The sequence below is a fragment of the Dicentrarchus labrax genome, unplaced genomic scaffold, assembly GCF_905237075.1.
Source record: "Dicentrarchus labrax unplaced genomic scaffold, dlabrax2021, whole genome shotgun sequence".
Taxonomy (NCBI): Eukaryota; Metazoa; Chordata; class Actinopteri; family Moronidae; genus Dicentrarchus; species Dicentrarchus labrax.
The window spans coordinates 2,478,717-3,420,524 of NW_026136724.1; the positions used below are offsets into that span (position 1 = coordinate 2,478,717).

General features: G+C 41.0%; 17 protein-coding genes, 3 long non-coding RNA genes and 91 other non-coding genes across 139 annotated transcripts in view; 60 read left to right on the forward strand and 51 right to left on the reverse strand.

The window, feature by feature from the left end:
* Nucleotides 1–835: 835 nt before the first annotated feature.
* Nucleotides 836–21,736, forward strand: tmpoa (thymopoietin a). 4 transcript variants are annotated; one of them, XM_051392041.1, is made up of 7 exons: nucleotides 16,911–17,194; nucleotides 17,783–17,914; nucleotides 18,566–18,607; nucleotides 18,721–18,894; nucleotides 19,107–19,241; nucleotides 19,516–19,616; nucleotides 20,939–21,736. In XM_051392041.1, exons 1-7 carry the CDS (start codon nucleotides 16,964–16,966, stop codon nucleotides 21,354–21,356), a joined length of 1,233 nt encoding a protein of 410 aa, XP_051248001.1. In that variant the 5' UTR covers nucleotides 16,911–16,963; the 3' UTR covers nucleotides 21,357–21,736. The 4 variants fall into 4 exon arrangements, with proteins under 4 accessions (XP_051248004.1, XP_051248001.1, XP_051248003.1 ...); XM_051392043.1 differs by having other exon boundaries at nucleotides 16,916–17,194; nucleotides 17,786–17,914; XM_051392044.1 differs by lacking the exons at nucleotides 16,911–17,194; nucleotides 17,783–17,914; nucleotides 18,566–18,607; nucleotides 18,721–18,894; nucleotides 19,107–19,241 and adding exons at nucleotides 836–1,331; nucleotides 10,024–10,141; nucleotides 12,565–12,714; nucleotides 13,127–13,254.
* Nucleotides 21,737–31,328: 9,592 nt separating this feature from the next.
* Nucleotides 31,329–40,827, forward strand: slc25a3a (solute carrier family 25 member 3a). 3 transcript variants are annotated; one of them, XM_051392050.1, is made up of 9 exons: nucleotides 31,408–31,464; nucleotides 31,592–31,637; nucleotides 32,038–32,204; nucleotides 34,861–34,985; nucleotides 35,476–35,655; nucleotides 38,182–38,363; nucleotides 39,396–39,568; nucleotides 39,656–39,766; nucleotides 40,359–40,827. In XM_051392050.1, exons 3-9 carry the CDS (start codon nucleotides 32,063–32,065, stop codon nucleotides 40,517–40,519), a joined length of 1,074 nt encoding a protein of 357 aa, XP_051248010.1. In that variant the 5' UTR covers nucleotides 31,408–31,464; nucleotides 31,592–31,637; nucleotides 32,038–32,062; the 3' UTR covers nucleotides 40,520–40,827. The 3 variants fall into 3 exon arrangements, with proteins under 3 accessions (XP_051248009.1, XP_051248008.1, XP_051248010.1); XM_051392049.1 differs by lacking the exons at nucleotides 31,592–31,637; nucleotides 34,861–34,985 and adding an exon at nucleotides 33,361–33,485 and having other exon boundaries at nucleotides 31,329–31,464; XM_051392048.1 differs by lacking the exon at nucleotides 31,592–31,637 and having other exon boundaries at nucleotides 31,329–31,464.
* On the forward strand, nucleotides 38,470–38,671 carry LOC127359287 (small nucleolar RNA SNORA53). The gene has a single exon (XR_007882635.1). It is a non-coding gene; the product is annotated as a small nucleolar RNA SNORA53 (small nucleolar RNA).
* Nucleotides 39,819–40,020, forward strand: LOC127359288 (small nucleolar RNA SNORA53). Its single transcript, XR_007882636.1, has one exon. It is a non-coding gene; the product is annotated as a small nucleolar RNA SNORA53 (small nucleolar RNA).
* Nucleotides 40,828–54,700: 13,873 nt separating the features above from the next.
* ldhba (lactate dehydrogenase Ba) lies at nucleotides 54,701–69,985 on the forward strand. The gene is made up of 8 exons (XM_051392051.1): nucleotides 54,701–54,879; nucleotides 62,749–62,885; nucleotides 64,326–64,443; nucleotides 64,535–64,708; nucleotides 64,792–64,965; nucleotides 65,084–65,201; nucleotides 67,920–68,043; nucleotides 69,012–69,985. Exons 2-8 carry the CDS (start codon nucleotides 62,757–62,759, stop codon nucleotides 69,177–69,179), a joined length of 1,005 nt encoding a protein of 334 aa, XP_051248011.1. The 5' UTR covers nucleotides 54,701–54,879; nucleotides 62,749–62,756; the 3' UTR covers nucleotides 69,180–69,985.
* Nucleotides 69,986–75,793: 5,808 nt separating this feature from the next.
* Nucleotides 75,794–78,641, reverse strand: kiss2 (kisspeptin 2). The gene is made up of 2 exons (XM_051392085.1): nucleotides 78,199–78,641; nucleotides 75,794–76,467 (listed from the first exon to the last, which is right to left on the reverse strand). The coding sequence occupies exons 1-2, from the start codon at nucleotides 78,308–78,310 to the stop codon at nucleotides 76,211–76,213; spliced, it is 369 nt and encodes a 122-aa protein (XP_051248045.1). The 5' UTR covers nucleotides 78,311–78,641; the 3' UTR covers nucleotides 75,794–76,210.
* A 2,182-nt stretch (nucleotides 78,642–80,823) lies between these two features.
* On the forward strand, nucleotides 80,824–101,645 carry gys2 (glycogen synthase 2). Its single transcript, XM_051392032.1, has 16 exons — nucleotides 80,824–81,024; nucleotides 84,073–84,254; nucleotides 85,163–85,354; nucleotides 85,469–85,654; nucleotides 88,125–88,269; nucleotides 88,409–88,526; nucleotides 88,682–88,802; nucleotides 89,417–89,523; nucleotides 90,893–90,952; nucleotides 91,090–91,168; nucleotides 95,270–95,383; nucleotides 97,610–97,736; nucleotides 98,769–98,864; nucleotides 99,029–99,192; nucleotides 99,361–99,441; nucleotides 100,952–101,645. Exons 1-16 carry the CDS (start codon nucleotides 80,901–80,903, stop codon nucleotides 101,171–101,173), a joined length of 2,118 nt encoding a protein of 705 aa, XP_051247992.1. The 5' UTR covers nucleotides 80,824–80,900; the 3' UTR covers nucleotides 101,174–101,645.
* Nucleotides 101,646–101,946: 301 nt separating this feature from the next.
* On the reverse strand, nucleotides 101,947–104,779 carry spx (spexin hormone). Its single transcript, XM_051392633.1, has 6 exons — nucleotides 104,704–104,779; nucleotides 104,126–104,209; nucleotides 103,922–103,979; nucleotides 103,279–103,341; nucleotides 103,082–103,168; nucleotides 101,947–102,157 (listed from the first exon to the last, which is right to left on the reverse strand). Exons 1-6 carry the CDS (start codon nucleotides 104,707–104,709, stop codon nucleotides 102,093–102,095), a joined length of 363 nt encoding a protein of 120 aa, XP_051248593.1. The 5' UTR covers nucleotides 104,710–104,779; the 3' UTR covers nucleotides 101,947–102,092.
* Nucleotides 104,780–111,174: 6,395 nt separating this feature from the next.
* On the forward strand, nucleotides 111,175–111,672 carry LOC127358563 (uncharacterized). Of its 11 annotated transcripts, none has more exons than XR_007882464.1 (4): nucleotides 111,175–111,336; nucleotides 111,389–111,443; nucleotides 111,506–111,551; nucleotides 111,586–111,672. It is a non-coding gene; the product is annotated as an uncharacterized LOC127358563 (long non-coding RNA). The 11 variants fall into 11 exon arrangements; XR_007882465.1 differs by having other exon boundaries at nucleotides 111,389–111,434; nucleotides 111,474–111,551; XR_007882462.1 differs by having other exon boundaries at nucleotides 111,389–111,411; nucleotides 111,474–111,551.
* An 898-nt stretch (nucleotides 111,673–112,570) lies between these two features.
* Nucleotides 112,571–119,306, reverse strand: golt1ba (golgi transport 1Ba). 2 transcript variants are annotated; one of them, XM_051391719.1, is made up of 6 exons: nucleotides 119,138–119,306; nucleotides 118,472–118,563; nucleotides 117,539–117,717; nucleotides 115,731–115,812; nucleotides 115,205–115,239; nucleotides 112,571–113,235 (listed from the first exon to the last, which is right to left on the reverse strand). In XM_051391719.1, the coding sequence occupies exons 1-5, from the start codon at nucleotides 119,160–119,162 to the stop codon at nucleotides 115,231–115,233; spliced, it is 387 nt and encodes a 128-aa protein (XP_051247679.1). In that variant the 5' UTR covers nucleotides 119,163–119,306; the 3' UTR covers nucleotides 112,571–113,235; nucleotides 115,205–115,230. The 2 variants fall into 2 exon arrangements, with proteins under 2 accessions (XP_051247679.1, XP_051247678.1); XM_051391718.1 differs by lacking the exon at nucleotides 115,205–115,239 and having other exon boundaries at nucleotides 119,138–119,305.
* Nucleotides 119,307–119,704: 398 nt separating this feature from the next.
* recql (RecQ helicase-like) lies at nucleotides 119,705–133,948 on the forward strand. 7 transcript variants are annotated; one of them, XM_051391698.1, is made up of 17 exons: nucleotides 119,710–119,875; nucleotides 119,962–120,100; nucleotides 120,858–120,947; nucleotides 122,448–122,684; nucleotides 122,760–122,939; nucleotides 123,082–123,188; nucleotides 124,074–124,272; nucleotides 124,392–124,558; nucleotides 124,871–124,952; nucleotides 125,038–125,186; nucleotides 125,571–125,688; nucleotides 125,774–125,912; nucleotides 126,006–126,097; nucleotides 126,193–126,409; nucleotides 127,255–127,384; nucleotides 130,097–130,236; nucleotides 132,196–132,345. In XM_051391698.1, exons 2-16 carry the CDS (start codon nucleotides 120,094–120,096, stop codon nucleotides 130,199–130,201), a joined length of 2,019 nt encoding a protein of 672 aa, XP_051247658.1. In that variant the 5' UTR covers nucleotides 119,710–119,875; nucleotides 119,962–120,093; the 3' UTR covers nucleotides 130,202–130,236; nucleotides 132,196–132,345. The 7 variants fall into 7 exon arrangements, with proteins under 7 accessions (XP_051247651.1, XP_051247657.1, XP_051247658.1 ...); XM_051391691.1 differs by lacking the exon at nucleotides 130,097–130,236 and having other exon boundaries at nucleotides 119,705–119,875; nucleotides 132,196–133,948; XM_051391697.1 differs by lacking the exon at nucleotides 132,196–132,345 and having other exon boundaries at nucleotides 119,709–119,875; nucleotides 130,097–131,321.
* Nucleotides 133,949–136,973: 3,025 nt separating this feature from the next.
* On the reverse strand, nucleotides 136,974–137,787 carry LOC127359254 (retina and anterior neural fold homeobox protein 2-like). Its single transcript, XM_051393143.1, has 3 exons — nucleotides 137,763–137,787; nucleotides 137,412–137,563; nucleotides 136,974–137,240 (listed from the first exon to the last, which is right to left on the reverse strand). The coding sequence occupies exons 1-3, from the start codon at nucleotides 137,785–137,787 to the stop codon at nucleotides 137,151–137,153; spliced, it is 267 nt and encodes an 88-aa protein (XP_051249103.1). The 3' UTR covers nucleotides 136,974–137,150.
* A 583-nt stretch (nucleotides 137,788–138,370) lies between these two features.
* LOC127358567 (uncharacterized) lies at nucleotides 138,371–142,352 on the forward strand. The gene is made up of 4 exons (XR_007882477.1): nucleotides 138,371–139,237; nucleotides 139,435–139,567; nucleotides 139,737–139,816; nucleotides 141,952–142,352. It is a non-coding gene; the product is annotated as an uncharacterized LOC127358567 (long non-coding RNA).
* A 124,983-nt stretch (nucleotides 142,353–267,335) lies between these two features.
* On the reverse strand, nucleotides 267,336–277,316 carry LOC127358564 (uncharacterized). Of its 2 annotated transcripts, XR_007882474.1 has the most exons (3): nucleotides 276,942–277,316; nucleotides 271,303–276,795; nucleotides 267,336–271,195 (listed from the first exon to the last, which is right to left on the reverse strand). It is a non-coding gene; the product is annotated as an uncharacterized LOC127358564 (long non-coding RNA). The 2 variants fall into 2 exon arrangements; XR_007882473.1 differs by having other exon boundaries at nucleotides 267,336–276,795.
* Nucleotides 277,317–366,339: 89,023 nt separating this feature from the next.
* LOC127358539 (pleckstrin homology domain-containing family A member 5-like) lies at nucleotides 366,340–589,987 on the forward strand. Its single transcript, XM_051391668.1, is given in 33 exon segments — nucleotides 366,340–366,482; nucleotides 366,608–366,684; nucleotides 367,507–367,564; nucleotides 510,391–510,474; nucleotides 520,800–520,853; nucleotides 530,104–530,278; nucleotides 533,263–533,367; nucleotides 535,770–535,842; nucleotides 540,142–540,242; nucleotides 542,174–542,289; nucleotides 542,972–544,093; nucleotides 552,653–552,939; nucleotides 554,891–555,129; nucleotides 557,705–557,788; nucleotides 559,202–559,321; nucleotides 561,864–561,917; nucleotides 565,583–565,663; nucleotides 569,011–569,073; nucleotides 569,156–569,236; nucleotides 569,358–569,510; nucleotides 570,549–570,650; nucleotides 570,740–570,848; nucleotides 571,084–571,130; nucleotides 572,890–572,937; nucleotides 572,939–573,088; nucleotides 574,415–574,550; nucleotides 576,801–576,922; nucleotides 578,341–578,526; nucleotides 578,624–578,761; nucleotides 579,352–579,471; nucleotides 582,151–582,296; nucleotides 583,128–583,297; nucleotides 586,928–589,987. Coding segments are annotated over 33 exon segments (4,728 nt in total). The 5' UTR covers nucleotides 366,340–366,390; the 3' UTR covers nucleotides 586,963–589,987.
* Nucleotides 589,988–593,355: 3,368 nt separating this feature from the next.
* On the forward strand, nucleotides 593,356–608,445 carry aebp2 (AE binding protein 2). 2 transcript variants are annotated; one of them, XM_051391706.1, is made up of 8 exons: nucleotides 593,356–594,004; nucleotides 602,514–602,745; nucleotides 605,611–605,718; nucleotides 605,810–605,996; nucleotides 606,142–606,266; nucleotides 606,404–606,471; nucleotides 607,754–607,867; nucleotides 607,964–608,445. In XM_051391706.1, the coding sequence occupies exons 1-8, from the start codon at nucleotides 593,478–593,480 to the stop codon at nucleotides 607,974–607,976; spliced, it is 1,374 nt and encodes a 457-aa protein (XP_051247666.1). In that variant the 5' UTR covers nucleotides 593,356–593,477; the 3' UTR covers nucleotides 607,977–608,445. The 2 variants fall into 2 exon arrangements, with proteins under 2 accessions (XP_051247666.1, XP_051247667.1); XM_051391707.1 differs by lacking the exon at nucleotides 607,964–608,445 and having other exon boundaries at nucleotides 606,404–606,515.
* A 1,206-nt stretch (nucleotides 608,446–609,651) lies between these two features.
* ndufa5 (NADH:ubiquinone oxidoreductase subunit A5) lies at nucleotides 609,652–615,209 on the forward strand. The gene is made up of 5 exons (XM_051391720.1): nucleotides 609,652–609,743; nucleotides 613,032–613,076; nucleotides 613,404–613,520; nucleotides 614,223–614,288; nucleotides 615,030–615,209. Exons 1-5 carry the CDS (start codon nucleotides 609,723–609,725, stop codon nucleotides 615,129–615,131), a joined length of 351 nt encoding a protein of 116 aa, XP_051247680.1. The 5' UTR covers nucleotides 609,652–609,722; the 3' UTR covers nucleotides 615,132–615,209.
* On the reverse strand, nucleotides 614,428–686,105 carry cog5 (component of oligomeric golgi complex 5). The gene is made up of 22 exons (XM_051391699.1): nucleotides 686,031–686,105; nucleotides 684,584–684,723; nucleotides 682,922–682,979; nucleotides 681,889–681,943; nucleotides 679,617–679,686; nucleotides 676,116–676,236; nucleotides 655,292–655,422; nucleotides 646,784–646,943; nucleotides 645,442–645,554; nucleotides 645,231–645,308; nucleotides 638,317–638,398; nucleotides 633,137–633,341; nucleotides 630,129–630,290; nucleotides 627,168–627,267; nucleotides 626,767–626,877; nucleotides 623,346–623,408; nucleotides 621,070–621,173; nucleotides 618,793–619,030; nucleotides 618,557–618,633; nucleotides 617,606–617,732; nucleotides 617,397–617,476; nucleotides 614,428–615,910 (listed from the first exon to the last, which is right to left on the reverse strand). Exons 1-22 carry the CDS (start codon nucleotides 686,074–686,076, stop codon nucleotides 615,796–615,798), a joined length of 2,436 nt encoding a protein of 811 aa, XP_051247659.1. The 5' UTR covers nucleotides 686,077–686,105; the 3' UTR covers nucleotides 614,428–615,795.
* On the forward strand, nucleotides 664,744–672,335 carry LOC127358556 (G-protein coupled receptor 22-like). Of its 2 annotated transcripts, XM_051391710.1 has the most exons (5): nucleotides 664,744–665,066; nucleotides 667,260–668,151; nucleotides 669,245–669,389; nucleotides 669,714–669,860; nucleotides 670,620–672,335. In XM_051391710.1, exons 3-5 carry the CDS (start codon nucleotides 669,267–669,269, stop codon nucleotides 671,670–671,672), a joined length of 1,323 nt encoding a protein of 440 aa, XP_051247670.1. In that variant the 5' UTR covers nucleotides 664,744–665,066; nucleotides 667,260–668,151; nucleotides 669,245–669,266; the 3' UTR covers nucleotides 671,673–672,335. The 2 variants fall into 2 exon arrangements, with proteins under 2 accessions (XP_051247670.1, XP_051247672.1); XM_051391712.1 differs by lacking the exon at nucleotides 667,260–668,151.
* Nucleotides 686,106–688,298: 2,193 nt separating the features above from the next.
* Nucleotides 688,299–692,355, reverse strand: LOC127358550 (zinc-binding protein A33-like). The gene is made up of 2 exons (XM_051391701.1): nucleotides 692,262–692,355; nucleotides 688,299–690,561 (listed from the first exon to the last, which is right to left on the reverse strand). The coding sequence occupies exon 2, from the start codon at nucleotides 690,557–690,559 to the stop codon at nucleotides 688,919–688,921; it is 1,641 nt and encodes a 546-aa protein (XP_051247661.1). The 5' UTR covers nucleotides 690,560–690,561; nucleotides 692,262–692,355; the 3' UTR covers nucleotides 688,299–688,918.
* A 7,220-nt stretch (nucleotides 692,356–699,575) lies between these two features.
* Nucleotides 699,576–699,647, reverse strand: trnae-cuc (transfer RNA glutamic acid (anticodon CUC)). Its single transcript has one exon. It is a non-coding gene; the product is annotated as a tRNA-Glu (tRNA).
* Nucleotides 699,648–699,827: 180 nt separating this feature from the next.
* trnag-gcc (transfer RNA glycine (anticodon GCC)) lies at nucleotides 699,828–699,899 on the forward strand. Its single transcript has one exon. It is a non-coding gene; the product is annotated as a tRNA-Gly (tRNA).
* A 1,617-nt stretch (nucleotides 699,900–701,516) lies between these two features.
* trnae-cuc (transfer RNA glutamic acid (anticodon CUC)) lies at nucleotides 701,517–701,588 on the reverse strand. The gene has a single exon. It is a non-coding gene; the product is annotated as a tRNA-Glu (tRNA).
* A 180-nt stretch (nucleotides 701,589–701,768) lies between these two features.
* trnag-gcc (transfer RNA glycine (anticodon GCC)) lies at nucleotides 701,769–701,840 on the forward strand. Its single transcript has one exon. It is a non-coding gene; the product is annotated as a tRNA-Gly (tRNA).
* Nucleotides 701,841–703,849: 2,009 nt separating this feature from the next.
* On the reverse strand, nucleotides 703,850–703,921 carry trnae-cuc (transfer RNA glutamic acid (anticodon CUC)). The gene has a single exon. It is a non-coding gene; the product is annotated as a tRNA-Glu (tRNA).
* A 180-nt stretch (nucleotides 703,922–704,101) lies between these two features.
* Nucleotides 704,102–704,173, forward strand: trnag-gcc (transfer RNA glycine (anticodon GCC)). The gene has a single exon. It is a non-coding gene; the product is annotated as a tRNA-Gly (tRNA).
* Nucleotides 704,174–705,763: 1,590 nt separating this feature from the next.
* trnae-cuc (transfer RNA glutamic acid (anticodon CUC)) lies at nucleotides 705,764–705,835 on the reverse strand. Its single transcript has one exon. It is a non-coding gene; the product is annotated as a tRNA-Glu (tRNA).
* A 180-nt stretch (nucleotides 705,836–706,015) lies between these two features.
* Nucleotides 706,016–706,087, forward strand: trnag-gcc (transfer RNA glycine (anticodon GCC)). The gene has a single exon. It is a non-coding gene; the product is annotated as a tRNA-Gly (tRNA).
* Nucleotides 706,088–707,307: 1,220 nt separating this feature from the next.
* trnae-cuc (transfer RNA glutamic acid (anticodon CUC)) lies at nucleotides 707,308–707,379 on the reverse strand. The gene has a single exon. It is a non-coding gene; the product is annotated as a tRNA-Glu (tRNA).
* Nucleotides 707,380–707,559: 180 nt separating this feature from the next.
* Nucleotides 707,560–707,631, forward strand: trnag-gcc (transfer RNA glycine (anticodon GCC)). Its single transcript has one exon. It is a non-coding gene; the product is annotated as a tRNA-Gly (tRNA).
* Nucleotides 707,632–708,852: 1,221 nt separating this feature from the next.
* Nucleotides 708,853–708,924, reverse strand: trnae-cuc (transfer RNA glutamic acid (anticodon CUC)). Its single transcript has one exon. It is a non-coding gene; the product is annotated as a tRNA-Glu (tRNA).
* A 180-nt stretch (nucleotides 708,925–709,104) lies between these two features.
* trnag-gcc (transfer RNA glycine (anticodon GCC)) lies at nucleotides 709,105–709,176 on the forward strand. The gene has a single exon. It is a non-coding gene; the product is annotated as a tRNA-Gly (tRNA).
* A 1,222-nt stretch (nucleotides 709,177–710,398) lies between these two features.
* trnae-cuc (transfer RNA glutamic acid (anticodon CUC)) lies at nucleotides 710,399–710,470 on the reverse strand. Its single transcript has one exon. It is a non-coding gene; the product is annotated as a tRNA-Glu (tRNA).
* A 180-nt stretch (nucleotides 710,471–710,650) lies between these two features.
* trnag-gcc (transfer RNA glycine (anticodon GCC)) lies at nucleotides 710,651–710,722 on the forward strand. Its single transcript has one exon. It is a non-coding gene; the product is annotated as a tRNA-Gly (tRNA).
* Nucleotides 710,723–711,942: 1,220 nt separating this feature from the next.
* Nucleotides 711,943–712,014, reverse strand: trnae-cuc (transfer RNA glutamic acid (anticodon CUC)). The gene has a single exon. It is a non-coding gene; the product is annotated as a tRNA-Glu (tRNA).
* A 180-nt stretch (nucleotides 712,015–712,194) lies between these two features.
* On the forward strand, nucleotides 712,195–712,266 carry trnag-gcc (transfer RNA glycine (anticodon GCC)). Its single transcript has one exon. It is a non-coding gene; the product is annotated as a tRNA-Gly (tRNA).
* A 1,220-nt stretch (nucleotides 712,267–713,486) lies between these two features.
* On the reverse strand, nucleotides 713,487–713,558 carry trnae-cuc (transfer RNA glutamic acid (anticodon CUC)). The gene has a single exon. It is a non-coding gene; the product is annotated as a tRNA-Glu (tRNA).
* Nucleotides 713,559–713,738: 180 nt separating this feature from the next.
* trnag-gcc (transfer RNA glycine (anticodon GCC)) lies at nucleotides 713,739–713,810 on the forward strand. The gene has a single exon. It is a non-coding gene; the product is annotated as a tRNA-Gly (tRNA).
* Nucleotides 713,811–715,031: 1,221 nt separating this feature from the next.
* Nucleotides 715,032–715,103, reverse strand: trnae-cuc (transfer RNA glutamic acid (anticodon CUC)). The gene has a single exon. It is a non-coding gene; the product is annotated as a tRNA-Glu (tRNA).
* Nucleotides 715,104–715,283: 180 nt separating this feature from the next.
* On the forward strand, nucleotides 715,284–715,355 carry trnag-gcc (transfer RNA glycine (anticodon GCC)). The gene has a single exon. It is a non-coding gene; the product is annotated as a tRNA-Gly (tRNA).
* A 1,221-nt stretch (nucleotides 715,356–716,576) lies between these two features.
* trnae-cuc (transfer RNA glutamic acid (anticodon CUC)) lies at nucleotides 716,577–716,648 on the reverse strand. Its single transcript has one exon. It is a non-coding gene; the product is annotated as a tRNA-Glu (tRNA).
* Nucleotides 716,649–716,828: 180 nt separating this feature from the next.
* On the forward strand, nucleotides 716,829–716,900 carry trnag-gcc (transfer RNA glycine (anticodon GCC)). Its single transcript has one exon. It is a non-coding gene; the product is annotated as a tRNA-Gly (tRNA).
* Nucleotides 716,901–718,120: 1,220 nt separating this feature from the next.
* trnae-cuc (transfer RNA glutamic acid (anticodon CUC)) lies at nucleotides 718,121–718,192 on the reverse strand. The gene has a single exon. It is a non-coding gene; the product is annotated as a tRNA-Glu (tRNA).
* A 180-nt stretch (nucleotides 718,193–718,372) lies between these two features.
* Nucleotides 718,373–718,444, forward strand: trnag-gcc (transfer RNA glycine (anticodon GCC)). The gene has a single exon. It is a non-coding gene; the product is annotated as a tRNA-Gly (tRNA).
* Nucleotides 718,445–719,898: 1,454 nt separating this feature from the next.
* On the forward strand, nucleotides 719,899–719,970 carry trnag-gcc (transfer RNA glycine (anticodon GCC)). The gene has a single exon. It is a non-coding gene; the product is annotated as a tRNA-Gly (tRNA).
* Nucleotides 719,971–720,799: 829 nt separating this feature from the next.
* trnae-cuc (transfer RNA glutamic acid (anticodon CUC)) lies at nucleotides 720,800–720,871 on the reverse strand. The gene has a single exon. It is a non-coding gene; the product is annotated as a tRNA-Glu (tRNA).
* A 180-nt stretch (nucleotides 720,872–721,051) lies between these two features.
* trnag-gcc (transfer RNA glycine (anticodon GCC)) lies at nucleotides 721,052–721,123 on the forward strand. The gene has a single exon. It is a non-coding gene; the product is annotated as a tRNA-Gly (tRNA).
* A 1,221-nt stretch (nucleotides 721,124–722,344) lies between these two features.
* trnae-cuc (transfer RNA glutamic acid (anticodon CUC)) lies at nucleotides 722,345–722,416 on the reverse strand. Its single transcript has one exon. It is a non-coding gene; the product is annotated as a tRNA-Glu (tRNA).
* Nucleotides 722,417–722,596: 180 nt separating this feature from the next.
* Nucleotides 722,597–722,668, forward strand: trnag-gcc (transfer RNA glycine (anticodon GCC)). The gene has a single exon. It is a non-coding gene; the product is annotated as a tRNA-Gly (tRNA).
* An 829-nt stretch (nucleotides 722,669–723,497) lies between these two features.
* Nucleotides 723,498–723,569, reverse strand: trnae-cuc (transfer RNA glutamic acid (anticodon CUC)). The gene has a single exon. It is a non-coding gene; the product is annotated as a tRNA-Glu (tRNA).
* A 180-nt stretch (nucleotides 723,570–723,749) lies between these two features.
* trnag-gcc (transfer RNA glycine (anticodon GCC)) lies at nucleotides 723,750–723,821 on the forward strand. The gene has a single exon. It is a non-coding gene; the product is annotated as a tRNA-Gly (tRNA).
* Nucleotides 723,822–725,043: 1,222 nt separating this feature from the next.
* trnae-cuc (transfer RNA glutamic acid (anticodon CUC)) lies at nucleotides 725,044–725,115 on the reverse strand. The gene has a single exon. It is a non-coding gene; the product is annotated as a tRNA-Glu (tRNA).
* Nucleotides 725,116–725,295: 180 nt separating this feature from the next.
* On the forward strand, nucleotides 725,296–725,367 carry trnag-gcc (transfer RNA glycine (anticodon GCC)). The gene has a single exon. It is a non-coding gene; the product is annotated as a tRNA-Gly (tRNA).
* A 1,221-nt stretch (nucleotides 725,368–726,588) lies between these two features.
* On the reverse strand, nucleotides 726,589–726,660 carry trnae-cuc (transfer RNA glutamic acid (anticodon CUC)). The gene has a single exon. It is a non-coding gene; the product is annotated as a tRNA-Glu (tRNA).
* A 180-nt stretch (nucleotides 726,661–726,840) lies between these two features.
* trnag-gcc (transfer RNA glycine (anticodon GCC)) lies at nucleotides 726,841–726,912 on the forward strand. Its single transcript has one exon. It is a non-coding gene; the product is annotated as a tRNA-Gly (tRNA).
* A 1,093-nt stretch (nucleotides 726,913–728,005) lies between these two features.
* Nucleotides 728,006–728,077, reverse strand: trnae-cuc (transfer RNA glutamic acid (anticodon CUC)). The gene has a single exon. It is a non-coding gene; the product is annotated as a tRNA-Glu (tRNA).
* A 180-nt stretch (nucleotides 728,078–728,257) lies between these two features.
* Nucleotides 728,258–728,329, forward strand: trnag-gcc (transfer RNA glycine (anticodon GCC)). The gene has a single exon. It is a non-coding gene; the product is annotated as a tRNA-Gly (tRNA).
* A 1,219-nt stretch (nucleotides 728,330–729,548) lies between these two features.
* trnae-cuc (transfer RNA glutamic acid (anticodon CUC)) lies at nucleotides 729,549–729,620 on the reverse strand. The gene has a single exon. It is a non-coding gene; the product is annotated as a tRNA-Glu (tRNA).
* Nucleotides 729,621–729,800: 180 nt separating this feature from the next.
* trnag-gcc (transfer RNA glycine (anticodon GCC)) lies at nucleotides 729,801–729,872 on the forward strand. Its single transcript has one exon. It is a non-coding gene; the product is annotated as a tRNA-Gly (tRNA).
* Nucleotides 729,873–731,093: 1,221 nt separating this feature from the next.
* On the reverse strand, nucleotides 731,094–731,165 carry trnae-cuc (transfer RNA glutamic acid (anticodon CUC)). The gene has a single exon. It is a non-coding gene; the product is annotated as a tRNA-Glu (tRNA).
* A 180-nt stretch (nucleotides 731,166–731,345) lies between these two features.
* Nucleotides 731,346–731,417, forward strand: trnag-gcc (transfer RNA glycine (anticodon GCC)). The gene has a single exon. It is a non-coding gene; the product is annotated as a tRNA-Gly (tRNA).
* A 1,348-nt stretch (nucleotides 731,418–732,765) lies between these two features.
* On the forward strand, nucleotides 732,766–732,837 carry trnag-gcc (transfer RNA glycine (anticodon GCC)). Its single transcript has one exon. It is a non-coding gene; the product is annotated as a tRNA-Gly (tRNA).
* Nucleotides 732,838–733,666: 829 nt separating this feature from the next.
* On the reverse strand, nucleotides 733,667–733,738 carry trnae-cuc (transfer RNA glutamic acid (anticodon CUC)). Its single transcript has one exon. It is a non-coding gene; the product is annotated as a tRNA-Glu (tRNA).
* Nucleotides 733,739–733,918: 180 nt separating this feature from the next.
* Nucleotides 733,919–733,990, forward strand: trnag-gcc (transfer RNA glycine (anticodon GCC)). Its single transcript has one exon. It is a non-coding gene; the product is annotated as a tRNA-Gly (tRNA).
* Nucleotides 733,991–735,211: 1,221 nt separating this feature from the next.
* On the reverse strand, nucleotides 735,212–735,283 carry trnae-cuc (transfer RNA glutamic acid (anticodon CUC)). Its single transcript has one exon. It is a non-coding gene; the product is annotated as a tRNA-Glu (tRNA).
* Nucleotides 735,284–735,463: 180 nt separating this feature from the next.
* On the forward strand, nucleotides 735,464–735,535 carry trnag-gcc (transfer RNA glycine (anticodon GCC)). Its single transcript has one exon. It is a non-coding gene; the product is annotated as a tRNA-Gly (tRNA).
* Nucleotides 735,536–736,821: 1,286 nt separating this feature from the next.
* trnag-gcc (transfer RNA glycine (anticodon GCC)) lies at nucleotides 736,822–736,893 on the forward strand. The gene has a single exon. It is a non-coding gene; the product is annotated as a tRNA-Gly (tRNA).
* Nucleotides 736,894–737,869: 976 nt separating this feature from the next.
* trnae-cuc (transfer RNA glutamic acid (anticodon CUC)) lies at nucleotides 737,870–737,941 on the reverse strand. The gene has a single exon. It is a non-coding gene; the product is annotated as a tRNA-Glu (tRNA).
* A 180-nt stretch (nucleotides 737,942–738,121) lies between these two features.
* trnag-gcc (transfer RNA glycine (anticodon GCC)) lies at nucleotides 738,122–738,193 on the forward strand. The gene has a single exon. It is a non-coding gene; the product is annotated as a tRNA-Gly (tRNA).
* An 829-nt stretch (nucleotides 738,194–739,022) lies between these two features.
* On the reverse strand, nucleotides 739,023–739,094 carry trnae-cuc (transfer RNA glutamic acid (anticodon CUC)). The gene has a single exon. It is a non-coding gene; the product is annotated as a tRNA-Glu (tRNA).
* A 180-nt stretch (nucleotides 739,095–739,274) lies between these two features.
* trnag-gcc (transfer RNA glycine (anticodon GCC)) lies at nucleotides 739,275–739,346 on the forward strand. The gene has a single exon. It is a non-coding gene; the product is annotated as a tRNA-Gly (tRNA).
* Nucleotides 739,347–740,163: 817 nt separating this feature from the next.
* On the reverse strand, nucleotides 740,164–740,235 carry trnae-cuc (transfer RNA glutamic acid (anticodon CUC)). Its single transcript has one exon. It is a non-coding gene; the product is annotated as a tRNA-Glu (tRNA).
* Nucleotides 740,236–740,415: 180 nt separating this feature from the next.
* trnag-gcc (transfer RNA glycine (anticodon GCC)) lies at nucleotides 740,416–740,487 on the forward strand. The gene has a single exon. It is a non-coding gene; the product is annotated as a tRNA-Gly (tRNA).
* Nucleotides 740,488–741,318: 831 nt separating this feature from the next.
* trnae-cuc (transfer RNA glutamic acid (anticodon CUC)) lies at nucleotides 741,319–741,390 on the reverse strand. Its single transcript has one exon. It is a non-coding gene; the product is annotated as a tRNA-Glu (tRNA).
* Nucleotides 741,391–741,570: 180 nt separating this feature from the next.
* trnag-gcc (transfer RNA glycine (anticodon GCC)) lies at nucleotides 741,571–741,642 on the forward strand. Its single transcript has one exon. It is a non-coding gene; the product is annotated as a tRNA-Gly (tRNA).
* A 1,142-nt stretch (nucleotides 741,643–742,784) lies between these two features.
* Nucleotides 742,785–742,856, reverse strand: trnae-cuc (transfer RNA glutamic acid (anticodon CUC)). Its single transcript has one exon. It is a non-coding gene; the product is annotated as a tRNA-Glu (tRNA).
* A 180-nt stretch (nucleotides 742,857–743,036) lies between these two features.
* On the forward strand, nucleotides 743,037–743,108 carry trnag-gcc (transfer RNA glycine (anticodon GCC)). Its single transcript has one exon. It is a non-coding gene; the product is annotated as a tRNA-Gly (tRNA).
* Nucleotides 743,109–744,117: 1,009 nt separating this feature from the next.
* trnae-cuc (transfer RNA glutamic acid (anticodon CUC)) lies at nucleotides 744,118–744,189 on the reverse strand. Its single transcript has one exon. It is a non-coding gene; the product is annotated as a tRNA-Glu (tRNA).
* Nucleotides 744,190–744,369: 180 nt separating this feature from the next.
* On the forward strand, nucleotides 744,370–744,441 carry trnag-gcc (transfer RNA glycine (anticodon GCC)). Its single transcript has one exon. It is a non-coding gene; the product is annotated as a tRNA-Gly (tRNA).
* Nucleotides 744,442–745,269: 828 nt separating this feature from the next.
* trnae-cuc (transfer RNA glutamic acid (anticodon CUC)) lies at nucleotides 745,270–745,341 on the reverse strand. Its single transcript has one exon. It is a non-coding gene; the product is annotated as a tRNA-Glu (tRNA).
* Nucleotides 745,342–745,521: 180 nt separating this feature from the next.
* Nucleotides 745,522–745,593, forward strand: trnag-gcc (transfer RNA glycine (anticodon GCC)). Its single transcript has one exon. It is a non-coding gene; the product is annotated as a tRNA-Gly (tRNA).
* Nucleotides 745,594–746,422: 829 nt separating this feature from the next.
* On the reverse strand, nucleotides 746,423–746,494 carry trnae-cuc (transfer RNA glutamic acid (anticodon CUC)). Its single transcript has one exon. It is a non-coding gene; the product is annotated as a tRNA-Glu (tRNA).
* Nucleotides 746,495–746,674: 180 nt separating this feature from the next.
* trnag-gcc (transfer RNA glycine (anticodon GCC)) lies at nucleotides 746,675–746,746 on the forward strand. Its single transcript has one exon. It is a non-coding gene; the product is annotated as a tRNA-Gly (tRNA).
* Nucleotides 746,747–748,189: 1,443 nt separating this feature from the next.
* trnag-gcc (transfer RNA glycine (anticodon GCC)) lies at nucleotides 748,190–748,261 on the forward strand. The gene has a single exon. It is a non-coding gene; the product is annotated as a tRNA-Gly (tRNA).
* An 818-nt stretch (nucleotides 748,262–749,079) lies between these two features.
* On the reverse strand, nucleotides 749,080–749,151 carry trnae-cuc (transfer RNA glutamic acid (anticodon CUC)). Its single transcript has one exon. It is a non-coding gene; the product is annotated as a tRNA-Glu (tRNA).
* A 180-nt stretch (nucleotides 749,152–749,331) lies between these two features.
* Nucleotides 749,332–749,403, forward strand: trnag-gcc (transfer RNA glycine (anticodon GCC)). Its single transcript has one exon. It is a non-coding gene; the product is annotated as a tRNA-Gly (tRNA).
* A 1,219-nt stretch (nucleotides 749,404–750,622) lies between these two features.
* On the reverse strand, nucleotides 750,623–750,694 carry trnae-cuc (transfer RNA glutamic acid (anticodon CUC)). Its single transcript has one exon. It is a non-coding gene; the product is annotated as a tRNA-Glu (tRNA).
* A 180-nt stretch (nucleotides 750,695–750,874) lies between these two features.
* On the forward strand, nucleotides 750,875–750,946 carry trnag-gcc (transfer RNA glycine (anticodon GCC)). Its single transcript has one exon. It is a non-coding gene; the product is annotated as a tRNA-Gly (tRNA).
* Nucleotides 750,947–752,164: 1,218 nt separating this feature from the next.
* On the reverse strand, nucleotides 752,165–752,236 carry trnae-cuc (transfer RNA glutamic acid (anticodon CUC)). Its single transcript has one exon. It is a non-coding gene; the product is annotated as a tRNA-Glu (tRNA).
* Nucleotides 752,237–752,416: 180 nt separating this feature from the next.
* On the forward strand, nucleotides 752,417–752,488 carry trnag-gcc (transfer RNA glycine (anticodon GCC)). Its single transcript has one exon. It is a non-coding gene; the product is annotated as a tRNA-Gly (tRNA).
* Nucleotides 752,489–753,709: 1,221 nt separating this feature from the next.
* On the reverse strand, nucleotides 753,710–753,781 carry trnae-cuc (transfer RNA glutamic acid (anticodon CUC)). The gene has a single exon. It is a non-coding gene; the product is annotated as a tRNA-Glu (tRNA).
* A 180-nt stretch (nucleotides 753,782–753,961) lies between these two features.
* Nucleotides 753,962–754,033, forward strand: trnag-gcc (transfer RNA glycine (anticodon GCC)). The gene has a single exon. It is a non-coding gene; the product is annotated as a tRNA-Gly (tRNA).
* Nucleotides 754,034–755,253: 1,220 nt separating this feature from the next.
* On the reverse strand, nucleotides 755,254–755,325 carry trnae-cuc (transfer RNA glutamic acid (anticodon CUC)). Its single transcript has one exon. It is a non-coding gene; the product is annotated as a tRNA-Glu (tRNA).
* Nucleotides 755,326–755,505: 180 nt separating this feature from the next.
* Nucleotides 755,506–755,577, forward strand: trnag-gcc (transfer RNA glycine (anticodon GCC)). Its single transcript has one exon. It is a non-coding gene; the product is annotated as a tRNA-Gly (tRNA).
* A 1,222-nt stretch (nucleotides 755,578–756,799) lies between these two features.
* Nucleotides 756,800–756,871, reverse strand: trnae-cuc (transfer RNA glutamic acid (anticodon CUC)). Its single transcript has one exon. It is a non-coding gene; the product is annotated as a tRNA-Glu (tRNA).
* Nucleotides 756,872–757,051: 180 nt separating this feature from the next.
* On the forward strand, nucleotides 757,052–757,123 carry trnag-gcc (transfer RNA glycine (anticodon GCC)). Its single transcript has one exon. It is a non-coding gene; the product is annotated as a tRNA-Gly (tRNA).
* Nucleotides 757,124–758,343: 1,220 nt separating this feature from the next.
* Nucleotides 758,344–758,415, reverse strand: trnae-cuc (transfer RNA glutamic acid (anticodon CUC)). The gene has a single exon. It is a non-coding gene; the product is annotated as a tRNA-Glu (tRNA).
* A 180-nt stretch (nucleotides 758,416–758,595) lies between these two features.
* On the forward strand, nucleotides 758,596–758,667 carry trnag-gcc (transfer RNA glycine (anticodon GCC)). The gene has a single exon. It is a non-coding gene; the product is annotated as a tRNA-Gly (tRNA).
* Nucleotides 758,668–759,876: 1,209 nt separating this feature from the next.
* trnae-cuc (transfer RNA glutamic acid (anticodon CUC)) lies at nucleotides 759,877–759,948 on the reverse strand. Its single transcript has one exon. It is a non-coding gene; the product is annotated as a tRNA-Glu (tRNA).
* A 180-nt stretch (nucleotides 759,949–760,128) lies between these two features.
* trnag-gcc (transfer RNA glycine (anticodon GCC)) lies at nucleotides 760,129–760,200 on the forward strand. The gene has a single exon. It is a non-coding gene; the product is annotated as a tRNA-Gly (tRNA).
* Nucleotides 760,201–762,087: 1,887 nt separating this feature from the next.
* On the reverse strand, nucleotides 762,088–762,159 carry trnae-cuc (transfer RNA glutamic acid (anticodon CUC)). The gene has a single exon. It is a non-coding gene; the product is annotated as a tRNA-Glu (tRNA).
* Nucleotides 762,160–762,339: 180 nt separating this feature from the next.
* On the forward strand, nucleotides 762,340–762,411 carry trnag-gcc (transfer RNA glycine (anticodon GCC)). The gene has a single exon. It is a non-coding gene; the product is annotated as a tRNA-Gly (tRNA).
* Nucleotides 762,412–764,016: 1,605 nt separating this feature from the next.
* trnae-cuc (transfer RNA glutamic acid (anticodon CUC)) lies at nucleotides 764,017–764,088 on the reverse strand. The gene has a single exon. It is a non-coding gene; the product is annotated as a tRNA-Glu (tRNA).
* Nucleotides 764,089–764,268: 180 nt separating this feature from the next.
* On the forward strand, nucleotides 764,269–764,340 carry trnag-gcc (transfer RNA glycine (anticodon GCC)). Its single transcript has one exon. It is a non-coding gene; the product is annotated as a tRNA-Gly (tRNA).
* Nucleotides 764,341–765,818: 1,478 nt separating this feature from the next.
* On the reverse strand, nucleotides 765,819–765,890 carry trnae-cuc (transfer RNA glutamic acid (anticodon CUC)). Its single transcript has one exon. It is a non-coding gene; the product is annotated as a tRNA-Glu (tRNA).
* Nucleotides 765,891–766,070: 180 nt separating this feature from the next.
* On the forward strand, nucleotides 766,071–766,142 carry trnag-gcc (transfer RNA glycine (anticodon GCC)). Its single transcript has one exon. It is a non-coding gene; the product is annotated as a tRNA-Gly (tRNA).
* A 1,876-nt stretch (nucleotides 766,143–768,018) lies between these two features.
* On the forward strand, nucleotides 768,019–768,090 carry trnag-gcc (transfer RNA glycine (anticodon GCC)). The gene has a single exon. It is a non-coding gene; the product is annotated as a tRNA-Gly (tRNA).
* Nucleotides 768,091–768,918: 828 nt separating this feature from the next.
* On the reverse strand, nucleotides 768,919–768,990 carry trnae-cuc (transfer RNA glutamic acid (anticodon CUC)). Its single transcript has one exon. It is a non-coding gene; the product is annotated as a tRNA-Glu (tRNA).
* A 180-nt stretch (nucleotides 768,991–769,170) lies between these two features.
* On the forward strand, nucleotides 769,171–769,242 carry trnag-gcc (transfer RNA glycine (anticodon GCC)). Its single transcript has one exon. It is a non-coding gene; the product is annotated as a tRNA-Gly (tRNA).
* A 5,016-nt stretch (nucleotides 769,243–774,258) lies between these two features.
* Nucleotides 774,259–915,830, reverse strand: tmtc1 (transmembrane O-mannosyltransferase targeting cadherins 1). Its single transcript, XM_051391690.1, has 19 exons — nucleotides 915,313–915,830; nucleotides 900,218–900,395; nucleotides 881,794–881,867; nucleotides 878,899–879,075; nucleotides 833,995–834,076; nucleotides 833,606–833,709; nucleotides 826,914–827,103; nucleotides 815,560–815,681; nucleotides 805,254–805,421; nucleotides 800,471–800,584; nucleotides 794,213–794,356; nucleotides 791,340–791,448; nucleotides 790,946–791,048; nucleotides 787,686–787,821; nucleotides 785,074–785,218; nucleotides 784,724–784,861; nucleotides 781,838–781,960; nucleotides 778,011–778,088; nucleotides 774,259–776,540 (listed from the first exon to the last, which is right to left on the reverse strand). Exons 1-19 carry the CDS (start codon nucleotides 915,606–915,608, stop codon nucleotides 776,415–776,417), a joined length of 2,607 nt encoding a protein of 868 aa, XP_051247650.1. The 5' UTR covers nucleotides 915,609–915,830; the 3' UTR covers nucleotides 774,259–776,414.
* Nucleotides 915,831–929,011: 13,181 nt separating this feature from the next.
* ipo8 (importin 8) overlaps nucleotides 929,012–941,808 on the reverse strand; it is a 30,191-nt gene continuing 17,394 nt past the window's right edge. For all 4 annotated transcript variants that reach the window (XM_051391685.1, XM_051391683.1, XM_051391687.1 and 1 more), the window contains 8 exons: nucleotides 940,016–940,141; nucleotides 939,112–939,209; nucleotides 938,160–938,255; nucleotides 935,609–935,829; nucleotides 934,059–934,264; nucleotides 931,931–932,152; nucleotides 931,386–931,515; nucleotides 929,012–929,872 (listed from right to left, as the gene is read on the reverse strand). In XM_051391685.1, coding sequence (XP_051247645.1) covers nucleotide 929,872; nucleotides 931,386–931,515; nucleotides 931,931–932,152; nucleotides 934,059–934,264; nucleotides 935,609–935,829; nucleotides 938,160–938,255; nucleotides 939,112–939,209; nucleotides 940,016–940,141 — 1,100 coding nt within the window. In that variant the 3' untranslated portion in view covers nucleotides 929,012–929,871. The remainder of the gene's footprint in view (nucleotides 929,873–931,385; nucleotides 931,516–931,930; nucleotides 932,153–934,058; nucleotides 934,265–935,608; nucleotides 935,830–938,159; nucleotides 938,256–939,111; nucleotides 939,210–940,015; nucleotides 940,142–941,808) is intronic.

The following is a 941,808-nucleotide window of genomic DNA, read 5'->3' on the forward strand; positions in this document are numbered from 1 at the left end:
AGAATTTTTGTTTAATTTATTGGTTTATTTTAACAGGGACAGTGTACATTAATTAAACATTCCTATATATGCACCAGAGTTAGCCAGAAGGCTATTTTCCATGTGTTGTCCCTGGACAGATGCTCTAAGTCAACCTAAAAGTAAACTACAATACATGTACAATGTTCAAATAGAAAACAAAATGATCACAATGAAGACAATGGATTAATATGCAATAGTTGAACATCACACAAGTGATTAGTTAAGACAATCTCTCTCTCTCTCTCTCTCTCTCTCTCTCACACACACACACATACACACACACACACAGTTATGAGTGTTAATGAGGTAGAAGGAGGAGATTACTTTTTAAGGATTTCAATGCAGAAACTTACTTTTTGGTAACATATTAGACACATTATTGTTCCAAGCAGATCATTTGTACATGTCTGAGTGGATCTTTCATTTTTTTTCACCTGTGCCACATGGCGATGACTGGGGTCATGTGTTAGTTTTTATTGCAAATGTGTAATGTACAAACACTTCTTTCACTTACACACTAACGTAAAACAAATTAAAAAGACTTTAGCGAGGACGCCATTGTAAAACTACTTTCTCGCGTTATTTTGAGGTTGTATCTTCATATTCTTCCCTCAAAACAGATTGAACAGTGTCGACCATGTGACGTGCGGTTCATTTTCAATAGTTGCGTGTTTGTTCCGCCAATGAGGAAGCTCCCTTGAACGGCCTCTGACCAATAGGAGCCGGTCTGTACAAGCAGTCACTTCCGGCCCGGGTCATCCCCATGAGTAGCAGCAGCCCGGTGCTGATTTCACCCGAAACAGCCGCTCACAGAGGACCAATTTCAGTTCTCCATTTTTCTGCGCGGAGCAAAGAAGGGACAGCAGTGACAGAAAGTCATATTCATTTCCTTTTTTTCTTCCTTGTTTTGTTTCAGACACTTTTAGCCCTTTAGCTGGTATTTGTTTTGCGAATTAAATCCAGTAAGAGGCGCTGGTTAGCCGCTCCGCTCAGACCGAACCTCCCCTCAGTGTTAGCTAGCTAACTTTACCCAGGCGACGGTAGCTGCCCTCCATCTGCACGCCGACATGCCGGAGTACCTGGACGACCCGTCTGTGCTCACCAAGGACAAGCTGAAGAGCGAGCTGTTGGCCCACAACGTGGAGCTACCGAGCGGCAACCCGACCAAAGACGTGTATGTGCAGCTTTATCTGAATAACCTGACCGCGCAGAACAACAAACATGTCACGGCCACGACTCTGGACGCCTTCTCCAGCGACGAGGAGCTGCCGCCGCCCGTCGTCTCCAACAGAAGTCGCTCCTCCGGCAGAGTAAGTTTTGGTTTCGGAAGTAATTGAATTTACAGGAGAACACCGTTACATAGCTCTAGGAAGCAGCTTTCGCTAACTTTACTTGAAAAGTAGTGAATTAGTTTGTTTGGACTTCCCCAATTCTGTAATTTACTGTTGTCCATGTGCTCATATGTACACCTCTAACCATTTATCCTCTCTAACGTGGTCAATTTAAAAGTTAGCAGGTGCTTTAAACTACTTCGAACTTTGCCCAACACGCAGTAACTGATCAATGAATAAACTATTCTTTTCACTAAAGAATACAACATCTGCTTTGACCACAGACTCTAAATCAACAGGACTTTTTTGGCCAGGGGTCCCCGCCCAAAAAAGTCCCATTGCTTCCCGTAGAGCATAGGACCATATGCTTCCATTCGCCAGTTTACCCTCAAGGACACTATTTTGAAATTGGACTGTCAATCATTTTCCTAGGGGATGCATTCTATTCTCCTTTAAGCTGCTGTAGGTAATTTTATGAAAATAACTTTTTGACATATTCACTGAAACTTTTAACACTTTTTATCCTGACAGTAGTACATGAGACAGATAATCTGTGGAAAAAAAAGAAATCTGGTTCGTTCTAGTGCTCTTATTTGCAAGAATCCACCAGGCTGAGAAGATATAAAGACACCAAAACAAACCAGGAGAACCTGATTATCTGTCTAATGTACCACTATCACAACACAGTGAACATTTCAGAAATAATGACAAAAACTAATTTTATGAAAATGACCTCCGGCAGATTTGAAATTGCTAGCTTTAAATCAAAGTCTCATAAATGAATCTGTGGGCAAACCCTGGTCACTTCAGTACTAAACCACATTCAGATGTTTCAGCTTTCACTTCTCCCCCCCCAAAACTGTTCTTCTTTTACTTCATGTTGGAGGAATGTTGTCACCATTGTTAGTAACAACAAACCTACAGCAGCCACAGACCTCGCCACTGATCGGAGCGGATTATCAGTGTGTGTATCTGAACTGAGGACCGGGTGGGGTTTTGCTGACTTGGCCAGTTAATCATTCACTCTTTGACATGATAATTGAATCAGTTTGTGTTTTGAGTGGACGAATAGAGTGACTGCTCTACCTGTTGTTGTTGTTGTTGTTGTTGGTTTTGTTGTTGTTACATGAAGTGAAATCCACCGAGATACAGAAACTGTTAAATCACAAAGAAAGGGACTGATGGGTGTTTGTGTTGTTAGGAGGAATGGAGTTTCTGTAGGAGAAGAGTGTTGTGTAGGGTGTATGGTCTCAGTTTCTCAGCCTCTCTCTGTTTTAATGATGATTGGGCCCCAGCCAGTGACTACCTGCTCACTTCAGAAGCCTCGAACAGGAGCAGATCAAAAGTTGTCCCCTGAAGCAGGACTCCTAATGCCTGCTGACCCCTCGAAATGTGCCCAGAGGATTACTGCTGTAAAGGGAACATTTTTGCATGTTCTATGAAAGTGACGATTGGCCTTTTTAGGTTCCCAGAACCCCAGTGTTAGGGCTTGGTATTTACCCTCAATACTTATAGTGAACTTTAACACAAAGTATCATGAAATGTTTGAGCACTTTGGCTGTGAGATAAAGGAAATGTTGGGTACTGGTACAGAAACTCAGGCAGTATTACGTAGAGCTGTGTATTGGCAATAAGGCTGCAATTAACCATTGTTTTCATTCTTGATTAATCTGTCAATCATTTTCTCAATTAAACTATTAATTGTTTGGTCCATAAAATGTCAGGAAATATTGATTGCTAGTTCCCCAAAGCTCAAGGTGTCCACAACCCAAAGATATTCAGTTTACTGTCAGAGGACTAAAGAAAGCAGAGAATATGCACAATTGAGAAGCTGAAATCAGAATTTGGACTTTTCAGTTGCAGATTTATTTAATACTTGTCAACTAACCCAGTAGCAAGTAAGCATGTTTAGAAATGAAAGAGTTTCACTTTTTGGTCATTCTTTTTTCAATCATTTGTTTCATGCATACTTTAGTTTTTTATTGCACTCATAATATTCTTTCATTTCATATTTCCTTTGCAGTGTGATGTGCTGTGTGTCTGGGCTCTGTCTGTGAATGCCTTTTAATGGCCAAATATGCACTCACACACTGTAGTGAGTTCTAATGTAAAATGTGTGTTTCTCTGATCTGGATTTGGACTCAAACAGGTGTGCAAGCACCACCTGTCCAGTCTGGACTTGTTTGGGGGGGGTGAAGGGTGTGAGCAAAACAAAGGATATGACTGGGAAATGACACACGTGTGTACAGGTGTTACACTGCATATTTTCTATACCTGTGAGGATTTGCATTCCTTGCTGTTCTTCTCTGAACTCGCGTCAGGTGTGTTTATTGGGAGCAGTCAGGTAAAGGTCATCTGGCTGTTTGTTCTGAACAGCAGCTGCTCTGCTGTGAGGTGTGGACAGTGAAGACCATCAATCTTTCACGAGTTTCCAGATGATGAATAAATGCTGGCAGGGAAAGGGGATGTTGTTTACTGTTAGCATCACAAGCCAGACTAGTCTCACCAGTTGATTGTGTGTGTGTTTATTTCTAAAGGGGAACATTGAATCTCTGAATTGTAAAGTCTGTGGTATGATGGAGAGATAAGGTAAAGGTGTAGTAAGAAGAATGCTGGGAGGTGGTGGACTGACACACAGGTTTACTGTTGGGTTATGTCCCGTAACATTCTGCATATGTGCTCTAAGAAACCAAATCACAAAGTGCTGGTATTTTTTATTACAATGGATATTTTTCTGATGGCTGGCTGAACAATTCATTGAGAATTAAATGTCTCACCATGTGATCAAAGCCATTTGCCAGTCTGCTCTTAGACATACTTGAGACCCACAATGATTATGTGGAACCCTAGGAACAACTAATAGTTATTTTTTTAAGTGAAGCTCTAGTTTGGGATGTAAAAATGCTAATTCCCAAACTACTTTTGAATCGTATTGCAATATCTGTTAAAATAATAACAGTATGATTCACTGTAATTGGAACCTGGGATGGTCTTGATTACTTGTAACTGGAAAAATAGACCTTAGAATAGCTCTAGGGTCTCAAACTCAAACCCAAGATATGGCCTTACAGACTGCCGGATGATGCATTAGCAGGTAACATTAATACAGCGTGCATCCGCAGGCACTGCACAACAGCTGATAGCATAGACAAAGACAGCAAAGGCTGTAACGTTAATTCTTTATCCACACTTAATTAACCACTGGTTCGCAACGCATCCAGAAAAAGGTTACGGGACAGGGTGGGACCAATGGAAGGCCTGAAACCTCTCTGTGCTCTATTCTAGTCCACCATTCGGACACATTTGTGTCAGGCAGCTTGGATTCACAGCAGAACAATGTATTTAGATCAGCAGTGACCCAGCTTTATAGAAGAACGTACTTAAAGCACTCCTGCAGCCCTGTCCGTCTGTCTGATCTGTACAGGGTTTCCCTAGGAAAGGGTCAAGCAAGGGAGGCAAGTTAACCAGATCCTGATTCATCTCTCTCATGATCAGTGTCACCTCTGCACTCTTCCATGAGGGTTCATGTTTTAGTAGAACAGTTTTCAGTGTGGTGTTGTCAACCTTTTTGGTGTCGAGGACTCCCAAAATGTATCGGGTCATTATTATTTATCAGTCCTGCTGAGATCGCTAAGCTAAGAAAATCATGATATGACTTTCTATGAAAATGATTACAAATTAGTTATGTAAATTTGTGTTCAGTGACTTTTTCTGTACCAGCTCTGTGTGCAGGATGTTTTCATTTTGCGTGCCTAGGACTTCTGTTTTCTTTTTGCCATGATATCAAAAGAGGTATAGAGTATGTATTTTATTTTTTTTTTTTAAAGTAGTATTGTAATTTAAAATTCTGATATTGTGACAAGACAGAACCATTGTTCTAAATGCTCATGTTTTTTGCTAAATTGTAATTAGATACACAGTAATTTTGTTTGCTTATAGAGCAGGGGTGTACTGTCTGCATTTTTTTCTTTGTTTTTTTTAAGAATTCACTGAACAGTCTATCTGCCATGGGTTCAGCCATTGTTAAGTCCCGTTTTGTCACTCTGAAGAAAGAATGAAGAATTCCCCTCTTGAACTCTGATTTTGTACCTCTTGTGTATGGAAGACTTTCTGCCAGTGACCATGCTGTAGAGTGTCTCCCGTTAGGGTGACAAAATTGTATGATTTATGCCGATTTAGGGGTGTGTTTGTGTAAAATCGTTTTCTATAGCAGCAGCTGCTTTTATCTTTATGGGTTTGGCCGTTTTCCTTCATTGAGGAAATACCTATCTCAGGAAAAGGAATTTGTGCTCAGACTGCCACCACGTGTGTATGTGTGTAGTAAAAAGTCGAGGGCTGTGGAAAGACGTGACTTATGTGTAATTAGTTTGTCCTTTGTTTTCTAAGGTGTTGTAGTGTTGAGGTTGTTTATCTTGTGAAACCTGATGCTCACATGTCTCAGTAATTACTGGCTGCAGATGTGGAGGTGGAGTGTTGGATGTGGAGGTGGGCACACAGCTCAAAAATTCATTCCTTACATTTTTGAAATGGCTAGGTGAAGTTAGAGAGGCTTTTCAAAGTGAACCTTAAAGGCTCACATTCTTGCTTGAAGTTTCTCCCCTTGTAACACTGTGGGTGAGATTGAGAAGAACTGGCTGTAAAGCATGAGGAATGTGTGACACCAATAATGCAAACGGTCGTGGTTAATCTTAGCAGAGTAAGTTATGGCTAACCATACATACCAGTGTTTCCTCTAAGTTGATTTTGGAGCGGCCGCCGCTGTTAAATTTCTGCCGCCACGGTATCAGAAATGGGGCAGACACCCAATGTAGTCACGGTTGCCTTTTAAATGATCCTGCCGACATAATGCACCCCCGTTGGCTGCCGCTCACATTGCAATTTAACAACAAGTAGAACTATTCAGAGGTTATTGGGGCTGTCCAGTTTAACTCCACATACTGTTGTGTTGATGGAGCTTATTGTCAAAACGTTTCTTCTTCTTCCAAGTCGACTATTAAACTAACAGCTCCACCAAAAACGTCACCGCGGTGGGTCCGTTTTAATTGGACAATGTTCAACTTGTCAGTTCTCAGCTCAACGTCCTGATATCAAACATCTGGAAACATTAAAACGGTAAATATATTTGTTTGTGTCGCAGCGAAGTGTCAGCTCTGTTTCATATGTAAAACGTTTGCCGGCGTGATTGGGGGGGGGGTGTACGTGTTCGGACGGGCCTGTCCCCACTGCTAAAAGAAAATCCTAGAGGAAACACGGCATACTCCATTGTTACTCAGCCAAGCAGTGAGTTACATCATGCAGCTGCAGGTCCTGGCATGTCTCACCCTCACACTACTCCCTGCAGACTCTAGTGAGCAGTCGTAGAGGAAAGTCTGACAGCATTTGTTGTAAGTTTACTCCACAGAGCCGAGGCCGGGCCTAGCTGTGAGCTCAGGGTTCAGTTATGCCTTTAAAGGCCAGGGTGTGGTCTGCCTTCTTCCCCTCCTCCCCTTCTTCTCCCGCGCTCTCCGAGCTCAGGCTGCCGATATTATGAAACAGCCTGGCTCATGTCCAGGCCGAACCCTGCCGAGGGCCCACCGAGAGCCAGACGCAGAGCGAGAGTAAGAGACAGCCTCTCTCTGTGAGTCTCTCCCATGTGTTACATGCTGTGAAGCGTGGCAGCACCTTACCACTGAAGTTGAGATTATTATCTTGGCATTCCTCACATTTTCTGTCTGATTGGTTGCCGGCAGAGTCACCGTAGAGCCAGATGTTGACTGGAAGACCACGGCCACTTTAAGAGTGGATCTTTTCTAGTCATTGGATAACAATAGGTAGTTTTGGTGTTTTAGCTTGAATGTGCTTTCTCTACCTCTCACACTCTGCTCAGCTGGCTTCAGTCAAACAGCAGAATGTCTCCAATGGATTCGGAACAGAAGTGCAGTCTGTAATATGGTTCCCATTGTTTCCCACACCATTTCTACATTCATGCATTCCACAGACATACACTCCCTGGCTCCAGTGTTGCCATCTCTTTTCCATAGGAAGTAGCTAAAACTTATTACTTACTACTATTTAGAAATCAGAAAGCTAATCATTTAGAGTATAAACAAGGAGAAGCGGTTCCTCCGATAAACAATGGGGATCTGTGATTGGCCTATTAACTTCTATTAAATTAATCGCCAACTATTTTGAACAGTTTTTTCAAAAAGTCAATTCTCTGATTTCAGCTTCTCAATGTAACATTTTCTGCTTTCTTCAGTACTCAGTACAGAATGTGCTTGGGGTGTGGACAGACATTCAAGGACTTAGGGTAACACCGATCAACATTTTCTGGGACAAACAACTAATCCGTTGATTAATTGAAAATTATTGACGGCTCAATAAATAATGAAAATAATTGCAGCTATTTTTTAGAAACACATATGCAGTAAGGATTTCATCTGTAGCTAAAATATAAGCGTATGTGTGGAAGGAATGATATTGTCTGTGTGCTTTTATAAGAAATGAGACATACTGTGTTTACAGAACTGTTTTGTAACCTCAGCTCAACAACACAGGTAGTACAGTGATGTAGACCTGATCCAGGGAAATATCAATGCGAGGCCACATTGTGAAGGAAATGAAGTGAAAACAGGACATTCTTCAGTCGACCCACAATATGGAAAACCATACTGGCGGATGTGTCTGGCATCTTTAGCTTGTGGGTAAAGTAGGGCTGTTGTGGTGAAGGAGTTTCCTCTGCAGTGATTCAAAGTAGCTAGGAAGATTAACAGTGAGGACTGTGAAACCTGTGAATGGAATAGTTATTATACATTCAGTCATTGGGCTGTCAATTAAATAATAGTGAAATTAGAAGTTAATTAACATATTCGAAAGCTGAAAAACAAATACTGAACATGACATGATGACGAGACATAACATGCCGTGGTGGTGGTGGTGGTTTACCATCCCCTGCTGCTGGCTTGTCAGTAGCACTGTATTTCATTATTGCGGTTATCATGACGGCCCAAGGGTAGAAATATTGTAGCCCCCTAAATAAAACATGCAGGTACTCTACTGGTCAAAGCGAAGCAGAAAGGGGATGATTGGTTTTACTGTGAAGCAGCTGCAGGAGGTGTTGAGCTGAGCAGCAAGACATGTTGTGTACAGATATGAAAAGGCACATTGTCTCTTCCCTCTAATGAGTCTGAGGCTTTCAGGGCCATGTGTACGATGAGTTATTTACACACGCTCTCAGTGGCTTGTTTACTCCGTGTGTTTCAGTCATGGTCGTTGTGGGAATCAAAATGAACGCTCTCTGGTGTTGCTCCTGCGTGGCTGATAACAAAGTCAAACCTTTCTCAGCCTCATATTCTCACAGGCTGCCTTTAGCAGCACCGGGATGTGTTCTGAAGGTTCACTTGACAAGGACTGGCATCCTGTCACTTCTCCAGTCTTTGAGGCTGTTATGTGTCTGCCCAGAGTTCATGACCACATGGATTGTACTCGCCTACAAGCTCACTGACTGCACACAGACACCCAGTGTAGTACAGAATCACGTGTGCTTCCACTTACCAGCCTGCACACCATGTCTGTGTCCATTTTAGATTATATCAGGGAACCAAAACAGAAACTTGGGCAACCATGGGAGCAAATTTCTGTGCACCACAGTTCAGTTTTTTCAAAATATGATCCTTTAAAACATGGCAGCATATGTAACTGGTATGCTCACATTGTGTTTGAGCAGAACATTTTATGCTTGTATACTTTATTTGCACAGAGGCACAGCCTCCTTTGGCTGTGAGCAAAGGATGAGATGCAGGCCTTCATTTCAGAGGCAGCTGGCTTCAAAGACGGAGTAATTTCCTGTTGGCTGGTGTGTGTGTAGGACGGCTTCAGGCCAGCACGTTGTTTACTATCAAGCGCCTGCAGCATCTGCTTACATAGTGCCACTTTTTCCCCGCTCTTTTTTTTTTATTTATTTTTTTTATGTGGCTTCACTTCTATCTTAGGAAATTGAATGAAACTCAAGCTAAAGCTTCTCACATATCAAGTGATTGTGTGCATGAATACACATCTCACATGTGCTTCCACACATCTGTTTAAAGACCAGGCATGGAATGAAGTAGCTGGGGATTTTTCACATATTTTTCCTGCCTTTTTTAAACAGGCAAACGGTAATGCTCATTGACAGCCACGTTGTGTATAATTAGCAACCTGGTAAACAGGTTTCTGTAACCGTCTGAAAGCTCAACAAACAAAGCTCTCCTCTGAGAGAGAATAGGCTGTCTAAAGGCACAAGTTCAGAGGGGATGTTTGGAGGTTAATGTGGGCAGGGTGGAATAGTGTCCATTTGGACTTTAGGGTGTGAACTGAGCAGCCAGTTGTGTTACTGACTTCCCTATTTGTTTGTTTTTTGCCTGTTACTCACAATGCTTGAACATACAATCATAAAACATCCCAGAAAAGACAATTTGCTGTAGAGATGGACCTAGAGTGTCATATGTAAACATTGTATTATGTTAGCAAGCAGTGCACAAACAACAACACTGTCTGTCGCCTGACTCTCTTGATGTCATTACTTGCTGATTACATTGCCCCAGGACAAAAATAAATCCATGACAGTCCCTGACCTAACTCTGATGAGCTTTTTTTATGAGTGGAGTTTATCATTGCCTTTTCCAACGAGGCTGCCCTGTCCTCCTCCCTGCAGAAAGCCACCAGGAAAACAGACAAGGTTCTGCCGGACGAGCTGGATGTGACCGTGCTGACCGACCAGGACCTGAAGGACGAGCTGCTCAAGCACGGAGTGGAAGCGGGGCCCATCGTTGGTGAGTTAGTAGAACCGGCAGCAAAGTCACGTGAGGTCAAAGACTGAGGTGACATCTGCTGTCAGCACACGCAGGGATGTGGAGTGTCGGTGCTACACACTGCACACAGGTGATAGAATTTACAAGCTGACAGCCAATAGCATGAACCATTCTGGAGGTGATTGCTCTGGAACGTGTTGGTCAATTAGTATAACATAGTGTGAGACACATCTTAAATTCACAGGTAAACGCTGGTATTCTAATATCAGATAAATAACAGTCATCTAAAACAAATGAAAGGCCAACACAGCACTAATTCCATCAGTACAACAGTCATACTTCCCCCCCCAAACTGGAACTGTTGGGTCTCTGTAAATAATGTTATAAGGAGTTTGTTCTAGACCTGCTCTATTTGAAAAGTGTCCTGAGATAACTTCTGTTATGATTCATGTTATGATTTGGCGCTATACAAATAAAATTTAACATATAGAAATAGTTGTTTAAAAACAAAACAGGCAGGATTTGTACTAAAATGGTGTATACACTTATTTTATCAGTTTTATCAGCGTTTTCCTGGTTTAATATACATGCGACAGGGAGAATTTGTGATCTAGTAATAAAGGCCTGTATCAATAGAGATCAGTCTCTGTTGTTGAGGTTAATAAAGGTATGTCAGCCAAATAGGAAATACTTGTTTACTACACTGTCAGTTTGTGGCAGGCATGCTTCCACTGAAATTAGTGAGTAGTGAGTTGCCTAGCTAGTTGCCAATGCTGCTGGTCAGGATTTTTCTTTAGTTCTCATATTACCACATACAAAAGACTCTAAAAATGTAGCCATGCACACTGCAGAAAGTGATATCACTTAGGGTATGAAATAAAAAATAATAATAAATATTGTCAAGATTTGCATGGTGAAAAATAAAAGACTTAAGTAAATGTTGTTTGTGGTATTCTCTATCCTTAGGGTTATTGTCTTCTTCTGAGTTCAAGTTAAATGTGGCTGAACAGATGCAGCGCACACACTGACTGAGGACTGCAGTTGTTGTTTCTAGTGCTGCTCACTAGAGGTGGGCGATATATATCGTTTGCGATAATATCGTCGTTGTTGTTTTGACCATTATCGAGTATTTAAATTACTTCGACAAAAACAATGAAACGCCCGCGGAAACTCCTCACATTCATTAATACACGGTGCAGCAACGCTCTCTACAGCATGGCAGGATTCAGTCACACAACTAGTGGGCCTACGTGATCACATGACGTGATCACGTGACCTCTCGCTAGCATCCCCCTTGCAACAGTTTAGCAGCGCGTTGCGATGGTAGAGAGAAAATGCAAACACCTCCAGTCCCTGAAGCTACCGGTACTTCAGATGATTTAGTGCCGAGACGTGGGTCCTATGGGCTTCAGCGTTCAGAGCGCTAAGCGCCTTCAGCGGTAAAAAGATGTCAGCGGAGACGGGTTTTTTTAGCGCAGCGCTCAGAGCGCTTCAAGTTGAAATCTGTTCAACTTTTAACACTGCTGGGCACTCGGAAAATGAGTTTTTGAGCTCTCTCAGTGCTAAAAACACGTTTGGTGGACACAAGTCCAGCTCAGACAATTCTAATCACATTTTAAAGGATATCGACTGATTATCGTTATCGCCAAAATCCCAACAAATATTGAGATATTATTTTTTGCCCATATCGCCCACCCCTACTGCTCACATGCTGCTTTTGTTGCACGGCCGCGTAGACGAAAATGTAACATTCAATGTTCCATTCTTCTCTGCAGCTCAGTGAGTATACTGAACTTCCACTGGCTGAGGTTCAAGCGTAATCTCAGAGTATTGGCTTGAAAGCACACTGACCTTCATGAGGCAGAGTATAAAGGTGTTACTGAGAGAGCCATTGAGAGCCATGCAGTTGTTGAGGAGAGCATGTCTGTGACCTGATGCAATATGTTTAGTCCAAATGTTTGTGTGGAGGATTTCTTTCTCTGGAAATCACTTCGTAGATAATAGTGGTCAACCGATGTGGGTTTTTGGCCAATGGCGATATATGGAGAGCAGGGTGACCAAAACAAGGCAAGTCATGTATAATGTCATTATTCATGCACATAATCTAATATACATGGTTATCATAACATGCTGTTCAGATGCATTTCTTAATTAATTGATGAAATAGAAAAATACATTGGGTTCTGCTGTAGATTTCAGAACTTGACTGGTATCTAATGGAGAGCGTGGTACAGTATGTCCGAAGCGTCTACAGCACGATGTCTGATAGTTACAGTACAGGACTGGAAACAAACTTTTTCACCATCTTCCCAAAATTCACAAAGGAGAGCGCTAACATTGTTCCACAGCTTTAATCTGTTTATCTATAATACCTATTGTAGCTTTAAGTTTAGTGACATTAGTAAAAATTTAATTAAATGTCTCCCCTCTGCTCATCCTCCCAGCCTCCACCCGTAAGCTGTATGAGAAGAAACTGCAGAAGCTGCTGGATGACGGTCCCACACAGCCGCCGCTGCCACAGCTGGTCCTCACAGACATACAAGTCAACCACAACGGCAACTCCGAATCAGACCTGTACAGCGACAAGGAGGATGGTAAGAACAGTGGCACCATTCATACTGATTATATGTGCATGACTGCGGTAGGTTTAAGGTTTATACGCTAGTATGTATAGGTAATCTATTTACAAAAAACCTTGTAGCGGTGTGAATCTTTTAGCATCTCGCGATTCAATTTAGTACGTAGGGGTGCTAATTTCAGAGTCTTGCTTGTAGCCAGTCAACATTGCCAGCAGTGAGGAGAAATTAGAAACTATACTTTAGATTTAGTGAACTGGCAAGGCACTGTGTGCATTTCAGGATGACAGTGTATCTTTGATAACAAAGATGTAGGTGAATGATTTGTGCAAGTTTCTTTACTGTACTGAAATGAAAACTGATGGCTGCTTGGAGCGCAACAAACCAACTCATAGACATAAACTAATCAGGCTGTACTGTGTTTTGTCAGAAGTCACAGCAGCACCAGAACCAGAGCCTGTGGCAGAACCTGAACCAGTTCCAGTGGTAGAGAGACCGCTGAGGAGCCGAGGGAAGACGCCTGTCACCACCCGCACCCGCAGCAGCCAGCACCACACGGTAAGAAACGTGTTCAACATCAGGTCCTCCTCAGCTTTATTTACTCACCGTGATAAAAACACGTCATCTACACACCTTTATATGGACTGTTTCCTACCTGTGGGCCTTTTTTGAGGGAAGGCCACTTGGGGCTACTTCATACTTCATCCTGGTTTCCAGTACACCATCTGTTGCCACAGTTATCATATTATTTATTTATGGCAAATGCAACTTCTCTGCTGTTGTATTTCATGACTTGATAAAAATGTGTGAGTGGTGTTTAGCGGACAACAAATTTACTGATGTTTATAGCAGCAGTAGTTTGGATGTTGACAGTTTCAGTGCTTGGCAAACTGTTAACCTGAATGATAGAGGAGCTGTATATTTCCTGTTGAAATTACAGGTTTGAAAAGCATGTGATTGAAAGCAAATTGTAATGTTTCTGTTCTGAGCCACCTGCAGTTTCTCTCTGTACTACAGTAATTAAGGCTAATGGAAAGAATCTGGCAATACAACGTATCACGATGCGGGGCCACAATTCAGTACCGTATATTGCGATACTATAAGCAAGGAAAGACACATCCAACATCTCAGCCCTCAGTTTACAACACTGCTACCTAGCAGTTGAGGGTTAAACACCAAAATCAGTTCAGTGTTTTTGAGAATCAAAACAATCACAAGACAAAATATTGCGATTCTCAAGTGTATCTATATTACACAGTAATCAGTGCTGAGATCCACTGATGGATTGGATATACCAATATCTGCGGAAGACCTGTATTATTTAATATCTCCCATGTTTAGCTCATGTCTACACGAGGACAAGGTCAATAAATCAGTTTAAACACGAACCACACCAGAACTAAAAGGCAACGGTGTTTTTCATTTGGCCTGTACCAAGTGAACTGAACTTCAGGGGTGGGAGTGACCTAAGAGTAGCTATGTCTTCCTAGGAAGAGGAGTTATTTCCCTTTTTTTGGGCTCATATTTTAAGTAGAATTAAAATCAGATTTCCTGTTGAATGTTCTTCCTCATTGCTGTGTGTGTGTGTGTGTGTGTGTGTGTGTGTGTGTGTGTGTGTGTGTGTGTGTGTGTGTGTGTGTGTGTGTGTGTGTGTGTGTGTGTGTGTGTGTGTGTGTGTGTGTGTGTGTGTGTGTGTGTGTGTGTGTGTGTGTGTGTGTGTGTGTGTGTGTGTGTGTGTGTAACTTTTTTTCTAATTGCATTTATAGTAACAATTTAGATGTGATAAGATTGGAAATCTGTGGTACCTTGAAAGTGCTTTCAAAGTACTTACATTTTACTCTCAATAAGCAGCCTTTTACATTACAAGCTGCAGACAGCATGGATTAAGTCTGAGCCAAATATTGCAAAGAAAGCCAGTTCATTATAGCATCTTGAGCAGTTGTACCACTGTCCACCTCCACGAGGCTAAGCAGCAGTGCAGACATTGGTGTGCGGTGTGTAGTTAAGCTGGTAGGATGGGACTCCCAGCAGCTGGGGTTGATTATACCGTTTCCTCTGACACTGGCAAAGGAAGCGTTTTTTGGGGTTTTTTTTTTATTGGAGCGAAGTCACACTCAGTGAGAGTCTGTAGGTTCAGTGTATCCGTGCTGCATGTCAGACTCAAAGCACGTGACGTGGATTAGCTGCTGCCATGCACATGCTGGATGTTCAGCCTCTTTTATGTGAGGGGCTGTTGTCCAGCAGCCTGTTGAAGGTAACCTCTCGGAATTTGACTGAGCAGCTCCTCCTGCTGTCCACACTGTGAATGTGGACCTGTTGAGCCGAGGCCTTGAGGCAGTGGAAACTGGGGGGCTGCCAACAATGATCTGATGTGAGCTGTGTAGGAGGAGCTAGAGGTGTGTGTGTAGGTTGGTGTAGGTGTAGGGGTGTGTAGGTGTGCGTGTTTTTCTCCTGCTTTCTCGCTATGAACTTTTCAGTAAACACAGTGATGGTATTCTGTATTTTATAGGTAGATGATATGTTCCACTGCTCTTACTGATCTAATCTCATTAGGTGAAGGTAATGAATTGAGTTTCTCATGTGACCTTTTGCTGTGGCAAACAGTTCCCTCTTCTTCTGTGAAATAAAAAGTGTGTGCATTTTAATTACTCCATTTCCTTTAAATGAAGCTGAAGAAATGAGCTGGTTGTCCCTTTCTGTTTACTTTATCAGGACTAGTTTTCCTCTCATTACAAGATTTCTGTGCATTTTCTTGTTATACATATGCTGCATTTTGCTTATACATGAAGGCATCTGTGGTATATTATACCTTTGCTGCCTGCGATTCTTGGTTGCATATTGCAGTTTTTGCATTTCTAGTGCATTGCAGTGTTGCTGCATTGTAGTAAATAGGTTCTGTACATGTAATCTTCTGGTCCTTCCGTCCACTCTACATTTACCTGTTGGCTGTCTGTCCATCCCTCTGCTGCTTCTCCTTTTATACTAAATCAGTTCTTTGGGATGGACATATTAGGGACGTATTATGTTGTACAGATGGTAAAGGCGCAGAGACACATTTTTTGGCTATTAATAAATAGGACTATTACTCTCAAAATAAAAATAACCAATAAACCAATAAAAATGGTCTAAGCTTGATAATCCCATAGTGAACATGAGGCATTAGTTTGGTTTGGGAAAAGTTTCTGTAGTTAGGGCTAAAGCTTTTATTGTTTAATCTGCGTATTCTTTTTCAATCATTTAGGATCATTTATCATTCAGTCCATAAATAGTCAAAGTAATCAAAAGCCCCCATCACAATTTTGCTTCATTAATGGCTTGGTGCATAATGTTTGATTATTTCCTTGTGGAGCAACTCAATGAGCTGAGTTGGGAAATTAGCATATCACAGTGCAAGAATGCACTTTTCTGCTGAGTAAGATTAAAATGTGTACTGAAATAAGATTTTTTTCTTAGTTTTAGCAGCATTTTTGAAACCGAAGGTGTCAGGAGAGAGTTTTCAGCTCAGTAAGACTGCCAGTAAATCTAAAGGTGGAGGGTGTTAGATTGTAGTTAATAGATGGTGTAAACACCATCTATACCACAGGATTCAACTAAGGACCACCTTACAAAATAGAGAACATACCAGGGACCCCCTCATACATGTCTATTGAAATAATTAGACGTAGCCTATTTTTTACACGTCTGTAGTCTTAGTTATATGAAAGAACAACACAAGAAAGATATTAGACATGTATTAAAATATTAGGAGTCTCAACACAGGTGCATACCCATGATGTGTGCTTGATAGGAATGGGAATCAAGAACCAGTTCCAGTTGAGAACCAGTAAACCTGTGTGGGCCTACTTTTTTCCACACAGAAAACTGATGAAGAATCAATAAAGGAACCGATGAAGAGGCGGACTGATGAGCAGAATTAATAATGGCATTGATATCAAAAGAATGTTATCACTTCCTATTCCTAGTGCTTGGTTGCATGGAGCACATATTATAGAGATAGACTTTAGATTAGAATGTAATCTATTAAGGTAGGTATTAGGTAGAAAAGATAAAATAAAATATTATTTGTTGACTATGAAGCCAAATACAGAGTTACAAACCACCAAGATCTAAAAAGTGGCAGACACTGACACATGTGCAAAGGGGATATAATTGAACCAGTGAAACGCAGCGTTACCTGAATAAAATGACTTCATTTGAAACATTTGAGATAATGTAAGTAAACAACTCCACTACATATAGGACATAGTTCTACTGTTTATAGCTTCCAATGAATGGGTGCTGCGCCACATATGGGTATGCCTTGAAGAATATCTGGACTGAAGTTAAAGCAAACACAAATGGTGATAAACGGGCTATAAGTCAAACACTGGTATTCTCACAGTCTGCTGGTATGTGCATACCATGTGTGCAGAGAGACCAGTTGATGGATGAGGACGATGATGATGAAGAGCCTGTCCTGCAAGTAAAGCGCAGATCCAGGAGGTCGTCCCACACAGCGGTGAATACTGTACCAGCCCCACCCCTTCCTCCACACACCAGCACTGTAACTGACTAAAACCCACTGGTGTTCACACCTGGCCAGAGATCTCTGTCCACCTGCTTCACACCTAGCTTCAAAGAGGTGTATGTGCTCAGATTGAGCTCACTCTCTTCTGTACATTCTCCTAACTTACAGTTACTAGCTAACAATACAGCATGCATTATCAAACTGTAAAATACCAAGACTAAAATTCTAAGTCCAATCTTTACTGCCACTACCACCACTCACTTTCTTTGTCAGATTTTTATTTTTAAGCTTTTGTTTAGTGTTCACTGATAACTGCAGTGTAGATATCCACATTCATTATGGCACTGCAAAAGACAAAAAGCACAGATCCTACCTACAAATCTGGATCACCTAAAAATCATTTCTTTGTAGGTTTTACGTGAAAACAATCCAGTTAAAATGATCTTGCTTGCTCATCTTTACTTCATCATTCACTGCACTTCCTCTTCTCTCTTACTTGTCCACTCTTCCTGAATTTATTGCTTCCTGTCCTCTTTTCTTTCTGTGCTTTGTCCTTGCCTCCTGCCTTTTATGTCTCAGCAGATAGTGACTGAGGATCTCAGGCCTGTTTTGACAGACCAGGTCCAGTTGCAGTCTAACAGGAGGCTTTCTCACAGGCGGGATAGTCCAGCTCGGGCTGAACCTCCCGCGACCTCAACCAGACCTTTTCAGGTAGTTCTGGGCTGTGGCCACTGGGAGACACTGTTTACTCACTGAAACCTGCATGGACTCACTGGTCTGTTGAAGAGTGTGTCTCCTTCAGGCATACTCTGCTTTTTGTCATCTCAAAATGCACCCATGGGTGGTTGGAAAATATTTGCAGGTGGTCACGAATGGGTTTCATTCCACTTAATTCTTTGTCACAATAGACTAGAACAGCCATCAGGAACTTTTTGGCCTGTTTGGTTCAATCCAATTCATTCCTTGGTACCATTCATTGAAAATTCTCAGGTTTGATTGATTTGTTGATGCCTTGCTACTTCAGAGTCCAGCAGGTGAAACTCTGTCCCGTAATGGTGTATTGTGGGGTGGTGAACAAAACACACAGCACTGAAAGGCAAACACTGCTTTATTTAAGCTGGGGCATCTAAACACAGTTGGTGGGGTGGTTCATTGTTTCAAGTCTGAAGAGCATAAACCTGAACCCGCAAAATTATGGATCCAGTCAGTCGGACCAGTTCCAGCACCGATACCAGCCTTATTAAGCCAATGGAGTAACAGCCCAACATGAATACAATTGACCTTCCTGTTCTGTTCATTAGTAACCGACACTCATCACTTTCTGATCCTGATTCATTCTCTGTTGTTGTGTTGGTGTCTCAGGAACCTGAGGCAAGTATTGAGCCTTTAAGACCAGCAGCAAGGGTGCGTAGAGTTCAATTTGTATTACACCGGAATATAACTGAAGCCATTTCTATTACTAGAATAGCAAGTTCTTCCTTTTTTCCTTCATTTCTGAACACGTACACCTATCATAGAGCCTGCCTGAAGAACGGAATCCACGGCCAGTTGCCAGGTTGTCCGGGCCCACCAGAGTCAACCCACTCACCTTTAGCCCCATGTGTAACATCTCACCTATAAAGAGGCAGGAGTGCCACTGGTCTCTGTCAGACCAGTTCAGATCCAAGCCTGGCGGTGTCTCTGCAGCAGGGGTACAGCTCTACTCAAACATCTGTGGCTGCTTTTCCTTCTTTTCTCTTCACTTGTGCTTCTCGCTTGCATGTATCTGAATGTGGCATTGTTTTGAAGAGCGGAAAGTCTCACTGTGTGTGTGTGTGGCTGTGTGTGGCTGTGGCTGTTGAGAGACAGTTGTGTGACAGCTGATCGGTTAGCACACAGTTAAACACACGTTGTTTGTGAGCAGGAGCAGTGTGCCCCTCCAGATGTCCCTCTGCATAAAAGGAGGCAGCAAAAAATCACCAGCTTCCTGTCCACGTGCAGCCCTGTGAAGACGCTCGGCTGCATGTCCACACTGTCCAAGGACGTGTTTGTGAGACAGGTAGTCACACTGGCAATAGTGAACATGGTGGTTGGCCCAGCCTTTTGTTTGAAGTGGTCACATGGTGAGAGGTGTCTGATATCAGGCAGTGAGGCCCTCTGCTGGTTCTGACATGCACCTACAGGTGGTTGTAGTGAAGTAGTGGGGGGGATTTTCCCTTTGCATTGGAATCTTAAAGATGTGGAACAAGAATCTTGCTGAAGTTCACTGGTGAGATGTGCTCATGTTTGGTCTTTATATCACCCTCTTCATGTTTTTGTTTTTTTGTCTTTAGGTGGAGAAGATTGCAGCCAGTGAGCAACCCCTGAAAGTGGAGGAGAATGAAGTTCTGAAGGAGCTATTCCCCAATGACATCAACAGTCCCACAGGAATCACGTAAGTAACCATTAATGCTTTTTTTAATTGTCTGTAACAGCAGCTAGCAACCTTTTTCCTGTCAGGGGCCCCTTTTCTATCATTCAGAAAACTGACTCAGTGACATATTTTATGGATATTTCATATTATATTCATAACAATGCAATGAACCCAAACAATGAACTCAGTAACTGCAGGACGTTTGTGTAAAATGAATGATTTGGATCAGTTTCGAGCAGAGTATTTCCCTTTCTTCAGTATGTTTTTTTTTTTTTAAATCATTTTTATCATACTTAATAGGCTTTTTTCTTTTCTTTTTTTGACAAATTCAGTGTTTTCTTGTCCAACACTTGGCCATTATTCTTAGAAAATGTACTTGAAATTTGCTTTTGTTCACAGAAGTGAACCACATGCTTAGGTACAGGCGTACTGTGTATATATTTTTAAGTTCTAGCATGCCTTAAAATCAAGACCTCGTGGCCTGCAGGTTGGGGACCATTGTTCTATTTAATGGTAAAACATTGGGACAAATACCCATCACAGGTTACTAGAGCCTAATGTGGTGTTTTCAACCAGCAGTCATATGTCTTAAGGCAGTGTTTCTCAAATGGGGGAACTTTGGAGTACTACAGGGGGTACATGAAAAGTTAATTTAAAAAATATCAGTCATGCTCAATTCCTAAAGTAATTCTTCTATGAATAAGTTCAGTATTAATTTAAATGTAAGTTTGTTTCTATATTCAGTATCCCATTTTCAATGCTAATTGCTAACTGCTATAAAACCTCCCAGAAGACGAAGGCAACAAACGCAGTCATGTTGATGTATGTTGTGTGAGCGGGAGGACAGGTTCGACACTGAATGACGAAGATTTACAAGTTTTCCCTGCGCCTGAACAAAAGTAACCCATCAGGATTTGATTGAGTCTCATTCCCAAGTCAAATCCCAACACTGTACGATCAACTGTCTTTCTTGATAGCTGATTGTCGGTCTGATTGGTTATTCTCATTCAGGCCCAGTGGATTCTTACAAACGCCATTAAAAGCACTAGGAGGAGCCAGATGTTGTCTCCTGTGCTATGTCAATGTCATTAATAAGCTAGCTTTAGCTTTAGCAGTAGGAATGCACAGATCCAATTGCCATAACTCAACTCAGGGAGTACGAATTCAATACCAGTGCTCATTGTTTCCCAAAGGTAATCTCTGTATACCTCCCTGTGTGGAACTCACTGGGATCATTGGGATGTGAGGTTGAATTGCTGTGGCAGCCTGAATGAATGTAAGCTGTAGGAGAAACACTGAATAATCAAATTACACTGATAGAAATAAATCCTTCTGTGTTGTAGGGCCACCTGTCGACGACCCATTCGAGGAGCCGCCGGTCGTCCGCTCAAGTCCAGTGATCTGTGGAACGACGAAAACTCCCTGTTCTCTCCAAAAATCACCAAGACCAGCAGCTCCTCCTCCCACACAGAGACCCGCACCGTCAACAGAGTCAACAGCCTGCCCCTCTCTGCCTCCTTCAACTCCTCTACCTCCACCTCCTCTTTCTCCACCTCCTCCTCCTCCTCCAGGCATCTGGCTGCAGCTCCCCCTGCAGGTCAGACTGCAGCAGCACACCGCAGCGTGTCTCCATGGATAAAGCTGTTCCTGCTGGCCATCGTGGCTGCCTTCCTGTTCCTGGTTTACCAAGCCATGGAGACCAACCCCAGCGTCCCTTTTGGAGGCTCAGGCACAGAGGTGGCCAGTGACAGCACAGCATAGAGAGCACAGGAAGTGGAGGCGAGGGGAAGGGAGAGAAGCCTTCCTGTTTCGTTTTTTTTTTTCATTTTTTAAGAAGTGTGAATCTTCATTGTAGCCATTTTGTTGACGGGCGCTGTGAAATGACATCTTCGACCCTCTTTTCCTCAGTATTTGATCTTTTCTTTTTTCCTTCATTTCTAAATCAGTGAATTGCTTCAGAGGAGCGGTGTAGCCGTTTCAGTGGCACTTCAAGGATCTCCATGACACGTTGTGAAAGGACAGTATGCATCTGCTGTCGTTGTTTTGGTCCATTCTTGATCTCTGACTCAGTCTGTGAGGTTACGACAAAGCCAGCCACTAATCGACTCTCAGAAACACAGTAGCTTTCATAGAAATATGGACTCACTTTTTATTACGTTCATTTTTTTTTTATGTCATATTTGCATGTGTGAGTGTATTTGTATTGAATGTGTGTGTGTGTGTGTGTGTGTGTGTGTGTGAATGTGTGTGTGTTGGTGTGTGTGTGTGGTGTGTGTGTGTGTGGGGGGGGTGTGGGGGGGGTGTGTGTGTGTGAATGTGTTTTTTTCACGCTTTGCCTTAGTGTCTGTCTGTTAGTCATTAACAGTCTTGAAGATGGAGTTTGAACCTGTAATTTTTTTTTTTACTTGACCATCTTTGTTAATAAGACAGGGAGGCTTGTTGTTATAACCCAAATGCTTCTAAATCTTCTTAAAACTTACACCAATATTTTCTTAATGTTCTTCTAATAAAAGTCAGTGTCCCTGTGTATTCTACTTAATTATGTATTCACTGTCACAAATATTGAATATCTACTCAATAAACTATTATGTTGTTGCTGTGCCTGCAAGAGCATTTTATTCATGAGGATATAATGTGTGTAAACATTTCAAGGCAACAAAAACAGCTGATCCTTTATTAGTCCTGCCCATTTGGAACCTCCTGTACTTGGATATGCTACATGCTAGGCTCATCTATGTTGAAAAGAACGTGTGACTATATATGTCTGTTTTATCTTTTCACCGTCTTCAAATTTTGGTTGTCTTTTCAGCATAGATTAGCCTAGCACATAGCATATCTAAGTACAGGAAAGGAGGAAGCTGACTGAGGCTTGCTCAACTCTTTCTGGAGCAAAGAGGGGCGGGACTTAGGAAGGGTCCATATAACTTGAACATCTAATTTTACTTTGTCATATTTTGTCGTTGTTTGAATTTTGTAGATGTTACTTATTTGAAGTCTCTCCAGGTTGGGTGATGTTTAAATATACATCTGTATTTAAAAAGAGACGTTAGCCTTAGGAAGAAGATGACTAATGGGATTGTTTTCTGCATTGTACACCGGGAAAAAAGGCAGTTTTCATATCTACACATATCGGATAACATAAACCCTGATACAGATAGAATATTGTGCAATAGGCCGATATTAGCTGATCGATATATAATTGGGGCAGAGTCACACATGAATCAACACTGACAAATACTTCTCTCTCATTTACTTCCATTCTATGCGTAAAGGGGTGAATAAAACCTTACTTGCCTCAACCAACTGCAAATACTTGTGTGTGGCTGACCCCTGAAACTGACATTAACCAGTAAACTGATTTCTGTGTCCTGCACTGGCCACAATTAACCTCAGCTGACATTGGTCACTTGCATCACCTCCACGAACCTCTCTAGTCAAAGTGTATTGACTCTGATGAAGAGATGTCCCACCATTAATTACATTTAATAATAAGCATTTATTGAGGTTCAGATTAAATGTAGATGTGTACATAATGAGCAGCATGTCTTTGAATGTGGGAGGAAACTGGAGGTAACCTGGAGTAAACCCACGCCAACACTATGGAGACATGCAGAGTGATATCCGTGCACTCTCTCTGCTGAGTCACTACTGTGACTGGAACACACAGTAATGGACCAGAACTCCAGAACTCAATCTGTGGAACACTGGAGAACTCTATGTCCATACATGGTGGATTTACCAGGGTTGGGTACAGATATTTTTTGCATGTATAAGTAGTAGTAGTAGTAAGTTCTAATAAACAATAAATATTACATTTTTTTTAATTTTTTAATTACAAACAAATATTATTTGTATAGCGCCAATTCATAACAGAAGTTATCTCAGGACACTTTTTAAGTAGAGTAGGTCTAGACTGAACTCTTTATAACATTAATTACAGACCCAACAGTTCCACCATGAGCAAGACCTTGGCGACAAGGGCAAGGAAAAACTGCCTGTTAAAAGGCAGAAACCTAGGACAGATCCTTCGGCTCTAGGTGGGTGGTCGTCTGCCTCGACCAGTTGGGGTGAGAGAGAGAGAGAGACAGAGAGAGGGAGAGCGAGAGACAGACAGACAGGTGCACAGCAACAACAGTATTGGCAATGGCAATCTAGCAGGACCATGGCAGGAGGCTCCACCAGGATCGACAAGAACCTGCAAGACGAGAAAGCACAAGAACTCCGGGGAAGAAGTGAAGTTAGTAACATGCATTAATGGAACATGAATGAGTGCAGAAAGAGAGAGGAAGAGAGGAGCTAGGTGCACCATGGGAAATCCCCCGATAGTCTAGGCCTATAGCAGCATAACTAAGGGATGGTTCAGGACTCACCTGATCCAGCCCTAACTATAAGCTTTATTAAAGAGGAATGTCTTAAGCCTACTCTTGAATGTGGTGAGGGTGTCTGCCTCCCGAACCACAACTGGAAGCTGGTTCCACAGGAGAGGAGCTTGGTAACTGAAGGCTCTGGCTCCTGTTCTACTTTTAGAGACTATAGGAACCACAAGTAGCCCAGCATTCAGAGAACGTAGTGTTCTAGAGGGGTAATAGGGTACTATGAGCTCTTTAAGATATGAAGGGGCCTGACCATGAAGAGCTTTATAGGTGAGGAGGAGGATTTTAAATTCTATTCTACATTTTACAGGGAGCCAATGCAAAGAAGCTAGTACAGGAGAGATGTGATCTCTTTTTCTAGTTCCTGTCAGTACTCGTGCTGCAGCGTTCTGAATTAATTGGAGCGTTTTAATGGACTTATTGGGACAACCTGATAATAAAGAGTTGCAGTAATCCAGCCTTGAAGTAACAAATGCATGGATTAGTTTTTCTGCATCTGTCTGTGATAGTATGTGTCCAATTTTTGTAATATTACGTAAATGAAAGAAGGCAGTCCTAGAGGTCTGCTTTATGTGGGAGTTAAATGACAAATCCTGATCAAAGATAACTCCAAGATTCCTGACAGTGGTGCTAGAGGCCAAGTTAATGCCATCTAGAGTAACTATATCTTTAGACAGTGAGTCTCTACGGTTTTTGGGGCCAAGAACAAGAATTTCGAGTTTAACATCAGAAAATTGCAGGTCATCCAGGATTTTATGTCCTTAAGACATGTTTGTAATTTAGATAATTGATTAATTTCATCGGGCTTGATTGATAGATATAACTGCGTATCATCTGCATAACAGTGAAAGTTAATGGAGTGATTCCTAATAATGTTGCCTAAAGGGAGCATATATAAAGTAAATAGTATTGGTCCAAGTACAGAACCTTGTGGAACTCCATGACTAACTGTAGTATTTATTGAAGATTCATCGTTAACATGTACAAACTGCAAGCGATCTGATAAATATGACTTAAACCAGCTTAGTGCGGTTCCTTTAATGCCAATTTGATGCTCAAGTCTCTGTAAAAGAATATCATGGTCAATGGTGTCAAATACAGCACTAAGATCTAATAATACAAGTACAGAGACAAGTCCATTGTCAGAAGCAATCAGAAGGTCATTATTAACTTTAACCAGAGCTGTCTCTGTGCTACGATGAACTCTAAATCCTGACTGAAAATCCTCAAATAAACTATTGTTATGTAAAAAGTCACACAACTCTTTGGCGACTACTTTCTCCAGAATCTTAGAGAGGAAGGGGAGGTTAGAAATCGGTCTATAGTTGGCTAAAACCCCTGGGTCAAGAGTGGGCTTTTTAAGAAGGGGTTTAATTACAGCTACTTTAAAGGACTGTGGTACATATCCTGATAATAAAGAAAGATTAATCATATCCAGTAAAGAAGTGCCAATTAAGGGTACATCTTCTTTTAGCAGCCTAGTTGGGATCGGGTCTAATAGACAGGTTGATGGCTTCGATGAAGAAATGATTGAAGTTAACTGATGAAGATCGATAGCAGAAAAACAGTCTAAATATATATCTAAGTTTACATTGGCAGAAGTCCCTGAACTTGGAGAGCCACTGATAACTGTTGATGGCAGTTGGTGATTAATTTTCTCTCTAATAGTAATACTGTTATTATAAAAGAAGCTCATGAAGTCATTGCTACTTAAGTTTATGGAGATATGTGGCTCGATAGAGCTGTGACTCTCTGTCAGCCTGGCTACAGTGCTGAAGAGGAACCTAGGGTTATTCTTATTTTCTTCTATTAGTGCTGAGTAATAGGCTCCTCTGGCATTACGGAGGGCCTTTCTATAAGTTTTAAGATTATTATGCCAAATTGAGCGATATTCTGATAATTTGGAAGAGCGTCATTTCCTTTCAGATTTCCTAGCTATTTGTTTTAACTGGCGGGTTTGGTGGTTATACCAAGGTGCTAGTCTCCTATGTTTTAATAATTTCCTTTTTATAGGAGAGATAGAGTCTAATGTTGATCGTAGTGAGCCTGTAGCACTATCGACAAGATTATCAATTTCAGAGGGACTAAAGTCGTTATAGGACTCTGTTAAATTCAGACATGGCATTGAATTAAACACTGAAGGAATCTCCTTAAATTTAGCTACAGCACTGTCAGATAGACATCTGCTGTAGGAAGTTTTGTCTAGTGGGTTATAATCTAATAGTATGAATTCAAAAGTTATTAAATAATGGTCAGATAGGAAAGGATTATGTGGGAAGACTATTAAATGTTCAATATCAATGCCATATGATAGAACAAGGTCAAGAGTGTGATTAAAACAATGAGTTGGTTTATTTACACTCTGACAGAAGCCAATTGAGTCTATTAATGATATAAATGCATTACTAAGGCTGTCATTGTTAACATCCACATGAATATTAAATCACCTACAATAATTACTTTATCTGATTTAAGGCCTAAACTTGATAAAAACTCTGAGAATTCAGATATAAAATCAGAGTACGGTCCAGGAGCGCGGTACACTATAACAAATAGAACTGGCTGCAGTGTTTTCCAGTTTGGGTGAAAAAGACTAAGAACAAGGCTTTCAAATATATTATAATTTAGTTTAGGTTTAGGGTCCATTAAAACGCTCGAATCATATATTGCTGCTACTCCAACTCCTCGGCCAGTGCCTCGAGGAATGTGAGTATTAATATGACTGGGGGGGTGGATTCATTTAGGCTAACATACTCCTCGTGGGACAACCAGGTCTCAGTAAGACAAAGTAAATCAATATCATAGTCTGATATTAATTCATTCACTAAAACAGCTTTAGAGGACAGAGACCTGATATTTAACAGCCCACATTTCATTCTCTTATTTTGTGCTACTGAGGAGTTGGTTTTAATTTTTATTAGATTTTTATGTTGAACTCCTCTTGTTTTTATTTCTTTAAATAATTTAGGTGGTCGGGGGACAGACACAGTCTCTATGGGGTTTTGGGTGGGTGACTGTTCTAAAGAAAGAGCAGAGAAGTGTGTAAGACAGCAGCTCTGCTTCCTGGTCCTAACTCTGGACTGTCAGGTTTTAGAAATAAACTTCGCCATATTTCTAGATAAGAGAGCCGCTCCATCCAAAGTGGGATGGATGCCGTCTCTCCTAATCAGACCAGGTTTTCCCCAAAAAGGCTTCTAGTTATCAATGAAGCCCACATCGTTTGCTGGACACCACCTCGACAGCCAGCGGTGGAATGACGACATGCGGCTATACATGTCATCACTGGTCACATTGGGCAGGGGTCCAGAGAAAACTAGTTGTTAGTTTAGATCAGTACATTTCTGAGGTTATGTGGGCGGCAACAATAAATACAAAACATTTTTTTATAGGTAATGGTGAGTTTTTTGGTTCAAAATAAAATAATTCCTTATATTAAGGATGAACATGATTATTGTCGGCCTCGAGGGCCCCCCTTTTTTCCACTTTCCTCCCCATTAAGGGTGTCCCTGCATGTTGAACCACCATGTTTCTACAGTATCCCAGAACAGACAAACCAAACACTGGTTCTAGATAGGGCCCTTTTGTTTTTTTGAAAGCAGGGAACAAAAAGTTTCTTTGACCCCCTCCTTCCAGCACCAGTGCCAGCACTTAAAAATGCATTTTCAAGGTTGTGTGACTGACAGGTGAGTAAAGCTGGTAACTGCCTTGGGCCCCCAGATGACCTATGATGAACTAGTCATAGCAGGTAAAAGTTAAGTTGTACAGTGTTTTAGTGCCTGAAACTGACTGCTGACTGACTTCAAGCCATGCCAGCAAGCCAGCATCCACAACACCAGCACCCTGGAACTTATCACCTGGTTTGGGGAAATTGTGTAACTTTGTTTGAAAAAATACAACTATTTAACTATATTACCACACAGCACACCTGGGGGCCATGTATTATTCCAGCATGGCAGTACTGTGCATAATGTACAGGGGGAGGAATGTGGTGTCAGTAGGGGCCCAGCAGCTCATTTCTACCCCAGGGTCCCAACACAGACTTTATCTAGGTCAGTGTAACCTTCACAGCCTCTAACAACTCTGATGAATGTTAGATTAACTGAAGTTTTCACCACCACATTGAACTGCCATTTTCATTTAGGTTAGGTTTTTCCTTTTGATGATTTTCTTTCTTTGTATTACACTTACTTTCAGCTGATGAACTGATTTATAAACGTTATATTACTATTGTTTTTTGCTAAATATATCTTTAGAACATTAGACTCTATTGCCCCTATAAGAAATAAATTATTAAAATATAGGAGACTAGCACTGTGGTACAACCACCAAACCCGCCAATTAAAGCAAAAAGGACGGAAATCTGAAAAGAAATGGCGCTCTTCCAAATTATTAGATTATCGCTCAATTTGGCATGATAATCTTAAAACCTATGGAAAGGCCCTCCGTAACGCCAGAGGAGCCTATTACTCAGCACTAATAGAAGAAAATAAGAACAACCCTAGGTTCCTCTTCAGCACTGTAGCCAGGCTGACAGAGAGTCACAGCTCTATTGAGCCACATATCCCCATAAACTTAAGTAGCAATGACTTCATGAGCTTCTTCTATAATAAAATTATTACTATTAGAGAGAAAATGAATCACCAACTGCCATCAACAGTTATCAGTGGCTCTCCAAGTTCAGGGACTTCTGCCAATGTAAACTTAGATATATATTTAGACTGTTTTTCTGCTATCGATCTTCATCAGTTAACTTCAATAGTTTCTACATCGAAAGCCATCAACCTGTCTATTAGACCCGATCCCAACTAGGCTGCTTAAAGAAGTTGTTCCCTTAATTGGCACTTCTTTACTGGATATGATTAATCTTTCTTTATTATCAGGATATGTACCACAGTCCTTTAAAGTAGCTGTAATTAAACCCCTTCTTGAAAAACCAACTCTACCCAGGGGTTTTAGCCAACTATAGACCGATTTCTAACCTCCCCTTCCTCTCTAAGATTCTGAGAAAGTAGTCGCCAAACAGTTGTGTGACTTTCTACATAACAATAGTTTATTTGAGGATTTTCAGTCAGGATTTAGAGTTCATCATAGCACAGAGACAGCTCTGGTTAAAGTTAATAATGACCTTCTGATTGCTTCTGACAATGGACTTGTCTCTGTACTTGTATTATTAGATCTTAGTGCTGTATTTGACACCATTGACCATGATATTCTTTAACAGAGACTTGAGCATCAAATTGGCATTAAAGGAACGCTGCAGCACGAGTACTGACAGGAACTAGAAAAAGAGATCACATCTCTCCTGTACTAGCTTCTCTGCATTGGCTCCCTGTAAAATTTAGAATAAAATTTAAAATCCTCCTCCTCACGACAAAGCTCTTCATGGTCAGGCCCCTTCATATCTTAAAGAGCTCATAGTACCCTATTACCCCTCTAGAACACTACGTCTCGAATGCGGGCTACTTGGGTTCCTATAGTCTCTAAAAGAGAACAGGAGCCAGAGCCTCAGTTACCAAGCCCTCCCTGTGGAACCAGCTTCCAGTTGTGGTTCGGGAGGCAGACACCCTCTCCACATTCAAGAGTAGGCTTAAGACATTCCTCTTGATAAAGCTTATAGTTAGGGCTGGATCAGGTGAGTCCTGAACCATCCCTTAGTTATGCTGCTATAGGCCTAGACTATCGGGGATTTCCCATGGTCACTGAGCTCCTCTCTTCCTCTCTCTTTCTGCACTCATTCATGTCCCATTAATGCATATTACTAACTTCACTTCTTCCCCGGAGTTCTTGTGCTTTCTCATCTTGCAGGTTCTCATGGATCCTGGTGGAGCCTCCTGCCATGGTCCTACTAGATTGCCATTGCTAATATCACTGATATTATTGTTATTATTATTAACATTATTATTATTACTACAGTTACTGTTATTACTATAATCACTGCTCATTGTCCCCCATCGTTGTTGTCGTCGTTATCATCTTCTTCATGTTCATCATCATCAGTCACTACTATTAGTGTAGTTGTTGCTACTGTTGTTGCTGTGCACCTTTGTCTCTGTCTCTGTCCTTCTGTTGTTACCTGTTCTCTCTCTCTCTCTCTCTCTCTCTCTCTCTCTCTCCCCAAACTGGTCGAGGCAGACAACCACCCACCTAGAGCCGAAGGGTCTGTCCTAGGTTTCTGCCTCTTAAAGGAAGTTTTTCCTTGCCCCCGTCGCCAAGTGCTTGCTCATGGTGGTACTGTTGGGTCTCTGTAATTAATGTTTTAAAGAGTTAGGTCTAGACCTGCTCTATTTGAAAAGTGTCCTGAGATAACTTCTGTTATGAATTGGCGCTATACAAATAAAATTGAATTGAACTGAATGGTTAGAGGTCATGTGTTGTCCCCACTTGTCTTTCCTTTGAGTCATGACATGGTAAAGTACATTATATCTATACCCATTATCTCAATACATGCATAAATACATAACTGTTCATTAAGTTTCTGATGTTAGCATGTAAGATAACCCTTAATAAATACCACAAAAAAAGTTTTTAAAAAACCCACTGAATATATATATATATATATATATATATATATAGGAGAAAGACACTCAACAGGGTGTCTGAAATCAGGCTAGTGAGCCATCTTTTTTTATTAACAAACAGGGACCAACAAATGAAGACCATATAAAATAAGTGTGGTGCACAGAGAACTGGAGCAGTGCAATTTGGATAAAGGAGGTACAATGTCCATTTCCTCAATGAGGCCCTTGGGTTTTCATACAGATCCAGAATAGTTCTCATTGGAAGAGATGGGTGATCATGTCTCCCTGCTCCATGGGAGTTGGACATGCTTAAAACCAATATAACAGAGGGAGGCAACAGTGTGGTTCATTAGATAGCCCAAGAGGCATTCAGTGAGAGTTTGTCTGAATATGGCTATGACACCCTGACTCTTTCTATTAAGAATTGAGGGAGCGGCAGCCACTCCATCAATGCTTCATGTGAAACCCAATGCACCCAACCTTCAGGTAACCGCACCTCAGGTGTGACCAGGTGTGCGTGAGGTCTGTCAGTGATCATCTCTGGAGGGGGGCTTCTCTCAACCGCATTACTGAGCACTAGGATAGAAGCAGCTGTCAACAGGTAATCCACTTAGTGTTCCTCACACTCGTCATTAGGAGTCATTCTCTGTCTCACACACACCCCTCCTTTATTTTTATGACTGCCACACGTGCAGGCGTTCATTGATCTGAGAGGGGAAATAATATTTGTTGGAAGAATTCCCTCTGAAGTTTCTACAAGCACCGCCCTAATTTAATCACAGACCAATTTTGTGATTGGTCCAGAGGTGTTGATTGGCAGCTCCGGGCCGTTTTCTTACGGGACAGAGGAGTGGATAGACCCGCCCAGGCTTGTCGGTGACGTCACGAAAGGACAAATCGATTTACCGCGAGGTCATTCGGCCTCTCTGAGCAGCCGGTCGTACCCAAGCGGAGGCGCCATCTTAAGATACTGAAAGAGTGAGTTCAGTTATTCATTTGAAATAATTGTTACATATGAAATTACATATCGCCGCTCTACAATGCGGGACATATTTCTACGTGTGACCTTTGGATAATTTGTTGACGCAACTTCTACTTTTTTCAGCTAATAGGAGACCTTCCACCTTGGAGCGGTCAAGTTAGCTTAGCACGTAAGTTAGCCTAGCATTTTAGCAGCTGCCTGACAAGAACATTCATGCTACATGAATGTGTACACAGACAGGCTTTGTGATTGTGCTACGATTGGCCCACAGCTGTACACTAGCATTTATGAACGTTATGTAGTTATTGGTGCAGCTAGCTTAGTGTTAGCGTTGTGTTCATTCATTAACGATAAACTAAGCATTTCCTGTTCACGGTCATTCAGACATCAGACTAAGCTAACCAGCACGTGACATGGTATCCCTCAGTTCAGGTGTCGTTGACTGTGTGTGTGTGTGTGTGTGTGTGTGTGTGTGTGTGTGTGTGGACTCAGTTGGGTTGCGTTACCAGTCACCGCCGCCAGTTAGCTCGAGCTAACACAACGCTAACTTGTTGCTCATTGCTCCGCAGCTCCGCCAGCAGTCAGGACACCACCATGTACCCGACCGTATTGACGCAGCTGGCCCGGGCTAACCCGTTCAGCGCTCCCTTGTTCAGCCTCCAGAAAGTGGAAGAACCCCAACAGAGCCTCCATGGACAGAGGACCCGCAGACTGGCAGCAGCAGCCACCGCAGACGGTAACCCCTGCACAGACCAAACTGCAGGCTGGCTAAAGGACTAGCGTTAGCTGCGTTAGCTTAGCCGACCAGATAAGCTCAGTTGTGTGTTCACTGCGTAATTCAGCATAGGTACATTTATTATTAAGTACAATTGCCGGAGGTGGTTTGTATGTTATAGTTAATGGATTAACTATAGCATGAATGCTTACGATTGAGCAGGGGTATGATTGTTGAGGCAATAAGCTGCTAGGCCTTTGCTGCATGCAGGCAGCCTGTGGAGGACAAGGAAGGACAAAGTGGTATCCTGCCTTTGCACTGCAGTAAAGTGTCTGCTATGTCGCACTTTAGTTCAGATAGTGGATTTAAGATGAATGAAAGTTTTAGTGGAGAATCAGTAATTATGTTAACGTTGCATTATGACAAACTAGTGAATGTGATCCAGGACTGTGGGCTGCTCAGGGAATGTCAAGAACAAATTGTCCTAGTCTTAAATATTTATGACGGTTGTAAAACCAGTATCCAAAATTACTTTGGTGTCATTTAGCAGTAATGCTGCTACCCGTCTAGTGTCAAATGTTAATTTCTGCCCTTGAGCCTTTAATGCTCAGCAGGTTTCAGCTATAAGTCTTGAAGTTCCTCACCACCACGTATGAAGGCTGTCAGACCTACCACTTGTTTGAGAGATCTTAACATTTTTGGGATGCTTCAGAATGCAGTGACGGAGTGTTATTAAAAGTGCTTCAGTCAAAAATTTGAAGAAAACTACTTGAGGAATGAAGTCCATGTAGCTATTATATAATGCCAATGCCCTCTGGCTTTAGCTTAACTAGCTAGCTAGCTCTTAAGAGTAGTGAGATATTTGAATTGATACTTGACAGTGGATCAAATTTGGTCAGACTGAGACTCAGACCTCAGACTTATAGGACTTGTAGCTTTGTTTTCAGACTAGACAGTTGCGGGTAGACCACTATCTGTTGCTGGGCAGCACTGGTCAAATAGTTTGTCTCCCTAGTATAACTTTTGGCTTGCCAGATAACTAGTTGAATTGAAGGCACAGGATTCTGATGTTGCTTTATCCAGTTGAATTGTTCAAACTGTTAGGCAGGTAGACTCAAAATGTCCTCCTTTCTAAGCCTAGAGATGCCCTGTTAAAGTTTCACCTGTGTTTCTTCAGAGGGAGACAGTTGTGAGTTCGGATCTCAGAAGTATCTCATCCTGTGCGGATTTGGTGGGATTCTGAGCTGTGGCACCACGCACACAGCTGTCGTTCCCCTCGATCTGGTCAAATGCAGAATGCAGGTCTGTCTCTGTGGCTCGGTGCCTTGTTTTTAACGTCACGCCTCATCCACCCATAACCAGTGTTTTTTGTTTTTGGAAATGCACCAATTTGCATGGGAGAAATGGCGTCAGCCCAGTTGTGGTGAAGTTGTTTCTTGTCATTATGTATCGATTCACATGATTCTAATGTGTTGGAGTGATCATAACATGGCTGCATGATTCTGCACCAGTGTTCCTATGTGTTTAATGATTTCCCGCCTCGCCGCCGCCCCCCCCCCCCCGACTCAGTCCACAGTAGAGGACGTGTGTAGGTGAAGGTCAGGGTGCCAAAATGTCCTGAACGTTGACCGTGCTACACCATCAGGTGTTTCTGTCAGGACTGTCTGAATGGGTAGATGACATAGGAGATATGCAACACACTAATGCAGACAATTTTAGACAGCCATTGATTATTGATTAACACAAGGATTGATTAACCTTGTGCTGCCAGGTAAGAATGCCTAGTAAAAAAGCAAAGGTAAATTTAATAAGACATTATGGTGATAATTATGTGGAGTGTAGTATGCAATTTATGAGTAAATATGCCTTTGTTAATCTTTTGTCAACTTTAAGTTATTCCTTTTAATCATTTTAATCAATTTGTTGAACCACACTGATGTTTTGCATTTTTTGAGCTGTTTAATCCCTTAGACTTGTTCACACCGTAACACTGATTTTTAGAGTGATTATACCCTCTATAGTGTGAATAAGTTAACCTGCGTAGTTCACTGAGATCAACTGAAACCAGTAGCTGTAGGTAAGATAGGAAATTGGGCTGGGCAGATGTGGACAAAGACTGGACCAGTAATACTGAATTTTATCCTTAGTGTCACACGTGACACAGGTATCCCCATTTCACAATAAAGGCGTTAAGAAATTGAGGGTTTCTGACCACTGAAGGGCTTTTAATTTGAAAAGGATACAGGAAGTGTTGAGATTGTATTAACAGTGGAAAACAGAAGCAGATCAAAACAAGGGAAATGATTGGTACATTGTTTAAACTTTCCAGCAAATGGTGAGCAGTAGTTGAATTATTTTGTAGTGACTGGCCTAATTTGCAAAACACCAATGTGGTCTTTGAAAGTTCATACTGAAATCACATGTGTACACTGATTTTATCAACCGTAGGTGTTATCCTAATAAATGGTGGCATGTTAGTGGCAGAGCCATCTATAATGAAAGAGTCCTGGCACTGAGTTCAAACAGTTCAGAATGGATATGGGGAAAGTGTCCTTAAAGAATTTCTTCGGTGCCGGCAGCTCTTCCATTATGTGACTCTGCTTTTGGTGATGATTTTTGTCCTGTGTTGCATGTGACCCTGCATGTTGCATGCATGTCCCCCTTCCTTCTACCACAGAGGATGTCAGCTGCGATTTTGGCTCCTCAAAGTACTATGCCCTGTGTGGCTTTGGGGGTATCCTGAGCTGCGGTCTCACACACACAGCAGTGGTGCCCCTCGACCTTGTCAAGTGCCGTTTGCAGGTTTGTATTGAAGCTGAACCTCACAGTAGCAACGAGCATAGCGGCTCCTCAAACCGCTTAGCTCCATCTATGATTGATTTATGGCTCAATTGGAAGGTTTGAGTTTTCTGAAACCTGTGCACCAGTGCTTTTATACTTAAAAATATAAAGCACACACAATCACCTGCAGAAAATATTCAGATATAGAAAAGTAAGAAATCCCTGCCACAGTTTGTAATCATGCCTCATATAGTTTAACACGTTTAAACTGCAGTCTAGAAAAGGTGTCTTCACCGCAAGTATATTCTACTGTTATGGGATAATGTAAAACACCCCTAAATCCCTAAAACACTTGAACACAAAGTATAACATTTACAAGTCCTGTTTTAGCTCATACTAATTATTAGTCATGATAAGCTACCAAACATCTGCCTGGAACTCCAGATCCCAGAGCTGCAAGTGATTTGTTTTCAGGCTTCCTCACACTGCTTCTTTTCACCCCCCCCCCAAGGTGGACCCAGATAAATACAAGAGCATCGGCAACGGCTTTTCAGTGACTGTGAGGGAAGATGGCGTCAGAGGCCTGGCCAAGGGCTGGGCTCCTACCTTCATTGGCTACTCCATGCAAGGACTGTGCAAGTTCGGCTTCTATGAAGTGTTCAAGATCTTCTACAGTGACCTGCTGGGAGAGGTGAGGACACACGCAGCTCCGCTCTGACAAAGAGGAATATGTTTTTTCTTGTCTGCTAGATTTAGTATCAGGTTTTTTGGTGATGAGTCATGCTCAGGTAAAGGAATGGATTAAATGTTCTCAACATTTTTTTTTGTGCAGCAGTGAGTACATATAGTGTTGCTTGTATGTTTACACATACACACAAAGGTCAAAATGTCCTGGAAAATATCTGTTGTCCTGGAATTTTTTTTTATTGTATTTTAGTCCCTCAGCCTGCCTCCGTAAACTTAGTTCAGAGGAAAACTAGTCAAATCACTGGAGACGCTGCAGAAAAATCAGCTGTGACGAGAACAGTGCAAAGCGAGCTGACGTGTAATGTCCCATAGACACTGACCATTGGCTGGTAATGAGCCAGTATTTAAATAAAAAAAAAGGAAGAATAAAAATTTAATTATTTTACTACTTTTTATTGTGAAGAAAACCCCTGCAATATGATTTCTTAGAGTGGGAACCCTAAATCTTGGTACCGGTTGGTACAATTATTACTTTTGGCTATACTATTTGTGTGGTTAAAGAAGCATTAATTTCTTACATTTTCATTGCTGCTTTACTGCCATAAACAAATCTCTAAACACTCTTAAATAAGTGCTCTAGACTTCAACCATTTTTCTAGAGACAGCTCGATGGTGAAATGTGTATAAATAGTTCCAAAGTAACTATTGGTGTGACTTTATTGGTGTCTAAGTTTACATGTTTACGTGCTCTAGATTGCCTGTGTAGTTTTGGTTGTTCGACAGTTACACAATGAAGATGGTTATTCTGACTGACAGATGACTGGTCACATTATTATTATTATTATTATTATTATTATTATTAGGGACCGAGCCAGCGACCGCTGGAGGTCCCTATTGTTTTTGCTCGATTTCTTACCTATTATTATTTTTAGGCCACTTCGACTGCGTTTTTGCCCCCCTGAACATATAAGTAAACTCAATTGTATTTGGCAAAGTGGTCAGGCCTCGTGAAAAATTTTATATTCTTTCAGGTTGGCCGCTAGGTGGCGCTGTTATCATTAAAAGTGCGTTTAGGCTAATAACTTCTGCATAGTTTGTCGCACATTGTTCGCATCTTCCTATATAGGCCCCACCCACTTCCGCCTATAATTTTTTTCCGTTAGAGCACAAAATGTCCATAAACTACTTTTTCGTGTTCCTCCTACACGCTATGTCCGATTTGCACGACATTTTTCACCTAGCACCTGGGGACCGCCCTGGCAAAAAGAGTAATTTGAACATTTTTGAAATTTCAAAAAATAAGCTCGCTATAAAATTCAAACTTCCTGTACATTTTTCGTCAAAAAAGGAAGTGGACCACTTCTCCACATTGGTATGTCCGATTGACACCAAACTTGGGTCCATACTTCCACATGGCTTCATTAGGCATCTTGCACAGTTTCAGGCCATAGCCACAAGGTGGCGCTCTTTAAAATGAAGAAGTTTATATCTCTACAACGGTATGTGTGATTAAGATGAAACTTGCTACGATGCTTCCCCAACACATTGTTTATGTGTTCACTGTGGTGAGGGGGCGTGTCTGTGGGGTGGCGGGAAATTTTGATGGACCGCCACAAAACACGAATTTGTTATAACTTGAGAGTACATTGTCCAATCGGCTCCACACTTCAAATGCTTGATAGCAGTCCCGCCCTGAACACCTTTACATGACAATATTCAGACATAGTGATAGCGCTGCGTGGCGACGGAAACAACACGGCCGAAACAGAAAGTTGTGATGACACAAACAAAAACTGCGGCCAGCACACGCTTGTCTGGATAAGCGCCAACATGTCTGCGGTGTGGACGTATTTCAGTATATCTGAGAAAGACCCACGGATAGCTTTTAAAACAGGTAATGCTGAAATTTCAAGAGGGTGTGCATCTGCAAAGAGTTTCTCCACGTCGGGTTTAATATATCACCTGAAATCCAAACATCCTGAATATGAGAAGAATGTGGCACAGACAAAAAGAATCAATCCGAGCACGCCCACTCCGTCTGTGGCGGATGTTTTTGAAAAGGCAAGAAAGGTTTCCAGTGATGGTGCCAAGACAAAGGGCATTACACAAAAATGGATGGAATTCATTGCCTTAGTTGATCAGCCATTCTGTCGTAGAGGATGTGGAATTAATATTTTCATACTTTTGTAATTGATTTATTCTTTGAATTGCAATTTAGTGAGGTTAGTACACAGTCATAGCCATAAATGCAATGGTTCTAATAATTGGCATAATTTCTTTCGGTTTTCGGCCTTGGTTTCCTCATTTTCGGTTTCGGCCAAGAATTTTCATTTCGGTGCATCCCTAATTATTATAATGTGTGTTGCCAGCTGACTCAACTCAAGCCAGGTGCAGTGTCAATGTCTCTAAAATCCTCCTAATTCAGGGCTGTTGTCAGTGTTTCTATGATGTGGATGGTCCCTGGCTGCTGGTGCTGAGCAGCGTATGTCTCAGACCTTATCTTTCTGACTGTTTGTGTTTGAACCAACAGGAGAACACCTACATGTGGAGGACATCGTTGTACCTGGCTGCCTCAGCCAGCGCAGAGTTCTTTGCTGACATGGCTCTGGCTCCCATGGAGGCTGTCAAGGTTCGTATCCAGACCCAGCCAGGCTACGCCAACACCCTCAGACAGTGTGTCCCCAAGATGTACGCAGAGGAGGGGCTCTGGGCGTAAGTGTCTTACAATTCCTCAGCATTCTTTTATCAGTCAGTAAGTGATTTTAAAATGGTTATCCGCACATAGGAATGGTTGATGAATAGGAAATTGATTTCTTATAACACGCTCCTTAGATCCACCTCTGGAGGGCGCTGTGCTCTGAGCACAGCTCCTCAGCAGCTTTCTGGCTGTACAGTTGGAGGTGCTTGAGTCATTGGCGTGTGAGAGCAGTCTACCTGTCCCCCAGCCCACCGTAACACTGGCAACCCTGTCCTCTACAGACGGGGAGCTCCCAGTGCTACAAGTCTGGGGGACGGACACATTCCACATAGTTACTGCACAGAGCTGCAAAGCATCAAAGTCTGTGTGCTGAACAATGAAAGGGTGGGCTCCTCTAAAAACGTGGTATTTCCCCAAGATCGGTGTCTGTCTCAGCTCATGCTATGGGCTATTATTTTTAAAGCTTGGACAATTGGGCAAACTAGACTGAATAATACACATACAATATGATATTTAGTTTTTAGATTTAGTTTTTCTACTGTTCATGTTTACTTATAATTTGTATATTTAGTCTCTCACCTATATGGAAATCAATTGTCTGCCTTGTTAAGCCCATTTGGCATCTATTGATGCAAGACACTACATTCAGAATCTGAAATGAAGAGTAGATTTTGTCGATGGGCATAATTTAGTCCATCTCAATATCAATATATATTAGTGCTTTTTAGTTGTACTTGACTGTTGATAAATTCATAATGTGAATATATTTACAAATCCTGCAGGGAAGTCTAGTTGTAGTTGGAGCCATGACAGCTGTACCAGGAGCTAGCTAGCTTATCCAAAAAGTCATGTGGTGCTAAATGTGTGCCAGTGAGAACAGCAATCAGACCCACAACACTCAACAGGAGACCCAGGAAGGCACTGCCCTGGGTGAGGTACCAAGTTTTTAGGGAGCTCCCATCTCCTACGTCTGTACAAGAATGTGGTTGTACCGATGTGTACATGTGTAGTGTCCAACACTTGAACACCTCTCCTGTTCACCCCAGTTTCTATAAGGGTGTGGTGCCCCTGTGGATGAGGCAGATCCCATACACTATGATGAAGTTTGCCTGCTTCGAGCGCACTGTGGAGATGCTCTACAAGTACGTTGTCCCCAAGCCCCGCAGTGAGTGCAGCAAGTCTGAGCAGCTGGTGGTCACCTTTGTGGCCGGGTACATTGGTGAGTAAGGCAGCGCCTCAACAGTTCACCACTTAGGTGTAGGACTGCAGGTTTCAGTTCCCTGATGTCTGTTTGCTCTGTGTGCAGCTGGTGTGTTCTGTGCCATCGTGTCCCACCCTGCTGACTCTGTGGTGTCCGTGCTGAACAAGGAGAAGGGCAGCACCGCTGTCCAGGTTCTAAAGAAGCTGGGCCCCAAAGGTCTGTATGAACACTAGTCCACAGTAGCATTGTGCAATACGAGGCTTTGATCAACACGCTCCTTAGATCCACCTCTGGAGGGCGCTGTGCTCTGAGCACAGCTCCTCAGCAGCTTTCTGGCTGTACAGTTGGAGGTGCTTGAGTCATTGGCGTGTGAGAGCAGTCTACCTGTCCCCCAGCCCACCGTAACACTGGCAACCCTGTCCTCTACAGACGGGGAGCTCCCAGTGCTACAAGTCTGGGGGACGGACATGTAGCGGATCAGCTCCCTGATACAGATCTGAAAAAGCCATAAAATGTCTTACAAATTCATCCCATTAATGCATTTAACATTTCTTGTGTAAGGTTGCATTTTTCAGTATCACCTTCAAATGTTTTGGGGAAATAATGTGTAGTCATTGTGCTGTAAGAACTACAAAACCCAACCAACAGGGAACCAATACAGATTTACCAGTATGGATGTAAAATGGGTTTTAAATTGCATTCATAAAGGTCTTGAATATAACCTGTTAAAACCCTGGAGAGCTCATTGTGTGTGTGTGTGTGTGTGTGTGTGTGTGTGTGTGTGTGTGTCCGTTTGTCCCCTGTTCAGGTGTGTGGAAGGGTCTGGTTGCCCGTATCATCATGATTGGTACTCTGACCGCCCTGCAGTGGTTCATCTACGACTCTGTCAAGGTGTACTTCCGCCTGCCCCGCCCCCCTCCCCCTGAGATGCCAGAGTCCCTGAAGAAGAAGCTCGGCCTCACAGAGTAAAGCCCCCCAAACCCCCTCCACTGAGCCGCAGCCTCCATTCGACACCTTTGAACCCCAAACTTCTACAGCGCACACAGCAGTTTTCTATATTTATGTCCTGGGCTCCTGGCGCTCTGCACTGAGCACAGGGCTGCCACTACTCATGTATATTTAAAGAGGGAAAAGGAGCAAGGAGAGAGGATGGAACTGTCACTCTTGGCTTACCAAGAGTCCGACAAAATATTCTGTAGAAACACCGGTCTGGTTTTATCATTTCCTGTCATTAGAAAATTGTTGAAATTCTAATAAAAGAATTAAGTCCCTGAAAACCACTGGCTGTGAGCTTCTTTTCTTTTGGTCCTGTATGGATTCTGCATTAAATGACACTTCTCAGTTCAATAGAGGATCCAGATAATAAGAACTTTATCAGCATTCAGCCCAGAAGTCTACCTGTATGTGTTAGCACCATTAGCACCAGTCCAGCAGTGGAAGGGAGCTGCTCCCTGTACTGCTGCATAGATTGGATCAGGATTGTCAAACTCATTTTAGGTCATGGGCCACATACAGTCCAATTTGAATCTAAGGGGGCCTGTTAGTAATAGCATTGCATAATAACTCCTCCAAATCATGTCTTTTGGTGTAAAGTACATCTTACAAATGTTCACAATTAATGAACCATAACTTACAAAACAGATGAACAGACTGAAACATCTTGAAAGATTTCAATTTCAGCAGTTTTTCCACTATCAGTCATTCCAGATCGCACCGTGTTCAGTAATGGACATAAAGAGTATTTCACTTCCAATAATTGGAATTAACTTATCTGCAAGATCTGAGTTGTTCATGTGTTGATACAAAAATGAAGTGACTTTATAGAAAAACATTGGACAACAAACAATCTCATACGTGCTGTTTACAAGAAGTCGGATTTAGTTCTTTTACAAAAAAGGAAATCCACAAAACAAACAGGAGGTTAATCTAAATGGGCAAAATATTGAAGAATTTATATCATTTGATGGTTTTGGTTAACTTTCTTACAGGTTTTCAAATATATGTTCAGATCTGTTTGTTTAAAGGAATATAGGATGGTATCTTAGAAATGTCATTTTATCAACGTAAAATTGAGCTGAAATAATGAGCAAATGAATGATAATATTGTTCATTGCTGGACCATTTAGAATTGGTTAATATAACAGCAAATCATCTTCTTTAAGTAAAATTTCTTTTCCAAAGTAAGTTTTGAGGTCCAGAATACTGCCACATGTACACAGTCGTCTAATGTTTGAACCATATCGTCACAGGAAGAGCATTCATCAGGAGTATGTCTGCACATCGTGGAGTTTATGATTTATCTATAAATGCTTTTAAATCATAATTATTTGATTTTGTTAAGCAGCACATATTTGTAGGGGAGAGGAAATATGTGTCACAGACAGTTCAATAAATGTGCCACAGGGTTGAGAACTCTCCGGGTTGTTCTTCATGTTAGTCAGTCACACACACTTGGTATTCACGACTTGAGGCTTGACTTACACTTGAGACGGATCACTTGAAAGGACACTTTTTATTAAATACTTGCATTTTTCTAGATATTGAGAGTTGTTAAGTTGTTGTTGTTTTGTTGTTGTTGTTAACCTGGCAACCTGCAGAGGCACACACAGCACCCAGCTGTCATGGAGAATTCAACCGTCACCATAAAAACCCACAAAGAAAGGTACGTGAACGTCTCATCAGCTAACTTATTAGCGTTAGAAAGCTAACATTGAGTTTATGTTGGCTTTTAATCGATTCTAACTTTATTAAACCAAGCTGAGGGTAACAGTGTGTGTGGTTTAGGTTCACAGACATCCGTGGTTTGTTTTTACTGTTTGTTTTGTTTGTTTATAAGAGAAATAGAAATAGTAGTAGTAGTAGAATAGCAGTCGCCCTGATGAATCTCGCGCCGTGTGCAAGTCTCGCGTGACTATGTGACTTTAATTCTGGAGGCTTGTTACTGATTGCCACAAAACGTAAAGTATGAGTCAGATTTATGATAAAAGGTGTAAGCAGGCTGCAGCAGTCTTCATTAGTGTTGAAACCTAGTGGAATACTAGTTAATGGTGAAAAGTAATAGAGCACCAAATTCAGGTGGGGTTCAGAGTCTGCTGACTGATCACTTATTCCCATACAGAAATGGATGTAACAAGGATAAAATCTAAACTGCTCCAAATGCTTCTGAATATAGTCAGCAGAAATGGCATTGTTTTGTAGTCAAGGATTAAAGCTTTCAAACACAGAATGTTGGAAATGGAATTTCTCAGGTGTCAGTGCCTCAAAACTGTAATTCAACACAGTCCTGGTAAACACAGGCGTTACCAATGATACTAATTAAGGTTCTGGTTTATTGGTTTCCGTCTCTGAGTGGCTCCTGCCTTCACTGGTTGGTCTTGTTTTCCACCACTGGAGGGTGTGCTTACTCCACTGGTTTCAAGAAGCTTCACCCTTCTGTTGATTTAAAGAGTATTCAGAGCCTTTCCTTAAAGTTCCAGTGTGTAGCCTTCAGGAGGATCTATTGGCAGAAATGAAATATAATATTCATAGGTATGTTTTCATTATTGTATAATCACCTGAATGTAAGAATCATTGTGTTTTTGTTACCTTAGGATGAGTTTTTAGAAAATTCTTATTTTCAGGTGATTATACACTAATAAAAACATACATATGAATTTATATTCCATTTGTGATAATTGATCCTCCTCAATGTTACACACTGGATCTTTAAGATGATCCGGTCCATTTCAGATTGCTTTTGCTTCCAGTCAGTGTTTTCTATGTGCATGCATCCACTGTACCTGCCAGTCAGTGTTATGTTATCCACCACCTGCTCATGATGCTGGTAGTAACGCTATAGAGGAGTGTTATCAAATTCACACACCACATTTTCCAACCGGGTTAGAAGCAGCTAGTGTGTGTGTGTGTGTGTGTGTGTGTGTGTGTGTGTGTAGTAGTGGGGGGTGTGTGTGTGTGTGTGTGTGTGTGTGTGTGTGTGTGTGTGTGTGTGTGTGTGTGTGTGTGTGTGTGTGAAGCGCAACCTATCACACGTGGAACGAGGAAGGTGATGCTGCTGCACACCGAGATTGGCATCATCTAATGTGCCTGAGCCTGGCCTGGGTCACAGCAATCACACACACACACACACACACCGTACACACACACACAGTCTGCTGATGTCATCAGAATCCATTTGTTTGCTCATAAAATAGGCAGTTTGTGCACTGACAACAAGCTGTCTTCTGTTGGAAACAGATGGATCGGATGTGTGGCACCTCGCGTTTGTGCCTAACAGTAAGGGTAAGGTTGCAAGGGGTCATGGGAAATGGATTCCATTTTTCATGTTCCCTATTTGTGGGATCATAGTGTCATTGCTGCCTCATTGAATAAAACATCAACACTATGAGAGTTAAAAAGGTTTCACAGAGCTATGATGTGCACCTCTCCTCTTTGTGGGTCTCATCACAGCAGTAATTTAAAGCTGTAAATATGTATAATCCACTCATTTGTCCCGTTAGCATTGTTCTTGCCTCTGACTTCCGCACAGTTTGAACAATATCTGCGACCTATTTTAGGGCTCCACCTCCGGCATGTCTGGCTGGTGATGGAAACAGCTGTGGGCACCATCAGGGACAGTTAGGCTTCAGCCTCTATTATCAGGGCCCATACAAACTATGTTTCCATGACACTGTGCCAAATCCAGACAGGCTGAGTGAGATACTACCCACCAACAACCTCCATTAACCTCTAGCTTTAATGCTTTTTCATTTTATGCTTCTAAGGCGGGATTTTTTTCTCTAAAATAACAATCTCTGTTTTGCAGGACATTATGATTATTGGTTTGGATTTGCCAAAGACACTTACACACTACAGCACTCAGATCATTTGCAGCTACATACACGTTCCTCTAACTTATTAAGGGACAGTATGAAAATTATTAGGGGTTAATTTTGCATTTATTGGCTAACTGGTTCATTTAAAGTCCAGATGCAATAAAACATTTCCTTTAACCCTTTAACATTACATCCTCAGTCATATTGTACCTAACAATATATGTCAAAGAATTTACAAAAACAATTTCTTTGTATTTTTATATTGGAATCCTATCATTTTTTCTTCCTGTAAAACAACATATGTTGCTTGCTTATGTAAACGTGAACCAACCAATTTCAACCAATAATATATCAACATTCACCTGTCAATCAATCTTCGAGCTAAACCTGGCAAAAAACCCCACCTTGGTATTAAGTTTCCTGTTCTCTCCATGAGCATTGGATTCTGTATTCAGTATTTAGGAAATACATAAATATGAAGAACAAATAGCACAAAGCATAACACAAAATTCCATGAAACACAAGAGGCGCCATTGAGGCCCCATGTTACCACCGCATTAGTCCAGTGTCCACAGGATCAGTCCTTTCCAAGCTTTCCATTCATTGGTCCGCTGGCTGCTCCTCATTTGCATAAATCTGAGATCGAGGCTACTTTATGTACATGAGGCGTGTCCGGCAGCATGACTTACAGTCTGAAAACTCCCTAAAAATTAAGGGTTGATCTAAAATGAAGACGGCAAATGCATGGCTCATTTATCAACTAAAATGTTTCCAGAAAGACATTTTGTTGAACTATTTTTATAATATGAGAGAGAGTCAAACAAGCTGCCATGTTGATCTGGGTTGAAATCTGTGAGGAGAAACAATTCGTCCAATCAGGTACCACTGAATGTAGTGTGTCACAATGCGTTTCAGTTCAGAAGGCATTGTAGCTAATGATGTATGACGCTTTATCAAAGAGGCATAGAGGAGCCTAGGTTTTGATATTCACACTTGGACTGTAGTTAATACTTATACGAAGCTCATGAGGAAGTCATGAGACTTTTTTTCTTTAACAAAAACGAAACTTTCGCAGAGACCTTGGCTGCCTATTGCTGTCTGGCTCTCAGTGAGGAGGGAAAGAGTCAACAGTGACTCCAGAGAAAGGGGACGTGGGTAGAGGAGACAGCGTTGGCGCATGTGCAGATGTGTCCATCTGTGCATTCATGCGTCCAGCCATTGTCCTTCCAGCCCCGTGCTGAGTTTTGGAGGTCGGTCTTAAATAGCAGCCGGTGTTCCTGGTCACATGAACAAGGGGGCCTGGCGAAGCTCTCTGTTAGGAATTTGCAGTGGGTGGAATCCACTTCATAGTGGGAAGGCGCAAGGAGGGGGCTTTCTGGAAGAATTCATATGGGCTACAGATGGAGCAGGGTCACAAAAAGGACATGCTTATAGTAAAGCCATGTTACATATCTCCCCCTGCATACAGCTGCAGTCTCACAGCTCAGATCTGTGAAGAACCAGTGTTTTTTATTGTTACTCAGTGTGAGGAGAAGGGTTTTGAAATTATGAAGCAACAGCTGAATGTTCCATGAGTACAGCAAGGCTTATTTATAAAGGCATTATGAAACATAAGCTAAAAATGACACATCCTAACCTGACCTCCGACCCGCACAGAGAGCAAGGAAACACTCAAAAAGATAAAATAGAAAAACTGATTATATGTAAGACTTCTGTTACACAACTATACTGCTTTCACTGATTTAATTAGTTTCAACTTGCTCCTACTTTTTATAGCTTGTGTAACACATTTTATTGCATACCAGACGGTTATTTTATAGACCAATAATAACTTTATCTTGAGTAAATAAAACATCATCTACTGCTGTCAAGCTAAAGCCTTCATACTGATGTTTTATTTGTCTTGGATTAAAGCAATTTTATGTCACTGCTTTCCAGTGAGTTCTGGGTAAATATATCCAAAAACTAGCAGCAGTGGTCAGGTGCTCAGGAGTAATATGGAGGTCATGTGATGTGATACTGTCTGTAGAATTAGACAGTTAAGTGAGAAGCAGCCCCAGCAGCTGAAGGCCGAGACAGCTTTGAGCTGTACAGTGATTTTTGTGAAATGGCCACAGTAACATGACATGACAGTATCCTGATCACAATTAGCTCCAGAACAAATATGTAAAAAACATGTAAGTCAGTTATTTCCTTCTTATTATGCTGCAATTACTCCAATGTAAGACGGAGTATTAGGGCCATACTTAGAGAAAAAAATATACATTTTTGGGGGAAATTACGAGAATAAAGTCATAATATTAGGTCTACAAGAATAAAGTCGTAACATTACAAGAATAAAGTCATAATATTAGGTCTACAGGAATAAAGTCGTAACATTACGAGAATAAAGTCATAATATTAGGTCTACAAGAATAAAGTCGTAACATTACGAGAATAAAGTCATAATATTAGGTCTACGAGAATAAAGTCGTAACATTACGAGAATAAAGTCATAATATTAGGTCTACAGGAATAAAGTCGTAACATTACGAGAATAAAGTCATAATATTAGGTCTACGGGAATAAAGTCGCAACATTAATAAAGTCATAATATTGCGAAAATAAAGTCAAAATATTGCGAGAATAAAGTTGTTACATTACGAGAATAAAGTCATAATATTGCGAGAATAAAGTCAAAATATTGCGAGAATAAAGTTGTTACATTACGAGAATAAAGTCGTAATATTGCGAGAATAAAGTCATAATATTACGAGAATAAAGTCGTAATATTACGAGAATAAAGTAGTAATATTATGAGAATGGTCAGCCTGTTGGCTCAGCCAGCAAAACTGTTTAACGACGAAATTATCAATACGTTAGCTTACCTGATGACTGTATGGTACGACTGAGACAAACAGCGGCTGCTGGGCTCAGGCTGAGGCTGCTGTTTGGTTGAGCTGCTCACATCAGATCTTGATAACCCTATCGAAGCTTTTTTCTCATTAAAACAACTTTTTCACTTGTATTATTTTTACATTATTCTCATAATATTATGACTTTATTCTCGTAACATTACAACTTTTTTTCGTAACATTATGACTTTATTCTCATAATATTATGACTTTATTCTCGTCTCGTAATTCCCCCCCCAAAAAATAATATTTTTTTCTCTTAGTCTGGCCCTAATACTCCGTCGTACCAATGGCTACTAAAAGTTCAATCAAAGAATCTTTTTTGTCTTTTTTTAATTTATATTTTTGTATTGGATAGGACAGGTGAAAAATTACAGGAAAAGGGAGAGAGAGAGGGGGTGACACGCAACAAAGGGCTACACGTTGGATTGGATCCCATGGCCACTGCAGCAACGACTCAGCCGTGGTCAGCCCTACCAGGTGAGCTATTGGGCTATTGATAATCTTGTTGATAGTGCTGCAGGCTCACTACGAAGAACATTAGATTTTATCGCTCCTATAAAAAGGAAATTATTAAAACATAGGAAACTAGCACCGTGGTACAACCACCAAACCCGCCAATTAAAGCAAAAAGCTAGGAAATCTGAAAGGAAATGGCGCTCTTCCAAATTATCAGAATACCGTTCAATTTGGCAAGATAATCTTAAAACCTATAGAAAGGCCCTCCGTAAAGCCAGAGGAGCTTATTATTCAACACTAATAGAAGAAAATAAGAATAACCCTAGGTTCCTCTTCAGCACTGACAGAGAGTCACAGCTCTATTGAGCCACATATCCCCATAAACTTAAGTAGCAACGACTTTATGAGCTTCTTCTATAATAAAATTATTACTATTAGAGAGAAAATAAATCACCAACTGCCATCAACAGTTATCAGTGGCTCTCCAAGTTCAGGAACTTTAACTAATGTAAACTTAGATATATATTTAGACTGTTTTTCTGCTATCAATCTTCATCAGTTAACTTCAATTATTTCTACATCGAAGCCATCAACCTGTCTGTTGGACACGATCCCAACTAGGCTGCTTAAAGAAGTTGTTCCCTTAATTGGCACTTCTTTACTGGATAGGATTAATTTTTCTTTATTATCAGGATATGTACCACAGTCCTTTAAAGTAGCTGTAATTAAACCCCTTCTTAAAAAGCCCACTCTTGACCCAGGGGTTTTAGCCAACTATAGACCGATCTCTAACCTCCCCTTCCTCTCTAAGATTCTGGAGAAAGTAGTCGCCAAAGAGTTGTGTGACTTTTTACATAACAATAGTTTATTTGAGGATTTTCAGTCAGGATTTAGAGTTCACCACAGCACAGAGACAGCTCTGGTTAAAGTTAATAATGACCTTCTGACTGCTTCTGACAATGGACTTGTCTCTGTACTTGTATTATTAGATCTTAGTGCTGCATTTGACACCATTGACCATAATATTCTTTTACAGAGACTTGAGCATCAAGCTGGCATTAAAGGAACCGCACTAAGCTGGTTTAAGTCATATTTATCAGATCGTTCGCAGTTTGTACATGTTAACGATGAATCTTCATTAAAAACTACAGTTAGTCATGGAGTTCCACAAGGTTCTGTACTTGGACCAATACTATTTACTTTATATATGCTCCCTTTAGGCAAAAGTATTAGGAATCACTCCATTAACTTTCACTGTTATGCAGATGATACGCAGTTATATCTATCAATCAAGCCCGATGAAATTAATCAATTATCTTATTAATAGATACTCACTGTCTAAAGATATAGTTACTCTAGATGGCATTACCTTGGCCTCTAGCGCCACTGTCAGGAATCTTGGAGTTATCTTTGATCAGGATTTGTCATTTAACTCCCACATAAAGCAGACCTCTAGGACTGCCTTCTTTCATTTACTTAATATTACAAAAATTAGACACATCCTATCACAGACAGATGCAGAAAACTAATCCATGCATTTGTTACTTCAAGGCTGGATTACTGCAACTCTTTATTATCAGGTTGCCCCAGTAAGTCCATTAAAATGCTCCAATTAATTCAGAACGCGGCAGCACGAGTACTGACAGGAACTAGAAAAAGAGATCACATCTCTCCTGTACTAGCTTCTCTGCACTGGCTCCCTGTAAAATTTAGAATAGAATTTAAAATCCTCCTCCTCACCTATAAAGCTCTTCATGGTCAGACCCGTTCATATCTTAAAGAGCTCATAGTACCCTATTACCCCACTAGAACACTACGTTCTCTGAATGCTGGGCTACTTGTGGTTCCTATAGTCTCTAAAAGTAGAACAGGAGCCAGAGCCTTCAGTTACCAAGCTCCTCTCCTGTGGAACCAGCTTCCAGTTGTGGTTCGGGAGGCAGACACCCTCTCCACATTCAAGAGTAGGCTTAAGACATTCCTCTTTGATAAAGCTTATAGTTAGGGCTGGATCAGGTGAGTCCTGAACCATCCCTTAGTTATGCTGCTATAGGCCTAGACTATCGGGGGATTTCCCATGGTGCACTGAGCTCCTCTCTTCCTCTCTCTTTTTGCACTCATTCATGTTCCATTAATGCATGTTACTAACTTCACTTCTTCCCCGGAGTTCTTGTGCTTTCTTGTCTTGCAGGTTCTTATCGATCCTGGTGGAGCCTCCTGCCATGGTCCTGCTTGACTGCCATTGCCAATACTGTGGTTGCTGTGCACCTGTCTGTCTGTTTCTCTCTCTCTCTCTCTCTCTCTCTCTCTCTCTCTCTCTCTTTCTCACCCCAACTGGTTGAGGCAGACGACCACCCACCTAGAGCCGAAGGATCTGTCCTAGGTTTCTGCCTTTTAGCAGGCAGTTTTTCCTTGCCCTTGTCGCCAAGTGCTTGCTCATGGTGGTACTGTTGGGTCTCTGTAAATAATGTTATAAAGAGTTCGGTCTAGACCTGCTCTACTTGAAAAGTGTCCTGATATAACTTCTGTTATGAATTGGCGCTATACAAATAAAATTTAATTGAATTGAATTGAATACTGCGGCGCCAACCCGATCACTACTGCGCAGACTCCGAGTGGCGAAAGATGTTCGAAAGTGGAGACGTCCATCTTTTATATGTTGATGCATCCAACACAGAGCTCATGTATTGCATAATCTGTGTGTTTAAATAAACCGCAACAAATCTGGGGCCAGGTGGTAGAAACACTGTACACACTGCACAGAGAGTAAGAGGAACGAGGGGTTAATAGGGGCCCAGCGGTTCATCTTTGCCCTGGGGACCTTCTAGCATGTTAATTTGGCCACATCATTCTTTCTTGTCATTTTTGCCCAAAAAAGGATTTCCAGGCCCCAGTAAGTGACAAAGATGGTGGACACATTTTAGACTAAATTATAGTTCAGTCAAAAAAGATGTACTTTTTGGAATAAAACAGTGTATTTATTTCTAATGCCACCTTTAGATATTCCTATTCACTGCTTTATTAATGTGCCACAATAATGTTTATATATCTTTATTTGTGGGCTTTTCCAAAAAAAATATTGTTACGTGTGATAGTTTGTGATTAAATCAGCAGATTTTCCTTAAAGCTGCAGTAACTTATAAAAATAACTTTTTTGTCACATTTTCAGAAACGTTTACTATATCCTGACAGTAGTGGATGAGAAAAAATGCAATAAGAGGAGCCTGAGAGACCTGTTTTTTTCACAGATTTTCTCTCTTATGTACTTCTGTCAGGATATAGTGAAAGTTTTTTATTTTTATAAGTTACCTACTGCAGCTTTAAAGACTCCATGCCACCCTCTGGCCACCCCATGAATGTTTTTAAATCAGCCCCTGGCTTTTGGAGGAACTTGAACTGACATTTTGTGTGAGCACCACAGTAACTGATACAGCCTCACTTCACACCCTCCAGTTGTGTAAGGTCCAGTCGGCCCCTCGGCATGCCAAACTTTATCCCCAGCTGACAAAAACACAATTGGTGCCTTTGTCCGCATGCTTTATGCTTTATGATTGGTGGCTCCTGCTGCGTGCATCCTAATTGGTCAGAGACTTTTAACATTGCGTCTCCAGGGTCAGTGGGATGACCTTGCACTGTGTCCGTAAAGTGTAAACATTGGCACACACAGTCTGTTTCACTTCCATATTTATAGTCATAACTGCACTGACTGACGCTTGTTGCTCTCCACTGCTGGGCACACATGCAGCAGCAGCAGCTCGCCTCTCATTATGTAATCCTGACCTGTGTGTGGGTTAGTCTTTGTTCCACCCAGCAGTCACACTGTGTGCACTCACTCTGCTGTGGTGACCTTGCTGGTAAAGAGCACAGAGGAGCTCACAGGAGGTGGTTGAAATGTAATGCTTACCTGGCTGTTTGCATTAAAACCAAAGAAACAAAAGAGACAGCACAGTGTCAGCACATGGAAACTACAAATATGTGTGTTTTTTATAGTTTCATGGTTAATAAAGCTACATGAGAGAGAATTAAGGCTGTTACAGGTCACTTTGACTGTGATGAGAAACTATTTTACGACTCCAGCTCTGAACCTAACACACAGACATGACACTGACAGTAATCTGAACATCTCACTCTTTGAGAGAAAGCAAAACTAGCAAGGAGGCTTCTAATTTCTGTTTCCATTGTGACTAATGAATTTGCATGCTCAAGTTGTGTTACTTTTTCCATTTGTGAAGCTGCCACACTATTTTGGAAGAAAGTTAATTTAGACCTGACTCACTTTGGGCTCTAAAGAAGTTATTCACACATAACCTTTTTCCTATGAGTAGACAAAAGACTCATCATCATACACATATCACTGAGATTGTTTGATGGTGTCTGTGAGTGTGAACAGTGTGCTTTACGTTTTACTCCCACATCAGCAAACTAGTCACACTGGTATCTGTTGATCTGATTCTCTGCTCTGTATGTCCAATGGGAAACACCCAGACCAAACAAGTTACTAAGAGACAACACACACCCTGCATGCAGTGACCTTGCAGCTGTACATCAGAGGCAGTGGTGTCTTTCCCATCAGAGTTACTGTGGTAATCTTTATTGATCTTTGAAAAAAAAAAAGTTTCAATGAGTTAACTTCCAGTCTACTTAAAGTATGGTAAGACATATATTTCAAGTATAAAAAATAACACCTAAATGGCAACCTAGTAGTATACTTTGAAGTGTAACGTTTAACTTCCAAAGTATTTATGATGTCACAAATCCTGCTGGTAGGCCCCGCCCCTTAAAATCTGCTATTTAATGAGCACAGAGAAACTTTCCACTTCGAGCAGATGAATGTGAAAACATCTTTCTAGAGTCAAACTCTGCACAGACAGCATTCAAACATCACAGTGTCGCAACAAGAAGAAACACTGATTTCTGACTCGAGGGGGACTTTAACTTAATTGGTTGCAGTCACAACCTCTTATATCTTGTCCAACCCAGCAGCCTCAAGGATAAAGCATTCTGTTTGCTCATAGCTGAAATAAACACAAAGACTGTTTGTACAGGATATTGTGGGAAATATGAGAAGCCATTGAGGATGTTTGCATGTCAGAGATAAAGAAACAGTGAGAGACAAGCAGAGAGAGACAGGCAGAGAGAGAGACAGAGAGAGAGAGAGAGAGAGAGAGGGAGAGGGAGAGGGCTCCTTCATGGGGGGGGGCTGTGTTATGTAACAGCCTTGTTTGACCCGCCTTCTTCCACTGGCCAATCTAAACCCTCCGTTTCTCTCCTTTCTCTTCACATGCAACGGCCTCTCCAGACCTCCACACACACACACACACACGATGGCCCCTATGCAGCTTGAAAGGATCGGCATCCTCTCATCTCATTGGATGAAGACAGAGGCACGACTGCAGTGTCCTATTGGGTACCAGCCAGTATCACCACTGCCATCATCATCATGTGTCACATGTGCATCCATGCAGAGAACAGCATGCTCACATGTATGTATGTATGGCATGCCGTTGGAGATAATTTCTACTGTTGGACAATGTGCTCACATTACACCATGGAACAAACATGCAATCATTTCCATCTAATGTGTGACAGTGAAACATTTCATATTTTGTTCCAAGACATAAAAACAAGTGGATCATTTGTGAGCAAATGAAGGTGAACGTAAATGATTAAAGAAGGTCAACCAGAGTTGGTGTGAGGCGAGGTAGGAGCATTATGAACATTGTGTTCACAGACTTCCTCTTTTTCTCTGTGACCCAGTGACCGTTGAGCCAATAAATCACCTGAGACAAACCTCCTCATCTAACCTCCAAACCTCGTTGATAGGAACAAAGCCCAGAGGTGACTGGAGGATATTTTGTTATGCAATACTTCATCTACATTAAGCTACCTGATTAAAATGAAACTTCTCTTTGATTTTACTCACATGTGCAGACATGCATGGTTACGGTCCTCAAGAAGGATTTTCCTCTGTACTGCGTGAACAATGAGCATCCATGGTAAATATGTATATGTTTATGTAATTCTGTGGCAACCCATTCAGCAGATGGTGTTGAAAAATGTGGTGAAAGAATCCTGATCTAGTCATGTAATATCTAGGTCACATAATAATTACAGGCTCAACTGCATGTTTCTGCAGATCCACTACAGTAACACTGTCACTGAAGCTTTAGGAATGTTTCATTTACAGGTGAAAGTCCATCTGTGCCCGGGTACACCCAGATAAGGTGCGAACACACCTGTAGAACTTACATTATAGGACATTGTTTCTATGAAGGCTTTTTTAGTGCAAAGAACTTCTAAAGAGGTCAGAGATAAGGTTGTGTCTTATAACCGGTGAGTGGAAGCAATATCCAGCTCCTTACTTAAAGCCCCCCTCCAGTCAAACATCTGTTTCTCTTCTTGTCCCTACAGTGTGCTGTTTGAATGCTGTCTGTGCAGAGTTTGACTCTAGAAGGATGTTTTCACATTCATCTGCTGAAAGTGGAAAGTTTCTCTGTGCTCATTGAACATCTGATTCGTGACATTACAAATGTGCAACCTGTACAGTGTGATCCACCAGTGCACATCCACTGAGAATGGACTTTACAGTGAAGTAGGAGACATCTTTTGTCCAGCAGGAAAACTTTAGAAATGAACAACATTTACATATTCAGAGATTCTGGATATTTCATGAGGTTGAAGGAGGAGATTGTACTAGAAATGACTACACTTTATGCATACTGTATTCAAGGTTTATGAGTCTCTTTTGTGTTACAATAAAATGTAAGTGTTATAGGAAAGTATGATAGCTAGTTGACTGACTAAGACCGGGACATTCTACCTGAGGAGGGAGAACTAGCCTGGATCATTCATGGTCTGTCTGAGTGTAAAAAGTCAGAGACAAAGAAGAAAAATGAATTACACTTCTGCATGTAATCTATCTCTCCACGGCAGACAGGTGTATAAATGCCACGCAGACAGCTGCTTCGCAACCCCTCCTCTCATGTGAACCAAGCCTTGCTCACACTGGCAACCCATCCTCCTCCTCCTCCTCCTCCTCACTGCAGCCCGTTCAGCTCCACACTATACCCTTCTCTCCATCTCTCCGCCAGCCGTCGGACGCCGCACCGTCTCTTCCACCGGACCACATAACCAATATCAGCCTTTAGAAACATCAATCAAACAAAATGTAAGTACTCTGCTATTTTTAAAATGCCCTTTTTCTCTGCGGGGTTCGGTGCTGCCGCACAGCGCTGCGTGCTGAACGCCTCAGCAGCAATGGATGCTCAGTCGCCCGCTGCGGGAACCCATTTTCACTGTACACGAAGTTAAACGGAATGCTGTTTGAAACTATATTAAAGGAAGGATTTTGTGAATGTTTCCCCAGGTTTAGATAGTTGAAAGGTTTTCGGCTATATTGGGGATTAGATATATTTTTAATTGCAGGCGAAATTTGGATTCTTTCAGCTTTTGTTACAGTTACAGTTAATATCAACTGTACAGAGTGCAGCTAACGTTCTCATTAAGCTAGCTCTGTGATGTAACCTCAGCTAGCTTGTAAAAATATTATCGGGCATAATATTCATATTTTACATTCCACCATCTTAACGCGTGTGTACATTTCCCGCTCTACACTTGACTTCAAGGGTGTACAGAATATCTGTCCATGTGTGTGTAATGTCGCTCAAACAGGAACTCATTGAACTCGCATTGAACTTGAACTCGAACTCGAAGGTCGTTTCCTATTAGAACCGCTGTATTCTTATTTACTTGAATATTTGAATCTTTGACGTCGTTAAATTTGAGTGCAGTGTCTCTTCTCAGCATCCCCAAAATCAAGGGCGACGGCCGGGCTCAGGCCCTGACTGTTACATAACCTTAATCCCACTAAAACACAGTAAAGACAGGAACAAAGGCAGCATATCACCTTACTCATATCACCCAGTCTCCAACAGGCTGCTGGTAGGACACATGGACTTAGTCCCGTAAGGCTGGGTAGCGGGCATTGTAATATGTAATAGATTTTTAGGAGGCTATAATGGTCCATTGTGCTGTTCAGCAGCTCCATTGTCTCCTGAAGAAGTGCCAGATAGCTGGACAGACAGGAGGACTGTCCCTTTATGGACACGAGCAGCCACGCCATGACCATGACTGCCTATTTCCAGTGCCACTTTGACCTTGATAGGACCGCTATCTTAAGCGTGTTGGCAGCCTGTGCCCAGCAGGCTTTGTTCTTTAATGCATACTGATAGCTGTAATCAGCAGTTCCAAACTGAGGCCCTGGGACTTTCGGGTATCTCAGTTGGGATCCCAAACAAGTGCCATTGTCTTTGCATAATGTGTATCACTATCTAAGGCTGCCATTTTCCCATCTACAGTAATTATATATTATATCTAGGCTAACAACTAGTAGGATTTTCCTCTGAGCACATTCTCCCAGATCAGACGTCGCTGTCTGTTATATCTCCAGAGGTTATGTGACATATAAAAGTTGGGAAAGCCCTGGTTTCAGTTGTGTACTGTGTCCCCCTTTTTAATGTTATTTGACCTTGCTATGATATGGGCTCTGCCTGTTGCTATTGCTCATTGCACAGTGCTGTGTTGCAGTCATATGCACAATACAATCAACTCAATGTATTGCTTTTACTCAGTTCTGCTTTTTTGTGTTTTCTTCAGTTTTATTTGTCTCTGTGCTTTCTTTGATAATTTTACGTCCATATGACCTCTACTATGAAAGTCTTCCTGTATTGAGACTTGTTGACAGGAAACCACATGATCAGGGCTGTCAATGAGGAAGCTTTACACTGAAGTACGAAATAAACGTGAGACGCTTTGTTCAAGTTGGATATCTTTGTCTTCTGTTTATCAGATCAACCAAAGTCTCTGCTGTTCAGCAGGAATGTACACTGGCACAAAGTGGGCCAGCTGTAAGTTATTGATGAAACATTTTGTAATGACTTTACTGATATATTCACCAAGATACTTTTTATTTCCCTGAGTGGCATGTTCCACTGCAAGCGGTGGATGAAAGGAAGATGGGCCGACAGATAGCAAGGAAGGAAAGAAAATTTGATAAGGAAAGAGTCATGAGATGGAGGTAGTGTTTGCATTATAGGTGGGGAAATGAGAGACGTCTGTGTGTGTTGCAGCTGTTTTGTTACTGCACATTTATTTGTAGCAGCACTGTGTGTGTGTGTGTGTGTGTGTGTGTGTGTGTGTGTGTGTGGTTTCACTTATTTTTAAGTTCACGTTTTTGTTTTCAGTTTGTTTTAAATATGGTCATGTTTAACTAAAGTGTCTTTTTGCTTAACACAGTTTAAAAGACCAGTGTGTAGGATTTAATGGCATCCAGTGGTGGCCTAGAGCTCAACCAATATGGGACTTTTGACACCAATATCGATTTCAAAGGGAAATTTACCGATTGCCAATATGGTGGCCGATGGAGTGAAGTTTCGGGCTGGAATGAAAATACACATTTTCAATGTAAATTTGGCACCAGTATGAAAAGTTCACAAAAGGCAGGGCATGATGGGAAACACCTGGCTGTCACCAGATCAAAGAGCTGATTGGCTCTTTGTTTTGACCACAAACATCACGTTTTGTAGAAAATATATATGATTGTAATATTTAATGCTAGATTATAGGCTCTTAGCCTATGGTTATGCAGTAAAGGTGTAGAGCTGCAGTAGGTCATTTTTATAACGGCTGGTATATATGGGCTAACAGGGCTAAGCCCCCCATCTTTTACAGTAAAGATGGAAAACTATTATTAAAAACCTTAGAACATATTGTTTTGAAATAATTTGGTAGAACCTAGAGCAGCAACAGCACCAAAAAGTGACAGAAAAACCCAGGATATATGATACATCTTGGGTTTTTCTGTGAATGGGCTAAATTCATTCAGCCCAAGCAAAGTCGCGTAAGCTTCCATTGACTTTTGATTGACAGGTGTTCTGACACGCCCCCTTCATATGCTGCCCATTTGGGCTAATTTCATTCAGCCCAAAGGCTGACCTTCGACCAATCACAGTGCAGTAGCTACAGTACAGTGACCTTCGACCAATCACAGCGCAGTAGCTACAGTACAGTGACCTTGACCAATCACAGCGCAGTAGCTACAGTACAGTGACCTTCGACCAATCACAGCGCAGTAGCTACAGTACAGTGACCTTTGACCAATCACAGCGCAGTAGCTAGTGTACAGTGACCTTCGACCAATCACAGCGCAGTAGCTACTAGGGATGGGGCCGATCCCGTATCGGTATCGGGACCGATACCAGCGTAATTCACGTATCGGAATTTTCCGATCCAACCTGCGGAGATATCCGATATCCATGAGCCATGTCTGCGCTAACGTTGTCTGCTGAAATGACTCCACAAGTGATTCCTGCCAGCCAGTCTGCTAGCTGGCTGCAAACTGTTGAATGGATTTCCTGAACGGAGGCGTGGCTCAATGAGACACAGAGTTATGAGACACGCCCCCGCTCAGGAAATCCATTCCGCAGTTTGCAGCCAGCTAGCAGGATAGCATTGAGCAGCATTGTGGCTAGCCAACATGTTCGCTGTGTGGAAATACTTTACACTGGAAACACCGCAGAGCAAGACAGCAAAATGCAATGTTTGCAAAGCCATAATTCAGAGACGCGGAAGCGCCCTCGCGTCGTACAACACTACGAACGCAATCAAACATTTAAAAAGCACCACACGAAACAGCACAAGGATTTTTTAGGCGAGCTGTCAGGAATCACTTCTGGAGTCATTCCAAAAACAAGGTAAACTCCAGGCAGACAACGTGAAAGCTAAAGGGATTACCGAGTGGGTGTGTGTGTGTGTGCGCGTGTGTTAGATGTTTACAGTTATTGCACTTTTCTTATATTTCAGATAATTGACATTTTAAAACCTTGATTTATTGATACTACAAGAGCCAGTGTACTTGATTTGTGCTGTTCAGATGCACACTGTTTTATTGATAGTGTGTGTGTAAGATGTTTACACTTATTGCACTTTTCTTATATTTCAAATATTTGACATTTTGGGAATTTAATAAATATTGACATGACAATAAATTTGAAACCCTTACAGTTGTATATTTGTTTTCAGGATGGGATTTTTCCTGTTAACAGGATTTCCTGTTTTTCTGACTTCCTTTTCTGATATACTTACCTCAAGTTGCCTTTTGGGACATACATGCATACATACGTACATATCATACTTGCCTGTTGAGAGGAGTTTATTCATATTATCTCATATAAAATCAACAATAATGATAATAATAATATTAAAGCAAACAGAGCTCTGGTATCGGAATAGTATCGGTATCAGCCGATATCCAAATTCAGGTATCAGGATCAGATCGGAAGTGAAAAAATGTGGTTCGGTGCATCCCTAGTAGCTACAGTACAGTGACCTTCGACCAATCACAGCGCAGTAGCTACAGTACAGTGACCTTCGACCAATCACAGCGCAGTAGCTACAGTACAGTGACCTTCGACCAATCACAGCGCAGTAGCTACAGTACAGTGACCTCCTCGACCAATCACAGCGCAGTAGCTACAGTACAGTGACCTTCGGCAGTAGCTACAGTACAGGGCTAGTTCGTAGTCTGGCGGGCGTTAGCATGAACATGAACGAGGTGGATTATTTACTTTCTAATCAATTTTCTTTAAAGTCTTTGGAGGAAAAAATGGAAATACAGAGATTGGGAACACATCATCCAAACGATGTTCAAATAACACAAAAGAACAAACGACAAAATCTTAGTTTTGTGTTACATGGTTTCAGCTAACGGACTGGCTAACAGCAAGTGTAGCTAGGAATTCACTTTTCTGGTTCCATGTTTGCTGTTTGGAGGAGACACGGCTTGGACCCAACAAGGAATTGTGGATTTAAAATATTTATCCGACAAAATTAGGAAACATGAATGCAGCACGAGCCACATTGGAAATAGGGTAAAGCTGTCATTGCTGGGTAAAGTGAACATCGCCTGTCAGCTTAATGAGGGTCACCGCACCGCTGTACAGAGACACAACGAGCTGGTAAAGAAACACATTCACTATCACAGATTGTTGACTGTATTACATTTTGTGGGGACACAAGCTCGCCCTGCGGGGGTCCGATTAATCTCCCACTTCACTCCAGCGGGGACCAGTTCTCTTTTTTAGACAGTCAATCAGCAGATCACCTGTCAAACACACAGGTTGCAAAGTACACGTCTAAGACCACAGATTCTCTCAGAACGAGACAGGGCCTGGACAATGTTCCGTGCTTCATATCTGAACTGCTGACCACAGATGACAACCAGCCACATCCAGATGTGGACACAGCTGCAGCCGCTGCAACCGCTGTAACGCGGCGCAGGATGCGGCGCTCTGATAATGTGTCAGTAGCTGCACAGTGCGCTTTGAGAAAGCCAGGCACTTGTGTAATGCATTTGTTAGCCCACCCAGAATCTCCACCAGCTGTCACTGCAGATAATCTTTTTGTTGATTTTAAACCAGTATTGTGTACAGTAAACAGCAACATTATTTAGAATGTCAGAATGGACTGGTCTCTGATTTGACGTAAAGCATGAGACTGATAATCTGTGAAAAAAAAACGCTCCTAATGGAATTTGCAAGAATCTACCTGGGAATGAGACTCAACAATCATTTATCTTCTCAGCTCTGATTGGTTGTTTTCATTCAGGCCCTGTGGGTTCTTCCCATTAGGAGCACTAGGATGAGCCAGAGGAACCTGATTCTTTCACAGATTATCTGTCTCATGTTCTATTCGTTAATAATCTCTTAATGAACAGATATTGTTGATAATAATGACAGTAAAGTTTATTACCTAGCTACAGGTAGCCCACAGATGGATCTAACAGGATGTAAACATTTCTGTGACTTCCTGTATATTCTTTGATGGCTGCTGGAAACTGTCCAACTTGACTGCAGCTTTTTGTAACCGGATCTCGTCCCCTTTCCAGCCAAGGCGCAGTTCCTCTCGAGCGACTGATATATTGGTTGGGCTCTAGCCTCACCCTCCCTTTTAAGTGTGTAGTAGAAACTATGGTGGCTGCGGAACATACAAAAAGGCCCTTTCTGCAGCCTACACATTGGTCCTTTAAAGTTGAATAAACTAAAAAGTGAGCCAGTACAGTCCCAAGAAGTATTGAAGTGGTACACTTAGAAGTGTACTACTAGTACATTGATATAAGCATACTTAAGGTAAAGTATACTTAGGAAATACACTGGAACTTAAGTTCATGTAAAGGACCGCTATGTTTTTGAGAACTTCTCTCACATCGTCACGCACACCTAGTGTTAAAGCATGTTGTGTCTCACGCTGTAGCTGCCAGTAGTTCCTTAAAGAACACTGATTGGTCCGAACCACTGTGGCAAGATAGATTCTTACATGATCTTGTAATTTCATGATCTTGATTAGTGCTAATACAACCCAATTAGACTAAATATAATTTGGACATTTGGAGTTGGGACCAGTGGATGTCACCCATTGGTTTGTGGAGAGGAGAACCCTTTTGAAGCCTTGAGTTTGGCATTTGGCTGTGGCATGTTGTTTCTTTGCAGCCAGCAGCAGTGACATACTTCGAGTTAAAAATAATAATAAAACAAAGTAAGGATGTCCCGATCTCAACGATCAGTATCGGCACCGATCAAGGCATTACTGAACTTTATTGACCCGATCCGATCTTTTTTTTTACATCGGCTGTCACACAGCTTTACTCATGAAGCTTTAATGCAGCCCGTTTGAACGCTCTCCACTGTCTCTCCACTCTGAGCTCTGTGTCGGTGTGCGAGAGCTGGACAGCCCCGCCCACTGCGCAGGAGGAGAGGATGGTAGAGAGCCGACACAGCCCCACTCACGCAAGTGCAACAGAAGCCCCACGATCAAAAATCAAATAAGAGTAATTCATTAATGTAATCCATGCAAAGGATGTAGAGAGGATAGAAATAAACACTGAGATATAGAGCAAAATACAGTTCATTCAGTAACTCAGGTAAAAGTTGCACTGAAAGCAACAAACTCTGGAGAGAGAAACTCCCTCCAGGCAGCTCCAAGGCCAAAAGATTACAGAGGGTTTGTTATTTTATACTGAGCAGAGTTAGTCATTGTCAAGCATATACATTGGATTGATTGTGAAAGTGTTAGATCAATATGGAATGAATCGGATCGGATCGGGGGCTAAAAACACTTGATGGAGACATCCCTGACATGAACCATCAGTGCAAGATCAGAAGTAGTAACTGTACCATTGTTTAGTTCCCAGTAGTACTACTAGTGGCCTTGACATCAGGCTGAAGAACACTATATTCCTGTGCTAAGGCTCTGAATCATATTATCTATAATTATTATGAATGTGTATGAGAGGATGACAGCATCAGATGATAGCTGCCCTCAGTGTCAGCAGGGATGGGTGTGACAATGGCAACGATAACCTGCAAACACATTATGTACATACAGATTAGCTGGAACAGCTTTGAGTTCATGTTGGACAGTGATGATGCTGTTACTCAGAGTAAAGACAACAGTGACAGTGAATGTCAGTCCTGATAAGACTTCAGTATTTAAACTGGACTCCAGGTTTTAGTCAGTAGTCAGTGGTTTTTTGGGTTTGGTTCCGCACTTGGACACCGTCATGATGTCTCGCTTCTTGATGCCCATCTGCTCGTCCTGTAAGTGTTAGTGACAGCTCCTACCCTTCATGTGGAACTGTTTTTCACAGAGACAGGTTGTTTTGTTGTCGACTTTATTATTTACACTTGTACTGATTCCCTTATGTAGAGGATTCTGTGTGTTATGCACCGCTATTTGTTTTGTTTTTAAAATACACTGTTGTTTGTCTTAATTAGTAAGTTGATTGACATAAAATGTATCAAATTCAACAATTTGGATATAGAGCTGCGATGATTAGTCAATTAATCGATTAGGTGTCAGCTATTTTGACAATTGATTAATAAGTCATTTTTTGATTTAATGAATAATGAAAATAATGGTTAGTTGCAGCCCCAGTTTGTTGTTGGGCCCGCTCACTAGGACATGTCTTTCTGTCTCCCTGCAGCGGCCATCATGTCCTCAGTGCTGCAGAAACTGATCAGCCCTCTGGCCAGCAGCCCCGCTGAGCCTCCCAGGAACAAGGTGACGGTGGTCGGGGTGGGCCAGGTGGGCATGGCCTGTGCCGTCAGCATCCTGCTGCGGGTAAGACACAACACGTTCTGCTGAGGCTGTCTCACAGGAGAAAAAAATAGAGAAAAGAGCCCATACAAAAATATCATGTGTAAATGACATGATGATGCTGATTTTCCTTTATGCCTGTGTAATATAAACAATATCTTACATAATAAGATCATCTCCGTTTCAAATGTTTTGTGAAACTCAGTGTTTCCTTTACGTTGATGTTGGAGTGGCGGCCGCTGTTAAATTTCTGCTGCCACGGTATCAGAAATGGGGCAGACGCACAATGTAGTCACGGTTGCCTTTTAAATGATCCTGCCGACATAATGCACCCCCGCTGGCTGCCGCTCATATTGCAATTTAACACGGGCCTGCCCCCACTGCTAAAAAACTCCTAGAGGAAACACTGGAAACTAAAATCACATATGGCTCTCCATTGTCTGTGTGGACTATATACTGTGGTTGTAAATCACATTGTACATACCTATATTGAACAATATATTTTTTATAATAATGGTCAAATTAGGGCTGGGCGATAAATCGATTTTGTCGATTAATTAGAATTTGTAGTTAAACACGATTTATTTTTAGTTAAAATCGGTTTTCTCTTGAACTTCCACAACACCGACGCTCCCTTTGGGCTCCCGTAGGTCAGAGTGCGCTGACCCCTCCCCCCGCCTCTCCACAGATAAACACAACATGGCAGCAAGCCAGGATGAGCTCGTCCCCAAAAAAGGCACAGTATCGTCGTTGTTTGGAACTGGTTTGGTTTTGTGACGTCCGACAGCGAACAAACCACGACCCACTGCAAAGTTTGTTTGAAAGCTGTTGCAACCAAAGGTAGCAGTACGACCAATTTATTCCAGCACCTCAAGCAGAGGCATGCAGCCGAGTGGGAGAAATGTTGCTCTCTGCGAGATATACAGGACCGCAGCCCTCAAACATCCGCTAAAAAACAGTCTACAAAGAAATCGATTAAAATCGTAAATCGGGTTTGGTGTGAAAAAATCGGAGATTTTATTTTTAAGCCATATCGCCCAGCCCTAGGTCAAATATGATGAATAATTAAGGTATGAACATATGTCATATACATATTTTAACATACACAGTAAAAAAATGTTTCATATCAGATATATTGTTTTGATATATTCTACAGAGTATATTTAACAACATGTATTAGAAATACATGTGCCATAAGTAATATTGTATGTACAAAACTACAGTAATATTTCAGGTACATATCAGCACATATAGTCTTGTATGTGAAAAGCAAATGTCCATAAACACATACAGCTTAATATTTAATATACACAGACACTTTATATGTGATATACATCATAGAATGGAAGGAGAAATGAAGTTTTTAGATCCACGCTATAAGCCTGCTGAATTGAATGTGATCTCTCCTCCACAATCATCTTCCTGCACTCCCTCTCCTCATCTTTCTCCTCCTCCCCTGAACAGGACCTGTGTGATGAGCTGGCTCTGGTGGACGTGATGGAGGATCGTCTCAAGGGAGAGATGATGGACCTGCAGCACGGCAGCCTCTTCCTCAAGACCTCCAAGATTGTCGCAGACAAAGGTCAGGACCCGCTGCTAACACCCTGCTGCACTGTACACGAGAATGACACCACTCACCAGATGTTGTTTCTCCTCCTCTCTTCCTCCTCCAGACTACGCGGTGACTGCCAACTCTCGTCTGGTGGTGGTGACGGCCGGTGTTCGCCAACAGGAGGGCGAGAGCCGCCTCAATCTGGTGCAGAGGAACGTCAATGTCTTCAAGTCCATCATCCCCCAGATCATCAAATACAGCCCCAACTGCACACTCATCGTGGTCTCCAACCCTGGTGAGTACACTAGAAAACATATGATCACCTTTGGTCTTCTATTACAATATCAATAACCCCTGCTTGTAACTCACCCTCCACAGTGGACGTGCTGACCTACGTGACCTGGAAACTGAGCGGCCTGCCCAAGCACCGCGTCATCGGCAGCGGTACCAACCTGGACTCGGCCCGCTTCCGCTACATGATGGCCGAACGCCTCGGCATCCACGCCAGCTCCTTCAACGGCTGGGTGCTGGGAGAGCACGGAGACACCAGCGGTGGGTACACACTTATTTATCATCACGCAACAATCATCATCTGTCAGATCTGTTGTCTGCAGGGCATCAAATGATATATAGGGCAGTATTAACTGTTGGTGTGTTTTTTTTATTTCAGTGCCAGTGTGGAGCGGTGCTAACGTGGCAGGAGTCAACCTGCAGAAGCTGAATCCTGACATTGGCACTGATGCTGATAAGGAACAGTGGAAGGCCACACACAAGGCGGTAGTGGACAGGTAAAACTCTCCAAATTAAAAGTACTCCTCGGAGAAGGAGAGCGGGCACACCTTGCTGCCCAGTATGTATTAACATGCCACAACCTGAGGGACAGTGAGTGATCGAGGCACATGCACACACAGACACACACAGACACACACACACACACACTGTTCATAACTAATATAATGTTCATAATGTATATATCTTTGATTTATTGTATTGTATTTTGATGCTTTGCTTTGGCAATATTGTTTTTTAAAAAACTTTCATGCCAATAAAGCCCATTTAGAATTTGAATTTGGTAGGCAGCCGATAACAAAACAGCAGTCTATATATATATAAATATACATACATACACACACACACACACACACACAGATGTATCTTTCATTTAAATTTCAAATTCATGTTCAATCTGTATTGTCCCTCGAGGGGAAATTTGATTTACAGTAGAGGGCTGAAACAAAAAACAATCAAATATACAAGACATGGGACAGTAATCACAACCCTCGAGATGCCTGTAGCATTTTAGAGTAGTATCGAGGGGAGGGGTATGTGGTGGAGATTCTGAGCATCTGCCTGACACCTCCCCGCCCTGTTTCTGCACTTTGCATTTTCCACATGTATTAAAGTGCTTGTGACGGAAAATGGCTGATATTTAACAGTCTTCCCTGAGTAAATCCCAGTGCGTGAGTGGCTGCTGTGGATCCTTTAGATTCAGTAAAAGTACTGGATCCTGCCTGTGTGCAAAGGATCAAATTAACACTGAACCACAGCAAACCAAGTTCCTCTGACGATGAGAAACAGCAGATGCATTTCAATCTTTGGAGCAACAAACAGTGCAACAGGTGTAGAGCTTAATCTGATTGTTGATTTTTCATTAACAACATATAAAATATAAACAGGACAGACAAGACCACTACTGCTTGTCGCTACTGGTGTTTTAATTTGAAACACTTATATAATCAGTGATTACACAGTGCGTGAGGATGAAGTCAGTGACTCTACAACCTGTGAAAGAGGAACTGCTGATCAGCCAATCACAATGTCCAGTTTGCCCCACCCATTTCCAGTTTAAACCACGCCCATTCCGAGTATGGCTACAGATACAGATAATTTAGTTGGTTGAACAGATATAGATAATGCTGTACTCACTCGTCCATATCTTTACTTTGCAAATAGTTTGACAAAACAATCCCAACTCAAGGTCCACTTGCTGGCTTCTTCAAGCTACAATCTTAAAGCCAAGTCACAAACTTTGGAACACTGTTTGCTGTTCTTAAAGCCTCCAGTAGCTGAATTCTTCCGTCTTGCTGCTAAACTCTCTTCCCAGAACTCTGTTTACTTGAGAGACTTGTGTTCATTGTCCGGGAAAGTTAAGCTCTCCCTCATAAGACCTCCTGTCAGATTACATAACCACTGAGGGAAGAGGAGACACAGGGCTTCTACTTTCTTCTCTGGAAAATACCCAAGTCCAAATCCCTTCTATGTAGGTTAGTTTATCTAGAATGAGCCTGTTTTTTTTTTGGGCCAGACTTGAGGTCTGTGGTTTTAGCTCTCAGAGCACATGCTGCACCCTGTCCCGGCTGTTCAGTGGAGATAAAACATGAGATTCTGTGTGATTATTTAACAGTCAGCGGAGTGCTGAGAGTGATTACAGTTTAGGTGGCCCCAGTGGGAATGTGACCTCCAACCCTGGCACTGTTAATGCAAGCTTCACTCACTAATGAGCATTAAGGGCTGCATATCACGGACAGCAGTTATGTCATTTATTGAAGACCAATCAGCAGTTTGTGTTGTCTTTATAATCAAACCTTATGATGGTATAATATATTGCTATATGTGATGTAATTTCTTATATTGTAGAAAGAATATAATTCAATAGATTTTACTGTATATCTATAAAAATGGAAAATTCTATTTGTGTGCTTGTGATCATAATGGAATTGACTTCACATCTATTGGGGTCAGAGTTTTACAGCCTTATGGTAAGATAGTAGACTTTATATAAACTTTTATGTTACTTGGTGGTTGCTATGGTGTTTTCTGGGTGGTTGCTAGGGTGATACAAGGTGGTATATGTGTATTAGTGGTGGACCGATACAGGTTTTTCAATGGCCAGTATATAATAATGCTGATATCAAAACAAAGAAAAGTCATGTATAATTCTGATATACTCATGCACATGACACATACACATGGTTATCTGAACCAGTAACATGTTGTTTTAGATGGGATTGTTATGAATTAATGAAATAGACAAATACATTTGGTTCTGCTGTAGATTTTAGAACCTGACTGGTATTTAAGGGAGAGCAGGAATTATTATATACATTATAACATAATAGATATTTAACACTAGACAATATCACTTTTTTATTAGATTTTCTGTCATTTAGGAGAAACGTGTTAGCAAGATGTATACGTTATAGTACAGAGCTCCAAATGAACTTTTTCACCACCTTCCCAAAACTTCCCAAAAAAGGGAAGTGCTAACATCGTTCCACAGCAGCCCCACTGATAAGGCTGCCTGCAGATGTGTCTGCAGACATTTTTTGCCTATCGGCCTCATGAGATAGGTTTATCTCAATGTGCTAGATAATTTGTCTGATTGATCAGTCTATAAGTGTATTTATATGTGCAATTTTCCTGTAAGATCAGACTTGTGGAATGTAATTTTACACATGTACACACACACTGTATAGATGTTGACAGAGTGCTGCTTTGTGTCTCAGTGCCTACGAGGTGATCAAGCTGAAGGGCTACACCAACTGGGCCATCGGTCTGAGCGTGGCAGACCTGACTGAGAGCATTGTCAAGAACATGAGCCGTGTCCATCCTGTCTCCACCATGGTCAAGGTCTGACACACACACACACACACACACACACACACAATCATAGCTGGGTTAACCCACTACAGTGTTCCAGTGCAAAAGTGAGCTGTCAGCCACTATTGACCCCCTGAGTTGAGCCCCTCCCCCTGTTAGTAGCAGTTTGGTTTATGTATTTTTATTACTCACAGTGCAAATTTTGACACAGTTTACCTTTAAAAGGCAGGTGATTATGCCTCAATTAATAACATTTCCCTAGTAACCACTGGATGCCATTATATCACACACGCTGGTCGTTTAAAGCTACAGTAGGTCATTTTTATAAAAATACCTTTTGTCATGTTTGCTGAAACTTTCACCATTCCCTGACAGTAGAACATGAGACAGATAATCTATAAAAAAAAAATCAGGTTCCTCTGGCTCCTCCTAGTGCTCCTAATGGCATTCATAAGAATCCACCAGGCCTGGATCAAAACAACCAATCAGAGCTGAGAAAGCTGGAAAGAAGTTTTGGGTTGGTGGCTTTAGGATAAGTGATTGTTAAGCCTGATGAGTGTTAATTCCCAGCATCCATATTTGATGACCTGGGAATGAGACTCAACAATCAGCCCAAAGCGTCTTTATATCTTTCTCAGCTCTGATTGGTTGTTTTCGTTCAGGCCCGGTGGATTCTTGCAAATGTCATTAATAGAACTAGAACGAACCAGAGAAACCACATTTTTTTCACAGATTATCTGTCTCATGTACTACTATCCTGACAGTAGTGATAGTTTCAGCAAATATGACAAAAAGTTATTTTATAAACTTTTATAAACCTGCTCTAGCTTTAAGTAGTAAATATTAAGTAATAAATATTTCCCAAAACAAACTATTCAGTTAATACAGTCTCTGGCACTAAGCACTAGCTGTCTATAAATGCTTATATACTGTGTTTTTGTTTAATTGTGTGTGTTTCTTCCTCACCTAACTCTGTGTATGTATGTGTATTTGTGTAGGACATGTACGGTATTGGTGAGGAGGTCTTCCTGTCTCTGCCCTGCGTGCTGAACAACACCGGCGTGAGCAGCGTGATCAACATGACCCTGACGGACGCCGAGGTGGGCCAGCTGAAGAAGAGCGCCGACACACTGTGGGGCATCCAGAAGGACCTCAAGGACATCTGAACACACAATACGCAGCTGTGATGCAGAGAGGCCTGTCGACACGCACACACTCCTTTTGTATAACCTCCCTCTCTCTTAGATTGTATCGCTCTTATTTTGAAGGACAGTACCAGTGTTTTTGTAAAAATAGTGCCAGTGAGAATTTCAGTTACATGTCCGGCCTGATTTGATTGTCAGTGCCGAATTATGTCACCATCTTCTACCTGTCAATCACCTGACTGCTTTAAGTCTAAAAAATTCCTTTATTCTCCTTTCAAACAATGTGCACATTTCCTCCCCAGTAGGCTGAAGTTGCTGTGTTGCCATGTTTGTGTTAGGAGTTGTAAGCTGACCTGTGTTACCACACTCTTTATGGATTCTTGTGTTTCAGCTGTTTGGACCAGGATCAAACACAACCTTCAAAAAGCCAAACGTGTCACTTGTCCTCCTCCACCACTTCCCGTACTGAGTCGTTCATGTAGATCTCGGCAGGGAATCATGAGAGAAAGTCCCTAAATGTCCAGAAAAAGACCCTAAAACTCTGAAAGGAAACTGTTTTTCTCACACTTTTGTCTAAATGTGGTACTCTGCAGCAGACAAACGACTGCACACCCAGGTCAAATCGATGAAAATGTCACATTGTGAGTGTGAAGGTGGATTTTTTCTTCCCCTCCTGTTTTCTCGGTGTTAGTAAAGGGAGATGGAGCAGCAGAGAAGAGTGGAAACGTCTAGCTCCAGTTGTCTTTTTGAACAAGTGTGACCTAGTGTTGGAAACTGTGTTGGAAACAGCAATGTGTAACTTAATAAACTGAACCTTGTGAAGGCTAGTGTGTGTACGTGAGTGTTTAATTGTTATCTAATCACTCACTGTCACCTTTGTTAATGACAACCGGGCCAAAAGCCGGCCCCCCTGCCAAAACAGGAGCACAACGCAACCCCAACCCAATCCAGGGAGCAACACCCAGTCGCCGGGTCCCGACATCACCCGACCAAACCAACCCCCACCAAACCAACCAACCAAACCAAAAGGCAGAGACACCAATACAGGCAGACTAGCAACTCCACCGAAAGCCACAAGACAATTACAAAGATTCATATCATCTCCAACGGCTCAGCCAAAGTTTATTTCACCCGAATCAAACAAGAAATTGCTCTCTCTAATGTACCACCTTCAGAGGGCCTACTAACACGCGAAAAAAAAAAAAATTTTTTTTCTCAACTATCTTATCACCCAGCTCACCCACCAGTGACACTGACTGCTTAAAGGAAGCATGGACACAGCAATGTTTCAAACATAGTGGAGGAATCAGCAAACATATGCCTGTAAAGCCGTAAGAGAACTCGTGCACACCAGGACTTATGGGAATATGTTCCAATATAGCTATTGTTAGCTAAAGACCTAATTAACAGTTGATGTGAGTTAGGTTGTTACATTTATGCTAACATTAGCTCCCAGATGTACCCATCCAACAATAGACGTAGATTAGCTAGCTAGTTAGCTTGAGTGTTGCTAACTTAAGATGTGACTTTATATACAGGTATGTCGTCATGGCTAGCGCGTAGCATGTACAGGAAATGAGACCGACCGAGGCTTTCTCCACTGTTATTGGAGCACAGCGAAAAGGGGCGGGACTTAGGAAGGGTCAGTTTGACCCAATTTAGAGAGAATTCTTCTTTTCTTTTGAATTGCACTTATAAGATGAAGTGGGTCTAAAATGTAATCTTCGGCATTGTTTTATGTTTGGAACAACATCAGACCTGCCAACATGTACGCATTTTACGCTGGTATGATTTCTTACGCTAACTACGCAAAAAGCTGGCGACGCCAAGCAATACTCAAATCCAACAGCAGGAGGCAGCAGCGACTAACCTACCAAAAGCAAAAGAAGAAGAAGAGTTTGACCAATCAGAGCGCAGGATTGAACGTCAATCTCAAGCGGGGAGGATGGATGATGATTGACAGGCGTAATGGCGTAATGGCGTAATATGAAGACCAGCTGGATGTTATCCTCCTCACTGCGGCTCACTGCGGCTCACTGCTGCCTCTACTGAGGACTAACTTTTAACTCCTTAGCAAAGGTAAATAAACGACTGGGGTGATGTGACAGGTTGAAATTGGTAATTATTTAAAGTTAATAACAAGCTAGCTTGTTTGTTCAGTGCAATTAGCAAAGTTACGTTACGTTACGTTACGTTACGTTACGTTACGTTTACTTGTTTTAGCTTGTTAAACTTCTTATAGTATTCATAATATTAATTATTATTGCAGCCAAACCTGTAACCGTAATGAGAGGAGCACATCATGATGAAGAAGAGAATGTATACGCAACAGAAATAAAGTAGAAAGTTACCTGGAGGTGCGTGGTGCGTGCGTGCGTGTGTGTGTGTGTGTGTGTGTGCGTGTGTGTAGGTGTGTGTGTGTGTGTGTATGTGTGTGTGTATGTGTGTGTGTATGTGTGTGTGCGTGTGTGTATGTGTGTGTGCGTGTGTGTATGTGTATGTATGTGTGTGTATGTGTGTGTGTGTGTGCGCGTGTTGGCACTGTGTAGCCTTTAACCATATACATTACCATACATGTTCAAGCACGCACAAGTATTGGCAGCAAAATGTCAAGAATATCAAAGTAGTCATAAATACTGATTTATTAACATGTGCATTTTAAAGTTGTCAACACCATGCTAATCTTAATTTAGCTCTCCGTTTGGGTAGTTTGCAGTAGGTAACCTTAATAAAAGTAACTTTTTGTCATCAGTAGAACATGAGACAGATAATCTGTGAAAGAATCAGGTTCCTCCGCCTCCTCCTGGTGCTCCTACTGAAGCTTCTTGTTTGCCATTAGGAGCAGATTATCTGTCTCACTGTCAGGATATAGTGAAAGTTTCAGCAAATATGACGGAAATTTTTTATTTTATTTTATGAAGATGATCAAAAGTTTGAAATATAAAATATTGATCTGAAAATTAACTATAGCTGTGAAATAAATGCAATGGTGTAGAAAGTAATATATTTTCCACTAAAATGTAGCGGAGTATACGGACAAAGCATAAAATGGAAATAATTGTTTTCCTCATTGTCGACTTATATGTTGAATAACTTAATTCAATTCAATTTTATTTGTATAGCACCAATTCATAACAGAAGTTATCTCAGGACACTTTTCAAATAGAGCAGGTCTAGACCGAACTCTTTATAACATTAATTACAGAGACCCAACAGTACCACCATGAGCAAGACCTTGGCGACAAGGGCAAGGAAAAACTTCCTTTTAAGAGGCAGAAACCTAGGACAGATCCTTCGGCTCTAGGTGGGTGGTCGTCTGTCTCGACCAGTTTGGGTGAGAGAGAGAGAGAGAGAGAGAGAGAGAGAGAACAGGTAACAACAGAAGGACAGAGACAGAGACAAAGGTGCACAGCAACAACAGTAGCAACAACTACACTAATAGTAGTGACTGATGATGATGATGAATATGAAGAAGATGATGACGACGATGATGACAACAACAACGATGGGGGACAATGAGCAGTGACAATAGTAATAATAGTAACTGTAGTAATAATAATAATGTTAATAATAATAATAACAATAATATCAGTGATATTAGCAATGGCAATCTAGCAGGACCATGGCAGGAGGCTCCACCAGGATCCATGAGAACCTGCGAGACGAGAAAGCACAAGAACTCCGGGGAAGAAGTGAAGTTAGTAACATGCATTAATGGAACATGAATGAGTGCAGAAAGAGAGAGGAAGAGAGGAGCTCAGTGCACCATGGGAAATCCCCCGATAGTCTAGGCCTATAGCAGCATAACTAAGGGATGGTTCAGGACTCACCTGATCCAGCCCTAACTATAAGCTTTATCAAAGAGGAATGTCTTAAGCCTACTCTTGAATGTGGTGAGGGTGTCTGCCTCCCGAACCACAACTGGAAGCTGGTTCCACAGGAGAGGAGCTTGGTAACTGAAGGCTCTGGCTCCTGCTCTACTTTTAGAGACTATAGGAACCACAAGTAGCCCAGCATTCAGAGAACGTAGTGTTCTAGAGGGGTAATAGGGTACTATGAGCTCTTTAAGATATGAAGGGGCCTGACCATGAAGAGCTTTATAGGTGAGGAGGAGGATTTTAAATTCTATTCTACATTTTACAGGGAGCCAATGCAGAGAAGCTAGTACAGGAGAGATGTGATCTCTTTTTCTAGTTCCTGTCAGTACTCGTGCTGCAGCGTTCTGAATTAATTGGAGCGTTTTAATGGACTTATTGGGGCAACCTGATAATAAAGAGTTGCAGTAATCCAGCCTTGAAGTAACAAATGCATGGATTAGTTTTTCTGCATCTGTCTGTGATAGTATGTGTCTGATTTTTGTAATATTACGTAAATGAAAGAAGGCAGTCCTAGAGGTCTGCTTTATGTGGGAGTTAAATGACAAATCCTGATCAAAGATAACTCCAAGATTCCTGACAGTGGTGCTAGAGGCCAAGTTAATGCCATCTAGAGTAACTATATCTTTAGACAGTGAGTCTCTAAGGTTTTTGGGGCCAAGAACAAGAATTTCGTTTAACATCAGAAAATTGCAGCTCATCCAGGATTTTATGTCCTTAAGACATGTATCTTTTTTTGTTTGTTAATTTCATCAGGCTTGATTGACAGGTATAGCAGTGACTGTAGAATTTATTCTTTTATTATTCTCCCAGGGTTGGCAGGTCTGCAATAGTAATATTACTGTCGACAATAAGAGTATGAATAAAGACAAATAGATTGAAAGACGCATCATTTCTGTTACGGAGATGTTTGATGAGATGAAGCCGTTATTCAAGTTTAATCCTGTTCAGTAAAAGACAACACAATTAGTTCTATAACTAAAGCCATTCCTACAAGTATAACATCCATTCCATCCATTATCTATAGCTGCTTATCAAATATAACAGTTAATGAGATGTTGAAGGTATCACCATGTAAACTCAACAGAACCAATGCCATCTAGAGTAACTATATCTTTAGACAGTGAGTCTCTAAGGTTTTTGGGGCCAAGAACAAGAATTTCGTTTAACATCAGAAAATTGCAGCTCATCCAGGATTTTATGTCCTTAAGACATGTATCTTTTTTTGTTTGTTAATTTCATCAGGCTTGATTGACAGGTATAGCAGTGACTGTAGAATTTATTCTCCCAGGGTTGGCAGGTCTGCAATAGTAATATTACTGTCGACAATAAGAGTATGAATAAAGACAAATAGATTGAAAGACGCATCATTTCTGTTACGGAGATGTTTGATGAGATGAAGCCGTTATTCAAGTTTAATCCTGTTCAGTAAAAGACAACACAATTAGTTCTATAACTAAAGCCATTCCTACAAGTATAACATCCATTCCATCCATTATCTATAGCTGCTTATCAAATATAACAGTTAATGAGATGTTGAAGGTATCACCATGTAAACTCAACAGAACCCTGTTTAAGGCTCAGTCCATTCCAAAAAGTACAAACAAACATTTAAGGAACACCTTGGGAGTTAGCTTACACTGATGAAATACATTGTTAACTCCTTTAAAACTGTAGTTTAAATAACAGAAGAGAATTTATTTAACGATTTTACGTAATTTACCATTTCTAAACTGACTATCAACAATAAATGTACATTTTGTGATGAGTATATGAGCATCAAGTGGACAAATATTTATTTTCAGTAAAACATGGCCTCCTGTTGTTGTTGGGAAAAGCCATAACTGTAACATAACATTAACCAGGGTTCCCACGCATCCTAGGAAACATGGAAAACCTTGAAATATAGCCACTAGTTTTCCAGTCATGGAAACACCTGGAACTTAAAACAAACAAATTAAACAAAAATTCTGGAAATAATTTATGTTGTCCTGGAAAAATTAAATAGTATTTTAGCTCCTTGCCCAAATTGCCTACATAAACCTGGGTGCGTATTTTGTTGGAAACTCATCTGTTGGTACGATTTGTTGTGCAGTGTTACTCTTTACCAGATGGTAAACAAATAAAAGCTCATTCTTCATTTCAGTCCCATGTCAGTCCGTCTAGCGCTAGACAGTAGACATGGAGTGGAACGGATTTGCAGTTATCTTTTCAACGCCCAGTCATTTTCTTCCCGGAGCCATAAGAAAGAATTCTCACTGGAAATGTTGTAAATGTTCACTTCTACATTCATACAGCCTATTAATGATCACATTTGTTTTTGCACATGATGTTAATTGTAACAAACACAGTTGGGGTGAGAACAGGAAAGCAAGCTAATGTGGAGTGTATGATATTCATCGTGAACCCTGCATTATTAAAAAAATGTGTCAACCGGCCTACTGGTAAATTCTGACCTGTATTGTGAAGAAAATGTAGAGGAAAATGGTTTCTTAAAAAGGGCGTGAAACTTTGAACGCTTGGTGTTTTATTGTTAATCACATTCCCCTAATGGGTGCATGTCACGCAAAGCCGTGAATGTTGGTTTTTGATAGAATAAAACTACAAAAGACCTCCTAAAAGTCATTAAGACCAGTGTATACACACAATGCTGTATTATGAATTAAACCTTTTTATTTCTTTTTTTACATATTTAATTAATATTCAGTCATTAAGTATTACTTTTATATTTTATTTGTACTTGTGTACTGCTGAAGGATCTATATATTGCATTTTAAAATAACTGCAGTGCCATCTTGTGGTTGCAAAAAATTACAATTAAGCTTTTTATTAACCATACAGTGCTTTTATTGTGAAATGAACTACTCCTTTCCCATCATCATAAAAGTCCATTGGACTGTTTCATTTAGATTTCTTAAAAACTGAGATGAGAAAAGCAAACATTTTACAAAATGATATTGTCTAAAGCATTCTGTTTACACTGTTGTAAGTGTGTTTTTCTCTCGTATTCTTCCATGTTCAAATCATGTCACAGTAAAGGTAGGTACAAAAAGTTTAATTCACCGAAACCTTTTATCTGAAGTAAAAGGCCTATTTTAAACACATGGAAAGACTTGTCACATGTTGACTTTTCACCAATGGGACACAAGTCCTCAGAGGAAGACACATCAGTAGGCATCAGGTAGGCACCTCCAGTTCTCGTGGGAAGAGAAAAAGGGGCGAGAACCTGTTCGTCCTGGCTCTTTTAAGGGCCCTTCTGTAAATGTAGCGCTTCCCGAAGCGGAGGCCGAACGGGTTGAAGTTGAATTTACTCCTGCGGTCGTTGCACAGGAGCTGCCGCTGCTCCTCGTTCTCTCTCAGAGAGAAACACGGGCTGGAATCCTCCCCAAAAAACTCTCCTGCAGTCCTCCTCCTGAGCGCAGAGAGGAGTGAACCTGAGGAGAACAGCAGCAAACATCAGCTCACAGCTGGACACATACACACCTGCAGTCTGCTGCTGGGAGAGCGTCTCTTGTCTCATCTCAGAATGTAAAGAAAACAGCAGCTTTATTCCATAATGTCATTAAATGTGCAACAAGTGCTCCCATCAGTATCTGTTTGTGTATTTGGTTATCAATAATGTACATTGTGGAAGTATCACATGATATTCACGTTTGACTGACAGTGATGAAGTTATTTCAAAGGTTTTGTCTGTGCACATGTAATGATTGCTGTGCATTCTGGGTCATTTTGTTGGGTGTTAGGTCTAATGGTTATTCTGAGACTGTAGTTTTGTATTACTGATCTAAGACACTATTGTAATCAATAGAATGAAAACAAACAGAACTAAAACCTGTGAACAAAAACCTAAACCTTGAAATGAGGTATTTTGTTCAAGATAAAGTCAAGAATAAATGGTAATGCAAGCCAAAAGACTGAAACTTGGAATAAGATATTTTTCTCTTGAAACGTCAGAGCTTAAATGATTTCAGTCTCACTTATTTAGAAATAGAGTTTTTACAGTGTACTGTTTCCTTACTGCACACTGGTTTTGGGGAAGTCTTTAAAACAAAATCTAGACATTCATGTTTGGAAATAGATTACTACAGTATAGAGGACTAAAGCCTCCATTATAATAAATTGATTAATTAGTGACTTCAATAAATAAAATAATACAGACAGAAATGTAGAAATAAAAGCCTAAATTAATAAATAAACGTGCAAAGTGATTTAAAGATAAATTAATATTTATTATTTCATATTTATTCTTTTCTGCTTACATTTATTTCTGTATTTCTCTACCCATATGTTAATGAGTGGGTGTATCCTGATTATTCAGGCATTAGCAATCAAACCCACAGAACAGTACCCCTCCTTAACACATGGACAAAGAAATGCAGAAATTAATAAGAACAGAAATACATGTAAACAGAAAAGAATACATTTGGAAATAATTAAATCTGAAAACAGATATCTGAATACAAAAATAAGTAATTTGTCAAATAAATGAATACATTTATTTATTTTTTCTATTTCCGTGTATATTTTTATATTCTTTAAATTAGCATTTTGGCATTTATTTCTACCTTTCTGTCTTTATTATTATATGCTAATATATTATTTTTATCTATCATTAATTTGTTTATTTATTATGATGGCAGCTTTAGTCCTCCATACCACAGTAGTCAAGAAAATTCATGTGTGTGTTCATTGGTGTGTTCAAATGACTTTTTCTTTATCTATAAAATAACAGATTCCATAAGTTGATCCTATGTTTTGTATGTAAAATCACAATCAGTAAAGCAAGTATAATTGTCAAATAAATATAGTGAGTAAAACAACAGTATTTCTCTAAAGTTTAGTAGAAAACGGAATAAAAAGGAAATATTCAATCAAGTTAAACTACCTAAGAATACTGTAACTGTAGGCTCCATGCTATTACTGATATTTTTAAATGTAAGAATTCATCAGGGGAATTTCTAAAAATCTATAATATAAGAAATCAGAAGTTGATCAAATGTTTTATATGTAAAATGGTAATCAGCAAAGTAACTATGGCTGTTAAAGACAAAGTGGAGTAAAAAGTACACTATTTACCTCTGACATGCATAGAAAATAGCTTTAAAATAAAAGTATCTAAAAATGTTCATTATTTAAAGTTAATATTCGTCTTATAGGTTTCCCACCTGTTGCTCCTGTCCTCTGTGCAGAGTCGAGTTCCGGCAGAGCTGCTCCCACGCTCCCTCCATCCTGACCCACGATCAGCCCGCACACCACGACCAGAGCCACGAGCCTCATCCTCTGTGTGTGTGTCTCCGAACAGTGTGAGTGTTCTCAGCAGGTACTAACACTTCCATACTTATCAGACCTGGTTTTATATTATATATCCTCCAGGTGACCTCCTGCAGCTCACAGCCAATCACAGCCACTCTGCGTCTCTGTGCTGCAAATTGCGGAGCTGGATGCTCTTAAAGTGCATCATCCATTAGCTCTTCTGGGAAATGTTGACAGCTCAGTTTGATGCTGGGATCATTCAGCGGGATAATGTGTTACTGCATGCTGAAAAATGGTGATGTGACGAGCATTTTAAAAGCAAATAAGTGATGGGAACTGGTCTAAAACACCAGGATGTGTAATTGCACAGTCCAGTTTGGCTACAGTGATGCAGAGAGGAGCAACAGAAGGGTGGACTGGCTGGCATAATTTGAAGGCATATGCATTCAAACAGACATAGGCCTATATTACTGATGTATGAGTATTAACACCTTTCTAGCCTGACACCACAAACTTACATGATACACCTATACAAATGACTGTTACTCAGGAGACCTGTCTGACGTTTATAGACGAAACAGCGGTCGTCAGCCTCATTCGGGGCGGTGGCGAGTATGCATTCAAATGGGAGGTTAAACAGCTGGCCCTCTGTTGCGGTCAGAACTACCTGGAGCTTAACACACTCAAAATTGTTGAGATGACAGTGAACTTCAACAACATAGTGTCTGCTATAGAAACCTTCAGGTTTTTGGTATCCACAATGTCCCAGGACCTAAAGCCAGAGTCCGGCACAGACACCATCCTCAAGACAGCCCAGCAGAGGTTGAACTGTTGATCTGTTCTCTGCACATCCACAGGTTTATATACCCCAAAAGCATGGAAGACTATTTAAAGCTATATATCTGAATAGTCTTTTATCCCTCTGAGCAACAGTTAAATAAGAATATCAGAAATCAGCAGTCATGGATTAAAGACACTGGAAGCATCAAAATCTGCAGATTTAAACGAGAACAGTGAAGTTCTCAGTAATGTCTCTAACAAGCTGCAGTTAACAGGCATGTTGCTTTAGCAAAACTATTCTTCAAACTTCACAATAGAAACACAAGTTTGATCTAGAGTTGGCACTATTAAATATCAGCTGAACCAGGGATGTCACGAGAACTAATACTTCGGTACCAAGTCAAAATTCTGAAAACATGACGGTACTCGTTTTTCTACCGTACTGCAGGTACCGATTGGGCTGAGGATACAATTCTTCCAGACCTGACAGCACAGTATATATACATACATATTCTGGTCTGCCATTAAATGCCACAGGAAGAAGAACACAGCTGTACAGGTGACTAACTCGTGAAACCTTTTTTATTAGTTATTTGAGTATAAAATATTATATATAATAATATTAATATATTATGTATAACAGGCATTTTGTACTTATTGCAATGCAGAGCTATTCACCTGTATTATTAAGGAAAAGTATTGATCAGGACTCTGTATCAGCAGATATTAAACGGGGATCAGGGACAAAATAACTGAATTGGGACATTTTTACCATGGTATTGAATTGGTATCAAGAATCGTGGAATTTCACTGGTATTGGTATCAACTACTACATTTCTGGTATATTGACATCCCTAAACTGAACATACTATGGACCGACAGATCACAAACCTGTTCAATCTGACCACTGAGCAGACTGCAGAGGGCCCAAAGACAAACCAGTTCCCAAAATATTTAGCCCAGTTGGTTAAATAATGACCATGGGTTTAATTTGGTGTTAGAATTACACTGTTATTTTTTTATCAGGAGCAATTTGGAGTTCAGTATTGTCAAGTAAGTTGAGATCCCTGACCCGCTACCCACTGTGGAAAGCTGGGGACTTTCTATCATCGGTCTCTACATCGCTTTGCTGTGATACTTTGACATACAGGAGGAGCCAGGGATCAAACTGACAACCTTCTGATTAGTGGATGACCCGCTCTGCCTCCTGAGCCACAGCTGCCCCTTTGGCAATTGTCAAATGGCAATTTGCAAGTAAGTACAGAGCAACATGTGAAATGCGTAGTTCGCTCCTTTTTGTTTTGTTTTTAATGTAATAAAATGGTCAGTCCTATCCCCGTGTGCGCTGGAACATTTTGGTTTGCTCTGCACCTTTTCTTCTTAAGGACAAAATAATTGACAACAATCTATTTTTAAAGAGCACAAAATCAAGTAGTCCACACTACATTAATGATGCTTACATTCTTGATTGGATACGTCACCATGGCGACATCCTTTGTGAATATTCTCTCAGTGAGAGTGTTTCCCCCTCTCCTAGTGGACAGCCCTGCTTTCATTCATACATTTCACAATCACATTCAGTTCATCACACACAAGTCCACCAATATCTGTGTGTGTGTGTGTGTGTGTGTGTGTGTGTGTGTGTGTGTGTGTGTGTGTGTGTGTGTTTGTGGAAGGTAAACGTCCCCTCCTTCTTGCTGGAGGTCAGCCTCAGTAGGCGGGGCGTCAGTGCCTCTTATCTTGTCCTGTTGCATTCTGGAGGACTGTCCCTGCTGAGCCCAGGACCTCCACCTAGCAGGCCTGTTTGTAGGGTTGGGGTTATTCCTCTTCTAAGATGCCGCTGTCGCGTTCCCTGTCCATGACGTCCCTGAGCGGCCTGCTGCCGGCCTGGGAGGAGGACGAGCTGCCCGTGGAGGACCTGCTGCTCTTCGAGGTGGCCTGGGAGGTCACCAACAAAGGTAAGATCACAAGTGTAATGGTGCTTTGGTTTCCCAACAAAATGAGATGTTTGAACCAAGCATGAGTTCAGCTACAGAAGGCCTTCAGAGTACTGCCAAAATGATACAATGCAAATATTGTGTTTCATATTCTAGGATACACAGGCAGGCTGTTTATTTCAAATATCTGAATATTGTCTTTATTATCATTTTGAATTGACTTTGGCACTGATTGCATAATAACAACTGAATATAAATTCCATACGGAGGATTTTACTAAAAGCAACAAATGAAATACGTCCAATAATTCTTACTCAAGGTCTATCTGTCTGTCTGTCTGTCTGTCTGTCTGTGTGGCAGTACTGGTATTATTTTGTGTAAAAGTTGGCCTCTTTGCCCCATAAAGAACAAATATTGGAAAGTGTGCAGACAGAGTCTGCTCCCTCTGAAGAGCTAAACATTAAACTGCAGATAAGTGGTGACAGTGGAACAGCTATGGCTTTGGCTGCAATAGCCTGATGCTAATGCGTGTCAGAGGATGGTGAAAATTTGATGAGGACTGGATGAATACATTGTACCTTTTATAATGATTATATTAACATGGATTGTGTTTACAGGGGTCAGTTTCAGCCTGCTTTGACTCTTGACAGCAGTTAAGGTGGCAATGGTCTGCCAATCACTGCACCGACGTACATTTAGAAAGTCACGTTTCGGCACCAGTATGTCCTGTGGTGTGTAAGGCCCAATATAACTGAATATTTCGAATATTTACTGTTAAATAATGTTAAAGAAGTTAGAAAAGTTTTGAAATAAACTAATAATAATTAATGATAATTTTCTTTTCACCCAAAGCACCCAAATAATGAAATCAAAATGAAAATCAGGTTCACAGTTCACTGTTTTTTAAATAACAGTAAAAAGAAGAAACAGAATTTTGTGTTTTTAAAACTTTTAAAAAGGTTTTCTAATGAGGAAAAGTGAATTATCTCATTATAATTAGCTCTCAAAAGATTAGAGGTCAGCAACGTTTTTTAGTTTATTTCAAAACTTAAAAGTTGGAGTTTGACACAAAACTTAAAGGAAGAGTTGCCCATTATCTTTCCATTAATGGTGTGGTTGACAGTGATCACAGATACCACATTTAATTAATAAAAACAATCGACATTTTTCACAACAGGCCTTTTGACATTAATAGTAGGGTAAACACAGGTGTTACCATTGATGCTAATTGAGGTTCTGTTCCATTTAGTGTAGCAGAGCCTTTCCAGTGAGCCAACATGCACACTAGCAGCACCCTGACTGTGTTTGACCTGAATGGAACAGAACCTGTGTTTACCCTACTGTTTCAAAAGGGCTGCTCTGAAAAAGGTCAAATAAAGCTGCAGTGGGAAACTTTTATAAAAATAACTTTTTGTCATATTTGCTGAAACTTTCACTATATCCTGACAGTAGCACATGAGACAGATAATGTAACTGAGGCCATTTGTATAACAGATTTTTCTTTGAGCTGTCTGTCAGTGTTAGAAGAGTCACTTTTATCATGTGAGCCTCTCAGATTTTTACATCACACAGGAACAATAACTAGTTGCTTTGCTGCAACACAACATTTGCAGTTCTTTCCTGTGAACTTGCATGTCCATGACTGCATGTCCAATACTGCATGTGGACATGCAGTATTGGACATGCAGACCAGAACATTTGAAGACAGTTGTGAATATAAGTCTATATTACTACGTGGTCATGTAGTCAAAGGGTTCAGAGGTTATCAGTGGTTGTGATGTTTTCTCTGCTCTCAGCTCTTATGAAATGCCTGCACTCTGATGCCGCTCAGACGTCATCGTGGGCTCACTGGTCGTTGATAGCCTTTCATATCAATATTTGTCTTTTTGTTGCTGAGTGAGAGACTGGTGGAAAACATTGCCACGTGTTGTGGTCTGTGTTTTGGACAGAAAATTCAATACAGCCCCTACCAACCTCAGGTTAATATTATGTTATGAATTGGCGCTATACAAATAAAATTGAATTGACTTGAATTGAATTTGAATATTTAGATATATTAAAAAAACATTTATTAAACACAGAACAAGCAGAGATTTTGCTTTTAAATGAGTCTAAAGCGATAATCAGACCACAATCAAATGTTAAAACAAAGAGCACACTGCCAAACCCAGCTTAGCTGAGGCTGACTTCCTGTTAGCTGGAGGCCCCTGCCTTACAGCTTACGCTCTTGGCTAGAAGAAAGCAATCGTTAGCTTTGTACCGTTACACCATTTGTTGTTGGTGACACCGTTTGTCATAATACATAAGTTAGTTTCATGGACCACGTTAGCTGGGAAAGTAATCTTGCAAGCTAACGATAGCCAAATAACATATCCACTGAAGGTTAGCCACTCCAACCACGCTGAGTAACGTTAGCCAGCTGCCTCAGGAGTCTGGGTGAAGCTAGCTCACCATTTGTCTGCGTTAACAAGCAAGCTAATGTTAGCCAGCTGAAATCACAATATCATAATACATTTCACAAGCTTTGCAGCAATGTTAGCTTTGACTTTGGACTTTGTGTTGGACTCCATGTGGTGGTGGGAGTTGGTCATTTGTTAGCGGACTCCATTTATAAGCTCACATTAGCTAGTGTTGCACAATGTTGAGGAAAGAGAAGGCACACAGGAGCATGCACAAACATCACATCCTTTTGGATCTTCTTGGAAAATCTGACTTGGAATGCATATAAATCAAGAAAGTCTATAAAAATAACGAGTAAATGCTTCCGAATCTTACATATGGCACCTTTAACTTTTATCTTGGAACATGTGACCAGTCTCTTAGTAGCTTTATATGGATGTATTGCACGTTTGCAAGAAGTATGGTGTGTTGATGTCAAAGTTCAGCTTGTCACTGCTTCTGTTTCTTGGATATCTGAAGTTGTCAGCCCTTTTGTCCATCTGACCTTTGACCTTTGAAGCAGAACAGTTCCAAATGTAAAACAGCTTCTTTGTCAATGACGTTAATATTTAAATGTTAGAATAGAAGCTAAAAACGTGCCTTTTCCTCTCGCTGTGTGTGGACGTGCAGTCGGAGGAATCTACACAGTGATTCAGACCAAAGCCAAGATCACGGTGGATGAATGGGGGGAGAACTACTACATGATGGGGCCCTACTTCGAACACAACTTTAAGACCCAGGTGGAGGGCTGCGAGCCACCAAACCCCGCCATCAGGAAGGCCATGGATGCCCTCATCCAGAATGGCTGCCAGGTGTGTGTGTGTGTGTGTGTGTGTGGCTCATGTCTTAATATATTTTATGAAACCAAGGACTGCTGCCTTCATTTGGAATAATTGCTGGCAGGTATGATAAAGTCTGGGTCGTCAATCAATCATAGTCAGTGGCTGGAACTCTCTTAATGTCGTGCCCATATTGCTCTTACAGCACAACTTATATAAGTTACAAATCTTCTTTAGTAGTGGTACTACTGCTATCATAGCTACTGTGATTGCTAATAGAACCACTACTACAACAACTACTACTGTATAATCAGTCTTCAATCAGTCTCGTCAGCAGTGAGCATGTATCAAGTTGGTGTTTCACAATGATTTATACAATTGCAATTACATGTATTAATACATATATTGTTACATATATTGCTACAGCAGTAAGAATAGCTTTTAGCATTTCTGCCATCTGTCACTGTGAAGGTTTACCACACTCTCACTGAGGGGACTGATGGAGTCCAGCTCCAGCCACCAATCATTGGCCACTAGATGGCAGTCATATACCAGAGACCCTGATGATCCAGAAGAGTAGACAAATGATATACCGTGCTCCCATGTGACCAACATGCTGTACAGCTATGTGCTATACAAGCAGCTGATTAGTCCATTAGAATGGAAACCTGCAACCACCTGAGCAACCCTACCTACTCTGAAGGGTTCAAAACCTTATCAGAAACAGCTACTTGTGAGTAACTGATATACACAATAAATGAAACAGAAATCTAGGGCTCATTTCTAACACACATCAAAGAAACGTAAACTAAGATAAGTCTGATCTACACATAATTTAAAACCAAGCCTACAGTGCACCATGTTGGACTGGTGGGTAGAAAATAGTTTTCTTATACAGTGTACCACTCAGTGGGCTTCCTTTGCTGATGTTGATGCTGCAGGTTCATTTTGGCCGCTGGCTGATTGAGGGCAGCCCCTACGTGATCCTGTTTGACATCAGCTCTGCAGCTTGGAACTTGGACCGCTGGAAGGGGGACCTGTGGGAGACCTGCAGCATCGGCCTGCCCTACCACGACAGAGAGGCCAACGACTCGCTCATCCTGGGCTCCCTGATCGCCTGGTTCTTCAAAGAGGTCAGCTGGCTCTTCACTGAATTCCCTGTCCTTCAATTTCACAGCTTTGAGTTGAGTTTAGTAAACACTGCTGTTTCTAACTTTGACTCATTATTTTTGACTATTGTTTTCCAGTTAACAGACCAGCTGGGAGACAAACCCAATGTCATTGGTCATTTCCACGAGTGGCAGGCGGGTCCAGGGCTTATTCTCTCTCGCTCCCGCAAGATCCCCATGGCAACAGTCTTCACCACACACGCCACCCTGCTGGGACGATACCTCTGCGCCGGGAATGCCGACTTTTACAACAACCTGGACAAGGTGAGAGGTCAGCGGGGTTCACCATTTAGGTTATTTTTTTTAATTTTTATTTCTTCCATGCCAAGGCCCCCCAAATGAGCTTATGCACAAGGCACCCCTTTCACAAGATGTCTTTAAAAACCTACTGACAGGGTCCCTGGATAGCTCAGTGGGTAGAGCTGGCGACCCATGTACCGAGGCTGAGTCCTTGCTGCAGCGGCCCAGGGTTCAAATCCGGCCTGCGGCCCTTTGCTGCGTGTCATCCCCTCTCTCTCTGTCCACCTTTCCTATCTGTCTTCAGCTGTCACTATAATAAAGGCCTATAATAAAGACCCCCCAAAAATATTAAAAAAAACAAAACAAAAAAACCTATTGACAGTACTACTTCTGAATATATTTCTTTACTTTTATTGATGCAATCATAATTACATTATGTACATATATGTGGCAGACACAGACCGTTACCAGGATAACAGTGTACATTTTATTTGGCACAAACAATAAATTGTTTAACATGCTGTAAATTCTGAAATTGCCTACACACATGCGCGCACACACACACACACACACACACACACACACACACACACACACACACACACACACACACACACACACACACACACATACATATTTCTGTTCCATCAGAATAATTTTCACATTCAAAGGTTCAGGCCCAAAATCGCAGCCTTTTACAGCCACTTAGAGCATCATTAGCGATATTGAGTTGTGTGTGTGAGTGTGTGAATGTGTGCGGAGGGGTCAGTGTAATGTTTGTAATTGGCTCTCTGCTGCTCGCATCCTAAAGGTCAGCATGGAGCTAAAGGCCACTCCCTGACTGAATGCATCATTGACAGACAAGGTGTTTGCGACCATAAGCCTGTGCAGAGGAATTCTATCGATGGAATCATATCAATATGCATTTTTAGATTTTGTCGACTGGAACACACTCAGGCAGCCAGGGTAGGGTTCAGGCCTAGGAGTAAACATTATCAATAAAAATAAACTGGTAAACCTTTAAATGAGTTAAATGTTGTTTCCTGTGTCCCAGTTCCATACTACATACTAATTCTATTAAGTAAGTAGTATGCATCATTAGAAAAGTGATGAAATGAAGTATACTTTAAATAGTCAATTAATTGTTTTTTCAAATGTCAATTGACGTTTTTTTCAGGAACAATACAGATACTTATTATTAGTAATCAAGGAAACCGATAACTGCTATTTGGAACTGATATAGGCTACATTTGCAGTCAAAATTAAAATGTTAGGAGTAAAATTTAACCAGAGTTACCAGTGGTGGAATGTAACTACGTTTCTCAAGTTCTGTATGCAAGTGCAGTTTTGAGGTACTTTTACTTTACTTGAGTATTTACATTATATGCTACTTTATACTTCCTCTCCACTACATTTCACAGGGATATATTATACTTTTGACATCACAACATTTGTTTGATACATTTTGTTTCTTTGCAGATTTAGATGAGTACAAAATATTAATCAACTACTAAATGATGATGTATTATAATAGCTACCCAGCATATATAAAGTTATTCAAATCAGTAACATTAAAGGAATGAACACATTGATGCATAAATATAATCCAACAATATAATGTATATTATTTTAAAACACTTACTTTTGGTACTTTAAGTATTGATGCTAATACCTTTTGTACTTTAACTTAAGTAGGATTTTAAATACAGGACGTTAATGGTCCATTTAGGAGGCTCTCTTGTTACTAAGTTTATATTGTATTATATTATATAATATTATATTATAACTAACGGTATATCACTAATGTTGTATCACAATAATGAGACTTAGGGCCGATACTGATATTGAATTGATTTTACATTTAAAGGCACACTATGCATGATTTTTACCTTAACAGCTACGAAGTCATTTCGATGGTAAACGAACTCGTAGTATAGCGAATCATCCCGATAGCAAAGCAGGAGAGGGACGCCGCTGGCAGAACCAGCAATGCAAGTCTGAAAGGTGGCGTCCCGCCAAATCTCGCAAGAATCACGAATTGCTTTACGGCGCGACGTCACATACATCAGCGACATAAGAAGCAGCCTCAATGGAAGACACTAGCAGGCATTCACTTAGACGTTACCTGGTCAGTAGACATCTTCGGAGTCTATCTTTGCCTGTTCGATGTCCAACGCTTCCATCCTACTGAACATGTACCTGTATACAGGGGGGAGGGGATCAGGCCGTGAGTGCAGAGACGCAGAGCCGTATATAGAGACGGCTCTGGTGAGTGGTATTTACGACAGTTAACGTTAAATACAAGTACTCCCCAACGACAAAACTAAAAAACTGCATAGTATGCCTTTAACCTAGAAGGTTAAAAATGAGAATGGTTAATAATTGTATTGACCTGTCCCCTGTCTGTGTGTGTGTGTGTGTGTGTGTGTGTGTGTGTGTGTGTGTGTGTGTGTGTGTGTGTGTGTGTGTGTGTGTGTGTATGTGTGTGTTGTAGTTCAATATTGACAAGGAGGCAGGTGAGAGGCAGATCTACCATCGTTACTGCCTGGAGAGAGCGGCAGTCCACTGTGCTCACGTCTTCACCACAGTGTCCCAGATCACTGCTGTGGAGGCCAACCACATGGTTCACAGGACACCAGGTAAGGAAGCTTTTCACTGTTGCACCTTGATACTGCACAGATAGAACAGACCACTGTCAGGAGGCCAACCCCCCTACCGTCCTCCAGCACCGCTATAAACACAACTTACCAATGATGTACCTGTTGTGTTGATGTACAGATGTGGTGACCCCCAACGGTCTGAATGTGAAGAAGTTTTCGGCCATGCATGAGTTCCAAAACCTGCACTCCACCAGCAAGGCCCGCATCCAGGAGTTTGTCAGAGGACACTTCTATGGGTGGGTGGAGTTTACAGACCCAGTGTTTTTAATTTTCTCCTTACTGAGGAAGGCCTTTCATATGTTGCCTGAAACAGTCTACTTCAGAAGTCCTGTATTCTAAACTAGAGAGTTGTTCCCTTCACACCTGACTGTAATTCCTATCCTTCTGGCAGTCATCTGGACTTCAACCTGGAGAAAACCCTCTTCATGTTCATCGCTGGACGATACGAGTTTTCCAACAAGGGTGCTGATATTTTCCTTGAATCACTGTCCAGACTCAACTACCTACTGCGGGTGAGGCCCTTCAGTCCTCTGTGTTCAGTAGCGCACTGCTGTTTCCATTAAATGTGTAAAAGTTGCAAAAAGTACACTTTCAAACAAATTAGAACCTTATAAAGAGAAAGGGCAGGTAAATCTTCTTCACTTAAATTCAATTCAATTTTATTTGTATAGTGCCAAGTTATCTCAGGACACTTTTCAAATAGAGCAGGTCTAGACCGAACTCCTTATAACATTATTTACAGAGACCCAACAGTACCACCATGAGCAAGCACTTGGCGACCTAACTATAAGCTTTATCAAAGAGGAACGTCTTAAGCCTACTCTTAAATGTGGAGAGGGTGTCTGCCTGGAAGCTGGTTCCACAGGAGAGGAGCGTGGTAACTAACCCTAACCCTAACCCGTTCTGAATTAATTGGAGCGTTTTAATGGACTTATTGGGGCAGCCTGATAATAAAGTGTTGCAGTAATCCAGCCTAGAAGTAACAAATGCATGGATTAGTTTTTCTGCATCTGTCTGCGAAAGGATGTGTCTAATTTTTGCAATATTATGTAAATGAAAGAAGCATGCATTCCTGTCCAAACGACTCATACATCCTTTGTTTTTTCGATCTCCACGCTATCCACAGGTCCACAGAAATGATGTGACAGTGATAGTCTTCTTCATCATGCCAGCTAAAACCAACAACTTCAATGTGGAGTCACTAAAGGGACAGGCGGTGCGGAAACAGCTCTGGTACGCCCTGATGTGCTTTACATAACAGATGAATACCAATATAAACACATGATAATGCACATGTAATACCTTATATCAGTGGTTCCCAACATGGGGGTCAGGACCCCCTCTAGGGGTCACCAAAGCTTCATGGGGGATCGCAAGGACTTCTTAAATTAAGGGCGTGCTAGAAAACGTACACATATATATCTATACAGTGGGCCTATATCTCAGCATTTGGTTCACTTCTGTTAGTTAAATGTAAAGTAACTCGTAAATTGTCTAATAGAACGATGGCCAATCATCAGGAACAAGAAAACACTGAATTTGTAAAAAAAAAAAAAAAAAAAAAAAAAAAAGCCTATTAAGTATGTATGATTGTGTAAAATTATTTTAAAATAATACATACTACAGACATAATTGTAAAATAAGTTCCCTAAACAGGAAATAATCCACTCCAAACTCGTTTTGCTCAAAAATTACATCCCTGATTTATTTTTTCTACATACCATCTGCATTAGTTTCTACAATGATGTTTGAGGTGTCTGTTATGTTTTGTTGTATTTTTAATCACAGCACAATCACTTGACAAAGTGTGTGACTATCCCTTTCACATATTTTTATGCACATTATGAATTACCACATTAAAAATGTTTTTAACGGTAACATTTTTAAATTAATCTTTAATTTCACCAACAATCTATGGTGGTTTTGCCTTTTTGAAAAATAATATTAGTTATAATATAGTTAATACCCTTAATGGGAGGTGGAAACTTGTTTTACAAAAAGGTTCTAATGTAGCGAACTAAGAGTGGGGGAGCCATCCCTTCTTAGCTCTAAGAGGAGAGCCACAGTGGTTCCAGTGGAGAGAAAAGGGAAAAAGAAAAAGAAAGGGTTTTGGGGATGGCATGTGAAAATTGAGTCAAAGAGGGAGCGAAATGAAATGAGTTCAAGGCGTGGTCTTGGTTACCCAATCTAGTTATAAAAATGAATTATTCACATAATGGTAGTGGATGGAAACATGCATTTTCTTCTGCTGAATTGCTAATTTGCAGTTGGTTTAGCCATGTCCATGTTCTTTCCCCAACCTTAACCAAGTAGTTTTGTGCTTCAACCTGACTGTACCTGTAGCAGATAAGGAAACCGTCATATATATCACTTTTGGTTTGGGGAGCCTTCTGGTGACCTCCCAGTCTCACGGCAGTTTCTGGAACCTCCAGACCTAAAAACAGGACCTGGACACACAGCATGGTCTTTCAAACTCTAGGCCTCAAACAGAATCCTGACGGAAAGTTCTTTACGGCTGCTTCAGTTTTCCATTTTAATGTCATTGTTGTTCAGCACACAAATTAGGGCTTGCTTTACAAATGCAACAATTTGACTTTTGCAGGGACACAGCTCACACTGTGAAGGAGAAGTTTGGCAAAAAGCTGTATGACGCTCTGTTAAAGTAAGTATGGACACTGAGCGAACCCACAGCTTTATTGATTTTACACATTTGCTGTGGACATCAGCACTGCTTCTCTGTGATAGATGGAGATCGCGCATGTTCTGTGTTGTGTGAATTATTGTTTGCTCCGTACTCAGAGGGGAGATCCCCGACATGAACTCCATTCTGGAGCGAGACGACTTCACCATTATGAAGAGAGCTATCTACGCCACTCAGGTACTGCAGCCTTCCTCCCATTCTTCCTTTCACAGTACTGGCTTTAAGTTGTTTTCTTCCATCTGATGATTGACTGCTTACTGAAGTTCTACCTGGTACATGTCTTCTTTAAATTTAGTTTAGAAATATGTACCATGTGAACACAATATCAACTAAAATAATACAAATCTTCAAAGTATATGTTGACCACTCTACAAGACAGGGCCACCAAAATTAGGTAAATAACCACAAACAAGAGGTGATTACATAGGCTTGGTTACATCAGTTGATATTGTGATTAAGTGGTGCATATTCCTAAACCAATTTGCATGCCACATCTGCAAAAAGTTCCTCATAGGACGCTGATTGGAACCACTGTAGTTTGGATACAAGCATGAGAGCTTGATGCCTGGCAAGATGGATCTTGCATGATCTCGTGATTTTGTGATCTTAGGAGTCCAGCTCCCTCGCAGGGTTAATAGTTTGTAACACGAGCGAGTAATTCTATATTATTTACCTTGCTATGGTCATGACGGGGGATAAAATGATTGTTGTGAAGGGTCTGTGTTTTTGGAATACAATACAACAATTACTACAATGACAATATTTTATTTCATAAGCAGAAAGAAGTCGCTATGTAAACTTTTCAGAGTGAAGTCTTTGGATTATCCAGAATATCCAGGACATAGTTCAAGGAAATTAAAAAGTAAGGAAATGATGCTATAGGATTTGACAAATGTATTGAAAATGTAATTTGGGTGAACAGCAGACTTTATAAATGTGGATATTTACCTTTGGCTTCACAGGCTGATCAAACATGACAGAAGTGCATCTTTGTGGATTAGGAATTGATTCCGTTTGTACTCTGCTACTATAAAGCGTCAACCCACCCAAATCACAGGAAAACATTTTCTCTCAGATACGCTATATGCAGATCATTTTGTTTTTATTTTACTTGGTTTTGAAGTATCCATCTCCAGTACAGCAGATGTAAGTTGAACTTTGTGGTGATCAAAGCTACTCTGGATAATAACAGGAGTAAGAAAATATCGATACATTTGAGTATCGTGATATTTTGTTTTATGATATTGTAATGAGTCTCAAAAACACTGCATAAATGTTTGTGTTTAAACCCCCAGAAAACTACATAGCAGTGCTGTAAACCTAGTGCTATGCTATGCATATACAGTAATGGCGTGTTCTTCATACTACTACAGTTTTCCTAAAAAGAAAATTTAATTGCAGTATATTGCAGTATAGTGAATGATATGTATGCTATGGCCTGATTTTTACCCATACACAGCCCTAATGGATAACAGCTCACTGTAAACTATTTTCAACTGTTATTAGCTATTTTCTGTGTAGCTTCATATGCTTTCCCACAATATAAAACTATTCAATGACAATTTTAGGTTAGGAGTCCTGTGGCTCCAAGGTTTGGAGCTACTCCACCATTATTCAGCAGCAGTGTAAAAATAGCCAACAGACAGAATAATAGAAGATGCTGTAAAAGATAAATCTCCAGCAGCACACTCATATCCTCAGCTCTATTTTTATGAATGGATAAGGCATTTCCCCGGGACGGATCAATGTGAGCGATGGCCCCTGCTGGAGATGAATTATAAAAGGACACAAGGGGGATTCCCCCGAGCGCAAAGCATGAATGAACGTCAGAGCCGTAACCAAGCTGAGTGTGGGTTAATTATCTTCCTCTACCCCGGACCACGGGTCAATAGACCGGATGTGTCGAGTGCTTAGAAAAAGGTCTTTCTCAATTAAATGAATTTATGCCAACATCAATATTTCAGTGGTGGGAAATGGAGTGAGACTGGTATTGACTCGGAGCGTGTGGAGAGTGATGGGACAGAGGCTCGTCCTGATTAGTGATTGGAGGAAGCACGGTTGTGATTGTTTCTCTTCTTGTCATTTGTCATGTGTAGCCCTCCACATTTCCCATCCACCCCCACTTTTCAATTACAGCCTTGTTTATTTCACAAACTTAGACGACGAGTAGAGTAGTCTCTCTCTTTCTGTACATTTCAAGACTTATAATACCTTTAAACAACTGACCCTTCCGAAGCCACGCACCTTTTGGAACCTCGGTCAACTTCCTCCTTTCCTATACGTAGATAAGCGATGTGCTAGGCTCCTCTACGTTGAAAAGACTCATTTTGAAGCTAGCTAGTCTACATAAATCATTGGCTAGCGTAATCGTTTTTCTAACATTAGCTATCAGATGTAACTAGCTAGCTGACAATTAATGTAGATTGTTTAGCTAGGTAGCTAGCATTTTACTAAACGTTAACTAACTTAAGATATATTGCTTTTATCTTTTGACCATCTCCAAAATTGTCTTTTCAACATACATTATCCTTGCACATAGAATATCTATATATATCTACATATAAGTACAGGAAAGGTGGAAGTTGACAGAGGTTCTGGCCGAGGCTTGCTCAACTGTTATCAGAGCACAGAGCAAAAAGGGGTGGGACTTATTATATTTTCAATTCATTTGTGGTGTTAATAAAATACAACCAGTTTAAAAAAGTAGTAAATATAAAAGTATATATTGTATAACATCATTTCCAAAAATCATTTGTACAAAGACACAAGGTTACATAATTCTATAGCTTTGTGAGTGTTATTTCTGGTTCCCACATGGTTTCCCCCTTATTCCAGAACTTCTCATCATGTTCCCTTTTACTTATTGGTACGTACTCTTATAATCTTATAAGAACTGCTCTTTTTAGACCCAAGTAGATATCCATTAATTTTTGTTTACTATTAATAGGGATGCACAATATGGATACTTTTTTTTTATCCGATAAAATAACCAATAATTACCTGCTCCTCATGGCCGATACTGATAAGATAACTGATCATTTTACAATTTTGTATTTTAAATAGAAGATGATAACCTGTACTTTATGCACACCTGAAGGTAAGAAAGGCTGAGATGTAGTGAGCAAAGATGGATGATTTAATATTCCACAGCTCTGTTCTAACCGAATCTAACTGACATCACTGTTGTTAACAACAACAAACATCAAAGACAATATTTATGTTCATCAAAAAACGTCACAAACATACTTTGGCTCTCATAGACATAATAAATTATTATCATCATCAACTGATCATTTATTGGCTCTAATTTAATTATCAGGATCATTTATAATAATGTAAATTTCCCATTATCGGACGATTATTTATCTGCCATGATAATTATCGTGCATATGAATATGTTGTATGCTGCTTTCATATTTTCAGTTCAGTTCTGTAAACCTGTTATGCATTGAGTAAAAGGCTCACTGGGTAATGATAGCAATTAATTGGAAATGTACTGACTGATTGATTGTTTCTGTTTTAGTAATTCTCAACATTCCAGCCTTTCTATTGTACTTCCTTCGGAGGAAATAATAGGAAGCTATGGGAGCTGTAAAATGAAGCGTTGCTGGTTTTGTATTGCGCTGTGATGTTGCAGTAATCAGAATTCATTAGCCCAAGGTTTGGATAATGCTTGCACTAATCAATACTTCTCAGAATCACAGTCTGAAAGGTTACTAGTTGCGGACCACTGAATCAAACACCCATTGTCATTTCTCCTCACCTCCCCTGCTTTAGGCCTGTGTGTTTGTGTGTGTGTGACATATAGTATTCAGTGTTTCCTCTAGGATTTTTTTTAGCAGTGGGGGCAGGCCCGTCCGAACAACTTAATGTGTAATGTTTCTCGTATTTACAAGAAGGTTTAAATAATTAACAATATGTAGTAGATAACATTTCTCAAAGGTTATAAAGTTTCTAATCACTCAATAACTGTTTGTTTACTTACAGGATAAGTTGAGTAGGTGGACATTCTGTGTGGCCCAGGATACATTAGTGTTTACACTACAAAAGATATGTAGTCAAATGCTTCCCAGAATACCTCAGCAACTTTACACTGTATTTAGAACTGTCCACTTGTGATTGGCTCACGTAAGAGGCATTCTAATACCAGGTGCAAACAGGCTCCATGATGATATAAATCTCACCTAGTTTGTAAATGTGGCGTCCGTCACGCTGACACACAAAGCAGAGACCTAACGGACCTGTCTCCTCTCCTCCTTTAAACAAAATGATATGCAGAGACACAGCCTCCCTCCAGTGACCACTCACAACATGCTGGACGACACAACTGATCCCATCCTGTCCAACGTCAGACGCATCGGCCTCTTCAACTCCAGGAACGACCGAGTCAAGGTACACAACACATCTTGTCTGCTTCCTCTGTGTGTTTATTACCATTGTGTTCTCTTCTGCAGACAGTTTGTAAGAGTTCTTCAGTCATACGTTGCCTGGTAATGATGTGCATCATTTTGGTTAAAACTAGAAGAGCAAGTGAACAAGTGATGAACACTTTGTAGAAAGAATTAAGAGTTTGCAGTCATTCTTGCAGCTCTGTGAGGCTTTACTTAGGCACAGTGATGCTTGATGCTGAACTAAGTTGACTTAAAATCATAGTTCTAGATCTAGAGGAAAAGTCTTTGCTCAGTGGGGCACAGACTCATGCAGAAGCAAAGTAACATGGTACTGCAATTCCACTACTTTTGGCAGTAACTAGTAATGTAACTAATTACATTTTCAAATTTAGAAACAATTATTAAAAATTGAAATGTCCAGTGTGAAACATTTAAGAGGATGTATTGGCAGAACAAACCAAATACTGGTTTTAGATAGCGCCGTTTTTCATGAGTTTGCGGCCACCGCAGTTTCTCCTCCGCAGATGGTCAAATACAGATGCGAGCATTGTTCAGTTAATTGCAATTTGCAACTAGAGGCCACTAAAGCCTACACACTGAACCTTTAAATAGGATTGTTATTTACTTTGGTCTTAACTGAAAATAGTGGAAGACTGTACACAAAGCGAGCAGATCCTTTTGATTTTGTATTTTCCACTTTGTGATCTAATGTCAGCTGACTTTACAGTGGCCCAATTATCAAATATAATTATTTATTAATTCAATTCAATTCAATTCAATTTTATTTGTATAGCGCCAATTCATAACAGAAGTTATCTCAGGACACTTTTCAAATAGAGCAGGTCTAGACCGAACTCTTAACATTAATTACAGAGACCCAACAGTACCACCAGAGCAAGCACTTGGCGACAAGGGCAAGGAAAAACTGCCTGTTAAAAGGCAGAAACCAGGACAGATCCTCCGGCCAGGTGGGTGGTCGTCTGTCTCGACCAGTTGGGGTGAGAGAGAGAGAGAGAGAGAGAGAGAGAGAGAGAGGCAGAGAGAGAGGCAGAGGGAAGGCAGAGAGACGAGAGACAGACAGACAGACAGGTGCACAGCAACAACAGTATTGGCAATGGCAGTCAAGCAGGACCATGGCAGGAGGCCCACCAGGATCCATGAGAACCCGCAGACGAGAAAGCACAAGAACCCGGGAAAAGTGGAGTTAGTAACAGCATTAATGGGACATGAATGAGTGCAGAAAGAGAGAGAAGGAGGAGCTCAGTGCACCATGGGAAATCCCCCGATAGTCTAGGCCTATAGCAGCATAACTAAGGGATGGTTCAGGACCACCTGATCCAGCCCTAACTATAAGCTTTATCAAAGAGGAATGTCTTAAGCCTACCTGAATGTGGGAGGGCGTCTGCCTCCTGAACCACAACTGGAAGCTGGTCCACAGGAGAGGAGCTTGGAACTGAAGGCTCTGGCTCCTGTTCTACTTTAGAACTATAGGAACCAAAAGTAGCCCAGCATTCGAGAACGAGTGTTCTAGTGGGCAATAGGGTACTATGAGCTCTTTAAGATATGAAGGGGCCTGACCATGAAGAGCTTTATAGGTGAGGAGGAGGATTTTAAATTCAATTCTACATTTTACAGGGAGCCAATGCAGAGAAGCAGTACAGGAGAGATGTGATTATGTACTAATGAACTACTGTTGCAGAGCTCGGTTAATGTGTACATCTGTGTCTACCAACCAAGACAGTAAGTGTAGCTTACATGTAGGAACGCTAGTTGTCGCTGCCCTCTGGTGATCGGGAATAACTAAATAAAATTTGTCATCTGTGTGCATTAAAAAGATAATTGAAGCAAACATTTAAAAGTAACTCAAAGGTTACTTTCCCTGGTAACTAATTACTTTTACATGCAGTATTTGGTCAAATATTTAAAGTCTGGAGAAAAGTAACTAGTAATTGTAACAAATTTTCAGTAACTTGGTGGCAGCTTAGATCAAATAATGAATTCAGGTGAGAAGCCAGCTATCCATCACTTCAGATCAATGTGCCTACGTTTATTATTTGCTATTTAATGTTCAGAAGAGGCACAAGAGTCTGAGGGGATTGCAATAGCTAAAAGGTAAGGGGTCACCAAAAAATAAGATTTCCCAGTGTTCATGAAGAATGAGTATTTTTACTTCCATGTTTCCACAATATTTCTCTGAAAATCTCCCTGTCTGTCCTCCACCTCTAAGATTATCTTCCACCCTGAGTTCCTGTCCTCCACCAGTCCTCTGTTGCCCATGGACTATGAGGACTTTGTTCGTGGCTGTAACCTTGGAGTGTTCCCCTCCTACTATGAACCATGGGGATACACACCTGGTAACCTTTTACCCTCACATTGCAATATAATGCAAATAATGCATCTGCACACAAATGCTGTTTCTCAAAATCTCCACAGCAGCCACGGGGGCAAAGATTCATTCTGTATACCAAATGCACACTTTGCAACAAGGCAGCCTGAATGAAGCCTGCAAGCCAGTTCAGGTTACAAGGTTTAATGACCCTCTGCAATAAGGCATTATATTTATATTTGGAGTTGTTATTTTACAATCTCCAGCTTTAAACTTCAGCAATTATTTTTTTACACACAATTAGTTTGATTTGTTGGAATCCCTTCAAGTGAAATACAGCCAGACGTTTACCATTCAGCTCAGCTTTTTAACTATGTTTAAGGTAGCTGCTAGCTAATGGTAGGCTACCTGCTGCCAGAGCCATGTAGAGAGAGAACTTCCGTAATATTAACTAGTGATGGCACATGTGGTGATGCCTCTGTTGCCTGTAATATCCAAACCAGAGGGCAACTATTCCAATAGGCAGCTCTGGTACTGAAACAAAGCACCACCATCTGCATTGTGCTTCAGTCCGGTAGATACTGGTTGTATAGGAACTGGTGCCATATTAGCACTGTGTTTTGGTACCCAGCTCTAGCATTTGTGGACGTTCCCACCATCAAAGTCAGGTCAGGTAGTATAAAAGTAGTAGTATAGAGAGTAAGAAAGTCAGAATACAGAGGTGATGGGGTGGATGAATGGTTTGTGTCCCTTGTGAAATCAAAAGTCAAAAGTAAGATATGTAAGTTTACTTGTAAACTTGCTGAAGTTGTGTCAGTTAAGATATTTTCCTAATCCTAACCGAACTGTAACACTTTCACAACAAGCTTTATTTTGAAAGTCTAAATGCATGTTGCATATTTCCAAATGACACTAGAGGGGTACCTACAGCGTCTTATGTTGAAGCGGAGGGCCCCAGAACGTGTTCTTAAAGACCTTTAAAATGGTTGCTTGATGCTGCATTTTGTCACCTGATACCAATACACATGTCTTTTTTCTGAGCTGTGTTGTCCTTCCCCAGGTGAATGTACTGTAATGGGCATTCCCAGTGTGACCACCAACCTCTCAGGTTTCGGCTGCTTCATGGAGGAGCATGTCTCAGACCCTACTGCCTATGGTGAGGGCATATCGCACCATGTGCACACACATACACACACGTGCACACACACATCATTGCTATTGCTGCCTCATTTAAAAGTGCCAACAGCCCTTTCATTTTGAGGAATTACATGACTTACATGACTGTCCACATGCTGATGCTCAAGGGCATGTCTCCATCAGGTATTTACATTGTGGACCGGCGGTTCCGTTCGGCCGAGGAGTCCTGTAACCAGCTGACCCAGTTTATGTTCAGTTTCTGCCAGCAGTCTCGGCGCCAGCGCATCATCCAACGGAACCGAACTGAGAGGCTGTCTGAGCTGCTGGACTGGAGATACCTGGGACGGGTGTGTTTGGTGCAAGAAAAGTTCAAGAGCAAGCTGAATTGAGTTGCCCTACTGGGTGCATTCATTATAGACTTGAAAATGTCAAGTCTCAAAACAAAGGAGGAAAAACGTAGCAAGATGTTCAGTTAAATGTAAAATGTTTTATGTGTATCTCTGACTTCTTTGCAGTTCTACATACAAGCCCGCCATCTTGCCCTTAGCAGAGCTTTCCCAGACAAGTTCAAGATGGACCCCATGGCCCCTCTGAAGGTAAGCAGTAGGAAAATTAATACCTAGAAAAAGAGACATAAAACAACCATAAAAAGACTCAAAACGACTAGAGAGATGCAAAACAACCAAAAAGAGAAATAAAATGACCACAAGGTGATGCAAAACGACCACTAAGAGACTAGATAAGATAATAAAAGAGATGCCGCCTTGTCTTTTCTGGTCGTTTTGGTGTCTTGTTCATACATAGGAGGGGTGGAGGATCTTTTACATGAGATTGTCCAAGGTACGTTTGTCTCATAATCTGTCCATGGCTGGAGGCTATCTGGAGTTACAAATAGCAGCTATTCATCTATATTATTTCATATTAGTAAAGTGGTTTATTTGGCATTGATTGATTACACTGGGTGAATAAAGTAACTATTAATCATGTACAGCTGAACATTGCCAAGAACCAAGGCTTTTTTGAATCTGTGCCCCAGTCTACCTCCTCCTGTTCAAAAGTTTCTAAACCAAACCATCAGGTCTGCCTGGGTGACTTATTAGATGCAGCAAAGAGTTTGCAATGGTGCTACAGTCTGAAAATCATCTTTTGGTGGCTCCCACTGAAATGCTCTCTGACAACCTTGAAAAAAAGTCTTCCTCTAACAGCACATACATGTACATGAGAATACCTTCCATGTACTGACTGACGCACAGTAGATATTGTTTGATTTTACCCACATTTGTCAGGCTTTAATTGACAGCCTAACATTTGGATGAATGTCATCGTGGAGTGTGCTGTAGTTGCATAAAAAAAGACTGCCCCTTTCTTGTTTCGCTCATCCTTCTTTTATCCATGGACTATGACTGATAAGGTATCTGATACACAGTTTTCAGGTTTGGTACAAATTTGAATTTCAGTTAATTAGATAAAATCTTTGTTTATCATTGAAATTTATTAATATGAGAAGTATAAAAAACGGAGATAGGCGAAGAAATAGGGATAAAGAAGCAAGCACTGAAGGGAGGAAAGAATGAGTGAGAATGGAAGGTAGGAGGGAAATAGAGGGGCTGAACCAAGAAATGGGAAAGGGAAATGGAGGGGAAATGGAATGAAAGATTGAAAGAAAAAATAGTTCATAAAATGGAAGGAAAGAGAGAGAAAATGGATGGATGATGGGTAAGAGGGAGAAATGAAGTACGAGGGAGAGAAATGGGGGTGGATGAAGGAGGGAGTGAAGGAAAGAAAAAAATTAAAGTAAGGACAGGAGGTTATACAAAGGCAAGAAAGAAATAGGGATAGAATAGAAAGGAAGAAGGGAAGAAGAGGGGAATAGAAGGGGCAAATAAAAGGGAATAGGAGGCACAAAGGGAAAATGAGAATAAAAGACAAAAAATGTAAGAGGGGATGGTAAGTCTGAGATTACTGATGTTGCAGCTTTTTCAATACAATCCAGGAGGCAACTGATTGTGAAGGAACTGTTTGCAGCAAATTTTGAGTCTCTGAATATTTTTCATAGAAATGCACTGAAAACTGCTTGGAATTGAATTTAGTGCTTTGTTTCCACAGGCAGAAGGTTTCCGTTACCCCCGGCCCTACTCGGTGCCCCCTTCACCATCTGCCTCCCTCCACTCCACCCCCCACCACAGTGATGTGGAGGACGATGATGATGACGAGCCCTATGATGAAGACGAGGAGGCTGAGAGGGACCGGCTGAACATCAAGGCCCCCTTCGTCCTGGGTGCCGTGCCGGAGGGCAAGAAGAAGCAACCAGGAGAGTCAGGCAACTGAAATCTACCATACAGATTGTACACAGGTTTACTGCTGGATGTGTAGTGAGTAATTATCATCATATTCTTACACACCCGCTGCAATAAAATCCCCCATCTCCACTGCCATCACTTAGTGTACTTCCACCACTGCTGCGAAGGTTGCACTAAAATAAGAAACACAAATTGAACGTTTCTTGAAGGTTTGTGGATTTGAGTTAAAATTAAAAAAAAGTTATGCAAGTTATTTACTAGCCCGGATCCAGGTCCATCACAAAACCCGGTCTCGAGGCTCAGTTTAATCATGGCGTTCCCCAAGGCTCCATTCTGGGCCAACTGTTGTGTTCAACGTGCTTCCTCAGTTAGGCCACAGAATGATGACCTCCATCACTATGCAGACGACACACAGTTATATGTTCTAATGTAATCCAATAATGTCTAACTAATCTTGTCTGCCTTAATGACATTGAAATAAAAAATGTATTTTCTAATCACTTCTAATGTTGTATGCCTGTTAATTTGTCAGTCTGTCAAATATGTTAGGTTATTTTTGAGTATTTATATTGTATATTCTCCTCCTATGAAACAGTACTTTTGATGACTCATCTTGAACTCGGTGGTGTATACTTAATGTATCCTAATTAAATGTGATATAGGGCAACCTAGCCTCAAATGGAATGGAAAATGGTGTGTGCACATAAGACTTTGATTAATTTATATACTGGGTGCGCCATCATAAACACTGCTGTAGAACTTCAAAGTAGTTTAAAAAAAACGTAGACAATCTTAGACCAATAATGCTATGAATTCAAACTCTTTTTATTAAAACATTACATTGGGTATTTACAAAAACAACAGCTGTTCCTCTCCCTCACACGGAACCTTACATTCGAAAACAAAGACGATGTTGTCCAGCAGCTTTACAAATGTATGAAAGACGATCAGAAATATTCTCTCTTCCACACCGGCAGCTCCTGGAAATACACCTCGTCTGGGTTTTCATCGGCTGGATAAGAGAAAGAGAATAGAGAAATTTGGAATTAAAATATGAGTCTTGAGTCTAAGACAGAGCAAAGGATGTTTTTATATGAAATCCTTGAAAGTTTGTGGAATAGAATATTTGTCTTAAAAGATAGAGGGCACTAAAATATTTTTGTGTTTAAAACCATTAAAACGCCATATTAATGTACAATATTGGATATACAATATACACTATTTCTGTTACTGTATAGCGTAAATTGCATATCAGATATGTTACATTATATACTGTAATTGTACATACTGTTCTTAAATACTTATTTTCTCTCTTTTGCATACTTTCAAATGGCATCCAGAGTGGAGGGCAAGGGAGGAATTTCATTGCGCAGGAAAATTGTTTTTAACTGCATATGACAGTAAACACTTTGATCACATTGCAATGAACATGCTGGTGAGTTATACAACAGTTATCCAGCAGTAGTAGTTATATTACATTTATTTGTTGAAAAGCCACTTACAATAAGTGCAACTTGAAACTTAGTTTCAACATGTGGATATAACCCAAAATAGTAGTAATAGTTATCCAGTATGACCAAGAGAATCACTTCCATGATAGGGAGCTTTTAGCTTTATGAGCAGCAGAAAGTGTTCCGTTGACTGTTTGCCCTGGGTTTTGCCATATAGGCTCAATATAGTTGACGATACTGACTACCGAGGCATGTTATCTATAATGTGATTGAAGAAATATAAACACTAGAACTGAGTGTCAATCAGGTCAAAGCAGTAAAGGATCTTAAAAATACAGAATGTAGAATGTGGTATTTCCTAGATTTATATGAATATATGTAAATTCAGAGACTAGTTTTTCCCCCACTTCTAAAACCTCAGCCCTGACATATGATGTGCACATCTGCTCCAGCTGTGTGCCAGCCGGTACAGATTCTCCTCTCACCTCCCTCTCTGGCTTGCTGCAGGAAGTTCAGCAGGACAGTGGCTGCCTGGTCCACGCTCAGCTTCTCTGTGTTCTGACTGCGGGTCTCTGATGGGGAATAAACACAAATTATCTGTCCACCTCATTCCAGCTGCAAGACCTTTGGGGAACCTTCTCATTAATTAAAGAGCAATTTTGTTTAGTAATGTTCTCTGTACCTAAGTGTAATGTGTCATAGACATCTCCTTCTTTTCGGTCCTCTGAGATGAACCTGCGTCCCTCTGGGAAAAAGAAAAGAAAAACATGCATCAGCACACAGTTTTTTTGGAATGTAATAGCTTAAGTCTTCATTGAACAAGGACCATGTACAAAAACATGAATCTCAAAATGAGAAGAGATGATTTATAACAGATTTAGCTATTAACTCATTTCCATCTGCAGTCCCTGGGCAGGTACAAACAGAACAATCACCAGATACTAAACCATTCATCTACATGCAACACCAACAGTGTCTAGAAACAGATAAGAAAGGACTTATAGCTACAATATCACATTGTTTCCTTGTAATATGGAGACCAAGTGGTCAGTTTTTTAAAAATAAATAGATATGACATTATAGATAAAAATATAAGAATACACACAATATGCAATATACCATGACACTGAAGTAACCCAAACTCAGCTGATTTTTTTCACAATAAGTTGTTTTTATTCAGTTGACATTAACTTAAACTCTGACTGAAAAAAAAACAGACTGCCTTTAGAAATAAAATAAAATGTATAGATTATATTATTAATTGCATAATGTATTTAGTACTTCGGCTCTCCATTTAGGCCCGGGATCAGTAGGTAAATACATACGAGTGCCTTTGAGGTACAGCATAGCCTGCGGGGTCCAGTTTCTCCGCTGGAAAGAGCCCTTGAATGGAGAAAACAAAGAAAAAGACTTTGTTTCATCTGAAGGCTGTAACTTTTTCAGATTCTTTAGCTCTTTTCCTTCAGGTAGGCTACTTAGTGAAAACCTCGCTGTCAAATGCTCAAGAGAGAGAAATAAAGCAGCTTCACCTTTGGCGCGCTCCACGACTGTGAGATGAACGACGCCAGCAGTAAAAGGGTGAGCACGTAAGTTAATGTGATGGTCCGCAAACCCTATGGGAGATAAAGGTTGTCAGTCACAATTTTTTTAACACAGCAACAGAGGAAGACTCAATCCGACATGAGTGTTTCTGTGCGTAATAACGCGCGGGGTGCGCGCATTAGGAATCACTCCACCAAGCCTTCAATTCATGGAGTAACTTTGAAACTAAAGTGCAAAGTAGTATATTATGAATATAACTACTAATAATAAATAATACGAACCTTGTTTGAAAAAAAACCAAAACATTTTATCTGCAGTTAGAGGATGCGTAAAATGCCAGAAAATATCGGGCTACTCTTATAATAATCGGCTTCTGTAAAGTAATTCAGGATTTTTGAAATCAAAACCGTCTTTACTTTAATGAACTCCAAGAGAAAACTTTTTTTTTAACAGTATGTTTCAAAATGTTCCGGATATTATTTGTAGAAAAATGTGAAACTAGGCTGTTAAAAAAAGGAAAACCTTTCTTTATCCAACAAATGAAACCAAAACGCATTCTACTTACTTTCATGGTGTCAGAGATCCCGTGAGCCTGGTGTCCACAGAGTCCAATCTTCAAGGTAATCTCTGGTGGTGATCCCTCTCCCTGTATTTATATCCTCCGGGGCGGGGAACCCTCTCAGCCCCGCGCTCCTCCATGACGCCAGCAGCGATAGGTCACGCTGCCAGTTTGATGAACCGAGGGCGGTCAGGAGAGAACGAACGGAGAGTGAACGATCAATTGTGCTGCTTTCATTGAGAGCCGTTAATATACAGTAAATACTTCTGAATTAAAACAGCTGCCATGAGCACTTTCAGCTCCCCAAAGTAACTCATGTTGGAGGCGCAGGCCGTTATTGTAAAATGTGGGCCGGCTCTGTTGGGGTGGGGGTCGTTGGTATATGAGCAGTAATATTTCCCCTCTGTGAGAGTATTGATATGTTTGCAGCTTGCTCACTGGAGCAGAACACGGGGAGGTGAGGGCTGGATTTTATGAATCAAAAGGCCACACTCCCGATAATGAATGGAACTACACTGATATCATTAACTGAGGCAAGGAGGCAGTCAAGAAAGATAACTGGTCATTCCCAGATGATCAAATATCAACACACTGGGTTGGTGGCTTAAACCTTTGGGACCCAAAGCGTTGGTATTTGACGACCTTGGAATGAGACCCAACAATTACCTAGGCTATCTTTCTCAGCTCTGATTGGTTGTTTTTTTTTTTTTTCAATAAAAAATACCAACTGTAGTTTTAAAATTTGGCCATGGAAAAATATTTGATTTGACTACAAGTAACTGAATTATTTATTGTTAAGGTAACTTGGGTAAATTAAGTTCATTATATCAATTCCATTCAAACTAGTATGCTACACTCATGCAGAATATCTCCAACTTATTTAATGTGTTAACAGAATGACTCAAATTGAAGTAAGACTAATGTTACCACTTACATTTACTCAGCAAAAGCAAATTATTACATTTCCTGACGTACAATAGACAGAGAATCAAAAGTTATCCAAACTGCAGTTATTGTGTTCACTGTTACTATTTTTTTGTACAGTTTATATCCATTGTTCTCCGGTTACTCAGGACTCCCTTGTTGAAAATGGTTGGCAACCACTGATATAGTGTATAATAGGGCACAAATCTATTTAAGGTTTGAATAACATTCTTATTTTTAGGGAATAGCAATGGTGTAATGTAATGTTTGACTTCACGTTCAAAAATGAAAAAATATGGTTTATGATTGGACAATTTAGATTTCTGAATATGAGATTCTGCAAGAAGTAGGATTCAATTATTGATTATTATTATTATTATTATTATTATTATTATTGATATAGTATCGATTTCTTATGGTAAAAGAATCAGAAACAGCCAGACAATACATTTTCATATTAAAGGGTCAAATCAGTATCAATGTACTGGTCAATAAAGGCACAGATATCGTTCCAGTAAGAACCACTGTCATGAGATCAGTGGGGAAGACTTACTCTGTCAGTGCGTCACTCACATGAGCACACCTTGGAGACGCTAAAACTGCTGCTGTTACTTTTTGCAGTGTAAAATTAGTATCTGAATAATTTAAATTATAAAATTGGAAAAGTGGTTTTGGATAACAACAAACCGGACGACTGCTGCTGGAAAACGTCACTGGTGAATTCAAATCTATTTTAATAATTTAATAATAATTCCCAAACTGGGGGTTGGGACCCCACTAAGGGTCGCCAAAGCTTCTCAGGGGGTCTTTTTGATTTTAAGGGGTGTAAGAAAATATAGAAAATATACACAGTAGGACTATATCTCAGCATTTTGTGAGGAAAACTAAATAAAATAGATTATTATTGAAGGTGTAAACTTTGAAGAGCTAAACACAAGCTATATTCCCAGAGCCCCCACTGTTTGATGAACAGCCTCATCATGCATTCGAAAAAATAAAAAAAACAACAAGAGCCTGGAAAACCTGGAACTTTAAAGACTAGTTTTCCAGTCATGGAAACACCAGGGAATTGATTAAAATTACCAAGTATCCTGGAAATAATATATGTTGTCCTGGGAAAGAAAAACTATTTCTTTAAAAGAGTGGGAACACAATGACCAATCGTCAGGGAGAAGAAAACACAGAATTTGCCCAAAAAGAAGCCTATCAAGTCCGTACAGCCAGAGAATTGTATAAAAAGTTCCTAAAAATATCAGCAAAACTAATTTCTGATTAAAACGTTTTTTTTCCCAATAACATTTTATTTTTATGCATTGAATATAATATGAAATATCCATAAAATATGTCACATAGTCAGTTGAGAGAAAAGGGCTTCCTTAAGGAAAAAGGAGTGGACTAACATTTAAGTTTTCTTGCACCCCTTAAAATCAAGATGGTTTGTGACCCTAGGGGGGTGCCGACCCCCAAGTTGAGAACCATTGGTCTTCGTAGCTTTTGTTATCACATATCTGTACTGTCTGCTAGATAAAAAAGAAAGTTCAGAATAATTCAGTTCAGGAGTGTAATTTAGAGGCAGTTGCTCTATGAGCTCAGCACGCTCCAATACGGGAAATTCTCAACGAGGAAGTGAAAGGCAGAATGGATGAGATGGAAAGATGAAAGTCAGTACTGTGCTACGTATTGTTTCCTCTTTATGTTGTCCCAGTCAACATGTGTGCCCAATTCATTCTTAAATTATTCCTAAAACCTTTGACCTTGACCTTAGTGAAAGCTGTCATTAATTCAGTGTCCAACCAATGGTCACAGTCCCCCTTCGTTCCGAGTTATGCTGTGAATAACGGCCAAAAAAAAAACTTTATGATGCCACTGTGAAACTTCATGTTTCAACTGACCTTTGACCTTGTTGCATCCCATAAACATGCCTCTGGCCACTACTATTGTTTTGTGTTTTGAAGATGTCAGATACATGCTTTTGTCCACGAGGTTTAGCTATGTTACATGCCTTCACAGCTTGTTTCGCCACTATTTTTTCAACTAACTCTGTGAATTGAGGGTTTTTGCTGGCAATATTTGGGAAGACTGTGGAAAGAATAACAAAGTTGTTTCTGTCCAGTTTGAAGTGTGTTTTATGATGATCTGCTATTTTTTATTTTTCCACCTATAATATTTCAGTTTGTTTTTTAATTGAATTGTTCACATTATAGGTCACATTAAAGGTGGAAAAAGTGTGGACATGATTTATTTTTGTCTCATTTTTTTACATCACAAAAACCTGGCATTTTATCAGGGGTGTGTAGACTTTTTATATCCGCTGTATATGGCAGCTGGCTGGTAGTAAAGTGTGTTCCACTACCAGCCTCCAGAATAGAAGAGAGCAGGCATATGTCACTTTTCTCTCTTCACGCCTCCCTTTTGGGTAAAATGAGCACTTTAAAAGTGCGTAGTGGCATCATGCCGCTGTATTTTGCACATCAAACAATAACCCCCCCCCCAAAGTTTAGGTTTTTCATTACTTCCCCAAGGAGCGAAGGACGGTAAAAGAAAAGCAATCCACAAAGAGGATAATGAGGGTAACCTGTGGGACCCAGACAGCCAATATGTGTCTGTCTGGCAAACACTTGATAACAGGTTAGTTGATGTTACTGAGTAAAGGACATGTGTTCCAGTCTCAGTGATGGTGTAAATAAAGTTTTTACAGTGATAAAATATGGCCCTACCATAAAACAGCTGCTGTTATAATGTGGTTTGGTATGACAGTGTAGAGCAGAGGGTATTTTAACCTTAATAATTCACATAAACTGAGCTGACCTACCTTCTGATAATGAACCTTGCCAACAGCTTAATGTAACGTAGGAAGAGGAGATAAAACCACAGCGGTATAATTACAGTAACACATTGGACAGCCACCGTAAAACAGCGAAATAAAAGGTCTTAACAGAAAAAGTGACAGATGTCAGAAATATTAGTATATGTAGTATAATAGTATATATATGTTATATATGTTGTATAGGTTAGATTTGTCCACTTGGATAGATGCAGACTTAAAGAACACTCAACAACGCCTATATAACGACATATCAGTAACATATTGTTTGCCTGGCTGGCCATAGAAAAATGCTATATTTTCTATGGCTATATTATTGGCAAAGACCTTTAATAGGTCTATAGGTTTAATACTGACCACCAGTCAAATAACACAAGGCAAAAGTACCTGTATGAGCTTCCCTCATTCAAATTAAAATAATAATAATAATAAAAATAATAACTTTATTTGTATAGCACTTTTTTAAAAACAATGTTTACAAGTGCTTTACATACAAAAAAAAAAAGTAGCAATATATGCCAGAGACAGAATACAACCAAAAAGACAGAATACAACCAAAAAGACAGAATACAACCAAAAAGACCCAGAATCAGAGAATTTTGGACACAAAGGTTGCACTAAAGACAGAAGGAAGTAGTGGAGTGTCAAATACAATCGCCCTACAGTCAGACACGGACATATATAGATTTTGTAAATGACTGCTACTCCACTGCTACGACCAGATAGCCTGTGTTGTTGGAAGTGATTCAAACTAGGAGTGGAGCTTCAGTGGAGGAAAATTGCCTTGGCTAAGCCAGGTTTCAGTAATCATAAAGACTCCACATAGATTAATAAATAAATAGAATTAATAAAATCGTGGCAGATAAAAGACTTCCAAAAGTCCAAACCTGGCTACAGTGGGAATGTGAGGGCTATTTTTAGCAGAGTGAGGTGCAGACAGTGGGTTTTAAGATTATGATAATTATTGCCTCTGGGGCTAGTCCACAGCTTTACTGTCTTCACTCTTTTTCTTATAATCACTGTAAAATTGGCTGTATTTTGATAGGCCAAGCATCCTCTAATACTGACCCAGAAACAGAATTTATGTTACGTGGCCCCTGTGGGGGTCAATCAGTGACGGAGATGTCCACTCTGTTCCTGGCTGGCGAGTGGTCACAGGAGGCAGAGCGATGATGGCGATGTCGTTGAGTAAAATATGTTACTGGCCAACATTTGTGAGCCACGGTGGTTGGGGTGGAGACCATCGCTTTTAAAGAGCGGAGTGTTTCCAAGAAAGATCACAACTATCAATAAAAACATCTATAGCTTTATCTTTGTCAGAGATTCTCCAAGTGAGTGGACTGGGCTTTACTGGAGGGATGAATAAATATAGGGTATATGGATAATGAAAAATCTGATTTAGAGTGCATGTAAAGAGTAAATGACACGTCAGGAATAAATGACCACAAACAACATGGATGGCAGATACAAAGCTAACTTCCATAGTATATTTAAAAAAGTGCCATACAAGAAAAAACATTGTCATTTCACAGGTAACATCTGTTTTGTGGATCCTCTGAACAGAAAGACCCACAGTTTGAGAACTCATTTATTCAATTCCTGGCTTGCGGTGGATGATGTCTGCCATGATGAAGAATTTTCTCTCTCTCTCAGGAGTATTTGAACATTTAATGCTCAACAGAGAGTTTAAGGAGCCTAGATGAACACATGAATGAGGAGAGACTTTGACTCTAGCCCCTAGAGGGATTCTCTGGGTCTGATCAAACTATTGCTCATTTCGATAGAAAAGGTCCACAAATATGTGAAGCTGCTTCCTATTTTACAGACTGATATTGTTACAGGGTAGAGTGTTAATTCTCCAGTTTGAAAAGAGTTCATTTGTTTGCTCTAAATGACTGAAATAACTCTGACATTTTTCTGCTACGTTTATTACAACTTGGGTCATATTTTCATAGTTTTGGCTTTAATAAAACCAAGTTGAAATAAACCACAAATATGATTTAAAAACAAATTATTTCACAGACCATTTTCCAAAGCTTACCATACATTTCTAGATCCTTCCAGGCAGCCACTGATGTCAGCTCATTTCAGTATGCTATGAAAATCATCATGCAGAGAATTACAGCATGCTGCCTCATATAATCAATTACGATGGATGTTAAGTTTTGAAAGGTTTCCAAGTTTTAATGTTTAATGCTTTTGTGGAAAACTTTTTGTACCCAAAAAGGTTGCTACTTACCACAAAAGAAGCTAACTTTACCCAAAAATTACAAAATGTTTCTTGCAACAGTTAATCGATTAGCTGCCAACTATTAAATGAATTGCCAACTATTTTGATAATTGATTATTTGCTTTGAGTCACTTTAAGAAAAAAATGTCAGAAACTTCTCTGATCACAGCTTCTCAAACAGGATTTTCTGGTTTCTTTGTCCTCTATGACAGTAAACTGAATATCGTTGGGTTATGGATAAAATAAGATATTTGAGGACGTCACCATGGGCTTTAAAAAATCTCAGTCAATATTTTTCAGCGTTTGGTGATATTTTATGGACAGTACAATGAATCAATTAAACAAGAAAATGACAGATCAATTGATAATGAAAATGATATTTAGTTGCAGCTGTACTAGCAATAAGACTAAGTTTAGTCTCTTCTAACTAAAATGAGGTGAAACCAATAGCTGCTTGGAAGGTTGGAACTCCAGAAACTGATGATGTGCTCTGAAAAAAACAGAAAGGCAGTTCTGGTCACACCAGCATTTAAAACAGCTCTTATGTGACAGCTAGTCACTCTGTGGACAGTTGTACCAGAGACACACGGAGGTTAGACAGGTATGAGACAGGAGGTTAGACAGTTATGAGACAGGAGGTTAGACAGGTATGAGACAGGAGGTTAGACAGGTATGAGACACACGGAGGTTAGACAGTTATGAGACACACGGAGGTTAGACAGTTATGAGACAGGAGGTTAGACAGGTATGAGACAGGAGGTTAGACAGGTAGAGACAGGGTTAGAAGTATAACAGGAGGTTAGACAGTTATGAGACAGGACGTTAGACAGTTATGAGACAGGAGGTTAGACAGGTATGAGACAGGAGGTTAGACAGGTATGAGACAGGAGGTTAGACAGGTATGAGACAGGTATGAGACAGGAGGTTAGACAGGTATGAGACAGGAGGTTAGACAGGTATGAGACAGGAGGTTAGACAGGTATGAGACAGGAGGTTAGACAGGTATGAGACAGGAGGTTTCTTGAATAAACTCTACAGTACTTTCCGGTTACGGCTGAGCTACCTCGCCTGCTGTTTGGGGAGCACTAGCAGCAGTGTGCTCCTGGTTGGCCAGTGTTCACCGTTAGCTCTCCAGCTACAGTAGTTTCCTAGCTAGCCTTGTGGGTAGTCACTACGTTACCCAGCTCCAAGCACCACCTGGAGGACTGTGTGTGTGTGTGTGTGTGTGTGTGTGTGTGTGTGTGTGTGTGTGTGTGTGTGTGTGTGTGTGTGTGTGTGTGTGTGTGTGTGTGTGTGTGTCACTGTGAATTAGGGGTTGGCACTTTCTGGTGTGACCAGACTACGGTTGCAGCGGTTTCACGATATACCCTGAAAAAAGGAGCAGTTATCATATCATGTACATTTACTTATCTACAATATTGAATGAAAAATTTGCAATGCATGTTGAGATCTTTTAGGCATTATAGAAAGTGAAATATATATAATTATTTTAATTGTAATTGAGGGAATTGCTAGTAGTTCGGTGACCTTTTGGCAGGGACTGCTGCGGAACGTCCAGAATTCACAGGGATTGGTTGAATTTGTGTTAATTATTACGACTGCAACATCACAACTTCCTGGAGGGACTGTACAATTTTGTGATATTATATTATTCTCTCTTCAATCACAAAACCCGTTTTCATTCCTTTGAGGGTAATTCAAACTGATAATAATAATAATAACTGTGTATCACTGCATACCGTGAAACCGTGCTATTTTCTGAGACAGTTATCGTACTGTAAAAATCTCATACCAATGCAACCTTCCAGCAGACTTAAATAGTATTAGCAATAATAATCCTAACAAATACAAATATGATCCCATAACACCTCACTTTAAATGAAGTGAAGTACTCATCTTTTTAAAATAATTTATACTGATTAGCCAATCGTAAACAGAAATGACATATAACAAAGGGAAGATATTACCACAGACACACTTGGTATTCAAATAGCTGCGAGACAAAAAGAAACAAAGTGTCACAGAATAAAGAGACAAACTGCTAGACTTCAAAGCTTTCCTCCAAATAAAGTTAAAGCACAGGCACAGAAATGTGACAATATGGCAAGCTGTCGGTCCACTTCTCATCCTTGTGGAGGGTCGCTAGTTTTGGCTGTTGTATTCCACGGAGTAAGAAAGTCACGTAGACAGAGTCGATGGTGCTTCATTAAGAGAGTATTCCATCCTCCATTTTCGTGCCAGAGGCACTCAACAGCAGAGGGATCAATAGCATTAGAAATATTTATTGTAGTGACCTTAGTAACTCCACCCTTTAGTAACAGACTGGTGGTGTAACGCTCTGATGAACCTTTGATTGGTAGCGCTGACCAGTGACATTACAGACAGACAGAAAGCAGTCTCTACCTGCTGGAGGGTGGGGGGAGGAATCTGAACATATAGCCTGCTTTAAATTAGCCCCATGGGCATGTTTTAGAAAACCTGCTGTACTCAAACAGCTTTCTCTGGGTACAAAAAGTCTCTGTTATACCATGGTGTTGCTCTCACCCACTTTGTCCACATACTGAAAGAAAAGAGAGAAACAGTGTTAAGTGTCATCTGGGTGATTCTCAGCTTCTCTCGTGTACAAAGCATGATCTGACACAGACCTGTGAACTGTTGGTGAGATGCAAAATGTTAATGCAAGTTAGTGTGAGAACCGATGCCTGACTGCACGGTTTGCCCACTATCCTGAAGCACATTATAATGGAAAGCATGCATGACTTAAGGAGACACACCACAGGTGAACAGGACAAACACAATTACTTCCTGTTATTAAAGTTCTGGTTGTTTTGTCGTTAACATTTGGAAATTATTTAGACGGGATTTCATTGAAAATTTGAAAAGTTGAAAACTGTTTTGTCTGAGTTCAGATTTGATTTTAATCTGAAGACTAATTTAACAGTGAACAATTTAAAGAACACAAGAATTTCTGATGGTATCATTTGTAATATCTCAAAACAACAATCCATGTTAGCAAAACATTAGCTAACTTAAGTTATACTATGTATATATGTATAGCATATCTAAGTACAGTTAACAAAGTGACTGCTGCCTACCGAGCTACTTCAATTGTTATTGGATCACATCCTACAACAGGGTGGGACTTTGGAAGGGTCAATTATAAACGTTCTTGACAAGGTGACCTTAGAGGAATGGGACCCCCAGAAACTCAAAAATGGGAGGCTCTTGAGGAGCCGCTATAACCTAAGGTGAGGGTCATGGGAATGACAGGGGTAGCTGAGCTAGCACTATCACTAGTGGGCTAATCTGACAGCTGACCACTACAACAATATTATCTCATTCACAACAATTGTTGTGGGATCAGATGTCTATTTGGTTAACCAACTAAATTGTCCGCATTAGTATTTATAGTATTCGTTGTTAATGTAAGCCTGAAACGTATATGGGTTGATCAGAAGCTGCTATATTTATTAGATTTACAACATTCACATTTTACTCTGATGATCAGATATTTCTTCAGCCATACATTCTGAACAGAGTTAGTGCAGTAAGTCTTTTGTTGGGTGACAGACCCATTAATCTGCTTGTTGTAGCCGTTTCTTAAGAGCGTCCTGGTCCAAAATACAAGTTTTCAGTTATCCACTTTAATATAGTTCAGGACAAAGTGCTTCACAAAGAAAGGAGAGACAACAGTTCGTAGTACTAATATTAGTGTCTATAGTCGTTTTTCACTATTTTTTTTAGCTTTACTGGTTAGCTACAGTAACAAGCCAGCTTTTGAGGCAGATTATGACCAGTATGTTACCAGTGAGCCTGTAGCTCACCAACTAGCCCTGTTGGTACTCAGTATGCCATTAAACTTGATTTTCTGAGGACACAGATGAATTTTGCTGTGCAACTTTCCAGATCCTCTAAAATAATCTAGGAAGGGCTGCAAAGATGTGGAAAGTGCAATTCAATAATTAACGTGGACTTCATAGTTCTGTGCTTTGTACAGTTGAAATATACATTGTAAGATTGAGTTATAGAAGAAAAATTGAATGTATAAAGATTAACCAATTCACAAATCACTATATTTACCTGTAGTGTGTGCCTTTAAAGTCAAATAAATCAATCAAAGGTGCAGTAGGTACTTTTATAAAATATTTTGTCAAATTTGCTGAAACTTTCACTATATCCTGACAGTAGAACACGAGACAGATAATCTGTGAAAGAAATCAAGTTCCTCTGGCTCCTCCTAGTGCTCCTAATGGATTCTTGCTAATGCCATCAGGAGCACTAGGAGGAGCCAGAGGAATCAGTCTCATGTACTACTGTTTGGAATATAATTCAAGCTTCAGCAAATATGACAAACATTTATTTTCACAAGTGACCTACTGAAGCTTTAAGATAAAAAAAAATAAAAAAGGATTACCAGCTCCATAGACAAAAAATATCATTTCCCTTTTATCCTGAGACTCTGTTTATTGTAAATATATTGTAAAGCGTGTTAAATGTTAGCATGCAAGGGAAAATCGGCAGTGACTGACCACGACTGCTGATTGTCCTCAGAGCCTTACGAAGGCTTTAATAAAAACACAAAGACAGAGAGACATTCACCTCAAAGCAAAGCTTCCCTCACAACAGCATGGTAGGAGCATGTTCATTAGCCACAAAGCTAACTATGTGTCTGCTAACTTGTACTTCTAGATTTCAGTGACAGTCGCCATTGGAGACTTCATATGTCTTACGGACTGGAGGTAAAGCCCAGAGGACCCCGACATCATTTCTGCCTTTTTGTCGCTGAAATTCCACAACATTCCCGTCATGTCTACTGATTTTTAGTCCTTTGAATTCATCTGTGTTTTCAGGCAGTCTCCAAGTGGATTACTGGCCCAGGCATTGCTTTATTAAACCGGCTGTGATGTGCAGAGCTGTCATTTGATCGGGCCACTTTGGTTAATCTGTTGTGGTCGTGGTGTTTGAACAGGGTGATTAATAAACAAGAAAGAGGAGCCATGCTGCATGTAAACAAAGCAGAGCTGCAGCGTTGCCGCATTGCTGGGTAATACTTACTGCACTGATGAAGGGCAGGTTGAGGATTGAGCCAAGGACAGGTATTCTTCTGATAAAGCCTACTACAACTGGGAAGAAACCCCTGGATGGGATGAGAGTGAACGAAAGCACGAGACAAAGACAGAGAGAGAAGATAGTCAGAGCCTAATATAACTGCACAGAGCAAAGACAATGAGCACGGACAAATAAAAGAAGCTGTCTTTAGGCCTGGTGGTACGGCAGCAGAGACGCCATAACACTTCAGTTAGTGTTCATTTGGTCAGCATTTTTTTTTTTATTCAGTCTGTCTTTTGTGAAATGTCCTTGTTAGTTTTCATCATATTTAGTCAATCTCTTCTGTTTGTTTTTTTTGTCAAGTTTTGGTTGACAAAGTCTGGGCATTGTAGTTTTACCAGAAAAACTAACTACATTAGTATTAGTCAATGAAATCTGATGTTTTGATTTCAATTCAACTATACATACAAATAACATCATTTACACTTTTCCTATAGAGCAGGTTTAGACCGTATTCTTTCTAAAATGATTTACACTTAGACCAAACAATTCCCAATTTTAGTCTTTACAGTCTTCAGAATATATTAAACATTTCAGTCTATCTAGTCTAGCCGAAACCAATAATTGTTTGTCATTTTAATACCATATTACTATCTGATGAAAAACACAGAATCCACAACACAGCCTACATAATGTAACGCCACCTCTTTACAGTCCCTTTTTTTTGCAGGCTGGCCTAAAATACCTGATTTCACAGCTGCTTTTCTAATGTGATGCATGTTGCAACGTTTTAAGGCAATTTGTCTAAATGAAAACTATTATTAAAAATCAAAGGCAACTTGTTCTAGTGAGAATGAAAGTGCTAGCGAGACAGCTGTGGCTCAGGAGGTAGAGCAGGTCGTCCACTAATCACAAGGTTGGCAGTTCAATCCCCGGCAGTTGAATGGTCGCTATAAGTACAGTTCATTTAGTACTTTGGTGACGTATGGCTCCACGTTTTGCACAGAGGATTGCTATAATTGGTAAAACTTGCAGGAAACCACAGTGATTGGTCAAATTTACAGAAACGTTGATGGACAAAGTTGCAGTCACACAGAAATCATAGGGATTGGTTGAATTTGCATTAACTGTTGCAATTGCAACTTCACAACTTCCTGGAGGAACTGGCTTAATATAGCTTGAAAACAACATTCACAACATTTTAGGGACTGGATCCTGTGATGGATGCAGCTCATGTGGATCTAAAGCCATGAAGGAACCTGTACTTAAAAACTGACTGCAACAAATCTGGACTGCATTTGGGAGAGCTTGGAAATGAGACAAGCCTTGTTGATCTGTTATGAAGGACTTGATGTAGGTCTGTTGAGTTTAGAGGATTTAGCTCCTAATCTAGGACTCGGCTTCAAATCACATCTCTCAAATCAAGTCCCTTCCTCCCAACTTTAAATCCCAAACATCCTGTATTTCATATTGAAAAAAGATCAATTCAATTCAATTCAGTTTTATTTGTATAGCGCCAATTCATAACAGAAGTTATCTCAGGACACTTTTCAAATAGAGCAGGTCTAGACCGAACTCTTTATAACATTATTTACAGAGACCCAACAGTACCACCATGAGCAAGACACTTGGCGACAAGGGCAAGGAAAAACTGCCTGTTAAAAGGCAGAAACCTAGGACAGATCCTTCGGCTCTAGGTGGGTGGTCGTCTGCCTCGACCAGTTGGGTCAGTATCTCATATTTCCCTATTTCATGGGACCTCACATGAACCAGTCTGCTGTTTCTCAGCCTGTGCTGCTGTTGTTTCCTCTTACCTGAAAAGGAGGAAAAAGCCATAAATCTCCAGCACAACTCCGATAATGGGCCAGCCGATCAGCACCACGAACACGCCTCCCAGGAAGAAACTGGTGGCCTTCATCTTGTGCTTCTGGAAGAAGAAGCGGAAGGTCCTCTCCAGCCCGATGACAAAGGCGAGTCCAGCAACAAACAGGATCTGTGGCACAAAGCGGGTGGTTTGATATTAGAGAGCAGTCGAGTTATTTGAAACTAGTTACTCAGACTGTGAGCAAGTGCTGGTTGGTGCTAGTATTAATATTAGGACTACATATGGTATACATTTGAATTTAAAGCTACAGTAGGTCATTTTTATGGGAATGAGACTCAATCAAATATATTCAAGCCATCAACCGAAAGCCTCTTTCCATCTTTCTTAGCTCTGATTGGTTGTTTTGATCCAGGCTCGGTGGATTCTTGCAAATACCATTAGGAGCACTAGGAGGAGCCAGAGGAAGCAGATTTTTACACAGATTATCTGTCTGTATACTCCAGCCAGAATATAGGGACAGTTTCAGAAAATATGACAAAAATATATTTTTGTAAAAGCTACCTACTGCAGCTTAAATATTCTTGATGTTGACAGTTGTCAAGCCAACTAACCAAATAATCGAAAAACAAGAGAGCAAAGAGAAAAAACTACCCACAGCAAACTTTTTGCATCAAAATCAAACAAAAAAAACACCTGATTTGACGTATTAAAGTAGGTTTATTTATCTACTTTGACTATATGTGAAAACTATTTATTTTTCTTCTGTGGCTGTGGAGGAGCTTTGTCAAGTCAGAGGACATAACCCTGATGATGTCACAGTGATCTCACCAGCTGATCAGCACCAGCTAACACAGGAAAGAAAGCTGCACCTGTACATTTCTCAGATAACATCAGCACCAACACCTGAAGCAGAAACACTCACATTTCCTATCGCCAGGAGGGCTTTGTCGAAGAACAGGATCATCCCGAAGAAGAGGAAAAACACACCGAAGCCTGTTAATCCCATTCCAATCTCTGCAGGACACACACACACACACACACACACACACACACACACACAAACACACACACACACACCACAGAGAGGTCGAATTATTCCATCTGAGTTAAACACTCGGCTCTGATGATAAAATGCAGAGCTTTAGCTCAAATGTGATTGGCCACAGGTGAACACCATGTTAAACTGACTGTTGAAGCACGTTGAAATCACGTGGAAAGTGAGATTTGCAGAAGAGGTGCTATAGAGTAAGACAGGTGATGATGCAGGTCTTAACTGTTGATGTTTATGTTCACACTTAACTGAATGGGTTCAGTATTGTCCATTGACAGTGTCTTTAGAGAACCCCATGAAGACATAATGACAACACTTCAGTAAATAAATCACAGCTCTCCGTTTGAGCTGGTCCAAGCTTTTAGGATACGGAATTACGACATGTAACGTTATCTAAGTTATTAAGACTATAAAGTCAGTGGCTATCAGAAGTCACACAACTAGCAGTAAGGGTTAGCTGTTAGCTGTTTGGCTAGCTGACTGCTGCAGAGGAAGCCGGTTGGAGAGAGAGAGAGCGGGAAACACAAAGCCTCTTACTCTGGGAGTCCGTCAGCGAAATCATCTTGACGACGAGAAAATGTGTGAAGATAAAACAGAAAGGGAGAAAATATTAGAGTGGAAGTTGAAGATCTCCTCTCAGAATAATTTGGATGACAGCTGCCACTGCAGCAACAGCCACGTCTTCCGGAAACACACCTTCTCGCGATGTCATCTTCCGGAACAGCGCCGTGTTGCATTCAATGTGGCAACTTTAGCATCGTTCTTTAGAGTTGCGAAGTGAGAGTACTTCATTTATTTGATTCATTTATGTCATTTTTTATATCACATACTTCATTGTCTCCGTGTCAATGTTTAATGTCTCGTATATAGTTGTCTGTTCATTCTACATTGTTGAAATGTAATAACTGTGATGACCGATTGCCTTATAATTAGTCAAATTAAATTTCATGCAGTAAAGATGGAAAAAAACTATCAACAAAAGTTATGAAGTGGGAGGAGCTGTTTCTGAAGCCTCTTGTTCCGGAAGTAAAAGTCCATTTCATTTTCTATGTACTCTATATGTACTCTGCTGGTATATCACTCACTTACTAGACTGCATATGCCACGTATATTTACTTAAAATGTAAAACATTTCAACACTCCGAAGGTATTGTTGATATCCAATGAACATTTTTAATGAACGCATCACATGTACAGTAAATAGTTAATTTGCCCCGGTGTTTGCCTGTCAGACAGCGCTTATGTCGACCTGATGATATTTTAGCTTCAAACCAAGTATGTATTTAACCTAGATTACATCCATCTTATTCGTGGAATACCTTAAAACGAGTCATGGTTTGTAAAGTGTGTTAATTCATCAGCAGGAGGTGGCAGCCTGACAGGCTAAACTCAGGGCTCAGCGGGCTCAGCTAGCTCTGCCTCGGCGCGGTCTACTAACGTTATAGCAACCGTGAAGTGGATGCAGCAACAAGGACGGGCCGGGGACGGAGTTAATGAATGGTTAGTCAGGAAGCCATTTCTCTTTTATGCTTCCAAAGTCTTGTCTCAGACGGATAAGCGAATTTGAGCTCACAACAGAGAGGGAAAGTTTTTCGAGTAGCTCGGCTCATCTTGCTAGCTAACGTTAAATAGAGAGAAGTTGAGTGAGGTGCCAGTTTACCATGATGCTCTGCTCCAGTGCACCGTGCTGGTTAAGTGTCCGTTAAACTAACGGCTGTGTGTGAGAGGAAGCAGGTGCAACGCTGGTGAGGCGTTGCTAAGTTAGCTTAAGTTAAGATGCATGAATTGTGGCCAGCTATTGGGGCTTGGTGTTAATGGAACTAAACGTGGCACTTAACGTTACTGTGTAACCACAATTAACTACTAACGTTACTGTGTAACCACAATTAACTACTAACGTTACTGTGTAACCACAATTAACTACTAACGTTACTGGGTAAGGAACTTAACTTCTAGCATAAATTATTGTAACAATTACTAAGTTACCTTTGCTGTGTTCCACTGAACAAACGGTGAAAGTAGAAGTTGTGTATTCACATAAACAAGCAGTAACTCAATTATATGAGCACCAATAAAACAAGTAATCTTTATAAAAATAACTTTAATAACCCACCGGACAAAAACAACAAATCAGAGCCAAGAAAGATGACAGACACTTTGGGGTAGTGGCTTGCAGATAGTTGATTGAAGAACAATGTTCTCTGACTATCTGTTTCATGTTCTACTGTCAATTTGTGGATGTTTTTCTGTCTTGCAGAGAATCATACGATCACACAACATCTGACAAGTTGGCTCCTTTCTGAGCAAATCAGTCTGAGAAATATGGATTATGGTGGCAGAAGTAGTGGTAAGTCTCCTATTATTTCCAAGCCTAGAAACAAACTGTTGATATATTTAGTCAGCAAACTACTTTGCATCATTTTTATTAGCATGAAAAATGAGCCAGATGTCATTAAAGACCTGCTGAGTGCTGAGATGTAACATGGTCCACTGTTGTAATCAGGCTGTTGTTTTTGTATGAGAGGAGGTTCTAAAGGCTCACTGGGGAGGTGCACGGAGAAGGAGTGAGATCATTAATGTGGAGGTGTGATCCTCAGAGGATAAGTACCTGTGGAGGTGTGAGACCTGATTGTCTCCTCCCTGTTCATACTATTAGGATAACTCCACTGAGAGAACCTGCTGCACAAATGACTATCCCTGTGTTCTAATTTTACACTTAATACGAGGGCTAAGTATAGTTTGCAAAATTTCAATAGTAGTGCCAGTATGATACCTGAGTTTCAGTAACAATGCCAGAATGATACTTCTGATCGTTTTCTACACAAAAACACTTTTACAAAATATGCCAAACTTGGAATTAATTATTAATAATAATTACTAACTCTTAATCTGAGCCTGGGTTTCTGAGTCAGTCTAAATGATAGTTTCATAGTAAATGCTAGGTGACATTTATGGTTTGAATGGCCAGGATCATTTATATTTAATAACTGTCAACAATATTTTATGCCAATTATAGAACTTTTTACACTAGATCAGACAGCAAACTTGAACACCAGTATGTAAGTCAAAGCAGCAACTACACTGTCAGCAGCACTGCAAGGAGATGATGAGGGAATGAGACAGTGTGTGGACGTGGACAGAAGATGTGGACTGTGAGCAGTTCATAAGCTAGCACATACAGTAGTTTATAATAATGCTGCATTCTGACAGTTCAAAACTCTCTAAAACAACGGAATGTGTTCGTGAGCAATAAAAAAGCTCTGACCTGCCACAAGCGCATTACTTTGCAGAAAGTATTATACATATTGATAATGAACAGATTAGAAATTCACTGGTGAACTCCTGTATAAAACATCTATTAAGGGGGAAAACAATAGATTTGGATTTTTTTATTAACTGATAAAAACTCGGCTTGATAGTAAAGCTGAAACAATTAGTTGATTAATCCATTAATAATATTAATAATATAATAATAATATTTGAGGTCCTTTATTTAGCAATACTGCCCAGCATTCTCCAATATAAAGATTTGTCACGTTCCTCTTCATTATAAATTGAATATTTTGGATGTCGTGGACATTTGATAGACTGAACAGGTAATTCATTCTGATAGACAGGGCTGTTTAGTGTTAAACTGTATTGAAACTGCTGATTTGAGACGTGAACCCAGAAACAGACTGCAGCTTGTAATAGGAGACACGCTGTCTTAATGGCTTTCACTGATGGGATGTGAAAAGGGCAATTTGGCCCATTATGTGTGTTATAGATTCTGAGAAGTCGTTCTCAAATGGGAGTTTTATATGCATACTGTGTCCAGCATTATTCATGCTGTGTTGTCCCCGTCCAGATGTGCAGGGGGAGCTGGACTCAGTGGAGGCAGAGCTGGAGCTGGTGGAGCTGCAGATCGCAGACCTCCTGCAGAAGCAGACTGAGCTGACTACTCGTAAGAATGCTCTGCTGCAGGAGCTGGAGGAGGCCTGTGATGCTGCGCAGCCATCCTCTTCCTCATCCTCGTCTTCTTCAAAGTCATCCAGAGCTGATGCAGTAATGAGCAAGCAGGAGATGCAGCGCTTTGATAGCACAGGTACTGTACACACGGCTGTACAGTTAGTCAGTGGGTTTGTGTGTCGACCTGTGTTAATCTCTTAATGTTTGATAGATTTCCCCTGGTCCAAAGAAGTGGAGCAGCACCTGAAGGACTCGTTCCACCTCTCCAAGTTCAGACCGCTACAGCTGAGGGCTGTCAACCTGACCCTGTCCGGCAAAGATCTGTTCCTGGTAATGCCCACAGGAAGAGGAAAGAGCCTCTGCTACCAGCTGCCTGCAGTCTGCTCCAAGGGTAGTGTTACATCCACTTTACAGTTTATAAGATAATTCTGTTTCTTCTGTGAGTCTATGAGTGTACATGTTTACTGACTCAGCTCTCCTACTGTAATAACGTCACATGTATGTTTGTGTGTATATGTGTGTATGTGTGTCAGGTTTTACATTGGTAGTCACTCCCCTGGTGTCCCTGATGGAGGACCAGATCATGTACCTCAAGTCCATTGATGTGTCAGCAGTCATGCTGAATGCGTCCAGTAGCAAGGTAACAGGTGGCAGCCATATTCTGCTTATTTGTTTTAGTCTGTTAATCTCTTACACCTCAGGTTCCACAGAACACACACAAGAAATGTTGACATTAAGGACTGTGGATTATTTGAATTACTAGGGACACTTACTGGAAAGACATGTTGCTGTTGATTTGAAAAAAAACAAAAAACAGAATGAGAGTCGCTCCTCAGCAGCACACTAACCTGAGAGTGCCTGTGAGAGGAACAGCTGGAGAGCCAAAATATTTCCCATCTTATTTACAACAGTAAATACAGTACTGAGGTGATTTACAGCAGCTCTGACCAGGACTCCGCCCCCGGGGATAACGAAAATATACGGCAGGGACAGGTTGGGCATCAGAGAGGCAGTTTGGGGGATGTGCAGTGGAGCAGCACGCACACGATGGCCGGTTAACTTATAGCCCAACACTAATAGATAGCAACCTCCTCAATTTCAGGTGTATCTTTTATAACATTCTGTACAAAGTCAACAGCATCATCGTCCACTGAGATGTGTCTCTAATATATGGCACTTCCATAGACATTGCCCAACCATAATTATAGGCTGTTGTGTGTGTTTTTGCGTGTCTGTTGGCATGCACACTTGTATGTGCTGTGTCTTATTGACAGCAGGCTATTGATGGAAATGTCAGTCAATCACTTAACTGTCTCATTTTGCTAGCATGGCCTAGTAGTGGCCCCCCCACAAAAGGGTCACTTAAATCTGCCACAGTGGAGACTTTTCATAAATGTAAATATTGAATATTGTGATGTATCAACTGTAATGGGTTTTTATTTTACCAAAAAAGAGACTGTTTTAGTTTGTAAAGTCATCGTTCATCTTGTGACAACAATTCAAAAACAAAATGACCTTTTTTTAGGAGCACGCCAAGACAGTCATGGCTGGAATGACGGATCCCAAGTCCCCTTTCAAGCTGGTATACGTGACTCCAGAAAAGATCGCCAAGAGCAAGCTGCTCATGTCTCGTCTGGAGAAAGCCTACAACGCGAACCTGCTGAGTCATATCGCTGTGGACGAGGTGCACTGCTGCAGCCAGTGGGGACATGACTTCAGACCAGGTGAGAGGTCTCCTGCCTTCACTAGATGGAAGTATCCTAAGATTACCTTCAGATTAAAATCTAGGTTTGTGTTCAAAGTTGATAAAGGTGTGTGTGTGTGCGTGTGCGTGTGCGCGCAGATTACAAACTGCTGGGCATCCTGAAAAGGCAGTTCCCCAAAGTCCCACTGCTCGGGCTCACAGCCACAGCAACCAGCAGCGTCCTCAAGGACTGCGAGAAGATCCTGTGTGTGCCGCAGCCAATCACACTCACTGCATCCTTCAACCGAACCAATCTCTACTACGAGGTGGTAACCATGGCAGCCACACTCTCTCTCTCTCTCTCACACACACACACACACACACACACACACACCTTTCAGCCACCTGCTCCATACACAAACAACACTCAGCACACACCTGCTAACACACCTGTCTGACCTTCCATCTGCACTGCCTAACGTCTGCTTAAAACCCATGAAAGACCATACTGCTGCTTTAGCATGTTTAGCCTATTATATAAAAAAATACTGTAATCCATAATTACTACCTCACATCTGTCAGTCTCACAGCACGATAGAAAGTGTTACTGTGACACTAACATTCTGCTTGTTTCTCAGGTTCGTATTAAAGATTCTGACATTGACGCATCAATAAGTGACATCGCCTCTCTGATCAAGAACAGATACAAGGACCAGTCAGGTACTGAGGACAGAAGAAAAGCAGATATAATGCATCACATTAGGGCTGAGACCTTTACAGTGATTTTCTTCGACGTGTGCCACAGGGATCGTGTATGTGTTCTCTCAGAAGGATGCAGAGTCTGTGTCATCTGAGCTCCAGAAGAGAGACATCCTGGCCTACCCCTACCACGGTAACATGGACCCTAATGATAAGTCCCGTGTTCACCGCAAGTGGACCTCCAACAAAATCCAGGTATTTAGTTTATGGTGACTGAGACGATCACAGTGAAGGAAGATGATGTCTTCGTCCTCTGATCCCACCGAATGGTTCAGTAAATAAATGTAGGAACAATGTGGTTGTTTTTTTAACATAGAGTCTAGCACATCACATATCTAAGTACTCAGCTGTCATTGGAGCGTGGACCTGGAGTCTTAGGAAGGGTCAATTGTTTCAGTTCTACATAAAATTGTATAATGTATGTGTGTATGCAATTGTATGTAAACAGCATGCATTAACTACAATATTGAGTTAAAAACTGAAGTATGATGAGGGCTGCACATGTGGCTGCCTATAATAGAAAAGAAATAAACGCCTACTGGTGTACATGTTACAGTACTTGCTCGTGTTGTCCTCTAGGTGGTGGTAGCCACAGTGGCGTTTGGCATGGGCATCGACAAGCCTGACGTCAGGTTCGTAATCCACCATACCATCAGCAAGTCCATTGAGAACTACTACCAAGAGAGTGGACGCGCAGGTAGACACTGTTTCACTTGTAGTTTATACTGCTGGAGTATTCCTGCAGGTACACCACGTTAAAATCCTTCTGCCTGTGTCTCCAGGTCGAGACGACAGTCCAGCAGACTGCATCGTCTACTTTGGCTTCTCTGACATCTTCAGGATCAGCACCATGGTGGTGATGGAGAACGTTGGCCAGCAGAAGCTGAGGCAGATGGTTGACTACTGCCAGAATGTTGACAGGTAGCACACACACACTCTCAGTACTTCACACAGTTTAATGGGTTACACACCATGACCTTAATGTGTATTGAGCCTCACGTTTACTGTGTGAAGGTGTCGTCGCTCTCTTATGGCTGTTCATTTTGATGAGGTGTGGGACGATGAAGGATGCAATCAGATGTGCGATACTTGCCGCCATGCAAAAGGTGGGTTATGTGTATGTGATGTGTTTTAATGATATAAGGTATTCTTTAGACTGGTAAAAAAAAAGTCAGTGATCCCCTGACCTCTACCTCTCCAGACTTTACCTCAGTGGACATTACCCAGTATGGCAGGCAGGTGGTGCAGATCGTGGAGCTCGCAGCGTCCATGGAGGAGAAGCTGACTCCTCTGAAGCTGGTGGAGGCGTGGATGGGGAAAGGCCCAGCCAAGCGCAGGAAGATGATCCAGACCACCACGCTGCCTCGACTGCAGGCTGAAGCTGTAATCGTGCGACTGCTGCTGCAGGAATATCTCAGGTCAGTCATCATGTTCTGCTGTTTGTATTCAGTTTGTTAGGATTGGTACATTATTTACTGCTTCAAATGTGTTCTTATTATTAGAAGGATCTATTTTACTGTGCACTCGTTCAACTTGAGTCCTTATATTGGCCCAAAAGATGCTCTGTGCTTTGTCTTGTAACGTCAGTGGTGCATTCTGGATTAAAAGCTCTTTTTGCTGCCTGCTTTTGTCTTTTAAGAGCACTCCTAGTAAAATTGTTTTTCTCCGACTGTCTGTCATCTTGACTCCCCTGTATGTGTGTCTGAGTCAAGTTGCAGTGCTTATCAAAATGCACAGATTCGATTGGTGTAGTAGCGTCACGATTTGCATGCAATTGGTCTGGGAGTTTTCTGGACTGCCGGGTGCAGTTTTCAAATTTTGTGTCCTAGCAAGGTCTAGGAGGTGGAAGGACAGTTGATTTATAACTTTAACAACAGAAAAGAAACTCTCAGCTATTGTCTGGTTCATATGCTCTCTGGAGTCCATACTATTCTAACAAAAGATCATTTTATCAGAAGAAACAACACTCTTTGTAACTTTGTTTGAAAGTCACTGGACACATAATGAGGACCAGTTGATTTTATTCCCCATGTTTCACTAGTGAAGACTTGGGTTGAAAATCTTTTTTGTTTGTTTTTATTTTTTTAATACCTTTGGTACTTCAACTGCTAATGAATGATACTATTGTATTGTTTTAAACATGTGGTATTGACAACCTTACAGTTATCCACTAATTATTGTCTGATATTAATGGATGTAATTGTTGATCAACACACTGTGGGACAGTTTAGACTCATGTTAGTCTTCCCTGTCTGCTGTTCAGAGAGGATTTCAGCTTCACTCCGTACACCACCTACTTCTACGTGAAGCTGGGCCGCAAAGCTCCTCTGTTGAAGAGCCAGACACACACAGTCAGCATGAAGATGAGGACAACAGGGAGCGGATCTGCTGTGGTGAGTAAAGGCTGTTCATTGTCATTACAAACTGTTCCACTCGTCTTTAATCATGATATCATTGTCATTGAGGAGGGGGATTTTAAAACTCAAGCTCAACTTTGGCCAAAATTAAATCAAAGATTATACAGGAATATTTCATTTTTCCAAATTTCTCAAACTCTATTACCAAGCAAGTTACTCTGGCTGTACTTCCCTTTATGTGCTCTTGTACTTAAAACAGCCTCTCCCCGGTTACCATTGGGTGATATGAATGAAAACAGAAGGGTGCCAGGTTAGCTCAGTCGGTAAAGCTGACCCATGTACGAGGTTGCTGCAGTGGCTCAGGTTCGAATCCGACCTGCGGCCCTTTGCTGTGTGTCATCCCCTCTCTCTACCCCCCTTTCCTGTCCATCTTTGGCTGTCACTATAGTAAAAGCAATAAAAGCCCAAAAAAATAAAAATAACTAACTTTAAAAACAGAAGCATATGATTTTTTTCAAAAGTTGGTATTTGAATTTAGAATTTTCTGGATGCAGGTTTAGGGTCAGATGGCAGCTCACATTTAGAATTTTTCACCCATGATTCCATTTTCATTAAAGCAGGTGAGCAAATAACATGTTTCAGGCTCTTCTCTTCAGTGCTCTACTAAACCCTTTTCCAGCATTATAAATATTATAATATTGCCCAACCCTACTCTATGTAAAGTAGAATAATATAAAGTGAACATCTGACTTGGTTCAAATTTTGAACTTTTGCAGCTTTTACATTTAAATCCACGGTTGAGGTAATTAGTTCCTTTCAGAAAATGTAAACTGACTTGAAGGAGTCTAACGTTGCGTTCCCACCAAAGCAAAGCGAAAATAAACATATGTTTCTGTGATTGTCAATAAACATCTAGATGGTCTGAATTAATACTTTTTCGGGTCTGTGCACAAGACGCCGAGCAAGCAACTTTTAAAATGCTTATTTTCTGAATGGAATTTGAGTTTATCAGGACTATACGAACTTAGTGTATAATAAACTAAAACTGATAGCTGGAATCATGTAACAGACACAGATTCCAACACTCGCCAAGTAGGCCACTTTCCTTCTTTACTTTTCTCCAAGCAGTCTCCTTTTCTGTCCGGTCTCGGTATAAATATGAAGTAGTATCATAGAGCTCCGGGTGCACACAGACGGATACAAGTGGCTCGCAGCAGACAGGTTGAGAACAGAGAGTGAATATAAATCTACTTTCTCAAAAGTTTCAAAAATAAACTCAGAGCTCTCCTCTTGCTGGTTAAGGTCTCCAGATCAGTGTGACTACGGCTTTTTATTCCTCCAGAAGCTCTGGCTCTCTTCTGCAGCAGCTCTGTCTCTCTGCTCCTTCCCATACAACACAGCTCAAAGTTCAGTATTTTGAACTCGCGCAGAATGTCGAATGGGACAAATTTCGTGTTTATCTGCATCTTTGTTTTTGACTTTGTATGTAATCTATTCATGCAAATACCTTTAATTCCCTTTGGTGGGAATGCACCATCAACCTGATCGTGTTTACAAAAAACCCACCGTTTTCTAAAATATTTGAGCCAGCCTGGTAGTTCACATGAGTTCTTTAGCAAAGTGATAGTAGACTTTAGTAGAGTCCAGATGATACTAGAGTTGTAAAGCAAACAATACTTTTTGTAAAAACATTCAGATTTTGGTACAAATGTACATTTAATGCTTTTCTCTGCCAGTGTACTACTGTAAACAGTTCAGCACACATATTGGCCACCATATACTGAAAAAAACATTCATCTGTCACAGAAATATTGTGAGTACAGTAGCTGTTGGACTCGTCTCTTTAGTGCTCCACTAAGCAATATTTGTCTGTATCTCCTGTGTTTGTGTATTAATGTGATTTTTCTTCCAGTCCTCTCTGTTCTCTTTGTGAAGTCTCTAACCAGTTTCTACTCCTTCCAATGTGTGGCTGATGTGTCTTTCCTCCGTGTCATTTTAAAAATGCTTTCACACATTTTGTAATTGTGTCTAAAAACCCATAGAGGTAAGTCAGAATTGAAGCTAAATGTTGTGATTTTTACACGCACACTGATAATCATTAAGCCTAAACAAAGGCCTAGATTTTTGTATTTTCATTTTTAAGGCCTAACAATCTCTAAAAGAAAAATAACCTTCACCCCACTACCCCACATCTGCTGATCATTACCACCCTAACATGATAAATCATAGAAATAGTAGTAGTTGATAGTAGATTCCATTGATACTCAGCATAGAAGAAAATACACTATATTCTTTTGTTTTTCTGTTTTGTTGCTTAACTTTTTAAAAAAAGAATTGTTGTTTAGACCTGTTAAGTAATTTTTTATAATCCTTTTATTGAATGAACATTTGCTGAAATGACTCAGATCAATTTAACACAGTTGTTAGTTTTGGCCCTAGACTTGCATTTGCTGCATTAAATACTGGTAGTGCAAAGGTCCTCAGGAAGGTCATTGGACTCAAGTGGAAAACTTAAAATCATCAGCTCAGGCCTGAAAAATGTTCCATGTGTATCTGGAAAGATTGAGCAAGGAACGTTGATGATGATGTCATCCCCCGCCTTGGCTGCTGTGACAATGAATGGACGATTCTGTCATTTGTCCCCATCCAGACTTGAGTGTCCCATGTCCTCCCCTCTAGCTTCCCCTTGTCCGATCCACGTTGGTCCTTGAACCCTCCCAGGTAAAGACTGTTGTTAATGACCCGCAGGTAAAAGCTGCGAGTGGCCAGGGCAAAGCCAAAGAAGGAAAGAGATCAGTTCAAAGTGATGGAGACGCCCCAGCGTCCAAGAAAGTCAAGACAGGCCTCCCATAACCCCCCCCATCCTGTCCAGAAGACAAGCTGACAAAGTACAGTCCATCATTCTTTCTTCTGTTTACTACTGCTTCTGTTGGCATTGCACTGACCAGACTTTAACTTCACCTCTCACAATCGGATCAGACTGCTGGAGGATGAATATTTCATTTCAGCTGCTTTTATAAGCTGTAAAATAATAAGCATGGTATCATCTAACCAGCAGGCTTGGGCGATAAAAGGCCATTATTGATCATTTGATTGCATGAAATGTGACAGTCATTGCAAGAAAATACATGCTCAACTAAACTACTGCATCTTCATTTATACTGCTAATGAGTGCAGGGTGCTCTACGCTCACTAGCTCTCTAGCTTGCTCCTGCTACAATTATTGCCATGGTCTTTTTTAAGATGCACAACTTGATGTTATAAAATAGATTCACGTTCCATGCACATCACAAATGTATATACCTAGCTAAACTTTAAATGGGATTCAGCAGCAAGTTTCCTTATACTGCCATTAGATTCTTATTTGAAAATGTATAAACTGGGGCTGTCACTTTTATAGAAAACAACAAAACAACAATGTTCTGTAAAGAAGTAACACGTAATTTGTTGGAATTAAACGTACAGTATGTAATTTGTGCGACTACGGGGTTTCTCACATTCAAATTGTAACAAAAGACAAAGTTTGGTGACGTTGTAAACTAGTGTGGGATTATGGGAGTTGTTGTCTTCACCACCATTGCCGTCATTGCAGTCAGCTTCTCCCGGTTAGGATTCCTTCAGTGTTCATGGTTCAGGAGGTTTCTACCGGGAGCCCAATGATCCACAGAGGTCTCCTCCTCTCCAAAACAAACAGACCCGCTGATTAAAACCACTAAACACACTGAATAAAGCAGTTCCACCTTAACAATCACTGCTTCTCCCACGCTGTTGGACAGACAAAGGACGTCCCGGAGGGGCTGCGAGCCGGGCTGCTGCTAACGTTAGCTCAGCTTGTTTCTCTGATAACTTAAGATCCAGACGTCCGATGACTAAAATCCTTCATCCGGTTCAAATCTAGAGTTAAAAAGCACCAAGATCTAAACAGTGGATGGTAACAATGTGGCTTCAGACACTGACGCAGGCACAAAGGGGATATGACGCCATCGACAGGCGACCAGTGAAACGCAGCATTACCTGAATAAAAAGACAGATTTTGAACATTGCTGGAAACATTTGGGATAATGAAGTAACTACATATAGATCATAGCTCTAGAGTTTATAGACATTTTAATGCAGAAATGTTGCAGATTATAGTATAGCTTGAATGAGAATGCTATTTAGGTAGTCTAATACACTACATACAAACATTCATTTTATATCGTATATTCATTGTTGGGGTCTCTGCTGCCTCACTGAGTGACCAGCTAACAGCCGGTGGCGATTTGTTGCCGTGGTAATGTTGCGATTAGCAGTTCAGCATGGCACATTAGTTTCCTCCATTTTGAGTGAACTAAGAGAACAATCGGTTGGTTTACTGACAGGAACAGGTCTTGCATTAGATCAGAGTGGCAGTGCAGTATACCAATTCCCCACACTAGAGTACAATACAGCCTGTTTCACTTGTACACTCAACTCGAATGCGGAGTAGAATATTTAAAGTTTTGTTTAAGTTGAATTTTGAATAGAAAGTGACAGCCCTATGACACTGTAGGCTTTTTGTCTTCTGACTCTGACAATACTGACTGTTGTAAAATTCTAGTATCGCCCAAGCCTATTACTCATGATCACTGGTGTCCATCCTCCGGAGCATGCTGCCACTAACTGTCACTAACATTTCATCCCACCGCCTCTGCTAATATGGTTGTTTTTTTTCTCACTGACTACATAGGTAGGTGGGCTAAACTGTACATTATGTTTTATTTATTTTATATTACTGAATGTATTTTAGTTACATATTGTGGTGACTGATATAACTAGGGTTTATATCAGTATCTACTGTTCACTCACACTAGTTTTCATGGTTACAGGACACATCCGCTGGGGATGTGGAGGAGGGGACTGATGTGACCTTTGACCTCATTGTCATGGACAACAGCTGTCCCCCCCAACCCAAACAGAAACTATTTAAAGAACAGAGGAATCTGTCCAGGAAACAAGATCTGAAACCAGTTAGCCAGACAGACAAACAGACAGAGAAGACAAAGAAACAGCTGGCAGAGGGACACGAAGAGGAGGATAGGAGATCCATCCTGCCTCAACACGCAATTGAGGTTGATGTTGAAATTAACATTATAGATAACAGTGATGGTCAGAAAACACCGTCACATCCAGTTAAACCTTGTTCCAAACGCAAATCCACCACCCCTCAGAGAGCGAGGAGGAAACCCCGTGCTGACGCAGCAGCAGGTGTTCCCTCTCCGTCCCCAGGCGGCGACGCAGCCACCAGCACCGTGCCAAGCTCCCCGTCGCAGGCCTCCATCATCTCCGAGACCGCGGTCGAGGAGCTCTGCAACCTGAGGAACTACTACAGTAGACAGCTCAGGAGAATTAACTATATTTCCCAGGAGTACCTGGGGCAGCCCGCAGAGCCAGGAGTGCTGGCGTGCATCAGGGAGCCTCTGAGGAGCCTTCGTCTGCCCCGCAGGGCAACCATCGCCCAGACGGCCCGCAGCCTGTGGACTCGAGTCAGCGGCAGGAGGAAGCTGGTACACAGATGACATCGACTCAATCAGCTGCACTTAGATTTGATGTTGGTAGTGTTTTATCATGAAACGTTTGTGAATGTCTGCTAACAAAAAGACCACTATGTGTTTGAGTTTGGAGCCACCTGGTGGTTGTACCTGGTGGCTTCCAACCCCAGTCACCCCACAGATCTGACCTGGGAACATTGAGATGAATGGACTTAAAGCAACACAGAGTTCAGCCTGCAGGTCACAGTGACCCAAATCAGATTTTTATGCTCTGATGTGACTCCCATCTGATTTTGTCATGTGAGCAGCACAGATCACATGGAATCTGATCTTTTCAACTCTCATATGTGGTCCAAATCAGATAGAGTTTTTGTAGTGTGACCTCAATGTGAACAGTCATATCAGATTTCATGTAAGTGTTAGGGGTTCCCGGTAGCTCACCTGGTAGAGTGTGTGCCCTTTACTGCATGTCACCTTCCCTCTCACTCCTGCCTTTCCTGTCTGTCTTCTCTTGGTAAAGGCATAAAAATATCTTGGAAAAAGAATTCATGTGACTTCTATGCCACTCTAGATGTACGATCATCATCGTCATTCACACTGAAATCTAATATGAGTCACATTCAAAAAGTAATGTGAACAGCCAAACAAAAAAGATCACATCTGAGCTATAAATCAGAATTGAGTGCTAAGGCTTGCAGTGTGAATTTAGCCATAATGTGAGTGTGTTTTAGTTACAATAACATATGCTATGAGAATTGCGATAGAGATGTGCACATGGTAGCTTTAAATGCCCTTCACAGGCTAATATTATGTCTCATACCTCAACTGCTGTGTTACCAATTGATGAATGTCTTCATGAATGAAGTTCTGGACCCCGATTTAACACTGTACCTCACTTTTCTGTCATTTATGTTATAGGAAAATCTATCAACTAATTAAATTAAAACGGGGGAGGATTTAGATCACAGATTGAGATTGATTTGGGGCATTTGGAAAGAATTGGGATGAATATACAAACACGCAGTTGTGTGTATGTGGGATTGAGTCAAAATAAACTACAGTGTGTGTGTTCATAGTAATGAAGGAACAACAGTGTGACTCACTTATGTGTTTTTTAATCATTTTTGAGAACAATGAAGTTCTATATGGCACAGAGGAAGATCTATCAGGCTTTGATACACACAGTACTTGGTGGTAGATACATTCAGTGTTAGTTCGGGCTTTTTGTGGGGTTAATTAATAACAATATATAGTTTATCCCAAGAGTTATTCTATAAAGACTAATAAACAAGCTGAACCTGTTCCTACCTGCTGCAGCTGGTCTGCAGCACCATCCCCTGTCAGAGCTGTGTACCTGCAGTCTCATCCAGAGCCACAGACGATCAGGCCCTGGTGCTTTCTGGCTTCCAAACACAGTTACTGCCTTATTATCATTTTGACACATATACTCCCAATCTGAAGCAGCAGTGTGGATTATGTGATCATCCTCTTCTTCGTTTGATATGACTGTTTGTAGGGTAGCACAACAAATCTAATGAGCAAACAGTGAAGGAGACTTGTGGCGCTGCTGTGTGAGGAGAGCGGCTCAATGCGTCTCGATAAAGCCCCGATAACACTGAGTTCATTAAGAGGCCAACCGCCTCCAGAACACTGATAAGAGCTGCAGTCGACAGTCCAACTTTAGGAAGTAGAAGGAGTCAAGAAAAGGTGTGAAACATGAAAAACACTGGCACTGACAGCTCTGGATGTACACACGAAGCATGAGCAGAATCAATCATAAGTGTCGAAATTGAATCAATTAAACAATATCACCAGACTGACACATGACAACATTTGGGTTTGACATTAAAAGATGAACATGAGACAAGAGATCCAACATTTCAGCTTTTATCTTCAGGTATTTACATCTGGATCTGATACACAACTTAGAAGGTAGCACCTTTTGTTTGAACCAATCCATTTTTCATGTGAGCAAAAGTATTGAAACATGTGATTGACAGGTGTGTTTTTGAATGTCTACGCTCAGTTTCAGATTTGGGTTTTGCCTGTGCAGACTGCATTCATAGTTAGAGGTGTAACCAACATGAAAACCAGAGAGCTGGCTATGGGTGAAAAACAAGCAATTGTGACTCTGAGAGAAGATGGAAAATCAACCAGAGCCATTGCACAAGCATTGGTCATAGCCAGTACAACCATTTGGAATGTCCTGAAGAAGAAAGAAACCACTGGTGTACCAAGTAACAGACGTCGAACGGGTAGACCAAGGAAAACAGCAGCAGTTGATGACAAACACTGTGAGAGCTGTAAATAAAAGATCCCTAAACTGTTAGTGACATCAGCAAGAACCTCTAGAGGGCAGGAGTGAAGGTATCGCAATCTACAGTTCGCAGAAGACTTCATGAACAAAAATACAGAGGCTACACCAAAAGATGCAAACCACTCATTAGCAAGAAGAAAAGGAAGGCCAGGCTGGAATTTGCCAAAAAGTACAGAAACGAGCCTCAAAGATTCTGGGACAAAGTTTTACAGACTGATGAGACAAAGATAACCTTTAGCAAAGTGATGGAAAGGCTAAAGTTTGGAGAAAGAAAGGATCTGCTCATGATCTCAAACATACAAGCTCATCTGTGAAACACAATGGAGGTAATGTCATGGCTTGGGTTTGCATGGTTTCGTCTGGGACGGGCTCATTAATCTTCATTGGTGATGTAACACATGGTGGTAGCAGCAAAATGAACTCAGAAGTCTACAGAAACATTTTGTCTGCCAATTTAAAGAAAAGTGCAACCAAACTGATTGGGAAGTCATTCATCATGCAGCAAGATAAAGACCCAATACACACACAAAAAAGGAGTTCAGCAGGTGTAAGAAGTGGATGGTTTTAGACTGGCCATGTTGATCTATACGTATAATTTCGAGAAACTTGTACTTTACTTGAATATTGCCATTTAATGCTACTGTACATGAATATTTCCATTCTATGCTATTTTACACTGCCACTCCACTACATTTCACAGGACAATATTGTACTTTTAAATCCACTACATTTATTTTATCAGCTAGAGTTACTAGTTACTTTTCAGATTAAGATTTTATAAGAACAAACTTATGATAAGCAGATAAAATACAATGCCTTATTAAAAAGTAAACCAGTTGTTCCCAACTTTTTTGGCTTGTGCAGTTGTTAAATTTCTTTCTAGTTTCATTTAAATGACTTTTTGAGGCCCAACAAGTAAAATATTATATTATTATTATTATTATTATTATTATCCAATATTTCACAAAAAATGTAAGTACAACAAAATGAACAACACAGACAACAAAATGAATGCAGATAGCATCATTTTGTTTTTTTGTTTGTCAAATTTATCTTGTGACCCTTTGAAGGAGGCCGACCCCTATGTTGAGATGTAAAGTAGTTTAAAGTATCTACAACTCAGCTGGCTACAGTACTAAAATTCCAAATGCGCATTAATGCAGTCATCTAATATATCACCCAAAAGGGTCATTTAATGCTAAATGAATCCTGTTACTTTTGATACTTTAAGTACATTTTGCAGATAATACTTTTATACTTTTAGTATAAGTAGGATTTTGAATGCAGGCTTTAATATATAATGGAGCTCTTTTACATTGATGCAGTAGTACTTTTACTGAAGTAATGGATCGAGTACTTCGTCAAAACACCTAGTAAAAAGTTAGTAATCTGGAATGTTTCTGTAACGTAAAAAGTTAGTGCCACAATTACTAGAAAAAGCAGCTTAATCAAGATTAGGAGGATCTATTGGAAGAAATGGAATATAATATTCATATATGGTATGTTTACATTAGTGTATAATCACCTGAAAATAAGAATGGTTGTATTTTTGTTACCTTAGAATGAGCTGTTTCTATCTACAGAGGGAGTGGGTCAAGGGGAGGGTGAAACCAGGGAGTTTTAAACTGTAACTACAGCAATGGCACTAAATCCTACACGCTGGTCCTTTAAGTTCTAAGACAAGTACCTTTCAGTATAAAGGCTCAGGCTGTATAGAAAACACCCACACAGAGTATAATACCCCCCATTCTGTATGTGTCTCCTCTGCTGCTCTCGATATCAGCTCTGCATGCATCTGATCCTGGAATAAAAGACATGCTGTGGTGGAACCAGGGACACCAAGGGAGCTTCTAGACAGGGCTGAGTGTCTATCCAGAAGGGCTGGAGGTGAGCACGGTAAGCTGGAGCCAAGAGCAGGAGGTGTGTGCTCTGTACAGGGAGCAGACTGCCAACAGAGAGCCAGGTGTTGAGACAGTCATGCTGATACGTGGGCTCCTGCTGGTTCAGGATCTGCTGCTGGATTGGTTCTCCCTTCCACATCCATCTCTAGTCCTCCTCTGCGGTTCTGCACCCAAATTTGGTGAAAGGAATCCAAAACAGAGCTGGTCAGTGATTTACTACGACACTCACTTTATGAAGAGTCCAGACTTAAAGAGGACTCTCTTTAGCTTCTCTATGACTGGCACATTCATTTATCCTCTCCTCTCCTCTCCTCTCCTCTCCTCTCCTCTCCTACCTGGCTCTGGTTCTCAGACAGTCTGGTGCAGGAGGCCAGCAGCTCACTCGTCTGGATCTTTGGGTAGTGACTATGCTCAAACGCTCTATCCAGCTCCTCTAACTGATGGGAGCTGAAAGTCGTCCTCACTCTCTGATGATGGACGCTGTCAGCTGCAAACACACACACACACACACACACACACACACACACACACACACACACACACACACACACACACACACACACACACACACACACACACACACACACACACACACACACACACACACACACACACACACACACACACACACTCACACATGTGACTTCAGCTGTGTGTTTCATTTATCCAGCACTGATCTTATTTACATAAATATACATAATCAGTGTGCATTAGTCTGTTCATGCAGCACTAACTTCCCACACACTTTTCTAATTACTTTTTGTGCCGCTTTCTTTCTCCTATTCATCCACACACAACAGCACACAATGCAATTCCCCAAACTGTATTTAGTGTGGATGGTGCATCCAGCATGGCGCCTCCAATGAATAACTAATGAGATGGATTTTTGGAATCAGCTTCAAAGAGAATCATGTAGAACGCAGGAGCAAACACACTCCCCAGAGTGTGTTTAATAACTAGCTTTAACACACATGTCTGTCTGTCTGTCTGTCTGGAACTTTCTGTCTGTTCTGTTTCTGGTTCTGTCTGTGATGTTGCATCAGTCACACTGGAAGAAAAGTCAAAGTGAGTTCCCACTGAGTGTTTGACTAATTCATTAGCTTTAACTCTCCTGCTGGGTGATTGACTATTGACAAAAGTCACTGGACAGACAGACAGTCAGCAGAAGAAGACTGACTGCTGGCTGTTTGTCTACTCACCCTAAACAGACTGACTGCAGATGTTAGCTCTAAGTACCCACTGATTGTGTGTGTGTGTGTGTGTGTGTGTGTGTGTGTGTGTGTGTGTGTGTGTGTGTGTGTGGAACTGTTGGAACCACATGCAAAAACAATGCACAGAAAACATGCATACAGCATTTCCCACACATTTAGAATTAGATTTAGAAAAAGAAGAATGTGGGGTGAGTGTGTGCACACAGCTTATGCAGATCACCATACACAGTTTTCTAGAGGTAGGTGCAGCTAATATGATAAGAGATTATATTTAAGGTGACACACTGATCCTTTAAGCAGAATTGGCCTTAAATTTCCCTCACACAGACACTCACTTTTTATCCATTCCTCCTCACATTCCATTCTCCTATTCAGACAATACAATACAAACATTTTACATTTACGCAATAAAACAATGTAGTTTTTTTAAATATTTTATTTCACTGTAGTTGACATAAAGAATGGCTTATATTGTCTGTCCTTAAGACCCAGAAATTCATATTTGTCCTCTTTGGGGGACATGACACTGTGGCCCTATTTCAAACACCATGCTCGCAGTCTAATTGAGTCACAATGTCCACATCTGCTGTCTTCTCAAAAAAGATATACCGGTATTGTTTCTGTTCTTCATATGGACGTTTTTTATTTCCGAAAGTCTTTTCATATTATATTAGGGTTTTAGAAATGTACAGTATGTTCATTTTGAGCCACGCCCTTTGTGGGGGACAGCGGGGCTTGTATCTTGTCACTTTTAACAGTTTTCCATTGTCCAGGAAAGAGAGGTGATTAAATGTCCAGTGTGAAGGATTTAGTGGCATCTAGAGCTTTAGTTACAGATTGCAACTCCCTCGCTTCACCCTCCCCCTTCCAAGCTGGGAGAGAAACAACACTGGCTGTGAAACATGCTGACAGAAGCTGACCCAGTATCTGTAGATACAGCTAATTCTAAGGTAACAAAAACACAACGATACCTATGAATATTCAGTTAGTCAGTCTGCATGTGGAATCATCATGTGCTTTCAACATCTGATCCAGCACTCACCTCCTGCTCTTTAGGTCTTATTGCTTTGACCCCGTCGCACCTTCACTCCTTTTCCTCCCTGGTGTCTCCCCCTCTGCATCTCCCCCTCCTCTCTTCCTTGCCCAGGATCTTGTCTATGGAGTGTGACAGAACCTCTGAGGCCTCAGGTTTGCCATCCCCACAGATCCCCGCTGTGTTTCACCTTCTGACACCTGACGGCGAGGCACCAGTACCTGCACAAATCAACACTCCACAGGAGGTGACGAGCACACAGAGATAATTCTCTCTTCCACAGTCTGACAACGGTTGATCTCTGTTTTACGTTGCATCCTCCTGTATCTTGATGTTTGAGAGGATTTCTTCACGTTTTGATCTGTTGTTTTCTAAATTCCTTCTGTTTTTGTGCCGTCTCTCTTTTCTTCCTCCAGTATTTCTCCTAGCTGCCTCAGGAGGCTGCTGGCAGACACGCTGTATGCTGGAACTGTCAACACCACAAACTCTCTTAAAGGTAGATGAAGCTGCTGTGGTGATGCGAGGCAAATGACACACACACACACACACACACATACACATACACACAGCCTGTGTACACATTGCTGAACCCTGTGTACACTTCGTCTTTTGACAGTCATTAATGAGATGAATCCATACGCTAAGATAACAAGTCCCCATGTGTGGATCATAAAACAGCCGCTGCAGTCATCATCCACTCATCAGTTACTCTCATATGTATAATTCTTTAGACAGAAAATGACTATGTATTGTTAACCACGTGTTGAACATCAACGCGTGTTTGTGATGATGAATGTGTAACATACAAGGAAGTCCACAAGAAAGGTAATGGATTCTCGCCACAATTCAAAGCACACTGAACTTCTGAAGTATAAAAGTTAAAATCCTTTAATATTGATCAGACCAATCACCTCCTAGACCCAGATCAGAACAACTCTAGTTCTATTTAGAACATGGGTTAGTGGTGCACTTCGGCCTCTTGTGACTAAAATGAAAGTTACAATAACAAACATGATGATCCAGAAAAACTATATTTTTCACTTTTGTTTTTACAGATTAAGTAACATAGAAAAGTGTAGGATATAGTGGCATCTAGCAATGTAGCTGCTGATTGTGTAAGTCTGTAAATGCGTACATAAATCTCTAAATGTGTAGACAAATCTGTAAATGCAGACAAACATATTATTGGCTGAGAAGTATTTGCTCAAAGAACAGGAAATACAGACAACTTGTCAGTTACGACTCAGACGGGACTCTCAGTTAGCCCTTATACATGTGACCTTTGCTCCACTTGTGCCATGGCATTTATACATTTGTCTACACATTTACAAATCTGATTATGCCCACACAGATTCTGAACACACATTTGTAGATTCCCATACACATTCACACACCTCAGTACATATTTACAGATTCTTTTCAGATTACTTTTTTGCCCATTAAATTAGCATAAAATGGAACTTCATCTTTGGCACTGGCATATGTCCCAACAATGATACATAATATAACATCACACAATAATTCTATGTTACGGTAGAAAAGCTAAAGTGACTTTGTGGCAAGTGATGGGTGATGATATCAATCATCACAATAATGTATTATATAGAGCAGTAATACATAGCAGTTAAATGTATTTAAAAAATAATTTTAAAAATGGATATTACTTTTTTATTTTATACATTTACAAATCTGATAACGCACACACAACTCTCCACTAACATTTGTAAATAGGTTTGCTACAATAATGGCCCCATAGTATTGTCGTTGATTTCACCCCCTTAGTACCCCCGTACAGGACCCCCGCCACTCTGACTGACTGTGTCTACTGGTTGTTGTAGTTCTGTCAGACCACACATTGCTGCTGTGCAGCAGTTTGTTGTTGATTATGTGGCTTTATTGTTTTTGGCTGTTTGGAGCTCCAATGTCCAACTGTATTCATTTGCTTTCTATCCTTGGCTCCTTGTCCAGCTAAAGTCTTTTTATCCTTTGTCTGACAGAGGTTTGAGCAAGTTATTGGTATCCATGGTGCCAGTCATCTTTCTTCTTCTTCTTTTTGTGTTTGTCCTTGTTTCTTGTGAGGTTATCTGGTTGAAAAGCCTTGTTCTGAGAAACAGGAACTTACGTTTGCTGGCAACTGATGGCCTGTTTATGCCATGACTATTCTTTTTGTCCATTGTACATAAAATGGTAGGTGGACTGTCTTTATATTGTGTTTTTCTAGTCTACTGTCCACTCAAAGCACTTTACTACACATGCCAACATCTACCAAATCACACACACACATTGATGGCTGAGGCTGCCATGAAAGGTGCCATCTCATCAGCAGCAGTTACAGGATCAGTGATCAGTTCAGGTTCTGTGTGTTAAATTCAACATGTGGAGTTGAGAACATCAATATGTCAATACAGCCACAGATCATTAAGACGTCTTGTGTCCAAAACCAGTAATCTGACACATACACGTGTGTGTGTGTGTGTGTGTGTGTGTGTGTGTGTGTGTGTGTGTGTGCGTGCGTGCGTGTGTGTGTGTGTGTGTGTGGGTGTGTGTGGTGTGTGACGTGTGTGGGTGTGTGTGTGTGTGTGTGTGTGTCCTCTCTGTGAACCCCTGCACTGTGTTTCACCCTCTCTACAGATCTGTAGCTGTGTTGCAAGCCGACTGATCCCAGATCTGTGTCATAAGGGAAATCAGTCAGTAAACGCTCTGGTGATCTGTCTGGTGATGTTGTAGCACTTCCCTGTGGTCATCCAGCACAGAGCACAAGATGCTGAGCTCTTCTGCGCTGTGTGTGATTTGACCACTAGATGGAGCTGTTGCACACAGAACCCCCACAGAGCCTGTTGGCTGAAACCACAGACTTGATAAGGTTAGAGCAAGGAGGCAGCAGGATCTTCAGTGTTTGGTATTCCACTGCTGTGTATGTAAGTGCTTTGTATTTTAGGTGTATAAGAAAAAGCAGACAATCAGCACTGACTGCAGATGCAGTGAGATTCATCTCTCCATGACCCATAGGGAACTGCATTGGGACGTCTGATTCTGGTTCTGTGTTTTAATGACTTCTGCCAGCATCAGGGCTGAAATGCAACATACTCTATGATGTTGGATTCAAATGTCCACTTATTGGACTAGTACTAATAAGATTCAAACCAACCTTATGGCCATTTGCTTCCACAATTCCAGCTCCACACCCAAAAAACTGGTCACACAACAGTATGTCAACTTAAACCAGTATACCAGCACACCTCTAGTTTATATTTGGAGTTTGGCTATTGTCTGATGATGATTTATCCTCTGGGAGCCAATGTTTCAGGGCTTCTGGTGTAGCGGGATAATGGATATCTGGGGCAAAACTACCTCTGCAGTCCGATTACCTGAGACACTAGAATGACAACAGACACATTTTCAGATACCTGCATATAAATGCAAATACAATAAAAACAGCTTATAAAAAGCAAAATTGTCATCAGATGATTGCTGATGGGTTCCAAGATTACATTTCAACCAGCGCGTTCAATTCAGCAATAAGAGTCGGCTCTTTCAGCTTCCGAATGGCTCTTCATTTAACACCGCTTTTATAGTTCAGCCAATTTAGAAATGTTTTGATTTTTGATTAGTGTGTGTGCTCATATATCACTTACATTTCCCAAGGTACTTACAATTAACCTTAGAATACCATAATTTTAGACTGTGTTTGGTATTAAAAACCTTGAATAATGTAAATATCAAAAAACATTACACGTGTGTATTGAGAGTCACTGTCAACAACCAACTACCATTCTGAGATGGGTCATTTGTTAGGGGAAAGAAAGAAAGAAAGAAAGAAAGAAAGAAAGAAAGAAAGAAAGAAAGAAATTCTCAGTTAAAGAAGCAGATTACACAAATTACACATCACTAGAAACCAGAATGCTTCCGATGCTGAAATCTCAGTCCCTTGCCTTCAGATTCAGCGGTCATATACAGATATCTGCTTATAGAGATTAACAGCAGATTAGATTAAAATGGAATCAGTGCCGGGTCCATTTGGTTTGGGCATAACAAAACCTCCACAATGAAATGGAAAGAGCTGTAGAGAGAGAGACAGGTGTTCACCAGTCAGTGATAAAAGTAAGCAAAGGCAGAGATAGTCATTAATCACTGTGACTGCTGTGGACAGGACTGACTCCACCAGACACTGCAGCTCTACAATGTATGGCTACTGTATGCACACACACACACACACACACACACAGATAAAGATACAGTACAGTTTATCTCTGCGTCCTGAATGACCTCAGAGTGAGGCCTGTTCCCAAGCTCTTACATAACGCCTGATGCCGATCAATAACTACCAGCGCAGAGGGAGAGGTGTCGGCTGAAGCAGAGCGGCCCGTTGGGAGGATGAGACAGACCTTGATCAGGCCCGCCCGAGGGAGCGGCAGCCAACGGGGGGAAAAGGATTAGCATGGCTGTCACTAAATATGACATGGCATGCTAATTAGGCACGACTGGTTAGACAGATTAGCAGAGGCAGTCAACTGGGCAGTGAGTCACTCCACAAAAAAAAAAACATGCTGTCACACAGACGGCAAAATATTTAACCAAAAAGATTGCATTTATGTGTCTTCTATCCTAGGAGAGCACTGCAGAGTGCCTAAAATGCTCCCAAAAGTCAGTCCCTCCCGGATTAACGTGTTTTTTTGGGTTTGTTTTCATGAAAGCTTTTGTAACAAATTGCAATGCATGTTGCAATGTTTGTTTGTTTTTTATTTGAATTTATTGAATGGATAGCCCCTTGAGATGCAGCATCTCATTTTCATTTTTCATATTTTTGTCCTTATTTGAGAGGTCAGCTCAAGATAGACAGGAAAGAGGGAGAGAGAGATAGCGGGGGTGAAGAGCCACAAGTGTGTGAAGCATCAGCTCTACCAGGTGAGCTACCAGGGCACAACCATGTTGTGATGTAGGCATTTTTTTGCAATGAAATTGAGATAGACAGTGAAAATAGTTGCAATGGTTTTGTAAATTTCATTAAAAATCAAAGGCAGCTTGTTCCATAGAGAATAAAATCACAGACACGTTAAATTTGAGACAATGATTTTGCAGAAACAAGGAAGTGAGTTTTGTGACGTATGACTAAATGTTTTTGCACAGAAAACTACGATTGGTCAACTTTGCAGAAAAGTTGCAGTGATTGGACAAAACTGCAAGGTCGCACAGAATTATGGTGTCTGGTTGAATTTGCGTTTACTGCAAAAAAATCTGGATATTCAAGCCACCATGCTAATATTTGTGTACATCTTATCTCATTGACTACAAATTGCAATTTCATTTTTCAGCATACGAGTAGTTTTTTGGTTGATTTCCTAACTTCCATACAGCCATTGCTTTCAGATCATTTCAGTCTTAAATGAAAATCAACTTGCAGAAGTTTGAAACTTGAAACCAGATACTGAAATGCCCACTTGTTGCTATGGCTGTGTTTTACTTTTTGTGTCACAAGTTTAATGCTGTTAATACATTTCTAAAATTATTTAAAGTTAGTGACAAAACAGTAAAAAAAGAATGTTCTGTAATTTTACAAGGATTTCTTGTTGTTGAATAAATTTTTTTATCAATGTGTAAGGTACTGTCAAAATACAGTTTTTATCACTGTAAATGGCAATAATTACTGTAATTTTTTTACTGTTCTGTAACTTTTAAAATTCTGATTAAAGTAAGAAAAATCTAATTATAACAGCACTCTTCTGTAAATTCAAGCCTGATTATTTGTATTCAAAAGATTTTATGTCAAATTAAAGCAAAAAACTATTTTTTAATTATAGAAAATGACTGTATTTTTGAGTCCCAAAAATTGCCATTATTAATTTCTCTGTTTTGTCGTCAGCATACTGCAAAGTTATGAGTGTGCAAAGCCATGGTATAGCTTGCACACTGAGTAAAAGAAAGTCTCACCATGACCTGTAACCTATCCGGTGTTCCACGTGAATGCAATACATTCCTGCAGATGAGCAACAAGGACATTGACTCTCAACTGGAGTATAACATTTGACAAATAATAATCTGTAAATGTACTCCTGTTGGTATTTTTGTTCTGCTCATTAAACATAAAACAACTTTGACATTTGTACTGTTTGTGGCCTTTTAGCTTTGTAGCTCTGTCATTACACAAGCATTTCCTGAATAATGGAGTCACATTGCTGACAGGTATCCGCTGCAGTACAGTGGAGCTGATGTTGGAGGTCAGGTAGTGGAGCTGATGGAACCTGTTAGACAGAGAGCAGGGAACAGAAACCACCTGGAGAGGATTTAAAAGCCTCCTGAGAGCACACTGAGACTGGCTGCTAAAGCCCCGCAGAATCACACGTCTGTCAACGCAGTGCAAGTGTGTGTTTGTTCGAGAAAATATTCTCAAATCTCGGGATATTATTCAGGCTTGCTGAATAGAGTCCACTTTGACAGCAGTAAATATGACCTTTGCTTTTAACCATGAGTCTGTGTGTGTCACAAAGTGGCCTGTATGTGTGTGCGTGTGTGCATGAGCTTTATTATGTATGTAGGAGGAAGAATACTGCTAGGAATGGAGTGGGGGTGGTATACCTCTTTCTAACCAATGCTGCACATTGCATCCTAGGTTTCTGCCTCTTAACAGGCAGTTTTTCCTTGCCCCCATCGCCAAGGTCTTGCTCATGGTGGTACTGTTGGATCTCTGTAAATAATGTTATAAAGAGTTCGGTCTAGACCTGCTCTATTTGAAAAGTGTCCTGAGATAACTTCTGTTATGAATTGGCGCTATACAAATAAAATTGAATTGAATTGAATTGTTTGCACATTATTCCCTCTCAAAACACACAAAAAAACCTGCTGTCTGTTTTGGCTGCAATAAAAATTATAAGTTAATAACATAAAAATTCCAATTACACACAAAGTAGCACTAATCTATTTTAAAGTGGACCTATTGTGCTCATTTCCAGCTCTATATTCTTAGTCTGCCTCTAGAGTAGCTTTGCATGATTCACTCCTCAAAATCATTTTTATTTATCTTACACTAGCCCTTCATCCTATGTTTGAACCGAGCCCCCAGCCCCTCCCTAAAAGTCCACTTTCTGAAGGCTGCTGAAGGGCTATACCCAGTGCTTGTGAACGCTGCTTCGTCCTCTCTCCGGTGTGCTCTCCTGCCCACCTAGAGCCGGGGTCTGTCTGAGGTTTCTGCCTCTTAAAAGGAAGGTTTTCCTTGCCACTGTCCTATTAATAATTTTATTTGAGGTGCGGTCTAGACCTGCTCTATTTGAAAAGTGTCCTGAGATAACTTCTGTCATGATTTGCTGCTATACAAATAAAATTGAATTGCTCTCGACAGCATGACAGCTTCAGTAACTTAGTTCAGACAATAGCAATATGTGGCACTGAGTTTGATAAATGTACTGTTTATCTGACCACAAATGAGACAAGAAATAGGTTGGAAAAATGATCGAGGCCACAGAGCAGGCCTGATTTCTGGGGACTGGGTCTTATGGATTACTGTACAAAAGCACTGTCTTTATTCAGTGATTTTGGTGAAACTGGATAATATTTAAAAAATATTTTCTGATATTCCCCCTGCTCTGCCTCAATGACAATTTACAGAATTTCACGATGGAAATAATCTGTGAAAGTATCAGGTTCCTCTGGCTCCTAGTGCTCCTAAAGTCCACTGTGCCTGAACGACAACAGAAAATAGTTAATGGTTGATTCTCCGGTGGATTATTGTAAATCCCCATTAGGAGCACTAGGAGGAGCCAGAGGAACCTGATTTTTTCACAGATTATCTGTCTCATGTACTACTGTCAGGATATAGTGAAAGTTTCAGCAATATTAGTTAGCACTGCCTCACCTGTTACAGCAGTGAAGCCATGCTGATTCTGACAGCAGGTTCTTGCAACAGTTTTTTACTAACATTCAGAGCTTTCGTAATTACATCGCAGCTTTTTTGGCTTCTATTCTGAACCAATTTAGTAGACTACGACGATATTTGTCTGCAGAATGTGCAAAAAACGTTTCCACCTGCCAAAATGACTTTACATGATGTTTTTGCAGGGTGCCAAATGTGCTTGGCATCGGCCAATGTAGAGCACATCTGCCCACAAGGCCCTCGCTGAATCAGTGTGGCTACTTTTTTGAATGAGAGAGTGGGCAACAATTGTGAGTTTATCGTGCCAGCAAAAGATGCTTCTCTCTGTGATTCTTTGAATCGGTCTATCTATACTTGTACATGCAGCATGTGCGTTTCTCCTCGGGATATTGTTATCTTCCAGAAGCAAAGCGTGGAATAAGGCGGGAGATTAATTGAGCCATGTCGGTGTAAAAAATATTGATTATGTTTGCAGCATTAAGAGAGAATTATTATCGACTGAGGCTGAGCGTGTGGCTGAGAACACATTCAGATGATTACAGTCTGTTTATTTTTGGTCACAAAGGCTTACTCTGAATGCAGGGCTAGTAGTGCATTGTGCGTGCGTGGACAGAGGAGGCGGGAGCACACTGCAGACAGTCAGCTTTGTGGGTGTGTGAGTGGAATCTGTTTCTCCTCTGGAGAGTGAGACAGAAAGATGGAGAGAAGTAGAGAGATTTAAAGCATTCCCACAGTCTAAACTCCCACAGGGCCCGCAAAGTCGTTGCTCTCCTGCTATGTTTCAAATGATTCAGCTGTCATGTTGGCTGGCTCAGGATTTCATTTCATTTCATTTCATTTTACTTTCACTGTTGAGAGCCGCAGCTCGATCAATCCTGAAGGAGTGGAGTGGCGACATCAGGGAGCGGGAAAACAGTAGTGGGTGGTTTTTAAAAACTCACCTTTTCCATTCAGTGGAAGTTTTTATGTTAAATGAGTCATGTCATTCCACTGTTTCTGATCCATACATTCCAACTGAAATTAAATAGCAGGTTTTAATATTTTAGCCACAGCATACATATCTGCTCTGTAAATCACATCACATTGATTTCCACTTTCATATTGAAAAGCAAAACTAACCTTACTGAAAATAACATAGTAATGAATAATCCAGGTAAAGGCAGATTGATGTCTTGGACTCAACTATGGATGCAACATTTGAAATGAAATGGATTCAGATTCAGCCAGTACACCACAGGCTGCTACTATCCACTATCCAGTCAGTCAGTCTCAACTCTTTGCACTCAAGGCCCAAGTCACTTTTTAGAAACTTTTAGTTTCCAGTCTTGAACAAGTCATAATGCGCTCTTCACCAAATGTAATGCTACTTTACCAACAGAATGAACCAACCAAATCGATGGTGTAATTCTTTCAAACTGGCACTCAGTAACGTAAGTTCTTCATGGTTGACAAATGTTGTTTTCATGAGCGATAATCAGACTTTAATGCTGATGCTGCTCACAGTTGGATCTCTTCATTGGTCTGCTGGTGAAGAATTATTCAGGGAACTCAGTTACTGTAAAACAAGCTCCTGTATTGTTTCCCTAGCTGCACTTTCTGTGGTTGCCATGGCCACCATCATAAACTCAGATGGCAACCTTGCCGCTGTGTTTGCATTGAAAACAATGGTGGATGGTGGCAACCCTCAAAAAGCAAGAGACTTATGAGAACAAGTTGTTTGAACAAGGGATTGTTTTAGTAAGTCAGCTTCTTAACCTTGAAGGCAACTGCTTTCATATAAATCATATAATGGATGTTTTTTTATCCTTTATTTTCCTGACAAATGAAAAAAAACATCCATCTGCTGCAAAGTGCTTGCTCATGGTGGTACTGTTGGGTCTCTGTAAATAATGTTATAAGGAGTTCGGTCTAGACCTACTCTATTTGAAAAGTGTCCTGAGATAACTTCTGTTATGAATTGGCACTATACAAATACATTTTTTTATTGAATTGCAAATGGTGGCAGCATCATGTCTTTCAAATGATTGTCTCAAATTGCAGCTACATTTACAGGACTCTCACATGGGCAGGTCACAAGTATGGTTTGTTTCGATTCCTTAAATATTCCAAGAGGAGCAAAGGAAATTATTCAATTCAATTCAATTCAATTCAATTTTATTTGTATAGCGCCAAATAATAACAGAAGTTATCTCAGGACACTTTTCAAATAGAGCAGGTCTAGACTCCTTAATTATAATTAATAATAATTATCCCATGTTGCTTATTGCTGCTTGTATGTTGTTGTTCATAGCTTGCTGATAACAAGTATGAACCTATTGTGACGTCAACCATTTGTTTGTAGTACCATTTTAAAGCCATGAGTTTGGCATTATGTTTGTTTATTCAGAACGAGTTGAGTTGCACTCATTGGCTGCTCTTAGTTTCGTCTCGTCACAGCAGGTAACACAGTTTTCCTGCTCACACTCGTATTCCAGATAAACAGCACACTAAAATGTGTTTGTGAACAGATTTGATGAGAGAAATAATCAACACAATAACAGAATCTTGATCCATATCTGATCATCACTGCCTAGTTTGACAGTTTGATCTGAGTTTGGTGCGTTGAGCTGGACAGACTCACTGAGAATGAGCTGTCAATCACAAGGTAGCCATGCCCAAAAGCATACCCTGCTTTATGGTCTATTTTATGGAAATGTAACCATAATTTACTAAATCATGCTGCATGGACTTGAAACTCGCAATTCTCCATGAGGCTCAGTTCTAGCGGAATTCTTATTTGCAGCCCATGGAGCTGCCCCCTGCTAGCCATTAGAAAGAATGCAGGTTTAAGACACTTCGCTTTACTTCACAGACCAAGAAACTCTGTCCACTAAAATCCACTAAAACTGTCTGAAGTGTTAAGGTTAATGAGGCAGGATGTTACGCTCACACGCTAATATTTTAAATATTTTTAAATTTTTGAGAATGCACTTTATTGTAGAATAAGTAAACAAGGCCACTGGTGTGATTGCGGTCACTAGAAAGACATTAAAGTGGGTGAGTGTCTTTATGGAGAGAAAAAGTTCCTGTGGCCTGCTTTCTAGAACATTCTGTGTTCTAATTTCCTCTCCTCTTGCGCCAGCATTCAGGGACTGGACATATCAGGTTCTCTGAGCCACAGCTCTTCTCAGACAAACAGGTTTTATCCTTGCTTTGTTCAGCCTGTCTCATCTCTCCTTCCCCCGTTCATTACATGGCCTCCTCTCTGGCTCACAGTGGAGAGAGGCTGACTGACAGCTAATATTGTCAGCTCTGACATTCACTCCACTATTCTCCGTCGCCTCCAGCATCCCTCTGTTTCCAAGGACGAAGAAAAGAGAGGATTTTTACATTGGCCAGTTGACTTCTTAAAGTCTTTGTCCCTGGTCCATGGGAGCGACTCCAAAATCAGGCTGAATGCTCCAGGTTTCCCTGGAGCACGATGTGAATCTCTCGCCGAGTCTGGCTGTCACTGGCAAATTTTCATTAAGAAGCCTTTGGGGTTGCCAAGCAGGGAGTGGAGAGTCGCTGTGTGGCTCCGCTTGTGGATGTGTTTTAATCTGCTGACTCCAGAGACTGCTCAAACTAACATCTTACTTCCAAAAAGAACAAACACATTTATATTTAAACACAGCAATTCTTTTGCAGAAGTGTAAGACTTTGACAAGCAGCAAGCTACTTGCTATGCACCGAGCAGAGCCGCACAAAGCCTCGGGGATCAGGGCTGTTTAAGGAGTTCGCTGTAAACTTTTCAGATCAACTTGAAGGAAATACACTGAAGGTCTTGCATTGAAAAATGTACACAGTGCGCCCGCTGAAAGGCACATTTATCTGCAACAAAGTTAGTTGTTTTTAAATCAAAAATGGAATCTTCTCTGAATGGGCCCTTCTCAGATAAGGTGAATATATATATATAATGTGAGCTTAGAGTCAACTTTATATATAGGCTTTTGTCAGTCAGACGATCTTCAAAGTTTAAATTGGATTGCTTTATATGGATATTGTTAAGAAAAAGAGTGAAAATCTTACTGTAAGTATATAATCCCTATTAACAGATATGTTATGAGTATAATATATGAATGCAGAATCTGTAGGCAAGGGACCAAGATTTTAGGCATTCTGGTTTCCGTTTGTAGTCTGTGTGGTATTGACCAGTCACGTTTGAGCAGGCTTGGGTTGGATGCAGGTAAAAGTTTATTCTTTTGCCCTGTGAATTTAATATTGTACAGTAGGGATCAGATAAATCTGAAACTGCATCAAGTCATGAAAGATCTGAAATATGTTTGCATTTCAGCTTGCTAAATGCTTTTACTTTACTCTGCATGTTCTGCAAAGTAAGAGTATTAAAGGGGAACTTCGGCAGATTTTTACCCTAGTCTTGATCACTAGAGGTCACCGAGTACTGTCGATTGGAAAAACACCAGAACCAGTGCTAGCAAACTGGAGATCCTGCAGCTAATGGCCAGAGCTCCCAGTTAGTTATAATACACTTCTTTGGGGCATATCCTAAAGAGTGCCTTTTGCTCCTCTTAACAGACACAAAATGCAATTAAAATGTCTGTGCAACATGATCAGGGCCCTTACTCATAAGTTGTGCTGTTTTTCCACTGCTCGCTTCACCGAAAGCCCAGAATAATCGACGTCCCGTGGGATTTCACTTGTTGGAGGGAAACGCAGAAGAAGAAATTGTTGCAGGAAGTGTGCAAATCGGAGAGTAGTGTGTGAAGACATGGACATTTTTGAGGGGGGAAATAAACTTTTTTTCGTTGTGAAGGCATTATCTCTGTGATCGATTATTCTGGGCTTTCGGTGAAGCGAGCGGTGGAAAAACAGGTAGGCCACAGTACTGTTTTGTACGGTTTCTGCACAACGTATGAGTTGAAAAGGCATGTTGTTGTCACGTAAGGGCCCTGATCATGTTACACAGACATTTTAATTGCATTTTGTGTCTGTTAAGAGGAGCAAAAGGCACTCTTTAGGATATGCCCCCAAGAAGTGTATTATAACTAACTGGGAGCTCTGGCCATTAGCTGCAGGAACTCCAGTTTGCAAGAACCAATTCTGGTCGTTCTTTTTCCTATTGACAGTACTCGGTGACCTCTAGTGATCAAGACTAGAGTAAAAATCTGCCAAAGTTCCCCTTTAAGCTGTCCCTGTAGGAACCACTGGACCAGCTGCCTGGTTACCTCCTTGACCAACCGTTCAAAGCCCATTATTAACTGATGTCATGCAGAGTTAATGCAAGGCTGAGGTACTTAAGTCTCTTCTAAAGGGTACAAAGTCAGTCCTGCTCTGGTGAACAATTTCATCAGTTCATGTGTGGAGTAAAGACTAAAGAAGTGGCATCCAAAACTGGCCTGTATTATATAAGTAATTTGATACATGACACGTCCACCTCCATGTTGGATCTTAACCTAGCAGAAGAAGTCTTGTAAGGCAGATGACAAAATGGATGGTAAATAATCAGAAAGACATATTATGAAACTACTTCTCCAGTCATTGTCAAACAGAATGGGTTCTGTATTTGAAATGCACAGGCTGTAAATGTGCTGAGCGGGGGTAAAACCAAAAGTTTGTGTTTGTTTGATCCATCTCTCCACCCCATCTACTCCAAACACTCACTAACACATTATTCATACCAAGTTTGACATCAAATTGACTATGTAGTGCGTTTTAACTGTATATTATGTGAATTTTACCATTATGTATGCGACAAATGTGCGGATGTAGATGAGCAAGAATATCTGAGTATATGCCGTGAGCTTACTGCACATACTCAACTGCTCTATAATGCACTGCGTCTCTTCTGGCGAAGAATCTCTTTAAATTTTATCATTATTTCATCTCAAAATTCACTGAGAATATTTGAATCGAGAAATTAACTGTGTAGATTTCCAATATTAGCAGTTTTATGAAAACTGATAGAGAATCGAGAAAGTGCTCAAACTTTTTGGGAGTTGAGAAGCTCCGGAATAACCAGCAGGGGTAGCCAGCCAGCCAGTCCACTCACAACAGCCCTCTCATTCTGTCACTTATTCTTCTTTTAATCAAACATGAACCACAGACAATAGCCTCTAATGCCCCTCCCTCCTTCTTTTTTATGTTAATTCACCTGGAAATAATATTTGAAAATATTACATTGATTGTAAGTGATAACGTTGATTTACATTTGTGATACACTATTTTCATTCAACAGTAGCTGGGAACATCATGTTGCGATCATTCTCCACAGCGCTGTGTCAGAGCTTGTTGTGATTGATACAGCCATGTGATACAGAGAAGACGTATATTTGAATATACTCTAGTGTGAAGAGTCAGCATACTTAATCCCTCATTTAGTAGGCAGTATGCTGTATATACTGATTGAGTATGTAGTACGCTGTATGTTAGTATGTGTCGGACACAGCCTTTGTCACTCTTTATTACTTCTGCTACTGCTCCTTCAAACACGCATGTGCTTTTAATGTCTAGGCGAGACAAAACGTATGGTATGCCAAGTGAGCATTTATTACATATCCTTGCTATCAAACAGCAATTTCTTTACTTTAGCAGTTCTAGTTTGGCATTTTGTTGTACTAGGGGCCAAAGACTAGTTAAGCCTCTTTTGACCATACTAGTTAAGGTCCAGTGTGTAACATTTAGGAGGATCTATTATCAGAAATGGAATATAATATTCATAGGTATGTTTTCATTAGTACCTGAATACAGGCCTTGTGTTTTAGCTGTAGATGCTGCGGGTTGCTTCTATGGAGTCCACAATGTTAGGAGCCATTCAGATGTTGCTTATTTTGTGCTGCAAATACATTAGTTTGAAAGGAGACATGACAAGCAGGCTCAAAACTGAAAGTGACGCTGTTGCAGCGCGCATATTGTGATAAGCCTGTTTTTTCGGGTGGGACCTGTGGACAAGGAAGTAACAACATCTGGTTGAAAGGTCAGCCAAACTGAAGATGCTTTTTTTCTTTTGACCACACAAATCGAGCGAGGGATTTACGGTGCTGGTAAACATGGTATCTTGGTTTTGATTTTAGTTAAATTAGTGAGGCTTACTGCTAGATTACAGCAACTATATCATCATCGTCATGCAGCCTGTAAGTTTTAGTTGCTTCATAACCACAGGGGTGACAGTAGCGCAATCTTCCAACAATGAGAGAATGAAAGTGTTTACCACGCAGTTTCAGATGCAACATCTGAATGGATCTTTAACTATTGAAAAATGTGTCAAAATGTGCACTAATTAACTAGTGGAAGACGTTTTGTCGAACTAGTTGATATCATTTTCATTTTCTTCAAGTACGACAAATATGCATACTAGCTTGAACATGTACGTACGACTAGAAAACTAACAAAGTGCTGCAAATTTCATACATGTAAACTAGTGACATTTCAAAAGTTAACTAGTGTGGGACAGATCAGATCATGAGATTATGTATGTAGCTCTTGTCTTCTGTGCTAGACTTGACTCAGCGTCTTGATCTGCACTGGTGTGTGAAGTGGAGCTGGGAAGAGAGAAGTCAAGAGCTGCGAGACGCCGACTGTGAGGAAACAGAGGAGACCTGCCAAACAGTGTGTTTGTGTTGCTTCTTCAAAGTTAGCTTTGGCAGCGGAAACAGGAAAAATAAACTGTATGCTGACTGCACTCTCCCAGCATCTGTGCTCCTGTTTGTAGTGCTGGTGACAGTGCTGCATCTCCATCTGACTCTCCACCGCTGACCCCCACCTGTGTCACACTTCCCCTCACTAATTAAAGGTGCTGCTGCATGAAGCATTTTATCTTTATTTTAATTGCCACATTCCATGTGAGACATCCATTGCAGCAACCAAACAGGACCACAGCTCGGCAGCGTCTACTGTCTTCCTGTGATCTCCACTGTAACACCAGGCTGGATTTCAGCAGAAATCTGCTGGTTTGCTTGACAACAGAAAAAAGAGCAGAGCTAGTGTTCTAAATCTTGATCCTTATGAAAGTGACATTTGGTTTTAATTTAATTTAACCTAACATCTTTTGCCTGATGAAGATCTAGGGCCGAAATGTTAGACAATTTATCTTCTCCCCAATTTAATTTAACCATTACTTTTTTATGGCTCCCCTGAGGTTGACATTGAAACATAAAACATAACAACAAACATAAACAAAAGCATGCATGTTTGATACAAAGGAATATGTTTTTAAATCAAAAGAGTATATGTAGTGGTACTGGCTGTGTTGTAACATTTTTATTCATACAGTGCAGTGTTGTTTTTTTATATAACGTAGTACCGCAGTGATGTTAGCTTACTTGATCTGACGGACAGTTAGCAAGAACATCCTTTTGCATGTAATTGTTTACAATGAAAGAATATTAGTTACCTACTGTAACTCCAGATTGTATGAGTTTAGGCATTCTGGGGGCCAGTCAGACAGAGACATATCCCTACAGGCACAGCTGCTTCAAAAACACTGAAGCGCAGTTAGGTGGGGCCAGATGTATAAACCATGTGAAAGTCTTTCCACACAGGTTTCCAAATGTATAAAAACCCACATGCGGTGAGAATGTGTGTACCGGTACACATCTTTCACACCATGTGTTTTTTTTTTTGTCTATTTATATATTTTTTTATATTTTTCTATGCTTCTATGTTATGCACCAACTTACCAAGGCAAATTCCAATTCAGTAGACCTGATTCTGACTCAGAATAATCTTTATATGAATAAACCAATAAATACATTAAAAAATAGACATAATTATCCTGCATTATTGAGGAATAAGAATAACCTACACTTTCAAGTGTGAGTGACCAATTAACAGGTTGTTACAGTTCCACTATATAAAGGATGTTGCTGTGTGTAATGAGTATGTCCAATGATACAGTGGCAGCTTTGGAAGATATTGCTAGTGCGCAATCTAGACCGTTTTTTAAAAATCTCCTCCAGAGTCCGAGGCTCGGATTTAACGGAGTTCACTGCCTCCGTTACCTTCTGCCATTCACCTCGCTTCATTCTGTTGTTCATGCCAGAGCACAGGGGATCCAAATAACTCACATTTTCTTTCATCAGTTTGATCCACCATTACCTCCAGTTCACATTCTGTAAAATTGGGCTTCTTTTTCTTCATTTGCTTCTTGATGCTTTCGTCATTTCTCCTCAAATGCTGATCCTTCATATGCAAATCAGGCAATTGGGGCTGTGTTTCAAGCCATTTATAGTAAATTGTGGGAATGGTCAGAAGGCCCGTGCAGGTGCGCACAATTTCAGGATGATTGAGATGTATGAGTGAAAAACTCGTGGAAACAGACGTAATTGAGGTTTATGACGCTGTTATGTGTGTACACAGATTTCTACTCCTACGTATACACAGAGTTGAATGCATCGGGCCCCTGGTGTGCTTGTGGAGCAGGGCTGCGTGCACAACAAGGCAATCAAATATGATAAACGTGGAAAAGAATTCAAGCAGACGTCAAGCTCTTGCTGTTGCTCTCTCTCTCTCAAAGACGAGAAACAATCACGACATGAGCTATGAATTCCCCCTTTCCCTCTCATACTCTGATCCTACTGGCATCAAAACAGGAAGGAAGTGGTAAAGTAGTGAAGCCTTACAGCCAAAATCCACTGCTGTGCTGCAGCCGCCGGAGCTGATCGCACCCCCTACTAGACAGTGTTCGTGATTCCGCCAGAAGCATTGTTTCGTGTCCCAGAAGCGTCTCTGACAGATCGCATTAGCAGGAAGTCAGGCACAGAAACGCCATAGAGAATCCTGTCAATTTCAAAATAAACTACCCTGTGCAGACTCCAGATCGAATTTCATGGTACATCAAAAAAGTATAAAGTAACAACACAATTAAAACAGAGAATCCATTTCATCATGTAGCCTATTTACCCATGGTAGAGACACTAGTATCAAGGAGAAAAGTCAAAATACACAAGTCACCAACGTTGTGCAGTAAATATGCTCTGAAGGCACTCCCGCTTGCCTGATGCAATTTCGGCATTACTACTACTACTGACTCGCCCCCCTCCCTCAGATCTCATTGCCGCCATATGACAGAGCCAACCCGGGCTCTCCAATTTGCATATGATATCCTATTTCATATCATGGAAATGTTATCAATTACAACTTGATTTATAATGCGCTATAATGTTTATGCATTATATAAATGAGTTTCATAAAAAGTGCTCTGCTAATAGTAAGTGATTTTCTTTTTTACTTTTTTTATCTTCATTTGCTGCAGGAAACACAAATGTATAAGTTAAATTCCTAACTCAGGTGATGTCTCCTGGTAATTCTAGTCCAGTATGAATATAAGACTTCACAGTGGACTCTTTGAAGTCTTCCAACTTCAGTTACCATATGCTGCCGCTTTACAAAGTTGCCTACTCCAGCTTTAAAGTGTTCAGAAAAAAACGTCATGCTGCACAGAGAAAGCAGTAGTACTGATAGCAGTAGTAGAAGTGATCGCTTCATGCATTTTTTTCAGCAGTTATGGATGTGGCTTTCTCCGGCTCAGAGAATTAGAGCAGAACATCCTTGAGTGAAAAAGGCACTTTGGAGGAGATGACCTGTTTTCACTCTGCAACACAGGAAGTGAACAGCCTCATCTGTCTGGACTACAGTGGCAAGGTGCTACTCGTCCTCTGGGAGCTGAGGCCTGGACTGTGTTTAAATGTGTTTCAATAGTGTGTGTTTGTCCTGACACACTCTTTGTTCTTGTTACCACTTGTTGAATGTGTTACCCGTAGCTGCTGGCTAAAAGACAAACTTTCTTTAAGACAGCACTGTCTGCAAAGTCACACAAACACACACAAGCCACTGCTGTCAAACTAGACTCCTATAACTTCAATAACCAGAAAAACATTAAGGGGAGATCTTGGGGTATTCACTGTTTCTAATCTCCATAGAGAGCCCGTCAAACAGAAGTTTTGAACTGTATGTTTGGTGATCCATAAGGTTTATTTCCAGTTTCTCTGTGGGCATATACACTCGTCTGGCAGTTTAGCTAAAAGGTCTTGATTCAACTGTATGATCATTTTGGAATCTGTAGTTTGTGTTGAAAACCTGCTTTTTTTTTGTTAGGGTCCCAAACCAATTTATTTCAGCTCAAAACAAGTGCGTGAACCAGAACAGAGCTGGTTCCTTGTAGGTGGAAAAGGTTATCAGTACAGAGCTATGGTGGGCAGTGGGGAAATAAATGACTCAGTAAGTACATTGCATTTTCTTCCTGTATACTGACGTAACACCTATTTCTCATTCATTGAATCTCTATAGAGTGCTGCAGGAATGAGTCCTAAAATCCAGATGGGTTTTTGGTTAGATGCCTGAAATAAGGTATGCGGTTAAAGGTCCAGTGTGTAACATGTATGTGGATCTATTGTCAGAAATGGAATACAATATTCATAGGCATGTTTTCATTAGTCTATAATCACCTGAATATAGAAGTCATTGTGTTTTTGTTATTTGTTGTTACTTTGGAAATAGCCATTTTTACACTGGCGAGAGCTTGGTGAAGTTAAAGGCTGCAGACAGACGGGGGGCTGTTGCTGGCGGTTTCTAATGGACTATATCATATTATAATATTAGCTGCTTGCTGTGTCTAGTGTTGTTGCTTGATGTTTGGCTGTGTTAGCAAAGTTGTCAACTCGCTAGTTTCTGATAATAAGTAATGTAATCATAACAAATGTACAGCTGTCCAGATTTACCACAGTGGCATTGCAGCTGGGGGCGCCAAATCGCAACAAATACCAAATCTTACATGGTGTTGCTTTAAACAACTGAGCTAACAAGTGGCTAAATGAGACTACAGATGTTGTCTTATATATTGACTAGTTGTCTTTACTGCCTTAAAATGGAAAGGTAGTGCATAGATGTGCTAGTTCATGGCAGTGGAATTCTGCATATTACCTTTTGATATTGTGTTTAAGTGGAAATTTGGCCGTGCTGAGTGCACATTTTTACCACTTAGTAGCACAGGACCCCCATAATCACTGGGAATCATCCAGTTGAGACCATGGATCTAAACAACACATTTTAAGGGGGAAAAAAATGCAAATTAGGCCAATAATATTATATGGAACTGAACACACCTGTTATACAGTTTTTCCCTATTGGTCAGTGAGATATGGATTCTTATGCAAGTATACTCATTAGGGATGTTCCTGATGACTAAGTTTGCCATTGATTAAATTAATTTAACTAGTCCAAAAGTAATTAAACGTTACTGTTGTTTACCTCAGCATGCTGTTACACACATTTGACGCGGGGGCAGTTTATATGTCAGTAAATAAACAAGTTGGGATAATATACATTAGCTAACTGTCAGTCAGCATATACAGCGAGGCTGACAGCTGTTTTATATTTTTGCTGTTTCTCAGTGCTTAATGTCATCCTAACTTACCATACTCTGTGTATTTTCGATTCAAAACCAGCTCCACCATGTTCTCTCCCCTGAATAGAGCCATCTCTAACAGATTAGCTGTGTAAAGTTAGATGGTAGAGAGTGAAATCAGCTGCTTGAATCCCAAAGCAGACCACAGTAACCAAATGTTAGGACTAGAACTTCTGAAGTGTGACAGAGAGGACTAAACCCAGCGGTGGCATTAGTGCAGGGACGAGGGACGGCCACCTGGTAAGGGTTGGAGCCCTGGCTAGTGGCATAAAGACGCAATTAACCAGCGTGGTACAATAATAAAATAATTAGTTTAACCAACTAGTATTTCTGGTGTCAACTACTGAGATTAGCAACGTGTAATCGACTAGTCGACTAATTGCAGCCATCCTTAATACTCATATTTTAATGTTCTTCCTGATTGTTTGTCACTTATAAGACAAAAATCCATACACTTTAGTTTATATACAGAGATTTTCTCAGGAACAAAGTGTTGGACAGACAGACAAACCAACAGGCCACTGCCATCCCTCGGCCCTACCAACAGCGGAGCAAAAGCCTCCAGATTGTTGATAATATTATTTGGCACTATCACATAAAATACACATCATATGTTGCAGAAGCTGCCTCATGCACAAGCACAATCCACACAGCAGGGTTTTATCATCCTGCAGGGTGTTATCAGTCTGCTGTCAGGAGGGTTTTAAATCCTGTCCATGTGGCTTCTGCCCCCCTCTTCCATCTCCACAGCCTGACCTCTGCCATCATGCTCTACAATGGCAGCATATAGCTGTCAGCAGTGTGGATCCATTATTCACACTGCTACCATCTGAAGGGGAACCCATCTGCAGCATCATGCTGGAAGTGAAACATATAAGCATGTTAATATACAGAGCGGGAGAGAGAGGGAGAGAGAGTGATATGAATTTCAAAAGAAGAGGGATGAAGGGAGGGAAGATGGAGGGAGTGATGAAAGAGGAAGTCAGATGAGAGGGACCGGGACTGGGTGATGGTGTGCCATCCCATCTTTGCATTATTTATACATGCAAACATGTCACAGTGGTTATGACCCAAAGGAAAGACAGAGCAGAGGGAATCTTCTCACTCTGAACACGTTTAAAAATGGCTTCAGTGACAAACTCAACTCAGTGTGCTATTTTTATAGAATGTTAGCCACTTGCAGCATTCTCACTCTAATGCTGTATGAAAGGACCAGTGTGTAGGATTTAGTGGCATCTAGCAGGTTAGCTGCAGATTCCCCCCTCTTCACAGCAGTCCCCAGTCCCCAGTCCCCTCACCCTGTGCAACAGCTGATCTGAGTAACCCTCCAGTCAACTCAGAGGAACTTCTATATTCAGCTAAAAGGGGAAACTGGGAAGATGAAAACTACCAGCAAGCACCAAAGAATGGTTGATTGCTGCAAGGTGCTTAGCTGTTACATAGACATATGTAGAAATGCAGGACTTACAGCACCCCCACAGTCCCTGTTTTACTGTGTCCTCCCCAGTGTTTAAACCAAAGTCTCGCCCTTGAGTAACTTTGGAGTCTCAGCAGGTTTCCTAGCAGTCTCATGCTGATGACGCGACACAAGGAAGGATCATTCTCAAAATGTCTAAATATTCCTTGTAGTGTTGACAGGTTGTGCAGTTAAGCTCAGCTTGTTAAAATGACATTTGTATGTCACAATTTTTTCACCAAACTAATTGAAGGCTGTGTGTAACAGATGTTAACAGAAAAATCTAAACAAACCTAGACCAGACTACAAACAACAACTCTGCACATTGTGATGACTGGTAGGCAGGCTTGGGGAGTAACAGATTACACTAGTTAAAAAAGCAAAGACGTATTCAGATAACAGTTACATTTAGTAAAAATATGGACTTTTCTTTAAAAATACACTGAGCAGAGAACACATTGTTGATGCAAAAATCTTGGTTGCCATTTTCTTTTCAAAGCTTACATTGTTCCATTGACTTACAGAATACACTTACATCAGTACTTATATATTGATATTTATTTTCTCTTGTTTTGTCGACTGACATTAAACGGATTTTTTAATTTAGTAATTCTATGAGATTACATTTTTAAAGTAACTCTCCCAACACTGCTGATATGACAGTAGAAAGGTGGACTGTTCTTTTCTCCTTCTTTTCTCCTTCAAAGATAGCATATCCAAAACTGTATGCCTGTCATTAGGTTTAATGTTAGTTCTTGACTGTGGTTAGTGAAATTAATAGAAAGAAAAGAATGTCTTCTGCAATTTGGAATGTAGAGATGTTGCTTAGCACTACAGTAGTGGGACTCGAGTACATTTACTCAGAATATCTGTACCAAATGTTATGGTAAATCCATAGGTTGTCGACCTATTTCAGTTCAAATCAGTTCAGTTTTCTTTATTGGCATTACTGTAACAAAGACAATATTTCCATTATAGAGTAAAAAGACAAAAAACATTAGAATTCATAAAATCAAGAAAATATCAGAAAACAAAAACGTTGTGTGTGTGTGTTTGACAGAGATTGTGTGTTGAAGTTGTTACCTGTGTGTGTGTCTGTGTGTGTGTGTGTGTGTGTGTGTGTGTGTGTGTGTTAAAGTTGATGTGTATTTGTGTGTGTAGCATACATAACATCATATACATAGATAACCATGTTACAATAGCTAAGTATAATCGCTGAATTGTTTACAGATTCACAATATATATATGTCTATATGTAAAATGGAAAAAATATTATATGAATGAATTTCAATTTAATTAAAAAGAAATCAACAGAGAGTTGTTTCTCAGGTTCCACTGGTTGTCCTCAGGTCATTACAGGATCTCTATGTCTGTCATGTTTTCAAATTCTGACTGTATTTTTCCAATCAAAGGAAAAGTCAGGGGACATCATTAAGATACAAAGGGTAAATAAAAAAATAAACATCAAAAACCAGTACTGCAGACCCCATTTTTGTATAATTGATATATGTTCTGTCCTTGCATTCAACCTTCCTTTCCATTCACACAGTCACTGCAGTCGCTGTACCCAGAGAGCTGTGAAAAAGCCAACATCTTTCACTCTATTGTTCGCTGCTGTGAAAGAGAACTGCAGTGCAGAATGGATGAACAAGCAGAGAATCTGTGCTCATTTTCTGTGATGTTTGTAGGATGTGTATTTAGAGGAACAGTCCGACATTTGGGGGTACAGAATATATTCTAGTTTTTGATCTGACTCATCTGTCACAGACACTTTGTCTCTTACGATCGCGATAGAAAAACTGTGACTTTCTCAAAATAAGCTGCTTGGAGCTTTTAATGTTTCTAAGGTCAGTGCAGACAGGGAATACAGATTGCTCAGATCTGATTTGTTTTTGTTTGTTTGTCTGTTCACATTATTTGCTAAGTGTGGCTCATATCAGATCAGTGTAAACAGGTCACAGTCCTTAAGTGGCCAGCATTACAAATGTCGATCTAGAGTGACGCAAAAGTTGCATGAATTCTGATATGACTGTTCACACACTAAATTAGACCAGTATCTCATTTGGACCACATATGAAAAACAAACAGATCCGAGTCATATATGAGTCAGATTTAGCTGATTTGTCCCTGGAGTGTAAATAAGATTGAAGCTCGACCCTGGACTGAATCCTGTACTAGCTAAAGTGATGGCTCCATAGAGCTGAGTACAGTGTGTGGCTGTTCTGTGCTCTTTTTTCAGGTTGTTCACTCCATCTCCTCCCGATGTGTTTACCCTGAATCAATATGATTCTCCCTCTGTAAATGAGATGGATCTGTTTGCTGGGGCTAGTTAGGGACACCAGCTGTTGTCCCTTTTCTTTCACTGAAATATCTTTCTGAAGGAAACATGGCTGTTTATAAGGCAAGAGGGACACACATTGTTACCAAAATACATAATTCTGAGATCCATTTGAACCTGGTATTAACCTGTCATCTCTACATGATACATTAATGACGTCTAATAACAGGGCTGCTGCATTTACACCTGCTATTAATAAGTGCTCGTTATCTCAGTTCTGCCCACATTGTGACTGGACCTCAATATGCAAATTAAAGACAAAGCTGGCAGACTTTTTAAACGTAGCGCGTTTCAGGACTAGGGATCATGAATGCGATGGAGGATACACTTGAGGCACCGTTGTGACATGGAAGGCAAGGGTCATGTGACAGATGGAGACACCCATTAACAGTATATATAGTGGACAGAGCTTCTGGGCCTGTGAAGTGAAGCCAGCGCAGAAGTGTCTTAAACCTGCATTCTTTCTAATGGCCAGCAGGAGGCAGCTGCATTGGCAGCAAAAAGAAGTCTGATAGTCTTGAGTCTTATGGAGAAATGAGCCTACATCATTTATTAGCTCAGTTTCCTAATGAGTTTATGGTCTCAATCTCTAGTTTCAGTCTTCTTCCACACAGCATGATGTTCATTTAATAAATGATGATTCCATTTAGAGTAGACGATAAAGCAGGATATGCTTTAGGGTGTGGCTACCTTGTGATTGACAGGTCATTCTCAGTGAGTCTGTCCATCTCAGTGCACCAAACTCAGATCAAACTGTCAAACTAGACAGTGCTGATCAAATATGGATCAAGATTATGTTACTGCGTTGACTATTTCTCTCCTCAGATCTTTTCACAAACACATTTTATTGTACTGTTTATCTGGAATATGAGAGTGTGTGTGTGAGCAGGTGGGCCGCTATTGTTTTCTGCTAGAGACAAGTCGAAACTGCACAGCCAATGAGAAGAGCAGCTCAACTGGCAGTACGTCGCCACTGCTGGCTGCAAAAAAACATGGTGACGACCATAACGCCAAACTTGAGGCTTCAAAATTTTACTCCACAAACCACTGTGTGACGTCACAATAGGTTCACACTTTGGAGACAGCTTAAAGCATCTGTTAGCTGCTTTTCAGTAGCCCTGTTAGTTATGCGCAGTAAGTCATGTGCTGGGCTATTAGTTATAATACATTTTTAAAAATTACATTTTAGAAAATACCTAAAGATGCATTATGGACTATATATCACAGTGTATATACCCCACTGTAGATAAAAATGTCTCATTCTAAGGTACAAAAACACTACCATTCTTATTTTTTTTTATATGATCATACACTAATGAAAACATACCTATGAATATTATATTCCATTTCTGACAATAGATCCTCATAAATGTTACACACTGGAGCTTTAAATGGGACAGCTGTTGATCTTGTTTTCATGTATACCAGGTGTAAGAGAGACACATACACACAGGCCTACAGTATATGATGTTGGGAAGGAATACCTACAGACGTGAAAAAAATTAGGACACCCTATGAAAACGTGTGTTATTTAACATATTTAGACATATGGATATTTAATCAATCAATTTTAACAATACTGAGAGATTTAAGTAATATAACTAAACAAGTAAAACTGAAGAAAATACTTTTTGAAACTTTCTGTAAAATGTAATAAAATAAACGTGCAATTTCTGGTGAGGAATAAATTAGGACACCCCCACATTTTTTCCCACTTAAAATGGCTGAAATCACACACAGGTGTATCACATCAGGTGCACATGATTAGAACATTGTTACTCAGCATTTTGAAGGAGGCTTGCCCTATTTAAACCTCAGACATTCAGTTTGGTGTGCTCCTGACTGTTGATGTGAGAGTGAACACCATGGTGAGATCGAAAGACCTGTCTGAGGCCTTCAGAAAAAAGATTGTTGCAGCTTATGAGTCTGGTAAGGGATTTAAAAAGATCTCAAGAGAGTTTGAAATCAGCCATTCCACTGTCCGGAAAAAAGTGTACAAGTGGAGGACATTCAAAACAACTGCCAACATGCCCAGGTCTGGCCGTCCAAGCAAGTTCACCCCGAGAGCAGACCGCAAGATGCTAAAAGAAGTCTCCAAAACCCCTAAAATGTCATCGCGGGACCTACAGCAGGCTCTGGCGACTGTTGTTGTTGGAGGTGTGCAAGGAGGAAACCTTTACTCTCCAAGAGAAACATTAAGGTCAGACTGAAGTTCGCCAGAGAGAACGTAGACAAAGAACAAGACTTCTGGAATAATGTTCTTTGGACAGATGAGTCTAAAATTTAATTATTTGGACACCAGAACAGGACATATTTGGCGCACACCAAATACAGCGTTCCAGGAAAAGAACCTCATACCAACTGTGAAGCATGGAGGTGGAAGTGTCATGGTTTGGGGATGCTTTGCTGCAGCAGGACCTGGCCAGCTCACCATCATAGAATCCATCATGAATTCTACAGTGTATCAGAGGGTGCTTGAGCAACATGTGAGACCATCTGTAAGAAAATTAAAGCTGAAGCCGAACTGGACCCTGCAACATGACAGTGACCCTAAACATACCAGTAAATCCACCAAGGACTGGCTGAAAACTAAGAAATGGAGGGTCCTGGAATGGCCCAGTCAAAGCCCAGATCTTAATCCCATTGAGATGCTGTGGGGTGACTTGAAACAGGCTGTACATGCAAGAAACCTCTCAAACATCACACAGGTTAAAACATTCTGCATTGAGGAGTGGGGCAAACTTTCCTCAGACCGATGTCAGAGACTGGTAGAGGGTTACAAGAAGCGTCTCACTGAAGTTATTTCGGCCAAAGGGGGTAACACTGTATTAGGGGGTAGGGTGTCCTAACTTTTTCCTCAGTTAGAATATGCATTTATGTTTGAGTAAAACAATGTTGTTTTTTGCTGTTTATCTGCAATTAGATCACTTTCTTTTCCAGAGATAAATAAAAACAAGATTAGACATCGATATGTGAACATTTCTTAATGAATAACTGAATATTTAATGGGGTGTCCTAATTTTTTCACATGACTGTATGTGGATGGATATCCGTCTGCAAGCAGCCAAAACCTGTCCATTAATCCGTTAGCCAAGTAGTGCTGAGTCGGATTTTAGTTATGTTGATGGGCTCACACTGAGGCCTATGGTGTATCAGTGTTTCTTCTTTGTCTAATCTTCTCATTGCTGCTCTATTTCTCTGACTGTTCCCGAGCAGGAAAGCATCTTGTTGTCTATGACAACCAACAGCTTTTAACATATTTTTCTTTTCTTCTGTTTTGATATGTTTGACATGAAATATAGTTAATGTAAATGTCTGTGATTGCTCATTCCTGTTCTCATTCCCAGGGTGTCAAATACAAAAATATATAACCTACTTTCCCAGCAGTAATATCAAAGAGGCTAAAATACACAAGTCAATAATGTCGGGAAGGCAACACTCCTGAGACGCCACTTCATAAAGCTATGGCCAGTATTTATGGCATTATATTTAACCCCAATGTAACCCATTCGTGTCATGTGACAGCGATAAAGTCAGCATAAGGACGAGGTTGGGATGGATGGATGGGTCAAACAAGCACCGGACTTTTACCGTGTGTCCCGGGTGAAACCAAAAATCAATGCTGACTTATTTAAAGTTTCAAGTTACATAACATTTTCACTTGTGTCACATGATGACTTATGTCACATAACATACCTATTTTGACCTAAGTCATGATCATTTCGTAACCATATCCAAGTATTTTTGTTGGCTTAACCTAACCAAACTGCAACTGCTTCGCAACATTAATCAAGTGCTGAAAAGGTGTCTCACACGTGCTTCTGTATGAGATGCTGGGGGGGCGTGACAAAGCAGCATCAGTATTTGAGAGCCTGGGATGAGAATGTGTTGTAAAATAAATGAACAATGATGTCCTTGAGGCACACCAGGGTGCACCCACTTTGGGAACCGCTGCACCAGTGGCCACTTAATACAGAACTGGAGTGTGTGTGTGTGCGTGTGTATATATATATATATATACGTTGTAGTTAATGAAAAGTGCATGAACTCAAGCTATGTTGTTGATCTAACCCATATATACAGTGTATATATTATATATAGTTTTATTTTCTCTCATTTTCATCTGTTTTTGTGTTATGTGTAATACACTCCTCGCTAAAGCTGAGTGTTTAAACTGTTATAAATAAATCTCCCTTAACTGCACCTTTATTTAACATTTATGAAACATTCATATCTGAGACTCCCACAGCCTCATACATTCACACATGGAGCTATACAAAGTGATGGAAAGGAATCTGTTGGAAGTGAAATTGCTTCCTCTGTTCCCCTGATGTACAGAAGCTCTGTGTGTGTGTGTGTGTGTGTGTGTGTGTGTGTGTGTGTGTGTGTGTGTGTGTGTGTGTGTGCTGCTGTAGGGGAGTTAGACAGCCCATGCTGCTATTCTTAGCTCTATGTAAAATGTCTCATTGTGAACATACAGTATATATGAAATTCTACCCACACAGTACATCCATAAACATACACACAAACTGCACTTCAGGGTTGGTTTTTACAATCTACATAGATTATGCTTTTAAGATCAAACAAGACGGTTACAGGTCCTTGTGTATGCAAGTCTTCAGTTAGCTTTATCGAGGGCAGGACTCTATAATATTATTAGTGCACTGTTAGTGAAACTGAATGTTGTTTGGTCTGTGAATAATTACACAAATATTTTGGGATAACAGAATAATAAAAAAAAAAATACTGAATTGAATTACAACAAACAACAACAAAATAGTTCAGTAGAAAACAATACAACTTAGTGGTGAGATTTTTATCTACCTACCAGAGGGGTGTAGACTGAAGCTACAGCTGATTGCATGGACTGATTTTGCATTAACACTAACATCCAATGACACCCAGTGTTTTTTCTCTGTCTTGCCATTCTGCTTTTACGATTTGCATATTGCACATGACCATATTGCAATTTGGTAGTATATGTAGTATATGTATGCGTATATGTACTGTGTACAGTACATATACACACACATTCTGTTGTTGTTCCGGAACATGATCCAATCTGTGCGGCTGTGGCTCAGAGGTAGAGTGGGTCGTTCACTAATCGGAAAGTTGGCGGTTCGATCCCCAGCTCCTCTTGCTTCATGTTGAAGTATCCTTGAGCAAGATACTGAAATGAAGAAACCATTACTGTTGAGTCGAGTGTCATCGCACTATTACACACAGAAATTCAGTCAGTGGGCCCTATCTTGCCGATCTGAAACGCAAAACGCAAGTAGCTTTGTGGGCGGATCTCGGGCGCTGTTGCTATTATGCCAGCGGGATAAATGACTCTTGCGCCGGCGCAAATCTAAAATGGGTCTGAAGTAGCTACATTAGTCATAGGTGTGGTTTGGGCGTAACGTGCAATAAACCAATCAGAGCTTGTTCCATGGCGGATTGCTATTATAACGGCGGATTTGCCAGGCTCACGCCAGGAGCGGTTCACAGCCGAGGAGACCGACGTTCTCGTCAGGGCCGTAAAAGTCAGAGAAGTGACATTATTGACATGAAATAAATGTAACACAGCCATACAATAAATCAAAACAATGTAACGCAGCTTGCAGGAAGAAGACCCTGGCCTCGGGAGCAGTGTGCACGGGCCGAGCAGTGCGCAAGGGCCAGCTGAGGAGGGAGCAGCGCAAACACCAAGGTGCAGAGGATCCAGACCCGCTACACACTGGAGGACCACCCGTTCCTGCAGCAAACCGGGTTTGACATGCTGGAGCGGGAGCTGTCCGGGATGCGGCAAAGTATTAATGCCCGTCCTGACCGGGTGGCGATGTTGCTGCTGCCTCTCAGGGGCATCCCCTCAAGTCTGCGCCCTTAAAATAGCATCTGAATAAGTGCCACTGACTTTAGACTAGGTTTTTACCTGGTCTGTGGCGGAATTGTTTTCTGAAACAGCAAAATAGCACCAGGGAACGTTTGCGCTGGAACACGCCTCCTCTTTTCGCTGAACCGGGGGGCGGTTCAGCGAAATTCCCTAATTTAAGGACGTGCGTCGGTGGAGGGAAAATTCCAATGTGCATCGAGTGCAAAATAGGAATTATGCAATCGCCAGTGTACAAAGTCAATTGCGCTGAGTGCAAGATAGAGCCCAAAGTCTTTTCTGCCAGTATTCAAGAGACCTATTTTCCACATGTGTGTATTACAACATGCCTAATGACAGTGCCAAAATATGTGGAAATATTACACCCCCTACAGTAAAATCCCATCCACAGAACTGTGACATTTTCTACTGAGCTTTCAATGACGTACACATTATGAAAGTGTGATGCAAATAAGCCCCAACATTCATTTAAGTACAAGGACGGGGATATTTATCATCCAAAGACTGTCAGATGGCACCTTGTGTTCACAACCTGGGGCTGTGGTTTGGTGCTGCCATGCATGAGTGGAGAAAGAAGGAAAAAACAGATGATGATGGCGGTGGTGAGGAAGAGGAGGGTCCAATGGAGATGGGGAGAAAAAGAGATGACAACATGGGAGAGGGAAGAAAAGTTAGAGGGACATAGATGTTGGCCTGAAGGTTTAAGGCCCTCTGAACATTAAACTCTTACGTCGAGCGTGTCAGCCTTCATACATGACCACATCAGTCAGCCCACAGCAAGACGAGAAAGAGAGATGGCTGGATGAGGCCTCGGGAAATCATGAATTACTGTCTCACTGCAGAACATGAAAACCTGTAATGAAAACAACACATCAGTGGTGCACGTGTTTGTGTATGTGTGTCTGTGAGTAAGACAAGACACGTGTGACCCATGCTACTGTATGCACAACAACCCATGCTGCTAGCTCACATTCATTAAGGTTTTTAACCGTTTTGCAAAATATTCTTATTTGCTTTCTGTTTTGTGAGATGAGAACATTAATATTGAGCTTATATCTGTGTGTTTACAGATCTAGACTTAGGATAGTTAGTAGTGCTGTCAGTTAAACACGTTATTAACGGCGGTAACGCAAACCCATTTTAAAGGCGTAAATTCTTTTTTTCACGAGATTAACATTTGTTTAACTTTGTAGTTTTTCTCACACGCTGTTGCAACAACTAGTAACGTTAGAAAAACTACAACACCACACCGGATCTAGCTAGACCGGAAACAAAACAACAGGCACGCCGCACACACTTGTTTAAGAGTAGTAGACGTTACGTTTTGAGTGGATGGCGAGCACAAGACGCCGAAATGGATGCCAATAATATTCTCAATGGAAAGTTTACTTTTAAAAAGTTGCCAAATGGTTCCATTGACAAGACCAAAGTGATCTGTGTGTTTTGTCGTTGTGAACTGAACTATCATCGCAGCACGTGCAGTCTGAAATACCACTTGATGGCCAAGCACACAGCTGATACGAATTCTCCGCCCCCTCCTCAAAGCCAGGCGACAATGGATGATTCTTCAATAAAAACAACATTTGCACAAAGCAAGCTGATCCACTTTTCCATGTTGATAAGAGCATTAAAATGAGGAAAAATAATGGGACAAAAAGAAATCAAGGGACATTTAGAATAGATAAAAATGTGCGATTAATTGCGAGTTAACTATGACATTAATGCGACTAATCAGATCTAGCTCTGACTAAAGTCAACAAATATACCTACCAATACTTGTTGTTTGTTGGCCTAAAACGACCCGGAATTGTAATAAGTTGTAACAAATTGCAGCAGCACTGCAATATAAAACTGATAGATTTCAAACGGGGAGACTGTGTGACAAGCAAGATCATTTTTACATAGACTCTGCAATATAAAAAAACCTTGATTGATTGGCTGGGTATGTTAAATCCCCTACCAAAATCCTAGTGTCATTTTGGATTCTGATTTTCAATAGAATCAACACTATTTATTTATTTGTATAGCCTATTTAAGAACTAATGTTTAACTTGAGACTACACGTAATCTTTTTTTTACTTCATTGCAAGCCTCTTGCTCGTATACCTTTTGCTTGTTTTTCTTCATCCAAATTAACTTAATTATAAATAGTATGTACAGTTGGTTTCACACTTTTTCAGGCATGGATACATATTTTTATTTTATTGAATATGATTTGTTTTTGATGATGATGATATGATGTTTTATATTTGCTGGGGTTTTCATTCTTTGATATTTCTTTAAGAGAAGTACAGTACAAGGAAGGTCTGCTTGGAACACTGAACTTTCAGTATTTGACTAAATGGATTCAGATAATTTAATCTGATTAATCTATATGTCCTCTAATGTTCGCTGATTCCACACCTGCCAGGCAAACATGTGCATGTAATTAAAGCACTTGTTGTTGTTTTCCCACCACAGTAAACAACTTGTTACTAGCGTCTACCATCCAGCCCCACTCGTCTGGGCCAGAGGTATGTTAGCTGCCAGCTGAGGCAGGCTTTCTGTTGCTATGCTATGCTAATGCTATTCACTGTTATTCCTGAGTCATCTGCTGGCGAGAAGCTCAACATGTTGGGCTGTACCATGCTGCTGACAGCAATTATGTATGCACAAGCCAGAGTGAACAGAGAGTCTACATGATGCTCCTAGTGTGGTTGCAGGATGCATGTGTATGCTGATACCAGTGCCCATAAATGGTCTACAAATGTATGTTCTTACTACTTCTCTATTCACCCTTTCAAATCATTTTCCTCTCAATTATTTATATGCATATATTATACATGATAATGTTTTATGTGAGCAGGTAGAGTGAACACTGTGCACAGTCCATTATTTTACATTACATCCACTGGGGCCCAAAGTCTTGCTCAAGGACACACCGGGACAACTTGTTGTGCATTATCGTGTTTACTGCAGGACGAGCAGAAAGAAAAATAATACATATTTTAAACTTCTTCAGCTTAGCTTGGTATGTATCTTAGGTTTTAGTATTGTAGCTAAAAATACTTGCAGTCTGGGTCTACCATACTCTACAATGGCCACATAATTAAAGTGGTTATTAAAATTTTAAATACGATTTCAAATGGACTCAAAATGCCTGTTCAGACTGCAAGTGTGTTTATCAGAGCATGACTCAGTTAAGCACAAGAACAGTAGGAATCAGATATACAGCATTACTGATACAATTAGTGAAAAATTCATATTCAGCAACTAACAAGTAATACACTTGATAAAACAGTTCAATCAAGTTAGAAGCATGCTAGACTCATATACATAATGGACAAACATTTATATTATATTTAATGGTTTCTGCTAATGAAACTTGTACTGAGAATTTTTCTTAAAATCATTTTCAAAAGGAAATTATAATTAATATTATGATGGATGTCAAATATGAGATAATATTCATGTTACGCTCATTAAGCAAATATATTGCCAATACAGAGTACCAGCAATTCTGTTTGTTCGTCCACATGAGTACCCTTGGGGGCTAGAAATGCCCTTTCAACTTTTCAGCAAAAGTCACACCGCTCATCGATGTCACAATTGGCCCTGAAACCCATTCAGATCAACAGGTGGGCTTTACTACTTTACCACTTCCTTACTGTTTTGATGCTGCCTGCTATTTCAGTTCCATTCAGTTCAGTTTTATTTGTATAGTGCCAAATTATAACAGAAGTTATCTTAGGACACTTTTCAAATAGAGCAGGTCTACATTGTACCCCTTTTTATAAAATAATTTACAGAGACCCAGCAGTTCCCACCATGAGCAAGCACTTGGCGACAATGGCAATCGATCAGTTGCACATGCTGCTCAAGCTCAACAGCTGTATTTTCCCTACGCTTTTCCCCAAGGCATTTGTGAAGCGATGTTATATTTAATTTATTAATTTTTTAAAATATTTTTTCCAAGGGGCAGACAATAAAAGTGAGAAAATTGTCATAAAATAACTTCTTTGATGCCCAAAAACCCCTCAAAGTGTATTGACCTCTGTATTTATAAAATCCTGCATACAGCAATGCTGATGAGGTACTCCTAAACAACTGCATAACTGCGTCACACATAGCTAGCTAAACACACACACACACACACACACACACACACACACACACACACACACACACACACACACACACACAAAAAACAGCACTGAAAATGTCATTGTTAAAAAGGATAAACTCCAGAAGAATTAAGGTTATGTTGTGTTTAGGGTTAGGGTTGTTCTGAATTACGGTACAGGCACCTTTTTTGGTCCAATTCAGGCACTGACTTGAGACCTATCTCTGGAGTGGCAAATAAATCCCAACACCTACCTGTTCTTATGTATCTGTTTCATCAAGATCATAAAATTTGGCTGAAAATACTACAAAATCAGTCAATTGAACTTGAAATTGTATTCCCTGAGTTTGGCCTCTCAGGCAGCAGCTCACTCTCCTTCATCCCTCCCTAAAGCCCCCAAACTGTATCCACATAGACATTAGAGCACTCAGGATCATGCTAAGCCATTAATTTTTATGGAGACAGCGTTGCCCCATGGCTGTCACCATCATACAATTAACGCAGGGAACTGAAAAAAAACGCCAAGCAGTGATGCTCAGAGTTCATATCACTACAACTATGAGCTAGGTAGCAGCACTGAGTTCCTATATGGCCAGTCATCATCCCAGCTGTGTGTGTGATAGTGTGATAAAGGACATTTGCCGGAGGCTTTCACCTGCATATCGCGAAGTGCCGCTTTTATCCTGGGGCCGTGAACCCTATCAGCGACTCTCAACAGATCCCGGCCTCCTCTGGCATTTCCATCATGTAGCCGTTGGAGAGCTGCCACCAACAGTTGGACCTCCCCTATCTCGGCTGTGCACACATCATTAAAATCCAGCAGCATTACAGTGAATGCACAATCATCCACGGAGGAGGGAGGGATAACAGCAGATGAATAATAGATGGTGACAGAGGACGATGTCAACAAACTGAACAAGAAAGGAGATTAAATCATTTTCAAGTGATGTCGTGATTCTGACTCTGATCGGCTGCAGGCCACAGAGTGCCTCAGAGCGTTCCCAGATACACACATATACAGTGTGAGCTTCGATGAACTGAAACGCTACATTATACAAACAGGAATATACTGTGCTATTTGTACCAACAGGAACTAATGCAAGGTGTGAGATCTGTTTTCCACCTCGATCCACAATTTGTTTATTTTATTATTTCCATCTGAAAGCTCCATTTACATGTGTTTCAAAAAGTGCTTTTAATATGCATACTATAGGCTCAAAACATGCTTAGAATAATTATGTAGTAACACATCCATATCAGGGCCATAGTCAGATGCATTGGTAGTATTAAAGGGAAGGTCAGCAAAAAAAATATACTTAGCCACAAGAAAATCTCACAATCCATATCTGTGTAAGTGTACGCTATATTAAGAACATTTTCACAGCTTGACTTTGCTGTCAGACAGCTCTTTCCATTGGCGCTACGTTGTCTCAACCTATAACTGCCTTATTCCAACACCTCAGCCCAAGTGTGCTGTCCAGATCATCTGTTTGAACTGGAGTTGCAGCGGTTTATGGTTTATGGAAAAGAAAACAACAACAAACATAAGAAAATAAAATTTTGTGATTATGACAGTGATGACAAAATTCTGTTTGCTGTGGAGGCATGAGGAGACCTTTTATGAACCAGAGCATACAGAAGATGGATAGTGAATGGGCTGCGGAAATATAGTGCCAAAGGAAAGGGCTGTCTGACGGCAAGATAAAGTGAAAGTGTTCTTAATATAGCGTACACTGATATTGATTTTTTAAGGTGGGAAGTCAGTCATTAGCATTAGCTTGGAGTACTACTCTGGCCTTACTCGTCATCTCTTCTAACACATACAACATTTACAACACACTTCTCCAACAATTCACACAAATAAAACTGATAAGTAAATATTTTTTTGGGCATTGAACCACTGGAGCAGTGAATGACTGTGTAAATGTAATAAGTTATTCCTTTCTTTGTATATAAATGTTGTGCCAGGTTATCCCAGTTGTGTGCAGTACTGGTGTGTAGGTTACTCTGTGACTAGATCAATTGTATGCCTAGTTAACAGCAGATCAGTGTCTTAGTGTATGTCATTCATTTCCACCAGTAGTGCTTTCATTTTTCATGCTGTTCTGTTGAATAACAGATCACTTTTATAGCACAGAATTGACATATAGTCAGTAATCTGAGTCCTATGTCTTTCAGCCTTCTTGTTTGCAACAACAACCTATAGCCTATTTTATGTTAGCAATATCTGTATTAGTTATGCTACATACATTTTTCCTTATTGGGGTACCATGTCTGGATATAGATTGCATTTTAATGAGGTGAAACGAGTGTCATACAGTTCTCTACCGTGTTGTGCAACCTAAGGTCTGACAGTTAGGACTGCATTTTAAATCTCTGACAGCACTGTAACTAGTTGATAAAAACAGTCAAAGTACAAGTACACATAAACATGCACAGTAAGATTACAAATACACACATGCAGTGTTTTATTAGGATAAACTTTGAGTCCAGGAACTGCTTAACCAGATCATGGAAGGAATTAGATTCATGACTAATGCCATTACTGTCTCTGAGGACATTATCTCTCTCTCTCTCTCTCTCTCTCTCTCTCTCTCTCTCTCTCTCTCTCTCTCTCTCTCTGTGATTTGATTTTAAAGCCACTTAGTCTCAAAGACAAATCATCTTTGCTGTGTTTCACTTTTGGTTCACCTTCTCACACAGAGTCTGTGACCTATCATCAGTCAAGTCATGTTAGCAATGGCAGAGCAATTGCTTATCCCTGAATTATTAGTGATTGCCTCCGCTTACACTAATCAATTCAACTCTTTTTGATTCTCTTTGTCTGTATACTGTCCTATGTCGTCCTCTTTCCGTCTCTTTCAAATTTGATCTCCTTTTTTTGTCTTTTCAGCGTAATCACTCTGTTTGGTTCAACAGGTGCAGATTATACAGGGATGTGAGGGTAGAAGATGTCTATTGTGTGATATCTACTATTGTCTGACTCAGGCTAACCTACCAGTGCTGCTTTTAGCATTTTTTAGCTAGCACAGGTTTGTGTTGTTGGACAGCAAGGCTGTGTCTCATTCCGCCTGCTTGCACACTTCAAACACTTAGTTTTAAGTATATAGTGTAGATAACACAAAAACCCTACTCGCACTGAACGGACTTGACTACAAAGCGGAAGGGGAGGGACCATTGGGACGAGCACGTTATAAATGTGAACTCTATCGTATAAATGTAAGTAACAGCGGTAATATGAAACGTTTTATACTGTCGTCTAATGCATTACTTACATGTCCTCACTGACACTGACTGAAGCCAGACACAATCATTTGGCGAGTTAATTAGCGTAACGTTGCATGTTAATGCTACCTAGCTACCTCGCTACCCTAACCTGCGTTGGCGTCGGAGGCGACGTAGTTTCCACATGCTGTGAACTGAGCGGTAAAGGTATGTGCAGAAAGCCGGCATATATTTTTGGTGGTCTGGAAAATCGCGTTCACGTGTGTTGCGTTTGTTGCGTTCGTCGTGTTCGTCATTTCTGGTAAGTGTTTTAATATAAGTGTTCCTTCTGGGACAATAATAACCATCGAAAGTGGGCACTACGGCAGTAAGTGGTCAGTGCACATTAGCAGTGTACTGACGGAAGTATGCGGAATGAGACACAGCCCAAGTTCCATGTGTGCTAGACTGGGCACATTTCCTGGCCCATGAGGCAAACCCTGTGTAATTCAGAGGATTTTGTGCAGCAGGATTTCCAAACACTATCTGTGCTGTTGATGGATGCTACATTGCAATTGTGAAACCACACTGTGATAACCCACTGGTATACCTCAACAGAAATTATGGGTTCTGTCACAGGAAGTGGCGATTCTGTCATGTCAATGTAGGCCGCCATGGTAGCTGGCATGATGCACAGACATTCTGGTTGTCTGCTGTTGGAAGAAGATCATCAGTTCCTACTGACAGAGGGAATGCACAACAGTGGGGACTTGGCAATTGCCCAATTCAGGCCACTAAGATGTATACAGACGAAAACCTCACAAACTGCACAGCAGTAACAGCTCTGTAATGAGTGAGTATCTGTTTTCATATCAGTACTTAGAATGTGCCGGGCTTAAACTGAATGTGGGTCGCAGAACTAACCCATAGCTGATCTTGATATAGACCAGTGGTTCTCAATTATTTTCTGTCATGCCCCCCCAAAAGGACAGAATTCTTTTCACGCCCCCCTTAATTGAAATAGGAGAAACTGATAATATTTATTTATTTATCGGTACAAACCACTGTATGAGTTGCTGACACCAGCATTCTGCATACAATCACCTGATTATCAAAATGGATTAATAAAATGAGCTGAGATAACATCTGCAACAACTTAAAACAATTTCCAAGTTCAGTTTATTAACTCAATTTGTAACATTTAAACAAAACTGCTCAGTCTGTGTGATTCTCAAAACAGAGAAAAAAGAACAAATGATTCACTGGGATGTGCATTTTTATAGACTATAGACACAGTAACATTCAAAACGTTTTTTAACTGTAAACATTGGTCACCCTTCAACTTCATCAGCTTATTGCTTTTCAAAAAGGTATATGACTTTTTAACATTTGTTTTTTTTGTGCAAGATTTGCAACAATATTACTTATATTTAACGTTTGTCTGTTAGATGTTCTGTGAGTTGTTCTTGGAGGTCGTCTGAAATGTCAAATATACGTCTCCCGATCGTGTCATTGGACAGAGGGACAGTATTCAGTGTCTCAGCACTTTCCTCACCTATGACTGTGACCATGTCCAATGCTGCCGGAGTATTAGCTCCTCTGCTATTGTGTGATGTTTTTTGCACCTTGCGATGTGGCGGTGTTTGTACGAGGCTAACGGTGTGTTTTTATTTACTGATGCCGCGCTCACTAAATGACCGGCCTGTTGGCGATACTCATCGAGTTTTCGATAAAAAAAAGTCCAGTGGCTTATTGACATAACTGGGGTGCCGTCTTAATTAGTTTGGTTTCATGCTGTCCACTGCCAGAGTTTTTAGGCATAAAACACACACAGGTCTTTCCTCATTTCCGACCATATTCACGGTAAACCCAAAGGCTATGTAGGCTACGTCGTATTCCAGGTCTTATTAGGTTTATGCTGGTTACCATCACTTGCTTTTCTTGCCTCTGACGCCTCCTCCGTTTTTCTCCCCACTATTTGAGAAGTACTGATATAGACTGATAAGAAGTTGCTATATTTATCAGAAAACTATTAATTTAACAGCCTTCCGAGAAATGGTCTTCTCTACAAGAGTAAGAGAACTATCTGACAAAATAATCGCAATAATGTGTTTTTACATATGGTGTATTGTGCAGCCCTAATGGTTAGATAAGATGTACCTTTATTGATCCCCATAGGAGAAATTCAAGACAGACACAGCAGCATAGGGGAATGTAGTGCAAAGAGTACAGAGTGTACAAGTACAATAAGAATCACAATATAAGAATATTAACAACATATAATAATAATAATAATAATAATAATAATATAAGACTGTAAATGAAAAATATATACACTATATGCAATATGCAGTAAAATGGTGTGCAAAAAAAAACTAAACTGTGCAAACTGAAAGATTAGAGATAAATATTTAAATTGGTTGAAGTTAAAACCAGTCTTAGTCAGCGGGGGTTGGAGGTACTGGGTGCTGTGGCATTGTGGAGTTGGATACAAACAAGCCTCCAAACCGCTTTGAGGCTCGGGGCGGCTGGATCAGTCTGTGGCTGAAAGAGCTCCTGAGCTGCCTCGGCTCAGTGTAGAGAGGATGAGAGGGGTTGTCCGTGATGGCTTTCAGCTGACCCCTCATCCTCTTCTCAGTCACAGCCTCCACACTGTCCAGCTCCATCCCCACCAACGAGCTGGCCTTTTTTACCAGCTTGCTCTGTTTGTTGGCACCCCTAGTCCCGATGCCTCCTCCCCAGCACACCACAGCAAAGAAGATGACACTGGCCACTACAGACTGGTAGAACATCCATAGTAGCCGAGTGCACACGTTGGACCTGAGCCTCCTCAGAAAGAACAGCCTGCTCTGTCCTTTCCTGTAGAGGGCCTCAGTGTGGTCCATCCAGTCCAGTTTGCCACAGGCCTGAAGTCATTGAGAGCGATCCTTTTTTGGGAACAGGAACTAAGCAGGAAGTCTTCCCGATTTTCGACACCCTCTTCAACCTCAGGGGAGAGGTCAAAAAGATGCTGGAACACTCCTGCCAGTTGCTTCGTGCACACCTTCAGGACCCTTGGGTTGACGTCGTCAGGACCTCTGGCCTTGTTTATCTGGGTCCTGGTGAGCTGCTGTCTTGGCCAGGTTGGTTTTGTGCTTCAGCTCCCTTTTCAGTTCACTGGCACGTTTTTTTTTTTGTCTCCCTCCATTTTTCTTGAGGTTGAGGCAGTGTTTCAGCTCTCTGCTGACCCAGGGCCTCTTATTAGGATAGAGTCTGTCCTGGATAGTTGGAATGACATTAAGATGGTTGGCTGAGTTATTGGTGTTGTGCTTGGCTGAGCATCTGAAGACAGGTCTAAAAGTGAAGACAGTGAAGATGCTGCTGCGGATGCTGTGACTGGCCAGTACCTATTTAAGGCCATGTGAATGGAGAGCATGGAAAGTCATATGTTTGATTCCGATTGTAGGATTTAGTGGCATCTAGCAGTGCAGTTAAAGATTGCAACTCCCTCGCGTCACCCTCCCCTTCCAAATGTGAAAGAGAAACTATGGTGGAAAAAAACATCTAATTCTAATTTAACAAAAACACAACAATTCCTATATTCAGGTGATTATACACTAATCAAAACATACCTATGAATATTATATTTCATTTCTGACAGTAGATCCTCCTAAATGTTACACACTGGACTTGTAAATAATGCACTTAAAGTTTGCAATAAACAGGTGCAATTTTCAGATGTGATGTGTATGTGAGTCTGTGTGCAATATTGAAATCAGATGGCACAGATACTGTTCCTAGGATTCAGTCAGATAACAAGACAGACCACAGCAGTCTCAGAGATTATATTTCTCTGTATAGGAATACATTTATGGAAATAAGTATGTTTGTGTGCTCATGCATGCATGTTTGTTATATGTGCATGTGGATGTACACATGCAGATGTGTACAGTGATACTGCATTGTATGTTCCCATTTTTAGTACGGACAAAGTCTTTACCTCTAGATCTTTTTTGAGAAAAATACCTCTATATCACTCATAAATCACACACACGGAAATACAATATAATATTGGATCCATAAAAAGTAGTTCATCTGATTCCTGCCTCCCCAGCTAAATGCAATTGGAATTCTATAACAGCAGCAGCAGACTCAGAATTTGTAATATATATTTTTTCCACTGCTAAAATAATTTCCTGAGCTAGTCAGGCATAGTTGATAGATAGATAGATAGATAGATAGATAGATAGATAGATAGATAGATAGATAGATAGAGAGGCCTAAGGTGCGTAAGTAGTGGTCACAAAATGCAGGATGCACTGCGTCGGGTGGTACAGTTGATACAGGGCAGACATATTGGAGCTTAGAGTTTTTCGGTTTTCCTTCCCCGGGTGGAGTTTAAGAGCCTCATGGCGTGGGGAAGAACGATCTCCTGAGTCTGTCAGTGGAGCAGGACAGTGACAGCAGCCTGTCGCTGAAGCTGCTCCTCTGCCTGTAGATGGTGCTGTGCAGTGGATGCAGTGGATTGTCCATGAATGACAGGAGCCTGTTCAGTGCCCTTCGCTCTGCAACAGATGTCAGGCTGTCCAACTCTGTGCCCAACACAGAGCCCACCTTTCTCACAAGTTTGTCGGGAGGCGTCCCTCTTCTTAATGCTGCCCCCCCAGCACACTACTGCATAGAAGAGGATAGTTAACATTTATACACATTCTTGGACTCTGCTGGAAAGGTTGCTGGTACGAAGTTACAATAACAATTAGTCATGAGGTGAGACTATCCTCCATCTCCTTGGTGGAGGTATCAAAGGGTGGTTACTGCTCATATTTGTAAAGTGGACTGATTGGTCAACCACTTTCGTCCAAATTGAAACATCTCAACATCTATAATATGGATTGCCATTAAATCTTAGATGGTCCTCTGACTTTTCCTGTAGCGCCACCATCAGTCAGTGTAGTTAAATATCTTGGATTAGCACACAGTGTACAGACATTCATAGTTCCCTGATGATGAATCCTTGTTAGTTCAGAGTGCAATGCCTCAACAACCTTTGACTCAGGATGAATTGTATGTAGACTATACCATGTCTGATCATTGCATCAGTTGAGACTGAAGACTACAAGTTGGAAGATGAAAACAATCTGGAGGCGTGAGCTCAAAAAGGTTGTGGCTCCAGGCTACATTAACTGCTAATAGCGTAGCACACCTGAATCTCTGACCAAACTGCCAGCAGTTGAATTGCATTTGTGGGTAATTTAGGTGCCAGGTTTTGACAACAAAGAAGAATAAGAAAAAAGACAAATGTCACTGATTCCACTGCATTGATTTGGATCCTAGCTAAGTGCCAAAAACTGCAGTTTCTCTAACGTCCCTTAGAGACTGACTCCAGAGGTGAGTAAATCTCCATTAGGCCCCCACATTAAAATGTCCAACTTCACAGCAGAAATAAACATGTTTACAGCCTGGTGCAAAACAGTTTTGGTCTCTAATGCCAATTTCCCCGTTCATGACAACTGTTCAGGGGGTAAATTTTCATATAACTCACCTGTTTTATTTTTATATTTTATATCAAGGCTTAGAGTTATACCTAGTTCACAGCATGGCTGCTTTGAGTGACAGGTAGGTGCCGTCATAGCTGGCTGTTTTCATTTGAATGAGCAGGTAGAGTCAGGGCTTCCAAGAGCTATCACACTTTAAAGAAGCTCTATCTGATCAATCAGTTTTAGACATTTACATCTTTTGGAAAGATAAAAGATTCATATTGAAACATGACAAAACAGCCCCTTACCAAGAAAAAATTGGAAGAGTAAGTTACTGCAAGAGTTGTGGGATTTGTATCCTCTACTAATTTGCTGGTTTGGCCCTATTCAACTGATTCCACTGTTTCTGCTGCTAGTCGAGGGGCAGGGCTTACAGCCACAGAGTTGGGGGCTATTGTACTCTACTTGGGAGCCTCAGAAGCAACTCCAACTTGTTGCAACACACACCTGCAGCCAGTTGAGACAATTTAGACACCAAGCTGTTCGTACAGTATAAGAGTAAAGATCTATTGTCACTGGATACTGGAGTTTGGGAAAGACTGTAGACAGAAATATTTACTGCTGTTACAAAAGTAGTACTGGCAAGTTGGTGACTCTTTCTCTCTTTCTCTTTGCAATGAAAAACAGCACACACAAATACACACACTCCCCCATTGTCACCTGCACCTTCCAATCAATGGGTAGTCATGAATCAAATGCCCTCCATCTTCCGCTCCTCAATACTGAATTAATCAGCATTGATTCCATTGGTGACTTGGGAGCAGGCAAACCCAGATGATGCTGCAAATGAAATTCAGCTCACTCTTCCAGCAGTTAGGTGTGAGATGAAGAGAATTCGAATTTTGGGACCCCAGAGAAATCCAAGGCTAAAACGTCCTGAGCACTGAATTCATTTTACTGTGCAGTTTATCTGACAATTTATTGCTGTTTCTTATTCAAACAGTCATATCTGCTTCTACTCCCTGACTGCAAACTCACTGTATTTGGTGCAGAGAAAAAGAAAATCTGAGAACTTAGAATTCAGAACGGAGAAGTAGTCAAAATGCAAATCAAACGTTAAATCAAGCATTGCAAATACAATTAAACCAGATGATGTGGCATGATGAGTGCTATAGATGATAGTGGTTTCTATAATACTTTGGAGTATCTGTACCACAGAACAATAAGTGTTGTTTGTAGGTGTGTATGGGCTATAATGTGACATCCAACTTTAGCTGGACAGTTATGATGGTTAGTTTTTAGCGGCTGTGCTTGTCATTCATGCCACAGCACTCCGGTTTCACATTGGCACTGGGCTGTGGTGCACATCAGGGACCATAGTCAGATTTGCAGGTCTCTGACCCGAAAAGGCTGTTTCTCATGCACAATCATTACATTAAAAATGGCTGCAAATTGGTGAATACACTTTTCTAAGTGTGGCAGACACTCAATGACTCTTAGTTTTTTCAGAATTTGATCCATCAGTAGCAGGGGTCGGCAGGAAGTCAAGTGTGTAAGCCAGAGGCCCCCAATCATTAGCGTGTCCAGACTTTTTTTGACTGGGGTGTCACAAGTGGGGCACTGACTTATGCAGGGTTGGCATGAAGTATGTGTCTCAGCTCACCAGTCATTCCCAGTTTATGCAATTCCAATACTGTTTATGGAAGCAAGTATGAAGAAATATTCAAATACAAATATGACATAATTATTCAAAGTGAAGGTATTCCTTTGAAAATGGCCATGCCAGTTTTTACATTGCCAAAATGTAACTTTGGAGTATTATTTAGTCCCCTTACCGACATGCTAGCATGACATGTAAGAGGTAAGTATAATGGAGCACTTAGGGTGGTAAATCAGATTTCAGGGTTGGCCAGTGCCACCAATATAACAATGTGAAGTATTGAAGTCTCTTTTGTTTGTACAAATGTTCCATATTCTTCTCTAAATCAGTACTGGTCTTTACAAAATTCCGCGTGGTGTGAGGTGTCTCACTCCCAACTCATCAAATAGTGCAGCTTGGTCATTGGCTCTATGCTTCAAAATATGATGCTGTATGTATGCCTCCAGCATCCTTTTTTGATCATCAAACCTTCAAAGTGAGGTGATGTGGGTGGATGGATGGGTCAAACAAACATCCAGTAGACCGCTGTTGGTGGCATACACAGTGTTTTACCACAGGGGGGCCTTACATTGTCTGCCTGACATTAGTGCATCCATGGCAGAGACACTACACAGAACTGCTGGGTAGATGGATAAACTGTCAAAAGAGAGTGTAAGGAATAAAACAGTAGATACAATGTTACTTAAGGAGCTGATGTCAAGCATATTTTGTAACTTTGCAGAGAGCGAGGCTAGTAGTAGGGTTCGCACACATCCTGAAAAACCTGGAAATTTAGAGACTAGTTTTCCAGTCATGGAAACACCTGGAAATGGATTACAATAACCAAATATCTTGGAAATAATCAATGTTGTCTGGAAAATCTTAACTGTATTTTAGCATGTGCTGTGGCCAAATTAATGTTACAGTTAGAGGAAAGTTGTAGCCAGTAGACCTTTGTGTGGCCTTCGGAAAGAGGAAAAATTGGTTTTGGAGAGAACAACCAAACATGCCACAAACGTTAGCTAACACAGCATAGACAGCGTGTCCCAGAAGTGATAGCCACTGTGTGTGTGTGTGTGTGTGTGGAAGTGCTGTCCTGGATTGTCAAGAAAACTCCTGGAAAAAGTCCCTGTATTTCTCCCAGTCTTTATGCTCATCTCCATACTACACAGTGGTATCCATCTTCTCATTCTGCTCTTGGCAATAAAGTTAATAAGCATACTTCAACTGTCTGTTTTGTGGTTTTTCTTGCTGCAGTGGACTCCAGGTGTACTCCAGGACCCTGTCACACCACTACTGGATGTGGTTTAAGGTGCAACAGAGCACAGTTCTGACCCCACAGCCATCAGTGATGCTGTGGCTTGAAACTTTTCATCAGGAAAGGAACTGAAGCAGTGCCGGAAGTCGCTCTTTAGCGTCATTGATGAAACATTTGCCTCCCTCCCAGGCCAGTTTAATCCTGCTGACCTCTCGTGAGTCTCCATTACATAGCATCCTTTTTCCTGTGGTCCAGCTCCAGATTGACTGTGAGAGGCTTTAGGACACAACAACCTGCTCCCATGCTTTCTGTAACTTCCTCTTCCACTGTCACCTCTTTCCCTTTGATTACAGGGTCTGGTGTGCATGGCCCCATGTGCTAGGTTAAAGCCAAGGGGACCTGACAGGTTCCTTCTCCTGGACTGAGCTGATGTGATTCGCTCTGAGCCAAAGAGTATATGGTCTCCTTCTGATGTATAATTCAGGAAAGGAGACGGAGACCAAGAGACAGAAACATCAGCAGGCAGAGGTTTTAATGTGGCTGAGCTCCAGGGCAGGCCCCCTCCCGGCTAAGATCTCCCCCAGGCTTGGTGCCCAGTCCTCGGCTGACCTGTGGAAGATGTGTCCCGGATCCACGGAGCCCTCATGTTCCATTCTGCCATTAAGCACAAAGCCCTCAGGGCAGGAGAGCTGGTTATGAAAGACATCTCCACTCTTCATCAAAACAACTCAGCTACATCTAAGGGGGGTGCATGCTCCAAAATGCGTTTCGAAAACACTTTTGATATATCAACAAAGACATGCATATGTAATTATGCTGAAGGGGCCCTGATGCATGACAAAGCAAGAATATAATACTTTGCTGCTTCTTAAAAGCCTGTGTGCATGTTGAGCTCTGTACCTTTAGACAGCAGTTAGATGATAGTATGCCACTGAACAAAGACCAAATCTATCAGGCAACTTCAGCACGCTCATTCATGACATAAGTAAAGATGTATCTTGCATATGTTTGAGCAGGGGTGCATTTATCTATGCAAGCATGTCTTTTATGTGTTTTCCCATTTATATATTTTTTATGAGTTGGACGATACGAGCCATCAAACAGGCAGTCTGAGCTCCTGTTGGATTCAGAATTTATTGATATGAGCTTAAACCAAACAATTCCAAGCTGTAACCTGATATTGCATATCACTATTTACAGTTTTGTTATTGATGCAATTTTATGCCAAGTAGTATAATTCAGATGATTTCTTTAATTTGATAGTAAACAGTCCCTTGACACATAGCAGCACTATTACTGCTACTAACAGTAGTACTACTTTTCTTATTAATTTCACTATTCATTTATTATTTGTATAGCCTTTTTGCTACTGATTCCATAAGGAATTTTTTTTTTCCCCACTGTAAATTCTTACAAATATTCCCATAAATATTCTTTCAATTATATCCCCTCACATTAAAACCTGGTCTCCTGCATCTCAAACTGGGGTACAAGGACCTGCAGGCATCCTTGAGGGGGTTCAAATTGGAAATGTTTTAATTTCACTATTATTTCATTGCCTAGAAGTGAGAGAATGTATAGGAATGACTATTCCCTTCATAGGTTTAACACTCTTCACTGTTTTTTTTCCAATCTCCAATTCCAATTGAAAGAAGAGCAAAGAACGGAACTGAAGGTTTTTCTCCATGGAAAAGATATTACGATATTACTTCTTGACTGACTTTGGAAGGGGTTTGACTACGTTATATGGTTCATTGGTCTGATTGGTTGTAGTTTGCTGCGATAGACAGATGTTTCATCCAATCACCTGCCAAGTGCCTGCCCTTTTCCAAACAGTTTTCAACATTGCCCAAGAGAGTTCTGTGTAATAAACCATCTGGCAAAGATAGGTAAGGTTCTGCCTGCCATTCACAGTGTATGTAACAGAATTTTAAACTCGGTAATACAGAGCCAAATTCCTGATGTAACGTCCGTGCTAGTGCTAATCTTTCATTCAGCATCTTTCATTTCTCAGGGTGCATATTCTAAGACAAATTGGCATCCACTACAGCACTTAGAACTCTAGAAGTTAATACGTTCTTGATTATAACAATATATCACCCTCCTTATCTAAACATTTGGAGTGAACAACACGAAATACCAGATCCAATCAAAGGTTGGATTTTTAATTATTTGCGATATGAAAGAATTTTAATTTGTACTTTGTACTGCTGGAACAGCACCGCAAAGGCTCTCTATTTGATGTTTCTTTCTCAAATACACCTTGGGAGTTGTAGTTGGCATCTATAACCTTCCGTTTGTATGTCCACGGGTATATTTTCTAAGGCAGTTGTTAATTTTTTATACTGGTGATTTAACCTGTGTCATGTCCATGGCTACATGGGAGAGACAATGAAACTTTTACTTCCAGCCAGAGCTAGGGTTACCTGGAAAAAATCCTCCTCCCACTTCACAAACCTATCTTTGTAGGCCTTGTGACCACCCCTAACTAGTTCTCCCACTCATTTAATAGGGTTTTACCTTCCTGAGAAGTCTAAATTCAAGAGTTAAATGACTGTAAACCATAATGTTGAAGATTAATTTGCTGGATTAGATTTTACTACTTTTACTTTACTTTTCATTCCGGTGTAAAATTCGCTGCCCTTTTCGCCAATGAAATAATTACAGCCCAGGATGGCCAATCCACAGTCACCTTCACAGGGGTCACTGCCTGAGGCTTGCCTCCTCTCATCACCTTGGCAGTAGCACTGGATCTGATGACAGATTCATGTGTCAAACCCTGGGAAGGAGACCAATATAAGCTCTTGTGTGTTCACTGAGCTTCAAATTTCTGCAACCAAATGCAACAATCCAGAATAATGTCAATACCAGAGAGGGGTTTCCGGGCTTCAAGGCAGGCTCAAACTTGCAGACTGAAGTAAAAAGAGGGACTCGACTTTTGCTCTTTGAAAATAAAGGAATTATTTCTCGTGGGGTAAGCAATTTTGTGCATCCTTCTTAGTGTGCAGACTCTATATTACGAAAATGTACTTTTTTAGCCCATTAACTAGAAATTATATATACTTTACATGAGTGCTGACCATTGTCCAAAGCAAACCAGGAGTGCTGAGGTCGATTTCCTACCATCCAGGCAGCCATTGGTTTCACTACATTTCAATATAATATGAAAAATGAGACATAAAACTCTCTGTATATAGCTTATCTATCAGAGTGAAAAATGTCTCACCTTTGCTTTGGAATATGCTCAGAAGTAATGAGTTGAGTATACAAAAAATGTGCAAAACTGCCATGATTGTTCATTGACAATAGTTCTAGAATGGAGAGAGACAAATCAATAACCCAAAAGCATTTTGAATGCAAAACATATGGACACATACCGAAACAGCATATGCCACCAAACACATATGCTCACCAGTGCATGAATGCAGATATGCATGTTCCTATGCACACACATATGGACACACAAATGCACCCTCTCATATACAAATTTCAGATACACATAATCATACAGCACACACATTTACCAGACACTTAGCGCACTAATTGTGTCCTCAGTGCTCGAAGAGATAAAAAAATTCTCAAAAAAATAAAGATCTTCCATCCCATTCACACGCAGTGATGGGAATAACGGCGTTATAAATAACAGCGTTACTAACAGAGTTATTTTGTTCAGTAACGACTAATCTAATTGATTACTCTTCCCATCTTATACGCCGTTACCGTTACTGCCGCGTTACTATAATTGAAGCTGTTTTTTTTATCAGACCAAATAGATCTCTGAGCCGAGAGGCAAAGACTTTTTTTACTATTCTTCCTTGGTTAGTGGGCAGTGCACGAGACAAGCGCATAAATGCTGACGATTGGCTGAGGTTGAGTAAAATTTCATGGTAAGCCAATCAGAGGTAGAGTTGGGTGGGTGTTCAAAAGCACGCATAGTCAGACACACAACGAACAACACAAGCGAGTCAGTCAACGAGAGACAGGTATGGCGAGTTGTGTTGCATCTTATTACATTTGCACTAAAAAGAGTGTATATATTGTTTGTTGTTTTTGGTACATTGCTTAAAGAGCATAATTTAATTTACATTTATTGGTTGGCTGGCTGCAGCCTCTTGAAGTGAGATTGGCCAGAGAAAGAGATTTATTTTTATGGAGATTTACTTTTTATTTCTTATGTATTACCTGTTTATATTTTTGATGCCTTAGTTTTGCTATACATTGTAGTTTTCAGTTAGATTGAAAGCACCTCATATTGTTACACTGTTCTACTTTTTCGAGTAGTACAGTATATCTACAATTGTACAAAAAATTGTTTTATTTGCACTACAAACAGTGTATATATTTGTTATTTATTTTTGGTATAGTGCTTAACAAGCATAATTTAATTTTGCCCAGTTGTGGCCTGTTGAGGGGCAATAAATATCAAAAGTTCCAAAACATCTATTGTGTTATTTGTATGGATCCACTATATAAACATAATATCTACATACATGGCATTTGATTGGAGGCTAGTCTCACTTTGTCCCACAGCAACATTAAAATAGTTTAGACTTGTGTACATTGTTTGTGTTAATAATGTATTGTATTAAGTGTCCATTTCATTATAATATTCAGATTTATCATAAATAATTGAAGATGCACATGTATTTTAAGTTCCGTTAAAGAGGGGTGGAGGTGGGGTCACATTTGAGCATTTAGAAATTTACTTGAAAGTAACGCAATAGTTACTTTCTGAAGTTACTTTTATAATTTGTAACTGAGTAACTAATTTTGTTGTGCCCAACACTGTTCACACGTTGTTTATTGTAGTCAATTAAGGGTTTATTATACAAGAATTCTGACATAAACATGCAAAGACTACAAACCCTTCTCAAATGGTATTTAGCTGTAAAGACTAGGGTTAGGAGTAAGGATTGTTAAACAGGTATCACAGGTTCACCACTGAAAAGATAGTGCTCAGTTTGGTTAAGCTTTGAAGTTTGAGGTTACAGATCCAAGGTATAAAGCTTTTGGGGTTCTCAAGATTTTTTAGGAAAAGTTGGTCAGGTCATTGGGTTTCTTGGTCTCTTGAGGAAGGCCTTGTCGTTGTTGCTGAGGCCTTGAGGTGTGTCCCATAGCCACGTGGCTTGAATACACTGGTGGTTGTGTTTGGTTGATCACATGAGGTGTCATAATTGCAAGCAATTAACCAAGGGCTAAAACTCAAAGGGGAAAGGTTCATGGGGGTGTATGATCACATAGTGTCCGGATTGATACAGGTCATTTTTGGAGGGTCTGAGGAAGTGTGGAGAAGTCCTGGTGAAATGGAAATGTGTGTCTCACAGCAGGAAGGTTCTGGGTTTGAACCCACCTACCGGCTGGGACCTTTCTGTGTGGTTGATGACTCTAAAGTGCCTGTAGGTATGAATGTGAGTGTCAGTGGTTGCTCTATTTTAGCCCTGTTTGTGTGTTCAGGGTGTACACAACCTCTCGTCCAGTGTCACCTGGGATCGGCCTCAGCCCCCCACAAACCTGCAAAGGATAAGTGGTTATAGATAATGGATGGATGGATGGATGGACACTTTAAACAGTCAAATCAGTCAGATCAAGTTTAAGGATACAGGATAGAAGAGAGTGATACACCATTAGAGGACATTTGATTCCTGCTTCCCTCCTTGTTCACTTGCTGTTCCTGCCAGCAAGGTTTGACTGAATGCGGAAAGTTGCCTTTTACAGCATTTATTTGGTTCACACACACACACACACACACACACACACACACACATACACGTACTCACACACCTGGATGAGAGGTGTGTGAATAAGTGGGTCAGCAAGAGAAATTAGTCTGCAGTAACATTTTGCTCTGTCATTGTGTTGGTCCACATGCAGTGGCAGACACTTCGCAGACGATGGCCAAAGTTCGACGGGCCTCAACACGTCTTCCTCTGTCTTTGTTCTATCTCTCCACTCATTGGTCAGCATGGCTGCTTGGTCATAGTTGTTTTTATTTAACCTTTGTTCAGTATAGATTTTATTGATAACAATACCATTATCGATTCTGCTTATAGGTCCCATTCTGTTTTGAGTCCCTGTTTTACTAATTAATTTTCTGAATGGAAGAAAGTTTGTCTACACAGGTTTTCAGCAACTATTTTGTTCTATCCAAGTCTGAACACAGTGTAGAAACAAGAGTAGAAAAAGGCATGCATGTGACTCAGGTGTCTAATAACTCCACTGTTTAACTGCTGTTCAATTGGAACCGGTTCGGAACTGGAACCAGTTATTGACTTCCATCCCTAATATTTGTACTGCCTTTGTTTTCATTTAGGTTTTCTGAGTAAAAAAAAAATTCTGCTAAGGTTGCTTGCATGATCACGTTATTATAACATAGGATATTTACCCACATTTTGGCACTTTCCTTCCTCTCAGCTATGATTACTTCTTGTTTTCATCAACTTTGGCACATGAGTTTGATGTCATTGTTTTGCAATGCACAACTGTCAGAAAAAACAAGCTGATATTGATAAAAGGCATCAATAAGCCCAGAGGCATATCTTTCTAAAAGCTCGGACAATTTGGAATTGGTTCTTAATTCCCATCCCTAATTTAGTATGTGTGACTTGTCTTTATCTTCCCTGAACTAAAACTCGTTAGAACTAGAACTTTTCTTTCCTTCCTCTGCTGATATTGCCAGTTGGTCTGTTTGTCCAACACATTGGTCCAGAGAAAGATATTTTGACATATACTTTTCAGACTTCCATGAATTTCTCTGTGGATGTTAATGGTTTCCATAGGAGGATTCCTAATGATTCCTATTCTCTATTATCCATGCCATGTGTAAATTAACCACTGGCCTAGGCATCTAAAAAATAAGTGGCCCAATTTTGAATTTAGTTTGTAGGTATTTAAGGTTGGCAGAGGATGATTCCTGGTGATCTGTCCTAGGTTTCTGCCTTTTAACAGGCAGTTTTTCCTTCCCCTTGTCGCCAAGTGCTTGCTCATGGTGGTACTGTTGGGTCTCTGTAAATAATGTTTTAAAGAGTTCGGTCTAGACCTACTCTATTTGAAAAGTGTTCTGAGATAACTTCTGTTATGAATTGGCGCTATACAAATAAAATTGAATTGAATTGAATTGGTGTTTTTGGCCATCCTCTTTTTTTTTTGGCCATCTTCCCTGACATTCTTGAGGGAGTTATTAGCATAGAGAGAAGTTTTAATTCATCCAATTATATCCAACATGCCTTCATCAAATAAATGACCACAATATTAAGGTTCATGCGCTGCTGCGCCTACATGAACCAAAATAACAGGGCATCCACCCAGTCTGTACACCCAATAAATTACGAAATGACAAATTATACGTTAAACTCAAAATTTAAATTGTAATTTTCTGTTGATTGACTAATGGATTCATTCATTCCATCAGGACTAATGAAGTTGGGGAGCTGGGGGCTCAATTGAATTGGAGTCACCATAACAGTAAAACCCTGTTTGAATGCTTTATCAGCCTCTGTTCCTACTAGAGGAACATCCTTTCATTAGAGCAAAGGTGCACCAAAGAGCAGAGAGAGGTCTGGTTATACGAGACTGCACCAGCTCTCCTCATCAGTCACTTTCTGCGGATTCTAAGTCTTGCAGCCTTCACCTGGTTTCCATCCAGTGCTTCATTTCCCAGCTCTTTCCCTCTTATCCTCGGCCCTTACCCCACTGCTCCCTCTTATCCGTCTCAGCCACCAAGCGAGTCTCCACCTCAGGGGATACTTGACGTCGGCAGGTATAAATTCTCCACTGAGCCCTCCCAGCTCTGTAGGGTCTCACGCTACTCTGCTTAATCTGGATGCCACAGCACGGCTTTCCGTCCTTCTCAGTACATAAGTATACAGTATGTCAAACAAATGCACTAAATCCCATGTTTCAGTAAGACTGCATTGTTATTGGCGACATGGAATTGTATTTACTGAGCTTGTTGTGATGGTAAATTCCTCTTGTATTTGTATAAAATGTTAATATTCACAGTTTGAGGAATAATCTAATAAAATTGTACTATGTAAAATCATTTTGTCCACTATTGGGGACTTAGACAAAGAAATATGTTCTATTTCTATATATTGTTTATTGTTTTTCCCCATTTTCTCCCTATGTTGAATCCTCCTGTCCACTGCCATCTTTGTCACCACTTGGGAGGACTGCGGATGTGCTACCTCTATGGCACACTGTCTTTGTCATCATTGTCAAGTTTTGACACAGTTTTCAAGGCTGGAGCAGAGATACATGCACAAAAGAAAAGCCAACATTTCTGGTCGGAAGGAGAAACACACCTACTTTTAAACATAATAAAAGACTTTGATATCAACAGGTTTCTGGATATGTGCAAATGTCGCAGCGCCTACCTTTCCAAGATGGTGGCTGAAAAAATGAAAGAGGGAGCCTGTATTTGCACAACTGCATGTAAACAGGAATGTAACTGGAATATTAATTAATTAACCATGTAAACAGTTTAGTAGGAATATTGTCATTTGGAACAAAAGCAAAATGTTTAATAATTTGTGTATGTTAACGTAGTCACTGTGTATTACAGGCTTTGGCATGACACCGGCTTGATATTCAACAGGAAAAATGAAAACTTTATCACTGGTGGCAGAGAGGAAAAGTCAGGCTACCACCAAAGTCATTAGGATCCTCTGGGGACCATGAATAACCACACAAAATTATACAGACTAGTTGGATAGCTTGACTAGAAATGTGAGCCAAAACTTGTTGGTGGAAGCACTGCATGAAAAATTTATACATTTTATGTCATCATAGTACAGACAGCAAGTCCAGCCAGCAGCATCTTCACAGGCTTGTGTTGTGTTATGAAGTCTGAAGTTAGAAACAGCTGGTGGAGCCTGCTACTGTTCTGTTCCTGGGGGGGTTAGCTCCTGACTGTTGTCCCTGATTTCATAGTCAGGCAGGAAACTTTACCTCCAGTATTTCTCCTTTGTGCAGTAGCTTCAGTATATGTGATCCTGGCAGAACTAACCTGTAAAAATGGTTTACCACATAAATAGTAGTTTTATTTGCGCAAACAACACTTTTGTTGTCACCTAATATGCTTCTTCTGATCTCTGGTGGCAGTCACACTGTATGTTTCTATTTAGGCAGATTTAATGATGCAACATGCAAACCAACTGGGCGACAACACTCAGAACAAGTTGTCTGCGTAACACACACACACAAACAAACATGTGCATGTGAGTGAGCACCCAGCACACACAGATAGAGAAATGAAATAACACAGACGCTCACACCGTCTAATGGTATTTACAGAGAGAGAAGTAATAAATCTTCCTGCTTCCTCTGCCACCTGTTTTTACTGCAGAGGCACCGCTGCTGGCATAAATTAATGATCAGGCTGAGAGTCAGCCCTCTCTGAAAGACCTGAGGGAAGCTGTGGGAGACACAAAGAGAGGGGAGAGAGGAGGAGAGGGGACAAGGAGATAAATTAAGGTAAGGAGTGATGGGGAGATGGGATGAGTGGAGAGAAACAGTTACATTCAAGAGAAAGAAAATAAAGGAGAGCGGTACTGCAGACAGACTGACACGATGGACTCTGTTATTTAGCCTACCCTCAATGATATAAAAGGGTTGGACAAAATTATAGAATCACCTGTCATCTCATCTCATCTTCATCTGCTTATCCAGGATCGGGTCAGGCAGGGGTAGCAAGTCCAGCAGAGGACCCCAAACTTCCCTTTCCCTGGCCACATCGGCCAACTCTGACTGGGGGATCCTGAGGCGTTCCCAGGCCAGTGTTGAGATATAATCTCTCCACCTGGGCCTCGGTCTGCCCCGTGGCCTCCTCCCAGCTGGACGTACCAGGAACACCTCCCTTGGGAGGCGCACTGGAAGCATCCTCACCAGATGCCTGAACCATCTCAGCTAGCTCCTTTCTACGCAAAGGAGAAGCGGCTCTACTCCGAGTCCCTCGCGGATGACCGAGCTTCTCACCCTATCCCTGAGGGAGACGCCAGCCACCCTCCTGAGGAAACCCATTTCGGCCGCTTGTACCTGCAATCTCATTATTTCGGTCATGACCCATCACTCATGACCATCGGTGAGGGTAGGAACAAAGATCGACCAGTAGATCGATCGATCTCTTTTTGTGACAGCAGTAGATAAAGGGACCACAATACCCCCCCTGCTGCCCCGATTCTCCGGCCAATCTCCTGCTCCATTCTACCCTCGCTCATGAACAAAACCCCAAGGTACTTGAACTCCTTCACTTAGGGACAGGACTCACTCCCTACCCGGAGTAGACAATCCACCGGTTTCCTGCTGAGAACCATGGCCTCTGATTTAGAGGTGCTGATCCTCATTCCAGCTGCTTCACACTCAGCTGCGAAAACCGATCCAGTGAGTACTGAAGGTCACAGGCCGATGATGCCATCAGGACCACATCATCCGCAAAAAAGCAACAATGCAGTCCTCAGCCCACCAAACTGCAACCCCTCCCCCCACGACTATGCCTCGATATCCTGTCCATGAAAGTCACAAACAGGATTGGTGACAAAGCGCAGCCCTGGCGGAGGCCAACACCCACTGGAAACGAGTCCAACTTACGACCAAGAATCCAGACACAACTCTCGCTTTGGAAATACAGGGATCGGATGGCCCTGAGAAGCGACCCCCTCACCCCATACTCCCGCAGCACTTCTCACACGATATTCTGGGGAACCCGGTCATATGCCTTCTCCAAATCCACAAAGCTTCAGCTGTGTCTGCAGCTTATTAGGAAAAATGGATAAAGTTATTGATGAGCTGTTACTGCTTTACATTGAAAGAAAAAGAAAACCAGAAGGATCTGGGTTCACAAAGACAAGAGGAGTTTAAAGAATCCATCACTCTGTTACGAGAGTTGACGCCTTTTGAAAGCAAATTTTATTCATACTTTGATAAAAAAAAAGAAAGACATTATTAAGGACCTCAGAGACCCCATCAGTGCTGAGTTTGGCAGTATATCTTAGATAAAATTACTTTTTCTATGTGTGATTCGCTGCATAATATCACGTTATATAAGCTTTTAATAAGTTGTGTGGATTTTTAAAAATATATATTTATAGTTATTGTTACAGTTATCGTTCTTAGTATGGAAGGCCCTTTGGTCTTGAAAATGCTTATGAGGTTTAGTCAGATTTCAGTCATTTTGATCCTTCATACTTTTAGGTGACAAAAAGTAATTCAATTTTTAAGCTTTTTAGCCAAACTGTTTTCTCTCTTTAAACTAATTCACTTACTAATACAGGTATTGGAAATTGGAATCAAGGTGACAGCATCAAATGTTGACATTTCACTTAATTACTTGTGTAATAGTGGACAGGTAGACACACAACCCATAGGACCGGCGGGTTGGGCAGGTTTGGGTCGGCTTACTAGAGAATATCAGGGGTTTGGGCAGGAGGGTCAGGTGACAAAGTAGCATTCAGAGTACGTTATTAATAACTTACAGAAACGTTGCATGCAATAGTCCACCTTTCATCTTCTCTCTCTCTCTCTCTCTCTCTCTCTCTCTCTCCAAACACATATGAATTAGGTTAAATTCAGGAACTGTTGACTGTTCTTTTTCTACACAGTGTAGCCAAATACGTTAAGTATAGACCTATACATTTTGGTAAAATTCGACAGACAAAGTGAGACAAAGTTCATGTCTTTTATTTATTTATTTTTTTTATACTTTATTGATCCCCTAGGGGGAAATTGTTCTTTTTCACTCTTTTATATACACGCACACACAGGCTGAAATACACACTTCACACACTTGTGGGCATGCAAAGAGGAGAGATGGTGGAGTGATGGGGCTGCATGTTACCGGCGCCTCATAAGCAGGTTTTGGGGTTAGGTGCCTTGCTCAAGGGCACCTTGGCAGTGCACAGGAGATGAAACTGGCACCTCTCCAGCTACCAGTCCACACTTCATATTTTGTGGTCTGTGGGACTTGAATCGGCGACCCTCCGGTTCCCAAGCCAAGTCCCTAAACACTGAGCTACTGCCGCCTCAAAAAAATGTGTTTTGGAACAACTAGCAAACCAGTACAGCTCCATGGTGCTCAGTCCTGTGCTCAGTGTGCTACTATAATGATATGTATAGTTGGCTTTTTTTATTATTTGAAATGTTTAAAAAAAAATTGGGGCAACATGTCATAATTTGGGCTACTTTTTAATTCATTTGGGTGGTTTCCCCCAACAAAAAGTTCAACTAGATTCCAATTAATTGCATTTTGTCTCCTTCAATTGTCTGTGTACACAGAGTTCAATCAAAAGTAATAATGATAATAAAAAAAAGCCTCAAAGGTGGCATTGTTGGATGTTACGAATAAGGATGTTGAATACATGCTCTTAAGCAGTGGCGACACTGCAAAGCTGTAGTTGTTTTTGCATGCTACCAAATTAATCTTTGTTATATTTGAGGTTTAAAACACAAATATAGCAGCCAACAACTATTCTCTGCGTAAAAATATAGTCATGGTGTCTCACTCCCCCTGCCTGTGTTGCTATCACAGCCTCTCTGTGGTTTGTTTACAAAGCCGGTCTGCTCCGACTGAAACTCCTGTTTTTATCATCTACGTTGGTGATTTATTTACCAGAGTTGGAACATTGTAAAGACTAACAAAGATGGTTTTAGTGAGTTTTATTTTGTTTCTGTCCACTTTGAATGTGATAGTGATATTCCGGCTACCTCTGTAGGGATCCTTTCATAATGTTGTCAGACACTTAGAATGTCATTGGCAACAAGCATTTTTAGTGGATACACTTCGACTTGTGTGTTTGTCAGTAAACCACATTTCACTTGTAAGGAAAGATCAATGAAATAGACCCTTAATGAGCCAGCCATGAAGCAACATCAAGACGTTCTACACAGAGCATGGCGGATGGATGTCTCTGATTAGGTTCCACCCAGGCTCTTAGGAAATGCCTGGCCAGTTTTAAGTGGCACCCAACTTCATAGCTGGAACAGCCCTCACATCCTGTGCCATCCTGTGCCATCCTGTGTGGCCTGTGTAAGCCTGTGTCATTTTCCTGTGAATTTATGGATTTTGTGATTATACCCATCTGTTTGAAGCTTCTATTGTCATAACTGAGCACAAACCTTCCTCGTGGGATTGAGAATTCTTTCAAGGGCCTCCCACATCAGAAGTATGTAACACATCAGAGGTTGCAACAGCGCTGGTAAATGTCCAGTAATTGCCTACTGATACAGAATGAATCTGCTTTCATTTAGCTTCAGTATAAATGGGCCTAATTATTTCATGTGAAGCACTTTTGTTTGGATACATCACTTTGCATGAGAACATCAAATAAGAAAGTAATCTGCTCATACAAACAACTGTGGTAGCACCGCTTCTAAGCAAATTAGCTCAGCTCATGCATACAAATGTACAGTGTCAGCCTGAGATCCATTATACTGCAGGGGAGAGCCGACACAGGCAGAGGGAAGGCTTTTAAAATAGAATATGTCAACAAGGCTTTGTGTGTTCGTCTCATGGTTACACACTCCAAAGAATATTTGCAAGGCTTGATTTCCCCCACGGTACATGTAGGGAATGATTTAAAAACGTCCTGATTGTGTTCCCAAAGCTGGTGCTGTAATTGAGCTACATCAGATAACCTGAGCCAAAAACAGAGAGTTAAACTTGATTGAAAGTTCGAATATATCCCAATGTTGTTTGTGTTTACACAGGAAAATTTCCACAGCAAAGTCCCTTGATGAAAATAGCTCACAGATAATAACAATAACCCCTTACAGAGACAAATTCTACACACAGATTCCTGATTCCAGATTTGAATAGTTTAAAAAAAACACTCATCAGGTGACTTCAGGTGCTTGTGGGATATAGCAGTACCATCTGCAGTTTGCCTGACAGCTAAACGGTAACAGACCCACCGGTCCCCTGTGTTAGTGTCGCTCAGCTGATTGAGCTGAAACTAGAAAGTGTAAGTAAATTCGATTTGACACCAATTTTCTAAACTTAATTTTGACAAAAAGAATATAAATTACAGTACAATTACTGTTCAGGAAGCTGTTTCAAATAACTTTTTTTACTCTGCTCACCTTACTCAACCTGGATAACTGGACTAAAAGTCTGATATAAAACTTAATATCTGTACAGTATTGGACAATATAAAAACTATAAACGACTGACAAAAGGAACACGGATAACAAAAGATTATGACAGCAATGGCTCTAGTTTAATCTAAAAAAGAAGAACAGAAGGAGGGAATTATTGTGTGGTTCTGTGAAATAGTGACAGGCCTCATACTGTCTCTGTGCTAGAAACCAGCTACCCCAGGTCTGACAACAAGCCACCGCCAACTTCAGTGTGTTTCTCTCCTTCAGCCTGTCTGGTAAAGTCTGTAAACAGCATGCCGTCTGAAATGCTCTCTGCCCCCACTTTTGTAAGGAGAGGATGCGCTACAGTTTCCATCCTAGCAGACGATGAGGTGAACAGAAATACAGATACAGGTTAACTGCACTGGCTAGCTAACAAGTAGCATAAAGTTCACTTAGTTGTCTGTGCAGATGAGCAGCTCGCAGTAAAAAAAAGCAAACCGTTGGTACCGAATGACAAGACATTGTCAATACTCTGTAGTATCGACGCAATTCGCTCGGTGCCATAAAGCCCTAATGAAGTTTGAACTTTTGCTATTGAAGCTTTATTTGACGAAAGGACAAAGTAGAAGAGGAAAAGTCAGGGCTCACAAAAGTGTGAAACACTAAGGACAGAAAAAAGATGAGGACAAGATGCGCAGGAGGGGAGAGAGATTACGTGCAATTTGCTGGCAGACGAGACCGCTTGAATATCAATCGTGCAGGACGAGAAAGCAGTCTCCTTGAAGGTTAGAGATGGACAAACGTGGAGGGGAGAAGGCGGTGAATGTAAGAACCTAAACACTCCCAGCTAATCCTGAGAGTTTGGCGATCCCTTTGAAGAGTCCGACACGCATATCGGCCACTCACAGTCTGATCAAGGGTAAGCAAAGTAAAAAAGAGCAACAAAAAACTGCAGCTGTATGTGAACATGAACACACAGTCTTTAATCAATCCGAGGGCTGGGCAACAGCTGGTAGGGCCACGACAGATCAGAGAACAGTCTGAGCAGCTGCTAGAAAATAACCAATCACTGATCATCTCAGCATTTAATTGTCTCTCTCCCTCCCTGTCTCCCTGTTAGAATTTGGTTTACCCCAAAGACCTTTTTTGAAACGTGTACAGCTGCACAAATTAGAATCTGTCCTGTTTTGTTTCATTGTCTTTCAGTGCAGCACCCTGTGAAGGTAAACAAGATATTTATTGTGTTCTCGAGTGCAGCCATGGGTTACTGACATCCCCCAACACAGTGAAACCATCAGATTGAGACACAGGTTGGAAACCAGAGCTAGATTTATTTGAAAGCTTTCAGAGAATCTGTTCTATTGGCAGACTTTTTGTAAAGCCTAAATAAAGCTAAATGCTGTTTGTGTCCACAAAACTTTATTGTGCTACTGTTGTTGCTGTGCACCTCTGTCTGTCTGTCTGTCTGTCTGTCTCTCTCTCTCTCACCCCAACTGGTCGAGGCAGATGACCACCCACCAAGAGCCGAGGGGTCTGTCCTAGGTTTCTGCCTCTGAAAAGGCAGTTTTTACATTTTTGCCGCTGTCGCCAAGGTCTTGCTCATGGTGGTACTGTTGGGTCTCTGTAAATAATGTTATAAAGCAGTTCGGTCTAGACCTGCTCTATTTGAAAAGTGTCCTGAGATAACTTCTGTTATGAATTGGCGCTATACAAATAAAACTGAATTGAATTGAATTGAATATACAGTACAGAGTCTTAACATTGTATAGAGAAAACCTTGTTCAGAGATAATTTTCAAGTAAATGTTTATGGTGACCGTATTTGTACACCGGGATCATAAAGTGTACCACACGTTCATGCATGCAAACTTGTATGTGCTTATGCATGCACAGATTTTCGACTAGTGTCGACTTAGATCGAGCCAAGAGTTGACCAGTCGTAGCTCATTTATGATAATAATTTAATCTCTGCTGAGTCTGCCTGAACCCGCCGTGTCTTCATCCCCAGAGTCCTGGTTGGAGCTGCTTTGAGCCCAGTTCTGGTTCTGTTGCTCATTCCGGCCCCACTCCTTGGCAGTATTGGTCCCCCCGCTTCTGAGCTAGTACTGTTTAAACACCCCTGTCCATTGAGTTCCCAGTCCAGGTAGAGTCAGTTAATAGGGACTAAGTAGCTAGTGGAAGCAGCTAGTGCAGTTACTTCCTGTGTTACAAGAGAAAAGTCCATATTGCAGCAGTCCTCTGATACTTTGGTCCTTGTTTCAAGACACAGCTCCTATTTGAGTTTGGCGTTGTTGTTTTTTTTCTGCTACAATCCAAGTGCTTCAAGATGCAAGTAGACTATTAAGGTGCAGCCCTAGCATGCATCACAGATGTTTTCTTCTGGATGCGGGACAATTATTTTAGCACTTATAACACCTACCGAGCAGACATTTCAACACTATGGACACCGTGAATGGAGCATCTTTGTTGTCAGGAACTTTAAGAAGGAGCAAATCTCCTGGGGCTCTTTATAAAAGACCAACTTTCACACACATGCGCAAATATATCACCAATCATCAGTTGTCCACAACAGTGGCTGGTTGGAAAATTTTAAGATATCGCCCAACCCTGTTTTAAAACAACCAGATTTCAATTCATCTTGAGTGCTTCTTGGATTCATTGACTTTCTTTAGATCCGCCCAAGGTACATGGAGTGACTAGTGAATGGGGTGTAATTGATTGATTGCTCCTACAATCAACTGAAATAGCTGTCAATACAATCCAATCCAATCCAACTTTATTTGTTAAGCACTTTAAAAACAACCAAAGTTGACCAAAGTGCTGTACAGGAGAATAAATAAGACATCATAAATGTAAACAGTGATGGTGATGATGAAGACCACTGTGAGGAATATAGACAGTGATGGCGACAACACTGGAAAGTTCCCGTGGCAGAAAACATGGACCAAGTCCAACGGCGACGAGCTCGAAGTCCGGGCTGCAGACGCTCTTTCACACAGACGTGCCCGGCGTTACGCCACCTGTTGTTTATGAGCACGGACAGTCCCCCTCCTTTCTTCATGCCGGTCGCGGTGGTGTCCCTGTCGGCTCGAACCATCTGGAAGCCGGGAATGGTGACGTTGGAGTCCGGTATCTGTTCGTGTAGCCACGTTTGTAGGGCTTAAACCTCCTCTTCTTCATCCTCCGTTTAACCCCCGCTCTGCAGCCTCGCCGTCTCCTCAGCTCCTCCGGTATGGAGGGTCTCTCTCCAGTCAGGATGCTCAGGTACCTCTGGGCGATCATCTGGTCGTGGGTGTAAACAATGCGACTCGCCGTCGCCATGGAGACCCGTGCAAACAAAAAATAAAAAGTGCTCAAAAACGCCAAAAAAGTATTTAGGCGACGTGAAAAAGGAGGAAGAAAGTAAGAAAACAGTTAAAAATAGCTAAAAACACACTGAAAACACACTAAAACTACAACAATGATAGGAGCTGCCATGACAGGCTGCCGTTGTCGCCGGCGCCATTCCATTCCATTCATTGGGCACATGAGCTGAACAAATGGAGATTCGGGCAGTGATTCATACATCTCGAGTGAGGCTAAGGATTTGTTGTGAAGGTTTTGATTAGTTCAATTCCAAATGAGACATCTACCATTTGTGGTGTCTTTCAAATTCTTAACATTGGATGTATGTAGACTTGTGTAAAGCCTCAGCTGTACTGCATATCCTCAAAGTGACTGTGCAAGTTCAAACTGCACTGTGCTTATTAAACACTTCTGCACAAGTCTGAATCATCATTACTCTCAGCAATAATGCCACGTCCTCCAGGAACCCTCCTGTCATCACAGCGTCTAATTAAATTGGTGGGAAGATTAATGGAGTTGTGCTCCTATTATGACCTGCAATGTAAATGAAAGAATTACAGCCCTCTGACTTCCAAGCTACGCATGTGTGTCTCTGCGTGCTTTTTGGATGCGTGTTTGTCAGTAGTTATCTTTCTCAATCTGCTTGTTAGGCAGCTAATTTACCTCTCAAAGCAAATCCTGCACCCACCTACCAGGCCTAATCATCACTGTGCGTGTTTTGTTGTCCTCTGCACCACCAATACCAAGGTAATTTATTCATCACGCTCCTTTGTCATTTTACTTCATTCCTGTGGCTCTGCTGAGTCTGGAGGAGAATTCTGAGGTGCTCTGGTCAAAGGCATCCTAATAAAGCCCAGTCCTGTCTGCAGGCAATACACAGAAAAATCTAATTGGACTGATAAATGTGGTGGAGAAGTGCTGATAGGGATGGGCCATTCTACTTGAACTCAGGATTTCAAACCGTGCACCACTTTGGGAGATTTTACGAGCTCGGTGAAAGACGAGGAGTTACAGTCGTCAAGGGCTTAGCGCTGATAGATGGGAGGATGAAAAGGTGGTGAGTCGCAGGCAGTCCCCAGTTAGATAGACACACACATACACTCACAATACTTTACCACCACCTCATCTTTGTGGTTATTTGGACAAATTCTAAAGAGGATGACAAATGATGAAACTACTGAACAAGCACAGGACAGTTTTGAATTATAACTAAGACGCAAGCTAAGACAGGATAAGAAAAGTGAAAAACAAGTATGAACACAGTTGTGAGTATGAGTTTTACGCTGAAATGTGTTTTTCTGAAGGATTTACTCTGTCTTAAAAATTTCCCTTCTTTAATCTCAAATGGCTGTTACCATGTGAGGCAGCTGGATTTGTACAATCATGTAAGAAACCATTTTGCCACGCTTGCGTCTGAACCACAGTGGTTTGGAAAATCGACATAATTTCAGGCACCATAAAGCAGTGTGACTTAACAAGACGTGGCTGTTTGTTCAAACTAACAATGGCATCTGCTAAAGAGGTTAGCATAGATACTGCTAGCATCAGCTCTATCAGAACTGGAGAGTATTTCTTCTTTGAAAGAAGAGCAAAGAACGACACTGAAGGCTTTTTTAAATGGAAAAGATGTTTTTCGGTCTCCCAACTGACTTCAGTAAGAGTTTGACTATGTTATATGATTCATTGGTTGATGTTCGCCTGACGGTTCATCCAATCACCCATCCAATATTTTGTGCCTGAACTTTTCCAAACAGTTTCTGACAACGACTTCCCAGATGGTTCTGATTAACAAACCGTCTACTGCAGTCAGGTTTCTGCTGCTACCCCACTGTCCATCAAAAGCAAGCAGACCGTCATATAAGGAAACTGCAACATACTTGTTGCATAGATTTAGAATGGTAGATGTCAGTTGATCTAGGGAGCAATCATTTTGTTTTGGGGGATTAATTCTCTGAGCAGAATCCTTATTGATGCACAGATTATTTGAGAACTCCCTCAAAGAGCAGGGCAGTTTCAGAGTTCACACCTCTGCCAAAAAGTATGTGACAAGTATTTAAGGGCGGCTGTGCACCACTACAGTGCTTTTGATCCCCTGGCGTTTGCTTGCATTGCCTATGCCAGTGGCCAGCAAATTGCAGGTCTTTCATGAACAGGTTGGGTCCTCAATGATTTAAAGGTAACTGCAGCTAATGTACTCAGTCCCAAAACTGCTGGGGAAAATAATTAAAACCTTTATACTTCTGATTCTGTTCATGCATGATTCACAAATCTTGAATTGCAAATTGATGACAGCTCGAAGTTTTGCACTTGCTCAGCAGTTTTGGAATTTAAATTTTTCTATAAAATTCCACTGAGGAAGTTTAGTGTATATTTGAAACTGATATCTCATAAGAAAATAATGTGTGGGGCCCTGTGTGGGGTGTTACTGAGTTCATATGAGCCATGGACTCTCTTTACTGTCTCTACCAGACACACACACACACACTTAGTCATTCTAAATCATGTTAAGAAATATTACCTGACTGACTGTCATTTAGTGATGTGTAAAACACATTTACTCCAGAAATGTAAAATAATTTTCCTCCCCTGAGAGCCTTAAGTGAGGAGCAATTATCATTCTTCCCCTGGAAGAGAAACACATTACCATTATAAAATGGAACCTCAGCCTGGGTACTGGAATTGCCATGCAATGAGATCATAGACTGCGTCTGGTTTACTCAACCTCAATTCAGGAAGTTAATTCCCTACTCTGTAGCCTTTAATAATAATCTGCTGTATTGAGCATTTGAAGGAAAAATTATCCAAAATAAGCTGACTCTGACTTCAGTCAAAGTGGAGAGGCAAATGTCATGCGAGGGTGTTAAAACAGCCATTCATTTCTAATGGATTAATGTTAACGGTCCAGTGTATAACATTTTGGAGGATCTATTGGCTGAAATAGAATATAATATTCATAGGTATGTTTTCAGCAGTGAATAATCACCTGAATATAAGAATTGTGGTACCTTAGAATGAGCTGTTTTAGATAGGGCCTTTTGTGTTTTTTGCGGTAGTTCCTCCTACACACTCTCATCTCCACCTCATCAAACACAGACGCTAGCGGTGTTCAGTAAGTTGCATTATTAGATGCCACTAAATCCTACACACTGGACCTTTAATACAGATTAGCTAGTGATATCTTGTAAAACATACATTGTACATAGCTTGTATTGCATATTTGTGGCTGATATATGATCTGGAAAGGCTAGGAAGAAGAGAACCTGCTTAGTCACACCATTTATTTAAAATGGTGAAATTATGCTGCAATATTGATTTATCCCAATGGAATTGCAGCAATCAGTTGATTTGGTCTTGGGGGGAAGAAAATCAGATCAAATTTTTCATGTATTTTTCAACTTTTTAACTTATTAATTTCGACACGTGAATTCACTCTGTTGACCAAAAGCAAGCTGTCTTGATAGTGGTGAATCAAGAGCTGCTGTAATCTGGAAGTGTTTTAAGGCACCATTTCACAATTCATTCCCACTCACCTGGAGCACCTGCAAATATATTTCCTTGACCTTGACAATTCCCACAAAAACTGGATTAAAGACCCCTTTGCACTCAGTCCCACTGAGAGTAAGTGCCAGTCTGGATTTGACATTCCAAAAGATGCAGAAAGTTGTAATGCATTTATGGCTTGGTCAGGGTTAGGTTTAGCACCGTAGAGGGCACTTTATTATGTTTTATCTACCATACCTATTACAAAAAGAAAGAACTGTTGAATATTGTTGGACACAAATGACAATTATATTTGAGAAAATTGTATTTTTCAAAACTGAGAAATTATATAAAATGTAAATGAAAGTAATACTGTATTAATAAGAACAAGAAAATGTATTAAGCTTTGTTGTTTTTCATATTTTCTACAGTAATGTACAAGGGTTTTAAGAAATGTGGCAGGGGGATGTCCCAGCCAGAAGCTCATCTATATGGGGGGACTTGACGTGGCAATGTTTGGGAACTACTGTAGCCATTGTAGACAGATATGCCCACAGACATTTCAATCAGGTGGGACAAATGAATGAAGTAAACATTATGTTTATTGTAACAGATAATTAAGCCTGACCGAAAGTCTTTGGGGCTTAACTCTACAAGGAGATTTTGAAATGGAGGGGCATCCAGACACTGGTGTTGGCGGCTCATGGCTGAGGTGGCTGATGAGATAATCATATTTAAATGTTAAATGTTTTACTATTTGATGTTGTTTTGCTGCTTTTATGTTTTTATGTAAAGTGTCTTTGAGTATTTAGAAAAGCGCTTATAAATAAAATTTATTATTATTATTATTATTAAAAAGACAGCAGTGAGATGAACAGTGAAGGCGTGTATTGAATAGTACTTTGACCTTCCGTCATGCCACCGTCCGCTTTTGGGTGAAAGCAGCCCCTCTTAGTTTGACCAGAGGGGCTGAGTTTGACAGGAAATGCAAATTCCGAGCTCTTTGCCAATTTAATCGCGTATCTGCTATATAATAGAATGTCGTATTGCTTTTTAGCTATTAGGAGCCAAAATCCAAATGCAAGGCAAACAACTATGTTATGTTGCTTCTGATCGGCGTCGTTATATAGAAATATTAAAGCAATAGGGGTCGATGAGTGTCCTTTCAGTCCAGCAAGATGGACAGACCTGACATACACAACTACCTTACTGAATTTTATATTTCTGACATCTGTCACTGTTTCTGTTGTTATTTTTCTGTTTTGGACGTCTGTCCAATGTGACGTTACTGTAAACTAATTACATCTCTGTGGCGAAGGGCAACCATTGTTTGTGTTTAATAATCAACCTTTTACTACGAGCTGGCAGACGTAGAAAACAGATTGGTTCTCCACTTCCTACGTTACTTTAAGCTGTTTGCAAGGTTCATTATTAGAAGGTAGGTCAGCTTAGTTTATGTGAATTATTAAGGTTAAAGACATGGTGCCACTTTTACAGCATGTATTTCACCCAAAAGGGGGACGTGGTCATACTGACGACAAAAAAACAATGTCTGCCTGCTGATTGACAGCTCCTGATAATGAGAGATTTTATGAGTGAGCATGTGGTAGAGGAGTGTATGACAGGATGGAAAGAAAAAAACTAGTCATAAAACATGCAAAGAATAGGCTTCCTCACAGTCTGTGCTACATGTTGCATGGTGTTGTTAATTTAATAATAATAAGTTGTGTACATAGGGGCCCATATTATATTATACCTCTCATTTGCTTGCTTTGTCTCTCTTATCTTGGCAAGTCCAATGAAAGAATATTTTCACCTTTTGATGCAAGAGGCAGACTAGAACTGCAAGTTAATGCAAGACATGGTCCAGACAACCTAATATGTTATCTGCCTAGGCATGTGGATTGATCTGTTCTTCACCTAACATTAGAATAAGCGAGCAAAGCATATACAAAGAAGCAGTCCATGCAGAGATTCTATGTCTAACCTCACACTTATGCTTTTCTACTTGTGTTTACACGTGTTACAGTACTTGTCAAACACAAATCATACATGTTGATATACATGATACATGATACATGATAGAATACATATTAATTCTCTAAACTGTATTCCCATCTAGAGACTTGTGCCATGTTTGTGCATATGGCTGCATGAGTGTGTCTGTTAAGCCCAGCTGTTTCCTCTGAGGATGTGAACTTTCCTCCCAAGCGGGAATCCTCCTTTGTTATGTGTCTTAGAGCAGTGTGTGTAAATCCCACTGTGAAGGAGAGAAAGTGACACATTCTGGTGCTGCTAAAAGATTTAAATTCACAACACGTAATCTCCTCACAGCCGTGACTTCAGCATTGCATGGGCACTTTCCCCCACTACTTTTCATCTTCTCTTTGATGTGTGGGATAGGCAAAAAACCAGTGTGTGCGTGTGTGTGCGTATGGTGTCTATGTGCCTGCGATAAGCAGGCAGGGTCACAGAGGCTGTGTTTTTATGCCGCTGGTCTTACCCAAATGTCTGTCTCACCACAGACTGTCAACTAAGCAGGCAAAATCTTGACTTAAATTTGTGGTAGGTAGATCGCTGGTGGAGGTATATCGCCTTAGACCTTCATACATTTATGTGCAGCATTACAATCTTTGTCCAAGTGGAACTCTTGAGGAGTCCATTCTGACTTTCTCTTCAAGAGGACATTCACATGTTTACTGTACTATTTTAAAGTTTATTGAATACAATAATTGACCTGGTTACATGTGACTCTTGTATGATTCTTTGCAGGAAGCAGATCTACTTTAGAAAAATTAACATGGAACAAAATATTCACAAAAATACAGAATAGAAGAAAAAGAAGGAAACACACAAAACTCAAACTCAGCCATATCAAATCGGGGTCGATAAGATTCTGAGCCTGTGAAATGATCAGACATATATTCAAAGCCTGTGGTTGTGAAATACCCTTTGTAAACCTGTGAAAAATCTGTAACATGTAGCAAAGGCCCAAACTGGGCTAGCTACCTCCCTCTCAGCAAATGTAAAAAATGCATCAGAGACCTGCCAGGGACAGCCACTGTAGGGGTCTGTTCAGTTTAGCAGGAGCTGGTAGTCAGAGCTAACCAGCCATGAGCAGCTGCCCTCAGACTCTCCGTGTCTGCGCTTGAAACACAGAGAGTCAGCTGGAGCTTTCACAGTCACTAGAAGCACATTCATGGCTGTTTGTAATAGTTTCAGTGTTGTAGCTAAGCCAGCGGTTCAGAGAGGCTAACTGTCTGGTATGTGTGTCTGTGGGGGGAGTGACAGTGCGTGGGATCAAGTCCAGTGGCGCAGCTACAGCCATCAAACCTACAATACTAGAGTAGAAGGTTAGCAAAAATTAGCGTAAACTGCTGTGAATGTGTCTAGTTCAGTATAGATTTGAATTCTCCCACTCAAAGTAGAGGCTGGGGGAGGTGGACCACCCTCTTCTGATTAGAGGGTGTTAACAATTTTTTTTATCTAAATGTCATGATATAAATTATTCCCAATGGTTGACTTTGCTGAAACAAATTTACATAAATTAGATGAGAATGTCAATAAGACCAGCATTGATATGTTAATCACAAACATTTAATTAAGTTTAAAGTTGTGGGAAAAAATTGAAATGTCTAAATAAAATGTGTGTGCAAATTATAACTGTTTCTGGTTACAAAGAATTGCTTGTGTGGCGACATATTCAAAGCAGAAAACTGCAAGAGAAACTTCCCACACCGTTCAATGTCCCTTCAAAGTAACGAGTATGACTCTTGGCTCTGCTTTCACAGCTGAAAGCGGGCCCAAAACCTGTACTTTAATTTAGATGTGTGTGTGTGTCCAAGTGAAAGATAGATTTATTATTTTTTACAGGGTTATATAACGAGATTAAGTTGTACAACAACTCACTCGCTTCACCCTCACTTTCCAAGCACAAGGGAGAAACAATGGTCCAATGCTCCTTCTCTAGATAAAAACAGCTCATTCTAAGGTAATGAAATCCCGATTCTTATTTTTAGGTGATTATACACTACGCAATGAACACATACCTATAAATATTATATTGCATTTTTTACGGGGGATTGATGCTGCCTAAAATACCTGATTTCACAGTAGCTTTTCTAATAAATTGCCATGCATGTGGCAATATTCTTAGGCATTTTTTGCAATGACATTGCATGAGAAAGTGAAACTTTTTTTTTTTTTTAAATGTAGTCATTAAAAATCAAAGGCAAGTTAGAATAAAATAACATTGTTTGGAGTGTTACAAGTAACCGAATCAAAAAGGTTCTGAGGGTAAATGTGAGACGTTCTCATTGCCCATATCTGCATGATCTGCATCTAAACAACTAGAAACAAGAAGTGAGTTTGGTAATGTATGGCTCACTGTTGTATGCAGGAAACTACAATGATTGGTCGGATTTGAAGAAATTGGTCAAAATTTGAAGTCCACAGAATTCATGCAGACTGGTGAATTTGCATTAATGTTCTTCTGGACGGATCGCCTATTTAGTAAATTTGTAAAATAATTGTAACACTGTTCGCGATTCTTTTGAATGTTTCATGAAACCATAAAACTAGGCAAAATAATATGAATATCAAAAATGTCCTTTTCTAATTATGGTGCCTGGCTTTAAATGGCTCTGCAGTAGGACGTGCAGTCTGAGCGGATGATGGCTGGATATGGACCTTTTTGTCACGGAGTATTATCGGTGAGATTGGTCAACTAGACCCTGAGGCGCTACTTTCACCTGCTCCCTGTTAAAAGGTGGTGACACTCATTCTCCTGGGCAGTGCACTACAGAGAGGAGGCTCTCAGCTTACGGAGGCTAATATGAGTCAGCTCACTGATTGCCGACTGGCTGCTGAGGGTTTTCTAGGGGGAAAATCCTTTCTCCAGTTCCTCGAGAATTCATTTGGGGTTTGAACTTTGTAGAGGAAGAATGAGAGGAGACAAAACGCTCCCCAGATTTGTAAGAATGGGATGACATACTGATTAGTGGGATTGATTACTTAGCTGTGTGACAGTGCACATGACAGGAATGAAAATGAAATACTTGGATCATTTTACAATGGAAGCTATTCCCTGACGAACCATTCTGAGAAAAGAGACTTCAAAGCGGCTGGTTGAGACAAAGGACATCATGGGGGAAGGAAGTCAATGGTAATTCTCTTTAGCCAGATATGATACTCATACAAAATCAGATTAAAGCCCAGTAGTTCATCGCTGCACAGATAATCTGTTGGGAGTGACTTGACAAAATCTGACAGTGCCACTTAATAATAAGACATAATAATAAATAAAATAACTTAAACATTCTTCATGGCCTGGCTCCAGATTATATTTCAGACCTTTTGATCCTTTATGAATCTTTGAGATCCTCAGGCAGGAGTCTTCTGTCTCTTCCGGACTCCAGGCTGAAAACTGCTTCAGGGCCCCGAAGCTCTGGAGCGCCCTGCCTGAGGAAATAAGGCTGAGTCAGTGTCTTCTTTCAAGTCTCTTCTAAAAACATACTTTTATCTGAGAGTATATCCTGATTTTATCTGAGCTGCCTGCATTTTTTATTACTTTTTAATTTCTTGTGTATTATTTTTAATGTAAATTTAACCCATGCATTTTATCATTCATGTTGGTATTTAAGTTTCTATCTTGCGTGTATATCGCGTAGCGTTGTAAATAAAGCTCTTATTATTTATTTATTTATTTGATGAAAACCACTAACTTCCTGGAGTCTGTACTGGTTGCTGGGTAACTGATCCCCCCCAAATGCAGTGGGTTCTGTGCACATTTACACCTGCAATAACATGTTTATCCTGATCAAGACTAGGTGGAAACTGATAGTGGATTCACACTGCATTCGCCCAGCGAATCACCGGTTCACCTCTCCCCACCACTGAGGCTGTCCAGAGCAAGCGATGTCTGCGAAAGGCACGCAGCATTGCTAGGGACACCTCCCACCCAGGTCACAAACTGTTTGCCCGCCTCCCCTCTGGGAGGCGCTACAGGTCTCTCCGTTCCCGTACTAGCAGGCTCAGGAACAGCTTTTTCCCATCATCTTTCAACCTCATACTGTAAATAACTTAACTTAATAGCCATATATATCTTAGTGTATTCACCTCACTCCGTTCATTCTGTTAATGCTGTTCATACTGTAAATATCCTGTATATCTATAGTGTTATTTTTATTTTTTTTACATATTTTTGTACATATGCACATTACTCTGCTCTTTACTGCTTTGCACTTCTGGTTAGATGCTAACTGCATTTTGTTGCCTAAATGGTAAATGATAAATAAATAGATAGATACTTTATTTATCCCAAGGGAAATTCAAGTATCGAGTAGCATACAAAATACATTAAACAAACATTAGACTAAAATTAAAATCCCTAACCTTAAGAATTAAATGGACCTGTACTTATATAGTGCCTTTCTAGTCTTCTGACCACTCAAAGCACTTTTACACTATGTGCCACATTTGCCCTTTCACACAGTGATGGCAAAGGCCATCAAACAGAAACTAACATTCATACACATTCACACCATCAGGAGCAATTTGGGGTTCAGTATCTTGCTCAAGGATGCTTTGACATGTGGCACCAGGAGCCGGGGATTGAACCAACAACCTTCTGATTGGGGGACGACCCACTCTGCCTCTGTGCCCCCAGCTGTCCCCAGCTGCTTCCTGCCGCCTAGTACCTGTACTTGTGCAATGACAATAAAGGTGAATCTAATCTAATCTAATAAAGTCACACCTTGTATGCATGTATGTGATCTGGTTTGGTTGTTTCATATAAATCTCTGTCTCACAATTCTGCTATACTCATAAAAAAACAATACTTATTCTTGTGTCCATTTTTCCCCCGTTTCATCTGTAAGGAAAAGTAGTTCTAATGGATGCATGGAATGTGTCTTAGTGCTGAAACTTATGGGACCTGGAGCAGAATAGAAATACACTGGTTCAAGGTGGAAATACAGAAGAATAAATAAGCTTCAGTTCATAAAACATTTGTGTGCTGCTTTGGAGTTTGACATTTCAACTTGTTAATAAAAGTTTGAGGAAAAAAACAAGAAATAATGTGTTTATTTTATGGTGCATTTTATGGTTATGTTGGCCTTATGAAGAACTTTATTCAGCTAGCTAAACAATCAAATATGCCCAAAAAGGGTCTTAGACCAAGCAGGTTGCATTGTTTTTTAGTATACCAAGAGACGTGACTCGACTGAGAAACTGAAAACCAATACAAAAATTCCCATGAATACTGCAGAGATTCTTAGAGCATACATTGTCCTATAACCAAAATTGTCCTCAAAGAAATACTGAGTACATGTATGTAATGAGTACATGTATACAGATGCCATAAAAAAGCTTCCTGTTAATTGAGGAAACAGCAATTGTAATAATTTATTTCCCACAGTCACAATGGATGAAAGACTGAGGTATCAGAAAAACATACGGATATGGCCTTCAGTGTACAAAAGAAAATGTCCAGAGCACAGAAAATGTGTGTACCAAACCAAAAGTGAAACAAAGCTGCAGTAGCTAACTTTAAAAAAAATATCCACCAGGCCTGAACGACTGGGCAGTCTGGGAATGACAGTCAACTATCTTTCTCAGCTCTGATTGGTTCTTTTCATTCATGCCATTAGGAGCACTAGGAGGAGCCAGAGGAACATGATTTTTTACAGATCAGCAAATATGACAAAATGTGTTGTGTTACCTACTGCACTTTAACTGTACGTAACTGTATGCTAAAACCGTGCTTTCACTCTGCGTCACTAGGTGGCAGTATGATACAGAAGAACTGAGTCTAAAAGAAGAGACGGTTTCAAGGGGGGGTGAATTTGACAAAGTGTTGTTCTGTGGATTATCATCATTTTGTTTTCTGGGAAAATTTAAAAAAAAAAAAGCTTAGTAAAATGTTAATTTAATGTCTGTGACAGAGCTGGAGTCCAGACATGTTTAGCTTAGCTTGGCATAGCAGACTTGAAGCAGGGAGTAGACTGCTAGCCTGGGTCTGTCAATGTGCTCTTTAAAGATAAAAAACTGGTCACAAAGAAGATAATTTTCTTCAAGCAATCTTAGGCAAAGCAAGGAGAGAGGTTTCATTAAAGGTCCAGTGTGGATCTATTGTCAGAAATGGAATATAGTATTCAGAAGAATTTAGAATGAGCTGTTTATATCTACAGACAGGGTCGCCTTCCATGGAGATGTTGAACCACCATGTTTCTACAATAATCCAGAGGGGACAAACCAAACACTGGCTCTAGATAGGGGCATTGTTTGCGTGTTCCGTTGCCACTGTAGTTTCTACACCACTAGATGTCACTAAATCCTACACACTGGTCCTTTAAAAGCCTAGAATTTGTCTAGGCATACTGATAAAAACCAAAACTGGCGTGATAGTAGACAATACGCCACATTTAAACATTATTGAATAACATAATGAAAGGAGCAACAGCTGTGTGCAGTGACTGTGTGTGCTCCCAGTGAGCTTACAGCTCCAACCTTGTGACTGAAAGATTATTTTGGCCCTATGAATGAAATTTAATTCATGGGGATGAAACTTTAAATTTCGTTCACCCAGCCTTTTGTAGCGGTTGGAATTACTTTTAAAGGGGCAATAGAACCAATAAAAAGCACTTGCCAAAAAGTGACTACAGCTCCTGCCTTGTCAATGAACGTTTTTTTATGCCTCAAAATGACTTGAGTTGGTTCATGGGGATTATATCTTAAAGATTATTACATTACATTATATTACTCACCCACTAACTTTTACCTGTTAAAAAACCTTTAAAGGACCAAGAAAATGTGGAAACTGGGGCATATGATCAGAATTTCATGTGACTTGTCACTTGCTTCACTTATAGCAGGGACCGGACTTGACTTGCCTGATAGGGGCAGCTGTGGCTCAGAGGCAGAGTGGGTCATCCCCTAATTGGAAGGTTGGCGGCTCGATCCCCAACTCCTCCCGCCACACATTGAAGTATCCTTGTATATAAGTACAGGTCAGTTTACCATTTACAATTCTCCCCTCAGTGACTTAGCAACATGCTTGAGACTTGAAGGTAAGGGTTGCACATTTGTGACTTATTCCCACCTCTGGGTAGCACAGTGGAGCCTGCTGGGACATCTCTCACACAATCTCACAGTCAGCCATGTGTATTTTCCTGTAGAGGTATCTAATGAATTGTGTACATACTATAAATATTGGTTGCATGTGAGCTAGTAGAGAGTGGTTCAACAGGCAGTGGCTTTTATGTTGTCTCCGATGTTTACATTGTTCGCTTTTTTTAAGTATTAAAAAGTGAGTGCTGTGATAACTTCTGCCATGGAAATCAGTGAAATACCTGCTGTCAGAACTATTTAAAGCTCACACTATGGCACATGCTGACAAGGCCGAATGGAGCTCAGCCATTCAAATTCATTTCAACTACAAGAATGCTCTGCTGGCATTTATTTCTCTTTTGTTTCTAGTCCCTCTTCAATAAAACCACACATTACACATTATTTCACATTATTTACAATTGAGTAAACCAAGTGTCACAGCCTCAGGGAAGGAATTTCAGCTATGTGACATCAGTTTGACTTGAGAGAGGTAGTTTTATTTTTCTAGAAAGTTGAATGTGTTTTCGCCTATTTAAGATATGTATCACTTAGCTTGAGATTGGAAGGTACGAGTCCCAGAATGCATAAACATATGCTTGTTACCATATTTCTCAGCCAAATGTGGTATGGTTGTGTTATCAGTCACTACAAGAATGTTTGCATGAGATGCGTTTGACTGTCTTGCTGTGTCTTTCTGTTTTTCATCTGAGAGAAGTTATGACCCAGACATTGTTGCAAAAAGAAGTGCTGAACTCAGGTCTTGGCCACTTTCCACTTTTCATTCTTCCAGTCACATGCTTTACTGAGTCTCCCATCACTCCTGCTTCCCGTCCGTTTCTCTGCCCTGACCTCTAGTGCTGGTATTTTCTCAACAGAGCAGACGGAGTGAGTCTGGAGATGAATCATGTATGAAATGGCAGTAAGATTCCCGCTTAGGAGAGTCTGGACACTGGCCTGAGACGAGAGAACACTGACAGTGTCAGCGTGCTACAGCTGAAGTACTTGTGGAATTTTTATTCTCTGCTCACCCTTTCACCTTACCCAGCACGGGGTTGCGGCATTTTTTTAACTTACCAACAAATTGTTGATCCAACAAGGATGCCCACTTAACGTAGTGATTGGCCATGTTTAGGCAGTGGAAATTTGCCCTTGACCCCACCTTTGAATGTGGTGGAACTGAAACAGTTTGGCTTATTGACGTGGTTAGACGACATTTCTCATGAAGTATATCGGGTGGTTGTGGCTCAGAGGCAGACCGGGTCGTCCACTAATCAGAAGGTCGTTGGTTCGATCCCCGGCTCCTCCGGCCATGCGTCAAAGTATCCTTGAGCAAGATACTGAACCCCAAATTGCTCCTGTGTGCATGTGAATGTGTTTGAAAGGGTGAGTGTGGCATGTAGTGTAAAACCGCTTTGAGTGGTCAGAAGACTTGAAAGGCGATAGATAGATAGACTTTATTGATTCCAAGCTGGGAAATTGCGTTGTAACAGCAGCATTACACACAGTAACAACGCAGTAAAGAGAACAACCTAGACATAGCAAAAAGCAATATAAAACATTTATATGTATAAATAAGCGGTATAATTGTAGTGCAAAGTGAAAATATAAGGTGCAGTGAACAGATAAAACATATAAGGTGCTAGGAGACTGTTTTGTTATGACCAGAGTTTTAGCTGTTATTGTACAGTGTGAAATACAAGTACAGGTCCATTTACCATTTACCATGGTTTGAAGCTTATTTTTCAGGTGCATCATCAGGGCTACAGCACCACTAAGATCCACTTTGCACTGGGTCATTTCATGCATCTTGGGTGGATTGGATACTTATTTCAAAGAAGCTGAATGTAAATGCATTCAAGAGACTGGGTCAGGTACCTGTAGTTACGGGTAAAAATGAACTGAATGTGGGCAGGCGCGGGTGACAACAAAAATGTGTTGTTTTTCCTGGAGAAATCTGAAATTAAATTGACTGTGCAGGCTTTTGTTTTACATCTAAATTTGCTAAATATTATCCAGCCCAATCTGCTGCCAGGCTTTATAGGACTGTGAAAGCTGCAAGCTCGACATCCTCTGTGAGGAAACATACAGGTGAAGTTGAAAATGTACTTTTCCAAGAACACAACTCTCAAACCGCCACACCAGGAGGATGAGGACGCTGTAACCCAGTTAGCAGTTGGTAAAGTTTGTATGCTAGGGACATGAGATCATTTGAAACTGTGTATGGTGATGGATTCAGCAAACTGGCCCAGGGCTTGATTAACATCGGTGCCCAGCTGTCCATGTGGACGCGGCAGCAGATTAAGACTAAGCTTAATTATGATCTGAATTCATGTTTCTACATGTTACACTTCTAATTGCAAGTAAAAATACGACTGTGTGTGTAGCATGTATGTTAAATCACAGGTCACAGGACTTGTATTAACAGGTCCTTTCTGGATTTGACTTGGATATAATTACAGTTTAAGAATTGGTTCCGGTACTGAGCTCTGTGGGTGTGGGTTTCATTTGAATTTTTAACTCGTTTCGCAGCCAATCATAGTTTTTTTTTTTTTTGAGAAAGTTGCGATCTGCAACTCAGCCACTAGATGCCACTAAATCCTACACACTGCACAATTGTGTATTTGCATGCACCTTTCATGTTGCAGCCATTACTACCAGGCTTATATAATGTGTCTTACCCTGAGGCTGTGGAGTCTGAAAAGTGAAAAGTGGAGGTGAATGTCATTTCAGGTCTGCTGTGTGTCCCACTGAGAGAAGGATATTAGCCTCCTCACTGACCTCACACAGCTGCAGGGCAAAACAAGAGGAGGAGGCTCTTCCTCCAGTGCTGTTTGTTCTACAGCTTAATGGTTAATGGTGGTGCAGGTGGGTCAGTCCTGTCTGGAGGACGGGATTTAACATTACTTAACCCAGTAAATCCAAACAATCTGTACACAACATTACTGCTTACTTTTTTCCAAAACATATGTTTTCCCATTGATTTACCTTTTACTGGTTCCACTGGTTTCAGTTTGGTTTACTATGACATGGAAAGAAAGTTTCACACTCAAAATTTGATCTGTAACAGTTATGGTTTTGGTAGGTGTTTTTTATGTTGTTATTCATGTCCAAACCTAAGTATGGATAAAGTATATGAATATTAATATGAAGTAGCCTTGTTGCATTAATAAATGATGAGCTTCTGTGGACACACTAGTATCATATAGTTCTCACATGATAGCTCTCCTCATAGCCATTCTGCCCGTCTTTGATTTTGCAGTTGTTGTCCTGAGACCAACTTTTGTTTTGGAACCCAAACTATGATTTTTTTTTTTACAAACATTGCTGTCTTTTTGGAAATAGCACACACAGAATGATACTATGGTCTAACATAGTCCCTAGTAATATTCCATGCAAGTTTTTCAGCATAATCTAGTATGTCTAACCTTGCATGCTGCTTCTAAAACCCTTCAAGTGGTGCTGCATCCATTCAAGGTGCCATAAACGAGTCCTGCATGTGTTTGCATGTGATTATGAATAAGCAGTCTGGTAAGCAGCAGTAACTTTGTTACATGGGTTCAGAAAACTGTGAGGATGTTTTGGTCCTGATACACGTTTGTTTGACGTAATCCATATGTCAGCAAAATCCCATCTCAATGTTTAGTCAGCAGTGTGAAATGCTGATGGCAGCTGAGCAGCTTGAGCCAAACACCTGAACATTCAATGTCAGCTTTTGGGTCCTAAAAGGATGAATCACAAATATGGAAGTGAACTCATGATCTGAAGTGAAAATAAGAAATGCTTTTTCATTTGTAATTGAATGGTAAGGTCATTTCAGTGTAAACCCCTGCCAGCTGAGACCAGAACAGTTAGAGAGAGAGGGCATATAATCTGCACCACAAGCTGGCCATCTCCTCTTTATTGTTGTTTTGCAAAAGCCCAAATGTAGCAGAAAAGTCTCATCACCAGCTGGTCGCAGCTATAGCACTGTGGCTGCTCTCTCACCCCGCTTCATTTTCTTTTTTTTTTATCAAGACACTGTCTGCGGTTTCCACGGCGACACAGTCCTACTGCCAACTGCAACTTCAGCTGAGACTCCTCGTGGTAAAGAGATTAGTCAGATCTCTGTCTCTATGTCTGTTCCTTTACACTGTGTGGTATAATAAAGAAACTGCATAGTCAACACTGTGGGTGAGAAATGTGTGAGCTGTATGTGCATATGTGTACTGCATGAGTTCCACCAGCTGCCATTTTCTAAGCAGTGGGCCTTTTCTAGGTAGGTATCTTTGTCTAATGCGATAGCTGGACATTTGGGATTGAGTCCAACAAATCATTCAATGACCTTTAGCTGTGCTAGCAATGTGGTTCTCTCAGTTCACAACTTTGGTCCAGACTTACAGGCCTGCTCACCATTATTGGCACCCATAAAGTTTAAGTACACAAGTACAGAATATCTTCTGAAAAAAATGAATCAAGTGAAACATTTTTGTTCTATAGAGAACTTGTGTTTGATACTAAAGAGCAAATGATAAACAACAACTTAAAACAATAAACAATGGGAGGAAAAAATAGAAAAACCTAAAGCTTGCTGTGTCACTGGTATTGGCACCCTTTGCTGTAAATCAGTATGGAAACACATTGTTACTCACCTGTGGTAAATCACAAATGAGAATCACCTGTGATAAATTGTCTGTGCCCATGTGACATGAATTAGCCAATGAATGATGACTTCCGTGTTTTAAAAAGCCATCTGTTATCCCCTGTTCCTTTGTCACAATGGTGAAGACAAAGGAGCTGTCTGAGGACATCAGAAGTGCGATAATTAGCAAACACAAGACCTCCAAAGGGTATAAGGCCATCTCCAAAGACCCTTGGTATCCCTGTTTCAACAGTGCGTAATGTTATTAAGAAGTTTGCCAAGAATGGAACTGTCAAGAACTTCCCTGGACGTGGGGGGAAGAGAAAAATTGATGAGAGAAGTCTTCGAAGGTTGGTGCGGATAGTGGACAAAACACCACGTCAAACATCCAAAGACCTGAAGGCCAACCTGGAACAGCAACAACAAGTACCATACCCCGTACGCTAAACCAAACAGGGCTTCATGGGTGAAGGCCACCATTGCTGAGGAAAAGACTTAAAAAGGAATGACTAATCTTTGCCAAAGAGTACCTGGACAAACCACAATCCTTCTGGGCAAATGTTCTGTGGACAGATGAAACAAAAATAGCGCTCTTTGGCAATGCACACCAACAGTTTGTTTACAGACGGTGCAATGAAGCCTACAAGGAAAAGAACACCCTACCAACAGTTAAGCATGGTGGAGGATCCATAATGCTGTGGGGCTGCTTTGCTGCATCTGGTACTGGAGGCCCTGACCGTATCACAGGAATCATGAAATCAGAGCATTATCAAGAGATTTTAGAGCAAAATGTCCTACCCAGTGTAAGAACTTGGTTTGAGCCGAAGATCATGGGTCCTCCAGCAAGACAAAGACCCAAAGCACACATACAAAAGCACGCAGGAATGGTTGAAAAGGAAAAAATGGACTGTTTTAAAATGGCCAGCAATGAGTCCTGATCTCAACCCAATTGAAAATCTTTGGTATGAGCTGAAATCTGCCATTGGGTAAAAGAAACCTGCAAACGTTCAAGAACTTCAACATTGCAAAGAAAGAGTGGGAGAAAATACCAGCTGAGAAGTGCAAGAAGCTTATAGATGGCTACAAGAAACATTTGGAGGCTGTCATCACTGCCAACGGGTGTGCAACCAAATATTAAAGAGGGGTGCCATTATTGCTGCACATGCTGTTTTTTCTGTTTCTTCTTTGAAATTACATATGTAAGTTGAAAAAAACATTTTCTTTATTAAATTACTTTGGACCTCCAATTAAAAGATCCTGATATCAATTTGGTACATTTCTATTTATTTCTGAAGATATTGTAGAGGTTATGCAAAAAATGAAGGGGTGCCAATAATGGTGAGCAGGACTGTAAATATCAACAACTATTGGTGGATTGCCATGGAATTTAGAGGATGAATCCTACTGCCTTTGGTGAGCCCCTGAGTTTTGAACTAGCACCTGTATTTATGGTATTGTCTTTATATTGTGTTTAATTAGAAAATGTTAGTATGCAAACATCCTAAACTAAATATGGTGAACATTGATGGACCCTGTGGTGGTGGGCCCACACGGCGGCTCCATGCAGTTCTTTAGGGTCAGCCGCTCATTGGCGATGGTCTTTTTTGAAATCTCAAAGTTGCATTTCATAACAATGTGTTTGTTGTGTCCCTCTCTCTTGGTGTAGCTAAGTGTGAATTTATTTTTGGTGCATCATTGTGTAACTGTTGCCTTGTGTGAACACTTGGCTTGCAGCTCTACTAACAATTAAATGTTGCCTTGATTAATTTAAAATCAGTGCACAAAATAAATTGTCCTTGTTTTTTTGAGAGATAAAGATACACTCATTTAATTGCCTTATGCTCTGTTTTCAGTCTTATCAAGGGACCATGGTCCAGACCAGTGAGGTAGAAGAAAAACATTTCTATTGTGACTGACACACTGAGATAATTTAGTCAATCAGGGATACTCTTGGTAGGAAACAAGAATATTGAGTGCCTAATGATCACAGCTGGTCTTGTATGTGGGGTCAGTATCAGCTCTCCTTAAAGAAAAAGGAAATAGACCTTCTCTAGTGCTAAGTGTCAAACTCATTAGCTTCTCATTTTCATCAGTCAATTTAATGTTTTCAGATATCCAGACAATATCTCCAGAAACTAAATGGATGGCATTTGATTCAGGTATTCATGGTTCTAAGACAATGTATTGTAATCACTCTGGTGATTATCGGACTTTGCATACTGATATTAGCATTCAGCACAAAGCACTGCTGTGTACGGTCTCGCAAAGCCACAAGCATGCGTGTGTAAATTATAGCTCTGAAGAACACTGAACTAAAAATCTGCACGTCCTGATTTTGCCAAGTGGTTGTTGTCCTGAGAACAACATTTTGTATGATAACCCTGAGACAACAACTTATTAGTTTACAGTAGTCTGCCACTACAGCTTTATTATTATGATGATGTCAAAATGCACATTTACTTTTTAGATTAGCATTATTCCACCATAAAAGTAAGGTGATGTTAGCTTGCATAGGTAAAGCAGGAGTTAGACGGGTTGCTAACAGCCAAAACTGATAAGCATTGTTTTCTTTCTGGCTCAAACTGAAACAATTTGTAATATTAGATGTTGACAGATACATTATATGGTATATATTTTCCCTACAACTCAATTTAATTCCTTTTAGCAAGTATGTTGCCATGTCATGTTGCCCAAATAACCGAATGCATATTGGTTATATTGGTCTGATATTGGCATTTAGCTGCAGTGTAGTACAGCCTCATACTTGCATGCATGTTTAAATTATAGTTGTGAAAAGGAAATTGAACCTTATTTTTTGGGGGGTTAATACTAAAAAAGATTATAAAGGAATTGTTAAAAGTGAACAGGTTAGTATCACTTGCCATTTTTCAGTTGAAACAGCCTCACAAAATTAAATAACTACAACAAAGGTTTAAATAAACTTAACAAGTCAATAAAAAGTAAACAGACTGATAGTTGTGTACTTACCCTTTTCAAGGCAACCGGCTTCCTAGATTTTTAAAGTAGGGTCTATTTGTCAGATTTTACAATTGTGCAACAGAGCACAACACAGTAAGAGGTGAAACAGGCTTGAAACGTGCAGCAGATCATTTGAGTGCAGCAAAACACAGCTTTTTAGCCTGGTGTTTAAACGAAATAAAGGTTTTGGATTCATTTTGGGGAGCTGATCTTACTAGTTACAGCAGCCTGTGGCTGGGCTAAGCCAATATCACTATTCGGAAGCCTGTTAAGACATACACAGAAACGTCGACAAAGCAGGTCGGAGTTTCTCAGAAAGAGAAATGGTAAAAACCTGGCACCCATCTCTCCCTTCTTGCTATTCTGCCTCAGTATCCATCTGTTCTTCCTCTGTTTTCTTAATTGTCTTACATTTCTTTGTGTCTACAGTATGTCTTTCTCTCACAGCTTCCCTTGCTGTCTCTGATGACTGAAAATCCCATTATTCATAGCAGACTGGAGTGAACTTCTTTGAGCCTTGTCTCTGTGAGAGAGACACAACAGCAGTCTATTCTTGCGGACTGAATGACAGAAAGAGCAACTGTCTTCTTTTTTGTATGAGGAAGAAGGAACTGTAACTGGATAACAGCTTGATGCCATTCTGCACATTGGTTTTCATTTCACAAACACCATGGCAGATCAACAAAACCACAAATCTTCTCTTGCAAATGTTTTCCAATCCCAATCCTTTTTCACCCCCATTGCATTTGTATTCACCTTCCTTGTCTTCACACAATAATGTCAAGTTTAGTCAGGCATCAACAGTACACATATAAGCATATGCATAAGGCCTAAACCATGTTTATGTCAAACACTGGTTATACTAAATGAGGAATCTCCAATGTGGTTGCCCGCAATGTACCTAGGAGGTGCCCACAGTGCATGTTCTGTAATCTAAATCTTAATCTTTCTTAAATTGTGTTTCCTAACACTTCAACGTTCCACTGTGTCAAATCATTTCAAATTACTGATATGTGTTTTATGATTAAAAAAGTAGCCCTTCTGAGTTTGGCGTTCATTCTCTGTCTCAGTTGGTGGCCTAAGCCTTTGCTGACTGAGTTGCACTTTTTGATTTTTATGATCTGTCAGTTTAAATTTAAATGTCATCATTGATCCATACTTATTTAGCCCCAGCATACAACCTGCTTTGCCTCTCTTCTCGGTTAAACTGGCAACGTTGCTTTGCTGCCATTGTTGTAACTGCCCCACATGTCAGTTTAATGCATTTTCATTTATTTATTTTTTGGTTCCTACCTAGCTGTCAGTTGAGGCGGGCTCACTGGTTGTTTTTGTTTCTACACGGTACTACTTTAATGATACACCGCCTGGCAGAGCACGGCAAGGGAGAAACGACACGGTTGGTTGTCTCCACACTTGGTAAAGTTGAGTAAAGATAAAGAGTTACAACATTAAATGTAAACTAAGAAGACGAAGAGAGAAGAAAAGACAAGATTCAGCTGCTTTTTGGTAGTGCGCAGCCTACGAGGTGTGTTTATTGGTGTATTTGTGTACATTAAGCTACAAACTCAGCATTAGTATATTTATGTGATTGTTTGTTTACTTTCTTTCTTCAGTTCTCACGGGTTGGTCGGTGACTGTGAATAAACCCTGTTTTTAAACGATCTCGGGCCTCATGCTTTACTACCTAGAGGAGCTACAATTGTGTTCCAACCATTGTGTTCCTCTAACAGACAGCCAGGAATATGTTTGTTAGTAAATCTTCTCAGGGGCTTGCATTTGTGTTCACCTACACTCCTATATCTAATTCAGTCCTACAAGTAGTTAGTACACACTGGTAGTTCATTTTAAACTCGATGCATAGATATTTTTATAAGAGGTCTTCCAAATTACACAGTTACCTAGTGAAGTCAGATTTTCGGAATCTTGAAGTGAAGACGACCTCAGGCCACACACATTTGTTTGAGCACCATCTGAGGAGTCGTGTTAAGTCACTGAAATAACAAAGTAACGGGAGGCTTTTATTGTGAAGAGTTTATAGGAGGTGAAATGTCATTAGCGCAAACTTTTTTAGGAATGGGGGGAATTTTATTGTGAATAATTTGAAGAAAGACTACTAAAGTTTATGTTTTTTATTACCTTTCCAAGTTGATGTGAAGTGGCGAAGTTATGAGATGATGATAACTATAGAAAAAGCTATTTATTATTTTGGACTGGTAAAAAATATGTCTGGCTGTTTTGTTTATGATGCATATAGTTCAATTACCACTTTATCTACAGTTTGCAGTAGTTGGTGGTAGTTAAACTGCAGTGCATTTCAAATCTCTGGGCAGCCATAAATCCCCTGGGACACTCCCAATCACATCTACCTAGTTACTGTCCAGTATGTCCAGCACTTACTAGGCTTACAGTAAGACTTACTCAGCATTTGGTGATGTTGGGACTGTCGGGTGGAACTGCAGACACTACATGAATGTGCTTCTGTCCATGCTGCATGTATGGTCACCACAACCACCCTGTATTCTTCTGGACTTAAGTTTTCTTTTTACCAATCTGAACCAAACTAAAGTTTTCTTCAAAAAATTATTTATTCTACACAGGAAATGTGGGAGCCCTGCTTACTGCTTACTAGACACACTGATGCTTCAATTAAGCTAATCAGTCAGAGGGACCAGACCCCTTTTACTGCAATACTTTAAGAGCAGTTAATACTAATGTTGATTTACAGTATTCAGATTTGTTCGTGCTAGAATTTTACTTGTTATGGAGTATTTTTACATTAATCTATTGGTACTTTTATTTAGGTAAAGGATCTGAGTATTTCTACCACTGCTAAATATATAATAAAATGTGCAAGACATGGTGGGCTGTTTGATGCAAACTTTGTACAATAAACATGCAATTTGATTATATCCAGAATGTTTTCATTTTATTTCCAGAGGACTGACCATTTGTTTTCCAACCTTTGATAATGAACATACCCTTTGCCAGAGTGGTTGTTTTCTGAAGATAAACCCCAACTTTGGCTGTTTATTTTTTTCAAGGCAGCCAAAGTCAACAACCAGCAAAACACTAACTCTTCAAATTCTTCAAACATTTTGTTGCCAGACATTTTTTCATGACTTGGCAACTGCAAAAAATATAATAATTAAAGCCAAAATTAAGATTTTTCCACAAATTCCTCTTAGAGATGCAAACAAGCTCAGCAGCAAGTCCTGCAAAAAAAAAAGTCCATGTTTGCAGTAATTCACTTAAATAAAGATGATGGAGGGAGGGAGGGTGTTTGTGAAACAGTACGCCTCTGAACACACAAACCGGCGCCTCGCCCCACCCTGCTGGTGGAGGTGAAGGAGGGAGGCGGCGTGGTCTTCATTGTATATCCAAAAGACTGAACAAACTCTGAACAAAAATATATGAACGAGAACTGCCTTTTAAAGAAGCTACATTTTAGCACTGCCATTACACCAATCCAAATCCAGTGTCAGTTGTTTGAAGGCAGGCAATCAATTCTTCCGTAAATGTAGTGAAGTCTTGGTAGCGAGCAGGAAGACGTTGAGTCTCAAAGCATGTAGAAGATTTTGGTAGACTACAGTCAGTCACCTCCAATGTGAGGGTAGTCGTAGGAGCCTCCCATCCAACCCAGAACTTCACGAGTGCCTTCAGTTCATCACTGGATGCTACAAAATAGAAATATATAAATGCTCAAAGTGATGGAGAATGCTGTTCTTTTTATACATTTTGCTCATGGTTGTCAAATAATTCTTTATAATAATAAATAGCTTTTTCTATAGTTATCATCATCTCATAACTTCGCCACTTCACATCAACTTGGAAAGGTAATAAAAAACCATAAACTTTAGTAGTCTTTCTTCAAATTATTCACAATAAAATTCCCCCATTATTTTTGATGTTATTGTTTTTTCACCACACAGCACGGCATGTAAAAGCATTGATATACCATAGTTGACCTGTTGGAGGTAAAGTGCAGATCGAGGTGCATAAAGCCGGTTTGTTTGCAGCATACAACACCCCACTGTGGCTGTTTCTGCTTACACTTTAACCTCCTGTAGTATTTATAACTGATCCATGAACAAATTAGCTCTAAATATCTCCACATCTTTACGTGATTTCATGTGAATTAGCGCGAGCAGCGCCGCTAAAAAAGTTTGCGCTAATGACATTTCACCTCCTATAAACTCTTCACAATAAAAGCCTCCCGTTACTTTGTTATTTCAGTGACTTAACACGACTCCTCAGATGGTGCTCAAACAAATGTGTGTGGCCTGAGGTCGTCTTCACTTCAAGATTCCGTCTTAAGACCAAGACGTATCAAGCCACATAATACCATAAGCTACATATTTATCATCCTACCCACGAAAGACATTTCTGGAGTTTAGTTAACATTTGATTTTTCACCAGCGACGACCGCAAACTCACCTGTTGGCCGCTCACTGTGTTCAGTTTAATCCCCAAACTAGCGTTTCTCTTCTCTTTCCGAGCAGGTATCCGTGTCCGTGCGATTCCGAGTCAAAGGCAAGTCGAATCCACACACGTTAGCTCCTGTTGGCGGCCTTAAATAAAGATTTGAGGGGGGAAAAAGATCGTCCTGGAGGCCTTAAATTGACTCAACAGGGCCACCTGCTGTTGTGGAGTGCGAATTACAGCACATTTGTTAGAATGTTTACTGACATTTGTGTGTGGATCAGCAAGGTGGAAAATTAGTGCCAAAAGTCACGTGACAGTTTTTCGTACTTGTAGAATAGTTTTTTGTACTTGAAGGATTATAGTACTTGGAGGATATTTTTTTGTAATTGAAGAAATATGTTTCTTTGTATGTGTAAAACATACAGTATTTGTTTCTGAAGCATGATGTATTTGTTTGATAGGTACGTTTCTTATTTGCAAAACAAAATGCATTAGTTTGTGAATGATGTTTTGTATTTGCAGACCACACTGAGTTTGTTTGTGAATTGTTGGGCGTGAGTAAAACACGGTTTGTGTGTGTGTGTGTGTGTGTGTGTGTGTGTGTGTGTGTGAGGTTTGGCATGATTTTAACTCCATACTATGGGTGTCTTGACTGAAACATCAGTAAGGGAACATTAAAAATGTAATGGGGGTGCTGACCTAGTCCTTTGCTTCAGGTGATAGTAAATCACAAACATGGATGTATGATAAGCACGGGAAGCTGGGCTCCAAGATGGTGCTTGTTCACTTGAATGAAACTTGCTCACAGGTTGCTTTGCTTCTGTGTTGTGCGTCCCACTGTACATTCTTATTAGTGTTTCTCCAGCTGGTCCCACCCATGTGTGGCCACTCGGGCCATAATCTGGGATGATCAGACACCTTAAACATTTTCTCTACACTCTGGGAAACGTTAAAATATAAAACCTTCATAAATTAAAATTCATGATAGAAAGAATAATAATCAACCTTGTTTGCTGTTTTATTGACATCTGTTTTATAATGGGGGCGTAAATACCTTTTCTGCCACCGGGGATTTTTTTAGTTGCTAGTGGCAACTGGGACAAATTGGCTGCAAGGTAGCTAATACACAGTTGGTAGACTTTTTCAAATTTGTTTGTATGGACTCTCTGTTGCCTCAAAGGTCAGATATTAAGAGGGTTTGCTATAGACAAATCCCATCAATATTCTGCTGCTCGAACCTAATTTGACTTGACTTATCTCTAATTTAATCTGCTCTGCCTATGTGTGTCTGTATTTGGGTCATCTTTCCCTGTTGCCTAACCAAAATGTTATGCATTATTTCAGTCCTGTGTTGGGCACCATCACCTTGAATGAATTCTCAAGAATGTGGAGAGGAGAAAGGAGAATCCCTTGCTGGGAAAACATAAATGTATTTCTGAAACCTCTTAGATAATGATAAATGATTAATAGTTAGAGGTTAATTAAATAAAGTTCTACCTCACAAAAATACAACAGCATGAACAGTGATTTATTGTATGAAAATTATATATTATCTGGCGTGGAACTCAAACGGGCCCCGCTTTAGGTAGCTCTGACTTACACTGATGAAACCCAGAGCAAATCAAAGCAGACATGAAACAGCATGAGGCAGAACACTAAAGGTTAAGTCTGAGGCCTCTGCTGTCAAATTCATTTGCAATCAAAGCCAAAATAGTCATTTACAAACTACTTCACATACTTGTTGTGGGACCACAAAATATATGCGTGGTGAACAACTAAAAGGGGGAGAGTGAAAACCAGCACTGCCAACACTGTTTTCTGAATGTACTCTTTATCCCAGAGGATTTACTGGCTCGTATAATGCAGAGAACCCAATCGAGGGCAGAGGTATAGATTTTCAGTGGTAGCGTCAGAAAGAGTTGTGTGAAATATGGATTTGTGTGTTGATGGTGTGGGCTGGCCACACAAGGGAGATGTTATAAATTAGAGGGCGGGTGTGAAATCATTCGACGTGCTCCAAATATTTTACCCTGCTTTTATCCCGGCCATCCCCTGCAGAGAGGGAGATAGTTTAATGTTCATGACTTCCTCTGCTTAAGTATATGCTGCATTAAATAGCTCATAGCACTTAGAATTATTTTATCACACAGGCTGCAGGGAGCAACAGACTGCTTACACCAGGGTAGTATCTGTGCCATTTATCTGCCAGATGTCCATATACTGGAATAGTCATAGATAGCACTATCACTTGGTCTGGGATAGTTGTCCATCTGGAAAAAATCTAAAACAATATTGAAAAGGTATCGTGTATCTGGTTATTCCACAACAATCAATGAGCCAGGAGAGTGAATTCTTCCCTCATCTAATAACAATAACAGTGTCTTCACGGCATTGTCCTGCATAAAGTTATTGTCCATGTGTTGCCCATGTCAGTAGTATCCCAACATGCTTACTGATACGTAAATGCGGATAATCTAAGAAACTGCCCCCACTTCAAATGCGTGTAACAGGATATACGGAGAAAAATAACTCTTTAAATTGTTAGCAATTTTGACTGTTTAACTACTTTTTAGACTAGTCGACTAGTCTAAATTTATATTTTCGACCGCAAAATTAGTCGCCAGAAACATCCCTAATCTCCATCAATTTTGCATTTAATAATTATATGATAATAAGAGCATTCAAAGAACTGCACAATTGTGTGTCATGTGCATAACAGTAGCATTTGACATTATGTCTGACAGTGTTGCCCAGAAATAGCATGTATAAAGAAAATAGAATGGGACAACAAACATTCTTCCTGATAAGTTAAATGAAACCAGTCAAGCCCTACACCAGAAAGACCCAAACATTTTGCAGGTCTTTTGATTAAAATGCCCTCATCCATTGCATTAAATGCAGCACATAAAGGAATAAAGACAGCCACTTTATTTCTTTTACAAAATATACTTACTTCATATACATTTTCATTAAATTTTCTGCTTTCAAAAAGTTATCCCTTTTTATTTTAAAGATTTGATGACCTTTTGTCCAGCACCACCCTCAGGACTAACTTTGAGCTTTACAAATAGTGGGGGGGAAAATGACAAAGAATAAGAGAATTGCCAGAGGTCAGAGGTTACAGAGTTCACAGAGAGCAATGCTCTTTTTTCAGGAAAGCCCTGATCACATTCATATAGTTATGCATTCACACCTGAAAGCTTCCCAGTGTAACCACTAAGTTATCTGCTGCCTACTGAGCATCTCTACTGGAGCAGCTGCGGTTAAGATCCTTGCTGAAGGGCACCTTAGTGGTGGTAATGAGGGCGAGGCAAGTGCTGCCTTTCACTTTCCCCACCTAGATTTATCCTGTTGGTCTGGGAGTTTGAACCGACAACCTTCCTGTCACAAGCTCGCTGGGATTGAAGATCTGGTCTCAAAAAAGCTGAAGGATAACTTCTTGGTCTTCAGATCAACTAGCTTGCTGGAGCAGGTGTGTGTGGAGCTAGATGAGGGCTTGGGGCAGCTGGGGGCTTGGTCTTAAAGGTAGCACCAACTGAAAGTGAAGACCTGAGTTCAGCTTCCTCAGCTAGTTGTCTTCCCTGCTGTCACTTCTCAGAGGTCCTCTCAGAGTCGACTGAGACATTGTCGAAGAGAGAGCCACCTTGTAGAAGAAAACTTTAGAATCTTTCTCACATCAGCATGGCACAGAATTTGCATGTCGTGCAGTACAGTTTTCCTCTCTTGCTGCTCTTGTCAGCGTAGAAGTATATTATGATGAGCTGGTCTGTGAGGCTTACACATAGCTGCGCATGAGGTGACGTGCATTTCTGTGTGTGCGCACACTTGAAAGACATTTTTGGATTAGATCTTTCTTGGGATTTTTTGATAAGAACAATATAGAATGTCATGCCTGATATTATTCTTCAGAGGACCATATAAGTGGCTTTGCATGTTTTATAAAAATATGAATACTTCACATTACTGTTGTCTGGTGACTCCTTTTTCAAAACATAGCATTGTTTCAGATATTTTATGCAATTTTCCCACCCTCCAGGCTGCAATAGGTTTATATTTATTGAGATACAAATCTGATATTTGATAGATATTGAGTCTGCACTGGTACATTCTGGCTCCAGGAAAAAGTGGCTCACAATCTGAAGTCTCTGAAAGCTCTCATTTTCTCCCGTCTACTGGACTATTATTTGTTACCAAACCTGCTGCCAGTTGTCAAGATAGAAGCATTGAAACCTCAAACAGTGTTACAGACTCACTTAAGCACTTGCTTTATGCAGTGTGGGTGTTGACTGTAGCTGTATGCTCTCGATGCTGAGCGCATTCAGTACTACAAACTTCAACTTGGTCAGCTTGGCTGCTGCTGATACCAGCTCTTGTACTTACTTGCTCCTCTCAACACTTCCCGTCTGGTATATGCTGAACTACAGCCCATACTCTGGGAGCTTTGGGGCTCGCAAGATTTATTCCTGTATGAGAGTAGGTCAGTAGACTTAGTGGTTAACCTGTGGATGCTATTACTGGCTGCCTGCGTTATTTGGCGAGACTTGCTGCTGCACTTTAGTGCCTGTTAGTGTTAATAATTATTTTGCATATTGATGTAAATACCTCTACCATCATTGATGTCATTTCATCATTTACCAGCTTTACTTTGCTCAACACATGTTAGTTATTGTGCCTGTGTGGCCTAAAAGATGTACAAAGCGCCTAATACGTGAAATACCCCAAAAGACTGAATATGAATATATTTAGAGGTCTAGACCTTGGTATATTGAGGCAACATCACACTAGGACTAGTCATAATATAATGTGGTCCAGTGTAGAGGCCTGCATTGGGATTGGGATCCAACTCAAATCTCGTGGGAGCAGGTAGTTTTCACTTTGCTTATGGGCAGGAGCAGGCAGTCAGAAAAACCCAAAAACTGCAGGTCACCTGTGGGACAGGAGAGGACACAAAATCTCTATTGTGCGGAAGGCTCTTGTCCAGTGCATCTTATTTTATTTGGCAGATATACTGAATAACTGATTTACAGTATAGGCCTATAGCTACAGTAGATGATCAGTTAATTCATTTTGAAACAGTTATTTTAAGATTATATATGTTCTTTAAGCTTGAATATTCTAAATAAACAAACACTGCTTCACTAAGATATTCACTAACGGGGTTGTACCATACATTAATTACTATTACAAGTAAGACTTTTCTGACTTGAGTGAAAGCTACAGTAACAATCTCTTTCTGTTCTACATCAATTACTATTAAACTTCACAGAAGGGGGCTCTTTAATTGCCTCTTTAAAACTTACGAATTGTGATGAGTTTCTGTGTATGTGCATACTTTGAGTAAGAGAAACACAGATACATATATTATCATAGATAGTAAGGTTTATTATCATAATTTCTTACTGTAATTATTTTTTGTAATCAACCCCCTGGCATAATGTTGACTTGATTGTTTTTGTACAGTGTTGCAGGCGTTTGACATGACAGTTCTTGTTCTTATAATAATAATAAAATATGATGATTCTGATATTTTCTAAAATTAGTACATGTTAAACCTAATTTATTATCTTTCAGCTGGTCACATCAATATGATATTGTTTCTATGAAAATGCCAGATTACGTTTTTGTATAAGTATTATTGTACTTTTGAAGAATACAACCAGGAATTTTAACACATCACATGCACATAACGCACCTTTTACATGGCGGCAAGTACCACTCATCTGACTGCGTCTTTCATTGTCCCACACCTCATCAGAATGAACAACCGTAAGAGTGAGGACACCTTCACACAGCTAACATGAGGCACAATAAACATTCATGTTATAGTGTGTAAGCCATTGTATTACACTGTGTGAAATACTGAAGTGTTATTGATATTTTTATATGTGATATTAAATCAGCAAAAATTTCCTTTGCCCGCCTCTCAACTTGATTATTTTAAAATCAAGTGCGAGCGTGTCGTAAAATGCAGAACAACATCCGTGTTTTTATTAACTAAGTTGTGGTGGGTATCCACTTTCCTCGTTCTTTTGCCACCATTCCAATCTTCTTCTTTTGCTTTTTGTGTAGCAAAGACATGATAACTTACTCCAGGTCAGACAGAAATTATTTGATTTTTTACCTGGTACAAACAAAGTTTACTTGGTACATGGTTTGGCCAGTTTTCCATTAATTTCAAGATCATATTTGGTGGGGCCAAATGTAAGCTGGAGAAAATTACAAGAAATACACCATTATTATCAGTATTAACAAACCTTTCTTATAGCACAACCAAACACCAAGAATCCGTAGGATTGACAGGAAAATAAAATTGTGTATCATCTGCATAAAAATGTATACTGTATTTACCAATTATATGACCATGGGGAAGAATGTAAATTGGGAAAATAAAGAATCAACCTTTGTGATGCATTGCAAGAAAGTTTTGTAGATGTGGAAATAGTAACACACTTCAACATAAAACTACTTATCAGAGAGATATAGAGTTCACACAGTGAACAAATTTCAGAATCCCCTCCATCCTTTGAGACTAAAATATCCATACATTTATTGCCTCTCTTTGAGCAATGTCTGTCTGCAGGAGCACAGAAATGATGTCACCTGATGAGATGTCTTCGCTCCATCCTCACAAATACATATTTCCTCACACTTGTGCTGAAGATTCATGTCATTCTGAAGGTTTTCTCCAGCTGCCATCCCCAGTGTGTAGCAATGACACGTTTTCAGCAGCACAGGTATGTGTAAGAGATCCTGTGGGGCCTGGCATCGCTGCAGGACCTGCATGACTGCTGCTGCTAGCAGGGTTTAGAATCAGAATCAGAATCAGAATGAGATTTATTGCCAGGTAGGTTTTTACACATACAAGGAATTTGTCTTGGTGCAATGGTGCTTAAAATATACAATGACACAAAAATCACACAAGAATAAAGTACTTTAAAAAAATATATAGATAAATAAAGATTAAAAAGATAAGAAAAGATAGGAAAACTGTACGGAAGACGGAAGTGCATTAATGTAATGCATATGTACAGGGTGGGTATGAGAGTCAGTTCTGTTGGAAGAAAAAATATTCCTTCATGCTGGATGCTCGCTGATGATCCTTGCCTCTCTTCTCCTGGGAGATGCTGACTTTCAAAGCTCCTTCACTTCTCCTCAGATGGCTTAGTTTCTCTCCACCCACCTCCTCTCCGTTTTGTCTTTTCCTTGATTTGTAAAGTCATTTTCATTCAGTTGTTGCAATGTTGCAGCATCATCAGCTGACTCTTGTGTGTGTGTGTGTGTGTGTGTGTGTGTGTGTGTGTGTGTGTGTATTGTGGCACTGACAAATGCAGTACTAAAATTAGCTCTCTGACCTGCTGCTGAGAGAGCAGGGACTGGAAATTTAGGTTGCTTAAGTGACAGCTCCTCAGCCTGGACACACACACACACACACACACACACACACACACATACACACACACACACACACACACACACTGAGCCTTGGGTCATCTCACTCCAGGTGATTGATGTCTCAGAGAAAGATACAGAGAAAACATTTAGAATGAAATGCAGGTAAACTAAATTATGGATAAAGCATTAAATCTTAAATTATTAAAAGCCATTTAAAAGAGTTGATTTGTTGAGTCTGAGTTTCAGCCAGAGTTTGTCAGTACAAAGTTTTTGGAACAGACAGCCGATTGTTACTCTAAGTGTGAGCAACTGAGTGGGATATAAAACCCTCCTGCCAGCCTTCTTTTTGTAACTCCAAGTAGAAGACATGGAGATTTTTTTAAGAACACCATGGTAGCTTCTAGTTGGAGAAAATGACAACGTGAGAAAAACTACAGAAAACAAAGCAGTTGACACACTGCCACAGTAACTTCCTGGAGCCTTATTGTCATCCATGAGGTTGCCAGGCAACCAGCATCCAGTCAGAACTAGGGTAACCAGACCACAAACTGTTGTTTTTACACTTTAAAAAAAAATAAATTCCATGAATGAGCTGTAGAGGTTCTAGTAGGCAGATTTTGTTATGTACTTTTTTATTTATATCACCCAATTTCACAAATGTTCCTTAAGTGGCTTTATGATCTGTACAGCATACACCCTCTCTCAACACCTTTGATTTCGAAAACTCCCCCCATGAACTCTTTAATGGGAAACCACAGGAAGAGCAACAGAAGGGGACAGACATGCAACAGACGTGTATACAGAATAAATAGCAGATTTACAGTATGGGCAGTATACTTCACAATATAAATTGTAAACATGTATTTAGAATGGATGTCGAGCAACCCCCAGGTGCTGACAAACAGATACGACCGGAGCCAAATGGCCTCCTCTCTCCTCAAGCACAGAATTCCCAGAGGAATGAGAGACAAGGAAACGAAATTTCTGCTATGAGTACAGTAGTAAATGTGTACTGAAAGGAACTTCATACAATGGATGCCTGAAAGGTATAATTCTCGATATGAAAACTGATGGTCCAGGAATGTAAGACTAAGTGAGTAATATTTAACTTTTGAAAACTTTAGAACTGTGAACACAAAGTGGCACATTATTTATGTTACAGTATCCTTAAACCTGTGAGTGTGGAGACACTAATGACTGACTGCAATATGAGGATTTCACTGTATTCATAGTGGAAAACAATGATTCTATGGCCTGTTCTTGCTGTGTCAATGATTTAAACAAATTTTCAGCTAGGTAAATGTGACTAAATCAGCTGCTTCAATTTGGTTCTTACCTCCGTGTTTTGGAGACAGTTCCAAATGGACATGTTTGGTGGCAAGAGGGTTCTCCGTGTATCTTCCAGCAAAAGTGGCTGAATCAGGTGCTTCTCATTTCCAGGACAGCAAAGCACACTGATTCATTAACAGCCTTTGAACATAGTTCAAACCCCCTACTGTGTCTTCATCAAAGTCAGAAATGGGCATGTTTGGTGTCATAGCCGTGTTTTACCTTTCTTCACTGTGGCCTCTGTTATATTTTCTGGTCATGAATGCATAGTCCACTCTAGTGGTTGACTAATATGGGTTTTTTGCTGGCCGATATTTAGAGAGCAAGGCTGAGATAGAATGCCCATATCAAAATAAAGAAAAAATCATGTATAATTTTTAGAGCTGGGCAACGATTAAAATTTTTAATCGCGAGTAATCGCATGATTTTCTTTCAAAAGTAATGCTATATGAACAAAAGTGCAATAACATTTGGTTTGCACTTTACACAACTTTACACTAAACAAATAAGTTGCTTTTTAACAGCAGTATTCCGGTTACACAGTTGCAGTTACAATAATTCTCGCACTATCTGTGCTAAGTGTGCTGACTTTATTTGAAACGTTTCACTGCTGTGCAACATGAATAAAATGTTCATGTTTCAGCAAAATGTCTCTGTAATGCACTATTTAGGTTATTATGGTTACCCAGGGATGCCCAGTAGTCTCCAGTGAGAGCAACAGTTGGTGGACGTTGTAACGCCATCTTCTTGTGATGGTGCATCTTGAGGGAGCCTCCTACGTGCCGCCATTCGTTGCGATCCTATCTTCCACAATACTAATCTGTCTGCAGTTTGAAGCTATCCACTTCACTGTGGCATTTGTTAGCTTGTCTTGCTTTTGTTTATCTATTCTTCTCCCACACACTGCATCCAACGTATTCTGCTGAACCCTCCCTCCACTCCCCTACTATGACCCATGGTTTGTCTTTAACGCATTAACTTGCCCAGCCCTAATAATTTTATTCTGTTCTATAGGAAATTCAGGCATATGCTTACAGCAGGATGCATTATATGTTACAGGGCTCGACACTAACTTTTTCATCACCTTCCCAAAACTCAAAGTGCTAACATCGTTCCACAGCAGCCATGCTGACAAGGCTGCCTGCAGATGTGTCTGTAGATATTTTTTGTCTATCTTGTGAGCACACACATTGACTGATGCCGATTATCTCAAAATGCCAGATAATCGGCCGATTAATCTGCAGTCCATCACTAGTCCACTCAACCAACTTTCTCATCAAACTGTCTTTTCTTAGAGACAGGAAAGTGGAGAGTTTTGACTGCGCCATGTCAAACCATACCGTGCTGATTTGCACAGAGATTTGCACAAAGTGTGCCCGACCTGTCTCCAAGCGAGCTACGGAGACTCGCCGACTGTGGCCAACCCGTGACGTTGGGTTCTTATACATTCTTCTATTGTTAAGAATGTATAAGAAATTAAATGTGTTGCAGGGAGGAAGGTGGCAGTGTTTATTTCTCCTTTAGAGCTGTCAAATAGCATTTCCTTTATTTGATTCGCTACTTTTTTGTTGCTAATGCCGATCCCTTGTTTCATTTAGTCTGAAGCTCTCTTAACCATCATGGCCCTCTCTGCCTGTATAGAAACATCTTCAAGCAAGTAGCCCTGTTGTAATGGAGATACAAATCCCTGGTGCACCGAGTTAAACCAAGTTGAGCCAAGCCTTCATGTGTATGGAAAAGGCTATAGGTGAGGTGTAGTCAGGGGCTACCATAGAAAACCAGGGCTGCTGTCTTGCAAACTTTCAGAAATGTTCAGAGAGGTGGAAAAACACTGCAGGCACAATAATTCCTCTTAAAGTTGTGCTCTGCCACTGGATGCTGCACCCTGTGCTTTACATCCGCTCAATAACAGTTGATCACAGCCGCTTCCAGTCGCAGCCTCATCCTCACAGGACTGGCCTGAGAGGGGAAGTCAATACAATGGCTGAGTCCTGCAACCCAAGTCAATGCAGCAACTTGTAAATTAAAGCACAACAAACAAACAAACAAACAGCACAGCTCCATTTGACATTCTGGCATGGAAGCACAGCACAGCTGGCAAATGATTTGTTCCAATTACCACAACAATGGAGACAGTAAGACGTGCACTTGTAAACATAGTTTACAGCAGCACGCAGTCACGAGAGTGGTCCTGCGTCGATGCACATACAAACACACTTATACACACACACACTATCCTAATTGGGCCATTTACTTGTCTGAGGAAAAATAAAACTGAAACTGTTAAAATTTTCCTTCTCCCTCTCCCTTTCCAGCCTGCAACACCTCTGTGCCACACCCCTCTGCACAATCAATAACAGGACTGAATTATTCATTGTGGGATGATAAATCACACATTGGGGGGGTCGAGTTTGGTGGTGGTGTGCTATGACGTAGGTGTGCTAAAAGAATGAGCTAGTGAGTAGTAGTAGTGTTCAAAGATTCTGGTAATGATTAAAATAATTATCTGTGTGAGTTGTACCTCTGCCAGCTATCTCTGCTTGTGATAGCATGAACCTCATCACAGTTTAACAGACCTTTACTGGCATCCATCGGCATCCATCTGCCCCCGCACAAACTAACCATATTTACCCATCATCTTAAACCTCCACCCGGGGCTATTTCTGGTCCACAAGGGGCTTCAAACAGAAGCCTCTTAGCAATATGGTTGTGAAATGGTACTCAAAAATGAAATAACATTAAAAGGATAACAACCACTCTTTATACCGTTTAGTAATTCACAATTTGTAGTGGATAGTCCAACTGTGCCATATTATGTATTTTCATCAAGGGTGGGTTTTCATCCAATTATACAAACAAAAAAACAAAAAAAGGAAAACTCCTAAAATTAAGACATTAAGGTCCTGGACACTCTGCCCGTGTGTGGAGCATGTTGGCTAAAGAGGCGAGGTCGCACCCATTTTACCAAGATCGGTTCCCAGCAGAAATAGTGAAAATGATCTGTTCATAGTCATATCGACATATGCACTAGTCACAGTGGAACTATGTCAACAAGAGCGGAGTGGGCTTAGTTAATGGGTTAATGGTTTGTTTGTATTAAAAAACTTTGCAGAGCAGGAGCTTTCATTCCTTGAATGATCCACATGCAACACATATTCAATAAGGTTGTCTAGTGATGACATGTATAGCCGCATGTCGTCATTCCACCGCTGGCTGTCGAGGTGGTGTCCAGCAAACGATGTGGGCTTCATTGTTAACTGGCAGCCTTTTTGGGGAAAACCTGGTCTGATTAGGAGAGACGGCATCCATCCCACTTTGGATGGAGCGGCTCTCTTATCTAGAAATATGGCAAAGTTTATTTCTAAAACCTGACAGTCCAGAGTTGGGACCAGGAAGCAGAGCTGCTGTCTTACACACTTCTCTGCGCTTTCTTTAGAACAGTCACCCACCAAAACCCCGTAGAGACTGTGTCTGTCCCCTAACCACCTAAATTATTTAAAGAAATAAAAACAAGAGGAGTTCAACATAAAAATCTAATAAAAATTAAAACCAACTCCTCAGTAGCACAAAATAAGAGAATGAAATGTGGGCTGTTAAATATCAGGTCTCTGTCCTCTAAAGCTGTTTTAGTGAATTAATTAATATCAGATTATGACATTGATTTACTTTGTCTTACTGAGACCTGGTTGTCCCACGAGGAGTATGTTAGCCTAAATGAATCCACCCCCCCCAGTCATATTAATACTCACATTCCTCGAGGCACTGGCCGAGGAGTTGGAGTGGCAGCCATATATGATTCGAGCGTTGTAATGGACCCTAAACCTAAACTAAATTATAATTCATTTGAAAGCCTTGTTCTTAGTCTTTCTCACCCAAACTGGAAAACACTGCAGCCAGTTCTATTTGTTATAGTGTACCGCGCTCCTGGACCGTACTCTGATTTTATATCTGAATTCTCAGAGTTTTTATCAAGTTTAGTCCTTAAATCAGATAAAGTAATTATTGTAGGTTTAATATTCATGTGGATGTTAACAATGACAGCCTTAGTAATGCATTTATATCATTAATAGACTCAATTGGCTTCTGTCAGAGTGTAAATAAACCAACTCATTGTTTTAATCACACTCTTGACCTTGTTCTATCATATGGCATTGATATTGAACATTTAATAGTCTTCCCACATAATCCTTTCCTATCTGACCATTATTTAATAACTTTTGAATTTATATTATTAGATTATAAGCCATTAGGCAAAACTTCCTACAGCAGATGTCTATCTAACAGTGCTGTAGCTAAATTTAAGTAGGAGATTCCTTCAGTGTTTAATTCAATGCCATGTCTGAATTTAACAGAGTCCTGTAACGACTTTAGTCCCTCTGAAATTGATAATCTTGTCGATAGTGCTACAGGCTCACTACGATCAACATTAGACTCTATCGCTCCTATAAAAAGGACATTATTAAAACATAGGAGACTAGCACCTTGGTATAACCACCAAACCCGCCAGTTAAAACAAATAGCTAGGAAATCTGAAAGGAAATGGCGCTCCTCCAAATTATCAGAATATCGCTCAATTTGGCAAGATAATCTTAAAACCTATAGAAAGGCCCTCCGTAATGCCAGAGGAGCCTATTACTCAGCACTAATAGAAGAAAATAAGAACAACCCTAGGTTCCTCTTCAGCACTGTAGCCAGGCTGACAGAGAGTCACAGCTCTATTGAGCCACATATCCCCATAAACTTAAGTAGCAATGACTTCATGAGCTTCTTCTATAATAAAATTATTACTATTAGAGAGAAAATGAATCACCAACTGCCATCAACAGTTACCAGTGGCTCTCCAAGTTCAGGGACTTCTGCCAATGTAAACTTAGATATATATTTCGACTGTTTTTCTGCTATCGATCTTCATCAGTTAACTTCAATCATTTCTTCATCAAAGCCATCAACCTGTCTATTAGACCCAATCCCAACTAGGCTGCTTAAAGAAGTTGTTCCCTTAATTGGCACTTCTTTACTGGATATGATTAATCTTTCTTTATTATCAGGATATGTACCACAGTCCTTTAAAGTAGCTGTAATTAAACCCCTTCTTAAAAAGCCCCCTCTTGACCCAGGGGTTTTAGCCAACTATAGACCGATCTCTAACCTCCCCTTCCTCTCTAAGATTCTGGAGAAAGTAGTCGCCAAAGAGTTGTGTGACTTTCTACATAACAATAGTTTATTTGAGGATTTTCAGTCAGGATTTAGAGTTCATCATAGCACAGAGACAGCTCTGGTTAAAGTTAATAATGACCTTCTGACTGCTTCTGACAATGGACTTGTCTCTGTACTTGTATTATTAGATCTTAGTGCTGTATTTGACACCATTGACCATAATATTCTTTAACAGAGACTTGAGCATCAAATTGGCATTAAAGGAACCGCACTAAGCTGGTTTAAGTCATATTTATCAGATCGCTCGCAGTTTGTACATGTTAACGATGAATCTTCAATAAATACTACAGTTAGTCATGGAGTTGCGGTGGTTCTGTACTTGGACCAATACTATTTACTTTATATATGCTCCCTTTAGGCAACATTATTAGGAATCACTCCATTAACTTTCACTGTTATGCAGATGATACGCAGTTATATCTATCAATCAAGCCCGATGAAATTAATCAATTATCTAAATTACAAACATGTCTTAAGGACATAAAATCCTGGATGAGCTGCAATTTTCTGATGTTAAACTCAGAAAAAAACAAAATTCTTGTTCTTGGCCCCAAAAACCTTAGAGACTCACTGTCTAAAGATATAGTTACTCTAGATGGCATTAACTTGGCCTCTAGCACCACTGTCACGAATCTTGGAGTTATCTTTGATCAGGATTTGTCATTTAACTCCCACATAAAGCAGACCTCTAGGACTGCCTTCTTGTAATATTACAAAAATCAGACACATACTATCACAGACAGATGCAGAAAAACTAATCCATGCATTTGTTACTTCAAGGCTGGATTACTGCAACTCTTTATTATCAGGTTGCCCCAATAAGTCCATTAAAACGCTCCAATTAATTCAGAACGCTGCAGCACGAGTACTGACAGGAACTAGAAAAAGAGATCACATCTCTCCTGTACTAGCTTCTCTGCACTGGCTCCCTGTAAAATGTAGAATAGAATTTAAAATCCTCCTCCTCACTTATAAAGCTCTTCATGGTCAGGCCCCTTCATATCTTAAAGAGCTCATAGTACCCTATTACCCCACTAGAACATTACGTTCTCTGAATGCTGGGCTACTTGTGGTTCCTATAGTCTCTAAAAGTAGAACAGGAGCCAGAGCCTTCAGTTACCAAGCTCCTCTCCTGTGGAATCAGCTTCCAGTTGTGGTTCGGGAGGCAGACACCCTCTCCACATTCAAGAGTAGGCTTAAGACATTCCTCTTTGATAAAGCTTATAGTTAGGGCTGGATCAGGTGAGTCCTGAACCATCCCTTAGTTATGCTGCTATAGGCCTAGACTATCGGGGGATTTCCCATGGTGCACTGAGCTCCTCTCTTCCTCTCTCTTTCTGCACTCATTCATGTTCCATTAATGCATGTTACTAACTTCACTTCTTCCCCGGAGTTCTTGTGCTTTCTCGTCTCGCAGGTTCTTGTCGATCCTGGTGGAGCCTCCTGCCATGGTCCTGCTAGATTGCCATTGCCAATACTGTTGTTGCTGTGCACCTGTCTGTCTGCCTGTCTGTCTGTCTGTCTGTCTGTCTGTCTCTCTCTCTCTCTCTCTCTCTCTCTCTCTCTCTCACCCCAACTGGTCGAGACAGACGACCACCCAGCTAGAGCCGGAGGATCTGTCCTAGGTTTCTGCCTTTTAACAGGCAGTTTTTCCTTGCCCTTGTCGCCAAGTGCTTGCTCATGGTGGCACTGTTGGGTCTCTGTAATTAATGTTTTAAAGAGTTCGGTCTAGACCTGCTCTATTTGAAAAGTGTCCTGAGATAACTTCTGTTATGAATTGGCACTATACAAATAAAATTGAATTGAATTGAATTTTTCAGAGTTTTCAGAGGAACTGGTGGCAAAACTTCACTGATCAAAACACTTCAAATTGGTGTCAAAAATGTGCAGTTTTTGCATTTTGTTCTCTTTTGAAAGAAATATTTTAAAGTTTTTACTGCAGTTCCACTCAATTGTCAGTCAATCAATCAATCAGGCTTTATTTGTATAGCACTTTTCATACAAGCAAAAACTTACCTAAAATACCCTCCCACCACCAGACACACAGTCACCAGACCACCATTCGATCGAACTAAAACTTTACAAGAAAAACCCCATTATGTTATGATATATGATTAAAAACTAGCAAGAACATTTGACATAGGACTAAGAGTAAATGTTTGAATAAGCTGAAAAATGAACCGACTATACACTACCTGCTTTGCACCAAACAGCAGACTAGCTAGAGTTAAAATGGAGCGACTAGTCATCAGATGGACACAAACACGACTCAGATGTATCCCTGACCACCTCTGGAGGTCGGTCGGATCATAATCCATCCTCAATGCGTCTTGGGTGCATTTACACCAGTACTTTCATGTAGTAAAGCACTATCTGACTGCAGTCACAAGTGACCCAAATCAGATTTTTTTGCTTATATGTGACTCAGGTCGATTTTGTAATGGCAGTTTGAAGAGCACAAATAATTGGCCCACTATCATATGTGTTCCAAATCAGATACAGCTGTTTCTGCAGGGTGACCTCAGTGTGTGAACAGTTATATCAGAATTCATGTGACTTTTACGTCACTCTAGATGCGTTTTCACACTGCAATCTGATATGAGCCACATTTAACAAATAATGTGAACAGACAAAGAAAAATCACATCTGAGCAGTTATAGAATAAAGGGAAATGATAGAGAGGAACTAAACTCAACTCAATTTCAGCAATTATTATGGATGAATAGCTGTATTTTTTCCCAAATGCTAAACATCTTGCTTAACTTTTATCTTGTGATTTCATTCTGGCGGCCCCTGTGGACAAAAGTGTGTCTACCCCCTCATTTAATTGATTTCAAGGGGAATCTGACCAAATTCGTGTTGGTGGCAGGCATTAAAAATAACTATATAGAAATGGCCAATTGTCTTGCTGATGGTCTTATTTGTTTATGTAGCTCATACAGAGGTATTACTATTGAACTGAGATTAATGCATAACCAGTTAAAAGCTCCTTGTAGTTTGTAAGAATTTAACTCTATTACTCGTTTTGGATGTGATTGTCCTGCCAGTGAGCAGAAACCACCTGATAGGTCCCCCGAGGTCAGACCCCTGCTGCTGCTGGTGTTTTTGTTTTTATTTCAGCCCAGCGAGAGCTAAAACAGGGCTGTGACCCAGCCGGGGTGACAGGAAAATGAGTGTGTCCTGGTCCAACCTAGGACGGGCAGAGAGGCTATGTGTGTGTGTGTGTGTGTGTGTGTGTGCGTGTGTGTGCATGTCATCTTTGCCCTCTACTTATAAATAGAATTCAGTTGGAGGCTGCTTGTCTGTTCAAAACAAATTAAATCAGCAGTGTCCTTACCTGCTGTCACTGCTTCCCAGGGCCTAATTCTCTCTCTTTTTGTCTTTGTCTCCTTCTGTTCCGCAAACACAGCAGGAAGGCTGCTCGTCTCACCGTGGAGTGCTCTCAGCCTTCTGATGCAAAAAGTGGAAGCATGTCCCTCATCCCTCCGCTCCGACAGGTTTTTGTACTATTTGTTTCCCTGACAGTGAAATTAGCCCTGTCATAATTCCCCTTCCTCTGTGTGTGTGTGTGTGTGTGTGTGTGTTGTGGGTTGTATTTAATCATGCAACAACAAGATGTTTTCAAATAGGCACATTGATAATTAGGCTTTAAGTGCTAAGTGGCTTTTCTGCGGGGGGTTTCAGCTTGGCAGAACATGGCTCTGCTTCCCTCAAACTGGATAAAACAACATTTACATTTTCCTCCAAATGGCCCTCTGAAGTGTATTCAACTTTGCAAGTGCTTTGTCCAACATGTTTTTGCATGTTTTTCAAAGGTTTCAGACTAGGGTGCTATTTACCAAGTGGCCTAATAGAAAATTATTCCTTTAACTAACCAAAAAGTGACATATATATTTGAGAACTAGGATATAGATACCAGAGTGGAAGCCTTTTTTCCTTGACTTGGAAAATGGCTCCTGGTATGTGCTGATTTGTAGCTCCAGAACTGTTATGTTAGGCGTCCCAAGGAGATGGTGTACACATTCTATTCCAGCTATGTTGAGATTTCATTATGCAGATAACATGTTTAATACACATACCAGTCCACAGAATGTCACACCGGTCCATGTGTTGCCTCACCTCTGTGTGGCAGTGGCAGGTTCTCATTCCATGGTCACTTTACTAATAATAAATATGCAACGTTTGGTTATACTTTGAAAATAAAGTTTCTAACTGAGTTTAAGTTTCCCTGAAACATAAATAAATCATCTGCCGTTGAAAGCCTATTCAAAAAGGGAGAGGGGGTGCTATATATTAACATTTGGCATGAAGTAAAAGAAATCTGGCCCACTGTATATAAATAAATTGGGTACTGTATATTTTTGCCACCCAGAGCAGAGAGTCAGGAAAACTCTCTCTCATTAGATAGCTCATTAAACTGTATGCTTTTAATGGGTTAAATGATAAGAAGATGTAATCGTCCAGAATTGTCTAGTGTTATTATCATTTAGATTTTTATTAGATGGATGTGGTTCTGGATTTTGTCTCTGGTACTGGCAATTGACATTGCATATTTTATTAAGTGATCATTTTGTACGTAAACTTTTAATATGCAACTTAAATGGAAACTATAGCTGTGATATACCATACATGTACTGTACTGCAGTTGATCCCAGTGTCCCATTATACACAACTGCATTTAATAAAAAGTTTTTGAAGAAAGTTTTCTAAGGTCAGTTGGTACTCTCAGTAGCTCATTATGGCAGAGTATTACAGCTTGTGCTTCAGCCAATTGTCTCCTGTTAGTGTGAGTAAACCATGTTGCTCAGAATGGAAATGAATAGATGCTTCCTGCTATGATAAAGAAGACAATCACCTCATCAAGCGTGTGTGTATGGACATGTGTGTCTGTGATGAGATTCCTTTTGCTGTGAGCCAACTGAAGAGCTTGGACATTTTTACGATTACATTGAGTCTGCTGTTGTTGTCATGGTGATGGCAACGTTTCTGGGTCTTGGCTATCTGCTTGTATGTGTGTACATGTGTGATTATACAGTATGTACTTGTGTATGTGTGAAAACCCTGCAAGTGGCTCAGCACATATAATCCAATCAATCCTGTGACATTTGTGCAACAGCCCCGTCCTGCTGAACCAATGATATTACAGCGATGGCCAGCTGTGAGGGCACAGCCTGCCAACATGGTCACTTAGCAAGTGAAGATTTGTTTTTCTTCCTTTGAAAAAGGAGCTGAACTGTGACTTTTCTCAGTTGTTTTTTTTCCTGCTTGTCTCATCATAGCCGGGTAACCTGTAGCAACAGGGAGCCCACAGTATGTTTTTACACTTTCAAAGCTATCCATCCATCTCTGGAAGCAGTTTGGCTGCCTGTAGAAGACGAGGAAGAAAAAGTGGCAGATAGAATGCCCTTAAGAAGAGTTCACATGCTACAATTTTAGTGCTGATTTTGTGATGATCGCAGACAAATGCCCCAGAGGCAAATCAGCGCTAGTTGCCGTGACAATGATCACTACGTGTGAACTGTTCAAAGACGTGATCAGAGAGCTCGCCGATGCCTCATAGACGCTCAAAAAATATTCAGCAGGCTCAATATCTGGTTGGGTCAGGGAGCCATGGAAGAAGCCACAGCCAGTGAGAGCAGTCTCTTTCCGGCACCACATAGGAAGAAGCAAACCAGGTACTTTACTTTGGTAAAGGTTAAAAAAACTCCTCAAATACAGTGAAATACACATAATAGATGGTGAATAAACATTGCTATTAGTCAGTGTTCAATGGGGCATGTATCTGATCAATCAACCGGTTATTTTAGTAAGGAATCTTGATTATTGAAATGATCCACCCCTCATTCCCACACTCTTCTCCCACTGAAAGAGAGCAGCTATGACAGAGGCTAAACCAGTTGTGAAGAAAAAATGTTTGTCTTTATGGAGAATATTGATGTCGAATAAACAATAAGACTGTCAACAAATTACAGCCTTTAGCTTATGTTTCTAGAGTTATGTGTTGTTACGGACATGTTGGAAATTGTTAAAAGTGATATTTCTTAAAGGGAGTTTGGGCTTTTAGTTGAATTCAAACTGATAATATGTATAATTTTTAACTTTTGATCATTGCTACAGAAACACTAGGTAACTGCTAAAGTATGATAAGTTTATCTGACATTGACTGCTGTTAGTTATTAGTTTGATTAATACTTTAATAATGTGTATTATGTACTCTAATGGTAACGGCAATATACTCTAAATGGTGTTTTTAATCTACTTTCCAAATCAAACATGATATGCTTCTGATGATGAAGCAATTCGACATGTATAAAGATGAACGACATAATGGGTCGCCAAAAGTGAAGCCAAAACATCTCTGGCTGACAGTAGTAGATCACAAAGCCCACTGCTTCCATGTTAGTATATGGGACAAACAAAAAATGAGTACACATCAAATACATTTTGCCCAAAGATGGTTTATGTCATTTTAGGTAGTTCTTATCACGCTGCTGTTTGTTCAAGTGTTCACTTTTCTGATCAGTTTGGTTTAAATTGGTTATTTCAAGCTATAAAAAGGGTGTTTACCCGACTCAAGTAGAAGCTGTATCCAGTGTATGTTGGTTTCATTTTTGTACAGTTGGAGAAAGTAGAGGCATGACGTCCATCTTTTATATGATGATGGTTTCTCCAGGCCATCCTTATTAAATGGCAACCAATTCAAAAGAGAATATACAGAGAAAGCAAACAAGTTAATGAAATTGTCTTCAAACATTCTGGAGAGAGGAGGAGTGGTGCTGTCCTGTGGGACAGAAACTAAATGTCCAAACTGGAAACTGGAGCAATGTGCAGTATGTGTGTGGAGAACATTTTAGCCGTGTGTCACATCCACTCTCAGATGGCTCAGACCAGGTCAGGGTAGCAGCTCTGCAGCTCCATATTCCTTACTGACAAAGCAAATCCTGTCAAAGAAAAACAAGAAATCCACAGCAGCTATTTTTAAAATAGCTCATCGTCCATCTCTGATTTCCTCATCAAGGGAATTGATGTCAGGCCTTACACTGCTTAGAGACTTTTTAATAAATACCCAGCATCAGATCCATATTAACATACACACAGGCAGAGCAGAGGAGTATGTGTGTGACTGGTCTCCACTGAAGAATTGATTGGCTGGGCCTTTCAGAGGTGATGTTTTAGTCATGGAGACCTTTAGAGTTGGCCTGTCTAAACATTATTTACTCAACACTTCGGATCAATAATGCCTCTCTGACACAGTTTTTGAAGTGTGTGTCTAAGTATGTGTGTGTTGAGAGGGAATATATTAGCTTTCTTACTGTAAATAAACCTTACCCCTTGCTCTTTCAGTCATTCATTCCATCAGTTCCCAACATGTTTTATTTCTAGTGCTATGGGTTGTTTTCTCTTGGCCTGTCCTCGACTAAAGATTTTCCTAGTCAACTAGTAGTCATTAGATAAAGCCAATAGTAGCACGTTTATGAAAGTAATTTAATGATTTAAATATAGAGATTTTAACAGACACTGGTTAAATGCTAACAGAAAAAGCATCAATAATTGTGAATGTGTCCAACCAGCAAGGAGACTAATCATGTAATTGATTTATTTCAACACAGTGTAACATCAGCATCTCGTTGTTCAAAACACGGAATAAATCACTTCCAGCTTCACTAAAACAAATATTCGCAGACTTATTGACAAGACAGATGATGCATAACGTCAGTTCTTTACAAATTAACTTGCTACAAACTCACTCCACTTCCTCCGTTTGATGCTTCTGCAACCTGAACCCGCCGTTTTTTAACCCGCAGAGTCATAATAGTCCTCGTCAGAGCCACTGTAAATCAGCTGGTCTCTGTTGATACCCTCTGGTTCAAGCATTCCGCACTGGCTCTCCCCGCCCCTACACTAGTAACTCCCCCTGTCCTTCAACCTCCCAGTCCAGGTAGCAGCAGCTAGTACAGTTGGCATATGCAACAGTGCTTACTGTCAAAGACCAGCGTGCCTGTAAGTAATTCATTGTGTTACAAGGTCCATGTTGCTTGATGCACAGTTTGATGTTGTTTTTGTTTTTCTGCAACTGTTTTTTCTCTTAAAAGTTGCATATTATGCCATTAGATCTATATCATGCACTAATTGTAGTCAAAGTGTCCTTGATGTGGAACCTAAAATGTCAAACTTGGACAAAACAGCCACCATCTTTTTTTGGGAGATAGATAGTAGAATTGCCAAAATTGTAGATGCAGCGGCCAGTAGCTTCAGAAACACACTAATCAGCATTGGAAAAGGAAGCACATGTAGCACACCTTGCGACCATCACTGCCCATGAGATCTTCAGACCACCCAGCCAGATTAGCTGGACCAAACAACACCACTATTGGTGCGACTGCCCAAGTAGGACAGGGAAGAGAGCCAGGATAAGAGCTAAACTAACCCAGCTTGGACCTACGCTATTCCACTATCCAGCCTACTCCTGGTCTCGTAGTCTGCTTGTGCCCTTCACTGAGACCTGGCTGCACCACAGCATCCTGGATCAAGCTATTGCGTTCAACAAGTGGACCATGTTCAGCAGAACAGACAGAACACAAGAATCTTATAAGATGAGAGGAAGCAGACAAACTCAGTCAAAGTGGCCCTTTGAATAAACTCTCTCACTGTCCAGTTATCAAAAAAACCAAAACTATTGTATTAGTGCATTGCAGCCAAAATGTCGGACACCAAGATCAAAACCAAAGCAATATCAATAAGTGATATTTACATCGTATGAAGACAAAACAGTATATAAAAATTAGTAGTCAGTGCATTGAAAAACAATACTTTTTAAAGTTGTATTTTGTATTACATTGTATATTTAAATGATAAACTAAAGTCTATGGGCTAAAGCATGATCAAAATGAATCTCAAGTTTCAACACCCAGCAGTCACAAATATGAAAAGACTTTTTACACGATAAACTGATGAGAAACTTCTCGGGAGAGACTATAATGATAGCTGCCAGTCATGTAATAGCCGGCAGAATTCCTGAACTGTCTTAACTAAAGTGGTTTCCCGCAGATAAATTGATCTTTGTGTATGTTAACATCTGGTTATAAGGAAATGGCTGAGGTCGCATCTCAAAAAGACTTCTGTTCCTTATATAGCTGATCACCCTAACTGTTGAACTCCATTGTTGATTCAGAGGGATCCTCCTCAGGTGCTTCAGAATGACTTCATGGGCCATTAGGCTGAACATTTGGATGCCTCCTTATTCCTTTTTCCCCTCGTCTTTTTATTGTAGCTTCACTATCAAGCACTTCAAGCTTAGGACCCTAAGTCATGATGTGCATCAGATCCTCAATTGTTGAAGCTTATAACTGATGACTTATAGCAGATAACTGACACTCAACCTGTGACATTGGAGAGAGGAAATAATGTCTCTCATTTGTGGTATTGAGTCTGCAGCCTGGATGTCTTGACATGACATTGGCCAGACACATATTCTTCAAACTGTTTTAAAGTTGGTGTCAAGGCAGGTCGAGGCCTTCCTTCGATGGTCAATCTGTCTGGTGCCCTGACAGCATGCTGGTTTGAGGATGGCTACCACTTCAGCTTTCAGCTCCTTAAATTTCTTTGCTGACCTTCTGTAGAGGTAGTAACAGCACATCAAAAGTTTATCAATTTGTGCGAAAAGGTTTCCTTGAATGCATCTTTTAAGCACAGCTCAAGCTGATGGGTGCCACGATGCACCTTCAACATCAGACTGCAATTTTGTAAGGACACCATTTAGTCTACCAAAACTGACTAATGCTCCATCAGCTGCTGAGGTCAAGCTGGTGTTCTTGACATTTTCCCTTGATGGCCAGGTGTATTTCCTCTGCCGCAAATGTGGTTGGTTCTGCTATTCCAAAGAGTTTCATTTTTGGAGTGCCGTTCTAAATTAACATGACACTGATTAACGTCAGTTACTCTTTGGCTCTCAGACAGCCAGCTATTACTAAGCTGAAAAATCCTTCCTGCTCTGTACAGAAGTCTTTTCTTTGCTCTGTGATTTCTCTCCTGGGGGAATTATCTGGAACACCGCTTGATAAAACACTACACTCAAACTCTTTATCATGACAATGGCAGAGCAGGATGTAGACATTTAGCTCAGCCTATGCGTGGACTCCATAAATGGAGAGTCAAAGTGAAAGCATGCAGTTTTTCTCCACAGAGGTTGGTGCTAATGAGCAATTGTTTGTTTCTGACTCTGTTCGTCAGGCCCAAACACAGCCTGACCTCACTCTCTGGCTCTTTGACTCACCATGCCGTACTAATGACTGCAATATGTGCATTGTATGCAACTTTTCACACATATACGCACACACATACTCCACATCCATGGCTTAATTATAATGCGTCCACTCCTGTGGAAGGTCTTCGGAACTCACCCGGGCAGGAGATCGAGATGTTAATTGGATTGTTTGTATGTGCAAGATGAAGTATTTGTTAGTGTGTTTCAAATGTACTCCACTTTAAAAGCTAAGCCTTTGTTGTAAAGTGATCGGACAAGCTGGGTCCATTCCAGAGTTTGAAGAAAATGTGAAAAGGTGAGTTTTCCTTTGCCAGGTAACAGCAGCCAACCTGCTGAGGTTTGTCAGAAACCAATATATTCTGAAATATTGTGTGGGTCCATGTTGTGTGAACAGCAAAGTGCTGCTATTCTGGTTTTCTCCCTATGTATGTGTGTGCCTATGTGGGAAGGGGGGTATTTCGTTCCCAGTTTAATCAGTTCCACTGCCTGTTGCTGTATAAAAATAGATCCATCTCATTTAGATGCTCACAGATGGCTCCATCCACAAGAGGATTTGAGGGAAAAAAATCTTTTTGGACTTACAAATAACCATTAACAATTCAGCGTATTTAGTGTCACGCTACATCTTCGAGCTAGAGAGTCCTAACTCTGACATTTTTAGACACAGATTGGAGTCATTCAACTTTTGTGAGTTGTAAATAGGGTTGGGCGATTGGACGAATATATCAGCTAACGGTGAATGGCTAAAACTATCGTTGGATGATTTTTTTTTCTTTTGGGCTGATTTTTGCCATTTTATTATTCTTTTGGTCTGAAAGAATTCTGAATTCAGAAGGTATATCATTGTATTTTTTTAACTTGGAAAATTGTTGTTTTTCGTTTCCTTTCTAAAGAAATGAAAAAAATGTTGCGGCTATGGCTCAGAGGAAGAGAGGGTTGTCCTTTAATCGGAAGGTTGTTGGTTCAATCCCCAGCCCCTGCTGCCCAATGTCAAAGTATCCTTGAGCAAGATACTGAACCCCAAATTGCCCCAGATGCTGTGCATCGGTGTATGAATGGGTTAGTTTATTTTCGATGGGCTTTGCCATCACTGAGGGAGTGTGTGAAAGGGTGAATGTGGCATGTAGTGTAAAAGCGCTTTTAGTGGTCGAAAGACTAGAAAGTACAAGTACAGGTCCATTTACCATACCACGACATTTGGTGTGTTTATTTTGAGCTTCTTGCATGTAGTGAAGTCGCCGCTTATCTCCCAGCTGAAAGTACTGGGCCGGTACTGGCACAGCACACACGCATGTGTGAATATATCGGCAATCGCCAATTGTTGGACTGACCAGTTGAAAAATGTTGACATACTGCCTAACCCTAGTAGTCAGCAAGTGTGTCACTGAACAAATGCCAAGGCACAGTAAATATTAGACAGCTCCTGCATGTTTTTGTGGACTTTGTGGGGGGATTGTTGATTTGACGAAATGCCTGATCTACAGCAGCTTTTTTATATTATTATTTTATTATTATTACATTTTGTATATTTTCATAATTAATTTAAAATGGAAGGCTACTTGTTCCACTGAGAATCAAATCACTTGTAGTTTGTTGATGTATTGCTCAAAGCTTGACTTTATTCGCAACTGGTTTTCATATCATTTGAGAGATAATTTGTGGGGAGAAATAAACTAAAAACGGGCCAGAATGACATTAATGCCACTTATCATCCTTGCTGTAAAATAAGATGTTCCCCAGATTTAGCCTACATTTTTTAACCCTATTGCCAGAATAATGCGTTAAAAAGTTTTTCATGGAGAAATGCTTTCTAAAAACATATCTCTGACATAGTCTATATTGAAAAACTTGGTATAAGTCTGTGGCAAAGACCCTTCAATCATTGACCCATAGGCTTTCACTCACGGCTTACTAGCAAAACAGAGCAGCAGTTGTCTTCAATCTAATGCATTAATTAACGACATACTATAGCCAACAACCTTAACATGCTCATAGTTTGATGATTTTAATGTAGCAGAGCCTTTCCAAATGCACAATTGTGCACTGTGGCTCAGAGGCAGAGCAGGTCATCACTGAGTGAATGTGTGTGAAAGGGTGAATGTTGCACGTAGTGTAAAAGCGCTTTGAGTGGTCGGAAGACTAGAAAGGCGCTATACAAGTACAGGTCCATTTACCATTTACCATTTACAATGGACGCACCCTGAGTCTTTTTGACCTGAGTGGAACAGAACCTTAATTAGTATCATTGGTAATATCTGTATTTATCCTACTATTTCACGTCAAAATGACGTCTGTGAAAAAGGTCTATTTATATCTAAAAGTTTTTTTTTTTTACAGACAGTAATCCTGTCTGTAAAAAAAAATTCAGTTTTGCTCAGCAGCCACAGCAAGTACACCAACAATAACACTGAAGTCAAGCATGAGAACTGCAAAGAGACGATGAGGGAGTGAGACAGCACCTAGACAAAGGGAGACAAACAGGGGCGTACTGGGGAGTAAACCCAAGTAAACTCAGTTTATCCACCTCTTTGAAATGAGAATTTACTCCACTATTTTCAGGTCAACTATCAATCGATGAGGGGAAACAACACCCCATGGAGACCAGCATATAACACAGGTCTACTGACCCTGCCGTGTTCAGTCTGCAGTGTAGTTCATACACTTCACGTTTAATCCCTTTTATTATTTATTATTTTATTAAGCTCCAAAGTTTTGTTATTAACAATCTCTGTCTTCTTACCTTGATTTACATGTTGTTAGGGTTAGACGTAGATTTAAAAAGACTCCTACTCTTCCTCTGACTGTTCTTCTTACCTCTTCTTACTTCTGCATCTCTCTGTAGATGATGTAGATTCTCTGCCATATCAGGACCAAGTACATCACAGTTGTAGTTTCTTAACTTAACACAATGTAACAAGCTCTATGTGGTGGTGAGAATTTAGCAGTTATACTACAATAAAAGTGGGCCTTTACTGCAGTTATGCATTGGCCCCCCTGTAGGTACCACCCCAAGATTTTCACTTGCCCCATCTGGTGACCCCTATGATAAATTTATAGGGGGCACAACTGTTAATCATGGTGGAATAAAACTCTAAGAGGAGCAGAAAATGTGCATTTCAAGCCAATTAAGCCTGAACAAATGCAATTAGCAGTTAATCACTTACTAAAGGAGAGCTCTTCTCAGAGTAGAGGCTGCAGCTTTGCTGCTGTAGAGGGAATGGCCAATGAAGAGGGACCACTTAATTTGCTTACGCAATGTTTTGTCGGGTCTGAAACGTAATTGAAACGTTCACTTTGTTTCATATTTGCTTTTACTTTGTTCAGGTTCCAACTGCACAATTTCAAGTGAACATGGTTTTACAAAGAATCTGTGGAATTTAGGGCTTCCACAGAGTTTTGAGTCAGGGCCGGACTAGGATAATAATTCAGGTCAGGAATCTCCAGGGTAATCTCCACATTTATTCCATTCACAACAGACCACGTACTGTATACTGTAGCTGTTTGTATTGAAATATAGTTTTAGTATCCCTCAGTTTATAAAATATCCAAAATAGTTAAAAAAAAATCATTATTGCTGAAAGAAAATCTGTGAAATGTTAACAGTATTTTAATCCTCACCTGACAAACTCTGTAATGTGTCTTGATTGACAGGAACCACCCATTGTTCTCACTGTTCCAAATCAACTAAACATAAAAGGTAAAGACTGCAGTATGTAAATGTTCCTCTCTAAACTGCTGTGACCACTCCCTTCTCATAAAAAATAAAATATCATACCGTGTGTGAGGTGGTGCCTAAGTGTGTGAATGTGTTTTTACAGCATATGGGCGTACAGTTTGTGTGTCTGCATTCCTTAAATGAGTTATGCAGTGAAGAGGCATGGTCATTGTTATCGTCTTCCTTTCTCACACTCATCAAAAAGAAAACAACTTCACTGATACAGCCTTAACTCTAGGTAAGTTTACAAAGTGGTTTACGGAGGCAAAGAGAGAGCTAGCACCGACCAATAAAGCATAGACCAATAAAAAGACAGGATCACAATATGAGCAGAGCTGATAAGTTGGTAGAAGCCAAAGAACAAATTAGAGTAGAATGTGAATTGGAAAAAGCCCAAATTGCCTCAGAAGGAGGACAATGAAAAGCGCAATAAAAGACAGAATGGGAGTGGAGTAAAACTAATTTGACAGTGTACTCTATAAAAGAAATATTTTCAGTCCAGTTTTAGACGATGAAGCAAACGCCATCTTTTGTGTTGTGTGGCGCACTGCGAACATTGTTTGCTTCCCTCTTACTATAACCCAAAGCGTAGGTATTTGACAAACTAGGAATGAGATTCAACAATCAACTATCCTACAGAATGACCTACCCCAACTTTAAAGGTCCAGTGTGTAACATTTATGAGGATTTATTGTCAGAAATGGAATATAATATTCATAGGTATTTTTTGATTAGTGTATAACCACCTTACCTTAGAATGAGCCGTTTTTATCTACAGATGGAGTCCACTATGTTGAACCACCATGTAGCCCAGAACGGACAAACCAAACACTGACTCTAGATGGGGCCCATATGTTTTTTGTGAGTTTTGCGGCCACCTTAGTTTCTTCTGCACACTACACAGCCTGTTCTCATTCCCGGGTCATCAAATACAGACACAAGCATTGTTCAGTTGGTTGCAATCTGCCTCTTCACTGCTATATACCTAAAATCCTATACACTGGAGCTTTTTAAAAGTGTTTCAACCAAAAATAAATTGGTTCAGGACATATATCAGGTTTTCTTTGGAAACCAAAGTAGGCGTGTCATATTCTAAAGGTCGTCGTGCATTGTGCGGTGCCCTCTGTTGATGACACATCCGAAAAATATGGATCATCAGATCTCCATACCGAATTGGGCAGGGCTAGGTTTGCCAGCAAGATCGAAACAGATTATCTGCTGTGGCGACTCCCTCAGGGAGGTGCCAAAAGAAATCAATTTATATCATAGTATATCATATGTCTTTAGATTATTTGGCTATTACCAGCCTGCTGTTGGCTCCAGATGACTTCAGTATGCCTAGGCTATGAAAATAAACATGAGACTTGCTCTAGACAGCTAATCCACCATTCAAAGATGTTCTAATATCAATATTTAACAGTTTTCTGTAGTACATCAACTCAAGAAGACTGTGTACAGAGTTCCTTTTTGACATTTGGGCCCTGACTTTGTCACTTACTGAACTTGACTGGACTGGGTTCGGCATCTCCATACAGGTGTATTGTACAAGGCACTGTCTGTTTGAGATGCAGTGGGCCATCATCTCTCTCCGGTGTAACCCGTATGTAAGTATGGCAGTATCCGCATCAGTTGGCATTGTGTAAATAGAAAGTTCACTAAAGGAGGTGGTTGGGGTGGATGGATGGATTGAACAAACACTGGAAAAAAAACTGCCTCTTAAAAGGACAGACCTAGGACAGACCCTTCGGCTCCAGGTGGGTGGTCGTCTGCCTCGACCAGTTGGGGTAAGAGAGAGAGAGAGACAGACAGACAGACAGACAGACAGACGTGCACAGCAGTACAGTAGCAACAACTACACTAATAGTAGTGACTGATGATGATGAACATGAAGAAGACAACGGCAACGACAACAACGATGGGGGACAATGAGCAGCGACCACAGCAACAACAGTAACTGCAGTAATAATAATAGTAATAATAACAATAACAATAATATCAGTAATATTAGCAATGGCAGTCAAGCAGGACCATGGCAGGAGGCTCCACCAGGATCGATAAGAACCTGCGAGACGAGAAAGCACAAGAACTCCGGGGAAGAAGTGAAGTTAGTAACATGTATTAATGGGACATCAATGAGTGTAGAAAGTGAAGTGTTAATATATGTAGCCCAAACCTAACCACATGCAATTAATGCAGTTTATCTTTTGACCACCCACTCCCACAACTATTGCATTTGATCCTCAGGGACCCGCGGGACACCAATCCCAATTCTGTCCTCTAATTCATGTCACTGTATATGTGTTAATAACAGTGTCTGATCTTCTGTTGAAAGTGTGTCTTGGTTTCTCACCATCTAGGTCAACCTATTCTGTACCATCAAAGAGTGGTCAGGAAGGATAAGGGTTTACATGCCGCAGTACCCTGGTTTCTATCAGGGCACTCCCAATAGCATATCCAGGTTTCTCAAAACCAGAATATGACTTTATCCAGGTTTCTGAAACCAGGATATGACATTACATGCATAAAACATAACTATGATACTTCAGGTGACTTTGCTTGGGAACTAGAGGGTTGCTGGTTCAAATCCAGCACAAACCGCAGTATGCAATGTGGACTGGTAGCTATAGAGGTGCCAGTTCCACCTCCTGGGCACTGCCAATGTGCCCTTGAGTAAGGCACCAAACCCGTAACTGCTGCCAGGGTGCTGCTGTGTGGAAGCCCATCACTCAACTGTCTCTCCACATTTCCATGCCCCATATCCAGGATACTAGAGCAAATGTAAACCCACTCAATAACTGAGAGGTGGAGCCTTAGAGTCACAATGAAATAGAATAATCTTGAATTTCTACTAATAGCTTCATTAGTACATAATTTCTATTAGAAAGTATTGACTCACTTAAAACATCTTGGAAGCAAAGGCATCCTGACTTTTTTAGGGACTTGATAGACAACCAGAGTTAAAAGGCAAGTCAATACTGTATTCAACAGGTGGCATAAAAAATCTACTTTGATGCCCTTGTTCTGTGTCCTTTGGATGTCTAAGCTGTTTGCTCAAACTTTAGCAATAGAAACTGGATAACCCAACAGCATATCAAGGCGGTGGTGCAGCTTTGAAGTCACTTTATGCTGACAGCCAAAAGTTTAGCTTGTAAGAGTCTTCTCTCTAAAGTGAAATCCCTGTGCTTTACACTTCTGAATGACCTCTCACTTTTTTACCATCCCACCATCCACTTTCAACAGCAAATGTGTCACATTGATGCTCTCAAAGTGCTGTTTCATTTTCAGATACATTGGATGTCAGAATAAGATCAATGGATGCATTTTTCATACATTTCACAGGAATCATTTTCTCAAAATGTAACCAGTCAGTGTCTGGTTACATTTTGAGAGTGATCTGATCTCTGCTCTGACAAACATAGAACCAAAAACACCTGTGCAACAATATGAGGCTCATCAACTCTACATTCCTTGCTGATCTCTGGTGAAGGCTTCCACTGCTGTCCTCCCTGTCATCTATCAGGTACTTCTTCAAACACACCAAAGGGCTCTATCTCCATACACTCTCTCCTAATGAGATCAAAACAGCTGGCACTTCATCATGTGTTCTCAAAGGTGATGAGGACAGATGAGATCATTTCATTTGTGAATCAGTGTTGAATCTTGCGATACCGGACGATCAGAGATCTCTGCACCTACCAGTTGTGTGGGGATTTCTAAAGGCTAAGTAGTTGCTGAACGGCGACAAGAACGCTAACGTACACCTCTTACTTCAACGACATGCCTTACCTGGCAGTGCCCTTCCCCAATTCTCTCTGTGATGAAAGGAAGTTGAGATACAGTGAATCACTTCATGGAACAGCAGTGTTTACAAGCACATGACTTATGCATGTCACTGCCCTGCCCAATGTAGCTTTTCTTTAAAATCTAATTATTTCCGCAAAGTTTTAGCAAAGAAAGCTGGGAGAAAGTTCTCACTTTGTATTGCTCAAAGCATCTAGAAACTCAATTTTGAGTCTAATCAGTGTCCAACTCTCTGAAACACTTTGTAGAAGGTAACATATACAGGTCTGTTCAACTTTTCTAATATAGTCAAACTATTGGCCGTCTTTATGACAAAGCTGTGAAGCACAAAACCGCAAGAGTTGTGGCAAACGAAAGGTCCATCCAGCCATCACCAGTGAGTCACTGCCTGACTGTCACGGCTGACCAGCATGACAAGTCCCACTGAAAAGTATTTTTTTTAACTGTAGCCCAAGGCTTTCTTCATACCACTGAGACATAGTTAGAGTTAGAATTAGAGACGTGTCTGGCATATGTGTACTTCAAGCCCACTGTCCCCAGGAATTACGTCCATACTGGACGATGCCGCGCCTCACGTTTTACGTCTAATGTATTGATTGTTCAGTGTAGATGCAGGAGGTAGTGTGTCCTCATGTGTTGTGAGGCAGAAAGTTAGGATGTATCACATCAGTCTTTCATGCAGGAGAAAAGAGAAGTGTTTTATAACCATGCCTTGGGCATAGTTCATTTGCCATAACCAAATAAACATGGACAGACAAACAGACAGTCAGGCAAGAAGACATGGTGGAGAGTAAAAGACAGAGTAAAGAAAGAACATCACACTTCCAAAGCTACCCAGGCGAATAAAAGGAGCTTGATCTCAGCGGGGGGACAAGCAGAATTATTAATGCAGATGAGAATTTTCATGCTTTTCATCTCCAATCGATACCTGTCCTGTTCCTGTGAGATTAATCATTGTGGCCATTATCTTGGTTCCACTGGAGCTAATTATGCCACCAGAGGAGGGCTGGCAGGACGCCAAACGGATGGAAGGGGAAAGACAGTCAGAGGTGGAGGAAAAAGGGCAGGATAATGGAGAGAAGGGGGTGGGGGGCAGAGACACAAGAGGGGTGTATTTAGGGATAAAGATGGAGAGAGCAAGGATGGAGGAGAAATATATTGTTGGATGCAGAGGAGGTATTTAGGAATGGATGAGGAGAGGATGCAGAGAGAGAGATCAATACTAGAACAAAGCTCTCAAAGGGACAGTCAGCCTAGTGTAATGCAGCCTTTTGTAATGGCTTCTTTAATCAGGACTGTACCAGAGAATCAGCACTGATTTAGCCAGAAAAGGCTGGAGTCCAAGAGTAAAAATAAAGGAAGGAGGGCAGGACTCTACAACATCTTAACATTATTATTCCCTACCAACGTCACTCCTCTTATAATATGAAGAGTGTGTACTTCAGCAGGAATCCAGCAGCATGAATGAGATAAGTTTCTCATTATTTGTTGGACAAGCTGGGAACAATAATGCAATGCAGTTATTGATCAAGCCCATCTAGTCCCTACTATCAATCACAAAAAGAGAATAGCTGTGTTTGTGTTGTCTGAATTAGGCTACCTGTGGGGACATATGTCACACTATAGACCAGTTAACTGGGAATGGCTTATCCAATTGGGGACAAAAGCAGTGTCCCCTATTTGGACATTTTTTATTTTGGGTGAAAATGATTTGGGATAGGGTTTGGATACTGATCCAGGAAGTGAAGGATGAAATTGTATTGGTGAAAGAGGTGTTTATGATTGGGGAGATTGGAACACATGGTTAGGTTTAGGAAATCAAATTACTGGTTAGGTTTAGGGAACAGAACAATTGGTTAGGTTTAGGGAATAAGATCACTGGTTAGGTTTAGAAATAATAAACCACCTGATAGGGTTGGGTTGTATGGTCTATCCAGCTTAGTGGCTCAAAGCTGTGTGCCCAAATTTGGAAAAAGATGATTTTTGGGTCATTGGTTAGGATTAGGTTAGGGTAAGAGTAAGGAAAATAGTTTTTATGGTTAGGGTATGACTCTAGAAAATAAATGTAAGGCAATGTAATGTCCCTAAAAGTGACATAAGTGTGTGTGTGTGTGTGTGTGTGTGTGTGTGTGTGTGTGTGTGTGTGTGTTGTCCTCATTCACTGCAGAGCAGAGTGTCTCTGAAGAAACAGAAGGCTGTGGACTGCTGATTAGGTAGAGCTAGAACCATGAGCGGCATGTACTTTTCCCTCTCTGGCTGTCTGCAGAGGGTCATTCACTCTGTCTGTGTGGCCTATGAGAGATAAATCCAGCTATCAGGTAGTAAACAGTCCACATGAAAGATTACTGCTCTAGACGTGCTAATGAGTTGTACAAGTTGTAAGGAATGTAACTCCTTTATCCTGTGTGTCTGATCTCTTTTGCATTCATGGCTCCTATCACTGCATGTCTTTATGTGTGATGTGCGTCTGACAGCAAAAGTGGAAAAAAAAATTGCACGCACACACCTACCCAGTCTCATTGCTGTTGTGAAATACTGCAGATTGTTCAGTAGCTTCAAAATATGATGCTGTAGATATCTCTCTAGTGTAATTTCTGGACATGCCCACTGTCGAAGTCAGGTGACGCAGTATAAAGGGAGGTATGGAGGAGGTGAGGTGGATGTATGGCTCATACACACTGGACATGCTGTTGTGAAAACCAAAAGTAAACAGTTTCGTTACAGTAAGTTGTTAATTGATGTAACATACAGAAGTTACGTCAAGTACGTTATGTAAGTTATGTTTTATAAAAAAGACCTGGAAGAGTCAGTAGAAGAAAACCTTACTTGGACTGGTCATCCTTTATATGGAACAAAGCTTTAAAGACAGACTGAACAAGCAGCACATAGTCCTGGCATTTTAAGACTCTAACTTTTTCTCTATATCCTTGTAAAAACAAATGCAGCTCTATTAAAAATAGGACAGGGAATTTGCAGATTTCTGTTCAGCCTCCGCAGGGAAAGGTGAGCAGGCCAGGCAGCAGAGATAATGTTTTTTTTTATATCCTTAAATGTCCTTAAGCTATGTTAAATCTCTCTAATATTTAAATCGGGTGTAAATTTGTAATTTAATTCCAAAGTAGATGTGACTTTTAATTTAATTTAGAAGTCGATGTAACTTCTAATTTAATTTAGAAGTTTCTAATAAATGTGAAAGCACTGCTCATGCACTGCAGAGTCACATGGCTGTGTGTGATTGTAAGTTTGCGCCATTAAATGTTGCAGTAAGTGGAAGGACTCTGAAGGTCCCCTGGCACTGAAAGCAGTGGGAAATTACCTCTCTAAGAGAAATCAGTTAGCAAAGCCAGCGAGTGGCTCTCCTCTCATTCCCTGCATCATGCCTTCCTGGCTAATAATCCTCAGCCGTGCTTCGACGGTTCACCCTCAACAGTCCGAAGCTGTAAAATAGGCTGCTAAAATTCCATTTCCTATTACTCTGGACTTCTTTCACATTCTTCTTTTAAAGAGTTTCACACTCAGGAGCTTTGTGCGAGGATGGAGAGAAACTGGAAGGCAGCCAGTGGCATGAATAAGAGACCGACTGAACTCACTCAGTGGGTTATCACCACAGGGGAGTGCAAATTCTCCCAAAATCTATATTTGCTGGTGTGAAGCCTTCACTAATATGACAGATAGGCAGATAGCACCCAGCGTGCAGTCATTTTCATCGGCACAGAAAATGTTTGCCAACCTACAGGTGCTCATTCACATATTAAAACACTTACACAGGTGATGTAGGATGATTCTGCCCGTATCCTGCCTCAGAAAGAAAAGCGGAGGATCACAGGCTGGATGTGAATGTGTTCCCTCTAATTGTACCCTGGTGCTTCGCCATGTGGCAGAAAGCAGAGCCGAGCATGGTCGCCCGCTGAGCTGTGCCGGCTGTCCAAACAGCGCCATGTGCACATTCTGCACTCAATGGGCCGTGAAATCAAAGTCATCTTCCGGCGATTATGCCATTCAGCATTCAGCACGGACTGCCTGATTGTGCTGGAGATTACCAAGGTATTGTCTCCTCTATATTAGTGCTCAACTTAGAAAAATATCTTATACAACTATGCTGAAAAACACACACACACACACACACACACACACACACACACACACACACACACACCACAAAAATGCCAGGACCAAGCATTTAGTCTTCTGCAGTCTCCATTCCAGGTGTATTGATTTTGCAAAAGCTAATTTAAAACATCTGAAGAGGAAATAAATGTGTTATTACATCAAAGCTTTCTTTATCTTAGCATTAAAATTGATTTCAGTTTTTATGCAATTCATAATATATGATCATAAAATCTATTCATCTATCCGTCTATCATTTTCACCAATCTGGGTCCTGGTGGCAGTGGCAGCAGGCTGAGCAAGGTTGTACGGCTTTTCCAATAGGACCTCAAAATGTTCCCAGGCCAGACGGGATAAGTAATCCATCCAGCAGTTCTGGGTCAGAACATCCTAATCAGATCCCAAACCACCTTCAACTAACAACTTTTAATGTGAAGGAGCAGTGGTCGTAGGGCACAGTCACACATACGCAAAATCAACATGGTGAATGTATGTCATGGCAAATATTCGCCTCCTGTTCACTTCCATTCCATGCAAGCATACTGGCGGATAAAACATAAACTCGGCAAAGCAAATTCACATCTTTGCCTCACCTGGAGTTCAACACTGATGAACTTTGAACGGTGATGTCGCAGCCTCAAATGTTTGTGTGTGGTTGACCCACACAAAACGGACTACAAACCAGTAAGCTGATTTCCATGTGCGTTACATGCCCACTTTTCGCCTCGGCAGGGGATGGTCACTCACCTGTATTTGCATACCCCTCCTGATCTCTAAGCTTGTCACCCTCATTTTGTCTGCTTGCATCCAGTCTCATTCTTTTAATTAAAAGTTAAAATGTAGTTAAAATATATTTCTTTTTGTGATTAGCATAACGGGAACTACAACTTAATCTTGTTACACTACCCTGTGTTGTAAAGTGATAAATAAATCTACCCTGAACATTGAGATCAACTGGTAAATCCATAGATCTGCCATCAGGCTCAGCTCTCTCTTCATTATGACAGTCTTGTACAATGTCCATATTACTGCCAACCCTGACCAATCTACCTGCTGACCTCACGTACCATCTCTACCCTCATTCCTGAACAAGATCCTGAGATACTTGAACTCCTTTGCTTGGCGCAGCAACCTACCCAAACCTTGAGTGAGCGATCCACTATTGTCCAGCAGAGTACCATGTCCTCAGAGTTGGAGGTTCTGACTTTCATCCCAGCTGCTTCACACTCAGAGTCATGGTCTGATGAAGCCAGCAGAGTTACATCATCCGCAAAAAGCATAGATGCAATCCTGTGGTCACTGACCCGACCAGACAACCTCCAAGCCCTGGTTGTACTAAGCATTCTGTCCATGAAGAAACGAAAAACAGAACAGAAACGGTGACAAGGCACAACCCTGGCAAAGTCAAAGACCCACTGAGAATATGCCTTTCCAAAGTAGTGTAATCTGTCAATGTTAACATTCTGGTCATCACTTCACAACAGAATTATTGTATAATGCTTTTGAAAGGTATAGCGTACTCATTGAATATAGATTTTAAATATTTGTCTGAATATGCTGATGAGGAAGTGAAGTGTTGCCTAGTAACAGTTGCTGTAAGCAGGAGGAGACAGATGAGTGCTGCTGATTGAGAGACGCTACATTGAAAAGAAAAGAAAATTAGTGGGGGTTTGGAAAAGTGAAGACATTCTCCTTCATCACAGAAAGAAAAGAATATCTCTGCGTCAGGTCAGAAACACCTGGCTGCTGCAGCCACTTGGCAGTGCCCTCGATAGAACAACATGCTGGCATGAAACTCGTCACAGTCACTGCTGGGGTAACATGTTAATGTAAGAACTCTGGCTGCTGTCTTTTTGCTGTGGGCATGAGCACAAACATAGAGAGCCAAAGCACCAAAGTAGTCTTATTAATATTTAGAGAGTCTAATTAGTAATCATAGATGAGCAAAGTGAGGGTTGCATATACTTTATAAATAAAAATCTAAAATGTTCTGCAACTATTTCTGTTTTATAAATTAATTTGGGTTACACCACATATGCGTGATATGTACAACATCACATTGCGTAAATGTTCCTTGCTCCCCAGAAACTGTAGTCTGAGGAATTGGAAAAAGTTTAAAGATCCAGTGTGTATCTGTCTGTGTTTTCATTACCTTAGAATGAGCTGTTTTTTATCTACAGAGGGAGTGGGTCCTCTCCTACAGAGTCCACCATGTTGAACCACCATGTTTCTACAGTATCACAGAATAAACAAACCAAACACTGGCTCTAGATAGGGCCTTAGGCGTTTCTTTCATGGCCACCGTAGAACCTTTCATGATGTGGTATTTAGCGCACTGAACCCTAGTAGTATTGCGCTTCCATCATTTACATTCCTATGAACGACTGGGAGGCCAAGATGTAGTTATGATTTGACAACACCAGATCTAACTAGACATTCTCTGGTAGTTCCAGTATGTTGACACTCACATTATCAGTACAGATCAGCAGATAAGAGTTATTACAGCATTCTGCAAATTAATGAAAAGTCCCCATTATATTACTGTAGGGGCTGATGGTGTAGCTTTGAGTGTCAACCAAATTTAGCATGGTACTGTGATAGTCCTGTAATATTACTACAGAGGAGGGACTTGGCTTGTCTGTAACAGAAAGCACTTAGTTTAAGGAACAGTAGTATTTCTAATATTGCTATAGAGACTGGAGGTGTTTCCTTGCAGACAGTTAATGTACCTCTAGCAGTATCTAGCCATGCAGACAGTTGGGTTTTATGTGTTCAGGTTGTTGAGATGTCTGCTTTACCCTAATGCAATTGAGGTAGATTCAGTTTAGTTTGTTGTATTAACAGCTCTAAAATTATATTTAAAAATTCCTTTTCCACCCAGTGATGGTGTACTAATTACTCTGAATAATCCACAGAACACTGTCAACAGTGTTCATTGCAACTCCTTTCTACTGAACAAATAGTCCCTTGTTGAGTGACAGTGGCGTTTGTGTGTGTGTGTGTGTGTGTGTGTGTGTGTGTGTGTGTGTGTGTGTGTGTGTGTGTGTGTCAGCATAGTGGTACAAGACTTGTTGAATTATTCGTTTAAGCCCCAGAAACGTAATGCCACTGCATTGGAGTGGAGGCCTATGAACAATATAGACAGACACTAGAGGTAAATCAGAAAATATGATCTCTGTGATTTGGTTGGAAGGTAACAAAATCCTCCACCCAGCACCTCTAAAACTCATCAATTAACATATTATACCTTGTTGGTCTAAGCTGTACAAAAACCACCAGCAGTAACTTCCTGTCTTCCGTCTTGTTGTCATTGCTTGGCAACCAGTGGAGACTGGTAATCACATAACCCCCTGTAAAACCACAACGTGTTTTTACACAAAACCACTAACATTTCCCTTACTTAAAAAAACAAACTAAATTAAGTGCTTTACTCTGAATTGCATAAATATAACCCATTAATCATGCTTTAGTTGCTGACAAATAATATTGTTGGAAAACTCATAAAATATGTTGTCAGTGAACATTTTGCAACTCTGCAGGTAGGTTAATTAAAGATATTTATTCACTATGTTAATATAGGATGCAATTTGGTTGGCAGTGTTTTTCTTTCATTCAAATATATTTGCTCTTGCAAATTAGTAACATATAAACACATTTCTTAGAAGACAGAGTTGTTTGTGATGTGCAACAATGTGGCCTTTATAGCAATCATGGACGTAGAGAGATGTTGGAATTATGCCTCATGCCTCAAGCCAGCATGTAAACCAACAAACATGGGTGTCTTCAGTGTTGGGTGAGATTAATTTAAAATGTAGTCTGTTACTGAATACATTTGTAACCTAACATAATAAATGTTATTACAAAAAGTGTAATCTAATCTGAATGCTTTTGGATTATTTCAAAATTACCATTGAAAAGTTTGCTCCTCATAGGCTACTAAATATGCAAACAGCCAAATAAATTTCACAATAATATTTTCAAAAATGTAATCAAGTAATCTTTGACAATTTAACTGTAATTTCATTAAACTTTTTTCACATGTAATCTGGTCTGATCTCGCAAGTTAGCGTCTTGCTCATGCCAGAGTTTGTTTATTTCTGAGCTGCGTATGTGCAGAGCTTGTAGCTACAGTCTCCCTAATGGATCCACAGCAGCACTAGAGCACCACCTGCTGGCGTAGTAGTGTACTACCTTAAGTGTTAGAATGAATCAGTTATTACAAAGAATAGAGGGGTGTGTGTTTAAACAAAAACTGAACATATGGTGTTTTCCAACCCATTACACTAGCAAAATGCTAACTAAGTAGCCAACTAATCTACATAAATTGTGAGCTAGATAGTTAGCATTTTGCTACAAAGCATAACACTTGCTAACCAGCCAGCTAATTTACATCAATGTGTAATTAGCTAGCTAGCTAACTAATGATTGATGTGATTATATAGGCCTTTATGTTGCTTTTATCTTTTAACCATCTTCAAAATGTTGTCTTTTAGCACATAGCATATCTAAGTACAGGAAAGAAGGAAGTTGCCCGAGGTTCTGACTGAGGCTTGTTCAACTGTTATTGGAGCACAGAGCAAAATGGGGCGGGACAGCAAGGGTCAATCATAATCAATATTTTATTCTTCTGCAGACAATGTAAATGAAAAATATGGTTCCGGCCTCTTTTTCTATTTCTCTCTAACAATGTCCCCTGCGAGGTTAGAACAGAGCTGGACGGGTCCCAGGGAAACATCAAGCGGGTAGTTACTGCTGTGGGTCTCCTCTTTCTTATTCTCTGTGTTCTCCTGCTCTCTGCCGTGGAGACGGTCTATAACTGACAGCGGACAGGAAATTAAAATCAGGGCCTGGGAAATAGATGGGATATCCAGTAGGCACGAAACTGAGGAGATAAAGAGTGAGAGAGGCAGAGAGAGCTAACGGCAGAGTAGGGGAGAGGGAGAGAAATATATTATGAAGCAGAAATTCACCCCAGATTGGTCGTTGGCTCCATTCATAATAGAAAATGTGATTCTCATCCACTGTCTGCCGAAGAAACAGCGAGGTAATAGTCTCTTTAATGATCTCCCACCTAATGCATTAGTGTTGGCTACTGGCCACAAAGCAGCCAGGTAATAAATGAAAGAAAAATAAAATGCATCACCAACATGACTCAATTCAATTCAGTCCTATTTATTCCCGCTGCAGCCACATATGGTTAAATCATGTAGGTGTGTTGGCAATGTTCCATGTGCTAAACAGATCCAATATAACATACTTTAAAGAGATATTAACAGAAATAATCAATGATAAGATATGTGTCCAAATAGGGTCATTTAATAGAAAGATGTTTTTATTAATGTTATGACAATACATATTGGCCCTGTTTGGACCAGGGGCTACCAGGAGTTCGGTCTAGACCTGCTCTATTTGTAGAGTGAATTGGCGCTATACAAATAAAATTGAATTAAATTGAATAGAAGGCCAATGTTCTCTCTCCGTTTTAGCTGTTTTTGGTCACCAAACCCTGAGAAATATATCGGGCTCGTCAGCTGGTCTCTGACTGTGTGTGCTGTTGGTGCTTTACAGTGGGTTTTAAGAGCTTTTTCACTGAAAACCTCTGCCTGCTGCTGCTGGACACAATGCTGATCAATCAAACAAACCAACAAACTGTTCATACAGGTTAGTGAAACTGAAAGTCTTTGAAAGATGACTGGCAATAAACTAATAATAAGACAAATATAAACAGTAAATCAAGGGCAGTGAGTAAATATGCTGCAAAACCAAAGCAATGAGCTTACAGATGTTACAGCTGTGTAGAACTGATAATCCTCTCTGGATTTATCCTAACATGCAAACACCTTTCACATCTGATCCATAGATAGATAATTCCTTTATTATTTATCCCCCTAAGGATAAATTCAGGTTGACACAGCAGCAATAAGGAAAAGCAGCGCAAAAACAGAAAACAAAGAATATCACAGAAAAATATTGCTAATATTATTAATATTAGAAGATATAAAAACTATAAATTAAAGTATATACACTATTTGTTGTTCAAGTAGGACATGGAGTCCAAAATATAAGCAGAATATTAAACTTGACTAAAACTAAAACTAAACTAAAACTACTAAAGTGGAAATTAAATATAAATAGTGCAGTCTAAGCCAGTCTTTGTCTGCTGGGGTTGGAGTTACTGGGTGCTGTGGCGTTGTGGAGTCTGATGGCTGATGGTAAAAATGAGCCTCCAAACTGCTTTGAGGTACGGGGCTGGGTCAGTCTGTAGCTGAAGATGCTCCTCAGCTCAGCGTGGAGAGGATGACAGGGGTTGTCCATGATGGCTTTCAGCTTCCCTGGGATGACGTGTCTGCAGGTCTGCAACGGTGGAGTGGATGACGTCACAGGCGTGCGCCGCTACTGCCGATGGAGGAATGTAAACAAACTCACGGGGCAGATAGTATGGCCTTATGGCCAGCAGTTCAATATCAGGTGTGCAGATTTCTGCCTTCTTGACAACATGTCCAGGGTTACACCATTTAGAGTTCACAAAGACAGCGAGCCCTCCTCCAGACTTTTTACCGTTTCCTCCTGTCTGCCCGAACTAGTGAAAAGCCGGCTAGTTCCACTGAACAGTCTGGTGTAATGTCATTCAGCCATGTCTCCGTCAGACATAATATGCTGCACTGCAGATACTCTCGCTGTCCGTTGACCAGGGCCGAGAGCTCGTCCGTCTTGTTGTTTAGCGAGTGTACGTTTCCCATGACAACCGAGGGAAGACATGGCTTGTATCTCCACCGCCACCGTCTTCTTGGTCCTCACCAACGTGTCTGCTCTGGTTTCTCTCCTTCGTCTCCTTAACTCCACCGGGATCTCCCTCAGGCATGCGACACGTAAATCCTGATACCGTAGGAAGTCCTCACGTGAATAACCTCCGGTGTTTTGTTGTGTGGTGGTTGTTGTGTCCACTTGTGTCCAAACTTCAACTACGGCTAAAAAAGTAAAAAATTAACTACCAACACTGGAGGTCTGTTTACAACAATAAACACAGTGCTGTTTAAGAAGGAATAAAGAAGTAGTAAGATTTAAGGCAAAAAAATAAGAGGCGGAGTGGGAGCTGTTGCGTCAAGCTGCCACTCTGTGCCGCTTCTAGAACCAACCAGATTGATACAAACCATGGTTGATATACAAATGTTGAGGTGTTCAGTACATGTGCAAACAAGTCTGTAACACTATTATCAAGTGATAACTGTTGCAAATAGTTGGTTTCTGACGTATTGACCTACACAGTTTGAACTGGACCACGGAAATAAGGACTTCATTGTGGAATGAACAGTGAAATAAGAATTATTGTGTTTTTGTTACCTTAAAATTAGCTGTTTTTAATCTACAGACGCCCCGAGTCAACTTTCATGGAGCCCGCCATGTTGAACTGTCAGTAGCCCAGAACAGACAAACCAAACTCCGGCTCTAAATAGTGGCCTTGGTGTTTTTTGCATGCTTCACAACCACCGTAGTTTCTCCTTCACGCTTGGCAGGGGAGGGGGAAGCAATGGCCTTGCAATCGGCAACTAGACCACTAGATGCCACTAAATCCTACACACTAGACCTTTAGTGTGATCCACCAGTGCACATCCACTGAGAAGTAGGAGACATCTTGTGTCCAGCAGCAAAACTTTAGAACAATATTTGTATATTCAGTGATTCTGGAATTTCCATGAGGTAGAAGATGATGTCTTTTTAAGGATTTGAATGTGGACATTATTTCAGAAAAAACATATCAGACACACATTCTTGTTCGACAGACTATTTGTATATTGTTTAAATACATGTCTGGAGAGGATCTGTGGTTAAATAACATAATTATTGTCAACTAAATCTAGTTGACATCTCTGAGAGCTGCTGCTTGACTCTCACTCAGTGCTTCTGCCCACAGTATTGTAAATCACAGTCATCTGCAGTTATCTGCAGTCAGATTAGCAATAATAAAAATGCAGCATCTGGTTACACTTTCAAGTAAAGCTTGCGTGGTTAACGTGGTGAAACAGTTTCAGTTTGGTTAGGTTTACGCACAAAAACTACTTGGTTATGATTAGGAAAAGGTTGTAAGTTACTTTACGTAACTTTAAAAAATGAGTGATTTAGAGAAATATATGTGGTACTCAATATAGGGAATACTCTCTGTAACCTGACAACCTGATGAGGGATAGGAGGAACCCTTAAACCTTCAATATCTTCATAAGTATATCATGTAGCCAATGATGATGTCAGTCTATGACTTCCCCGAACAGGAGCAATTGGTAGGTGGCAGATAGTATGCAAAAATAAGTTATATTTTATTACAAGATAACAATTCATATAAAATTGAAAATATCAAGAGTCAATAAGGTGAATTAGAAGACAGATAAATAGTTAGATGGTAAAAAGGAGTTTACTCTCTCACAGTAGTAGGGTCAGTCTGCTCATACACACCACCCCAGCAATCCTGTGGGAGACAAAAAGAGTGACAGCAGGCCCAACACAAAAAAATGGAAGCATGCACTACACACACACACACACACACACACACACACACACACACACAACACACACCTATAATATACACTATAAAGTATCATGCAGTGTCGGAGTTGGAGTGTCAGCCAATGTAGTCCCACGACGGTAATGAAGCAGTGTGTTGACTCTGGCCCAGCCTTGTACAGAGTCAAGCTGTGGATGCACAGAAGAGAGGAGAGCACCCTGCATTGATTACAATTAGCAACCAAAAATACGATACGCAGTATGTCTTAACACCTGGCCTATGCTACTACATATAAACCTCAATTCCCAGTATGGTGAGGCATAGGAAACAACCACCAGACAGCTGGAAAAAAAAAAATAGGAAAAACCGGTCCCTTTGAGAAAACAAATAAAACACATTAGTTACCAGTCCAAATATTATAGTATATTGTACATATGTAAAATGTCAGTAAAGACAGTAATGCAGGAAGAGGAAGGAGAGATTCCAGAGCTACACATATAAAACAAACATTATAAATATCGAAAGACTAAAAACATTAAAACACACAGATAGGCACATTATTTACCCATGTCTCTGGTCTCTATAGCCACAGCAGCTTTTTGGTGGTCGCATCAGTTATAAACTGAAACAAATAACACATGGTCGCATAAAGGAAACACAAACAAAGGGATAGCACTAATCAAAACCGTAGTCTGGCTATCGCTCTAGTGGGACCATAATCATAAAATCAACCTTAAGCTGCAGTCATTACAAACGCTGACAGAATAAGTAACGACAAAATGAAGTCTGCATACCTACATGAGAGTCCACCAAAGCAAGGTGCAGGAGTCAAAGGGCTCTCTACTGAGAAAAACTACCGGAAAACCTTTTATTACTTCTTGACTACCTGTTAATCATGTGACCATATCATGTAACTTAGCCTATCCATCGATCCCCTAGATTCCCACATATTATATGCATATGTTTTCTAGTACGCCTAAAAATCAAGAAGGCCCTTACAACCCCCCATGAAGCTTTGGTGGCCCCTAGTGACTTTGCAGCAGTTGTTGTTTTTTCTCAGCAGTTGCTGCAAGAGCTAAAAATATTTTCTTTTTCAACAAACCCTTAGACTCAAACTCAGTATATTATTAACTCTGATTCAATCACATTTTGCTGTTTCTGTTTTGCATTCTAAGTTACCAACAAAAAGTCCTCATTGACTCCTGCTGTACATCAGAATTATGATCAGCAATAATATTTTATAGTGCTGGCGTAGAGCAGCCGGGGACAGTGTAGGAAAGAGCAGGCAGCAGCAGTGAGGACAGTAACTCCTCTGTCTGCTGTCTCCAACATATTTTATTGTAAATCTGATCAGAAATATTTTTCATCTCAACTGTGGAAAGGTTTCCGGAGGCAGGATTCAGCTGCTGTGGGAACTTGTGTAAAAGTGGCCTGCACCACTCTTTAGGGTTATAAAGAGTGTCACCCACTGCAAAAACAGCCCTTCTAGAAACTAGCCAAATATTCTTAAACATAATCAAATTTTCTTGTATTGAACAATAAAAAAAATTTAAAAAATGGGGTAAGCCAAAACCTCTTAACTCAAACATTATTTTGATGAGTTGTGTTGATAAATAAATAATGTAGAAAAACTAGTTGTGTATTGTAATTACACTGTAAGGTAATAATTAAGTATTTGAACAAAATTTCTTGTTTAAAATGGATTACATTGAACATTTTAAGTAATCTTTATTATTACTCTTAATACCCACCCTGTATATATGCATTACATTAATGCACTCCCATTGGTTTTTATGTCCTGCACATATCTTTCCTGTACAGTTTTGGATCTTTCTATCTTTATCCTTATCTTTATTTATTTAAATTTTTACTTTATATTTGTGTGATTTTTATGCACCAATGCACCAAGACAAATTACTTGTATGTGTGAAAACGTACTTGGCAATAAACCCGATTCTGATTCTGATTCTAATTTTCAGTGAAGTTAAATTAACCTATCTGGTTTTACAGTGTCCCTTAATAAACAAAACAAAAAAAAAATGTATGCTACCAATTATTAAGTGGTACTTTAAAATATCTTTGATTGTGGAGAAAAAGCTAATTCCCCAAACTTAGTTTCATTTCAAGTTGTCATTACTCAAACGGATTGATGCAAACTGTTGTGTGTTATGTTAATTTTTTTGTTGAGCCAAAGCATTTGTTTTCACAGTATAAAAATCTAGCCACTGAATTATTAAATAATACATCTCATCTTCATCCGCTTATCCGGGATCGGGGCGTAGGGGTAGCAAGTCCAGCAGAGGACCCCAAACTTCCCTTTTCCCGGCCAACTCTGACTGGGGGATCCTGAGGCATTCCCAGGCCAGTGTTGAAATATAATCTTTCCACCTGGTCCTCGGTCTGCCCCGTGACCTCCTCCCCTTCTGGGATATTATGCAAACCATTGTTTTTACTGGTTTTATCTAGCTCAGTATTAGTTGTCATATCTTTTTAAGTCAGTTAGATATATTTTCTTAAAACAAGATTACTTTCTAGTGCAACACATGCTGACAATTACTTTTCTTTTTAGACACAAAAGAAGACTCATTTACCAGAAACAAGGCTTTTTTAATTTCTTGAGATTCCTTTTTTGCAGTGTAGCTACCAGGGTGTGAAAGTTACTCAGCCAGGATAATAAGCTGTTTAGCAGATTGCAGGATGGGAGCCAGCTACTCCTAAATGTATTGACACTGCTCACCTAATCCCAACCCAGATTGCTTTTAACCTTTAAATGCCCTTTAGTTTTCCTCTCTCCCAGCTCCCCCTCTATGTATAACAGCTCCTGCACGTTGTTCTCTGTGTGTTTGAATAGAAGTTGGCTGCCTGTTGCGTAGGCGCATAAACTGCTGAATGGTTCTCTCTGGGTTGTCCCTGCCTGAGCACAGTGGGATGAAGGACCGTAAGGAAATCAGGTCTGTGTTAAATTGCTGCTCCTTCTTTCCTCTCTGACCCTCTAATTAGGCAGTGGACTGGTTCACCTGTGTTGCTGTGCTGATGACAGCGGTGAAGGAAGTGGTGAAGGCAGAGAGGCAGAGGTCCTCAGTGATTTTAGTGGTGAATAAAAGAAGCCCACATCCACAGCAGTTCCTTTTACACCCAAAATTAAAGAGCCATGCCAGTGATTATTTCCTGTTCAGCCCTCTAACAGCAAATCCTGTACAGTACACGTCAGCTGACTGCTTCCAGAACATACCATAAAATCAAATAATCCTTTATTGATCCCACAACCGGGAAATTTAAGGTAGAGCGGGTTTTCCACCAATCAGAAGGTTGGTGGTTTGATCCCTGGCTTCTCCTGCTGCAGTGCAGTGTCCTTAAACAAGATCCTGAACCCCAAATTGCTCCTGATGCTGTGCCATCGGTGTGTGAATGTGATATGTAGTGTATGGCACTTTGAGTGGTTGCAAGCCTAGAAAGTTGCTATATAAGTACAGTCCATTTACAATTGAACATTACACCAACTAAATTAATCAAATAATAACCAAGAGTATGAAAATAAATAGATAATAGATAATAAACTAAATAGAATTACTTTGAGATTACTTTGCAATGTAGTCAGTTTCTGAATACAAATTAGATGGCTTTTTTTTTTTAAATGAGTAACATAATCCATTGGATTACAAAAAAAATCTGATTGTAGTTTTTGGATTACTTCACAAACATAACAAACATCAAACATTGCCCTAAGACTATAGCACTATCAGTAACAATATATAGAATAAGCAATAACACTGTAAAACTGAGCAATACATAAAAATAAATATAATTAAAAGAAGAGTGCATTTTAAGAAGACTTAAATGAAGTGATAGAATTAGCTATCCTAATCTTCTCTGAAAGGCTGTTCCACAGCTTGGGGGCCTGATGGCACAATTACAATTGGAGAATGTAACAATCATTACAACAGTGATAAATAAAAAAAGTTAAAAGATAACTGTTTTCCATTTCCACCTTATTTTTTGTCAAAGCCATAGTGAGCCACTGGAGAGGGGCTCCAGAGCCGCAGGTTGCCCTGAACTATAATACAAAATAAGAGACCTAATGACATAACAATGATGAATATGTGTGCTATGATAACTTGTTTGACCATGCTGCATTAAAAAAAAAAGAAAATAAATTCAGATTAGAAACTAAAGTCAATGTGTGTATATATAGGGAGAGGAGGACCAGATGGAAGTACAAAGATAGAAAATAAGAAAGTTGCCAAGTCGCAAAAAGATTTTAAAAGCACCTGGCTTCAGTATCGGCTCTTAAGGTGAGGTATACGTGTGCAAAAGGAACAATGAAAAAAGGAGAGAAAGAGGCAGTAAGCATCTCAGGCTTCAGCCAGAGAGAGTGACAGACACCTGCACGCAGACTGACAGCAGTCCAGCTGCTGAGCTCAGACAGACAGTGTGCTGCTCGTGTCTCAGGGCAGGAGCAGCGGTGCCTGCCATCATGCCGGCCCAGCACTTGTTCACCTTCTCCACATCTCGCTCTGCTGATCATGAGCCGGGACTTCTCACAGATCCAATCCTCACAGAGCCAGGAGGGCTGCAGGGGTCAGACAGGAGGCGCCTAGTAGCTTTTAAGGATGAGTAATGTAGCAACGGGACTGTACTGTCAAAATCTGTTTTTTCAAATGATATAAACCTACTTTTACCAAAGTTTTAGTATCTAGTTTAGGATGTGGCTGGAGGTACAGCCTTGACTACAACAGAAGCTGCAGCAGCAGGTACTGCAACATCTAGTGTATAGGCCTATGTAAACCTTTTTATCACCTTTTATTGCATCCACATTTGTTCCTTATGTCAACTTTTTTGCAAAATCATTTTGTGATATATCTGCACTTTTTCTTTCAATCTCTGGCTTCTCCACTCAGGATATTTATGTGCAGATTTATGAAAACAGGACATTTGGAAAGGAATTTTATTCTAATTTGTAAAGAACCATACCGCTGTTCTTGAGTCAGCGTTCCTTTTCATATTAACACATTTCAGTTGGGGATTTGTTTTCCTTTTTTTTTTAAATCAAGGCTGCCACATCCTGTATACCTCTTAAAGCATGGGTCTGGTGATATCTTGTATTTTTATAGTCAACATATCCCATATACAGAGTCAAACCAAAGTGTTCATTTCATTAACAAAAAAATGTTTCATTGTTGTCCAAAAACTGTTAAAAACACATCAGTGAGCCACACTGCAGTGCAACAGTTACATGTTCCTTCATAACCATGAACAGAGACAGTTTATCTATACTCTGTCCTGCTGTCCTAAATACTCACTAGATCCCCAAATGTAGATTAATCCGCCACTAAAAATAGCCCCCAGTAACTTCACTATTTTAGAATATTATAGTATATTATAGAATAGCTGCAGATGTATTCTTTTAATATGAGATTTCTGTGAAGTCAAATAAAACAACAGACCTGATCCATCCTCACAGACGTGGGCTGCACTGATCCTTAAGTTTCTGGATTGAACACCTACAAACGTCAGAGCCGAACTCGGCACAACCTCGACTCACCAGGGTGGCGCTCAGCTCCGACCTGAAGCAGATAAACACATCGATAAAAAAGAGCGAGAGCTACAGACACCATTAATTCATTTTACTGTTTACAACCTACACACACACACACACACACACACACACACACACACACACACATAATCCAGTACCTTCCTAAGGACAAACCTTGTTTTGGAGAAGAATGCGGTTTTTCTTCAATGGGTGTCTCAAATATTGATAGCGAGGATCTAGTGGGCTTTGTTTTGCTGTGTGCTTTTTCTACGAGTGGCACAGTCTTCATTAGCCCAAAGCCTGTTTCTCTGTGCTCAGTCGGCTGGAGTTGTTCTCCTCTCTTTTTTTCACTTGCTCTCCTCTTCCTATTCTCCGACTCCTTTCTTTATTTCGACCCCTCTTTTTCTCTCTTCCTCTCAGAGAGGATTGATCTTGCCGGTGAGGCTCCCCCTTTCATCCAGACTGTCTGGGGGCTCTCCTGCCGAGCTCAAAGCCTGACTGGGAGCTCTCTCTCCTGGGTGCGGGAGTAACAGACAGTGCCTGTGGACATGCTGCCGTGCAGAGAGCCAAGTGTTAAGCTCCACGGGGGTCCCTGCTACTCTTAAATGCTGATCACTAGTTGGACAGTTGGGAACTCCATACAGTACCATAGACTCATACTGGGATTAAAAAGTAGCAAGTAACATAGAGGAAATATACACCACATGTACCACTGAACAAACAGGAAATTATGTGCGATTGCAAATTTGAGAGTCAGAAAACTTATCATGACGTTAGATTACCCCAATAATGACTTTAATATAACTGCAGTCTTGATGGCTTATAATAAATTAGTATTTATCAGTAACATTTACATTCACAGGTGAACTCATGCGTATATTTCCACCTCTGAGCACTGGGATTTACTTACAGAACTTTAAAGCAGCCTTTCAGCCTTGCTCTACAAAATGTATACTACACATCCCTATAGTTCTACACATCAGGAAGCCACAGTACCAACCAAATCTGCAATTGTGAATGTTAATAAACAGTAGGTACATTTATAAGTTGTTAATAAACAGTGTTGGGCAGTAAAGGATAACATTACATGTTTGATTATGACTGTAAAATATGACAATTTTAAAAACCTTTTTGTTCAAGACAACCAATGCTCTGTTAACCCAATCAAATCAAATAACTCATTAAAACCACACTGATCAGAAAAATGAACACAAACATCAGCGTGATAAGAACAACCTAAAACGACAAAAAACATCTCTGGACAATTTTATTTGACATATACTTTGATTTTTGGCCCATGCCTCATCTGGTAACTGCTGGGACATGCAACCTCTGGACACTCAATGAATATTTCTCTGGATCTGCCCCTGGTTGGCATGGTCCTCCATAAAGAGTTAAAACACTAACTCAAGAGAAAAGCCAAGTGTCATACTAGAGAAGGTTAAATATCAGACAATGGGATTATTTATAATCTGGCAACCAAAAGGTTTATTCTATCTATTTTATTCTTCATAAATGAATCAAAAACAAACTTTTATACACTAAAAGCTACATTTCTAGTTCTTACTGAATTTGTAAATTCCTTTAAAATTACAGGCTGTTGGTATAACAAATGAGTAATATTCATGCCAACCAACATTTGCTGTTTCACACTCACTAACTTGGAGTGTAATAAAACCAATGGTGGGTAGAGCTAATTAAATTGATGAAACCTAATCCCTAATCTTATAACCCTGCAAACTACAGGCAGCAAATTGGCTCTCAATTAGACAGTAGCCTAATTACCCAAACACTGAAATTACTAGCAACTTAATCAATGTGTAAGATAGGTGTTGCCAGAGTAGGTCATAAGTAGGAGGCAGACTCAGGACGTTGTGGTATAAATCCCTTTGTGTGGGCATTTATTCAAGTGCTTCCCAAAATGTGAAAAGCAACAAAAAAAACAACAACTAAACATATTTACAAAAAACTGAGGAAAAATCAACTCATACTAGATTCAAATTAACAGCACTTGTCTAAGGCGCAATTTATCTCTCCCCCTTCCTCTCGCTTCCCCAAGAGAACTGATCCTTATACATTTCTTACCTGTCTGAAGACCAGACATGGATTAAACCATCCTCACTTCAGGTGGTATTATTTACAGATATCTTTTATCAAGACACAAGTTTCAATAAACATCATTACCCATATACCAATCAAATTTCCTATGGCGTTTGAATGTATCACCAACTCATTATTCCCCACCATTCATAAACTGAGAACTAAACAGAATTAAATATTCAACTTATTCCCCTGTTAACTTGGTACGTCCCTGACGCAATTGGGGACTTAATCTTATTCATTTAACCGGCGCATTGCTTTCGGTGCCAGGTAAGATACGTACTGAAATAATTACACTTTATATGTGCTAAATAGAACGAAATGAGCAATAAAAAATACTGAAAAAAACAACCTTTGCCTGTCATTATTGTTGTAACCTTGATTGATGGATGTTGAAGATTATAAAGAAATAACGCTGAACACAAAACCGACCCGGGATAGTGTGCACATGCGTTACCAGCTGAAATGAATTTATGGTTAATGTAATGTAGGCTATATGATGAATAATGAATAAACAAGAGGTGTACAAACGAAACAACATGTTAGGTTACCTGTTGTTTCGTTTGTTAAGTAAATACCAACATAACTAAGTGACAAATGACAGAGATGAGTCCACTTTGTCACACAATGAAAAGAAAGATTTTGTCTTAAAATTGGTTAGGAGGAAAGTTCTTAACATATTTTTGCACCGGTACCACTTAAATGCACTGTGAACTCTAAATCTTATTCTTGGTAAATTGAGTGATTGTGATTCACTTCCCCCGCAGAGTGTCCAAGCTGATGCATGAATGCAAATTGATTGCTGTTCAATCACAAACCCACTCCTGTCATTTAAGCAGCAGCTGCCCACATTTATTGATATCAGTATTGTGGTTTTTATCACAGACAAATTCAGGTCCATTACAGCACCCTGCATACAGTAATCCTTTTTAAGTTGAAAGAGGGAGATTACAGTCAGTTCATTTATACCCAACCACTGTCCTCTGTGTGAATGTCCTTCTGGAAGAATGAGCTAAAGGTCGCCATGTGCAGAAATTACATTAGAATTTCATTTTATGAGATGAGATGACAGAACTCTACTGGTGTATGTGACCGCTAGCAACTTAGTAGTCCCATGGCCCCTCTCCACACTATAACAGTGGGTTCCACTGATCAGCTGGTGTAAAATATCCCTTTATATAATATCACTGTTATATATTTTATTTTTGTTATTGGCATGCAGCTGTGTTCTTTTCCACAGTGACCAACCCTCTGTGGAGAAAAAGAAAAGAACCATAATCATTTCATCATAATCATATCGTAGTGCGCATGCCCGAAAGCTGCAGCTGAAACGTGCTCCAGCCTTTGAGTTCGCTTTTTTAACTTTCTTAACTTTTATTCTCTTTTTGTTCGTTCTTGTTTCTTCACTGTAACTCTGTGAAGTCCTGCCCTCTCTAACGAGGTTGTTTTAGAGAGTTTTCGTGCTTTTTTTCATGTTGTTTTATCAATGCTGCTTCCACCGGGACACGCTGCCTTTGTTTACTCCGGAGAACAGCTGATCGCGCTAATGCCAGCCAGCATAGTGGCCAGACCAGCTGATATACCACCTGAACTCTGGAGAAAAACACCGGGGATGCAGAGGAGGGAAGCAACGTGGGGGGATGAGAGGAGGGTCGAGACGGGACGGTCTTATGGAGAGGAGAAGATGTAAGCCGTGTCTCCCCTCTGTTGTTACGGGAAATGTGCGGTCTCTTAGCAACAAAATGGACGAGCTAACGGCACTAACGCAGAGCCACACGTAGTACTGGGAGTGCAGTCTGATGTGTTTCACTGAGACATGGCTGCACAGGGACATTACGGACCTGAACGTCTCTGTCGATGGCTTCCACACCGTCCAGGTGGACCAAGATTGTACCGAGAGCGGTAAGCGGAAAGGCGGAGGGCTTGCCGTTCTAGTTAACAGCAAATGGTGTAATCCCGGTCATATCACCATTAAAGAGCAGCTCTGTAGCCCAGATGTTGAACTGGTTGGACTCCATCCATACCATCTGCCTAGAGAGATCCCGCATGTCATCATCGTTGTCCTGTACATCCCTCCCTCTGCAAACCCAACATCTGCCTGCAGCATCATACACGCCACCATCTCCAAACGTCAAACTCAACACCCCGGTGCCCTCATCATCATGTCGGGAGACCATAATCACGTCACCTTGGATAGAGTTCTGCCAACTTTCAAACAGTACGTGAGCTGTCCTACCAGAGAGGAGAGGACCCTGGACCTGATGTATGCTAACATTAAGGATGCATACATCTCTTCTTCTCTCCCCCCTCTGGGCAGGTCAGATCACAACCTGGTTCACCTCAAACCCTAGCAGGGTTTGTGCCTCTGGTGAAGAGGAAGCTTACGACCACAAGGACTGTGAGGAGGTGGTCGGGGAAGGCTTATGAGGCACTGCAGGCCTGCTTTGAAGTGACTGACTGGCCTGCACTCTGTGAGCCCCACGGGGAGGACATTGATGGGCTCACAGAGTGCATCACGGACTATATCAACTTCTGTGTGGACAATGTCCCTGCTCGGATTGTCACCTGTTACACTAACAATAAACCTTGGATCACTAAGGACATCAAGGCCATCCTGAATGAAAAGAAGAGGGCGTTCAGAGATGGCAACCATGATGAGGTGAGGAGAGTGCAGGGGGTACTCAAACTCAAAATCAGGGAGGCTAAAGACAATTATAGGAGAAAGCTGGAGAATAAACTCCAGTGAAACAACATGAGGGATGTGTGGAGTGGCATGAGAACCATCACTGGGTTCCAGAAGACTGGTAGCATGGGGTTGGGGGGTCGTGTGGACCGGGCCAATAAACTGAACCTATTTTTCAATAAGTTTGATACTGCGGCCCCTCCCCCACAAGACTCTGCTGCTGGCTGCCCAACAACAACTGCCACTCCACCTCCCCCTACTCCCCCTCCTTACAGACCCCTTGTCTTCCCCTCACCACCTCAATTCACACCCACCTACTCCACCCCTCCACCCCGGTCTGCATCATGTCCTCCACAACCTGAGGACCTCACCCCTCCCTTAACTGTCACCTCTACAGTGTCCTTCACGCCTGACCTGTTGAGAAGACAGCTGACGAGACTCCACTCCGGCAAAGCTGCAGGCCCTGACGGTGTATTTCCCAGGGTGCTTAAAGCCTGTGCCCCCCAGCTGTGTGGAGTACTCAGTCATGTCTTCAGCCTGAGCCTGCACCTCCAGAGGGTCCCTGTGCTGTGGAAGACGTCCTGCCTCGTTCCTGTGCCAAAGACGCCGCCTCCCAGCGGCCCTCAGGACAACAGGCCGGTGGCTCTGACATTCCACATCATGAAGACCCTGGAGAGGCTTGTCCTGGAGCGGCTAATGCCTATGGTCAGGCCCTTCACTGATCCACTACAGCTCGCCTACCAGCCCCGCCTAGGAGTTGAGGACGGCATCATCTACCTGCTGAACAGAGTCTACGCTCATCTGGATAAGCCGGCGAGCACTGTGAGAGTCATGTTCTTTGACTTCTCCAGTGCTTTCAACACCATCCATCTGGCTCATCTGGGTGAGAAGATGGTTGCGATGCAGGTGGAGGCCCCCATCATGTCCTGGATTGTTGATTACCTGATGGGCAGACCACAGTACGTACACCTACAGAACTGTGTGTCTGACAGGGTGGTCAGCAACACTGGGGCCCCACAGGGGACTGTCCTTTCTCCCTTCCTCTTCACCCTCTTCACCTCAGACTTCAACTATTGTGGCAGTCCTTCCACATTCAGAAGTTTTCTGATGACTCAGCAATAGTTGGCTGCTTTGAAAAGGGTGATGAACCATGACCCCAGACTGTTCCAGGTTGGCCTTCAGGTCTTTGGATGTTTGACGTGGTGTTTTGTCCACTATCCGCACCAACCTTCGAAGACTTCTCTCATCAATTTTTCTCTTCCCCCCACATCCAGGGAGGTTCTTGACAGTTCCATTCTTGGCAAACTTCTTAATAACATTACGCACTGTTGAAACAGGGATACCAAGGGTCTTTGGAGATGGACTTATACCCTTTGGAGGTCTTGTGTTTGCTAATTATCGTACTTCTGATGTCCTCAGACAGCTCCTTTGTCTTCACCACTGTGACAAAGGAACAGGGGATAACAGATGGCTTTTTAAAACACAGAAGTCATCACAGGTGATTCTCATTTGTGATTTACCACAGGTGAGTCACAGTGTGTTTCCATACTGATTTACAGCAAAGGGTGCCAATACCAGTGACACAGCAAGCTTTAAGTTTTTCTATTTTTTCCTCCCATTGTTTATTGTTTTAAATTGTTGTTTATCATTTGCTCTTTAGTATCAAACACGAGTTCTCTACAGAACAAAAATGTTTCACTTTATTCATTTTTTTCAGAAGATATTCCACATTATGTACTTAAACTTCATGGGTGTCAATAATGGTGAGCAGGACTGTATATCCAAATGTAACAGGCAGGCTACCTTAAAACTAGGCATGGGACAATATAAATTAAATGTCACAATTATCTTGGCCAAAATAACTGATACACAATATTATCACAATAACCATGAAAATATACTTTTAAAATGGCACTAAAACATGGACACTGGAATCGCTTTACCTTACATCACAGATAGGCACCTCATCTCCCTGTTCTTTATTTTGGAATCTATACTATTTCCACACATCAAGTAAAAAACTTATATATAACGATATGCGATAACATTGTATATATAATATACATATATATTGTCCCATCCCTACTTAAAGATCCAGTGTGCACTTTGTGACAGACCCTGTGCCAAGTTTCTTACTTTAGTTTATATAGTTGCTGAGCATGTTTCTGCTTAAAGGACAACTAAACTGCCCTACCCGTCTTTTCTCTGCATACTGATTTTGAGTTTACACCCGAGTTACCAAAGCCTTCACACACAGATCTCTCACATGGCCCTGCAGGTGGCCCTGGAATTGTGCTTTATTGTCTGCAAGTCCACATGGCTCAACATCAAAACCCAGACAATGGCCGTAGTCATGGTATAGTGGCCCTAACGCGCCACTGTGGGGAGTACATGTGATTAAAATTTCAGCTTTTTTTTTTGTTTTGACTAGCAATTTACGGCCATTGTGTTGACCATAAGGGTTCCTAGGGATACTGGCTTTAGACAAGGTATTTATAACTCCAGAGAAAGGCTGTTATCTATTATCTATTATCTAAACTGATCCTTCTAACAAGGTCTGTCTGTGTAGCTGAAAGTCTGATATGCGTCTCGTCTATAGAATTCTTTTGTTGGCCATAAAATATTAAAAACACATTACACAATGTAGGGTTTTGTCCGAACATGCTCAGCAATGCCAACCTTACAGAGGTCTCTTAGAGATGCAGTCATGAATGGCCACGCTTTATCCTGTAAGTAATGGTTTTTAGGTGAAAACTGAATAAATTGCCTCCCGGAGGAGAAGCCCCCCTCTTTCTCTTGTAACATTCATATAAGAGAAAGAACTAAAATTATCAAAAAGATGGAAGTTGAACTAAAGTTATGCCTCTAATCCTTCCAAAAGGACGGTTTAAAGTTTGAATTACAGTACATCTCTTTTGCTTGTTCCTTCCACTCCTGGTTGAAAACCAGTGATTCACCCCCTGCCATCCTCCCCTCCCTCTATCACTTCCTTCCTCCCCCGTCGCGATGATTGCCAGGGCCGGGCGGGGAATACGTCGAGCGAGCGAGGCAGCAGAGAAGAAACACAGCAGCAACGTATTCATTACTCACTGCTGAGGAGGCTGATAATTAAGAGGAAGAGGGGAAGGAGAAGAGGAGGAATGATGGAGGGTGGAGAGGAGGAACATGAGAAAATGATGGTGTGGGACAGGGAAAAGGAAATGGAGAAAAAAAAGAGAAGGGTTTGAAATGAGGGAAGGCCAGTTGAGTCATTTCATAACCTCGGGATACATAGGCCGACATGGAGATTGGTCTCTATGCATTCTGAATCAGCAGATTGGGAGCATAATTTGACAGCAGCATGTGAGGCAGAAAGAGATTCACTACAGAGGGAATGAAAAGGAGAGGGAAGAGAGAGTCAGAAGGTTGAATACAGAGAGGAAACCCTGTGGATACAAGTCAGTTTAAACACTTGAAAGGAAACTTTCATGTCATTGCTGTGGATGTTTTGATGATTTTTAATGTTAACTGTATTTGTAGAGACAGAAATGTACAACTGCACTGCAGAATGTCCATTTTCTGCTCACAATCAAGTTCAAACGAGAGAGGGTCTCATAGTCACGACAGTCGCAGAGGGAAAATGTGTTTTTCTTGCGGAAAAGCGTCCAATGCTTGCATTCAATACTTATCATTACTCAAACTGAAAGAGAGGCTAATATGATGTTTCAGAAGTCTAAGTTAAGCCTAATCAATTCAGTATTTCCCAAACTTACAATTTTATGACTGAATTTTTTCAGTTTGCAGCATTTTCCCTTACGTGGTAGTGGCTACTTAGTTCAGGCAGTTTTGCTTCTGGGACAAAGTACAGGAAATGTGCAAGGTTAGACTGCTGACGCGTCATATTAGCTTCATCAAACTTTTAGAATGTGTTTTTCTTTGTCTGAGGAGTGCAGATTTTGCCTATTTTTCACAATGTAGTCGCACTAGAACGGAATCACTTTATGGTCAGTATGAAGAGGAATGGTCACAGCAACCAGTGACTCTTTCAGTGTACATATAGCGTGAGACTGTTGCTTTATCATAGACTTCAAAAAATCAAAATGTATCCTTTAATAGTTGTTCTTAAATTCAGGATATTTTCCAGAGCAGGCCAGCAATGATAGCTTATTGTAGCTGACTACTTCCACAGGCCTAGGAACAGTGCAGATGTAAATAATCGAATGAATGGTGGCTAGATTCCATTTAGCTGGGTCCTCATATTGTTCATGCTGGTTCACTGTCACACTGCCATGTTTTACCAGGACACTTGAAAGGAACCGAGCCATCATTAATGTTATTTGTAACACCTGTTTTCCTGCTGTGACAAATCCAAACTTCCCTTGCGTCAAGACCTTTGAATCCGCCCCCGCCACTGAGTTGACTTACACTTGTCTGGCATTGTGACATTGAGCTTTTTGGCTGAAAAAGCGACAATCCAGTAAGTGCCACAGGGGGACTACCACGGTTCGCAAGCTGGTGTCAAGCTGGAACCAATTAGTTATGTAGTAGTGATGAAAACAATGGCGCCAGCGATAGACTGACCCCCAAATTCCACCAGACACAGCCGCAATGCGCTCCAACTCCACTGTGGTCACAATAGTTGATTGTGTCCATTCTAGGCAATGCTCAAAATTCCACCAGAATGCCCGGCTGGTCTATTTGTGATGGGAACTGTGACCCACTCGCATCACACATGAAGTCAGATACAGAAATGACATAGAGAATCCAGTCAATTTTCAAAATAAAATACTAGGGGTGTACGATAATTATCTGGCCGAAAACAGGAAATGATTACGTCATTCCGATAAGTCCGATATCATGACGAATAGCCCCGATAACATATATAATTTTGTCAGCACGGCAGTGCCCCGCTCTCACTAAGAGACCTGAATGGCCTGCAGTGAATCCTGTGTTCAAGTGACATTGGCATAATCACAAAAACTCTTTCTGACTGGGAAAATTCAAGAATACCCCCTCATGTCGGAAAAAAAACTTGTTAACTCGGTCATAATTTTGGTAGTTGCTGACTTGAATTGATATCCACAGTATTTTTCCACATTTTCCACATAAACAATAGAAACAAGAACTTAACAAGGCCGAAAGAACGACTACCAAATGTGGGAACAGGGAATTTCAGTTACACTGTGAATGCGCACAGCGTGCTTTGAAAACAGACAACACGGCGTCGATTGTGTGGGACTTTTACAAAGTTTCTGAAGAAGACAGGTCGCTTGTTATTTGTAACAAACTAGTGCAGTGCCCAGTCATTGAGGAATGCACGTTTTCAGATTGTGTTTACATAGAAGTGTTTAAATCTTAACTTGCGTCAGAGCATCAATTTTCCATATATATTTATTTTTTTGAATTTCTGGAATACACTTTTTCAGTTTGTAATCCCGCTGCATGTATTTGCATCAGTTCAAGGGGCCTTTATTTTTTTTTTTGAGAGGCTTGCCAATAGTTTTTCATTGGAAAAAATAAGTATCAACATTTACATTTAAACATTAAAAAATTGGGTTTGTTCATTTTATTAATGTCATGATCTTAGGTCATGATCATATATATTATGTATATGTGTGTGTTATTTGTTATCGGTATCGGTATCGGCCTTTAGGAGCTGAAAGTTATCGGTTATCGGTATCGGTTTTAAAAAAAAGTTATCGTGCATCCCTATAAAATACCCTATGCAGACTGCTACATCAATATTGTGGCACCACACTATATATCAATCAGAGGCAGGTTAGAGAAGATTTTAAGTGGAGGAACAAACCATTTTGTATCCTATTTGAGGACGAAATACACAAGACACTCCGCCTCTGAAACACTATCAGTGGGATTTGAAGAGGCACAGAGCCAAAGCGCGACGCAGATGTGACGTTAAAAGCCGTGCCTGGTGGAATTTGCGAGTCAGATATATGCTGCTATAGAGGTTGTTCTAAATTGATCAAAAGAATCTATCCCCCTTGAATAACACATTTATTGTACATAGATGGCATTTCTTCTCAATATCTCCCAACATCGTAGTTTGTTTTTACTTCACTCAACTCCAAAACTGAAACCAGTATGTATTAAATCTATGCAGCAATGTCGAATTAAAAGGCTATTAGATTCAGGCGGATACATTGGTCTCTTGTGATTGATTAGGGACAATCGAATCCCAATCGAAGGTAGATAGGTAGGTAGGTAGGCAGGTAGATAGGTAGGTAGGTAGGTAGGCAGGTAGGTAGGTAGGTAGATAGATAGATAGATAGATAGATAGATAGATAGATAGATAGATAGATAGATAGATAGATAGATAGATAGATAGATTCTTTTTTGTCTTCATATACATACACAGTCTATACACAACATAAAGACATCCAGAGCAGAACATTTATTCAAACATTCCGTTCACATACTATTTACACATGCTGGCTACTGAGGTGTTCTGTTGAGCATTGCTTTGGCAGACAGGACAAAACTCCTGCCATAGTGAGCCCATTTCCAGGCCAGGGCTCTGTACTGTGACCTGATGGGAGCAATGTGAAGAATGGATTAAGGGGATGCCTCGGGTCGTGCACTATGATGTCTGCTCTGTGTGTACGTGTGGTCTGAGAGGTTGGGGGTGGGGAGAACAATCATTTTGAAAGGCGCTGTGTTTGATGCGTATGAGTTTGTTCTTATTAGAGGAAGAAGAAGAAACGGGGGAAAGAGTAGAGGAGAATGGTCTGGATTATGCTTTTTAAAGCAGGAACAAAAGGGGGCAACAGAAAGAGCTTTAAGCTTGTAGATGGCTTCAGTTAAAGGAATAGTGTGACATTGTAGGAAATCAAGCCAAGAACTGGCCCTTAACGTGTCATTCAGATTGGCACTAAAGAAATACACCTGTGCTCAAAGAAGAACTCACTTTTAGTTAAAAATGGGTGCATATGCTATATATATATAAATATATATATATATATATATATATATATATATGTATATATAAAGGGAAATTCATTCTGTTATGCTTTTCATTTTGTTTGGTAAAATAGTCAGTAGCAATCTATCACAAAATCATCTGCTTATTCTGCATAAACTATAAAACTACAAATGAAGTATAAAAAACATTAACTTATAATAAACAAATAACTTTCTTTGGTATTTTTGTCATATGCAGATATACAATGTATGCATTGCGATTCTTTAGAAAAGCGGCCATAAACTCAGGCAATAAAGCTTTAACAATCCCAAAAAAGCCCACAAAATCCTGGTGGGACTGTTTATTTGATTGTATGATGAGACGGTACAATATACGGTGGCCAGGGTCCATCATAATAGCATGCACTGGGGCTCGTCGTTACCGCCTTACGCCCCTGCAACAGTCTATGTGTCTGCCATTGTCTGGACAGAACCTCTGCTGATTGCCTGGAAACATTAAGCCTCTGGTTCATCACCATGTTAATTTGTGCATTTTAAAGGGGTTGGGACAGTAGGCAGCTTCTTGAACATTGGACAAAGTCAGGCTATCGGTCTCTTGATCTTTCCCAGACTTTTCCTGTAAACTCACTGCGCTGGAGCTCACTCAGAATACACAGCTCTTATTAAACTCAGTAGAGATGAGGGGAGCGGCTAAGGGCCGTGGTTTTCCACATTCTCTCACTGTGCGTCGTGACTTTTCAGCACATCTGAGGCAGGGACACACAGAAGGCTGCTCAGTGTGACAGCTGCTAATGGAGCTCTAACCCGGCGACTGTTACATGGAGATGATGTTGAAAATCCTGAATGCTTCCCTACGAGTATGCGAGAGGAAGGAAATCATCTGACACTCTCATATCTTCCTGCGGTGTGTCGCCATACATTAAAGTCATTCAAATCTGAGAGTGTGTGGCCTGAGAACACACTCTCTCTGCCCTGCGATGTACAATGCACTCCTAATGTATTCCGCACTTCAAAGCAGCTCATTTGTTTGAAATATTATGTGAGGCTTTTTTTTTTTTCCTCACCACATGGTATCTGATTCCATTAATGGCTCGGGGTGCTCCTTCCTGTGCGAGAGATTAAATGAATGTCTAGCAGGGAACTTGTGGAGTTAACAAGACTAATCACCACTGTGTCTCCGTAATGAAAAATACAGGGACGCGGTTCACACAGTGGAGTGATACACAGCGGCATCTCAAATCAAATCAGGTTTGAGTGGTTAAGTCTGTTTATGTGGGTCGGTTTGTACATTTCAGATTTATTTTCTCTTTTTCTTCACATCATCTCTCTGGCCCCCAAAAACTGTTCTGTGGAAGGAATGTGGTGTGTGTGTGTGTGTGTGTGTGTGTGTGTGTGTGTGCCACCACACTCATCCGCACACAGGCATGTTGCAATCAATACTCGTAGCTGTCAGTCATTCTGGTCTCCCTGGTACATGTGTCCTATTCTGTCTCACATCAACGTCATTGCACACAGTCAGACACAGTCTCATTCAGTTGTATTGATGCTCATGGCATGGTAAGACATTGAATTCCATCAAAACATAAAGATATGTAACAGTGTAGGGGGTTTAATCTAAACGCTTGATGCAATAAGATTTCCAATTAAGTCTGCTGACATGCAATATTGCAAATGTTGCTTTCATGATGTTCACGTTTGGTAGTACACAGTCAATATAAGAAACAAGTTTTACATTTTAATTGACATTAAACCTCGCCAAGATGTGGTAAATACTAGGGATGTCCTGATCCAATCTCAGCGATCGATATCAGCGCAGATCCAGGCATTTTTCAACTGATCGGTAATGGCTATATTGAGCTTTATTGACCTGATCCGATCCGTTGTTTTACGTACGTTTTTTACTTGTGCTTTCATGCCAGAGTATATCCTCAATGCCAGTCCATGGCTTAATTGTCATTATGGTAAAATATGTGTAAATATATTTTTGTCTTTTGGCTCAGTATGATGTGTGTTTAAAATGCTGCACACCAGCCCTGCAGGCATGAAAACACATGGACCGATTCACTCAACAGAAACAGAGTGGAGGAGAGTGAGCAGCAGCAGAGAAATGGACTTGACCAAACACATTATAAGTTTACTTCTATTGGTGAAAAGTGTCCGATGGGTAACTGCAATGAGTTGCGATGTTGCTGCAGTGACTGGGGAAAAGGGCAGTACACACACACACACACACACACCTAAACACTGCCAATAAGCTGTTATTTATGACATCCACTGGGTTGAGTCTGCTGTCGGCATTCCACATTTACAGCCTTGACCTAGGGTTGACCTCTGACCCTCCAACTCTGGTTTCCACTGCAGAGCCAAACAGGTGGAACCCAGTGTGAGGTTACAGCTTCACAGCTCCTCTGTCTACTCCTTTAGAATGTAAGGGATGTGTAACAGGATGTTCCTGACATGGCACTGGCACTGAGAGGTAAGCGTGTTTAGAGCTTACAGCAAGTAATAGAACCAGCACTGCTGCTGAGGCAAGATTTCCCTCCAAGCCGACATTTCTCCATTATGCGTACACATTGTCACCAACAGCGATGCAAGCAACATTTTCAAATACACTAACTGCTGCTTTGGACTTGTGTTCTTAGCCAATGATTCTCAATCGTTTTGGCTTTCACAGCTACAAAACTCAGCAAATTCTTTTCACGACTTGCTTGTTGTTCAAGATAGAATAATGTAGACTGCCCAAGACTTTGTTTCACACTGTTTATGTTCTGTTTTCAGACTATTTTATCTCTGGTAAATCCACTAAAGTGATCAAATAAAATGCTACCACTAGCTGTTTGTTATGATTGTAAAATGGGTCTTGTAGTGATCAAATAAATAAAGATTCTGCTGTTGCCCAGTAACCTGTTGGCATTGATTGCATTAGTATTAATCAAAGACCAAAATAAATAAATTTCACTGCTCTGCCACTGCTCCAACTGTTAGGAGGCACTTGGGAAAAGATTTGCTGTTGAGCCGTAAAGTTGGCACTGGAGGCAGAAAGGAAGGGCCCTTTAAACTGTTCAGCTGTCCAAGTTCTTTAGGGTCTCTTGCATCGAAACAGTTACCTATTACCTTAGAATGAGACGTTTATATCTACAGATGTCAGGGATCGTCCTTCCGTGGAGTCCACCATCAGATGGTCAGACACCCGAGCAGTGTTCAGTTAGTTGCAATCTGCAACTTCACTGCCAGATGCCACTAAATCCTACACACTGGTCCTTTAAGAAAGAGGTTACGGGACATCCCAATGACATGACCCCTATTAATAGTTCACCCCATATATTGTGTCTCATTGTCTCCAGATTCTCATTTAGTACAGTAGACAATAGAATACATTTATTCAGTTCTCAGAGACCAATCAGTAAGTACTGTAATTGATAGGGATGAGTAAATACACCGTTATCTGTATCTCTTAAATTTTCAATCTTGTTGCCTTATGTGTTCCACTCACAAACTTCTTCTCACTCTCAACAACTCAAGCCAGCCTTCATGTCTGGCAACTGCTGCTAGCCAAAAAAGTGACATAATTAGGAGGAGCAAACGGCTCTCTCAGTGCTGCTAGCTGAAAGCAAGCATGATGGTGATAATGGTCATGGAATATGTTGATATTTGTCTTGTTTTTGGATATTGGACATTTCATGTAGGCGACAGTGGATTTTTGTTGGATGACAGCAGCTGGATGAAAACAAATCTGTTTTTTCCAATGACAGGCATGTCGTAGATGCAGCTGTCTGGCATTTTTTAAAGTAGTGTTTGTTGCTGCTTGTGTTGTAGACTGCTTGGTTATTATAGCAGCGGCAGGTTACACGTTGCTGTCTGCACAGTTTTAGTTAGTTTGTTGCCATGTGTGGGTTGATTATGTGACTTTATTGTATGCGGCTGTATGGACATGCAACATCAATGAATGTCAAACTCTGTATTCACTTGCCTTCCTGCACCACTAGCAGTGGCGGAACTAGACTTTTATACAAGGGGTGGCCAGAGGGTGGTCAAGGCTTAATGAGGGGGGCCATATACTAGGCCTAATGAAGGAAAATCTTGCGATACTGCAGGTCGGATTCAAACTGGGCCACTGCAGCAACTCCGTACATGGTTCGCCAGCTCTACCGACTGAGCCAACCTGGCGCCCACACAGGTATAACTGAACCTGGTACTTAACATGCCTTCTTGACTGTTGAGTTAAACTCAGGAAAAAGAGCTTTATGACACACGGTAAGTGGCTGGAGGAAATGGACCCAAGTTTCACTTTTAGATTTTGGCGCAGCAATTAGAAATTGAAAAGCACCTGTGGGAAAAGTCGGTGTCTTGGCAAAACAAAAAGAAGGCTGCACATCACAGACACTAGACGCAAGACTCAGCTCAAGGCTCAAATAAAGACGCCACTGGTATGAGAACTAATGAATGACTTGCCTGGCTAGTTTCATGTTGGGAGCAGCCCGGGCTGCAGATATCTGGGCTGGGGTCTGTCTGTGCCTGATTTGGGTTTTTCAGCAAAAAAGTTGGAAATATCTCCATTCCTCTTCATTGTTATCTGTTTATTCTGCCTTCTCTGTTTGCATTTAAAAATCTCGCTGTTTTCGACGTGACGTGCAGTGACCTGTCAATCAACTGGGGTGGCACCCAGGGTGTCCAATCAGATTCCAGGGGTGGCCAATGCTACCCTGGCCACCCCTCTAGCGCCACCCCTGACCACTAGTTTTGTTGGTCATATCAGCCTATCAAAAGTTGTGATGCTTAAATATCAGCAGGTTGCTGTTTAATGATAAATGCATGTCCATGCTGGTGAAATAACACACCTCATTGTAATCCGCATTTCTCGCCTTCCTGCCCTCGCAGCCCATATTAACCTACAAAGCCAAAATGCAGGAACTACATTTTTAACCAAAATTTAATTGAGACCAAAATCTATTTTGCCATGTAAAATTTTGTATGCCATAGAAATGTGTAATTCCAAAGAAAACGGCATGTTAATGTGTAATAAAAACACAGCCAAAAACCAAACGAGAAGACTATTTAAGGTTGTATTTTAGAAAATGGATATTAATACATGTTACTTTGATGATATAGTACTTGTAACAAGTACATTATCTGTACTGGATACCCATTTTGGTACTCATTCAACTCTGGTAAATCCACCATATATGAACATAGAGCTCTCCGGCGTTCCACAGGCTGAATTCTGGAGTTCTGCTCCATTAAGACTGATGATTTCTGTTCTGAGTAGTGACTCAGCAGAGAGAGTGCACAGATCTACATAGACCTTCTATGCTGAACATACCTTTGTGAAGTGGTCCATCATCCCGCCATCATGAGGAGGTTCTCCGCCATGGTCCAGATCGTGAGGAAGCCCACCAGCTCCTGCATCAGCGGTGGATCAGAGTCTTTCTCCAACATGATTCCTTTATGGCTTGAATGAATGTGATGAATGAATGATTACACTCTTAGAAACAATGTTTAAGTCTGTTGATGCTTTGAGAAAGAGGCAGAAGCTTGTGAATAGAGCTGCAACCATTGGTCCATTTGTTAAATAATCCTTTTGAGTAATTTTTTAAAGAAAAAAAAAGTCTCAAATGAGAATATTTTCTGCTTTCTTAAGTCCTCTATGACAGTAAACTCAGTAACTTTGGGCTGTGGACAAAACAAGACATCGTCACGTCACATTTTATGGACCAAACAACTACTTGATGAATAGAGAAAACGATCACCAGGTTAATCCATGACAAAGGTTTGTTTCAGCCCTACTTGTGAACTTGACCTCTACTTTGTCCAACAACTGTGTAATAACAAACACAGCGTTTGAGGAGTGGGGCAGCGTGGAGGCTCAGTGTTACCTCACAGGAAGAAGGTTGAGAAAGATTGGATTTACGCTCTCGGCCGTCTCAAAACAAAATGCCCTAGCTTGAGTTAGTGTTTGGTTTGTCTGTTCTGGGCTACTATAGAAACATGCCACTTCAACATAACGGACTCCACATTAGGTAACCTACGGTGTCTGTCAATAAAGTGGGTCATTCTAACGGAAAGAAAACACAATGATTCTTATATTCAGGTGATTATTCACTCGTGAAAACATACCTATGAATATTATATTACATATCAACCAATAGAGCCTCCTAAATGTTACACACTGGACCTTTTAAGGTTAAGGTGAAAGAGTCAGCTGGTCTCCATCCAATCTAATTCAACAGTATGGTTTGTTTATGGTAATTTCAGCAAACTCAACTTGCACCTTAGGCACCCTGTACACACAATACAACCCGTGATAGTTGAGGTTAGATTAGATAATAAATAAATAAATAAAAACAACTTGCATTAATAACATTTATGTGTTCAACCTTCTAACTTTGTAATTAATCAAATTACTTAAAAGCTGCTGGTAATCTGGTAATTGCAAAAAAATATTTCGGACTTAATTACAATGCTGCCATCAGGCCGATTGAGCCAGTTATTGGGCCAGGTTTTAATTTTTCTAGCTTATTTCGACTCACGTCAATTGGAGCCTCGGCATGAGATGAAGAAAACTGGGACAAGCACAAAAGGTTTCTACCCCTAAATGGATCTGGGTCTACTGTTTTGTTACAGATACATGGGAACTCTTCAAACCCTGAGGTCCAGAAATTTCAAACATATGTCTCACTGTCGCTGGTGAGTGGTGACATCTGGGGCAGTTGGCATCAGTTTCAGTCATGTGACACTAGTTTATGACAGTAATTACTCTGATTATTGAATAAATCACAGAGTTTGGATTGGAACATCCAACAGACAATACAATAAAAACAAGTTGCTGCATCTGCGTTAATCTGGACATACATTTCACTTCGGCAGGGCTGCATATTGTTTAGTCATTTATTTACAGCACCATCACACATAGGGTGGCCATTTGTCCGGCTTTAGGCCGGACAGTCCGGGTTTTAAATGCCCTGTCCGGCTGCAGGCGCAGCCTTAAGCCGGACACGCATTTGTCCTCCTTTTGAGAAAATAACTAAAAAGGTCCGCCTTTTGACACATTACCTCGTTAGTTTAATACTTATTGGCTAAAAATGTGTGTCAAAATAAGTAATTTCATTGGTTACATTTTCGTGTGGTGACCTATCAACACATGGCTCATTTTGCGATCACCACAGTTGCTACCACCAGGCTGTCAATCAAGCTCTCAGCGACAGAGAACATAACGTGAGCTAACGTTGGTTGTTGGACTGAAATTCTGAAAATGCTCATACTCATATGTAGATAGGTAAAGCCTATACATCTGAAACAGAAGGTGCTGCATTATTTTTACCCTTTATCTATCCAGATAAAAACATTAAGAACAGTTTCTGTATGATGTTTATTAGACCTATGTAATCTGAATTGGAAGGGCACGTTGTCATGAGCTGTATCTTGTATATTTATTATTAGCTATGTGGTATGTGTATGCACCTTTATGTAATCTGGTGGAAAAACATTACAATTTAAAACCGGATCATACCAAACAAATATCTGCTTGCGTGTCCCTGTATATGCAAAGTGTCCTCCTTTTTGATGTGAAGGAAATGGCCACCCTAATCACACATATCTGAAGGCTGAGTGGCAGAGGTTCACTCTGTTCTTCTACGCAGTAGTTCTTGAGTTTGGCCTTTGACGATTAAGGGACAGAAAGCGAAACAGGCGCGAGGCGTGGGTCATTGTAGAAAAACTGAGTAAATAGAGGCAACTTTATGGAAGAAAAGAGGGAGATTAAAGCCAGCGGTGTGCTGAATGAGAGGAAGCGATGGAGAGAAAGAGGTGAGAAAGTCAAGAGGCTTCATCGGATGAAGAAAGAGAGCCGCCATTCAACGCACTCCTCTCCGCTGACACCGTGAGAATTACTGACGTGGCAGCAGATCATCAGAGAGCCGGGATAACAGGTTGCACCAAACGAACTAAGACTCTACGCGTCCTCGAGAGGGGAAGCAATCATATCTGTGGAATGTAGCGGAATAATAACAGCCAGGCTCTGCACCGGAAGTCGCACTCACTTTCTCATATAAAAGAGCTCATTGGGAGGATTTTGAAAGCTGTGTGTAATTCCAGAGGCAATGTGTTCTCAACGTCATGCTGCAGCTGACGAACTGTGTGCGAGACCCTCTGCTCCTTTTAAAGCAGTAAATCATACCTGACATATTCCAGTTGCAATATATCATTAGTCGTTCAGCAGCCTGGGACAGAGACAGGGAGAGGTTCATGTGATTTTAATGGCCAGTGTGCCGAGACAAACAAAGCAGAATTAATGAGCTACAGTCAAACTTTACTGCCTGCTCAAGACAAGAGCAATTCAGTCTCAACTGATCTACAAAGAATCATTAATGACCGTTTTAGAAAAGTTACAGTAAAGCTCTTTTCGCTCACTTGCTGATGTCTTTAACAATTAGAACAATTCAGACCAGACAGAATTTTAATTGGCTGTGCCCGAGTCAGAAGAGTCAACTCAGATCAAACTGTCAAACTAGGCAGTGTTGATCAAATATGGTTCTGTTACTGCGTTGACCATTTCTCTCCTCAAATCTTTTCACAAACATATTTTAGTGTACTGTTTATCTGAAAGATCTGGAGAGCATGTGTGACCAGGTGAGCTGCCATTGTTTCCTGCTACAGACCATTGAAGCTAAGCGCAGCCAATAAGAGCAGCTCAACTTGCAGTACGTCACCGCTGCTGGTATCAAAAAAACGCAATGGTGATGACCAGGGACAGCTGGTATATATGGGCTGACAGGGCTAAGCCCCCCCCATCTTTTTTACGGTAAAGATGCAAAACTATTATTAAAAACCTTAGAACATATTGTTTTGAAATTTGGTAGAACCTAGAGCAGCAACAGCACCAAAAAGTGACAGAAAAACCCAGGATATATGATACATCTTGGGTTTTTCTGTGAATGGGCTAAATTCATTCAGCCCAAGCAAAGTAGCGTAAGCTTCCATTGACTTTTGATTGACAGGTGTCCTGACACGCCCCCTTCATATGCTGCCCATTTGGGCTAATTTCATTCAGCCCAAAGGCTGACCTTCGACCAATCACAGTGCAGTAGCTACAGTACAGTGACCTTCGACCAATCACAGTGCAGTAGCTACAGTACAGTGACCTTTGACCAATCACAGCGCAGTAGCTACAGTACAGTGACCTTCGACCAATCACAGCGCAGTAGCTACAGTACAGTGACCTTCGACCAATCACAGCGCAGTAGCTACAGTACAGTGACCTTCGACCAATCACAGCGCAGTAGCTACAGTACAGTGACCTTCGACCAATCACAGCGCAGTAGCTACAGTACAGTGACCTTCGACCAATCACAGCGCAGTAGCTACAGTACAGTGAGGCTAGTTCGTAGTCTGGCGGGCGTTAGCATGAACATGAACGAGGTGGATTATTTACTTTCTAATCAATTTTCTTTAAAGTCTTTGGAGGAAAAAATGGAAATACAGAGATTGGGAACACATCATCCAAACGATGTTCAAATAACACAAAAGAACAAACGACAAAATCTTAGTTTTGTGTTACGTGGTTTCAGCTAACGGACTGGCTAACAGCAAGTGTAGCTAGGAATTCACTTTTCTGGTTCCATGTTTGCTGTTTGGAGGAGACACGGCTTGGACCCAACAAGGAATTGTGGATTTAAAATATTTATCCGACAAAATTAGGAAACATGAATGCAGCACGAGCCACATTGGAAATAGGGTAAAGTTGTCATTGCAGGGTAAAGTGAACATCGCCTGTCAGCTTAATGAGGGTCACCGCACCGCTGTACAGAGACACAACGAGCTGGTAAAGAAACACATTCACTATCACAGATTGTTGACTGTATTACATTTTGTGGGGACACAAGCTCGCCCTGCGGGGGTCCGATTAATCTCCCACTTCACTCCAGCGGGGACCAGTTCTCTTTTTTAGACAGTCAATCAGCAGATCACCTGTCAAACACACAGGTTGCAAAGTACACGTCTAAGACCACAGATTCTCTCAGAACGAGACAGGGCCTGGACAATGTTCCGTGCTTCATATCTGAACTGCTGACCACAGATGACAACCAGCCACATCCAGATGTGGACACAGCTGCAGCCGCTGCAGCCGCTGTAACACGGCGCAGGATGCGGCGCTCTGATAATGTGTCAGTAGCCGCACAGTGCGCTTTGAGAAAGCCAGGCACTTGTTGTCTTTGCATGTGCACATTACCCAATGATCTGCAGGGAGAAACTGAAAGGTGAGCTGATGGTGAGGTTCAGCACTGTGCAGTTTGACATGGTGATTAACCTGTTTGCTTCACAGAAAGGCCGTCGATGTGAGCGGCGTTTTAAATAAGGTCTGCCCAAGCTCTGAAACAACTCTCTCTTTTACAAATAATTATTTTTGCTTTGGTTTTATAGATTTATTTCTGGTACATGGTGTTGCAAATTGTTGCTGGTACTTTTCTATAATGTAGTTGTAGCGCAATTGGCATGTGCTGATGTGTACAGAGAGAGAGAGAGAGAGGGAGAGAGAGAGAGAGAGAGATTTTTTGGCTTCAGGACATTCTTTTGGGTTTGTCTCCCCAGTGTTGCCGTAGAGCCCTTAGTATAACAAAGTATACAATGTTGTTGCTGTAACTTGATGTGTTGCTACTGTTGCTGCTGTGTGATGTATTGATGTCAATTAAACATTACAACAGTGAGATCCGACAACTTTGCTTCTCCAGGTTTCAGGTTAAAAAGTTATGAATATTATGCTTCTGCTTCTGCTGCACTGCCTCCTCACCTCTGGGGCTTCCACCTAGCATCAGGGCAGCAAACAGTAATTCACTGAATAAGCATTGCACTTCATTCTTGGACTCACAAACAGTTAAAAAAAGGTTCAGCAGCATAGATCGTGCTCTTCTTTCTTCTCAAAACAAGGCCACTACATTACCCATAATGCTTAGAGTTGTGTGTGTGTTATGTTGGTAGTAGCTAATGTAGCATGGAGTCTCTAGCCTGCAGCAGAGATGAGAAACAAGCTTCCTTTTAACTCGACACGCTCAGATTTTTTTTAACATTCAGTCATGTTAGCCCCAACTGATGCTGACTCAAGTGACATCACTTGAGGACTTTTATCAGACTTATTGTAAGAAATATATGCGTAAAATTTGAATAAAAGACTGAGCAGACTTTAGTCACAGTTGGTAGTTGTAAATGTTTAGTTTGACTTTATTGAAATAATAAATGTCTGTGTCGTTTCTCTACAGTCTTGTAAGATGCTGTCTATTTTACTTTAGCTGTTGGGATAAATTACTGTTTGTATAATACAACACAATGATCTGCAAGAACATGAACAAGAACTGCTTATTGTTTATTAGATAGTTGACAGTACAAAGACAAGTGGGATGTTAACACGTCTCCCACAATTGCTCACATGCAGGCTCACACACACATTATGCACACAATGTCAACCCTATCTTGGGTCATCCGACGCAGTCCACCACACACGCTTACACATTCCACCATCTAATTACATCTATGGCTGTTGATATTGATCTGTAGACTAAAGCTCTCCCTTCTTCAGCATATCTCTAAATGAGATTGTATTCCTCCACTCTCAGTCAATTAACCTGCCAGGGCCAGTGGCTACAACCTTCTGTTTCCACACCAAACTGTACAAACTCTTCAATCACTTATCACTGAATCCAGACTTTCAGGTTCTAATATTTAGTGAAGAAACAACTATGAATTTCTTTCTAAGGATCTAATATGTCTTTAATTCCAAGTGGCAAATGCCAAAACCTGACCTGATAATAATGTAGATATATGAATCAGTTGTGCTTTAAATTTCCTAAACCTAAGTAAGTTGTCTGTCTAACCCGTAGTTTCTCCTACACCCTTGAAGAACTAGCTGTATTCAAATGATTGCAATCTTTAACTATGCTCCTAAATACACACTGGTCCTTTAAGACAATGGTCTGCAATAGAAGATAATATAAGCAATAGAAATATAAACTAAATGTAGTCAACAGGTTAAACATGCAAAACCAACAGTATGGTCCTTTAAACAGGTTGTTGAGGTAGCCTGGATGTCACAAGAGGAACCTCCTCACGCAACTCATCCACTATTGAAGAGCTGCCATAACACACAGCATTTTACAGTGCATCTTACCATTTTACCAGAGCATGCAATATAGATGAGTGAGCTCAAGTGCTGTGGTAGAGGCAGGGGAGACGGTGTAGGGTCATAAAACAGATCAGACAAGTTGAGATAGAGAAAGAAGTAGAGAGAGGGAAAGAGGAGGAACACCAGTCATCCACACACACACACACACACACACACACACACACACACACACACATCTGTATTCCCCTGTGCCTCTAACTGTTGTCAGTGTTTTAGAGTGTTTGCCTTGCATTCTCCTCTCCATACAATCAAGGATTAACTGCCCTGCATTCAGCCTCCTATCTCTTCTTCTCTCCACCGTTTCCCTGTAGATTCACAGAATTCAGTGTGCAATGTGCTTACACTCGCACACTCACTCAGATCTGCCTGCTGTGCAGCCGGCAGTGATTGAGACATCAGTTCATGAGTGCAGACACTAGGCGTGTTCTCCTGTGAAATAATGTCTCTGAAAAAAAATAATTATGATCCCAGGCAGCATCAAACCCTCAGCAATGCATCAAAGGTTTGCAGCTATGGGGGGTGTGTGTGAGATAAATCTGAGCAGTGTGTTACATCACTCACATGAATAGAGCCACACTCCTCCTGACCTCTCTGAACCTAATGAATGAAGATCTGCTGATGTTTGTTGTATGCAACTTTGAGCTGAATGAATAGGCAAAGATTGCTGCAGGATTTTGTTTGCACATTGTGTGTATGAGAAGAATGCCACGCATTTCTTCAATAGCATGAGGAAAAAGTGTGTGTGTGTGTGTGTGTGTGTGTGTGTGTGTGTGAGACAGCAGCTAACAACGCTGTATTTGCATCTTGGCGGCAGAGGCGAGAGGCCGCTGCAGGCGAGCTGCATTTCTGTCTGTTCTTTTCAAAGTCGCTTGTTTTGGGCTCATTAGCTTAAAAAGCTAATCCCAGTGGAGCGGGGGGAAGTTTCCATAACAAAGCAAACATTCTATAAAAAAAGGTATAATGAACTGAAAAGCCAAATTCCCTCAATGCGCTCATTAAAAATATCAGTAGGCGATGTGTGAGCGAAGACAATGCAGTCTCGGTTGCGGAGGCACAGGTTCTTTCTCCATCTGTCTGTCTGTCTCTCCCCATTACAGCGTACTTTGTCAAAAAGTATGATGTAATATTAGTTATATGATATGCACATAATGATGAGAGCATGAGAAACTGATTAATGTGGCTCTCCAAACTGCTTGACCAACCAATGCGGGTTTGCTTGCCGGTGCCTGCTCTGCATTCCCACAGCTGAGCAAAATATCTTCAACATGTAGAAGTCAGATTACAAGCTGTGGTCATTAGAAGAAAGATTATATGCATCCACCACAGAGGGATAATGGAGAGCTAGAAGACCTGTGAATATTAGATGAACATTAACGGTACGTCACAGGTGGTCAGAAACACAACTCCAATTGGACGTCTGCCGGATGTGTTAGTAGGAATTTATTGGCATTGACATTTCAGTCATAGCACTTCCTAATTGTAAAGGGTGTATTAGACAAAGGTGAGTTATTATTCTGTAACTCTCAAGTCTTTGCACTGAGCACAAGTCCCAAGTGATGAATGTTGGGTTGTGGATACTAAACCAGTCAAAATGCCCTCTTCCCCAAATGTAATGCCATTATAACTCATGGAGGACCTGTTGATTGATCCTCATCACCCTGTATCATATGACAATGTTGTAGAGACACAAAAGAGTTGAAAATTCATATTGCTGCCAGTATGAATAGTTTTGATACGACACAATTGCAGATGATTATTTAGTATTTTTGTGTTATTTAGTTATCACCTCTCTGTGTGTAGAGGCCTTTAATCATAAAAAAGTAGTGCTGACAGAAAGGGTTATGACATGCAACCAAGGTTGCCACCAGGTGGAATCTAATCTGTGACGGTCCATCCTGCAGCATTCGCTATAACCATTCGGCTACCAAGGCACTTCCGATCACATAACTGTATTAACCAAAAGCACAACAGAATGTTTCTGTCCTGTTTTTAGTTTATTGATAAAAGAAGGTTTGATGAAGGGACATGAATTGATTCATGACACACTTTTTTAAATAACATACTTCTTAATATTTGGATTTCAGGTCAAAAGGTCCAAGTGAAGTCAGATGTGTGTTCATGTACCAAAGTGGAGACTCACTGTTGCAGTTTGGTTGATAGTTGGGATACTTCAGTGCCTTTAAGTGTTTTGAATATTGATTTACTTCTGTCATCTCCAGATCATTTTTGATTTACACTGCTGTCATGACACAACAATGTTTAGTACCACTCTTAAACCAGTTTCTTAGACGTTACATCCACACTGGCCCAGGTTTGTGTTGGAGTCTGTCTGAGCTCATGTCTCAGCTCTGTTTTCCTCTTTCTTATAGTGCAGAAGCGTTGCTACTTGTTCTCCGCTCTGCTTATTATGTTATTTTTAGATGTATTTATTTTTTCTTTTCTGCTATAAATGATGTACAGTGGCTCCTGGATACTTATAAATCTTTGAAAGACACAGTAGGCTATAACCATATTTTTCAACACATTTCTTCAGTACTATGCCAGTGTGGCCTAACAGCACAAGCCTTTTGCCTGAAACACAGTGAAACCTGGGACATATCTGTAGGTAGTTAGCAGCACATTTCTGATCTGGTGCTATTGTCCAGACCTGTGTGGTTGAGGCTGTATGGTGTTAAAAGCACAGAGGAAATCAAAGAACATGATCTTCAGTGTTCCCAGCCTATTCCAGGTAAGAATGAGTCCAGTGTAGCAAATAAACAATAGCATCGTCCACTCCAAGGTTCTCCTGGATAGGCAAATTGCAGGCGGTCCAGTTCTCACACAGGGGCTTAAAATGGGACCATATCAGTCTCTCAAGAGTCTGTATAACGTGGGATGTTAGGGCCACTGGTCTGCAGTCATTTAAGAGTTTGGGTCCATTCTTGGATCCATTCTTCCACAGTGTGGGGACCTTTTTGAGACTGAAGCTCAGACTGAAGATGTGCTGCAGAACCCCAATTAGGTGCCCAACACATGCTGTGAGCCTAGCCTTACCTGATATTGTTTTTTCACAAAATTAGCTCCAGTTCCGTTCAAGATTCTTGGAACCTTGGTGCTATCTAGTAAACCAGCCCATGTTTCCACCAGTTTTGAGTGGAACCATTGTTATAAAGGACGTGTCACCAACAGAGGGTGTTGCACAATGCACAGCAACCTGTAGAATATGACACGCCCACTTTCTTAAGGAAAAACCAGCAATTTTTTGGGTACACCTGGGAACCAACTTTTCAGGTTCTGAAGCAATTTAATTTTGGTTGAAATGCTTGGAACTTAAAAACTAGGTGTGAACAAAAAGGTTCAGCTGCCCTCTGGCCCCTTGGTTAATTAGACCCAGTGATGCTCCTGTTGGAATACTTTGTTCAGTCACTGTAGGCTAATATGGAAATCCATATGGAGATTGCTATAAAATATTTTCAGACCAATAAAGTACAGGAAGTTTCTTTCAGAATTATGGCTTTATCCTGCCAAACCCTCCCACACTTATTTTGGCAGTGTCCTCATTCAGAATCCTTTTGGAAAGCTATTACAAGCTTTATAACTGATACCATAAAATATGTTGTGTTCAGTTTTAACAATTATGATAAAAACAAGCAACAAGAGACACATTTAATTAATTTAATTATAATATTGGCAAAATACCACATCCAGAAATCCAATTTTAGAAGACATCCCCCCTGATTTATGCTCTTGTTAATGAGTTAAAAAAAAGATTGTACAAAGCTTTACTTATTTTGTAAAAGAAGCAGAGTGTTGTTGAAAGAGTGAGCTCATGGTTGAGTTTACCAGCATCTCTGAGGGCTGCAGTGAACTCTTTGGTGTTCATGTTGTATCTGTGAAGGATTACATAGCTCTGTCAGCTGAGACACTTGTGAAACCTTTACAGAGCCCTTTGGATAAAGCAAAATTCATTGTCATTAAACTACAAGCAAGAGTGAGCAAGAAAGCTTGACATCTGAGAGTAGCGAGGATTTCACCTGTAGACAGTATTGTATTAGACATATGCAGCTCTGCTCGCCGGAGCGGAGAAGCAGCCATTGGGACTGCAAGCTTGTTCTGGCACAAAAGAAATTCTGTTCATTTGGAAATCAACTTTAGGCGTGGACATGATTTCATGTTCTGCTGGAGGTAATTGACTTGTCTCATTAATCACCATGTTTCATAGCACTGCCAGGAGACAGACAGACAGATAGACAGACAGCTGGTTCCTCGGCAGATTGATAACAGGCCTCTATTAGCTGCGTGTTGACGCCTCCGGTCGGCCCCTATGAGGACGGCACAGCAGCCAGATGATCATCTCGCCCACTAACCCTTTCTGTATTGCATAATGTTGTGTTGTGCAATCATTAGCTAGGATAGGGAGTGTGTGTCTCACTGCATCGTAGTGTACTCTGTATGTATGTGCATGTGGAAATACTGTAATGTTTTAGATTGCCATGCACAGGTTTGCCTAAACACACTTGTATTTGTCAAGAGGACCAACAGACTCGAGTCGCAGTTTGTGTGTCGTCCGTGCCCGTGTTTGCAAGGTGCATCCCTCTCCTCATTGTGTATGCATTTAAGAGAGGCTCGTGAAAATAACAGGAGACATGTTAACCCAAGGTTGATTATGTATTCTGCTGGATTTACTGAGGTTACGCTATTCGTGTCGTCAGTTTTGTGGCCTCTCAAAAGAAGGTGTAAACAGAGTCCAGATGGGATTGCCATTAGTGATGGGTCTAAGAGCCGGCTCTTTGAAGTGAACGACGGGAGCCGGCTCGCGATCGAGAGCCGGCTCGCGATCTAGAGCGATTAAAAAAGAAATAAATGTATTGCCTTTTAAAGCCGCACGTGATTGGTCAAGATGTGTGGTTGAGTCTGTCTGTCTACACTGAGCAAGAGGGGGGAGGGGAGGGAAGGGGAGGGGAGGGGTTACAGACACACAAGCAGCACAGTGAGCACACAAACAGGAGGGAGGGAGACGAGAGAGAGTCAGAGGAGAGAGAGGATTTCGCGATTTTTTTCCGAGACTACAAACGAAGATGAGTGACAGGAAACGGAGTAAAGTTTGGGCACATTTTAACGTGTTAGACTCATCAAAGGCAGAGTGTACACTTTGCAAAGTGAAAATTTAATATCGAGCAGGGTCCACAAACAACCTGCACAGGCATATGAGAACCGTTCATCCAACAGTGCAATTAGAGGAGAAGAGACAAGCAAGGGAACCTGCTATAAATGAAGGTGCCAGTGTGTCTACTGCAACTGTTGCTGCTCCTACAACATCTACAGCATCAGCCAGTATACCACCACAACCACCTAGACCTACATCCCAAAGCTCTATGAGCCAGTTTTTGCAAAAGGCTATAACCCCAGCAAAACAAAACTCAATTGATGAGGAACTGGCTAAAATGATTGCACAAGATTTTCAGCCATTTTCAATCGTGGAAGACAAAGGATTTAGAAGCTACACTCATGCTCTCAATCCAATGTATGTACTTCCAAGCAGGAAAACACTTTCCCAAAAAATCATCCCAGGCCTATATGACAAAGAACGTGCTTTACTCCTAGAAAGGGTCAAAAAAGCCACAGGTGTTTGTTTAACAACTGACTGCTGGACATCCCGAACCACCACATCCTACATGTCAGTTACATGCCACTTTATTGAAAGCTACAAAATGGTGTCATGTCTACTAGATTGTTTTGAGTTTAGTGACAGACACACGTCTGAGAACCTAGCAGAGCAGCTGCTCAAAGTGGCAAAAGAGTGGGATGTGGAAAACAAAGTTGTGTGCTGTGTTAGTGACAATGCTGCTAACATAACAAAAGCAATTAAAACCCTGAAATGGACCCACCACCCATGTCTTGCACACACAATTAATTTGATTGTAAGAGATGCTCTGAAGGTGATGAAGCCCACTGTGGACAAAGTTAAGGCAATAGTGGAATTCTTCCACAGGAGCGCAACAGCCACAGAGAAGCTCAAATCAAGAAGCTGAAGCTGAAACAGGAGTGTGTTACAAGGTGGAGGCAGTCATCTCCACCCTGGCTGTTATCAATGCACATGTTGATCCTCTGTGCCAAGAGGAATGGGAGGAACTGCAGGAGGCCTGCACTGTTCTGGAGCCATTTGAGCAGGTCACTGTACAGGTCACAGACAGGTACAGTGTACAAATGTTATCATGTTATTATTTTTATTATTATTACTTTTCATTTATCATGTTTATTAGATGTTGTTGTTGTTGTTGCATTATTAGTATGAAAAGCAGATGAGACATGACGGGATATATAATAATAATACATACTGCTTAATAATACAAAGTATAATTCACTTATTCTTATTACTATTTTTCAGCTATGTTACAGCCTCTAAAATGTTGATCCTGTGCAAGGGTCTACAGAGAGTGACAGCTGATCACCAGACCAGAATAACCATGGGGAAAGTGAAGGTGTTAGTGGATGCTCTCTGTGCATCCATGGAAAGAAAATTCCACAGAATGGAATACAACACTGTTCTGTCAGAAACCGCCATTCTTGACCCAAGATTCAAGAAGCTGGCCTTCACTGAAAATAGAGCGTTGGATGAAGCTCTTCAGAGAATTAGTGCAGCAGCAGCAAGATCCAGCCAGTCAAGTCCACTGCCAAGGGGCCAAGAGGGAGAAGAGGCAGCAGAACCAGAACAACAGGAACCACAAGCATCTGCTGTTTGGAGATTCTTTGAGGAACGAGCAACTGGTGAAAGTACAAGGAATCCAACAGCAGATGCAATGTTGGAAGTGAGATCATATCTCGAGGAGCCCCTTTTCCAGAGAACTGCAGACCCACTGAGCTGGTGGGAGACCAAGTGTTCAGTCTACCCACGTCTTACACGTGTGATGGCACGAAGACTGTGTATCGTAGCAACATCTGTCCCCTCAGAGAGAATCTTCTCCAAAACCGGGCAGATCATTACAGAAAGGAGAAACAGGATCAACCCCTCAAAGCTGAGGCCATTGGTTTTTTTGAATGCCAATCTTCGCTGAAGACTTCTGGACACCTGGATGCTGCTTTTTCTTTTTGTTTTGCACATTTTAATTTATATTATGTTGAGTGATGTTTGGTTGATGTTGTGTTTTTTCACTGTGTACATAGGTGCACATTTTAATTTATATTTTGTTGAGTGATGTTTGGTTGATGTTGTGTTTTTTCACTGTGTACATAGGTGCACATTTTAATTTATATTTTGTTGAGTGATGTTTGGTTGATGTTGTGTTTTTTCAGTGTACATAGTTGCACATTTACAAATAATAATTGGACCTTTTTGTCTAATTAAAATGGGTCTTTTTTATTTTTAAATTATTTATGTATATGTTCCATGTTAAGTTTATTAATAAAGCCATATAGATAATATACATATGATATCTTGTATAATAATTTGGTAATAAATTAATTTAACAAAAAATCTGAGGAGCCACTTGGGAGCCGAAAGAGCAGGCTCTTTTTAGTGAGCCGAGCCAAAAGAACCGGCTCTCCACAAAGAGCCGGAATTCCCATCACTAATTGCCATCAGGAAGGTTGCATTGGCATAAAATAAACCTGCATTTAACCCTCATCCTACCAACACATTTAACATATAAGGACTACCGACTGGCGTCTCAGGGGACCCCAAGAATAAACTACTGTAAGAAACAACCACCTGTGTGTGATTACTGTCATCTGAAAAAACACTGTTCTGAATGAAAATGATATGCATGACCCACACTGAAAAAAGGAGATTGGCCAACTCTTAGATTTATGTAAGCATCTTGGGTGTATTTAACACAATTGCCTCATGTTTTAAAGTTAAACGTAACTATATAGTGTAGAAACTACATAATATGCAGAGAGGGTACATGAATTTGTTCAGATCATGTTGGGATGAAGTGAGTCAATAAAATAGCGATGTTAATTATCGCGATACCGCACGCGATCTTGTCTTGCGCGCTTTAAAATGTTGGTAGAAGAAGAAGTCAACCGTCACATCCAAGGGCTCGCGGTACGCCACGCCACAACTCGGTCAGTAAGTATAGACTTTTCTAATTAAATATTGCCGAAATCTCAGCCAAGTGTAGTTTAATGTCTTGAGAGTCACTATTAACGTTAACGTTAAATAACTGCCATGAGCTTATTTGCTCGCGCTATTTTATCACCATGTTTAAGTTGAATTTGTTTTTTGAGCGGGAGCCGTTCATGTTACATTCAACTTAACTTTGCGGCGCTCCTTAGTCTGTTTCTGTTTGAAATTAGTTTGCCAACTGACTGTTCAGTTACAGTGTGTGTTAACTGCACCGTGACCGTAGCGTTAGTGAGATTTGGCCATGAGCAGTCTCTGCTAATGTCATCAGCGGCATTAAGCTAGCGACACGCCCCCCCCCCAAACACCGTGTAATGAGACCATGAGCAGACGGAGAGGAAATTCAAACAATAAAGGACATTAACTGGTGTCTGCTCTGTCTGAGGCAGTGGTAGCAATAGTCACGTAGCGATGGCCTGCCACTGCTTAACGTACATAATGGAAACTTATCTGTTTTGGGATAGAAGCTGTTGGCTTTGCACAGTCAGCCCAGTGTTTGAACATGGAACAATGGTTAGTCTCTGTTCTCATCAGAGAAGGCAATAATCACATTAATGATTTGATATTTTACAATGGTTTATGCTAGTTTATGCAGTGTACCTAAATAAAGTTGCCGGTGAGTGTACATCTAATGTATGTTTATTGAAATACAGTTTTGTAATGCCTAGATTTTTTTTTCCTGTTTTGCTGCAGAGTGACAGACAAACTCAAGTCTGCATATCACCTGGAGTCAGCTGATGGATCGCGGGCTCAAGTTTTTGTGGTGAGACCAGGACGTTGTATTTGCTTTTATAGTAACCGTAATTATAATGCATTACAGATTTTAATGAATCGCCTAACACATGCATACACACATTAATACATTAATACATCTTTGTTTCCACTTTCACAGTGAATGGTGCTAGAAGTGAGTGAATGTGGCAATGCAAGACCTGCCCTTCAGTTTTTCCAAGTAGGTCCCATATTCTGAAGCACTATCGAGTCAGACATAGACATTATGGGAATAACAATCGTATTCCATGTGTGCATGCAAGTTGCCCATGCACTTTTAGAACATGGAATGCACTGTTAATTCATTTGAACAGATGTCATGTTATTAAAACCAATCAGTATGTCCCCATCCTAGAATCCCTGCAAGTGCTGCTGAGTAGGAAAGATATTGTGGACAAGATAGTTAGTAATCACGAAACACAAAGGGAGACAGAGACTGGAAAATAAATTGTGTACAGGTCTTATAAGGATGGTCTGCATTTTAAGGAAAATGGTTTGTTGTCAGGGGAAGACCTAAGTTTATCCATAACTTTGTATGCTGATGACTTCGAGGTCTGTAACCCTTTGGGCACCTCCCGCAAAACCCACAAACTTTGTGCTGTGTATTGGGTACTGAGTAACCTTCCCCCAGGGTCTCATTCTAGTTTGTCCTCAATTTTCCAGGCCATTTTGTGTAAAACGGACAATGTAAAGTCATTTGGTTATGACAAGGTTTTAGAGCCCCTAATACGCGACCTGAGGTCTTTGGAAGTTGGTGGCATTTTTGTCCCACAACTGAACAAATCACTGAGGGGTACAGTGCAGACTATTGCTGCTGACAATTTAGGAGCACATGGAATAGCAGGTTTTGTGGAGAACTTTACAGGCCCCTACTTTTGTGGACTTCATTAGGATGTGTTTTCAAATATTCCATAGCAGAGCCCAGATGATTAACCAGGCACAGTGCACGCCATGATATGGCGGGCAGGTGTAGATTTGATGTTGGAAATGTCTTCTAAAGTCTGTGGGCTGTGCCGTTATTTAAAAATGATTTCATGTTGTTTCAGATAAACGCGGAGTTTAAGCACATCACAACTATGCCTCTACAATCAAGGTTTCTGTCGCAGCTTGACCTTCTCTCTGAAGGATTGCTGAGAGTGTTTGCAAAGCGATCGGGGGAGCAGGGCAAAAAGCTGAAAGACATGATGACAGTAAGAACTTTTAACTCTAAATTGTTTAACTATAAAGTGTATATGCATTGCATTAGGTCAGTAAAAGATTTATATGCATCCATTGCAAGCTCAACTCCCTTTACCTGTGAGTACTGATTCCACTGAAAGGACCCAGTCATTTTTATCATGCATTCACTGTCCCACTGTGAGAAATGTATCTTTTTTATATTATCTCTGGAGATGATATAAAGTCCAGTCCATAAAGGTCAGGTCCAAACAGGTAGTTGTAATGTTTTGTAGATACTGGTGTCACATGCTGACTGTTTAAAAAAGTCAGTTTTTGTCTTTGATTACTTCCTTCTGTGCTACTGAACATTTCAGTTCAAATATCTCTATTTTCTTTGTTCTAATTCTTAAGGATGACATTGATGCTGGAAGGGAGTCCCTCATTAAAGGGCTCTGCATCTATCTGAATGAGAATCCCGACATCTTGGTGCAGGAGTACATGGTGAGTGTTTTGTGAGTAGATTGTGGCTTTGCTACATTTCAAAACGTATTCGGTTAACCCTGTGATCCTACTTGGACTGTTCAGGTCCATTTGCCGTCTTTATCACCTTGGCAAAGTGATTCCAGTGAGACTAAAACAAATGGTCCAAACAGTCCACTTTTTCTCCATAGTCCCCCATTATGAAAGTGAAAAACCACGTATTTTGAGCGAAAAAATATTGTTTCTCTTACATTAGAGATTACACTAGTGTGAAAACACTTCAAATTTGTGAATCTAGTGAAAGAAGGAAAATTCCCCCATCTTCTTACACTGCACTGACCCTCATCTGACAAGGGCAGAACTGGGACTGAGATACAGCCCTGGAGTAAATCCAGGTTAATGATAAAAATTATCCAGGAACATGAATACAACTTCCAGTAAAAATGAGGACGAGAATTAAATTTTTACATTAGATTGTAAAGCTTGAAGACTCCTATTCATTTGATCTGGAATCTATTTTTTATTTTATTTTTTTCTTCTCAGAAATTGACCATGAATGGCAGCATGGCAGGGCATTCTTTGGCTGTATTAATCTGCTAGAATTGCTGCATTCAAAAGCAATCCGTTTTTTTGGGTTTTTTTTTTAAAAAGCTTAAAGAAATGTTTTATCTTTAACCAGGACATGACTGAGGCCACTGCACTGAGTGCCATTGAGAAAACGACAGTGGGAATCTACATCACCAGAGAGACGCCAGGCAATGACTTTTCTGATGTTGGCATCATCATCAAGGGTGTGGTGGTTCTTCAGGATCTGGATAATGTGGCCGTTGCAACAGCCTTGCTGTTTGGACTTTTTTACTCTTTGAACATGAGGTATCCGTCACAGCTCCGCTACACTTTCGAAGTGATTCCAAAGGTGGTAATGGAGTTGGATGTGACTCAACTCTCGAGGAAAGCCCAAAGCTTAAAGACAAAACTGCTCCAGTAAGGTGAGCTCACTGTTGTGCACGTGAGGCGGTTAGCTCCAGAGAGGAGGACATTTAAAGCTCACACTTGCTATCCTGCATTTTGGAGGTTGAATTTCCAGGTGAACAATCAGCAACCCACAACAAATCACAGCATCCATTGTTAAGTCCACCAACAAAAAAGAAAGTGTCAGTCGGTTTATACTTATATATAGTCTTAACTGCCATGTGGACGGGGCCAGTTTTTCTCCTCTCCTCTATAATTTCTCTGATTGGCAGCGTTCTTCAATCTTAGTTTCTATCTGTCTTACAGGTGAAGAGATGGAGAACTGTACACAGTCTAAATAGCGCCATCAGGGCCATGTGAAACAGGATGTTTAGTTTAATTCAGTTCGAGTAAAGAATTTTAATACTTCTAAGAATACAACTCAGACATGGCTCTTGTAGGGATCGTTTTTCTTTGTGTACAGGCCCTACCTGTGGGACCAGAGATGTGTTTAGGTTAGATGGTTTTAGGCTACTGTGTAATTTATGAAACTTTAACCTTGTGTAGATAATTTCAAGTTCAACCGCTGTTCCAATTCCTACAACAGTAGTGCATTAGATATTGACACAGTTTCTTAATCTTATGTATAGGGTGAATTCATGGCTGGACTGAAGGCAGTGTAAAAGTTTTGAAATATTTACCTGTTACTTGTATAAGTGACACTTAAACCTTGAATCTTAGTTGATGACCAGATTCTTTTTTTTTTATCCACATAGCATCTTTCAGATTATTGGAAACAAAACTTATTTTATTTATTTATTTATTTTTATTTTATTTTTATATTTCATTTTTTGTATTTGGGTCTGTAGATTTCAGTTACATATTTTAAAGGCAGTTAAAAATGATTCAAATTGAATGTATATTTGCTGTACACTCGCTGTATATTTCATAGCTGGAGTTATAGGACATTCATAAAACCTTAACTGCCATGTGGACGGGGCCATTTTTTCCCCCTCTTCCTCTCTGCTAAAAGTTCTGATTGGCAGCATTCTTCAATTTTAGTTTCTGTTTGTCTTTACAAGTGAAGAGATGGAGAACTACACAATCTAAATAGTCCCACCAGGGCCGTGTGAAATGGGATCTTTCAGTTGTAGTAAAGAATTTTAAATACGTCTAAGAATACTGTTTTGAACCAAGATGTCACAATGAGGTCAGTGTTGGAATTTTTGACACTCACTGTATTGCTGTTTATCCTATGGCTCTTGAATAAAGGTTTTGACATGCAACTGGTAAATATGGGTAATGTTAGTGATTAAGAGAGTTAATAGAAAGGTATTAGATATTAAAATAAATGATTGCAATGGTAACTAACGTTTTTGCATTTCAAATCAGTTCTATAGTTACATCGAATTGTTTACAGTTACAGTTGTTATTTAATTTAATCTTGACCATAGAGACCTTGAACATAATGTTTGTATTGTTCTCTTTGACGATAGTTGCCTATAACCTTTTTCAAAAGAAAAGGTCTAATTTCCATTCTGTGACTGAGTCGGTAAAACACGGAAAAACTGACATTACTTGTTCACTGTTGATTTGTATTACAGTAAACCGGGTAATGTCAGTTAAATTCTTTACCTACTGTCACTGCAGTGAAATTAGACATTTTATTTTGAAAGGTTACTAGTGGTTACAGGGAACCATATTCAGAGAACAATACAAAGAATCTGTTTTAAGGCCTAAAAAAATTTAATTGTGTAATTGACACTAGAATATAATAATGACATGTAATATGAAAATAACGTGTAGTATTTAAGTGACCAAATAGTATTGGGGACAAAGTTATTGAATAGTGTTGAAATAAATTGATAAAATTGTGAAGGATTAAAATGTTCCAAGAGCTCAAATTACTTTATCAAAATGTGTTTCAATCACACTGTATCAACACAAAATACACAGGTTTATTGAACATGAATAACTTGTGTTAATTTAACTCAATTGTTTAAGTTGCTGCCAAAGCAAAACATCTGTGTGCAACCAATGTCCACTATTGAATTAAGTTAATCCAACATGTTCTTTTTTTCAGTGCACTGTTTTATCTTGTATAACAGAACATAAACATTTAATAATGAAATGATGTATTGTATTTCTGACTTTAAACATCTTACCTTAGAAAGTGAACTCAGTAAATAGTTCCATCTATTAAAACTGCATAGGCAAAATTGGGCTGCTGTTGCATTGACTGCGGCCAATACATTGGTATTTTTACAAATCACTAATTAAAACATACAACAACAGTGAGATGAACTGCTTTTAATGTTTGATTCATTGCTGAGTGTAGTAGTTACATATATATAATTATAGTGTGTTGTTTCTATTATCTTTTTTTTTTACTTATCTGAAGTGTCTTTGAGTTTGTTTGTATTATTAATATTATTATTATTATTATTATTATTATTAGAAGGAACAAATTAATTGACAAGTCATGACTGGAATGATAGAATAATGCACCTTTGAGATATGTCAAAAAGTATACCCCTGTGATCTGCGGGTACCCCAGTATGTAGGATGAGGCTTGCAGGCTCATATATAACTAAAAATTGATTATTAAAAGCAAAATGAACCAATGAGGTTATTATTAATGAACACAATATCTGATTACTGTAGACAGATGTTGTGGTTTGTGTTCATCAAATTAGAATTTAAACTTGACCATCAATGAACTGTTAATCACTACAGACTGCAGCTATTATTGATCAAATATTAAATATATGAAAATAAATACATTTCATTCTGTCCAAGCTCAAACTGAGTGACCCGAGCCCATATGGCAGCGGTTTTGGGCCTGAACCGGGTGGATCTGGTCCAGTTGGGTTCAGGCAGACAATGTCTAGCTGCTGTATAGGGTCAGACCACTGTTTACATTTCTGTGGGACACACGTTGCATGAGGACAACATTACTTGCTGTTTGAGAGTTTGGGATTACTTATATGGATGCATACGTGGAAGAAGAGCCCTTATGAAAGTGGTGAGGAATAAACAGTAAAACTCTTAGCTAATGATCTGAGGTGAGGCAAGCATCCTCAAGTCTATCTAAAAGTGTACTGTCACAGTTTTGAGTCTTGGTTTAGTTATTTCCTTTTTTATTTTGAAATAATTATAATAATCTACTCTTATGTGGTGTCATGTAAACCAAGAAAAGAATGGGCACACAAATGCAAAACCGAACTGGCACCGCTAACTGATGCACAGGGAAAAAGGTTAAAGTGCTGCTCAACCCTAACAGTTCTTCTGATGGTGAGTCATGTCGGTTGTTTATTTTACAGATGCTTCATGGTGCAGAAAATGTTTGAATGTGACTCAGCTTCTCTGCAGGGATAATGCTGATGATCATGATACGGTGGTCTGTGGACGTGCAGCAAGGGCTGACTCAAATAGTTGCAGCCAAGCAATGACATTTATTGGACCACTGGTTAGACTAGGCTAGCTATGTTAGCTGCAACAGATTGGTCATGATTGTTAAGCCATAAAAATTACTCAGAGAATACATAAGCACATAACTGCCATTCTTGTTAAAACATATTTGGCTGGCCAGTCCAAAAAACTGAAGCCATTTTTCTCAGTTTCATTGTTAGTATAGGCGCAAACAGCTGGTGCCGAAAATAGGAAATTCTGTTTGGCTTTCATGGTCCACAAAGATCATGTCCTCAAAGACCATGCCCCTGAATTGAGACACAGCAATAAAGGTAACCTATTAATAAATAGATTTTCTTAACAATGGCTTACTTTTAATAATTTTTTGTGATACATCTATAATTGATTGAAGATATAAATGTGTGTATATTTTGGTATTTCATCTCCATTTTAAACTATTCAATTCAATTTCAATTAAATTTTATTTGTATAGCGCCAATTCATAACAGAAGTTATCGCAGGACACTTTTCAAATAGAGCAGGGCTAGACCGAACTCTTTAAAACATTATTTACAGAGACCCAACAGTACCACCATGAGCAAGACCTTGGCGACGGCAGCAAGGAAAAACTTCCTTTAAGAGGCAGAAACCTAGGACAGCCCCTTCGGCTCTAGGTGGGTGGCCGTCTGCCTCGACCAGTTGGGGTGAGAGAGAGAGAGAGAGAGAGAGCAGAGAGAGAGAGAGAACAAAGGTAACGACAGAAGGACAGAGACAGAGACAAAGGTGCACAGCAACTACACTAATAGTAGTGACTGATGATGATGATGAATATGAAGAAGATGATGACGACGACAACAACAACGATGGGGGACAATGAGCAGTGATTATAGTAACTGTAACTGTAACTGTAGTAATAATAATAGTAAATAATAATAACAATAATATCAGTAATATTAACAATGGCAGTCAAGCAGGACCATGGCAGGAGGCTCCACCAGGATCCATGAGAACCTGCGAGACGAGAAAGCACAAGAACTCCGGGGAAGAAGTGAAGTTAGTAACATGCATTAATGGAACATGAATGAGTGTAGAAAGAGAGAGGAAGGGAGGAGCTCAGTGCACCATGGGAAATCCCCCGATAGTCTAGGCCTATAGCAGCATAACTAAGGGATGGTTCAGGACTCACCTGATCCAGCCCTAACTATAAGCTTTATCAAAGAGGAATGTCTTAAGCCTACTCTTGAATGTGGAGAGGGTGTCTGCCTCCCGAACCACAACTGGAAGCTGGTTCCACAGGAGAGGAGCTTTGTTTTCCTAGTTCCTGTCAGTACTCATGCTGCAGCGTTTTGAATTAATTGGAGTGTCTTAATGGACTTGTTGGGGCAACCTGATAATAAGGAGTTGCAGTAATCCAGCCTAGAAGTAACAAATGCATGGATTAGTTTTTCTGCATCTGTCTGTGATAGTATGTGTCTAATTTTGTAATGTTACGTAAATGAAAAAAGGCAGTCCTAGGGGTCTGCTTCATGTGGGAATTAAAGGACATCCTGATCAAAGATAACTCTGATAAGATTCCTGACAGTGGTGCTAGAGGCCAAGGTAATAGCATCTAGAGTAACTATATCTTTAGACAGGGAGTCTCTGAGGTGTTTGGGGCCAAGTACAAGAATTTCATTTTTTTCTGAGTTTGGCATCAGAAAATTGCAGCTCATCCAGGTTTTTATGTTCTTAAGACATGCTTGTAACTTACTGATTAATTTCATCGGGCTTGATCAACAGGTATAACTGGGTATCATCTGCATAACAGTGAAAGTTAATGGAGTGATTCCTAATAATATTGCCTAAGGGAAGCATATATAAAATTAATAGAATTGGTCCAAGTACAGAACCTTGTGGAACTCCATGACTAACCTTAGTATTTATGGAGGATTCATCGTTAACATGTACAAACTGAGAACGATCTGATAAATATGACTTAAACCAGCTTAGTGCGGTTCCTTTAATGCCAATTTGATGGTCAAGTCTCTGTAAAAGAATATTATGGTCAATGGTGTCAAATGCAGTACTAAGATCTAATAATACAAATACAGAGACAAGTCCATTGTCAGAAGCAATCAGAAGGTCATTATTAACTTTAACAAGAGCTGTCTCTGTGCTATGATGAACTCTAAATCGTGACTGAAAATCCTCAAATAAGCTATTAGAAGGGGAGGTTAGAAATCGGTCTATAGTTGGCTAAAACCCCTGGGTCAAGAGTGGGCTTTTTAAGAAGGGGTTTAATTACAGCTACTTTAAAGGACTGTGGTACATATCCTGACAATAAAGAAAGATTAATCATATCCATTAAAAAAGTGCCAATAAAGGGAACAACTTCTTTAAGCAGCCAAGTTGGGATGTGGTCTAATAGACAGGTTGATGGCTTCGATGTAGAAATTATTGAAGTTAGTTGATACAGCTCGATAACAGAAAAACAGTCTAAATATATATCTGATTTTACATTTGATAAAGTTCCTGAACTTGGAGAGACAGTGATACCTGTTGAGGGCATTTGGTTATTAATTTTGTCTCTAATAGTAATGATTTTATCATAAGAGAAGCTCATAAAGTCATTGCTATTGAGGATTATGGGGATATGTGGCTCAATAGAGCTGTGACTCTCTGTCAGCCTGGCTACAGTGCTGAAGAGGAACCTGGGGTTGTTCTTATTTTCTTCTATTAGTGCTGAATAATAGGTTCCTCTGGCATTACGGAGGGCCTTTCAATAACTTTTAAGATTATCTTGCCAATTTGAGCGATATTCTAATAATTGCTTTAATACCTCAAAAACATACTTGTTCACAGTGTCCAGTGTATAACACCACCAAATGAATCTGTGGAATGAATATCAGATACCACACAGCATCAGTCTCCATGTACACACACTGAGCTGCCAGTAGCTGTCTGTGGTACATGGAGCGAGAGCTGTAGGCGGGCAGACAGGCAGTTAGAGAGGAGGGCGTCTGAACCCTATTAACCCTCCTCACGCTCAACTCTCTGGGCAGAGAAGCAGTGAGGAGAGAGCAGGAAGAAGAGCTGAGAGTCAATGTGCTGACAAACTGGAAAAAGGAATTGCAACGAGTCAGTCCAGAATGTTCAAATTGACAGCAAGGGAAAAATTAATATATCTGTAATGTGGTGGCATGTCCCCCCTAGTCATGCAGAAGACTATAGGAAATGGAAAAACAAATCACCCTACAGCTGTATGCTGTGAGGCACTATTATTTTAGAGTATCGGTTTAGATTAACAGTGGAAAGCACGGATCAGCTGACTGAAACTGGAACTGTTGAAATCTGGGCCCAAGTGCATGCTGCAGCTCCATCTGGGGACTCTCCACCTCCACACCAGCCAAGTCTCCATTCCCGTTCATCACATTAGCACTAACGTCAGGAAAACGACGTCCAACACCTTACTTTTGGAAAATGTTCTTTATTCAGGCATAATAGCTATTTACATTGGATAAGACGTGACATAATAGTGTCAGTGAATACATAATGGAGACATGTTATGCTTATGTTAGCTTTATGGCAAAGCGCTGAAACTTCCCAGTGTCCACAAAAGCCCCAGATTATAAATGTATTTATTGCAGTTTTGTTCAGGAACTGTCTTGTTTCAAGATATTCACATAGGTAAAGGTTATATATAAGCACTTACCACTAGATGTCACACTAGAGCACCAGCATCTGAGAGCAAAACAATGGCCACAAAATCAGTCATTTTACCTAGCAGATAACTGTAAACACTCGAAAGTGGACAGAAACAAAATAAAAATGTCACCTTAACCATCTTTGTTAGTCTTTCCAACAATCACCAATCACTGTTCTGGTAGAAATGAACCCTGAGTTCACTGAGTTGGATGTGAAAATGGTTAAAAGATAAAGGCAACATGTATCAAGTTAGCTAATGTTGGTGAAACGCTAGCTGGCTAATCTAAATCATTTGTTAGCTAAGTAGTTAGGTGGCTAGTTAGCAAGTGTTTTGCTACAGTTCAAAATGATCGCTACTTATATTAATGGCTAACTAGCTCGTTGTACAGATAGCTAATGCTAGGTTGTCTTTTCAACATAGATTAGCCTAGCTGCTAGCACATAGCATTTCAAAGTACAGGAAAGGAGAAAGTTTACTGAGGTGTTTGACTGACGCTTGCTCAACTGATATTGGCACAGAGCACAAAATCTCTCTCTCTCTCCCCCTATCACTCACACACACTCTCTCTCACTCACACACACACACACACACACTCTCACACACACATTCTCACACACACACACACACACACACACACATCTGGCCTGGTTCAGCATGGCTGCTCAGTCTGATTGTGTGTAATTGTTTGGCCACTGCAGCTATCAGCCCGGGAGACGAGGGCGGAGTTGTGCTTCAGGTTTTTGCTGGTTGGTGCTCAGAACTTTTGTTTTTAGAATGAACTTGGCTGGGTGTTAAAGGTAAATGATGCACACAGGCTTATGTGCCTGCATATACATCTGTGTATGTGTGTGTGTGTGTGTGTGTGTGTGTGTGTTTTTCTGTAAAAAGTTTACTCCCCTGACCTCTGTGTGGTGTGGAGTCTCCTACGCTCCCACAGAATCTTTCAGCAATGCAAAATAAAATAGCCTCAGACCTTGTATGAATTTTATTCAAATTTATAATGGTGCACATAACTTTCATTGATTTATAAAGGCAGCAGATCATTACAGCACCTGTGCAAGTTAAAGAAAGCTCACTGGGTGCTTTTCAGCGGCAGGATTTCAATGGCTTTACAAAACATTATGCATAATTACAATCTTTAGGACTGATTATGTATATATTCAGTATGGGAAAGGACACAGAGATTGAATAAGATGCACAAAATGTACTTAAGCAACTTCTCTACAACAGAGAATGCCTAAGCAGCAGACCCAGCAGCTCAGAGTGCAGCACATGGAGGTTGAGATGGTGGTAATGTAGTTGACATCTCACCAGAATACTATAAATGCATGAAGAGTACAAACACAGCCTCTTGTGATTTTAGACTTCTTTCACTTGGTTATTTATTCTTAGATAACTGATATGGGTTAGCTCTGTGGATATTTTTGTGCTCTCTATGTTTGAAGTCATGGTGAATAACATTTTTGCCATATGTCTTTGTTGATCACAAACTCTCTTCTTAAGTTAAGCCAATGGGGAAGTTTCCTAATGAGTTTATGGTCTCAATCTCTAGTTTCAGTCTTCCTCCATACAGCATGATGTTCATTTAGTAAATAATGGTCCCATTTAGAGTGAAATAGACGATAAAGCAGGTTAAGCTTTAGGGCGTGGCTATCTTGTGATTGACAGCTCATTCTCAGTGAGTCTGTCCAGCTCAACGCACCAAACTCAGATCAAACTGTCAAACTAGGCAGTGCTGATCAAATATGGATCCAGATTCTGGCTCTTATCTGTTATTTATCTGGAATACGAGAACCGTGTGAATATGTGTGACCAGGTGAGACACCACCGAGTCACACAGCCGGGCGGCTGTGGCTCAGAGGCAGAGCGGGTTGTTCCTTGATTGGAAGGTTGTGGGTTCGATCCCCAGCTCCTGTTGCCACATGTCAAAGTATCCTTGAGCAAGATACTGAACCCCGAATTGCTCCCGATGCCGTGTGTTAATGTGTATCAATGTTAGTTTCTGTTCAATGGGGTTTGCCATCACTGTGTGAAAGGGTGAATGTGGCACATAGTGTAAAAGCGCTTTGAGTGGTCGGAAGACTAGAAAGACTTATACAATTTACAGGTCCATTTACCATTGTTTTCTGTTACAGAGGAGTTGAAACTACGCAGCCAATGAGAGCCGCTCAACTCATGTGGCGAACACTTCAGAACGGTACTCACAAACCAATGCACGATGTTATGATAGGTTCATACTTGATTACGTTTCTTTTGTACATCTGTGTCTTTTGGTCCAACTGAATGATTAGCACCTGAGTAAATTAGTTACATTCTACCATTGAAAGATCGGGTGCTAAACGCAAACCAGTACAAGTTGACGACAGCATTACAGCTTAATATTAGTACAGAGACAACCAGGATTAAAAGGAACTCCAAAACTGTGCCAAAAACAGCACAATACTAAACTAAAAGACTGCAGGATTGAGAGCCAAGCTGCTGGAGGCCTGTGGATTTGTCTTTCAGTACTGGCACACACACATTTGGCTCTGAAAACATGTGCTCACAAAAACAGCAATACATTCATACAAATGCTGACACACATATTCTGAGTGTATGTTTGAAGGCAAGCTGTGTCATCTGATGCCCTTCAGGAGCCACAGAGCGGCCCGCTTCCCACTGTGTTTCTCCTGAGAGTTACTGTATCTTTCTCAGGCTGTATTTAACCTCCACAGCCCAACTGTTGCCTCAGATAAGGCACTGCTCCATGGGGATCAAAGACTCAGAGTTTGACTTTTGATTTTTTTAAATAGGACAAACATACTGTAAATCACTAAGGCAGAGGAGAAACATTTTAATGAATCATCCTATTAAATATGTAATGCATTCTTTTTCCTTTAATAAATATTTCACTATACCCTCAAACTACTCCATCCATTCTCTCAAAATGGTCATTTGTGCCCTGGCTTTGCTTAATTTGTTCCCATAAATGAATAATAGGTGTGTTAGAGCATCACCTCCAAGTCATTCCATGTGTCAGCGGCCCCTGAATGCACTCTACACTCATTATGGACTGCTTGGATTGATTACAGTTTTACTGTCATTCTGGTCTAAAATATGCGGACAGAGTTCTGGCTTTGCCTGTTACACACAGCATTGTTTTATCTTATCTATCTTAAGCATACTACAAGGAGAGTTTAACTGGTTATGAAACTAACTACTCAATTAAATACTAATGCCTATGAGCTACAGAAACGAACAAGGTTTGTCAAATTCTTTGAAATCAATAAAAAAAGGACGGGGTAGAAACACTATCGCTTCTGTCCACAAGGGCCACCAGAATCAACACGAAAAATGAAAATAAATGAAATAATAAAAGGCAATATTACTCTAGAAAAACTGATGGTATTGCTGATCCAGTTCTTTTCATCCATTTTTTTTCTTAACATAAAATCTTCCAATCCAAATTAACAATGTGATAGTCCCCATTGATTCCTACTAAAGACGTGAATCTTTAAAAACGCAAATATATAGTTTCACTTCAGCTCAGTAATTTCCTAAAACAACTGGTCACTGTCATTTCTTTTTCTTTTGGGCGTTTATTGGATAGTGACAGTTAAGGGGTAGAGAGAGAGGGGATGACACGCAGCAAAGGCCACTCAGCCTTGATACATGGGGTGCCAGCTCTACCAGGCGAGCTATCTGGCCGTATCTGGTCATTTTTATCAAACATTACTCAAACAGGAGGAAATGGTTCATTTGTTGGTCAATATTTTCAGCAGTGGATTAATCCACATCTGGTTCCGCTGTGAGTATTTATGTCAGCAGGGCAGTGTATGTTAGCTTAACAATCAAACTACATTGTCATTTGTTTCACTTAAACATTAAGCTGACTTTTTGGGAACTAGTCATTGGAATTTAGAAAAGGGCAGGCACTTTCAGAAAATACTCGGCAAGTGATTTTCTATCTGTTGGTGATCTGTCTATCAGCATCTATCACGGGTGAACCAATCAGATCAATGAACCTTATAACGTAGTCAAACATCTTTTTCATTGAGAAATGCCTTCAGTGCCATTCTTTGCCCTTTCATTGAAGAAACACTCTCTAGTTCTGTTCTTTCATAAAACAATCATTTCTCATACACACGTAGCGTTAAACCACCCCCGTAGTTCATGCTTTACCTGCCAGTAGTTCCTCATAAGATGCTGATTGGTCAGTAAAGAGCATTTTTCAGTTGACAGTTTTTATTATTTAAATATATATATTTTTTTTTTTTATAAAAAAAATCTATATGTGAGATTCACTAAAAATAAACCAGTGGCCATGTTTAGGGATACACTCATCCAACATAGGATATCTGCTGATACAGAGAATTGTCCATTACCAGTATACTCTTGTTTTCCACATTTAAAAACTATATACCACACTCATTAGAATATTTTTTATGTAACATAACGGCCCATGACTTAATGAATGTATTCTTTAATGAATTTCCATGATGAAGCCTCTTGCAGTTCACTTGACATGCTTCCAGCTTGATTATGCAATTCAGTATTTTATTCTGTTTGTTCTATCAGTCACTAATAGCTCATTATCGACTGGAATTGGCCTTTCATTTTAAAAATGCAATCGTTCATCCAGTAAAGAAGCCATCATTAGGCCAGTAACCCATTAAATAATTATGGAACACTAGCAGAGCAACTGACTGCTTTTTTTGATCTGAAATGAGCTACTTGAGGACTGAGAAGTTCAGTTCAGATGTCTCAAACTCTCATTTTGCATCACTGATATAAGTTTAATGGATATTCTTGCTTTCTGCATGATATTACCTTATGTTATAACTGTATATACATTTGCGTGGTAGGGTCTTTACTTTGGTTGAGCATATACTATTGCAAATCAGGCTCTGTTTATGGTACTACTTTGCATAAGCATTAATGTTTTTGCTAGAATATAATGCTGTCGCTGTCCTCAATCAGACAGAAACTGCGGTGGTGTATTGGTGGTTGTTAGGTTGCTCAGGTAGTGAGGTGATGTGCTGCAAACTAAATGACCAAATAAGCTGTTAGTTCTTGCTTTCCAAAATGTATTATTATATAAAGTATTTTCTGATTAGTGTTTTTTTTTTGCCCCATCGGCAAGATGACACATTTTGTCCGTACCTTCCAAAACTGTTACACACTGTATGACCGTTTAGACACAACTTCAATGAGGTTAGGGAAAACTATGTTGAATGTTAATAGAACACAAAAAATGGAGTGGTCCCCCATGTCAAGGGGGACCACTTCCTAGGCTTCAAGCTCTTCAGTATGCGCGTGTGTCCAACCACAGTGGTTCGGACCAATCAAGGCCCTATAAGTAACTACTGGCAGTTGCAGCATGTTATAATGCTAGGTGTGTGACGACGATACAATAAGCAAGGCGATATATTACAGTTTTATATTTAAGTCTTTTAATTTAAGTAAAACTGTCATCGTATAAAGAACACACACCCATATGCATAAGATCTGAGTAAAAGTTTTTTACTTTTTCATGCAATAAGAACATTGGGAACAGCATTTGTAAATTATCACAATCCTTGCAACATCCCACAAACAGAGTCACACAGGATGATGGGGTGGGTGGGGCTGAGAGAACACCGAATTAACAAACCAGCCATCTTGAATGAAAGAAAAAAGGACAGGACTTAAAACAGGACAGGGGTCATCAGCAGCAGCCATCTGTAAATCAGCTGGACAGATTGGAGCTTTGTGAAGCAGCATTGCAAAGCAATTTGTAAGGATAAGTGGTTCCTGTTTTCCTCCCTTCTTTCAGCCACTAATCACCACCTCTGTCCAGGCAGTCTGGGGCTTTGGGGTGAAGCAAGGGGAACGCTAGATGGATAGGAGTTTTTCAGTTCTATCATACTTAGAGGAGGAGACAGGGCAGAGGAAGTTCACGAAAGAAAGTCTCAGACATTAAAGGAAAGGCAGTGTTTGAAGAAATGAGGAGAGAGAAAGAAACAAGAAAAAGAGGATGGACTATCGTAAAGAATTTTGAAAAAACTGGCCAAAGCCAAATAAAGCCGGGGAAAGTGAGATGGATAGAAAGATTGGGTGGTCAAACCAGGTCAAATCAACATGCTGATTGAGGCTAAACTCTGAGTCTTTATAATGCTTTGCAGCTCAGACCAGAGCAGCACTGAGTGAGAGAAATAAGCCTGACCTTTTACTTAGGTACATGTAAATGCAATTGGAAAAGAGCAAGTTGTGTCTCAGTAAATTGTCTCCCTGACTACTGTGAGAAAAATATGCTTCCACTGACTTCTGCCAAAGCAGAAATCTCAGGCACTCTGCGAGGAAGAAACCACCTCAAACCCTGTTGGATAATGAAGACAGTAGAGTTAGAAATTTCCACGGAAGGTACGATTTGATTCTTTCTAACAAATGAATTGGAAAAGAACGTTTCTTGAGGCCTTTCTCTGAACATCAACACTTAAATATTTTATCAGAGGATGTGCCAGAGCCTCTCCTATCTCCAAACTTCCTGTGCTTACATCTACAGTCACTTAACGTTTGATCCTCAAAGGCACAAGTCAGTCTTCCTCTTAAAAGCACATTTCAACCGAAGAACAATTTCCTCGAGTGTGTTTTGGGAAGGAGGAACTTTAGCGGTGGAGAAAAGGAAAACATTTTTATTTCCCAGATGAATTGAGCAGATCTGGTGAAAATAACAGCACAACAGACTCATAGTGAAAACCCACATTAATAAATCACATGCTTTTACTTCCCAAAGACACCGCATTGTTGGGAGACAGTGAAGGGTTTATTGCTTTAATGGCCACGGGGTCACTGGAGAAGACTCGTTATCTCAACATCATTTAATAGATGAAAAGGGATAAAAATAGATTAGGAATACATTCTGCTTATTTAAAAGAAATGTTAAAGAAAGGTGTAGGAAGAGAGGAGTAACCTCTCTTGACCTTTACCAGAGTGTAAAGACAATTAGCCTCACAAACACCCACAAGTGACTAAGGACGTTACAGTCTGGCGAGACTCAATAGCTATTAGCTTAGAGCAGATTGGCCTTTAACAAGTTCTCTCACGCCTCATTTTCACCAAGCTGTAAAAATACATGATTGACGGTTTAACTGTTCCTGAGACTTCAATGTGATCCTGACTAGACACACATCTCGAGACCATCACCCGATCTTTGTTTCTGATTGTCAAACTGGAAAAACATGCAAGCTAGTCTGGAAATGTTGATAAATTAAATAAATTCCCCCAAAACTGACCCAAGAAAATAGCTTTCTGCATATATTTAACTCTTTATCTGCAATCCAGTAGGTTATGAGGTTATTGGGATTTGGGAGTTTGAAGGAGTTGCGTTGCCAGTTGGTCCTTTTTCCAGCTGATGGGATCAATAGATCCTGTGTATGTGTTTAGATTAGTATCCAACAAAAGACACTGAGCTTACAAAACTTGTAAGTTGGCTTTTAAAGAATAAAGGACAGTTGCATGTGAACAAGATCATTCGGAAGTAAGAAGATTTAATCATGGGTCTCCTCTAGGCTGGACCAAATGGATAACATTTCAACAGAGTGGTGATGCTAATATATATATATATATATATATATATATATATATCAACAATTCACAAATTCCTAAATAATAGGGCCTCAATTAACCTAATAGTGAGCAATAAATACAGATTTTCAGAGTGGATCGTCATCATTTTGCGTTATCAGTCACCAGTATAGAATCACACAAGAACGTGGAAATTGTGTGAATGTTTGTTTTATATTAGAATGTCCTCAGTGGCCGCAAGTTTTGAGCTGAACATTTGTCCGATGCCTTGTTTCTATTTATCCCTGTGTCTCACCTGGGAAGCGCTGCAGGGTGAGCAAATAATGAAGAACTTATCTACAGAATACCTCTTCATTTAACTACAAAAACCTCAATAAGGTAACAGCTGGCTGGAAGGACTGGTGATAACTGGTAATGACTAATAACAACCCTTTTGCTATTGGCTATATTTTATTTCATTTCCAAAGAAACTTCTAAATATCACAATATAAAATGTGCTGTTTCTGTTTAGATGACTGTTTGTTCGGTACGTGGTTTGTTTATATCATAAAAGATGCAACAGTGGATAATAATTAACATACACTGGTCAGACACAACATTGTGACCCCCTGGGCACCCTGGTGGTCATAATGTTCTGCAGCCCCATACCAACCATCTGTGATACACTGTGTGTTCTAACACCTTTCTATCAGAACCAGCATGAACTGTTTCAGCAGTTTGAGCTACAGTAGCTCGTCTGTTGGATCGGACCACACTGGCCAGCCTTCACTCCCCAAGTGCATCATTTTGATCCCCACTTTTAATAGATACTGACCACTGCAGACCGGGAACACCCCACAAGAGCTGCAGTTTTGGAGATGGTGTATTTGACAGAAAGCGCTGTACATAGCGCGATAGTCGGTGCATGCAGTTAGGACACGGTGGCACAGTACGATTAATATGGTGCACTAAATAGGGAGTCACTTCTGACACAGCACTGGTTACCTCATACTGTACCAGCTGGTTTACTTGGACAAAGTGACTTGCAATGGGTTAAAGAGCAGTTGCTTACATGAGTGGGAGAGCAAGGGAGAGTTAGCTGCATATTCCAGCCTGTGTCCTGTCATTCATATACAAGTTCAGAAGTAAAGACTGTCAGTAAGAGGTTGGATTGGTGGGGATGGTGTTTGTTTGGAGAACAGAGTTAAAGTTCACATGCAGCCATGATCCACCCACACAGGTATTCTCTCTCATCCATAATTAGACTGCCCCTGAGGACTGTGTGGGAGGGAACAGACTGTTTGATTGACATCTCCCAGACTCTCATGCACCTGCTTGGGTGGGTCAAATTATACCTTTATGATTCTGTTAGATACGTTGAGTAACGTGACCTAGTCACACTCCCAGCATGGCTCTGCCACACCTTAAGCTGACCCCTGTGGATGTGTAGATCAAACTCACTCACAGGATCCCCATTAGGTAGGCGCGTTCCAATGGGTTGCTTGCAGTCATGTGATTCCGATGACGCTTGAAATTGAGAATGAGGAAAGGCAGATGATGGATGAGATGGAAAGATGAAAGCCAGTACTGTGCTACTTATTGTTTCCTCTTTATGTTGTCCCAGTCAACATGTGTGCCCAATTCATTCTTAAATTATTCCTAAAAACCTTTGACCTTTGACCTTTGAGTGAAAGCTGTCATTAATTCAGTGTCCAACCAATGGTCACAGTCCCCCTTCTGTTCCTGAGTTATGCTGTTGAATAACGGCCAAAAAAGAAACATTATGATGCCACTGTGAAGTTTACCTTTGACCTTTTGGTTAAAAAAAGTCATCCATTGTTTGTATTTTGCCCTTTTTTTAAATAAATAAATAAATTCCTGTTTGCACACATCCCACCCTGCCAAACCTATATTGATGTATAAATATACAGGTCGGGAGATTGGTGCTCCCATGCCTTTACTACCCTCTCTCCCTCCTGCTTACCTGCCACAGTGCAGCGCCGCTGAGCTCTGTGTGGGCATCACTGCACTTGACAGTCAGTGTGTGTCAGTCAGTGTGTGATGAGATACTTCGAGGCAGAGGAAGAGATCAGATAGGGAGGAATTGAGATATTTAGCAGCTTGAAACGTACCAAGCAGTATGTTAGCATTGATAGCTTTTGCTAGTAATGTGGGAGTCAATGTGGTCTGACTTCTTGCATCTATCCTGAATTATTGTCTCTGTCTCTGTCTCTGTCTTTCAGTTCTTTTTGGGAAAATAAATGAATGCTCTCTTAATGTTAATATATATATATATATATATATATATATATTGATTGTAGGTTTGGAAGGAGGAAAATGTACTGAAATACATTTCATTCCTTGCACATATTATTAAATACCTTTCATGTAGCATTGTTTAAACCAACTTCAATCACAGGTTTGCTTTTAATACATACATTTGTAATATCTCTTTAGCAGTGATCAACAAAATGTCATTCCGGCCATGTATTTCTTTAATTATTTGCAAAAAATAGCGTTTTATGTATTTGGGCCACTGCTCCTCTAACAACCTCTGCATGTCTCTGGTCCAGCAAACAAACCCCCCTTGGTACTGTATTACCTGACATCAAACTGGCCTTTGTTCGCCTTGTATGCAGTATTAAAGCCCAGTCTGGGTGTGCTGTTCACTGGGAGCTCCCAGTCTGGCAGACTCAGCTAATAGGACCACTGTAGCTACTTGACAGGGGAGGTAACACACAGCGCTATTGGCTGTCGCAGCAAGTCCCTCCCTGGCTGTGGAAGCAAATAGCACTGTGCTCTCTGTTTCATGTGGGCTTTAAACAACCTGCTGCATGTCTTCAGATTTACTTCAGTTTGATTTTGTCAAAAGGCACAGCTTATTTCACCCATTCTCAATGCAAAAGTTTCTGGAACTAAATCAACGATTATGTAAAGAGGCACGAAGAGGCTAATGAGAGGCCCGGCCCGGGCAATTAGGTCCTGAGAGATCTGCTTGAAATGCATGGAGGCCTCTTAGCATCTACTGTTTAAAGGTCATGCCAAGCCCTCTTGTCGTTAATGCCGGCTATTTTAAAGCATCAGAATGACTGCATAAAGACAAGAGTGAGCATACACACATTTATGCAGAACACAATTATAACTCCCGCCCGTAGACATTTACACACACACATGCACATGCTGTTGCAATTATTTGGCCGGCGGCTGTATCGTATTATTTCAGAATCTCATTAAAGCCATCGCTGTGTCGCTGCCGTACCGCGCGTCATCTGGCTCAGCACAGAGCCAAGCTGTGGATTACTGCCGCACTGAAGAGTTAAAATATCATTTTTCACAGTTGCTGCAATAAAAGCCAGAACACAGAACTGCGTCCACTGAGCCAAGTGGTCTGATTGCAGGGCAGTTGAGGCAGATTTGAAAAATAACATGTTCATTTATTTCCAAAGTACACTTCAGAGTCTGAGTTATTTCTTCAGGAAAAAAAATGTGTATTATTATGAGAAGATTCTGGTGTCTGACTTTTTCACATTGGCCAGCACACTGCAGCACAGTTGTGGAAGAATGGAGTGTGAGCGGAAACCAGCAAGTATGAGTCAGTCCATGTGGAGGAGTTTACACAAACTCCATTTACAGCTGCTACTAAAGTAATCTGTATCAGGATATTTACAGTATATATCAATTATTAGCTATAGGTAATTTGGCCACTTAGGCTCCTCGTTAGAACAGAACTGCCGCCAGGTTTTGTTTTTTGGTAAAGGAAATGGTTTTATGGCTCAATGATGAGGTCAACCTTTGCGTCACATGATTGTTTGTTTGTGGGTTTTTTCTTATTTCTTGTTGAATATCGTGGTTTTTAGTCTGATCCTGTCTTTGCTCATATTCAGGATAAGGCGTTTGCGTGGAACATGAAAAACGTGGCCATTCATAGAATACGTGATCATAGCAGTGTGCAGGTGTCTGATCGTCTGCAGCATGTGTGTCTTGATTTCTCACTATTTCACCCATTCTGTTCTGTACCAGCCAGCAATGTTCAGAAAACCAGGGTTAAGTTTACATTCAACGACAGGAGTCCCAAGCGTCCTGGAAAACCTGGACATTTATTTAAATGACCAAAATCTTGGACTTTTTTTCTTGTATATTTAAATGTATATTATATTATATTTTAATTTGAATTGTATGGTAGTCTGGGCTGTAACCAAATTAATGTTAGAGAAAAACTGAAGTCAATTCTCAAATTGGAAATATCAACACAAACGTGAGCTAACACGGACTATCCCTTAAAGGGGAACTGGGAAACTCTAGCCATTTCTCGCTGGTTTTCACTTTTGTCGTCGCATGTTTTCTCAACGAGCCCCCTACAGCTCTGGGACGTATATTTCAAAACGCTGTCGTAAAAAAACTCACTTGCAGCACCCTCCTCCCCCCTTTCTACCGCTGCTGATGTGCATTTGTTGCCGGGCAACTTTTTCGTGTGGAGCAATGTCTACCGAGGTGGGTAATACATTCATCGTCGCTTGTTCTTATAGCCGGCGTGGCTAACCGGTGTTGAGGGGGGCGTGTGCGTTTATGTTGAACTGCCGTAAAGCAGTTTGTGTTTCTCGCTCATTCTCGCTTCTCACAATACTTCCTATTTCCAACTTAACGGGACGGTAGTCCCAAAGTTACAAGGTTGGTTTTCCGCCTGGGGACGCTAGGGGAGCTGGGAAAGTCACCATTAACACCAGAACAGGCCATTTAACCATCCAAATGATTTCTAAACGGGTTTATTAAGTTGAAATAGTCGCCAAGTTCCCCTTTAAACACTGGCCGCTGTTTGTGAGCAAGTGCTGTCCTTTATTGGCAAGAAAGATCTCCCGGAAAATGTCCTGGAAAGGTCCAGGTATTATATCCAGGTTTCTCAAAGCCACCATAGGACCTGGGGGTAATCTAGAAGGGTGGCATGAGGTGGCAGCGGCCATTCCGAAAAAATGCCTTGCCACCCCAGTTTGGTGTCAGATGCTTTCACACATTAATTACAAAAATAACATAATAATATAATATATTCCATTTCTGACAGTAGATCCTCCTCAGTGTTACACACTGAACCTTTAAGTGATTACACTTTCACCTCTGATTCTTCAAATGAGAGTTCATCTCCTTTCAGTGATTGAACTGTAACTGAATCTTTAATTCCTTTCCGCACTTTCACTTCAACTGATTTTTCACTGGGCTGTAAATTGTATTTCAACTGCCACTTCAATTTTTTTTGTATTTCAACCATGTTTCAACAGCAAATCTTCACCCAGTCAGATCATTTTACTCCAGAAAATGTTACCTGTTCTTATTCTGACTGTGTACCTCATAATTGTGACACATGATGAGTATCTCATCATTTTGAGTTACTACAAGTATTTCTAGCTATAGAATTCCTCACTTTGTGCACATTTTATTCTTTTGCCAGTACAAATGGGCCCCCATAAAGTCCCTCTGAGACAGTCAATGTCAGTGCTACTCAGACACACACGTAAAAATAAATCTCCTGGTGACAAGCTGAAATGTTAATTAACCTAAAACCAACCAACCAGACACACAGTGAACCAAACCTCAGTGGAAGAATGCAGTAGCATGTTAAAATCAATGAGTTAATCAACTTGCCTCAAGTCATACATAATGCCTGTATGTGTACATACAAACGCACGCACACACACGCACACACACACACACACACACACACACACACACACACAATTTAGCAAAACAATTCTCCAATAATTAAGACACATGAAAACATACACAAATTCAGTAATAAGCTGAAACCACTTAATCTACCACACACACACACACACACACACACACACACACACACACACACACAATTAACGGAACAAACCTTAGTACCAAGCTAAAACCATACAAGTTAATAACACACAGACGTACACCCCACTGGAGGAATGCAGTAATGAGCCGTAATCATCAATAAGTTACTCAACCTACCTTCACCACACACATTCATTCACATCTCAACAATGGTGTAACATACTCGGATCAATCAATAAATCAACCAGTCTACCTATAACACAGTGGTGTGCGCCGGCTCTCAGGGTGTTAGGAGGTTAGGATTTTTTTATGTTTAGGTTTGGCTTCATGTGAGACATGTTCAATGCAGTGACAGAATCTTGGTTCATATCTGACCTGCACTGCCTAGTTTGACAGTTTGATCTGAGTTTGGTGCGTTGAGCTGGACAGACTCACTTAGAATGAGCTGTCAATCACAAGGTACCCCCGCCCTAAAGCATACCCTACTTTATCGTCTGTTTTACTCTAAATGGGACCATTATTTACTAAATGAACATCATGCTGTATGGAGGAAGACTGAAACTAGAGATTGAGATCATAAACCAGAGGTGGCTGAAGTTCATATGTTCTTTACTCAAACAATACTCTGGTAAAAGTAGAAGTACTGATTCAGCAAAGCTAACTGAAACTTCAAACAGGGTCGAGTCTCCCTCTCTTCTGTTTCGTCTTTGTCACGTCTGTTATGCATGATATGCACCAGTGTTTTTTGCATTGCATTAAAGAATACATTTGAACAGAACAGACAACAGAAACATCAAAATGACAGTTTGTGGTTTTAGGGGGAGTTAAGTGCTGGAACTGTTGGTGGTTTTGAATCTTGGACAGAACCACCGACTCACAGGCTTCATGCTAAGCGGGGCTAATCACTTCATCCAGCTTTCACACAGACATGAGACTGATAGTCATCCACAATGAGGAAAGCAAATGAACAAAATATTGAACTGTTCTGTTTTAGCCATAGATGTGGAACGTCACAAAATGCTTGTATGAACCCTTTTTAGGACACAGAGAAATGATGCTGCCCATAAGAGTAGAGAATGTTACCATAGGTCCTTTGGGTTCATAAGTCACAAGTTAGGCTTTGACTTAAAGGCAAAAATAAAGCATTAAAGTGTGCTGTTAGGTCACAGACATAAATAAATATGGTTAAAAAGCATTCTCAAACTGCTCCAGCAGTGTGATAGTATTGTGCTTTCATCCCCTTGTAGCCTCACGCTTCAGGATCTCTCCTCCTGCTCTCTGCCTTCTCCAGACACCACAACAGACTCACATTTGAATTGGATCCAATTGCTTTTCAGGGACGAATTGATCTTGTCTGGAAATGTGTAATTGACGCTGAAATTGGACTGAATACCATCACTACGTTCCCCTTCTATACATGAGAAATTCTGCCACAACAACCTCCCAGGTCCCACCCAGCCACGGAAATTGGAATTTTTATTGATTAGTTACTCTAGAAACTCTATATCTAACAGCTGAAATGAACAATATTGAAGTTTTACATTAAGCCTGCATTTCTCTCAACATGGACAAGAAGGTATTTCTAATCCGCTACCCCGATAATTGAAAATGTGTTTCTAATTTAAATGACAATGGATCTGTAACCCTGTTTCTTAAGTGCATGTAAACACAGTAAAGGTGCTTTCAGACAGAATGCAGGTGACAACATTGGTGTTCTGTACTTTGTATTAGCAGCAGCAGGGTGTCACTCTGTGGTGGTGGCTCTCTGCTCCCTCTGATCCTACCAGCCAGTAGCCACTGTCCACATCGTACAATCTCATTCTGCAGCTAAATACAGCCCGTTCTAGCTTCAAATAGAGGAAATGATTAGCAATATAACACAATTAAAAAAGCAAGTTTTGCATTATTTGTCCCAGAGCGGATAATCAGATTTTGATGCTGATGTTGCTCACAGAGTGTTTCTCTTCATTGATCTGCTGGTGACGAATCATACTCACAATGATTCAGGCTGTTGAGCCAGACTGGTACTTCAGGTTGAACATAAACAAGCACAATGATGGAAAGTGATCAACACAAAAAGTGCAAACAACACAAAAAAAAAAAAAAAAAAAAACACACCTTTCTAGAACCAGGGTTTGGTTTGTCCCTTCTGGACTACTGTAGAAACATGGTGGCTCAACAGGAGGAAGCTGCTGCAGGTCGACTTCCTGCAGCATCTGTAGATAAAAACAGCTCATTCTAAGGTAACAACTGCACAACACAACCATTCTTATTTTCAGGTGATTATACACTACAGTGCAATTTTGAGGTACTTGCTGTGCTTGAGTATTTTCATTGTATGCTACTTTATACTTCACTCCCTTAGCTCAGAGGGAATTATTGTACCTTTTCTGCCCTGCATTTATCAGTACTATGCAGATTCAGATTATAAATACTATATATGATAAAAAAAAAAAAAAAAAGTTATGTTTTCTGACAGATTAAGCAACTCAGGAGTATATAAATAAGCAGTGAAAATTAACTCCACCTTTATCAGCTGCAACATTAAACTGATGTATACTGTGTACATTAATGCAACAATATTTAGAATCCAATAAAATCATGTATATCATTTTAAAATGGGCCATTCTGTATGAAGAGTAATTTTACTTTTTACTAGTATTTTGTGATGCTAACGCTTTTGTACTTTTACTCAAGTAAGATTTAAATGCAGTATTTTACAGGTAACAGAGTATTTCTACACTGTGGTATTACTATTTTTACTGAAAGCCCCAAACAAGAAACTGTTATTTAGTATTGATTCTGGCGGCCACTGTGGACAAAAGTGGTAGTGTTTCTACCACCTCATTTCATTGATTTCAAGGGGAATCTGGCTTAGTCTGTCCTGGTGGCAGCCACTGATGGCCTTGTTTGGTTATGTAAGTCATGCAGAGGCATCAGTGTTGTTTCATAACTAGTTAAAAACTCCCCGTAGTACGTTTTAAGTGAACAATCTGAATACTTCTTCTTCTAAACATACATTATTCCTTTAACAGCCACAGGCCCTGTATAATCACAGATAACAGTAGTCTTGTTGAACTAAATTAGACTTGTGAAAATGACATTACCTGACCCCTTGAAGCAAAACTAATCCCACCTGGCCAGAGCTAACCCTTTGATTTATTTACACTACACATCACTCAGACCTATTACCTTCAGTACTTAAAGCCTTAATTGCTTACAACCTCCATTTGTGAAAATCAATCAGGCATGCCACACTTCTACACAGTCATTTGTCAGGATTAGTCAAGAGAACAGATCCGTGGGTTGTCACAGGTCAAGGTTGCAGAGTTCTTGAGCAGTTTGCTGATATTTATTGTGAAATTGAAGTGTTGATGAACCTCTGTTAGCCTAATCAATCTGCCCCCTCGCTGCTCAGCCACTGCAGTGTGAGAAGACTATGAAAGAGATTTCAAATGAACGTCTTCGTTTTAGAGAAACGAATATTCCCGTTTATCATTTTGGCATACAAGGACTCAAGTGTTTGTTATGTGCTGTAGGAGCAGGTGTCACTTCATTCAGCTCGAGTACATCTCATCTCCGAATGAAGCTTCAGAATGAGATATAATAACTGACAGAGATTTGAATCAGACTAAATTCTCACTGCAGTCAAGAGTCTATAGTGCAGTATCATTCTACAGGTGCTGTCTACACATTCAGTGCAGTCAATCTGTCTTTAAAGCTCCTGAAAACCTGGTTTCAAATGGTATAAAGTATAAATGATGAAAAAACATAAGGTATTAAATACAGTATGTAATTTCTGTGACTGCGGGGTCTCTCACATCAAAACAATAACAAGACAAAGTTGACGTCATGAAGTAGAGTGGGATTATGGGAGTTGTTGCCGTCATTGCAGTCAGCTTCTCCCGGTTAGGATTCCTTCAGTGTTCATGGTTCAGGAGGTTTCTACCGGGAGCCCAATGATCCACAGAGGTCTCCTGATTGTTGGAAACATTTGGGATAATGGAAGTACACAACTCAACTACATATAGTGTTACATTGAGCTAGAGTTTATAGACAGTTTAATGAGGAAATGTTACATATTACAGCTTTAACACTCCAATGAATCCAAATATTCCTAAATTGTGATTGGTCCACGCAAGAAAGAATAAAAACTGACTTTAACAAAAACAACAACAACAACAACAAAACATTAGTTAGTTAATTAAGAAAATTTAAAACAGAACTCATATACTTTTGTCATATACTGTAAAAAAAAAAAAAACCCTGTTATTTTCATTCAAAATGCTTACTGGTTCGAACCCTTTTCAGTAGGTTGCTAGTTTCATCTATGAGTTGTAAGTAATGCCTTTTTTCATTTAGATAGAGGTGTCTTTTAGGCAGACTATATCACTTATTGCAATGGTTTTACAGCTCACAACACAAACTAAAAATATATTTGGCCCTAAACTGACAGTATACTGTGGCTGACTACTGATAACAACCTGAGGAAGACACTGACAGTGCACAGACTGACTACAGTCTGGCAATAGAGAAAGGCAGACACCTGGGCATGCTGACATTGTGATGAGGGAGCTGCAGAGACAGAATTACACTTTTTCACACAATGTCAAAAATAATTCAATTTAGTTCAATTTTATTTGTATAGCGCCAATTCATAACAGAAGTTATCTCAGCACACCTTTCAAATAGAGCAGGTCTAGACCGAACTCTTTAAAACATTAATTACAGAGACCCAACAGTACCACCATGAGCAAGACCTTTGCGACAAGGGCAAGGAAAAACTGCCTGTTAAAAGGCAGAAACCTAGGACAGATCCTTCGGCTCTAGGTGGGTGGTCGTCTGTCTCGACCAGTTGGGGTGAGAGAGAGAGAGAGAGAGAGAGAGAGAGACAGACAGACAGACATACATACAGACAGACAGACAGACAGGTGCATAGTAACAACAGTAGCAACAACTACACTAATAGTAGTGACTGATGATGATGAACATGACAACAGCAACGATGGGGGACAATGAGCAATATAGAATTGTTACAGAGGAATTCTTTGAAAAAAGGTTTCCATGAATTCCAGAGTCTGAAAGGGAGAAATGTAACACTTTATAATGGTACTAATCATATAGTTAATGAGTGCATAAATTATTATTAAAACTGTAATATTATTACTGAAATGTATTAGTATTTAGTTACACTACAAGTTACTGAAGAAAGTAATTTTATTTCTAGTAAAAGTTTATTTCAGGACCTTGCAAAAATAGATTCATATTTCAATGAGAACATACAATGATAGTGGGTGGAGCATGGGTTGTTTTTCTTTATTGTGTGTTTGTGTTGTTTAAATAAATGGAGCTTGTCTGATAATTTTCCTTTAATTTTTCCATCATGTTGAATATGTTACATTAGTTAAGTAGTTATCAAAGTGTTATCAAAAAGACCCCTAAATTCTGTGGGATAAGAGAGAATGTGCAGTGTCGGCTGATAAATCTGTCAATTCCTGTCAAAAAAGAAGGACATCCAGTTCAGATATATAGAAAGATATTTATAAATATACATTGTAATATATTCTACTATCCACTTCCATCTCCATTTGTTTGCTTTTTCTGCTATTGCCACATTGAAATGTTACTAATAACTTGATATGATGAAATGAAAACTTGATTATAGTGTTATTTTATTTAATTCATCTATTTTATTATCTATATTATTTTATTAGGTATTGCTAGTCACACAGTTTTTGTTTCATTTTGTGATTGTGCATGGTAACACATGTCAAATGTCATGCCAGTAAAGCCTTTTGAACTGAACTGAAACAGAGATGCTGTAGTTAGGAAGGGGGCTGATCTCTTAATGCAACATCACTGATGGACTTGAAATCTTATTTTTCTGTTGAAGCCTTAAATAATGACATCATGAGCGCCTCACTGATTTATTTCTGCATCAATGTCATCATTTAATGTTATTGGAGAAGCAATTTTTGCTTCATGTTTTATAAAATCTGACAGTACACAACTGCTGAATGATAAGATGTTAAGTTGGGACTCCCATTTAATTCTTTTAAAAGCATTTTTCTTTCTCTTTCTTTGGTTCATCCATGCAGTTGTCATGAATGGAAATTGAAAGTATAGGCAGAGACTGACACAGATTGTTGCTGTGGTTGTACGAGGAGAAAAACAGTTTTTATAGATTGATTTTAGAAGAATCTCCTCACCGACTCTTTTCAGTTTATTCAACCGAATGTTTTTCTATGTGCATAAGAGAGGAAGGCTGAGATAATACCTTTTCTAAAGTGACCTTAGAGGGTGGTATAGTTACAATATATGTATTTATAATCTCTCTTTATGCATATTCCACATTGTGCAGCTGCAGCTGTTAATCTGACAGCAATTCAGTTCAGTCTGTATGGAAAGTGACACAGAAATGTTTGTCCAACCGAGAGAGACTGCTGTTGTGATTTTTAAAAAACGTAAAGGGGTGCATGTCTTAGGAGGCTTTGAAGAAACAATTTGTATGTTTTTACAATTTCCAGTTTTCCAGCTTGCTGTTAGTCATTAGGATGCTGTTCCTTTAAACATGCACAGACTTTCAAAGTTTTGGCAGCAACCAGTCACGTAAACTTCAATCTGCTCATGATTTAGATTTTGATTGTAATGAATTTTAAATGTATAGTTGTACTAGATGAATGTGCTGATATTTCAATGTGGCTTTGTTTCTGTTTGTTTGTAATGGTTAGTGTGATAGAGACTACGTAATGGTGTTGCATGTAGATGCATGGTTTAGTATCTGGTGATTGTTCTGAAGGAGGAGAAAAAAAAAAAAAAAAAAAAAAAATTAAATAAAAAAAAATTTTTTTTTTTAATTATTTTTTAAAAAAAAAATTATATATTTAAAAATATTTAATAAAAAAAATAAATAAAAAAAAAAAAATATTTTTCATAATTTTTAAATTATTAAAAAAAAATAAAAAAAAAAAGAAAAAAAAATATTTTTTTTTTTTTTTTTTTTTTTTAAAAAATTTTTATTGTAGGGGAGGGGGGGGGGGGGGGGGGGGGGTTTGGTTTTTTTTTTAAAAATATTATTTTTTTTTTTTTTTAAAAAAAAAAAAAAAAATTTTTTTTTTTTAAAAAAGGGGGAGGAGGAAAAATATTTTTTTTTTTTTTATATTATTTTTTTCCCCAAAAAATTTTTTGGGGGTGTAAAAAAATTTTAGAAAAAGGCCCCTTGGGGAAAGGTGTGGGTTTTTGGGCAGGAAGCATTTCAACTGGTTTATGATATGAAATGAGTAGTTGGAGCAATTTTTTTAAAGCCATTATCCCAATTTAACATTTACAAGACTAATCATATATCAAACAATGCCTACTCAGTATTAGAATATTTTGTTATCTTTAGATTAATTCATTGTGTTCCCTTTATTCCCCCTCTCAATTGTTTTATTGATGTTGCTGAACAGTCTACCCAGGTCATCTCAAGTCAAGTACTTTTAATTAGTTATTACAATGGCCAAGAGGAGCGACACAATGATAAAAAATACTGCAAGTGTTTTGGACTCTTAAACCTCAATAGAACAAACCATTTTGAATCTTGGTGAGACTGAAAATTACTTTGTCGTGAAACAAGAAAAAAACTGTTTGATATGTGGAGATATTCAAATTGAATCATTACCTCAGGATGAGCTTAGAAATGAGAACCCAATAATTCTACCTTGTTATCTTGAGATAATGATACGATTAAGAGATAATGGGCCTAGAATGAGCAACCGCTGCCACTGTAGGCTTCCAAAATAAGAAACATTTCTTTATTGGCATGCTTCCCAGAATGCACTGCACTTGAGTAAACTCTCCAGAGTAAACTCTCTTTTGTGTTCATGTTTCTGAAGAATATTAGCTAATTAGTTTTCAGTAAAATCTCCAACCTCAATCAATATTAGAGCTTGTATTAGGGTTAGGGGATTAGGGTCAGGGTTGCAGTTTCAGTAGAGTGGTTACATGTAAATTGTAGCAAACGTAGATCCACCGATTATCAGTCTGATCTCTCCCTGAGCACCATCCCAGAGTTTAGTGTCTCAGTGCCCAACCAGTGGCTGATGCTGAACTGCAAGCTGCAAACTCACCTCGAGCCTCCAAACATGTTCTTTATCTGATTTATTTACTATGATCTTTTTCATCTAAAGTCTGTGATAAACCAGGCGTTTGTAGTTTTAGTTCAACCATCTGATGCATTGTGATGTGTGGAAGAGAGTGTGCTTTGGTTCTGTTTATTGTTTTCCTAATGGGCAGTTTGTTTCTACTATACACAATATGAGATGGGACAGGGAAACCTTTTACTTTTAATATTTAATTAGCCTGATCAGACTGAATTGTTTTTTTTTTTTCTCACTTCATTAGTCAAGTTGACAATTGACCTTTTCTAAGTCCCGTCCATTTTTGCTCTGTGCTTCAATAACGGTTGACCAAGCTTCGGTCAGTACCTCGGTCAACTTCCTCCTTTCCTCAACTTCCACACAATGTTTATGGTACAAGTTAACAAAACTTGCTATATTAACAGTGTCATATTGCAATATATTTCCTCTTATTTTAAGCGACAACCTGCTCTATTTAGTGGCCTGATCAGAATGTACTAGGTGGAGAGTGGATAGCAGCAGACTGTGGTGTACTGGCTCGTACAATTGGTGGAGCCAGCAGGGGCAGATCTAGAGAAATATTAATGGGGTAGCCCGAGAGTGGCATGGAGACTTTAAAGGGTGGCAGAAATAGAAATATGCTGATTTATTCACAAATAATCACATATATCAATATTTGCAACCAAAAAAGTCTGCAAATAAAGATATTTGAAATCACAAACATTACATTATTGTGGCACCATAGTAAAGCATTAAATAGAAATATGCGGCATTAAAAATCTATTGCTTTATTTTCATTTTAAATTACAAGTTTTAATTTAATCTAAATGAATGTGTTAAATTTGACAGCATTTGACACCAAAAGTCAAAATGTGTTCTGTAGCTTGTTGTTCTTTTTAAGTTGTGCTTCTGACACTTACTTTGACCTCCAGTTGTTATTATTAGAATACAGCATCAGAGAATGATGTATGCTCATCATGCCTGTCCTCAACACCAACCTCACACCTGACTTACACACCTCTGCCAAACACAGACCAACACACATGCACACGTGGATCGATAAAAACAAACTTGGTATTTAGCGGCATTGGCATTCCTCTCATTCATTTCCCTTGAAGGCCCCTTCGGCGATGTCTGCCCTGCCTGTGCCCCAGCCGACACAACTCCCACCCGTCCCTCGGCATCAAATGTCACGGCCGGAGGACTGGCAGCTAGTGAGCACACGGCACAGCACTCTGTCTGCCTCTTGGGCAAAAGAAAAAAGAAAAAAACAGAGCCTTCGCTTGTACTGCTTGTGAAGCAGGAAGTTGCTGACATGCTCCCCTGTGTGCAGAACATTATTTATGACTCCAGATCCAAGATGACCCATTGTAAACCTGCTGTAGTGGGTCAAAGGATGCTGGGTAAAAGCAGCATCATTCTCTAGAGGAAGGTGTTATTCTCCATTACCATTCACACTCATTCTGTGAATTGTTGTAGACTTACTAATAAAGAGATACAATGACTTTTTCAAAATCTTACATATGACTTGGCTTTTGTTATCTTTGTCTTTTCCCAACAGTAGTGGTGGATTATGGGATCCTGTTCTGAATGGCGCACTTTAAGATTGGGTTAAAAGCTATGTCCTCCTATTTGGAACGGTATCATTTGTTTCAGCATGTTTATGATCAAGCGTGGCTTCTGGCGTAGCCAGTGGATATCTGGAAAATGGACGAAGGATTTCCGGGCTATTGGCAACCTGAGAATGACAAGAGAGACACATTTAATCTCTATAAACAGATATTTCTTAATTCTTAAGAGATCTAAATCATCGTCAGACAATAGCTGATGGGCTCCGAGATCAGCCATCAGGTTCTACCTCTTTTGCTCTCCAGGGGGACTGTTTACCTGCATGCAACTAGTCCATTCAATGCTATTGGTCATAGGGATGCACCAGTTAGTCCGCTACTAGTAGACTGCTGCAGAGTAGCTGCTGCCAGCCCTATGTTTCCTCATACACTTTCATACAGGTTCATACAGATTCATACAGATTCATACAGATTCATGCAGCTATCTGTTTAGAGATTAGTGACACAGCCCCCAAGTGGTTGTAATGATTATGACAGGAGGAAAGAGGAAGTCAGATGAGGTTATTATGCGACAGTGTCTCTGTAGGGAAGAGGTCGGGGTGGATGGGTGGATCAGCAAAATGTCTAACTTTAAGAGGGGAGAAAAGTGTTTTTGTTTTGTTTGTTTCAAACAAAGAGACAACATTGTTTAGTTTTTTGTTTCACACGGTTATTATTGTAACCACAATAACAACACTCACCTAACCTTAGTGAAGCACTTATTTTAACCCAGATATGATCTTCCTCACCAAGTTGTTTTTGTTCCTAAACCTAACCAACCTTTACCATAGACTTGTCACATCATAAAACAGATGATTTGTAATGGTTTTGGAAGGTAAGTGGAAGATATGAATGGAATCAATCTTTGACCATCAAAACATACATAGACATCACCTATTCTGTGTTATTATGTTTGGATCAGGAGATATGATCCAAAGTACATCATTTGAATGTAAAACGGCTGTCATTAGATGTTTTTGCGATGGCTCTATTTCTGAAAATGTTTAGGGCCCTAAACTGTACATGTACCATATCAAAAACTCAAATTAGCTAATATCTAGCTATTCTCTAGATTGATCAGTACAAGTGACCCCTTTCACATTGTCATTTGATACATCTCAGTGATATATAGTACAGTCAGCCAACTCACGTTTGAAATGTATATTACAGCAGTATAGCATATTTAGATTTTGGCATCCAGGCTCCGACCTCATCACTCTCCGCAGATATGTTTCCATAGAGATATTGGGGAGTAATGCGCAAATACCTTAACCCCTAGCCGGAGCCTACAGGTGGATGCTGAGGTGGTGGTGGGGCTTACAGACAGAGCAGAGGGAGAGCTGGGAAATTGTGCAGTTTCAATAGACCGCCAGATTGGAAGGGAGCGCTTGGTTAGTGATTATGGAATAAGGCATGTCGTGTGTATAACAGTGCAGCTTGAGTTGACTGCCTGAATTAGCTTGCAGGCTTCACTATATATATATATATATATATATATATATATATATATATATATATATTAAGGAAGTTTATTTAGAAATAACATGTAAAGATCACTGCTCAACAGATAGATACCTACCTAATTAATATTTGACAGATGGAGTGTGCAGCTGATGAGTGATATTAAAAACACCACTTATTTACCATTTGGGAATGAAAGGCTTTATTTGCTCTCCATATTTAAACATTTGCATATGACTCAGAGGGAGCGACAGAAGAAGAAATGTCTCTTCTGCTCTTTGAATGGATAAAGTTCCACACTGCGATTTGATAGAGATTCATCTGAGCCAGCTGAGGATCACATTTACTGTTGAGACGAAATTAAAGAGCTGGATACCAAGATGTCCCAGTGAGTGAGTCATACTGATTATCACACAGACAAGGAGACACACACAGACACACACAGACACACACAGGCACACACACACACACACACACACACACACACACACACACACACACACACACACACACACACAGGCACACACACACACATACACAGCAGTGTGCGTACACACACAGTTACAGGGACAATACACACACCAAAAAGTTGATCACACAAGCTGAAGTCTCTCTGGGTGACCAGCTGGCAGCAGTTATCTCCCCCTGCAGAGCTGCAGTGTTAATCACACATATGAATCTCTGTAACACACACACACACACACACACACACACACAGAACTACCATGCTCCGAGCCAATCAAAGGGCATTAAACAGCCACAATTAGTTACAGGTAGGGATGCTTGATATTGGCTTTTCTGCCGATATCCGATATTCCGATATTGTCCAACTCTCAATTTCCGGTACCGATATCACCTGATACCGATATATGCAGGCTTTTTACACCAAAACTGTTAGGTAACAACATAACATATCTCCTATTGTGGAATTAACATATTGTGCCTAATTTTATTGTGATGCCCCACTGGATGCATACATAAATGCAACATGGCTTTCCAAATGGAAACACTGTCTGTGCAAAATAAGAGAACAACTTCAACTTTCATTGTATTAATACTGAAAAGAGCGCTCACACTAATCGCTAGCTACGCGCTAATCACTAGCTAAGCACTAGCTTTGGTTAATGTGTTTGTGTTAATGTTAAAATCATTCAGCTTTAAATTGTTTGCTTGTTAGCCACGGTTAGCAACCAACCAGTCTAGCGTAGTTGTTGTTGTTATCTGTCATCTAGCGCGCCGGTAAACGTCCCATGCTGCGTTCATGCAGGCTCGGAAATGCTGAAGCTTACAGAACAAACATCAGTTATAAAAACCTGATACTGATAATTCCCGATATTACATTTTTTTTTTTTTTTTAAGTATTTTTTGGGGGCTTTTATTGCCTTTATGATAGTGACAGCTGGAGATAGACCGGAAAATGGGGCAGAGAGAGGGGATGACACGCAGCAAAGGGCCACAGGTCGGACTCGAACCCTGGGCCGCTGCAGCAAGGACTCGGCCCCAGTACATGGGTCGCCAGCTCTACTCACTGAGCTAACCGGGCGCCCGATATTAAATTTTTTAGTGAATATCGGCCGATAATATCGGAGGGCAGATATTATCGGACATCCCTAGTTACAGGTTGACTAATTGATCTGTTTTTTTAAGGGGTCTCACACACACACACACACACACACAAAGGCTTGTGTAGACGCACCACATGGCTGCAGGATTATAGTGGACCCCTGCTGGGGAGCTGAGCTGTCTTGCCTGATAGACGCGTGATTGTGCGTGAGTGACAGAAAGAAACATGTCCAGTTAAAGTCAGGAGTATTAAGGGAGTGTATTTAAAGTGCTCGGTGAACCTCTCAAGGACACCAAGGTTCATGGTCAGCATCTTAACCCCTAAGCCACTGCTTTTCAAACTGGGGTCCAAGGACCAAAAGGGGTGCTTGAGTGGACTGTAGGGGGTCCCCAGCAAAACAAGGAAGATAATATTTTAACTTTTTCTGACATTTTTGGGAAGTTGGGACAACAAGAGAAGAAATAAGGTTTGCCATTTTGACCTGTGAATTGTTTATTTGTTGCTTGTTCAGTTTCAAAACCGAAAAAATTAAAAAACAGGGTTTTTGTGTTCTTCTAATTTAAACCAAAAAGACAAAAGTATTTTTCAAAACCAAATCTAATAATCAAGTTGATGTAGTAGCTTGGAAAATAGTGACATGGGGCACTGAATTGGATGAATTATTATCAGAGTGTTGGGGATGATAATCCCGGAGAGCCGTAAATGAGCGGCACAAATTATCACACAAACAAAACCTGGAAAAACACCTTGATTTATTCCATTTGGGTTAGGGTTAACCTGGTGTTTTTGCCGATTCAGTTTTGAAACGTAAAAAATAAAGAACAAATGATATATTAATTTGTTTCGATTGTGGGTTTATGGTGGTTCTAGTTTGACCATTGATTATCCTCAAAAAATAAAAAAAATAAAAAATTCTCAGAGGGAATTCCTTTAGACAATTTCCCCTTAAATTTGGGGTCTGTTGTGCATCTATCGTGGAGGTCCTTGGCGTAAGAAAAAAGGTTGGGAACCCCTGCCCCAAGACATAGCTCCACAATGGAATTGGGACCTTTGTTGCTATATTAGAATCTTTTTTAAAAAGATAATCAAACCCAGAAGAAAAACAGTAAAGCAGACATCATGACAAAGGATCACATGAAGTTGCCTGCATTAAAAGGTTCTGAAGATCAGCAGTTGATACCTAAAATGTGGATGTCAGAGTGCAGCAGGAGAGTTTACAAAGTAGGCCCAGCTTGCAAATGCAACAACAATAAAGTAAGTTTGAAAAGATTGGTAGCTCACACTAAAGAACTGAAACCAATAGCTGCCATGAAGGTAGGGAGTGAGTCTGTGAACTTAAGGTAGGCATTAGAAAATGGTCAACAGTATTGTGACTTTTTTTGAGCATTTGTATAGTCCATGTGTGGTTCTTTGACAGAAGAACACTTCTTGTCTTCTAGAAACTCTGAATGTTACGTGTTAAATGAACAGATGACACTTGTAGACAAGCTCACTTGTGGTGAACATACTGTACTTGCCAATGAGTGAAAGCAGGGCAGACCACAATACCAGTTTAGTCCATAGTCATAAGAGTTTATCTGGAGCGCCCGGTTGGTCAGCTCGGTGGAGCTGGCGACCCCTGTACGGAGTTGCTGCAGCGGCCCGGGTTCAAAATTAGTCAAATCAAGTAGATATCCTCCATAAAGTTACAGACTAAATGTTACATGCTGGACCTTTAAAGCGCAGTAGGAAGGGATCCTTTATTGGTATGAACAGGAGGAATGATTACAGCAAGTAAAACCTGTTTTAATGTACATATGGGCATCTGACTGTTGTTGTAAGGCAGATTTTAAAGATTGTGAACCTTCATTTTAATGCTTCAGCTGCCTGAGCGGAGATTGCATTATAAAACAAATGAAATATTTACAAACTTTCTGCAGATTTAATTGGTGAAATGTATTAGCACTGAACAGTTTATCATTGCGTAGATTAAAAATGTAATTTGGAGTTGTATGTGACTGCCTGAAGCATGGGTTGTGAAGTTAGTCATTTCAGTCAAATTAGAAATATAAAAAAACTTTAAGCTGTGCGTTTGTGTCATCCATCATCTGTCTGTGGTAATTCCACAAAACACCTCTCCTCTTGCTGTGTTTAGATCTAAACTGGCAGAAACTACCTCATCTGGCTCGTTCCTCATCCACAAATATCCTGATGATCCTTTTTTGACAAGTCTGTTATGATGTCAGCTGCCTGCTGTCTCCTGGATTTTCACAAGTGTCCTCGAAAGCTTTTTATGTAAACTTGAAATTCATAGTGTTTGTTGTCAGAGCAGCCAAATGTCCCTGTGTCTCTCTCTGTAGGTGAGCTGGATGACACCTGGGTGCTTTTACTCTTGCATCAAATGATTTTGTACTGTTCAGTTACAGTCTGATCACTGAAGACACATGCTGCCAAGGAGGTTAAAAAAGTTTAACAGAGGAGAAAGGGAGTTATTGTTAGTCATAAAACTGTATGACTTTAATTTGGAGAGTACATGGAAAAAATGAAAGAGGAAGAGAGTTAGAGGTCATTCAAAACGCTTAAAAAGGTTATTATTCCTATTACAGCCAAGAGCACAGAAGCCCTGCAATAATCACAGATAACGTTGTGCTGCAGTGAACTGAATTACCTTTTGAAAATGACATTACCTGGCCACCTCCAGCAAAACGAATCCCACCCAGTCAGGGCGCACGGCTTTGATTCATTTACACTCCATATCACTTATGCCCATTACCTACTTACAGCTTAAAATTGCTTTCAACTTCAGTTTGGTCTCTCTGTGAAAATCAATCAGGCATGCAACACATCTCAGTTCATTTCCACCTGAGCCTCATGCCTTCAAAGGAATGGCGTTCTTTGTTAAATATTTAGAACTAGTTCTTTACTTTTTAGCACGTTTCACATTTTTAGAACATTACCCAAGCAACTATGTGGAGCATTTTTATGTGATTAAGCATCTTTTAAAAATCCAGTGTGTAACATTGAGGAGGATCTATTGTCAGGAATGGAATATAATATTCAGGTATGTTTTCATTAGTGTATAATTACCTAAAAATAACTGTTGTCATTGTGTTTCCGTTACTAGCTTAGAATGAGTCATTTTTATCTACATAGGGAGTGGGTCCTCTTCACTGAGTCTTGTTGTCCATGTTGAACCACCATGTTTCTTCAGTAGCCCAGAACGTAAAAACTAATGTTGCTTTCAGCACATTCATGTAAAGCGAAACTGTACCAACAACTTTTCCAATACGGGGATCTTTCAACGACAAAAGCAACTTTTTAAAAACCTTGCTACGGAGGAACCCACGGCTAAATTTAGTTTCTCTGCCATAGTTCCTGGTCCCCAAAAAGCTCTAGAGTAGTACTTACCGATGGCCAAATAGTACTTCCATCTCTGGTTGGTTAAAAACAATTCTTGTAGGAGACCCAGGAACAAAGCTCAACAACTAAATTGGGTAGAAAAAGGCCTGTTTTGTACACTCAATTCAATTCAATACATTTTATTTGTATAGCGCCAATTCATAACAGAAGTTATCTCAGGACACTTTTCAAATAGAGCAGGTCTTGACCGAACTCCTTATAACATTATTTACAGAGACCCAACAGTACCACCATGAGCAAGCACTTGGCGACGGGGGCAAGAAAAAAACTGCCTGTTAAAAGGCAGAAACCTAGGACAGATCCTTCGGCTCTAGGTGGGTGGTCGTCTGTCTCGACCAGTTGGGGTGAGAGAGAGAGAGGGAGAGACAGAGAGAGAGAGAGACAGACAGACAGACAGACAGACAGACAGGTGCACAGCAACAACAGTATTGGCAATGGCAATCTAGCAGGACCATGGCAGGAGGCTCCACCAGGATCGATAAGAACCTGCGAGACGAGAAAGCACAAGAACTTCGGGGAAGAAGTGAAGTTAGTAACATGCATTAATGGGACATGAATGAGTGCAGAAAGAGAGAGGAAGAGAGGAGCTCAGTGCACCATGGGAAATCCCCCGATAGTCTAGGCCTATAGCAGCATAACCAAGGGATGGTTCAGGACTCACCTGATCCAGCCCTAACTATAAGCTTTATCAAAGAGGAATGTCTTAAGCCTACTCTTGAATGTGGTGAGGGTGTCTGCCTCCCGAACCACAACTGGAAGCTGGTTCCACAGGAGAGGAGCTTGGTAACTGAAGGCTTTAGAGACTATAGGTAGCCCAGCATTCAGAGAACGTAGTGTTCTAGAGGGGTAATAGGGTACTATGAGCTCTTTAAGATATGAAGGGGCCTGACCATGAAGAGCTTTATAGGTGAGGAGGAGGATTTTAAATTCTATTCTATATTTTACAGGGAGCCAATGCAGAGAAGCTAGTACAGGAGAGATGTGATCTCTTTTTCTAGTTCCTGTCAGTACTCGTTCTGAATTAATTGGAGCGTTTTAATGGACTTATTGGGGCAGCCTGATAATAAAGAGTTGCATTAATCCAGCCTTGAAGTAACATATGCATGGATTAGTTTTTCTGCATCTGTCTGTGATAGTATGTGTCTAATTTTTGTAATATTACGTAAATGAAAGAAGGCAGTCCTGGAAGTCTGACAAATCCTGATCAAAGATAACTCCAAGAGTCCTGACAGTGGTGCTAGAGACCAAGGTAATGCCATCTAGAGTAACTATATCTTTAGACAGTGAGTCTCTAAGGTTTTTGGGGCCAAGAATAAGAATTTCATTTTTTCTGAGTTTAACATCAGAAAATTGCAGCTCATCCAGGATTCTATGTCCTTAAGACATGTTTGTTATTTAGATAATTGATTAATTTCATCGGGCTTGATCGATAGATATAACTGCGTATCATCTGCATAACAGTGAAAGTTAATGGAGTGATTCCTAATAATTTTGCCTAAAGGGAGCATATATAAGGTAAACAGTATTGGTCCAAGTACAGAACCTTGTGGAACTCCATGACTAACTGTAGTATTTATTGAAGATTCATCGTTAACATGTACAAACTGCGAACAATCTGATAAATATGACTTAAACCAGCTTAGTGCGGTTCCTTTAATGCCAATTTGATGCTCAAGTCTCTGTAAAAGAATATTATGGTCAATGGTGTCAAATGCAGCACTAAGATCTAATAATACAAGTCCATTGTCAGAATGTGTCATTATCAACTTTAACCAGAGCTGTCTCTGTGCTATGATGAACTCTAAATCATGACTGAAAATCCTCAAATAAACTATTGTTATGTAGAAAGTCACACAACTCTTTGGCGACTACTTTCTCCAGAATCTTAGAGAGGAAGGGGAGGTTAGAGATTGGTCTATAGTTGGCTAAAACCCCTGGGTCAAGAGTTGGCTTTTTAAGAAGGGGTTTAATTACAGCTACTTTAAAGGACTGTGGTACATATCCTGATAATAAAGAAAGATTAATCATATCCAGTAAAGAAGTGCCAATTAAGGGTACGACTTCTTTAAGCAGCATAGTTGGGATCGGGTCTAATAGACAGGCTGATGGCTTCGATGAAGAAATTATTGAAGTTAACTGATGAAGATCGATAGCAGAAAAACAGTCTAAATATATATCTGAGTTTACATTAGTAAAAGTCCCTGAACTTGGAGAGCCACTGATAACTGCTGATGGCAGTTGGTGATTAATATTCTCTCTAATAGTAATAATCTTTTTAAAAAAGAAGCTCATACAGTCGTTGCTACTTAACTTTATGGGGATATGTGGCTCACTGTTCTCTTTGTGAACATTAAACTGGGATGAATTGAAAAATGAGAAATATTTTAAACAGTGTATAACTAACTGTACATGTGCAATGTGCTTTGAGGCTCGGGGCGGCTGGATCAGTCTGTGGCTGAAAGTGCTCCTGAGCTGCCTCGGCTCAGTGTAGAGAGGATGAGAGTGGTTGTCCGTGATGGCTTTCAGCTGACCCCTCATCCTCTTCTCAGTCACAGCCTCCACACTGTCCAGCTCCATCCCCACCAACGAGCTGGCCTTTTTTACCAGCTTGCTCTGTTTGTTGGCACCCCTAGTCCCGATGCCTCCTCCCCAGCACACCACAGCAAAGAAGATGACACTGGCCACTACAGACTGGTTGAACATCCATAGTAGCCGAGTGCACATGTTGGACCTGAGCCTCCTCAGAAAGAACAGCCTGCTCTGTCCTTTCCTGTAGAGGGCCTCAGTGTGGTCCATCCAGTCCAGTTTATTATTAAACTACCCCAACTTGTAGGTGTCCATCTCTAGCTTCTCCCCCTTATCGCGACTGGGGAGGTAATTATATACTAATGAAAACATACCTGAATTTTATATTCCATTCCTGACAATAGATCCTCCTCAATGTTACACACTGGATTTTTAAAAGATGCTTAATCACATAAAAATGCTCCACATAGTTGCTTGGGTAATGTGCTAAAAATGTGAAAGGTGCTAAAAAATAAAGAATTAGTTCAAAATCTTTACCAAAGAACGCCATTCCTTTGAAGGCATGAGGCTCAGGTGGAAATGAACTGAGATGTGTTGCATGCCTGATTGATTTTCACAGAGAGACCAAACTGAAGTTGAAAGCAAGTCCACCACCAGCTCTTTAGGTTTCCCGAGCAGCTAACTTCCAGTTTAGCTTTCCGGTAATTTGAATGGGGCTATAATGAATGACCTTCTTGACTTTCAAAATGTTATTTAACTGATTTTGAAATTCTGATAGTGAAACGAGTCATTGCACAGGGTTGTGATGCTTGGAAAAACATATTCACTGTTTTATAGCTGCTTCTTTCCCAATGTAAGTTTATGGGAATAAGTCTTTTTGGGCCAGGACATGAGCAGCAGTTTCCTGGGTTAAAGTCCTGTAGTTTGTAGTAGTAGTGTGTTTGACCCATCCATCCACCCCAACCTCCTCCATATGTGGACTTTCTCACTCTTTATAGTATGTCACCTGACTTCAACAGCACATCAAAACTTTATCCCAGATGGCTGCGTCCAGAAATTACGCTAGAGCTACAGCGTCATAGTTTGAAGTGTAGGGCCACTGACTAAGCTGCCATATCTGACAACTTGGACAACTCTTGTCAAAAGCATAAAGTTTTACCACATTTTCTCACAGAATTGGCACATCCCAGCTACTGTATATTGCCTACTTCTTCTGTCCGTGTGACCTGTCTGTTTGTATGTGGGACAACTTCAAATTACATGACAATGCCACTAACAATGACTTTTCACATTGATAACAAAGAGATTTCCATTTAAAAAAAACACATTAAATATGAGGGATAGAGGACAGAGGAAGATGGTGAAAATAGCACTTCTACTGAGCCTCAAAGAGGAAGATAATCTGTTGCAGAGATGTGAATCCAGTCAGGGATCCAAAGAGACAGAGAGCTCACATACACCACATTCTCTACAGCAAGTGGTGGTGTATTGTAAAATGAAATGTCACAGGTACGTCAATCATTCCTCTCTTTATACAGTGCGAGTGGGAGCTGGTGTGGACCTGTGGGCTGCAGGGCAGGTACCTGAGCAGGGCGTGGGCAGCCAGAATGAAATGGAGGTCAAACAGTCTGCTTAAGAGGGAGGAAGAGAGAAGAAATAGGCTGACATTACGGAGGTAAGACAGAAGAAACTGGAGTGAGGGGAGGAGGCGGGTGAAGTGTAGATGATGTGGTAAGTCCCACTGAAGACATAAATCAACAAACAACCTTACAAATATGTAGTTTAGTTTTTAGGCTCAGTAATTTCCTAAAACTGAAAAAGGAGGAAAATTTTTTTGGAACTATATTCAGAGGTGGATTAATCCACATTTGGTGCTCTAGTAAGTATTTGGGGCAGCAGGATGGTGTTTATGTGGGACTGAGTCAAAATAAGCCAGTGTGTGTGTTCATGGTAATAAAGGAACATGTCAACCAGCGCAGTGTGCCTCACTGATGTGTTTTTAACAGTTTTTGGACAACAATGGAGCTCTATGGCACAAAGGAAGACAATATGTCAGGCTTAGATACACACACTACCTGTTAGTAGATACATTCAGTGGTGACTTGTCTTTTCGTTTTCTGACAATAAGTTAAATACAGAATATTTCCAGCATTGGGTTTTTGCCCCTTTAGTGGCAGTTCTCAATGGGTGTTCAGACTGAACATGAACGTTCTGGGGGGTCTCAGATTTCCAGTCATTCCCAATTTATGCAATTCCAACACTGTTTATGGACCCCAGTCTTTTTTGCCCAAAACTGCATGGGATTAGTATGTGTGTGTGGATAAGCGGGCATGTCTGCAAAGGGGAGACTTCTGGAACCCATCAAACGCATTTTCATTTAGATATCTTGAGGTCAGAGGTCAAAGGATCTCTTTAAAATGGCCATGCCAGTTTTTCCATTGCCAAGATTTAGCCTAACTAATTTTGCCTAAATTATTTAGCCCCCTTCCCAATATGCTAGCCTGACATGGTTGGTACCAGTTGGTGCATTGGGTCATTTAATATGATACCAGTATCTTCACTCTAGGTCCATAACGGAGCCTGCTTCAGCCTCCAAAAGAGTGGAAGAATCTTTAATCTTTTAATATCAACTCAGCTCATTTGGAACCTCAACAAAGGTGGTACCAAAAAGAGGCACCCTATATCATCCATCATGGAAAACCAAAAACAGATGAGTAGAGTCAGCTCAAGCCATACCATGGAGTGGAAAAGTGGCTTAAATGTTACACACTGGACCTTAAAAAGCACTATTCAAAAATGGCCACTGGGCTGAAGTAAGACCTCTGACAGCCTTCCAAAACATTAAAAGCTTTAACATCTGGTATCTCCTTCAGGGCTATTGTACTGGATTGGGTGTTTCTCTTATTATGTCCACCCCATGGAAAATTGCATCAAAGCTGTATCTAAATATCAGGAAGACTTCTATACAGTTAGTGAATGCTGTACATATTTGTGTATGCTCTTTACGCTTGACAATTGAGAGATATAAGATATGACGTTATGATTTTCATGTTTGAGTTCCTTTATTATGTGTATTTCTGCACGTTAATTTAAGTCTTTCTTGGATTTAAGCATGTGAAATAGGTCATGTGTGGCACTTCAGGGCTAACCTCTTAAGAATCAGCCCCTGACCAGGCCGGTGGCCCAGTAATGGGGCTACTCAGCTGGGATAATTAGCACCCAGTGGGTCCATGGGGCTTTCAGCCTATTGCGTAATTGTTTTATTTACCAAGCTGCTATGTTTGAAGAAGAATACTTGCTGAGATGGTTGTTGAGGAAATTAAACGGATGGGGAAATCACCAGGGAAATTATTTACATGTGGAGTTTCACTGTGGAGCCACATATCCATTATTTGGAAATTTTGACACGTACTCTCACAAATTGAATACTGGTATAAAAGCAAAACTCACTTATGAATATATTTCTAGCAGCTCTGTGCTTGAAAAACAATAACATTTTAAAGAATGTGCTTGCAAATTCTCTAAACTGCTTGTCCTATTCAGGTCGCAGAGCACTAGACCCTTAACCAGCATGCATTGGGCAAGAGGCAGACATGCTGTATCACAGGACTAACATACCAACACTTTAACACCCTGGAAGATACTTTATAGTGTTTTCTTCCTGGAGTAGGGAACTTCATTGTGTTTTGTCCACTGGGGTGGACACCCTGTAGGGCGTTTTTTTAACATGGAGGCCCATTCAGTGACTCTACCAGTGGGTGGATGTTTGGGGACAAGTACAGATCTGTCTCCAGAGACTGACGATCATGTCCTGCCTCCTACTCGTTGTTAGATTTAGTCTACTAAAACACTAAGGGATTTTATTTTCATGACACAGCTAAAACCAACCCTACCAAAGAGAGTTGTATTTTGGTGGAAAATGTGTCTTGAGGTGAGATTTATGCCTCACTGTTTGTGTAGTGTGTGTTTATTCACCCTAAACAGCCAATGTACCAACTCCACAGACGTTAGCAGTAAGAAATCATACTGACTGTGTTTGTGGACTGTGCCTGTGCATTGACTCGCTACCGCGTTGCCTCTAAAATTCACCTAGCATTCTGTCCAAACACCCTGACTTCTAGTCCCATCTTTAACCATGAATGGATAATTATTTGTTTGTATAGAAAAAACACTATTTATTTATTTATTTAACAGCAAAGGAGTGCAGTTTCACCAAATATGAAATTGTAGTCTGAGAAGTTGAGAAAATAAAATGGGTTTTATCTGGGGGTCTCAGTTTTGGAATCACAAATGGAATGGGAAAAAGGAGGACCCTGGCAGAGGTAAAAAAGAAACGTTGGACTACAAACGAGAGGCAAAAAGCATATTAGAAGAGGACAACAGGAGGAGGGCGAGCATCCCCTGCCTTATCTACAGTGGATGAACGCATACTTTCTATTTTGAGCCTTAAAGCTTTGCGTGGAATTGTTGATGTATCCCTCATGATCATCAACAATTCCACACAAAGCTTTAGATGCACAGATGGTATATCGCATGTTGGCTGTTTTATTAAACATGAACTAAATTCAACAGTTAAATAAATAAAATGTACACAGGTGAGTGCACATGGAGAGCCTGCTTCCACCAACCGTGCGCAAACTGCCTTTATCTACCCCTGCAGGTCGGCCACATGTGCACATCCTCACAGATGTTGTGTTGGAGTCACAGAGAGATATCATCACTGCATTTAACAATGGTGCAATTAGTTGAGAGAGTTGTTGAGAAGGAACTGATCACTTTGAAAGAACTGGTAAAAAATGTACTTTATTATCATAGTCCTGGGGCTCTTCTATACGCTTTGAACTATACACAGGAAAATAGTACCCTCTTATAACTGATGCTTCACATCAAGACGTATGCTATTAGTCGTCTGAGCTAGCTCATGTGAGACCCGAGGGTTCAGGATGGTCATCAGGTCTTTGATTTAGAAATTCACTGCTCTTTTTATAACACAGCACAGGCCCAGGTTATCCTGCACATATAACACTCTACCCCCTCTATGTACTGTATAGTCACCTTCCTCTACGAAGGCCAATGCAGTGCTCCACCACAGAGTGAACACGGCTCTGCACTATACTGTAGTGTGTTTGTCTGTGGATTAATAAAGGGGGTCAATAGCAAGGGACGCAGGGGGTAGCCATCATCCCCTATTAAAAGTGAAGCACAATCTGTTTTAAATTGCACACTATCAAACCTTAATACTAAGCATGTATTATTAATTCATGGCACCAAACTTATAAGAAGCCATCCATCGGGTACTGCACGAGCTTGCAGTTTTCTCCCTACACTGCTTTGAGACAGGAGCAGGAGACAGCCTAATTTGTTCAGATTCAGCCATCAGTGGTAATGTTACTAGTCAGCTAGGTTTGCTAATGCTAGCGATGCACTCTTTATGACTCTACCTGTTTAATAGACCTGTGTTCTTTGCGTGTACGCCAAGCCACCTCCATGGCTTTTAAACAGGAAGGAAGGAAGTACCCAAAAACTGCAGTACCTCTAACGGCCACTTGAGGCTGGCTCCAGAATTGAGTCAATAGCACTGCAAGCTCCATTAGGCCCCATATCAAAACTTTACAGCTGAAATTAACATGTCAACAGCATGGTGCAAAAAAGCGCTCTTGTTCCCTGTAGCCAATGTCCCCGTTGATGAAAACTGTACCTCTTTTAACTCACCCGTTTAAATTATATTAAGTCTTAAAGTTATGCATAATTAAAGATGTGGCTTCATTCAGCCTACCTCAACTCCACCCACGCTCCACCTCTTTGCCCATTTTTGGATTAGCAGGGAGCCGGCAGAGTCAGGACTGCCAAGATGGCAACAGCCAGAGCTGACCACACTGAACTTCACAATGGCTCTTCAGAAACCTATGGGTGATGTCACAGAGATTACAGACATTTAGCCATTGCATTTGTCAACACCATTTTAGCATCACAAACGGTATAGACATTGAAAACGCTGTATGGGTACAAATACATATTCATCCTCCCAAGGTGCCCTTATTGCAACATGTATGCAGTCAGTTGCTCTGTTTACATTTGGAAAACCGAATATTGCTGCAAATTGTATTTTTATGTTGACCTGCTCCACTGCAGTATATGGAAATCCGATGTTCTGCTGATTTACATTAATAATACCATCCCACACAATGGAAATGACACATCTTAATGTTGACTGAAATAATCCAGACCTATTCAACAGCCCCCGAGTCTGAAGTGTCCCTGTTGCAAGGAACTCAGTTGTCAAAACCTGAATATCGACAGGAATTGCATGGTTTCGCAGGACCTGATGCTCCAAAGGCGGACCCAGTTCCTCACACAGCTCAAGGAGAACAGCCATTGAAAGCCTACAGATGCAGCCATCTAGAATTATTGGCTGATTTATGACAGGGCTCATGCAAACCCACACTCCGTCCTTGGCCCCCTTGATCACGTAATGAACACAGTCCTGACACATAACAGCCTAAAGCACCATGTGTAGAAGCCAGTTGTAATGCTTTATCTATCCACTAGGAGGAGCAGTGATTATGGAAGAAACTGCCATCAGACTGCTGTAGTGTGACCATTTTATTCATACTGTACTATCATAGAGCGTAACTTATATGAAGAGCTGGAACAAGTTGATCCACAGTATACAGCACTTTCACACTGAGTTTGTTTTGTTTTTTACTTCAGAGTTATTGAGCTGTTAAAAATATGTAAATGATACCTGTTGAAAACTAGGTGATACAGGTCCCACATAATTACATTCCAGGATATACCCAGTGTCATTTTTCTCATAGTACTTGCTGTGGGCCGTCACACATTGGTTTATGTGTGAAGCCAACTATCATGAGCCAGAAAATCAGAATGATCTATAAATACTAGTTCTTGTCTTATAGGCCCATCAGTCTGACAACGCGAGAGCAGCCATCCTTACAGATGAGCATTGCGTGCCGCTGCAGCTATTTATAGCACCCACAGTGCTACTGTATTAACGAATAACTTGTAAACTCATCATCACCAGTGATGTCTCAGTTCTCATCAATGGTAATAGTGATTATTTAGTAGCACAAATATCTAAACACCTTGTGAATGGTACATTAACCAAGTTAATATAGGTGTGTGAGTACTGGTAAACAGAAAATAATTATAGTGATCGTAAGAAATGCAAACTGTGTGAAATTAGTTATTTTGTTTTTTTCATTTCCACTTAACCATATCACACTCAGCTTGCTCTAAGAAACTGTGTAAGCATGGTCCTAAGTATGTGTGAGACACACTCATTCTCACTGCACATTCTTCCTTTATACACACCAGTTTATGTGTGGGAACAGGCATATGCATGGCTTCTGTGTGTATACAAGATGGCCCCAGGAGAGCAACAGATGTTGAGTTGTGTCATGCCAAGGCGATCCAGAAGGGGTGAAATGTTTGCTATGTTGGACTGTATTTGCCAGCCATCTTTTTAGCCAGAACATTTTACACTGACTACAATTTTGAACTACTTGTACTTTGAGAATTATCATTTTGGTTAGAAGATAAAAGCGACATATATTCTCATCCAGTGACGGCTGGTGGAGATTTTGGGTGGGTGGGCTAACAAATGCATTACACTCATCAATACATCACACAGCAGCAACAGCAGCATCACATCAAGTTACAGCAACAACAATGTATACTTTGTTATAGCAAGGGCTCTACGGCAACACTGGGGAGACAAACCCAAAAGAATGGCCTGATGCCAAAAAATCTCTCTCTCTCTCTCTCTCTCTCTCTCTCTCTGTACACATCAGCACATGCCAATTGCGCTACAACTACATTATAGAAAAATAGCAGCAACAATTTGCAACACAATGTACCAGAAATAAATCTATAAAACCAAAGCAAAAAGAATTATTTGTAAAAGAGAGAGTTGTTTCAGAGCTTGGGCAGACCTTATTTAAAACGCCGCTCACATCGACGGCCTTTCTGTGAAGCAAACAGGTTAATCACCATGTCAAACTCCACAGTGCTGTACCTCACCATCAGCTCACCTTTCAGTTTCTCCCTGCAGATCATTGGGTAATGTGCACATGCAAAGACAACAAGTGCCTGGCTTTCTCAAAGCGCACTGTGCGGCTACTGACACATTATCAGAGCGCCGCATCCTGCGCCGCGTTACAGCGGCTGCAGCTGTGTCCACATCTGGATGTGGCTGGTTGTCATCTGTGGTCAGCAGTTCAGATATGAAGCACGGAACATTGTCCAGGCCCTGTCTCGTTCTGAGAGAATCTGTGGTCTTAGACGTGTACTTTGCAACCTGTGTGTTTGACAGGTGATCTGCTGATTGACTGTCTAAAAAAGAGAACTGGTCCCCGCTGGAGTGAAGTGGGAGATTAATCGGACCCCCGCAGGGCGAGCTTGTGTCCCCACAAAATGTAATACAGTCAACAATCTGTGATAGTGAATGTGTTTCTTTACCAGCTCGTTGTGTCTCTGTACAGCGGTGCGGTGACCCTCATTAAGCTGACAGGCGATGTTCACTTTACCCAGCAATGACAGCTTTACCCTATTTCCAATGTGGCTCGTGCTGCATTCATGTTTCCTAATTTTGTCGGATAAATATTTTAAATCCACAATTCCTTGTTGGGTCCAAGCCGTGTCTCCTCCAAACAGCAAACATGGAACCAGAAAAGTGAATTCCTAGCTACACTTGCTGTTAGCCAGTCCGTTAGCTGAAACCATGTAACACAAAACTAAGATTTTGTCGTTTGTTCTTTTGTGTTATTTGAACATCGTTTGGATGATGTGTTCCCAATCTCTGTATTTCCATTTTTTCCTCCAAAGACTTTAAAGAAAATTGATTAGAAAGTAAATAATCCACCTCGTTCATGTTCATGCTAACGCCCGCCATACTACGAACTAGCCTCACTGTACTGTAGCTACTGCGCTGTGATTGGTCGAAGGTCACTGTACTGTAGCTACTGCACTGTGATTGGTCGAAGGTCACTGTACTGTAGCTACTGCGCTGTGATTGGTCGAAGGTCACTGTACTGTAGCTACTGCGCTGTGATTGGTCGAAGGTCACTGTACTGTAGCTACTGCGCTGTGATTGGTCGAAGGTCACTGTACTGTAGCTACTGCGCTGTGATTGGTCGAAGGTCACTGTACTGTAGCTACTGCGCTGTGATTGGTCGAAGGTCACTGTACTGTAGCTACTGCACTGTGATTGGTCGAAGGTCAGCCTTTGGGCAGAATGAAATTAGCCCAAATGGGCAGCATATGAAGGGGGCGTGTCAGGACACCTGTCAATCAAAAGTCAATGGAAGCTTACGCTACTTTGCTTGGGCTGAATGAATTTAGCCCATTCACAGAAAAACCCAAGATGTATCATATATCCTGGGTTTTTCTGTCACTTTTTGGTGCTGTTGCTGCTCTAGGTTCTACCAAATTTCAAAACAATATGTTCTAAGGTTTTTAATAATAGTTTTGCATCTTTACTTGAAAAAGGGGGGGGGCTTAGCCCTGTTAGCCCATATATACCAGCCGTCCCTGGTCACATCTTAAATTAGCAAATTGGCTAAAAGTGAGTAAAACATGTTCCCAGTGGTAGAATATAACTAACTATGTTTACTCACTGTATTCAAGAACAATTTTGAGGTTCTTCTACTTTGCTTGAGTATTATAATTTTGGTTAAAAATAGAAGTGACCTAGTACACATCTTAAGTTAGCCAATTATAGCAAATGCAACTAGCTAACTAGCAGTTTATGTAAATTAGCTAGCATATTTTCTAGCGTTTTGGTAAAATGGTAAATAGACTGTACTCCATACGCTTTTACGCTACATGCCACATTCACCCATTCATATAGTGAAGGCAGAGGCTCATCACAAACAGAAACTAACTCATTCATTCATGTTCACCTCATGCAAATGTTAGGTAACTAGCTAACTAATGATTGCTGTAAATTAGCTTGTTAGCTAGTGTTTTGTTAACATTTGCTTTCAGATGTAACTAGTTAGTTAGTTAGTTAACAACTGATGTAGGTTAACTAACTAACTTAAGATGTGACTATATGTTTCTTGTCTTTGTCTATAATTGTCTGTCTTGCCATGTATGTGTATCTTTTCACTGCAATATAGAAAGCAGACTGCCTGCCAGTGTCAATTTTGTTATTTTTTTCTCAATGATGATCACTTATTAATACTTAAAGATGCACAGCCATTTTTTTTTCAGTATTTCATATTAAATGAACTATGTTCCCCAATATTAACCGAGGAAAATAAGCAAAATATTGAGCAATCAGTATCAGATGACTATTTTTCACAATGAATGGTATTACATATGCATGCACCTAATTGTCCCATGTAAAGTCAACCTTTGCAGAGCTTTATTTGAGTCCAGATGACAGAAAAACAGAAGAATTGATCATTTCATCCAGCTAAACTAATGAGTAGGAAAAAATAGAGGGAGATGATTAATGGAAGGGAAAGATTTGGAGGTGATCAGTATTCCAGCACTGCTTCAAATGTAAACACACAGCAGGACAGGACTTGTGTGTATTATCACTGTAACGGCAGGTAACAAGATTCAAGCACCACTGTAATTACCATATTCAACATTAGTATTTATGACATTGGTTCTAAAACAGTCTGTCCTGCTTTCCTTGATTTCTTTCAGAAAAAAATAAATGCAGCTGAAAAATATTTGTATGTGTGACTGTGTTTTAATGTGAATGAGCACATTAGTGAAGATATGAATCAGTGTCATTTCTAATGTTTATCTAATTTGTTGTTTGTCTTGAGTGCTGATTGCCTCCTGTTGAGTGACTGTGTGAAATATCTGTGATTATTGCTCTTAACTATTTTTGTGTGTGGAAGGAAGTATTTCTTATATCTAGTAAATTATATCTTTTTTTACATAGAATTGAATTTAGTTATCTATAATTTGACAAATAAAAAGTCAAAAAATGTTGTTGTTTTAATTGGAAAGCCCATCACTTCCCTCACTTTTTTAACTTTAACTTTTTGTTTCAACTAGACAAACCAGTGTCCCCCCAAAAGTCTGTTGGTAGTGCTTTGTGTCGGTCTAGGAGCTGTCAGGACAGAGACCGCTGTGCTGAACATCGGTCACTGGTCAATCTGAAATCTCAGGCTGCTTCAACTTGTTCTGCTTTACTCACCCAGCATGCAAATATTGGGTGTCATCGGAATCACTGCTAAAATGAGCGGACATGTCTTAGTAGTTTCTTCTTGTGTTGTGTTTAAACCCCTGATCACTAGCTAGCAGTGTTGTTCTTCAGCCATTTGACTCGTCCACTCCAATGTAACAACGTAAACTGAGACCGGAAAAAATAAGCATATATTGCTAGCGTAAACCATAGACTGTACAATTAAAAATGGATGTAGTCTCTGTGACATCGCCCATAGGTTTCTGAAGAGGTGTCGTGAAGTGGTCGGCTCTGGTTGTCACCATCTTGGCAGTCCTGACTCCATCAGGTTCCTGCTAATCCAATAATGGTTATGGCCGTTAGAGGAACTGCAGGTTTTGTTTCCTACATGTTGGCTTCCTTTGCTAACTATACTATTTTTTTTCAAACACAATATATTGCAATATATTGAATCATAACCCCTGTATTGTGATACGTATCATCAAATTCTTGCCAATACAGAGTCCTACTACACATCAGCACAACATGTGGAGACAAAATGGACAGCACAGCAGAAATGGAAAAGCTGGAGCTGAGAGGGCATTAAAAGTAAAACAACTCTGGAGGAAAGTGGCGCTAAATGCTGCAAAAAAAAACTCAGAACATGCTAGACGTACTAGCCTTGTGTCAGGTGGAAGTCCAGTCAGAGCTCAGAGGAAATGTCAGTGCAAAACAAACCCTCCAAAATGCAACATTTAATATATGAACATTTATTAAGGATGATTATGATTTTTTCTTAATTATGAATGAATTCATGATGAATGAATGATGATGGACTGACTCTTGAAATTGTTTTTAACTATATTGGATGTTTTTTAAAGCAGTTTTTGTGCGTACTAATAAAAACAAGATAGGGGCTAATGAGCCTAAAGAGCTCCATTGTTAATAACAAATGATTGATTATGGCAGCTTTAAGTGGATTTGTATATTGTGCTTAAACAAACTGAAACCACTGGCTTTCTAAAGGGAGGTAAATATCTAAAAACCTAGTATGCTTTGAAAATGTTGGCAGCAACACATTGAAGCTCAAGATTTGTAAGTGAAGGTCAAAAACATTTAAAGCAGTCAGTGTGTTCCTTTAATCAGCCCCTCAGCCTCATCTCTGCCTCTGAGGAATCCACACACACACACACACACACACACACACACACACACACACACACACACACACACACACACACACACACACACACACCAGTTATTGTTATTGCACTTATTGCCATTAATGGCTCTACAGGCACGTGCCAACGTGCGGTTAATTGCCGTGAGCCCTGATAACATTACTATAGTCAATATGTTGCTCCTTAATACTGTTTGTCCCTCCTTGACCTCCACAGTCTGAATGAGGGTCTAACAACCCTGTCTGCGCTGACATGCTCTCTAATCAGCTAAGGACCTGCCCCCTTTACACAGGGGCTTAGTAATTAGATGGCTTTATGGAGGGCTCCTGGGGTGCACACACACACAAATCTCTTGTTGTGTCAGAGGCCCTAACATGCACATACACACCAACTGTTTAACCATTTAAGGCAGACATTTATATATATTTATATATATTATACAGAAAATATTATTTTAAAAATCTGTAATATTAATTTCAAAGAAGGGAATTTATCAACCATTTTCACAATTACATATTGTAATGCTATAAATTCAGTAGTAGTTACATTTCACAATCACTGAGCTGCCTATAGGATTTTTGGTGTTGCTTAGCTTCCATAGAGGAGGCTGAGGGGTGGGAGTGTGAGCAGGGCGGTTGGCCAGAGGGGTGGAGGTGACGGGTTGTGCAACATTTATAGTATTTGGCCAGGACTTAACGGTGGGAGGGGATCCTCCTCCTCCTGGAAGACCATTTGACCTCTGTGTGTATGTTTGGGGGGGTTGACTGGGTGTGTCTGTGAGTGTGTGTGTTCAGTATGTGAGCTATTCCTGACCCCGGGGACAGACTTAACAACGTGTGTGTGTGCTTTGTCTAGCCTCATTAGGAAGCATGTGTGCATGTTGTGGCAATGACTAGGGTGGGGAGGGGGGGTCGGTAGGTGGTTTGTTTGGGTGGCGGGGGGATTTCCAGCCAGTTGAGCCTTAAGGGTGACCTCCTGTGAGATGCTGCGATTGGCCGGGAACAGAAGCACCGATGGTACACACTGTGCTCCGCCGGCCGATCAATGTTTGAGCAAACACTGGGCTCCAAAATAAGCTCCCTGTCATCTGAGACTGCTCCTGAAGGAGCCCCTCATTACTGAACATTAGCGCTGTCATTAGCTCTCACAGGGGCTTTGCTGCAGAAATGTGGGATTTTAGGATTAAACCATCAGTGCTTTTGAAGGATATTGCTGATTGACAGCTGAAAAGTGGTTTTCCAATGAGACAGCTCCGCCACTCACTAAATATATCCTCAATTTGCACAAAATGCACATGGATATTGTTCAATTGCACAAGAACTTTGCTGCATATCCTTCATTAAGAATTTTTAGAGACACGGCAGTACTGGAACATACAGACACATTAAATGAAAAACCTGAAAGAATCAAACAGGTGAGCTCTGTGACAGGAGCAGGTCATGATTTTGGATCAAGGTGGCAAGAGAAAAAGATCTAAGTGACAGTGGGACACCCACAGCTCACATGGGCTCACTGATAAGTATGAAAACGGTGTAAATCATATACTGTGGCTCTCAGTCACAGATCTCAACCTGACTGAACACATATGGAGAGATTTTGGGATGACGTGTTAAGCCAAGGTCCGCACACGCAGACACAAGATTTACTATAAATAGAGCTGTGTGTGTAATTGCTGTCTGTTATGAAGTATACCAGAGCCCTAAAGGTCCAGTGTGTAACATTTGGGAGGATCTTTTGTCAGAAATGGAATATAATATTCATAGGTATGTTTTCATTAGTGTATAATCACCTCAAAGTAAGAATGGTTGTGTTTTCGTTACCTTAGAATGAGCTGTTTTTATCTCCAGAGGGAGGAGATCCTCTTCTGCATTGTCCACCAAGTTGAACCGCCGTTTTTCTACTGTAACATTTCGCATTACCATGGTTATCACCATAGTTTCTCTAACACACGTGTGTATGACTGAATAAGGTGTTTGATGGTGGTGTAGCGAGTTTGTAGTATTGTAGCGTGTCCAAACTGTTCATATGTGTGTGTGTGTGTGTGTGTGTGTGTGTGTGTGTACATCCTTCCAATACAATAAGATGTATTTTATTTGAGGAGAAAGCTCTCATGGAGTGGGTTGATGGGTATAATTGTTAGACTGCCATACAAAGTCAAGAGGATACTGGGATGCTGGGATTTAGAATATAATAGGACAGCTGCTTAATGACCCTCGACCAATAAGATTGTATATGTGTGCAGAGTAGTCAGACGGGCTATTTGGGCATATCATGCATTTGTCTGATTCTATTTATCCCATTAACTGTAGTGGTGTTGTGCAATAGGAATTCTATGCAGTGATTTCTATTCTTATTTAGTGCTGAGTTTGTTTGTCACATTTGAGCTGATTTGGTGCAACATAACTAACTTTTGTTTCTTATTTTTCTTTACTTTGTCTATTTAAACATCACCTGTGGTGTTTCCTCAGTTGTTGTTATTGAGTGCGTTATTGATTACAGAGTAATTTATTACTTTGTTTGTGGATGGGGAGGAGAGGGGAGTACTGTGTTTTTATAGTGTGAAGCACTTTGTGTTTGTTGGTATGAAAAGCGTGACTGATATCGACCCATAGTGATTGATTGATTGGCTGACTGATTATAAACTCACAGCTGAGCCAATGACCCGAGCTGGGGCCAATCCAGCCCCACACACACTCACGGAGGGACGTCCGCCTCCCCTTACTTGGCAGAAAAAATCATTGCTTGTGTCTTTATCATCCAGGCGCGCTCCCATAAGCGCGCGCACGCGGGATCCCTTGCGCGCGCTTGGCACGGCGCCGCGCACTCCAGCCCTGTGTGTAGTAACCCAGAGCAGTGGAGCTCTCAGCTAGACATGGCGGCGGATCCTAAGCCGGACTGGCTCTCCTGCCTTCCCTCTTCTTGGAGTTATGGGGTGACTCGGGATGGACGCATATTCTTCATCAAGTAAATATGACGCGGACACACGGATTTATGGATACGCACTGCTTATTTCTCCGCCGCATTTTCCCCTGTTTGTGTTTTTCGGCTTCTGTGTTCACCTTTTCCCCTCCGTTTTCTTCCACCAACAGCGAAGAAGCAAAGAGTACAACCTGGTTGCATCCTGTTACTGGAGAGGCTGTAATCACGGGGCACAGAAAAACTCCAGGTAAACAGTCTTCACAACGTTTTCTTCAATCCCTGCGCGGAAAAAACCCCGCACACACATGCGCGCACGGGAAAGGTTATCCGCGCGTCACGGTGGAGAGAAAAAAAAGGGGCGACAAGTTGCGGTGAGAGCCGTGGAAGACGATGAGGGGGAGATTTCTTCTCTCTGCAGCAAAAAAGCAACAGCCTTCCTCTGCTCCGCTCCCCCCTTTCTGCTCTCCTCTCTCTGGCGGACCATTACGCACGGCGTCCCCCCCGCCTCCCCAAAAGCCCTCCACCTCCCTCCCCCCTCGCTCCACCTGGACACTTTGCGACACACTTTTTAAAAGTTCCGTCACGTAGGCGTGAACCGATTTGGGAGCTGATTCCCTGCAGTGACATCTGACACATATACCGCTGAGAGCCGCTCCGCTGCAGAAACGCGGCGTTACCGAGCACGTATATGCGCCGGGGCCGGTTTAAAGAACAATGCATTGCGCCTGGTGCGTCGGTGCGGAGCCGATATTCCAAAATAAAATGTGGAAAGGGATGACGGGTGGGAGGGCACCGCTGCATGCAGATCAGCAGCGTATGCACACAGCTGGAGGCTGAGCAGCAGAAACACAATGATTGAGTAACCCGCAAGTATCTGCTCTGGTTAATGGGGAGGGGGGGCATTAAAGAGCACGAGCCAAATGAGCTATTCGTGGTCCAGACACTGCATTGCTGTGCAGGTGTGTGTGTGTGTGTGTGTGTGTGTGTGTGTGTGTGTAATCTGCTTCATATCTCTGCACAGCTGCTTATGTTTCTTGTGTTTTTCTCTCCCCCTCCCCTGTCCTCGCAGATTTACCAACAGGATGGGAGGAAGGATACACATTCGAGGGAGCTCGCTGCTTCATCAAGTGAGTTGGAATGTGTGGCAGAGAGAGAGAGAGAGAGAGAGAGAGAGAGAGAGAGGATGGATGCACAGAGGGAGAGGGGCAGTTTGGTCTCAGGCGGTGAGGGGCTGCTTTGTTTGGTCTGCAGGCACAAGCGATGTCCCTCAGCTCTCATCAACGCCCACCTCTCTGCCTCTCTGCCCCGCTGGAGGGATTCTTACATCTCTGTTTCTCTCTCCTGTAACACACACACACACACACACACACACACACACACACACAGACAATCAGTGTGTATGAATAGCCGCACGGTCTTGACATCCTCTTGCTGCTGCTGTTGAGGCTTTCTCCTTCTATCAGTTATGTTCTCGCCCTTCACCTCTCTCTCTCTCTCTCTCTCTCTCTCTCTCTCTCTCTCTCTCTCTCTCTCTCTCTCTCTCTCTCTCTCTCTTCACAAACACACCACACACACTTCAATGGATGGATCTGCCATCTGTGGGACGCAAGTTTGACAAGCCAGTGTGACTCAGGCTGCTCTGCTCTCTGAACAGGCTCTACTTGTTGGTGTCTTGCGTGTGTGAACATGTGTGTTTGTGTGTGTGAGCAACTTCTCAAGGGCTATTAGCTCCATGTGCACATTTGCGTACATGTATATATTTTTTGGGACCTGTTTGACGACAAAAATGCCCCGCAGCCTCTCACGCACCGATAGCTCTCTCTCTCTCTCACACACACACACACACACACACACACACACACACACACACACACACACTCTGAGGTTGAGAGCAGCCACTTTGATTTGTTCTACCTACTTTCTCACCTAGTTTTCCCGCTGTTGCTCGTTCTGTCTGTGGCCATTTTGAGAGCAGCAGCTGACACATACGGTGAGCTAATATAGCTGCTCTATAAATAGCCCTGAACCGCTGCTCATCAGTATGTATGAATGCATGCGGAATGCGCACACATATACACACACACACACTCATGCATACAGTGCAGACATGTAAATATACAAGCCCGTGATACACGTGTTGAGCACTCGCACGCAAACGCCGACAGTCACTTGAGTGAGCAGCCAGCGGTCCAGTGTGGCAAGTGGACAGCTGTGAATGCAGGTGTGAGTGCAGCCAGAGAACACTTCGGGATCAGAACAGGACACGTTCAGAGGGGGTGCAGGGAGGCTTGAGATTGTGTGCAGCAGTGAGGACAAATCAACTAATTAAATTCAATTAAACAACAAATTCAGAGGGCTACAGATTGCTGTTGGGCTAGTATTGAGCCCCCCACTGCCTGTGGCCCTGTGTGCAGTGTGTATAGCCTTTCCCATTGAGTACCATGCAAACAGCAGACCATGACAGCTTCACAACAGACCCAGAGACCAGTACTTCTCTGCTGGAATAATACCCGCTCACCCGAAGTTTTCTGTGTGGAATATGTACCATACCATAAGCATTAAAACTAGATTTTGACATAGGATCCCTCTACAAGATAGAGCTGTTTCATTTAATTTATCACAAATAATAATGGAGGACTCATCCTATTTTACTTTACTGTTACAAGTTCCCTGAACAAATTAGCAATCAATGAAAAAAACAAAAACTAATTGACATGCAATGAACCTGTGGCTTCTGGCCCACCTCCAGGTCTGGGGCCATGGTGTCCTTTCTGCCCAGCTGGTAATCTATCCTTCTGGATCCTCCCCAAGGACTCACAGTATAAAACCGAGTGGTCTTGAGATGATGAATGGGATAGGAAAGAACAAAAGAGATGTTTGTATTGAATACTGACTGAAATGTGTCTGTAGCATATCAAAGGGTGGCACTGAATACTTGGTCAGATTCATAGTCTTATATATGTATTCTAGGCTGATAGTGAACCGTTTTAATTTCATTAGTGAAAAAGTACTGGCACCAGAATACTGAACCCTAAACGTTTTACTGTGAAATACTGGTTAGTTTTTGAAAATTTCAACACACTGGCTACATTCTCTTGCTTTATGCAACAAAAACAGCCCAAATCAAACCCCAAAACCCCATACTGTGTCGATACCATTTTGTTTGTGTAGCAGATCTTTAGATTGTTCACAAGTAGCTTCATTTTATGAGGTTCGGATGCACTGGTTTAGGGTAAACGTAAATGCATCACTAACCTAATTGACAAGCCACCTCATCCAGTCTGGGCAAGGTACCAGAAAACTACAACAGGCGTCCTCTCTGGTTGTTCAGTGGAACACAGATGTGTCTTTATTCTCTGTATGTTGGCCGACAGCACGAGATTTGATTGCAAGGTGAAACTGGTGAGAAATGGTCATTTGCAACACATTTTTGTACCAGGTGTCAACTGCAGCCTCTGTTTTTAGTCAAATCGAGGACAAGGCACTGATAGAGGACAGCCACTGCTGTTTTTCTGGTGTTTGCTGACTCAGACTAAACTGCAGGCTAAGGATCCACGCTTCCACATTTACAGCGTTTAACACAATGAGCAGCATTTGACTGAACAATTGGGCCTAGTCTCATATTTGCCGGACAACACTGCATCGTCACCATTTCTTCAAATCCTTCAAATTCCTCCCAAATTCTTGCTCGGTCACTTCTCTATCAGCCCTTTATTGGAATCCCGGCCCCGCTGCCCCCTCCACATCCGTGGTGTTGAAGGACACTGCTGCCCTCTGAATGCCCGTTGACAGGCGGTCACTCCCCAGGCCCAGGCCTTCAGGGTGGGGGTCAAACTGCTCCCGCCTTTGTTTGATGCTCAGGTTTCCATTTTGAAACTGTTTATGTCCTTGGTGGCAATGTAAAGCCTTAGGATTCCTCTAAACACAAGTTTGGCCACATGTTGGTTTGCTGCAATAAAGCTCACTTGTAAACTGACTCCTCAGCTGTAATGCCATCACTTGGCAACACTTTAGACTAAGCACCAAGTTTTAAACCACACTGATTCATCAACAAACATTGACGCAATCCTGATTGCAGGGCGTGCAAAGCTCCAGTGGAATATGAGGAACTCGGCTTTTGTTTCTGCTTTGGGTCTACTGTGCCTTCGGGGAGAACTGAAACATAGAGGACAGGCCACATTTTCAGTTGGCCTGCTGCATGTTTCTCATTTAGATTCTGATCAGTGTTTAGAGCTGCCGCAATATCTTCCAAATGCCTTTCAAAACATTTTTTTTTTGCCAAGATTTTGAAGTCCTGCCAACTGGTGTTTAGCTCTGCACAGCTAACTAATTGCTGTGGTACTGACCCATGGCACGGCAAAGGAGTTCTGGCTTGGAATGAAACATGGCAGCTTCTCATGTGTTGCGGTAGAATGTTTAGTCACTTTCTTTCAGTTAAACAAGGCACAGGAAATGAAACATGTTTACCTGCCTGGCTGTCCCATTGATTGTATGTCAGTCATTGGTTTTTTGGGAGACATTTGGGGCTCACTGCTCATTGCTGCATTAGAAAAAAGTGTGCCTGCCTTGTCTTAGGCTGGAGAACAACTTGCTTTTATCTTGGCATGATGGCTGCGTCCTGCGTCCGTTTGGGTGTGCGTCCTCAGAAATTGACGCAACACGAACTTGTGGTTAAAAGGCAAGTGTAACTCCGGCTTCAGTGAAATAGGCTTAGACACCTGTCAATCACAGCAAACACCCTCCTAAACGTACCCATTTGAAGCCTTAATATTAATGGAACAATATCACATTTTTGAACCTTTTCTTCTCTTTCTTTGCTCTGTTTTTACTCTGTTTACAGCCCTATGACACCATCACTGCATGTCTTACCAATGCCATATAATATTTTCAGAGTAATTTGGGCTGCTCAGAAATGCCATCCATTTGCATGTGAGTGTTACCCTATGCATAGTTCTGGTACAGCTTTTATGAAATAAATTTTTACTTCGGATGTATCTACTCTCAACTCACGATTCGATACAGTTCATCAAATAATTTTGACAAAATGAGATTCTTATTATGACTGAAAAAGATTTCAGTTTCATATATTTTCTTTATCAAATTATAGAACCCTTTTGTATTTCTGAGGTAGAGTATAAAGTGTGCAAAACAATGCATGTTTACTTTTCTTTGTAAAAGTGAAACTGAAGTCTTGATAACAAGATTGATATTCATTTTCTTCACGTATTTATATATAGAGGAGAGTCAATATTCCAGGTATATTTGAACCATGTTGATGAGACATTCTGGGTCTAAAATCCCCCAAAATGTGTTGATAGTTAAAAACAAAAGCTAAAATTAATGGATTTTATCACACTGTTTTTCATTTTTCCATTTGCCATATATGTGTTCTGTGTAGGTCCATTCTTTGGGTCAATGAGCTTATATTCCACAATATTGTAGCTACACGACTTTCCATGGTGATATTTAAGTTTTGATGCAAATTCAGTTCAAACAGTTGTAATCACAAATAAAGAAATTAAATCAGTTGTTGGGGGCACAGAAGACATGGCATGACATTGTATTTTGGTTGGACTCTGTGTTTTCCCTTCGATGTTTAACTAGTTTGATTATTGTGGAGGCAGCATCTACGATGCTATTAGAGGAACTGCAACTTGCACATTGGTTTCAGCACTCAGCTGTTGTGGTTGCTGCTTGTGCTGTCCACGTCAACCCAGGAACAAAGAATCCGCTCCAATTTTTCTCAGAATATGGAACTGATCATCATGTGACTCACATCCGCTTCGTTGTATCTGAAACAGTAGATCCATTGTGTCTACTTTGTTGTTTATTAGTGTATAATAATAAATAATAAAAACTGTAGTTATTTTGGTTGTGGCATGCTACAAACTAGATGAAATAAAGTTGAATTGGTTTGATTATTTACATTAAATATTACCTACAGAAGGAAGTGAAGGATTCATTGAATATTATACAGGACGTCTACTCAGTCCTATCTACAACCCCTGAGAATGCTGCAGTTGTTCCATTAGCAGTGGATGATTGTGAGAAGATGCAGAATTGGGGGACTTTATGGATCTGTAGTGTAGACATAATGCAGTAAATATTGAGGTTAAGCTGAATAACTACACAGTGACAAGCCATTCAGTCAGTTCGAGTGCTCTGTATAGAAACTTTGCCATGTGTTGTGCTTCTCCTTGTCATTTATTCAGGTTTGTCTTTTAATTGGTCACCAGTCTGTATATAGTCCAAAGCAGTGGTTGTATTCCTGGTTGACTTTTGTGTGCTTGTTTCTCTCATCATTTCTCTCTTTCTCTGCTTTAAAGTCCCAGTGGGTGCTACTAGTGGGCCTCTGTGCTGTAAACTTAGTGTTTTCCCACAGACTCATGGCTTCATGAATGTGTGCAGTAATGAATTCTCATGACATTTTGTATAATATCCCTACAAAATCACACATTTTTTGTATTGTATCTGGTACAAATCGGGACATCCCTGCTAATACATATTTCTATCATGTGATTCTGGATTTGCCACGTGTCCTAGGGGTTTGAATTTATTTTTCTTTATTTATTTTTTTTCTCCACCAATGTTTAAGTCAGAGTCAATTTAGAAGATGCAAAAAAGTAGTTCTGTTCAAGGCACACCAGCTGCAGGATAACAGATTCTACGAAAGTTGAGAGCATCCATACTCTGGATTAAAACTCCTAAAAGTTTATTGGACTATGTTGATGGTCAAGCAACACCAAACCAATAATTAGAGCTGCAGCGATTAATCCATTAGTCGATGGAAAGAAGATTTGTAACGTTGTTAAGTCATTATTTTGTTTAGTGTTTATTATTTGTATTGTTTGGTGGCCTTGATTACCACTCGGCCTGTTAAAACAGTTTGTTTTCTGTGGCTCTGGAGCTAATTCTTAGAACATGACTGAGGCGACATCACTTGAGTGTTTTTCAAATTTCAAACTAAACCAGCATCCGAAACTGGGAGCTTAGAGTGTGACCGGCATAGGCAGGGTCTCATGCTGTGTTTGCATCATATGGAGATTGTAGTTTAGGTGGATGGTTGTATGACTTCAGAGTTGTGTGTGTGTGTGTGTGTGTGTGTGTGTGTGTGTGTGTGTGTGTGTGTGTGTGTGTGTGTGTGTGTGTGTGTGTGTGTGTGTGTGTGTGTGTGTGTGTGTGTGTGTCTGTGTCTGTGTGTCTGTGTGTGTGTGTGTGTGTGTGTGTGTGTGTGTGTGTGTGTGTGTGTGTGGACCCTTCCTGCTCAATGGAAGCCAGCCTGCCCTCCTCTCGTCTCAAATCCCAAGAGAATTCTCTCTCTCTCTCTCTCTCTCTCTCTCTCTCTCTCTCTCTCTCTCTCTCTCTCTCTCTCTCTCTCTCTCTCTCTCTCTCTCTCTCTCTCTCTCTCTCTCTCTCTCTCTCTCTCTCTCTCCTCCACCGTGTGTCTTATCCTGGCTGGAGCTGTTTGATGTTTGTTCCCTGCTTCACTGAGCACTCCCTAAAGCCTTTACCAGCTCCGTGTGTGTGTGTGTGTGGGGGGGGGGGCACTATAAAAGTTCTTGCAGGAATCTGTTCTCTGAATCTGGATGTGTGTGTGTGTGTGTGTGTGTGTGACAGCACATTTCCAGTTTGACCTCACCTCTGAATTTGTTCCTGTTATGTGGGATGTTTTTTTGTGATGAAGGTATCAGAAGTGCAACCTAGCTGCTTTCACACTGAGAGAGAGAGAGAGAGGGGGCAGAGAGAGAGACCCCATGTGTGTGCTCACTGATCCAGAACACACATCCATTCTGTCACTTTGCTTGACTATTCATACGCTGAAAATATTCGACTGGATGTGATCAGATTCCCAAGCTGTCAGGCTGCGATATGCACCAAATCACTATATTATTCCACACACCTACTCACAGACAAACACACACACACGCACCCCTCCCAGTCGTCATCCAGTGTGTTCCCAGTGCAGGGTTGATTAAATTCCTGCCTTTCTGTGCGGCTGGGGTGCAGTGTGTGGCAGGGCTCGGAGGGGGTGCAGGAGTTAGGCTCTGATTTATAGCAGCAGAGATGGGCAGGACTGTATCCGTGCATGATGAGCACAGCTGATGGAGGTTAGTGATGGTGATGTATCGCACGGGGGAAGGACACACGCAGGATGCCACACGCTCAGTAACCGCAGGCAGCCGCAGGGGTATCTGACAGGCTCGTCACTGCAAACCATGATGGATTTTACTCCTAACTTGGGAATGTAATATCTTGTTGTTTAAGTGTTGTTGATGGAGATGTTTGCTCCTCAGGGTATTTTATAATCCTGATCAGAAACAGCGTTAGTTGTGTTTTTAAAATGCTAAACCCCTCATCCCACAGACTGGAGTACCTGCAGAGGTGTACTTTTTGTCTTTTCTGACATTCCAATTTTTCATGACTTTATCACTGTTTTGTGTTTTTAAAAATGATCGTATCTTTGGCGTATAGTGAAACACCACTGCATCTGTAATATCTTATCACTGGGCCCCCTTCTTCTCATCTGGGATACTGTGGGGAAATGATTCTACACGTTTAGTGTAGGCGATCGGATTGGGGCTTAGCAGCTGTATATCCATTATAACATCTGTAGTTTAAACCTAGATTTTATGATCCAGCTGTTTTTGCATCATCTTAAAATATATATAATATATAATAGATATAATAATATATATATAATAGATTTATTGTCAAGCTCTAGTCTTATGACTATCACATTTTTGTTGTTTTTTGTGCGTTTCATGGCCACCATGGTTTCTCTTTGGTGATTGAAAGAGCAGCGTGAAGCGAGACAGTTGCAATCTGCATGTTCACTGCTCGATGCCACTAAATCCTACACACTGGACCTTTAAATGCTGTTGGTAAAGGTACAAAGATTATAATGCCTGACTTTATTTGAGAGTAGTCTTCAGGTGGTCTCGATTGTCTGTCAATGTCAAAATCTAATTGGGACTTCCTTCAATATACTGAGCACATTCCTGCTCCACAGAGGATAAACCCTTTGGTTTTGATGGCCACATAGTCATGACTGGTTAGGCTGGTATCAAACTTATCAGCATGTTAACTAGTTCTCTCTAAAACCTTTGTTCCGTGTGCGCCTTTGTCTCTGGAGTAGCAGGGCTTTACCCCCTGTTCACACACTCAGACTTTGCCGTAGTGACAGGATGCCAGTCATTGTGAGTTGAACTCATAAAACTCACAAGACACGCAGTGGTGCAACATCTTCATCTTTGTTTTTTTTGTTTACAAGAAGAACAAAGTTTGCTCATACTGTAGTAACTCATTCCTCACATTGCCCAGAATGCATTTTGACAGTGTCTAGACAGAGCTCGCACTTGCTGCAGCCATCTTTAGGTTTTAGAGGTATGGCCAACCCAGGGGAGAAATGGGATCGGCAGATGTAGTGGGTTGGATTGTAGCATAGAAAAAGCAACGGGGAGAGACTCTTGGTGTGGAGTCAGGCCTGTAGTCATTGTGCCATGTTGCTGCATTGCTGTTCTGTTCTTGCAGTGTAGAAATTGGTTTCTGTATCCTGTCGCCCGCTGGGGTTCACCCTTATTGTTAAGTGCCAGCTTCAGAAAGAAGCTTTTGTGTTTGTGACACCAAAACCTCTACTGTTGATGTTTTCATTTGTGGAAACATTTTCTGACCTGCTGTTGGAAACTGTAGATTTTTACTTTAACATGTTGCGTTGAAATTGAAATCTAAATGCGTTCTGTCACGGACCAGCAACCACTACAACCCTGCAGGAAACTTTTTGAAGTTTATTTTAATTTTAGTGTAGCTCTCAAAGCTCTCAAACATATCAAATATGTGAGGTAGAAATATAGGAAAAGGTGGATAAACCCATGAACAAGGCTGTAACAGTGCAGATATAATGAAACACAGCAGCTGGGATCTAAATATTTCACTGCATAAGCATCATATAGCTTTAATGAGCAGCCATAAGAGAGTTTGCAAGGTCAGAACTACTCCCCAGCTGGTTTGGAATGACTTTCCTGACTCTGACCTTTGACCTTTGACCCCTGCAGTGGGCCAGTTAACAAACAGGGCCTGGTTGGTGGAGTTGTCATTAAGCCTGAAGCATGCGGAGATGAAAGAGGAGAAGAGGTTATCAGAGGCTCACAGAGCTGGCGAGACTCACGATACTCCGGCTCTCTGCTAACGCACAAACAGATAAATAAAAAAATGAACAGAAAAGGATGGATGGAGCAATGAAAATGAAAGAGAATCAGAGTGTAACCTGGAACTGACACTGAGAAAAGAGGGAGGGGGCAGTGGTCAAATCAGGCCTCCATGGCTGTCTCTGCCGCTTTCTCTCTTCCATTTTTGTGCACGTCTCTCTCTCTCCAGTGTGTGTGTGTTTGGTTTAGCTTGGCAGCCGTTCTGTGCTTTGGGAACGCCACAAAATAAACAGTTAGAGTAACATGAACGTAGCCTTGTTGCTCCCCGCCCACCAGAAAACACAACTCCATGCATCCACCGCAGCAGCAGCTGATTCTCAGCCACTGTGTAAAACTTAATGATGCTCAGCAAGACAATAAAGCTCCGAAGAAGTGTGTGTGTGTGTGTGTGTGTGTGTGTGTGTGTGTGTGTGTGTGTGTGTGTGTGTGTCTGTGTGTGTGTCTGTCTGTGTGTGTCTGTGTGCGCATGAATGATTATGTGAAAGCACTTCTCAGAATGTATCCTGGGAGCTTAAATTTTCTTTTCATTCCACAAGTAAGCTCGTTGTTTTCGTTTGAATATAAAGTTGATTAAAGTGCAACTTAAAGGTGAAATTGCGAACACAACTTGCTGGATAGAAACAGGCAACAGAGAAAAGTGAACTGCACCATTTAGAACCAGTAACTACAGCCTACACATAACATTATTGCTAATTTACGCTTTTCGCTGTGAGAAGGCATATGGGACGATATGGGATGATATGGGATCATTCGAATTGGGATTAATCAGAACATATTTTTGTTGTCTTACCAAGTCCTACTGTGAGTTACTGTATGTACACATGTCTTTATAGGCTTGTGTACTGGCAAGAATCTGGCAATACAATATGTATCACGATACAGGGGTTATGATTCAATATATTGTGATACTGCAAGCAAGGAAAACTGTATGCATAAAACACAACCTTATGCACAAAATCTAGGTAAAAAAAGTTTAGTACATCACAGCCCTCAGTTCAAGTTTACAACACTGCTATCTAGCGAGCCTTTAAACACAAAAATCAATACAGTGTATTTGAGAATTGATACATTACTACAAAACACAATATTGCAGTACTCAAGTGTACAGAGATTTTCTTAAACCCCTAATGTCTTACTGTATGTGTAAGAATATTTTTGGTGACGGTGGTAGGCAAAGCTTTCTATGCAAAATTAGCAGTGGATTTATATGGTGTAATATTGATACAATTCTCTATAATGGTACATGTCATTTTATATATTGCAATATTGACATATATTGCAATAGATGAAGTTTTCTGGAGAGTCAATACAGAAACTATTTATGGATAGAATACCAGATAGTAAATGGTAAATGGACTGTACTTTATATAGCGCCTTTCTAGTCTTTCGACCACTCAATGCGCTGTACACTACATGCCACACTCACTCCATTAACACACATTCATACACTGATACCATGCAAGGTGCCAACTGCTCACCAGAACGGAAACTAATCATTCATACACACTCATAAACTGATGCACAGCATCGAGAGCAATTCGCGGTTCAGTGAGTTGCTCCAGGACACTTCAACATGCAGCGAGAGGAGCCGGGGATCGAACCGCCAACCTTCCGATTAGTGGATGAAGAGAGACATTTGTTTTTGGCTAATAAAAGTAAATTACATACTATACAGTGCTGTTCTTCACAATAAAGAGCAAATAATAGAAATTGCCTAATACATCTGCAGGCATTAAAGGGGAACCCCACCAATTTTCCACATCAAAGTGAGCACATACTGCACATGTAAAAAGACGTGGCGTAGGACTAGGGCTGCAATGATTAGTTGATTATTCAATTAGTTGTAAATTAGTAACTATTACATTAATCGCCAACTATTGATTGATAATCAATGAGTTGTTTTAAGTCATTTTTTAAGAAAACATTCTCTGATTCCAGCTTCTCAAATATGAATATTTTTCTTTAGTCCTCTTTGACAGTAAAAAATATCTTTGACGTCAGCTTGGGCTTTGGGATACATTTTTTATCATTTTCTGACATTTTGTCATGAAAATAATTATTAGTTGCAGCCCTACTTGGGACTGAAAAAAATCTGGAGGTTAGTTTACCAGACCTCCTAATCTGTGCTGCAGGCTAGACGCTTCAGGCTACATTAGAGCTGACTGAAGAGTTGGTGATTATTTTCTGTGGATTTGTGTGGATTTGAGTGACACCTTTCGTATTAGGTGCTTTTTTCCATTGTTTACATACTTGTGCTTGCACAGTGTACATTCACTTGCACAGCTGCATGTCTGCGCTTTAGAAGTATGGCAGGTTTCATACAACTAATGGGCGAGACTGGCAGCATGCAGGGACACATTCACGAGCACAGAACAGGTTTAATAGAGCAAACAAGGACAGAACTATGAGAGTAATGCATGTGTCTGGGTTGAGTGACCTATTATTGTTACTGTTTGTGCTTATTGATGTGAAATGTCACTGTCAGTTCCCAATCATTGAAACTAAATATTTTTTTCCATAGTTTTTCAGGAGATTAGAAAAACATTTCTAGTCTTGTTTTTGACGTTTAGGTTAAATATGTGCAGAAACCAAACCTAAACCGATGCAAAGCGTGTCTGTGAGTAAGCCATTAAAACATAGAAGTGCATGTGTGTAAGCCTGTGTGCATAATAATTTAATTAATAAGGCTCTGTCAAAATCAAAAAGTCAAATGTGGTCATGTATGTCATTGTGTGTGTGTGTGTGGTTCTCCTGTGTAACAAAAGACGGATCTGAGGCCCTACTAAGGGGAAGCGAACAGTCCAGTTTCACAGTTTATAGGTTGAGCTCTGAATCCACTGGACTCCATGTGAGACTGAGCAGTTATCACGACAGCGGAAAGACACGAAGGGGGTGTGTGTGTGTGTGTGTGTGTGTGTGTGTGTGTGTGTGTGTGTGTGTGTGTGTGTGTGTGTGTGTGTGTGTGTGTGTGGGTGTGGGTGTGCAAACCAGTGGTCAGAGCAATCCTCTGTGGTGAAATAGATCATAAGATGCAGAGGCAGATATGAGCAGAGGAAATGAAGAGAATTAAGGAGCAGAGAGAGAGAGAGGAGGTGAAGAGGACATATCACTCAGTCACACACTTTGCAGGTGTTTCCATCTTAACAAGCAGCACTGACAACACTGTGACAGTGAGGATGTGTGTGTCTATAAGTGTGAGAGTGTGTGTGTTTTCCACACATAATACTAGCTCTGCAATATCACAAGTGTAGTGTTTTTTGGGACAAAGAGTCTTAAGTGGGTCGTTGACTGGGTGGGGCAGATCTGCTCAAGAATACTTTCTTGTACAATCTAAATACACACAAATCTGCACACCATACCGTACTCCGACACTGTATTAAAGGGTTTGGCGTGAGGAAATTCATTCCCCACATGTGACCTTTTCCCTCTGACAGCTTGTGGTTGTGGTCGCGTGTTTGGATCTTTCTCAGAATGAAACACATGCTCCACATTCCATGGCCAAGGATGATTTACATGAGGATTGTAAATGCTGTAGTGTCATTGAGATTAGATTATCTGAAGGTGAAATCATCCCAGAAGGGAAATAAAGCCACTACAGGAGCAAGGAGTAACAAAAGAGGATATAGTGTGTTTACATGGATGGCAATAGTCTAAAATAATAATCCATTAAATACTTTACACGGTCAGAATCTGGCATGGGAGAAGCATTGTCACACTCAATTAAGTTAATTAATCAACAATTTGGATGTTTCATTAATCATTTGAGTATCGTGTCAATCAAAACATTGATTGACATTGTGTTCACTGTGTTAGCTGTTGTTGGTTAACATTTTTTCATAATGATAAATATCCTGATGTAAGAGGTATTTCTGTTACAACAACTTGGTTAATTGGTTTCTTCATTGAGAAGAAAGTTGGGCACAACATTAGACCTATGTTTGATGCACAGATATATCAGCGTCAGTGTCAGCTAGAACTGGTTGACAATTTAACATTTTAAAGAATATTTAAGTTAGATATTGTCAAATTAAGTTATTGTTTAAGAAAGCATCCTTTTGAGTACCTTTGCAGAGTAATATCAGTGAAAAATTGGTGCACAATCCACATATAAAAGGTATACTTTTAAAATCGACAGATAGGTAACTGGGGAAAGTTCCCCTCTAAAATATCGTTTTCAAAAATCCCATATTGGTGGGGTTACAAAGCATCGCATAAGAAAACAGTAAACCAGAAGATGATTTTGTGTATATACTGTGTATATATGATATGTGTGTGTATGTACAGGTGTTAAATGATTATTCATTGGTATAATGGTATGGATTTTACAGAAGAGTTATTACACAGCAGAGCATTTGCATCCTAACCACTCCAAAGACTGAAGTCATTGCTGAACACAGTGAATGCATTCAGTCTAATAGCCTAACAAAGCTCCACCCCTCCTCTGACTCATCAGACAAACCAGGAAACAGCGTTTGTTTTGCTTTCTCACTGACGGGAGAGAGACACACACCGTGAGAAAGACGAAGGTTCACTGTCTGGAAAAAAAACCTACTGCTCCCACGAAGAGAGGACAGCTACAGGAGGAACTTCTGGAAATACTGGAACACTTGGAATATTGCCAGCTCACTGCTGAACACTGACAGAGTTTCAGAAAAAGCACAGCTCAAAGTGCAGGAAATGCTCTGGTGGAGGGGGTGAGACCACGCCTGACTCACTCACTGTGCCGTCTGCCTGCTGTGTTTATTATTATTGCCTATCATGGCATCTTATTTCCTTGAGAGGGAACTGTCGTGTCCGGTCTGCCACGACATCTTCCGAGATCCTGTTCTCCTGTCCTGTAGCCACAGCTTCTGTAAAACCTGTCTGCAGAGCTGGTGGGCCGAGAAGCAAATCCATGAGTGTCTGGTTTGTAAGAGAAGATGTTCGAGTGACCCACCTTCTAACTTGGTGTTAAAAAACCTGTGCGAGGCCTTCTTACTGGAGAGAGATCAGAGAGCTTCGGAAGCTCTCTGCAGTCTCCACATTGAGAAGCTCAAACTCTTCTGTCTGAACCACCAGCAGCCGGTTTGTGTCGTCTGTCGAGATTCCGAAAAACACACCGACCACAGGTTCAGACCCATCGATGAAGCTGCAAAAGATCACAGGGAAAAACTCAAGGATTTACTTAAGCCCTTACAGGAGAAACTGAATCTCTTACGGCAGGTAAAAGGGAACTATGACCTAACAGCAGGACACATCAAAGTCCAGGCCGGACACACAGAGAGGCAGATTAAGAAGCAGTTTAAAAAGCTTCACCAGTTCCTAGAAGAGGAGGAGGAGACCAGGATCTCTGCTTTGAGGCAGGAAGAGGAGCAGAAGAGTCAGATGATGAGGGGGAAGATGGAGGCTCTGAGCAGAGAGATAGCAGCTCTTTCAGACACAGTCAGAGCCACAGAGGAAGAGCTGAGAGTTGCAGACATCTCATTCCTGAACAACTACAAGGCTGCAGTGGAAAGAGTCCAACAGCGCCCCCTCATTGAGGATCCAGAACTGGTGTCAGGAACTCTGATAGATGTCGCCAAACACCTGGGCAACCTGACCTTCAACATCTGGAACAAGATGAGAAAGTTGGCCTCCTACGTTCCTGTGATTCTGGACCCCAACACTGCTAGTTCAGAACTCATCCTGTCTGAAGATCTTTGCACCGTTAGATGGGGTCAGAGACAGCAGCTTCCTGAAAACCCAGAGAGGATTCAACACCTTAGCTCTGTCCTGGGCTCAGTGGGCTTCGACTCAGGGACTCACAGCTGGGATGTTGAGGTTGGAGACAGTGACTACTGGGAGCTCGGGGTCCTTGCAGGATCCGTCCCGAGGAAGGACAACGTGCCATCTGGACTTTGGAGAATACGATTCTACAATTGTAAATACAGAGCGTGCTCTGGATCAGACGGAGATACTGATATCCCAGTGAAGAAGATGTTCCAGAGGATCAGAGTCCATTTGGACTGCGATAAAGGACTGCTGTCATTCTCTGACTCTGACTCTAACACACACATACATACATTTACACATACTTTCACTGACAGGCTGTTTCCTTACATTAACTCTGTAAATGAATTCCCTCTGAAACTATTACCACTGAAGGTCTATGTAACAGGGAAGTGCTGAGTGTTACTGTTAATTAATGCCCATAGCACACAACTAACTTGTCATCCCAACAGAAGAAGCAGTTAAGGTACAGCAGCCAGGATGTGTCAATCAGGAGAGAAATTGTTATCAATGCTGCTTTTCTTAAAGGTTGATGTAATGAATCCTTCAAGGTGATGCCCATTCACCCACTACACATATGCATAAGTGTCTCTCACAAAAAACACTGAGGTGATGTCACACGCATAAAGATAGCTTTCTTCACTCTGGCAAACCTTTACAAACATAAAAAAGTAATACAATGAGTAGTTATTGACCTCATTTGGCTTTGGATGACCTGCCAACAGTTTTACATATGTCATTTTTATAATGGGGGTCCCATGTAGGGGACAAATTGCCAGCAATAATGAGTGGCCTTGCAGTATCCAGCTCTCTTAATACATCCATGGTTGTTGTATACATAAAAACTTGGCTAACCTGACAAGTTGACGCATGTAATCGTAGGTTGATATGCATGAGGACTCTGCAAATACTCTACAATAAGCCATATATGACGTATTTTGACCTGTGTCAGATCTACAGCTAGACTGGTAAATCAGCTAAGCCAATATACTGGCTAATAATAGCTTATTACACATATATCGGCATGTATGATGGCTGATAAGTAAAAACAAACACTGTACAATGCCCTGTTTAATATAAATCTTGGTCACAGTTTTAGAAATAACAAATTTAAAAGGGTGTGATTGTATATGTTAATGTGTTTTTGTACAAGCAAATGGTGTGTCGTTATCAGATTTTTTACTAAATAGCGGTATCGGCCTCAAATCCAGTATCGTTAAGGCTATAGTGTAAGTTCCCATTGAGAGATTTAAGTTGATGAGGGTCATAATCAGTGGTGGAATGCCAAGTGCATAAACTAAAGTACAGTTTTGAGGTACTTGTATTTTACTTGAGAATTTACACTTGCTGCTTGCTACTTTAGACTCCTATGTCACTAGATTGATCTATTATTACTGCAGATTAAGACTTTACAAACAAAACAATTAATTTAAAGAAATTCAGTACTTTGTTGTATATTAGTCTTCCCAGTAGTTTTTAAAAGTAAAATCAGTTTCACCTAAACCAGCTACAATACAGAAAGCCTAATGAATACTTCTGATACTTCGAGTACATTTGATGACGATACTTCATTCATACATTTAAGTCTTTTAAATGCAAGGCTTTTACTTGTAATGGAGAAGTTTTTACATTGAGTACACATATTAATATTTAGCCATATATTTCTTTATTGCAGATACTAAAAGATGCATTTTATGTCATATGTATAAATATGAACCGTGTCTCAAATTTGCAGCCTGAGAGTAAATGTAAAAACATATTGCCTCTACAGCACAAGTAGGCATCGGGTTAAGAGAAATGATAACCCTAACTGAAGCAAGAAGGCATCTTGTTTTGTTTTTAACCAGTACAAACTATGTCCTTATATAAGCAGTAAGGAAGATATGGTTTAATGTCTGTTAATTAGCTTGTCTGCGTGTGTGACAGCAGGATATTTCAAAAAGTGCATTACCAATACATTTGCTGGAACGACTGGCCTTGAACTAAAGAAAAGTCGATTGGATTTTGGTGGTGATCCAGATCTGAGAGTTCCACCATTAAACAATTATTGATTGGCGCCATAACTGTGAAACTAATGGAGATAGAGGCTTGATTCTAATTCCCACGGGGATGTTTGCAAAGTCAAGAAATCAATTCAGCTTCAAATTTAAGCCATTGGAATGCTGTTTTCGGGTGGACCAGTAAATTGGAGAATTGTTGAGCGTTGGGGGAGGTTTGTGCCCTCTGAGTGCCTTCTTGTTTTAAAAGAGAAGGCATTGCTTTTTGTTTGTTTTTCTGTGTGGATATCTCATTTCAAAATAAAACTCTTGAAAATGTCAGGAAGTGGTTTTGCAGCTCACTCTTTGTTCCATGTGTGGGTGACTCTCACTGCCTCCGCTCAGTCTGACACTCAATCAAACTTCTGACCTTGAGCGTTTTCGGCCACCCTCGCAGCAGAGCGAGTCATGGAGCCCCAAAGACGCGGCTGACCCCATTTAACCTGACGCTCTCTGAAAATGACTTCCCTGTTATTCCGGCTCAGTTGATTGGAGGCGTCCAGATATGTGCATGTAGGCCGACTGATACCCAGAGGGATTTGAGTGCTGAGTGAATCTGGGCTGTGACGCTACAGACTGGGTCGGACTGGAGTCAGGCACAAATACCACCAGTCACCACTGTTTAGGATCCTGATCCTAAATATGATCACATGGTTAAGAAGAGTTCTGCAATCCCCCAGGGATCACTGAACACTTTTTTACTTGATACTGACACTGATTTCTTTACATGTTTGCATGCATGTGATGCTTACTCTGCTTTAGGGGTGTCACGATACCAGAAATTTAGTAGTCGATACCAATACCAGTGAAATTTTAAAAGAAAAAGAAAAGTCCCTCTTAATAGCTTGTTTTCTTTGTCTTGCATGGATTACATTAATACACTCTTATACGATACTGTAGAAAAACAAGTACTGTCAGGTTTTCAGAATTTTGGTATCAACTTAGTGCCAAGTATATACAGTATACATACAGTTCTTGTGACGTCTCTACTCTGCTATATCTTTCAGAGTCTTAGCTCATCCAACCAGACCACAACAACAAGGGTGGAAAATTATGAATGTTGAGGCTTCTGCTCTTTACTCTTTATAAATGATATCCCAGTGGTATCCACTTTAAATTCATTTAATCTCTAGGGTTGTTTATGACCAAATGCCCTTGTTTCCAAATCAGTTAATTAGTGCTGCAATAATGACATAATTTTACTGACTCCGTATTGAGTTTTGGAATATGGTTAAAGTGAAATGAATAAGTTTCTCTTGGATGTGAAACTTTTACAGTGGCAGGCAGTTCTTTCACTATGACAGTAAAAGTCTTGTTGTGACATGTAAAAGTTTAATTGTATCCATGTCACGCGCTGGGACATGTTGAAGGTTCTTGCTGGTATGTAGAAGTTAAATTGTACCACATCATAGTTATTTTGTGACACACTGAAATTAAATCTTGGAGAGTTTGACAGTTTCTGATGCTGCTGGTGTCAATGTAAGTTGAACAATACAGCTTGGTTCATAAATGCGTCAGAATGAAAAAACTCAATCTTTGAGTTTACACACAAACCTACATTACCACCCACTATAAGCTAGAAACACACAGTTTCTTTAAAAGTCGTGAAGCATTTACTCTCTAAAGATCATTTATTGATGGTCTTTAAGAAACGTTTTACTTTTTACTTTTACTTTGAGCTGTTGGAGTGTATAGGAACTCTGGCTTGCTCGATTGATTGAATTGAGCCTGTGTCTGCTGCTCAGTCGTGGAGAAACATATTAAGACATGGCTCTGTAGAGAGAGTAAGGCCTCCCAAATGTCTTTCTTCGGACAGTTTTGGTGTACCTGAGTGTCTCTGGGTAACAGGCTGTGGCACAGATTATTGAAAAATTGACATTGACATCAGACAGTTTTTGATAAGAATCATAATTTTAGAATGTATTTTACTTAGGCAAAGTTATTGTATGGCTACTTTAGACCAGTGGTTTTCTGAGAGTTTTTTTTCTTCTTAGGTTGTAATATTTGGAGGATTTTTAGAGGCCTGAAGAAATGAAAGTATAGACCTTTTTTTTTAGAAGAAAAAAATATTTTCATTATTGAGTATAACAGAATCACCCCTCAAATTTTTCTTCGGACCGCTCAAGTGGTCTTGACCGTCGGACCTCAGCTTTAGACAAGATTAAAAGGTTTATATATATATATATATATATATATATATATATATATATATATATATATATATATAAATATATGAGATTTAAAACATTAATATAGCAGCAAAAACTATTAGCTATGTAAAAATATAGTGGAGTCATGATCACACTCCCTCTGCCTGTGTTGCTGTCACAGCCTGTCTGTGGTTAGTTTTCAAAGCCGGTCTGGCCGTGTGTGCATGTGAGACCCTGAAACTGCTGTTTTTCTCATGTATGTTGGTGAAGTAAAAGGTTTTTTTTTTCTCGACCAAACCAGAGTTGGGGAATGTTGGAACGGTGGAAACACTAACAAAGACTGTTATGGTAAGTTTTATTTAGTTTCTTTCCACTTTAATTCAAGTTACAATGTTGCGATGATATGCAAGATAAAATCACTGTCTTTGGAGCCTGGTGGCCAGTGATAGCAATATACCGGCTCTTTCTGTTTAAACAAAAGGTCTATCTCTGTAGGCATCCTTTCCATATTGTTGTCAGACACTTAGAGTAACAATCAGAGTCTGTCAGTGGGGAAAAACTATTAGTCGATGTACTTTAACATTACATTTGCAGTCTGTTTTGCAGCTTTTTCTCCTCTAACTCAATGGATTAAAGGTTTATTTTGATTTAAAGACAATCAAAGATGGTTTTGGTGATTTTTATTTTGTTTCTGTCCAGTTTAAAGTGTGTTATTATCTTCTAGATAAAATTACTGGTTTTGTCAATGGTGGCTGGTCTGTCATAATCCCCGTTGCTTTGGTCCGAGATGCTGGGGCTCTAGTGCAACACACCTAGTGGCAAGTGAATTTCATATACATAACCTTTAACATTCAAGAACTTCTTTTGTAAGGTATCAAAAGTCTGATTTCAAACAGTACCAGATTGACACTGGTCAAAATGTTGGAACTCTACCTGGCTCTACTCGTCTGTCAAATTAGATTATCTTGTGTTGTAAGTTTGAACACTCTTATTAGTCGTGTATTCAAAATTCAAACACACTTTAACTACTGGATGAATTGATGAAATCTGGTGATCCCTGACATTTAACCTAGCACGATACTCAGCTAAATATTTGAATGGCTCCAGTTTTGTTCGTACTTGCAATTGCTCTTTTTTCATAGGATTACAATTGTGTACATTTTAGACTTACTCTGAGCTCTTGTGCCATTTGAGAGAGGAATGCATTCTCGGGTTGCGTGTTGTGGGTGTCTTATGTCGGCTGACTCTGTTGACATTTGGATTAGGGGTGAAACTTTTAAGTGCTTCCGGTTTCCTGCGGAGTGTGTTAGCCCGAGGGTACGCCACTCCAACCTGACTCTCACCCACTACTCAGTGTAATAGCTGACAGCTCGGCCTGCAGCAACACTTGACACAAAATCAAAAGTTTTTCAGAGCTACCGTATCGTGTTGTGAATATTTCATAGATATTGCCAAATGATGAAAAAGTCTAACTCTATTTAGCGGTCCCCTATAAAACTGTGCTTCCTCAGATAACCAACAATGAGTCCTGTAAAATCTTTGGCACAAGAAGAATTACTTTACAAAAGATATATATCTGTTCCTCTTTCCTGGGTAAATAGTAGATAAACCAGATTTTGGAGACATTGAGGGATTATTCTTTTAAATCTACCCAATGCTAACAGCAAACATCAGTTTCTAAAGAAGATGGGAATGTGTACACAATGATTTTAAAATGCTAAAGGGCTTTTTCTTTGTTTTTCTTTTTGTCTTAATTCCTTGGTGGTTTTCCCTGACACACACACCCATCATCCTCCCCCAACCATTTAATGCAGCATGACAATATAATTCCAGGTGGAGCGATAAGAAAGCTTTCTGCACACGGGTCGTCCTGACCTTTCTGTCTCAGCCTCTTGCTAATGCAGGGGGTCAGACTGTGAGTTTGTGCGTGTGTGTTCTAGATGGGTATTTATTCAAGCAAAAAACAAATCTGAGGACTTCCAGCCGGCGCACGAACCAGGATTTTTTCATGTGTACTATTGTTTTGCTGTTCTCTCCTGTTCTTATATTTTCTTGCTTTTGTGCGCTGTCACATTATCAGCTAAACAGAAACATACAATTACAAAATATGTTAAATTAAAACCATCCTTTGAAATCCTCCCGTTTGAATACTAATGTAATGCATGTATTCCCTGAAGCTCTTTAAAAGCTTGTTTACACACATTAGAGCAATATTAAAACCCATCAGTATAACATAATAAGCCGTTAACTCCTCTCCGTCTAAATGATGGCCATGTAAATAGGTGAATATATTCACATTATTAAAGGTCACTTTTCTTAAATAACCTCATATTTAAATTATTGTATCTATCTATGCACCTAATAATAGTTTTATTTGTCCAGGTTTTAAGATATCTGTCTCTGAGATTTCTGCCTCCACCCCAATACAATAGAGATAAATAGCATTTAAAACCACAACAAGGAACTTTGATTCTAGCGGCCCCTCTGGACAAAAGCGGTAGTGTTTCCACCGTGTCATTTCATCTGAATTAATTTGCCATACTATTTTAAACTAGCCCTCCTCTGAGTGTTAGCCTGAATATTCATGTCAAGTCCCCAAAAAACGGAAAATGCAGTGCTATTTTTGTATATTTCCACATATTCACGTTTGTTTTCTTTAAAAACAGCCAGCTAGGGAGGGACTTGTTGCAAATATTGATTGGTATTTCCCAAAAGCGTGTGCGTTATGCTCCCACCACCATGCAGCTATAAGCTAGTGTCAGTGTCCTTCACAGCTGGACCCGGGGCCGAACACAATCTCCGAGCCTAACGGTGCCAGTTTGACAGGGAATACAGTACCGAGGTAGTTTTTCTGCCGGTTTTGGCTCCTGGCATACCATGGCTGAGTCAACTAGGTTAGCCGCACAGCTGACCGAGCTAACAGCAGTTAGCGATTTGCTACTTATCAATCTTTCCATCAGGAAACTCTGTAAATGACCTCAGTACTGTAACGATATTCCCTGTCCGTCTCGGAGGCTGTGTTCTGGCCACTGAGCCCGGTTCTGTTGCCCACTAACAGCAGATTTAATTAGCAGTTAGCTACTTAAGCATGTAGTTAAAGCTGTTTGTTCATCAGCAAGCTGTGTAAACCACAGAGAAAATATTTTCTCTATAAAATATGATCCTGTTTCACCAAAATCACGGAAGTTAGTTATCACGGCAGTTATCAGTGAGGTCCGGCCATAAATGTATGTAATACATCAGCCCTCAGAAACACTCCGCTCGGGTGGCTTCATAATCGAGAAAGCACTTCAGTGAACTCCAACTCCAACCATTGGGAATACCCCAAAATACCTTTTAAAACTTCATGGTGACTCCTTACCACCATGCATGTCCACGAAGTGTAATGAAAGTGTATAGATGTGTTTTCATTGCCAAACAAACGAGGCAACCGAGGCCTCTGTATTGGCTCTTTTTAAAAAGCACAATTGTTAGTCCTCATTCTGTAAGAGCGGGGTATTGAGATCTTTCATCCCTCCTGATCAGCGGGAAAGCATCTGGACAAACAGGCAGCTTGACCTCTACGCTGCTTCAAAGTAACACTGGAAATATTAAAGAGGGCTGATTCATTTGCTTTTAGTGGCTGTTAATAAATAGTCCTTCAGCAGGCAGAAATGAATAATCCCAGCTGAAGCAGCCTAAATCAGTGACGAGAGAGAGAGAGAGAGAGAGAGAGAGAGAGAGAGAGAGAGAGAGAGAGAGAGAGAGAGAGAGAGAGAGAGAGAGAGAGAGAGAGAGAGAGAGAGAGAGAGAGAGAGAGAGAGAGAGAGAGAGAGAGGACTTTGAATGACCTCTCCTGGGATCCTCCATTGTTTCCGGCATCTTGTATACGATTATGTTTGTGCCTTTACCTGCACCACCTGGAATTACCCGTACATATGTTTTGTGCATGTGCAAGAAGTTGTCCCAGTCTGGAGGTCATTGTACCAAAGACGGACACAGACATGAGGGAGAACAGAGGCCCAACAGGAGGGGCGAGTGCAGGGTTGCACAAACAGATAAAGAAGAAGCAAATAGAAAGCCAGAAGATTGAAATTCTGATATATTTTTTGTTATCTGCTCTCTTTTCCCCAGTCATAAGATTTTCTGAGGTTTTTTTCTCAACTGGCTGATAAGACCTTTCTGTGGGAAATGGATTTTGAAACGTGGCAGACAGACTCAGGGGAGGAGAGGAGGAACTTCAGAGGTCCATCTCTCAGCCGGCTGCTGCTCAGTGTCCTCCACCCAAGAACTGAATTGGTGGAACTATTCTGTCACCTAGTAATAAGTGTTGGAACAAGTGTCTCAGAGTGCATTCTCAACTAAGGATTATCCTCACATTCTGCTTGGATTTGGCTTGTTTGCTCTCTGCTGTTTGCTTTTTACTGTTGCAGAATGTGCTCCGTGTAGGAATGTATAGGTACTGCACACATACAGAGACAGAATTCTTGGTTAGAACTGTTTGTTTTTCTTAAATGGTCCCTGTAAGGTAGAACAGACCTGGACGTGCACATGGTTCTGTTTACAGTGTGTTTCTGTGCATGTGCATTTGCCACGTATGGTCTCTTCACACAGTCAGCCCCAAATTTCTGATCATGCAGATCCTTGCAGATTTACGTCAGACAGATTATCACAGACACGTGGATGCAGAAAGTGACATTTGAGCCTCATGCAGGCTTTCAATTGTAGTCTCCAGGCTCAAGCCCAGATAAGCCCTCTGGTGCCACAGAACACATTCTACAACACGATGAGAAAACTGTAAAAATCTGTGCATTGCCTCTTATTAATTATTTTGTAATATCATCAGTATAGTTTAATGTATGGTATAGTTGATCTTACTATCAGTTTATTTACAATATCTGCCTGATTTGGTTGCGTGTGAAAATGATTAATGGCCCCTCCTAAGTGATCCTCAGGAAGTGAGGTCAGGGGGGCCACAGGAAACACACTCATGTGTTTCCTGGACAGAATCTTCAGTCGTCCTTAACCCCCCCCAACCCCCCGCTTGTTTTCATCTGCAAATCCATCCTATTTTCTCCTCCATGCAGCCATTGAATGCCTCATACTCATTTTCTCCCAGCTGTGTCTCTGTCCGTTCAGGTCAGGACACAGGGATTGTGCTCACTGTCCACACACACACACACACACAGGGACTATCTGTGTGGCAACAGACTTTAACCCTAGCAGGCACTTTGTCCTCACCAAACTTGTGTTACTAACACTTTTCTGAGCCCAGAAGCTGAATAAACACATTGACCGTCCTTGTCAGAAGGTCACTCGTTGCACTTCAACACATCACAGTTTGGAGCATAAAACCCTAATATAACTATAGTGCCCCTAGGTAGGTGTGTGTGTGTGTGTGTGTGTGTGTGTGTGTGTGTGTGTGTGTGTGTGTGTGTGTGTGTGTGTGTGTGTGTGTGTGTGTGTGTGTGTGTGTGTGTGTGTGTGTGTGTGTGTGTGTGTGTGTGTGTGTGTGTTGGTGTGAGTGATACAGGTAGGGAAAAGGCACCCTGCTGCTTTTATTCATCAAGAAAGTTTTCAGCAGTATTTCTGACTTTATCAACTCATAAATGATTAATATGTGTTATCTAAAATGTTTTCCCTCAAGTGGCAGACAGCATCGACTACACAATAACATAAAAACAAAAGATAGCTAAACAGATCAACAGTGAGCTCCCTGGTTATCAGGAGTGTTGGCATAGCAACCAATTTGGTTGGGGAATTAACAATGTGATGTGAATGCATCGTTGAGTGTCTGGATCTCAGCGCTGGCCAAGGCTGCACTTGTCTATCCAGTGCGACTGGTGTTATTGAATGTGTCAGATCTGCTCACAAGTCTGATCACACGGATCTGTGTCTGCAATTGACGCTTTAATTTTTAGTCTGGGCCTTTCTCAGCCTGCGTTCATTTCTGTAGTTATGAAATGTCACCAATTACTGTCCAAATTATTATCATTAGTAAGTCTGCATTGCATTGGAAGTGTTCTTGCTCTGTCTTTGGGCCAAGATCACTGAGGCTGTTTACAAGAAGGGCCAGAGTCGACTCTATTTCCTGAGGAGGCTCCGGTCATTCAACGTATGTAACATCATGCTGAGGATGTTCTACCAGTCGGTGGTAGCCAGTGCCATCTTCTTTGCTGTTGTGTGCTGGGGCAGCAGGCTGAGGGCAGCAGACGCCAAGAAGTTCAGCAGGATCATCAGGAAGGCTGGCTCCGTCCTGGGGGTCCAACTGGACTCTTTGGTGGTGGTGTCTGAGAGGAGGATGCTGTGTAAACTGCACAGTATCCTGGACAACAACGCTCACCCTCTCCACCAGGTGCTAACCTCGAGCAGAAGCACCTTCAGCAACAGACTCATTCCCCCCCGGTGTAACACTGAACGCCAGAGGAAGTCTTTTCTTCCTGTGGCCATCAGACTGTATAACGCATCTTTATGCTGATAACAAATGCTGCTACAATTTTTATCACTTTTACCTCTGTTACCACTTTATCCAATCGCTCCTTATCACTTTCTTAGTTTGTACTTATTTAATTTCAGTTTATGCTGCTAAACTGCACGGTGCGTATTGTTGTATATTGTATTTACTGTACCTACGTTTAACTGCAATTTTTCTGTTGCACTTTGTCACATTTAGTTACTTGTTTTCTTCTTTTCTACTTATGTTACCTGTAAGTGCTTGCATTTTGTTGCATTTAGTTAATTGTTTGATTTATTTTATGTTAGCTTATTTTTTACTCTAAGCCTGTAGTACTTTACTTTACCACCTTTGTATTGAAACTGTTGCACAGTAATTTCCCTCGGGATAAATAAAGCTTCTTGAATCTTGAATCTGTGATTGAGATTGAGTCTGTCAAGATCAGGATCGTCACAACTGGCTAGATTGACATTAAATTTGGATTGTCATGGTCTCCAACACTTGAAATCTTTATTGTCAGTGTATCAACAGTATCTGTTCATCTAACTAAATTATCTGTATTCGTAACCGTGCTCAGAATGGGCCGGGCTTAAACCGGGCATGGGTGTTGTTTAAACTGGAAGTTGTTAATTTAAGCCTGAAATTGATATGGGTTGCTGGGAAGTTGCTTTATTTATTTTAAAACTATTTACAGATCAGCTTCAGAATTTATCTTCAGATAAATATTTTTGATCACCAGTATAAAATAACTATTTACAGAAGTTTAAAAATAATAATATTTGCTATATTTACAAGTACTGATATTGACACATTTATTATGATGATACTCTTACTCAGTATGTACATTATCTGTACCAGATACTCAACTCTATTATACAACTTTATTCATATTGGCAGTAATACTCCTCATCACCTGGAAACACCTTTATGTGGAAAATTGGTGGAGTTCCCCTTTCACGGGTTATTTGGGAAGTGTTCACATCAGTGCAGAATGTGGATTCACAGTCTGAGAGATGTTTTTTATATGTATATTTAATGATCAAACCTTATGCCAAAAAAACTTCCAAAGAGTTCCAAAGAAATCTTCACCTCAGAAAAGCATGATTATAATTTTTTTGATGTGAGTGCCGACACGCCGCGTGAAGTGAGGGTATTTTCAGGCAGTTGGTGTCTCTGCAGTCTGTCTGAGACGCAGCGTGTTAGTGAGGGAATGAGTCTTGGGGGCTTGTCTGCTTCTATGAGCCCACAGACAGGCAGACGAGCAGAACGGGGTTGACACATTTACCCAAACGCTGTTCGGGGGAAGCCAGCAGCCCTGCAGGAAAAATAGTACGTAGACGTAAGGTCTAGCCTCCGTCTGCCATCCAGGAGAAGAATCAAACGTGGAAGCTCATGCAGCGTATGAATCAGCCGTTTCATGACCAGAGTAATCGCTTTTGTGGAGCACTCTGCCTCCTTTACATCTCCGACACTTGCACGTCTGTGGGATGTGCTCACCTGCTTCAGACCTAACATCCTTGCAGGTGAACTGAAGGAAGATGTAAATGAGAAGATGCATGAGTGGAAGGTACCAACCTAACATGGAGGAGGCAGGGAGAACACGCACTATTTCATCTGCAGGACATCATTTACATTTATTGGAGGTTTTCTTTTCCCCATTTTCCCTGTAGTTGAGGATTGGTCACATGGTCTTTGGTTCAGAGCAAAATATTTTGATAACAGCTGGCAAAATTTCATAAACATTTGCTGTGGATTTTGGTGATGATTTCTAATGGTTTTAGTAACTCCCAGACCTTTTATCTGGGCACACCATAGTATTAAAGGAAAAGTCAAACATTTCCACTTACACAGAATTTTATGGACAGATTTCCATGAAATTCACTTGTGCATGCATATTTAATCAAATAATCTAAAATAATAATAATTACTTTTTGTCATTTCTCTTCAACCCTGTTTCCCAAAATTGTGTTCATAACTGATCATTATTACTGAATATGTTGAGTAGGTACTTTAATGTGTGCTGGATTTAGCAAAATAACAAGAAAATATTTATATAGAATGTATATCTGCTGATGCAGGATTTACTGTCAACATATTTCTTTCATTATTTCCTACAGTTTCCACTTTTTTTAGCCTTGTGGCTCTGGGGTTGCTGTGTTGGTTGGTGTGAGGGTCCAGCATTTGATCCAGACTCTATCTTGACATATATTGGATGGACTGCCATGAAATCTTGCGCTGGGAATCACGATTCTCGGATGTTAAATCCCACTGGCTTTGGTTATCCCCAGACATTTTATTTAGCACTACTGGTTTTGGTTCAGAGTAAAATGTCTTTATTTCTAAAATTTGCAGGAACATGTTGTTCGAAATTCAATGACTTGTCCCATACAGTGCTTCAAATGTAGCTGCTGCCATATTATAGCACTTGTATTTTACTATAAAATGCAGTTTGGCTGAGACATTATAACCCATACCACTCCTCTGGCTATTATTTGAGACCTGGCTTTTATTTGACTACCAGCTTTTATTTGGAAAATACGGTAACAAAGCGGCAACTATTCCTCAAAAATGTAACTAGCAAAGCAAATTAGTAATAAATAATATATTTTGTAGAAGGTAGGCTTCTCACACTAGGTCTTTGTGCTTTGTCTTTCACAGAAAAAACTCTTAAATATGAGCTGCAGAAACTTTCACACACCTGTAGGCCGACAGTTAAAGATATTTCTGCTGATCAAGCACTACTTAGTTTACCTGCCAAGGAACAAACACACACTCTCTCTGTCTTTCTCTCTCTCTCTCTTTCTCCCTCCCAGATATCCCTCACAGCAAAATCATAGTCATCGTGGCAGCAATAACAGCTTTTGGATTATTATAAGGGTGTGTGTGGATGATGAAGAGTCAGCAGTCTCAGCTGTGTCATTACTGATGCAGTCACAGTCGTGTGTCATCAGGCCTGATTGTCTGAAGCAGCCAGTGTGACAGCAGGAGCTTGTTGTGTCCTGAGCCCTGACGTAACATTACTGGGAAGAAAATGTACTGATTCAACCAACTGGCTGCTTCACTGCTGGCCTTATGCAAGAGCTGCATTGTCTGTGTTGGGAGGGAGGGAAGGAACACAAAAACAGTCATCTGTATATGTGTGTGGGGGGGCGTGGGTGTTTGTGCCAGTGAATTTACCAATATTAGGGTTAAAAATGATCAAATACCTGATTATGCCACATGGTAGGCACTTTCAAAAGATACGTGGCAGGTGATTGGATGAACCATATGTCTATCACAAGCAAACTTTAACCAATCACATCAACAAACTCTTACTGAAGCAGGTCAGGGAACAGTGAAAACATCTTTTCCATGGAGAAAAGCTGTCAGTTCTGTTCTTTGCTCTTCTTTCAATGAAGAAATACTCTCCCTTCTGATAGAACTGATGCTAGCAGCATCTATGCTAACCTCTTTAGCAGCCGCCATTGTTGTTTTTGACCAAACAGTCACTTTTCACACTCACCACCAAGCCCTGAGCTCATGCCAAAGTTCCTAGTAGTTACTCATAGATAGATTGGTTGATTGATTGGTCTAAACCACTGTGCAAGTGCATTGTTCGACGCCTGGCAAGATGGATTATCACATGATTTTGTGATCTTGTGAGTCCAGCTGCCCTGTAAGCCTAACCTTATCTGCCACAGGCTTCTGATATGCGGGTTGTTAAATGATCACAGGACTCCTGTGTGGAGGATATGATTGGAAGAATATAATTTGAATAATATAATTTGAATTGTTAGTGGGGGAATAGATGTGGAATAAGCAGCTCCTCCCACAACCTATTTTACTGTAAATGTAAATACACTGAATAAACTGATTTTGAGTTTGGAGGTGGTAAAAGAATATGAGTCACTGCTCAGTCAGTAAAATATCCTGCTGTTTTTGAATAAATAGTACAGTTATAACAATACATTTTATTTATGGAACACAATTGGTGTTGGAAAGAAACACTTAAGGCAATGTGGTGACTCAAGCAGCATCTTTGTCCAGAAATGTTCAAGAGCAACCAGTCGGGGATGAGTATCGTCAGTGTTTACAACACACATGCAAACTAGAGTCAGAGTGTGTGTGTGTGTGTGTGTGTGTGTGTGTGTGTGTGTGTGTGTGTGAGAGAGAGAGTGTGTGTGTGTGTGTGTGTGTGTGTGTGTGTGTGTGTGTGTGTGAGAGAGAGAGAGAGAGAGAGAGAGAGAGAGAGAGAGAGAGGCAGAATAAATACCAGCAGATGTTAACAAAGTTCATGAAGTTGGCTGGTTGTCAAGTGTGTCAAACACCTCTCCTCCTCTCCTCAACACAGACGCCCCTGCCCACACACACACACACACACATTCATGAGTAAACGCTTTCAAATTCGCTTGCAGTAATTCCCTAAATGTCCCATCTGGCTTCCCCTCTCCTCCACCCTCTCTCTGTCTTTTAGCACCCTGCAGTGTGTTCCAGTGTGCCGCTACGCTCTCACATGGAAGCTGATTGGTAGCGGTACAAGTTGGTGCGAGGCAAAGTGTGATTAATGCCCGCTGGCTGGAGAGAAAGGTGGACTTTTTCTGCTGCGTTGGCTGTGGTTGTGCTTCCTCTGCCATCTGCTTGCGCTCACTCTCTCCAGCCTCCTTGCTCAGATAGATGGAGGGAGTTGAAGGAAGGAATAAAGCACTGGCTGCTGCCGGTGCTCGCTTTGTGTCAGGGGGATTACATCAAGTTTATGCCTGGGAGCAGAGAGGCTTGGATGGTCACAACTAATCACAGGAGCTCAGGTTACAGCTGGACCTCCAGCCACTACTGAGGGAGACAATTTGAGATTTTGAGAATAAAGTCACAATAGTTTGAGAAAGGATTCATTCATGAATTCATGTGAATTAAGTTGTCATTTTGAGAAAGTCATGAGAAAAGTTACAAAATTCTGAGAAAATGTGTAATTTTACAAGAAAAGTCCTGAAATGATGACATAAAGCCATACCTTTACAAGACAGTCTTACAATTAAGAGTTAAATAAAGTTGTAATTTAGAAAAGGGGGTTTTAAAGTAATTTTCTACAAGTCTTAAGTATATCCAGATAAAATTGAAAAGTCATGTTGGATTTAGTTGTAAATGTATTATAACAAGTAATATTTGGAGATAAAGTTGTAATTTTTCTAAAAATACATGCCATGAGAATAAAGTTGTAATTTGTAAGAGAAAGGTCAATTTATTATGACATAAACATAAAAATAATTTTATGAGAAGAATATTATAGTAATTACCAAAAGGGAATAATTATAATAATTGTGGACAGCAGGCTAATTCACTTAATCTAATCTTAACATAAGACATTTCTTAAAATATCAGGTATTTCTTCTAACATTTATTCTCATAACATTATGACTTTTCTCAAAGGAGTACAACTTTACTCTCAAAATCTCTTTTTTAATTTGTTCTTTCATTAATAGTGGACAACACTTTGTTTCTGCTGACGAGTTTTACATTTTTGAGTTTACAACCCAAGACTTGCAGCAGTGGCCTAGCAGGCTAATCCACATCACAAACCCCCTTTGCCTCAGCGATGGAACCCTGCCCTCTCTCTTCTCTGTCAGGCTCATCTCCCATCATGCTGCGGGTGGGATGAATAGGTAATCTAGAACTGATGCTGCCCAGGATTACGATGATGGAGGGGATCTGAGCTGTTCTGTGCCAAGCTTATGAAATTCTCTCAATCCACACTGGCAGCTGCCAGGCCTTCTCTCACTACGCTAATGTTCTCAATCTGGGTTTGAAGAGCCAAGCTCAAGCCCACCAATCCCCTCTACATTGTGTGTGTGGGTACGTTTGTGTGTGTGCAAAACAAACAAATGGATAACATGAATAGGATTTCCGAGGTGAGCCCGCTGCTCGAGTCAAAGGAGGCTTATGTTTGGTTTATGATTATGAATTTAAAAGCAGGAGATGGAGGCACAAACAGGCGTGTACTGTGTGTGTGTGTGTGTTTGTGTGTTTGTGTGTTTGTGTGTGTGTTGTGTTTAGAAAGCAGCTGTTAAACTGAGCAGCTGTAGTGGTCAGCGTGCAGGCAGCATCAGTGTCACAAAAGTTTTTCCTCTGGCTTCCACTTTGACTCTGTAGATAGGAGTGCACACACCCACCACAAATCTCTCCCTCCTCACAGACACACACACACACACACACACACACACACACACACACCCTAAGTGGATGATGTGGAGCCGGTGTTATGGAGCATTGTGTTCCCCGCTGCAGAGTGTTCCCCTGCCACAGACTAAAGCCATAAATCGGATGAAGTTAGCGAGCAGTGTCGGTGCTGGTGCAGATACAGGTCTAACTGTGTGGATACCTCCATGGCTGTCCATTCACTGATTGTGTTAATGCTGTTTCTGCTTCATTGGGCAGACAGTACCTGGCACAGAGTGACAAGAAAGACTGAAGAGACAGGGAGGGAGGGAAAGGGAGTAAGGAATCACATTAGTCATGTTTTGGCCCAGCAAGAGCTTGTTGTCTGTGGACAAAAGCACTCTAGGATAGCACCAGAAATGTTTTGATTTGTTGTGCACAATCCAACATAAGTTCATGCTTCAAAATGTAGGAGCCCCAAGATTTTCTGCCAAAAGGGAGGGGATGCAATGAATCCTACAAATGGTGAAACAGGATGCACTTTGGTCTCTGTTCACATGAAAAGTGATGCAATAAGCGTGAAGAATGAAAAAAGAGAGCTTAACAAAATCCTGTTTACTGTTTTACCTCCACACAGCTGGTCAGTGACTGTGTGAAGTGGGTGTGAGTGTTGGCTGTCTGGAAAGTTACAAAAAATGTTCTTAAGCAGCCCTCCAGTTCTGATGTCCGAAAGGTTGTGGTGGTGGTAGAGGCCTAGTGATTCCTTAAACAAATGGGGTTTCCAATGAAAGTGTAATGGCAGCCATACTGCCACGGCCTGTTGTAGCGAGGAGAGAATGTGCACCCTCCACTCTTGTTATAGTGTACTGCTCTTGCTGAGTTGATGACCTTTATAACCTCTTATATGGATGGGAATTGATACGACTTTTGCTTATCAGTCCGATACTTTGATTCCTAAACAATTTTCTGCATGGTAAAAAATTTGGTTTTCAGTGTCAACACAACTGTTTTATCTCCAGTTATAGTAGTTTGTCTTTCTTAATGAAATTTCAATTTCTTCCAGCAGCAACTGTCAGAAAAAAATGCTGGCATTAATAAAAGGAATTGATAGGCTGTGTGGTCTATGATTCCAATGGATCGGACAGTTTGGATCTCAATTCCCATCCCTAACTTCTAACTGAAACCGAAACCGAAAGTCATTGTTGGAAACTGTTAATATAGCTAATTATCTCTTTATTTTAAGCTACAACCCACTCTGTTTAGCCATGTGAAGAGACTACAGTTGGTGGAGAGCAACGACCTGTAGTGTATCATGCAGGTTTGCCACGGTAGCAAGTTGCTGCTGTCCAATCCAAATACAGAAGATCGACAAGCGGCAGATGCACCTGTAACACACCCTGAAAACCTTAAAGGTGGAGGTTGATGTAATCTGTATTTTTCTTCATTTTTTTACCTCAACAACATTTGGTGCTCTGGTGAGTATTTTGGGCCGCAGGATGTTGTATGTCGGATTGAGTCAAAATAAACTACAATGTGTGTGTTCATTGTAATGAAGGAACATGTCAACCAGTGGAACAGTGTGACTCACGGATGTGTTTCTAAGTTTTTGGACAAGAGTGGAGCTCTATAGCAGAAAGTCATAGTCCACAAATCCCTTGAAAAACATGATGGGAGCTGTACTGTTGCTTTTGTTGAAGTGCACTTTAACAGTATGGATAATTGACCATGCTGAGGCTGGAACTGTGAGATACCCTAACCACATGAACATTTATTTATTCTGTTTGTGTCTCTATACTAAAGTCCAGTTACATTTAGGTGCTTTCTGTTTGTAACATTCATGATTTATTTTCAACTGAATAGTTAACAAGTAGCTATTCATACCGCAGTCCAAACACGCAGCACACCAGCGGGCAGAGCAGCGTGCTGTTAAAATATTTAGGTGCTTCCATCAGGTAGATTACCATACATGTGCCTGCAGAGCACACACAAACACACACACACACACACACAGACTTATCAAATAACACCACTCGTGCATTCACACACAAGAAGGTAAACATTCAGTCAAACTCATTTGATTGGACGTAATTAACAGTTTGTTATGCTGCATCAACCATCCAGCACACACACACACACATTCCTATAGTACCAACAGTGGACTATAGTTTTACATCTATGTGGACCTCTGTTTCCTAACCCTTACTTTTAAGGTCTTTCCGCATAATATTACTGCAAATGTGCATGTAAAATGTTTTTAAAGACTCACTCACACACACACACACACACACACAGTGCGTGTGTTCCTAATGGAAAGAAGGTGAGGTCATCCAGATGAGGTAAAGTCATCATTTAGAAAGCAGAGCTGGTAATTCCACACTCTGCAGACACAGAGAGCTCAGTACTCCAGTACAGTGATGCCCATCATGTTTCTTGCCATAATATTCACTATTGCACGTGTAAGACACACTAATCCGTTTATAATATGTGACAGAGTATTTCAAATCCTGTCATATCTCATCTCTGCACAGATTAACTGCACCCAGACACTCCCAGGCTGATTTACAATGGAGAGAGAGCTTCTCTGCTCTTCCCCCCTCCACTGGGAATAAATGATTTCCGTTACCTTGTATAAATTATCTTTTAACAAGGACAGCCTCAGTGACAAAGTGCAAGGACCTGCAGGTTCTGTACCGCATGCTGTATTTGAAAAATGAGTCGGTGCGGCTTTGCGTTGTTCACTGAAAAACATGTTTGTGATCTACAGAAGGCCAGAGAGAACGAGGGCGAAGATGACTCTTCAAAGAATGTATTGTTGCCTCATCTCGAGGAAGTTTGTTTCATTATCTGGACAAAACAAGCCTGCTATCTTGAGGAAGCAAGAAAATTGTTTTGTGATGAGATAACAGAAAGGCTATTCATAATTTCGATATTGTTGCCATGAGTTTCTGGTGATCACAGTATAATAATTTCATAATGAAATAAAACTTTATATTTACCTCCTGTCTGGCCTTGACTAATTATCTATAGTATAACTGGCTAAACCCCTCCCTCGAGAAGCAATTATCCAATTATAGCATAGCAACAAAGCAGGTCTGTGAAGATGAACGTTTGAAGAGAGGTGTCTATTTAACCTTTCCCCAGCCAAAATTACAACACAGAATTGCAAGGAAAATAGTCAGCAGTGTGTTTATCTGCTCTAACATAAGCCACAAACATTATCATGCAAACGAGTTAACTACCTTATTACAGTAGTAGCCTAACATTACTTCCAAAGCAAAGAAACAACTATAACCAACCGTGATAGCCTAATAGCGTTAAAATTAGGGCTAACTATCCTGCTCTACAAGAATAATACTGCTTATTTACTTCCATGTCTTCTACAACTGGTGAGGATGCTGAGTTTTTGCTCTGGCCTGTTAGCTTTGGCCTCAGTGTTTAGCAAGATATCATGTATGTATCCTAGGCCAATGATTCCCAGGGTTGCATACTTGTGCACCCGGTCGTACATGGAGAGATTGCAGAATTGAACTAATTAAATTAAATTCAGTTCAATTCTATTTTATTTGTATAGTGCCAATTCATAATAAAAGTTATCTCAGGTAAAGAGAGAAGGACAGAGACAGAGTTGAGTACCGCCACCTCTGGTGAGCATGGCTGGGAAGACAATAAAAGTTGTGAAATAATTGCCTAAAAATAACTACATTGATGCCTACCCCCCAAACCCATCTAGCAAGTTCAGTTTTTCGACCTCAGCATTTCCAAAACCCCCAGTTACAGCATTACTGGTGAGGTAGTCCTAAATTCCTGAGTAACTGCATTTCCATGTAAACATATAGCTAGCCAAACACTAAGTAAACAGCACTGAAAGTGTCCTTGTTAAAAAGGATAAAATACACCGGAAGAATTATGGTTTTGTTGTCTTAGGGTTGTGCTGAATTAGGGTGCTGGCACAGTTTTTGGTCCAATTCAGGCACTTATTAAGAGTGAAAATTAGTTCGCAAGTGAGCAGATGAAATCAAATAATTAGCAAATGGAATGGATAAATTATTGGAAAGTCCAGCTTTTGCCACTATATCTGATTGACTTGACAAATATGATCCTTTGAGTCAGTGTCAGTCAGTGGTTAACAGCAACAAAATTGATGGCCATAAGAAATAACAAGCTGTTAAGTCCAGGACCCTTTTTTTTCTTCAAAAATGTTTGGGTGATAAATCTGTCACCATTATCATTGCAAACTGTACATGTGCCGTGTGAGAATGGAAAGCTTAGCAGTCAGGCTTAGCAACAGTAACTAGGGGGCCAGGGTTTAGCAAAGGGTCCACTGGGTTAAAATGAATCCAGACTAATTCAATTTGAATCGTTAACCTTGGCGACCTTACAGAAATGACTGCTCTCAACAAAGGAACATAATTGAAGTGCTTCCTAAATACTATGCTCAGAGGGCAGGGGGACATGGAAGAAAGGTAGAAGTGAGTGACAACAAGTGGAGGAATGTAACTAAGTACATTTCCAGTACAGTTTTGAATTGATTTGGTTGTGCTACTCCACCAGTGGTTCCCAACCTTTGCACCTTTTCAATTTGCATCCAAGGTTGTACCCTTGAACCAGAACAAACAGATGTCATACACACACTGTAAAAATTAGTGGAACCGACACTTTACAGTGATGGTAATTTCTCTGCAATCTGTTTTAAAAAAGAGCTATGTTGGGTTCACTGGTCATCTTTCAGGTGTCTATGTGATGTTAACATTTCCACCAAAGAGACATTTCCCCTCTAAACTTAGCAGAGGGTTTTATTTCAATAGCTATACGAGCTTCAGAGAGATTAAATTATCTAAAATTTCATTAAATCTTTTTTACAAAAGTCAAAATATTGAATACAGATTTGTTATTTCTTCTTTCTTCTTGAATTAATCAATGCAAAACCCCTCAGATTCATCTTGTCTCTTGCTTTGGGGAACCTGACCCCTGTGTTGACCAGAAGTCCTGGTTTGTCCTGACAAATGTCTGTAAAACACTCAAATGTCCTGTGGTACACCCTAGTTCCTTCTGATTGGTGGAGGACCACTACCTCTGAGACGCAGCCGCCCCACAATCCCAAGTATTGGACATATCTGTCCTGGTCATTAGTACCTGCCTGAATTGAACATGCGCAGCATTTCCGTTACTTTACGAAGGAGTAAGCCTAGTGGAGTTCTTTAAGAAAAGATAAACTTTCTCATTGTTGTTCTGGTACATTTCCCCACTGGTGAAAACACACAAGAAAGGAGGGAAGTGTGTAACAGAACATAAAAATGGGGAATTGAAGAGAGTTGAGGCCCAAATAAGACCGCTAGTAGATGTTAATGACAATACTCATTACAGTAGCTCAGCATTGTGTGTGTGTGTGTGTGTGTGTGTGTGTGTGTGTGTCTGTGTGTCTGTGTGTGTGTCACAGCCAGTAAGTGACAGCCCTCCACCCCATCATTAGTTTTGACTATCCAAGCAGATCCAAGGTCAGCTCAGACATCCACCAAACATATTATTCATATTAGCTGCCAGTTGATGCATGTCAGTACTCACATGTTCTATACACATGACTTTGGGTTAGTGGTTGGCGTCACCAAACTTAGTGGGTGTCTTGTCTATGCCATTTAAAACTGACGCCTGCCTTTTGGATGTCACCCAGTTCACCCAAAACTACTACTGAAACTCTCTCTAACAGATACCTCTAAGATAAGATAATTATTTCTCTAAAATTAAATAAATTGGCACTTCCTTGTGGCTCTGTTACCACAAAACTGTATCTTCCTGGGACACGTTACCCCTCCCCTCCAATCTTTCCTGCTTAATGAAGAAACAGTGTTTGAAAAATCATCTTTATTAAGAGAAATTGGGGCATTTCTTTTTCTCACAGTAAAATACTACATGCCTTTGGGTTAACTTTTAACAAGTTGGTCCCAGTGCCACTGTACTGTAGCTGCAATGTCTCTGTTTTGTAGTCCACTGGGAAACACATCTGCCACTCAGTGCTCCAACCAGGTGAAAAACAAATGTGTACTCATTAGCATCCCAAAATTGAGTAAACACTGCATAAATAAGCACAAAACTCCCTTGTTCCTTCAGTACCGCTATAACAAGATACAAAGATCCTCTTTAAGAACCTAAACTTTTAAAGCCTTAGAGAGAAAAGTGGTTCATTTAACTTTTACAGGAATTGATATATATATATATATATATATATATATATATATATATTTATTATTGGTTGTGCTGCTAGCCTGTGCCCACATTCCCATCAGCCTCAGCTGTCCTTTGTGTCAGTACAAATTAGAACATGGTTGTTGACTGTAATTGTACGTATCAACAGGATCAGCCGCTCCCACACTTTCCATTCCTTGTCTATGTACAGGATTCAATTTCAATTCAATTTTATTTGTATAGCGCCAATTCATAACAGAAGTTATCTCAGACACTTTACAAATAGAGCATGAACCACGCAATGCATTTACGTGCTCCTCATTTACATAAAATAGAGGTCAGTCTAGTTAATTCAAATCAGGGGCATCCAGCATAATTCGCCTACTCTGGTTGCCTGAAAAACTTTTAAATTAACCGTTGTCGTAATATCAATGTGACTATGAGCGTCTGATGCTGGGAAGCGACACTACCCCTTTGCGCCCAAAAATGCCCCTGTGGACACATACCATCAGTCTTGTTTGCCTAGCAAGACTGTTTTGTTGCATTTAAGCACAATCTACTACTTACTATCTAGTAATGTTAACTATTAGTATTATTTTTTTGTCTGTGGAAGTGCACAGCATTATGTAGCAGTCTGTGTATTCATCCTGGACTGAAAGATCCATATACTTCGATACACAACTGTCTTTGCTCAAGCTCATGGATGTAGCTCATATGGTGAACACAAATGTAAAATCAGAGTTGGAAGAGCCTCTGGTGCCATTTAGATGTATTGTTCAGGAATGTTGGTTTTTCCAGTGAGTCACAGCAACACTGGACAAAGAGTGATGTATCTGACAGAACCTGTGCGCTGACATTGTTGACCCAAAGTTGGGTGCGTCTCTAGAAAGAAGCAACAATTAAGCATGCTAAACATTCGCAGTGGCATTTGGAGTCTTGTGTGTTCTGCATGTGTCCCAGCCCACACAGAGCCTTGAACCAACAGGACTATAAGCCATGTGCTATTGTTGTTAAACCTGAGCGTGTCAGACTACATGTGCAATAATGTATGGTGGGAATGAGCGCAGTAAAGCTGTTGTAACACATCGACTAGAGAGAGGATGAAAGTGGTGTGAAACGTGTCAGTGTCTCTGCAACAACAATCTTCAGTTCAGCTTCAGCCCACGCTTGGCAGGAAATCTGAATGCAGCACTGTATTGTTTGTATTCAATATGCTGACACACACACACATACACACACACACACACACACACACACACACACACACACACACACACACACACACACACACACACACACACAAACAAACAGTTGAGGATGAGCAGAAACCTCCACAGTGCAGGTATGAATCCACACACACACACACACACACCTTGCATCCAGTCTAGATTAACATGACTACAGCTCTGTCAACCGGATTTATACTGTTTGTTATACAAAGTCTTACAGTGACTGAGTACACTGTGTGTGTGTGTGTGTGTGTGTGTGTGTGTGTGTGTGTGTGTGTGTGTGTGTGTGTGGGAGGGTGTGTTTGAAAAAAATCTTAATTCTCAGTGACAGTGTTATTTCAGGAGTCATGAGAAATACATGACTACAGATACAGCTGAAATCTCCCTGTGCTTTTGGTTTGCAAACGGTGTTGAAGATAGAAAAGCAATATAATTTTATATTTTAGTGAGTTTTTTTTGGAACACAGTGAGTTCTCCAGTAACTGAGGCAAAGGCTGCACCGAAGCAACAAACACTGGAAGACACTTTCAATTTTGATTAAAGCTGAGTGAAATTGATACTATGATGCTATTTATAGACAACTTTTAGTTTGTTTACTTGGTTATTTTGTTTTGATAAAACTAATGAAAACCAATGCTGCAGAGTGGAACTGTGATAAGAGCCATATAAAAATATTTGTACTTTATTTTGTGAACAAAAAAGAACCCTATTATGAACAGCTTGGATACAGGCTTTTTTTTTCTTAATGCATTGCAGAGCTATTTAATTGTCAAGCATATACTGGATTGAATTTAATAACTTTAATGTACTAGATGCATGAACTATGCACCTGTACTATCTAGGAAAATACAAGTATCAAATTTGATATTATTGGATATTGGATTTGTACTGTGTAAAACTTCAATAATTTAATGTCATAGTTTTTCTGCTTTTCTCCAAGTCATTGATTTGGACCGAAGAAATGTGTGCAACGATTAAATGATAAGATCAAATCTTCACAACCTTGGTGAAGGAAAATTAGTTCCTCGTCAAACCAAAATCTAAAAGCCACATTATATTTCTGGAGGTAAACATATAGGTGCCCCGGGAGTTCCAGGATCTCCATTTTCTCCAGATGTGTATAAGCTTATAAACACAGATATCAAATAGAGACACATTTTAACATGACCTGACGCTGCGGGATAAGAGGGATGTGGAATATGAGAAATGAAATGAAGAAAGGACGCAGAGAAAGATGAATAATAGGAGGAGAAGAAGGAGGGTAAAAGTAGGAAATGGAGAGCTCTCCAGCTCAGTGGAAGAAATCTGCCTGTGTAACAGCAAGATAATGTTCTTCTCTGTCAGCTTAGTGTCAACGCCCTCTCTTCCGCTATCTCCAGCTCCTCATCTCTCTCAGTGAATCCCATGTCTCTCTATTGTAATCTGTCCCTCCACACGTATCCTTATCCTCCTCCCCCCTGCTCTTTTGTGTTCCACTGCTGGTACTACATATTGCTCTCAGGCTGGACTCATGCGTGGGTGTCCAAATATTGTGAGAAGGGACCCCCTTTACTGATGAGTTTACATAAGATGGTAAATCTGCGAGTAGGCAGCAAAACAGTGGAATGAAGAGAAGCGGAGAGGAAATCTGAATGTTGGTCACACTGTATAAATGAACCACCTGTGCTAATGACTTTATGTAAGATGGTAAATCTGTGAGTGGGCAGAGGCACAATAGAGATGCTGAGGGTGAAGAGCACAAAGGTTAGGAGAGGAGCTATTTTGTAAGAGCCGAGGAGGAGTTTGGAGAGGAGAAGACCTGGAGTCGCTGTTAAAGGAACAGTCTGACATTTTTGGAAGTTAATACAAAAGTGGAGCAGTGAAAGGATGATGAAAAAGAGATTGAGATCCAATCAGGTAACCTCACTCAAACTGATAATGCATGCTCCTGAATTAGTGTTACTCCAAGACTCAAGTTGAGGGTTGTTGCTACTAGCACAGCTAGCTGCTGTGTTTTGGTATTGAAATCTGAAATAAAACCAAAATGTCCAGGTTCAGGTCATGTAAAGGAATATTAGGACCAGAAAATAAATGTAAGATTTTGACATTAAACTCAACATGAGAGAAAATTGGAAGAATTTAGAAATTGCATTGAAATCTTCACGTAGTGTAGCCTCATGTTGTAGCACCACATCAAGTACCGTCACATGGCATTGCATTGATTGACACTCCTAGGGCAGATTCAGACCCTTCCTCCCATTCATTTTAAACAGATGTAGTGTGTTTAGACTGCATTGGTGGGGGCTGCAGGGGTGGCCGGGGAGAGACGCAGCGATCTGTGGGGTGAAGTGGAAACAGAATCAACTTTTGGAGAGATGCAACCCAGTGTTATGTTGCGGTGCCCAAACTGGTGATCAGACCGATCAAACTGAACCAGTTCTTGGATCAAACTATAATACACTCATACACCCAGCTTCGATCCCCCATCTGTCCGTCTTGCAATCTATGCTGCAAAATAACAACACCAAGGAGCTTCCTTTGGTTTGTGTTTGTTTGAGCGACAGACAGACAGACTGTTACATCCCCCATTGCTGGACACAGCTACATAGACGTGAATGACAGTGAGAGAGAGACATTATTTGTGAGACGTCGTCACACACACCTAGCATTAAACCACACTCATGCCGTAGCTGCCAGTAGTTCCTCATTGGACACTGAATGGTCCAAACCACTGTGGTTGGACACAAGCACATAGCTTGAAGCTTGGCAAAATGGATTCTTGTCTGATCTTGTAATCTTGTGATCTCGTCCAGCTGCTTCGCAAGCTTAATGGTCAGCATTTGTAGGCCTCTGCTTTGTTTTTTAATCTGTTTCTCACAATTCCATCAGTATTATGGATGTGCAATACTAAGTACCCTTAAAATCTCAATCTCATACTCACATATTACATGATTCAAACACAAATGTTTAATTCTAGAGCACAAACTAGTTTTATTTTCCCCTTTAATCTCCATTGGTAGTGGAAGATAAGCTAATTAGCTCTGATGGAAGAGATGGGGAAAGAGGAGTACAAAAGAAGACAAGAAGGGCTTTTGAGAAGATATTAGAGGACACGTAATGAAATGAGCCATCTTTGAGGAGGACAGAAGAGAGATGAGAAAAGTGATAAGTAGAAGTACATGGAATGAAGGGAATGGTTCTGACACTGGAAGAAAAGAGGAGAGGGCAGGGGGTGTACAGGGGAGAGTCACTTGAAGAGGAGAAGATAAGTAGATGAGGAAGAAGAGAAGAGGACGGGAAATGTGTTTTTGGAGAGGAGAGGACAGAAGTAGAGTCAAGTGTTGAATTGAGGACATGAGAGAAGGCAAAGGTTTGAAAGAGGAAGACCGGGAGAAGAGGAGCAGTTCTTAGAAAAGAGGAGACGACAGGAGAAGATTTGGAAGAGAAGGGGAGATAAGAGTGGAGTGTTTTCTGTGGAAAGCAGCAGAGCTTACAGAAGCTATAATACACACATCCAGAGAGACCTGGCTCTCTGAAGCATGTGCTCCGCTCATGAGTAGTCGGCTTTAATCTACTCAGCCGTTGTGTGTATTGGCACCACACACTGCCAGCACTGTGTATAAGAGCTGGTACGTTCAGGAGTTCTTTGCTTTGTTGTATATTCTTGGTTGACTGTTTACAGTATATGAAGACAATCTTGGCTTAGTCGGACCTCTTCCCTGCCAAGCGTCCTCCCCAAAGTACACTCGGAGCCAGGAGTTGACGCACTCCTCACAGATTTACAGCAAGAACACAGGATTTACTTAACTTCGGACGTGTTTGTCACGTAGTGGGCACCGGCCCGCTTAGATTGTCTCTAGTGTCTGTAGGCGGGTAATAAAATTGCTGGAGCACAGCTGCTGCACAAAATGTAAAGAGATAAAAAAAAAGTCAAATTCAGCTCTCATTTCTTCAACAAACATGTGGGCCTGGTGTGTAGAATCAGTGCCTGTGTCATGACAAAAGCATTAGCAGAAACACATTTTAGCATGCCAAGCTATCTGAGCCAAAGCACGGAGGGATGTGGAATCAAAAGTATGTTTAAAGGAATAGTTTCATATTTTGGGAAATACGTTTCTTTCACTCCATCCAAGAAAATCCACCTACCGTCACCTCTAAACCCGTTTTCACAGCAGCCATTTTGACACGTAATATAGGGGGGTGTTACCAATGATACAATTAAAGATGCAGGTTTTATTAAAAAAAACTTTTCGTCATATTTGCTGAAACTTTCACCATATCCTGACAGTAGTACATGAGACAGATAATCTGTGAAAAAATCAGGTTCATCTGCTTCCTCCTAGTGCTCCTAATGGCAGAGTACAGTTTGTAAGGTGTATGAATGTGTGTGAATAAGTGAATGTGACATGTATTATAAAGCGACCTGAATGGTCGGAAGACTAGAGAGATGCTAGTTAAAGGAACTTAACTCAGCACTGATGCCCATAGCGCACCGGACACGGCTTACAATGTCAATCTGCAACGTTAGATGCAATAACTGGGATGTGCTGGTCAGAGAGTGATCCAGTTGTTCTTTTCTGAAGAGCCGATGCGCATCAAAGCCTGAAAATAGGATCCGGGCATATCTGAGTGCTTTGTCTATGTGCTGGCTTACATAAATTAATAGATGGGGGTGTCCTAATTACACTCTGTGTGTTGACCATTAGATTATTTTTTGTCTTTGTCCCATTTACTCTCTTGTTCAGCTGTGATGCTAAAGTGAACAATGCTGCATTGAGCGGTGTTACAGATGCGAGGTGGAAAAAGACATATATTTTTCTGCCGACTTTTTGCATTCTTCTTCACCACTGTGACAGTTCCTGAATGTTAAGACGCACCAAATTGCTACTAAAGGCAATTTTCCCTTGTGTTGTTTGAGCTTTGCGAGTGGCGTGGCTATAGGGCTATTGTATATCCATATTGCACATACTGTGTATATATGGAGTGCTTAACATGACAGCTAACAGATTGTCTTTCTGTCTTTTCTTTCCATGTCCATCTACTCTACAACTCTGTCACACTTCCACACCAGGTAAGACATTTAGTTTTAATGTATCTGCTTGTTTGCTGTTTTTTATTCCAGGGGCTGCTTGTCTGCTGTTTTTTGACTATAGTGGCTTTTCAGCCCAGGTGCTCAGACCAGATGCTGGGGGGAAAATTGTGGCTTTGTTTGCTGCTTTTAATTTGAGACGAGTCACAAGTTTGCGGCCTCACTCTGAAACTATTGGGATATTCTTCTGAAATTAGCACAGAGATGAGCAGGCAAAATTGAAGCTACTGGGAATAATAAATGGACCAAAAGAGTTTTTCTGGTTTTAAAAAACAGAGAAACTGGGAGCAGTCTGTTGTACTGTTGGAATAAGTGCTGTGGAAATGGATGTTAGAGTGAATTTCCCAAGACAAGAGGTAAACATGGAGGCATTTTTCAGTTTGGATTAACAGAAGAGAGGTAAAAATACAACAAAGAACAATCATAAAACTGGAAATTAGGAATAAAGACAAACTCGAAATGAGGACTGGTTCTCTCTTCATTTAAGTAAAGAAAGGCCAGACAGATGACATCACATTAACCTGAGGCCTTGCTCTTCAACAGCTTCAAAGCAGCACCTAACACAGTTGTGTTGGTACAGTGGTGTGTTAAACAAAGTTCAAACTGTGGACAGAAACAGTAATTATCTTTTTTTCTATTGTTGCTGGCACGCAGTTTGTGCAGGTGCAAATTACTAAGCTGACTCCTGCTCATGCTCCTTGAGGGTCTCTTGTGTATTGTTGAGAAATATCTATGTATGTTTGTAAGATGTAGGAGTAGACATGATTTTTTTGTTGTTGCTTTGTATTCAATATTCATTCTTTCCAGATGTGTAGCCACAATAGTGCCTTAGCTCTATAGGCGCAATTTGTTGGTCAGTTGGTCCACCACTTCATTCATTCAAGGTCTCCAAAGGACGAATCCTTATGACTTTTGTGATTTCCCAAATTTTCATCTTGTGCCATCATCAGGTCCACATTTCAGTTTGTTTTATGTTAGAAGTTGCATTACATACCTGATGCACCTGACATAAGTTATGTTACGTACCTGACATAACTTACCTATGTTACTTCAAAGAAAGTTGTTTAACTTGGGTTAAAGTCTTGTGCTTGTTTGAGCCATCCATCCACCCCACCTCTACATGCTGACTTTTTCACTCTTTATACTTACGGGCTGGTGCGTTCAGAAATGACACTAGAGGGATACCTACAGTGTCATATTTTAAGGGGCCACTGACCAAGTGGCTGTATTTGATGACTTTGCAGTGTGACTGGGTTTGGTATTCTCAGACTTCACCATGCTACAACACAATTTGTGTTTTTTTTTCTTACAAATCTGCATATTTCATGCAGTATGCATAGTTTCTGACTTATTTCTTTGCATGTAATTTGTGAGGTCTTTGTGTGCATTAAAAGTTCATGGTCAGTTAATGTTTTAGGTGGAAATGCTTTAATTCTGAAGGATTCAGACTGGAAGCTAATTATTTCTCAGGATAAAACAATTTTGAGAATACAAAAGTCCTTTTTATCTATAGGTTTTTCCTCCATGTCCCTTCTGTGTCTCCATAGAATGCAGGTTAATGTTTTTTCACTTTTGGTTGTGATTTCCCAGAATTACTCGGGATAACCCTCAGAGAAGAGCAACAGAGAAAAGGGGAGGGTTGCATCTTTTACCCAAAAGACAGAATGTCTGGCAGTTGTACTGCATCTTGGTCTATTGAGGCTCCAGAGACATTGGTATCTCTGCCCCACTGAGGAAGGATCTCTTCTTGTTTCACTGATGAACATCAGTTTAGTTAGACACCAAAACCCTTAGTATGTTCACATATTAGTTGTTGTTGCCATTTTAAAGATGTTCTCCTTTCAGCTGCCATATACATTTATTAACCAGGTCATCTGACTGCCTTCGATGGCACACAGAGATGGGAGCAGGAAACACCTCCTTTCTCTCTGTCTTGTGGTTCCCTGTGGAGAGCACACAAGGACAAGAACAAAGACAAGGATGAGCTTAATCTGTTTTCAGTACTGACATCAGTTTATTGGGAAAGACGCTTTACTCCAGGCTGGCTTGTGCAGAGGTGTGTGTGTGTGTGTGTGTGTGTGAATGTGTGTATGTGCCCGGTTAGAAGATACCCAAATATGGCTTCAGCAGCTTTGTTTAGCAGTGAAATATTGCCTCCCTGATTCCAGCAGCGGCACAACAAGGTCATTTGTTTCCCCTTTCCTGTGTGTGTGTGTGTTTGTGTGTATTTTTTGTCTCCCAGAAATATATGAATTAAGGCCCTGACACTGTTGGTGAGCATCTGTAGCCCTAGTTTTTGCGGTGTGTTCTGCACTTGTTTGGCACTCAGCAGACTTCGTCTGCAGCTTTCCTGGTCGACTAGCATGTGGCGTAGGCCATCAATTGGGTGAAATCACTCTGATCAGTGCACAATAAGAGGCAAAGAAGTGAGCAAAGTAGCAAATAACTTCATCAGGAGGGCACACACACAACTTCAACTCATCTGATCCCTCAAATTCACCGATATTTCTCAATTAGTCTGCTTTTGTCACCGATTGTTCTTTGGTGTCGGTTTGGTGTGTCCGAGATAGCTATATAAGCTATATAAGAGCTGTAATGTAACATGAGTCAATCAGCAAATGAGTGAGATTTGGCTAACTCAGCATGTCATAAGTTAAGCAGTATGAGTATGGACGGATCCAAATTCAGGTATCGTAAGCTGATCTGAGCTGATAATAAGTGGATTGTGCATCTCTAGAGGTCGGCTGTGTTGGAGAAAAGTTGACATTTTAATGGTTGTGTTGAGTTTAAAACTCTTTCAGACACCTTGAAATACAAAAAATATTTGTAAAAATGTTGAAAATTTATACTGGAGGAGTGAAATATGACAGAGGATGCAGTAAAACCAGCTTTTTGTGGATCATTGAGACAGAAGCAGGAAATCTGTTTTGTGGTTGTTGCTTTTTTCGCTGTAACCTGAGCTTTTGGAATGTACAGTTCCTTCTGACTCACCATTGTCTTTTTTTATTTACCAAGTCAAAATAATTCAACATGTGAAGAAGATTAACAATTAATAGTGTTTTGCATATGTTTTGCAATTATTCATGATTACAAAAACCCCAAAGACTTGAAGGATCATTCAGGTTTATCACAAGTTGGGTCCTATTTTTTTATTCGTTTTGGTTTTGTCTATTAATAATTACTTCTTTTGGTTAGTGTCACTTACTCACCAGGATAGTGGCTGAGATCTGGAAACACAGCACTGCTCCTGAAAAGTCAGACAGGGCAACAAGCTCAAGGATTCAGAGAGTCAGACAGCCTTCTAACAAGCCAACAGTTTATTAACTAAACTACTTTATTTGGAGATGAAACAGAAAGTGAAGGCTCATGAAATATATGTAATGATCCCTCACTGCGCAGATTATCTGACTGCTCGTGTTCCTTTCCCAGCTGGATTTCTTTGTAACAACATCACCCTGTTCCCAGACCTTAGTTCAGGTTCTTTATTGTCATGTGCTCAACAGTTACAGTGAAGCTGTTGTTGGCGATGAAATTCTTAGATCTCAAACTCCCTCAAGCTATGGCCTTACAGATAGTTTATATTAAAAAATATATGAAGTGGAATATAATCTAATTAGAATCTAGAACACAAAATAGTGCATGATCTAATATAATATAATATAATATAATATAATATAATATAACGTGTAAAATAAAAATAAAATACTGTGGCAGCCAGGTGAGTAATACTCAAACGTATATACAGGTTGTAGACAGGTATGCTGCAGTCCTGTCTGCTGGACAGCAGCGGGCATAACAATTTGTGGATGAGGTGATTGGGGTCTCAGATGATCCTGATGGCTGGGTGTAGAGGTTCTCCATGGGCAACACGTTCTTACTCCCAACTCGTCAATATGTTAATATGTAGATATTATTACAGATAGATGATTAGCCTGAATGATTAGCCTCTGAATCACAGCGGGATTGTAGTTGAAGATTGTGCAACATACAGGGATGAGATTGACTCTGTATATGTTGAGGTAGGCCAACATGATGTTAAAGTAATAGTAATTAAGTCTTTCTATCAGGCAACAGAAGAATGGCCTAAATTGTGAAAATAAGACTGCAGTAATAACACAGAATTCTCCTTTAATTGTACTGGTTGAATTGAGTTCTTTCTATCTGTTGACATTCTCCACTCTGATAGCTTTGTTTAGATATTTCGGATATTAAATCATGATAGGCAGAACTGACTCTAAAATGCCATCCATGTCCAACTGTCAAAGAGCAAATGTGAACATGCTGAAATGTTAACACGCTTTTCATTAATTATGCATTTTCCTTCACTTCTGACTCTCCCAGAGAGATTCACCGTTGCCGTCCTGCCTCTGTAGCGCTGTTGTCCAGAGAGGAGTAAACAGACCATCAGAGAGCAGAGATGATGGAGCTGCTAATTAGTTAATCTCTTTTTGTTTCGCTCACTCTCACTCTGCCTCTCAGAGGGAGAAGTGGAGCATAACTATATTTAGGGCTGTTGTAAGACTAGAGGAGTCACCTGACGGACTCTAGCCGCAGGGAACTGATTACCATGTACACACACAGGTAATGAATGAACTCTGGAATAGACTGTGGTGGGAGTGGAGAGACATCTGGTCAGATAAATTAATTAGTGCAATTATAAAGTGATAAATGATACTGAGTTATTGCCTCTTACCTCTGCTTTTTTGTAAACTGTACACCTATACCGCACACACCAAACTGCACTCAGTTTAAGGGAATTAAATGTTGCCTTTCAAGATGCAGATTGAGCAGATACAAGGCAAAATGTCTAGAATAACTTTTTTGTGTGTAAAATGTGTAACTAAGAGCCAGTGAGTCATAGTACTGTCATTATTTAATCTGGGTCTATTTTCTAAATTTCCATAATTTGTGTTAAGTGAAGCTTAAGTAGTTCTAAACTGACACCTGTGGGTGCAGGTGAAGAGTTTTACTTTCCAAAAGAGATCTGGAGCATCTGAATAAAGGTGACAGGTTTTCTTACAAAGTGATTGATGACACAAAAGGGGACAACTGAGCTTTATAAGTCCTTGAGTGACACCAATAACATTAATGCTGCAACCATCCTGGATAGAAAGAAAGATTTATGACAAGAGCGAGCTGTAACAGTGGTTGGTCAGTCCGTTTGTTTTTTTTTCTAGATCAGATTTGCAATGGATATTCATGGATCCCAGAGGATAGTACCCAAACATGATCAACATGTACCCAAATATCAAATCTTACTGGGCAGGTTGCCATGAATTTTACTGAGTGTATACACGCTCACCAAAGAATGAGCTCTTTTTATTTTGGACATTACATTACTTTTTCTCTGCTGCTACTTTTAGGCCAAATGTCTTTGCACAATTTACCCTTTTGATTTCAAAAACCTTCCTGTGCGCTACCCTCTGGACAAGATTCAAGGCTTATCTTCCTGTAAGCTTGCATCATCACCATGTTGTTTTCTTTGTGCAACATTTCGTTTCATGTAGTATGAAGAACTTTACAGCCAATTGAGGCTGCAAGTGGGGTTGAAGAAGGGCCTTCCACTTCACCAGCATTTTTTTTTTGTGTTTTTAAGTTGCATTTATGACATACGACTTCTGTTTCTACAAATGTATCAATCCCAATGTGGGGATAGATACTTTGCAACTGCAGCTGAAAGTAGTTAACTACTACTAAATGTAACTTAACACATTAAAGCTATTTTACATCAAGAAACATCCACTGTTGCTTAGGGGTGTATCTTTTTAAAATTTTGTGTTGTGATATTGTATTGCTTCTCAATAATACTGTAAAGATTTTTATGTTTAAACCCCCAAACAACTAGATAGCAGTGTTGCAAACTGAGGGCTGTGATGTTGGATGTTACAGGGACTGTGATACATACAAACACAGATCCCACTGTTCTTCTGTAAGTCTCAGAACTTTTCAGATTTTATGCATATGGTGGTGTGTCTTTATACGATGACAGTTTTCCTAAAATTAGATTTTTTAAAAATATTGTATTTGTAAGTATTGCCTTGCTTACAGTATTGCAGTATATTGAAACCCTGTATCATGATACATATAGCCAGATTCTTGCCAATACACAACCCTACCTTACTTGACAAATAAACAAATGTACTTATTATTTTGTGGTGTATACCTTTCTATTTTTCAAGAGAAAATGAAACATTCTGATATAGTTTTTGTTTATGCTATCTTCAGTACTTATGTAGTAAAAATAGCTTGACAATGTTAGGGCTGCCCCCGACTGAAGATTGTATTAGTCCACCTGTAGTCATTAGTTAAAGCCAATAGTCGCATAGTTGTTGCCATTTATGATATTGATTTTATTTTTTAAATACATACATCTGTATTTTATTAGCTGCCTGCTAAATGCTAACGCCAAAAGCGGTAATGATTCTGAATGTGTCGGAACAACCAGCAAGGAGATTGAACATTTTTATTTATTTCAGTCTCTTTGAAAACACAGAGTAACTTCACCAAAACAAATACTCGCAGACCTATCGATACAATGGATGATGTATAACGTTAACATTTACTTACCAATGAACTCACTGTCCCTGCCTGAACCCGCCATGTTTTTGTCCTCCCCGGTTAGAGTCCAGGTTGGAGGACTATGACTCTACCTGACTAATGAAAAGTGTGTCGACTAAGACACTAACTAACAACTAATTGTTTATTCAACCATTAGGGGGCAGCCCTACCCACTGGAAACCTTACGTTTTCAAAAATAGCTCTCCCAGTGCAATTGGGAAATATATAAACTAGTAGCTTAGCTAGTTTTGATTTGAAAACAATTGTCGTCCATTTAATGTCTGATAGTAGTCTGGCTGATGAAGGCAGTTTCGGGGGTCAAGAACACAGCTGGTCCTGAGGATTGTGATACTGTAGGTTGGAGTTGGGTGTGGACTGAATTGATGGGCACTTATGCGCTGCTGACACCTGCCATCTGGTGTGAATTAAGGGTTAGTCCCATAGACTTTTGGCCCTGAGTCTGTCACTTGTCTTTTACAGATGACCAAAATAAAAGCACCAAAACAGGCTCTTAATAAACCCTGACACTTTCATATGAAAGTGTCAGCATTTATTGATAACAGCCTTGAACAAAATGAGGCTTTCTATAGCTGTTCTGTGGAGTCCTCACAGCTTCCGTGTGCTGCAGATTGTAAACTATCTGTAAACCAAGCAGACAGGCCAACCAGTTATTCTGCTAGCATTCCTTCCTGTGTCTGGCTGTCAGACAGAAATGCTTCCGTTGGTCACTTTGCACAAACATACAAAGGTGTTTGTATTAAAGCAAATGACTGCATGTGAGGGCCTCTCCCTCCTTCCCCCTAACTCTATCCCACACACTCATGAACACAGAATTCCAAGAAAAGAGGAAAGACTGAATAAAAGTAGGAAATTAGGTTTTTGTGTCATAACTCTCTCTCATTTAGTTCCAGGCAGGATTTATTGGGTAATAAAAGGTGGCCATTATCATGTTAGCGAGCTGGCCTGACAGAAAATGACTTAGCCGTTATCTTGTTAGGAAATGGATTGCTCGTCACAATAGTCTAGACGTTGTGGGTTTAAGGTCAGACCACAATGTGGAGAAATGTGAATTGTGTAATAGTTTAAACCCACAAAGTATGCGGTCTGCTCTGACCTGTTCAACTATCATGCCTTTAGTCCTGCTTGGTTTTCAAAGGCTCACATTAGTCATGATAATGAATACCAGGATGAAAGGACTATTCTTCCTGCACTACAAAGTACTGCAGCACAAAGTCTATTCTTAAATACAACATGTACATTCAAGTGTAAGTTGATCATTATTGAAGTGGATGTTGGAGTTGAGGATGACTTTATGAACCTGCTACTGTGTCAAGAAGCTCAACCATATTTTGACTGCAGCCATTTTGACCTTCATTCATATTCAGAGTAAGAAGGTTACTGCAAGATTGAGTCCTAAAACTAAATAACTTCACACAAAATGAGCATGTTAGACCTTTTAATCCTTTGAAATCTGAATGCTGTGACCTACTTCTGTGTGACCTTCAGAGATCTAAAGGCCTATCCTGCACTTCCTCTCCAAGTGTGATGACCTAAAATTGATTGATCATAAGTTTCTATATTTATGATAAAACTATTTACAGAACAGCCTCAGAATTGAGCTTCAGAGCAAGAGAACAGTTAACAGAAAAAGTATTTCTGTATGCGTGTGTTTTATTGGTTATGATGTTATTATGAGCCCATATTTGCTGTAAATAGCCTCACAGATATAACTGATTTGTTAGATTAATCTCCTGTAATGGGATATATGACTCAGATTTATGATGATTTTAATGTTACCAGATTTGTAGCAAACCTGAACTCAGTATTGGATGCAGTATTGGTTGGTTACTTGAAGCGGGGAAAGAACACCATTTCCAATAAAAAACCTCACAATTAGACTCATATTGGCAGATGTTGAAATAGCTATGGAGACCATAACTAAAATGTCTTTTGGAGTGCACTTGGGGATTTCTCCTTTCAACACCATTATTTTTTTAGCTGTGCAAAAAGGCTAAGCTTTGAATTTAACAGTCCATCTATGTTCCAACCAATTACATTTGGGTAGTGAACAATAGAATGAAATCATGGATACAAGCATCTAGTTTTGAATCATTAGGAGCAGTTTGACCAAAACTAAATCGGTTTGGAACCTGAAAAGTTGGTTTCCAGCTGGAATCCAAAAATAGCAGGTTGTCCTTAGGGGCCAAAGTGAGTGCGTCATATTCTACAGGTTGTTGTGCATTGTGCAGCACCCTCTGATGATGATGGATGGAACGGTTCTGCTCAAAACTGGTGGAAATGCAGGCTGGTTCTCTAGGTAGCAGCACAGTTCCAAGAATCTTGAACAGAACCAGTTCAAGAACCAGTGCTGATTTGGTGGAAAAACACTGAGAGATAGGGTGAAGAGCTCAGACATACGGACTAAGCACAGAGTAGAGCCACTGCTCTTTCACATTGAAATGAGATAGCTGAGGTGGTTCAGGCCTCTGATGAGGATGCCTCCTGGGAGCCTTCCTTTGGAGGTTTTTCGCCCATGTCCAACTGGGAGGGGACCCCGGGGTAGACCCAGAACTTGCTGGAGGGAAATACACTTTATATAGCTTGGGAACACCTCAGGATCCCTCAGGAGTAGCTGGAAGGCGTTTCTGGGAAGAGGGACGTCTGGAGTGCCCTGCTTGACCTGCTGCCACTTCAGCCCGATCCTGGATAAGCCGATCATAATGATCCTGGTTCCAGTATTACCTGAGTTTTGGTACAGACAAGCCAATGTTGTTGCAATAACCAATACTTTTGGGGAATATAAACACATGCGTTAGTCTAAAGCATCCTAAATAAGATTGGAAATATTTGATCCAAGATTAATCAAGCTGAAAAGTCTGAGCAAGATTTTGATGCAATCTGATATTCTTTGATACCCAGCGCTATAGTGGCAATTAGAGAAGCTTGCAGCCCAAGGCTCTTCAGCAGTGGCTTCCACACTCAATCTTCCTGGTTGCCCTTTTTGTTTTCTTTATTTTGTCAGGCCCCTGCAGATGTTAGTTTTTGTTGATAAGACCACTGAAAAGTAGCTGCTGATCTTGCCTTTGCAGACACAAACAACCGTATCAAACTGAACTGTGTAAAGCCACTACTGTGTCACATCCAAACAGCAGACATAAAGCTCTTATCCACTGCTTCCAAGAACAAGGCTGTTGGTCCCCCATTATCCTCAGCACTCACTGGCTGCTCTGACAGCTGGGTGTTTGCTAGGTGCTGACATCTGTATTTCACTGACTGACGGATGGATTGAGGGGAATTGTGAGTTTGAATTAATTAAAAAGGCTTTTCAGTGCTCCCTTTCATGTAAAACCCCTCCCCCTCACTTTCCCCTCTGCCTCCAGTCTATTTTCCCGTCTCTTTCACTCACCCCACCGCTCCCTGTGTGCATATGCGGTCCATTAAAGCTGACATCTCTCCGTAGACTCACAGCCTTACATGGAGAGAGAGAGTCAGGCAGACAGGTAGACAGAAGCAAGACTCTTGACCTCTGGCAGCAGCAGCAGGCTGTTGTAGTAGCGGGCAGCTCCCGAGCGGGAATGTGTCTTAACAGTTTGAAACTGCAAGAAAAAGAGTATTGCCTGGATCAATAAAGATCAAAATGACAGAACTAGAAGGCAAGAGCATCAAAACAAAGGAACGTGAATGCAGGACTGAATTCTTAGCATTGCTGTTAGCATGTACATACCAAAGCATCAAAGCTTGAAACAACCAATAAGCTTTTAACATTGGTCGCTAGATCTGTGGTGGGGAAAATCATCAGCTGCACAGGAAATGGTGTCCTTTCTACATCGATTCATTGTGACACCTTTGATAGAACATCTGATATGCAAATGAAACTTTATTCTACACGTTAAGTCCTTGAGTTTCATCAGTTCTAACTGTAGAAAACCACCTTTTCTCCCCAACATTTCATATATTTTAATCGGATACATCAATGGAGTGATGACATTTTCTATCCAAAAGGTCAACTTCATTGTGACATCAATGTCCTGAAAAAACACTTTTTTGTCCTTTGTTCAACACCATAACTTAGGAACAGAAAAGGAGATTGTGACCATATTTCACAGTTGGTCGGACAATGAATTGGTGACACTTTTGAGTCAAAGGTCACTGTGACCTCAAAATAGATTTGTAGCAATAATTTAAGAATGATTTGGCCAATTCCAGATTTCACACACATATGACTGGGATGCCACACTGAGTCAACAATAATTAGCACTGTACAGGCTTTCATCTTTAAATCTAATCCATTTTGTCTTAAAACCCTGAAACCCCTAATGCTCAAATTCTTGTGAGCTGGAATGAGCTAGAAACACGAGACAGGACCCAATAACTGGAAATTATGTGCATGTGGTTGCCAAGAGAAATGAGCCAAATCGGCCAGGGTCGAAAAATTAACTTTGGCAAGGCCCCACTCCTCACACTGTAAGTCTGATTGTCCAGCTCAGTGTACTCTATGAAAAAGCCCTTTTGAGCCACTATAGTCCGTCAAGCTAGATTTTTCACCATTTTAAATTTTTTGAAAATAAAAAAACCTGATTGCTTCCAACCAATGAACTTCAGAAGGGGCGAGTCTCAGAACATAATTTTTTAGCACAATAACATTTATTTACTGTTCACCAATCATCACAAAACTTACAGGATGTGTCCACATAGGTATCTCAAATATACCCTGAAAGTTTCATTCATATTGACCACTAAGGGGGGCGCTACAAATGCAAAAAATGTGCCTGGAATAAAACAAATCACGCTATAAATCAGAAATTGTCTGTCCAATCATTACAAATCTCGCAGGATGTAATTCATAACAACATTAAACCACGGGTGTAGTGTTTGGAAATTTCTAAAGTCTGTGTTGGCCTGAGCCTTAGAATGGCTGTTTGCAGCTATATTTCGGAATTCCGAGTCATCAGAATCACCTGATTGCAAACAATGGTAAATGGACCTGTACTTGTACAGCGCCTTTCTAGTCTTCCGACCACTCAAAGCACTTTTACACTATGTGCCACATTCACCCTTTCACACACATTCACACAGTGATGGCAAAGCCCATCGAACAGAAACAAATACATTCATGCACATTCACACACCGATGCACGGCATCAGGAGCAATTCGGGGCCAACAACCTTCCGATTAGGGGACAACCCGCTCTGCCTCTGCGCCACAGCCGCCCCACAACATATGTATGTATAGCTATACTGTTGATGAATCCATTTTTGCATATTAATGACGTACATGTGTACCTTTTCAGCCAATATATTTATGGTAGTCCTGGTAACTTTAATTTCACCAAAAATACACTTTCCTTCAAAGTATTCACTACATGTATTTTATGAGTCTGCACAGATGTGGATGTAATCTGCAGTCTGACTAGTTGGTGGAGGCATACAACTGCAAAACAGTAATTCTAGTTTGTTCTGTAATAAACATTTTGAGTTGTTGAGCAGCAAACAGAAGACACCTTTGCCCCTGCTGTGTTTTAGAATGAAAGCCTCCAATTCAAAAGCTTTCAACAACCACTCAGGTCCGAGTGCCTGCAGGATCTGACCTGCTGTACTTTAAACAGCCCGTCGCTTTTTTTCTGCCCGACAACTGATGTTTTACTGCTGTCTAATTAGTGATCATTAAGCCACACACGCCTGGAGCATGGAGTGTGTGTGCTGAGAGCAGCACTTCCATTGATCTGGGCCTGAATATGTGTGTGTGTGTGTGTGTGTGTGTGTGTGTCTGTGTGTGTGTGTGTGTGTGTGTGTGTGTGGGTGTGTGGGTGTGTTGGATGGCTTGAAACAGGTTCTTTTTCAACAGGTTATGATGTTCTTGTTGAGTTTTGTTTGTGCATGTGTGTTTGTGTGTATTAGTGTGATTTTGTGATGTTGGCAGTAGCCAACCGACAGTAACAGATGTGAAGTGTTGGCCACAGGTCGTACAGATCCCAGTTGGGTGTGTGTGTGTGTGTGTGTGTGTGTGTGTGTGTGTGTGTGTGTGTGTGTGTGTGTGTGTGTGTGTGTGTGTGTGTGTGTGTGTGTGTGTGTGTGTGTGTGTGTGTGTGCGCGCCAGCACCTGCAGGGCTTACAAATTGAAAACAAACAGTCCATATGATACAATAGCAGCAACAAGCGGGTGTGTATGTGTGTGTGTGTGTCAGCATCATCCAGAATTGTCTGTACCGGGGTCGACAGACGCAGCGTGGGTGACCTTCCTGGAGTCCTCATTATTTCCTGTCTGTCTGTTCTCTAAAATAAAAAACAAACAGGTTGTTTAAGGTTTGTTTTAAGAAATAAAATGTTTCTTGAATGTAGAAAAATATCCATCAGACTGATTCAATTTTTAATAACACTTTATTTTATAGGTCTGTAATGTTCAAATAGTTCCCTAGAAGTTTCCTGGAAAGGACTGCGTAATTTGGTACTAATTAAATTGATTGAATAGAGAGCCAAGCGTTCAAGCCGGTACACAAATGAATTGATTCCAATTAAATGCTAGTGTAACATAGATAGTTCTTTAATGAGTGCGCAGCAGGTCACCTTAACATGCACGCATTTTAAATGTGTCTATAGGCAAGCATACAAATCAACATATATAATGATAGATGAATAATTCATTGTTTTCTTTCTAAAAATGTACTCATACTATATAATTAATATAAAATCACATAGTTCTTTCAAGGTAAGAGCTTCCTATGAATGAATTAGGATATTAGGGACCTGTAAGCAATGACAAATTTCTGCCAGTTGAATTAGGACAGAAATAATACATAATTTGACAGAAAGTCAGCAACAATATTGATGATTGATTATTTGTTAAATTCCGCTATCAAACATCCAGTCTCTGAAATTTCAGCATTTGTTGTTTTCTCTGTTTTATTTGATGGGAAATGGAATAGTTTAGACTGGAAAATCCCTAGAGGTTTGTCTTTATATTCACGTGTTGTTGCAAATGTATGACCTTGCTAATGTATGTTACTCTGTGCAATACATATTGTGTATAACATAAATGTGGTCCTAAAAGTTGTATTACTATTAATCAGTGATAAAATTATCAATGACCCTTCTCTCCCACTGCAAAGTGAATTTGAGCTTTTAGCTTCAGGCAGACATTATAGATCACTGATGGCTCATCTGCAAGAAATCCCTAATCACAAATGCCGTCATGGTAATAAATGAAAGTAGGATAGGTAGACTAGGTTACAGAGTAGTGTTCCAGACTTGCTGCTGTGTTTTGCACAGTACGTTAATGAGATGTTGTGTATAGTGTAAACTGAGCTGTACTTTCCACATAGTGAAATGACATAATGTAATTTTCTGTTTCTGAGTAACGTACTACAGCAGCTGCCATCAGATAGTCCTTCAGAGGAATAGAAAGAGTTAAAACTGCCTGTGTGAGGAAGAGCCTGGTGACACCGTCTTCCTCTGTGCCATTCCATTGTTGTCCAAAAACTATTAACTGGCTGACATGTTCCTTCATTATCATGAACACACGCTGTACTTTATTTAAACTCAAACCTACATACCACACCCCAAGATGTTGATTTTGGTCTTTTCATTGAGTTTGTCAAAAGGATAAACAGCTGTATTCAGAGATTACATCTGGTCTATGGTAATGTACCCTTTCTACAGTGCCTTGCAAAAGTATTCACCCCCCTTGGCATTTTTCGTGTTTTGTTGCCTCACAATCTGGAATTAACATGGATTGTCTGAGGATTTGCATCATTTAATTTACAGAACATGGCCACAACTTTGAAGATGTTTTATTTTTTTTATTGTTAAGCAAACAACAAATAGGACAAAATAACAGAAAAAGTAAATGTGCATAACTATTCACCCCCCTAAACTCAATACTTTGTAGAGCCACCTTTTGCGGCAATCACAGCTCCAAGTCGCTTTGGATAAGTCTCTATGAGCTTGCCACATCTTACCACTGGGATTTTTGCGCATTCCTTCTTGCAAAACTGCTCCAGCTCCTTCAAGTTGGATGGTTTGTGCTTGTGAACAGCAATCTTTAAGTCTGACCACAGATTTTCTATTGGATTGAGGTCTGGGCTTTGACTAGGCCATTCCAACGCATTCACGTTTCCCCTTAAACCACTCAAGTGTTGCTTTAGCAGTGTGTTTGGGGTCACGGTCCTGCTGGAAGGTGAACCTCAGTCCTAGCCTCAAATCACGCACAGAGTGATACAGGTTTTGCTCAAGAATATCCCTGTATTTAGCACCATCCATCTTTCCCTCAACTCTGACCAGTTTCCCAGTCCCAACTGCTGAAAAACATCCCCACAGCATGATGCTGCCACCCCCATGTTTCACTGTGGGAATAGTTTTCTTTGGGTGATGTGATGTTTTGGGTTTGCGCCAGATAAAGCGTTTTCTTTGATGGCCGGAAAGTTCAATTTTAGTCTCATCAGACCAGAGCACCTTCCTCCATACATTTTGGGAGTCTCCCACATGCCTTTTCGCAAACTCAAAATGTGCCATTTAGTTTTTTGCTGAAAGTAATGGCTTTCTTCTGGCCACTCTGCCATAAAGCCTAATAACCTAACCCTGACTTGTACTTCTCAACAACATTGTCCCTTACTTGTTTGGAGAGTTCCTTGGTCTTCATGGCAGTGTTTGGTTAGTGGTGCTTCTTGCTTAGGTGTTGCAGCCTCTGGGGCCTTTCAAAAAAGGTGTGTATATGACAGATCATGTGACACTTAGATTGCACACAGGTGGACATCATTTCACTAATTATGTGACTTCTGAAGGTAATTGGTTGCACCAGAGCTTTTTATGGGCTTCATAACAAAAGGGGTGAATACATATGCACCTGCCAATTTTCTGTTTTTTATTTCTAAAAAATAGTTTCATGTATATATTTTTCTCGTTTCACTTCACCAACTTAGACTATTGTGTTCTGATTCATCACATAAAATTCAGATTAAAAAAACATTGAACTAAAGGCTGTAATGTAACAAAATAGGTAAAAAGCCAAGGGGGTCGAATACTTTTGCAAGTCACTGTATATCTCAGAGTGGTATCTCAAATGGCAGTAAAGCACCTCCCTTCCCTTGTATGAAACATCAGCTAGTGTCCAGTGAACCTTGTATCGCGATATATCGTCCCATTTCTATTCTCTCTTCACAGCTTCCCACATTCTCTCTCTACAACTGGATTTAAAGACGCACAGAGGCTTTTTTAAAATCTTTTTCGATACCTCCAGTGACATTGTCGTTCTCTCAGCATGTGCTCGTGGGTATTGTGAATGGTCCAGGGTGCAGATGTGACACGGTGAGTTACGTCGAAGGCGATGACACCAGCTGCTGTGCTGGCGGTCGGGGCTTAAGACCTACTTTTGCGGGCGTGCACAGAGAGCAGCACAAAACATGGGAGTTCAAAAGGGCAGTGGCTGCTTTAATCCTATCAGGAGACAGAGGAAGACTCCAGACACATGCTCACACAGCTGCAGATACACACTTATATCAGCATATGCACACTTTTAAACCTCACTTAGATAGACGTATGAATGCAGACTCCTGCAAGTTCCTTCCACGTACTTATGTCGCGTTTTGACTCTAGCATCCTCACATCATCTCCAGAGCGTCTTACCTGCCTGACATTGCAGACTTGTATTTTGTGTTATAGTTGATTAATTGATTATAACCTCCTCACCTTCCACTCCCAAAAGTCCTGCAATTAATTTCCTTGTCCTTTTTTGTATTGTCCTTGTAAAAAGATCAGTGGTATCATATGAAGAATATGAAAATGTGATATGGGGACTTGCTTCTCTGAGTAGAATTTATTTTTCTTTTCAGGTGATTGTTGCAGCCTCATAGGGGAACTGTTTCTGGAAAGAGATGTTGTTGTTAATTTTTTTTTATGTAATTTTACAATACTGCAAGCAGCACAAACTCAATTACACCCACCTCCATTGTATTGCGGCTGAGACAGAAATCTTACAACCAGGACATGTACAACCAAAACTACCTGCATGGTCCCTAGAGGGAAGACAGAAAATATATATAAAGTTAGGATTTCTTTGCCATTCCTGGCATATTACCTAGTTTCTAGGTAACAAAATTCTTAACGCTCACACATGACTCACAGTAATATGCAGACTCATTCTAACAAAATTCACGAGACACAGTAAGTCAGAAGCACAGTTACAATCACCGCTCCAACATAAACTGCACAGTTACAGAGTAGCTTTGTTGTGTGGCACGTAGTGACATGTGCTCTGTGTGTGTGTGTGCGTGTGTGTATGTGTGTCTGTCTGTCTGTCTGTCTGTCTGTCTGTCTCCACCCTAACATGGCAGCAGCTCCCAGCACTCATCTGCTCTCACATCTCGTCAGCATCCCTGGAGAGAGAGACAGCCTGCTGAGGAAACGCATATGCGCACGCGTGCTCACACACACACACACACACACACACACACACACACACACACACACACACACACACACACACACACACAGCTCAAGAACACTGTTGACTTGTTTGTTTGTTAGTTTGTTTGTGAGAGAGGGAGAATGAGAAAGAACTGTTTTTTCTGGATGTTCTCTCCTAGAAAGTGTCTCCTGGTTTGTGTGTGTGTGTGTGTGTGTGTGTGTGTGTGTGTGTGTTTTAATCTGTGTATGCTTGAATTTTCATCTGTGGTGGTCTTGTGTTTGGGAAAGAAGTCACGCTCTTTGCTCTTACCCACCCATTATCTCAAACACACACGCACATACACGCGCGCAGTGGATGTGTCAGACCTCTGGCTTGAATTCAAGGGGATAATTACAGGAAAGAGCTTTTTGGCTTTGAATGCTATTTGATTGCACTGCCTCTTCCTCCTCTGGAAGTCAAGAGAGCCCGTTGAGTGTGTGTGCTTGTGCATGCATGTGTGCGTGTGTTGCCATGGTAACGTGGGAGGAAGGGGCATTAGGGTGACTGCTGTAGATTTGTAAGGATGACATGTTACAAACTTGCAGAAAGATATACAGTTCAGACTGACACTGTAACCTTCACCATCTTCAAAAGTAAAGATCATCTAACTTCTCATAATGCCTCTCTACACAACACGCAGCATGATACTCTGACTGAAAGGCTTTGAAGATGAGATAATAGCATTATTTTTACCTGTCAAACCTTGCAGAGCATGGAGGTGTTGTTTTAAAATGTGACTGTAGTGAAAGTGTCAGCCTCCTGTTTAAACAGCATGTAGGCACTGAGCGTATAACTGCTACAGTGTAGGAATGAAACAACTAGTTGAGTAACTGAAAATGATCAAATGTGAGGGTTTGATCCTTTCTCAGCTTGCTATCGTTATAAATTGAAGCAGAAAGAACAAGTTATTTTTATCCCGGGAAGATCACGATCACGCTATTTTTCACATAATTTTTTGTCTACAATTAAATGATTAATCAAAACTTAATTATCTACAGATGAATCAATAGTGAAAGAAAGAAAGATGTAAGTCAAGATTCTGTAAGTAGCCATTTGTCAGACAAGTACAGGAATGACTTATTTCTCCTTTAAGGAATTCAAACTTTAATTATTTTGTAAGAAGCAAAAAGCTTCCTTTGCATTTAATGTAATCACATGATTTCCCCCAGATTATCCTGCTAACATCTCTCCAGGGACGTAGGTTTGGTTTCATTAGTAAAATGGAAATGCTATGGAAACCTCTGTGTAGTAACCCTTCTTCAAATACTTTGTTTCCTTAAGCTGGAAATCTGGAACAATTTCATTTAAATAAAGTTCTGTTGAGTCACTATCACTGAATTAGGTGACACAGCAGTGAATGAGCTTATTGCCCATTGAACTTTGTATTACATTATACATACAAAAATTTAACTATGCACAGAATTCTGAAAACTTGAAGCTGTCAACAAAAAAACTTTAAGTGCAATTCCATTGTTTTCACTAGAATTTCTAAATCACATTTTGCCTAAAGACGCTACAGAGGCTCAGTTCTTAATTTATTTATAATTGTTAATTATTTATTTAACAGACATTTATTTAAATAAAAATCTTCTAGGCTGGCACTTGAATTCATGCCTGACAAACACAATTGGTTGTATAATTCAGCCCAATGTAGTGTCTGCATGTATTCCTTACAGTCCCAACAACCTCCAGCAATTACATAGGCCTGTATGTAGCCAGAGAGGTGAAACCTAAGGCAAAAAGTTCACCAAGCACAAACAACATTGTTGTTTTGCCATCAACATTTCAAAACCTGAAGATTTTCAGTTTATAAAAGCAGCAGATCGTCACATTTTGGAAGCTGCAACCCTAACTCTAAAAATGTACCATCTCTGTCTCGACAATTGAAATGAACCACACAGTGAACTGTTGATAGATTTTGTTGTATTTGCTGTATTTTTACGAATTATTATTTATTACAAATGTTTTTTCTAAATTTTACAGCTTTTTAGTATTCTTGAACATAATCCAGCTCTCAAGAGGCAGACATTGTTAGTATTCATGGTTTGGGGCAGTGTATTCTTTAAAAGTAAAGTCTGTCTTCTTTATCTCATCATGCTTTTTGTAGCTTAGTAACAGCCTTCCAGCTGTGAGTATTCATTAGATCAGTAATGAGGATGCTGTGTCAGTAACAACCATCCCCCAGCCAATCACAGTCAAGTATTCTCTGTAGCCACTGATAAATGAGAGCGAATGCAATGTGATGAAAGATGTTGGATACTGCTTTGGCAGATGCAATTAAACAAAGATGTATGTGTGTGGTTGTGCTGTAAGACAGTGAAACTGAAAAGATTGTGTTTACTGAAGTCAAATTACTAGTAGCCAAATGAGGTGTTGTCATAGTATTTACAGTGTTTATAGATGTGTGTAAGCAGTGTGTGTAGGCATGTAGCCCTGCCTGTGTGCTTCTTGTGTGTCCCACAGTCCTGGTGGCTGCTGGTTCGGCTTCTGGTTGACCAGCCCTGTCATTAGAGCCACACACACCAGAGCTGTTTTTGAGTCATTCAAACCAAGTCAAGTCTATTTAGTATGAAAATTTGAATAGCACAATGGCCAGAAGCACACAAAATACATAATTCTTGATGGAAACAAGACATTGCATGTCCAGTTGCAGGTAATAAATCAAAGCCTCTCTCTGTGTCAGATATGGGAACACGCAAAACAAAGCTGCATCTGTGCAAAAAAAACCCATGACGAGTTTGGAACATTGTACACTGGAATAAATGCACACAAATACAGTACTATCCAAGGTGGTGATACATTTGTATTTACTGACATAGCAGAAGATTACAAACTGAATCTTTGACACATTTTTTTTAATGTCATATCATCATGATTCTTATTGTTTTTTTTTTATTAAATTTGTGATGAAAAATGATCATCTCTCATCTCTCAATCATTCTCACACTAATCGTGAATCATATCACAATCATAATATCTGTCTGGGATTGTTTTGGAATTCTGTAACGATTCTCAAAACCACTATCAAATTTTAATTAATAGTTTCTATGCAAAGAACGCATATGGTGCATATGGTTGTGTGTTCTTTATGCTATGACCGTTTTAGGTGCAATAGTATCGCAATATACTGAATTGTGACTCTGTATCATGATGATCTAAAAATAAATACTAAAATTAAATTAATAATAATGATCTGAAATAACAACAATAACAATTCAGCAGTGTAATAACTAAAAGCAGGAATTAGCACATGAATAAATGATTTGTACATCAGAATCATTTTCACAGCTACACGGAGGAAAATAGGCTAATAGGTAATTTTATAATGAATGAATCAAAATTTAGAGAATTCACCATTTCATTCTTGTGCCAACAGCTTCTACTGAAAGTGTGCATTATATATGTATATGTATATACATGTGATTTGTATATTTTATGCACCAATTGCACCAGGACACATTTCTCGTAGGTGTAAAAACCTACTTGGCAATAAACATAATTCTGATTCTGATTGAGTAGCCGGGACGTTCATGACAGTTTGACAGAGCTCTAAACTCCAACGACACACAACATTACAAGTCTCAAGTAAGTCAAGTCTCACAGCAGACGAGTCCAGGTCGACACACCCACACTGATAATTATCTTACTATTGCTGTGTTGGTCCTAGTTGGCTAAGCTTACTCCATAAGCCCTTAACCTGAACTCTGAACTGGCAAAAAAGTTTATATTTCCTCAATTTTTAACTTTAGTTTGTCTTTCAAACATCAAGCTGTCATGTCTTCCTACAACTTCTGCTTAAGCTAATTCAGTCTTATGAAAGGCAATTTGATCTACTACATTGGTTGAGCTGTTCTCTTCCACGCAAACTACAGTGTGGTTTAATAGTGAGAACATAATCTAAAGCGCTACAGCAAGAAGAAGAAAGAAGAAGTTGGATGTTAAAGTCTGAAAGCCTGCAGGTATTCATGCTTTTAAAGTATTGCATAATAAAAAGAAGTGATGAAAACTGCTTCATCTCCTCTGAACTGGAAAGAATGTTAGAGAAAGTAAATTAGAGCAGTGTACCAGTCTTCATTAACCAGACTAGACTGTCTTAGCATTTATTCTCCATGCAGGATGTGGACCAGATTTATGTTATGTTGTTTTAAAGGTCCAGTGTGTAACATTTAGGAGGATCTATTGTCAGAAATGGAATATAATATTCATAGGTAGGTTTTTATTAGTGCATAATCACCTGAAAATAAATAAATAAAATGAGTACGGACAGTCAAACGAAGGCTCAAAAAAGAGCATTTTGCTTTTTTTTCTGAATTCACAGGTAAAATGAATTAATCTCAACAGAATTGCTGTGATCATCACCTCAGCTCACAGAGCCAAAGTCAATCCATACAAAACTTCCATGTCAAGTTCAGCTTTGGTGAACTAGTGGGTGAGTTTAGCAAAACCACCTTGACAATGTGGACCTTTGAGAGACGGAAAGCCAGTTCGTCTAATGGACTGTCTTGGAACCACAAGGTGTCACGTGACAGATGAGTGTAGCCAGGCCAGCAATGCTGTTAGCAAGCTAATCTGCTAGCATGTTTACTACTGTCTGTGCAAGCTTTGCACAACGGTACCTCATTTCTCATCAACAAGTACTGGATGGATTGCTATGAAAATAAAATAAGCCCTTCCAGAGGATGAATTGCAATAACCTTGGTGGTCACTTGACTTTTCTTCTCGCATCAACAGGTTGACATCTGTGGTTCAGCATGAACTGTCTCAACAGCTATTGTTGGACTGCCATCAAATTTGGTTCAAACATTCTCGTTCCCCTCAGGAGGACTTGCAATCACTTCTTCTGAGTTTTCTTCTAGCACCATAATCATGCCACAATCTTTATTTGTCCAATCCTAGCTCAAAGCACCACTGTGCCTAAATACAGCCTCACAGAGCTGCTAGCATGGCGGGAGTCTCATTTGACTTTCAAAGGCTCCAACAAACAAAAATGAAAAGCAGGGGTGAATGCACCTTCAATTTCCCATGTCATACAGTTTGAAATAAGACTGTATAACCTTTTACCCCCTTAATGACCCTCTGGCATTAATTCAGCAGCTAATCTAATTTGCCCAGCTTGGTATTTACACACTGCATGAGCTGATTGTCCCAGCAGTGTAAATTGACTTGGGGTGGTTTAATTCAGTTGCTTTGACTCAGAGGTTTTCATTCACTGGTGGAAATGACCGTTCCTCTAGAGAAGTGACCATCCGACCCAACGAGCTCAGCGGCGTTATCAGGGCAGGATTAAAGCTGACTAACAGGGCAGCTCAGAGCATCTCTTTCCCCTTTTTGCTCCCATTATCCCTGCTCCTTACACCTCCCCTCAGCTTTCCACAATTACAAGGAGACAGGGTGCATTCTACAGCTGCCATAAGCCATACTCAGTGTAATTGTCTTGAGCCCTCCAGTAGTGCTGCTGTGTGTGTGTGTGTGTGTGTGTGTGTGTCTGTCTGTCTGTCTGTCTCAGGGGAAAGAGTTCAAAATGGCAGAATTGAATAAAAAATTAACAAAGGCATTTTTTCAGTTTGGATCCCCTTATATATTTATCAACACAGATAGACAATGTATAGGACATGCTAGTGTTTCCTGATGTTGTAATTATTATCATCCCTCATTTGTTCTACTTACTGTGCACCAGTGTATTTTGGTTTCATTGACATATTAGTGACATCTCAAAACAGTACAAATTGCTAATATTATCATGCCTTATATTAGGCATAATCAGGACTGAAGAAAGAACTGTTTTAAAAACTAAACAAAAAAAGTATACAATGGGGCAATTGTTTTATTTTAAAAAAGCATTTGATTAAAAAAATAGCTCACTGAAAAACTGACAAAGATATGGAGTTTCATGCTTGTGTTAGGTAGATACTGGAAGAATATGTTTGAATATGTTTATATATATATAAGAATAATTCAAATGGAATTCTGGTAGGCTCCTCCGGGCTCAGTGTTAGGCCACATTACAGACAATTTTCGGACAGTGTGGAAAAGAAATTGATAATAGGAGCTGATTAGCCAGATTGAGTGCAATTTGCAACTGTTGAACAAGGTTGAAGAGGTTTAACTAACACTAGGAGGTGAAAGATTTTGAGTCATCACTATAAAGAAAAAGACTTTTGTCCAAGTTTGAGAATTTCAGGGTTTTAGATGAACATGGAGTTAATATTCCTATTATAATTTATGACCGCTAACAGATTCTCTTTCGGTCTTTTCTCTATGTTGTCCATCTACTGCACTGCACTGTCACACCTCCTCACCAGGTAAGACATTGGGTTTTGAATGTTTCTCCCTATTTCCTATTTTTTTTCCAGCAGGGACTGTCTTATGTTTTTTGACTATAATGGGTTTCAGACCTGGTGCTTTTATTTTGATCAAGTCACATTCATGTAAGAATGTCTAGCAGTATGCTGGGGCTTCTCAAAGCGAGTGCGTGTGTAGCGTTGGTCTATAAGTAAAGGACACTGACAGAACGATTTCAATCGTATCAAATGATCTTCATCAATAGATGGAGTGTTGACTTGATCGGGACATCCCTATTTCAAATACTCATGCTAGAATGAAAGTAAGTGAATATGGTTGAATACTCAATAGTCATCAGTTTCATCTCCTGTTTATTTATTCATATCATAATGACCACAGAGGCATGACAAAACATCCCTCAGGTAGAAAAAGAGCAGTTATGATCATTGACATATTAAAGTGAGTAGAGCGAAAGCTTGCTAGAGAAAAACAGGGGCCTACTCAAGGCAAGCTGCAGGGAGGCCCCATGGATTTGTATTATGGTACTGTGTGTGCCAGAGTGTGTGTGTTTGTCGGGTGGCTCTAGCCAAACTAAGCTTGCATTGCAACACGTGTGTGTGTGTGTGTGTGTGTGTGTGTGTGTGTGTGTGTGTGTGTGTGTGTGTGTGTGTGTGTGTGTGTGTGTGTGTGTGTGTGTGTGTGTGTGTGTGTGTGTGTTTATGTTGAACCTGAAAGACTGGCTTCATCCTCCCACTCAGCACATTGTGAGAGGTGACAGTGATGTGTTTGGGGTTGAAAGGATAAAACCATTAGAAATGGGATGTGTTCTTGTGTGTTTTCTCAGTTGTTTAGCCTTTTTCCCAGAGACTTTGGCAGGAAGATTTTATTTTCTGTGTGATGGAGAGGAAAAGAACGAGTGAGAGTCACATGCCCCCCTTCTGTCTTTCTAATAATAACTTTGAATTATATCCTTTGTTTATGATACAGGTCTCCTAAGTATTGCGTTGCATCTTTTCGGTGGGGTGAAATATGAATATAGCAGCACAGGCGAGTACAGGAACACAAACATGGCCTCCTTGGACAGGAAGGTTGTATCAGCGTTTTGTTTGCTGTGTGTCTAAGGCCAGCTCTCCTTCAGAGGACAGACGCAGGAAGGAAACAGAATAGCTCAATTATCTCTGACCACATGCCCTTGCTACATGCTAGCCTTGCACAAAGTCATGGCAGTGAAAAAGATGCTGTTCCTGATTTGGGAGTTTTTTTGAGGAATGGTGTTTGTTGTGGTGTTTGAGGCATTGTTCATTGTTGTTGGCTTGCATTAAGTACAAAGTATTTTTAGATCGACATGGATAAGGTTTCCCTTAAACTGTACCAGACATAATTTAACCCTTCTTATGACGACTACTAATATTGTACCTATTGCATCTCTGTTAAATATTTCTTGTATGCATGTTGCTTGTCCTTTAAAACAATGGTTGGCTTTCCATGAAATTCACTGAGCACATTCATGCTCCAGGGTGAGGCATGGACATCCAGGTTCCGAGATGTCTTCCTTTGTTCTCTCTGTTTACGCTGTGGTGGCGGGTGTGGCTAAGGAGGTAGAGGGTCGGTGGTTGACCCCTGGCCCTTCCGGTCTGCATGTATACTTGAGAAGATACTTCACCTCAAATTGTTGTACGTGAATGGTTGAGCATGCCCAGCCTGCTTCCAGGGGCAACCAGGGAAAATAATTTTCTGGTTGGATTTCTGTTTGAAAGGCAGTTTCAAAGAGATTGCATAACTATCATGACAGAATGTAACTTTTAAAAAGTCTTGAAATCACTGAAATTATATATTTAGGCCATATCACCAGCCCAACCACACACAAGGTTAGTTGAGCTGGGAATGAGTCAGTCAGACTTGCACACATTATGTGCGCATGGGCCTGGACAGGTTTTGTGCTTGTAATCTATGCTAGATAGACAAAATGGCTTATTTAATTACTAAAAGTCTGTGGGTTTGTTTGCTTGTTCAAAACTGTTTTCAATGTTTTTCGGAGACTCATTTAGCATGATTGTCCTCTATTGGACATAGGTGCAAGCAAAGACACCTCCATTGGCCACCAGTAGAAGAATATACATCAGGTCTGTAGTCATTAAAGTGCAGCATGGTGCTGCTGGACACAGTCTGGCTGTCCTTCTGTGATCAGTTTAATAGCCAACAGTCACAGCCTCATTAAGTCTGCTGGAACACCCATCGGCAGCTCCCAGGACAAGTCACACACTGCCCAAGGAACTGACCTGCTATCAGATTACCATGTCTATATCCTGGTTACAGCCTCTGCTGGGAACAGCCCAGTGCTGATTTGGGATCAAGCTGCAGAGACTCTTCATTCCACAATCTGACATCTGTAGAAGTCACAGATCTGTTTCCTGTTCCCACACCCTGTCACTGCTGCTTTCACTGCCACTGAAAAGCTCTTTAATACTTACAGTATAATATTAGCCCCACAGTCGGGTCCCTGTCAATTGAAAGCATTTTTGAATGTGAGCTGTAATTTCTGTCACTTATGGCATTGTCTATTGGCATTGTCAGAAATGTTGGCTCATATTTTGTGACTGGCAACAAGAAGGCAAACTCTGTTTATATTTACTTCCCAGGAAAAGACAATGTTCTCATATGGTAAAGTAGGTTAGCAGTTCTTGTGGCTGCCTCTCCTGTTAATGAAACAACATAAATAGTTAGAAATATACCCATTACTCTAACGGAAAACTGTGGTACTCCTCTGCCAAGCCAACATAAGGCCCATTCCGTTCTCCTTTTCTGAATTAGCTTTCTGAATATATCAGTTTTCGCTACAAGATGTAAGTTCTGAAAATGACTGGAAATCAGTTTGGAAGGAAAGACCTGGCAAAAATAAGTTTGTATAGAGCTGTATTTTAGTGAGGGGCAAGCCCTTTTGTTTTTATTTGCTGGCATACATGTTGGAACTTTCTTTTCTAAGCAAATGCCAATACAACATTTATAACATTATCATTACTATTATATGTTACATGGATTCTTCTTGAGTTGTGCTCACAAAAAGTCCCCAAAAGTAAGCATCAGTTGTTTATTTGAATTTACAAATACTACCAATGTTTATGTTAAACTGACAAGGACCTCTAGTGGTCATGTGAATTATGACTTTTGCCTGTAAGAAGCAACGATTAAAGTAGTGGCGAGCTTTCGCTTCATGCAGGTCGACCAAAGTGTGCAACTTTGACACTTGAGACCACTGTTTGTTTCAACATTGCTCTCTTTTAAACATGACTGCAAACTTGCATTAAACTTTAATAAGTAGTTGTTCTTTTAACCTGGACAACAAAGGTCCCTAATGTTTGGTTTGGTCTAGGGAAAGATCAGGGTTTTAGTTAAAATAAGTACTTTGTCAAGGTTAGGGGGCCTTTGTTGTCGTTGTTGCAATACTGACCATGTTTAAGGTTGTGGAATCATCATGATCATGGTAAGAACCCTAACCCTGACAGTGTTCTCCTGTGTTAAAGTGCCAACATTTTGTCCTCTGTACTGGGTTAGAGTTAGCCTAACCTTAGCCCCTGACCCTAACCCCTAAATAATACAATTTGGTCTTCTTCCGCCGCAGCATTGCGTCATGAGCATGAAGATTTTCTCAAAATGTGCCGATACCACCATGTTTGCATCTGTTTTGCTGACCAAGGACTAGCCTCATTTTGAACTATATTTCTTAATGTAGAAATTCCCAAGTTGGCTAGAACTGCGCTGTGTGTTGAGACTTCTGGTTCCAGTGAGACATAGTGTCAGAGAAGGAGTACAGTATGTTTAGATTGTGAGTAAAGGCACCAAAGACAAACGTGATTGTGATGTTTGGTCTGTGCTGTTGTCAGCCTTGAACTCACATCATTGCTGCCCTCGAGGATAAAGTAGAATTTCTATTCCAGCCAGAGCAGGTGCTGTGTATTCCCTCGTTGTCCTTGGGACCGCGGCAGAGTTTTGGTGCCTGATCTCAGAGACGAGGATGGAAAAGACAAGAGGACAGAGACAAACACCAAACATCAGCTGCCCTTTTCATAACAGATGAGAGTTTGAGGAGATAAACTCTTCTCCTGTGTAGTTTATGGAAGACTGAGCCAGCCTGTCTGGCATTTTCTGTCAGTTTTTCTCTTACTAGACATAGATGGCCTGACCACAGCGACCTCGCAGATATTACTTTATCAGCAGAAAAAATAAACATTTGAAACATCATTATTGACTTTTCCATCTGTGGCCACTTGAGTTAGTATCGTCTCACCCGCTGGCAGCCGGAGGAACGGCTCGTCTTCCATTCCAAAACATTACTGGAAGCTTTCCGATATTCTCCTCCAAACACACATATGACCCTGGATTCAGAGCCCCGTGTGTGTGAAGCTGGAGTCAGGGTGTGTGTTTGTCATCCGGGAGTGTCCTCACATTAACTCGGTGATGTCAGCCTCGTGGAGAATGTCTTTCTGTGCATCACCATATGTGTATTTATCTTCTCCTCCATCTGAGCTGCTGCAGGTCAGGAGTGTAACAGGAGAACTCCCCACCCCCTCCCTTCTGGACTGTGTTCTGTTTGTCTTTTGGTTCCCAACCTCTAGAGAAGCCACTCAGAGGCCGCAGAGGAGGAAGATCGTGTGATCATGAGAGGAAGGTGGAGGGGGAAAAATAAAAGAGTTAACCTGTTGAGCATAGAAAATGAGACTCAGGATGAAAGGATACAAATTGAAAGGAAGGAAAGTTAGAGATAATAGTAAAGGCAAAAGAAACAAAGAGAAAAGAGAAGAAAACAAAGGGCAGGACCAAATGATAGTTTGACTGTTGGCTCAAACAGAGAAAAATATGACGTGAAAGAAAGGAAAAAAACTGAAATATTAGAGGTTGGAACCTGTTGCTGGTTCAAAATGAGATTTAGTTCTGCAGCTTAACTCTTCCACATGAGGCGGCTGCACAGAGTGCTCTGCAGAGCTGGCAGCTCTATGCTCATTTACAAAGAAACACTCAGTTGAAAGCTCCAACCCTCTCCTCTGTAAACCAAAGGCCTGTGCAAACTTCCATAACAGGGGAAGAACTGCGGTCTCTCTCAGGCAATAAATTGATTTCTTAGAATATCTCAAGTACCTTGACTGAAAGTGACAAAAGTACTACTTTGGGACTTAGTTGCTCACATACAAAATAACTTTATTAATATACAGTAGCACTAATAATGTATAGATTAAATGAATGCAAAAAATATTCTAAATGAGTGGCCAATGTGAACTCAAGTTCCACTTACTCTCTTGCTGTGGAGCTTTCAGCCATATGACAGGGTCTTCATTGGAAGATATAGTTTGCTTAAAGGTCCAGTGTGTAGGATTTAGTGGCATCTGGCAGTGAAGTTGCAGATTGCAACCATTGTGTAGGAGAAACTTTGGTGACCACAATCTAGAGCCAGTGTTTGTAAAAACATGGCGGTTCAACACAGTGGATGTAGAAGAGGACCCACTCCCTCTGTAGATAAAAGTGTCTCATTCAAAAAAGAAGTATGATAGTATGAAGTCTTATGGAGAAATGACCCAACTTCTCACTTATTACTTTTTAGCTCAGTAAACAGCAGCCAATGAGAGCAGCTCAACTTGCAGTGCTGACGTCGGCTGGCGTCACTATAGGTTCACACTTGTCTCAAGTAATGAAACATGACAGGACTGGACATGACAGCAGCTCAGCTCCAGCAGTGACAGTCCCCCCCTCCACTCTGGGCAGTGACCTGTGGTGACCTTTCTATACGTCTTTGCCTGCCAGTATTCTCTTCTGTCGCTTCCTTTTTTGACTGTTGGATATTGACTTTAATGCAGTTGTGTGCAATGGCAGCTGTCAGCGCCACACTTCACTCACTCTCTGACTGTTTGACGTCAGCAGCAGATCAGCAGCAGGATGCTATTTGCTATTCTGCAGCTGTCTGAAAGGTGGAAAAAGAAGCAAAATGGGCTGAGAATCTGGTATGGAAGTGAGGCGTGGCCGAAAACACACTGGTCTGTCTGGTGCTAAGATTTTGTACTTGGGCAAGCACAACCACTTTTTGTGGTGTGTGTGTGTGTGTGTGTGTGTGTGTGTGTGTGTGTGTGTGTGTGTGTGTGTGTGTGTGAGAAAGAGAGATATGAGAACAGTGCTGGCCAACAATCTGTTTCCTAATTGAAATCTCTTGAAGGTGCTCAGCTACACCAGTCATTTCTCATGCTCACACATGCACACACACAAATCTTGGTGGCAGGCCAGCCAGTTGAGCCAATTTCCCAACGCACACACATCTACACAGATGTCAGCAGCCAGCAGAGGCAGTAGAAAGTGCTGTGTCATGTTATCGCTCGCAGAAAGAATCAGAGGAAGCTGCTTGTTTGACCTTTGACCCCTGGTTTGCAGGGGTGTTTGGGTGAGACGGGTTACAGGTGCTACACTGCATTTACTTTGTGTCTGAGTGGTATGATTTACAGCATGGAAATTATTTTTTCAACTTTTTCAACTTTTTTCCATTGGTATGAGGCAGAGTGCAGCTCGCAGATAGGACAGCTCATCTCCCTGTCGATATAATATTCAACATTACAAAAGCAACTTTGTGCAAAAATCTGAGAAATGCGCCAAGAACATGAGGGTGCAGTTTCCATTTCATTGACATCCATAATATTTCACACATGCGGTTGAACCTTTTTTGTGGGAGATACAACGTACAGCTACAACCATGACCTTGTCACTCCCCATGAGGAAACACCAAGCTCAGCACAGCAGGGAATGGGGAGTGATGACAGAAACTTCCTTCTGAGGGGATGGTAGACCTACAGGTGGTTGCTGGGTGGAGATGTGGCTTTTGAAATGCGAATGAAGAGAAACAGGAAGTGAGAGCATTGCTTTCAGGTGAGCAGTGTGGCAGCATTTGTTTGGTAAACATAATGCACAATTATAATAGACAGTTTGGATATGTTTTGTTTTTCATGAAGTGATCAGTAACCTTTGTCGACACTGATAGGAAAGATTGCTGAAACGATGAACATTATTAAAATTTCATTGAGTTGGTCTTGAGAGTTTTCCATCAAATTATAAAGTTGTAGAATTTTTTTTAACCAGTTCACAATCATGTAATCCTCAGAGCAACAAATGTACATCTAATCAGACAGAATTATGCCAAATAAATCAACAAAGTAGTTTAAACATCAACATTAATAAGGCAGCAGTTTATTTGTGTGACATTTTTAATGTTAATACAAAAGTATTGCTGTTTTTGATTTGTTTAGTGAAATTCAGCTCAGAGTAGTGTTAGTCCTTATGCACAAATAATAAACACAGAGAAAGATGGACAAATTAACAATGCATCAAGATAGAGCAGAGAACAAGATAACAAAAAGTACATTGGTGAAATGGACAAATGATGGTACAAAATAAACAGTTTGGATGCAAGAGAAGCTGAAGGTGTGTGTGTGTGTGTGTGTGTGTGTGTGTGTGTGTGTGTGTGTGTGTGTGTGTGTGTGTGTGTGTGTGTGTGTGTGTGTGTGTGTGTGTGTGTGTGTGTGTGTGTGTGTGTGCGTCTGCGAGCTTGGAGAGCCAATCTGCCACAGATTCTGTTTGTATCTTTAATAGATTAGATTGACTGGAGGAGCCTGTGGAGTGGGAGCAGGGCTCTGCAAGGCGCTCTTATCATTGTAAAGCTAAATCTGGTCAAACTATTCCGTCTTTGGGGCCGACTGATAAGAGACTGGTTTTATGGACTTGGAGGTCGCTGACAGATGCAACTCGACAAGACTGAATATTTTAACTTGGTCACAAATCCCCCAAAATCTGACAACAGGAAGCATATTGGTGTGTGTGTGTGTGTGTGTGTGTGTGTGTGTGTGTGTGTGTGTGTGTGTGTGTGTGTGTGTGTGTGTGTGTGTGTGTGTGTGTGTGTGTGTGTGTGTGTGTGTGTGCATTTTCGTTCCCTCAGCGCTGTAGGGCTCACAGCAAAGGCTCTTGGGCCATCACCAGTAGAACTTCCAACCCCATCACAGCAAATGTCTGCTGCCCACACACACACACACACACACACACAGGCATACTGGCATACTTCATCAAACACTAAAGGGATTCATGCAGTCCCTCCACAGCTAATTGAAATTATCTGGGCTGAAATGACTGGGTCTGTGTGTGTGTGTGTGTGTGTGTGTGTGTGTGTGTGTGTGTGTGTGTGTGTGTGTGTGTGTGTGTGTGTGTGTGTGTGTGTGTGTGTGTGTGTGTGTGTGTGTGTGTGTGTGTGTGTGTGTGTGTGTGCTTGCACTTTTCCCCTTGTTTACTTGCAGAGGAAGGACAAACCACACAGTGAAGAGGGTAATATGAAGGCAGCAGCAGGCCTGGCCTCTCTTGCACTCTGTCTTACTATTTTTCCATTTAGCTCAGGGGCTGCCAGATGGATGCACATTAAACAGACCCACCATGTAGGGGTATTTCCCCCCAAAATTGCAAGAACATTTTTTCACTTATTTCTGTGGTTTCCAACCTGAGGGGTGGACCCCCCAAGGATTTGTAAGGTCTCTAGATAGGTCAAAAGGAAGGGTACATTTCTTCAAACACAAAGTGCTTGGCTAATAGTTGGATGGTCTGATCGAAGTTGAGGTTGCTTCTATCTAATCAGCTGAGGTCCTGTGTTATATGCTCTCTATTGACCTTCAACGCTACCTCAGTGGGAATACTGAGGATGAAGATGATTTAAAAGGAAATGTTCCCCATCACTCATTCATTCATTTCCTGCCAGTTGAATGATGTATGTGGACTTGCAAGGTCACAAAATCACCATCCCTTTCCCAGGCTTCAGTCTACTCGTTTGTTGGCCAGTGGTACTGGACCAGTAACTTTTAAGGAAGTACCGGCTTTTATGGTGGTCGGCGCTAAGTGTGACGAGACACTGTTTGTTAGGTAACAATAGCGGCTGCTAAGGAGGTTAGCGCAGATGTTGCTAGCATCAGTTCTATCAGAACCGGAGAGTATTTCTTCATTGAAAGAAAGAACAGCACCAAAGGTTTTTCTCCATGGAAAATGTGTTTTCTGTCTTCTCCTGACTGACATTTGTCAAGAGTTTGATTATCTATCTATCTATCTATCTATCTGATCACCAAAAAAAAAAATGGGTCATCCAATAATAAAGGAATATCTATCTATCTATCTATCTATCTATCTATCTATCTATCTATCTATCTATCTATCTATCTATCTATCTATCTATCTATCTATCTATCTATCTATCTATCTATCTATCTATCTATCTATCTATCTATCTATCTATCTATCTATCTATCTATCTATCTATCTATCTATCTATCTATTTAATCATATGCTGAATATTGTTTGCCTGCCCTTTTCCAAACAGTTTACAACTTGAAAGTTGAATTTCAAGCTGTGGGACTCGCAAGGGACATCATTTTGTTAAAATTGGAACAGCAGAGGCCACGGTATCTCTCATCCATCACATTTGCCATAAATGTTAAATGTCCAAGTAGTCCCTTCAAGATCCAAAAACGCCCGATCTTACTTTTCCCTATTGCATCTTCATGGCATCCTTCATTACACTCTCCCTGCTTGGTAAATTCTCAACTCTTCGGCCCTAGGGGTTTAAGGCGCCAATCATGGCCAGTTCCGAGTCAGGTCCAGAGACCTTTGTTGCATGTCATTCCCCATCTCTGTCCCTTCACTACATGTTACAGAAAAAGAAACAACAAAAAAAGTTGAGATACACCTGATGATATCATCACGATTATTTTCTCAGACTTGGCAAACCTGCAGAGATACAGAAGAGTTTCTATAACTGTTTTTACAGGCTGAGTGGTAGTATTAGTATTTGTCTTTGTAAGGCTAGACGTTCTCATTTGTCCTTCAGGTTCTCTGAAGGACACACCTTTCTAGTTGTGTCCTTTGAATGACACAGTCCCTGCAATGAGAGACAGTTTATTTATCAATCCATCCAGGGTGCAACTGGTCCCTTGGGACTCTCTATGTCCCCACCTTGGTCCCCAGTCATACAGACCAAGGTGATTCCACTCATATATGTATGCTTAGACTGGAATCTGAAGAGCGAAAGTTCCAGTGGTGAAAGCAGTTCATTGATTACATTTCATAGCCTATAGGCCCATTACTGTCTATCAGTATACACAAATAAAACGTAAAGAAAAATCCCATGATCTGTATTTCTTTCAAACACGCACCTATCAATCATCACTCTATGCCTCCATCTTGCACTCTCTCACCTCCTACTCCTCTCCATCCTCTCAGCTCACTTTCAATTTGTCCTTTTCTGTAAAACTCAGAGTGCCTTGCCTGCACACTTAAGAAAAATTAGGTCATGCTGCTCTACAAATAGGACCTGTCAGCACGGGGGGTTAAAACTGGAGGCTGCCACCCTTGTGATGAATGCTAGGCATGTCTCAAACACACACTTTACCACATAACAAGACCACAGTTCATCCCCTGTTTTGGAAGTGTGTGTGTGCACAGTTCCTTGGTTAGCAGAGGAGAGGGATGAGCTATTCAGTATTTCTTTGTAAATGAGCCGAGAGCTGCCAGCACTGCAGAGCACTCTGTGCTTCTGCCTCTCTAAAGCTCATGTGGAAGAGTTAAGCTGCAGAACTAAATCTCATTTTAAACCAGCGACAATTTCCAACCATTTCTGAAGTCTGTCTTGTCAGGCTAATGCTAGTCATAAAGTTTAAGGACTACCATAGAGTTTTGAGCGATTTACTCCAGATAAGAGAAGCTAAGGATAACCCTCCGGGTAATCGGGTTCTTTCACATGCTGTAGTAATTAAGGCTTGGGTGCAGGGCTGGAACTAACAATGATTTTCATTATCAATAATCTGCCATTTTCTGGATTAATGTATTTTTTGTTTGGTCAATAAAATGTCCTAAAATGGTGAAAAATATTGATCACAGTTTAGCAAACCTTAAGGTGATGCCTTCAAATGTCTTGTTTTGTGCACAAAGATATTCGGTGTAAAGAAAGCAGAAAATATTCATTGAGAAGCTAAAACAAGAGAATTTAGCCATTTTGACAATTAATCTATTATCAATTGAGGATTAATTTCATAGTTGACAGCTCATCAATTAATTGTTGCTTTCCTACTTGGCCGGACACGTCTTGCTGAGAGGTGCAAAGAAGCAAATGTTGACTCCATTGTATCCTTTAATGGGCATCAGCAAAATTACCTTTGTAGTTAAGTCTTTGTAATGGGATAGGCAAGTTTATTTATCAACTGAATATGTCCCACTCCCTACATACACTACAGCTACAGTACCTCATCTGTTGGATCGGACCACACGGGCCAGCCTTCACTTCCCACATCAGTGAGTCTTGGCCGCCCATGACCCTGTTTCAGGTTCACCACTTTTCCTTCCTTGGAGCACTTTTGATAGGTACTGACCACTGCAGACCGGGAACACCCCACAAAAGCTGCAGTTTTGGAGATGCTCTGACCCAGTCGTCCAGCCATCACAATGTGGACCTTGTCAAAGTTACTCAAATCCTCACGCTGCCCATTTCTCCTTTGAGGACAAAATGTTCACTTGCTGCCTAATATATCCATATATCACCTGTTAGTGGTCACAGTGTTGTGGCTGATTGGTGTATCTTGGTCACAATTTTTTAATAAACACATTTAAGGGATTCTTATCAAAATGTTTATAGTAAATAACCAGCCAAATAATTGTCATTCTATTTTTGGCCAAATTGACAGTGCATCCATTCACTACTGTGTTCCTCAATGTCGTCAGATTGGATGGTTCAAGTAATAAGGTATCAAAAAGGTACTTGCTCCCCCACAGGTTAATGTATTTAGTTTGGGATCCTTTGGCTTTCTATCTACCGCCATCATCAGGTTAAAATATATTATCCTATACTATTAAAATCAAACATTTTCAATATCAATTATTACTAGTCCAGTTTAGCAGATGTTAGTCTTGGTAATTGGTTATGTATTTAGATAATATTTTTGTTCTGTTGTATTGAGCCTATTTTTTAAAAAGACAAATGCAGCAGTGCTTCAAGTGGTTTATTATCTCTACATTTTAAAGCATTCTGGCAAGCAACCACATTGCCACCATTACTGTTTTTTCCCAAAATAAGGTATCAAAAATTGAGGTAAATGTTTTATTGGGGTCTGTAAAAAAAATTTCAATAAGTTTACCGATGTTTAAGGTCCTAAAGTGACTAATTCGGTTTGAGCGCATTACTATACCGGTTTTTCTTTTTTTAAGTCGGTTTGAGCGCATCACAAGAAAATCATATTGGCTTGTTGAAATTTAGAAACTTGCCTTGCCAGTAACAACTGGCCATTTCCAATAAGTTAACATCAACCCCGAAATGACTTTTTAGTAGGTCTGTCTTTTGAATTATGTTGATGGCATCAGCTTGAATGCCATTTGCACTGACATGAGGTCAGACTGCTCCATCCCAACTCTGGAGCCACGGAGCGACTTTTCACTCTGATGTGTGACAGAAATTGTCCCATGTGTTGCTCTCTCTGCTGCGGCTGTAATGAATCCCCTTGTCATCACCAACACACCAGCCAGTCTGACATTTCACTTAACACCCTGTCTGTCTTTGTCTTCTCGCTGTCTGTCTCTTTAGCTTTCTTTTTGTCCTCTTGTTTTTTTTTCTTTAACTTTTTAGCTTCCATCTCAGTTTGAGTGCATGTGATGTTTGGAAAAGCATGAGTAGTCATAGAAAACCAACATACTCCACCTTTTCACCCCCCATAGAAACAGCTCTTAGCGTACTGTGATCCAGTGAACCCCATGTCATTAACACATGATGTGGTGAGAAGACACACTATTGTGTCTTTCCTTCAACTGTCCTCTGAACATGAGTGAGTGGCCAGTCAAGTCAAAGTCTACACTTTGAAATAAAAGTTTTATTGCATAAAGTTTTATTTCTGTACACAGGCTGTTAGTGATGTGTGAAGGGGTTCTTACAAGAGTGTTTTCTGTTTTGTTTGCTGTCTTCAATCACAGTGCAGACAGAGTGTCAGTGTGGATCTGCTGTGGCAGAGAGGTTAGATTTGGACACAATTCTATTCCAACAAAACTTGCCAAAAGTTGGTGAAATACAGACTTGACTTTTTATCAAAAAACTAGATATTAGTTATTTTCTAACGGAGTTGATCATCTCTTGTACTGACGACATCAACCAAGAGAGCTTCATATCCATTTAAGTGTCCCAACTGGTAGTCATGTAGCACTTTGCAACACTATACCACCTGCAGATCTCCAAACTGGGGATGACCAATTATCGGCCAGGTCAATTATCAGATCCAATATTCAGCTTTTTTCTGATTATTGCGGTTTTGTTATCGTAATGCCAATAAAATAAATAAATTTAAAACATGCTACTTTGGCCTGATGGAGCTGCCTTTCTCTCTCTGTAGTCTTGGTCTCGCTCAATGGTAAATAGACTGTATGGTCTATGGTCTTCCAATCACTCAAAGCGCTTTCACACACATTCACACAGTGATGGCAAAGCCCACTGAATCAAAAATATCTCTTTCATTCACATACCGATGGCATTGGTTCCGTACCTTGCTTAAGGTCTTCGACATGTGGTGGGGAGGAGCCGGGGATCGAACTCCCAACCTTCCAGTAAGTGGACGACTCGCTCTACCTCTAAGCCAAAGCCTCCCCTTAATGTCCACCCCCCAGCACTATCTGATTGGTTACACCTTCACAAATTATAGTAGATGAAATAATTTTTCTAAGATAATAATGAAAAGTTATTAATTAAATAATTAAGTAAGTAATTAAGTAAATAATGCAGTAAAAATACTGTGTTACAAGTAAAAGTCCTTTATTCAAAATCAAAAGTTTTAGCATCACAATATGCTAAAAGTACCAAAAGTAAAAGTGAAGAATGAACCAATTTCAAAATAATATATACCAGTATTACATGAAAGTATTTCAAGTATTGATGCAGTAATATGTTCATCACTTTTATATTGCATTGGGTGAAGGTGGAGCTCATTTTAATGACTTAATATACTGCTGGGTAGCTTAGTTTATAATAATACATCATAATTTATAAGTTGATTTATATTTTGTATTAATAATCTGAATCTGCAAAGCAATCAGTAACTAAAGTTATGAAATACATGTAGTGGAGTACCTAAAAGTACCTTAAAATTGTACTTGCGTACAGTACTTGAGTTTATGTGCTGTCACTTTCCTTGATTACTAATGATCAGTATCTCTATTGACCCTGAAAAAAACATATTGGTCGTTCCCAACCAAAACTTCCCCTCAGCTGCCGTTGATATTTTGACTCTCAGCTGTTAGATCTTAACAGGGAAGAGATTTGGGGGTTTTGGGGATGCCATTCATCCCTACAATAAAATCAGAGAATATCATAATCATAATACTTGACACTAACAATCTAACAATCAGTTCTTTTTATCACCTCTCAGAAATGGCATGACTTCCCTACCTGTGTAAATCCATTGTGGTTGTGTAGATAGCTGGTACTTAAGGGCTTTTCTTTCTTTTCATGTGAATAGAGGATCATTAGCTGACAGTCATCAGAAGAGATCACTTTAAGACCAATTCTCAAAAGACACTTTTTATTCTATTCTTTTTTAATCATGGAGAAATTTCATTATTATCCTAATCGAAACTCACACATTAATTCACATTCTCTCTCTGCAGTGTTTAAAAAGTTTCGATTGATAGTTGAATGAAACCCTAGCTTCTGTCTGTCTGTTTCTGTCTCTCCCTCCCTCCTCTGTCACAAACATGTTTAATTCACATCTATATGGAAATCTCAGTCACACTCCAGTGGAGGGATGAATATTTCAGCTCTGTGAGGCCTCCCAACTCCAGAGACTTACATCGCTACAAAGACGGAGGCTCTTCCGCTTCATCCACACTCCTTTGTGAAATATTGAACTGCTTGTCAAAAGCATGAACCTGCTCTTTCTTTCGGGACGCCATTCTCTGTGTGATGGAGTAATCGCTGTAATAAGGAATCCCCAAACTCCACATTATGCATAAAATGTACTCAAAAAACTTCTCCGTCTGGCTGTGTTAACACAAGAGACTGAGGGAGCATTCACATCACACACGCTTTTCACTTCCAACATTATCATTATATACGATTAACTGTTCAACCCTAATTGTATTTTATATATATTTCTCTGCAACTTTACACTAAATTTGACTCTGTCTAAGAATATTTAAGATTAGTTGATTGGTGTTAACCTACCAGGGTGTAGCGCTGTTGATTCCTGCAGCGCCTGTGCAAGATGTAAAGCCTCTGTCAGGCCGATGAGAGAGTAGCAGTGACAGATGAGATGCCTTTCACTTCATATATCATTCACAACCTTCACTTCTCCTGAGGAAACAGAATCCAAAAGGACATGCTGCTGGCAGCGTGTGCAGCAAACACAGAACAGGGAGTTTTTTTTTTTAAACTCACAGTTTGCACTGTGCAGTATACAAACTGTGATGTCCAGGATATATATAGGTAGTAACATCTGACTGCAGACAGTAGTCCTGCATGGACATGCCGTATTTTGGTTGTTTTCCTGTCTTTGTTGAGATGTGTCCATGCTGCATTGAGGATTTGGTCATTTGGTTTTAATAAAGACACTTGAAATGGATCTAAATCTGTGTATGTGCATGTATTTGGCTCAGAGCCAGCATGCATGCTTACTGACTTTGTCTCTGATCTTTCTCAAAGAGATGAGAGAGGAATAACATGTAATGCTGTTTATTCCAGCTTCATCTGGACAGAGCGCTCCCTCACTGATGAGAGCAGCCTGTTCTCACTCTCAAGTTGTCAAATACAACAGCTTGATCAGGTGCTCCGCTTCAAACTGGGATGCTGTACCCTAGCGTCTCTCGACTGTTTTAATGTGCCATTGAAGTTAGGTGACATAGTATAAAGAGTGAGATTGTCCACATATGGAGGAGGTTGGGGTGGATGGATGGGTGCATGTCAGTGCTTGACACCAGAAGGTCATTTTGTAAAAATGTGCCATCCAGCAGTCATGGGTTGCCCCTTTTTATGATTTATATATTTTTACAAACTGCAGAGCATTGTGAGTCATACAGTGGAGGTTCTTATCCAGAGAGACTTATAATAACAGTGTCAATTGTCAGATGATGTGATTACAGGCAGACAGCAGTGAGGGGAGCGGGGTCAGAGTCTCACTTCCCCAACAGTCTGCACATCCATTACTCCATACACCCAATAACCTCTAATGGTCTGCTGTCAGACCTCACTTCAATGTGCAAAAGTCTTCATTACAGTGAGGTCAGGGTGGAAATCACAGACATTAGCAGGACACATTGGACCACAACATAATTCAGCTAATGGAGCCATTTTCTGCAGGCAGGGACTGGTAGCAGCCTGTTAATTCTGCCGTGGACATTAATCAGAGCTCTTGCTGTTGCCTTGTTTCCCCCTTGTTCTTTCACTAAAGACTTGGGTACAAGTGAGTGACAGACGCTGAGAGCAACTTAAGAGCTTAAAGCCTGGGTCTCATTCATCCACACTAAAATTAAATGACTTGACTTTCACGTGATATGAGGTATCCTCTTGTTTCAGAATGGTTCACTGAACAGCTACTTTTCTGGTCACATATGACCCAGTATACGGGCAGCTGTGGTGCAGAGGCAGAGCGGGTCGTCCCCTAATCGGAAGGTTGTTGGTTCAATCCCCGGCTCCTCCTGCCACATGTCGAAGTATCCTTGAGCAAGATACTGAACCCCAAATTGCTCCCAATGCCGTGAATGTGTATGAATGAGTTAGTTTCTGTCCGATGGGCTTTGCCATCGCTGTGTGAATGTGTGTGAAAGGGTGAATGTGGCATGTAGTGTAAAAGCACTTTGAGTGGTCGGAAGACTAGAAAGGCGCTATACAAGTACAGATCCATTTACCATCCATTTACCGTTTATACAGGCAGCAACTGACTGCATTTGTGGTCTTCTTTGTGATGTTATGTTACAGTCATTGGTAGAGATAGAGGAAAATATTCATAAACTATCACAATAATTCATAAACATATCAATATCATCAACAATATTATGTTTTGTGATACTGTATCAAATCTCCAAAACAAGTCAATTCAATTCAATCAATTTTTAGTTAAACATTTACATACGAAGATTTTGTGCTGTGTTTAAATCCCTGACCACAAAAAGCAGTGTTGCAATCTATCTTAAGCCTGAATTTTCCACTCCAACGTTACTACAAAACTGAGACAGGAACAGTTAGCACATATCGCTAGCGTTAAGACAAAGAACACAGCCTTTTGACTTGATAATTTTGTTTTGTTCGTTCTATTGCTGGAAAATTCAAGTTTAGGACTTGGAACTTGACTAGGGACTTGAGTGTAAAGACCTGAGACTTACTTGTGACTCGCAAAACGAGGACTTGGTCCCACCCCTGTGGCTTTGCAACCTATAACTTTGATACAAAGTACTGACTGTGTTGCCATGAAGATGAGAGGATACTGAACTGTCTCAGGAAAGAGCAGTATAGAAGTTTTTTCTAACTGGAATATGTTAATGTTGAGAGGTAAAGGTAACTTATACTCAGGCTGGGACCTCCACACCCACTGACCTGTGGCTCTGTCTGCTCCTTGGTCTATGTACTATTGCACTTTACTCTCTTTTGGGATCATTTTTTGTCCCAAATGGTGCAGAATTTCTTCTGTGCAATTTATTTTCCTCCAGGCAGAGTTAGATTTATTTTGCTGTCAGTGTGCATTAACTTACATATTCCTTCATAAATCGGGTACGGTCCTCCGTGACTATGAAGTGAATCCAGATGAAATGCATTGACCTTATATCTGAGGCGGGCTGCAGTGTGGTGAGAGGAGGCTGCTACAGAACTGGAGCTGAACTGTGACAGGCCAGAGCTTTGATGTGTAATGTGGAATTTCCATATAGTCGGACACCCGCACTTTGCTGTACTGTATCCATGACTGCACATGTTAGGCCAATCACTTTACATTGGCCGCATAGCTCGGTTGAGAGTGAAGAGGCCGTCACAGTTTGGTTCTGCTCCAAAGACAGACTGCAATGTTACAGGGCAGCTCAGTTACCACCTGCTGCGAGGGTCAAGTGGAAATGCATAGTATGATTATGGTACAGCTATAACAAGCCGGTAGGAAAAGAAGCATAAGACTTTTCCTGTTTGAGTGAAGCTCTGGGCTTAATGTTGAACCCTGAAGATCCTATTAAAAAGCTGTGCTGTGCTTCAGGGTCATTAATGCATAGAGTGCACAGACCAAGAATGTATGCAGTATACTGATACGCAGGTCGTAGTTATAACCACGGGCATAAAAATGAACATTCTGATTAACAGCGGATGGGTTGAGTGGGTGAAACTGAGTAAAGCCTCTCCTTATTAAGTGAGTGGCTGTGCACCTTTACAATAATGTTAATTAATGTTCTGTGTTCTTCTACACATCCAAAAGGTCACATATATAGTCCAGGGTCACACAGTGAAATTGTCTGGAGTAAAGCAGCCGTCTTTCCTGTCAACTTCATAACTACAGTTTCCATTTTTGCTGCTTAATTCCCCCATCTCTCCCCCTCCTCACCCATACACCTACAAAGGACAAAGCTATCTTATATTTATCTAATTATTATCTTTTATATTGCGTTATTTTAATCTGTCTTTTATACAAAAGATTTATTTATCGTATTTTTCTTATTTGTATTATATACAAAAGTTCTTTTACATAGGCAACTAAAATTGTGCAATATATATATATTATCTACGGGTTTCTCTTCTCTTTTTTTATATTAAAAAGTTTGATATTTGGATATCTATTTTTTGACTATACATACTGCCTCTCCTCTATTCCTTTTGTGCTATGTGCCATTGTAACGAAATTTCATTTTGATGCAAATCTAAATGACAAATAAAGAAAGTCTAAGTCTAAATTTCCCACAATATTTTCTGCAGGGACTTTAGTGTGTGCATGGAAACATTTAAAATGATTTAAAGCAGCCTCTATAATCATTAAAGCTGCAGTAGGTTACTTATAAAAAAATATTGGCTGAAACTTTCACTATTTCCTGACTGTAGGACATGAGAAAGTTCTTGGCTCTGATTGGTTGTTTTCGTTCGGGCCCAGTGGATTCTTCCAAATACCATTAGGGACACTAGGAGGAGCCAGAGGAACCTGATTGTTTCACAGATTATCTGTCTCATGCTCCACTGTCAGGATATTGTGAAAGTTTCAGCAAATATGACAAAAGGTTATTTTTATAAAAGTTAACTACTGCAGCTTTGAGCTAGGCTGTTAAAGAAAACACTCATACATCAGTCTGACACAGAATAAAGAAATCACCTGTAAAGCTCACACTGCTGCTGGAGGAGTGAAATGTCTGTACAGGTCTCTAAATCAGAGAAAATAATTCCTCTAGGTGGGTGGCAGGTGGATTCAGGTAAACTAAATCCCATCTGCGCATGACTTGTGCAGTATTTCTTACAGGATGTAATGTTTTGGTGGGTAGTAGTGAGCTCCTCCAGTGCCATATTAAAGAATGAAAGCAATGCAGTGGGTCCATTAACAACTGGCTAATTCATTCTTACTGTATGTTGTGAATAAGTAATTAAATGGTGTCTGTTTTCAGTCTCAGACCACCTGTTCTGCTTGTTCAACAGGTGTTTGATAAACTGATCATACTGTCTCCCTTTTGTTGCACTTACGAATAATGAGCATTTTCGTCCTCGACTGCTTCAAAATATGTCATAAAATCTGTTTCATTACCTCGCTACTGTCACACCATCCAAAGCTGATGCCTTGAGTAGGTAAAAGTCTGTGGCGTACTCCTGCCTTACCTAATTTATTTCACAAGAAAAGAGGTAGTAACATAACAAATCTTTTTTCATAATTTCCAGTAAACTCAGTAGAAATCTATAAAACAACTAAAGGTTATAGGGACAGGTACACAACTGGCATGAAACCACAGCCTCAACCCGAGGTCTACTCCACCTTGTCTAGGCTTCAGAAAACATCAAACCTATATTTAGAAAGAGTCGTGGGCTGAAAAGCTTGTAGTTTTTATTTAGTCATTTGCATTATAAACACCCAAATGGCCTGTCAGACAATCCTGGGGGTTTGAGTGTTAAATGTGTCCCTTTTCACGTGTTTATCTGCCTAGAAATAGTAGAATTTAGCCATATAAAGGCTCAGCTCAACTGTAGCAGCATCTGGATGAGTGTCCTGGTGGGCTATATGCTATAATAATATATACTATAATATTGGTGATTTACCTGGTTCTACTAGCTCACACAGAACAGTCCAAGTTAACACTGGTCCCTTCTTCTTCTGTAGTTTTTCCACTACCACATTACCACTGCCCTTTTATTTCTAACATCTATGAATCATAAACCTTTCACGAGATTATCTCACATAAAATTTCAGCAGTCAGTGGTGATAAATCTTCAAGCTAGAAGGACAGATAACAGTGTTTTCCCCCTTCCAGTATAGCGGCTGGCTGGAGGCTGGGACCCCAACTGCGTAACTTCAGTACAGTATGTTCTGAGTGTTTTGGTCTTGTCAGAAATTATATGAAGTACTGACTGACCCTAATCATACTGCGATTTTTAAAATGCTTTTTACCAATGATGGACTTGTAAATGTCACAGATAGCCAGTAGAAAATGCATTTTGTTTTGCCAGAGCCCTCACACCAGTGTGAAACATTTTTACACCTCTTTACAGCCATGATAATGTCCATGTCTGCTGTGTGTTGCATTGTGGGTCAATAGTTCCCATCAAAACCACGCTGGAAAATCAAGTAATTCCAGGTTTCGAGGTTTGGCTTTTTCATAAGTGTCCTTCATTATGCAGCAGGGAAACAGTGTGTGTGTTTTTATGAGTATTCACACTGGTCTCCCCATGTGTGTTCCATTACGGACGATCTTATTACTTCCAACCAAATCCACGCCCACATTCCCACATCCCACCACACACACACACACACACACACACACACAAAAGTAGTTCCTCCCTTTTCTCTCCCTCATTTTGCCTTCTTTTCTCTCCTCTATTCAAGCTTTTGGGACATCAGATAGCCTCTCTCTTCCACTACTAAATGTATTATTGTAGACCTCATAGGGTTGCATATAGGGTTGCCTGATCCCATACCCTCCAGTTCCAACTTGAGAAAAGTTGGCCTAATGATCCGACTTTTTGCTCAGACTGCAGAAAATTTAAATTTACTTAAAAGCTGACATCCTCCTGGCTACTGCAAAACCTCCTCTCTTCTGCTCTCCTGTCCTCCTTCCTTCCTTCATCCTTTCAGACTTTTCCTACAGAGTAAATAGGCAATCAACAACCCAAGCATTTTTATGTCCTCCAACCCTTTGCTTTGTGCACTTCACGTAATTTAGTCCCACACACACCACAGGCCTACAGTATGTTAAAGTCTCTGGGCCCTGAGGCTGTTATTAACTGTGTAACTGTAAGACCACACACTCCAGCAGACTGGTGTTTTGGTTGTAAAGACAGGGTTGCCTTGTTTATACTGAGTTTAAACTGTCATCTAGTAGATCTTTGGTCCTACTGAATGCCTAATTTGGATTCTTTGATACTAAAAAGCTCTTTTAAAAACAAGGTTATATTGACAGAAAGATATGTTTAAAATGTTACGGATGTTTTCCAGATCAATGCTAGGGTTAGCTTGTAAGCAGCCATAGCCATTAGTCAAGAGGCAGTTACGGTCTAGGGAAGCTCAAATATTATTGTCCATTATTACACATGTTGTAGAAGAGTAATGTGGGGGTGGTAAGAGTTTAATTTCCCTGGTCTGGATCAGAGGTCCTGCCAGGCCCAGCAGGCATCAGATGAGCTATTTACTGCACCTATGTGGAAGTGAATGATATGCTTTGTGCTCCCTCAGCAGCAACTGTCCAGGTGCCCTCGGGCAAAGTGTTTAAAGACTAACCGAACACTAAAATTAGCTTTTTTCGAGTGCAGCAGGGGCAAAGCTATGTGTCAGGGTTCAGAATGCATTTTGGCTGGACCACAGCAAGCACTACAAACGCAATAATCCGAGTTACTGAGTGACCAGTAAGTACACCATTGGTCAGTCGAGCATTGGAGTTTTCTGATTGGCTGTTTGTCTTTCAGACTGAAGAGATGCGAACGAGCCTTGCTGTTCACGTCAGGAGTGATTTTTCCCTGTGAGTCCGGCCAACAAGCGATTCTGCTCCTCTGGCCTTTCCTTAGCACATCTTACCTCATGAATTATGTGTTGGTTGATGAGCAGCATGTATCTTCTTCTGCAGCATTGAAGTTAAAGGACCTTCTTGTGATGATTGAATGGAGGGGCTAATTCTAAAAACACAAACAGCAGTAATACTGTTCCTAATAAATATATTGGATGGGTAGATTTTAATATTGCATCATAGAGGGAATAAACAGGGGAATCAAAACTGAAACAGAGGGACAGAAAATTCAGAAAGGTTGGCATCAATTTATCAGAATCATCCCATTTTCACAGATTGTGAACACCTCTCCATACACTGAGAGGCATGGGAGAGCTTAAAGTTAAAGCTCCCCAGAGAAACACTCAATACAGAGTGAGAGACATCGCGCAGAGAGAAACAAATGAAAGAGCAGGGCAGAGCAGAGCAGAGTTGATACATAATTAGAATAATTACAGTTAGAAGAAGTTCTCTTTTGAATCAATCATCTTAAGATTTGAGTGCAAAATGTTGTTCATTCCACTGCATTTCTGACATTGTTTTACTCAAACGTAGCTCAACCATGTCATGTGATCTGCTCCTTCAGTACACCAAGGTTCCCACACGTCCTGGAAAACCTGGAAATTTAAAGACTAGTTTTCCATTAGCGGGCATGAAAGCCCAGTGTGAAAATGTCATGAAATTGTGGTTAATAAATACACACACAGCAATCTTAATTATATGTGCAACAAACACTTTCTACTTCTTCTTTCAATAGGTGAAAAAGTGAATTTTCTGTAAAATAACTTAAATTCCACTAAATTTGTTAGAGAGAGTACGCAGTGGACAAATTGGCATGTTTATGAGCCATAAACGCTGACCACCTACCTCTAATGAACCTGAGACACCTCATCATCAACCTGCATCATTAAAACTGAGTTCAATGTATGTTTACTAGGTCTACTGCAGCCGGTAAATTATATTACTGTTTGTAATTGCTGTCCTGCATTGTCAAGAAAATGTCCTGGAAAGGTCGTGGGAACCCTGGTACATTTTAAGAACAAACTGCTACCAAAAATTGCAGATGAACATTTATTATTCAGGAATTCACATTATCGACAGTACTGCTATCCACACAAGACTCAGCCATATACTAGGTTTCCAGGTAGTCTTGTTTTTTGTCAAGGGGGTGAGTTTGAGCTAGGGTGGGTGATAGGAAAGGGTGTTACATTGCTACAAGTGAAACTGTAATAAGTTGGACTGAGCTGGCAGGCATCTGTTTTTCTTGGATGCAAAAAACATCCGCCCAAATCATCAACATTGTGGCACCAGACCAGAAATCAGTCAGTCAGAGGCAGGTTAGTGGAGATTTGAAGTGGAAAAACACACCATTTTGTATCCTTTTTAAGGACAAAATAAAATTAAAAAAAGTCATCATCAGTAAGTTAAGACGCTTTTCAAACGCTCTCAGTGGGATTGGAAGACGCACGGATCATGTTGCCAAAACCGCGTCGCAGACACATTGATCAAAGCTGTGCCCGGTGGAATTTTGGGTTCACAGCAATGGCCAGATTACAACATTACAGGGCCACATGGCAAACATTTGCCATTAGGCCCCTATTGAACTTTACATCTCTTTCAAAAGCCCTACCTCCACCTGTACGCTCTCTAAGTCTAAGTTCCCCAAAGCAAAAATGTATTATTGTCACTCCCCACCCTGCTGTGCTATCTTGGTGCTTATTTGTGGGGAGTGACGAGGTCAGGGCCTAGATACCAAATATCAGTGCTGTACATGTATGTCTTAGAGTTTTGAGTCTTGTGTGAAAGTACTGCTGCTTAAAAAATTCTCACGAAAGATGAATCGGACAAACTGATCCAGTTTAGATCCTGGCAGATGACCTGAAGGAATTGAGTTGGTTAAAGAAGTCTCTCCAGCATTGCTAGCGTGTATGGGCTTAATATTTCACACAAACCAGTACTCTTAAGTGCTAATGTGTAGTGGAGTGTTTTGACCTCCCTAAGCTGCTGATGGATGTGGGAATATTGGAGCGGGTCATTTCATTTGCTGCTCTTCCTGCTCTGTCTGCCCTCAGGAGCTGTTGCGGGAAAAACTGCAGCACAGAACAACATTATAGCCTTTGTCATATTGAGTGGGAATAATACCCCCAACCATTTATTTTGTATAAGTACATGTCAGAATCCGAACCACTTTATTCACCAGATGTAATGAATGCACAGGCATTTGTCTTGATGACAGTATTATGCTGCACAGCCAAAGAGCAGACAGTGCATCAGTCAAACCAAGAGAAATTACTTTAACCGAGAGTGTTCATGGTACAGAAGTGGATTGCATAATGCTTGGAATATTTACTATGAAAATAATTTATGTTAAGGGTAATTCTGGTTTATGACATCTTGAATCTTATTTTCGTAGCTTGTTAGCCATCGTTTCTTTCCATTCTGATAAGATTATAGTCGTCAATGTAACTTCTGAGATCTGACATCACAAAAGTCCAATAGGGAAAGCAAGGAGGTAGATAATCAGAAAGGTTTGGGACAAGGCAACAGCTAGCCAAATTATCTAAACCACTTTTTTGGTTAGACTGAACATTAACACACCTGAAATGTTAGGTTAGGTTAATGTGTTAGGTAGATAGGTTAGGACTGTGCCAGGCAGTTATGACACAGGAGTTTATATTATTTGACTTATTTATCTCTCATTTAACAGACAAATGCATCTCCGTTAGCGACTTAGCCACTTTGCAAACTCATAATTGGCAAGCTAGCTAGCTTGGAGACATATTGATTTTCGTCTGGCACAAGTGCGTTCCCCACTAATTAGCGCTTAGCTCCCCTGCTCTAGTAGTTCTCCAATTAGCACTCCCAGTTGTTACCTATCTCTTCCGGAGTTCCACAAGGCTCCATCCTGGGCTCTCTCCACTTCCCTTTTTGCATAAGAGGGCTTGGTGCTGTCATACACGTGCATGGCGTCTACTATCTTTGCTACAGTATGTCAGTAAAACCCAGCTAGTCTTGTCATTCCCCCATCTGACAGATGTATATTATTATTCTTTAATAAGCATACACCGATCAGCCATAAAATTCTGACCACCAGGATGTCCAGTTAGTCAGTAATGTTCTGCAGCCCCATACCAAGACTGTGATTGACTGTGTGTTCTGACACCTTTCTATCAGAACCAGCATTAACTTTTCCAGCCGTTTGACAGCTTGTCTGTCGGGCGGCTAAGGGTCATTGATGCACGTGGGGAGCAATGGCTGGCCCATGTGGTCCAATCCATAACCCTGCCTCCGGTTCAATGCTTACCTTCCTCGGACCATTTTTGATAGGTACTGACCACTGCAGACCTGGAACACCCCACAAGAGCTGCAGGTTTGGAGATGCTCTGACCCAGTCGTCTAGCCATCACAATGTGGCCCCTTGTCAAAGTTGCTCAGATCCTCACGCTGCCCATTTTTCCTGCTTCTAACACATCATGTTAAAGGACAAAATTTTCACTTGCTTGTGAACGTGCCATGATAACCAGATAATCAGTGTTATGCACTTCACTGGTCAGTGCTCAGAATGTTATGGCTGATCAGTGTTTAAGACAACAATCAATGTTTACACAGAAACCCTCTCTTTTGTATTTTTCATTGTCTATACTTTTGGCACACAAAACCACAGAAATACTGAAATTGCACATATCTTGCATCTCATATTATCAGTGAAATATGCAACAAATCTGTCAAGCATCACATATTTCCTTCACATACTGCAGTCATAATGACAGAGCCATTCAAAGCCTTCATTGGGAACCACAAAAGCTGTATTACATTTTTCATAGAGCTTGTTTTAAAATCCTTTAACAGACAGTTGGAATGGTAGCTCTTTTTCCATATTAGACCCTTTTAGCGCATCGCTGACATCCATATGAAGCTAACTACTGTAATCCATACCATGTGTTTAACTCACAAGGATGTACAACCCTTTGTTTTACAAAAAGAAAAAAGTGGGGAGAAGTTTTGGTGGTCTTAACTTCCACCAGAACGAAAACATCTCTCAGATTCTCCCTGTTGAAGCAGCGAGACATCCTTTCTCGCATCATCTCTCCGTGTTTCTCCCTCTATCTCACCCTCCTCTCATCTCCTCCCCTCTTCCCCGCAGCTCCTCCTCCTCCTACTCCTACTAATCACAGCCATTGGGGTCGGGGTTGGGTGGTGCACGAATGGAGCGGCCGACTGCTGTGTGTGCATGTGTGCAGCGTGTCTGGGCGGGCTTTGATCCCGGCGCTCTCCAGGGACGCAGCCAGGAGTATTAGGCACTTTTCCACTCTTGTCTTCTTTTAATTACGGGCCCATAATGAAGGCTGCACGCTCGGCTGCAACACATCACACACCCGGAGGAGGAGGGAGATCCCACCCTCCATCTCCTCCTCACATCTTCCCCTCCACCAGCCCTCCTCTCTGTCGTGTTGATCCCTCTCTTTGGCCTGTTCACTCCCACTTCTGTCTGTCTTTAGGACTGTATTTGCTCTCTTTTATTTCTTTATGCTTCATCTTTCTGTTTGCTTTTTCTTTGATCTTTCTTTGTGCTTACTATGTTTTTTAATCTCCTCTTATGAAAGGAATTTGTTTCAGCTTTTCCTCTCCAAAGCCCTGTAATGTCGTTCTTTCGGTCCTTCCTTGTTTTCTTCCTTGTCCTTTTTTTTTTTGCCTCAGTACAGTACTAGTCTTTCAGTTAGCTATGGGAAGAGGTGCCACCACTGTTTCCTCTTAACATGAAAATAAGAATGGATATGTTTTCATTACCTTACAATGAGACATTTTTATCCACAGAGTGAACAGCCATTGTTCTACAGTTGCCCAGAACAGAAACTAAACATTGACTCTAGATAGATAGGCTCTAGATTTAAGCTAGATAGGCTAGATAGGCTCTAGATTTACATATTTTTCTACAGAAGGTCCTCTGCCAAGGTTAGTCCAGACTCTTTGACTGTGGTGGCACAAGAGGGGCACTGACTTATGCAGGGGATGGCTGATGGCCACCCACCTAAAGGCGGGGTCTGCTTGAGGTTTCTGCCTCATGAAAGGTTTTTCCTTGCCGCTGTTGCCAAGTGCTTGCTCATGGTGGAAACTGTTGGGTCTCTGTAAATATTTTATAAGGAGTATGGTCTAGACCGACTATTTGAAAAGTGTCCTAAGATAACTTTTGTTATGAATTGGCACTATAATAAATAATATATAAATAAATAAATTGAATCCTCCACACTGGACCTTTAAGCTTGTGTTTAACCACAGACAGGTATCTAAATAAAAACCCGTTCAGCCATTGACCTCAAGGTGAGGGAAACGGAGATGCTAAAATGCTAACAGTCCCGGGCTTTAGGAATTACTCCTGCAGCACTCTATACAAACCTTGTATCAGAGCAGCATCATCTTATAGTGGCTGACAAACAGGCCCTCTTCCACCTGCACACTGTTCCTCAGCACAATCAAAATCTCACTCAAACTAGTTGACAAACGAGTTAGGTGGAGGAAATCTGTCAATGGCCTATGCTCCTAAGAGGAACAACAGTAGGTAAGTTAGCTAGCTGACAGAAGATGGCCCTGCAGTAAAGGTCAGGAAGCATTGGTGGCAGGGGCAGATTGTGGCAGGGTTTAGATGGAAGTCCTGTGCTGTTGCCGAGCTGTACATGTCTTTGAATGTTTCCATGGATCACTGGTTATTGTCTGTGGATGTTGGACAGTTTCCTCCTCAGGCGCAGGCTTCTTCCCCTCTGTGTGAGCGGCACTCAGGAGGGAGAGCTTGGTCTTAACTACACACTGAGTGAACGAGAGCCTTCACAAGGAGTCCTGCTCCTGGGAGGATTAACAAAAGGTCATTCTCTATATGCTGAATTATCATCACAATGGGCCATGAATCAGCCCTACACGACTCTTTATTATTCTAAACCTGGACGGCCTCACATTTATTTGAAGCTAATATCGCCGTCATTAATCACTTCTGTCCCTGCGCTTCTTTTTCCGATAGGACTTGTAGATTAGACTCGTCCATTAGCATTGTCTGAGACTGAAAATTACATGAATAAGTAAGTTGATACATAATATCAACTTCATTTCCTCGGTCACACGCAGAATGGTTCAGCGCTATCATTAACTACTGTGCCATCTTCTTCTTAAAGCAATTGTTCAGCTAATGGACTTTGTCACTGCCTGAGAGTGAGTGAGATGAGGAGGTCAGGGCGTGGGTAGACAGGATCACCCCTAGTGACCCATGGAAAACACGTGACCAAGTGCCGTCTTGCACGCCCTTATGATAGATAAAACATGTGCCCTCTGCTGTGACCCAATGTGCAAGAAAACTTAATGAAGTGTGCTCTAGGGTTCCTTTTTATGTATTTCTGCCACTGGCTGCATATGTGCTGTTTACTTGTTTTTTTCTGATTTCAGTTCCTGCAGTGTTGGCTGGTGGTGTTTTAACATTGCGTGTGTGTGTGTGTGTGTGTGTGTGTGTGTGTGTGTGTGTGTGTGTGTGTGTGTGTGTGTGTGTGTGTGTGTGTGTGTGTGTGTGTGTGTGTGCGTGCACTATAGTATGTGGTCCTGGAGAACACCTACTGTAGCTGGAACTAGCACAGAAGCAGTTTTTAGTACTTTGGCAGGTGCATATGTCTGTGGACAGATATTGTTAACAAGAGAGCGGCACAATTGTGCGAGATGTAGTCTTGATACTTCACAGGCGTGTACTTCAGATCATAATGAAGGCCGAGTTCAAGGGTACGCAGTTTTATTTATAAATCATGTTTCATACACAAAAGTAGATTCATAGTGCTGTACAATGTAGTTAAAAGCAAGACAGTTCAAAGATAAAAACAGCATATTTAAGTGATAAAACAGCACACAGCACAGTTATATTATTGTCTACTTTTAATTATTATTGTTAGAATTATAAAACGCGTGATAAAAAGAGAGGTCTTTATAAAAGTAAGATCAAAAATACAACAGAAGAATAGAAATAAATAAATGAAAATAGTTAAAGCACAATAATAATAAGACCTTGGGTTTTAGAAACATTTAGGTAAAAGCGCTGTATAACACTGTAACAGTCTGAATTTAAAAACTGTAATGATTGCAGCATTCCTAAGACTATATATTTTTAAAAAGAGAGAATTGGGGTGGTGCAGGCTGTCCTTTTGATTTTTTGGTCAGGACTCCCGCGGCTGAATTTTGAATGAGTTGCCTGATGGCCTTTCTAGGATGTCCTGTCATAAGTTCATTGCGGTAATTCATTTTGCTGATACAGATTTGAGTTTAAAGCATCAGTTTTTCCAAGTCTTGTTTAGCCATAAGGTCCTTAACTTTAGCTACATTTTCAGTGATAAAATGCTGATTTTGTTACTGCTTTTACAATGGTAGGTATTTTTGCTCTTTTCTCCTATATCATTTCTTTTGTGGCTGCACAATTAATCAGAATATTAGCAAGATCGCAATATGGCCAAGTGCAATATCCAAATCACAGAAGCTGCAATGCTTTGAGAGTAAAATGTGTGACAAACAGCATTATGATATAGCACTTTAGAGCAGCAGGGATGCTCTGGTCTACAAATCTTGTTCTCCAGAAAACATGTTTGTTTGGTACAGACACCAACAAATGTCACATCATCATAAATTGAATAGTCTTTTCAGTGAAAATGAAAATTGTGATTCAAAAATGGTCATTCTTACTAATCATGAAAAATCACAATTGTGATATCAGTCAAAATAATCGCAATAAATTATAAATATAATATATTTTTATCATATCATGCAACCCTGCTTTCTTCTATTTATTTTACTCTGAGGCATTATCCAGGTTTTTAATGTGATATTAGGACTAAGGTGTGATTTCATTTCACTTCCTTATGAGGACATCTCTCATTCTGTCTCTGCGTGAAGGATTTCCTGATGTGTTTAGTGTGGCTCAGATGTGGTACAGTGTGTCAGGCATCAGTACTGCATTACCACTATGTTGCTGGAAGTCCTCGAAAACATTAGTATGGTCAAAATTGAAGCAGCAGAGGTTAGGTCCTGGACTTGGGTCAAGCTCCAACAATCTTATTGTTTCAAAACAATAGTTATAGTATATAGTGTATATATAGTCTTTAGTTGGTCCTGCCTGGTAAATACCCAAGCTATCCAGATATAAAAGATAGTTTCTAAGACTAGGCCAAGATAACTCTGATGACATTATCGGGGGAGCCTGCTGAGTCAGTGCTCCTCTGCGATGTAGGAGTGACTGCTGGGACGTGTACCTCTCCTTCTGGCTTCCCTGCAGCAACACATAACTCATCTTCAAGCCTATTTTTTACTCATTGCTCCGTCTCTGCGTCTGACACACTCTATTCTGCTCCGTTACTCCTCACCCTGAGCTTTGTTCCCTCGTGTCTCAAAAACCTTCCTGTTTTTTAAAACTCTTCACCTCGAGCTGTTTTTGAAGTGGTTCTGAAACTATATTTGAATAATCACAGAGTTAAGTGAATGAACGCCTGAATTAGTGCTTTCCAAACTGGACTCCAGAGACCATAAGAGGGCCCCTGAGGGGATACCAAAAGCTCCCATTGTGAGAAAAGGATTTATCAAATAATTTTTAGTCTATTTATTTATTTCATTCACAGAATGGTTTCCCCCTCGCCCCCCCACGGTGCCGACAGAATCCAGGCTTAGACGGTGGTCTGTGATAATAATGTCTCTATTCTGTTGGGTCAGGTGGGCATTGAGAGTGCTTGTTTATATGCTGTATTAATAGGTAGTGGGCGTGTTAGTTTGTGGCCACAAGAGGGGGACAAAGCTCTACTGCTCCTCAGTAAGTGCAGGTTCAGAATCAGACTGCCAAGTACAGTATCTGTAGACCCGGCAGAATCCCAGGGCACATTAATGCAATGTAGAGGGACAACATCATACACATGGAACAAGGACATATAGGACAAAGCTGAGCAGTGCCCTGCCTCACCTAGTACTCCTCTACAACAGGGGCAATATTACAGAAACTTTTAACTTGCAGATATTAAGTGTTTGGTAACCATGATACTTAGAGTTGAATTAAGACAAAAGCTATTACAGAGGAACAGTTCCTATCCTAACCTTTATAAAAATGTCTCAGAAAATGGATTGACAAGTTGATTTTTGAGTCTCATTGCAAGATCCCAAAGTGTTTGACGACCTGGGAATAAGAATCATCAACTGTTTTTTTCGTTCAGGCCCGGTTGATTCTTACAAATATCCTTCCTTTCACTTTTTCACCAGGTAGTGTCAGCTAAGGTCACACTTTATTTGGCTAGTTTATATTTGTATCATTTCAGCAGTTTATTAGTTGAGATTCAACAACAATTTCCTGATATTAGACCTCTGTGGTAAGGCTTGGTTAGGTTATGTTCATGAATGTTGAAATGTTACAAATACTCTATGTGTAGGCAGACTATCCTAATAAAGCTTTTCCTCAGCCAACTGTAAGAGCTGCCTCCATCTTCGCATCTCTTGCCAGTGGAGAAATTGGGAAAAGTTAGACGAGAAAAGTAGCAACAGTTGCCAAGGTAACAGACATAAATAAAAGTTGATGTTGGATTCCTAGCGTTAGTTGGGATTTGCTGTCTTAGACTCTTATCTTAACTTAAAACATAGGAAGTTGGGGTGCACTGTGCGCCCCATGAGTCCTTACCACAGGGTTTGGTTCTAGCCCATGGCCCCTTTGCTTTCGATCTAATAGGCAATAAAAAGCCTGCCGCACAATTGAAATACAACGTATTGACACACCGCTCTAATGTTGGACTCTACAGTAGTTGTGCTGAGCTTGTTCCAGCTGAATGTGTTTGACTGCAGCTCAGAAATCACTAAACGTTTATCGGCGGTCCTTTAGCTGCTCTACATACTCCTCACTGATCGGTATTTGTTGACTGGTTGTGGTGCGTAGGTTCCCATGTGAATTTCTTGATTTCATGCAATGAAAATGTGATATCTTCAAATCGGTCTTAATATCTAAATGCAGACCGTTCAGACAGACAGAGCTGTGTCTCCCTCCCTGCTGATGTCGAGTGGAAGTCTCTTTGTGGCTGAACCTGAGTAAGAGCAAGTAGAGCATTTCTCGGTATCATCACTCAGATTGCTTCAATGTACTGTAGAAATTAAATTATGAACCTGGTCATCATGCCCTCCACAATAATGGTATGTCTGTTAGGTTATTAGGGTTATTGGTAAAGAAATGTTTATACCACATATAATATTGCTGAAAAAACCTGTGCTGCAGTATTTGATGTAGTCTGCACAGTCTGAAATATCAGCACAATATTAGAGAACATAATTTCCTTCATGGTTGTTTAGGTCTTTATTATGCCTTAAGCTATAAAGCTGGAGAGAATCATCTTTCTTTTCTGGCCTTTACACAGAGAAACTGGCATAGAGTTTCATTATTAGAAAGATACAAAATATATAGATCTAAAAGTTTGCAGCATCAGAGTACAATTACTAGATGGGGAGATATAATTGTTTTTGTCCAATCCTTCTGCTGTAGTGGTCTGTCAAACTGTTTAATTCACCAACAATAATAATTTACTTATGTTTCAAAATAATGAATAAATACACATTTAAAAAATAATCTTTTCATCCTTACCCTGGGGTTGTTGGCTCCATAAAATCACTCATATCACAAAATAAAAATATACTCTAAACTACATATTTACCCCAAAATATTACTACTAGGGAAGGGTGTTTTCAGTGCCAGTGTCAGCAGGGTTCCATCTCCAGCCTTTATGTTGCCTGAGAGGCGACACTCAGGGCAAAAGCTTGTTCATTTCAACTGTGATTATGTGCATAGGAAATGATGATGCCCAAGAACATGATAACCCTCTGAGGTGCAATCAGAACCTCATTCTGTTCATATAAGATGTTTTCTTTTTGTTTGTGTCTTGGATGATTTTAAGTTATGTGAGTGTTGCTTTTAAATAATGTGGTTGAGTTGAAGCTGTGCAGGGCAGTGAGAGTGGGAGAATAACTGAGATGTCAGGCTGCAGTTGCGTGGCTGTATGTCGGGGGGGTAGTGTTGAGCTTAGTTTATGATCCGATCTTGTTAAAGACACAGGACACAATAACAGAAACACTTGTGTAAGATTCCCTGCAATAAACCCTACCTTCAGTTACCCTCTGTTCCTCTTCAGACTGTGTTGAAGAGCTGTTAATTAGTTTTTTTATGTTAGATACATTACATAATCAGGTGTTACTGCTATTTTAGTCACCTATTGTATTGATCTACACCTCACAATTGAGTATAGAACAAGCTCTGAAAGTAAAATGCTCAGATATGGTTGGCATTGAAAGAACTGGAAAAACTAGGACTTTGCTTATAATGACTGTGACTTGTCTGCCAGACTGAACATGTGACTTGGATCTTAAAATAGCCAAACTGCCCCAATGCATCCCTACATTCATTATTTCACTAGAGGTGAAGATTGACATTATATTTTCTAGCTAGAGCCAATGTTATTAAGTTAAGTCAATTTCATTTATATAGCCCAATATCAGAAATCTTTACAATCTATACATCATACAACACCCTCTATCTGTATAGACTCTGGATTTGGATAAGGGAAACTCCCCAAATTAAAATGGAACCCTCAGGAAAAGCAACAGAGGAGATAATAGATGTTGTGTGTACAGACATAGTAAAATGACAGTATGGACAATCAGGATGAAACAATTATACAGTAGATAGATTGTAAACGTATATGAAGCATATGGATGCGGGAGCGTTATGTGTCTTGAGTCCTCTTCAGGTGGAATTAACCCATAAAACACACAATGTCACATTTAATTTTCACCTAAGTTCATTTAAAGTTATAACAATTGTTCACATTGCAAATGGCAGTGTCACATATTGAGTTTGACTTATATTCATCTGCATGTTCCATCACTGGCAACCAGCGTTAAGGTGCGTTACTGCCACCTAGTATACACCACTGAACAGCTGATTTTCCACACCTGCACATACATTGTATAGAGCCTTTTGTGTCTGATAAATATCCTCAAGTGATGTCACTTGAGTCAGCATCAGCTGGGTCTCAAAACTACAAGTTTGAAAATGAAAGAGAGGGTGTGGAGTTAGAAAGACGTGAACTTACCAAACCTCTAATGACATCTCTGCTACAGGCTACATTAGCTGATACTAACACACCAGAATCTGTACAGTCGAGTGAATCCAGTTGCATTGTGGGTAATGTAGCTGCCAGGTTTTGAAGAATGCATGAAATAAAACAGACAGTATCTCTGCTGCATTGATTCACAGAGTACTCTTGTGTGGGGTCGACACGCTGTTGGTCCAGTGTGGTTGAACAGGTAATCGCTGTGAAAACGAGTCTTTTGTGTCTGAGTTCATTCTGTCATATTGACCTGTTCTGTCCAGTATGCCTCAGTATGCTCAACATGTCCGCTAACAGATTCTCTTTCTGTCTTCTCTTTCCATGTCCATCTCTACAACTCTGTCACACCTCCTCACCAGGTAAGATATTTGGTTTTGATGTATTTTCCTGCTTGTTTTTTTTATTATAATGGGTTTCTGCCCAGGTGCTCAGCCCTGGTGCATGCTGGGGGGAGAAATAGTGGTTTTGTTTGTGGTAGAGCTGCTGCTTTTATTTTGGTCGTGTGTGTGTGTGTGTGTGTGTGTGTGTGTGTGTGTGTGTGTGTGTGTGTGTGTGTGTGTGTGTGTGTGTGTGTGTGTGTGTGTGTGTGTGTGTTTGAAGCTTGTGGCCTCCATCTGTAACTAAAGGGATATTCTTCCCAGTTTATTTATTGCATTAGTCATGAACTAGAGCTGCCCCCACCCACCACCACCTCCCCCTCTTTCTCTGTGACATAATCCATCTCTGTCTGTTGGTCTAAGCCTCCTGAATGTCACGCTGCATCTCTTCTGTCACATCTCAAGGTTCCCCATCACTTATTTAAATAAACGAGATCTGTGTACACTTTCTTGGATAGATTGTGTGTGTGTGTGTGTGTGTGTGTGTGTGTGTGTGTGTGTGTGTGTGTGTGTGTGTGTGTGTGTGAGTGTGAGTGTATATGTGTCCTGATGTTTTTGGATTGTCTCAGATTTGATGGGGCTGATGGGAGGACGGCTTGATGGGTGAAAGAGGAGATGGATGAGCGGGTGGATTTGCCCTGGCAGTGCGCACACCACACTCTTTTTTTTTTTTAATTTATCTATCTCTCTATCTTGTTTTCTCTTTACTGCTTCCTCTCTCTGTTTGGTATGCAAACTGTGTGTGTGTGTGTGTGTGTGTGTGTGTGTGTGTGTGTCCGTGTGTGTCCGTGTGTGTGTGTGTGTGTCCGTGTCCATGTGCGCTTGCAGCATGTATGTATGTGTGTGTACAGATATAGTATGTGTGGAGATGGGTAACCATGACAACAGCAGCCTGAAGTGTGAGTGCTTGTGGCAGCACAGTGCAGTGCCCTCTCCCTCCTTCTATCTCTCTTTCTCTACAGATACAGATACCATAGCTGCTCTTCTTCTCCTCCCTATCCACACACTATCTCCACACACATTCCATTTAGAAATATGTGCAGTTCTACATCAACTGTCCTATCAGTCATTTCCATATAAAAGTGGTGCACACTCAAAGTAGTCCGTTGAAGTTCCCATTTGCTGTATATTCATTAGTTTACTGTACAGGCATCAACCTAGAGTCTGTCATAGTCTGACTTCTTTTAAAGAGTAACTTAAAGGGAAAATTTGCTGTATTTTATGTGGATGTCCAATCAGCGCCGATGGTAAATGTGGTCAATTGAAGTAACATACTGAGTTCTCCTGCTCACTGAGCTGTGCCGGCAGTGCCTACATCAACACTGACTCAAGGTCACCCTTCTAGTGGAGAAAACAATATACAGGTGCCCTCCAAGGTGCCCTTCCAATGGAAAAAAACAAAATAAAGAGCCTCTAGGATGCCCTACTAGTGGAGAGAACAAGATAAACTTCCTTTAGGGTTCCCTTCCAAGATGTGATGAAGTGCCCTCTAAGGCTGTGGTTTTAAAAATGTTTCATTAATGTACCCCCTTTGAAATTTTTAAGTACAAGTTTTTTCACAGTTCTTATGAAGAAACACTTAAATGCTTCATTTCAAATATTTAGAATCCATCACTGAAATCATGGAAAAGCATTGAAGTTGCACTGTAATTTTTACCAATTATTGACCTCAAAGCCAGAGGCCAATTTAGCATCAGTGAAAACAGGTAACGCTCCGTTCATTCTCCAGATTGCATTGTATTGTCTTCCTTTCCCCAGTGCAACAGGTCAGTGCTTGTATTTCCCTCCATAGTTCATGTGTAACAAAGAATGTAAAAATTATCTATATTTTTAGGGTTCATTTCTCTTAAAAACAAACCAAAATAAACAACGCTCGTGTGTAGTTCTATATAAAAACTCCCTGTGCTGCATTCAGTCACCATGCTGCCAGAACACCACAAGCATGTGCAGTCAAACAGCAGGCGAGAAGCAGCCTCAGTGACGCCTGGAGCAGCAGCAGGCCTCATGGGTGCATTCTTTTCAAAGTGTCATCAGTTGCCGAGTTCCTCAGCCTCTTCCTGAATCCGGCTACAAACTGACCCAGTTTGGCAATGCTCTGCTGCTGCTTTCAATGTCAAGTGAGTGTGTGTGAGTATATTTGTGGCAGAAGGAGGGACAGAGCTACAAGCAGAGAGCAGACCAATAGCAGTGAAACTCAACCGGAGAGCAGTAGAGTCAGACAGCTGCAGCAGGTGTAAACATCTCTCTCTCTCTCCTCTGTCCGGTGTTCCCAGCACACCCCGTGGTCATGGTAAGCTCTGCACGCGTCCTGACTTAATGTTTAGTTCCTGCTTGATATTCATCCAGTACAACAGCTGCTTTCCTCTGCAGCACACAGTGCGCTGTGTGATACCGGAGACATCTGTATCTGCTCTGTCAAGCTTTCGTGATCTGATTCAGATTCTGATAGTTATTGTTTTGGTCGTGTTTTGATGTGCAGCATGTAGCTTATGTGGTTATACCTCCGACACTATGCACACAACTACTGTCGAGGCTTTGCCCAACCTGAGGCACGCTGGAACAGGAAACTAGAAAGCTTTTTTCAGATTGACACACGTTCACTTTGGAACTGAAAGGACCTTCAGCGTTGGAATAATGTGTCCAATAATGTCCCAATTGATTTAATACCCTCAAAAGAAGTATTATTGTATAATTTATTTGGTTTAGTTGATGTATTTTGTCTTTATTTGGGAATCAGTCAATTGAATTCTACATGAATAGAATTAAATGTACCCATATAGGCTTGTGTAATGTGTAACAATGGTAGCATCCATTATGTACAACTATCACTAAATATTATCATTCTACTTATCGTACTATCATCAGTTTATTTGATATTTACAGCAGGATCACATTGGTTGTGACTGACTGTATCCCTTTATGTGTATGATGAGGGAAGATGCACACTGGTAATATGCTGTACAGTTCTTTTAAATAGACAGAAGTGGTGTTATGCTGCATTCACATGAGATGGGAATTGTCGCTGTTTTGACTGTTTGTGCTGACTTTGGCAGACTCCTTTATATTAAGCACTTTTTCCAGACTTTGGTTGGTGTTGTATTAATTCATGACTAGGCTGTGAACACAACATTGACATATCTTTTAAGATGATACGGTGCACTTATTTACACATCCAGCAGGTACTCGGGAACAGACATTTTTCTGTCCACCTGATTAAAGTCCAGTATTTACTCGCTGTTTTGCTTTGTTTTGGTCTCTAACTCCTGAGGGAAATAGCTGGCTCTTTAGCTGTTAAGTGTTCCAATTTGTTCTCGAGGTAGTTGCTAACAGTGTCTGACTTTTTCTGTGAAAACAGCTGCCTGCTCTGGCCGAAAACTATGCATATAACTACTGCTATGAGGGTGAATCAAAAGTAAAGTTTTGGGATACACATAAAGAATAAGCTGGAACTATAAAGCTCCATAAATCTAAAGACAGGAACCAAAATAATTGTGATTCCTGATAATCACCAAATGTACTTAAAATCACTAAACATTAGTCACTTAAACATACTTGAATCAGTCTAATCATCTAGTTTGGAATCCATTGTATTACCACACATTTAGTTATCCTGATAATGGCAATCAACCATAATAAATGTATCAAAGTGTTTTTATCGAAATATGCAATAATATGATATACCACCCCATTCCTACTCATTTCATACATTGTTATAAGAGTACTGATTATAGCCACTTTAAATTGATTTGGCGATGTTTTGGCAAATGTGTGTTACATCATATTAGCTAGTTGGCTTGAGTCGGCACTGTACAGAAATGTAGCCCAAATATCCCGCATACGGCCGTATTCAGTGTGCAGTAGTGACTGGGGTTGGTGCCGGGGAATCGAAGTCCCGCCTTAACCTGGCCATCTCAATCGCAAGCAGCTTCAAATAACTAATTAAAACCAAACTGATCAGGAAAATGAACACTTGAACAAACATCAACGTGATAAGAACTACCTAAAATGTCAGAAACCATCTTTGGGAAAAATGTATTTAACATGTGGGATTTGTGACCTTTACTGCAGTCAGCCACCAGGGGGCGATCTAGATGTTTTGGCATCACTTTTCGAGAGCTGTCATGTCATACATCTTTCTATATGTCGATGGTGTGAAAGCATTACTTTCTCTTATTTAATAAAACCGCCATCATTGGTTGCTTAATTTGTAGTTGTCAGTAACACCCCTGTCTCTCTCTGCTACAGTTTTAAATATGGTTGACTAGTTAATAATGAAACTGAACAAAGTGGTGAGTTTGTTGCTGTATGACTTTACACTTCTGTTCAGGTAGTGCAACAGGCTGCGGGACATAAAAAACAAAGTGTTATTGGTGTATTAAATTTGTTTTTGAGTCTTTGGCAGAGACAGCAGCCAACAATGTTGTGACGAACAGCTGAACACTCAGTGATACAACATTTGTATGCCTTAAGTGAAACAATATGGACACTTTACAGGAGGAGAAAACTGAAGGATCTTCCTAAGAGCAGCTTCAATATAAAAACATGCTTATCAGCCTTTTAAAAATTGGCTGAAACCTCTTCTGACTGTTCTGAGAAACACAGTGGCAGTATCAGATACACACTGGAGGAAAAAACTGCAGTTTATTACACTACAGGGCCTATGTAGACTCTCACAGAATTACCCAGAGGGCTTTGCTGTCCAGTGGACTGTTACATCTGCGATAGTGAAGCACCTATAATCTTTTTGTTTTTTTGGTCAAAGGTGCCGTCGCTATTCATTCAAACAGCTACACAACCTCTGGAACAACCTGTACTGGAAACAAGTGAGGTGATTTTACTACGCCACCGGCAGGATGTTTCATATTTTAAGAATCCTTCAGTTGAGCAGTAATTCTGGTTAAGATGGCGGTTGCAGCCGGAAGGATCAGTGGTGTGAAAATGCAAAGCAAAACAGGAGAAGAGCAGTCCGCTTCCTCTGGGTGAATAAAGCCCTGATGAACCAGAGATGGCTCCAAGCTGACCCCCTGCCAGTGTGTGTTTCATCCCACAAGATAATGATGTCATTCATCAAGCCCAGTGAGCTCCAGTCGGAAGGACGTTACTCCCCACCTCTGTATTTCTGACGTTCATCTGTACAATTATCTCAGCTGCAGTCTGCATGAGAGGCAACATTATGTGTCCCCATCATATACATTGACTATATTATTGACGAACCTTTCACACAACTGTCAATGTGCTGTTAATGTAACCCAGGCTCTATTATATCTGCTAGAATATAGTGTGCTACAAAAGTTCTGTAGTTGTCACAATGCAACATTTTAACACATGTAAGCTTAACACATTCACGCATTCACTTACTGTACTGTTATAGGTACTGAAGTGCCTTGGAATGGTGATTTGTTCACTTAATGTTATACGCAGTGAAACACATTTGAACAGTGATGTGTTCACTCACTGTGAAGTGCATTGGACCCCTTAAATTAAGAAAGAACTAATGAATCTTTGAACTGAGCTGTAGAAATGAATTCCCCACCTCCTCACCTGGGTGTTCTACTGGCTCATAACATTTAAAAACAGTTTTATTTTACCAATGATACAAGCAATACAGCAACATATGCCGTGAGTTGTGGCCACAAGCCTCATGATGAAAAGAGTTGTGGAATGCTAACTAAAAAATTGTCTTTTCTGTGTTAATATGACAACTTGCTATAATGGTACTGCCCACTACAGCAGTAAATATTTATGGACAGAAACCCCATTTTGGAAAATAATATAGGAACATTCCCTGCATTAGAAACTATATTTATCAACGAAATCTAGTTCAGGACTTCAGCTAGCTACATATCTTGCGGACCTGTACCTGTATAGCGATTTTCTAGTCTGTCGACCACTCAAACTACAGGCCACATTCACCCTTTCACACACAGATGGCAAAGCCCATGGAACAGAAATTAACACATTCATACTTATTCACACACTGATGCACGGCATAGGGAGCAATTTGGGGTTCAGTATCTTGCTCAAGGATACTTCGACACGTGGCAGGACGAGCTGGGGATCGATCCAACAACCTTCCGATTAGTGGATGACACACTCTTCCTCTGAGCCACAGGCGCCCCCTATCTTACCTTACCTTTTTAAGCATATTCATGTGTTGCTTAAACTGTTTCAGATAAGCATTGATTCAACTGAGAAGTTGTTGCAGAAGTCAGTTTTCAAAGTCAACTCCGTGGTCATTTAGGAGGCTGCTCTTATATCTGATGGTGTTTCTAATATTTCATTCATCCCATCGGCATTAATAGAGTCAGACAAATATTAGAAATACACTGAAATGTATTTGTTCTGTTGACCAAATACATTTCACATAGAAGGCATGATAAGAAGGAGCCAGATAGTGGAGCAGACTGTTTACCACTGATGGTGCTAGGAGACACCACAGAGATTCTGTGCAGCATTCAAAACATTTTGGTCAAATCTTGACTGAGAAAAGGGTCCATTCTGGGGCTGACTGAGGCAGACTGGAGGGAGGGAGGAGAGAGAGATGCAGAGGGTTTGGGTGATGCCACGTCATCTTTGTACAGATAGAGAGAGCTGTACAAACTAAATAAGTCTAAATGCTGAGGGGCAGGTGAGTCAAACACTAATCCACTCCTCTATCTGTCTTCCTGTCTTCCTGTCTGTCTGCCTCCCACCACCTGCACTGAGCTGTTGGCAAATTCTGCTCACAGCGCCGAATCACCTTCCTGACACTGTGTCAGAGAGGGATCTCCGAGCTTCCTCCTACATCATGTGTACCTCTCTGCCTGACTCTAAATCTCGCTCTCATGTTCAGTTTTCAACAGCGCACAGCTCGGCTCGCTCCAATTCCATCAGCCTCACCTTCAGTTGACACTGTGAAATATGTTCTTCTCCGCCCCTCTCCTCCTGCTCGTCTGCTCAGCCAGGAAGAGGGTTCAGCGGAATTGCTCCAGATCAAGCGTACAGCCATGCCCACACACACACACACACACACACACACACACACACACACACACACACACACACACACACACAGACGTACAGTATGCACATGCAGGAGATTGAGCTAGAATGCATAACCAGTCATGTTATTGCCATGTACACTTGCTTCCTGGATAGTTATCGGATATTAGGAAGTGCTGGAGATAAATGGATTTCTGATTCTCCAAATCGCTTTTGAAGGAGGTTTGAGATGCATTCAGTCACGTGCTGAAGGGGTGTAAATGCATCTGGCTCTCAAATACTCAGTAGAGATTGGAGATGGATTAATCCGCTGCAGAAAAAAGTCCCCAACAAATGGCGAACTTTAGGAATTGTCTGAGCCTTTTTATTAAAGAAGAAACTACAGTATATGTTTATGAGGAGTCTTTAAAGGTTTACATCTTCAGTAGGTACCAGTGGGCTTGGAGCTGAGAGCCACAGACAGGGTAGGGAACTGAGAGACAGACTAACATATGGGATAAATAAATAGGATCAGAATTATTCTTTGAATTAGCTTGATCGCTGAACTTTTGAACTTTGAATGAAAATTGTCACACTGTCTATCTCTGATTTTACAGTGCCTTTTGATGTGCGTTATGAGAGCTTTTGGCAGGATTGCGAGGCATGATGTAATATTTATAAATTAAGATAAGTTCTTCCGCTTTAAATGAACTCATAGTCAGTAGCCACCTTTGAGTTCTGCAGAGTCTAAAACTAAAACCCAAAGCTACATCTTAAAGACCAGACCTGACTGGATCCAACCTGAACCCCATTTGAGGCTATATTTTTTCATCAAACTTTACTAATGCGATGTGTAAAATGCACATAAAAATATGTTGATGGAAACACAGCTAATGCGGGACTCACAAAGTTTGATTAATGCAGCAGAACCAGAGATAATGTCCTTTTTATTCCACATATTCTTCTTCCTTGTCGAAACCTGATGTCTACATTACCCAGAATGCAATTTGATGCAATGCTCGAAGCTCCTGTGCTGCAGCATAACCCCGGGGGTCTGAATAACAGAGGCACCATTCACCCTGTTACAACTCAGTGTAGCATCAAAATGAATTTTGAAGCTGTTTTAAGGTAGAAATGTTACATCATGTTGCTTTAAACAACCTTTTTCAAAAATGCAGTAGTACTCTCCAACACCTGAACACATTCTTTGATGTGTAAATGTGGCTATTCCTCTTTAATGAATAACATTTGAAAATAATGAAACCCAAATCTGTTTAAATTTTTACAGAACATAATGGCCCCAACTCAAAGCCTGCATGCTAAGCTATGTTGCTGTGCTTATTCAATATAATTTCATCAAATATGAACAAATTCATCATCAATCTGCATTAGAAAAACTCAATTAGCTTAAGAATTAACAGGACTATTTTAGGTGGTAACGTCGTATTTGTGTGGATTAGTTAATCCTTGTTTAAACACCAGGGCCCAGACTGAGGATCACACATACACACACATTCAAGCATGTGAAAGTGGTTGCCACAGTGCATGCAATTATCATGTTACATGCTGCTGAATCCTGCCAGGAAACCCAAACAAAACATGTGAAGACAAACTGTTTTCATCAGTCTAATTGCTGCTAGCAGCGCCACCGTCATCATGAAGCACAGCACCTTAATCTCTCCTTTAGTTTGTGATTGAGGTCACACACATTCACCGCATACACTGGAGGTAATCATTTCCATTCCCTTCCCCTCATTCATTATCTCATCCCTCTCTCCTCTCCCCAGCCAGTTTTGTCCCTGCAACCTAAGCCACCAACTCACTGCCTCAATTAGGCAGAGGTTTAATGAAGCTGTCCAGCCAATATGATTACATAATTAGCTGTTAGCGTTACCTAAGGAAAGTAGAAAAAGTGGCTTTCTGGCTATAATGTGCAGATTGCGGGAGGCAGAGGGAATGAGAGTTTTTGTGAGTTAAAGAAAGACAATTCTGATTCCTGCTGACGCCTCCAGAAAGCTGCTGCAGCTCTGACTGTGTAGAAACACATCAGCATGACTGCTGTCAGCTGTTTGTTCCAGAAAACTTTTGGAAGATGTTTTCATTATTGCCATAAGCTCTCAAATTTCAGGTCATTGCCCCAAATTATATGCTAATAAACGTTTTAATGTGAGCTCGGAGCTGCTGTCATTAAACAGATGGTTAGCAGTAATTGATGGTTGGAGATTACAGTAATAAGACCAGGCTGCTGTCTGTCACTTGTCAGCTTAATAAATATGCTCCATGGCTTCCAGTTCTGTACAAAATGTTTTGCACCTATTCAAGTGAGTTTAGTTTTGTTTGTTGACTTCAATATTTTATAGAAGACCATACATCTTGTAATCCATACTAATACTAATACTAATACATAGATGCATATATTTTACATCGCTGCTGAGCATTTTCCAGAGCATGCCGTAGGTTTTGTTTCCCTTCTTTCCAGGTAGTCATTGCTTTCAGTTCACCATTCTTATACGATATAATGTCCCAGAAATAATAGCGTTGAACCATACCGTAGACCAGGCTAAAAGGTTGGAAAGAACCCAGAAACATACTTGTAAAGTCATAGTTGGACAGAGGTACTCAGGGTACCCAGAGAAAGATAACAACACTTTATTGATGTGGAGGAATCAACAGCAGAACATGAAACAGACAGTGGAATGTAAAAACGTGGCTATTATCCCGTACATATCTTATCTGACATTTTATGATCGTCCTTACTTGTCCAATCTCAGATGTCAGAGCATCCTGAACGCACCACTAAAGAAGCATTTTCCAGTCAGTAATTGACAATTCTTGACACTGCTTGCAATGATAAGTTTGGTTTTAAAAAAAAAGGTGACAGATTGTTCACTTTGATGGATCACTTTTCTGAAGGGCGTTTCAACTCTCTGCAAGCTTCTCATAGTATATGAACTGAAACCACTGTCTGCCTGGAAGGTCAATTTCAGTCTAAACACTGCTAAAATTAGCAGCTATGTCACTAGCTGCTAAGCACATGCACATTTGTAGATAACAGACCGCAACATGTAAACACACACATCTGAAGTGAAAGTTCCAGTGATCTACCCTCAACCTTCATTATATCTTCCTGGAGGATGAGAGAGCAGCTGTAAAAGGCAGCAGAATGATAGACGGGCTTTGTCATTTGTCTTGACATTTGTGTGCGTGTGTGCGTGCTTCTCAGAGTTTGTGACCTTATGTGTGGGTGATTTGTGCCATCTTCGCCTGTGTGTGTGTGTGGCTCAGAGGTAGGTGAAGCACTGAGATGATATGTCAGGCTGGAGGACACAGGCTGCCCCTCCATTCTGCCATATCTAACCATGTGTCATTTTACATTACAGTGCTACGGTGTGGTGCCTATGTCCCTATCTGTCCTTGTGTGTGCGTCTTTGTGTTCGCATTCAAAGGGCAGTTAGCTGAGTGCCCGTTGCGAATGGGTGTGTCATGTGACGGGGACGAGGGAAGGCCTTGCAGAGCGATGGATGCTCTGACATAAGGAGGCCGTGGTGGAGAGCAGCACATCGGCACTGAGCTCTTCACTCATGCAGAAATGACTGCCCAGTATCCCCGGGAGGCACGTAGAAATGCTTCACAAATACCAGTTAGAGTGCTCTACTTTTTATTCAAGCCACAGCGCACACACACTTGGTCGGCTACATCATCCGTGCACATTAATAGCTAGCATTAATGTTGAGGATGTAGAACACAACAGATGTGCCGAGATGCTGCTGTAAGAGACCTTAGTTACACTTTCTGTGTATAGTCCACTTCCAACATTTCAACTGTTTGGCCTTGTCTATAGATGTATATGTGACAATTCATGAACGTACCATAACCAAGATGCTTTTTGTGTCTAACAAAACCTTTACCACAGTGGTGTAATCAGAAATCCGTTGTTGAATCTCGTCTAATAAGCTGTTGAAATGTTTCAAGTACTAAAAACTCTCTACGGACTATATGCAAATAAAGTGTTACTGACTTTGTCCTTTTTGGCAGTTACATGTCTGCAGGTCTGTCTTAGCCCCATGTAATTTACTGCTAAAATGTCAACTCTCGACAAGCTCAACAGATTTGCTGCTTTGGCTTTGAAAGGATTTTGCAGGCCTAGGGATGCTTTTTTCTTTTTTCTACTGATATAACAGCTTGTTATCTTTAATAAACGAAAGAGTAGCTTACTTGAATAAATACTATTAGTTCCACAACACTCAAGATGTTTTGATCTTTCACATACAGACTAATGACAAATTACAAGAAAAGCCTGAATACATGAGTGGAGGAACATAAGCACAGATGCTGACTGCAATTCTGAGCATAACAAAGACACTGAAGTGGGAAGTCCTACAGCAGCCCAGTTCATGCACAATTACTGATCTTATACTCAAATATATTCAAAAACTAAAACACACAAGAACACTACTCAATCATGGCAATAATCCCTATTTTGTTGGAATCAGTAATGGAATATTTCTTGAATGTAAGTGTTTCCATCTTCCAAACCAATTTTTCTCCACGAATACAAAAATAAGTCCAAGGATGTGATTGGATTGTTGGATTTCAAATTGTTAGGGGGTGACAAAAAAGAAACTGAATGTATTAGTTGCACTACTAGTTACTGGGGATAATTACTAATTACTAAAACATTATAATAACAGTAATATTATTAATAGCAATCAGTTACTGCCCAACACTGGCCGATCAACTTGGAACATGCAGCAAAAGGCCCTAGTTTTTCCACCGTAATGTCATATTCTATAGATCCTTCTACTGTAGACTACAGAAAAAGAGTATTATTAGATTCCATCCCTACTGCTCTACATCACACTGCAGAGAACTGTGTGAGAGCTGGATGTGGGAGATGCACACCACACATTCCACACAGGTTTCCATATATACCTGTTTATGGTAAATGTGGGAATGGCTTATGCATACTTTTTGTGCGTACACATCATCTCTACTGTACACATGGACCATGCTGTGTAATGAGCACTGTAAAATCTTCTATTGCTGGTTAAAGTGTTAGATACAAGAACCTCTCAAATATCAAAAGTAATAGATGCACAATGTAAATGATCAAAGCAGCATCTGTAAAGCAAAAAGATGTAGTTAATTTAATTTTTGCAAGGTTTTGACACAAATTAGGCCTATTGCAACACTACACTGGTTTTAAATCATTTTTCCAGTTCCGTGAAAGTGGAACAGCTGGGTGGCCTGGTGATTAAAAGCCCAGAGGCATTCACAGTGAATTTGTCTCTGAGGGAATGTGTGTAGCAAAAACAACAATTTACATAGTGTTCTAAATTGCTAGAGTGGCCAGCACCACTTTGCTTTCAACAGCCATGTAAGACTAAAGACTTCTCTCCACTTGATAGTGATGGCACGCGTTTTAATTTTTTTTTTACAAAACTGCATTTAAATGAACGTCTTAATTTGCAGCTTGTAGAACTTGTTGAGGTGGGAGGCATTCGGAATTCCTCAGCGGACTCTAACGTGTCATGTGTAGATGAGTCTGCGGCTCAGATCCTACCTCTTTGGGTAGCAGGCGGGTTTAAAAATACTGCTGCCTCGGCTCCGACGCAAACCTCCCAGGATGCTACTGGAGAGCAGAGGCTGGGAGTGTGGGGCATTCTGGGAAACACACACACACACACACACACACACACACACACACACACACACACACACACACACACACACACACACACACATAAATGCAATGAATCCAAAGTGGAGAGGAGGAGAGAGGAAGAGAAAACAGGCCAGAGAGAAGGGAGGAGATGAAGAAAAGCTCATTTTAAACTGTAAAGGGAGAAAAATGAGTAAAAGTGGTTTCTTTAGGCCAACTGCGACAAACACAAAGCAACTGGGGCTCTGTGTTCTGTAAAGAGGCAGTGGAGGGTTAGAGAACGAAGAAAAGAGCTCAGGTGTTTCTGTTGAACCCACTATCAGTATGAACAGAAGAGCAATTTGACAGCACCCAGTCACTGATCTGATACCGGTGCACCACATTTAGAATCTGTATACCACACTCCCAGCTAGCTAGGTTTTTGTTTGGTTTACCCAGGAGTTATAGTTTCTAGGAGTAAGTATGAAATGCACCGTTAGCTGGATAAGATTAACTTAAATTGAAAACATTTAATTCAATTCAATTCAATTCAATTTTATTTGTAAAGCGCCAATTCATAATAATAATGAAGTACCATAAAACTTCCAAGAAAAGCAGGGTCCTAAATAGACATTTTTGTTGCTTACTGTCTGTATGCCGGTGTCATGGCGGCGGCACATACATTTACCGTAAGCTGTTTGTTGAACAAAACTCAAGAGAAACAGCACAGTTAGAGAGTATTTTAATCTGTGCTTTGGAAGAGTTTTGTGCTAAATGAATTAAAAGCCTGTCCCCAATACAGGCAGAGGGAGTAAAGTGATTTAAGCAGAAAAAACTCATCAAAACATGCCAACCTCCTCCCTATGAGTCCTGTGGCTGTAAAACAATATCCCTCTAGCTCCTCATTTGCTCCTGACACACACAAGTCCTAATTCACACTACTGCTAGAGTTCCATGTGTGTTATTAAGATATGTTATATTTTTGGCATTTGCACAAATGATTGATGCTGTTGTGCAATAAAATACATTTAGCCTATTTCCTGTCATGAAAGTTCACGCATGAATTAACCCATTAAATCATATTTTGCACAAATTGCTAACCAGATGTCAAGGCAGTGCATGCGGCCGTTGCATGAGATGAATCTTGCTACATGAACTGATTGTCACACAATTCCATTTCATGCTTCTCTGTCACTAAATGCTCATGGGAAAGTGTTGTGAAGGTGCATTTTGTCCAAAGTGTTAAATTAATGCAGTAATGATATTTTAATTTCATTCTGGCAACTCCAAAGTCTTCATTCCATGGTAGGAGATGCATTTCATGGCCCGCAAAGTGACGTTTTATGCCCCGTGGGGCTCTGAATAAAACTAGTTTGTGACACAAAACACATATACCTCATGAAAACAGCCAAGTGTCACAATATTGAATAATTGAAACATCACATGTCTATCCACAGAGACACATGAATGAGTGGTTCTGGCAAGCTCAGTTTGCACACAGCACAATGTTCTGCCTTCAGTATCATCACACAGACCCAAAGCAGATTCATTATCAGACTTTGCAGGAATATAATCCCTATCCACATTCTTTCTTTATAGAGCTGCTCTCAGACCAGCTCACATGCTCATCCCCAGGAAAGCATCAAAATGCAGTCATGAATCCTTTTGTACACACAAGCAGATTCTGCCTTTGTTGCCAAGCAACACAAAGGAGGTGTCAGAGGTTGCTGTTGGTTTTTTCACATAGCTGTGAAGATGTGTGTGGCTACAGTGAACTTATTGGCTGCTAATTAACCATCAGCAGCTACCAACACACACTGTAGGGTGAGATGTAATGGCTAGGTGAGCTCTGGGGCAAAGATTAGCAGCTGGGCCTCCCACTGTCTGTCCGTCTGCGCAATGTTTGTGGAATACTACTACTACTAATCCTGATGATGGTGGTCATGGTGACGTCAGTAGAAAGGGACCCGCCCCCTGTGTAAAGCGAAACAAACCAAACTCTGGCTCTAGGTTTCATGGCCACTGTAGTTTCTCCTACATGCTTGGACTGGGATGCTGAGGCAAGGGTGTTGCAATCAGCAACTTCACCGCTAAATGCCACTAAATCCTACATCCTCATTTTGTGTTGATTCTCGCTCTGCCTGTGGACAAAAATGGTGTTCCTACCACCTTGTTTTATTGATTTCAAGGGGAATCTGACTGAATCCGACTAGGTGGCAGCCAAGAATAACTATATAGAAATAGCCAATCTTTGCACTGATGGTCTTGTTTGTTTATGTAGGTCATATAGAGGCATCACTATCAAATTGAGACTGTTTCACAACCAGTTAAACACTAACTATATAGACAAAAAGACAGCAATTTCTTTATCCTTCCATAGTGCTTTGGGTGTGATATTGGCGTTATGAACAGCGTACCTTCATAATAAATGGTTATTAGGTCCTCACATCTGCTCATGCTGGATATGGAAGAGGGTGTGTTTCATCATCCAGTGTGTGTATGTTCTGCTGCCTTCCACACATTAGTGCTGAACTCTAATTTCACCGCACAAAACTGCTTTCTCTCTCAGGCACAAAACCAATTTTAATATCCTCCTTCTCCCCCAACTGGCAAATTAATTCTTTTGAATATGCTTTGCTCTCATTTGCTGCAGCCACACGTTTCCGCAGAGGGTAATCATCTCTGTCGGGAGGAAACCAATGCAAGTCCACTTTTGAGGTACTCTCGAGTTAACTTCAGTTGAACAGTTGCACGTCCTTACAGGCATTGCGGTGCCTAGAAAAACTGAGCATTCACGTATTTGCTGCCATTCAAAGGGAATTTTCAAAGCCAGGAGCTGTTCATTCTTTGTCTGGCAGGTAGCTGCTGATTCAGTTGCCAGCCAACAAGTGAGGAGTATGTTACTCGTAAAGGGCAAACATGCTCAGCTGGCTTTCTCTGGATTGATAAAGCTTTAAACCCTCCTACATTACTGAGACACCATCGGACTCTGACTTGTTTGTGAGACAGGCCTCATACTGGGACAACGTTAAATACCACCCTCCTTGTGACATAATGTCCTGAGATAACTTCTGTTATGAATTGGCGCTATACAAATAAAATTGAATTGAATTGAATAATATCTGATCATACGACCTTGTCAAGCTGTCAAAAAGCTACAGTGGAAGTGGTTCTATAGAATGTGTTCACACAATTTACCCTTAAAATTGGAGGTGCTCCTTCATTTCCTCACTTCACTGCACCAACAATAACAGCTTAGAGCTAAAGACACATCCATGAGGTCAGTCACTCTCTGATTGTTGGTATCACTGAACTAAAGTGAATTTAACACTTCAGTAGTCACAGTCACATCAGACCGCCCACAAGCCAATATTGCAAATAGGTACAATGCAATGGAGCGCCCTTGTTAAAAAATCTGGTTAAAGCATTTTGCACACAGGTACCTTCGGCTTCTCTCTCTCTCTCTCTCTCTCTCTCTCTCTCTCTCTCTCTCTCTCTCTCTCTCTGACTCTCTCTCTCTCTCTCTGACTCTCACACATCGATAAGCATAGAGGGCATTTCACCTGTTGTCTTGGTAACCTGAATTAAACGTGACAGCCCTGAAATACAGTTAATGTGTGTGAAGAGCATGGCAAAGTGGCTAAGCGTTGCACACAGCTGCCGTTGTGAACGCCTTATTCCTCGCTCCGGGTCCTCAACAGCCTACAGGGGTACTGGGCTGCTCCCAGGAGCCATCATTAACCAAAGTGTGCATGTGTTTAGCCTCTGATTGATCTTGAGACAAGGAGGAACTCCAGTTATCTCTGTGATTTTCTCTTTGGTACTCTTTTCAGCTACATTACTAAAGTTTAGGTCTTCAGACTTCAACAGCAGTAGCTCAGGTCCAGGCTCTTAGGCCATGTCACCATACAACACGTTCTCACTCCCAAGTGCCTCTCCTGTCCCTGTAAATCAGCTGGCCTCCACTGATTTTGGAGGCTCACTTATAGTGTTCCCTGCTGGGTCCCCCACTCCTACACCAATAGTGTTTAAACTACCCCTGTCCTTCAAGCTCCCAGTCCAGGTATAGTCAGCTAATAGGACCACTAAGTAGCTAGTGGCTGTAGCTAGTACAGTTAGCTTAAGCAACAGTGCAACGGTAAGTGACTTCCTGTGTAACAAGAGAAAAGGTCCGTGTTGCAGCAATCCCCTGATACTTCAGTCCCAGTGACAAGGTACAGCTCCAGAACAGACTTTGATGTTTTTGTTTTTCTCCAACAAATGAAAAGTGCATTGACTAAGACTCTTGCTAGCTTTCAAAATAAAGCTATGTGAATTGACTACCTCCATATGCAGACTTTCCTGCACTTTAAACTACATGGCCTGACTTCAACAGCGGGCTTATCAAAGTGGCAGTATTTGATGACTTTGGAATGAGGCTGGGTAGCAGGGTAGGTGTCTGAAGAAGATATTGTAAGGGGCCTGTAATATTCGGTGCCAAATCACTAAATTGGGACTTAGCTATTTTAATACTGGAGTTAATTTAACAATTATCAGATATTTACTGAAAAGAGAGTGTTTAACTGGCTTGAGAATGGATTCACTAAGTAATAAGCAAAAATTCCACTCATTCTCTGGTTCCAGCTTTAATGTTTATCCAATGTGAGGATATTCTGCTTTTCTCTGCTCTCATTATAGATAATTTAGATTTTAAATAGCTGCTGATAAAGTTGGGTGGTTTCAAGAGGTTGCAATTCAGGTCATCATTTCCACGACCCCATTTAATGGCACCATTAGCTGGCTTCGCAAGACCAGCTCTACCCTGGAAAATACGGAGCATGAAAAATAAAAGCCCTGCTAGCAGGCTGCAATTGTGTTTGTGTGTGTGTATGCTACAATGTTGCCATGTCACCCACACACAACACACATGTCCTCTCTGCTCTTCATGTACATTCAAACGTCAATATCTCCTCTAATGTGTTTTCACTCTCTCCAAGTCCCCTCCACCTGCCATTTCCTCCCACTGCTGAATGGTGGCTCTGGCCTTTTTTCTTAATGCACCACATATGCTCCATCCACTGTAGCGCTGCAGCCTAAGTGCATGGTACTCTTTCAAAGGCCCAAACTCATTACATTAGACCAACCTCTGAGCCCCGAGTGAAACTTTTATTGATGGAACAGCTTCTCAAGGGCTTGCCTTTTACCGCCGTCTTGAAGAAATGGAAGCAGAAAAACACGCCATTACTTGTCCCAAATATCAGACTATTTTGGTCGCTGAACAGTGCAGCATATACTGTACCTCTCCAACACGCTTTGTGTTTACCTGCTCTCATTTTCTGTCTCCTTCAGTGGATTGGCCCACAGGCCCGGGAGGTGTGCGCAAAGATGGCGAAGCCAGAAACACACCCTTTCTTTTCAGTAGGCTGTGTCCCATGGTGTCTGAGAGACTATTCTCAAACTTTCTGCATTTTAGATGTAAAGGATAAGAAAAGAGAAGAGAAAACAACATCAAATGTAGTACAGTGGGGAAGCAGAAGAGAGGGGAGATTGGAGGAAAGAGTTGTACCAACATTAAAGAGAAAACTTAAAGTGTGACCTTCTTCAGTTGAAATAAAGACTCATCTGTCCTTAAAAATCCATCAAAACTATCCCTTTACCCTTTTTTCATTTCTCACTCCCAATGCATTCAGTTCGATATCTCAGCTTAATTTAGCACTTTAATTAACAGGAACAGATGGCAGCCACCCCAAAATATTTTCCTATAAAAAGTTCTTTGCAAATATTAGAGGAATAGACTTCTCTTACTTCCCTCTGTTTACCCTCTGCTCAGTGACCAAAACAGATCATCTCTTTAATTAGCATAAATGAAGCCAAACACTACCAGAAACTTTTATCACTTTTTATCATTACTGTACCTTAACTTTGCTTGGCATGCCCTTGAAGATATTTGCCATTTCGAAGGCATGGAAAAAGTTATTTTACCTTAAGGAGAGGGCGTTCTTAAGTGTTTACATCTCGCTCAGTACACCCAAACACTGTTTCCTCTTTATGGCACAATTTTGTTCAGAGTAGCCCTGGAAAATAACATCACAGTACACAAAATAAATTGATCTTTACTACCTAACTGCTATAAGTGAGCAGCATTAATATGAATTAAAGTTCATTCTTGACTGTGGAAATAGAACTTTGACCAAACTATGCCAACTCAAGGTCCAGTTACTAGGTTTACCACCCATTCTTCATCAGCAGAGGGAACCTGCCATGTCATCATGCTTTTATTCAGTGGATGCAGGCATGCATGGTGCTTTTGGGATGTCTTGACTGCATTGGCACTGGAGTCTGTTTTTAACCTTGGAGATAGTACTTGGTCAAGAGAAAGATATTGTAGTTGTGTTGAATGTTCAAGAAAAAGTGAGTGGATTCTGAGCTGGGGCTGTTTTGACATGTGCTCTTTCGAGGATCAGGAATGAATTTTAATGCTTTTGGGCCAGTACAGGCAAGGAGTTTCAGGGGGTTGCTGTGGATGGGGTCATGGCAGCTTTTTAGTTAACATGGTGTGGATCTATTGGCATGCTGTGGCTTTGTTTGGGCACCGGGGTACCTTCTTGACAGTTAAGACTGTAGTTTGACACTTAACTGTGGAAAGCTCTGCAAAAACCTCATGAATTTTGAATTGGGATTTTTTTCTCAGGCTGCTGTTTCCAGGGCCCCATCTGTTGATAAAGACTGTGTATGGTAGATATGGTAGAGAGCTCTGGAAAATCCTAGTAACTGAACCATGGGTTGGGATTGTTTTGTCTAAGCATTAAAGTTGTTTGATGTTCTCAAAATACCAGTTGACGAATTTCAACGAAGGTCAAATTCAAACCGGTTTTACTGTTGATGTTGTGGCCTGTAATGCAGTTTATGAACTGAAATGACTCTCCAGTTCTTTCTCTTTCCATTTACTTGCCCAGAAAAGGAAAAAAAACAATTGTTTAAAGTATTTAACAGAATTACGATTATTGTTGGGTAAAAAAAAGGGAATGATTGGCCCAAGTCCGACGTCTGCAACTACATGTTACCTTAATAACAGAAGGTAGCACGTAGATGGATGAATCTAGCTTAACAAAACTATAAACTTTTAGTTATTGAATTATATTTTACCATTATAACGTCTTTTGTTACTTAATATCTTGAGAGGAGCTTGTACTTTGGTCCTGTAGCGACTGCAAATATGTTATCAAGTCAGCTTTTGGCCATCCTGATCTTGTAATGCATTTTTTCAGTGTTCTCATAACCCAGGACTTCCTAACTTCTATGGATGCTTTCGATAACTCTTCCAATAAACTTGCTGCTGTCTTGTTCTTTTGATTTCTTTAAGATAGTGCATCCCAAACTAGGGTCTTGGGCAGGTCGCCAATAAATGCTGTTCATAGCAAGTAAGCCGAATGAGATTATAAAAACGTTCTCAGACTGGATTGCTTTGATCACAGTCAGTGTTTCCTCTGAATGTTGCACTTAGCTGACTGCAGAGTCTTTGAAACTGTATCAGACAGTACAACACTCCAACAAAACTCACTTAAAGGAGTGTTAATGTTCAGCCTTCTTTTAGACTGCAGTCTCTGTGATCTAACAATTTATGTAGAGGCAGTGGGGTTGCCTCTCTTACTTGTTTGTGAGGTTTCAGCTTGGAGCAAACTGTATACATGTTTAATGAGTGATACAATCTTTGAATTTTAAAAGTCTCACACCTACGACATCTGTTCTGGAAAAAGCTAAGTGACAGAAAAATGGTGCATCATAAAGGAACAGCCTGCTATAGCTGGAAGAATCACTCAGCTTTTAGAGGTAGACATTCATTTCACAACTGAAAAGGATTCTCAACTGTGGAAACAACTGAAGGCACTTACATGCAGGACACACAACGGGAGAAATGGTATCAAAGCCTATTCATGGCCCAGAAAAGTGCGCCTCTCCTGCTGGAAACTTGGAGAAGATGTTTGAGAGAAGATGGGTACACAAAGCTTCACAGCTGGTTTCCCACTTCAAACATGAAGAGAAGTTCTAAAGTGCAAAGCACATCACAAAACAGCAAAATCTTCACACCTGAGCTGCAATTTTAATCTCTTGTAATCCTCTTTGTATGTAAATGAGTTTTAATGATGTTACACACAGAGGACAGGAGAAGGCCGCTTGTAATTAGATTGCATGGACTATTTGTGATCATGTTTTTGACTGTTAAGTGTGTAGCAACTTTGTCATGGTAGTGTATGTTGTCAAGTCCCTTTGTAGCAGCCAAACACTGGACAGAAAAAAGGATGCTGATGTCTGTCTGTCCAGATGCAATGAAATTAGCTCAAGGAACAAATTCTTGATGACTTTTGTGACCTCTTGACCTGATACAGTACCACTGTCAGGTCAATGTAACCCCTTGAACAACACTTTTATCTTTGACAAGTTACTGTATCTCAAAAACTACTTTTGTTAACTGCTATTATTAAACCTGTTTAACGGAGGTTTTTTGTCATACGGGGGCACAGGAAACAAGTTGTGAACACATTGATATAGCATCACTTTTTAAGTAGATATGTTGAACATGTTAGCAAACAGTTGCTTTTACACATCTAACTGTTACATAGCAACATTATCATTTGTGTAAGTGTCCATCTGATGAAATTTAAGCCCAACTTCCTCTCTCATTGAGCTCTGTTTTTGGTCTCTACCAACCCCTGAGGGAAATATCTGGCTCTTTACCGGCTAAATGCTCCAGCTGGTTTCTGTGTCTATCTGCTGTTTGCTGCTCAGCACGTAGTATACATTGGGTTTTTACAGCTTTTTCACCACAAACATCTGCCTGCTGCAGCTGAAGATGGTATTGTAAAAACATTGATTATATAGTATTATTAGCCATGCTAGCAGTATGGCAAGTTCAAATTTTGAATGTATGCTTTACTTTGCTTTATAACCAAGTAGCCTACCTGCAAAACTTAGTCTAGACTTAGAAACTAACTAATCATTAAGTCTTAGTAAAACGGGGGAGTTGTTTAAAACTGCATCCCCTGTATTGTCATGAACAGGGACATTAGGTATTCTGCTATAAAGTTGGGTATGTTAATATAGGGCCTTATGATTATTGATCACTTCTGGAGCCAGCCTCAAGTGGCCGTTCAATGAACTGCAGTTTTTGTTACTTTGCCCCGTAAATTAGTAAACATAACAGGCTGAGCTAAGATGGTGATGGGGTCATTGTGAGCATGTTAGCACGCCGATGTTAGCATTTAGCTCAAAGCGCTGCCATAGTACATTGTGAAAGGCGTCACTCATAACAACAACCCAACTCTGAAGCTCTGGTAGCTCTGAGTAAGAGATAGGTACTCCCATCTGACAGATAACAGTACACAGCTCTTTATTTTCCAGATCAAGTCTATGCATACACATCTCCTGCTTTCCTACAGAGCATGAGCTTTTCTCCTTTGAATGCTCTTCTCTCTTTCTCCTGTCCTGTCCAGTTGTACTCCTCACTGCCACATGCACTCGCTGAACAATGTGTCAATGTATACGTGCGTGCGACCGGCTGCGTGTGCTGACAGCCACAGACTATCATCCTATCAAAAAGCAGATGGGGATGGGGGACTGATGGCCTAAAGGTCTAAATGTATTCGCTTTAGTTTACACATTTCAGTTTGGTATTTTAACACCGGCCTGATACTCGCGGCCAATCAGCTGGCCGGACCACTGGGAATTGTCCCAGTTGTGTTGACAGGCAGTCAAATCATAAATTAAGCTTAAGAAAGGCTTTGTGTGCTGTACACTGTGTCTGTTAATGACTCTGTTGCTAATGTTAGCTAGCAGGTTTTGTAATGAAACAGCTGATGAATTAGTGATCCAAAGAGATTAAATCCCAGTGAAATAAGCTGACAAACCCTGTGTCAGGCACTGCCTCACTGTATATAGAACCCATACTCTTCTTTCTGATATCTGAACGGACATGCCTGCTTGAGTTTTCTGCCTTCACGGGGCGGCCTCGTGGGGTTTTCTCACAGGTAACCACTCCACGTTGACACATCGGTCTGATAACACTGGCACAATGGTGGTGCAGGCAGAGCAGGAGAGAGAAAGCGAGGGAGGGAGGGCTGTTTAGCAGCGCTCGCACAAGCAGAGCTGCTGCCTTCACCCGGAGCAAAGCCCATGGAAGAGGCAGCCGTCCTCCTCCTGCTCTGCCTTCCTCCCTAACTCCTGCTACAGTCCCTCTGGTGAGTCAACAAGCTGTGGACTTTATCGCTGTTGTGTTTTTTTATGATGTGCATATTTTGGTGGTTTGCAGACACTGTGAAATATGGCGTGCAGCGTGGCATATGCTGAGAGGTTATTTATTGGCAATGTAGATTGCGAAGGAAGATTTCACACATGCTGTTGCCAAGGCTTTCTTTCAAAACGAGTGAAATAAAAAGAGCTTCTCTCTGTGGCTCTGAGCTGTTTGCGTGCATGCTGTTTCAGTCGGGTGATTCAGAGGTGCAATTTCCTAACAGCAGCTAATGTCATTACAGCTGCTGGACGAACTGTCAGCTGGCTGCTGGTGCTTATACAGAATATTCATCAATGTGAAATGAAATCAGATATTTGTTTTTCCTGGAGCACTGCCTTGTTTTCCCACATCAGTTAATGATGGATTTCAGGTGTCACTATAGGTAGACATGAATTTCTGAAAACATACATATATGAAGGTAGCATTATATCCCTTTTTTTCTTTCTGTTTGGTGAAGAAAGTCAAAACATCTGTCTATTCTATACCCATTAGGCTTGAAAATAAACATTTCTATTTTTCTATTAATCCTGTCTATTAATTTTGAAAAATCATATTATATATATGTTTTCTATCTGTAAGGGGTAAAACAAATGACAAAATTACAAAATGTACTCTTACTCTAAAATGTATCTGTTTTCATATCTATTAGGGCTAGAAAATATGTCTAGCTACATACATATATACATCCTATTAGAGTTGCAAGAATGAATCGATTAGTTTTCAACTATAAAATGAATAGTTATAGTTACTATTCTGATAATTGGTTAATTGTTTTGAGTAATTTTTTAAGGAAAAAATGTCCAAACTCTCTGATTTCTGCTTCTCAGATATGAATGTTCCCTGCTTTCTTTAGTCCTCTATAACAGTAAACTGAATACCTTTGGGTTGTGGACAAAACATTTGAGGACGTCATCTTGGGTTTTGGGAAACACCATTTTCTGAGGTTTTGTGGACCAAACAACTAATCAACTAATCGATTAGTCAAGAGAATGATGGACAGATTAATCGATTAAGAAAATAATCATTAGCTGCACCGCTGTATATCTGATCCGGGACTTTTCTACCGTCGCTTGGAGTTGCTGCAGCAGCATGCTGACAGTCACATCAGATAGCCACAGCTCGGCTGATAGATCAACCACTTCGTCATAGTCTTAATGGCTGTGAGGACGGGGGAGCGAAGGATTGGGACGTTTGAGCTGATGGATGCTGTAGAAGTCCGACAAAGCTTTTGTCAATTATACACAGCCGTAGAGAGAACACGAAGTGTAACGAAGCATCTCCATCACTGCGACAGGATAATGTGCTGTTTCTGTTGTTTTTCTACAAAAAATGGCCCCGGAGAGAGCAGTAGCCAAGTTTTTGGTAAACAAGGTGATGGGAAGTGACTCGGGAAGGAGTTCTGACATGAGCGGGAAATTATGAAAGTAGCCTGACCAACAGCAAACTATTCATTTTGGTTCTCTCTTTGAACTTCTGTGCAAATTGAGTGGAAAGCTCAATTTTACAGTGTGGCTCAATTTAACGATGCAGTGCAGTTACCATCCCGCCTGTTTGTCTGACCTGTTTGTGTCACTGCTTGTTTGTGAAGTCCACTCAGCAGTGCCCTACATGTGCAACTGAAGGTATGTATATAATGTAGCCTATAGACTCACATCCCTTGAGTGCCTCTTATCTATATGTCCCTTTTCCTTGCTCAGATCTCCTACTGTTGTTTTTCCTCCAGGTTTTACTTCCTCACATAAAGTAGTCTTTTATGCTCATCCCAGGGTGGAATCAAAGACGCTGCAAGCTGCATTTTTACACATCAGTACCAAATTAAGTGTAAATCCTTTAATTGCTATAAACAAAAGACAGTGGGCAAAATAACCAGTGGGGATTTGAATGGTAGTGTTTCTCACAGTCATGACCCTTAAAGTAAAATTACAGTTTCATACAAAAAGAGTCTTATTTCTGTAACTTTGAACTTAATTTCAATCAGTAGTCATATAATTGTGCTTATTAAGTTAATTCCCAAGAATCCATCAAGCAATGCGTTAGTGTCCAACAGTGGTTCGGATTATTCAGCGTCCTATAAGGAACTACTGGCAGCTAGGACAGGAGCTGCAGGCGTGGTTTACTGCTAGGTGTGTCAGAAGTGACTGTTTGCTTAAAAAAACAGTGGCAGCTGCTAAAGCGATGAGCTCAGGTGCTGCTATCATCAGTTCTATCAGAACTGGAGAGTGTTTCTTAATTCAAAGAACAAAGAACAACACTGAAGGCTTTTCTCCATGAAAAAGTTTTTTTTCTCTCAACTGTCTTCAGTAATGGTTTGACTACATTATGTGGTTCATTGATCTGATTGGTTGATGTTCCAAGTAATAGAAAAATGGTTCATTCAATCACCTACCAAGTATTGTTTGAAAGTGCCTGCCCTTTTTCCAAACTGCTTCCAACAACAACTTGCCTAGATGATTCAAAATGTCCTATAGCCAATCTTTCCTTGTTGTTCTAACTTCCAAAAAATGTGATGAACGTGAAAGTCAGCGAGTAAAATGTCTGACAATAAATAATGCATAGGGCAGTTATTTTGTATTTGTTTAATCGCACACAGGAAGTGACTTTCCATAAGACGCCATTTCACCAGAGAGTCGGAAAACTTGATTTGCCTTTGCACGAAGAAACAGCATCCTCTTTATCATCTTTTCTGTCAAGTAAACCAGTATATTCACTTTGAAATCAGACCTGGAAGTGCATGTCAAGTATAGATTTCACAATTAATGAATCATCATATAACCATTATTAGTTAAAGGACAAGTGTTTAGGATGTAGTGGCATCTAGTGGAGAAGCAGGTAGGAGAAACTATGGTGGCTGTCAGTGTGTAAACATATGTTTTTGACATTTTAGGGAGTCAGTCTTTCCATTGCATATATTATGTGTATTTAGTTTAATCAAGTCTCAATCCCTGGTATCTCAGCCATTTCCCAGTCAGGATTATAATCGCTATTAGTAAGATTTTCATCGAATATTTGTCTTTTTGGAGATCCTCACAATATATGATTGTAATGAACTTCATTAGAGCCACACAATATATTTTATTTATATATTTTTTATAGTTTCTTTTCTGTACATGTGGGAAAAAAAGTCATGTTTCCCTTCTTCAGTGCTTCCTGTTGGGAAGTATGACACTTCTCTTTGTGACGTACAGATAGCCTTACATTTTTTCCCACGCTTCCCCCTTTTTTCAACTTAACATATTTGTCAACATTTTTAACATTTTACAAACTCATTTTCTTTTTTTGTTCTTACAATTCTTAGTTGCAGCCTTAGAAAATAAATGCAGTAGATGCTGGTATGGATTGCCACTTTCTCTCTTTTTTTCAGTATCATCTCATAAAGTAGAAAGTAGTAGCAATAAATACATGTTAAAACGATGCACGCTATAGCAGCTTTAATACATCATAAATGTCAATAACATAAACATACGTGTGATTATTATGTCCCTGAAATGAGCAAGGTTTAAGTGCTTTACATAATGAATGATCCAGTGGCACTCATAGGCAACCCATCACATCCTGCTTGTAATGGATAGTTACTGGCAGGTGTTAAAGCTCAGGCTGCCGCTGCCACCATTGTGAGTAACTAGTCAGCCAAACATCACAAAAATGTGAAATTGTAAAACGAGTGGGTTTTGTCTGGCTAAAGGCCAGGAGGAGGGTGATATCACTGGCCTTTTCATGCACTGAGAGGCTGTGGGCGTCAAGGCTAACTGCAGCTGATGGTGATGATGATGATGATGGCGAGGAAATATGGAGGAGAGGATATGAGGAGAGATGGAGAAAGAGAGATGGCTACTATTCCTCCCAGATTTCCTCTCCCCAGTATCACTTTACATTGTCTCTGGTGGAATCCTCACCTGGCTGATATAGCGCTTTACTCCAGGGATCGTCATCACAATCGCAATCCCATCAGCCATCTGTCGCAGTTACCAATAGCAACGTGGGAGCCAGTACAGGAGTGTGATAGCTCTGTGAGTGATGTGCTCTGTGCTTCGGCTCCAGTCCTCGGGGTTGTTGTTTGCTATTACATAACTCAAGGTACTTTGTGAGAAGCACTAAGAGGTTTAACATGTTCACTTGTGTTCACTCTGTTCACTGATGCTTGTTAAAAGGGATTTTAACATGAGGAAAGTAGACATTGTTCCACACCCTAGGTTGATCTGTTTTATGTTTTAGAAACACAGGAAATATAGTGAGAGCAAAAACAAATGAGAAATTGTAATTTTCTTTATTCAGCTGGTTGTAGTAGGACTTTCAGTTGACTTCAGGGGTTGCTTCCAACCCAGTTGCATGACAGTGTTCCTTGTCTGTGGTGCTATTTATCCATCTAGATTGTTTTGGTGTGTGATGGCACTAAAAGCGCCAAAAAGCAATGTCTCTTTCCAGAAATCATGACCTGGTTACTCAAGATAATCCACAGACTTTGCTGTGAGCAGGTTCACGCGGGAACTATTTTCTCTCTACATATCACTGCGCAGAAGGAAGCAGGCATCAACTCATGTGACAGCTTGTGCAGCATGTAAACATTAATGGCGTCTTCCCCGTGATGAGCTGTAACGTTAGCTAGCTCACCTAGCACCACTGAGATAGCTAACATTCAGCTACAGATGGCGGGTGTAGTTCGGTAGAAAATTCTCCTGCAAAGCTCAGCAACTCACACCAAAACAATCTAGAACTGTCCCTTCTGAATGGCTAATCACATTCAGAAGTTGTTATTGCTAATGTTTGGCCTGTTGGCAGATACAGCTGACAGTTGAAGCAACATTAGCATATAGATGTTGTGCTCTGTCGCCCACCTGTCACTTCTTTAGTTCTGGTTTTTGGAGTCTTTAGCTGCTAAATGCTCCACTTTCTTCACTAGAGAGTCACTAGCTGTGTCTGTCTGCTGTTTGCTGCTGGACAGGTAGTTAACAATGTCATTTTAGAGCTTTTTCACTGAAAATGGCTGCCTGCTGCTGCTGGAAACAATGCCATAAAACCAAATCAATTCGCTGAAAGATGCTAAAAAGCTCAATTGGGCTGCAAAGATTGACCATAATTCTCTGTGATTATCTCACTATGAGTGACATGTCGTGTTATCATTTATTTGTTAGTTGTTGGTTTTTATCAAGAACTTTCAGTTCTATACTTGTACTTGAAGTGTTGGTGTCTGCAGTTGGAAAAATGACCACAAATTCAAATTGAATCACACTGCACGATGCATCTTATTGGTATTCACGCACCATACAGCTCAGACATAACCCACAGGTAAACAGAGTTGTCCAACAGCACAGCGTGTCTCTTAGCTAACCTGATTAAGACTCTTCCTCTAGTAATAATGTGGAGGGGAATTGCTTTCTGATTGAGCAACAAAGGCGATTTGTTGGGCTGCTGGGTCTCAGTGTAAGAAAGGAGCTTTGGCTTGTGGCTGGTTCAATGTGTTGGCACGCTCGTCTGGACGGCTTTGTGTGAGTGGAACAGCGCATTGACTCGCCAAGCCAAGTTGGTATCTGAGGTAGAGCTTCTTAGGAGTTTCTGCGTGGTGAGACATGAGCAGTGATGAAGTGTTTTGATCAGATGTTTAACAGCAGCCTCCACAGTAAAATAACCAACAGCTGCTTTATGTACATATCATATGTTCATTAACACATGAATGCATTATCCGAGTTTTGTTGTGAAATGCAATCATCCCCATCTGCAGATGATCTTTAAAAACTACACCTCTAGCAATCAAAGGACAACCTTTTCCTGATTGCAGTCTAATAATAATTCCTAATCACAAAATTCCCTGACCATCATAACAAGATTAAAAGTCTATAGCCACACTAGCAGCCTGAACTGTCAGGCTAAGATCAACGTCTATAAGCTTCAGATTCACTTCATTAGTCCGAGCTTGTCTGTTTTAACTGCAGTTTGTCTCTTGCCACCATCAGTCGTTGTCTTTGTTAGACTCAGCTTTACTTTGTCAACTTCATCTATTACATTTGAGCCAATAGCTGTATTTGTCAGCCTCAACTATCATTTGCAAACCTCAACTGTAACTTTTGATATTGTAATATATATGTAATATATATTAAATATATATGTAACAATTAACCATTGAGGTGTTTGGCCAGGTGGATCATATATTGGCCAATTAGCTCATGTAGTGTCATTTTGAATGGCAGTGTTTTGAAATGGCAAACATGTGACTTTATGTCAGATTGTTGTGTCTTATGCAGAGAACCGTGTTCAGTGCATTTAAAAATGTGTGTAAAGCAGAAAATGTGTTTAGAGTTTTGGAGACTTGAGAAGAGGTTTTGCTCTCTGTGTGTCAGTTTAAATAATTGTGCTATGCATGTCATTTTAGTGTGTTAGCAATTGGAAAAAAAAAACTAACAATGGTTTCACCTTCAGGATACCTTAGGCCCTTTTACTAATTCATCCTTATACTTGTATATTTATGAGAAGGATTGTTATTGAAATGAAACTGCCATCCATTTGTTTTCCATCAGAAGATGTAAGATGCATGAAAGGTTAAAGCTTGGAGTTTTAAGTGGTCAATGTGTGTAATGAACCATTGTAAAGAATAACATATACTTTTTCTTATTTTGATTAGCTTTAGGGCATAGCTCACATATTATCATACTGGTAATACTAACTACACCCTAATTTCTTATATTTCTCTAGCCAAGAAAGGCTGTTTTTTTTTCATTATTGGGGTTTTGCTTTGATTGTAAGAGCTCTTATATCTAGTCTTGGATCGTAATGGTAGTGCAAAGTATTTTTGCAATTAAATGTACGTGCATAAGTATTATAATTATTGAGTCTTTGATGACAGTGCTTGGGCTAAAGTTTAAATTGCTCTACACACTTGGTGAAAAATGTGTCATTAATGCATTTCTTCAGATGAAAGGGTGCAAATATCCCTTCCATTTCTCATGAGTCACAGTCAGATGATTGCCATGCAAGACGTTGACGTCTCAGACCATTATTACAATCACTTCAGTGGAAGAATTTATTCATGAAGGCTCACACACACACACACATACACACCTGATCCTAACTCAGTCAGCTCATTAGGTAGAAGTTGTCATGGATGATAAGACATTAAACTGGAGAAAAGAATGTTTCAAGCCTTGTTTATTTTTAGCTCGGGGAAAGAAAAAGAGTGAGGCAAGTGACGAGAGGAGGACTGGAGTGTTTTGTTCATGCAGTGGCACAGCTGCTGTAGTGGTCGTATTTGTTCAACATGTAACGAATGCAAATCAGATGTCACTATGCTTGTTTGTCTGCAATGAAGATAGAAACAGAAAAGATGAAAAGTTGGGAACAGATTACAGTGTTTACTATACACACAGACTACCTTCAAACTGACTGCCTGATTATTTGACTATCAATGCAGTGTTGTCAGGTGAGCCTTTCATTTCACATTTTTTTTTGTATGCCTTTATCAGAGAATTTGCAGTAGAGATATGACAGTGATGTAGAGGAGACATACACAGGGAACAACATGCAACAAAGATCTCCAGCCGGTTTCAAACCTGTGATATTATAGTTTGTGCCCCAACATGTAGGCCACCAGGGACCTGGGTCTATTTGTTCTTTGCAACAACAATTCTTTGCATTTTTCCAGACAAAATCAATTAAATCTGTCCTTTAGTAGACCAAATAGAAACAACAATAATCTGACAATGACATTGTCTACTCTCGGCTTGTGACCCCTAAAAATCAAGCGACAATAATAAGACACAAGAAACAATGCCACAGAGGTACTCTTTGTGACAGTCATCCGCAAATCATAGTATTATAGTTAACAAATTTCCCCCTCTGGGATCAATAAAGTATTTCTGATTCTGAATACAAGTAGACTTTGTACTTTGAAAAGAGATCAGGGTTGTGACAAACAATTGACCCTTCCTAAGTCCTCACAGCTCAGCAAGCCTCGGTCAGAACCTTGATCAACCTTTCCTGTACTCAGATATGCTATGTGCTAGGCTAGTGTATGTTGAAAAGGTAACCGCATTTTAAAGATGGTTAAAAGATAAAAGCAACACATACATGTATATAGCAACGTCTTAACGTTAGCTAACTAGCTAGTTGATCTACAATCGTCACCTAGCTACTTAGGTCGCTTGTTAGCTGTAGAGCTAAATACTAGCTAAATATCTAGCTAATTTACATCAATTGTTTGCTAGTTAGTTACATCTGATGGCTAATTTTAGTCAAATGCTAGTTAATGATAGCTGTAGTTTAGCTAGTTAGATAGCTAGCATTTTGCTTACGTTAACTAACTTAAGATGTGACTATAGGCTATAATATGCTTCTATCTTTTAACCATCTTCAAACTTTGTTTGTCTTTTCAATATAGGTTAGCCTAGCACATAGCATCTTAGTGCAGGAAAGGAAAAGTTGACCAAGGTTCCAAAATGGGCTAAGCCAAAGTTATGTTAAGTTAAATGTGAGCAGTACTGATGCCACTGTGTTGATTTGTCTGGGCTTTAATGCACTTTTTGTGAAGGGGTGTCTTGAACCTCTTTACATTTGAGTGAACAAAAACGCTTTAAACTGAAGAAAACTACAGTGCTTTATAGAAAATGTCTCCATTCCTCATTTCACAGGACCTTTAAGTTTTAGTGTTAGCATCTAGCCTTTGATTGATTTATGGTGTTTGTCTCTCCCTCCCAAAGACGAGGTGTTCAAACATTAGTGACCTGTGCGGGCCAAGACGGAGGGAGGGTTACTGCAGAGCGATGAGGAGGAAGCAGAGAGAATCAGTGAGTTAAAAGGTCAGAAGGGACGGAGAGCAGCAGCTGAAGGGCCGGCAGGCAGAGACCTAATTGAGACGGTAAAGGAGAAAATGAGAGGGAAAAGGTCGGGGACAGGGCCAGCCAAAAGAAAGACTGAAGCAGATATGAATAGAGCCAGGGTGAGGAAGGAATGGTGGAAGGAAAGAAAGCAGAGGGAGGAAGAAAGGAAAGGGTGGGGGCCGGGCTGTCAGTGCTGGTGGCCTTTCTGAAAGGTTAGTGGCCTGGCCGGAGGGAGAGCTGGTGAATGGCAGCCGCTCTGCAGGGAGGAGAGGGGAGCTGTTGGTCAGGCTGTGGATGCAAGGCTACATGGCTCACACACACACACACACACACACACACACACACAGTCTTCTGACCACAGGGTGGCTTTTCGACATGGCATTTAAAGCCAAAGCACGTTCGTCCACACTGAGGACTAATGACATTAAACATTAGCTGACATTTCACATGGGCTGAATTAGCTGATTGTTGTACTATTGTGCAAAGATTGTGTATGCACGTATGCAGGTGTGTGTTTGTGTGTGTGTGTGTGTGTGTGTGTGTGTCTTCCACATGATACCTAGTGCTGCGTTAGCGTGTACAAGACATTGTTTATTAAAATGTCAGCTCTGTGGTGCTTAGCTCCTTCATGCAGATGTTAAAAGTGTTGAATTTTTCATGTGTGTGTTGCATGCTGGGTAAGAGGAACAATGCTGGTGTCATTTTCTGTACAACAGAGCAAACTTAAAATTCCATTTACAAAATAGACAAACTCTTTACAAATGGTTGAGAAGGAAGTGTTCCTCTCAGTGCGACTCAGCTCAAAAAAAAAGAAAAATCTGGACCAAAAGGTTTCTTTCTGCTCATATTTTTCTCGTTTTTATACCACGTCTTTGTCTGTTGGCACCTTGTAATGACATTTGCACTTCGATTGGTTACGTTACTATGGGTTATCTGGGCATTTTAGCATATTCTATTGTTAAGTCACTTAAATTCACTCTGGATAAGAATGCTAGCTACAGTATATGAATAGGATTGAAAGACCTTTACAGTGAAGTGAAAGGTAGACAGACAAATGGAAACAGATTAAACAACCCTATCCCCTACAAAATATGTTTATCCCACTAATCTGCTTTACCTACTGTGTTCTGGAGAAAACGTAAACACTGTCTGAATTACATTCACATATTGTGATTATACCGTATTTTATTTGCAAGGTGGGTGGTCGGCACTATGATGCACATGACTTAGACACCAGCGTCTGGCTTTTGTTTATTATTTGTTTAAGAAACTTAAACACTGTTGTAAATGTAGCCCAGTATCCTAGGAATTATCCATGTTGAATGACTTGATGACTTATGTCCAGTGCTGATGTTCAGTTCCAGTGCAGGGAGTAGTCCTTTGTTGGAAAGTAAAGGTGTGGACGGGCGTGTAGCATGTTTAACTTTCATGCAGAGATGAAAATCACCCTGTAATTAACTTTTGCCTTTTCAGTAACCGTAGCCACAATCTTCCCCTAATCTTAACCAGTTGTTGTAACCATACCTTAACTCAGTACTACCGAAGATGTTTTTTTCTATTGTCTCGGACTTGTCTTGGACTTGGCCCTTGGTCTTGCCAGATATTCTAGTTGGTCTCAACCCAGTCCACCAATACGTTTGTTTGTTTTTTTTCTGAAGTAACTTCCTCCTTCAAAACAAAACCATTGATACTATTGATAACCATGGTTACCAGGTAGCTAATCAATGTCACTTGCAAACATATGCCTGGCTGCCAAAACTCATTGGCAATGGAAGCATTCTGTTTCTGTCATTTGGACACTCGACAAAGGCGTTCTTGACTACAGCACTGCCATAACTGTGATCGTCACTAAACTTTAACCATACAAAATGAACAGTGAATATAATGCTTTGATTCAACAAGGATGAACATTTTACGTAGGCAATGAACACTTCACAGATTATTAATATGCACATATTAATTAGTCTACTGGTGAGGTGGGCGATATATATCGTTTGCGATAATATCGCATTGTTGTTTTGACGATGTGCAAATTTCCATTATCGAGTCTTTAAATGACATGGTCAAAAAAAAAAAACCCCCGCGAAACCCCCCCCCCCCCTTATAAAACGGTGCAGCAGCGCTCTACAGGGCAGGATTCGTCACTGGGCCTACGGATCACATGGCATCACGACCCCCTAGCATCCTCCTTGAACAGTTTAGCAGATCATTGTCATGTTAGAGAAAAACCCAATTTTTTATTTCAAGTGGTCCTTGGGCTTCAGCGTTCCAAGTATGAGCTTTCAGCGAAAAAGGTAGCGTAGTCGGGTTTTTTACCAAAAATTTGAATTTTTTAATTTTTGGACTCCCCAGACAATTCTAATACATTTAAAGCCAAGACTGAAAAATTTAGATACTATTTTTTGCCCATATCCCTAGTCTACTGGTCAGGTCGCAAGTCTTATATGACATGGTCGGTCCAGGTCGGGTCCAGAATTGATTTAGAGATCATTGCAGTTAAGGGTCAGTTCCGAGTATGAGCTTTGCAGGTGCGTAGTGGGTTTACAAAACTTGAATTACTTCCCAATTGCCAAGTGTACTTAGATGGCAAATAAGGCAAAATTGTCATTGAAAAAAATTCCTTGAAACTTAATTTAATACCTGTTTAAGTGGAAAATTTCCCTGGATAATATGCCTTTTGTACGTTTCACTCCTAGGCAATTTTTGATTATCTGTTGTAAATGTTCGCTGTAAATTACATTTCTTTGGCAAATTGTGATGATTTTGTCATTTTTGGATGAGGAAACAACAGCTTGAAACAGTGGGACAAGTTGACCACGCAGTAGGAGCTCCAAATAAAGCACAGCTCAACATGTAATTCTGGGAGTTGGATTGTTTGGAAGCAGACAGTATGGATGCCCAGTTAACAGAGAAATGCATCTCAAAATTTCATCTGAAGAGGAAAACGTTCTGTGTGAAGCAACAGATTCCTCACCCTGTTTCACCCATTACATTCTAAAACACATTATAATTAAACATTAGTGTGCTAAATGGACAGACCTTGGGGCAGCAGAGAGTTAATTCCTTCAGTGACGGTGTAAGTAAACTGACATCACTGTCGTTGCCTTTCAGCTCCTCTACCATCTTTCTTGTCTTCATCCTCCTCCTCCTCCTCCTCCTCCTCCTCCTCCTCCACCTCCCATCCCATTATTTTTTTATGTCAATACACCTGTATTGGAAGTGCTTGGAACCACTCCAGGAAGCTTCTGTGAATTGGCACTCTCTTCTCTTTGTTTATTCCATTTAGTAGTCTTGGCCTCCTTCATTTACAGTTTGTTTCGCACCTCCTCCTTCTTCTTTTGTTCTGTCCCGCCTCCCTGTATCTCTTCATTTTCTCCTCTCTGTTTTACTCACAACAACCCCTCATTTCTACAGTAGCAACCAACAAGCGAGAAGGGCTTCGGTTTCTTGCTGAGGTGGAATTATTGGCTGGCGCAGGAACTGAACCTGAGATCGTTTGTACCAGTAGCATTGTATTGGGATGTTAGAGATCAGAATGTGTTCAGGGCTGTGTAATGAAGGAACAGATTTATTTATTTATTTATGCCATATATACACACATTCTGCTACAAACCATTCAACATTCAAAGCGTTTGCATTCTTGGCCTCGTGTTCAATGTTGGCATGGTCCCAGTCAAGGGTGTCTTGGTGTCTCCTCCCCAGTTTGTCATATCACTGCCCAGAATATGGAGGTGCATTTAGGATCTGGAGTGCTCCTGGCTTGGACATTATTGATGAATGTCCCGAGGAATTCTGTTTATATTGAACAATTCTGCAGCTCACAGTTTACATCCAATGCTTCCAATGTCTACTACATCATGATATATGCTCTGTAAAGCACCCATCCTGTGTTCTCCATTCAGAAAATAATCAGAAACCAAATACATTTTTTGGTTTAAAAGCTAGGGGTGCCTAGTTTCGCATTAATTTGACGGTATTGGCGGTGACAGTGAGCGAGGCATCAGCCTACTATACAATGCAAGAGCCACTGACTGTAAATAGATGGTAAATGGACCTGTACTTGTATAGCGCCTTTCTAGTTCTATCCTTTCGACCACTCAAAGCGTTTTTTTACACTACATACCACATTCGCCCTTTAACACACATTCACACACCGATGGGAGCAATTTGGGGTTCAGTATCTTGCTCAAGAATACTTCGGCAGCAGGGAGGAGCTGGTGATCGAACAAACAACCTTCTGATTAGTGTTCGACCTGCTCTACCTTGGCATACCTTGTGAGCCACAAGAACCCCTACAAGAACCTACATTAGCTTCATGATAAGAATAGTGCACTGCTAATGTCTAGCTAGCTGCTCAGCTGCAGCACATTAAACAGCATGTAAACTTACCTGCAAATGGGACTTGTCCCGGTTAGATGCTGATGTGGTCCTTTCTCTTTAGTACCACTGACAACACGCTGTCTGCCCATGACATGTTGGCTACAGCGCAAGTTTGTTTACCTCTCAAACCCTTGAGTGTAATGCTGGCACTCTGGCAGCCTGCTAGCGGGAGCATATCTATGTTTCCAGGGTCCTGTGTTCGCAGGGTCTTGTCTTCCCAAGTCCCTGTATACCTAGGGTCCTATGTTCGCGGGGTCCTATATGGCCTGGGAAATATGTTCCCGGCGTCCTGTTTTCCCAGTGTCCCAGGTTCCCAGAGTCCTATGTTCCATGGTTCTTAGGTTTCCAGGAACCTGTGTTCCCAAGATCCTATGTTCCCCAGTTCATTATTCTGGTAACACACATTAACCCTAACCCTACCCCTTACCCTAACCCTGGAAGCATAGAACCTTGTGAACACATATGTAGAACTGGAGAATATTGGATCTGGGGGAACCTGGGAACAGGCTGCTGTCAATCAAACCAAGGCACCGCTCTAACTAGCTAGACGAAAAGGAGCATGTCTGATATTTCATCAAAGACTGTTTTATTCTTCATTTTAATGTTAAGAACTTATCAACAACACATTAGAAGAACCTATTGACATTATTTTTGACTACAAAAAAAATGGCTAAACGTTCTTTTAATAAGACTTTAACCTTTTCATGAGTAGGTTAAAGTAATGTAAGAGAGAGCTGCTTGTGTTTGTTTCGTGTCTATTTTTTCCCACGTGGTGGGTTGAAGAAAAGTCATGCAAAGGACATTGTGTAAGGAGCAATAATTCATTTCTATTAAACTAATCAGCAGTTAAGTAGAGCTTATGTGGTGCAGTGATCCATAAGAAGCTGACATTAGTGCATGTGGCATTGTTTGTTCATCAGGAGTAAAAACAGTTCCCACATGAAGGATGATTTTTGGCATCCACAATTAAAGACATCAATAAGATAACAGGTTCATTGGCTGTTAACAACTTCAAGCACAACACTGCACTGGATTAGTGTGTGTGACTGTCTTCTTGGTTAACCTCTGTCGTCGAATGAAACTTAGCGTTTAATGCCATCACTGCCTGTTGCTGCTCATGTTTAAATATTTGTCTTGTGATTACAAGAATATGAACCTGTGTCTTCCATGACTCAAGGTGACTGAGACAATCCTTCCTGTCTCGTCTCAGCTTTGTCAAGCCTTGCAGGGGAGTGGCAGAGATGTGAGCGTAGTTAAAATTGGATAAGGCACAGTTCACATTGAGTCCACCGGCTCAATGCGCCGCTGTGATTTGTCTGGCTGCGTATCTGAAGCTCAGTGTAATGATGCTCCTGGTTTGAAATGCTGCTTTTAAGTTGCAGCTGATAGCCTGTTGAAAGCCATCCTGATGGTTTATTCACAACTTGTCATTTTTTTTATGATGCTCTGCTCCTTCACTGTGCTGTCTTGTTATCAGAGGCAGATATGCTATTCTATTCGTGTTTTTTTAATGTTAAAAGATCTAGTATCACACAATGTGACAGATGTTTTCTTTATTATTTTGAGCTATAAGTCTGTGTGTTTGACTTTACAAGACAGATGAAACAACAAGTGCTTTTGTAGATTCTGTTTTTTTTACACAAACATATTTGTGTGTGTGTGTGTGTGTGTGTGTGTGTGTGTGTGTGTGTGTGTGTGTGTGTGTGTGTGTGTTAAACTGAGGGTGTTCTAGCCCATGCCAACTGGCCTCTGCAGGCCTCTGGCCTGGCTCTCCTCCATCTGCAGGGGACCGGAGCAGCAGAGCAATCCCAGCTATGGTGCTGCACGGTTGGCTAGATTAGACCCAGGAGGAGGCCCTCTACCCCTCCCTCCCTGACTCCCTCCAGCTCCCGCACATCTGGCGTCCCCAGATGTGGGTGTGAAAGCAGTGTACAGGCTCAGCTTCCATCTGCTGCCGACACATGCTGACCCCCCCCAGAGAGCCCCAGAGTTTATTTAAGGATTTGCACTCAGGTGTCAGAGCCGAGGGTGAAACAGTCAGACTACTCACCTTTTTATTAGACTGATATGAATATTCATGACATGCATTTTTACTATATGTCATGGTAACAAGCGTGGGAATAATACTAATGGCTAAAATGAATACACACAGACACATGCACACACACACTATGAAGCAGTTGATCTATAACAACCAGGGCTGAGTGATATGGACCAAATCAATATTTTTAACCAAATCCCTAGATATATTTTGATATAGATTGAACAATATTGTACACACCACTATTGGTGCTTTCACCAAATATTTACACAATGAGATTTTTGATAAATAATCAGTAGTTAATAACAATAGTAAAGGCAAGATATTCAGAAAGGGTCAGTTTTCTCATGTACCAGTGGTGTCTCTCCAAGCATTATTGCAGCTTTTTAAAAATTCAAGACCCACCCCCCAGCCTTATTGTATATTTTTAGACCCTCCATTTGTAATAACGTCCCTCCAAGATTATAACAAACATAACAAAGAGATGAAAATTCAGCCACTCTCTAATTTAAGTTCTGAATGTATAAGTACTGTCATAACATGACATAAAAGAGAACTGGATACTGTTTTCCAAGATGGCACCTCATTCATTCCAATGTAATTTACTGGGTGCATTCATGTTCATTTTCTGGCTGAGATGCTGACTTCCTGCACATGAATGGCAACTGAAATGATTCACCGATGCAGCTTTTTGAGACTGAGCAAACAATCCTTTCCAGGTGTTGCTGGCCAACCTGGCGAAGCTGCAGGTGAAATGTATCATTCCAGTGTGCAGTGGTTCATTTTGATTTTTAATCATTTGATGGAGTTTATGACATTCAGTTAACTGTATTCATTGTTTTACAACCATTCCTTTTTGTAATGAACAGTATGGGAAAAGTCAGCATCTCAGCCTAGTGTTCTTCCTGAGGGCCTGTGGTTACAGATGAAAGCAGCGTTATTGGCGCCCTCTATTGGTTGGTCTACAAAATCTGCTGCAGAAACGTGTTAAATGTGTGAAACCATGCCCACAGTAAAATTTGTTTGTGGCAGCCATTATTTGTAATTCCATCACTTAATAGTGTTTATAATTAATAAGTCAAAGACTTCAGAATAAATTAGCTTCTTTCCAATCTCAGCCCAGTAAATTTTGGCAGTTTCACTGCTGCCATCACAGTGTGTGCAAAAGTTACTCTGTGTGTGTGTGTGTGTGTGTGTGTGTGTGTGTCTGTGTCTGTGTCTGTGTCTGTGTGTGTACACACTAGCATGCCATTGGGATTTGGAGTGACGTGTTTTAAGGAGGAAAAAATTATATTCTTCCTCTCTTTCACTCTGTCAGCATTTGCGTCACCTCCTCCTCCTCCTCCTGCGTGTAAAGAGACTCTGTCCCATATGCTGTGTGTGTGTGTGTGTGTGTGTGTGTGTGTGTGTGTGTGTGTGTGTGTGTGTGTGTGTGTGTGTGTGTGTGTGTGTGTGTGTGTGTGTTAAGATATTGTTTTTCTCCTTCCAATGTCATAAACTACATGGTACACTGACTGGTTCTCTCATTAATGAAGCTTATCTGAGTGATCAGGGAGGGATCTGCTTTAGATTAGGATTTGTTTAGGCAGTCTGTGAGCATGTTACAAACAACCACAACTTCATTATCATTGCCATCATGTCTTCAGGGTCGATAACAAAACTCCCGTTTTGTGAGAAGAAGTCAGCAGTTTTCTTGTGACGCAGCATGTGACGATGGGATAGAGAGAGGGAGAAAACGGGGGAGAGGATGCAGGAAAGAGAAGAATCTAGAGGAGTAAAGTAACAGAGAAAGTAATCGAGATAGAAATGAAGGAATCGCAAAGAGAGCGATAATAAAAGACTAAGGAGACAGAAGAGCGAGAGACAGTGAAAAGAAAATGTGTGAGAGTGATGATAAATAAACAGTATGGAAGATGTACTGTGCTTAAAGAAATGGACGTATAAGATAGGACAAACACATAACAGCTGACCAATCAGGGCAGCTGCTGCTCCTTGGGTTTGATATGAATTTTAAAGGCCCAGTGTGTAACATTAAGGAAGATCTATTGGCAGAAATGGAATGTGCGGAATGTGCCAGAAAATTATTATTATTTTATGTATTTATTTATAATTTTCAAGGTCAAGAACAGAAAGGCAATAAGAGCTAAAACAGAAAGACAGAAAAAAAGATGAATGAAGGCGTGGTGGGAGGAGAAACGCAGAAGGAAAAGAGGAAAAGGGAGATGGAGAGAGGGAGAGAGGGAGTCTATCAGTTCACTGTTGTCCTCCCGTAGTCTCTCTCACACTATCCACTGTGCTGTGGACTGGTCTGGATTCAGTGTTTTGGAAGAAGATTGGTCATTTTCAGTCTCGTGTACACTGTATTTTATTTTTTCATTTCACCACTCAGGACATTATGCTGAAGTTTAGCGTCACCCATAGCTCCAGGTGTGTGTGTGAGCGAGTTTGTTGAGGTGCAGCAATGTTGATTTACTGTTTTGTTTTTTAAGGTTTATGATGCAGATGTGCTACTTTTCCAGTGGTAAAGCCTCATGTGTCCTCAGCTCTCTGTCCATTTTCACACGTTTCAACTGTTTTGCTGTTGTTGCAGTGATGTAATGCTTTCTCTCTCTCTCTCCCCTTGTTTTGTCTTTTCTCTACTTGTCTCTCGCTCTGTCTTTCCCCTGCAGTCACAATGAGCGAAAGGTGACCTGTAAGCACCCGGTGTCAGGCATCCCCTCCCAGGACAACTGCATCTTTGTCGTAAATGAACAGTAAGTCTCTCTGCACTCTGACACACAGCACTGTAGGCTTCTGATGTCTTCATTCATCAAACCACTGCTGCAGCTGGACCGTGCAGCTGTGACTGTGTGTGAGTGTACCATATGAGTCTTTATCTGGAGGGACTTGGATATACAAGAACCCAAAAATCCCAGTCAGACCAGAGCCGAGCTTGTCGGTGTGTCTCGGTTACAGGTTGGTTCAAACCTTCACTATATCCTGACAGTAAGAGACAGATAATCTGAAAAAAAAATCAGCTTCCTCTGGCTCCTCCTAGTGCTCAAATGGTATTTATAAGAATCCACCCTGTCTGAACAAAAACAATCAATCAGAGTCAAGAAATACTGACGCTTTGGGAATGAGACTTAATCTTCAAGCCCCCAACCCAAAAAGTCTTTCCAGTATTTTATGAGCTGGGACCATCTTTCTTGGACTCTGATTGGTTGTTTTCGTTCAGGCCCGATAGATTTTTCCAAATGCCATTAGGAGCACTAGGGGGAGCCAGAGGGACCTGATTTTTTCACAGATTATCTGTCTCATGTACTACTGTACAAGTTATCCACAGCACTTGCAAGGCAAGTCTGGCATTTGGAGAAACTTCTCAGTTGTTAGTGACACAGTAAAATAACACACATTTGGGCTCAAAACCACATAAGGATAGTAAAAGAGACAGTAAATAGTAAAGACAGGAATGCTAAGAATAATAGAACATGTAAAAGATGAGAATAAAGCAAAGAAAAATGACAGTTAAAGGTATATTTGATATTATTTAATATATTTTCAGTTCATATAACTCACGTCTCGTATTGCCTTGCGTAGGGAATTCCATAGTTGCATGGTTAAAAAAAGCTGCACTGCTGATTTTCTTATTTGTGTGAGTATGTATTTAGAAAAACGGCAGCAGAGATCCTGAACTATCATGAAGAATGCACACAGTATTTGTGTTAGTAAGAGAAAGTCAGAGAGCAGAGTGGTATGACTCTGCTGTTGTACTGATGGAATTGGTGCTGTATAGAAGGGCTGAACTTACCATGTGAGCCCTTATTGTGCCACATGTACAATAAACCCTTCTCAGTGTTCTTGTCAGCCATGATGGCCCTCAGCTGTTTTTTAAGGCTGAATACTGGCATTCATTCAAGAAGTCAAGCTTGTTTTGTTGTGATGTGTAGATATTTATGTATGTATTTAAATTAAACTGAAACAGTCTCTTTGCAGTTATGTGAGACAAGTATGAACCATCTGTCATCAGCAGACATAAGGCAGTTACAGTATTTAGGTGTCTGTGTTTTAGAGGTTGGAGGAATTACTGCATCGTCTGTGTGCCGTGTTAAAGCTCTGACTGTTCCATCAATGTCCTTTTTAAATGTAATAACTGGAGACAGTGTGTCCATGCAGCTGTGAGGACTTTAGTGTGCAGCTGACAGAAGCTGCAGTTCTCTAGCAGCATGGATGCCCACAGTGAGAGCATAAGGACTGGGTGCTTATCGAGGTCCGCACCCTGTACACCGCTCCAAATCCTCTGCCGGGTTTACATGATCAAAAATGTTCATGGTAGTCGGGGTGTTGTTGTTTGTCTGAGTTTCCTGGAGGCGGTGGTTGAATAGAGGCAGAGGATTGTGGTTGTTATACCCTCAATAACTTAGGATAATCTTTTCAGTTTGCCTGATCCACACTGCAGCTGTACACAGGCCAACAGCCCTGCATCTCTTCTCTGTTTGTCACCCCCTCTGTTCTCACTACAGAACTGTCTGTCTGACTGACTGGTGGAAGCTGTGTTATATTAAGATGCCAAATATTTTATTACATTTATATGTAAATAGAAGTGACAAAAATCTGGTCTCGATTCCTCAAAACTTGAGATACTGCTGTGCTGAGTGAGTGCAGGACAAAGCATAGTTTGGAACAGTGCAAAATGTTCTCCAAACTGAACTCATTTGTAATTGCCTTCCAAAATGACCCATATATTTCTGGTTTGGTTGCATTGTTTACAATATGTCACCCAAGGATGAGGAGGAGCCACAAGAGTTAATTCGTCCAATCAGCGCAATGGATTAGGCTACATCACTGTGCTACACTAGGTTTGTGTATCGCAGATCGGCTAGTCAATAGTACTGTCATATTTTGCCAAAAAAGAGGGTCGATGATTTGTTCTAAAAACTCAACATAGATGATCTATTTTTGAGCTTTATGTCCATAAACCATTAGATAATATAACTATGCTGTCTGTTGACCAAAAGACGTGACCCCCTCGGCGTGCTGCGGTCAGCGTATCATTTGTTTTGAGTGCTTCTCTTTTGCTGGTACATCAACTTACTGCGGATAATTCCACACTATACATTTAAATGTACTGTAGTTCTGCTCAAGCACTCATAGCTCTCTCCTTTAACCATGTTGTCCCTAATTGTTTACATGCTATTCAGTTCTGCTAGCTACAGTACTTTAGCTTAGCAGTTAGCAGTGGCTTCTCTCTCTCTGCTGCTCTCTGTTGTTCAGTGTGTCAAATGTTAAGCTATTCCTTTACTTCCTTCAGTGATAATGGTACATGTAAGAAATCTAGTTGATTTTCCGTGCTGGATGCGAGGCTTGCATTGTAAGCACACCATGGAAGCTAAATCCTTAGCCGCTGTAGTTCCCCAACCCACATTAGCCCATGTGTTCAAAATAATAGCAGTGTGTTTAAAACGTGAGTAAAGCTCAAAATCCTTATAATAGTTTTTATTTCCATGCGTTGGGAACACTGCACATTATATTCTACATCAAAACATGAAGAAAAATGTATCAATATTTTAATTACTTTACAGAAAATGAAGTAAATGAATATTGGGCTGTTCAAAAAAACAGCAGGGTCTGCATTTTAATCACAAACTCAAATATTTACTGTATAAACTGAAAAAATCTTTAGGACAACTAAACTCATATTTAGTTGTATAACCACTGTTTCTGAGAACTGCTTCACGTCTGTGTTGCATGGAGTCGACCAACTTCTGGCACCTGTGAACAACCTGTTCACAACCAGTGTTTTTGATGTCACCCCACAAGTTTTCTATCGGATTAAGGTCCGGGGATTGGGCTGGCCACTCCAGAACTTAAGTTTTGTTGATCTGGAACCAAGATGCTGCTCGCTTACTGGTGTGTTTGGGGTTGTTGTCTTGTTGAAACACCCATTTCAAGGGCATCTTCTCTTCAGCATAAGGCAATATGACCTCTTCAAGTATTTTGATATATGCAAACTGATCCATGATCCCTGGTATACGATAAATAGGCCCGACACCATAGTAAGAGAAACATCCCCATATTATGATGCTTGCACCAGCATGCTTCACTGTCTTCAGAGTGTACTGTGACTTGAATTCAGTGTTCGGGGTCGTCACAAACTGTCTACTTTCCTCAGTCCACAAAATGTTTCTCCATTTCTCTTTAGGCCAGTCGATGTGTTCTTTGACAAATTGTATCCTCTTCAGCACGTCTTTTTTTTAAACAGTGGGACTCTGTGGGGGCTTCTTGCAGATAGATTAGCTTCACACAGGCGTCTTCTAATTGTCACAGTACTGACAGGTAACTTCAGACTGTCTTTGATCACCCTGGAGCTGATCAGTGGCTGAGTCTTTGCCATTCTGGCTATTCTTTGATCCATTCGGTAGTCTTCAGTTTTCTTCCACGTCTCTCTGCTTTTGCTTTCCATTTTAAAGCATTGCAGCCTAGCATTTTCTGCACTTCTTTATACGTTTTCCCTTCTCCAATCAACGTTTTAATCAAAGCACGCTGTTCTTCTGAACAATGTCTGGAACGACCCATTTTTCTCAGGTTTTCTGAGAGAAATGCATGTTCAACATGTGCTGGCTAAGGGCCACCTGATTGACACCTGTTTTTTCACAGAATGAATGACCTCACTAATTGAACTCCACACTGCTATTATTTTGAACACACCCCTTTCAATTAATTATTCAATTACACAGACTCAGGAGCATGCATATCATGAATGTTGGGTCTGTTGGTTTTCTATGACTCTACTACACCTACTGGTAAATTATTTGCCATGTAGTAATATAATTTCTACCAAAAGCAGCGATTGATCTGGTTAGTCAAGTTGGACTGCTATTATTTTGAACACAACTGAAGCTCCTGTTAAGATTCAAATCACTCTGTCTGCTGCCGAGAGGGTTTGTGAACCTTCAGCCATCATTACCACATGGTTGTAGTTGAATTATTTGCTTTCAGCTTGACCTACGTGTCATTTTCAATCAGTGACAGTGACGTTATGTGACTCCTGTCGGTCATGCAGTGAACTGAGCAGCCTGGACCTACACAAGAAAACACAAGACAGACAGCAAACGGTAGTGCTGCCTGTTTTTACACCTGTTTAACCAATTATCCAGTGGTACTGGTACTAATCAATGAGGTTGTGTGAAGTTTTGAAACAAAAGTATGACATTAAATACCACAATCTCAAGTCACCTTAAAATCACAATCTCACTCTAAAATCGTCAGATTGCCCATTGCCCAATTTATTTTCAATGATGACCATAAAAAAAGAAAGACGATGTAGAAATATGGGTCCTTATAGGTAATGCCATCTAATAAGTTTCCTCTTAGAAAAGAAAATGGCGAGTACAATGTTATCATAATCAATACAAATGCCCCAATTACCAAAGTTGTAACAAATTGGAGTTATTTAATGTCTGCCGGCTGTCTTCTCTCTGTAAGATAAATAGTTCCCTATTTCCCTTCTGGTTTCTGTTGTGGGTTCAGCTGCAGACTGGTGGACTGTTTAACACTGTTGTTAAGTTACTGACTGTATAGGATTCTGCAGGGCTGCGGCCCAGACTGCAGAACCGCCTTGCTCTTTGTGCTGATTGTGTGTGTGACTCACTGAGGGTCAGTCTGTGAATGCTACCACTGATTAGACTGTTTCTTTGCATCTCTTCTGGCCATCTGTTTTTATCTGTTTTCTGTTTCTTCTATTATCTGTCTCTTCAATCCATCTTTCTTTGCCTCCTCTGTCTGTATCTGTGCAGCTCTGTATGGTTTGTTTATTGCAGCCGTGCTACAGACTCAAGAATCCGAAACAGAAAATCTCTTTTGAATGTCTTCCCTGCCTCACTCTCTGCTGTCAGAATGACTGACTGATGGATGCTCCCCACCCATCAGATCTGAAACGGGATCCATTCTGCGGACAACACACACAATTCTTACAAAGAAACTGCTTTCTGCTCCCGGGAGACAAACTAGGAAAACAACAAAAAGTCAGGATGACGGGGCTGAAATGAAATTTAGGGCTGGCGCTTCGGAGAAAGACAAACAAACTGCAGCAATTACACGCTCCACCTCCAAAAGAGTCGTCAGGATGGTATTTCAATCCCCTCTCGTCTCTGAACTGTGCAGCTGAGATACCGACCCCCACCACACACACACACATTTACACACACTGTTTTACTGCTAACAAGTTCAGTGCAGCTTCACTCTCTGTGGCAGCACCTCTCTCTCTCACACACTCGCTCTGCAACACTTTCACACTCACCCCATTCATCTCCCATCCCAATTATCTCCTCTGTCACACTGCTCCTGTTAAGGAGTGCTGAGGTGTCTGTGTGTGTGTGTGTGTGTGTGTGTGTGTGTGTGTGTGTGTGTGTGGGGGGTGTGTGTGTGTGTGTGTGTGTGTGTGTGTGTGTGTTATGTAAATTAGGTGTGCACGGTTTGTATTTTTAAACTTGTTGAACAGAGTAGGTGAGAAAGTTGCGTGGAAGGAAAGGTGTTTAAATGCGGTGATGCTGCTAATGAGAGTTTCACCTTGTTCCGCCCCAACTGGCATGAAGACGACGAGTGAAAGCGAAATATCTTCGCCTTCAGTCTAAGTAACTTGGCAGACCTGATGAATGTTATCTGGCCTGCAGACACACAACCGAGTGGCATTTGTGAATGCAGTGTTCACAGCCCATACTTTATTAACTTGTTACTGCGAATAGTTACACACAAAGAGTCGATATTTGACGACCTGGGAATGAGATGTAACAATCGACTATCTTTTGTCCGAATGACTGACCCTACCTTTAAGAGTTTCTTTTGTAATAGTTGTGTCTTTCAGGGCCTGTGCAGGGATGCACCAAAATCAGCTTAAGTCTTAAATTTCCCCCCAGGGATCAATAAAGTATTTCTGATTCTGATTCTGAAAACAACACAGGGGGCTGCATTGGTGTGGGTGCCTTGCTGGGTGATGTAGCATTGATTTGCAGCGATAGTTTAGCCTGGATCAACTTTTTTGCCGATGACCCTGCGTTGTTTTGATGGAGCCCTGGTGCACCTATGGACTGGCTCCATTCAAATGAATGAGAGGCGTCTTAATGCCACATAAGCCCTCAAGCCTCTCCACTTCTTCTCCCTTCCTCTCAAACTTTTAACTGAATATAAAAATAAATGAACACAAGCCCTAAGCTTTCCCTCCAGGCCCGGGTTTGTCCTGGTCTCAGATTTCACCCATGCACCATGAAAGGTGATTCAAGTGATCCTCGAGGAATTGCTAAAATAACTGCCTTTCTTGGTTTCAGTCTTAGCAGCCAGCGAATCTGACTGCACAGGGATTGCTCACACTTTTATCACCAAGGATGTTTTTATACCTTCTTCTCTCTCTAGTATGTGGAGTGTGTTTGAAATATAGGGACTATTTTCCCTCAGGTGGCTTTCTTGAAATAGGCACTAAACTCTGTTTTTATCATAAGAAAAGCAGACTTTTAGATCACATTCGGAACCAGATCAACATGTTTAGTCTTACTTTAAAACCTCAAATGCTGGATATGGGGATTTTATCATTTAATTTTCAGAATGCATTCAAAAATATAAGTTTTATGGCCGTGGCCTACCCAGTCATGGCTACTTGTGTACCTTCTCATAGACACTTATGTTAAAGCTCTATCAGTTTCCACTCACATTCATCCTGTCCAGCACTGAGAGCTCATTGAAATGATGTTTTAACTACAGTAAAACAAAGACTGTGGAGTTGTGGTGGAAAGTTATGTTTGTGTGTACTGAAATCATCCACTGAAAAACTTAAAAATACTAAGTCAAGTGCAATACTGGGTTTTGTACTGTTGATTCTGTGGTTGTACAAACATGTTGTTAATAATATCCAAATCTCAAAGCAACAACAAATTCATGAACTGCGTGTTTACCGTAATTTCTGGACTATTGAGCGCACCTGAATATAAGCCGCACCAACTAAATAAAATTTTTTTTTTTACATATATAGGCCGCACTTGTCTATAAGCCGCAAGTGTCCACGTTGTAACATGAGATATTTACACAGAAAAATGGTACACAGAAAGATTTTTTAAATTTTTTATTAAATAAATGCTGCCGTCTCCAACGTCTCACCATCGATTCGTTGATGCCAAGCTTACCTGCAGCAGCTCTTCTTCGACAGCCAGATCGATCGCTTTTAACTTAAAAGCTGCATCATGTGCATTTCTTCTTGTGTTTTTCATGATGAAGGTGTGTGCATGATGCGCAAAATGACTGAATGAATTGAATGAATTCAAACTGAATGAATTCAAAACACAATCAAACTAGCGTCTTCCTCGGTGCATTATCTCTTCCACCTGTCTGTCTCGCTCTTGCGCTTCCTGCTAGAGCGTCCCCTGGAGGACATTAGCCCGTAAAAATCCATAGATTAGCCGCATCATTGTTTAAGCCGCAGGGTTCGAAGCGTGTGGAAAAAGTAGCGGCTTATAGTCCGGAAATTATGGTACTTGTTATTGGAGCCTTGATGCAATCAGATGCAATCAGAACAGACCAACCAATCAACCAAGGTTGCTTGAAGTATAACAACACAGTGAGGGAATACGTCTAGCACTACACTCAGCACCGATTTATCTAACCTGGACCCCTGACAATGAAAATCAATGCCAAGTATTACTCAAATGAGTTGGTCTGCCCACTGGAATACAGTCACGTGCACTGATTCCAGTGATTTTCAGCGATCCCCTCCAGCTTTGTTCAGAGGAAGACCTGCAATTTACAAATCAACAGCAGTGTACCAGTCATATAAACTGATGTTATTGTGTAAAATTGATAGTCATTATTACAGAAAGTAATCTTCATGGAATGTTTACCAGTGTGATATTTTAAGAAATGCTGTTTGTTGAAGTCGGTTGGTCGGTTGCCATGAGCCTCTGATCTCATTTCATGGTTCATGACCATTCATCACTGGCTGATGATAATACTAACAACAAGACATAAAGAGCCAAAACCCATGTTAGCTTTTTGGCTAATGTATCCTTCAGATCTACAAACACGGACACATAACTTGTGGTGTGCCTTAAAGGCTGAATGAGCAGCCAAACAAACAGCCACCAGGGAAAAGTACACTGCTAACATAACTTTGTGGGCTACATAGCTAATTAGCTAATTAGGCGTAGCACAACAACCAGATGCTAAAAGGTGTGGTCCTTACTCTCCAACATCACTACTTATAGTTAATCAAAGGCAGGGGAAGGCTATAAAAGAGCTGGTTTGTACGAAATATTGTCCAACACACCTGAAGTTGCGTTGTAACTGCAGTCAAACAGCATCTCCAGGTCAGACAACCTTGCTGGGCGTTTAGTCCACTCAGATCATGGCTCATTTGTAAACAGCCTCTCTACTTCTTTTTAGGAGTGGTCAAAAGACAAAAATTCAGCAGTTGTGAATTCCAACCACACCCAAAGGCGGGGAGTCACAACCCCTAACCCCTAATCCTAACCTCCAAAAGTCTTGTCCTCGAAGGCATGGGCTCAGTTTGTACACATGAAAAGTGATGGATCAGAAATTGTCAGGCACATCCCCCTCAATTCCGACATCAGTCAATCAAACACGTGCACCGTCGCATCCAATCAGAAACTTAGAGACTGAAGGAGCATTTCTGATTTATAGCTTCAAAGTTAATATTAGCAATACATTTCCTTCTCTCCCTTCTTAACTATCTCCTGCCTTCACATCACCCTATCACAGATTTGATTCGTCCTCCTGCACTGCCTGAGGGTATTTCAGCGCTCCACAGATCTATTCAAATGTCATTCACGGAGAAGAAATTTAAATTAGGAGATTCCTAAAACCCACATCCACAAAGTTGCTTTTTGTCCCCGTGGGGAAGTTTTCGTCCTCTCATCAGGATGTACCATATGCCTCTGCAGCTCTTGCTTTTATTAATGACCGTCTAGTTTCCCTTTCTCCCTGTTTTGTGATATATTATTCAACTCACTAATATCTTGTTCTGTTCATCTCCCTGATGTTTTGTTAATAGCCTACTGCTCTCCCCGTCCTAACAAGTTTAGAAGGAGGAGTTTTAAAAGATGTGTCAAGCTCATCTGGCTCAGCTCTGACCCTCTCTGACATGTTTTCTTTCTCTCTTCCTGCTTCCTCCGTCTGTCTCCTCACTTAATTATTAACAGATTCCCCTCACACATCTTCAGTTGTCTGATTGTTCAAAAAGAAAGATAAGAAGATGGGAAACAATAGAAAATGATATCAGACAGATACGCAAGACTGGCTAAAAATCTGACAGAAAGAGAGACAAAGAGAGAAAGAAACAGGGTTGTTGAGCTAATGGGCGGCTCCAAACGATGATGAGCTGATGGGGTGATCAAAGCTGTGTCTGGGAAAGCTGATGTCTTTAAATTAATAATCAGATTGCCTAGAAGTGGACCCTGCTAGATTGGTGTTCAGAAGAACAAAGAGTTTTGGGTTTCACTACGAAAGCTGCCTGTTTTCACATGGACTCACGTGTAGGGTTGGGTACCATTTACATTGGAACTGGTACCTCTATTTGGTACGCAACAGTACCTTTTTTAATAACTTTACGGTATCTCTATAATGATAAAAATCTAATTTAAATTGTAAAAATTAAGTCCAAACTCTTCTCACTCTCACTAATTAAGTTACACAGCCTGTGTGCCCTGACTCGGTGTGACTTGAACAAGCAGCAGGCACTCTCTCTCTTTCTCTCTATACTAAAACTTTCTCTCTCACCCATATGCACTCTCAGGTATGGAAATTTGGCACTGATTGGTTTAACGTGAATCGTACTCGGTAGTACCGAATGAATTCGTAGCCATCCACATGCACATACAACAAGATACAAGATAATTTAGTTGACTTAACTCCCCTCCCCTCCAGGGACATGACTACTACTAAACTACTTTCATTCATGTATTGTTTTACATTTGCTTTCTTTAATGCTATTATTTCTGTCATTATTTGTTCATGTAGCATGACTAAATTTCAGTTTACTGTCACTGTTTGAGTTCTTATTATTTTGTCATTCTCTCTCCCTCCCTTGTTTTGTTTCTAGCATGAATTGTGGAAAGCTTGTCCACCCTGACAAGCCCCTAGAGGCTCTCTCCAGGTAATGATCCCTCACATTGCTGCAAGAGCTGCTTTGGCTTCAGCTTCCCTATCTTTGAATGCTAGCGTGCTATTGTCAGTGACTAAAACCAGAAGTTGTTGCATGCAGAATGTGTTAGCAGTGGGTAAGTTCAAACAACAGTTCCACATCTGAAGAAAAACTATGCCAACCTGAGCAGTCAGATGAGAAGATCAATGTCAACATGTGTAGGAAAAAAATTGTAAGAAACATGGTAGTTTTAGAAAGAATAGGGGCAGTATTTCCTGACAACCATTTATTCATTCACCCAGCATCTTTAGCTTGCAGGTGTAGCTCAGTTCGCTCTCTGAAGACGCAGCTGCCTAGAATTGCCGGCTGGTCCATGACAGGCCCATGACAGGTCCTTGCTTAACTGCATGGAATGGGAGAGGCTGGTACTGTAGCTTGTCACTGGTGTTGAAAGTCACTCATAATACCCCTACAGTTTTTTTATTTATTTTATTTTAAAATATCCCTGCAAGATAAAAATCCTCAAGGTTAAGGACTAACTAGTTGGTTGTTTAATGAAACCCCCTAAACCCCAAGTAAATCCAAATCCATCAAACTCATTGATCCTTTATCTGGTTTGTGCAAGTTAGAATCAGTGGCACCGACCATGGCTCTAAAATATCGGTGGCCAATCTGTGCTGTGTATCGATCCATGGCACTGTCCATGGTGCTGAAGTAACTAACAGTTTGTAACTGTGCTTTTTTTCTTTCAGTCCCACCGTTCTGTCAGTTTCCTCTTAGATCTGTAAACTATGTACAATAAATACCCAGTTCTACACTAAATTGTAGCCATACTCTAGTGTCACCTTCATGATCAAAGTGACAATTATGCTGAAAATACTCCCACAGACCAAGCCACCTCTGTAATAAATGAGGTTTAGCAATTGGGCCATTCCCCTGTTTTAAGTAAATCTCTCCGTTCACACTGCAGGCACAAGGGACCCAAATCTGATTTTATTTATTTTTTAAATGTATTTGCTCATATGTGTCTCAGATCTATTTTTTATGTGTTCCAAACCAGATACAGGTATAGTTTTTTGCAATGCAACCTCAGTAGTCATATCGGAATTCATAGATGGCCATTGGTCATGTGGGTCACTTCAAGACCTTGAACTGTTCACACAGGAATCTGATATACACCATCATTGGCTTGCAGTGTAAACATGGCTACATTAGCTCGAACAGGTTGGTATAGCAGCTGCTCAGAAATGGCAAATCTCCTTGAAATCTCCACTTCACCTTCTTAAAACTGCATCCAATGAACATGTCATTGTGCAAATTCCTCAACAATAGCTCAAGCTTTGATCCTCTCAATAGACGAGATCTACCTGTACATTTTACTTTCATGACAAGTAAAAGAGATACTAAAAGACTGGCTAGTAGTTTCCACTACTTCCCTTGTTTTGAGCTAAACTTGCTAAACTTACCTATCTCTGTACACAGAGATGATATTGATCTTCTCATGTGACTCTGTAAGACGACAAACATAGTCAAGCTGTTTTGTTAATTTCAGTCCAATCAAATTGGTGAAACCCCCAATATGCTAGCAGTGAATAACACACGGATTCATAATGTCAGGATGCATTTTTCCAGCTTTGTCTTCAGCTCCTTTCATCTTTAATTCAAAGCTTTATTTATCTGTTTGAGGATTCTTTTTCTTCCTTGTTTCTGCCTCTAACTAACACTAACTTTATTCAGATTCCGTGTGAACTGCCTGATGAACCGCTGTGCAACACTAATGCAGAAATGATATTGTGGATGATTAATGTGTATGCCATGAGTTGTGTCTCCAGCAACAGCAGGGGAAGTTAAAGTTCCCTCTCTGAATAATAACCCTGTGTTGAATTTAGTAGGAACTAGCTCCTTTTTTGTTGCCCTTCAAATCAAATTAAACCCCTTTTTTCTTTCATAAGTGCCTTGTATTACCTCTGGAAGGATGGAATGAAATCAGGTGTCAGGCCGCCACTGCGGCTAAATGCACAAGTTTTCAGACAGAGTTTAAAAAATAGACGCCTGGTATTCTCTCCCAGTTGAAGCTTTAAACTATCTAATTGTGAACTGTGACTGATTGATTGAACCCAGAAACATAAAAGAAAGAGAATTCCATTACAGAGAAATGTAACTTATGTCAGACTCAAAGTAAACACGATTCTGAGTAGTGACATCATAGAATTAGAGATCTGTCTGCTCCTAATTTCCTTTCATCAAATGAAGTTCATATCACAGGTTGTATTTATGATTATTGATTTATTTATAGCTTAAATTCGCAAACAGGCTTATACTAAAAACAAGCGTTTATTTTTAATTTCCCCTCTTTTATAACTGATCTGATGTATATTTATTGCTTGTTAATGTAAATTCAACACTTCCCCCATGTTTACCTGTTGCCTTGATAAATTCAGTATAATACTCAGTTTCTACAATTCGGTCAGTCCAACAACACTCTACAGTAAGAGTAAGAGTATAAAAAGTAAGGAGTAATCCACACTATTCATTCTAGCTACCTTATGTGTCCCTATATATCATTCAAGTGTTACCTGATTCATTTACTTTCTGTTGTATATGACAATATAACGGAACAATAATTATGATTAAAAAAAACTGTGATAAAACTAATTCTTGAACCAACTGTATTGTTAATTACTAGGTTACTATGAATTTCCTACCGTGTTTTATGATTGCCATTCTTCTGCCCATTTTTGACACAACCTACTAGTTGCATGTTCCATGTCATTTTACTGTCAACTATAATACCTATTCACTTTTTATCAGTTACTTGTTCAACTGCTTGCCCCATAGTTATGTGCAAAAAGGGGCTTGTTTAAATAAAAACAGCATGTTTATAGTCATTTCTTCATTTAAGACCTTTTCTAGTTCTCCAGATGTGGTGTGCTGATGTGTAGATTGTGGAAACGTGCATTGTAATGCTGTCAATATTCAAAATGAATGGAAAATCATTAGTATAAATTTGAAAGAAAAGTGGCCCTAAACAGCTCCCTTGGGGCACTGCTCTTACCTCAGAATAATTACTTTTAAAGTATACTGTGTATTTCCTGTTAGACAACATCTGATCCATGCAGCTGCAGTTGGTTTAAAGCCATGAACCATTCAAATTATTGAATAACAAGTTATGATGTACTAAAATGCTGCATTAGAATCCACCAATACAGTTGACTTTCTCATATCAGTTTCTTGTCATCAGTCGCCTCAGTTAATGTAGTAGTTGTGGAGTTGTGTGCCCCTCTTTCATACACAGTATTTAAATTGTTAGTAAATTAATGCTTCTGAATTTGTTTTTATGTTATTCTTTCCATAAATGTGTTCAAAATGTGTAGTAAACTTATTGGGCAGCTATTTTTCCTTCCACCCCAGTGTGATATTACCAAAGTGAAAAATTCCCTCTGACTGAAACCATAAGTGAGATAGTACAGAGAACGGATGTTTGAAATAGAGCTGAGTCATCAGTAACATCAGTCACATTCAAAGCACATAAACACGGGTGCTCACAGTGCTGGGGAAGCCATTCTGCAAACAAATGGATTGGGGGAAAATCTCCATTTTATTTCATTCCAGAGCTCTCTGATCCTGCTCAGATGGCTGAGTAACGGCCGGCAACACCAGTGCTCACACAGACTGGTTTCATCAGCAAGTCACTGAATAAACAGAGCAGCTCAAGTACTGGGGGTTTTATGGAAGAAAGGTTAATAAAGACTAAGATAACCATGTGACTGGAAGATGAAAAGGCAGACGAGATAAGACAGTGGGATGGATGGAAACGACAGAAAGAGGGGGAAAAGATTGGCTGTGCGATCTGTGGGCGAATTTTGTTCTGTGTTAGTCACCCTGCTTCAGATGTAGGGCCCTTGTTACTAGAGGCGAATGAAGGCCTCATCTCTCACTCACAGTCAATTGGCCGGCAATCCAGTGTCACTGACAGGCCCACGGAATGGGAGCAATTTCAGAACATCCGCCTCTGGCAACAATGGTTCTCTGTTTTCTAAAGGCTAAATGCCTTCGCTTGCAGACATTGCATACACACACACAATTGAGCCTTCTATGTGTGAATGTTGCCAGCTCAGCGTAAAGAAATTTCATAATGAATGTGTTCTGACTCTGAATTCTTGAGCTCATCTGGTTAAGTCAGTAAGGTTGCCAGGTTGCTGTGAATAGACAGACTGGTGTTTTAGCGCCCACATTGTGGGTGTCTTGGGTTTTTAAACACATAGCAGCATGGACAGATATCAGAAACACCTCAGGTAATACCCTGTCCCTGGTGTAGCACATTTGGCTTTTGCTGAGACTTCCAGAGAGTTTGATCCAGCTCGTTGGTCATTTTCTAGGCTGGTCCTCTTTGCTGCTTCAAGATCCAGTGCGTAGGATTCAGTGGCATCTAGCAGTGTAATTGCAGATTGCACCTCTGTCGCTACGGTGGCCATGAAATGTGTGAAAAAAGCAAATGGCTTTACCTAGTGCTAGTGTTTGGTTTTTCCGCTCTGGGCTACTGTAGAGACATTGCTGCACATCTCCCTGACTGGGGCTGATGCAATACATATCACAATGCAAAGATACATATGAAGCAACTACCAATGTAGTACGATATGATTCACCCTTATTGCAGTGCGATTCAACACAATGCAATTCAACTTGATCCGAATAAGAAATAAGAATACGATGGTATGCAATTCAATATGGTAAAGATTGATTTTATTTCTTTGGTTCTTCTTAAGCAGCCTGAGAAAGAGAGGAGGAATCTATCTAAATATAAAATGATCGGTTAGATTAATAATAAAGGCATAGGGCCTCTACTTATAATTATATACAAAAAGTTTCAAAGATGTTAGAAACGATGCATCCAGAGTTCATCACAAATTGAATCTGCTATACTCTTTTAATCAGGGTGATCAAATCTTGAAATTCAGATGTCCGTCTCACACTTGTCTGATGTAATAGGCATGCTTAATCAATCCAGCTACACAAGCTTTAACCGTGCTATACATGCTTAAAAAGTGCCCTGAAGCATATTTTGTGCTTCAAGTCTGTTTTCTTAAGTATACACACAGACCAAGGACTGAAGCTGCTGCTGTTGCTCTGCTAACATGCTGCTCTGGCTACACAGGTTGAACTTTTCAGTTGAGAGGTTAAAGAAAGGTCAAGTCTTGAAGAAATCTACTGCAAGATTTAGAAGACGAACTTGTGTATACACTATGCCTAGAGTCTTCACCGACAACCAGCCTAAAGGCATGTTCATGTGCGTACATCTGAGCAGAAAAAGTGTAAAACTAAGGATTTTTAGCATTCAGTTTGATGTCAGCTTGTTTGATGTCAACTTGAAGTTCTCTGTGAAGTCCCAAATCAAAAGAGAATCAGCGTTGTAATTAGAACAACAGTCCTGCTGTAGCTTATTGGGAACTCTGTGTCAGATTTCAAATGGTTCCACAAGTCTCTAAAGTACTCTAAAAGGCAATTAACCATAATTCACAACTGCAGCTCCCTCAACTAATATTAGTAATTTACCCCCTATTAAGAGCTAAGTATTAAATTTGACAAGCTAACTTGCCTTAAGTGCTTTTGCCAAACTGAGGGATGGATAACTGCTGTGTGTATCTAGTGCTCTACAGAATTTCCATTCAAAAACATGCCATTGATTCTTTTAATCACTCTGAATAAATGCATCTGCTTTTCAAGTGGTCATTTCAAATAAAAACAAAACTATAATTTTGTGTACAGGCATGACAAGGAATTGATGTCTGTATTTGATATGTGAGTTTAGTCAACATTTAATTTGCAGAGTCTGGGTTTTCAGGGGACAAAATGTTGCTGAGTAGGCTGAAGTATAGCAAAGGAGATTATCAGAGCTGTCAGTGTAGAATATAGAAGAGCTGCTAATGTGCTGCAAGGCATGTTAATGGTTGGCATGCCAATTATGCTCCCTCTGGCGTGCAAATTTTAATGAAAGTACAGTATGGTACATTACAGGGATTAGTGGTGATAAACTGTGGTTTTATTTGAGATAGAAGTTGTGCAGGATAAAGAATGAAATAGTAAGGGGGTGATGGTATAACAAAGAGTTACTAAGGCAGGTAAGACAGCTAGCTATTGGTAGAAAAAGGTGGATAGAGATAAAGATGTCAATTTTTCACCCAGGTGCCGTTACTGCTGCTATATTACTGGTTATCTGATCAGCAGTGTGGGACAGGCTGTACAGGGGGAGACAAACCAACGTTTTTATCAGCACCAGCCGCCTGTGTGTGTGTGTGTGTGTGTGTGTGTGTGTGTGTGTGTGTGTGTGTGTGTGTGTGTGTGTGTGTGTGTGTGTGAGTGTGAGTGAATGCTGGGGCCACACTCTGAGGTAAAGGTGTATTCATAGGTCTCAGAGGCAGTATGGGCAGGACATTTCCCCCTAACAAGATCATTCAGACTTCTGATGAGTTCCAAAAAACGAAACTGGTCTAATCTCAACTTGGATTCTGTTTTATCTTAACCTGCACCCAAACTAATCAAGTGAAGTCTCCAAGATAGTTCGAGCAGTCAACTGGAATTGTAGTTGCCATACCTGCTGGCACACAGCTCACCTGGAAGCTATGCAGCTGCTGTTACTGCTGCCGGGGATGTTCATATTGCATGTCATAAATCCTATTGGCTCTAGAGTCTACACAGAAGGAAGTAACTATCGTAACCGTGACTTCCTGCTGGGCTGAACTTGTTGTTGTAGGGAGTGATTTTTCTTCTCTTTTTTTTTGTAGTTGTGTTTTTATTTATCATTTGAAGGTTACATGTCTTTGTTGTTGTCCTTGATGGGCACGATGAAGTCAAAGCCTAGATGCCAAACATCAATAATAATCATCCACTCTATGTGAGCTGGCTGACTGAACTACTGCACATCTTGAGCCCAGCCTGAAGTAAAACCAATTTTTTTTGCTATAACCCTAACATTAAATTTTAAAATATTAATATCTTTTTCATTGGAGCAACAACCATGTGCTAACTGAAAGTTCTAGATTTGTGCTCATTAATTACAGATGTGGAGATGGGATCAGCATAAAATTTTTATCAAGGCTAAAAGTCTAAAATCCCACCAGTGATGAACAACATTAGTGCAGACTTTCCTTTTCTATCAGTAAGGTGGATTAAATGTAAAGTTTCTCTTCAAGGTCACACTAGAAGAAGGCCCTTGTAGTCACTAAAATCAAAAGGGTTCATCCACTGGACAGCATGAATAAATTAAATTTTTGATTTGATCATTGTTATTTAAGAGTGGGAATTCTGGTCTGATGTTAGAGGAAAAGACAGAGATCAACAAAATGCGTAGGATTCATTATCAAAGTATTGTGAATATATAAAGCTATACTTCTAGAATGTCCAGCCATTAGTCTTTGACATACCTTGTTATGGACCAAGTGGAAATTTTGGCCTAATGGTGGAACTTCCCTAAGGAAAAGTCAGGAGGTTATGAATATCCATTTAAAAGTCTGGCCAATTGTTGTTGGGAAATCCGGACCAAGTGAAAGACAGGTGAACTAAAATGGCCAACAACAAGCTTAAATCAAAATATTAACACCTTACTAAATTGTTACGAATACCATGTTAGCAAACATTTACCAGCCACTAAGTGTGTCTGTCTGGTGTTTGGTCCTGGCAGGTACTTTTTCCTTGAAAATATTTCCTTGCTGCTCTTTGAAACAAGGTTGAGGAGACTGGAATTTGTGGGCTGGAAACCCAAAAACAATGAGCTAAAAGAAGCTAAACTGCTCTGTATCTAAACTATAGAGCTGGTGGTAATTCTCAGTGGATGCATCACCACAATCGACTGCTTCCACACTACACATTGTTATTTGATCCAGTGTTACTAAGAAAATATTGATTACTGGAGCTCTAACTGTACAAAGCTTGTGAAGTAGAGTAGAGGCTGACACAGGCCAAACCTGTCTGGCCAGATCCAAATGGCTTCAGGTTGAGAGTTAGACTGCACAACTCATGCTATAAATAGGTTGCTCTATAAACCAAAACACAGCTGTTGGTTATTTCCGTGCACTATAAAGTAGAATTACTCTAGCAAATGTTTGTTTTCCCTGACCATGTCTTCTGTCACCAGGGATAACATTAAAACTGTAAAGTAAGGTCCCTATAAAAATACTGTGTTCCAGATCATTAGCCCAGACACTGTCCAGCATTATCTTAGGGACTGGCAGTAGTCCCAGGCACTCATACTTACAAACTGAGCAGAAGTAATAAAACCCTTGCGTGTTGTGTGCCATCAACAATAATAATAACGCAGACAATGAGTTTCATTGACCTGCTTTGCCTATATTCTACTGACCTTAGGAGCAGAAATAAAGCTGTCACTGTGTGGTAGTTTTAATCAGAATCCGGGACCTTGAACTTTCCTTTTCTCACATTAGCTATTGTCCTTCTACTCGACTAGGGGCAAAAAACTTTGAGCTGGTTCAATTTGTCAGGCCGAGCTGGCAGGCCATTTAAATTGGTTGGATGTGGAGGCATATATCAGAGGTGACACCCAGAGAATAATAGCTGTGATTCATGCTACCAACTCTCTTCCCTCACATTCTCACTTTCTTTATCTCCGTTTCTCTGGCTCTCATCTCCGTGGCTTCCCTCTCTGGTCGCGCTCATTCGAGCCACTCTACCCTTCCTCTCGTTCTCAACCTCCCCCTCTTTAATGGCCCGAACAGAGATACTGGGTCATTAAGAGAGTGTAGATAGGGTCTGCTTGATGAGATTGTGAAGGTTGGCTGATTGGCTTGCTGGATTGTCGTGGAGACAGATTCTGCATTTGAGATTAGTGTCTCCTCTCTGTCGTATTGGTAGCACAATCAATTCCGATACAACACTTACATATGCATCCTCAACCAAAGGCAGACTCATGCCTACCTACCACCTTTGTAGTTCAGTCACACTCTGCAGTGTTTACTCCTTATACGTGAATAAGGACTAAGGAGACTGGGGCCCCCTCCTGGAGCCAGGCCTGGGAGGGGATCTCACTTGCGAGCACCTGGTAGCTAGGGCAATACCTCTGGTATGTCTGTTTGAACGTACACAATCAAATCCAAAAATGCAATGCTGTGTTTTTTTACCATTGAAAACAAAACCGAATACATGGTCACACCTCATGGTATGCATTGTACTGTACTTTCTTCATATAGATGTCAAATGTCTGACTGACTCCCTCTCTCTTTGTCTCTCTATGTCTCTCGCCCTGTGGCAGGCCAGCTCCTAAGGCTTCATCAGAGCAGGGCAGCAGCAGTGACAAGAAGGAACGTCCCATGAGCACCATGAGCGAGGCATCGAACTACACAGGGGGGTCAGACTACAGCACCTTCCCCGGCAGCCCAGCCACCACCGTCACTACCGCCACCACGACGTCCACTTCATCTACACGGGTCAGTCTCTATCTAAATATGCCTTAAATCTTAAGCATAGCCCTGGTGAGCGGTTTAATCACTGTACATCAGGACTTATGATAACATTACATTGATCAAGCATCGTTAGCAGACAGCCAAGCTGGATATAACAGGTTAGCATTAGGGAGTGATATATTTTTCATAGCATGGTTGTGAAAGAGTGACACTTTTTTTATTTACCCATGCAGGTGGTCTAGCACTAGGCATGGAAATGTCTGTCGGTAGGTCTACCACTTCCAGACTGAAATATCTGAGCAGCTATTGGATGGATTGTCATGAAATCTGCTAGATATTCATGTTCCCAACAGATGAACCCTAATTAGTGTATTGGTCCATTGACTTTTCATCTAGTGCCACCAACAGGTCAGAACAGCTACTCTGGTTTGGCAAAGAAATTGGTACACATTCGGGTTTCCCAGATGATAAATCCTATTGGTGATCATCTTTGACATGTCCAGTGTGTCATGGACTCAGAGTCTGTTTGTTTTGCGTATTGGAGAAAGGAATTGTTTGACATTTTGGGAAGTACGGTGGCAGCCATGACTTCCTAGAATCTCCATAGTAGTTGCTTACAGCCAGGGAATAGTCCAGCATCCAGTTTATAATCCACTGTAGCATGTTAATTAGTGCACTTTAGAGGTCTAGATTGAGCTTTTTGGAAGCTTTGTGCCCACTGTAGTCTCTTCTACACACTTGGTCCTTTAAGTGGTTAAAGCCAATATTAAACCATCAGTGCAGCCCCTAACACCCATGAAAGAGTTGTTTCCATAATTCTGTACTGGAGGTCACCCTCAGGCCATTTATAATGGTAACATGCTGAGTCATCACTGCCTCCCAGCTGTCCTGGAATGTGTCCATGTTGTGTCATTACCTCTCATTTGAGGCAGGAGAAGTGGGAGCATGAAGCAGGCTACCTCAGCTGTATTAACAGTGAGCGTGTCACCTGCACGGGTCACTGCACTGTTAGATTGAACAGCGTGTCCCTTTATAAACGCTCCGTAAACCCGCACAAACACACAGGAAATAAATATGCATGGGTAGATCAAATCAGAAGTTCTGTGCTTTCATGAATAAGTGATGCTTATACTATTATAACTTCTGCTTACACTGGCCAAAAGAAAGTCTAACACCGCATATCTTCATGTATTCATGAGAAAACATTATTTATAACTGAGCTGTAGGGGTCCTGCTCCGTGCCTCGCCTGAGAAACATTTTTAAAAAGAACAACACACAGGTTGCCTATAGAAAGAGAGGCATTTTAGGAAAAAGGTCAAGATGAGAAGAAGCTGGTAATATTTCTAGGAGATGTTGCAGTGTAAATGATGCAGTTGTACATACACACACAGTGTGAACATGCACAAACCTCTGCTAAAGTAAACAGATGACAGTGACAAAGATGTAGCCTTGGTTCCAGATAAACTTAATGCTAAAATGTTATTGTCAGACAATAGTCAGCTCACAGCTTTGTGGCAACAATTTGAGTAAGGCCCTTTTCTCAATATGAAATAAAACCAGCTTCTTAAAGAAATGATTTCCCCAGTTTGGTGTGGAAGAACTTGACAGGCCTGCACAGAGTCCTGACCACAGCACCATCCAACACCTTTGGAATTAACTGGAACGCAGACTGTGAGCCAGGCCTTCTCAGCTAACAGCAGTATTGGACCTCAGCAGTGCTCATGTGTCCAACATCTGATGGAAAGACTGAAACCAGAAGAGTGGAGGCTATAGCAGCAAATCAATGCCCATGGGTTTGAGTATAAATATGGATGTAATGTTAGTGTATGTAGACACCCAGCTTTTGTCCATATAGTGGAAGTTTACATTTGTCTATCCTCACTTCTAGTCTTCCAATATTACTAAGCTGTATTGTAAAATATACTGCACATAGGGTTTTCAGTTCGATACCTCAGTGTACCGTCAGAAGAGGCCGTCTGACAGCGAGGTAAAGTGGTGAAAAAAATACAGTACACCTTACCTGAGGTGTCTAAAACACGTTTTGTTGCTGCCCCTGGCAACAGCAGTACTTGGCTTCCGCACTGGTACTCCTGTCTACTTCTCCAAACTGCAGGCATGCGGCCCACAGTCTACTGTAGTTAATGCACTGACAATGGATAAGTACCTCATAGAACCCCACTTCAATAAACCCAAACTAACCCTTTATTTTTTAGGAGACAGTGTTGCCTGTGGTAAACTTTTAAGTCAGGTTAACCCCCTGCTCCATAATTATCTACGGTAAGTTTGATGGAAGTGTGGCCGTGAAACTTACTTCTGAACGCTGTGTAATGAAAAGATAAAACTGTAATCCAGTGGGGGGTAGTGGTTCTCAGCAGGCATTCAGATCTGATGGTGGTGCCAGATGAAAGGTCAGAGGGTCACCAAGAAATGTAAGAAACTTCACTCTAATAAGTATAACTTGGTAAATGGTTCCATAGTAATTTCATCCTATTGGTCTTAACTTTAGTCTTAATCAAGAACTCATTGTCTCTCTCTGCTATTGACTGACATAAAAGAGATTTTTATGCTGCAGTGCTGCATTTTTCAGTAAGTGAGCCATGATGTATGGGGGATGTGGAATATGCTTTGTTTAATGAGCTGAATACATCTGCCTCTGTTGTTGCTTTTTATAGCTGCTAGAGAAGCTGCTGTTTTAGTGTACGAGCCCCTTTACAACCAATGCACCAAACACATGTCATGTCAGATTGTTGTGTTGAGATCAGGGGATATTTTGGGCTATTTTTGTCTCTCTCCACATCTCTGGAGTTCTCCCAGTTGTGTTCTCTCTGTAGGAGATGCAAGATGGAAGCACAAGCCAAATGTGGGCTGTTTTTGTCTTTTGCATAGAAGTTTATGAATTATTTTTTGGGACTTAATTATTCAAAAATCTGTAATGTAAATGTTTCTTCCGTCAAGCTGAATATGTTGTGAATATATATCCCATTTTCCTTATTATGTGTTTTAACAGCCCTCTAGATCTTCTAAAAAAGTTCACAACTTTGGAAAGCGGTCCAACTCCATCAAGAGGAACCCCAATGCCCCTGTGGTCAAGAGCAACTGGCTTTACAAACAGGTAACGTCAGTCATCTTGATAATAGGATATGACTGAGTTAGAATGGGACTAAGAGTGGACAGAAAGAAGACAGGTGAGGGGATATGACCAGGCATGATGAACAGTAGATTCTGGTTTTATTTATTGGGAATCACCATAGATATAATTCAAGAAAGAATTTTTGGGGAAATATACTTACTTGCTTTCTTTTCAAGGTTAAGATGTTAAGAAGTTACTCCTCAGTCTCATGACAGTCCATTAACTACAGAGTCAGGACTTGGTTATCCTAGCTTAGCACACAGACAGGAGGTAAGGGGAAAAAGCTATAAGCCATGAGTTGACAATTGTTTTTGCTCAGTAACCCAAGTCACACATTCATCACATTATTGATTTATATTTCATACTTTTTTTCAGACTTTTGAAATGTGTTTTTTCTACCGACCCTATCAGACAGCAACAGGTTGCCTTTATTTGACTGAAGTATTCAAATCCGTTCACAGAGATTTAAAACCTACTGTACCTGTAGGGTAATGATGTAGTCTGCATAGTAACAATAACATATCTCAACCAAAAAATAAATGGCTCACTGTTATGGATTATGCAAGTATCATGTGTGAAGGGATGGTTTAGGGGTTGATTTAAATTCTGAAATGAAATGCTCGGAAGTTTGGGAAATAAATTCAATAATCTAATAAAAAGCCATGACCTTGGAAAATGAAAATGAAAATGAAATGTAAAATGTATAAATCTGTGGTGCATGCTGGTGCGGTCCTTCAAATCTTTGTCCTTTTAAACGAATGAGCCAGTAACCTCTGAATCAAATCTTGGAGTGGCACACCGGGGTTTAAAATATCAGCTAGAAGCATATTATGCATATAGTACTCATTACTCTGGCGCAAATTATGCATATGCCACTCTCAGTGGTGGTGGGGGATAACAGTGGGGGGCTGGTGCTGGAGGCAGCAATTGTATTTGCCCCCACCCCTGCTTTTTTTTTTTTGGCCTTTTGTTGGCTTTATTTTTTGGAGACAGAGGGACAGGAAAGGCCGGTGGTGAGAGGGGGGATGACATGCAGCAAAGGGCCGCAGGTCGGATTCGGGCCGCTGCAGCAACTCTGTATATGGGTCACCAGCTCTACCGACTGAGCTAACCGGGCGCCACACCTCTGCTTTTTCGAAGGCTAATTTGACTTTGTCCTTGCCCATTGACTTTGTAGCAACAAGGACATAATCTTCATACGTAGATAACTAGCTAGCTAAACACAGGTGTTACTAATAATGCTTATTAAGGTTCCGTTCCATTCAGGTTAAACAGGGTGCTGCTACTGTGCATGTTGGCTTACTGGAACTAAATGGAACTGAACCTTAATTAGTATCATTGGTAACAGCAGTGTTTACCCTACTATTTCATGTCAAAATGGCTGCTGTAAAAAAGGTCTGTTGAGCGCCAAAGTGCCTGTGGGACCTGAGGAAATGGGAGGATCCTGTTCCTGCCGCGGGGCCTTACTGGACGTTAGCTCGAGGCTCAGCTTGTTCTCTCATTACCTTTCCTCCCACTCGCTGCAAGTTGAGCAATTTTCTTGGCCCCACAGAGATCTATGGGTCAATATTTCAGCTGGTCTATGGACCTCTGACCACGGCGAGACTCCCTGAAGACAGCTTCATCAAGCACCATTCAACTCAGCTTTCAGCCCCCAGTTAGAGCCACTGTCAATAACCTCCATCTCAAACCTCGGCCCCTGCACCGCCGCTTACTGTGTTCACATGAGAGAATCAATTCACTTCACACCGGCAAAAAAAACACTGTCTCTTCCCCACAGACCTTTCAGGCAAAGTGCTCTCTCGCAGAAGAAATGTCATCTGTGTTTACCCAAAGCCCCTAACCTCAGGATCCATGGCCGAACGCTACACACTGCAAACAGCGCTAAAGACCCGAACGAGTCAATGGTCTCGAAAAACTTGTTATTGTCGCTGCAGTAATTACGGCACCAGGGAGAGAAGGAGGAAAAAAAGGAGGAGAGCAGCAGTGTAGAGAACAAAGCGCAGGCCCTCGCCCCGAGCACCACAGAGGCAAATTTGTCACTACGTTATGAAGAGATAAAACAGAGCAATTTGTCTCAGAGGAGGAGATAGAAGCTGGTTAATAGAAGCAGCCAGAGGGAGAGACAGCGAGGGTGTCAAGAGGAGGGAAGTGAGGGGAGATCAAAAGAGAAGAAAAACTGTGTGTGTGTGTGTGTGTGTGTGTGTGTGTGTGTGTGTGTGTGTCTGTGTGTGTCTGTGTGTGTGTGTGAGTGTGTGTGTGTGTGTGTGTGTGTGTGTGTGTGAGTGGAGAGAGAGAGAGAGAGAGAGAGAGAGTGTATTGTTCTCTGTAATAACTACACTTTGACTGACTGACTGATGGCCTGTGACCTTTGACCCCTGCAGGACAGCACAGGCATGAAGCTGTGGAAGAAGAGGTGGTTTGTTCTGTCCGACATGTGCCTCTTCTACTACCGCGGTGAGTGAACACACACACACACACACAGACACAGACACACGCACACACACACACACACACACACACACACACACACACACACGTGCAGGATGTTTAATTAAGTATGTTTGATTGTCTTGCTGTAGTTAAAAGTACATTTTCTGCACAGAAACATTGAACAAATTGATTTTTCTTTATTGGGTAGGTGACAGGGATATGTCTTAAATATTTTTTGGGGCTTTCATTGCCTTTAATGAATAGGGACAGCTGTAGAGTGACAGTAAAGGTTAAAGATTTCTAATATGCCAGGCTGAGTTTAAAGTAATTCCATACGAGGGGTTAAATTATAAAAACATTTGGTCATGTAGCCGTGCTTTGAGTTTGAAATATCTCCCATAGAAATTTCTGCCTCCGCCCCAGTGCACTGAACAGATTTTGTGGTGCTCACATCTTTGAAAAAGTACAGCGACCATTGTGCTGATCTCTTATAGCAGATAACTTACATGAGACACTGCCACTGTTTCCTGTTCTTATCGCTCAATCAAGAGCAGTGTGAAATGGAAGACCAAGAGGTCAAGTGTCCCTGCCAGTTAAAAGTAGTCGTCCTTGCTTTCACCCACACTGGTGACGCCCAAGCTGCAGGACCGCTAATTTAAAACTTCACATTCACGAAAGCTCGTCTGTGTTCCTCCTCCGTGTCTCCTAAACCCTTGAGGGAGATTTTTTCCATCTCCATAAATTGACAAATTAGCCGCTCCCAGAGCGCAATCAGCAGCCACTTTCATGACAAACCCAAGGGAAAATTGGATGTTTATTGGCTTAGCCAGCCGGGGACAAGAGAGAGGAGGCGTCCTCGGGAAGGACAATGACGTGCTCGGCTTTCCGATAATAACCTCTTCTTTTTCCATTTTTCTCCTGCTTGCTCTATCACTTTATTCTAAAGTACCTTCTGTCTCTCAGGTTGGTAGGTATTTGGAGAGTTTGGAGTTGGACTTAATTCTTTTTGTATGAGCAGGGACAATCAGCGTCCCTCCCACTGCAAATCTTGTCTAGATGAATTCATCCAGTGTGTTTACATGCACCCTAATAATTCCATTATTACCACAGTGAGGCAGGACACTGATGATTAAAGCTGTCATGTAAACATAATACATAAAGCACGTTATCTTGGTTATCACAGTGTGTGGCAGTACAGCTTGATAAGCAGATCTGGATTCATGGTCGGTGAGAATGAGGGTGGGAAGAAAGTACTTTCCTTAAAGATCCAGTGTGTAACATTGAGGAGGATCTATTGTCAGAAATGGAATATAATATTCATAGGTATCTTTTCAGGTGTTGAACAAATTATTACATGGTCCTTCTCTTTATATGTGTAAAGGGGAACAAAGAACACCTTTACAGTACAAAATAAAGTACTTTCACATGTCACATGTTTGTCTCCTAAGCCAGTTCAAGAGTATTGATTAGGGGCCAAACTGTCTTTTTGCACTTGAATATCAGTTATCTGATAGAAATTCAGTTAGCTCCGTAATGTTCCCAGTTTTCTCTATATTTGTACCCTGTTATTATTTGCACATTTATCTTTCATTTAAGTATTGCAACAAGATGCCCCAAAACTCATTCATGCATCAAGTAGATTAGACTACTACTAGACTAATGCTCTTTTTACCAGTCTACCATCCATTGATAAATTACGATTAATTCAGAACACTGCTGCCTGGCTTTTAACTAGCCCGGTTTTAGCCAACCTGCACTGAGTATCTTTTAGGGTTGACTAAGTTCTTTTACTGTTTTACAAGGCTATTAATGATATGGGGCCGGCCAACAGTACAAGTTCATTGTCAGTTTATAATCCTTCACAGCCTCTTAGATCTGCAGTGGTGAGTTTTTTTAAATACAAACTGTCACAAATATAAGAAAATCCATGGAATTCCAGTTAAAGTGCCCATCATTTACTTATTTTCTTGTCTCTTCTCTCCTTTGTAAAGCACTTTGAGTTACACCCTCTGTATGAAAGGTGCTATATAAATGAAAAAAGAAGTCTATCTATAATCTGATGGTCCCTACTGGGCTGCTGCACTTTTACAAGCAGAGATAAACAAGCACAAAGTTCATGAAAAACTAATGAAAACCACGGCAAAATAACATAAAAGAATTCTTCATAGCCTTCGCACTGCAAAAGAAACAGACTCCACTAGTATTATACTGCATGACACTGTCAGCATGAATGCCTTTCAACCTGTCCGTTCCGACCACAGAATGGGTTTCCGCCATATCCAACACTGCCCCTCACAGTCTCCAGCTACTGGATTCCAAATCACTAGAGCACACATATGATTATCTTGTTCAACAATGTTATCACCTTGTGGGGACAAGTTATTATCTTTAAATAACTTGTGTGAACAAAATATGGATCTAATGAAAAAATATCTTTCTTTTGAGGTTCCGTAGATGCCCAAGTCCAAGAATAAGTAGTAAGTTAATCTCAGTGTAATTAACCAGAATTATCATTTCATCAAACGTGTATCTTTATCTAAGCAATCACAATTACAGTATTTATGTAGACACACTGTTGGTGGTACTTAACTGAACCAACAGACAAACATCAGTGAACCTGCTGAAGAATCTTGAAATGTCAACCGTTCTGAAAAAGCTTTCTTAGAAGAAAACACCCACTCTGCTGCAGAGTATACCCACAGCATCTCTCTGCACGCCTGCTCACTCATTCCCTCTCTTTCTTTCTCATTTTTTGTGTGTTCTGTATCTCAATAATTCAGCAGTGGGGATGGGGCCGGAGGAGCTGCAGGGCTCACCGTGCGGGGCTCGTCTAAAGCAAACAGCAGTGCTGGCTGGAGGCTCTGTAGGTTTTTGCTGCAGCTGGAGCACCACACGTGTTTTCTGCCTTTAGTTTACAGCCTGGAAGCTCCCATCAAAGCTGCATCGCGCCGTACGGAGCACAGTCATTACCCTCCCAACATGGCTCAGCTCAGATTGTTGTTGCAAGGCTTTTTTTAAATGTGGCATCAGTAAATATTGACTCAGTTAGACGACTGTAATGCATTCATGACTGCGTTTCACATCTTTTGTGTTTTGCAGCTGTTTTGCCTCTGAAATGTGAAAGACAAAAATCAACAGAAAGCAGTGTTTGTGTGTGCTGCAGCCTGAGTCTGTCCTCAGCTGTGTGTCTGTGTGTGTTCCACACTGTTGACCACACACAGGGATGGAAACAGGATCGTAGTTCACATGGAAAGCTGGCCGAGCTCATAAGGATGCCCTATCTTCCCATTCTCTCTCTCTCTCTGTCTCTGTCTCGCCATGGTCTGATAAGCCTCAGTAGGTTTTGTTCCGTCATCCTCTGTTAGTCATTCATCACACAGTTGGCTAGATAATGCTAGACCTCCGTGTTCACAAAGTCAAAGGCAAGACTTGACAAAAATTTTCCAAATTCTTAGGACAAGTCTGGAGACCATGAACAAGAGCATAATTTTCATTGGGGATGGGGGAGAGGCATGTCGCCCTCACCTTGCAAAGTCCTATTTTATTCACCCTATGGAGCTTTTACGGCAAAATTCCACCAGGCATGGATTTATGACCTCATGTCTGCGATGCGGTTTGGCTCCATTATCTGCACGTGGAACAATGTCGATGTAGCGTGAAGTTCTAGCCAGTCTTTATTTTGAAAATTAAGCGCATTCTCTATAACGTTTCTGTGTCTGACCTCCTGCTATTCCGATCTGCTCTGTGCTGCTTGACACAGTTGACTCCCACCACAAGCGTGTCACAAGCTCTATTAGCTTTAATAAACAAAATAAACACACAAAATAAAAGTAATGAAAGTAAATATTATAACACTCATTATTGAACAAAAATATACAACCATACCTTCTAAATATATGTTTCTCTATATCACCAAATGAAGACTAGCTTCATTGCCTTGTTAAGTCATTGCTGTTTTCCCTCTCACTTGTTCTTTCGCTCATTGTGTGTACTGGGTCGCTCGTTCTTCTGACAAAAAATCTACCGGTGATGGACTCAACCTCATAGACGATGAATTCGTGCAATTGCCCAACTGTAATATCAAGCAACCCCCACGTTCAATTTGATATGTGATTTGTCCTCAATCAACCAAACTTAAATCAAACCAAAACTTAATATTCAGTGTATATACAGCCTAATGTGATACTGATGAATCCTCATTGATCCTGTGTCCACTTATCCTGCACCACATTCACTCAGTTCAGTGCAGGTCGATGTGGCAATGCAAATGTCCCGGTCTAATATGTTGACATATTTCTTCTTCTTCTTTCTTCTCTGGTGCAGATGAGAAAGAGGATAGCATCCTGGGAAGTATCCTGTTGCCCAGCTTTCACATCTCCATGTTGTCGGTGGATGACCACATCAGCAGGAAATACGCCTTCAAGGTAAAAGCTTAAAGGTCACTGCACTGTGTTTTTAACAGGTTCTTAATTAGTTGTGATGATGATCATAAAGGTGGTGCCTAACGCCTCTTATTTTCTATTGATTGTTTCCAAATACCAGCTCAGGATGAGAACGGTTTACTTGAAGGTGCAAACTAATTGAGACTACTCTCCACTCATCTTTGAATTCACACTCCAAAACCTCTGCTAACTGCTGTTAGTTAGCTCAGTTACTATGCTTTAGTAGATATCTTTGGCTACAACATAATACGTAGACGTCTTGGACATAACGTCAAAACTGTTTCTATTTCTTCAAATTCTGCTGATAAATTAAGTTTTAAACTCATATACCTTACACATTGCACCTTTAATGGCTCTGACTATATGACAAAAGCAGCTGCTTTAAAGGGCTGGTCCCGTTTCTACAAACATGTGGAAATCAAAAGTGTTTGAAGTTCTTCCAAAGGTGGAGTAAAAGGCTTTACTGGCGCTTTTATGCTCACACATTTGAGCACACGTTTCTCATTTGTTTAATAATATAGATGTAATAAATGTACACCAACATTTAACACTTTGTACACGAGCTGGAACTATTTAATGTGAGAGATCTCCAGCATTAGGGTCATTTGCCAAAGACAGTCAGCAAAGACAGGTTTTGATTTTGTTCTCTGTGCAGAAATAATGGTACCAAAACTGGCAACTCGCTGTGATAACAGCACTTTGGGATGGTATGCACATTCACTGTGCCAAAACTGACCCTAAACCCACAAATAGTTGTTTTTACATCTCTCTTATGTATGAGTTAAAGAAGAGAGATACACCTGGGTAATCGGTAAACTTTGAACAGTGTTAGGCTGCTTCCAGTCTTTGTGCTAAGCTAGGTTAGCCACGTCTACAGCTCTGTACTAAACACACAGACAGGAGATTTGATATCCATCTTCTCTTCTCACAATTGACCCTTCCTAAGTTCCGCCCCTTTTTGGTCTAGACTACAATAACCGTTGAGCAAGCCTCAGTCAACTTTCTCCTGTAGGCTACTTAGATATGCTCTGTGTTGAAAATACAACCAAATTTTGAACATTAACAGAAGGTAAAAGGGACGTATAGTCACATCTCTCGCTATTCTACACCAATCATTAGCTAGTTACGTCTGAAAGCTAATGTTAGCAAAATGCTAGGCAACTAGCTAGCTAATTTACATCAATCATTTTTTAGCTAGTGTTTTGCTAATGCTTTTATCTTTTAACCATAGCATAAACTATCATGTATTTCCAAATGATGTACAGATTTTTAGGCATCCTACTGACTCAGCTGGCTTGAGATGCATATAAACTACCGTACATGGGGGGGGGAAGTCTCCCCAGAGGAGCATGCCCCCGGGCGCACTTAAGCTAGTCTCAAATGTTTCAACAGTGTACAGGGGGTAGCACAGGGCAAAAGGGGGGCATAGGAATGGTCAATTGGAAAACACATATACCAGTAAGCAAATTTACACTACTTACAAGAAACGTATCTTATGAAAACTGAAGAGTAAGGATTTGATTATCACTATACAGAGCCTCATCAGGACACTGCACCTAATGTACACACACAGAACGCTGTTAGTTGGGCACCTCGGTGTCATCCTTATTTATGCAGCTTTACCTATGCCAAGATACACAGAAGAACACTGAAGGCTTTCACACTTGAGCTGAAACACTCACAAAGAGGCAGAGAGGGAGCACACACACAACCACACACTCCTCTGCCAACAGGAATGATGTACAGACTCCCTGCTGGTATCTCAAGGTCACCATCCAACGCTGTTTCTCACACTGCTGTTTTATCTCCTCCTCTCTCCCCCTCTCTGTCTATCTGTCTCCTCCTCCTCCTGCGCCTCCTATTTATCTCTCTCTCACTGTCAATATCTCCCCCCACCCTCCCTACACTGCCAGGCCACCCACCCCAACATGCGGACGTATTATTTCTGCACTGACACAGCCAAAGAGATGGAGTGCTGGATGAAAGTCATGACTGATGCTGCCCTCGTCCACTCTGAACCAGTCAGAAGGTCGGTACTCACCAAAGGCACACGGCCACATGGATACGATGGTTGTAAAATCAAATTTGGGGCACACAGTCACCATGGTGGAAAGGCACATTCATATTCTTCAGATTAGAGTGCTCTAATATTCTAATAATAATTTTATCGTATCTCTAGAGTCTTCCTAAATGCCTCTAAAGGTGCAGAGTTAAGAGATTCCTCTCATTCAGAACTTTTCAACCAAGAGACGCTGCAAAGTTGAGCTTGTTGTATCATGAAGGGAGCTTACCATATTCACAGTTAATTTGTTCTGTTGAGCAACAGAACCATAAACGGAAAAGCAATTGGGCCTAATTAAAAACAACCAAGAATCTCAGATGGAGCCAAGGACAGCTACCGTGTCTCAAGTTCTTCCTCAACTTTGTGGGTTTTTTTGTTTTTTAGTGGTTGTGTTTTTCACGTCATACATTCTGCCCAAGCAAATCCTAACGATTGAGAACAACAGATCATTGATGGACCAACCACACCACAATAAACAAACAATAAGTACTATGACTTGAAATACCTGTTGCCGCACCTGGAAAACTGAGGCCACGAAGGAAATAAGGGTTGGGGGGACAAAAGCCACTTACAATCAGTTATCTTTGAAATCTTTTAGAAAGCCCTTTCCTTTTCTCTCGGTCACATTCCTCTCTTTCTTTCATCCTAGACTCGACAAGTTGAAAGTGGACCAGCGGACTTCTCAGGAGCTGAACAACTTACTGAACCACAGAGTCCTAACCCGGCCCGAGATCCAGAACAATGAACGCAACCGTGAGCCTGTGCGACAACACTCCCTATCTCGAGCTGACGACAAACGGCAAAAAGACGCTGAGAAACACAACGGCCAGAGGGAGCGTGAGTACTACACCTTGCAGAGAGATGGGGAGAGGTACTCCCTGAAGAAAGATGGTGTGAGCTACACGCTTCAGAAGGACGGGGAGAGGTATCTCCTCCACAAGGATGGAGAGAAGTACCTGCTGCGAAAGGACGGGGAGAAACCCTTACTCCAGAAAGACGGAGAGGTGTGCGCCATTCACAGGGATCTGGAGAAGTACGCTGTTCAAAAAGTGGATGAAAAGTACACAGTGACAGCGACAGAGAACAAATACGCTCCGTCTAAAGATGGAGAGAAGTACCTGCTCACAAAGGATGGAGAAAAATATGCACTGCAGAAAGTCGGAGACAGGCACACGCTCCAGAAAGAAGTACAGAAATACGTTCCTCAAAAGGAAGTGAAGAGACAGCTGTCGTTAAAGGAGACAGAGAGATACAGCACAATGAGGGAGACTGAGAATAAATATGGTACCATACAAGTTGTGGACAAATACGGCACTGTGAAGGAAGTGAAGAAATACAGTACGCTACGTGAAGGTGATAAATACACTCTCAGAGATGTAGAGAAGTACGCTACGGTCCGTGGTGGGGACAGATATGGCTTCCAGAGAGACCCGAGTGCAGAGAGGTCTCTGACTAAAATCAGCAGCATCAAGCTGCAGCCAGCTCAGGCTGCTGCCATCGCAGCTGCAGTGTCTGCATCTCGCCAGGGTCAGGCCAACCTCAACGTCCAAAAGCCCGTGCAGGTCAACGACTCGGGGTCCGCGGTAGTGGAGAAGACTGGGGACTGCAGCCCAGCAGAGGTGGATGCCAGCCTGGCTGGAGGTCCTGGAAAGTCCCCTGCTCCTCCAGTGCAGGAGCCAGAGAGGGGCCTGTCCAGAACCAACTCCATGCAGCAGCTGGAGCACTGGGTCCGCACACACAGGACGAGAGGACCGGACGATGACACCAGGAGGTGAGACAGTATGGGCTGTGCTTTTATAATTGTTCTGTTCTTTTTGGAATCATTTGGGTTTTTTTACATTATGAGGTAATTTTGTCCAGTCATCTCTTCTTTAAGGGACTAGCCACAAGGGCCGGGACATCTAACTTATTATTCAGATTTATACTCAGCCATTAGGCTTTTAAATCAAATATAAAAATACTGCCAACAGAGTTTGATTATGACACTTGGTCAAAGTTCCCTTTCTTTTATTTGATGGGTATGTTATTTGATTCTGTATCTTCAAATGTTAGCCCACATACAAAACTGCTAAGATAGGATCGTCTTTTTTGTCACTCCATCCATTCAGTCTGACACTGCGTTATGTTTGGGAGATCAGGTTACCTCCACCAAGGAGGTTATGTTTTCAGTGCTAAATGTTGGTTTGTCTGTCTCTGTCAGCATGACTACGGCCTGATGTTTATGAAACCTGGTGGAAGGGTGCAGCATGGGAAGAACCTATTCAATTTTGGATTATTTTTCACTTTCGTTAACAGTGCGATTCAGTTCAATTCAATTTTATTTGTATAGCGCCAATTCATAACAGAAGTTATTTAGGTTTCCTTACTCAAGGAAAAAAATCTTCTAAACCTTCCTGTGTGGCGCTAATGTTATTATAACATAGGATGTTTACCAAAAAAAACACAAATACATGGCATTTCTGGAATTGAACCCCATATTGTGTAGAAAGATATTTCTGACAGACATTACAACCAGAACTAGTGTTATCTTTCTTCATGAAATGAAGCCATGCTTTTGATCTTTTCTTCCTCCTTTGACCCCTTGTTGCAAGTTTCTAGCAGTGTATTCAAAGGAGTTTGTCGTCATTGTTACTCGAAGGCATATGATTCCAATTGATTTTTCAAAAGGAGTCAGTGACATATCCATTCTGTGGATGTAATTTTCAGTTGACACAGAAGCTGCTGTTGCAGTTTTTCAAAAAGACCAAAAGAGGAGCAGAAGCAACATTGACTTATGCACAACTGATCAAAATATTATTAAAATCACAATATGGCCTAGTGCAATATGCAAATCACAGAAGCTGCAGTTTGTAAGAAAGATATAAGAAATGTAAGAAATCCTGTTTGTTTGGTACAACAAATGTCACATCATCATCATTTTTTTATATTTTTTTCAGTGAAAATGAAAATTGTGATGCAAAAATGATTGCAATTGTGATATCTGTTAGAATTATTGCAGTATGATTTTTTCACTACATCGTGCAGCTCTATTTATCATCACTGGTGTTTCCTCTATGTTGATGTTGGAGCGGCGGCCCGCCATTGTTAAATTTCTGCCGCCACGTATCAGGAATGGGGCAGACGCACAATGTAGTCACGGTTGCCTTTTAAATGATCCTGCCGACATAATGCACCCCCGTTGGCTGCCGCTCACATTGCAATTTAACAACAAGTAGAACTATTCAGAGGTTATTGGGGCTGTCCAGGTTAACTCCACATACTGTTGTGTTGATGTAGCTTATTGTCAAAACGTCTCTTCTTCTTCCAAGTCGACTATTAAACTAACAGCTCCACCAAAAACGTCACCGCGGACCTTGTCAGTTCTCGGCTCAACGTCCTGATATCAAACATCTGGAAACATTAAAACGGTGAATATATTTGTTTGTGTCGCAGCGAAGTGTCACTTCTGTTTCGAACGTAAAACGTTTGCCGGCGTGACGGGCCGGGGGGTGGGGGTGTTCGGACGGGCCTGCCCCCACTGCTAAAAAAAATCCTAGAGGAAACACTGCCGTTTAAATTAATAGTGAACACTATTTATACCAGTTCCAGCAGTTATGGAGAAGCATCATAGTTCATTCTGAGTCATGTTTGTGACTGTAACGTAGTTCTATATATAGAGTGGTTTATTTGCTGCTGAGCTATATGTACATAGACATAATGAGAACCATGACTTTTCAGTATACCACAAAAAAGGCCACAAAAATCCATATCTTCAAACGAACAAAAGCTAGTTGTGTCAGAACACTAGAAGCTGTCCCGGCTTTACTTTCAGAAAAGATTGCTTTTGCATAGTGAGTGAGCAGTGGCTTTATTTTGTGGTAGCAGAAACATCTTGATGTATGTATGCATGTATATTATGTTCTCTTTTTGACCCAAACAAAAGATGCACTTCACGGCACAAATTCCAACCCTATACACACTCATTCATGCACAATATGCACTTTCTTTCATTACTACAATGTAAGGGCGACCTCTCATCCCGACAGGTCTGCTCCTCCTTTTTTCAGCCCTGCTATTCCATCTTTCCCCCCTCGCTCCCCGTGTATCCTCCTACATCCTTGCTCTGACCTTGCAGGCCGGGGGGAGCTGAAAGCTTTTTGTGTCGCCACAGATGTGTATCTCATTTGGGAGCGCCGGCGTTTAGCTGGCATTTAGCTGGCTGTACGAAAGGAATGCAGTGGAACAGGAGTGCAGAGCGCCAGCGCTCCGCTTGCTCTCAGCGCTTCCCTCTCCTTCTGCTACCATGAATAAGTCATGGAAATGAGAACGTAATGAGAGCAGAGCAAGCTGAGCGCTGCCGAGTTACATTTGTCATCTTTATCAGCACTCGGTACAGAGGAGGGATATAGAGGAACTTTGTTCTAGGACTGATTGTTATTGTTGTTAACACCGAGCCCTGCTTCTGCTAACAGCCATATTATTTTAAGTGAGCAGAGTATTGCATAGTACAGTTGTGATTGAACTGATAGCAGCCATGTGCAGCACTGTTAGTGTGTGAGCATATGTGTATGCATGTGTCTCTGTTCATATGCTCCCAGATGTGTCTTCATTTATTTTTCCTTTTTGTTTCCTTTAGGATCCTCTAAAACTTAAACGTACAATATGTAATTTCTGCCACTAGGGTCTCTTACATTAAAACAATAACAAAAGACAACGTTTGGTGACGTCATGAAGTAGCGTGGGATTATGGGAGTTGTCATTGCAGTCAGCTTCTCCTGGGAGTCCAGTTATCCACAGAGGTCTCCTCCTCTCCAAAACAAACAGACCCGCTGATTAAAACCACTAAACACACTGAATAAAGCAGTTCCACCTTAACAATCACTGCTTCTCCCACGCTGTTGGACAGACAAAGGACGTCCCGGAGGGGCTGCGAGCCGGGCTGCTGCTAACGGTAACTCAGCATGATATGGCCCCATTGACAAGCGACCGGTGAAACGCAGCGTTACCTAAATAAAATGAACATTGTTGGAAACATTTGGGATAAAGGAAGTACACAACTACATGTGCACTGCTTCGTTGACAGAGATTCTGAGACTAAAAGTCTGTAGAGGTTTTGTATCCAAATTAGTCATTAGTAATTCCTGTGAATTAATTTATAATGTTGCTAACTCCAATGTTCTCCTTTGCCAAGTGTTCCCACAGACTTGGAAAGCATTCAGGCTGTTTCATTATTTTGGTATCAGCAAGAAAATCTTGTTTTTAGTGTATTTAGCATAAAGAAAGACTTGGATAGGAAAAAGAAAATCAATAAACTCCCCTGGAGCACAGAAGTGATGTATTTTGCAGTGTTGATGTCCCCTTCAAAGGCCTGAATAAGAGCAATGTTCCCCTGTGGCCGACTGGGTTAAGATACAGTATGTTTTTCTCTCCAACTGGTTATTTAAGTTCTACAAGCAGTGATCAGGATATCAAGTTGAGTATGATGATATGTCTCTTTCCCCATTTTACTAAGCAAGCAATACTTTAAAGGGTTTAATAATTTGAGTACTGAATAAAGGGTTTCTCATATCACAAGCCTATAGTGAAAAGGGTCACATTTGTTTGTTCATGTGAGTGCATGCTAGTGTTTCTTTTGGCTAACGTACTGCTGCCAACCCATCTTCTAATATGTTCTCCCAGCTCAATGGTTCTTCCAAGCCAGAGAATCCACCAGAGCTCTCATGTACTGGCCAAGGTTCAAGTGCTTCCTCACCCCCTCGCAACTACAGCAGAGCTCCACGGACAGAACAGGGAGACCCCACTGCTATTGATGTTGATTCAGCAACATCAGCTTCACAGCCTGTACTGAAATTGTACCTAATATGGGTATTTATACAGGTTCCGCCCGCGTTTAATCGCTTTCTGCCATGGCTACAATACTCTTTATAGCAAGACGCATGTTTTTCTCTGCCCTGTGGAAAATCTGAGGCAACCAATGATTAAGATGTGTTTACAGAATGAGGTTTTGCCAATTGGAGAAGGACAGGAGATTTAACCTTTCGCTGTAAATATTTAATTATTATAATAAAAAACTGACATTCACTTAAAATTTAGGGTAGTCAAACATATTCACGTATTCACATTCACTGAATGCAAAGGTTAAATTAGATGTACAAAGCTTGTGATACTCAACCCATCCAGTTGACGAATGATGATCGGCAGCCAGAGTGACAAGGACCATAATATATCTCCCTGTGGACTTCTAAGGTCAAAGCCACAGTCATAGAGAATCCAGGTGTCCATTTTATGATTAGCTGCTAATGGCAGTAACGATAACGAGCTCCTCATTATTACTTCATGTTTCCAGGTCAAAGCAAAAGTGAAAGTGAAGCAGAGTTCTGCTAAAATAAGTAGTTTGATAATTAAAGCCAGTGGAGCACACCATACATGTCAAGGGACACACGTACAGATAATGAAGCTGGTTCCTATTCAGTACACCCTGATTAAAGGCATCGATTCACTGACTGCTGGATACCAGTGAGTGCAGCTGTTGTGTGAAGATGTGGAATGTATGTAGTGGAATAGATGCCTTCCGTCCTGGTTCTTATCCAGTATTCTTTACTGCATTTGGTAAACAAGAGTGTGTGCTGCATTTAAATGAGTGAGGCGTAAATATCAAGCAACACCCTAATCAGACCCACACGGTTAATATCAGCTGCTGTTTTTGTTATAGCTCTGATTGGTCCAAAGGAAGTAAATGTCTTTCTTGCATAAAACAGAGACATATTTTACGCTGAGCTCCTCTCCTGCTCCTATAGAGGGTTGGGGTCGGGTCTGGCCCCTGCAAGAGTCATGAGTCACTGAATGCTGTAAAGAATGATTAATTCATTTATTCAGTTGTTTGCACATTTATTAGCGTCTACAAAGTTCAGCTGATTCATGCTGCTGTCTTCCTGCATAACAAAAGTCAGTCCTCTGCTAATTTGTGGTGGTACTTTCTTACCTGACCTGTATAAGATCGCAGGAACGTGGTCTGTTCTATGGCTCTTACCGCTCAATGTCTAATTATTGGTTGCTTTATATTTTTGTGATTTAGGAACTAAATCTTAAGTTTTGTTTCTTCTGCTTTGTAATGCGAGTGCAATTCAAACAGATCAACACTGCCCATGACATCAGGGACTCCCACAACGCCTTATAAAAGATTTATGAAAAGGATTAACAGTAGAGGGTCGGATTAAAAACCTTGATGCATCCTGAAAACAATTGGAGATTATTTGAGCTTTTAATACATTTTTAAAGTTTAGTTCCAGTTTGTTTTTGTTGAGTAATTTTTCCCACTTCCCCTTGTGGCATTCTATTGCCCCATTTTCACCAATCAGTTCAGTTCAGGTCAGTTTGTTACACATAAGAAGGGTTGTTTTTACCTTTCCATTGACAAAAGTTGTGGATGGTACCAATAGAACCACTCTATTGCATCCATCCATTTTTTCGTTACCCAGAAACACTGCAGATCTGGCATTAAATGTATAGGCTACAGTGTCAGATAAGAATTGCTGCAGCCTCCCAAGACCAATACAAATATTTGTGTTGTTTCCTAACTGCTGGAAAAGTGTGGTTAGCCCTGAACCCCCTGTAATGACCTTGCCTTCATTTAACAGTATTGTCTGCAGTGGGAACGCAAAACAGATCTTGGGGGGGGGTTAGGTATGGGTTTCTGGGGCACATAACTAATTCAGTATTGTATTTATGAAGACGATGAAGAATACAATCATCAAGGCATTTTGCTTGGTTAATGGTGAGTCTGTAAGTGGGTAATGCATGAAGGTCTATTTACTCATCCCAACCTATCCTTTTAAAGCGATAGGTTGTGGTAGAGGCTTAATCTGCTGCTGCACACATCAAAGATTACAGTGGGTGGCAAGGTGATCAAGTGTTTTAATGTAATGTCTGGATGGAAGAGTTTGGGGTCAACAAGCATCTGTCATGCTGAAGTATCCTTGAGCTTATTCTGTGTCAGATTCAGGCATATAACTCTGCCTGAACTCCACGGTTAAGCTGCCTAACTGAAAAAAAGTATCCAATATGGATATTGGATTTTCCCTGGATATGACTGCAGTCCAGACAGGCCATTATTTGTGGAAACGTAATTGAACTTCCTTAGGTGAAGCAGCATATTTTCCACTGTTTAACAGTGAATATATTGTTTCTTCCTAATATCTTTCCTCCTCACTTTAACAGTCTTCCACTCAGTTTCATAGAATTTGGAAGGACCATACACATTTAATTTAATTTAATTTCAGTCTGTTGTGGCGCATTCAACAGAAGCTCCAACATGCAACACTTCCGAGTCAGGTGCAACCTTTCTTGATGTGGAAAGCTCCTAAATATCTTCTTCTCTTATATTGTCCAGGCTGTGATTGTTTGTCTTCCGATTTTTTCACAATAGCCGTGCTTCCATCAACAGATACTGATGTGTATTTTTAGGTATCGCAATTTTGCAAAAATGTTTTTACGCTGGCTTGAGGTGGTTTGCCTTTTTATAAATGACTTAATGCACTTAATGAGAAATGGCAATCCTTTATCCAAATAAGTTCTAACATCACAAACATTTAACTCACATGACTGATGAGTTGTCCACGATCGCTGAACACAGATCTGATGGAACCTTCCTCACGTTAATACATGAAACAGAAATGTCATATTTCCATCATGTTTTCTGCGTTGTTTTTACCGTTTGAGCTCCAACTGGCACTCTTCAATTATGTCATCTTGTTGAGCCCTCTTTTCCTGGTTTCACCTATTGCTTATCTCAATGAACCAATTAATCACATAATGGTAGTGGATCAAAACTAGCATACATTTGCATTTTATTTTGCCGAATCCTTATTAAATTTCGTTACAATTATTATATATTATATATATATATATATATTATATTTTTATGGAAACACACAGTTTGGGTATTTTTCCTGATCTTGAAAGTGGAAAGGTGGGAGGAGAGCCACAAACAAGTGGGAGGTTCATTCAGATGAAGCAGCTCAAAAAGAGTTGCTGCCAACCTGATGATTTTGGCAACAATCGCAAACAGAGTACTTGAAGCAAACGTCCAGCAATAATGCAGTAAAGCCTAAAACAAAAATTTACTAATTCAATTATGAATGAGTGATTCTTACAGTATCTGTTGTTCACTGCTGCTTTATACTGTATGAAAGCTTCTCCTTCAGTTCATTAAATACCTGCAGCCATCTGAGAGCAACGGGACACATATGTTGATCAATCTGGAGCCTCTGATTGGAAAACTGCCACATCATTATGCACGACTCTCCATTGTGTTTACTTTCATAAAATTTTGTGCAAATGACACCAGGCTGCAACAGGATAACCACACACACCTTTACACACACACAAACTGGTCAGTTATAACTCAGTATTCTGCATGTGTACATGAGAGACATGGGATTACCGGAGCCCATTAATCCTATGCATCACAGCTTGCTTACCAATTTTCAGCAGTTCATGATTATTCTCATAAACGATGGCGCAAATTCTGCTGCCATATTTTAAGATATGCCTTAACCATTGTGTAACAACTATTATGAAAGAGAGTTATGACTGAAATAGTGTCAGATGAATTCCGCCATGTAAACTGCTTCACCAAACATTCATCTATCCATCCTTATCTACACCCGCTTATCCTTTGAAGGGTCGCAGGGGGTTGGAGCCGATACCAGTTGACAATGTACGAGAGTCGGTGTACACCCTGGACACAAAGAGACCACTTCACACTCACATTCACATCTATGGCCAATTCAGAGTTGTGAATTAAAAGGCCCCAGCCAGCCAGCGTGTTAGTACCTGGAACCTTCTTGCTGTGAGGCGACAGTACTGATTATTGCACCACCATGACATTATGTAGCTACCAAATAGAAATATTTATGCCATTTTTAGACGGTATGATTTAGAAGATGGAGAAGTCGATTCTTTATTTGTTGAGTTGTTGTTCCCATGCTTCGCTGTAACTGACTCAGCTGTTTCAGAGTAATGAAATCACTAATGTGACTGACTGAAAGTGTATTTGTTAATCACTATCTATATTAATCTGATTTATATAATACAAGACTTACCTCTTTGCACTTGTTGTACTTGCATCTTTAAAATAGGGCCCTTGATGTGGTTTGGCAATCAAGACCCAGATATCAGAGCACAGCACAAACAAATTCCATTTAAAACTGCCTAAATTGTCTTTTTTGTCTGTCCTAGTAAAGTGATCACAGGATCCAGATCCAGATCAAACTAACCTCTGACCCTCCCTGTAATGGGGGAAAAGAAAGTGCATTAGCGTGTACAAATTTCTGTCCGTTTTCTCTCCTAGTGTTACGTCCTACCAGACCTTGCCCAGGAACATGCCCAGCCACCGTGCTCAGATTGTGCCCCGCTACCCAGAGGGCTACCGCACTCTGCCCCGCAACAGCATGATGAGGCCCGACAGCATCTGCAGTGTGGCGGGTTCTGTTTACGACCGAGCCCTCCGCCCCGCCTCCACCACCACCGTTACCACGGCGGAGAAGAGGAGGTCGATGAGGGACGACACCATGTGGCAGCTGTATGAGTGGCAGCAGAGGCAGGCCTTCTCCAGGCAAAGTCTGGCTCAGCCTACAGGTACAGATACCAGATATAATACTACTTCCTGTCCTATGGTAAGAGCAATGACCGGGTAGTTTAGAGTTTTAGCTCAGAAAGCTACCCTTAGTTAAGTTATCCAATTAGTGCTAGTTAGGTGGCCTTGTTATTCTGTTGAGGTCGGGTCACAGCAGTCTCTGGGCTCCCGGAACTGGCTTGGGGAGTAATGGATTACATATGATGGAGTTATGTAATCAGGATACCAAAAAAGGTAACTAATACATGACAGTTACAGAAAAGAGAAATGTAATCAGATTAGAGTTTTGCTGGATTATTAGTAGGAATTAAATTTTAAAATAAATTTTAAAATAAAGAACGATGTACTACCACGCACATGTGCACACATTACAACACCCCTCTGGTCTCAAGTGAAACTCTAGCTAATCTTACAGTCACCAGTGTATTATTATGGCCTCTAGTCCATTATTTTTAGTTTCTCCCTTTCTCTTCAATGCAGAAAAGGGGTTTACATGCTTCTGCCTGAATTTACTTCCTGAAAATAAAGTATTTCTTTAAAAATAAGATGCTAAAAATTTTGGTTTGAATTTGTATTTTTTTGCTATCTCAGGACACTTTACAAACAGAGCAGGTCTAGACTTTACCATTTTCTTTTGTATGGTTGCATTGCTCTGTTCTGTCTTATTGACATTTCTTTTCTTTTGTCTTTATTTGCATATTTGGTGATCCAAGTAACAGAAAGTAATCAGGTTACATTACTTTAATATTGCGATACTTGGATTAGATTAATAACAACATTTTTCAACATGTAATTAGTAACTGTATTGGATTATATTTTAGAAGTAACCCTTCCAACTCTGACCCTGAACACCCTAAAACACCTGAAAACATCTAGATCCAGGGCTTAGCCCTGTAAAAAAGAATTAGAAAACTGGCAGCCCAAAAAGCATTTCCCCCCTAGACCACCATTATAAAAGAGACTTCTGTGAAACAGTCAATAGAACCTCTCTAACTGTAAACAAGGTCAATTATTGCTTTTTGTGTGTGAATTTTCAAACCATGAATGTTTCATTTTTATAACACATGCCCAAAGCAAACAAAAGCTATTTTTCTGTGTTGCATCATGTACGAGTAGGAAGAGAGAGAGACACACTAATATAACCTGTTCACATCATAGTGTTAGTTTAACTTAGTGTATGTGCAACCATTTTTCAACAAGGTAAACTTAGGTTTAACAAGGTACACAAATAAAGAATTACAGCCAGCGCAGTTAAATACATTCTTCTTTCTAATGGAAATGTCCATTTCTATTTCAGTACATTCAGTAAAGCACAAATCTTTTTCAGGACAGGTTTTATTTTCTCATCCATGTGCTAAAACACTACGTCTGTCTCTCATGTGACTTTACAATATGTTTATGTATTTCATACACTTGATGTTATCAGGGCACATCTTTTCACATTCCTGTGTAGTGAGTACTCAAATCTGAAGTTAAATATTTTTCATAAAAAAATCACAGAAAACAGATTCCACCAAGCTGCATCTCTCTATTCGATTTCTCTATTTTGAGATGTTCCTCCTCCAGGTACAGTTGTTGTTTGTTCTCATAAGACAAAGGATACATTTTCCTAATATGGTCTTGCAGTTCTGTTTGTACAGTTACCTTTCATGTCCCTAATATTTAGTTTGTTCAGTATATGTTGCTTTTGCAGGATGACCATTACTTGTATTAGTGTCTTGCAAATAATGTCAGCCCAATAAGTGTTATTAGGCATGTTTTTAGGCAGGCTAAGTGTTCCATAATAATGTCTTATGTCATCATTAACAAACAAAAAAAAATCTAATTTCTTAAAATGGACGATCTTTTGAAACATATCTCCAATTTCATGACCATCACAAACAATGGTTAAGTAAGGAGAACTTCTGACTCCACTGTGACTTCCCTCTGTTCTCTTGTTGTTTGTGCTTTCAGCTGTGGGTCATTACGGCACCCTGCCCAGTACAAAGACCATGGGCAACATCTCTGAACACACCATGGCGCACTCCATCCCCACCTCGCCGTCTCACGGCTCCCTGGCTCTCTACAGCACCTTCTCCCCTCCTCGCCAGCAGGTGGCTCACAACCCCAACAGCTCCCACTCTGAGGTCTCCTCACCCGTCTTCAGGGGGGACGTGACACTGGACCATCGGCACAAGGCACACCTAGCAAAGGTAGATTTAGAGACTCAATAATTATACACTTCTATTATAAAGCACATTTCAAAAATGACAATACAATGAAGAATGCAAAAAAAGGGAACATTACATTTATTATGAACCAATACAATGTTTCAATAACCAAAACCTCGGTTTTGTCCTTATTTAACTGGAGGAAATCTTGATAATGATCTTTAAAATCACTAATTTATGAAATGCACGATTGTGGACAGGGCTCAGATCATCAGAAAAAGCCTAAATGTAGAGTTGTGTGTCATCTGCATAACAATGGAGAGAGGTGCCATGTTTGCAGATTATAGAACCTAAAAGGTTGAGATAGACAGGAAAGGGAGTGAGGTGACATGCAGCAAAGGGCCGCAGGTTGAATCAAACCTGAGCCGCGCACTAAACACTTAGCAGTCATCCATGTGATTTTACAATGGTTTGCTATTATTGTGAAACAGGGGCAAACGGAAGTGAAGCCTTTGAATTATGGTAATTTAACACAGTAAATACAGGTGCAATGTGTCTGTTGGACAGCATTCAATTCTGTTTGGTAAAAATTCAACTGAAATGCTCTGCAAGATGGAACGTCATCAAGATCTAGGGGCTTGAATTAGAACATGTATAAATATAAAGCTTAAGCATGCAGCATCTCTAAAGTCTTGTACTTATAATGAAGTCTGACTCGAGGTATGCTGGAAAACAAGCATACTTCCTGAGATGAAGTGCTCTTTTAAATATCAGTTCATCCCTTCAATCATAAAGCTTGAATGTGGATAGAAAATAGCTGGAAATCACTATCTCTTTCCAGTCCTGCCATTTATCTTTCCATCCAGAGGACGAAAATTAGACAGAAAGCAGCTCTCTACTAAGAAATACTCTCTAATGTGCTTGGCATCCCATCCTCCATCAACTAAGGAAGTCCTTGTCAGATATGGAAACAGTCCTAGATCTGAAGAGTCCACAGATGTTCCTTATTTCCCCAAGAGAGTCGGGCAGGATGCAGAGTCGAGTTTGCAGTCAGCGGATGATTCTCACTTCTTCTTTCACAAGTCTAAAGCCCTGGTCCATTCCCCATCCCCGAGCTCTGAGGGGATGGGGTACAAACACCCTAGATCAAGTTTGTACTCTTGACTAGACAGTAATACACCAGGCAGCACACGTTCTGCTTTGCATTCACTGTCGGAGATAGGAGGAAGCCACTAAGTGCTTTAGTGTTTTATATTAGGGTTGTCATGATTGAATGAATATTGACGATAATACTACTGATAATACTGTGTTAATAATACATGTAAATCATGCTTTCAAAATCGAAATTTGAAATGCTTCAATGCTACCTGATGTCTGCCTTTTATTTTGACAGAAAAGCTTCCACAAATATCTGTTAAGTGACCAGTTTTGTAGGCCTTAGTTATGCAGTTATGATATTATGTTATGATATTCATAAGAATCAGCAGCACACAGTTGTGATGCTTATATTCAGTTTATGATTAGAGTAATGTGCTCTGATTGCAGGGATACAAATATGTGTATATTTATTGTTAAAAAGAGGTAATTTATATGTGTTTACTAGCTTATGTGAAAAAATACATTTGCTTGGTTTGTTTTCTGGTAGTGTATGGGTCGCAACTGAATGACCATGGCTAAGTGTGGGTCCCGAGGTGAGGCCAGTTAAGAACCACTGGTGTAAATAATCCAGAGCCTCTAAAATAATTTCAGTTTCCCTTCATTATCTCTTCGAAATAGTAGGTGGTGGTATTACACTTTAACTGTGGTTGACCCTGTTTATTCTCCGAAGACACAAAATACAAAAGTTAAGGATGAATTTGACTGATGTCATTTTTATTTTTTACATTTTCATTAATAGATATTGTAAAAATATTCAATTAATGAATCCATAAATTAAGGCTGAGGCCATGAAGCAGTTGTCTGCTAAATTAAGAGAGATGATTTTTTTCTTTTTGTCTTTTTTAGTTTAACAATGTTCTGCTTGAATACAATCCATTCCTTTTAGCCCAATGTAGCGTCCGAATTTAATTACAATGACATTAATTGAGTCCAGTCATTGTTCTGTGTTTGCTAACAAAGAAAGCAGATGTTGGCAAATAGATAGCAGGATGAAGCAATGACTGAATGTCTCCTATTGTTATCCTCTCATTTTAATAATGTTCCTCTTGGTTACATCAGTGATTGAATTCAGTTAAAGGGCAATACAAATGCTTCAGCTTGCATACACTAATTAACTACAAATTGTGTATATGTTACATTACTGACAGTCTCTTCTTACCATGATGCAGGATTAACTTAATATAAAGTCAATGCAAAGAGACAAGTGGATGCCCTGAAAATTCACTCAAATTGAGGCGTCCATAAAGTGAGTTCATAATCAAACAGCACCAAAAACATAACCTCATTCGTGGAGGAAATAATGGATGGTGTCAGTACATCTGACAAAAAGGTTGGAAACTAGTCCTTTAAGTCATTCCAAAAGAATTTAGCTGAATCAAGACCACCTGATCTTAAATCAGTGAAACTGAGATGTGCCTTCGGCATAAAGTCATTTCACTCTCGTCCTTCTGTCCCACAGTATGGCTACCCACCTGACCGACGATCCATAGCAGTCGGTGTCCCTCCTCAGACCATCACCCCACAGTCCTTGCAAGGCAAGACGGTAAGTGTTACAGTGCGCTCCCTCGCCTCCCATACACTCCATACTATGAAATTCAACTTCCTGCCCACGGCTTTCAGTTAACTCTTACAAAGAACAGAATTTTGAGAGCATTTACATAAATAAAAAAGCCTCATCACTGACATTCACCCACATTGACACACTCACTGACACACGTCTGTCTCAGTGATGTTTTGTTCTCAGCAACCTCTTATTGCTGTTTTTTCCACTTGTCTCAGCGGGACCAGTGTAATTATTGACAATGCCATTGTCCCTTAATGACAGTGCAAACACACAATGCGGCAGCACAAGTGAAATTGTCTTTGCTCTCAAATTGAAGCAGCGACAATCAAGAGCGAGGACTGATATTTCTGTTTGAAGCAAGCTGTGAATAATATTGTGATTGTTTGACTGCAGTCGAGTGCCTCGGCAGCTTGATGAGAGAAATGTGTCCAGTAATTTTCCACACAGCGTTTGCGCTGCGCTGTTTTGTCACTGTGGACGCGTTCCTTTATTTCACTGTGTCGCAACTGATGATATGCTGAGTGTGTGTGACTGTGGGTTAGTGTGGGTGAGTGTGTGTGACTGTGGGTGAGACCTGCATGTGCGCGTGTTTGTGTGCACCAGTCCATCCATAAATCTGTAATTGAAATCACTCGGCTGCTCTATATCCTCATCAAGTAGTTTTGTTTTAAACTGATGATAAAATTGAAGCTAGATGGTGGTAACACAACGATATGTTGACCCAGATTGCTGACATGTAATAAATCAAGCAGCTCGCAGACAGTGGCCGGTAGCAAAGTCACAAGGTCAATGAAAGGCTGCCACATTTTCAGGAACACTTCCTCCCTGGTTGACATGTTATATTGAATTTTCTCCAGGTGCAGTATATTTCCTAGATCACTTAGCCTCATGTCAAATGTAGGAACCTTTTTAGATTTGAATGATTGTAGCTGAAGCCTTCTGGGTAATGCTAGTGCAGACAGGGAAGTGGTCTGGGGTCTGAGTCCTATACCTGGTTCAACTAGTTATCAGAGCTACAGTAAAACACTTGTCAGTCTTGCAAAAGAGAGATCTCAATGAAAATTCCTGAATAAATAACACTTACCTAACTAACTAACTAACTAACTAAAAAGAAGAATGTGAGACTGGGAGCAGTTGAACAGAAGCAACATAGTCATCAGCGCTCATCAGACTGAGAATGTTGTTGTCCAAGTGTTGGTTTAAATGCTTCATCATATAATACAGGGTTAAAATAGCTTTTACTGGACAGTTAATCAACTGTGGAATAGTTCCTTTCCTCTTGAAAGTCATCAGAGTCACCTTCATCATGTTTCATTTAACCAATGGACGGGTGGTGTTGTTGATGTTGTCAGTGTGGCTCTTCTTCTCTCCTCTATGTGTTGCTCTGTGCAGCCGGAGGAGCTGACCCTGCTGCTGATCAAGCTCCGCCGGCAGCAGGCGGAGCTCAACAGCCTGCGGGAACACACAGTAGCTCAGCTAATGGCCCTGGGTATGGAGGGGCCCAACCCTAAGGTCAGCACTGAGTGTATACAGTATGTGTGTGTGCATGCACGCATTTGTGCTCTCCCAACAAAGCTGCCAAAATCTGTATTCCGTCTGTTAATGTGTGTCTGCGTGGGGAGGTTCCTTGCGTAAGGTAGTGTACTCCAACTGAAGGTGCTTTTGGTGTGTTCTGAAAGTTTCTGAAAGCTGAAGACATTCACTACAACTCAAACTCTTTTTTTGAATTTAAGTCGATAGTCCACTACTTTGATCCAGACTGAAATTTAACCTGAAATAGTACAGACGTTCATGGTCCCCAGGAGATGAATCCGAATGACTTGAGTCACTTTTCAAGCAAGCACTATCAGCAGGTTGAAGTTACCAGGTAACCATGTTGTGGTTCAGACATTAATGGTTCCCAGACATTGGAGCCTACTGACTTTGATGGTCCACTGAGTCCTATCTACTGCCCCCAGCAGGTTGACGTTTTCAGGTAAACTGCAATGAAATTTGGTGCATTTTACAAAAATAAACCTAAACAACTAACAGCATTGATGACAGCAAACCCAAACTCCAACTTTAACACTTCACACAATCACAAGTTTACAATTGTCATCAGGTTAGAAATACTATAGAGATCACAATATCATTGTGGTGTCCAACCTGTTATTTTTCTGTGCGCACACCCAAATTCAGTTTCATTTTGGAGTATTGTTCTGGCATCAGTGCAGGCTGGTGGAGGTGTAACTTTGTTGGGGATTGATGTGTGAATTTGTGGGTTTCCTTTTGCACCCATGTATGTATGTTTGAGCGTGTGTTTTTCCATGGGTGCTCTACTCCTGCCCATGCATGTCGGCTTGAGGTCTCTGTGTGGTTGAGAGCTTGGATGCATCGCAGCTGATGCATCAAACAACATGGCATCTTTTCAGCTTGATGTGATCATGTGTGATGGTTTGAAACCATCAGTGTTCTTTTATCTGCGTTCATCTTTGCATTAACCTGATCAGTTCCCAGATGGTTTAATTGGAAGAAAGTTATTTTATAATGCATGTACAGTAGGTGTGCAGCATGTCTGGTGTACCAGTTTCCAGAATTGTTATGCAGAATTGCAGTGCAGCATGTTGTCGTGTTTCAGAGTTTTGTAAATTGTATAGTTAATATTGCAGAATACACATGCTAACTAGTGAAGGCTTAACAATCTGGTTGTGTAAAGAGCTTATCAATGATATATATATATATATATATATATATAGATTATAAAACCATAAACTGATATGAGACTAGATACTGTGTTATTTGGGATTTTGGATATAGCATTTAAATACTGTTTTCTCAATTAACTAGACTGCCTCTATGGAGGACTGAAACTGCCTAAATCAAAAATAAATTACTCAATAAATAAATCAATATGCCATTAAACGCACCTAATAACATTAAAGTTAAAATAAATTCTGTTTTAATTTGCTTCCGTTTTTTACTTTTGTATAAATTCCCTATTTATTTACTTTCCCATTTAATTTGTTGTTTTATTTATTCATTTATTCCTTTTTAAATATATTTATTTTGTATTATTTTCCCTTTGCATTTCCCCCCTATTTATTTTCCCACTTATTTATTTCTGTGTTTTCATTTTACATTTCTATATGAATTTGTGCTTGAGGGGGCTGTCATTCAAAGTGTCATGCTAACTTTTCTCGTATTGGTTGATCAACATCAGAATGCAGTGGTCGACTTTACATTCCTTGGTCCTCCACCGAGACACTGTCGTACTGAGCAGCGGAGCTGTTGTAATGTTAAATTATTTTTTTAATTTAAATTCTAATATTTTTATTAGCGATTATTATCATGTCATTTTGGTGCATATAATGGCATAGATATACATTTTTATTGAGTCATTCACTAACTAACTACTGAGATTTTCTTAGCTGTCAGTATCTAATGAAAGTATAGCCCTCTATGTACCGTACTTGTTATGAACAAATTACGTCAGTAGGAACACAGACAGACTCCAGCTGCATCTTCTCAACAGTGCTGCATGACCCCTCATATTCTGCTGTTGTTGATGATCGTCAGGCACAGCTAATATGCAATGCTGGAAACACACTTTTTGCATCTTGTGTGACCACCGTGTTTAACCCTATCAGCAGGCAGAAGGTAGATACTGGAAGATTCTGCCAAACCTTGGATTTTTATACAATAATGTTTTACCATTCAGTTCCAACCCTTTAAAATTCTTTCTTTCTACGATCTGTTTCATGGCAATAGGCTATGGTTATAGTTAGAGAAAAGATTGGTTATTATAAATAGGCTATGGTTAATGTTAGGCAACTAAAACAAGTTCCTGAAGTTTTTTCTCACTGAAGAATATACAGAGATTACATAATTAAATATGCAGTACTGCCTTTTCCTGTCATCGCATTCTCTGCCTTCTCTTTTTATCTCTTCCTTCCTGCTGAAATGTGCCTTTGACTCCCTTTTTCTTCTTCCCTTCCTCCGTCCTCTCCCTCCGTCTCTGCCAAACACGGCATCTCTTTTCCTGCTTCTTCTCTTCCTTCTCCTGCGGCTCCTGCAGACTGATGTTCTTTCCCATCACCTCCAGAGGAACCTTATTTACCTGGACAGCCAGGTGAGGACTTCTGAGCTCACTTCTGTCCATCTCCACCTTCAGCTACTACTGAGTAGCTACTACTACTGAGTCCAAAATATAAAAGTTTAATAAAACATAACATTTAACCCTTAGTTTTCCTTTAGTGGAAGCTAACATCTATTAATGTTTCTTGACAGAATTCTACATTTCTGATAATCTCTTTTCTGGGCTTCTGTTTCTGTCTCTGTCTCTGTTTCTTTTTCTTCTTTTTTTCTTTACCTCTGCCTGTTTACTCAGAATCCTCTAATCTGAACAAACTAATGCTGACATTTCAAATTGCTCACAAAACCTCAAGCTACTCCTGAGCCTTAACACAGCAGGTTTAGTTCTTTTAGTTCTAAGATGCTTTTTTAAGTACTATATATAAAGTTATTATCTATATTCTTTACATATCCAGTCATGATAAAGGGCCATACTGGTGTTTTTTTTTTTTTGGTATTTCAGCCTCTTTTACTGCATTGCTGCTTAGAACCTTCCATTGCATACCATGCTTTTTTAGAGAAGCTAACCTGCGGGTACTTATTGGTTTCATTTGAGTGCAGTATGCCGTGAAAATCAATGTGCAGAAACTTGAATTTGCTTGCAGATCACAGATTGTGTTCATTTTTATTCATCAAAGAAATGTGACTGAATCTTTTTAATGAATTGTTGCATTCTTCCTGATAAGAAGATATGACATTGTTAGTCTGCTAATTGTCAGCAATGAAAATATTTAGTGTTAAAGAAATAAGTGTGGTTACCTTCAGAGCTGCCCCCTAAACGTAATTTCATTCAGTGCTGAGTGTTAGCAAAGACAGCTAACCATTTTTGAACCAACCGACTCTTTGGCTGACTGCACTGTCAGGAGAGACCCTCTGTAGTGTACTTTGTATGGCTTAAACGATGTGGAAATCAGATATTTTAATTTTTTGACTTTTTAAGACCCATTGTGAATACAATTTAAAACCTATTTCATGTCCAAAAGTGCAAAGGATATGAAGAAAAAATTGTATTGTTTCTATGTAGGTTTGGTTTTGGAGTTGTTACAGTCATCAATACAAATTTTTCCCCACAACAAATTTCAAAAGTGAGGAAAATACAACTTTACATAAGTAACATTTAGACCTGTGAAAATCATATTCAAGACATTTTAAGGCCTAAAATTTAGTTCATGGGAAGACTTTTTAAGACCCTGTGGACACCCTGTTCTCCACCCTACAGTAAAACCCTATTTTGCTGCCTGGTATTAAGGCTAGAAATCAGGTAAGATAAGATGTACCTTTATTGATCCCCTGTAGGAGAAAATCAATCACTGCTTTAGTTACTATGCAACACTAACGTACCTCTGTAACAGGTTATCTATTTCAAACAAGCTACACATTTCTGCAAGTTAATGTTCATAGGGCACTGAAATTAAATGAAACCTACCTGTCTGGAAGGTAAGAAATCAATAGAGAACCTTTGGCTGTGTTTTGGAATTTCACCAGTAAATGCAAAGCACGGCACCATAGCAAATTACCTACAATATGCATAAACATTGGTTAGCTCCTTGATGGATGGACAGTTAAATAGCTAACACATCACAACCTCTATAGATGCACACTGCTTGTAGCTCCATTAAACATCACTCACAGCCTTATTCGTATGTACCCAAGTGCAACAACACTCAACCTCTCTGATTGTTTGCAAATGTCAGCCTTGTACACTTAAGACAAGAACAGCTCAGACAACAAACTGAGGGAAGTCCCAGGAAGTAAATGTAAATGTCAAAAAATGAATATGAAACTAAGATAAGAGCAGGAACTCAGCTCAATATGTTGAAGTTGATTGTGGTGCACAGCCACTGGTAGTTATTTACTTGTGACAAGTATTTGCTGTCTGCCCCTACTCTTACTGACACTAATGTTCAAAATAATATGGATGTTTCTACTAGAATCTACTGCAGAATGCTCAGGCTGCCGGGCTAATTGCAAGAAAAACAGAACCTGTCGACATTTCACAGAGGCATACCCTGATTATAAAAGGCGAATAAATGGGCTGTGTATTTTTGGCCTGTAGGTTAGTACTCGCCTTTCCAAAGTTCCTGCATTATTGAATATGACTGCTCAGCTCTGAAAAGGTCATGTGCTTTAGGGAGAGACTAGCCTTGGACAGGCCGTGTAGGAGGGAGTGGCTAGCAGCTTTGATGCTAATTGAAAAAATAAAAAAGTGGTTTGGTTGCCACAAAAATGAACAAAGATTACAACACTTGACGAGCTGTTCCTCTTTCTCAAAAGGATCAGTCAGTTATCTGGGTTCATGTTCATCAAAAGGAGTGGAACAATCCATTCTCTTTTTTGCCTCTTTATTCCAAATCACATACAGTATACTGCCATATATCAAACACAACTTCCTGTCAGTCTTAAATTTACTTAAATAACTACTGTTTTGTTACATCTTTGGTCTTTTAAATCTGTTATACCACCATACAACACCATAGTCACCAAAATAACTGCTGAACATGGTCATCACTGAAAACAGGTCTGTCATGTCAAGAAACACTAGCAGTCACGCGATCATACAGGTTGTAAACATTTTTGTCCGGATTATTTATCTCTTTATTTGCAGATGAAACCAAAAGTTTCTCTTCTAAATAAATTTGACCAACCTGAGGATTTGTTTGCAGCTCGTCTGATCATCTGACTGTTGGTGTTTCTTGCCCCATTGGACCTTAACCAAGCAATCCAGGGCAATTAAGTTTCCCAGCTATTAGTGGCCGGTTTTTGTCCCAAATCAACATGGACCTTTTGGACCAACCTTCACAAATCACAACAAATGTCAAAATATGGTAAAACAACAAAAACCCCACCCAACCTATTTAAACTGAAAAAAATCTGGACCTGGACCAACTCGGTCCTTGGTCTTGTTTCATTTACTAGACACCAAGTCGATTGGTGAAGACCTGTATGTCATCATGAACTAGAATGAACTTAAACCAAAGAAGTATATTTGCTCCATATAAAATATAGGCATTTGTAATAAATTAGCTGTTGCACAAACACATTAATGGTCCTCAAATGTATGTTAAAATCTCTGCACTTAAATTAGTGTTGCCTTTCCAAGCTGGCTTCCTCTACTTGCTGCCAGCCACAAAGGTGAATTTCAATGGAAATGTTTGAAAAGCTTATACTTGACCACAGCTGTTTCAGAGAAGGTGGGGTCAGTCATTCTGAAGAAAGATAGTTCATTGTTGAGTCTTATTCCCAGGTTGTCGAATACCGTCGCTTTGGGTTATGGTAAATAGGAAACAAACGTGGCTCGGAACAAACCATACAACACAACAGGTGGTGTTCATGCTCAAAACCCTGGTATTTGACAACCTGGGAATGGGACTCCACAATCAACTATTTATTTTTATATATTTTTATCCAGAATGATTGATTCCACCTTCAAATCATATTTTTCAAGTTTACGGTCAGGCTTAAGGATAAGGGTTGATCAATAAGACAGAGAACAGTAGGTCGTCCTTTACAAAGTGATGTTTATCTTGGGTTTTCTACTGTTTAAAGAGAGGGAGGGTTCCAGCTAATGGATATCAGCCATTAAACAGTGTCTGATCCTTCGAGCAACACGTGCTGCTGTTTTATTACACCATTGTATCCTCTTTCTCCTTGGCGATCTGCTAGACGAAGGAAAATGAGCCGCTAATCTTCATGATTCACACTATGATCGAGAACTCGGCACCGAGGCCGCAACTCTACCAGCAAGTAAGGTCTTTGGCAGGTTCTGGCTTGAGTCGGTGTCAAGAGAATCCATCTGTCTCTTGACATGTTTGTTGTTGGGTCAAAACCTCACAGCGATCATGGAATTTTCAGTTCAACCATTGTCAAAGGTTTCCACAAGTAAAGCATCATGTTTGTAATCTTATATTATACTAAAACTTGAAAGCACCAAAATTTGAATTTCGTGGTTTTTGCTCAACATCAAGTACATTTCAGTGTACTTAGATTGAAGAGTTCAATCTCAAAGGAAAATGTCCAGTGTACATGAATGTAAATTAAAAACATAAATGTCAGGAAGCTTGGGGCTTGTTTTTCCCAAAATGGATGTCTTTATTGTTTCTAAATGAACTCTTTAATTTTAACTCAACTGAAGTGGACTCAAACCAGACCTTTGCCCTAGGCGCCCAGTGGTTGTGTATCCTCGTCTTCCCCTTCACCATCAACCTCTTGTTTTACCACTTTGGATGCAGTCAGTCCGTTCATCAACCAGTTGTTAATCAGCCAACATCCCCAGAAGTCATCACTGCATTATTTAAAGTGTATATGAAGTTGTTTTTGGTCCCAGCGCATCTCATATCATTGCTTTCTGCTTGATGCTGTTGGAAGTGACTTGAAGCGAGCATGGCTTATGGTGTAATGCTACATAGCCATGGATTTCCCCTCTCACTGTCTTTATACAGCACTGTTCATTGTGTATTATCCCTATGGAAATGCTTACACTATTAGGATGTGTTTGTCTTAGAGGTTCACTTTTTCAAATGTTCTGTGGAGAATAATGCTCCGAATGTTTTCTAATATGGCTCAACATTTTAGAAAATGCACATTAGGCCTTCTTTCTGATACTGACAGTGAGTCTACACATGGTTAGCCAAGGTTAGCATACAGACTGAAAACAGAGGGAAACAGCTAGCTAAAGTTGGAAAATATGGCCTGCAAATCTCACTAAGTAACACATCATATTTGAAACGGTCCACAAACAGAAATATGAAAATGACATTTGTTGTTTTAGGGGGAGTTGTGTGCTGTAACTGTTTCTAGATGAAACCTGTTTATTCTATAGTGCAGGTTGCTAGATATGGTGAGTAAGCCCTGGTTTTAGTGCAAGTGTCTGTACTCTGTACTTCCTTCAGTTTTCTCTGAGGTAAACGAGGGCTGCATTCAGTCTGAAACCATTTTGCAGCAGTTTGAAACATTCTCCAGTTGAATAATGTGGTTCCTTTTAACTGTGCTCAGTGCTTTGCAGCAGTTGCAGAAGCTCATGCTTGCTCCAGTTTTATTGCTGTGTCAACCAATATATCCACTGCAAAACTTCAATACAGCAGTGATACCCCACTAACTGGTCTGACTGAAAGGATTTCAGATATAATGTATCAAAGAGAGTCACGATCATTCAGGCGCCGCTGTGATGCACTGACTACATCAGTTTAAAACTGACTATTAAAAATAATGTTTCATAATGTGTCCAGTGAAGTCAAATAAAAAATTTAACCACATCTCATTAAACCTCTTTTGTCATTTCTGCATATAAATAGAAGAGAATTGGAACTCCTGTAATAGGGCCCCTGTAATGCATTTATTCATGACTTCTGAATTCTAGAAAACCTTGCAGTGGATTGAATAGTCTTCAAACAGTGCTTTTTGATAGCCCCACCTCTGGATTCCCTCTGTGTGGCTTTGTACCATCGTCTCTCAGCTGTATTTCCTGGAACAGAACATAATAATGTGCGCTGTAAAATTCAGTCGGGGGAATTGTCAGAGGATTTTATCACTTTACTCCAGACCGCCGAAAACCTGCTTCTGTCTGCTCTCATCTATCACCTCCAGTCTGAGCCAACAGACTTTCCTTTTCTTTATTTCTTTAGGAGGAAATGGCAGAAGGGCTCATCAGTCGCCCTAGAGTAGTTAATATGTTCATGCTATGTAAGAAAGCTGCTGTTACATAACACTACTGCTTTAAAGATAGTTTTTAGTGGAATTACTCTGTTGTAAAATAGTATAATATTTCTCTCTGGTTGCATTTTTTCCACTAAATTAGCTCTGGTTCTTGAACTGGTTCCATTCAACCGTTGAACCTTGTTCTTCAAACAACCCATAAAACAGGAAGAGAGGGTTAGAGATGTGGCCTTAATTTCTGTATTAACACAAATGATTTGTACTTTCATTGACAGATTGAGATAATGCTGTAACTACAAATCAGAAAAAGAAAAAAAGAATGTCATGTCTTTTTTTTATTATATAATAACACATTGTCACATGTTAATCAAAATATGAATTTAATAATTTTTTCTAAAAAAGGAGGGGGAGCAGTTTTTCACAAGGCAGCTTCTATGTGACCTTAGAGACAAAACACAGGGCAGAGAATTCACCATGCTCTTGTAGCTTAAAGATCCCCTCCAGACATCAGACATGTATTAAGACATGTATTAAGACATGTTTACAAATAGTTTGCTTGGAACAATAATGTGTGTCTGATACGTGTGGTTTTTTTTCTGCAAAAAGAAAAGTATAATATCCACGTTAAAATCCTTTCAGTCATCTACTTATTCTACCTTCTAGAGTCAAACTCTGCACATACATCATTCAAACAGCACACTGTAGGGACAAGAAGGTACACTGATTTTTAACTGGAGGGGTGCTTTAATATTGAGGGCAATGATGGTGAGCTTTTTGTTTCTGTCAGAGAACTGTGTTTACAGAGGTTTAATGAGTAAATCAGACTAAAACTTTGAAAACAGAGGGGACATGTCCTCTTAGTCACCAGCGGAAAATTACACTTTGATTAATGTATATAATAATAGTTTGGGGCTTAATTTGATATTAACGAGCATCTGCCCTCTCAGGCTACACCTCCCTCCGTCTTTCTCTGCGTTATAATATTCAGCCACAATATCCTCAGTAACACCTGGGTAAACCGCTTCGAGGGAAATGAAACAGGATTAGTGAATGTGCACGGAGCGCTCATCCCTTCATCCCCTCACTCCCTGCCTCTGGAATGAACAGCAGGAAGCACATGAAGAGTCTCTCTAAAATCTGTATCATTTGGGAGAAATGACTTAATAAAATACAATTTACATCACAAATATAATTCAATTGTGGTATTCTCTGAAAGATATCGCATTAGGCATCTCATTGGTTGACCTGCAGTTTGACAGACTGCATCCTCTATGCATGGAAAAGTAAAAAAAAATTGGTCATTCTTTTCCCCATCAAAATGCATAAAGTTGCATTTTTGAAGAGAACTCTTCATGGCTGGAGCTCTGGGCTCTCCATCCTAACAAATGTGTCGCTGTCGCCCCCTGCTGTCCGTCTCTGACTGTGCCTCCTCTTTCCAGATCAGCCCGGACGACTACAAAGACGGCTCCTTCGTCCAGCGCACAGAGGAGGCCGACATAGACGTAAGACGAGCACAGCTTGTAACTGAGATGGATAATACTTTTCAAAGAAAGTTTAGTTCATGTTTGTGTGTTTGTGTGTCAGACCAAGCTGAGCAGGCTGTGTGAGCAGGACAAGGCGGTGAGGATGCAGGAGGAGAAACTGCAGCAGCTTCACAGAGAGAAGGTACAGCTGGCACGGTGTGTAGTCATGTTTGTGTCTTTGTGTGTTGACTCTTATGTACAATAAGTATCTGTATCTGTTTGTGTGTGTGTGTGTGTGTGTGTGTGTGTGTGTGTGGTGGCAGCACACGCTGGAGACAGCCCTGCTGTCCGCCAGTCAGGAGCTGAGTGAACAGAGCGGCTCCAACCCTGCAGCCGTACAGAGCCTGGTCCAGCAGAGAGACGTGCTGCAGAACGGCCTGCTTAGCACCTGCAGAGAGCTGTCCAGAGTCAGCACTGTGAGCATACCCCGACACACACACACACACTCACTCACACACACATCAATACATGCTTCCACTCTGGAACCTATTTCTTGCAGCCTTTCGTCTAGAAAATGGTAATGTAAATGCTTTATTTGAATGCAAGTAGACCAAAAACTGCAGCTGGGACTGTATTTATCAAGCATCCCAGGGAAGGAAATCAATTCTATCTGTTCCTACTTATTTAGTGTTTATTTATCAGCCACAATGTACCAGATAAAGCTAAAAGCTCATTTCCATCTGTAGTCCCTGGGAGGAGGCTGCTAGTGATGTGCAGGTTACAGAGATAGGTGTACGAGTAAAAGCATATCATTACCTTTCTTAGAGGCTCTATTGTCAGAAATGGAATATAATATTCATAGGTATGTTTTTATTAGTGTATAATCACCCCACAAGCAGGGCCAGCAGACCGAGGCTAAAGTCGATGTTCGAATGTGCCATGATTGTGTGGATGCTTTCTTAGCCTGGGGCTAAGAAGGTCCTAAGAATGATTTTAGCCCTGGGCTAAGTGCAGTGTGAAAATCCCTTACATTTGAGCTACAATCAACTAATGGTATTCTTTAGAAACAAATGACAGACTCATCTTCAAGTTTTTCCTGCATCAGCCTGAGACATGAAGCCTCTTGTTTAAGTCTGGTTCTGTTAAGATGATGAAAGGCAGTTCTTGTTATGTTGGTGACATGGCTTTGGAAAGTAAGGACAGAATCAAGGATAACACCCTCTCAAGCTGCAGGTGGGTGTGGGAAATCTAGCTGTTGTCTCTAATGTGCCGAGGAAAACCCAAATAATTTCAGGTAATGTGTAATTTATCATAAGAGAAATGAGAAGAAGCCAGGTTGCAAGGGTTTTTTGGGAAGCAGTTGGAAACCTTTTTGGCACGTACATGCACGCACAAGTGAAGGGCACCCCCCCCACACACACACAACACACACACACACACACACACACACACACACACACACACACACTCACACAGTCCCATGATCCTTGTGTTGGCTGCTGTCCTGGTTTCAGGAGTTGGAGCGCTCCTGGAGGGAGTACGACAGGTTGGGGGCGGATGTCACTCTGGCCAAGTCCAACCTGCTGGAGCAGCTGGAGGCCCTGGGCAGCCCACAGGTAACACATACATACACACTCACACTCAAACACACTTTGTGGGGTGATCTAGCTTGTAACAGCATTTATGTGTGTCTGTGTGTCCTCAGACAGAGCCTCCAAGCCAGCGACACATCCAGATCCAGAAGGAGCTGTGGAGGATCCAGGACGTGATGGAGGCTCTGGCCAAAAACAAACCACAGCGGAGCACAGACAGCAGTGAGAGTCTCATTCTCCCATGAAGTTTATCTGATGTGATTTACACTAAGGAGGGTGGTTTCTTAACTATTCCCATACTTTGCTAAGACATTATGGAGAATGAAAAAATAATTTCTTGGAACAACATGTATTTATGTAATGGATCTGAAGTAAAAAGAAAAATGGTTTGAGTGCTTGTCTACAAATGCTTTTTCAGTAGTCCCATTCCTCTCCTCTCCATATTCTCTATGTTCAGCAGGTTTTCCTGGTTCCAAACCGCTCTCCAGTCTACAGAAGAACGAGGTAAGGCAGCACTCCAGCCTACACAGCACATACTGACATCCACTACTACACCACACTTACTCTTAGCTGTTTAATATTCGGTTCAACCTCTGGCTCCAAAGTAATGTCTGACTTAAAGCTTCCCAAAAGTGAAGCCAAAACATCGCCCTCTAGTGGCTGCCTGCAGTATGGGAAGGACCTCAGTACTGCAACCCCTGATCTCTACTGCGGAGACTCTGATTGCAGATGACTTCAAGATGGCAGTAGCTATATCCAGGATATTTTGGCTTAATTTTGGACAGTGACAGGATATGGAAATACATTGTCCATCTTTATATACACCAGGAACGTGTGGATGTTGTTTTCAGCACTGGATTAATGACTGGAACAAACACTAGTTGTGTATTTTTACACTATTGCAGACCAGTTGACAAAGCACACTTAGAGTGTTTAGATTGATGTCCCTCATACCAGGCAGCCACTGTTTTATTCACTTTACTATGAATGTCCACTTCCTGGACCTTGAAACTGACTTGCGGTAGCTAATCTATCACACTGACCATTTTTACTAAATTACACTGCAGGCAGTTGGTAATGCAGCTGTGAGCAGGTGATGATTAGACAATTCCTTGTTGGTGCATTCATGATTTCTGAGTTGTCTGTTTAACAGCAACCTTTTTATCCCAAGAAACAACCAAATTCATAATTTCCTTTTCAGGATGCCCATCATTGCTCATTCTGCTGTACAGAAGCAGACACAAGGTGTGTTCAGGCTGAACACAAAGCCAATTTCTGTCTTGCATTATTCATGCAAATTTGACCACCGCCTGGCTGATGTATTTTTGCAGTTTGTGTGTGTGTGGTACAGCCACTGGCATACAGACATTACAGACATTACAGACACCCACAGAAAATGATTCCCCTCAGCTCTACGAAGCCTTCTAGCATCTTTCAGCTCATTGTTTTGGTTTTAAAGACCACAACTTAACTGTTTTAGTTCACTCTCATGGTTCTCATCAGCCTCATTCCCAGCAGCAGCTGCAGCTGTTTTTAACAATACAGTCTCACTCCCAACTCATCATATACTGTGCTGTCGCTTGGTCAGTGGTCTTCTACTTAAAAATATTACACTGTTATAGAATATAAGAATAAATATGCAACATCCAGTTAGACTTTCAAAATATAGCCTGCGCAAACTACTTCCTTAGGTTTAAGAACATATTGTTAGTTACGCTATATACTCACATAATTTAAGAAGAAATTACTGGTTAGACTTTCAAAATAAAGCTTAATGCGAGATTTACGGTCTCAGTTTTGTTAGGTTTACGCACAAAGATCGTAAGTTACTTGACGTAACCTAGGTACATGAATAAAACATAACCTATGTAACTTGACGTAAAGTACGTTACATAAGTTAACATACATGCATCACTTAAGAAATTGTTTACTTTTGGTTCCACACGGGACACCAACAGAGGTTTCCTGGGTTAGACTTGTAGTCCTGTGTTTGTTTGAACCATCCATCCACCCCACCACCCCCATATGCAGACTTTCCAGCTCTTTATACTACATCACCTGGCTTTGACGTACATACAGCGTCTTACTTTGAAGCAGACTGCCACTGACCAAGCAGCAGTATTTGAGACTAGGTTGTTTATGATAAAGCCCCCTAAGCACCAAACAGCAGACACAGTTAGTGCCCTGCCTACTGCTCTTAACCAGCAGTACAGTCCAGTAACACAACATGATATATGAGACCAGCTGTGTTAACTGTCAACAGGCAGTGACGCTGCTGCCACTCAGTCCACTCAAGGAGGCCGATGGCGTGCCCCCCCCGCCCGCCCCTTCCACAGTACTACGACTCATCAGAGCGCCCCCCCACGTGCCCCCCCCACCACTCGCACCCCGGCATCCGCCTGCCTTCCCACGCGCACCGCCCCGAGGACCGCAAGGCCAGCTCCAGGAACGGAGCACACAGCGTAAGAGCCGCTGAAAAACCTTCATCCCCCTCCAATGTCTGCTCCTCCATCTGTGACCGCCACCCATCAGCAAACCTTCATTTCAAGAGATTCTGCGTGCTTCCAACCATTCTTATTTTCATTTTCATCATTGTCACTTCTCAACCTCCATCCTAAGGTCTGCATTAATATACACTGAAGAGACTCATTCCTCAGGGAGCCCCATTTTTGGATACATGTCATTCACTTCAGCGTGTTCTTTTTGTCTTCTTTACTCCTGCAATCCATCCAGTCGTCACCGTCACTCACCTACAGTGTCACATTCAGACCCATTCTGGTCCGTACATGGATTTATCTGTGGCATTCATTGTTGTGAGGCTGATGTTTTCGTTGTGTGGGTTTACACTTTTTGAGTGTGTTCTGCCTTCTACTTTACAGTCAAAATCCTCTTTGTAGCACCAGAGAACTCTATGCTGTACCACTTCAGTGCACATTTTGGTGCTTTAAAAGAGGTTCTCAGTGAACCATAAATGGTTCTACAAAAATGGTTTTGATGCTAAGAGCCATTTACTGTAAGATCACAGTGTGGCTGTTAGATGAAAACCTTGTGTCTCAAGCCTGCCTCTGTCTTCACTGCAACTCCTCTCATGTTTCTGTGTTGCCACTTAAAGTCTTGGACAGAAGAGTAGAAATTATTCTTGCTGATGGCAAGATGTCGTCTTAGCTTTGCCTCTATGTATGAGTGCCAATGTAAGGAAGCAACCTGAGATTTTGATAATAAAGTCATCATAATTTCAGAAAAAAGTAAATGTTAAAATTTGGTAATTTTGATCAAATGTTTAAAATAAAATTACAACTTTATTCTTCAAATATTACAACCTTTCCTATGAGTTTTTTCTCATATTAATGTATTTTTAATCAATGCAATAATTTTTTTTCCTGCAGTTTTTCTTAACTTAATCACAAAATATAATAACTTTTCCATGTAAAACTATAACTTTATCTTCTAATATTATGACTTGTTTGTCAAAAATATTTTCCCTTACAGCGGTCCTAACCTGCCAAACACCAATAATTCCTCAAACTCATTTCTCATGAAGGCCTGACTCCTCATTTTTGTTGATCCTGAAAAGTTGACGATACAAGTTTTCACCCAGAAACAGCAATTAGAAATCATCCAAGTGAACAGTGTTTGGAGGTTTACTTAAAAAAAAAGGCACATAGAAAGAAGTACTGCACAACTTTTTCTAAACGTACGTACCCGTACATATGTGTGGATGTGTGTGTGCCTGACTGCTGTACGGTGTGTATTCTGACCCTGAGCGATCTCTCCCCTCTCCCTTGCAGCAAGCTCCGGACTACCGACTGTATAAGAGTGAGCCTGAGCTGACCACAGTGAAGGAGGAAGTGGACGAGGCTAATGGGGAGGACAAGGACAAGACAGAGACCTCTGCTGAGAGTAAAGATGCTGCAGCCTCAAAAGGTACCCCTCGATTCAGTCAACATAGAGCTGTCACTGTTGGATGTTCCAGTTGTAAGAAAATATTGTATTGTGATATTTTGTTTTGCTTTGTTTAGTTTTGTGTATCAATTCTCAAAAACACTATCATTTTTTGTCAATTCATATTTTATTCATATGGTCTTGTGTTGTTTATACAAGTTTTCCTAAAATTAAATTTAAAAAAGGAATTTTCAATATATCACAATAACATTTCCATGGAAAACATCTTTTCTTTTTTTTCTTAATTAACTTTTTTTATTGGTTCCAATCAGCATTCTCCCATTAGCATTTAACATCTCACACATATGTTTTCCATGTACACAGAGAATACAGATACTTCACACCAGGGATCAAAAACATAAATAGACAAAAATTCACAATTAAACACAAAATTCAGTAGACTAGAAATGAGTACATTTTTCATTTCAATCCACATTTTCTTTCCCCTCTTGTAAAGACCTTTCTCACCTGGTGAAGGATAATGCCGAACACAATCTTATGAACATTGAACATCTGTAGCAAGAACCAAACACAATCATCCCAGTTATTCCAGAAATTCTTAAATTTATCTGATTCTAGTCTAATTGAGAAAGTCAACTTTTCCATCATGTAAATGTTGTGCATTACTTCGACCCAATCCTCCATTTTAGGTACCTCCATTTTCAGCCACATCCTGGTGATGGCTTTTTTACCTGCCACTAACATTACTCTGAATAAATATTTGTCCCCTGAATTTGTTATTCTCTGGTTCCCTTTTCCCAAGTACAAATCAAAAATGTAAATGGAAGTTCCACTTTCCAAATTTTCTCAATGCTTTTCTTTAATTCGAGCCAGTAAGGTATAATAGAGGGGCATTCCCAAAAGATATGAAAATGATTGGCTCTACTTTCTCCACATAGTCTCCAACATCTCGTATCCTGAGATTTCTGTTGTGCTGGTGTAATAAAATATCTCACTATGTTCTGCCAACCATGTTCTCTCCATGAGAGGGAGCATGTTGTCTTCCATTGTCGTTCATTGATCTCTTCCCATTCCTCCTTTGACAACATCCTTCCCACCTCCTTCTCCCGCTTTTCTTTTATATATACTGTATTATGACCTTTTAAATTTTCCACTTCTTTATATAATTTTGAGATTCATTTCTTGCCCAGATCTGATTCATATGCTAAAATAAATAATTTAATAATCCCCGACTCTAGGCAGGCTGGAGACACTAATCTAAACTGGACTTCTTTATAGTTTGCTCCATGTAATGTCTCATCTGTAATATCTGTATAAATCCTGATTTTTTTAAACCAAATTGATTCTTTAGATCTTGAAAACTTTAAAATTTCTTCTTCTTAAAGAGCTCCCAGAATATTGTTGGTCCCCCGCCCCATCTTCTGAATCTCCCATCTATTGTATTAGGTGTAAAATCTGATTCATGTGCAATCCACCGCAGTAACCTACTCTGCTCTGTAAGGCTATTCTTTGATATAATCTCAAACCAAATGTTAAGGGTTAAACCCAGCCATGGATTTAGCTCCTTGGAAAACATCTTGCCATTCTTTGCTCTTCTTTCAGTGTAGAAATACTCTCCAGTTCTGATAGAACTGATGCTAGCAGCATCTGAGCTAACCTCTTTAGCAGCCAGCTTTGTTATTTTAAAGCAAATAGTCACTTCTTACTCACATCGTCACAATCTGATTGGCCCTGAACACTGTGGCTGGACACAAACACATAGCTTGTAGTCTGGAAATATAGATTCTCACTTGATCGTGTGAGTCCAGCTGTCTAGCGAGGTTCATTCACAGGTGTTACCTGGTAGGATTCTGAACCTCTCACACTTACGCATTATTTATTCAACTTATTCCTCCATCTGGATCCTAACTGCCTTTGGGCTCCGTTTATCCCTTCCCCTGTATTTACTGTAGTGTTAAATGTATTAAACAATACAGACATTAAATACACATTTTAATTGTCAGTCAAAAAGCAGACTTAATTCATTAATGTATTATAAGTTTGTATTTGTAAAAGACTGGGGAAATAATGTTGATTTGTGCTGCTGAAATTGCACTGAAACAACAAACACTGTCCCTGAACGTCTCCTGTTTCTGTTAGCATTCTGTTCACATGTTTTGCATCTTTAGTGAAATGGAGCACGGTTGGATTTCCTGCCACAACGTGAGCAATTAGCCTGACTGCCGTGTTTGTTTGCTAATGTGTAAGCGTTTCCTGGCATGTCTCCGACAGCGCCCCCCTGCCCAGTTGGCATCGTCCCTCCCAGGACCAAATCTCCCATGAGCCCTCCCGAGTCCTCCACCATCGCCTCCTACGTCACCCTGAGGAAGACCAAGAAGCCTGAATCCAGATCAGTAGGTTTTGCCCTCGGCATCAACAGTCACAAACACTTGTTTAGATGAAATGAACCAATTCCAGCTCAGTGAATGTGCCACAATCAGCCCGAAGGATTGCTGTTTTGTTGTCACTGTGTTTGTGTGGGTGAACATTCCTTTGAGTCAGAGCTCAGTAGATACTTAATCTGCCCCGCCAACAAAGAAGTACATATCTTTTAATAATACATTTACAATGACATCTCACTTTACCTGACAGTCTCATTCAGAGCAAGCAGTGTATTCGCTCTACTAACCATTTTGGCACATGTCATATGTTTGCTGCCTGGCAGAAGAGTTTCCCATTTTCCCCTCAGGTTCACTGCCTGTTTTCACATGGCAGAGCAGAAAGCTCTGTCTCTGTTCTGGGTCAAACATACCGCCTTCTTTTTCTTATTCCTTTTTCAAAAAGGTTCTTTAATCTGTCGCTCTTTATCGCACATGTTGTGCTGGAGGTTGTCATGCTCTCCCTGGAATGGAGTCTTAATGAATGAGTGTGTGTGTGTGTGTGTGTGTGTGTGTGTGTGTGTGTGTGTGTGTGTGCGTGTGTGTGCGTGTGTGCGTGTGTTAATGTTGTTTGTGTGTGTGTGTGTGTGTGTTGATGTGATCAGTGTGCAAAATTATGAAATTATTTACAGATAATCATTAGTCAGGTTATAATAAACTAAATAGTTATAGGCCTGCCAACAAGGTTGACTGATATACAAAAATAATAATAACAATAACAACAATTTAAATAAATAAATACATTTAAAGAAATCAACAGAGAGTTGTTTCTCAGGTTCCACTGGTTGTCTTCAGGTCATTACAGGATCTGATACATTTTGCAGCAATGATCTCACATTAGGTCATTTCCCCAAGTATATATGACAGTTTCTCTATGTCTGTTTTCAGATTCTAGCTGTATTTTACAATATTAGGAAAAAGCCTGGTATTTGGGGCATGAGGCGAGGGAGTATAGCTGTGTCTCTACCTGTCCTCTGTCACACCGGGAGCGGGGTCTGTCCTCTTCCGGCAGCCGGCTCTGTTTATGGCATCCCTTCTCCACAGCGAGGCTGTGCTCGCTGACTCAGTCAAAGAAAAAATATCTCTCATTCTGCCACATCAAGGTTAAAAATATAAGCTGACTGTAACCACAGATGAAGCCTGGACACAGGATCTGATGTAACTATCCCTCGTGGCTGCAGCCTACACTCACCCACACTACACACCTACACTGCACCAACATACATCCTGACCGTCAACATTCACCCACAGATTTAAAAAGTCAAAAGCTCATACATGACGATTGTGCTAAGGAAGGAAAGGTCAGACATTCAGGACAGCTTTAGTATCCACAGCAAACTCACTTCCTGAGATTCCTTTGCTTTGGATGAAAGGCTGAGTGTTGTCCTGAACAGGACCGCCCCAGGAGTGCAGTGGATCAGACGGGTTTTGGGGAGCGAGAGGTGGGCAGAACGAGGATGAGCGTGGAGGAGCAGCTGGAGAGGATGAGGAGAAACCAGCAGGCCTCGTCGCTCCGAGAGAAGAAGAGAGAAACCCCGTCCCGCTCGCCCTCCTTCAACAAAGAAGTTGCTATCCTGCAGGTGATACCCCATCCCACACAACACACACTGCTAACTTTTTCCTTAGGTCTTGAAAACTTTTTTCAACCTTTGAGATAACATGTGTGCGTGTGTGCAGAGCCGGGTCCAGGCAGAGGGGGCCTGTGCAGACCCTGTGGAGCTGGAGGCGGCTCTGCAGCAGCTGAAGGTGGCTCACATGGAGCAGAGCAGGATGGTCGCCGAGGCTGCTGGGACTCGCACAGAAGCTGCACAACAGGTTCATGGGATATTTTTATAGTTCTTATCTATCGCAGTCAGAGCCACGTGTACTGAGTTGTGACCTTCACTGTGTCCTGGCAACCACTTAGAACATTATAATTTTACATTTTCATTTAAAACAAATACACATTTTAAGTAAAATACTAAAAAGAAATGTGTAGATCAATGTGATATATAACCTTTTATTCACTGAAAAAGCAGTAGTAAATGTACAGAGTACTAGTAATACAACTTTTCCTTCACTGATTTTCAGTTTTTTCTATATGTGTTAAAGGTTATATCATTCAGTGCTGGTAGATGTCGCCCTAGAGCACATTATCTCAGACCAAAACAATGGGCACTGCAGCCAACCAGACTCCATTGACAAAACCAGTCATTTTACCTTGCATATCATCGCAACATTTTAACTTCATAGCTCGCATAGCTAATAGTTGTTTGCTGCTGTATTAATGTTTTAGTCTCATATATATATATCCTTTAAGCTACAGTCAAATAAAGGGCTAGTTATATAACCTTTATACATGCACTGCTCATTTCTAATGACGACTGTGCAAGCTGTTCCTTACATGATTCTATTTCAATCTCCAGGAAGTGCAGAGAGAAGAAGAGGTGAAAAACGACAAGTGTGAGGAGGTACAGCAGGACGGGGACGTGACCCTGCAGAGTGTGAATGAGCCGCAGGCTGAGACCAACAGCATAGTCAGTGAGGTACTGTACAGAGTCCTGCACAGCCAGGGTGGGCGTATAGACTTGTTATAATTCAATCAGTCCCTGCTTTTCTTTCCCTCGAAAGATAAAAATGTCTTGACGTGTCATCAAAGGATGAGTCTGTATTTTTTAATAATACTAATTTCTGATCTGACTGAAAGAATAATCTCCTCAATGATTTAAAGCCCCCCTCCACTCACTCATTGAAAATCTGACTTTAAGGGGCGGGCCCTACCAGCATGGTTTGTGACATCATAAATTGAACCTGAAGCCACCAGTGCACATCCACTGAGAATGGACTTTACAGTGAAGGAGGAGACATCTTGTGTCCAGCAGGAAAACCTTAGAAATGAACAACATTTACATATTCAGAGATTCTGGAATTTATAATGAGGTAGAAGGAGGAGATGCAGTTGTAAGGATTTTAATGTGGAAATTATTCTTTTTTTTTTTTTTTTTTTTTCAGAAAAAACATATCAGACACACATTATTGTTCCAAGCAGACTATTAGTGTATACTGTATGTCTGCAGGGGATCTTTAAGTTGAGAGTGTTTTCTGAAAAACCCAGCTCATTCAGCGAGCCTCACTACAAAAATAAGTGTGGTGTAATGTAATTGTAAGTGGCTTGGGATTAAACATGTTAATGATGTCTAGGGGCAGTTTTTAGGTTGCTACTGCTGTTATGTGGTTGAAGTGGGATGATGTACCACGTTGTCAATATAATTGGTCATTAAGCCAAAGTAGTCATAATTGTCTCTACAAGAACCTGATGAGCAGCTCATGAACATCCCAAACAAATGTAAATAAGTACAAATTGGTAGGCGATAGATGCAAATTGAATCTGTCCACATGGACTTCTTTTCTTATCTTTCTTATCTTTATTTATTTATATTTTAAAAGTACTTTTAAAAGTACTTTTAAAAGTGATTTTTGTGTGATTTGTATATTTGTATATTGTATGCACCATTGCACCAAGACAAATTCCTTGTAGGTGTAAAAACTTACTTGGCAATAAATCTAATTCTGATTATGATTCTGGATGTTAGCTGATAAACTGATACAATGCAGGGCTGGAGGCTGCAGGGGCAGCAGGTGGAGGACAATCAAAGGAATTCTAACACACACTATACACAGCCCTCTCTCTGTTAAATTCAGCGTCTGTAATCCTGGCCGTGTCTGCCACGCAGCAGATAATCGGCCATTGTGGCCATAGCATCTCCGAGTGTAATCTGGGACAATAACAGAGGATTTGTGGGAACGTGGAAGAAGCCAGGTTGGCTTTAAGGGGTTTATCTCCTGGATTCAGCCAGGATTGCTAGCTGGGTCTGGGCTGCTCTCCAGTGGGATGCCACCCCAGAGCTCCACAGAGCCCTAGACTGTACACAGCAGCCCTCATTCCACAGCAGAGACAGAGAAACCCTCAGCGTTTTATTCAGTTCTTAAATTATGATTCTTTCTGTTTTGTTCATTCATTTCATTCTAAAGTGACCTATTCATTTGTATTTATTATGTACTCATTCACTTGCTCGGTGGTTATCTAAAATCTTTTGGAAGTTGAAACATGGGAAGAAATAAGGTTTGAATGTTGATTTATTGTACTTTATAGTGATCTTTATTGGATCGTTGATTGACTATTAAGACTTTATTATCTCTTGAAACCTAAAAACAAACTCAGAGGGGATTCTTCAGGGCAAGGTCCTCTCAAATTGGGGGTCCATGTGTCCTTGGTCTAAATGTGCATATTGTGAAGTCCTTGACATGAAAAAGTTTTGATTGTCCCGCCCCTTTTTACTCTGCAATAACATTTGAGCAAAATCAGAACTCGGTCAACTTTCTCCTTTCCTGTACTTAGATATGCTATATGCTAGGCTAATCTATGTTGAAAAGACAACTGCATTTTGAAGATGGTTTAAAGATAAAAGCAACATATATTCACATACATTCACACGTTAATGTTAGAAAAACTTTAGCTAGATAGATACTTTATTCATCCAGAGGGAAATTCAGGTATCCAGTAGCATACGAAACATACATACATTAAACATACATTAAACCTATATTAAAATTAAATTAAAAATTAAAATTAAATTCACTTATAACACAGTAGCCACAGTAAACAGTGCAAATGGAGGTAGAAATTGTCCATTGTCTGTTATCTGTTGTCCTCCCTGCCTTTACTGAGAGCTGTTGTACAGTCTGCTGTAAAGCTAACTGCTGATTCCTTTACATTCACTAGTTAGTTACTAGCGTTAGCGACATTAACATCTTAAGTTAGCTTATGATGTTAGAAAGCTAGCTAGCTAATGATTGATGTAAACTAGATAACTAACATTGATTCAGATCAGCTAGCTAGTTGACCAGTGTATTTAACATTAGCTAACCTAACAGGTGACTATATAGTTCTTTATCTTTTAACCATCTTCAAATTTTGGTTGTCTTTTCAGCATAGATTAGCCTAGCACATAGCATATCTAAGTAGGAAGGAGGAAGTGGACCGAGAGTTGCTCAACTGTTAATGGAGCCCAGAGGGACTTACTGAAGAGCCTACAGTTTATCTTGAATAAAAAGAACTGAACTAATTCCTGATACCATCACTGCTCTTTCTATGTAATTCCCAGCACATCACTAAAGTGTGTGTGTGTGTGTGTGTGTGTGTGTGTGTGTGTGTGTGTGTTCAGCTGTGTGAAAGCCAGAGGGTGGTGATTCTGGACCTGGGCACGGAGCCTCAGCATGTGGAGATTGTAAACCTTCAGCCTTTTGAGGATGACGAAAGCAGAGAGCAGGATCTGACCAGCTCGCCAACAAACACCACCACTGAAAACAGGTGTGTGTGTGTGTGTGTGTGGATACTACCTAAGATCTTTCTGCAGCTAGAAACTAATGTTCATTAGTGAAACTGCAGCCAAAAACTGGCTTCCACAACGTACGGCAATAACACACCCAAAATCCACATTTAGCTGTTCATTTTACTGCAGTGTCTGTTTGCATCTGTAGATTTCACCAAAGTTAGCATTACATAATGCCTCAGTCGCATATTTAAAGGTACAACTTCAGAGAACTTAATGTAAGTAATCAACAAAATCCCATGCTGATATCTATTAGTTAAATGCTGACCCTATTAACATGTTGTGTAGTTCTACAATACATATCTTTATAGACTGATTTCTCACACAAATCTCCCCTACAGCAGCACTTACATACACCAAACCTTCCAGTTAGCAGTATTCTGAAACTTTTTACAGAGGGCTTTGTTCATATGTTTGTCATAAGACTGACTCTATTTTCTGATTTATGGGGTGATAGAAAGAGATCCTCTATAAAGACTCAACACAATGAAACAAGGATTTTGAACCTGGCTTTATCCAATGTTCCGATTTATGAAATGTCTGCAAAATAGCGCATTGTTAATAAGATATAATAGAAAAAACGATTGTCTCAATGTAAGTAATCAACTGGGGAAGTTTAATGGTGATATCTATTAGTTAAAATGTTTACCCTATTCGCCTGTAGCATCTCCCTTTAAGTGTGTGGAACAAAGACATCTCGAGGATACAATGAAAACAGATGATACCCGTTCTCTTTATTGTCCTGTCAGTAGTGCTATCTTCTTGATTATAAGTCAGAGTGTGAGCTGTTCTGCCTCTGCCGATTGCAGCTTCCAGACTCCCGAGCCTGCCACACCGAGCCCGGAGCCGAGGGAGGAGGAAGCAGACGTGACGCGGCAAACCACCAGGGAGGAGCGGCTGGAGAGGAGCCTGGATTCTTCTAAGCAGCTGACGGCAGAAGACATGAAACATAGCAACAACAACAACAACATGCTGGCTGGTAAGTGAATCCATCACTGCTGCACATGTGACCTTCAGAGATGTAGCATCTGAGTGTGTCATTGAGGCCTTCTGTGAATGAATATGTCTGTGAATGGGGGAAGAGTTTACCTTTTCCGATTACACGTTGAGGTGGTAAGACAATTTTTTAGACTGAATTTCACAAAGTTTTAGGCAAAATATGAAACAAATTTGGTATTCTCCACCAGTCCATAATTTGACTTTTTATTTTTTTATTCGTACAGAGTTTGGTTGGTAGCTAGTCAAAACTTTATGTGAAACCTCAGTATTTCTGTCTACAGCCCTGCACATATCAGTGAATAGGCTTGATACCAGCATTTTTAGACTCATTGCCCTTAAATCTGACTGCTTTAGCCCAAGGATCATAAAAATAAGTACATATATAAAAGAAAATACAGTAACTGACGTATTTTCAGGGATTGCCTCTCCAGAATTGTATCCCTAGCGGAGTGGGACACACGCTGCTTCGAACTAAACATGAAAAAAGTTCAATGACTGAAGTAAAATCCAGCCTTATAGGAGATTTTCCAGATGAAAGATACAATGGAACTCCTTCTGTGACCTATAGAGGTGTCATTTTGAACTTTGAACAGAGCCGAGCTAGCTTAACCTGACAGTGTCCGATGTTTTTTTTTACACAGAATGGGAAAGGGTAAGCACTTTCAAAAATACTCAATAATTGGTATGAACCCATGATAGAGAGATGTTTCAGGGGCGAACTTCAACCAGTCAGATCAGTGAACCATATAACGTAGCCAAACATTCACTGAAGTCAGTCGGCAGAAGAGTGAAAAGATCTATTTTCTATCAATAAAAGCTTTCAGTGTCGTTCTTTGCTCTTCTTTCAGTGAAGAAATACTCCCCACTCCTTCTCCCCCTGCTTCCAGTCTTGATGCTAAGCTAGGCTAACCACATCCTCACTATAGCTCTGCACTGAGCACACAGACATGAGACTGAGATCATCTTCTCATCTCATGCTCAGAAAGAAAGTGAATGTTTCCCCAAATGTTAAACTATTCATTGAGCTCTCCTGCTAATTGTGATGCCTCTTTGTGGGCAGCAGCATCAATCATAGTCTTTGTGTGTGTGTCTTCCCCCTTTCACATCATGAACAAAGCTGACTGAAGTTTGAGGAGGTAAATCCCTGCTGCTTGCCTGCAGGGAGAATTCCCCTATTCTCTTTGTTCACCCACACGCAGCGGCTGCTCCCGAGGCTGCAGTTTAACATCACACACGTGTGTGAAGTTCACTTTAGACAAATCAGACGGATTCAACTCAATCATCTCAGCCTTTCCATGTTTAAATGACACTTCAGTCAGTCAGACATTTTTTTAGAATGTCTGTCTCTGAGGAATGCAGAGTTCATTTAAAGGAATGTATCTTCTGTGATATTTGTGAGCAGTTATTTTTTGGAATAATAAAAACTTCAAGACTGGAAAGCAAAGAAAAACAAACATAGGAAACATGATAATAAACTTAAGATTATATGCACCAACTTTTCCACAGACAGATAAATGTCAGCTCTGTATGTAAAAACAAAACATCTACTGTGTCTGACAGAACAAGTGTGTCTGCAGAGCCAAGCAGGCAGCACCCTCCAGTGGCTGAATAATGAAACTGCAACCTTTTTTAAAAATTGAATCTGGGAGCAGACATTCAGTGGTTACTGTGTATAGCCTTAATAATAAAGAGAGATTTAAGGACCTTGAATTCAAGCTTGAGCTCAAACTGAAGTGTGCTTTCTGTTGTTAACACATAATAGTCTTAGAGAACGTATTTGATGACCAAACTCTAGTTTAGTTTAGTCAGCAGGAGTGTAGAGTCATTCACGTACACCAGGGGTCTGCAACCTGCGGCTCCGGAGCTGCATGTGGCTCTTTGGCCCCTCTCCAGTGGCTCCCTGTGGCTTTGACAAGAGAAATTTTTGGAAATGAATAACTTTTTTACCTTTTTAATTCTATCATTGTTGTAATCCTAAAGTAATTCTTAAATTCTCCAATTGTAAAAATGTGTAGCCTATACACAAATAAAATAAATGTTTTCATTGACTAAAATGTGTGTGGAAACTGAACTGGCCACGTAACGGACAAAGGCTGCCGGGTGTCCAGGCTGAAAGGTCTGACAGCTGAGTCTGAGTCACCCATCAGAAGGCCATTCTCACTTAAACCTCAAATGATATTGAAAACCTCCCAAAAATGACAAAAGTGAAAAAATATTTATGGGTCATGAGAACGCAAATAAAACCAAAATGTCAAAAGCTTTCTTAATTGCTCTAGTTCTATAATTTTATATCAACAAAACATGATATTATAATCCTGAAGCGAAGAAGTGTCCTTGTTTACACCTATTAGCAATGTTGATAGGCTAATTTAGACTTAATAGCCAATATTATAAGGCTCAAATATGTTTGCGGCTCCAGTCAGATTATTATTATTAGTATTGTTATTTGGCCCAACTGGCTCTTTAAATAGTAATGGTTGCTGAACCCTGACACACACAGGCAAAGATTTGAGGCAGAAATGTAAATGGAACTGTGAGACTAGAACTGAGCAAGCTGTACCTTTGCTATATATATTCAAAGCTGCACGTGTTTCAACAGTTTGTATTAGCAGAACAAGGTTTATTAGATTGGTCTGGAATTTTAGTGCCATCCACCATCATCTTGTACCATCGGGTCAATTTCCAGTGGGCACCATCAGCTTTCTCACTGGCCTAGATCAGTTGTTCCCTTCTTTTTCCTTACGCAAGCCCTTTTCTATAATTAAGTAAACTGACCACCCCTGACTAACTGACATATTGTATGGATATTTCATATTATATTAAATAATAACAATAACAGTAGAGAAGAACTGACAAACTGTACAATGAACCCAAACAGGGAACACAATAACTGCTGGATGTTTGTGTAAAACCAGAGATAAAGATTTGAGCAGATTATTTCCTCTGAATATTGATCAAAGATGACTTTTTCTGATATCTTAGCAACTTTTCTCTCTGTGTATTATGTATTTTTATTTTATTTGATCAATCGTACTATCAGCTCTTTGGTTGTTGAACTTTTCTAATGCAGGAAGGCTGTTTATCAGAGAGTGAAGGCTCTGTGAATATAGCTTGTTGTCCAGGTCTTCAATGTGCCCTGTTTATATCTTAAGTAATAATCTAAACTTTAAAATTAACAGTTTCATTTAGTCTTCTTCACAGAAATGAAGGAAATGCTGAGGGCCTACAGCCCTTAAAATCAATAAGGCCTCACGACCCACCATGAAGTTTTGGTGACCCCTAGTGGGGGTGAGGACCCCCAAGTAGGGAACCTGTGGTCTAGAAGAGATCACCCATCAGGCTTTATAATTGTGTTGTATTTTGCTATTAAATTATTTAGTAAGCAGAACAGAAGTGCCTCTTTAAATCTCAGCTTAACACATAGGTAAGTGCCAAACATGCACTACGCCTGAAGGAAAGGTTTTGGAAATAGTTTTTTGTTTGTTCAATATCTGGGTGAGGTACAAAGTGAAAGTAAAAAAATACCAGTGTAACTATTTCTCATCCCTGTGGAATCTCTGAGTGACTCTTTATTTCCACCCTCCCTCTCTCCTCCTCCTCCTCCCTGCAGCGCAGACGTTCACCTTGGTGAGCAGCGACACGTGAGCGACGCCGACCTACACATGCACACCGGCGTCCCATAAAAAGCCCAAATGTAGCCAAGCCTGCACCGAGCATGCTCCACGGCTTCCTGCGTTTACAACTTTGATACTACTGTTACATGCCCGCGAGGAGACTGAGAGGACAGCAGCCCTGCTGAGAGCACAGACGGACTGCCAACACATCCAGACACAGAGACAGACCTTTAGCTCCTGTTAGATCTGTCCATACTGATATGTCCCTGAGCAAAACACCAACTCTATGGAGTCACATTTGTCCCAAAACATTTCTGCATAAAAATAACATTGTGAAATGGTTTAGTTGTCTTTAGTCTTGAGAGTTGTAAAATCTGTCACCATATAAGTCATAAAAATCACAATAAGGGGTTATGATTCAATATATTGCGATATATATATATATATAAAGCTGATAAATGAGGCATTTTAGGCCGGAACAATCCCAAAAAAAGCCTGTCAAATCCTGGAGTTACTGATAAAAAAGACACACCACAATATGCATAAAATCTGAGTTTTAAAAAAAGTTAACTTTTTTTATGCAACCAGAACAACACTGCTACAGAATGCAACAGATAATCCATATAATATCACAAAACAGAATATCGCGATACTGTGTATATTCTCTTACACCCCTATATATAAGATGAATTACTTTCTTGTTAGAATGACAACAAACCCTTTTCCTCTCCGGCTGTGCAGTAACACGCAGCCACACAAGGTCTATAAGTGAAGAGGAAGTGGTAGACCAAGGAGTGTCTAGCACAAGAGTCAAAAGATTTTTTCAAACTACTTGACCTACATGATAGTCTGTTGTAGGGCTGGTGTCTGTGTGTCTGTTTTGTGTCTTTTCAGAAAGGCAGAGCTTTTTAAAAGTGTTTTTAGAGTTTTTATTAGCTGTGTATCCAGTAGAGTTTTTAATCTTTACAGAGGGTTGGTTTCCTGAACACAGATGATGTTTGGAAGGAACACCAAGCTCCACATTCACACAAATGAACAACTGGTGGCTGCCCAGTACAACCAGTGTGATCTGTGGGCCACAGAGCAGCATAGTTAGGATGGAGCACAGGATGCATTCAGGCTCAGCATGGAGGGTAGAGCTCATGTCCTGACTCCATACCACCACCTCCCTGTCTTTGGTGTGTATTTGCAGTCAGAATTGAGCCTTTCTAAGCCCCGCCCCTTTTTGCTATGTGCTCCAGTAACAGTTGAGCAAGTCTCGGTCAGAACCTCGGTCAACTTTCTCCTTTACTTAGATACGCTCTGTAGTAGGCTAATCTATGTTGGAAAGACAGCTGCATTTTGAAGATGGTTGAAAGATAAAAGTGGAAGTCACATCTTATGTTAGCTAGCTAATTCACATCAATCATTAGCTATCTAGTTAGCTAGCATTTTACTAACATTAACAGCTGTAACTAGATTGATGCAGATTAGTTAAATAGCTAGCGACGTAGCTAGATCTGAACAAGAGGGGGCAATAATTTCAAGGCCCGAGCAGGGGGTGGGGGGCATATGCACTGAAACAGACGTATGCCTGTGTTACTGAAGGCGTAGTGAGTAACGATGCGTAATCATGCATGTGTGTTAGTTTTGCTAAGGCCGCCGTTTACTTCAACCAACTTTCCCACGTTGTGACATCGTTGATGAACAATGCATGGGATTATGTCAAATCGCAGCGCAGCAGCCGGCGGGAGTGTAGACGTTTTGAGAAGAAACGCATACAATTCCGGATTTTATTCATAAAAATAGAATATCGGACAGCAGAAGTTAACTGGGGTGGGACCCCCCTGCCATAAAATGCTGATCACAACATAGACTTTGATTAGCTTGCTGTCAAAAACTGTATTTATCAATTTATCCAGTCAGGGTGAATAGATGGAAAGGAACTCTGTCCTGTTCTGTCTTCCCCATCCTTGGGTCAGCTAGCGAACCACAGACCCTAATTAGGTCTCATGTATCTTCTCTTCTCTTCTTCTTTTGTTGTTGTTGCTGTAGTTCATATTTTGGTGGTATAAATATATCAAATCAAACCATTTCACAATCTTGACCGTATGTACAACTTGTTTTGGGGGTATAATTTAGCTCCATAGAAACGTGTTGCCAAATATACACACACACCAATATACAGACCTTTTGATACCTTACTAAGTATTACAGTCATCTTTAACATGATAATTATTAGAATATTCTACTGATCTGGAGGAGGGGGTATTAGCTGTTGCTGGAGGCGAGTGTACAGCTGTATATAGGAGCACCTGATGGGCTGAGCACCAAAACTCGACACACATGCAGTGCTTTACTTTAACCCCAAAGTGACCGCCAATGCTCTTGATTTTGATTCTTTGTGTTCAGACCGGAGGCTCCTTTATTGCTCTATTTTCACATCTTTTGCACCTGCAACATAACAGATTGTCCTTCATTGGATATATAGTATATATATATATATAAATAAATATATAAAAAGTATATATATGAACATAAAGCAGATTTTTACTTCAACAAGGTGCCACTTCATGCTGCTGTTTTCTCTCCTTTTTTTTGGGACAAGTATTTTGCAGGAGTTGTGATTATTTATGTGGAGCAGACTGTCTGAATCTCCTGATGACACAGTATGTGAGCGTTTTGGATTTTCCCGTCTGCTTTTTGTCCCTTTTTATTTGGTTTACATTACTTAGAGGCTATACAGTAAAGAGGCTGAGGATGCGACACGGATGAGACATTTTGCGTTTGACTCTGTCCTGTAGGTGGTGATGAATCGGAGAATAGCACACGTACGAAGCAATAAGTAGGACTTTGGAGCTCCAGGATATAAAAGACATTTAAAAGAGATGTATAAACTGTAAAAAAATAAAAATAAATCAAATAAAACAAGATAGCTTAATTTATGTACACACTGAAAAAAAGAGCGAATATTATAACTATAAGAGGTTATTATTAATATTATTAGGGTCAATATGCAAAAAGTTCATACCCCATCTGTTTTATATCATGTGAAATAAATGTTGATGTTCTTAAAATGTGCTTGTTGCTGTTTTTATTGTTGCCTGCATGTCAAATTAACTCTTTTCTTTTCAGGCTTAGCTCTATGACCGTTCTTTTTATTTATGTCTGCTTGTGATCAGAGGTTACGTACAGGTTAAGGGCTCATTCCTGAGGAGTTCAAAGTGTCCAGTATTTCACAAGAAAGAGAAAAGTCAGAAAACATCTTAATTTTGTTCCACAGATTTAGTTTTCTTCCTTTCTAGAGGCTTTAACCATTTGGTGACCAGTCAGGTTTATTTTGGGACCCCCTAGAAAGGCCCTGATCCCCAGGTTGGGAACCGATGGACTAAACAGCCGCACTAAGTCAGCACTTAGTGAAGGTTAAGCCCAAAGATAGGCTGTACAGGTCAGGTACAGGAACATAACAGTGCTGTAGTGCTGCAATGATTGCCTGACCTACAAATCTTGTTCTCCAGATGTAAGAAAACCCAACTAATGTCACATCATCAGGATTTGTGTTGTTTTTTCAGTGATAATGAAACTGCTGCAACAATGATCATTGCAACAAGCCAATTTTGCTATAAGCTGCAGCCCTAAACAGTCTTTGTATGTCTGATCACAGGATACAGGAAGGAAGGGGTCATATAAAATGGGTCAAAGTGCAACTGCTGCACCTACAGTCTGCCCCCTCCACTGATCTCCAGTGTCGGGCTAGTTACTCCAAAAATTTCATTTATTACTCATGTACTTATTACCTACCAAAGTGATTAGTTACACTACTACTCATATTACTTTTCCCACAAAATTGGCAATTTTTTCAATTTGTGACGTAATCTATCGGATTATAAAAACCAGTGTAATCCAATCTGAATAATTTTGGATTACTTCAAATATATTGTAATCATTAGTTGTACTAAAGAAATGGACACATTTTTGAAGTGGAAGTGATGTCCTTTTTTGGTGGAAGAAACCCCGAATGTGAGACCAGATGCACCTTTCAGACAACTGAAACAAAGTTCATAATTCTGAAACTGCCATATTTTAAAGACAATCAAAAATTTTACCAAGCAATCCTTACCAATGTAACTGGCACATTTTTCAATTATAATCTGGGCTGCTTGTAGTTACTTATTTTTTAGAATCCCGAATACATGTAATCAGTTACAACCTAACCCTGTTGATTGCCAAAACAGTTGCCTGTTGACCGACTAACTACAATCAGCCCAGATTATATTTTAAATATGTGCTATTAGATTCTATCCAGCTCTAAATGAAAGCTGTCTGGAAAAGGCTAGTAAGTGGGCCTTGAGTTGGGACCGTTTTGTCCACTTTCAAAAAGTTCCAGGGTCAATAATGCTACATTTTAATGCTTAATGTTTTAAGGAAACACATACAAAAAGTCCTAAAAGTGCTGGAGGATGAAATTATATGGCAACAGGACCATCTGATGAAGACCAAGCAATATGGCTGAAAGCTAACATCTTGAGATTGTTGCATGTGTGCCCGCAAAGAACATGCAGTTTACTATTATTAGTTATTCAGAGTCAGGTTTATTAGGTAGATTTTGACATACAAAGAACGTGCCTTGGTAGACTGGTGTGTAACAATAAAGAAAAGAAGAAAACTCTAAATAAAGATATCCTTACTATCTTACTATTAGTATTATTAATGATATGAGAAGTGGACTATTTTACAGCCTAATACAACTGAAACCTGCTCATTACAGAGGGCACTTTTTCTCCATCTCAGCACAGGCAGTGCAGAAGCAGGCCTTCATTACAATGCAACAAGTCGGCCACAGAGATCAGCTCGGTTCACAGTGTCCACAGACTGCAGTTTGAGACCAGAACGGCCGCGGTCCGGTCCTGAGGGCCCCGGCAGCCTAAAAGAGTGCTGGAGGCTGCAGGAATACGCACCTTTCTGAGATAAGAACGTGCCTTTTCAGCACTTTTTTAGTTGGATCGTTTTTCTGTTTGTCGGAACACGTGGAGCTGAGAGGCCACAATGCAGATCGTCTATGTCTGCGAAGATGACTCAATCGTTTTGTTTAAAAAAATAAATGTTCGCTCTGCTCCTCCTAGCGGTGCTATGTTGGTGCTACTTTTTGCAATAATAAAAATGTTCTATTATTTTGTGAGATGTTCTATCTTATGGAAGATCAAATGTGCTGAATATGAAATGAAAACAGTCCTGTGTCCTGAGATAACTTCTGTTATGAATTGGCGCTATACAAATCAAACTGAATTGAATTGAATTGCATTGAAAACAGTCAATTTCAAGGTAATGTTCTTGCTCAATAAGGATTAACTTTTACATTTTAGATTTTAATTTGCAAAATTGAACTTTATATATATATATATCTTCACATTACACTGATATAGAGCTGCAACTCAGTGCTATTGATTAGTATTAGTAATTGTTTTCTAGATTAATTGATTAATGGCTAATAGTAAAAAATGTCCACTGCAGTTTCTAGAAGTCCAAGGTGATGTGTTAATATGTCAAAACCCAAAGATATTCAGTTTAAAATGATATCAGACAGAGAAAAGCTGAAAATCTCCATATTTCAGACCAGTGGTTCCCAACCTTTTTCCTTAAGGGACCCCTTTTCTATCATTGAGTAAACTGATGGTGTGATTTGAATGAACTTTGGGCAAATTATTTCCTCTTTAGAGAACTTTTTGTATACTTCGCTGTCTGTATTATGTCATTTTTATCATTTTAATAATCGTACATACTTGCTAGGCTTCTTTTTTTGTCAAATTAAGTGGTTTCTTCTCCCTGATGCTTGGCCATTGTTCTGTTAGACAATTTACATTTTCTTTTCTTCACAGAAGTAAACCAAATGCTAAGATTATAGCTCTACTGGGTATATATTTTTAAGTTTTCTAACCCAACTAAAAAGAAAGAAAAATCAAGAAGGCCTCACCGACTCCCTGTGAAGTTTTGGTGACCTATTGTTATAGAGGCTGAAAACAGTAATGACCTACATTATTTCTGTTAATTCAGTATCAAAGTTGTTGCTGCTGATGTGGTGTTAAGGATTCAGCTATTATTACTATTTCTTCATTATTCATTAAACTTGTGTCATATACTGTAGCATAGATATAATTCTGTCTTCTATATTTATTCATATATTGTTTTATAATGTACATACGTCAGACTCCTATTATCTTTTTACTTTGTATATGTTTCTATATATGTGTTATATATATATATTGTTAGATATTGCAATATAATGCCTATTTTATTTTTTATTACTATTTCTCTAATGTCTTGTTTAGCACCCTGAGCAACTGTAACCAAACAGTTGCTCAAGGATCAATAAAGTATTTCTGATTCTGAAGTACGGAGTGAGACATCCTTCCCAAGAGGCGAGCTTTGCCCATGCGGAGCCCGACGTCACTGCAACCCCCTGCTGTGTTTTACGCTTGAAGCGGAGAGTGTGAGTGGAGGAAGAAGGGCAGCCCGGGGGCAACTTTTCGAGTGGAACATCACAAAAATAGCTTCTCGTGCTGTCGGAAAATGGCTCAAATAACGAGCGAAGGGGCCGAACAAGATTCTCAGCCGACGTCGGACCAAAACGGCACCGGTGAAACGGCGGAAACCGGCAAGGAGGGACAGGCCGTGCCGGACCCCAAACAGAAACCGGGCGACAACAACGAGAAGAGAACAGGAATGGACGTGAACAGTGGTCGCGGTGCGGCGGCGGAGCAGCACGGGGACAGCCCCTCTCCCGCCCCCGACTCCGACAAAGAAACAACGATACCGACTGAAAAAGCAGACGACGGCGAAGGGGAACCCGGCGGTGAACTCTCTGAACCGGGGAAAAGTCCCGTGCAGGGGAGTTTGGCGAGTAGCACTGATTCCGCACAAGAGGGCTCCCGGGTGCTGAAACAAGAACAAAGAGAGGGGGAGAACGTGTCCTCCTCGCCGCCCGCAGAGCGCACAAAGACCGCGGAGAAAGCCGAGCACGGCACCAAGAGGCGGGCCAGCGTGGAGCTGACCTCGTCGGATGGAGAGCCGCTGAGTCGGATGGATTCAGAGGACAGGTCTGTTGAAGTAGTAAACAGTATGAACAGGCCTTGTTTCTAGAACAGCCGCGAGGTGGTGTGAGGTCACGACACGACGCCAAGTTCACGGTTTTTTAAACATTAAAGCTGCAGTGGGTAACTTTTATTAAAATAACTTTCTGTCATATTTACTGAAACTTTCACAATATCCTGACAGTAGAACATGAGACAGATAATCTGTGAAACAATCAGGTTCCTCTGGCTCCTCCTAGTGCTCCTAATGGGATTTGCAAGAACCCACCGGGCCTGTATGAAAACAACCAATCAGAGCAGAGAAAGATAGATGATAGTTGAGTCTCTACCCCAGGTTGTCAAATATGGACCCTGGGAATGAGACTCAACAATCTATCTTCAAGCTATCAGTCCAAAGTGTCTTTCCAGCCATCTGAGCTCTGATTGGTTGTTTTCATTCTGTGCGTTCTTACATATGCTATTAGGCACTAGGAGGAGCCAGAGGAACCAGATGTTTTCACAGGTTATTTTTTAAAAGTTACCTACTGCAACGTTAAGGTAGCTAAGAAACTGTTTATTTACGAGGACATCCCAGTATTAGTAATAACCAATATCTCCTCGTGATTGTTGTTGACCAATTTGACCAAATTGACTAAAACTAAAAACATTTCCTGTCCTTTTTTATTTGACTGTAGCTTATAAGTTAACAGTATTGTTTCAGTTAAACATTTCATCTGAATTCTGGCCAAGATTTCCCAATTTTGTAGGATCAGGATCACATATCCTGTTTTGAAATACCCAATTTTGAGATGATCCTATCTTCTGATCTAGATTAAAGTTTTTTTGAAATACTGGGCCCAAGTGACCACCAACAGGTTTGGATCTACATATGTAATCCTCAGGGTTACTAACCTATTCCAAAGCAAAGGGACAGCACAGTAAAGTAGATATCAGCAGAAGACATATAATCATATACAGGCTGGTAAAGAAGAGCACCCCACTAGAAAGTAAATAAGCATCCACACACAGGGAGAAATGGACGTAACTGACTGACAAAACAAGGATAAATAAAATCAAATACAGAATCACCATCAATAAATATGGGACACACGTAAAGCACATATAAAAGAGCATATACAGCATCAGTTACAGATAAAACCATTAAAGGCCAGACAGTAAAAATGAAACTGCTTCAAAGAGGAAGTGAATTTTCTAGTCTAATTTTCTTTCTTTTTTAAACATGCTGTTAATACATTTTGACAGTTTACAGAACAATATCAAACATTAGCAGTACAGAACCCCAATATTAATCAATTAGTTCTCAACTGTTAAATTAATTGCAAACTGATAATCAAGTGTTTTGAAGAAAGAAAAATCTCTTATTTCAGCCTCTCAAATGTGAATATGTTCTGCTTTCTTTAGTCCTCTCTGACAGTAAACTGAATACCTTTGGGTTGTGGACAAAACAAGACATTTGGAGATTGAGCCATCCCTGACTGAGGTTTTTCCTAGTCGATTAGTAGTTGTTAGTTTAAGCCAATAGACTGGTTATCAAACCTTTTATATTAACTTAATTGTTTGATTCAATATATTTTAACAGGCGCCTGTGATATGGCAACAGAAAAAAGCAGTAATAAATGAGGGAATGTGAAACGGAATGTTGCAACAATCAGTGAGGAGGCTGAACATTTAGTTTGTTTGTTTCTAGCTAATGCAGCTCGTACAGTTAACACATGTAGCAGTGCACAATTAAATGACACCCTGTGTTACAAGAGAAAAGGTCAGTGTTGCAATAATCCTCTGATATCCCCGGCTGAGTTGGATGTTTTTTTTCTGCGACTAAGCAGACCTTTAGGGGACATCTCTACAGTTTGACCTTGGAAATGTCCACAGTAAAACCTGTGGAGGGGAAAGCTTACACTAACTTTTAGAATGAGAGCTCTATTGTGTGTCTCATCCTTCAGCTTCAGTCTTATGTAGCCTCGCCCAGACTCCAGTGCTAAATCAACAGATTTATGCGATGACGCCGCCAAAGAAAGACTTCAGCCCAAGAGAGACAGCTCGGACGGTCTGCCGGCCAGCCTGCACCAGTCTTCAGCTCGACTGAATTAAACAGAGCAAAATCAGTCATGAGAAACACCAGTTCAGCTGTAATGTACTGATGTTTCCGCTAGAATTTTCAGGTGTGGCGAATGGGGTTATGGTGGAAATTAGTGAACCAATGAAATATTGGTAACAATAACTGGAAACGGGCACTGGCAACCGCATGACTCAAATGTTGGTGGTTTGTTGGGTTTTTATTACCATATCCTGGCATGAGGACAACAACACTATTACATCAGACAAAGAGTTAAACCGGGTTGGTAAACACTGCAAGAATAAAGTAGATTTCATTCCATGTTTAACAGAGCATGATAAATTGTACATATATCATTACTGACAAACATTTAGGTACTGTGTGTATAATTATGCGGGCCAATGTACAATAACAGGTTCAGAGTGTTTGTCAGGTGTTTATCTGTTCACAGCAACAGTACCAACTGTGTGCTCTACACGTATTGGGCAAGTTAAACCTGCTGGTCTGTCTTTCATTAAGAGGTTTAAGCATTGTAACGATGCAATTTCATAAACCCCCTAGAACAATATAATTACAAATTGCAGAAGACTAGAATCCATGTTGTTGTATGAACATCCATTCAATGATAACACACTTGTCATTTAGTTCATAGTAGCACAAATGTTTGTAGGGAAGTGCTGTATTTGATCAAAACAGACAAACAAAATCATTATCGAATATGCATCTATTGTACTGTGGGAACCTTACCTCACAGTGCAATCTAGAGCTGTAGCGATTCATCAATTAGTTGTCAACTTTTTAATTCATTTCCAACTATTTGGATAATTTAGTCATTGTTGAAAGAAAAAATGTCCCAATTTTTCTTAGCTTCTCAAATTGTGGGTATGTTCTGCTTTCTTTAGTCATCTATGACAGTAAACTGAGTATCTTTGGGTTGTGGACAAAACATTTGAGGACATTGCTTTGGGAAACACTGATTAACATTTATCACCATTATCTGACATTTCACAGAGCAAATGACCAACTGATTAATTGAGAAAATGACCGACAGTTTAATCAATAATGAAAAGGATGGATACTGCTTTCCAAGACGACGCCCCGAAAAAGTCTCTTCAGTCTTCTTTACGCTTATAGATCCCCCCTCCCTCTTCATCGATATGTCTGCCGATAATGTCTGCTAACCAATATATCGGTTGGGCTCTTATCTGTATAATGCCCTCACCGTAGTTCATTTTTGACTTGGAGCAACTACAAGGAGCTTTCATTTTGTGTGGATTCTTGTGGCCCCTGTGGACAAAACGGTAGTGTTTCTACCACCTCGTTCCGTCTGATTTCAAGGAATCGCACCTGGTTGTAGGCATTAAGAATAACTATATATAAATAGCCAATCTGCTTTCTGATGTTGTTGTTTGTTTATGTAGGCCATATAGAGGCATCAGTATTGAACTAAGACTGTTGCATAACCAGTTAAAACTCCTTGTAGCACATTTAAGTCAATAATCATAATCTGGTTATTGAAAATAATGAGTTGAGGGTGTGAAAAGGGCTGTTTCTGTTCCCCCACCCCTTTTTTTAAATTTCGATTCATTAGAAAGTGAACTTCCCCCGCAGGCTCCTGTAACAGGCTGAAACTGTGAATCATTCAGAGTGTAGTTGTGATGCTGTGAGCTGAATCCTGAACCTTCGCCATAACTCATCTAACCACACTCAGTTTAGTTATTTCTCTCCTTGTTGGCACGACTGTTGTTTATGTATTGACACTGTTGTGAAACCGTGCACACCTACACTGCTGCTTATTAGCGGAATGAGTAACCGCACAGTTTTGTACGTCTGCTTTGGATCACTGGAGGCTCCACCGCTAGTCGACCCATTCTTACTGGAGTTTTCACTAGCTTCCGCTGTGTCCGTCAGCAAACACTGGAAAAGTGTGACAATTGTTATTTGAAGCATTAGTGGCAGTTGCTGTGAATGTTGAAGAAACGATAATGCTAAATGTCTGGAAGGAAATGTTCCAATCAGGCCTGTCCCCTCCGGTTGGAAATACCAGTTAAACCAAAAGCTTGACATGTGAAGCTTGACTCAGGTTTGATATCAGCTGTTGAGTCATTGCGCCTGAAAACTAGGCTGCCACCCACTATAAGCCTTTACCAGTGGAAGATACAGAGAGGCAGATTGCCCTGTGACTAAGATGAGTACATAGACCTCTGCTCCACATGTGCTACCTGTTGTTGACTTTCTGAGATTTTTGAAGTTTAACGTTGTTTTGCGTGCTCTGGCAGTAAGTAAAGAGGCAGAGGGGGACAAAATGACTAGTGTCAGAAGTGTAGAAAGGGACTGCTGTGAATGAGCAAATGGACCTGTACTTGTATAGTGCTTTTACACTACTTGCCACATTCACCCTTTCACACACATTCACTCAGTGATGGTAAAGCCCATCGAACAGAAACTAACATTCATACACATTCACACACCGATGCATGGCATGGAGAGCAATTTGGGGTTCAGTATCTCGCTCAAGGATACTTTGACATGGGCCGGGGATCGAACCCACTGACATCATCAGATGTGTACTCTTTGTTATTGTGCATCCTGAAATCCCATCAGGAGCCCTTCAGACCTATTTAAAGGTTATATATGAGATTTTCAACGTTAATATAGCAGCAAACCTCTATTGGCCATGTAAAGATACAGTGCAGTCAGGGTGTCCTGAGCAGAGAATGATGTCACACTCTGCCTGTGTTGGTATTGCAGCCTCTCACTTTTCATTCCAGTCTGCCACATGTGAATTTGAGTCCCTGCGTTTGCATCTGAGTAGAGGGACTGAAACTGCGTCTGTCTCATCTGCATCTGTGAATTAAGATTTATTGCAACCAAACCAGAGTTGAAGAGTTTTATTTTGTTTCTGTCCACTTTGAATGAAGTTATGATGTTACAATCATATGCAAGGTAAAATCACTGTTTTTGTCTGTGGAGGCTGGTGGAGAGTGATAGTGATATTCCAGCTGTTTCTGGTTACACAAAAGGTCTATCTCTGCAGGGATCCTTTCCATAATGCTGTCAGACACCAATCTGAGCCTGTTGGGAACAAAAATGAGCACTTTTAGTGGATGTACTTTGGCAAGTGAATTTGTCACAAGGATTAGCAAACGTTAAATGTCAGCCACGATGGCTATTTTCGTCTAGCTCAGTGAATTCATTAGAAATAGAAGTGATAGTGGTGTCCATCTTCTCATCTAACGTTCACAGTAAAAGGAAGTGCACATTTGCCAACTCCAACTATTTAATTTAATTTTCTGTCTCTTCTAACAGTGTTGACTGTTTACTGGTTCCATGCTTTAACGTCCACTGGAAGTATGCGACAGAAACATTTCAGTATTAATGTGACTGGTTGGACACGCTGTAGTTCCAGATGATTCCACATGAAGTGGATGAATCTGCTGTGCGTGTTCAACCAGTATATACAGATTCATATCTCACATTGCTCTCCTCGTCAGTTTTACAGGGAATATGAAACTCATCTCCAATGAAGCATATCTAAACTCTTTCATAATCATTTAACCAAGTGGGGATGGAAGTCCTACTCCTCAGCTCATGATGTGAAAGGCTGTAAACCTGAATGAACACACTAAACTGAGAGGCTTCATGCCACCTGTACACTGTTTTTTCATAAGTTAAATGATTTCACCAACCACTTTCTAACTGATTTCTTGACAATAGCTAGTTTTTGTTTAATTAAATAAAAAATAAAATGTATGTTAGTAAACAACTTAAATTCTCTACTACATTCTGGTTGACGTACTGTTGGCACCTGTTTGCAGGTTTTGAAATGCTGAACATAAATCAACAGCCCCCCCCAAAAAAAAAAAAAAAAAAAACTAAACACCATATTTGAAAAACAACTTATTTGCTCAGGATGTTTTTATCCACTGTGGCTGGTGGAGTCCACTTAGGCTATTTCATCAGACAGCCACACAGTGTTTGAGGCTTTAATTGGAGCGTTTGAACAGTGTTTAGTTAACTCACAGGAGAGGAACTCGGCAGTCTCATGAAAATGGAATAAAATCCGCTGCCTGGTTTAATGCCCACTTGGCTGCCTCCCAGCTTTTGGTAATCCTGCTGTTGTGGCAGCTGTAAGACTTCACTGTAACTTTTGTTCTCAATCAGAGCAGGTGGCGAGAGGGAGAGAGAGAGGGAGAGAGAGAGAGAGAGAGAGAGAGACTTTCAGAGGTGTTAGTGCTCTTGTAGGACGTGTAAGCACGGCCTCCATAGAGAGCCAGTATGGACATTGATCAGAGCAGATGGTCAGCTGGCTCAGCCCACACACACACTGCAGCACTATGCAAGCTGTGAAATCTGCTTATATCACACACAGTTTGAGCCACTTTTAGATGATGTGTTTTTTATGTTATTGCAGACACCTTTCAGATTAAGGTCAAAGAGTTTCCAGTTTATAGGCCCCTAACAGCCAGTTCTTTCACGTTACTTTACGCGCTTGAAAGCTGCCTGAAAGCACAGTTCTATCCATGACATTATTTGTAGTTATTAAGCTAAAACTACTCACACCGTGCCTCAAATTAGGGCTGCACAATGAATCACAATAGTATAGAAATCACAATACAAAACAGCAAACAGATAAACAGCATTATACTGTAGTTCTGCAGAGATGCCAGACCTACAAATCTTGATATAAGAAAACATGTTTGTGTGGTATCGACTCCAACAAATGTCACATCAGTTTTTAAAAATCAAATTTGTGATGCAAAAATGATCATTGTCACACTAATCGGGAATCCTAACGCAATATCTGTCAAAATAATCGCAATATGATGTTTTTACCGTATAATGCAGCCATGCTTTAAACCCAGCTATACCCCAACTGTTCTTCTGAGTACAGGTAAGTAGGTAGAAGTAACAATGACTGAGAACTCTGTCACTGTACCTTTACTTCATTAAATTGATGAGATTTGTTATGTTAAAGTGTAGAATGTCAGAGCTGCCTACAGCTGTGCTGTTGTAGTCCAATCGGCAGGATATTGCTTTTCTTTTTGTGTATGGTATGGTAAAAAAAAAAAATCCTATTGAGATTATTTTGATCGTTATTGCAATATGATTCACAATAAGTGTAGGAATGATAATTTTTGCATCACATATTTAATTTTCACTGAAAAAACGATGATGATTTGACATTTGGTAATGGTTAATGGTAAATGGCCCTATACTTGTATAGCGCCTCTCGTGACCACTCAAAGCGCTTTTACACTATGTGCCACATTCACCGTTTCACACAGTGATAGTAAACTCCATCAAACAGAAACTCATTCATGCACATTCACACACCGATGGGAGCAATTTGGGGTTCAGTATTTTGCTCAAGGATACTTGAGGAGCCGGGGCTCGAACCAACAACCTTCCGATTAGTGGACGACCTGCTCTGAGCCACAGCGCCCCATTTGTTGGGGTCTTTACCAAACAAACATGTTTTCTTACATCTGGAGAACCAGACTTGTAGGTCAGGACACCTCTGCAGCACTACAGTACTTCATTATAATGCTGCTAGTCACCTTTAACCTTTATCACAAACCTGCAGCTTCTGTGATTGAGATATTGCACTTGGACATATTGTGATTTCAATAATAAGATTAATTGTGCAGCCCTACTTGTTTTTGCCAGTTACCAATATTGATCATTTTGTCATACACTAGGTAAACAGGAATAGAGGCATGAGGAGTAGAATTTGTGGTTGCTGCTTGTAAACACACAACTCAAAGTTAGAGAGAGAGACAGCATAATATAACATTACTCACTTAGTTTACTGACAGGACAACAGGGCATGCCATAGGTCAAGCTGATAGTGGAGTGCCCTCTGCTGGATCACAAGGCGAACTACTTCAAACGCTCTGTTGTGCTTATACAGTGTTTCCTCTATGGTGATGTTGGAGCGGCGGCCCGCCATTGTTAAATTTCTGCCGCCACGGTATCAGGAATGGGGCAGACGCACAATGTAATCACGGTTGCCTTTTAAATGATCCTGCCGACATAATGCACCCCTGTTGGCTGCCGCTCACATTGCAATTTAACAACAAGTAGAACTATTCAGAGGTTATTGGGGCTGTCCAGTTGAACTCCACATACTGTTGTGTTGATGGAACTTATTGTCAAAACGTTCGTCAAACGTTGTTCCAAGTCGACTATTAAACTAACAGCTCCACCAAAAACGTCACCGCGGTGGGTCCGTTTTTAATTGGACAACGTTCAACTTGTCAGTTCTCAGCTCAACGTCCTGATGGGGGTGGGGGTGTTCGGACGGCCTGCCACCACTGCTAAAAAAAAATCCTAGAGGAAACACTTACAGACTGTACATTTTTAAATTAAAGATAACCACATTCAAATTAATTTTCAAAAAAAAGAAAAAGCCAGTGTGTGTAATCTCTCTGTCTCCTTTCTGTGTGTATTCTCCAGTATTGGCAGCACCCTGATGGACATGGAGAGCACGGCGTCCAGTGGCCGCTCCACCCCAGCCATGCTCAACGGTCACGGCGGGGGCGTGGTGGCGGGGAGCGGCTCGGCACCCGCAGGGGGCAAGTCTCTGAGCTACACGTGCTGCTGGGACCACTGCCAGCTCCTGTTTCCCAGCAGCCCCGACCTAGCAGAACACATCAGAGCAACGCATGTGGACGGACAGAGAGGAGGGGTGAGTGTCTCACTGTGTGTGTGTGTGTGTGTGTGTGTGTGTGTGTGTGTGTGTGTGTGTGTGTGTGTGTGTGTGTGTGTGTGTGTGTGTGTGTGTGTGAGCATCTGTGAGATTGTAATGTGAGTTTAATGGGAATGAATGGACAGACGTTACTGTGACATCTGATAGGCACTTTGGCTAATGCTGGAAAAAAGCTATTTTAAGTTGTGCGATCAGAGCCGACTGAAGGTTGTCTTCTTACTAGAGCTGCAACAATTAATTGATTTAATTATCTCAGCACACTTTTCAAATAGAGCAGGTCTAGACCGAACTCTTTAAAACATTATTTACAGAGACCCAACAGTACCACCATGAGCAAGCACTTGGCGACAAGGGCAAGGAAAAACTGCCTGTTAAAAGAGAAGACCCTTCGGCCCAAGGTGGGTGGTCTTCCGCCTTGACCAGTTTGGGGGGGGGGAGAGAGACAGAGACAGAGAGAGACGTCTTTGCTCACTACAGCCTAACCTTTCTTCCCATCATGTGGGTAAAAACTACAAGTTCTTACTTCTTTTTAAAATACAAAAATTGCTAAAGCGGAGCAGTCCAGGTATACGAGCCGAGTAAAGCCCAGTGTCCCATAAATGCTGACCACCACTGTGAGCAAATGGTAAATGGACCTGCACTTGTATAGCGCCTTTCTAGTCTTCGGACCACTCAAAGCGCTTTTACACTACGTGCCACATTCACCCTTTCACACACATTCACTCAGTGATGGCAAAGTCCATCGAACAGAAACTAACTCATTCATACACATTCACACACCAATGCACGGCATCGGAAGCAATTTGGTTCAGTTCTTGCTCAAGGATACTTCGACATGTGGCACCAGGACATGTGGAGCCGGGGATCGAACCCACAACCTTCCGATTAAGGAACGACCCGCTCTGCCTCTGAGCCACAGCCGCCCCAAGTGCTGCAAGCAAGTGACAGCAAGTGCTGTCCAGTGTCAAGAAAAAGCCCTGGAAAATGATTTCTTATAAACTCTGACGCTGGGGTGAGGGAGAGATCCCAGGTTACTGTGGACAGATGGACAAAAGAGATTTAGTCAGCTTAACTAAACATATTTTTTTATTAACCATTTACAATAGGAGTGTAAATAACTAATGCAGAAATCTCAATGGAACTTAAGTGGAATAATGGTCAAACTCTTTCCCTGCATAAATCCCATTCATTCAGCTTTCACTCTGTATTCTTACCCTGGCAGGGTTCCAGACAAACTTTTTGCATTGGTTGCACTGGTGCGCCTAACTTTTTTTTTTAGGTGCACCAGCACAAAATTTAGGTGCACCCAAATTTTTCATTGCGTCGCCTTTAACGCCATAAGGTCACCTTTTTATTGCTCTCCATAACTTTCATATAATGTGAATGATTTTAAAACAAGAATAAGGTGTAGAGAAATGCTTGTCTTTATTTGAAGCACAATTATATATAAAAAGAAAAATAAAGTGTTTAAAGTGCTTCACTGAGCTGAAATTGAACATTTCAAACTAAAACACTAAGCAAAATAAAACATTTCCAAATAAAAGTGCTTGTGCTTAAATTGCTTCACCGAACTGAAATTGAATATTTCAAACTCAAACATTTCAAGTAAAATAATTATTAATGATAATAATAATGATTACTACTACCTGCCGCTGAAATGCAGCTGGGAGAGGGGCCACTTTCTCTACACACTTGTCACGGCATATCGCGTGTTTTTTAGACATGTTGTGTTCGATATGAAACGTTGTTGACCCGCTCACGAATGCACTATTTCAGCCATATTCTGACCGCACTCCTGACAGTACACGCAGTGCATTGCGTTACGTCCTTTGTTGTACCTCAGCCAGGGAAATAGTTTCAGCCAGTCCTGTCTGAAGGAATATATTTTGGCCTTTTTAATTTGGGTCTTGGGGCCGGGCTCTATCCAGACTCGGTTGTCTCCTCCTCTGGTTCCGAGTCTGATGCTGTCGCTGAAGGACCGGGGCTTGGTATCTCACCAGGGACCGAGGGCTCCGTGTCTTGATGTGATGGACTCTCAGTAGTGGGGATGGATGGGATTATAGTAGTAGGGCTGGTTGTAGGCTTGGTTTTCTTAATGAAAAAACTTTCAATATTTCTGCCTCTCTTCAATTTCCCTCGTTTTGTCGCGTTTATTTTATTTTTCCGTTTCAGTTAGTCAGCTACTCTTGCGCTCAGGTCGCGCGCAATTTTTAAACACACACAACTTAGTGCAGTGAACAGGACCACAGCCAATCAGAAGCAAAGACCCGCCCGAGCTCTGTCTCTTATTGGTTTAGAACACGATATGCTCCTACCATGAGTGTGTGAGTTCGGTCACAGGAGAACACAGAGAGATGATGCGCTTGCGAAATAAATTGTGTTATGTTTTCACCCAGGCAGCGTCAGGTGCACCAGTGTGACCTAGAAAAATTATTAGTCGTACTCTTAAAAATTTTGGTCGCACTCTGGAGCCCTGCCTGGTCATCCACTGCCCCCCCGGCACCGGCTCTGCACCCCACAGTGTGGCAACCACTGAATCAGAGGAGCTAATCTCAGGAACTACACTAGGAAGTAAAAGTTCCTTCTGAACATTGTGCTTTGTGTTTCGAATGCTGTTGACACACATTAGACCCATGGGTTGAAACACACTTCTCACACATAGGGACACCGCACTGTCATGTGACTCTTGTGTTTGAATACATTTAATAAATGAAAAGGGCTAGTCTGAATGTAGTGCCCCCCCCACCCCCCCGAGACCAGCTGTTGGAAACTGGGGCTCACTTTCTGTGTTCAGACCACTACTGTAATCTCACCAGCACTCCTGTATGTGTGTGTTCCACTCAGGTGTTTGTGTGTCTGTGGAAGGGCTGCAAGGTGTACAACACCCCGTCCACCAGTCAGAGCTGGCTGCAGAGACACATGCTGACCCACAGCGGGGACAAGCCATTCAAGGTGACCACACACACACACACACATATCCATCAAAGTCTCCTGACACACTGCTCACCACTGACCACCTGTAATCCTCTCTGTGCTCCTGCAGTGCGTGGTGGGAGGCTGCAATGCCACATTTGCCTCTCAGGGGGGGCTCGCCCGTCACGTTCCCACTCACTTCAGCTCACAGGGTTCATCCAAACTGTCCAATCAGGGCAAAGTAAAGGAGGAGTCTCCATCCAAGGCCGGCCTCAACAAGAGGAGGAAACTCAAGAACAAACACAGACGCTCCCTCCGTATGTTCAACACACACACACACACACACACACACACACACACACACACACACGCTCCTTTCTATCTGAATATATTCCTGTTTTATAGATACAAACTCCACATCAGGTCCCTCACACACATTGTGTTTGTTTTGTTTATTTCCAGCCCGACCTCACGACTTCTTCGACGCTCAGACCATGGACGCCATCCGCCATCGAGCCATCTGCCTCAACCTGGCAACACACATCGAGAGCCTGGGCAACGGACACAGCGTGGTGTTCCACAGCACGGTGGGTTCTCTACACACACACACACACACACACACACACACACACACACACACACACACACACACAAGCCAGCCAGTATATGTTATTCTGTGCAGCAGAGCATTAGCTTATTTTCATGCCTGTGTCTGTGTGTTCAGGTAATAGCCAGGCGGACAGAGGACTCTGGGAAAGTGAAGGTCTTGTTGCACTGGACACCTGAAGACATGTAAGTCCAGATCCTCTATTTTCACCTCCTCCACCTGAAGACATGTAAGTCCAGCTCCTCTATTTTCACCTCCTCCTCCTGCTGTGGACGGGGGCAGCAACAGAATGTATTTTAGCCACATTAAAAAAATAATATCAGTTTAAGTGTACACTATATTTAGAATATTTCCACTGCTTTATGTTGCTGTCAGGCAGTCCTTTCCTTTGACAATAAACGGTAAGTACCTTGCAGAACACAGTTGTTGCTGGTCTATGAACCGCAGTGCAGCTGAATGCAACCATTGTAATCAAATACACTATTTATCAGGCAGTGATTATGGAAACATAAAATGTGTGCGTATAGACACCAGGGATAGAAGTAACACATTCAAACTACTCACATCACTGGAATTAAGATGGTTTTGGGGTACTTTTTCAAGCCTGTAACTATATTCTTCAGTATACATTACACTATATAATCTACCTCACTACTGAGTAGGTCAACAATTTAAATCCACACTTTTCATCAGCATTTATGTAGCTAAATGCTGCCCGCCCATGTTAACATATTGGGCTGTTCAAAAGAGCACATTGTGCTGTGCAGCTCTGCAGCCAGTGGAGAAACAGATGCTGCTGCAGGCTCAGGTTGGGAGAGGTCCGTGGAGGACTCAGGCTGTTTGAGGGGCACCATCGAGCAGAAAGTTGTGACCCATTTATGGTGAAACAGCTTAGTCACAATTAGGATTATCACGCCCTACGGGGGCTCTTTATCTACTGTAGGGCATCCCAGAGGGCACTTCTGCTGGGTGCTTTGGAGGGGGCACTGAAGAAATGTGCTTTGTTGAAAAAAGATTTTTGTTACATGGATCTCCCCTATTGATAATACATTAAACATTATCGGTTAAAAAGTAACTAATACTCTGTGTAGTTTTTGAAGAATACATTTAAGTTATTTTAACAGCAGTAGTTTTACCTGTAGTTGATACATTTTTAAGTAATGTAACAGTACTTCTGCTTGAGTACAGATATTCAGTGATCTTTCCACCACTGTGAGACACTGACAGGAGTTTCGTTAAGCTGCTGCTATTAAAGGGTTCCACAACATGAGATACATCCACTCAATTTTTCTAATTCAGCGTTGGGTGCCACCTAGGCAAAGTCTGGTCCTGGTTAAAAAGCAGCTCACCACTGCTGACACTGACAAATAAACCCCAGTATGTCATGTGTGAGGAGAAACAAGGTGAGTGTGATCTTGGGATCCACGGTGCAGATGTGTACAGTAACTGTATTCTTCACTGTGTCAGACTGCCAGATGTGTGGGTGAATGAGAGCGACAGACTGCAGCAGAAAACCAAGGTGGTTCATCTGTCCAAGCTACCCACAGACACAGCTGTACTCCTGGACCCCAACATCTACAGGTGTGTGTGTGTGTGGGTGGGTGGGTGGGTGGTTGTTGATGGTTGTTGATGTTGGTAAAAACAGTACAATATATCTGAACGTTTTCTCTCCCTCAGGATGTTCTTCTAACCATCTCCAGAGGAACTCCACTGTCACTTCCTGCTAATCCAACCTCGAGGAGGAGGATCGTCTTCATCTCTGCGTTCCTCTTTTCCTCTCCTCCCTCTCCCAGAGGATGCTGGGAGTTTAGTGACTTACTTGTCATGGCTGTCTGAGGCCTCCAGTGTTCATTAGGTGCTGAGTTTACTGAGGACATGTAGGGGGAGATGTTGCTTGTTTTAGGTAACAACCATAGTGAGAACTAACTGACAGAAGTGTAACTGTAGACAGTTAGACACACGTGTAGAGAGACGCTGTCTTTGTAAATACTTGAGATTTGTAATATATTTTTATACTTTGAATTTTTTTACTGGACTGTAGATAGATGTCTTTTTTCAGCCAAACATTTTTAAAATAGATGTTTTAAAAACTGATAATGATGGTCATGTGAATATAGCTGGCATTGCTCTGGTTTAATGTCATTAAACTTTTCCAACCACTCAGCCTCAAGTCTTTACCTGCTAGCTGGAATGTATGGAGGTCGATGGATGTCAATATCATTGTAATAGCAGACCATGAGGCAGAAATATATTTTACATTTTGTAAACACAATCTACCAATAGAAAACAAGAATTTGACTCTGCATGGGTCATACTCTTTTTGTATTTGTTTTCAGAATTTTGACTTTAAAAATGTATAATTTACTCAATTCAATTAATTTCTACAAATGCTCTCTTCACAATTTGCAAACAAACACAGTACAGCTGTGTGCGAATGAGTTTGACTCCGGTGTGAATACGATACAAAATGTACAAATATGTGAAGATGAATCCTGATATCAATCGTGGTACCAAGGTTTGTTTCACTTCATAAAAATAAATCAGCATTGTTTTGTACAGTTTATACCCTACCTCAGAAATAAAGATTCTAGTTGTACTTTGTTTTGGTTCTCATGAGACGATACTGTGAACCCAGTATGTTCAGTTGTATTGAACTGAGTGTTGAGAATATCATTACATTCTTAGTTCTTGTTTATTACAGCAACAACCAGGGCTGATTCCTGTCCCCTGTAAACGTATCTGACATTGTAAGAATGCAAATCAAATTTAAATTTCCACAAGGTCTCAGTGTTCTACCATAAAAGTGAAGTGTGCTACAGATTGAGACCAGCGGTGTCTGTGGGCTATAATGTAGATCAACATTTTTAAATATATGTATAATGGGTAAAATGAATATTGGGGCCCCTGGTTAGCTCAGTGGGTAGAGCTGGCGACCCATGTATTGAGGTTAGTCCCTACTGCAGCGGCCCAGGGTTTGAATCCGACCAGCGGCCCTGTGCTGCGTGTCATCCCGTCTGTCTGCCCCCCTTTCCTGTCTGTCTTCAGCTGTCTCTATCATAAAGGCAATAAAAACCCCTTAAAATACATAACAAAAAAACTTAAAAATATTGAAGGGGCCTAACTGGGGCCCCTGACAGTGGACGGGACAGCACAGGGAGCTGTGTGTGTGTGTGTGTGTGTGTGTGTGTGTGTAAACTGGTTTGTGAATCCTGAAGTGATGAAATCAATCTTCATCATCTAGCAAATGTTTATTATTGACTGTGAGTAAGACACTGAACAACAGATCTGAATCATCTATTAATGTCTCATGTCAGTATCTCTATGGAAACCCGTTGACGTCACGGACATTGTATCAAGGCTGTATCCTGCTCGTGTCGCTACACTAACCGCTGACGTCATATTGAGTGGCCGGATATCGAGCTGTCCGCTGAGGAGAATGGCTGCGCTGCTGAAGAAGGTACGAGTAAAGGTCACCTTTAGTTTTAATGAAAGAAGAAAACATTAATATTCTAATAATAATAACATTAACTAGCATTAATGGAGGCTGTAGGCAGCGCACTGTGCGACGGTTGGTGAGCTAATAGCTGTAATGCTAACTCAGCTATAGGTATGTTAGCTGTGTGCTGTAGCTACAGGCTGTGTACGCCGCAGTGTTATGGCGTCACATTATACAACGATAACGTTTACTTGATCAAATGTTCTTACCGTCAGAACGGTAACGGTCTTACCGTTAGAACGGTAACGTTAACGTTAGAACGGTAACGGTCTTACCGTTAGAACGGTAACGGTAACGTTACATCACTAAACACTGTTATTCCCTTCACTTAGGTAGCTCATTAGCTATTAGCAAATTGTTTAATTGCATCTGAGGAAAATGAAACTCAAAAGTCTTTAAACCGGTCGGTTCTGTTCGGTTCTATCCGGTTCTATCCGGTTCTGTTCGGTTCTGTACTGTTCTGTACTGTGAGCATTATCGTTGTTTCACGGCGAACATATTGAACTATCAGAGCAGCTGTAGCTAATAACACGGTTGTATTCATCTGTGTGAACCATCAGTCCGTCAGTCCATCAGTGTCCGTCAGTCCGTCAGTGTCCGTCAGTGTCCGTCAGTCCGTCAGTGTCCGTCAGTGTCCGTCAGTCCGTCAGTGTCCATCAGTGTCCGTCAGTCCCCGTCAGTCCCCGTCAGTGTCCATCAGTGTCCGTCAGTGTCCGTCAGTGTCCGTCAGTCCGTCAGTGTCCGTCAGTCCATCAGTGTCCGTCAGTCCATCAGTGTCCGTCAGTGTCCGTCAGTCCCCGTCAGTGTCCGTCAGTCCCCGTCAGTCCGTCAGTCCCCGTCAGTCCGTCAGTGTCCATCAGTCCCCGTCAGTCCCCGTCAGTGTCCGTCAGTGTCCGTCAGTCCGTCAGTGTCCGTCAGTGTCCGTCAGTCCGTCAGTCCCCGTCAGTCCCCGTCAGTCCGTCAGTGTCCGTCAGTCCATCAGTGTCCGTCAGTGTCCGTCAGTCCATCAGTGTCCGTCAGTCCCCGTCAGTCCCCGTCAGTGTCCGTCAGTGTCCGTCAGTGTCCGTCAGTCCATCAGTGTCCGTCAGTGTCCGTCAGTCCCCGTCAGTGTCCGTCAGTCCCCGTCAGTGTCCGTCAGTCCGTCAGTGTCTGTCAGTGTCCGTCAGTCCATGTCAGTGTCCATCAGTCCGTCAGTGTCCATCAGTGTCCGTCAGTGTCCGTCAGTGTCCGTCCAGTCCCCGTCCAGTGTCCATCAGTGTCCGTCAGTGTCCGTCAGTCCATCAGTCCCCGTCAGTCCGTCAGTGTCCGTCAGTGTCCGTCAGTGTCCGTCCAGTGTCCGTCAGTGTCCGTCAGTCCCCGTCCCCGCCAGTGTCCGTCAGTGTCCGTCAGTGTCCGTCAGTCCCATCAGTGTCCCCAGTCCATCAGTCCCCGTCAGTGTCTGTCAGTGTCCGTCAGTCCATCAGTGTCCATCAGTCCCCGTCAGTCTGTCAGTGTCCGTCAGTCCGTCAGTGTCCATCAGTCCCCGTCAGTGTCTGTCAGTGTCCGTCAGTCCGTCAGTGTCCATCAGTCCCCGTCAGTGTCTGTCAGTGTCCGTCAGTCCGTCAGTGTCCATCAGTCCCCGTCAGTGTCTGTCAGTGTCCGTCAGTGTCCGTCAGTCCATCAGTCCCCGTCAGTGTCCGTCAGTGTCCGTCAGTGCCTGTCAGTCCATCAGTGTCCGTCAGTCCATCAGTGTCCATCAGTCCATCAGTGTCCATCAGTGTCCGTCAGTCCATCAGAGTCCATCAGTGTCCGTCAGTCCATCAGAGTCCATCAGTGTCCGTCAGTCCATCAGTGTCCGTCAGTCCGTCAGTGTCCATCAGTGTCCGTCAGTCCGTCAGTGTCCGCACTTTCTGCTCAGCGTCTCTCTCCTGTGAGCCAGTGGTTGAGCTCTCTCTGTCGGACAGACCTGTATCTTCTGTACCAATCTATCAGCTTTTCTTCCAGTAGCTCCAAATCAATGGCAGATTCTTTTATTACTCTACACTAAATGTAATGGCTTTCAGTTTGTATTGTAATCTATAGTAATGTTTATTCATATTTATTCATATTTATATCTACAAATAAGTTTAGGTTTGTTTTGTCTTCCATGTCATGTGACCCAGGGATTCATAACGATGCCCAATTATATTACTACCATTGGCGGTATATATTTATATATACATATATAATGGGCCTGTGAAGTGATGCCAATGCTGAAGTATCTTAAACCTGCATTCTTTCTAATGGCCAGCAGGGGGCAGCAAAAAGATTTCCAATAGTATTGAGTCTTGTAGGAAATGACCAGACGTCTGATTTGAATTATTAACAAAGGGAACAGTTTCCTGATGAGTTTATGTTCTCAGTGTCTAGTTCCAGTCTTCTTCCATACAGCATGATGTTCTTTTAGTCAATGATGGTTCCATTTAGAGTAGAATAGACCATAAAGCAGGGTATGCTTTAGGGCGTTGTCTGGTGTAGTAATATAATTTGGCATTGATTTTGAATCCCTGGGTCACATGACATAGATGCTATTGAAAAATGTCCCAATTTTCATAAAAATAATAGAAACCTGAATCCACCAGTGCTCATCCACTGAGAATGGACTTTACAGTGAAGGAGACATCTTGTGTCCAGCAGGAGAACTTTAGAAATGAACAACATTTACATATTCAGAGATTCTGGAGGTTTTACATTTTAAAGACCTAATGAGGTAAAGATATAATACCTTTTCTACAGGAAACAATCCCACACACAGACATTACTGTTTGTATGGGTGGTAATCTTTAATGTAATTGGTTTTGTCTGACTGAAGAAAGCTCTGTTCTTGAGCTTTTTAAAGTGTGTGCACTGTTAAAAGTGGTTGTAACTGCTGGAAGTCTTTCTACATTTGAAGGTTTCAGAAACAAGTTGAACCCAAATCCAGAGCTTTAAAGTACATTCATATGAAGTCTCACACACACAGCCTCTGTATTCTGGCTATTGTACTGCTGAAAGAAGACTCATGTTAGGTAAGCTGTGTAATGGTACCACTGCAGAAACCACTTGACCTCGTGTGTGTGTGTGTGTGTGTGTGTGTGTAATCATATAAAGTGATGTATTCAGGCCTTGAACTGTTGCAGTAGCGGAGTGTTTACGGCAGTGAGTGAACAGTGTGATGTACGTATTGATCAGGATGAAGTGTGAGGTTGGTGAAGGATAATCTGAAGTGTCTCTCCTGATGTTCTTTTCCAGACGACGGGCCTGGTCGGCCTGGCAGTGTGCCACACTCCACATGAGGTGAGCTGCAGACAGTGAATGCATCACACACAAATGCCAGCGATTATTTCATTATTGATTCATCTGTTCATCATTTTATCCATTAGTTTTTGGGTCTGTAAAAGTCCTCAAGTGTGAAACCACAAATTCTATAATTCTGACTAATAATAAATATAATATGATTGATAGTGATAAGAGCCATGATCATGAATAAAATGTTGATAATCACTTATTATTATTATTATTATTATTATTATTAATATTTAGTGATAATTGATGAACTGACTGATGGCAGGGGTTAGTAGGCGTTGTTCATTCAGCAGCTAACCTGCTCTGGTCCTCCCTCAGCGTCTGAGGATTCTGTACTCCAAGATCCTGACATTGGTGCAGACCATGCCGCAGGACGCAGCCTACAGGAAGTACACAGAGCAGCTGGTCAACGAGAGGTTCAGTCACGTCACAACGGTGAGTGAGGAAACGGCGAGGAATAGCTCTCTGTGGTTCTCTTCAAGCTGTGTTAGGATGGATGACTGCCTCCATGAAGTACCGTGGTCATACTCACAGGAGTGGAGTTAGTGAGGAGATGAACCTGTGACAAATAATCCCACATATCTGTAGATGGAAATGGTTTTAAATAACAACCAAATATAAGTTAGGTTTCAACCAGTTCAGTTTGTGCTCAGTGTTTTGTCCACAACCCAAAGATATTCCGTTCACTGTCACAGAGGACTAAAGAAAGCAGAACATATGCACATCTGAGAAACTTGAAAAAAATAAAAAAAATATGAATAAGAATGAATGAACTATCCAGGAATTAGAATTTAGTAACTTTCATAAGAATAAGAAGAAGCAGCATAAGAAAGAAACAGTTTTACTATTTGCATATTTTACTGACTGTTGCCCCGGTGAAGCTGTAACAGTGAGAATGAATGCGTTAACAGTTGGACTATAAAATCATTAGTCACATGATAAACAGCGGTTTGTCAAATGTCTAGGAACCCTGATTAATAGTTGGCAATTAATTCAGTAGTTGAGTAATTGTTGCAGCTCTGCACTGATACTATAAAGTTAGTGTGTGCATTTTATTATGTTTTGTAAAACTCATTAGTAAAATGAATTTAAAAAGAAGAGAGACTCAACACATAGCCATGCTGCCTCTGTTCACAGGAGCCTGATGTGGAGAAGCTGGAGCAGAAGATAAACTGTGGGCAGATTGAAGAAGTCATTTTCCAGGTAGGTTACGTAATGACCGTGACCTGTTTGTCTTCATGATGGTCACATTACAACTGTTGGGCTAATTATCCTCATACTTCTGGCATCTATTGAATAGTCCACATGCAGGTCATTCAATAATGGAACAGAGACATTGACATATTGGTAATAAACATGATTTTTATTTGAACAAATGCATCAAAATTCCAATCAAACATTTGCATCTGACATTGAAGCTGCAGTAGGCAACCTTTAGTGATACTGTATCCTGACAGTAGTAGGATGCTCCTTAAGGTATTTGCAAGAATCCACCGTATGTAAACAAAAACAACCAATCAGAGCTGAGAGAAACCTAACACAGGCCTTTTTCACAGAAACAAAGATGAGTTCCCCGGACATCATACAGCTGTTTTGGGACCCTGACTCAGTCAGCTATCTTTCTTGGCTCTGATTGGTTGTTTCTGTAAAGGTCACCTACTGCAGCTTCAAACACATTCCCGGGAAGTTAAAGCATTACAGTTGTAGTTCAGCAGATGTGTTCAGGTGAAGCACACAGTTATCCTAGGCTATAGACCTGTTCTGTTCCTTCATTAGTATCAATGTCACACCTGTGTTCACCATTTCCTGTCAAAATGGCTGCTTTCAGAACGTTCTTATACAGAGCCACAGTAAGCAGGGGGAACAGCGAGCCTGGTTGTGTTGTTTGTGTTCATCCAGTCCCGGGATGATGAGTGTTAATGAACTGTGTGCTCCTGTGTGCAGGCGGAGTGTGAGCTGGCTCTGTCCAGGAAGATGTCAGAGTGGAAACCATGGGAGCCGCTGGTGGAGGAACCTCCACCCAACCAATGGAAGTGGCCCATCTGAATGCACCTGTCTATACTGTCATACTCTGCTTCTAATGAAGTGCTGTACAAATATTAAAGTCCTGCAGATATTTCCCCATTTCTTCTCTGACTCATCAATGATCAGACACATAACTCTGTGTGTGTGTGTGTGTGCGTGTGTGTGTGTGTGTGTGTACAGTGTCCTGTGTGTGTGCGTGTGCGTACACTGTTACATTTCTACTGCTGTGTCTGCAGAAAGCGGACCCAGACGGAAGAGGATGTGGGGCACGTGAAAAATGTATTGGTTTCCTGAGAATAAAGTCATAACTGTGACCTTAAGCCCAGTATTCTGTCTTCACATTTTCTCACGTGGCCCAAATCCTCTTACATAGAATCCAAATTGAATTGAACTGGACTGTTGTCAGATACTCCACTGATTTGGATTCAGCTTCCCACAAACATCATAACTAACCCACATGAAAATATTTAATTTGAGTTGTGAGTTCAAAGTCAGAATTCTCAGAACTCAAATCTTTCACATACATTCCCTTGATTGAGCCAAATAGTACAAATAAGACCGATCAGTTCCATTTAGCTGCTCTAGTTATAAATAATAAAGGTGGCATGTAGTGTGCATAGAGCTAAACCTGATCCTCTGCAGTCAGACACGTATTACAGCCGTGTGGTCATCCTCAGGCTCTGACCTACTGTGAGCCGCTGGTTGCTCTCTGTAACAGCTGGAGCATGATGGGATAGATGGGAGAAAACTCCTTCCCCTGCCGAGCCCTCACTGACTGCACGTAGGCCTCCAGAGCGCCCCTTAGAGAACAGAGAGGAAACAGTTCCATTACACCCCACAATGATATGAACAGGATCTGTCCTGATGATGGCGCTATGTGTGGAAGTGCTCAGTTACAGTAAACAACCAGCTCAAAACCTTCAGACACATATATAATGAGTGAATGTGAGCAATTAATGATCAAATCTAATGTCTTTTTACAACAGTTGACATCTTCAACTGACATAGTTGAAGTATTGACATCAAACTAGCAATACCTAATGTTAGGTAGTTCAGTCTGTGGCAGTGCATCATGTTTTATAAGCTGATAGTGTTCTTTCAATAGAAAATCTTTACCTGAAAAATACCATAACTACAGCAGTTAAAGGACCAGTGTGTCCAGTTGATTACAGCTCATCTTCCAAGCATGTAAGAGAAACTACGGTGGCTGTGAAAAACGCACAAAGCTGTGGTGCAGAGCGGGTCGTCCCCTAATCGGAAGGTTGTTCGATCCCCGGCTCCTCCAGCCACATGTCAAATTATCATTGAGCAAGATACTGAACCCAATGTGCATCACTGAGTGAATGTGTGTGAAAGGGTGAATGTGGCATGTAGTGTAAAAGCGCTTTGAGTGGTCGGACTGCTACTACTGTAGAAACACGGTGGACTACATAGAGGAGGAGCTGCTCATTCTAAAGTAAAATTGTTACTTTACTGGGGCGGCTGTGGCTCAGAGGCAGAGCGGGTCGTTCCTAAATCGGAAGGTTGTGGGTTCGATCCCCAGCCCCTGGTGCCACATGTCGAAGTATCCTTGAGCAAAATACTGAACCCCAAATTGCTCCCGATGCCGTGCATCAGTGTGTGAATGTGTATGCATGTTAGTTTCTGTTCGATGGACTTTGCCATCACTGTGTGAAAGGGTGAATGTGGCACGTAGTGTAAAAGCACTTTGAGTGGTCAGAAGACTAGAAAGGCACTATACAAGTACAGGTCCATTTACTTTCTGGTGATTATACACTAATGAAAACAAAGGTATGAATATTATATTCCATTTCCATTCCATTTGACAACAGATCACATAAATGTTACACACTGAAGTGAAAGCAGTGGAATATTTCCCTCTGCAGGAATAAAACAACTGAAAATTAAAATAGATGTGGAAGTAAACGTACTCACTGTCATGGAAGTTATGTTGTTGTGTGGTCATGTGCACTTTCTATTGTTATTACCTCACAGCAATCACTAACTGTGACTAAAAATATAAATCAACTACACGTTCACTGTGAGCAGCTATCAACACACAGCGAGCTTCCACTCTCTGCAAGTCCATCATCATACTGCCTGCGGGGAAGCAAACAGCTGACTGAGAACAGAAATCATCTGTATTTACAACCCACAGTTGACCACTAGAGGCTGATCACTGAGCACAGTTAGAATCACGTTGGTGGGACTGATTTCCTACATGTGGTCTGAGCCTTGGAGCTGCGTGTAACCTGTGATGACCTGCAGAAGGAAGAAGGTGGTCACCTGAGGAGAGTGAGTCTGTCTCTCTCAGAGGGGTGATCATCCAGCCACTGGGAGTAACGGGCGATGGACCACTCTGCTCTCTGTGGGGGGAGAACATTCTTTAAGTTGTTACAGTGATACGCACTGCAGACAGTCCAATCAATGATGCTGATGGGTTTAACAGTCTGTTCATACACAGACCAACTGTACATTACTGTGTGTGTACGGACCTGATGAGGGGACTTGAGCTCAGACGGTGCTCTGGTGAGGAGGAAGTGGAGCAGGGTGCTATAGGGGATCAGGTCACCCACAGCTGGACTGCTGGCTATCAGCTCACTGGTCTGAAACAGCAGCGGCCTGGAACACAGAGCACACAGTGGAATAATGTACTGGACACAGTGGGGCTGAAAGGGCTGTACTGGTTTACCCCATCAGCTGCACATCGTGTAGAATTTACTGCTGCTAACCATTTCCCACAACATCACTGTTTAGATTGGGTTCCTGCCTTCCACACAGCCACTGGTTAATGAAAATCACCTTCTAGAGACCTACCTGAGATTCAGCACACCATTTGGTCACCTTTAATACTCGAATAATTGCTGATTAAATCACTGTGTGGTAATTCAGCTGCAAGCAAGGATCATTTTCAGACCTCTAGTCTCAGATGACAAGAGCTTCCTGGAACACCAGCAAGTTCTTCAAATAATGTGTGGCGCTCTCTCAGTGCAGATATCGGGCTGATAAATGGGTCAATCTTTAGCACCATTGCTTGCACCCAATGCAATGGGGGTGAAGGGTTTTTGCGTTTGTTGTGCTCAAGCACGATAAAAGAAAAACTCAGCAGAAACTATATTCCTTTATATATTTCTTTTTAATTTTATGATATACTTTTTATTTCACTCAACATGTGTTCTGTCTTATTATCAGCTTGTCAGTCATCTGTGAAGCACTTTGAACTGCACTCACCTTTATGAAAGCTGCTACATAAATCAAGTTTGACTGATCCTCAGAACACTCAGCAGAGTGGCACAAACTGCTGTTTTTCTGCTATAATGTGAATTTATTTGGGTGAAGTGAACCTTAAATCCTCACTGGTTCTAGTTGAAAGATGATGTTGATGAAAACTCCTGTTCTTTACAATAAGAGCAGAGCGTAGAAATGATTACGATGAGCATACACACCTGAAGGAGCGCAGCATTCTGTAAGGTTTCCCCAAATCAGACACTCTCCTGCAGAGAGGAGCCACTGCCATCTCCATCTGACACACACACACAGTAAACACAAACAAACAAACAAACAGACATACACGTTAGTCTAGTGAGTGACCTCTGCGTTGTTGAATCATCTGTAAACTATTGTGGAGGCAAGGGTCGGCCCAGGATCAGCCTGGGGAGCAGTCTGAAAAGATCCACCTCACCTGAGCGAAGTCGGCAGCCAGTCTCATCTTGCCGCCCTCCCCTAGTGGGCGCAGCAGGCTGGCGTGGCGGACGAACAGCTCAATGGCCCTCTGGGCGATGGACTCTGTGCTCTCGTAGATGAAGTCCACGCACTGGAAGTGTCGGAAGTAGTCCGCCATCACTCTGGAGATGAAGCCCTGCAGCTCTTTCATGTAGAGGGAGCACGGAACGTCAGGCTTATCGGGGCTGGACAGAGGCCTGCAACACGCAAAATTACAGTGAAGTACAGAAAATGTATCTCTTATCCATTTACAAAAGACTGATGGTACCTGGCTAAATTACACTAATAACAGGCTCTGATACAGCCTGTTCATCCTGCTGCTGTACCACCAGACATAAAGACAGCTGAATTCATCCTCAGCACTCCATTATTTAAAAGCTTATTTTTCATGACTTATTAATACGTTTTTTGTTTTTACGTGGAAGAATAAAGGAAACTACAAGCTTTCATTATCTAGGAATGAAAAAAATGTATTTATAATAAATTATACAATGACAAAAATGACAAAATACCTTGTATCCTTGTAAATCACACACAATGTCTATTTCTTTTGTTTCTATAAAACATTCTTCCCTCTTCTGTTTGGATAATGAAACCCTAATAACAGGGAGTGGGTTTTAACTGATGGTCACTAACAGTGAGCAAAAATACATCTGAGGAGAGCACATTCATACAATGATAACCACATTTACAGTTGATCATCACACAGAGCAATGGAAGTGAGCTAAACTGGAGCTGCAGGGTATTTTTTATAGATGACATCAAGTGTTGACACAACTTGATTCTCCCCCCAGCAGCTTCCAGCAGAGGCTCAGCTCGTCTGTCTGAAACCAACTGTGTGTTCAGATGGTATGAAGGTCCAAGACTGCAGCTTTGACAACAGTCTATTAATGACTACACCAGTCTAAAAATGTTGGTTAGTTTTATGAACCAAATTGAGATTAATAATAAAAATAGGTTGTTATAATGTAGCAGGCACCTGAATACATGCATGGAAATACTGAAATGCACTTTTAATTAGAAAAGGTTGACTGTGGAATTGTTTTATTTTCCGGTTTGGCTCTCTGCTCAATGGAAGAAACTGTGCCAATAATCAATGGAGAACACATCACTGAGAGGTTGAGAGCTGAGTATCATTTAAAATGTTTAAATGCTCAGTCTTGATACTGATCCCAAATAACACCTAAATAACGTTTTTATTAAAAAAAAATATGTTCTAATGTAACAAAATAAGCTTCTCAAAGGTTGTCTTCGCACAAGCAGAAATACAACAGGATTTGAAATTTCAAAACTGTTACTTGATAAAAATCTGTGTCTGTCTGTCTGTAAGCAGCACTTGTTTGATAAATCAGCTTATTGCAGATATATTGGTAAAACTTCACTCGCAGTCGCATAGCATGTTTGTAACATTACAGTGGTGTAATGTCAGGAAACAGTAGTTAAATCTCAACTAATAAGCTGCTGAAATGTTACAAATACTCGGGGGGGGGACTATCCTAATAAAGAGCGACGCAGAAATGCCACGGTACGTCTGAGTAAGTTTAGAGTTTCAGTCAGTCTGTCCACCAGAGAGTACTGACAAGTTGATTTTCACACTGTGAAACATCCAGCTCAGTATATATCTGTCGACAATTCAAAATAAAAAAACAATCTAAGGGATGGATCTGTTTACGTTGTGTTCATCTACCATTAATGAAATTCCTTTCCTCACAAATATCAATATTGGTATCTGCCTCAAAAATCCAGTATTGGTCGGCCTTTAATGAAAAGGATTATGAGACTGAGCTCTCCAGGTACATCTCCATGTGGGTCTTCATTATGCCTGATATACCTTGTTTTGTATGACCCTTTGGAAATCAATACAACAGTTCCAGGAACTATAGAATCTGAAGAACAAATCTAGGAACAAAAAGTGTCTTGTGTTTGATTATTTGCTGAAGAACTGTGAAGTTCAGGCAATATTTGAATTATTAGGTCCTAATTTTGATTCTGGTTGCACCCAAGGCTGATTCCAGTGTGAATGAAGCTGTACACAAGTTGCAGCAGCCTGAGGTTTGTGTTTGATCAGTTTGCATCAGTCTGCACAGATCCACCTCCATACTTCCTGCCTCCTGGGCCACTGGAAAGTGTGAGGACTTTTTGGGGAACAGGTACTGAATTCAGTCACTGGTCCCTTCAGTCAAAATACAGGTTCCTGATATGGTTCCCTGGAGAACACAGGCTAAATGTTGCTTACCCTGAAAAGTCCTCTTGGTGTAGCGTGATGATGATGGCCTCTATGGAGTCGCTGACTGACTGCAGGAGAGGCTGTACCGCACTGCTCATCAGGGCCTGCACTCCCTGAATCAGAACAGAGGGAAACAAACAAACTGGGTCTCTGATGTAACATTCTGTAAGGAAGGCACAGTGCAAACAGGAGCACAGAAAAAGAGCAAAATCCAGACCTAACAACAACAGCTACTGGGCCTCCACAGACCAAAGCACATGAAATTTACTTGTGTCTTAGGGGCTCCCTGTTGCCATAGCAACTTGTGTAGTCATGTGAGCAGAAGGTATATATGAGGTTGGATGAGTGATTGACATTTGAAATATTGGCATGTTATCAGCTGTGTGGATTGTGTGTGTGTGTGATGAAGCTGTTCAATAAACACACATCAACTGTGCATGCACAGCAGCACACTTGTACAGACCAGTGTTCATTTTGTCAATGAAAGAAATACCCAGATGAAAGCGAGAATAAAAATAAAAAATAACTTCTTAAAACAAAAATTAAGTCTTTTACTATTGTCAACGTGGAATAAAAGCTAAATGATGATGTGAAAGATGGACAAATTAACTAATTAAAACCTTAATGTTCCTGACTAGCCAAACATCCAACACCTAAAACTTATTGCATTTGAGTAACATGTCTCTGCCAGGGCTGCATAATATTGCGATTGCAATATGATTCACCATAAGTAGGAATGATCTTTTTTGTTCATTGTCACTGAAACAAATGTTTTTTTTACATCTGAAGAACAAGGTGTGTAGACCAAGATATCTCTGCAGCACTACAGTACTTCATTATAATGCTTTATTGCCATTTGAATACTATTTTGATTAATTGTGCAGCCCCAGTCTCTGCCTGTAGTCTGACATTACTGGTTCTTTATGATACTGAATCCATCTGTAATCCTACAGAAATCTACACAAGAAAACAGCAAATAAACAGATAAACTACAACATAAGGGCTAGCACACTGGCATATAACTGTAGCCTAGTGAAAGAGTGAGAGAGGTCTGTATGCTGTATCACTGGAGAGTGTGAACCACAACAGTCACAAAGCACCTTTATTACCATTACATTTGAGCTAAGCATTGATCTTTTTGAAAAACACCCAGAGATCTTTAGAAAACCCAGACAGGTCGTTTAATGCCACTTGCTGCCGTTCACAAGATATTTTACAGAATCTTCAAGGACTCTTCTGATGCTTTTTAACTGGTTCTTAAGTTTCAACTCTGTTTTGTAATCCTAACATGACATATATTCATACTCAATTTGTATGAAAACTAGAGCCCGACCAATACGGGATATTTGAGACTGATTTTAGAGGGAAAATTACCAATATGGCAGAATAAAAACAGACCTTTTCTATGTGGATTGTGCACTGATATGACTCTGTAAAGGTACTCAGATGGCTGCTTTCTTAAACAAATAACTTTATTAAAGAATATTTAAGTTAACCAGTTCTACATTGATGAGAGCTGCTCCTACTCTCTTAATCTGTGCTGTTTGCCACAGTATTGTAAATCACAGCACATGCTGCTGGAGAAACTTTGCAGTGACACTAATGTATTACCACAAGCATTTTCTTCTGCATTATATATCAGAAATTGATGCATACTGGATAACATATACGCTGATACCCATATGATACTAATATGTCTTCAAAAAGTAAATATTAGCCCAACTCTTTCAGAACTGTCCTACATGTTGTCAAACGACTGTTTTAAAAAATAAATGTACTCAATTTTTCAGAAAAATGAATGCTTAGCTATGTGACATGACTGTATTGGAACATAAGAGGAACAAACCAGGGCTAAATACCCGATATAGAAAAACAATACCTTCAAAGAAGACAGCTGTAGCTTCAGAGGGCTTAGCACACAAACACTTGCACTACAAATGTCTGAATAATGACAAAAAACAAATAAGGTGCACAGAGGAACAGATGCTGCTTAAATCTAAAAAAATAGGTCTTGCACACTTAATATTAGGCTCCAAGAGAATCAACTGTGCAGGTCCTAGTCTTCTAATTCACACTTATGATGAAAGGATGTGAGCATCATGTCTTTTGTAAATTGAGAAAGAGCTCCATTATAATAATATACTCAACGGGCCTTGTCCCACTGTCAGCACAGGAGCTTAGGAAGCTTTACCCAAACACAGCATTCATGATGAGTACAAAAAAAAAAATCACCAACTATATATATATAAATGAACTATAAATAAAAAAGCAGTTTGCTGTGATACCTCCAGAGAAGAAGAGAGGACCTCTTCAGCAGCCGCTGGACACGACCCCAATCCTGAAATAATCTGCAAATGCAAAATACAGGAAGTCTAAGGTTAACCGAAGAAGAAAAAATACAATTTTATTTAGAATTTTTTAAGCACCTTTCATAGAAAAAAAACATACACAAACATACAAAATACAGCTCAATCTTATGGGCCGGCCACAGTTTTGGTTGATAGTAACAAAAGGTTGCCTCTCCATACTTGTGTCATATTAATGCTGTAGAGCTCCATGATGATATCGATATAGAGATATAGATATATATCTATATATATGAAAAAAAACTTACATTCAAATTTCCAACAAAGATCATTTTACTGCTTAAAGAACATTACAGTCAACAATTCAAACTGTTGATTAGGTATGGAATTTTATGCCATGTTGTTGTATATTTTGGCAGCATGTATAATGAAAAAAGGATGTAACACTGTGTAACATCATTTGGTAGTCAAAATGTGCTCTATGTCCTTGTTACACAGGTAAGGAAGCTCTTTACTACGGATATAGAGCTTTCATCAGGATCTGCTGTGAAACACATCTACAGTTATTCAGACAGATAGGAAGGAGAGGTCTGACTAATGCTAAATAATACAAAAACATCCTGCGCTCCATGTATCTGGATTTGTTTTCGCATCCACCCCTATATCCTATTTATTTCACAACCTGTCTGTCCCTCCGCCTGCCTGCAATAAATTCTCACTCTGTTTTCACACGGTAAAATTTGAAAGGCTCGAGGTTAAATATTTAATGCTGGTGTAATCTGTTTTTTTTATGCTATTAATCAGCCGGGCTGCTGTGTCAGGACACGCCATACATCTTTAATGGAGCAAGCTGAGAGAACACACTGCTCCCTGACTGCTTTCCCTTTTATCCCCCTTTAATTTCCTTTAGATTCCTTCCACATGTGTGTGGCGTTTGTGTGTCTAGGTGACATCTCTATGCATTTTAAAGGTAATAGTCCAATCCCACGCACAGCTAGAGAACTGTGTGCTATTGTGTCACTGTCATGCCTGTGGACAAATACAAGGAATAAAAATGTAGTTAACTAATCTACCAGTTACTATTTTTACACTGGAAACAAGTAATGGATAAGATACAGCAAAGCTACCATTGACAGAAAAGTGGCATTTAATTTAAAGCAATGTTTTAAAGCTTTTCTCACTGAGAACGTAGCAAGTTAGAACTTTGCAATACAAGCTCCAGGAAATGTAACCACAGACACACATGCAAAATCCCTCTTCTGTAATTCAGTTAAACAGATTAAACAAGATGAAATAAGCCACTGATATCCTGCAACCTGCTCACTTATATTATATTCCCTTTTGTGTCTGTGTCTTTTTAAAATAGCAAGTTGTTGATATTCTAACCTCCTCTCTGGTCTGTCCAGCTGAGAAACCTCAAATATCCTTTTGCATAAATACCATTAGTGCATTCAGAGATTTCTAAAGCCCCTCAGAAAGGAGGGCTATGTAAATATGAGGGCAATTTAACATGTTGGTCTCATGTCTCTACCAGTCCACCAAGTTTCAATAGATCCTAAATGTTGCACACTGGACCTTTAACAGACTATAGAGCAGTTCAAATAAATCATGAAATGGAGAGAGCCAGTGTCCCTCAGGCTCACTATGTTCATTAATTAAGGCTTTAACTGCAAAATAATGAATAATAAAATAATAATAAAAAATACGTTTTAAAATTCATCACTAATGCTGGCTGTGAGAAAACAGAAGCTTTTTCTTTCTTGATACAATCCCAAGCGGAAAAAGCCAGATGAAGTCATACATAGAACACATGTTATGCATTTCATGTCTTTAAGGGGAATCAGTTTTACACATCAGCCTGTGTTTACAGGTGTTCGCGAGTACTACTGCATATGTGTAGAAAAGCTGTATAAAGCCTTTTGTGGCTCCAGGGGGAGCTGTGTGAAGCTGGATAAATGTCCTCGAGTGAATCTCCGGACTGAACTGTTGTCAGTCGAGTTGCACTGTGGGTAACATAGGCTCCAGGGTTTGACAAGGAAGGAGATATCGCTGGTTCTGCTGGATCGATTTTGAACCTTTTTACACAGGCTTTCTGAAGGTTTCAACAAGTTAAATTTAAGACTTTTTAATACCTTAAGACCATTATGAATACAATTTAAGACCTATTTTAATGTCCATACTGGTAAAAAAAAAAAAAAAAAAACCTGTAGATGTTACAGCATGATCAACAATTTTTTCCCCAAAACACATTTGCAAGCGAGACCAAATAATGCAACTTCATGCAGGTAACATTAACTTAATCAATCCAATAATTTTTTAAGCCCAAATCAGAAACATTCAAGACATATTGGCTGTGTTCAGACTGCAGGCCAAAATGACCCAAACCTCATTGTTTTTTGCTTATACGTGTTATATGATGGTTTGAACAGCACAAATCACATCTGATCTTTTAAATTCTGATTTAGGCCACTTTTAGACATGGTCCAAATCAGATACAGGTCCCCTCAGTGTGAACAGTCATATCAGAATTCATGTGACTTTCACATTACTCTAGACCAACATTCGCCATGCTGATCACTTCAGGACTGTGACCTGTTCACACTGGAATCTGATCAGGGCCACATTTAACAAATAATGTGAAAAGACAAACAAAAGAAAAAAGAACTGAGCAATGAGCAATTTGAAGCTGTAGGAGAGATGGTAGTATTGTACTGGTAAAGGCAGTATAGGTTTGTCTGGAGGCTACTGGATCTTGTATATTTAGCTATGATCAAGGTTTTATCTTTAGGACGATCATAAGCATGTAAATGACATTGTTGCTCTGTGTTATCAGCATTATGTAAAAGAAACTTACCAACCAAAATTAATGTCACGTGCCTTAGAAATATAGAATTATTATGGCAATATTTTTTGACCTATTGATAAATATGACCACACCATTGTAGGTAAACAATTTCTTTGTTGTTGTTATTATTATTATTATTTAGTTTTATTTCATAATGATTTTCTATTTATACATTTTAATCTTCTTTCTTTTTATTACTCAGTTTACTTTGTGTATTATTATTATTGTATTATTTTAATGTGTGAAGCGCTTTGCGCTTCATTTTGCTTGTATGAAAAGTGCTATATAAATAAAGTGTGACTGACTGATTATAGACGGCTAGATGTTTTATTCTTTAAGCAAAGTACATCCATACAGATGTATTATTAACAGCTTGGTTAAGAGCAGGAAATAGACGGTATCGGGTTGGTATCGGACATGAAAAAGTGGTATGGAGCCATCACTATAGTGACAATTCTCTATAGGTGTGATCTGTGACATTACTGCATTATTGACTTCAGGTCTAAATGTGCAGGTGTATTTGTTGAGCAGAAAGTATTTAGTGTAGCCTCCTACCTTGGCGACGGCCTGCTGCAGACGGTAGAGGGAGTTGACCACGGCAACGTTCCTCCTCTGACCCTCCGTTAATGGACCGATCACCTGACTGGCATCACCCTGAGTACACAGCTGCAGACAGAGGGAGGTGCGATTTACTGATTTACTGAAAAGTGAAGCTATAGAGAGACACACAGGGAGCCAGTGTATGGTATATAGACAGACACAATAGAACAATGAGTAATAAATCACTGTTGTGTTTGTTATACTGTAAATGTATTTAAACATTCTAAACTGTAATCTAAACTGTAATCTTTTAAATGCAGAATTTCAGACACACAGACGCACAGACACACAGACACAGACACACACACACACACACACACACACACACACACACACACAGAGGACACTGTACACACCAGCTGTTCAGACTTGACACAGAAGAGCTGGACGGTCTTGGCAGCATTCTTTGCCACAGCCAGAGACAGGTTTGGATCTACTGATGCTACATTCAGCTCACTGCAAACAAATACACAAATTAATAAATAAGACAGATTTTACATTGCATTCAAATAATGTAACCTGGCTAATTATCCAGCTATGCAGTATGTTTGTAGTTAAACAGTAGCTTGGGTGCAACATATTTTTATGAATAATGATTCATCTAATATGTTCTGATATATTTGGTACTATGATATGAGTACCAAATATGCGGTTTAGGGAAGACTGGTAATGTCTTTTAGCCTAGCATTTTTGCACGTCCTGTTCCCTCTCCTTGGAGCCAATCTGTTTTTGGTCAGATGCCTAAAATAATGTCTGTGGTTAACTCAAGCTTAAAAGATTTTCACGTTTTGTACCATGACATAAAATACGACAGTATATAAGGAGTAGAGGGTGTCCGTGACATTAAAACACAGAGACTTTTACTATCTACTCCCTAGTCCGCCTTTACAGTAAGGCAGCTCAATTAATCGAAATTTTATCATGATTACGATTTTGGGGCCAAGCGATCTCAAAACTAATAAAATCGGGGGGAAATGATTGTTTTTTTCATTTTCTGTTGTGCAACGTTGTATAGAAAAAAGCTGTTTCCCAATTCAGGGGCTGACATAGCCACAGTCTGCGTATTTCGCGCATGCGTATTTCCGTCCCTCCCCCACAGCATGCACAGCACGAGTCATGCACTCTGTATACTCGCCGTTCCCAACCTGTCGTGCGACAATGTGAAGTCACGGGAGCGCTGTAACTATTTATACCTGGTGGTCGCGACACTAGTTGCAGTCTTCTCCTGTCACGTTGTTTTCGTTTGAACAGGTAACGAGGAGACTTACAAATGTTTATGGGGAAAGGAAAGTGAAACTGAGGACTTCCTTGCAAAGTGTTTTTGACAAATGTCCAATAAATGCAGCATGTTTCTGAAGTTTAAATAAATAATCGTTTGAATAATCGTGATTTAAATTTTGACCCAAATAATCGTGATTAGGATTTTTTCCATAATCGAGCAGCCCTACTTTACAGCCTCGTTGTGTTTATGCAAATTACTCAAACTTTACAACCTGTAGATTTTAATTAAAAGATTTAATTACATGTTGAAAGTGTAATGCAACAGTTATCTTAATTATCTTGCTGAACAAAACTTGTTTAGCAGTAATCCAAAGGAAAAATCCAAATTTGCTTTTTGTTGTAGGAACCAGGGTGAAACTAACTTCTGGGTTGGACTACAAGAATACGTAATTCCTGCACAGCTCTATGAAAAAGATCAAAATTAACTGCTGATACTATAATATAGTTATTAATAAGTAGTAATTGGTGAAGAAAACATTATCCTAAGAAACAACACTATGTTTTGAATAGACGGAAGTGTCACTATACTGTACTGTGTCATTATCTGGGTTTGACATTTGCTAGTGAGTGCTTCTATTTTAGTGTAAGATAAAGTTAGTTAACTCAACCATGGTTGACATTTTAACCGAGACTATAAAACCGGATCAGTGAGGAGAAACGGAAGCTGTAGCAGTAACTGTGTCACACGAGCTGTGTATAACCAATGACATTACACAAGTGTTTATTACTGGTCCTAGGCAGCAAAACCATGGAAACCCTACCTTATTAAATACTACTGCACATACATCTATTAAAATGAAAGATATAACACCCACACAACAATAGTTAGATCATTAAGGAATAGTTCAGTCAGAAAGGGAGTTTGAGTTTGCTGCGTCCACCAATTTTTGTTAACTTTCCAAAACTGTCAGCCTGACAATTACTGCCTACAATTGTCCAGGAGTACAGGAGTACAGTGTATGAAAGCGGTCAGGGTTTAAACTTCTCTTTCAAGCTCTCTTTTTTAAATTCTTCACACAACTGCTGTCACTTTTGTGCGTACAACCAAAAGTAAATATAATACTTTCAAGGAGACTTTCCAGAAGTTTGTACTGTTATCCACATTTATCCAATTGAATGCATCTCACCCCTCTTTACAGTGTGGCCATTCTGCGACAGCTATGAACAGTTTCACCTTTAGATGTGGTTGAATTATCAAACTAGTACATATTATGAACGCAACAACATATCATCTCCTTTCAAGTGGTTTATCTCCACCTGTAAGTCCATGTTCACTCTCTTTTAACTCTGGTCTTTTTTTTTGGTCTCCACCAACTCCTGATTGAAATATCTGGCTCTTTAGCTGCTAAATGCTCAACACTATATTTGCTAGTCTCTAACTGTGTCTGTCTGCTGTTTGTTGCTAAGCAGGTACCGTAGTAGGTTTTTACAGCTTTTTGTTTGAAAACAGCTGCAGCTGAAAACAAGTAAATTTGTGGGTCACACAGCTAAATAATGAGCTTACAAGCACAGTAAAGCTTAGTAAAGAAAGCTGCAGATTAGGCTGATAATTCTCTGTAGGTTCCTCACAACCAGAGACACATTTCACATTGTCATTTAATACATTGTTATAGAAATATTGATTATAGCTGCTTTAAGAGTGTCGATGTGGTCTGCCAAAGAAGTGACAAAGTCTTGTTATGGTGAACATCCAATGTGCCAAAGTAATGTTTTGCCTCACCTGGCCGTGGCAAGTTTTCAATTAGTTTTCATTTCAGTCAGGAGGCGAGGAACAACTATCTTTGATTTGATGTGGTTTATTTTCTGTGTTCCTTTAGGCCTGCCTGACATAGATTTTCCGACCTTAAAAGTTGCTAAGAGGGCTGTCTATTATTTTATAACTGCTTGAGCAACCGATAGGCCTCGTAGGACAAAGCCTTCAAATGTGTCAACACACTGTCAAACAACAAGAAGCTGCAGAGGCAGCATTGACTGATTTCGGCCCTTCCAGTGGGTCTTTGCTCTAAAGCAGCCAAACTGGCATGTGTTGTACTTGCCTGCTGATGGTCTTGATGATGCTGTCCAGCTCATCGTTGGAGGGCGGGTTGCGGCCGCCCATGGGAAACACAAGGTTGATGGGATCAAACAGGCGAGAGAGGGACTTGGAGAGGTAGGCTGCCTCGTACGGCTGCAGAGAGTCCTTCAGAGCCTTCTCCGGGCTGCACACACACACAAAGAGATGGACATAAAATCAAAAAAGACTGACTGCACATACATAATTGATGTCATTGGAAGATATCTACAGACAAGAAATGTTTAGGGAACCATTCTTAGTAACATGGATATTCTCTCAGCCACAATACAATCAGGAAATAGCAGCACTTTACTGTAAGCTAGCCTTTAAAAATTCAACATTTCAAATCCATCATGATACTATGATAGCCACAATCTATTTACTGTCTCATATTGACATATAATATCCTCTAATTGGCTAAAATATCAGTGCTGACATTTTTAATGGAGCACTTTAACTGCAGACACAAATGGGAGCAAAATGCCACTGTGTCTCATCCTATTACTATTCAGCGCAGACATGCTACTAGAGGTAGCATGTGTGTGCACTGTATTCATCATCATTATCTAATGACCTCATATCACTGTGATAGAGGAAAAGCAGGGGAAATCGTCCAGTGTAGAGTAGTGAAGTAAAATGGGAATAAGTCTTTGAATTTGTGCTTGGTGAGGCTGAAATGTGTTTGTGTACCGGAAACTAGCCTGTTATCTAATGTGTGCGTGTGTGCGTGCACTTACAAGCATCTGTGCACGTGTTGCTGTCATAAGTGCTCATACAAGATAGGACTTTTTTTCTGTCATGTCTTCACTCCCTCTCCATCCACCTGTTACATCATTCCTTTGTTTCTCTCCTTCCTCCGTGCTCCTGCAATCCTTCATTTCACCATTCTCTCCCTCCCACCTTCTTTTCATATGCTGTCTCTGCTACAAGAGATACACCAATCCCATTTGTTCTCTCCTGATAGCTGAACTTAATACGGTTTCTGCAGATTACCGAGACATAATCAGATACAAGTGATTGTTTTTTTGGAACTGATTGTTCTTTATGTAACTGCACATCACTTCATAATAAAACAGTAAGTGGTGTTCCTACACCAACGTTCTGTTTAGGCTTGTGCAAATGTAATTATATTGTTCTAGAAGCTTTACAAATTAGTAACAACTTTAATGACTCTGACTAAGAAACAGGATTTAGCCCATTAATGACTAACGTCTATATTCAGTATGTTAAGGAAAGCCTCACAGATTTTTGGTGGATTTCACATCTTTATCGTGCCTTAATAGGTAGTCAAATTGATTTTCTTTTAACAAAAAAACATTCATCAGATTTACAAAGCACATGTAATTGAAACTGAAGTTGTTCTGAATCCATTGGTAGCCTTTGATATAACTCCTTGTAGTTTTAGTTTGTGAGTAAAGTAATTCCTGTAACATACTATATTTAGTAATTAGTCACTAGGGGTTGCTCACTTTTTCCCATAGGAATACATTATAACATGTCTTGTACAATGGAAAAAGCAACAGCTTATCATTTTTATTCCTGAATTTATATTGTAACAGTCCAGAATGTGTGTATCAAGAATCACTAAGATCAAAAATATATTTTTCATATTTTGACCAATCTGAGAAAATTCAATGGATTTGTGTTCAGCACAGCTAGTACTTTAAGTGTTGTAAAGGATAATATAAAATGACACTGTGGATATTGATGGCAGATCAGTCTTGTCTGATCCATTTGATAAGCTCATGTGTACTGGATCGGTGCATCCTTTTCTCCAGCTCTCCAGGTTGTTGGTCTCTCTAATAAAGTCACCCAGTAGGAAGGAAAGCTCTTGGGTATGAATGTATATATTTGTACAACTTGCATATTCTACTAAGAGGAACATGCTAAACAATCAAACAACTAATCTGCATCAGTCTTAATTTTGTTTAATTTTAGATGATAATTATCATCAGCTCCATTTTTTCAATAATGGAAATTAGATAACTAAATAAAAACAAATGTATGAATAAAAAATAAATATAAATGAGAAGAAAATGTTAGTGAGGACGATATCCAATCACAGCTAATCTCTTTGTGTGGTAGGGAGGTTAGATGCACACAGCTGGATAGAACTGATCTACAAATGCACTTGCTGCAAAAACTGTACAGAAATGTCAACGCTGGGAGAAAGAGAAGAACGGGCCAATGGATACATTTCACATTTGATGATCAAGGAAACCAAGACCCGTGGCATTTTAGTTAAAATAGTATGAATAAAATCAGAATTAGCACTGATCTACCATACTGACAATTACAACTCACAGGAAATTAGGAAAATTATTGAAACTGTGTTAAACTGCAACTATTAACAACCAAAAATCTAAATTTCTTCAACTGTTTTCCCCCACTGTGTAGTGCCAGGCTGTGTTAAAAAAAATATTCAACCACTGCCTACTTCCCATGTAACAGAAGTGACCCTATTGAGAGTGCATTGTGGTATTGTTAGAAGAAAGTAATCTACATGCAACGGACACTATTTTATTTATATTTTTTTCAATTGTGGGAATTTTTAAGGATACTGATACAGACCATAATATTTACACTCAGAATTCACACACTCAAATGAAAAGGCAGATGTTATATTACACTACATAGTAAATAGAGGGTGATTTCAGACGCAGAATGTGAGCGACTCCTACTTAGGGGTTGGGTCTGTACAGACACCTCTAGACGTTAAGTTACAATGAGGATCGGACAAACCAGTCCCCGATGCTCAGTTATAGGGACTGATGCTGGATGTGTTCCCATTCAATGGTTCCAATATTTCCAGCTTGGCCAGGACCAAAACTCTGCTTGTGATTGAGAGAGCCTTTACAAGATCTGAAGCTTGTTCACTCAGTGTGTTCCAAAATAAATTTTTCCACCCTGGTTCACACCAAACAAAAAAGCACCTAGGTGTGATCACACCCTGAAGTGGCTGATTATGTTGCTGTCTTTGTGTCTGCTCACTTGTAGTCCTGTTTGCCGTGTGTGAAGAGGTCCTGACTGTCTGCCTCAGTGGCCGTGATGTCCAGAGATGCGTCCATCCCTCCACCGCTTGTTAGCGCCCCCTGCAGGCTGGCGCTGTACTGCTGCAGGCGGCGCCACAGCTCGTTGTAAAGTCGCAACAGCTTTGGATACTCACCTTCAAATGCCTGCTTCAGGAAGGACGAGGCTAAAGAGAAAAAAAAGACACAGGCTGAGGCACTGAGGAAACGGGTGGGCAAAGCCAAAAATAAAAACTCAGTTCAGGGTTTTAGGACTCATTCCTGCAGCACTCTATAATGGTCAGGGACTTAGAAAAAAAGGGCTGCCTTGACTCCAGTCTCTATTAGTGAGGTAACATGCATACTATACTTTCTTTTCTTATGAATGAGCTAGTTTTAGGACCTATACTCATTTTTTTCAATTGTTGCAGCTTTGTTGGTTTTATCAGTCTTTCATTTAATGCAGGCTGTTCGCTCAGCTTCTTCTGCTTAATTATTATAAATCTAATTTTTAAAATGGTATCAAGAAAACGGTACAGTATGGGCGCACTGGGAGGGGAGAAACATGGCTGGAAATAAGTGAGAAGTGGACAGAACATTTCTTCCCAGAAGATCTGACAGTACATTCTACAGTGATGGAGATAGAGAAAGGTGAGAAAGAGAAAAGGAAAGACGTTTGCTTTAGCTTTTTTGGTTCTACCACACGCTTCTTATTGTATATAATAACTTTCTAACCTATAATAAATTATTGATCTCTGACTGCTGTGGTGACACTTTTATTTCCTCATGTAGGTTCAATGACATGTAACCTATCCTATAATAGGTGGGGATATAATAAAGACTAGAGGAATAAAGGCAAGTGAAGCTAGAGGAGGTTGGCATGAGAAAGACTGACAGACAGACAGACACACAGACAGACACACAGACAGAAAGGGAATAATGATATCATTATATCCACATCCAGCAGCAAGGGAAGATGGAGGAGCTAGAAAGAGGAAAAAGGTAACAAGGGGAGCTTTGATATAAGGCGATGACGAGTCAGAGAGCAGGCTTGATGTTGGAAGCAAACCTTCATAGTCACTCGGCAAGTGGTCATTATACATAAAAACAGAACACCTCCCTTACATGCGTGGGCTACAGAAAAATGCCACCTAGAAGTAATTCCTCCTCCTTTCAGGAAAAATGTCATTCTCATTGTGTATTCTCATGTATAAAATTAGGACAGAGGCTATTCTGTGTTTTTCTTACAGTCAACAAATCCCATGATAAGACCAAAACCAGCAATGTGTTAGCCTTTTTAATGGGGAACTCCACCATACATTAAACATTTAGTAAATGATGGTCCCATTGAGAAGAAAACAGACAATAAAGCATGATGTGTTTTAGGGCGTGGCTACCTTGTGATTGACAGGTCATTCTCAGTGAGTCCATCCAGCTCAACGCTCCAAACTCCGATCAAACGGTCAAACTAGGCAGTGCTGATCAAATATGGATCAAGATTCTGTTATTGTGTTGACCGTTTCTCCCTTCCCTTGTGAAATATTTTCATATTTAGTGTACTGATATGAGACGTGTGTTACCAGGTGAGTCGTCATTTTAGCCAGCTTAAAAACGGAGTGACAACCAACTTGCAGTAACCACCAGTAGTAGTATCACCCACCAGCTCCACGCTCTCATCCAGTTATGGCGACAGCTATATTGCCGAACTTGAGGCTTCAAAATGGTTGTCCACAAACCAATGAGTGGCATCACAGTGGGTTTACACTTGGCTGAGGAGTACTACTGCATATGTAAAGAAAACTGTATAAAACCCTTAGTGTCTCCTGAGGGAGCTGTGTGAAGTCTGATAGATGTCCTCAAGTGATGTCACTTGAGTCAGCGTCGGTTGGGGCCAAAAACTACACTAGCTTGTGGCTAGCCACGACACACCTGCTGAATCTCTGACCATGATAGAGATGCATTGTGGGCAATGTAGAAGCCAGGTTTCTGCTGTATCAATCTTGATCCTTTTTTGATCCTCCAGTGTAACAGGAGTACAATGCTAAACTGGTGGAGCACCCATTGCCTATTCGGGATGTAAATCATATAAAAATGGCTCATGAATACATACTTTCATTATTTTAAAAAGGCTTAAAAAAAACCCATTACTAAAGCAGTGTGAAATAGTGCATTTGTAGCAGACTATTTTTAGCAGCAGTTTAATCTAGTTCGTATTTGAAGCCGTAGGTGTGTGGGACTGAGACAAAATAAACTACAGTGTGTGTGTTAATTGTAATGATGTCAACAAGTGCAACAGTGTGGCTCATTCATGTGTTTCTAACAGTTTTTGGACAACAATGGAGCTCTATGGCACAGAGGAATAAGATATATCAGGCTTTGGATACACACAGTACTAGTTAGCAGATACATTTAGTGTTCTAATATCATCAGCCTCATCATTTAATCTACCATAACAAAGAATGAAAAGAAAAGCGGGAGAACAACAAGAAAAGGGAAACTAAGGCTTATACAAACGTGCCTCCATATTACTCATTAACAAGCACCTCACTCCTCCTTATTTATTTTTGTTCCAGAATATCTTCTCACACACACACGCACGCACGCACACGAGAGAAACTGCAGGTTTTTCAGTAAAGTGCGAGTGTGAAGCCAAGTATGTTAGAGAGGAGCCAAATCCGCCTCTCCTGTTCTCACTTTGTTATTCCCTGTAATCAGACAACTCTCTACTGAAACGCCTCCATGTGATCTCCATGTGTATGTGTGTGTGAGGTGTTATTGTTAGAATAATTAAGCTTTTTTTTTTTTTTTTTGAGTCCTTTCATTTCATTTATTGCTTTATTTCACAACTGACTACATACAGAAAGACTCTGGTGAGGAGAGGAACAAGAGAGAGATGATAAGGGAGGTGAAACAACAATCAGCTCCCATTTACAACCAGGTCCAAAATTTTCAATTCCTGAGAAACACTTGAAAAGGATCAATTCCTCTTATTGATGCTTGTGTACTGCAATCACTGACAAAACCTTGAACTGAATACACTCCACGTTTGTTTGCATGTTGGACTTCATAGCAGAAAGGAGAAAGATGTTGGAATGCGTGGATGCAAAATCACCAATATCTCTCAACAACTGTATCTCTCCAAGGCAGTGCAAGAGCCTCTATGAGCTCCCCTTAGATTCACACAGGCAGCCTCAGCAGATACTTTCATTTTGTGAGTAGGAAGACGTATAAATACTCTTCAGTTTAATCTATTTTAGATCCTTATTAATCAGACTTAGTTAGCTCCAGGGCTTCAGTTATTTGTGGTCAATATTGGCATTTTTAAAAATATTTTTATATATATATTTATTTTTTTGTTCTCATTAAAATCAACTATTTAAACTTGAGATGTTTCCTATATGTATTTAAAAGTGTATTCTTTTTGTTAAATAAGACTAGATTAGTAGTTCTCAACCAGGCATCCATACCATCATCACAGGGTGTGGGAGAACATTACTGAAATGAACATTTGTGTACATACATTATTTCTCATTGGCCCCGTTTATATGGCATACCATGAGTCTTGGGTGGTCTGATCACAAGTTGAAAGTTCTACCTACGTCAGTTCACATCGGGCATTAGAATGCGTCTCTACATCGTTCTAGAGTTCCCAGGTCTATATGCAAATAAACACGGACATAATTTCCTTTGCAAAGACCAACTGTATTGTTGTTTTAACCCCCGGCCAAACAGTAATAGCCAAGTTCCTCCTCACTCAACAACTTTTAAAATTATGCATTTTTCTTAAGGGAGCCTGGGCTTATTAGTTTAATGGTGAAAACAGCAGAAACAACTCACAAACAGTTGCTTATCTTGGTAGCACGCAATTTGCATTACAATGGACCAAATGGAAATCAGACAGCGTGTTTAACCCTAACCCTAACCAATCAGTTGAGAAGCCCAGGACATATTCACATACACACTGTTAAAAGACACATTTGAGACAACTGAAGAACTCAACTATAACAGTGGTAAACTCAACACAGCTATTCAGCATTTCTTCACTAAAGTTCCAAAATCCATTAAAATAATCTCACAAATACCACATCTTCAAACAGCCTCTATCTCAGCAGCCACATTTTGTGATATTTTGTTCATCTGATTTCAGCCTCACCCATTCCGAGTGCAGATACGAATACAGACAATGAAGTTGGTTGGTAATCGGTAATCAGGTAAATTACACTAAAATCAAGTATTGGAGGAAGAAATATGAAAAAAGCAGATTGACCGAGCTATGGAATCGTACATGCCTGACAGTTATTATTATTAATGACTTTATCATGAACAGTCCTGAGTTTAAAGAGTGTGGGGATCCTGTGAGGAGACTAGCTATAACCTGCCAGAGTTTTTTTAGGTGGAGAAATTGTTGCTAACAACATATCAAACATTGTGAAAGCAGCTGACTGGGGCTCGGTGTTGAACAGGTTATATCAGGCTACGTCACGCTACAGGTGTAACTTTGCCAGCGAGCTGGTCTTGCAAGATTAGGAAATCATGCAACAATCCATCTTGCCAAGCTTCAAGCTTCGCACTTGTTATATGGTTACAAGTATATGACTAAGTTATATGGTGTGTTGATCTGATTGGTTGAAGTTCGCCGTGATAGACAGATAGTTGATCCAATCACCTGCCAAGTATATTTCAAAACATCTAGCGCAGTCTGGTTAGGTGAGCTGTGTATTAGTTTCAGTTTTTATCATTTTTTAAATACACACTGGAAAACATTGTCTTCTAAACAACTAGTAACTAAAAACGACTTGGCTGATTATTCTTAAATTTAGTGTTCCAATGATCATGGCATGTTGATGCAATTGCAAGCAGTGACTTAATACAAAGCAAGGTTGTACCACCGGCATACGCTGATTCAGTGCTCCATGAACAACAGGCTGTTTATTACTTGCAGCCCCATTGATTCCCTGCTGTTAACTGTGCTCTTGTTACAGCCCGATGATTATGGCTCACTAAATGAAGCCTCCCACTAGTCGGTAGTGCTGCTGGTGGTGAAGCAGCTAGCTTTAGATTTATGCTCTTTGAGTAATTCATTTTTGCCCTGAATGAGCAGTTCTCATAATTAAACTGGCAGTTGTCGTGGAGACCAAGGGGAAGGAAAAGGATCCGGCTCACCTTCAGTTGCTCTGTGAAACTCCTCACTAAGTGTGTTGGTTACGTCATTCCAGAAGGTGTAGAGGATATCAGGCTGACCATCCTGTCATCAAGTGGAAAGAAGAGAAACACACTGATTAGTGGATGTTCTTCAAACACCTTCTCACTCTTACCACCTTTTTCCTGATCAGCCATTGCTAATTGTCTGATTGCCTATTTAAGTTTCTAAAATTACACTGCAAGTTGTCCTGATGATGGCTCTGAACATTCACTTTTTCGTTTCACACCTTTAACCTTTTGAAAATGTAAACTGATCCTGTTTGTTCCTGTTCTTGTATGTTCCGATGTGATGAGGCTGTTTACCCATCTGTTGGATACACACACCTGTTAGTACTGCTTGAGAATCCTCATATTCACATATTGACAAGAGACTTGAGCGTGGCCTAATTTCCTCCATTCTGTGCGGACGCTGAAGTCCTACTGTCTTTCAGAGGTTGTAGCAGTTGTAGCATGGTTGTAGCAGTAACTATGTAAAGGGTGTTGGGATGGAGGCTAAATAACAAAAAAAAGTTAGGATACATTTTGGCGATGGAAAAACTAGCATGGCTATTCTCAAAGGAGTCCCTTGACCTCTGACCTTAAGCTATCTGAATTAAAATTATTTTAGTGGGTACCCATGAGTCTCCCCTTCACAGCCTTTACGCTAATGTCATGGAGTTTTTGGCAACTGTTTTCCCTAATGTACTTGAGTATTTCTGTATACTGGGGTCCACAAACAGTATTAGAATTGCATAAATTGGGTATGACCGGAAAGCTGCTTCTCTTGTGGAGTTGTCAGTGCCCATAATAGCCATTTTATTGGAGTGAGACCATTTCATTGTATAAAATGACCTATTGTGAATGCTAGGATAATCATAGCCTCATGAAACTGTACAACCAGAAACTACAGATCAAAAGCATCCAGAGGATATGTGACAAGCTTAGGTATATTGACAATAAGGTGCTTTCTGGGCAATTTCCAGAACAGAAGTGCTCACCATCCAACCGAAAAAAAATGCAATTGGTGTTCCTCAAGGTCTTGGTGTCCTTATGTGGTATTTTGGGGGATTTTATGACTTTTTTAAAATCACTTTTTGACTTATGACACATAATTGAGCATAGAAATGGCTATCATATACTTTATCATAATGCTCTAAGCCCTTATATACCATACACACCCCTCCCCAACCCAAAGAAAATGGGATTACTGTTGGGAGGGGTGGAGTGGAAGAGGTTATTACTCAAGACTGAATGAACTACAGAGATATGGATGAGTTAAGTTAAGATAGCCGTATCAGCAGAGAAGCCTAGTCTTTTGGTGTTATTGTTTGAAACAATTCTGTTGTAAAATAAACTGAAGGCTCAAGGTGGTAGCTGCACTCCAAAGCAACAAAGAAATTATTTATTATTTGACTATAATACAGCAATAATAGCTAGAGTGAACTGGAGCAAAACTGTTCTGTGTAACTAGTAATAATGGAGGAAAAGAGCAGTAAGTGCTGTCACACTGGCAAGGACACCAATACACACTCACAGTTCAACACACAGGCCCTGACTAAGGAAAGTGCTTTAATTATCTAATGGGATTGGACATGCGTGTCTGTATAGTCTCCCCTAATCCTCCATTAGAGAAGCCTGGTGCAGGTCTGCTGTCCAGCTGTCTGGCCTCTCCTCCCCACTTCCTCCACTTTGTGCACCTTCACTGTTACCTTTGTCTCTCAGTTCTTCTTTCTTAATGAACCAACTGCATGTGAGTAGAACAGAAGAAGAACAGAAATAGCAGATACTGTATACTAGCTTGGTCTGTGACCCTTAGCTTCCAGTGAAGGGAACTCATAGTCCTAGAGTATATAATGACATTTTAGACAACAGTGTGCTTCTAACTGTGTGGCAGCAGTCTGTGTTTTTCCCTTTCCTGTTTCAACATGACAATGCCCACGTTGGCACAAAACCAGCTACATAAAGAAATTGTTTTCCCAGTTTGGTGTGAAAGAATTTGACACACCTAGACAGAGCCCTCCACCCAATCCAACACCTTTAGGATGAACTGGAACGCCGACTGCGAGCCAAACCCTATCACCCAAGTGTTCAGTGTTGGACCTCACAAATGCTCTTCTGGCTGAATGGAAGCAAATCCATGCAATCACACTGCCTTTGTTTGCAGGGAGTGTGCGTGGCGAAACGTCTTGCTTTTTATTTGGACGCCCATGTTAACATATTACATCAGCCACACTGCCTGCACGAGCTGTGTGTCGCAGCTGCAGCAGCGCTTCACTACAGTGTCCAGTTCTCCTTTTTTTCCGCGAGCTGTTGCAAATACAGACAATGAAAAGGGTCTGTTCATAGTAATTTTGACATTATACCAACAACATACACACTTTTCACTACAGTTTTAATTAGTAAAGCTAATAGAACGAGATGCTTCAATCCCTTTAGAAGGAAACACTTGACAGTAGCAGTTGGTGTGGAGTGGTGAAAAGGAGGGTAAGCTATGTCATTGGGGTCATCAGGTGGGCACCCTGCTTCAATTGAAGCCCACAACGTCTCCAGAAGGCTCAACGGTGTACCCAGCGTCCCAGGTACACCCCCCTCCATGCCATACCCTCCATATCCCTAATGGGCTCTGCATGGCAGGGTCATCCTTCTCCCTGAGTCGGGCCTAAGCCTGACCGCATAACATCTGTCTCTGCCCAGTTGGGGTCCTTACGCTTGATCCAGAGCCAGTTACTGCTTTTTTCAGCAGCACTTGACATGGACTGGATGGCCTGTTGGAGAGAGCGACCCTTCACCCCTATTTTTCTCAGCAGACTGGTGGTAGATGTCGCAACAAATCCCCTGCATCCCACCTCTACTGGAAGATGTTGGTCTTCCAGCCGTTCTGGGATGCTTCAGCTGCCAGATCGGAATATTTGTTCTTTTTCCTCTCATAAGCCTCTTCAACCCCATCTTCCCATGGTACTGTTAATTCCACAACATATGCCAGTTTTGTTGTTGGAGACCACAGGACCATGTCTGGCCGGAGTGTCGTAGCTACTATTTCTGGGGGAAACACAAGCTTCTTATCAAGGTCCACTTCCAATTTCCAATCACGCGCTGATTGCAGGATGCTTGTATCCTTAGGTGTTGTGTAATTAATTAATTGTCTATATCTGTAAAATATAAATGTACCTGTATCTGTTTGAAAGTAAATGCTCTCCCGCACTTGAAGGGACTTCAGACTCCAGGAGCAGAAGGGGTGGGTCTTACTTACTGTTAAAATGATCAGATTGTGGCAGCAGCAATGCTCTATTTGAGCATGTTAATAGTCTGGTAGAGCGTTTTGTACCAGCAAAAGAAGAGAGTCACAATAATACAACCTGGAGCAAATAAAGTATGAATGATCTCCTTTCAATGGCTTTCAAAAGCAGAAGAGTTTGTTTTTCTCTCCCTGTAGAGTGTAGAGTGGGTGGTGGGTTAATTGCTATCGTGAAGAAACCATGATTGAGGGAGGACAAAACAAGTGATCCCAGGTTTCAGGAAAAAAAAGGTGCAAGAGAGCGTACTAACCTGTGTAACTACGCAGAAAAAAGCCCTGGGGATAGGTATAACAGCTACCCTGAATATACTGAATGTGAGGGTTTGTGCGTTTACGCCACAGCTCATTTGTCACAATCCACATATCAGGTGTCTGAATGCTTCTCTTTCTTTCCTTCTCATCTGTTTTAATACATTTATTTTGACACAGCTACTCCACATTAAGATGTAACTGCTGACAGCATCATTTCACTGTGGACACATGGCACTCTGGCACTCTGGTCCATGACAGTGAAGAGTGATAGTGCAGCTGTTCTGCCGAGGAGCCTTGCATTTAGACATGTCATTAGGTCTCCAACTCACACCTCCATCTCTGGGTAATTGGTGAGAGCTTTGTTTCCATAGTAACAGTCTCCTGCTCTGATTTGTATATCTAGGTTTCTGTGGAGGTAAGAGAGTGAGACACTGATGATGGTCATAATAATGTGTTAATGGCTGCCATGATAACTATTGATTAGGGGTGCACGATAATTATAAAGGAAGTTATTACGTCATTCCGATAAGTCCGATATCATGACGAATAGCCCCGATAACATATATAATTTTGTCAGCACGGCAGTGCCCCGCTCTCACTAAGAGACCTGAATGGCCTGCAGTGAATGCTGTGTTCAAGTGACATTGGCATAATCAGAAAAACTCTTTCTGCCTGGAAAAATTCAAGAATACCCCCTAATGTCGGAAAAAAAACTTGGTCATAATTTTGGTAGTTGCTGACTTGAATTGATATCCACAGTATTTTTCCACATTTTCCACATAAACAATAGAAACACAAACTAAACAAGGCCGAAAGAACGACTACCAAATGTGGGAACAGGGAATTTCAGTTACACTGTGAATGCAGCACAGCGTGCTTTGAAAACAGACAACACGGCGTCGATTGTGTGGGACTTTTACAAAGTTTCTGAAGAAGACAGGTCGCTTGTTATTTGTAACAAACTAGTGCAGTGCCCGTAGGATGTATGTATTGCTATAGAAAAGTGGGAGGTTAAGTAGCTTTTTCATGGATGGCCAAATGAGGTTGTGTTTGAAGGTGTAGCAGCTAGCTACAGACGAACATCCACAGATTCCGATTCCAGTTTGTTGTCCTCGCGTATCCGGATCTCCTCAGACCGGAACAGACTCGGTCCTGACTCGTTCAGTGTCAGTAATCCACAACAGTCAGTTTAGATGCACAGAACGCGACCGAACAGCCGGCAAAACCCGCTGCAGGTATAAAGCCGCTCACGCCGCTGCAGGTATAACGTTGGATCAGCGTGTTTCTTAAGGTGTGTTGTGGGGGTGGGCTCTGCAGTGATTGGCTCTGGTGCGCACATGGCTATGGTGGCTATGGTTGACAATGCTAGCGGAATTTTCTCTCTCTCTCTCTCTCTCTCTCTCTCTCTCTCTCGATCAAACAACTGAACCTCATTTACTTTAGTGAAAAGGTATTCATTTGAATGGAACCATAAGCCAAAATCATTTCAACTTAATTTTTGTTACTATGGAATGCACTTTTTCAGTTTGTTTACACAGACAAGTGTAACTTGTGTCAGTGCATTATGCACATTTTATTTATTGTTATTGTTGTAATGCACTTTTTCAGATTGTGTTTACATAAAAGTGTTTAAATCTAACTTGTGTCAGTGCATCAATTTTCCATATATATTTATTTTTTTGAATTTCTGGAATACACTTTTTCGGTTTGTAATCCCGCTGCATGTATTTGCATCAGTTCAAGGGGCCTTTATTTATTAATTTTTTTGAGAGGCTAACCAATAGTTTTTCATTGGAAAAAATAAATATCAACATTTACATTTAAACATTTAAAAACAAAAGTGTTTTGGGGTTTGTTCATTGTATTAATGTCATGATCTTAGGTCATGATCATATATATTATGTTTATGTGTGTATGTTATCGGTTATCGGTATCGGTATCGGCCTTTAGGAGCTGAAAGTTATCGGTTATCGGTATCGGTTTTTAAAAAAAGTTATCGTGCATCCCTACTATTCATACTACTACCGGATTTACGTGACCGGGTCCAGAGGGCCGCTAGCCCGCTGTTCTTGTTGCCAGGTTGCTGCAAGGTTCTTTCTTTACTTGCCTTTTGGCTGTCTTCTCAATAGAACTATCTTCCCATTCACAAAAAGTATAACATTTAACAAAACTGTAAAACTAATTTTATAATCTTTACATATTTCATCACAAATTGCTTTACATTACCTATTAGACCAGGTTCAGAGTTTTTCAAGTTTATCTTAATACAATATTCCCATATCTTTAAACACTGAAAGAACTGGTCACTGTAATCATTCCTCCTGTCCACCATATTTGTAAACTGAACCCTTTATTGTGCAATTCAAAGTTACAGTATTTGGGACGGTATCCCCTTTTGTGTTTCCTTAAAGTTGCAACACCAAGAGGGGATTTCCGACTTAGTTTTGTATTTAGATTTTGTGATAAATGATCAAAATTGGAAATTCTTTTTTTTCTCTTTTCTCTCTCTTTTTTAGAAGGGTATTTCAGCAGTTTAGACCTGCTAGCCAATAATGTTGGACGCACAACTGATGGAGGAACAAAAGCATCAAATTCAATGCAGAAGAACCAGAGCTATCTTTTTTATTGCATTCCTTCTTCCTTCCTTCAAAACCTCCTGCCTACAGTACTGTACACACAATTCAACTCCACAGTGGCTAATGTAGCCTGCAGCAGAGATGGGGAGTAGCTACAGAGATCTGGTAAGCTCACTTCTTTTAACTTCAAAATTTTTTTACTTTCAAACTTGTAGACCTCAGACCCAACCAACACTGACAAAGTGAAATCCCTAAAGGACATTCATCAGTCTTCAAACAGCTCCCTCTGGAGACATTTTTTTAAAAAATGTAATTAAATCAGTTAATACTAAAAGCTGTTGATCTTGTTTATGCAACCATGTACACATTTAACCTTTTAAAACTTTGGCTGTTAAGTGTGATAAATTTGCACCACTAAAGTACAATACCAAATAAGAGGGGTCTTGCATTCTTATCCCATCGTGTGGCCCTGTGTCTATTATTTTAGTTGAAATTGTTCTTAAATGGTTTATTACTAAACAAAGTTGTGTTTCATCAAATGAATGCATGCTCCTGCCATTCAGTAGTGGTCTGGTGTAATGCGTACTTGACTGAGAAAGCATGTGAGGATATTTTATGTTGCTTGTGAGAAACAGGACAATTCATTGATACTAAAACTTGATTTTCTATTTTTTTTTAATTATCTAAATGGCCACATTGAAAATATTTTTTTTTTTATTATGAGCTGTAATTACTTCTACTACACCCAAAGCAGAGCAGTGGTTCTCACCCACCTTGATAATCTCATCGATGAAGCACACGTGAGTGACAGGGTCTCTCTTCTTCATCAGGACCTTCTGCAGATGTTGCACCTGGAAAAAAATACAGCAAAGAAAACTTCATACCTTATTCATCAGTCCTGCTGACTGCCTCACTCGGTTTCTGTTTTTAATGTCTTATTCAATGCTCTGCACAGGTTGTCATTGGTCTCAGGTAGCCACGTACCTGTCTGCACGCAGCGCATATCTGGTCCATCAGTTTCTCCAGGTTGGTCCACAGAGCAGCACGGAAAGCCGCGGTGTTGCCTGGTGTTGGCAGCACCGCTCTGCCTGGTGCACCTGGGGGGAGAAATTCACTACATGTGTGGGTTGTGTTTGTTTGGTGATAAAATGGGATGAAGGTACTGGTTTCACAGGAATCATGTAAGAAAAAAAGACAACACAGAACAGACATGTCTCGCCATGGCAACAGCTCAATATATGCAGCGGCCAGTAGCTCATTAGAACTATTGCTACATTTTTCTTTTAATCTGTATCGTTTTCGGCTTTACTGCTGAAAACATCATTGAATGATATCTGATTGGATTCAGTTTTAAAGGGCTAAGCCAAAATTGTTCAGATCGACTGGATCAGGAGATTTTGACTATAGCAAGGGCTTAGTATTCAGCTCCTTCAAACTTCTCTGTTGTTTTAATCTGCTCTTAGCTTTATTGCTCAAACACATATTACCTATGACAGAAATAGCCTACAGTCATTGGAAAAGTAAGTGTGGGCTTTGGATTAAAGAGCAGCGGACCTTGAGGACAATCCACCCAGCCAGACCGGTGACTGCTGTGGTCGCCCCAGGAGGAGAGGAAGAGAGGCGGGATAGGAGCCAAGCTGGACCAGCTTGGACTTAAGGCTGCTCCTGGCTAATGTCCGGTGTGCACAAAATGGGATTCAGGTTGGCCAAACAACAGGAAATCAGAAACTGTTGCGCCCACATCTTAACAGAGACCTGCTCCATCAACATCCAGAAGAAGGCAGTCATAAATAACGTTATATTATCAACACTATGTTGTTGCTGCTGTTTACATTTAAAACAGATGCAAATTCAAAAGGTGCACTGTAGAATTCTCTGCTGGGTATGTATATGTATATAAATAACGGTGTATATTGTTATACATGTATGTTATTCTAATATAAATTTCATTATCTGTTGTGTAAGATGAAGGAACTGCAAACTTTCATTTTGTTATACAACACAAGGCTGTATAATGACAAATACATTTCCTTTATCCTTGAAGAATCCTTAGCCTAATCAGCGCTGGTTAAGTAGTGTGCATTAATTAGAACGATGATGTGGCCACTACATCAGCGCCATGAAAATAACACACGCCCTTCAGCCAAACTATTCTCTGTGGACATGGTATAATAATCTATTTTGGATCAAGTTAACTCATGAACTAGGTCATATCATAAAACGCTATTGTCTCTCATCTTTTAGAAATGAGGACAATGTATCCAATGTGTTTCCGTGTGCGTATGAGCAAAACTTCTTCATGAACCACATCCTCCTTGGGTCTTACCTCTGGGATTGGCTGGCTGTGTCAGGCCCTTGATGTCCAGAGCTCTGGTGATGTTGTCCTGAATGGTGGTCCTGTAACCCCCCACTACAGAGCTGATGGTCTCTCTTAGACTGCCCAGGTTATAGAAGACCTGCAGGGCCGTGCCGACCTGAGTGGGATTCTGACCAACAAAAGAAGACACAGGGAGAGAGGAAGAAGTGAAGTTGGCAGTCGTCCATGGTTCTGTTTTTAACAGAATGAAATCAACTTAATGGGTCTGGTAGTTTCACACACAAACACTCAGTGTGCCAGCGAGTACAGAGGTGACAGCAGCAGCTAAAAATACACCTTACATTGATTTAATGAGAGAGAGCTGTGAAAATGTAGCAAGGCAAAGTCAAGACAAGAAAAACTAGAGAAGTGTAGGGGAGAGGAGAGGCGAGGAGAAGAACAGAGAGGTCAAAAAGATAAATATCACCATTGCAGTTTATCTACACTGTATATGCACAATTTCTCGAAAGAGGAAAAAGTGAGATTGACGATTTTTCTAATGAGGCCCATACACTGTAGCATGAAACTGATTGTGCCATTAGAGGATCTAACTCTTGAAAGAAGTGTGAATTCAGCTGTTACAGTCTGTGTTATAGTGAAGATTGTTGTTTAGAGCTGAAAATAGAAGAAACTATTTGAATGCATCACCTTGGGCTCTGGGAAACTGATATAAATTGTGATATTTTCTGATTTGCATAATTGTTATACACAGAGTTGGTGTTGTTCTACACAATGAAATAGTAGGTTGTGTGTCTTTTCTTCCTTGGGAGAATTATGCATTTCACTGCTGTATTCCATACCTCTAAGTTTTACTCAAATAAAAGACAAGGTAAGCAGACTGTAGCATTAGAGCTGTTAGTAGGTGAATTTTTTAAATGTGGACAGTGCCAGGTTAGCCATTTCCACCTGTTTCCAGTCTTTATGCTACCATTTGCCACCATCTGAATACAACGGGTCTGAGTTCGAACCAACCAGCGGTCCTTTGCTGTGTGTCATCCCCTCTCTCTCTACCCACCTTTCCTGTCTATCTACAGCTGTCACTATCCAATAAAAGGCCAAACTATAGCCAAAAAATATATTAGTTCAAGTTTTTGTTAAAACAGTTGCCCATTAATCTGTATATTTTGTAAATGAAATCTAGGACTTTTTAATACAGTTGTGGTCAAAAGTTTTGAGAATGACACAAATATTAATTTTCACAAAGTCTGCTGCCTCAGTTTTTATGATGGCAATTTGCATATACTCCAGAATGTTATGAAGAGTGATCAGATGAATTGCAATAGTTTCAAAATCCCTCTTTGCCATGAAAATGAACTTAATCCCCCCAAAAAAACATTTCCACTGCATTGCAGCCCTGAAACAAAAGGACCAGCTGACATCATGTCAGTGATTCTCTCGTTAACACAGGTGAGGTGCTTGAAATCATTGTTCTTCCTCTGTTAACCAGGGTTACCTGCAAGGAAACACGTGCAGTCATCATTGCTTTGCACAGAAAGGGCTTCACAGGCAAGGAAATTGCTGCTAGTAAGATTACACCTAAATCAACCATTTATATCGGATCATCAAGAACTTCAAGGAGAGAGGTTCAATTGTTGTGAAGAAAGTTTCAGGGCACCCAAGAAAGTCCAGCAAGCGCCAGGACCATCTCCTAAAGTTGATTCAGCTGCGGGATTGGGGCACCACCAGTGCAGAGCTTGCTCAGGAATGGCAGCAGGCAGGTGTGAGTGCATCTGCACGCACAGTGAGGCGAAGACTTTTGGAGGATGGCCTGGTGTCAAGAAGGGCAGCAAATAACCCACTTCTCTCCAGGAAAAACATCAGGGACAGACTGATATTCTGCAAAAGGTACAGGGATTGGACTGCTGAGGACTGGGGTAAAGTCATTTTCTATGATGAATCCCCTTTCCGATTCTTTGGGGCATCCGGAAAAAAGCTTGTCCGGAGAAGAAAAGGTGAGTGCTACCATCAGCCCTGTGTCATGCCTACAGTAAAGCATCCTGAGACCATTCATGTGTGGGGTTGCTTCTCAGCCAAGGGAGTGGGCTCACTCACAATTTTGCTTAAGAACACAGCCATGAATAAAGAATGGTACCAAAACATCCTCTGAGAACAACTTCTCCCAACCATCCAAGAACAGTTTGGTGACAACCAATACCTTTTCCAGCATGATGGAGCACCTTGCCATAAGGCACTAAGTGGCTCGACATCGACGTTTTGGGTCCATGGCCAGGAAACTCCCCAGACCTTGATCCCATTGAGAACTTGTGGTCAATCCTCAAGAAGCGGGTGGACAAACAAAACCCCACAAATTCTGACAAACTCTAGGCATTGATTATGCAAGAATGAGCTGCCATCAGTCAGGATGTGGCCGAGAAGTTAATTGACAGCATGCCATGGCGAACTGCAGAGGTGTTGCAAAAACTTAATGTAATTGTCAATAAAAGCCTTTGACACTTGTAAATGCTTGTAATTATACTTCAATGTTTTTAGATCTTTTTGTCAGGTGTTACTATGGTACACTGAAGTAGCAAACTTTGTGCAAAGATCTTTTTTGAGGGATATAATTATAATGCTTCTGAAGACTTTTTAAGGTCTGTGTGTGATTTATAAACTGGAAAAACACGGTGGTGTTTGGAAAACGTCATAGTCCTGTTAAACTATACAACAAAATAATTTTCAGAATAGACCTGAGGCAAAAAAACTCAAATTTTAACAGTCAATTTAGATTCCCAATAGTCACTTTGTACAGCTGCTCATTTAAAGGAAGTTTGGAGAGGCAGTGGGTCATGTCATCTGTATACTCCAGAGTTACTGATTGGGGCAACTTTTAGGCACTGGAGTTCAATTGATTTAATTTTATTTTTTTTAAATCTTGTAGTGGAGAGGAGAGAAGGAGTTTTTCTACGTGGGTCAGTTGAGCTCCTACTCAACAGATGGGCTACAGGGTCTCTGCTGGCACAATCAGAGTGCTGAGGTGAAACAAGCTCCCACACAGCCCAGGCAGCATGTCCAACTGCTTACATAACATTCACAATAAACAACTTCTAGGGCTGATATAAGAAGCTGCCGCTATGTGTGTATACAGTGTGTGTGTGTGTGTGTGTGTGTGTGTGTGTGTGTGTGTGTGTGTGTGTGTGTGTGTGTGTGTGTGTGTGTGTGTGTGTGTGTGTGTGTGTGTGTGTGTCTGTATGTCTCTAGAGCCCCATATGTCCACACACACATAACAAAGTGACAGAAGTTGTTAGCCAAGGCTACTCCAGCAGTAGTCAGGATAAAAATACCTCTACTGAGGGTGGAATACACAGGGGAGAGAGGGGTGTGTGTGTGTGTGTGTTTGTGTAATTCTGTCAAAGAAAGAAAGAAAGGGAGAGTTCATGTTTCTAAATTTGGAAAAACAGCTTGTTGTCTAGACGTAGGAGTGAAAACCAGTAGCTAAGAGTTTGGAGAGAACTTTAAAGTCAGAATATCTTCACACTCTGCCAGCAGCTTCCGACACACCTGTTTACCTCTCTTTGCCTTCACACACACACACACAAACACAAATCCACAAATTGTCCAGTGTGTAAAATTTAGGAGGATCTATAGGCAAATTAGAGTCCCTGCAGGTTCATTTTCACTCAAGTGGTTGGCTGAAAAACATGTCAAACCACAAGCATAGTGGTCATTCATTTTTTTATTAAATAATCATTTTACTCTGTCTGCCCTAAGACATAAGACCCAACAGCAGTTTCAATGAGGAATTTACCTTGTGACAGACTGTCACAACATTCTCACATGAATCTTTCTGAAATGCAATGTTTTTGTAATTCTATCATAATTGTCACTTTTAAAATGTCACAAAAAAGGAATCGCATGAGGCAATATAACAATTTTTACAACAAAAAACACATTCCAAAATTATATTTAGTTTTCGTTTTATCTGTCAGAATCTTTCTTAATCCTTTACTGACCCTTCACAGACTGCTTCCATTTCTGTCTCCTCTCCTCAGGGATGTTGTCCCATAAAGGAGACATGGTCTGTGTGCTCTCTTTGTGAATGCTGAATAATCACTAGTTGCACTCCTAATAAAGTCCGAGAACTGTACATTTGAGTTTGTTTACCTCAACTGTAGACAATCAGGCCTTTAACTAAAACAGGCCAAAATACAGCAAAGAAAGGCCTTCATTCATAGTTATACCTGGTTTAATTGGTTGGGTGCAATTACTTATATTTTAGTTTAAAAAATAGCCTCCCTGTTCTGTTCCGCTCCTATTTTAATCTGCTGTTTAAGCGAAACTGATTTTACAAATCAAGTTCAGTTATCAATCATGAGGAGTACAATGTAGCATTGGTGGGGTATCGGTGTTGGTACATTTCATGTGTCTCCTGTTGGCTGGATAAGACAATTGTGCTTGCCAATTGGCTAGATATGGAGCGAGAGGACTGTTTACCCTACTCTCTTGGTGCTTGTAATGTCATCCATTCATCTAAAAAAATCAAGCTATAACTATAACCCGATTATTCACAGTACTGTTTAGATTTGGAGACAAACAGCAAAACATTTTAAGCTCATGGCGCCATCTTTTACATTGAGACTTCGGCAAATCCATAATTTACTCCTACCTTTGATCATTGGAAGGAGTAAGGGTTATATTTTATCTGGGGTACATTTGCATTGTTTCAGCAGCTTCAGGAGAAATGTGGGCAATCAAAGAAAGACTTCTTCAAATACATAGAAATGTATGCATAGAAATAGGAGAGGACATTTGGGATAGAGTATTGAAATATGTTAACACCTGTTCCCCTAATGGCAGGCACTGTCTGATACAGTTTAGTCCATAGTCAATACAATACCAGATCCACTCTTGATTATAATAGGGGCATGAGAAAACAATAAAAACCTACAAAGTGCACAATATTATCACCTGTCCTATGGTCTCCTCTGTGCAAAGAAACTCATTCTCTTGGAAAAAGAAAGATGCACCAACCTTTAACTCTTGGATTACAACACTGACACCCTCCACCTGGAGAAAATCTGACATATTCTAAAGGACAGACTGGATGAATTTGAAAAGATTTGGGGACAGATGGCTAAAAGGCACTGCATAAACAAGTCTTCATTGCTTCTAGGCTACACATTGTCAGATGCAATATCTGAACGGCCACTTATTCTGTCTTGAGGGGAGCTTTCTTAAGTATAAAAACATAGCCCTGATAATGTCATCAGGGTTAGCTTGGATGGATTCCATCACTACAACACTCTAACAGAGATACTGTTTTCATTCACTAATTCCACTTGCTTGTACTTTGACAGAAGCTAACACTGAACACTAAACTTCTTCAGCACTGGTGCTTTACATTGAGCATTTTTCCTCCCTTTAGGTAGGCTTTTAATGTGAAACATGCACACATAAACCAGCGCATATACATGAAACTGAAATGAGAGCTGTTTGACAGCATGATGAGAGGTGTAAATACAAAATGTGAGATGTCCTGTGACGTTAAGACCCAGCAGGTCGTGACATGTGCTCCTGGTCATAGAGAGAGCGAGAGAGAGAGTGCGGCATACTACCACTAGCCTAGGGCTGGGCGATATGGCTTAAAAATAAAATCTCCAATTTTTTCACACCAAACCCCATTTACGATTTTTATAGATTTTTTTGTAGACAGTTTTTTAGCGGGTGTTTGAGGGCTGCGGTCCTGTATATCTCGCAGAGAGCAACATTTCTCCCACTCGGCTGCATGCCTCTGCTTGAGGTGCTGGAATAAATTGGTCGTACTGCTACCTTTGGTTGCAACAGCTGTGGAACAAACTGTGCAGTGGGTCGTGGTTTGTTCGCTGTCGGACGCCACAAAACCAAACCAGTTCCAAACAACGATCACACTGTGCCTTTTTTGGGGACGAGCTCATCCTGGCTTTCTGCCATGTTGTGTTTATCTGTGGAGAGGCGGGGGAGGGGTCAGTGCACTCTGACCTACGGGAGCCCAAAGGGAGCGCCGGTGTTGTGGAAGTTCAAGAGAAAACCAATTTAACTAAAAATGAATCGTGTTTAACTACAAATTCAAATTAATCGATAAAATCGATTTATCGCCGAGCCCTACACTAGCCTGATCAATCTTTTTATCACTCCATGTCGAGGAAGAACAAAGCAGAACATGGCTGCACCGTGAGCACACAAACTGAAACACCACTGCAACGCTCTTCTGGACAGAAGATGTCACCATGGACACTGAACAGACTGTCACACACATGCACCAACACACTTTCTTTAATGGGACACTGTACCCTTGAGAACCAGGCTTTCTGGGGCAGATGAAGGTTAGCAGAGCTCACATGTGCTACCCCTCTTACATGTGTTTTGCACAATGACACATATACAAAGGGCTCATCTCTCTTCTACTGTTGTCCTTCTGTTTAGTTTAGAACCAACAGCTTAAAGCAACATTATGCAAGTATTCTACCTTAAAATAACAGCTTCCTCATCAATCATGTTGATGCTACACCGACTTGTAACAGGGAGAACGGTCCCTGTCATTCCCACTCGGCACTCAGATCGCCTGTTTTTGCACTATGGAACTTGGGTACAATCTCGTGCAAGAAGTGTGTAATGTTTTACAGCAGTAGTCACACACCACTACATCACTGATTTTGGGATCATATGGGGAAAAAAAAGTCTGGTTCTTCGTCTCACGTCCTCCAGCTGCTTCACCTCAACTCTTGGTGATTTACAGAGTTTCCTGATGGACAGTAAAAAAAACTAAAAACTACTCAGTTTGCCGTGCTGCCAGGATGCAAATGAACGAATCCTACAATGGCAAAGGCATGACCCGTACTACTCTACCCCTACTCTGATATTCTCACCCTAACCAATCTTACTCCTCATACCTAAACCAACAAAGGCAAAGAGTACTAGCCAATCAGAGGCAGAGTAGGGCGGGACATGGCTTCAGCATTGTAGTATTTGCAAATTGGCTACCAGGGACTGATCAGAGCAATGGGAAAGTGTTGATGTGTTACACCTCTAGCATAGGAGCTTTGGACCACCAGAAAGAGGAGGTTTTGTATGTCACTAGGGATGTCCCGATCCAATCTCAATGATCGGTATCGGCATTTTCAAGACATTTTTTTACTGATTAGTATCGTCTATGTTGAGCTTTATTGATCCGATCTGAGCGGTTTTTACTCACAAAGCTTTCATGCACGGTGCAGCCATCATCAACTCTCTCTGTTTCTTTCCTCCACTCTGCTCTGTGTGTGATAGAAAGAAGTCGAAGCCGATGGAGTTTCACAGATGTCTCTTTCCAGAGGACGGGGCAGTAACACAAGTCCAATAAGAGTAATTAATTAATGTAATCCATGCAAAGTATGTAGCGACAAGAAGCATCAGATTGGGACTTGGTATCGGCAGATACTCAATATTAAATGGCTCAGATCGGATCAGGGGGCTAAAAAACCTTGATGGGGACATCCCTAAATGTAATCATAACAAATGCATGCGTACAGCTGCCAGTATTTACAACAGCTTTGTATTATTGAACTGTAACGTCCTAACAACATTTCAACTAAACACTGGACAAAACACTATTATATCTGTTGATTAATGCAAGAGTTAATGCACCAAGATCAGAGACGCTGTAATTTCTCTGAACCATTTACTCCCTGAAAGGAGTCTATATGCCATGTTAACACCCAGGCAACAGAAATAGCAGCTGGGTGGAATGACATAGCCACTTGTGAGATTTGCTTGTCTGCTGCATGTACATGGAGCTCACTCTTATTAATATACAACGTCTTCAAAGTAAGTCACATATATTGAAGAGGTGTATATCTGCAAGAATTAATTCATTTTATTTAAATTATTTTATGTTACAGAGAATAGGAATGTATGTGCAATATGTTAAAATGTATCAGTTAATCTATGAAGTGGAAAGTCTATTTGAGAGACACATGCTTGTTTTAAGTCCTGACTAATAATGTCTTTGTGGTGGAAGGCAATAATTTTTGCTCCTGCACCAACCATGAACCTGGCATGCTTTTTTTTCTCTCTAATTATATTTTTACATGTTAACATGTTTTTCATGTTATAGAATTATATAATCAATCCTCTAATAAAAGTTGGTATTCAAATAATGGCAGAGTCTCAAATAATAGCTGGGTGGGTGTCCATCACCAAAAAATGAAGGCCAGCAGGGCTTTTAATGTGAAACATATGTGCAGGAAGTGTTAAACTGACAGTAGCTTAGGACCAAATTTAGAAAAACAAACAAAAGACTGCACCACTTCTACTATTGTGAATTTATCAAGACAGGTAAACATGGAGAAAGTGTTGCATCTACAGCAAAATAAGTAGATCAGCATACAGGTGAAGTAAATAAGATTTGAAGTGGATACTTATATATTACTAATTCCTGAAATATAAACTGTATAATAAGCTGTACAACAGGCCCAGGATAGCAAGTAGTAGTGTTTTTTGTCTGTGTGTTGTGTGTGTACCTACCTGGATCTCCATGCCCTGCTCCAACAGTCTCTTGGCCTGGTTCTCCACCTCCAGCCTGGCTCTGCTGATTAGCAGCAAGTCATTCTCAATCACCTCAATGCCGCTCAGATCCACACCTTGTGACAGATAGTCTGGAGCATGTCCAAGCAAACACACACACAAAAAGAAAAGAAACCACAAATTATAACATTTTCCTGCCTCTTCCTTTTGATTCATGTTTACCAACATTAAACATTTTTTTCAAACAAACAGGAAACAGTTTGGGGATATTTAAATGGATTTCATAACAAGATTTTTGTCTGTCGTCTTTACTGATTCTGTATTGTATTTCCCACACCTACCAAAGCTTTCTATAACCCATAGTGAAACTCAAGATGAAGTTCACAGGTTGACAACACAGAAAACTAAAGTATGTTTGTGAAGCTTAATATTGGATATTGTGTCATAGTGGTGTAAAAGGTCATTTTTAAAGTGTGGCTAGTAGTGGTCTTGTATTGGAATGTTTTTGAAATTATATTGCTAGTGTTTCCACTTTCACATACAGAATGGCACACCACTGTGTACTTCATTTTTTATTTTTTGGGGGGCTCTGTAATGCAGCAGCATTCTTTCAGCTTCAACTCAAGCGTGCTGTAGAATGAGGTATAAAAAATTGTATGGTTCCTGCAGTGTTTTATTGTTAGTATTCATCTTTACTTTTCGAGGTCTTTTATTCCCCCTCACTTCAAATATATATATATATAATAAAAGATTGGAGGAGTCAACTGAATACATCAATTAATAACACTGTTTATCAAAAGATTAAAATCAAATCAAATACAAAACAAGACCCAAGAAATACTTAAACAGAGGAGTTGAAAAATAAAATGAGCTGGGTAGAGTAAATAACTTAAATTATTAAAATGGTCACAGACTGAAGCTTTAAACTATAGTCTGAACCAAGGACTGGTACTATTATAAACATAAAAGACAAAAGAAAGACAAAGAAAAGGTTTTTCAATCATTTTCGAAACAACGGTCCAGTCAGTCTGAAACTTCATCAACACGTCTCTTTTCTGATTAAATTATAATATTCCTGTTATTTCATTTGCATCCCGATGACAGAAAAGATGACAGAGGGACTAGTCAGCTTGACAGATTTGTCAGCAACACTTGTTTCAAAGAAGCACATAGCACTTCTAACTGTGTTAAACATTTCCATTCTGCTTTAGCCTCTGCTTTGTTTGTCCACCCACCTGCTATGGAAAGCCTGAGCGTGCATTAGAGGAAGAAATATTGACTTGCCTTGCAACTGAATCCTGTTTTGGGCTGATATGAAATTGAAATTGATCTGACACTGTCAATATGTGTGATTTTGTCCAACAAATCACGAGCGCCTTGAGCAAACACTTGAGCTCTACCATGATGATTCTAGCAGCAGCGACAGTCAAATTGCTGCCATGGTCTCTGCTGCTCATTTTCACTAAACTTTTAGTTAACACTACTATTCACAGTAAATTACAAATACGACAAACAGCAGTGTATGACTCTGAGTGCTCTAGAAAATGGTATAGATAGTGATAAATATAGAGTGATAGTGATAGATTTTTTTTTTTTTTAAAGAAAGCATGAGGATGAAGTGTCTCAAAAGCGTTTTGAGGCAGTGACTCCTCAGTCCTGACTTGTGTGGGAAGTTGATTCAGTCAGGAAGGGAGAAAAAAGCAGGGCCAGGCAGAGAGATGAGCAGGCTGGAACAGGGAGACACAGTTAAGATATGAGGAGAGAAGACAGACAGCAGACAACAGACTGGTGTGAAGCAGAACCAGTGAAAGCAGTGCTGAAGATTTTAGAAACATAATTAAAAGCTACTGAATGAGGAAAAACAATTACACTGAAACTTTCTTTGTGCATGACTATTTGATTGGTTGTTTTGTTTGGCCAAGAAAGCTGGTAGCATTTTTCACAACAATCAGACCTGGCTTTCACCCACTGGGTGGTACCAACCGAGGATACATGTTAACATAGAGATGTGCTGATATTTGGGACTGGTTTGAATTTCTCCAGCTTTGACTGCGATTCTGCTTATCGAATTAGTCTTAGCGGATGCTGGTTTTAATTCTTCAAATTCCAATGACCACAAGTGGCGACATCAAGAATGCTTTGATGGACATAATTTTATGCTACCCTTGCATGCAATTACTTAAACGTAAAATTGAAAAAAACGACCTGTAGAATGTGACAGGCCAACTTCTAAAATGCTCTGAACAGTTAAAAACTAGATGCGCGAACCTTAACAGAGCTGGGTCCCTGTTGGTGTGGAATTAGACATCATTTGGGATTGGAACACATTATCAGAATCCAGCAGTAGAATGGAAACCATGGCAAGGTTGTGGATCTTTCTTTTTTCTCCTTCTTATGAGGGCTAACATATATGAATTACATTCAGTTTAATGCTGATTTATGGTAAGATTTTTTTGCTGACCATTAAGTTGACTTGAGATGAAGTTGTTGTCACAGCAAGGCTTAGTAACTTGTAACTAGACACAACATTCGACATTCATACCAAAATCTTTAGGGGAAGGAGTCAGGGCAACAGACAACAACTCCCAACTCCCTATCAAATACTGCTGCTTGGTCAGTGGCCCTCCACTTCAAAATGTGATGCTGTAGGTGCCCCTCTCGCATCATTTCAGGACGCACAGTGATGCGCAGTCAAGATGGCAATAATAAATATGCAACATCAGGTTAGGCTTTTAAAATGAAGCTTGTGTGGTTAATGTTGTAAAATAGTAGTAGTAATAATAGTTGCAGCTTCAAGCTACCTACATACTTGAGTTTAAGAACATGTATGGATAGACAAGCAGCTGCGACACAAGCAGCATTTTTCACATCCTTTGTGTGTACCTGGAGGAATAAGAGTATATACATTATAGGACAACTCAGGGCCGAATCATCCCTGGCTTATGCCGGAATACGGTCTTTGAGAACTTGACAACTTTGCACTTAAACATTTGAGTATATAGTTGAGTATCACAATTGTACAATGTTGAGATCACAGCATTAAAAAAGAAACAACAGTGACACAATCATAGATGGTAACAGCAGAAATGCAATTAGTTCCTCTTCAAAACTTTCCACAATTTCTATTTGCTGCTAACCTTACTTCAGTGTCACCACCAATGAGCTTAACTGCCTATTGTTAAAAAGTAGCAATCATTTCTGCAGGCGCAAACAGCAAACACTCTGAGGAACAAAGGATACATGATGTACACAAAAATGCATAAGTAAAGCAAATATACAAGCTCTCTAAGCAACTATATAAGCACTTTAAGAATCTAAAATCTCTAGCACTGATCCTTAATGCACAAGTATACTCGAAATTAAGAAACAAGTGTCTTCTGACCATGTCTTTTAGCTATTTCAAAAGGCCACACTCGGAGGCAGGGTAAGACCTAATAACTGTCCAAATGTTGATAAAGGGGCACGCTTTCGGGCAGTCTATCCTTGAGGCTATTTATAGTGCGGCACTTGTTTGTTCATACAAAAATGATGGAAATACCTGTATGAAGAAGAGTTTGAAAGAAAAGTTAAAATCCTGCCCACTTCTCCACACACCTGGATAATTGCTGCATCAAGCGATTGTGTTTGTCATATTGTTGGTTTCAGAAGTTACAGAAATTGTCGGACGCTGCTGCCTGTGACTGTGGGCGTTTAAGTGAGTTAAAAACTTGAAGTCCTCCATTATCCTGTTCTCCTGTCTTCTGATATGACATGAAAAGCAGCAAGCTTAATTTCTTCACTCTCATACCATCATCCTAACTCTCTTTTGATGACAGCCCTGGTCTTGATTTTCCTGAGCATTAACATGCTTTTTGACAGCCATGTGATAAATTAGGAGGACAAAAGGTACAGGGAAATCAGCTGCTGATTATGAGAGGAGAGGTGTAGAGGTGCGGGGTGTGGGGACTGATATCAAACCATTTCAGATGTGCTATTTGTCTAGAGTGACAGATTGTTTGCTGTTCTTCCCAGAGAGAGAGACAGAGTATTATCAGGCAGGTGGCCGGCTGAGGCACAGAGGATCGGGGAATTGGACAGGAGCCACATTCAATTCAAAAGCAATCCGCTCGAAGCCTCAGCCCGAATACAAAGCCTGCCAGAGACCCTGATCGAACAGCTGAGCCCTGTATCCCTTTGCTTGTTTAGATGTGTGTTTGTGAGAGAGAGAGAGAGAGAGAGAGAGAGAGAGAGAGAGAGAGAGAGAGAGAGAGAGAGAGAAGAAAAAAGAGGGTGGTCTTTTCTGACTTGTGTCATAATATGCTCAGAGGGCTGTCTGATACGCCACACTTGAAACCACACACACACACACACACACACACACACACACACACACACACACACACACACACACACATATATAACACAGGTCATTGGATATTATGTGTTAGTTCCCAGGGGATAAGCTGTGCTCTGGCACAGATGTGCCCTGGTTTCTTTGCTGGGGGAATTTATTCAGCTCATTCTTCAGAGGACAAAGAGATGGAAATTACCAATAAGTTACCCATACATAAAAATATGCTTTACAACATTGGAATGTATCACAGTGTTGCAGCGCTTAAAAATTTGTAGCATGGCAGAGTGCACCCCCCCTTCGGCGTTACCTTGGTGATGAAGGTAATCAGCAGAGCGGGTTGTGGATGGGAGCAGGCAGCAGGGAGAGATCTGCTTCCCACTTATCAGAGCCTATTTAACAGTCAGGAAATAATTATCAGTGAGCACAAATTAAGAAGGCTGAGGTGTAGGTGAGAAGTAGACCTGAGGGGGATTTCATGAAAGAGGCTAAAAACAGCAGATTTTCAATCAAAGTCTTGTTGCATTAAGTGTTACTAGTACATACCAGGGATTGGATCACTTTCAGTAAAGTCATTTGGGAACATCCAAGTCAGGCTTGTGCTGTCAAAAAATATATTTGCTCAAACAATTCATCAGCAGCAAAAGAATGTACAATTCAAACTGGACTGCTACCAAAGACATGCCATAATTTGTACTTCATGGCCACAGAAGAAGAGCTGATGATGTAGATTGAAAGGAGCACTACATTGAAAACCTACGTCTTGAAAGGTAGCTCTGAAAGGTTTGTAGCTTGCTCCTTTGTGGAGAATGCAAGCAGTCTGGTTGGCAATTGATACAAAACATTCCTATGGTTACCAAAACAGCCATAGAAAATTCTCAGATCCCTCCTCCAGCCTGATCCAAACACACCAAAATATACAACATTTTTGAGCATGAAATTCAATTCTTGGCCTTGGAAATAGCAGTTTGACAAAACTAAGATTCACTCAGGATTTGCTTAATAGCTTTTTATTAGCTAGAGATTTTTTTTCAAAGGAATCTCACATTCTTCATCAGCAGATGGAGTTTGCTCAGTTTTTAAGGAGATCTCTAATCTTGCGAGGCAGTTGGACTTGGATCACAAGATCACTACGGTGTGGTTTAACCCTAGGTGTGTGACGACGTGTGTGAGAAGTGAGCATCATCTCAAAAACACCATCAGTTCTATCAGAGAGAAGAGCAAAGAACGGCACTGAAGGTCTTTGTCAATCGAATACATTTTTTCTCTCTTCTCCCAATGGGCTTCAGTGAGATTTTGTTTTATGATTGATCTTGGTTGAAGTTTACCTGTGATAGACAGATGGTTCATCCAATCACCTACCAAGTGCCTGCCCTTTTATCAACAGTTTCCAACAATGTCTTCCCAGATGGTTCTGTGTAACAAACCATGGTAAAATAATAGCATTATTTGTTTCCTGTTTCACTCAGTTATGCACAATATATGTTTTGGTGTTGTATCTTCACAGTAAGAAGACACGCATTTAATCTGTTTTAAATTGGAGAGTTACAACTCAATTGAAAGGAAGAAAATCAGGAAACACCTCCATAATTGAGCACAGATGTACATGCTTAATTTAAAATGTAAAGTCTACAAAACAAAACAGTAGAATGTAGACATGTAATCACTGTTTCCTATAGTACTCTCTCTCTCTTTACTGCTTATACACAAGTTAATATAAGTCTTATACATTTTGGTAGATTTTGTTTGGGGCCTAACTTCTAAAAGAACGCACACTGACAAGTATTTGGTTGATTTAAAAAGGCCAGAATAACAGATTTTTTGCAGGAAGATTTTTTTAGCTTTCAAGAAGAAGAATGCCTGAAACAGTTCCTTAAACATAACATGTATAAAGATGACAGAGGATGTGCAACTTTCAGGCTGCAGTGTGTCACAACTAGTGTAAACCATGATGTGACGGTGAGTGCATTTACTTGGAAAGGCACAATGAAATGCATTTTTACTTTCTCTAATCTGATGGAAGTAAGGCTGAAATTGGATATTAGAATAGAACAACACCAGAATTGGGTATTGTTCAGATTTTATCTTGTCTTATTGTTAGTCGCACTCTGATTACAATATGTATACCACTCTTTACTTATCCTTCATGCAGATTCTTGTCATATTATTTAAGTGAAATTAAGGTGTATTAAAACAAAAACCCCTTTACCATCGTCAGATTTAGGCTCCCATCATTTGTCCTAAACGACAAGACATTTTCTTCAACAAGGCAATCCCTAGCATTTAACACTAGAATTAAGAATTAAGAATTACTTTTGTATGCATCTGTCCTGTCTTGTTTTGAAATTAAGAGAAATGAATGAATTTGTGGCACAGTTTTTAAACAACACACTTTTTAATCTTTGAGTTTGGGGAAAGGTATCAAGCATTTCCAAGTCAAAAGGCTCAAGTCCAAGTGAAGTCATGAGTCATTGGTGTTAAAGTCCAACAACAGTGATTCTTTCTTGATTTTGGCCTCAAATTTGTGACTTGTGAATAATGACCAAAATAAGTGTACAGATATGCATTTTTTTCTTCATATCTTTTACTAACAAAGAACAATGACCATAGCCTGAAGTGTAAAGGAAATAAACTGTAGAGTTAGTTTAATGATAAAACATGCAAACAAAATAGATTTTGAAAGATTTTTTTCTTTATAAGCAGATATATTTTTTCTATCGAAATCTTATACAGAAATCTTCATTCATTCTGATTTTGGTTTGGAAGAAAAGTGTAACGCTTGGGCTGTGTTAAGATACTCCCTCTGCATCCTAATTTTGATCACTTAAGTTTTAAGTCATCCAAATTAGTTTTAAATAGTGCTGTCAGTTAAACGCATTAACGGCGTCAACCCAAACCCATTTTAACGGCGTCAATTTCTTTATTGCGAGATTAATGTTCTTTTTGGCCTAGCACACTTTGCAGTTTTTTTCACATGCTGTTGCAACAACTAGTAACGTTATAGAAACTACAACACCACACCGGATCTAGCTAGACCGGAAACAAAATAACAGGCACGCCGCACACACTTGTTTAAGAGTAGTAGACGTTACATTTTGAGTGGATGGCGAGCGTGAGATGCTGAAATGGATGCCAATAATATTCTGAATGGAAAGTTTACTTTTAATAAGTTGCCAAATGGTTCCATTGACAAGACCAAAGTGATCTGTGTGTTTTGTCGTTGTGAACTGAACTATCATCGCAGCACGTCCAGTCTGAAATACCACTTGATGGCCAAGCACACAGCTGATGCGAATTCTCCGCCCCCTCGTCAAAGCCAGGCGACAATGGATGATTCTTCAATAAAAACAACATTTGCACAAAGCAAGCCGATCCACTTTTCCATGTTGATAAGAGCATTAAAATGAGAAAAAATAATGGGACAAAAAGAAATCAAGGGACATTTAGAATAAATAAAAATGTGCGATTAATTGCGATTAATTGCAAGTTAACGATGACATTAATGCGATTAATCACGATTAAATATTTTAATCGTTTGACAGCACTAGTTTTAAGTCCAACATTTGCTGATTCATGTGTTTTTGACAATGACAGAACTCTTGAATCCTAGTAATCACTGACATCTCACTGCTTGCCAGTCGCAATGTACAGTATATGAAATGAGTAAGTATATTAGGTTCTGTTAGCTTCTTATGTTTCAAAGGTATGTCTTTTTCGAAAGTTTACATCTTGCCCCCCAGTTGTTTCATGAGTTATTAGCTCTTGACCTTGAGTTTGCAGCCATCTGAGCCACTGGACCATCATCAAGTCATCAGCATTTAGTCCTGTGGCACTTGTCACTAAAGCACAAGTTCTTTCATAAATGCAAAACACACACATACACAGCCGTTAACTTGCTTTCACTCATATGCACCTCTGTTTGAAATAGCACAGCTGGGGACTAGACAACAGCCAGCAGCCTTTAGGCTAGCCAGTGGACAGCCTGGATACCAGATTGAAATATTAATGCATTCATTAAACATTTATGTGTGTTTTCCGTGGCACTCTATTGTGCTTAAAGCAATTTAGGTGTGAAACTAGCCTCTCACATTATCACATCATCTTTGCTGAGAAAAAAGTCTGTCTTTTTTTCCCCCCTCTTTGTCTTCAAGCTGTCTCCATCTCACATATCATGCTCATGTTTGCTCAGAAACACAGTCTGCAACTGTCTTTTTTCTGCCTCTGTAAAACCCTTCTTACTGCCATCTATCTCTCTCTTGCTAAAGACTTGTATCTGGGGGAAAACATGCCTCCTGCTGAGCTGCGCATGTCAGTAAAAACAGTCGGACTGGAAACCATCATCTCTGCTTACACTTCTTGAATAAACAGATGAAGAGCTGAGATACAATGACCAGATCGGGGGAGATGTGAAAATTCAGGAGTTCTTGTTTTATCAGTGGAGAAGTGTATTCCGGAAGACAACAGATGGGCCCTGATTTGAATTCTGATCTATCAGTCTGCGTTCACTTTGGCCGACGGGGCTGTTGTTGCCATGCCAATGCCAACTAGCCCTAATTAGTCCACTGACTGGCTACCTTGCAGATATGTTCGCCAGGCAATAAGGGCAACACGGTGATTGCTCCAATGGTAGCCAGATTGGGACAATTACGCCTGTACCATCCGGCAGGTGCTATGCAAACACAAACAGTGGAGGAGTGGCCAAAGTCCTGAGAGGAAGGATGCTGCCATTAGTATTGTCATGGCCACCGTTTTCTACTTGGGCTCTTTAATGAGGGCAAACAAACTTGTGGGTAGATGGCTCAGAGGAAAAGAGAAAAGAAGGGAGGGCTCAAAGGCCTAAAGATCTATGTTGTCCCTGAATGCTGGAAACTGAGCTTTCCCCATGTATTACAGGCAGCACAAAAGAAAAATAAAGATAAAAAAGAAAAGAAACATGAGAAATGAGAGTGAAAAAATTACGAGAGTTAATTCTGCTTTGTGAGTCCAATTAGTCAAACGTAGAGGAGTAAAAGAGAGAAAAAAAGAGAACGAGAAGACAGTTTCAGAGAGGGAAGGAGGAGGGGGAGGGAGCGATGGATGAGTAGGAAGGGCTACTGGAGGCAGATACAGAGAGAGGCAGGAAGCAGGACAGAGACAGACCGTCAGAAAAAGAAGCACAGCAGAGAGGAGAGGGGGGGAGGCAGAGTGATAGCGTCAGTGTCTCTCTTGCTCCCTCCAGGCTCTGTGCATGCATGCTTTCTACCAGTCAAATTTCCATCCTGAAGGGACTCAACAGTGTGGCGTTAAAATCCTTGAATGATGGACTACTAAGCGAAACCTCAGCCACTCAGACTTATCACCTTTGGGCACTACGCTGCCTTTTGGGATTGACATTACAAAGCCCTACAGGGAAGGACAGCACTCCGACAGACCCAAGGATCACTGAGGAATGGTCTTTGTCTAGAGGTAAACTAACACACGCCACAATCACATGCTAACAGTATTATCTGTGTTCTGATAGCAAGGCAATGTGAATGTGTCACACGAAGGCACAGTAAGATCAACACATTTAGCTCTAGATAAACACACACACACACACACAGCATGCTGACATGTTGAGCCTGTGAGTCACGATTTTCAAGCAGTGATTATTTTGAGTAGAGAATAATTAGAGGAAATGAGTGGCTGTCAAACAGCAAGGGACATGGGTCTCCACACATGAAGCCGAGTTCACTGCCTCCCAAAGAGACTGGCGTTCCTGTTATACGAAAGGCTCATGCAACACAAAACTCATCAGACTGAAGACAGAAGTCGTTCGTATTTGTCCTTACAGTGAGGTCACTCAGAGGAACAGAAAATACAACTGAAGATGAGCATGACAAAAAGTGCATTAAGTCATCAAGCCAAAAAATAAAGTGTAAATAAAGAAGCAATTTTGCACATTTTGTGCAGTTAAAAAGCACTATAAACTGAAACGGAGAACCAGAAAAGAAGAAAACAAGACAGTGAAAGCTGTTGACAAATGTTCCCTTATTCAAGAAACTACTGGGGCTACACCTAACAATTACTTCCATTGTTGTTGATTATTTTTTAGCTTAATTGATCAATTGTTTAGTCTAAAAAAGGTCAGATAAAACTGAAAAACAACCATCACGTTTCCTGAGCCCAAGGCTTTTTCAAATTGCTTTTGTGTAGCCAACAGTGCAAAACCCAAATATATTCCATTTACAATGAACAGAGAAGTGTGGCAAATCCTCACAGTTGAGATGGTCAAATCAATGAATGGTTGGCATTTCTGCTTAATAAATGATGATTAAATTATCTTATCAATTAACTTTTGTTGACCAATTAATGAACTAATCAACCAATTCTTTCCTTCGTTAATCTGACACCTTGCTCAGACCTGGGCGTCCCTCTGGAGATATACTTTATGTAACAGCAGCCTGAGGCGGCTCTGGAACTTGGGCGTTTTCGCCAGAACTTGCTAGGCGTGCTGATAATAGTAGGTGTTCCATCGGATTGGATGTGATTTGCTGATTGTGTTTAGGATAAATTTTTGCGTGGTTAAGGTTTTGGTAAGCCCACGTTTGTCAACATGTCCCACAATTCAGTGTCAGCAGTGTTAGCTGCAGGCATTTCAGCTCCTTTTGTGAAGCCTGTAATTTATTAGAATCAACGGTTATAAAAAGTGTAAAATGTTTCCTAGAGAGCGTATTCAACCACTGTAAAATTGGTTGGACTAACAGTTTTCCATCACAATAACGAATAAAGTAACAATATACAGTATAAGTTATTAATGTACTGATAATAGTATTATCATGTGGAATGTGCCATTTTAGTGGCATTTCATTCTACTACAAACTATAGCTGGTTACAATGATTTAGAGAACAAAATATTGTACACTCATTTCATATAGTTTTTAGCTGCAGCTAGATTTTAAGTTTGATTAAATGTTTTTATATGGCTAAAATAAGCTTTACCTTTTTTATTTTATTATTTTCTTGGACAGGAAACGAGCAATGTGAGGAAATCCAACAAGCAACACAGATATAAAACAAACATTGTATTATCATGCTTATACCATGTGGCATGTGTTAGGTACAATTTTTTTTTTCTACCAACCTTCAAATAAATGTTACCAAAATAAAAGCAGGTGATGCCAAATTTTGATCCAAATTAGGAACTATCTGATCTAAGAATAAGTAAACATGACTATGAATCTGCCCAGACCTTCAAAGTCCTTGCTATTCACTCTCATAATCTTGTCAAATTTAAAATCACAAGAATCTAACTGAGTCCTGAACTTAGAACTGACTGAGAGTGTTCTGACAGTCAGTCAGCATATCATTTCATACCCTGAGACAGTTTGCAGAAAACCAGTTCACAGTTTTCAGTGCTCATTTGCTGAACAACACATGACGAGAACCATCAAAGACAAAACGCAAGGCATTGAAAACTGATTAAGCACACATTTGGCACACGCACAGACACAAGCGCAAATACTCACAGGGACAGGCTTCCAATTAGCACACAAAGAGCAAGCTATCTGTCAGGGGATGATAAATGAGTTGAAATTAAGTGGGAGACATGTGATACAACATATAGACTAGGGGGACTCGTACTATTTTACAGAAATCTCCAACCCTTTCCCTTTGCAGGATATAAGATGGGATGTGACTGAGGAAGAAAGCGAGGGACGGCAATAACGATGGGATATGACATAATTCTCTACTTCAATCAATTCCTCTCTCGCTGTTTGAGGAGGGGAAAGCAGGAGTGAGAAGTGTATGAATGTCCAAGACTCAAGAGATCAGTCTGTTGGTGGTGTCTACATGGCCTACATCTCTCAAAGGTTTCTGACCTTTGATGCAACTTTGCCCCCCCTTTGATCACGTGGAAGTGAAGGGTTTGACAAGCTTGTTTTCTACATCTGTTGGAACCTCCAGTCCATTCTGTCATCTCGTCTTTCTCCTTTCCCTGTTCTCTGGAATATGAAATGACAAATCTGACGTGGTCTGATATAAGATGCTATGGACCATATCGGGACCTTCACCATCTCCAATGAGATAAAGAGCTGAGTGTGAAAGACGTACAATACCTGAAAAGTGGAGAGTAGTGGAGAAAGCAGGATTGTTCTGGCACTGGCATCATTTTCAGGCGGGGATGAGACTAGAGGCAATGGTCCAAGCACAACGGACAATGAAGAGACAGAGCTATGCATGAAAGAAAGCATTGATCTTGGTGCACCGCACTGATGTTGCAAACCACATGCCCCCCAATGAGGGGCGGGTGTGCGTTGCTTTCTGTGTTTCACAAACAGACAATTCCCTTTGCCTGAGTGAAGCCAGTGTACCCAAAGCTTGCAGAACACTTTTTATTGTATGACGTTTTTTCGATATGTTCAGAAAGAACGGTGCAAATCAACTGGACTAAGTGAAGCTTGATCTTGTCAAGTCCGAATATGGTGGGGTGGTTTGACGTGCTCCAACAAGTTCATTGTGGCCACTTTGATTGCTGCTGAGCTGGAGAGGACACTGCTGGGAGGGAGTGGTGAGTTTAAACCTGATAACGCATCTGCTCTCAGTTTTCTTTAGTTTAAACCATAGGGGAACCAAGGTCCATAAACCATATATTATAATATTCCTACATTTGCTTTGTTTAAAATGGCTTGATGTCTGAACAGATTCTTCCAAGGTCTGCATACCTGGTCAGTCACTATGTGAAGGCGACATGCTTGTCCGTCTGTTTCAGAAAATTACCAAAACATTTTGACACAGACCAGTCAGTGCAGGCATTGGAAAGCTTTTGGAGGAGGAGATTTCAGACTATGTTGCTGTTCAACCGCACTTTGTTTGAAGCATCCTTCACTTGCCTGTTCTATTGCAGTGTTGAAGACAATATGCCCCCCCTCCCCAGAGGGGATGAATTAAGTCTCTGCCTCTCTCTGTCTCCGTGTCTCTTAGATAACTTTAGCCCATAACCCTCTTTCTATCACAAACCGTTAAATTAGTTTGGTACTCACAACCTGCCAAAGACAATATAGCAATTGCATTTGACAGTGTTTGCTAATATCAATAATGGTACCAGACTTGTTTCTATCATAAAGAAAGTAGCATTTGGTGCCTTCTTTGTTGCCATCTCTTTCAACCTACTTACAAATTTGTGCAGTATGGCTGACCTCTGACATCCAAAGAACCTTGCTCCTAGTTAAAATGTTATTTACCATACCTTACACACTATATTGCAGCACATACACAACTATATACCAGATTCATTATTGAATTTCGCTAGGGAATGACCTCTTGAGTCACAAGTCTTGTTACACAATTAGGCTCCTATATTCCTGATGTTTCCAAGAAAAACAAATTACCAACATTAAAAATACAAAGGGTGTACTTTTCCATGACTTTGACTCAATGTGCAGTTTCAACATGAGTTTAAATTAAGCATCCTAAAAAGGCACCTTAAATATTTTAGAACAGGTGATGTATCATAGAACACTTTTTCCAAAATTGTACTCCAAAGAAAATAAAAAAGACTAATCTTACATGACAGACATGGTGAGCAGATGATCTATACTGTACATTGTTGACTGACATTGTTGACTGATGACTTGATATTTTTTGTCTAAACTGCTTTTCAGGCCTCTTCCTCTCATCAGGATAATGCACACATCCCCAGTGCTGATCTCTGCAGCCACCATGAGCAACATGACAGTGCTTGACACTGCTGACTCCTATGACCTTGACATGACCTCCTCCGAGGCCATCTACCCCATTAGCTTCCAGGTAATGCTACAGCCTCAAACGCACATCTCAGATGGCTTTTTCAATCTAATCAATGTGACATGATAACACATTTCCTTGTACGCAAGTCAATCCACAGAGAATGTATTAGATATATGATATTTTAAGAAAACTGTAGCTGTTTAGCTTATTAACAGGTTGGGAATTTGGATAAAAAACACAGTGTGTATTTAAGAAGAGTTCCTGGTTATGTTATATATAAAAAATCTATACAACAATAAACAATAAAATCTTCCACATTATTATCATTATATGACTAAAATGACTGTGTCGCACTAAATGCCACCATGTTCTTTCTGTTGGTAGGTTTCTCTGACTGGCTTCCTGCTGTTGGAAATAGTTTTGGGCTTAAGCTCCAACCTCACTGTGCTAGTCCTCTACTGTATGAAACAGAACCTCATCAGCTCCGTTTCCAACATCATCACAATGAATCTACATGTGGTGGATGTGTTGGTGAGTCCTGACCTCTATTATCTGTTACTTTTTCTGCCACGACAACAGGGACTTAACATTAAGAAGCTGGAGACTTCTGGTGCTATAAAAATTATCTCTCAGCACTGATGCCATTTCAGGAAATCCAACATTATGCTTGTAGACATCGACTTTGTCAGTCAGTTGACTGGGATTGGAAGTTCCATTCAGTTCATGTGGAACATTATGCTTCGAGTTTCAAAAAGGGCCAAGGCATCTACTGCTGTGCCAGTGATTAGACATAAACCATAATATATGAAGTTTGAAATACTATAATAGGAATAAGGGCTGCCTCTAAACGTTGATGATTTGAATTATCCGTCGAAATTCGTCAGTTGAATCACTGCCCTCCGGCATCTTTGGTGCTGAATATAGAGAAGTCTGCTGAACTACTTTTTAGGCCAGAGACAGGGAGAACCACCTTACTGCCATCCACTGTGTTTATTACAACATGGGTTTTATATTTGTCAGCTTTTTTCCTTATGGTAACATTGTACACACCAATGTCAATTTGTTAAATGCAAAGATATTTGGTAAGTACAATGTTACAACAAACTAAACCAATGGCCAGAGAGATGAAAATAAAACCCAAATGATTATTTTGTTAGTATGTTATCTGGATGACACAATCTTATTACACCCTTTAGGGGGTGGGGTTAAGGGTCAACAAAGCAATCTCAAGACAAGATGGAAACTAACATAATGCATTTGGGGTGACCTGAATTTCTGTCGTATTTCCAGGTGTGTGTATGCTGTATCCCACTGACAGCCGTGGTGGTGTTACTTCCTTTGGAGGCTGATACAGCCATGATGTCCTGTTTCCATGAGGCCTGCGTCTCCTTTGCAAGCGTAGCTACTGCTGCTAACGTCCTGGCTATCACTGTGGACCGCTATGACATCTCAGTACGGCCAGCAAACCGCGTGCTTACGATGGGCCGAGCTGTGGCTCTCTTGGGATCCATCTGGGCTTTATCCTTTTTCAGTTGCCTGGTTCCCTTCATGGAAGTAGGCTTCTTCATTAACTCTAGTTCGGACCTTATGAACCAGACAGCAGTGGTCACAGTGGGTCAAACAAATGAGTACTACACAGAGCTGGGTTTGTACTATCACCTACTAGCACAGATCCCTATATTCTTTTTTACAGCTGTGGTAATGCTAGTGACTTACTACAAGATCCTTCAGGCACTTAACATTCGCATTGGAACACGCTTTCAGCACAACATACCTAAAAAGAAGCAAAAGAGCAAAAACACTATCTCTTTGAGCACTGCGACACAAGCTGAGTCGACTGATGCTTCGCAGAGCAGCACAGGAGTCAGGGCTGGTGGGAATGCACCTCTGGGCATGCGGGCATCTGTGTCAGTCATTATTGCGCTAAGACGGGCAGTAAAGCGTCATCGGGAGAGACGGGAGAGGCAGAAACGAGTCTTCAGGATGTCTCTTCTCATCATCTCCACATTCCTACTTTGCTGGACTCCGATAACTGTGCTCAACACGATCATCCTCAGCACTGGGCCCAGTGATTTGACTGTTCGTCTTCGTTTGGGCTTCCTCGTGATGGCCTATGGAACCACTATTTTTCACCCACTCCTCTATGCCTTCACTCGGCAGAAATTCCAAAAGGTTTTGAAAAGCAAGATGAAGAAGAGGGTGGTGTCTGTAGTAGAAGCGGACCCTACACCAAACAATGTGGTCATCCATAACTCATGGATTGACCCCAGGAGAAACAAGAAGGTCACCTTTGAGGATACAGAAGCCAGACAAAAATGTCTATGCTCACAGGATGCAGAGTAGTGGGATAAACTAAAATGTAAATATGTCAAATGTGTACAGTAAAGGGGAATTGGTTCCATCAACTGATATAAGTGAAGTAACAGATTTTAAAAAATTGCGTTTTAGAGACAGAAATGATTTTATGCAAGTAGAGGTGGAAAGTGTTTTAAAAAGACGTAAGAAATGTGACTGTGATCGAGAAATACACTGTAAGCCTAAACAAGCTAAACAATGTGTGCTCATAACGCATGAGTATATAAATCTTGGGCAGCTTATTAAATCAATACTAAAATGATGACCTCAGAAAAGAATACTTGTCTCCTGAGATCAGAAAAATAAAAGACGAGGAGTTCCTTAAAATAAACATCACAAGCAAAAAGGGAAACTACCAGCAGCTGAATGTTTAAGAGTTGAAGGATTGCATATACAGTTGATTTTTTTTCCTCAGTGCAAAAAAAAAGTCTCAAAATAGGTGTCGTAGGCACACAAAGAGGGTAATTTATTGCTATTTATTGTGGAATGTCGTGGAGTGCTATCAAGGGCAATTCAGTCATAACTCTGTATCTAAGCAGCAGTGTGTGTTGTTCTCTGGTTAGCGTAAGATGAGACAAATGTCTATGTACAGTCACAGAATACCTTGATATTGTTTGTCACCATTTGTAATAAACAACCAAAGGCACAATATGTGTCAGTATCCTTCTGCTATCTTGCTTCTCTGTGTGGAATTGGATACAGGGACAGAATGCATCAGACCATGTTAAATGCTGCTTCTCCTTCACTTTCATCAGACAGGTCACCTGTCTGTTATGTCACGTAGTGGAGGAAGTAGCCTTTAAAAGTATTGTTCAAACTATAGTCACTCAATGTTTAGAGAAATCTGTTCATAGTTTTTTACATGAAAATTACATTAATTGAAGTATAAACAGGAAGAAGCACAGATCATTACAGTATCAGGACATCCTGTCAATACAATTTACTTGTTTGAAACACAAATTTACCAATTCACAAGGCCTTAAACACCTTGTGTGGTTTTAATGTGAGCAGCCATTTTAATATGGAAAAATTACAAATAAGAGAATTTGCTCATGTGAACTGAACATATCCGGCTTGCAACTAATGAATTTACAACGCTGATGCACTGACCTACTATAAACTACTAAAATAACTGAGAGGAATACTTTTATGATGAGAGGTAGCGGAAGGAAACGGTAGCTCAAGGAAATGACGCAACCGTCTAAAGTCTTACTTACTAGTATGTTAGCATGCTAACATTTGCTAATTAGTACTAAACACATTGCCATGCTAGCAGACCACTAGCATGACTGACAACAGACCAAAAGTACACATAAATTTGATTAATTTGGCTAGGGTCTATATACTGTATTTTATTAAAGATTTCCCAAACAAGGTAACCTCTGGGAAAAGGAAATAGCACTGAAAAGCCTATTTAAACCACACTGAAGTGATTCCAGGACCCCACAGAGTGAACCATGACAAAACACAAAGCAGCAAAGCCTACTTGTGAAATTGTTGGAATTGTTGGACAACATCCGACTGGCAGAGCAAAGACCAGAGGCCGACACTGTAACACCTATAAGGGTTTGTTGCTGTGCTGAAGAACACAGAGGACACGGAGCCCATTTGAAAGCTCTTTGCAGCTGATGGAATTTGTGCAAGCCTCTGTGTGTTTACGTGTGTGTGTGTGTGTGTGGTATGAGAAGTGGTCACAGGCTAGCAGGCACAGACTTCTGAAAACACTTGTCCTTGTGAACCTGATCTGTCACGCTTAATGCCTTGTGATAACTAAGGGTAGAATGGCAGATAGATAACTGGTGGCAGTGACATGCAATGCATCAATATCACTTTTCCTCTGTTGACACCAGAAGGTCACACAGTCCTCTGAACCTATCCAGCCTATATTAGACAACAATTTTATGATGGAGAGCTAAGCTGAGAGCTAAGAGAAAAGGGTAACTGGGGTTGGACTGGGTATCACTGTGATGACCTCATATAGTTCATCAGAAGGGACTTACAGCCTTGAAGTTACCATGAAATGGTATCATTCCCTCCATCAGGTGATGTATTTCCATGTTGGGGCAGGACATTAAACAGTAATGTAATGCAGATCTAATACTGCATATCATCTATATATCATCCCTCACTATTACAGTAGCAATAACTTTCCAAAACTGACACCTTGACAATCATGCCAATAATTTACACAGCAACTGGCAAGCTGAGGGTTTTCAGTTCTCTCTCGAGCTCTCTGTTTTAATTCTTCACACATCACCAATCATGTGCACAAAGAAGTGCAACACCATGAATGCCTTTGAAGAGAGAAAATGAAATGCGTATTGTTATCCCCATTTATATGATTCATCACATCTTGCCCCTTTTTATGACAGCAGGCTTTTCATCGCAGATTTAAAGTGTGGCCGTTTAGACCAGATATATCGACCTTCAAATCATATGACAAATCATATGACTTTCACTGGTTTCAAGCATACTGAATCCCGTACTTAGGGTGTAAATTATGAGACAAATGCAGTTTTATTCAATATAACAGGGACAAAGACGGGATTGCTAAAAACCTTGTGATGACTTTATTGGTTGGTTCTACCTGTCCGATATCAAATAGTTGTCCAATATCACAGAAAACAGTCCATGAAAAATCTAGCTCTAAGCACATGAATTCTTGCACTACACTACACTGTGAGCAACACACCACAAAGACAACTAGAAGCATTTGTCAGCCCTTCTGGCTCTTAACAACCCCCCTTGTAAAACTGAGGGCAGCGCATCAAGCTCACAAACTTACACAAGGTGCTTCATGCTGGGCTGGCTGCTGGCCAGTAGAAGCAAATAAGTGGCCAGTAAAGAGAGTGGAATGCCTAAGTATGTCAGAGACACCTACTCTTATGTTTTTCAGGAACTGAAGAATCAAACCAGAGCTAAAACACCAGTGAATAGACGGTGAGCATTAAGATGATTCTAACCATGTTCATGATGTGATATCAGGCAATTGTGAACTAAGCTGATACAGTACATTAAGGTTCGGTGCTATGGGTTTCTTTTGGAGCTAGATTGAGAAGATTAGCCATATTTACTTTTTGAGACACGCAGGCAAACTCATTGGGTTTAGTGGTCCTTTGTCTTGTGTATGAGTACTGCCCTTTCATTCTGAGGTGTACTATTCCTTGTTTAGTGTTATGCATGTTGCTTTAAGTAAATTACTCTATTCCTTTTAATAGTTAATTCAAAGTGACTCACGCACTGTAGTGCACTGACCTTGCAGTAAAGTGATTTGAGTAATGTGCATTTTTCTTAAGTTGGAATTCAAATTCGTATTAATTAATTCTAACTGGAAATGGGAAGGATTTTAAATTACATAAAGTTTTAAACTGGCAGCCAAAATAAACTACAGTCATCAATGAAAGGTGTCCATTCAGAATATAAATTCTCCGTTTTCCAGAGGAACGGAAATAACAGAGAGAACAGGACAAGGCAGGCAGAGAGAAAAAAAAGAGAATAAATAAATAAATGGAAAGTGTAAAATAGCATAATGAAAGCCCATTGATAACATGACACGGCATTAATATGTAAGAGGCCGGTAGCTGTCAGCAATTAAGGAAAGATACTTCCATAAAAACTAGGATTTAAGGTGAGATTTCAGACCCAACACTACATAAAAGACTGATCAAGAGCGTCAGCACAAGCATAGCAAAAGCTCTAAAACCCTTTTTCATTTTTACTGTGCACTGGTAGAGGACAGGTTCACTGATATAATACAGCTTCTTGTACGTAGTTAACAACCCTTTTAAATGGTTTCTGAAACAAACAGACACCGAGAAGATATAAAGAAACCAACAGTGAAGTGGATAACTTTGTGTGTTTTCAAAGTAAAATTCCAGCCAACGGTTATACAGGTAAGCAAACAAGGTAAACGAATGTATGAGTCTGGCAGAATTACTAGAAGAAAACCCTGCTCTGCTTTTGAAAATATATAAAAATTAAAAATAATATGACCGAGTGATCTTTTTGTATGTTTGTGGTGCAGTCTTGAAGTTCTGGACAGTGTTTGATCTGTGGAGCCACCCCCAAGCAGGAGGCCATGTACCCTACAGCTGACATCCGATTTAAAAAGGTCAACAGACCTGTCGTCACTGAAGCTGACGTATGATATCTTCTTCATTTGATCCTATGGACCACAACACATCCACACTATAGACTCTAGTGTAGCCTGCCACCGCTCAAAAAACATTTTCTGCAGCCAAATATCATGTCTTCTGCCCACTACCACAATGCATTTACAAAAATGCATTTTCAATATGAGCTTTTGTTGAAGGTGGTCTGGAAGCACACACAAACAAGTGTTGCATACTGGGAGACAACAGCAACAGTTTTAGTTCTGTAGAAAGAGATGTGAGCTATGGATTAGACATCAACTAAAGTTCATGTCCTTACCTAGTTCGTTGAGGCTCTGCGCAGCCTTGGTGATCTCCCTGCTGCCCCCCTGTAGCTGACCCTGCAGCCTCTTGCTAAGGTACAAGATACGAATGATCCTCCGCAGAAGGTCACAAGCCACCTGGAGCAGGAAGCAGGGGAGCAAGCAAGATGGTGAGGTATGTGAATCAATCTTTAATTGTAATATCCAGTGACTAAACAATTACTAAATTAAGCGTGATGCACTGCTGGCGTGTGCTCGGTTGAGACAGTGGAGGCCAGCTTGAGGCAATATCTGACTGGCATCTTTGAAGTAACAGGCATGTGGAAAGAGAAAATATTTCCTTTGAAACCTTACTTAATTAGAAGCACTTCAGCCACTTGCTTTTAGAGGCATAAATCACCAGTTTCATCACGATATTTATTTGATTCTTTGGACAACGATACGAATATTTGCCGATATCACAAAGTCTGCTATGATACAATTTTGATTCAATTCAATGGCCTGCAATCAATATGAGACAATATCATATACACAGTCAGTTACATGCAACTCATAAAAAGCAACTAAAATTTTGGTGCTGAATTCTTCATTTCTTTCATCTCATAAAATGCATAGTTTGCATATTGCATGTCCCTTGATTGATACTGATAATCAATCCAGATCAATGTACGGTTACACCCCTCCAACAAATTTGTAATCTTTTTACATTTTAGAATTGCAACCCATTCAAATCATTGCACATTAGCTCCATTATTTCATAATCTTCAACTTTATACAGATATGTATCAATATGAATATCTCCCACACCTGTTCATTCAGAGAAGGTATTTGTCCAGAGATCATGTCATGTTTTACTTTCTAACTAATACAAAGATTCACTTTTTCTCACCCAGACAGTCCACTAACTTCTTCTCAAATCTCATCAGCTCAGTTCAGTTCAGTTTTAGATAGAAGGGTCCTGACTTGTGGAACTCTTTTTCTAATTTAGTAAAATGACATTGTCCTTAAAGGCCAATAGACCATCTTTGAGAGAAGATTTAAATAAAATACAATTTAAAATAATTCAAAGACAAGATAAAAACCTTAAAATAAAATTCAAAATAATTAAATCACAATATAGAAAGCTTAAATAAAACTCAACCACATATTTAAATATATATAGATACATATTGAAAGCCTGAGCTATTATAAAATCACTTCAGATACCCGGTGACACACTGACGGTAAAGGATTTCTTTTATTAAGCAGGCTGAAAAACTGATTTGACAGTCTAACCTAAGTTGGGGGAAAAAACGCCCAAGAAGCAGCAGACAAAAGCTGTCAGAATTTTGTGTAAAACACAAATTGCACTCATATTATTACTACACATGTGGCTCTTTCAGCTAAGAAAGCTTGTTGGTCAGTAATGCATGCTGTTAAAGCCAGGAGAGGAAAAATATTACACTTTATGGTTGCTATGCCAACTCATATGGTAACCATGGAGCTACTCACACTACTCAATATTCAGAGAAAACAGGAAAAGGGGACAAGTAAAGAAGAATCTCTCATGAAGGAGCTTGTATAAGAGATCATTAACTCTGGGGAAGACACAGTTCAACACAGATGGAAAGCAACACTACGTCTATTGAGTAGTAACCATGTAACCAATTACAGTAAAAGACAGACTAAAAAGGATGGGGGGGAATTCAAACTGACAGAGAAAGAATGACAGCACAGTTAAGTTTAAATGCCTGACAGGAAGAAGAAGGTCAGTATAATATTAGGAGCCATGAGGAGGAGGAGGAAGAGGGTAGCTGAGAGCCTGTCATGTCTCCGTAATACTGTGTGTGTATGAACAAGACTAAGACTCTACAGCCATGCTAGCAAACCTGCAAGGTTGGTCTCTGCCAAAGTGTGTAACAACGTGGCTGGATGGACGCACATGTGCAAACCGGTCTTGTGTCAGAATTCCGTTTTTGGCTAAAAATCTAAAAATTTGGAGGTCACAGTGACCTTTGAGTCAAAAGTGTCACCAATTCATTGTCCGACCAACTGTGAAATATGGTCACAATCTCCTCTTCTGGTCCGGAGTTATGGTGTTGAACAAAGGGTTTTCCAGGACATTGATGTCACAATGAAGTTGACCTTTGATCTTTGGGATAAAAAATGTCATCACTCCATCGATGTATCCCATTAAACATTTTTCATAATTACTGAATCTATTCTTGAGTTATAAATGTGTTTGTTGCAGTCAATTTGAGGTCACAGTGACCTTTGAGTCAAATTCTTTGTCCGACTTATTGTGAAATATGGTCATCAAAAACGTGTTTTGTGAGGTCACAGTGACCTTGACCTTGGACCACCAAAATCTAATCAGTTCATCCATCCTGTGCCAAATGTGTTTTTGTGATATTTTGAGATATTGCGTTCACAAGTCTGGGTCATGGGCTTTCACCACTGCGGAAGCATAAAAACTAGGAAGCCGTGTAAAATGTGGAAAAAAACAAAACAAGTGAGCCATGTTGCATAATCATGACACCAAAAAATTTGAAATGTAACATGTGAAAACATTTAGGATTCAACACCATAGCTGGATAGGCTGTTTACTGACTTGCCACCGTTTCACAATAAAATGACCACAACAACGATACTGGAGTCACTTGTTAGTGACCTGATAATCAGACTGAACTGCCGTTTAGTTTCACGTCAAATCAATAAAGTAATGATGTGATGCAGCGGACACACAGCTACTACATAGGTTGTATTCAAATTAGTTCAACTAACTATATATGTGTTTATACGCATTTATTTGAACTGGGGGGATTTAAGAGGCAGTCCTATTGTGCAGACATCTCCAGAATGTGTGTGACTATGTTTATTATCTGAGGTGGACAGCGAAATGTAATGTAATGAGAAGAAGACACTGTATTGTTGATAAGGGGGAAAATGACAAATAGAGGCCTTGGATTCCACGGTGACTGATCAGCTGCTGTGTGAGTCACATACAACTCATACTGAAATCTCTCTCTGTCTCTCTCTCTCTCTCTCTCTCTCTCTCTCTCTCTCTCTGTCTCTCTGTCTCTCTCTCTCTCTCTCTCTCTGACACAGAGCCATTAGCCCAAGAGAGAGACCTCAGAATCACACTGACCTTTTTACAGCCGCTGTTTCATCAATATTTAATCATGATTTCCCTCGGCTGCACAAACAGTAGAACTGCAGCCCAGTGTTCTTACTGAGTGGCACGCACATGTGCTTGCTTGATCGTGCACGCACAGCAGCTCGCAGCTCTGCACACAACAAATAACAAATCTCTTGCCTACATATAGGCAAACGCTGAACCTCTCTCCTACACAGTGTTGATTTCTCTGTGGGCTTTGGAAAGCTTCGAATCAAATGTAAAACAATGTTCTTTGGTAAAAGTGCAACACAAAGAACTGACTATCTATTTCATCTGCTATCTCAAAAGAGAAACTGACAGATATAGCCACAAAAAAGTTAATACAATACCCTTAGTGAAGAAGTGTGTAGTGGACAGTTACCTGCAGTCTGGCAAGCTGAGTGATCCTGGCCACAATCTTGTTGTACGGATCAACAATCTTCGTCCTTATCCTGAAAAAAGACATGCATTGCTTCTTTAAGAACCAGGAAGGTGAATATAGAAGCATGCAGGGTTCTTCATAAGAAATCATTTTCCAGGACATTTTTAGTATTAACTTATTTTTTTTTACTGATACAGGGTTCATGAAGTGTCTCAGGTAGGTTGTCAGTGTTGGCGCGTCGGCTCACTTTTCTGGCACACTTGGCTGTTCACACCAATTTTTCCATTGCGGTCTCTGGCAATTTGACTAGAGTTTACTTTTAATAATTTTAATCAAATTCCAGGCGTTTCCATGACTTGGAAACCAGTCTGTAAATTCACAGGTTTTCCAGGACACGTGTGAAGCCTATCATAGATAGAGCATGGCGTTTTTATTAGTAACAATTAATATATAAATAACAATAATAATTAAAAAAAACTTACATTTATATAGTACATTTTTGTAGTTATGGAGTGCTTTACAATAAGATACGTCTAAATAACATGAAATAAAAAACAGATAAAACAAAGTTAAAACAATACAAGTTATTAGGGCCTAACTGATTTTATGGGGGAAAATTCTTATTTTCCGTATAAGGGAATTCTAATGACCTTTTCATGTGGATTGGACCAATATGACTCTCCAAAGGTCAGTAGATCAGCAAATATTGTATAACATATATGCAGATAGCAATATGTACTATATTGGCCGACCAATGTATCAGTCAGGCTCTAAAGATTATGACTAAATCACTAAAAACTCATTAAAAACGTGTTCTTGGAGCCTGGGCCTTTAAAAGTCATCAGTGCGGCTGTGTAATCAATTTGAAAAGCAAAATGTAAGCAGTGCAGGGATGCCAGGATTCCTAAAATATTGTCCTGCTCCTTAATTCCAGGTGAAAAGCTGGCAGTTGAGTTTTAAATGACTGTAAACAGGATAGAGAATTCCTACAGATGCCAGAGAGCAGAAAGTTATAACAGTCCAGCCGGCAGGTGATGAAAGAAACAGTTTCCAGGTTTTTTGGTGGAGAGAAACTAATCTAACTGTTACATCTCTCAGATGCACAAAAAAGAATATCTACAATCTTGGTATTGTCACAACATATTTGTTCAACAAGCAGCTCCAAAATTCAGTTCCATTAACTCGTCCCCAAATTGGGCAGAAAACTAGAACCTGTGACCCGTTTAGGGTAAAACTTAAATTAGACACCTCAGAAATCCTAAAGAAATCATTGGTTTAATACTGCTGATAAATGGTAAATGGTAAATGGACCTGTACTTGTATAGCGCCTTTCTAGTCTTCCAACCACTCAAAGTGCTTTTACACTACATACCACATTCACCCTTTCACACACATTCACTCAGTGATGGCAAAGTCCATCGAACAAAAACTAACATTCATACACACTCACACACCGATGCATGGCATCGGGAGCAATTCAGGGTTCAGTATCTTGCTCAAGGATACTTCGACATGTGGCACCAGGAGCCACAACCTTCCGATTAAGGAACGACCCGCTCTGCCTCTGAGCCACAGCCGCCCTTGAATCAACACAAATCTCTATCAGAGAGTTTTTAAGAAAGGTGAGGCTTCTTTGGGAGCTTATACAAAACAAAACAAAGTATTTCAATGTCATCCATTCAATTTCCAGAACTTTAAAAGGCCCCGACAATTTTCTAACTCGGAGTGAAGGGATCATCATGAACATGAACACACCATTTCCTGCCAAAGTGGGAACAGTTTTGGTTATTTCCCATGAGAGATGTGTGTATGTGTGTCTCTGTCTGAGCTCTTTTTACTGATTTAAAGTAGGCAGGACTAAGCTGGAAAAAGGACAATGCACCAATCAGAATCAAAATATGATGAGAGTCGTGAGGTGTTTGCTTACAGTATGTTCCCAGGCCACAATCAAATCTCACACCCACACAGCCAGCAGAGCTTTTAAGTGTTAAACTCTTAATATTTAATAATTAGGGATGTTTTTGTCAAAACTTCAACTTCGGTTGCTTGTGCAGTCATAAATGTTTAATGATCTTGAGAAAAATGTAAATTCTGAAACACTTAAATCAAAAAATAAATCATAGAGTTCTTCCAAGGCCCAGCAAAGAAAACTGAGACCGTGCTTATACACAGAGAGAATGTGAAGCAGCAGGCACAAAAACCAAGCATATCTGGGTAAATGTTGACAATAAATACTTCTAATCTGACTAAAGCCACAGCAAAACATATTTACCTGTCAACAGCTGCCTGCAGAGCACTGATCCTTGTCTGCATCATCTGAAGGACCCCTGAAAACAACATAAACAACACAATATTTTACTTTCAGTACATTTTGACACTGATTTTAAGAGCTACTTTGTTAGCAGACTTAATCTGAGGAATGCTGGCTCTCTCTTGTGGTAAGATCCAAGAACTGCAATAGTTGCAGATGCAAAGTCTGAAAAGCAGCTTCTTGCAGGTATTTCTGCAAGCATTATCAGTATCATTGCTTGGAAATACTGATTTAAAAAGTCTTGCCATGTGCATTCACATGCTGGTGGGAAAAGTGACATTTGAGACCAAAAATTATTTCACTGATGACATGAATGTGATCATAAAATCAAACCTCTTGGACAGACATCATGGCCGATGGTAAAAACATAATGTCAGTGACAATGTGGTGGCAGTTGTAATGCAAGGTTCTGGCAGACTGTTCAGAATTAACTGAAGCTTGGCAAGTAGAGAAATAGCAACATAGAATATGGATATACTGCATTTCAACAGCAAAATCTCACATTTGGGTTTTACTGCATTCCTGAATAAATGGTAAATGGACCTGTACTTGTATAGCGCCTTTCTAGTCTTCCGACCACTCAAAGCGCTTTTACACTACGTGCCACATTCACCCTTTCACACACATTCACTCAGTGATGGAAAGTCCATCGAACAGAAACTAACTCATTCATACACCGATGCACGGCATCGGGAGCAATTTGGGGTTCAGTATCTTGCTCAAGGATACTTCGACACGTGGCAACAGGAGCCGGGGATCGAACCCACAACCTTCCGATTAGGGGACAACCCGCTCTGCCTCTGAGCCATAGCCGTGAATACACCAACAAGGACAGTTTTCAAAATGGTCACTGCTTAAACTTGCAGTCTAATGTTACGGAACTGAAACTAGTTGCAGTCAGGAAGGGAAAATCATTCTGCAAGTCCATGAAACCGTTCCCTTAAATGTTGTTCTTGAAGTTAGAATGGTAGAAAATGTAAACATGGCTCTTTACCTTCAAGGGACTCTATTCCAGTCGCCTGTGACAGTAGGTCTTCATGTCTGGCCACAACCTGGAAGGAAGAAGTAGAAATATATGTATGGATGGTGCTCCTATTATGGTTACCACTGTGTTCCCTGGTTTTAAGCAAAGCTTTTGCTTAATTCCTTCCTCTGTGAAATAAAATAAACTGAACAAATAGCTGCCTGGATGATACACCATCAGTCTAAAAACATAAGACATGCTTTAGGAAATGGCCAGCAGTATAAATGATTTGCATTTTATAAAGCATACTAAAACTTTAGTGGGTTACTGCTTCAAATGTGGGTTGTAAAGGGAACTGTGAACTGAGAGTGATAAATAAGTGATTTCACAGGCACAGTACGACAGTAATTAACCTAAATTTGGTTGCTCATATAGCTGAGACAATGTCTTCATAGGTCTTGTTTTGTCTGACCAACAGTCCAAACCACAAAAATATTCAGTTACTCTCACTAAAGACTAAGGAAATCAGAAAATATTCACATTTGAGAAGCTAAAAACAGGGATTTTTGGCATTTCTTCTCAAAACCAATTATCAAAATAGTTGTCAATTAATTTTCAGCGAATAAACAAATCGACTGATTGATGCAGCACTAATTCCAAAACTCCATATTAGGGTGGCACAACATGGTTTTTTATCTTAATAATAATCATATTATATTATTTTGACAGATATTGTGATTGCAGTATGATTCATGAGCATTTTTTATCACAAATTTAGTTTTCACAGAATTTTGAAATTGAAATTTTTACCTTTATCAAACAAACTGCAGCAATTTGGCTATTGCACTTACCTGACCTATTGTGATTTTGATAAATATTTTGATTAATTGTACAGCTCTAGTCCATAACAAAAATAATTATTGATTTATTGTCATCCAATCTGAAAATCAGCAGAAAAAGTCAAATGTAAAAAAAACAAAAAAAGACAGGAGACAACAGCTTTCACCAGTAAGCTATCAGCACGATATCATACAAAGTCTGGCTCTGTGTTTAAAGATAGACAGATAGACAGATAGATAGATAGATAGATAGATAGATAGATAGATAGATAGATAGATAGATAGATAGATAGAAAGAAAGAAATTCAAGTTTTTTTGTGGGGGGGGTTTTGTATTTTTAGATAGATAGATACTTTATTTATTTATAAAGGTCCAGTGTATGAGATTTAGTGGCATCTAGTGGTGAAGTTGCAGACCGACCAACCAACAGATGACCCGGAAACTCCAGAAACTAGAGTGGCTGGGAAACTAGAAAAAAACATGAAAGGCCCTATCTAGAGCCAGTGTTTGGTTTGTCTGCTATAGGCTAATGTAGGGACATGGTGGACTCCGTAGAAGAGGACCCACTGTAGATATAAACAGCTCATTCTAAGGTAACAAAAACACAACCATTTTTATTTTCAGGTTATTATACACTAATGAAAACATACCTATGAATATTATATTCCACAGATGCTCTAAAACACACTGCTTTATTGTAGAACCTCCAAGTTTAGGTTATTATTGATTTACCTGTAGATGGCAATGGGATTGTTTCATGACACTGTAAGTAATGAACATTCATTTGGCAATCTCTACTAAAGCTGACACTTCAGACTCTGCAGAGAGTCAGTATAGCGTGTTGTGTTTGTACCTGGCTGTGCAGCTCCTTGTCCAGCTGACTGATGCCCTGTGCCAGCTTGGCCAGCTGCTCGGCAATGACGGCATGGTGAATGGCCTGAGCGGTGTACGTCTTCACATCAAAGTCCTCGGCCAGGAAATCAGTGTAGCACTCTGCAGACACAGCAGCACATCCTCAAATGATTCAGGACATCAATGCTTTCAGAACACTAGTCCTAGATATCAGGTTTGTGGTGTCACATATTAGGACTGAAGCAAAAGCAGAAATGTCCTCTTCCAGCTCTTTGATTAACCCCTCAGTGTGTTGTTGTTGTTGTAACTTTGTTTTGAAAAGTGCTGCATAAATAAAGTTTATTATTATCAGTATTTAATTAAATACATCAAAAACTAATATATAGAAGTTCCATTTCTTAGTTATGCGAACACATCCAGTCACTTTAGTATGCCATGATTTTTATTCATACTGCTGAGAGGAGATATGATTTACCATCATACCCATCCACTCGCAGCTTAACCTATAAACACACACAACCTGAAGTCAAATGTGTGTTTTCATTGTAAAAGAAACGTGTCTGCTTGGAACCTTAACCGTAGCATTGTTATTAGGTAGGCTTTCTGACTGCCACTTTTTCCCTCTCCCTCACATGTTTGTGGGGGGTACACTTTAAAAGTGCAGTGGGTAACATTTAGAAAAATAACTTAGATAATCTGTGAAAAATCAGGTTCCTCTGGCTCCTCCTAGTGCAGAATCCACCGTGATGGAACAACCAGCCTATGAGAGCTGAGAAAGATGGAAAGATGCTCTGGGTTGGCGGCTTTTACACAGTTTATTGCTTAGTCTCATTCCCAGCATCAGTATGTTTTGAAGCTGTGATTGGTTGTTTTCTTTCGGGCAGGTGGATTCTCATTAATGTCATTAGGAGCACCAGGAGGAGCCAGAGGAACCTGGCACATTACCCACCCAGATTATCTGTCCCATGTAATACTGTCGGATAAAGTCAAAGTCCAGCACATATGATAAAAAGTTATTTTATAAAAGTTGTAGTAAACCAGGTTTTTGCTATATTCTTATGGTAGAGGGCTGGAATGGAAAATAGTTCTATATAGTACTATGTAGCCTCTTCTGAGCGCTTCTATAGACCTTTTTTACAGCAGCCTTTTTAACATGTTGCAGTAGGGTAAACACACAGTGCTGTGTAATTGTTGGTTGTAGCAATGACTTCACCAACAGAGCAACTCCTGTTCCTAAATGACGTTTAATACGGACGAACACGTCATCAGAAACAGAAGAAATGTGACGTTAATAGCTGCCTAGCTCGGAAAGGTGTGTGCAGTAACGTTAGCTAGCTGCGGGACGAAGGCGGACATTGGCCAACCCTGCAGATAATGACTTAGAGCTATCGACACACACAGTAATATACGGTATTAACCCCCGCCGCCGTTCATAGAGCCGCTTTTACCATCTTTCAGAAGTGAATTCGTGGAAGCTTCTCTCCCGTCCTCCATGTTGGTACTTCCGCGTGTGACGTTTTTAGTGAGAGACGGAAGATTGACGTCACACGAGCCTTAAAGGGCTACACACCATATATTGTTCCCAACCTGTTTGTCATTGAGTGAACGCGTGTGTGTGTGTGTGTGTGTGTGCGTGGTTGTGTGTGCGTGTGTGTGTTTGTGCGTGCGTGTGTGTGTGTGCGTGGGTGCGTGGGTGTGTGTGTGTGTGTGGTTGTGTGTGTGTGTGTGTGTGTGTGTGTGCGTGCGTGCGTGGGTGTGTGCGTGTGTGTGTGTGTGTGTGTGTGTGTGCGTGGTTGTGTGTGTGCGTGTGTGTGTGTGTGTGGTTGTGTGTGGTTGTGTGTGCGTGTGTGTGTGTGTGTGTGTGTGTGGTTGTGTGTGCGTGTGTGCGTGTGCGTGGTTGTGTGTGTGTGTGTGTGCGTGGTTGTGTGTGCGTGTGTGTGTTTGTGCGTGCGTGTGTGTCTGTGCGTGGGTGTGTGTGTGTGTGTGTGTGTGTGGTTGTGTGTGTGTGTGTGTGTGTGTGTGCGTGCGTGCGTGGGTGTGCGTGCGTGTGTGCGTGTGTGTGTGTGCGTGGTTGTGTGTGTGCGTGTGTGTGTGTGTGTGGTTGTGTGTGGTTGTGTGTGCGTGTGTGTGTGTGTGTGTGTGTGTGTGGTTGTGTGTGCGTGTGTGTGTGTGCGTGTGTGTGTGCGTGGTTGTGTGTGTGTGTGTGTGTGCGTGGTTGTGTGTGCGTGTGTGTGTGTGTGGTTGTGTGTGTGTGTGTGTGTGTGCGTGGTTGTGTGTGTGTGTGTGTGTGTGTGTAAGGTTGTGTGTGTGTGTGTGTGTGTGTGTGGTTGTGTGTGCGTGTGTGTGTGTGTGTGTGTGCGTGCGTGTGTGTGTGTGCGTGGTTGTGTGGTTGTGTGTGTGTGTGTGTGTGTGTGTGTGTGCGTGGTTGTGTGTGTGTGTGCGTGTGCGTGGTTGTGTGTGTGTGTGTGTGCGTGTGTGTGTGTGTGTGTGTGTGTGTGTGTGTGTGTGTGTGTGCGTGGTTGTGTGTGCGTGTGTGGTTGTGTGTGTGTAAAACCGTACAGTACAGGTATTAAACAGAACAAACAGTGACTGTAATAAGTGTTGACAGATGTTGCAGCAACAAACAATGCTTCATTATGTTGAGTTAAAGAGTCTCACAGCTGCCTCAGATGAACCAGTCATGGATAAAGTGACATATTTAAGGATTACCATAAAGAGTGAAGAGGGACAATGCTCCTCAAACTTTAATTTAATATGTAATAAGGCTGAGAAAAACAAAAAGATTTATTTTAAAAGGAAGAGTGCTGTTCTGTCCTAGGCAGAGGATATCTCACATACACTGCAGTGTAATATTGTCAAAACATTAATTTTCTTTACTTTACTACAAACACAACACTCCTTTTCATTTAGTATGAAGGTTGTCAAAATGATTTACATGTGCTTGATGATTCATGTAAAGAGAACCCCATGGTCTCTGTTATTGTTAATGACTTATTTCTCTACATAAAATTGGGGGAAACAAAAGTATCACTACTGTACATTTATTTGCAGAGGATAAGACCTATTATTTGGAAAGAATAATTATTTGAAATAACTAAATACAAGTAAATACCAAGAAAATCTGAGATTTGAGAAAAGTCATGCTGAAGGGAAAATAATTATGCAGCTATACATGTGTATTAATGTATTTATGTGCATATTATTTAACCAGTCTTAAATGTATTCATTAGCTCGGAATCTTCTCAACCTTTATTTATCTATTCATTTATCTACTCATTCACATACATGGTATGTCCATTAGAGCCAGCAGGTGGAGAAAAATCCACTATTCTTTTGTTTCTGTTATTGTTCTTGTTTCAATTTATTTGAGCTGTTTCAAATGATGCAAATGATCACTGTGCCTGATTTGTTTTTTTCCTTTTTATTCAAAAGTTTAAAAAAAAATATTAAATAGTAATCACTCATGTCACCCACTATTTGTTTTCATTTCATTAGATGTGAGAATTACATAAAAAGTGGCCCTCAATAAAATAAAAGCAGGTAAACTTGCCAGAGAGGTGAACAAACACATCACAATATAAACACGGGTGTGAATAATTTTCACCATAACTAAGTATATATACATCACCTTTAAAATATAAGAACATCTCACTAGACCGACATACAAATGGCAACAAATACCATCATAAAACAGAACCCCTCTCAAGACACGAAAGTATTCATAATGGCCGCATTTTATTCACGTGTACCTGTGCTTGAGTTCAGTTATAGTTATAGCAGAGATATCTGTTTGGGGGTTACAAGGTCATGTGTATAAATGTCCAACTTGTATTAGAAAAATCTGCAGATCTAACACTGTCTTTTAAAATCAGTCCGCCATGTCTATGTGAAAGCTGTGTGAACACAAAAAAAATGTTTACATAAGACACGCAGAATACAGACAAATACACTGTTTCATCCCAGTCTTCTCCCATTAATGTTAAATGCTATGACCACACAGCATTATCATTGCCCAAAGCAGTCTAACAGGGTTAGGTATTTACCAGTCTTGACTGGATGCAATACTACATACTTTTTGGCAACAGCAAGCTAACCGCTTATTCATATCATAATGTTGAAAAGACAATATTGACAGAATCCCTACAGTACCAAATTTGGTGTTTTTGAAACAATGCTATTCTCTGGAAAACATCCACCTAAAACCTATGAACAGTTATACATTCCTTTAACAAATTAAGCTGTGACACTTGATTATACAAACAGGGTTTGCAGAGCAGTAAAGTAAAGTACCACAGGCAATCTGGTTAATATTTCCAGAGGAAATCAAATGGTAAGTTTAATTTGTGTGGCACAGAGGGAGAATGATCAGTGGCGCAGCATTTATACCATCAACAAGACCACAGGGACTGAAGTATGGGTAGAGTTTCTCAGTGAAGTTACAGCCAGTAAAGGAGTAGATGAGAGCTGCAGAATCTACATCATAAAAGGAGACCAGACCCTCCTCATAATCCACAAACACCCCCACCTTCTCAGGCTTCGACTTTAGAGAGAGAAGGACACCAGGACCAGCAAGAGCTTTGTACTCAGTTCCCTTTCTCAACCATACAGTCCAAAAGCCATTCTTAGGGGACAACCTGATTTTTCCTTCCCTAATTACCGATTCTTTGGCCACTCCTAAATCCCACTCAGTCTTCTTGCTAACGTTAACTTCATAGTAAAATCTGCCTGAAGAGAAACTGTGCCTTCCTAAAACACCATTACAAAAGGAAAATCTCTGTGGGTTGTCAGGGACATTCCTTTGAATCACATCAGACTTTACTTGTTTCTCATCATCAGACAGGATGAGAAAGGGACTGGCAGTGTCAGGATCAAGAGTCACATCCACCGCAAACTGCTGGACCCTCTTCAACTCGATTTCAGCACACAGCTTCTCCATCTCTTTACTGAGGGTCTCCTGCAGCTGAGCCACAGCTCTCCTTACAGTCCCCTCATATGATGAGTGAACTCTGACCTCTGTCCAGTCTTTGGTGGGTGGGGCTGTGTTCAGGGATGGGAAGCTTTGGAGGAGCTGGAGGTGGTCTTCGGTGTTTGAGAGCTGCTCCACTTCAGCACTTCTCTTTATCAACTCAGATATTTCCTCTTCTAGCTCTATGATGAAGCCTTCAGCCTGTTTCTCTGTGGTTTTTTGCTTCTCTTCAATTTTGTCAATGAGCTGAGCCAGACCTCTCTCAATAGACTGGATCAGACCAGTAAAGACCTGCATGCTGTCTGCTGTCTCTCTCTGTGCATCTTCCTTACTGAGCTTCACTGACTGTTTGATCTGCTGAATCTTCAGCAGTCTCTCTTGGATCATCAACTGAATTTCCGCTTTTAACTTCCCCAGTTTAGCTTTCTCTGCCTTATATTCTTCTTTCATAGGAATAAAGACATGTACCTTGTGCTCTGACTCAGTGCAGAACAGACACACGCACATCTGGTCAGTCTTACAGAACACCTCCAGAGGTCTATCATGCTTCTTACACACTCTGTCTTCCAGGTTCTTCACAGGATTGATCAGCTCATGTCTTTTCAGTCCTGGGATTCTGAGATGAGGCTCCAGGTGAGTCTCACAGTAGGAGGCCAGACACGCCAGGCAGGACTTCCGGGCCTTCAGTTTGGTTTCAGTGCAGACGTCACATAGAACTTCTCCTGAGTTGGCATATTTTTGCGCTGAGCAGCTGCTAGCTTTCTTTACAGCTGACCGTCTGAACTCATCGGCCATCTCAGATATAAATGTGTTGACCCTCAGCTCAGGTCTTCTGTCAAAGACATCTTTACACATGGGACACTGGCTTTGGACATTAACGTCCCAGTGTTGTGTGATGCAGTTTTTGCAGAAGTTGTGTCCACAAGGTATGGTGACTGGATGAGAGAACACATCCAGACAGATGGAACACAGAAACTGTTCTTCAGAGAGGAGACTGTAGGCAGCAGACATGCCTGAACAACAAGACCAAAATCAAACTTACTCATCTCTCTTTCATACTGTGGGTTGCAAAATTGTTAAATAGATCACAACAAAAAGTCCAAGCAGCCTCCTCATTAAGCTGCACAATTTAATGGTTTAAATGTATTGCAAAAAACAGTAAGATACATATTTCAGCAAAAAACTGTAGCCATAAAGATAAATATGTATGTAAGATGGTAGCAATACTGTATGTATAGTAAATATCTATTACTCAAGTCAAACACAGCTTAAACTGATAAAAGTGCTGCACAAGAACATTAAAATATGAAGTCAACAGCAGTTATACAAACAGAAAACTTGCCAATGACAACAATAAACAATAAGTGACAAAAGACGTAATCTATTAAACGATTAGTAGGCCAAAAAGGCCAGTGAATAAAGATATGCCATCAGCGTAGATTTGAAATCAGAGATGGAGGGGACAATATCACTACAGTTGTGAAGCAGTTTTAGTCGTGACCGTGCCAGGGAATAAGGTAGGTGATATAGAATGGGGCCTCACAATTAAGAGCCTCGAACGTAATCAGCAAGGTGTTCAATTAAATTCTAAAATTGACAGGGAGCCAATAAAGAGAGGCTAGGAGCTGGGTGATATGCTCAAGCTTTTTAGTACCAGTCAGCATCCCTGCAGCTGCATTTTGATCCAACTTTAGGCAAGGTAATGAAGCCTGGGGAAGGCCTAAGGAACAGGAAATACAGTAATAGAGCCAAGAGGTCATGAAAGTGTGGATTATTTTTAGGGCTGAACAATTAATTGAAATATTACCAAGGTTGCAACATGGCCAAGTGCAATATCCAGATCGCAGAAGCTGCAATTTTTTTAAGGTGTGACAAACAGCATTATAATGAAGCACTGTAGAGCTGCAGAGATACCCTGGACTACAAATATTGTTCTCCAGACGTAAGAAAACATGTTTGTCAAAATCATAAACAATCATCGTAATTTTAATAGTTTTTTGAGAGAAAATTTAAATTGCATTGAATCATCATAATAATAATAATATTTGTCAAAATAATTGCAAAATATCATACAATTATTGCCATATTGTGGAGCCTAAAATACTTTTTCTCATATCATGGAAACACATAATAAGCTTATGTTTGGAGATGGTTCTAGCTGATAGTAACTAAATTAACAACAGAACTAATTTAAAAGCAATGGTAATGATTTGTGTTTGAGCATAAGCTTCAAATCGAATTTATGTGTTGTAGTGCAAGTAGAGTGTTAGTGTTTTTGATATTTTCCACCCCTTGTATGTGTACTGCATTTCTTTTCAACAGAGCAGGCAGAAAAATACAAAATCCAGCAAAACAAAAATTTTAACTTACCCTAATATGAACTTATTACAATGTTATTCCAAACTTAACCTACCAGTGAGCTTAATTCAGGTGGAGCCTGATGAAGACTATGCTTGTATAAACATGCAGTCTCTGCCATTCATTCAGTTTAAGAAAAAAAATCCGAATTTGAATACACATGGTACTTTTGCTTTGCTTTTTCAATGAGTGTTTGAAGAGCAGCAACTGCACTTTTGGTGCAACTATTGTAGCCTACTATATAAAAGAAAAATAACTGACTTTACTTAAATTCACTAAAAACCTTTTCAGCACTAAATAAAAGAGTCCTTATTTGTTCTGTGTTTAAACACTAAATGTCATCCACTATACTCACCTGTGTGTCTCCGATGTATTTTGGTCAAGGCAAGACGAAGAAAGCTTTGTTTCTTTCAGAGAAAAACAGAAGTTGCTCTTCTGCAGCAATGACTTCCTTTCAGTTTCATTTCTGGCGGGAAAACAGTTTTTCATGTGTTGCTCCGCCTCTCACTGCACTCACATTAGTTATCTGTTTTTGAATGTAGAGAGAAACTGAGATTAAAATAGAAAATAATTATCTTTGGTTGTTGTTTGTTTAAAAAAATAATAGTTCCACTGCATTGAACAGCTTGACTCAACTCTACTTGCTCTTTTTTGTCAAAAGTTGTTTGTAGTTAGTACCTGGTACCTGGTACTTTTATTTTGTATTACCCTGCTGATAATAAGAGGAAACTGAGAAAAGTTTAGCTGAGTCGAGTAGAGACAAGCAGTACCATATCATGGAAGTGGAAACACGGCTTAAAACGTAAACAAAACCTAGATGAAACTTCACTTCACTACCACATCAGAAAATAACAATCATGTTTAATGGCTTAAAGTTGATTGACAGACAGGAATGTGATCAGGAATTGAACTCCGTTATTTTCTTACTATAAGTCTAATCATGTGTACATATTTTCTCATTTAGTCTTACGGAGGTATTGAGGAGGCCATGGCCAGATTCATAATTAGTGAAGATGCCAGACTCTGGTGGACCACAGTCATGGAGGCTCAAAGGAAGCAAAAGGCCCAGCAAAGACCTTTGACAAAAAGGAAAAGGGAGGCTATTAGTCCAGCCGACATCAGAATTGTTATATCACGTGAAGTATTTGTATGCTCTGCAATGCTGAATGAATCAATAAAAAAGATAATAAAAAATAAAAATGAAAAAAAATTGTTATATCACGTCTCTGCACTGATGGTTTACTGTAGGTGTTCAGATTCTGGAGATTCAAACAACCTTTCTTCTTTATGCAAATCTTTATTCAGCCTGACTCCAGAGAGAAATAGAAAGAGAGTGGACCTCAGTGGCGAGTGGGAGAGCAGACAAACAGGGATGACAAATCTCTGGCTGTGATCCCACAAAGAAACAATGGAGCAACAAGAAGAAACTGGAGAGGCACAGGCAGGTTCAGTATTTTTTTATCATTTGTCTTCATTACAGCTTGAATTTAGATTTCACTGTTAAGATTAAAAACTAAAACAACCAATTATCTGTGCAGATGCTGTGAATACCCTCTGCATACTGTGAAGAGACCTGGAGAGAAAAAAGAGAAACAGTGAGGTGTCGATGAGGCTCTGGCAGACACATTCACAATTTACAAATCGTAATTTTATAGCAGCACACAAACACACTGGTCCAGAATGAACTATTGAGTGTGATGGCTCTGCCATTATCAGGACATTACAGCTTAAACAGTTTGATATGTGTTATATGAAATGGAATCTGGGATGTTTTCATACTCAAGTTTGGTTTCAAGCTCTTTGTTATACAGTTATACAGGAACTTGTTCTTTGTGTATTGTTGCTTTACAGTTTGTTGAATTTGTGCAATAAATTCTCTTTATACAGGCCTTTCTTTGACTTGAGGGAAAAACTCACCCCAAAAGAGAACAGCGCCCCAGCTTGCCATTGCTTCAGACCTTTGAACCGAAGGGAACAAAATGGATTGCGTCTCAGAAATAAATTAATTAAATGAATAAATATAATTTAATAATATTAGATATATAATAATTTATATATAAGTTGATATTCCCTTAACTGATGTGTCTTCCTATCTGACAACTCGTTTGTGTCTCTGCTCATTTAAAATTTCTAAATGTGTCCCTCTGTATTTTAAAAATATGCAGAAAATTAAAAACACTCAAACAGATGTATCAGGAGCTCTTAATGGCCAGAGCTTTAGGTCTACCCTCCATAATATCAAGCTCACTGCTACAATAATGTGCCAGAAAATTCAGAAAGAATCACTTTGATATAGAAATGTTTGGATGTAATTGTAGCAGGTCTCTATGCTACTGTGGGTTCCCTCAGCACACAATCTGACAACACTGGTCCGTTGTACCACACAACTTTTATTAAAATTGTAGTCACACAACATACAACAACTTCTTAAATCTCTCCCACTCGCTCTCACTTGTCTGTCCACCACCCCAGGTCCAGCAAACTAATGCAATATAAGGAGAGAGTGATTACTCAGTGAGTACCAGCTGTGATCAGCTCACCTGGTACTGCTCTCACAAGCCTTCCCCACACCTCTCTCTCCTGCAGCTGAGAGTAAACCACACCCACCTCCACAGTAGTACTAATCAACATACATGGGCAGGGATATAGTGGATAAATGTGTCTTCCATAGGCCACATGTAAGATGTGGTTACAGCAATTGCGCAGGGTTGGTGTGGCCCTATCTGATATCATTTCATGGGGCCCAAAATCCCTGGCGGGACCCTGCAGGACCAGGTTGTTAAGCAGACTATATGAATATAGTTTGTTTTCAGGTCTCCACTGTGCCCTTATGATGTGAGCTTTTTTAACTTTATATATCATAAATAATAATCTAAATTTTAAAAATATTTTTTGTAGGTTTTTTATTTAGGTAAAAAAGGTTTTCTTGCACACTGTAAAATTAAGGCCCAACAACCTCTCCTTGAAGCTTTGGCGAACCCTAGTAAACACCCTTCATGGAGACAGCTCTATATTCTGTATTTGCTCTTTGTTTAAACACACTAAATATTATTTGCTATTCTTACTATCTCTATTCACTCCATACAGTACAAGGGAATACTATGTAGAAGCTTATGTACAGCAGTGGTTCCCAACCTGGAGGTCGAGACCCACACTAGGGGTCGCCAAAGCTTCACAGAAAAACTCATCTCTAATGCAGTATTCACAGGAAATGATGATAATAATTAATAATAAAATGCATCCAAATCGCTTGTTTTACACAAATGTCTTACAGTTATTGCATTCTCTATTTACCAATATCCATTTTTTCCACATCCAGTTTATTAAAATGTAATGTATTCAATGGGTAAAACATGTTTATACACTATGCACAATGCTCCAACATAAAGAAAAAAACACATCAGTGGGTTGTAGACACACTTCCAACCAACTTTGCCTGTTATTATGGAATTAACTTGGTATAAAATTCACTGAATCATCACAGAAACTTGTATGGTTTAATAGTAGCTACAAGACTGAAGAAAATAGAACACAATGCAAAATAAAGACATAACCACAATGAGTATATTCAACACAAGATATTCAGATGGTTAACTTGTAACATAGGGGACAGGGGAGATCATCAGAGGAAAATACTTTTTACCACCAACATCACAGGGACCAAAGATGGGGAAGAGTTTCTCACTGAAATTATAGACAGTAAAATCATGGATAACATCTGCAGCATCTACATCATGAAAGGAGACTAGACCCTCCAATTTCCCGTTGTCAAACACAGAGAGAAATAGATGTGCAGTGTCAGGATCAAGAGTCACATCCACTGCAAACTGCTGGACCCTCTTCAACTCGATTTCAGCACACAGCTTCTCCATTTCTTTACTGAGGGTCTCCTGCAGCTGAGCCACAGCTCTCCTCACAGTCCCCTCATATGATGAGTGAACTCTGACCTCTGTCCAGTCTTTGGTGGGTGGGGCTGTGTTCAGGGATGGGAAGCTTTGGAGGATGCCAGTGTAAACACAGCGCTCTCTCTCCTGCTGAACACCATAAACGAACAACAGCAGGCCCACCCCAACGGTGTTCACATAATTGCAGGGGACTTTAATAAGGCCAACTTGAAGACTGTACTCCCGAAGTTCTACCAGCATGTTAAGTGTTCCACAATGGGGGAGAACACTCTGGATCATGTTTACACCAACATTAAGCACGCGTACAGAGCCATACCCCTCTCCCACCTCAGCCAGTCAGACCATCTTTCCCTCCTGCTTTCCCCAATATATATATATATATATATTACGAGCCAAACAATACTAGTCACCACACACCTTCACTCACTCTCACCAACTGCTGCCAATAAAAAACTCCCACTGACTGCTGCATTTTGATTTGAAATTAGTGTGCATTGTTCATCAACTACGTCATGTGTGAGCGTCGTCGCGAACTGACGGCGGGCACCTGCCAAACCAATCATACCTGTGTACAGTGACAATAAAGGCATTCTATTCTCTATTCTATTCTATTCTAGGAACTGGAGGTGGTCTTCGGTGCGTGAGAGCTGCTCCACTTTAGCACTTCATCAGCTCAGATATTTCCTGTTCCAGCTTTTTGATGAAGCCTTCAGCCTGTTTCTCTGTGGTTTTCTGCTTCTCTTTAATCATGTCAGTGAGCTGAGGCAGACCTCTCTCAACAGACCAGTGAAGACCAGTGAAGACCTGCACGCTGTCTGCTGTCTCTCTGTCTGCATCTTCCTTACTGAGCTTAATTGGCTGATCTGCTGAGTCTTCAGTCGTGTCTCCTGGATCATCAACTGAATTTCAGCCTCTGTCTGTCCCAGCTCAGCCTTCTTTCCTCGGTATTCTTCTGTTAGAGGAACAACATAATGAAGCTTGTGCTCAGACTCAATGCAGATGAGACACACACACACACACACACACACACACACATCTGGTCAGTCTTACAGAATAGCTCCAGAGGTCTATCATGCTTCTTACACAGTCTGTTTTCCAGGTTCTCCACAGGACCAATCAGCTTATGTTTTGTCATTCCTGTGATTCTGTGATGAAGCTCCAGGTGAGTCTCACAGTAGGAGGCCAAACACACCAGGCAGGACTTCAGGGCCTTCTGTTTGGTTTCAGTGCCGACATCACACAGAACTTCTCCTGGGCTGATATGTTGTTGTTCTGAGGAGCTGCTGGCTTGTGACTGTCTGAAGTGAGCAGCCATCTCAGACATGAATGTATTTATGTTAATCTATGGTCTTCTGTCAAAAACCTTTTTACACATGGGACACTGACTCAGACACTAATGTCCCTGTGTTGTGTGATGCAGTTCTTGCAGAAGTTGTGTCCACATGGTATGGTGACTGGATCTGTGAACACATTCAGACAGATGGAACACAGAAACTGCTCTTCAGAGAGGAGACTGCTGGGAGCTGCCATATCTAGAAACTGAGACCAAAAAGAAAAATTGAGAAATAAAACAACTAATCTTTCAATGACACAATTCTTGAGTCATATTTCATGAATAAAACTGAAATCACAGACTAATTAGAATAAGACTATCTAAACTTGGGCGTACCCATGTTGGCTCCCGATGTGGGTCTTAGTTAGGTCACTAAGGGGAAATGAGAGCAGGGGCTTAGAGTGGGCAACCCAAATATGGCCCATTTGGGTTTGCTTAATGCCCAGTTATGCCCCACCTAACACTCCTAATTACTTATAAAGACCATGTGCACAAAAAAATATTTTAGGATCAAGGGCTGCAGATATATCAACATATGTGTCCCATTTCCTTCAGTTGGCTGCAGAGTAGAGTATAGAGCAGCTGTGGACAACAATTCAATTCAGTTTTATTTGTATAGCACCAATTATTAACAAGTTATCTCAGGAGACTTTTCAAATAGAGCAGATCTAGACCATACTAATAAAATTTACAGAGACCCAACAGTTCCCACCATGAGCAAACACTTGTCAACGGCGGCAAGGAAAAACTTTCTTTAAGAGGCAGAAACCTCGGCCAGACCCCGGCTCTAGGTGGGTGGCTGCCTGCCTCGACCAGCTGGGGTTAGAGAGGCGGGGGTAGAAGGGTAAAGAGAGAAGGACAGAGATGACGACGAAATCAAATTGTGGAACTGACTCAGGATTTTACACAAAAACTCAAGCAATTTGCAGGAGATGTAATTTTTATTTCTTACACAGGAAAACATTTAACATATCCACAAAATCTCACTGTCGACATACAAAACATAGCCTATCTTGTTTCAATATTAGCCTTCTACGCAGCCCGGTTCATGAACGTAGCACATTCATGCATCCATAATTAGTGTGATGGCCACACTAGCAGCCACACACTGAGAAAAACACATGGTGATAACTCTTTCATTTGTCTGATTATCTTTAGGTTTACATAATACACAATAATTGGACACAGGTTTTGGCTTCAGAATACAGTTTTGTGATTATATTTTAATCTGAGTGGTCTGATCAGCCACCATTTAAATTTCCCCATTGTCTCAGTTTAGTCAGGTTGGTTAGGTTGGTTTAGTCTAAGACAGTAGGCAGAGGTAAAATAAATGGTTCAAATACTGTTCGGAAGTGTGGAGCAGGAGTACCCCTTTTTCACTAAGTTCTGGTTCTTGAACTGGTTCTGTTCGGTCAACAATAAATAATCTCCTTGGGAATAAACAATTACCTAACCAAGTACACTTAATAAAAAAAAATAAAAATGCATAACTGTAACAGGTCAGTTTAGGACCCAAATGGAGCACATTTAGGCAGGCAGACAGTAGATAATGACCTTTATTTTCAGCTCGTGGAACAAACAGAGCAAGCAAGCTGCAAACGATAATGTTCAATTCTGGCTTTAGGTTGTGAACCCTTTTCTTTTGCAGGAGTCGAAGAGCCGGCAGGTGAGTGTACGCACACGATGGTATGTGTGGCAATACGAGCAGAGTCTCTGAACCACGGAAATTCAGAGAGGTCAAACTAACGCTATGTAGTCGTCATCGGGAAACACCAAACAGCCTAGGAGAGAGGCAAACGGAAACCAAGCTCATAGTTGGAGACAGAAGGCTGAGAAGATATCTGGGGAAGAGACGAGGTGGGATGGTCAAAACCTGGAGATCCCTCCGAACAACGCTGGAAGATCTTGCATTAATACAAAGAACAATCTGGCAACAAGTGAATGGTGAGGAGCAGTATATGAACCTGCTTGATTGGTGATCAGGAGCAGCTTGTGTGCACAGGTGCGCAGAGTGGCTGATGAGGAGGCATTGCTGACTGGCAGAGTGGAGCAGTGGCAGGTTAGTGGAAAAGTACTGAGATGGCTGAGTTGAACAGGTCAGGAGGAAGGCAGACTGTGACACATAATACAGGGCCTCTGGTAGCTTACCTGGTAGAGCTGGCTCCCCATGTAAGGTTGGGCCCTTTGCTGCATGTCATTCCCTCTCCCCTGTTTCCTGTCCAACTCTCACACTAAAATAGAGAAAAGAAAATGCATACAACAGACAGAGAATTGATAATAAAAAGTTCCTAAAAATATATGGAAATCTCCTCTGAGCCTTCATGAAAGATGCACTTAGTCATTGCCAAGGTGACTGGAGCATATTAGTACGGAATGGTGGTACAGAAACTATCTTGTTTGGCCACAAGCCCATCACAATGTTAAAATCACATTCCCTGACCGGGAATCGAACCCCGGCCGCGGCGGTGAGAGCACCGAATCCTAGCCACTAGACCATCAGGGACGCAAAGTTCTGGTGCCAGAAAGACATGCGGGCCTTTTCCAGCAGTTATGCTAAAGTATTTCAAACGTATGTCAAATTCCTCAACACATGCCTGCAATTTGGAATAGTGTGCTTCACTAAGCACCTGCAACAGTTTTGATCGATGATTCTTGGCCATGGCACTGAGACACCTCTGTACAGGCATTGGTGGTATAGTGGTGAGCATAGCTGCTTGCCAAGCAGTTGACCCGGGTTCGATTCCCGGCCAATGCATTGGATGTAAACGTCGCACTGTCTTCTCAGAAGGCTATTCAAAGACTTGAGGTAGAGTATTTCAGACTTGTGTTTCACAAAGTACCTGCTACAGTTGTGAATGTCACATTGATCAGGTTCACGTTCGGGGCCAATCCACAGCTTTGTGTGCTACATGCACTGTGTTTGTAACATGCAGTCGCTTTTCATGACAGGACACTCATTGCACGCAGTTCTGGTAAAGTATTACAAAGGTTTGTCAAATTCCTCAACACAAGCATGCATTTTGGAAACAAGGGCTTCAAGCTCTTTTTTTGTAACACGTCGTTCAAGATTCAGGAGAGCCTTCATGAAACATGCACTTAGTCATTGCCAAGGTGATTGGGGCATATTAGCATGAAGTACGGAATGGTGGCACGGAAAGCATCTTGTTTGGCCACAAGCCCATCACAATGTTAAAATCACATTCCCTGACCGGGAATTGAATGTGAATGAATGTCACATTGATCAGGTTCACGGTCTGGGCCAATCCACAGATTCTTGGGCTTCACGCACTTTGTTTGTAACATGCAGTTCGCTTTTCAGGACAGCATTCAAGAAAAGTACACTTACTCATTGCACGCAGTTCTGGTAAAGTATTACAAAGGTTTGTCAAATTCCTCAACACATGCATGCATTTTGGAAACAAGGGCTTCAAGCTCTTTTTTTGTAACACGTCGTTCAAGATTCAGGAGAGCCTTCATGAAACATGCACTTAGTCATTGCCAAGGTGATTGGGGCATATTAGCATGAAGTACGGAATGGTGGCACGGAAAGCATCTTGTTTGGCCACAAGCCCATCACAATGTTAAAATCACATTCCCTGACCGGGAATCGAATGTGAATGCATGTCACATTGAACAGGTTCACGGTCTGGGCCAATCCACAGATTCTTGGGCTTCACGCACTTTGTTTGTAACATGCAGTTCGCTTTTCAGGACAGCATTCAAGAAAAGTACACTTACTCATTGCACGCAGTTCTGGTAAAGTATTACAAAGGTTTGTCAAATTCCTCAACACATGCATGCATTTTGGAAACAAGGGCTTCAAGCTCTTTTTTTGTAACACGTCGTTCAAGATTCAGGAGAGCCTTCATGAAACATGCATTTAGTCATTGCCAAGGTGATTGGGGCATATTAGCATGAAGTACGGAATGGTGGCACGGAAAGCATCTTGTTTGGCCACAAGCCCATCACAATGTTAAAATCACATTCCCTGACCGGGAATCGAATGTGAATGCATGTCACATTGAACAGGTTCACGGTCTGGGCCAATCCACAGATTCTTGGGCTTCACGCACTTTGTTTGTAACATGCAGTTCGCTTTTCACGACAGCATTCAAGACAAGTACACTTACTCATTGCACGCAGTTCTGGTAAAGTATTTCAAACTTTGGTTTGGTCAAACTCCTCAACACGTGCATGCATTTTTGAAAGAAGGGATTCAAGCACATTTTGTAACACGTCGTTCACGATTCAGGAGAGCATTCATGAAAGATGCACGTAGTCATTGCCAAGGTGACTGGGGCATATTAGTACGGAATGGTGGTACAGAAAGCATCTTGGTTGGCCACAAGCCCATCACAATGTTAAAACCAAATTCCCTGACCGGGAATCGAACCCAGGCCGCGGCGGTGAGAGCGCCGAATCCTAGCCACTAGACCATCAGGGACGCAAAGTTCTGGTGCCAGAAAGACATGCGGGCCTTTTCCAGCAGTTATGCTAAAGTATTTCAAACGTATGTCAAATTCCTCAACACATGCCTGCAATTTGGAATAGTGTGCTTCACTAAGCACCTGCAACAGTTTTGATCGATGATTCTTCGCCATGGCACTGAGACACCTCTGTACAGGCATTGGTGGTATAGTGGTGAGCATAGCTGCTTGCCAAGCAGTTGACCCGGGTTCGATTCCCGGCCAATGCATTGGATGTAAACGTCGCACTGTCTTCTCAGAAGGCTTTTCAAAGACTTGAGGTAGAGTATTTCAGACTTGTGTTTCACAAAGTACCTGCTACAGTTGTGAATGTCACATTGATCAGGTTCACGGTCTGGGCCAATCCACAGCTTTGTGTGCTTCACGCACTGTGTTTGTAACATGCAGTCGCTTTTCATGACAGGACACTCATTGCACGCAGTTCTGGTAAAGTATTACAAAGGTTTGTCAAATTCCTCAACACAAGCATGCATTTCGGAAACAAGGGCTTCAAGCTCTTTTTTTTGTAACACGTCGTTCAAGATTCAGGAGAGCCTTCATGAAACATGCACTTAGTCATTGCCAAGGTGATTGGGGCATATTAGCATGAAGTACGGAATGGTGGCACGGAAAGCATCTTGTTTGGCCACAAGCCCATCACAATGTTAAAATCACATTCCCTGACCGGGAATTGAATGTGAATGAATGTCACATTGATCAGGTTCACGGTCTGGGCCAATCCACAGATTCTTGGGCTTCACGCACTTTGTTTGTAACATGCAGTTCGCTTTTCAGGACAGCATTCAAGAAAAGTACACTTACTCATTGCACGCAGTTCTGGTAAAGTATTACAAAGGTTTGTCAAATTCCTCAACACATGCATGCATTTTGGAAACAAGGGCTTCAAGCTCTTTTTTTGTAACACGTCGTTCAAGATTCAGGAGAGCCTTCATGAAACATGCACTTAGTCATTGCCAAGGTGATTGGGGCATATTAGCATGAAGTACGGAATGGTGGCACGGAAAGCATCTTGTTTGGCCACAAGCCCATCACAATGTTAAAATCACATTCCCTGACCGGGAATCGAATGTGAATGCATGTCACATTGAACAGGTTCACGGTCTGGGCCAATCCACAGATTCTTGGGCTTCACGCACTTTGTTTGTAACATGCAGTTCGCTTTTCAGGACAGCATTCAAGAAAAGTACACTTACTCATTGCACGCAGTTCTGGTAAAGTATTACAAAGGTTTGTCAAATTCCTCAACACATGCATGCATTTTGGAAACAAGGGCTTCAAGCTCTTTTTTGTAACACGTCGTTCAAGATTCAGGAGAGCCTTCATGAAACATGCACTTAGTCATTGCCAAGGTGATTGGGGCATATTAGCATGAAGTACGGAATGGTGGCACGGAAAGCATCTTGTTTGGCCACAAGCCCATCACAATGTTAAAATCACATTCCCTGACCGGGAATTGAATGTGAATGAATGTCACATTGATCAGGTTCACGGTCTGGGCCAATCCACAGATTCTTGGGCTTCACGCACTTTGTTTGTAACATGCAGTTCGCTTTTCAGGACAGCATTCAAGAAAAGTACACTTACTCATTGCACGCAGTTCTGGTAAAGTATTACAAAGGTTTGTCAAATTCCTCAACACATGCATGCATTTTGGAAACAAGGGCTTCAAGCTCTTTTTTGTAACACGTCGTTCAAGATTCAGGAGAGCCTTCATGAAACATGCACTTAGTCATTGCCAAGGTGATTGGGGCATATTAGCATGAAGTACGGAATGGTGGCACGGAAAGCATCTTGTTTGGCCACAAGCCCATCACAATGTTAAAATCACATTCCCTGACCGGGAATCGAATGTGAATGCATGTCACATTGAACAGGTTCACGGTCTGGGCCAATCCACAGATTCTTGGGCTTCACGCACTTTGTTTGTAACATGCAGTTCGCTTTTCACGACAGCATTCAAGACAAGTACACTTACTCATTGCACGCAGTTCTGGTAAAGTATTTCAAACTTTGGTTTGGTCAAACTCCTCAACACGTGCATGCATTTTGGAAAGAAGGGATTCAAGCACTTTTTTGTAACACGTCGTTCACGATTCAGGAGAGCATTCATGAAAGATGCACGTAGTCATTGCCAAGGTGACTGGGGCATATTAGTACGGAATGGTGGTACAGAAAGCATCTTGGTTGGCCACAAGCCCATCACAATGTTAAAACCAAATTCCCTGACCGGGAATCGAACCCGGGCCGCGGCGGTGAGAGCGCCGAATCCTAGCCACTAGACCATCAGGGACGCAAAGTTCTGGTGCCAGAAAGACATGCGGGCCTTTTCCAGCAGTTATGCTAAAGTATTTCAAACGTATGTCAAATTCCTCAACACATGCCTGCAATTTGGAATAGTGTGCTTCACTAAGCACCTGCAACAGTTTTGATCGATGATTCTTCGCCATGGCACTGAGACACCTCTGTACAGGCATTGGTGGTATAGTGGTGAGCATAGCTGCTTGCCAAGCAGTTGACCCGGGTTCGATTCCCGGCCAATGCATTGGATGTAAACGTCGCACTGTCTTCTCAGAAGGCTTTTCAAAGACTTGAGGTAGAGTATTTCAGACTTGTGTTTCACAAAGTACCTGCTACAGTTGTGAATGTCACATTGATCAGGTTCACGGTCTGGGCCAATCCACAGCTTCCACTGTGTTTGTAACATGCAGTCGCTTTTCATGACAGGACACTCATTGCACGCAGTTCTGGTAAAGTATTACAAAGGTTTGTCAAATTCCTCAACACAAGCATGCATTTCGGAAACAAGGGCTTCAAGCTCTTTTTTTGTAACACGTCGTTCAAGATTCAGGAGAGCCTTCATGAAACATGCACTTAGTCATTGCCAAGGTGATTGGGGCATATTAGCATGAAGTACGGAATGGTGGCACGGAAAGCATCTTGTTTGGCCACAAGCCCATCACAATGTTAAAATCACATTCCCTGACCGGGAATTGAATGTGAATGAATGTCACATTGATCAGGTTCACGGTCTGGGCCAATCCACAGATTCTTGGGCTTCACGCACTTTGTTTGTAACATGCAGTTCGCTTTTCAGGACAGCATTCAAGAAAAGTACACTTACTCATTGCACGCAGTTCTGGTAAAGTATTACAAAGGTTTGTCAAATTCCTCAACACATGCATGCATTTTGGAAACAAGGGCTTCAAGCTCTTTTTTTGTAACACGTCGTTCAAGATTCAGGAGAGCCTTCATGAAACATGCACTTAGTCATTGCCAAGGTGATTGGGGCATATTAGCATGAAGTACGGAATGGTGGCACGGAAAGCATCTTGTTTGGCCACAAGCCCATCACAATGTTAAAATCACATTCCCTGACCGGGAATCGAATGTGAATGCATGTCACATTGAACAGGTTCACGGTCTGGGCCAATCCACAGATTCTTGGGCTTCACGCACTTTGTTTGTAACATGCAGTTCGTTTTTTTTTAAAAAAAAAAAAAAAAATATTTTTTTTTTTTTTATTTTTTTTTTATAATTTTAAATTTTTTTTTTTTTATTTTACAAAAATTTTTTTTTTTTAAAAAAAGGGTTTTTAATTTTTTTTTTGTAACACGTCTTTCAAGATTTAGGAGAGCCTTAATAAAACATGCACTTAGTCATTGCCAAGGTGATTGGGGCATATTAGCATGAAGTACGGAATGGTGGCACGGAAAGCATCTTGTAAGCCCATCACAATATTAAAATCACATTCCCTGACCGGGAATCGAATGTGAATGCATGTCACATTGAACAGGTTCACGGTCTGGGCCAATCCACAGATTCTTGGGCTTCACGCACTTTGTTTGTAACATGCAGTTCGCTTTTCACGACAGCATTCAAGACAAGTACACTTACTCATTGCACGCAGTTCTGGTAAAGTATTTCAAACTTTGGTCAAACTCCTCAACACGTGCATGCATTTTGGAAAGAAGGGATTCAAGCACTTTTTTGTAACACGTCGTTCACGATTCAGGAGAGCATTCATGAAAGATGCACGTAGTCATTGCCAAGGTGACTGGGGCATATTAGTACGGAATGGTGGTACAGAAAGCATCTTGGTTGGCCACAAGCCCATCACAATGTTAAAACCAAATTCCCTGACCGGGAATCGAACCCGGGCCGCGGCGGTGAGAGCGCCGAATCCTAGCCACTAGACCATCAGGGACGCAAAGTTCTGGTGCCAGAAAGACATGCGGGCCTTTTCCAGCAGTTATGCTAAAGTATTTCAAACGTATGTCAAATTCCTCAACACATGCCTGCAATTTGGAATAGTGTGCTTCACTAAGCACCTGCAACAGTTTTGATCGATGATTCTTCGCCATGGCACTGAGACACCTCTGTACAGGCATTGGTGGTATAGTGGTGAGCATAGCTGCTTGCCAAGCAGTTGACCCGGGTTCGATTCCCGGCCAATGCATTGGATGTAAACGTCGCACTGTCTTCTCAGAAGGCTTTTCAAAGACTTGAGGTAGAGTATTTCAGACTTGTGTTTCACAAAGTACCTGCTACAGTTGTGAATGTCACATTGATCAGGTTCACGGTCTGGGCCAATCCACAGCTTTGTGTGCTTCACGCACTGTGTTTGTAACATGCAGTCGCTTTTCATGACAGGACACTCATTGCACGCAGTTCTGGTAAAGTATTACAAAGGTTTGTCAAATTCCTCAACACAAGCATGCATTTTGGAAACAAGGGCTTCAAGCTCTTTTTTGTAACACGTCGTTCAAGATTCAGGAGAGCCTTCATGAAACATGCACTTAGTCATTGCCAAGGTGATTGGGGCATATTAGCATGAAGTACGGAATGGTGGCACGGAAAGCATCTTGTTTGGCCACAAGCCCATCACAATGTTAAAATCACATTCCCTGACCGGGAATTGAATGTGAATGAATGTCACATTGATCAGGTTCACGGTCTGGGCCAATCCACAGATTCTTGGGCTTCACGCACTTTGTTTGTAACATGCAGTTCGCTTTTCAGGACAGCATTCAAGAAAAGTACACTTACTCATTGCACGCAGTTCTGGTAAAGTATTACAAAGGTTTGTCAAATTCCTCAACACATGCATGCATTTTGGAAACAAGGGCTTCAAGCTCTTTTTTTGTAACACGTCGTTCAAGATTCAGGAGAGCCTTCATGAAACATGCACTTAGTCATTGCCAAGGTGATTGGGGCATATTAGCATGAAGTACGGAATGGTGGCACGGAAAGCATCTTGTTTGGCCACAAGCCCATCACAATGTTAAAATCACATTCCCTGACCGGGAATCGAATGTGAATGCATGTCACATTGAACAGGTTCACGGTCTGGGCCAATCCACAGATTCTTGGGCTTCACGCACTTTGTTTGTAACATGCAGTTCGCTTTTCACGACAGCATTCAAGACAAGTACACTTACTCATTGCACGCAGTTCTGGTAAAGTATTTCAAACTTTGGTCAAACTCCTCAACACGTGCATGCATTTTGGAAAGAAGGGATTCAAGCACTTTTTTGTAACACGTCGTTCACGATTCAGGAGAGCATTCATGAAAGATGCACGTAGTCATTGCCAAGGTGACTGGGGCATATTAGTACGGAATGGTGGTACAGAAAGCATCTTGGTTGGCCACAAGCCCATCACAATGTTAAAACCAAATTCCCTGACCGGGAATCGAACCCGGGCCGCGGCGGTGAGAGCGCCGAATCCTAGCCACTAGACCATCAGGGACGCAAAGTTCTGGTGCCAGAAAGACATGCGGGCCTTTTCCAGCAGTTATGCTAAAGTATTTCAAACGTATGTCAAATTCCTCAACACATGCCTGCAATTTGGAATAGTGTGCTTCACTAAGCACCTGCAACAGTTTTGATCGATGATTCTTCGCCATGGCACTGAGACACCTCTGTACAGGCATTGGTGGTATAGTGGTGAGCATAGCTGCTTGCCAAGCAGTTGACCCGGGTTCGATTCCCGGCCAATGCATTGGATGTAAACATCGCACTGTCTTCTCAGAAGGCTTTTCAAAGACTTGAGGTAGAGTATTTCAGACTTGTGTTTCACAAAGTACCTGCTACAGTTGTGAATGTCACATTGATCAGGTTCACGGTCTGGGCCAATCCACAGCTTTGTGTGCTTCACGCACTGTGTTTGTAACATGCAGTCGCTTTTCATGACAGGACACTCATTGCACGCAGTTCTGGTAAAGTATTACAAAGGTTTGTCAAATTCCTCAACACAAGCATGCATTTTGGAAACAAGGGCTTCAAGCTCTTTTTTTGTAACACGTCGTTCAAGATTCAGGAGAGCCTTCATGAAACATGCACTTAGTCATTGCCAAGGTGATTGGGGCATATTAGCATGAAGTACGGAATGGTGGCACGGAAAGCATCTTGTTTGGCCACAAGCCCATCACAATGTTAAAATCACATTCCCTGACCGGGAATTGAATGTGAATGAATGTCACATTGATCAGGTTCACGGTCTGGGCCAATCCACAGATTCTTGGGCTTCACGCACTTTGTTTGTAACATGCAGTTCGCTTTTCAGGACAGCATTCAAGAAAAGTACACTTACTCATTGCACGCAGTTCTGGTAAAGTATTACAAAGGTTTGTCAAATTCCTCAACACATGCATGCATTTTGGAAACAAGGGCTTCAAGCTCTTTTTTTGTAACACGTCGTTCAAGATTCAGGAGAGCCTTCATGAAACATGCACTTAGTCATTGCCAAGGTGATTGGGGCATATTAGCATGAAGTACGGAATGGTGGCACGGAAAGCATCTTGTTTGGCCACAAGCCCATCACAATGTTAAAATCACATTCCCTGACCGGGAATCGAATGTGAATGCATGTCACATTGAACAGGTTCACGGTCTGGGCCAATCCACAGATTCTTGGGCTTCACGCACTTTGTTTGTAACATGCAGTTCGCTTTTCACGACAGCATTCAAGACAAGTACACTTACTCATTGCACGCAGTTCTGGTAAAGTATTTCAAACTTTGGTCAAACTCCTCAACACGTGCATGCATTTTGGAAAGAAGGGATTCAAGCACTTTTTTGTAACACGTCGTTCACGATTCAGGAGAGCATTCATGAAAGATGCACGTAGTCATTGCCAAGGTGACTGGGGCATATTAGTACGGAATGGTGGTACAGAAAGCATCTTGGTTGGCCACAAGCCCATCACAATGTTAAAACCAAATTCCCTGACCGGGAATCGAACCCGGGCCGCGGCGGTGAGAGCGCCGAATCCTAGCCACTAGACCATCAGGGACGCAAAGTTCTGGTGCCAGAAAGACATGCGGGCCTTTTCCAGCAGTTATGCTAAAGTATTTCAAACGTATGTCAAATTCCTCAACACATGCCTGCAATTTGGAATAGTGTGCTTCACTAAGCACCTGCAACAGTTTTGATCGATGATTCTTCGCCATGGCACTGAGACACCTCTGTACAGGCATTGGTGGTATAGTGGTGAGCATAGCTGCTTGCCAAGCAGTTGACCCGGGTTCGATTCCCGGCCAATGCATTGGATGTAAACATCGCACTGTCTTCTCAGAAGGCTTTTCAAAGACTTGAGGTAGAGTATTTCAGACTTGTGTTTCACAAAGTACCTGCTACAGTTGTGAATGTCACATTGATCAGGTTCACGGTCTGGGCCAATCCACAGCTTTGTGTGCTTCACGCACTGTGTTTGTAACATGCAGTCGCTTTTCATGACAGGACACTCATTGCACGCAGTTCTGGTAAAGTATTACAAAGGTTTGTCAAATTCCTCAACACAAGCATGCATTTTGGAAACAAGGGCTTCAAGCTCTTTTTTTGTAACACGTCGTTCAAGATTCAGGAGAGCCTTCATGAAACATGCACTTAGTCATTGCCAAGGTGATTGGGGCATATTAGCATGAAGTACGGAATGGTGGCACGGAAAGCATCTTGTTTGGCCACAAGCCCATCACAATGTTAAAATCACATTCCCTGACCGGGAATTGAATGTGAATGAATGTCACATTGATCAGGTTCACGGTCTGGGCCAATCCACAGATTCTTGGGCTTCACGCACTTTGTTTGTAACATGCAGTTCGCTTTTCAGGACAGCATTCAAGAAAAGTACACTTACTCATTGCACGCAGTTCTGGTAAAGTATTACAAAGGTTTGTCAAATTCCTCAACACATGCATGCATTTTGGAAACAAGGGCTTCAAGCTCTTTTTTTTGTAACACGTCGTTCAAGATTCAGGAGAGCCTTCATGAAACATGCACTTAGTCATTGCCAAGGTGATTGGGGCATATTAGCATGAAGTACGGAATGGTGGCACGGAAAGCATCTTGTTTGGCCACAAGCCCATCACAATGTTAAAATCACATTCCCTGACCGGGAATCGAATGTGAATGCATGTCACATTGAACAGGTTCACGGTCTGGGCCAATCCACAGATTCTTGGGCTTCACGCACTTTGTTTGTAACATGCAGTTCGCTTTTCACGACAGCATTCAAGACAAGTACACTTACTCATTGCACGCAGTTCTGGTAAAGTATTTCAAACTTTGGTCAAACTCCTCAACACGTGCATGCATTTTGGAAAGAAGGGATTCAAGCACTTTTTTGTAACACGTCGTTCACGATTCAGGAGAGCATTCATGAAAGATGCACGTAGTCATTGCCAAGGTGACTGGGGCATATTAGTACGGAATGGTGGTACAGAAAGCATCTTGGTTGGCCACAAGCCCATCACAATGTTAAAACCAAATTCCCTGACCGGGAATCGAACCCGGGCCGCGGCGGTGAGAGCGCCGAATCCTAGCCACTAGACCATCAGGGACGCAAAGTTCTGGTGCCAGAAAGACATGCGGGCCTTTTCCAGCAGTTATGCTAAAGTATTTCAAACGTATGTCAAATTCCTCAACACATGCCTGCAATTTGGAATAGTGTGCTTCACTAAGCACCTGCAACAGTTTTGATCGATGATTCTTCGCCATGGCACTGAGACACCTCTGTACAGGCATTGGTGGTATAGTGGTGAGCATAGCTGCTTGCCAAGCAGTTGACCCGGGTTCGATTCCCGGCCAATGCATTGGATGTAAACATCGCACTGTCTTCTCAGAAGGCTTTTCAAAGACTTGAGGTAGAGTATTTCAGACTTGTGTTTCACAAAGTACCTGCTACAGTTGTGAATGTCACATTGATCAGGTTCACGGTCTGGGCCAATCCACAGCTTTGTGTGCTTCACGCACTGTGTTTGTAACATGCAGTCGCTTTTCATGACAGGACACTCATTGCACGCAGTTCTGGTAAAGTATTACAAAGGTTTGTCAAATTCCTCAACACAAGCATGCATTTCGGAAACAAGGGCTTCAAGCTCTTTTTTTGTAACACGTCGTTCAAGATTCAGGAGAGCCTTCATGAAACATGCACTTAGTCATTGCCAAGGTGATTGGGGCATATTAGCATGAAGTACGGAATGGTGGCACGGAAAGCATCTTGTTTGGCCACAAGCCCATCACAATGTTAAAATCACATTCCCTGACCGGGAATTGAATGTGAATGAATGTCACATTGATCAGGTTCACGGTCTGGGCCAATCCACAGATTCTTGGGCTTCACGCACTTTGTTTGTAACATGCAGTTCGCTTTTCAGGACAGCATTCAAGAAAAGTACACTTACTCATTGCACGCAGTTCTGGTAAAGTATTACAAAGGTTTGTCAAATTCCTCAACACATGCATGCATTTTGGAAACAAGGGCTTCAAGCTCTTTTTTGTAACACGTCGTTCAAGATTCAGGAGAGCCTTCATGAAACATGCACTTAGTCATTGCCAAGGTGATTGGGGCATATTAGCATGAAGTACGGAATGGTGGCACGGAAAGCATCTTGTTTGGCCACAAGCCCATCACAATGTTAAAATCACATTCCCTGACCGGGAATCGAATGTGAATGCATGTCACATTGAACAGGTTCACGGTCTGGGCCAATCCACAGATTCTTGGGCTTCACGCACTTTGTTTGTAACATGCAGTTCGCTTTTCACGACAGCATTCAAGACAAGTACACTTACTCATTGCACGCAGTTCTGGTAAAGTATTTCAAACTTTGGTCAAACTCCTCAACACGTGCATGCATTTTGGAAAGAAGGGATTCAAGCACTTTTTTGTAACACGTCGTTCACGATTCAGGAGAGCATTCATGAAAGATGCACGTAGTCATTGCCAAGGTGACTGGGGCATATTAGTACGGAATGGTGGTACAGAAAGCATCTTGGTTGGCCACAAGCCCATCACAATGTTAAAACCAAATTCCCTGACCGGGAATCGAACCCGGGCCGCGGCGGTGAGAGCGCCGAATCCTAGCCACTAGACCATCAGGGACGCAAAGTTCTGGTGCCAGAAAGACATGCGGGCCTTTTCCAGCAGTTATGCTAAAGTATTTCAAACGTATGTCAAATTCCTCAACACATGCCTGCAATTTGGAATAGTGTGCTTCACTAAGCACCTGCAACAGTTTTGATCGATGATTCTTCGCCATGGCACTGAGACACCTCTGTACAGGCATTGGTGGTATAGTGGTGAGCATAGCTGCTTGCCAAGCAGTTGACCCGGGTTCGATTCCCGGCCAATGCATTGGATGTAAACATCGCACTGTCTTCTCAGAAGGCTTTTCAAAGACTTGAGGTAGAGTATTTCAGACTTGTGTTTCACAAAGTACCTGCTACAGTTGTGAATGTCACATTGATCAGGTTCACGGTCTGGGCCAATCCACAGCTTTGTGTGCTTCACGCACTGTGTTTGTAACATGCAGTCGCTTTTCATGACAGGACACTCATTGAACGCCGTTCTGGTAAAGTATTACAGAGGTTTGTCAAATTCCTCAACACAAGCATGCATTTTGGAAACAAGGGCTTCAAGCTCTTTTTTGTAACACGTCGTTCAAGATTCAGGAGAGCCTTCATGAAACATGCACTTAGTCATTGCCAAGGTGATTGGGGCATATTAGCATGAAGTACGGAATGGTGGCACGGAAAGCATCTTGTTTGGCCACAAGCCCATCACAATGTTAAAATCACATTCCCTGACCGGGAATTGAATGTGAATGAATGTCACATTGATCAGGTTCACGGTCTGGGCCAATCCACAGATTCTTGGGCTTCACGCACTTTGTTTGTAACATGCAGTTCGCTTTTCAGGACAGCATTCAAGAAAAGTACACTTACTCATTGCACGCAGTTCTGGTAAAGTATTACAAAGGTTTGTCAAATTCCTCAACACATGCATGCATTTTGGAAACAAGGGCTTCAAGCTCTTTTTTTGTAACACGTCGTTCAAGATTCAGGAGAGCCTTCATGAAACATGCACTTAGTCATTGCCAAGGTGATTGGGGCATATTAGCATGAAGTACGGAATGGTGGCACGGAAAGCATCTTGTTTGGCCACAAGCCCATCACAATGTTAAAATCACATTCCCTGACCGGGAATCGAATGTGAATGCATGTCACATTGAACAGGTTCACGGTCTGGGCCAATCCACAGATTCTTGGGCTTCACGCACTTTGTTTGTAACATGCAGTTCGCTTTTCACGACAGCATTCAAGACAAGTACACTTACTCATTGCACGCAGTTCTGGTAAAGTATTTCAAACTTTGGTCAAACTCCTCAACACGTGCATGCATTTTGGAAAGAAGGGATTCAAGCACTTTTTTGTAACACGTCGTTCACGATTCAGGAGAGCATTCATGAAAGATGCACGTAGTCATTGCCAAGGTGACTGGGGCATATTAGTACGGAATGGTGGTACAGAAAGCATCTTGGTTGGCCACAAGCCCATCACAATGTTAAAACCAAATTCCCTGACCGGGAATCGAACCCGGGCCGCGGCGGTGAGAGCGCCGAATCCTAGCCACTAGACCATCAGGGACGCAAAGTTCTGGTGCCAGAAAGACATGCGGGCCTTTTCCAGCAGTTATGCTAAAGTATTTCAAACGTATGTCAAATTCCTCAACACATGCCTGCAATTTGGAATAGTGTGCTTCACTAAGCACCTGCAACAGTTTTGATCGATGATTCTTCGCCATGGCACTGAGACACCTCTGTACAGGCATTGGTGGTATAGTGGTGAGCATAGCTGCTTGCCAAGCAGTTGACCCGGGTTCGATTCCCGGCCAATGCATTGGATGTAAACATCGCACTGTCTTCTCAGAAGGCTTTTCAAAGACTTGAGGTAGAGTATTTCAGACTTGTGTTTCACAAAGTACCTGCTACAGTTGTGAATGTCACATTGATCAGGTTCACGGTCTGGGCCAATCCACAGCTTTGTGTGCTTCACGCACTGTGTTTGTAACATGCAGTCGCTTTTCATGACAGGACACTCATTGCACGCAGTTCTGGTAAAGTATTACAAAGGTTTGTCAAATTCCTCAACACAAGCATGCATTTTGGAAACAAGGGCTTCAAGCTCTTTTTTTGTAACACGTCGTTCAAGATTCAGGAGAGCCTTCATGAAACATGCACTTAGTCATTGCCAAGGTGATTGGGGCATATTAGCATGAAGTACGGAATGGTGGCACGGAAAGCATCTTGTTTGGCCACAAGCCCATCACAATGTTAAAATCACATTCCCTGACCGGGAATTGAATGTGAATGAATGTCACATTGATCAGGTTCACGGTCTGGGCCAATCCACAGATTCTTGGGCTTCACGCACTTTGTTTGTAACATGCAGTTCGCTTTTCAGGACAGCATTCAAGAAAAGTACACTTACTCATTGCACGCAGTTCTGGTAAAGTATTACAAAGGTTTGTCAAATTCCTCAACACATGCATGCATTTTGGAAACAAGGGCTTCAAGCTCTTTTTTTGTAACACGTCGTTCAAGATTCAGGAGAGCCTTCATGAAACATGCACTTAGTCATTGCCAAGGTGATTGGGGCATATTAGCATGAAGTACGGAATGGTGGCACGGAAAGCATCTTGTTTGGCCACAAGCCCATCACAATGTTAAAATCACATTCCCTGACCGGGAATCGAATGTGAATGCATGTCACATTGAACAGGTTCACGGTCTGGGCCAATCCACAGATTCTTGGGCTTCACGCACTTTGTTTGTAACATGCAGTTCGCTTTTCACGACAGCATTCAAGACAAGTACACTTACTCATTGCACGCAGTTCTGGTAAAGTATTTCAAACTTTGGTCAAACTCCTCAACACGTGCATGCATTTTGGAAAGAAGGGATTCAAGCACTTTTTTGTAACACGTCGTTCACGATTCAGGAGAGCATTCATGAAAGATGCACGTAGTCATTGCCAAGGTGACTGGGGCATATTAGTACGGAATGGTGGTACAGAAAGCATCTTGGTTGGCCACAAGCCCATCACAATGTTAAAACCAAATTCCCTGACCGGGAATCGAACCCGGGCCGCGGCGGTGAGAGCGCCGAATCCTAGCCACTAGACCATCAGGGACGCAAAGTTCTGGTGCCAGAAAGACATGCGGGCCTTTTCCAGCAGTTATGCTAAAGTATTTCAAACGTATGTCAAATTCCTCAACACATGCCTGCAATTTGGAATAGTGTGCTTCACTAAGCACCTGCAACAGTTTTGATCGATGATTCTTCGCCATGGCACTGAGACACCTCTGTACAGGCATTGGTGGTATAGTGGTGAGCATAGCTGCTTGCCAAGCAGTTGACCCGGGTTCGATTCCCGGCCAATGCATTGGATGTAAACATCGCACTGTCTTCTCAGAAGGCTTTTCAAAGACTTGAGGTAGAGTATTTCAGACTTGTGTTTCACAAAGTACCTGCTACAGTTGTGAATGTCACATTGATCAGGTTCACGGTCTGGGCCAATCCACAGCTTTGTGTGCTTCACGCACTGTGTTTGTAACATGCAGTCGCTTTTCATGACAGGACACTCATTGCACGCAGTTCTGGTAAAGTATTACAAAGGTTTGTCAAATTCCTCAACACAAGCATGCATTTTGGAAACAAGGGCTTCAAGCTCTTTTTTGTAACACGTCGTTCAAGATTCAGGAGAGCCTTCATGAAACATGCACTTAGTCATTGCCAAGGTGATTGGGGCATATTAGCATGAAGTACGGAATGGTGGCACGGAAAGCATCTTGTTTGGCCACAAGCCCATCACAATGTTAAAATCACATTCCCTGACCGGGAATTGAATGTGAATGAATGTCACATTGATCAGGTTCACGGTCTGGGCCAATCCACAGATTCTTGGGCTTCACGCACTTTGTTTGTAACATGCAGTTCGCTTTTCAGGACAGCATTCAAGAAAAGTACACTTACTCATTGCACGCAGTTCTGGTAAAGTATTACAAAGGTTTGTCAAATTCCTCAACACATGCATGCATTTTGGAAACAAGGGCTTCAAGCTCTTTTTTTTTTAACACGTCGTTCAAGATTCAGGAGAGCCTTCGTGAAACATGCACTTAGTCATTGCCAAGGTGATTGGGGCATATTAGCATGAAGTACGGAATGGTGGCACGGAAAGCATCTTGTTTGGCCACAAGCCCATCACAATGTTAAAATCACATTCCCTGACCGGGAATCGAATGTGAATGCATGTCACATTGAACAGGTTCACGGTCTGGGCCAATCCACAGATTCTTGGGCTTCACGCACTTTGTTTGTAACATGCAGTTCGCTTTTCACGACAGCATTCAAGACAAGTACACTTACTCATTGCACGCAGTTCTGGTAAAGTATTTCAAACTTTGGTCAAACTCCTCAACACGTGCATGCATTTTGGAAAGAAGGGATTCAAGCACTTTTTTGTAACACGTCGTTCACGATTCAGGAGAGCATTCATGAAAGATGCACGTAGTCATTGCCAAGGTGACTGGGGCATATTAGTACGGAATGGTGGTACAGAAAGCATCTTGGTTGGCCACAAGCCCATCACAATGTTAAAACCAAATTCCCTGACCGGGAATCGAACCCGGGCCGCGGCGGTGAGAGCGCCGAATCCTAGCCACTAGACCATCAGGGACGCAAAGTTCTGGTGCCAGAAAGACATGCGGGCCTTTTCCAGCAGTTATGCTAAAGTATTTCAAACGTATGTCAAATTCCTCAACACATGCCTGCAATTTGGAATAGTGTGCTTCACTAAGCACCTGCAACAGTTTTGATCGATGATTCTTCGCCATGGCACTGAGACACCTCTGTACAGGCATTGGTGGTATAGTGGTGAGCATAGCTGCTTGCCAAGCAGTTGACCCGGGTTCGATTCCCGGCCAATGCATTGGATGTAAACGTCGCACTGTCTTCTCAGAAGGCTTTTCAAAGACTTGAGGTAGAGTATTTCAGACTTGTGTTTCACAAAGTACCTGCTACAGTTGTGAATGTCACATTGATCAGGTTCACGGTCTGGGCCAATCCACAGCTTTGTGTGCTTCACGCACTGTGTTTGTAACATGCAGTCGCTTTTCATGACAGGACACTCATTGCACGCAGTTCTGGTAAAGTATTACAAAGGTTTGTCAAATTCCTCAACACAAGCATGCATTTTGGAAACAAGGGCTTCAAGCTCTTTTTTGTAACACGTCGTTCAAGATTCAGGAGAGCCTTCATGAAACATGCACTTAGTCATTGCCAAGGTGATTGGGGCATATTAGCATGAAGTACGGAATGGTGGCACGGAAAGCATCTTGTTTGGCCACAAGCCCATCACAATGTTAAAATCACATTCCCTGACCGGGAATTGAATGTGAATGAATGTCACATTGATCAGGTTCACGGTCTGGGCCAATCCACAGATTCTTGGGCTTCACGCACTTTGTTTGTAACATGCAGTTCGCTTTTCAGGACAGCATTCAAGAAAAGTACACTTACTCATTGCACGCAGTTCTGGTAAAGTATTACAAAGGTTTGTCAAATTCCTCAACACATGCATGCATTTTGGAAACAAGGGCTTCAAGCTCTTTTTTTGTAACACGTCGTTCAAGATTCAGGAGAGCCTTCATGAAACATGCACTTAGTCATTGCCAAGGTGATTGGGGCATATTAGCATGAAGTACGGAATGGTGGCACGGAAAGCATCTTGTTTGGCCACAAGCCCATCACAATGTTAAAATCACATTCCCTGACCGGGAATCGAATGTGAATGCATGTCACATTGAACAGGTTCACGGTCTGGGCCAATCCACAGATTCTTGGGCTTCACGCACTTTGTTTGTAACATGCAGTTCGCTTTTCACGACAGCATTCAAGACAAGTACACTTACTCATTGCACGCAGTTCTGGTAAAGTATTTCAAACTTTGGTCAAACTCCTCAACACGTGCATGCATTTTGGAAAGAAGGGATTCAAGCACTTTTTTGTAACACGTCGTTCACGATTCAGGAGAGCATTCATGAAAGATGCACGTAGTCATTGCCAAGGTGACTGGGGCATATTAGTACGGAATGGTGGTACAGAAAGCATCTTGGTTGGCCACAAGCCCATCACAATGTTAAAACCAAATTCCCTGACCGGGAATCGAACCCGGGCCGCGGCGGTGAGAGCGCCGAATCCTAGCCACTAGACCATCAGGGACGCAAAGTTCTGGTGCCAGAAAGACATGCGGGCCTTTTCCAGCAGTTATGCTAAAGTATTTCAAACGTATGTCAAATTCCTCAACACATGCCTGCAATTTGGAATAGTGTGCTTCACTAAGCACCTGCAACAGTTTTGATCGATGATTCTTCGCCATGGCACTGAGACACCTCTGTACAGGCATTGGTGGTATAGTGGTGAGCATAGCTGCTTGCCAAGCAGTTGACCCGGGTTCGATTCCCGGCCAATGCATTGGATGTAAACGTCGCACTGTCTTCTCAGAAGGCTTTTCAAAGACTTGAGGTAGAGTATTTCAGACTTGTGTTTCACAAAGTACCTGCTACAGTTGTGAATGTCACATTGATCAGGTTCACGGTCTGGGCCAATCCACAGCTTTGTGTGCTTCACGCACTGTGTTTGTAACATGCAGTCGCTTTTCATGACAGGACACTCATTGCACGCAGTTCTGGTAAAGTATTACAAAGGTTTGTCAAATTCCTCAACACAAGCATGCATTTCGGAAACAAGGGCTTCAAGCTCTTTTTTTGTAACACGTCGTTCAAGATTCAGGAGAGCCTTCATGAAACATGCACTTAGTCATTGCCAAGGTGATTGGGGCATATTAGCATGAAGTACGGAATGGTGGCACGGAAAGCATCTTGTTTGGCCACAAGCCCATCACAATGTTAAAATCACATTCCCTGACCGGGAATTGAATGTGAATGAATGTCACATTGATCAGGTTCACGGTCTGGGCCAATCCACAGATTCTTGGGCTTCACGCACTTTGTTTGTAACATGCAGTTCGCTTTTCAGGACAGCATTCAAGAAAAGTACACTTACTCATTGCACGCAGTTCTGGTAAAGTATTACAAAGGTTTGTCAAATTCCTCAACACATGCATGCATTTTGGAAACAAGGGCTTCAAGCTCTTTTTTTGTAACACGTCGTTCAAGATTCAGGAGAGCCTTCATGAAACATGCACTTAGTCATTGCCAAGGTGATTGGGGCATATTAGCATGAAGTACGGAATGGTGGCACGGAAAGCATCTTGTTTGGCCACAAGCCCATCACAATGTTAAAATCACATTCCCTGACCGGGAATCGAATGTGAATGCATGTCACATTGAACAGGTTCACGGTCTGGGCCAATCCACAGATTCTTGGGCTTCACGCACTTTGTTTGTAACATGCAGTTCGCTTTTCACGACAGCATTCAAGACAAGTACACTTACTCATTGCACGCAGTTCTGGTAAAGTATTTCAAACTTTGGTCAAACTCCTCAACACGTGCATGCATTTTGGAAAGAAGGGATTCAAGCACTTTTTGTAACGTCGTTCACGATTCAGGAGAGCATTCATAAAGATGCACGTAGTCATTGCCAAGGTGACGGGGCATATAGTACGGAATGGTGGTCAGAAAGCATCTTGGTTGGCCAAAGCCCATCACAATTTAAAACCAAATTCCCGACCGGAAAACCCGGGCCGGTGAGAGCGCCGAATCCTAGCCACTAGACCATCAGGGACGCAAAGTTCTGGTGCCAGAAAGACATGCGGGCCTTTTCCAGCAGTTATGCTAAAGTATTTCAAACGTATGTCAAATTCCTCAACACATGCCTGCAATTTGGAATAGTGTGCTTCACTAAGCACCTGCAACAGTTTTGATCGATGATTCTTCGCCATGGCACTGAGACACCTCTGTACAGGCATTGGTGGTATAGTGGTGAGCATAGCTGCTTGCCAAGCAGTTGACCCGGGTTCGATTCCCGGCCAATGCATTGGATGTAAACATCGCACTGTCTTCTCAGAAGGCTTTTCAAAGACTTGAGGTAGAGTATTTCAGACTTGTGTTTCACAAAGTACCTGCTACAGTTGTGAATGTCACATTGATCAGGTTCACGGTCTGGGCCAATCCACAGCTTTGTGTGCTTCACGCACTGTGTTTGTAACATGCAGTCGCTTTTCATGACAGGACACTCATTGAACGCAGTTCTGGTAAAGTATTACAAAGGTTTGTCAAATTCCTCAACACAAGCATGCATTTTGGAAACAAGGGCTTCAAGCTCTTTTTTTGTAACACGTCGTTCAAGATTCAGGAGAGCCTTCATGAAACATGCACTTAGTCATTACCAAGGTGATTGGGGCATATTAGCATGAAGTACGGAATGGTGGCACGGAAAGCATCTTGTTTGGCCACAAGCCCATCACAATGTTAAAATCACATTCCCTGACCGGGAATTGAATGTGAATGAATGTCACATTGATCAGGTTCACGGTCTGGGCCAATCCACAGATTCTTGGGCTTCACGCACTTTGTTTGTAACATGCAGTTCGCTTTTCACGACAGCATTCAAGACAAGTACACTTACTCATTGCACGCAGTTCTGGTAAAGTATTTCAAACTTTGGTCAAACTCCTCAACACGTGCATGCATTTTGGAAAGAAGGGATTCAAGCACTTTTTTGTAACACGTCGTTCACGATTCAGGAGAGCATTCATGAAAGATGCACGTAGTCATTGCCAAGGTGACTGGGGCATATTAGTACGGAATGGTGGTACAGAAAGCATCTTGGTTGGCCACAAGCCCATCACAATGTTAAAACCAAATTCCCTGACCGGGAATCGAACCCGGGCCGCGGCGGTGAGAGCGCCGAATCCTAGCCACTAGACCATCAGGGACGCAAAGTTCTGGTGCCAGAAAGACATGCGGGCCTTTTCCAGCAGTTATGCTAAAGTATTTCAAACGTATGTCAAATTCCTCAACACATGCCTGCAATTTGGAATAGTGTGCTTCACTAAGCACCTGCAACAGTTTTGATCGATGATTCTTCGCCATGGCACTGAGACACCTCTGTACAGGCATTGGTGGTATAGTGGTGAGCATAGCTGCTTGCCAAGCAGTTGACCCGGGTTCGATTCCCGGCCAATGCATTGGATGTAAACATCGCACTGTCTTCTCAGAAGGCTTTTCAAAGACTTGAGGTAGAGTATTTCAGACTTGTGTTTCACAAAGTACCTGCTACAGTTGTGAATGTCACATTGATCAGGTTCACGGTCTGGGCCAATCCACAGCTTTGTGTGCTTCACGCACTGTGTTTGTAACATGCAGTCGCTTTTCATGACAGGACACTCATTGAACGCAGTTCTGGTAAAGTATTACAAAGGTTTGTCAAATTCCTCAACACAAGCATGCATTTTGGAAACAAGGGCTTCAAGCTCTTTTTTGTAACACGTCGTTCAAGATTCAGGAGAGCCTTCATGAAACATGCACTTAGTCATTACCAAGGTGATTGGGGCATATTAGCATGAAGTACGGAATGGTGGCACGGAAAGCATCTTGTTTGGCCACAAGCCCATCACAATGTTAAAATCACATTCCCTGACCGGGAATTGAATGTGAATGAATGTCACATTGATCAGGTTCACGGTCTGGGCCAATCCACAGATTCTTGGGCTTCACGCACTTTGTTTGTAACATGCAGTTCGCTTTTCAGGACAGCATTCAAGAAAAGTACACTTACTCATTGCACGCAGTTCTGGTAAAGTATTACAAAGGTTTGTCAAATTCCTCAACACATGCATGCATTTTGGAAACAAGGGCTTCAAGCTCTTTTTTTTGTAACACGTCGTTCAAGATTCAGGAGAGCCTTCATGAAACATGCACTTAGTCATTGCCAAGGTGATTGGGGCATATTAGCATGAAGTACGGAATGGTGGCACGGAAAGCATCTTGTTTGGCCACAAGCCCATCACAATGTTAAAATCACATTCCCTGACCGGGAATCGAATGTGAATGCATGTCACATTGAACAGGTTCACGGTCTGGGCCAATCCACAGATTCTTGGGCTTCACGCACTTTGTTTGTAACATGCAGTTCGCTTTTCACGACAGCATTCAAGACAAGTACACTTACTCATTGCACGCAGTTCTGGTAAAGTATTTCAAACTTTGGTCAAACTCCTCAACACGTGCATGCATTTTGGAAAGAAGGGATTCAAGCACTTTTTTGTAACACGTCGTTCACGATTCAGGAGAGCATTCATGAAAGATGCACGTAGTCATTGCCAAGGTGACTGGGGCATATTAGTACGGAATGGTGGTACAGAAAGCATCTTGGTTGGCCACAAGCCCATCACAATGTTAAAACCAAATTCCCTGACCGGGAATCGAACCCGGGCCGCGGCGGTGAGAGCGCCGAATCCTAGCCACTAGACCATCAGGGACGCAAAGTTCTGGTGCCAGAAAGACATGCGGGCCTTTTCCAGCAGTTATGCTAAAGTATTTCAAACGTATGTCAAATTCCTCAACACATGCCTGCAATTTGGAATAGTGTGCTTCACTAAGCACCTGCAACAGTTTTGATCGATGATTCTTCGCCATGGCACTGAGACACCTCTGTACAGGCATTGGTGGTATAGTGGTGAGCATAGCTGCTTGCCAAGCAGTTGACCCGGGTTCGATTCCCGGCCAATGCATTGGATGTAAACATCGCACTGTCTTCTCAGAAGGCTTTTCAAAGACTTGAGGTAGAGTATTTCAGACTTGTGTTTCACAAAGTACCTGCTACAGTTGTGAATGTCACATTGATCAGGTTCACGGTCTGGGCCAATCCACAGCTTTGTGTGCTTCACGCACTGTGTTTGTAACATGCAGTCGCTTTTCATGACAGGACACTCATTGCACGCAGTTCTGGTAAAGTATTACAAAGGTTTGTCAAATTCCTCAACACATGCATGCATTTTGGAAACAAGGGCTTCAAGCTCTTTTTTTGTAACACGTCGTTCAAGATTCAGGAGAGCCTTCATGAAACATGCACTTAGTCATTGCCAAGGTGATTGGGGCATATTAGCATGAAGTACGGAATGGTGGCACGGAAAGCATCTTGTTTGGCCACAAGCCCATCACAATGTTAAAATCACATTCCCTGACCGGGAATCGAATGTGAATGCATGTCACATTGAACAGGTTCACGGTCTGGGCCAATCCACAGATTCTTGGGCTTCACGCATTTTGTTTGTAACATGCAGTTCGCTTTTCACGACAGCATTCAAGACAAGTACACTTACTCATTGCACGCAGTTCTGGTAAAGTATTTCAAACTTTGGTCAAACTCCTCAACACGTGCATGCATTTTGGAAAGAAGGGATTCAAGCACTTTTTTGTAACACGTCGTTCACGATTCAGGAGAGCATTCATGAAAGATGCACGTAGTCATTGCCAAGGTGACTGGGGCATATTAGTACGGAATGGTGGTACAGAAAGCATCTTGGTTGGCCACAAGCCCATCACAATGTTAAAACCAAATTCCCTGACCGGGAATCGAACCCGGGCCGCGGCGGTGAGAGCGCCGAATCCTAGCCACTAGACCATCAGGGACGCAAAGTTCTGGTGCCAGAAAGACATGCGGGCCTTTTCCAGCAGTTATGCTAAAGTATTTCAAACGTATGTCAAATTCCTCAACACATGCCTGCAATTTGGAATAGTGTGCTTCACTAAGCACCTGCAACAGTTTTGATCGATGATTCTTCGCCATGGCACTGAGACACCTCTGTACAGGCATTGGTGGTATAGTGGTGAGCATAGCTGCTTGCCAAGCAGTTGACCCGGGTTCGATTCCCGGCCAATGCATTGGATGTAAACATCGCACTGTCTTCTCAGAAGGCTTTTCAAAGACTTGAGGTAGAGTATTTCAGACTTGTGTTTCACAAAGTACCTGCTACAGTTGTGAATGTCACATTGATCAGGTTCACGGTCTGGGCCAATCCACAGCTTTGTGTGCTTCACGCACTGTGTTTGTAACATGCAGTCGCTTTTCATGACAGGACACTCATTGCACGCAGTTCTGGTAAAGTATTACAAAGGTTTGTCAAATTCCTCAACACAAGCATGCATTTCGGAAACAAGGGCTTCAAGCTCTTTTTTTGTAACACGTCGTTCAAGATTCAGGAGAGCCTTCATGAAACATGCACTTAGTCATTGCCAAGGTGATTGGGGCATATTAGCATGAAGTACGGAATGGTGGCACGGAAAGCATCTTGTTTGGCCACAAGCCCATCACAATGTTAAAATCACATTCCCTGACCGGGAATTGAATGTGAATGAATGTCACATTGATCAGGTTCACGGTCTGGGCCAATCCACAGATTCTTGGGCTTCACGCACTTTGTTTGTAACATGCAGTTCGCTTTTCAGGACAGCATTCAAGAAAAGTACACTTACTCATTGCACGCAGTTCTGGTAAAGTATTACAAAGGTTTGTCAAATTCCTCAACACATGCATGCATTTTGGAAACAAGGGCTTCAAGCTCTTTTTTTTGTAACACGTCGTTCAAGATTCAGGAGAGCCTTCATGAAACATGCACTTAGTCATTGCCAAGGTGATTGGGGCATATTAGCATGAAGTACGGAATGGTGGCACGGAAAGCATCTTGTTTGGCCACAAGCCCATCACAATGTTAAAATCACATTCCCTGACCGGGAATCGAATGTGAATGCATGTCACATTGAACAGGTTCACGGTCTGGGCCAATCCACAGATTCTTGGGCTTCACGCACTTTGTTTGTAACATGCAGTTCGCTTTTCACGACAGCATTCAAGACAAGTACACTTACTCATTGCACGCAGTTCTGGTAAAGTATTTCAAACTTTGGTCAAACTCCTCAACACGTGCATGCATTTTGGAAAGAAGGGATTCAAGCACTTTTTTGTAACACGTCGTTCACGATTCAGGAGAGCATTCATGAAAGATGCACGTAGTCATTGCCAAGGTGACTGGGGCATATTAGTACGGAATGGTGGTACAGAAAGCATCTTGGTTGGCCACAAGCCCATCACAATGTTAAAACCAAATTCCCTGACCGGGAATCGAACCCGGGCCGCGGCGGTGAGAGCGCCGAATCCTAGCCACTAGACCATCAGGGACGCAAAGTTCTGGTGCCAGAAAGACATGCGGGCCTTTTCCAGCAGTTATGCTAAAGTATTTCAAACGTATGTCAAATTCCTCAACACATGCCTGCAATTTGGAATAGTGTGCTTCACTAAGCACCTGCAACAGTTTTGATCGATGATTCTTCACCATGGCACTGAGACACCTCTGTACAGGCATTGGTGGTATAGTGGTGAGCATAGCTGCTTGCCAAGCAGTTGACCCGGGTTCGATTCCCGGCCAATGCATTGGATGTAAACATCGCACTGTCTTCTCAGAAGGCTTTTCAAAGACTTGAGGTAGAGTATTTCAGACTTGTGTTTCACAAAGTACCTGCTACAGTTGTGAATGTCACATTGATCAGGTTCACGGTCTGGGCCAATCCACAGCTTTGTGTGCTTCACGCACTGTGTTTGTAACATGCAGTCGCTTTTCATGACAGGACACTCATTGCACGCAGTTCTGGTAAAGTATTACAAAGGTTTGTCAAATTCCTCAACACAAGCATGCATTTCGGAAACAAGGGCTTCTAGCTCTTTTTTTGTAACACGTCGTTCAAGATTCAGGAGAGCCTTCATGAAACATGCACTTAGTCATTGCCAAGGTGATTGGGGCATATTAGCATGAAGTACGGAATGGTGGCACGGAAAGCATCTTGTTTGGCCACAAGCCCATCACAATGTTAAAATCACATTCCCTGACCGGGAATTGAATGTGAATGAATGTCACATTGATCAGGTTCACGGTCTGGGCCAATCCACAGATTCTTGGGCTTCACGCACTTTGTTTGTAACATGCAGTTCGCTTTTCAGGACAGCATTCAAGAAAAGTACACTTACTCATTGCACGCAGTTCTGGTAAAGTATTACAAAGGTTTGTCAAATTCCTCAACACATGCATGCATTTTGGAAACAAGGGCTTCAAGCTCTTTTTTTGTAACACGTCGTTCAAGATTCAGGAGAGCCTTCATGAAATATGCACTTAGTCATTGCCAAGGTGATTGGGGCATATTAGCATGAAGTACGGAATGGTGGCACGGAAAGCATCTTGTTTGGCCACAAGCCCATCACAATGTTAAAATCACATTCCCTGACCGGGAATCGAATGTGAATGCATGTCACATTGAACAGGTTCACGGTCTGGGCCAATCCACAGATTCTTGGGCTTCACGCACTTTGTTTGTAACATGCAGTTCGCTTTTCACGACAGCATTCAAGACAAGTACACTTACTCATTGCACGCAGTTCTGGTAAAGTATTTCAAACTTTGGTCAAACTCCTCAACACGTGCATGCATTTTGGAAAGAAGGGATTCAAGCACTTTTTTGTAACACGTCGTTCACGATTCAGGAGAGCATTCATGAAAGATGCACGTAGTCATTGCCAAGGTGACTGGGGCATATTAGTACGGAATGGTGGTACAGAAAGCATCTTGGTTGGCCACAAGCCCATCACAATGTTAAAACCAAATTCCCTGACCGGGAATCGAACCCGGGCCGCGGCGGTGAGAGCGCCGAATCCTAGCCACTAGACCATCAGGGACGCAAAGTTCTGGTGCCAGAAAGACATGCGGGCCTTTTCCAGCAGTTATGCTAAAGTATTTCAAACGTATGTCAAATTCCTCAACACATGCCTGCAATTTGGAATAGTGTGCTTCACTAAGCACCTGCAACAGTTTTGATCGATGATTCTTCGCCATGGCACTGAGACACCTCGGTACAGGCATTGGTGGTATAGTGGTGAGCATAGCTGCTTGCCAAGCAGTTGACCCTGGTTCGATTCCCGGCCAATGCATTGGATGTAAACATCGCACTGTCTTCTCAGAAGGCTTTTCAAAGACTTGAGGTAGAGTATTTCAGACTTGTGTTTCACAAAGTACCTGCTACAGTTGTGAATGTCACATTGATCAGGTTCACGGTCTGGGCCAATCCACAGCTTTGTGTGCTTCACGCACTGTGTTTGTAACATGCAGTCGCTTTTCATGACAGGACACTCATTGAACGCAGTTCTGGTAAAGTATTACAAAGGTTTGTCAAATTCCTCAACACAAGCATGCATTTCGGAAACAAGGGCTTCAAGCTCTTTTTTTGTAACACAATGTTAAAATCACATTCCCTGACCGGGAATTGAATGTGAATGAATGTCACATTGATCAGGTTCACGGTCTGGGCCAATCCACAGATTCTTGGGCTTCACGCACTTTGTTTGTAACATGCAGTTCGCTTTTCAGGACAGCATTCAAGAAAAGTACACTTACTCATTGCACGCAGTTCTGGTAAAGTATTACAAAGGTTTGTCAAATTCCTCAACACATGCATGCATTTTGGAAACAAGGGCTTCAAGCTCTTTTTTTGTAACACGTCGTTCAAGATTCAGGAGAGCCTTCATGAAACATGCACTTAGTCATTGCCAAGGTGATTGGGGAATATTAGCATGAAGTACGGAATGGTGGCACGGAAAGCATCTTGTTTGGCCACAAGCCCATCACAATGTTAAAATCACATTCCCTGACCGGGAATCGAATGTGAATGCATGTCACATTGAACAGGTTCACGGTCTGGGCCAATCCACAGATTCTTGGGCTTCACGCATTTTGTTTGTAACATGCAGTTCGCTTTTCACGACAGCATTCAAGACAAGTACACTTACTCATTGCACGCAGTTCTGGTAAAGTATTTCAAACTTTGGTCAAACTCCTCAACACGTGCATGCATTTTGGAAAGAAGGGATTCAAGCACTTTTTTGTAACACGTCGTTCACGATTCAGGAGAGCATTCATGAAAGATGCACGTAGTCATTGCCAAGGTGACTGGGGCATATTAGTACGGAATGGTGGTACAGAAAGCATCTTGGTTGGCCACAAGCCCATCACAATGTTAAAACCAAATTCCCTGACCGGGAATCGAACCCGGGCCGCGGCTGTGAGAGCGCCGAATCCTAGCCACTAGACCATCAGGGACGCAAAGTTCTGGTGCCAGAAAGACATGCGGGCCTTTTCCAGCAGTTATGCTAAAGTATTTCAAACGTATGTCAAATTCCTCAACACATGCCTGCAATTTGGAATAGTGTGCTTCACTAAGCACCTGCAACAGTTTTGATCGATGATTCTTCGCCATGGCACTGAGACACCTCTGTACAGGCATTGGTGGTATAGTGGTGAGCATAGCTGCTTGCCAAGCAGTTGACCCGGGTTCGATTCCCGGCCAATGCATTGGATGTAAACATCGCACTGTCTTCTCAGAAGGCTTTTCAAAGACTTGAGGTAGAGTATTTCAGACTTGTGTTTCACAAAGTACCTGCTACAGTTGTGAATGTCACATTGATCAGGTTCACGGTCTGGGCCAATCCACAGCTTTGTGTGCTTCACGCGCTGTGTTTGTAACATGCAGTCGCTTTTCATGACAGGACACTCATTGCACGCAGTTCTGGTAAAGTATTACAAAGGTTTGTCAAATTCCTCAACACAAGCATGCATTTCAGAAACAAGGGCTTCAAGCTCTTTTTTTGAACACGTCGTTCAAGATTCAGGAGAGCCTTCATGAAACATGCACTTAGTCATTGCCAAGGTGATTGGGGCATATTAGCATGAAGTACGGAATGGTGGCACGGAAAGCATCTTGTTTGGCCACAAGCCCATCACAATGTTAAAATCACATTCCCTGACCGGGAATTGAATGTGAATGAATGTCACATTGATCAGGTTCACGGTCTGGGCCAATCCACAGATTCTTGGGCTTCACGCACTTTGTTTGTAACATGCAGTTCGCTTTTCAGGACAGCATTCAAGAAAAGTACACTTACTCATTGCACGCAGTTCTGGTAAAGTATTACAAACGTTTGTCAAATTCCTCAACACATGCATGCATTTTGGAAACAAGGGCTTCAAGCACTTTTTTGTAACACGTCGTTCAAGATTCAGGAGAGCCTTCATGAAACATGCACTTAGTCATTGCCAAGGTGATTGGGGCATATTAGCATGAAGTACGGAATGGTGGCACGGAAAGCATCTTGTTTGGCCACAAGCCCATCACAATGTTAAAATCACATTCCCTGACCGGGAATCGAATGTGAATGCATGTCACATTGAACAGGTTCACGGTCTGGGCCAATCCACAGATTCTTGGGCTTCACGCACTTTGTTTGTAACATGCAGTTCGCTTTTCACGACAGCATTCAAGACAAGTACACTTACTCATTGCACGCAGTTCTGGTAAAGTATTTCAAACTTTGGTCAAACTCCTCAACACGTGCATGCATTTTGGAAAGAAGGGATTCAAGCACTTTTTTGTAACACGTCGTTCACGATTCAGGAGAGCATTCATGAAAGATGCACGTAGTCATTGCCAAGGTGACTGGGGCATATTAGTACGGAATGGTGGTACAGAAAGCATCTTGGTTGGCCACAAGCCCATCACAATGTTAAAACCAAATTCCCTGACCGGGAATCGAACCCGGGCCGCAGCGGTGAGAGCGCCGAATCCTAGCCACTAGACCATCAGGGACGCAAAGTTCTGGTGCCAGAAAGACATGCGGGCCTTTTCCAGCAGTTATGCTAAAGTATTTCAAACGTATGTCAAATTCCTCAACACATGCCTGCAATTTGGAATAGTGTGCTTCACTAAGCACCTGCAACAGTTTTGATCGATGATTCTTCGCCATGGCACTGAGACACCTCTGTACAGGCATTGGTGGTATAGTGGTGAGCATAGCTGCTTGCCAAGCAGTTGACCCGGGTTCGATTCCCGGCCAATGCATTGGATGTAAACATCGCACTGTCTTCTCAGAAGGTTTTTCAAAGACTTGAGGTAGAGTATTTCAGACTTGTGTTTCACAAAGTACCTGCTACAGTTGTGAATGTCACATTGATCAGGTTCACGGTCTGGGCCAATCCACAGCTTTGTGTGCTTCACGCACTGTGTTTGTAACATGCAGTCGCTTTTCATGACAGGACACTCATTGCACGCAGTTCTGGTAAAGTATTACAAAGGTTTGTCAAATTCCTCAACACAAGCATGCATTTCGGAAACAAGGGCTTCTAGCTCTTTTTTTGTAACACGTCGTTCAAGATTCAGGAGAGCCTTCATGAAACATGCACTTAGTCATTGCCAAGGTGATTGGGGCATATTAGCATGAAGTACGGAATGGTGGCACGGAAAGCATCTTGTTTGGCCACAAGCCCATCACAATGTTAAAATCACATTCCCTGACCGGGAATTGAATGTGAATGAATGTCACATTGATCAGGTTCACGGTCTGGGCCAATCCACAGATTCTTGGGCTTCACGCACTTTGTTTGTAACATGCAGTTCGCTTTTCAGGACAGCATTCAAGAAAAGTACACTTACTCATTGCACGCAGTTCTGGTAAAGTATTACAAAGGTTTGTCAAATTCCTCAACACATGCATGCATTTTGGAAACAAGGGCTTCAAGCTCTTTTTTTGTAACACGTCGTTCAAGATTCAGGAGAGCCTTCATGAAATATGCACTTAGTCATTGCCAAGGTGATTGGGGCATATTAGCATGAAGTACGGAATGGTGGCACGGAAAGCATCTTGTTTGGCCACAAGCCCATCACAATGTTAAAATCACATTCCCTGACCGGGAATCGAATGTGAATGCATGTCACATTGAACAGGTTCACGGTCTGGGCCAATCCACAGATTCTTGGGCTTCACGCACTTTGTTTGTAACATGCAGTTCGCTTTTCAGGACAGCATTCAAGAAAAGTACACTTACTCATTGCACGCAGTTCTGGTAAAGTATTTCAAACTTTGGTCAAACTCCTCAACACGTGCATGCATTTTGGAAAGAAGGGATTCAAGCACTTTTTTGTAACACGTCGTTCACGATTCAGGAGAGCATTCATGAAAGATGCACGTAGTCATTGCCAAGGTGACTGGGGCATATTAGTACGGAATGGTGGTACAGAAAGCATCTTGGTTGGCCACAAGACCATCACAATGTTAAAACCAAATTCCCTGACCGGGAATCGAACCCGGGCCGCGGCGGTGAGAGCGCCGAATCCTAGCCACTAGACCATCAGGGACGCAAAGTTCTGGTGCCAGAAAGACATGCGGGCCTTTTCCAGCAGTTATGCTAAAGTATTTCAAACGTATGTCAAATTCCTCAACACATGCCTGCAATTTGGAATAGTGTGCTTCACTAAGCACCTGCAACAGTTTTGATCGATGATTCTTCGCCATGGCACTGAGACACCTCGGTACAGGCATTGGTGGTATAGTGGTGAGCATAGCTGCTTGCCAAGCAGTTGACCCTGGTTCGATTCCCGGCCAATGCATTGGATGTAAACATCGCACTGTCTTCTCAGAAGGCTTTTCAAAGACTTGAGGTAGAGTATTTCAGACTTGTGTTTCACAAAGTACCTGCTACAGTTGTGAATGTCACATTGATCAGGTTCACGGTCTGGGCCAATCCACAGCTTTGTGTGCTTCACGCACTGTGTTTGTAACATGCAGTCGCTTTTCATGACAGGACACTCATTGAACGCAGTTCTGGTAAAGTATTACAAAGGTTTGTCAAATTCCTCAACACAAGCATGCATTTCGAAAGAAAAAAGGGCTTCAAGCTCTTTTTTGTAACACAATGTTAAAAATCACATTCCCTGACCAGGAATTGAATGTGAATGAATGTCACATTGATCAGGTTCACGGTCTGGGCCAATCCACAGATTCTTGGGCTTCACGCACTTTGTTTGTAACATGCAGTTCGCTTTTCAGGACAGCATTCAAGAAAAGTACACTTACTCATTGCACGCAGTTCTGGTAAAGTATTACAAAGGTTTGTCAAATTCCTCAACACATGCATGCATTTTGGAAACAAGGGCTTCAAGCTCTTTTTTTTGTAACACGTCGTTCAAGATTCAGGAGAGCCTTCATGAAACATGCACTTAGTCATTGCCAAGGTGATTGGGGAATATTAGCATGAAGTACGGAATGGTGGCACGGAAAGCATCTTGTTTGGCCACAACCCCATCACAATGTTAAAATCACATTCCCTGACCGGGAATCGAATGTGAATGCATGTCACATTGAACAGGTTCACGGTCTGGGCCAATCCACAGATTCTTGGGCTTCACGCATTTTGTTTGTAACATGCAGTTCGCTTTTCACGACAGCATTCAAGACAAGTACACTTACTCATTGCACGCAGTTCTGGTAAAGTATTTCAAACTTTGGTCAAACTCCTCAACACGTGCATGCATTTTGGAAAGAAGGGATTCAAGCACTTTTTGTAACACGTCGTTCACGATTCAGGAGAGCATTCATGAAAGATGCACGTAGTCATTGCCAAGGTGACTGGGGCATATTAGTACGGAATGGTGGTACAGAAAGCATCTTGGTTGGCCACAAGCCCATCACAATGTTAAAACCAAATTCCCTGACCGGGAATCGAACCTGGGCCGCGGCTGTGAGAGCGCCGAATCCTAGCCACTAGACCATCAGGGACGCAAAGTTCTGGTGCCAGAAAGACATGCGGGCCTTTTCCAGCAGTTATGCTAAAGTATTTCAAACGTATGTCAAATTCCTCAACACATGCCTGCAATTTGGAATAGTGTGCTTCACTAAGCACCTGCAACAGTTTTGATCGATGATTCTTCGCCATGGCACTGAGACACCTCTGTACAGGCATTGGTGGTATAGTGGTGAGCATAGCTGCTTGCCAAGCAGTTGACCCGGGTTCGATTCCCGGCCAATGCATTGGATGAAAACATCGCACTGTCTTCTCAGAAGGCTTTTCAAAGACTTGAGGTAGAGTATTTCAGACTTGTGTTTCACAAAGTACCTGCTACAGTTGTGAATGTCACATTGATCAGGTTCACGGTCTGGGCCAATCCACAGCTTTGTGTGCTTCACGCGCTGTGTTTGTAACATGCAGTCGCTTTTCATGACAGGACACTCATTGCACGCAGTTCTGGTAAAGTATTACAAAGGTTTGTCAAATTCCTCAACACAAGCATGCATTTCAGAAACAAGGGCTTCAAGCTCTTTTTTTGTAACACGTCGTTCAAGATTCAGGAGAGCCTTCATGAAACATGCACTTAGTCATTGCCAAGGTGATTGGGGCATATTAGCATGAAGTACGGAATGGTGGCACGGAAAGCATCTTGTTTGGCCACAAGCCCATCACAATGTTAAAATCACATTCCCTGACCGGGAATCGAATGTGAATGCATGTCACATTGAACAGGTTCACGGTCTGGGCCAATCCACAGATTCTTGGGCTTCACGCACTTTGTTTGTAACATGCAGTTCGCTTTTCACGACAGCATTCAAGACAAGTACACTTACTCATTGCACGCAGTTCTGGTAAAGTATTTCAAACTTTGGTCAAACTCCTCAACACGTGCATGCATTTTGGAAAGAAGGGATTCAAGCACTTTTTTGTAACACGTCGTTCACGATTCAGGAGAGCATTCATGAAAGATGCACATAGTCATTGCCAAGGTGACTGGGGCATATTAGTACGGAATGGTGGTACAGAAAGCATCTTGGTTGGCCACAAGCCCATCACAATGTTAAAACCAAATTCCCTGACCGGGAATCGAACCCGGGCCGCGGCGGTGAGAGCGCCGAATCCTAGCCACTAGACCATCAGGGACGCAAAGTTCTGGTGCCAGAAAGACATGCGGGCCTTTTCCAGCAGTTATGCTAAAGTATTTCAAACGTATGTCAAATTCCTCAACACATGCCTGCAATTTGGAATAGTGTGCTTCACTAAGCACCTGCAACAGTTTTGATCGATGATTCTTCGCCATGGCACTGAGACACCTCTGTACAGGCATTGGTGGTATAGTGGTGAGCATAGCTGCTTGCCAAGCAGTTGACCCGGGTTCGATTCCCGGCCAATGCATTGGATGTAAACATCGCACTGTCTTCTCAGAAGGCTTTTCAAAGACTTGAGGTAGAGTATTTCAGACTTGTGTTTCACAAAGTACCTGCTACAGTTGTGAATGTCACATTGATCAGGTTCACGGTCTGGGCCAATCCACAGCTTTGTGTGCTTCCCGCACTGTGTTTGTAACATGCAGTCGCTTTTCATGACAGGACACTCATTGCACGCAGTTCTGGTAAAGTATTACAAAGGTTTGTCAAATTCCTCAACACAAGCATGCATTTCGGAAACAAGGGCTTCAAGCTCTTTTTTTGTAACACGTCGTTCAAGATTCAGGAGAGCCTTCATGAAACATGCACTTAGTCATTGCCAAGGTGATTGGGGCATATTAGCATGAAGTACGGAATGGTGGCACGGAAAGCATCTTGTTTGGCCACAAGCCCATCACAATGTTAAAATCACATTCCCTGACCGGGAATTGAATGTGAATGAATGTCACATTGATCAGGTTCACGGTCTGGGCCAATCCACAGATTCTTGGGCTTCACGCACTTTGTTTGTAACATGCAGTTCGCTTTTCAGGACAGCATTCAAGAAAAGTACACTTACTCATTGCACGCAGTTCTGGTAAAGTATTACAAAGGTTTGTCAAATTCCTCAACACATGCATGCATTTTGGAAACAAGGGCTTCAAGCTCTTTTTTTGTAACACGTCGTTCAAGATTCAGGAGAGCCTTCATGAAACATGCACTTAGTCATTGCCAAGGTGATTGGGGCATATTAGCATGAAGTACGGAATGGTGGCACGGAAAGCATCTTGTTTGGCCACAAGCCCATCACAATGTTAAAATCACATTCCCTGACCGGGAATCGAATGTGAATGCATGTCACATTGAACAGGTTCACGGTCTGGGCCAATCCACAGATTCTTGGGCTTCACGCACTTTGTTTGTAACATGCAGTTCGCTTTTCACGACAGCATTCAAGACAAGTACACTTACTCATTGCACGCAGTTCTGGTAAAGTATTTCAAACTTTGGTCAAACTCCTCAACACGTGCATGCATTTTGGAAAGAAGGGATTCAAGCACTTTTTTGTAACACGTCGTTCACGATTCAGGAGAGCATTCATGAAAGATGCACGTAGTCATTGCCAAGGTGACTGGGGCATATTAGTACGGAATGGTGGTACAGAAAGCATCTTGGTTGGCCACAAGCCCATCACAATGTTAAAACCAAATTCCCTGACCGGGAATCGAACCCGGGCCGCGGCGGTGAGAGCGCCGAATCCTAGCCACTAGACCATCAGGGACGCAAAGTTCTGGTGCCAGAAAGACATGCGGGCCTTTTCCAGCAGTTATGCTAAAGTATTTCAAACGTATGTCAAATTCCTCAACACATGCCTGCAATTTGGAATAGTGTGCTTCACTAAGCACCTGCAACAGTTTTGATCGATGATTCTTCGCCATGGCACTGAGACACCTCTGTACAGGCATTGGTGGTATAGTGGTGAGCATAGCTGCTTGCCAAGCAGTTGACCCGGGTTTGATTCCCGGCCAATGCATTGGATGTAAACGTCGCACTGTCTTCTCAGAAGGCTTTTCAAAGACTTGAGGTAGAGTATTTCAGACTTGTGTTTCACAAAGTACCTGCTACAGTTGTGAATGTCACATTGATCAGGTTCACGGTCTGGGCCAATCCACAGCTTTGTGTGCTTCACGCACTGTGTTTGTAACATGCAGTCGCTTTTCATGACAGGACACTCATTGCACGCAGTTCTGGTAAAGTATTACAAAGGTTTGTCAAATTCCTCAACACAAGCATGCATTTCGGAAACAAGGGCTTCAAGCTCTTTTTTGTAACACGTCGTTCAAGATTCAGGAGAGCCTTCATGAAACATGCACTTAGTCATTGCCAAGGTGATTGGGGCATATTAGCATGAAGTACGGAATGGTGGCACGGAAAGCATCTTGTTTGGCCACAAGCCCATCACAATGTTAAAATCACATTCCCTGACCGGGAATTGAATGTGAATGAATGTCACATTGATCAGGTTCACGGTCTGGGCCAATCCACAGATTCTTGGGCTTCACGCACTTTGTTTGTAACATGCAGTTCGCTTTTCAGGACAGCATTCAAGAAAAGTACACTTACTCATTGCACGCAGTTCTGGTAAAGTATTACAAAGGTTTGTCAAATTCCTCAACACATGCATGCATTTTGGAAACAAGGGCTTCAAGCTCTTTTTTTGTAACACGTCGTTCAAGATTCAGGAGAGCCTTCATGAAACATGCACTTAGTCATTGCCAAGGTGATTGGGGCATATTAGCATGAAGTACGGAATGGTGGCACGGAAAGCATCTTGTTTGGCCACAAGCCCATCACAATGTTAAAATCACATTCCCTGACCGGGAATCGAATGTGAATGCATGTCACATTGAACAGGTTCACGGTCTGGGCCAATCCACAGATTCTTGGGCTTCACGCACTTTGTTTGTAACATGCAGTTCGCTTTTCACGACAGCATTCAAGACAAGTACACTTACTCATTGCACGCAGTTCTGGTAAAGTATTTCAAACTTTGGTCAAACTCCTCAACACGTGCATGCATTTTGGAAAGAAGGGATTCAAGCAGAGAGCGCCGAATCCTAGCCACTAGACCATCAGGGACGCAAAGTTCTGGTGCCAGAAAGACATGCGGGCCTTTTCCAGCAGTTATGCTAAAGTATTTCAAACGTATGTCAAATTCCTCAACACATGCCTGCAATTTGGAATAGTGTGCTTCACTAAGCACCTGCAACAGTTTTGATCGATGATTCTTCGCCATGGCACTGAGACACCTCTGTACAGGCATTGGTGGTATAGTGGTGAGCATAGCTGCTTGCCAAGCAGTTGACCCGGGTTCGATTCCCGGCCAATGCATTGGATGTAAACGTCGCACTGTCTTCTCAGAAGGCTTTTCAAAGACTTGAGGTAGAGTATTTCAGACTTGTGTTTCACAAAGTACCTGCTACAGTTGTGAATGTCACATTGATCAGGTTCACGGTCTGGGCCAATCCACAGCTTCCACTGTGTTCGTAACATGCAGTCGCTTTTCATGACAGGACACTCATTGCACGCAGTTCTGGTAAAGTATTACAAAGGTTTGTCAAATTCCTCAACACAAGCATGCATTTTGGAAACAAGGGCTTCAAGCTCTTTTTTTGTAACACGTCGTTCAAGATTCAGGAGAGCCTTCATGAAACATGCACTTAGTCATTGCCAAGGTGATTGGGGCATATTAGCATGAAGTACGGAATGGTGGCACGGAAAGCATCTTGTTTGGCCACAAGCCCATCACAATGTTAAAATCACATTCCCTGACCGGGAATTGAATGTGAATGAATGTCACATTGATCAGGTTCACGGTCTGGGCCAATCCACAGATTCTTGGGCTTCACGCACTTTGTTTGTAACATGCAGTTCGCTTTTCAGGACAGCATTCAAGAAAAGTACACTTACTCATTGCACGCAGTTCTGGTAAAGTATTTCAAACTTTGGTCAAACTCACATTGAACAGGTTCACGGTCTGGGCCAATCCACAGATTCTTGGGCTTCACGCACTTTGTTTGTAACATGCAGTTCGCTTTTCACGACAGCATTCAAGACAAGTACACTTACTCATTGCACGCAGTTCTGGTAAAGTATTTCAAACTTTGGTCAAACTCCTCAACACGTGCATGCATTTTGGAAAGAAGGGATTCAAGCACTTTTTTGTAACACGTCGTTCACGATTCAGGAGAGCATTCATGAAAGATGCACGTAGTCATTGCCAAGGTGACTGGGGCATATTAGTACGGAATGGTGGTACAGAAAGCATCTTGGTTGGCCACAAGCCCATCACAATGTTAAAACCAAATTCCCTGACCGGGAATCGAACCCGGGCCGCGGCGGTGAGAGCGCCGAATCCTAGCCACTAGACCATCAGGGACGCAAAGTTCTGGTGCCAGAAAGACATGCGGGCCTTTTCCAGCAGTTATGCTAAAGTATTTCAAACGTATGTCAAATTCCTCAACACATGCCTGCAATTTGGAATAGTGTGCTTCACTAAGCACCTGCAACAGTTTTGATCGATGATTCTTCGCCATGGCACTGAGACACCTCTGTACAGGCATTGGTGGTATAGTGGTGAGCATAGCTGCTTGCCAAGCAGTTTACCCGGGTTCGATTCCCGGCCAATGCATTGGATGTAAACATCGCACTGTCTTCTCAGAAGGCTTTTCAAAGACTTGAGGTAGAGTATTTCAGACTTGTGTTTCACAAAGTACCTGCTACAGTTGTGAATGTCACATTGATCAGGTTCACGGTCTGGGCCAATCCACAGCTTTGTGTGCTTCACGCACTGTGTTTGTAACATGCAGTCGCTTTTCATGACAGGACACTCATTGAACGCAGTTCTGGTAAAGTATTACAAAGGTTTGTCAAATTCCTCAACACAAGCATGCATTTTGGAAACAAGGGCTTCAAGCTCTTTTTTTGTAACACGTCGTTCAAGATTCAGGAGAGCCTTCATGAAACATGCACTTAGTCATTACCAAGGTGATTGGGGCATATTAGCATGAAGTACGGAATGGTGGCACGGAAAGCATCTTGTTTGGCCACAAGCCCATCACAATGTTAAAATCACATTCCCTGACCGGGAATTGAATGTGAATGAATGTCACATTGATCAGGTTCACGGTCTGGGCCAATCCACAGATTCTTGGGCTTCACGCACTTTGTTTGTAACATGCAGTTCGCTTTTCACGACAGCATTCAAGACAAGTACACTTACTCATTGCACGCAGTTCTGGTAAAGTATTTCAAACTTTGGTCAAACTCCTCAACACGTGCATGCATTTTGGAAAGAAGGGATTCAAGCACTTTTTTGTAACACGTCGTTCACGATTCAGGAGAGCATTCATGAAAGATGCACGTAGTCATTGCCAAGGTGACTGGGGCATATTAGTACGGAATGGTGGTACAGAAAGCATCTTGGTTGGCCACAAGCCCATCACAATGTTAAAACCAAATTCCCTGACCGGGAATCGAACCCGGGCCGCGGCGGTGAGAGCGCCGAATCCTAGCCACTAGACCATCAGGGACGCAAAGTTCTGGTGCCAGAAAGACATGCGGGCCTTTTCCAGCAGTTATGCTAAAGTATTTCAAACGTATGTCAAATTCCTCAACACATGCCTGCAATTTGGAATAGTGTGCTTCACTAAGCACCTGCAACAGTTTTGATCGATGATTCTTCGCCATGGCACTGAGACACCTCTGTACAGGCATTGGTGGTATAGTGGTGAGCATAGCTGCTTGCCAAGCAGTTGACCCGGGTTCGATTCCCGGCCAATGCATTGGATGTAAACATCGCACTGTCTTCTCAGAAGGCTTTTCAAAGACTTGAGGTAGAGTATTTCAGACTTGTGTTTCACAAAGTACCTGCTACAGTTGTGAATGTCACATTGATCAGGTTCACGGTCTGGGCCAATCCACAGCTTCCACTGTGTTTGTAACATGCAGTCGCTTTTCATGACAGGACACTCATTGCACGCAGTTCTGGTAAAGTATTACAAAGGTTTGTCAAATTCCTCAACACAAGCATGCCTTTCGGAAACAAGGGCTTCAAGCTCTTTTTTTGTAACACGTCGTTCAAGATTCAGGAGAGCCTTCATGAAATATGCACTTAGTCATTGCCAAGGTGATTGGGGCATATTAGCATGAAGTACGGAATGGTGGCACGGAAAGCATCTTGTTTGGCCACAAGCCCATCACAATGTTAAAATCACATTCCCTGACCGGGAATCGAATGTGAATGCATGTCACATTGAACAGGTTCACGGTCTGGGCCAATCCACAGATTCTTGGGCTTCACGCACTTTGTTTGTAACATGCAGTTCGCTTTTCACGACAGCATTCAAGACAAGTACACTTACTCATTGCACGCAGTTCTGGTAAAGTATTTCAAACTTTGGTCAAACTCCTCAACACGTGCATGCATTTTGGAAAGAAGGGATTCAAGCACTTTTTTGTAACACGTCGTTCACGATTCAGGAGAGCATTCATGAAAGATGCACGTAGTCATTGCCAAGGTGACTGGGGCATATTAGTACGGAATGGTGGTACAGAAAGCATCTTGGTTGGCCACAAGCCCATCACAATGTTAAAACCAAATTCCCTGACCGGGAATCGAACCCGGGCCGCGGCGGTGAGAGCGCCGAATCCTAGCCACTAGACCATCAGGGACGCAAAGTTCTGGTGCCAGAAAGACATGCGGGCCTTTTCCAGCAGTTATGCTAAAGTATTTCAAACGTATGTCAAATTCCTCAACACATGCCTGCAATTTGGAATAGTGTGCTTCACTAAGCACCTGCAACAGTTTTGATCGATGATTCTTCGCCATGGCACTGAGACACCTCTGTACAGGCATTGGTGGTATAGTGGTGAGCATAGCTGCTTGCCAAGCAGTTGACCCGGGTTTGATTCCCGGCCAATGCATTGGATGTAAACGTCGCACTGTCTTCTCAGAAGGCTTTTCAAAGACTTGAGGTAGAGTATTTCAGACTTGTGTTTCACAAAGTACCTGCTACAGTTGTGAATGTCACATTGATCAGGTTCACGGTCTGGGCCAATCCACAGCTTTGTGTGCTTCACGCACTGTGTTTGTAACATGCAGTCGCTTTTCATGACAGGACACTCATTGCACGCAGTTCTGGTAAAGTATTACAAAGGTTTGTCAAATTCCTCAACACAAGCATGCATTTCGGAAACAAGGGCTTCAAGCTCTTTTTTTGTAACACGTCGTTCAAGATTCAGGAGAGCCTTCATGAAACATGCACTTAGTCATTGCCAAGGTGATTGGGGCATATTAGCATGAAGTACGGAATGGTGGCACGGAAAGCATCTTGTTTGGCCACAAGCCCATCACAATGTTAAAATCACATTCCCTGACCGGGAATCGAATGTGAATGCATGTCACATTGAACAGGTTCACGGTCTGGGCCAATCCACAGATTCTTGGGCTTCACGCACTTTGTTTGTAACATGCAGTTCGCTTTTCACGACAGCATTCAAGACAAGTACACTTACTCATTGCACGCAGTTCTGGTAAAGTATTTCAAACTTTGGTCAAACTCCTCAACACGTGCATGCATTTTGGAAAGAAGGGATTCAAGCACTTTTTTTGTAACACGTCGTTCACGATTCAGGAGAGCATTCATGAAAGATGCACGTAGTCATTGCCAAGGTGACTGGGGCATATTGAGTACGGAATGGTGGTACAGAAAGCATCTTGGTTGGCCACAAGCCCATCACAATGTTAAAACCAAATTCCCTGACCGGGAATCGAACCCGGGCCGCGGCGGTGAGAGCGCCGAATCCTAGCCACTAGACCATCAGGGACGCAAAGTTCTGGTGCCAGAAAGACATGCGGGCCTTTTCCAGCAGTTATGCTAAAGTATTTCAAACGTATGTCAAATTCCTCAACACATGCCTGCAATTTGGAATAGTGTGCTTCACTAAGCACCTGCAACAGTTTTGATCGATGATTCTTCGCCATGGCACTGAGACACCTCTGTACAGGCATTGGTGGTATAGTGGTGAGCATAGCTGCTTGCCAAGCAGTTGACCCGGGTTCGATTCCCGGCCAATGCATTGGATGTAAACGTCGCACTGTCTTCTCAGAAGGCTTTTCAAAGACTTGAGGTAGAGTATTTCAGACTTGTGTTTCACAAAGTACCTGCTACAGTTGTGAATGTCACATTGATCAGGTTCACGGTCTGGGCCAATCCACAGCTTTGTGTGCTTCACGCACTGTGTTTGTAACATGCAGTCGCTTTTCATGACAGGACACTCATTGCACGCAGTTCTGGTAAAGTATTACAAAGGTTTGTCAAATTCCTCAACACAAGCATGCATTTTGGAAACAAGGGCTTCAAGCTCTTTTTTTGTAACACGTCGTTCAAGATTCAGGAGAGCCTTCATGAAACATGCACTTAGTCATTACCAAGGTGATTGGGGCATATTAGCATGAAGTACGGAATGGTGGCACGGAAAGCATCTTGTTTGGCCACAAGCCCATCACAATGTTAAAATCACATTCCCTGACCGGGAATTGAATGTGAATGAATGTCACATTGATCAGGTTCACGGTCTGGGCCAATCCACAGATTCTTGGGCTTCACGCACTTTGTTTGTAACATGCAGTTCGCTTTTCAGGACAGCATTCAAGAAAAGTACACTTACTCATTGCACGCAGTTCTGGTAAAGTATTTCAAACGTTTGGTCAAACTCCCAACACCCTTTTGGAAACAAGGGTTCAAGGTCTTTTTTGGGCCAATCGTCACAGATTCAGGGGCTTCATGAAACATGCACTCATTGCCAAGGTGTTTGGGGCTATTAACATGCAGTCGGGGCACGGCCTGTGGCCACAAGCCCATCCTTAAAATCACATTCCCTGACGGGATGTGAATACATGTCACTGCAGGTTCCGGCTGGGCCAATCCCTTCTTGGGCTTCACGCACGTTTTAACAGCATTCAAGACAAGTACAAACTTACTCATTGCACGCAGTTCTGGTAAAGTATTTCAAACTTTGGTCAAACTCCTCAACACGTGCATGCATTTTGGAAAGAAGGGATTCAAGCACTTTTTTGTAACACGTCGTTCACGATTCAGGAGAGCATTCATGAAAGATGCACGTAGTCATTGCCAAGGTGACTGGGGCATATTAGTACGGAATGGTGGTACAGAAAGCATCTTGGTTGGCCACAAGCCCATCACAATGTTAAAACCAAATTCCCTGACCGGGAATCGAACCCGGGCCGCGGCGGTGAGAGCGCCGAATCCTAGCCACTAGACCATCAGGGACGCAAAGTTCTGGTGCCAGAAAGACATGCGGGCCTTTTCCAGCAGTTATGCTAAAGTATTTCAAACGTATGTCAAATTCCTCAACACATGCCTGCAATTTGGAATAGTGTGCTTCACTAAGCACCTGCAACAGTTTTGATCGATGATTCTTCACCATGGCACTGAGACACCTCTGTACAGGCATTGGTGGTATAGTGGTGAGCATAGCTGCTTGCCAAGCAGTTTACCCGGGTTCGATTCCCGGCCAATGCATTGGATGTAAACATCGCACTGTCTTCTCAGAAGGCTTTTCAAAGACTTGAGGTAGAGTATTTCAGACTTGTGTTTCACAAAGTACCTGCTACAGTTGTGAATGTCACATTGATCAGGTTCACGGTCTGGGCCAATCCACAGCTTTGTGTGCTTCACGCACTGTGTTTGTAACATGCAGTCGCTTTTCATGACAGGACACTCATTGAACGCAGTTCTGGTAAAGTATTACAAAGGTTTGTCAAATTCCTCAACACAAGCATGCATTTTGGAAACAAGGGCTTCAAGCTCTTTTTTTTGTAACACGTCGTTCAAGATTCAGGAGAGCCTTCATGAAACATGCACTTAGTCATTACCAAGGTGATTGGGGCATATTAGCATGAAGTACGGAATGGTGGCACGGAAAGCATCTTGTTTGGCCACAAGCCCATCACAATGTTAAAATCACATTCCCTGACCGGGAATTGAATGTGAATGAATGTCACATTGATCAGGTTCACGGTCTGGGCCAATCCACAGATTCTTGGGCTTCACGCACTTTGTTTGTAACATGCAGTTCGCTTTTCAGGACAGCATTCAAGAAAAGTACACTTACTCATTGCACGCAGTTCTGGTAAAGTATTTCAAACTTTTGTCAAACTCCCACCCCCCCCCCCCCCCCCACATTGAACAGGTTCACGGTCTGGGCCAATCCACAGATTCTTGGGCTTCACGCACTTTGTTTGTAACATGCAGTTCGCTTTTCACGACAGCATTCAAGACAAGTACACTTACTCATTGCACGCAGTTCTGGTAAAGTATTTCAAACTTTGGTCAAACTCCTCAACACGTGCATGCATTTTGGAAAGAAGGGATTCAAGCACTTTTTTGTAACACGTCGTTCACGATTCAGGAGAGCATTCATGAAAGATGCACGTAGTCATTGCCAAGGTGACTGGGGCATATTAGTACGGAATGGTGGTACAGAAAGCATCTTGGTTGGCCACAAGCCCATCACAATGTTAAAATCAAATTCCCTGACCGGGAATCGAACCCGGGCCGCGGCGGTGAGAGCGCCGAATCCTAGCCACTAGACCATCAGGGACGCAAAGTTCTGGTGCCAGAAAGACATGCGGGCCTTTTCCAGCAGTTATGCTAAAGTATTTCAAACGTATGTCAAATTCCTCAACACATGCCTGCAATTTGGAATAGTGTGCTTCACTAAGCACCTGCAACAGTTTTGATCGATGATTCTTCACCATGGCACTGAGACACCTCTGTACAGGCATTGGTGGTATAGTGGTGAGCATAGCTGCTTGCCAAGCAGTTTACCCGGGTTCGATTCCCGGCCAATGCATTGGATGTAAACATCGCACTGTCTTCTCAGAAGGCTTTTCAAAGACTTGAGGTAGAGTATTTCAGACTTGTGTTTCACAAAGTACCTGCTACAGTTGTGAATGTCACATTGATCAGGTTCACGGTCTGGGCCAATCCACAGCTTTGTGTGCTTCACGCACTGTGTTTGTAACATGCAGTCGCTTTTCATGACAGGACACTCATTGAACGCAGTTCTGGTAAAGTATTACAAAGGTTTGTCAAATTCCTCAACACAAGCATGCATTTTGGAAACAAGGGCTTCAAGCTCTTTTTTGTAACACGTCGTTCAAGATTCAGGAGAGCCTTCATGAAACATGCACTTAGTCATTACCAAGGTGATTGGGGCATATTAGCATGAAGTACGGAATGGTGGCACGGAAAGCATCTTGTTTGGCCACAAGCCCATCACAATGTTAAAATCACATTCCCTGACCGGGAATTGAATGTGAATGAATGTCACATTGATCAGGTTCACGGTCTGGGCCAATCCACAGATTCTTGGGCTTCACGCACTTTGTTTGTAACATGCAGTTCGCTTTTCACGACAGCATTCAAGACAAGTACACTTACTCATTGCACGCAGTTCTGGTAAAGTATTTCAAACTTTGGTCAAACTCCTCAACACGTGCATGCATTTTGGAAAGAAGGGATTCAAGCACTTTTTTGTAACACGTCGTTCACGATTCAGGAGAGCATTCATGAAAGATGCACGTAGTCATTGCCAAGGTGACTGGGGCATATTAGTACGGAATGGTGGTACAGAAAGCATCTTGGTTGGCCACAAGCCCATCACAATGTTAAAACCAAATTCCCTGACCGGGAATCGAACCCGGGCCGCGGCGGTGAGAGCGCCGAATCCTAGCCACTAGACCATCAGGGACGCAAAGTTCTGGTGCCAGAAAGACATGCGGGCCTTTTCCAGCAGTTATGCTAAAGTATTTCAAACGTATGTCAAATTCCTCAACACATGCCTGCAATTTGGAATAGTGTGCTTCACTAAGCACCTGCAACAGTTTTGATCGATGATTCTTCGCCATGGCACTGAGACACCTCTGTACAGGCATTGGTGGTATAGTGGTGAGCATAGCTGCTTGCCAAGCAGTTGACCCGGGTTCGATTCCCGGCCAATGCATTGGATGTAAACGTCGCACTGTCTTCTCAGAAGGCTTTTCAAAGACTTGAGGTAGAGTATTTCAGACTTGTGTTTCACAAAGTACCTGCTACAGTTGTGAATGTCACATTGATCAGGTTCACGGTCTGGGCCAATCCACAGCTTTGTGTGCTACACGCACTGTGTTTGTAACATGCAGTCGCTTTTCATGACAGGACACTCATTGAACGCAGTTCTGGTAAAGTATTACAAAGGTTTGTCAAATTCCTCAACACAAGCATGCATTTTGGAAACAAGGGCTTCAAGCTCTTTTTTTGTAACACGTCGTTCAAGATTCAGGAGAGCCTTCATGAAACATGCACTTAGTCATTACCAAGGTGATTGGGGCATATTAGCATGAAGTACGGAATGGTGGCACGGAAAGCATCTTGTTTGGCCACAAGCCCATCACAATGTTAAAATCACATTCCCTGACCGGGAATTGAATGTGAATGAATGTCACATTGATCAGGTTCACGGTCTGGGCCAATCCACAGATTCTTGGGCTTCACGCACTTTGTTTGTAACATGCAGTTCGCTTTTCACGACAGCATTCAAGACAAGTACACTTACTCATTGCACGCAGTTCTGGTAAAGTATTTCAAACTTTGGTCAAACTCCTCAACACGTGCATGCATTTTGGAAAGAAGGGATTCAAGCACTTTTTTGTAACACGTCGTTCACGATTCAGGAGAGCATTCATGAAAGATGCACGTAGTCATTGCCAAGGTGACTGGGGCATATTAGTACGGAATGGTGGTACAGAAAGCATCTTGGTTGGCCACAAGCCCATCACAATGTTAAAACCAAATTCCCTGACCGGGAATCGAACCCGGGCCGCGGCGGTGAGAGCGCCGAATCCTAGCCACTAGACCATCAGGGACGCAAAGTTCTGGTGCCAGAAAGACATGCGGGCCTTTTCCAGCAGTTATGCTAAAGTATTTCAAACGTATGTCAAATTCCTCAACACATGCCTGCAATTTGGAATAGTGTGCTTCACTAAGCACCTGCAACAGTTTTGATCGATGATTCTTCGCCATGGCACTGAGACACCTCTGTACAGGCATTGGTGGTATAGTGGTGAGCGTAGCTGCTTGCCAAGCAGTTGACCCGGGTTCGATTCCCGGCCAATGCATTGGATGTAAACATCGCACTGTCTTCTCAGAAGGCTTTTCAAAGACTTGAGGTAGAGTATTTCAGACTTGTGTTTCACAAAGTACCTGCTACAGTTGTGAATGTCACATTGATCAGGTTCACGGTCTGGGCCAATCCACAGCTTTGTGTGCGCTACACGCACTGTGTTTGTAACATGCAGTCGCATTTCATGACAGGACACTCATTGCACGCAGTTCGGTAAAGTAACAAAGGTTTGTCAAACCCAACACAAGCATGCATTTCGGAAACAAGGGCTTCAAGCTCTTTGAACACGTCGTTCAAGATTCAGGAGAGCCCATGAAACATGCACTTAGTCATTGCCAAGGTGATTGGGGCATATTAGCATGAAGTACGGAATGGTGGCACGGAAAGCATCTTGTTTGGCCACAAGCCCATCACAATGTTAAAATCACATTCCCTGACCGGAATGTGAATGAATGTCACATTGATCAGGTTCACGGTCTGGGCCAATCCACAGATTCTTGGGCTCCACGCACTTTGTTCTGCATTCCCAGGACAGCATTCAAGAAAAGTACACTTACTCATTGCACGCAGTTCTGGTAAAGTATTACAAAGGTTTGTCAAATTCCTCAACACATGCATGCATTTTGGAAACAAGGGCTTCAAGCTCTTTTTTTGTAACACGTCGTTCAAGATTCAGGAGAGCCTTCATGAAACATGCACTTAGTCATTGCCAAGGTGATTGGGGCATATTAGCATGAAGTACGGAATGGTGGCACGGAAAGCATCTTGTTTGGCCACAAGCCCATCACAATGTTAAAATCACATTCCCTGACCGGGAATCGAATGTGAATGCATGTCACATTGAACAGGTTCACGGTCTGGGCCAATCCACAGATTCTTGGGCTTCACGCACTTTGTTTGTAACATGCAGTTCGCTTTTCACGACAGCATTCAAGACAAGTACACTTACTCATTGCACGCAGTTCTGGTAAAGTATTTCAAACTTTGGTCAAACTCCTCAACACGTGCATGCATTTTGGAAAGAAGGGATTCAAGCACTTTTTTGTAACACGTCGTTCACGATTCAGGAGAGCATTCATGAAAGATGCACGTAGTCATTGCCAAGGTGACTGGGGCATATTAGTACGGAATGGTGGTACAGAAAGCATCTTGGTTGGCCACAAGCCCATCACAATGTTAAAACCAAATTCCCTGACCGGGAATCGAACCCGGGCCGCGGCGGTGAGTGCCCGAATCCTAGCCACTAGACCATCAGGGACGCAAAGTTCTGGTGCCAGAAAGACATGCGGGCCTTTTCCAGCAGTTATGCTAAAGTATTTCAAACGTATGTCAAATTCCTCAACACATGCCTGCAATTTGGAATAGTGTGCTTCACTAAGCACCTGCAACAGTTTTGATCGATGATTCTTCGCCATGGCACTGAGACACCTCTGTACAGGCATTGGTGGTATAGTGGTGAGCATAGCTGCTTGCCAAGCAGTTGACCCGGGTTCGATTCCCGGCCAATGCATTGGATGTAAACATCGCACTGTCTTCTCAGAAGGCTTTTCAAAGACTTGAGGTAGAGTATTTCAGACTTGTGTTTCACAAAGTACCTGCTACAGTTGTGAATGTCACATTGATCAGGTTCACGGTCTGGGCCAATCCACAGCTTTCACTTTGTTTGTAACATGCAGTCGCTTTTCATGACAGGACACTCATTGCACGCAGTTCTGGTAAAGTATTACAAAGGTTTGTCAAATTCCTCAACACAAGCATGCATTTTGGAAACAAGGGCTTCTAGCTCTTTTTTTTGTAACACGTCGTTCAAGATTCAGGAGAGCCTTCATGAAACATGCACTTAGTCATTGCCAAGGTGATTGGGGCATATTAGCATGAAGTACGGAATGGTGGCACGGAAAGCATCTTGTTTGGCCACAAGCCCATCACAATGTTAAAATCACATTCCCTGACCGGGAATCGAATGTGAATGCATGTCACATTGAACAGGTTCACGGTCTGGGCCAATCCACAGATTCTTGGGCTTCACGCACTTTGTTTGTAACATGCAGTTCGCTTTTCACGACAGCATTCAAGACAAGTACACTTACTCATTGCACGCAGTTCTGGTAAAGTATTTCAAACTTTGGTCAAACTCCTCAACACGTGCATGCATTTTGGAAAGAAGGGATTCAAGCACTTTTTTGTAACACGTCGTTCACGATTCAGGAGAGCATTCATGAAAGATGCACGTAGTCATTGCCAAGGTGACTGGGGCATATTAGTACGGAATGGTGGTACAGAAAGCATCTTGGTTGGCCACAAGCCCATCACAATGTTAAAACCAAATTCCCTGACCGGGAATCGAACCCGGGCCGCGGCGGTGAGAGCGCCGAATCCTAGCCACTAGACCATCAGGGACGCAAAGTTCTGGTGCCAGAAAGACATGCGGGCCTTTTCCAGCAGTTATGCTAAAGTATTTCAAACGTATGTCAAATTCCTCAACACATGCCTGCAATTTGGAATAGTGTGCTTCACTAAGCACCTGCAACAGTTTTGATCGATGATTCTTCGCCATGGCACTGAGACACCTCTGTACAGGCATTGGTGGTATAGTGGTGAGCATAGCTGCTTGCCAAGCAGTTGACCCGGGTTCGATTCCCGGCCAATGCATTGGATGTAAACATCGCACTGTCTTCTCAGAAGGCTTTTCAAAGACTTGAGGTAGAGTATTTCAGACTTGTGTTTCACAAAGTACCTGCTACAGTTGTGAATGTCACATTGATCAGGTTCACGGTCTGGGCCAATCCACAGCTTTGTGTGCTACACGCACTGTGTTTGTAACATGCAGTCGCTTTTCATGACAGGACACTCATTGAACGCAGTTCTGGTAAAGTATTACAAAGGTTTGTCAAATTCCTCAACACAAGCATGCATTTCGGAAACAAGGGCTTCAAGCTCTTTTTTTGTAACACGTCGTTCAAGATTCAGGAGAGCCTTCATGAAACATGCACTTAGTCATTGCCAAGGTGATTGGGGCATATTAGCATGAAGTACGGAATGGTGGCACGGAAAGCATCTTGTTTGGCCACAAGCCCATCACAATGTTAAAATCACATTCCCTGACCGGGAATTGAATGTGAATGAATGTCACATTGATCAGGTTCACGGTCTGGGCCAATCCACAGATTCTTGGGCTTCACGCACTTTGTTTGTAACATGCAGTTCGCTTTTCAGGACAGCATTCAAGAAAAGTACACTTACTCATTGCACGCAGTTCTGGTAAAGTATTACAAAGGTTTGTCAAATTCCTCAACACATGCATGCATTTTGGAAACAAGGGCTTCAAGCTCTTTTTTGTAACACGTCGTTCAAGATTCAGGAGAGCCTTCATGAAATATGCACTTAGTCATTGCCAAGGTGATTGGGGCATATTAGCATGAAGTACGGAATGGTGGCACGGAAAGCATCTTGTTTGGCCACAAGCCCATCACAATGTTAAAATCACATTCCCTGACCGGGAATCGAATGTGAATGCATGTCACATTGAACAGGTTCACGGTCTGGGCCAATCCACAGATTCTTGGGCTTCACGCACTTTGTTTGTAACATGCAGTTCGCTTTCACGACAGCATTCAAGACAAGTACACTTACTCATTGCACGCAGTTCTGGTAAAGTATTTCAAACTTTGGTCAAACTCCTCAACACGTGCATGCATTTTGGAAAGAAGGGATTCAAGCACTTTTTTGTAACACGTCGTTCACGATTCAGGAGAGCATTCATGAAAGATGCACGTAGTCATTGCCAAGGTGACTGGGGCATATTAGTACGGAATGGTGGTACAGAAAGCATCTTGGTTGGCCACAAGCCCATCACAATGTTAAAACCAAATTCCCTGACCGGGAATCGAACCCGGGCCGCGGCGGTGAGAGCGCCGAATCCTAGCCACTAGACCATCAGGGACGCAAAGTTCTGGTGCCAGAAAGACATGCGGGCCTTTTCCAGCAGTTATGCTAAAGTATTTCAAACGTATGTCAAATTCCTCAACACATGCCTGCAATTTGGAATAGTGTGCTTCACTAAGCACCTGCAACAGTTTTGATCGATGATTCTTCGCCATGGCACTGAGACACCTCGGTACAGGCATTGGTGGTATAGTGGTGAGCATAGCTGCTTGCCAAGCAGTTGACCCGGGTTCGATTCCCGGCCAATGCATTGGATGTAAACATCGCACTGTCTTCTCAGAAGGCTATTCAAAGACTTGAGGTAGAGTATTTCAGACTTGTGTTTCACAAAGTACCTGCTACAGTTGTGAATGTCACATTGATCAGGTTCACGGTCTGGGCCAATCCACAGCTTTGTGTGCTACACGCACTGTGTTTGTAACATGCAGTCGCTTTTCATGACAGGACACTCATTGAACGCAGTTCTGGTAAAGTATTACAAAGGTTTGTCAAATTCCTCAACACAAGCATGCATTTCGGAAACAAGGGCTTCAAGCTCTTTTTTTGTAACACGTCGTTCAAGATTCAGGAGAGCCTTCATGAAACATGCACTTAGTCATTGCCAAGGTGATGGGGCATATTAGCATGAAGTACGGAATGGTGCACGGAAAGCATCTGTTTGGCCACAAGCCCATCACAATGTTAAAATCACATTCCCTGACCGGGAATTGAATGTGAATGAATGTCACATTGATCAGGTTCACGGTCTGGGCCAATCCACAGATTCTTGGGCTTCACGCACTTTGTTTGTAACATGCAGTTCGCTTTTCAGGACAGCATTCAAGAAAAGTACACTTACTCATTGCACGCAGTTCTGGTAAAGTATTACAAAGGTTTGTCAAATTCCTCAACACATGCATGCATTTTGGAAACAAGGGCTTCAAGCTCTTTTTTTGTAACACGTCGTTCAAGATTCAGGAGAGCCTTCATGAAACATGCACTTAGTCATTGCCAAGGTGATTGGGGCATATTAGCATGAAGTACGGAATGGTGGCACGGAAAGCATCTTGTTTGGCCACAAGCCCATCACAATGTTAAAATCACATTCCCTGACCGGGAATCGAATGTGAATGCATGTCACATTGAACAGGTTCACGGTCTGGGCCAATCCACAGATTCTTGGGCTTCACGCATTTTGTTTGTAACATGCAGTTCGCTTTTCACGACAGCATTCAAGACAAGTACACTTACTCATTGCACGCAGTTCTGGTAAAGTATTTCAAACTTTGGTCAAACTCCTCAACACGTGCATGCATTTTGGAAAGAAGGGATTCAAGCACTTTTTTGTAACACGTCGTTCACGATTCAGGAGAGCATTCATGAAAGATGCACGTAGTCATTGCCAAGGTGACTGGGGCATATTAGTACGGAATGGTGGTACAGAAAGCATCTTGGTTGGCCACAAGCCCATCACAATGTTAAAACCAAATTCCCTGACCGGGAATCGAACCCGGGCCGCGGCGGTGAGAGCGCCGAATCCTAGCCACTAGACCATCAGGGACGCAAAGTTCTGGTGCCAGAAAGACATGCGGGCCTTTTCCAGCAGTTATGCTAAAGTATTTCAAACGTATGTCAAATTCCTCAACACATGCCTGCAATTTGGAATAGTGTGCTTCACTAAGCACCTGCAACAGTTTTGATCGATGATTCTTCGCCATGGCACTGAGACACCTCTGTACAGGCATTGGTGGTATAGTGGTGAGCATAGCTGCTTGCCAAGCAGTTGACCCGGGTTCGATTCCCGGCCAATGCATTGGATGTAAACATCGCACTGTCTTCTCAGAAGGCTTTTCAAAGACTTGAGGTAGAGTATTTCAGACTTGTGTTTCACAAAGTACCTGCTACAGTTGTGAATGTCACATTGATCAGGTTCACGGTCTGGGCCAATCCACAGCTTTGTGTGCTACACGCACTGTGTTTGTAACATGCAGTCGCTTTTCATGACAGGACACTCATTGCACGCAGTTCTGGTAAAGTATTACAAAGGTTTGTCAAATTCCTCAACACAAGCATGCATTTCGGAAACAAGGGCTTCAAGCTCTTTTTTGTAACACGTCGTTCAAGATTCAGGAGAGCCTTCATGAAACATGCACTTAGTCATTGCCAAGGTGATTGGGGCATATTAGCATGAAGTACGGAATGGTGGCACGGAAAGCATCTTGTTTGGCCACAAGCCCATCACAATGTTAAAATCACATTCCCTGACCGGGGAATTGAATGTGAATGAATGTCACATTGATCAGGTTCACGGTCTGGGCCAATCCACAGATTCTTGGGCTTCACGCACTTTGTTTGTAACATGCAGTTCGCTTTTCAGGACAGCATTCAAGAAAAGTACACTTACTCATTGCACGCAGTTCTGGTAAAGTATTACAAAGGTTTGTCAAATTCCTCAACACATGCATGCATTTTGGAAACAAGGGCTTCAAGCTCTTTTTTTGTAACACGTCGTTCAAGATTCAGGAGAGCCTTCATGAAACATGCACTTAGTCATTGCCAAGGTGATTGGGGCATATTAGCATGAAGTACGGAATGGTGGCACGGAAAGCATCTTGTTTGGCCACAAGCCCATCACAATGTTAAAATCACATTCCCTGACCGGGAATCGAATGTGAATGCATGTCACATTGAACAGGTTCACGGTCTGGGCCAATCCACAGATTCTTGGGCTTCACGCACTTTGTTTGTAACATGCAGTTCGCTTTTCACGACAGCATTCAAGACAAGTACACTTACTCATTGCACGCAGTTCTGGTAAAGTATTTCAAACTTTGGTCAAACTCCTCAACACGTGCATGCATTTTGGAAAGAAGGGATTCAAGCACTTTTTTGTAACACGTCGTTCACGATTCAGGAGAGCATTCATGAAAGATGCACGTAGTCATTGCCAAGGTGACTGGGGCATATTAGTACGGAATGGTGGTACAGAAAGCATCTTGGTTGGCCACAAGCCCATCACAATGTTAAAACCAAATTCCCTGACCGGGAATCGAACCCGGGCCGCGGCGGTGAGAGCGCCGAATCCTAGCCACTAGACCATCAGGGACGCAAAGTTCTGGTGCCAGAAAGACATGCGGGCCTTTTCCAGCAGTTATGCTAAAGTATTTCAAACGTATGTCAAATTCCTCAACACATGCCTGCAATTTGGAATAGTGTGCTTCACTAAGCACCTGCAACAGTTTTGATCGATGATTCTTCGCCATGGCACTGAGACACCTCGGTACAGGCATTGGTGGTATAGTGGTGAGCATAGCTGCTTGCCAAGCAGTTGACCCGGGTTCGATTCCCGGCCAATGCATTGGATGTAAACATCGCACTGTCTTCTCAGAAGGCTTTTCAAAGACTTGAGGTAGAGTATTTCAGACTTGTGTTTCACAAAGTACCTGCTACAGTTGTGAATGTCACATTGATCAGGTTCACGGTCTGGGCCAATCCACAGCTTTGTGTGCTACACGCACTGTGTTTGTAACATGCAGTCGCTTTTCATGACAGGACACTCATTGAACGCAGTTCTGGTAAAGTATTACAAAGGTTTGTCAAATTCCTCAACACAAGCATGCATTTCGGAAACAAGGGCTTCAAGCTCTTTTTTGTAACACGTCGTTCAAGATTCAGGAGAGCCTTCATGAAACATGCACTTAGTCATTGCCAAGGTGATTGGGGCATATTAGCATGAAGTACGGAATGGTGGCACGGAAAGCATCTTGTTTGGCCACAAGCCCATCACAATGTTAAAATCACATTCCCTGACCGGGAATTGAATGTGAATGAATGTCACATTGATCAGGTTCACGGTCTGGGCCAATCCACAGATTCTTGGGCTTCACGCACTTTGTTTGTAACATGCAGTTCGCTTTTCAGGACAGCATTCAAGAAAAGTACACTTACTCATTGCACGCAGTTCTGGTAAAGTATTACAAAGGTTTGTCAAATTCCTCAACACATGCATGCATTTTGGAAACAAGGGCTTCAAGCTCTTTTTTTGTAACACGTCGTTCAAGATTCAGGAGAGCCTTCATGAAACATGCACTTAGTCATTGCCAAGGTGATTGGGGCATATTAGCATGAAGTACGGAATGGTGGCACGGAAAGCATCTTGTTTGGCCACAAGCCCATCACAATGTTAAAATCACATTCCCTGACCGGGAATCGAATGTGAATGCATGTCACATTGAACAGGTTCACGGTCTGGGCCAATCCACAGATTCTTGGGCTTCACGCACTTTGTTTGTAACATGCAGTTCGCTTTTCACGACAGCATTCAAGACAAGTACACTTACTCATTGCACGCAGTTCTGGTAAAGTATTTCAAACTTTGGTCAAACTCCTCAACACGTGCATGCATTTTGGAAAGAAGGGATTCAAGCACTTTTTTGTAACACGTCGTTCACGATTCAGGAGAGCATTCATGAAAGATGCACGTAGTCATTGCCAAGGTGACTGGGGCATATTAGTACGGAATGGTGGTACAGAAAGCATCTTGGTTGGCCACAAGCCCATCACAATGTTAAAACCAAATTCCCTGACCGGGAATCGAACCCGGGCCGCGGCGGTGAGAGCGCCGAATCCTAGCCACTAGACCATCAGGGACGCAAAGTTCTGGTGCCAGAAAGACATGCGGGCCTTTTCCAGCAGTTATGCTAAAGTATTTCAAACGTATGTCAAATTCCTCAACACATGCCTGCAATTTGGAATAGTGTGCTTCACTAAGCACCTGCAACAGTTTTGATCGATGATTCTTCGCCATGGCACTGAGACACCTCGGTACAGGCATTGGTGGTATAGTGGTGAGCATAGCTGCTTGCCAAGCAGTTGACCCGGGTTCGATTCCCGGCCAATGCATTGGATGTAAACATCGCACTGTCTTCTCAGAAGGCTTTTCAAAGACTTGAGGTAGAGTATTTCAGACTTGTGTTTCACAAAGTACCTGCTACAGTTGTGAATGTCACATTGATCAGGTTCACGGTCTGGGCCAATCCACAGCTTTGTGTGCTACACGCACTGTGTTTGTAACATGCAGTCGCTTTTCATGACAGGACACTCATTGAACGCAGTTCTGGTAAAGTATTACAAAGGTTTGTCAAATTCCTCAACACAAGCATGCATTTTGGAAACAAGGGCTTCAAGCTCTTTTTTTGTAACACGTCGTTCAAGATTCAGGAGAGCCTTCATGAAACATGCACTTAGTCATTGCCAAGGTGATTGGGCATATTAGCATGAAGTACGGAATGGTGGCACGGAAAGCATCTTGTTTGGCCACAAGCCCATCACAATGTTAAAATCACATTCCCTGACCGGGAATTGAATGTGAATGAATGTCACATTGATCAGGTTCACGGTCTGGGCCAATCCACAGATTCTTGGGCTTCACGCACTTTGTTTGTAACATGCAGTTTGCTTTTCAGGACAGCATTCAAGAAAAGTACACTTACTCATTGCACGCAGTTCTGGTAAAGTATTACAAAGGTTTGTCAAATTCCTCAACACATGCATGCATTTTGGAAACAAGGGCTTCAAGCTCTTTTTTTTTGTAACACGTCGTTCAAGATTCAGGAGAGCCTTCATGAAACATGCACTTAGTCATTGCCAAGGTGATTGGGGCATATTAGCATGAAGTACGGAATGGTGGCACGGAAAGCATCTTGTTTGGCCACAAGCCCATCACAATGTTAAAATCACATTCCCTGACCGGGAATCGAATGTGAATGCATGTCACATTGAACAGGTTCACGGTCTGGGCCAATCCACAGATTCTTGGGCTTCACGCATTTTGTTTGTAACATGCAGTTCGCTTTTCACGACAGCATTCAAGACAAGTACACTTACTCATTGCACGCAGTTCTGGTAAAGTATTTCAAACTTTGGTCAAACTCCTCAACACGTGCATGCATTTTGGAAAGAAGGGATTCAAGCACTTTTTTGTAACACGTCGTTCACGATTCAGGAGAGCATTCATGAAAGATGCACGTAGTCATTGCCAAGGTGACTGGGGCATATTAGTACGGAATGGTGGTACAGAAAGCATCTTGGTTGGCCACAAGCCCATCACAATGTTAAAACCAAATTCCCTGACCGGGAATCGAACCCGGGCCGCGGCGGTGAGAGCGCCGAATCCTAGCCACTAGACCATCAGGGACGCAAAGTTCTGGTGCCAGAAAGACATGCGGGCCTTTTCCAGCAGTTATGCTAAAGTATTTCAAACGTATGTCAAATTCCTCAACACATGCCTGCAATTTGGAATAGTGTGCTTCACTAAGCACCTGCAACAGTTTTGATCGATGATTCTTCGCCATGGCACTGAGACACCTCTGTACAGGCATTGGTGGTATAGTGGTGAGCATAGCTGCTTGCCAAGCAGTTGACCCGGGTTCGATTCCCGGCCAATGCATTGGATGTAAACATCGCACTGTCTTCTCAGAAGGCTTTTCAAAGACTTGAGGTAGAGTATTTCAGACTTGTGTTTCACAAAGTACCTGCTACAGTTGTGAATGTCACATTGATCAGGTTCACGGTCTGGGCCAATCCACAGCTTTGTGTGCTTCACGCACTGTGTTTGTAACATGCAGTCGCTTTTCATGACAGGACACTCATTGAACGCAGTTCTGGTAAAGTATTACAAAGGTTTGTCAAATTCCTCAACACAAGCATGCATTTTGGAAACAAGGGCTTCAAGCTCTTTTTTTGTAACACGTCGTTCAAGATTCAGGAGAGCCTTCATGAAACATGCACTTAGTCATTGCCAAGGTGATTGGGGCATATAAGCATGAAGTACGGAATGGTGGCACGGAAAGCATCTTGTTTGGCCACAAGCCCATCACAATGTTAAAATCACATTCCCTGACCGGGAATTGAATGTGAATGAATGTCACATTGATCAGGTTCACGGTCTGGGCCAATCCACAGATTCTTGGGCTTCACGCACTTTGTTTGTAACATGCAGTTCGCTTTTCAGGACAGCATTCAAGAAAAGTACACTTACTCATTGCACGCAGTTCTGGTAAAGTATTACAAAGGTTTGTCAAATTCCTCAACACATGCATGCATTTTGGAAACAAGGGCTTCAAGCTCTTTTTTGTAACACGTCGTTCAAGATTCAGGAGAGCCTTCATGAAACATGCACTTAGTCATTGCCAAGGTGATTGGGGCATATTAGCATGAAGTACGGAATGGTGGCACGGAAAGCATCTTGTTTGGCCACAAGCCCATCACAATGTTAAAATCACATTCCCTGACCGGGAATCGAATGTGAATGCATGTCACATTGAACAGGTTCACGGTCTGGGCCAATCCACAGATTCTTGGGCTTCACGCACTTTGATGGTAACATGCAGTTCGCTTTTCACGACAGCATTCAAGACAAGTACACTTACTCATTGCACGCAGTTCTGGTAAAGTATTTCAAACTTTGGTCAAACTCCTCAACACGTGCATGCATTTTGGAAAGAAGGGATTCAAGCACTTTTTTGTAACACGTCGTTCACGATTCAGGAGAGCATTCATGAAAGATGCACGTAGTCATTGCCAAGGTGACTGGGGCATATTAGTACGGAATGGTGGTACAGAAAGCATCTTGGTTGGCCACAAGCCCATCACAATGTTAAAATCAAATTCCCTGACCGGGAATCGAACCCGGGCCGCGGCGGTGAGAGCGCCGAATCCTAGCCACTAGACCATCAGGGACGCAAAGTTCTGGTGCCAGAAAGACATGCGGGCCTTTTCCAGCAGTTATGCTAAAGTATTTCAAACGTATGTCAAATTCCTCAACACATGCCTGCAATTTGGAATAGTGTGCTTCACTAAGCACCTGCAACAGTTTTGATCGATGATTCTTCGCCATGGCACTGAGACACCTCTGTACAGGCATTGGTGGTATAGTGGTGAGCATAGCTGCTTGCCAAGCAGTTGACCCGGGTTCGATTCCCGGCCAATGCATTGGATGTAAACATCGCACTGTCTTCTCAGAAGGTTTTTCAAAGACTTGAGGTAGAGTATTTCAGACTTGTGTTTCACAAAGTACCTGCTACAGTTGTGAATGTCACATTGATCAGGTTCACGGTCTGGGCCAATCCACAGCTTCCACTGTGTTTGTAACATGCAGTCGCTTTTCATGACAGGACACTCATTGCACGCAGTTCTGGTAAAGTATTACAAAGGTTTGTCAAATTCCTCAACACAAGCATGCATTTGGAAACAAGGGCTTCAAGCTCTTTTTTTGTAACACGTCGTTCAAGATTCAGGAGAGCCTTCATGAAACATGCACTTAGTCATTGCCAAGGTGATTGGGGCATATTAGCATGAAGTACGGAATGGTGGCACGGAAAGCATCTTGTTTGGCCACAAGCCCATCACAATGTTAAAATCACATTCCCTGACCGGGAATTGAATGTGAATGAATGTCACATTGATCAGGTTCACGGTCTGGGCCAATCCACAGATTCTTGGGCTTCACGCACTTTGTTTGTAACATGCAGTTCGCTTTTCAGGACAGCATTCAAGAAAAGTACACTTACTCATTGCACGCAGTTCTGGTAAAGTATTACAAAGGTTTGTCAAATTCCTCAACACATGCATGCATTTTGGAAACAAGGGCTTCAAGCTCTTTTTTTTTTAACACGTCGTTCAAGATTCAGGAGAGCCTTCATGAAACATGCACTTAGTCATTGCCAAGGTGATTGGGGCATATTAGCATGAAGTACGGAATGGTGGCACGGAAAGCATCTTGTTTGGCCACAAGCCCATCACAATGTTAAAATCACATTCCCTGACCGGGAATCGAATGTGAATGCATGTCACATTGAACAGGTTCACGGTCTGGGCCAATCCACAGATTCTTGGGCTTCACGCACTTTGTTTGTAACATGCAGTTCGCTTTTCACGACAGCATTCAAGACAAGTACACTTACTCATTGCACGCAGTTCTGGTAAAGTATTTCAAACTTTGGTCAAACTCCTCAACACGTGCATGCATTTTGGAAAGAAGGGATTCAAGCACTTTTTTGTAACACGTCGTTCACGATTCAGGAGAGCATTCATGAAAGATGCACGTAGTCATTGCCAAGGTGACTGGGGCATATTAGTACGGAATGGTGGTACAGAAAGCATCTTGGTTGGCCACAAGCCCATCACAATGTTAAAACCAAATTCCCTGACCGGGAATCGAACCCGGGCCGCGGCGGTGAGAGCGCCGAATCCTAGCCACTAGACCATCAGGGACGCAAAGTTCTGGTGCCAGAAAGACATGCGGGCCTTTTCCAGCAGTTATGCTAAAGTATTTCAAACGTATGTCAAATTCCTCAACACATGCCTGCAATTTGGAATAGTGTGCTTCACTAAGCACCTGCAACAGTTTTGATCGATGATTCTTCGCCATGGCACTGAGACACCTCTGTACAGGCATTGGTGGTATAGTGGTGAGCATAGCTGCTTGCCAAGCAGTTGACCCGGGTTCGATTCCCGGCCAATGCATTGGATGTAAACATCGCACTGTCTTCTCAGAAGGCTTTTCAAAGACTTGAGGTAGAGTATTTCAGACTTGTGTTTCACAAAGTACCTGCTACAGTTGTGAATGTCACATTGATCAGGTTCACGGTCTGGGCCAATCCACAGCTTTGTGTGCTACACGCACTGTGTTTGTAACATGCAGTCGCTTTTCATGACAGGACACTCATTGAACGCAGTTCTGGTAAAGTATTACAAAGGTTTGTCAAATTCCTCAACACAAGCATGCATTTTGGAAACAAGGGCTTCAAGCTCTTTTTTTGTAACACGTCGTTCAAGATTCAGGAGAGCCTTCATGAAACATGCACTTAGTCATTGCCAAGGTGATTGGGGCATATTAGCATGAAGTACGGAATGGTGGCACGGAAAGCATCTTGTTTGGCCACAAGCCCATCACAATGTTAAAACAAATTCCACGAACCGCGGTGGGCGGAATCTAGCCACAGACCATCAGGACGCAAGGTTCGGTGCCAGAAACATGGGGCCTTTCAGCGTTATGCAAATATTCAAACGTATGTCAAATTCCTCAACACATGCCCAATTGGAAAGTGTGCTCACAAGCACCGCAACAGTTTGATCGATGATTCTTCGCCATGGCACGGACACCGTACAGGCATGGTGGTATAGTGGTGAGCAGCTGCTTGCCAAGCAGTTGACCCGGGTTGATTCCGGCCAATGCATGGATGTAAACATCACGTCTTCCAGAGCTTTCAAAGACGAGGTAGAGTATTTCAGACGTGTTTCACAAAGTACGCACAGTGGAATGTCACATGATCAGGTTCACGGTCGGGCCAATCCACACTCCACGTGTTTGTAACATGCAGTCGCTTCATGACAGGACACTCATTCACGCAGTTCGGGAAAGTATTACAAGGTTTGTCAAATTCCTCAACACATGCATGCGTTTGAAACAAGGGCTTCAAGCTCTTTTTGTAACACGTCGTTCAAGATTCAGGAGAGCCTTCATGAAACATGCACTTAGTCATTGCCAAGGTGATTGGGGCATATTACATGAAGTACGGAATGGTGGCACGGAAGCATCTTGTTTGGCCACAAGCCCATCACAATGTTAAAATCACATTCCCTGACCGGGAATCGAATGTGAATGCATGTCACATTGATCAGGTTCACGGTCTGGGCCAATCCACAGATTCTAGGGCTTCACGCCCTTTGTTTGTAACATGCAGTTCGCTTTTCAGGACAGCATTCAAGAAAAGTACACTTACTCATTGCACGCAGTTCGGTAAAGTATTACAAAGGTTTGTCAAATTCCTCAACACATGCATGCATTTTGGAAACAAGGGCTTCAAGCTCTTTTTTGTAACATGTCGTTCAAGATTCAGGAGAGCCTTCATGAAACATGCACTTAGTCATTGCCAAGGTGATTGGGGCATATTAGCATGAAGTACGGAATGGTGGCACGGAAAGCATCTTGTTTGGCCACAAGCCCATCACAATGTTAAAATCACATTCCCTGACCGGGAATTGAATGTGAATGAATGTCACATTGATCAGGTTCACGGTCTGGGCCAATCCACAGATTCTTGGGCTTCACGCACTTTGTTTGTAACATGCAGTTCGCTTTTCACGACAGCATTCAAGACAAGTACACTTACTCATTGCACGCAGTTCTGGTAAAGTATTTCAAACTTTGGTCAAACTCCTCAACACGTGCATGCATTTTGGAAAGAAGGGATTCAAGCACTTTTTTGTAACACGTCGTTCACGATTCAGGAGAGCATTCATGAAAGATGCACGTAGTCATTGCCAAGGTGACTGGGGCATATTAGTACGGAATGGTGGTACAGAAAGCATCTTGGTTGGCCACAAGCCCATCACAATGTTAAAACCAAATTCCCTGACCGGGAATCGAACCCGGGCCACGGCGGTGAGAGCGCCAAATCCTAGCCACTAGACCATCAGGGACGCAAGGTTCTGGTGCCAGAAAGACATGCGGGCCTTTTCCAGCAGTTATGCTAAAGTATTTCAAACGTATGTCAAATTCCTCAACACATGCCTGCAATTTGGAATAGTGTGCTTCACCAAGCACCTGCAACAGTTTTGATCGATGATTCTTCGCCATGGCACTGAGACACCTCTGTACAGGCATTGGTGGTATAGTGGTGAGCATAGCTGCTTGCCAAGCAGTTGACCCGGGTTCGATTCCCGGCCAATGCATTGGATGTAAACATCGCGCTGTCTTCTCAGAAGGCTTTTCAAAGACTTGAGGTAGAATATTTCAGACTTGTGTTTCACAAAGTACCTGCTACAGTTGTGAATGTCACATTGATCAGGTTCACGGTCTGGGCCAATCCACAGCTTTGTGTGCTACACGCACTGTGTTTGTAACATGCAGTCGCTTTTCATGACAGGACACTCATTGAACGCAGTTCTGGTAAAGTATTACAAAGGTTTGTCAAATTCCTCAACACAAGCATGCATTTTGGAAACAAGGGCTTCAAGCTCTTTTTTTTGTAACACGTCGTTCAAGATTCAGGAGAGCCTTCATGAAACATGCACTTAGTCATTGCCAAGGTGATTGGGGCATATTAGCATGAAGTACGGAATGGTGGCACGGAAAGCATCTTGTTTGGCCACAAGCCCATCACAATGTTAAAATCACATTCCCTGACCGGGAATTGAATGTGAATGAATGTCACATTGATCAGGTTCACGGTCTGGGCCAATCCACAGATTCTTGGGCTTCACGCACTTTGTTTGTAACATGCAGTTCGCTTTTCAGGACAGCATTCAAGAAAAGTACACTTACTCATTGCACGCACTTCTGGTAAAGTATTACAAAGGTTTGTCAAATTCCTCAACACATGCATGCATTTTGGAAACAAGGGCTTCAAGCTCTTTTTTTGTAACACGTCGTTCAAGATTCAGGAGAGCCTTCATGAAACATGCACTTAGTCATTGCCAAGGTGATTGGGGCATATTAGCATGAAGTACGGAATGGTGGCACGGAAAGCATCTTGTTTGGCCACAAGCCCATCACAATGTTAAAATCACATTCCCTGACCGGGAATCGAATGTGAATGAATGTCACATTGATCAGGTTCACGGTCTGGGCCAATCCACAGATTCTTGGGCTTCACGCACTTTGTTTGTAACATGCAGTTCGCTTTTCAGGACAGCATTCAAGAAAAGTACACTTACTCATTGCACGCAGTTCTGGTAAAGTATTACAAAGGTTTGTCAAATTCAACACATGCATGCATTTTGGAAACAAGGGCTTCAAGCTCTTTTTTAACACGTCGTTCAAGATTCAGGAGAGCCTCAGAAACATGCACTTAGTTATTGCCAAGGTGATGGGGTATATTAGCATGAAGTACGGAATGGTGGCACGGAAAGCATCTTGTTTGGCCACAAGCCCATCACAATGTTAAAATCACATTCCCTGACCGGGAATCGAATGTGAATGCATGTCACATTGAACAGGTTCACGGTCTGGGCCAATCCACAGATTCTTGGGCTTCACGCACTTTGTTTGTAACATGCAGTTCGCTTTTCACGACAGCATTCAAGACAAGTACACTTACTCATTGCACGCAGTTCTGGTAAAGTATTTCAAACTTTGGTCAAACTCCTCAACACGTGCATGCATTTTGGAAAGAAGGGATTCAAGCACTTTTTTGTAACACGTCGTTCACGATTCAGGAGAGCATTCATGAAAGATGCACGTAGTCATTGCCAAGGTGACTGGGGCATATTAGTACGGAATGGTGGTACAGAAAGCATCTTGGTTGGCCACAAGCCCATCACAATGTTAAAACCAAATTCCCTGACCGGGAATCGAACCCCGGCCGCGGCGGTGAGAGCGCCGAATCCTAGCCATTAGACCATCAGGGACGCAAAGTTCTGGTGCCAGAAAGACATGCGGCCCTTTTCCAGCAGTTATGCTAAAGTATTTCAAACGTATGTCAAATTCCTCAACACATGCCTGCAATTTGGAATAGTGTGCTTCACTAAGCACCTGCAACAGTTTTGATCGATGATTCTTCGCCATGGCACTGAGACACCTCTGTACAGGCATTGGTGGTATAGTGGTGAGCATAGCTGCTTGCCAAGCAGTTGACCCGGGTTCGATTCCCGGCCAATGCATTGGATGTAAACATCGCACTGTCTTCTCAGAAGGCTTTTCAAAGACTTGAGGTAGAGTATTTCAGACTTGTGTTTCACAAAGTACCTGCTACAGTTGTGAATGTCACATTGATCAGGTTCACGGTCTGGGCCAATCCACAGCTTTGTGTGCTTCACGCACTGTGTTTGTAACATGCAGTCGCTTTTCATGACAGGACACTCATTGAACGCAGTTCTGGTAAAGTATTACAAAGGTTTGTCAAATTCCTCAACACAAGCATGCATTTTGGAAACAAGGGCTTCAAGCTCTTTTTTTGTAACACGTCGTTCAAGATTCAGGAGAGCCTTCATGAAACATGCACTTAGTCATTGCCAAGGTGATTGGGGCATATTAGCATGAAGTACGGAATGGTGGCACGGAAAGCATCTTGTTTGGCCACAAGCCCATCACAATGTTAAAATCACATTCCCTGACCGGGAATTGAATGTGAATGAATGTCACATTGATCAGGTTCACGGTCTGGGCCAATCCACAGATTCTTGGGCTTCACGCACTTTGTTTGTAACATGCAGTTCGCTTTTCAGGACAGCATTCAAGAAAAGTACACTTACTCATTGCACGCAGTTCTGGTAAAGTATTACAAAGGTTTGTCAAATTCCTCAACACATGCATGCATTTTGGAAACAAGGGCTTCAAGCTCTTTTTTTGTAACACGTCGTTCAAGATTCAGGAGAGCCTTCATGAAACATGCACTTAGTCATTGCCAAGGTGATTGGGGCATATTAGCATGAAGTACGGAATGGTGGCACGGAAAGCATCTTGTTTGGCCACAAGCCCATCACAATGTTAAAATCACATTCCCTGACCGGGAATCGAATGTGAATGCATGTCACATTGAACAGGTTCACGGTCTGGGCCAATCCACAGATTCTTGGGCTTCACGCACTTTGTTTGTAACATGCAGTTCGCTTTTCACGACAGCATTCAAGACAAGTACACTTACTCATTGCACGCAGTTCTGGTAAAGTATTTCAAACTTTGGTCAAACTCCTCAACACGTGCATGCATTTTGGAAAGAAGGGATTCAACTCGTTGCCCAGCCATCACAATGTTAAAATCACATTCCCTGACGGGAATGAATGTGAATGCATGTCACATTGAACAGGTTCACGGTCTGGGCCACACAGATCTGGGCTTCACGCCTTTGTTTGTAACATGCAGTTCGCTTTTCACGACAGCATTCAAGACAAGTACACTTACTCATTGCACGCAGTTCTGGTAAAGTATTTCAAACTTTGGTCAAACTCCTCAACACGTGCATGCATTTTGGAAAGAAGGGATTCAAGCACTTTTTTGTAACACGTCGTTCACGATTCAGGAGAGCATTCATGAAAGATGCACGTAGTCATTGCCAAGGTGACTGGGGCATATTAGTACGGAATGGTGGTACAGAAAGCATCTTGGTTGGCCACAAGCCCATCACAATGTTAAAACCAAATTCCCTGACCGGGAATCGAACCCGGGCCGCGGCGGTGAGAGCGCCGAATCCTAGCCACTAGACCATCAGGGACGCAAAGTTCTGGTGCCAGAAAGACATGCGGGCCTTTTCCAGCAGTTATGCTAAAGTATTTCAAACGTATGTCAAATTCCTCAACACATGCCTGCAATTTGGAATAGTGTGCTTCACTAAGCACCTGCAACAGTTTTGATCGATGATTCTTCGCCATGGCACTGAGACACCTCTGTACAGGCATTGGTGGTATAGTGGTGAGCATAGCTGCTTGCCAAGCAGTTGACCCGGGTTCGATTCCCGGCCAATGCATTGGATGTAAACATCGCACTGTCTTCTCAGAAGGCTTTTCAAAGACTTGAGGTAGAGTATTTCAGACTTGTGTTTCACAAAGTACCTGCTACAGTTGTGAATGTCACATTGATCAGGTTCACGGTCTGGGCCAATCCACAGCTTCCACTGTGTTCGTAACATGCAGTCGCTTTTCATGACAGGACACTCATTGCACGCAGTTCTGGGAAAGTATTACAAAGGTTTGTCAAATTCCTCAACACATGCATGCATTTTGGAAACAAGGGCTTCAAGCTCTTTTTTTGTAACACGTCGTTCAAGATTCAGGAGAGCCTTCATGAAACATGCACTTAGTCATTGCCAAGGTGATTGGGGCATATAAGCATGACAGACGGAATGGTGGCACGGAAAGCATCTTGTTTGGCCACAAGCCCATCACAATGCTTTTCAAAGACTTGATCGAGTATTCCCTGACCTGTGTTTCACAAGACCTCGAATGTGAATGAATGTCACATTGATCAGGTTCACGGTCTGGGCCAATCCACAGCTTCTTGGGCTTCACGCACTTTGTGTTTGTAACATGCAGTTCGCTTTTCATGACAGCATTCAGAAAAGTACACTTACATTGCACGCAGTTCTGGGAAAGTATTACAAAGGTTTGTCAAATTCCTCAACACATGCATGCATTTTGGAAACAAGGGCTTCAAGCTCTTTTTTTGTAACACGTCGTTCAAGATTCAGGAGAGCCTTCATGAAACATGCACTTAGTCATTGCCAAGGTGATTGGGGCATATTAGCATGAAGTACGGAATGGTGGCACGGAAAGCATCTTGTTTGGCCACAAGCCCATCACAATGTTAAAATCACATTCCCTGACCGGGAATCGAATGTGAATGAATGTCACATTGATCAGGTTCACGGTCTGGGCCAATCCACAGATTCTTGGGCTTCACGCACTTTGTTTGTAACATGCAGTTCGCTTTTCAGGACAGCATTCAAGAAAAGTACACTTACTCATTGCACGCAGTTCTGGTAAAGTATTACAAAGGTTTGTCAAATTCCTCAACACATGCATGCATTTTGGAAACAAGGGCTTCAAGCTCTTTTTTTGTAACACGTCGTTCAAGATTCAGGAGAGCCTTCATGAAACATGCACTTAGTCATTGCCAAGGTGATTGGGGTATATTAGCATGAAGTACGGAATGGTGGCACGGAAAGCATCTTGTTTGGCCACAAGCCCATCACAATGTTAAAATCACATTCCCTGACCGGGAATCGAATGTGAATGCATGTCACATTGAACAGGTTCACGGTCTGGGCCAATCCACAGATTCTTGGGCTTCACGCACTTTGTTTGTAACATGCAGTTCGCTTTTCACGACAGCATTCAAGACAAGTACACTTACTCATTGCACGCAGTTCTGGTAAAGTATTTCAAACTTTGGTCAAACTCCTCAACACGTGCATGCATTTTGGAAAGAAGGGATTCAAGCACTTTTTTGTAACACGTCGTTCACGATTCAGGAGAGCATTCATGAAAGATGCACTTAGTCATTGCCAAGGTGACTGGGGCATATTAGTACGGAACGGTGGTACAGAAAGCATCTTGGTTGGCCACAAGCCCATCACAATGTTAAAACCAAATTCCCTGACCGGGAATCGAACCCCGGCCGTGGCGGTGAGAGCGCCGAATCCTAGCCATTAGACCATCAGGGACGCAAAGTTCTGGTGCCAGAAAGACATGCGGGCCCTTTTCCAGCAGTTATGCTAAAGTATTTCAAACGTATGTCAAATTCCTCAACACATGCCTGCAATTTGGAATAGTGTGCTTCACTAAGCACCTGCAACAGTTTTGATCGATGATTGTTCGCCATGGCACTGAGACACCTCTGTACAGGCATTGGTGGTATAGTGGTGAGCATAGCTGCTTGCCAAGCAGTTGACCCGGGTTCGATTCCCGGCCAATGCATTGGATGTAAACATCGCACTGTCTTCTCAGAAGGCTTTTCAAAGACTTGAGGTAGAGTATTTCAGACTTGTGTTTCACAAAGTACCTGCTACAGTTGTGAATGTCACATTGATCAGGTTCACGGTCTGGTCCAATCCACAGCTTTGTGTGCTTCACGCACTGTGTTTGTAACACGCAGTTGCTTTTCATGACAGGACACTCATTGAACGCAGTTCTGGTAAAGTATTACAAAGGTTTGTCAAATTCCTCAACACAAGCATGCATTTTGGAAACAAGGGCTTCAAGCTCTTTTTTTGTAACACGTCGTTCAAGATTCAGGAGAGCCTTCATGAAACATGCACTTAGTCATTGCCAAGGTGATTGGGGCATATTAGCATGAAGTACGGAATGGTGGCACGGAAAGCATCTTGTTTGGCCACAAGCCCATCACAATGTTAAAATCACATTCCCTGACCGGGAATCGAATGTGAATGCATGTCACATTGAACAGGTTCACGGTCTGGGCCAATCCACAGATTCTTGGGCTTCACGCACTTTGTTTGTAACATGCAGTCCGCTTTTCACGACAGCATTCAAGACAAGTACACTTATTCATTGCACGCAGTTCTGGTAAAGTATTTCAAACTTTGGTCAAACTCCTCAACACGTGCATGCATTTTGGAAAGAAGGGATTCAAGCACTTTTTGTAACACGTCGTTCACGATTCAGGAGAGCATTCATGAAAGATGCACGTAGTCATTGCCAAGGTGACTGGGGCATATTAGTACGGAATGGTGGTACAGAAAGCATCTTGGTTGGCCACAAGCCCATCACAATGTTAAAACCAAATTCCCTGACCGGGAATCGAACCTGGGCCGCGGCGGTGAGAGCGCCGAATCCTAGCCACTAGACCATCAGGGACGCAAAGTTCTGGTGCCAGAAAGACATGCGGGCCTTTTCCAGCAGTTATGCTAAAGTATTTCAAACGTATGTCAAATTCCTCAACACATGCCTGCAATTTGGAATAGTGTGCTTCACTAAGCACCTGCAACAGTTTTGATCGATGATTCTTCGCCATGGCACTGAGACACCTCTGTACAGGCATTGGTGGTATAGTGGTGAGCATAGCTGCTTGCCAAGCAGTTGACCCGGGTTCGATTCCCGGCCAATGCATTGGATGTAAACATCGCACTGTCTTCTCAGAAGGCTTTTCAAAAACTTGAGGTAGAGTATTTCAGACTTGTGTTTCACAAAGTACCTGCTACAGTTGTGAATGTCACAATGATCAGGTTCACAGTCTGGGCCAATCCACAGCTTCCACTGTGTTCGTAACATGCAGTCGCTTTTCATGACAGGACACTCATTGCACGCAGTTCTGGTAAAGTATTACAAAGGTTTGTCAAATTCCTCAACACATGCATGCATTTTGGAAACAAGGGCTTCAAGCTCTTTTTTTGTAACACGTCGTTCAAGATTCAGGAGAGCCTTCATGAAACATGCACTTAGTCATTGCCAAGGTGATTGGGGCATATTAGCATGAAGTACGGAATGGTGGTACAGAAAGCATCTTGGTTGGCCACAAGCCCATCGCAATATTAAAATTACATTTATTGACCAGGAATCGAGCCCAGACCATGGACGAATCCATAACTAACTGCAGTTAACATCAGACAACATTATCATATTTTAGTGTTTGTGTTGCAGTAAAATATACAGAGCAGTTTAAAAAGCTCCTTCCGCTCTACTATAAATCATTCATATATACTTTTTTACTTAATAGGCATCTTTTTTTTGACAAATTCATTGTTTTTTTTCTAATTGCTCTATTAGCTCTCTGATAAACAGCTTTCCTGCATTAGAAAACAGCCAGAGAGTGAAGGCTCCGTGAATATAGCTTGTGTTCAAGTCTTCAAAGCTTAAATGATAAGAAACAATCTAAACTTTAAAAATTTAATTCAGTAATTACTTAACAGAAATGAACAAAATGCTGAGATATAGGCCTATTGTGTACATTTATAAAGTTTTCTTACACCCCTTAAAATCAAGAAAGTCTCGCATCCCCCTGTGAAGCTTGCTGTACCCTTGTGGGGGCTCAGACCCTCAGGTTGGGAACCACTGTCTTAAAGTGCCTTGAATCCAATGTTACCACACGTCATTCAATCAGATTGCTGCTGTTTATCTCTTATTTGATAGACTAAACTGAGTTAAACTAACCATCACTAAATTGTTTTTGATTCTGATACTGATACACCTACTTCCTGGAGAGCGTTCTTCATTTGGGTGGATGTTGTGAAGGGGGTTTCCTCACCATGGAAAGGATCCTGCGATCATCCACCACTGTTGTCTTCCATGGACGATCAGGCCTTTTTGAGTTCCTGAGCTCACCAGTGCGCTCTTGTTTTCTCAGGATGTACCAAACTGTTGATTTGGCCACTCCTAACATTTCCGCTATCTCTCTGATGCATTTCTGCTTTTTTGCCGTCTAAGGATGGTCTGTTTCACTTCCATTGAGAGCTCCTTTGATAGCATAATATGGCTTCACAACAACAGCTTCCAAATGCAAATGCCACACCTGGAATCAACTCAAGACCTTTTGCCTGCTTAATTGATGATGGATTAACGAGGGAATAGCCCATGCAGCCCATGAAATAGCTTTTGAGTCAATTGTCTAATAACTTTTGGTTCCTTAAAAAATGTTTACATGCGGATGTGCATACTTAACTGACTAACCTAACTGTTAATGACGTACTTTATGTCCTATGTACCTCCGTTTCCCTCTGTCTTTTTCTTTCCCTTTGCCTCTTTTCAAACTGCAGTCATGTTGTTCCCGTGGTAAAAGTGGAACAGCTAGAGCTTTTTGAGCCATTTTGCCTCTTTGTGTCGCACTTGTTGTTACCTTTACACACAGATTTGATATCCAAGTCTTTCATAATGTAAAGAAATGCTCCTAAAACCTGAATAATATCAGTATGTATTGATACATGTCTCAATCTGAAAATGTTCCATTCTGAATAAATCCTGATTAGGAATATCAAATGGAATATTCTGTTTGCATGACCCTCATCAAATCAGAGTATTGTGATATTCGGAGTAATAGTGCAAAATTAATGTACATTTAGACAGTGTCCCATGTTTCTGGGGGGTGCGCAGGTAGAGCTGGACTGTCTCTGCTAAACTCCAAACCTTGTTAATTGTCTTTAAACAGCAGCATCTCTCTCTGTCTGTCAGTGTGGCAGTGAATACAGCTGATGCTGCTGTTTCTCAGACAGACAGGAATAAATTACACTATTCTTTCACCTCCTCTTCCTTTTTCTGTCTCACTCTGCTCTAAATCAGCTTCCTCTCCTGTCTCCATTCCTCTCTCCTTCAGAGGACTTCACTGTTAAAAGCAGCAGCTGGTCAGTGAGCCTGCTGTGATCTCTGTTCTAACTTGCCATTCATGACCCAACTCTGATAAGAGAGAGAGAGAGAGAGAGAGAGAGAGAGAGAGACAGACAGACAGACAGACAGGTGCACAGCAACAACAGTATTGGCAATGGCAATCTAGCAGGACCATGGCAGGAGGCTCCACCAGGATCGATAAGAACCTACGAGACGAGAAAGCACAAGAACTCCGGGGAAGAAGTGAAGTTAGTAACATGCATTAATGGGACATGAATGAGTGCAGAAAAAGAGAGGAAGGGAGCTCAGTGCAGCATGGGAAATCCCCCGATAGTCTAGGCCTATAGCAGCATAACTAAGGGATGGTTTAGGACTCACCTGATCCAGCCCTAACTATAAGCTTTATCAAAGAGGAATGTCTTAAGCCTACTCTTGAATGTGGAGAGGGTGTCTGCCTCCCGAACCACAACTGGAAGCTGGTTCCACAGGAGAGGAGCTTGGTAACTGAAGGCTCTGGCTCCTGTTCTACTTTTAGAGACTATAGGAACCACAAGTAGCCCAGCATTCAGAGAACGTAGTGTTCTAGAGGGGTAATAGGGTACTATGAGCTCTTTAAGATATGAAGGGGCCTGACCATGAAGAGCTTTATTGGTGAGGAGGAGGATTTTAAATTCTATTCTACATTTTACAGGGAGCCAATGCAAAGAAGCTAGTACAGGAGAGATGTGATCTCTTTTTCTAGTTCCTGTCAGTACTCGTGCTGCAGCGTTCTGAATTAATTGGAGCATTTTAATGGACTTATTGGGGCAACCTAATAATAAAGAGTTGCAGTAATCCAGCCTTGAAGTAACAAATGCATGGATTAGTTTTTCTGCATCTGTCTGTGATAGTATGTGTCTGATTTTTGTAATATTACGTAAATGAAAGAAGGCAGTCCTAGAGGTCTGCTTTATGTGAGAGTTAAATGATAAATCCTGATCAAAGATAACTCCAAGATTCCTGACAGTGGTGCTAGAGGCCAAATAAATGCCATCTAGAGTAACTATATCTTTAGACAGTGAGTCTCTAAGGTTTTTGGGGCCAAGAACAAGAATTTCGTTTTTTTCTGAGTTTAACATCAGAAAATTGCAGCTCATCCAGGATTTTATGTCCTTAAGACATGTTTGTAATTTAGATAATTGATTAATTTCATCGGGCTTGCAGGGTGTTTTGAGTCTGAGTTATTTGATCCTGAAAATAGAAGTTTTACCGATTCCATACTACTGTTTTCCTGTTGATGGCAAACTGTGTTGCCTGCTGTTGCTATAAGAATAGTCTAGCCAAGCTTATCGCAAGAAATTATCGCCACTGTTTTTCTTTCTTGCCTTAGTTATATCCAGAAAGTGAAGTTAACTTTTTGTTGTCAACTTAAAAACAAGGCTGTTGCCGAGGTTCAGTAGTCTCTCTCTGCTCCCATTACCCTCAGGAAATGGACCTCGCCTGGCTGTGAAGAGCAGTTTATTGAGAGGATTCCGTCCTAAGCAAATCTTATTTCTGCTGCGCTCTCGCAGCGCTGGGTGTATGCCACTGCCCTCCGGTGATTATCTTGTTTGGGTGTCCATGACACAGTAAATGAAGGCCTGATGGGTGGGACAGTGGAGCTCTTTATACTGAAACAGATCCAGTTTCTGTTTCCTCAGTTAGGGATGTGTGGCGGCTGCAAATAAACACAGCGGGGTAGTTCCAAGAATTCCAAGTAAAACAAAGCCATGAAGTGCTGCTCATATTTAAAGAACATTTTACATTCATGCCTAAACTTACTGATACCTGGAAAAGTAATGTTATTCCCATCAGCCTCAGCTGTGCTTGTGTGTTTAGTGCTAATGTGCAAATATTAGCATGCTAAAGTAAGATGGTAAAATCCTACCTGATGAACATCAGCATGTTCATATTGTGAGCATGTAAGGCAGGGGTTGGCAGCCTTTTCCTTAATTAGGCTTTTAATTAGGCCTGGAATAATTTAGCCCATTTTCACACACAACCTGTTTAAATCCAGGGTTAAAATATTCACACTGAACTTCTACTAGCCCTGGGTTAAATCTCCTGTTGTGACACGCAACTAATGTTTACAATTCTTACATTCTGTTTACTTTAGCCCTGTTTCACACTGGCACCTTTTCGCCCTGTGTTTAGTCCATTCTCAAAAAATAACCCCACAAACTCGAGGCTAACCCTACACCAGAGCAGGGCCAGCAAACCCCAGGATAAAGTTGAAATTAAAATGTGCCAGGATTGGGTCCATGGGAAGCCCTGGACTAAGTGCAGTGTGAAAAGCCCTAATGAGCCTCAGTTTACGCAGATGAAGACAACTGGTGTTCTTTTTAATACATGCACTATTACTGGAGGTTTAACCTTGTATGACAGTAGAGTTGTGGGCCTGTTATTTGTGCAGGATGCCCCTCTCTCAGTTATTTATTCAACATACAACCACGTTGTGATGTAGGCTACTAACTTAAACGTAAACTGGGCTTATTATCTCTGCCTTTCACTGCTCACTTGCTCTATGTGTGGTCTGTATGAAGGTACTTTGAGCTGCACACAAATTAAGTTAATTTCTAAACTTTTCCTGCTGGACACAATATGTCTCCCCCTTCACTGTAAAGTCTGGTGTCAGTGTGAAAACATCCTTCTAGTATCGAATTCTGCACATACATCATTCTGCACAGTGGAGCTCAAACATCACACTGTAGGAACAAAAAGAAATACTGATTTTAGACTGGAGGGGACATTAATAGACAGACATCTGAAGAGTAATAACTCCAAACACCATTTAATAAAACATATACTTTATTTTCTTGGTGCAAGTCAGTCATTGCACTAGTCACTTCATTTTTCATCCAATTGTCATTCCACAACAAAATTCATTCACAATCAACATCACTGTCAAGAAACCCACAACAAGCAACCAAACTGCGACCTCAGAGGTACGCATGAAGATTCCGCACACAGGAGTGGACACACTAGCTTATTATACTTGCAGAAGGCTCGCAACATCAGTCTTATACTGCAGCCAGTTCTGGAAAAGGAGGTCAGATGAACAGTAGAATTTATGGAGAAGGAGAGCGTAGCTTTTATGAAACATTCCCACTTATCTGATAAATCAGATAATCTTAGAGCTCTGTTTTATATTATGTCAAACCATTCTCTTCATGTGCAACACAACAATCCAAACTCAAAGGTCCACTTATTAGCTTTTCAGAGCTTTCAACTGAATCTCTTCAGTGAACCGAGCTGGCCCAGGTGTCATCATGTGATTTCACTTTATTTTTGAATTGAAATCTGTAGCTATCCCCCCCGAAATGATTTTTATAAAAAGTGTGCAGTAAACTGGCTCTTTTACTGACAAAAGACATAGTTTGAATCAGTCTGACAGCAGCCAATTGTATTGTACATTACCAGTATTGGCCAGTAAGGCATTACGAGTAATAATATTACTTTCCCCAGTAACTAGTAGTGTAACTATTTTCTAATAAATGTCAGTAATAATATTACAGTTACCCCTCCAAAGTCATTAGTTCCAACCTCATACTGATCTGAAATCCAACCATCCAATCACTTCCTTCACATCACATCATTTTTGTCATTGTACTCATCACAAAACAGGAAACTAGCATGAAAGATGGAAACACTTACATTCAGCAGCTGGAAATATTCCATTATTTTGAGAAACAAAACTGGATTTTAATCGTTATAAGTCTGAATTTGTGGGAGAAAGGACACAATTACCAATTTGATAGGGGGTGGCAGAAAAGTAATATAACTAGTAGTGTAACTAATTACTGTTAACAGGGACTAATAAGTAATTATTTTACTTTTAAAAAGAGTAATGAGTAATAAATTACATGCTTTGAATAACAAGCCCTACACTGCACAACCAATGATACCTCCGATTATCACAATCAAACATGTAAAGGTTCAGGTTTACTTGGTGCTTTTTGCTGGCTTAAATGACAAATGTTGCCTGCAGCAAATCATATTAGCTGTAGTTATTTAACATTACTGTCATATGTTACTTGCGAAAAGGCCAAATTAAACTTTGCTGTTATCTGGTTAATGTGCTGTCTGTGAGTGGGAACGACAGCCAACCTGTCCTATGAATTGACTACTTTTAACCGCAGTGTAGTGTTGTTGTACCTTTATTGATTCCAGCGAAGACCAGCATGTAGCCTCATGAGCTACATCTTTAAAGAAACTTCCCCAACCCTGCTTGTGACTCTGGTTTGGTGTTGGATGTGAATGTCCTCCTTGATTTTTCTGTGGCTGTGCACTGACTCCTGGTCAACACTGACTGACCACCGGTCTTCATGTGACCGATGTTTTTATGCGTGTGGGATGACACCCAAGTGAGCTCCATTCGCTGAAGAAGACCTTTGCCTAGGAAGTCGGCCTTTGAGCTTCAATCACTTAGTTACAAATATTGCTCCCAAAGGTCAAAATTTTGTCAAGATGCTCATTTCCTTCATAATAACATTTTCCACAAACTTTCACTGCACTAATGTAAATATAATAATGAATAATTCTCATAGGCAGAGCAGAGGACTGAATTATAATCTGTGATTAAGTGCCATAAAATAAAAGACTTCACATGATCCTAAACAATAAATCAATCAAACACAGATGTCTGAAGCAGATGAAGTAAAGCTGATGTATTTAGGGCAACACACAAGCTCCCAGTGGTCTTAAACCAGCCATTGCCTTCTGCCTACCCTGGAAAAGGCTTCTGTGGCTTGACCAGTCTCCTTGATTCCAGCATGCCGGGTCAACTGGACCCTCCTCCTCTGCTCTCGCACAGGCAGGTCTCAGTAACCAGGTCCGTTTTATCCAGCAGCCTAGTGTGGCTGGTGTTTGGGCTCCAGAAGCTGGGTGGTGCCCTGCTCGGCTGATCTGCGCCCACGATGGTGCAGTATCTGGGGAATTGTGGTAGTCTATGCCCCACCTGTCAGTCTCCTCTCCAGCCGGTCCAGCTTGGCAAGGTTTTCCTTTAGCAGTTTGGAACCGGGGCTCAGAAGCAGGGCTCGCTGGTAATACATCCTGGCTGCTGCATAGTCTCCCTGCACACACAAACAATATACATTATATACTGTACACATTATGGTGTGTTCAAACATGTTTCTTTCTGCTGTGAAGTTGGACATTTTAACATGGGGCCTAATGGAGTTTGACTCACTTCTGGAGCCAGCCTCAAGTGGCCGTTTGAGGAACTGTGGTTTTTGTTACTTCAGCGTTGGCTTCATTTGTAGGCATGGAGGTTGCCGCTCGGTGAGAACACGTTTCCTGCTAGCCTGCCTACTAGAGGCTGACAGGAGTACTTGCAGCCAACAGATTTTTGTTTTGAAATGAGAAAACCAAACTCAGAAAAGTAGCCATTTCCTGACAATAAAACAACAAGTTTTCCAATTTTTGGTTTTGAAAATAAAAACTGAAAATGATCTGATTTTATTTGATGTGCTTATAAATGGAAATAGGAAATTAAAATACATGTGTGGAAATCTAATTTCTCAATTTTGTATTGATTTTAAATTATGTAAATGGTAAATGGTAAATTGTCCTGTACTTGTACAACACCTTTCTTGTCTTCCGACCACTCAAAGCACTTTTACACTACACGCCACATTCACCCTTTCACATACATTCACTCAGTGATGGCAAAGTCCACTGAACAGAAACTATCATTCATACACATTCATACACTGATGCACGGCATCAGAAGCAATTCGGGGTTCAGTATCTTGCTCAAGGATACAACCTTGAGCAAACAACCTTCCGATTAGGGGATGACTGCTCTTCCTCTGAGCCACAGCTGTCCATGTATGTAAATATTTAGCGTAGATATTAAACACAATGTGTAATTGTACACACACACACACACACACACACACACACACACAATTAAACACTTGATTTCTGAAAGAAAATCTGTTAGCAGAATCTTGCTCTTTGAAAAAACTTTAATTGATAAATTCTTAAAATCTTTGGGGGGTTGAATATTTCTGATTGTGACTGTCACAGTCTCTGCTACTGACCATGTTGGTAATCGGCAAAATCAGCTGCTAAACTACAATAACTGACTTCCTGTTGTTTTAAAAACACAGGCATATAGCTGGCTCAATGCACAGCTTGAACAACATCTGTGGATGACCAGGATATGTTTATGTTCCTGTCCGTCAGCAGTAATGTTTGTCAGGAGTTTAAAGCTGCAGCAGGTAATTTTAAGAAAACTATTTTTGTCATATTTGCTGAAACATTCATTGTATTCTGACAGTAGTATATGAGACAGATTATCTGTGGAAAAATCTGGTTCCTCTGAGCCAGAGGAATGTACTACTGTCAGAACACAGTGAAAAGTTCAGCAATAATGACAAAAAGTTATTACCTTGTGTAGCTTTAATGTGCAAAATGTTCTGTAATACCTTTTCCCTTTGAGACTTAGGAAAATCCAACTGAAAACAGTTTTTTCACTTACCACAGTGTGGTACAGTGTTGGTGTGTTCTGACTTTAGAAATGAACTGAGGTTTGCTACCTTAATGTGCTGAATCCCTCCCATGTTCATCCAGGCCTGGGACTGGTCAGGTTTGAGTTCCACAGCCAGCTTGTAGCTCTAGTAGGAGAGAACATAAACAGACTGTGGTCAATGTCAGAGCTAATCAGACCATCAGTCACATCCTTTCACTCAGTAAACAACAACAGGGTCGACACTGTGGGCTCATCCCTACTGAGAAGATAAGGGGAGAGCACATCCAAGAAGATGTTATCCAAATCCAATCATCAAAACCACGTTCAAAGGTGGTTGAGGAAGCATGTGACTGTGACAACCTTCATCTACAGTTATGGAAATATGCGCATGTGAAATGATGAAAACAACAACTCAAAAAAGATTGTGGAGAAAAAGCACAGACTGATGTCCAACTGTTTACTGTACACAAACATCAGAGAGGTGCTGTATACACTGCTTTATATATGAGGTAGAGACACATTTGAAGACAGACATATCTGATGACACTGATGCCAAATGCAACTGCATAGTGTCTGAACAAAAACAACCAAACAGAGCAGAGAAAGAGCTGATTGTTCAGTCTCATTTCCAGGTTTTGGTGGCTTGGGTCAAATACTGACAATGGATGAGACTCAACAATCAGCTAATTGTCTCAGTTCTGATTGGTTGTTTTCAGTGGATTCTTGCAAATACCATTAGGAGCACTAGGAGGAGCCAGAGGAACCTGATTGTTTCACAGTTGCAGCCTTAATAGCTACATTACACAGGTAAGCCATTGCAAGTGGTACACCTAAATAGAACATGCTCTCATTAATGGTATAAGTTACTCCTGTGGTTTTTCTGCTATGAGTCAAAACATTTTCTATGAAAAACATCCATTAAAACATTAGAAAAATTGGACTTCCTGGAAAATTTGCTGTGGTGTGGTAGATTTTTCAGCCTTGTGTGTCAAGGTGAAATCCGATACAACCATGTTGAGTACTTAGCAGAGCAGTGATGTATAGAAACACAGCACATCTACTAACACACAGCAGGCATTATTACGCTTCATGTTCAACCATTGCTTTCAAAGCAGTGACTGTAAAACGGTGGATACATTTTTTAGAGCATCACAACAAACAACAAATTACAATGTATTCATCCAGGAAGTGGCTTTTTTCGGCTTCAGGTGCCACTGAGCAGCTTTCATAGGAATGAATGGAGCTCTGCTTCCAACGCTGTCCAACGGCAGTTCAACATGGTGGACTCCGTAGAAGAGGTAGATAAAACAGTTCATTCTAAGGTACAAAAACGGTTCTTATTTTCAGGGGGTATACACTAATGAAAACATACCTATGAGTATTAATTTCCTTTTGTGACAATAGATCCTCCTCAATGTTACACAATGGATCTTTAAGAGGCCCAGTCTGATTTCCTTTCTAGTGTTAGGGGGGCTCCACTGCAGGGTTAGGGCTTTCGACTGCAAGTGTATCTTGGTTCTACAAGATACATTTAAGCCACTGTGCTCTGTACCATTAGTACTGAGCAGTAGGGAACAATTTATTGGATTTTAACTAATTAACATAGCCCAGCAGCACTGTGGGACTGGAGGACCTCTATCCTCAGTTTTTAACCCAGAAGATGGGCTTTGTTTTAAAGAATTCACTCTTTGTTAAAATAAAAAAATCCACTTGATAAACTAAAAAGTCAGGCTTGAATGCTGTTTTAGAGGCCGAAACAGACTGCAACGCAAACAGTCTGCAGTGTTTGAAATGCTCAACAGTTGCGCCTCATTTATTTATGTGTCTTATCTGCAGGGATTAGGGCAGGTTAGGGCGATGTTTGAATCAGAGACTTTCTGCTCTGACACACTTGAGACAAAAAACAGACACTGAAGTCCTAAAATAAACCAGTTTAAAACCACACTTCAAACGCTTTCTCAGGCTGCGCGTCTTGTGTTTGTTTTGCTCCTTTAGAGGCTGTGATAATACCAGAGAAATAACACCATTATCTCTATCAACTAATAAAGCAGTTTCCCTGCACCAACACTGCTCTCTTTAAAGCTGTGGTGACCTGAGGTGACCCCCTCGGCTCTTGTTTCCACTCCATCAGTGTTTTCCACAAAGTGCTCTGAGTCCTCCGTCTTTGGCTTGTTTGCTTTCTCTCCTCTCACGCCTTTTTCTCAGGAAGTCAATCAAGGCTTCCTGTGCAGGAAAAGTGCCTTCCAGAAACTTCTATCACAGATTAAATCTGAGCCATGGGTCTGAAGGCAAGTTGTTCTCAGCGTGCCAACAGATCTGCCTGAATGTTAAGTCCCAAAGTGAAAGTGAAAGGCGGTGGGCCAACGTAGTCCTGCCTGAGAGTAATCGCAGAAATGAGCTGGATCTCTTGTATGGTTGTTATATAGTTAGACCCGTGTTAGCAGGTTTCCTGTTCAGTCAATTTATACTTTGAGTTGCATTTACAGATTGTGTGTTGGAGCTGCAGCTGGAAACGCTCACCTTAATCACCTGAGCACTAAAGAGGAAAATGCACAGCTAATCAAAATATTATTGGAAATAAAATATGCAAATTACAGAAGCTGCAACTTTTTAAGATAAACTGTGTGACAAACAGCATAATAATGAAGTACTGTAGCGCTTCAGAGATACCCTCAGCTACAAATCTTGTTAAGATGATGTAATGATGTAATAGGAACGGTGTATGTCAGAGGGAAAGGGGGAATTCATAGCTTGTCTTTAAGAGAGAGAACAATCAATTTTTCCCCGATTTAATCATATTTGATTTCCTGGTTGTGCACACAGCCCCGCTCGAAGCAGCCTCGCTGGTAGCGGATAATTCCACACTATACATTTAAATGTACTGTAGTTCTGCTCAAGCACTCATAGCTCTCTCCTTTAACCATGTTGTCCCTAAATGTTTACATGCTATTCAGTTCTGCTAGCTACAGTACTTTAGCTTAGCAGTTAGCAGTGGCTTCTCTCTCTCTGCTGCTCTCTGTTGTTCAGTGTGTCAAATGTTAAGCTATTCCTTTACTTCCTTCAGTGATAATGGTACATGTAAGAAATCTAGTTGATTTTCCGTGCTGGGCTTGAATTGGTGGACGCCATATGGCGTACGCCATACGCAAGCTAACTTGTTAGCTGCTGTAGTTATCTAGTCCCCAGTGTAGCTTCCATTGGGATTTGCCGCTATTGAATTATTTCCAAGCAGAGATGCTTAGATCTCACTCTCTCTGCTGCAGAGATGGTAAATGGTAAATGGACCTGTACTTGTATAGCGCCTTTCTAGTCTTCGGACCACTCAATGTGACTCCTGTCTGCCATGGTGAGGCTGTTTTCCTCACAACTCAATATTCACAATCAAATGTCTGTTTGTTTTTATCGCAATTTAATTATATAATCAAATTTAGAATATTCGTTGACAACCCTAGTGCACTGATGACAGTTTTACCAAATTAAATACATGAATGATTACTCAACTTTATTTTAAATTGTGAACTTCATTTGTTTATTGATAAAACTGACTGATTTTCAGCAGTTGTCTGGCCAAAGGCTCCAAAATAGCCACAAATCGCCCAGTCTTTGAGTTAGATCTGTCTTGAACTACAAATGGTTGTAACTGGGTTATCGTTTAGACACACTCTGACATGAGCAGCACATGTAATTTGCTAACATTACTGTTTTCCTCACAGAATACATCAACCGGTAGGAGGCAGAGTGCTGATCAGCAGCCACACATGATAGAAAATCTATACTTGTTTAAAGCTGAGACAGGAGTGTGAGAGGGGCAAAGGAAGTCAGTCGGGGGAGAGAGAGAGAGAGAGAGAGAGAGAGAGAGAGAGAGAGAGAGAGAGAGTAGGGAGAGAGCAGTACCTCAAAAGCTCGGTCCAGCTGGTTCATCTCTCGCAGCTGGTTTCCTTTGGAGAAATACAGCTCTGCTCTCACAGTCAGATCACTGGGATTCTGCAGCAGAGCCCTGTCCAGAGCTTCGAGAGCCTGGCACAGACACACACAGTCAATACACACATTACTGAACATACATACACACACAAGAAATCCCCTGCTCTCAGAGGTGGGCATCTTGCTGTTTGAGTGTACTTCCTGGTGTGGTCGTTGAGAGTCAATGCAGGTTCAGAGCACGAATCACAGCTGCTACTTTGAACCATGAAGGCCTCTGAAGGAGAGGGAGGGATGGAGGGTAGAGGAGAAGAAGCAGAGAATGCAGAGAAGAGGAAGTCTGAAGGGATTTAAAGCGGGGCTCAGCAGACAGAAAGAGGAGAGATGAAGAACGTGATAATGTATTCCTGTCTCTGAGAAAGAGCAGCGTCAGCTTCATCACTGCCACACTGACAGAGAGAAGAGAGAGGAAGAATTAAGATGCAATTTGTGAATGTGTGTGTGAATTTAGTAGAGAGGCGCTGCAGAGAGCTGGAGTTAAGACATAGTTAGCCTAGTTTAGAATAAAGACTGGAAACAAGGGGAAACAACTATCCTGGCCCTGTGCAACGTCTCCTACTGCACTGCGTGCTTGGTATGGGTCTCTGTACAGACACGATAGTACCAAAGCTACCACCAGTCGGAGGAACTCATCCAGATGTGGTTATTGGTCAAGCACAGTCAGACATATAGTGGTGCCTGGAAAAGTGGATATACTCTTAATTTTTGTCTCATAAACAGTGACATGTAAGACTACTCTTGCATAATTAGCTCATAAAAGGCCAATAGTATTTGCAGATTGCCACTTAACCTCTGCTGCTTGACTTAGGATCATTACAGTAATATTAGCCACCGAAGAGGTGCAACTTTTACAATCAATACTGGCCTACAGACTATAGGGTGAGACAACTTCATAAAATAATGCATTTTGAGTGAAGTATCTTTTCCTTTTCTTTGCAAGTTAAACATCTAATTTAATTTTTATATACTACTGAAAGTAAAACTCATTCCTTGTAAAATTGGAACAACTGTGTACATGTCTTTACTCAAGTACTACAACAAAGTATAAATTATCTACTTTTTAAAACATGCATTGTTTACATAAACTACGTCCAACAGTATATAGCTATATTAAAAAAAAAATAAAATTTCTCCCCCGCCGGACAATTTTTTTTTTTTTTTTGGGGGGAATTTGGGGCTTTTTTCAACTTAATAAACCCGTTTAGAAATCATTTGGATGGTCCCTCTTAGTGCTCCCAGCTCCCCACGTCCCCAGGCGACCAACCTGTAACTGGGACACCGTCCCGTGAAGAGTTGTGCAACAACACAAACTCGTTTTCTTTTTTTTTTTTTTAAAAAAAAACCCCCCCCCCCCCACCATTGTTTGCCCCCCCGGCTAAAAAAAAAAAGGGTGGATTTTTTTTTTTTCCCCCTTGTTAGCATTTTTCCCAAAAAAAAAGTTGGGGAAAAAAAAAAAAAAAAAAGGGGGGGGGGGGGGGGGGGGGGGGGGGGGGGGGTTTTTTTTTTTTAAGGGTTTTTTAAATTTTCTTCCCCGAGGTGTGGGGGGCGCTTGTTGAGAAAACATGCAACGACAAAAGTGAAAACCAGCGAAGAAATGGCTAGAGTTTCCCAGTTCCCCTTTAATGCATCAGTTATGATAAAAAATACCAATGCCATTCTGCATAATTACAGGACATAGTATCAAGTACATTTAGCTGATAATACTTTTTTACTTTTACTTAATAAAATTAGAAACGCAATCGATGGTATTTCTACATTGACTTAAACATACTACAAGGAGTTTTTAACTGGTTATGAAAGAGTCTGCATTTAATACAGCTTTTTCTATATGACCTACATAAATAAACAAGACATCAGTGAGAAGACTGGTAATGTCTATATAGGTAATCTTAATGCCTGCCACCAGGTTGAATTTGGTCGGATTCCCCTTGAAATCAATGAAATCAGGCCGTACAAACATTACTGCTTTTGTCCAAAAGGGTCTCCAGAATCATTTCTACATTTACTTCTCACTTCTAAGAATACAATCTACATACGTCTTTCACCCACTGGTCATGATACTGGCATTCCGCTTCTTGTGATTGTACTGGAGTGAATGCACTGATGAGCCGTGCACACACACATACACACAGGAAGCTATGTGTAGCGTCACATCTGCAACATGTGACACATACTGTATGTGTGCATGCACTTGTAATTACTTGGCCACGTTCAATCACAGTAGCAAAGCTCAAACACAAGAAAATACATCCTTACATTATTTTTGTGACACATGGTGTAGTCTGGATTGATCTGCAGTTTGGTTATAATGTGAGGCAGATGGGAACAAAGCGGTTTCGATTTTTTGTTTTGCGTGGCTTCTCCCTCTTCTATGAAAACATTGTGGGACAATAGTGGCAACAGTGATGTGGCCCATCAATACCACACTGGCACACACAGAATTTACTGTGAAACTGGGTCACAGTGAAAGTGAAAGACAGACGAGCAGAGGTGCTGATGGTGGTGACAGAACGGAGTGGGAGAATGAGTGGCAGCTGCTCGCCAGCTAATGGCTGCTGGTCTGTTGTACAGCGGAGGCGACTGGTTTCCACGGTAACTGCTGGAGCGGAAACTGTCTTCTGCTAAGAGTTTATCATTCCTGAGTGCTATTGTCTGAACATGCTGTGTGTTATCTTACTTCTGAGCAACGGACACCAAGGTTATGAGACACACACACATTTACAGTCACACACACACACACACACACACACACACACACACACACACACACACACACACACACACACACACACACACACACACCTCTGTGTAGTTGCCACGCTTGCTGTAGATGGCAGACAGGAGGCGGTAGCATTCAATACAGCTGCCCTCTCTGGATATGATGTCCAGGGTCATCTTCTCTGCCTCTTTGGTACGACCGGCCATAGCTAAGACCTGAGCCTGGGACAGAAATACAGTGTGTGTGAGTCTGTGTGAAACAAGAGAAACTGTTTTTTCAGGGTTTGGCTAAATGTTTGAGGTCAGACAGATGTCGATTGATGTGGCAGCTTTCCTAAACCACATGCATACACACCCAGATGTCCTGGCAATCCATGATATAATGAGTGTATTAGTGTGTGTGTGTGTGTGTGTGTGTGCGCGCGCGCGCTCACCAGAGCCAGCCAGATGTCGGTGCTGTCTGGCTGCAGGGTGGCGGCCTCTCTGTACACCTGCAAGGCTTCCTCGTAGCGGCCCGTGTTGTAGTAGAGAGCTCCGAGTGGAGTCAGGATGTCAACCTTTCTCGTCACCTGCAGGGCCCTGCAGGTAGAGGTCAGAGGTCACAAACATGTCTTTTCATGATGGTGGTTCTCTTTAAATTGTGTTTATATGCCGTGTACAGTGATAAAACAAACACATAAAATTGTATATAATGTAGTTAGTGTACACCAATGTTCATGGTCAATACTTTAAGACTGTATTCCAATAAACCCTGTTGCTTCTTGAATCAAGGCATTCTTATATTTGCTCTATCTACAGAATCTCTGCTATCTGACCCTTGCTACAGGTTATCCAGCAGACTTTTTGCTTCTTGACCAGCTGGCTCACAGTGAAAATCCAGAGGGGGGACCAAGTCATTGTTTTGCAAGTCACAGGTAAGTCTCAAGTCTTTACACTCAAGTCCTCAAGTGCTAAACTAGTCATAATGTGCTTTCTACCCAATGTAAGGCCATTTTAATAACAGACTAATAATATATTAAAGACGCCAAATAAACCTTTTTCACAGCAGGCACTTTGATATGAAACAGTAGGCTAAACACGGGTGTTACCAATGATGCTAATTACGGTTCTGTTCCATTCAGGTCAAACACAGTCAAGCACCCTGACTGTGTTTACTGTGCATGTTGGCTCAATGGAAAGCCTCTGCTACACCGAATGGTGTCTCTGTCTTCAGCACTATTCACACAGGACTAGTATTAACAGGCGACCTCATGTGATTTGTTGCGTCCGGCACATTCACATTCGAATTTACAGGCATTACCCCGCAGTTGTCATGTTAATTAAGCTACCGCTGCTGTGCCAAATGCGTAAATGCGCACATCAATCTCAGTCTTAAGAGACACGCTCATGGTTTCTGCTGCTGTGTGATGCTGCAGGTATTTAATTAAGTCAAAAGGACAAAATGTGACACACAGCCAGCTGTGGACAGCAAACAGAACACTAGTACTGATGTTTCATTCCAGATAAATTTAGTTTATAATTAAAAGTTTAAAATACATGAAAGTTGTTTTAGAGACAGCTGCAGAAACCACTCCACTTAAAAACTAACTTTACTGATCTTATAATAAATCAAGGACCTGTATGCATCTTGTTAAGTGCAGAGCCATGTTTCTTCCACTGCCACAACATGTTAAGTTCACTCTGTTACATTAAAAAATGTTATAGCTTGCAAAATTAAAAAATATGACCCAAAAGAGATGCCAATTCGCACTGATATTATCACTGGACCTCTGTGTTTGGTGAAATATGGTAGGTACATTGCACTTTACAAATTACAAACACATCAGATTCACACAGGATTAAGATCCCAGACGTCCTCTACAATTATTACACATCACATGAAGTCACCTGATAATATTAGTCCCGTGCAAATAGGGCTTTTGTGTTTGTCGGTGTGGTCCCCCTTCCTGGCTTCTGGCTCTGCTATTTAGCACAGTGTGCAATAGCTCAGCACCACTCCCAGTCAGCTCACCTACCTCACATCACCTGGTCAGTTTACAGCTCCAGCTCTACACACATCCAGAGCCAGACTGTTTGGCTCAAGCTTAGCTCCATCTGCCTGCCACCAACTCTCCCTCACTCCCTCTAACGGCCACGCTGCCATGGCATCTTCCATTCTACCTTCCCCTTTGTCCTAACCAGCCGTACCATGTCCTCAACCATCTCCAACAACAGTAATTATTCAATAAATGTGCTCCTGATCTGTGTTCTGCGCCTGGGTCTACACATAACATCCATGGCATGTACACTATTTTATATTTATAATGATCCCACAATGCAATGGGTTATACTGTAGAGATGTGAAAATTACCGATGTGCAATTCTACACTGGTTAGTGATGATACAAAATGATGGCGATTCATTAGTGTCCAATATACTGATTTACACATGAGCCTCGAAATGTGGATTCGATGATGCTAAAATATTGCAAGCAGGTTCTCAAAGTATCCTTTTAATTAAGTATTCCTTTTAAATTCTCCCTTAAAGGAACACTCCAACATTTTGGGAAATATTCGCCTATGCCCCCTCCTTAGGAGTTTAGACGAGAAGATCGATATCACTTTCATCTCTGTGCGTTCAGTAGAGAGCTAGGTTCAAGATCAGTGCAAAATGTATTTGAAAATCAATATTAAAGACGAAATCATTCCATACTTTCTTACAAGATTCTGTCCATTGACTACCTCTGTATGTTCCATATGGTTGGAGTGTGATTTACTCATCTAATGGATAATTCTCCCTTCTTTAACCTCCACTTTGATGTTGTGAAAAAGCCAGCTACCCATTTCTTTTCAATTTGGTTCAGATTAAGTAAAAACTGAAAATGTGTGAATGTAAAGAATAGCTATAAAACAATCCAGTAAGCAACCAGTAACTTTTTTCTTGCCCTTCTGGGAGGTCAAAGTTCAGGATCAGCTTTACAGCAGCATCTGTGCAGCTGGTAAATATTTTTTGCTCCAGGCTGCCCTGAGTAGAAGCTGTTGCTGCTAAAATACCATACTTCACTAACCTCTTGTACCAAGACTCGGCTTCTTTGTTCTCATTGGATGATCGGAGCAGGCGGCCCAGGTTCACCATGGCAACATAGTGTGCTGGCTTGAGTCTAACAGCTTGCTGGTAGTGAGCGGCTGCCAGCTCCCCCTCTCCTGGAGGAGAGGAAAGGGCAAAGAGGTGGGAGGACAGAGGAAAGGAATGAAGGAATAAGAGAAATAAGGCAGGAATTACGAAGGAAGGAAAGAAGGAAGGAAAGAGAGGAAGGACAGATGGGATACAGGAAAAAACAAAGGATGTAAGAGAAGTGAGGCAGGAGACAGATGAACAAACATTAAATGTCAACATGTTCTCACTCCCAACTTGTTAGATGCTGCAGCTTGGTCAGTGGCCCTCTGCTTCAAAATATAACATCATTTCTGGGCGTACAGAGCCGTGTAAGCATGTAAGCAAAAATACATATGCAATGTCCACAACTTCTAGTCAAGTTAGCTTTTGGAATTGTGATCTGTGACTACATCTGTGTTGACAATTTTAAAAAGCAACTCAAAACCCATTTGTTTCGACATTTTGTTCTATTTTAGTTTGAGCTTTTGTTGTAGCTGGTTGTTGTGTTTTTTGTGTTCTTATTTTTCTTGTTTTTGTTCTCAAGCACTTTGGGACATCTACTCTTGAAAGGTGCTATATAAATAAAGTTATTATTATTAAAAACTACTTGGTTAGGGTTAGGAAAAGACTGTACGATCCTGAGGTATGTATGAATAAATGTTACGTAATGTACCTGACGTAATTTTAACTAAAGTGCATGAATAAAACATAACTTACTTAACGTACCTGAGGAAAATCAAGTACATGAATAAAACATAGCTTACTTAATGTACCTGACATAACTTTAACTTAAGTATATGAATAAAACGGAACTTACTTGTACCTGACGTAACTACTTTAAGTCTAAAAATTATACTAGAGGGATACCTAAAGCCCACTGACCAAGTGGCAGTATTTGATTACTTGGGAATGAGACTCGTAAACGAGTTGTGAATCTGTGGGACCAGATTTTCTGTTATTCAGTGTTTATGATGGTAACAATAGTACAACAACCATTCATACTTGTGTGGCATCTGGTAAAAATATCCCATTAAAATAAGTAAGTGGATGGATTCAAAAACAAAAAAAGCATTTAAAATAACTGTTTATGTGGTTAAAGCAGGAACATTGGTAAATCCAGCTGCATTTATATATAAATGAATATGAGTGATTGGTACAATATCTGGTGTCTGCAGCTATATATATAGAGAGAGATATATTCTGTATGAAAAGCTTCTCCTTCAGTTCATTAAATCTCTGCAGCCATCTGACAGCAGCAGCACACATATGTTTATAAATCTGGAGCCTCTGATTGGTGCTGCATCTGAGCACAGTGGCATTATATATGGCCGTCCACTGTGTTTATCTTCATTAAATCACATGCAGATGACAACAGGCCAACAAACCAAACACACATCAGACTGGTCCGCTACGACTCGATGTTTAGCTTGTTTATGTGGGGCTCATTAACTTATTGCACTTGCGCAGTGAAAAAAGTGCCCTATTATTTAGCTGAACAGTGACTATCCTGACCAGGGTTCTGTAACTACCGGCCCTCAAGACAATTTCATAAGACCTCCACATTTATTGTTACATCTGGCACACAAATAGGGCTGTCATGATATCTGATTTTCATTACACCATTATCATGGCCAAAATAAAACAAATAATTCACAATAGTGACATTATCGCGATATCTGTAGAACATTTTAAAAATCTATTAATAATTTATGCTATTAGTCAAAATCATCTTTCATCTATCATGTTTATTGTGTTTATGGTGGCCGAGTGGCATCAACGAACTGCAAATTGCAAAGTTACAACATGAATGCAAAAAGCCCCAAAACAATGGAAGCGAGCAACAACGGATGTCGACAAAAAATGCTGTTCAAAGAAATGACAGCACATAAAAGTAGCTTCAGTAACAAACTAATATCTAAAACTAAAACTAATATCTAACCAGGATTTTGATTTCGACGTACCTCTGCTAATGAATGTGCTTTGATATGGACTTAATGAATGAGAACATGTAATGAATGAAAAGACGCATCTGCTTGAGAAGGAGAAAACAGAAACTGCTCACAGAGTCCGTTACCATGGTAACTGGCCCCGCCTTTAGTAGAGTTTCACTAATCTCAGGGTGAACACATTCAGAGTTTTCACTAAACCTGTTTCGTGGATGTCATTTTGGTTGTGCTGTGGCTTTTGCATTTGTGTTGTGACTTTTACAGTTTGTTCATAACTCTCGGCCACTGTACTTTTCTCTCTTTAAAAGAAAAAAAAAATTACACTCAGCTCTAACACTAGCAACCAGCCATTACCACCACCCACTGTGTCAGAGTGTGAATCACAAAATGAGAACGTAAAGAAAAGATTTGAGATGTTCTGGGTGACTTACATGATATAATCATATGCATATTATTAAAATGATATAAATATTTCAAATGTGCCTTTTTGTCTCACATTTAACAAAGCATACTACTACTTCCTGTCTGTTCTACAAGTAGATGAGACATGTGACCACCTCCATAAAAGTAACTGCAATGCTTTTCCTGTTTCACATTATAAATGAACTGAATAAGTGACCCTCTTTCAGTCGGTCTCCTCTGACTGGAAAGAAAATTTAGAAGACAACAAATACAATTGCACATCCTGAAAAGAACAATGTGAATTTGCAATGCGAAAAAAAACTTCAACAAGCACATACCCTCACAGGCCACTTTATTAAGTACACCTGTACAATCTAATGCAACTCAATACAGCTCTGCCAAGTTAATAATGCTCAGTGTTTACTAATATATATTTGCTTAGTTAATATTGAGTTAGAAATGAATGTATATGTCCAAACAAACAAATGATTTGTGCAAAAATAATTGTAAAAAATAATTTCCCCAATCTTTGGCAGCCACAGTTTTTGCCCTAGGAGGCTGATATTTGGTTAGGCTGTATGTGAACTTGTGGAGTTGCGTGCGTGATTGCAGCTATTGCAAACTAGCACTTGTTTTAAAGGAACTAAAAGAAATAGCTGCCTGGAAGTTGGAAAATCAATCCTAAAAATCTCAGGTAACCTTAAGAAAACAGGAAAGTAGTGAGAAACCAGTATGGTTCTTCAGTATGACTTTGATATATAGGCAGTGGTCTATGCAGTAGAGGGCTGTGGTGTTTACCCATCAGCCACATGGTTGAACTCACCCGTGTCCACCAGAAACACTCCGTAGTTGTTATGCAGGTCGGAGCTGTCTGGACAGTTCTCTATACCTTTCAGATACACTTCATTGGCTTCAGCAAAGCGTTTCTGTGGGAGAATGCAGATGGAATGAAAACAGGAGTAGAACAGGGGCCAAGGTTACAGGAAGCTGGAGTGTGTACAAGCAAACAGCCTTCTCTAACAGTGTGTTATAGCTGCCTGAAGAGAGATTAACAATCTACAACTAAAGCTAATTTAATTCTGGAGTTATAAAGTAGTGATGAGTTAAAACACGCCTCCAGGCACCAAAGTCAAATGTGTCAAATGTGTGTGTGTGTGTGTGTGGGAGTGAGACAGAGAGACAGGGAGTGTGCTCTTCATGGTTTCTGGATGTTTCACCTGCTCAGCGTAGAGGGACGCCAGACTGGAGTACGCATCAGCAAAATGTGGACCGTAGCGAATGGACTCCTTCAGCAGAGTTACTGCCTCTTCCTCCTTCCCCTGGGACCTGCAACACAGCACCATCATCATCATCATCATCATCATCATCATCATCAAGGGCAAAATTATTGTATGCTCATCATCATCCCTAATATTAACATCATCATCCTACTTCTCATCAGCATTATCAATAGCAATATTATCACATTCTCATCATCTTCATCACCATAATCAGCAGTAGTAATATCATCTGATTCTCATCACCATCATCAAGATATCATGATCATCATCATCTTAATCCTCATTATCATAATCAACAGCAATATTATTTTTAAGATGGTTAAAAGATAAAAGCCACACACATATATAATCACATCTTAAGTTAGCTAGCTAATGTAATGTGATGTGATGTACCGGTATGTAATATAATGTGGTCGTCCTTTCAACATAGGTAGACTAGCACATGCATATCTAAGTACAGGAAAGGAGAAAGTTAACCGAGGTTCAAAGTAATGCATTACTTTTTTTGATGTGTAAAGTTATTGCTCTTGGTGTGGATAAGCCTTGATATATTACTTTCTGAGTAACGACCCAAGCACTGATCATCATACTCTCATCACTATCATCATCATCATTAGTAGCAGCAAGATTATGATACTTTCAATCACAGCCATGGATTACACGCTTGTAGTGTATATAATATACAGTACATATAATTTATTCATATCCACAAAACAAACAGCACAAATACAGACAAACAAACAAACACACAGAGCTGTCAAGGACTTGCAGCAGTGGATCGATGGCTCAGTTGGTGTGTTTGTTCTCACAGCTCCACTGGTAACACGGCGATGGTAATGGAGCTGAGCCATAATAATAGACTTCATTTTGGCTTTTATTATTGATGTAATTTTCTATTAGAGCCAGCGGAGCTGAGGGCAGTTGACGCTGTTTGACCGCAAAACAAACAAAGAAACTCCATAGCTATATAAAGAGCTTGTCAGATTACAGCAGAGGTGTCAAGAGTCGGGGTAATAGACGACTTTCATTTAGCGAGCATGGTGAATCATTCTTTTTCAGGCCCTGTAGCCTCTGACTCCAGTATGACTAATGCTACTACATCTTCAGCTTGAATGGTCATTTCAATCTGAGTACTGACACTTGATGCAAAATGTCTCTCAAATCTGTTTGTGTCTGCACTGGCACACCATGACTCCGAGGTTGATTAGTGAAATAAATCATGATCATTAAGGTTTAATAATGGTTTGTTGATTGAAAAATATATGGATGACAATCTTCAGTTTAATCAGAGCACAACAAAACCATACTTGGAAGGGTGTCCATTTTCAACCCTAGGATTAGTATTTCTAGGGAGACACTGACGCCTTTGTTCGAATGCATTGACACTAGGAATGCACAATGTTTGATTTTTGCTAATCTCCCATATGCAGATATTTTACAACTAATTTTGGCCAACTGCCAAAACCAATATACAGTAGTATACAGTTAATACAGTCTTTTTTCCACCTATTTGCACTGAACATTAGGTGTCTCCTGTAGACATAGCTTAACTGCTGCCTCCGCTAAGCCAGAGAAATACTTTTTAACTATGTGTTTGTGTCATGTTACTTTTTGAAGATGTGCACAACCCACAGTCCAAATGGATGCACAGTTAAAAGCAAGTTTATCTCAGAGTCAGTAGTCTTTAGTCATTAGTTTGTGTCGCATGTGCATAATCTAGGCATCCTCTTAAGGTCCCACAATATCTGTAGAGATTTTCATTTCGGGCCAATACAGATATTTCATTTTAAAACCTTTATTTCCCAATGCTAATGACATGCTGATGTTATAGTATTCAAGGTTAAAACTATAGGGGAGCTGGAGGAGCTTGGCTCCTCTTAATAAGTCACGAGATACCCTAAAAATAAACATTTTGTCTCTAAAATATTGACATATATATGCTATTTTTGGTAGGTTTCTAGTTTCTGTATCTTGATGTATGATTCATTCATTTGGATGATTCCTCCCAATCTCCTTTAGACACACTGCATTTCAGTTTCAAATTGTTCATCATCTTCATTGGTCCAAGGATAGATTATCTAAGATTAAGACAGATTTGGACCCTATGTGTGACAGATGCAAACAAGCTCCTGTCACATTAATACATACGTTCTGGTCATGTCCCAAACTGGATGTTGGCAATCCATCTTTGAAACCATCTCTACAACATGTGGGATAACAGTAGACCCATCTCCAATCATTTCTCTGTTTGATGTATCCCCAGTAAATGCTCCTTTTAATGAGTGCTATATAAATATGATTTATGATTTTTATTTTACTCAAATGGAGGGATTCTCTCCATTTGAAAATCAAATGTCAAATATACCATACCATCAGAGGGTGCACCAGAAAACTCTATGTCAACAATTTATATCCTTTGTTGATGTCCTGGCAGTTACCAGAATAACTTTGTAATGCATATGTATGTATGTGTTGCTTCTTTTCATTCTTAATTTATTAATTGTTATTTTTATTGACTTCTTTTTCTATGTGTATGTCAATTTATGTGTATTAATGCATTTATATTGATATATTTTGTTACCAATGGCGGGGGGTTTTGGGGTGAGGGACTTGACTGTCCTGTGTTTAAGTTGTGTTTGTCTTTTATGATATATTTGAAAATAAAAAGAACCTTGATCAAAAAAAGACAGCTGTGAGCAATTTTGGGTGCTTTTTGGAGAGTTCTGGAGAAAGAACAGTGGAAAGTGAAAAGTTGCTGTTCTTCGACAGCCTTTTCGGCTTGTGTGTGACAGTGAGTGTGTGTGTCTTACTTGAGGAGATTTCCTAGGTTAAACAGAGCTCGGTTATGCTGAGGGTTGATGTCCAGTGCTTTTCTGTAGTAGCGCTCAGCCTCCTCCGGGCTGCGAGTGAGAGTGCCCAGATTGTTCATGGCACTGGCATGGCGGGGGTATAACCTGAGGGGAGAGAACAGCAGAAAATGAGGGGGGAGGATTTAAACCTGCAATTGTTTTTGGGGATTTTTGGCCACTTGAGGGCAACAGAAACAAGATGTGAACATTGACATATTATCACCATTTAAGTTGATATGGTGAATTTGTTAGAAAACAGTTGCTTATGAAGCAACATCAGCATTCATTCAGAGTTGTGTTGAAAGTCATCCGTAACAGCCAGTTTTCTCAGTCTCTAGCTCTGGAACCGAGCACTGCTGTCAAACTATGTTCATCTTAGGAACTACTAATGGCTGCACGCCTCCAGAGGGAAGCATGCCATAACATGATCTTGATTGGACTAAGTGCTTTGTCACAGTGATAAGGATAATCTTCAGAGCAAATGGTGCAGATAAATCAGCAGTGAGTGGTAGCTGCAGCCAGCAGCCTCTCTGCTGACATTTACTGCTGCTCTCCGTCACTGCTACAAAAGACCTCTGTGTAATTGAAATACACTTTTATAGCTAGGGCCCATAATGGTGACACAAGCCTGACAAGACGCTGTGGGGCAAGAAGTGACTGGACGCTGTGGCAACACTCCTCACTGTTACTATGGTAACTTTGTCCCGCGTGTTAATGGGTTGGCGTTCTACAGCGCAGGAAGAGGAGCAGCTGGAAATGCCTGAGAGAAAACCAGCGATGAGCACTGATCGACTGAGTCTACCTGTACACTGAGAGGCTCCACATCACACAGTGCTGCTTGATCGACAATCCATAGAGCTGAGCAAGCAAGGAAAGATCCACTTAGGCTGTCACAACCTTCACAGTCAGGTTTCTATGCTTCCCACAGGCCTGCAGACTACAGTTCTGCTGCTACTAGGTAAGTCATTCATTGGCTGTTTTGAAAGCCACTTATTCATGGATGCCAACTTATTGGTTATCCTTTTCAATGTCTAGCTAGTCCCTTTGTGGAAACAGGATCAATATTTGTCATATTCCATTTAAAAAGGAACTTAACACCTAATTTTAGCTTGAACAGGCGTTGTTTTCGTTAGTGTATAATGACCTGAAAAAAAGGCTGCTGCTATCACTGCTAGATGCCACTAAATAAAATAAAACCACCACAGACCAACTGACACCGCCTTCCTTGGAGCCCTGCTGCTAGCCTGGCCAAAATCACTAAAATTAGTCAATTCGGTCCACCCTGCAGAAGGTGGTGCACCAATCTAAGGAAACAGATGCATCAGCATCTGCTTATGTCACCTATGTCACATAAATGTTGCCCTTCTGAAGGAAGGAATCCAGTCATTGGCTTTTTTATTTAATTATGCCTGATCCCATATACAATTCATAACTGAGGAGATAAGTGCTGACTGAGGCACACACACATACAATAACATAGAATGAAAATAGAACATTTAATAAATATTTCTCCCTCACTCTTCTTTTGTCTAAACCCAACAAATTAAAACAGGACGAAACAGCCAAACAAAGACAGCTGTTAAGAAAACACTTTTGGAATTAAAAATGTGAGGGACTCAAAGGGATCTCTGTCCCTCTCTCTGCCTTTCTATGGGGAAAAAAACAAGGAGCAGAAAAGGAAGCGGAGGCCGGTTAATTAAAGTGAGAGTGAGTGGTCTGGTGGGTTTCACATTATTATGAGCAGGGATGTGGTTTGGAGCCGGATGAAAGCTGCTGAGGCTCTCTGCTCAGGGTTTGGCAAGCTGGATTAGCAGAGAGCTGCTGTGCTGCGGAGCTCCCACATACTGGCAGCACACAACTGTGCAGGAATACTGGAGAGGAGGTAAGAGCAGAGAGTGGAGGAATGAGGGAAAGGAGGGATTTAGAGCCAGGAAATAAAGAGAACTTGTTGGAGATGCTACATGCATTCATTACAAGGAGAGAAATAGAGAAAAGAAGAGCTTAACTTTCCAAAGGTTACAACAAATGGGAGTGTTATTAGCACTGATTAAGGCTGAACTACAAATCCTTTTTATATTAACATCTTGATTTGAAAGTGTTTTTGACTGATTGATTTCGCAAGATATAATCCAGTCCAGCAGATTTACTCAGCTGTAGATAATGAAAGACATTTTATGAGTTGGACAAACAGCCAGAAACTAACTATGAGGGAGCTTTTTGTGGGTGCAAAAGAATTTGATGCTTCAGTGCAAAATGTCGCCTTTTCTATGCAAATGAGCTTCATTGCAAAAAAATCTGATTCACGAATACCAGCGTTAATAGCCACACGCAGTTAGAGCAAAATTATTTGTGTCTTCAGAGAGTTGATGTTAACTGAAGCGCACTTATAAGGCATGTTATGCCCAGACTTTCCATTGATATGGCAGCAGTGACTGTAGCCAGTACAAGCATATGCACAGATGGTACAGACAGTATAATACCTGCTATTTACCACAAGGGAATGAAACTGTAAAACAACAGAAGTCCGACTGCTGAGAGAAACTAAGTGAAAACAGCTAGAGGGCACAGTGAAAGCACCTTAAATTAAAGAACAATCAGCCTGAGAAAACACTCCATAAAGAGTGAGCATAGAAAACCAGAGATCCCACAGATAGAAATTAATGAAAGAGCAGGGGGCATTAATGTATATGAAGAATAGTCATAATGAGAGTTCTATTTTAAAATCAAACACAGAAAGCATTGTTCTTGCAACTGCATTTATAACATTTTTGACTCAAACTTAGTTAAACCATGCTACTTCAGTACACTTAAGAACTAATATTACTAGGACAACTACAGAAAATTGCAAATGAACATTTAAACATACAATCTGTAATTTCTCCTCTCTAAAACAAACAGACGGCACTGTAGTATCATTAGTGCGATATCTTTTGTGAATGGGACCTTGAGTTTGGGCAGACATTGGTTGGGGTCCATTCTGTGTGTCTTAGTTAATGCGCTCTCTGCATTTGGTGACTGTACTATTTACACGCGACCACAGATGATTTTGTCACAGCAGCCACGGCAATCTGTGTGACTGATGTTTGAATAGACAGACAGCAGGTTTTTTTTACCATTTAAAAACAAGAACAGTCCCAGCTTCTCAGACAGGATTTGCAGCTTTCTCTGTTTTATCATTGTAAATTAATATGTCTGGGTTTTGGACCAAAGACTGAAAACCGTCAACAAGAGATGAGTCAAATTCTACAAATTATCACAGACAAACAGCTGCCAGATTACAGATGAACTCATTTGAAACGGAGGGAGAGAGGGACGGAGGTGGACGCATCTCTGTGGTTCCTCAGGAAGCCTCTCCAGTGACAGGAACGACTAATGGACACTCTCTTTCATTAATGCAGCCTGTGTGTGTGATGGATGAACGGAGCACAAGCTCTGAGCTGAAACAAGGCCATTACGCGCATGAGAACGTGCACTCTAAGGTGTGTGTGAACTTGCTTCCATGTATCTTAAAATGTGTAAGCACATTTATCTGACAGTATATTCATTACACTGAGTTTAATCATGTGTGAAAAAACCTGCAAATTTGTCAACAATATTAGTCCCTAAACATAAAAATAAAATGTTGCTTTGAAGTCTGGTGTGTAGATGTGCCACAAATGCTGTCATACTTGAAGGTTCAATTCCCACCAGAGCCAACCTCTAAAAATAAACAGGATACACTAAGTACAGTGCAGTGTGGTACGTTGGATATAAGCCAGAAAATAGTGCATGCTTTCTTGAAGGTCCCATCAAACAAAAAGACCTTATTTTATATGCAGTGACCTTGAGTTCCTGGCTATCCATCATGTGCCAAATGCATGTAAAAAAAATCCCTCTCACCTATTTATATAACACTACTGCTTTTTCTTCCTGTAAATGTTCAAGGACACACCTTGTACTGGGGAGTTGTGAATAAAAACTAGTTTACAAAATGTGGTAATAACTTTTAAAGGTCCAGTGTGTAACATTTAGGAGGGTCTATAGGCAGAAATGGAATATAATATTCATTTATATTCAGGTATGTTTTCATTAGTGTATAACCACCGAAAATAAGAATGGTTGTGTTTTTGTACCTTAGAATGAGCTCTTTATATTGTAGTGGAAAAATGCATTCAGGGATAAGGTTCTGTGAACATGAAGCAAACTATATTATGTTTTGTCATTCCATGTTTATTCTTTACAGGCAGTATAATATTTTATATTCATCTTCATGTATTCACACTCTGGCTGTCTCACTCTAGTTAGGAGAAGTGTAATTCATTATGCCATTAGCCAAACACATTCCAAAGACCAAGGCTGCCTTAGGGAGAGTTGGGCATCAGGTGTGTTTATGACTACTGTTTATCAGACATTAGACATTAGACATCACCAATAGACATCCTACAGAGGGAGCTCTTCTACAGAGTCTGCCATGTTGAACTGCCATTTTTCTACAGTAGCCCAGAATGGACAAACCAAACACTGGCACTAGATCAAGCGGCAACCTCCGTGCCTGCAATTGAAGCCAACACAGAAGTAACAAAAACGGCAATTCCAGCCACTTGAGGCTGTCTCCAGAAGTGAGTCATGAAGATGAGCTGTATTCAGTTGGCTGTAATCTGAAACTTCACTGCTAGATGCCACTAAATCCTACACACTGGTTCGTTTGCATACAAACTCCCTTCACTAAAAAAAAAACGGTATGCAACTTCCTGTATCACCACATACTGAAACTTTATGTCACAACACATTAGCTTTGAACTGTCTGTACGACCTATCTGGATAATGCTACTTGTCACAATATATCTGTATTAATCTCCAACTGTCACAATCCTTCTACATAAAACTGTCATTAAAATCTGCATTACATTTTCATTGTCACCACACATTTCCATACAAACTTCTTATATCACAATATATTTGCAGATGTATTGTGACAAAGGACGTTTTATGCAAATATATGGTGGCAAAGGAAGTTTTCAATAAAATGTGTTTTGGCATTGGGTGTTTTATGCTAATATTGAGCCAATTTATGGAGACATACAGTACAGTACGGACTTCTTCTGCAAATGTGTAGTGACAGGCTGCTGATATGACAGCCTAATGCAACAATGATATAACACTGTGAAAGAAGCCACTCTTCATGATACCTATTTCAACTTTAGATATGTCACATATATATGTATGACTGTGAATACTTATTATTTTGTTTGAGATCAAGTTGTGAATGCTTGTTCTTCCACCAGGTCACACTTAGTTAACACCGTAAACGTTAGTTTATGCAGAGTCAATTATAAGCAGAACTTATCATGCATCTCACAGCAGGAAATCAGTCCTCAGTAGCAAAACAAATTGTGAGTGATGCATTTAGGTCCAGGAGGACAAACTTTCTGTCAACTCTCTAAACTTATGAAGTCTGTGCTGATATTTAGGAGAGCTCCAGAGGAGTTCTGAGCTGTTAAGAGCTGCAGGAGATGGCGTTCAGGCTAAGACATGTGTGCATATTCTGCAGGAGGAGAAACACTCCCTGAGGACAATGACTGTAATAAAAGATACTGTTTCAGCAGAGATTGAGTAATTTCTTGACAGACGTGTACGATGAAAAAGCTGCATTAACTGAAGTCCTCTACACCTTTCAGCGACATAGAAAACATGGCTTTGAAACAGTGATTTGAGTCTGTCACAACCACTAATTTCTGCAATTATAAATCTCCTCACCCTTCAGCGTTAAGTTGTGGAAAAAGACGCTGCTCTCAAGCATGACTGTAGTAGAAGTACTTTTAGTGTTAGCTTAACTTTCAGCACAGTGCTGCTAGTGATTCTGAGACACCTGATGACTATGGGCTCTGGTAGCTGTTTTTAGCTTAGGTTTTAAACATTTTCCCTGCGCACTTCCTCTACATTTAAGTTGTAGAGTTCAAGTTCAAATAATCTGACTTTTGAGTAGAATGGAGTGATGTACAGTGACTCAAGGAGAGGTTTTGCAGCATTTGAAACATGAACTGAAGCTCTGGGTTTTTGCAAAACATGCACAAAAATAGACGCATGGTGGCAGCATGAGGGAATGATCAGCCGTGAGGTTTCGATGCTGAAGAAAAACTTTGAACAGACTCATGAATGAAACAGCTTTATTAGCAACAGGAAACAGCTTGACCAAGGTACTGTGTGAATGTGTTGGATTAGTGCAGTCAGAGAACTGACCTGAGGGCCATGGTGTAGTGGTGAATGGCCTCGTGGTGCCGGCCGCTGTCTTTCAGGAAGTTGGCGTAGTTGTAGTGGACTTTGGCATTGTGAGGCAGAGTCTGGATACCAGAGCTGAAAACAAGGAGGACAGGAGGAGGAGAAGGAGGAGGGAGGAAGTCAGTGTGCAGAAAGAAATGAGATGCAGACATCTGAGCAAAATCACTGAGAGTGAAAAAAGCATTTTAAGGAAAGTCTGTAGCCCCATTGGGACTGGATTTATGTCTCTTGGGGAAGTGGAGTGATTTTAACATCACCTGATCTGGTCAGTCATTTTAATCCTGCCCAGAGTGCCTTTGGGGGTCATTTTCACCCCCACCCCAGAAATAATTACAGCCGGCTATTACTCACTGGTCCTCCTGTAGTTTGAATCTCATTCGGATGGACGTCCTTGTATTTTAAAGGCTCCATATTTAAGATTCTGACATATTTTATGTAACATTTTTATATAGTAATCAATTTTTATTGCCAATGAGTGAACAGGTTGTAACGTAACTTAAAAAATGGGTTGACCTTCCCAGGTTTTCTTGGTTCCCTGTAGACTGATGGTGTGACATTTATGTGTGCTCCCAAGTGGCTTCTCTTTATGCTTCCCTACAGTGTCAACAGTTAAACTAATGTTAGCTTATAAATGGATACCGCTAATGTCTACAAACAACACAAAGTCCAAAGTCAAATCTAATATTAATGCAAACCCTGTGGAATATATTGTGATGTTGTTGTTTTAGCAAAATACTGTCAAATAGCTTCATCTTGACTTGTCGGGCTGATCTGGCTAGCTTGCCATTGGCACGTTTCTTTGTCGGCTGGTGCTGCAGTAAATGGTCCAGATAAAATATAGAAACATTGCAGGATAGTAACATTATTCTAAATGATTGTAATTTATAATTTTTTTGTCTCATCTAAGGCCTTTTTGGCCAATGCCCAGGATGATGCTCACTTGTGTCTACGACAGGGGCGTTTCCAGGCTTTTTTGTCTACTGTACTGTATGTCTCCATAAATTAGCTGAGTATTAGTATAAAACACCCGATGTCAAAACACATTTTTACTGAAAACCTCCTTTGAAACCATATATTTGCATAAGTGAGGCACTGAATTATACAGGGGTGGCATCAAGTATGTGTTGCAGATTTCCATTATTCCCAATTTGTCCAGTTCCAACACTGTTTATGGACCTCAGTTTGCAGAAATATTCAAATACACTAGGCGAAAATATCACATTTACACCACATGCAAATAAAACAGCACGTTTTTTGGCCACCCCAGGTGCCCCCTCTAGAAACGCCCCCGGCCTACGGACTGTATACTGAGTGAGAGTATCAGGATGCTGACGGCAGTTCACATAACGGCCACTGGGGTTAGTTTTTTTTTTTTTTTTTTTATTTAAAAAAATTATGAGCTCAGTCTGAAATTTGACTTTTGTGTAAAGCAACTATTTGGAAACCAATATGGTGACACAAAAATTAAAACCATCAGGAGAGCAAGACCCCGTAAAAGCTACTCATGGGTGAAAATGAAAGTCACACTGAATGATATCAATATGCGTTTCACGTCTGTGTGTTCAGATTTGACTGAGTAATGATTCAGAGAAGGAGTGAGATTTATGATTGAAATTCTCCTCACGCAGTATCTTCTATCCCCTTCAACTCAGTGTCCACGGAGTCTGTTACAGAGCAGATCCTGTAATCTCCTGATGGTTAAAATGTCGTCCGGAGTTACATTAGCACAGTGAAAATGTCATTCCCCACCTCCACCTCCTGTAATGTTAATCCTGTCCTAAAGGGGCTTCTGCCAGTGTTTCAACTGTGTGTACCTCTGTGTTAACACACCAACAGTAGTAATAAACAACCTCCACGTAAACACACATACACAGAATCAGTCTTCCAACATTTGCAGGTCTGACTGGAAAATGGAAAAAGAAATGTGTGGAAAAAAAACCTTCAGGGCTTTACAGTTTGTCATTCTCATTTGTCATAGAGAGAGCGACAGACACAGACATAAATCAATAAACAGCACGCAGGCTGAACAACATCATATAGGCAAGATGTATATATTGATCTACCAGTTCCTATACATGCTCACTGATTTAGTTAAGTTAATTACAAAACACACACAGTCACAGTCCTCTCCACTGACTTCATTGTGTTGTTTAGTGAAAGACACATTTGTGTAGCTGCATGTACCCACTGCATATCACCAAAGCATCAGTCTGCTGACGGTTATTATCACAAACAAAAACAACCATCACAGAGAAAGACGGGCAGCTCCAATGCTGCGTTTACACTGAGCATGTTTCCTATAATATTCCTCTTGGTGAAGTGTAAGACACACTCTATCAATCTGATTTATGCCATCATGTCATCATTTTCAGAAGCCTGTTGCAGCAGCTGTGTGGAAGTTCAAACTTAGCCTAGTTATAACAAAATAATGACTAAGTTGTGATTTATGCATTACTAAAATAAAAGTGGTCGGACGACAGAGATCAGTCACAACTAAACTCTAAGTAACAACTACATAGTTACACATGCCCCTAAAGTAAATCATACAATGTCACAGATTTATACTCACTGATGGTGAAACTGCAGTTTTTCCCCCACACACAATTTTTCATTAATTGCAGCCATTTTGAATAGCAGCATAATATGTAACCCTTCATTAAACACATGAACTCTCTCTTTCTCTCTCTCTCTCTCTCACACACACACACACACACAAACGATGCATCCTTTCCTTATAAGCTGCGTTTTTCGGTGCAGTACCCTTGAAACCCTGAGAAGCTGCAGTGTATATTAACTGACACACTGTAACTTACACTCTACATTTACTGCCAGATTGACAGCTTAGAGCTAACCATTGCCTCTGCTCATCTCCTATTCACAGTCACTTTTCTGTCGCTCTCTCTCTCTCTCATTCGCTCCTTGCTACGCACACACACGGTTGTTTATTAGCCTAAAACAAGGACACAAGCTTTGTTTAAGAAAAGGCTGCAGGCAGCGATACAAAAGACTGCTGAACAAAACAATGTGGAAAATACACTGATACACTACATCAGCATCGTAGCTCCACTGAGGTTCTATTGGTACCATCCACAACTTTTGACAGTAGAAAAGCAAAAACTGCGTATCGAACTGAACAGAACTGCTTGGTAGAATCAGGGCTTTTGTGAATATTAACAATAAAGTAGCCTACATGTGTAGGTATATGCGGCCTTTTTTAGCCCAGTGTTTGGCTGCATTTTGTGGAAAAATTCCACAGTTCCAGGATTTAACCCATTTTGACGCACTTTGAGCATCGGGCAGCTGAGCTGACCCCTGGAGGCACTTTTTGCTGTGGAGCATGTGTGTGCGTTTCAGAGACTATTGCTCACAGTGTTTCTTAATAACTTACTTGGAATTGTGCTTTGTTGACTCGCCCTCCTGAACCTGTTTTATTTTCTAGCCCAACCCACAGGTCATGTCGACCCGTGCATCACTACCGTACTATCAGTGTCTCTGTTCATCTTTTCTCTCCACACCCTTATAAATGCACAATCTGGAAGATCTGTTAGTTTTTAATTTCTTCCAAAATAATACAGCTGCACAAATCATATATAGACAGTAACCCCCAAATTCCACCAGAAGCGCCACGGTACATCCCTACATCAACATAGTGGCACCAGGCCAAAAGTAAATCAGTCAGGCAGGTTGGAGGAGATTTTAAATTGAGTGTATCCTTTTTGAAGACAAAATCCACAAGTAAACAACGTAGGGCAGGTAACATGCTCTGAAGAAGCCCCGCCTCTGAAACACTCTCGGTGGGATTTGAAGACGCATGGATCACAGAGCCAACCCGTGACACAGACACAACGTTATAAAGACGTGCCCAGTAGAATTTGGGGGTTAAATGACAGACAACAAGAAAGTCCCCCTGGGGGACAGTGCGTACAGGGGGCGTTGTGTAATTGGGAATTTACTCGTGATGTCTTTTTTGTGTAGCACATTATTAAATCATATATTACTTCGATTTGTGTAGCACCTGATTACATCATGTATTACTTCGATTTGGCCCTTTGCTGCATCTCATCCATCTGTCTGTCTTCCCAATTTCCTGTCTATCTTAACCTGTCCTATTAAATAAAGGCATAAAAGCCCCAAAAATATCTTAAAGGAAAAAAAAGCAGGGATGTCTTGGCCACTTCAGTCCCTTTATACTGAATGCTGCCAATTTTTTATATACACCGGTCAGTCATACCATTCTGACCACCTGGGCACCCTGGTGGTCAGAATGTTCTGCAGCCTCATACCAACAGACTGTGATTCACTGTGTGTTCTGACACCTTTCTATCAGAACCAGCATTAACTGTTTCAGCGGTTTGAGCTACAGTAGCTCGTCTGTTGGATCGGACCACACTGGCCAGCCTCCACTCCCCACGTGCATCAATGAGCCTTGGCCCCCCATGACCCTGTGTCCGGTTCTTTTCATTCCTTGGAGCCTCTTTGATAGGTACTGACCTCTGCAGACCGGGAACACTCTACAAGAGCTGCAGGTTTGGAGATGCTCTGTTATCATTAAAGAGAGGGGACCGCATACTGTAACATTTTTACAACTCGTTTTAATGAGCACATAAATGTACTTATCGTGCGCTGATTTGCCAGGTTTTACAACCTGATGGACTGTTTACAGCACAAAGGCAAAAGTGTAATGATGAAGACAGTGCTGGTGTGTGAGCCTATGCATATGTTAAGCATATTCACACACACTTACCGGAAGAGGGCCTCCCTGGAGAGCCAGACATGGTTCTGCTGGACGGTCTTCCAGGAGAAGAGCAGGAGCAGCAGCAGCATGGAGACGCTGAGGACCGTGGTGCCCCAGCGGCCCACCACCGAGCACAGCCGACCCAGGCCGTGAGCCACCAAGATGCAGTAGCCCATACTAGGAGGGGAGAGTAAAACAAAAAAAAGGTATTATTACGCATGGTCCATGAGCTCTTCTCAATCTGTTACTGCATCCTCTCACTCAACACATTCTTCCTTAAACCTGTGTGCAATAACAAATGCCCCCTGGTGGTGCCTTTTACCTAAATCACTTCATATGCTCATATTGTCACCATGGGTGGCTGCTGTGGCTTCCCTTAAAAAACTAAATCTAAACCACTTTCCCCAAACCCCTTGACCTAGATCACATGATAAAATGTGCTGTGTTTTCTATCATTGTTTCTCTCTCTCTCTCTCACACACACAGACAGACACACACAGACACAGACACACACACACAGCTGTGCATCAGGTTCAATGTCATCAGCATCGGTTTCTCTTCGATCGACTTTGTGTGAAAGGGTGAATGTGGCACGTAGTGTAAAAGCGTTTTGAGCGGTCGGAAGACTAGAAAGGCGCTGTACAAGTACAAGACAATTTACACACACACACACACACACACACACACACACACACACACACACACACACACACACACACACACACACACACACACACACACACACACACAGTTTTTTGTCATTCCTTCCACACTATTGCAGTTTCCATCCAAGTGCAGATATGCTGAAATAGTGTGCCTTAAAGCAACAATAACACAAAAAAAGGGAGGAGGCAACACTGAGAGAAAATATCGAAGGAGGTTTAGAGTCGCATGACTTGGAATGGTGATAAGGCTGAAAAAATAAGAGCTAAGATTAGAGGACAGCCCGGTTCAGATAAAGAAAGAAATAATTGTGAGAGAAGGTGGGAGACAGAGAAGTGTAAAGAAGAGGGAGGAATGGAGGTGTCTGTAAGCTGCTGATTTGTAATGTCCGATCCACTTTCACATGTGGTCTTAAATCCAATACATATCTAATTTTTTTATCAGAGTTTTTCAAAGCGACCTCAGTCTGAACGCTAAGGTCGCATTTCATCCGACTTTTATGTCATTGAAGTGAGACGTACGTCACAATTCTGCGCCGGAGGAGGCGGGTCACGGCAATATCATAATCATAATCATAATTTTGTCAGCTCCGATTGCACAAATACTTAAAAACTGATACACACACACTGACATGTGACGTATATTTACGTCTGTAAACACAGCGTGCTGCGCATGCGGGTTACTTTGTGGCAGTAGACTGTTCACAATGGAGTCTGATGGCGGTCGCATTTAAATCATAATGTGAACAACCACGCAAAAAAATCATTGAACATTAAGACATGCAGTGTGCCCGTAGCCTAAGTGCCTAATCACATAGAAAGCAGCATGATGAAATTAATTTGCACATCCATGTGATATAAGTGTTTGATGGTGGTTACTTGAATGTTGTGTACTGCATTTAGTCTGTGACAAAATGGATGCATTCTGTATCCTCTGTTAGCACAGTAATGCCAATAATGCTTGCCAAGGAGTACCAGGTACACAGGTGTAAGATTCTAGGGATACTGGGATTTAATCCACATTATTAGGTATGAAAATATCAATACACTTGAGTATCGCGATATTTTGTTTTGTGATATTGTAGCAAATCTCAAAAAACTACAGTTAAGTGATGTTTAATTGTCATTATCATTGAATTATTTCCATTTCTAATAGAGAGCTCACCCATAGAGTTGTAACGTTTGACACACAATTGTCTGGGGCTCATGGGAAAAACGGTTTGTTAAAGGTCAGGAAAAACACTATATGGTGTTTGTTTTTTTTTTAATCTAAACATATGTAGTGCCTGTTATTACAAATGCCTTTTTCATTTTGAATAAGGCTTTAGTTCTCTGTAGAGTAGTAATTGGACAATGAAATATGAAAATTTCTTCACAATCATCTTGGCCAAAGTAATTGCGATACACAATATTATCACGATAATCATGAAAATATTTTTCATACTTTTAAAATGGAAATAAAACATACAAAAATCAATAGTTATTGCATTACACCTCATCTCCTTGTTCTTTATTTTGGAATCTATATTATTTCCACACATCCAATTTAACTTTTTTTTGTGGGGCATACAACTGGCAAGATTAGCCTCTAGCCATGATGACAGGATCAGGATTTTGGAATGACTGGAAAGAGACAAGCTTCCCTTTGATCAAAATCAATCAGGAAATCAATATAGGACTGTATGCTGGAGAGCCGGACAGCTTTTTTAAGCCAAGCCCTGTGAAGATATTTCCGATTATAATGGAAATTCACCACAATTAATCTGAGCTTTATATGCAGTATATCATCCCATCCCTACTGTAGAGACACAAAGCTGCGCAGTGTGTGAACTGCAATCAACCCAGATTGGAAGGAGGGTGGCGAAGGACTAGCTAACGCATGTTGATCCTTCCAGAAAGACCACCAAGATGAGTTTGGAGAATCACAAATTGGATGCTGTGTTCCAAGGTGGCAGATTCTTTTTCCTAAGGCTTTCTCTTGCTTCTGTGTTTTTGGGTCCATGGAGCATTAGACTCTGGTATGTTCCACTTCATTTTCTCAAAAGGTCAGCACTGCCGGGACCATTTGCAATCAGTCAATGTCATGAATTTGCCTGTCGAAGTTGAACTGATTTGACTGAACCCTACAGGACAAAGACCCAGGCTAGACCATGTTTGTCAAGTTGTCAAGTGAATCTTACACACATTTCTGATGTTCTAAGAAATGAAATAAGGCGAACCAATTTCTTTCAATTTTATTCACATGGGTAGAACTGAATAAAATAAGAATAAATTCAGCCAGGTGGTAATATATGTTACAGTGGAATCCAGCCAGATAATCAGAAGAAGAAACAGCCCTGTCAGAAATCTGAAAAAACATGTCTAGAGAGAAAATAAAACATTGAGGACTTGTTGTTATGGTTGTATGTCACTGTCACCAATATTTCAGTGTTAAAAGAATATCTGGGATGACAGTAGAAACAAATGGTCAGTCAAAGGAGGAGAGTCTGTGCTATAATATATTTGACAAATGTCTGTTGCTTTGCTTGGCATATAAAGTCTTAATCGACAAAAGCAAAAACTACCACGTGAGGATAAACATTTTAGGACACTGAGGATATCTTATTAAAATCTGCTAATGTGATACATCAGGATATAAATATAATATAAATGCACTTGAATGCAAACAACTGACTAAGGAGAAGAACTCAGCAACAAAGCTGGAAGCAAAAATCCACAAAATGCCTTAAAAAAACACAAAGGCTAACTTCAAGAGAAAAGAGCAGCGACTTTGGCCTTTCCAAGCCTCTTTGTCTCTCTTTTTATACTCTTTCACACCATCCGTCCCCAAATTGGCAGGTAGACATTAACCAGCTCAGACACCTCCCTCACTCCCTCTGTTCCTCGCTGTATGTCCTGTCAGCTGTGTCAGACAAACAGTGTGTGCAGCCATCAGTCATTCTGTCACTGATTGTTTCTTATGCTGTTTGTATGTCCTTATGACTGACTGTGTGTTGTGTGTCTTATCTCTACTATATATGTATGTATCTCTATCTCTACTGTCTCTGTTGCAAAAGAGATATTGATCTTAACAAGTTTATCTGATTAAATATTGGTTGTAATAATAATCTTTTCATCTGTACATGTTATATTTTTAAAAATGAATCTAAAATAAACATATTAAATTAGACTCCCGCCACTGACCTATGGTCCTATCTTGGCTTTATATTTGACTCTGATCTTAGTGTAAGTAACCACATAAAAGCTTGTTACCATCTTACAAATACAGCCAAACTCAGGGACTTCATGTCAAACAGCAACCTGAAAAAACTTGCACTTTCATTTCATTTCTTCTTTCGACTCGAATCGGATGTGTGGAAAGCACATCAAAAAGCTTCAGCGCATTCAAAATGCAGTTCATAAAAAAAGTCTAACTCCCACTTTTTGTAATAATATGTAATAATTTATGACAAAATGCAGGTGAAAATGTATTACATTTTACATAATGAAGTGATATTACATTACATCCGGAAAATGATATTCAGGCCAACACTTCCTCTGCAGTCTGATTAGCCACTTGAGATGCGACCATGATGAGAGAAAGACACATTTCGGCTAATCTCTAAAAACTTTTTTTTTTAAATGCTAAATTGTCATCTGGCAATGGCTGATAGGTTCCTGGGTTGCATTTCAGCCAATGTGTTCCACCTATTTCGCTCTCCACAGGGAATGTTTACCTGTATGCAACCAAAGCCCGCTCAACCATGATTGGTTAATACTAAGCGGACTACAAATGGAAACCTGAATGCTTCTGATGCCAAAATCCTGTTCCCTTGCTTACAGGTTCTGCATTCATATGCAAATATATGTTTATAGAGATTAGGTAGAGGCTGGTTAGTCAGTGTACCGTATCTTTTTTAACTGTTAGTGCATTCATTCCCAGTGTCCCCAGGTAAGATCTGTGGTGGAAGTGGTTGTCTGATAATACCAGCATTGAATGATAATTGATACCAGACCGAGACCCAGTGTGTGGGATCAACAGTTTAGTTGTTTGTTTATTTGTTCGTCTTAAATGAGATGGAGAATAACATGCAACAAAGTATCCCCACCCCAACTTGAACTTGCAGTTTTATGGTTAGTAGCTTAAACCCCAAGACGTTATAATGTATTGTTTCACACATATTTCAAACACATCAAAGCAGAAAAAAGAAGCAGTGAGCATCAGAATCACCATATTAAAACCAATTTTAAATATGCCTGTAGCTAATGACATAACAGCTCACAGTCCTCTGTTGTCATAGTAACATAACAACACTTTCCAGTTTGTGAGTTTTCATCTAGGTACAGAGCAGTCAGAAATAGCAACTGTCAGAACAAGAGATGGAAAGATTTGTCATTTTGAGTAGAGCTCAGGAATGCTGATACATTTCAGCCCTCAACACAGTCTGATAAAAACTAAAGTCAGACTGTACACTGAATGCTACTTGACTTATGGCTTTATCAACTGGTAAACAAATAGCCACCATTCATTATATTTCTACACTCATTTATTCAAGATTTTCCTTCATCCATTTTAAGTTTCTGGAGTATTCAATTTAAGCTCAACTGTGGTAAAAGGTAAAGTGTTTTTTCATTGTAGCTTGTTAACCTAGACTGGTAAATTTAGGAAAAATAAAGTATTGAGTGAAAGCGTTGACAGAAAAATGGAGGCTTTGTTCAACCAACTACTGAATGAGGAAGGAGAGGTGAGGAGTCAAAGACTCAATAACACACGCTGAGTACAGACTGACAACAGAGAGGGAACTACAGATAGAAGACTGAGAATTCTTGACATCAAACACAGAACAGAAAATGCAGAAATACAGCAAATACATAAAGTCTGCCTTCTGCACTACGATGTATAGTATAGGGTAGCATCTACACTGGCAAGACGGATTTATAGCAGTGTGTGTGTGTGTGTGTGTGTGTGTGTGTGTGTGTGTGTGTGTGTGTGTGTGCACTGAAACCCAACAGCGTGTGAATCAACATTGCAGAAAATTTGATTATCCTACATGAATTCTCTTATGAAAAACACCCCAATCAGCTTGTAGACCAATGCCCCCGATGCACATTACCATGCTACACACACACACACACACACACACACACACACACACACACACACACACACACACACACACACACACCCCCCAAAGGTACACATAAATGCTCTCTTCTACGTGCAAAAGGCATGCATGTCCTTACCATTTTCTGAAACAACAACAGGCCTGTGTGTGGGTGCTTATATATTCTAGGAACTTTATCCACTTTGACTTGTAGACCATATTAGAGTTGTTATCCTTGAAAAAATTTTATGTTTATGGTTTGGACTTTTTGGGTTACTTTTTGGCCTCTCTTTTCCACTACCTTTACTTGTTGACTGCTGATACACTCAGTTGCCAGGAAACAGACGTCGATATAACAGAATACAATTCAGGAGCACCACAAACTGCATTCATTTCAGCTGCATGGGTGTACCTGATAGTATATTTGCTGCATGTCACTGCCAAATCGATTGAACATTGTTTGTTTGTACATCAGAACAAGCTAGGGACTCTTAAATAAAATAATACTTAAATTTCCCAGAATCCTGCTGGAGAAAGAGCCACGAACCAAGCACCTCTATTATCATTACACGGAGAGTAAGAGGAGAAGATCGGGATGGAGACATATGGGAAGCATGTCTATTTGTGACTTATATTCTGAAACAAGTTCACGTTATTTGACCTTCCAACCTGCATCATTAGGGAAACTACCAATTTCTAACAGCCAAATTTAGTGCTACCCCGCCCAAAATATTTAGCCATACGTCACCAAACTACTAGAGATCTTATTCTCACAACAAGTTGCCTTACATTTTTTATGGATTATACAAAAACATAATAACATAGTGATAACCTAGTAATAAACATAGTGTATGACACCACATACCCATGCTTCTTTAATGCAGTGTTAATTCTGACCTATTTTTCACAACAAAAATAAATGAAAAGTATGCTTTGTGAACTTCAAGTATGACGAAATGTATTGCATTTTTCGTCAACGAATAAAAACGAAACGATTGATGGACGGATGAATAGACAAGTGAATTTGTTTTTATTTAGATTCACACACCGGTAATCTCGACTGATTGAGTAAAACAGTATTTTATTTATTAGCAATTATCAATAGCAACAAAGACCGTTGGCTCTTGTTATGGCAGTCCAGCATATTTTTTGGGAAACTTGATGTGCCTTTGAAAAGTGACTCCAATATCATACCTGTTGAATCAGGTTTGATTTATTGGCCTGACTTGGCATTTTACTTGCCCCGGGCAACTGGGCAATCCTTACTGTTGAGCCATGCATTTGTAACGTCAATGTTAGGTTCAATTTGCAATCTTTCACTTTGTTTTTAAAAGGAACGAGTAAATTCTAAGATTAGGATGTTGTCCACCTAAATCTGCCTCTGGATGTTCACTAAAGAAATATCACTACATTAGCCAACATTTTAGGTTAACTTCTTAAACTAAACCTAAACACTGATCAGTATTTCAGTAAACACCAACTGAGGAGAGTCAGCCTACTGGCTGTATTACTGCAGGGCATAGTGACATGGACACAAGGACAAGTAAACAGTGCCTTTTCCACTAATCCCATAATACTAGAGAACAACTCCTGTAACCATGGTAACTGTGTACAATAAAGATGTAGTCTCAAAATACTTAAAAGACATTAAAAAAAACACAGGTCAGCAAAAATGTCACTTACAAAAACATGCTTTTACTCTCAATGACTTAAATTTGACTAAAATTAAAAAAAATTTTGTCAAAAGATGAATTTTAGGAAGGTAGTGCACATAATCATATCATATTAGATAGCAACTACTAGAATAAGATTCAGGTTGTAAGAATAGAACATGATTCTTTAGACCTGTAAACCCTACATTCAGATTCATTCCTTCTTATACTGAATAATCATAGGTCTCTCTGAGAGTTACAAGGAGTTCATCTTTTATAAACTGGCAGATTTACACTATTTTCAGAACTGAACTGCCTGCTGACAACGAAATGTAGAAGCAATTAATGTCATTAAAAAGGCATTTTGTTGATGTGTGTTTACTTTAGCTGCTAACAGTATTGATGGGGTGTCATGTTGGAGATAAAGTGTTGAACGAGTGCACAGGCTTGTGACTGAAATGTGGATTAGGTTCAGGTGAAGGTTCTGGTCGAATTTATGTAGTGTAGTAAAGTTAAGGACAGGGTGTTAGGGAATCAATGCAGCCAGCAGAACAGTCAGCAGAAGAGGTCATGTGTGAATGTCTGGTTTTTCAAGGGTGGATTTAAGAAAAACTTACGGTCAGAGTGTGTATGTGGGTGTACTGTAGGAGTGAGAGTATTACGCTTTCAATGGAACCATGACAGCGGCCAACTGTAACGTGTGTTTGTGCCTTCAGTGAAACATTTCTCTGCTCTGAGTTGTTTTTGCAGTGAAATGATTTCCTTTACAGTGCAGACTTCCCTCTTTACTCTACTGTCTCAGGGCCGATGAGCCAGAGCAGCAGAGCTGCTGACGCTCATATGTCACCACGGAAACACAAAGGCAAGGTCAGCAGGAAATAACACTGTTCATAACCTGCTTCCTTCTGTGTCTACCAATACACAGCTGAGGTGACTGGGTGTCTGCAGTGGGTGTTACTGGTTGGCTACATGAAACGCACATTACATTACATGTAATGGTGCAACAGTGAATATTTACATATATCAATACTGAACATGCATAATACTCTCCTACGCACTAACCATCTGGAGGAAAGGCTGCTTCCAATGTGGAAGCATGTAGCCCTCACTCCTCTCAGAGAGGAAAAGGGAGTCAGAGCTGAGAACTGTTGAAGCAGAAGCAGAAGTGTCTGTCGACAGTGACACTGCAATTAGCCATGCAGCAGGTTAAGCGAGCGCTGAGGGAGATCAAGTCAAGGGATTTCTCTGAGCTCTACCCCCTGAAGGCATCTGCTTCCAGCTAAAGCCCCCCTGCTTGGAGGGAGAATTCACTGTGAGAGTGTTTCCTGCGAGTATGTATGAGCAGAACCCATGGGCCCTCTAAGCCGAATCAAGGTCACCCACGGCCCTTAAGGATCTCATGATTCATGGGAAACATTTACACACTTCACGCATCACAAAACTGAAAGGATAAACTGCCTATGGAATCAGAGAGAGAGAAAAAATGAGGAAAAAACAGCTCTGAGAGATGGCAATTTAGTCTGGAGTGAACTTGAGAGGAGGTGGAGATGGAAAGAAACAAACAAATGAGAGATGAAAGGATAAGGGGAAGAAGATAGATGGGAGGAAAACAAAAGTCTTAAAGCGAGGGACGAGATTTGGGGTTAATGAGGGAGTGATGGAGAGAGTGACAGCGGCAGCTGGGGACTGAGGGAATGATGGACAGATTAGCTGACAGAGAAGAGGAGGACGGAGAGCAATTGAGAGCAGAAAAACAAAGTAAGTAGAGACTCTTCAATGAGAGTGGAGAGGCTCTTGACTTGAGAGTGATACTGCTGTGTGAGAGTGTGTAAAGACACACTGACACATACACACCAGGAACAACCACAGTGCTCTCTGGAGCTGAGGCGAGGGGGCCGCTGCTCACCTCATTACAGCTTTCAAATGATTAATATCCCAAATAAGTGAAAACATTAATATCATTAGTAGTGGTGAGACGTCTTGTACAGCTGAGACAGTGACACGCAGTGATCATACAGACGTGCTTTTCATGACTTTTCACGGTTTATATTTTATTTCTTTAATTGTGTTCATTTATTCCAACATTGGTCTTATTTTGGTAGTTTCGTCCATCTCCCCCCAAGTTGTCAAATACTACTGCCATACAAATGCATATGTACATTCCACGGTTCTGGTTGCATTACTCAGATTTTATGTAAATGGTGGTGTGTTTCTTTATTATTGTTACAACTGTGGGCGACTTCCAGCCCATGTACTCAACCTTTCTTTAGTCCTAAAAAGTGATTATCACTCACGCACGCACGCACGCACGCACGCACGCACGCACAGAATGTCTTTGTCTAGAAACACAAGATTAGGTGCTGTTTTTGGCTGTCTGTGTTGTTAAGTAAAATTAGATAGTGACGCTTTTCTTTAAATTAATCTTTATTTCAGCTAGTTAGTTGGTTTGTAAAGAAATCTGATCTCCTTATAATAAATCATTTTGATTCAACCACTAAAAACCTGGTTTGTGTGTTGCTTCCCTTGTCCCTTTACGAGCTGGGTCGTAACACATTTGTTCTGGCTCTTTATGCCTATATTTGATAGGGATAGTTGAAGATTGACAGGAAAGGAGCGAAAACAGCCCTAGTATGTATACTGGCTCTAAGTTGATAAGTACATTGTTATTATTAGCGATAGACAGGGTGATCGAAAACTATTAAAACAAGACTCAAGTTGCAAAAAGTAACAAGAGACATTTCTTGGTCACTCAAAGTTTGAAGGCTAGATGTCCACCCTTTCTATCTTGTTCTTGTTTTAAGAAAATCTGAGAGATTTCTCCAAGGCATTATATCTATTTACTCTTTATAGACGAGTAGGAGTAGAAATTCACAATACAAATATAAATGTAAGTACATGCCCACACATTCTGACTCACCTTGGCATATAGAGAACCCTCTCGGCCACAACAAATCCCACCCTGAAGAAAAGGTTACTGGCAGGAATGAAGGGAAAGACCAGGAACAACATTCCCACCAACACCTCCCTGCTCTCCTGTCTCTGCAGGGAGAGAGAAAGACAGAGACAGAGAGAGAGAGAGAAAGAGAGAGAGGAAGACAAACAGAGATATGAGTACATTCACAGCAAACAAACCTGATGTTACATTTTTCAATAAACCAAGTCAAAAGGCTCCAAGCGTAACCGTTTCCAGCAGCTTGGTTTTGAATGGTAATATGTGCCATTCAGACTCACACTCACACTCACACACACACACACACACACACACACACACACACACATGCATATGTGCACAGCTGTGACCAATCTGTCTTAAGTATTAACAATCATCTGTGCAACAGAGAAGCAATTAAGGCGATCAAATTATCAAATAACAGTTAATTCCTTTTTCTAAAGAGCCCATATCTGAGGCCATTCATATTTCATAATGCCCACAGCCTCTGCCTTGTCTCCTTCCATGTTATCCCACCATGGCTGTGTTTATTTGAACAAACAGGCCTGTAATTGGCTGAGTCAGCGGCCCCTCGCTGGGTTCAGCAGATCGGCTCATTAGCAGTAATGAGAGCGAAAGAAGTGTGAAGTGCTGATTAGTGTCACACCAATCAGACGCTTGTTCTGCCGTCAGCGGGCTCATCGACAGCTATTGAGGCCATCCCTGACTAGAGGGGACCTATAGTGATATTATAGAAGCACAATGAACAAACACACTCTGAAAAACACTACTGATGCGAAGCCCTGCTGGTAATGGCCTGAAAATTACACAGAGAAGAACACAAAAACACTGCTGTACGCTGATATCATCAGACACTGGTACTGCCATAAACATTATGAACATCTACAAACATAAACAGAGAATTACTGCTGGAGTCATAGTCAATGGACCTACAGTAATCTCACAGACAGTAATGCACACACAGAGTTAGTGATACGACAGCAGACTGCAAACAGGCTGAGCATTATCCGCTCAAACAAACTGCAGCGCACTTATTATAATTGTTGATGGGGTAATAGTGTACCGATATTATCGACAGATGAACAAATACAAACTCCCTTAGCTACAGTAAAACTGCTTCTAAATTCCCTTTGTGCATTTATTGTCTATTGAGTCATACATGGTGGCTACAGAGTGCCACAACAAAACCACATGTAGTGTCTGCAGTGGTCGATTTGAATATTTGTAGTTTATTTTTAGTTTATTATATCATTAATATTTTATGAAAAAATAAAACATACATTTTAGGTACGAATTTGTCAAACCACAATAAATTAATAGAGTAGGGTGAATGTCTAACCTTGTAAGGGCAGCTGGACTCACAAGATCATGAAATCTCGTGACAATCCATTTTGCCAGGCTTCAAGCTATGCACTTGTGTCCAACCACAGTGGTTTGGACCAATCAGCGTCCAATGAGGAACTACTGGCAGCTACGACCCTAACCCTCACCACAGGCATGGTTTAATGCTAAGTGTGTGTGAGAAGGACTGATTGGTCAAAAACAACAATGGCGGCTGCTAAAGAGGTTAGCATAGATGCTGCTAGCATCAGTTCTATCAGAAGGGAGAGTATTTCTTCATTGAAAGAAAAACAAAGAACAGAACTGACAGGTTTTCTCCATGGAAAAGATGTTTTCTCTCTTCTCCCGACTGTCTTCAGTAAGAGGTTGACTACGTTATATGGTTCATTGATCTGACTGGTTGAAGTTCCCTGTCCCTACGATTACAATCAAAAAGGTATTCTCTCATACTGTCAGTTTTATGAATCGTTTCTTAATATATCTATCTTCTCAAGCAATTGTCTTGTCTTTACTTGTATTGTTGTCAGTTTTCTGTTCCTCTATTAGTTTCCGTTAGTATAAGTTTATTTCGGTCTATTGATTTCCACTTGCTTATCTGTTCATTATCTTTTCCTCTGTCCATTACTTAGTCTCTCTGTTCCTTATCTAGTTTCTGTCATCTTCCCGTCAACTCCAATTTGCGTCATGCGTCTATCAATGTGTGTGTGATTCTGTGCATCAGTGTGTGAATGTGCATGAATGCATTAGTTTCTGTTCGATGGGCTTTGCCATCACTGAGTGAATGTGTGTGAAAGGGTGAATGTGGCATGTAGTGTAAAAGCACTTTGAGTGGTCAGAAGACTAGAAAGGCGCTGTACAAGTACAGGTCCATTTACCATTTACCATTTACATGGGACACTTGGGTCTCTTCTGAGGTTTCCGGGTCTGCCCAAGTTGGACATGGCTGGAATACCTCGATAGAGTAGAGTCCAGGAGAAATCAGATGCACAAACCACATCAACTGGCTCCTTTCAGTATGAAGCACTGCTTCTACTCCAACCCCTGAGCCCCTAAACTTGTCTCTATAGGGGGGAAATCAATTACCTGCAAAGGAAAATTATTTTGGTCACAACTAAAAGCTCATAACCATAGGTGAAAATTGGAATGTAGATCGACTAGTATATCGAGAGCTTCAGGCTACGCTCCCTCTTCATTACTAAAGTCCGGTACAGAGTTGATAACGATGCAGCACCATCATTCTGTCAATCTTGCCTTTCAACCTTGATTCATGAGCAAAACCGCAAAGTTACTGAAGTCCTTCACTTGGGACAGGGAATTAATCCCTACCCCAAGGGGGGAAATCATTTTTCAACTTGGTTGAAAGCCAATCCACTGTGAATTAATTTTGATTTCTACTAATTGATGCCGCCTGTGACTGTCTACTGAGCCAAATTTGTGGTTAACTCATCACTTGCAATGAAAATAATGAAACAAAGACGCCATCACTGTGGTTTCCAGTGGAGTTGGAGGGTTGTTACTTCTAATTGCTGGCTACCATCCTAATTGCCTGGCATCAGACTACTCTCTCTTCCTCATCTTTTCTTAGCTCCCTTCCACTTTTCTTCCTTTGCATGTCTTTAAATCTTTTTGTTCTCTCATTATTTTCTCTGGTCTTTTGATCCTCTGCTCCACTTTGATTTATTTTCTTCATTTTTCTGTCTTTATTCTCTTTCATCACTTCAGCTTCCCCCTGCATACAGCACTGTAACTGGTAGTCCTTTAAGCATTGTGGCAATCTTGTCTGGACTCTTGGCTGGTATAGCTGTACTTTACATGCCTGACTGCATGTGCTGCATTCACACCAATAATTTCAAATATACAGTACATACAATTTTAACAATCACACTTTATTTTGAAGTCACACTATTTGAAGAGACAGCAAGGAGAGCTGAGCTGAACAAAATGCTTCTTGAACTGTCTCAGCCTTTTTTGTGTCTTCCAATATATAACTAAACACACAAACGCCAGAGATGGGTGTGTGTGAGAAAGAAAGAAAGGTAAAGGTGGTAAACAACTCCTTCTTGTAACAAGATGTTACCAACATCAGGTGTGATGCTAGTTTCTAATCTTCTGCTGTGAATATGTTTGCTTATGGAATTTTCTCCCTAAGTGAGTGGTGAAACCCTATTTCAAAACTGGATAAGAATTGTGTTATCTGCATCCAACATACTCTTCAGTGTGAGGAGGCTGTGCTTTTGTCCCAGGAGAGTTCTGCCCATTTCAGGGGCTATTGTCTACAAAGTCCTCATTTCAAACACAACAGCTCAACATGGCTGTCCCATTCCAAAGGCTCATCCAATGTCAGCAAAATGCAGTCTCCTAAATTTTGAGGTGGCACAACCAGTGTATTCGTTTGCAGGAATTTGTACTGTGCCTCAATTTCTATGGCATAATTTGTTTAATTCTAGTCTAGGCTCACAATGAGTATGGTAAATCTTCTGTAAACTTATTAAAGCCTATTGGCCTCTGTGCTCTGAGCAATATCTTCATAGGCCAAATCCTTTGAAGGATGTTGCCCTATCTATAATAAGACTTGGTTCTAATCTCATATAGCCGAAACTTCAACTCACCAAGCCCACAGACATTAAGGGATTATATTTGCACTGCATGTAAAATATGAAAACTCCTTATTTTGGTGCCATACGGTGGTGGTATCAAGAATGATGCCGTGTCAGACAGCAAATCTGGCAGCAAAACTTCACAGCACTCATCTACTTTGCCATTCTTTTATTTGAAGTTAAGCTACTGTCAAAGAGAGAGTCACTTCCTTCAGATTTTAAAAGTCTAGGAAGCCAGGGGCTATGGATTATGCCGTTTGCACTGCTGGAAGGCCTTTAATGTGAAACATCTGTGCAGGAAGTGATTAAAAAACTGCAGTAGAACTGACTGCAATTAATTAGTGAATGAAAACAGTGTTTCTGTTTAAAAAATGCAATTTAGAGCAACAGATTATTGAGTATCACATGACTCTGTTATGCTGTGGAAATTTTCTGACTTTTCGGTTCCTGATGGTAATTTTTGTTCTGTATATGTTTTCATCGGGAAAGCACTTTCTGCTTAAGCTTGAAAGGTTCTTTACAAATAAAATTATTAAGGTTATTATTATTACACACTGGACCTTTAAATCTCTGAGCCACCAGGATGGCCCATACTAATTTGACAATTTATGGTGGTGAGTTTGTGTACTTATCACATTAAAGCAAAAATCATTAAAAGAAATATTGCCATAACTCAGTCCTACACATTGATTTACAACATTCTCCTGGAATATACCATTGTATTGTCCAACCCTACTACAATCACATACAAATTCTACACAGTCCAAGCATTGGTTAGGAAAGACCACACAGCTGGCTACTATTACCAATAAAATGGTGCCACAGGGACAATTTGTTTCTACCCAAAAAACAGAAATCCAATCCGAGGTGTTATTTCCATAGGGGAGTGTTTTCAACCTCACATCCAACAGAATGGCTGTCTAAGGACTTCTAAAGAACTGATTCTAATTTTCCAGGAGTTATCTCCAGACCTCTGCGAGTGGACCCAGCAGGACTATCCAGGAAAAGAAGACAGAAACTGAATGAAGACCTGCCACCCACACTGGAGAGGCTAGCCAGAACCACAGATGGCCGGGCATCACACACACACACACACACATACATACTTGCAAAAACTGACCGCTGGCACTAAAACATCCACACACAGGCACAGACACACTGACAACGGCTTCACAGGACTGGACGGAAACATAAACAGGAAAAGATAAGATAGACACATACTGACCATACACACAGACAATGGCCATATAATCCTTGACTATGTGGAAATTACTGCAAAATCCATTCAGTGCATTTCTCCCTTGAGACAGTTTCCAAACATAATTCTATGTGTGTGTGTGTGTGTGTGTGTGTGTGTGTGAGAGAGAGATCCAGCAGGTCAAAGACTTCCATTTTGCTGAGCACATTCTATGTGTGTTTTCCACTGAGTGTTGTGGACCAAAATGAAGCTCCATTTAAAGTGCAACCTTGCTTTAAAGCAGGAAGGAAGTTAGGATCCATCCACCGAGACTTGCGCTGGTCGTTAACGCCATGTCAATCATGTCGTTGGGTCGAGGGAGAGGGCAGGAAGGGGCACGCTGGAACGCAAATTACTTCCTGAGGTCGCAGTGGGGTCAGCAGTGTGCGCTTTATTCAGAATGGGACTGCAGCGAGCGAAGATCGCAAGGGTCAGGGGAACATATTCATACTGACAGCTGCATGAGTGTGAGGAAGGTAGAGTGTGAGTGTGAGACTGATTTAAATCACAATATCACCAGCAAAGAGAAGACAAAGTGTGGGTACTATAAAAACTCTATAGACACCATTCAAATGAATTTCCTTCTCTGTCTACCTCTCTCTCTCTTATGCACATGCAACAAAAAACAATATTAGCAGTACTATTAACATTTAAACAAAAACCATCACACACTTTTCTCCTATCCTGCAGCTCTCATACAGTCATAAAATACAGAATATCTTTCCAGAGAGACTCCGTGTTGGTGGTGTTGCTCTCAGTGCTGCTACAGGCTCTGCATGACCCAAACGCCTCAGAATGAAACTGGACACATCAGCCCGTCACACACAGGAACTGGATGAACAGCGACAGAAAAATCACTTCTTTTTTGTTCAGTTTCATTCAAATCTGAACAGAGTCTGCTTTGACACTAATGGATCTAACGTTGGTGTTAGGTTAACAAAAAATCTGCCAGATAACACATCTGATTCACTTCAAACTGTGCAGCTCTACCTTACAAATAAGTCAGACTGGCCTAAAGTGGGTGCTACAATTATAGGTCAGATTCTAATGCCTACACAGAGAGAGCGTTTGACATGAAACTCCACAAATCCAGATGTCCTTACTAATTACACTTATCTGATGTAGTGTTGAACAGCATATTTGTACTTACTAAATAAGCACTAGGGATCTGGAAATGGCAACGTCCTATCGTTTTTAAAAGTCACCACTGTTTTACTATGCATGTTCCAACTTTAGCTTTTGAAGACACGGGTCTGTCACTTTCAGTGACTGCTAACCGAGGATCTAACACTGCGTCTGTATTACAGGTGATTGAAACCAGCAGTAGTGGAAGAAGTATTCAAATAATTTACTGCAGCCTTTCAGAACGCAATTATGTTCCAAATATTATGGTGGATTTATATTCTAAATGCACTCATAAATCATTAGCATCCATTTATAAATCATTTGCATTAAAAAAAATTCAAATTATTTTTTCTGCCCATTCCAACAAATAATAAACTAAAATCTAAAAAAAGTAATATCACATTATGGTAAATTGATTTAAAATGTATTTTAGTGCTTAATTAAACCAAAAGTCTAATATACAACCTGTCACCCAGCGAGTCTGATAGATCTTTCATCTGTATGTGTGTGATATTTGTCCAGTTTATGAAATCCAGACCACACATCATGTTGATAACTAAACTCAAATTGTAGCCACTAACTAATTAAATTATTTCCTGGTAAAACTTTAATGCAGAAATATGCAGCCTTTGCATTCTGGAGAGCCACCACATTTTAAAATAATGGAGGAAAACATTTGGTCAATACACTTTCTTGCTTTCTTGCTAAGAGTTACAGTAAATAAGATCAATACAAATGTCATTTTCTATGTTCTGTGTCTTCGGTATGAACCTAGAGGGAGGAAGAGATTAGCCTAGTTTAGAAATGACTGGAAGCAGGGAGAAACACCTAGCCAGCCTTTGTCCTAGGGATGCACAATTAATCGGAATGTTTTCGAGTGTAATATCCAAATCACAGAAACTACAATTTGCTTGATGAAGGTAACCTGTGTGACAAACACCATTATAATGAAGTGCTGTAGTGCTGATGCCATGACCTATACATCGTGTCCTCCAGATATAAGAAAACATGTTTGTTTGGTACGGACCCCAACAAATGTCACATCATCATATATTGATATTTTTTTTAGTGATAATCACACTTGTGATTCCCACACTTATTGTGTTATCATATTGCAATATGCCATTTTAACCATATCATGCAGCTGCAGCATTGTTTAAAAGGTGAAGGGGGCGTATTCAAGCCAAAATTGTGTATAAAATTGCTCTTTATAAATCAGTCATCATGGACATATAGGGCGGTTGCTAACAAGTGGCTAAATTAGACTACAGAGGTCTTCAGTGATATTAAAACACAGAGACTTATCTACTCACTAGTCCAGCCTTGTTGTGTCTATACGTTAGTGGTAGTGATGTTGAAGTTATGCAACCAAGTTTATTTTCTGCAATAATCCAAAGCCCAATGGGAAAAGCCCATTGGCTTTGTCTCGCAGGAGGGTGACGATGGACGAAGGACGATGCTAACTTCCGGGTTGGACTACAACAATACGTCTTCCCTGCAGCACTCTGTTAGGGTTACATCGACGCTTTAAATGATGTTTTATGTCAGAGCTCTGCTCCTGAGGCAGCATAGGTAGGAGCTGCCTGCTGCTCTTAAGATCAGTTAATTTTAGGGAACAATTTTCAGGTACAAAATGTTCTGGGCAAATAAAATGATTCGACTCCCTCTCCTGCTCTAGCACTGATAGATGAAAAGAAAATTATTTGGAATATTTTGACTTCTCAGAGTGCAAGGCGCATAAGCAGAGTCGTGACTTTTTCATTGCGTAAAAAAAGGGTACCAAATATGAATACAGTTCTTCGGAACAGCCAGAGAAGAAAGTAGCAGCAACACCTGGCAGCATTTAGTGTGACTAACTGATATTTTTTGCCAAGAAACATTCTGTTTGAGGAATGTTTTCTCCCTGAAACTGCTGCAGCACAGTTCAATAAAGACTCCTTGAACCAAATATCATCTGAAATGTAAGACAGAGAGGCATTCTGGGAATGAGAAATATGACTGTAAAGCACTATGGGAGGACAAGAGGTATTACAAAAAGCTGGTGCTGATTGAGAGAGTGAAAACATCCTCCCCACTGTCAACACACCTTTGGAAAATGCACACTGTATATATAAACAAACACACACTTTCCACAGAGCAAGGTCTGTCTCCACAGTAACAGGAGGTGCATTAGATGAGCCTGGCTCCAAAACATAAAGTAACAAGGATGAGGTTTATATAATATGTGCTTGTTTGTGTCATGCCCAAAACTTTGGTGACTAGATGAAAACATATAACATATGTGTGAGTGTTTGAGTGTGTCTGAAGTGTGCACACAGCCCAGGGTAATATTGTGCCTTTCTATAACCAAGTACACAAATACCTAGTATCTTTTTTTTAACCTTTAAAATTTTCATTTTTGTTGGAAATGGCAGCAATTCTAGAACTGAAACCAATTGATTTGTCTAACTGATGTTATGTCTGTGTGTTTTTAGCATACAGAGGCTTGACTGGGCTGACCTTTTCAGCACCCTTGCCTTTAATGAAGGACTAATTAAGAGTCCAACTGGGATCTGAAAGTGTACTGATTAACTGCTCCTTGAGCACACATTGTGCTCTTTCGTGGAACACTCAAAAAGACTCATTATGGTACACGGAGAAAGGATTAGCTGTTATAACTCTTACAGTCAAAGACTGTCTCTGTAAAACGTCACAAATTATCTCTAAGCATTGTGGTTTATACAGTCAAAAGGTATTTGAACTGAGAAGTCAAATGTGTCATTGTCATAAACAAAACTTTGGAGTGTGTTGGGGTTGTTGCTTCAGACTCACACCAGCATTTAACGGCAAAATTTTGTACGGCTGACCAATGGCAAGCTGTCTTAAAATTGCTGACCTTTGAGGTAGAGCCAGAGATTCCAAAATAGAGAAAGATATTACCAGGATTTCGACTATTAAAGGTCCAGTGTGTAGGATTTAGTGGCATCTAGTGGTGTAGTTGCAAATTACTTCCTCGCACTCCATAAGTGCAAAGGAAAAATCAAGGTGGTCATGAAAAAGGCAGCTCCCTATCTAGAGCCAATGTTTGGTTTGTGCCTTCTTGGCTACTGTAGAAATATGGTGGTTCAACATGACGGTCTCCATGGAAGGCGACCCTGTAGATATAAATGGCTTCGAAACTATTCCTATTTTCAGGTGATTGTAGAGTAATGAAAACATACCTATGCATATTGCATTCTATTTCTGACAATAGATCCTCCTCAATGTTACACACTGGACCTTTAATTTGTCATGTGCTTGTGGACCATGGTTTTTATCAATTTATAGAATTGTTTTGTTTTAATAAAAACTGCACAACTACTCATGCTTCTTCAATACCCCTTAGCAAAAAAATATGAGAAATACACGATTCCCTCCACTGCCCAGTTCAGTGCACCTGCAGAGCAGCTGCCCCACACTCAACTCCTATATCAGTCTACATAGGTTTCATGCTTTAATGCCTTCGTTCATCATCTGTCATGTGAAAATGTCAGATTTCCACGTATAGAAATAAAAAAATTCCAACCAGCTCATAGTTCACCACGGTAGAGTCTCTTACCCTCCGTTTCCATTACCCCTATCTTTCCATCAGCTTTTCCATCACAGTTAGTTTTCTAGTTATTGTCATTTTGAGACAAGACTCTGTTGTTTACAGCCTGCCATGCTGTTGCTCCTGCGTACAAAGACACAGATAAACAGAACGTCTGATTCGACTGACAACATGTCTGAGTCTGGGTCTGACTTGAGTCACTGACTTTTAGATGGCAGCCCTTGAAGCTGTTGTAGCTAATTAGCAGTGTTCCACCATCCACGTCCTTTTATTTAACAGCATTAACTGAACAAAAGCGACATGGCTTGCAGTCAATTATGAGACAGGAGCTGATAGTACAAATACATCTTTTGAATAAACTATTAGCGGCCAAGTTAGCAGATGCTAACTGCCAGTTAGCAAGCTTGTTAGCTTGCTGTGTTTCCACCTTCAATAACCATTTATTGTATAAAGTTATGTACAAACCTAAGAACAAAATGTCATGGGGGAATAAACGACACAGGACGACACAAAAGATGGACAGAAGCTCAGAGAACTATTAAGACTGGCTAGCGCTACCTTGGCTGGCTTGCATATTAGTGGTTAGCTTACCAGTTACAGAAGTATACTTACTGGTTCAACAAGTAGTCCCTATATTACTAAGATTCGAAGACCTGGTACTTTTCAAAGACACCTGTGTAACAAGGCCTTTATACGCCCACGACTTTGAAAGCTAATAAGACACCAGAATGCTGCACAGTGGTTTAAAATGTTTGTCCTATGGGTGCTGCTAGAGTAAAGGACATGCAGTCATTACATTTATACGGGTTCATCAATTTTAAGCATGAATGTGCTTATCAAATTTCCTGGCATCCTTCTGGTTAGCTTTAAATATTTCTTATGCACAGGTGGACATTTTGGCCTGATGATGTTGCAAGAGGAGAGGTCAGGGGGGCACCAAAATAACGCCCTCTTGGGGCAGCTCTGGCTCAGGAAGTAGACAGGTCATCCACTATGCACTAGTGTATCAATGTGTATGAATGTTAGTTTCTGTTTGTGATGGTCATTGCCATCTTTATATGAAAATGTGTGAATGCTTGAAAATCCATTCTTTCTTTGATAGAACAAAGTGTTTGTTATGTTTGTCCTGATGGTGTCAGACAAAGGGTTAGAGAGCTGATAATCATTGGGGGTCATCCTTTGGGAGCCCTGGATAACTAAATAAAATTTCTTTATCCTCATACTCTGGAGTTAAGTGTGGGAAGTAGGTAATTGGACTGAAGAAATCTACTGCATTTCAAATTTTTCATTTTATTTTAACCTTGTTACCTCTGGGATGTTACCAGCTCTTCCAACTACTCAAATGATGCAGATGTATGACATAATGAGGGCCGAGAAGCATCAGGAGGAAACAGAGTTCATGCAAATGCAGTCTCAGGCACTTCCCAGGTACCTGTCACTTATTTGCTCTTACCTGCAGTGAGAGGGCGCAGTGCAGGCAGAGCGCGACCATCACCACGGCGAGCAGCACGGTGGCTACGTTGCGCACGTCGCCCAGCGACTCCACCAGGGGAATACTTCCCACCTGCCAGTCGTAACACAGCACGATGGGGGCCAGCAGCAGCCAGGCGTTGAAGGACAGCAGGTAAGAATAGGTCAAAATCCTGGGAGAAGATAGATGTGAGGCAGATGGAGGTGAAACAGAGGGGGGAAGAAAGAGGAGAAAGAGAAAAATGTAATTCAGTGACGCTATCCCATTGTCAAACCTTATCAGAATTTCAATCAATCACTATAATCATCTTGTTTATCTAAATACTAAAGTGATTGGCATTTTACCTGAGGATAAAATGAACAGAAGGTTGTCCAAGGTTAAGTATTGATTGGGAGTAATTTTCTAACCTGACATTTAGAGCCCAATCAAATAAGCCTGTGCCAAGTCACAGAGTGTATTGAATGCTAAAAGCCTGAGTCGTGTTGCCACTGCTTTTGATTTTGCCGTCATCGCCTTTTTCCTCTCCCTTTCTCAACATTTCTCTCACTGGGTACTGCGTGGCTGTCTGGAGTATTGATCTGGGCACAGCGTGGCAGCTACGTGTCTACTTCAGTTTGTACAGCTAGGGCAGGGCAAGACAGAGAAGCTCTTGGTCTGGTCCAACAAACAGGACGAGTGAAGGACAAAAGAGGAGAACTGAATAAAGGACAGGAAGAGATATGGGCAACTTAAGAGTACTTCAGGATGCCCAACAGCACAAACACACACACACAAACATTTTCTTGTGACCTTTCATTGTTAAAAATTCATGCTAGCCCCTAAGTGCATTGAAGAAATCACAGACTGCCTAATGCTTAACCACAGACAAGAGTCAGTATCTGATCCCTAAATATGCACAATCAACTTTTTTTCAGTTGCGATCCAATTCCAATACTTGGAATGGGATATTAAAATACCTTTTGCAGATGCTTAATTTGTATTGTAGGATGCAACACAACTTCCATCCCTCGGAATGTCCGCTTTACACACATTAGAAGTTTATGTCTTACTTTTCTGTGTTTCAAGACTAAAATATATCCAAAACTAAGGCCAACTGTTGCTATCTCACTCTTTTGCAGACAGTCTGCAGATCATGGTTTCATGGTCTGTAAGTCTATATCATAGAATTCTGGGAGGCAAAAAAATATGGGGACTACTGGATATCTTGTACTACAAGATTTTGGCAATGGGCTTAAAAGGGCATTATTATATAATTACTATCATAAATCCATCAGACTATGGATTCTGGATAGGTACGTGGATCTGTGATGTCAGTCCGATATCAAATATGAGAATTAGGCCAGTATTGGAACCCAATACGATACTGGATCAGATCGGTCCTAAGTCTAGGGAACCCCATCTATGGTGAAAGTGCTACACTCTGTACACCCGCCGTCCTGTGACAGTGCCGTTCACAAATCTAGCACTTCATTCAAACGTTGCCTCTGAACATAATCTAGACAGTAATTAAGTTTTTTCATTGCAAAGTAACAGAAAACAATTTAGTACTAAGGTCATTTCTAGGAGACAGGGTTGCAAATGGGCTGTTGAAATGTCAGCTGCAGGTAGGTACAGACCACATCCTGTTATCTTGTGTCTGGAATGAACGCCACAGAGAATATGGTAGTAATGCACCCTTTAGTTTGCCGAGCACTGGAGGAAGCAGAAGTGATTTGCATTGTTTTGGCAGTTGCGGGCGGAAACATTTTGACTCATAAACAGCATTTTCACATTTACCCACAGCAATGTGGACACGTCCTGGAACTATAATTGGTTTTCACAAGGACTGCAGTACAAGAATACACACACTAATTAAGATTGAGTCAGACAGCTCAGTGGCTGAGGGACGTGTCATTACTGCCCAAACTGGTTTCCTTGTAGTCTTTAGTGGAGAGGATTGGATTTGTAATCTACTGTAGGAGAAGTGTCTTTGACTGTACACGCTTGAGCATACATTTTGTTAAGTCTTCTACTGTCAAGTGTTCCCTCTCTTTTACCACATGAACACAGGGGCTGTGACACACTGTAAGAAGGTGGTCTCTTTTGCAGTGAACTGTAACTAAAAGTAGTCCATCCTTCACTGGCATTTTGTACTCTCCTCTGTTCATTTGTCTGCACTTTCATCTTTTTGATTCATTTTACTTTTACTGTTTTTCTGAAGAGCTAACGCCGGCTTGTCTTGGTTGAAGGATGGTTTTTGGAGTCAGATATGAATGTCCCCTTGATCTTTTTCTTGCCGCCTGGTCGATGAGTTTGACCTCAAAGTCTGTGCACCAGAAACTGACTGGGAAGGGGTCAAAGGTCATAGACAGAGAGTCAGTGGACAGCTGGGGAAAGATCAAAGAGGATATTGACATCTGACACTAGGGACCGTCTTTGAACAAAGACAGGGATTATCATCTCTCCAACTCTATTGCATGACTAAAGTTCTGTGGCATTTGGTATAAAGCTCTCAAAAGCCAGATAGTGGCCTTTTGAGTTTACATTAGCTAGAAATCTTCTCCCTGCCTTTTGATGGCCTATGGTACTCTTCTTGGCTTGTCAAGGTCCGGACACATTAGGCTGACGGTTGGCAAAGCAGAAAATTACTTTGTCAAGAGGGCACGCACAAAAGCATTGTCTCATTTCTCAACTTCATCTCATCTGATCACTTAAATACACCTATTACAAAAATGTCTGATTGAGAGCAGGCAAACCTACATCAATTGGGCTGCTTTTCTTTATATCTGCAGTTCTAGGTATTCCGATGGTTGTTTTTTTTAAATTATGAATGCAGACTACCACTACCTGCTGGTATGTAGCGTTATTAACTCTCGCACAGGTGCAGAACATGTGTGCGATATGGCTGTTTGCTGTAGTTGGTGAGGTGTGTTCTAGTGTGACTTTTTGGCCAAGACATGTGACGGCTTTTGTTGCCACTAGTTCTTTTGATCTTCATCACCAGCTGTATAAATGGCTTACATGCCCTACACAATCAGTCAGTCACTATACGTGTGTACTGGTGTGTGTGTTATGTACAAGACAAAATAAATGTGTGATTGCTGATGTCTTTCCAAAACCATGGCCATTAATCTACTGTTATTACAACCTCACTCTTTTGGTTCCAACAGATTTTAAGAACTGGCTGCGGGGATCTGCAGTCATTCAGACGCCAGAGCATTAGTGAGGTCAACACTGATGTTGGTGATAAAGTCTGGCTCACAGTCACAGTTCAAGTTCCAAAGGTGTTGGATGGGGTTGAAGTCCAGGCTCTGCAGTTTTCTCAAGTTATGTCATACCAAAATGGCAAAACCACTTCTTTATCCTGTTAAAACCCACCTGCACGCCAGTGCCGAGCTTAGGGTTAGGGGTTTACAAATGTGGTTGGGGATTAATGGTAGGGTTAGAGGAGAGTTTATTGAATATCACTGCGCAACAGCATTATATCTCCTTTCACTGAACTAAAGGGCATGGCCCAAACCCTGATTTCTAGACCAAAAGTTGTTGTTGGCAACACCCCTTAGGCCATGTAGAACGTGTACTAATATTAGAAAGGATTGACCTTCTCGTTTTAATTAGTGGGAGTCCTTCTTTCATCTGCAGTTATTATTCCTTTCCCACAACTGACTTCCAGCAAATCCGAGCACCACTCCAAGTCGATTCTACCCTCTGACTCCAGCAAAACGAGGTTACTACACAAAAGACACTGAACTAAAGTCCTCATCGATTCTGACAGAGGCCGTGCTGGACTGAATTCTGAATAGTCAGGCTATGAAGACCAGCCACAGGTTAGGTATTGATTTCCTCTAGGGCGATCTAACGGAAGAGTCAGAAGCTTCAACTTGGCTGTGAAGCCATTCTGCTGACGGGCCGTGAGGAAGGGGGGCAGGCCAAATCACCTCTGAACGTGACAATGAAAACATGTTGGAAAGACGAAAAGGAGCTCGCGCTGCCCTTCCCTCTTTCCGACCCCCCTGCTGTCCCTCTTTGTTCTCCTGATTTCTGTTCAGATTGGCTATTAAAGAGATTGACGGCTGGAGAGAGACACGGGAGACAAAGTCTGAAATAAACACAAGCGTGGGTCAATAGACATACAAAGACTTGCAGAGGACTTGCAGAGGTTGTCTTAAGCTTACACACACACACACACACACAATCACACAGAGATAAGGCAGCCCTGCAAGGTGGTGCTGACAGGCCGTTTAGCATGCAGCAGAATGTTCTCCACCTGCCGTCATCTGATGGGTCTGGGCCATAAATTCAATTCCCTTTTCCACACTTTGCAAGGCCCTCTAACCACAAATTATCCCCCACACACATGCATGCATACACACACTCTCGCACATACAGATGCTCACAGACAGGAGAAGAAACAGAAGGTAGAAGGAAAAAAATTGTGAGGGATCAGGGAGCAGAAACAGAAAATTAGTCATTTTTCAGGTGGTGTAGGGTTCTGCTCTCCTGAGTCTCGTCTGAAAACAAGCCCACAGAAAGGGAGAAGATAAAAAATAAAAAATAAAAATAAAAAAAATTAAAGATCCCCTCCAGATATATGCACTAATAGTCTGCTTGGAACAGTAATGTTTGTCTGATATGTTTTTTCAACTATAAAGTATAATTTCATGTCATGTCCTCCTTCTACTTCATTAAAAATTCTAGAATCTCTGAATATGCAAATGTTGTTCATTTCTAAAGTTTTTTCTGCTGGACACAAGATGTGATGTGACTTCACTGTAAAGTCCATTCTCAGTGGATGTGCACTGGTGGATCACGCTTGTAAAAGTTGCATACTAGACCAGGATTGACTTCCAAACTATTTGTGATCATACTCGTAGAACCCCCCCCCTTAAAATCTGATTTTTAATGAGCTCAGAGAAAACTCTGCACATACATCATTCTGCACAGTAAGGATCAAACGTCACACTGTAGAAACATAAAGAAAACTGACTTTTGACTAGAGGGAGAAAAAAATCTGTAAAAAGTAATACATAAATCACATAAATAAATAAATAAAAAAATAAAAATAAAAAAATGATTTTTGCCCTTTGGCTGGTGAAACTCAGATCTGAATCTATTAAAACACCAGGATTTCTTACTTGGGCCTTCATCTTTATAGCTCTGGAATCAATGTGAGCTATGACTTTTCAGTCTCTTCTCATTGCTGCCAAACACAATTATTTCTGTCTTGTCTATATTTAATTGAAGAAAACATTTTGGCATCCATCTGTTGACTTGTTCTAAATACTGGCACAGCGGGGACCACAGTAATTTTGTGAGCGAGCTAAGTAAATCAGGGTGTCATCTGTGTAGCTGTGATAAGCAATCTTACGGTCTTGCCGGAACAAACCCTGGGGAAAGCTGAGATCATAAGTCATAATTAGCTTTAAAAATCTATTTTGTATTTCTACCTACACATTGTCAATGTTGGACAACCAAGACAGTATGGAAAGATGGATAGAGCGAGGAAACACTGACAGACAGACAGTCACATGGAGCGGTGATAAGGGAATACTTGAGGCTCAGCCAGACATCAGGGAGCAAAAATAATGAGAGCAGAAAATGAAGGCGGGCAGCATGGACAGAGCCAGGGATATGAGAATCCGCAATAAATTTCCCAGGTGGCCGAGGAAGAGGAGAGCTATTTTTCACTGCTGCTGTGCTAATGACAGATTATGTGCTGTTTTCACCGCTGACGACAAACACTGACACCACTGAGACTGAGCCAGACTTCACTATTGTCTGCAAACACCAGCAATGCTCAATACTAACTTGGTGTTAACTCATTACTAACTCCTACTGACACATTACTAACTTCTATCTGTCTAACTCAATGTTAACTAAGTTTTCTGTCAACAAGACAAGTGTGCAGACAGTCAGAGGCAGAAGTTAAGTTGACTGAACTTTTTCTTTGTTACCTCTCAGGCACAGATTTGAGTTGAGACTAGAGACATGCCAGCCACTATGTGAGGCCGTACTCAGGCACAGTGAGCAAAATGCTAATGTGACCATATTAGGGCTGTCAATGAATATTCTAAATTTGATTATATAATCAAATTGCAAAACAAAACACATATTTTATTGTAGCAATTAGTATTCAGTTATTGAAAAAAACAGTACCACCACATCTGTCTACATGGTTGTATTAGACTCAGTATGATCATTAGTTAATATTATCTCCAAATCCAAAGTACAAATGGACTACTAAGATTCTTATTAATTACTTATACAGGTTGTAGTAAGATGAATAATAAAATGTAATAATAATCTGTATTATTAAATTCTCAGTAGTTTTAGGCATGATTCAGTGTGCCATTTCTATCTTCTAACTAACTCCTGAAAGCCAAATATACTACTAGATATGCGCTGATATATGAAAATCCCAATTTATATTTATAGCACAGTATACAATATTGTCAGTTACATCTAAAAAAATAAGTGAATTTGTATTGAAAATATTATTTTTTCCAAATCAAATTAGATTCTTCTTCCTGTGTTGCTTGTCCAATTGGGGACAAAAGCCGTGTTCCCAGTTTGATTTTTGGGTCAGTGGTTGAGGTTAGGGAAATAGTGGTTAGGGTATGAATGTAACTAATGCAATGTCCTCAAAAGTGACATAAACAAACAAGTGTGTGTGTGTGTGTGTGTGTGACACTGACCTGGTGAGCAGGTGAGGTGAGAAGGAGGCGGGGTTGTCCTGTTCAGAGAAGAGAGGCATGGATCCTCCCATCAGCCACAGCCTGACCGACATAATGATTACCACCTGGGGGAAGGTGGGGGAGTAACGTTACAATTACAGTCCACCAACAGTTTATGACAGCTAAATGACCATTTACACTGTGACAGTGCGCACTTAAAATAGAAACCAATATGGAAGAAAGTCTTACAAGCTGAACAGGACAGCAACATTCAAATGTACTAATGAGAAAATACTCATTCCTCAGTCCTCCTTTTCAGCTGTATCATCATGTAACTTACTAACCTTACTGCAGCAGAATATTCACTGTGATAGATAACCAATAAAGCAACTTCAATCAAAAATACTCACATAGCCAGAGATGAGGCCAGCTCGTTTGATGAAGGGACTGCAGATGTGGAGGAGGTCCCTGAGTCTGGAGCCGGACAGGTGGCTGTGGGACACAGATATACAGAGGGTCAGTCAGGCTTAGTCAGTGGCCTTAAGTCAGCAGTACAATACAGTCAAAATAGACATTCTCACAGGCTGTATGACAGGTTTAAGAAGAAGAAAGAAATGTGACGGGAGCAAAGGCCTGCAGTCAGAACATTTTGTGTGTTGTTGCTAGTTGAGCCATACGTCACCAAACTGCCAGCAGTTTTATTCTTATTGGAAAAAAATGCCTTTAAATATGAATGAATTATACAAACAAACAAAAAACTTTCACTTTAGGCAGTCACAAAACAAGCCAGCAAAATCCTGGAGGGGAGAGAAAAATCTGTTTGAAAGGGACAATGTTATATTATGGGTTATATTAAGGGGATATTAAGTAATTTTACCTATTTTCCAATTTCAGCTATAAACTGTGAAAAAGCTGAGATAAACTGTGTTAACGATTAACAATGTTTCTTTACAAAAAGTAGATAATAAGTAGATAGATAAATAAATCGACCTTCAGTCATTAAAAATGTGTCCATGACTAATAAACTTAGACAAAAAATGTTTTTGTCAATTATTATTATTTATTATTATTATTACAATTACTAACACAGCTTTGTTAGAGGACATGAACTCTGTCTCTCCCTTCCTCTCTCACATACATGCTTTTTCACATCTTAACAGCGAATTTGAACAAAAAAATCTGGAGGTCTACACTGTCTTTTTTAGCCTAGCGTTTAGCTGCACTGTGCAGAAGAAGAACAGTCCACCACTTTGAGCACAGTGCCAGCCCCCGGACTCACTGCTGCACAGCCCCGCTCTAACCAGCATGTGTGTGTTTGACAGAGAGTGACAGAGAGAAGGGAGGAGAAGGAGGAAGGTTGACTTAATAAATACGTCAAATTCAACATGTCATTTACTTTACTATAGTCTAAAGTATTTGTTTAAAAAGAGTCAGGGCCGGGTAGAGTACAGCATTATCTATAGTGGACAATACACTGATGAATTGAGCTACTGTCTGTGATCTTACTGATTTATAAGAAAACAACTCAGGATTTTGCTGCATATAGGAAACCTAAGGTGTGTGGCTGAATGCAGACCGAGCAGAAGCAACAACCAAGCAGAAACCCCAGGTTTTAGAGTTTCTGCTCATATGCACATTCGCGCTCTTCTCTGCTAAGAACGGTAGCTACTTGTTAAGGAAACATCAGAAACACAGCCCTGCTTTTTCCAAATTAGCACCATGAAACACAGTTGAGGCAGACAGAAGAGTGGGGAGTGAGAGAGAGTGCTGCAGTACTAACTCACATTATGGCTACAAAGGTAGCAGTAGATGCCAATTAGCAAAGCTGTCTGCGATACAAGAGGTCTGGTTTTTGGTTCTTTGAACCAAAGAATTCTTTGTGCGTTTTCAAAGATTACTGAGCTCCAAACAGGCCAAAATATCTGAGCACGAACTGCAAAAGCAAGATTATTAAACACACCAAGGGGAAGAGTTGGGGATAACCAAAGAAAAACATAAGACGGAAAAAAGGCTTCTTTTCCTTTAAGTATAATGCTGTTGACCTCATGTTTGACTAAGCAGACTCCATGTTCAGCCCTATCTTCCGACTGTGGTGGAGGCTTAGTGACTGAGTGAGCACTTTAAGCTGTCAATCAATGTGCAAGTCACGAATGAAGAATGCACAGAAGCGTGAATGTTTTGATTCAGTTCAAAATGTTCTTTCCCGGTGTGCCCTGGTGGTTAATTAACCATGAACCTGCCGGGGGATGTTCGTGGCATGTTATTCCTCATTTTTCTCTCTCACTCTCTTTGTCTCCTGTCATCTCTATATAGTCAAAAGAAAAATACTGTTTCCTCGAGCTGTTTCAGATGCCTGTATACAGCTCTGATTTATTTCACAGTTCTGTCTGTAGAAAAATATGAAATCTGACGGAGCACACAAATGTAATGAATAAATAAATAGGAGCCACTATTTTCAGTAAAAACAGTACAAAATGCTGGTCAAATGTTTCCAAAGTATCATCTTCAAATTGTTTTGTTTTACTAGTTGTCCAAAACCCAAAGGTATTCATTTTACACTTATATAAAACTGAGAAGAAGAAAATCCTCACATTCATAAAGCGAGATGAGAAAAAATGGGTTATTGGGTTATCAGTGAGTATCATGTATGCACAGATCCAATACAATATAATGTATTAGCCGCAAACAGTCAGCAGTGTCCTGTTTTACTTTTTTTGCCTGCCAGAATAACAAAATCATGACCCGCCTTACTCTGACTATATATCTCTTTTTTAACGCACATGTATTAGATCGGTACTCGATATCAACCGATACATAAAGTTCAGGTATTGGAATCAGTATTGGGAAGGAAAAACATTTTATCAGAACATTTACCACAAATCCAGCCAGCCGTGCAGCAGTAAGAAAGGCAGAGTTTGAACTCTCAACAACTACTTCTGTCACATTTTGTGTATTGACCCAAACACTGAATGTAAAAACACATCCATGAGGCACACTGGTGCACTGGCTGACATGTTTCTTCATTACAATGAACACACACACTGTAGTTGGACTCAATCCCAAATACACCTAACCTGATGGTGTGTTACACAGAACCATCTGGGAAGTCGTTATTGGAAACTGTTTGGAAAAGGGCTGGCACTTTCAGAAAATACTCGGCGGTGATTGGATGAACCATCTGTCTATCTATCAGGGTGAAGTTCACCCCTGATAGATAAATAGATCAGATAGATCAGATCAATGAACAATATAACATAGTCAAACTCTTACTGAAGTCAGTTGGGAGAACAGAGAAAAACATCTTTTCCACAGAGAAAAGCCTTCAGTGGCATTCTTTGTTCTTCCTCCCTGACGAACCAGTTCTGATATAACTGATACAAGAAGCATCTACGCCAGTACTTCTCAAATAGTGGGGCGCGCCCCCTGGGGGGGCACAGTGAGGTGTCAGGGGGGGCACGACAGGCAGGGGTGACTGACGGAGGAGGGGAGATGGAGAAGTTTCTGACAGGAGTAAAAAGAAAAACGGAGGAGGCGTCAGAGGCAAGAACAGCAAGTGACGGTAACCGGCATAAACCTAATAAGAGCAGGAAATACGACGAAGCCTACATAGCCTTTGGGTTTACCGAGAATATGGTCGGAAATGAGGAAAGACCTGTGTGTGTTTTATGTTTAAAAACTCTGGCAGTGGACAGCATGAAACCAAACAAATTAAGACGGCACCCCAGTTATGTCAATAAGCCACTGGACTTTTTTTTATCGAAAACTCGATGAGTATCGCCAACAGGCCGGTCATTTAGTGAGCGCGGCATCAGTAAATAAAAACACACCGTTAGCCTCATACAAACACCGCCACATCGCAAGGTGCAAAAAACACCACACAATAGCAGAGGAGCTAATACTCCGGCAGCATTGGACATGGTCACAGTCATAGGTGAGGAAAGTGCTGAGACACTGAATACTGTCCCTCTGTCCAATGACACGATCGGGAGATGTATATTTGACATTTCAGACGACCTCCAAGAACAACTCACAGAACATCTAACAGACAAACGTTAAATATAAGTAATATTGTTGCAAATTTTGCACAAAAAAAACAAATGTTAAAAAGTCATATACCTTTTTGAAAAGCAATAAGCTGATGAAGTTGAAGGGTGACCAATGTTTACAGTTAAAAAACGTTTTGAATGTTACTGTGTCTATAGTCTATAAAAATGCACATCCCAGTGAATCATTTGTTCTTTTTTCTCTGTTTTGAGAATCACACAGACTGAGCAGTTTTGTTTAAATGTTACAAATTGAGTTAATAAACTGAACATGGAAATTGTTTAAAGTTGTTACAGATGTTATCTCAGCTCATTTTATTAATCCATTTTGATAATCAGGTGATTGTATGCAGAATGCTGGTGTCAGCAACTCATACAGTGGTTTGTACCGATAAATAAATAAATATTATCAGGTTCTCAATAGTATTAAAATTCAGGGGGGGCATGAAAAAATGTCTGTCCTCTAGGGGGGTCATGACAGAAAATAATTGAGAACCACTGATCTACGCTCACCTCTTTAGCAGCTGCCATTGTTGTTTTTGAGCAAAGTCACTCACACACACACACCTAGCATTAAACCACACCTGCAGCTCATGCCGTAGTGGTCGGAACCACTCTAGTTGGATACAAGTGCATAGCTTGAAGCCTAGCAAGATGGATTCTTGTATGATCTTGCAAGTCTGGCTGCTTCGCAAGGTCTACATACACTGTCTTGCTGCCCCAAATACTCACCAAATATAAATTACTCTGCCACTGAAAATAGTCCCTAACAAATGCACATTTCATTCTGTTTAAGAAACGTTAAAAACTACAATGACCAGGTGTTATAGGAAATGATTCAGCCTTTTAAAAACAACACATTCATCAACCTATTTTTAAAGGTTTATGTCTTCTGTAGAAACCAATGGGCTTGGAGCTGAGAGCCACAGATAGGGTGGGGAAGTCAGAAAGTATCAAGAGACGGACTAAGATATTGTTGGTTATGGACTTTTTATGAGATTTGTTGACACTGAGAAAAATATAGAATAACCCCAGGCTTATATTTTTGCCTGGCTGCACCAAACTAGAGACTCAATTCCTCTTACTGGTTCAAAACATCTTATGTTTACAAGTCTGTTCTCTCCATCAAAACTCTTTTACGTTGACGAATCAGGCCACAGACTCTCAGATTAATAACCTTTTGCATTTGTTTCGTGACCTCTCAGTATTTTGCAACTCTGCAAAGTAACAAAGTCTACAAGGTCACCGTCCATGCACTCATACTTTTATCGATTCAACCATCCAGGTCATTTAAGAACTCTCTCCCCGAGGCGACATGGTCCTATCCATTAGTCTGAGGTAGAAAGCTCTGACTGCGGAAAAAAGGCAGCAAGAGAATAAGATGAGAGGGAGGGGATCAGTCAGATAGGTAGTGAATGGAAAAGCATGGAGAATCCATTCAACACCCCATCACTTTGAGATGTTCCCCTTGTGCAGAGCTTTCAAAGAGTCGTAGAGACGGCGAGAGAAGAGATCTCACAGGAATTCTACACACATTCTGTCTGTCTCACACTCTGTCTCGTCTGTTTCATCTTTGCCTCTCTCTCCCTTTTTGCTCTCTACTCCTCTTTTCTCCTTTTCTATATTTGTCTTTGACAAAGTCTTTGCTCTGTCTGTTCTGCTGAGGTTTGCAGTGCCAAGAGACAGAATGACAAAAGAGGAGTCAGACTCTGCAGACGCTGCATTCGCCTGACTTACCGTGAAACAGTTAGGTTCCAAAAAAGCGAGGCTGTTTCCCCTGCTGATTGCCATTGAACTTGTTTCTAGAGAAGCACTTGATTTTTTTAATGGGCTTAAAAGTCACACAAATATGCTTTCAGTGCAAATCATAGAAGGTAAAAAACTGAATTCAGGTAAAAGCAATGATCCCTTAATTATTTGGGGTTTTCAACCAACACTAGTCACAAGGAAGGATGTGTAAATATATAGCGACATTAAAGAGTAAAAGCAAGATTTGAGATGATTGAGAAATGGATTTGCAACTCAGTATCAGGAAAAAGTTCCTACTATTTTGAATTGTCATGACAATTCTAAATTTGATCGATGCAACTACCTTGTAGTGCCAACAACAATCATATGGGGAAACAGACCCCTCATAATAAAGGCATATCATAAGACACAATGCTGTTTGTTGTTTGAACTGAGAGATGTTAAGACATTCAATGCCTGAGAGAGTAAGCAGTCCTCCCTACAAGCAAACATATATCACTCTGTGCTTTTATCCTATCACACAGTCAAAAGACTGGTGTCACACAGTATCATGTCTTTTTCAACATTTATTTGAATTTACTACCGCTTTAGAAGGAAAACAAAAAAAGCTAGTCAATTAAAAAAGTGAATTTGTTCCGATCGTGTTCGCAATATTGATCAAAATAATCCTCATTATCATTTTGGACATAATCATGCAGCCCTACGTCAAAGCACTTCTTTGTTGATGTAAATCATATGGTCAAAGTGGGCAGATTTACCCCGCCACTGCAACAAATCCACCAGTCACTGGATTCCACTAGAATGGATAGAATTCACTGGTGTGATTAGGCTTTAATGCAGGGTTGGGGTTTCATATCACTTCCCGTTTCCAGTTCACTTATTTAATCTGAATTCCTTCAAATCCTCTATCTAAACCACTTGGATTCAGCTTTCAAGATCTGCCAGTTACAAAAAGTTATAAATAACTAAAACTCGAAGATTCAGTTTAGATATGTAATCACCTTCTGCGGGCTGAGAAGGCAGACAGTATCAGCCTAATTAATGTTCACAACCTAGAGCTACAGCCTGACAATGAGATGAGCAGAGTGTTAAATGCATCCTAACACACACACACACACACACACACACACACACACACACACACACACACACACACACACACACAACCTCCCCTCCCCCAGAACCTAAGCTTAAATGATTTTTATGAAAAGTTTCACCAGAATATTCAGACTACTGACACTGACATGATGCAATTATCTGATCGTTTCACCTGAAAAGAATCATCCCTCTGTTGGTCTTGTTGAACTGATATTTAAAGCTGATATAACGTCCTGCCACAACTGTCAACACAGACTAAAAGTGATAAGCCTGCTAGCTGTCCTTTGCTAAATAGTTATCAATACAGAGTGAAACGTACAACTAGTCTTACAAATACCAAATAAAAAAAAAGAGCAAGGAGGGAGTTTCGCAAATCTAGTACCTGATGCAAACTGAACCAGCTATCAGAACCCAACGCTTCTTTAATGCCAAAAATTAATAATAAACCCTATAGCAGGGGTTCCTAATCTTTTTAAAACCATTCACAGCAGAGACTCGATTGGACCCGACACGACCAGCCAGGTGTATTACATATATATATATATATATATATATATATTATTGATAATGCATGAACCTAATTAACTTTGTTATTTATTAGTTTTGATAGTAATTTGCAATATATGCACAATGTAGTTATACACTATTAAAATCATTTATTTACTTTAAGCGGAGAGTTGGGTTTGTGTCGGGCTCCCACAGAAGTTTTTTGGGCTCCTCAAAAGATCCAAGCTCCACTTCACTGGGATTTTTGTTCCATGTGCATGTACACTCAAAAATGACACTTTGGTGTCCTTTATGAGAATTAGCTTGAATGAACTGAGAGAATGTATGAACTAACATGAAATACATAGACCTACTGTCAATCACTGACATTTTAACTGGCACACTTAAGCTAAGATAAATAGAAATGTAATTAAAGCTAAAAAATTTGAACTATTTATTGAGACAAATATGTCTTAATTGATTTGACATGCTAGTTCTTATTGCTTTGAACCTGGAAAACTTAAGTATGTTTTTACAGTGACAGAAGACAAATGTTGCTTATCTATTCTGTTTTGAAAAAAGAATATATATTATAATAAATATGTTTGAAAAAAGGATATTGATTTTATGGGGGGAAATATAATTAAAAATGTGCAATAATAACACAGAAATGAACAAATCTTGTGGAAGCCCATCCACAAGGCACCCGAGGAGATCACTGCGCTATGGAATAAATGTATCGTTCAGACTTTTTCTTTTGCAGCTTTAATAATACATTTACAGTATTTTAAATAGAAAGGCTATATCAAATTACTGTTACAAGGCTCCTTTAACAGGGGTATTGCTTTAATAACGTGTTGCTGAGCTGAAACTGATGAAAAGCTGTGTGCTGCCTGACAGAGGCTGTAATATGAACACATCTTTCCTAGGCTGGATGATTAAAAACCCACCTCCCTGAGGTTGGGAGAGGCTGGAGTACAGACACTGCTCTCCAGGGCTGGAAATGCAAAGCAACGGTATGTCCTTGGGAAAAAAACACTCCGATGGAGCAACACTGAGAAGATTGGTTTCACGCTGGAAAGTGAAAGAATGAGACGCCCCCGCACCCAACACACACACACACACACACACACACACACACACACACACACACACACACACACACACACACACACACACACACACACACACACACACACACACCGAGGGGTGAGAGGGAGAGAAAGGAACAGACAGATGTTGTTGGTGTCTTCAGACCCAGGCCCTAGGTTTTCCCATAAGATCATGGGAAAGACGATTGTGTGGATCTGCATAACGGGATGCTAATTTACCATGACAACCGTGACTGCAGCAACAGCGGAGGATGAATGGAGGGGAGGAGGTGTGTGTTTGGGAGGGAGGTGTTGTGGGAAGTAGGAAGTGAGACAGAAAATTGAGTTTGGTTGATTGTTTTGAAAGAAAGGTTGGCGTGTCAGCTTCCTAACACACATGAAAAGTGGACGGTGAGGGAAGACACACACACAAGCACACACACACACACACACACAGATAAAATCCACTGTCCCACTTGGAGTGCGATAGCATTTTATTTGTGGATTAAGTTTCTTGAAACTATGGCTCATTTGAAGCGCTACATGCTCCACTCACAGCTGAAATTCTTTACATTCCTCCCTCTGAGTGGCATTTCCTCTTTTCCTCCTCCTCCTCCTCTTCTTCCTAACTGTGTGCCACAGTTATTTACACTCACCCAGCTCACCCAGGCTGAAACCCTACAAGGCCGCTGCAAACCAGTCCAGGCTAAAACAAAGTCACTGAATCGGTGGAGTGGCCTCTCTACACACACAGCAAAGCTCCCTATCAGCAGGTCACGTCATGATAATGAGGACACGAATGATGTAATCATCCACAAATGGCTATACGAAGCTCATTAATAAATGATGAAACCCAGTCACAGGTGCTCCTTAACAATTAATTACCTATATGATGTTCTTTAAATCTTCTAATAATACAGATAATGTCGGTTCCTACTAATTTGTGACATTAAAGACAGCTATTCTCAGAATATGTGTCAGAGCTTCATGTAGGACAGGCATTCATAAAAACCCATTTGTATTAAATATTCTGACTCTCCAGCAATTGCCTCACACTTTCTTTGTTCAACCAACCAATTCAGAGGCTTAAAAGGGGAAACTAAAAATGCACTAGAAAAGACGCCTAACACACGCAAAAAAGAATGTATTGGATATATCTTATGTTCAAAATGAAGAGTTAAGCGATGGATGGAATGGAGCCAGAGGTGAAGCTTTGCCAGACCAGAAGGTGACATGATCAGTGAAATATTCTTCCCCTCTTGCCGTGTCCCTATTTAATTCTACCCATTCAGACTGGCAAAATAAATTTGGCCATTTCTCACCCTTCTCTGTCCCACTAAGTACAGTCTCACCTTAAAATTTTCCCTTCGAGTTGTGAAGAAAGCTTCTGCTGTGTTTGAGAGAGGTGTGTGGAAACAGCAGCAGTCAAAGTGGCATACCATTTAGAACTGTAAAACAAGAGTGGCACACCACTGGTACAAGTGGTATCACATTTGGAAGTGTGGATTTACATTTTATTTTGACAAAATTCATTTAAAACTAAAGGTTTTGCAACATTGTAATGGAAATAGGGTTGGGCCGATGTAAAATGTTCAAATTGGGTACCCTCGTAGCTCACCTGGTAGAGCTGGTGCCCCATGTACCAAGACTGAGTCCTTATTGCAGCGGTTTGACTCCGACCTGTGGCCCTTTGCTGTGTGTCATCCCCTCTATCTCTCCCTCTCTCTCCTCTTTCCTGTCACTATCAATTAAAGGCAATAAAAAAAAAGTCAAACCGATTTGAAATCAAGCCAAATACTGGACCGGTAATACCCAATTTTATTACTTTATTTACTTACTTTATTTATTATAAAATCACAACACAAATATGTGAAGATTCATCTCACCAATCGAATCGTGATATTCTTTTTAAAAAGCAGAGGCCGCTTAGGTTACGACTTTCAGATATGAACACACACACACACACACACACACACACACACACACACACACTGAATATACTAGTTGTCGACTAGTAGTCTTGTTTTTTTGTTGGTTTTTTACATATGCCACAGATAAGATTCAGCCTGCTATGTGTGTGTGTGTGTGTGTGTGTGTGTGTGTGTGTGTGTGTGTGTGTGTGTGTGTGTTGTTAATTCTTTTCTCATCTCTGTGCCTGTCTCTCTCTCAGAGTTGCAGGCCATGCAATGTCTTATGATGTGTGATGTAGTGTGAAGGGCTGCTCCAGGGCAGTCACAGAGCTGAAACACTTCACAGCTCTCTGACACTGACAAAACTGACACTCTGCCTGCATGCTATCTCTGAGTGTGTGTGTGTGTGTGTGTGTGTGTGTGTGTGTGTGTGTGCGTGTGTGTGCGTGTGTGATAGGCTCAAGGTGCCCTTTTTGTCATTTAACTCAGTGTGAAAAGCCTCAGCTCATCTCATGTCTGTGCACCCTACCGAACGCCTGCCACTGAATCCTCCATCAGAACCTAGACAGTCCAGAATATGATGTCACTCTGCGAACAAAGCTGTCACCAAGGTTTCACTTTTAGCTCTTGAAATGTGAGAAATTTCCACAACGTAATCACTGTAGTTGAAATGGATCAATAAATAAAAAAAATCTCAAGGGCAGAGTGGAGATGGATATTGCATGACTCTCAGGAAAGCCACTGACAGAAAGGTAAGTAGGCATACAAAGCATCTGACCCCTACATTGTAGACTGTAGTTTGCAGTCACATGTTGGTTTCTTTCAGCTATAAAGACAATATTTCACTAACCTTAACTGGTAGTTTAGTTGCCACAACATAACAATGTGTACTATATTCACTTAACATCTTAAAAAGCACAGATTTCTACTGTGTTTTATTACCAAATTATAAACAAAATCCAAGGAAATTATGAAGAAATCACAGAAAATACATTCAGTGTTCCTTGCCAAAATGCAGTGTGTGTATCACTAAGGTTAGTTTGACTTATAGGAGGCAGGCTGCAACGACAACCTCTGAGCTAGCAACCCACACTCGTAAACGTAATTTTACATAAATTCTTATGACCAAACACTAGTTTTGTAAGGGCACAACACTGCATCCTGGGCACAGCACCACCAAAGATTAATGTGACTGGTTTATAGACATTCAATCCAGCCAGGGCATTCACCTATACCTTACTAATGTGTTCAGGCCTTTCTCAGCGCGTGGAGATCTGGCGATGAGACTTTGACCCTGAGGTCTAATTAAAATGTTGAATGCATTACCCTCCTCCCAAAACATTTTCAAAACTCATTTTAAAAATATTTCATATCTTGCGTGGTTGTCATGGTCACATGTTAAAAGCTAGCCAAACTCACCTGAGGCAGGTAAGGCCTGCATCTTTTACTTTTAGCCATCCTTAGGCCCAAAGTAATAGAACAGCAACCATTTGTATATGTATTACGACATATCTACTTCTACTGTGTTTTAAAACTAATACTGAATTGCTGATTCTTGGCACAGTTATACTATGTCCACCTCGACTCTGGAATCAGAACTAGAAAGGAAAAGTAGAAAGGATCAAAGTCCAAACTAAAGGTTTTAAATTCATCATGGAGGGCTTAGTTTAAATGCACTGCAGTTCCTCCTGATTAAAAATGTTCCGCCGTGGCTAAGGCTTGAAATGCACTTTTTAATCTTTTCATAATCAACTCCTCCCCCCAATCCTCCATATTTTGCGTCATGATCAGGGTTGTGTGCATTGGAGCGTACACACCCCCTCCCGAAATCACACTCATCCGCCTGCCAGATTAGGTCAAATGTGCATTGCATAAAACCCAGGAGAGGATTACTATCGGGCATCGTTATGGGCTCACAACCTCAGAGCTTTCCCTGAGAAAAGGCCCCAATGTTATACCAGAGAGACATTCACTGTGTGCATGTGTGTGTGTCCCTAGAAGATACAGCCTGAAGTGCCCAAAGAACCTGCTCATTAATCACAGAGACACAGAGATATTCTCTCACTCTCTCTCTCTCTCTCACACACACACACACACACACACACACACACACACACACACACACACACACACACACACACACACACACACACACACACACACACACACACACACCCTCTCCTTATCTCTCCTGTGGGAGCTAAGGAGGTGCTCCTCAGAGTTAGAAAGAGCAGTGTCTTCATATTAAAGCCATCCATCTTCGCTAACCTCTGATTTTATTGAGGATCTTTATGGAGAAACATGTTGCTTTTCTGTTTGTAATCTCCTGAATCCATATCAGTCCAAGCTGCAGGGGGTGTTTGGTACAGATGAGACTGATGATCATGACGTTGTCTCACACACACACACACACACACACACACACACACACACACACACACACACACACACACACACACACACACACACACACACACACACACACACACACACACACACACACACACACACACCTTTCCAGGGAGCCAACATGCACAATAGTAGCACTCTGACTCTGTTTGACTTGAATGGACCGGACCCTTAATTGGACGGCTGTGGCTCAGAGCTAGAGCGGGTCGTCCACCACCACAACCGGAAAGTTAGCAGTTTGATCCCGGCTCCTCTCGCTGCATGTCGAAGTGTCCTTGAGCAAGATACTGAACCCCAAATTGTTCCCAATGCTGTGCTTGTGTAAATGTTTAGTTTCTGTTCTGGTGAGCAGTTGGCACCTTGCATGACAGCCACTGCCATCAGTGTATGAATGTGTGTGAATGGGGTGAGTGTGGCATGTAGTGTGCAGCGTGTTGAGTGGTTGAAAGACTAGAAAGGCACTATATAAGTACAGTCCGTTTAACATTTAATTAGTATCATTGGTAAAATACGTAAAAGTTTCTTGGCTGGCCATGTTGAGGTAGATCCAAAACCAATGACCGCCCAACCAAGCAGTTTCATCACCCATCAGCCAGAGCGTTCAGTGGTCCGGTGCATCCAGGTGGGTCAACAGATGTTCAGATGTTCCTTGCCAAAAGTAGAAAAACAGATGATGACTATGTTCTTTCTTTTGGTCTTGTTTGTAATTGGCTATTGTAGGTATTGTTGGCTATAAAAAAAAAACTTGGGCAAGTCATAGCGTTGGCCTCTCCTCCCTCCTCCTCTGCATCTAGCTCTACAGTGTAGCACGTCCTGTCACTCCATCAGTCTTTGTGTAGCCAGTTAGCACTCACACTCTGCCACATCATCTACCATTGGAGACTTTATTGTGCTCTGCCTGCGTCTGATGTTATGACCTCCTGACTCCCTGCTGACTACTGTCTGCTTGAATTAGCCCTTTGGATTTGTTAGGGTCTGAAAACCTTCAGCTTGAGTCTATTTTTGGGTTCCACGTCTGTAAACAGTTTTTACAGGTGGAGATAAAGAATACCGCAATCCAAGGCAGAGGCATAGTCGATGAATGTCCTCAAATAGGACACGTCATTGTGCATTATTGCTAATGTTCCTGATGAAGTGATTTGTTATCTCCCATTGGCCACTACCCAGACTTTCTAGGAAAACAGGTAAAACCATCCAAAATATGTCATTCTGTAAGATCTGTGACTCAAACCCATAATTTTTTCAGCGTCTGTCCTCATCACTTATTGAGTAATGAGATTAATTTGCCAAAAACCTGTTGCCGTGTTCCTTTAAGATGAATAGCTTCATTGATGGAGAGTGGGAGAGCAGACGGTGAACTGAGTGTGAGTGGGTGAGAGGAGGAGTAGTATAACTTTAACGGAGCTTCCAAACCGCACATTAGGTCTTCAGAGAGTGGGCTGCTTTGAGGTTTTTCTGAACGCCAGCCAAATGTGGTTCGAGGTGTGTCAGTGCTTCTATGATTACAGATTTCTGTACTTACGAGTACCCAGTGTCTTCACAAGAAATTAGATTCTGAAAATGTCTCTGAACTGTAAACAGTTTAGCCAGTCCACCCTCCTTCACAGTCTTGTAACTGCAATCATGTATACTTTATTTTCCAAAAAGGTTTTTAGACTTCCAACTGACAGTTTCAGTTTTTTTCAGTACAATACGAAAGTCACTGAAACTTGGTTGATCTTATTATCTGTATAACACCTATTCTAAAGCAACTGGCACAAAGCGCTTCACAAGTGTAAGTGTCAAGGTCACGGTTGGGACTGCAGTTTTTATGGGTTTTTCCGTTTTCCTTGTGTATTTGTTTGTCTGCCTGTTGGTGTGGCGCTCCACCACCCTCCCTCTCCTGCTTCCCAGTCCCCTGCAAATCAAGCACTCCTGATTCTCATCAACTCTATCACGCTGCAGTATATCAACTCCAGATCTTCCCCCACTCATCGCCGGATTGTTTAGTTAGCTACCGTGGTAGTATACCCCTCAGGTCAACTTTGTGTTTGCTAGTAGCAGTATCCCTTTGTGACTGTGCAACACCAAGTCCACTCATTCATCCAGCCTGCTCTCCCAGCCATGGCCTACTGCCCTCCACCTTCTGCCTTCACCAGCGGCTTCTCAATACACTCCATCTCCATTCCCCGCTCCTCTTACAATAAATACCTTTTATTTTTCTCTAACACCTGTGTTTGGTCTAACAATAACACCAAGAAAGTAGAGATGTCCCCAGCCGATCCTAAGGATCAGTATTGAGACAGACCGGACATACTTTATTTCAGTGAAAGCCCATATTGGCTAAAATAGAGACAAATGCTGGTCCTTGCTTTACTATTCTTTGCTGTGTTTTGTCCAGACCAGCCTGCTAGTGTTGCGGCCTTTCTCTCCTAGACAACAGCCTACAGTGCAAGCACAATTAAAGTGTGTGAATGAGTAAATTATTATTATCTGTAAGTCAGGTTGGCAAAATACACAGATTTAGCTCAGTATCTCTTTCTCATATAGTATCTAATTGTTTTGCTGACACTGACCTTCGCTTTTACCAGTTAAAATAACAAACATCGTTGGCAGCAGGTCATATCAGTTGGCACAAACATTAATTGTGTAAATAGTTTGAGGACAGGCCAAAATTAAGATGAAACCAAAACCACGGTACAACCAAAAGGTTCAAGCTCATCATTTTGAACCATTCTGAGCGTTTCCAACTCAAACCAAATAATTATCTCCTTGGGAACCAAAGTGGCGGTGTCAAATTCTACAAGTCATCATGCATTGTACAGCACCCTCTGTTGATGATGTAACTGATTACAATGATTCCACTTAAAACTGCTGGAAATGCGGGCTGGTTCACTAGATCCAAGAATGTCAGTCTGTGTAACATTTATTTACAATTTATCTGATCCTCTAACTGCTAGTGTTTCTTGCAGCATAGAAATTATTTTAAGCAATGTTGTGTTTGGAGATCTCAGAAAATCCCTTGGTGCTTACGTGTTATTTGTATTGATAGGATTAGGGGGACTAGTAGGCTTGGGTCACAAACCCAGTTACGTTGGTAATTTTCAGTAGTGAAAATCTTAAATGTAATTGGGAAAGTACTCTGCTTTACGTTTAGCTTGGTTAAGGCTATGATGTTTGGAGGTTGGCAAGTGTACTGGTCAGCTTCACAGGATGTCTCATGTGAGATTTTTTATTATGTTCGAAATATTAGTATGAAACAAAAGAGTATGTAAATTGTATACTGTTTACAGGACAATATTACAGTATACAAGCACTGCTGTAGTGAGAGCAGTTTGGACACATCTTTTTACAACTTAAATACAATTTCTGTTATTACAGAGAGCATAAAGTACTGAAAAAAGGTACCGTTGGGTACCCGCAAAATGTGAATGGTACCCAACTGAACCCAAACTGCACAATATTTTTATCCTTTGTCCCACATCACACATATTGAGACAATGTCCCACATTTTGATTGGTTTGATCTAGTTTTCAAAAGTAAAATCACTGCAGGACGTAGGCTTTTCTGGTTTTTATCCAATGGCTGTGGAGAAAGCAAGGATGCCTGGTCAGAAGCTATGCAGACTTAGCCAGAATATGATGTAAACTATCCCTAATACTTGACCCAACAAGGCTTCCCTCAAGTGTAGGAATACAGCAGCTTGTGTGTGTGTGGGTCACAGTAAATGAGGACAAAAAGAGGAGTATTCTGGGTAGAGTCATGCTGAGTAATGCATGGCCATTAGAGCACAGAAAATGTATGAAAGAGAATAAAGACATTAGTTAGGGAATGCTGTGGAAAGATCAAAAGATGAAGGGATGTGGCCTGAGAAGCATTCTAATGAGGAACGAGTGAGCATCATGGCAGAGACAGAGGGAGGAGGAGGTGGAGGAGGAGCAGTCTCTGTTCTCCTCACCTCGTCTCTCTTCACAGCTTTAAAAAACAAAACACCTCTCACATCTCCCTGATGTCTTCATTATTGCCTGTCTCCTGAACCAGCAGGAAATCTCCTCACATTTCAGGGAAATGTAGAGTTGGGTGTCAAGGAAAGCAGGGTAGGAGTTATGCAGCATGTCAGCGAGGTGAAGAGGTAAAGAGAGGAATGAGGCAAATAAAGGTGGAAGGAATGCAAGGGGGGAAAAGACTGCTGCATAATGCATGTTGGAGGGAAAGGACAGAGAGAAGCCAAGGCAGAAAATCAGGAAGAAGGATAGGAAGTTAAGAAATAAAAGCTGCAAAGTTGAGGAGTTTTTTAGGTCAAAGGGGCCATTGTTCCCGATGTCTAGAATCATGTTTCATGATTTGCAACTCTTCTTTTTGTCTTTAAGTCAGGAAAATCCCTTCTGAAAACTCTTTCAGAGATCCACCTTTCTGAAGGGTAAGTGTACAACAATGAATCCCTTTGGACATGATCAGAACAGCACAGTTCGGTTTGGTGCAGTTCATGTCACCAAACAGGGAGCAGGAAACTTCTTGTTTACCATCAGCCTACTTGTAAACCAGCCAGGCCCGTCTGACTACTGGTGACGGATCACGAAAGCTACTATGCGGAATGTATCAGGGAAGGGGGTAGGGGTAAGGCTAAGGTTGCCTTTTAAATGATGAAGCCCCCTCTCTCTCTGTCTATAGTCGCCACTCTGTAGTCTCTCTCAATTCCTGTCAATCTAATTGGTGGCATGTCACAGGTAATAGCCTATCAATACTGAAGGCTGCTGTGCCACAGACAGGCAGAGACTGGAGCTAGAGAGCGTGTGGAGCTGTGCGTCGAAGGGAAGGCAGGAGATATTTATGAAGTTGCAACAAACATCACAAACTTATGATCTACTTCTGTAAGGAGCATGCCCAGTAACACCAATAAAAAGGCCCAAAGTCACAGCCTACAGGGTTTCTCTCACTGGAGGTGAAAGAGATGTATTTTAAATCATTGTGTTTCAGAGTGAACCTGTTCAGGCTTTCTCTGGGAGTAGACCAAAGGAATTCTGGAAATACAGAGTATAAATCAGGCTGGTTAAGGCAAAAACAAAATAGCACAACTAATTTAGAACAACTCATCACAAAATAGGGAAACTCTTCTGACTACAAGACTATATCACTTGATTAAAAACTGAGTATGCAGTTACTTTGATCATGGATGTCACTGTTTTGTGTCGAAATAAATCCACTTAAGTGGAGCTTTGCTGGATAAAATCCTGTCCTATGGGGTTCCAGTCTAATGAGGATGTATCTGAGAGATCTTCACACCAAGAATCTTAGGGCTGTTAATTAGGATCCAATTTAAATAGCCTCATTATGAGCGTTCACTGTTATTTTATATTCTATTATATATATATATATATAATTATTTTATTATTACATTTATGTGAGGTGCCTTATACAATTATACACTGTTGGTGAAGGAGTGTGTGAGGCCTCCTGCTGACTGTATTAGCATACTAATGGTATGCAGGTGATTTCTACCTCTGGTTATTACTGCTATGACCCAGCAATTAGCTCCTCTAAAAACCTCTATGGGCCACAACATGCATGCATAAACACACATACATATAATACATATAGTATATCCGCTTACAAACAGGAATGCCAAGATTGCATGTAAAGAAAGCTGCGCTCTTCTGCCAAAACAGGTGTTATCATCAAGCATTAAAGTTTGGAGCCAGAACTTTTGCCAGTCTTACCTTTTCAATATGTTAAATTATGCAAATTAAAAGCAATATTGCATACAACTTTTCGGCATTTTAGAGATATCAAGTTGCCTTGCAGAGGTTTTTATGCTTTTCACATTGCCATTCATTAGTCAGTAAAGCATAACATTTGTGCAGATGTGGCCAAATTTTTGCATAATATTGCTATCCTTACTGGAGCATGTCTGTGATTTGAATCTTTTCCAAATAAGCCAATTTCACACATTTTTATGGACTGTGTAATCACCTCCAGTGGGAACGGACATATTTGCTTTTAAATATTACACCATTTGGGCCACCATTTTCTCATGTTTTTTTTAGACAGTATGCAAGACCTTGTTTATATACAGATCTATAGTTAGAGTAAGCTAGAGTCCTTGCAGCAAACATTGTTTTAAAACTGTACTGTACTTAGTATAAATAATGCTTCACAAACTGTGAGAAATGTTACATTTAGGGATGTCCAGCTCAAAGTTTTTTAGCCCCCGATCCAATCCGAGTCATTTAATATTGAGTATCTGCAACATGGAGTCCCAATTTGATGCTTTTATTATTTTTAAACTTTGCACAATGTCCAATCCAGTGTAAATGCTTGACAATTAAATAGCATTGCAGTAAGAAACAAAATACCTGCAAAGCTGTTCCTTAATGTTTTTTTGGGTTTTTTTACACAATAAAGTACAAAATAATAAACCCTCTGTAATCGTTTTTACCATGTCTCTCTCTAGTGTTTTGTGCTTCAGTGCAGCTTTTACCTGTGCTACCTGAATGAACTGTCCACATTCTGCTGAGGGTTTATTTCCATTGTCTCTACATCTTTTGTTTGGATAACATTAATTAATTACTGTTATTGGTATTTTTGTTCGCTGGACTTTAGTTGCACTTGCAGTGGTGTGTTGAGTGTGGTTGTGTCGGCTCTCTACCGCTCCTCTTCCCTGAGCACAGGCTGCCTCTTCTCTCTCACACAGAGCAGAGTGGAAGAAAGAAACGCAGAGATTTGATGATAGCTGCATGAAAGCTTTGTGAGTGCTGTGATGGCTGACGTAAAACATAAGATTAGATCGGATCAATTAAGCTCATCAGTAAAAAAAATGCCTTACTCAGTGCCGATACCAATCGTGGAGCTGAGATCGGGACATCCCTAGTTACATTTAGTTTCTTAACGTGATGCGCACTCAGTGTGTGCACCCTGGGGTTCCCATGTAGCTCCAGGAACTTAAATCCCCATTTCATGTTTTATACTTTAAATTTAAAAGACACTGCTATTTCTCTCCATCTTTTATCCTGTGTGAGTAGACTTTTGCCATAGCAGAAGTTTTGACTTGTTATAACAGGAAAGAAAAAGGTGGAACTAATAATGGCTCTGTTCCATTGGGGTGTGCCAGCCAGCACGTACATCAGCAAGGCCCTGGTACTGGAACACAAAAATGGATTGCAGCCATTGTTAATGTTATCAGATACACCTCGTCTGACATGTCAGAATGGCTGCTGGGAGAAATGTATATTGGTTGTCATCATTCCATGTGTCCTGTGATAACTTACTTAACACTTAGCAGAAATTCTGTTGAAAGCAAGATATGATGCAATCTGATTCCAGTGATGCCTTTCAATGGGTTTCTGCTTGCTTCTTCCAGTTATGACTAAATTGGTGATGATGAAACGAAAACAGGAAGCAAACTGAAATACCAGAGAACCTGGTAAAAGGTCCAATACTTTGTCCCAAACAGAGACAATTACATTTCAATTCAAAACCCTATACCCACCAATTAAATCCTCTGCTTGTGTGTCCTTGTGAATGGTTCACCAAAAAAACTTTTTTTACAGCAGAAATTGACATGAAATAGTAGGATAAGCACGTGTTACCAACCTGATTAGGGCTGCCCCCGACGAAAGATTTTCCTAGTCGACTAGTAGTCGTTAGTTAAAACCAATAGTCCACTAGTTCTCACACGTTTATGAGATTAATTTAATTATTGAAATATATAGATTTTAACAGCCACCAGTTAAATTCTAATGGAAAATTGGTAATGAATCTGTATGTGTCAGAACAACCAGCAAAGAGACTGAACTTTTAGCTAATTTATTTCAACACAGTATAACATCACAGAAAACACGGAATAAATAACTTCCAACTTCACAAAAACAAAAGAAAAGTGCGTTATAACACTATTAGGGGGATACCATAATACAAATTAAGGTTCTGTTACACGAGCTACCCTACTATTTAATGTCAAAATTGCTGCTGTGAAAAAGGTCCAGGTGTTGGAGGTGGGCAATGAAAGCCTTAGCGCAGTAGATAAGAGTATGGCAGGCTATAAACCTTTACAAACTAAGTCTCAAAATCATCAAACCAAAAAGTACTGTAATGGAAATAGAGATGGCTAATGGAAACAGAGCAGCGTGACTCATTTCTGTTCTCTGCTCCGACACTCTAAGCTCCGGTGCTGAATGTTGGCGAACTTAACTAAACCACATTTTGAACAGACACTAGAAAATGATGCATAGTACATAATGGGGCATCCGGTAGCATAAATGGTTAAGACACATTCCAAATTCATTCAGATACCACTTAGATTCTGGTTTTTGTTGCATTAGTCTGCCTGTCACTATCTGATGAAGCCAGCAGCCTAAACAGAAGGACATATATCAGAATTCATGGAGACGAATGTTTCCTGTTCATGGTGTAGAGTGGCCTGTACGTCCAACAGCTTACCTGCTATTTTATACCCTCACCTTTGGTGAGTCCATAGTCTTCACATTGAAGGAAGATTTCGGTAAAGGGTCAGAATTTATAAGATAAACCGGAACTGACTGGACCAGAGGGTATTCGAGGATATTTGAGGCTGCACCTTTATTATTTATTAATAAAATAACGAGTTCCTAGGCCTCCAAACACGTTTGTGAGCTAAGAGTATGTTAAAGAGTATCTTCTTGGCTCCGGTAGAGCATGCGCACCATGTAACAAGGCCCCAGGTTTGATTCCATGCCGGGCCCTTTGCTGCATGTCATCCCCTCTTGCTCCCATGCTTTTCCTGTTTCTCTCTAGCAATCATTATCCAATAAAGCAGAAACATATCTTCTAAAGAAGACATTAATTATAGTCAGAGTTAGAGAAGGATTAGGCTGTGTTAGCAGGGCAGAAACTCATTGGATATGTACAGTAAGTGCACCCAGAGTGAGACAGTGAGAGCAAAGAGTATATCTGACAGGCAGAGGGAGATAAATCCTTGAGAGCAGCAGTATGTACACTCTGCCTCCCCTGTTGCTAATTAGCCACGTCTGGGAGGAACATGGAGCAGATGCTCCACTGAGCTGAGAAAACAAATATGGTCCTTCTAACATCCCCCTCTTCTACTCCTTCATCTCCATTTCCATAGCTCTCCATTTCTCTGAGTGAATAATTACACAATCAGCACATGGCAAAAAAAAATAAAGAGGCAAAACACGCTTCTTCACCCACACAAGCATCTTTACACACACACAGTCGATGATTAAGATTTAATGAAGCTGGAGCTCCTGCCTCACCAGGTGTTTGGAGGCAGAGTCACAGCCATCTAATATTAATAGAGGTAACTGCACACAGTAGTGCCATCTAACCACTATGTCATCTGCTGGGTTGACAATAAGAGAACTTATCACATTAGACCACATTAATTACAGCCAATTCTAGTTTTGTGGCTTTTTCAGCTAGCTTTTTTTTTTATCACTGACAGTAAAAGCAGAAATAAAAGACAGGGATAGGAGAAAGAATGGTCCAGGCTGGTTTCAAAACCTTTGAACAATGCAAAATGACCTGTAGAATAAGACACGCCCACTCCCAAGGAAAACCTGCTATTTTTTTGGTTCCAGCTTTTTCATGTTCAGATCCAGTTTATTTTTAGTTTAAAAACGAACGGTTAAAAACTCGGTGGTAACGGAGCTGGTTCCCTCTTGGTGGAAAAGGGTGTGGGGCTCAGGTGGCAAGCACTACATATACCTTCCACTGCCCAGGCCAAAGACTTTACATCTGCTATCTGCACTCCAGAAGCTATGATAGCCAATAGGAACAATTTGCACCCAACCTTGTACAAGTACAAGTCCTTTGTTGAGCTTTTTTAAAAATTGCTATTAATTGCCATGTCCTTGTCTTTTTCTTGTATACCCACATTGTGGCAAGTGGCTTGCGATGTGTAGAACCTGTTTGGTGTGGCAACATTCCCATCTCTGTCATTTAGATACTGATTAAGGACTTCTCCTGTGTGAAGAAGGCAGAGCTAATTGAACACCCTGAATGTCCCCAAGGTTGTATTTTTTAATATAATCAGGGATGATGGATTATGGAACAAGAGTGGGAATTCTCATCAAAAGCAAGATGTGAGCTGTGCATAATCGCGACTGAGGTGTCCTTCCATTCAGTCCACTCCAACTCACTGTTCTTGGAACCAGCTGTCCTATCAACAGCACAGATCCTGATGAACTTTAGGGACAGCAGGAAGACAAATATGTAAGTAAAATCAGACAAAAACAGTTTTCAAGTTGGCTCTCTGAGGAGTAAGCAGAATTCTTATTTTTAACATATTAATTTATTTCATGTCTCAATAAATTGCCTATTTTGAAGACAGAAGGCTTACAGCGAGACTGGTGGTCTTGATTAATCATTATATATACTAAGTTTACAACATATAAACAGTTGCCAAGATATTTCATTCAAAACCAAAAATGTCAACTGGCTGTTAGCACTTGATGAAAAGTCCAGGCATCACCAAAGCCATTAGAATGAATCATGACCCACAAATGTCTGTACACAATTTCATGGCATTCCATCCAATAGCTGCTATGCTAACAGCCACACTAAAAGCATGGCTAAAAATAATTTCTGTTCCTCATTCATTGTGTGAGGATGATGTATGGGTTATGGAAGTTTGTTGTCCTTTAGAATGACATCAGATGGGTTGGCTATGCATATTTTGGTTTGACCATTTCTTTAATTCCTCTGTTCCCTAGTCATAGGAAACAAAACAACCTCACCACTTTTTTATGGATCATAAGGTGACAGATAGTGACTCAATAACGTGTTTATCATCTTGCTTTAACATGGCTACACTATGGCCTGTTTGTGACATGCTGTGGACATTTTTGGGAAGCCTGCAGGTGAAATTGCTGCTTTGCCTTCAAGCATGACTGCAGGGCATTCAGTGCTAACAGCCTTCATGTTACTGATGGTCAAGGGATGCTGCAGCATGCATACGAGTATGGTGTCTGAGCAACCAATCCAAGGTAATTGGATTTGGATTTAACCATGCGAGCATTTTAATCCAACTGGGAAAAGTGATTTTTGTGTGTTTGCCGCTGGAGGAGATTTCTGATGTTTGTTCTTTGTTTCACACAGCGTTGGTTTTAGTTTTTTCTTTTCTCCTTGCACAATATAGGCAGAGGCTTTTAGCGCTGCATTCCTTTTTTTGTGCTCACAGTACTTCATTCTTAATCGGCTTGTGAATGAGTCAAATATTTGCCTGTGTCCGGTGCCATGTCTATAATTGCAGCAGCTGACCTCTATTTTAGAGTAAATCTCAGAGGGATCCATGCACACAAGCGGCATATGAATTCACTTTCATTTTCCATGATAAAAATTATGCAAATGGAGCCAAGTCTGCATGTACTTGATTTCACATCTCATTTTCTATTCAGTGGGAAATAATCAACATAAAAACAATCAGATCTAACAGTCTTTTATTTATACAGGAAAAGTGCCAGTCAGATCAACATGTCTTTTTTATAGGTCATAAGCTGGCATCAGATCAGGAAAGAATAAATACAATTGCAATCCTCTGAAAGTGTTGGGCGGTATAGCGATTTTTAGACGTTGGTTAGAGAGTTAGAATACTGTTTCTATGGTCTCTATCTCTTTCAAATATCTGGTTTTATTTGCTGAAAATGTTATAAATCCGTGAGCACAAAAGCTTTATGGCAATACTTACAGGATTTATGTATCATTGGGACAAAATACTTTGAGTGGTCAAGTATTAAGTTCACAGGATTAACCAAAATCAGACATCCCGATCTGTTTATCTTATCTACAAATAAACCTAACAATATATTCAATATATGTCAATGTCATACTATGATAAAGTGTTAGAGGATCTGTGTACTGCAGCTACAAGCATAGCTGAAAGAATAGTACAGCCTGACGATGCAGGAGTTTTGAGGCAGATATTGATATTTTAGAGTTCAAGAAATCCGATCAGATGATATATTGAACAACATGAATTTTTTTTTTCACCACCCATAGTATGAATGAACATTTTTATAAGGTTCCCTTCAATTAGTTTGTTTTGTTTTTTGTTTGTTTTTTACAATTATGACCAAAAAATGTACCGGCCAGGACATTTTACAGTGTAAAAATAAACAATAAAGTCAATACTCTCTGGACAAACTATAGAACGGTGATACTATTTCAAAACATATCTTTGGTATTTCTATACCTCAGCTCAAATGAGCTAATAACAACTGATATATTGGCTCATATGTTTGTAAAAAGATTTGAGGACATAAATAGTCAATGTAGTAACAGTACCATGGGAGAATTCATATTTAATCAGCACTGCCTAGTTTGTTTGATCTGAGTTTGGTGCGTTGAGCTGGGTGGACTCACTGAGAATCCTAACTAAACGAACATCATGTATGGAAGACTTGAAACTAGAGACTGAGACCATAAACTCATTAGGAAACTGTTTACTGAGCTAAAAAATCATGTGAGAAGTAGGCTCATTTCTCTACCATAGCTCTTTTTTTTTTTGCTGCTGGTGGAGCTGCCCCATGCTGACCATTACACAGAACGCATGTTAAAGACACTTTTGCGTTGGCTTCACTTGACCAACCCAGAAACTTTGTCCACTATATATCCTGTCAATGGTCAGCTTTAATTTGTAGTTATACAGTAAGGTGTTACGGCACAGCTACAGAGCCTTCCAATGTAGCTAATGTGCCTTATTTAAAAAAAATGTAACTAAAGTACGGTGGTTACATGGATATACCATGTAGAGACCATAAGAACTCCGATTGTCTGCTTGTGTTTTCCTGTATAAGTTTCTGATGCTGATGGTGACTGTCAAGAGTGGACGGAAGTTGAGTAAAGGTTCAGGAGACTTATCCATTTTTAGTAACTCACATCTAGCAAAGCCATCAAACCTTCAGTTCGCTGTGATCACAGCTATCTACCACAGTGAATCAATTAAACATCACGCCAGTCTCCTTGTAGAGTCAGTTTTTCCATTGCCAACTTTTAACATGATTTTGGAGCATTATTTATTTATTTATTTATTATTATCCACCTTCCTGATGAGCTAGCATCCCAAAGTTGGTACCAATGGATATGTTTAATTCATTTAATATTTCATATGATACATAGCATCTTCACTCTAGCTTTAAAACGAAGTCCTCTGCCATTTCTGAAATACAGTGTGGAGTAGGCATGGGACGTTAAGAAAATTTCATGTCACGATTATCTTGGCCAAAATAAGTGTGATACAAAAAATGATCATATAGATATACATATACTTCAGACTTTTAAAATGGCACTAAAACATGGAATCACTGTACCTTACATTTTGTTAGATTGTCGTTAAATATGTTTATTGCATCACAGATAGGTACCCTGTTCTTTATTTTGGAATCTATACTATTTCCACATCTGCTTGACTTCTTTTTTCGTGGGGATACAACGTGCCAGCTGAGCCTCTAGCCATGGTGACAGGATTAGGGGTTGCCAGTGACAGAGAGTAGGGTGGATAAAATGTGATACATGATCAATCTCAAAACAGTTTGAAGGCATTTTCATGCTGTAATGAAACCAATGGCTGCCTTGAAAAAAGGAAATAACTTTAAATGGTATCTTAAGAAAAATGTTAGAATATGATCTGATTATTTTCAACACAAAGTAAAAATACATTGAATTGATTATGACTGAACTTGTAGAGACACACATTCACATAAGCACTTTTTACACTGTTTTTTACTGGGACTCTTGGATTTTCAAAGGTTTCTATCCGAACAAACAGGACTCTTCAAAGTATTTTGATCTCAGAGAACTAAAGACATTTCTGCAACACTCACACTGATACACACACACACACACTTCAGAGGCTTTCTTTGATGCATTTTGCCTTGTTACCATCTTGTCATCTTCATCATCTATCACTATTATAATGACATTTTCTCTCAGCATCCAGAGAAAACACAAACACTGGATCCCACCGGGCCAGTTCTTCCAGGCTTTCCCACAGATAATAACCTTCCACAATAGGAGGTGCGAGCATGTTTCTCTGCCAATTAGGACTACTTCTGGCGGAGCAAGCCAGGCGGGGCCAATAGCACGGCTTGTTACAACAACTACGGAGAGCCAGGGAGGTCAAGCAGAACTCCCTGGGGCAGTTTTGGTCTCACTTCAAAGAAATGAAGAACTGGTAAGTGAATATAAACCAGCAGTCGGTCTACAGTTGCTGACATTATTTGAAACAAAATCTGCTGATTTCTTCTCTGTCTCTCCAGTCTCTTAAATAAACATGGCAAGGTTCCAAATTATGTTACGTTACTGACTGACAACTTTCCAAAGCATTGCATATGTTTTTAGGCTGTATTCTTATTTCCAGGGCGCTAGGGTAGACTTTCTTGTTTTGCAATATTTACATATTTCATTCTCTTTTCATTTTCATTTTTCAGATGCACAAGGACTCACAATTCACTCATGAATAACTGCAAACCACCTAATGTCAGTCCTAGGGCTGGGTACCGAACTTCGGCACTTTTATGGCACCGATTAAATTGCGCCTATACTACCAACTATCGAAAAATGTCCTGTCATTCTGTAGCAAATGTTGGTACCAACAGAGTAATACAAATCAGTGTCAGTGTGCCAGTAAGCACACAGCAGGCTGGCTAATATTACACATGGCAGAGAAGGGGCTCACTTGTTTTTTATTGCTGCAAGATGCTTGACTGCAAAGACAACTGAGTGAACTTTGTGCTGCCTGTTAGCTAGCCAGTGCAGCTAACTGTATCCACTTATCGCTGAGTCTGTTCACCATGGTGCATCCTTTCCTCGCCAAAGTGGGGACAGTGTGCATTTCAGACAGTGTGCTGTTTACAGACTGACAGGAGTACAACAAGAGAGAAACACACCGGAGTTGACGGTGGACCCGGGGTAGCTGGTCTCTGACAGTAAAACCCCCCCTCCCGACAGTCATTCCCTTCTTCTTCTTTGGATAAGACCATTGGTTAGCAACCTTTAGCAACAGAAGAGCCATAGATCAAAGGTGGCCCAAAAGATAAAAATCTGTCTGGAGCTGCAAAACAACAAGCATACCAATAAGCCAGCAGCGTTGGTAGTGAAAGCAAATCAATCTGTCCATGCACTAATACATTTTTTATTTTCCTCCAAGAGTTTTTCTTTTTTTGGATTTAGATTTATAGCTAGCCTAGCAAGGCAGACTCAAGACTATTAGCCATTAAGTTGGACCAAATACATAGAAAGAGGCACCAGGACGTAACTTATGGCTCATATTTTAGTTGACGAAATGTTATTGTTACTTTTTATTTGGTGTGTAATAGCTACACAATTTTACAATTGGAGAATGTAGGAATCACTGTAGGCCTACAACAATGATAAATGTTCAAAAATAACTTTTTGTCAAAGCCACAGGGAGCCACTGGACAGGGGCCAAAGGGCCGCATACAACTCTGGGGCTGCAGGATGCCTACCCGTGGATTAGACTTACCATGTTGCTGCCATACGGTTTCTTATTATTCAAAAGAATGTTCCTTTGACATTATTTATAGTTTTTATATAGTCCAGTACTGTACAGATATTTAGTTTTATTTCTTCATTTTACTCTAGTTATCTAGGTTGATTATAGGGAGCAGATAAAAACTGTTTCCCCAGTGGCTCCAGGTCTTTGAACAGCTTCCTCATTTGAAGTGAGTAATTGCATGTAATGTATAATGTATTTTCTTTTTGTTAAAATACATTTTATAAAATTCGTATCACAGAAAGTATTGTTCAAAGTCAAGGTATCGGTATTGAACATTTTTGAATGACACCCAGCCCTAAACGAGAGTTACAACAACGTTGTATAATGCAAGATTACCACAAAGACAATACGTATTTACTGACTCACAAAAGAGTGATTCAGTTGATCTTTAAACATCCAGTAAACATACACTGGGCTTGAATAGCAGGAGTAGAAAATTCTCACCAAAATCCAGGAAAAATACCAGCAGGATTTTTTGCATGTGTGTGCTTGTGTTCACGCACTGAAGACAATCATATGAACCGAAACAAGGAACTCTACCACTCAGCCTTGTATGTTATTACAACTGGATCAACTTTTCAGATACAGTTATCCTTTTTCGTGCCAGAAGAGGTTAAGGTTCAGCTGTGTGGAAAAACATGCGCAAAACCTGCAAACAAAAACCATTTGCATGGAACAAAAAAAAACACAAATCCCTTTCGGATATGTGACACACTGAGGAAAGAAGCCAATAGAAAAGACATATTTAATGGACCCCCACTATCTCTTAGCTATCTGTAAACACACACACAGTGAGGAAACAGCAATATCTGGACTGAGTTAAAGCAACGCAAACAGAGGAAGACGAGGTCAGAGCTCATAAAGCCCTGCTGATGGGAAGATTGGTAGATTCCTCCTCAGGCTCGCTGAAGAAAAGCACGGTTAACTCCACTGCAGTGGCCGAAAGCTGCCAGAGGCCATCAAAGAGGAGGCTGATTCAGGAGGAACAGGCGAGTTCAGGGTTTTAATGTAAGGCAGATATTAACCACCCAGGCAAACAAAGCATAAGGTTCTTTCCACATTCCGATAAAGTCGGCATGTTTTGCAGAATGTTTTGTCTTGGAAATGTTTTGTTATTTAATTTTTATGGAACAGACAAATCTGAAAATCTGGGAATCTGGGAAACTACAGAAAAACTGAAGGCTGTGGAAATATTTCCACTACCCTAGACAAGTTACTCAATTATAAAGACAGCATCGAACAGCCCACACTTAAACTTGAGGTCACTAGTTAACTCTATTATTTCTCTCTCTCTCTCTCTCTCTTCTCTCTCTCTTTTTTTTATTTTAAAAAAGTATTTATTACCACATTGAAGGGAAATACATTTTTTAAAACTGCTAATTGTTAAATTCATGATTTAAACTATTAATGTTATAAAATGGGCATATACAACTGCTGAGGACTAAAACAAGTCCTAATCCCCTAATTGACAAAAGAATGTGTAGAATTATGTATTTGATAAGATATAGTCTCAGGGATCCCTGTCTGATTTAGTTATCTCTTAACTATCTGTATACTGACTGGCAAATAAACAGTGAAGAGTGTGATACCTATGAACAGATGAGTCATTCCTTTACATTCTCACATTGGGCTAACTTTCAGCCAATGAAATAATAGTGCTATTAAAATATTCCCCATTTTTCTGGGTACCCATGGAACACCCTCAAGGACCGCGCTTTACAGTGGCTGCCCACTGCTCCTAGAATTTAGGAAGAGTTAAATGCAGAGGTCATCATGGGAACATGCCAAAGTTTGCTGACTAGCATTAAACACAAAGGGAATGCCATTTGTTTAGCAATATTTGGTCATAAACCAAAGTACTGGACAAACATTTGACCAAACATGTTGACCTGATCATGGTCCTCCTCTGGGGACCATGTACCAAATTTTACAGCTATCCATCCATTAGCTGTCAACATAGGTCAATAAAAACCACAAATGGTGGCGCTGAGGAAATCAAGTAGAAGTTAGTAGGGAAATATGAATATCTGCACATTTCCTGCAAATCCATCAAATGAATGTTGAGATATTTCACTCAATAAAAACATTGACCTGCTGGAGGCACTGGAGGAAAAGTTATTGGGTCATCAAAGTAATTTATCCTCCAGGGAACTTGAATATCTCTAACAAATGTCCATTAGTTTCATATTGCAATTATTTTGACAGATATTGCAATATGATTCACGATTAGCATGGGAATGATTATTTTTGCATCATAAATGTAATTTTCACTGAAAAACTATTAAAATCAAGCTGCTGTGATTTTTGGGCTCTGTACCAAACAAACATGTTTCTCATTTGTAGGCCAGGGCATCTCTGCAGCTCTACAGTACCTCATCATATTGCTGTTTGTCACACAAATTACCTTTATCCAAAATGTGCAGTTTCTGTGATTCGCATATTGCAATTTTAATAATATTTCGATTAATTATTAATTATTGATTAATTGTGCAGCCTAATCTGCATACTACATATAATGGTTACTAAGATATTTCAGGACCAAAGTGGTGGACCTGAATAAAGAATAGTCATCCCTAGAGCCATGCTGCTAGCATAGCTAAAAATACTATGATAATGACAAAGTCTTCCTCTATTGCTATCTTAACAAATATTGTTATACATTTTCAGTTGATCTCTACTTACTGAACCTTACTGAGATTCTGAGCTGGGTGTTTGATTACCATGAGAACTTGCAGGTAAAGCTATAACCCAATAGTAATTCATGTTCAAAGTCAGAATTAAAAGGCTGAGCAAAATATTTATTTTCCAAACATGGGATACACAGTGTTCATTATAATAGTGCTAAAGATCCTTTTCGCTGTCAGACATTTTGAAGTAATGGTCTGGCCCACAGTGTAGAAAGCCTTTATTATATCAGTCAGCGGGTGGCCTCAGACAGCTGGGCTCGGCTGAATAAAAATAAATACAGCTTTTTATTTCTTTGTTTCTGTGTTTTATACAAGCCTTTTTCCAAACAAACTCCCAATTAGCAGCGGGTCAGCGTTTAATGTGCTGCACTGAGACTCCGAGCCCTGCCGGCCCTGAACACTGGGAGGAGGAGGAGGAGGAAGGAGGGGTGATGATCGGCTGATCCTTTCATTGTTTCTCTGCCACCCTCTGAGCCTCTAAATTCCTCTCATTTTGGCCTGAATCTGTTTATTCTCTTTCTTGAACTCAACAACTCATCCTCCATCTCTTCTTGTCCTTCTTCTGAAGATCTTTCTCTATTTATTTATTTCTCTCTCAGGAATGCATGTGTGATGTCATGACAGGAGAAATGCTGCATCCTCTGGCCATGCTGTGGAAGATGCAGTAATTATAATTTAATTTATTTTGCCTTTATTGTAAGTGTGGTGTTGTTAATGCACTAGTGCTTGGCAGAGTGTAAAGACACTTTTACAATGCATGTTTACTCGGTATAATTGCTGATACTAGGGATGTAGCGATACAGACACCAGTATAAAGTCCGGTACTGTGATCATGTACTTGTAATTGTAATCATAAAACTACTCCGATACTGCAGCTGACACCACTTTATGGCAGCGTGCTGTTACACTGTAACACCTGATAAGTTCATTTAGCTCAAAAAGCAGGTAACACTAACTCAATTTTGTAAGGTTACAACATTCTTGATTATACAGCTTTAAAAACATTTAGTCACACTAACTTAATTTTTAAATTTTAGTTTGTACTGTGAAAATAAAAAACCAAGTAAAAAGTACTTAATCAGTAATGTTAGTTAGTTAGCTGTGCTGCTGAGCCCAGTTCCACTACCTGATCAACAGGCTCTGGTTTTGGTGCCCATTCCTGCACCACTTCCTACCCGTGTCACAGTATTTCCCACTATGCTGCAGCAATTTTTTAAATATGGATGTATCAAGTTTGATCCCGTAAACCAACAGTTAGCATGCAGTCCGCCACCTCCTTGAGTGCTCAGAATCTGTAGAACAAACCGAAAGCAGGACATGCACACATTACTGCTCCAAAGTTAGTCTTCACTCAATAGTTTTGTTGTTAATGAACTTACACTTCCAGCCTGTTTGTCTTCTCTCATCTCTCATTCTTCCTGCCACTTTTTCCACTTTTCAGACCTCTTTATCTCTGACAGACTGTCTGTCAACCAGTTAGCCTTTTTAGAGGATCCACTGGCAGCTGTTGAGGTTTAATTAAGGCTCAAATTAAATCAGCGGCAGTTTAATCTTCTCTGGATACCAAACAGGGAGACAGACTGGGACGGCTGTCTGTGATGCTGGCAACATCCTGTAATGCCTCCTTGTAGCAAATCCCATAACAGCACTAAGACATACTGTATTCCTAACCTCCCTTACACTGACAAATTCAACTTTGCTCTTATATTTAAACTCATTTTTGTTGTATTTTTGTTCGGGCAGGCTGCCAAAAATTGTCTGGCTGTCTTGAGGCTTGAGGAAGAAGTGAATGCCTTCATATCCAACAACAACCACCACAACCTCATCCTGGGCCTCGGGGTGAATAATAGACTGTACAATGTTTTTGAGGGAAAGAGGAAATAGGATACACAGTATGTCTTTTGAATAACTGGATCAAGGTCATACTTTGATGAAACATGACAATCCCACAGAACTTCAGTTCATGTCTGGAAGAATGCGTGGTATTATCGTGCTCTTACTGCCATTCATTCTGGTCTAGAGCTGAAATAATTGGTCAACTAATCCATTAGGTGATTGACAGAAAAATACTCAGCAACTATCTTGATAAGTGATTTATAATTAGTCATTTTTCAAACAGAAATACCAAACGTTAAGTTTCAACTCATCAAATGTGATGATATGCTGCTTTTCTTTGCCATACATCATTGTCAGTTGCGTATCTTTTTGTTTTGAACTTTTGGTTGGACAAAACAAGCAATTTGAAGACGTCAACTTGGGCCCTCACAATCTGTTGATCAGTGTTTCCCAAAGCCCAAGGTGATGTCCTCAGATGTTGTTTTGTCCACGTACCAAAGAAAGCAGGAAATATTTACATTTGAGAAGCTGGGGAATTTTACTTTTCTCTGAATTTATGCAACATTCCTTTTAATGAGAGTTGCTCAACAGGCGCATACCGTATACCAAAAATGGTTTCAGGCTTCTGTGTTTTTAAACGTGATTTAAAGTTTAAGGGAAAGTATTACTCTTATCTTCTCTACTGTTTGAGTTTTGGAGTCCTTCTCTGGCTGAGCTGCCGACTTCCTGCTGGCTCCCCACACACACGACTGGCACAAAAATAATTAACTGAAATGGCTCTTTATTGGACAAAATATGGATCATTAAGAACTGTGAAAAATGCATTCATTGTTTTCCAGATGTTTCTTTTGAACTGACTGTGTAGGAGACAAAGTCTTTCTGGGGGAACATTGTGTGACGTGCAATACCAACTGTGGCCACTACACTGTTATAAAGAGTTTGGTCTAGACCTGCTCTATTTGAAAAGTGTCCTGAGATAACTTCTGTTATGAATTGGCGCTATACAGATAAAATTGAATTGAATTGAATTGAATTGAATTGAATTACACCTATATGTGCTGCAAAACCAGCCCTGTTCCTAGGAGCTTGGTGCAGCCCAAAACTGACTGACTGATTCCATGGCAACATGACACTTCCTGTTTACATTACTTAAAGTATGTTTGCTTTGCAAAATTAAAAAATCATTGAAAAGGTGTTTGTATTATATCACTATCTATACAGTATTTTGACAATCCTAAAGCACAGACTGTACCTTCAACTTGGCTCCTCTATAACTGCAACCCTGATCTTCTGCTCTGTTTATTCATACACAGACATTTTCTGAGTGTTAGAAATAAAGTCTAAAACCCCAATTCAAGTTGAAAAGGGTTTTTTTTAGCTTTCCTTTTAATAAAAAGCATCTTCTTCATGTGCAGTACCACTCACATGCTAATTTCCGAGGCCTTTCTGAGAAGCCTAACTGATTCTGAAAATAACACCTGGCATTCCTAACTGAGACATGTGGGTGTTAATAAATGGAGTGGGGAAAAAGGGTAAATGAAGGTTTTTGTCAGCTTTATTCAAGCTATAGAATATAACACTTGTGCTGTATAATGAGTGAAGGGTTCTTAAGAGTTGCACTGTTACATTAAATAAAAAATTCAAGTCGTTTTTACGGACACACATTTCTCTGTAATTCATCCTGACATATCTGGCATGATTATAATATTTTGGACCTCCAACTAATATTTATTTTGTCCTCAGTTCTGTGGCTCAGAGCAGAGTTTGGCTGCACTACAAAAGTCTGTAATTAGGAACCTGCCAAAGAGTGAGTGTGTGGGGTTCTAGAGGTTAATCTGGCTGTAATCAAATGATTAGCTTGCATGTAAACACACTAACAGATAGAGAGAGCAAGAGAGAATCGCCTCTAGACTGTCTGTTGGGTTTCTGCTGAAATTATAGGGTTACTCAAAATTCACTACACACACACACTCACCCTTGCATTCTTTCACCTGGCATGCGGATGTGTGGAAATGAATTAATTATTATTTTTAGCCATTTACCCAACCCATCCCTTGTAGGATTATTCAGACAGGTTAATTAATATACAAGTATACCCAGCAGCATCTAACAGCACAATATATTGACCTAATGCAAATTCCTTAAAAGAAAATACTTTTGGTTTCACATGGGACACCAACAGCAGTCTCCTGGGTTAAACTCTGTTTGAGCCATCCATCCACCCCAACACTTCCATATGCAGACTTTCCCACTCTTTATACTACATCACAAGACTTCGAAGGCAGGCGCATCCACAAATGACACTAGAGGGATACCTACTAGGAATGTCACGAGAACCGATACTTCAGTGCAAAGTCCTCGAAGTTCTGGAAACACAAGGGTACCGGGGCTTAAATTCTTCCCATCTGACAGGCCCGCCTGTACAGTCTAATGACTGTCACACAGGCTCTGCACAGAAAGACAGAGACAGACGCTCTACAGCACAGATGCGGGGAATACTTTACCCCATGGAACAGGTAAAGCAAAAGGGAACAGCACTGAATACATCAGCTGGTGCCGGTGTCATTCATTACGACGTTGTTATCATTCATTATGATAGGCTCTGTCATTAACAACGAGTCTCCTCCACATGTGGCTCACCGGCTGATGTTAAAATGGAATCGCAGGTGAAAAAATCTCAAACACGAGTTGTGCTTTTTGTGTGTGTCAATGGAGACACACACAGGGAGAGAGAAACTGAAAGAGTACCGCTGTGTGGATATGAGAGACACAGACCAGAGTAGGTGTGTGCATGTGTGGAAAAGAGTACTGAAAGGGAAAGGCAAGGTGATGAAGATTAAAGCAGTTTGTGAGTTAAGAAATGTTAATGTTCCGTTTTTATTAAAAGGAGTGTATGTTGAAGTACACAGGATTTATTGTTTTGTTTTTGTTTTTTACCATGGTATCGAATTAGTATTGAGAATCATGGAATTTCACTGGCATGGACTACAACATTTTTTTGTGACATCCCTACCTACAACATTATATTTTTAAAGGGGAGGGAAAGCAGCAGGTGCCAGCTTGGGAGTGAGACCAGGTTGTGTGTATACAACTGCTTCAACCTTCTTTATACTCATAAAAGTGCTTTGTATTATTTAAAAGAGAAACATTTGTGTTTGTGTGCTGTCCCCGAGGGAGAAGACCACCTTGCAGCTGAGTGAAAACCAGAATCCAAAGACAATCCGAATGCTAGAAGGCCACAACAGTAAAGCCATTCCCCCACCTGACTGCACTTGTAATTTTGGCTGAGGCAGGAACAAAGTCAACACAGTTTGTTTACCAGGACTTTAGCTCCGAGTCAGAGACAGAGAGCGACACACAAGATCTAAATCCTGCAGGGAGACATCTGTATCCCTCCACACATGCTGGCTGCCTGCTCCACACTGACATTATCGCAGTGCAGCAGCCCTGTGCGAGCTTTACACCACCACCACTGCTATTACACAGGCTTACTGCTTTGTGTGTGTGTGTGTGTGTGTGTGTGTGTGTGTGTGAGTTTGTGTGAGAATCTAGAGGAAGACATAAACAAGAATGAGAGTGGAGAGAAGTCGGGCGCCAGCGGCCGTAAACCCATGCCAGTCACAGACTGAGGAGCATAGTGGATCAGTATGATACTGAATTAAGAAGACACACACACACACAGATATCTTTGCTGGATGTCTAAAACATGTCTACTTTTCCAAAACTAAAAAACAAAGCCTTGTTTTCAGCTCAATGAAGCTGCTTATGAAGCGTATGCAGTGTCTAGTTACAGAAGCATCTCAAGGATAAGTGTGGCTTACTACAGCATGAGGCATGTTTGGTAAAAGTAACACTGTATTCCCCAAATTAATCACTGATTCAAGATTTGGGAACATGGTGACATCGCAAAAAGAAGTGCGGCAGCACAGAAAACACAGGAAAGGTTGTCAACAAGCCTGAAGAGAAAATACTTGTGTAAACTATCACAGTTTATAGACCATACAACCTGAGCCTACCGTAGTTGTGCACACAGCGTTCCTGTACAGCGGAAATGCTGAATTTGATTGAAACTGTATGATCAGTTACCCACCCAGTCCGCCTGGTGTTTGTGCAGTCAATGCAGAGGTAGGAAATGAGACAGAAAACCCCAGACACATGAGTCACAGCTGCGATTAACGTTTTTTAGTTATTTATAGGAAAAATGTATGTGAAAATTAATGTCATGATTGTCCTGGTCAAAATAGTAGCGATTTACTATATTACCCTGATTACAGGGCGGCTGTGGCTCAGATGCAGAGCGGGTCGTTCCTTAATCGGAAGGTTGTGGGTTCGATCCCCGGCTCCTGGTGCCACATGTCGAAGTATCCTTGAGCAAGATACTGAACCCCAAATTGCTCCTGATGCCGTGCATCGGTGTGTGAATGTGTATGAATGTTAGTTTCTGTTCGATGGGCTTTGCCATCACTGAGTGAATGTGTGTGAAAAGGTGAACGTGGCACGTTGTGTAAAAGCACTTTGAGTGGTCGGAAGACTAGAAAGGCGCTATACAAGTACAGGTCCATTTACCATTTCCCACCAAAATGATTAAAGCAGTAGTACTAGTAGTACTCCTACTACTACTAGTACTACTAGTTCCTAGAATAGCTCATGGTGAAAACAGGCTTTAACAGTAAATAATCAGCAACTTTTCTTGGGGTACATTTTGGACATCCTGTCACATGTCTCTCAATGAAGAAAAACAAAATGCCACATGACTGCAGGGAGATACACAGTCTCATACTCTGAAAACACTTCTAAGTGACAGACGCCCCGGGGTAGTACGCCTAAAATAACCTCTAATACAGATTAAACTCAACACACACACACACACACACACACACACAAAAACAGAGACACAGCTCCCCAAGCATGCAGTGTTTCAGGGTTATCAGCTTGCCCAGCCCAGTGGCAGCAGGCTAATTCTAGTACATTCCAGGCTGGCTTACACAGCAGGGAGGCTCCCAAAACATCTGGACCTGGCTTTGGCATGACCAGACTCACGCATCAAGGCATGAACACACACTTATGCAAATGTGGACACACACACACACACACACACACACACACACACACACACACACACACACACACACACACACACACACACACACACACACACACACACACACACACACACACACACACACACACACACACACACACACAAAGCTTGATCACAGCTTTGGCTGTAAATTGCAGCTCTTACACTGGCTTTAAGCCCAAGGATAGTGCCCCCCCTTCATACACATACACAGTCCCCACTCCCCCACTGGGACTCTGTACAGAGGGGCAACATCTTTATGAGGCTTACAGCACCATGTGGACACAATGATACGGTTAACACTGCGAACAGGGCAGGACTACAGACCCACACTGCTGTTTCATCAAGTGTTTGCTCATTTACATAGACATCCGTACATCATTGCTGACCATTTTCCAAACCATACCTCTTTTTTGTTTGATGAATGTTCGTTTCCTTTCTTGCAGGCAGCCACTGGTTTTCAACATTTCAGGATTTAATGAACGTCAACTTGCAGAGACTTGAAACTTGCTGCCGATGGATAATCCATCACATTTACTTGCCTTTAGGTTTACCAATTAATTATTTGAACATGTTGATGGCCGTCTCGGGAGAGAGTTAGGTCAGAGTTTGATTTGATTGTTATCCCAGGTATGTTTCCATGGCACCTGCCTGGTGTTTTTTGTTTCTTCCCATGCTGTGGAGCATCACTTCATTTTATATCTGTCATGGGAGCAACGTAAACTGATGTGTAGTACACACTGTCACACACAGACCAGGTATAGTAGCTGGGCTTTGCCGATCCAAATAGTGAATGTGATCAAATTGGTGCTTTTCTGGAGACTTGATGGGCATTGATGCTAGGAAACAGGACAGTGGCATCTCCTGACGGGTTAACGCTACCTGTGAGTGGGCTTAAAAAACAATGGGTGTGGGCATTTTGATGCACTTCATACGCTGCTCATGTGTGCTGCCTTTAAGGTCTTGTGTCTTGTGTTAATTACTAGAATGTGTATATACGTGTATATATGTGTATAATAACCGAACTCTGTACTTTTAAGGGTACCGACCAAATAACGTTGGTACTACAGAGTACCAAATTCATGTTAAACCAGTCGGTGCTGAATTTCCACAAGGCCTTTATCTTTCCAGTCATTCTAAAATCCTAAGCCTGAAGGCTCAGCTTGACCATTATATCACACCACGAAAAAAAGGCAAAACTAAAGAACTGGGGAGATGAGGTCGCAATGTGTGATGCAATAAAAATATTTGTTTCTTAAAAAAATTTGGAGAAATAAAAAAGTTTGTTTTTGTAGCATTTTCAGAGTTTTAAGCAATATTACTATAAATTATTGTGAAAGTTTTACAAAGACACGTGTATGTATATTCTATTCTATTTACTATAAATACTGTATGATTCCTATTGTATCATTGTATTTTTCGTTGTATTTCATTTATAATTTGTACTTGTACACACACACACACACACACACACACACACATATACAATACAATACATATACTGTCATTCTGAAGAATATCTGTGACTGTAAGCTAGTATGTAACTGCACAGAATGTGGAAACTGTAACTTAAAAACAAAAAACAAAAAACAAAAAATGTAATTAAATGAAACCCTAACTGTATATTCTCTGTAATGGATGAGCTATCTGTAGCAAGTTTCAAGTCTATGCAATGATTTTCCTGGTGTACCTAAATGACAGAGGCTGCCTGGAAGGTGTGAAATCAATCTAAGAACTGATGGTGTACTTTGGAAAATGGCCGGCAGTAATGTAAAATATATGTGATTTGTAGTTAATGGGCTAAGACATACAAAACACTGGTATGGTCCATTAAAATAAGAGAGGGGAGTGCAGTTGGAATGATGAAGAGACAGGAGAGTTGGCCTCTGCTGAAATGGAGTGTGTTTTATCTAAGGCTCGCTGCTCTCCAGGCATCTGTCCTCCATTATCACTGCAGGCTTCTTTTAAAAGAACCAAGCAGGGGACGGAGAAACACAGCAGCAGCAGCAGCAGCAGCAGCAGCAGCAGCAGCAGCACAGCGTGCTACTAAAAAGTGGGACATGGATAATGGCATCGGTGTAAAGCCACACAGGCGCACACAGGAATGACGGTCAATTGAGTGCATTCAGTATCTAGCCATGGAGGAAACATCCCCCTCTGACGCTGTGATATTGTTACATCTCAGCAATCTGTGGTGCTCAGTGCTCAGCGGAGTAATCTACTGTCCCTCAACACGCCTCATCAAAATGTTGTTTTCTCTTTGCAAAAGAAGCATCTGAAGGAGGTATTGTAGCTCTTCTAACACACTGTAAATGCCAGCGAGCAAAAGAGAAAATATTGAATTGCTTACGCTCTGGAGACACTATAAAAACTCCACAAAGTTGTCATTGATAACTTGGCAGTCCAGCAACAGAAATAAATACCAAGACAAGTTGAAAAAAAGGCCTAAAGGTTCCTCTACTCACATTGAGATCACAACCAAGCTTCTATAAAGTTTTACATAAATGTTATTCTCAGCGCTGTGATGCCTACCATCGGGTTTGAGTCCCCCCCCCCCCAGAGGGCTCGCCAGAATCAACACAAAACAAAAGTTGCTTGTAGCTGTCTTAATTCTTGTGAAAGCAAGTCCTGGAACATCAAGGGCAAATCCAATTAAAGTCTTGTCACAGAAGTCCAGTCTCAAGTAATGAGGTGTAATGTGTAATGATGGACCAACTGTTCCTGGAAAGACCCCACTGAATTTCTATGTAAAAAGACAAAACAAAGAACATATTTTCTCTATCACATGAGGTCTTTCAGGGCTAGTACACAAATTCTTCTTTTGTGTCAGCAGTATTGTAATATGACATGGTACAAATGTTTTTCCACTACTTAAAAGTCAAAACTGCTCCACCAAATGAAAATCAGCTCAAAGATTGTCAGCCAACCCCTTGAGAAACTCTATGAATCAGCCTACAATAGTTATATATTAAGGCTGGCTAAGTTTGTTTCTTCTGTGAAATAGAGCTGCTGTGATGCAAGACAAGTTTTAATAATCTTAATCATGTTTTCTTAATCTGAATCTGACAATAAAGTATCACCATCTGGGTGCCCAGATAGCTCACCTGGCAGAGCTGCCAGCCCACGTACCAAAGAGTCCTTGCTGCAGCGGCCAGGATTCTAGCCCTGACATGTGGCCCTTTGCTGCGTGTCCTTCTCTCTCCCCTCTCCTGACATTCTTCAGCTGTCACTACTCAATAAAATGGCAATAAAAGCCCCCCACCCCCCCTCCCAAAAAAATATATATACACTACCAGTCAAAAGTTTGGACACACCTTTTCATTTAATGGTTTTTCTTTATTTTCATGACTATTTACATTGTAGATTCTCACTGAAGGCATCAAAACTATGAATGAACACATGGAATTATGTAGTAAACAAAAAAGTGTGAAATAACTGCCATGGCTAGTAAACAGGCTAACTTTAGCCGGCCTGCCCGGTCTTGTCACTGCACTGCCTCGCTGTGTCTGGCTAGTTGAGCGAGCTTATGTGCTGCTAGCTTGATGCGCACTACTTGGGCTGAGCAAGTGGGAGGAACAGCTTCGACAGACACGGTGCTGTAGCTAGAAAATACGGGCCAGTTAGGAAGTGGTGCCAACTCTCAGGTACCATGTTTTAACCAGCGTTCGCTGTGTAATATGAGGGGTTAACAGTAGGGGTGGGCGATATGGGCAAAAAATAAAATCTCGATATTTTTGGGGATTTTGGCGATAACGATAATCAGTCGATATCCTTTCAAATGTGATTGGAATTGTCTGAGTTAGGGCTTGTGTCCACCAAAGGCGCTCAAAAACTCATTTTCCAAGCGCCCAGCGGTGTTAAAAGTTGAACACATTTCAACTTGAAGCGCTCTGATCGCTGCGCTAAAAAAGGTCTCCGCGTGACATCTTTTTACCGCTGAAGACGCTTAGCGCTCTGAACGCTGAAGCTCATAGGATTTGTATCAGCACTAAATCATCTGAAGTACCGGTAGCTTCAGGGACTGGAGGTAGGGCTGAACGATTTATCATTTTCTGATCGAAATTGTGATTTCAGACAACGCGATCATGTGATCGCCAAAGCTGCGTTTTTTGCAGCGCTCCTGACTGACCCAGGATCTGTTGTGTCAACTATTTTACACATACATGCCGTCTCCCTACCATCCTGCCAAGCTCACCAATCAGAAGCGGCATGCTACTTGTGCACAGGTCACGCTAACCAATCAGTATTAACCTGCTCCTTAATTGTAATTAGTCAGAAACGGCTTCAGCTGGATCAGAAGCGGAGTTAAGCGGATTTAATCCCCAAGAAAAACAGCACGTCGGTCATTTGGGAGTATTTCGGGTTTGAGGCTGCAGAAGTGCACCAGAAACAGGTACCGTGCAAAACCTGTCGCGCTGAAGTTGCAACATCCAGCGGAAACACGACCAATTTATACCGGCACTTGAAAAATCACCACAGGCATTTGCATGACGAGTGCATAACGAAAAAGTCCGGTGAAAATGATAATCAGGCCCACTGTAGCAAACAGACAACAATTACAACATCTTTTGCCAGTGTAACTCCGTATAAAAGCAGCCGAAGACACCGGGAGACACACGTTTTCTTGACAAAAAATCTGTAAAGAGTGATGTAGAGATGTCAGGGAAGCAAGTATTGTTGTTAAGTACTTTTGAGATTGTATTTGTTCTGCACTTCACCCTGACTTGTGGTGTCAGCCTTTGTTTAAAAAAGATATTTGCTATTTCTCAGGAAAAATGCTCTATTGTTTACAGAATAGACAATATTTGGGTGCTGCTGAGCCATAAATGAATGACCCACCTATTTTAATGTCTGACATATTTTTCAGAAGGATCATTTTATTTTAATAAGAGTTTTTGTATTTTATTTAACTTTTTTTTTTAACGTAACACAATTAAGGATTTTTTGCACTACTTTTTTAAGTTAAGACAGTCAAAGATGGCTCTTTTAGTTCATTTGTAATAACTGCCGTTGGTCAAGGACTTTAAAGAATGTACATGCATGTTTCTTGTTAATAAATACATTTGGAAGCAATTTTTAACTTTAGTTTTCATCCTTGCATTAGAGTAATAGCATTTAATGTTTTAATGTTACTGTACATTTTGAATATTGCACTGAAGCTTGATTTGAAGGAAATCGTGAATCAAATCGCAATTAGAGCTTTTCCTAAAATCGTTCAGCCCTAACTGGAGGTGCTTGCATTTTCTCTCTACCATCACAACGCGCTGCTAAACCGTTGCAAGGAGGATGCTAGCGAGAGGTCATGTGATCACGTCATGTGAACACGTAGGCCCACTAGTCGTGTGACTGAATCCTGCCATGCTATAGAGAGCGTTGCTGCACCGTGTATTAAGTGGATGTGAGGAGTTTCCGCGTGCGTTTCAATATTTTTGGCGAAGTAATTTAAATACTCGATAATGGAAATTTGCACATTGTCAAAACAACAATGACGAAATTATCGCAAACGATATATATCGCCCACCCCTAGTTAACAGTCAACAAACTGCCGTGTCCTGTATCCCTAAAGTCCAGACTCCCATCCACAGTTCCACACCCATCCTCCAAAAAATAAGGTCAAGTCCATAAATATGTTTCATATTTTAGATTCCTCAAAGTAGCCACCCTTTGCTTTGTTGACAGCGCTGCAAACCCTTGGCCTTCTCTCAATGAGCTTCATGATGTAGTCACCTGAAATGGTTTTCACTTCACAGGTGTGCCTTGTCAGGGTTCATTTGTGCCTATTTGACAAGTGTTAGAATTCATATTATGGCAAGAACCAATCAGCTAAATAAAGAGAAACGACAGTCCATCATTACTTTAAGAGCTGAAGGTTAGTCAGTCCGGAAAATTGCAAAAACTTTGAATGTGTCCCCAAGTGCAGTCGCAAAAACCATCAAGCGCTACAACGAAACTGGCTCACATGAGGATCGCCCCAGGAAAGGAAGAGTCACCTCTGCTGCTGAGGATAAGTCCATCCGAGTCACCAGCCTCAGAAATCGCAAGTTAACAGCACCTCAGATTAGAGCCCAGATGAATGCCACACAGAGTTCTGGTAGCAGACACATCTCTACATCAACTGTTCAGAGGAGACTGCGCATCAGGCCTTTATGGTCAAATAGCTGCTAAAAAAACACTACTAAGGAAATGCAACAAGCAGAAGAAATTTGTTTGGGCCAAGAAACACAAGGAATGGACACTGAACCAGCATGGCTACCACAGCATCCTGCAGCATCATGCCATCCCATCCGGTTTGCGTGTAGTTGGACCATCATTTATTTTTCAAATGGACAATGATCCCAAACACACCTCCAGGCTGTGTAAGGGCTATTTGACCAAGAAGGAGAGTGATGGAGTGCTGCGCCGGATAGTCTGGCCTCCACAGTCACCTGACCTAAACCCAATCGAGATGGTTTGGGATGAGATGGACCGCAGAGTGAAGGCAAAAGGGCCAACAAGTGCTCAGCATCACTGGGGACTCCTTCAAGACTGTTGGGAAAACCATTTCAGGTGACTACATCATGAAGCTCATCGAGAGAATGCCAAAAGTGTGCAAAGCAGTAATCAAAGCAAAGGGTGGCTATTTTGAAGTGACAAGACCGGGCAGGTCGGCTAAAGTTAGCCTGTTTTACTAGCCATAGCAGTTATTTAACACTTTTTTGTTTACTTCATAATTTCATATGTGTTCATTCATAGTTTTGATGTCTTCAGTGAGAATCTACAATGTAAATAGTCATAAAAATAAAGGAAAAAAATTAAATGAGAAAGTGTGTCCAAACCTTTGACTGGTAGTGTATATTTATTAAAAAGTCTTGTCTCAGGTCTACAGCTCTGTGGACTGCTTATGTTTTAGATTTTAATCTTTTGGGGTAACTCTCAAGCCAAGTCAGAAGTCTACATAAGCAAATTGAAAATCATACACAGGCCTTTCAGATAAAAGGAACGAAGAAAGATACAGCGCAAACTATAAAAAAACGGTCCAATTAATGAGCATACAACTCCTACTTTTACCCATCATCTCTATGTGCCTGAATTAATTCTCATCCTAAAGCCAAAACCCCCATTAATTAGTCTGAAAATAATGCCGTTTGGCATAGATGTATGGTAATGGATAAAAGTACACAAACACCCACATAGACATTAAAAATACAGACAATACAGACAGAGTCCTCCTTATCCCTGTTATTTATGCAGTTTCAGGAAAAACACACTCCAAAACAAATTGTCTACGGTTGCAGTGGGCAGCTCCCAGGTGCAAACGAGTTTGGCTGTGTAAATATAAAGCCAAGCGTTGCTGAAAAACTGTGTGCATGCTCAGCAGGCCATCGCCACATAAATCAAGATAAAAAAAAACAAAAAAACAAAGAAAACATAAAAAAAGAAAAAACTCTGTGTTGCTTACTAGATGAGAGGCTTGCGGCAGAGCACCAGGGCGTCGTAGAGCACGCACACTCCAAACACGGTGATGCCTGTCTCCTTGACCAGCATGGCGCAGGTGCCCAGCAACAAACTGACCAGCAGACACCCCACTGACACCGTGGAGGGCAGACAATCTTCAGAGACACACACACCCACACTCCTGAGGGACAGAGGAAATAGAACAAAGGTGATTTATAATGACTGATGATAACAGGGTAGCCAAAGCCCAATCACTGAGGAAGGATGGCAAGAAGGACAAGTGCCTCACTGTTCATTTAGTATAATAGTCATGTTGTAGAATGATTAAAATAAGTGCAATGAACTGCTTCATTGTGTTAATTAAGATTTGTGTCTAGGCTGCAAATATGAAATGTCACATTCAGGAATTAGACAAAGTAACATAAGCATTAAGGGAATAGAAGCAACCTAATCAGACCCAAGCACTGCTACAAAGGTAGTCTTAATAGGATGAATGCCAATTAAGACACTTCAGAGCTACATGATTTGGACTGTGAGTTATTATTTCAACCATTTATTAACCTTATCTCTCCAATTGGAATTATGGCGTTCCACCCACTGTTGAACAGGCAGGTGAACATCAGTTATAGCAGTGGTTCCCAAACTGTGGGTCAGGACCCCTAATAGGGGTTGTCAAAGCTTCATTGGGGGTCGCCAGGCCTTTTGATTTTAAGGGAAAAACTTAAAAAATATTCACAGTAGGTCTCAGAATTTTATTCATTTCTGTGATGGAATTGCTATTTTATTTATAAAATATTATTTAATTTATGAAATATTTTAAATAATTGTTATATTATTTAATTGAACACAAGATATATTCACAGAGCCTTCAGTCTCTGATGAACAGCCTCGTCCTGCATTAGAAATGTTCAAACAAAGAGCTAAAAGAACAAGAGAAAACACTGAATTTATCCAAAAAAAGAGAAACCTATTAAGTATGTATGATCGTTAAACATTAAAAAATACATAAAACAGACTTTTGTTAACAATTGTTAAAAAAAAGTCCTAAAAATATTAGGGGAAATTTCTGTAGCTCACAGGAAATAATCTTCCTGCAGTTATTGTGTACACTATTTGGGGTTATTGTTCAGTTTATCAGTTGTCACTGAATATAACATGAAATATCTATAAAATATGTGACTTCAGGGGTTGTCAGTTTACTCAATGATAGAAAAAGGTCCATTAAAGAAGAAGCTTGGGAGCCACTGAGGTACAGATCTGTCAGTCCGTTGTTGTGCTGGGCTGTTCACATACTAGGTGCTGACCTTTGATCCCTATGAGGTAGAAAGGTTAGTGTCATGTTCTACTTCTGTCAAAGTTGAGTAGTTACTTATTCTGAGTAAACAGTTTTCCGGTACTGTATTGGTTGAAGCTGCTATAAGACCATATTTGCTATCAGTAAAAACTCTTACAGATTTATTTCATTAATTGCATTACCAATCTGTAATGATTTATCTGAGGTTCCCACCCTTTTAAAGAAATAATTTTAAATCCACATTTACATAATCCATCATAAATCTTGAATGCGACTAATATCAAATATTTCTTCATTTTCAAATAGCCAATGATATCAGAATAAAAAAAAAACAGAAACCAGTTACCCAGACAAAAGAAACAAATCTTTGCATAGTAGAAAAATACAGACGGGTGACCAATTAAAGGTGGTGATAGTTGACTGCTGAGTCTCATTCTGAGGTCGTCAAAAACGCTGTTGTGTTTATTTGTTTCACATTTACCGTAACAGCATTCTTCCAAAAGACATTCCCTCAATTGGTGTTTTGCTGATACTGGTGGAGAACGCTGTCTAGCACATCGGTCCAAAATCTCTCATAGGTGTTCAATTGAGTTGAGATCTGATGACTACGAAGGCTCAGGGTTCCCACTCTTTTTAAGAAATAATTTTCCAGAACCTTTCCAGGACATTTTTCAGGAGTTTTCTGGACAATTAGGACAGCACTTGATCACAAACAGTCATATCAATCACCAGTAGGCCATGTATTGACACTTTTAACTCCAGTTTTCAGGCAGCTTATCCTAGCAACAGTTGAGTTTCAAACAAAAAACACCTCCAGGTTTATGTAGTTTTGACAACCTAAACTATTTTCAGGACTTTTGGTCATTTTAATCAATTTCTGGGTGATTCCATGACTGGAAAAGTAGTCTCTAAACTTCAAGGTTTTTAGACTTTCCAGGCTGCGTGGGAACCCTGAGGCTATGGCATATGATTCACATAATTTTCATGCTCATCAAACCATTCAGTGAGCCCACGTTCCCTATGGATGCATGCATTGTCATCCTGGAAGTAGACTCACAAGCCAATCTGTAAATGCTTTGCTCAATACAGACTGTGGACTTTCTCCAAGCTTTTGTTGCTAAAACTGGGTGGAAACAATTAAAGAGTTTAAAAAACACCTCTAGGGCAGTGATATGCATAAGTCGTTTGATTGTGAACACTGTCATACCATATAACGTTGCTCAGGACATCTATTTTCATTGTTTTAAAAAGCTCTGTCCGTGTTACAAAGTGATTCACTATATCTCCAGTTTGTTTCACAACAGAGGAGAACGAGGGGAGAGCATTGTTTCAGATAAAAAGCGTCCCTAAAGTGAGGGCTGTCCGTTTTTTTTTTTTTTGTCCTTTCGTTATGTTTTTCCACTTAGTTATTGAGGTTTTTCCTTTCATTTGTCACCCGTCTGCAATAAGATCAACCAACCGTATGAAACGATATGAAAAAAAACGTCAGTAGTCTCGCGCGAAACATAAAAATGCCAATAAAGAGAAAATGCACAATCCATCCGTAGATGAAGCTAAGAACTTTGAGTGTGTGCAAGGTGCGGGGGTGGTACAGAGTCACCTTACCTGATATAGGAGAGGAACGTCAGTAAGAACAGCAGACAGGCCAAGACGTCAGCCCTGCCCACGATACCAGACACCTGCAACACAAACACACACACACACACACACAGATTTTACTGTGAGAGATTACTCATGTGTCAGACGGCTCTGGTGAGGAAACAGGGCTGGATGTCCATGTGGAGCCCATTATGTTGCTACGCTACAGCTAGATGCATAACTTGACCTGCTGCACATCACTGTCTCTGTGGAATCTGGCTGTGTTCATACCGAACCCCGGAAGCAGAATTACTGTGATTATGGCTCGGACAGGTGCCCATTATCTCAGCCAAGAATGAGTATTAAAGCTTTTGTATAACAGCTGCCCACGCATATGCGCTGTTTGAGGATTTTACTTTGAAGTTGAGCACGCATAATGATACAAACTTGGAAAAGAACATAAAGGATTGTAATGAAGCTTGTTTCCCCAACCGTTCCTATAGTGTCTGCTAAAGAGTGAGCCTTAGAAACATTACATATTCATTGTATTCTAAGAACAGCATTCCAGGAGTTACTTCTGATAATAATTTCCTACATTTCCCCCAATGCTTTCTAACAACTCCCTCACACTTGCTTGCAATGCTACTCTGTTTAAATATGTCCTGCCAGGAGAGTGCAACATTTTGCAACCGCCTTTGAAATAAGCTTGGTATGTGTGTCAGGGCTAAGACACAAACAGCCGTTAAAATACCAAAGAAGCCATTCTAAAACCTGAAGGCCCCCATCCACATGATTTATTTTCATACCTGTGGTATTAGTGGTTTTGAAAAGGTATAGAAATGACTGAGTGGTTAAGATGTGGTGGGGGGGCACCCCAAAGCAGAAGGGCTAAGGCTAGTCCTGTGGTCATGTAACATATACAATGACATTACTCATGTGTTCAATCTGGCATAGATGAAGAAAAAAGGAGGGAAGGAAGAGGAAGGACATATAACTGTCACAGCCAAACAAAACTAGTAGTCTAGAGGCATGCTCCATACGGCTGTACCTAGGCACAGCAGTGCTTTAAGCTAAGTGCTAACATCAGCAGTCACACTTAGACTTGTTCCGACACCAACACCAGTATCGGAAACTCCTCTGGCACTGCCTAAAGTGCAGCATCAGCCAGTACGCGTCTGTTCATTTATCAGATACCATGTAACCTTCTCAGCAGTGTACTGTTAGCCATTTAGTCATGACCCGCCCTGACTCTGACAAAGGGTTTAACCTGAGCCAGGATTAGTAGTATTAGCTGGGTAAAAACGAATATATAGGAATACCTTTTTTTTATGCACATGTATCAGATGGGTTCTCGGTATGAGGATTTGAGGAATCCATATTGGGAAAGAGAAAATAGTATCGGACCATCTGTAGTCACACTGACAATGGTAACATGCTGGTGTTTAACAGGTACCATGATGAATGACTGATGTGAATATCATTAGTTTTGCAGGTATTTGGTAGTTACAAATGGAATATTTGGTCTGATGAGGGCGCTAAAAGTCATCACCAAAGTCATTACAATTAATCTTAAGGGGAATGTGAATGTCAGAACCAAATTTCACAGCAATTCATCCAATGGTTTTAGAAATATTTTACCCTTACCCCAACATTTTTAAAAACACACTCATGGTGGCACTAGATGAAAAGTTTTTAGGATTTGTCCTCTAGGAACCAGAAATATCAGTGCCAGTCCATCTAAAACATGTGGAGATACTCTAAATAAAAGACATTGACTTCACTGAAGTCAGGTCAAACAATTTAGGGTTCATCCCGAGAAGACCCTGAACATTGGATGGCGATCCATCCAACAGTTGTAGAGAGAGATTTCACTGCAAAGCTAGAATGTTAACTTGTGGCAACGAATGAAAAGTCAGGGAGCACCAAAATCACTGGACAAAAAGTCCATAGCAAACCATACAACAGTTTAGATGTTCCAACCTGGACCAAAGGGGTGGACTCTGCAACAAAAAACCAAGTGTAGTCTTGGACAATGCTGACACTAACAATATCTTAAAGAGCTCATAGTACCCTATTACCCCTCTAGATCACTACGTTCTCTGAATGCTGGGCTACTTGTGGTTCCTATAGTCTCTAAAAGTAGAACAGGAGCCAGAGCCTTCAGTTACCAAGCTCCTCTCCTGTGGAACCAGCTTCCAGTTGTGGTTCGGGAGGCAGACACCCTCACCACATTCAAGAGTAGGCTTAAGACATTCCTCTTTGATAAAGCTTATAGTTAGGGCTGGATCAGGTGAGTCCTGAACCATCCCTTGGTTATGCTGCTATAGGCCTAGACTATTGGGGGATTTCCCATGGTGCACTGAGCTCCTCCCTTCCTCTCTCTTTCTGCACTCATTCATGTCCCATTAATGCATGTTACTAACTTCACTTCTTCCCCGGAGTTCTTGTGCTTTCTCGTCTCGCAGGTTCTTCTTGATCCTGGTGGAGCCTCCTGCCATGGTCCTGCTCGAGACAGACGACCACCCACCTAGAGCCGAAGGATCTGTCCTAGGTTTCTGCCTTTTAACAGGCAGTTTTTCCTTGCCCTTGTCGCCAAGTGCTTGCTCATGGTGGTACTGTTGGGTCTCTGTAAATAATGTTATAAAGAGTTCGGTCTAGACCTGCTCTATTTGAAAAGTGTGCTGAGATAACTTCTGTTATGAATTGGCGCTATACAAATAAATAATAATAATAATACATTTTATTTATAAGTGCTTTTCTAAATACTCAAAGACACTTTACATAAAAACATAAAAGCAGCAAAACAACATCAAATAGTAAAACATTAAAAACACATCAGACTAAGCTAAACATTAAAAGCAATTTTAAAAAGGTGTGTTTTTGTCAGTGATTTGAATGTTGGAAGGTCGGTACAGTCACGGATGTGTTTGGGGAGAGAGTTCCAGAGGGAGGGGGCAAATAAAATTGAATTGAATTGAACTAATACAACTGTTTTTAAGTGTAGTTCAGGCAGTACAGTGACTTTGTTTCCAGTTATGAATAGGATTGCAATGGCATGAGATTTTCATGGTATGATAACCATCTCAGAAAACATAACAGTATAACAGTATTATACAATTATTATTCTAATTATTATCATCACTTACAATGACCTTTGAAGAAAAGAAAACAGAAAGGGCTTTTTTGGTTCAACAAACGCTTTAGAATTTTACAAAATACATGTCCTATATTTTTTAACACTAATACTGTAAAATTCAATACCGCAGATAAGCAAACTTCCATACCACGGTATAACATGGTATTGGTATACCGCTGCAACCCTAGTAGAATAAATAAATGAATGAAAATGATAAGCCACAGCCCTTATACTGAAAACACAATCTTTTGCAGATGCATTACATCCATTGCTTTCCTTTAGAGCACAATAAGACATAGTATGTGATTAGTGCCAGCATTCTTATTAATTGTTTCTGATCAGTTGAGCTGCCCAGCTGAAACTACCTGCTGCAGACCACTGACTGGACAGGCCTGAGCAGCAGGAATAATCAGACAATTTATAACCAACCAGCCAAACACTCCTGGCTGTGTCTGTCTGCTCTACTAGCCACCTAAGCAGCTGGGACATTTCAGGATGTATTGCAGACCATTGGAAATAGTGGACAAAACTGTTAGCTTCCTGTCTGGGGTGTAATAGACAGTATGTGTTGTCTATCTTCTTAAATTTGTCGGCGTTTCTCCATTAAGTTGATCTACAGTATCAGCCAGTGGTTTTTGTGTGTGGTGGAGCGGCAGTCCGCCATAGCCTGGCAAAGGAGCAGTAAACATGTCCAGCAGACACTGATAAAAAGCAGGCCGGGAGGGGAATGCGGATGGAGGGCAGCGAAGGGAGGAGGAACAGGAGAAAAACAGGGGAGACGAGAGAGGGAGCAGGAGGACTTTCATGTGATATCTCATAAAATAAAGAGTGAAGGAACCTCAGCAGCTCCCACACATACACAGACTGGCACAAGGATGGAGGGGAGTGAGTGGGAAACAAAAGACCAGGAGAGACATATTAAATTACAACAGGACAAAATTAGGCCTGGCTAGAATGTGCAAAAGCCCTCATTTCCAAGGTATTCAGTGCCAAAATCTGTAATCACATACCTTGTTTTTGTTATTTCAAGGTTGTATCAGACCATACAAAGGGAGACTAATACAGCACACCGTTTTATTTAACACATTGGTCCTTTAACTAGCAAGGGGACCGAGGTTAGCCGTCTTATCTGTGATGTCAGCTCTCTCTAAATTATTCTGTGACACAATATGTTACTCCTTGTCATGATTAGAATCACGGCTAACATACATAATGCTGTGGTTACAGGACAACTCGTTGCTCTGGGTTTTGACAGTCTGGTCATTTACCATCATTACAGCTGGACCCATAACAGAGAATTATGCTGCATTCCCGTGGATTCAGGCAGATAAAACATTTTTTTATTTATGTAATTATTTAATTAGCTTCTCGTTGTCCAGATCATCCATGTTTTCTCCTTGTGTGAGGGAGCTACATAACATTGTTGCCTGTATATATAAATATTTAAACTTTGGACATGCTGTCTACCAATGCCAATGCTAGCCTGCCTCCTTTCTATAATGTGGGATGAACACAACATGTAGCACGAGCTGCCGATGAAATGGAATATAAATATTGAGTGTTGTCAAGAAAGGGTCCCAAACTCATCTTTGTTGTTTGCAACCAAACAACCACTGAAGGGCTGAAACCTGCTCTCTTCTTCCCAACTGGTTGCACACATCTGCAGGGACCACTGACCTTTGCCGTTATTTTTGCGCCAAACAAAACACATTTCTTAAAATAGAACTGTGTTTCCATTGTATATGAACGAGTAGTATAAATTGGCATGAAACTAGAAAATAAAAATCTTGTGGGTAAGGTTATATAACATTTTTGACATCATGTTGCAGGGTGGAGGGAGGGGGATGGAGGGTCAGTTTGAGAACCATATCTGACCCACGGACGGACAGCTGAAACTGCTAACCCTTTGAAAAAGGGGGAAAATGCCTTCAAACAATCAGTTCAAGGCAGCACGACTCCTATATAGTAACACTGGCTCCCAACTGCTAGCATGGGAAGTGTCCATAAGAGGATGGACCAACTTTTGGACATGTTTGTGGAGACAGCATTCAGCTTCAAGTAAAGATTTGAAGCTGAATGCTCTCTTATAATATGATATATTAAATATAATAACAATAGCTGTAGTATCATAGTTTATATTCCCTTACACAAAAAGTGAGGAAAATTTAAATTTCAGGCTGCCCTTTATATTTACTTTTTGCTACAAATTATCAGTAGGCTCTTAGTTTACTGCTGCAGATTAAATGAATGGCACCAAACCAGCAGTTTAAACTGTGCTTCATGGGCAGCTTTGCAGATGATAACGCACAAATGACATTGTTCTTTAAATATCCCAACCATCTGACATTTCACTGCAGGTATTCTGTCTGATTGCTGATGGAGAACACTGCTCTGTTTGCTGCCGAGGTTCTTTCATTAATGGGTTTCTAGGGGAAAAACTGGTGTGATGAGATTTTCTTTATTGAAGTAAAATAATAGCATATGTATAGAAGAGCCATCCCCTGCACTCCATGTATTGCATGATTTGGTTAAATGTAAGGCTGGGTGAGTTCAGGGTCAGTCCTCATGTCACATCACAACTAAATTCTAAAATATCATTCTAACAAACTGTAACAGCAGCCAACAAGTTAGTGAAACAGGTGCCAGCTTGCTAACGTTATGCTACATTCACAACATGTTGGCAGATTGGAATGAATGGGAAGACTTACAATTATTCCAACTTAGTTAATATTCAGGCACTACATCAACCCCCATTATGAGCCCTGCAGTCACACCAGATGGATGGAAATGAACCCTAAATGACCTTTGTTTTGTTATTTGTTAAAGGAATAGTTCAACATTTTGGGAAATATGGGTATTTGCTCAATATAATGCAGTACTGTAGTGCTGCAGACAGGCCCAGACCTACAAATCTTGTTCTTCAGATGTATGTTTGGTACAGACCCCAACAAATGTCACATCATTATGATTTTAATTGGGGGTTTTTTGTGTTAAATATTATTTGTGAGGCAAAATCCTTATTGTCACAATAATCTTCAATGACATCACAATATCTGTCGCAATAATCGCAAATATAATATTTTTAACAGCATCATGCAGCCATGCAGTTATTGCAATAGCTATACAAGTGGGGGAAAATAAAATACCATTACCAAAACAAAAACTGTCGCATCACGTTCATCTGTGCAGTTACAAGAAAAGTAATCACCAAACAACATGGGAGTTAGAAATGTACAGTACATTACCAGCAGACAATTTCTATTCCTTTAAAAGGTACAATCAAAACCAAGCGTCCCTCAGCATGTACAGAGGAAGGGTGTGTCTCCGAGAGACTGCTATTGGAAGCAGCTGCAGCCTTCTGGAAAAGAGGAGACATGGGTTACCCCCCCCCACGCACACACACACACACACACACACACACACACACACACACACACACACACACACACACACACACACACACACACACACACACACACACACACACACACACACACACACACACACACACACACACCTTTACTTTGGTGTTTGCTGCTTTGTACATGGAATTTAGCAAAACATACAGAGCTTGCATGTCTGTCCATCAGGCAAAGTGCCTCTCTCTCTCTCGTGCCCGCTCTCTCTCTCACACACACACCAGTGGCTTAAACCTCTTGGAATCAGTGAGATGAAAGGAGATTATTTACATCCTTAAGTAGATGGTTCCTGAAGTTAGAAGTAAGAATGTGTGTGTGTGTGTGTGTGTGTGTGTGTGTGTGTGTGTGTGTGTGTGTGTGTGTGTGTGTGTGTGTGTGTGTGTACACTTGCTATAAAAGACATTGCTTAGTCACCCACAAATACTTAGAGGGGCCCGGGATGGATGGAGATGAAAGGGGAGAGAACAGAGGAGGAAGTGAGGGATGAAGAGTGATCGAAGGAGAGGTAGAGAGGTGCGAGATGAAAGGACGAGTCGGGGGGTGAGAGAGGACAGGGTAGGCTTGTCTCTCTGTGCATGAATAAAATATATGCGTGTGAAGCCTCTCCCTCGACACACACACACACATATTGAATAATAACATGTTTGGAATGTAAACAGCAGTAAACAGATTACTCTTCTTAAAGTTGAGGAAGAAGAGCTGCCGTCAGAGTTGCCCCGTCCATTTGGGTATTCTCCACACACAAACGCACATACACACACACAGTAAAGGCTACTGATGCCAGATGTGAAGTTTTGCATTGACGTTCCACCATTACACCTCTTCTCCTTCACTCCATCCCTCTCCTCCTCCTCTTCATCCTTTGTCTGTGTGACCCTTCACTCTCGTCTCCTCAATTGTCAACCTTCTGATCCCATCATGCCGTCATGTCTTTACACACTGTCCTTCACTACTTTCCAGTGCACAGAGCCTTGTGAGTGTGTTACTGAAGGATGAGCCTCTTCATGCTATTGACTGTAATAATAATCGCTCTTTATGCTTTATCACAATCACTGTTAAAGGTACAGTTCACGCCAAGTCAAAAATACAGATTTTTTCTCTTACCAGTGGTGCTATTTATCCATTTCCTTTGTTTTGGTGTGAGTTGCTGAGTTTGGAGATATTGGCCATAGAATGTCTGCCTTCTCTCCACTATAATGGAACCAGATCGGCTCATGGTGCTTAAAGCACCAAAAATACACATTTGAAAAAGTCAATGTCTCTTTCCAGAAATCATGACCTGGTTACTCAAGATAATCCAGACTTTGCTGTGAGTAGTTTTATGTAATAACTATTTTCTTTCTACGTATCCCTGCGCAGAAGGAAGCAGGCATCTACTCATGGGTGAGAGGGTCCTAAACATTAATGGCATCCTCCTCAGATGAGCTGTACAAAGCTAGCTCACCTAGAACCACTGAGATAGTTACCGTTGAGCTACAGTTGACGTGTGGTGTCCGGTAGAAAAAAATAGTTCCTACATGCTCACAGCTCAAAATGGTGATTTGTTTTCGCTCTAAAATCGGTATTGGTCGGTCTCTAAAAATATGTATTTCTGATTTTGGAGTGAAGTGTCCCTTTAATCACACCTACATGCCCCACTCACCTGAACCACTGAGAGGTTGTTTCAAATTTATTACAAAGTGAGTAAATCTTCCATGAAAGCATGAATATAGCAGGCTGGACACATTAGCTGGATAATGACATGCATTTCCACCTGGTACCAATGAGCACTTTATAGAAGTCCAACAAAATAGTCATCTGAATGCCCCTTTAATCTGATCAAGGTCAAGTTTGTAGTAGGCATTTTAATTGTAATTTGGCTGTTAGTCTGATTATTAGTGGAATAAAAGGCTCCATATGGATGCAACCAGCGTGACAAAGAGGGGAGGAGGAAAGAAACATACCTATTTGTTTCACCCTCTCCCCATGTCTCTCTCTCTAATTCGGGTTTATTACATAATTCTGTAGGAATCTGAGTTCAGCTGCAGCTGCCTCTCTGCATCCAAACCCCAGCTCGGGGAGAGGAAGTGTAAAAGTACAGCTTGGTTAAACACACCCAAACACGCACACTGAGCGCGTGTGACTTTTTGCAGGAAGACTGTAACCCCGGGCACATTCTGAGAAGAGTTGTGTGTCTCCAGTCGCCTGCCCCTCGGCTCCGTCTGTCCTAGCCTTCACCGACAGCCTAAACACCCCAGGAAGGCTTTTATTTTGTGTGTGTGTGTGTGTGTGTGTGTGTGTGTGTGTGTGTGTGTGTGTGTGTGTGTGTGTGTGTGTGTGTGTGTGTGCGTGTGTGCGTGTTCGCGCGTGCATGCGTGCGTGTGAGGGCCCAGAGCAACACGGCACACATATGGCTGATGGGATCCACACATGGCCAGCATGCTATCAGCAGAAAGCGGAGAGGAGGTATGGATGAATGGAGGCTTTTCAGCTCTGAAACAGGAGCCCCATTCACTGGATACAGACCCGGCTGACTGACTGACTGCCAGAGCGGCCATATTGGACAAAAAAAACCCAAAGTAGTAGAGACTGTCTGAACCCAGAGAAACGTTGATCCTGGCTATGTTGAGGTTCAGGCTTTTTTTTTTTTTGATGATGAATGAATGGAGGAAAAATTTCAATTCATACTGTGATACCAACAGCCCCAGGGGTCTTATTAGGGTTTCTGTATTCCAAATGACTAAAAGGAGAAAAAAACTGAGATTGGATGTCTGATTACAGACTGCGTAACATCAGAACTCAGAAAACTGAATAATGGCAAAAAAAAAAAAAAAAATCCTTCTGCCTCCAACACATTACAGTCTTCTTTATAAAGTAGTTTTGGGGGCTTTTATTGCCTTTATGATAGCAACAGCTGAGGACAGACAGGGAAGTGGGGCAGAGAGAGGGGATGACACGCAGCAAAGGGCCGCTGGTCGGATTCGAACCCTGGGCCGCTGCAGCAAGGATGCCAGCTCTACCAACTGAGCTAACCGGGCACCCTGGTTCCACGTTTTTTAACTCTCCGACACAAATCGCTGTGACCATGGCAACCACAGAAACCCCCCTGAGGGAAACAATAACAGAGCTTATCTTACTGGTATCCCAGTTACCTGAATTATACACCTCCTAACCAGCAGTGAACTAATGAATAATGAGGTGCTTCAGAGTTTTATTATTCAGTTTGGGCAAACTGGAGAGGTGAAGGTGTGGTTGGGGGGGTAGCGGAGGGAGGGATGCCAGTGTTCTGAAAACCATGTGAAGTTGTGTGAGCACTGATTTGGGCTCTTATCAACACAGTCAGGGGCTGCAGCAGCACAGACTGTGACACACAGATCATAGAGGCAATTAAGCCACTTTAAAAGCATTAGTGCTTGATTGCCACAGTTAACATCAAAAATAATACTCCTCATAGTGATAACTGAGTCAGATTTTTAGATTTAGTGTGAGTCACGCTTTATCTCATTATCTCTGGTGTTTGTCTCAAATAAACATCCATAAATCCAGTTAGTAATCATAGAAGAATAAAAAGTCATAAAAAGTAACACAAGCACCACCCGCAGTCTGAGCACTGCAGCTAGGGGCGCTATAGCATGAAACAACAAGAGAAAGCTGACCACTTCTGTTGTGCTCACTTCAGCTTAAAACAAGCAATCATCCATATAAAGAAGAACCACATGAATAAGCATATTTATTGCACTTAATTAGGACAGCAATGCAATTGAACACATCAATAGTGTGGCCATAGAAACGTCCTGATTAGCTCTATATTGCCCTCCTAAGGACTGGGGTTTGTTACCCACAGTGGGACATAAGGGAGCCCATTGAGTATGTTCACTGGGGCTGCGCGTGTGTACCTGCCAGGCATCATCATTTATACTAATATACTAATGGCTCTGAGACTGTACTTAGGCACACATTTTGAACTAAATCCTAACATGCACACAATGACAATGTTAATATGCTGATGGTAAAGCTCCTCTATACAGAAGGCATTTCAGCCATGTTTCTCAACTGACCATTCAATCGACTGTCTCAGGAGACTCTGACAGAACAGTTATGTAACAGCTATATATAGCTTATATTCTAATCAATCCCGCTGTCTACACAGGCTGTGTAACAACACACAGTCACTGTAGTTAAACACATATAACGGAAGAAATATTTCACTCAAGTCCATTTTCAATACAGTGATTGTGTGTTGGGCTCTGAGCAAATCTGCTAAACTGGAGTGACCTACACTCAGTACTGTGCCTGAATGCATCCTGTGTAGACAGAGATGGAGAACTGAAGCTGCTGCTCAGTTAATGAAGTCTGTGTACACATTATGTTATGGTCACCACCTTCATTTATTGTATTAGCAATTGCATGTCATGCCCCCCCCCCCATTTTCTATTTTCCTCTTCCTGTCATTATCCAAAAAAAAAAAAAAAAAAAGATTGTAATGTGCATGGAATAATGGAATTATACATTCAATTCAATTCAATTGTATTTGTATAGCGCCAATTCATAGAAGAAGTTATCTCAGGACACTTTTCAAAGAGAGTGTAACACTTTCAGAGAGGTTGTGTGCTTGAGACTGAATGATCGGTTAATAGATCGGTTTATAGATACAGTTTATTCCCTGTAATGCAGAATGGATTCTAACAGCACTGGTGGTAGGGCATACTGCAAACGTATGTAATACAACAACTGTGGATCCTACTGGCAGCATCCCTTATGCTTACTGCTGCTAGACTGTGGTAAATCATTTAGCTTTTGTAGCTAATGATATCAGCTAATGCCTTTAGCTACCTAACATGGAAACCAAATTAACATCAGTTTCAAATGGCACGGCTAATGCAGTTTACTGATATTCTGACAGTGAAACAGGTTGAGCAGAATGAAACAAGCTTTTATTAAGTTTTCTTGTTTACAACAGAGCTAAAAGAACTCTGCTTTCTTCTGATTAGTCAGAAAAGAACAGGCTGCAGAGAAAAAGCCAAACACTGAGGTAGATGAGGGTTTATTAGCATTTAGCAGTAAGCAAAAAGCTCTAACCTCATGAAAACAGTGTGAATGGCCGCTAAGTGTTTCAGTTTAGATAAAGACTGGAACATTCTGCAGGAGAAATCCCTCCCTTTAGACTCACAGAAGACTGGAGGCTGAGCTATCTAGAAACTCTCACACACAACAACAACTTGGCCTATTTTTGAGTCTTTTTACAACGCGACTGGGTGAGTGAGGAAGCAGCCCAGTGGAGGAAATGAACACGAGTCAAATCGCCTGGGTGAAAAGTGTGTGTGTGTGTGTGTGTGTGTCTCCACCAATCTCATTCCTTATCACGATAAGAAAAATGAACTCCATCTGGTCTTAATGATGGAGCCTGTTTATATTGAGGCACGGTCTGGGATTCATCAAGCTGTGTGTGCTTGAGTGTGTGTATAGGCAAGTTTCCATCCACTTTTCTCTTAATAACATTTGCATAACAGTAGTTGATGGAAGCTGGACACTTTCCTAAAATGCACATTTGAATTAAAGCATTAGGATTGGATAGCCAGCATTGAATTTTGTTCCAGGTGAGCAGGATACGCGGGAAGCTAATGCATCTAGTAACAAATGCTTTATTGGTTTTATAGCAAAACACAATTACCCCAGTTTCAGATAGCAGGCTTTTTTCTTTTTTATTTGAGAGTTGCTTTCCAACACTGGCAGCAGCAGAGTAACATTATATTAGCTGATGTTAATTTTGTCAGTGACATGCCCAACACAGCCAAAATGAATGAATTAAAGATCTAATGTGTAGAATTTAGTGGCTTCTAGTGGAGGTGGTGTTTTCAACCGTAAGGGAGAAACTATGGTGGCTGTGAGACGCTAGATATTCTGTAGATATAAACGGCTCATTCTAAGGTAACGAAACCGCAACCATTCTAATATTCAGATGATTATACCATTATGAAAACATACCTATGAATATTATATTCCAATTCTGCCAATAGATCCCCCTAATTGTTACACACTGGAGCTTTAAGAGAAAACTGCAGTGTACTATACCTTAGGTTTTATTTCAATAGCTCTAGCCATCAATTTGAAAACAACAATTGTTCATTAGAGAAAGAAACAGCACCAACATCTCTCCAGTAATGAGAGTATTTTGTAGCTCAATAAAACAAACTCAGTGGTGTTGGCTTAATCAAAAACGATCTCTCTGAGTTTCTCAGTTGAACTTTCATGAAAAGCTGAAGCGATTAATCAATTAAGCAATTAGTCCATCAACAGAAAATTACAGCAAAAAATGTGGTAAACGATTTATCGTTTCATTCATTTTTCCCCCAAAAAATTTACATTTTCTCTTGTTTTGGAGTCTTAGATGTAAAGAGAACCTGCATTTGCTGATTTCCTTTCTTAAACATGAAAGTCAGCTTAATATCTTCAGGGTTGGTCTGACAAAACAGGCATCTGAATGTGTCACCTTGGGTTCTGATAAATTACCACCTTTATACACAAGTCCAGGGTTTTGAAAGGACAGATTTCAAGTTCAATTGCATATGTGAAGGATGTTCATTTTTGTGCAGTTTTCAGGAACTCTATTCATTTTGGCCTAGCTTATTTTATTTATCATTTCCTTGTGGCATTATGAGCAGGAACAGCTAGATGTGGTAGTTTACTTCAACATGTTTTTTATTTATCACTTTCATATGCAGGGGTCACTTGAGCCATGTTTCTACAGTAGTAGTAACCAAACACTGGCTGGAGAGCGACTGTAGTTTCTCCTTCACGCCTGGTAGTAGACTGGACCTGAAGGTCAGGAAGGAATACAGCAAATTTTCACATTTTAGAGGCTGGAACAATCATAGACTACTCAATTAATCTACAAATTGTTGCTTAACTGACTGCACTAGGACCATCTGGAAAGACATTATTGGAAATAACTCAACCACTTCAAACTTCAACCAATCAGTTAGAAATAACGTAGTCAACCTCTTACTGAAGACAGTCGGGAGAAGAGAGAAAAACGTGTTTTCCATGGAGAAAAGCCTTTGTTTTAATGAAGAAATACTCCCCCGTTCTGATAGAACTGATGCTAGCAGCATCTATGCTAACCTGCTAACCTCTTTAGCAGCTATTTTTGTTTTTGAGATAACTGTCATTTCTCACACAGCTAGTGTTAAATCAAGACAGTAGCTCATGCCATAGCTGCCACTAGTTCCACATAGGATTGATCCAAACCACTGTGGTTGGACACAAGCACATTGTTTGAAGCCTGGCAAGATGGATTGTCACATGAGTTCGTGATCTCATGATATTAGTATGTCTGCTTTGTAAAGGTGGAGACCTTATTCTCTGGGCTGCATATCAAACGTTCACAGATGTTCACATGGCGTCTTTTATACTTTAACACAAGTTTGTTTTTTTCTGTTTCAAACCTGAATCCCTCTAGAAAGTAAAGAGACCTTTACACGGATCTTCGCAAAAACTGACCTCAACTGAATCTTTGTTTGACACATTTATAACCTCGACCAAAACGTAGAAAACTATGCCTCGAGAAAAGATTGTACAAGATTTGATAAGTGGACTCCAAACTGGATTCAGATTCAATAAAATACTTCTGAGTGGAAAGCAAACAACAAATGACTTGTGTGAGGGCACAGAGCAATAGCCAGCTCTGCCTCCTCTCTCCCAGCCACATCCGGTCCAAGTGTTTCTGCCTGTTCTGGCAGTTTGACTGGCATGCTGGGAGATGAGCAGGGAAATCAAACTCTCGCCTACACCGGCCTGGAGACTTTGAGACCTTATTTCTGACTCCTTCACGCTTCCTGCTCTCACTTTCTTTTCTGTCTTGTCATCTCGCTTCCCTCGCTCCCAGCTTGCTTTCTCTCGCTCTCCTCATCCCTTTGCTCTTTCCCCTCCTCCTCTTCGTGTCTCTGCGTCTGTCTGTACAGGGAGTCAGGGGAGCGCCCTAGCAGGAGGCCTGTCCTGCTACAACCCCTGCTGCTCCCCATTCATCTCCCTTCCTCCCTCCCCGCCTGCCTCTCGTTCCTTTCATCGCCCTCCTCCACCATATCTCATGCATTTCTCTTCCTTCGCTCAACTCTTTCTCCACGCTGCACATACTCCGTTGCTCCATTCATCTCCCACCCTCCCCCTTGTCTTCATCCCCATTCCAGTTTCTCTACAGCGCTGCTGTCGTGAACATCTGAGCTCTTCTTGTCACCTCACCTGTTGAGGCGGGGGAGAGGAATAATAATCTGCTGTGCTTCCTAGCAGGCTTTTTTTGCATACACTTTACAACTTGCACAACTTGACTCTCCACCTCTCCGAGTCAGATATGAGAAAATGTTTCCCTTTGGGAATCGCATGAAAGGTAGAGCACAGGCATACAGGGACACAAAGGAGTCAGAGGACTGAAAGCAGGAGTGAATAAAATAATAATGTGATACTGTACTGATCCCAGAGGACAGGGAAGATGTACTGGGACAAAGATTCAGCCCTGGACATCATTCCCATCATTGCCCTCAATCCATCCTCAGAACGAGTACACTTGCGCCTTGATTCCACGTGGCACGGCTCTACGATGTTGCGTCCATGATGCTGTTTTACTCATGCAGCTTCATGCGCCATTAGGAGGGTTTCAGAAATAGAGCATTTTGCCAGATTTTGTTAACTTGCTCAGATGTGGTTATATTTCTTTGATTTATGTGCATCTACCATGGGTAAGCAGGCTATACAGTTACAGTGCTTCCTTTTTGTCTTTTTTTACAATTGGGAGTCTGCACAGGGTGTTTTATTTTGAAAGTTAACAGGATTCTCTATGACATTTCTGTGTCTGACTTCCTGCCAGCTCAAACTGCTCTATACCATCAAATATAGATCAGCTGAGTATTCTCCACAGAGCAGAGCGGAGAGCTGCTTCTGGGAAGGTTTCGAAACGCACTGTAGCACTTCTGGTGCTAACCATTGTGTAGAACGGCCGCAATCAGCTCCAGCAGTCGCATCGCAGCTGTGCCTGCTGGAAGCAACATGTAAACCTCTCAGCTAGGGCTTCCCCAGGAAGTTGCTGAAAAAATGTGCTGGTAAGTGCTGCGTACCAAATCCTGGCGCACCTTATCTTGTGATCAATTTAGTTCCTAGATGATAGTCTAACCAGTCCGGTACTTGATGTGGCCTTGGTTGTGGGAATTAACACCACTGCTCCTTTTCCCTGAAGTTGAATATATTTCATAGAAGTGTAATATAATTGTAAAGTGTAATCGAATTGTAAAGTGTAATCGAATTGTAAAGTGTAATCGAATTGTAAAGTGTAATAGAATTGTAAGTGGAAGGGGCCACTGTATCGGGGGGTACTTTTCCCAACTCTAAACTCCCATTTCAATGTTTCTTTTAATTAAATCCTCAATATTATTTGGCTTAGAATGTTTACTGGATAATGTAACAATCCCAGATGATTATGTTTGGCCGTTTAATTATTTCTGAAAATATTTTTTTTAATAAAATGTAATACCACAAAACCCAAGAGCCTCAGCGGCTGCTGCTGCTGCTGCTGTGGAGCAGGAGCCTGTCACCGGTGTAAATCAGAGATGTATATAATTCAAAACCCTCTACTCCAATAAGGAACAAAACATCAGCACAACTGTTGCTGTAGACATCTAAAACTGAAAAACTGACCATTGTTATATCAGTTTTCTCAACAGCAGTGCTCAATATGGAGAATATTTTTGTCTAGTGTTAAATGCCAGTTTAATCACTGATGGATTAATCCAAATCACTTTAGTAAACAAGCAGCTGCCTCTTGTTTACATGTTATTTACATATGACCCTGATTTGTGTGTGCTGAACAATACTTGGCCTGTTGTTCAAGCTTAGGGATGGATAGGATGGATAACATTGCATCATCATACCCAATGTGTATGGCTTTGGGCTACAGGACATTGTAACAGGCCTTTTTCATACATTTTAAAGATGAATCGATTCATTTAGAATTGAAAGTAACTGTTAGTTGTAGCTCTAGTGGACACGTTTTCCAAGCAGATATGAGATTGATCTCAGAAAGTCAAAGAGGGCACTGAAAAATACACAATTTGTCATAAGTTAGGGAGGTACTTTTTCCTTTTTGAATTATAATGACTCCTCACAGACAGTAAAAGAACTGTTGAATAGGTATGAGGTGGTTGCGTTTTCCCCATAGGAAATTGCAGCACATAATACTCAACAGGGACAAAACCAGCAGCCCCTGAGGGACATGTCGTCTGTGTTTAGGCTCTGAATAAATTCTGCCCCTGACTCTGCTTCCCCAGTTCTTGCACTAGGCTGAATATTAAATTGAAAAAAAAATAATAAAGGCAATTTCATTCAGAAAAAAATCCGTAAGGGAATATCCACAGGCGATCAATTTACTCATCATCATTGCACAATGCTTTCAACCAATCAGCCAGCCTCGTAGGCTACAGGATAAATACTGAATGTAATTATATTCTAGGAAAGGGTTTTCTAGCGGTTTCCACTGACTCTAGCTGGACTGAACTGATGAGATGTTCCACTTCACCACACTTCATGGCTTTCCATTCATACATGTAAAGGTGAGGTGCAACATTGTGTGTTACTGTGTGTGTATATTTGCAGCCCATTCTCACTCCCAACTCTCAAGTCCCAATATGGCTGGTTGGTCAGTGGCCCTCCGCTTTAAAGTAGGCACCCCTCCTTTCTGGAGCCACCCGTGTAACATAATGGTTTGTGGTATGTGCCCAAATACAACTTATCTAACGTACTTCAGTTACATGGTAAATGGTAAACGGACTACACTTATATTACAATATAATATAGACCACTCAAAGCGCTTTACACTACATGCCACATTCACTCAGTGATAAGCATTCACACACTGATGGCAAAGGCCATCACAGTCAGAATAATACTCATTTACTAAAATCCATATGCCAATGGCACAGCATCAGCAGCAATTTGGTGCTCTAGCTCCTGAGCCACAGACGCCATACATTAGGTATGTAACGTAACTTATTTTTTCCTAAAACTAACCAAGTAGTTTTTGTTTACAGACCTAACCAGAGTGCAACGGTTTCACAAACCGCACAAGCTTTATTTTGAAAGTCCAACCAGACGTTGAATATTTATTGTTGCTAACTTGACCACGAAGCCCTCCAGACCGTACATGGCCTATTTAACTTTAACAAGCCAAGCTGCAGTCTTTCAGGAAGTACCAAGAGATGATTATCATAATCTCCGATGGCAAATAAACATCCATAAATGCACACTCCCTGTTATTCCACAACTTGACTGACAATCATCAGGTTTAAGTCACCAGGTGACTGTACATCTGTACATTGCAAACAGGAAGTGCTAATAACTAAATCGGCAAATAAAACAAATAAAGGCTAAACAATATGGGGCTCAAGTTGTTCACAGCTAATTCAGTGATAGAAAATGTTGTGTTTTCTATGCTCAAATTGTCTGGGACATGACTGCCAACTTGCAAATTCAGTTCAACTGCCTCATGTTGGTAGTTGCTTTCTCACCCCTAAAAAAACATACCGATACACTGATTTGTCTTCTGATACAGAGTTAAATAACATATTATAGGTTAAGCTTAGAATAAAACCTAGTTCAGTCCAAACATAAAATAATCTGCCAACCAGCACCAATTTCACTACAAAAATTTACATTTTTAAATAGATTACTGTTTTTTTATGGTTGCGCCAGACTATTTCTTGGTGTAGCAGAGACTCCAGAAAGGTAATTATGTAAACCATTTCTCATTTTTATACAGGTTTTATTCTTGGTAGTTCTCTGTATTGTGCTCCAGATGTCAAAGCCAACCCTTGAGAGTTCAACTCCTTGTCACATTCTCTGAGCCAGTTTGACAGTCGGTAGGTCGTGTACTTACGGCCTCGGTGTGGACAGGGTGCACAGCAAAGAGGAGTGCCGTGACGAAGGCCAGGCGCGAGTCTTCCAATGCGTAGCGCTCACATGTGTGCATGAGCAGGCAGGTTACGGCGCAGTGCAAACACACGTTGACGATGTGGAAATAGAGAGGCGTCATGCCGCCCAGCAGGATGTTCAACCTGACGGATAGACAGAGAGAGAAATATTCAGCACGGTGGGGATGACACAGGAGCTGACTGTGTGAAAGTGATTTGTTCGCGTGTAAAAGATATTAGAAATGAATAGAACTTATACAAAACAGACAGAAACAGGCTGATGGATAGATAAGCACAGTCAGTGTCATTCATTTTCCCATGAACCCTAACCAGATAAAGACAAAAACGGGTCAACCTTATCTAAAACAATCACTCAGCTATACACCGCTGTGGATTTACTGAGGGAATCTCTAAAGTAAATTACCTTTTACATTTCCTGGATTAAAGTGATTGTCTTATAATCCTGAACAGAATCTCAATCCATTTTCCGCAGTGCCATGAATTTCAAATGAAAAGAGCATGATTGCTTTAAGAGAGAATGTCGGCTCTCCGACACCAAATCACACCCTGCTTAAGATCTTCCAGCAGCTAATCCCTCAGTGAGGAATAGCAGTGAGATATGCAATTTTCACCTAGTATATCATAATTGGTATTACGCTGTGACAATTCCCTCTCCACCCAACAGAATATCAACAACCTGATAAAAAGAAAACAAAGAAAGAGTAGAGCGATGCAGTGGTTCAGGTTCCAGCTGTCATTCCATGATATTTACATCTTCTTGGCTGGGACCAGTAGCAGAGACTCCAGGAAGGTCTCAGCCAAGAAATAGCCACCCATATAACCGCTGTAAAATGACTGAATTGTTGTTTTCGCACTTTGGTTTTACTGTGCATTTGTACAGATTTTGAAACCTTTGGACAGCACCAAGCTAGCCGTTTCCCGTTTCCAGTTTTTATGCTAAGCTAAACTAACCAGTTGTGGGCTGTAGCTTCATATGTAATGGACATATACGAGAGTGGTGTCAATCTTCTCACTTAACGCGCCACCAGAAAGCAAATAAGCATTATTTTCCATTGTTCCTCTGCTGGGTGCAGGATTAGAGCAGGCAAGATGGCTGGCAGTGGCAGGAAAGGCAACGTCAATGCTCTTATAGTGGTCATTCCTTTTTATTTCCATTTTCTGAAAATAAAGTGTGGCTCCAACCTTCACCTAGGGCTGAATCATTTCATCAAATGATTGAATAGTTATAAAACATAATTGTGAATACAATTTAAATTATTATTTTCTATAAATTATAAGTTATCCAGTCATGGTCCAATTTTAAGAATATTTAAAATAATTGACTCAAAGCTTGAAGTTTCCCTTCGTACACACCTTGAATTAAGGCACTCAATGAGGTACGCAAAGTCATCTGTATGTTATTGCATATGCTAGCGGAGTTCATAGCAATATGATAGCCTGCTTTTCAGTGAATTTTCAGCAAGCTAACTGTCGGTAAGTGTAACAGCTTTTTTGCCTTAGAAGCAATGTATTATGCAAGATTTTTTTTTTTGGAAATGAGAGATGTGTTGCATTACACTGATTTTATTTGCGTATTTTCTTTGATCTAGTTCTCATGGCATGCTTGACTGCATGGATGTGCAACTAAATGCCCATGATCAAAATAATGCCCTGTGTTTGTGATTTTTCAAACACATTTCTTTCTTTCTCTGACTCTGACACAAGACGCTGGACTCTTGTGTTGCATTTGGCTTTACCACTGAGGTTCTGTCTGGTCAGGTCTTCAAGACATAGGTTTGGATTTGAGTTTAAAGTCTGTGCAGAACTCTACCATTTAAACACTTATGCCCGGGATACCTCCTGGTGAGACAGTCACTACTAAGAAGATCAGACTCAACTACAGTCTAGGGGAGATCCCAAAGATTCCAAAGATACCAAATATGTCAGTCTGAGTTGTGGGGAAATATGTAGAAAAACGAAAAAAGACAGCTAGAACCTGCATTTTAAGCAGCCATAAAAAGTATAGGTCTTTATATGTAGTCTACCCCCAAGGCATAGCTTTGCAGAACAGGAAAAAAAAACCAAACAGGGAGAGCTCAACGGAACATGGCTTCACATCTGAACTCCTTATCTCTGATTGTAATTGGTTCTAATGGGGTCCTCAGTGAGCTCTCATCTAGTCCATTAAGTTATGAAGGAGACTCTGGCCTCCGCTATCCCTCTTTTATCCATAATTCAATAAGGACGACCGATAAAATCTGCTTGAGTTTGCAGCGAGAGCCTTAACCCTCACCATTATCTCACCCTGACCTTAGCTGATGCTGATCTGCCCTCATAGCTGATGCGGAGATGAGTGTGGAACAAGTAAAGGGCCGTGAGATGAAATTCCCCGAAGGCCCAGCCTGGGTCCCGACCCATCCGTAAACTGAAGGCTTCAGAGGAATTTAAATTTCTCATTTGAGGCATTTTAGCTGATGTGCTTATCCACAGAGACTCACAATGAAGGAGCAGGTTGGGGTTCAGTGTCCCGCTCAAGGACATTTTGACAGGAAGCATGGTTGCTGATGGACACACAGGCTGGCTGCTGGAGAAATCTAATCTGTGACCTTTGTGTGATGGGCCGTCTGTATAACCGCTGCTCTCAAACATGAATAACAATGAGCCTGGGCCGACATGATGATAATACATCTTATCATCTGTATTATTCTGGAATTGTGTAGCATTAAAAAAACAAAAAAAATGTAATAACAGCTTTTGCGATTTGGAAATTGTGTTATATTACTGTGTATCTATTCCTATTATGTCAGGTTAAATTCTATTAATCGTTCAGCTCTAATACATAAATTGGAACAGACAGCACAAGTCTTTTATTTTTTGCCTTGAAACAAGTTATTTTTACATTTGTTGTAACTAGTAGTTTTAAAGGGGACCCATTATGCTCATTTCTACCTCCATATTTTGATATCTTTGCATGATTCAAAAAAATCCCCATTTATCTTATATTGGCCCTTTATGCAGACCCCCAGGTCATCCTCTGTCTGAAACAAGCCATTTTAGCTTTCGCTTTAAGCCCTAGGTTCACAGTTTTTAAAGTCTGCCTTAATGCAATAGTCAGGTGCTAATGTGAACATTAAAACAGGTTGTGCTTGCTGTAATTGGTCCTCCCATTCATACAGGTCATGAAGAGCTCCTTTCATAATGCCCTTCCAATTTTAGTGATGGGGGACAAAATCCACAGTCATCGTTCTGGGCACGTATTCTAAAGTTCATCTGAAGCTAATATGAGGCTTCAGCAGTCTGCGTTAGATAGATCAAGTGGATATCTTCCAAAGTTACAGAGGCTTAATGTTCACTTCAAATCAACTCTAAAACACATTTTGGCCCAAAACAAGGACTGTGTTGTTCCAAATTAGGCAACCAGAATTGAAAATTCACATTCACACACATAATGTAGAGTCACCAGTTAACCTAAACTGCATGTCTTTGGACTGAGCAAGGGACAATATACAGTATAATCGCTTATTGTGATAAAAAACTAACTGAATTTCCAATATTGTGATAATCGTGAATATCTTTACATGGCTTGAATTAAAAAAGTGCCCTAGCTCGCCAGCATACACAGTCTTATATTCCCAAGGGGAACCTGCAGCTTTCCAGACATTTCACCATTGTCACCATGGCTGGAGGCTCGGGTGGTCCATTTTATCCCCCATAAAACATTTAAAATGGATGTGTGGAAATAGTATAGACTCAAAAATAAAAAACAGGGAGAAGAGGTGACTATCTGGGATGTAATAAGTATGTGTTTCTTAATGAAGTATGTTTTAGTGCCATTTTATTTTAAGTATGAAGTATATTTTTTATGATAATTACGATAATATCATGTATTGCAAATATTTTGGTAAAGATAATCGTGTTATTAAATTTTCATATCATCCAGTGCAGGAGCACCCAGAGAAAACCCACAGGAATGAGGGGGACATTCAAACAGACACCAGCCGGCCAGTAGGTTTGAACCCAAAACCTTCTTGGCGCTTACCACAGCACCACCTGATGCCCTAAATTGCCCCCATAGGTGTGACTGGATGCAACTGAAAAACTAAGCATTACATTATGAGCTTTCTTCACCGAGATCATGGGGCTGGTAGGTTCCCACCCTTTGCTTATAACATGACAGCAGGACTGATAGTGTAAGTCAGCAGATCCGACAACACACCCACTGACATTTAGGGATCAATGTCCTACAAGCAGTCACAGCTGTGGCTGTGTTCACCAGTCCACAAAATGTTCATTGTCTTAAGTCATCCATTTCATCCAAAATTGTCTAAATGTTGGCTCCATGACAGCTTGGCTGAGCCAGCGACAGCATGTAGGAAAACAGGACACAATGATGGGAAGAAAGACAAAGATGACTTGATTGGTATTTGGGGAAACAATTGAATCCAGTCAAAGTCCCACAGCATACAACAGAAACATATTTGAGAAGCCTATAGTAGACTTGATAGCTTTTGTCACAGTGTTTTCAACAGTTCTGTCAGTTCACATTGAGTTCTGGTGCGAGTTTTAGCCTTGAGCAAACTCAGAAAAGTCAGAGTGGAAGAATCATAGTTTGACAGTCAAGGAAATGTCAAGAGTATCTAAGGTACACAACACAATGTCACACTGTTACAGCTTCTTGTAAAGCTGAATGATGAATGGACATTATGCCTAATACTCTTAATGTATAGTTCAGAAATAACATATTATTACAATGGATGCAAATGTACAAATGAGATCAGATCCCGGTTGGTGTCATATGATACCATGCTATCATATTGTGAATGTGCTACCATGAGTAGTTCTGCACATTTAACCACTTAGTAACATGCCATCCGTCTGCTTGACAGACAAAACCAAGGAAGCAGCTGGAATGTATGGATTCCTCTATTAGAACAACAGCCAAGAGGGATTTCTAGACTAATCAACAGCATTGGTGACCATTGGTGACTTGGGAGGATATAAATGTGCAACAACTGAATGCAAAGCCATTAAGGTACTGACCCCACAGGTTCCATGTAAATGCCAAGCAATACTTTAAGTCTAAATAGCTGACAGTTAACAATGGTCAACCTCTCTGTATTAAATTATTGAGGGAAGTGAATGACATGTTAATAATTTAGCAATTCTTCTTTTGAGAAAGGTCATGTGATCAAAGTGTATCAAAAGGACTGATCCTATTGGGAGCATGAATGTCATGAGTAAGGTTCTCAGGCCCAATATCGTTATTTTCTCTAAAGGTGTCACTACTTGGGAGTAGGGGTGGGCTATATGGGCAAAAAATAATATCTCGTTATTTTTCAGACACGGTGCTGTAGCTAGAAAATACGGGCCAGTTAGGAAGTGGTGCCAACGCTCAGGTACCATGTTTTAACCAGTGTTCGCTGTGTAATATGAGGGGTTAACAGTAAGGGTGGGCGATATGGGCAAAACATACAATCTCGATATTTTGGGGGATTTTGGCGATAACGATAATCAGTCGATATCCTTTCAAATGTGATTGGAATTGTCTGAGTTAGGGCTTGTGTCCACCAAACGCGTTTTTAGCGCTGAGAGCGCTCCAAAACTCATTTTCCGAGCGCCCAGCAGTGTTAAAAGTTGAACAGATTTCAACCTGAAGCGCTCTGAGCGCTGCGCTAAAAAAGTATTTTCGAAACCAAACCATTTCCATGCCAGAGAGGTAGACCCACGTCTCGGCACTAAATCAACTGAAGTACCGGTAGCTTCAGGGACTGGAGGTGCTTGCATTTTCTCTCTACCATCACAACGCGCTGCTAAACTGTTGCAAGGAGGATGCTAGCGAGAGGTCATGTGATCACGTCATGTGATCATGTAGGCCCACTAGTCATGTGACTGAATCCTGCCATGCTATAGAGAGCGTTGCTCGTGTATTAAGTGGATGTGAGGAGTTTCCTCGTGCGTTTCAATATTTTTGGCGAAGTAATTTAAATACTCAATAATGGAAATTTGCACATTGTCAAAACAACAATGACGATATTATCGCAAACGATATATTTCGCTTACCTCTACTTGGGAGCATAACTGAAAATTTCATGGCATTCAATTCATTAAATATTTACACTCTCTGGACGAGCATGGGACAGTTTGCAGCTGAGTGTGAAGCACCCAATTTTGAGGCCAGAAAATAAGTGGTTTGTTTACTCTGGCTTGGGAGTGAGTTACTGTCCTATATGAAGGAGTTTAGTTGTCTGGGGGTTTTGTTTAAGGAATGAGGGTAAAATGGAATGTAAAATTGACAGGTGGATTGGTGCGGCATCAGCAGTGATGCCCAAAAGAACGACATTGCAGATACAAGCAGTGGAAATGAATGTCCATTGCAGGGCAGCTGTAATCCGCAATAGAGCTTGAAGTATATTCACTGCTGCTCTGCAGTGAAAGGAGCCAGTTTAGGTTCTAAAGTTTGGCATCTGATAAGGACGCTCCTGGGTGCCAGCTTTCAGAGGCTTTCCAGGGAAGTCCGGCTGGGAGAAGAGTCAATAATAATAATAATAAATTTTATTTGTAAAGCACTTTTCATAAAAGAATCTCAAAGTGCTACAGAAACCAAGAAACAAAATAACAAAAAATACTAAGGGCAATAACACATTAAAATCAGCAACCAATAATAATACAAGGGATAAAATACATTAAGAAAAAAAAAAAAAATCTAAGGACAACTTAAGAACGCCTGCCTGAACAAGAAAGTTTTAAGCCCTTTTTTAAAAGTGTCCACAGACTGGGGTTTTCGCAGATGTTCAGGGAGGGAGTTCCAGATGTGAGGGGCAGCGGAGCTGAAGGAGGAGGTTTGTGACTCAGTCCCAGATCCAATCTGGTCTGGGATCTCCTTGGTATGATGGATGTATTAAGGGAGAACAGCATACAGTGTTGGAGACGGGGCTCCATTCATTCTAATGGAAGCTGCTTAGTGGTGCATGGAGGCAAAAAAGTTTTCCCAGATAAAATTACCCAAATCTTCAGCATATGCATCTGCACTGTGGAGCATACAGAGCAAGCACACTAGAGGTTCTACCAGCCAAACATGGTTGAGCCAGTAACTTGCAGTTTAGCCCTTTGCTAACTTGAATGGGAATAAAATGATTTACCCATGTAGCTTTTTTAGACTTTCCAAATGTTGGCAGACCGAAAGGATCAATTCCTGAAGTGAAACAAGTAATTTTGCAGGGGCTGTGAAAAAATGTCAGATGCCATTGCTGCAATCTACAGTTTGGCCACTATGTCAAATTGGCTTTAAAGCACAGGTCTCATCCTGGGGCTTGCTTGGTATGTGAGCAGCAATTTCTGGCACAACCTCACCCACTTCCAAGGCGCATGAAGATGGGAAAAAGTCTAGGGGTCAAAACTACAACAACACTTTTTTTAAATGTTAAACTTTTGTGTTTCGACTTGTGGCCTTCATTAGGGACCCCTGCTTTACCTCAAAGAGATGTAGGACAGGCTGGGGAGAAGCACATCTTGGCTACCTTGTTTAGCTTGCTGCTACATGCAAAGTAGAACTGGAAACAGGATGGCGTGCAGGTGGAAATTAAAAGAGCAGTGCTAAAAGGAAAGATCAGGGTGTTGCCAGACTTATTGCGACTCCTTCTCTGAGGACCCAGAAGAATATCCACAGTCCAATTTCAAGGTAACCTCAATTTCTCTGGTGTGTGTTAAACCAACAACACTGCGTTTAGGCCCCTCTACTATCAGAGCAAAAGTAAAACGATCCGACATGAGTGACATTTTGAAACCAAGCATGCACAACCCGGTGTGATCACATCCAGTGAGACAGACGCAGTGTCCTCCATGACTGTCGGCCTGGAGAGGTGAAGGAGAGATAATAGTGCTCTCTGTCACTCTGCTGGTTATTGACCATGCAGCAGCAGCAGCAGCAGCAGCAGCAGCATGATGACTTCCTGTCCTTTACTCTGATATATTCTCCTACGCTGGAGACTGGGCCATGACCCAAAGGAAGGTTGCGAGAATACTAAAAATAGGTTGTTAATTATTCTGAAGAGCATTGCATCAGCAGTTAACAGCCATGGTAATTTGCCTTACCGAATCCCTGCGATGTAAAATAGGCTGAATAAAACACTGCAGGCAAGAGGGGCAGACAACTTAAAACAGGGTGAAAATGCTTTGGATAAGCTTTGAATATAGGATAAAGAAAAGCCTCTTTTTGAAATAAAGGATAGCAGATAATTAAATGGCTGGCAAAATGACAGCATGTCCTGGAATTTCATTTAGGTAATAACTTTTCTTATTCTGAAAGAGATAAATAGCAATTGGGAAATGAAGCTCTCACAACGCCTGAGTCAGCTTCTCTCGGACTCGAGCAGCGTCATCCATCACTTTCTTACCCTTCTTCCTTGTCATTTCTTATTTTTCATTCTTCATCTCCTACTCTTGTCTTTTTCCATTATCTGTTCTGACCATATCTTTCTCCTCCTCCTCTCCTCATTTACCAGAAGAGCATCCATCACCACTTCTTCCTTCCCTGTCTTGTGTCATCTTTCCTCATGTTTCTATTTTAATCACATGGCCTCTTAGTATGTCCCTCTCTCGCCATTCCTTTCTTTCCTTCTCCCTGTCTCCCTTGTTTTCTCACCACAGCTACAGCTGAGTTTGTGGTGCACATCAGGGCTGAGCTATAAAAAGAGCCTTGAGGCTGCATTGTTTGTGTGTATTTACTCGTTCTGTGTGTGTCCTTCACCTTGATCACGTCCCAAAAGCCCTGCAGTGTTCACCGGCACAGAAAAGACAACGCTGGACTGACTGCACATTCCCCATAGGTTCAGCACGGGGTTTTGTGTGTGTGTGTGTGTGTGTGTGTGTGTGTGTGTGTGTGTGTGTCTGTGCTTGTGGGTGGGGGTGTTCTTGTCCATGTGTAAAGCAGACAAATACACATAGAAGTGACCCCCAGGCCACAGGTGTTGGAGGAGTGCACCCATCTGTTCCTCTGCATGCATAAAAAGTCCTTCCGCATTCAGGTAACAGCTCATGGCTCATTTCAGGCAGAGCTGTCTGAGTAAGAGAACAAAGTGAATCAATGTTTGATATCAGCCTGCTAACTTGAATGAATTTTAGAGCAGAAAAGCTGAAGCATCCAGACTGGCCACAGTCTGGATCTGGCTGGGTTTCAACCGTGCATCCTGTTACAGCGCTCTGGTGTTTTGCCCATTATCTTGTTCGACTGATTGCATGGCACCAATCCATCAACATTCATACTGTAAGGCATGCCTCCCCAGGGGGGCAGGAGACAGTTGAAGGAGAGGGCACAAGGGGAGAGACACAAGGCAAAGATACTACAGTCTATGAAAGAACAGGTGTATGCTAGTGGTCTGAAAATGTAGGGTTAATTATTGTACTTTGGCCCACTGATTTGGGCTGCTTCTCACCACAGTCCAGCTGAACCAGCTCTCTCACAGACACATCTTGAATAAGTTTGTGCCACCCCACGCAAATTTGCATCTTTCCATTCCGCCTCTAAAATTTGCATTCTGTCTGAACACAAGGGCACTGCATCAGAATCTAGGGGAGTTCCTTCTTAAAGGAATACCCAAAACCTGTTTTTTCATTATAAAATCTTAAGTATCAAATTTTCACCATCTGAAGGCTTTCTCTGACAAAAATGTTATCTGTAGTATAGCCCCAACAAAAAAGCAATCAGGGTCAATCTATCAACCCTTGTGCAGGGATATAACCAGAGATATATGGTATCGGTGTATGTTGGCCAATATCTAATAAGAATCTCCATCACAGCTTGTCCAGCAGAGAGTTAGTGTACTCTATTTTTACACTGCACAATGTCACAAAATATATTTGAATTCTAGCCATATCGAAGAGACCTTTATCAAAAATGTTTGTTTATGTTTTAAAAAACTAATATTAGCCAATATATTGGCATTGGTATTTTTAAACTCTTCAACTCCAGTATCGGCCAGGCTATTATCTATATATTCAATATGTTCCAAACACATGGTTATATACATAGTTACAGTATTCTCTTCCTCCTGACTCAAAGGCTCTGCAGCATACTTCACGTTTTACTAGCAAAGTGACAAGGCTGATAAACAAAAATGTCTTCAGACACATCAGCAGGCGGCCTTGTCAGTGTGGCTGCTGTGGAACAATGTCAGCGCTCCTCTTTGAGTTTTGGATGAAAGTTAGTTTCCAGGCCTGTACTGTGACTCTCATGCATCCTGTTGTAAACATAAACCTAAATGTCCTCAGTCACCATCATCTTTTTGCATCTTGTGCAGCCCAATGTGTGCATGTATAGCTATGCCAAATATATGCCCAGACACATCTATGGACACATCCATACAAAGACACCCAATGTCAAACACAGAAGCGAGTCCATGTGCACCATCTCCCCTGCTGTCTGCATCTGTTTTGAAATACATCAGAGCCCTGAGTGATTAAGTTGTGCACTGAGCCTCTCTCAGCTGTAGGTCTACTGATCTGACTCCAATCTGTGATACTGAGCCAAAAATCTTCTTCATTTCTGTTGGGCAAATAATCATACATCATGCTGAAACAGCTGCAGCACAGAGAACGCCTGTGAGGGGATTGTAGCTGAAATGTGGGATTCAAAAAGGCTTGTAGACACACTCGCAACACCTCCCACATGAACACGGCCATGTTGTTTATCTCCCATTATTGCCTTATCAATAATTAGCACATACGTATTTGATCAGGAACTATTTTCCATTTACCCAATGGTATCTCCTAATACCTTAATTATGCAAAGTCTTGATAGCATTTGGACTTGAACGGATGCTGGTAAATTTCTACAGGAGAGAAAGAGCACAGAAAACAGGCCTGACATTCACTGTGAACTGAATTAGCCTTTAATCATTAGGTCTCCGCAGAGCAGAGGGTGCGTGTCTTTTCTTAGCTGCACCTTTCTCTTTCTGCACACAGCAGCTGCAGCAGCTGAGGGTTAAGGACTGAGCTAAAGGCTGTAATCTCACAGATGTGTAGAGTGTGTAGCTACACACTCATTCTGTGTGAATCAGCGTCCATCACGTAGCAAGCTAATGAAGAAGGTGTGCAGAGGCTGACGGCCAAACAGCCCTGGAAGCTACAGCCCAAAGCATTGAGCATCACCTCCCCGAATGAGCAATAATGCAGCACCTGTCACTCCTGAAAGATCACCTTCCCCTCCACAGTCTCTGGCCATTACTGTGGCTCTGCTGTCTCCAGCACACGCTCATCATTAAGCTCTGTTACTGTGTGTTTCTGAGAGCAGATGCTCCTGTAAAGCCATGAGCCCCGCCGTGCGCTCTCAGGAGAAGCATTAAGGCGCAAATATTTTCTTCAACAACTGTATTACCAGAGGGAGGACTGGCAAGCAGCTGCTTGGGATGTTGTAACGCTGTTGGGTAATTAGACTGAGCATCATTAAACAACGAAACCATGCTGCAGCCTGACCACACACACACCACACACGCTCACAGTCAAGGACCTTCGCTTTTAGTTATCTTAAGTGCAGAGCGTGCTGATGGAGCTCCGCCTGGGGACACATTATGTCTGTCAACAGACCGGCCAATCACATTCCGTAACACCGCTCTAGGTTTCCCCTATATGTAGCCCCCTGGAAAAACAGCCAGAACCAAAGTGGGAAGGGCTGCTAGCTCAGGATGTAGTTTTCTTGATATTAAAGGACTAGTTCAACATTTTTTTAAATATGCCTTAAAGCAGCCTTCTGATGCCTTTCCAGGGTCAAATCAGTGCACACTCCACCTAAAAATGGTCTATTTTCATTCCAGCTCAAAAATCCACCATCTCCAACACTAGAATGAACTTGATGTCATGTTTCTGCCTAACTGACATACGTGAGTCCAATATTCACTCTCTTTTACCTATGTTCTTCTATAAAAAAAACAGCTGTCTGTTAGAAATTGGGTTCATGGGAGTTTGGCAGGCTGGAAAAAAGTAAAAAAAACCTGATAAAAGAGGCTAATAAGTTTTGCAAGGCTAAGAGGAGCTGCAGATTTGCACAATGCAACACTTTTCACCTAACACAGTGTAGTGGGAAAATGCATCTTCTGATCATCTGATTCATTGTTAATTCACTGTTCCACATGGGTGGGGAGGCCGAAGGAACTAAAACAAATGTGTGCGTGTGTGTGTGTGTGTGTACGTGCGTGCATGCGTCGTGCGTTTGTACTCGTGTTTCATATCAATAAAAAAAACTGTGTAGCATGATACTAAAGGACCAGGATATGTTTCTGCTGAAAAACAATAAACAGGAATTTTAGCCCAGCCCCACTTACAGCAGCCTCATCTCCTCACACCTTAGTCACAATGCCTCTTAATGCAGGGACCTTGATCATACAAATATGATTTCTACCAAACACAAACAAAAAGGGTCAAATGTTGTATTAACAGTCTAAAAGCCTTCATATTGCCTGAATTTGAGCCTGACATCCCTATCAGCATTTGTCAGCCAATAAGTGAGTTGCACACAGATATGGAGGTAGTTTAAACAGCGAAATTCTCCAGACAGCACTGGCACTTTTCCCATTCAGGTCATCATTTGGTCACAATTCTTATAAATAAATTGAGGGATTCTTAGTAAAATAGTTTGTCGTGTAAAAATAAAATGATTTACCAATATCTGCCTCAAAAATCCAGCATTAGAGGGGATACAGCCTGGATAAAATAGTGTAAAATTGGCTATATTTGGATTTTAATCAGACCAAAGAATGAGTAAAGAAAGATTATAAATTTGTCCACATTTGTTGCCAGCTTTCAGTACTTGACAGTTTTCAATAACTCAGTGCTGTGCACACAGGCTGAGGCCCAGGGTCTCTGAACTACAAAGGGCTTCTGAATGTCAATATTAATTATAAATGTATGGGGGTTAATGTCATAAACCCTGTGTACTGATTGGTCAGTTTGCTATCACAGTGTTTCAACATTACGAGCTGCTTTGGCAACATCTTGACTGCAAAACCCCAGAGAATTTCAGAGACATGAGAGTGCTGCTCAGAAGCAAAAAGGTACTTAAAAAATACTAAAGTTAGCAGGATTTTTTTAAAGACTCCAAATGACAAAGCAGCAGGCGCAAGTCCTGTGACTGAGCTACCCGACAACCCTGCAGCAGCTACTACAGTTAGCATGGAGCCTCGGAGGCACATTCACCTCTACCTCTGCTGCAAAAGAAATATTCCAGGCACTTGGAGGGAAGTGTGGTCGAAGAAGCCGTTCAGTTTGGGTATTTATGTGCAAACCAACCACCTGCTCGCACAAAGACTGGAAACTGGCAAACAGCTATGGGGCACCCTGGGAGCTCACCTGGTAGAGCTGGCACCCCATGTACCAAGGCTGAGTCCCTGCTGCAGCAGCCATGGGTTCAAGTCTGACCTGTGGCTCTTTTTTGCGTGTCACTCTTCAGCTGTCACTATCCATTAAAGGCAATAAAAGCCCAAAAAATAGATTTTAAAAGAGGAGCAAACAGCCAGCTTGGCAATGTCCAACGAACACACAAAATCTGCCTACCAACACTGATAGAGGTCACAGTTTCAGTTGTTGAATCCATACAAAAGCCGAAGTATAAAAACAACACATGTAGACCAAAAACATCAGTTCAGAACCTGAAAAGTAGGTTCCCAGCTGGAACCAAAAGGTAGCTGGTTTTCCTTGGGAACCAAAGTGGGCGTGTCATATTCTACAGGTTGTTGTGCATTGTGCAGCGCCCTCTGTTGAGGAAGCATGCTTGATTCCAATGGTTCCACTCACACTGGTGGAAACACTGGGCTGGTTTTTGTAGATGGTACATAGTACAGAGTTAAATCGGTGGAAAAGGAGTACTTGTGGTTTTACATGGCACACTATTTATTCTGTACAGAATTTAGCCAAGCCCAGGGGTCTATGACAGGATTAAATCCCCCTTGGCTATGCACCATAGTATACACAGCCATACTCATTGTTAACTACTGTATGGTCTTTGCAGGAGTCTCCCCCCCAATTTTATTTTTCTCAACAAAGTTACAGTTCAGTAGGAAGGAGACTGAACAGCCTTTATTATATCCTGGAATTTAAAGCCATCTCAGACCTATGTATAGAGCATTACACTCTAATACTGCATCATCAACAGAATCATACAATTGGAAGAAAAAGGAGTTAACAATCTTGGAGCAACCGTTTTTTGTTTCTGTTTCAGTCCTCTTTCACATGAGCGAGGCTCAGTCTGGATTCCCTCCTCTTCAGGAACACTGTGTGGGCTGTGCTCTTTCCCTCATGCAATCACTGCAACATAATATCATTTTATAACACAATCCCACCCTGTTCTGGACGCTCGCCTGGCTCCTTCCGACACAAAATCCAGCGCCAAACCGGGAGCGCAGCAAGCAGACCCGCCCTCCTGGAGAGCACACACAGCGCACCGCAAAACATCCCGTGTTTTCCCATCGTCCACCACAACTTTTACATGACCCCGCACTGACTGCACGCCTCCACCTCAGACACCGTGGAAGTGAGCGTCCTGCAGAGCTGCGCAACAAGTTCCACATAAACCCGTTCTCTGCGTGGATCTCTGGCTGAATGAAAGCGGTGCTGAGGGCAGAGGACTGGGATGTGCTGGGACAAGCTGAGTGCGCAGCTGGCCAGCAGAGCTCCAACTCAGTGTATAAATATTTATAATGGGAACTCTGGAGAAAGCTCCAGGGTATCGCTCTCGTACTCACTCCCCGCGCGTCTGTAGCGACTTTGGAGCGACCACATCACACTTTCTGGTATCTTCTGTCTCATATGAAGGCTGTGGAACACTCCTTAACGCGTTGTTTTATCAACTATTTAGCTGCTATTGTTGTAAAGTTAACTGTGAGGCTACAACAGCTTCTTTCCATAAGGGGACCGCTGTATGACGTCAGCCTTAATTGTGCGTTCATACAGCTCTCACGCGACAGTTAGCAACAGGACGGTCCGCTCGCGCTCCTATCAGTGACTCTGCGGTGGAACTAGCAGAAAGTACTCGGAGGAGGACGACGGCGGAGTTGGGACAGCGGGGAGAACTTACTTGAAGGTGAGGATGCACAGCGGTCTGTAGGACTTGTGGCTCGTGTTGTCCGCCATCCTCTTGCCCCAGAAGTCGTTGTTGAAGATGTTCCTGAGGCTGGAGCCCGGTCGGACGTCCGGGTTGTTGATGATAGCCCACACGTCGTCGTGCACCAACTCCCCGCGGAGAGAGTTGCCGTAGCACAGGGCGCACAGGGCGGCCAGCACGGCGTAGCGACCCGCAGCCAACACCGCCTCCAGCCGGACGGTCAGCCGCGGCTTCTGGCGGGCTTTCTTCTCCCGTCCCGGCGCTGTCATGTCGGCCCTGGCTTCTCCCGCGGCTCCGCTGGGCTGAGGATGAAGCTGGGGGTACCGGAGGATACGTCCATTCCGCCTGGCAGGTAGCGGCTGTGTGCGCTGTGGACTGCGGGGACTGTGTGCATGTGTCGTGCTGCCTTCAGGTGCAGTGAGGAAACGTCGGACGCACGGCTTATGGGAGAGCAGCGCTGTTTTATGTTTTTGTTTTCAGTATCTGTGCAAATAGAAAATTGGATATTTATTCGTCATATTATATTGTATTTATGCACTTATTTTAACATTCATCTGTTAATTGAACGATTGATAGATGAACTTATATGCAATGTATAATTATTTAACACAGTTTTTTATTATAAAATCCAAACTTGCAAACAATATGCATGAAAGTCCATTCTTGACCTTGAAAAAAGTAATTTGAGAAGAAATTAAATATTACCTTAATGTCCATTTGGCTTGTCAACTTTCAGCTGCATCTTATGGTCTTCCTCAGCATCTGGAAGAGTCAGTGTCTTTCTATGGAAAAAATAAATGAAAAAATAAGTTCAGGAAAACAGCTAAGGCATGTTTTTTTGTGATAAAACCATTGCTAAAAAGGATCAATTAGCATAACACAGCGACTAACAAAGTGCACCATAACATGAATATGATAGGCTATAGGATGAATAAGTTTGTTATCTCACATAGTCTTGTTTATCTTTCTGTGGGGGGGGGCAGCCAATGGATAGGAAGTTTTTTGTAATAGTATTGACATACTGACATAAAAACAACTTTAAAATAAATTACTTCTCACACAGTAAAAATATACTAATAATAATATAATAAAATAAAAACCTGCAAAAAGATTTATCTAAAGAAGGAAATTAAGCCTGCATAGCTCCAATTACCATGTCTGTGTGCAGCCATTAATATAAAAAGCCTAATGAAACTCATACTTATGATTGGCAGAAATTTAACAGAATTAAATATGACAGGGAAAAGTCTAATTATTCTATAATAAGCCTCCAGGGTTTCAGTGGATGAAAGCTTGTGGCAGGCTGTAATGCTATAATTAGTAATATTAAGTATGAATATTGGACAAAGGGCATGGTTGAGCCACAAGTCTTGGATGTACGAGCTTTTGTGGAGTACCAGAACGGGACATCAGCTCCGAGAACCCGCCTGCGGACGCATGCGCAGGAGCATGCTGCCTCTCATCAGCTGCAGAAAATCAATGCTGGTCGGCGGAAGCTGCACGAGCACATGCTTGCGATGGCACAGACCTGACCTTTTCCGAGAGGAGCACGAGGAGGCGGTGAAAGCGAGGCTCCTGCAGCAGAGGCGCTCCAGGCTCAACTATGGAAACCCATTTCCGCCAATGGGAATAATAAAAAAGGATTCTGTAAGTCATTATAATGAGAAACCTTCACTAAATATTTACTTAGTATCACAAAGTCAATATGTTGAGATACCAGTGAAACAATTTAGAACGTTTCTCATTATTTTCAGAAACAAAGTCAATATTTTTCTCATTATAATAACTTACAGAATCTTTTTTTTTTTCTTCATCGCATTGGCAGAAATGGGCTTCCATACTCAACATATGATAGGCAACATCATATCTTGTTCATTTAGCAGTCAATAAAGTTTAGCGTTTTTGAGCTTCAGGGTCAAAAAGTTCAAGAAACTACTTACACATTTTTAAAAGCAAGTCTATTTCTTCTCACTGAAAAATCCAGAATATAGACTGTATGTAAATATTTGTTGGACACATGACGTCTCCTACATTCTCAATATGGCTGACCTACACAGTTTGTAATTTGGATCTGGACCAGACTTAGCTCCAGTCTAGTTGCATGGCGTTAACCATAGTACATTTTGATTACACAAAAAGAAAGAAAGAAAGAAAGAAGACCAATCGATTAATCCACCAGTAGTTGCAGCTCTAAAGAGAATAGACTAGAAAATCATTGCACCTTCAATCCTTCTTTAATAAAGCTCTATACTAGGTCTCTATACATTGTGCAGGCTTTATAGCTTGAATTGTCAAAAAATAAATAAAAATAAATGATTCATAAACCAAATGTCTATTATTTATACAGTGTTTTATATGTGTCCAAGCCATTATCTCTATATTGCCCCTGCAGGGCTGCGGCTGCATGTTCCACCATTATCAGTTCCTTCAGCTAGTGATTCAAACAAACACTATCTTACTTTACAGTCCATAAGAATGAGAGAAATATCTCCAATTATATTTGTTTTCCTGGGATTTGTTTTAAGGTCACAAAGCAAAAGAGAGAGAGAGACCTAGAGAACACGTGGGTGTGTTGGAGAGAGAGCCTGAGGGCAGACAGCAGAGAGTCAGTCAACAACAAGCTGAACATCTGGTGTGTCCCCTCGTGGCCTGACCGACTCATTGCGATTCCTGTTGCGTGGTGTCCAGCTGGTCACTGAGCGATCTGAAACCGAGCTCATTTCAGTCGGAGGCGCCGTAGCACACTGCAACAGCTGCTCACGCCGAAAAACAAACTGACCTTCTTCCTTTACAGCAGACTGCGAGATGAAAGTGTGGCCAGTCAGTGCCACGTTCTACAGTGCATGTTAACACAGCTCTCTATCACCTGTACCCTCTGTGTAATGTGAAGAGGCTCGCTCGTATGAGGAACCCACAGAACATCAGCAACTCTGCAGCACTGGAACACAGTTCTATTTTAGACAATATAGCGAGAACAACTATTCGCTAACTATCTGCCTGTGTTGTTATCGCAGCCTCTCTGTGGCTTGTTTACATAGCCAGTCTGGCCGTGTGCAGCTGAGTAGAGCGACTGAAACTGCTGTTTTTATTATCTAGGTCTGTGAATTAAGGAATTATTTTGACCAAACCAGAGGGATAGTTGGAACAGTGGAAGGAAACAAAGAAAGTTTTTGGAAAGGTTTATTGTGTTTCTGTCCACTATGAAGTTACGATGATATGCAAGGGAAAATTTGTGCCTTTTTCTATGGAGTCTGTTGGCAAGCGGTAGAGATATTATGGCTGTTTCTGATTAAACAAAAGGTCTATCTCTGCAGGGGTCCTTTCCATAATGTTGTCAGACACTGAGAATAACAATCTGAGTCCGTCAGTGGCAAAAACAACAACTTTTAGTGGACATACTTTGACGGGCGCATTTGCCACCAAGGATTAATGTTAGCTTACGTAGCGGCCATTGCCAAAAGCCTTTTTTCACAAATATTTTCCTATCTAACAATGTGAATTAAGGTTTTATTTTGACCAAACCAGAGTTGGTAAAGACTAACAGAGACGGTCCTTGATGCCGGTACTCTGGTGTGCCATCCTGTGGCAAGTGAATTTAGTATCTATGACCTTTAACTAATTTTACCGCACATTCATTTATTACGTTTTCTTCCAGCATTAGCCGGCTTCCAGTACCCTGAACTGCTACTCACAACTTCCATCCATATACACTTCTATAAAACCAATGATGGATGATGGATTGTGTTGTAAGTATGACAGATTTTTGTAAAGGATTGTGGGTAACACAGGGCCCTGGATGGTAATGGATCTAGTACTCAGTGATGATGAATATCACTTGTTTTAAAACATTTGTTTATCCAGGAAAGATTGATGAAGCATGCAGGCACGTTTTTCAGGAAATCCACTTCCCCGTTGACATTTCACTTATCATAGTGGCAGTGGTGTGTGTGTGTGTGTGTGTGTGTGTGTGTGTGTGTGTGTGTGTGTGTGTGTGTGTGTGTGTGTGTGTGTGTGTGTGTGTGTGTGTGTGTGTGTGTGTGGAGCTGAGAGTGACTGGTGGTAGCAGCCAGGTCAGCAGGTACATGAGGGGCAGTGGAGCGATACAGGCTGACAGACTGCCTGCTATCCATGACTGCTGCTGCAACAAGCCACCACTCTGCTCTGACACACACACACACACACACACACACACAGCATCTCCCAATGGCAATATGTGTACGCATCTGTCTTTCCTTTTCTGTCTCTCACACACACACACACACACACACACACACACTTGGGGAACGTACTAATAGTGAGTTGCAGGGTGGGAGAGGTTATTAGAAGGGCTTGGGATGGTTACAGGGAAAACTGTCAAGCAAACAAGATGGCTGGCCTAAATGATGACTTAAATTAGCCAGTAGACAGTATGTAAATATTTGTTTGACACATGATGTCTCCTACATTGTCAATATGGCCGACCTACACAGTTTGTCATTTGGATCTGGACCAGGCTTAGCTCCAGTCTAGTTGCATGGTGTTAACCATAGTTCACTGTGTAGGCTGAGTCCTTATGCAGCGGCCTGGGTTCGGGTCCAACCAGCACTTTGCTGCATGTCATCCCTGCTCTCCCTCTTCCACCTTTCCTGTCTTCACCTAACCTATCAAAATAAAGGTATAAAAGCAAAAAAACAACAACAGCAAGAATGAATCAACGCAAACTTGACTTTGTAAGGTTTGTAAGGATAAGTTGCACTACATTGCATTCACATTCATTCATTCAAGTATAAGTGAATGCAATGCAATGTACAGCTACCTACATTTTTAAATTACATTTTGATTACACAAAATATATACATATATGTGGTATGCACATATGTGATTCTGCTAAACCTCATTATTCAGTTCCAGAATACCGCAGCTTTACATTATGCTTGGTATACACCTTAAATAATGTAAGAAATTGAAAAATGTTTTGCATGTTGGCAACCGGTGTGACATACAAGAAAACGGGTTTCAGATGGGAGCCGGCTCCGGTGGTCCACTTAAAGACGACACAAATGAACCATCTTAGCTGCCATGCAAGCGAGATGTTGGCTCTTGTTATACTCAAGCAATGTTTTTCAGAAACTTGACACGCTTTTGAAGCTCTCCGACTTGAAGATAACTGCACAATCCATAGTTGAAGTTTTGGCCACATCCTTAGAGCGACTCCCTTCCCCGACGTTGCATTTTAATTTATTGTTAAGCCCTGGTTTAAAGGTGGTTTTCCACCGTAAGCAGCACTGTGGGGGCACGGTCCACCTTCAAAAAGTCATTAAAATGCAAAGTTCTACTTGCTGTCACATGCTTCCAGTGTGGATCTCTTAAGTGAAACTGCTGCTGATTCTTTTAGTATGTGTCTCCTGTTTGCTTACATTACATAGTGGTTGTACCAGCAACCCTGTCTGCTAGAAATTAAGTTTATATAGGGCGCCCTGGTAGCTCAACTGGTGGAGCTGGCACCTCGTGTGCCCGGGCTGGGTCCTTGCTACAGTGGCCATGGGTTTGGCTACAACCTGTGGCCCTCTGCTGCGTGTTGTCCCCCCCTTTCCTGTCACTCTTCAGCTGTCACTATCTAATAAAGTAAAAAAAACACATGACGTTTATATGACTTACTTGCAAAAGGATTGCCTTTTCTGTTGACGTTGTGAAGAAATGACAAAAATGTTGATAGTGAACAGTAAAATGTTCTTAGTGTGGGCATAAATGCTGCACTGAGCTGGAAAGGGGCTTAGCTAAAGTGCTAAATTAACATGGACATTAAAAGTAATGGAGCTATGTTGTGTAAGTGTGTGAGAGGAAAGAGAAGAAGGCCCTTTCTCCAGGGGCAGTCAGACAGAATGCTCAGATGAAAGAGCAGGAGAGAGAGAGAGAGAGAGACAGGACAGGGGACGAGATGAAAGTGCAGCCCAGACGCCTTCAACACTCTTCTCCGCTCCTTTCATCTCCTCACACCCTCCCCATCTGGCCTGTTACACTCTGCCCGGCTTCCCTCCCCAGCATCATCATTAGGGTGAAACCTGCTCTCTCTTCCGTTTGGCACTGCTTTCCTGCCAGGGTTGCTCGGCCTCGCCTTTCCCTTTAACTGCCGTAGAGGAACACCTGTAAGCCAGGTATAGCCCCGCGAGGCTGCATGTCCTTATCAAGCTCCCGTCTGTACTCACAGCCTCTGTAATCACCACATCAGCTATTCAACGCTCAATATGAATCACCAGAGACCCGGGGAGGGAGGAAAATAAAACACCTGCTCCCTCTGTCTCCATCTCTCTTCTCTGCTCTCGCTGCTTCCTGCCGAGCTACAAGCAGGAACTGCCAGGAGGAACTGTTCACCATCAGCTGTTTGAAATACGAGCGTCCCGCCGGAGCTCGTTTCTTCATTTGTTGAAAGGGGGTGTGTGTGCATTCAAGGTCCCGTGCGCAGTTTGTTAAAGCAGCTAAACACTGCCAAAAACACTCTCCCAAACTGCTTGTTCCCTGAAAGATGATAAGATAGTTAACAAATGCCTCATTATAAAGTGAGATTCATACAGTATTGGAAAAATACACCTATAAAGTAAACAGCTTATAGCAATGGAGCTACTCTGAAGACAGTCTGAAGCGGCACCGAACGTGATGGCATTATAAACAGGGATGTGATCACTTAGTTGGTTGCTGCTAAATCTCATGTATAAAACCTCTATTGGCTATGTAAAGATATAGTGCAGTCAGGGTGTCATGAGCAGAGAATGACGTCACACTCTGCCTGTGTTGTTATCGCAGCCTCTCTGTGGTTTGTTTACAAAGACAGTTTGGCCACGCGGGGATGTGAGTCCCTGAAACTGCTGTTTTTATCATCTGCGTTGGTGAATTAATGATTTATTTTGACCAAATTAGAGTTGGTGATATTTGGAACAGTTCTGGTGCATTTTATTTTGTTTCTGTCCATTTTGAAGTGTGTTTTACCATTATCTGCAATCACTGTTGTCTATGGAGGCTGGTGGAGAGTGATAGTGATATTACTGCTGTTTCTGGTTAAACAAAAGGTCTATCTCTGTAGGGATCCTTTCCATAATGCTGTCAGACACTTGAAAATAACAATCTGAGCCTGTCAGTGGCAACAACAAGAAGTTTTATTTATTTATGTACATTGACAGGCCCATTTGTTCCCTGGGGATTAGCTAACGTACATAGCAAACCCATTTTTGGGGATATTTTCTCACCAAACTTAGTGAATTATTTTGTCTTGTTTCTGTTCAGTTTGAATTATAGTTTTTAAATATCTGCTAGGTAAAATTACTGTGTTTTTTTTTTCCAATGGAGTATGGTTGGCTGTAGTGCCCATTGTTTTGCTCTGAGATGCTGGAGAACATCTAGTGCTAAGTGAATTTTGTATATATAACCTTTAAAGTATAAAGCCTCTAAAAGCAACAGGAAGTTTATTTTTGTAGTTTTGCTCTCTGATTTGGCTGCTCACCAATGGCAGGAGCTGCAGCTGTGACACAGCTCATGGAAGCAATTTATTTCTCACTTATAACTCAGTGATTAAACATCCAAAAACAACCTCAGAAACTTGCCTGAAAATCATCAGGTTTCCTTCAGAAATCTGTGGGCACACTGCAAACAGGAACTGCTGATAGCTAACTCTGGTATACTTTTAATGGTGCTAATTTGCCAAAATGTAAATGAATTTAGGTTAATAGATAGGGCTCATTTTTTTTTTTTTCTTTACAGACTTTTAAAGACTGATGTTTCAGTGACTGCATTGTAATTTTAAACAGATGATGTCTTTAATTGCATTTTTCTTGTTGTTTTATGTGTGTTACTGACAGATTTCTTAACACATTGCCTCCCCTTTTTTCTCCAGCCCTAGGCGTCGGCATCAATTGTTCAATTCCAAGTTTTTTTAAATAACGATATACTTCATTTTAAGTTAGCACATAAATGACAGTTAACTACTATGGCTGTTAAGCTGGAAGGAGGCGAACAAGCAGGCGTGCTCCACTGTGGTATTTCACTTCATTATCACAGCTGGCTGGCTGATTGCCACTAAACGGCGATGGCACTCATTATGATACGGCCTGCCATCCCCGGCATAGGAGGCCAGTTAAATATTACCCATAGTGCTATAGGTTGAATAGGCCATTAGAGGAAAGAGTGATTAGAGTGGCACTCAGCTGTGAAGAGCACGGGGATGCCTGCACTTGACGAGCCCCTCAGGGATACAGTGCAGGGGACAGGCGGTCAAAGCGGCTGGACGAGGAAGACTGATATTTAATATGCACTCGCACCGAGTGATTAACAAGGCTAATGCAATTAAGTGCTACACAAAGCAGGCTGCTGAGGAGACGACTGTTTAGTGAAATAATAAGTGCAGACATTATGAGGTGAAGACGGTCGATAAAGCTAGGGCCAAAGAGGCGTTGTGTAACAGCCAACCAGAGGGTTCGTGTCTGCTGGTAAAGGACTGATATAAGTGCAGATTTAAGCGCAGACATATGAGCTTGCAAATCTGATTTATGGACTGCCAGAGAATGGAAATGAGCGCTGCTTTGATCACTGATTAGATTCAGCTGCAGAAGTCCCTTGTTTACATTATACACTATATGATACATACTAATTGATGCAGGTCCCAGCCCGTTGAGGTGAAACAGTATGACTGTACCCATCATGCAGTACAGACCAGGAAATGGCAAAATACTGTATTCATCGTAACAACTGGTCTATGTCCATGTATTTTCAACGTTGTGATAGACTACTCATGTATGCATATGGTTCATAGAGTATTTCCAGACTTGAATATGAAAAGATAAATACAGGTGTGTGTTGGCATTTAACAACAGACTCCAGGAGTCTCAAGAAATAGGTACAAGGTCCAAGACACATGGAATCTATAGCTGTTTAAAGCTGCACTTTTCAATATTCTTATATTAACAATGAATCAAATTACTGTGTGTAATGTGAGAGCAGTTGCTCGTAGAGGTGATCCCATAGGAATTATCCCCAATTCTGCTGCTGTTCTCCCTCAGCTCTACGGGGCTTTAAGCCTGTTTAGGTCACTGTTTTGGTTTTCCATCCCACAAACTCGGTTAGCATCAACTCTGTTTTCAGCTATAATAAACAGACTGTACATTACCTGCTCAGTGGAGAACCATACAGCTCAAAGGAGAGTGAATATAGGACTTAACAATCATCAGGTGGCCAAGAACAAGACCCCAAATGGAAGCAGTAGGCAAGTTTTTGCTAATATGTTTGCCTGAATAAAATCACACTATGATAAGGTGTGACAGAGATAGCTGGACTCGCAAGATCATGAGATCACGAGAATCTATCTCACCAGGCTTCAAGCTATGCACAACAACCACAGTGGTTTGGACCAATCAGAGCATGGTTTAATGCTAGATTTGAGTGTAAGAAGTGACTGTTGGTTCGAAAACCACAACGGCGGCTGCTAAAGAGGTTAGCATAGATGCTGCTAGCATCAGTTCTATCAGAACAGGAGAATATTTCTTTCATTGAAAGAAGAACAAAGAACCGCACTGAAGGCTTTTCTCCATAGAAAAGATGTTTTCGAGTTTGACTACATTATATGGTTGGTTGATGTTGAAGTTCGCCTGTGATAGACAGATATTCATCCAATCACCTGCTGAGTATTTGTCAAAGTAAAGTAAAAGTGCCGCCCTTTTCCAAATTCTTTCCAATAACATGGTGACTAAAAATATCTGGCGCAGTCTGGTTGGTTCTTCTGACCCATAGTGCCCAAAACTGCATAATCCATCTATAATTCTAACATAATCGTTGTTTAGCTTTTATATGTAGCTAGTACAGCTATTAGTTCAGATATAAAACATATAAACAGAAGTCCATAATATAAAGCACAATTTGGACAAAAAAATAATTTTCAAGGTTGACTATAAAATAGAAAGTTATGACGTGCTGTAATGTGGAGGATCTGTAAGTGCAAATATAAATGTAGTATTTCTGTTCAGACGCTCAATAAAAGTGTTCCATTAGCCTTATTTAGAATGTCAGTGACCGCTGCGAAGATCCAGTTGTGTCAGAGTTAACCCTGTGCGACCAGGAAACACACACACACACACACACACACACACACACACACACACACACACACACACACACACACACACACACACACACACACACACACACACACACACACACACACACACACACACACACACACACACACCAAGAGTTGCATTCATGTGTACCAGAAGCTAAATAAAAAAAAAAGCTTGCTAGTGGAGCACAGCAGGGAAGGGTTTTTCTGTGCCATGTTTTGAGGACGATCAAGAATTCTGCAGCGCTGTCAAAACATGTCAAATTACTCTGAGGGAGAGCAGCATGTTAATTCACCAGAAGAATGAAAAAAAAAAAAAGTCTCTGAAAGTTGGCCTGTTTCTCCACCTGTGTGCCCTAGGCCATCCTTCCATGTATGTGGGTCATTGCCTCTGACAGTCACACACCTCTCAGCTGAGACAGTTTGCCTCGAGGAGCCGCCATGCGGCATAGACACTACAACACATGGCTTCAGCTGTCACGGTGAAGGCTTGCTATGCTTCAACTGTGCTCTCTTTGGGCTTTTGCTGCTGTCCGTGACTGCCTCTCCAAGCAGTCTCCTGAAAATGTCTCCTTTCATTTCAAAAAGGGTTTGACTGTTTCCCTGTTTTGTCTTTCTCAAGGGTTTTTGTCTGTTGCTATCTCTTCCCTCCTCTTTACAACATATTATATCATGCTGTCTTTCAATAGGACAGTTAACAGTCACTGACTTTGACTTTGCTTTCACATTGTAAAACATTTTAATATAGTTCTTTTTTTTTTTTTTGCTAATTTGACTTAACAGGTCAACTTAACATTTTTAATTAGATGAACTTAAAGGCATTTGAGCTGATTAACTTGAAAGTATTTTAGGCTAGTTCAATTTATAGACATTTAGGCTACATCAAACTTAAAAACATTTTAGACTGGAAAGAACCTAAAAGAAAATGCAGCTAAGAGCTGGTGCCCCATTTCCCCAAGTCTGAGACCTCGCTGCAGCAGCCCAGGGTTCGAATCTGAGCCACGCCTCTTTGCTGCATGTCATTGCCTCTCTAAACATTTTACGTTAGTTCCATTTAAAAGCATTTTATGCAAATTACATTTATAGACATTTAAGCTACATCAAACTTGAATTTTTTTTTAATAAGTTTAACTCTGTTTTCAAATTAAAACATTTAAAAGCTTGGTCAACATACGGTTGTTTGTGACATGAAATTAACTTAAGTAAAAAGAAAAGATAAAAGAAAGTGTATTGTCAGTTTTGCTTTCCAGTTTCTTTCTTTAACTTTTTTAACTTTTTCATTTTCATTTTTTTGACTTTGTTGACTCATCTTAAGTTCTAGTTATTATGTTTAGACCCATTTCAGAACTTAAAATCATGGGTTCTTGTGACATGAGATGATGAGCGATTGAATGGCCTAGAAATCAGGCCATAAATTAACATAGTAATTGTACAAGGGTTGAAACTCTCAGCTTTCATCTCAAGTCACAAGAAAACATTATTATAGGTTTTATAGGTAAATGGGTCTAAAAATGATATCTAGAACTTGGCTACTTGACTTGAAATTCAAACACATCAACTAACGTATGGTCCTAAATGTGTCCATAGCAGAGTGAATATTAAAATCTATCAATCACTGACAGCTGGTATCGATTGTCTGGTCAGATTCATAATCTTAGCCTCTAGGTCAGATTTGTAATCTTAGAATCTAGTTATTCTTCCCAATTTTATAACGAAAATTAAAAAAAAACGTTATTGTATGGCTGGCTGCCTGAGGTAAAAGAACATTTAACTCTGTTGTGGGATTGTAAAGAATACCCAGCCTTATACTGCAGCACTGTCAAGTGAGTCTTTCACTGTTAATAGTACTTTACCAGTAATTGGGGGAGAGTTTGTGTATTTTTTGCTACTTCCACTTCCACTCACAATCAAACATGAATAGCAACTACATGTTAAGCTAATTGGCTTGGTTTTCTGCAGTGTCTTTGTAGATTAAGAGGCATTCTCACTGGGTATAAGTGCCCAAAGAGTATTAATCTTAATCAAAGGTGAATTCAATTTTGTACGGTTCCACATATCACCCAAACTAATGTGTCAAGACAGGCTGAAAGCGAGGCTGCAAATCAACTCAACCCTTTCAGTGTTTGCAGTTGATGTGGTGATTTTTCACTGGTCTTTACTTTCCCCTCTGCAACTCTCTGCTTGATAACATCCTCCAGCCTCCAGAATGCTCGTTACTGCTGCAGCACCAGCTTCACTTGGCCTAGATATGTCAGCCGAAAAAACATCTTCCACCAGCTGGTGTCATTCGTATGCAGGACAAATTATTACAAAGCTCGCAGAGACAGTGTGAGAGGGAGACAAGGAGCCAGAGACAGGAAACTAATGATGGAGGAGGAATGGATTCCACCGCTGTAGAGTGAATGTCCCGCAGTGCTTCATGACCAAGGAGCCACAGAGTGAGAATGCACACAAACACCAGTAAAGAAAGCCATTGTTGACAGTCCACATCCCTCCACCACAGGACAGCTCCTCTGTGCTTGGCTGCTCTTTGTTGTCCTGCACATACACTCACGTAGGGATGAGGAAAAGAAGCACTACAACACAGAAGCTGCAATAGAACACACAGGGAATACCAACTCAGAGGGAAGGAAAGAGGCCAGTGTAGTGACTGCGTAAGTAAGACACTGTGTACACAATTTGGAGAATGAAAGAGGCACTGGCCATTGGACAACACCAACTTTTTGGGTTTCACTAAGCCCTAAACTCCTTTCCGTCTCTGCAGCATAGTTAAAAGACCAAACCAGGGGTTCTGTAAGCTCCTAAACTCAATTCATTTATACTTTTTCTGAAGCCTTTGGTTTCTGGTCCATTTAATTAGCAGGCTCTCACACTGAGCTTTAAGTCTTGTTGCGTGGTAATGCAATTCAAGGGCAGATGACTTCAAAACTCTGAAACCTGCATTACCCTGTAAAGGAAACAAAGGTAGTATGGCTTCCATTTCCCTGTTATAGATTAAGATAGTATACTTTATCCTACCTTAAAGGCAGCCAGTGGTTTGCATGTCCTTGTTACAAAAAACAAAGGTAATATACTTTTTTTCTACTGTACCTCCAAGGCAGCTATTGATTTCCATTACTTTGTGAAATGTTTTTTTATTTAATTTCCACCACCTTCATGGCAGCCATTGGTTTCCATGTCCTTGATTCAAAACAATAAGGTAGTGTACTTTTGTCTACTGTATCTTTAAGGCAGCCATTGACTTCCATTACCTTCTAATGGAAATTAAGGCAGTATGTTTACTTACCTTCAAGGCAGCCATTCCATTAATTCTCCAATACCAAAAAACGTAATTACCTCACAATTGAAATTAAGGACGTGCAATTTTTCCTACCATTGTACTCTAATACTTTATAATGGAAATGAAGGCACAGCACCACTGGGAGTTCCAGAGACGAAAATACTGCACCAACCAACAGTGTGGTGCAAGAGCCTAGTTTTTCCACTGTAATGTGAATATCTTACCTAAATGCTATCATCAGGATGCTAACATGCTCACAATTGTTTTAAAGGTAAGGCGTAAAGAAAGACAGAATAACAAGAACAACTCAGAAAAATGTTACATGAACTTTTATGATTTTCTTAAATTAGTTCTGAAAACTGTTACAAAAACAAAATCCAGGGACAAACGGAAAGACAAAAAAAATTGCTTCTCCCGAAATCCCTTCCCCATTTTACATTTCATATGGGTGATGTCATAGCCAAAGGCCACAAGTCTTTTACCTCTGACCTTCTCATCCATCCGCAGTCTGTATACAAGGCACCCTGAAATCGGGCTCTTCTTGCTCCTCATAGGCCCTCACTTCATGAGATGATAAAAAGTGTTCAACTATAGAGGGACAAAGACAAGCGTTTACAGTACGTACAAACACACACTCTGATGTGTTTTTATTTCTTACAGTTTCTCACACACACACTCACACTCACACTCACACACACACACACACACACACACAACACACACACACACACACACACACACACACACACAGTTACTTAGTCACAGACCAAAGGACTGCACTGTACAAGAACTTAACAAATTTTGCTGGTCAAGGACATTTATATTTATAATGCAGACCTTTCTCTGGAATCTCACACACAAGCACACACACATTCACACACGCACGCACACAGGCCAGCGGTCCTGTCCTGGTGATAGGAATATTCCAGTAGGGGCTCTTTACAGTGCACCAGGTCCCAAACTGCTATAATGCCAACCCAGCCCCTGCTACTCCCTCCAGTTCTGATGGCACCCCTGGGACCTGGTTTTGGTGGGATCCATTAAGTCTGATATGGTCTGATCTGGACTGAGATAATTCAGGTTAGACTGAAATCCACTTCAGGTCAGGTCAGACCAGCTCCTCTCTTCTTCATCCCCCTCATCTGGTTCTGCGGTCCGTCTGTCTCCTCAGTGCTCTGTAAACACAACAAGACAACACATTTTAGAGGTTTCTGTAGTCATTCTGTTGTTGGAGGTCATTCTACATGTCTGCTACAGAACAGCATGTGGTTAGCCTAGCTTAGCATAAAGACTGGAAGCCGGAGGAAACGGCTTGCCTGGCTCTGTAGAGAAGTAAACAAGCTCCGTGTGAGCAACTCTTTACGTTATGTGACATACATGTAATGAGTCGTGTAAGTCATTCTATTCACTCTGTGGGCGAGTGGGTTGTAACCTACATACACAATACGGACTACAAGGTCAGTCAGCACTGTTTGTTCAAGATCTGAGCTCACAAACTGTAATCCTATATGCTTTCAAATCGTGATGTCCTAACTTCCGTGCACAGAATCCATCAGGAGGTTGGCTTTGACATTTTTAGTGGCAAAAGCATTCCCAGTGGAAAATAATCTAATACATTATAATAAAGTTACACTGCACAGCAGCAGCTTTGAATAAACCATAAACTATGCAGCAGTCACACTGTCTGTCTTTGTGGACAGGAAATGAGGTGCAGATATAGTTGTAAGTCCAGTGATTATTACCAAAATCATTTATGACTATAATTCATTGATCAATATTAAGAAATGCCCCTGAACCCCCCTAGTAGGGTTCAGACTCATGACCTCACTATTTCTAAAAGCTTGGCAAACAGAAATGTACAGATGTCAATCTGCAATTTCAGCTTGAGTTATAATGAGCGGGAACTATTTCTTGGTGAATGGTTTATCCATCCACCTAGTACTTATTTTACAGCGTAGGTTGCCAGATTTGGTTGGGGAGGACAGGTTCAGGATGAGCAACCTTTCTGGGACAACGAACAGTGTTGTAAAGGCTACTAGTTCAGCTAGAGTAGCACTACACTTTTATTGAAAGTAGAAACGTACACAGCAAGCTCTTTGGAATAAGGAATGAATGAAAATGAATTGAAAATGAACAGGATGAAACATGTAAACTGGTGAGCTGTTGGTAGGTGAGTCTGCTTGACAGAGCCCAGCTAGCCGTTTCCCCCCGCTATCAGTCCGATATCCAGCTCTGTCCTTACCTATAAATATTCTAAATAGTTTTTCAATATATATATTTTGATCTAAATCAAAGGTTTAATGGAGTGCCATATGCTGTCCAGATAAAGCCCTCTCACTTGACAGTTTTTGTGAATTTAAGTTTTTTGGTCAGTTAAGGTTGCGAAGATTATGATTTTATTCTGAAGGGTTTGAACCAGAGGCATTACGGTTGTTGCTCATTGTGGGACATAAGCAACAATCTGGGTCTCTGTAGTTTGAATGATGTCCACTGGTTCTCATGCTGTGTTCCAGAAAGTGTGTCAGAAAGTTGGAAATCTCCACTTACTATGAAAACTGTGACAGAACAACCCTTCAGGCCAATGTTCCAATTAAGAAACATCTCTAACAGAATTAATTAACATTTTCTCACATCCCTCTCCCTTCTCTTTGCTGTCTGTATTCTACTATCTATAGAGGCAACTCCCACCACTGGCCCTTGGCGGCGGTGCTCCTCCTCTGCTGCGAGATGCTGTAGATCTCCTGCAGCTGTTTCTTCTGGTCGTCGCTGAGCGGAGCCGTCAAGCACTGGTACCAGGCAGCGTCAGTGTTCTGGACCCCTAACAAGCACAGGTAGGGCCAAAGAGAATGTTTAGAGTGTGGAGGTCTTTTCATACAGCTGCAGTAGAGGTGAAGAGATTCATTTACCAAGCAAAAATACTTAACATACTAACCCTAACCCTAACCCCAAACCCCCTTCTTAAATGTGAGGAAGTGTTGCTTTTCTGTTTTATATCATAGTTCACTAAAAGGGCTGTGCATGGGTAGAGAAAGGTATTCTTACATTAGGAGATGTATACTGTGTGGAGATACTTAAGTGATTCTGTTAATAATAAACAACAATGTGATTTAGCTAGACCAGGGGATTTCAGTTGGACACTGCAGGCAGCCCTTCAGATAAAATCGAAACAGCAGCGGCAGTGTAAATAAAACCTCTTCCGCAAGTGGGGCGTGTACTTTTGAATGGTGACTTACGGAGGAGGGCGGAGGTGAAGAAGCGATACTCGTCCTCCCCGTTGTCGTAGTCCAGGGGTGTGCTGTACTCCTCCAGGGGCGTTCCCTCAAAGCCCTCGTCATCCCAGTAGTCGTCTTCATCTTCGTCGTCGTCATCGCCGCCCTGCCCTGACGGCATGCTGGACTGCTCCTGCATGGCGTTGCGGTTCTCGTTAACTTCATCTTCATCACTGGGAATCTCCTCTGCCCATATGCAAAATAACAGACACATTAGGATCAGAGGTTTCACAGTGCCGATTCTCTCTGGCCACCTCTGAACACATACAGAGAGGGAAACTCTACCTGGACACACAGAACCACATGACACAGATATTTTCTTATAGATTCCAGGAGAAAACTCTATTTCACTAAAAGTGATTTTAAGAGCTAAAGGATATAAATTAAAATCTGATGCTGGTATCCTGAACTTTCTGCTCATTCTTGCAGAAAGTCCACTGATAAACACATTGCATAAATTATGAATTAGGTATCTACAGCAAAATTCACAATTCACAAACGAATCTGACCTGCAGCCCTTTGCTGCGTGTCATCCCCTCTCTCTCTACCCACCTTTCCTGTCTATCTACAGCTGTCACTATCCAATAAAGCCAATAAAAGGCCCAAAAAAATAACGTTTTTGCATGTTCGTCAGTGAGTCCGACGCAGCTATCATTCATAAAAAAATGCCTCTACAAAACGGAATTTTTTTTAAACAGCAGATCAGTTTGAAATATTGCAGGGAGTAATGGAACAAAGAGGAGTGTGTTAACACGCTGCACACCTCCATCTTCTCAGCGAGGTAACATTAACTACTTCAATCACTGTTGCTGTTCACAGACTCATGCCGTGTACAGAATAAAATCAAATCATGGTTGCTCACAGAATGATGGAAAAAGGACAATTATTGCCTGACTTTTTTTTTTATTAAAATGACAATAGTTTGTTTAGCTGCCCCTAGAATGATGTGACCTGCAGTATCAAACTGCATTGAACATGTGTACAAATGTGTTAAGCGGTTAAACTGTGTTTTGTATATGTGTCTTCCTGAGGATAAAATAATTTGTAGCAAAACATGGATGTAGTGTTAGTGACATCACCCGCAGCTTTCTGAAGGCTTTTATAGCTATAGATCACCACAGCTGATGCTCACGGTACCAGTATGAATATTACTTGTATAAACATTAGGCTATCAAACAACATATCAATGACAAATCATTCATTTGATACTTTGCTGCTTAGGCGATCTAAGCAGTTTAGAACTCGATCAAGCGGGCGGCACAGTGGGCTTTAAGAGGTTTTATACATCCAAAGAACTTCTATAAAATCCAGACCAGGCCTCTATTTGAGACATGCTTTTATTATTTTAAACCTGTAGCCACAGCAGGCTACTAAAGGAGACCCTGCTTTTAAATTGAGTTTTACGTCATATTCTTTATTTGTCACTGATTGTTCCTTTAGAGCTTAACTTCTTAATCCTAACTTTTTGTATGCATGAGTTATCTCTTTATTAGTCCTTTCAATGTGAACTTATGAGTTACAACAAATATGTGACAACACTGACTACACTACAGCTTGGAAATTCTGTTACTTGATATTCGTTCCACAACACAGTCCTTTTATATCCTTCCCTCATGACTGAAAGCACATTTCAAACTCGAACACATTCGACTTTCACTGGAAGAAAAAGTAAGCCTTTCTATTAAGAATACACCATTCCAAACCATTTAATGCGGTGAAATCAATGCATTTTAAATACCAGGCTGCAGGAGCAACCCTTAACCATCAGCGTAGCGCTAAGTTAATTTATCAGTCGGCCCCACAAGCAGTAGACAAGGTTTAAGAATCTAATTCCTTTACGCTTGACTGAAGCAAAGTAGAGCCAGTGGGGGTGAGAAAGTAAATGTGGTGCAGTTAATTTGGGCTCAGGGCTGAATCAAGATTCAAGTAGTGGAAGATCCGATGTTGGCGGAAAAAAAAGTAGAGAATCGCATTTCATTATCGTCAGTAAGCCAATTTCTTTTCTCTTCTCTGCTGTCTTTTTGTCCCCATTCACGCCACATTAGTTCCTCCACCTCTGTCCTTGTCCTGTGCCTCCCTGAACTTTTCTCACCGTTTTGGTCTTCATCCTGGGCCCCTGCGCGGGCCAGCAGGTCCGGCTTGTTGACAAGGCGGGAGGCGTAGAGGTGTTTGAGGCTCAGGAACAGCAGCAGGATGGAGGGGACGATCTGGGCGGCGACTCCCTCCAGCACTGCTGGCCGGCTGGGCAGCTCCATCAGCACACTCAGGCCGATGATACACATCTTACGGTCGTGGAGCCTGGGGAGCGGACCAAAGAAACTCATGTCTGAACTCATGTCTGCGTGTTAAGTACGGAGTACAGTACAGTTAGCTTGGTTCTGCCCTAGTTAAACGGTAACTTACGTGTTTTTCACCCTGGACCTTATTTCCCATGTTTTTATGTCTAAAAGACTAATTGAGACAAGATTGTTTAAAATCAGTTCAGTATTGAGCGAGAGGGCTGCAGCTGAGAAACTGTAATCCTTAAAGGACAACTGTGAACCATCGTGCACAGTTGTCGCCACTGACAGGCTCAGATTGTGTCTAACAACATCATGGAAACAATCCCTACAGAGATAGCCCTTACTGTTAAAGAGTAAGATCATTTTTGTTTCATCAGAAACAGCTGTTATATCACTCCATTAAAAGCCACCAGACATCACTGACAAAGAGAGTCTTTTTACCTTACAGATCACCGTAACATTCCAACGACAGAAACTAAATGAAACTCAACAAAACCATCTTTCTTAGTCTTTACACTGTTCCAACAATCACCAACTCTAGTTTGGCCAAGAAAAAAAAAACTTTAATTCAGTTAGATGTGAAAATATTCCAGCTGTTTCTCCTCTCTGATGGCCGACCTCTCTCTCGCTCCACTGTAAGATTTCAGTATCTCCAGCTGTAGTGTGTGTTGCAAAATATGGTCAGTGCTCACAGCACTACTTTGGGAACTCCTCTTGAAACCTGTTTTACAGTTCTGTTTGTATAACATATTAATTAGATACTTCAGATGTGTGTGTAGAAGTTGATCTTTGGTTGTAGTCAGGCTAGCTGTTTCCCTCTGATTCCAGTCTTTAAGCTAAGCTAGGATAACCATTTCCTGAATCTAGTCTTAGAATATAAATTTGTTCATCTTCTAAAACGTTGACTATTCCGTTAAACCTGAAAATCTAAGACAAGATTACAATTTTGTTGCAGCAATTACAGTATAGTTGAATGAACCGACTGCACGTGAACATAATGAATGTGTATTCTCAAAAGACCTTCTTGTTGGAAGGCAACAACACCAACCACCGATAGGGACCGTGCTCCAACTTAAAGCTCCACTACACAATAGCCTTAACATTGATAATGAATTAAATGTGTACTGTGCTTGCCTTTTAGCCTCTTTTAGCTCCTTGTCTTGGATTATTACTTTTTGTGCGGATCAGTCTCAGCTGTTATAGGGCATCTTATACGGTCACACAGGTGCCAAACAACCACAAATACCACAACCTGTGGACATCTACTCTGCAGTTCCTATCTGCTCTGTGTAGCCCTTTAGCCTCCGTTAGCTCCTTGTTTTGGTTTTCTGGTTACAAACAACAGTAGCATCTCCCTTACCCCAGGAAGAACTCGGTGTCGTTCATCCACTGGTTGATGAAGTGGGCAGTGATGGGCTGTGGGTTGTGCTGGAAGTGCATGTTGTCCAGCGTGTGGATGAGCAGGGCCGGGTTGTAGTACAGAGCAGCAATGACCACCTGCAGGCACATGGTCCTCAGCTCGCTGGACTTCACCCCCCTCATCAAACGCTCCAGAACAGCCTCCACAAACAGTGGGATGCACTGCAGATAGGAAACAGAGCAATCAGCCTGCTGTTTCTCCTATGGTTAAAATTTTGGGAGGGACAAATGATGGAGAAAACTTTCGATCTGCAATAGTCTCACTGACCTCCATCTTCATGTAACACAAAGCCAGGTTACAGATTTTAGATTCTAGTCACTGCAACTTTAGCCAAGTATAAAAGGTTTGTCTTTGCTTGCATTAACAACAAATAAAAAAATTCAATTATGAGCAACAATGAGCGTGCCTCCATGTCATTTTGTTAGGATAGGTTTTCTAAGCAAAGTGACCTGCTGACTAATATTACTACTTATTATTTGATATCAAAAGTAATAAGTTGGTACATTACTATATTCCTTAAGCTGAATAGAATACTTAAAACTTAATCAATGCGTTGTACCTTTTTCCCAAAATAGACTACTCGAGATGGTAAGAAATTGCTGGCTGCTGAAAGGCTGACACTAAACTGTATTGCTGGCTGTAAAAGTTAAATAATATTAATAATCTTCAAAAGGTGACATTAAGGTTTATTAATAAGCTGTCGCTTTACTATATTGCTGGCTTTAATTTGTATGAAGTAAGTGAAAGATCATTTTAGTTGGAAAAGTGGAAAACAGTGAATGGGACTGAAAAGTTGAATATATCTCATAAGGTTTGAATGTAGTTTTCAACCGAATGATTAGAGATAAGTTGTAGAAATGAGTTTGAATACTTGGAAAAGTGGTAGAGGGATTAAGAATGTAAGATGTAGTGTAATCTCAGAGTTACATTGCATTGCTTTACTGATGACTATGAGCTAAGATGAACAGCTGGGTTTAATATGTCCTGTATAAGATGAATGAGTATTCTAGTTGGAAACGTGAGAAGTCTAATTACTATGAATGGGAGTGAAGAGTTGAATAAATGTCATAATGTATGCAAGATGTGGAACATTATAAAGTTTAAATTGAGTTTGAAGCTTCACAAATACTTGAAAATGTGTTGCTGTGTGTGTCTGCCTGTTGTCTGCCTGCCTTGCTGTCTGCCTGTGTTAACTAGCTCGTCTCAATCAGCTGTGCGCTCCCAACTCCAATTAAAAGGTTGCCATGGTGATCTGCTTTGACTCCTGGCTCAGATATTCCATTTCACAGAGGCTTTAGCTGAGGTGCACCTCTCATGATTCTGCTCCTAGCTCCCAGACCATAACTCCTATCACCTAAATGAGGATATTTGGAGAAATAAGAAAACCTGCTGAGCACAGTGTGTGAGAGTTTTGTGTGTATAGGGTCAGAAATGTGACCACAACCGCAGTCCAGTCAGGAGAAGAAGCTGTTTCTGCTTCACCACTGAAATTTCTCCTCTCAGTTAACATGGGACTAAATGTGGCAGTGGGTTGGCACTCCTGTTTTTTTTTTTTGTATAAAAAGTATGAAAGATATGAAAAAGATTTTAGCACACTGTTTGGGTGTGAATGATTTCAGCAGCTTTCAGCATTCACACCCAGGTAGTGTAACAGTACTGCTGGCTCATCTATTGGCTATTTCTAACAAGGTCACATTGGAGTTTGTGTTTAACCTCTAGCACAGTTAAAACTTTTATGTTTATTTGCTCTCTTTGCAGAAGTTAAATGAGAAGACTGATGTCAGTCTCATGTCTGTGTGTTAAGTATGGAGCTGGAGTCAGGTTAGCCTAGCTTGGCATAAAGATTGGAAGCGGGGGGGAAACAGCCCATTAATTACTTCTGTTTCTTCATTAGCTGTGTTCATTGTTAAATGAAAGTCGAGGTGGAGCGCACAGAGCGTTTAAAGTTCTAATTTAGCTTTTTTATAATCTGCAGATACCTCGACACAAAACAGTTACTGTTTTGTGGATTCGATTAAAAAAATACTTTGTTCTCGGGCGCTAGGATAGCTCACCTTGTAGAGTTGGTACCCCATGTACCAAGGCTGAGTCCTTGCTGCAGCCATCTGACCTGTGGTCCTTTGCAGCATGTCATCCCCTCTATCTCTACCCCCATCCCCTCTTTCTCTACCCCTTTCCTGTCCATCTTCAGCTGACCCATCTAATAAAAAGGGAAAAAGCCCCCGAAAATAGATATATAAAAAAATAGTTTCAGAGCTCCGCACTGAAAAAACAGGGATGAGACTGAAATTGATCTCCTCATCTCAATCTCTGAAAGAAAGCAAATCAATGCATTTCCCAAAAGGTTGAACCATTCCCTTAGCATTGCAATTGTAGATATTTTTTTCTCACCATTGACTCTTGGGAAGGCTTGTGAACCACTGACTATGTGTTTAATGTATGATAGACATTAGATTGTGATGAAGGTGTGCACTGTGTGGTGGTTTCTGACCTGGTCAATGCCTCTGCCTCTGCACTGCAAGATGATGACCTCCAACAGTTTGGCAGCGTGGCACTCTGCATCCTCACCTGCATCTATGGTCAGCACCTACAGGTCAAAGGTCATAACAGTTGACCAGACAAGACTGCAACACAGGGAAACAGGTACCTTGTTCACATTTTATGTAACTAAAGTTGGTGATCTGTCTGTTTACTTCCTGTCAATTCCACAGTAACATTACCTCAAAAAAAGGCAACTGCAGTGATCAAATAATTCCAGAGGTTTTAGGGAAGTTGACAATATAATTGAAAAGGGGAATATTGAAAATAAAATGTGGTTTATCAAATTGAAATTTAAATCTTTTATTGAACTTACTGTAATATAATTATTTTAGAAAAAAAATAATCTACCCACTGCAGTAATCCAAAGTACTTGCCATCCGCCGCCACCACTTTATTTCTAAGGTTAGGTCACCATGGCTCTGTTTTACACTCTTACAAAATAAGCATTAAGCTAGCTGTGTGTTTACATAGGAATGCAGTTACGTGACTGTTACTTTTGTCTCACCCGTTTTCCAACCCTAGCGTGCTTCGGCTTGAGCATGAAATTTTTGTCTAACCCTAATCTTCTCATTCTTCATGCCTAACCAACCGAACCAATGAAGGCAATGAACACTAGCCAATGAGAGGCAGAAGGGCGGGTCTTCGCAGAATGCCGGTGAAAAAAAACAAAACAAGACTTACGCCGGTGTTTTCGGGATGCATTCCCAAACACACCAGGAGGTGGCAGTGTGCAGTAAGACGTAAGGGTACTTGTAGACAAAAATCACAAGCGCCAGTACCCGGGCCTGTTTCAGGCACTGGTAGTATTGACAGGAAGTAAACCGTTTGTAAAACAGATATGTCACACTGCATTGTACAAGTAGAAAACTGGGAGCAGCAGGTGAAGACATTCATAGCCTGACCTTTTTGCACATGCTGTAGATGACCTCTAAGTGCTTCGGGTTGGACAGGAGCATGTCTGTGTCCACGGTAACGTAGTTGTGTAAGAGAGGCATCATATCTGTAAAACAAGGACAGACCATAGTTAATATTAGCACCATTCTTTCTGGGTCGGCGTGTCAACATGCAAACCGCGACATTTACTTTTCAGGTACAGTGCAGTACTGTTCAAGTACTACATTTCAGTTTTTTCTTAACTATTCATATTAGCTAAGAATTTCAGTTTGACTGCCTTCACAATCTGGTTTTAGGTTTCCATCCAAATGTAGTGCAAATTTTAAGCGAAATCAGCAAAAAATGTGAATTAGGGAGATGCATACACTCCAAATGGATGCTAATGTAGCTCTGTGTCTGCCTGATGTGTAAGTAGGAAGCTGTTTGCTAACACGTTCAACTTGACAACTTTTTAAGGTGATATGTCAATGTGGTGTTCACAGCATGTCCTGCTGCCCCCTATTGGGTGAGAAATACAGCTTTAGTTGGATCAAGATCATCCTAGTTAGATATTTGTTTAAACAAGGAAGTTTAGATATGTTAAGCAACCACTAAAGCTATAAAAGGAAATGACTTACAGCTTTGTGATTTTCTTAAAATTTACATGGGGATGAACAATGCAGCTTAATAATTATTTTAAAAGCAGACAGATTTCCTGCTAGAGATGATCAGCAGCTCAGAGTGCAATATCTGTCACTGTAAAACTGTATAATTCATCACAAAATTCATGACATTTTGCCTGACTGGCCACTAAATCAGACTTTTTCTTCCCTCAGTATTGTAACATTACTTCTCCACTTACCAACAGAGAGCATCTCCTCAGCTACTTAAAGTGTTAATGAGCGAGTGTGAGCACACTCATGTGAGACACACCTGTGAAGTAGTCAAAGCAGTCGTGCTGGAAGACCTCGTAGAGGACACCCAGCAGCTGCCACATCTGGGGGGAGATGGTCTGACAGGTGAGGCCGAACGCCAGCGATAGGATCTCCTCGTAGAACTCTGCAGAGGACAGGAACGCACTGTTAATGAATCTCATGCATTCACACACATTCACAATACATCCTGTAACTTCACATAGAAGTGTAAAGATAGGTGTTTATATATGTTACCTGAAGGTAAACACCTTGACATAGCGGGAATATAAGAAGCGCCAAGGAAGGAGAAATTATTGAGATAAAAATATGCACACAGAGCAGTGAGCCACGGCGAGGCGTAGACGTGAAAAGTAAAGGTGAGGTGAAAGTAAAATGCCAGGGCGAGCTTAAAAACAAGGAAAATGAGATGTTCACTGGCAGGGGATGTGGTGAACCGCACAACAGAGACGCTGTTCTGGTTATTGGAAAACATGCGGAACGTGTAAGGGATCAACAACATTATGCAAAACGTGCTTCTCCAAAGATTGGAAGAAAAGACAGAAGGTGCACACAGTGGAAGAAATGGATGACAGGGATGATTGGAGAGAAAATGATGAGGATGAAGTGAAATCGGATACAAATGTGCTTTTTAGCTTACACATTTATATTGATTAATGATTGATTAATGTTTATTGTGCCTGGAAGGTAGGTAGGTAGGTAAATAAATAAATGCAGTTTGTTCATGAAGTTTACTCCACTAGGTACAAAAGATCCTTATAGATCTTTTAGTTTGCTAGGGGGTCTGTGTCTTGGCTGATTTTTGTCATTTTATTTGGCTAATTATTGTTCTGCCTGCAAAGAATGAAAGCTGCTGCTCACAGGTGCAGCACACACACAGCTATAGAGATTATTTTACTGAAGTGAAATAATGGTTTATTTCAACTAGTTTGAGGCCGAGAATACAGTTCACAGAGGCTACAACCAGGACTCTGTGTGGACAGAGACATAAATTCACACATGAATTTATCTGTATTCGGCGCTTGTTGGACCGATGTGGCTGGTTGGAAATTTTAACATATCGCCCAACCATACAGTTCAGTGTGACAAATCTTTCCTATGTAGAACTGTGTTGTAAAGGTCATCCAATGACTTTTGTTATCAGATTTGGAAGCATGTGACTTAAACATCCGCTCCACTAAAGACACAAAAAATATCGGCAGAGGAAAACATCAAATCTGGCTACAGAACCAGTCCTCACATTCCTTCCCTCCTTCCCTCAAAAAGAACAGAGATCTACACTGACGCCTCAACAGATAGTTTGGGAGCTGTACTGTTCCAAGCTGTTATGCTCAAATAGAAAAAGAAACTGTGCAAGGGTTAGGTTACAGTTATGTCTGTGGTTTTCCAACCTTTATAGCTGAGCACTGACAGCAAACTGCAAAAGACTATGTCGCAGAAAGTGGCCTACCCTCTCTACAATGGATTCTCAAAAGGAAGCTGCCCACAGTTCTCTTCAGTCTGAGCAGATCTCTAATGGCCTCGTGCTGAGAACAAAACACAACTGTCATCGAACAATCCAATGCGCCAGGACATGCTTCGCCGTATCCATGAGGGACATCTTGGCATTGAAAAATGTAAAAGGAGAGCCAGAGAAGCAGTTTTTTGGCAGGGAATCAACATGGATACTGAGAAAATGATATCTCAGACACCAATATAAACAAACAAAAGAGCCAATGCTGATCGCAGACATACCAACTGAACCACGGCGGAAGCTGGACCCATTCCATCTGAATCTCATCTCACTAGACCCTA

Coding starts and splice junctions, on each gene's coding strand:
- spx (XM_051392633.1), bottom strand. Junction 103,169..103,278: donor CTATGACACATTACACTTAG/GTACAGAGAACA, acceptor ATTCCCCATCAG/AGACCCGCAGTCAGAACACA. Junction 102,158..103,081: donor GCAGCAAGCCAGAGAGGGAG/GTGAGAGGAGAA, acceptor TCTCTTATCCAG/CCGATGAAAACCCAGACGAG.
- golt1ba (XM_051391718.1), bottom strand. CDS start 119,162: ATGATTTCGCTGACGGACTCCCAGA. Junction 117,718..118,471: donor CCCTCCTGGCGATAGGAAAT/GTGAGTGTTTCT, acceptor TTTGTGCCACAG/ATCCTGTTTGTTGCTGGACT. Junction 113,236..115,730: donor ACCTGCCCTTCATCAGTGCA/GTAAGTATTACC, acceptor CTTTTCTTTCAG/TATGTGGACAAAGTGGGTGA.
- LOC127359254 (XM_051393143.1), bottom strand. CDS start 137,787: ATGCACACTGATTATGTATATTTAT. Junction 137,564..137,762: donor CACTGATTATGTATATTTAT/GTAAATAAGATC, acceptor GTGTGTTTGCAG/CTGACAGCGTCCATCATCAG. Junction 137,241..137,411: donor TGTCTGAGAACCAGAGCCAG/GTAGGAGAGGAG, acceptor ATTTGGGTGCAG/AACCGCAGAGGAGGACTAGA.
- recql (XM_051391691.1), top strand. Junction 125,689..125,773: donor CCAAGAGAGTGGACGCGCAG/GTAGACACTGTT, acceptor CTGTGTCTCCAG/GTCGAGACGACAGTCCAGCA. Junction 125,913..126,005: donor TACTGCCAGAATGTTGACAG/GTAGCACACACA, acceptor TACTGTGTGAAG/GTGTCGTCGCTCTCTTATGG.
- ldhba (XM_051392051.1), top strand. CDS start 62,757: ATGTCCTCAGTGCTGCAGAAACTGATCAGCCCTCTGGCCAGCAGCCCC. Junction 64,709..64,791: donor CATCGTGGTCTCCAACCCTG/GTGAGTACACTA, acceptor CACCCTCCACAG/TGGACGTGCTGACCTACGTG. Junction 64,966..65,083: donor AGAGCACGGAGACACCAGCG/GTGGGTACACAC, acceptor TTTTTATTTCAG/TGCCAGTGTGGAGCGGTGCT.
- tmpoa (XM_051392041.1), top strand. CDS start 16,964: ATGAATGGGTGCTGCGCCACATATGGGTATGCCTTGAAGAATATCTGG. Junction 18,608..18,720: donor CTTTAAGACCAGCAGCAAGG/GTGCGTAGAGTT, acceptor CACCTATCATAG/AGCCTGCCTGAAGAACGGAA. Junction 19,242..19,515: donor AGGACGTGTTTGTGAGACAG/GTAGTCACACTG, acceptor TTTTGTCTTTAG/GTGGAGAAGATTGCAGCCAG.
- ndufa5 (XM_051391720.1), top strand. CDS start 609,723: ATGGCTGCGCTGCTGAAGAAG. Junction 609,744..613,031: donor TGGCTGCGCTGCTGAAGAAG/GTACGAGTAAAG, acceptor GTTCTTTTCCAG/ACGACGGGCCTGGTCGGCCT. Junction 613,077..613,403: donor TGTGCCACACTCCACATGAG/GTGAGCTGCAGA, acceptor GTCCTCCCTCAG/CGTCTGAGGATTCTGTACTC.
- slc25a3a (XM_051392049.1), top strand. CDS start 32,063: ATGTACCCGACCGTATTGACGCAGCTGGCCCGGGCTAACCCGTTCAGC. Junction 35,656..38,181: donor ACAGTGACCTGCTGGGAGAG/GTGAGGACACAC, acceptor TTGAACCAACAG/GAGAACACCTACATGTGGAG. Junction 38,364..39,395: donor GCAGAGGAGGGGCTCTGGGC/GTAAGTGTCTTA, acceptor TGTTCACCCCAG/TTTCTATAAGGGTGTGGTGC.
- gys2 (XM_051392032.1), top strand. CDS start 80,901: ATGCCGCTGTCGCGTTCCCTGTCCATGACGTCCCTGAGCGGCCTGCTG. Junction 84,255..85,162: donor TCATCCAGAATGGCTGCCAG/GTGTGTGTGTGT, acceptor TTGATGCTGCAG/GTTCATTTTGGCCGCTGGCT. Junction 99,193..99,360: donor ACTGGAGATACCTGGGACGG/GTGTGTTTGGTG, acceptor ACTTCTTTGCAG/TTCTACATACAAGCCCGCCA.
- cog5 (XM_051391699.1), bottom strand. CDS start 686,076: ATGGAGGACGGGAGAGAAGCTTCCACGAATTCACTTCTGAAAGATG. Junction 645,555..646,783: donor ACAGCCAGCCAATCCCAGAG/GTAAGACCCAAG, acceptor TTCTCCCCCCAG/GTGCACCAGGCAGAGCGGTG. Junction 626,878..627,167: donor GTGTCAAGTCTGAACAGCTG/GTGTGTACAGTG, acceptor CTCTGTCTGCAG/CTGTGTACTCAGGGTGATGC.
- tmtc1 (XM_051391690.1), bottom strand. CDS start 915,608: ATGACAGCGCCGGGACGGGAGAAGAAAGCCCGCCAGAAGCCGCGGCTG. Junction 827,104..833,605: donor TCACCTCACCTGCTCACCAG/GTCAGTGTCACA, acceptor ATCTTCTCCCAG/GATTTTGACCTATTCTTACC. Junction 815,682..826,913: donor ACTGCGCCCTCTCACTGCAG/GTAAGAGCAAAT, acceptor CTCTCCCTGCAG/AGACAGGAGAGCAGGGAGGT.
- LOC127358556 (XM_051391710.1), top strand. CDS start 669,267: ATGCACACATCCCCAGTGCTGATCTCTGCAGCCACCATGAGCAACATG. Junction 669,390..669,713: donor TCTACCCCATTAGCTTCCAG/GTAATGCTACAG, acceptor TTCTGTTGGTAG/GTTTCTCTGACTGGCTTCCT. Junction 669,861..670,619: donor TACATGTGGTGGATGTGTTG/GTGAGTCCTGAC, acceptor TCGTATTTCCAG/GTGTGTGTATGCTGTATCCC.
- aebp2 (XM_051391706.1), top strand. CDS start 593,478: ATGGCTCAAATAACGAGCGAAGGGGCCGAACAAGATTCTCAGCCGACG. Junction 605,997..606,141: donor CAAACACAGACGCTCCCTCC/GTATGTTCAACA, acceptor GTTTATTTCCAG/CCCGACCTCACGACTTCTTC. Junction 606,472..607,753: donor CACTGGACACCTGAAGACAT/GTAAGTCCAGAT, acceptor TCACTGTGTCAG/ACTGCCAGATGTGTGGGTGA.
- LOC127358550 (XM_051391701.1), bottom strand. CDS start 690,559: ATGTCTGCTGCCTACAGTCTCCTCTCTGAAGAACAGTTTCTGTGTTCC.
- kiss2 (XM_051392085.1), bottom strand. CDS start 78,310: ATGAGGCTCGTGGCTCTGGTCGTGGTGTGCGGGCTGATCGTGGGTCAG. Junction 76,468..78,198: donor ACAGAGGACAGGAGCAACAG/GTGGGAAACCTA, acceptor TGTTCTCCTCAG/GTTCACTCCTCTCTGCGCTC.